Here is a 1,112,431-nt window from a genome sequence, read left to right on the forward strand (position 1 = left end):
TTTCAATTAATTTAGCCATTAGAGGTAAGTTTGATACTGGTCTGTAGTTTGCTAGAATTAGGGGGGTCCATGTTTTTCTTCTTAAGTATTATTTGATGATTGCTCCTTTCAGTGTGTCTGGTAGTAACCCTTCTTCTAGGGAGTAGTTTATAATTTTTGTAAACGTTGGAGCGGTGATTTCTGTAAGCTTTTTGATTTCCACTATGGGTAGTGAATCTATTTGGTGAGGGGCGGGATTTAGTTGTTTGATCATGTTCTTGACCTGGTTGTTGGTTATTTCGTCGAATTCGGACCATGGTGTTACATCTCTCTTACACATTTTAATTTCTTGTTTGGGTGTCTTAGGTATTTTGGTCTGCAGGTTCTCAATTTTATCATGAAAAAATCTAGCTATTTCATTGCATCTATTTTCGGGTAAATTATCTGGTGAGTTTGTATTATCTTTGGTGAGACCCTCTAGATCTCTCCTAGATGGCCCCAGATCCCTGCACTTTAGTTAACCAGCTAGGAAAGAGAAACCATTCCCAATAGCACCCATCTTAGAGGATTACTGTGGTGGTTTAGTCCCCGTTCAGAAAGGGGTGATTGGTGAGTAGCAAGTGTGGTCTTTTAATTTTGGATTCCAGACAGTAAGGAGCTGAGGGTTTTTTTTACCTTTTGTTTGAGTTAAGGCCTACCTATCTAACTTGGTATTTTATTAAGAGGAGATACCTTTCAGTGCACTCCATACCTGTGAGGATCTACCTCCTGTTTTAGAGAAAAGCCTTTTGTTAGCATTTTGGAGATTTTTTTGTACTTCCCAGAGATTGAGGTAAGCCCTGGTACCACAGAAAGTACACTCCCAGATCTGGTGACCTGAAGCTGTGATGATCTGCTGAAATCCTATCACAGCTAAGGAAGGACCTGTGGAAAGTCATTACCTCAGAAGGCCTTTTAGACTTTGAAAGTATGTTTTCCCTTTTTGGCTTGTGAGGTTGTAATAGTCTGGTTCCTATCATTATCAGACCTTTTCTCCAGAGAGGTCACACCAGGAGGAGTCCGGAAAGCAGAGTAACAGAGAGAAAAGACAAGATCATTGGAGATCCACAACTGAATCTGTACCCCTTGGGAAACAGGATATAGGTTAGGGATGAACTGGACTCTGGTGGACCTCAGATATACTTTTGAGACTAAGGGGATCTCCTCATACTTAGGGATTTCCCTGCCCAACTGGGATATCTTATTCTCTACTCCCTGAGAGATAAGCTCTATCCCAGGATCCTGTCCTGAGCCCCTTGCACAGAGATAGCGAGGAAAGAGAAATTCAATGAAGAAGATCATTGTGAACACAGATGTAATTGTGTTAGAGATGGTTGCTGTGAAGACTTTGCTGGATTTTTTTCAACAAAGTTGTGCAGATATGTGAACTGTTTCTTAATAGTGACATACCTGCTTTTAATTCCAATGTGGATGGGTCCAAATAGGATCAGTTTGAAATGGCCACAAATGAATAGATTACTCAAATTATCTCTCATATGAATGGGTCACCTTGCTCGTTGAACTTATGTATGACTGTGCTTCTTTAAGCACTCCAGAATCACATCTATTCTTATTGTGAACTTTTCCTTTCATGAAGGCATGTTGCCCACTGTTGTACTCACTGTCCGGGCCCGGGCCGGTCCCTCCTCCTGCGCTGCTTCCCGTGGCCAGAGGGCCTCCTTTGCCGCCGACGCTGGTGCAAGGCCTCCGGTGCACAGGACGCCGCCAATGCAGCATCCAGCTGATTCCTGCCTTAGACAAAAATGAAAGGGCCCGCGGCAGGAAGTCGCTGCTGGCCCTTCCCTCGGAAGTCAGGGTCTGCAGTACAAAAACCCTCAGCTGACGTCCCTCCGGTGACTTGGCAACAATTCTGCTCTTGCTGCACTTGTGGTGCCGTGCTAGTTCCTGCGTTCCTGTTCCTGTCGTTCCAGTGCCTGTTCCTATCTTCCTTGTGCCGGTTCCTGTCTTCCCAAGTCCCCATTCCTGCCTTCCAGCCTTGTTCCTGTTCCTGCTCCTGCCCCTTCTCCTTTGGATGGATTCCCCTGGCTTTGACTTCGGATCGGACTTCACGCTTCTTGCTCGCCACCTGCCCTGGACTTCGGATTGGACCTCACGCCTCTTGCTCGCCGCCTGCTCTGGACTTTGGATTGGACCTCACGCTTCTTGCTTGCCACCTGCCCTGGACTTTGGATTGGATCTCACTCTCCTTGCTCACCGCCTGCCTTGGACCTTTGAATCGGACCTCTTGCCTCTTGCTCGCTGCCAGCCCAGGATGCGGATCATCCTTCATTGGAACTTCCTCATAGGGGCCCACTTAAGTCCAGCCGGCCCCCGGAAGCCAAGAGCTCAACCTGCGGGGAACGGGGCTGGTAGTGTTGAAGCCTCAGCCAGCCGGCCCCTGTCATCTGTCAGCGTCGCCTCATGATGTTGGGATCCTGTCGGTGGTCTTCCTCCGAGATGGTGTCAATCCCAACTCAAGCCAAGGATCCACAACCTCCATCGAGGTCTCAACAGATTGCCAAGTCCATGGACCTGGCAGAGGCCTCCACTCAGCAGGCCATACCAGGACTTGCGCAGAAAATCCTGGAACAGCAGAAGGTCCTCGAGTCCCTTGCTTCGGCAGTGGATCGCCTCAGCCAGTGCCTGGATTCTACAATACAACAGGGGGTAACCTTTCTCCAGCCGGGAATCCCTCCCCTTCTGTGCCTGTTGCATGGCCAGTCTTACCTCTCCCTGCTCCACCACTCTTCGTCGGGGACCCCTAGCTGTGTCACAGCTTCATTAATCAGTGCCACATGCACGTTTGTCTACAGCTCACCCTCTTCCTCATGGACCTCACCAAGATGACCTACATTCTCTACCTCTTGGATGGTAAGGCCCTTGTTACGATTCTGCTTGTGGGAACAAGCCCACAAGCAGCCTCTGACCTCTCTTCCATTGCCACCGCCATCCAGCTCTACGGCCTGGAAGCCGCTGCCGTCTTACCTCACAGCCTGAAGGCCACCCTCGCCTTCCTTTTTGCATGGCGGGCCGTGCCGTCATGCTCCGTGGCAGGTCAGCCGCTGCTGCTGCCTCCTTCCTTGTGGCCAGGAAGCCTCCGATGTCCTCTCTCCTTTGCGGTTGGAGCCGCTGATGTCAGCGCTGTCCCCCACAGCCTGGAGACTGCATTCACCACTATCCTCGTGGCCCGGAACCACCGCTATCACTTCATGGCCTGGTGCCGCCTCTGCTTCTTTGCGGCTAGGCCGCAGCCATTGCTGTCTCTTTGCGGCCAGGAGGCCGCCTTGAAGCTTCTCGCCAGGAGGCCTCCATCACCGGGCCCTCTTCACGGCCTGGAGGCCGCCGTCAACGTCATCCTCTTCTGTGGCCAGGAGGCCGCCCTGGAGCTCCTTTTCGTGGCCCAGAGGCCACCGATGCCATCTCTTCCCCTGCACGGGGAGTACTGAGCCAGCACTCTTCGGGCACTCTTCACCCATGCTCCTTCTATTTTAAGCAATTTTCTCCTGTGGAACGCAACTATGGGATTGGTGACAAGGAGCTCCTAGCGGTTAAACTCGAGTTTGAGGAATGGCGGCCTTGGCTCGAGGGGGAACAACACCCCATCACTGTGTATACGGACCATAAAAACTTAGAGTATCTACACCAAGCTCAGCGATTGAATCCCCGTCAGGCCCGCTTCTTCGCCTGTTTCAACTTCTACTTGTGATACCAGCCCGCTGCCAAAAACCTCAAGGCAGATGCCCTATCCCGTTCCTTTGTTCCAACAGACGTGGAAGAGCCGCCTCGCCATATCATCGACCCGGCTCGGGTCATCTTCTCCATGACAACCACCGTTCCTTTGGGGAAGATGGTCGTCCCTCGCCGGCTCTGGAACACAGTCCTGCAAAGGGCCCATGACGCACGCACCACGGGTCATCCTGGGAGAGCTCGTACCCTGGCTTCCCTGCAACACTTCTATTGGTGGCCCATGATCAAACGCAATGTCGACTATGTGGATTCTTGCCCGGGCTGCACCCAACAAAAACCCCTTGCAGGCCAACCCTGGGGTCTACTACAACTCCTACCAGTGCCTAAAGAGCCCTGGTTGCACATTGCCATGGATTTTGTGTGGTAGACCTTCCACACTCTGACAGCAAAACGATCATCTGGACGATAGTTGACCAGTTCTCCAAGATGGCATGCTTTATCACTCTACCCGCTCTTCCCTCCACTCTGCAGTTAGCGCAGTTGTTCATCCAGCACGTCTTCCGCCTCCCCCAGCATATAGTATCAGACCATGGAACGCAGTTCACAGCCAAGTTTTGGAGGGCTCTGTGTAAAGAATTCAATATTTCACTGGCTTCACCATGGCATATCACCCACAAGGTAATGGGCAAGCTGAGAGGACCCATCAAACCCTTATACAGTTCCTTCGCAGTTACATCAATGCCCAACAGAACAATTGGGCATTCCTTTTGTCCTGGGCGGAGTTCGCCTTGAATTATCATGTCTCCTCAGCCACTAAGACTTCCCCTTTTCACCTGGAATATGGCCGACAGCCTTTCCCGCTGCCTCCAGTACCATTGACGGTACCATCCCCAGTGGCTCAACAGAAAGCCCAGAAGCTACACCTTCTTTGGAAGGAACGCAATGGCTTCTACAAGAAGCTAGTCCCAGAGCCAAGAAGATGACAAATGCTCACCAAAGACCAGCGCCTCAATTCAGGCAAGGTGAGAAGGTGTGGTTCAGCACTCGAAATATCCACCTTAAACTTCCATCCATGCACCTAGCGCCACGATATATTGTGCCTTTCCCAGTCCTTCAGCGCTTGGGTCCTGTCAACTACCAGCTTCACCTGCCCTCATCATTGTGCATCCACAACTCCTTTAACATCTTGTGTTGTGATCCTGCCCGCGAGGAACGCGGGCAGGCTCTTACCTCCATGCGGCCAGTCGGGCCGCGGATGCTCTCTCCTCACAGCTGGGACCTCCGCTGCCGCTCCGGCTCTCCCCCGACATTCTGCAACTCTCCTGGGGTCTTCAGCCGGCAGGGAGGCTGTCCCTGCCGGTGCCTGCTGCAGTCCGGGTCCTCGCCCGGCAGGGAAGCCGTCCCTGCTGGTGCCTGCAGCCTTCGTCTCTTCCTGCAGCCAGCCCTTCTTCTCTTCCTGCTCTTCCTGCTTCGTTCTGCATGACTGGAAGCCGCTCATGCAGCCTGCCCTTCTCTCCAGCTTCTGGGCAGGGCTGCTCTGCTGCCTGCCTGGCTTCCTCAGGCCTTCCACGTGGCTGAGGACGCCACCAGCTTCCAGCTCTCCCTTCTCTCCAGCTTCCTAAGGCGTGCGCCTCTCGCCTGTTCTTCAAGGGCCAACTAGGTGTGGCCCCCTGCTGACCCCTCCCTGGGTGTTGTCCTCTTCAGCCCTACAAAAGGGCTCAGTGTCCATTCCAGCTTTGCCTTCGCAAGGAGTTGGTCACTCCTGGGATCCTGCTGTCCTTCGCTCCAGGAGTCATCCTTGTTCCAGCACTTCTTCAAGGTCCTGTGTTTCCTGTTCTTCGTTGGAGCTCCTCGTTCTGTCCTGATGTCCACGTTCCAGTCCAGATGTCCGCCTGCTGTTTCTGATGTCCGTCCTGAGGTCTGTCTCCTGATCCTTGTCTATGTTCCAGTCCAGGTGTTTGTTCTCCATTCCTGATGTCCGTGATCCAGCCCAGATGTTGTCTCTCCTGATCCTGATGTCCGTGATCCTGTCCAGCTGTCCTGAACCCCTGGTTCCTCGTGCCACTCTTCCTGGTGTGCCATGTCGTGGTCTGCGACCAGCCCCACAGGCGGGCTGTGTTAGGGCGCTTCATGGTACGATGCCTGCCTCTCTTCTGCAGCACTAGCCTCCGGGAGACTTCCGCTTCTGTACTTGTCCCTGGTCTACGGAGTCCCTAGTGCTTGCTCCGTCCATGCCAAAGACTCTGCCAGAACCTGTACTTCCAGCGTAGTCCGCGACCAGTCACTGGTGGCTGAGTAGGGCGCGCCTCGGTGCAGGCTTCTACAGTTTTTGAGACATGCTTCATTCATTGCACATTTAAAACTAATCGGAGAAAGTTCTTTTTTACTCAACGCACAATTAAACTCTGGAATTTGTTGCCAGAGGATGTGGTTAGTGCAGTTAGTATAGCTGTGTTTAAAAAAGGATTGGATAAGTTCTTGGAGGAGAAGTCCATTACCTGCTATTAAGTTCATTTAGAGAATAGCCACTGCCATTAGCAATGGTAACATGGAATAGACTTAGTTTTTGGGTACTTGCCAGGTTCTTATGGCCTGGATTGGCCACTGTTGGAAACAGGATGCTGGGCTTGATGGACCCTTGGTCTGACCCAGTATGGCATTTTCTTATGTTCTTATGTTCCATTTCTCGTCTTGAGGCTCCTCGAGTCCAGCATGGTCCGTGACCAGACCCGCGGGTGGACTGTGTAGGGCGTGCTGCATTGCAGTCTCACCCCAGTGCTTTACCTGAATCTTCTGATTACCTTGAGCCTTGCCTGAATCTTCTGAGAGCCTTGTACCTTGTTCCTGAGTCTTCTGTACGCTTAGTACCTCGTGGCAAGCCATGTCGTGGTCCGCGACCAGCCCCATGGGCGGGCTGAGTAGGGCGCTTCATGATGCAAGACTTGTACCTTGTTCCTGAGTCTTCTGAAAGCCAAGAACCTTGTTCCTGAGTCTACATCTGTTCCTGAGCCTACGTCTGTTCCTGAGTCTCATCTGTGCATCCAAGTACCTCATTCCTGAGTCTCGTCTGAATCTTCATGTTCCGGTCTTCTCTGCCCTGGCCTCCATCCGGCCTGCCACTTCTTGCTGTACCCTGTGGCAGGTCCGAAAGGGCTTGGAACGGTTGGAGGACTGTTCATAAAGACCATCATTGAGTTGTTGGTCTTCCGAAGCGTGCAGGTCCGGAGGAGGGTCAGTATCTCCAGTCTTCAGTCCAGCCTCGCTCCTGTCTAGCCCATGCTCGGGCATGCCTCGCCTACCACGGCACCTCTTCAGAGTTCCTCTGGGGTCGAGTCGTGGCCCAAGAACACACATCTCTTGGTAAGTGGGACCGCTCTCATAGCGCTCCACAACATCTCGCTCATAAAACCCTTGGTGCTCTCCTGGCATGCCAGGAAATAACCTGAACCACAACCTGTGGCCTCTGACAATGACACCACTTATCAAGTTTGTGATATACTGGACATAAGACAGCCGATGCTCAATTTTGCCGGCGTCGGTTCTCAAACCCGCTGATAGCCACGGCTTCAGAAAACGGATGCCGGCATAATTGAGCGTCTGTCTTCCGACCCACTGGCCATGGGCTGTGGGCCGATTTAAAATCTTTTTTTTTAATTTTTAATTTTTTTAAATTTTGGGGCCTCCGACTTAATATCGCTATGATATTAAGTCGGAGGATGTACAGAAAAGCAATTTTTTTCTGTTTTTCTGTACACTTCCCTGGCGCCGGCAGAAATTAACACCAGCCTTTGGGCAGGCGTTAATTTTTGAAAGTAAAATGTGCGGCTTCGCTGCACATTTTGCTTTCTGGATCGCGCGGGAATAACTAATAGGGCCATCAACATGCATTTGCATGTTGCGGGTACTATTAGTTTTGGGGGGTTGGCTGCTCGTTTTTGACGCGCCATTACCCCTTACTCTATAAGGGGTAAAGCCAGCGAGTCGAAAATGCGCGGCTAAACCCGGGCTAACCGGAGCGCACTGTACTGTATCAGCCCGAAAGAGATTTAGAATACAGTATGTATGCTAAAAGATTTAGAAGTCCATATTCAACCACGGTGTAGTTAGGAAACTAAACTGAAAAAAGTTATCCAGCTAACTTAGCCAGGATATTGATCAGTGTGGCTGCGCCACTAAATATACCTATCTATCTTAAAGTTAGTTGGCTAAGTTTAGGACATATCAATGGCATGACCAGAGTTAGCCAGATAAGTTATCTGAATATCGGAGTTAGGCAGATAACTTATCTGGCTAATTCAACTCCTCTCTGATTCACATAAGAACATAAGAAATTGCCATGCTGGGTCAGACCATGGGTCCATCAAGCCCAGCATCCTGTCTCCAACAGAGGCCAAACCAGGCCACAAGTACCTGGCAAGTACCAAAACACTAAGCAGATCCCATAGCTACTGATGCCAGTAATAGCAGTGACTAAGTTGAGATGGGGGACCACACTGATGTCTGCTCAACTGCTGCATCTTTTATTTTTGTTTTTTTCTGCCTCTTTAAATGTGCAGCGGGGGCCTTGGGACATACTTTAGTTTCCTGGGCCTCCCATCGCACATCTAACGCATTTCAATTAGGTGTTGCTATTTTATCACGGCTGATCACCTTTTCAGTCGGCGCAATAAAATATTAACATCAAATTGTCTATGTATGACCTTCTTTGCATGCATTGGCATTATTCATGATGCAAATTCCATGCAAAGAGGATCATTGTAATAGGTGAAGGTATCTGGGTGGGGAGATGCAAAATATATGTGATATACTTGAGTTAGAGCCTTAATGTCGCTTGGTGTATCAACCAGTAAGTTTGTACCTGAGGCAATGGAGGGTAAAGTGAATTGCCCAAGGTCACAAGGAGCTACAGTGGGATTTGAATCTTGGCTTCCATGGTTTGTAACCTGCTGCTCTAACCACTAGGCTGCTCCGCCACTCAATGGCAATACTCAGAAACCAGTATGAGAACATTTCAAATATCTATGAATTTAACCATTCTAAGATCATTTTGTCTTTCCACAGTTACCTCAGTTGTCGTTAGACTGGACTATAATGCTATTAACACTCTCTTTCCACACCCTGCCTTCCTAATTCACTGCCTTCTCTTTGTCCTGCATCCTTCCCCCTCCATCTTCATATATTTTACCCACCTCCTGTACTACACTTTAGATTTGCCATACTGGGTCAGACCAAAAGTCCATCGAGTCCAGTATTCTGTTTCAAATATAGGCCAATCCAGGTCACAAGTACCTAGCAGGAAGAGTCCATGCTGCTTATCCCAGGGTTAAGAAGTGGATTTCTGCAACTCCACTTTAATTAATGATTTATGGACTTTTCCTTCAGAAGGTTGTCCAATTTTTTTTATTTTTTTTTTAAATGCAGCTACACTTCATACATCTGATGAAGTGGACTCAGTCTTCAAAAGCTCATGCCTCAATAAATTGGATTGTCTATAAAATTCCACCTGCCTCTTGTCTTTTATGGTATAGGCAAGTGGTCCTGCTTTCTGGGAAGTACCTTGGCCTCACAAAAATCATTTTTAAACTGGCATGATTTTTATAATAACTGATTACACAATAATGAGTCTTTTCTTTTCTTTAATTAATGACTTTATCTTTCTTCAGGTGACAACAATGGGCCATAATGAAGAGACAGATTGATAAAACTGAGCAACGTGAGACATGAAGGCCAAGCATCCTATATGCATGCAAATAATATCATGATAAAACCTGAAAGCAAACTGCTCTGCTGAGTGTTGAGAAATCCACTGTAAATATATGATCATGTGCTAATTAGTATTTCGGGTGCCATCTTCAGATAAATCATACTGATGAGAGTGTGACTGTGCTGAAAGTGCATCTCAAGCAAGCTATCTGAAATAGTTCTACACAAGAAAATAACGCCTCTTTGACGGTGTCACAGCTTACAGTGCTGAACTTTACTGGTGGGGGGAATCCTGCAAATTTTGTGAAACTTGAGAAATTGAGCTGTTAATTTGTGTTGTCTGTGGAGTCCATGGCAAAGCTCTGCAAACTTAAATCTGTGTTGAGACTGAACTAACATAAAGTCACTGGAGAAAAAGCCACTGCAGTGGACTATGTCAATGGAAATATACGAAGGGGTCAATTTTATAAAACTATGCCCGCGCAAACAAAAGTACGCCGGATTTTATAAGATACGCACGTAGCCGCGCGTATCTTATAAAATCCGGGGTTGGCGCACACAAGGTGCACAATTGTGCACCTTGCGTGCACCGAGCCCTGCGCACGCTGCCTGTTCCCTCCGAGGCCGCTCCGAAATCGAAGCGGCCTTGGAGGGAACTTTCCTTCGGCCTCCCCCCCACCTTCCCTCCCTTCCCCTACCTAACCCACCCCCAGCCTTATCTACACCCCCCTACTTTTATCCTGGGGCAGGCGTAACTCGCGCGCGCTGGCCGGCCGCCGCCGCACGATTCCCCGGCCCGGGAGCGATTTCGGAGGCCTTGGCCATGCCCCCGAAACGCCCCTGGGCCAGAACCACGCCCACGGCCACGCCCCCAGAACGCCGCCGAATGACATGCCGCCGCGACACGGCCCTGACACGCCCCCCGGAAATCACCGGGACTTACGCGCGTCCCGGGTCTTGTGCGCGCCGCCAAGCCTATGCAAAATAGGCTCAATGCGCGCAGGGGAGTTTTGAAAGGGTTACGCGCATAACCTATGGGGTAGATTTTATAAATTTACGCAAGTACGAACAAAAGTACGCTGGATTTTATAAGATACGCGCGTAGCCACGCGTATCTTATAAAATCCGGGGTCGGCGCGCGCAAGGGGGTGCACATTTGTGCAACCTGTGCACGTCGAGCCCGGCGCGTGCTGCCTGTTCCCTCTGAGGCTGCTCCGAAAAAAAAAGTTCCTATGAAGCCACTCACAAACTATCTAAATCTAATGGCAGCTCCAATGGCACAGTTTTAATGGTATGTCCTGTCATGTGTGTGTTTGTATGTGCTTGTGTGTGCAATACGTAAAGAGGGAAGCCGATTCCTAGTCTTGGCATCTGCTTCTCAGACTGGAGATGTTTCAGATGCAACATTCATAGGTCCTGAGGGAGGAGATTCCCAGCAATCACATGATGGTATTGCCCCATGATCAAATTTGGAGTATAATTGTGCCAGGCTCCAAAGAGAACTGTTTTCAATGGCCCCAGCTGAGAAATAGTGGTACCACACGTGTAACTTTATTTGTAGACAGAGTAGACAATTTCCAAAGACCACAGAATTTTCATATAACAACTTCTTTTTTGCTGGTATGGATTGAGATCCTTACTTGTGCAATTCCAGGCCAGAGTAGCAGAAGTACAGTTGGAGCAGATAGGGGTGTAAGGTGGTAAGCACTGAATCAGGCTAAAACAAACATCTTACATTCCTCACTTAAGCAATGACCTCTAATACTAAAATGGAATAAAATGTGTCAGGAAATGTACTAGTCTTGGACATATAAACTCTTTCCTACAATATTATGCCCTGAAAGTCCATTATATGACCCTAAGACAAATTCACACTTTTCTTTGCTTGCTCCGTTGAACTTCTGAGGCACCATCTGAAGTCTCTGAGGCACAGCCACACCAGCTGCCAAGGACTGTAGGAAGACATTATTGTTTTTGGGGGCAGGATGTCACGTTACTGATCTTTCTTAATTATACCATGGACTTTAAAAATTATTTTAAAAGTTTTCATTTTAACATTATTCATTGTGGGCTCAATTCACTTAGACTGAGGGCATAGAAAAATGTATAACAAGATATTTACCATCTTTGCAGAGTAAAAGATACCTTATCTTATGTTGAAAAATAAAACTAAATGCAGCTCAAATAGTCTGCAAGCCTCAGACGTGTTACATAAAGCCCCTTTATGAGATGTTTTAGGATGGCTCCCATTCTAGGTCATGTAATGCACACTATTGACTTGATTTCAATATGAAAGATCCTCATTATTTTGGTTCCAATATAAAGAACTTGCCCCCATGTATGGTGTTGTCCATCTGGACCAGAAGTAGAGTGTTAGGTTTTGTAGGTTTCGTGGACCCTTGGCCCGAGATGGGAGTTGACTCTCCCTGCAGGGCTGAGCCCCACAGGGCCCCACCATTGGGAGGCGAAGTAAAATGGAAACACAGGCAATTGGACCATGGCTGTGGCCCAGGAGAAAGGAGGCGTACACGAGTTGTCTGTGTCACAGCCACATGATCGCAGACACCTGCACTGAGGCAATACTGCAGGGTTCCCCGAGGAGCGGGGTCTGAGAGAACAGTCCAAGGTATTGGAGAGCCAGGCAGGTCAGGTGATAGGATAATCAGAGGAAGGGTCTCCAAGACAGAGATGCACTGGGCAGGCCGGAGGAGTGGGGAAGTGTGGAGACAGGATCTCTGGTGTAGTAGCGCTGAGACTACCCCGAGGAGCGGGGAAGCATAGAGACAGGATTTCTGGAGTATTAGTGCTGAGATCACCCCGAGGAGCGGGGAAGCATAGAGACTGAATGTCCGGTGTGATAACACTGAGGCTGCCCCAAGGAGCGGGGAAGCGTGGAGACAGGATCTCCGGTGTAGCAATGCTGAGGCTACCCCGAGGAGCGGGGAAGTGTAGAGATAGGAATTCGAATGAGGTAATGCTGAGGCTGCCCGAGGAGCGGGGAAGCATAGAGACAGGAACTCCGATGAGTTAACGCTGAGGCAGCCCAAGAAGCAGGGAAGCGTAGATACCGGAACTCCGGTATGGCAATGCTGAGGCGACAGGATCTCTGGTGTAGCAATGCTGGGGCTACACTGAGCAGCGAGGAAGCATAGCAAAAGGATCTCTGGCGAAGTAGCGCTGAGGCTGACCCTAGGAGCGGGGCAGTGCAAGACAGAATCCCGGAACGGGAATCGCAAAGGAGCGGGTACCCAGAGCCAGAGTCCAAGGTTGAAGAGCAGGGATCTAACGCCGGAACTGCAGGTCTGGAGAACAGGTATAAGCACCAGAGGAGCTCAGGGAACTCGTTGCCAAGTCGGTTAGTGTAGGCAAAAGGAGGTGCTTAAATATCTCAGGCTTGTGATATCATCAGCCAGGGACGCCTCCGGAGTTCCCGCCGTAGGGCCTTTACAGAGAGGCCTGGTGGTGCGAGCATGCGTGCAGGGAGGCCTGGAGACAGTGTGTAGGTTGGCGGCAACCCAGCCACCACGTGGAGTCTCGAGAGCCAGGAGGAGCACAGTGGTAGTGACTAGCCATTGTCGCGAGTTCACCCGGAGTGGAGAATATAGCATGACATGATGTGAGTTGAGTCGGCCGCAGGCGACCACAGCCGACGGTCATAACAGTACCCCCCCTCCTTAGGCCTCCCTCCCCACGGGGGGTTTGGGTTTCAGAGGATGCGTGGCATGGAATTGCTTGATGAGTTCCTTATCAAGGATATTGGTGGCAGGCTCCCAGCCGTTCTCTTCCGGCCTGAAGCCCTCCCAAGACAGGAGGTACTCCCACTTCTTTCCACAATTCCTCACATCAAGGACGTCTTCGACTTGGTATGTCACGTCTGCTTCAGATGACAGAGGTTGAGGGTCAGGTGGTTTTTTGGAGAAGCCAGACAATACCAAGGGTTTTAATAGCAATATGTGGAAAGTGTTGTGGATCTTGAGAGAGGCGGGAAGCCGGAGTTTGTAGGTGACTGGACCAAAACGGTAGAGCGCCAGACAGGGACCAATATACCTGGGAGCAAAGCAAGCCGAAGGCAGCTTGAGTCAGATAAACCAGGTGCTGAGCCACACCTTGTCGTCCGGTTTAAACTGGGGAGCTTCATGGTGATGTGCATCAAAGAACCTTTTAGCCCTTTGTGCTGCTTGCTGTAGCAACTGCTTCGTGCTGTTCCAGAGTCGATGCAACTCCTGGGCTGTCGACTGGGCTGCTGATGAGGGAACAGATAGTGGAAGCGGTAGTGGCAGCAGAGGCTGACGTCCATAGACCACCTAGTAAGGTGATGATCCAGTGGATGAGGATGGATGTGAATTTAAGGTGATCTCAGCCCAGGGAAGGAGGTCGGTCCAATCATTCTGCTGGAGGTTAATGTAGGACCGAAGAAATTATTTAAGAGTCCTGTTAGTTCTCTCTGCTTGCCCATTGGCTTAGGGGTAATAAGCAGAGGTGAAACCTAAAGAGTCGTTGAACTTTTTGCAGAGGGACCTCCAGAATCGGGCAGTAAATTGGACTCCACAGTCCGAGAGGATATGTTTTGGAAGACCGTGGAGCCAGAACACATGGCGAATAAACAATTGCGCCAGCTGCGGTGTCGAAGGGAGACCAAGCAGAGCCACGAAGTGGGCCATTTTGGAAAAGTGGTCAATGGTGACCCAAATGGTGTTGTTGCCCCCGGAGGGAGGAAAGTCCACTATGAAATCTTTTGCGATACGGGTCCACGGCTCACTCGGAATAGGCAGCGGTTGCAAGAGTCCCTGCAGGCGTCCCACTGGAGGCTTGTGGCAGGTGCAAGTGGGACAAGACTCCATATAGGCCTGTGCATCCTTCTTCATAGTAGGCCACCAGTAAAACCGCTGGAGAGTGGCCAGCATCCTCAACTGCCCAGGGTGTCCTGCAGTCAGGACATTGAGAGCCCAACTGAGAACCCTCCGGTGTAGTTGACAAGGAACTACCATCTTCCCAGGTGGGACTGGAAAAGTGGCAGACAGGATGACCTTAGCAGGGTCGATTATATGCTGTGGAGTGTCTGGAACATCCTCCGGAACAAAAGATCGGGAGAGGGCATCGGCTTGGCAATTTTGTTGGCCGGTCGGTAGCGCAGCAGGAAGTTAAATCGAGTAAAAAAGAGGGCCCAATGGTCTTTACAATGGTTCAAGCGCTGGGCACTGTGTAAATACTCAAAGTTTTTGTGGTTGGTATATACCGTGATCTGATGCTGGGCTCCCTCAAGCCAGGGACGTCATTCCTCAAAGGCTAGCTTAATAGCCAGCAGCTCCTTATCCCATATTGCTCCGCAGGGGAGAAGCATCTGGAAAAGAAGGAGCATGGATGTAAAGTATGGTAAGTCGAGTACTGGCTTAGGACCGCCCCTACTCCCACATCAGAGGCATTGACCTCGATGATGAATGGGCATCTGGGATTTGGATGACAGAGACACGGCTCTCGGAGGAAGGCGGTCTTGAGAACCTGGAAGGCAGTCATAGCTTCGGGTGACCAATGAAAAGGATTAGCTCCTTGCGAGTCATGGCCGAGAGTGGTGCGGTCAGAGTGGAGTAATGATGAATGAAGGACTGGTAGTAATTGGCGAAGCCAAGGAATCTCTGTAAAGATCGGAGGCCCGTAGGCTGAGGCCAATCGCGAATGCTTCTCAACTTCTGAGGGTCCATTCTGAACCCTTGACTGGAAACTATGTAGCCAAGGAATGGGAAGGTCCCCTCCTCGAAAGAACATTTTTTGAGTTTGGCATAGAGCTGGTTGTCTCGTAGGCGCTGGAGGACACGAGAGACATCATGGCGGTGGCTTTGTAGATCTGGAGAATACTAAGATGTCGTCAAGGTACACCACAACACATTGGTATAACATATCGCTGAAGACCTCATTCATCAAATTCTGGAAGACAGCAGGGGCGTTGCAAAGGCCAAACAGTATCACAAGGTATACAAAGTGACCATCTCGAGTATTAAAAGCTATCTTCCATTCATCTCCTTTGCGGATTCAAACCAAATTATAGGCTTTCCTGAGGTCCAATTTGGAAAAGAGTTTTGCTCCCTGAAGCCTGTCAAAAAGTTCAGAAATCAAAGGTAGTGGATAGCGATTTTGTAGGGTGATCTCGTTCAGTCCCCGGTAGTCAATGTAGGGGCAGATTGAGCCATCTTTTTTTCCCCCACAAAGAAAAAACCCGCACTAGCGGGAGACTTGGAGGGTCGAATGAAGCCTTTAGCCAGGTTCTCGCGGATGTACTCCAACATGGCCTAAGTCTCTGTGAGCGACAATGGGTAGATTCTACCCCGAGGAGGCTCTGTGTTAGGTAACAAGTTAATTGAGCAATCGTAGGTACGATGCGGAGGCAGAGTATCCGCGACCTTCTTGGAGAACACATCTGCATATGAAGAGTATTGCGGGGGAAGGCCCAGAGGAGAAAGTGAAGTACTCAGGCAGGGCAGCGGTGAGACGGGCTCCAGACAGTTGGCGTGACAGGAGAAACCCCAGCAGGAGAGTTGTAAGGTGGCCCAGTCAAATTATGGGGCGTGCTGTTGTAACTACAGCAGTCCCAAGACCACCAGATGTATAGCCTTGTCCAGAATGTGGAAGGAGATGGACTCCACGTGCAGGGACCCCGTGCAGAGCAGAATAGGAGCAGTGGTGTGTGTGATCTGACCAGGCAGTGGCTCTCCGTGTATGGAAGAAAGGAGTAAAGGTACTGGGGAGCAGATGGTGGGAATCCAGAGGTGTTCTGCCAATTGTTTTAAAATAAAATTCCCACCAGCCCGAGTCCACAAGAGCCAGGGTATGAAACTCCTGATTGTTCAGCTTGATGGAGAAGGGCAGTGTCAATGGAGGAGAAGGCAAAGTCAGGCCTAGGAGCAGTCCTCCTGCTGAACCTAGGCCTGGGAGTTTCCCGGACAGATGGCATGTGGCTAAGGCATGTCTGGATTTACGCAGTATAAGCAGAGGCCTGATTGTTGGCAGCGGTATTGTTCCTTAAGGGAAAGCCTGCTCCAGCCCATTTGCATAGGCTCTTCCTCAGCTTTGATTTGAGCCAAGTTCAGCCTGGGTGAAGATGAGCGTTGAATGTGGGATGAGTTTGGCGTAGATCTTCTGGTCGCTTGGGACTCCTGCAAATGCTATGGATGTGAATCGTTTTAGGACGATTAAAATTATCGTCCGATAATTTTAATATCGTCTTAAACCGTTATGGAACACAATACAATAGAGATTCTAACGATTTATCGTTATAAATCGTTAGAATCGTGAGCCGGCACACTAAAACCCACCCCCGACCCTTTAAATTAAATCCCCCACCCTCCCGAACCCCCCCCAAATGACTTAAATAACCTGCGGGTCCAGCGGCGGTCCGGAACGGCAGCGGTCCGGAACGGGCTCCTGCTCCTGAATCTTGTTGTCTTCAGCCGGCGCCATTTTCCAAAATGGCGCCGAAAAATGGCGGCGGCCATAGACGAACACGATTGGACGGCAGGAGGTCCTTCCGGACCCCCGCTGGACTTTTGGCAAGTCTCGTGGGGGTCAGGAGGCCCCCCACAAGCTGGCCAAAAGTTCCTGGAGGTCCAGCGGGGGTCAGGGAGCGATTTCCCGCCGCGAATCGTTTTCGTACGGAAAATGGCGCTGGCAGGAGATCGACTGCAGGAGGTTGTTCAGCGAGGCGCCGGAACCCTCGCTGAACGACCTCCTGCAGTCGATCTCCTGCCGGCGCCATTTTCCGTACGGAAAATGGCACCGGCCATACGCGTATGGCCGGCGCCATTTTCCGTACGAAAACGATTCGCGGCGGGAAATCGCTCCCTGACCCCGCTGGACCTCCAGGAACTTTTGGCCAGCTTGTGGGGGGCCTCCTGACCCCCACGAGACTTGCCAAAAGTCCAGCGGGGGTCCGGAAGGACCTCCTGCCGTCCAATCGTGTTCGTCTATGGCCGCCGCCATTTTTCGGCGCCGTTTTGGAAAATGGCGCCGGCTGAAGACAACAAGATTCAGGAGCAGGAGCCCGTTCCGGACCGCTGCCGTTCCGGACCGCCGCTGGACCCGCAGGTTATTTAAGTCATTTGGGGGGGGGGGTTCGGGAGGGTGGGGGATTTAATTTAAAGGGTCGGGGGTGGGTTTTAGGGGGTTTTAATGTGCCGGTTTTGCGATTTTTCGATTTTTCGATTTTTCACGATTTTTCACGATATTTTACCCCCCCAAACGGCAACAATACGATTCCCTCCCCCTCCCAGCCGAAATCGATCGTTAAGACGATCGAGGACACGATTCACATCCCTAGCAAATGCTCCTTCAGGTGGCAGTCAATCTGCTCGGCAAGATCTATCAATGAGTCCAGAGATGCAGGCAATTCACAGGCTGCTAACTCATCTATGATTCGAGAGCTCAGTCCCTCGAGAAAAATGGATCGAAGGCAGTCAGTGTCCCGATGCAGTTCTGACGACAGGGTCCGGAATTCTATGACATAATCTGTCAAAGGACGGGTGCCCTATTTGAGATGTAGAAGCGTGGATCCGGAAGTGGATTTTCTGCCAGGGTAAATGAAGATGGAGCGAAATAAGACCAGAAACACGAGCAGGTCTCGAAGAACCGGGTCAGCTCACTCCCAGAGGGGTGATACCCAGGCCAAGACCTTTGGCACGGTCGGCTGAGGAACCGGCACAGAGGTGGAAGGGTTGAGCTTGGGGGACATCATGGTAGTAGTCACTGCAGCGTCTAAACGAGTGCTCAAGTTGTCTATGGCAGCAGCTAGTGTTTCCAGGAACTTTTGTTGCTCGTTGATTCTTTGTGCCAGGCTAGGGATGGCCTGTATAGCTGAGACCTCTGCCGGGTCCATGGACTTGGCAATCTGTTAGGTTTTGTAGGTTTCGAGGACCCTTGGCCTGAGGTAGGAGTTGACTCTCCCTGTGGGGTTGAGCCCCACAGGGCCCCACCATCGGGAGGCGAGGTAAAATGGAAACACAGGCAATTGGACCACGGCTGTGGCCCAGGAGAAAAGAGGCGTAGATGAGTTGTCTGCGTCACAGCCACGTGATTGCCGACACCTGCACTGAGGCAATACTGCAGGGTGCCCCAAGGAACGGGGTCTGAGAGAATAGTCCAAGGTATTGGAGAGCCAGGCAGGTCAGGAGATAGGATAACCAGAGGAAGAGTCTCCAAGGCAGAGATGCACTGGGCAGACCCGAGGAGATGGGAAGCGTGGAGACAGGCTATTTGGTGTAGTAGCACTGAGATCACCCCAAGGAGCGGGGAAGCATAGAGACAGGAACTCCGATGAGGTAACGCTGAGGCTGCCCCAAGGAGCGGAGAAGTGTAGATACCGGAACTCCAGTGTGGCAATGCTGAGGCTACCTCGAGGAGCGGGGAAGCGAGGCGACAGGATCGCTGGTGTAGCAACGCTGGGGCTACCCTGAGGAGCAGGGAAGTGTAGCTAAAGGATCTCTGGTGAAGTAGCGCTGAGGCTGACCCGAGGAGCGGGGCAGAGCAAGACAGAGTCCCAGAACGGGAAGCACAGAGCAGGCCCCCGAGGAGCGGGTACCCAGAGCCAGAGACCAAGATTAAAGAGCAGGGATCCAAGGCAGGAACCGCAGGTCCGGAGAACAGCTACAAGCACCAGAGGAGCTCAGGGAACTCATTGGCAAGTCTGTTAGCATAGGCCAAAGGAAGTGCTTAAATATCTCAGGCTTGTGATGTCATCAGCTGGGGACGCCTCTAGAGTTCCCACCATAGGGCCTTTAAAGAGAGGCCAGGTGGTGCACGCACGTGCCTAGGGAGGCCAGGAGATGGATTGTAGCTCAGCGACGTCCCAGCCACCACGTGGAGTCTCGAGAGCCAGGAGGAACGCAGCTGTAGTGGCTAGCCACATCCGCAAGTTCACCCGGAGTGGACAGCAGAGCATGACATGACGTGAGTTGGGTTGGCCATGGGCGGCCGCGGCCGACAGTCATAACATAGAGAGACCACATGCAATATGCCCACACTTTAATGTCAGCAGGAAGGAAGGGAATAAAGCCAGAAAATGATGCCCATGCTCGAATTCCATATACATTATTTTCCAAATATGCTTCTTTGCTGGCAGGGATTTTTTTTTTTTTGTGTAGTCTCTCCCAAAATGTACGCTGTAATTTTTCAGTATCAGGTTCACAATATGTTTATTTTCTTCTTGAGTGAAGCACATCTCTTGGGGTGGTCATGCACTTGCCTGTATAGTACTTGGTCCAATTTCTGGCTCCTTTTCTTCTCCCACCTCTTTTGTTCTTTCCTCCTCGTCTTCCCCATCCGGAATGGCATTCCAGGTGGATGCCTGGAACCCCCTTCCGGAGGAAGTGGTGAAGACCAAAACTGTGAAAGAGTTCAAAGAGGTGTGGGATAAACACTGTGGATCCATAAAGTCTAGAGGATGTGAATGAAGCGAAGAGGCATGGGGACGGCTTGCGGGAATGAAGGCTACTACCTGGAGATTAATATCCTAATTCAACAAACATACACATGGTTAATGCGACTCCAACATTGCTCTATGCTTCAACGGCAAGAGGAAATGTGAAAAAAAAGGATTTGCATCCACAAAAAAGCAGGGGAGTAGCTTGCTTGATACGGCGGTTACTACCCCAAACCAAATAAGCCTGATACTTCACTTTCAGTGATATCCAGCATAGCTCTCTGCTTCAACGGCAGGGGGAATGATGAAAAGATCTCTGCTTCAATGGCAGGGGGGATGATGAAAAGATTATTTATATTCTGACAACAACCAACAAGGACTGAGTTGCACAGGCTGGATAAACATGCGTGGGAGTAGCTTGCTATGACGGCGGTTACTACCCCTAACCAATTAGCTAGATACTTCACTTAGATGCAGCTCCAGCATGGCTAACTACATCGATGGCAGGCGTGGAAGGGAAATAGATCGATGGCGGGGGTGGAAGGGAAATAGAACAAAAAAGTCACTTACAAGGGACAAGAGTAACAGATAAGAATGGGGGGAAAAAAAGTGAAAGCTTGCTGGGCAGACTGGATGAACCGTTTGGTCTTCTTCTGCCGTCATTTCTATGTTTCTATGTTTCTATGTCTTTTACCACCTCTGACAAACATGGGAGTTCTTCCCTTCATGACATCTTCTTCCTTCCCTTTCTCTCATCCCTGTTGTGCTGTCCCTTGTTCTTCTACCTGGTGTCTAGCAGTCCTGACCTGGGAAATGTGGCCTAAATATACTGCCTCTTCCCCTGTACTACCAGCACTTCCTTCTTCTCCACCTCTTCCTCCTCTCAATAACCTTCACTCTGCTCTGGCACTACCATCTCTCTCCTCTTCTCCCTGCTAGATTTATCCATGCTGCCACCATCAAGCTCGTTTCATGTTCACTCGCATGTATATTAACTTGCACCTTTCCATGCTCCATTCTCTCACTAACCATGTTCTCTCAATCCGCTCTTTCAAAATTCTTACTGACTGAAGACAGATGGACACTCATCATCTCACCCACAGACCTGAAACAATGGACAAAAATGGAAAGGTCAGATACAATATGGGAACAAGACACAATAAAAACCATGCAGACTTCTGATTTTTCTTCTCTCCTGAAACTCTCTGCAATCCTTTACCATCCTCTCCTGAGATCCAATTACTCTTTCACTTCCCCCTTCAGCACTGACAGCCAGCCATATTTCTCTGGAAAATGTTTATACAGGTTTGAAGCAAGGAAATAGTTCCATGATAGAACAAGAACTAAGCATACTCAGATTAAAGCGTATGTGCTATTTTTGCAGCAGCTCCATGCAATTTAGTGGTCAGGTGGGCAGAGCGGAGTTGATTTTCAAACCGACTTACTGATATAAGGCCCTGTTTATGCACATAAATGGCATTTTGAAACTCAACCAGGTTTTCTGTGCGTAAAACATGATTTTATGTGTACATTTATCTGCACTCTCGGGAGGCATTCCAGGGGAGGGAGTTGGGAGCGGGAAAAATATGTACATGCACACTTTTGGTTTTCGAAAGTATGCACATAAATCTGCATGCAGAAGAATGCACCTGCTCTGATCAGAGTGTAGCTTTCTCTGAGCAAGGGTCTGTGCGGATCGAGGAAATCTGCACATTTCCTCGAATTTTCAGACCAGAACTATACACATCAGTTCTGGTCTGAAAATTCAAATGTGTATAGTTCTGGTCTGAAAATTCAAACTGAAGTCTGCAGGTAAACACTGCAGTATCCACAAACTTTAGCCCTGAGTGGGAAGTTACCTTCAATATGTAGATCCTAGATTTTTTGAATTAGCATGCACATAGGTTATTCTGAGCACACAAGTAATCAGTTTTTTCCTCTAATATCTCCAATTGCATATTAACGCTAGATTTGAACCGCCTGACAGTTTTTCAACCGACATATAAGCCTTAATTAACACATGGGGCTTAGGCCCCAGCATCAGGACCAAGCCTCCAGTCTAGGCCTCAGTGACAGGCCTGGGCCTGGGCCATGAAACAGTCCGAGACCCCAGCATCAGGCCTGGGTCTCCGGGCTGAGCCCCAGCATCAGGTCTGGGCTTGGTCCTGGGCCTGGGCTGTGGCCGATGCCCTAACACCTGGACCTAGACCAAGGTCCAGGTGTCCAGGCCGAGCCCTAGCATTCGGTATGGTCTAGTCCGAGGTGCTGGCAGCATGACCAAGCTTCCAGGCTGGGTACCAGGGTTGGACCTGGGACTGGTCCTGGGCTGGGGCTCAGAATTGGGCCTGGGCATGTGCCTAGGCTGTGGCTGAGGCTCCAGTATTGGGACCAGGCTTTAGACCTAGGGCCCGGCATTGGGCCTGGGCTTAAACCAAGGACCGGGTGTCATCATCCAGCCTCCATTCCCCGCCCTGTCGTTCAATATAGACCTGGGCCTTGGCCTAGGCCCCAGCATCAGGACCAAACCTACGGGCCAGGTCTCAGTATGGTGCCTAGTCTGAGGCCCAGGCATCAGGACCAGGCCTCCAGACTAGGCCCTGGTGATAGAGCTAGACTTTGTCCAGTCCCAGAATTGGGCCTGGGCCTGGGCTGTGGCTGATGCTCCAAAGCTGTGCCCCAACACTGGGCCTAGGTCTAGGCTAAGGTCCAGGCTTTATCACTGGCCTCCAAGCCCAGCCCCAGCATTCAGTTTGGGTCTGGGCTTTGACCTAGTCCTAGGCTTGGCATCAGAATCAATCATCTGGCATCAGGACTGGGTCTCTGAGCTGGGCCCTGGCTTCAAGTTTGGACCTGGGCCTAGCCTGGGCAATGGCTGAGGCCCCAGCATCTGGATCAGGCCTCCAGCTTCAACCCTCCTCTCTTGTTCCCTATACACTGCCTAGGAGTGGAGGAGATGGAGCCATATGCAGACAGTTGTTCCCTGCTGAGTGAGTTTAGCACAACTGGGAAGTAGCAATTCTGCTTACCCCCAACCCTCCTCTGAATTTTTTCACCTTAAGAATAGACCTATTGTGTCTTTTGGAAAATTATGGCCTGGCTACACACATTGGATAGCATGCACTTTCCCTCCGCCATGAACATTGCCAATGTGGGCAAAATTACCATCATTGTAGGATAATGCCAGTAATTTTTCCCACATTGAGGATGAGCAATTTTCAAAGCCCCCACTGCCTTAGGCAAAATGCTTTATTATCCAAGGAAATGGCTTTGAAAATTGACCCTCTATGTGTCTAATCCTACAGCTGCTAATCAAGACTAAGTAGAAAGGTGTTTTGGCCAGAAGTGTCTCTAGATAGTTTTCTTAAATCTCTATCAACTATTTAAATCTATATTAGATTTGAAACAATGTTTGTATGAGTTGACTGTATAGATTTTAAAAAACATATTTCAATTCCTCATTGGTACATATAATTTCTTTAAAGGCTAAGCTATAATTGATATGGTATTTTGTATAATTTTCATCTTAATCACATTTCTTGATGTGAAGTTCTTAAAAAAACAAAACCTCAAACAAATGGCTAACTGTTTGGACATGTATCATTATATAATCTAAGGCTGTCACAAAAGCGTCCCTTACTATAAACATCAGAGTTTTCACAAATGCTGAACGTATGACATTGGAGAGTGTAGGAGCGTGATGCTCCCAAGTGGAAGGTGACTTGTCAAAGAGTGAGTGTTTAACAAAACTCAGGAATCCACTTTGGCGCATGTTCTTACGTCCTGTCTTCCATCCTGGAAAGGTGGCTGAAGCTCAAAGTCAGAACCCTCAGCAGCCTTTCCAGGATGAAAGTGGGGCTCCAAGAAGGATCCTGAGATTGAGAGAACCAAGAAAGGTAAAGAAGAGTGAAAGGGGAATTAGTTCCAAACTCCTTGCATTCCACTGAAGGTTTTACCTTAAAGGTTATAGAGGGTATTGGACTCAGAGCAAAGACTGCAAGACTGGGAGATCTGCTTTCACAGTTCCTGCTTGGAAGGAGTCCGAAGAAGCTCGCAGTTTCAAGAGAGTGTTCCAGTTCAGAAACTGTACTACCGAAATCTTTAGACCAGGTACCAAAAAGGGCACAGCCTGGAGAGGGCCCATCTCCAAAGAGTACTTCACAACTAGCGGGGTGTAGAGGAAGAAAACCCCTAATGTGAGAAGATTTTGTAGTGATTGCAGCTTTTTCAACTGTACATTTTCTTTCCTTATTGTTGTGTGGATTGCACTATTCTTCAGTGTGGACTCTAATGATATTATTCATCTACATCAGTTATTCCAGAAAAGGATTTATTTTTTTAACATGACTACATTGTGTGGCAGTGTATTATTCTTACTAGAAGATATCAGAGGATCTCCTAACCGCCTAAAGACCTCAAGAGACTGTAACTAATAGAGATGTGTATCGTGTGATCGATCGTCTTAACGATCGATTTCGGCTGGGGGGGGAGGGAATCGGATCGTCGCGGTTTTGTTTTTATAAATATTGTGTAAATCGTAAATCGGGGGAGGGCAGGAAAACCGGCACACTAAAACATCCCTAAAACCCACCCCGACCCTTTAAAATAAATCCCCCACCCTCCCGAACCCCCCCAAAATGTCTTAAATTACCTGGGGTCCAGTGGGGGGGTCCCGTTGTGATCTTCCACTCTCGGGCGTCGGGTGCGTTGATAGAAAATGGCGCCGGCGCCATTTTGGTTCCTGTTCCCCGACGTCACGAGCGTAGTAGATCGCTCCCGGACCCCCGCTGGACCCCCAGGGACTTTTGGCCAGCTTGGTGAGGCCTCCTGACCCCCACAAGACTTGCCAAAAGTCCAGCGGGGGTCCGGGAACGACCTCCTGCACTCGAATCGTGTTGCCGTACGGCCGGCGCCATTTTGCTGTGCGGCAATATGGCAAAGCAAAATGGCGCCGGCCATATGGTCATATTGCCGTACAGCAAAATGGCGCCGGCCGTATAGAGTCCAACAGGATAAAGATCATACTAATGAGGATGTTGGGGAGATACCAGTTCCGAAGATGGTTTTCAGGGGTGATGAGTCAGATGAACTGAACGAAATCACTGTGGACCTGGAAGATGTAGTAGGCCAGATTGACAAACTAAAGAGTAGCAAATCACCTGGACCGGATGGTATGCATCCTAGGGTTCTGAAAGAATTAAAAAATGAAATTTCTGATTTATTAGTTAAAATTTGTAACCTATCATTAAAATCATCCATTGTACCTGAAGACTGCAGGGTGGCCAATGTAGCCCCAATATTTAAAAAAGGCTCCAGGGGCGATCCGGGTAACTGTAGACCAGTGAGCCTGACTTCAGTGCAGGGAAAAATAGTGGAAACTCTTCTCAAGATCAAAATCATAGAGCATATAGAAAGACATGATTTAATGGGACACAGTCAACATGGATTTACCCAAGGGAAGTCTTGCCTAACAAATCTGCTTCATTTTTTTGAAGGAGTTAATAAACATGTGGATAAACGTGAACCGGTAGATGTAGTGTATTTGGATTTTCAGAAGGCGTTTGACAAAGTCCCTCATGAGAGGCTTCTACGAAAACTAAAAAGTCATGGGATAGGAGGCGATGTCCTTTCGTGGATTACAAACTGGTTAAAAGACAGGAAACAGAGAGTAGGATTAAATGGTCAATGTTTTCAGTGGAAAAGGGTAAACAGTGGAGTGCCTCAGGGATTTGTACTTGGACCGGTGCTTTTCAATATATATATATATATATATGATCTGGAAAGGAATATGATGAGTGAGGTTATCAAATTTGCGGATGATACAAAATTATTCAGAGTAGTTAAATCACAAGCAGACTGTGATACATTACAGGAGGACCTTGCAAGACTGGAAGATTTGGTATCCAAATGGCAGATGAAATTTAATGTGGACAAGTTCAAGGTGTTGCATATAGGGAAAAATAACCCTTGCTGTAGTTACACGATGTTAGGTTCCATATTAGGAGCTACCACCCAGGAAAAAGATCTAGGCATCATAGTGGATAATACTTTAAAATCGTCAGCTCAGTGTGCTGCGGCAGTCAAAAAAACAAATAGAATGTTAAGAATTATTAGGAAGAGAATGGTTAATAGAATGGAAAATGTCATAATGCCTCTGTATCGCTCCATGGTGAGACCGCACCTTGAATACTGTGTACAATTCTGGTCGCCGCATCTCAAAAAATATATAGTTGCAATGGAGAAGGTACAGAGAAGGGCAACCAAAATGATAAAGGGGATGGAACAGCTCCCCTATGAGGAAAGGCTGAAGAGGTTAGGGCTGTTCAGCTTGGAGAAGAGACGGCTGAGGGGGGGATATGATAGAGGTCTTTAAGATCATGAGAGGTCTTGAACGAGTAGATGTGACTCGGTTATTTACACTTTCGAATAATAGAAGGACTAGGGGGCATTCCATGAAGTTAGCAAGTAGCACATTTAAGACTAATCGGAGAAAATTCTTTTTCACTCAATGCACAATAAAGCTCTGGAATTTGTTGCCAGAGGATGTGGTTAGTGCAGTTAGTGTAGCTGGGTTCAAAAAAGGTTCCCTATTTTGCCAGTATCCTTTGAAGATACCTCACTCTGAACTATGATGTCCTAAGTGACTTGTCGTTTTTCCATATGATCTAATTTTAAAGCTGCTCTATTTCCAGGTTCTTGTGGCCTGGTTTGGCCTCTGTTGGAAACAGGATGCTGGGCTTGATGGACCCTTGGTCTGACCCAGCATGGCAAGTTCTTATGTTCTTTTTCAATGTTAGCTCCAGCAGCTGTGTTCCAACCTGGTTAAGGTGGAGCCCAACCTTTTGTTAGAGTCATCCTCATCCCCAAAATATTTGTTCCTAACAAATATTAAACCTTCTTCCCTGTACCATAGTCTAATCCATGCATTCAGACTCCAGAGTGCAACCAGCCTCAGGCCTCCTGCATGTTGTACATGGAGCATGTCTGAGAATTATTTATTCATTTAGTCAAATTTCATTTCTTGCCTTTACCTTATAGCACAGAGCGAGTTACTCTGGAGGTCTGGATTTTCATTTTCTACCTAAACGCCCTATACCTTACCAATCAATCAGTTTGTGAATTGGTTGCCAAGCAACCAGGTAACCAAACTGCTAAGCAGCAGCTCAATGCACCAATTTTCTTTCTCCTCACGTTGCTGAAAGGTGCTTCTCTCATCTGCTCTCAAATTTAGAGTATCATTTTCTTACTTTCCAGAGTTAAATCATTTGATAATTGTCATCCTAATGTGTTACCTTTACGTTTCTTGATTAATGGCTGTTACGCCAGTCGGTCGCAGATGGCTGTGACCTCTGTTGCTCACCTCTTGCTTCACTGCACTGACTCCATTGGGTAGACTTGCGGTCTCCGCCAGCTATCGCCAGCCTGCCCACCCCTGTTCCCGGGCTACCTGGATGGTGTGGACACTGCCGACCGCCATCTTGCCCTTGGAGTTCCCTAGGCGCTCGCGCTTCTGGGCCAGTCTTATGCACGTCATGGCGGGAACCTCGGGGGCGTCCCCCCCGGATGACGTCATTCTCCATGGACTCTTAAGCCGGCTGGTCCTGTCTGCCTACGACTTGGCAACGAGTTCCCTCATTGCTGAATCCGCTTTGCTCTCTACGGCCTTCCCATTCCAGCTCCTGCTTCCTCAGTGTGAGACATCCCGCGTACCCGCTCCTCGGGGGCCCTTTCCTCGTCTCTGGCTATCCGCTCCTCGGAGGGCCTTACGCCTAGGACCGCTGCCTGCCCCATTCCTTGGGGCTTCCTCTAGAACCCTTATCGGTGTACCCTGCTCTGTGGACCACTGCTGTATCATCTCTATGGAGGAACCCTCTTCGATGTACCCCACTCTGCAGACCACTACTGTATCATCTCTACTGGGGAACCCTCATCGGTGTACCCTGCTCTGCGAACTATTGCCGTATCATCTCTACTGAGGTCCCTCACCGGTGTACCCCGCTTTTCAGACCATTGTTGTATCATCTCTACAGAGGAATTCTCTTTTAGGTATACCCCACTTCACAGACTCCATGACACCTCTGTGTCTGTGTGACTTTCTTACTACACTCCCTGCTCCGCGGGCAGTGTCACTCTCTCTCTCTCTCCAGTACCTGCTGTCCTTCACACCTAGCAGCTGAGACATCGCCTCCCGATGGTGAGGCTCATGGGGCTCCTCCCCATGGGCAGTACCACCTCGCACCTCGACCCAGGACCCACAAACCCTAACAATAGCATTTATTTTTGTCTGTGTTGGTTTAAAACCCAGCAATTCTTTCTCCTAGCATTAGCACACCTATATTTTTTGTAGTTTCAGCTTTTATGAAGTGCCCTCGCTCAATTAGGATTTCCTAATATCAACTTTTGTCAGTTCAGGATTCACTCAATTAAATTGAAATATTTTGTTGCGCAGGAGGTGGACCCTTGGGCCGAGGTGGGGTTGTCGCTACCCATAGGGGAGGCCCTATGGGTCCCTACCATCAGTAGGCAGAGCTGGCTGACTGACGGAGGCCGGCTGGAGCTTCGCCAATACCAGCCCTCATTCCCCGCGGGTTGAGCCCTTGGGTGCTGGGGCCGGCTGCAGTTAGGTGGACCTCCGTCCGAGGTCATCTGGGAGATGATGAGGAAGTCAGCCAGAGACCAGCAACAGTAGAGATGGAAAGTCTGTACTGGACGAGGCAGAGTCCCAGAGACCCAGGCACCAAAAGGAACAAGAGTCAGACAGGGGGCGCCCGAGTAAAAGCAGGCCGAAGCCTGAAAGGCCAAGTCCAGGATTAAGAATGTAGAGGCGTCGTTGAACAGGCTGAAGTCAGGGCAGGCAGCAACCAAGGAGCAGTGGCAAGGCAAGGCAGAAGTCAGGTCCAGGAGATGATCAGTAACGTGGTCAGGCAAGGCAAAGTTCAGGACTAGGAGATGATCAATAGCGTAGTCAAGCAAAGCAGAGGTCTGGACTAGGAGATGATCAATAGCAAAGTCAGGCAAAGCAGAGGTCGGGTTCAGGAGAAGATCAATGGTGTGGTCAGAAAAAGCAGAGGTCGGGTCCAGGAGAAGAGCAATGGCATGGTCAGGCAAAGCAGAGGTCGGGTCCTGGAGAAGATCAATGGCGTGCTCAGGCAAAGCAGAGGTCGGGTCCAGGAGGAGATCAATGGCATGGTCAGGCAAAGCAGAGGTCAGGTCCAGGAGAAGATCAATGGCATTGTCAGGCAAAGCAGAGATTGGGTCCAGGAGAGATCAGTCCGTAAATCTAGTCGAGTAGAATGAAGCACAGGAACCAGGAGAAGACAAAACCAAGATCAGGAACATGGAAGGAACAGGAACCAGGAACACAAGGAAATCACCAAGGAGGCAACAAAGTACACACCCAGTGGGGAGACCTGTTGCAAAGGTGATTAACAGGATCTGAGCCTGGTCTTATATACCGGAGCCCTGTGATGTCATCATCCGGGGCCGCTGGTTGGATTCCCGCCGTGGCCCCTTTAAAAGGAACAGAGATGCGAGCGTGCGCCTAGGGAGAAGCACGGCTTGGAATGGCGGCCTTTCTCCACGACCACACAGAGAGGCCCGCTGCAGAGCACAGGAGTCTGCTGTGGAGACAGGAGCACTGGGGACGGCCCGAGGTCGGAGATGGCAACCCACAGCCGCGAGGGAAGTGGAGCTGGATGCTAGAGCAGGCTGAAGAGGGTAAGAGGGCCTGGCTGTGGGCCTGCCGTGGCCAGCACACACAACATATTTATAGTCACAGCTTATCTATTGATACTTTATTAATTCACAGAGAACTTTATGCATACATTCATATTCATTGCTAAACTCTAAAGAGTATATAGCATACCAAAGTCTGACTTCTGACTCCATTAGCAATTGACATGGGAAGATTTCCTGCACGGTACCTAATCTGACAAAGAGGATTTCATAGAAGGTGTCTTTAGGATTATCTGAAAACAACCTAAGTTGTTTTGTGATGTCAGGAGATATGCTTTCAATGAATAACTCTGTTGTTCCCCTCAGATATTTGCTGGGTTTCTGCAAGTATTAGGATTTGAATTTGTTTAAATGAATGGATAAAATACAATGAATGAGTCCATTTATATGTATTTATTTACTTGCTTATTTCCAATTACTTTTATCCCATGCCCTCCAAAGTTCGAGGCTGGTTCAAATGTAACATACATAAAATTTAAAAATGGACAACAATAAAATTAAGACAATAAATTCATTATAGTTTGCAAAGCATTGCTGGAACTTATTTCAGAAATGCTTGGGAGAATAAATACATTTTTTTAAAATTCTTTATGTTTTGAGATGAAGGTCCAGTGGGATAGAATTCCAGACTGTTGGCCCTGCAATAGAGAAGGCTCTCTTTTGATTGATGGCAAGTCTGGTGTGTATCTCTGCTGGAATGTCAAGAAGCATTTTATTGGATGCAATGAAATTTTGGTAGGTGTATAGAGATGTAGACTAGCATTCATCCAAGGACTGGTACTGTTGGGCACGTTATGGACTATGGTTAGAATGTTGTAGTCTAGTCACCATTTAACAGGTAACCAGAGGAGGTTTTTAAGAATGGGTATAATGTGTTTGTGGATTCTTGTGTTAGTGAGGAGCCTGGCAGTGGAGTTTTGTGCTAGTTGCAGTAATCGATACCTGTTAAAATTAAAGCTTGTAAAACAGCATGGAAGACATTGTAGTCAAGAAGAGGTTTGATGTGTCAAAGCATTCTAAATTTTGCATAGTTTGTCTGGATTAAAGATTTAATCTGCTGTTTTAAAGCTAGTTTTTGATCCAGAGTGACTCCAAGACTGCATACAGTTTGTTAAATAAAGATGAGTTGATTGTCAAAAATCAGGCTAGAAGGAATTTGGTATTGAGTAGAACATCCAGTGATGATAATTTCAGTCTTACTAATGATCATGATAATTTGCTATGTGATAACCATGTTTTTATAGTGGAGAGACACAATGTGATAAAGTGGGAAGTTATTGACCAGGTATTCTTAATTAATTAATTTATTTATTTAGCTTTATATTCCGCTTTTCTCACTACTTCAAAGAGGATTACATTCAGGTACTGTAGGTATTTCTTAAATGGTAAGAAAAACTGTAGGTATTTCTTTGTCTCCCTCAGTTCCACCAGATTCTTCATTGTGTTCCTCCCTTTGGGATCCTTTATGTTTCTTGAACGCTGTTCTTTTAGCTTTTATTTTGTCAGTCTCCTCCTTTGAGAACCAGATAGGTTTCATTTTTTTCTTGCTTTACTTTACTTTTTAACATATAGATTAGTTGCCTTGGTACTTGCTCCTTTTAGTTTGGTCCATTGTTGTTCCACATTTCTCGTGTTCTCCCAGCCTTCTAGTTCTTCCTCCAGGCACTTCCCCATTTCATCAAAGTCTGTGTTTTTGAACTGCAAAACTCGAGTCTTTGTGCTTTTTCTCCATATCGTATTTGTGATATGAGACCATACCATTTGATGATCATTGGTGCTGAGGTGAGCACCCACCTGGACATTAGAGATGTTATCTCCATTAGTGAGCACTAAATTGAGTATAGCTCCCTCCCTCGTGGGTTCCATTACCATTTGTTTGAACAGAGCCCCTTACAGGGCATCCACTGTCTCTCTACTACTGTTAGATTCTGCAGAAGGGATTCTCCAGTCTACATCCGGTAGATTAAAATCTCCAACAATCACCACTTCTCCCTTCTTTCCCATCTTTTGGATGTCTTCAACCAGATCTCTGTCAAGCTCTTCCATTTGATTTGAGGCCTGTAAACCACTCCAATAAAAATGGATGCCCCATCATCTTTTTTTAGGTTGGCCCAAAGAGCCACTCCTCCCTCTTTCCTGTCCTCTCTGTTCTTCCTTAACAAGTTATAGCCCGGTATTGCCATATCCCAGTCATGAGATTCTATGAACCACGTCTCTGTGACAGCAACAATGTCCAAGTCCGCCTCCACCATTAGGGCTTGCAGATCTGGGATTTTATTGCCCAAGCTATGAGCATTTGTGCTCATAGCTTTCCAGCCTTTCTCGTTCAGGTTACAGCTTTTCTTGGACTCCTTTTGTGACTTATTTAGTTGAGTTTTGTTATCCACTTCACCCTTTTCCATTGCATTTGTATTTGGGGGGGGTGACATTATAATTTCTTTCTGCCACCCCCGGCATCTAGTTTAAATGCCTTATGACATAGGATTTGAATTTATTTCTTAGGATCCTTTTCCCTGCCATAGATAGATGTAAGCCATCTTTGACAAAGAACTTTTTACTGTTCCAAACACGGCCCCAGCCCCAAATAATCCAAAACTTTGTTCCTTACACCAGGATTTGTGGCCATACATTGAAGTTATTAATATGGCTTAACCTCTCCTTCCCCTTTCCATAAGCAGCATCCTGTCAGCTACCAATTCCTGCCCCACCTCAATACACCAAAGCCACATTGCCCACAACAAAAAACATCTCTCTTGACACAGGCCATAACTAATGCAGCTGACAAGAGAGACCATCAGCCCACCCCAGTAAAGATGACCTGTAACATTTGGCCAGCTGCAGGATGGTCCAGTGACCAGCCACACTCTCCCCCAGGAGCCACCGACTCACTCCACATTAACAGGCTCCACAGCAGGAAAGCTCCGGTCTCGCTGCCTGATGATGTCATGGGAGGCTGCCCATTTAAGCCCAGCTGTCCCATTTGTCAGTATCTCAGCAACAGGTTCCCTGCCTTGTTTGCAGTGCATGTTGCTTTCTTTGTCTCTCTATCTTGTCCTGTGCCTTGCTGTGCCCTGCCTTCCTTCCTCTGTGTTTCTTGCCTCCTGTCTTGCTTGTTGTTGTCCTTGCCTTGCTCCCTGTGCTTTGTCCTGCCTGTCTTGCTGGTCCCATCTTTGTCTTGATCTCCACTGCCTTGTCGTGCCTTGTCCTGTCTGTACTGGCCTGACTCTTGCTACTGACCTCTGCTGTGGACCTTGACTACATTCCTGCCTGTTGCCTGGTACTGATCCTTGCTTTGGACTCTGACCACTTTCTGCTCGCTGCCTGCTCTGACCCTCAGCCTGGACCCGATTATTGTCTGATTGCTGCTTACCATTACCTCTGCCAGTGTCTGAACTCTCTTCCTACCACTTCTTGTGGTCACTTGCCTAAGTTATGCTGGCCTCTGGAACCCAAGGGCTCACCCTATGTGGAACGGGGCTGGTATAGGTGAAGCTCTTTTTCAGTCCCAATAAGGGCATGTCCACCAGCTGTCAGCATGGGCCTAGTAGGTTTGCCTACTAGGCTGCATCAACCACACCATAGCACAAGGGCTCACTAGCATGAAAAGACCGAAGTAGACATTTCTGTGACATACCATCTCACAGAGTATATTGAGGACACGGACACAGATGTGCTGGCATATTGGGCACATAAGTCAGCAGTGATGCCAGGTGGGTGGAGGGAGGAGGTGGTGATGATACCAAGGGATGGAGGGAGAGAGGTTGGGGGAGAGGGAAGGTGGTAATGATGGAAAGGGAGTGATAAGAGAAGTGATGATGCCAAAAGGGTGGAGAGAAATGGAAGAGAAAGTAGTGATGATGCAAAGAGAGAGAGAGAGACGATTAAGGTGATGATGATGCCAGAAGTGTGAATGGAGAGGGAAGAGGAGGTGGTGGTGGTGATGACATATGGGTGGAGGGAGAGGGAAGGCGGTGATGATACCAGAAAGGTTGAGGGAGAAGGATGATGATGATGGCAGGGTGTGGGAGAGAGAGAAGGGAAGAGAAAGTGATGATGTCAGGGGAAAGGAACGGAAGGTGATGATGCCAGGGTGGTGAGGAAGAGGGAAGGAAGAAGGAAGGGAAGATAAGGTGATGTTGATGTTGATGTTAGGCGGTTGAAGGAAGAGAACAGAAGGTGATGGTGCCAGAAGGTGGGGAAAGGAAAGATGGTGATGATAGCAAGGGGTAGAGGGAGCGGGAAGGTGATGATGCTAAAGGTGGAGTGACAGGGAAGAGAAGGTGATGATTGTGAAGGTGGTGGTGTGCCATGATGAAATGAACCCTGTGCCAGGTGAGCCACAACACAAAAAAGGTTGGCAATCACTGAATTAGACCATTGGGGAAAGCTGCTAATTTCTCAAAGGCACATGGCTTGGAGGAGGTATCTTTCAAGGCTACTTGCAAAATAGTATACCCCAGTAGAGAGACTGTGCTCAAAGCTGAAGTAGCCCAGATGGATGTAGATAAAGAGCACATATAACCCTGCATCTGAAGGCACAGTGCTGACAGTTTTTGACAGTGCTATGATTAGTTTATATTAATGATATTTTGTAAAAGATACTTAAGTATAGTGCTACTGGAAATCTGTTTCCTACTAGCAAATTGGTTCAGTGACAGATGAACACGGTATTACTTTGTCTTCCTTTCTGGGCTGCAAGGCTGTCTTCCTTGTGAAGAAGGAAAAGAAATATTTCTCTCTCCACTAGATCCAGAGGAATATTCCTTGATCAGTGAAATTTCGAACCTTCCCTAGATCAGCGGAAGAGACAAGAGAGAGAAACTTTTATAAATAAATGTCTGCACGTGAGATTTTCACACACCGCAGGTATTTTGCCAAGCTGCTGCTATAAAAAAAAAAATCTATTCTGATACTTTTGTCAAAAAATGGCCAAAGGGATAAAGTCCAAGTTATTAAACCAAGGGCTGTGCAATGGAGGGAGTGTGAGAAGGGATCGCGGAGATTTCAGTTATAAAGGACAGAAGAGGGAAGTGGAGAGAAACTGTGAAGGCAAGAGGTTTTTTTTCTCACTCTTTGCAACCAAAAAGTCAAGCAGTCTACACCCCTAATACTAGTGCTGGAAACCTTAATTCATGGCTGACCAGGAGAAAATTTCTAGTCCTAAGAAAACATGAGCTAAACCCAAGGTTGCCAACTGCCTCCAGATTTTCAGGACAGGCTGATCCAGTCTTGGTTTTGCCTGCATGGACTTGTCGTTTTGCTTTTCTTAGGGAAATCAATAGGCACACCAGATCTAACAATCCAGGCAGGCATGGAGGTAAAACCAGGACTGGATCACCCAGTCCTGAAAATCTGGAGCCAGTTGGCAACCTTAGTTAAACCAGCGTACCCCTCTGCATTGGAGGATAATGGTTAATACCGTCGTTAGCATAGGATTTGCATGAAAGGTGCTAATCTGTAAACTCATCCTTACGGGCTGGATTTTAAAAGCTCTACGCACGTAAATCCAGTGGATTTACGTGAGTAGAGTGGGTTACGCACACCAGGCCACTTTTATAAAGGCCCGGTGACGCGCGTAAAACCCTGGGACACATCTAAGTCCTGGGGCTTTAAAAAAAGGGGCAGGGTGGGGCAGGGGCATGGCCAGAGTCTTCCAGCACAGTGGCCAGAGGCAGGCCAGAGGCAGGCGCAAAAGGTAAGATAGAGGTTGGGTGGGGGTTAGAATAGGGCTAGGGGGTTTAAAGGTTAGGGGAAGGAGTGGGAAGGTTAGATTGGGGGGGAAGGAACGGGGGAAGGCTGCGGGTGTCGGCACGTGCAAGATGCACTAGTGTGCACCCCCTTGCGTGCGCTGACCCCCCGATTTTATAACATTCGCGCACGCATGTTATAAAATCGGGCATCCATGTGTGCACATGAACGCCTGCGCGTAGGTTTGAAAATCTACCCCTATGGGCATATCTTTTGTCCTCAAAACTCTTTGCTGCATCGAAAGTAAAATTTGCGCACACTGTGCACCTTATTTCATCAGCCCCCGAGGCTGCTTTAACAGCTTTGAGTACTGGAGGTTTTCAACTAGAAAAGCTGACAGAATTCACACGGGAGGCAATTTGGCAGGCTATTTTGATCAAGGACAAAACCCTTTGTGGTGAATTTTAAAAGCAGGGCATGTGCCAAAATCGGGAGATGTACTCGCATGTAAGACATGTGTGCGGGCACATATTCTGATACGTGAATATCTCACTTGGAATGAAAAAGGGGTGTGGTGTGGGTGGGGCCTGAACATTTCAGGGTGGGGCCAAGGGATGTGAGCACAAGTACCTGTGTGCCTGGGCGCAAGCCCAGGTCAAGTGCCGTGTAACTTTACTTCTGCTATGGAGGAGGTGAAAATAAAAAAACCCCCCAAAATTGGCATCTGTGAGGGGTTTGAGGGGTCTGGGGTAACTGGAGGGAGTGCAGGCTGAAGAACCAGTGGGGTTTCGAGGACCTAGCTCTAGACTGCATGAATTGGTGGACAAACTGGTGAAACTGTTATAAATGTCCCCCACTTGCGCGGTTCAAACCTGACTTTGCCCGGCTGTGCACAGCACCCACTTGAAAAATTGGGTGCACAAATATATGCACTTAGGCTATCTTATAACTTACGTATGTGTGTGTGCGTATGCCATAATATTGCCACGTCTCTGGGTGGGCGCCGATGCATGCATGTACATGTGCACCCCTTTGAAAGTTTCTGTCTCACTTAGCAGATTGCCTCATTGACTGGGATTTGAGGGAGACAGAAGGAAGAACTCTGAAGTGTGATCAGGAAACGGTTTTACAATTCTGGAAGCTAAAACTCAGAAATAACAGGAGGTGGATGCAGCCTTAGTTAAAGATAATCTGTTATTGAGAAATAAATTGGAGAATCTGGAAAATACTGTTAGGCATTGTAATTTGTGTTTGATTAATTTTTAGAGATGTGTATCGTGTGATCGATCGTCTTAAAGATCGATTTCGGCTGGGGGGGGGAGGGAATCGGATCGTCACAGTTTTGTATTTTTAAATATCATGTAAATCATAAATCGGGGGAGGGCGGGAAAACCGGCACACTAAAACATCCCTAAAACCCACCCAGACCCTTTAAAATAAATCCCCCACCCTCCCGAACCCCCCCAAAATGTCTTAAATTACCTGGGGTCCAGTGGGGGGTTCCCGTTGTGATCTTCCACTCTCGGGCGTCGGGTGCGTTGATAGAAAATGGCGCTACCTTTGCCCTGTCATATGACAGGGCAAAGGTAGCGCCGGCGCCATTTTGGTTCTTGTTCCCCAATGTCACGAGCGTAGGAGATCGCTCCCGGACCCCCGCTGGACCCCCAGGGACTTTTGGCCAGCTTGGGGGGGGCCTCCTGACCCCCACAAGACTTGCCAAAAGTCCAGCGGGGGTCCGGGAACGACCTCCTGCACTCGAATCATGTTGCCATACGGCCGGCGCCATTTTGCTGTACGGCTCCCCCTTCCCCTCCCCCTTCCCCCGATTTACGATTTTTGACGATAAATCGGGGGAATTCCTATTAAATATTGCCTCTAATGATTTTTGACGATTTAAAATATATCGGACGATATTTTAAATCGTCAAAAAATGATTCACATCCCTATTAATTTTCCTCATATGTCTTTGGGGTCTCCATTGGTTATGTTTAAATAGTACCATATCTTATAGAGGTGCTTCTTATTCCATCTCAGTCTCTTCTTCCTGTTGCCAGAGTGTACTGTCTCCCTCCTTTTAAGAAAACAACAGGAAGCAAACAGAGCTCTCTAAGGTCTTGCAGGATGGTTTGAAATTGATTACACTTTTGCAGAGCTCAAAGAACATTGCAAGTGCTACGGCTTTAATTGTGACTTTTGCATTGAACCCAGAGCAAGAATGGGTATTGCACCTCTGTTTTAGACATTGTGATGCCATGTTTTGTAAGGTGAAAATTTGTGTATTTCCGGGTCTGTCTAAAGCATCTCAGTGGAAAAGAAAGACCTGTCTATCACTGTGACTGAGAGTAGTGCACCTAGGTCTCTAGGTGCTTCTTACTTTCTCAGTTTCACATATAAATGTATGATAAAATATCAGGGATCTAGTATTGCTTTTATTTTTGAGACAAATCAGCCCAGGAAGACTGATTTGTCTTCAGCTAAACTGACCAGAGATTCTGATTTTGAGTCTTCTATTGTGTATGTTCCCTGATGCTCTCGTTCCTCTTCTTTTCATTGGTTCTGTTGCTCGGAGGTTGAGATTTTGATTCCTTCATAATTATGGACCTGGTGACTTGCACTATATGATTTGTTTCAGTTATGTAACTGATGTATATTTGATTTCATTAGGCCTAAACATGTCTTTGTTTCTCAAGATGTTATTTTTAAGTTATTATAGAAAGCTTTATAAATAAAAAGATTAAAAAACAAATAAAAAGGTGTTCTAGGGAATTGGGGTAACTTATAGGGAATTTATAAGGGAAATTTAACTTCCCAATGTTCATTAGAGCAATGGGTGGAAGAAGATCTTTGTTTAAATGAGGGACAGGCACAATCAGATGCTGGATGAGCTGAGGGTTTCTGATGTTACAGTACATGTTGATGTATTGTATGGGACTTTTTATTTTTGGGGGGTGGAGTGAATCCTGTTCTTGAGAAACTTGCTTTGTATTCTGTGAGGAATATATCAGCAGATGTTAGATAATAGTGAGTAGCCTAATAATCTTCTAAACTGAAGCCAAACGTTATGAAGAGCTATGCCCTGTGCGGAAACAGCAATGTTATAAAAGTTTTAAATTAAGTACTTTGTTATTTAACAAATTTATTATCTGTGATGGCTCTGCTTTCTGCATGTTGTACATTGCTTCTCTACTATTTTTAGATTTTTTTAAATTAGATTTTATGTTCAGAATTACATTCAGGTACTGTAGGTCTTTCTCTGTCGCTGGAGGGCTCACATTCTAAGTTTTGTACCTGAGGCAATGGAGGAGCCAAAAGGAGTGTGGGTGAATTGCACCCTTAATGTCAACAGTAAGTTGAGTTTGGGAAGCTCTGTTTTTCCTTTAACTTATTTTAGTGTTTGAAATAAAGTTATTTCTAAATTTTAAAAAGAAATGACATCAACCATACAGTGAACCAAGTTGTTTCTACTATTCACCAGACTACACAGAACAAAATTAAACTATTACTCTCAAGATTGCAGCTTAAATGCTCACTTAACTCAACAAATGATAAACGCATTGTAGTACCCTGATCAAAATAACTTGCAAGACAGACAGCAGTTTATCCGTGAAAGACAATATTTATTTTTTCTCTCTCTTTATAGTAAGCATCAGTAGCAGAAAAACCGAGTATTTTTGCAAATTCATTTGTATGTAGAAACTATAGAATAAAAGGAAACAAATCCAATAATTAAGGAAACTTATACATACATAAGTTTATGCACATAAGGAAACAAATCCAATAATTAAGAAAACGTATACATACATATGTTTATGCACATAACGAAACAAATCCAATAATTAAGAAAACGTATACATACATACGTTTATGCACATGTGATATATATGTGTGTGTGTATATATTCATATGTACAGTATATATATACATCACACAAAATAGATAAGATATACATGGCTGTATACAGGGAGGATAATTTTCATAACTGCTCGCGTGTGCTCATATTTGCATGTATATGGGTGCATGATAATTTACTACTTTATTTTATAACCTGTGCACAAATATATGAAGGTTATACAATATGAGTACATATGCACACATACATGCTCATGTATGTAAAACCACAAACTGTGCAAGTTTGGCCTTATCCAGAAAAGTAGCAGAACTTATCCAGATATGCTCAGATGTATGCGGCTTAGTAGCAGCACATGGCCCAATAAGTCTGAAAAGATCTACTTCTCCATCTAATTGAAACTTTTCAGACTTATATGGGTATGTAAGATAGATGAAAAAGTAAAAAGAAATGCCATAAATCTGGATAGATTCAAATTTGTCCAAGTAGTGACAAAGGCGCTACTTAGCTGGATAATTCAGAATTTAGCTTAAGTGTGCGCAAAGATAAAATCACATTTTTATACTTTGAATTTTAAAGGGATATATAAATAGATTTTAATTGCATTATTTATATTCATTATCCTTCATATGTTGGCTTTTACACACGTTAAGTCAGGGTATTTTATAACATACACATGATAATGAAATTACCAGTTTTACAAATTAGTCTACCTGTTCATCCAGTCCATCTGCAGCTCATGAAGACCCTCCTAGCTCTACATCCTGCTGCCCCTGTTTTACCCAGACCCCCTGCCTAGTCATTTTTTCATTTTTACAGTGTTTACGATCACGTATACCAGATACTGAGCAGGAGAAAATATATGTAGCAAAAGACTTCCGTGCGTCACTTTGGCAGATTATAAAACAGCGACTTATGCATGTAAATGTTGCCCCTCTCCGGAATGCCTGTCAGCCACCCCTTTTTTTCATGTGCAAATTTACTCACGTTCTCCGATGTACATGCGTATGTTGTGGCCTTTAAAATAGCATATACTCATGCATATGCCATTTTACTCAGGGATGCGTTATTTTTAACAAGCTCATCTTTTGGAAATTTACCTCGTAGCTTGCATGTATATGCACATAACATAAATTATAATGAGTATTAATAATGGGCATGAAATTAATTTATTAATTTATTAAGCCATCCTACAATAGTGACATTTATTTTAATTAATTACAGTATCCCATATTTTTTACGTACTCCAAAAGAACAAAACTCACGAAGAGGTAGATTTTAAAAGACTTGCATGCACAAAAAATGGCCACATATGTGTGTAAGTGGGCCGTGCAGGAACTATGCAAAATTTAAATAGCCGGGAAAGGCACATGTACAATGATGTATGCACGCCCAGAAAATGTAAATGAAAAAGGGGCATGGTTTTCCAGAGGTGGGGCTGGCACTGATGTGTGTAACTCCTAATTTTCCTCAGCTGGAATGTGTATGTTACATCTCCTCAGTATGCATAGGAGTCTGGTAAACACTGAGAGAGAGAGAAAGAGAGAGAGAGAACACATACCTCTTTATAAGGCTCAGTCTGATACTCTATATATGGACCATTGTAATGGGGGCACTTTGATTCAAGTTGAGTTTTTGGGAGGTGGGTTGGGGTTAGGGGGGGTGTTGTTATACAGACATATTCAGAGGTATCCATTGTAAAATTTACATCATTAAAGAATTTTAGACCTTATAGATGATGAAAATACTAACAAAAGGAGTTGATTTGCATACTGCAGCGTCTGCTAGCTGCAGTATACAAATTGACTCCTTTTCATCACTTATAAGGTCAAAAATTCTTTACTGATGTAAATTTTACAATGGATACCTCTGAATGTGTCTGTAACAACACCCTCCTAACTCCAACCCACCTCCCAGAATACTCACCCCGAAGCAAAGTGCCCCCTTACAATGGTCCATATATAGAGTATCAGACTGAGCCTCATAGACTTTCTATCTCCTGTTGTTCACCTACTGAGGAACTATAGCAAAGTAGCACACACACAGGTTATAAAATAGCATGTATTTATGGGTGAATGTACAGCCCTTTTAAAATCTACCTGTAAGTGAGGAACAACAAGGAATTCCATAAAAAATACATAGACTAATTAAAACCTAACATTTAAAAGCCATGTCCTTAGTCCATGAATGCAGACCAACTCCACACATTCTTGTTTGACAGGCTGGACTTCACACTGATGTACAGATTAGTGACAGTAATACTTATCTTTGAATCAGAACTGAGGCGACATGAAGCAGTTTAAAAGAAAAATATTTTCATCAAAAAGTAAATCTGTAACAGCTGCTGAAGAAAGAATGACTGACTGACTAAGTTTTGACCAATCAAACTTCTCATGCAGAGCTGTGTAAGTAGTTAAGAACTTGCCCGCAGTCCTGTGAGACCACTCTCAGAGTTTGTCTACTCTATGCTATTAATTTCTTATCAAGGGCTCTCTCCAAGTCCAATTCTGTTCCACTCAGTGAAACATTCTTTGCTTTCATTCAATAATTTAACAAGGGACTCCTGAGAATCTCCTCCGGCACATCACTGTAGGTGCTGACAGTCCTTCGCTTTCTGACCAGTGGCTCATTTTAGAGGATGACTGGAGGCATTAGGGGTATCAGTCAGCTCTCTTTATCCAGATACGCCACCATCTTTTTGGAAACTGCGGTATTACACATCCAGTTTGCCTCTGCCATCCAGCACAGACAGTAGGGGGCAACTTTCAAATTGCTCACAAACGGGTAGATTTTGTAAGGTGCATGCGTGCCTCCATGTGCGCGCGCTGGGAAGCAAGCGCACATGGACGTGCCAATTTTATAACATGCGGGCGCTGGCGCAGCATATTATAAAATCGGCGGGCTGCGCGCACAAGTGCGCCGGATTTTATAATCCGCACGCGCATGTGTGCATGGCGCTCGCAAGGAGGGGTAAAATTGTGCAAATTCACGCGGCAACGCATCGTGGGCTTCCCCAGGTCCATCCCAGTCCGCTCCAATTAAGGAGCGGACTGGGAGGGAACTTCCCTACCTTAACCTCCCTTCCCCTTCCCCTCTCCTCCCCAACCCCAACCCCTAAATCTAAATTTTTTTTAACCTTTTTTGGTCAACTTACTTCAGCTCTCGGGACAGTGAACAATGGCGCTGTCCCGGCCCACCCCCCGCCCCCGGCCACGCAGGTAAAGGCCAGAATTTATGCGCGCCGGGCATTTAAAATCTGCCCTAAAGTGCACTTTTTCCCGCAGACTTTCTACCAGTTGTCATTGACTCAGAAAAAGTTGGCAGGCAGGCTTGCACCTCTTTTTTGTTCAGGTATTTTTTCAGGAATATATAAACGCACATGTCTGAAACTTTACAAGTGCATGCACATGTGCTAACGCCTTTGGAGCCCGATCTTCTGGAATGCATTTAAAGTTATGCATGGCCTGGTACTACATGCATAACTATGCAGAGATAGGCTAGGCAATTTTCAAAGATCCCATTTACATGCATTGAAAAAATGCTTTATGTATAGAATTGGCTTTGAAAATTGCCCTCCTCATGAAAAGGTGTTGATTGTACACAAGTGCATTTTATGCTTCCCAAGATGCCCTCTCCTGCAACTGTAAGCATTACCATAGTGTGAACATGCAGACATATTGTGACTTGGTGATGAATATGATGCCCATTTACCTGGGTTTTGCAGTGATGTGCTTATAGCAAGGCAGAGTGGGCTGTATAATTTTGAGGACAATTTTCAAATGGATTTCTGGGATTGAATAGTATTTTACTCATGTAAATTGTCTATTTACATGAGCATAGTTAGCTTAGGTGACTATGTGTTGCATAATTTTTTTTACTGTCTCATTTTATGATTTGCTAAGCTGTTGTTTATTGTATGCTGCCTGTTTTGTAGGTTATTGTCTTGTTTTTGATTAGCTAAACTATGGTTATTTATTGCATACTGCCTATTTTATTATATTATTGTAAACCACCTAACATGGAGCTCTGATATGGGTGGTATAAAAGAATCTTCAAATAAATAAACAGATTTACCCACATTGTAGTATGAGTGCTCCCAAGATGAGGCTAGGTCACGGGAGAAAACTATATCCATAGGAGTGAATTTTTTGAAGTATTTCTGCATGTTAAAAATAAGATATATGGGTATAAGTGGCATGTGCACACATTTATGCTATTTTATAAATGTCAAGAATATGCATATATTTTCGGTTTTGTTGCATCGGAGGTGGACCCTTGGGCTGAGGTGGGGTTGACGCAACCCATAAGTGAGGAGCTATGGGTCCTCACCATCGGCAGGTGGAGTGGGCTGAAGGTAGAGGCCGCTGAAGCTTCACCTATACCAGCCCTCATTCCCCACGGGTTGAACCTTTGGGTGTCAGGGCCGGCGGGACTTAGGTGGGCCTCGAGGTTGGTTAGCAAGAGAGGTTGGTTCAGCCCAGAGACAGCAGACGATAGGTGGCGTAGTCCTACCCTGGACTAGGTACGGTACTGGAACTCGGGTGCCAATGGAACGGAGATTAGTTGGGGGTGCTCGAGCAAAGGTAGGCTGAAGCCTAATAAGTCCACGTCCAGGGAGTAGGCTAGGAGAGGCGTCAATGACAGGCTTGGATCAGGGTCGGCGGCAAAGCGGAGGTCGTGGTAAGCAATGCTGAGTTCTGATCACGGAGATGTCAATAGCGTTAGTCAGTCAAGGCAATGGTCTGATCACGGAGAAGTCAATAGCATAGTCAGGCGTAGCGGCGGTCTGGGTCTGGAGATAGGCAGTAGCGTAGTCAAGCATAGTGGAGGTCTGGGTCTGGAGATAGGCTGAAGTGTAGTCAGGCGTAGCGGAGGTCTGGGTCTGGAGATAGGAAATTGCATAGTCAGGCGTAGCGGAGGTCCGGGTCTGGAGATAGGCAATAGCGTAGTCAGGCGTAGCAGAGGAACGGGTCTAGAGATAGGCTAAAGCGTAGTCAAGTAAAGCAAAGTTGATATCCGTAGAGTCAGTCCAAACATAGACAGGGTAGGAATGAAGAAGACAGGGTCCGGGAACAACAAAGGTCAGTAACGAAGAGTAGAGAGGATTCTCTAGCAGCAACGTGTACTCGAGTAGCGAGAAGACCTGTTGCAAAGGCAACGCTATGGAGCGAGGCCTGAGCTTAAATACACTGAAGAGTTTGACGTCATCATCTGGGGCTGCGGCCAGGTTCCCGCCACAGGCCCTTCATAAGGATCAGCGATGCGCGCGCCTAGGGAGGGGCGCGGTGTGGGTAGTGGCGTCTTTCTGCGGACCATGCGGAGAGGTCCGACGAGCAATGGCTTCTTGATCTGCAACACTGGGCACCATGGCAGAGCCGGAGGCACTGGGGCGGGCCGAGGTCGGAGACGGCGGCCCCCTGCCACTAGCAAGGAGGAACCAGGAGCTGGAGTCTGTGTAAGAAGGTGAGGGGGCCGTGCTGTGGGTCTGCCGCGGGCAGCACACATTACAGGTTTCACATGTACATTTTACCAGGGGTGCTATTTTACAAGAGATATAGATGTATTACCGAATTTGTTTGTACACATTTACACCTGCTAATTGACTTGCATAAGTACAGACTTGTCTATTATCTGCAGTTTATGGGTGGGAGGTCTAAGATAATTGGTGGGGATTCAAGATGATTCCAAGTACTTGTGCATGTTTTATTCTCATTGTTTATTTGCACAGCATCACAATTATTTCATACATAAAACATACATATTTATATTTATAAAATGGGTAAAGGAAGTATGCATTTTCTTCCATTGGAATAAACATGCATACTGAAACATAAATTCATACTTTTAGAGCACAAAAAAGCGGTATTTTATAAACTGTGCAGCTCTCCCCATACAATTTATAAAATACTGTCATTAATATCCCCATGAGCACTTCCTTATGCAAATATTATACTGCAGGAAGGAGGTAATTTCCAAAGGAGTTAAGCACATAAAAGTAGCATATATCATAATAATTTTTAAAAGCCCTTTTATCAGCATAAAGAGAAGAATTAAAAAAAGCTGACATGTGCCAAAGTTAGGAGATACACGCACAAGTTGGGCTTTGCTCCCTCACTGAATTTTAAAAACTATCCAGATGCGTGCGTATCTCCCGCTGTGTGCACATATCAAAAGTTTTCAAAAAGGGGTGGGGCATGGGCATTGTCTGGGCGTGCCTTGGTCGTTTTGGCGCATGGCAAAGAGATGTGTGTATAAATACCTATGCGCCTGGGCATGCCCCCTGGTCCTGTGGCGCACAAGTTCACCTTTGCTAGGGACAAAGTCTAAGTTAAAAAAATAAAAAGAAAGAGTCATTTCTCAGAAGTTTAAAGGGTCTGGGGTAACTGGGGGGAGTGCAGACTATCAAACCAGGGGGGTTTAAAGGATCTAACTCTTAACTGGGTGAACAGGTGGACAACCTGGTGAAACTGGAAACAGCGTGGATGCGCGCCCCCTTTAAAATTCCATGACTTACACCGTAGAAGCGGGATTTATGTGCATAGTCATGCGCCCACTTAAAATGGGGTGCACATATGTGCGTGGTCAGGCTATTTTATAACATACATGCATATACATTCGCAAGTTATAAAATGGCCGCGTATCTGGGTGCGTGATGGACACGCACCAACAAGTGCCTACGTGCTGGTTTGAAAGTTACCGTCTATGACATTTCAGATGTGTGCGCGGCGGGAGAAATGTGCAAATTTGGCCATCTTTTAAAATTTGGTGGCCATACGCAAGCCCGACTTGTGCACGTATCTCCTGATTTAGGCATGCGCCGGGCTTTTAAAACTCACCTCATTGTCCTTTTACATGCAAAGAATATTTTGACAATTTAACTCTACAGAGCGAATTTTCAAAGAAGTTATGTGCATAGGGACGCTAACTTTAATACCGGTGCATGGGCGAACATGTACACACTTATGCTGGCTCATGTCCAGAGATGTGGTCATTTTATAACATACGTGCGTATATGTGCGCATGGTAGAAAATAGGCTGAACGCGTGTACATGTGCACACAATTTTACACAGATGTATGCATGTGCACACAGATGTCGCCTCTATCGTGTAAATGGGGGGACTTTAATGGAAACGTGTGCCGACACAATTACCAGTTAAACCACTTTGCCTCCAGTATACCCAGGTAAGGAATAGGACTTCTTAACCCCACTATTTAAATATCCTTCTTTTCCCCCTGTTAACTCCGACCCTTAAAACCCTGCTGACATGCCTATATTTTTTTGTTTTAGGACTTACACACCATCCACAGCAGAAGTACAGTTACGCGGTAGGGGAACGCAGTACTCGCTTATGTGCGTAAGTTTTTACACACTGTTTTTATTCATAACTCCAGGAACACCCATGCCAGACCCTGACCACGCCCATGCCCTGCTCCTTTTTGGGGAATTTTTCATTTGTGTGCATACTGGGAGATACGTGCATACTGGGGTGGCTTTTAAAATCTGTTCAGTGCGTCAGCCCGACATGTTCGTGTATCTCCCGATTTTGGCGCACGTCGGGCTTTTAGAATTCACTTAAAAAGTAGCAATTTTCAAAAGCCCATTTACACGCAAAGGGCTGGATTTTAAAAGCCCTACGTGCATAAATCCAGAAGATTTACGCGCCTAGGGGCTTACGCGCGCCTGACCTATTTTAAAAAGGCTCGGCGACGCGCGTAAAGACCCGGGACGCGTGTAAGTCTGGGGTTTACTAAAGGGGCAGTACGTTGGCGGGGCGGTCTGTGGGCAGGGAAGGGATGGGGCCAGAGGCCTGTGACACAGTGGCGATTGCCGCTGTGTCGAAGGATCACATGCCAGCAGGGTGCCAGCACGTGCAACTTGCGCTTGCCCGGAGGCAGGCGCAAAAGGTAAGATAACAATTTGGGGGGGGGGGGGTTAGAGTAGGGCTGGGGGGGAAAGGTTAGGGGAAGGGGTGGGAAGGTTAGGCTAGAGGGGAGGGAACGGGGAAGGCAGTGCGGCTCAGTGCGCGCAAGGTGCACAATTGTGCACCCCCTTGTGCTCGCCAGCCCCTGATTTTATAACTTGCGGGCGCAAGTTATAAAATCGGGCATACATGTTTGCGTGCCGGGTAGCACACTCCTTTTAAAATCTACCCCATAAAGTGCATTTATGCATGTAAAACCAAATTTTTCAGTCCCATAGGTATATTTTGAAAGGGAAACACTGTACAGAGTTTTCCTTTGAAAATCCATCCACGGACAAAATGTTACAAGGTACCCACAAACATTTGCACCTGCTTTGAAGTAACTATAAATGTACCCATAGAAAGCCTCATGTGTACACACTTTCTCCCCAATCCCTCTCCACTTCTGTTTGGCTGCAGGTAAAAGTAACTATGTTATGACTAAGGAGGGTATTTTTATCCACATTGACAGGAGGAAGGAGCACTTTATCAATAAGTCTTCTTTCATAGAAAACGTTTTGAAAATTAAACACCCCACCCAGCTCTTATTTTTATGTCCTTTTTATTTGCAAATGGATAACTTTATGCAACTAGTCTTGGAGAAAACATCACTAGTGCAAACAAACCATTGTGAAAAAGTAATCTCATAACATCACCTGACAGCAGCCACTGTTTCAGCATCAAACATACTTTTGGCAGGGATTCAAATGCTCAAAATACTATGTGCTTGCATCACCCAAAAAATAATATATAATTTTCTTTTTCAATGGCATTGCATTATTTTCCTTCTTAAATATGCTTACATTTCTCCCATTTATTTTGTCTTAATACTGGGAGATCTGGCTAGCCCGAGGCCAATTCAAGAGCAGAAATCGTATCTCAGCAAATGTCATCCTTTTAGATTGACCCAAAACAATCCCACCAGTCACCTTCCACTGCACTTTTATTTGTGTAAGCGATAATAATAAATAATTCAATTATTATATACTGACCTCAGGTTCCTGAAATGATTTGTATCTAATGCTGCACATAAGCCTGAATCTGAAACGACATTAATTAAATCAATTCTGTCTAATGTTTTGCCTCTTATCCACAGCTATATCTTTGTGTTTACATTTAAGAATGCTTTTTCTAAGCTGAGATTTGTTAGAAGGCTGAAATACTTCTTTCAGCCTGCTGACAGGAGAACAGTTATAGAAGCAGTTGACCTGCGGGAGGCTGATTCCTGTAACACCATTTATTTAGGCCTTCAAAAGTCCTTGATCAGGGATTCCCAACTCATTCAGAATGTAGATATTTTGAGCGAATCACCCTGGCTTTAAGAAGCCATCATTGACTGCCAATAGTCTGGCAAGTCAATTTAAGTTGTTTACATTGGCCTTTAAAGCCTTTCAAAGGGAAGGCCCTCATTAAGAATGTGCATTTGTTTTGAAACAAAATTAAAAATACAACAAAACACCTGCATTTCATTTTGTTTTAAAATGAAACTACCCCCCCTCCCCCCCCAACAATTCTGAAATTCCTGTTTTATTCTGTTGGCTTTTGTTTTGAAAAATCAACATTAACAAAAAAGAGAGAGCCAACAAAACAACAAAATTAATTTCTCCCTCAGGCCTCCTCTCCCCCAGAGTTCTTATACCCCCCTTCCTGGGGTCTACAAAGTAGACTGGGACAGAAGCGATCCCTAGTCACTCTTGCTCAGCCGGGTTCCACTTCAAAGGTGCTGGCCCTGAGACTGGCTTCATTTTATTGTCAGCCAAAATCACTTCTGAAATGCAAGCTGGCAGGACAGGAGTGACTCACTCCTGCCCTTTTCTATTTCACAGACCCCAGGAAGGAGCAAGAGACGCCTAAAGAGGTGAGAGGCATGTAGTGAAGACTTGGGGGAAAGGGATTTTATCTTAGATGTTTTGGTACCAGGGTGCTCAAATACTAGTAATTTGCAATCTATCATTAAAATCATCTATGGTACCTGAAGTTTGGAGGTTAGCCAATGTGTGACCAGGGTTGTCGTGAAACTATAGACCAGTTAACCTGATTTCAGTGCCAGGAAAAATTGTAGAAGCTATTCTAAAGAACAAAATCACAGAACACATAGAAATATATGCTTTAATGGGACACAACCAGCATGGATTGCTTCACCAATCTTCTACATTTTTTTGAAGAGGGTAATAAACGTGGATAATGGTGAGCCAGTGGATGTAGTGTATTTGGATTTTCAGAAGGTGTTTGACAGAATGCCCCCTGAGAGTCTCCTGAGAAAATGTAAAAGCATTACTGTGGATTGCAAACTGGTTAAAAGATAGGAAACAGAGAGTAGGACTAAATGGTCAGTTTTCTCAGTGGAGAAAGGTGAACAGTGGCGTGCCTTAGAGATCTGTACTGGGGCCAGTGCTTTTTAATATATTTATAAATGATCAGGAAAAGTGTATGAAGAGTGAGGTGAGCAAATTTGCAGCTGACACAAAATTATTCCGAGTTGTTAAATCACAACTGGATTGTGAGAAAATACAGGAGCATCTTCTAAGACTAAGAGATTGGGCATCCAAAACTGGCAGATGAAATTTAATGTGGACAAGTGCAAAGTGATGCACACAGGGAAAAGTAACTCATACTGTAGTTACATGGTATTAAATGCCATATTAGGAGTTGAACATAAGGCTTGCCATACTGGATCAGACCAAGCCCAGTATCCTGTTTCCAAAGTAGCCAAGCTAGGTCACAAGTACCTGGTAGGATCCCAAGGGGTAGATAGATTCCAAGCTGCTTATCCCAAGAATAAGCAGTGGATTTCTGCAACTCTACCTTAATAATTGTTAATGGACTTTTCCTCCAGAAACTTGACCAAACCCTTTTTAAATGCAGCTATACTAATAGCTTTCACTACATCCTCTGGCAACAAATTCCAGAGCTTAATTATGCGTTGAGTAAAAAATATTTTCTTTATTAGTTTTAAATGTATTACCTAGTAACTTCATTGTGTGTCCCCTGGTCTTTGTACTTTTTGAAAGAGTAAACAACTGATTAACGTTTACACGTTCCATTCCACTCATTATTTTATAGACCTCTATCATATCTCCCCTCAGCTGTCACATCAAACACCATCCAGCTCTCATCCTGATCTCATCAGCTTACTCCAACACGCATCCTGATCTCATCAAGCAAACTCCGGTACTCTTCAAGCATATTCCTGATCTCTTCAAACATACCCCAGCACTCATCAAGAATACTCCAGCACTCTTCAAGCATACTCCTGATCTCTTCAAGCATACCCCAGCACTCATCAAGAATACTCCAACACTCTTCAAGCATACTCCTGATCTCATCAAGCATACCCCAGCACTCATCCCGAGCTAATCAAGAATACTCCAGCACGCATCCAGATCTTGTCAAGCATACTCTTGCACCCATCTGGATCTCATCTAGCACACTCCAGCAAGCAGCATAAGCTCTTCAAAAGCCATCCTTTCATATTTCATAATAAACTAGCCAAGATTTCAGACCGATCTTGTACAGCTCCTACATCTCTATCAACATCACCCAACACTCAGCCTATTATCTTCTAGCTCACACCAGCTCAACATCAAAACATCAACGAATTTCATCAGACATACCAAAGATGGCGACATCAACAAACACGCCTCATCAAATAAGGCACAGATACCTTATTAACATACCACTAGTGAAAAATATCATAAACTTATTATGTCTCACCTTCCTTCTTATAAATGCTCAATCCTTAACCCAAAATACATGTTAATATCAGACATACTACAAGAAAAGAACCCTGATTTCATCGCTATAACTGAAACATGGTTCAAAAATACCGATCAAGTCCTACTGAACCAAATAGACAGCAGTGCATATGACACATTCTCAATCCCCCGCAAGAACCGTAGAGGAGGAGGTCTGCTCCTCATTATAAAAAAACATTTCTCAGTGAAAGTGATCCCACACAATCTCCCAAAACAATTCAAATTATCTCTCTTTGAATCGTAAAACCTACAAATATGTCTAGTATACTGCCCACCCAAGCTTCTAGATAACAATATCTCCCCACTACTGGAATTCCTAATAACAAACATCAGCATGAAAAAACTGACTATAATCCTTAGTGACTTCAATCTTCACACAGACACAAGTCCCAGATCGCAAAATTGCCAAACCCTACTAGACATGCTATCAAGTCTAAATTGCATTCTATAAGTGAACAACCCCACACACAAAGCTGGACATACACTGGACCTGATTTTCACTAATAAATATTTCTCAGACACATCTATAACTTACAGTCCAGTCCCCTGGTCTGACCACTACCTCTTACAATGCAAGACGAAAGCTAACTTCAACATCTTGACAAAAACAAATGAACCGCAACGAGCCTTCAGATACCGACCACCCTTCCAAACCAACCTTCTCCAACAAGAACTTGGAAAACAACTAGCAAATCTAGACCTCTGAAATATAAACAATGCTAGCAATTCCTGGTTCCAAATTACAGAAGACACCGCTAATACTATGAACCCTGAAAAATTTAAAAAGCTAAAAAATCACAGAGAACTACAGAATCCATGGTTCACCTCTCAACTAAAAAACATGAAATCCAACCTTAGGAAATGTGAAAAAGAATGGCAAAAAGACAAGTGTCTCATGACTCTGCAGAGATATCACACGAATCTAGCCGCTTATAAAAAAATGATCCTGAACACTAAACGTGACTACTACAGTCAAAAGATCAAGAACTCCTCCAATAACGCCAAATCCCTTTACAACATAGTAAGTAACCTCATTTCTGAAAACACCTACTCCAACCCAACCGAATCAAAAACTTTAAGCCAAGACTTAGCTATTTTCTTCAAGAACAAAATAACCAAAATAACAGATGCCTTTAATAACTCCTCGATTGAAGAAAACCGAATATCCACATCAAATACAGCAACATGGTTTAACTTCGAACCGATATCCTCCATGGAAACAGAAAAAATGCTAAGGAAAATAAACCCAGCTCGCCATGACCAAGACACCATCCCCACATGAGAGCTTAAGGAAATTGCTCATTCCATAGCCCCAACAGTAGCAGCAATCATCAACAAATCTCTCGAAGAAGGGGAGCTACCAGTAAAGTTAAAAACAGCAACAATCAGACCAATTCTGAAAAGAAAGAACCTGAACCCAGACGACCTAAACAACTATCATCCAATATCAAACCTACCCCTACTTGAGAAAATGACCGAGAAAGCAGTCCTAAAACAACTCAATGAACACCTCGAGAACTACAAAATACTACATCCCACCCAATACGGCTTCAGGAAATACCTCAGCACGGAAACCCTTCTGCTCAACCCATCCAACAACATACTAAGAGGATTTGATAACAAAATAGGTCACACACTCATCCTTCTCGACCTTTCCGCGGCATTTGATACAGTTGATCACAAAAAGCTAATATCCAGTCTAGCTAACATAGGGCTATCAGGCAAAACTCTTGACTGGTTCACTTCTTATCTAAAAGACAGCTATTTCAAAGTCTCCATCAACAACAACGCATCAGAAGCAATCCCCCTGGAAACAGGTGTACCACAAGGGTCCGCTCTTTTGGCCACACTTTAACATCTATCTACTTCCCCTATGCCAACTCCTATCAAGCCTAGGCGTCACTTACTACATGTATGCTGACGACATACAACTCCTCATTCCAATTACATCCACCACCGAAGATGTACTGTTAATAGCTGCCTCTCACCTTGGTTCGATCAAAAATATGCTAAACCTCCTAAAATTAGGGTGGATTTTAAAAGCCCTGCTTGTGTAAATCCGCCCGGATTTACGTGAGCAGGGCCTTGCGCGCCAGCGCGCCTATTTTCCATAGGCCTGCCGGTGCGCGCAGAGCCCCGGGACTCGCGTAAGTCCCGGGGTTTTTTGTCGGGGGCATGTCGGGGGCGGGGCCGATCGACACGGCGTTTTGGGGGCGGGCCCGGGGGGCATGGTTTTGGCCCGGGGCAGTCTGGGGGCGTGGCCGCGCCCTCCGGAACTGCCCCCGGGTTGTGTCTCGGCACGCCAGCGGCCCGCTGGCGTGTGTGGATTTACTTCTCCCTCCGGGAGGCGTAAATCCGTGGACAAAGGTAGGGGGGGGTTTAGATAGGGCTGGGGGGGTGGGTTAGGTAGAGGAAGGGAGGGGAGGGGGAGGGGAGGGTGAAAGAGAGTTCCCTCCGAGGCCGCTCCGATTTCGGAGCGGCCTCGGAGGGAACGGAGGCAGGCTGCGCGGCTCGGCGCGCGCCGGCTGCCCAAAATCGGCAGCCTTGCGCGCGCCGATCCTGGATTTTAGAAGATACGCGCGGCTACGCGCGTATCTACTAAAATCCAGCGTACTTTTGTTTGCGACTGGTGCACCAACAAAAGTACGCAAACGCACATTTTTTAAAAATCTATCCCATTATGTCTTAACATGAGCAAAACTGAATGCATCATAATCGAAAGAAAAAACTCTGGACCCAAAACCAACCCATCTCTCCAAATAGATAACATCCACATACAACTTAAAGACAATGTAAAAGACCTCGGAATCTGGATTGACAGTGAATTAACCTACAAAAAACACATCTCAACAAAAACAAAGGAAGGTTTCCACAAACTCCAAATACTTAAACACCTTAAACCGATGCTTCACCACCAAGATTTCAGAACAGTCTTACAATCTCTCATCTTTACCAGCCTTGACTACTGCAACTCTCTCTTGATAGGTCTACCCAAAGAGACCTTAAAGCCACTTCAACTACTACAGAATGCAGCAGCAAGAGTACTAACCAGAAAAAAGAAATCAGAACACATCACACCCATACTCAACAGCCTACACTGGCTTCCAGTTGATAAAAGAATTGAATTCAAATTACTTACAGTCCTAATCAACGCAATTTACAAAACAGATAACACAGTCCTTGACAATGTCATACATTTTCACAGATCGCAACGTACAACTAGAACAGCCAGAAAATTACAGCTAGAAATACCATCACTCCCATTAGCCAAGCTATCCACCACAAGGAACAGAGCCATATCCATCGCCGGTCCAAAATTATGGAACTCACTACCAGAGCACTTGAGCTCACAAAGCAACATTAAGTCATTTAAAAAAGAGCTCAAAACATGGATATTTAGCCAAACATTCAAAGATGGTATTGGTTAATCTCTCATAACATAACATAACAGACCCCATGTATAACCTTTATCGGATATGCAATGGAACGACTAAGACTATGACACAGAATGTTTTTCAAGTTATAAATTACATGGTTAGATTACAGATATACCCTATTATTAGCATCTGAAATTTTTTGCTTGTATCAAGTTTAGTTTAATGTTTCCTAAGTTTCTCCATTCTCTGTTAATTGTAATAAGTTGTTATAATTGTAAACCAGAGTGAAGGCTGCTAGCTATACCTCGGTATAAAAAAAACTTTTAAATAAATAAATAAAGTTTTGGATCCCAATCTTGCCAGTAAACATCGTAAAAGCAGCTACTGATTTTGAACCTTTTGCCTCAAGATTGCGTTGCAAGAGAGCAAGACAGCCACTATTAGAACACAAGAGCGTGGCTGATTTATAGTAGGGATGTGAATCGTTTTTTAACGATTAAAATTATCGTCCGATAATTTTAATATCGCCTTAAATCGTTATAGAACACGATACAATAGAAATTCTAACGATTTATCGTTAAAAATCGTTAAATCGTGTTAGTGCGCACTAACGGGAGTTAGTGCGCACTAACTCCAAGTTAGCGCACTAACTCGAGTTAGTGCGCACTAACTGAAAATGATACAAATTGACACTTTCCAGGTCAGTAAAGGTCAGTTAGGAATGAATATGTGTTCCTATTGGCTGGCTGCCCTCTTATCTATTGATATTAACCAGGTTCCCACTGAGGTGATGGTTGGGGGGATGGGAAATGGAAATGGAAACTCAGGAACACTAACAGAAAATGATACAAATTATTGACATTATCCAGGTCAGTAAAGGTCAGTTAGGAATGAATATGTATTCCTATTGGCTGGCTGCCCTCTTATCTATTGATGTTACCAAGGTTCCAACTGAGGTGATGGTTGCGGGGATGGGAAATGAAAACTGTTGGTAGTTGACAAAAAAAGTAATGTGATCAGTCAATATGACTAGAACCTGTGCCCTATTCCTGATACCAGGGGTGTTGTGATCTTCCTGCACTCAGTGCCCTATCCCTGATACCAGTCTGAGACAGCTCCCTCCCTGCATTACTAGTGAGAGGCTGGCTTCACAGACAGGGGGGAGCTGCCTGACCCTCACTCCTGACTTCCCCCATGTCCCAGCTAGTGAATGGTGTGTGGGTGAGGGGGGGGGGGGGAGGATGGTGAAGTCTGAGACAGCTCCCTCCCTGCATTACTAGTGAGAGGCTGGCTTCACAGACATGGGGGAGCTGCCTGACCCTCACTCCTCCGGGGTATTGTGATCTTCCTGCACACAGTGCCCTATCCCTGATACCAGGGGTGTTGTGATCTTCCTGCATGCAGTGCCCTATCCCTATTAATACCAGGAGTGTTGTGATCTTCCTGCACGCAGTGCCCTATCCCTAATACCAGGGGTGTTGTGATCTTCCTGCACACAGTGCCCTATTCCTGATACCAGGAGTGTTGTGATCTTCCTGCATGCAGTGCCCTATCCCTGATACCGGGATGTGTGCAAGAAGATCCCAACACCCCCGGTATCAGGAATAGGGCACTGTGTGCAGGAAGATCACAACACCCCTGGTATTAGGGATAGGGCACTGTGTGCAGGAAGATCACAACACTCCTGGTATTAATAGGGATAGGGCACTGTGTACATGAAGATCACAACACCCCTGGTGCCAGGGATAGAGCACTGTGTGCAGGAAGATCACAACACTCCTGGTATTAATAGGGATAGGGCACTGTGTGCAGGAAGATCACAACACCCCTGGTGCCAGGGTTAGGGCACTGTGTGCAGGAAGATCACAACACCCCTGGTGTCAGGGTTAGGGCACTGTGTGCAGGAAGATCACAACACTCCTGGTATTAATAGGGATAGGGCACTGTGTGCAGGAAGATCACAACACCCCTGGTGCCAGGGTTAGGGCACTGTGTGCAGGAAGATCACAACACTCCTGGTATTAATAGGGATAGGGCACTGTGTGCAGGAAGATCACAACACTCCTGGTATTAATAGGGATAGGGCACTGTGTGCAGGAAGATCACAACACCCCTGGTGCCAGGGTTAGGGCACTGTGTGCAGGAAGATCACAACACTCCTGGTATTAATAGGGATAGGGCACTGTGTGCAGGAAGATCACAATACCCCTGGTATCAGGGTTAGGGCACAAGTTCTAGTCACATTGACTGATCACATTACTTGTTTTGTCAAGCTACCAACTGTTTCCATTTCCCATCCCCCATATACTGTCAGTGGGAAGCTTGGTAACATGAATAAATAAGAGGGCAGCCAATAGGAATACATATTCATTCCTAAACTGACCTTAACTGACCTGAAAAGTGTCAAATTGTATCATTTTCAGTTAGTGCGCACTAACTCCCAGTTAGTGCGCACTAATCGGAAAAAACGATTTTTAACGATTTTTTAACTAAAAAATCGTGCCTAACACGATTTTCTTGCCCTGCCACACGATTTCTATCGTTAAGACGATATGGAAAACGATTCACATCTCTAATTTATAGTGTCCCAATTCCAAATTTCATTGGGAACTCTGTCCTTGCTGTTCAATTCCATCAAGTGGGAGCTAGATCTGTTAAAAAGACTTTAAGTTAAGTCAATTGCTGGTTGTGTTTCCACGCTGCAGCAACCTGAGAATAACTAGCTCTGTTCCAGTAAATTCTAATATGTGCAATAAAAGCAAGGCAAAACCAATTTTAACCCTTTCTAATGTTTCAACTACAAGAACTGAACTCACTACAGTTATGAGCAGGCTTCAGCCTGTGGATTACAGATTAAATTCTTTTTGAGTTATAGTCACCTATTCCTGGTTACTGTCCTGTGGCTCTTTTAAGTGGAAAACCTGCAATACCATCTATTTTACCACAAGCCTGAGCTACTGGACCTCCTATCATCTGCCCACGATAGATGTATCAATGAATCTAGACCACCATCAGCTAGGACCTCTGGGGTCCTTGGGAGTATTCCTGATCTACAGGAGAAGTCCAGCTCTATAATTGCTTACCTAAGTTCTTCAGATCAGTCTCTCTTTCCCATACCATCTGCTACTCTAGAGCCAACCTGTTTGTAATCTCGCATTTTAGTTTACTTATTCATCTTGGTACAACACTTCCAGCTACAAAAGATCAAGCATAGATGTTCCAATTAACTAACCACCACCTTTGCTAGAATAGCAGGAGGACAATAACTCTAATGTGATCCACATTTTGTCACAATCAAGTGAGAGCCTGAAGAATTGGACTAGCCCTCCTGGATGATAAGGAATCCACGCTTCAGTCCTGTTTTTGGTTCAAGTTTTAATCATGTTTTGTCCGAGCACTTGGTTATGTCTCTGTCTTTGTTCCTGCCTCAAGTTTTGAATATTTCTCCGCTTCAGTCTCACATTAATGAATTTCCAGCTTCCATATTTGGACCCTTGATTCCCCCTGTTGGTATATGAGGTATACCTTCTTTTCCTCTGTGGCTGAAGAAAAGAGGCTTGAGGCGGGGGTTTTGAGGAGGGGGTACTGTTGCGATGCCGCCATAGGACAAGCCCGCGAGTGGCCTCTGAACTCCCTACTGGTTGGACACTGGCTTTGTTCCCTCCCCATGGTGTGAACGCCGCTGATGCCTCCATTCGCCCTCATGGCTGGGAGCCACTGCCACATCAAGCCAGTCTTTGTGGTGTTGAGCTGCCGTTGCTCCTGCTGCTGCTCCTGCCATCTTTGTTGCGGCCAGGATGCCGCTGCTGCTGATCTTTGCGGCTGGCCCCTTGATGTGGCTGGGGACAGCACTGACACTGCTGCTCCTGCCCTGACATCTCTAGGCATGCAGGCGCACCTCTCTTTACAATTTAAAGGGCCAGTGGTGGAAAAAGCCATTTTATAACATACTTGTGTATATGCACACTTTATAAAATTATCAAAATCCAACAAACAGAAGACGCTGTATTTTCTTTTATGTACACCGATGTCCAGTTTCTCTTATTAGGCTCCACCCTATATTGGTGATAGCCTTATTAGTGAAAATACCATTTTAAATTTTTTATTTCATATTTAAATGCAATTTTTTATATCTTATTTGCCATCCATTAGTGATATCCCTCATCGAAAAGTGTTTAAAAATATGCTTATCTTTATAAAGTTAACTCTCTCTTACATGGTCACCATCAGTCGCCTTCATTAGTATTCTTTTAAACTTAGCTATATTTAATAAGAAGTTATCTTCTCCTGTAAAGACCATTTATTTTTGGAAGATTGGAGCCATCAGCCCGACACTGGCAGTGTTTCGACCATCCCTAAGAGAGCTATATAAAATCAAAATCTATTGTTACTCACAGAAATTTCAATCCCTGGGTCACCTCCTGATTGTGTACATAAACATATAAAGACTTACGGTACATTTTACTTGACTTGTACCCGTCTAGAACACCATGTTGCTATCGGACAACTGGCATGAGGTACTGTATGCTATTTAAATGTTAAAAGGACCAATGACCTGTGTCTGTTTCAGAACGAGACCGTCAGCAAATCGCCCATGCGCTAAACCCAATTCTGTCTACAGTTCTCCATCAAGTCCTCTGCTCACTATACCCAGGGTGAGGAATCAAACCTTAATGACTGATAGGTGCTTTTTCATGTCCGCTTGCCTCCACTAGACAAAAATAGGTCTTCTAACGACGAATTTCCTATTGCATCTGCTTCTATCTGTTTCTATTTTGATCTAATCCCATGCGTTTTTTCTTTTAGCCAATTACTGTTTAACCCAAATTCGGCTGAAACCTGAAGCCGCCAAAAAATCCTTGCCTAATCCCAGTTTGCAAAAAACCAAGTCCCAAGTTCCTGATTTTATTTAATACACCAAACAGGTCCCTTTTGAGCGTGACTGCCAACTGCAGTTTTCCTTCACGTCCCTTAAACATTACCCCCATGCGGGGGACCTATCACTAGTAACTGATGAGTTCCCTATCATGTCCCTCTATCACTACTGAGAGGGAAAGTTCTATATCAGATTTTTATTATTGTCATGTTTTACAACAGATTTTTATTATTGTCATTTTTTACAACAATAATGGAATCTCCTTCCTATCCATTTTGTAACCGCCAGAGTTCTCTGTCCCATACCCAATTGTTAACAAGGAAATGCCAGCCTACTAAATTTATTTATTTATTTATTTATTTATTTAGAGACTTTTATATACCTGTATTAGTAGGGACATCATACCGGTTCACATTTGAACAGCAGGTTTGAAAGTACATATTAACAGGGAGAAAGAACTGGGAGGGGGATAACACAAGAGCAGCGTAGAAATGTAGCTTAACAGGCGAACATAAAAAGCTTAAAAACAGATGACTGGAAATTTACCTATAAACTAAACTGATTTAGTTTAGGAAATTTACCTATAAACTAAACTGATTCTATTTCTAAACGGGGGTTATTGGTGCATTGTTAACGCGCTATTACTCCCCGTTTGAATGCCCTTTTCAGGTACCCTTGTTTATGAGAAAAAATGAATCCCCTATTGTTAACTGATACCATCTTTGTATTCTCTCTGGCTTGCATCTCTCTAGTGTGTATATCCATTTACTTCTTCCCTGGTGGCATATATGCACTCCTCTTTTTTATGTGTTACATAAAAACAGGAAAACCCATTTCTTATTTGGTCTTTGCATTGAGTTTTGTGGTTAACCCCAATGTCATCATAAGGAAATTCATTATGAGAAATGTAAATGACTTGAGGAGTGATTTATTAACAAACAAAACTTCTGTAATCAATGAGTTACTAAATGTTGTAACCTATTAAAATGCAGCCCACTCTGTTTCTTTATTGAGTCCATTTGGGGTTATAGTGTTCCACAAGAAGATATACCGTTGTTCAATCTGAACTAATTTGAGATTGTGATCACCCCTCCCTCCCATGGTGAGCAGGGAACATGGCACAGTGCTGCTGCTGTCAGGTCTTCCCATTGATGGGCTTCTGCTACCCAATGGTCTACCAAAGGTGCCACTTCCTTATGTCTGTTAATACAACTTATATGTTCCTGAAGTCGTATTTTAAATTTTCATATAGTCTTCCCAATGTAGACTAAATTACATGGGCACCACAGGGCATATATGATGCTCTCAGTTATGCATGATAAATGTTGATGGAAAACGATCACTGTCTGTGATCTCCAGTGTCGGACCCTGAACTACTAGTTAGCATATATTGCACTGTCCACATCTAAAATGTCCAGGTTTGCCTGATGTGTGACTGGACCACCATATCTCTCAAATGTCTCGCTCTTTTAAATGCAAAAACGGGAAATTCCTGAAAAATTGCATTTTTTGCAACAGGGGTCAATATTTAATTATACTGCATTTCAAATTGTGTGTTTGAGGTGTGAATGATAATATACAAATCATCTTCTTCTCCTGTGGTCTCTGTGGCTGTAATAACCATTCTCTGTTGGCCCACCGAGCTCGCTTATATGCTCTCCTGACTATCTTTGTGGGACACCCTTCTGTAAAAACCTTATTGTCATCTGTTTAGCTTGTATTTGAAACTCCTCCATTGTAGAGCATAGACGTCGCAATCGTAGAAATTGTCCCACAGGGAGGTTATCTCGCAGATGTTGTGGATGGAAAGAAGAAGAATGTAAGAGCATATTACGATCTGTGGGCTTACAAAAATAGAAAATTGGCATTTACCTTGATCTAAACTGATTTGTATATTAGGGATGTGAATCGTTTTTTGACGATTTAAAATATCGTCCGATATATTTTAAATCGTCAAAAATCATTAGGGCCACGATACAATACCAATTCCCCCGATTTATCGTCAAAAAATCGTAAATCGGGGGAAGGGGGAGGGCAGGAAAACCGGCACACTAAAACCCCCTAAAACCCACCCCGACCCTTTAAATTAAATCCCCCACCCTCCCGAACCCCCCCCAAATGCCTTAAATTACCTGGGGGTCCAGCGGCGGTCTGGAACGGCCTCCTGCAATTGAATCGTGTTGTCTTCAGCCGGCGCCATTCTGTGCCGCCATTTTGCAAAATGGCGGCGCAAAATGGCGGCGGCCATAGACCAACATGATACGACTGCAGGAGGTCGTTCTGGACCCCCGCTGGACTTTTGGCAAGTCTTGTGGGGGTCAGGAGGCCCCCCCAAGCTGGCCAAAAGTCCCTGGGGGTCCAGCGGGGGTCCGGGAGCGATCTCCTGCCGCGAATCGTTTTCCGTACGGAAAATGGCGCCGGCAGGAGATCGACTGCAGGAGGTCGTTCAGCGGGGGTCCCCCCGCTGAACGAGTTCCTGCAGTCGATGGCCTATGGCCGCCGCCATTTTGCGCCGCCATTTTTCAAAATGGCGGCGGCTGAAGACAACACGATTCAATTGCAGGAGACCGTTCCGGACCGCCGCTGGACCCCCAGGTAATTTAAGGCATTTTGGGGGGGGGGGGTTCGGGAGGGTGGGGGATTTAATTTAAAGGGTCGGGGGTGGGTTTTAGGGTGTTTTAGTGTGCCGGTTTTCCTGCCCTCCCCCTTCCCCCGATTTAGCTACGGACCGCTGCTGGACCCCCAGGTAATTTAAGGCATTTGGGGGGGGGGGTTCGGGAGGGTGGGGGATTTAATTTAAAGGGTCGGGGGGTGGGTTTTAGGGGGTTTTAGTGTGCCGGTTCACAATTTTAACGATTTTCACGATACTCTAAACACCCAAACGGCGACGATACGATTCCCTCCCCCTCCCAGCCGAAATCGATCGTTAAGACGATCGAGGACACGATTCACATCTCTATTGTATATACAAGAATGATATTTGTTCATGGCTACACTGAAAGGTAAACTGTAAATATACATTACATGTGTGTTAAGATTTTACCTTTGTTTGGGATGGTTTTGAGTGGGGTTTGGGTGCGAGGTCGCCGAGTTCGGTGGTTGGCATGTCGGTCGAGGAGTGCGGTGAGTGTTCTGAGGTTCGCCGCGGCTCATGCGCTTCGGCACGTCGGACAGGGTGCGCGCGCGTGACGCTCGACGCACGCATGCGAGATTGAGTTCAGGAAGCCTGCCTCAATGCAAACATGCACCCAAGAGCTTTTAATTTGGAGGGAACAGGGGGCTCGAGCTTTTTTGAACTGTTAAGATACGTCAAGGATAAGATGTTTATATATACTGAAGAGACGCGTTCAGGTTGCCTTGGCAACTGATAGCAATGGTGAACGCTTCTCTTCTGCTTAGTCTCTGCCTTTTGCCATGTATTTATACTTTTTTGCCTGTTGCCATGTATTTACTCTTTTACAAAGTTTCTGTTGAATTTTATTCTTGAATCTATGCTGTTTTTTGAATAAATAACTTTAATAGTGAATCACCAGCTTGTTCAGTTCAACTTCTCATCTTTGAAGGTCAGTTTCATTAAAAGACTGTATGATATTTTGATCCACTTTTTGACTTGTTTTAATCACATAAGTCAGATTAAGAGTCCATGAACTTAACAATGTGTTGAGCCACTCCATAAATTGTCGAAGCATCCTTTCTGTACCATGCCAGATGACAAAAATATCATCTATATATCGTTTCCACAAATGAATATATTTTTGAAATGGATTATTGGTCAACCATTGTTTCTCGAATTCAGCTACATATAAATTTGCTAAATCTGGAGCCATTGTAGCCCCCATATCAGTTCCTTTTATCTGCTGATAATATTCACCCTGGAACATGAAATAATTTTGTTGTAGAGCTATGGTGGCTAGTTGTACTATAAAAGCTGTAGGTGTCCTGTTTCAGTCTTGTGTATTCAATAACACTTGTTCAACAATATGTAGCACCTCCTCCTGTGGGATGTTGGTATATACTGCCACTATATCTATGGTGACCAACCAAACTTTTGCTTCCGGTTGTTCATAACCTTGTAGAATGGTCATCAAATGAGATGAATCTCGTAGGTAAGAGGGGATCTGTGGGATATGTTCTTTTAGAAAAACATCTACGAATTGAGACAGTCGCTCTAATAAGGAGCCTTTTGACGAAACTATCGGTCTTCCGGGAGGGGCCTCAAGAGATTTATGCACTTTTGGAACTAGATACAGCACTAGACAAGTCAGATGGGATACTTTTAAGAAATGTTTTTCTTTGGTTGTTAACCAGCTTGTAAGGCTCCATCTAACAATGAATTAATCTGGCCCTTTATTTTAACCATGGGGTCTTCAGATAATTTCAAATAAAAGGTGTTGTCCTTTAATTGTTTCTCTGCCTCCAACACGTAACTTTCTCTGTTCTGTATAATAATTGAGCCTCCTTTGTCTGCTGGTTTTATAACACAAGAGACATCCGATCTCAATTGGTGGAGGGCCTGTAATTCATCTGTGGTGAGGTTATTATGAACTTTAGATGATCTTAATCCCATGTGATGATTTTCTTTTCTAACTCAGTGAAAGTATATATGATTGGGTCCACGGCACTTGGAGGGACCCACTTTGATGATCGTGTAATCACTGAGGAGTCCTGTTGGCCAATTGGAGATGTAGAGGAAAAAAACAGCCTTAGCCGTAACTGTCTTACAAATTTCTGTAAATATTTCTCCCCTTCAAAGACGGAATATTTATTTGTTGGGGTAAAAGAAAGCCCTTTGTTTAAAAAAGTTTCTTGTGCAGTGGTTAATGTTGCTTTAGGCAAATTAATAACCCCGGATGGTGCTGTCAAGTTTACTGACAATTGCAGGTTTGTCGAGTCTTCATATATGGACGCTGCCCGACCTCCGTCTCCCCTTGTTGGTGTTACGTGCGGGCGGAGTGTTTTGGTGTGCCCTAGGGCCTCAGCCCAGGCCCAGACCTTCAGGGCCGAGCCAAGGGTTGATGGTGGCTCCGCATGGCTGACGGTCTTACCCTCTGCCAGGCCGGCAAGCTCCCAAGGCCAACATCTGAGGATGTTGGAAGTTGAATGGTGCTCCGACCATTCCGAGCCCTTTCGGACCTGCTGCGAACAGCATGGAGCAGCAGGCCTGGCCTGAGGTTGAGGGCAGATGGCCTTGACATGAAGAGATGACAATAATTGATGCGACGGCATATGGACGAAGACACTGGGTTGATGCAACGGCATCCATGACGAAGACACATGGCTGATGCAACGGCATCCATGACGAAGAACTTGACATCCAAATAGGCAAAACACAAGGCATGGACATTGGCACTGTCTCTCAGGGCACCCTACTCAGGCCACCCGCGGGACTGAGTCGCGGACCACCCTGTCCCACTGCGCGCCCTACACAGCCCTTGCAGGCTGGTCACGGACCACGAGGAGAACGGAACAACACAGGAAAGGTCCAGGCAAGGAGGAACTCCAATGACGGAGCCGGTATCACCCGAAGCTTCCCCCAGGGTTGGCAGGGACGGAGGCTCAGGAGCACAGGGACACTTACCACCTGCAAGCCAACTCATTCTCAGGAATACTCCATCCGAGAGAACCGGCTTACAGGAACAGAAGGCTCGAGAGCACCAGATGAAGACACGGGGAAGAACATCCTAGCAGGAAGACACATCAGGACATGGAGGAACATAGCGAGACATCACAACATGGACCGGGACCTCAGGCAGGACACCAAGACATGAAGACATGGAAGAAGGCAGATGAGACAAGGAGCTCCATGAAGACAGAAGACCTTACAAGGCTCTGGCAGGCAGGAGCCTCCAGAGTGAAGTCACCACGATGCCAGGCCAAGAACAGACTGACGGAGCAGCCCTTTATAGGGCTGAAGCAGGAAACAGTCACAGAGGTGGGGCCAGCACACTTCCGGTGCCTGGCCCTTTAAATCTTGAAGAAAGGTGCACGCTGGTGCCTAAGGAGAGGAAACAGGGGTTGTGCAGGACCATGGCCAGAGGCCTGCACAGCGTCTGTGCATCAGACGCTGGCAGGGCCTGAGGAGCAGGCCCTAACGTCGGCAGCGGCTCCAGCCGCTGCGGGGAGCCCCGGGGGCGGCTCCAGCCGCTGGATGGCACTGGGGCTTGTGGCCTAGTGCTGCGAAGATGGAAGGCAGTGTTGGGGGCGGTCCCAGCCCCGAGGGAGAAGCCGGAAGGCCGCAGCTCCGACTGCGGAGCCAATGAAGATCTGGGGCGGCGGCCTCCGGGCCGCGAGGACAGTAACAGACCGCGGCTCTAGCCGCGTGATGAAGGCCCGATGGCGGCGTCCTGCCGCATCGGGTGAACAGCGTGGGTAAGTGAGCCTGCTCGCGGGGGGACCCGCGAGCAATGCGTTCATAACAGTTGGTGTCTGGTGTCTCTGAATTTGACTCCTCATTCCAAAAAAGGCCGGTCGTTGTATAGACTTGAGGTATTCTCATTGTTATCATTATTTTTTGATGTGGTTTGATCCACACTTGCTATATCGTCTCTCGATGAATCATCGGAAGACCCTGCAAATGTTACTCATAGTTTTTCTGTTCGATTTTTAGAAGACATCCATGAGTAAATGTTGCCCCGCTTGTAGTCCACTTCATCTCGAAGGAACTTCGTCAGTTTATAAAATAGCCTGAATGCGCATACATGTGCACTCAGTTTTAAATGGAAATGCGCATGGGTGCACAAATCCCATGTCTACTGAGTAAGTGGGGGAATTTTACAAGGGATGTGTGCTGACGCCATTCGCTGTTTTCCCAGTTTATTCCCAGTTCACCAAGTTTAGGGATAAGACTTGCAAACCTCCCTAATTTAATAGTCTCCCTTCCCCTGCTAACCCTGACTCTTAAAATCATGTTGGCTTTCCTAAATTAGTTTGTTTTAAAAGTTACAAGCCATCTATAGCAAAAGTAAATGTATGCAGCTAAGGACCCCGGCGCATGGAAGGAGGCGTAAATATTTATGCACACATTTCTTGGCCAGGACCCAATACGCCCATGCTTCGCCCACACTCTGTTCCTTTTTGAAAACTTTTTACTTGTGCGTGCAGCGGGACATACGCGGATGCTCAGGCAGCTGTTAAAATCCACTTGGCGGGTGGCAGCCTGACTAGTGTACATACCTCCTGGTTTTGGCATGCGCAGGGCTTTTAAATTCACTTTTATGCTTTTATATGAGGCAATGGATGGTGAAGTGATTTGCCCAAAGTTATAAGGTGTGTCAGCAGGATCTAAAATCTGGCTTCCGAGAAAGAAGTCTCATGGGGGAAGCAAGATGGCGGCGTGAACTGGTGTGTGGTAATATTGCTTGTTGCTGCCTTAGGGAATTACCAAAAAAATGCCGGTGAAAAGGAAAGGGAAGGTGCGAGTTTACCCCTCTGACTCGACCCTTCCCTCCAGGCAGCGTCTTATTACCACCTATACCGGGAAAGCAACTGAACAGGGGGAGGAAGCCCCCAATGTGGTGACTGATGAGGGAGCATCAACATCGCTGGAGGAAATTACCTTAAGTCCCCTGGTTCCTCAGGCTCCAAAGGTGGCAGTTTCCCCGGAACTCCCTCTGTCTGCTGTGATTCAAGGTCCCGACACGGTTCCTGCAACTCCGGAGGGAGTGGGGCAGAGAGGAGGAATGCTTTCAACTCTCTTACTTCTCGCGAGATTATTGGCAACCCCAGGTGGTGTGTTCATCACATCGACCCTGGACAGGGAGCAGAAGGAGTGTGAGAGCATTGCAACATTGTGGAGAGGAAAATGGGGGAGTTAACCCACTTTCAAATACCTCCCAAACCAGCAATTGTGACTTTGGAAGCAATATGGGACCTGTTGGCTGCTCTGGGTAGTTCATTACAGGATCACTATGCAAAGCTGGACAATCTCAATACTAAAGTAAAATTATGTGAAGATCATTTAAAAGAGTTCAATCCACGGATGGATTCTATGGGAAAAACTTTGCAGAAAACTCAGGACTGTAACGTTAAATTGATTAAAGATTTAACCAGTATGTCTCGTAGGCTTGAGAACCTGGAGAATTACTCCTGGCATTTTAAACCTATGTCTATTGAATTTTCCTAAAATAGTGGGCGAGATTTCCTATAGAACTTTTAAAAAATGCTTTCTTGAAATTCTTAAATTTGAAGAAGAAAATACTCCTTGTGTCAGGAAGATTTATTTTCTACCTGTTTCCTCTAAAGAAAAAGTTTCTGCGATTAACCGCCCTGAGATATTGGAAAATCTAACACAGTTTCTAGAAGATTCAACAGATGAGATCTATGACTGTGCAACTCTCCTGGTATCATTTGTTTCGGAGAAAGATCTAAGCAAAGTCATAAGGAGATATTTTAGAAGTATATCTGTTCCATTTAATGGATCTCAAGTACGAATATATCCTGACTTTGCCCATGCAACACAAGATAGAAGGAGAGATTTGCTTGCTTTAAAATCACAAATTGTTTCTTTAGGATTCTCCTTCATATTGAGATATCCGTGCAAATGCATTGTTAGATCCAAAAATGATCCAGAGGCTTCAAGGTTAAAATCCACAATAAAGAATCCCTTCGCTATCCTTCCTCCATAGGAGTTCCCCACGGTTCTTCCCTATCCCCCACGCTCTTCAATATTTACCTTCTACCATTATGCCAGTTGCTAACCAAATGGAACCTCAAACACTTCTTATACGCAGGCGATGTCCAGATCGTGATCCCCATTAAAGAATCCATCACAAAAACACTTGAAATTTAGGAAAACTACCTGCAAGAAATCAACGGCCTCCTCACCAGCCTAAACTTAATACTAAATTCATCAAAAAGTGAACTCCTTCTCATATCACCGGAAAACAGAAACATCACGAAGAATCCACCAGCCAACCTTCACATCACCAAAGCAAGAGACTTAGGAGTTATTATTGACAATCGTCTAAACCTAAAATCATTTATTAACCAAACAACGAAAGACTGTTTTCATAAACTACATGTCCTGAAAAGAATAAGACCACTCTTTCACTTTCATGATTACAGAACGGTTCTGCAAGCAATAATCTTCTCTAAGATAGATTACTGCAACTCTATCTTATTAGGTCTCCCCTCGTCTCACACCAAACCTCTCCAGATGGTCCAAAACATGGCAGCCAGAGTATTGACAAACACAAGGAGAAAAGACCACATTTCTCCCATTCTCAAAGACCTACACTGGCTGCCAATTTACTACAGAATCATTCATAAGTCAATCACCATTATATACAAATCCATACATCAACATGCCCCACTCCACCTACAAATCCCATTCAGAAAACATACCTCCATCAGACCCATCAGAGAAGCCTACAGAGATTCATTTCATGTTCCACACACCAAAACCTCTCAACATATAACATTCAAAGACCGGGCCCTCTCTACCGCTGGACCATCGCTATGGAACTCCATTCCCCCAGATCTTCGACAGGAACCATGTCTTCTAACGTTTAGAAAGAGGCTTAAGACGTGGTTGTTTAAGCAAGCCTTTCCAGACCCCACCTGACCATTAATTCGCCAACAACTACAGTCAGACACTCTCTGAACATTGCAAACAATTGCTCGTTCTGTTAAATTCCTATTGCCTTTCCTTCTCCTCCCAGTCTTGAACACCCCTGTTTTATTGTAACTTCAGAGTTTCCTTTCACTTGTTACTGTTTGAGTTTATTTGCATTCTCACCCCTTATTAAATGTAAACCAGCATGATGTGATCCTTATCTCAAATGCCGGTATAGTAAAGCACTAAATAAATAAATAAATACTCTTCTTGCCTGAACAGCTTAAGACATTCATAAATTCAAGGAGTATAGTGACCATCTCTCCTAGTATTAACAGATCTGAGGAGCCATAATATAGAGGTCGTTTAATGTTAAGCCTGTTTCTTTATTTTATTTTGTAAATTCTCCTGGATGTCAGCTTCCTCGTATATAATTTTGTTTCCTGATGGAGAAATGCGTATTTCCTGTATTGTTGTCTATATAATTTGGCTTTATTTGTGATGATAGCATTTCTTTTTTTTTCAAATAGTAAGAATATATCTTGCTTGTATTGTGATGAAATGAATAAAAAAAAAATCTGGCTTCCATGGCTTGCAGTCTGCTGCTCTAACCATTAGGCTATTCCTCCATGCCATCTACTAGTAGCAGCACTTTTAACTTATAACTTAAACATGTCATAAGTAAAAGTACTAGTAAATTCAGTCATTGGTACTCGGAACTAAAAGAAGCCTTGTATCCTCTGCTGTGCCTCGGTATTTCTATTCCCCTCCCCTCTAAAAGTATGTCACATATATTATGTATGTCTGTCCATAAATGGCAAAGTGTGATGAAATCATGACAGTAATGGATAACAAGCAAAGTAGGTAGATAGATAAATATGCTGCCCTACATATATGTTGTGACTAACATATATGCCCTATATATATGTTGCTCTGCTCACCTCAGAATACGCATGCTAAATAAATACCCAAAATGGCATAACATTCTTACCTGGTAAGAGATGCCAGTGTGAACATACTGACATATACATCACTATTCACAGGGACATCAACCTGGTGTAGCAGGAAGTGAACCTGTAGCAAGGACCTGCTCTCCAGGTGATGTATTGTCCTCTCGCACTGAGGACAAGTCTCACAGGGCTACTGCCTAGGAGGAAAGGGTTAGACTGGCCATCGTAGCTGGTGATTCAAATATTAGAAATGTAGATAGCAAGGTGGCTGGTGGACGTGAGGACTGCCTGGTAACTTGCCTGCCTGGTGCAAAGGTGGCAGACCTCACGTGTCACCTAGATAGAATTATAGACAGTGCTGGGGAGGGAGCCGGCTGTCATGGTACATGTGGGCACCAACGACATAGGAAAATGTGGGAACATAAGAACATATGAAATTGCCATGCTGGGTCAGACCAAGGGTCCATCAAGCCCAGCATCCTGTTTCCAACAGAGGCCAAAACCAGGCCACAAGAACCTGAAATCCAGAACCTCCAGGGTGGCATTCTCTGAAATGCTTCCTGTTCCACATGCAGGTCCCCAGAGGCAGGCAGAGTTCCAGCGTTTCAATGCATAGATGAGACGATGGTGCAAGGAAGAGGGATTCAATTTTGTAAGGTACTGGGGAAACGTTTGGGGAAGGGGAAGACTTTTCCGAAAGGATGAGCTCCACCTTAACCAGTGGAACCAAGCTGCTGGCACTAACTTTCAAAAAGGAGATAGAGCAGCTTTTAAACTAGAACAAGGGGGAAAGCCTACAGTCACTCAGCCGTGCATGGTTCGAAGAAATGTATCCTTGAAGGATACTAATGAAACAGGAGAGTTAGGGCATCCCAACAGAGAGGTTCCAATAAAAGCAAACGTAGTTCATGTGCCTATATTTAAAAAATCCCCGAAGCTAATGATTTCCAAATTAACAACTGAAAAGCAGGTTGATAATACAAACAAAAAACACATTTTGAAATGTCTGTATGCCAATGCCAGAAGTCTAAGAAGTAAGATGGGAGAGTTAGGTGGTAAATGATGAGACTGACATAATTGGCAACACAGAGACTTGATGGAAGGAGGATAACCAATGGGACAGTGCTATATCAGGATACAAATGATATCGCAATGATAGGGAGGATCAACTTGGTGGGGTCTGGCACTTTATGTCCAGGAGGGTACAGAGTCCAACAGGATAAAGATCATACAGGAGACTAAATGCTCAGTAGAATCTGTATGGGTAGAAATCCCATGTGTGTTGGGTAAGAGTATAGTGATAGGAGTATACTACCGTCCACCTGGACAAAATGGTCAGACAGATGATGAAATGCTAAGAGAAATCAGGGAAGCTAACCAATTTGGCAGTGCAATAATAATGGGAGATTTCAATTACCCACATAAACATAGTGCAAGAACAAAGATACAGTTCCATCCAAACTTCACAATTTTTTATTGTAAGTTCAGGTATTTATAGTTCATTTAAGTAAGGCAACTCCAATCAAGTGAACATGAAGAATATTTTTATAAAGTCCCCCGACGCGGTCCGCGTTTCGGGTGAGCTGCATCAGGAGGGACCACAGCAAAATTTTTAGTCTACAATAAAATAACATCAATCAAGAACGGAACAAAACAGGCTGCAAGTGAGAGATATAACATAAATTGTGAAGTTTGGATGGAACTGTATCTTTGTTCTTGCACTATGTTTATGTGAGTGCTTGCTTATGTGCAAGGTCGCTTCTGCTGATTTCTGGAGATTTCAATTACCCCAATATTGACTGGGTAAATGTAACATCAGGACTTGCTAGAGACATAAAGTTCCTGGATATGATAAATGATTCTTTCATGGAGCAATTGGTTCTGGAACCAATAAGAGAGGGAGCTATTTTAGATTTAATTCTTAGTGGAACACAAGATTTGGTGAGAGAGGTAACGGTGGTGGGGCCACTTGGCAATAGTGATCATAACATGATCAGATTTAAACTAATAACTGGAGGGGGGGGGGCAATAAGTAAATCTACAACTCTAACACTAAACTTTCAAAAGGGAAACTTTGATAAAATGAGGAAAATAGAAAAAAACGGAAAGGTGCAACTGCAAAGGTTAAAAGTGTTCAACAGGCATGGACATTGTTTAAAAATACAATCCTAGAGGCGCAGTCCAGATGGATTCCATGCATTAGGGAAGGTGGAAGGAAGGCAAAACGATTACCATCATGGTTAAAAGGTGAGGTGAAAGAGGCTATTTTAGCCAAAAAAAAACATCCCTGGAAGAAGGATCCATCTGAAGAAAATAGGATAAAACATAAGCATTGTCAAGTTAAGTGTAAAACATTGATAAGACAGGCGAAGAGAGAATTTGAAATGAATTTGGCTATAGAGGCAAAAACTCATAATAAAAACTTTTTAAAATATATCTGAAGCAAGATACCTGTGAGGGAGTCGGTTGTACCGAGGGGTTAAAGGGGCTCGTAGGGAAGGTAATGCCATTGCAGAAAGACTAAATTAATTCTTTGCTTCCGTGTTTACTAATGAGGATGTTGGGGAGATACCAGTTCCAGAGATGGTTTCCAAGGGTGATGAGTCAGACAAACTGAACCAAATCACTTTGAATCTGGAAGATGTAGTAGGCCAGATCGACAAACTAAAGAGTAGCAAATCGCCTGGACCAGATGGTATGCATCCTAGAATACTGAAGGAACTAAAAAATGAAATTTCTGATCTATTAGTTAAAATTTGAAACCTAACTTTAAAACCATCCATTGTACCTGAAGACTGGAGGGTGGCCATTGTAATCCCAATATTTAAAAAGGGCTCCAGGGGTGATCCAGGTAACTATAGACCAGTGAGCCTGACTTCATTGCCGGGAAAAATAGTGGAAACTATTCTAAAGATCAAAATTGTAGAGCATATAGAAATACATGGTTTAATGGAACACAGTCAACATGGATTTACCCAAGGGAAGTCTTGCCTAACAAATCTGCTTCATTTTTTTGAAGGGGTTAATAAACATGTGGATAAAGGTGAACCAGTGGATGCAGTGTATTTGGATTTTCAGAAGGCATTTGACAAAGTCCCTCATGAGAGGCTTCTAAGAAAACTAAAAAGTCATGGGATAGGAGGCAATGTCCTTTCGTGCATTACAAACTGGTTAAAAGACAGGAAACAGAGAGTAGGATTAAATGGTCAATTTTCTCAGTGGAAAAAGATAAACAGTGGAGTGCCTCAAGGATCAGTATTTGGACTGGTGCTTTTCAATATATATATAAATGATCTGGAAAGGAATACGACGAGTGAGATTATCAAATTTGCGGACAATACAAAATTATTCAGAGTAGTTAAAACACAAGCGGATTGTGATACATTACAGGAGGACCTAGCAAGACTGGAATATTGGGCACTCAAATGGCAGATGAAATTTAATGTGGACAAGTGCAAGGTGTTGCATATAGGGAAAAATAACCCTTGCTGTTGTTCCACGATGTTAGGTTCCATATTAGGTGCTACCACCCAGGAAAAATATCTAGGCATCATAGTGGATAATACATTAAAATCGTCGGGTCAGTGTGCTGCAGCAGTCAAAAAAGTAAACAGAATGTTAGGAATTATTAGGAAGGAAATGGTTAATATAACGGAAAATGTCATAATGCCTCTGTATCGCTCTGTAGTGAGACCGCACCTTGAATAGTGTGTACAATTTTGGTTGCCACATCTCAAAAAAGATATAGTTGTGATGGAGAAGGTACAGAGACAGGCAACCAGAATGTTAAAGGGGATGGAACAGCTCCCCTATGAGGAAAGGCTGAAGAGGTTAGGGCTGTTCAGCTTGGAGAAGAGACGGTTGAGGGGGGATATGATAGAGGTCTTTAAGATCACGAGAGGTCTTGAACGAGTAGATGTGAATCAGTTATTTATACTTTCGGATAATGGGGAAGATTTTCAAAGGGTTACGCATGTAACATACGAGCGTAACCTCCGAAAAGCTGCCCCAAGCTGCCCCTGCGAGTGCCGAGCCTATCTTGCATAGGCTCAGCGGCGCGTGCAAGCCCCCAGAACGTGCGTATATCCTGGGGCTTCGAAAAAGGGGTGTTCCGGGGGCAGGGTCATGGGCGTGGTGCCGGCCCAGGGGCATTCCGGGGGCGGGACCGAGGCCTCCAGAACAACCGCCATGCCGGGGGATGGTGTGCCGGCAGCCGGCCGGTGCGCGCAAGTTACGCCTGCCCGGAGGCAGGTGTAACGTTCCCGATAAAGGTCAGGAGGGGGTTTTAGATAGGGCTGGGGGGCAGGTTAGATAGGGGAAGGGAGAGGAAGGTGCGGAGGGGGGGAGGGGGGCGGAAGGAAAGTTCCCTCCGAGGCTGCTCCGATTTCGGAGCGGCCTCAGATGGAACGGAGGAAGGCTGCGCAACTCAGCGCGCAAGTTGCACAATTGTGCACCCCCTTGCGCATGCCGACCCTGGATTTTATAACATGCATGTGGCAGCGCACGCATGTTATAAAATCGGGCATAGATTTGTTCGCGCCATGTTGCGCAAACAAATCTACGCACGAGCGCAGATTTAAAGATCTGCCCCAATAGGAGGACTAGGGGGCATTCCATGAAGTTAGCAAGTAGCACATTTAAGACTAATCGGAGACAATTCTTTTTCACTCAACGCACAATTAAGCTCTGGAATTTGTTGCCAGAGGAGGTGGTTAGTGCAGTTAGTGTAGCTGGGTTCAAAAAAGGTTTGGATAAGTTCTTGGAGAAGTCCATTAACTGCTATTAACCCAGTTTACTTAGGGGGTCATTTTCAAAGGAGTTACGCATGTAAATGTGACATACTATCGTAGCAATTTTCAAAAGCTATTTACTCGAGTAAAGTGTACTTACTTGAGTAAATCCTATGGACAATTCAATGGCATATATTGTAGTAATTTTGAAAAGCCCACTTACTTGAGTAAAGTGTATTTACTCGAGCAAAAACCAGTTTTGCTCGAGTAAATGCTTTTTAAAATCTACCCCTTAGGGAATAGCCACTGCTATTACTGGCATCAGTAGCATGGAATCTTCTTAGTGTTTGGGTACTTGCCAGGTTCTTGTGGCCTGGTTTGGCCTCTGTTGGAAACAGATGGACCCTTGGTCTGACCCGGCATGGCAATTTCTTATGTTCTTATGTTCTTATGACAGTAACTTTCAAACCAGATTGTGGGCACATTTTGGCACATGTGCTTTGGTGCACACCCAGATACGTGGCCATTTTATAATTTGCATACACATATTTGTGTGCATGTTATAAAATAGTCTGGGCGCACATAAGGGTAGATTTTAAAAAATTATGCGATCGCGTACTTTTGTTTGCGCACCAGGCGCAAACAAAAGTACACTGGATTTTATAAGATACACGCGTAGCCACGCGTATCTTATAAAATCCGGGGTCGGCGTGCGCAAGGGGGTGCACATTTGTGCAACCTGCGCGCGCCAAGCCCTGCGCGCGCTGCCTGTTCCCTCCAAGGCCGCTCCGAAATCGGAACGGCCTCGGAGGGAACTTTCCTTTGCCCTCCCTAACCCACCCCCCCGGCCCTATCTAAACCCCCCCCTTACCTTTATCGCACGATTTACGCCTGCGAAAAGCAGTCGTAAATCTGCGCACGTCGGCCGGCTGCCCCGTCCGTGTTCCGGTCCCGGAGGCTGGTCCGGAGGCCGCGGCCACGCCCCCGGAACGCCACCGGCCGAAACCACACCCGTGTCACCGCCCTCAAAATGTCGCGTTGTTCGGCCACGCCCCCGCCACGCCCCCTCCTGCCCCTTTTAAAAACCCCGGGACTTACGCGCGTCCCGGGGCTCTGTGCACGCCGGTGGCCTATGCACAATAGGCGCGCCGGCACGCGAGGGCCCTGCGTGCATAAATCCACCCGGATTTACATGCGCAGGGCATTAAAAATCTGCCCCATAATGTGCATACAATTGTAAGTGAGTGCATGCCTAGGCGCGCAAATCCCGGTTCTACCACATAAGTCAGGGTATTTTAAAATTGACGCGCATCCACACCATTGCCAGTTTCACCAGTTTGTCCACCAATTTGCCCAGTTAAGAGCTAGGTCCTTCAGACCCCCTGGTTTGATAGTCTGCACACCCCTCTGTTACCCCAGACCCTTTATACCCCTCCAAAATGGCTAGTTTTCTGTTTTTTTGCAACTAACACCTCCTCCATAGGAGGAGGGTGTGTAAGTATTTATGCGCTATCTCTTGGCTACGCCCAAAATGCCCATGCCTTGCCCGGACCATGTCCCATTTTGAAATTGAGTGAAATATGCACACAGTGGGAGATGGAGATATGCACGCACCTGGGAGGCTTTTAAATGTCAGTGGGCGTGCACGAGCCCAACTTGTGTGCACATCTCCAACTTTTGGTGCATGCCAGGCTTTTAAACTTCTCCTTAGAGCGGGTTAATGCAGAAAATGCACATTATTAAGGGATAACTTTCCAACAACTCCATGTAGTGCCATATACGCACATAAATGGCTTGCAGAGATCTACTACAGTATTTTTTAGTGTGCGAATATCAGGCATACGCAGATTTATTTATTTATTTAGTTAGTTAGTTAGTTATTTAAAGCTTTTTATATACCGACATTTGTTTGCACATCATATCGGTTTACATGGAACTGCAGTAACAAAGTAAGAGAAATACATGAAACTGGTGGAGAGAGAGCAAAAATCCGATTTAAAAGAATTCAATAGTAAGGATAAAAATAATAATTAACAACAAGAACGGTAAAATCAACTGACAGTTAACAATAAAGAGGTTGCAATAGGGGTGGCATGTGGAGATCAGAGGGAGCGAGTGCGTTAAGGGAGTAAAACGCATAAGGGATCTAGGGGTGGGACCAAAGCAAAACGGGCAAAACACTTAAAAGGAGGGGGGGGGGGGATTCCTAAGAGGTTATATAAATAAAGGAGAAAAAGAGAGCGGAAGTGGGGAAAAGCTGTAGTAAGGGGGGAGGTCACTGGGGCCACTGTGAAGAGGTGAGATTATGCAAATGCTTGTTTGAAGAGCCAGGTTTTAAGTTTTTTTTGGAAATTTCTGAGTGCATTGCCGCAGATCAGGGGGCATGGAATTCCAGATTGTGGGGCCTGCAATGGAAAGGGCACGTTCTTTCGTGGTGGTAAGATGGATAAGCTTAGGAGAGGGTGTGTGTAGGGCTCCCTTGTAGGAGGATCTGGTGGGTCTGCTAGAGGTGTGGAATTATAAAATACTCGTATGTTTACCCCCTCGACATACATGCAATATTTGTTTATGTGTGAATATCAGCAATGCATTTAAAGTGCATTCTTTTCCTACCTAATTTATAAACATACACGTTTTATATTTTACACTTGAAAAAATATATAACCTGATCGCGTAACTTTTAAACAGCTGCACGTGGGTACATGTATGTGCGAATGGCGACTCACATGAATGGACGCGGCCATTTTATAGCATATGTGCGTATATTCGCACATGATTTGAAATCGGTTGTAGGTGCCTAAATGTGCATGCAATTTTGTATGGACACACGCTTGTGCGTGCAAATGCTAGCTGTACCGAGTAAGTGGGGGAATTTTAGTAGATACATATTCTTGCAATACGTGCCAATGCAATTACCAGTTTCCCCAGTCCGTTCCCAGTTCACCCAAGTAAAGGCTCCCGCCTTCCTAACTCCCTTAATTAACCTTTGTCCTTTTTACCCTATTAACCCCGAGCCTTCAAACCCAGTTGACTAGCCCTGATTTTTTTATTTTAAAACTTACACAACATTCATAGCAGAAGTAAAGTTACACGGCAGGGGATCCCTGCGTGCACATATGCGTGTAAATACTTATGCGCACATTTCAAGTCACCTTCCTGGAACGCTCATGTCCCATCCAGACCATGCTCACGCCCCACCCTCTTTTTAACTTTCTGATTTGTGCACGTACTTGGAGATACACACGTACCTGGGCACTTCTTAAAATCCACGCGGTGTGCGCCAGCCCGAGACACATGCATATCTCCCAGCTTTGGCATGTGTAGAGCTTTTAAAATTCACCTTTTAATTTATATGCAGAAGCTGGTATTTTTTAAAACATACCCGTATAATTGGAATCACAAGTTTTCCAAGTCCTCCACCAGTTCACCCAGTCCTTCTCCAGATCATCAAGACTCTCCTAGTTCTTTACCCTGAACTCCATCTAATTCACAGACCTCCCATCCAACAATAGCAGACAATAGACGAGTCTGATATCCATTATGCTAGATAATTAGTAGGTATAAATTTGTAATAATAAGTTGCCTAATGTAGTCACAGAAATCTCAAATAAAATAGCAACTTATGCATTCCTATTGGCTCTGTCACACAATGCCCCTAGACCGTCCCTTTTCTGCACAAGTAAAGGTATGCGCGAAACAAAAAACCCCACCTTTTTTGTTTTGAAAATAGCATGCATGCGTATGCTAATTTTACATGTGTAACTCCTTTGAAAATGAACTTGTTAATGAATAGACTCCTTTGGAAATAATGGCAGCTGCAATAAACAGCATGCATTTTCAAGCACTAACTAAAAATTGGCACGGAGCGGCAGTAGCCACAGAGGCATTCACGGAGCGGGATGCCAGTGGCCAGTAGTTATTGTTCCACCTTCACGGAGCGGAAGGATGGAGGGCTGCTATCTAAAAAAAAATAAATAAAAAAAACAAACAAAAAATAATAACAGGGGTGGGTAAGAGTATGGGGCAAGGGTGTAGCCTGCTTGTTACAGCAGTTGCTACCCCTAATTGAGCTGGATGTCACTTGGATGCAGATACGGTGCTGCTCTCTAAATTGGTGGTGGGGTGGAGGGGAATTAGGGCTGGAGGGTACGCCAATAGTAACAGGTGGGAGAGAGAAAAAGGGAAATAAAAATGGATAAAGTGCGTAGCTTGCTGGGCAGACTGGATGGGCCGTTTGGTCTTCTTCTGCCGTCATTTCTATGTTTCTATGCATCTTTGCAAAGATAGCTGATAGAGACTTTTACAATAAAGAATATGCATGTTAAGGGCCTTTCGTGCATTCTAAAAAGGAGATATGCGCACAACTTAGGCCGATGCGTGCCAAATGGATTTTAAAAGCCGCCCAATAATGTGCGTATCTCCTGCTATGCACACAAATGAAAAGTTCCGAAAAAGGGCTGAGGCATGGGCATGGGCGTTCCTGGATTTCACCTTGAAATTTGCGCGGAAATACATGCACAGGTGTGCACCAGGGTCTCCTGCTGAGTAGCTTTACTTCAGCTATGGATGGCATGTAAGTCATAAAACAAAAAGAAAACTAAACACATCAGCAGGGTTTTAAGGGGCGGAGCTAACAGGGGAGAAGGGAGGCTATTAAACTAGGGGGGTTTGGAAGTCCTATCCCTTACCTGAGCGAACTGGGAAAGAACTGGTAAAACTGGTAAGGGTGTGGGCACAAGTGTCTCTTAAAAGCCCCTCACTTATGTGGTAAAGTGGCATTTACACACATAGACATGCATCCATGTAAAATTGCACTCACATGCATGTGTGTTTAAGCTAGTTTATAACATGTGAGTGGAGGAGTAACCTAGTGGTTAGAGCAGTGGGCTATGGCCCAGGGAAACCAGAGTTCAAATCCCACTATCAGACCTTGGGCAAGTCACTTTACCCTCCGTTGTCTCAGGTACAAAATTAGATTATAAGCCCTGTGGGGATAGGGAAATACCTACAGTACCTGAATGTAATCTGCTTTGAAGTGCCAAAAAGTGGAATATATGTTAGAGGTGTGATTGATCACCTTAACGATTGATTTTGGCTGGGGGGGGAGGGAAATCTTATCGTGTTTTTTTTTTTTTTTAAATTGTTAAAAATCATAAATCGGGGGAGGGCTGGAAAACCGGCACACCAAAAAACCCTAAAACCCACCCCGAACCTTTAAAACAAATCCCCCACCCTCCCGAACCCCCCCCCATAATGTTTTAAATTACCTGGGGTCCAGTGGGGGGGGGGGGGGGTCCCGGCGCGATCTCCCTCTCTCTCTGGCCACGGCTGTGTTGAGAAATGGCGCCGGTGGCCCTTTGCCCTTATCATGTGACAGGGCAAAGGTAGCGCCGGTGCCATTTTGGTTCCTGGCTCCCGACGTCACGCATGCAGGAGATCGCCCCCGGACCCCCGCTGGACCCCCAGGGACTTTTGGCCAGCTTGGGGGGGCCTCCTGACCCCACTATGTCATACGGGCGACGGTCGCCCGTATGACATAGTGGGGGCAAAGGTAGCGCTGGCGCCATTTTGAAGATTGGCAATACGGCTCGCGTGCAGGAGGTCGCTCCCGGACCCCAGCTGGACTTTTGGCAAGTCTTGTGGGAGTCAGGAGGCCCCCCCCAAGCTGGCCAAAAGTCCCTGGGGGTCCAGCGGGGGTCCGGGGGCGATCTCCTGCACGCGTGACGACGGGAGCCAGGAACCAAAATGGCGCCGGCGCTACCTTTGCCCTGTCACATGATAAGGGCAAAGGGCCACCGGCGCCATTTCTCAACACAGCCGTGGCCAGAGAGAGAGGGAGATCGCGCTGGGACCCCCCCACTGGACCCTAGGTAATTTAAAACATTTTGGGGGGGTTCAGGAGGGTGGGGGATTTGTTTTAAAGGTTCGGGGTGGGTTTTAGGGTTTTTTTTGGTGTGCCGGTTTTCTCGCGCCCTATTTAACGATACAATACAAATGCCCCTGACGATAAATCGGGGGCATTTGTATTGTATCGTGCACTCTAACGATTTTAAAATTATCTGACGATAATTTTAATCGTTCAAAAACGATTCACATCCCTAATATATGTATATTATAAAATGGCTGCATCCCTGGGTATGGGCTGACAAATGCATGCATGCCTGTTTAAAAGTTACTGTCTTAGGAGGTAATTTTCAAAGGGGTTGCACACTATCTTAGCAATTTTCAAAAGCCATTTACTCAAATAAAGTGCATACACCTTAAAGTTTTTAGTAGGTCCTGGGCCAGGAAATCAGTCACCCCATGCAAACTGGAGCCAAATGGAGGGCTGATAAGCACAAAGGACTTTACCTCGTCCTTCTCACCCCCTGCACAAGGTGGCCCTGAGATTGTCATTCCTTCCTCAAGCCCCTGGCATCAAGAAAATTGAGCCTCTCAGTCATGATTCCTCCCACCTCTTTATTGCCCTGAAGAAAAGACATTCCCTCACATTTCACTTCCCTCTCCCCACATCCTACCCAATCCAGTGCTGGCCTGGTCAGATAAACATCAAAGTAGTAAAGAGTTGGGCTTGCTTCTGCAGGGTTGCTGGTAATTTAAAAAATAGTTCAGGTTTCCCCTTGGACCACTTTACCGCATATTGGGAGTGGGGGTTGGGATGAGGCTCCTTGCACTTTGTGCAAACGAGGGTGGGATGTGAAGTATGGCTGTGCTAATCAGCCTTTCATTTTGGGCTGGTAAGCATGGAAGCTTTTCAGGAGGAGGTGCAGTAGCTAGAGAGCATAGCAGACAAGTGTGTTTACCGCACTACCACTTTGGCCATGCTAGTGTGTCAAAAATATAAGCCAGCATTGCAATAGGTAAAACTTATTGCATGCCGCATCAGATGTTTTACGTTCGACCTCTAATTTTTACCAGCTCCCAAGTTTAATTGCATAGCGTCCCCCCCCATTGCATGAAAAGAATAATGTATATTATATGTGCATTTGTGTGTGTATGTGGTTTTTTTTTTCTCATGGAGCTAAACCCACAAGCAATGCAAGGAGAGGCAGACAGGAGCCGCATCATGCCAGGCAGCAGCAGCAGCAGCAGCAGCAGCACGAGCAACAAACAGCAAGAGGCTGCAGCAAGCCGCTCCCCTGCGCCGGTGGACCGGACGCCCTCAGTAGCTTTGCTTCTGCACCTGTCGCGCCCGAGAGAGCGCGGCGGGCGCGCGCCGCGGCGAGATTGAGAACGAGAGAGCTGCGGGGCTGGCGCGCGGCGGGGAAGGGGAAGGCGCGCGCTTCCACGCCACGAGGCACCGGAGAGAGACGGGAGGGAGCCGCAGCGGCGGCGGTCGGGGAGGGCGGGAACTACAGGAGGAGCAGGAAGGAGGAGGGGTGCGGGCGAGCGGAGGAGCCGTGTTATTTGTGATGAATCGCACTCCCATTCCTCCGCTCGCCGGCTGACAGGGAGCCGCCACAGCCCGCGTCAGGGAGGCAGGGAGAGGCGCCGCCGTGACCTTGGCTCAGGTACCTCAAGGAGGGAGGAAGGGAGGGGCGGAGGGGGATTTAAAATAAAGAAATATATAATAATAATAATAATAATAATAAGCGCCAGTCATTCCCTCACTTCAGAATGCGAAAAAGCGGCAGGGCGGGAGGATGGAGCGGCGGCGCTGCAGTCCTGCGGTTGGCGGGCTGGGCTGCTGCTGTCCTCGGTGCTGACGGCAAGCTCGGGCAGCGGCTGCACATTGCCATTGCCTGAGAGAGAACCGTCGCGCGGACGCCTCTGCCGCCGCCTTCCTCTCCAATGTAAGCATCTGCGGGTCGCTCTTCCACCCCCGAACGAACGGATTTAATCTTGGGGCGGTAACGCGCGGCTTTTTTTTTTTTTTTTGGCCACAGGTGCAGGATGTGGGCTTCGGGTTTGCCACCCCGCCACCGGTTCCAAAATTGGCCGGGGATGGGGACGGCACAGCTGCTTGCCGTCCTCCCCGCCAGCAGCAACTCGTGTGACAGTGCGCGGCGTGGGGGAGTGACGCCGGCGGCCAAAGTGCCGGCGACCGCGTTAGGGAGGGCGAGATCGGTTCATTCATTTATTTCGGCGGGAGCATGCACGCCCCCCCCCGGGTCTGTTGAACATAAATGATAAGCCTGATTAGCTGTCTTATAAATTTGCAAAGGGAAAAATAAATAAATAAATATATATATATGATGCATATGTAAAAGCACACATCCATTGAGATTCCCATATATATTAACCTTTTAGTCTCGGAAAAGGCAATGACTGTTTAGCATGCGCTTGCTAAAGATTGCTCAAATTCCTTGAAACGCGATCAGAAGGAAGCTGCACTTTGCTGGCAGGCGATAGCATGTGCATGGGGAGAAGGACGCCGGGCCTCGCTTTCTAGCGGTGGTGGCAGAGGCCAATTTGGTGTGGGTAAACTGCTGAAGCAAGGCTCTTGGGGTTGCATTTGCGCCCTGGCCGGGCGGCGGCGCCACCAAATGACAGGTGCAGTGAGGAGGAGTTGAGTTTTCCTGAGCCCTGGCGGCCGTTACTATGGTAAAAGGAGCTCGAGGACAGGCACTGACGCTGGAGCCGGGACTCGACTGAAGCGCCCTGTCTGATTGCTCTTTGCTTTCTTCTCCTTTGTTTTACAGCGCTGCTGTCGTTGGGTTTTTGGTTTTTTGTTTTGTTTTGTTTTTGCTAAATCTAATACCGAAAAGACAGACCAGGGCGGGGGAAATGGCGCAAGGAAATAATTACGGGCAAGGCAGTAACGGGGTGGCGGACGAATCCCCCAACATGCTGGTTTACAGAAAGGTAAGGGCTTCGTGGTTCTCTTGTCCTCGCTTGCTTGTTTATTTTTTTGAGTTTTGCCCTTAATCCTTCCAGTTCTGGCTTTGCCGTCCGGCATCCTGTGCTTTTCCAACTTGTTTTGCTGGACTTTCAAAAGTACCTCTAGAGGTCAAGCCGGCCCAACCTATGGGTGTGCCAATTGTATGTGTATTTTGGTTAGTGGGTGTTTTTTTCATTTAGTAGTAAGCATAAAGGAATGCCAGAGTACTATATAATACAATTGTGTTTGCTTGGGTGTATAAAGTTTAATCATACTATTATGGTCGGTGTGCGTTAACTTTCATACAGAGAAGTAGTAGATATGGTTAATTTAAACTTATAGGGTATAGTTGTTTGCGTCGACTTGAACAACTTGGTTTATGATAGCTTTTTAAAAAAACGATAGTTTTTTTTTTTGTCTTTTGCACAATTTAAATTACTTGTTTTTTACTTAGTAACTGCTGTATAGTATTTCATATGTAGATTCTAGAGCCTTTTTCATTAGACTACGTTTGTTGCTGTGCAGTTCAGTGCAATATAATATAGCCCATTAAAAGAAAGATAATCTAATGCCTCCTAAGCATTTCCTTGTTCAAAATTTTAGGTACTTTTTTCACATTTAACTGTAGCACCATTACCAAGCCTTATTTTCAAGATCTTTGTATTTTTTCGATAAGAGGAAGCCGTAAATAATTAGTGCGTAAAGATCTTTTCTGTAAAGATGTATACTCCTGTCTCCTTTCCTCTCCCAGTTCCAGCAACCCTGTTTTATTGTAACTTTTTGTTTTCTTGCTCACTTGTTAAATGTATTTTGCTTTGCACCCCCTGTTACCTGTAAACCGGCATGATATGATTGTATCATGAATGCCTGTATAGAAAAGCTCTAAATAAATAAATAAATAAATAAAAATATAATAAGTGAAATACACACCTGGTATCAGTTCAATAAAAATTAGTTAACAACATCTGATCGCCTGTAATGGAATTTCTTTAGGCAGGCAACTGAAAATTTTTTGAAATTGGTGATAGGAAAGTATGTTTGAACTAAGGGGGGCAGTGTTCTCTTTCCCATTAAAGTTTATTTTTTAAATGTGTTTTTAGGTGTTAAATTATTCTAAACACTTTCAGAAGTAAAGAAGTACATTATTACTTGAGATGCATTGGTACAGTATAGTAGATGGATTTCATAAGCAACTTTTGGAGCCCTCTGATTTCACCTTTCATTGCTAGTTAAAATCACAACATTGCTCCAGCACAAAAAGGACATTCTTAGAACCACTAGTATTTTGGACTTAAGACATAACACTCTTTAATGCCTACTTAATATATCAAATTACATCACTTATAAATTTGTATGCTTTTTAAAATAGGACATTGTTGTAACAACAATGACACTTTATAGAGCACAATCTATTAATAGTGCATAATTGGATAATTAAGTCTTGCATAGTATAAAGAGTTGCATACTTAGAAAATAGATTGAAAATGTACATCATACTGAGTTTGGAGCTAGCTTGTAGAAACTTTATGTATGAGACAGAAGTATAAGGTTAATGGACAGAGATATTATGCATGTGAAATTCTTAGAAAACAACTTATTGGTTAATACAATTTTACCACAGTTTCCAAATTCTGGAGGTTATTGCTATTTATTCTCCTTGCTGCACAATCAGAATATTATGATATATTGAAAATACTTTGAAGATGGAGACAAAATACATTTTGTATTCACAGTACAGTCAATTTTAAATTATTTAATGCTTTATGTGTTCACAGCTAGTGTTGCAGTGCAGAAGGTGAGCTTTCTAGAACATCTGTTCTAGTGCAAAAATATTTAACTTATTGTTCTAATCATATTATAGTGGTATTTCTCTTAAAGCTGGATTCAATGCCTAACACATTGATATACATCTTGTGCTTTCTCCAGAGACCATATCAAAGGATCTCTGGAGAAAGCACCTCATGCACTTAGAGTTTACCAAAATAACTGTATTGTCCACTCTGAAGTGCTGTTTCCAAGCATTTATTTTCCTTTATTGGATTCTTCTGAGGTAGCAGTGTACATCAGACAATGATAACAAAGCAGGTACTTGCAACAGTAACAATAAGAAAGAAAAGATGTTCACAACAAGAATAATAATAAAAAAACCCGAGTGCCTGTCACCCTGCTTCTCCAACTGGGAAGAATACTGTCCAAAAGAGAGGAACAGTATGATTTTTACTCAAAAAGAAAAATAGCGCCTTCCTTCCAAAACAACCTCCAGTGCCACCCTGACCTCTGATTGGCTTCTCATTGCTAACACTGGAATACTGTAGGATGGGAATCATTACACCCTTCCCACATCCAAATCATTAAATGCTCATCAAGAATACACTGCCTACATGAGGCTTTGCCACTGATCTGGAGTCGGAAGCAATTTCACCCACATGTTGGATTTTGCAGGTTCTAAATCACTGGTCACAGCACTACCTTTCACAATGTTCAGAGTCTTCAGCCTGACCGATTCAAACTTGGATGAGAGCACAGAGATAGTTTCCCTCTTCCAACAACTGGCTCCAGCTCCACTGTGGATCAGCTTTCAATCTGGTTTCACACAGCAGAGCTCCAACAAGAAATGACTACAGTTTCCTTTCTTTTTGATTACAGCAGATCTCTCTGTGGACTTGACTGCACACAGTTCGACGCAGCAGTTAGCACAGCACTGGCTGAATGACTGCAGCAATGGTTCTCCCTGAATTCACAGACTGGAACTCGGTTACCTTTACAGTTCAAAAGACCCAACCCACTGGGTCTTCCTCCTGCTGTTGGTTATACATAATCAAGTCTAGGAGATTTAGGGTATAATGCCCATCTAAGGTTTTAAATGAAACAGGGTCCAATTTAGGAACCCTACTTTGATATACAAATTATAATTATAGCATTATGTGGTCTAAGCAAATTTCACAGTCACAAAATGGGTGGAAACCCTTTAGTACATCAGTCCCATTATGTTAGTGCATTATACAGTGTAATAATTTATTCTTGTTAGAGATATGACAGAAAATTATGCATTGAGATCACAATCCAAAATTCCAGTCTTAATTTGTGTGTTCTTATTATATTGGTACAAAAATATGGTGAAGAGCCAATTCACTAAAATCAGGGTACAATAGGTTAAGTCACTGTTACAACCTGGTGCTAGTTATTGGTATCCAAATTTAATTGGATCATTCTTTTAGATCAGAATTGATCAAACCTCGCCCAACAGAAAATACCTGGACTATGGGTGAATATTAGGTTATGATTCGAGATTTCAATTTTCAAACTCATCCTCAGTTATTATAACAAGACCTGTACCATTAATATCACAATCAAAACTATATAGGTATGTACAGAGGCTTTCGTTCATACAGGATAACTAAGAACTATATAATTAACAGATGTATCATTTGACAACCAGTGAAAATGAAACCACACTTTTGTCGAACACAGTAGTCATTCTATACCAGTAAAACTTATAACTACTATTAAAAGATCTATTTACTAAAATATCTTAAGCCATTAATGTGCATCTAATTTGCATAACATTAGTAATTACTTGTCATCTTAACCAGTCTGTTTAAGCACAAGTTGAAATCAGCATTCTAATTATATTAATGGCTCTGATCAATATGGTTTTGTAGATTGACCGATGTAAAACATATCGGGATAGATTTAAAGTTCTAAACATTTATACCCTAGAGCTGAGATAGAGGAGATAGAGAAACATTCAAATATCTGAAAAGTTTCTATGCGCAGGACAGTGGCGTAGCCAGAATTGATTTTTTTGGGTGGGCACAAGGTTAACATGGGTGGGCTGTAGGCATGCAGGTCTACTAGTTGTTTTTTTACTGATAAATAATGCCAAATTATGCAGCATAGCATTCACATCTACGCCTAAGTATGAGGTTTACTTAATGATACAAACATAATTCACGGTGATTTGTGGTACTTTAGCCTTCTTATTATTACGATTTTATACACGGCTCCTACCTGTCCATAAATTTTGAGAGAGTGGTTGTGTTGTTTATATTTAAATTGCTAACATCTCAAAATATAGATATATATTTTTACCTTTGTTGTCTGATCTTTGTATTTTTCTAATCAGTTGGTCCTGGTCTCTTTTTCCCATTTTTTCCCTTATAGCTCATTTCCTAATTCCTTTTCAGTGTCTTTCTTCTATTACTGTCTTCTTCCCTTCCACACACTCACACACACACACACTTTCTCTCACAGACTCCCTCTCACACACTCAAGCTGTCACTCTCATATGCTCTCCCCCCCCCCCCCACAAGCTCACATTCTCTGCAGACACACATACAAGTTCTCACTTTCTCACCCCTCCCCAGGCTTATATTCTTATGCACACACAGACGCACATCCAGGCACCCATTCTCACCCACACACATAAACCCAGACTCACATTCTCAGCCACAAACCCATGCTCCCAGTCTCACCCACACATATTCAAGCTCCCATTCTCATCCATACATATACACATTTAAGGTCCTATTCTCACCCACACATACACACATTCAAGCACCCATTCTTATCCACATATTCAAGCTTCCATTCTCACCCAGCCACACAAACCCAGGCTCTCATTCTCACCCATATATACACACATTCAAGCTCCCATTCTCACCCACCCACAAACCCAGGCTCCCATTCTCAACCACACATACACACATTCAAGCTCCCATTCACCCACATATTCAAGCTTCCATTCTCACCCACATACACACCCAGGCTCCAGTTTTCACCCACACACACTCCCATTCTCATCCACACATACACATTCAAGCACGTGCACAGCTTCCGCTTTCTCCCCCAGAGCAGGAAGATCAGCTGCCTCTCCTGCTGCCACCGGACTCCTGCTATCTTCGGGCGTCGGGCCGTACTGCCCGCCGAACTTCCTGTCGGGGGGGGGGGGAGCGGAAGCGCAGCGCACAACGTCCGCTTCCTCCCTCCCCCCCCCAAGCAGGAAGATCGGCGGGCCATACGGCCCGACGCCCGAAGATAGCAGGAGGCCGGTGGCAGCCGGAGAGGCAGCTGATCTTCCTGCTTTGGGGGAGAAAGCGGAAGCTGTGCGCGGCGCTTCCGCTCCCCCACCCCCAAACAGGAAGTTCGGCAGGCCGTTTGGCCCGAAGATAGCAGGAGAACGGGTGGCAGCAGGAGAGGCAGCTGATCTTCCTGCATTGGGGGAGGAAGCGGAAGCTGCGCGCGGCGCTTCCGCTCCCCCCCCCGAACAGGAAGACCGGTTGGCCATACGGCCGCAGCAGCGCTTCCCCATGTGTGCCGTGATGGCGCGCGAGGCGTGGGTTCTCTTGTTCGCTGTCGCGGGGATGGGATCCCGTGACAGCCTTGCAGTTCCGGTGCCAGTTGGGTGGGCCTGGGTCTAAGTTGGGTGGGCACCTGCCCACCCAGGCCCACCCGTGGCTACGCCACTGGCGCAAGAGGTGAGTCTTTTTCAATGGAAAGGAGGCTCTCAAAAGATGAGGAGTAATCTTAGGAAATATTTCTTTACAGAGAGGGTAGTGGACGTATGAAACAGCCTCCTAGTGGAAGTGTGGAGACAAAAACAGTATCTGAATTCAAGAAAACATGGGATAATTTCAGGGGATCTCTAGGAAGTGATGGGAATTATAATGCTAAATTAATTGGATGGATGGGCAGACTAGATGGACACGATGGCAGTGTTTTTCTGCCATCGTGTTTCTATGTTTCTAAGAACAGTATTGCAAGGCAAAACTCCAAAAAGCAGGCACAGTTCAGGGCATTAAAAACATTTGGTGATAGTGCCTACAGAAACAAATAAATGTTTCTCTGTTCTTATGGAGTTCACCATTCCATACTATTTTGAACTGTGTTACAAATTTTCAAGGACTCCTACTATTTCAAGCAATCCTGTTGTCTCCTTAATGTCTACAAAAGGACCTTTGATTTCTCAGGTTTCACTAGCATTCTTCTAAATTGTCAGCACTGATGTGAATTCATACCTGCACCTGTACTGTGTTTTATACTGTGCTTTTCTATCAGCTCTTTTGTATATCATTTATCCATTTAAAATAATTGTCTTTATCTGGTATAGATGGAGGTGTGATCTAGTCATTAGAGTTTTGGCTTATAATCTTGGTCATGAATTCATGACTTACCTTTGTGTGAGCTTGGTCAAATCCTTTTTATCTTCATTGCCTCTGGGTTGTGATTGAAAAGAATGCTTGTTTTAATCTGGCTTTTCTGGTCAATACATTTAGTGCTTATTTCAAAGGCAAAAAATGGGAGAAAAGCCTTAATGAATCAGGCCCTTAATAATGTATTATGATTGGTAACAAATAACCTGTTTTACTGTGATTCAAGCACTTCTGCTATAAGATCTACATAAAATGTAATTAAGGGCTTAATTCAGAATTTACGCTCCCATTACATATACGTTGGACAGAGGAGATCTTAAATCGGTCAAAACTCTTGTTAAATTGACCTTTTCCAGCATACAAATTGCCTTTATGGGAAGAATATATACCACAGTGCAAAATTTGAATAGGGCCACTGAAACCAGGTGGTTATGTTTTTACATAACTATTTATTTATTTCAATAATATATTTATAATTATTTTTGGCAAAAATGCTTCTGATATAAAATATTCTTTCATTTTATAGCTTTAAACCTAACCAAGCAGTAAGCTATTTTTATTACTAGCTTGATGAAACTATATGACCTTGAAATGCCCTTGTAACATGGACAAGGACAGCAGGATGTTGACTGTTCTTAGTATTTGAAGACAAGAAAAACAGATTTATATAAAAAGAAATAAGAAATGTTTGATTGTCCTTTATTTCACAGCTTTCTGCATATCTTGAAAATAATCCTGCAATTTAAGTTTTGTAGATATATGAAATATGATGCTAGCTTAATAATAATCCTGAGTTTAAATATTCGTGTTGAAGTAGTTTCTAAAGTAACCTGATTTAGTAAATGTCTGAAAAAATTAAATACATGTTTTTATATCACTTTCATACCACCACTGGAAAGGTCTTTCAGTGTTATAATACTACAGGGAATATTTTTCTTTTAATAGAAAGTCAGCAGTATTACTCATTGTAGATGTTAGCCTGATTATAATGTAATGAAATGTAGCATGTATATGTGTAGTTGATGCACGTGTATCTTAGGAATAGCCTTAAATTTTCCTGCTATTAGCCCAAGGCAAATATGAAATTTTAATGAGATTTTCTTTTTATTTCTGTTTCTGCTGAGCAATTAGAAACTAAATTAGAAGATTTAAGAATAACTGAAGCATCAGCATTTAAGTATCAAAGAAGTGTTGCTAATGAAAGTCTGTTTCTTTTCTACTTCGCTTTTTAGTGTATATTTATATGGTCAGTAGGCAGCATTTGTTGTCTTGTCAAAGTGGTGCCTCATGGGGATTCTGAAATGTTTAGAAATGCAAAGCCAAGCTGAGTTGTTCTATGTTCTGGGATCTTTAGGAGATAGTACTCTGAAAAGAAGCAAAGTTTTTTTTTTTTTTTCCAACTCTACTTCTTTGAGCTTCCAGTTGGATTAGAACCAGGGTGGGGAACTTGTGCTACGAAGCTTCATTCTCAACTAACAGGGGTATTTTTTACCCTTGTTATATTGTCCCTTCTCAGAGCACTTTAATCCAGTCACTGTAGTGAAAGTATAGCTGGAAACTATCAGGTCTATCCTGTAAAGTGCGTCCGCGGTTTCCCCGTCCCTAACCGGCTCTCTACTCACTTTCCGGCCGCGTTAGCCCTTCCTGCGATCCCGAACCCCCTTAACCTATTCCTACCGCGTCCTAAATTCCCCGGGCAACCCCTTCCGCACGCGGCATGCATATTGCATGCAAACGAGCGAATTAGCTATTCCCTAGCATCCCGTAACCCACGCCCCGACTATCGCTAGTTTTCCCTGCCGTTTGTCGCGCTTTTAACCTGCAAACTTACCACCTACCCTGACCCCTGCGGTAGAGGCAGGGGTAAGGGTAGGTGGCAAGCTTTCCCCCAGCCCCCGCTCACCTGCCCCGGCCGCGATCATGGGTGCCGGTCTCCGGGGCAGCCCTAGTCCTCTCCCCTCCTCCCGAAGCGCAAAAAAAAAAAAAAAAAGCGAAAAAAACTTAAAAGCAAAAAGTAAGTCGCTTCGCCGCTTCACTCTTCCCTCCTCCCGGAGCAGGGCGCGAAAAGCAGCCTGCTCCGGGAGGAGAGATGACAGCGGCGAAGCAACTTACTTTTGCATCCGATCGGACCCGACAGTGGCGAAGCCAGAAAAAAGCGAAAAAACCAAAAGGTGACCCGACCCGACTTACTTTTGCAGCCGTCCGGCCATCTGTAGAAGATATCGTTGCTCCCCTACCTCCCGGGAAGATGGCTGCCAGCACGGGGGAAAGCGGCTCTTGTGCATTCAATTGGCTGCTCAAGACGTGACGTCACGACGTTTGACGTCACGTCTTGAGCAGCCAATTGAATGCACAGGGGCAGCTTTCCCCCATGCTGGCAGCCATCTTCCCGGGAGGTAGGGGAGCAACAATATCTTCTACAGATGGCCGGACGGCTGCAAAAGTAAGTCGGGTCGGGTCCGGGTCAGGTCAGGTCAGGTCAGGGTTACCTTTTGTTTTTTTTTGTTTTTTTCGCTTTTTTTTTGGCTTCGCCGCTGTCGGGTCCGATCGGATGCAAAAGTAAGTTGCTTCGCCACTGTCATCTCTCTCCCCTCCTCCCGGAGCAAGGCTGCTTTTCGCGCCCTGCTTCGGGAGGAGGGGAGAGAGATGACAGCGGCGAAGCAACTTACTTTTGCATCCAATCGGACCCGACTTCCTGGTATCTGTCATTTCAAATGACATTTGAAATGACAGATACCAGCGTGGCATGAAGCCTTAGGCCCGCGCACCCAGGATATAGGCGCTCTATCCAGTAAAATGGGTTGCGCACCCAGGATATAGGCGCTCTATCCAGTAAAATGGGTTGCGCGGGCCTAAGGCTTCACGGACGCGGTTTACATTTAAATAAAATTAGTGTTCAGGATCGAGCGGTAGGTGCGCTGCACTGTGCGTGCGGCAACCGCGGGTGCCGCAGGCACTAACGCAGCTCTTCCTACCGCTCGGTACTGGATAGACCTGTATATTAGGGATCCATGCTCCTACAATCATGGTCACTAAATCACCACTAGGTGTCACCTTTTGTGGAATAACCATGGCTGTCTCACCAGGGAGGCTCTGTAGCTTCCCCAGGCTCAACTGGTCTGTGGAATGGATGGCCTGAGGTATGAAGCAAACCCCAGATTCATCATTTCGCTATAAATATAGCAGAATGATGGCCCATGGGGAAAAAAAGGGGGCAGGGGGCGAAAATATGCAACCGGCCGCATGCTTTCACCCCCACAGTGCCACGGGAAAAGGTGTTGTTATTTCCCGTGGTACTCCTGGTGATAATGTGGAAAACATTATTGGCTTCAGCGCTGCTGGGCCATAACCCCACCCATGCTCCTCCCCTTCCCCTGATTTAAATTGTACCGCTGTGATAACAGCACATCGCAGTTTAAAGAATGACCCTGTGAAATAGCAAGGAAGAAGAAAGTGATTTGGAAGTCAGTAGTCCCTTTTTTGATGATATACAGTTCAAACCATATTTATGAGCACTCAGAGTTTTAAAATTAGAATGTCTGTATCTGCAGTAACATGAGATTACAATTGCAGGGTTGCATGAGCCATGCAGCCTCCAGGAAAGAGAGGCTGTGGTGTTTAAAGGCATGGAAAGCTGAATCACCCACAGTATTATATTACCTTTTAATGACTGTTGAAAGTTTATCCATGGAAATAGTATACAACTTTGCTTTTTTCAGATCTATATAAATTGTGATCATTACCTCAAGAATGATAATGATCTATTCAAGAATAGTTTGAGTTTTTTAATAAAAGAGGAGGAGCAAGCCTTTTCTGTTGCTGATTTTTATACCATGTACAATTTAAATAGATGCTGAAAAGAGTCCAGCTTAATGCTAGATGCATATATTGTAGTTCACATCCTATATTCAGTATTGGATGTTTGTACTGTATTTCCTGATTTAGGGGGTTATTTTCTAAAGGTTTATCGCACGCGAAAAGGAAGTAATTGATCAGGAGAGGAGGAGTCGGGGCAGGGAGGGGAAGGATCGGCTGTGGCACCGCTGCCGGTGATAATGTGAGGAACATTATCGCTGGCAGTAGCGCAGCGAATAGCACCACCTTTTATGGTGGTGCTATTCATGTGAAAGGCTGCAGCCGGCCGCATTGCCACCGGTGAAATCGCACCGCCATGGTGCGAACGGCCGCGGCCTTTCACAGGCCCGCCACCCCTTTGCCTCCCCCCTGCCCCCTTTTTTGCGGGATTCATCATTCTGCCCTTAATTTGGTGCATGGGCATGCTTGTTTTGTAGTGACAAGTCAAATGGATGCTTCCCTCATTTAATAAATATTCTTCGTTGCCTAGATAACTATTAAGTTTTTGCCCTGTTTTAAGTGTACTTATTACGCCAACATCTTGGGAAATACTAACTGATCACAATTCCTGGTTAATTTGCTAGCTAATCTTCTCCCTAAGTAATTTAATTCAGGTTTTAGTTCCTCTCATGTCACCAAGACTACCTTTTTTCTGAGCAATTAATGGTGTTCTCATTGATTGTAACCTTGGATTGTCACCTCATTTTTCTTCTGCTTAACATTACAATATCCTCATTTGATGAAGAGATGACCCTTGATTTAGCTAGATAATATGACATTTTTGATATTCCCTTGGGACTATAATTTCTTGGTTTATTACCATGCCATTGAAAAAGTATTAGGCTTCTGGAAATGCATTTCATAAAATTATATCCATTAACAGTCTTGAGTCTACAAATTTTCTTTCATTGAACATATTTTTTAGCACCACCATAGACATTGTTACATTAGGGAAAGATATTAATTTTCTAACAAAGCAGGATTTCTGACACTATAAAAATATTCTCAAGATTGTTGGCAGCACTTCCAATTTCAAGCGCTCCCGTTCAGACTGGCCACGGCACCTCGTACCTTCGCCAAAGTCATGGTGGTCATAGCGACGGTGTTGCTGCGGCAGGGAGTGCTCGTACATCTTTATCTCGACAATGTGCTCATTCGGGCGAAGTCAGAAAACAGTTGTTGTATAGCAGTGCAAGCGGTCCTTCGGACTCTGCGGTCGTTAGGCTGAGTGGTGAATTTGGCCAAGAGCCACCTAGTCCTATCTCAAACTCTGGAGTATCTGGGAGCATTTTTCGACACAAGCCAAGGCAGAGTCTTTCTGATGGAAGAGAGAGTGCACAGACTACAGTCTCAGGTTAATCGTTTGTCACAGTTGCGTGTCCCCAGAGCTTGGGATGTATTGCAGGTCCTTGATTGTGGGAGGTGCATTGTCTCTGCTGTCCTTGAATCCTTGGTAAATTTTTACATTGCAGATTGGTGCATTGTTCTGGGAATCGAAGAAGGGAAGGAAAGAAGACAGGGCTCTCAAGATACCGTATTTCCACTTAGAAACTCTATGCTCGGTTATCACGGCTGTCCGCAAAGGCGAGTTCCTGGCATCCTTGGATCTGATGGAAGCCTACCTGCATATACCCATCCATGAGGATCATCAGAAATATCTTTGCTTCATGATCCTAGGCATGCATTTCCAGTTTTACGCTCTGCCGTTCGGTCTGCCCACGGCTCCACGCACATTCACCAGAGTTATGGTGGTGGTGGCAGCAGCCCTGAGGAGGCAAGGACTTCTCATTCATCCCTACTTGGATGACAGGCTCATCGGGGTAAAATCGAGGGACCTCTGCATAGAAGTAATCGGCAAGTTGGTCAGTCTCCTGGAGTCGCTCGTTTGGGTTGTCAATCCAAAAACAACCTTATCCTATCTCAAACGATGGACTTCCTGGGGGCCCGGTTTGATACTGAGGTCAGAAAGGTATTTCTTCCACCGGACCAGATAATCAAATTGATGGAGCAAGTTTGGCGTTTGTTGTCGCTCCCACTCCCCAAAGCCTGGGACTATCTACATGTCCTCGTACAGCCAGATTTCCTGAGTTGGAAGAGCTTAGATCCAGGGGAGTGGGAACTTTCCGACCAAGCGATGGCAGGCCCCCAGGAAGTCCATCATCTGAGATGGGGTAAGGTTGCTTTTGGATTATTGACAACCCAACTGAGCAACTCCTACAGCCGCAGGGGGAGACCATAAAGAGGTCTTGGAGGTGGCTTGTAGTAGAGTAGCAATTACTTCCTCCGAAAACCCTTTCTTCCTTAATCTTTCCTTTCAAAAGCCAAGCCACTAGACAAAAGCGATCTGCCTGGTCAAAAAATATAGGGCCTTGGTGAAGCAGATTTGAAAGGTGGCCGAGCCTCAGGGGCACGTCCACCGCCAGATTGACCAGATCCGCAAACCATGACGTCGGGGCCACGCTGGAGCGACTAGGATCATGCTTCCTGGATGAACTTATATCTTGCGTATAACCTTGCCCACCAGAGGCCAGGGAAGGAACACATACAGGAGAACTGTGGTTGGCCAGGGAAGCACTAACGCATCGACTCCCTTTGCGCCGTGATCTCTTCTGCGGCTGAAGAAGCAAGGGGCCTTGGCATTGTCTCACGTTACCATCAAGTCCATGTGGGTGATCCCCATCTGCGATCTATGCTCTTCCGACTCAGGAAATATGCCTGTACATTGTCTGTTCTGGCAATGTGAGACACTGCAAGTAGAGCAAGATGTTTTTCTGCCCAAACCATGAGTTGCTCTGCTTCTTTGGCTACGGCTTGACTCCTGGTGCCACCTTGATGGTTGACGTAAGCCACCATCGTCGCATTATCGGACAGAACTCGGACTGCCTGATTGTGTAACAAGGGGAGGAAGTGTCGCAGAGCTAACCGAACTGCCCTGGTCTCCAGGTGATTGATCGACCAGCTCGACTCCTCCTCGGACCAGTGGCCTTGGACTGAATGGGATTGACAGACTGCTCCCCAGCCGGAGAGACTGGCATCCATGGTCACTACTATCCAATTCGGGACTTTGAGATCTATGCCACGAGTCAAGTTGTGCGGGCAAAGCCACCACCCAATACTGGATCTGGCGGGATCGGTGAGTGGTAGCGGGAACTGAAACTCCTCTGACTTGGGGTCCCATCGGGAAAGCAATGCTTGTTGTAATGGTCTCATATGAGCAAAAGCCCAGGGGACTATCTCCAAGGTGGATGCCATGGATCCGAGGACCTGTAGATAGTCCCAGGCTTTGGGGAGCAGGAGCGACAACAAATGCCGAACTTGCTCCGTCAATTTGGTTGTCCAGTCCAGTGGAAGAAATACCTTTCCGACCTCGGTATTGAACCGGGCTCCCAGGAAGTCCATCATCTGAAATGGGATAAGGTTGCTTTTGGATTGATTGTCAACCCAACCGATCAATTCCAGGAGACTGACCACCTTGCTGATTGCTTCTATGCAGAGGTCCCTCGACTTCACCCTGAGAAGCCAGTCATCCAAGTAGGGATGAATGAGAAGTCCTTGCCTCCTCAGGGCTGCTGCCACCACCACCACAACTTTGGTGAATGTGCGAGGAGCTGTGGCCAGACTGAATGGCAGACCGCAAAACTGGAAATGCATGCCTAGGATCATGAAGCAAAGACATTTCTGATGATCCTCGTGGATGGGTATATGCAAGTAGGCTTCCATCAGATCCAGGACTGCTAGGAACTCGCCTTTGCGGACAGCCGCAATAACTGAGCGTATAGTTTCCATGCGGAAATGCAGTATCTTGAGAGCCTTGTTTACCTTTTTCAGGTATAAATTGTGACCATTACCTCAAGAATGATAATGATCTATACAAGAACAGTTTGAGTTTTTGAATAAAAGAGTAGGAGCAAGTCTTTTCTGTTGCTGCTTTTTACACCATGTACAATTGAAATAGATGCTGAAAAAAGTCCAGCTAAATGCTAGATGCATATATTGTAGTTCACATCCTATATTCAGTATTGGATGTTTGTACTGTATTTCCTGATTTAATTTGGTGCATGGAAATGCTTGTTTTGTAATGACAAGTCAAATGGATACTTCCCTCATTTAATAAATATTCTTCGTTGCCTAGATGACTATTAAGTTATTGCTCTGTTTTAAGTGTACTTATTACTCCAATATCTTGGGAAGTACTAACAGATTCCTGGTTAATTTGCTAGCTAATCTTCTCTCTAAGTAATTTAATTCAGGTTTTAGTTCCTCTCATGTCACCAAGACTACCTTTTTCTGAGCAATTAATGGTGTTCTCATTGATTGTGACCTTGGATCGTCATTTCATTTTTCTTCTGCTTAACATTACAATATCCTCATTTGATGAAGAGATGACCCTTGATTTAGCTAGATAATATGAAATTTTGATATTCCTTTGGGACTATAATTTCTTGGTTTATTACCATGCCATTGAAAAAGTATTAGGCTTCTGGAAATGCATTCCATAAAATTATATCCATTAACAGTCCTGAGTCTACTAATTTTCTTTCATTGTACATATTTCTTAGCATCACCATAGGCATTGTTACATTAGGGAAAGATATTAATTCTTTAACAAAGCAGGATCTCTGACACTATAAAAATATTCTCAAGATTGTTATCCTGAGTTGGAAATAATCAAATAAATTGCAGTACTACAGTCAGAAGGTAATCTATAAGTATACATATTATTTGGAAGGCTAAACAAATCCTTGCAATATTACCTACAATAGTACTAGTTTCTGCAATTTAATTGTTTTTCTAGAATCAGAACAGCAGGACTTAATCAGGACTTACTTTTCTTAAATGTGCACTGTTCTCTAGTGTGAACAGTAAATAACCTCTAATGGAAGGGCAGCTGGGTTGGAGTCTAGGGCTGCCCATGATAATATGGATTCCTGGCTCTGTGGGTCCAGATGGTTCTTCAGGTAATTGGGGAGGCAGGGGGTCATTCTCCCTCATTTTGAACCATGCAGCCTGGATTTGGCCGTTGGTTGGCTCACAGCTATGGAGATGCTCAGAAGAAAATGGGGTAAGGATCTAACTATAAAGCAGGAAGAATAGTCATGCCCCTTCTCCTTTTTCCACTCAGTGCTCCCCTCCCTACTGCCCTCTCCTTAGTTGATTGCCAGTTTGTATTTTATCTTGAATATATTGCTGTGTTTGCCACGGCTTGTGATTGACTATGTACAGATGTCCCGGACCCATTTGTGACAGGGCAGCACTGGTGAATCATCCAGACTGGTACAGAGGTTGGTGCTCAGATGCCCTGCAAAGTTGGGTATGCTAGGGTACAATTACACTTGTTGTGGTCCCCTTTCCGTGCTGAGCTGAGAGTCCTGCATGGAGGCAGTGTTGAGCCAATGTATGCTTGTAGTCAGGTTGACCTAGGGGTGGAATATTTAGCTAGGAGGAAGCAGACATATTACCAGAGCAAATAGGGATAGACCGGTAGAGGAGGGGCACAGTAAACTCTTTTTATCTTCAGTATGTTCATATTATGAGTCTTGAATAAAGCTGTGGTCTTTGATCTCCAGAGAATTATCTGTATTTTATTTCTTTGAATATGATGATGTTAACAGTTTGTGCAAAGGGATGCTGGACAGTTCAGGATAGGCATGAGGCGGCATGACACACTTTGTGGTTCTTGAATTTGCTGTAGAGGTGAAGGGAATGTGTCAGTCTGAGTGCTGTATTCAGAGCCTGAATCTTCACACTGGCTAGAAGCAAATAATTAGATATCTTTTTTGAAACAATTAAGAAAGTAAACATTAGGTGCTGGGTATTTCCTGGAGATAAATGTTTGCCAGCTTTGTTATATCTATTTCTTAACACAGGTTAATATAACAAACAACGGCTGTTCATACTACTTCAACGTGATCACTCATGTTAGAAAAATTCAGTGTAATACGAGAGAATATAAATGTTCCATACCTTATATAACCTACTCCACATTGTATTTACAAAAGATGATTTTTTTTTTATTTCTTCACCTTTCTTTTGTTTAATATGAATAAGTCTAGTGCTCTGTACAAGTAGGAGTTCGTTTGCATAAAGACAATGACTTAATGTCTTCAATGTGTCAGACTATACATAATCTAACACACTGAACAAGCAGTGTGTAGTTTAATTTCACTCAAACTAGTAATCTTCTGAACATTAAATATGTGTCTCTGCATGCTCTAACTCTCTCTGTAGTCTTTTCATCCTCCATCCTTTTCATGGGAAGAATATAAAAAATACGTTTTTTTCTCCCATGGGAAAGAATGGAAACTGGAAAAAATAGACAAAAAAAGAGGCTGCCCAGACTTACTTTTGTTCTGAGCAGGAGTAAAGCTATTTGTGGTAAAGGGCTTGGCGAGATGAATAAAAGATGAATATATAGGTGGGTCCAAAACTCTTTGGGGCAGGACCAGAGGCAGTGAAGCACTAAAAAATGGTGATTATAGGTAGACTCTATTGCCTGTGTTCTCTAAATATCTTTTTATAGGTTCTTTAAAGTATGTTTACAAATGTCTCAAAACTGCATGGACAGTGGCCTAATGTTACGTGTGCCATCCGCGGCACGGCCCTCTCATCTTTCTGCAGTAACTCCAGCTCCTGGTTCCTCGTCTCTTGCTGTGGTAGGCCACCAGCTCTGTCCTCGGGCCTCCCCTGGTGCCTCCAGCTCAGCTACAGTACCTGGTGTTCCTGGTCCAGCCACCACTTCCATTGCTTCACGCCGGGCCTCTCTGTGTGGCCCGCGGAGAGACGCTGCTACTTGGCGCCGCGCCCCTCCCTAGGCATGCTCGCATCACCAATGTTTAAGTAAGGCCCGCGGCAGAAACCGAGCCGCGGCCCCAGATGATGACATCAGCGAGCACCGGTACTTAAGCCCGGGCTCCGCTCCCTAGCTTTGCCTTTGCAATAGGTTTCCTCGCTGGTTGAGTACTCGTTGCCTCCTGAGAGATTCGTCTCTCTCCCATGTTCCTGTTCCTCGCTGTTCCTGGTTCCTGACTCCTTGCTTCTACATTCCTGCACTTCACCTTTCCTCGGATTGCCTACACGGGCTTTGGCGCCCGAGTCTCCAGGACCCTACCTCGTCCAGTGTAGGACTGTGGCATCTCCCTTCTGCTGTCTCTGGGCTGATCACCACCTCCTCTTCGAGGACAATCAGAGGCCCACCTAAGTCCAGCCGGCCCCGGCACCCAAAGGCTCAACCCGCGGGGAACGAGGGCTGGTATTGGTGAAGCTCCAGTTGGCCTCTGTTCATTAACCCACTCCACCTGCCGACGGTGGGGACCCGTAGGTCCCTACCTACGGGTTGCGTCAACCCCACCTTGGCCCAAGGGGCCACCTCCGGTGCAATAACCTAATAATCTTTTACATTTTGGAAAATCCAATATTCAGCCTTTATTCTCCAAGTGGAGATCCAAATTTCTAGGGGTGAATTGAGCCCCTAGTTGCTACCTTGTTTTTCTTATTTTTAATTTTTATCATAAGGGGTTTTCTAGTTTGATTGCAATAGCATTCATTAAATCATAAGACTAACTTTTAAAATAGTAAGAAGTAGTTTCATGCTAACTTACTTTTATAGCTATAAAGGGCCTATGTAATAAAATGTTGTAAGGCTACCACAAGCATTAATAAGCATGTGTTAACAAGTATCGATGCTTATGTTATTTAACACACTTTAGTGCATTAGGCTACATTAGTTTGCATTAATATTAATGCAATCTAATGCAAAAATTATTCTGGTGAGCTATGCAGCATGAAAATACATGTTAAGCAGCTAATGAATAGTTAGGGCGGTTACCACAATTTCGGTTAACTAACATATCTGTATTAACATTGCCGTTAATGCAAAACTTTAACTGTATCTCCACATTCATTGCTTTGCCCGCTATGCTGATAGCTTGCGCAACCAGCAGGGCCTTCAGAGCAGTGTGGGACGTGCCAGGAGCGCTGGGCCAAATTTCACGGTTAGAGGTAGGGTGGGAGGAGGGGAAGTTAGAAAGTGGCAGCTGTAAGTTTATTTACTTTGTCATTTTGAGGTGGGGTTTGGAAGGCTTATCAGATTCTAGAGGCCTGCAACTTATTTTGCTGTTGGGGGATGGGGGGTGGGCAGACTTGGACATCTTTTAGGGGAAGTGGAAATTGCCAGATGGACTGCAAGGCCCTGGTGCAAGCTTCTTTCTTTGCTTTTTAAATATGAGCTTGACTGGTGATTATTTTTTAAAATATATTTTTTAATATTGCCGATTAAGTTTAAATTATCCGGGAACATTCCCAGATAACTCGCAGCCTAAACAGTGATGTTCAAATCTAGTTGGTTAGGTTGCAAAGTTATCAGGATAGTTCCTGGATAAGTTTATTCATGGATATTCAGCGGGATGTTAATCCTGCTGAATATCCAGGATAATTTATACAGCTAACTTTAGCTGCTTATGTTAGCCATTGGAGACTTTTTTGAATTTTGGCCTCACAGAGTAAAAAAAAAACCAAAACAAGCAGAATGTGGCCTTGTGACCTAGTTTCCTGACCACAACCAATATTTAAAAAATGACCCCTGCTGGCTCCAGTAAAACTGTGTAGGGGTCCTACTGAGTGGCCTCGCCTCCTTTCCTAGCACCCTCCTCAATTCAGAAAAAGTTGAAGATAATGTCCCTTGCTCTCTCTCTTTCCCTCCTTCCCCACTCCTTCCCCACTCCAACCCTTCCTTCTACCTGATATCTTCAGATATCCCTTCAGATACCCTGCTGGGATTGCAGTGCCTGTAATGCAATCCCAGCATCTTTCATCATTTCTGTGGATGGGGTTGGGCTTGAGGAGGCTACCCAGTGGACCACCATTCAATTACTGTTTAAGAGCTTTTGGATGCATTTGGGGGAATAGAGGGTGCTAGACCTGGAAAATGCCTATTTTTAAATATTGGCTGTTTGTCAGGAAATCAGGCCACAGGCATGTATTTCACTTTTTTTTTTGTAAACATTGTGCCATTTAACTGGCTATATTTTTTGGAATATATCTGTGTAACTGACAGCCATTCTGTTACCATTAAGGCCTGGGCGAACCCTTAGTTAGCTAGTAAGAGTTTAGGTTTCTGAGTTGGAGGAGGATCCATTCAATTGCAGCCCCTGTCTTTGAGGAATCTGGAATGGCCGTCCCCCTACCAGTCTACATAGCAGCTTTCTACAGAGAGCTTAGGAGGCTGTCCCTTATGGCTTTCTGAGAGTTAAAAGGTAGCGAGTAGTTTTTCCTGAGTTGTTTTTCAGGCAAAGTGAGAGGAGACAGACAAACCCTGCCTGGGGATACTGACCAGAGTCAGGAGGATTTTTCCTACCCAGTCCATTCCCTGGCTGATTATGATTTTCCCTCTGGGTATATTTTTGGGGTTTACAGTTTTAAGTGGTAGGAGCTTTGTGACAGCCTAGGCCCAGAGCATGGGGTCTGGGGCCATGTGGGTTAGGGAAGACCTGCTCTCCATATCCTCCATGAGGAAAGAAGTGTCCATGACCTGTTGCAAGGAGGAATTCTGGTGTTAGTTTCCACTGAAGAGAAAAAGACTTTGAGATTAAGATTCAGGAGGAAGTTTAGGCTGCCCCTTCCTTCCTACTTGAAGCAAAGAAAGCTGCTTGATTCAAGGGGACCTCTCCCCTTGAAACAAGCAAGGGATCCAGAAAGAAGAGATAAAGAGACTGTGTAAGAAAAGGGATTCAGAAGATCTGCTAACCATGAATAAAGGAAACCATCAATCGAGGACACCCATCCAGTGTTTTCACTCCCCTGGGGAGAGAGAGAGAGAAGATTTACTCTATGTGCTATAGACTACTTGCTGTTTTTGCAGATTGGAGGTTTTTTTTGACCGGCTTAAGGAGACCCTGCCCACCTGGGAACTCCACCTAACCAAGTTCTGGATATTTTCCTGGCCCTGGTATGTGAGTCCTGCACAGATAGAGGGAAAGAGTCTGTAAGAGAGGAAAACAAGAGACTTCTGTGGTGGTGCAGTTTAAGTTATTGTGCCATTTATAATCAGCATTTGAAGAGTAAAAACTTTAATTTTGGACACTAACAAAGTGGTTCCAGAGTGGTTATTTGAGCATACAGCACACGCTGAGTACACATATCCCTCTCCCAGGGGACACCGAGAAACAGAGGGACAACACAACGAGAGAAAGCCACCCCTAGCACTTGGGCCCTGAAAATGAACTCTTCCTCCCATAAAAAGGATCCACACCCTGGAGAAGGAGTCTGTGAGAAGATCTAGACCAGGGGGTCGGGAACCCATGGCTCGCGAGCCAGATATGGCTCTTTTGAGGGCTGCATCTGGCTCGCAGACAAGTGTCGCCATACTTCGCGGTTCCCCGCTGACCCAGCTGCTCCCCGGTCCTCCGCCGCCCGGGCTTAAAATGCTGTCAGCCCGGGCGGAACGCGGCAGGACAGCTGGAGTCAGCGGCACCGGCGTGCTCTCTTCTCCCCCCCCCCCCGCGGCCCGGAAGAGGAAGTGGAGAGCATCGGGTGCCTGCGCGGGAAGAAGAGACCACACTAGCGTGGTCTCTTCTTCTGCGCAGGCACCCGATGCTCACCACTTCCTCTTCCGGGCCGCGGGGGGGAGGAGAAGAGAGCACGCCGACTGGAGTCATCCGGGTGCCTGCGCGGGAGTCATCGGGTGTCAGCCGGGTGCCAGCGCTGGAGTCATCGGGTGCCTGCGCGGGTCTTCCCGCGCAGGCACCCGATGCTCTCCACTTCCTCTTCCGGGCCGCGGGAAGAAGAGAGCACGCCGGTGCTCTCTTCTTCCCGCGGCCCGGAAGAGGAAGTGGAGAGCATCGGGTGCCTGCGCGGGAAGACCCGCGCAGGCACGCTAGTGTCCGACGGGAAGAAGACTGCAGCGCGGCTCGGAGGAAAATGAAAATCTTCAACCGCGGCCGATGGGACTCCGCCTTCGCCTCCGCGAGGGCTGAAAATGAAGGAGGTTAGCGTTGGGAGGTGGCTGCTGCTGCCGCGAGTTCCCGGGGGGGGGGGGGGGAAGGGGGAGAGAGAGAGTTAATGAATGAGCGAGCAAGCATGTGTGTTTGAGATCCTGTGTGTGTGAGTGAGAGATTGCATGTATGTGAATGATTGAGAGCCTGTATATGTGAAAGAGAGTATGTCTGTGATTGAGATCCTGCCTGTGAGAGAGAGAGCATGAATGTAAGTTTACCATTGGGAACCTGTATGTGTAAGTTTGTAATTGAAAACCTGTTTGTTTGAAAGAGTATGTGTGTATGATTGAGATCCTTTGTGTGTGAGAGAGATCATGTGTATGTATGATTAAGAGCCTGTGTGTATAAGTAAGAGAGAGATCATGTGTGTCTGTGTCTGATTGACAGCTGGTTTAGGTGATGGAGCATGTGAGTATGTGATTGAGAGCCTGTGTTTAAATGAGAGAGAGAGACCATGTGTGTCTGTGTGATTGAGAGCTGATTTAGGTGAGGGAGCATGTGAGTATGTGATTGAGAGCCTGTGTTTAAATGAGAGAGAGAGACCATGTGTGTATGTGTGTGATTGAGAGCTGATTTAGGTGAGGGAGCATGTGAGTATGTGATTGAGAGCCTGTGTGTAAATGAGAGAAAGAGAGGACATGTTTGTAAGCATGTGAATGAGAGTCTGTGTGTGAGAGAAAAAGACAGCATGTATTTATGTGATTGAAAGCCTGTGTGTGTGTAAGCGTGAAAAGATAGACAGCATGTGTGTAAATGTGTAATTAAGAGCCTATATAAGTGAGAGAGAAAAAACATTTGTATATGTGAGTGACTGAGAGCATGTGTGTATAGGTGTGTCATTGAGAGCCAGTGTGAGAGAGAGCGCTGGTATGTGACTGAGAGAGGAGAAAGTTCCAAGCAAACCACCCCATCCTCCTGCTAATTCAGAACAATCTCAGGACACCTGGATATCAAACGTTCCCAGGTATGCAGAGCAAAAAAATTTTTGTATCCTTATTATTTTTCATTACTGGATCTTTGTGTCTGCTATTTTGAAATATTTTGTTGGTATCTGGAAATGTTTTATATGAGTTTTTAATTATTGGATATTCCACTCATCAGCTGTTTCGAAATATGTTCTTTTTGTTAGTACAGTTTTACTGCTGATGATTTTATATTTCTTGATTTGTTTTATAAGGATGTGTGATGTTTCTTTTTTCCTTTGTTACACTGCATACAGAGACTCTGGCTTGTTGCAGTTTCCAATTCAGTTTTTGTCTGCATGCTTCTTGTTATGCGTTTTGGTCTCTTTATTCTATGTTAGGTGAGGGACAGCACGTGATTCAGGTGAGGTTTTCTGCTGGCGTGTAGTTTCTGTGTAGGACTCTATAGCAGCCTGACTTGGTCCGTTTTCCTAATAGGAGATGTATTGGTGTCTTAAGGCCTGGTGTAATATTTTCAGAGACTTATTGTACTTTAAAAGTGTGATCTTACATAAAATGCACACATTTACTTGTATTTAGTTTTAAACATATTGTATGGCTCTCATGGAATTACATTTTAAAATATGTGGCGTTTATGGCTCTCTCAGCCAAAAAGGTTCCTGACCCCTGATCTAGACAGATGTCCCTGCCCCGAAAAACTTTAAATACATTTATGGCACCACTGGAGTGTGACATACCTCCCAAAGAGGGGTTACCACTGCATAAACTAAAGTAATCTGGCAACATGGGAGCAGATAACTTTAGGCCTGCCTCAGAGTAGTCCTAAAGTTATCTGGCTAAGTACTTGATTTACAGAGATTTAAAGAGATGATAAGTAAGTTAACAGTCACATTGCCAGAAATAGAAATTCTTGATCTAGTATAATATTTGTTTCTTGACATGGTTTTATTTTTTTGTTTTAAAAAGTATTTTATTTTATTTAGTTGTGTTGCTTTTGTATCTTGCTTCCTGGATTGTAATCCACTTGGAGCCTATCCTTTGATGTCATTAAGCAGTATATAAGCACAATAAATAAATGTGTTTCTCTTGATAAAATCTGTCAGTTATATTGTTTAGCCAGTCACTGCTGTTAAAGAATTTGTTATAATTTATGTTTTAGCATCTGTTTTATAGTTTCGTCATCTATAATAAATATAATAAAAAACACTTTACAACTGCCTTTTTCCCCATGCTACTTTGCAAAGCAGTTGGCACCTTGCCATGCTCTTAAATATATTCATAAATATTAGTCCTGCAAACAAGCATGTCCTACAGTACAAAGCTGTTCTCCTGTTGCTTTCAATCTAAGAAAATAAGCTTTGCATGCTGGTATGCACATGATGGGACTGGATTAGATGCTAATTTCTATACTGTTGTTTAATTAATGTTTTATAATATGGGACTACTTCACATATTTCAAGTACTATCTCTCCCAAAATGATAATGTCTGTAAAAACTCTGTAACTGCATTGTTTTATTCAATCAATAGGTTTGTGGTTTACCTCATACCTAGCTTTTTGTTTTATTAGAACTAATGTTGTCACAAATATGTATCTAATCCAGCATCTGTTCAACTTTCCTTTCCTCCCATAGCTAATGAAGCATTATGTAATATGCCAAAACATGAGCTAATTTACATTTCTGACACTGTCTGGGGTAAAAACCTGAGTATTGCACAAATAGCCTGTTTGCAGGTATTGCTGTGGGATGAATTCTCCACAGATTTGATTTAAGAGCTGTCAGGTTTTACTGTTCTCAATGAAAGGTACAAGGTGAGAGGAAAACACAGCTTCACTTACCACAGTAGATTACATTAAGCTCTGAAGGCTTGATTTCTCAAAGATTTTTGCCCATAGGCTCACAATAACATAAAACCTTTTGATAACTCAGTTACTAAATTCTTTCTGAACAAAATACTTTTATCCTAGCATTTGACTTTTTTAAAATAACTTTTTATTTTTTGTAATATAAAATTACAATATATTGGAAAGTCTTTGTTTCCAAAGGTAGAATTTCCTTTTTACATGCTGCGTGTATTGTTTGCTAGTTTATTTATAGTTAAGAAACAGAAAAGAGAGGTGAACCCACCACAATAAAATGGGTAATATGTGAAAAGCAGAGGTAAAACAACCAAAATTCACATTTTATAATCTCTCTCATTTCTCCACTTTATTGTAAAAAATACAGCTGTTCAGTTGATTAAAACCTGAAAACATAGGATACATATCTTAAAAATATATGTAATATGTTATAATATGAGCAATTAGTAAGACCTTAAAAACTACAAAACATAGCCATGTTTTGGTGTAACATCTGCATCAGGAATATGTATCCACAAAATTATTTTTACAAAACAAGCAACAAATCAATAAACAACATAATCAAAGGGGTATAGTATGCATTTAATTCTAAAACCACTACAGTTACTACAAAATGCATCATCTAGACTCTTATTAGGGACAAGGAAATTTGACCACATCACCCTATTGCTGATAATACTGCACTGGCTTCCAGTTCAGTTCAGAATTCATTATAAAGTAATAATTCTAATTTTTAATAGGAGTGACACTTCAACCATACATTCTGCAGCAAGCCCTAAGATCGCAAAACAAAGGACTTCTAAATGTACCTACAACACGGAGTATACATCTAACACAAATAAGAGACCAAATGTTTTCCATAGCGGGTCCCAAGCTGTGGAACTGTCTTCCAGAGACATTACATATGATAACAGAAAGAGTTTCAAATGTGAACAGAAAACATGGCTCTTCAGAAATGTATATGATTTAACTTAAAATATCAATATGCCGATATCTTCACTATCAAAAATCATAATGTTAGTAAAATGAGCAATAAGTAATGAAAAGATGTAAAGTGCGGCATGACACTGATTGAATACGTGAAGGACAATGAAATAGAGATAATAGATTACAAACCACTGTAATGGCCCCCTAGTTAACATGTACTTGATGTTGAGGTATTGACCTAAAATATGTATTTGCTGTTGTGGTATCCTAGAATATGTATTTGCTGTTGTAGTAACCTAGAATATGAATGTTGACCAAGTACATGAATGAATGCCCAGAATATGAATGCTGACTTTGTGAACCATTGTGATCTTATTTTGGAATGACGGTATATAAAACACCTAAATAAGTAAATAAATAAAATAATAGGGGAAGACCCCCATATATAATAATCACACAGATATCAGAAACTTTGTCAATAAAACCGAAGGCTTGAAAACTTAAAACCACAAAGAACAATATGAGAGAAAAATTATATCCAAAAGAATATTTCTTAAAATAAAAAGACTAACTAGTTTGGAACATACCTATATTGTGATATCAAGTAGTCTAAACATAAATCTGAGAGGAGTTGAATAGGGAGATGTACTATAAAAAAAAAAAATCATGTATCTCTAAGATTTTTATTTATTTATTTATTTGTGGTTTTTATATACCGGACTTCGTAGGATAATATCAGTTCGGTTTACATTATAACTTCAAAATCAGCAAAACAGAAGCTTTACATAGAACTTATAGGAAAACAGTGAATAAAATAAAATAAAATAAACTATATAATGAACGAGGCTTAAATAGAGAGACTTAAATAGAGGTTGTTGGATAACTGAGATGGTATTGAGAGAAATGATTGGGGAATGGAGTGGGGGGAAAGAAAGAAAGGGGGTAGAGGGGGAATGAAGATGGACGGAATGTATAGAGGGGATAGGGGTTGTATATTGCATATAGGGAGGGGAATGAAGAGTTGAAAGGGTTGCATGGGGGAGGGAAAGGAGGAGTTGCAAAGATTGCAAGGAACTATTTACAATAGATGCATTGGGGAGGAAGTAGCATATATGATTATAAAACTATATACAAAGTGTACATTATTGAAGATATGTAAGTCAAGGCATGAAGTTGAAAATCCAAGATGGTAGCAACTAAGTGAGGGAGTTATCTTATGAGGGATCGTAAAGTTAGAACTGAGGGAACTGTTAGGGGCAGGGATGCGGGAGAGGAGGGGTGGTGAGGGTAGAGGCATTGTGTGGCAGGGAGAGTGTTTTGTTGGCAAAGAAGATTGAAGGGTGAGCAAAATGAGTGAGTTTTGGTGATATATACTATTTGAATGCCTTCATGAAAAGCCATGTTTGAGTTTTTGTTTAAATGTTTTATGGCAAGCCTCTTGGCGTAGATCTACTGGCATAGTGTTCCAAAGGGTTGGTCCTGATACAGAGAGTAGACGAGCTCTAGTTGCGGCCAGTTTGGTGGTTTTGTGAGAGCGGGTTAGCATGGTTGCATGATATTGGTGTCTTGTGGGTCTCTTGGCTTGGTGGAATTTAAGGGAACCGTTAAGCCAGTACATTTCTGGGGTATGAAGGGCTTTGTGAATGAGAGAGAGGGATTTGTACTGAATACGAGAAGTAATAGGGAGCCAGTGAAGGTTCATGAGTATGGGGGTTATATGCTCATTTCTGCATGTGTTGGTTATGATTCGAGCAGTGGTGTTTTGTAGAATTTGTAAGGGTTGTGTGACATTCTTAGGTAACCCCAAGAGGAGGGAGTTACAGTAGTCAAGTTTGGATAGAAATGTTGCTTGAAGTACAGTGCGGAAGTCAGTGGGGTGTAGAAGAGGTTTCAGTTTTTTGAGGGTTTGGAGTTTGAAGAAGCCATCCTTTAGGGTATTGCTGATGAACTTCTTTAGATTAAAGCTATTGTCAATGATGACCCCTAGGTCTCTGGCATGTTGGGAAAGCTGAAAGGAGGGTGGTGGGAGAGATGATAGGGGGGGGGGGGGCGTGATGTGATGGCTTGGTGACGTGATTAGCATAATTTCAGTTTTAGTGGTGTTAAGGGAAAGATGAATAGAATTTAGCAGTTTGTTGATTGAGAGGAGCGTGGAGTTCCAGATTTTTAAGGCATTCGGGAGAGTGTCTGAGATAGGGATAAGTATCTGTACATCGTCTGCATAGATGAAGTGGGGTAGCTTGAGGCTGGAGAGGAGATGACAGAGAGGAAGGAAGTTCAACATCATCAATTATAAAATCAACTTAAAAGATGAAGACCAGGAAGAATATAATGAAAATTGTGAAACTGCAGTCAAGAAAAGAAGAAAGAACCATTTTAATAACACAAAATCACAATATTTTTATCAGGAAAAATGGATCTGTGTACATAAAGAAAGCACCAGAGAAGACACCATCCCAACTAATCTCCTCATCACCTGCTCTAAAACCATCTCCAAACCTATCGCCCAAATCATCAACTGCTCCTTATCTCAAGGGCTAGTTCCCGACCCTCTCAAAATGGCAATCATAAAACCACTCCTAAAAAAACCAAATCTCTCTCCAGATAACCCCAGCCAATTTTCGCCCAATAGCAAATCTACCCCGCATCGCAAAAATCATGGAACAAATTGCAAATAAACAACTGACAATACTTGAGCAACAACAACATTCTTTCCCCTTCGCAATTCGGCTTCCGCCAATCTCGAAGCACAGAAACTCTTCTAATCTCATTAACGGACTCCATCCTACTGAACCTTGAAAAAAGACAACCTTGCCTACTCATCCTCCTTGACCTAACAGCAGCATTTGACATGGTCAATCATAATACACTGGTTGAGCGTCTGAAAGACATTGGCATCAGAGACGTCGCCCTAGCCTGGTTCAAATCTTTCCTTCAGAACAGGCATTATAAGGTTAAGATCAACAGGGAGGAATCTCAACCAGTCAACTGCAACCTGGGAGTCCCACAAGGCTCTTCACTTTCTCCAACCTTATTCAACATATACCTGCTCCCACTCTGCCAGCTCCTCCGCAAGCTAAATCTTATCCACTACCTATACGCTGGCGATGTTCAGATTCTGATTCCTATTACGGATTCTCTTCTTAAAACTCTGGACTTCTGGAACTCATGCCAACATGCCATCAACAACCTGCTGACAAGTCACAATCTGATTCTTAATCAAAACAAGACAGAGTACCTTCTCATTTCCCAAGATGGAAACCACCCACAACCTATCTCCAACCTGGCCTCACAATTAATCCTATCCCCACAAGTCAGAAACCTGGGAGTTATACTAGATAACCAAATGAATTACAGATCTTTCATCAACAACATCATAAAGGATGGATTTTTCAAACTACAAGTCTTAAAAAGATTGAGACCCCTCCTCCATCTTCAAGATTTCCGATTAAGTTTTACAAGCAATCATTCTCAGTAAAATCGACTACTGCAACTCACTACTACTTGGCCTTCCTGCTAACTCCATAAAACCTCTACAGATGTTGCAGAACGCAACAGCAAGGATTCTAACCAAGAAAAACAAAAGAGACCATATAACACCCATCTTGAAAAATCTACACTGGCTTCCTATCAAATTCAGAATACTTTTCAAAGCACTCTCATCTATCCACAAGGCTATACATAACATCGCCCCACTCAAGCTCAAGATCCCTCTTCAACCTCACACCTCATCCAGACCAGTGAGACAAGCATACAGAAACAACCTATAGGTCCCACCGATGAAGACAGCATTAAGTAAAAGAGCTTTCTCCACTGCCGGTCCCAAACTTTGGAACTCTCTCCCATCAGACCTCAGACTAGTGCAATGCCCTATTGTATTTAAGAAAAGACTCAAGACCTGGTTATTCAACCAAGCATTCTCCTAACTTCAGCTTTTATGTGTATTCCAACCTATGATCCCTTTCATTGGTAACCCCCAGAGAGAAATATTAAAACCTAGCCTTATGCCCACACCCGTTCTTAACTCCAGCCTACATTAGGCCCCATATCTTTTACTTTGTTAACCCCAATTATTTTTATCCAAGTTCAATCTACCTGTTTATTGTAAGACATCCTCTTGTCATGGTTATTGTTTAGAATGTAAACCGACTTGATTAGTAATTCTGTTTACTGGAAAATCGGTATATAAAAGTGCTAAATAAATAAATAAATAAATAAATATTAAAAAGGGTGGACGACAGGGAGGATCCTTGTGGGACTCCATGGTTAAGAGGAATGGCTTTGGATTCATGATTTCCTATTTTAACTTTGAAATTGCAGTTACTGAGGTACGATCGGAACCAGTTTAGGGCCGATCCGGAGATACCAATCTCAGAGAGGCGTTGCAGGAGAATGTGATGGCTAATAGTATCAAAGGCAGCAGAGATGTCAAGGAAGGTGAGAAGGAAAGATTGTCCTTTGTCCAGGCCTTTTAGTAGATAGTCAGAGAGGGAGAGAAGAAGGGATTCTGTGCTGTGGAATTTCCTCAAGCCATACTGAGAGGGGTAGAGGATGTGATTGTCTTCAAGGTATTCCATGAGCTGTTTATTGATAGTTTTTTCCAGGAGTTTAGAGATGAAAGGGAGGTTCGAAATGGGGCGGTAATTGGAAAGATCTGAGGGATCAGTTTTTGGTTTCTTCATTATGGGCTTAACAATAGCTTGTTTGAGGGAGTCCGGTACAATGCCAGAGTTGATTGAAGAATTTATGATATTGGCGATGGGTTTAGCAATGAGTTTGGGAATAGTTAAGAGGAGTTTGGTAGGGATCGTGTCAGAGGGGTGAGATGATGGCTTGGCTTTCTTGAGGAAGGATTCTACTTCAATGGCAGTGGTGCAATCAAGGGTGGACATGCCCTTGAGAGGGTTTCCGGGGAGCGGCTGGTGTGCGCTTGGTGGGTTGGTGTAGGGGATGTGGTAGTGGAGAATTGGTTAAGCAGCTTGCTTATTTTATTGTGGAAAAATGTAGCAAGCTCTTCACATTTCGTTTTAGCAATCTCTTCTGGCAATAATGGGGGTGTAGTTTTAGTGAGGGTGGAGATATAGTTGAATAGGGCTTTAGGGTTAAATTGGTATTGGTGGATTTTAGATGCGTAGTAGTCTCTTTTGGTATTATTTAGTTTCTCGCAATATGTGTGTAGGGAGGATTTGAACTGTGCTTGGTGTTGAGGGGATGGATTGCTACGCCAGATCTTTTCAAGTTTTCTGAGATGTTGCTTGAGGTTTCTCAATTCTTGTGTGTACCAAGGTTTTTATTGCTATTCTGTGGGCCGATGATCTTAGTTTGCACGGGGCAGACAGTGTTGGCAATTGAAGTGGTAATGTTCTGCCAGGAGGACAGAGCTGTGTCTGCATTTGTTAGGTTGATGTCGTTTAGCTTATTGGATAAAGCTGCAATAAGGTCATTGCTGCTGCAGGTTTTCCTGTAGTGGATGGTTTTGTTTGTGTGAGTGAGGCATGGTGGTTTTGTTATTGAACAGGAGGATCTGATGAGGTAATGGTCAGACCAAGGGATGGGAGTGCAGGAGGGTGTGTTTTTTTGTATGTGGGAATTGACGAATAAGAGGTCAAGGGTGTGACCAGCCTTGTGGGTGGGGTCATTTATGGATTGTGTTAAGCCAAGGGCAGTTAGGGAATCTAGGAAAAGGTCACAGGAGGATGTGCGAGGTAAGGTGTCTACATGTAAGTTAAGGTCACCTAGGATGATTGCAGGGGTGTCGGTGTTGATGTTTTTAGCTATGTGTTCGATAAGTGGTGAAGGGTCATTATCTATGGTACTTGGGGGCGTGTTTATTAAGCAGATTTGTATTGTCGGGGATTTGAAATGGCCTATTTCAATTTTATGTAGGGAGGCTATGGGTTGAGGGATCAGATTTAATTCTTTTTTGGAAGCTAGGAGGATTCCATCTCCTCTCTTTTTGGGCCTGGGGATAGAGAAAATGTCATAGTTGTTGGGGAGTTGATTAAGGAGGACCGAATCTGTTTCCTTAAACCAGGTTTTGGTTATTGCGCATATGTCTGGATTTTCATCAGTGAGTAGGTCATGGAGTATGGGTTTTTTTTTTGCATAATGATTGCGCATTAAAGAGTATGAGGGAAAGAGCGGTGTTGCCAATTATCTGGGATAGTGGAGGGGAGATCATGGATGGTAGTAAGTGTTTGAGGTATGTGTGATGCCGTGGGGGGAGGGGTTGTGGTATCTGAGTTTGTTGTATTTGATAATGGGAATGTGATGTTGCAACATGGTTGGGGGAAATAAAATGAAGTAGAGTGATTGGGTATGTATGTGTTTGTGCATATGGGGAAGATGAGTAGTGAGGAGGGGTGAGACAGAAGATTGAGGATGTGGGGTGGGGTGGGGATGTGAGACAGAGGAGGTGGCGAGATTAGTTTGGCTTGACAGGCTCTGCTGGAGTGGTTGTGGGTTATATTGAGTAGAATAGATCAAGTTGTGGTATCAGGTTGTAAGTATTAGGCAGTAAATATCAAGCAGTAGATGTTAGACAAATTTCATACAATAAATTTCAGGCAGAAAAATGTTACATTAAATTTCATACAGTAAATTTCAGGCAGAAAAATGTTACAGTAAATATCATACAGTAAATTTCAGGCAATAAATGTCAGGCAGTAAAAGTCAGGCAGTAAAAGTCAGGCAGTAATTATTAGGCAGTATTATTCAAGCAACTCACTTAAGCTTCAGGACCAGTTTCGGACTAGAGGCTTTCAGATGTATGCAGGTGGTGGGTTGGGCTGGGCTACCCTGGGCGAGCTCACGTATTGAGAAGTGTTATTGGTTGGTAGCTGTGATCAGTAGATGGCTTAGATAGCAGATGTAGGTGGTTGGCGGTTGTTTAGAGAGGAACAGGCTTGAATTGTGGCGAGGGGGGGGGGTAGCTGAAGGAGAATGATGTGGTTTTTCTCTGGGGCTGCATGAAGGGGCGCACAAAGAGGCTGGCCCCTTTGTCGCGCTCCTTAGGCGCGCGGCGCCTGTGTGAGAGGGAGATTTAAAGGCAGATTCGTTTAGTTTCTGTGACGTCTTCCAGCTGGGGGAGGAGTTAACAGCCATGAGGTGGAGGAGGAGAGGGTCCAATGGAGGGCTGGGTACTGGAGAAATCTCAATCCAAGCCAAGATGATTTGAGGAAAAAGTTAAATCAAAGGAAAAAATGAGAAACAAAAAATAAAGAATAAAAATAAACAATAAAAAATTAATTAAAAGTAAAAAACATAAATCTAAAAAAAAACAGAAAAGTAAAATGAACTAAAAAGATGTGGAACAAAAATAATTAAAAATTAGAATAGGGACCTACTGTTGGAGCAGAGAGGATCTGGTCTGGAGAGGTATCACCCTGCTACCTGAATTATTACCACCTATTCAGAGACCCTGGTTCCCGAATCGGATTGCCAGTGAAGTCACTTCCGGTTTGCGCCGAGGAGGAGCTATAAAAACCGGTTCGCAGCGGCGTACAGATTGGGACCTACTATTGGAGCAGAGAGGATCTGGTCTGGAGAGGTATCGCCCTGCTACCTGAATTCTTACCACGTATTCAGAGACCCTGATTCCTGAATTGGATTGCCAGTGATGTCACGTCAGGTTTGCGCCGAGGAGGAGCTATAAAAACCAGCTTGCAGCGGCACGCAGATGCCATCGGCGTGCGCCAAAGGGGCGTGCGCGGCTTTGCCTGAGAATTTGAGAATTGAATTAATATTTCTACTTCCAAATCTCTCTAGTCAGGTATTGGTCCTCCCAAGGGGGTAGCAATTTATATACTGGTAAAAATAACAAGTCTTTTGATTCTCCTGCTTAAGTACTCTGCTGGCGTCTGACGTCATCCAGGGGGGCTGTCCAGCACTTCCGGGTGCTGGACCTTTAAATGATCTTCCTTCGTGCGCGCGCGTGCGTAGCAGTGTGGGGCCGGAGCCAGCATCGGCCTTGGCGGCATCTCCCTCGTGGAGACGCCGCAGCCATGCGGCCTAGCAGGCCTGGAACCCGGCGATTTTGGCTGTGGACCGGAGCGGAGGTAAGCGGCCACGGACCCGATCGCGAGGGAGGCGACCGGGGCCGCAACTGTACCCCCTCCCTTACACCCCCTCTTCAAAGGACCTGGTTTACTGGAATGGTCCAGATGGAAACTGTCGTAAGAGGGATTTATCTAAGATGTTGCGAGCAGGTTCCCAGGTGTTGTCTTCGTCTCCGCAACCCTCCCAGGATAGCAGATATTCCCATCGACGATTGAAAAAGCGAACGTCAAGGACCTCACGCACTTGGTATGTGGGGTCCTCGGCCGTAGGAGTCACTGCTGCCTCTGGCGGCTTGTGGTGAAACCGAGAGAGAATCACTGGTTTAAGGAGGGAAACATGGAAGACATTGTGAATACGTAATGTAGTCGATAAGACACCATCCCAATCCGCTCTGCCACATGAAAAGGGCCACAAAATTTGGGTGCTAATCTTTTAGAAGGTAGTCTCAGATGGATGTTCTTCATGCTGACCCAGACGTGGTCTCCAGGAAGGAACACTGGGACTGGTCGATGGTGCCGGTCAGCATACCTCTTTGCAGCCTTGCCAGCAGAAGCGAGTTTGCTTTGTATGGAATTCCAAAGTTCTTAAAGCTGCTGAGCTGATAATTGGGCTGCAGGTGAGGAAACCGGTACAGAAAAAGGCAGAGGTGGCTTAATAAACTGGAAAGGAGATCTCCCAGTCGCAGAATGAATCTGGTTATTATAGGAGAACTCAGCCCAGGGAAGTAATTCCACCCAATTGTCTTGCCTCTCGTTCACAAATGTCTGGAGAAATGTCTTTAGAGAGCGATTCATATGCTCCGTTTGGCCATTGCTCTGCGGATGAAATGCCGTGGAAAAGCTGAGCTGTACCTCAAACTTCCTACATAAGGCCTTCCAATACCAGGCCGTAAACTGTGGTCCCCGATCTGACACTATGTCCTGTGGAAACCCGTGGATACAGAAGATGTGTTGCGCAAACAGCAGTGCTAGTTCTGGAGCAGATGGCAGTTTGGGTAATGGCACAAAGTGGGCCATTTTAGAGAAGCGGTCTACTGTGACCCATATCACGGTCTCCCCTTGTGATGACGGTAGATCCACCATGAAATCCGTGGCTATATGGGTCCAGGGCTCCGTGGGGACTGGGAGTGGCTGTAATAGACCCCAGGGGGACCCGACTTTCGGTTTCTGTCTGGCGCATGTGGGATAGGAGCTCACATAGTTTCGAACATCCCGTCTTAAGTTGGGCCACCAGTAGTAACGATTCAGTAACTCTAATGTCCTGTCTCGGCCGGCATGTCTGCCGGTCAGAGAATCATGGGCCCAGCTTAGCACTTTCTTTCGTAGACGTTTAGGAACTAATGTCCTTTCTTGGGATTCGACAGTAACAGCTGCCAAACGAACCTTGGCGGGATCTAGAATGTATTGAGGGCTCTCCTCCTCCTCCTCCAAGACCGAGGTCCGAGATAATGCATCAGCCCGGACATTTTTTGAGGCTGGATGATAGTGAAGGGTGAAGTCAAAATGGTTAAAAAAGAGCGACCATCTGGCTTGTCTGGGATTCAATCGCTGAGCATGAGATAGGCATTCGAGGTTCTTGTGGTCTGTGTAAACTGTGATTGGATGGATTGCCCCTTCAAGCCACTGCCTCCACTCCTCGAAAGCCAGCTTAATTGCCAGGAGCTCCTTATCTCCTATGCTGTAATTGCATTCGGCAGGCGAGAACTTCTTTGAGTAATAAGAGCATGGGAGCAATTGACCTGATTTAGAATGCTGGCTGAGTATGGCTCCTACTGCGAGACTAGAGGCATCGACCTCTACAACAAAGGGACGTTGGGGATCAGGATGGTACAGGCAAGTGTCCGTTAGAAAGGCTTGTTTTAGATCCTTGAAGGCCTGACAGGCTGTGTCCGGCCACACTTTAGCGTCCACTCCTTTGCGAGTTAATGCAGTAAGGGGTGCCACTCTACGTGAGTAGTGAGGGATGAAATGTTTATAAAAGTTGGCAAATCCCAGGAACCGCTGCAACGCCTTTATCCCTGTGGGGCGAGGCCATTTGGTAATTGCAGATACTTTTTCTGGATCCATCTGAAATCCGGTAGATGACACTATGTAACCCAGGAACGGAAGTGATTTGCACTCGAACATACACTTTTCGAGCTTCGCGTATAAGTGGTTATCCTTCGGGACTTGCAACACTTGTTTGACCTGCTGTCGGTGGGATTCCAGATCTTTAGAGTAGATTAGGACGTCGTCCAGATATACTATGACGTACAAATTCAGCATCTCCCTCAATACTTCGTTCATAAGATTTTGGAAGACTGCCAGGGCATTACACAACCCGAAGGGCATTACCAGATATTCATAATGCCCGTCTCTAGTGTTAAAGGCAGTCTTCCATTCGTCTCCCAGGCGGATGTGAACTAAATTATAAGCCCCCCGTAGGTCGAGTTTCGTAAAGAGTTTGGCTCCCTATAGCCTATCTAGGAGCTCAGGGATTAACGGAAGCGGGTAGCGGTCCCGCTTGGTGATGGCATTTAAGCCTCGGTAGTCGATGCACGGTCTAAGCGTCCCGTCCTTTTTTCCCACGAAGAAAAACCCTGCTCCAGCAGGTGACCAAGAGGGGTGGATGAACCCTTTAGCAAGATTCTCCATGATGTACTCTGACATGGCACGAGTCTGTGATAGGGATAGTGGGTACACCCTGCCACGAGGAGGAGTGGTTCCAGGTAGCAGGTCTACAGCACTGTCAAAGGGTCGGTGCCGTGGAAGAATCTCTGCTTTCTTCTTAGAAAATACCTCCGCGAAGTCTCTGTACGGTGCGGGGGGTAGTACCAAGGTAGTACCAAGGTGCTTAACAGGGATATCCTGGGCGGTCTTGGTGAGAAAGGCAGAAGGGACTCCATTGCGCAAGTTGTAGAGTGTCCCCTAAATTTATTTATTTATTTATTTAAAGGTTTTTTTTATATACTGCGGCACATTCCAAACATCACCTCGGTTTACAATGAACCATAATTTAGCAACAGGCTTTACAATCAATTTAGAAAGAACAAGCATATATCAAATGAGGTCAATGAACATAGCAATAAATCAACATATAGTACAATTGAATCCAGCCTAATCTCCTGGGAGAAACTATGTATAATTAGGTACATTCAAGCAAATGCAGTAAGAGGAGAAAGGATTGGGATGTATTTGGTGTGGGGTAAGGAAATGTATGAGAATACATTATGTATTCAAATGATTTTTACCAGAGAGAGGTGACCTTAGAGTTAAAGTGTGTGAAGGAGAGGGGAAGGAGAGGACGGCAATTTTGAAGAGTAGGAGGTCATTATCTATAGGCTTGTCTGAAAAGCCAAGTTTTTAAGTTTTGTTTGAATTTCTTATGACAGGGCTCCAGGTGCAGGTCTGTGGGCATTTTATTCCAAAAGTTGGTTCCTGCTATGGTAAATGATCATTCTCTCGTTGAAACATGCTTAATATGTTTGAGCGAGGGAGTCTGGAGTTTGGCTTGGTGCATTGTTCTTGTAGGTCTATTTGATTTGTGGAATGTAAAATGGTCAGAGAACCATTGCATATCTTGGTTGTAGATGGATTTGTGTATGAGGGTAAGGACTTTGTATGTAATCCTAGATGCTACTGGTAGCCAGTGAAGGTATTGGAGTACGGGCGTAATGTGATCATGGCAGTGTGCATTGGTGAGTATTCGGGCGGCTGCGTTTTGTAGCATCTGTAAAGGTTGTAGCAAATTTTTTGGCAGTCCTAGCAGGATAGAATTACAGTAGTCCAGTTTTGACAATATTGTAGCTTGTAGAACTGTTCGGAAGTCGTGCGGGTGCAGGAGAGATCTAATTCTTTTTAGAGTATGGAGTTTAAAGAAGCCGTTTTTTACAGTGGCCGCGATGAATTTTTTTAATGAGAAATGGTTGTCTATGATAATACCGAGGCTGCGGACCTGCTGTAAGGCGAGAGGGCCAGCTTGTGGATAAGTGGTAGGGTTGAGGGGGATGTTGCTTTGTGGGGAGATGATGTTTTGCTGGTATTTATTGCTAGAAAGTTTTCCGTGAGGAGATTCTTTATTTCTGCAAGGGCGGTATCCCAGATTTTCAGAGCGTTGGGTAGAGAGTCCTTAATGGGGATGAGGATCTGCACATCATCTGCGTATATGAAGTGCGGGAATCCGAGTTTCATCAAGAGTCGACATAGGGGGATAAGGTAGATATTAAACAGTGTTGATGAGAGAGAGGATCCTTGAGGTACTCCTTGTAGCAGGTTTCTAGGTTTGGATTCATGGCAGCCAATTTTTACACTGTATTTTCTCTCATTAAGATAGGATTGGAGCCAGCATAGGGCAGAGCCAGAGATTCCAATTTGAGATAGGCGGGTGATAAGGGTATTGTGGTTGACAGTGTCAAATGCAATGATATGTCAAGCAGAGCAAGAATGTAAGAGTGTCCCGTGTCTAGGGTTTTTAGTATTAATTCTGAAAGTGACAGGAGCAGGGTTTTGTTGCTGCAACCATGGCAGGCCCAGCACCACTGGGTGCACTGCTTTCTCCAACACCAAGAAGGATATCTCTTCGGAATGCAGTACTCCTGTCTGGAGCGTCAGTGGTTTTGTGGATTCAGAGATGCTTCCAGGGAGAATAGTGCCTCGAATAGACGTGACACGTAGCGGAGGGCACCGTGGTATGGTAGGCAGGCGTAATTGCTGTACCAGATCTGCTACGATGAAGTTCCCCTCCGCTCCCGAGTCTATGAAGGCCAAGGTGTGAAAATACCCTCCAGGGTATTCTATTGTCACAGGGACTGTACATTGAGGAGCAGAGCCTGTGCAGCCTAGGAGTAGCTCCCCCATACCACCTAGGCTCTGGCGTTTTCCGGACGTTCCTTGCACTGTGCTAGGAAATGACCTTTACCGCCACAGTAAAGGCATAACCCCAGCGTGCGGCGTCTCCTCCTTTCTTCGGCAGTCAATGGCATACGGCCTATCTGCATAGGCTCTTCAGAGGAGGAAGCTGCGTGGGGCGCTCTTGGAACAGTGGATGGTGCCATGGGTCTAGAAAATGCTGGAGCTAGAGATAAGGGACGGTGTGGTGGACACTCCTCTTTAGCCCGCTGCTGAAGCCGTCGGTTAATCCGACCGGCCATGTCAATAAGATCATTTAGGTCATCTGGGATGTTCCTGGCGGCCAATTCTTCTTTGATACGGCCTGCCAGGTCCTCCAGAAAGACTCTCCGCAAACATCATCATCGCCATGGAGGTGGCCAACCCACCTCCATGGCGAGGGTGCAAAATTCGATGGCATAGTCTGCCAGAGATCGGGATCCCTGTCTTACATAGAAACATAGAAACATAGAAATGACGGCAGAAGAAGACCAAACGGCCCATCCAGTCTGCCCAGCAAGCTTCACACATTTTTTCTCTCAAACTTATCTGTTTCTTTTAGCTCTTGGTTCTATTTCCCTTCCTCCCCCACCATTAATGTAGAGAGCAGTGATGGAGCTGCATCCAAGTGAAATATCTAGCTTGATTAGTTAGGGGGTAGTAGGGGTAGTAACCGCCGCAATAAGCAAGCTACACCCATGCTTATTTGTTTTAACCCAGACTATATTATACAGCCCTTATTGGTTGTTTTTCTTCTCCCCTGCCGTTGAAGCAGAGAGCTATGCTGGATATGCATCTAAAGTGAAGTATCAGGCACATTTGGTTTGGGGTAGTAACCGCCGTAACAAGCCAGCTACTCCCCGCTTTGTGAGTGTGAATCCTTTTTTCTTCTCCCCTGCCGTTGAAGCTATGCTGGGTATGCGTGAAGTATCAGTTTTTCTTCTCCCCTGCCATTGGAGCAGAGAGCTATGCTGGATGTGCATCGAAAGTGAAGTATCAGGCACATTTGGTTTGGGGTAGTAACCACCGTAACAAGCCAGCTACTCCCGGCTTTGTGAGTGCAAATCCTTTTTTCCACATTTCCTCTTGCTGTTGAAGCTTAGAGTGATGTTGGAGTCACAGTAACCATGTGTATGTTTATTGAATAAGGGTATTGTGTCCAGGCAGTAGCCATCATTCTGGCGAGTCACCCACTCTTCATTGGCGGCCTCTTGACTTTATGGATCCACAGTGTTTATCCCACGCCCCTTTGAAGTCCTTCACAGTTCCTCCGGAAGGGCATTCCAGGCATCCACCACCCTCTCCGTGAAGAAATACTTCCTGACATTGGTTCTGAATCTTCCTCCCTGGAGCTTCAAATCGTGACCCCTGGTTCTGCTGATTTTTTTCTTATGGTAAAGGTTTGTCGTTGCCTTTGGATCATTAAAACCTTTCAAGTATCTGAAAGTCTGTATCATATCTCCTCTGCTCCTCCTTTCCTCTAGGGTGTACATATTTAGATTCTTCAATCTCTCCTCGTACGTCATCCGATGAAGATCCTCCACCTTCCTGGTCGCCCTTCTCTGTACCGCTTCCATCTTGTCTTTGTCTTTTTGTAGATACGGTCTCCAGAACTGAACACAGTACTCCAGGTGAGGCCTCACCAAGGACCTGTACAAGGGAATAATCACGTCCCTTTTCTTACTCGATATTCCTCTCTCTATGCAGCCCAGCATTCTTCTGGCTTTTGCTATCGCCTTGTCGCATTGTTTCGCAGACTTCATATCATTAGACACTATCACCCCAAGGTCCCTCTCCTGCTCCGTGCACATCAGCCTTTCCCCCCCCATCGAATACAGTTCATTCGGATTTCCACTCCCCATATGCATGACTTTGCACTTCTTGGCATTGAATCTCAGCTGCCATATCTTCGACCACTCTTCCAGTTTCCTTAGATCCCGTCTCATTCTCTCCACTCCTTCCGGCGTGTCCACTCTGTTGCAGATCTTAGTGTCATCCGCAAAAAGACAAACCTTACCTTCTATCCCGTCCGCAATGTCGCTCACAAAGATATTGAACAGGACCGGTCCCAACACCGATCCTTGCGGTACACCACTTAAAACCGCTCTCTCTTCAGAGAAGGTTCCATTTACCATCACACATTGTCTTCTGTCCGTCAACCAATTTGCAATCCAGGTCACCACCTCGGCACTCACTCCCAAGCTTCTCGTTTTATTGACCAGTCTCCTGTGCGGAACCGTATCAAAAGCTTTGCTGAAATCCAAGTATATGATATCGAATGCTCTTCCTCGATCCAATTCCTTGGTTACCCAGTCAAAAAAGTCAATCAGATTTGTTTGACAGGATCTTCCCCTGGTGAATCCATGTTGCCTCTGGTCCATCAATTCTCCAGACTGTAGATAGTTCACTATTCTCTCTTTCAGCAGTGACTCCATTACTTTTCCCACCACCGAAGTGAGGCTAACCGGTCTGTAGTTGCCAGCCTCCTCCCTGTTCCCACTCTTGTGAAGCGGGACCACCACCGCTCTTCTCCAATCACTCGGCACCACTCCCGTTTCAAGGGATCTATTGAACAGGTCACACAGCGGACCCGCCAGAACATCTCTGAGCTCCCTCAATATCCTTGGATGAATCCCATCAGGCCCCATGGCTTTGTCCACTTTCAGGTTCTTTAGCTCTTCCCACACATTTTCTACTTGTAACAGCTCTGATGTTGCCATGTTGTTGTAACAGCTCTGATGTTGCCGTGGACAGACGTGCGGGTTTGTCGAAGACTTGTCGGAAGTTAAGGACAAACTGCTGGAGGTTGTGCAATAAGGGATTCTGGCGTTCCCACATTGGCGAGGCCCAAACCAACGCCTTTCCATCAAGCAGTGATAGGATGTAGGCTACCTTCACCGAGTCAGATGAGAATTGGGCTGGAAGCAAGGAGAACCGGATGTAACATTGGTTCAAAAAGCCTCGGCAAGCCTTGGCGTCGCCCGCATACCGTGTCGGAGCTGGAAGCTGAGTAGGTGCCACTACATTCATGGTAGGAGCTGGAGGAGGCACTGGGGGTGGTTCCGGTGGAGCCGCATCCAGCCAATTGGCCAGGTGCTCGACGGTGGCAGCCAGGACATCGAGGCAGTGTTGCTGCTGCTGCAGTCGTTGGGCCATCCCGGGAATGGCTTGTAGGCCGGGCATGTCCGCCAGGTCCATGGCCTTGCAAACTGTTGCGAGTTGAGGTGGACCCTTGGGCCGGCCTGGTGGAACCAGGGGTTCCGTAGTGGACAGGCCGGGAGGAAGAACCAAAGCTGAAGCACCCTGGAAGTCCTAGATCCCCCCAGGTGGAGCCCGTAGGGATCTGGACCGCTGGAACTTAGGAGACAACAGCGAGACGAGACGAGAAGAGGATCCAAGGGTTGAGGCAGGCAAGGCACGTCAGAAGCAGACCGGGGTCAAGAACCAGGAATTCACCAAGTGAGAGGGTCAGCCGGAACTGGAGCCAGGACAGGAACATGGAAGAGGAGGGCTGGAAACACAGGGGTGGAAGGCAGGGTCCACAGGACCAGACAGCAGGATCAGCAGGACCGGACAACAGGATCAGCAGGAACAGACAGCAGGATCAGCAGGAACAAGGACGGCAACTAGACACTCCAAGGAGAGACCTCATTGCAAGGCAATGTTCAGGAGTCAGACACCGGCTTAAGTACTCTGCTGGCGTCTGACGTCATCCAGGGGGCTGTCCAGCACTTCCGGGTGCTTGACCTTTAAATGCTCTTCCTTCGCGCGCATGCGCGCGTAGCAGTGTGGGGGTGGAGCCAGCATCGGCCTCGGCGGCGTCTCCCTCGTGGAGACGCCACAGCCATGCGGCCTAGCAGGCCTGGAACCCGGCGATTTCGGCCGCGGACCGGAGCGGAGGTAAGCGGCCACGGAGCTGATTGCGAGGGAGGCGACTGGGGCTGCAACAATTATTATTGGAAAAATGTAATAAAGAAATAAAGAAAAAAAAATTAGAATATAAAATTCAAAATATTAAAGTATGTATACATTACAAATTGTGATAAATGTCACTATAAAGTAGAATGTGAATATGCAATCAAAAATAAAAATATAATAAAGAAAACAATAAATAATAAAAATAAAATTAGAAATGCAATAAATCTCAGAAACCTCTATGGCTAAAAAAGAAAACTAAAGTTCAAAGACTCCATATATTCATTCAGAATATAAGAAAAGCTAAATAATTTAGGTACCTGGAGTAAATGTTGGTTCTAGTGGCTGCAAACCACAAAATAGGCAAAAGAAACAGCTACCTATTTTCCAAATTGAAAGAACGAAAAATAGTACCAAAAACAAAATCCACCTTGTTCTTACCTGTAGCCCAGAAGGCTTCTGTGTGGAAAAACTTTATCTTCATGATTGTGCAATGAAAAAAGCAGGGTTAATTTGGAAGAAAAAACATTGTTTTTCTTTTTAATCTGCCACAGTTCCAAAGGGCTCCTCCCTGCAGGGAAAATTCTTGACTTATATCATCACAAGGATAGGCAGATTAGTCATTAGGGTAAACAAACATCATCCATAAACTATTTATTTATACAATTTTTATTAATAAAATTTGTGATTTGCTATCCAGATTTTACAATAAAATCTTCCAAAGTGATGTCCATTATAAAATTAATACAGTAAATAGATAAATACAATGTGATGGTGTTACAAAAGTAAATTCAACGAAAACAAAATGAAAAAAAATAAATTTCTGAACAGCTGGGGCTCAAAATATTGAAAAATGAAATACATGAAAGTATTTCTAAAAGCATAGGGAATGACCCATATGACTTTCTAATTCACAAGTGTTTAATAAAGCAAGATAAAATCACCAGTGGTAAATGAAGAGAACTAACCACTGAAAACTGTAAACTAAACCACCACAAAAAAGCCTTTGCAAATTACAAATAAGGCAAGTAGGTATAATTATCATAAACACTATCCCAAAGCAAAAGCTGTTTGTACAATTGCTTTGTGGCAAAGCACAACAAATTCAGCAATGTTATTTTATTTATTTAGAAATTTCTATATTTTGCTACTTTCAACTAGTTTTTCAGAGCAGATTACATATTGTACATTCATAAATAAAAACATAAACATAAAATTACAAAAATAACAGTTCTCCCCTTATAGCTCAGCTGGAAGAGCATTCCATAGACTGGGACCCATGCAGGCCCAACGCGACTGGGTATGCATACTGTGCATTTGTACGGGGCGGCACACCTGGAGGGGTGGTGAGCTGGCAGCAGCAGGAGAAGCCATGGGGGCCACCGGCAAATTTCAACCTGTTGGTGGCTAAAGAAGGAGAGAGGCTGCTGGTGGGATGAGCTTTGCCAGCGGCCTCTCCTTTTTCAGCCATCGGCAGCCTGTGGCTTCTCTCTTTCCTTGCCGCTGGCAAGTCTGGGGCTAGTGGAAACAGTAGGCAGCCACCTAGAGGAGCGGAGACAGCGTGGCTGCTCCTTCTTTTCACCCTCATGGCCGGAAGTGCTGGGTCCGAACGGGTGGGAAGAAGCAGCAGAAAGAGTGGCACGCGGCCTGCTGGGCCATCGCATTGGCTCTGCTCATATGTATTGCGGCAATGAAGACACATCAGGCAGGATTCATGGCAAGAAGGGAAGTGAAGAGAAGAGAAGGGCTGACCACTCCCGTGGGTCCCTTTTTATTGTACATACATCCAAAGCATACAAATGTGCCATCACATCATTGGCTCCCCTCTCCATAGCATATAGACATGTCATTACATCATTGGCTCTCCTAGCCATAGCATACAGACGTGTCATTAGACCATTGGCTCAGGGGGTGTGTACAGATCATTTCATTGGCTCCTGAAGCTTATACCATATATGTGTCAGTCTTTTGCCTGCATCTGAATACGTGGCAGCTAGGTATCCTCTCCCTAGGCAGTGAGGGTTAATTATAAGCTAGAGATTTAAGATGAGCTCGTCTTGCTGCATTCAGTGCAAAGGTCAGAGAGAAGGGAAGTTAGAGTTAACCCCTGACATGGCCTGCTGGCAAAGCTCATAATTCCCCACATCTCACCTTTTCTGTTTTTATTTAAGCAGCATAAGAATATCTCTGTATCCATGCTTTAGACCCCTACTGAAACCTGCTATGCTTTGCGTATGGGCTGGAGATAGGGGAAGGGGGAAATGGAGAGAAAAGCTGTGTTGGCGTGGTGTGCCAGCTGCCGCAGAGCTCTTGAGTCTCCACATCACCCAGAGCTGGTGCAGCGTGGTGTGCCAACTGCTGCAGGGCTCATGATTCCCTATTAAGCAGCATACAAGACATCTTTGTATCCAGGCTGAAAGCAAGGTTTCAGTATGGATATGAGGTTGGGTATGCACTGAATACAGCAGCACAGGCAAATAATTAAGACAATTACAATCATTATAATAGGAATCACCCTTTTGAGCTAAAACGGTGTCTAAGGCATAGCGGTTCTGTAATGCTACTTCTCTCATTTGAGAGACTTCTGTTGTGAGTAGTTTTAATGCATGGACTGTCTGATTAAATAGGGCAGTCGTCCAGTTAGCTAGGATGTGTAAGTCCCTGTAATTATCTATGGGACTCTTGATCGCCTCCCTTTTGTTACGGAGTCTTGCTTTAGGTAAACTGTTGACTGCATAGTATGAGGGGAGGATGTAGCCTAGAGTGCATCTGTCTGTCCAATTGGGGGGGATTCGCATATATGCTCTACGCCCGCATAACATCCAAATGTTTCCTAACAGATTAGTTGTCATGTCATTGGTATTTTTAATTTGTGTTATCATTTGGGCTACATAACTACAAAGGGTAAATCCCTCGTCCCCTCTATACTCTCTGCACCTGCTTGGGCCTCCCACTGCACATCCTGAAATCTGCCAATTGCACATATATGTGGTATATTTATGTAAGTGTTCAGTGATTATGGACCCGTCTGTGCGTGCGTTAAAATGTGTTCTATTCATGGCTTCTTGTAATACAAAGGTTCGGTTACAATATGGATATTTTCCCACCTGAAGCCCCTTCCCATCCTCTGGATCATAGTCCCAACAAAGAGTGGCAGTCTCTTGAATATGGCTGCCGATGGGTATTATGGTATTACCAACTGGAGAGTTAAGGGGATAACCTCCCGGCCACGGGAAATTCATCCGTCCTGTAAGATTAAATGGCACGGCATGCATCATTAGTCCTCCGCGGGTATGGGTTGGCATGTGTGTGCAGATCCAACAGTCTGTTCGATTCAACAGGTGTGAAAAGTTCTGTGCATCGAGGATGTACATGTTGTTCCGCCATAGTCCTTGTTCAGAAATCGCCATGGCAGGAGGGAGAAATAAAGCAAAAGAGGAGGGTACTGAACACAATTGTTAATGAGTTGGCATTCAGGCAAGAAAAGGCAGCTAATAAGTTCTCTGGAGTTTTCTCAAGGCCTTGCTGTTCCAAGAGTTGTGCAGATTGGTCAGATAGCGCTTTGATCTGTCCCCAGGTCATGTGGTGCTGCTTTTTGCGGGGGGTCCGGTCTCTGTCCTTTTGAGGGCTGTGGAGGCTCAGGGAGAAGTTTGGGATCGGGTCCTGTAGAGTTTGATGCTATGCCATCTTTACACGGCTTCACACAGCGGCTCGGAACCCAAAGTGGACCTGTGGAAGCAAGCACAGCAGCATATCCTCGTCCCCATGTTAACAAGGGAACGGGACCATGCCAGACAGGGTTAAGTAACATTCTATACAAAACTGACGGTTGTGGGTGACTAACCCTAGTCCCATATTGATTATCCATGGCTGTGGTCTGATTTGAATTTGATATGTTTAGATGATTTAAAGTGAACAATACTTTGTTCAGCCAGTCCTGCTTAGGGGGAAGTCCAGGGGCAATCCCTGCTTTTTATTTGTGTTTGTCAAGGGCAATTTTTAGGGTGTGGTTGGCTCGCTCCACAATGGCTTGACCTGTGGAGTTGTAGGGAATGCCAAATACATGTTTAATGTTCCATTATTGACAAAAATTCAGCAAGGGAATGGCTGCTGTAAGCAGAGCCATTATCAGTTTTCAGAACAGAGGGTAACCCCATTATCGATAGAGTTTTTATGCAGTGATTAATAACATGTTTGGTAGCTTCTCCTTTTTGGGGTGTGGCCCATAGAAAATGCGAGAAAGTATCAATGGTTACATGCAAAAACTTCCAGGGGGAAAAGGGGGGTATTGGGTAACATCCATCTGCCAGATTTCGTTGGCACATAAGCCTCGTGGGTTCACGCCCATGGAAAGGGCAGAGGTGACTTGTGAATACTGGGGGCATTGCTGTACAATGGTTCGGGCTTGTTCTCTCATCTAAGGAAGGGGTTACATATGCTCCAGGAAGAGAAGAAGCAACATTACAAACATACTGACTATCAGAAATAATGTTTAAATCAGCATTCATAAAGCATTGCAAAGTGAGAATGACTGCAGCTATATGTATGTAAAGGTATCATTCACTTTTAGCTGTGGGATTTGAGGGCTGGAGTAAGTTCCATAAATGTCGTAGTCAATCCTTCAGCAAGGTGTATCAATTTTTCATTCATCAAGGCCTAATTGTGATATGTGTTTCTTATGGCTTCGAGTACCTAATATAGGAAAAGAACTGAAATTCAAATTAATTAAGAAAGAGATTTCATCATGGCTATAACTTTTCTATTACTAATCTTATATAATGTTTTCCCACTTTATTATTAAAACAATGAAGAAACAACTTAAGTGTCATATCAAGATGTATCAGAAATAAATTTAGGTCAAAGATCAAAAAATCAAAAAGGTGTGTGAGAAATGTTTGAAAAATGTTAAAATAAGCTGCAAAGTGTTCATCTTCACATCTCTCATGGCAGGAAGGCTGTCAATCTGGAAAATATTAAAAACTGGCACACAGCAAAAAATTATTAAGGTAATGATTAAAGTGAAATTTTTACTTTTTTAACCTTGAAGAATCAATTCTATTATTCAATTTAATAAAATCAATTTGGATTTGCAAGAAAAGGCTTGGGAGGGATTGCTTTAGATGTAGCAACCTCTGTCAGTAAAAATTTTAAGGTTCAGAATTCTGTATAAATTTTAGAAAAAGAAAATAAAACTGAAGTTTCCTTAAGACAGGAGGACTGTAGACTGGAAAAATAAAAACTAGTATACAACAGAATTATTAAAATAATAATATAATGCATATGATAGGATAGCATAGTGACTCCTAGTGGATGCACCATCATCGCTTTATAGATTGCACCCTGGAACAATAAATTCAATCAATAATACTCTGAGCTTAAATTCAATGTGGAATATCAGAATACAATATCAATTAATTATTAGAATAGGAACTTAAACACGCTGTTCGCTCAGCTCTGTCTGCTACACGCTAAAGCAACTGTTACTACTATTAAATGTCCTTGTCAGTAACCTCAGTTCAGTATTAAAGAAGTTTGAAAGTATTAAAAAGGTTCAATATTGAAGGTTGAGGGAGAAGGAGGTTTGGATCAGCAGGAGATCTGATCTGTCTTGTGCCCTCCTTTGAAAGCTGCAACGCACAGTTGGGGCAGATAATTCAGGAAGGAGAGGTATAGAGTACGTGTTGTGATAAAGAAATGTATCAGAGATATAACAGATACAGAAATTAGGGAGAGAAACTGCAGTACTAAGTCCAGTTTTTTCTTTTCAAAAGTTCTCCCTCCCCCCCACGAGTGGCAGCCAAGAGTTAACAACAGAAAGACAGAGTGAGGGGGAGGACTAGTGTAGGAATGCAGAACAGCGTTTCTCAAGAGAAAGTAAACAGAGGAGAGAACTTCATTCAATGAATCAAGTCTAGAGGTACTGAAAGGCAGCACAGTATAACATTAACTTAGTTAAATTATAATCCTTATACAAGAAATGTGCCAGCAACTGATAATATAACTAGATAACATCAACCATAGACAATGACTGGCAAGGATTTGCTGATCTCTTGTAAACAGATTCTATCTTAACTTACTTTGTCCTAAAACGAATACTGCAGTAAAAATACAAATTCTGTGCACTGGCAATGCAAGCAATTGCTATAAAAATTAAGGCTCAGAGAAACGGAGTCATCCTAAATCTGGTCCTATTTAACTTTGTCAAAGGGGAACATTTCACATTAAGTTTACACAGTGTCCTGTCCTAGTTTCACTACAGTTACAACATAAGGCTCTGCATACACTTTCTGTGGGGAAATGCTCTCTAAGTATGCAGACTTTCTGTAACTGAATAGCAAAGCCCAAGATAAACATTCCTTCCAGGTTTGCTTTGTTTGCTCAATCACTTGGTTTAATCTGGTTTGCAACAGAGCATTGTATTGTCTCATTAGATCATTTCTTTTATGTTGATACTGGTTTTGTCTGTAATGCTGCTGCAATATCAGGAGTGCGGCTGCCTGGCCCAAGGTATTATATGCTAATTTCTTTGAAGACCTGGGGGCATAGTTACTGCTAATGGCACTCCGGGCGGTATTCAATTCTATTACTGTCAGGGATCCCTCTAGCAACCCTCGGGTGTAAGAGGAGTGGAACCCTGTCTCCTTGATTCTTGAGCAGAGTTCTCTAAGAGCACTATAGGGAAGGGCGGACCAACTATATTCTGTCCCACCTAGTTCTTTGGTCCTTTCTGTATTGGGAGAGGCTTGAATCCCTTTCAATAATTCCTCCCTTGTTTCCATTCACTTGTTCTAGGTGAACCGCAGCACATAAATCGTTACAGGGAGCGGCGGTTTGAGATGGTAATTTACCTGGACAAATCGGTGATGCAGAATCAACGACTGTCGCAGGCAATGGCAGCTGGGGGTACAGGGAGCTGGTGGTTGGTGGGGGAAGGGTTTGCGGGTAAGGTTGAGGGAGGCTAGCTTCTCTGATTTCAGTGTCTTTAGTTTCCTGGGGTTTTTTCTCTCAGGTGGACGCAGAGGAAGCCACAGAAGCCGTGGTTGGGGACGGTGCCTTGTGAGTGTGTGTCCCCAGATGTTCTATTTCATATTCTGTCCCCCCTAGTTCATTGATCCTTTCTGTGATGGGAAAGGCTTGAAGTCCTTCTAATAGTTCTTTTCCTGTAAGGTTTCCTTTTTGCTGTTCTGGTGAAACCCTATGCGAATTGCACCGCACGGGCCAGTTTGTGGCTTAATTGTGCGTAAGGGCTGTTTTTCTAAATAAGGCTGGGAGGTCTGAGTGGGCTGTGTCATGGGTTCTGGCATGGGAAGCTGAGGATACAGTGAAGTGGCTGTCCCTGAAGGAGTTTGCTGATATGGTGGGGAAAGAGTGTGTGGAGTAGGTGTACTAATGGGCGGCCTGTCTGCTTCTTTACTGTCTGCTTCTAAGGACACATGAACTGGAGATGGTGCCTTGAGACTTTTAGTCCTTGTGTGTTCTAGAGCCTCTGTGCACTTTTGCAAGAGTAACAATTGCCTTATGGGAGCTCGTGGGGGTGTATGCAGGCTGTTGCCTATCTTAATCCAATCTTGGACATCCAGAGTTCCAGCCTCTGGGTACCATGGGCAATGGCAAGCTATTTCACCTATCAATTTTTCTAAGTCCCCTAGTCTGACTTGTGCTATTTCTCCCTTGGTGACGAAATAATGATTCTTTATTATTTTCTGCAGCTTTCTTGCATGACACGTCTGCTTAGCTGACAGTTTCCTCCCCCATACTCACGATTGTTGGGAGCAGACTTGCTGAAAAATTACTTACGATTACGGGAGCAAGTCTGCTGTTGCGGTGGCCACCTAGGCTGATCCAGCCGAGTGAGCAGGGGCTATCACATCGGGCTCACCAGATATTGCGGCAATGAAGACACATCAGGCAGGATTCATGGCAAGAAGGGAAGTGAAGAGAAGAGAAGGGCTGACCACTCTCATGGGTCCCTTTTTATTGTACATACATCCATAGCATACAAATGTGCCATCACATCATTGGCTCCCCTCTCCATAGCATACAGACGTGTCATTACATCATTGGCTCTCCTAGCCATAGCATACAGAAGTGTCATTAGACCATTGGCTCAGGGGGTGTGTACAGATCATTTCATTGGCTGCTGAAGCTTATACCATATATGTGTCTGTCTTTTGCCTGCATCTGAATATGTGGCAGCTAGGTATCCTCTCCCTAGGCAGTGAGGGTTAATTATAAGCTAGAGATTTAAGATGAGCTCGTCTTGCTGCATTCAGTGCAAAGGTCAGAGAGAAGGGAAGTTAGAGTTAACCCCTGACATGGCCTGCTGGCAAAGCTTATAATTCCCCACACATATGACGTTTGAGTATAGGAGGAGGAGCAGTGGCCACAGTGGCCCCCTCTGGCCCACTCCAACAGCTGACGAAGAAGAGAGGCCGTCGGTGGCTGAAGGAGAGGCCCATTTTTTGTGGGCTCATGCACTTCTACTCCCCCCTCCCAAGCAGGAAGGCTGTTGGGCCATGGTGGAGCTCATCCCACCATGGCCCAATGACAGTAGGAGGTCCTGTATGTGTATGTGTGAGCTTGTATGTGTGTGTGAGTGAGAGCCTGTGTGTGTCTGTGAGAGCATCTGTGTATGTGTATGTGTGAGAGCATCTGTGTGTGTCTGTGTCAGAGCCTATATGTTTATATCTGTGTCAGAGCCTATGTGTGTGTGTCTGGGTGAACACAGATGCATGTGTGAGAGTCTATGTGTTTGTGTCTGTGTGTGAGACTATGTGTGTGTGTGTGTGTGTCGATATGAGAATCTTTGTTTATGTGTGTCTGTGTGACAGCCTATGTGTCTGTATGAGCATATATGTGTCTGTGTGTGTCTGTATGAGAGCCTATGTGTGTGTATGTGTCTGTCTGTTTGAGAGCCTATGTGCCTGTGAATGTGTCTGTGAGAGCTTGTGTGTTTGAGTGTGTGTTTTTGAATGCTTGTGTGGCTGTAAGACGCTATGGGGCCAATGCAATACAGTCCGCTCAGCCGAGCACACCGTATAACCAGCAGTCGGACGCGGATTGAATAGGCGATAATGAATCCCCTAATGCATTAAGGGGATTATTGCCTAATCAAAACGCGTCCGACGCGGAGTGAGTCTAATAGCGCTAATCACATGCAAATGCATGTGAATGAGGCTATTAGCATTCACTCCAGTTGCAAAAAAAAATGAGCGTCTAGGATGCACATCTAGTGCTCAGCAATTAACGTGTTAATTGCTGAGCGCTCCTTAAACCAGTACAGAAAAGCAGAAAAAGCTTCTTTTCTGTACTGCCTCCTACTTAATACTGTTGCGATATTATGTAGGAGGAAAAAGAAATTGAAATAAAGTTAAAAAACAGAAAAAAAAACGCACTGGCAGTCGGGTGCAGGAAACAGACGCTTGAAATAACAAGCGTCTGTTTCCTGAACCCCCTGGTTGTGCGGCGTTTAGGAAAACCGACGGACCACCGAGGCCAATCGGGTTCGCATTAGCAAGGAGGCACTAGGGGAGCGGAAGAAACCCTAGCGCCTCCTTACTAACGCGACCCCCTAATTTAAATATTGCATGGCGCCCCCCTTGGGGGGGACTTACACGCGTAAAGCCCTGGGACGCATGTAAGTCCCGGGGCTTTACAAAAGGGGCGGTCCGGGGTCGGGGTGTGAGTGGGGCAGTCTGGGGTGGAGAGGGGGCGGGGCCCAGAGGCTCCGACATAACGCCCATTGCCGCTGTTTCGGAGGTTTGCATGCTAGCAGGGGCGGAGTTGGGACAGTGTCGGCACCGGAAGAGGAGGAGTCGGGGTGGCATCGGGGCAGACGCTGTGAAGACTTAGCTGGTGTCGATAAAGTAAGCCACGTTATCGCTGCCATTAGCACGCCCATTAGCACTACCTTTCACGGTGGAGCTATTGGGTGCGAAAGCCGGCAGCGATTACACCTCGGTGGTGTGATCGCTGCCGCCTTTCGCAGGCCTGCCCCCTGCTTCGCCCTCCCGCCTCCCGTTACCGCCAAATTCAGGTAGCTCCGCGAAGTTAGAAAATCCAGCCCTAAGTCTGTAAATAGGAAAACTATAGTTAGTATGCACTGATGGGACTTCCCTCTAGATTCATCAGAATATGTTATTAACACATTGATAATGCCTGCATTAAGGAAAAGGGATGTATTTAGGGAAATGTTAGAACTACTGCACATGAGAGAGAGAGAGAGAGAGAGAGAGAGAGAGAGAGAGAGAGAGAGAGAGAGAGAGAGAGACTATCTACAAAGGCCTCATAGTAGTGAAGTATTTATATCTCTATAGGAGGGCCATCTATTGCTCGAGGTGAGGTGCTGGTGGTGGTTTAGGGGCCAGTTTCGCATGTAGAGTGAGATGTACAAACAGCACAGTATACCTTGGTGAAGCTTTGATGTGATTTGGAGTGAGGAAAGTATCACATAGATGACATTTTGTACTACGATATCTCACCCTAACTGGATGGCTTCTCTCTCTCTCTCCCCCCAGTCCCCCCAGTCCCCTCCAAGACCAGAAATCGCCAAAATGCAATTTAAAAAATGTATCGCAAATTGCGTTATGGCCAATTCGGGCATATCATACAGCCTAACGCCAGGAAAAAAGGTGTTATTTCCGGCAATATTGCCCCTCATTTAACTAAATCCCATCCAAACTCCTCCCTGATCCGCCCCTCCAAAAAATTTGCATTTGCATTGTGCGTTATTTTTCATAACTCACAAAATACTAATTTTTCTGAAATTTCATCATTTTTTGTTTGTTTCATGGTGCTCCCAAAACAAGATGAAATAGACAATTTTGTTGCCAGTCTGTTTTGTTGAAAAAGAATACACATCCCTAATACACTGTATTATTTGGACTAAGTTGTATTCATTAGATGTATTTGAATACATTTTGTTGTCTCTGTCCTAAGTATTTTATAATCTGCACAGACCTGATGCATGCAAGTTTTAAAGTGCTGTAGAAGATTTCTGCCCAGCCATATATGCGTGTATATGGTACTGCACGGAGTTGTTTGAAAGTTATCCTCATAATGTATTAACATTCACTTTAACCTTGGCTACTGACATATTTAATTTAATCCCTTATTCCAGGACCTTCAAATGGATAAAAGCAAACAATATGTACTTGAATCAGATTTTATACTATCCAAATAATTTCTCTTTTAGTATGCAAGGCTATGCAACACAACTGTCAAATACTTCATCTCCTTTAATTCCTATTTCCATCTATATACTAAAAATACATTTTCTGGTTTTGTGCAGATGTAATGTTAGCCCATTTATGTCATTATATTAGATACATTATTGTGGCATCTTTTAAAAGTACAGAGCATACAAGTTTGTAGAAAAGTTGCAATTTACAAAACAAATCTAATTCACACTCTACAAATCAATAGAAAAGAATTGGCAATGTCATGACTGTATGCATCACTGGCTATCAGACTTGGATTTGAAAATGACTCTAGTCTGATTTAACAGTCCTCACTCAAGACCACATTATTTAATCATTCACTCTGTACAATGCTCTCAAGAGAAATCAGTGACTGCCTCTTCACAATACTCTCAAATCAATACTGTCAATAGCTATACCTCTGATCATTCACTTTCCATAAAGCTTTACAATAAATTGATTCACTGCTGACTCACTGCTTAAACAATCACTGAAAGAAAAAGATAATTGAGGTTAGTGATTCATGCTGCACATAGAGGAGAGGCAAGGAGAGAAACTGTTTCAAGATTCCTGCAGCACATAGCAAGAGAGGAAGAGATCCCACAGTACCTAGCTAGGGATGGGCAAACCTTTGGGCCCAAGAGCCTCACTAGGGGCGTGTTATAAAATGGCCCCAACCCTGGGTATGGGCTGATTAATTTATTTTATTTATTTAAATTTTTTTATATGACATATTTACAATGGAAGTAGGTTGAAGCAGTTTCCAGAGATACATACATAATAAAAATGTAAAACTCATAAAACATATTGAATAAAATAAAAAGAATAAAAACAACTCATAAAAGAACATATCATAACAAGGTAAAAATAAGAGACAAATAAGCTGCATCATACTTCAAGGTAAAAAGTCAGTCAGACACTGATTGTTTGAAAGCTACAGCAGGTAAGTGGGTTTTCAATTTTTTCTTGAACTCCTTGGGATTTGATAGTAGCCTTAGGGAATCAGGTATAGAGTTCCAGAGCATGGGACCTGCAACCAAAAAGGCATGCTTCCTAGCGAGGTCAAGTTTGGCTAGTGTGACTGGAGGGCCTTTAAGAAGACTTTTGTTCAAGGAGTGAAGGTGACATGTAGATTGATATATACGTAAACTAGAACTTAACCGATTGTTGATTTCTTATATATGAGGTTGTGAATAATCGTAAGAATTTTGTACTGTATGCGTAGAGGCACAGGGAGCCAATGTAGAGAACAAAAAACAGGAGTTATATGATCACGTTGTGTTTATGAGAATACGGGCAGCAGTATTTTGAACTAATTGAAGGGGGCATATAGCATTAGTGGGAAGACCTAGTAATAGAGAATTGTAGTAATCCAAAATTGTAAGAATAAGGGTTTGCAATACTTCGCGAAAATCATTTGGATATAGTAGGGGTTCAAGACGTTTCAGGAAGTGAATCATGTAGAAAGAGCTTTTTACTATGGAGAAAATGTTATGAGACATAGATATATCTGAGTCTAAAATGACTCCAAGGTAATGGACTTTAGTTATGATGGAGATGGAGTGGCTGTTAAAAGTTAGGTGGGTAGAGGGACAGCATAAATATTGAGAAATGGTAGATAAACGCAGAATTTCAGTTTTGGAAGGTTTGAGTTTTAGATGGTTATGGGCTAGCCAGATGTAGATGGCATTGATACAGAGGCTTACAAAGGATATGTACAAATTTTCAAATCACCCCGCTTGTAAAATCCGGGGGTTATGCGCATGGTCGGGTCTTGCATGCGCTGCACGCATTTTAAAAGGGGCCCAGCTGCACGCGTAACCCCTGTTACGCGCACAAGAGCCAGGCCTCACAAAAGGGGCAGTCCGAGGAGTAGGCAGGGGCGGTCCAGGGGGAGGGGCGGAGCTGGAGGTGGCCGGTACAGCTGGCGTAAGTTCTGAAATAAAGAAAAAAAAAAAAAGGTAGGCCATGTTAAGGGGTTGGGGAGGAGAGGGGAAGAGGGAGGGTGGGTAGATAGGGGGGTAGGAAAGTTCCCTCCCAGTCCGCTCCTTAATTGGAGTGGACTGGCAGGGAACTGGCGGAGGTCCGATCTTGTCGCTGTGCGTAAATTGGCCAAATCTACCCACCCTGTGTGCGCCAGCCTGGATTTTATAACTTGCGCACGCCGGCCTGATCTCGTCGCCAAGTGTAAATTGGCCAAATCTATTCCCCCTGTGAGCGCCAGCCTGGATTTTATAACATGCTGCTACTCGCACCACGCCCCTCCCTAGGCAGGCGTGTGCGCGTGCACCATTGATCCTTAAGTAGGGACTGCGGAGGGAACCTAGCCGCGGCCCCGGATGATGACGTCAACTCAGCTACAGTATTTAAGCTCAGGTTCCGCTCCCTAGCGTTGCCTTTGCAACAGGTCTCCTCAATGGTCGAGTACTCGTTGCCTCCTAGAGATTTGTCTCTTCTCTGCATTCCTGTTCCTCGTTGTTCCTGGTTCCTTTCTCCTTGTTCCTACCTTGCTTCCTACCTCAGATTGACTATATAGACTTTGACTTTGCTATGCCTGACTTCACCTTTGACTCTCTCCAAGCCCGGACCTCTGTTTCGCCTGACCACGCCATTGACTCTCTCCAAGCCCGGACCTCTGCTTCGCCCCTCCACGCCATGACTCTCCAAATCCGGACCTCTGCTTCGCCCCTCCACGCCATGACTCTCCAAATCCGGACCTCTGCTTCGCCTGACCATGCCATTGACTCTCTCCAAGCCCGGACCTCTGCTTCGCTTGACCACGCCATTGACTCTCTCCAAGCCCAGACCTCTGCTTCGCCCCTCCACGCCATGACTCTCCAAATCCGGACCTCTGCTTCGCCTGACCATGCCATTGACTCTCTCCAAGCCCGGACCTCTGCTTCGCTTGACCACGCCATTGACTCTCTCCAAGCCCAGACTTCTGCTTCGCCTGACTACGCTATTGCCTATCTCCAGACCCAGACCTCTGCTTTGCCTGACTACGCTATTGCCTACCTCCAGACCCAAACCTCTGCTTTGCCTGACTACGCTATTGCCTATCTCCAGACCCAGACCTCTGCTTCGCCTGACTACGCTACTGACTATCTCCGTGATCAGACCTCAGCCTTGCTTAACACTGCCTTCAGATTGCCGCCAGCCCTGACTCAAGCCTGCTGTATGATGCCTCTTCAGCTTACTCCCTGGTTGTGGTTTATTCAGGCTTCGGCCTGCTCTTGCTCGAGCACCCACTGTCTGCCTCCGTTCCATTAGTACCCGAGTTTCCAGGACATTACCTGGTCCATAGTAAGACTGTACCACCTCTCACCTGCTGTCTCTGGGCTGAACCAGCTCTTACTTCGACTACACACAGAGGCCCACCTAAGACCTGCCGGCCCTGACACCCAAAGGCTCAACCTGCAGGGAACGAGGGCTGGTATAGGTGAACCTCTAGTGGCCTCTGTCTATCAGCCCATTCCACCTGCCAACGGTGGGGACCTGTAGGTCGTTACCTAATGGTTGCGTCAACCCCACCTCGGCCCAAGGGTCCACCTCCGACACAACATGTGTTCTTAATCTCCCACGTGCGCACACACACACACATGCACACTCGATCTCTGCCTTGCTCCATCTCACACACACCCACACTCATTTTCTGCCATGCTCGATCACATGTGTGCGCACACATACACACACATGCACACACACAGACACACAGACACACACACACAATATTGCTTTCTGCCATGCTCAGTCACTCACACACACACACACACATATATCTGTCTCTGCCATATTCAATCACAAACACAAATGCTCTTTCTGTGCCACACATACACATAGACTTGTAGGTCTCGTTTTCCCCCTCTGGAAGCACAAGGAGCAGCAGCAGCAGCCTCCAGTCCCAGGACCCACCAGACCTATCCTCAAGTTGGCGCTGCTCCTGCTCCTGACTGAAGCTGTGTCTTCTGGCTGGTGGGCTGTGCTCCTCCTCCTGTTTCTGACTGTGGGGGAAGAGTGGAAGACTTATTCTTCTGGTGAACTTTCTGCTCCTTCTGCTGCTGAGTGCTGGGCGAGAGAAGTGCACTGCTGATTGCAGAGGGGGATGTGCCTCTGCTGAGCAGCAGCATTGGTATTTTTGTTCTGATGGCAATTTCCCGCCTCCTTCTTCAAGGAGGTCCCAGAGGAGAGGGGGGGACATCAGGAGCAGGCTCAGCAGTTCATCTTCTCCTCCCAGTTGCAGCAGAGCTCTTGAGGACCAAGGTTGTATCAGGAGAAGGGGAGGCTGTTGCACTGGAGGTGGACCCTTGGCCTGGTGCAGGATTGGTACGGCCCTCCAGTCGGACACGGAGTGTGCCTGCCACCAGGAGGTGGAGCACAGGAGGAGACAGAGGCTAGCTGGAGTTTCACCAATAGCATCCCGGGGTTCCCTCAGGTTGAGCCCTTGTTTACCCGGGCCGCCTGGTCTTAGGTGGGCCTCGCAGGATCTCCTAGAGAGGAAGTGCAGAGGAGTGTCCACCACGAACAAGGGTGCGCGGTCGATGTCCAAACAAGAATGTCCAGAGGTCGCAGGAGGCCAGAACAGAGAGTCCGAGTGGATAGCAAGGATCAATGCCAGAGTAACAGTTCAGAATGGTCAGCCATAGCAGAGGTCAGTACCTGTAGTAAATCCAGAAGTAGTCAGGTCAGACAGGTCAAGTTCCAGGCAGCGATCAGGAGTAGTCAGTGGTCAGGCAGAGGTCGGTTCCAGGCAACGATCAGGATTAGTCAGAGAACAGGCAGAGGTCAGGTCCGGGCAGCAATCAAGAGTAGTCAGGAGCAAGCAATGTTCAGTACCGTGAGATCAGTCCAAAAGGTACTATCAGGGATGGAGAGATGAAGGAACAAGAGGCGCTGGAACTGGAGACACAGAAGACGCTGGAACAGGAGACACTGGAACAGGAGACACATGAGATGCTGGATCAGGAGATGCTGAAAAGCAAACTAAAGACACTGGAGTGTACGACCCGATTGCCAAGGCGAGGAAGTGGTATCAGACCACTTCCTTTAATGCAGCCATCAATCAGGACGCGCCCCGTAGGTGGGATCCGCCCCGGCCCTTTAAGAGGCAGGGCAGTCCACTGGTGCGCGCCTAGGGGCGGGGCTGTTGCCCAGAGGACGCCGAGCCCCGCCGTGAGGCCTGGACGGGAGACTGAGTGTGAGGGAGCCGGGGACGCTGCGAACTGGCTGCGGCTGCGGAGTGGGAGAACCCGGAGCTCGTGGACGGACGAGAGGTGAGCAGGCCCAGCCGCAGAGCGGATGCAGCTGGGAATCGCAACAGAGGCAACTTGTCAGCCACATTATGAATGGCATTCCATTGTAGATGGCACCTATGGCCATGGCCATATTGACCATAGGCTAGCTATGGCTCTGCCAGGGCAATATACTGTGTCTTATCAATGTATTAACCAGCATGGCAATTTTATATTTACTTCTTCATTGGACTGGGAGCTAATGGAGTAATTGAAGAACAGGCATTATATATTCTCTCATACCAGTCAAGATACAAATAGTATAAATAGCCCAGAATTTGGAAGCAGGTATCATCCTAAGCATACTTGCTGGAATTTCAATAAATATTGAATTACAATAGTCCAATGCAGTAAGGACAAACGCCTGTAGAACTGTATGAAATTCCTCTAAATTTAATAATGGTTTAAACCATCGCATCATACTCAATTTAAGGAATATTCCCTTTGTGACAGATCTCTCTTGCTCATTAAGGATAAATCAGATTCCAATCAGATTCCAACCAGATGCAAGGTTCTAAACATGCAATGAGACTGGAAAAGTGCAGCCTTCAAACTTGAAGGTGGATGGAGCATTGGTTGAAGAGATAGAATTGAAAATAATAATTTTTGTCTTTGAAACAGTGATAGCTAACCTATTCTGATAAATCTGTTGCTTAATGGCAGACAAATAGATGGTGACGAAAGTGAAAATATGGGTCCAAGATAAAGTTTTAGGTATGAAAAACTAGATATCATCCAGTATATTCTAAAATCCTTACCCAGTTCTGACAAAAGCTTACAAAGCAGTGAAACGGCTGCCAACAAAGCTGCGAGTATGAAACTGCAGAGCCAATTCTCACTTGCTGGGTACAATTAGGAATTAGTATTGAGCCAGCTATGCCAATAGTCCTCAGTCTGCCTGTAAAAAGATTCCAATTTTTTATTTGTTAAGGCATTAAGCTCCAGATGTTCTTTATTTAACTGAAACTTGGTTAAGAGATACCGATACTGTCTGAGTAAACCAAACATGACCTCCAGGCAACTTCAGTTAATCAGCCAGAGTGACTCACTGTTCTCTTGATTAACAAATGTTGGTACCTAATCAAACCAAATCACACTACCTTAACACCTTTCCAAGGTGAGTAACTGAACTGATCTTTTCAACCTTTTTACTTAGGTATACACTGCTCCTAGCTTATTTCTAGCTTTTGGCTATCTTTTTTTTTTTGTTTTTTTGTTTCCTTCCACCATGTCTCTGAGATGCCAATTAAGTCTATGTCATCATTCATTGCTAAGGCTAATAGGAAGTGGAGGCGATGAGCGGTATACAATTAGGTATAAACCATAAAAGACAGTATAGCGCTATGAGAGTTCATGGAACCTTATGTTGAATATTTAAATGATTGAGACTTAAGAATTAATCAGATTAACATATCCTTCATTTATTTTGGTGTGATTTTGGTCCTCCTTCCCCTTTAAAATTTTGGTGTGCCGATGTGGCAGCAGCCCTGCGGAGTCACCATACTGTTTCTCTCACTCGGTAAAGTGTTTACACGCTTCTCCTATCTTCAGAAATCCTCCTGAAAGGAGTTGCCGGCATATTTTTGAATCACATGCTTGTGAGTTGAGTTGAATTCCCTCCTCAGGGCTCCATTACATTTTCAACATATTCAGGTCACAGGTCTCACCGTTTCACTTTTGGGCTTTTGTTTCTCCCTATGCAGCCCTTGTGGCAAAACACTGTGCGTGTCAGGGGACCGAAAGATTTGTCTGCAAGCAATTGTTAAATAAATGAAGGATTAATTCTCAAGTCTCAATCATTGAAATATTCAAGATAAGGTTCCATGAACTCTCATAGCGCTATAATATCTTTTATGGATCATTCATTGCTGTATATTCTAACTCTCCCATCTTACTTCCTAGACGTCTGGCATTAGCATACAGGCATTTCAGTGTGTTTTTTGTTTGTATTTTCATTCTGCTTTTTAATTGATAGGGTTAAATTGGAATTTTTTAGCTCAGGCAAGTTTTTAGTTACAGGCACTTGGATTACTTTTCTTATTATTGGAACCTCACTTTTGGGATGCCCTAATTCTAATGCATCATTGGTATCCTTTGAAGATACCTCCCTTCGAACCATGAGCTGTTGAGCGACGGTCGGCTTTCCCCCTTCTTCTAGTTTAAAAGCTGCTCTATCTCCTTTTAAAAGGTTAGCGCCAGCAGTCTGGTTCCACCCTGGTTAAGGTGGAGCTCAACCCTTTGGAAAAGACTCAAAAGAGAATATGACGTTTCTTTGCATATGCTTAAACCTTTCAGCGTGAGGACATCATTGTTACTTGATCCAGATGCAAGCTATGGACCAATTAAATAAATACTTCACCTTGATTGGTCCTTCATACTGTCTCCTTGCCTTTTTCTTCTGCCTGGTTGCTACGTCACACAGGTAGTGGTTGGTTGCTATAGTTACTAGTTTCACTGCATCTTTCTCACTGCAGCACTTATCAATGTGTCATAGACTTGAGTAGAAAATAGAAAAGAATGAAACAAACATTTTCATTTATATTTATGGGCACATTCTATTTGTTTTGAAGAGCCATGAATGAAATTGAAATGGTCTCATTGATTACATTTTTACCCATTTGTTTCAAATGAATGCATATCCTTACCATATATTCCTCCTATATAAATTCACTTGAAGACTTTCACTTATACTAACTTCTCAGGGAGTATATTCCCTTGTTCTATCTCCAGCTTGTTGATTCTATCTACTTATTTCTCTCTCTTTTTTAACTTTAATTGCTCATAGCTTCTAGATTTATAACTATTTAATCCATTGAGTTCTGGAAAGAGGAATTGTTGATTCTATATATTTGTTCACATTAAGCATTCAAAAACGTCTCACAACTTAAGTTATCTTTTGAAACTAATGGGATTTTAGTCTCCATAAATATTTCATTGCTTTGTATTGTTCAGTTCAATTTTGCATGGATTTCAGTGAAGGTTCTTATTTATGCTGTATTTATTCCTATCTTTGACAGTTTTAGAACTCTATGATTTTATACAGCTGCATTTCAATAAATTGGAGCTTGCTATTTTTCATACTTATTTATTGTCTAGGTGAAAATTTAATTAACAAAAGGAATAGGAGATAGAATCACAAAATCAGTGAAAGAAGGAACACAGATCATTTGCATAGTCATGTGTCATCCTTGACATTATTTAGAAATTATTTTAGGCAAGAAAAATGCAGCAGTATTTGCTGAACTATTTTTATCACTATTCTGCTGTCACTAAATGTGTTAACTTACCTTCAATAGATACTGACCTCTCTTCCCCTGAAGTGTTAATTAATTTTTTGTTAAATATATCTTGTACCTGTGAAAGTGCTACATCTTTCTTGTACAAGAATTTTCTATTCTACAATGCTTTGTTTGACTGTAAAATAGCTCCTTTTAGACTTCAAAGGTTCTTTCTCTGCTGTACCAATTGAGAGAAAACCCATGATAAATGAGAACCATAATAGGATTCTGAAAGGCCTTATGAGCATCATAGCCGTATGATACATTAAAATGAATTTATGAATTATTTTTTAAAGAAATCAGGCGGCCATCCACCTGGAGAACATAATGTGAAAATGTATGTTTGATGTTGAAATACCTTTGAAAATGTTTTATTACGTATGAGACACTGTCCCATATTGAATAATGTACTCTGTGCTACTGGCATAGGGTTAAACCTATTAGGATTTTTTTCATTTGTTTTGTCATCATGCCTTTGAAAATAATATTCTTAAGAAACAAACGGTTTACATAGTTCAGATATCAGCTTGTTTAAAGTGAACAAAATCATTAGGGTTGTTTTAACCTGTAGCTTTGGATTCAGTGAATAGAAGCCGAATATTATTTTTTTCTGAATATCTATTACTGTAAAGGAAGACATTAGGAGGTTCATATTCAGAAGCATTTAGTTGGATAACTCAGAAGTATTCTGACTAAATGAATCTGGGTGCTTATCTGGTTAAATTCTAGCCAGATGACATTTTATTTGTTTAAAATTGGGCCAGATATGTCAGGGGTGTAACTGTGAAGAGCTGACTAGTTGAATAATTTATCCAGCTAACTTCGATATTCAGAGTTAGATGGATAACTTATCCAGCTTACTCTGGTCGGTCCATATACTTGTCCTAAAGTTAGCCGTCTAACTTTAAGATAGCTGGATATATTCAGCGGTGAGGCCTAAACTAAGTTAGGCAACTAAGTTTAGCTGGCTATCTAGCCAAGCTGCACAGTGGCTGAATATGGACCTCTTAGAAGATAGCTTTCAAAGAATTGCTCACAGCCCCATATACCTGCTTATTTGGGGTCACACGGATTTAAGCTCATAGGGGGTAATTTATAAAGGAGTTACACACATAAATGTAGCATACTATTATAACAATTTTCAAAAGCCATTTACTTGAGTAAAGTGTGTTTACTCAAGTAAATCCTATGGATAATTCAATGGTATATATAGTAGCAATTTTCAAAAGCCCATTTACTCGAGTAACAGCTTTTTAAAACCAGGCCCATAATTTATAATCTGCGTATATTCATCTCAAAGGTATGTGCTGTTCTTATCGTGCATCTGTAGTTTTTTCCTCCTACTAATTAATGTTTTGGGATTTAAAAGTCTAATTCTGGGTACAAGTATTAGTAAAGTGAACTTGCCAAATCTGACATTGTAATTGTGCTTCTACAGGCATGGGTACACTCTTCCAATATTGTCTGATTTCGTAATGGGCTACAATACTAACATACAAAATTAACTTACACTTCTTTATGTGTACCTCAAAATCTTGTATTCCTAATAATAATATTTTAGGATTCTTAGGTACCCCACACCCATGATTTCAAAGAACAAAGGAATATCAAGCTAGATTGAGAGAACATTGCACAAATCTCATCATTGAGTGAGTTTCCTCACTACGAAGGTCATCAAATCTTCACAAGAGAGCACTGTTCTGTTCTATTTGTACGTCTCATTTTGAATGTCAAAGTGGCCCCTAACCCCTACACTAATACCTAAACCTCAGCTCGTGTTTCTAGGTGGGCCTCCTATAGAGATATAAATACCTACCTAGGATGAGGGCATTATGGCTAGGTGCTGTCTCTCTCTCTCTCTTTCTTTGTAGAAGGGCCCTGAGCATAAAACGGCATTTGCGAAAATATTGCAAAGTGCAATAAAGCCCTATCGCATGGCTTTACGCAAATGAAAAAAGTGTAGTTAAAGCCATATGATATGACTTTGCAAAATTGTGAACCCAGCCCACTCGGTCACAAATCACGCCCCAAACTCCTCCCTTTTTTCTGATTTGCATCACACCATGCGTTATGGTGCTTTCACAGGTGTTTTTGCATGCGTTAAAGGAGCTTAACGGATGCGAAAACGTCTTATAGCAATTTGATAAATGACCCTGTTATTTGGCTAAGTAGTGCCTTTCCCACTACTTGGACAAAATTGAACTTATTCGACTAAATAGCGGCACTTATCTGGCAGCAGGCCTACATAGCTGGATAAGTGTAAAAAGCTCTATTTGCCCATCTAAGTAGCGATTTTTGGACTTATTTGGCTACATGCCACTATTTAGCTGGATAAATTAGCATTTATCCAGATAAGTCCAAACTTGCATGGCTCATGGTTTTTACATACACAAGCTTTTGTGTATGGATATGTACTCATATTTTAAAATGTTTTTGCACTGGTTATAAAATACAGTAGCAACTTAGCGTGTGTCCATATACATGTGTAAATGGGTTGAAGCGAGCAGTTTTGAAAATTACCTTATTGTGAATATCCTGAAAACCGGATCTGTGTGTGGCATTTCACGACTGGAGTTGCCTTCCTCTGAATTAGCAGATGCCCTATAGTTTGGTGACAATTCGGTGACAAAGTGAAAAAAGTGGTGAATGTAATTATTCATTATTCACCACTTTTTTCACTTTGTCACCGAATTGTCACCAAACTATAGGGCATCTGCTAATTCAGAGGAAGGCAACTCCAGTCGTGAAATGCCACACACAGATCCGGTTTTCAGGATATTCACAATAAGGTAACTTTCAAAACTGCTCGCTTCAACCCATTTACACATTTATATGGGCACTCTGCAAACCTTAACAGCTAGAGCAGATCAAGCCACCCTAAGGAGATACCAGTAACAGTCTTATAAGAAGAAATATTATTAACCTTGAAGGGGATATCATCCCTACTCCTTTTATAGATGGCATACTGTGCCACAGCTGCATCATCAACAATCTCATTAAGAGCAGCAACAATCTAGGTTGAGAATTAGAGACAGATCCCAGCAAAAGGTAATCTCACCAGTTGTTTCACAATTCAAACCCAAAAGTTTGACTTCCGATTTCCCAGTCTATTTTATTCATTTCAAAACCTTCCATTGGGGAGAAGGATTCATTTTTTCCTTCCCCAATAGGCAATCATTAATTTTGTCAAATAGGGGCTCAAGATTGGCAAGGGTTATTGTCTGAATTTTCAATCTCTCCCACTAACGCTTCCACATCCTCCTCATTCTTCTCCAGATCAACTCAAGATTCTCAAGGAACAACTAAATTACTTATTGTTAGCTCAATAATAGACCCTGTCCCATAGTCAGTATAAAGGATGCGATTCTATGCCAGATACTTACTAATACCAAAGAAATCAGGAGGACTTTGCCCTATACTAGACCTCAAAATTTGAACTCTTATCTCCAAAATGAAAAGTTCAAAATGAATTAGCAATATCCTTCCTTATCTGAAGACTGGAGACTGGCTGACAACCTTAGACTTCAAGGAGGCTCATACACACACACACACACACACACACATATACCTATCTACAAATTACATAGAGACTACCTCTGTTTTTGTTTGGAGGGTCATCATTTTCAGCATTGAGTCCTTCCGTTTGGTCTAGCAGTAACTCCCAGAGTTTCTACCAAGTGGTTGGCAGTTGTAGCTGCCCATCTCAGAAAAAAACCCAATGTACTAGTCTTCCCTTCTTTACATGATTGGCTAATATCAGAATCTGCAAGGAATCCAAGCACAAAAATATCTTATGTTTTCAAATCATTTCAGTCTTTGGGGTTTCTACCGAATTTATGGGGTCTCACTTGATCCCAACATATCAACTGTAAATCATAGAAGGAAGTATGAACACTGAGAAGTAAAAGGCCTTTCTTCTAGCCTGAAGGATGATTGCATCAATTGCTGTTAAATTGACAATGGTAACTTCCAGATACTTCATGAGGAAATTGGGTCATATGTCACTAAGGTGCATGTCACACTTTTGGCACATTTAAACATGCGAAAATTACAATGACACATCAAATATTGCTGGAACCAACATTCTGATCATGCAAAATCATCATGCAAGATGGGAACGGTGCTTTTTATTATATTTATAAATGATCTGGAAAATAGGACAGTGAATAAGGGATCAGATTTGACGATGACACAAAATTAGTCTGATTTGTTAAATCATAAGTGGATTGTAAAAATTGCAGGAGGACTTTATGAGACTGAAAGACTGGGCATTCAAATAGCAGATGAAATTTAATGTGGACCAGTGCAAAGTGATGCACATGGAAAAAAGTAACCTACGTTATAGTTACATGATTTTAGGTTTCAGATTAGGACTTACTTCCCAGGAAAAGGATCTAGGCATAATAGTGGGCAATAGTTTGAAATTCTCAGTTCAGAGTGCAATAGTGGTCAAAAGCAAACAGAATATTAGGAATTAATAGAAAAGGAATAGATAATAAAATGGAGAATGTCAGAATGTGTCAGAATCATTCCATGGTAAGGCTACACCTGGAGTACTGTGTGTAGCTCTGGTTGCCACATGTCAAAAAAGATATAGTTGCATTTGAAAAGGTACAGAGAAGGGTGACCAAAATAATAAAGGGGATGGAATGGATCCTCTATGAAGAAAGGCTAAAGAGGTAAGGGCTGTTCAGCTTGGTGAAAAGACAGTTGAGGGTGAATCACGAGTGGAATAGAATGGATAAATGTAAATTAGTTATCTAGTCTTTCAAAACATATAAAGACCAGGTGACACTCCATGAAGTTAGTAACTAGCACATTCAAAACAAATCAGATGAAATTATTTTTTGGCTCAATGCACAATTAAGCTCTGAAATTTTTTGCTGGAGAGTGTGGTTAAGGCAATTAGTGTAGCTGGGTTTAAAAAAGGTATGGACAAGTTTCTGGAGTCCATAAACTGTTATTATCCAAGTAGAGAATAGATACTACTTATCACTGTGCGATAGCAGCATGGGATCTATTTACAGTTTGCGATCTTGCCAGTACTTGGGACCTGGATTGGCCACTGATGGAAACAGCATACTGGGCTTGATGAACCTTTTGTCTGACCCAATTCTTATGCTCTTATGTTCTTAAGATACATCTTTCCAAGCTTCTTATTCATTTCTTGAAATTGTAGACTTAACCTTCGAACACACTTTACAGCCAAGCCTTTCATCCTCAACAAATAACAGCAGCAGCTCTCAACACACCACATTCTCAAGTTACCTGGGCCTCTCAAGAAGCCAATCTCAACATCAATCTTCTGGTATTCAAAGCCAATTTCAAAACACTGCTGGTTTTTGATTTGTGGTTAAAGCAATTAGTGTCTTAAACCCAGACAGATAATCAAGTAACAATTTTCTATATAAACAAACAAGGAGGAACAGCTTCTTCAAAACTGTGCAAAAAGCTCTCAAAATCTGGAAATGGGCAATATTAAGGAGACTACAAGTATCCACCATTTATCTTCCAGAGAAAGACAATATTTTGGCAGATTCCTTGAGTTGTCGGCTTCAGCTTCACAAGTAGTCTCTCTCCTCTAACACTGTGATGTTCCTGTTTAACTGCTAGGGAACTCTGCACATAGATCTCTTTGTCTATTCATGCAATCACAAGCTAACTCTTTATTGCTCCAAGATACCAGCACAAAACTCCTTAGCATCAGATGCATTCGCAGTTCCATGGGACAAATCCTTAATTTATGCATTTCCTCCAATTTTTCTCATAGCAAAAATAAGGGGACAATAATTGTCATAGCTTCTTTCTGGCCTTGACAGGGCTGGTTTTCATGGCTGCAAAGACTAGCTGTGGCCCCACTAATTTGTCTTCAAATATTTACACATCTTCTGACTCTGTACAATGGCTTTCTTCTTCACCCCAACTTTCAGTCTCTACTGCTCACAACCTGTTATATTGAGAGTAGAATATTTTTGGCCATGCTTTTCCCTTATGAAGTAAAGCAAATTATTTTTGGCAGTTTAAAAAACTTCTACTAGGTGTTCTTTTAATTTTAAATGGAAAAGGTTTTGTTTTGGTGTACCTCTTGTAATGAGAATCCTTTCATCTGTCCAATTTCCTTGATACTCCAGATAGAGATCATTTGAGTGCTATAGCTGCATATCATAAGCATTTGTAAGGGCTGCCTATACCTTATTATTCTGTAGTATCAAAGTTTATCAAAGGTATTCTATATATCACTTATGACCTGTTAAGTTTGACCTGCTCAATAGCAGGTGTGACTCTGGACTTAAGCCACCATCACTATCCTAGGGATCCACCTAAGTCCTGCCAGCTGCCAGAATCAAAGAGCCCAATCTGCGGAAGAAGCAGTTTGTAAAGGTGAAGTTCCTGTACATACCCGGATCAGTCCAGACAGTGGGTTGAGCCTCCTTTCCAGCAGGTGGAGACAGACTAAAACTTGCAGGATGCCCTATATCAGGACAGAGCCTATCCTCTATCCCTTCTGTATTCGTCTGTCTCCAGCAGGTGCAGCATCTCCCCTTCGGTTCTCTGCTGTAGGCTAGTCAGCCTCTTCTTTCTCTTTAGGCTCAAGCAAGTACTTCTTTTGGTTCTTGTTTAAAAAAAAAAAAAAAAAAAAAAAAAGGATCTTTAGTGCTTTTCTGTTTTTTGTGTGGGAGACGTTCGTCTCCCAGCTCTTGCCCGGCTCAGGGGGGCTTGTTCCCTTTTGCAGGAGGGGGTTCCCTGCATAATCCTGACTCCGTGGACGCTTCCAGGTGTGGGGACCGACGCTCTCTGGGCCTCATTCCCCCTCTGGCTGCCGAGAGGGTTTTGAACCCGCTGCTGCGCTCAGTAAAAAAAAAAAAAAAAAAAAGGAGTTAAACTTTCAATAAGTTGCAGGTACTCACCTACCTCTAACTTATTTGTAGCAGTTGACCAGCTTTTTTATTTTTTTCTGGTCAGAGTAGGGCTAGAACCGGCAGTCAGAGAAGCAGAAGGCAGCAGGTTTCCCACCTGCTTTCTCCTGCTGTGCAGGCTGTCAATCAAGCTTTTTTCAACTTTTTTTTCTTCAGCCGAGGTTTAGCTATGTCCCGGCTGACAACCTGTCTTTCTTGTGGGCTGTCCTCTTCGCGTTTTTCGCATCAGGGCCTCTGCACTGCTTGCCTGCCGGGTGGGGAAGGTCCCTCCTCGGCAGGACAAGCAAATTTAGCCCGGGGCTCCACTCCTCCCGGCATGGCTAGGCCTTTCCCGGGTCGGCAGAGCCCGGGAACAGCCGCCATCTTGGATTTTTCATTGGGGCCGATTTCAGTGCTCCCTAGGGCTGGGGGGCCGGATTGTTTTCATTTAACCCCCGATTTGGCCCCCGCGGGTCCCCAGGAGGGGGTCCTGACCTTCCCTCGCCCCCCCTCTCCCTCCCCCCCAGCAAATCCAGGGTCCCTTTTTCCGCGGATTTCGTCCTCCTCATGCACAAATCTTATCTAGCTAGCCTGCATGAGCTGGATGAAAGCCCCCCCCTTGCCCCCCCCCCGCCAAAAATCCCTCCCTCAGCACCGTTGACCACTGGACCGGCCGTGGAGCCTCAGGGACCAGTTCGGGTGCGGGTGGTCCCAGGGGTGGTCCTGGGGGTAGTCCCGGGGGTGCCCCCCCTCCCCCCCCGGTGTCTCCCGGGTCCTCGGACCCCGCTGCTTCCTCGGATTCGGCGGATGCCCCCCCCTAGAGGGGGGATGACCCCAGAGCCCTTCGTCTTTTTCGTAAGGAGGAGTTAGAGCCCCTCCTCCCTTTTATTTTGGAGGAGCTGGGTCTGGAAAGTCCCTCCATGGATAATCTCATGGCCTCACTCCCTAAGGATATGAACCCGGTTTTGGGAGGGCTCCGGGATCCGGCCTCGGCCTTTCCCTTCCACCCCGTGCTTAAGCTCCTTATCCTGCGGGAATGGGAGGCTCCTGAGGGTGCGCTCCGGGTGGGGCGTGCGATAGATAAGCTCTATCCCCTCCCGGAAGAGGGCTTGGAGCTGTTGCGATATCCATCAGTGGATTCTTATGTTTCTGCAGTGGCCAAGCACACCACGATTCCGGTGGAAGGTTCCATGGCCTTGAAGGATTCACAAGATCGTAAACTGGAGGCTCACCTGAAGCGCATCTTTGACGTCCTGGCCCTCGGGGTTCGGGCAGTCTCATGATGCGGGCGGGCCTCCAGTGGGTCCAACAGTTACTCTGCGCCCGGGAGCTTCCGCCAGGTGAGGCAGATCAAGCCGAATGTCTGGAGGCGGTAATCGCTTACGTGTCAGACGCCCTCTACGAATTGGTCCGTGTGCAGGCGAAGGCGATGGTTTCGGCAGTGGCTGCCCGGAGGCTCCTTTGGCTACGCCACTGGTCGGCTGATCAGTCCTCGAAGACCCGGTTGGGCACGCTTCCCTTCAAAGGTAAGATGCTCTTTGGCGAGGACCTCGACAAGCTTATGGACTCCTTGGCTGACAACAAGGTCCATAAGCTTCCAGAGGACCGCCCTAAGTCTTCTTGGTCCTTTGCGGCCTCTCGCTTTCGCTTCAGGGGTCAGTGTCGCTCCGCTTCTTGCGGGCGGGGCAGTGCTGCAAGGGGGTCTTCTCGTGCGCAGTCCTGGTCGCAGTCCTTTCGTGGCAGGCGGCCTTTTCGCAAGTAGTCTGATATGTGTATTACCACATACTAGTCTTACACGTCAAGTTAAACAAGCCATAATACGCAATCGGCATGTACTTAGCCCTCATTGGATTTTTCAAACCATACCAAGGTTCGCATATTCAAGAGGGATTAACATTAAACAGCATGTCGTTCGCGCAGCTCCTGCAACTCAACCGATTCGTAACTCGTTGGGACAAGTTCCATGTAATAAATGCAGTTTTTGCAGACAAGCCATAACAGGCTGCAACTGGACAGATCCCATTACTGGCGTCATAGTGAGTAGGAAACAGCAAGTAGACTGTAATACGGAGTTTGTAGTATATGGCATCATCTGTCCTTGTCAATTGATATATGTGGGACGAACCAAACGTAAAATCAAGATTAGACTGACAGAACACAAAAGTCGATTAGACTGACAGAACACAAAAGTCGTCTCAAAGTTGTCTCAAAAACAAAGAGATGAAAGCTCCCATCGTTTCACATTGTTTAGATCAACAACACACTTTTGAGGATTTAAAATGGTTGATCATCGAACACATAGCACCATCATGGAGAGGAGGAGATAGAACATCCACCCTCAATTACAAGGAGAATCAGTGGATTTTTCGTCTTTGTTCAGTTGCGCCTACTGGTCTAAATGAAAAAATCGAATGGTATACGCTGATTTGATCTTTTTTTAGATTTCCTCATACACTTTTTTTGGATTCCCACATATAGATTTTTCATCTGTCAATTATTCAAGGAAATACTCGTATGAGCTAACTTTTATGCTCATTCAAGATGGCTGATTTGATGACGTAGATGCCCATGTTTGGTTCTTGTTAAATCCAATATGGCCGACCTTATGACGCACATGCCCATTTTTGGTTAGATAGGAGGTTTCCCCTATCCAAAATGGCGTCTTATTACGTAGGTAACCATTTATGGATACATACGTCACTTCCTTATTACAGAATTGGCGGGAAAACTTTTACTTAAATTCAGCGTTTTCGGGCCGCCGTCTGTCAGTGCCTTAACAGTGCAAGGAGCAGATCGCTAATGGTATTGATCGCTATCACGCAAGTAAGTTTCCAACCAAAGTGATGTCGTTTAGTTATAACATTCTTTATCAGTCACATTGAACGTTTATTGTCATGCATTTATTTTGTGGAATTATCGTTGAAGAAAAGAAGAAGCATTCTGACCGTAGAAAGCCATCTTTCATTCTAAGTGCACGTACAGCCCTCGAATTAAGGAGTATATTTACCCACACCATATCGAGTAAGTCTAACCTGATCTGAACAGTGCCATTTTATAGATGTATTTTGCATTTATTTTAAAGATTGTGTGGTCTCTAACATCTTTTCAGGTGTGTTATAACAGCCAAGATATTCAATGTACAATCCATGCTCAAGAGTGATTCCCTGAGGAAGATATCTAATTCGAAACATTGCAGTGTCGGGATTATGACACTTGCCGCATGAAGTTTCATATACACCACCTTGGCGTCATAACAGTGAGTTGTTATTGGTATAACATTGTGCTTGCTTCCAGTATACCATTGTCAACTCCCAGAACAGTGGATTCAGGCTGAATTGTCAAGAAAGGCAAAAAAAGTAATAGTTTTGGCATCCTGTCTCTCTGGGGTCTCCAATGATTATACAAACATTCTAACAACCACATTATTGGAGTTAGAGATTGCAATAAGTAGCCAATTAGGCATTCCTTAGCCTTAGTGGCACTATATGAGGTTTCCCCAGTCTGATCATACACAATCATTTGAGCTAAACTTGTTTGCACATTACGCAATGAAGTTCAGCAGACCCATTCCTCGGTCCCTTACCTCGGCGGACGCCTCTCCCTGTTTTTCAAGGAATGGGTCAAAATCACGTCGGATCAGTGGGTCCTCGACATTATCAGAGAGGGGTACGCTTTTGACCTCGTCAGGGAACTTCCAGATCTCTTTCTGTTCTCCCCTTGCGGCCGGGCCAAGAGGGACGCGGTGGTCCAGACTCTCTCCAAGCTTCTGGATCTGGGGGCGGTGGTCCCAGTCCCAAAAGGGGAAATTGGCGCCGGCCAGTATTCTATTTACTTCACCGTGCCAAAAAAGGACGGGTCCTTCCGCCCAATCCTGGACCTCAAGAGGGTCAATTGGGCCCTCAAGATCCCCCACTTCCACATGGAAACCCTACGGGTGGTCATTGTGGCGGTTCGTCCCAGAGAGTTCCTTGCTTCCCTCAATCTCGCAGAAGCATATTTTCATATTCCCATCCACCGCGACTACCAGAAGTATCTCCGTTTCCACATTCTCAACCAGGACTTCCAGTTTCGAGCTCTCCCCTTCGGCCTCGCGACCGCTCCTTGCACCTTCACGAAGGTCATGGTAGTAGTGGCAGCGGCCTTGCGCCGGGAGGGGATTCTCGTCCATCCCTATCTGGATGATTGGCTTATCAGGGCCAAGTCAGAGACCTCTTGCCGGCGGGCGGTGGATCGCGTCTTGGAGCTCCTTGCCTCTCTCGGGTGGATAATGAACTTTTCCAAGAGCAAGCTTCAACCCTCCCAGGAGTTGGAATTTCTGGGAGCACACTTCGACACCCGAGTAGGCAAGGTATTCTTACCTCGGGCGCGAGCCCTCAAGCTGATCGATCAGGTCCAGAATCTGATTGCGCTATCTTCCCTGACAGCCTGGGATTATCTCCAAGTCCTGGGCTCCATGGCTTCTACCATTGACCTGGTCCCCTGGACCTTTGCTCATATGCGTCCGTTACAGAAAGTTTTGCTGTCTCGTTGGCAACCAGTGTCGGAGCAGTTCCACGTAGTCCTTCCGTTCTTGGAGTCTACTACCGACGAATTATAGTGGTGGCTGTCTCTTCCTCATCTCCTGCAAGGGATGCCTCTTCAAGCTCCACAGTGGACGATAGTAACCACGGACACCAGCCTGTTGGGCTGGGGTGCGGTCTGCCTTTCTCAGTCCACCTAGGGGACATGGTCCCAGACTCAGTCGCACTGGCACATCAATCGACTGGAAACTTTGGCGGTCCGCCTGGCCCTTCAGGAGTTCCTTTCCTTGATCCGCGGCAAGATGGTACGAGTCCTGTCCGACAACTCCACCACAGTCGCCTACATCAATTGCCAAGGGGGCACTTGCAGTCCCCTGGTAGCCTTAGAAGCCAGCCGTCTCCTCGCGTGGGCGGAGCGTCACCTACAGTGCCTTGCGGCTTCTCACATCGCCGGGAAAGACAATGTTCAAGCCGACTTCCTCAGCCGGCAGTCGCTCGATCCGGGAGAGTGGGAGCTCTCGGACGCGGCTATGGCTCTGATAGTGGACAGGTGGGGTCCTCCTCACCTCGACCTCATGGCGACTCTGCGCAATGCCAAGGCCAATCAGTTCTTCAGCCACTGGAGGGAGCACAGCGCAGAGGGCGTGGATTCTCTGGCTCTACCTTGGCCAGCGGACGTCCTTCTGTACGTGTTTCCCCCATGGCCACTGGTGGGGAAAGTTCTCAGGAGAATCGAGCTCCACCGGGGACCGGTGATTCTCGTCACTCCCGAGTGGCCGCGAAGGCCGTGGTTCGCGGAGCTCATCAATCTAGCGGTGGACGGGCCCCTGCGCCTCGGTCATCTCCCTCGTCTCCTCCGGCAGGGGCCTGTATTTTTCGACCAGGCCGATCGCTTCTGTCTTGCGGCCTGGCTTTTGAACAGCGTTGCCTGAAGCGCAAAGGTTATAGGGAGGAGGTCATCTCCACCCTGCTGCGAGCCCGGAAGCAGTCGACTTCTCTGGCCTATGTGCACATCTGGAAAGTTTTTGAGTCCGCGTGTACAGAGGCGGGTGTTCCTGCGCGCTCCGCCTCGATTCCTTTGATTCTTTCTTTTCTTCAGAAGGGTCTCTCTAAGGGCCTCTCCTTCAGTTCTCTATGCGTTCAAGTCTCGGCGCTCGGCTCTCTCCTGGGTCGGGTGGATGGTCATGCCTTAGCAGCTCACCCTGATGTGATTCGTTTCCTGAGGGGCGTTAGACACCTCCGCCCCCCCCTCTCGGGCCACGTGTCCGTCGTGGAGTCTCAACCTAGTCCTTCATGCTCTCTGTGCGGCTCCCTTCTAGCCTCTTCACTAAGCTACGCTCAAGGATCTTACTCTAAAGACTGTCTTTCTGGTCTCTATTTCCTCTGCTCGCCGTATTTCCGAGCTTCAGGCGCTGTCCTGTCGGGAGCCCTTCTTGCGTTTCTCCGATTCCGGGGTTTCTCTCAGGACGGTTCCTTCCTTCTTGCCTAAGGTTGTCTCCGCTTTTCATGTCAACCAGTCAGTCGACCTCCCAGCATTCTCTCCGGAGGAGATTGCGGGTACGGCGGGTGGCGACCTTCGTCGGCTAGATGTTTATTTATTTATTTATTTATTTAAACATTTTTCTATACCATCGTTAAGTTAAATACCATCACAACGGTTTACAGAAGGGCACGATAAAGAGAAATATGGGTGGTATAGATTACAAATTACTCGTGTGCCATCATAGTACGGTAACAATGTAAAATAATAAACTAGGTGTGTAAATTAAACCTGATTGTTAGGAACAAATTAGGCAGTTTGATTTTAACATTAATATGCTTATGTAGGTTACTAAAAACTTCTAGCTTGGTGCATCCTTATCGCTCAACTATTTTTCTCCTTTTCTTTATCTTTATAAAATGCTTGTTTTAAAAAAGATGTGAAACGAGTCTTGCTTCGCTGTCTCCAGGTCACCAATGACTTCCGGGTATCGGACCATCTCTTCGTCCTTTGGAGTGGTCCCAACCGCGGTAAGCAGGCTTCTAAGACCACAATTGCTTGGTGGTTGAAGGAAGCCATTTCCTCGGCGTATCTTTGTCAAGGTCATCCGCTTCCTGAGGGTCTGAAGGCCCATTCTCTGCGTTCTCAGGCTACTTCGTGGGCGGAGAGTCAATCAGTCTCCCCTCAAGAGATTTGCAGGGCCGCCACTTGGACGTCTCTGCACACTTTTGCTCGGCACTACCGTCTGGATGTACATGCTCCGGTGTTCGGTTCCTTTGGGCGGCAAGTGCTTCGAGCGGGACTGTCTCGGTCCCACCCAGTTTAGGGAAGCTTTGGTACATCCCACTGTCTGGACTGATCCGGGTGCGTACAGGAAAGGAAAATTAGTTCTTACCTGTTAATTTTCATTCCTGTAGTACCACGGATCAGTCCAGACGCCCTTCCCTATCTGTCTTCTGTCCTCTTGAAGCTTGTTTTCTTGCAGGTCTGCAGATTTTCATATTTTCCTTGGTGCAAGATTACTGAGCATTTACACCGGAAGCCTTGGTAGTTATTTTATACCAAGTTTATGCAAGAGCATATAGGTATACCATGCTTCTACATTAATCTATGGTTGCTCCGTTGAGCTTTTTGGTTACTTGCTTGATCCTATTCTTGGGTTTATTGTTTTATGCTTTGACATACATTATACTGAAGGGTTAGAGGATAGGCTCTATCCTGATATAGGGCATCCTGCAAGTTTTAGTCTGTCTCCACCTGCTGGAAAGGAGGCTCAACCCACAGTCTGGACTGATCCGTGGTACTACAGAAACGAAAATTAACAGGTAAGAACTAATTTTCCTTTCCAGACTATCCTTCTACAGAGTGCATTCGCCAGCTGCCGGTATGGGCCTCTGGTGTTCACCCTCAAGGCTGCATCAACTGCACTGCAGCACTATGGCTCACACACCCCGTATCCTTTACATGGTCTTCTAGTTAAGATCCTGTTCTTTTGTACTTAGAAGAATTTCACCTCAAATACTGTGCCTTTCCCTTGGGTTTTTGCACCCTAAATGAATTACTCTGCATTTTTATAGCATTAAATCTTAGTTGCCAGACATTAGACCATTCATCGAGCTTTGCTAGATCCCTTCTCATGTTTTCCACTCCTTCCTGGCTGTCCCTTCCCGTTACAGATTTTGGTATGATTGGCAAAAAGACAAACCTTTCCTGACAACCCTTCTGTCATGTTGCTTACAAAAATATTGAAAAGAACCGGTTCAAGGGCCAATCCTCAGAGACAACTTCATTTACCACTACCCTTTGTCTCCTCCCACTCAGCCAGTTTCTAACCCAGTCTGTCACTCTAGGATCCATACCAAGGGCACACAATTTATTTATAAGTCTTCTGTGCAGAACCATGTCAAAGATCTTGCTGAAATCCAAGTAATTATGTCTAGCGCTCTCCTTTGATGCAACTCTCTGGTCACCTAATCAAAGAAATTGATCAAATTTGTCTGACAAGATTTACCCCTCTGGTAAAATCATGCTGCCTCAGATCTTACAATCCATTGGATTCCAAAAATTATACCATCCTCTGTTTTAGCAGCAATTTCATTAAGTTTCTCACCACAGAGGTCAGATTGTGTGGAAGTAAGGAGGAGGCTGTAGTTCCCAGCTTCCTCCTTACTTCCACTTTTATGAATAGGAACCATATCCACCCTTCTCCAGTCCTCCGGAACTACTCCAGACTCTAAAGCAGCATTGAAGAGGTCAGCCAGCAGTAACCTTGGATATATCCCATCTGGCCCCATTGCCTTATCTACTTTAAGTTTAGTTAGCTCCTCATTTACACACTGTTCTGAAAACTGATTGAGGTTTACCTCACTTCCAAATTCATTTGTATTTATTTTATGTGGTCCTGCTCTAGACCCTTCCACAGTGAACATCGTACAAAAATATTTGTTAAGCAATTTTGCCTTTTCCTCATCAGCTTCTATATATTACTCCCCTTCTCCTTTGAGTCTCACAACGCCACTTTTGCACTTCCTAGTATCACTAACATATCTAAAAAAAAGTCTTTTACCCATTTTACCGTATTTGCTATTTTTTCTTCTGTTTGAATTTTTGCATTCCTGACTACTTTCCCTGCTTCTCATTTTTCCAAATATTGTCGCCTGTCTTTATCTTTCTGCGATCTGTTGTAGTTTATGAATGCTAACCTTTTCTCCCTTACCTTTTCAGCTACCTTTTTAGAAAACCATAACTGTCTTTTATCACTTCCCTTTATTTACATTAATAACAAAAAGATCAGTTGCCCTTATGATATCTTTTAGTTTTGCCCACTGCCCTTCTTCCCCTAGATTTTCCCATCCAGCTAACAACTCTTTGAGGTACTCCCCCATTTTGAGAAAGTTAGTTTTCCTGAATTCTAGGATCCTTGCCTTAGAATGAACCTTCATCTCTTGTATCCTAATAGTAAACATCTGGTGGTCAGTCGTTCCCAGATAATCATCCACTACAACATCAGAAATCTGTCCCTGTTGGTAAGCACCAGGTCCAGTATCATCACCTACCATGTGGGTTCTGTTACAAGATGACAGAAACATTTTCCTTGCAGATAATTCAGGATCTCCCTGCTTCACTCAGCTTCAATTCAGGTCATATGCAAAGCTGCCACTTTGTCATCCATACACACTTTTACCAAGCATTATTGCCTAGAGGAGTCTTCTCATAAGGATAATCATTTTGGTCAAGCAATACTCCCAAACTTATTCAAATAAGAGTTTCAACTCTCCCTCCAGCCTTTTTTATATGGGATGCATACTTTTTTTTAAATCTGCAAATGGTTTTTAACCCTTGCAACCCTTCACTTGGGAGTCCCCACTTGTGTGCCTGAGTCCTGGTTGCCCATATTATTTGCACTGAGTGTGGGCTTTGCTTACAGAAAGGCATGAGTAAACTGAAACTAAACAAAGCATCTGTTTTAGGTAAGCAAGTTTGCTTTATATCACCTGATTGCACATTTCAAATTTTATGCGTGATGGTTGGAATTCCAGGCTGATTGCATTTAAATGAGTACCTTGACCCTCTTGTTTTTTTCATTGCTATTCATTTAATTTGTTGCATCTTAATAGATTCCTCTCCTCAAGGGAGGCTCCTCTAGTTAGTGGAGACAGGCTATAAAAAAAAGGGATAACAAATTCTCTCAGCAGACGTATAACTAACATGGAAAATCAATACTAAATTTAACAGTGGAACAATAGAGGATCTTTCCATAATTCCTGTTCAGACAAGCACCATGATAGAGCAGGTGAGCAAACATTGATTTTACCATCATGTGATTTTTCTTTATCCTCACAAACACACATTGTTTATTGTAAAAAAAAAAAAAAAGAAAGAAATGTGATATCAAATGGAATGCATGTACAGTCCTTATTCTTAACAATCTCTACTTATTCAGGAGAAAAGCAAAATGGTTATACACAAACTTATAAAATAATTTACAACATGCATGTTTTTAAATTAATTGGGAATGTTACATTATGAAAGAAAACAAAGTAAGAAGAAATATTTTAAAAGATATCCTTTGCTGCACATTATGAGCAAGTCACTCTTTCAATCTAAGCCTGCTCAAGTGCTCAGCTTGATTTGCTCTTCACTCATTTGAGTTACATTTGAAGTTACTGCTATCATAATGCCTATTGCTTTATAAACCACTTTAAGTATTGGCTGGCTGGGTTGTGCAGTGGAAGTGCTGCATGCTGCTATGTGGATAACCTGGGTTCAGTTCCTAGGCCAGGACAGTAGACTGGCTGTGGAGGCAGTGCTCACAAGTCCTGGGGAGGGGAGGAAGAGACCCCAGTATTGTTCAAAAGAAATATGAAGTGGCCAGAGCTATATTACCGTTGTTCTTCACTCTAATAGGCTAATCAGTTGGAATATGATATTAGAAAGGAGAGAAAATTAAGGGGCGGATTTTAAGAGCCCTGCTCGCGTAAATCCGCCCGGATTTACGCGAGCAGGGCCTTGCGCGCCGGTGCCCCTATGTTCCATAGGCCTACCGGCGCGCGCAGAGCCCCGGGACTCGCGTAAGTCCCGGGGTTTTTCGAGGGGGGGCGTGTCAGGGGCGTGTCGGATCGGCGCGGCGTTATGGGGGCGGGATGCGGCGTTTCGGGGCGGGCCTGGGGGAGTGGTTTCGGCACGGGGCGGTCCGGGGGCGTGGCCGCGCCCTCCGGAACCGCCCCCAGGTCCCGTCTCGGCGCGCTAGAGGCCCGCTGGCGCGCGGGGATTTACTTCTCCCTCCGGGAGGCGTAAATCCCCCGACAAAGGTAGGGGGGGGGGTCTAGATAGGGCCGAGAGGGTGGGTTAGATAGAGGAAGGGAGGGGAAGGTGAGGGGAGGGCAAAAGCGAGTTCCCTCCGAGGCTGCTCCGATTTCGGAGCGGCCTTGGAGGGAACGGCGGCAAGCTGCGCGGCTCGGTGCGTGCCGGCTACACGAAATAGGCAGCCTTGCGCGCGCCGATTCAGGATTTTAGCGGATACGCGCGGCTACGTGCGTATCTACTAAAATCCAGCGTACTTTTGTTTGCACCTGATGCGCCAACAAAAGTACGCGAAGGCGCGCTTTTTGAAAATCTACCCCTAAGGTAGTTGCAAATGAAGATTCATGGCACTATGGTGCAGAGAAGGTCACTTCCAATTAAACTGGAATTCCAAAGGCAGAGGGGGAACTACTAAGAGATTATCTCAAGCTATGAATTTGATTCTAGTGAAATCAGATTCAGGCACCTTAAGCTGCTTTTCTAGCCAAGCACAACATCTAACTTCAAAATGGAAGGAGCATCTAAAACTATTCCAATGTCCCACCCAGCCTGTAGCTTCATGACCTGAAAAATCATAGTAATAGGAAGGGATTTCAACTGCATGAATGAGAAAGGATGCAGCAAAAAAAAATTGACCTACATGACTGTAATTTCTGGGCTGTTCAGCAAAATGGTGAAGGATGCATCCTTGCAGGAAGTGATGGGATCCACAAGTTCCAGCTTCATAAATCACACTTAATTGGCCTGATGGTATAGGGTCTTCTCAGATTTCCTGTTTATGACCTGGAAAGAACAGGCCATATATGATGCTAGTTTACTTTACTGACTGGAGTGATCAACTTTCAGGGAGCATTGCTAGAATAGGAGAGTCCAACTCTGGTCCTTGAAGGCCACATACTGGTAAAGTTTTCAGGATAATGGTAATGAATATGCATGAAATAAAATGGCATGTACACTGTATCAATTTTATGCAAATCTATTACTTGCAAATTCATTAGGGGTATCTTCTAAACCAAACTGGTTTGCGGCCATTTGAGTTGGATAATCTTGTACTAGAATGCTTTCCAGCAACCCCTAGCTCCCAGAAGCTGAACAGCACCATACTGAAAAATAAAAAGTTGAAAGCAGACCCAAATGAGGAAAATAGGAAAGAGCATAAGTTAGATGTAAAACATCAAGAAAATTTGAAGAGAAGCTTATCATAGAGGCAAAAACTATTAAAAATGTTTTCAAGAATATTCCAAGCAAGAAGCCTGTGAGGGAGTCATTTGGGCTACTAGATTGCGAAAAGGTAAAAAGGGGCACTCAGGGAAGACAAAGCCATTTGGAAAAATTATATGAATTCTTTGCTTCATTCTTTATTGAGGAGGATATAAGATTGATACCCTCACTGGAAACATTCTTGATGATGATGATGATGATTTAGAAAAACTAAATCAAATTACTAACAACCTTTCTCAGGAGCAATACCTGCCCTATGGAACTCTTTCCTAGAAGAGCTCCATGAAATACATGACCACTTTCACTTCAGGAAGCAAATAAAAGCCTAGATCTTCCACAAGACTTTTAATGCCAAATCCATAACTACCTCCATCCTGGAAAGCAGCTGAAACCTACTTCCCTATATGTATTAGAATTAAATTGACTGCTATAAACTGCCTGGCACCATAATATGAGTACCTTAAATGTGCAGCTACTAAAAATTGTTTTACTGAGATGTTTCTTATTTATTTCAAATTTAGTTATTATGGTTGATTTATTTCAAGTTTAGGCCTTACTGTCTGTCTTCTTCAGACTTTGGGGGTCATTCATCAAATTGCGACTTAAACATGTAAATTAGGGAAAGGGGAGGGGTTAGGGCGGGGTTCAATGTTTTAGACATTATCGCTGGCAGTAGCGCTGGAAATAACACCACCTTTTCCAGTGGCGCTATGGGGGTAGTGTGCAGTGTGGCCGCAACCATGGAGGGTGAAAACGCACCGCCGCGATGCGGCCAGTTGCACACTATCGCCCCTGCCCCTTTTTTTTCCGTGTCTCATAGCGGAATGATGAATCCCATGGTAGAATTGTTAATCTGATACATCTACTGATCTCTGACTGTATGCTGCCATTTGAATATGTTAAACGCCACATTGGGTGAATTTCTTATTCAAAAAGGCAGGTAATAAATCCAAATAAAAAGATCAATGTGAAAATGGAAGATGTAATAGAGAAAATGAATAAACTAATAATAACAAATCTCCAAGACCAGATGGTATTCACCCCAGAGCTCTGAAAGAACTCAAACATGAAATTACAAACCTGTTACTAGTAATCTGTAACCTATCATTAAAAACGGCCACAGTACCTGAATACTAGAGGGTGGTCAATCTAATACCAATTTTTAAAAAGTTTCTGGGGTGGTCAGGCAAAATGGTAGAAATCATTCTTAAAAACAAAATTACTGGCTAATTGGTTAGGCATAGTTTAAAGCAAAAGAGCCAATATGGATTTAGCAAAGGGATGTTTTGCTTTACCAATCTATTATGTTTTGAAAGTATTAAACATCTGGATAAGAGCAAGCTGGTTGATTTAGTCAATAGTGATTTTCAGAAGGATTTTACAAAGTTTCTCTTGTGAGATTCCTCAGGATATAAAAAAAGTCATGGAGAGGAGGCAGTGGTAACTTGTTAAAAGACAGGAAACAGAGAATAGAAACATAGAAACATAAAAACATAGAAATGACGGCAGAAGAAGACCAAACGGCCCATCAAGTCTGCCCAGCAAGCTACGCACTTTATCCATTTTTTTCCCCTTTTTCTCTCTCCCACCTGTTACTATTGGTTCCAGAACCCTCCAGCCCTAATTCCCCTCCACCCTACCACCAATTTAGAGAGCAGCTCCGTATCTGCATCCAAGTGACATCCAGCTCAATTAGGGGTAGCAACTGCTGTAACAAGCAGGCCACCCCCTTGCCCCATACTCTTACCCACCCCTGTTTTTATTTTTTTTGTTTGTTTTATTTATTTATTTATTTATTTATTTATTTTTGGAGATAGCAGCCCTCCATCCTTCCGCTCCGTGAAGGTGGAACACCAACTACTGGCCACTGGCATCCCGCTCCGTGAATGCCTCTGTGGCTACTGCCGCTCCGTGCAGTCTTTGAATGCCGCTGTGGCAACTGCCGCTCCGTGCAGTGTTTTGCTGCCTCTACTTTATTCACTCCCTCTAGACTTGATGGATCCACAGTGTTTATCCCACGCCCCTTTGAAGTCGTTCACAGGGGCGTGGGTTCCGTATTAGGAGTACCATTCAGGCAAAGGATCTTAGAGTAACTGTGGACAATTTGTTGAAATCAGAATAGGAGTAAATGATTAGTTTTCCCATTGGAGAAAAGTAAACATGGATCAATATTGGGACAAATGCTGTTTAATATATTCATAAATGATCTGGAAAAGAGAAAAATGAGTGAGATGACCAAATCTGCAGATAATGCAAAATTATTCTAAGTTGTTCAAACATGAGCAAATTGTAAGAAAATGCAGAAGGAGCCAATGTTTCCGAGTGACAAGACATTCAAAATGCATTTGAAATGTAATATGGACAAGTGCAAAATAAGAAAAAAATATTCTTTCTAACTATAGTTACACAAAATTGGGTTCCGTATTAGGAGTACCATTCAGGCAAAGGATCTTAGAGTAACTGTGGACAATTTGTTGAAATCAGAAGCTTAGTATGTGGCAGAGATCTAAAAAGCAAATAGAATGTTAGGAATTATTCAGAAAGGAATGGACAATAAAATGGAGAATATTATAATGCTATTGTATTGATCCATGGTGCAACCACACCTTGAACGTTGGGTGCAGTTCTAGTCATTCAATGTCAAGAAAGATATAGTGGAATTAGAAAAGGTACAGTGAAGAACATCAAAAATGATAAAGGTGATGGAGCAGCTTACTTTTGAAAAAAAGATGAACAAGTTAGGGCTCATCACCTTGTAAAAGAAATAACAGAGGTAATATGATAAGAGATTTTTAAAACATGTGTGGAGTGGGAGATGATACTTATGGCAACACTTGACAAACTGGCCCCCTTGAGAATATCTACTCGGTGCCCTCAGTTTAAAGAAAAATGGATAATATCCCCATTAAGAAATATAAGGAAGCTAGTTTGAAGAAGGGAAAGGACATGGCGCACACTGATATGCTCCTGCATACCGTGCTGCCTCCTGGCGCTGAGACCACTGCCAGCAGCATGAATAGAAGGATGCCTCCGGCCTCTGCGTGCCATGCCATTCCTTAGGTGCACATGCATGCGTCTCCCTAAAATTTAAAGGGACCGTGGCGGGAAATCCCACTGTAGCCCCTATTGATGTAGTCAGCTGACGGCAGTATAAAAGTGCAATACTTCAGTCTCAGATTGCCTCAGCAACACGTTCAGTGGATGTAGTGCATGTTGCTCCATTGTTTTGTCTTTGTTCCTGCTTGTCTTTGGATCCAGCCTTGTCTTCAGTTCTTCAGCCCAGCCTCAATTCAGATTTTCAGCCCAGCCTTGTCTTCAGTTCTTCAGTCCAACTTGTCTTCAGCCAAATCCAGTTTGTCTTCTGCCTTCATCTGCTTGTCTCCAGCCTCGTCCCTGCTGTGCTTGCCATGGCTTTCCTATCCTGCCTATTCATCCCTTTTTTTCACCCTCAGACTGATACCTGGTATTGACCTTGACCTAATCTTTGACACTCTTGATTGCTGCCTGTTGCGTGTGCCGGCTACAGCAGACCCGTGGTCGGACCCACTTACTCCCGTTTGCCTGCTCCAGTGCCTTGTTCCACCTCTCTTGCAGACGTAGGTAGCCGCCTCCATGCTCGGGCTGCTCCCGTCACTCCCAGCTCCTCCGCGGAATTTCCAGCTCCGTGGCAGGCCTCCCCGCGTGGTCCGCGGGGAGACGCCACCATCTTGCGCCATGCCTCTCCTTAGGCACACGTGCTCACAACCAGGCTACCTTTAAAGGGGCCGCGGCGGGAAACCATCACGCGGCCCGGATGATGACATCACTGGGTCCTAGTATATAAAGCCAGGCCCAGCCAGTGTTTCCCTGTCTTGGCAACAGGTCTCCACGCTAATTGTGTGCTTAGTTGCTTGTTCCTCAGTTCCTGGTTTCCGGTTTGCTCCTGATTCGTTTGTGATCCTGATTCCTGATCCTGTCTTGCTCCTGTCTTGTGATCCTGATTCCTGATCCTGTTCCTGCTCCTGAGTCCCGCATCTTCCTTGTTTGTCTACGCTTCTGATTCATACCTGGCTTGACCTCTGCTTGTTTGACTATGCTTCTGATTGATACCTGGCTTGACCCCTGCTTCGTCTATGCTTCTGATTGATACCTGGTTTGACCCCTGCTTCGACTCCTGGACTGACCTTTGCCTTACCTGACCATTCTCTGCTTGACTCCGGTTTGACCTGTGTTCGTTTGCCATATCTCTGTGCCTGCTGCCTGCCCTGACCCCAGTCTGCTCAACCACGCCTCTACTGAATCTACTCTGGACTTGGCCTTTCAGGCTCTGGACTGTTCTTACTCGAGTTTCTTTTGGTGCCCGGGTCTCCTGGACTCAGTCTCATCTGGACTTGTTCTCTGTTCTCAGTCACTGCTGCTAGCCCAAGACTGATTCACTCCTCGCTTCCCGGAAGACCTCGGACGGAGGCCCACCTAAGACCAGCCGGCCCCGGTTCCCATAGGCTCAACCTGCGGGGAATGAGGGTTGATATTGGTGAAGCTCCAGCCAGCCTCCATCAATCAGTCAGCTCCACCTACCGACAGTGGGGACCCATAGGGCTTGCCCTGCGGGTACCGTCAACCCCACCTCGGTCCAAGGGTCCACCTCCGACGCATCAGGTTGCCAAGGCCATAGACTCGACGGAGCCATCCGTCCTCCAGGCCATTCCAGGTCTGGCTTCCAAGGTGCAAGAGCAACAGCGGTTCCTCGAGGCATTGGCCTTCTCCATCGAGCTTCTCCACGCCCAGTTCGATGCCCAAATGGGCCTTCCAGTTCCGGCGCCACCTCCAGCTAGCCATCAGCCATCACCCTCACCTTCTAGGGCTCTGTTGGTCCTACCCGCTCCACCCCACTTCAATGAGGACTCCAAGCTCTGCAGAGGGTTCATTAACCAATGCTACATGCAATTTGCTCTGCAGCCTTCCATCTTCCAAGATGAACTCACGAAGGTTATCTTCATCCTGTCTTGACTCAAGGGTAAGGCATTGGTATGGGCCTCGCCCCTGTGGGAGCGCTCAGACTCGCTCTTACAAGAGCTGTTGCGCTTTGTGGCTGTCTTCTGTCAGACCTTTGATAATCCTGGACGGCAGGCTGTGGCAAGCACCAACCTTCTCCACCTATGGCAAGGTCAACGAGCTCTATACAATTACACCATTGAATCCCAAACTTTTGCTACAGAATTGTCCTGGCAAGAAGTTTGCCTTAGAGCTATCTACCTGTTCGGGCTATCCTCCCAGCTCAAAGATGAGCTAGCAGCACGCAAGCTACCGTCCTCCCTTGAGGACCTCATTGACTTGGCAGGCTGCATCCACCATCGCCTCCAAGAGCGCCACTGCGAGGCTCGTACGCTCAGATGACTCATCATGGAGTGTTCCCTCTCACCACCTACCATGGGCTCTGCCTCCTGCAGAGCTCCATCTCTTTTGAAGGCAGAAGAGCCCATGCAGTTGGGTTGCGGGCGCTTGGCGGAGGCAGTCAGACCTATGCCTTTACTGTGAAGCTCCCGGTCACCGTCTCCAGTCTTGTCCAGTCCATTCAGGAAACTTCTGGGTCTAAGTGCAGTAGGGGTCCTGAACTTGGGCGTTACTTCACTGGCCCCTCAACTCTCATTGCCAATTATATTAACCTGGGACTCCCGTTCCTTCCCTGTCCTTGCTCTGATAGATTCCGGAGCAGGAGGGAACTTCATTCTCATTGACCTAGTGCAACTCCTGCGGTATATCTACTCGTCCCTTGGAAACTTCTCTCTGCATTGCATCCATCTACGGTGAGCCGTTGCCCGGCCAAATCTCCCAGCCAAAGAGAGAAGTGCATAAAGCACTGATTTAAGAAGCCCCAACACGGCTTGGGATCCCCTGCGTACCTGGGGGGTACAGGGAGGTGGATGGTAGATGCTGCCGGTATGGTTGTAGGAGCTATGGTGGCTGTCATGGTGGCAGTGGCATTGAGACAGGTGCTGAGGCGCTCCATGAAACCTGCCAAGACTTTCAGAAATCTGTTGCTGAATCTTCTACACTAGGCCCGGAGTGGCCTGGAAGCCTGAGAGATCTGCTGAGTCCATTGCTTCATCAAGCTATTGTAATGGTGGACCCTTGGACCGAGACGAGGTTGACGCTACCTGGAAGGGGAAGACCTGCAGGTCCTCGAAATCAGCAGGTAGAAGTGGTTGGTGCAGAGCCCCAACTGGACTTTCACCAATACCAGCCCTCGTTCCCCGCTGGATGAACCCTTGGGTGCCGGGACAGGCTGGACCTAGGTGCAGGTCTCTGATGACGAAAGATCCCACGATGGACAGCAGGTGAAAACGGAGTCAAGACATTCCAAGGGTCGAGGTAGGCAGCCAACAGCAGAGTCCAGAAGACGTGCCAGGGGTCGAGGCGGGCGTCGATCAAGCAAGACCGAGAAACTTATCAAAAGTCAAGACAGGCAGTGATTAAGCAAAGCCAGAGGAGGTCCGAGGTCAAGGCCAAGAAGCAATCCAGGGGAAAATGAGACAAAGGCCAGGAGACAGGAACACGGAGTCAGGCAACCAGCTACTTTCAAGGAGTTTGACCTATTGCTGAGGCAAGGACTGAGAGCAGGGGCTGGCCTTAAATAGTTCCTGAATGCTAACGTCATCGGTGAGGACCAGGGGCGGATTGACCTATTGGGGGATCGGGCATCCCCCGGTGGGCCGGTCTACCTTGTCACGTGGTCTCGACCGCGTGGCTATTTCTCAGCCCAGCCTCAGCGCCTTCCAGTCTGCCTCCGGCAGGGGCCGAAGAAATACAAATCGAGGCCGGCGGGGGCCGAAGAAAAGAAGATGGGAACCTCCGAGCCAGCCCCCGCCGTAGATATTAAAATCGAGTCCGGCGGCGGCCGAAGAAAAGAAGATGGGAACTTCCGAGCCAGCCCCCGCTGTAGATATTAAAATCGAGTCCGGCAGCGGCCGAAGAAAAGAAGATGGGCGCCTCCCAGCCAGCCTCAAGCGGGGGCTGGCTTGGTGGCGCCCATCTTCTTTTCTTCGGCCGCCGCCGGCCTCGATTTTAATTTCTTCCGTCCCCGCCGGAGACCAAGAGGGCCGAAGAAATTAAAACTGAGGCCGGCGGGGGGCCGAAGAAATTAAAATCGAGGCCGGCGGGGGCCGAAGAAGTGAACCGCTGCCGGAGACCAGCTGTTAAGCCTTGAATCGGAAGGGTGCTTCTGTGTGTATGTGAGAAAGGAATGGTGCTTGTGTGTGTGTGTATGAGAATAGTGCAACTTTTGAAAAGTTGGATGAAAGATTAAATTACTGAATGTTAAGCATCCCTCTTCTAGAAAATAAAATGTAGCAAAGTGGGTAGAGACAAATACTAAAGCAAAAAAAAAAAATTTAACTATTTAAAATGTTCATCTCAGCAAAATCACAAATTTAAGATACTGATGCCAGGTGGGTTGTTTTTCTTTTCTTTTTTTTTTTTTTTAGCATAATTTAAGCATGAAGACTAGAATAGTTCCAATCTGAAATGGTTTTGCTATTTTTTTAAGCCTTTAGAAAATGTATATTTTTAAATGACTAAGACTGGAATATTCCCATTTAAAAGGGAAGTTGACTAAGGATGTCTTTCGGTTCCATATCTCCCACATGAATAATCATATGACTGATAGTTTGAAGAAAGACACTTGCTTTATTGCCTGAAAGCGCAAAACAAGAGAAGCTGTACGGTGTGGGTGGCTGTCCCTTGGGAGGACAGAACCTGAAGGAAGGGTGTCATTTCGCCTTCTGATAGGAATGTGGTTTTCTTATTTAATGGTTGGGATCATCACTTTCACTTTTAGTAAAAGTGAAAAATGCAAGTCTGAAAGCAAGGTGCTTCTGTGAGAGTGTAATGTGTATGTGAGACAGGGAGGGTGCTTCTGTGTGTCAGTGTGTGTGTGCAAGAGATATGGAGCATGTTTTTGGCTGGCTTGTGGCTGTGAGATAGAACATGTGTGTAATTGAGAGCTTGTGTGTAAGTGAAATAAAGAGAGCATGTGTATGATTGAAAGCCTTTGTGTAAGTAAGAGAGAGCGAGAGCATTGTGTGATTGAGAGAGACTGGCCAGAGAGGTGACATGTGTCACCTCTCTGGCCAGTCTGGCCAGAGAGGTCTGGCCAGAGAGTCTGGCCAGAGAGTCTGGCCAGAGAGGTCTGGCCAGTCTGGCCAGTCTGAGACTGATCAGGGAGATGACTGGTATGTGTGTGCTCATGTGTGAGTGAGAGAGAGAGAGACTGGTTGGGGAGATGATTGGTGTGTGAGAGACAGAAACTGGTCTTGAGGGTATGACTGGTGTGTGTGAGTGAGAGAGAGAAGAGATTGGTTGTGGTCCCTAAGGAAGAGGACCATGAGGACAGCTTCAGCAGCTACTGCTGCTTCTGGTGTGGCCTGCAAGGGAAAGGAGTAGGAGAACTGCTGGAGAGGGTAAGTAAAGGTGGCTTTTTAAGTTCATTTTTCTTGATTACCATTTTAATTATTGGGTAGTATGTGATGTGTCTGCTGTTTGAAATATTTTATTGGTGTTTGGTAAAGGTTTCAAAATTTCCTTGAGTCTTTAATTATTGGATATTCTATTCATCAGCTGTTTTGAAATTATTTTATTAGTATGATTTTATAATTATGAGTCATGATTTATATATCTTGATTTTTCTTGATTGTTTCATGAGGAATGGTGACATTTTTGTTTTTCCATTGTTGCACTGGATAGAGTCTGGCATGATATGTTTTACAGTTTAGTTTTTGTCTGCACATTTCTATTTATACTTTATGTGGCTTTATTCTGTATTTGGTGAGAGTTTGTGTTCTGCATGCAAAGACTGAGAGGAAGCATTCTTTTAGCATGTGGTTTCTCTGTAGGGATCTGTAGTAGCTTGGCCTGTTCTGTTTTCCTGATAGGAGGTGTATTGATATTTTACATTCTGGTGTAATATTTGTAGTATTCTTTTTCATAGGTGGGGTTGTTATTCTTTGAGTTTTGGCAAATAGTACTGTGTTGATACGGGATTAGCATGCTGAAATATAGGGATGTGTACATATATATGTAAATTAAATATGTAAATTATATATGTAAATTATATTGTATATGTAATTGGGTACCCATGGGCCAGTATGGAGAAAAATCCCCCGGGCCACTATTTTCCCTCAATCCGCCCCTGGTGAGGACTGCGGGGATTTTCCTGCCGCGGGCCCTTTAAATAAAGCAGAGAGGTGCATGTGCCTAAGGAGACGAAGGAGTCTCAATGCATGGATGAGACAATGGTGCAAGGAAGAGGGATTCAGTTTTTTTAGGAACTGGGGAACCTTTTGGGGAAGGGGGAGTCTCTTCCAAAGGGATAGGCTCCACCTTAACCAGGGTGGAACCAGACTGTTGGCACTAACCTTTAAAAAGGAGATAGAGCAACGTTTAAACTAGAACAAAGGGGAAAGCCGACAGTCACTCAGCAGTGCATGGTTCGGAGAGAGGTATCTTCAAAGGATACTAATGATGCATTAGAATTAGGGCATCCCGACAGTGAGGTTCCAATAATAAGAAAAGTAGTCCAAGTGCCTGTAACTAAAAACTCACCTGAGCTAAAAAATTCCAACTTATCCCTATCAATTAAAAAGCAGAATGAAAATATAAACAAAAATCAAACTTTGAAATGTTTGTATGCTAATGCCAGAAGTCTAAGAAGTAAGATGGGGGAATTAGAATGTATAGCAGTGAATGATGAGATAGACTTAATTGGCATCTCAGAGACATGGTGGAAGGAGGACAACCAATGGGACAGTGCTATACCGGGCTACAAATTATATCACAATGACAAAGAGGAGCACCCGGGAGGCGGTGTGGTGCTTTATGTCCGAGATGGCATAGAGTCCAACAGGATAAACATCCTACATGAGACTAGATGCACAATTGAATCTTTATGGGTAGAAATCCCTTGTGTGTCGGGGAAGACTATAGTGATAGGAGTATACTACCATCCACCTGGTCAAGATGGTGAGACTGACAGTGAAATGCTAAGAGAAATTAGGGAAGCTAACCAAATTGGTAGTGCGGTAATAATGGGAGACTTCAATTACCCCAATATTGACTGGGTAAATGTATCATCGGGACACGCTAGAGAGATAACATTCCTGGATGGAATAAATGATAGCTTTATGGAGCAATTGGTTCAAGAACCAGCGAGAGAGGGAGCAATTTTAGATCTAATTCTCAGTGGAGCCAGGATTTGGTGAGAGAGCTAACGATGGTGGGGCCGTTTGGCAATAGTGATCATAATATGATCAAATTTGATTTAATGACTGGAAGAGGGACAGTAAGCAAATCCACGGCTCTCGTGCTAAACTTTCAAAAGGGAAACTTTGATAAAATGAGAAAAATAGAAAAAAACTGAAAGGAGCAGCCACAAAAGTAAAAAGTGTGCAAGAGGCATGGTCATTGTTAAAAAATACCATCCTAGAAGCACAATCCAGATGTATTCCACACATTAAGAAAGGTGGAAAGAAGGCAAAATGATTACCGAATTGGTTAAACGGGAGGTGAAAGAAGCTATTTTAACCAAAAGATCTTCATTAAAAAATTGGAAGAAGGATCCAACAGAAGAAAATAGGATAATGCATAAACATTGGCAAGTTAAGTGTAAGACACTGATAAGTCAGGCTAAGAGACAATTTGAAAAGACGTTGGCCTTAGAGGCAAAAACTCACAGTAAAAACGTTTTAAAATATATTCGAAGCAGAAAGCCTGTGAGGGAGTCAGTTGGACCGTTAGATGATCGAGGGGTTAAAGGGGCACTTAGAGAAGATAAGGCCATCGTGGAAAGATTAAATGATTTTTCTTCGGAGTTTACTGAAGAGGATGTTGGGGAAGTACCCGTACTGGAGAAGGTTTTCATAGGTAATGATTCATATGGACTGAACCAAATCACATAAGAACATAATAAATTGCCAAGCTGGGTCAGACCAAGGGTCCATCAAGCCCAGCATCCTGTTTCCAACAGAGGCCAAAAACCAGGCCACAAGAACCTGGCAATTACCCAAACACTAAGAAGAACCCATGCTACTGATGCAATTAATAGCAGGGGCTATTCCCTAAGTATAATTCATTAATAGCCATTAATGGACTTCTGCTCTAAGAACTTATCCAAACCTTTTTTGAACCCAGCTACACCAACTGCACTAACTACCTTCTCTGGCAACAAATTCCAGAGCTTTATTGTGCGTTGAGTGAAAAAGAATTTTCTCCGATTAGTCTTAAATGTGTTAATTGCTAACTTCATGGAATGCCCCCTAGTCCTTCTATTATTCGAAAGTGTAAATAACTGAGTCACATCTACTCATTCAAGACCTCTCATGATCTTAAAGACCTCTATCATATCCCCCCTCAGCCGTCTCTTCTCCAAGCTGAACAGCCCTAACCTCTTCAGCCTTTCCTCATAGGTAGACCTGATTGACAAATCTAAGAGTAGTAAATCACCTGGACCGGATGGTATACACCCCAGAGTTCTGAAGGAACTAAAAAAATGAAATTTCAGGAGATCACGTGATGCAGTGAAGGAGATCAGAAGCAGGATCTTCCTTCTCGGTCTTCTCGCCCCAATCCCACCCCATCGGAGACCCTAACAACGCTTTAAAGTGCTCATCTTTCCTCATCTTTACGCGGGGTGTATTTCTCTCTGGGTATCTGGCCGAAACATGTCTCGGGCGCTGAGAAAGGACAAAGAAAAGGACAAGGCCCGTCCCCAGGAGCAGGCCCTGGAAGAAGATGGTGGGGGCCCGGACGCCTCTCTGAACCCAGCTTTGGATGAAATACGCCTGGCGGTCCGCGAAGCTCTGGGAGCTGAATTGTCTACCATATCCCTTAAACTGACGGAGCTCACCACTTCAATAGTGGGCTTTGAATCCCGATGTGCAGACCTTGAACAGAGAGTATCGGATGTCCAGGATGACCAGGAGGGCCTGCGGAAGGAGCTAGACGGCCTAAAAGCTACCTTAGGGAAGCATACTGACCGACTGGAAGATCTGGAAAATAGGTCCAGACGTTCTAACTTACGTTTCGTGGGCATCCCAGAGTCGGTAGCTGACGGGGACCTGGCCGCCTTCCTGGAAGAATGGGTACCTCGGGCGCTGACGCTTTCCCAGGCACATGGCCCGCTGAGAATCGAGCGGGCCCATCGGTTAGGCCCCAAGCGCGATAATGCAGCGAAACCGAGGGTCACCATCGCCAAAATTCTAAATTTTCAGCATAAGTCCCTGATCCTCCGGGCTACTCGGGCTGGGAAAGGCCTGGACTATGAAAATCAAAAAGTACTCGTCTTTCAAGATTTCTCCGCGGGTCTCAGCCAGCAGAGACGCTCGCTGACGCCATACTGTAGCTGTCTCTATGCCCTTAACCAATGAGCGCTGATCGTGTACCCGGCCCGTCTGCGCGTGCTTACCCCGACTGGAGTCCGATGGCTGAATTCGCCGGCGGAGGCGCAGGCTTACCTGGCCACATTGGAGACACCGGCGCCGGTGGAGTCGAGTGCCCAGAGGTCGTGAGAACGGAGCGTCGATACAACTACTGTTGTAGGAATCGCCGCAAGCTAGATGCCGCTGGAGCGGGGCCGATTTAAGCTTTGGGGCTACCGGTTGGAGAGTCTGAGCAGTTTGCTGGTATTCTCTTTTTTTTCCTTTTTTTTCTCTTCTCTTTTTATTGCTGTTGGAGGCCATCGTAGCCCCGAGACTATCCCTGGCCATGTGGGACGGCAATGGCAGACTGGCGTGGTAAGTCCTAGTCGCGCCCGGCTGGGACTCAGTGACTTAAGCAGAGACGATCTGCAGACATTAGGGAGAAACATCTGCTTACCCCCTTAGTTTTTTGGTTTTTTTTTTTGTTTGTTTTTCCCTACCTCTTTCTCTTCTTGGTTCCCCTGTAGTTTTCCTCGTTCCTTTATTCATACATTCACTCATCCCATTATTTCCACATTTCTCCCCTCCCTTTTTATTTTTTGTATTATTTCTGGTTTGATTTCTTTCCAGTTTGTTTTTATTTCTTGTACTTTTTATCACTTCTTCGTCAGTTCTATGTGGTCTCCAGGATTTCATGTAAGGGAGAGCACAGGTTCTTGCTCGCTGGTTGGGAATCCTTTAGGGGGTTTTTCTCAGCCTCGTTTCCCAGGTTGGGGACTGGGCTTGAATGTTAGATGCATTAATGTTTGCAGGGTTAATGTTGCCTTGTTAGTGAGAGCATTCACACAATTTCTAGGGGTGGGGGGGGGAAGGCTGTTTGCATTGGAGTGATCTCTAATAGCTTAACGCTGGGGGGTGGTTTGCTTAGTGGAATGAGGGGGGTTGGGGGGGGGGCTGGGAGGGGCTGGGGTATTGGGTTTGTTCATTTTGAGTATGTATGCTGTGTTATGGGTTAGTATGTATATGGTGTGTAGGGGGGTGGGTTCCGTATCCCACATCGCTCTGAAATGGGGGTCTCAGCTGGGAGGATCCCTATTTCCTATTTTCCTTTTACAGGTTTTCACGTATCCCGTTGAGGTAGGGGGGAATGGTTAATCAATCCTTGCGTTTGCTATCCTGGAACATCTGTGGCATAAACTCCCCCATTAAGAGAGCAAAAATGCTTTCCCAACTTCGGAGGAAATCCGCGGACCTAGTATTCTTACAGGAAATGCATCTTACGGATGCAGAACATCAGAAACTCTGCCGAGGGTGGGTAGGTGGGGTATATTATGCCTCAGCGACTAATAAGTCGGCAGGGGTGGCCATTCTGGTTCACAAGCGGGTGCCCTGTACTGTCCGGCAAGAAATAAAGGACCCACAAGGTCGTTATATTCTATTGATAGTAGAAATATACAATCAGGTTTTAGTGCTGTGTAATCTGTATGCTCCCAACAACCCGGGCATGGCTTTTTTCAGAACTATCCACACTCACCTCCTCCCCTTCCAAAGCTACCCCCTCGTAGTGGGCGGAGATTTTAATACTCTGAAGGATCCCCAATTGGATAGGAGTGGGACGAGGGGCCCGGACAGGGGTCATTGGGGTAAACCCTTCACTCTGTTCGAGCAAGAGTTGGATCTGGTGGATGCCTGGAGGGTCTTGAACCCGATGGCGCGGGACTTTACTCATCTATCTAGGGCGCATGGCACGCACTCCCGGCTGGATTATGTCCTCTTGAGCACTAATCTGTTTTCTCAGCTGGTGGAGGCGGGCATAGATGACATTGTTCTGTCAGACCATGCGCCCATCTGGGTGGAGTTGACATGGGCTGGTGGGACCCCTTGCCTGATGAGATGGCGATTCCCCTATTATTTGGCTAAAGATCAGGGCTTTCGGGAGCATATTCGGGTCAAATGGGCTGACTATGCATCTCACAATGCATTACATTTGGGGGACCCGACCCTTTATTGGTATGCCTCTAAGGCGGTCCTTACGGGGGAAATCATCTCCTATGTGGCCCATCAGAAGAAGATGTTAGATAAGCGTATTCTTACCCTGACCGCTCAGCTCCATAGCGCCAAGCAGACTTTACTCTTAGATAATTCTCCTAAACATCGGGAAATGTATCTGTCGGCGCAAAATGCGCTTAATTCACTCTTACACCAACGGGCCAAGAAAAGTGTGCTGTACTTTCGGCATCAACTGTTTCATATGGGGAACAAGTCGGGACGGCTTATGGCTAATTTAATTCGGGCACGTCGTCGCGCCCATTTTGTAGCGGCCCTTCATTCTCCCTCAGGCCGACTAGTCACAGATACACCCAATATTTTGAAGGTATTTAGGGATTACTATGCCCACTTGTATACTGCTGCGGTGCCTAACGTAGCCGGTTGTTCGGCCTTTTGTGAGGGGATAGAGTTGCCTCAACTCACTGCAGAACAACAAGCGCAGCTTAATCTACTGATTTCTGAAGTAGAGACCCGACAGGTGATTTGGCAAGCGAAATTTTACAAGGCGCCCGGTCCAGACGGTTTCACGGCTGAATATTACAAGGCCCTGACAGATGTATTGGTGGGGCCCCTTACTGCAAACTTCAACGCTTTGATAGACCATGGTAGTTATCCGGGGCATAGTAATGAGGCACACATCACATTGATCCCTAAACCGGGGAAGGACCCCCAATCTCCTGCAGCGTATAGACCGATATCTTTGCTAAATGTTGACCAGAAATTCCTGGCGAAAGTATTGGCAGACAGGCTGGCCCGGGTTCTCCCTTCTTTAATTACACCCGACCAAGTGGGGTTTGTGCGTGGTAGATATGCCTCTACTAATATCCGGCGGGTTTTAGTGGCCATGGCATTATGTCAGCAGCTTAGAGAGCCCTTTCTGGCCATTAGCTTTGACGCGGAAAAGGCCTTTGATAGGGTGGAGTGGGGCCACTTATATCACATCTTGGAGGCAATGAACTTCATGGGTCGGTTTCTAGATGCCATACACCTCTTATATCGGGACCCTCAGGCCTGCATCCTGGTTAATCATTCGCAATCCGAAAGCTTTCCTATTCAGCGGGGAACCCGACAGGGCTGCCCTCTCTCCCCCTTGCTTTTTTTGCTGCAGTTGGAGCCCCTTTTGTTGGCCATTCAAGGGAGTAGACGCATCAAAGGGGTTCGCTTCCAATCGCGCACGTTTAAGTATGTGGCTTTTGCAGATGATGTTCTGGTGTTTTTAACCAGCCCAAAGGACTCCCTTCCACATCTGCTCTCCTTATTTCATGAGTTTGGCCTCTTTTCGGGCCTTCGCCTGAATAAGGACAAGTCGGAGGCGCTGGCGTATCCCGAGACGCTGCGCGCGGATTGGGATGGTGCCTTTCCGCTGGCATGGGCCCCAGGCCGCCTGCGCTACTTGGGGGTGGTTTTGTCGGCTGATATGTCCCAGTTATATGCCATTAATGTTCCCCCTTTAGTTACATCTACCTTGGATAGAATGCGTAAGTGGCATTCTCTCCCGCTTTCTCTTGGGGGTCGTATACACTTATTTAAGATGGTCATACTGCCCCAGTGGTTGTATGTTTTCCAGAATTTGGTACTGCGTCTTAAATTCAAGGACTGCAACCGTCTGGAGAAGGGGATGCGATGTTTCTTTTGGAGGGGGAAGAAACCCCGCATAGCATTAGGCCGGCTACAGGGCAGGTGGGGCAAAGGGGGTTTGAGCGTCCCGGACTTACGCCTTTACAACTTAGCCAGTAATTGCAGATTGATAAGGGAATGGCTGCTGGGAGAGGGGCATTATTTCCACTTAGAGGCTGAGCGCACTGTTTTGGGGGATAGTGCTCTGAGTTGGGTCCTTCAAGCGGATGGGCCTAAACTGGGTTTGCCAGGGCTCCTGATGAACTTAGTATCTCCGGTGAGAAATGCCTGGGCCCGGCTCCGAAGGTTGTTACAGCTACCATACGGCTGTGCCTTCTTCCTACCTTTACAAGGTAACTTAGATTTTACGCCGGGCTCCACCTCCAGGGTGTTTAGGGACTGGGCGAGACAGGGGATCACTCAAATAGGCCACGTCTTTGATGATACCGGTCAACTTTTTACCTCGCAGCAGCTGTCCCAACAATATGGCTTGCGCACTCCCTCGGTGTTTGCATATCTTCAGCTTTCCCATTATATCAAATCCCTGCCGAAGGAGAGTCTCACAACCAGTGGCCTACAGGGGGTGGTTGATTTTTTTCATTTAGCTCAGAGGGGAGTGCCATCGCTTTCCCAGTATTATCAGCAATTGCGGGCGGCCACTTTTCAGACTCCCTGTTTGGACTTAGCCGACCGCTGGACTAGTGAGGGGGCATTCAGGATTACGGCAGAGCACTTGCGGAACGCTTTCCGGCGCATTGCCCAGGTGCCCTCGAACTCTTACTATAGGGAAATGCAGTACAAATTTCTTTGGAGGGCGTATGTTTCTCCCCAGGTGGCATTCCGCTCTATGTTACTGCCAGCGGCTACTTGTGGGAAGTGTAGCATGGCGATTGGCACACTATCTCATATGTTTTGGAGCTGTCCGATTATTCAAAGGTTTTGGGAGCGTGTCATGTTATACCTAGGTCGTATCTTGGGGATTTCATTGCCTGTCTCCCCCCTACTGATACTTTTTGAATGTATTCCTATATTGCGCATCCGGGAGGTGGGCCCCCGTCGTTTATTTATGAAGGCTTGTTTTGTGGGGAAGAAATTGATTCTCTTACAGTGGAAGGAAGCGGCGGGCCCTTCTTTTTGGGCCTGGAGGAACCACTTTCACCTACTGATGCAGATGGAGCGGATGTCGGCTCGAACCTCACCCAAGTCACATCGCATCTTCCTACAAGTTTGGGATTCGTACATACAGACACTACCTCATAAAGTTCGTAGTTGGATTTTAAATGATTGACACCTACTTCGGTCTTCGAGCGTGGGATTCCCCCTTGCTGAAGTGAATCGGAACCCATATCACGGACTTACTTAGTTGATGTCTTTAGGGTCGGGGGGAGGGGGGGGAGAAGAGGGGGTGGGGGGAGGGGAAGGGGTGGTCAACAGACAGCTTCTGGTTACTATAGGTTTTGTTCAGTGGGGTGGAGTGCAGAAGGAACACTGTATTCTCCCTGTTGTTTGTACTATGTTGTGTTTTACTGGGAAAGCAATAAAAATTGTTTCAAACTAAAAAAATGAAATTTCAGACCTATTAGTAAAAATTTGTAACCTGTCATTAAAATCATCCATTGTATCTGAAGACTGGAGGATAGCTAATGTAACCTCCACATTTAAAAAGGGCTCTAGGGGCGATCCGGGAAACTACAGACCAGTTAGCCTGACTTCAGTGCCAGGAAAAATAGTGGAAAGTATTCTAAACATCAAAATCACAGAACATATAGAAAGACATGGTTTAATGGAACAAAGTCAGCATGGCTTTACCCAAGGCAAGTCTTGCCTCACAAATCTGCTTCACTTTTTTGAAGGAGTTAATAAACATGTGGATAAAGGTGAACCTGTAGATGTAGTGTACTTGGATTTTCAGAAGGCATTTGACAAAGTTCCTCATGAGAGGCCTCTAGGAAAAATAGTCATGGGATAGGTGGCGATGTCCTTTTGTGGATTACAAACTGGCTAAAAGACAGGAAACAGGGAGTAGGATTAAATGGACAATTCTCTCAGTGGAAGGGTGTGGGCAGTGGAGTGCCTCAGGGATCTGTATTGGGACCCTTACTTTTCAATATATTTATAAATGATCTGGAAAGAAATACGACAAGTGAGGTAATCCAATTTGCAGATGATACAAAATTGTTCAGAGTAGTTAAATCACAAGCAGATTGTGATAAATTGCAGGAAGACCTTGTGAGGCTGGAAAATTGGGCATCAAAATGGTATATGAAATTTAAAGTGGACAAGTGCAAGGTGATGCATATAGGGAAAAATAACCCATGCTATATGTTAGGTTCCATATTAGGTGGTACTTCCCAAGAAAGAGTTGTAGGCGTCATAGTGGATAACACATTGAAATTGTCGGTTCAGTGTGCTGCGGCAGTCAAAAAAGCAAACAGAATGTAGGGAATTATTAGAAAGGGAATGCTGAATAAAACGGAAAATGTCATAATGCCTCTGTATCGCTCCATGGTGAGACCGCACCTTGAATACTGTGTACAATTCTGGTCGCCGCATCTCAAAAGAGATATAATTGCGATGGAGAAGATACAGAGAAGGGCCACCAAAATGATAAAGGGAATGGAACAGCTCCCCTATGAGGAAAGACTAAAGAGGTTAGGACTTTTCAGCTTGGAGAAGAGATGGCTGAGGGGGGATATGATAGAGGTGATTAAAATCATGAGAGGTCTAGAACGGGTAGATGTGAATTGTTTTTTTACTCTTTCGGATAATAGAAAGACTAGGGGGCACTCCATGAAGTTAGCATGTGGCACATTTAAAACTAATCAGAGAAAGTTTTTTTTCACTCAACGCACAATTAAACTCTAGAATTTGTTGCCAGAAGATGTGGTTAGTGCAGTTAGTATTGCTGTGTTTAAAAAAGGATTGGATAACTTCTTGGAGGAGAAGTCCATTACCTGCTATTAATTAAGTTGTCTTAGATAATAACCACCGCTATTACTAGCAACGGTAACATGAAATAGACTTAGTTTTTGGGTACTTGCCAGGTTCTTATGGCCTGGATTGGCCACTGTTGGAAACAGGATGCTGGGCTTGATGGACCCTAGGTCTGACCCAGTATGGCATGATCTTATGTTCTTATGTTCTTATGGCGGGGGCTAGAAGTCGGCAGTGTGGGCGGCATTTGGGCCGCGAAGAGAGTGCAGCGGAGGCAATGGGTTCTCGCTGCTGCAAAAGAGCCTGGGGCTGGTCTGGTTATGGCGATGCAGCGACAGGTGAGTGAGGCTGGTTGCAGAGCTCTGTGGCTGGTGAGCGCAGCACTCTCTTGTGGGCCTGCCCAGCACTAGATGACAAGGTAAAACTCTTAAACCTCAAGAAGTATTTTAGTTTGGAACCGGAATTAGTTATAGATATGAAGAAGCGCACAGAACCAAGAAAAGACAGCACACATGTACAAATACTACAGGAAGCTTCTGTGTTGTATCAAGGATATTCTCCTCTTCACCAAGAGCCACCTTGTGTATTGTGCAAAGCTAGTGTCCAGTCATGCCTGCCAAAAGCTGATACTGAGCTTGCTCATGTATGGCACCATCATCAATAAGAAAAAAAGGCTTTTTATTTTATATTTATTTATTTATTTATTTAAAGTTTTTTCTATACCGACTTTCCAATAACAGAATTATTGATCAATTCGGTTTACATTTTGAACAATAACAGTGACAAGCAAATGTCTTACAGAGAACAGGAAGAATAACTTGGAAATGAATATATGGGGTTAAACAAAGAAATACAATATACATAGCCTAATATAGGCAGAGGCAGATAACTTCTGTGTGGGGTTGATTATAGCTTTTAAGACTGTCAGGAGGTTGGGAATTGCATTTTGTACTTTTGGGCTGCCAAGGAGTTAAAGTTGAAGAATTCTTTGGGGAATTCTTTGTGATGATCTATGGAGTTCTTTGTGTTGTTCTATGGGGTATTGAATAGGGGTTCAAAGAGTTTTTAGAATTGAACTTTTATATGTATTAGTATTTAACTATATTTTATATGTATTAGTATTTAACTATAACCTCAAGAAATATTACTTATTTGAGAAAGAACATTGATTTAAAAAATGTCAAAAATACCTTCAACACTCAAAATGAAAAGTAATGAAAATGCATATCTCAGTGTTTTTTAAGCCCTCAATAAAGGAGGAACCGGAAGAATAAAAAAAAAAAAAGAAATCTCTTAATTGGAAGAATAAAAAAAGAAAGCATGCCCTGAAACTCAGTTCCATATTCTGAAAAAAGAGAAGCATTAAGGGAGTAATTTCCAAAAGCTTTCAGCATGTAAAATTGGAAGTTATTAAATGTAAGTAGCGTGCACGCCTGTAAGTGTCATTTTGTAAAACTCCGAAGTGTGCATGTACTAGCAGTGTAGCACTTAATTGTAAATTTAAAAAAAGGAGAGGTTTAGGAGTGTTGCGCTGGAGGTGGACCCTTGGCCTGGTGCAGGATTGGTATGGCCCTCCGGTCGGACCCAGAGAGCGCCTGCCACCAGGAGGCAGAGCACAGGAGGAGACAGAGGCTAGCTGGAGCTTCGCCAATAGCAACCCGGGGTACCCTCAGGTTGAGCCCTTGGTTACCCAGGCTGCCTGGTCTTAGGTGGGCCTCACAGGGTCTCCTAGAGAGAAGTTCAAGGGCGTGCCCACCACGAACAAGGGTGCGTGGTCAGTGTGTAGACAGGGAAGTCCAGAGGTCACAGGAGGCCAGAAGAGAGTGTCCGAGTGTATAGCGAGGATCAAGCCAGAGTATCAGTCCAGAATGGTCAGCCAAAGCAGTGTCAGTAACAGAGGTCAATCCGGGCATAGTCAGGTCAGGCAAAGGTCAGGTTCCAGGTGGCGATCAAGAGTAGTCGGAGCCCAGGCAGAAGTCAGGTCAGGCAGCAATCAAGAGTAGTCAGAGAACAGGCAAAGGTCAGTACCGTGAGATCAGTCCGAAGGGTACTACCAGGAATGGAGAGATGAAAGAACAGGAGACGCTGGAACAAGAGACACAGGAGATGCTGGAACAAAGGAACTGGAACAGGAGACACAGGAGCAAGACACTGGAATGCAGGAAGGCAAACTAGAGCCACCGGAGTGTATGACCCAATTGCCAAGGCACATTCAGGGGAACAGGCTTTCCCTTTTATCCAGAGGGAATGTGATGTCATCTGGGAGCACCGGGTTCGGGTTTCCAGCGCTTGTCCCTTTAAGTAGAGCGACGTCGGCCACATGCGTGCCTAGGGACAGGGCAAAGGAGCAGGAAGATGTGGAGCGCCTCCAGGAGCTCCGCTGCGAGGCCAGCGTTGGAGACGGTGAGCGGGGGAGCCAGGGACGCCGTGAACTCACTGCCGCGGCAGAGAGAATGAGCCCGGAGCTGGTAGATGGACGGGAGAGGTGAGCAGGACCAGCCTCGGAGTGGACGCGGCCTGGAAGCGCAACAAGGAGCATTACAGGTGGGGATTCAGTAGTTCACACATGTTAGTATTTTGGAAGTTGTATATATGCAAACATTACCAAACTTACACGCATGCTTTTATATCTGCTAATTGTATAGCGGAAATGAAACTGCACTTGTCTTTTGTCTGCAGTTAATGGTTAGGAGGCCTAGATTAAGTGATGGAAGGTCTAGGTGAACTGGTGGAATTGAGGTTGAACTGGTGGAGGTGTCTGCAAACTTGTGATTAAAAGTATGAATACAAGTAACGTTGGTATTTTCAAAAGTGGAGTATGCACATTCTTTATAAAATACTTGCCACTGCAGCATAGACTGTGATAAATATGTGCCCTGTCAAATTCCCTCTTCTTCCTACCCCCCTCACCACCAATCTCCTTCCCCAAATAGCTGATTCTCCCACTGGACTTGGCCCTGCTGATTTCCCCTATGAAGTGCTGAACTCATTGACAGAAGAGGAAAGACTCCCATTGCATCCTCCTTTTCTGCTGCCAGGATTTGGAGTCACAGTTCAAACCATGTAGGACACTGTAGAGAGCTCATTGGTGTACCATAGAGATGTGCTTCGGGTTTTACTATCGTGTTGGGCTTCGTTTCGTGGCCCCTGATGGAATTTCATTTTTCCTGAGGTTCGGGGTTTTTTTTTTCGGGGGCCCTGATTTTCGGATTAGTGCGCGCTAACTTCCGATAGTGCTCACTACGTGTCAGAGTTAGTGCATGCTAAACCGAAAAATAAAATTTTCTGAAATGTTGGAAAAAATTAATTAGTTTTTTGGTTCTCCCAAACCATACCGAATTAGTAAATTTTGTTGAAATTGCCTAATTCGGGAAAAACAAATGCACATCCCTAGTATCCCATGCATTTCAAAACATGATTCTACTTTCTTTTAACAGACAAGGCCTAAGGTAAAGCTACTTTTCTCTTTCTTCTGCTAGTGGGCTCATCATAGGGTTGGGGAGGAATCAGCTGGGATGAAGAGTGATGGGGAGGGATTATCAGGATTTGGGGGTGGAGAGAAGATTGGTGGGGCCCAGAACAGAGGGGCCTTGAAAGGGTGATCAGTTTAGAATATACTGACAGGAGTTGGGGGTGGGGGGAGGGAGGAGGAAGAAGAAGGGAAGTGAGATCATCAGTTCCAGTGAAAGGGAAAGTGGGAAAGATGATTGGGAATGGCAGGACTGTGTATACAGTATGTGAGAGGAAGGGATCTACACTGAGTGAGGGGGGAGGAGGGATGGTTGAGGGAGAGGGATCTGAACCGTGTGTATGTTTGCACACCATATGTAGAGGGGATCTGTGGCTAGTGTTTTTGTGTATGAGAGAGATTCTCCTACCTTCTCTGCCTATCCCTTCCAATCTCATTCCCCCTGCCCAATCCTGCATCTCTCATCTTTCTCATTATCTGATCTTGAGTCTCACTACTTTTCTCTTCTACCCTTACTAATCTCAGATCTCCCTCTTTATTTTTGCATCCTTAATCCTCAATCCATCTTTCCCTCTCTCTCTCTCCCCTTTGTCCCTCCCCATTCCCTTCACTCATTCCCAAGTACTTTCTCCATCTTTTCCTCCAATTCCAGATTCTCTCTCTCTCCCTGTCAAGTCCTCTCTCTTTTCTCCTTGCCCCTATTCTCAATCCTCCTTCTCCCTTCCTTGCACTAATCAGTGGATCTCTTTTCTCCTTCTAAATCCCTCCAAAAAAAAATTGTTAGTCACACAAGGAAGTGTAATAAAGTTATACAGATACACTGTGTTATTGATGCAGAATTGTCTACCTTTTGCTGCAAATATAATCCTGACCTTCTACAAGGAAGGGGGAAGAGAGGGAGAAAGAGAGACTACCTACAAGGGCCTTCTAGTAGTTAGCTATTTATGCTACTATAGGAGGCTCACCTAGTAACTCGAGGTGAGGTTTAGGTAGTAGCGTAGTGGTTACATGCAGAGTGAGACGTACGAACAGAACAGTGCACTTTTGTGAAGATTTGATACCCTTCGGAGTGAGGAAACTCACACAAAGATGAAATTTGTACAGTATTCTCTCAACCTAGCTTGATGGACTCTCTACCTGAGTTTCCTCACTCCGAAGGACAACAAATCTTCAAAGGAGTGTACTGTTCGTACGTCTCACTCGGCATGTAAAAGTGGCCCCTAACCCCTATACTACTACCTAAACCTCATCTCGAATTACTAGGTGGGCCTCCTATAGTAGCCTAAATAGCTGCTTACTATGGTGCCATCCCCAGAGGCTCTTTCTCTGCACCTCCCCCCAGCCTAAAAATGGCCAAAATCGAGTTTGTGAAAAAATTGCAATTTGTGTTATGGGCATATGACATTGCACAGCTTATGAAAAAGGTGTAGTTATTTTTGGCGTTAAAACTGTGCGATATCCTGTGTTATGGCTTTGCGAAGCCAGCCCACTTTTACAAAATTTCCGGGTCTGACTCCAACCCAGTACCTCCCCTTTTAAAAATTAGCATTGCACCATGTGTTATGGTGCTTTTCGCATGTGTTAAAGGCGTTTTTCGCATGCGAAAACGCTTTAATGCATGCAAAATGCCATAACACGATTTGATAAATGACCCTGTTATTTTGTTAATATGTTACATTGTGTTTCAAACTTATTTCATAGCAGGCTTACATTCATTATCACCGTGTACTTTACAGTTTCATGCCTCACACATATAGTAAAATACTCATTGCAATATAGGTTAAAAAAATCGCCTGTTTGAAAAATGTAGTCTTGACTAATTTGGGGTAAATAGAAAGAAAGGGGAAAAGAGTAAAGTAGAAATGGCCAGGAAATCTAATTGCTCATGCACTTTATTGTTTTAATGGGATTACTTCTGTGCTTGTAGGTTCTCAAAACAGATCTTGGTTGTAAAGGCTTGTTGAGATTAATTCTCCCTTTCCCTCTGGAAAATAAGAATAGAATTTCATAATAAGCATTACTATGTGATTGCTCTAGCTTTGTCCTGCAGAGCATGATGGTAGCAATGAGTACTTTCATTAGACCAAGGCAAAAAGATAATTTGCAAGCTGTTTTTCATTCTGTTGCACTCCATGATCATAATATTCAAGTGTTCTTCTGTTATGACTGTGGAAAGTGTCCTAATAAAAAATGATAGACTATAAGTGATATTACATTTATCAAATTTATCTTAATATAGTACAAAGTGAGACCCTCAGGACTCCTTGATTTAATGGCAAGGGCATATATAGTTAGCAAAACTGAAAATAATAAACTGTACATTTTATAATTATTTTTTATTAAATCATGTTATTATGCTTTTTTCTCAACTTATAATTTGATTTGCACTGTACTATATTCTTTTATGTTTCATTATATTTTGTATACATTATGTGAGGCATATTCAGTAAGCCAGCGAGCGGACTAGTTATCAGGCTAAAGTTAGCCGGAGAATTGTCCTGGATATTCAGCAGAATAAATATCTCACTGAATATTCTTGCCTAAAGTTATCTGGCTACTTCTAGCCAGATAACTTAAAAAAACAACTTGCAATGTTAGAATATAACTGGCTAGGTTTTAAAGTTATCTGGTATTGTGTGGCCAGATAACTTTCCGCTTAATCAGATATCTTCAAGATATCTGATTAAGTGGCACTATTAAGCAAAAAAACAAAAATGTGCCTTGAGGGCTGGTGGCTTGATTCCCACCCTCTCCCCAATATGTCATAATTGTTGTGTCGGAGGTGGACCCGTGAGCCAAGGTGGGGTTGACGCTACCCATAGGAGGGATCCTACGGGTCCCCACCTTCGGCAGGCAGAGAGGGCTGACGGACGGAGGCCGGCTGGCGCTTCACCAATACCAGCCCTCGTTCTCCGCGGGTTGAGCCTTTGGGTGCCGGGGCCGGCTGGACTTAGGTGGCCTCCGTCAGTGGTCGTCGATGGGTGGATCGAGGTCAGCCAAGAGGCAGCAACTAGTGTAGGTATCAGTCTGTACTGGACGAGGCGGAGTCCTGGGGACCCGGGCACCAATAGGAACACAGTCTGACAGAAGATGCCCGAGCAAGAGCAGGCCGAAGCCTGAAAGAACCACGTCCAGGACAAAGGCTGAAGAGGTGTCTGTAAGCAAGCTGGGTTCAGAGCTGGCAGCAGTCTGGAAGCAGTGGCAAGCAAGGATGAGGTCTAGGCGAGGAGAGAGTCAGGGATGGTCAGACGAAGCAGAAGTCCAGGGCTGGAGAGAAGCAACGGAGTATTCAGGCAATGCAGAGGTCCAGGGCTGGAGAGAGGCAACGGAGTAGTCAGGCAGTGCAGAGGTCTGGGGCTGGAGAGAGGCAACGGAGTATTCAGGCAATGCAGAGGTCAAACCAGGTTAGCAATCCAATGGGGAGATGAAGGAACAGGAACACAGGAACAAGGAAGCAGGAACGAAGGCAATCAGGATTGGGAACCAGGAACTGAAGAGGCAACGAGTACTCGACTAGCGAGGGGACCAATTGCAAAGGCCATCTGAGAGAGCAGAGCCCGGGCTTATATACCGGAGCTCTACCGACGTCATCATCTGGGGCCGCGGCCAGGTTCCCGCCGCGGGCCCTATGTAAGGGCTAGTTGTGCACGCGCCCACCTAAGGAGGAGCGAGGCGCTGGTCAGGATGGTGTCTCCGTGGGCCATGCAGAGAGGCCCGATGCAGAGCATCAGGGACTGCAGCAGAGCCAGAGGCCCCAGGGGTGGCCCGAGGATGGAACTGGCGGCCTACAACTGCCAGAGACAAGGAACCAGCTGCTGGATCACTTTGAAAGAGGTGAGGGGGCTGAGCCGTGGTGCTGCTGCGGCTGGCTCACATAACAATAATTGGCACTGCTGAATCATGCACCCATCCCACCCCTCACTAAACCCTTAGAATATTTAGAAATACCTACCATGTGGTCTGTAAATTAGCCTTCCCCCCACTCCCTTCCCCATTGTATTTTATCTCCCTTCCCACCCTTCACCCACCCACTACCTATTTATCCTAGGGCCACCCCTGCTAGGACACTGAAATCCCCAGCCAGGAGTGAGATGTTCACTTACCTGCTCCTGCAGATGACACTATCAGCGCTTAGAGTGCTGCCCAGGCAGCAGCTGAACTGGAAGTGTAAACTATGGGGTAGTTTATGCTTCCAGCACTGCTTCTGTGAGAGCAGTGCTGGAAGCATCAGGAGTCGGTAAGTGAATGCCTCACTCCCAGCTGGGGATTTCAAGGCTCTGGGGTGGGTGGGAGCATGGAAGGTTCTATAATGAGGCAGGGTGAGGTGGCTGCTTCAGGCGACAAACTTTGGAAGCGGCAAAAACTGTCCCCCCAAACTGCTGTAGCGGCTGCCTCACCCTGCCGCCAGAACAACAAAGGACCCGTGCAGAATTCCCCTCTTGCACAACCAGGGTTTCCTTCATCTTTGCCATATTCTGCGCAGAAAATGGCAAAGATGAAGGAGACCACGGCATGTCGCGAGTGGAGCACGTCCTGTTCGTGGCAAAGATGAATTTTCCTGAAAACATTCTGCACATATAATTGCAGATGTAATTCTGTGTGGGTAACTTTGGTAGGATAATTTTCAAAGTGGATTTAATCCGACCCTCCAGGGTACCATTCTCTGAAATGCTCCCTGTTCAATGTGAGGTCCCCAGAGGCAGGCACAACTCCAGAGTCTCCATGCATGGATGAGATGATGGTACAAGGAAGAATAATTCAATCTTGTAAGGAACTGGGGACCTTTTGGGGAAGGGGGAGACGTTTCTGAAAGGACGGGCTCCACCTTAACCAGAGTGGAACCAGGCTGCTGGCACTAACTTTTAAAAAGGAGATAGAGCAGCTTTTAAACTAGAACAAGGGAGGAAAACAGTCACTCAGCAGAGCATGGTACAGAGAAATGTATCTTTGAAGGATACTAATGAAACAGGAGAGTTAGAGCATCCCAACAAAGAGGTTCCAATAAAAGCAAATGTAGTCCATGTGCCTAGAAGTAAACAATCACCTGAGCTAAAGAATTCCAAATTATCCCTATCAACTGAAAAACAGGTTGTTAATACAAACAAAAAATGCACTTTGAAATGTCTGTATACCAATGCCAGAAGTCTAAGAAGTAAGATGGGAGAGTTAGATTGTATAGCAGTAAATGATGAGATAGACATACTTGGCATCTCAGAGACCTGGTGGAAGGAGGACAACCAATGGGACTGTTGCATAGGAGGTGGATCCTTGGGCTGAGGTGGGGTTGACACAACCCATAGGCGAGGGCCTACGGGTCCCCACCGTCAGCAGGTGGAGTGGGCTGAAGCTGGAGGCCACTGGAGCTTTACCTATACCAGCCCGCATTCCCCTAGGGTTGAGCCTTCGGGTGCCAGAGTCGGAACCCGAAGGCTCGAGGTGGGCCTCGAGGTTGAGTATCAGTAGTAGCTGTTTCAGTCCAGAGACAGCAGCATCAGGTGGCGTGATCCTATCCCGGACAGGATGCAGAACGGAAACCCAAGCACCAGGGAACAGGAGGATACTGAAGGTGCCTGAGCAAAGGAAGGCCGAAGCCTTAATAGTCCATGTCCAGAGGATAGGGAAAGAGGATTCACTGTCAAACTTGAGTAGAAGCGGGCGGTACCTGGAACTCTGGACCCAAGAGAGTCTGAGGCGAAGTCGTACATAGCAAAGTTTAAGGCACGGAGAAAACAAACGTGGTCAGATGTAGCAACGGTCAGGGCACGGAGAAGGCACGCGTGTCCTCTTCACTGAAAACAGAGGCATTGAGACGCAGTGTCCATTTTAAGATGGTGGAATCTTTAAGACTCTATACAAAAATATTTGCATGCCCCTGAGGAAGCTATATCGTGAAACACTGGCCGTGGGCTGTTTCTGACAACAGTATTAAAGAGTCTTCGGATATACACTGTTTTGAAAATAGAGAGCTTTTTAAAAAAATTGATATAAAAATATCAAAAAAATATTTTTTGAATTAAAAGATTTTTTGAAGGTGGATGATTAGAAGACCGGTTGGTTACTATTGAAGTTACACAATGTCAGGCTTGCTGACACCTTCAAGGCTAAGACTAATATATTATTTTGGTTTCCACTTTGTTGACTTAGATTTCAATTACCCCAATATTGATTGGGTAAATGAAACATCAGGACATGCTAGAGACATAAAGTTCCTGGATGGAATAAACAACTGCTTCATGGAGCAATTGGTTCAGGAACCAACGAGAGAGAGGGCTATTTTAGATTTAATTCTTAGAGGAATGCAGGATTTGGTAAGAGAAGTAACGGTGGTGGTGCCACTTGGCAATAGTGATCATAACATGATCAAATTTGAACTAATGACTGGAAGGTAGACAATATGTCAATTTACAGCTCTAACACTAAATTTTCAAAAGGGAAACTTTGATAAAATGAGGAAAATAGTTAGAAAAAAACTTAAAGGTGTAGCTGCAAAGGTTAAAAGTGTACAACAGGTGTGGATGTTGTTTAAAAACACAATCTTAGAAGCGCAGTCCAGATGTATTCCACGCATTAAGAAAGGTGGAAGGAAGGGAAAACAATAACAGACATAGTTAAAAGATGAGGAGAAAGAGGCTATTTTAGCCAAAAAATATCCTTCAAAAATTTGAAGAAGGATCCATCTGAAGAAAATAGGAAAAAGCACAAGCATTATCAAGTTAAGTGTAAAACATTGAGAGAATTTGAAATGAAGTTGGCCGTAGGGGCAAAAACTCATAATACAATTTTTAAAAAATATATCCAAAGCAAGAAACCTGTGAGGAAGTCAGTGGACCGTTAGATGACCAAGGGGCTAAAGGGTGTTACGACAGTCAGCCGCAGACGCGGTGACCGACCGTGCTCACCTGCCTTCCCACTGATGCTCCGTTCTGCTGCGGGCCGATGGAGCCACCCGCAGCACGCTGCACTGCTCCTCCTGCTTGTCCAGAGGATGGAGGCCCTGTCCTGTGGCAGGAATGCCGCCGCCAACTTTGGGCTCCGCCCCCTGATGCTCCCTAGCGCACACGCGCACCACACTAAAGGAATTTAAAGGGCCCAGGGCGGGAACCCTGGGTCAGCCCTCCAGATGACATCATTAATGGGAGGGATATTTAAATCCCTTCCTGCAGCATACTTACGAGTTAGCAAGGTATTCTTCCTGCTTTATCTCCCTGCTACCAGACGCCTCAGCTCTGGTTGTTTCTCCTTGGACTACCTTGGTACCTACTCCTCGGGGGCCTACCCTGTTCCAGTAGACCCTTCAGGGTTCTGGTTCCAGCTACCTGCCAGGATGCCTAAGGTTCCCGCTCCTCGGGAGCCTTGGTACCGTCCCGAACCTTCGCTTCTCGAGGGTCCCTCTCTACAACAGCTTCCAGCCTTAGAGGGAGTATTTCGCCTACCATTTTGCCTCCCCCTGGGTTCTCGGGTTACCCCGCTCCGCGGACCACTACCGGACCCATCTACATCTCGAGTTCTGGTGAGGCTCCTGTTGCTTTCCTGCTCGGGAACACACATGCTGCCGCAGAGGACACAGGGCTCTGGCCTCTGCTTGGGAAGCTCCGCCTCATGGGTCCTGATGGACAGTTCCCATGACAGCATGACTAATTCATCCTGCTATCTATGGAAACACCATTTAGGTTAAGCAAACTTGTTTTTCTTCTTTGGAAATGCAAATATTTTTAAATGAATATTTGCTAACTACTGTAAACCATATTGATATGCTTGAATGAAAAGTCAGTATATAAAAATTATTAAATAAAATAAATAAATATCTGCATTCTCCACTCTGCAGTATACAGATTGGGCCCACCCTATTGCAGTATAATAAAGACTTGCATTTCACTATCTCCTTCTCTGCTGAGAGTAGCCTATCACTACAAGTCCCCACAGGACTCTGCCTATGGGAGGTGCCACCTCTTGTAGTGACCAAGAGTCTACAGACGTGTCAAAATCACAACAAAGGGGCTCTTAGGGAAGATAAGGACATTGCAGAAAGACTAAATTAATTCTTTGCTTCTGTGTTTACTGATGAGAATGTTGGGGAGATACCAGTTCTGGAGATGGTTTTCGAGGGTGATGTGTCAGATGAACTGAACCAAATCACTATGAACCTGGAAGATCTGGTAGGCCAGATTGACAAACTAAAGAATAGCAAATCAACTGAACTGGATGGTATGCATCCTAGGATTCTGAAGGCACTAAAAAATGAAATTTCAGATCTATTAGTTAAAATTTGTAACCTATCATTAAAATCATTAATTGTACCTGAAGATTGGAGGGTGGCCAATGTAACCCCAATATTTAGAAAGGGCTCCAGGGGTGATCCAGGAAACTATAGACCAGTGAGCCTGACTTCAGTGCCAGGAAAATTAGTGAAAACTATTCTAAAGATTCCTATCACAGAGCATACAGAAAGACATGGTTTAATGGAAAACAGTCAGCATGAATTTACCCAAGGGAAGTTTTACCTTACAAATCTGCTTCAGTTTTTTGAAGGGGTTAAAAACATGTGGATAAAGGTGAACCGGTAGATGTAGTGTATTTGGATTTTCAGAAGGCATTTGTCAAAGTCCCTCATAAGAGGCTTCTAAGAAAACTAAAAAGTCAAGGGATAGGAAATGATGTCCTTTTGTGGATTACAAACTGGTTAAAAGACAAGAAACAGAGAGTGGGATGTTCAATTTTCTCAGTGGAAAAGTGTAAACAGTGGAGTGCCTCAGGGGGGTCTGTACTTGGACCAGTGCTTTTCAATGTATTTATTAATGATCTGGAAAGGAATACGACGAGTGAGGTAATCAGATTTGCAGATGATACAAAATTATTCAGAGTCGTTAAATCACACATGGATTGTGAGAAATTGCAGGAGGACCTTGAGAGACTGGAGGATTGGGCATCCAAATGGCAGATGAAATTTAATGTTGACAAGTGCAAGGTGTTGCATATAGGGAAAAATAACCCATGCTGTAGTTACACAATGTTAGGTCCATATTAGGGGTTACCACCCAGGAAAAAGACCTAGGTGGCATAGTGGATAATACATTGAAATCATCAGCTCAGTGTGCTGCAGCATTCAAAAAAGCAAACAGAATGTTAGGAATTATTAGGAAGGGAATGGTGAATAAAATGGAAAATGTCATAATGCCTTTGTATCGCTCCATGGTGAGACTCACAGACTTGAGTACTGTGCACAATTCTGGTCACCGCATCTCAAAAAAAGATATAGTTGCACTGGTGAAGGTACAGAGAAGGGCGACCAAAATGATAAAGGGGATGATACAGCTCCTCTTGAAGAGTTAGGGCTGTTCAGCTTGGAGAAGAGACAGCTAAGGGGGAATATGATAGAGGTCTTTAAAATCATGAGAGGTCTAGAACGAGTAGATATGAATCGGTTATTTACTCTTTCAGATAATAGAAGGACTAGGGGTACTCCATGAAGTTAGCAAGTAGCACATTTATAACTTATCAGAGAAAATTCTTTTTCACTGAACGCACAATTAAGCTCTGGAATTTGTTGCCAGAGGATGTGGTTACTGTAGTTAGTGTAGCTGGGTTTAAAAAAGGTTTGGAGAGGTTTTTGGAGGAGAGGTGTATTGACTGCTATTGATCAGGTTGACTTGAGGAATAGCCACTGGTATTGCTGGCAGCGGTAGCATGGGATCTACTTAGGGTTTGGATATATGCCAAGTACTTGTAGCCTGGATTGGCCACTGTTGGATACAGGATGCTGGGCTTGATGGACTCCTGGTCTGACCCAGTATGGCAATTTCTTATGTTCAATAATAAGCTTTGAAAATTTGTGTAACATATGCATGTACTAGCCGTTAAGCCTGTAACAACGGGCTACATTAACATTTTTTTTCAGTCCATTTCCTTATCCCTCATTCTCCCCTCCCTCCCCTCATTCTCCCCTCATTCTCCCTCACCCTCTAGTCTCCCTCCCCCTCCCCTCCCCTCCTCCCTTCCCTCATTCTCCCTCACCCTCTAGTCTCCTTCCCCCTCCCCTCACTCTCCTCCCTCCCCCTCCCTTCACTCTCCTCCCTCCCCCTCCCCTCACTCTCCTCCCCTCTCCCCTCCCCTCACTCTCCTCCCCTCCTCCCTTCCCCTCACCCCTCCCCCTCCCCCCTCAGTCACTCTCTCCTCCCTCCCCTTAGTCAGTCACTCTCTCCCCTCCTCCCCTCAGTCACTCTCTCCCCTCCCCCACTCTCTCCCCCCTCCCCTCAGTCACTCTCTCCTCCCTCCCCCCTCCCCCCCAGTCACTTTCTCTTCCCTCCTCCCCTCCCCTCAGTCACTTCCTCCTCCCTCCCCTCATTCACAACCCCTTCGGATGGCGCAGACGGAAGATCTCCGGGGGAGGTCCCTCCCTCCATCGCCGCCACCGCCGCCGCTACTGCTCGCCACCGCCGCCGTTACTGCTAGTGCTCCTCGCCGCGCCATTTTGGTTACTGGCAAGCTCTGACCGACGTGCTGCCCGCGCATGCGCGGTAGAGTTGCTCTCTAATGCGCATTTGCGGCACGTCGGTCAAGCTTCATTTATCTAGTAGATTTGCTGGTTAACTTATGTTGGCAGTTATAAAATTACTCCCTTAGGGCCGGATTTTAAAAGGCCTATGCGTGTAAATCCACTGGATTTACGCGCATAGGAGGCCTTACGCATGTCGGGCCTTTTTTTTAGAAAGGCCCGGTCACATGCGTATCTCCTGGGCTTCGAAAAAGGGGCAGGGAGAGGGTGTGGTGGTCCAGGGGCAGAGTCAGAGGCTCCCAGCACAGAGACCATTTGACGCTGTGTCGGAGGATTGCGTGCTGTCAGGCTGCTGGCGCGCGCAACCTGCACCTGCCTCGGGGCAGGCGCAAAAGGTAAGACAGAGGTCGGGGGGGGGGTCTAGGTTAGGGCTAGGGGGTGGGTAAGTTAGGGGAAGGGGAAGGGAGGTTAGTGAAGGGGGAGGGAATGGGGGAAGGCCTTGGGTGTTGGTGCGCGCAGTTTGCACAATTATGCACCCCCTTGCGCGTGCCGACCCCTGATTTTAAAACATGCGTGCACCTGCATGACTAATGAAATTGAAATTATTCCTTTTTCCCCTGATATTGCTTCCATATACTATCTCCAGAGCCCCTGGTTTTCTGCAGCATATTTTTTAAGATTCTGCAGCCATTTTGTGGCAGATTTGCATGATTTTGCATAAAGTTTCATATCTCTTACTATGCAAAATAGTCATTTTTATTGAAATGTTTCACATTGTTTTAAATAATTGTATAGCCCCCTTCACCCTAGTGCATGGGAGTCCTGCTTGCTCCCTTTCCCTAGTTATGGCTCTATGGGTACACTGCAAGGATGATGTGCTTGATCCTGGGAGAGAAAATAATTGATGCAGTAGCCTTAAACAGAAGGGTAGTCTGTGCAGGGACATCCCTCTAGCTCGCAGAGCTAGCAAGAATTCCTTGGGCTGCCCAAGAGTACTCTCTGGGGTGAGAGATTCAATAATTAGTGTAAAATGGGGAATACTTTTCTATAAAATACTTTTATATATAAATTTTAAAAAATTGGGTTTTTGAACATTGCTAGAATATATGTCATTGAGTTGCCAATAGGTATTACCTGTGTTAAGTGCACTTAATGTAGGTAAATGGCTTTTGAAAATTGCTATGACAGAATGTTAATTTTCATGTGTAACTCCTTTGAAAATTCACCTGTTAATGAGGTTTGGAGTAAAATTCTCCTTATACATATACATTTATTTATATAAACAAATAAATAAATAAATACAGCGATTTTTAAAAGTGCAAAACTCCTTTCAGTTGGAAGTAGGTAAGAGCAACAAAGGTAATGGCGAGAACAGGCAATTTTATTTCTTCACCATTAGATGGCAGCAGCAATACTCATAATGGGGTCTGCAGAGATTCATTTCTTTAAGCTCACCTGTGTCCTGGTATGTGTGTGGCCTGGTGCTGACTATACTGTTTGGCTGTTAGAAAGCCAATCAGCATGCAAGGCACTATCCTTGCTAGATGGGACATATTGACTCAGACATGAAGGCACTATCCACTGTCACAAGGATTCTCAACCCAATCCTTGGGAAACATCTAACTAGTCAGTTTTCAGGATATCCACAATGAATATGCATAAGATAGATTTGCATATAGTGGAAGCAGTGCATGCAAATTTACCTTAAGCATATTCTTGTGGATATCCTGTAAACCTAACTGGCTAGGTGTGTCCCAAGGACTGGGTTGAGAACCCCTGTGAAAGTGGATAGTGCCTGCATGTCTGATTTAATATGTCCCGTCTGTTCAATATGTCCTGAGGACTCAGTTGAGAATCACTGCTGTGACTATCAGATAATTGAATTATACAGCAAGGAATCTTTAGGTTTCTTGATTGTGCAGAGGCTTGTAAATTATGTGGCAACAGCCTAATTTAGTGGTTTCTCCCATGGCCATTGGATCGCGGGAGCCTAGGGGCACTGACTATATCTATGTATTTACTTTAAATGACTTGCAAAATATCCTTGTTGCTATAGCAGCAACTGCTGATGATGGCATTTACATGCAAAACACTGAGAAGACTAACAGTAAAGGTTAGATTTATCAGCTTTTTCATAGCCCACCTAAGCAGGAGTTGTTTCTTTCAATAACACAGAAGAGTAGATTCCCCCATATTGTGTTTTCATTATTTCAAGTAAACTCATGTCCATAAGTCAAAAGAACAATCATATAAAGGGAAATCTAAATCTGAAGGTGACTGTACATTTAAGGGGTATCAGTCACACTCATAAAAATATAGATTTGTGTATGTAAATAGCATGTTATAAAATTGGCAGGGTTTGTGTGCATAACAATGCGTACACATGATCTGATTTTGTGCATACTTTTATGTGCACAAAAAATATGTATTCTGAGGGGGCCTGAGTTGGGGCAGAGTTTGGATTTGTGTTGTGTGTTCCTTTGATTTTAAAAAGTATAGAGCAGGTGTACCTTTGTGCAGGTGCATTTGTGTATGTTATTTCATATAATTTCAAGTGACTGTATGCTCATTAGCTTTGAAAAATAGTGTAATTTATGCACATAGTTGCCACATAAGTTACCTGCAGCGTTACAAAATTATCCTCCTTAAGTATCCGCCAACTGCCGGCGTGTCATTCCCCGGCCCGGGGGCTGGTTCCGAGTCCTCGGCCATGCCCCCGGAAGCCCCCCGGGCCAGCACCACGCCCACAGCCCCATCCCCGGAACGCCCCCGAATGCCGCGCCACCCTCGACACGCTCCCAACACGCCCCCGACACGCCCCTCAAGCAAAGTCCCGGGACTTACATGCGTCCCAGGGCTTTGCGCGCGCTGGTGGCCTATGCAACATAGGTGCGCCAGTGTGCAAGTCCCCTGTGCGCATAAATCCGCACGTTGTGAACTATGATTGCATTTTTTAGCTGCTCTGGAGGAGGGTAATTTTCAGTCAGACAGTGTACTTAAGGAAATTGGTATTTATCCACAAAAATTATGTTGAAAATTTACTTAAAAAATATAGCTACATAGTGGGTGATTTTCAAACTCATTTACACATAGGAAGCCTGTCAAACATATCTGTGTGGCTCCATATAAGCAGGTGAATTTTCAAAAGGATTTACACATGTAAATGTAACTACTATTGTAGCAATTTTCAAAAGCCAAAGAACACTTATGGGGGTACATCCTAGGGACAATTCAATGGCATGTACTGTAGCAATTTCAAAAGCCCACTTACTCGGATAAAGTGCACTTACATGTGTAAAACCCATTTTTAAGCATGTACATTTTTTTTGAAAATCAGGACCATGGGGTAGATTTTTAAAGTTATGCGCGGGCATAGATTTGTTCGCACAACCTGGCAGGCGTAACTTGTGCGCGCCGGCCAACTGCCGGCGCGCCATTCCCCGGCCCGGGGGCTGGTTCTGAGGCCTCGGCCATGCCCCCGGAATGCCCCCCGGGCCGGCACCACGCCCACAGCCCCATCCCGGAACGCCCCCGAATGCCGCGCCACCCCCGACACGCTCCCAACACGCCCCCGACACGCCCCTCAAGCAAAGTCCCGGGACGTACATACGTCCCAGGGCTTTGTGCGCGTTGGTGGCCTATGCAACGTAGGTGCGCCAGTGTGCAAGTCCCCTGTGCGCGTAAATCCGGCTGGATTTACGTGCGCAGGGTGTTTAAAATCTGCCCCATAGGGGCAAATCTTTAAACTTATGCGAGGGCACAGATTTGTTCACGCAACCGGCTTGAACAAATCTACGCCCGATTTTATAACATGTGTGCGCTGCCGTGCGCATGTTATAAAATCCAGGTTTGGCGCATGCAGGGGGGTGCACAGTTGTGCAGCCTGCACGCGCCGAGCCGAGCCGAGCAGCCTGCCTCCGTTCCGGAGCGGCCTTGGAGGGAACTTTTTTTTTGTCCCCCCCACCTTTCCCTCCCTTCCCCTATCTAACCCACCCCCCAGCTGGCTCCCTGCCCCGACACAGGCCGCTGTGCCAGAGCACTCGGCCCCGCCCCAGGACCACTGTCATGCCTACGGGCTGCCGCCATGCCCCCGGCCATGCCCCCAGACATGCCACCACACCCTGGACACACCCCCGGCCAGCCCCTTATTCGAAGCCCCTGGACATACGCACGTCCTGGGGCTTGCACGCGCCGCCGGGCCTCTGCAAGATAGGCTCGGCGCGCGCAGGGGAAGCTTGGGGCAGGTTTTCTGGGGTTATGCACGTATCCTACGTGCATAACCCCAGAAAATCTTTGAAAATCTGCCCCATAGTGTATAGGGTCCGCACAGATTTGAACAAGTATTTAGAATCTTTGTGGAGCCATCTCTGCAGGTTTTAAAATGTGTATAACTCCACCCCCCAAAGCATGTGTGTACTTTTAAGTTCACACTATATTTTCTGCGAATTTAGGATCTTTCGAATGTGCATACATTTTATGATATATGCATGCACTTCTGATTATGCTGGAGCAGGCTCATTCCAAAATGGCCCCCTCGGTAGGAAAGCCAAACCTTTTGGTCCAAGATGTACCCAAGCTTGCCTCACTGATAGTGGCCAATGAGCTAGAATGCCCGGACCATGATCCAGGCCTGGTAGGGCCTTCCTGGTCCAGGAATTTTACATACCCTCCCCCTGAGCTCAACTTTGTCAGGTTGAGCATCTGCCTCTATGCTTGTTAACGCCCAGGAAAGTAAATCACCATTCCTCTTTTCATTTTCTATTCTGAACTGGGACTGGCCATTTCTTTTCCTAGAAGATGGTAGGGTTAGTATAGGGCCCTTTAGGCCAGAATGTACCTTCCCCTCCCACATCTGTTCATTCCTCCGGTCACTCTCAAGGGACCTACTTTCAGGTGTGGGTTGCTTAACTTCTCTAGGTTTACCCTCCCCAGCTTTTTGGGGGAATCAGTTAAGAGTTCCCAAGAGACTCACAGTTTGCCTTGACATGTCACCATACAACACTAAAAGAGTAGACCCTGGCAGCCTTTAAATACTGGGACCTCTCAGATTTTATTTTCTGGTGCTGCCTCCATGTTGTGAACATCTTTGATGCTGTGTGGTATATGTTCTCAACATCCTGTGGAGAGGCTCCCAGAGGTTATGTCTATATGCAGTCTGGGCTGGTCAGACACATACAATTTTGCATGGTTTGGTCCAGCCCATCCAGGAACTGCTTCACAAGAGCATGGTTGGCTACTTTGAGGCCTGTTTTTGGCTCTGGCTTCAGCCACTTCCAGTTGGCATTCTTTATGCAATGGAAAATGCTCTGTGGAGTTTCCCACGGGCTGTAGGGTGCCATACTGGAACTGCTGCCAGTATGTTTCCGTCATATTCCCTGCCCTTTCAGAATGGTGATTAACTTATGAATAACTGACTCTTCCATCGGGTTGGAAGTCTGAAAAGCCACTTGGCTTCTGCCTGTAAACACTGAAACAGATTTGCCAGGTAGCTGATCCAGGTAGCTTTTGGCCAGCCAGCCATGTGGGTGGTTCTCTCAAAGTTTCTTAAGAACATGTCCAGTTCTTTTTCTGTCTTCATGTTAAACAAGACCGGAGTCAATGGAGCTGACAGTGCTGGGGTGGCTTATGTTACTTGGGCTATGTTAACACCCCTTGTTGCTGGTTAACATTTTTCATGTAGAATTTTCTGGAGTTGCTGCTGCTCTTCAGCAAGGATCTGTACTAATCTGTCTATGTTAGTTAATAAGCTTTGACACTATAGAGGCTTTTCTGCAGATCCTTACCTTAATTAATAGAAAACAAAATCCTAGCCTCTCCACCTCTGATTGATTTTTCTTTTCTGTCTATCCAGGCATGGAAACCCCCCTTAGACTGCTGTGTTCACCCCAGGCTGCAGCTACAGCCAGGTCCCGGAGAAATATTTCTCTTTTTTATTTTCTCTGTGTACTTCCCTGGCTTGTGCTGCTGCTTTGGCCAGAATTCCTTACTACAAGTTCCTGTTCTGTGCAAGGCTTAGCTAGTCAGGGAAAACAAATTATCTCCTTTCTTCTCGTTTTTGACATGAGTCTCTGCCTGTACAGTCGCTTAGTGCAGAAATCCCTGAACTGAGACCATATGTGACCTCATGAGTGGTCCTTCGCCCTCAAGAGGACAGATTCAGTCTAGATTCTAGCTATCCTTTTGTAGTTTTTATTAATAACAATAAAAAATTAACACAGCACAAGCCAGCTTAGCTCAACAGTGCTGGAAACAGATATAGCAGTTTACTCACAGAAGTTTTTAGCAAAGTTCCTGCTTTCTCCTAGTCTTGTCTGGGGCCTCCCTTTCCCTCTGGGTCCTAGCATCTAATCCTTCTCTCCAGGGTAAACAGTGTACACCCTATCACCAGGATTCCACTGTGGCTGTATTAAGGTGGATCAGGCTAAATGCCTAGTCCTGGAATTTTAAGGATGGTCTAATATACACTCCTTTACAGAGTCAAAAATAAAATAAAGTGAGGGCAAGTAGGGTAAAGATGCAAAACTATAAGAGCTAGGTGAGGGCTCTTGCACTTTGCATGCAGTTTTGCATAGAGGTCAGAAAAAAGTTTTTCGTGTTAAGGTGCATGTTGACATATGGGGGCACTGGGGCTGGGTGCAGTCCCATAGCCACAACTCTTGGAGCAGCACAGCCCTGCAAGGCACTTCAGAGGACAACACTAATACCCTTATGGCACCAGGTAAACTCCAGGGGTAGTAGCACATGGCAAAAGGCAACCAAGGTACAGCTCTTGACATTAAAATATCACTTCAAGTGTCAAGAGTTGAGTGGGGGTTGTGCATGGGGCAAAACCTAACAGCATATATTAATGATAGAAGGGACAGTGAATAGCCATTGTTAGCATGGGTTGGGATTACCTGGCCTAAATGGGACTTTTGTTTTTTTGTAAATGTAAACTTGCTATAGAGGATATCACAGAACTTGAATCTGACAACTTTGAGCATTTTATTGGAGCAGCTGCATGCCAGTTAGCAGGGGGTCAGAGGTAAGCTCACAAATTGATCATCAAAGACATGTCAACACAATCTTTCTGTTTGATACTTCTATTACTTACTCCACTATTGCTCCGTCAGTCCACCAAAACCAGTCATAGCAGACAGATTGAGGTATCACTCAAGTACAAAAGGCACCATCCTTCTAGATTCCATAGGTGTCCATCCAGCAGAATGATAGCCAAAGTACATTCTGAAGATGTCTTAGGACATTAGGGAGCGAAGGAAGAAAACATCAGTAGGGAAGAGGCCAGCTAGCCCCTGGGTGCAGGGATTTCATAGGAGGCCAGGGTCTTTTACTTCACTGCCCTCTACCGTGGTTGTGGTGGGGAGATCCAAGGCTTGTTCCATGTTGCCCAAAAGGGAGGAATCTTTCCACTCCCCAGGTATGCTGATGGAACAGGGGTACATTTCAGGGCAGCAATACCCTTTTTTCCTGCCTGTCCCAGGATCAGAGCTTTTGCTGCTGGGTCCAGACCTGGAGTGGATGGGAACTAATGCCAGAGTACACCTAGGCTAGTTCCTCCTCAGCCACTGTGACTTTGATGTAGTGGGAGTGCCACAGTGGTGGCAAGGTGTGGGTGTTCTTGCTGATCATCCACTGGGTATGTGTTCCTGTGACTCTCTACTTTTTTATTGGTATGGTTCCAGCAATACTGTGTCTTAAAAAATGGGGGAGGGGGAGCTTCTGTGGAGGGAGGAGGTCTGGGTTGACAGGGCTAAAAATTTCACAATGGTATGGAATTAAGCTGTAAATAATAGGTAGGTGTCCAAATCAGTAAAACCACTATCACAACTGACACCACTTGGTTTCCTTGTTGGCCATATTAGAGAGAACATGGTAAGAATCACCATGGAAACAGTTATCCTTTCATTCTTCCTGGGTGAGCCTTTCAGAACACATTGCAGTTGCAAAGTAGAGACAGAAAGCTTGTATTGCCACTGCCAATGCTATATGTCTTTGTCTTTAAGTCTGATACACTGGCAGCACCTACAGAGGAATAATAGTTTAACTTTTCCACTATGGGCCATGGGAGTACATTTTAGTTTGAGAGGTCGGGAAGGCTTCATGCCTGCCCGGCCAGGATAATATGGCTCCAGGCTCGCTGACGCAAGCCTGGTGTTGTGCTCTGGGGGTGGACCCTTGTCCTGAGGCAGTGGAGAACGGCTCCCTGGTAGGGACCAGGAAGCAACTGCCCCCAGGGGGCGGAGCACTGGAGGAGACAGAGGCTAGGAAGAGCTTCACCACTGGAAGCCCGAGGTCCCCCCGGGAGGAGCCCTTAGGGACCCGGGCCTCTTGGACTTAGGTGGGCCTCGCAGGGTCTCCTGGGAGAGTGGAAGTCCGGTGTGCCCACACACAGAGGGGGAGCGCTGACGCAAGCCTGGCAGGCGCTGTGCAGGGGGGGGAGGGGAGCCTCTAGGTGGCCAGCTGGCCACCCGGGCTTCTTGTGTTCCTTGCTGCGCCAGGATTGGGTGGTTCTTTTGAACCACATCGTGGCGGGAGCTGATTGGCTCCTGAGGGGATTAATCGGGGGGGGGGGGGGGGGGAGAGGAGCTGGAAGAGGGATTACCTGCCTTCCCGGTTCAGTCCCTCTTTTCAGCTGGGCATCTGGTGCTGCATCCCACCTGCCTGTCCTTGTTGTTATTGTTTGTTGTATGGGGCGTTAGCGTTGTCGCAGCTTCAATGGGGGGGGGGGGGTGGCGGGTAGTCCGAGCCGATTGGTGGGGGGTTATGCTTGGGTAACGGGTGGCTGACCTGGTGGCTGACGGGGGGGCAGGTCAGTGGTCCCTAGCCAAACAACTGGGTGCAGTTGTGGCTGGTATGGCTCTTGCTGGACGGTGGCGGGGGTCGATTTACTCGGCTCCTTGCTGGATGGTGGCGGGAGTTGTGGGAATGTGATTAAGGTGGATGCTGCATACAGGCTGGGATAGCCTAGGGAGCGTCCATCTGGCAGGCTGGGATAGCCTGGTTTTACAAATTTTTCTGCAGGCTAGGATAGCCTGGTTGCCCATCTTGCTGGCTTGTGGTGGATGGGTGTGAACGGGGGAATTCAAGGTTGAATTGTATGGCTCGGGCTCCGGGGTGTTTAATAAAGCTGCAGCCTGTTGACTCCCAAATCTGTGTTTGTGTATTAATTGGTTGTAAAGGGGCGGGCTTGGGCAGAAGCGTTAGTCCTGGCTGCCCATATTATGTATTTCTGCATCTATAAACTCAAATACAGATACTGCATAAGTTAATACATTTTGCTGCTGTGACTTAGGATGGTCACCTTACAGTGGTTGATCTTACAGTTAACCAAGCCAAACCCGCACATGGTAACAATCTTAAGCAATAAGATAGACTATAGCAATACTTGTTAGGTTAGAGGCAATGGAAATCTGCACCAAAACTATGAGATATGAGACTTAAGGACCTAAATATGTAAACTCTCGAGGAAAGATAGGGGAATATGATAGAGACATTCAAATATATATATGAAATGTATAAATCATGTATAAGAAGCAAACATGTTTTTTCCAGAAGAAAGAATGCTCTAGAGCAGGGGTCAGGAACCTATGGCTCGGGAGCCAGATATGGCTCTTTTGATGGCTGCATCTGGCTCACAGACAAATCTTTAATAAAAAAGTAAAAATCTAACAAAATCCCCCACCCTCCTGACGCCCTCCAAGACCTCCAAAATTAATTTACTACAACCCCCCCCCCCTCCTGCCCCCCCCCCCCAAGACCTGCCAAAAGTCCCTGGTGGTCCAGCGGGGGTCCGGGAGTGATCTCCTGGACTTGGGCTGTCGGCTGCCAGTAGTCAAAATGGCGCCGACGGCCCTTCGCCCTCACTATGTCACTGGGGTCGACCAATGGCGGCGGTAGCCCCTGTGACATAGTAAGGGCAAAGGGCCGTCGACGCCATTTTGATTACTGGCAGCCGACGGCCCTTTGCCCTTACTATGTCACAGGGGCTACCGCCGCCATTGGTCGACCCCAGTGACATAGTGAGGGCGAAGGGCCGTCAGCGCCATTTTGACTACTGGCAGCCGACAGCCCAAGTCCAGGAGATCGCTCCCGGACCCCCGCTGGACCACCAGGGACTTTTGGCAGGTCTTGGGAGTGGGGGGGTCAGGAGGGTGGGGGTTGTAGTAAATAAATTTTGGAGGTCTTGGGGGGGCATCAGGAGGGTGGGGGGTTTTGTTAGATTTTTACTTTTTTATTAAAGATTTGTCTGCGAGCCCTGGACCCCCGCTGGATCACCAGGGACTTTTGGCAGGTCTTGGGGGGGGGTGTTAGGAGAATGGGGGGTTGTAGTAAATTAATTTGGCAGGTCTTGGGGGCATCAGGAGAGTAGGGGGTTGTAGTAAATGAATTTGGTAGGTCTTGGGGGAGTCAGGAGGGTGGGGGGTTGTAGTTAGTATGGCTCTCACGGAATTACATTTTAAAATATGTGGCGTTCATGGCTCTCTCAGCCAAAAAGGTTCCCGACCCCTGCTCTAGAGCAAGAAGTCACAGTATGAAGCTCCAGGGTGGAAAACTCAGGAGCAACATCCAAAAATATTTCTTGATGGAATGAACTCCCAGTGTAATCAGGCACCGGGAGTATTTATGTATGTATTTACTGTAAATCACTTAGGCCTTTTTGTTAGACAATTTGTGTTAGGCGATTAATACATTTTAAATAAATACAAATATAAATACAGTGAAAACAAAAATAGTAATATAATTCAAAAACCACTACTAAAAATCTTTTGGAGAGAGCGTTATATAAAAGCATTTAAATAAAAAAATAAAAAGCATGGATAAACACAGAGGATCCCAAGTTGCAAGGAGATGAAGAGGCGACTGGTGACTGGTGACTGGCTGGGATCTGCAGAGTTGCATTAGAAGGGAGGTGTGGCAGGTCAGATGGGCCTGCTGATACTTTTCATATTCTATGAGAATGGTAAAAACAGGGTTGGTAGGTTCCAGTGTTGCAAACAACCCACCTTTCATTCCTTTAAGAGCAGAGGCAAGAGGAGAAGGTGATAAGGATGAAAAAAAGAGCAGAGAATAGATATTGCAGGCCATGGGGTAGCCAGATTGGTGCCAGCAGGCTACAATGACCCGGAAATCAACTATGTTGGCACCAGTAGGTTGATCTGGCTGGTTACCGTTCATCAAAGCTGGAAGGAAAGAACTAGAGAACCATATATTCAGGCAACATTATATCTGATTTTAGTGGTGGTTTAGATTATTACAAAACTTGGATATATGTCATGGTGGTGGGGAGGGGCTAAGTGTTCAATTAAATATGGTACATTTATACTTATCTACCCAGGAGAGTGGGAAACCAAAATGGAAGAAAACAACAACTGACTAGATAATGATTGATATCCTACAAACAGTCATGCTTCTAAGAGTAGTAGTTGGAATGATTCATTGCAATGTAGACAGAGATAATTGGGCAGACTTGATGGGCCAACTGGTCTTTTTCTGCTGTCATCTACTCTGTTGCTATGTAACTTATAATATGCAAGAAGATCCTCAAAATTTGTAAGCCCTGCAATTTTCTTTTTCCAAGATCACTCAGTAATGCAATGGATAAGGAAGGTGCCCTGTTCCATTAAGGCAGAGAAAATATAGTAGATTCAATATTTTCAGTTCTGTCCAGTTGCAAACATTAAACTGTTACATTGCATTAAAGATTAAGCATAAAGTGAAGAAGACTATTAATGTCAATTCTTCTATACATTCCAACCTACTCTATACAGCTGTAGTAATGTACAATCTATTTCTTTTTCAGATGTATACTAGATTTTTCATTATGGACTTCAATCAATACAGTATGATGGTGATAGCATTACATCTTGCATCGTAATGATTTTTGTATTAACTATTTTTGCTGGAGAGTTTCATGAAAAATCCATTGTAGTTTGCACAAGCTACATCCATAGCTATACACACAGGGGTAGATTTTAAAATTCTATGCGCGCGCGTACTTTTGTTCGCGTACCAGGCGCGAACAAAAGTACACCGGATTTTATAAGATACGCGCGTAGCTGCGTATCTTATAAAATCCGTATCTTACGCGCGTCCCGGGGCTTTGCGCGCGCTGGAAGCCTATGCAATATAGGCTTGGCGCGCTCAGGGGGTTTTTAAAAGGGTTACATGCGTACCTTATGCGCGTAACCCTTTTAAAATCCGGCCCACATTTTTTAAATAAAGACTTGTATAGAACAGTTAGCTCTTTCAGCATATGAAGTTTACATTGATGCAGTTATTAAAAATGTATTCAATATATGCGTTTGCATTTCATATAAGTATTATTTTACATAATTCATATTTATACCTTATCAAGTTGATATGACAATATTGAATAGGGTAGTTCTCACAAGACAAGCAGGATGGTAGTCCTCACATATGGGTGACATCACAGGATGGAACCCAGTTACGGAACACTTTTGTCAAAGTTTCTAGAACTTTGACTGGCACCTACTGGGCATGCCCAGCATGGTACTAAACCTGCAGCCAGCAGGGGTTCCCTTCAGTCTTCTTTTTTCCACGCAGCAGTAGCCACGCAGGTTAAGGAGCTCCACAGAGATTCCTGACAGGAATTTTCCTCACGGAATTACTAAAACCTTTCATACCCCACAGGGGTCCCTCCTTCGAATTTTTGACTCCTCGGTACTCCAGTACGTTTTTACCCGTTTTCGGTCTATTCCCGTCGAGTTTGGCCCTTGCGGCCTACTGGCTGTCGAACATACCGCGGCTAAATTTTTCAAAGGCCATGGCGTTGGGGTTCCGTTGGTGCCCGGACTGTACTCGCACCGTGTCCATTACAGGCCCGCATAAAGTCTTTGTAATGTGTCTCGGGTGCGAGCATGATGTCCTGACTTGCACCAAATATGCCTTAATGACTCCAAAAGGTCGCAAGGCCAGAATGGAGAAAATGGAACTTCACTTCCGTTCTCAAACTCTGACGCCGTCTATTGCATCGACGTCATCTGAACTGGCACCGTCCACTTCGCACCAGTATTGGCCACCAGCCGGTGACCGTCCGGCGTTGACAACTTCTCGGCCTTTGACTACCTCTACTCCCCCTCAGGATCGTGGGGATCGTAGAGAGAAACATCGGCATCAACACCGCAAGTCTCGGACCATTGAGGAAGGAAAAATCTTCGATCTCGTCATCGAAGAAACCCCATCCAGAAAAGGCACCAGCCCTTTCTGCGACCAGGTCACCGAGGCAACCCTCACCCGGACGGGTATTGGGAGCCACGACTCTGCCTTTAACGGTGGTCCCTCTGGCTATGCCTCTTCCTCCTTCTTCCCTTCCGGAGCTGGGGCTGCTTGCCCCAGGTCTCCGTGAAGAACTGGACCGGATGGTTCTGGAGGCAATCAAGAAGGCGATGCACAGACTTCATTCCTCCGACACCGAAACTAGTGCTGATTGAGGAACTGACCATCGATCCGATTCCGGCAGCACTGGCACCGCTGCTCTTGAAGATGGAAGCGCTCTTAGCTGCTTTTCCACTGATGGATCCTGGGTCATCGATGGCTCCGGTGCCCTCCCTGCTTATGCTATCATTGGGAGGGGAAAAACCGTTCTGCATTCCTCCATCGGGAGTTCTTCCGATGGCTCAACCATCAATGCAGATGCGCCCTTCGGCGCCACCTATCCATCCATCGATGCCCTCGATGCCTACACCGGTGCCTCCAATACTTCCCTCGATGCCTTCGGAGCCTAGTCTGGGACCTTCAGGAATACCATCGTCCCATCCTTCTCAGGCTCCTAGAGGGGCAAGTCCTGATCACTATGACACCTGGACTGACGATTTTTCTCAAGACACCAATGACTTGCCATCGCCACCTTCTCCTACTGAAAGCAGGAAGCATTCTCCTCCAGAGGACTTATCCTTCATAAATTTTGTGAAGGAAATGTCTGAAGTGGTTCCCTTCCAATTGCAGACTGAACAAGATGACAGACATCAAATGATGGAGCTGTTACAATTCCTGGATGCTCCCAAGGAAATAACCTCCATCCCTATTCACCAGGTTCTTTTGGATCTCCTCAAAAAGAACTGGGAACACCCTGCTTCTGTTGCTCCAGTCAACAGAAAAGCTGATACCACTTATTTGGTCCAGTCAGCCCCAGGATTCCAGAAACCTCAGCTGGATCACAAATCTGTGGGTGTAGAATGCCCAAAAATGGGCAAAAAGGTCAAAGCCCCACTCTTCCTTTCCCCCAGGTAAGGAACAGAAATTCCTGGATGCCATTGGCCGGCGTGTCTTCCAGGGATCAATGCTTATCTCTTGGATCGCCTTTTACCAGCTGTATATGACCCAGTACAACAGGATCTTATTCAAGCAGATACAGGACTTTGCAGAGTCCCTGCCTCAGCAATTCCAGGAACAGCTTCAAATCCTGGTACACAAAGGTTTTGAGGCAGGGAAGCACGAGATAAGATCCTCTTATGACATCTTCGACACCGCTTCCAGGGTATCTGCAACTGCTATTTCGGCAAGAAGATGGGCCTGGCTCAAGTCTTCGGACTTGCGCCCTGAAGTACAAGACAGATTATCTGATCTGCCCAGCATAGGAGACAATCTGTTTAGCGAGCAGATTCAGCGGATGGTGGTGGAACTCAAGGACCATCATGAGACCCTTCGTCAGCTCTCTCTGATGCCCTCTGAGTATTCCTCCAAACAGCCATTCAGGAAGGATGCTAAAAAGTCATTCTTCCGTCCAAAGAAATCCTATCCACCACCGTCTAGAACTCGTTCCACGAGACCTTTCCAAAAGACCCAGTCTCATCAACCTCATAAACAAAAGCCTCAAGCAGCTCCTCAGCTGGGCCCTGCTTCCAGCTTTTGACTCCTGCATAGAGAGCAGCAGACAGTTTCCACTGCCTCAGATACCAGTGGGAGGTCGATTGTGCCATTTCAGTAACAGGTGACACACAATCACCTCAGACCAGTGGGTCCTTGCCATAATCTCTCAAGGTTATCGCCTGAACTTTCTCTCCATTCCACCGGACTCCCCACCTCTACTGACGTGGAGAACATCCGACCACTCACTACTCCTGGAACAGGAGGTTTCCCTCCTCCTCGAATCCAGAGCAATGGAACCAGTGCCCTACTCCCAACAAGGCCTAGGATTCTATTCCCGGTACTTTCTAATTCCCAAAAAATCAAGCGGCGTTCATTCAATTCTGGACCTACATGCCCTCAACAAGTACCTCCACCGTGAAAAGTTCAAGATGGTAACCTTGGGTTCCCTCCTTCCTCTTCTGCAAAGAGGAGACTGGCTCTGCTCTCTAGACCTCCAGGACGCGTACACACACATTGTGATAACTCCATCTCATCGCAGATTTCTGAGATTTCTGGTGGACCCCAAGCACTATCAGTACCGAGTGCTCCCGTTCGGCCTAGCATCTGCTCCACAAGTTTTCACCAAGTGTCTCGTAGTAGTAGCAGCCTTCCTCAGGACTCAAGGTGTCCACGTCTACCCCTTTCTTGACGATTGGCTGATCAGGGCTCCCACTCAGCAAGCTGCTCTGTCGTCCCTACATCTTACCTTACACACACTGATTTCGCTAGGATTTCTCGTCAACTACGCGAAATCCTGCTTACTCCCATCTCAAACTTTGTCTTTCATAGGGGCAGACTTGGACACCTTGCAGGCAAAGGCATTTCTGCCTCGACAGCGAGCTCTCACTCTCATCTCTCTCACACACCAGCTCTGCTCTCTCGATCTCCAAGATGCGTACACACACATTGCAATAAATCCATCTCATTGCAGGTTCCTGAGATTTCTGGTAGGCCCCAAGCACTATCAATACCAAGTGCTCCCATTCGGCCTGGCATCTGCACCACGAGTATTCACCAAGTGCCTTGTAGTAATAGCAGCCTTCCTCAAGACTCAAGGCGTTCATGTCTACCCCTATGTAGACGATTGGTTGATCAGGGCTCCCACTCAGCAAGCTGCTCTGTCGTCCCTATGTCTTACTTTACACTCTTTGATTTCGCTAGGATTTCTCGTCAACTACACAAAATCCTGCTTAGTCTTATCTCAAACTTTATCATTCATAGGGGCAGACTTGGCCTTGCAGGCAAAGGCATTTCTGCCTCAACAGCGAGCTCTCACTCTCATCTCTCTCACACACCAGCTACAATCTGAGCGCCGCATGACTCCTCATTCTACTGGGACACATGGCGTCCGCTTGGCCATGAGAGTCATGCAGTGGACTCTAAGGTCACAATGGACTCAGTCCGTCCAACCTCTATTGACCACTGTCCACATCACCGACTCACTCCGTCAGTCTCTAGCCTGGTGGAAAGATCTGATCAATCTCCTCCAAGGCCTGCCCTTCCAGGCTCCAGACCCTCAAATAATTCTCACCACCGATGCTTCCAACCTCAGCTGGGGAGCTCATGTTGCCGATTTACAAGGAACTTGGTCTCCAGAGGAAGCCAAACACCAAATTAATTTCCTGGAGCTGCAAGCAATCAGATATGCTCTCGGGGTGTTTCAGGATCGCCTTTCCAATCAGGTCATTCTGATTCAGACGGACAACCAGGTGGACATGTGGTACATCAACAAACAGGGAGGGACGGGCTCCTACCTACTGTGTCAGGAAGCGGCGCAGATATGGGCGGAAACCCTCTACCACTCGATGTACCTCAGGGCGATCTATTTTCAAGGGAGTGGACAATGTGTTGGCGGACATCCTAAGTGGCGCTTTCCATCCGCTCGAGTGGTCCCTCAACCCCAGAGTAGTGGACTCAATATTCCAACGTTGGGGTCATCCTCACATAGACCTCTTTGCGTCACCTCAAACCATAAAGTAGAGAACTTTTGCTCTCTCACTCGCAGCCAACACTCTCAGCCAAGAGATGCGTTCTCCCTCTCATGGGCAACCGGTCTCCTATATGCATTCCCTCTACTTCCACTTCTCTTGAAGACTCTCGTGAAGTTACGTCAGGACAAGGGATGCATGATCCTGATAGCACCTCACTTGTTGTGACGGGAGACGCACGGAAAGAAGAGACATCAGACAGGATTCTAATGAAGCCAGGAAGCCATCCCGAAATCACTTCAGGCAGGCCCTTTTTTATTGTCCTGCGTTACATATTATTTGTGTATACAATCACATCCTTGATGACAACAATATTCTCGGAGACATAGCTGCTACAGATTATTATGGTTAACTCACGTTACTATCTTCATGGGCATTAGGTACCTCCGTGATGGGAAATGCTTGAAGCCCCTCCAATAATTCCTCCCCTGTGAGATTTCCATTCACCTGTTCTTGGTGAAACCCCATGCGGACCGCACCACATAAATCGTTACTGGGAGCGGTGTTTTGAGATGGTAAATTATCTGGACAGATCGGTGATGCAGAATCAACGACTGTCGCAGGCAATGGCAGCTGGGGGTACAGGGAAGTTAGTATCATCGATGTCAGATTCATTTGTTTCCTGGGATTGTTCCACCGAGGTGGACTCAGAGGATGCCACTGGAGCCTCAGGAGGGGACGGTGCCTTGTGAGTGTGGGGCCCTAGATATTCTATCGCTTCTGTGCATTTCTGCCAAAGTAATAGATGTTTTATTGAGGCACGCGGGGTTGTGTGCAAGGCATTCCCTAGCTTGATCCAGTCCTGGATATCCAAAGTACCAGCCTCTGGATACCATGGGCACCAGCTTGCTATTTCTTTCAACATATGTTTTATATCTCCTAGACTGACATTAATAGCCTCTCCTCTCGTAATCAAGAAATGATTTCTTACTATTTGCGCCAACTCTTATGCATGACACATCTGCTGAGCTGACAGTTCCCCCCCCCCCCCATACTCACGAATGTGGGAGCAAAACTCGCTGGAATATACTTACATCTGTGGGAGCGAGTTCTCGCTGGAATATACTTACATCTGCGGGAGCAAGTTTGCTGAGGCAGTGCACCTGGGCTATTCCAGCTCGGATGAGTAGGGGGCTGCACGTCTCGGGGTCACCAGATGTTGCGACGGGAGACGCACAGAAAGAAGAGACGTCAGACAGGATTCTAATGAAGCCAGGAAGCCATCTCGAAATCACTTCAGGCAGGCCCTTTTTTATTGTCCTGCGTTACATATTATTTGTGTATACAATCACATCCTTGATGACAACAATATTCTCGGAGACATAGCTGCTACAGATTATTATGGTTAACTCATGATACTATCTTCGTGAGAGAAAGCAGGCATTCTGTGCTTAGGGCAAAGGTTGTTTGTGCTAAGAGCAAGGTCTGTAGGAATGCAGACACAAGCAGGCTCAATGTCTGTTCAGATAAGTAAATACTGAGAAGTGTTGATGCAAACAAATTCAGCTTTGTGGTTTGCCAAGCCAAAGAAAAAAAGCTTACATCTCTACATCACTGGCCTCGCCAAGTGTGGTTTCCAATACTTCAGGATCTCTTAATTTGTAGGCACATTCCCTTGGGAAAGGATCCACTTCTGATCACTCAGAACGATGGGTGCCTATGCCACCCCAATCTTATTTTATTTATTTTTATTTATTTTAACAGTTTTTTATACCGACCTTCATAGTAAATTACCATATCGGATCGGTTTACAGTTTAACAAAGGGAAAAAACTAGAGTAACAATTCAAGTAAACGAAATATAACAATAAGTAGGAATAAGTCAAAGTTACAATCAACAGGGGGAGAGAACTTGGAAGCTTGCAACAAGCTGGAAAGAAGAAAGGCCGGTAAAAGTATTGTTACCATAGAGTGTACAAGTTAAAAAACTTAAGAACGGTGCTTTAACCTGAAAGTCTCAGAGTCCATTTTTTCTTTGAGAAACGGAGTGCCAGACCGGGTAGGAATGAAGGCCCACTAGTAATTGTCTGGTGGTTCAGGGAAGGCTTGGTGAAAGAGCCAGGTTTTAAGTCTTTTTCTGAAAGTTAAAAGGCAAGGCTCCAGTCTGAGATTTGATGGGATACTATTCCAGATAGCTGGGCCTGCTATTGAAAAGGCTCTGTCTTTGGTCGTAGCGAGGCGTGTGGCTTTAGTGGGGGGGACATTAAGAGTGCCTTTGTAGATATCTCTAGTTGGTCTGTTAGAGGAGTGGAGTTTGAATGGTATTTCCAGGTCAAGTTGAAGTTGATGATGGATGGTTTTGTGGATTAAGGTGATTGATTTGTATAGAATTCTGAAATTTACTGGTAACCAGTGTAGGTTCCTGAGTATGGGTGAGATGTGTTCGCAGCAGCTGGTACTGGTCAACAATCTTGCTGCCGCATTTTGTATCATCTGCAGAGGCTTGGTAGTGGATTTGGGGAGTCCTAGTAGAAGGGCGCTGCAGTAGTCTGTTTTGGCGAACAGTAGCGCTTGGAGGACTGTCCTGAAGTCCCTGATGGTCCCTGATGGTCTGGATGTAGAAAGGTGAATTCTTTAGCCACTTAACCTTTCGGAGCCATTTTCCTGTGTCCTGATTGCTTCACGGAAGCCTTCCACAATAAAGTCTTACCTCTACAAATGGAACAGGTTTAAATCATGGTGTTCTTCTCAGTCCCTTGATCCCTTTACCTGTTCCACCATGAAGTTTCTAGACTATCTCTGGCACTTGTCAGAGTCAGGTCTAAAAACTTCCTCCATTAGAATGCATGTCAGTACGGTAGCCGCCTTCCATAAAGGTGTCGGGGACATTCCTATTTCGGTACAACCCCTCGTAACACGTTTTCTGAAAGGCTTGCTTCACCTCAAGCCTCCACTGCATCCTCCGGCCCCTTCTTGGGACCTTAATCTGGTCTTAGGTCGGCTCATGAAACCATCATTCGAGCCTCTCAAATCCTGTGATCTTCGCTTTCTCACATGGAAAGTGATATTCCTATTGGCAATAACATCTGCTCGCAGAGTTACTGAGTTATAGGCCCTAGTTACCTATCCGCCTTACACTAAACTTCTGCAGGACCGGGCAGTACTCTGCACTCACCCTAAGTTCTTACCTAAGGTAGTTTCGGAGTTTCACATTAATCAATCTATTATACCACCTGCTTTCTTTCCCAGGCCCCACTACAATCCAGGAGAACAGGCTCTGCATACTAAGGATGTGCAGAGGGACGCCATACGTTGCATTCGTGATTCGGATTCGTCGGGGAGCAGATACGTTGTATGGCGCCCCGATGCGTTAATACGGCGATTTCTATTCGTGTCCCAGCTAAAATTAAAATTAACTACAACCCCCCAACCTCCTGACCCCCCCAAGACTTACCAAAACTCCCTGGTGGTCCAGCGGGGAGTCCGGGAGCCATCCCCTGCATTCTCACACCCTCAGTGCTGGTTTCATCATGGCGCCGATAGCCTTTGTCACAGGGGCTACCGGTGCCATTGGTCAGCCCCTGTCACATAGTCATCGGCGCCATCTTGTGCTCCTACCATGTGACAGGGGCTGACCAATGGCGCCGGTAGCCCCTGTGACATAGTGAGGGCAAAGGCGATCTGCTGCCAGTATTCAAAATGGCGCCGATCGCTTTTGCCTTCACTATGTCACAGGGGCTGACCGTTGGTACCTGTGACATAGGGAGGGCAAAGGCGATCGGAGCCATTTTGAGTACTGGCATCGGCCGGCCGGCGTGCAGGAGGTCGCTCCCGGACCCCCGCTGGACTTTTGGCAAGAATGTGGGGGTCAGGAGGCCCCCCCCAAGCTGGCCAGAAGTCCCTGGGAGTCCAACAGGGGTCCCGGAGCGACCTCCTGCACTCCGGCCGTCCGATGCCAGTACTCAAAATGGCGCCGATAGCCTTTGCCCATACTATGTCACAGGGGCTACCAGTGCCATTGGTCAGCCCCTGTCACATGGTAGGAGCACAAGATGGCGCCGATGGCCATGTGACAGGGGCTGACCAATGGCACCGGTAGCCCCTGTGACAAAGGCTATCGGCGCCATAATGAAACCGGCACCGAGGGTGTGAGTGCAGGGGATGGCTCCCGGACCCCCCGCTGGACCACCAGGGAGTTTTGGTAAGTCTTGGGGGGGTTCAGGAGGGTGGGGGGGGGGTTGTTTAAATTTTTATTTAGGTGGCCATATAATTCGGCGAAGATTCGTGTATTCGTAGGGAATCGCGATACGTTTCGCTTCCCCACGAATACTACGAATAGTGCAATATACGTTGCGGATCGCCAATACGGCGAAAACGAATGCACACCCCTACTGTATACCCTTGACTGCAATCAGGCTCTAGCCTTCTATCTAGACCGTACAGCTGCCCACAGGAAAAGCACTCAATTGTTTGAATCTTTCCATTCCATCAAATTGGGATAGCCTGTGGGTAAGCAGACTCTCTCCTCCTGGTTAGCGGACTGCATATCCTTTTGCTATTAGCAAGCAGGCATTCCACTTCAAGACCATGTTAAAGCACACTCTGTGAGGGCCATGGCGACTTCAGTAGCACACCTACGCTTGGTGCCGCTTCCTGACATTTGCAGGGCTGCTACCTGGAGTTCTCTCCATACCTTTACAGCCCATTATTGCTTAGACAAGGCCAGAAGACAAGATTCCATCTTCTGCCAATCTGTAAGAACATAGGAACATAAGAAAATGCCATACTGGGTCAGACCAAGGGTCCATCAAGCCCAGCATCCTGGTTCCAACAGTGGCCAATCCAGGCCATAAGAACCTGGCAAGTACCCAAAAACTAAGTCTATTCCATGTTACCATTGCTTATGGCAGTGGCTATTCTCTAAGTGAACTTAATAGCAGGTAATGGACTTCTCCTCCAAGAACTTATCCAATCCTTTTTTAAACACCGCTATACTAACTGCACTAACCACATCCTCTGGCAACAAATTCCGGAGTTTAATTGTGCATTGAGTAAAAAAGAACTTTCTCCGATTAGTTTTAAATGTGCCCCATGCTAACTTCATGGAGTGCCCCCTAGTCTTTCTACTATCTGAAAGAGTAAATAACCGATTCACATCTACCTGTTCTAGACCTCTCATAATTTTAAACACCTCTATCATATCCCCCCTCAGCCGTCTCTTCTCCAAGCTGAAAAGTCCTAACCTCTTTAGTCTTTCCTCATAGGGGAGCTGTTCCATTCCCCTTATCATTTTGGGAGCCCTTCTCTGTACCTTCTCCATCGCAATTATATCTTTTTTGAGATGCGGCGACAAGAATTGTACACAGTATTCAAGGTGCGGTCTCACCATGGAGCGATACAGATATTCACCATTCCCTTTCTAATAATTCCCAAAATTCTGTTTGCTGTTTTGACTGCTGCAGCACACTGAACCGACGATTTCAATGTGTTATCCACTATGATGCCTAGATCTCTTTCTTGGGTTGTAGCACCTAATATGGAACCCAACATTGTGTAATAATAGCATGGGTTATTTTTCCCTATATGCATCACCTTGCACTTATCCACATTAAATTTCATCTGCCATTTGGATGCCCAATTTTCCAGTCTCACAAGGTCTTCCTGCAATTTATCACAATCTGCTTGTGATTTAACTACTCTGAACAATTTTGTGTCATCTGCAAATTTGATTATCTCACTCGTCATATTTCTTTCCAGATCATTTATAAATATATTGAAAAGTAAGGGTCCCAATACAGATCCCTGAGGCACTCCACGGTCCACTCCCTTCCACTGAGAAAATTGTCCATTTAATCCTACTCCCTGTTTCCTGTCTTTTAGCCAGTTTGCAATCCAGGAAAGGTCATCGCCACCTATCCCTTGACTTTTTACTTTTCCTAGAAGCCTCTCATGAGGAATTTTGTCAAATGCCTTCTGAAAATCCAAGTATACTACATCTACCGGTTCACCTTTATCCACGTGTTTATTAACTCCTTCAAAAAAGTGAAGCAGATTTGTGAGGCAAGACTTGCCCTGGGTAAAGCCATGCTGACTTTGTTCCATTAAACCATGTCTTTCTATATGTTCTGTGATTTTGATGTTTAGAACACTTTCCACTATTTTTCCTGGCACTGAAGTCAGGCTAACCAGTCTGTAGTTTCCTGGATCGCCCCTGGAGCCCTTTTTAAATATTGGGGTTACATTTGCTATCCTCCAGTCTTCAGGCAGAATGGATGATTTTAATGATAGGTTACAAATTTTTACTAATAGGTCTGAAATTTCATTTTTTAGTTCCTTCAGATCTCTGGGGTGTATACCATCCGTTCCAGGTGATTTACTACTCTTCAGTTTGTCAATCAGGCCTACCACATCTTCTAGGTTCACCGTGATTTGATTCAGTCCATCTGAATCATTACCCATGAAAACCTTCTCCATTACGGGTACCTCCCCAACATCCTCTTAAGTAAACACCGAAGCAAAGAAATCATTTAATCTTTCTGCGATGGACTTATCTTCTCTAAGTGCCCCTTTAACCCCTCGATCATCTAACGGTCCAACTGACTCCCTCACAGGCTTTCTGCTTCGGATATATTTTAAAAAGTTTTTACTGTGAGTTGTTGCCTCTACAGCCAACTTCTTTTCAAATTCTCTCTTAGCCTGTCTTATCAATGTCTTACATTTAACTTGCTAACGTTTATGCTTTATCCTAGTTTCTTCTGTTGGATCCTTCTTCCAATTTTTGAATGAAGATCTTTTGGCTAACGTAGCTTCTTTCACCTCCCCTTTTAACCATGCTGGTAATCGTTTTGCCTTCTTTCCACCTTTCTTAATGTGTGGAATACATCTAGGCTGTGCTTCTAGAATGGTATTTTTTAACAATGACCACGCCTCTTGGACATTTTCTACTTTTGTAGCTGCTCCTTTCAGTTTTTTTTCTAACAATTTTTCTCACTTTATCAAAGTTTCCCTTTTGAAAGTTTAGCACGAGAGCCTTGGATTTGCACACTGTTCCTCTTCCAGTCATTAAATCAAATTTGATCATATTAAGATCACTATTGCCAAGCGGCCCCACCACCATTACCTCTCTCACCAAGTCCTGTGCTCCACTGAGAATTAGATCTAAAATTGTGCCCTCTCGCATCGGTTCCTGAACCAATTGCTCCATAAAGCTATCATTTATTCCATCCAGGAACGTTATCTCTCTAGCGTGACCCGATGATACATTTACCCAGTCAATATTGGGGTAATTGAAGTCTCCCATTATTACCACACTACCAATTTGGTTAGCTTCCCTAATTTCTCTTAGCATTTCACTGTCCATCTCACCATCTTGTAACCTTTTTACAACTTGATGTACCAACACCCTTCTGCCTGGCTGTTAGGGTTCAGGATGCCCTCTACCAAATTCCACCCCAGTCCTTGTGCCTGTTGCCCATCTCCGGTACATTTGGTGCATTTCTCGGACATCCTCAGCTCGTTACTCACCCATATGTGAGGACTACCATCCTGCTTGTCCTGAGAGAAAGCAGATGTTGCTTACCTGTAACAGGTGTTCTCACAGGACAGCAGGATATTAGTCTTTACGAAACCCGCCCGCCACCCCGCGGTGTTGGGTTCGTTTTCTTATTTTATTTTTCAGCACTTCCTGTAGCTTTAAACAAGACTGAAGGGGGACCCCTGCTGGCTGCAGGTTTAGTGCCATGCTGGGCATGCCCAGTAGGTGACAGTCAAAGTTCTAGAAACTTTGACAAAAGTGTTCCGTGATTGGGCTCCATCCTGTGATGTCACCCATATGTGAAGACTAACATCCTGCTGTCCTGTGAGAACACCTGTTACAGGTAAGCAACATTTGCTTATTTTTGTTTTGTGGACATCCACAATTCTCAGGTTAAAATTTCCTCTAGTATAGAAATTAGGATTATGCTAATACGGTTCACTGGTAGTTTTATGGACATAATGAAATGAGCTTATTTTAAGAAAGGTTATCCAATGCTGTTGTACTTAACACATTTCTGGGAACTTTGGCTCATTTTGGGAAATTTTTTAAAAATATCATTGACTTCAAATGTTTGTGTTATCTGTTAAACAATAACCTTTACCATCAGGGAAAGGATAATTTTTAAGACTGCTTAATTGAAACTGTTTCAAATTGCCTGCATACATGTCTTTATACAGTGCAGACTTATTTTAGATGTGCTTAAATATTATATACTTCATAAAGGGCACGTGCACAGCATGCTTAAACTTTATATTGTAAAACATATTTTAAAAAAATGAAGGATGTGTTACTCTATAGTAAACCCTCAAAACAAAATAACATCTTTAAAGTCAAGTTTTCACTATATAACATCCTATTGTAAAACTTGCCTTATGATTAATATTCTCTTTTTATGCTGATCAGTCATGATAAAGTAATAACTAATGTGTAAATTTAGTAAAGCATTGTTAGAACATAAAAGTGTCACATCTGGGGACACAAGGTCAAATGCCCCAATTAGCTTGCTTCGACTATTTCACTGTTTTCATTAATTTTTCTTTTGTCATTATCTTAACCTTTCAACACATGCCTAATAGCTGATAGAGCCCTTCTTGATGTGGTGCAGTTTCTATGGAAGTGCTAAATATAACATTACAGCCTGTACTAACTTGCCTTCCTCTTTCAGCTATCCTCATTTACAAACGTTTTTAACCATACTTCCCATTTACAAATAAAAACACAGCTACAGCTTGGATATCAAGGGTTGCAGCTTTATTAAAATACTATAAAAGTGAGACAACACCTGAGCAAATTCAACAAAACAAACCCAGTAGCCCATCCTCCAAGCCCCAGCAGGATGTGCTACCTCCAAGCTACCACAGCCTGTAGGCATAGGTTTTCCAGATGCCGCTAACATCCAGTTCCCTGCCACACCTCAGATGGGAGGTTTCACAAAGGTGTGACTGTAACTTATAACACATACATTCTCAGGGTCTCCCAGTGTTGCTATTACGCCAACCAGTCTGCTAAGCCAACAATGCCCATTCAAAAACAGCTCAGACATTCTGACCCCCGGCCCCTTTCGCCACCTCAACTACAAGTTATGATGAACGACCCATCATAAAATACATTGAATACCAAAGACAATTCAAGAAGGTGGGAGAGAGAGTTTCATGCCAAAGCAAGGCAAGAAAAAGGAAGGGAAGCATGCATTCCACATGTAATTCAAAATTGCATAGGAATAGTTAGCACACTATTCCCCCATCCCCACTTAAGTACTTCAATAGTAGGTGGCTTCTGAAGGTTGGGCTAGTTTATGAAGCTTGCAGCAGGCTAGAAAGATGTCACAGACCACCCGTGGCTGAGCAGACATCCCCTGATCTCTCCAGGCTGTGGAAACATGTTTTGAGTAGGTCAAAGTTTCTCGCAGTGACTGCCCTGGTCTGCCAGTGGGCCCTGTTGTAGTGGACATCTGCTGCAGTCTGCAGATATGCCAGTGGAATCATGATCCAGTTTTGAGTGGATATCCTCTATCACCCATAAGGGAGAAAGCAGAGAAGAAGAGATTGAAATATCCCAAGCGTGTAGGCAGGAGGACCACTCTAGCATCTGCTGTCCCCTAGTAGAATGCTGGAGTGGTCCTCCTGGGGCAAAGTGCTAAAATCACTTAGAGACAGCTGGAGACAAAAGGGCAGAGGTTAGTTGCTGTACCACTGCAGAAAGGGCAGCTATACCTACCTAGAAGCTAACCCTCAGTGATGAGACCATCCCTGAAGTAATTATGAATTCTTGACTATGTGATGATGTAGGCATTGTGGCAGGACCCTGGAAACCTGGGCACTATATCCATGATGATCCCACTGACATGCAGATCACCTGCATGCTGAGGGAGCAGAAGCCCATGTAGCTGTAGAAGGTGGCCTTATAGAGCATTCAACAGCTCGCAAAATAAAAGGGAAATGGGCAATTTGGTAGAAATCAGTCATAATTTGCTGTTATCTACATTAAGAAATGAAGCCTGAAATTGATCAATAAATATGGAGGTGACTTATTCCTACTGTGACCCCTAGAGGTGTCTGTAAGGTACTGGTAGCCCCAGTGACACACACATATCTTCAATTGGCTCCAGTCAGCAGCCTACAAACTAAAATTAAAAGAGACAACAAACAACTTATGGGCAAGGACTGCTTCTACTCCTAGCAATCTACCCTTTCCCCTCACCAGGAGAAGCCAGCACACCAAACGGAAGGACCAAAAAGACAATAAATGTTTGAATTTGGCACGTTAAATAGCAGGTGTAATACCATTCATGAGTTTTTGATGATGTTTGCACATACGGGGCTGGCTTTAGGGCAAATGGCACCCTGAGCAAAAAGCAGCCCTCCTAACTGATGGCATCCCAAACTGATGGTGCCCATTTGACTCTCTTCATCTGTGGCAGGATGGGATCCACTGCAGCCATGCTGGACTTTTCTTCAGCTGCAACAGGATGGGATCTGTTGTGGCCCCACCGCCGCAGGATAGATAATACTGGTGGTAGGTACCCAGGGCGCCCCTCAGCTCACGATGCCCAATGCACAGTAACCAAACGTCAGCTCTGTATGCATAAATTGTTTGTAAAATAGCAAAGTAGGTATGCAAATTGAAACAATGCCTTTCCATGTCCACTTTGTTTACACAGTCTTTCCCATGCAAACATATGAGTACTCAGCCTGTTTTAAAATCACTTATATGCACATACATCAAATATACATACATAAAGGACTTTTTTTTTACTATTGAATCCTTTTGAAAATTTACTCCTGAGGCAATAGAAGGTGAAATTTCTTGCCCAAGGTTACAAGGAATATCAGCAGGATTTGAATCTTGGCTTTGCTTGTTTTCAGACTTCTATTCTAGCTGCTAGGCTACTCCTAGCAAATTTCTTTTTTGAATGCATTCCATTGTTTTATGTGCAAGAATTTAGAAATTGTTGTGGTTGTAATTTTGATGCAGCATTAATAGCATTTTATATCCTGAGAATGGTACCTATCAATTTCTGATAATAAGCTTGTGAAATGAATCTTTAATGAAGAAACAACAGGAAGTGGCATATGACATTGCTAGAACTAAATGGGATTATAAATATTTTATTAAACTAACTCCGTGCAACTGTTTTTTTTTTATCTGTTGAAATATTTACAACATTTCAATTATCTATAATCCTTTATGTTTTTCTGCTAGTTTCTAGCCACAGATAGATGGTATTTGATGGCTAAGTACTTAGACATCATGGTATAACTGCTGTTCAACCTAATGTTGTGACTAGTTTAGTAAGATAATACATTTGGAAGCCAATAATCAAAGCTTATAGCAACAGTGTATTGGTCTTGATTTGGGATTTTTATATTTCGTTTCCTAATGTGATTCCATCCAAGTTATTTTCTTTGTATAAGAAAGACATCTAAATGTTATGTAACAAAATATTTGTTAAAATTGTTCTTATTTTTACAACATAGATTGTGGCATCTGAAAGTATTACTGTGTTAAAATGTAGAATATATAGGGCAAATTTTAAAAGCTCTGCCCGCATGAAATCCAGGAGATATGCGAGTGGCTGATACTCATGCGCCACGAGGATCTTCACAGGCCCGCAACCATGTACATAACTCCCAATACGCAAAGAAGAACTAGTTTTAAGAAAAGGGGCGGGCCAGAGGCGGGGTCTGAGTGGAGTCCAAAAGGGCATGGGTGGACCGGGACAGTGCAATTAGGCATTGTCCCACTGAAGCGCGTGCTGGAAGCCAACCGGACTGCGCAAGTTGCTGCTGGTCTGGACTCTGGGTAAGTAGAAAAATAAAAAAAAATGGGGTAGTTAGCGAGGTTTTAGGGGTCAGGGCAGATAGAGTAAAAGGGAGGGAGGTTAGGTAGGGGGTTTAGGAAGTTCCCTCCCAGTCTGCTCTTTTACTGGGTTTCAAAAAAGGGGTGGGCTGGGGGAGGGGCAGGGTCTGGGTGGGGTGTAGGCGGGCCAGGACAGTGCTATTAGGTGCTTGAACTTACTGCTGCTCGGGAGGGAACTGGTGAAAAGGCCTATCGCATTGTAGTGCGCAGGTTGTGAAATGCCCCCCACTTACCTGTGCGATTCGACATTCTCGCGCACATGTGTGTGCTGATATAAAATCGTGCGCACATGTGCGCCCAGGTAGCAGATTTTATAACATGCGCACGTCAGCGCGCGTATGTTATAAAATCACTGTGTCCATGTGTGTGGGCCGGCAACCACACTCACATGGATGCCTGCGTGCGAATTTGAAAGTTACTATCCCTATGTACATGTGATATTCATGTATCTCTCTCTTTCTCTCTATCGGGCTAATTTGTAAACCCCAGTGCACACCAATACCGGGAGATATGTGTGTGTCTGGGCTGCGTGTGAGCCGCGTGCATTTTCAATGCAGCCCGGCCACGTGTGTATCTCCCAGTAAAAAAGGGACAGGCCAGGGAGGGATCTGGGCTAGAGTCTGGGTGGGGTATTGGGTGGGACGGCTCGCAAAGGCAGCGGCTGATGTGTGAAAATTACTGCTGCTCGGGAGAGCAGGTAAGTTCAAAAACAAAAGAAATTAAGTTAGTTAAGGGAGGTTTAGGGGTCAGGGTGGAGAGGGGAAAAGGGAGGAAGGTTAGCTAGGGGATTAAGGAAGTTCCCTCCCAGTTCGTTCCTTTATTGGAACGGACTGGGAGGGAACTGGTGAAGGCCCGATTGCGTTGCCGCATGCTTCTAACTAAAATCCCCCCCCCCTTGCATATGCGAGTCAGCACCCGCCTGCACATGCCTGCACCGATTAAAATCAGGCGCACGTGTGCGTGTGGGTATCGGATTTTATAACATGTGCTCGGCAATGCATACATGTTATAAAATCGGTGCATTCATGTGCGCGCGACAGGAACTGCACGCAAATGGACGCCCACACACCCCTTTTAAAATTTACCCTTACTTTTGTGTATATATATACATATTAGGGATGTGAATCGTTTTTTGACGATTTAAAATATCGTCCGATATATTTTAAATCGTCAAAAATCGTTAGGGCCACGATACAATACCAATTCCCCCGATTTATCGTTAAAAAATCGTAAATCGGGGGAAGGGGGAGGGCAGGAAAACCGGCACACTAAAACCCCCTAAAACCCACCCCCGACCCTTTAAATTAAATCCCCCACCCTCCCGAACCCCCCCCCAATGCTTTAAATAACCTGGGGATCCAGCGGTGGTCCAGAATGGCGGCGGTCCGGAACGGCCCCCTCAATTGAATCCTGTTGTCTTCAGCCAGCGCCATTTTGCAAAATGGCCGCCGCAAAATGGCGGCGGCCATAGACAAAAACGATTCGACGCAGGAGGTCGTTCCGGACCCCCGCTGGACTTTTGGCAAGTCTTGTGGGGGTCAGGAGGCCCCCCCAAGCTGGCCAAAAGTTCCTGGGAGTCCAGCGGGGTTCAGGAAGCGATTTCTTGCCGCAAATCGTTTTCCGTACGGAAAATGGTGCTGGCAGGAGATCGACTGCAGGAGGTCGTTCAGCGGGGGTTCCGGACCGCCGCTGAACGACCTCCTGCAGTCGATCTCCTGCCAGCGCCATTTTCCATACGGAAAACGATTTGCGGCAAGAAATCGCTTCCTGAACCCCGCTGGACTCCCAGGAACTTTTGGCCAGCTTGGGGGGGCCTCCTGACCCCCACAAGACTTGCCAAAAGTCCAGCGGGGGTCCGGAACGACCTCCTGCGTCGAATCGTTTTTGTCTATGGCCGCCGCCATTTTGCGGCGGCCATTTTGCAAAATGGCGCTGGCTGAAGACAACAGGATTCAATTGAGGGGGCCGTTCCGGACCGCCGCCGTTCTGGACCACCGCTGGATCCCCAGGTTATTTAAAGCATTTGGGGGGGGGGTTCGGGGGGGTTCGGGAGGGTGGGGGATTTAATTTAAAGAGTCGGGGGTGGGTTTTAGGGGGTTTTAGTGTGTCGGCTCATGATTTTAACGATTTTCACGATAGTTTACACACCCAAACGGCAACAATACGATCCCCTCCCAGCCGAAATCGATCGTTAAGACGATCGAGGACACGATTCACATCTCTAATACATATATATATATATATATAGAGAGAGAGAGAGAGAGAGAGAGAGAGAGAGAGATAGATATGGTTGTGTGTGTGTGTGTGTATGGCTGCCAGCACAAAACAAAATATACAGTAGTGAAGAGCGTGTAATATTATTTATCTATTTATCTATCTATATATCTATACATCAGTCTTTTCTAACAGTCTCTCTCTCTCACTTTATATATATGCATATATATCAGTCTTCTCTAACTTCTCTATGTAACTTAAGTATCAGAATAAAAGTATCACATTCTGCTATAGAGAATTTTAGTGCTTTTTTAATTAACCTTTTTCCTCATTGATTTCGTTGGTGATTTTGAAGTGATTCAAATGAGGGTGCGTGGTAACTGGAATATTAGTGAGTATCTTTTGACTTTTTGCCCTTTTAGATATTATAAACAGAGTATACTCACTATGTTTTTCCATTCAATTACAGATGTTGGTGATGTCATGAATATAAATATTCATATTCCTAGTGGTATAATGATGCACATGCAAGGTACAATAGATGGCATGAGCCATCTCACATCCACATTATCAACTATATGATTTTGTGAAGCCTCCAATAAACTTTTGCTCTTCAAGCTGTGACTTTTACGCCATCTAAAACCATGTCTGGATCGTCCTGATTTTCGAACGGTTCTTCAATCGCTTCTTTTCTCTGGTTTGGATTATTGCAATGCACTTTTCACCAGTTTGCCTGCTTATTCAATTTGCTTTTTACAGGTTATCCAAAATTCTGCTGCTAGGCTATTAACAGGAACACACATATGTGAACACATCACCCCAGTTTGCAAATGTTATATTGGCTCCCAGTTTCATTTCGGATACAATATAAGCTTGCAGTTACTATTCATATCCTCATTCAGATTATTCCTTTACTGTGGCTTGCAGCAGCACTAAAAATTCATACTCCATCCAGAACTTTACCCTCCTCCAGTCAGTGCCTTCTAGATACTCCCTGTCCTCAAACAATCCATCTTGAAGAGACTTGGGAATGCATTTTCTCCTAGGACAAGCAGGATGATAGTCCTCAGATATGGGTGACATCATCCGATGGAGTCCAGCACGGAAAACCTTTATCAAAGTTTCTAGAAACTTTGGCAGCAGACTGAGCACGCCCAGCCTAATACTACCCGTGCGTTCACGTGAAGTCTCCCTTCAGTCCCTTCTTTTCCGTGGTGCAGTTGCCTCGCGGTTCGTGGAGCTCCACTTTTCTATTGTTTTTGCCTCGATATTCTCGAGTTGCCTTCCACTCCTTGTTGGGTCTCCTTCATGGTCGGTGCCCTTCCGGTATGGCAGGTCCTTTTTGGCCCTTTTTTCTCTATCTTGCGGTCAATTCCTGACTCTCCACCTCCCAGTGCCCGTTGGTCATCGCCCACGCGCCAGGTCTTTTTCATGGTGTCGATTGGTTTTCGTTGGTGCCCCCAGTGCCCGCGGACTATATCCATCATGGACCCGCACGAGGTTTGCATCCTCTGCCTGGGGGCCTTGCACGATGTCCGTGGGTACCATCTGTGCGATCAGATGGTACTCAAGGGGCCTCAACAAAATGGAGAAGCATTTTGGGATCCCTAAATCCTCCACTCCTGCGTTGGTTTCTTCAACACCCAAGTTTTGCGGGGCACCGTCTCTGTCTCTACCCCACATAACCCTTCTAGTCAGCACCCCCAAGGTATAGGGAGAGGGAAATCAATCCTCTGTGGTCTCTCCCCTCCCCCAAACCTCGAGGTCATCGACCTCAGCACTGGGGAAAGACCAGGCCGAGTATTGGAAGCGATCCCGGAAGCACAGGCAGTGTTCCCTATCCCAACACAGTTCCAGTCCTTCTGGGCGCCCTACTGATGCAGCTGGTGCCCGAGGGGCCATCGATGTTCCATCAGCCACCTATGCCCTCCACCAGAGCGTTCCCGATCCTCAGGTCCTCTGAGGAGATGAGGCCACTGGGGCCTGGTGTCCTCTCCCACAGTTCCCCAATGTTAGGATTTGTGGGTTTCGTGGACCCTTGGCCCGAGGTAAGGGTTGATACAACCTGCAGGGAGGCGCCCCACAGGTCCTCACCATCGGGAGGTGAGGTCAGCTGCAGCAGGAGATGTGTTATTGGTAGAGAGGTATGACATCCTGCGTCACAGCCACGTGATCGCAAGAGCTTGTAGAGAGAGTACTGAAAAGTGTCCCGCGAAGCGGGGTAAGAGACAGTTCGGAGGGAACCACAGTACTCAGGCGAGTTGTAGATACAGGTACCAGAGCAGGAGCATCCGACAGAGGAGCGCTAGGCAGGCCCCGAGGAGCGGGGAGCACGAGATAGGAACTACTGGAGGAATGCAGCGGAGACTGTCCTGAGGGGCGGGGCAGCACAACAATAGAGGCTCTAGTGTGATGTCTTAGGCTGAACTGAGGAGCAGGGAAGCCAGAGTCGAATCTCCAAAATAGTGACGTAAGGCGCCCCGAGGAGCGAGGCTGCGCACGATGGAATCTCTGGTTAGAGAATGAAGGCCTTGCCCCGAGGAGCAGGGAGGTGCTGAGTACAGGCACTGGTGTAGAATGTAGGGACTGCCCCAAAGAGCGGGGAAGCGCAGGTATAGTCACTGTTGTAGAATATAGGCACTGACCCGAGGAGCGAGGGAGCACAGAGCCGCGTCTCCAAGTAGGAAGGTAGTTCGAGGGACAACCCCGAGGAGCAGGGAAGCCAGCTGGCAGGAACTCTGGAAGGTGCGGTGAAGCCTGGAGACAAGGTCTCCAACTAGAGCATGAGCAGGTCCCCGAGGCGCAGGTACCTGAGCCAGGGACCAGAACTACAGATAGACCTGGTACAAGAACCACGGGTCCGAGGAGACAGGAGCAAACACCAGGTGAAGGAACTTGCTGCCAATTCAACTAGCAAAGGGCGAGGGAGGTGCTTATGAATCCCAACCTTGTGCTGTCATCAGTCGGGGACGCCCCTGAGGTTCCCGCCATTGGGCCTTTAAAGGGAGGCCTGGTGGCATGTGCGCCTAGGAAGGCCTGGAGTTGGCGTGGGTGGTGGTGGCATCCCAGCCGCCATGAGGAGCCTTGAGAATCCGGAGGTATGTGACGGTAGCGGCTAGCCCCAGCCGCGAGTTGACCGGGAGAGGAGAGCAGGGCAACACATGACATGAGTTGAATTGGTCGCAGCCATCTGCGACCGATGGTCATAACACCCAAGATGCTGTTGGGGCCCTCTAGCTTGCCATGGCCAATGACCCCCTCGATGCCGGGGGATCGGCCTGTGTCCTCCGAAGCCCTTGGAGCCCAGGGTTGATGTCCCTTATGGCTGTCGGCACCAAGTGGCCCAAGTGAGGAAGAGGGTCCTTATGACCTTTGGGGTGATGACTCCACAGACCGATCTTCCGAGTACCTCAGCGACCCCCTCTTGGAGCCTTCACCCCTGGATGAGCGGCGCTGTTCACCACCTAAGGACCTGTCATTTGCGAGGTTTGTCAGGGCTATAGCTGAGACCATTCCCATTCTGTTCCTCTTCCCTTCTACCAGAGGAAGTATTACCCTCCGGCTGCTCGAACTCACATGCCCCAGACCAGTTACAGGGGTCTCCCCCACCAGCACTGGGCCCCCCGACTTCAACCGGCACCCCAGAAAGCTCCGGCCACAGGTTTTTGACTGGCAGTGAAGGATCTTAAGTCAGCTGGCAGCCTCCCTGGCACCCAATACACCAGTCGGCAGCAGGCTCCTCAGCTTTGCCCGATGCTGGGAAGGGGTTACGTCGGACCGCTGGGTCCTCTCCATCGTCCACCAGGGGTACCATCTGCGCTTCAGCCAGCTCCCAGAGACCTCTCCCCCATGTCCATCATGGAGTTCATCCACCCATTTAGTCGCTCTTGAAAATTTATTTATTTTATTTATTTGCAATTTTTGTATACCGACATTCGTTAGGAAAACATCACATCGGTTTCCATGTAACAAACTTTCTGCCTCCTCGCACCGAGAGCAGTGGAACCACAACCGTGCGAACAGCAGGGCCAAGCATTCTATTCGAGGTATTTCCTCATCCCGAAAAGGAATGGTGGCTTGCACCCTATCCTTGACCTCAGGGCACTGAACAAATTTCTTGTAAGAGAAAAATTGAAGATGGGCTTTCTAGGCACACTGATCCTCCTCCTCCGAAGAGGAGACTGGCTTTACTTTCTCGACCTGAAGGAGGCCTACACACACAACCTATGCCTGCCCAGAGGCAGGCACAACATGAAAAATAAAGGTCGGGGGGGGGGGGGGGGTGTGGGTTTAGGTAAGGCTGGGGTGCAGGTTAGGTAGGTGAAGGGAGGGGAAGGTGGTTTTGCCCAACTTTTTCAATTAACTTTGCAAGTAGTGGGAGATTAGAAATGGGTCTATAGTTATTTAATATGTTGTGATCCAAATTGGGTTCGCGCGGGTTGTGCGCACAAATCTACACCCGTGCGTAGGTACTAAAATCTGGCCCATTGTGTTTGTAGATTGTTTTGTTAGGTTTTTTACTATTGAGAAGAGTGTTCATGTGTTATTACAATGTTTGTGGATTTTATTTTTGAAATATTGTTTCTTGGCTTCATCTATGCTTTTTTTGTAATGGCTCAAGGCCGCTCTAAATTTGCCTAAAGTATGATGATTCTTGTTTTTTCTCCATGCTTTCTCAAGTTTTCTCAATGAGATTTTTTCTTTTCTAATGTTTCTTTTCTAGTTTTTTCTTTTCTAAGGATTAAAAGGGGTTTTATTTGGCTTTATCTGAATTATTTTTATTGGGCACAATTTGTCTGCGACATTAGTGGTTTCTTGAAGCCAAGAGTTTGTGGCACTTGAGCAATTCTCAAATTTAGGCCTATATTTTCTAAAAAACTATGGCATCGTGAAATGAGCGGTGAAGGGGGGCTTTCGCACCCAATAGTGCCATCATAAAAGGTGGTGCTATTGGGTGCAAAATGGGCAGCGAAAAGACTCCTTACCTTTTTGCCGTCCACGTTGTCTTTGTGGCGTCTGCCCCGACTCCTCCTCTTCTGGGGCAGACGCTGCCCCGACTCCACCCCTTTTTAGCTAGCTTTAAAAAATGATCCCCTTAATTTGTTGTGTTAATTGTATGAATTCGTTTTGAAGGTCTTTGAGATTAATTTTAGGTCGAAAGGTTACTGATGTAGTATTATTCTCAGGAGCTCTCCAAGTCTGTTTTAGCTGTATTTCTGTAAAGATCAACGAGTGGTCTGACCATGGGACCTGAGTGGGTTTACTTATTGCTGAGCTGCATACCTGTGAATTGATGAATATAAGATCTAGCGTATGGCTAGCTTTATGAGTGGGGAAGTTAGTTGTAAGATGGAAGACAAGTGCTGACAGGGTCTCTACTAAGCATGTATCGGATAATGGCACTGTATCTATATGTAAGTTAAAATCTCCCAAAATTATTGACAGTTTGTCTGTATCTACTGTTGTTGTGAAAAATTCTATTACAGGCAAGATACTGTGTTCCAGTAGCCCTGGCAGGCAATATAACAGATACACTTGTAATGATTCAGATTCAAAAAGGGTGACTTCGTATGGCAGGACAATGGTGGCAATTGAGATTGAAATTTTAAACTTTTTCTTTATAATTAACATTAGACCTCCCCCTTTCCGTTGTGCCCGTGGTATAGAAAGAATATCATAACTGATATTTGCTATTTGGTTCATTACTGTTGTATCTGTCGATTTCAACCAAGTCTCTGTAATTGCAATGAAATCTGGATCATGCTCCTCTAAAATGTCAGTAATAGGTGCTGCTTTTTTTGTTAATGCCTGAATATTAATAAGGAAAAAAGTAAATATTAGACAGTTATTAAGATAGTTCTTATTATTTTTGCAATAAATATTCCTTAAGGTACGGTTTAGGCATGTTCTTCTAAGTTTCTTGCTGGCTTTTTCTTTTTGCTTGATTTTTTGTAAGTCATCGCGATATTTTCCACTGTTCATGCAAATTGTAATAGGTTGACCATCTTCGAAAGATCTTGGCGACAATGTCATGTGTGGTTACTTATAGTAGTTTGTGATGATAAAATATGTTATTGATTTTGTAACTATTAGGGTGAGCTTGTAACTTGATGGTCGGTGCAGCATGAAGGGGCGCACAAGGGGCAGGCCCCTTTGTGCGCATATTTGTCGCATGACGCTGGCCTAGCGCCAGCGATTTATGGCCCCGTTGGTGTTGCGCTTGGTGGACGGGAGTGCAAAGGGGCGCTCTTAAGCGCGCGACAAGATGTGTGCCCCTGCGGTGAGACTAGTCCCTCTGGGTAGAGACGAGGAATCTGGAGGACTGGAGCATCCGCCAGACCTGCACGCCCCAGAAAGACCACCAACGCTATGGTGGTCTCTGAACGGTCCTCCGACGGTTCCCAGCCCTTTCAGACCTGCCGCAGGAAGCAGCAGAGGCGTCAAGCTGGACAGAGGTCAGGAATAGCTGAAGATCTTGGAACAGACGAGAACTTGGAACTTGGAACAGATGACACGAGGTCTTGGAGCTTGGAACAAACAAGACGGGTCTTGGAACAGACGAGATGGGCGAGCACAGTCTCTCAGGCGGTCTACACAGCCCGCAGGCTGGTCACGGACCACACTGTCTTCCAGGCGCCCTACACAGCCCAAAGGCTGATCGTGGACCACGAGGGGAGCGGGCATGCTCAGGACGAGACACAAGAAAGGGTTGAGCAACCCCCAGGACCCTCTGAGGTTGGAACAGGAGAACTTGAGGGTTGGAACCTCAACAATAAAAACAGGAACCTCCAGAGGCAAGGGTACTCGGAACCTGGGCATCAGGAGTGGAACTTCAGGATACTGCAGATATCATCAGGATCAGGATACGAAGACATCAAGGAAGCCAGGCAGGAACAAGCCAGAGAAGTCCTAGGGAGGACTGATCCCTTGCCAAGGCGAAGACAGACTGAGCGAAGAGTCCTTTTGTAGGCAGAAGAGGCAACTCCCTGGGAGGAGCTTCATAAGGGCCACACCTTTAAATCAGGGAAAAAGCTGCGGGCCCGCCCCTAGGAGGAAAGGGGCAGGACCCTGGACAGCGGCCATGCTTGCCGCTGTGCGGAGAGGAAACAGTGCAGAGAGCTGGGCCTCAGGGCAGGCCCCGACGTCAGCGGCTGCCTAGCCACGCAGGAGAGGTCTGGGGGCGGCACAGCCGGACAGTTTCCAGCTTCAGAGGCCTCCAGGCCGTGTTGGAAAGACCCGGCACGGCTCATGCCGTGCCGGCAAGATGGCGGCCCCAGCCGCAAGGATCCGAGGCTTCTGCGGCCTGCGGGCCGTGGACTGGCGGCGGCTCCTGCCGCCAGGAAATTCAGTGGATGTGGCCTACCACACCGCGAAGTTAGGCTGCGGCACGGTCGGAACGGTGATGAAGGTGAGAAGCAGCTCATGGCTCTTGCCATAGCCGCATCATAACAATTGGTATCTCCAAGAGATATGTTTAAGAGACATTTAACTGAAACTAAAAAAATTATTGATCAGTCTGTGCCACCGGTTTCTAGAATTCATTATCTTCCACCATATAAAAGGAGGGAAGAAGATTTGGCTAATAGACAACAAGAGCTGGACCCTGTGACTATTGAAGGGACTAATTTGGATATAACAACAATCTTGGAGACTTCTGATAGTTCTCTGGCTATGCCATCTACGATGATTGTTTCGTTGGCTCTTGAACCTGATAAAGACTAGCTTTTGAGACTTTACTAAGTTTTTTATATCTAAAGGTGAAGGTATCCACAGATGTTTCTAAATTAACCCAGAAAAAATGTAAACAATTTCTTCTAATGAGACCTTGGGCTTTGCAGATTGGTGGTGTTTTCTTTCTTAAATGTCCTTGCAAATGCCTTATCAAATATAATATTTCATATATGTTTTATGATCCAGCTCAATTGTTTCTCTTCTTAAGTGATAAGTGATGCAGAGTGCTTTAATTGTGTATTTATATTTAGCTAATTCCTTTGGGTGCATTACATTCCTTTGTTATTTGGCCACAATTGTTGCATTTTTTCTTAACATAGTTATCATTTGTTTTCTTCTTGAGGTTGTGTAATTGTATCCTCTCTTATATTTGAGGACTTTAAATAAGAATTTACTTTGTATTATTTCCTATTTTTTATTCTCTTTATGAGGTCGTTTCTCTTTTCATGTACAATTCTTGATTTTCTTTTCTTAAGATTATATCTTGGAATATATTTTTGAAATTATAAATAAAAAGTTGAAACAAAAGTTAGGTGAACTGAATCCTTGGGGAAAAGCAAATGTCTAGGGGTAAGTGGAAGACAGTGGATTCCAACCATGTCTAAAGTTTAATTCATAAGTGCAAGGCCTATGGAATCCTTGTTACTTGAAAAGATCTCACTTCATTTTAAGGAAATGCTATAGTCAAAAATAATTCTACACAGTCCCTAAATTAAAAGTACATTTAACTGCTAATAGATTTGATAAAAAGCATATACTGCTAGAACAATGTCTGATTTTCTCAACATAAAAGATGTTGTAGTGCATGAGCTTTTACTAGGCTGCATAGGTCTCTTCTTTAGAAGTCACTGTAGCATTGCAAGAAGGATGCATTCATGTCCAAAGAATGTTGTTGGGGAAGTAATTCCCATAATTTAATTAATCAGGAGGTATACAGGCCTGGTTTACTAAGGCTTAAGATAGGACGTGATTTACCATGGCTTTTCTCTCATTTTGTGACTATGGGAAAAATGCTTCGTAAATGAGTTCCATAGTTAGCAAGAGGTGTGAGAATTGCTGTGAACAGGTTGCTAAGGTTAAAATCTCATCACAACCTTAAACAGCAGGTGTTAAAGCTTCCTATAATGTGGCATGAATCCAGTGTTTGGGTTCAGTATGTTTCAGATTCTGTGCTCTTTCCTGAATATTTTCGAAGTTGTTTTTAAGGACAAATATAGTTAAGTCAGAAAATGAGAGGTCAATTATCAAAGGCTATAGGCTCTTGACTTTTGTAGTTAGGCACCTAAATTGGTCTTTATGAAAATTTACTAATACTGAGTGCCTAAATTTAGTTTCCTAGTTTCACTAGGTGCCTTCATTTAAGAGTCTAAAAAGTGGATGGCTATAGGATGGAGTTAAGGCAGGGAAAAAAGTTAGGAGCTCATTGTCAGCATTAGGCACCTAACTTATACTCCTAAATCTAGCAAATGAATTGCAGTCCTAAATTTAGATGAATATTCAGTTGAAAACATAAAGGTGAATTTTAAAAGCCCAGCAGCGCACATTAATTAGGGAATGTGTGAATACGCCAAGCTCATGCCCTCTGAACATATTTTAAAAAGCACCCACATATGCACATAAATGCCGTGGCACGTATATCTCAAAACTTTTCAAAAAGGGGCTGGGCGTGGGGGTGGTCTGGGCAGGGCATGGGCTTGGGCATGTTGGGACCTGGTCAAGAGATGTGTGTGTAAAATACTTACATGCTCCAGCGGCACGCTGTAGTCCCCTGCCACTTAACTTTACTTCTGCTATGGATGGCGAGTAAGTTATAAAAGAAAAAGACTGAGCCATTTCGAAGGGGTTTAAAGCATCTGGGTAACTGGGGGAGTAAAGACTATCAAACCAGTGGGGTCTGGAGGACCTAGCTTTTAACTGGGCAAACTGGTGGATGAATTGGTAAACTGGTAATAAGGTCGGCATGCGCCCCTTTTAAAATCTCCCAATTTACATGGTACAAGCGGGATTTACACACCCATGGGTGCACCCGCTTAAGATTTGGCACACATGATCTCAAATTATTGGTGAAAATAGCCACATGACTTAGGTCGGTGATTCGGGATCTTATTAAGGAAGATCAAGCAGGGTTTATGCCTGGGAGGACTAGTGCAGATAACATTTGGAAGATCTTAGATCTCATCTCGGTGGTTCAACGGGGTCATGTTCCATCTTTGCTCCTGACTATCGATGCAGAAAAAGCATTTGATAGGGTTCATTGGCCATTTTTGTTTGAGGTGATGGAGAAGATGGGAATAGGTGGCCACTTCTTGGGGTGAGTGAAGGAGCTATATAGGATGCCGAGGGCATGTATCAAGATAAGTGGAGGATACACCCAGGCCTTCCCAATACATTGGGGAACTCGCCAGGGTTGCCCATTATCCCCTCTGCTTTTTGCATTGAGTGTGGAACCCTTGGCCGAAGTGATCCGCAGATACAAGCTTATTCGTGGAGTGCAGTTGGGCAACCATCAGTATAAGATATCCTTATACGCAGACGATATTATTTTTACGGTGACTGAACCTGATATCTTGTTGATAGCGCTGACCAAGGAGCTGAAATTGTTCGGAAAGGTTTCAGGTTTCCGAGTAAATATGGATAAATCGGAGATTCTGCCCATTGGCCTTAATACCTCACAAAGCTCTAGTTTAAAATAGGTATTCCCTTACAGATGGATGTGAGGACCTGTGAGATACCTGGGTGTTAATATAGTATTGGACCCCAAAGGCCTTTTTAAGGCTAATTATGATCATTTAATTCGCAATATTTATCAGGATATGCTGCAATGGGATAGGTTTCAACTGTCATGGATGGGTAGGATTGCAGTCGTTAAAATGAATCTATTTCCGCGACTTAGCTATATGTTTCAGATATTGCCCTGTATCATTGAGGATGACTGGTTTCAATCCCTGCAAAAGTGACTAAGTTTATCTGGAAACGACGGCCCCATAGAGAAGCTAGGCAAGTTTTATACAGGATCGGGAGTAAGGGAGGGTTGGGGGTCCCACACATAAAGAAATATTATGTTGCAGCACAGCTCCAGAATGTGGTCGACTGCCATATCCCACGTTGCAAAAAAAAAAATGGATGCACATAGAACAATGTAGGTTGGGCAAGGGGTCCCTGGCTGCTTTATTTTGGGATAGGAAGAGACCGGATGTTGGGGGGCAAAATATTCTTCTAACATTACGGTGCACCCTTATGTTATAGTATAAATGGAGAGAAACTTTAACAGGGAAAAAAGGGTATTTTTTCCCAGCACAATTTTGACAACACTCAAATTTCCCAATAGGACGAGAAGCCCAAACATTCAAGTCTTGGGAAGCCAAGGGACTCACCCAAGTCCATCAAGTATGGTGACTAGGCATATGATACCTATTTCAACCCTATGGATTGAGTATAATCTTCCTGAGGCCGACTTTTTGGCATATGCACAATTGAGGCATTTCCTACACACCTTGGCGGTCAGGCGGGATCTCATTAAAGGAGTCTCCTTACTGGAGGGATTCTGTGCCGCTATCAGTAAACCTAAATTAATGTCTTGCTGGGTTCTTATGGCCTGGATTGGCCACTGTTGGAAACAGGATGCTGGGCTTGATGGACCCTTGGTCTGACCCAGTATGGCATTTTCTTATGTTCTTATGTTCCAAACTCTATAAATTATTGGACAGTGAAGGGGTATACACAGCAGCTCATATTCGCACCTGGGAAGCAGACATGGGAATTGCTTGGGATAAGGACAAGTGGGATAGGTGTTTTCAAGGATTGGGAAAACATACGATGTCCACTACGATGATTGAGAATGAATATAAATTGCTATTCCGGTGGTATTTATGCCCTGACAGGTTGGCGAAGTGGTTCCCTACACTTTCCAATACATGCTGATGGAGATGGGGAATTATGTGGGAACATTTGGATAATGTGGATCTCTCAGGGGAGAATCAGCTGTATGAATCAATACCTGGTTTGTATTATATCATGCATTATCCCAATAAAAATGTTAAATACAAAAGAAAAAAATTTGGCACACATGTGCTCATGGCCAGGTTATTTTATAATATGCGCACATATACATGAATATGTTATAAAATGACTGTGTCCATGGGCATGGGCTGATGTAAGTGTGCCAATGTGCACCTGTGCACTGGTTTGAATGTTAACATCATTGGCTACTAAATTTGGCTTATAATAACAGGTGTCTAAATGAAGGCACTCAGGTTTTTGAATATTGGCACCATTTCCAATATGGATCTGGTGGAGCAGGAGCACCAGGGATTGCTCCAGCCCCATTTAAATTTCTGAAGGCCCATGAGGGTGGGAGAAGGATACAGATAGACCCGGGAGCTTTAATTGTTAGTTTTTGTGGCACTAGGTGCTGTTTATTCAATGGGGTGGGAGCCCATTTCCTTCCTTTCATTGTTTTCCAGCTAACTCTGATATTAGGAATTAGCCGAATAAGTTTATTGGCTAATTCTAGCTGTGCCTTGGAGCAGATCCAGGAACATGTTCCCACATAACTTTGTCTTAACCAGCTACATTGAAAGAATATAGCTAGAAAACTGGCAATAGCCTTAAAAAATGTGGAGTGTGGGACTTTGGGGCTCAAAGCCCAGCCCCCAAGTTAATGTAAAAGTAAATTTGCCCTGCTAGGCCAAGATCCACTTCCACCCTCCCAAACCTCTCCACTTAACTGGCTATATTCTTTGAAAATAGCAAGTTAAGACTAAAGTTATCTGGCTACCTTTTGCCAAATAACTTTAAACCTAACCAGCAATTTTTAAATGTAACCGGCAATATTTAAACCTAACCAGTGCCTGTGAGATGCCGACATTACCAACGCCCTGATAGCGACTGTGTACGATGGAAAGAAGAGATATGAACGACAGTGGATGTATAGGAGGAACACACCCCTGATGAAATATTCCTGAAATAAGGCCATTGTTGGATCTAAGTATATCTATACTCTTTGTCTCTGATTGTGTTTTGTTAAGGAAACTTGTTCAGCTCTGGAGCATTTGAACATGAATGTATACAGAAAACCCAGAGACATATTAGTAATTTTAATCTTCAAATTTTCAAAATATTAAAAAAAAAAACTTGTATGAATGAAAGGAGACACGATGATGAAATTGAGTACTGTCTATGTGTTAGATGGTCACACTTTATGGGTATTTCCCCTTTCTCTCTCATAATATTTTTTAACCATTTTTGGTTAACATATACATATTTTTCAGATATTATTTTTGTTTCTATAAAATAATGATTTCTGAGATTACATGATGCTGTGAGCTGCTCGGATGTGAGAAGGAATAGCCCCATTAATTCAGTGATTCTTTCGGTCCTTTTTCATTTCAGTGTGATTTGGGGAGATTCCTAATCATTTGTGATATATATCCCTACATTTTGAAAGCAGATTTAAGGATATTATGGCTACAAAGTTTACGAAATGGGAGAAGGATAGATCCAAAGCGGTGGATCTTAAGATGGCAGACAAGATCATGGAGCTTGTAGGATCTCATATAGAAAATCATTTGCGAGGTCTCAATTGCTGTTATAGATGCTGTTGACTTAAGTTGGAAAACATCAGCACTTTGGTGGAAGTAATGAATGCAAAGATTTGCTCACCATTTATCTGAACTAGAAGCTGGCATTCTGGAAACGAGTGCAAAGGTTCACTCCCTGGAAATTCAATTGGTGAGCCTACAGCAAGAAATACAGGCTGTGTAGGATAAAATGGAAGACCTTGAAAATCGAAGACACAGGAATAACCTCAAGGTACTGGGCCTGTCAGAGAATATTTTGAAGGCTCAATTGTTAGACTAGTTTCATACTTGATTCCTAAATGAGTTGGGTGGGAATGTATAGATTTCTGTGCTGGCATCTGTTTTGAGCATGCACATCATATGGGGCTACATAGAGCACTGAGCAACAAGCTGTGGCCTATCATGGCAGGAATTCTCAATTGTAATGATAAACTTAAAATTACGAGAGCTTATAAAAAACTAGTGGAGCTGTGCTGCGAAGATGGCAAGACCTTGATCTTTAGTGATTACTCGGCAGTGGTTGCAGCCAAGTGGAAGGCAGTGGCAGTGATTTGTACTTATTTAGTGTAAAAGAAAATACGATTCGGCTTACTTTCCCTGCCACACTGTGGATTCAGGTTAATGGTGGGCAACATAAATTTGTTGCGCTGGAGGTGGACCCTTGGCCTGGTGCAGGATTGGTACGGCCCTCTGGTCGGACCCAGAAAGCACCTGCCACCAGGAGGTGGAGCATAGGAGGAGACAGAGGCTAGCTGGAGCTTCACCAATAGCAACCCGGGGTTTCCACAGGTTGAGCCCTTGAGTACCCGGGCCACCTGGTCTTAGGTGGGCCTCGCAGGTATCCTAGAGAGGAAACGCAGGGGCATGCCCACCACGAACAAGGGTGAATGGTCGATGTCCAGGCAAGAATGTTCAGAGGTCACAGGAGGCCAAAATTGGGTGTCTGAATGGATAGCGAGAATCAGAGCCAGAGTATCAGTCCAGAATGGTCAGCCGAAGCAGGGGTCAATACCTTTAGTCAATCCAGGAGTAGTCAGATCAGGCAGAGGTCAAGTTCCAGGCAGAGGTCAAGATCCAGGCAGCAGTCAGATGAGGTCAGGAGCAAGCAAAAGTCAGTACTGTGAGATCAGTCTGAAGGGTACTACCAGGAATGGAGAGACGAAGGAGCAGGAGATGCTGGAACAGGTGACGCTGGAACAGGAGATACTGGAACAGGAGACACTGGAACAGGCAAACTATACAACACCGGTTCTGTGATGTGATCAGCAGGTGCCTCCCGTGGTTTTCTCGTGCTTGGTCCTTTAAAGGGCTGCAGGTTGGCTGCGTGCGCGCCTAGGGGTGGGGTCGAGGACGCAGAGCCCCGACGGGAGCTCCACTGTGAGGCCTGTATGGGAGACAGAGCGGGGGAGCTGGGGACGCAGCGAACTAGCTGTGGAGGAGGAGAGCCCGGAGTTCGTGGACAAGAGAGCAAGGTGAGCAGGGCCGGCCACGGAGCGGACGCGGCCAGGACGCGCAACAGTACCCCCCCTTCTAGGCCTTTCCCTTACCGGCCTGGGCTTTTCAGGATGAGCCCGATGGAATTCTGACAGGAGATCCTTGTCATAGATGCGGTGGGAGGGCTCCCAAGAGTTCTCCTCTGGTCCGAAGCCCTCCCACGACAGGAGGTATTCCCAATGGCCTTTCCATCGTCTGATGTCCAATACTTCCTTTACTTGTAAGGTGTTCTCGGATTCAGTATCATGCTGTGTAGATGCAGGAGGCCTTCGGGAAGGCCTCCTGCATCTACAAACCCCATTGCCTGATCTAGAATTGTACACCACACATCTTTGTAAACAAAATTCTCCATTTTTTTTCATGCATAATATCCATTAAAGAGGTTGGCCCCTTGCCCCCTCTTCTGTATATAGTATTTATTCTATTTTATTTCACTTTATATATTTATTGCTCCGTTCACCCCTTCTTTATTTTCCTACTCCAAGTTAAGGCTTCCTTGTTATAATGTAACTGTATGCTCCGTATCTCTTGTTGATTGGTTAATTTTATATTCTGCTTAGTTCATTGTAAACCGAGTTGATTTGATTTGTATCAAGAAAGTCGGTATATAAAAGCCTCAATAAATAAATAAATAAATAAAATAAAGACAGAATTAGTAGCTTTAAAAGGGACACGTGAAACGTGTTGTGAATCCCCATGGAGGCGGGAAGCTGTAATTGATATGTGACTGCTCCTATGCGCCGGATAATCAGAAAGGGTCCGATGAACCTAGGAGCCAGTCTTTGTGACGGAAGCGTAGCCTGATATGTATAGTGCTCAGTTTAGTGCTTCTGGCCAGGCTGGAACAGGGGTGTGGTGTGACAATGAGCGTCCATGAAGTGTTTGGCCCGCTCGGCCGCCTGGGTCAGTCTTTCCTTGACTTGATTCCATATTTGCCGTATTGTCTGTGCAGTAGGCTGGGCTGCAGGTGAGGGAACAGAGAGCGGCACAGGTAGAGGCAGGCGTGGCTGGCGGCCAAAGACCACAGAGAAGGGTGATGCGTCAGTAGCAGAGGTGACATGCGTATTGTGGGATAACTCAGCCCATGGCAAGAGGTCGGCCCAGTTATTCTGTAGATCATTGACGTAAGATCTTAAGAATGTTTTCAGGGAGCGGTTTTGTCCTCTCAGCTTGTCCATTTGCTTGAGGATGGTAGGCCAACATCAGATTCAGAGTAATATTAAACTTTTTGCAAAGTGACTGCCAGTAATTGGCAGCGAACTGTGGTCCTCGATCGGAAACAATTTCTTTGGGTAACCCATGTAAGCGGAATACGTGTGTTAAGAAACGTTTTGCCAGTTCAGGAGCCGAGGGGAGGTTTGGAAATGGAATAAAATGTGACATCTTTGAAAAGCGGTCAATAATAACCCAAATGACCATGTTGCCCTTTGATGGGGGCAGCTCGACGATGAAGTCAGTAGAGATGCTTGACCAGGGTTCGGTGGGAGCTGGAAGAGGTTGGAGTAGTCCCCATGGACTGCCAGTCAGGGGTTTTTGCGGTGCATAGATGGGACAGGAGTCCACATAACTACGGGAGTCTTTAAACATGTTGGGCTACCAGTAGTGTCTTCTTAACATCTCGAGGGTCCGAGCCCAGCCAGGATGGCCGGCCAATTTCGAGTCATGGGCCCAGTGAAGGACACGCTCCTGGAGTCGGCGTGGGACCACCGTCTTCCTGGCTGGTACCATGGTGGTAACAGCGAGGGATACGCATGCTGGGTCTATAATGTGTCTATGAGTCTTGGGCGTATCTTCTGGTTCAAGGGAGCAAGAGAGGGCATCCGCTCAGGTGTTCTTCGCTGCTGGGTGGTAGCAGAGTTCGAAGTGGAATCGTTCGAAGAACAGCAGCCAGTGGGCCTGTCTTGGGTTCAAGAGCTGGGCTTCCTTTAAGTGTTCGAGGTTCTTGTGATCTGTAAATATTGTGAATTTATGTTGTGCTCCTTCTAAGCAGGGGCACCATTCTTGAAGGGTCAATTTCACAGCTAAGAGTTCACGATCCCCAATCGTGTATTTTTGCTCCATGGCAGAAAACTTGTGTGAGTAGAAGGAGCAGGGTACTAAGACCCCCTTGGAAGAATATTGGCTCAGGACCGCCCCGGCCCCAATGGCGGAGGCGTCAACTTTGACGATGAAGGGGTGGTTAGGATCTGGGTGTCGTAGACATGGTCCGGTGCAGAAGGCCTCTTTCAAGGTGTGGAAATCAGATTGAGCCGTGGAGCTTCAAACTTGGAGGTTACTACCTTTCCTAGTCATGGCCGTGAGTGGAGCAGCTAGTGTGGAGTAGTTAGTGATGAAGTTCCTATAATTTTGTAAACCCAAGGAATCTTTGTAAGGCTTGGAGGCCTACTGGCTGGGGCCAATCTCGAATACCTTGAAGTTTCTCAGGATCCATGGTGAAGCAACGGATGGAGATGATGTACCCCCAGGAAAGGAAGGCGGGTCTGCTCGAAAATGCACTTCTCTAACTTTGCATAAAGATGATTGTCTCTGAGGCGTTGGAGGACAGTCTGAACGTGTGAGCGGTGGGACTTCAGATCTTTGGAAAATATTAGTATTTCTCACAGGACAAGTAGGATGGTAGTCCTCACATATGGGTGACATCCTCAGGATGGAGCCCAATCACGGAAAACTTCTGTCAAAGTTTCCAGAACTTTGACTGGCCCCTACTGGGCATGCCCAGCATGGCACTAACCCTGCAGCCAGCAGGGGTCCCCCTTCAGTCTTCTTTTTTCCGTGCAGCAGTAGCCTCGCGGTTTAGGAGCTCTGAAGAGATTCCTGACAGGAATTTTCCTCACGGAGTTAATTAAACTTAAATTGCCCCACAGGGGTCCCTCCTCTAACTTTTCTCAGGCCGCGGTACTCTGGTAAGTTTTTTGACAGTCTTTCATCGATTACCGTCGAGTTTGGCCCTTGCAGCCTACTGGCCGTCGACCGTACCGCGGTTCAATTTTTTTCTATGGCCATGGCGTCGTGGTTTCGTTGGTGCCCAGACTGTACTCGTACCATGTCTATCACAGACCCTCATGGAGTCTGTGTATTGTGTTTAGGCCGTGAGCATGATGTCCTGACTTGCACCAAATGTGCCCTCATGACACCAAAAGGTCGCAAAGCCAGAATGGAGAAGATGGGACTCCTCTTCCGTGCTCACACCCCAACGCCATCTATCGCATTGACGTCATCGGAACCGGCACCGACGAAGTCGCACCAGCATTGACCACTGTCCGGTGACCGTCCGCCATCGACGTCTTCATGGCCATCGACTCCCGTTACTCCCCCTCAAGATCGAGGGGATCATAGGGAGAAACATCGCCATCAGCATCATAAGTCTCGGACCGTTGAGGGAGCGAAATCATCGACCTCGCCACTGTCCGAGCTACCATCGAAGAAGTCCCGTCCAGAATTGGCACCGACCATTCCTGTGACCGGGACATTGAGGCCACCCTCACCCGATCGGGGTTTGGGAGTCGCGATTCCACCTGTAAAGGTGGTCCCTCCGACTGTGCCTCCGCCTCCCTCTTCCGTCACAGAGCCGGGGCTGCTTGCTCCAGGTCTCCAGGAAGAACTGGACCAGCTGGTCCAGGAGGCCATCGACAAAGCGATGCAAAGACTCCAGGTTCCTCCGGCACCGACACCGGCACCGAGAGTGGAACCGGTCACCGACCCGATGACAGCAGCGCTGGCACTGCTGTTATCCCAGATGGAGGTGCTTATGACCGCCCTTACACCGGTGATTCCTGGGTCTCCGATGGCTCCGGTGCACTCCCCGTTGACAGCTTCATCGGGAGGAGAAACATCGTTCCGCATTCCTCCTTCGGGAGTATTGCCTCAGCCATCGATGCCAATTCGTCCCTCGCCACCGATTCATTCATCGGGGGTGATACGCACATCGGCGCCATCGATGCCTTCGATACCGGCACCGATGCCTTCCAGGCCATCCACGGTGCCCCCGGCGATTCCTTCGATTTTCTCGGAGCCTCAGCCGGGGCCTTCGGGTATCCAACCCCCTTCTCGTCCTACAGGTCAGTCTGCTGATCCTTATGACACCTGGGGTGATGATACTTCCACAGACACTGATGACTTACCTTCACCTCCCTCTCCTACTGAAAGTAGAAAGCGTTCTCCTCCAGAGCACCTTTCTTTCATTAATTTTGTGAAGGAAATGTCAGAGTTGGTCCCTTTTCAGCTTCAGACGGAGCAGGATGATAGGCACCAGATGATGGAGCTCCTCCAATTCCTGGATGCCCCTAAAGTGATCACTTCTATTCCCGTTGATCAAGTTCTTCTTGACCTCCTCGAAAGGAACTGGGAAAAACCAGGATCCATTGCCCCAGTCCATAGAAAAGCTGACACTACCTATTTAGTACAGTCAGCCCTCGGCTTTCAAAAATCTCAGCTCGACCACCACTCAGTTGTGGTGGAATTGGCTCAAAAGACAGCAAAAAGGACAAAGCCTCACTCATCTACCCCTCCTGTTAAGGAACACAAGTTCCTAGACAATATTGGTCAACGAGTGTTCCAAGGGGCCATGCTCATCTCCAGAATTGCTGCTTACCAGCTGTATATGACCCAATACAATAGGGTCATTTTCAAGCAGATACAGGACTTCTCTGAAATCCTGCCTGACCAATTCCAACAACAGCTTCAAATCCTTGTCAACAAAGTGTTTGAGGCAGGAAAGCATGAGATAAAAACAGCTTACGATATCTTCGACACCTCTACAAGAGTGCCTGCAGCTGCCATTTCGGCAAGACGATGGGCCTGGCTCAAATCTTCTGACTTTCAGCCAGAAGTACAAGACAGGCTTTCTGATCTACCATGTGTAGGAGACAATCCGTTCGGTGTACAGATCCAGCAAATAGTGGCTGAATTAAAGGACCATCATGAGACCCTTAAACAGCTCTCATCGATACCTTCTGACTTCCCCTCAAGACAGCCCTTTAGGAAGGACTCTAAGAAGTCATTCTTCCATCCAAGGAAGTACTATCCTCCACCAGCAAGGTCCCGAACTACGAGGCCTTCCCAAAAACCTCAGCCTCGCCAGGCCTGAAAGCAAAAGCTGCAAGCAGCTCCCCAGCCGGGGCCTTCTTCAGGTATTTGACTTTCACTTGGAGAGCAGCAACCTGATTCCTCTGCCAAGCATACCAGTGGGATGTCGATTGTGCCACTTTCACGGCATGTGGCAATCAATCACAACCGACCAATGGGTGCTAGCAATCATTGCTCAGGGTTACCACCTAAACTTTCTTGCTCTTCCACCGGACTCACCACCTCTGCAAGCATGGAGAGTATCCGACCATTCTGTCCTTCTGGAACAGGAGGTTTCCCTTCTTCTCCAGTTAAGAGCAATAGAACCCGTCCCACTCTCGCAGCAAGACCTAGGGTTCTATTCCCGGTACTTTTTGATCCCCAAAAAATCCGGGGGAGTTCGTCCAATTCTGGACCTACGTGCTCTCAACAAGTACCTACAGCGAGAAAAGTTCAAGATGGTAACCTTGGGCTCGCTTCTACCTCTTCTGCAAAGAAGAGACTGGCTCTGCTCTCTGGACCTTCAGAATGCATACACACACATTGCGATAACTCCAGCTCATCACAAGTACCTCAGGTTTTTAGTAGGCCCAAAGCAGTATCAATACCGCGTGCTTCCGTTCGGCCTAGCATCGGCACCACAAGTCTTTACCAAATGTCTCGTGGTTGTCGCAGCTTTTCTCAGGAAAGAAGGTGTTCACGTCTACCCCTATCTGGACGACTGGTTAATCAGGGCTCCAACCCCTCGTAACACCTTTACGTCTTCCGGCCACTTCTTGGGACCTCAATCTGGTTCTTGGTCGGCTCATGAAACCACCATTCGAGCCTCTTCACTCCTGTGACCTAAAATATCTCACATGGAAAGTGATTTTCCTTTTGGCTATCACTTCAGCTCCCACGGTTAGTGAGTTACAGGCCCTAGTTACCTATCCGCTTTATACTAAGCTCCTGCAGGACCGGGCGGTACTCCGCACTCACCCTAAGTTTTTACCTAAGGTAGTTTCGGAATTTCACATAAATCAATCCATCATACTGCCTACCTTCTTTCCCAGGCCCCATTCCAATCCAGGGGAACAGGCTCTGCATACCCTTGACTGTAAACGGGCTCTAGAGTTCTACCTAGACTGTACAGTTGCCCAGAGGAAGAGCAGTGAGTTGTTCGTCTCTTTCCATCCCAACAAATTAGGGCAACCTGTGGGTAAGCAGACTCTCTCCTCCTGGTTGGTGGACTGCATATCTCTTTGCTATCGGCAAGCAGGCATTCCTTTTCAAGCCCGGGTCAAAGCACACTCTGTGAGGGCCATGGCGACTTCAGTATCACATCTACGATCGGTACCGCTTCCTGACATTTGCAGGGCTGCCACCTGGAGTTCTCTCCACACCTTTGCAGACCACTATTGCTTGGACAAAGCCGGAAGACAAGATTCCATCTTTGGCCAGTCTGTCCTGCGTAACCTATTTCCAACGTGACGTACCTACACCCTTCCGCCTTCCCGGTGGGGTTCAGGATGCCCTCTACCAAATTCCACCCCAGTTGTTGTGCCTGTTGCACGCCGTTGGGTACATTTGGTGCATGTTTGGACATCCTCAGCTCGGTACTCATCCATATGTGAGGACTGCCATCCTGCTTGTCCTGTGAGAAAGCAAGTGTTGAATACCTGTAACAGGTGTTCTCACAGGCCAGCAGGATGTTAGTCCTCACGAAACCCGCCTGCCGCTCTGCGGTGTTGGGTTTGTAACGTTTTGTTGTTTTATTTTTTCGGCACTGCTTGTAGCTATCAAATAAGACTGAAGGGGGACCCTTGCTGGCTGCAGGGTTAGTGCCATGCTGGGCATGCCCAGTAGGGGCCAGTCAAAGTTCTGGAAACTTTGACAGAAGATTTCCGTGATTGGGCTCCATCCTGATGATGTCACCCATATGTGAGGACTAACATCCTGCTGTCCTGTGAGAACACCTGTTACAGGTAAGCAACACTTGCTGTCATCCATATATACCTCGACAAATGAGTATAGTAGGTCCCGGAAGATCTCATTCATCAAACTCTGAAAGACCACAGGAGCGTTACAAAGTCCGAAAGGCATTACTATGTACTCGTAGTGGCCATCCCTCGTATTGAAGGCGGTCTTCCAGATGTCCTATGGCTGGATGCATATAAGATTGTATGCCCCTCGTAGATCTAACTTTGTAAAGATCTGGGCTCCTTGTAAACGATCAAAATGTTCGCTGATGAGGGGCAGAGGGTAACGATCCTTGTGAGTCATGGCGTTTAACCCACGGTAATCTATGCAGGGACATAGACTGCCATCTTTCTTCTTCATGAAGAAGAATCCTGCTCCTGCCGGGGAATCGGAGGGTCTTATGAATCCTGTATCTAGATTCTCCTTAATGTACTCTGACATTTGTTTGCACTTACAAAATTTTGGCAAAAGCCAAATTGCAAGAATTCATTCCTGTTACCCTGCTATTTCAGTGTTGTAATGACTCATAAGGAAATAATAAGGGAATTGCAATGGTGGAGCAAAGTAATAAAGGAAGAAAATGGCAACAATATAGAAAGTGACAGTGAACATGCTCCCCCCCCCCCCCCACACTTTCTAAGTTAAAGGGATTTACCTTTAGATTGGTTGCAAAATTCCAGATTTTGAACCTGAGTACTGAAAATTCAAATCTTATAAATCTAATTGGCTACTGTTGGAAACATGATGCTGGAATCGATGGACCTTTGTTCTGATCTGATATGGCACAATTATGTTCATGTATACTAGTTTATCAGCAAAATGTTGATATTCAATGACAGAACAGAGATGAAGCAATTTTTACTTATAGCACTGTTTATTAATTAAAAGTTACATATAACAGTTTTCAGTCATTTTTGTTATTCTGAAAGCATTCTGGTACTATGCTTAATGGGGTAGATTTTCACAAAGCGCGCCTTAGCGTACTTTTGTTGGCGCATCAGGCGCAAACAAAAGTATGCTGGATTTTAGTAGATACGCGCGTAGCCGCTAAAATCCTGGATCGGCGCGTGCAAAGCTGCTGATTTCGTGTAGCCGGCGCGCGCCGAGCCGCACAGCCTGCCGCCGTTCCCTCCGAGGCCGCTCCGAAATCGGAGCGGCCTCGGAGGGAACTTGCTTTCGCCCTCCCCTCACCTTCCCCTCCCTTCCTCTATCTAACCCACCCCCCCGGCCCTATCTAGACCCCCCCTTACCTTTGTCGGGGGGTTTACGCCTCCCGGAGGGAGAAGTAAATCCCCGCGCGCCAACGGGCCTCCAGCGCGCCGAGACGGGACCTGGGGGCGGTTCTGGAGGGCGCGGCCACGCCCCCGGACCGCCCGGCCCGAAACCACGCCCCTGGGCCCGCCCCGAAACACTGCGTCCCGCCCCGAAAACGCCGTGCCGATCGGCCCCCGCCCCCGACACGCCCCCCTCGAAAAACCCTGGGACTTACGCGAGTCCCGGGGCTCTGCGTGCGCCGGTAGGCCTATGTAAAATAGGCGCACCGGCGCGCAAGGCCCTGCTCGCGTAAATCCGGGCGGATTTACGCGAGCAGGGCTCTTAAAATCCGCCCCAAAGGTTCTAAATGCATCTTAAAGAGAACCCAGCATCCTCTCCCTAAGGAAGAGATGAGTACTTCCCAATTCTGTCCTGGTGAGCATACAGCCAGTTAGGTATTCAGGTTACCCACAATGAATATGTATGAGATAAATTTGCATGCATGGAACCACAAATGTATATAAATATATCTCGTTATTATTTTTAGTATCCTGAAAATGTAATTGGGGAAGACAGATTTGGGGAAGCCCTGGAAGATGCACTTTCATCACATAAATAAATTTTCAGTGTAGAATATGAAATGTATATGCTCAGTAAAGAGGTTGACTGTTGACTTTGCTGAGTTGAATCTGAAGTTTATTTCCATAAGCAGTTGCCTATATTGAATCTACTGTTATGTGTTGTGTTGTTACATGATGTGCTCAGGTAAAACTGATTTTATTTGTGAAGCCTACTGAGCTAGCTCTTGTTTGTGCATCTCTGCATAGATTATTGTTTTACTGCAAGTGATTTGGAGAACCTTACCTACATATGTGTTCAGTTCCTGTAAACCGGTGCGATATGTATTCTTTACAGGAACATCGGTATATAAAAATTAAAAATAAATAAATATGTGAAGTAAAGCTCTCTATTACACCTTTTAGAACAGAGAGACGTTGCCTGCTGTTTTGAGTTTTGTAGATTGCTAATCTGAGGCAGCACTGTGCTGTGGTAGGCTACATTGGAACAACTGGAGCCTTTAATAGTGCTATGGAAGACTCACCCACATTCAATATCTGTATATCTATATAATTATCTATATGTATATCCCCATTTCAGTGTGGTAGATTCAAGCAGAAAGAAAACTAAAAGAATAATAGGAATTATTTTCTTTTCCTGTTTAGGTACAGATTCATAAATGCTAAAAGTCTCAGCCAAGGATCCATCTTTCCTCAATAAAAAATCTTTCGTCAATTTCTGAATTAGTATTCAAAGAAGGCTTTTTCTTAGTTTCAGACTTATGTTATCTTTCAAGTAGTTAGTGGTCAATATTAATTGCAGGGAATGTATTTAAGTATTTGGAGAACCTCCTTTAGATATTTCTTAAACAGATCAATATGCAAGATGTTATCATCTTTAGGAAAATTAACAAATCTCAAGTTTCTTTGTTTGGAAATGCATTGTGTCCAGTTCTGAAGACGATGCCTCCAAAGAGATGACAGAGTAGATATGGTCCAGGAAAGGCCTACCAAAATGTTGCAGGGTATACACCAAAAGCCCAGTGACATGATACTCATTACCTAAATATGTCTACCCTACAGGAGAGGACAGCAAGGAGGGATATGATAGAGACATTCTGCTTCTATTGTTATACTAGCCGTTAAGCCTGTAACAACGGGCTACATTTAAAAATGTTTTTCGGTCATTTCCTTCCCACTAGGGCGGCAACGAAAGAAAACGGCCCAAGGAGAAAGCAAACACGAAGCGGGGCACAAGAAAGAGGCACAGCAAAGAAAGAAAAGAGAAAAAGAAAAGCAATCTCCATCCGAAAAAATACAACACCAATAAAACAAATCACCCCCAAAAGAAGCCCCCAAAAACTCTCTCCTCCCCTCCCCCCACTCTCTCCTCCCTCCCTCCCTCACTCCTCCCTACACCCTCCCTCACTCTCCCTCCCTCCCCCCCTCCCATCACTCTCTCCTCCATCCCCTCAGTCACTCTCCCTCTCAGCTCATCCACAACCGGCAGACGGAAGATCTCCGGGGGGGGGTGTCCTTCCCTCTTGCGCGCGCCGCCGCCGCCGCCGCCGTTACTGCTCCTCCTGCTACTGCTCCTTGCCGCCGCTCCTGCTCCTTGCTGCAGCTCCTGCTCCTCGCAGCCACTCCTGCTCCTCCCAGCGCCATTTTTTTTTCGGGCATGCTCCACTCTGACCGACGTGCTCGCCCGCGCGGTAGAGCTGCTCTCTAGTGCGCATTTGCGGGCCGTCGGTCAGAGCCCATTTATAAGGTAGATAAATGACTTGCAGCTTTAGGTACCTGTTCTGCATTGTAAATAATACTAGGTAGTTTTTTGATAGACATTATGGGCATGATTTTAAAAAGCATTTGAATACATAAAACTGGGTTAAATTGCTACAATATATGTCATTGAATTGTCCATAGAATTTGCTCACATATGTGCACTTTACACATGTAAATGGCTTTTGAAAATTACTATGATAGTAATTACATTTAACATGTAAATCCTTTAGAAAATTCACTTGTAAATGTAGTGATGTAAATGTTGCTGGTTGATTAGGAGCAATATATATTGTAAAGATCAAGAATATATTAGAATTTAATTAATATAACTGATTTCACCTGATTTTGAAATGGCACCAAACTATTTGAAATGCAGTATCAAACACTAGATCTGGATGCCCAGCCAGGATTCAATATCAGGTCTCTGAATGTCCAAAAGCAATCCCCTGAATGTAACAGCTATAGCTAGCAAATCTTAAGGTTAGATTGCTTTAAATAAATTAAATTATAAGTTTAGGGGCAAAGGAATAATTAAGTAGAACATTATCTCCTTTTCTGTAAACCAAAAAAGCTAGCTAATTTATGTTTCAAATAGGTGTAGTTTTGATAACTACAGCAATTCATTCAATACAGTGGGCTATTCTGATATATCAAAAGGCAGGAGAGTAAAAATAATATTATAAAACTATTATAGAAATGTGATAGAGCTCCTAAAACAAGGTCTGGCCACTAGCTGGGCCCTTGGAGAAAATCTGGGGGAAATGCTCTTGGTCCTGGGGTTGAGCCATTGTGGTAAGAGGTTTATTAAGGGTATGATATATCTCTTTAAGCGGTCCTGTGAGGAAGAACGTCTAGAAGGAGTGTATGGATACAATATAAGTCGGCAGGGATGTGCATTTGGTGGCATTCAGCAGCCATTTGTTTCATTCATTTCGCATTACGTGCAAACCTTGCACACATAGAAACTTAAATTCATACGAAGCGGGAAATGAATGCAATGGGTGGCCACTGAAAGCACATCCTATAAGCTGGTTCACAACTTTGGAGAGATTAGCAGGAAGCTGGAGTAAAGTTAGAGCAGGGGAGTTTCCCTCTCCTTCCTTTCAGCTAATGGCCATTAGCTGTTGTGTTCCGCGCCCGTGGCCGTCCACGGGTGCGGCCCCCTACCTGACCTCCGTGCCGGGCCTCCGGCGGCAGCATTGGGGCAGACTGCCTTTGTCTGGGCCCGGTGCCCCCGCATGTCGGTGCGGGCCTCCGGGCTAGCCGCCGGGTCAGGAGCCGTCCCTGCTCCTCCCTCGTGGCAGCTAGCAGCTCTCCTCCGCGGCCCGAGATCCAAGATGGCCGCCGCCATCTTAGGCGCGAGGCCGCGCCTCCTCACCAGAATTAAAGGGACCTCATCCTTTAATTGCCTACAGCTGATCCCAATCCACCGGGCCAGAGGAAGTATAAAAGGAGACTTCCTCTGACCATTCCCTGACTTGGCAACGTTCTCCAGCGCTGTCTAGTGTGCTTGCTTTGGTCAGTCCTTGTGCTTCGGATCCTTGTTCCTGTTTCGTCTTGGTGTTCCTGGTTCCTGACTTCGGATTAGCTGGCGGTGTGATTCTCTGGCGTGTGACTTCGGATTGGCTTATGGTGATTCTCTGGTGTGTGACTTCGGATTGGCAAGCGGTGATTCTCTGGTGCGTGACTTCGGACTGGTGAGCGATGACCCTCTGTCACTTGACCTTGGACTTCTTCTGGACTACCGTCTCCATGGGCCCGCCTAAGTCCCAGCGGTCTGGGTCCCTACGGGCTCCTCCCAGGGGGACCACGGGCTTCCAGGGCAAAGCTCCAGTCAGCCCTTGCATCGATTCCTTGACCTCTCAAAGGTCCACCTAAGTCCCAGCGGTCTGGGTCCCTACGGGCTCCTCCTGGGGGGATCGCAGACTTCCAGTGGCGAAGACACAGGTCCTCTTCTTATCAATTCATCTGCCTCCACAGTCGCCTCAGTCTCCAGTGCCGAGGGTCAGCTGGTCCCGTCTTCTGCTCTGCCTCACCACCCAATGAGAGAACCTACGGATCTTCCGCAAGGTATACCATTCTCCCGTCGGCCCAAGGGTTCACAAGCCTGAGCACAACATTGGCCAGTGTCCACCAGGGCCATGGCTCCAGGAAATGTAGAATATATATATATGGGCAGTGCTGCTGAGCCACCTGGGAGGAATCATGGATTTTAAGTGTGGGGAATTTCTTCCTGGGATGAGGGAAAATTATTTGAGAGACCAGAAATTCTTTTTTCCCTTAAAAAATGGACTAAGAGCTAATCCTTTTGCAAAAGATGAAGAAGAGAAAGAAGTTGATGTTGTGTTAAAGAGGAGTCTTGGAGGAAGTTTGTTGTAATTTTTGATAATGCTGTAAGAGACGTGTGAACCCTGAGAAATAGTGATTTTTATGAGTTTTACTCTGATTGCTAATAACCCCAGAATTGTGAAATATAGTGTTTTGTTTGAAAATACCTTTTGGAGTGAAACCCTCCTTATATCCCAAGATCTGAGTTCAATAGAGGCTGTTATCAGTTGTGGAAGAAGTTGGGGAGAAATCAGAGGGGGTCGCAGAGGGAAAGAGGTGACAATTCCTCTGTATATGTCTCTGGTGAGACTTCATTTGAAGTACTCTGTACAATTCTGGAGATTGCACTTCAAAAGGTAGTAAACCAAGATGAGTTGGTCCAGCTATTAAAATGGTCAATGATCTTCATAATAAATTATATGAGAACAGACATCAAGATCTATATATGTATACCCTGGAGGAAAGAAGGGAAAGGGGAGATATGGTAGAGTATTCTAAATACCTCCAAGGAATAAATGCACATGAGGTAGGTAGGCCTCTTTCAACAGAAAGGAAGCTCTGGAACAAGGGGTCAGGAGGAATCTAAGGAAATATTTTTTTTACAGAAAGAGGTGGAGGTGATGGAGACAAGGACAAAATTAGAATTCAAGAAAACATGAGACAAGCACAGATAATTCCTTTGGGATAGTAAGGTACTATAAATCTGAGCAAAAGATGTAGATTGCCATATTGTCTTTATTTGCCATTAAGTTCTATGTTTCTATATTTCTATGATTTTTATCCAAAACTGGTTTATTAACCAACCACATAGCAGTATGAAAAGCTTCATTAATGTATTTTATCATCTTTGGTTGACTCTGTAACTGTATCACATGTATGACAGTGATTTGAGTAGTTCATCAGTTTTCTTCTCTACGTATGCACTGTGTTCTTTTTTTCTCTTTTGGAGATCTTGCAATCTTTTCTTAATCTTATCTATTATTATTATTATTATTGTTATATTCAGAGCATTCCTTGGATCCAGAATTGTTTAAAGACAAAAAATGTGTGAATAAATATTAACTGTTCAGTCTTTAGATGCTTCAAAAACACAGGTAAAGGTTTCAAAGTATCTAAAGACTGAACAGTTAATATTTATTCTCACATTTTTTGGCTTTGGATTGTTGTTTGATGTGTGATCTCTTATTCCACCTATGCTCTTTCCAGAATTGTCTCCTATTCAGTTTTGGTTCAGAAGCCAAAAGGGTTTGGCCTCATTGGCGATTATCTCTTGGACCAAAGCATTAAACTTCTGATGATTAGATATACTTCTTCAGAGGCCAATCTTCTCTTCAAAAACAACTTAATGCTAGCTGGTTCTGAGACTGGTCCCATTTTAAATCAGAACCAGTGGGGCAAGAGTACTTAGAGATCATGCCTGCCTTTTTCATCCTAAGAGAATTAAGGAAGAGGTAAGAGGGGAGTGGGGAGTTCATTTGTGTGTATGGCAGAGGGAGGGGGGCTGGCATATTTTTTGTTTATTTTTGCATTTATTGGCAAACAGTGTACCTGATTCACTAAGGGTTTTTCCCATAGATGCAAAATGGGACAAAAGCCTTAGGGATCGATTTTAAAAGGTGCACGCGGTTCCAGGCGTGCGCACATGGATGCGCCAATTTTATAACATGCGGGTGTTGCCACGCGCATGTTATAAAATATATCCATGCATGCCCGATTTTATAATTGGGCACGCATGTGCGGGTGGGTGCTCCTTTCGCACACGCTGGGGGGGGGGTTGTGGTTCAGTTACATGTGGTGACACGATTGGCCTTTTTCCCAGTTCCCTAACCCTAACCCTATCCTTCCTCCCTCTTCCCCTCTCCTCCCTGACCCCTAAACCTACCCTACCCATCCCCAATTTTTTTGTTTTTGTACTTACTGCTCCTCTGGAGCAGAAGTAAACTCTGCGTGCTGGCCAGCTGCCAGCGCATGCTTCCCTGGGACAGCATCTAATGGCACTGTCCCGGCCTGCCCCCTGCCCCACCCCACGACACCCAGACCTAGCACTTCGGCCCGTCTCTTTCTTCAGACCTGGCACTTGTGTGTGTATCGGTGTGTGCAGGGCCCAGCCATGCACGTAACCCCTGATTTTTACGTGTGCAGGACTTCTAAAATTCAGGCTTTAATGAATTTGGCCCACTCATTGTGTGATATTTGCTAAATAGCATGCACTGTTTTCCGAAATGAAAAAGCCTGAATATTTTTGTTTTCTTTTGGCAGCAGCAGGGATTCATTGCATTTTGTGACTTTGTTTTGGTATCTTATGCAGTCTTTCCCAGATAATCTTTATATTTCAAAGAAATAGGTATAAATAGGGATTAGCAATGAGCAGAAGGGAGAAACATATAGAGAAAAGAATAGCCCTGCATTTTGCTAGATTAGAGCTGGATTCCTGTTTCCCACAGACTCCTCCATGCAGTTGAATTATAACCTACATTGGGTTTCCTGCAAGTACCATGCACTTTCTGAGACCAGGGATAAAAGGAAGAGATCCAAGACCCAGTGTGGATCTCATTTTGCTTGCAACTTCACATACTGCAGAACAGGGACTTCAGAATGTGCACTGCCTGTGGTGTAGCTGAAATTGAGCATGCCTGTAGGTTTTAATAAAGAACACAAATGAAAGCGAAACTAAAACTATTGCCGCTCCCGAGCCGAGAACCAAGCCCGCAGGACACAACGTGGTGAGTGAGCCGCGCCCCTAAGCAGGCATCAGGCCAATCAGAGGGCGGCTACTGCTCCCTTTAAACCCCGGCGCATCCCGGCGGCATCCTTTTCGGCGGCCCACAGTTCGGCGACCACCCGCACCCAACCGCCGCCTCCTCCCTGCCGAGGCTTGCGCGATCGGCGCGGCCCATCCGGGGCAAGAGCCTGCTCACTAGCCTCCGCGAGGTGAGCCGTGCAGGAGAGACAAGAGGCAAAGGAGAAACGAAAACGAAAGCGAAACTAAAACTATTGCCGCTCCCGAGCCGAGAACCAAGCCCGCAGGACACAACGTGGTGAGTGAGCCGCGCCCCTAAGCAGGCATCAGGCCAATCAGAGGGCGGCTACTGCTCCCTTTAAACCCCGGCGCATCCCGGCGGCATCCTTTTCGGCGGCCCACAGTTCGGCGACCACCCGCACCCAACCGCCGCCTCCTCCCTGCCGAGGCTTGCGCGATCGGCGCGGCCCATCCGGGGCAAGAGCCTGCTCACTAGCCTCCGCGAGGTGAGCCGTGCAGGAGAGACAAGAGGCAAAGGAGAAACGAAAACGAAAGCGAAACTAAAACTATTGCCGCTCCCGAGCCGAGAACCAAGCCCGCAGGACACAAACGTGGTGAGTGAGCCGCGCCCCTAAGCAGGCATCAGGCCAATCAGAGGGCGGCTACTGCTCCCTTTAAACCCCGGCGCATCCCGGCGGCATCCTTTTCGGCGGCCCACAGTTCGGCGACCACCCGCACCCAACCGCCGCCTCCTCCCTGCCGAGGCTTGCGCGATCGGCGCGGCCCATCCGGGGCAAGAGCCTGCTCACTAGCCTCCGCGAGGTGAGCCGTGCAGGAGAGACAAGAGGCAAAGGAGAAACGAAAACGAAAGCGAAACTAAAACTATTGCCGCTCCCGAGCCGAGAACCAAGCCCGCAGGACACAACGTGGTGAGTGAGCCGCGCCCCTAAGCAGGCATCAGGCCAATCAGAGGGCGGCTACTGCTCCCTTTAAACCCCGGCGCATACCGGCGGCGTCGCGCGCCCGAAGGAGCGCGACCTAAGGGGCCTGCCCCTTAGCGCGCCCCTTGGAGCGTCCCAGAGCCAGGGCCGTTACTCATCCCTATCCATTTATACAGCGACCACCCGTCCACTCATCCAGTCTCCAGCAGCACTCATCCAGTCTCCAGCAGCACTCATCCAGGCTCAAGAGGCACTCATCCAGTCTCCAGCAGCACTCACCCAGCCTCCAGCAGCACTCACCCAGCCTCCAGCAGCACTCATCCAGGCTCAAGAGGCACTCATCCAGTCTCCAGAAGCACTCATCCAGGCTCAAGAGGCACTCATCCAGTCTCCAGCAGCACTCACCCAGCCTCCAGCAGCACTCATCCAGTCTCCAGCAGCACTCACCCAGCCTCCAGCAGCACTTATCCAGTCTCCAGCAGCACTCACCCAGCCTCCAGCAGCACTCATCCAGGCTCAAGAGGCACTCATCCAGTCTCCAGAAGCACTCATCCAGGCTCAAGAGGCACTCATCCAGTCTCCAGCAGCACTCACCCAGCCTCCAGCAGCACTCATCCAGTCTCCAGCAGCACTCACCCAGCCTCCAGCAGCACTCATCCAGTCTCCAGCAGCACTCACCCAGCCTCCAGCAGCACTCATCCAGGCTCAAGAGGCACTCATCCAGTCTCCAGAAGCACTCATCCAGGCTCAAGAGGCACTCATCCAGTCTCCAGCAGCACTCACCCAGCCTCCAGCAGCACTCATCCAGTCTCCAGCAGCACTCACCCAGCCTCCAGCAGCACTCATCCAGGCTCAAGAGGCACTCATCCAGTCTCCAGCAGCACTCACCCAGCCTCCAGCAGCACTCATCCAGTCTCCAGCAGCACTCATCCAGGCTCAAGAGGCACTCATCCAGTCTCCAGCAGCACTCATCCAGCCTCCAGAAGCACTCATCCAGTCTCAAGAGGCACTCTTTCAAACTCCAGAGACATCCATTCAGTCCTATCTCCAGAGGCACTCATTCAGTCCTATCTCCAGAGGCACTCATTCAGTCTCCAGAGGCATTCATTCAGTCTTCAGCAGCATTCATCCAATCTCCAGCGACACTCATTCAATCTCTAACAGCACTTCCAGTTCAACAGCTCTCATCCAGCACCAATCCATCCTTTAACAATAATGCAATACCGCCCACGCACCTACAAATCACTCATCCCAATCATGATTTCCCCCACTACACAGTTCCTAGGTCTCTCCCTATTCACCTTAATCCTATTCAACGCCCAATCGCTCACCAACAAATCTCTGATACTCAACGACATACTACAGGACACAACCCCAGACTTTTGCGCCATAACAGAAACATGGCTCAAATCCACAGACATCACACTCATTAACCAACTACCAACACAGACTTACGATTTCTTCTCCATCCCAAGACAAAAAAAAAGAGGAGGGGGTATCTTCCTAGCTGCTAAAAAATCCTTAAGGTTCACATACCACCCCATCAGTACTGCTACTAAACTAGAACTAGGATTGTTCAAATCAGAACATCTCCAAATCCTGCTAGTCTATGCCCCTCCAGGCTTACTAGAGTCAGACTCCTCACCTATTATCGAAACTATAACTTTGCATCTCAATCTGGACTCCCCTGCTATAATCCTGGGTGACTTTAACTTACATGTTGACAAAGTCCCCCTTTCAACAAACTGTGAAGCTCTCCTCACCGCACTGTCAGCGATGGGTTTCAGCCAACAAATCAACAAACCCACTCATAAAGCAGGCCACACGCTCGATCTCCTATTTACAAACTCCGGTATTTCTCTTACAAAACAACCAAATTGCAAAAAAGTCCCATGGTCAGACCACTCTCTAATCTCCACCAGCTTTTCTTTACCTCGATCAGACTCTAACCTCAACTCAAGACCCGCTTTCCTATACAGAAAAACCTTGCACCTCGGAACAACTCAGCAAACTTCTAACCTCAGAGCTACCACTCATTGATGTCTCTACACCTAACTCTGCCCTCCAATCCTGGTCCAAAATAACAAAATCTATAGCAAACACTTACTGCCCACTGACAACCAAATTAAGGTCTTCTAATACATCTAAACAACAACCCTGGTTTAATGATGAACTACGAAAGCTCAAACAACTACTTCGGCAAAAAGAAAGAAAATGGCGCAAAGCCCCTTCACCGGCCTCTCTCTCTGATTACAAACGATCACTCCATCTATACAAAAGTACCACATTGAAAACCAAAAGAGACTATTATGCCCGGAAGGTTCATCATCTCATCTTTGACTCAAAAGCCCTATTCGCCTTTGTTTCAAGCCTAACCAAACCTATCACTCCAGATATCCCACCCGAACAAGCCCAGACTAAAGCAGATGAACTGGCCCTTCATTTCAACAAAAAAATATCGGATCTTCTCAATCAGCAGATTCCAAACTCTACTTCTCCAGATAACACATTTTTCCCCCAAAACAAAGACATCCAGCTTAATGCTTTCGAACCCATAACAATCACAGAGATACAAACGACGTTAAGGAGAATGAAACCGTCATCTCACCCATTTGATCAAATCCCTTCTAAAATGCTTCTTCTCATCCCGGACACAATAGCAAAAACCCTAGCAGATATCATAAACTGCTCTCTAGCACATGGTATCTACCCAGATGACCTAAAAACTGCCTCAATCAAGCCACTACTAAAAAAACCTAATCTAAATGCATGTGATCCCAACAACTTCCGCCCTATTTCCAACCTCCCTTTCATAGCCAAAATCATGGAAAAATTGGTAAACACCCAACTATCCAACTACTTAGAAGACCACAGTATTCTGTCCCCAAACCAATATGGTTTTCGCAAAGCCGCAAGCACAGAAACGCTACTACTCTCACTCACGGACTTCCTCCTCTCTGGTATTGATAAAGGCCAAGCATATTTACTAATCCTCCTCGACTTCTCGGCGGCCTTCGACACTGTCAACCACTCCCTCCTTCTAAAACAACTGGCAAACATTGGTTTAACAGGTGCCACATTAAACTGGTTCAAAACATTTCTAGGAAACAGAGGATATAGAGTCAAAATTCACAACAAAGAATCCCAATACCACCCATCTAATAGAGGGGTGCCGCAAGGTTCATCACTTTCACCCACACTCTTCAATGTCTACCTGCTACCACTATGTCAATTACTTACAAAATTAAGCCTGAAACACTTCCTTTTCGCAGACGACGTACAGATCGTGATCCCCATAAAAGAATCAATCTCAAAAACAATGGAATACTGGGACACTTGCTTATTAGAAATTAAACTTCTCCTCAACAGTCTAAATCTTGTGCTCAATGCTTCGAAAACAGAATTCCTGCTCATATCACCGGAAAACAATAACATACTTCTAAAACCACCCACACTCCTTCAAACAGCCCATGTAAGAGATCTAGGAGCCATACTAGACAATCGTCTCAACCTCAAACCATTCATTAATCAAACCACAAAGGATTGCTTCTACAAATTGCATATTCTGAAAAGAATTAAACCACTCTTCCACGCTCAGGACTTTAGAACAATTTTGCAAGCTATAATCTTTTCCAAACTAGATTATTGCAACTCGTTACTACTAGGCCTCCCAGCCTCTTATACTAAACCTCTACAAATGGTTCAGAACTCTGCAGCCAGAGTCCTTACAAATTCCAGGAAAATCGACCACATTTCCCCTATCCTCAAAAACCTCCATTGGCTACCAATCCATTATAGAATCATGTACAAAACCATCAACATCATTTACAAAACTATCAACCAACACACGCAAATCGACCTACAAATACCACTTAAAAAATACACTTCCGTCAGACCCATCAGGGAATACTACAAAGAGTCTCTCCAAATTCCAAAGGCCAAAACCTTCCAACATAAATCCTTGAGTCTCAGAGCCTTCTCTTCAGCAGGTCCAGCTCTCTGGAACTCTATCCCACCAGACTTAAGACAGGAGCCATGCTCTCTAACATTTAGGAAAAGACTAAAAACTTGGCTTTTCAAAAAAGCATTTCCAAGCCCTGAATAAAACCTTCACGCAACAGCACAACTGGATCTAAATTCTGTGTTATATTTATTCATATTCTCTGTCATACTTAGCCTTCTAGATACATAGGTTCCATCTCACTGTGATATACCGCCACATTTATTCGCATAGTCTTATTTACTCATCTTGTTACTCTTCTACATCAATTGGCTGAAATGTAAATATTGCTCTGTTCCTTTATCTCCCCTCTTCCAGTTCCAAGTTAATTTTCCCTGTTTTTTGTAACTTTCTCACATCCTTTTCTGATTCCCTGTATTTAAAGTTCAAGGTTTTTATTGAGAATATTGTTATTACGCTACGTTATGCCTTTCACACTTTGTTAATTGTAAACCGGGTTGATGTGATGCCTGTCATGAAACTCGGTATAACAAAAACAATAAATAAATAAATAAATAAATAAATACTAGAATCTAGGGATGTGTATTTATTTGAAATTAAATGGACATTTTAACAACATTTCCAATTTTAATATAATTTGTTTTAAAATGAAATGAAATAAATTCAGTTGTTTTCATTTAACATGATTATGACAAAACACAAACCTCCTTCGACCTTCCCTCTGATCTCCCCTATCCCCTGAACCATGTTACCATAGTTTTCTTTTTCTTCAAGGTGCGGAAGCAATTCTGGGTAGCTCCTGTTTTGCCAGATGTATGCTGACAAATAGTGACAATAGATGAGGCCAGCATTATTATTATTTATTCTGTACAAAATGGCACCAATCAGATCAAGACCAAAACTGGCATCATTTTGTATGGAAGAAATTAGCAATGGCACCAGCCTCATTCTGCTGCCACCATTTCTAAACATACCTTCAGCAAGATAGAAGCTGCTGGGATGTCCAGTCTTTTGCACATGCCACATTCACTTTTTAAAAATTTTCAAACTGTTAAAATTAACAAATAAATATTAGTTTTGCATAAAAAATTGTAGCAAGGTGTTATGTTTCACTTTATTAAAATAAACACAAAATAAACCAAACTTGCATAATTAATGGTATAAAAGGACCTTCTTAAGCAGGATCCAGACATTTGAAACTTGTTTTGCGTGGATAGTAGCAGCTCAATAGAAGAAGTAATAATTTAATGAGAATTTGAGTTAGAAATGAAGTTTCAAGTGTCTAGGTTCAACTTATGAATGTCCTTTTACAATAACATTAATTACCCAAGTTTGTTTTGTTTTGTGTTTATTGTAGTGATTTTCACACTGGCAGAATTTTGTGGTTTGTATTTATGTTTAACTTTGTACCACATAGACGTTGTATTAGCTTCTGTTCTCATAGAGATTCATTGAAGCATACAATTTGACTAGGGGCGCCTATATGAACTGGAACAATCTCACTGCTTGAACTCTTTTTGACTGAATAGCTTATTTCTAGTTGTCAGGTATCTGAACTTATGTTTCATATATTACTTCAGTTGTATAACATTGCATCTACCCTGAGGAATGATATTTAGTTCAGTATTGAAGCATCCTTCATTAGGGATGTGAATTGGGCTTCAGACGACTGAAAATATTGTTGATATTTTCAAAATCGTCAGAAATCGGGGGCTCCCCCGAAACAATAGGAAAACCCCACGATATTGATCGTGGGGGTTCTCTTATCATTTTGGGGGAGGGCGGGAAAAACGGCACACAAAAATAACCCCTAAACCCACCCTGACCCTTTAAAACTAATCCCTTTGCTTCCCCCACCCTCCCGACCCCCCCAAAAGCATTTTACAGGTACCTGGTGGTCCAGTGGGGGTCCCGGGAGCGATCTCCCGCTCCTGGGCCGTCGGCTGCCACTAATCAAAATGGCGCCGGTGGCCCTTTGCCCTTACCATGTGACAGGGTATCCGTGCCATAGGCCGGCCCCTGTCACATGGTAGGAGCACTGGATGGCCTGAGCCATTTTTAAAGATGCTGCGCGCATGTTATAAACTCCGGGGTCAGCGCATGCAAGGGCGTGCACACATGTGCACCTTGCGTGCGCCGAACCCTAGGAGAGGCCCGATGGCTTTCCCTGTTCCCTCTAAGGCCGCTCTGAAATCGGAGCGGCCTTGGAGGGAACTTTTTTTTGTTCCCCCCCACCTTTCCCTCCCTTCCCCTATCTAACTCCCCCCCCCAGCCTTACCTAAATCCCCCCCCCTACCTTATTTTGTTGAGGCAGGCGTAACTTGCGCATGCCGGATCTCTGCCGGCGCGACAGGCCCTAACACGGGCCGCTGTGTTGGGGCACTCGGCCACGCCCCCAGACCGCCCCAGACCGCCGTCACGCCCCTGGATACGCCCCCGAACACTCCCCCGGACCACGGCCCCACCCACGGCCCTGGACACGCCCCGCCCATTTTTGCAAGCCCTGGGACATACGCGCGTCTCGGGGCTTGTCCGTGCCACCGAGCCTATGGAAAATAGGCTCGGCACACGCAGGGGTTTTATTTTAAGGGTTACGCGCGTAACCCTTTTAAAATCCGCCCCATAGTATGTATTGATATAAAATCTTTAACCTAGATCTAGTTGAAGGGTTTTTCACTAAGGGGGTCATTTTCTATTGATATCGCACGCGAGAAGGGACCTTTTGCATGCGAAAAGTCCCTTTTCGCGTGCAATATCTAGATTGGGGCGGAGTCAGGGCAGCGTCAGCACCGGAAGAGGAGGAGTTGGGGCTGCGTCGAGGTGGACACGGCGGAAACTTCGCTGACGGTGAAAAGGTAAGGCCCCTTATCGCTGCCAGTAGTGTGCCCAATAGCACCACCTTTTTCGATGGCGCTATTGGGTGCGAAAGCCGGCAGCGATTGCACCGCGGAGGTGCGATCGCCGCCGGCTTTCACAGGCCCGCCCCCTGTTAGTGCCGGGATTGAGGAGGCTGCGGTAGTTTAGAAAATCCGGCCCTAAATCACAGTCAAAGGAATTAATGTGGGATTAACTGCATGCTCAAGTTGACAGCCAGCCTGCCAGACTTCATCTGTCCAGCATAGAAAGGTAACGTGTTGAAGTAGAAGTTTGCAAAGAATTTCAATGCAGATTGACTGGTTCTCAAATCACAGGCTGAAATGTGATGTCAGTAACTTTTAAATAGCTGCTGTGTGTTATTTAACTTTTTTTTTTAATGACTGTAGGCATACTTTAGAATATTTGTTGAAGCCCATTCCACGTGACTACATTCTTCAGTGTAAGGTCATATGTAAAACATATTCCAGTTTTGTTTTCATGTTTCTTCAACACAAGATGTGGCAGGAGAATTCAGAGGTTACGCCTGCATCCTAAGCTTTTCCTTTGCTTAATCTTAATATCAAGTAAAAACATCTCTATAGTTATCGTTTATGTTCCCTTATTTTATTTGGTTTTGATATTTCTTGGATTATGACTGTAAAGTGCTGCTCGTAACATTAACTTTTCATCTGCAGAAGAGCAGTTTAGCCACTTAATGCATTTTATCAACACTCATTATGCCAGTTGAAATTTAGTGGTTTATGCATTAGGTTCAGAAAAAAATACATATATACCCCATGGTAGTTGTGGTCAGAATATTTTTTTGAGTTTTCTGTTCTGCTCGACAGGGTAGCTGAAGCAAATTTCCATTCAATTTGATTACACATTATAATCAACTAATTCTCTCAACAGAATTCATTATATGGTTGGCAAATTTCTTTTATCGGTGCTAGTTCCCATCTACCCCTTTTCAAGGCCAAAGACCCAATCAGATTCATCAGTGCCGTGATTCATTCCCTTTATCACCCTAGCTTGCCGTGTGCTAAAGAGTAGCCAGAATACTGGTATACTTTCCTGAGCAGACACTGGTTCAAACCCAAGCAGCTACCATACCTCAGATGATGTTTATGTGATCCAAATGAGGCATGTGTTAATGCAGACAATAAAGTATGAGCATTAATGCCGATGGTACCACAAAAACTTTACAATTCCATTTTAATATGTGTTATTTTTCACTGCGCTAATAGGTAATGAGCTATTTAGCATACATTTTCATCCCTTTACCTGATTCCAATATATTTTATGTTAAAACTAAGGCCAGCTATTTTGTACAAATTAATAGTGTTCTTAAAGCATGTTAACAGCTTGTGTTAGATAACACAGGTTGTGTAACTCTTTAATGCTTGTGTTACCTTTAACATATTTTAGTACATGAGAACATAAGAAAATGCCATACTGGGTCAGACCAAGGGTCCATCAAGCCCAGCATCCTGTTTCCAACAGTGGTCAATCCAGGCCATAAGAACCTGGCAAGTACCCAAAAACTAAGTCTACTCCATGTTACCATTGCTAATGGCAGTGGCTATTCTCTAAGTGAACTTAATAGCAGGTAATGGACTTCTCCTCCAAGAACTTATCCAATCCTTTTTTAAACACAGCTATACTAACTGCACTAACCACATCCTCTGGCAACAAATTCCAGAGTTTAATTGTGCGTTGAGTAAAAAAGAACTTTCTCCGATTAGTACATTTAGTACATCGGTCCTTTTATGTGTTAATTGGGATCATAATGCAGCTTATTTCACCCATGAATATTTCACTATGTAAATTCATTTTTTAAAATCTCCTAATCCACCTGAATTAAGATATTTTCAGTAAACAAGCTGAGGTTTTATAAATGTACTTATATTAAATTTGGGGTTTCCAATCTTAAAAAGATAATGCAATACTATTTAATGATAATAGAAATATAGTACTGGACATCATTTAGAATTGATTTGGTTTTTATGAATATGCAAATTAAGCAGATGAACATTTATTCACATAAAAACTTCTTAATGAAGAACAGGTTTACATTTGCATATGCATATTAATGAATCATAATGAAATGAATGAATGTAAAATAATACTGTTTTATTTAACTGCAACTTGCAAAACAAATCTACTGTTTTTGCTTTGGTTTTTTTAGCTTCTATTTTCATGACTCAGAGCATTTACAGATATTCTTATGATTACTAGTGTAGTTTCACTTCAATTCTTCATATGCCAGAGCTATTCATTCTGGTTCCTGAAGCCAATAAACACACTCATTCAGTCTTAATAGTATTTCTGTAAGGTAGAACACTATTTATTTGAACTAGGAATGTCTGATCCAGCTGTGACTTGTTTGAATTTTGATTTTGCTTAGATTGGCTAAGTTCAAATTTTTGCTAAGTTTTCTGAATTTAAACTAAACCAATAAAGGTCAAAGTCAGAGTTTTCTGTAGTGATCTAGATTTGCTCAGTTCATGTCAAATCATATCTTTTGAGTTTGCCATATTGGATTTGAATATGAAATGTCTTGCATTTTTTAAACCTTTTATTTATACTTTAACAATAATATACAAGTATAAGGGTGCAAAGAAAATAAGAAAGGAACAGTAATATGCACAAACCAATTAATCAAAGACCTGAAAAAAGTGGAGGACCAGCCTAGTGGTTGGAGCAGTGGCTGTGAGCCAAGGAAGCCAGGGTTCAAATTCCACTGCTGCTGCTTGTGATCTTGGGTAAGTCACTTTAACCTCCATTACCTCAGGTATAAATTATAAGGAGATTTATCAAGCAGCATTAGGGCTATAACGCACTTTAAACAGCATATATATATCATTCAATAAACACTGTATATTGCATGATATAGCCCTGTTGCAGTGATATTGTGTATAAATTTGGCCTGAAACCTGCCCTTATTACAGTGAGTGTTAGCACCGCCGGCTGCGGAACGCTGCGACCGGGACCGGGTGTCATGGCCGCAGACCGCGACTGAGGCCGGACCGGCGGGTGTGCAGGAAATAGCTTACCCGGGACGCCAGGTAGTGCCGAGGGTTCCTGCGGGAGCAGGCAGCCCCTTCCTTCTTCTGACGGCCGCCGCCACTGCTGAGATCGGCGGCGTGGCTCAGTGGCGATCCGGCTCCTCCTCCCCTGCTCCTAGGAGCCGCGCGCGGCTGATGGGTATTCTTAAAGGAGCCATGACAGGAAGTGTCATGGCTCCCCCTGGGACTCCTTCCCTGGCTTCCTGTATTTAAGGCAAGGGCTGAGCATTCAGTCCTTGCCTTGGTATTGAGGTTCCTGCCTGAGTGTGTTCCTGTGTTCCTGGTTCTTCATTCTTCGTCCCGTTCTGCTCCCCTGCTCCGTGGATTGATTCTTGGCTGCTGACTTCTGGACTGGTGGACGTGTCTTCTCCTGGCTTGACCCTGGTACGGCTTTGGACCCTTCTCCTGCTTAGACCCTGGACTGGACTTGGACCCCGCCTGTGTATCGAACCTCGGACTGGCTTTGGATTCTTCTACGACTCCGTACTCAGACTGCTACGACCTGCTGGAGGCGCCAGCCGTCTGGAACCCACGACCTGCAGGAGGTGCCTGCATCCAGACCTTTTCTACAGTCTTCAGAGGAGTCGCCTAAGTCCCAGTGGCCGGACCCCTACAGGCTCCTCCTGGGGGGGTTGCGTGCTTCTAGGGCGAAGTCTTCTATCAAGCCTCTCCAGTCCGAGTGGCCTCGCCCTTCGACGGTAGCTATCTACCTCGAAACAGGGGTCCACTTTCATAAGAGTGAGTGGCTTTGTATAGTATTTGCATTCATGAATTTTGCAAATGCCATTCAAAGTAGCTCATGCAAAGAAATTCTATGCAAATAAAATAATGTGAGTGACTTTGAAATTTGTCAGCCATGTTATTTTATCTACAACTCTTTGAAAAATGCCAATCTATCACAGGAGCACTGAGACCCTAACACAGGTCCCGATGGTCCCATGGAAGATTTAAAGGGCCATGCTGTACGAGAAGTGAGCCCCCTAAAAGAATAGGAAAAGTCATTGGGTGTCTTCTTAGTCCCCCCGCCCACCCCAAGGCCACCAATAGAGATGCCCCGTCAATGAAAATTCTAAAAATAAAAGTTAAAGCCCCCCCTTACCACCCAGTTCCATATTGCACAAACCCCCTTCCCAAATAGAAAACCAGCCCTGCGCCCTCATTATAAGATAAAAGTAGACTAATAGGGCCCCGCCCCTGTCAAATGCCCACAATTCCAAATGGAAAATAAATCATTAGTGGCCTAGTGACTCCTGAAGGTGGATTCCCCCCCCCCCCCCCCCCCCCAAAGCATCCCAAACCTTAATATCATTAAAACTGGCAATCCGCAAAAGTCGAGGGCCTGGTCTGTGCCATAATCCAAAATGACACTGACCTGACCTTGCCCTTATCGCCCTTCTCGTCCACTCTCCCTAATCCTAATACAATTGTCCATTAAATCTCTGTCCATTTCTTCTGCCTGCAAAGGAGATTCTGCATATCACACTGATATAAATGATCTTGCTTTCCCCTTTTCCAGATTAGTCTACAGTGCCTCCTCTTTACCTTGTAAGCCCTGCAGTTCTGTTGCTTTAATATTATTTTTTATATACAGCATCATTCCTCCTCCTTTTCTTCATACCTTGTCCTTCCTAAATAGATTGTAGCCCAGAATAACCATATCCCTGTCATGGTTTTCCATACACCCTATCTCTATGATAGCTACTACATCAAAGTCAGCTTCTTCCATCACTGTCTCTAAATCCAGAACTTTATTACCCATACTATGGGCATTAATATTCTTACAGTAGCTTTCAAGATGCTGCCCTTTTTTCCCCATCTGTATATAAATGTTAATGTTTTACTTATCTAAGGAATTTTTTTTTACCACCCCTGATGGTCCTAATTTAAATCCCTCTTTAGTAGTTTTGCCAGTTTTTCCCAGAAGATACTTCTCTCCTTTTTCCATAGGTAGACACCATCTCTGCTCAGCAGTCCTTGGAATGCTATTCAATGGTCCAGGAAACTGAAATGCTCTTGTGGACATCATCTATGCAACTATTTCATCATATAAACCAGTGGTTCTCAACCTTTTTTGGCCGGGTCACACCTGATAGATGGTTCTCACATGCGTGACACACTGAACATGTGACTATCACGGGGCTAAATGTAAACATGCACTCTGCATCCACAGGAATCCCCTCAACCCCCAGCAATGAGTGCAGAGCAGATCTAGGGCATTACCCTGTACAACTCGCCATACAAAAAAGATATTCTGGTTCTGATGACATCCCAGTAAAAGCAAAACAAACTCCTTTTACTACCAGGCAAAATAGCCCTCCTTATGAAAAGACAGTAATTTACCACTAATGCATATCCTATTGAGAAAACACAACAAATAAGATTGATACAAATGCCTACATGCTAGTTAAATATTCACCTCGGTCACACACCCTTCACCAAGTACAGAAAAACCACAAATTATAAATATGGTGACAGAAACTGGAATGGAAAACCAAAAAAGCCACTCTGCATGCAGTACGAACCTGGAGAAATGGAACAAGAAATATAGCACCTAACAGACTTTCAGGATTTGCAATAATGCACACAAACTAATCCGCACAAAGTTACACCTGTATTATGGAACACACTAAAACAGATGTACCTACAAATATCAGTAAAAAAAACCCCCTTTAAATAAATAAATAAAAAAAGTAACAATCCTATCTAAGAAATACAACTAGTAAACCAGGCCCTAAACACTAATACATTTCCTATTGGGAAAACAGAATAAGCCAAGCTGCTATATAGCCCCACACAGAAATAATTGTAAAGCTATACTAAAAATGTTACAAAACAGCTTCTGAACAGAATAATATCCAACAATTAAAAACTCATAAAAATTATTAAAACATGTCCAAATACCAATAAAATATTTCAAAACAGCAGACATCGCAAAATACCCAATAATTAAAATGACAGTCAATCAAGAAAAATACATTTAAAAAGCCACCTTTACTTACCCTCTCCAGCAACTCTCCTACTCCTTTCCCTTCCAGGCCAATAGCACTCACCAGAAGCAGCAAGGACTGCTGAAGCTCTGTCCTCACAGTCTTCTTTCTTAGCGCCCATAACCAGTCACTCACACACACACCTCCAATTAGACCCCACGACCAGCCTCGGTCTCTCTCATACCAGTCATCTTCCTGACCAGTCTCTCTCTCACATACGCACACTAGTCATCTTCTTGACCAGTCTCTCTCTCAATCACACTCATGGTCTCTTATATACAAGCTCTCAATCACACACAAATGCTCTCATACCCATTCCCACCAGCTCTTACCCAGGCTTCCATTCACACCTACACACACAAGCTCTCATCCAATCACCCACTCACAGCAGCTCTCAGCCAGGCTTCCATTCACACCCACACACACAAGCTCTCACCCATGCATCCATTCACACCCACAGACACAAGCTCTCACACATGCATTCATTCATACCCACAGACACAAGCTCTCACCCAGGCTTCCATTCATACCCACAGACTCAAGCTCTCACCCAGGCTTCCATTCACACCCACAGACTCAAGCTCTCACCCAGGCATCCATTCACACCCACAGACACAAGCTCTCACCCAGGCTTCCATTCACACCCACACACACATAAGAACTCACCCAAGCACCCATTCACACCAGCTCTCACCCTGGCACCTATTCACACCCACAAACACAAGCTCTCACCATGCATCCATTCACACCCACAGACACAAGCTCTCACCATGCATCCATTCACACTCACAGACACAAGCTCTCACCCAGGCATCCATTCACAACCACACACACAAGCTCTCACCCAAGCACCCATTCACACCAGCTCTCACCCTGGCACCCATTCACACCCACACACACAAGCTCTCACCCAGGCACCCACACACACCAGCTCTCACTCAAGCTCTCGCCCAGGCTTCCATTCACACCCACTCACACACAAGCTCTTACCCAAGCACCCATTCACATCAGCTCTCACCCATGTATCCGTTCACAGCCACAGACAAAAAGCTCTCACCCAAGCACCCATTCACACCAGCTCTCACCCTGGCACCCATTCACACCCACAGACACAAGCTCTCACCCATGCATCCATTCGCACCCACAGACACAAGCTCTCACTTAGGCGTCCATTCACACTCACACACACAATCTCTCACCCATGCATCCATTCACACCCACACACACACAAGCTCTCACCCAAGCACCCATTCACACCAGCTCTCACCCATGTATCCATTCACACCCACAGACACAAGCTCTCACCCAAGCACCCATTCACACCCACACACATAAGAACTCACCCAAGCACCCATTCACACCAGCTCTCACACTGGCACCCATTCACACCCACAGACACAAGCTCTCACTTAGGCACCCATTCACACCCACAGACACAAGCTCTCACTTAGGCACCCATTCACACCCACACACACAAGCTCTCACCCAAGCATCCATTCACACCAGCTCTCACCCAAGCTCCCATTCACACCCACACACACAAGCTCTCACCCAGGCACCTACACACACCAGCTCTCACCCAGGCTCTCACCCAAGCACCCATTCACACCAGCTCTCACTCAGGCTTCCATTCACACCCTCACACACACACAAGCTCTCACCCATGCATCCATTCACACATAGACACACACCAGCTCTCACCCAGGCACTCATTCACACACAGACACACCCACTCTCACCCAGGCACTCATTCACACACAGACACATCCGCTCTCACGCAGGCACTCATTCACACACAGACACACCCACTCTCACCAAAAACATATTCTTTCTTCACTGCAGGGATGTGCTCCAGTTCCGCCGTGGCTTTAATCCGGCGGGTCTTCTTTTTGCGCCACCACGGGAATGGGTTCCCGTGGTGGCCTCAGTCAGGGTCGGGTTTCCTCTTCACTGCCACGGGCTCTGGCGTCCTTGCTTCGTCAGCATCGGGTTTCCTCTTCGCCACCATGGGGATGGGCTCCTGTGGTAGCCTCGGTCGGGGTTGGGTTTCCTCTTCGCCGCCACAGTCTGTGGGGGCCTTGCTTCATTGGAGTTCGAAACTGCTATTTCTCCCATCCCACCCCTGGGCTAGGCGATGCCTGCCTCACTGGCCAATCAAAGGCTTCCTCCCTTCTTCCTACTCCCACTGGTAGGTAGAAGGGAGGAGATTTCGGATTGGCTTGCAAGGGGGCAGGCAGAATGAAGGAGGCTTCCCATTGGGCAATGGGGGTAGGAAGAAAGGAGGCTTCCAATTGGCCCACGGGGCTGGAAAAAGGGAGAAGGGAAGTGCAACGGGCAGTGGGACACCGGGAGACATGACACACCTGCCGGTGTTTGGCGACACACTAGTGTGTCGAGACACACTGGTTGAGAAGCACTGATATAAACAACCTTCCCATCTAACCTTTGACTGGGGATAAAGGAGATCAATGAATATAATTCTTAAGGGATAGATTTTCAAAGATAAATATTTAAATAGGTTAGTTAGATAAAACTTATCCAGCTAACTTACAAGAGATATTGAGCAGCCCGGCTATGCTGCTAAATATCCCTGATGAAATCACTAGTTATCTGGCTAACCTAACTGCATAAGTTTGAATATTGCTGCTTATCTGGATATTTTAGCAGGATAAATACCTTCTCCCCAGATTGCCCATACTTATCCAGCTAACTAGTTAGCCTTGATAAATAGTTATTCAATTAAGTGGCGGCCACTGAACAGGCTGGATATTCAGCTACTGCCATGTAGCTTTATATGTCCCTACATATCCAGCTAAGTAGCAATGACTGTCAGCCTCTAAGTATCTGCCTCCCTCAGTTTGAAGGTTCAGATTAGATCTAATCTGGCTTGTATATTGTATCTGAGGGAAAAGGAATAGTCTGTTGAACCACTGAACTGTTAACCAGGAAAAGTCCTGGGATGTGTGTTCAAGGCTCCTTTTTTGTCACTGATCAGTTTAAACTTGGACAAGTAATGTTATCACCCTTATAAACAGCTGAGATAGGTTAACAATAATAGAACTGGACCTTTTTCCATCTACTCTGTGGAATACTGCATACAGTCAGACATTAGAAATATGCTGCCAAGTAACTCATCCAAGAGGCTATTGTATGTAGGGTAGGTTTCCTGAGACCTGGAAACTAAACAAGTAAATCACTGTGATGCTGTTTCAGTGATAATCTTTGTGTGAACCCTAATGTTAATAATAATAATTTTGTTATAAACACAATATTGATTTTCTTAGTTGTGTAAGGTAGAGCGAAAACAACAATAGGAAAAACTGCAGGGGCTGGCAAAGAGAGAGCATTTTAGAGCAAACTGGAATTGGCTATTGAATACGTTTTCTTGGTTAAGTATCAGAATATCCACAAATACCCAGAACAGCAACATAGAACATCTCCTTATATATGTCCCACTATTAGTTCAAAGGCTTAAAAGACATGAGAGAAATCCATTTTGATTCTTCATTGCCTCAGCCAAAAAAATTGTATTTTCCTAAATGGTTACTGAATAAACAACCATTCTTGGGAGGAAGGAAAAAGAGCAGTTCTCTAGGAATTATTTGCAGGTCATAGTTCATAATATGGAACATTGTCATCGGGCCAACTACTAAGGTTCTGAGATCTAACTTTCTAAAATGCATAAATGTTAATGTAAATAAAGAGAAAAAAATAGAAATACATGCAAATTGATTTAAGGAACAAATTAACAGGGTCATTCATCAAAATGCGCCATAACGCATGTCATAATAATGGTAGTGCAGGCTAGGGATGTGCAGAGGGATGCCATACATTGCATTCGGGATTCATATTCATCAGCGGGCAGATTCGTTGCATTCGGCAAGGGGGCTCCCCGATACGTTTATACGTTAATTCTTATTTGTTTCCCGGCTAAAATTAAATTAACTACAACCTCCCCACCCTCCTGACCCCCCCAAGACTTACCAAAACTCCCTGATGGTCCAGCGGGGGGCCGGGAGCCATCTCCTGCACTTACACCCTCGGCTGCCGGTATTCAAAATGGTGCCGATAGCCTTTGACCTACCTATGTCACAGGGGCTACCGGTGCCATTGGTCAGCCCCTGTCACATGGCCATCAGCACCATCTTGTGCTCCTACTATGTGACAGGGGCTGACCAATGGCACCGGTAGCTCCTGTGACATAGTAAGGGCAAAGGCTATCGGCACCATTTTGATTACTGGCAGCCGATGGCCCGAGTGCGGGAGATCACTCCTGGACCCCCACTGGACCACCAGGGACTTTTTGGCAAGTCTTGGGGGACCCTCCTGACCCCCACAAGCCTTGCCAAAAGTCCAGTGGGGGTCCGGGAGTGACCTCTTGCACTCCGGCCGTCAGCTGCCAGTATTCAAAATGGTGGGGGTCTGGGAGTGATCTCCCGCACTCGGGCCGTCGGCTGCCAGTAATCAAAATGGCGCCGATAGCCTTAGACCTTACTATGTCACAGGGGCTACCGGTGCCATTGATCAGCCCCATCACATGGTAGGAGCACAAGATGGTGCCGATGACCATGTGACAGGGGCTGACCAAAGGCACCGGTAGCCAGCTATCAGCGCCATTTTGAATACCGGCAGCTGAGGGTGTGAGTGCAGGAGATGGCTCCTGGACCCCCCACTGGACCACCAGGGAGTTTTGGTAAGTCTTGGGGGGTCAGGAGGGTGAGGGGTTTGTTTAAATTGGCTCCTTTAGACGGCTGAATAATTCGGCGAAGATTCGTTGTATTCGTGGGGATTTGAGATACATTTCGCTTCCCCGCGAATACAACGAATATGGCCCTATACGTTGCAGATTCCCAATTCGTAGGGATCGAATGCACACCCCTAGTGCAGGCGCGAACACAAATTTCGGGAAGGGGCAGGATTAGGGAGGAATTTTTTCCTGGTGTTAAGATGAGCAATATAACCAAAATGGCAATAACACAATTTGCAATACATTTTTTGAATTGCATTTTTGACATTTCGACTTGGGAGAGGAGAAGGAGAGTGGAGTGGAGCAGAGCAGAGTAGTGTGTGTGTGTGTGAGAGAGAACCTCTGGGGAGGCCCTTACAGTGTGCAACTCTTTATATGCCTATAGGAGGGCCATCTAAAAGCTCGAGGTGAGGTGTTGGTAGTGGTTTAGGTTTTAGGGGCCAGTTTTTCATGCAGAGTGAGACGTACGAACAGCACAGTACACCTCAGTGAAGATTTGATGTCATTTGGAGTGAGGAAAGTCTCACAAAGATGACATTACTACTATGTTCTTTCACCCTAGCTTGATGGACTTAGGATACCATCAAGCTCTAAATGTCTAACTCTGCATGATGAATCCCGTGAAAAAGGGGGCGGGCCTGTGAAAGGCCGCAGCCATTTGCACTGCGGCGGTGCGATTTTGCCGGCCGCAGTGCGGCTGGCTGCAGCCTTTCATAGCAAATATTGACACTGTAAAAGGTTTAACTATTCACCGCGCTACTGCCGGCAGTAATGTTCCTCACATTATCACTGGTAGCAGTGCCGCGGCCGACTCCTCTCCTCCCCGCCCCGATTCCTCTCCTCCCCCTAATTTGCATATCACATGCGAAAAGGCCCTTTTTGCATGCGATATGGCCTTAGGGGTAGATTTTAAAATATTGTGTGATCATGTACTTTTGTTCGCGCACCAGGCGCGAACAAAAGTACGCTGGATTTTATAAGATACGCGCGTAGCCGTGCTTATCTCATAAAATCCAGGGTCGGCGCGAGCAAGGGGGTGCACATTTGTGCAACCTGCGCGCACCGAGCCCAGCGCACGCAGCCTGTTCCCTCCGAGGCCGCTCCGATTTCGGAGCGGCCTCGGAGGGAACTTTCCTTCGCCCTCCCCCCACCTTCCCCTTTTTTCCCCTACCTAACCCACCCCCTCGGCCTATCTAACCCCCCCTTACCTTTGTTGGCAGATTTACGCCTGCTAAAAGCAGGCGTAAATCTGCGCGCGCCAGCGGGGTGCTGGCGCGCCTTCACCCGACCCGAGGGCTGGTCCGGAGGCCTCGACCACGCCCCCGGGCCGGCGCCACGCCCCTGGGCCCGCCCCCGAAACGTCGCAGCACGCCCCTGAAACGCCGCGTTGTTTCGGGAATGCCCCCGACACGCCCCCTCCCTGCCCCTTTTAGAAAGCCCCGGGACTTGCGTGCGCCGGCGGCCTATGCAAAATAGGCGCGGGGTCGGATTTACGCGTGCAGGGCATTTAAAATCCACCCCTTAGTAAATAACCCTTTTTCGCATGCGATATAATGCAAATTTGGGGGAGGGAGGGGTCAGGGCGGGGAGGGGGAGGAGTCAGCCGCGGCACCACTGCCAGCAATAATGTGAGAAACATTATCGCCGGCAGTAGCATGGTGAATAACTACACCTTTTACGGTATTGCTATTCGCTGCGAAAGGCTGCAGCTGGCCCCACTGTGGCTGGTGAAATAGCACCGCCATGGTGCGAACTGCTGCGGCCTTTTGTAGGCCCGCCCCCCCCGCCCTCTTTTTCACGGGATTCATCATTCCGCGAGGAATGATGAATCCTGCCCTTACACACATGGGCACAGAGAGGCAAACATTCCACACCCAGACAGATACAGAGAAAAACAGATACCTCATGCCCTGGCAGACATAGACACGCCTCACTGACAGAGAGTGAAACAAATACCCAGACTGCAATAGATAGACACAGAGACCCAGACCCAGACACTCCACAGAGAGACATAAACTCAAAACCCAGACAGGCACAGTGACTTAGACATACTACAACTAGGCAGTAAAGCAGACACACCATCCCCAGACAGACACCCCACAGATGCAGGAGAGGCATAGACACACCATACCCAGACAGATCAACAAAAGCAGAAATACTGCACCCAGACACAGAGAGAGGCATAGGCAGACAGACCATATCAGACTCAGAGTCACAGATCAAACACAGAGACCAAAGCACACCAGACAAACACAGAGGCACACACTCCACACCACACCCAGACTCACGGGCCACACACCACAATGGTAAGGGCTGGACAATTTTTCAAAACCTTTTTTTACTATTTCACTATTTTTTTTTCTTATATTTATCTTTATATTTTCTTAGTTTGCTCATATTTTTTATTTTCCCATGTTTTGATTTGTATAACTTAATTTTTTTACACTCTTGGCCTTTATTCTTCCTTCCCCACCTCTTAATTCTCTCTGTCCTCTTTGTTCCCCTCTCTGACCCCTATTTTACAACTTCTTTTTCCCCGGGCAGGTAACAGCTGTGATTTCTCTCCCTGAGTAGTGTGACCTAGTACTAGCAGGGCTTCCTGAGTTGCGGAATATTGCAGTTCTGCTCCCTTGTCCAATTCTGCCTCAGAGTAAGTGGCTCCCTGCCCAGGAACACCACAGCAGGAGCAGCTAAGCCATGGCATGCATACAATGATATCACTATGTTCTGGCAGCTTCTTTCTTCCTGAGCGTGCAATGCCTCCATGGCACCGATATTCAACAGTGTAGCCATTTTTTTCTTCCCTGATTGAGCAGCCAGTGTGCCCTTTTCAGGACGATTCAGCCCCCCCCCGGGGTCTCTCGCCCCAGTTTGCTCACCCCTGGTCCTAGTAGAACACTAAAGATTGCATGCCAAATTAATGATGATTTTGACTCCATTAATCAGTGAATAATTCTACCTGTATCATGAGATGAAATTGTTAATGCAAGCTTACACTTTTATATGCATGTATTTCACGATAAATAGATGTCCTCAAATATAACTATTCTGACTTGAGAGTTTTCTCCTTACAGTTTATTGAAAAGAATGAGGTCCATATTCAAAAGCCGTTTAGTTGCACAATGTAATTGTTAACCGTCTAAGTGCCTGATTCACTAAAGGGACAATTTTAAAAAGGGCGCAGGTGTCCATGTGCGCGTGGACTGGGAGAGAAATTCCCTAATCCACTAGCGAATCTTCCTCCCTTTTCCCGTCTCTGCCCCAACCCCTAAACTCCCCCTAACTAATCTTTTTTTTCAATTTTAGAACTTACCTGGTCTCACAAGCAAGCCCGCCCCCACCTCCACCCCTGCCCTGCCCAGACCCCACCCCACCCCACCCCCGCGCCTCCCCCGGCCTGCCCTGTTTCCAAAACCCAGCTCTTCTGTGCATACCAGGAGATATGCGTGTGGTCAGGCCACTTTGAAAATGTGCTTGGGGTTTTAAAACTGACCTTTAAGGGTTTCTCTCCATAGATAAAAAATTGGAGAAAAACCTTAATGAATCTGGCCCTAAATGGCTTACCCGGCTATATTCAACTCTTATCTGGCTAAATTCTAGCCTGGTAACTATAATTTAGCTGGAAAAAATGGGGCGTTTCAGGGGCTTTCCAGATATTATCTGCCTAGGTTAGCTGGATAACTTTAGACCTGCTTCAGAGCAGGCCTAACGTTATCCAGCCTCATATGACAGGATACCTCGCTGCTTACCCGGATATCTTCAGAGATATCTGGGTAAGTAGTGCATCTTAAGGGAAAAAAAACCTATAAGTCGCAGGCATCCTAGCCAAATGCCTACCCCCCCCCCCCCCCCCCCCCAATATGGATCTACATCTTTCCCCACTCTCTGGTACCCAAAACTTGCCCTGAATGTTTAAAACTTTGAAACTTGCAAAATTTCAAATAATGCTGGAAACGTACTTTTATACCAAACAGTACGCTTCAGCATTATTACCTACATAACATTGGATGCATTATAGACTAATGCTGGAAGCAGCTGGATCACTGAAAACACACATTCCATGTCAAATGGACCAATTTAGAAAATCAGCCATGCTCGACCTCCTTTAAATTAAATAAAATTTTCTGTGGATGTTCACTGGGGCCTCAAACAAAATTATGCAAGTATGTGGTGTTTTTAAAAATGTCATTGTTTTTTTTCTCAGTTTTAGTATGTACTATTTTACAGTAGTAATGTGCACTAAAACTGCACCACCCAAATATACAGAAGCTCCCCTGAGCATTCCTCCTCCTCCTACTATTTAACATTTCTATAACACTACACGACATACGCAGCACTGTACAAATATACAAGAAGATAATCCTTTACCATCCTTGAGCACTCCTAGAACCCTTTCCAGCTTACCTGCAATGATATAGGTCTAAAGAGAGGCAAGAGATCCCTGTTCGCTCTTGCCCTGTCACTCTGGTATTTATAAATAATGCTGGTTGACTTGAGACTGTTGCCATTATAAAGTACAGTAAATGTTTTCTTGAAAATTGCCGTCCCATTTACTTAAGAACATAAGAAAATGCCATACTGGGTCAGACCAAGGGTCCATCAAGCCCAGCATCCCGTCTCCAACAGCGGCCAATCCAGGCCATAAGAAACTGGCAAGTACCCAAAAAAGTCTATTCCATGTTACCATTGCTAATGGCAGTGGCTATTCTCTAAGTGAACTTAATAGCAGGTAATGGACTTCTCCTCCAAGAACTTATCCAATCCTTTTTTAAATACAGCTATACTAACTGCACTAACCACATCCTCTGGCAACAAATTCCAGAGTTTAATTGTGCGTTGAGTAAAAAAGAACTTTCTCCGATTAGTTTTAAATGTGCCCCATGCTAACTTCATGGAGTGCCCCCTAGTCTTTCTACTATCCGAAAGAGTAAATAACCGATTCACATCTACCCGTTCTAGACCTCTCATGATTTTAAACACCTCTATCATATCCCCCCCCCTCAGCCGTCTCTTTTCCAAGCTGAAAAGTCCTAACCTCTTTAGTCTTTACTCATAGGGGAGCTGTTCCATCCCCTTATCATTTTGGTAGCCCTTCTCTGTACCTTCTCCATCGCAATTATATCTTTTTTGAGATGCGGCGACCAGAATTGTACACAGTACTCAAGGTGCAGCCTCACCATGGAGCGATACAGAGGCATTATGACATTTTCTGTTTTATTCACCATTCCCTTTCTAATAATTCCCAACATTCTGTTTGCTTTTTTGACTGCCGCAGCACACTGAGCCGACGATTTCAATGTGTTATCCACTATGACACCTAGATCTCTTTCTTGGGTTGTAGCACCTAATATGGAACCCAACATTGTGTAATTATAGCATGGGTTATTTTTCCCTATATGCATCACCTTGCACTTATCCACATTAAATTTCATCTGCCATTTGGATGCCCAATTTTCCAGTCTCACAAGGTCTTCCTGCAATTTATCACAATCTGCTTGTGATTTAACTACTCTGAACAATTTTGTGTCATCTGCAAATTTGATTATCTCACTCGTCGTATTTCTTTCCAGATCATTTATAAATATATTGAAAAGTAAGGGTCCCAATACAGATCCCTGAGGCACTCCACTGTCTACTCCCTTCCACTGAGAAAATTGCCCATTTAATCCTACTCTCTGTTTCCTGTCTTTTAGCCAGTTTGCAATCCACGAAAGGACACCACCACCTATCCCATGACTTTTTACTTTTCCTAGAAGCCTCTCATGAGGAACTTTGTCAAACGCCTTCTGAAAATCCAAGTATACTATATCTACCGGTTCACCTTTATCCACATGTTTATTAACTCCTTCAAAAAAGTGAAGCAGATTTGTGAGGCAAGACTTGCCCTGGGTAAAGCCATGCTGACTTTGTTCCATTAAACCATGTCTTTCTATATGTTCTGTGATTTTAATGTTTAGAACACTTTCCACTATTTTTCCTGGCACTGAAGTAAGGCTAACCGGTCTGTAGTTTCCCGGATCGCCCCTGGAGCCCTTTTTAAATATTGGGGTTACATTTGCTATCCTCCAGTCTTCAGGTACAATGGATGATTTTAATGATAAGTTACAAATTTTTACTAATAGGTCTGAAATTTCATTTTTTAGTTCCTTCAGAACTCTGGGGTGTATACCATCCGGTCCAGGTGATCTGCTACTCTTCAGTTTGTCAGTCAGGCCTACCACATCTTCTAGGTTCACCGTGATTTGATTCAGTCCATCTGAATCATTACCCATGAAAACCTTCTCCATTACGGGTACCTCCCCAACATCCTCTTCAGTAAACACCGAAGCAAAGAAATCATTTAATCTTTCCACGATGGCCTTATCTTCTCTAAGTGCCCCTTTAACCCCTCGATCATCTAACGGTCCAACTGACTCCCTCACAGGCTTTCTGCTTCGGATATATTTAAAAAAGTTTTTACTGTGAGTTTTTGCCTCTACAGCCAACTTCTTTTCAAATTCTCTCTTAGCCTGTCTTATCAATGTCTTACATTTAACTTGCCAATGTTTATGCTTTATCCAATTTTCTTTATGGGGGGAGGTAATTAAGACAGATCTCTTTATTAATTGCTATGATATTTTCTTGAAAAATCAACTTATTATACTTTATCACATTCAACAAGGAAGCATGAATTCAGAATATTCATTTTCCATCAACTTAGAAAAAGAGGGGGAAAAAAAGGAATTGGATTTATTTGGCAACCAACACAGGTCCTGACTTTTATGGTCTAGTATACTGATATGCAGACATAATGAAAAAAACACAAGATTGCTTCTACAGCCAAGTCCAAAATGAGTTTCTCTTGCTTATTCACTTTTTATTTTCTAGTGAAATGCAGATCTTCTGAAACCTATCTATAGGAAAATATTTCAAAATGGCTTCCCATCTGTTCTTTCATTTCTGAATGTAAAAGCTGAGGCAGTCACATTTGTTGTTTGAGATTTCCAGACAATTTGAGTGCATTGAGTTTTATATTTGTTTACAGCTATTCTGCAATATAATTTTTCATCTTACTGTCCTGTTTTGTGTGAATAACTGTAGATTATCCCTGCATTCTGATCACTTAAACCATTTATATTTCAATATCAACATAATTTCCATTCTACTGTGAATTTAGAAGGAAGAATGAAGACATCATTAAGCATCATATCTGCCACACTGATGATTATAATGAGCATTTCCACCATGGCCTTTTGTCATTGCAGTTGCAGTGCTGCATCATAGTGCTGTACCTATAGGTATCACAAAGAATGTTGATTGCCTTCACCTTATTATAATGAAGATTTCAAAACATGTTGCCTGTCCAACCTAGAATTATTTACTTTGTAGGATAACTCAAGGGGGCAGGGGAGGCGGGATTAACAGCGTGATGCAGATTTTGTTTTGAAGTTATATTTGCCTTCATGACCACAGGAATATAAATGCAATGTTCTCGGTGAAAAATAGTGTATTCCATGCAATTCTGACCTTTTCAATATTCTAAATTTGATAAATAGCTGATTAATTTCTTCTGGTTAAGTCAGTAATGTTTTGAAGGCAAGATGTAATAAGTAAAATGCAAGCACATTCTAGAATTTTGAGAGTAGTGATACAATTCTGTAAGTGACAGTAAATTATGGAAATATATTTACTAGAATGCATGTGTTATTCTATCACAAGATTGATATAAAAAATATGCCTTTAAATGAATCCCACTTTCATAACAAGAACACTGATGTAGCAAGGAAATGTTTCAATTTTCTTTTTAATATCCATCTAAACTCAGATCAAGATGGTGATTCCATCCTAGTATTACTGGATCATTCTGCAGCCTTTAACTTGATTGATCACAGCCTCTTGATTCAATGCATAGAGAATACTGGCATCGACTTTACTGCCCTTAGGTGGTTCCAATTTTTTCTGTCCAACAGAAATCAATCTATCATGTGGGCCAATGAACAGTCCACTCCTAAAAATCTAATTTGTAGAGTACCTTGGGTCTCTGTTCTTTCCTTGATTCTCTTCATCATCTACATCGAACCTATCTGTGACCTGATTCTAGTCTTCAACATTGAATGTCACCTGTATGTGGATGACAACCAACTTTGCATTAAACTCATATCTGACCAATCCTCTCCCATTGCACATCTAAACAGCTTTCTGAAAGCAGCAGTCCAATGGCTCAGCAACTATAAACTCAAACATAATTCCTACAAATGTAAATTCCTCTGGTTAAGCCTATAATCCATACCCTCCCTACCAGGAACCCCCCTCCAGTTCAAAGGCACTGTATGAAGCCTCAGGGTCAACTTGATCCTAACCTCATTATGAAAGCCCATGTATCGAAAGTGGTGAAAAACTCATTTATGTACTTCCACCAGATCCGGCCACTATGCTTTACTTCAACCAGTACAACCTTGCATCAGTTATCCACATAGGTGATGGAAAGGGAGGGAGTGCAGAGGGGCCATAGTCACCTCCAAAATTTGGGCTACTGCCAGCAACAACTGCACCCCTCTCCCATTCTAAATGGGATGATGATAGGCCTGCGGGGCAGAAGATGACCCGGTAGATGGGGTGTGAGGGAAGAGAAGGAAAGGAGTGAGAGAGAGAAAACAGTCATATTTTTATGATTTTATGCTTGTTCTTTTGGAATCCACCTTGAAATAGCTTTTATGAAAAGTGTGGCCAATAAGTTTTAATAAATTCAAATTCAAAATAAGAATGTGTGTGTGTGTAAAGGAGATGGGCTGGATGGGTCAGTGAGTGAGAGACAGAGTCTGGTTTGTTGCGTTTTCCAGTTCAGTTTTTGTCTGCATGTTTCTGTTTGAATTTCATGGTCTCTTTATTGTGTATTTGGTGAGGGACTGTCTGTATTCTGCATGTGTGACTGAGGTGAGGTATTCTACTGTGTAGTTTCTGTGTAGGGATCTATAGCAGCCTGGCTTGTTCTGTTTTCCTAATAGGATGTGTATTGGTGTTTTAGGGCCTGAAGTAATATTTACAGTGTTGCATTTTCATGGATAGGGGTCTTACTCTTTGAATACTGGCAGTTAGTGTTTTTTTGGTATGGGAGCTTTAGTATATTGTAATTGTAGTTCAGTTTACATATGGCTTTCTGAGGGCCAAGCCCAAACCCAACATACTTTAAAACAAGTCTGATACCATATGGATTCCAATTGTCTTTTGCAGGGTTTCCTCATTGGCACCACAACAGTGTATATTAGAGATGTGAATCGTGTCCTCGATCGTCTTAACGATCGATTTCGGCTGGGAGGGGGAGGGAATCGTATTGTTGCCGTTTGGGTGTGTAAACTATCGTGAAAAATCGTTAAAATCGTGAGCCGGCACACTAAACCCCCCTAAAACCCACCCCGACCCTTTAAATTAAATCCCCCACCCTCCCGAACCCCCCCCAAATGCTTTAAATTACCTGGGGATCCGGCGGTGGTCCAGAACGGCGGGGGTTCCGGACCGCCGCTGAACGACCTCCTGCACTCGATCTCCTGCCGGCACCATTTTCCGTACGAAAACGATTCGCGGCAAGAAATCGCTCCCAGAACCCCGCTGGACTCCCAGGAAACTTTTGGCCAGCTTGGGGGGGCCTCCTGACCCCCACAAGACTTGCCAAAAGTCCAGCGGGGGTCCGGAACGACCTCCTCCGTCGAATCGTTTTTGTCTATGGCCGCCGCCATTTTGCGGTGGCCATTTTGAAAAATGGCGCCGGCTGAAGACAACACGCTTCTATTGAGGGGGCCGTTCCGGACCCCCGCCGTTCTGGACCACCGCCGGATCCCCAGGTAATTTAAAGCCTTGGGGGGGGGGGGGTTCGGGAGGGTGGGGGATTTAATTTAAAGGGTCGGGGGTGGGTTTTAGGGGGTTTTAGTGTGCCGGTTTTCCTGCCCTCCCCCTTCCACCGATCTACGATTTTTTAACGATAAATCGGGGGAATTGGTATTGTATCGTGGCCCTAACGATTTTTTGACGATTTAAAATATATCGGACGATATTTTAAATCGTCAAAAAACGATTCACATCCCTAGTGTATATAAATATAATATATATGTTATTGTAAGCGATAATTTTACCTCAGAAGATTGTACTTTGAATGTCTTTTTTTTGTATAATATCTTTATTCAGTTTACCAAAGAAACAGATAAACAGCAGCAGATGAACATCCCAGGCCCAGAATGTCCTTTTTCATGTAAAATCTGCTATTATAAATGCATAATTATTAATTGTGTATGCTCAGAGGGGCTGCCCACAAGGCTGTAAGATTGATGTAGGGTACCTAATGCTCTTGCATCGATCCTGGGAGAGTTAATCACACACAAGCCCTCACCATTCACTCATCTCCCACTTCCCCAGGGATAACATATCGAGGTTGGATGTTATTTTTACGCAGGCAAGTGGTGCCCAAACAATTAGGACTGTTCTGTATCTTTAGACCTAATTTTCTTGGTTTCTGATTACTTCTCTTGGTACTCAATGATCTTCTTTCTCCATACATAGTACAGAATAGTCGCTTAATACTGACACGTTTATTTGTAATGCTGTTTCTCAAGGGTAGCCAACCCTGCCTGCAGGCATAAAGAAGACCCTAGTGGTTTTCTAGTATCAAGTATTTTATTAGTAGGTCTGGGAATGAATAATTCTAATCTAGGCAAAGAATGTACATAAGAAAGAATGACATGACTGTAAACATGAGAAAGTTTTATTTATTGCTTTAATTCCTCCACCTCCTGCTCTTTGTATACTCCTCCTTGTTCACCCTCCCTGTTCATTGTAATTTCTGCCTTTAAAGTTACATTGTAAACCGGTATGATGTATGCATACTAATACCGGTATATAAAAGTTTTTAAATAAAAATAAATAAATAAATAAATTGGTGCTAGGGATGGAGTTGGGGTAGAACTAGGAGTGGAGCTTGGCTGCCCCCCCTCCCCCCCCAACCAAAAAGGCGTTCCACTGTCCCTGGTTATCCATGCACTAATTACTGTCGTTTAGATTACTGTAACTCTCTTCTGAATGGTGTCTCCCAGATCTGCTTGAAACTACAACTTTTGCAAAACACCACAGCCAGAATCCTGGTAGAGGCCAAAATTGTCAAACCACGTAACACCCATCGCCAAAGATTACATTGGCTATTGATTGAAACCGGGATTAAATTCCAAACCTTCTGCTTTGTCTTCAAATATGTGAACAAACAGGGCCCAGATTATCCATCTTCTTGCCTTCTACAGCCCAGCTAGAAAGCTCTGATCTTCACAAAAGGCAAACAACACGATGGATGTCATAATACCTCTAATTCTCTCCATGGTGAGACCGCATCTTGGAATACTGTGTGCAATTCTGGTTGCAGCATCTCAAAAAAGATATAGTTGCACTGGAGAAAGTACAGAGAAGGGCGACCAAAATGATAAGTAGCATGGAATGGCTGCCCTATGAGATAAGGCTAAGGAAGTTAGGGCTGTTCAGTTTGGAGAAGAAGCGACTGAGGGGGGATATGATAGAGGTCTACAAAATCATGAAAGGACTTGATCAAGTTAATGTAAATCAGTTATTTACTCTCTCAGATAATAGAAGGACTAGGGGGCACGCCATGAAGTTAGCAAGTAGCTCATTTCAAACAAATCAAAGAAAATTCTTTTTCACTCAGCACATGGTTAAGCTCTGGAATTCATTGTCAGAGGATGTGGTTACAGCAGTTAGTATAGCTGAATTTAAAAAAAGGTTTGGATAAGTTCCTAGAGGAAAAATCCATAAACTGCTTTAATTATTAAGCAATAGTAGTGTTACGATGCTGCTTGCGGAGCCCATCCTGCGAGCAGCCTCTCACCTCTGCGTTGGTCGGGCCGGCCCTCAACCATCCTTCCCAGCCTGCCGCTGCAGGACACTTCTTCTTGTGGCCTAGTCTGACCCGGACCGCCGCTGCCGCTCTTTGCGGCCCAATGGAACATGGAACATGGGTCATCAGGAACATCAGGACATGGAACGTCAGGAACTTGGAACATCAGGAACATCAGGACATGGAACAGGCGACGAAGGAACTCTGACGAGGAACATCAGACAAAAGAGACTAGGAACATCTAACGAAGAGCCATCTAGATACCAGAAGACCATGGAAGACCTTGACCGGAGGGAGACCACAGGCAACTGTGAGATCCGATACGAAGGCCCTGAGGAAAGGAAGCTGAGCCCTTTTATAGGGCTGGACAAGGCACAGGCTGAAGATGTAATCTGTTAGGGCCACGAGCTTTTCCCACCGCTGGCCCTTTAAATGTTACACTGAGGCCCGGGGACAGGCAGAAGCAGGCAGTGGCATTGGCTGCATCCCTGCCGTGTGACTGAAGCAACGGCAGCAGCACCAGGGCTGCAAGGATGAGGTGTCCGATGAGCGGAGTGCATGAGGAGGGGTATAGAGAGAGATAAGAGAGGAGAGGTAGTGAGGTGTTATAGAGTAAAGGTATTTGTAGGTGAGAAAGTAGGGATGTGCATTCGTTTTAGACGAAAAAGGAAATATAGACTATATTTCCTATTTTGTCGCGGTTCGGGGGGCCCTGAAACGATAGGAAAACCCATGAAATTTCGTGTGGTTTTCTTATTGTTTTGGGGGGGGGGAGGGGGGGTGAAGAAAGGGCACACAGAAAAAAAACCCCAAACCCACCCCTACCCTTCAGATCTAATTATTTACAATCCCCCACCCTCTGACCCCCCAAAAACTTCCCTAAAGTCCCTGGTGGTCCAGCGGGGGTCCCCCTCCTGGGCTGTCAGCTACCACTAATCAAAATGGCGCCAATGGCCCTTTGCCCTTACCATGTGACAGGGGCTATTGGTGCCATTGGCCGGCCCCTGTCACATGGTAGGAGCAATGGATGGCCCTGATATTATAAAAGCTACACAAGTTCGTAGAAAAAATTGTCTTCAGTACAGGGAAAAAGTATTGGAAAAAGGAGGTTGCTTTAATCTGAAATATCCATGCAAGTGTATTATAAAACTGAATGGTAATATCTACCTATTTACAGATCCAATAGATCTTAAAAACCTTCTTGCAATCTAATGACCGGAATAGAGTAGTAGAAGGATTTAAACAATGCATAATTACCTTTAGAAGTACCGTTCATTTAGAGTTGTATTTCACTTCTATTTTTCCTTATACTATAGTAATTAATGACATGATGGATAGGATTTCAACTATTGTAGTTTTAGTCTGTAAGATTGTCATTTTTGCTAATTTATGTAATGTTATATTTTATTTGTTGTAATTATTGGAAACAATAAATAAAGAATTAAAAAAAAAGAAGCAAAAGGGAGAAGGAAGATGGGATGATAAATGTTGCTTATAAAGATATTGAACAGAACTGGTCCCAACACTGATCCTTGTGGCACTCCATTTAACACTGTTCTCTCTTCAGAGTAGGTTCCATTTACCATTACACACTGTCTTCTATCCATCAACAGTTTGTAATCCATGCTACCATCTTGGCGCTCACTCCCAAGCTTCTCATTTTATTCACAAGTTTCCTATGCGGGACCATATCAAAAGCTTTGCTGAATTCCAAGCAGATCACATTGAGTGCTCTTCTTCAATCCAATTCTTTACTCACCCAATCAAAAAAGTTAATCAGGTTTGTCTGACAGAACCTTCCCCTGGTGAATCCATGCTGCCTCAGATCCAGAAGCCCTCCTGATTTTAGATAGTTCACTATACTTTCCTTCAGCAGAGTTTCCATTAATTTTTTCACTACTGAGGTGAGGCTAACTGGCATGTAGTTTCCAGCCTCCTCTCTGCTACTATTCTTGTGAAGTGGGGCCACAACTGCTCTTCTCCAAACTTGTGGCACAACTCCTGTTTCCAGGGATCAGTGGACCTGCTAGCACATCTCTGAGCTCCATTATTATCCTGGAATGAACATCATCCATCCCCATGACCTTGTCCACTTTCAGTTTTCCTAGCTCTTCCCATACATTCTCTTCTGTAAACAGAGTTTAATCTACTCCATCCTCATCTACGGTCTTCTCCACCAGCAACAGGGTCTTCATTAATAAACATCGAACTGAAGTATTTGTTTAATATTTCCGCCATTTCTTCATCTCTCTTCAGACAGTGCTCCTTGTCACCTTCCAATTTCACTATACCACTTTGGGTCTTCCTTCTTTCTTTGATATATTTGAAAAATGTTTTGCCACTTCGCTTTACCTTTTTGGCAATCCTTTCTTCCGCTTGACCTTTTCCTTTCCTGATTTCTTTCTTTGTCTCCCTCAGTTTTAACAGATATTCTTCCTTGTGTTCCTTTTTAAAGATCCTTTATACTTCTTGAACGCTGCTCTTTTTGCCCTAATTTATTCAGCCATCTCCTTTGAGAACCAGATCAGGTTCTTTTTCCTCTTACTCTTGTTTACTTTTCTAACATATAGATTTGTTGCCTTTGTAATAGCTCCAGTTTGGCCCACTGTTGTTCCACCGTGCCCATTTTTTTCACAGTCTTCCAGTTCTTCCTCCAGGTATGTACGCATTTTCACAAAGTCTGTATATGTGAAATTCAAAGCTCAGGTCTTTGTGTGACTTTTCTGTATTCTATTCATGATATCAAACCATACCATCTGATGATCACTGGTGCTCAGGTGAACCCCTACCCGAACATTATAGACATTATCCCCATTAGTGAGCACTAGGTCGAGTATCACACCCTCCCTCATAGGTTCCATTATGATCTGTTTGAGCAGAGCCTCTTGAAGGGCATCCACTATCTCTCTACTTTTTGTAGATTCCGCAGAAGGGATGCTGTAGTCCACATCAGGTAGATTAAAATCTCCAATGTGCAACACTTCACCCTTCTTTCCCACCTTTTGGATGTCCTCTATCAGATCTCTCCAGTTCTTGTGTTTGAGTTGGAGGTCTATAGATCACACCAGTAAAAATGGAAGCACCATCTTCTTTTTTTTAAGAATGGTCCATAATGCTTCTTCCTTATCCCACACCTCTTGCAATTCAATTGTTTGGATATTGTTTTTGACATAAAGAGCTACTCTTCCCCCTTTTCTGTTATTGCCCGGGATTTCAGTATCCCAATCATGAGACTCAGTGAACCATGTCTCTATAACAGAAACAATGTCCAATTCTGCCTTCACCATTAGGGCCTGCCTGTCTGGGATTTTATTGCTTGGATTATGAGCATTTGTGGTTATAGCTTTCCAGCTGCTCTTCCTAGTCACCTTTTCTGTTTTTTTTTTTAACTGATTGATTTTGTTACTTTCTTTTCCCACTTCCTGTATTGCTTGGGGATGACATGGCTAATTTCACTGGCCACCTCATGCAATTCCTCTTTTCCTAGTTTAAATGCCTGTAAATGTATGATCTCAATTTATCACTTAGCATCCTCTTTCTTGCCACAGTCAAATGTAGGCCATCCTTACTATATAACCTTTTATTGCTTCATACAGGGCCCCAGCCTCCAATATATCCAAAACTACTTTTATTATTGAGCCAGGAATTGAAATTATCTATATGGCATAGCCTTTCTGTTATGCATCCCGGCTGTGCTGGGCCCATGCCCGGGTCCACTCGCCCCAGGAATCCAGCTGCCAGCTCTGGTACACCTTTGCTTGTGATGGTGGGCAGCCGCTTCCATCCCCGAGCACCTGCAGCCACCTCTGCCACTTCTGACTCCTGCGCGGTTCCTCCTTGCGCCTGGTGGGCTTTCCCGCACGGGCCACGGAGTGACGCCACCGCCCTGCTTCCTCTGGGCTATGGCTTAGGCGTGCGCGACTCACACACTTTTAAAGGGGCCGCGATGGGAAAGTAGCCTGTGGCCCCGGATGATGACATCACTGGGCCTCTGTTTAAAAGGCAGGGCCCAGCCACTTGTTCCCTGCCTTGGCAACAGGTCTCCACGATTGCTCATGTACTAGTTGCTTGTTCTTGGTTCCTGTTCCTGTCATCGTTCCTGTCTCCTGTTCCTGTCGTTGTTCCTAGTTCCTGTTCCTGCGTCTGTTCCTTTCACCCTCGGACTGATTCTCTGGTATTGACCCCTGCTTCACCTGGACTGCGCCTGGGCTGATTCTCTGGTATTGACCCCTGCTTCGTCTGGACTATGCTTGATCTGATCTTCTGGCTCTGACCTCAGCTCTGCTTCTGGTACTGTGCTTTATTGCCACCTTCCCTGACTCCAGCTTGCCTTGGACTCTCCTTGTTTCCTACGGACCTGGCCTCTCAGGCTTCGGCCTATCTTTACCTGGACGCCCCCTGCTATCCTCTGTACCTGTTGGCATCTGGGTCTTTGAAACCCTGCCTCATCCGAACCATCCTCGGCCCTCCAATACCTCTGCTGGTTCCTGGCGTGCCCTTGTCTACAACAACTGGGAGTTGTCACACAGAGGCCCACCTAAATCCAACCGGCCCCGGCACCTGAGGGCTCAACCTAAGGGGAGCGTGGGCTGGTATTGGCAAAGCTCCAGTTGGTCTCCATTTCCTAGCCTGCTCCACCACGTGACGGTGGAGACTCATAGGGCTTGCCCTGCGGGTAGCGTCAACCCCACCTCAGGCCAAGGGTCCACCATCAGCGCAACACTTTCTTTTCTGCTTCCATGAACAAGTAATACTTCAGAAAAAGGAATAGTCTTAGCTATGTATCTAATCCTCTTCCCTAAATTTTGGAAATCTTTCTGTACCTCAAGGATACCATTTCTAATAAGGGCATTGGTCTCCAGATGGATATTTGATATTTGAATATCTTTTTTCTTCTTTATTTGCATTGACTATCTGATTGGTAGTTCTGCTTGCTGAGGATCCTGGAAGGCATTTAACTGTTTTGTCCCCATCAAAATGGTTTTCCAAATTGGTTCCTGATGACCAAGTCCCCAGGAGAAGGTGCTTCCTCTTATGACATTTAATAATGTTTAAGGGTTTTGGGGAGACTACATCCCTTTCAGATATCGCTTCTTTTTCTGTTGCTGGATCTTCTTCGTTATCCAATGCAGAAAATTTATTATGTAAGGGTAAATGTGTGTGGTTGGGGGGGGGGGGGGGGGAAGGAGTGTCTCTTTATCCAGGTCTTATTCTGCCAGAGCTCACAGTAATCAATTTATTTCTAGATTTCTGAATCCTGGACATATGACTTCTCTGTGGGAATGGGAGGGGGGGGGGGGGGTTATTCAGGATGCTGCCAGTTGGAGAAATCGGGTGCCATATAGTCCCATGCCTTGTTTTACTAGAGCCCAGTGTAAACCATTTATTCTTGGGATTCTGAATCTTCTGTGGAAGCTGGGGAAGATAATTTAGTTGCATCAAGATAGGAGAGGTTTTTGAAACCTGAATAATTATTATTCACTTAACAAAGTCCTTAGAAGAGTTATTAAGAAGAAACACCCTAGGGGTGAGCGGGTGTTCTATGGAGGGATACAATTCAACTCTGCCTTTCTGGGTCTGAAGTCTTCCAGAACGTGCATGTCCATCCCCCCCTTAACACCTTGCCCTTGACCATGCTGCTATAGACTGTGCTCATATAATACTGCACAGTTAGAAAATGTACTATCTGTGAAAATAATTTAACAGGGTAATGGATTCCTTCTTTCCTGTATAGAATAATCTTACTCAGACTCACTACCTTTTTATAAAATTCTTTATTTATTCAATTTTTTTCTTTTACAAATTTGAAAACATGATTACAATATAGGAAATTTAACAATTATACTGTAGAAATTTTAACATAAATCATTCAAAATGAAGCCATACCATCAAATTATAATTATTCAATTTGTATTTAAACAAGAGCCATTTTTATAAAGAAACTTAAGAACCTGGAGGCAAGTGAAATTCTTTAAGGAGATTTACCAAAAAAAACAGAAATTTGCTATCAAAAGGTCTCTAACATAGATTAACTCCGGCTTTCTTACTGGCTGATACAGTAAAAACGTGGAAGAGCGGGCAAACGTCTGATCTCCTGGCGTGCACACAGGCCACTCTCCTGTGCATGCTATACAGTATCTTAATTTATTTAAATTAGGCCTGGCAGTAAAAAGTGCTTTTCTGTGCTTTTCTGTGCACTTTCCCGGTGCCGGCAGAAACTAGCGCCTACCTTTGGGTAGGCGCTAGTTTCTGAAAGCAAAATGTGTGGCTTGGCTGCACATTTTGCTTACTGAATCACTAGGGAATACCTAATAGGGCCATCAACATGCATTTGCATGTTGCGGGCGCTATTAGGTTCGGGGGGGAGGGGGTTAGACGCACGTTTAGGACGCGCTAGTTTTACCCCTTATTCAGTAAGGGGTAATAGCGCGTCCAAACCGTGTGTACAAATGCCGGCTAACAGTGTGCTCCGTCGGAGCACACTGTACTGTACTGTATCGGAGCGCACTGTACTGTATCGGCCCGTTAATTTTTAAACCCTCTCCCCATTAGGAGTAATTGGGGAAGAAGTAGTGGGCTGACGGAACTCCACAAATTTTCGAAATTGCTTAAACTGAAAAAAATATAAATACCTCTGCGCCTCTTTTCAGAATACATTTACACGGGTAACGTAACACAAAAGAAAACCTAAGGCAATTACTTTCTGCCGCAAAGTAAGAAATTCTTTTCTCCTGATCTGGGTAGCCTGAGCCAGACGTTTGGAGGCTATTGAAAACAGTACTAAACATCTCAATATAAGGATTTTAAATTTTCCTAAAATCGCTGGAGAAATTTCATACATCACATTGAAAAGATTTCTTACAGAAGCTCTCGCTTTTCCTTCTGATATATCTGGGTAGCCTGAGCCAGATCAGGAAATAACTTTACAGGCTGGCCATAGAACATTAAGGGAAATTTCCTAAAGTAGGATTTCATAATGTTATTCACATCCTGTTTATTAATAAATGTTACCAAGAGAGTATTCCTCTCTAAAACATCTGTATTGGAATTCTCCAGGAAACTGGTCAAATTTGCTGGTATATTTACTGAATTTATTCCTCTTGACGAGGCTTTCTTATTCAAAAAGTAACAACAATTAACAGAGGGAATATGTATCAGAAGGAAAAGAGAGAGCTTCTGTAAGAAATCTTTTCAATATAATATAGGAAATTTCTCCAGCGATTTTAGGAAAATTTAAAATCCTTATATTGAGATGTTTAGTACTGTTTTCAATAGCCTCCAAATGTCTTAAACAGGAAATCTGATCTCTAAGAATAGTCCCATTTAAATCCTGTATAACTTTTATCTTATTCTCTGCCACGCCGACTTTATTCGAAATTTCTTGTACTTGTTCTTGAATTTCATCTGTTTTCTGTTGAAAGTTATAGGCAGCAGAGTCCATTTTTTTCTCCAACCTATTTAGTGAGGCCCCGAGCCCTACCACCAACTCCCAAATAGTCTCCAGGGTAATAGCCTCCGGTCTGGGTGGTATTAACGTTAACTCACCCCCAGTGCTCGATGTCATCTGGCCACGATGTTCCTCTGGAGACACCCCATCTCTCACACTCCTCACGGGGTTCTCCAGCAGACCAGTCGCCTCTCCTCCATCGCCGTGTTCAGCTTCTTCCACGGCATCTGGGGTATTCTCGGCATTCAGCACTACAGTGGAGACTGCCCCTTCCTGCCCCATCGCCTTCACCGTGTCATCGGTAGGCGCCTGGGCTGCGTCTCCACTGGGGTCACGTTGAGCTGGAGGCTGACGCTGGTCAGGGCTCAGGGAAGCTTCCTCCAAGAGAACTCCCCACTCTCCTTCGCGGGGATTCCCAGCAGGTTCATCAGTTCCCTGTTCATCCAGAGTGGACAAGAAATGCTCAATATCGAGCTGTGTTAGTGGCGGTAAGGATTCAGAAGGGTAAATCCTTACTTTGCCTTTTCTCTTTGCAGGCATGGCACAATATATTTCAGGAAAAAAAGAAAGTTTCAGCTCGTGCATTCCATGCACTGTTCTATGCCGCCATCTTGCCTCTCGAGACTGGAGCCCTCACCACCTTTTATTACTAGGCTGAAAACGCTCTTTCCCTTTGTAAAGCAAAGAGAAAATTATTATGCATTTGAAGGTGCAATTTTGTATCCTTTGCTTCGTAAAAGGGAAATGGGAGCTCATGTCCATCTCTGAATGCCATTTGTATGCAGTCTCAGATTACTATTGGCTAATTTTACCAATTCTTTGAACTGTGTCAAATGTATTTTGGCCACTTTCAACCCTACTCAAATTATCAGTGTCCAGTTATTTGTGAAAGAAAGACCCTGCATATCTAACCATAATAAAGAAGAAAGTTGACTGCACCTGCTTCACTGGTATGCAGTTGTACATGTGTTGCCTGGGTGCATGCGCCTTGGAAGTTAGGTTGTTGAAGCACTGAGAACAAGCCATGGTCAGGGCTCCTGATCCTTTGCAATTGAGTGGATATGGGAAGGGCTGTAAAATCTTCCCTTTCCCATGGAATGTGTAGTTCCATATGGAATCACCATGAGAAACCAGAGAACCAGCTCCAGCATTGCCTGCCAGATAGGGGCAATGCAGAAAAAAACATTCCCAATCTGACACCATAGTCTCAAATCCATTCATGGTCCATGGCTGTGTGCACACTCCCACCCATCCTACTCCTCTTTGCAGTGACCGGCACTGGGGGAGGAAGAAGTAGTTATAAGAGAAGCTAGAAGGAGAGGAGGAGGGAGTTAGAGAGCCTGGAGGTTGAGGGGAATAAGGAAAAGAGATGATGAGGGATGGGGATGATTTTGTGAAATGGCGAGGCTGGAGGAGAAAAGAGGAAAAAGGGTTGGAGTGATTGTTTGAAAGAGGGAGAGGCAGGCAAATAGTGGAAAAAGGGGATGGGATGATTGTGGGTGTAGCCCTTTCTTGTTTTTGGGGGCCACCTAATTGAGGGCTATAGCAAAGTCTCAGGACCATATTTATTCTCTCAAATGTCTTACTTTCTAAATGTCATCGGACTTCTGCCTTGGGTGCTAGGGTTACTGGTGGGGAAGAAATACAGTATAGATCTCTGGGTCCCTTAGTGCTATGGGGAGATCTGGGTCAAACCATTCACAGAAACTGATCAGCTGATAAACACTGGTAGAGGAGTCCTCTGCATGTAGCAAGCCCCCAAAATATGGCAAGGAGTCAGCTATGGTGTTCAACTCAAAATTTATTGAAGTTTAAAAACAAAAATGAAGTTCAAATAGGATGACAAAAATTATGAAGAACAGCATAAAATTATAATAACAGCCAAAGTCTGTCTATGATGCAAAATCTACAGCTCCATTTGATGTTATTGAATCAGTGTCCAGGCAGAATAAACCCTCCCTGTAAAGAGTGGGAGAATTGTCTTCTTCCGCTAGCATAGACTAGAGATGTAAGATTTGTGGATCCTTGCTCTGGCAAGATTGGCTCAACCTATGGGGAAATCCCTGTAGGCTCTCCCTGTCAGTTAGCAGAGCTAGGTAGTGAAGAGACTGAGTAGGAGCTTTACCTATATCAAGCCTTTTCCTCTTGGGTTGATTCCTTGGGTTTCAGGGACTGACAGATCTTAGGCGAGAGTCTCTGTGGCTATAGCGTAGCCTTTGATCCAGGGCCAGACTAGGCTCAAGGGAAGGTGGCAGGCAAGGTCAGAAGCAGGGGACAACAAGAATGGTCCATGTCCAGGCAAGGGTCAAAGACAGGAGGTAAATAGGAGTGGTCAGTATTCAGACAAGAGTCAGATCCAGAAGTCATTCCAAGGGGAGATGAGACAAGACAATGCTGGGCTGAGAAGATGAGGCAAGGTTGGACTGGAGAGATGAGGCAAAGCTGGGCTGAGACAAGGCAAGTCTGGGATGCAGGAACCGAAGAAGTAACAAACACTACACCTGAGTGTTGATGACCCATTTCTAAAGTGTCTGCTCATTGTACGGCTGGGGTTTAAATACCCACTGTGCAGCGTCATCTAGGCGCACTGGTGGCCAAAGTTCCCGCCGTGGGGCCTTTAATAACAGGCACACACCTAAGGAGACCAGGGGCAGCATGACGATGGCATTCCCTTTGCCTCGACAGGCAGAATGGCGTTGGCGGATCCTGGGGTGAATGTGCCAGCTCACGGGCCTATCCTGCGAGCAGGCAAACATAAGAAGAGGGAAATAGATCTAAAAAAATTCCTTGCTGTCAAAACTCTTAAAAAACTATTTTATAAAACTTCTTACAAAATACTTCATCAAAAAATTCTTCCAAAATGGCATAGAGGTCACAGCCCATTGTTTCTGGTTGTGGGGAAGGCAACCTCCTGTAATATTCATTACCCATTGTCAACTGGTTGTGAGCAGGCAACCACATACAACACAAGCCCTGCCAGCAAGGGATTGACTAGCCCTTCTGTACAGGTAAAAAAAAACCAACCCAACTCCAGATCTCTTCTTCACAAAAATCTCCAGTCTTCTCTATTCTTGGCAGACTGTGAAGCCAACCTTGCAGTAATGTCTATCTCTCTCAAATCTTTACTCCACTGGACTGGTGAGCAGAGACCCATCAAAAATCTCATCACTAATTTCTAACCCATCTGGATCTATTTCAGCTCACATTCCCTCTGAATCTGAGCATGCTCATCCACCAATATATAGGGAGCAAGACCCATCCCGAAAAGGGGCATGGGTATACCATAATTAGCTCTGGAATGTGTTGCCAGAGGATGTGGTTAGGGCAGTTAGCGTAGCTGGGTTTAAAAATGGTTTGGATAGATTCTTGGAGGAGAGGTCCATTGACTGCTATTGATCGGGTTGACTTGGGGAATATCCACTGCTATTGCTAGCAGTGGTAGCATGGGATCTATTTAGTGTTTGGGTACTTGCCAGGTACTTGTAGCCTGAATTGGCCACTGTTGGAAACCGGATGCTGGGCTTCATGGATCCTTGGTCTGACCCAGTATGGCAATTTCTTATGTTCTTATGAGGGACCAAAAATGCAAAAATTCTCCCAAAGTTGGACAGAGGGAAAAATATTTAGTAAAGAGGCAAAGCCTTCTTTACATGTGAAACATAGAGAGGCTGGAGGGAATAAGGGGGGAAAAGGGTGGTGTGATTGTGGGACACAGGGAGAGGCTGATGGCCTAAGGGAAAGAGGTTATGGGGTGCATGAGAGAGGAGAGACTGGAGGGTTTAAAGGAAAACAGGTGATGAGGGGCTGTGTTACAGAGATTGGAGGGGTAATGAGAAAGGGGCTGGGAGATGGGTGTGTGAAGGAGAGGTTGGGGGAGATGTGACAAGGGATGGGGGAGATGGGGAGTATGTAATTGGGTACTCGGGAATCAGGATTTGTGTGAAAAAGTAGCTGGAAAAGGGTGGATGTGTGTGTGTGTGTGAGAGATTATGGGCAGGTAGGATGGGGCCAAGAAAATAATTGGGGGTGGAAAGAAGATGGGGTCTGTGAGAGACAAAGAGGGTAGGGATCAGGGGTTGGGATGTGAGGGGAAGCAGGCCCTCAGCTACAGTAAGAACCCTTTCCTCCCTCGAGATCTGCACCCCCACAAGACCTCAGGACTTCCCTCTACCCCCATCCCAGTTCTCCCTTTCATCCCATCTACCTATCTCCCTCCTCCCCATTCCTGATCCTTCTCCTCCTCTCACTCCCTTTCTTTATCTTCCTTCTTTCCCCATCTTCTCCTCCCTCTGAGCCTCCATGCCTTATCCCTCTACCCCTCCTACTGAGATCTGTTCTTCATTCTGCTCCCCTGATATTCCTTTTATCCCCATTTCCAGATCCATTTCCCTTCATCCTCCCAAGCATCAATCATTAAGATACCTTTTCCTTTACTAAAGAAACTAATTAATTCGCCACAGAAATGTCAGCAATAGACTTTGTATAAAGTTAAAGCAACATTGCATTATTTATCTAGCAAATATATACATTATGCAAATTTGCTAACTCATGCAGAAGAATCTTGAAAATTCTGCCGCAGATAAACCAGGAACTGTGGCCACGGCCCTCAGCTGCAGTGCATGTAGCAATGTGGAGTGCGGTAGGGTTATCCATGAATGGCAGGAGGGGTGGCGGTGCAGCATGCTAAATTTCATCCCGATAGATGGGTTTACCATTATTTTACATTTACACAATACAAAAAACATGGGGCAGCATGCAGATGGGGATCCACGTTTCCTACCCTAGTAGGATCTTTTCCTAGAAACACTTCCGCAACTACATCTGTTAATTCATTTGAATTATACACTTCCTATGCTTTACTGTATTTACCTGTCCTTGGATGGGCTTAACTACTTGTCTAAAATGGTTTTTGTACTTTTAACATCATTTGCTCCTGTAAGAAATGTATTCATAGTAGATTGTGACAAAACAGTATAATTTTAAGCAAGTGTGTCATAAGGGATGGAATGAAGTATGAATCCAGGTCTGTGATTTACAAATTAATTATATACCTCAATTCCGTTGCATTTTTAAGCATGGTTCAGTCTTCCAAATACCCTGCTTTCTTTGTGATGTTGAAACTGAATCCAGCATTAAAATCCACATTATTTGTTTAACCAGTAACTTCTCTTACTTTACAAAACTGTCAGCTTGAATACTAAGAACTCTCAAGTGGTTCAAGAATAATTCTGGTTAATGAAATGTTAATAAAACTTTTGCAGCAAGGACCTGGCTCACATTGTAAAGAAGCATCATAATTTTTTTTTCTCCTATACAGAAAAAGCTGACTCATGCAATTATCTGAGCCGTTAAAATCCAAAGATTTGGCTTGATAAAATAAACTGTTTCCCCATTTGTATAAGTTAATATAGAATTTCAATAGTACTAATCGTTTTTTCTCTTTTTAATGGATATTGCTATCCATACTGTATGAAAAAGATACGTGAGTGCTTTACATCTGTGGGATTTCTGACAGGTACTCCCATTTGTGGTCTCCTTTGTACTTCCATTATGGTAAGTGCATTTAGAGGGATCATTGTACACTAGTAAAAATAACACAAAGGAGCAATCAGCGGATGATTCAGACATTTACAGGAATGAAGGATTCTAGCCTGTCAGATTTTTTTACACCCTATCGAACTCATCAACACAGCAAATCACTTGGCATTATAATTGCACACTGCTTAAATACTGTAGACAAGCATCAGACTACAAAAACAATTTGCATGTAAGGTTTTACTATAGCCAGTTATTTGGTGTTAAAAGTGGATCACAAGAGGCTACTTACTGCAGAAGAGTTTTTTCTTTTTAGGTTAGGATGCTGTCCTAGAACATAAGGAGTTGCCATACTGGGTCAAACCGAGGGTCCATCAAGCCTGGCATTCTAACAGTGGCCAGTCCAGGTTATAAGTACCTGCTTGGTAAACCCACATTACTAGCAAATTACCCAGACAAAGTGGCTATAAACTGGTCTAATATATAAACAGGAAGTTCTCTATATTAAGTTTTAGTTCACAGAGGCATTAAGGTATTTGCTGCTTACTGACTTACTGAAAATCAACCCGTTATTTATTTATTCATTTATAACACCAATAGCCCGCCAAGCCACAGATCTATAATTAACATGCAATAAACAGTATTAAAAGAAACATATTTTTCTGTTCCATTTATTTATTTATTTAAAAACTTTTCTATACCGTCGCTAAGTTATGTACCATCGCAACGGTTTACAAATAGGCGCAAAATAAGGTATGTATAGGTAGGTTATCGTACTATTTATTTATTTATTTATTTATTTATTTATGGTTTTTCTATACCAAATTTCTTGATGCAGATCAAATCAACTCGGTTTACATTGAACAAAAGTTTTAACAATAACATAGCCAATAAACATATTACAAGAGGCAGATATTTGCAGAGTCAAAAGTTACATTATAACAAGGGCGAGCAACTGGGGATTAGGAAAAGAAAGGGGGGGGGGGGGAAAACAAGAGTATACAACAATCGGCAAACTTGATACAGAGAGTGAGGGTGGCTAGGATAGCCAATCTCTAAGGATACTTCTAAACATTAAGACATCTATGCGATATAATGAGTGATTATGTGAAGCGTAGCGAAAAACAGTACATTAAAAGTTCAGTGATGTAAAATTTGGTCTAGGCGCATGGAAAGGCTCGGCCGAACAACCATGTTTTGAGTTTCTTTTTAAAGGTCTGAAGGCAGGTTTCCTGTCGAAGGTCAGAGGGCAAGGCATTCCAAATGGAGGGGCCTGCTGTTGAAAAAGCCCGCTCTCTGAAGTTTAGTCTAACAAGTGCCAATTGAGTACGGTACAAATCTATATAAATAAAAATGTTAAATAGTTTGTACATCGTCGCTAATCTCGCCAACCGCTTAACCAAATGCGTTCAAATTTGCACACAACATTCACTTCCCATACGGGAAGGATCTTATACACTTACATTACATATAGGTCACACCTGTGACAGGTAATACAAGTTTAAAAATTGCTTACACAAAACAGCGACATCTGGTGGCTGTCAGCGCAAGCGCAACCTCTAACACCTTTCACACACACTCACACACCACATCCCACCCCCACACAGGGCTATTGTCTTTCATTCACACTCCCTCATAACACACAGAAATCCACACTCATCACACCACACACCCCCACCCACACGCCTGCCAATGTCACTTACTTCACCCACCCTCCCAAAACACACCAAAACACGGATTCCTGGCTGCTACATTGGGAAGCCACGCATTTCACACACCCTCCGAATTTAAATTAAAGTACCCTCTTCCACCCACCCACGCACTGCACTCCGATCACACACTACACCTGAAACAAGTCCATGCTTCTCCGCCGGCACCACAGGAACGGTCCGAGATACATCGCATTCAGTAGGGCCGTTGGATGCCAGCAACCAAAATGGCGCCGGCGGACCTTGTCCTTACTATGCTATACGGAGACAACAATGACGTCGGTACACCATGTGACATAGTAAGGGCAAGAGCCCGTCGGCGCCATATCCTCAGCGGACATTTGCCCTTACTAGGTCACGAATCCTGATGCATCCCTTTCACCGGTGAAGTTTTGCGACATGGCAGCCGGCGGAACAAACCCTAGCACACACCCTTGCCACCGGCTGGCAGTTTACACAGGTAGCCGGGGAGGAGCACGGTGGGGGATCGTTCTTATTTTCCGCCATGCGTTTTTCACAGGGGGGGGGGGGCACTCATTCTCCACGTCTCCCGAGAGGGGGACTGTAGCGTGGGTTGTTCTATTTTGCCGGGTTGGTGGGGGGGGGGGGGGGCCAGGAAGGTGTGCTTGCATATTTAAACTATTCTTTGCTGATGCTGTTCATTTGGGGTAAAAAAAAACAAAAAACCCCCAAAAAACCCACAAACTGTAACCTTTACTGCTCTGTTCTGTTTTTTCAACTCAACCAGGCTCAGCCACAGCTGAACCGATTGCTTTCAAATTTGAATACAAGCTTCACCTCACATACGGCAAGGTTCTTCTACACTTACATTACATATATGTCACACCGGGGGCTGGTAAAAAAGTTTTAACATTTGGTTCCACAAAACAGCGACATCTGCTGGACGTAAGCGCAAGCTCTTACACCTTCCACAAACGCTCACACCCCACACACACGTGACCAATGTTTGGGATTCACACACCCTCAGACCAGACACAAATCCACCCTCCTCACACCCCCCCCCCCCTCCGCACACATGCCAATTGTACTTACTTCACACACCCTCCCAAAACCCACAAAAACCCACAAAATTCCAGCATGCTACACCGGGAGGCCACTAACATGCCACATGTTTGCAATTCCCACACCCTACGAACTCACACAAATACACCCTCTTCACACCCCCCATGCACATGACTTTTCTACTTACTGCCCACACCCTCCGAACGCACGCAAAACGGCAGAATAGTTCTGGCTGCTCCAGCGGGGGGGCAACAGCGCTCCGTGACACATCGCATACACTACGGCCGTCGGCTGCCAGCAATCTAAATGGCGCCGACGGCTCTGTCCCTTACTAGGACACTCGGGAACGCCAATGGCGGCAGTATCCCATGTGACATAGTAAGGGCGAAGGCCCGTCGACGCCATTTTCTGGACTGGCAACCGGCGCACCTTCGCCCTTACTATCTGAGCGAGATGACCGCTCCCATTGCTCCACCCCACTGACAGAGTAAGTTCTAACAGCCGTCGGAGACAGTTTCAGTGCTGGCTGCCGAGGGCCAGGCGCCAATATTTCCATGCCGGAACGAACGCCCGCTCCACCGACTACCATTTTTGACTGGTATCGGCGGGCCTGCAGGGGTGGGGGCGTGGGGTTGTTATTGCGTCCATGTTTGGGGGGGGGCAGGGGGCGGTTATCCCCATTCTCTTTTCTTTCTTTTCCACTTAACCTGGCTCTGCCACTGTAACGCGTGGCCGGGTACAGCTAGTTCATTAATAAAATCATTGATTGAGTAGTGATGGTTTAGTCCAGGTGTGTTATTGAGTTATCTTTTATTTTGGTCTACTTCATAACTGTATTATCATGCATTTTTAATATTGTAATGTTGTTTATTCTCACCTGCGCTTTTCTGTATTTGTGTTCTCTCTCTCCCCCTGTTCCTTTAGGAAAGGCTTGTTTAAAGAGCCATGTCTTTAAGGTTTTCTTAAAAAATTTGATATCACTCTGTAATCTAATTTCAGTGGGCATTGTGTTCCATAGATTGGGTCCTGCAAGTGATAAGGCCCTTTCTCTTACTTGGGTTAGTTTTGCTGATTTAATTGAGGGAACTGTTAGTAGTGCTTTGTTAGCTGAACGAAGGTTTCTTTGTGGGACATGGACTCGTAGGGCTGTATTTAGCCAGTCTGCTTCTTCATCATATATTACTCTTTATTTTTCCTTTTTCTTGTTTTTAATATTTCCTTTGTCTGCGTATCTCAAAACAGAAGTGTGATTTTTCAGCAGCCATTCAACAGTACAATAAGTTTTTCTCTGTTTCCCTAACAATGCATACCACTCTCACTCCAGTTAAAATAAAATAAATCTAAAATGGGGGGGGGGGGGGGGGCTACGGTCAACAATATAATCATTGATTTTTAAAAAATCTCCCTGGCTTCAGAAGTGTTCTCCAAATCCCACAGGCAGAAATATTTTATAAATCAGGTGTATTATATTTTAGTTAATCCAAGCTTAGGAAAGATCCTCCCTTCCCCCCAGGCTCAGCTCAAGAAAGTGCTTTGCAATTTTACATGCCTTAGCTTACCATAAGGGGAGATAACTTCATGACCTAAACTAACAGAAACTCAGTTTGGGGAGCAGAAAATAAGAGCAGCAAAGAATGGAAGAGTAGATTAATACTAGAATAAATATTCTGCTATAATGAAGGGCTCTTATTGCATTACTTAATGGAAGTTTAAAGTGACCATCATATAGCGTCTCTGGTGCAAACGGCTGATAGGTGAAGCCTTTAAAGCACAAGGACTAGTTTAATCATTGGTCACTTATTGTCCTGGCTGTGGCTGTAGATATCTCAAGGTAGTGCACAATTAAAAGACATATAGGGGTAGATTTTCAAAGGGGTACGCGCGTAAGATACGTGCGTACCCCCCGAAAACCTACCCCAAACCCCCCCTGCGTGCGGCGAGCCTATTTTGCATAGGCTCAGCAGCACACGCAAGCCCCGGGACGTGCGTAAGTCCCGGGGCTTGCATGAAAGGGCATGTCGGGAGTGACGCGGTGTTTCGGGGCATGTCCGGGGGCGTGGTTCCGGCCCGGGGGCATTCCGGGGGTGTGACAGTGGCCCCTGGACCAGCCCCGGGACCGGAACATGGAGCGCGGCAGCTGGCCCGGCGCTCGCAAAGTTATGCCTGCTTCGAGCAGGCGTAACTTTCGTGTTAGAGGTAGGGGGGAGGTTTAGATAGGACTGGGGGGGTGGGTTAGGTAGGGGAAGGGAGGGGAAGGTGGGGGGAGGGAACAGAGGCAGGCTGCGCGGCTCGGCGCGCGCAGGCTGCCGACTTTGGGCAGCCTTGCGTGCGCCGACCGCGGATTTTAATGGATATGCGCGGCTACGCGTGTATCTATTGAAATCCCACTTACTCTTGTTCGCGCCTGGTGCGGGAACAAGAGTATGCGTGTGCGCAGATTTATAAAATCTGCATTGTGGAGAAAGGTAAAACCAGGTTAGATAAAGTATTGTATAACAACTTGCTTACTTTGTCAGCATATGACCAGAGAAAATATATGATCAGCTTGTCCAAATTTTATGTATTCTATTTTCCTGTTCTTAATCTTTGTGCTCTACATAATTATTTTACTCTTTAAATCTGCAATACTTTGGAATTCATCTTGAATTATTGAGGCTGCTTACCCACAAAAATTTGAGATGCAAGTTTGCACTTTAAGAAGTATATTAGGGCTTTCTTGTTATTTTGGAAAAAGTTGATAAAAATAATTGCGTTACAAAACTTTCTACTCTTCAAAGTCTACCTGTCCTTTTCTTTATTTGAAAATTATTGTGTGTGCTTCTTAGCCTTGAGGATAAATGGCATGTCAGATTAGCCTATTGATTAGAGCAGCAGGCCAGGAACCAGAGACGGCAGGGTTCAAATTCTGCTTCATCCAGTAAGGTTCCTTGTGACTATGGGCAAATCATGACCCACTCTCCGTTGCCTTAGACACCAATATAGACTGTAAGTTCTCTGGGGCAGGGAATTGCCTACTGCATTGGTATTCACTTCCAGTCCTCAAGGGCTCCAAATAGGTCTGGTTTTCAGGAAATCCTCTAATGCAGTGGTTCTCAACAGGTATGTCAGGACACACTGCTGTGTTGCAGGGCCATCAAATACTGCCTCCTTATCGGCCTGGGTGAGAGTTGGTTGACTTCTCTTACACTGAACCTGATGGGAGGCTACTCTCACTTCCTTTTCTTTCTGGCCCAGTGGGAGGCTATTTCCTCCTTCACCCAGATCAGAGTGAGTCATTGCCAGCTCCTACTGTTCTGGGGCTAATGGGATGCAAACTTTATCTTCCCCTGCTGAGTGTGGGAGTGATGCTGCTATGATCTCTTCACCCTGTGGAGGGTGGGGGAAAGGAGGTTGGAGATGCTGGGAAGATGAAGGAGGAACAGAGAGGGAGTGTGCAGGCTGCTGAGCAGGAAGGGGTGGGAAACAGGGGATCATGTAGCTGGGCAGGCAAGGAGATGGGATAAAGGGAGTAGGGAGAGTCAAGCAGGGGAGAGAAAGAGCACAGGGAAGAGGATGTGGGGGGATCAGGCATGCTGGGCAGGGATATGCGTCAGAGTGAGTGATTGAAAGGGAGTAATTGGGAAAAGTGAAGGATGATAGAGGCAGAGTGATAGAGTGCAAGAGTCATAATATGTCAGTTTTGGGAATGTGCATTTCTTCTATCTTTGTAATTTGCTTAGTGTAGGAGGATATGTATTTCTGTTTCTGGCTCTCCAGGTTTGCACTGCATGCAGAGTGGCTTTGAGGTTTCCATTCTAGTTTTTCTCTCCACATTTGTAATTTGTGATCTTTTATTCTGAATTTGGTGAAGGTCGGATCTGTATGTGTGACTGAGGTGAGGTATTTTACTAGTAGGTAGGGATTTGTAACAATCTTTGTTGTGTTTCTCATTCTCAACAGGAATGCATTGGTTCTGCACTGTTGCCTTTTCATAGGAAGGGCTATTGCTGTTTGAGTTCTTGGAATTAGTGTTGCAGTGTATAGAAGGTTTGCTACATATGTGCTGAGTTTTTTTTGAGGATTTGTATTTTACACTGCTCCTGGTAGTAAGGGAGTATGAGGCTGATGCAAAACAGTGCACTCAGCCGAGCGCACGGTTTAACCTGTGGTTGGACATGTGATTTGGACGCGCGTCCACAGCCCCTTATACTATAAGAGGATTAGTGCATCCAAAATGTGCTTCCAACCCACGGCAAAATTAATAGCACTCATCACATGCAAATGCATGTTGACGAGACTATTAGTTATTCACCCTGATCTAAAAGAAAATGTGCATACAATCCGCACATTTTTAGGCTCAGAAATTAACACCTGCCCAGAGCAGGCACTAATTTCTGAGCAGCCCAAAAGGCTTTATAGAAAAACAGAAAACGTATCGGCAGTTAGGTTAGGGAAACGGACGCTCAATTAACCAGCATCCGTTTTCCTAACCTGTGGCTTTGTGTACCAGTTAGGGAAATGGACGCTCGTAAAATTGAGCGTCCATTCTCCTAACCCATTGACAGCTGACTTCTCCTGTGCACTCGCTGTTGTCCCTAACGCCTCCTTGGCAGCACAACCCCTCATTTAAATATTGCATTGTGCACCCAGGCTAGGTCTTTGGGCACAAGTTAGGAAAGCGGGCGCTCAACAGTGAGTGCCCATTTTCTGCTTTCAAATATTGCATCGGCCCCTATATATTTATAATTAGCCCCGTGATGGTCAAGTGTTCAGTGTGTCATGCCTAGTAAGCATTATCTGCCAGGTGTGTCCCAACAGAAAAAAGGGTGAGAACCACTGCTCTAATGAATAAACATAAGATAGATTAGCATATAATTGAGGCAATGTGCATGCAAATGTATCTTATACATGTTAATTAGGAATATCCTGTAAACCTGATCCTTTTTCAGTTCTCAAGGATTGGAAGCGTATACCACTAGCCTACTATATCTGAATTGTAACTTGACTTGAGTGCAGATTTGGAAAAGCAAGAAATTAAATCCTTAAGTTCTGATAACAATGCAAAGTTTTGGAATTGTTAAGTGACAACTCATTTTTGTTGTTCTCTGTAAATATGCACCTTTTGAGGACACCAAAGTTTGTCGTTAAAAACTGCTTCAAATCTTTTCTTCTCATCTCATCAATTTACATTATTTTCCTATATATTAAAATGGTTCAAATTTAATTATTAGATGTAGCAAAGAAAATAAGTGTATCAGGGTCAACATGGTTTGAACCAGTGGTCTTAGAAGGCAGAGGCCAGGGAGCTGCAGAGGAGCCAAAGAGTCAAGGAGACGTCATGTGATCTTTAACCTCCAGTTGTTCAGTAGTTAGACACGCCCTTTGAACATCTCATTGGTTCAGCACAGGATGTGATTTGATTGTTGGCAGTACATAAGGAAAGCAACAGAGACACACCCTCGATGGCAAAACAGACTTATGGAATTTATACTCTGGAACCTCCTCTCATCTGTCTCTGCAGATCCTGCTCCAGCATTCTTGTTCTAGTATATCTGCTCTGCTTCTGGTTTGCTGATCCTAAACCTGCTCCAGCCTTCCACCCAAGTCCTCAATCTACTGTTTCTACCTGGATCACCACTGTACCATTTCCTTGCTAGGATAGACCGCCGCCTCCCCCCCGCTCGACTCACAACTTTGGACCCAGCCATCCATCCTCACCAGGAACTCCTTTTCCTTGTGCACCATTGATCAGCAATGGGATATATCCTTACAAACTGGAGAAAAATAAATATCAGAAAAAGCAAGTTATTTTGGCTTTAGTACTTTGTCAAGGAAGTGTTACCTTTAAACAGCTCTTTTAAACCGTAGGACAAAGGTGAGCAAGCTATGCCCCATAAAGGTGAGTCATATCTTGGCCTGCAATGACTACAACATGTCATTTCCAACTGACATCAGTGGGCCAAAGATGATATGTTTCTATTGGTCCATTCAGCCTCTATTTTGTGACCACAGGGCAATACATTCCTAATCCCCAAATCCCCTCTACCCCACTCAGACCGAAAAGTTTATTATTCTCTGCTCTAGGAGAAGGTTTATTTACCTAGGCAGGAGTCAGACAAAACCTGTAGATAATAACAGAGAAACAACTTTCCTCTTGAGGAAATTCTTGCAGGTCTGAAAATATTATCGCAATTATAACTAAAAAAATAGATGAAATGCAAGGATGGAGTAGCCAATGTAAATTGTGCTAAGGGGCCATTAATTGTCAGGATGCCAAAAATACTTCAGTAAAATACAAACTGATTTGTCTCCGCTCTGAGATGTCTTGGATTACATGAGAGAGAACTTTAGATTATAAGTTTATTTATATTCCATAAACACAGTTGCTATGGTTGTGAGTTTGCATCAAATGATAGTCACCATTTTGTAGCAGAATAATATATTAGTGAGAAACAAGATGTAGGAGTAAGTTGTTATCTTGGTAATAGCTAAGCAGCAAAACAGCTAATTAGGCTATGAAGTTGCTATGTTAGCAGATTGGATAAGATAGACTCGAACAAGGATATATGGGAATGGAGGAAGAGCAAGAAAGAAGATTGAAATCCCTGATGGTGAGAAGAGCGGTAGAAAATGCTTGTATTACATGAAGCAATCGGAGAGTAGATTTTCTCTCTGTATTGGTATCTTATCTATTGCAAGGATGCAGGATCTCAGATAAACCAGCATACCACAAATAAATATATTCTAAACATAGCAGAGTAACTAATTGTATTGCTTGCCTATTGAAAATGGTTTGGGAGATCAGAGGGAACAAAGGTGCTCCTACTCACACACACACACACACATACACATGCACACACACAGACACACACATATGTATATATACACAAACAGGTCAATTTTAAAAGCATTGTTTGCACAAAAATGCCCATATTTCACACGTATATGGGCTGCACACGAGCAATGCAGATTTAAAAAAGCCAGAAAATACATATGTATGTACCTTGCACGCGTAAGGAATAAGGAAGTGAAAAAGGGTCAGGGAATGAGCAGGGCATGGGTGTTTTGGGGCAGAGCCAAAATTTACATGCATAACTCCAAATTTTAAAACAAAAAACCTCAGCAAGCATATGCTAGATTTCCGCATATCTTTACTGCTGCTCCTGATGAGGAACGAGTCTATATATCCTGAGTTTTAGGGCTTATAGAACAGGGTCTACACGGGGGGCGTGTAGGATGAAGAACTAGAGAGGTCTGAAAGAGCTCACTATTAAATGGACAAACTGGTGAACAATTTCAAAACTGGTATTGTGCGTCACATGAGCATGTTTTGAAATTCGCTGATTTACGTGCCTAAAAGCTCACAAGGTCCTGTGGAAGACACACTTGCAGAAGCTGTGCTTGAGTAACTTCTTAAAATTAGGAGCATACTTACGTGTAGCTGGTGCATCTTAAAACATACATGTGCAAGTGCATGCACAATTAAAATTCCAGCATTTCCTTGCTCGTGCACTGATATGCGCGTGTATGTGTGCAAGTGTGCTCGTTTTAAAATCGACCTCAAAATGCACTTAGCTGCCAAGAGGTGCTCCAGAATAGAACCTGAGGTGATGCTACAGATAGGAAGAGTTCCATGTTCAAGAAGACAGTGCATATAAAAAGATTACTACTGTTCTCATCATGTGCTAACTCATATGCATTCAATTGTCTCTCACTGCCCAGAGGCAGGTTAAACTGATGTTATCCCTAACAAAACAGCTTTCTCCCTTATCAGTCTTTGTTAGAGAGCTTAAAGGCCCTCTGGCTCTCTGCTCTTATAAAACCATTAGGCAAGCAAATTTTATAAATCACAGGCTTTACATACATGTGAATTATCTTCAAGCAAGCTTGAAGGTCTTATCACACAGAAACGTTTCCCAGACCAAGTTTCTTCCTGAGAAGCTGTTCAGCAGCAGGCATGTGCAGGAAGAAAACTCTTCTTCTCCTTGCCATTTGATATCCACAGTGAGATATGAACTGCTTCATACTGCAACCTGTCATGCTGTCATCAGGCCTCCTTTATATGAATCTGATCTCATTCCCAAGTGTGGAATGTCTGTTAAGAAGCCTTAGCCTGGAACTGTGTAGCATGCTTTGAAATAGTTTCCTAAGGGTACAGAATGAAGAAGTACAAAATAACATGACAAAATGCATGCTTTAATCCACCCAGAAATCATAAAGCAAGTATTATTTTTTAAAACAGAAGCAATTTCTACTTGACTGGGAATTTACTGTCTTTCCAAGCCAATTCATTCTCTGCCATTACAATGCTACCTTAGGTTACTGCGTATTAATTTATATGTGACAACTCTCTTGAAAATAATCTATGGTAAGTTGCTGGCAAAATTCTAGCAATAATCATGAACACTGTCTTATAAGCTGATTTTTTTAACCTAATAGACAATGTTGTTTCAAGGAAGGGAGACAGCAAATATGATCTTCTTTGCCAGCCATGCAAGAAAGGTGTGTAGAGAAAAACACTGACATCTACTATGTCTACTGGCCTGCATTTGGCTTCAGCATTTCAGAAGAACTACATAAATAAAATATCTCTTAAGATTTTATATCCTGTCAAATTCATCATAATGGTCAAGCTATTTCAGGATGGGATGAGTTCTAGAGTGATGAAATATAAAGATATATTCAATTCATTCCACTAAGAAATACAATTAAATAAAAGTGTGTCCTTATACCCTTATTCATTAGAGCCTTGTTTTTTGCTGTGCTGTTAATTTCTTTCCACAGCTTCAACATTTGTATTTGTATTTAATTCATGATTGGTAATTAATGGTTTAATCTTTAAGCCTTTGAATAAAAAAAAAGATGTTTCGATGAACAAGCCTTTGAATATCTGCCCCCTGATGGGGTTGCTAACTCCCAAGACAGATGCAAGTTATAATAGATTAATTTACAGATACGTGCTCGCAATTGGAATGGCCATTATTCTTAAAATGATGGTTTATATACTTGCCTGCCTCTATCAAACTCAACATGTCATCAGAAAAATGAAGGAGAACAAGGACAAATGTGAAATACAAAAATAGAATGTCCTTAGCAAATAATACTTAAATGAAGAATCATAAAAGATTTTGTCAAATTGAGTGCTTAAAATGTCTTTTAAAACATTAAAAAATTAGATTAAAGTCTTTAAAAAATGGTACAGGTATACAGCAAAACTGTGGTAATTCTACTCATTGTCAAGGTGCAAAAAATTCCATTGAAAAGGTTTGAGCTAGAGCATCAGCCGATCATTAGAAGCACCATTGACAGAATGTCTCCATGGATTAATGGCTGTCATTAGAATCATAATGGAACCACATTTGAAACCATGTATATAACAATATTTATCATGAGAATCTGTATTACAAGATATATTCAAACCCAACTATGTAGCACTTTGTTATGCACAGGAAGCCTAAGATGAACTGGAGTTCATGGTTTTATAACTGGAAATATATTGGGCAGACTAGATGGGCCTTACCAGCTTTATTTGTCTCTGTTTGTAATGAAGAAAAAGTTTACAATAAAATTGTTTGATCAATTTAATTTTAAATGGGGGAGGACCAAGATTGCAATCTAGGAGTTAGTTGTGTTCATGCTCTGCTCCAAGTTCTAGTACTTACCTTTACCTTTTTTCTTCCACTTTCTAATGTTGTGCCATAGGGAAGCACAGGGGGAAGTTTCAGAAAGTTCCCTCAGCTTCCCTTCATCCTTGTCAGCTGTGACAAATCTTGCTTACAGAGCACTTACCATTCCAGCCTGTGAATTCATCCATTTCCAGCACTGCTTCTGAGGCAACCAGCTGGCTGGACATAGAAACTACCTTGAACTCAGACCAGAGGAACAACATATTACATCCCACCCAACATGGTTTTAGGACAAACCGCTCCACTGAAACCCTGCTACTCAACTTATCAAACAATATTTTAAGAGGCTTCGATAACAAACTAAGCCATTTACTAATCCTACTTGACCTCTCTGCGCATTCGACACTGTAGACCACAAAAACCTAATATCAAGGTTAGCAAACTTCGGTCTCTCAGGCAAAACTCTAGACTGATTCACGTCCTTCCTCAACAACAGATATTTCAAAGTCAACTTCAACAACAACTCAACTGAAGCCATCCCCCTTGAAACAGGAGTGCCACAAAGGTCTGCTCTCTCAGCCGCACTTTTTAATATTTACCTACTCCCACTCTGCCATCTCATCTCAGGTCTAGGCGTAACATACTATATGTACGCTGATGATATACAACTCCTCATACCAATAACTTCCACCATCGAAGATGCAATGATACTAGCAGCCTCTCACCTCGATGCAATTAGAAACATGCTAAACCACCTAAAGCTATGCCTCAACATGAACAAAACAGAATGCATTCTGATAGAAAGAAAAAACACAGGATCAAAAACCAACCATTCCATACAAATAGACAACATATGTATCCAACTAAAGTACAACGTAAAAGACCTCGGTTATGGATTGACAATGAACTAAACTACAAAAAACACATCGCAATGAAAATCAAAGAAGGCTTTCACAAACTTCAAATTCTTAAACACCTAAAACCGCTGCTCCACCACCAAGATTTCAGAACAGTCTTACAATCTCTCATTTTCACTAGGCTCGACTACTGCAACTCCCTCCTGATTGGACTCCCAAAAACGACCTTGAGACCACTACAGCCACTGCAGAACGCTGCAGCTAGAGTACTGTCCAGCAAAAAAAATCAGACCACATCACCCCTGTACTCAACAGTCTACACTGGCTACCGGTAGAAAAAAGAATTGAATTCAAAATCCTGACAATCTTACACAATGCAATATACAAAGCAGATAACACCGCCCTCAATAACGTCATACAGATACACAGATCACAACGCATGACAAGAACCACAAGTAAAATACATCTAGTCATGCCATCACTTCCTCTAGCTAAGCTATCCAACACTAGAAACAGAGCCATTTCTATTGCAGGACCGAAATTATGGAACTCACTACCAGATCACCTGAGCTCACAAAGTAACATCAAAACATTTAAAAAAGAGCTCAAAACATGGATCTTCAGTCAAACTTTCAAAGATGGTATCGGTTAACCACACATAAAGTATCTATACAAGAACAATCTCAAGACTATGACAGAGAACGTTTAAGCTTAATAGTTCACCGCCAAGAACGATACTACATACTCACTTTACCCAGTTTGATTCCAGTTATCCCTGTTTATATCAGTCATTGCCAAAATGTATTAGTTGTTGACCATTACCCGGTCTGATTACAGTTATACCCCGTTTGTATCAGTTTTTGTCAGAATGTATTAAGTTGTTGTATCTGTAAACCGGAGTGAAGGCAGATAACTAAACTTCGGTATAGAAGAACATATAAATAAATAAATAAAATAAATAAGATGGCTTTCTTGAGGTCAGGGATCTGGCATTCATCAAAGTAGCTGCCATCTCTCCCATGAGGCAAGAACAATTAATCTTTAAGGGGAAAGCTGGCCATCAGTACTGTGCTCAGACTGCTGCAGGAGCAATGGTGAACAGATTCACTATAATCAAGCAGCCAATGGGCTTCCAGGCAACAGTAGCAGTCGGTGGGGAGGGCCAAGGCATAGCTCTGCCTTACAGGATGGTGTTGCTCTTGTAGCTTTAGGTAACAGAGTATGTCCAGTCAAGCCCCATTAATAACTCTGGAATCCATATGGACAGCTCTGACTTCAATTGAAAGGTCAATTTCCTCTTTGACAAATGGCTAGAATTACAACAGATATTAGGAGAGAATTCAGGCCGAGGAGAATGTCTCAACAGAGAAACTGCTGAGAACTGAAGGTTTAGAAGGTGTTTAGACCAGTTGTTTTTAGTGCAGCTGGGGCTGATCTAGGATAAGAGTGCTGAAAACCTGAAAAATATCACTAGACATCTGAATCTATGCTTTTGAATTTCCTAAGACTCCCCCGCCCCCACACCCAATACCACTGATAGATCTCTTTTAAGAAAATATTCAGAAAGTTTTGAACATACTTCTTCAGCCATTCTGCTGGTCAGTAAAGATTTTCTTTGCCTACCAGGAAGAGATTTCAGGCCCAGGACCAAGGGTTTGCATCAGGGAAAGCAAGTTTGGATTTAACCAAGCTGACTGAAAAATCCTCGACTGATGAAGTTAATAGAGCTATACACTCCTGGTGACTTTTGTATTTCCCCCAAGATTGGGACAGTATCATCTGCTTTTTACTTCTGCAGTCAGCAGGTCTGTTTTCTAAGTCAAAAAAATGTAGGTTTTTCTAAACCTGTGTAAAACTATGTAGGAACAAAGGAAGAGATTTTTGGCAAATTGCCAAGAGGTAATTTCTCTTGACTCTAATTATATAATACAGTTTCCTTGTAATGTTTGATCAAACTGTCAGATACCGCATACATATTCTTTGAGCCCTCACAATTGGGATACTTCTTAGAAGCTAAAAAACCATCTGCCCAGGGAGAAGGGACTATATGTGTTTCTAATATGTGGGGCCAAAGTTATGGAATAGGCTGGGCTTTCCCTCCCTAATATTAATTTTATTTTTCTCCATTTCTTTGTATTGCTGCCTCAGAGTTTCTTCTTAGATCGCTTCCTATTTCTTATAGGCTTGGTATTAGTGTTTTGGGTTTTTTTTTCTCATTCTTTTCTTGTTCTCAAGTCTGGGAATCCCAGTTTTGAAAATGCTATGTCTTTGAAGATGTTTGCCTCTTTTCTTTACGAAGGTATTCTTGGTGAGAAAAGTTTAAATAAAAAGCAAAAAAAGACCCCCCCCTACTTAATTTTGGGGAATAGTGTGAACATTTTCTTTGGATAGAAGAGGCATTATTATTGTAACAAAAACTTAAATGGTAATTTTCAAAGGCACTTATGTGCAGAAAAGCAGGTTTTATGTGCATAAGTAGCTCTTTAAAATTAGTCTCAGTGAGATATGCAGTTAGGACCAGATTTTAAAACTTATGGGGCGGATTTTAAGAGCCCTGCTCGCCGGTGCGCCTATTTTACATAGGCCTACCGGTGCGCGCAGAGCCCCGGGACTTGCGTAAGTCCCGGGGTTTTCCGAGGGGGGCGTGTCGGGGGCGGGCCCGATCCGCCCGGCGTTTTCGGGGCGGGGCGTAGCGTTTCGGGGGCGGGTCTGAGGATGTGGTTACGGCCCTGGGCGGTCCGGGGGCGTGGCCGCACCCTCCGGACCCGCCCCCAGGTCGCATCCCGGCGCACTAGCGGCCCGCTGGCGCGCGGGGATTTACGTCTCCCTCCGGGAGGCGTAAATCCCCCGACAAAGGTAAGGGGGGGTTTAGACAGGGCCGGGGGGGTGGGTTAGGTAGGGGAAGGGAGGGGAAGGTGAGGGGAGAGCAAAAGAAAGTTCCCTCCGAGGCCGCTCCGATTTCGGAGCGGCCTCGGAGGGAACGGAGGTAGGCTGTGCGGCTCGGCGCGCACCGGCTATACGGAATCGGTAGCCTTGCACGCGCCGATCCAGGATTTTAGCGGCTACACGCGTATCTACTGAAATCCAGCGTACTTTTGTTTGCGGCTGATGCGCCAACAAAAGTACGCCAAATCGCTCTTTTTGAAAATCTACCCGTGTGCGCGGGCGTAGATTTGTGCACGCAACTCGGCGCGCACAAATCTACTCCCGATTTTATAACATGCGCATGCAGCCACATGCATGTTATATAATCCGGGGTCAGCGAGCGCAAGGGGGTGCACACTTGTGCACCTTGCACGCGCCGAGCCCTAGGGGAGCCCCGATGGCTTTCCCCGTTCCCTCCGAGGCCGCTCCGAAATCGGAGCGGCCTCGGAGGGAACTTTTTTTTTGGTCATCCCCCCTTCCCCTCCCTTCCCCTATCTAACCCCTTGAGGCAGGTGTATCTTGCATGTGCCGGCCGGCTGCCAGTGCACGAACCTCCGGCATGGCCGCAGCGAAAGAGGCCTCGGGACCATCCCTGGACCGCTGCCATGCCTCCTTCCCGCCCCTTTTTTGAAGCCCCGGGTCATACGCGCATCCCGGGGCTTGTGTGCGCTGCCGAGCCTATGCGAAATAGGCTCGGCGGGCGCAGGGGCAAATTTTCTTGGGTTATGCGCATATGTTACACACGTTGCCTTTGAAAATCTGCCCCATAATGTTTTATAAATTTAAACTACTTCGTCCATTAAAATATTATCTACCTGCTGAAATGTTTTGGATAGTGGTTCAGTCCCTAATTTTGGGACATTTAGATTATTGGTGTATTTCATGGATAGCTTTGCCACAAAAATTACTTAAATTATTGCAGTTAATACAAAATGCTGCTGCTAGAGTACTGTTGGGATTTTCTCAACATGAACATATTACTCCAGCTTTGAAATCACTTCACTGGTTGCCTGTGAAGAGTAGATCTAAGTTTTGGTTGCTGGTGATTATCCACAAAATGTTGAATTCCACCAAAAACCATGCTTTATCCATTGCTGGCCCCTATCACTGGAACTTGATGCCCCATGATATTCGACTTGAGCCTTGCACCCAGACCTTCAAAAAGAAACTAAAAACCTGACTCTTTAAACAGGCCTTCTCACAGCACCCCTCCACTCCTTTTTGACAACCTCCTACCCCCCCCCACTGTACATTTTTCCCCTTTTGAGTTAATTCTATGTTTTCTTAAACCAGTTATCTGTTCCTCTAACTTCTGCCCATTTATCTATCCACTCTTCTCTATCCTTTTTACTTTTCTTAGCCTCTCTTATTTATTTAATCAGTTATTTGTCATAATGTAACCTATTTTCAGTTATTTGTTATAATGTAACTTTTTTCTTCCGATTTCTCTTCCTCCTCATCCCTTTTGTTTTATGTAAACCGGTGTGATGTCCATCTGAACTTTGCTATATAAAAATGTTTAAATAAATAAATAATAAATAATTCAAATGAGGCGTATTCGTTGAAAAGAAGTTTGAGCTGTATTAGCCAGGAAGAAGTCTTTGTTCGTCTGGTGTGATTTATTAAAAGTTACAAACTCACAATGCTATTTGTTTTAGCAGATCAGGTCCAAGGCTTTCTGTTTTGTTGAATTGACTATGTGGAATTTGTTGCCGGAGCAGTTGAGAAAAGAAAAGAAAAGCAAAAACTCAAAAATGAAATTTCAGATCTATTAGTAAAAATGTGTAAACTATCATTAAAATCATCCATTGTACTTGAAGACTGGAAGGTGGCTAATGTAACCCCAATATTTAAAAAGGGTTCCAGGGGTGATCTGGGAAACTACAAACCAGTTAGCCTGACTTCAGTGCCAGGAAAAATAATGGAAAGTGTTCTAAATATAAAATCACAGACCATATAGAAAGCCATGGGTTTTTTTTTGTTTTTTTTTTTATTCTTTATTTCTGATTTTAATTCACAAAATAAAATCAAAACATTTGTTATAATTCCATACAATGAAATTATTTTCGAGGAAAGGGGTTAACATAATTCTGATAACTTCCCAGCAACTAAATTTAACATTACATAAAACAAATCTCCCCTTTCCAATTACCAAACAATATTGGGGAACTGCTAGTGAGCATACATTCTAAGAAACGTTTATACTCTTATATAATAACAGAAACATGTCAGGCTAATTTTCCAAACCAAACAGTTATTGCTGGCTAACATTACTTTCCTCATCACCTCGGGCCCTTTGCCCTTCTAAGAATTTTTCCAAATCAGAAGGTTCGTAATAGATATATTTTTTCCCCTTCACCCACATCACACATTTACAGGGAAACCTTATCACAATTCGTATCCCATAAGTTTTAGCAATATTTGCTAGAATAATGAATTTTTTCCGCCTGACTTGGGTATCCCTTGCTATGTCTGGATAAATCCAGATTCTCTGGCCCAGGTAGAGTGAGGTCCTATTTAACATATAAACCTTAAGAATTTTATCTCTGTCCTCGGACCGAGAAAATTTTACCACAAGGGTACCCCTTTTCTCCACTTGGGCACTTAGAGATGTCTCGATTAATTCTGTAACATTTAAAGTTAACTCCTGCTGATCTTGATTTATATTTCCATTTTGGCTGGTCTGTGCTATAAAATAAGCTTTAGCAATAGAAGGTAGGTCTTTAGATGTTAAAGAGAGAACGGTCAAAAAATAATTCTTTAATTGTTCTCTTGATGAAATCAATTTACACTTGGGAAAATTTATTATCCTAAGATTTGAATATCTTACTTCATTTTCCAAAGACTCCACTTTTTTAGCTATAATATTTTCACCTTTGATGATACTGGCCTGTACATTCTTTACCGAGTTTAGTTCTTCTTCAACTCTTACTAAAGTTAAACTATTGCTAGTAACCAATGGATTTATGTTTAATATCGCATTTTGCATCTCCTTAATATTCACATTTAAATTTGTAATATTAGTCTGTAAAGCTGTTATTGCTTGCCATAGCATTTCTAGGGAAACCTGTTTAGGAGGTGATAATGCATAAGTAGGGGTTGAGGACAAAACATTTTGCACAGTAGTTTCTTGTCTGTTAAAGTTCCCAATATCGGGAGAGGAAATAATTTCTCCAGCAATTTTTGATCTTCCGTCGGGTTTCCTGTTTCCCCCGACAATATGCTCTCCCTCTGATGATGGACCAACTGCTCCTTCGAGCACATTCACACACACTGGCTTCATACCCTGTACCTCCTCAATAGGACTTTCCATCAACATCGACTTCCGTATGTCTGGAAAGCCTGGTTCAATGGCATAGCCAGTAGGCAGAGGGGGAATCGGTACTGTTGGTGCCCCGGGACGGAGAGTCACTTCGCCTGATGGAGAAGAATTCTGCTCCTTATCTAACTCCATAATAGGCCTCTCCGGGGTTGTGACTCCCGACGGTGAGTAAAAGCCTGTTATCATTGCTTGTATGGGATTCGGTCTGGCAGGTACTGAGGACTCCTGCCTGACCTTACCCTTACGCTTCGTGTGAGGCATTAATTCAAATAAGGTTTATCAATGAACTAGGGATTTACTCACAGTTCTGTTTTCCTCAAGTTTCGGAATGAAGGGAGTAGGAACCGATATACCCAACACTAGAGCAAAGTTCCTGGCGCCTTCTTCGCCTTCGCCGGCCTTCGCCGGACCAAGCCGCGCGCCCCTTACGGAGCGCGCAGCTTAGGCAGCGCGCGCCGACGGCGGCGGTGCGCCGTCTGCCGTTTGATTTTATAGCGGCAGACGCGAACTGCTCACGTGACCGAGGGACCTCCTTCCGGGTCGGGGCAGCCGCCGAGTCCCGCTGCTGTTCCAGGGGTAGCCGATGTCACAAAGTCTCTCCCGGTAGGGCAATGGTAACCCACTCCTCTCCGTTTGCAGCTCCCAACTTCCAGCGTCTGCCGGTTGATTTTATAGCGGCAGACGCGAACTGCTCACGTGACCGAGGGACCTCCTTCCGGGTCGGGGCAGCCGCCGAGTCCCGCTGCTGTTCCAGGGGTAGCCGATGTCACAAAGTCTCTCCCGGTAGGGCAATGGTAACCCACTCCTCTCCGTTTGCAGCTCCCAACTTCCAGCGTCTGCCGGTTGATTTTATAGCGGCAGACGCGAACTGCTCACGTGACCGAGGGACCTCCTTCCGGGTCGGGGCAGCCGCCGAGTCCCGCTGCTGTTCCAGGGGTAGCCGATGTCACAAAGTCTCTCCCGGTAGGGCAATGGTAACCCACTCCTCTCCGTTTGCAGCTCCCCAGCCATGGTTTAATGGAACAAAGTCAGCATGGCTTTCCCCAAGGCAAGTCTTGCCTCACAAATCTGCTTTACTTTTATAAAGAGGTTAATAAACGTGGATAAAGGTGAACCGGTAGATGTAGTGTATTTGGATTTTCAGAAGGCATTTGACAAAGTTCTTCATGAGAGGCTTCTAGGAAAAGTAAAAAATCATAGGATAGGTGGCGATGTCCTTTCATTGATTACAAACTGACTAAAAGACAGGAAACAGAGAGTAGGATTAAATGGACAATTTTCTCAGTGGAGGGGAGTGGGCAGTGGAGTGCCTCAGGGTTCTGTACTGTGACCTGTGCTTTTCAATATATTTATAAATGATCTGGAAAGGAATACGACGAGTGAAGTAATCAAATTTGAGGATGATACAAAATTATTCAGAGTAGTTAAATCATAAGCGATTGTGATAAATTACAGGAAGACCTTGTGAGACTGGAAAATTGGGCATCCAAATGGCAGATGAAATTTAATGTGGATAAGTGCAAGGTGATGCATATAGGGAAAAATAACCCATGCTATAGTTATACAATGTTGGGTTCCATATTAGGAGCTATCACCCAAGAAAGAGATCTAGGCGTCATAGTGGATAACACATTGAAATCGGTTCAGTGTGCTGCGGCAGTCAAAAAAGCAAATAGAATGTTAGGAATTATTAGAAAGGGGATGATGAATAAAACGGAAAATGTCATAATGCCTCTGTATCGCTCCATGGTGAGACCGCAGCTTGCATACTGTGTACAATTCTGGTCGCCGCATCTCAAAAAAGATATAGTTGCGATGGAGAAGGTACAGAGAAGGGCGACCAAAATGATAAAGGAGATGGAACAGCTCCCCTATGAGGAAAGACTAAAGAGGTTAGGACTGTTCAGCTTGGAAAAGAGACGGCTGAGGGGGGATATGATAGAGGTGTTTAAAATCATGAGAAGTCTAGAATGGGTAAATGTGAATCGGTTGTTTACTCTTTCGGATAATAGAAGGACTAGGGGGTACTCCATGAAGTTAGCATGTGGCACATTTAAAACTAATCAGAGAAAGTTCTTTTTCACTCAACGCACAATTAAACTCTGGAATTTGTTGCCAGGGAATGTAGGTAATGCAGTTAGGGTAGATTTTCAAAGGGTTACATGCGTAAGGTACGCGTGTAACCCCCGAAAAGCTACCCCAAGCTGCCCCTGTGCGCGCCGAGCCTATCTTGCAAATTGCGCGTATGTCCCGGGGCTTGCAAAAAGGAGCGGGGTGTGGGTGGTCCTGGGTGGCCCGGGGGGTGGGAGGGGGCGTGGCCTGAGCCTCCAGGCACAGCGGCCATTTGCCGCTGTGCCCGGGATCGTGGGCCAGCCATTGGCCAGAGCGCATAAGTTACGCCTGCCAGGAGGCAGGAGTAACTTCTTCAACAAAGGTATGGGGTGGGGTTTAGATAGGGCTGGGGGGCGGGTTAGGTAGGGGAAGGAAGGGGAAGGTGCGGGGGGGGGGTGGAAGGAAAGTTCCCTCCGAGGCTGCTCCGATTTTGGAGCGGCCTCGGAGGGAATGGAGGCAAGCTGTGCGGCTCGGCGCACGCAAGATGCACAATTGTGCACCCCCTTGCGTGCGCCAACCCTGGATTTTATAACATGCGCGGCTGCGCACGCATGTTATAAAATCGGGTGTAGATTTGTTCGCGCTGGGTTGCGCGAACAAATCTGCGCCCGCGCGCAGGTTTTAAAATCTGTCCCTTAGTGTAGCTAGGTTTAAAAAAGGATTGGATAAGTTCTTGGAGAAGTCCATTACCTGCTATTAATTAAGCTGAATTAGAAAATAGTCACTTCCTAGCATCAGTAGCATGGGATAGACTTAATTTTTGGGTACTTGCCAGGTTCTTATGGCCTGGATTGGCCACTGTTGGAAACAGGATGCTGCGCGTGATTTTATAACATGAGCACGGCTGCGCGCTCATGTTATAAAATCGGGCATACATTTGTGCATGCCGGGTAGTGCGCACAAATGTACCCCACATGCGTAGGTTTAAAAATCCGGCCCTAAGGCAATACAGTTTAATGAAGATTTTGTGACTAGTTTTAATCATTATTTTAATGATATTGTTTTTTGGAAAAGCACTTCACTGGTTGCCTGTGAAGAGCAGATCTAAGTTTTGGTTGCTGGTGATTATCCACAAAATGCTGAATTCAAATCAAATGAGGGGTGTTCGTTGAAAAGGAGTTTGAGCTGTATAAGCCATCGCATATTATATAATTTATGTATGTGATGTTGTAATCCGCATTGAAAAATTTATTCTTTGGAGTTTGCAGAATATAAGACTTTAAACAAACAAAACAAATAAATAAATAAATAGAAGTGCATATGATTTTGCAAATACCTTTATGCACTTTGAACCCAATTTTATAAAAGCTTGCAAAGGGGTGGTCCGCCTGCACTTTTCACACATGGACTTCAGCCCAAATTTTCAAAGGAGATTTGCCTGCATATGTCCACTTTGAAAATTATCAGGACTACGCATACTTGGAGGATAACGTTTAAAGAACTCTGTGTGGCCCCATATACGTGTGCATATGGCCATCCAGAGTTCTACTGTGGTATTTTATAACCTGTATGTATCAGGTGCATGCAGATTATAAATCGCCTATATCTACCCCTCATCATATATGGGGTATGTTTGGCTATGCACAAATACCTGCAATGCATTGATGGCACATACTTTCTCTACTTATTTTATAAACATATGCGTGTATATTTTATGCACAACAAAAAATATGACTTGCTCACATAAAACCCTGATTTATAAGCAGTACATATATTTTAATGAGCACATAATTGAAATAATCAGTTTCCCGATTCCTCCGCTAGTTCACTCAGTTCGTCTCCAGTTCATTGCAAACTCCTAGTACTAGCCAGATAAGTAAGATAGCCAGATAAGTCTTCAAACTCTAGTTTTCTGTCTTTTTACTAATCTGCCTATGTAGTGCTTTTCTTTTACTTATCTGTCTATCTTAAATAGCTGGATAACTCTTAAACTCTCAAACCCATTTTTAAGCATGTAAATACTTTTGAAAATCAGGCACTTAGGGGGTAATTTTCAAAAGGAGTTACACATGTAAATGTAACTACTATTGTAGCAATTTTCAAAAGCCATTTACTGGAGTAAAGTGCACTTACACAAGTAAATCCTATGGACAATTCAATGGCATATATTATAGCAATTTTCAAAAGCCCACTTACTCAAGTAAAGTGCATTTACTCGAGTAAAACCCTGTTTTACTCAAGTAAATGCTTTTTAAAATCAGGCCCTTAGTGATTTTAAAAAACATTTGCACATTGAACATTGGGTTTTACACTGTAAATGCACTTTACTCATGTGAGTTTTGAAAATTGCTACAACATATGTCATTGAATTGTTCATAGGATATTCACGTGTAAGTGCATTTACGCATGTAAATTGGCTTTTTAAAATTGCTATGACAATATGTTACATTTACATGTGTAACTCCTTTTAAATTTCACCTGTCCAGTGAAATCTCAAAAGGATTTCATGCATTTATTTTTATTTTTTAAGTTTTTTTTATATACCAACATTCAAGACAGAAGTCCCATCATGCTGGTTCACAAGGAACAGGGGTGCACAATATAATAAACTTTACAATTTGAACAATAGTGCAGAAAAGCAGTTACATGTAACAGGGAAACAATAACTTGGATTAAGAAGGAAAAAGAAGATCAGATAATTATATATGTAAATGATAACATTGTAAGGGTGGTTATTGATGCTATAACTAGCGTATGCATATGCTATAACTAGCATATGCATAATATTGCATATATGCATATGAGTAGCATATAGATGCATGTATGCTGTTTTATAAATATCGAGTTTATGCATATATTTTTGCTTTCAAGTATACATTTTACTTGAGAAAAAAGGGATGGTCTTGGGCTGTTCCACGGCTGGGTTCAAATGCACATGCAATAGATGCTCTTTTCTAAGAGATATGCATGTATTAATTACCAGTCTTGTTTGTAAATTTTTACACTTAATTGACTTGCAAAAGTGAAATCAGGCTTTTTGGTGGGAGATCTGGGAGAACTGGTGGGGATTCAGGGTGAAGTGCTAGAGAGACTAGGTGAACTGGAAAAGGACTGGGTGAACTGGCAAAGTATTGGCGAAGTGTGGAAAATTTAGCCGGTAGATTTTGAACCAGTTTTCAAAGGGGAGATACATATGTACTTACTTTTGAGAATTGACTAAAGAAAAAGTGCACACTGAGGGGTAGATTTTAAAAAAGTACGACTGCGCGTACTTTTGTTCGCACGACTGGCACAGACTAGAGTACGCCGGATTTTAATAGCTATCCCAGGACAAGCAGGATGCTAGTCCTCTCATATGGGGTGACGTCACTGACGGAGCCCTATTGCGGGAAAAACTTCTATCAAAGTTTCTAGAAACTTTTGACTGGTAGCCTGAGTCTACTGAGCATGCCCAGCATCCCATGATATTCTCTGCCACAGGGGTCTCACTCCAGTCTTCGTTTTTCCGTGCTGCCCTCAGCATCGCGGTGACAGGAGCCCTGTGAGATCTTCTCACTAACTTTGACTGAAAAAGTCACTTTTTTCTCTTTTTTCCCCACTTGGGGTCTTACAAAATCTCATTTGTCACCGGACGGTGACAAAAACAATTATTTGGGATTTTTCTCTTCTCAAGAGCTCTCTTCTCTTCTCAGACATTTTCCATCGACCGCTTTCGATAGAGACATGGCTTCGGGCTTCAAAAAATGCCCGGTCTGTAACCGGACCATGTCTATAACCGATCTACATCTCGAATGTGTAATCTGTTTAGGAGAGAAAAATGAAATTTCTTCATGTGTACAATGCCAGGAAATGACCCCAAAAGGCAGAAAGCTGAGGCAGGAAAAAATGTCACAGCTTTTCCACCTCCAGTCAGTGCCTTCACCGTCTGCTTCGACAAAATATTCACCAACAGGGGTCACTAAGAAAATTCTTCTTAAAAAACGGCGAATCGAGGGATCCGGCGATTCTCCATCACCAGTACCGTTGACATCATCGACCAGGTCAGTATCGGAATCGAGGCCTAAACACAAGCACCGACGTCATCGATCCTCGGTGTCTCCGTCGCTCCCTCCCCCGGGGGAACCGACTGCTAAGCGGCACAAATCATCTGAACCTCTGCTGACCTCCGTATCCTCGATTCCCTTGCCGACACCGTCGATATCGAAGTCGGCATCGACATCCCAGACACTACCATCGACACCAGACTTAATCGGCCTAATAAGACAGATGGTAAAAGAAGCCTTCCAGGCGCAAGTTCCGGTGTCATCGCCGATGCCGGCGGTTACGCCGATGCCAGTGGTTACATTGCCACCTCCAGCTGTGCCGATGCCGGTGGTTCCGCTGATGCCAACGATACCACCAATACCAACCTCGATGCCGCAGACTACAATGGCATCGGCGCCATTGATGTCAATTCCTTTTTCGACTGTACAAGCTCCATCAATGCTACAACCCTCGATGCCTTTGGTGACCGTTCCAATCTCGATGTTCTCTTTTCTCCATGCATCGACTTTGACCGTTCCTTCTACTTCACAGCTGAAGCCGGTTTACACGACAGCACCCACCTTGCCTCCTCCTCACAAGGCATCGGCATCGAGACGTAAGTCATCAACAAAATTAAGACACTCGATGCCAAAACACCCACCTGCATCTTCTGAACCTCCAAGTGCAGAAGCAGCATTGCACGGTATCCTGACAAAAAGGTACCAAGAATTACTTGCTTCCTTGCCTGCTAATCCAGTGGAGGAGGATGTAGAGGACGTTGTGTCTGAAGACCCTCTACCTGGACCCTCAGGTGTACCTCCGATTCCTAGGACTACACCTACTCAGCAACCTTCTGGATATGACACTTGGTCAGACACTTCATCAGAGGTCTCATCAGAGGACTTCATGTCTGATCCCTCCCCACCTCAAGCCAGAAAACAATCGCATCCAGAGGATTTCTCTTTTTCTACCTTTGTCCAAGAAATGGCGGATCCTATCCCATTCAATTTGCAGGTAGAAAAGGATGACAGACAGCAAACTCTGGAAATACTCCGGTTTGTAGATCCTCCCAAACACAATCTCGCAATTCCTATCCATGAGGTGCTCTTACAGTTACAACAACGCCTCTGCGAACATCTCTGCACGGTTCCTGCAGTGAACAAAAGAGTAGATTCTACGTACCTAGTGCAATCAGCACCAGGCTATCAAAAACCCCAACTGCCCCACCACTCGGTGGTTGTAGAGTCTGAGCAGAAGCATTCCAGACGTACAAGAACCCATTCATCTATCCCGCCAGGCAAGGATAATAGATTTCTGGATCAAATGGGTCGAAAAATCTTTCAAGGAGCAATGCTGACCTCAGCATACCACTGACCTCATACAATTATGCTGAGGTCAGCATACAATGCTGACCTCAGCATACCACCTCTACAAGACCCAGTACCAGAGGAACCTCTGGAAACAAATGGAAGAGTTTGTGCCATCCCTGCCTGCACAATATCAAGAAGCAGCACAAAACATCATTAATAAGGGGTTAGGCACAGGAAAACATGAAGTCCGCGCCGCCTATGATGCCTGTGAGACGGCTTCGAGAGTTGCTGCATCCGGCATTACTGCCAGAAGATGGGCCTGGCTCAAAGCCTCCGACTTAAAGCCAGAGGTGCAAGATAAGCTCGTCGACCTTCCTTGCCTTGGGGAGAATTTGTTTGGCACCAAGGTACAAGACGTAGTCGCACAACTACGTGAACACACTGAGACCCTGCGACAATTATCTTCTCTTCCGCATGACCAATCAACACATGCTAGCCGCAGGGCCCCAAGAAGGGACACTAGGCACCCATTCTATAAACAAAGGAGATATTATCCTTCTTCATCCAGACCGAGCCCTCCCAGGTCCCAACAGCGACCACAACAGAGGCAACAAAGAACAATTAGGCCTCAACCAGCTCCACAAACCGGACCTGCCACTGGATTTTGAGATCATATCCAGAGAACAAGGCCTCTGCTCCAATCCTCGACCAACACTACCAGTGGGAGGAAGACTGTCCACTTTTTACAATGCTTGGACGTCAATAATATCAGACCAATGGGTCCTCTCAATTATACACCGAGGATATCAACTCAACTTCATAACCATTCCTCAAGATTCTCCACCAAATTCCTCTCATCTCAGCAAAAATCATTTGCTTCACTTACAAACAGAATTATCCATTCTCCTGAAAGCCAGGGCTGTAGAGTTGGTGCCCCGGCTTCAGCAGGGCAGAGGATTCTATTCCCGTTATTTCCTTATTCCAAAGAAAACCGGAGGCCTACGACCAATCCTAGATCTCAGAAATCTCAACAAATTTCTAAAAAAAGAAAAATTCAGGATGATCTCTCTAGGCACCATGCTTCCTCTTCTTCAAGCAGGAGATTGGCTTTGTTCTCTGGTTCTTCAAGATGCCTACGCTCACATTCCAATATGTCCTCCTCATCGCAAGTACCTGCGCTTCATGGTAGGTCATCAACGTTTCCAATACAGAGTACTGCCATTTGGACTTGCCTCTGCTCCCAGAGTTTTCACAAAACTGGCAGTAATAGCAGCCCACTTATACAAGCAAGGTGTCCATGTCTTCCCATATCTAGACAACTGGCTCATCAGAAGTCAATCTCAAGAAGGAGCTCTGTCTTCTTTCAATCAGACAATTACTCTACTCCACTCCATGGGTTTTCTCATCAATTACCAAAAGTCCCATCTTACTCCATCTCAACTACTCCAATTCATAGGAGCAGAACTGAACACCATCCTTGCAAGAGCCTTTCTACCCGAAGATCGAGCAGAAACACTATCTTCATTAGCAAACTCGATTCACTCCGGACATCAGGCAACAGCCCATCAGTTTCTAACCTTACTAGGCCATATGGCCTCCACAGTTCATGTCACTCCTATGGCAAGACTAGCCATGAGAGTAACCCAATGGACTCTAAGGTCACAATGGATACAAGCCATACAACCGCGTCATTATCCAATTCAATTAACCCACCAACTAAGATCATCTCTACTTTGGTGGGCGAACATGGACAACTTGCACAAGGGCCTACCCTTCCAGCAACCAGTCCCACAGATAACGTTAACTACAGATGCATCCACCTTGGGTTGGGGAGCTCACATACACAATCTCCAAACCCAGGGTACTTGGACAAAACTCGAAGCAACTTTTCAAATCAATTTCCTGGAGCTTCGAGCTATACGTTATGCGCTACATGCTTTCAAGGACTGCCTTTCACACAAGACTGTTCTCATCCAAATGGACAACACAGTGGCCATGTGGTACATCAACAAACAGGGAGGTACAGGCTCGTATCTCCTCTGTTAAGAAGCCGCACAGATCTGGGACTGGGCCCTGAAACACTCAATGTTCCTCCGGGCCACTTATCTGGCAGGCATTCACAATGTAGTGGCAAATCGACTCAGTCATCAGTTCCAACCACACGAATGGTCCCTGGATCCCTTAGTAGCGACCAGGATATTCCAATGTTGAGGACAACCAACAATAGACCTCTTTGCGTCACATCTGAATCACAAAGTGGACAATTTCTGTTTTCTACGCACGCACAAGACCCAGTCAGCCAAGGACGCCTTTGCTCGTCCTTGGAACTCAGGCCTACTATACGCGTATCCTCCAATACCGCTCATAACCAAGACTCTAGTGAAGCTTCAGCAGGACAAAGGGTCCATGATACTCATAGCCCCATATTGGCCTCGACAAGTGTGGTTTCCCACACTCCTAGACCTCTCAGTTAGAGATCCAATTCGTCTGGGAGTAGCTCCCACTCTCATAACTCAGGATCAGGGTCGGTTGCGCCATCCCAACCTTCAATCCCTATCCCTGACAGCATGGATGTTGAAAGCTTGATTTTACAACCACTCAATCTTTCCACCAATGTATCTCAAGTGCTTCTAGCTTCACGTAAACCTTCCACACGAAAGAATTACTCTTCCAAATGGAAAAGATTTACTATGTGGTGCAGACAAAAGAATATAGACCCTTTCACCTGCCCCATAACCTCTCTGTTAGACTACTTATACCATCTATCAGAATCTGGTCTCCAGACTTCATCTGTAAGAGTCCACTTAAGTGCAATCTCAGCTTACCATAATAAGATAGGAGATGCACCAATATCCACACAACCTCTTGTCAGCAGGTTTATGAGAGGTTTAACTCACCTTAAACCACCAATTCAGCCACCAGTCACAGAACGGGACCTCAATTTGGTATTAACAAGACTCATGCGTTCTCCTTTCGAACCCATAGATTCTTGTGATCTTAAATTTCTCACATGGAAGACTATCTTCCTCATAGCCATTACATCAGCTAGAAGGGTTAGTGAGTTACAAGCACTTGTCACGTACGCACCCTATACAAAGTTCCTACCTGACAGAGTGGTTCTTCGTACACATCCAAAATTCCACCCTAAAATAGTTACGGAATTCCACTTGAACCAATCCATAGTTTTACCCACATTCTTTCCAAGGCCTCATTCGCACCAAGGCGAATGGGCTTTACATACTTTGGACTGTAAGCATGCACTATCTTTCTACTTAAACTGCACTGCAGTCCACAGAAAATCAAATCAACTCTTTGTTTCCTATGATCCAAACAAACCAGGGAAAGCAGTGGGTAAACATACTATATCCAATTGGCTAGCAGATTGTATACAGTTTTGCTATGAAAAAGCAGGCCTTCCTCTCCAAGGGCGAGTAAAGGCACATTCAGTGAGAGCAATGTCAACTTCAGTAGCACACTATCGTTCCGTGCCAATCCTTGACATATGTAAAGCAGCAACATGGAGTTTTCTTCACACCTTTGCAGCTCATTACTGTTTGGACAAACAAGGCCGACAAGATTCAGCCTATGGACAATCTGTCTTAAAGAACTTGTTTCCAGTCTAAATCCAACTCCTCCTACATCCAACCTGCTGTGATCTTCGACTGACTCATTTTCAACAACAATACTTCACTGTTGCCTCACCGCAAAATGACTCAGCCTCTAGCTTGCTAATCACCCATATGTGAGGACTAGCATCCTGCTTGTCCTGGGATAAAGCAAAATTGCTTACCTTGTAATAGGTGTTATCCCAGGATAGCAGGATGTAGTCCTCACAAAACCCACCCGCCACCCTGCGGAGTTGGGTCTCATACCTTTTATTATTTTATTTTTTGCTAAAGCTTATTGCTACATACGTGACTGGAGTGAGACCCCTGTGGCAGAGAAAATCATGGCACGTTGGGCATGCTCAGTAGCCTCAGGCTGCCAGTCAAAAGTTTCTAGAAACTTTGACAGAAGTTTTTCCCGCAATAGGGCTCCGTCAGTGACGCCACCCCATATGTGAGGACTACATCCTGCTGTCCTGGGATAACACCTATTACAAGGTAAGCAATTTTGCTATACGCGCGTAGCTGTGCATATCTTTTAAAATCTGGGGTCGGCGCGCGGAAGGCTGCGCAAAATCAGCAGCCTGCGTGCGCCGAGCCACGCAGTCTGCCTCCGTTCCCTTCCCCTACCTAACCCACCCCCCCAGCCCTATCTAAACCCCCCCCTACATTTGTTTGAAAAGTTATGCCTGCCTGAGGCGCGTGCAGGGGGGCTTGGGGCAGGTTTTCGGGGGGTATACGCATATCTTACGCGCGTACCCCTTTGAAAATGTACCCCTGAGATTTCCACCTGCTTTTTCTGTGGTTACATTTTACCTAAAAAAACACAATGCCTGTAGTTTTGAAAATGTAGAAGAATGTGTTTTATAGCATTCCTTACTCTAACCTGCCTCTGCTCAGTGCATATTAAAGAATGTGCATGGTGGAACTATGCACATACTTTCACTTGCAGGGAGAGTGGGCAATTTTAAGACAGCCGATTTATGCAGGTAAATAGGAATTTACCTACGCAAATCACTTTGAAAATGTCCCTTTATATAACATGGTGTTTTGTCACAAGCTTTTCACTACATGCACATAGGGCAATGTTACATTTGCAATTCAAAAAGTCAACCACATTAATATAAAAATATTCACTTATCTCTGGAATGACATTAGTTCAATAATTTTCATTTTTTTCTGTTCCTTACCAGATGGAAGATATTATAGCACGCATGCAAGATGAGAAAAATGGAATACCAATTCGTACTGTCAAAAGCTTTCTTTCAAAGATACCCAGTGTGTTTTCAGGTAAGATGCTAACTACATTTTGTATGCCGAGAACCATCTATAAATGGTGATGTTTACATTAGACAGCATAATGTTATGCAAATTTGTTTTGCTCTCAGAAAAAAATGTTAGTGTAATTTTGCATGTTTTCATTTTACTTTATTTTATTTTTTGTATAAGCCACTGGGCCCTATTAAGTTGACATTCTTACTTTTTATTCTGGAGAATATTTGTTGTATATAAGACACAATATATTTTATCTAGAATATGTAAGTTGTCATATAGAGCAGAAAGCACAGCTAGATAATGGAGAGAACTCTTACTAAACCATCCATTTCCCTTTTATCTCTTATTGTCACTTCTTACCACCTACTCTCCACAGACTGATTATAAAATATATATTTCCACTGTTAAAATGCAAATGAAATTAGCCAAGCATCTGTATGGAGCGAAAGGGAAGCATTTTTCTTAAATTTCTTTTTTGCAATCAAAAGAATCAGTTTATTAGGCCCAAGAAACTTTTTCTCATGATGTTTTGATTTTAAAGCTACACTATTACTAGATTTTCGATCAGCTCTTAAGAATAGCTGATTGATCAGGTCTTAAGAATAGCTGAGTAATCAGGTCTTAAGAATAGATGGGATCTTGCCAGGTATTTATGACTTGAATTGTCCACTATTAGAAACAAGATACTGGGCTTGATAGACCCACGGTCTGACCCAGTATGGCAATTCTTATGTTCTTATACTATATTTTATAAATATTGGATGTTATGGGGAACCCAGATGGGTCTTGGACATTGGATTGTTGTACAGACAAAATCTTGTATTTCATTTTGCTACATGTCCTTTACTATTTTGTTATGACAAAATGTAAAGGAGAAAGTAGTTTGCAAGCATTTTTACTATTTTAAATCTCCAACCTATATGGAAATGAAGTTATGATCCATTTACTTGAAAGTTATAACTATCTATCAATGGTAATAGTCACTCCAAAATAAAATATAAAAGTTCTTTCTACTGATGATTGCAGAAAGAAGAAAGATCTACTGCTATGCACAAATAGAATCTGTTTTTGAATAATGGAAACAGAGAGGATAACGTTCAAAAAAATGCATGTGGCATCGTATACATGCATTTCTCACAGGACAAGCAGGATGGTAGTCCTCACATATGGGTGACATCACAGGATCGACCCCAATCACGGAACACTTTTTTCAAAGTTTCCAGAACTTTGACTGGCACCTACTGGGCATGCCCAGCATGGCACTAACCCTGCAACCAGCAGGGGTCCCCGTTCAGTCTTCTTTTTTCCGCACAGCAGTAGCCTCGTGGTTAAGGAGCTCTGTAGAGATTCCTGACAGGAATTTTCCTTACGGAATTACTAAAAATTTACCCCACAGGGGTCCCTCCTTTAACTTTTTCAAGCTGCAGTATTCCGGTAAGTGTTTTACCCGTTTTCTGTCAATTACTGTCGAGTTTGGCCCTCGCGGCCTACTGGCCCTCGACCGTACTGCGGCTCGATTTTTTCTATGGCCATAGCGTCGAGTTCCGTTGGTGCCCGGACTGTACTCTTACCATGTCTATTACAGACCCCCATAAAATCTGTGTAATGCGTCTTGGACGAGAGCACGATGTCTTGACCTTCACCAAATGTGCCCTAATGACACCAAAAGGTCGCAAGGCCAGAATGGAGAAGATGGAACTTCTCTTCCATGCTCAAACCCTGACTCCATCCATTGCATCGACGTCGTCTGAACCGGCACCGTCAACTTCGCACCAGCATCGACCACCGGCCGGTGGCTGCCCGGCATCGACGACTTCTCGGTCATCGACACCCTCTACTCCCCCTCAAGACCGAGGGGATTGTAGGGAGAAACATCGCCATTGGCACCGAAAGACTTGGACCATCGAGGGAGCAAAATCATCGACCTCGCCATCGTCTGAGCCGCCGTCGAAGAAACCCCATCCAGAAAAGGCACCGACCTTTTCGGCGACCGGGTCACCGAGGCAACCCTCCCCTAATGGGGCATCGGGAGCCGCGACTCCGCCTTTAACGGTGGTCCCTCCGGCTATGCCTCTGCCTCCTTCTTCTGTTCCGGAGCCGGGGCTACTTGCTCCAGGTCTCTGAGAAGAACTGGACCGGATGGTTGAGGAGGCCATCGACAAGGCGATGCAATGACTCCAGGTTCCCCCGGCACCGACACCAGTGCTGATAGTGGAACCGACCACCGACCCGATTCCGGCAGCGTTGGCACCACTGCTATCCAGGATGGAAGCGCTTATCGCTGCTTTTCCACCGATGGATCCCGGGTCTCCGATGGCTCCGGTGCCCTCCCCGCTTGCTCTGTCATTGGGAGAAGAAACACCGTTCTGCATCCCTCCATCGGGAGTTCTGCCTCAGCCATCGAGACCGATACAGCCATCTCCACTGATTCCATCGGTGCCGATACGTCCATCGGCGCCATCGAGCCATCCATCGATGCCCTCGATGCCTGCACCGAGACCTTCAATGCCTTCATCGGTGCCTCCGGTAATTCCTTCGGAGCCTAGACTGGGGCCTTCAGGTATCCAACCACCCCGTCCCCCTCTAGTTCCTAGAGGGACAGGTGCTGATCCTTATGATACCTGGACTGATGACTCCTCACCAGACACCGATGACTTGCCATCACCACCTTCACCCACTGAGAGTAGAAAGCGTTCTCCTCCAGAGGACCTTTCTTTCATAAATTTTGTGAAAGAAATGTCTGAATTGGTTCCCTTCCAATTACAGACTGAACAGGATGATAGACATCAGATGATGGAGTGGTCCAATTCCTTGATGCTCCCAAGGAAATAACCTCCATCCCTGTCCACCAAGTTCTTCTGGACCTCCTCTAGAAGAACTGGGAACATCCTGGCTCCATTGCACCAGTCCACAGAAAAGCTGACACTACCTATTTGGTGCAGTCAGCTCCAGGTTTTCAAAAACCTTAATTGGATCACCAATCTGTGGTAGTTGAATCTGCACAGAAGAGAGCAAAAAGATCGAAACCTCACACTTCTTTTCCCCCTGGAAAGGAGCAGAAGTTTCTAGATGCCATTGGTCGCCGAGTCTTCCAAGGATCAATGCTCATCTCTCGATTAGCCTCTTACCAACTTTATGTGACCCAATATAATAGGGTCATCTTTAAGCAGATACAAGACCTGACAGACTCCATGCCTCAGCCACTTCAAGAACAGCTACAAACCCTACTTAATAAGGGTTTTGAGGAGTCAAACATGAGATCAGAACATCTTATGACATCTTTGACACTGCAACCAGGGTATCTGCAGCTGCTATTTCATTAAGACGATGGGCCTGGCTCAAATCTTCAGACCTTCGACCTGAAGTCCAGGACAGATTGTCCAACCTCCCCTGTGTTGGAGACAATCTATTTGGAGAGCAGATTCAAAAGACAGTGGCTGAATTAAAGGACCATCACGAGACCCTAAGACAGCTCTCTCTGATACCTTCGGATTACTCTTCCAAACAGCCCTTCCGAAGGACTCTAAAAAGTCTTTCTTCCATCTGAAGAAGTCCTACCCGCCACCAACCAGATCCTGTTCTACGAGACCATTTCTAAAATCACAGTCTCATCAGACCTGGAAACAAAAGCCACAAACAGTCCCCCAGCCGGGCCCTGCTTCTGGCTTTTGACTCTCGCATAGAGAGCAGCAGCCAGCTTCCATTACCCCACATACCAGTGGGAGGTCGACTGTGCCATTTCAACAACTGGTGGCACTCAATCACCTCAGACCAGTGGGTCCTAGCGATAATTGCTCAAGGATATCATCTCAATTTTCTTTCTATCCCACTGGATTCCCCACCTCTAAGGATGTGGAAAACATCCGACCATTCATTGCTCCTGGAACAGGAAGTTTCCCTCCTTCTCCAGTCCTTAGAAATAGAACCAGTACCATCCCCTCAGCAAGGCCTCGGGTTCTATTCCCGGTACTTTCTAATCCCCAAAAGATCGGGAGTTGTTCACCCAATTCTGGATCTATGAGCTCTAAACAAGTACCTCCAGAGAGAAAAGTTCAAGATGGTAACCTTGGGCACACTTCTTCCTCTTCTTCAAAGAAGAGACTGGCTCTGCTCTCTAGACCTCCAGGACGCATACACTCATATTGCGATAACTCCATCTCATCGCAAATACCTGAGGTTTCTCGAAGGCTCCAAACACTATCAGTACCAACTGCTTCCATTCGGCCTCGCATCTGCACCACGTGTATTCACAAAATGCCTTGTTGTGGTTGCAGCCTTTCTCAGGATTCAAGGTGTTCACGTCTACTCCTATCTGGACGATTGGTTAATCAGGGCTCCGACTCAGCAAGCCGCTCTGTCGTCCCTACATCTCACCTTAAACATTCTAATTTCACTCGGATTTCTCATCAATTATGACAAATCTTTCTTAGTCCCATCTCAAACCATATCGTTCATTGGGGCAGACTTGGATACCTTGCAGGCAAAGGCTTTCCTGCCTCGACAACGAGCTCTCACTCTCGTGTCTCTGGCACATCAGCTGCGGTCTCAACATTCAATGACTTCACATCGTTTTCTCATCCTCCTGGGACACATGGTGTCCTCAGTTCAGGTAACCCCAATGGCCCGCTTGGCCATGAGAGTCATCCAGTGGACTCTAAGGTCGCAATGGACTCAATCCCTTCAGTCCCTGTTGACCATTGTCCACGTAACCGACTCACTCCGTCTCTCTCTCGCCTGGTCGTCAAATCAGACCAGTCTTCTAAAGGGCTTGCCCTTTCAGGCGCCAGACCCTCAAATAATTCTCACCACTTCCGAGTAATCCTTAAGTAAAGTTGATGAATAGAGATATCTTCTTTTTCGGAATCAAACAGTGCTGTAACCCCAGCACGACTTCCGAGTAGGCCAATCGCAATTCTGGCAGCTAGGAATGTCTTCTTTCTTCAGAATCAGCAGTGCTGTAAACCTCCAGCATGACCTCCGAGTGGACCAACACAAAATTGAGAGGTAGAGATGACTTCTACTTCGGAATCAACAGTGCTGTAGTCCTTCAGCAAGACTTCCAAGTAGGTAGAATGTAGCATTTTCTCAATTTTGTAATCCAAGAAGACATAGTAGATGAAGAGCGCCACCTAGCTATGGCGTGCATAGCAACTGCTATGACTACCAGCAGGATTTAGAAAAACTGCTGGTGATGTTGATAAGATCCTCAAAAGAAGTGGTGGTGAAAAGAATCGTCCAAGGCCCACTTCATAGTGTGATACAGTATTGGATCTTCAAATTTACCACATGGACTCTTCAGGTATTCCACAAAACATCTGAGATGGTAGTTGTCTCTTGCCCCTGAGTCCTTCAGGGCAGAGGTTCGAACAGTCACTGGTTCAGGGTTCATCGAGACTGGACGAGAGAGTGGAGGAGATATTGCTGTATAGCCCAAGAACAGTCCTACCGCAGACTCAGGCTTGTCCTTTTTCCGGACGACAAGGGCAGACAGAAACATCATGGCCTGGCTGACCACAGTACATGCACAGGCCGTTCTTCCTTCTATATCTTCTCTCTTTAGACATCAAGTGACCACGACCAGATTCCTTCGATTCCTTCTTCTCCACAGCAGGAGGTACTGTTCCCCTTGTTAGTGCAGGAGCACTGGTTGGTTTTAACCCAGATAACACCTTAGGCCGGAGTTCCTTCACCTTATCCTGGAGCTGCCAGTCAATCCGAGTGGCTAAGGATATCAATTTTTCCAGCGAGTCAGGTGTCTGACGAGCAGCCAACTCATCCTTTATACAAGTGTCCAGGCCTCTGCAAAAGAGTGTCTTCAGACATCTGGGGTCCCAGCGCAGCTCTGTTGCTAGAATTTTAAATTCAATGGCAAATTCCACCAGGGATCTGTTGCCTTGCTTTAAGTCCACCAAAGCAAATCCAGCAACAGACATACGAGCAGGGTCATCAAAGACGGATTTAAACAAGTCCATAAATCCTTCTATGTCCTGCAAGATAGGGTCCTTGCTTTCCCACAAGGTAGAAGCCCATGGCAAGGCTCTCCCATCCAAATAAGAAAGAATATAGCTGGTCTTGGAGAGACTTGTGGGAAACAATGAAGGTTGTAGAGTGAAGTGTAAGCTGCACTGGTTCAGGAAGCCTCGAGTCTTCTGTAGTTCTCCGGAGAATCAAACAGGCGCCACCAGTGGAACAGCTGATTTTAAGGTTATCTCTGGTAACTGGTTTTCTTGTATAGAAGCTGTACTTTGTGCCTTCTGTGTAGGAAGCTGGTGAAAGGCTGCAGTAATTTTCTCCAGGGTTTCTTGCTGTTCTGAAAGGCGTTGAGCCAGGCCCTGTATAGCCTGCAAGGCAGAAAGGAAAGCCGGGTCCATGGGCTACAAACATCCAATACCTTGAGCTGAATCCCCAGGAGTACTGCTTCTCCAATTCTTTCTTGAAAGCTGGCTTCAAGTTTAGGCTTCTCCAATTCTTTTCTTGAAAGCCGAATTCACTGGAGATAAAGGTAACAAACATAAGCCAGATTCATTGAAGTTAGTGTTTCATATTTTCAGCCGGATTCACTGGAGTTAATGTTTCATATATTCAGCCGGATTCACTTGAGTTAGTGTTTCATAATTTTAGCCGGATTCACTGGATTTAGCAATCTGTTACGCTCTCCTCCTCCAGAGGGGAGGAGTTAGCAATCTGTTATCGCTCACCCCGCCAGGAGGGTGGAGTTAGCAATCTGTTCTGCTTTTCTCCTGAAAGGGGGAGGAGTTAGCAATCTGTCATGATCTGCTCCTCCAGAGGGGAGGAGTTAGCTATCTGTAATGCTTACCCCACCAGGAGGGCGGAGTTAGTAATCTGTTAGCGAACTGCTGTTAGATGCTCCTGTAAGGAAGGAGGAAGCAATCTGTTATGGATCAACTCTCCAAGGAAGAGGAGTTGGCAATCTGTTCAATGATACTCCGCTGAGGAGAGGAGCTAACAATAGGTATATAGTACTTCGCTACTGAGATAGCAATCTATCATACCTCCGCTACGGAGTAGCAATCTGTTATATATAGGCTGCTGGCAAGTCCCATAGAAAGAGAAGGTAGCTATCTATATAATACTTCCATAAGCGGTGTTAGTGGTCAGTAGTGGTTGGCTCCCACAGAGTGACACTAGTGTAAGGAATGACCACTTGGAGGAAATGGTGAATCCCTGGACCGATGGCAGCCCCCCCCCAGGAGGAGATCCTGAGAGGAGCCACCGGCTAGGCTAGAATATGAAATAAACACAAAAGGGTAGATTTTCAAACCGTGCGATTTGGCGTACTTTTGCTGGCGCATCAGGCGCAAGCAAAAGTACGCGGGATTTTAGTAGATACGCGCGTAGCCGCGCGTATCCGCTAAAATCCTGGATCGGCACGCGCAAGGCTATCAATTCCGTATAGCCGGCGCGCGCCGAGCCGCGCAGCCTACCCCCGTTCCCTCCGAGGCCGCTCCGAAATCGGAGCGGCCTCAGAGGGAACTTTCTTTTGCCCTCCCCTCACCTTCCCCTCCCTTCCCCTACCTAACCCACCCGCCCAGCCCTGTCTAAACCCCCCCTTTACCTTTGTCGGGGGATTTACACCTCCCGGAGGGAGACGTAAATCCCCGCGCGCCAGCGGGCCGCTAGCGCGCCGGGACGTGACCTGGGGGCGGGTCCGGAAGGCGCGGCCACGCCCCCGGACAGCACCAGGCCATAGCCACGCCCCCGGGCCCGCCCCCAGAACGCTCCCGACATGCCCTGAAAATGCTGCGCGGTTCGGGCCCACCCCCGACACGCCCCCAACACGTCCCCCTCAGAAAACCCCGGGACTTACGCGAGTCCCGGGGCTCTGCGCGCGCCGGTAGGCCTATGTAAAATAGGCTCACCGGCGCGCAGGGCCCTGCTCGCCTAAATCCGCCCGGATTTGGGCGGATTTAGGCGAGCAGGGCTCTTAAAATCCGCCCCAAATAGTTCTTTATTAGGCTGGACGCTGGACCACCAGTGGTGGCAGTAGTGAGTCAATGTGTCCGGCAGGGCTGAAGTCCTTCTGATACTGGAATATAATCTCTGGGTCGCTGAGCTGTAGAGAGAGACTAGAAGTAGTTAGTAGACAGGGTATACTGGATACGAGATGGTACACTCACAATAGTGGATGTCTGCAATGGTCTCTATGCCACAGAGAGTCTTCAGTATATTCAGGAACAGGAGCTGTAGGCGAGCACTGGTTCCTATAAACAGTCTGTAATAAGAACTCACAATAGCTTATATGAAATAGCTTCTAGAGTAGAAGAGAGTCTGTAAAGATTCTAGGAACATGGGCCCTCGTGGAGCGAATACCGGTTGATATCTGCAATCTTGCCAATATAACTCTCAATCTCTGTATCTGCGATAACGTCTTGGATGGAAGGGAGTCTTCAGAGCTATAGGAATGTAGGCCCTCGTGGAGCGAGTACCGATTCCTATCTACAATAGAACTCACTGTGTTCACGTCTGCGATCGCTTCCAGGCAATGAGGAGTCTTCCGAATATTCAGGGACATAGGCCCTTGAGGAGCAAGTACCGGATCCGGTCTTGGCAATCTGAAATCAAGAAGAGAGAGTGGAGCCCCCATGGAGCGAGTACTCCTGGTAAGTTTGAAATTTGAAAAGGCAGAGCAGTGGAGAAGGATTCCCCTCACTGACTCGGATCGTTGTTGCAAGTATTGTGGTCTGCCAAAGCAAGTCCTGTTGGAGTTCCTTGCTAACTCATTAGCAAACAAAGACCTTTTAAAGTGGAAATGGATGAGATCACTACGGGGGGACACCCCTGAGGTTCGCGCCCTTGTTGGTACAAAGTCTGGAGCACGCGCGCCCTTACGTCATCAAGAACATGGTGGATCCGTAGCGTCAAGCCAGCCCGTGGATACCGGGACCAAGAGGCAGGGAGTAGCCACAGCTGCATGTGTCCATCAGAGCCGAAGGGAGTCGCTGCCAAGGTAGAGAGGGTGGAGCGAGGGATGAGAAGAGGCACGAACGCAACAGTATTTCAGGATCGCCTATCCAATCAAGTCATCCTGATCCAGACGGACAACCAGGTGGCCATGTGGTACATCAACAAGCAGGGAGGAACAGGCTCCTACCATCTGTGTAAGGAAGCTGCACAGATATGGGCGAAGGCCCTCTCCCACTCGATGTACCTCAGGGCCACCTACTTTCCAGGAGTGGACAACATGTTGGCAGAGAAGTTGAGTCGCGCCTTCCAACCGCACGAGTGGTCTCTAAACCCCTCAGTAGCAAACCCCATCTTCCAAAAATGGGGTAACCCCAGAATCGCAAAGAAGGCAATTTCTGCTCTCTCACTCGCAGCCAACATTATCCACCAAGAGACGCGTTCTCCCTATCATGGGTAACCGGTCTCCTATACGCATTCCCTCCACTTCCACTTCTCTCGAAGACTCTTGTGAAGTTACGTCAGGACAAGGGAACTATGATCCTGATAGCTCCCCACTGGCCCCGCCAGATGCGGTTTCCAATACTTCAGGATCTCTCCATTCACAGGCACATTCCTTTGGGAACAGACCCGCTTCTAATCACTCAAAACAATGGGTGCCTGCGCCACCCCAATCTTCAAGCCTTGTCCCTGACGGCATGGATGTTGAAAGGTTAATCCTTCAAACTTTTAACCTTTCTGATCCAGTTTCCCGTGTCTTGATTGCTTCACGGAAGCCTCCCACGAGAAAATCTTACTCTTACAAATGGAACAGGTTTGCTTCATGGTGCTCTTCTCAGGCCCTTGATCCCTTTACCTGTCCAATCCCGAAGTTTCTAGACTATCTCTGGCACTTGTCAGTCAGGTCTAAAAACGTCCTCCATCAGAATGCATGTCAGTGCGGTAGCTGCCTTCCATAAAGGTATCGGGGATGACCCTATATCAGTGCAACCCCTTGTCACACGGTTTCTGAAGGGCTTGCTTCACCTCAAGCCTCCACTGTGTCCTCCAGCCCCTTCTTGGGACCTCAACCTAGTTTTGGGTCGTCTCATGAAACCACCATTCGAGCCTCTTCATTCCTGTGATCTTTGCTATCTAACAGCCTGTATTGCGTAACCTATTTATGACGTGAGGTACCAACACCCTTCCGCCTGCCCGGTGGGGTTCAAGATGCCCTCTCCCAAATTCCACCCCAGCTTTGTACCTCTGGCACATCCCTGGGTACATTTGGTGCAAGTCCGGACATCCTCAGCTCGGTACTCACCCATATGTGAGGACTACCATCCTGCTTGTCCTGTGAGAAAGCAAACCCGACCGCAACCCCTTCCTCCGGAAGGGCATTCCAGGCATCCACCACCCTCTCAATGAAGAAATATTTCCTGATATTGGTTCTAAATCTTCCTCCCAGGAGTTTCAAATTGTGATCCCTAGTTCTACTAAATTGTTTCCAATGGAAAAGGTTTGTTGACAACCATGGATCATTAAAACCTTTCAAGTATCTGAAGGTCTGTATCATATCACCCCTGCTCCTCCTTTCCTTCAGGATATACATATTCAGGTTCTTCAACCTCTCCTTATGTTTTAAAGTTACTGTTCCTGAGGGACAGTTCCTGCTAATAGCTCTGGAAGCATAAACCATGTGTAGTTTACACTTCCAGCATAGAGTGGGTATGTGCCAATCTTGCTCCCAGTAGGGATTTCCTTGGCTCGGGGTGGGGGTGGGGGCTGAAAGGAGAGTCTTGGGGGGGGGGGGGGGTTTAGACATAAGGTGACCATATCTTAAGAGTGTTTGGGGGAGGGACAAGGGGGAGGGACAAGAGACAAAAAGTTTTCTTTTTTGATTACTTTGGGGAAGGGGCTAGGGGGTACCACCCACTGACTGCTCACAATTTTAATAAAATTGAAACAGGATTGGGATTAATGGCCCAAAACAGCTATATTGAAAGTTTGTAAAGAAAGTTCTAAATCAGCTGTAGGCCCTTTACAACTTTTTAAATCTTACATTCACAGCGCTACTCACCCGAATGTCTTTTGAAGATGTCTGGAGAAGTAGCAAGTTATCCGGCTAACCTATACACCCGATATTCGTCTAGGTTAACGGGATATCTCAGCCTCTCCCCAGAATGCCCCTGAAATGCCTCTTTTTTATACAGGTAAATTATAGCCAAATAAGTATATATCTGGCTGTAATTTAGCCAAATAAGCAGCTGAATATACTGTATTAACCAGACAATCCAAGCAAGGAGCTCTATCTTCTTCATTACCCACTATAAATCTACTACCTGGGATTGCTGTTAACTACATAAATCCCATTTAGAACACTTCTGGATACCACAGTCACAACGAACTTCCTGTCTAACAACCGCACAGACATTCTGACAAATTCCTATATGTCTCTGCGCGCATACACCATAACTTCAGCCCCTCAATTCTTTCATTGTTGGGCCACGGCATTTTTTCACCATGCACTTTACTCATAGGTCCAAATTTGCTATGAGTAAGATTCAGTAAAATTCAATTATCAGTGGACCTAAGCTGTTCAACCGCTTTCGTCCCTGATCCATATTGCAGATCTAGAACCAAAACCTAGACTGGTCCTGCTCATGCTTGCCTTTACTCAGGGTTGAAGAGTTCGAACTCACATCTTCTCAACCCAATATGCGTCTATTCCGCTCCATGCAGAGCTTCACATCAACTTCCTGGAGCTTTGAACCATGAGTTATGCCTTTATGCCTTCCACTACTGCCTCTGTAACAAACCTTTGTGCATACAGACAGACAGCACAATGACAATGTGGTATTTCCAACGCACAAGCACGCACAACTTCTTAGCTGCTCTGCTAGGAAGCTGTGCAGCTCTACCCTTGGCCCTTGCTCACTCCATGCATCCCCGGGCCACTTATCTAACAGACTTACTGAACGCACTAGCAGACCTTCTCCATATAGGTTTCCATCCTCTCGGATGGTCTCGGACTATATGTGTAGTGAGGAAAATCTTCTAGCGCTGAGGTCAACCGACCTTGCCCTCTGCGTCTGAATCGAACCATACGGTGGACAGATTCTACTCCCTACACATGTCTCCAATGCATTCCCATGGATGCCTTTGCTGCAACAAAGGCCTCTTATATGTGTCTCTTTCGATGCCTCTCATAGCCAGCACTCTTATTATGCTGCACCGGGATGGGGTTCACTGTTTCTCAGACCCACGTCCTGGCCGAGACCAGTATGCTTTCCCATACTTCTCAATCTATCACACCAGTAACCAATTCGCCTTCTCACAAGTCAGTCTCATATCATGGACTCACTGATGTTCTCAGGTACTGGTAGCGTCTCAAAAACCTTCTACACATAAATCTTACCATTCAAAATGGCATGATTTACCACATGTTGTATATATATATAAAAAAAAAAGGGTATTACCCCCTTTTTTTCTACACCACTCTTTTCTCTTACTCCCTCGGATTCTGCTCCCCAGACATCCTCCACATGGGTACGCGTCGGTTCCAATTGGCGTACCACTTGGGAGTGGGGATACCCGATTAATGGTTCAACCCCTTCCGAGTCAGCTTACCATGGGTTATCCACTGATTAAGCCGCTTCTTTTTTTACTGGTTACGGAATGGGGCCTATATATTAGTGCTTACAAGACTCATACGTTCCCTGTTCAAGCCTTGCCATTCCTCTCACTTAACAGTCTGGCATGGGAAATTCTTTCCCTCGTAGTTATCACTTCCGCCAACAGGGTCAGTGAGTTCCATACCTTGTACCATACTCACCCGACCCTCCATTCCTCTGTGACCGAGTGGTTTATTTATTTATTTATTTATTTATTTATTTAACGGCTTTTATATACCGACGAACGTTGGGAACATCTCATCGGTTTACATGGAACAAAATTAGCAACAGGCTTTACAGGTAACGCATGATTAAAAGATGAACAAGCTTTACAGGTAACACGTAACTAAGGAGGAACAAAAATTATCAATAGGCTTTACAGGGAAAACTTAAATAAACTTAGTGGAGCACTAAATTCGTAAACGTTGAGAAAGCATATATACACAGGATTGCATGTAGGATACAAAGATAATGCTATATATAAGTGATGTACAAGGATAAGATTGCAAGGACGGTGAGAGACTGGGGTAGCCGTGGAGAGAAATGTACAATGTGGTGATGGAATGTGCGGGCGGTTAGGTGTAGGAGTGCTTGAAGAACCAAGTCTTGAGGTTTTGTCTGAATATTTTTGGGCAAGTTTCCTGGTGGAGAGAGGTTGGTAGTTTGTTCCAGAGGAAAGGGCCTGCTAGGGAGAGGGCCCTCCAGAATCTTGCGGTAAACTGGGGGCCTCGGTCTGAGAGGATACTTTTGAGTAGTCCGTGTAGCCTGAAGATGTGCTGGACAAACAGCTGGGCCAACTGTGGCGTGGAAGGCAACCCGGGGAGTGGTACGAAGTGTGCCATTTTGCTGAATTGATCAATGACTACCGAAATGACAGTGTTGCCATCGGACGAAGGTAGGTCGACCACGAAGTCCATCAAGAGATGGGTCCAAGGTTCAGTGGGTACGGGCAAGGGCTGGAGCAAGCCTGGAGACGAACCTGGAATTCATTTATGATGGGCACATGAATGGCATGATTCCACATAGGATCGGACATCCTGTTTGACCTTGGGCCATAAGAACATAAGAACATGCCAGCATCTTGTTTCCAACAGTGGCCAATCCAGGCCATAAGAATGTGGCAAGTACCCAAAAACTAAGTCTATTCCATGTTACCGTTGCTAGTAATAGCGGTGGTTATTATCTAAGTCAACTTAATTAATAGCAGGTAATGGACTTCTCCTCCAAGAACTTATCCAATCTTTTTTTAAACACAGCTATACTAACTGCACTAATCACATCTTCTGGCAACAAATTCCAGAGTTTAATTGTGCGTTGAGTGAAAAAGAACTTTCTCCGATTAGTTTTAAATGAGCCACATGCTAATTTCATGGAGTGCCCCCTAGTCTTTATATTATCCGAAAGAGTAAAAAACCGATTCACATCTACCCATTCTAGACCTCTCATGATTTTAAACACCTCTATCATATCCCCCACCAATAGTAGGGGTGAAGGACCTGCAAGGTCCGATGTTGTCCTGGATGGCCAGAGCAAAGGGAGTCATGGGCCCACGCCAGAACTTGTTTCCGCAAGTGCGGTGGGACAAAAGTCTTCCCGGGAGGGATAGCCATGGAGGCGGATAGCAGGACTCATGTCGGCTCAATGATAAATTGAGGAAGGTCTGGGGTATCTGTAGCCTCGAAGACCCTGGACAGGGCGTCGGCCTTAAGGTTCTTGATGGCCGGCCTATAACGTAGGACGAAATTGAATCGGGTGAAGAATAATGCCCTTCGTGCCTGTCTGGGGTTGAGGCGCTGTGCCCGATGTAGATACTCAAGATTTTTATGGTCTGTGTAGACCGTGAACAGATGGTGAGCTCCTTCCAACCAAGGACGCCATTCCTTTAAGGCCATTTTAATAGCCAACAGCTCCTTATCGCCAATGGCGTAGTTTCGCTCTGTGGGGGAGAATTGGTGAGATAGGAAGGCGCATGGGTGCAGCTTGTGTTGGGTCGAGTTCTGACTCAGAACGGCTCCTACGCATTCAGAGGATGCATCCACCTCAATAATAAACGTGCATTGAGGGTCTGGATGGTGAAGGCAGGGCTAGCGAAGGAACGCCTCCTTCAGACGGAGGAAGGCGCTACCTCTTTGGGGGGCCAGTTCTTGGGGTCAGCACCTTTCTGGATTAAGGCCATCAAGGGTGTGACGATGGAAGCGTAATGGGAGATAAATGAGCGGTAGTAATATGCGAACCCGAGAAACCGTTGGAGCGGTTTCAACCTAAATGGTTGAGGCCATTCTCGAATGGCCTTTAATTTCTGGGGGTCCATCCGGAAACCCTTGCTGAGACAATGTAACCAAGAATGGGAGAGACTCCTGCTCGAAGAGACATTTCTCAAGCTTGGCGTAGAGTTGGTTTGCTCTTAGTCATTGTAATACTTGGATAACATGCTGGCAGTGAACGGTGAGGGAATTGGAGTAAACCAAGATATCGTCGAGGTATACGACCACACAACGGTATAGCAGGTCTCGGAAGATTTCATTTATGGTGTTTTGAAACACCGCTGGGGCATTGCAGAGCCTGAATGGCATTACGAGGTATTTGTAATGGCCGTCTCTGGTGTTGAAGGCCGTTTTCCATTCGTCTCCCTCCTTGATGCGGATCAGATTATAGGCTCCCTGGAGGTCCAATTTGGTAAAGACTTTCACGCCCTGAAGGTGATCAAAAAGCTCGGAGATTGGGGCAAGGGGTACTGGTCCTTGATCGTTATGGCGTTCAGGCCCCGGTAGTCGATGCAAGGGCGAAGGGTTCCATCTTTCTTCTCAACGAAGAAGAAACTGGCTCCCGCCGGGGATGTCGACTTGCGGATGAAGCCCCTTTCTAGATTTTCCTTGATGTAATGGGACATGGATTGAGTCTCCGAGGGTGAAAGGGCATAGGTGCGGCCCCAAGGAGGTTCTGTGCCAGGAAGAAGGTTAATGGCACAGTCGAATGGTCGGTGAGGCGGGAGTGTCTCGGCCTTCCACTTGGAAAAAACGTCTGAGTAAGCGGCATAGGAGGCCGGCAAGCCTGGGAGACTGGCAAGAGCGGTCGCGCATTGCACTGGTGCTACCGGTTGGAGGCAATTGTCATGACAAGTCGGCCCCCATTGGGTTAACTGTAGGGTTCTCCAGTCGAACTGGGGACAATGTTTCTGGAGCCAGGGAAGCCCCAGGACAATGGGGTGGATGGAGTGTTCCAGGATGTGGAAGGACATCCGCTCGAGGTGAAGAAGCCCAACCTGCAGCTGGACGGGTTCCATGAGGTGTGTCACTCGCTCCGGGAGGGACTTGCCTTGGATAGACGAGATGACCAATGGGGCCTGGGTGCGGACCTGTGGAATTTTTAAGTGCTCCACTAGACTCTTCATAATAAAGTTGCCCCCGGCCCCTGAGTCTACCAGAGCTAACGTATGGAACTCGCTGTCCGCAGATGTGAGTGCAACTGGTAGGGTTAGTGGAGGTGCAGGTGATGTTAGGCCCAGGAAGAGACCTCCTTCAGGTCTTAGGCCCGGGAGTTTCCTGGCCGCACCGGGCATGCGGCCACTTGATGGCCCGCCGCGCCGCAGTAAAGGCAGAGTCCTTCTCTAATTTGCCATCGACGCTCTTGCGTGGAGAGTTTCCCTCGGCCCAATTGCATGGGTTCTTTGGCCGGTGTCCGGGAGGTTCCCGATTCACCTTTGGGGTAAGGCGAGTGACGAGGATGTCTCAAAGGAGTTGAGGCTTTCGTGGTCATCTGAGCCTCTTGGCAGCGTTCTTGATGGCGCCTATCAATACGCCCTGCCAGGTCAATGAGGGCGTTCAACGACCTAGGTAGCTCCCGGCCCGCAACTCGTCCTTGATTCTGGGGCTGAGTCCTTGTATGAAGATGGTTCGTAGGCAGTCTGGGCCCCAGCCGAGCTCTGAAGAGAGGGTCCGGAATTCAATGGCAAACTCGGCAAGCGTCCCTGAAACCTGACGCAGATGGAGAATTTTGGGCCTGGCGGACACCTCCTGAGTGGGGTCACCGAAACTCATCCGGAAGAGCTCCCAGAACTCTCTCAAGTTACTCAGGATGGGGTCATCCCATTCCCATAGGGGGGAAGCCCATTCCAGGGCCTTCCCTTCGAGGAGAGAGAGAATGAAGGTGGTTTTGGTAGCGTCGTCGGGAAAGAGGGTCGGCTGCAGACGAAAGTGCATATTGCACTGGTTAATGAAACCCCTGCAGGCCCGGGGTTCCCCAGAAAAAAGTGGCGGTGTAGGCAGGATGGGGATGGGGATGGCAAGGTGGGGTTCATGGGCCCTAATGCTTCGAAGCGCTGATTCAGGTTCTCCACTGCAGAGACAAGGGCATCAAGGGTTTTTTGCTGGTCCATCATACGTTGGGCCATTCCAGGGATGGTCTGGCGGGCAGTTGCCTCCGCCGGGTTCATGGACTTGGCAATCTGTTATGATCAGGAGATTCGTGAACCCTAGGACCGACGGGAGGTGATTCACCTTAGGAGATGGCTCCTTAGGTTCCCCCATCGGGTGGCGAGGCGTAACAGAAGGTGGAACTGGCTGGCCCCTCGGTGTTGAAGACTGAGGCGGCCATTGAGAGGATGAAGAGATGTGATGTCGGAGCAGAGCCAACTGGATCTTCGCCACTGGAAGCCCATGACCCCCCCGGGAGGAGCCCGTAGGGACCCAGGCCCCTGGGACTTAGGTGGACCTTTGAGAGGTCAAGGAGGCATGAGGTCGGTGCAAGGGCCAACTAGATCTTCGCCACTGGAAGTCCATGGTCCCCCCGGGAGGAACCCGTAGGGACCTGGGCCGCTGGGACTTAGGTGGGCCCTTGCAGACGGGAGGTCCAGAAGAAGTCCGAGGTCGAGTACCAGAGGAATCACTGAGAAGAAGCAGGAACCAGGAATCAGGAACCCGAGGCACCAGAAGACTCACCAAAGCAAGCAGACTTGTAGCAACGAGTTGCCAAGTCGAAGAGTGAGCGGAGGAAGTCTCCTTTTATACATCCCCTGGTCTAGTCCATTAGGAGCAGGTGCAAGCAATAAGGAGGACGATGCCCCTTTAAATCAGCACAGGAGGCGCGGCCTCACGCCTAAGGAGGCCATCTTGGATCCCGGAAGCCCAGTAGAGCAGCCAGACGCCACGAGCTGGGGCTTGGGGCGTCTCCCTCATCTGTACTCGCCGCGGGAAGGTCCGGTGAGGTGCAGGGACGAGTGGGCTGGATTCCCAGCCCTGCTGCAGTGGCCCAACGCCATGGCTCAAGTAGGGGGTTACGGCCGCTTGCGGCCGCAGCACACAACAGCATTTATTGAGAATGGCCTCCCAAGACCTTATGAAAGTCCTCTTTAAACAAGTTACGTGGTTTATTAATCTGTAAGCCCCTCGGGATTCATTTGAAATGAGAGTATTCTAGAAGAGTTGAAGCATGTAGGCTATTCCTGACGAGGCTTTTTGTGCAACTTATAGTATCTTCCCATTTTTTAAGAAAGTCCTCAAACATCTCATTTTCTTTGAAAAAAGAACACAAGAACACAAGAAATTGCCACGCTGGGTCAGACCAAGGATCCATCAAGCCCAGCATCCTGCCCCCAACAGATGCCAAAACCAGGCCACAAGAACCTGGCAATTACCCAAACGCTAAGAAGAACCCATGCTACTGATGCAATTAATACTCCAAAATGCACCAATACAAGGGAATACTTGTGCTATGGTGTTGTTTATGTACGGTGGCTCTATTGAAGGACAACCAATTGATGGGTGTCCTTTTCTTTCGCCCCGTCTATTATTCTTTATTATCCAAGTTTGGTGAAAACAATTTTTCTTTTTCAATTTTTTCTTCTTAAGCTATTTTCATAAAAACCCCTTATCTCCCCGTTCGCTGAGGCGACCCGTTGCTTATGAATAAATACTTATCAAGGCATCCGTCTCTATTTCTTCTCACGGGTTCGCGTCTGCTTGCCCGACATGGGCCATGTTTCGGCACATTCGTGCCTGCTTCAGGGGCTACGGGAGGGGTAGTACTGTGTCCTGACCAGGTACACAGTAGCTGTTATGTCTCCGAATTTGTGATTTCCATACTTCTGCTCGTGGACACGCCTCAGACACGGAAGTGTCCGAGGCGTGGACGACGCCTTCCGACACGGAAGTGAGGCGTCGTCCACGAGCAGAAGTATGGAAATCATAAATTCGGAGACATAACAGCTACTGTGTACCTGGTCAGGACACAGTACTACCCCTCCCGTAGCCCCTGAAGCAGGCACGAATGTGCCGAAACATGGCCCATATCGGGCAAGCAGACGCGAACCCGTGAGAAGAAATAGAGACGGATGCCTTGATAAGTATTTATTCATAAGCAACGGGTCGCCTCAGCGAACGGGGAGATAAGGGGTTTTTATGAAAATAGCTTAAGAAGAGAAAATTGAAAAAGAAAAATTGTTTTCACTAAACTTGGATAATAAAGAATAATAGACGGGGCGAAAGAAAAGGACACCCATCAATTGGTTGTCCTTCAATAGAGCCACCGTACATAAGCAACACCATAGCACAAGTATTCCCTTGTATTGGTGCATGTTGGAGTATTATTACTGAAGGGAAGAGGTTGGTTGATGTATACTGATGCAATTAATAGCAGTGGCTATTCCCTAGGTAAAATTGATTAATAGCCATTAATAGACTTCTCCTCCAAGAACTTATCCAAACCTTTTTTGAACCCAGCTACACTAACTGTGCTAACCACATCCTCTGGCAACAAATTCCAGAGCTTTATTGTGTGTTGAGTGAAAAAGAATTTTCTCCAATTAGTCTTAAAGGTTCTGGAGGTTAAACTCATTGATATTCCCATTCTCAAAACTCAAAATGTCTTTCCTCGGAGATAAAGACATGGTCGCAGGGAGGTCAGTCCAACAACACAAAGCAGAAGATGATCTCGTATTGCCAAGAACAAAAATGGTGAAATGAGACCAGTCGTCTAGGTTGAAGGGAATCCTTTATTTAAATTGCAAATTTCAAATTAAATTGTCCTTGCCCGACTCAGGCCGAGTTTCGCCCTAATATTGGACTGCATCAGAGACTGTAAAACATTAATATATAAAAAAAACATTAATATCACTAAGCTAGCAGATCTTAAAACAATGCTTTGGGGAGGAGGGATGGCGTTAGGGAATCAACAGGAAGGGTGGGATTCTAGAACTGGGGGGGAGTAGGGAGCCAGAGGGGTGGTATTTTCTTGAACTAGAGCTAGGTTCGAAAAAGAAAAGGGCATTCGCATATGAAATTAAACCTTTCTTTGTTTTTAACATTAGAACCACCTCTAGAGGTGGCAGGGATCTGAGAAAACTACCAGGGGCATTTGCACACTTTGGGGTAGAGGGGAGTCAGTCGGCCTCTACGGCCCTTTAAGAACCTGCCCAGTAGCACTGGGATGCATGTTAGCATCCCAGTACTGCTGGGGAAAATTAACTACATCTCCTGAGTTGTAGCTAACTTTCAAGAAAAAAATGTGGCATGCAATTTTTCATGCAAGCCATATTATTTTATTTCTATTACATTTTCTAATAATGAGCTATTTTGCATTCATTTGCAAAGTATTTACATGCAAAACAGCTGATTTCCATTTTTGCATTATTTAGGGTAAAATAAATTTAAATTACTGCACAATACCGCTGTGTTAAGGTGTTTACCACACAGAAAACACACACATCTTAGTAAATATACCTCTCAGTGACTAATCCAATAAAGAGCATTTAATATCAGCCATTAAAATGTAAATGCAATGTTTTACTTGTATACTAATGGTCAGTGTTAATGAGATGTAAATGAAGAATTTATTACCGCAGACATTAAAGTACAAGTACATGTATAAAATTTGCAATGGAATTGCACAAACTTAACTAGATATTCCTTGAGGTATAGTTAAGATTTATGCATTAATGCAAAACCAATTAGCACATATACTTTCATTGTGCTTATAACTGTGTTTTGCATAGTTTTCCATCTTGTTTCCTCAATAGAATTGTATTAATTAAAACTCTTACAAGTTAATGCTTTATCTGCATAAAATAAATGTGCTAACAGTGCTTTTATTGCATCTAATACTTGTGAAAGTATTAGCACAATTTAGTACATTGGTCCCAGACTTAAAAGATAGCTTATATGTAGGCATAAGCATTAGTTTAAAACAAATTGGAAAAATGAAATAACTAGGGGCCAATTAATTTCTTTTGTGGGGCCCCAAAATGAATTGAGAGGGCCCACAGATTAAACAAATCTTATTTGTTTCATTCATTTGAAATATAATGATTTGTATAAGCCATTATAATCAATAAACTCATAGAAATGCTTGGAGAGCAACATGTGTACAGTTAGAAATTGATATAGTGTATAGAGCAGGCAGTCAGCAGACAAGGGTAGGATGATCTTGTGGTCAAGGAGACAAGAGGGGTGACATATCACAGTGAAGCTATTTGCCAATTCAATCTATTGCTGCACACTAGGTACAGTCATGATGTTCTTGAAGACTAAGCATGTCAGATATTTGTTGAGCATTCCTTCTAAAGACATTGTCTGTGTGAAGGTGTATGCTATTTGAGATCTCTATGAGTTCTTATTAAACTTTTCCCAAACCTTTTTTATGCTGCTGTCCATTTTATAGTTTTACTCTGCCAGTCATACAATAGAGGAAAACAGCGAGGCAGTGCTGCATCACAATCTCTGTGTCTTAGAGCAAATTTGTATTGCTTGCTGTTCTTTTTTTTTTTTACCTTTGTGGTGACTGAAGGCAGACTGGAGAGTTCCTTGAAGAGCTGTTAGTGATTGTGTGTCTGCCTCAGCAGTGGACAATGTGTGCATAAAGTGACCACTAAGGGCAAGTCAGAGACTGAAGTCTACCAGGCTGTGTTGTGAAGCCTGTCAGTGTCAGAGATGTACTGCACACAGTGTGGCATTCACTGCAGAGGTTTCTCTGTGTTCTCCTAGGACAAGCAGGATGGGAGACCTCACATATGGGTGAAAGCATCAGATGGTGCCCGGCACGGAAAACTTTTGTTAAAATTTCTAGAACTTTGACTGAAACACTGAGCATGCCCAGCATGCCACTATCCATGCTTCCACGCGGGGTCCCTCTTCAGTCTTTTTTTCCGTGAAGTTGCCTGGTAGATGTCAGTGTTTCCTGGTCTTTTCTTGACTTTTTTTCAGCCGGGTCCTTCTTCTCCAGTTGGTGCCCTGTCCAGCGGTGTGGTAGGTGGTTTTTTTCCCTTCATTGAGGTATATTCACGGCGTGCCTGTCCTCGGTGACCACCGGCCATCGACTGCTTGCTGGCTGTTTTTTATGGTGTCGTCTAGTTTTCGACGATGCCCCCAGTGCCCACGACCATGTCTATTACTGATCTGCATGAGGTCTGGCGGCATGGCACGATGTCTGTGGGTGCCATATGTGCGATTAGTTGACCTCCAAAGGCCATTGTGCACGACTGAACAAAATGGAAAAGCTTTTTGGGGCCAAAATGTCTGATCCATCTACTCCGGCATCAGAGGTGTCGACACCTAGAGGCCAAGGGGAACTGTTAGATATGCTGTCCATTTCCACTTCCCCAGCTGGTCTGTCTCTCTCAAGAGGAGTTGGAGATAGGCTGTCTCTGGTGTCGTTGTACTCTAAGATGTTGGGGTCTTCACCTTCCTCAGCGCTGGGGAAAGACCAGGCCGAGCATCGCGAAAAGTCCCGCAAACATAGTCACCAGTTGCTGGTGATGCATGGCTCTGGGACTGGTGCGGCATCAATGGCCGCCACTGAAATGACTCCGTGGGGAAGAAGCATCGTTCTCTATCAGACCTGGGAGTCCCAGACATTCCCCACCAATAGCGGTGCTTGTCACTGACCCTCCTCAGGGCTCTGAGGAGGCTTTGGTAACACCTCCTCCTCCTCCATCTGTCCTAACTTCACCGGACTTTCAGGAAGAGTTGGATTGCAGGGTTCAGCCCACAGTGCTCTGAGCCATGCGGGGTATCAAACCACAACCAGCACTGATCCCCCATGCCAATGCTGGAGCCAGCGCTGTCTTTCTTGGCGCCCCTTCCAGGGCATCTGGACGGCCTTTTAGGTGTCCTTCTGATATAGCTGGTGCCCGGAGGACCATCCATTCCTCAGGGGCCTCCAGTGCCCCCCTCTGGAGCGATACCCATTATTGGGTCCTTCGAAGAGGAAGACTTACTGCAGCCATTGGCACCTTCAGGGCCACTAGTCCCATGGGCTGTTTCCCGATCCTGTTCCTGGGCTATCAGGGATCTTGGTGCCATTGGTGCCTTTAATGCCTTCGGCACCATCGATGCCATCAGTGCCCAAACCGAGATGCCTGGGCAGGGACCATCCATGCTGGCCCCCAGGGGACCTTAGCGAGGAAGAGGCCCCATATGACCCCTGAGGGGGTGATACCTTAGAGTCCTCTTCGGAAGACTCAGGTGATCTTCTGTCAGAGCCTTCCCACCAGATGAGAGGTGTAGATCTCCCTCGGAAGATCTTTCCTTTGCGGGCTCTTCATGGAGGATACCTGACATAAAATGCTGGAGGTCCTCCAGTTCATTGATGTTCCAAAGGAAGTAGTGGCTATCTCAGTCCATGAGATTTTTAAGGGACTTCTCCTTAGGATCTGGGAACATCCTGTGTCCATTCCTCCAGTTAATTGAAAGACAGATGCCATCTACCTGGTCCAAAAGGCATTGGGTTTTGAGGGGCACCATCTCCCACACCAATCGGTTAAGAACATAAGAAAATGCCATACTGGGTCAGACCAAGGGTCCATCAAGCCCAGCATCCTGTTTCCAAAAGTGGCCAATCCAGGCCATAAGAACCTGGCAAGTACCCAAAAACTAAGTCTATTCCATGTTACCATTGCTAATGGCAGCGGCTATTCTCTAAGTAAACTTAATAGCAGGTAATGGACTTCTCCTCCAAGAACTTATCCAATCCTTTTTTAAACACCGCTATACTAACTGCACTAACCACATCTTCTGGCAACAAATTACAGAGTTTAATTGTGCGTTGAGTAAAAAAGAACTTTCTCCGATTAGTTTTAAATGTGCCCCATGCTAACTTCATGGAGTGCCCCCTAGTCTTTCTACTATCCGAAAGAGTAAATAACCAATTCACATCTACCCGTTCTAGACCTCTCATAATTTTAAACATCTCTATCATATCCCCCCTCAGCTGTCTCTCCTCCAAGCTGAAAAGTCCTAACCTCTTTAGTCTTTCCTCATAGGGGAGATGTTCCATTCCCCTTATCATTTTGGTAGCCCTTCTCTGTACCTTCTCCATCGCAATTATGTCTTTTTTGAGATGCGGCGACCAGAATTGTACACAGTATTCAAGGTGCGGTCTCACCATGGAGCGATACAGAGGCATTATGACATTTTCCGTTTTATTCACCATTCCCTTTCTAATAATTCCCAACATTCTGTTTGCTTTTTTTGACTGTCACAGCACACTGAACCGACAATTTCAATGTGTTATCCACTATGACGCTTAGATCTCTTTCTTGGGTTGTAGCACCTAATATGGAACCCAACATTGTGTAATTATAGCATGGGTTATTTTTCCCTATATGCATCACCTTGCACTTATCCACATTAAATTTCATCTGCAATTTGCATGCCCAATTTTCCAGTCTCACAAGGTCTTCCTGCAATTTATCACAATCTGCTTGTGATTTAACTACTCTGAACAATTTTGTGTCATCTCCAAATTTGATTAACTCACTCGTCATATTTCTTTCCAGATCATTTATAAATACATTTGAAAAGTAAGGGTCCCAATACAGATCCCTGAGGCACTCCCTTCCACTGAGAAAATTGTCCATTTAATCCTACTCTCTGTTTCCTGTCTTTTAGTCAGTTTGCAATCCACAAAAGGACATCGCCACCTATCCCTTGACTTTTTACTTTTCCTAGAAGCCTCTCATGAGGAACGTTGTCAAACGCCTTCTGAAAATCCAAGTATAGTACATCTACCGGTTCACCTTTATCCACGTGTTTATTAACTCCTTCAAAAAAGTGAAGCAGATTTGTGAGGCAAGACTTGCCCTGGGAAAAGCCATGCTGACTTTGTTCCATTAAACCATGTCTTTCTATATGTTCTGTGATTTTGATGTTTAGAACACTTTCCACTATTTTTCCTGGCACTGAAGTCAGGCTAACCGGTCTGTAGTTTCCCGGATCGCCCCTGGAGCCCTTTTAAAATATTGGGGTTACATTTGCTATCATCCAGTCTTCAGGTACAATGGATGATTTTAATGATAGGTTACAAATTTTTACTAATAGGTCTGAAATTTCATTTTTTGTTCCTTCAGACCTCTGGGGTGTATACCATCCGGTCCAGGTGATTTACTACTCTTCAGTTTATCAATCAGGCCTACCACATCTTCCAGGTTCACCGTGATTTGATTCAGTCCATCTGAATCATTACCCATGAAAACCTTCTCCATTACGGGTACCTCCCCATCATCCTCTTCAGTAAACACCAAAGCAAAGAAATCATTTAATCTTTCTGCGATGGCCTTATCTTCTCTAAGTGCCCCTTTAACCCCTCAATCATCTAATGGTGAAGACCACCCTAAAAAATGCCAAGTGCTGCCGCACCCATGCCTCTGCCCATCCAGGGTGAGATCACAGGATGCCCTGGATAGGAAAGTGTATCAGGACGCTATGCTCATCGCTCATATTGCCTTCTGCCAACTATATATGACCCAATATAACCAGAACCTGTGGAAGCAGGTCAAACCTGCTCTAACAGCAGCAGGATGCATTCTCATTGGTAGTACAGCAGGGCCTGGAGGCAGGAAAACACAAGGTGAGGTCCACTTATGATGTTTTTGAAACAGCAGTGAGAGTGGCTGCAGGGGGCATTGACGCCCGCAGAATGGCCTGGTTCCATGCCTCGGACCTTTGGCCAGGTTCCAAGAAAGGCTGGCAGATCTACCCTGTATGGGTGAAAATCTGTTCAGAGATAAGGTCAGGGATGCGGTGGCCCAGTTGAAGGACTACCATGAGACCCTTCAACACCTGTTGGCTAGTACTTCTGACCCAGGCCGAGTTTCACCACCTTCTAGTGGCTGCCTCAGGGGCTATGAATAAACATACATAAAACCATAATAAATAATAAATACATATGGAACAACATAATTTAACTAAAAAAAGAACATGAATATAAAAACATTTAAAAACATTGAAACATAAAAAGACCTCACATTGAATAAATAGAACAAAATAAAATACAAAGACATACCATGAAAAAATGTAAAAGAAGTGGTAGAGCATAAAATTAACAATAAACCGAATAATGTACCTCATTCCAAAGAAATCTAAAAAGGCGAACAGAGACCTACGTATATTAAAGACACATTGAATAAATAGAACAAAATAAAATTCAAAGACATACCATGGAAAAATATAAATAAATTGGCAGAGCATAAAATTAGCAATAAACCAAATAATGTACCTCATTCAAAAGAAATCTAAAAAGGCAAACAGAGACCTACGTATATTAAAGGCACATTATGTGATAAGCGCGTGACTTAGAATATTAAATTGAATAAGTGGAAAAAAGGAATGTACCTCAGACAGAGTTCTCAAATCTGAAAAGCAACTGAATTGTCTCACATATGGAATGTGTATTCAAATCATCTGCAAGCATATCTGTAGAGGTGACAGTGATTAAGTAAATAATCATTTTATACAGAGAACAAAAAAATATAAAATTAAAAAAATTAAAAATTAAAAAATTAAAACATTAATTGATAGGAAAAATAAAAAAATCAAAGGGGGGAAGGGAAAGGAAGTGGAGGGGGTAGGGGGAAGGGGGAGGGAAGAAAGGGAAGGAAAGGGGAAGGGAAAGGAGGGTAAGAGGGGAGGGGAGAGGGGAATGGGGAGAGAGGGGAAGGGAGTGGGGGGAAGGGGGAGGGAGAGGGAGAAGGGGGGAGGAGAAGAGGAAAGGGAAAGGGGAAAAGTGAAGGGGGAGAAGGAGGGAGAGACAAAGGAAAAGGTAGGGAGAGGCGGGTGGGGGAATAGGAGGGAGGGGGGGTGGGGTGTGGGGGGTAGGGGGTAGGGAGGGAAAGGTCGTGTGGACGGGGACCAGGTAGGGGGTGGTACTGGGACGGAGGAAAGGGATGGAACAGAGGACAAGAAATTGGGGGGGGGGGGGGGGGAAGGAAAGGAAAGGGGAGAGTGAGAGAAAGTGCTTTTACTATAGCGGGCTGCACATAAAAACTACGGTTCCATTCTACCAAATGGTGCCGCTTGCTGCAAAGAAGTTATAAAAGAAATACACAAATCATGAAACACACAAATGCAAACTGTACCAAACTGACTCATTTAGACTAAGAGTGATCAATAGGTTGTGGAAAAATGTGAAACTGAAACAAGAAGTATGGAACTTTAGTGTGATAGCGGTGAAACTTAGTGAAACAGCGTTGCAGTGCATCTGATATAATTTGTTAGCTTAGTGCCAGTGACAACACATCTTAAATGAAAAAAAGAAACGGGATTTGAAACTTGAGAGCGTCACAAGATGAATAAATAACCCCACTGTGTGGACTGCGACAGCATAAGAGTGAAATAAAACCCGGTGATAACTCAAAACACATCGCAGAGATGACGGAGATATAGCGTTACAAAATGAAACTAAAAATATCGGCAACAATTGTGGCTGGCCATTAACACCAGAATCGGCTTTTATTTATTTATTTATTTAAAATTTTTATATACCGACATTCATCCAGGATATCACATCGGTTTACAGTGTAACACAAACAAACGCCAGGAATGGCGCTTTACATTGAACAAATAAAACAAGTTAACAAATGAATAAATGAGGGTGTGAATAACAAGGGGAAATTTGCATTAAATAATCAACGAGGTTTGTAAATATATACATATGTACAAAAGGAAGACACTAAGGGGCGGATTTTAAGAGCCCTGCTCGCCTAAATCCGCCCAAATCCGGGCGGATTTAGGCGAGCAGGGCCCTGCGCGCCGGTGAGCCTATTTTACATAGGCCTACCGGCGCGCGCAGAGCCCCGGGACTCGCGTAAGTCCCGGGGTTTTCGGAGGGGGGCGTGTCGGGGGGCGGGACCGAGCGCAGCGCCGTTTTGGGGGCGTGTCAGGAGCGTTTCGGGGGCGGGTCTGGGGGCGTGGTTACGGCCCGGGGCGGTCCGGGGGCGTGGCCGCGCCCTCCGGACTCGCCCCCAGGTTGCGTCCCGGCACGCTAGCGGCCTGCTGGCGCGCGGGGATTTACGCCTCCCTCCGGGAGGCGTAAATCCCCCAACAAAGGTAAGGATGGGGTTTAGACAGGGCCGGGCGGGTGGGTTAGGTAGGGGAAGGGAGGGGAAGGTGAGGGAAGGGCAAAAGAAAGTTCCCTCCGAGGCCGCTTCGATTTCGGAGCGGCCTCGGAGGGAACGGAGGTAGGCTGCGCAGCTCGGTGCGCGCCGGCTATACAGAATCCATAGCCTTGAGCGCTCCGATCCCGGATTTTAGCGGATACGCGCGGCTCCGCGCGTATCTACTAAAATCCAGCGTACTTTTGGTGGCGCCTGATGCGCCAGCAAAAGTAGGCCAAATCGCGCGGTTTGAAAATCTACCCCTAAGAGATAAGCAGATTAGGAGTGCTAGGAGGAGAGGGGGGTGTGGCGAGCAGAGGGAAGGGAACGAGGTGAGGGGGGGAGAAAAAGGTATGAGGTGAGGGGGGGAGAAAAAGTGTATGAGGTGAGGGGGGGGAGAAAAAGGTAGGAGAAGGGCGAAGTGAGGGGATAGAGGGCCAGAAGAGGGGGGCAGAGGAGAGGAAGGGTGGGCAGTGGAGAGGAAGGGAGAAATTAGAGTGATTCTAGACAGTACGGATCTAAAAGAAGTATCAAAATTAATCAAATGAATAAATATACCGTATATCCTGCGGCACAACGTGTTGTCAACATTCTAGTCAGTTTAATGAAAACAAAATTGCCGTGAATCATTTAAAAAGGAATTTGGCGCCAAAAAGAGGTGTCAATCATTAAGAGGAGTGGCTAGGGGTGTGGCTACATAAGGAACCGTGTAAAGAACGTGAACTTGCAGATAAATTAAATTCCCAGATGAAAAAATATGATTAAAAATAAATAAATAATGTATAAAAAGTTCTATACTTAAGTTTATATTTATATGAAGGTGAACAGTTGTTAAATCCAAACACATGTAAAATAATGGGGTCCTAAAAACTAAAGCTAACATATAAAGGAATAGAGGAATAAAATTACAGGAGTAAAAATGAAGAACTGTAAAATGAATTGAAAAATCAAGAATAAAAATAATGTAACAAAATGAGGAATGTGTAAAATATACATAGGTCTCTAAATTCAAGGAACAGTATTGTAGAATGGAAACTCTTTATGCAAAAAAACCTGGAAAATCATCAAGCACATTCTTTCATAAAAAAACAGAAACATCATAGATATATAGAAACATAGAAATGACGGCAGAAGAAGACCAAACGGCCCATCCAGTCTGCCCAGCAAGCTTCACACATTTTTTCTCATACTTATCTGTTTCTCTTAGCTCTTTGGTTCTATTTCCCTTCCACCCCCACCATTAATGTAGAGAGCAGTGATGGAGCTGCATCCAAGTGAAATATCAAGCTTGATTAGTTAGGGGTAGTAGGGGAAGTAACCGCCGCAATAAGCAAGCTACACCCATGCTTATTTGTTTTACCCAGACTATGTTATTCAGCCCTTATTGGTTGTTTTTCTTCTCCCCTGCCGTTGAAGCAGGGAGCTATGCTGGATATGCGTGTAGTATCAGTTTTTCTTCTCCCCTGCCGTTGAAGCAGAGAGCTATGCTGGATATGCGTGAAGTCCCCTGCCGTGTCACTATTCAGACCCATTGGAGTTAAAGTGTTATTTATTTATTTATTTATTTATTTATTTATAGTTTTTATAAACCGACGTTCCTGTATAATATACATATCACACCGGTGTACAAGGAAGTAAAACTGTCGCCTCGGGGGCGGCTTACATTGTAACAATTAACAGAGAAACATAAAGGAGCTTAATGGAGCATAAATGAACTTATAGGAGTTTACAGTAAAACAATTATGACTAATTAAATTTAAATACGAACTCTTTAGGAGTTCGTATTTAAATTTAAAGTGTTGAAATTGTATATATATTTTTGTTCTAGTGCAAAAGCAATTTATTGAAATCACCTCCTCTCCAATGAGGAAATGATTGTTGAATGACACAAAATTTATAATCACTGAACTTGTGGTTTTTTAGAATAGAATGTTCAACTAAAGGTTTAGAAGGTATAGAATGGTTTATGTTGCTCTTGTGCTCTATAATTCTCTTATTGAACTCTCTAATAGTTTTTCCAATATATATCATATTGCAGGGGCAAAAAACTACATATATAACGCCCTTACTTTTACATGTTGTATAAGACGTGAGTGTGAAAACCTTTTCTCTTCCTGGTATGTTTAAATGGGATGTCTTCATGTTAACATTACAGACTAAAAATTTCCCACATGGGCGATGACCAGGTGGTCTAATATCTTGAGTGTGATGTCGTGGTAATGCAGATGGTGCTATGATATCTTTCAAATTTTTGTCCCTTTTATTGGCAACTAACAATTGTCTGTCTTTAAATGTAGATAATAGGGATGTGAATCGTTTTTCAACGATTAAAATTATCGTCCGATAATGTTTATATCGTCTTAAATCGTTATAGAACACGATACAATAGAAATTCTAACGATTTATCGTTAAAAATCGTTAAATCGTGTTAGTGCGCACTAACTCGAGTTAGTGCGCACTAACTCCCCGTTAGTGCGCACTAACTCGATTTAGTGCGCACTAACTGAAAATGATACAAATAAACACTTTCCAGGTCACTGAAGGTCAGTTAGGAATGAATATGTGTTCCTATTGGCTGGCTGCCCTCTTATCTATTGATATTACCAAGGTTACCACTGAGGTGATGGTTGGGGGGATGGGAAATGGAACTGGAAACTAACGAACACCAACAGAAAATGAAACAAAGTGTTCACACTTCCCAGGTCAGTAAAGGTCACTTAGGAATGAATATGTATGTATGTATTCCTATTGGCTGGCTGTGCTCTTATCTATTGATGTTACCAATATGGTTGGGGGGATGTGAAATGGAAACAGTTGGAAGCTTGACAAAAAAAGTAATGTAATGATCAGCACTCACGTGACTAGAACTTGTTTGTTTATTATTTTTGTTAGCAGGCACCTGAAATGCTAGTGCATGTTGAATTTGCCAATCACTGTGCATTTTAGAAAGGTGGTCCTGGCTGGAACTGTACACAGTTCAAATATATGTAATTGATTGTTGGTAAGTGTATTTTTTAAGTAGCCACACTGGCACCAGTATGTTTACTTTTCCTCCTACTTAACTCACTAGCTCAGCTTTGTAAGAAGGGCTTCTCTGCTTGTGTGTTGTTTTTGTTTGGTGTGAGGAGAGCAGAAACATCAGATCTTTATTCAATCTACTACAGTCATCTCTTACAGTGCCCTATCCCTATTAATACCAGGAGTGTTGTGATCTTCCTGCACACAGTGCCCTAACCCTGATACCAGTCTGAGACAGCTCCCTCCCTGCATTACTAGTGAGAGGCTGGCTTCACAGACAGGGGGGGAGCTGCCTGACCCTCACTCCTGACTTCCCCCATGTCCCAGCTAGTGAATGGTGTGTGGGTGAGGGGGGGGGGAGGATGGTGAAGTCTGAGACAGCTCCCTCCCTGCATTACTAGTGAGAGGCTGGCTTCACAGACAGGGGGGAGCTGCCTGACCCTCACTCCTGACTTCCCCCATGTCCCAGCTAGTGAATGGTGTGTGGGTGAGGGGGGGGGGGGGGAGGATGGTGAAGTCTGAGACAGCTCCCTCCCTGCATTACTAGTGAGAGGCTGGCTTCACAGACAGGGGGGAGCTGCCTGACCCTCACTCCTGACTTCCCCCATGTCCCAGCTAGTGAATGGTGTGTGGGTGAGGGGGGGGGGGGAGGATGGTGAAGTCTGAGACAGCTCCCTCCCTGCATTACTAGTGAGAGGCTGGCTTCACAGACAGGGGGGAGCTGCCTGTCCCTCACTCCTGACTTCCCCCATGTCCCAGCTAGTGAATGGTGTGTGGGTGAGGGGGGGGGGGGGGGTGGATGGTGAAGTCTGAGACAGCTCCCTCCCTGCATTACTAGTGAGAGGCTGGCTTCACAGACAGGGGGGAGCTGCCTGACCCTCACTCCTGACTTCCCCCATGTCCCAGCTAGTGAATGGTGTGTGGGTGAGGGGGGGGGGGGAGGATGGTGAAGTCTGAGACAGCTCCCTCCCTGCATTACTAGTGAGAGGCTGGCTTCACAGACAGGGGGGAGCTGCCTGTCCCTCACTCCTGACTTCCCCCATGTCCCAGCTAGTGAATGGGGTGTGGGTGAGGGGGGGGGGGGGGTGGATGGTGAAGTCTGAGACAGCTCCCTCCCTGCATTACTAGTGAGAGGCTGGCTTCACAGACAGGGGGGAGCTGCCTGACCCTCACTCCTGACTTCCCCCATGTCCCAGCTAGTGAATGGTGTGTGGGTAAGGGGGGGGGGGGGGAGGATGGTGAAGTCTGAGACAGCTCCCTCCCTGCATTACTAGTGAGAGGCTGGCTTCACAGACAGGGGGGAGCTGCCTGACCCTCACTCCTCCGGGGTATTGTGATCTTCCTGCACACAGTGCCCTATCCCTGATACCAGGGGTGTTGTGATCTTCCTGCATGCAGTGCCCTATCCCTATTAATACCAGGAGTGTTGTGATCTTCCTGCATGCAGTGCCCTATCCCTATTAATACTAGGAGTGTTGTGATCTTCCTGCATGCAGTGCCCTATCCCTGATATCGGGATGTGTGCAAGAAGATCACAACACCCCCGGTATCAGGAATAGGGCACTGCGTGCAGGAAGATCACAACACCCCCAGTATCAGGAATAGGGCACTGTGTGCAGGAAGATCACAACACCCCTGGTATTAGGGATAGGGCACTGTGTGCAGGAAGATCACAACACTCCTGGTATTAATAGGGATAGGGCACTGTGTGCAGGAAGATCACAATACCCCTGGTATCAGGGTTAGGGCACAAGTTCTAGTCACATTGACTGATCACATTACTTGTTTTGTCAAGCTACCAACTGTTTCCATTTCCCATCCCCCATATACTGTCAGTAGGAAACTTGGTAACATGAATAAATAAGAGGGCAGCCAATAGGAATACATATTCATTCCTAAACTGACCTTAACTGACCTGAAAAGTGTCAAATTGTATCATTTTCAGTTAGTGCGCACTAACTCCCGTTAGTGCGCACTAACTCGAGTTAGTGCGCACTAATCGGAAAAAACGATTTTTAACGATTTTTTAACTAAAAAATCGTGCCTAAGACGATTTTCTTGCCCTGCCACACGATTTCTATCGTTAAGACGATATGGAAAACGATTCACATCCCTAGTAGATAACACTTGTATGATTGGCCAATGTATTTTTTAAATGTTTAAATATTAAATCATTTAATCTTCACATCCCCAGTGACAGAGAATCAGTCATGTCAGGAAAAGGGAAAGGCATAGCAGGGAAAGTAAATGTGTCCAAATTTGGCCAGGTTGGCACTAGCAGTGCCAGCAAGAACCAAAAAGTAGTCCTGCATCTTAGTTGAAGCAGGATTTCTTCTGGACTAATAAGGCAGCAGAAGTTAGCTTTCTCCCAAATAATCTGACATATGGTGATGTTCATATGTCACTGCAGAGCACAGATGACACTGCGCATGTTTCACTCTGTTCTGTTTTTAAAAAGGGAAAAGGTGGCAGCAACCTGTTCACAGGCAGAGAGCAGCAGCAAGGTGAAAGGCGTAGGAGAACAGGAATGCCCCAAAACAGGAGCACACTCTTCTTTCCTCACTAGAGATGAAACAGTGAAAGCAATATTTTCCTCCACTGATTCAGATGAAGAGTATTTTCTTGGCTTATCTAAATCAGAAGATATTGAAGGTATTCCCAGAACTGGATTAAATTCTCCACTCATCAGCACAAACACAAAAGTTAGTGAACTGTAATAAAAATCCCACTAACTTCGCACGCAGTCACAGCAACATTTTATTATACTTCACAACAGTATCATATCTGATCATTTTTGCTACACATCGATATTTTATATTTTATAATATTATACATATTTATTAATTGATACAGCTGGCTAAAATGTTAATATTCGTTCTACAATTTCCTCCCCTTTCATATCCTAGTTTATTTTTCCTTGTTTTTTGTAACTTTCTCACAATCCTAAATATTGTTATAATATTTTTTAAGTTTCATACTATATTTGATGTTGAATTGGGAAATGTTCTTTACTTTGTTACTCTCTGCCTTTACTCACATTGTTAATTGTAAACCGGGTTGATGTGATTCCTATCATGAAATTCGGTATAATAAAAATAATAAATAAATAAATAAATACATATCTGGAGGAGGAAAATTTGAGAGGCATATACAGTAGTGTCTTAGCATCATCTAGTTCAGTGGTTCTCAACCTTTTTCCCATCGTGACACACCGGACAGGCCACCCTCACATGTGTGACACACTGCTCATTACAATTCACGGCGGAAATAAAAAGTAAAGGACCGGTAATTATTTTTATTGTTTAAAATGACACAAGGAAAAGATACATATTCTGTGTGAACAGAAATTGCATAAATAGTAAATATCCCACACCAAAACAGCACCAATTTTCAGCACTTAAGCAGTAACCACCTTACCTAAGAAAAGGTAACACTGAAATATTACACCAGGCCTTAAGACACCAATACATCTCCTATTAGGAAAACAGACCAAGTCAGGCTGCTATAGAGCCCTACACAGAAACTACACACCAGCAGAAAACCTCACCTGAGTCACATGTGCTGACCCTCACCTAACAAAGAATAGACCAAAACGCATAACTAGAAGCATGCAGAAAAAACTGAATTGGAAACTGCAACAAGCCAGAGTCTCTGTATGCAGTGTAATAAAGGAAAAAAGAAACATCACCCATCCTTATAAAATAAATCAAGAAATATAAAATCAGTAGCAGTAAAACCATACTAACAAAAAGAACAGATTATTTCGAAACAACTGATGAGTGGAATAGCCAATTATTAAAAACTCATATAAAAAATTTCTAGATACTAATAAAATATTTCAAAATAGCAGACACAAAGACCCAGTAATGAAAAATAAGGATACAAAAATGTTTTTGCTCTGCATACCTGGAAACGTTTGATATCCAGGTATCCTGAGATTGTTTTGAATTAGCAGGAGGAGGGGTGGTTTGCTTGGAACTTTCTCCTCTCTCTCAGTCTCATACCAGCGTTCTCTCTCACACTGGCTCTCAATTACACACCTATACACACATGCTCTCAGTCACTCACATATACACATGCTTTTTCTCTCACTTATATAGGCTCTTAATTACACACATGCTGTCTATCTTTTCACGCTTACACACACAAGGGTAGATTTTAAAAAATTGCGCTATCGCGTACTTTTGTTTGCGCACCAGGCGCAAACAAAAGTACGCTGGATTTTATAAGATACGCGCGTAGCCGCGCGTATCTTATAAAATCCGGGGTCGGCGCGCGCAAGGGGGTACACATTTGTGCAACCTGCGCGCGCCGAGCCCAGAGCGCGCTGCCTGTTCCCTCCGAGGCCGCTCCGATTTCGGAGCGGCCTCGAAGGGAACTTTCCTTCGCCCTCCCCCCACCTTCCCCTCCCTTCCCCTACCTAACCCACCCCCCTGGCCCTATCTAAACCCCCCCTTACCTTTATTCCACGATTTACGCCTGCGAAAAGCACACACAGACTCATTCACATGCTTACAAACATGCTCTCTCTCTCATTTACACACAGGCTCTCAATCACATACTCACGTGCTCCCTCACCTAAACCAACTCTCAATCACACACAGACACACATGCTCTCTCTCTTACTTATACACACAGGCTCTTAATCATACATACACATGATCTCTCTCACACACAAAGGATCTCAATCATACACAATACTCTTTCACCCAAACAGGTTTGCAATCTCAAACTTACACACACAGGCTTTCAATCACACACATACATGCTGTCTTTTTCTCTCACACACAGACTCTCATTCACATGCTTACAAATATGCTCTCTCTCTTTCTCATTTACACAGGCTCTCAATCACATACTCATGTGCTTCCTCACCTAAACCAGTTCTCAATCACACACGGACACACATGCTCTCTCCCTTATTTATGCACACACAAAGGATCTCAATCATACCACATACTCTTTCACACAAACTGGTTTGCAATCTCAAACTTACACACACAGGCTTTCAATCACACACATACATGCTGTCTTTTTCTCTCACACACAGACTCTCATTCACATGCTTACAAACATGCTCTCTCTCTCATTTACACACAGGCTCTCAATCACATACTCACGTGCTCCCTCACCTAAACCAGCTCTCAATCACACACAGACACACATGCTCTCTCCCTTACTTATACACACAGGCTCTTAATCATACATACACATGATCTCTCTCACACACAAAGGATCTCAATCATACACACATACTCTTTCACACAAACTGGTTTTCAATCACAAACTTACACATATAGGTTCCCAATTGTAAACTTACATTCATGCTCTCTCTCTCAAAGGTAGGCTCTCAATCACAGACATACTCTCTTTCATATATACAGGTTCTCAATCACACACATACATGCTATCTCACTCACACACATATACACATGCTTGCTTGCTCATTCACTCTCTCCCCCCCCCCCCCCCGGAACTAGCGGCAGCAGCAGCCTCCTCCCAACCCTAACCTCCTTCATTTTCAGCCCTCGCGGAGGAGGAGTCCCATAGGCTGCGGGGGTTGACGCTCTTCTTCATTTTCCTCCGAGCCGCGCTGCACATTCTTCAGACCGCGCCTCTCTTCTGTTCTTCGGTCCGATTCTGACCACACTACCATGGTCTCTTCTTCCCGCGCATGCACCCGATGTTCACCACTTCCGCTTCCGGCCTGCAACGTCGAGCCGGTCTGGGGACGCCGAAGGGAGACAGCATGGAGACGCTGCGGCAGCCAGCCGTCCATCAGACCTGGAGGGAGTCGCCACAGAGGTAAAGAGGGCGGAGTGAGGGCGTCGAGCAGCGACGGTCACAACAGCCAGGAGTCAATCAGTAGCGACATAGGAGCAGGAACAGATACCAGGGTCAGGAACAAGAACACAGATGAATCAGGAACCAGGATCACGGAGGAGACGCAGGAACAAGCAACTAAGCACACGACTAGCGTGGAGACCTGTTACCAAGGCAGGGAAACACTGGCTGGGCCCGGCCTTATAAACCGGGACCCAGTGACGTCATCGAAAAAGGGCCAGCAGCCTTAATTGCCCCGGGCCCTTTAAATAATTTAGAGAAACACACGCTCATGTCTGGGGAGCCGGACTTTCAGAGAGGGCGGCGGTGGCATCTCCGCCATGCCTCAAGGCTGTTGGCGGGAGGCAGGGCCGCAGAGAGGAGGACAGCGCTGGAAGCGCTCCCTCTGCATTGCAGAGGAGCTGGAGCTCATTCCTGGCAAGGGGCGGAAAGGGGTGAGGAAGGCTGGTCACGAATTCCATGGCCGGCTGATGCAACAGTACTCCCTCCTCCAGGAACCCCTTCTGAAGAAATTACAGAAATCAAACCAGAATATAAAATATCAAAGAAATTCCTGAAAAAGAAAAAGAAAAAATACCTTATAAAAAGAGATGCTGAGCAGGCTCTTGCATTTAGGAAGGTGATTATAGTGGCAAAGACAAGCACTTGTTGCTGCTGGTCGGCAAAAGAAACCCGACCTCGGCATAAAAGGAATTATCAAGTCTAAAGGCAAAAGAGAAAATGACAAGCATGAGATTAAAGAGGCAATTTATAAGATCGCAGAAAATCCAAAGGAAAAAATGACCTTATAGAGTGAGCTCTTACATATGAAAACAGTGGTTTATAATGATGGGGTCAGGCTCTGTATGCTGTGGGTCGGCTGGGGAATGCCGACCACGGCATAGGAAGCTAAAGTCTGAAAAGAGAGGGAATGTTTTAAAAGGAATATATTAAAAAGAGGATATATTAAAAAAGATAGGGCAATGGACCCAAAATTGGCATTAAAGCAAAGAACCAGGGAGGCAAAGAGTGACCGTAGGTCAGCTAGAATCATGGAATTCAACATAAACTTAAAGAAGTCTGAGAGAGGAATTAAACTGTAAAAAAAACCCTAAATGTGGTATTAATGCCATACTTGACGGGTGAAAAAACGCAGAGAGATGGCTTGGAACATTACCTTTAGACAGCGAGATTCCTTAGAGCAACAAACAAATCAATTAGGTGGAGGGAAGTGTTGACCACAAATTTTCAGAAGAAACTGTATCTTTATGCCATAATTATTTTTCATTTAAGTCCTGACATTACCATGAAATACACAGGGTGACTGTGGGGTTACCCATGGCCCCCGATGTAGCCAACTTATACATCTCTTGATTTGAAGATCAATTTGTTTACCATTCCAGTTTCTTTGCTCACATTATTCTTTGGAAGCACTGTATAGATGACGTCTTTTTTATCTGGACTAGCTCAGAAGCACATTTCATCCAATTTTATCAATGGCTAAATGCACAGGACAATAATTTACATTTCATCTTAATATCAGATTCAAAATGGCTGTCTTTTTTAGACATTTTGATCTGTTGTCAGAACACTGGGATAGTCACAACTTTGTTTTGAAATAGTTTTGAAAGAAACATCTTATTAAGGACTAGATTCACCATTCTGCTATATTTATAGCAGAATGATGAGCCATGCTAAAAAAAAGGGGCGGGGCGAAATTGTGCAGCCGGTTGCATCGCGGCAGTGAGTTTTTGCCCACCGTGGCTGCGGCCAGGCCGTACACTTTCTCACCCATAGTGCCATGGGACAAGGTGTAGTTAGTACTGTGATGCTGCTGGCGATAATATCAGAGGCACTATTTTGGGAACTCTTCTAGAGGGAAACACTACAGTTAAATGCCTTCCAGGATCATCTGCCGGCAGAAATACTATTCAGATAGTCAAAACAATCAAAGAAGAAAGCAAAGATTCTAAAGCTGATATTATCATCCATCTGGGAACAATGACCTTGCTAGTAACAGCATCCAAGCAGTACAGAGAGATTTCCAGTCTCTAGCGAAGCAGATTAGTCACATGGCAACAATCATTATCTTTTCAGAAGTGTTACCTGTTCATGGAAAGGGGAAGGAGAGGCTAAGCTGTATTGATAACTTCAATGTATGGCTCAAATCCTAGTGTAAAGAAAAATGTTTTGGATATATTGGTGGCTGGGGCCTTGTATGGAACAGAAAAAAACTCTTTGTCAAAGATGGCGTACATCTGTCTGTGGAGGGAAAAAGGATCCTAAGAGATAAATTCAAATCCTATGTCATAAGGCATTTAAACTAGATGACGGGGGTGACAGTAGAACATTAGAATGTCACCCCCCAAATACAAATACAATAAAAAAGGGCAAAGTGGATAACAAAAGTCAGCGAAATAAGTCACAAATGGGCTGATACAGTACAGTGTGCTCCGACGGAGCGCACTGTTAACCCTCCATTGGACGCGTGTTTTCAATGCGCTAGCGTTATCCCTTATTCAGAAGGGGCCGAAAACACACGTCCAACCCCCCCGAACCTAATAGCGCCCGCAACATGCAAATGCACGTTGATGGCCCTATTAAGTATTCCCGCGCGATTCACAAAGCAAAATGTGCAGCCAAGCCGCACATTTTACTTTCAGAAATTAGTAGGCGCTAATTTCTTCGGTCACCGGGAAAGTGCACAGAAAAGCATGGCGATATTAAGTCGTAGGTCCCGAAAGTTACCAAAAGTAAAATAAATAAATAAATTTGAAGTTGGCCCGCGGCTCGCGGGTCGAAAACTGGACACTCAATTTTGCCGGCGTCCGGTTTCCGAGCCTGTGGCTGTCAGCGGGCTCGAGAACCGAAGCCGGCAAAATTGAGCGTCGGCTGTCAAACCCTCTGACAGCCGCCGCTCTGGTCCAAAAGGAGGCGCTAGGGATGCGCTAGTGTCCCTAGCGCCTCCCTTTACCCGTTTTTACCACTGGACCTAATTTGCATACAGAATCGCGCGCACAGGAGAGTGGCGTTCGCCCGCTCTCCCGCGGACTTTACTGTATCGGCCTGCAAGAAAGTCCAAGAAAAGCATTAACCTGTACCAGAATAGCTGGAAAGCTATGAGCACAAATGCTCGTAGTTTGGGCAATAAAATCCCAGACCTGCAAGCCCTAATGGTGGAAGCGGACTTGGACATTGTTGCTGTCACGGAGACGTGGTTCATGGATTCACATGATTGGGATACTACCATTCCGGGATATAACTTATTAAGGAAGGTCAGAGAGGACAGAAAAGGGGGAGGAGTAGCTCTTTATGTCAAAAACAATACCCAAGCATCCAAGCTGCAAGGAAGATGGGGCAAAGAAGCTTTATGGGCCTTCCTAAAAAAAGATGATAGGGCATCCCTTTTTATAGGCGTGGTTTACAGGCCTCCAAATCAAATGGAAATACTAGACAGAGATCTGGTTGAAGACATCCAAAAGGTGGGTTAGAAGGGAGAAGTGGTAATTGTTGGAGATTTTAATCTGCCGGATATTTATTTATTTATTTATTTTATTTATTTTAGTTTTTTCTATACCGGCATTCGTGAGGGTATCACATCATGCCGGTTTACAATAAACAGTGGAGTGAAAAAAGGAACAATGAACGAGATAAATAATAGGTGCTAAACATAAAATAGTTACAGTTACAATAAAACAGGGTATATAGACTGGAGAATCCCTTCTGCGGAATCTAACAGTGGTAGAGAGATAGTGGATGCCCTGCAAGGGGCTCTGTTCAAACAAATGGTAAAGGAGCCTATGAGGGAGGGAGCTATACTCGATTTATTGCTCACCAATGGAGATAATGTCTTTAATGTCCGAGTGAGTGCCCACCTCAGCACCAGCGATCATCAAACGGTATGGTTTCATATCACTAATACGATACAGAGAAGTTGCACAAAGACCCGGTTTTTGAGTTTCAAAAACACTGACTTTGTTGAAATGGGGAAGTACCTGGAGGAAGAACTAGAAGGCTGGGAGAAAACGAGAGATGTGGAGCAACAGTGGGCCAAACTAAAAGGAGCAATTACTGAAGTGACTAATATATATGTTAGAAAAGTTAAGAAAAGCAAGAAAAGAATGAAACCTATCTGGTTCACAAAGGAGGTGGCTGATAAAATAAAAGATAAAAGAACAGCGTTTAAGAAATATAAAAGATCCCAAAGGGAGAATCACAAGGTAGAATATCTGGTAAAACTGAGGGAGACTAAGAAAAAAAATCAAGAAAGCAAAAAGTGAAGCGGAAGAAAGGATTGCCAAAGAGGTAAAGCGAGGTGACAAAACATTTTTCAGATACATCAGTGAAAAGAGAAAAGTCCAAAGTGGAATAGTGAAATTGAAAGGTGAAAAGGATCAATGGGTGGAAACAGATGAAGAAATGGCAGAAATATTAAATGAATACTTCAGTTCGGTGTTCACTAAAGAAGACCCCGGAGAAGGACCGTCGCTAGTAAACAAGAAACTGGAGGGGAATGGAATGGATGAAACTCCATTCACAGAACAGAATGCATGGGAAGAGCTAAGAAAACTGAAAGTAGACAAAACCATTGGGCCTGATGAGGTTCATCCCAGGATACTGAGGGAGCTCAGAGATGTGCTGGCGGCTCCGCTGCGTGACCTGTTCAATAGATCCCTGGAAATGGGAGCGGTGCCAAGTGATTGGAGAAGAGTGGTCCCGCTACACAAAAGTGGGAGCAGAGAGGAGCCTGGAAACTACAGGCTGGTTAGCCTCACCTCTGTGGTGGAAAAAATATTGGAATCTCTGCTGAAAGAAAGAATAGTGAACTATCTACAAGCAGCAGAATTGCTGGACCAGAGGCAGCATGGTTTCACCAAAGGAAGGTCCTGTCAGGCAAATCTGATTGACTTTTTTGATTGGGTGACTAAGGAATTGGATCGAGGAGGAGCGCTCGATGTCATCTACTTGGATTTTAGCAAAGCTTTTGATACGGTCCCGCAAAGGAGGCTTGTGAATAAAATGAAAAGCTTGGGAGTGAGTGCCAAGGTGGTGGCCTGGATAGTAAGTTCCATTTACCATCACAGATTGTCTTCTGTCCTGGTTGAAGACAATGTGTGATGGTAAATGGAACTTACTCGGAAGAGAGAGCAGTTGTGAGCGGAGTACCACAAGGCTCGGTGTTGGGACCAGTCATGTTCAATATCTTTGTGGGTGACATCGCGTAAGGGATAGAAGGTAAGGTTTATCTTTTTGTGGATGATACTAAGATCTGCAACAGAGTGGACACGCTGGAAGGAGTAGAGAGAATGAGACATGACCTAAGGAAGCTGGAAGAGTGGTCGAAGATATGGAAGTTGAGATTAAATGCCAAGAAGTGCAGAGTCATGCATATGGGGAGTGGAAATCCGAAAGAATTGTATTTGATGGGAGGTGAAGGACTGATGTGCACGGAGCAGGAGAGAGACCTTGGGGTGATAGTGTCTAACGATCTGAAGTCGGCAAAACAATGTGACAAGGCGATAGCGAAAGCCAGACGATTGCTGGGCTGCATAGAGAGAGGAATATCGAGTAAGAAAAGGGAAGTGATTATCCCCTTGTACAAGTCCTTGGTGAGGCCTCACCTGGAGTACAGTGTTCAGTTCTGGAGATTGTATCTCCGAAGGGACAGAGACAGGATGGAGGTGGTCCAGAGAAGGGTGACCAAAAAGGTGGATGGTCTTCAGCGAATGACTTATGGGGAGAGATTGAAGAACCTAAGCATGTATACCCTGGAGGAAAGGAGGAGCAGGGATGATATGATATAGACTTTCAGATACTTGGAAGGTTTTAATGATCCAAAGTCAACGACAAACCTTTTCCATCAGAACAAAATCAGCAGAACCAGGGGTCACAATTTAAAACTCCAGGGAGGAAGACTCAGAACCAATGTCAGGAAGTATTTCTTCACGGAGAGGGTGGTAGATGCCTGGAACACCCTTCCGGAGGAAGTGGTGAACACCAAAACTATGAAGGATTTCAAAGGGGCGTGGGATAAACATTGTGGATCCATAAAATCTAGAGGATGTGAATGAGGAGAAGAGGCATGGGGGTGGCTTACGGAAATGATGGCTACTACCTGGTGATTAATACCCTTATTCAATAAATACACAAACGATTAATGTGACTCCAACATTGCTCTATGCAATGTTGGAGTCACGGCAAGAGAAAATATGGAAAAAAGGATTTACATCCACAAATAAGCGGGGGAGTAGCTTGCTTGTTGCGGCGGTTACTACCCCAAACCAAATAAGCCTGATACTTCACTTGGAATACATATCCAGCGTAGCTCACTGCTTCAACGGCAGGGGGAATGAAGAAAAGAGGATTTATATTCAGACAACAACCAACAAGGACTGAATTGCACAGGCTGGGTAAACAAATAAGAGTGGGAGTAGCTTGCTTATTGCGGCAGTTACTATCCCTAACCAATTAAGTTAGATACTTTACTTTGATGCGGCTCCAGCACTGCTCTCTGCATCAATGGCAGGGGGGAAGGAAATTGGAACCAAATATTTACCAAAAAGGGCCAAGAGTAACAGATAAGTATGAGAAAAATAAGTGTGAAAGCTTGCTGGGCAGACTGGATGGGCCATTTGGTCTTCTTCTGCCTTCATTTCTATGTTTCTATATGTTTCTATATGTAAAACATTATCGCCCGCAACACTGATGGAACATAACTTCACCTAAACCCCACCCGCATTCCTCCCCTTCCCCGAATTTGAATTGTACTGCCGTAATGTGGCCAGTATTGTATGCAGTAGGGTGTTATCGCATGCAATAAGGCCACATCTCGGTTTGATGAATGACCCTGTTAGATTTCAAAGCTACCATTCTAAACCATTCAAAAGGGGCCTCCTGGTAAGTCAGTTTTTAAGACTTTGTTGATTCTGCTTCAGTTGATGGATTTTAGCCATAGATTTCTACAACGAGGTTATTCTAGGAAGTCAATTCATAATGCTTATATGAGGGCTAGGTTCTCCAATAGAGAACAGTTACTTCAGTATAGAGCTAAACCTCTCCCTTGAAAGAGAAGTTTCAGGAATAGGTGTTGAAAATTTCAAATATGGCTCATCACATCACATCTTTGATTAGACATTATTGGCATGTTTTGAGTCCTGGCATGGTGTTTAGGGACTTATCTCTGTTCTCTTTTTCAAGAGGTATAATTATTAAAGATTGAGTTGTGTATGCAGTGCTTCCTCAGTTACCTCCTTTGGATTGCCCCACACCAGGGCATTACAGTTGTGGGACCTGTGATAAATATATATAGGTTTTTGATACAAGGTTCTTCCTGGCAGCACCCCTCTACTGGATGTCATTCATCTCTGGCATCATACAGATTGTCAGTTGGAAGTGGTCGTCCATCTTAGTCAATGTCTGTGTCCAAGAATTATGTGGGTTGAAGCATAAGAGAAATCAAAGTTCATCTCATCAAGCACCACACTTGACTTCATACTAAGGATTTGCATGCACCGATGGTCAGACATTGCATTACATACAATCACACTTTTTTGGAATTGCGATGGATAGTAATTGACCAGTTATATCTGTCACAGCAAGGAGGTGATCCAATACCCACATTCAATAAACGAGAACATTCTGGATTTTTTTTTCCTTAAATCAATGATCTCTCATGGTCTCAATGAACACATTAATTGGTATACTTTATAATTTTTGAATTATTTGGTATCTAGCAGTATTGGTGTTTTCACTATTTTTGATTGACAGCTGCAGGTTTTTATCCCACGGGTTTGTCACTTTAATAAAAATGGCTGCCATATCAGCAGCAGTTGCCATAGATGTTGTCAGAATTATGAAGCAGGCCATTAGACTGTCCATCATTCTTCCTCTGAGAAGACAAGTTATGACTCAGCGTAGAGTAAGTCCTTAAGTTTTATCAGTACTGGCAACTTTAATTTGCTATGTTGCTCTTGATTCTACTTAGCTCCTTTCAGTCCGTAAACCATCTGTATCCATTTATGCGGGTAGTGGCTATTTTTGCACTAATGATGTCTTGTTCTATAAATGCATGGTAAAAAACTTTTCATATAAAAATTTACCATATATTATTTTGATTTAGATTCATGTTGTCAGGGCCGGTGCAAGGGTATTAGGCGCCCTAGGCGAAACGTCAGCTATGCCGCCCCCCCCCCCCCCCCGCCTCCACACACAATTAACTTACATTGTGCATTAATGAAAATAACGAAGTCTGTATTTATAACAGAACACTTATTTGACATTTTTATGCCATGTAAACCATTGAGATGATTTGTCTTATCGACGGTATAGAAACTTTTATAAATAAATAAATAAAAATAAATAAAATAAACATAAACCAAAGCTATACTTGTTGCTCAAACAAAAAAAGCAGACACATCACATAATATTAAATAATTAAAATGGCAGTCAATCAAGAAAAATAAACTTAAAAAGCCATCTTTACTTACCCCCTCCAGCAGCTCTCTTACTCCTCTTCCATGCAGGCTGTAGTACACACCAGAAGCAGCAGTAGTGGCTAAGCTCTATACTCATGGTCCTCTTCCTTAAGGCCCATGTCTCTCTCACACACACACACACCATATCAGTCATGCCCCCATGACCAGTTTCTGTCTCTCACACACCAATCATCTCCCAAACAGTCTTTGACAAACACACCAGTCACCTTCCTGAACAGTTTCTCTCATGCCATACATACACAGGCTTCCCACTCCCGTGTTCCACTTACATATATGGGCTTCTCACTCTCATAATCACTTTCTCTTTCTCACACACACTCACCAGTCTCTCACTCTCATGCTTGTTCTCTCCACATGCACAGGCTTCTCATTCCCATAATCACTTTCTTTCTCTCACACACATACACAAACACACACACCAGTCACCTGATCTCTCTCATGCATACACACACACAGGCTTCCCACTCCCATGTTCTCTTTCAGATATACAGGCTTCTTACTCCCATGCTGTATCTCACACACTCCCAGCTTTCTCACTCCCATGCTCACTCTTCACATGCACAGGCTTCTCATTCCCATAATCACTTTCTTTCTCTCTCTCACATACACACAAACACACACCAGTCACCTGTTCTGTCTTACATATACAGGCTTCTCCCTCCCATGCTGTGTCTCACACACCCAGGTTCTCACTCCCATGCTCACTCTCTTCACATGCACAGACTTCTCATTCCCATAATCACTTTCTCTCTGTTACACACACACACACACACACACATACACCAGTCTCTCTCTCATTTCCATGCTCGCTCTCCAGGTGCACAGGCTTCTCATTCCCTGAATCACATTCTCTCTCTCTCACATTCACATACACACCAGTCACACCGTCACCTTACCAACCAGTCTCTCTCTCATACATGCACACACACACAGGCTTCCCACTCCCATGCTCTCTCTCACATAATCAGGCTTCTCACTCCAATGCTTTCTTTCACATACACCCCCACAACACCAGGCTTCTTACTCCCATGCTTTCTCACATACCCAGAGTTCTCACTTCCATGCTTTTTCTCTCTTTCACACACACACACACACACGCACACACACATCAGTCACATCCCTGTCTCACACTCTCACACATCAGTCATCTCCTTGAGCAGTCACTTTCATTGTCTCTCACATATACACATACATCAGCTCTCTGACCAGTTTCTCTCAATCACACACACATGCTCTCGATCAAATACATTCTCTCACTTACACACAGGCTCTCAATCACACACACATTCTCTCAATCACACACAGGCAGGCTGGCTGCTTCTCTCTCTTTCTCTCACTCACTTCCTCCCCCCCCCCCCAGCACAAATGGTAGCTGCAACAGCCTCCTCCTCCAGCCCCTGCAGGCCAAAAAGGAAGAATCTCATCGGCCGCGGGAGGCTCATGCTGCTGACTCCTTTCCGATTACCGGCTGCTTCAATTGCTCGGGGGCCGATGCTGCTGTCGCCGCTATTTTTTTCATGCGGCACCGCTCTTTCTCCTTCCCGCGCATCACTTCCTGTTCCGGGTCAGGGGGGGGCGGGAGGAAGAAAAGGGCAGCCGCGGATGCCACAGCTTTTTTTTTTTTGCACCGCTGCCGTTCCCGCTGGGCTTGAACGTGCTGATAGCCCGGCGGCAACGGCAGCAGGGAAGAAAGAGCAGCGGGAGAGACTGGGAGCACGCGAACCGCTGGGGGAGGTCAGATGGGTCTTTTGGGGCGGGCTTCCGGCAGCGGCTCTTTTATTTTTATCGGGGGGGGCGGCGGCTTAATGCAGCTCTTTTCATTTTACCGGGGCAGCGGCTGAGCGCGGCTCTCTTAATTTTACCGGGGCAGTGCCGCCCCCGGGAAGCTGGTGCCCTAGGCGACCGCCTAGTTCGCCTAGTGCTTCCGCCGGCCCTGCATGTTGTGGCTGCAATTAATCACCAGTTATAAATGAGGGCACCTTCAGTTATCAGCATTTTTCCTGAAGCATAGAGCATGATGCTCTTAAAATGCTGCAGCATTGGCGTTAAGATTGGTGACAGGCTTGTGATCTATGATTGGCTTGTGGATAGCTTACAAATAAAAGAATGGAAGCTTGCAGCAGATTCTGCAGGAACTATTTTCCTTTCTAAACTTGAGGTAGCTACTGGAAATATTTTCAGATAAGGGCTATAGCCACTTTTTTTATTTTTATTTGCTTAAAAAAAGGATTTAAAAATTTAAAACTAATATTTTTAAGGATTGAGCAATTGCATTTGAGCTATTGCCCATTTGATTACATATGAGCCATTGTCTATTTGAATGACCAATGATTATACCACTCACACCATTTTGGACAGTCATTGAAAAATTGATGAGGTCCTTCTGGTGGCATAACGATGATCATTCAAAGTCTCATTTAAAATTGTTTTTATGAGCATTTCAGTTCAAATTTATTGTTGAAAAAAGACAACCAAAACTTGCTGTCACATGTCAAACTGCCATAATATTGCTATTTTCCTGTTTTGGAGCCTGGGAGTATTCTTTCCACTGTTGCTCTATTCTTGGTTTGTTATACTGGGGTGTTTTGTCCCCAGAACAAACATTTGAAAAAAGTAAAAAAAAAAAAAAGGCACAGGTTTCATTACCAGAGTATAAAACATGTTCTATAGTTTTTCCTTTCCTATAACAATCTTTGCCTGGTTCTCCTTCTTTTTGTATGGGTGATTAAATTGTGGTGGTTCTTCCAAAAAGGCTCTCATTCAGAGGAAGAACTATTAGCAAATACAAAAGATGCTCAAGGGAAACAATTTACTGTACTGAATATCATAAGAGGTTAAAGTAGTAAGAGGGAACCATTAAATGAGGAAGTGCAACAGCTAGAATTCAGGTACAATATATGGGAAATTGTATTCCCAAAAAAACCTTCATTTTGAAGGATAAAATACTGGCACAAGACAAAAGATCCTCAGGAATAACTATTTTGATGTTCTGAATGTGATAATACTGTCTTGGTGCTTTCGAGTCTTGAAGCAACTATGTGCTGCTTGGCCTCTTTATCAGTGCCTGCCTTGGAGGTTTTACTGCAACCTTTTTTGCTTTGTTCCACCTTCATGCTGCTTTAGGATGCTAATGCTACTTTCAGAGCCAGTTTGCCACTTGAGATGGCATCAAGGGTTCATGTCACAGTGACTGCTGAAATCCTGCCAAATGCTGATACCTCTTTGCCTCTTTATGGAGTCGTAGGTTATTCATGCCACTTTTGGTACCAGTATCCATTCTCCTCAGTCTTTCTAGGTACCTTGGAATTCTTTCCTGTTGCGTTCGGCTGGCCACAGGTTCATCCCATGACTGGCCACTCTTACCTCTCTTCCGGCTTGCAGCACTGCGTCTGACCCCAAAGATGCGGCCACCCACCATGAAGGCCCACCGCGCGGAACTAGGGTCACTGCTCAGCAGTGCAGTGCATCCCTAGTTGCGTGCGCCCATGATGTACCACCATTTAAAAACCCCACAGCGGGAGGAACCACTGTGGCGCCTACTGATGACATCCCAGGCCCCCGGTACTTAAGGCCTGCTCGAACCTGCTACAGACGCCTTAGCAACAGGTCCTGCTCTTTGAGCTACTGATTGCCATGTTTGTGCTGATTCCTATCCTACCTATGTTGTTGGTGCCTGTTCCTGCTTCCTTGATGTTTCTGTGTCTTGCCTGGTGGTCCCTGTCTGTCTCTCCTCCTCCAGCAGTTCTTCCCAGCCTTCTTCCCTCTGGTTTGACTCTCTGGCTCTGAACCTTGGCTTGCCTCCTGAATTCATCTTCGTTTGCATTCTTGGCTGACCTCGGACCTCTTCTCGACCTTGCTGATTGCCGCCTGCCCTGCCTTGGCCTGTCTTTGTCTCTGCTGCCTGCTGTCTGCCACCTGCCCCGACCCCGTTCTGAATGGATTGTCTTCTCCTTGCTGGTCTTCCTCCTCTATGTCGGATTCTTCACCACCCAGAGGCCCACGCCTAAGTTCAGCCAGCCCCGGCATCCAAGGGCTCAACCAATGCGGAACGTGGGCTGGTAGTGGTGAAACTCCAGTTGGGCCTCTGCACCGACCAGCTCCGCCTGCTGATGGTGAGGACTTGCGGGGCTCGTCCCCGTGGGTAGCGCTAACCTCACCTTGGCCCAAGGGTCCACAATTGCAACATTTCCCCCTTCTGTTGATTTAGTTCCCACAAGTTTTAAAACAATTGATTACAAAATTCCTATTCTGGAGCCCAATATAGACTCTAAATTGCCTGTAATGTTTTCCCTATGGACTTTAATGCAAACAAAAACAAATCAAACTAAAAAACTTTTTTTTTTGTTTTGAAACTAAAGAAACAAATTTAGGGTCCCCATGAAATAAATTTTAAAATGAAATTGTTAGGATTGTGGACTCTTGTTTAGGATGAGATTGGTATTACCTACCGGGAAGACCCTGTAGATCCTCACCACCAACTGGCAGAACAAACGGTGTAGAGACTGAGCTGGAGCTTCACCTGTACCAAACCCCTTCTTGAGACTATGGGTTCTGGGGTCTTGCAGGTCTTAGTTGGCAGTCTCTGGGAGGCCAGCGGAAGATCGGGAGTCAGGCAGAACTTGAAGGCAAGCAGCAAGCAGGGAATTCAAGAGTCCAGGCTATGGTCAATAGCAAGCAGAAGGCAGAGATTCCAGACTAAGGTTAATTACAAGAAATCCATCCAAGGGTAGGAATGAGGAAGCTAAAGAGGATGGAGGGCAGTTGAAGAGACGAAGGAAGGGTGGGCAAGACTGAGGAGGTGAAGGCAAGCCAGAAAGGGCTGAAGAATTGCTGGGCAGGCTGGGGAGACAGAGGCAAGATTGAAGACATGGAAGCTAGGCTGAAGTTATGGAGGTAAGGCTGGAATGTGGTGGCAAGGCTGGAATGCTGGAGCAGCAACACACACTATCCAAAGACAGATGACCCATTGCTAAAGCACTGGAACATTGCACGGCTAGGGTTTAAATTCCCGGCCATGTGACATCATCCGAAGGCACTAGCAAGCATTGTTTCTGCTGTGTGGCCTTTAATTGTGCATGCACAACACACACACATACCTAGAGGATGGCTAAACAGTCAATGGTGGTGGCGTCCTTGGCCACAAGGTGTGGCAGCATTTCAGGCTGCTCGGAATGGTGATACTGGCAAGGCTGGATGGTGTGAAGTAAGTGAGCCGGGTCATGGGGCAGCCCATGAGTCAGCAAAGGGAATAATACCCTGCTTCTAAGCCCCCTCCTAGGGCCTCGAGGCCTTAGGTTTGAAGTGAAATTGTCTGTGGAAATCTTTTATTAGCAGTGGTGCCTTGAGATTGGTGACAGGTTCCCATGTGTTCTCCTCAGGGCCAAAATGCTTCCAGGCAATGAGGTACTGTAATTTATTCCAACTTCTCCGGGAAGCCAAGATTTCTTCTACCTCAGATTGTGTGTCTTCTTCCACATTCATGTCCACAGATATGGGAGGTCCTCTGGTGGGCTAAAAAAGGATCAGTGGCGTCAGTAAGGAAACGTGGAATATGTTATAGATTCATAATGTATTGGGAAGTTTTAGCTGGTATGTGACAGGACTCACTTGCTGTTGAATGGGATACGGTCTGATGAATCATGGTGACAGGCAAAGTGAAGGAACACAGAGATGTAGGTGCTGGGTTCTGAGCCATACTAGATCGCCCTCTTTCAGCTGTGGTGCTGGTCAGTGTTTGGTGTCTGCATATTTCTTAGCTCAAGTGGTGGCCTGCGAAATGTGTTGATTGGCTTTAGTGCTGAAGTTGTGGAGCTCCTTGGCTTTGAGACGAGCTGCAGAGCAGTCCACAGTGAGAGGCAACGGGAGTGACACTAGCAGATGTTTCCCATGCATGATCTCGAATGGAGAGGAACCAGTGACACTGCTTACATGGTTATTATTTGAAAACTCCGCCCACGGTAGCAGGATGGCCCAGTTGTCTTGCATTCTGTTGACATACAGCTGGAGGAAGGTCTTGAAGTCCTGATTGATCCTTTTGGTCTGCCTGTTGCCCTGGGGCTGATGGGCTGCAGTAAAATCCAAGGAGATGCCAAACTTGCGGCAAAGGTTCTTCTAGTAGCAGGCTGTAAATTGAATGCCTCTGTCAGACAAGATGAGAGACGGTAGGCCATGTAGTTGGAAGACATGTTGGACAAAGAAGCGGGCCAGTTCTTGAGCAGAAAGCAGCCTGGCGAGAGGTACAAAATGAGCCATCTTCGAGAATCTACCTGCTATGAACCATATCACAATGGAGCCATCTGAGAGGAGGAGATCCACAATAAAGTCTGTGGTTATGTGGGTCCTGAGTTTCCTGGGGCTGTCAATGGCTGTAACAGACCCCAGGGTTGGACACGAGCAGCTTTGTTCTGCACACAGATTGACAGGAGTCTACAATACATAGACCTTGACATCTTATGTTGGGCCCCCTCTAGAAGGTGTCACCATTCCTCAAGGGCCAATTTGACTGCCAGGAGTTCTCTGTCTCCAATGATGTAATTCCTTTCTGCAGGGGAGAATTTCTTGGAAAAGAATTAGCATGGGAGGAGTGTCCCTTCTGTGCTATGTTGAATAAGGACAGCTCCAACCCCAAGGGAGGAGGCATCTACTTCGAGCACAAAGGGACATGGTCCTTGTAGAATGGCTTGCTTTAATGTCTGGAATGCGTTGAGGGCCTCTAGGGTCCAATTTCTGGCATCGGCACCCTTACCGGTTAAGGCGGTGAGCGGTGTGGCAAGGGTGGAGTACCCCGGGATAAATTGACAGTAATAATTGGCAAAACCCAGGAACTGCTGCAGAGCTTGAAGGCTGACAGGCTGGAGCCAGTCCAGGATTGCCTTCTGTTTCATGGTATCCATAAGCATACTAGTGCTAGAGACGATATACCTTAGGAAGGGCAATTGATCTTGCTCGAAGAGGCATTTTTTCAACTTGGCATAAAAGTGGTGTTCATGGAGATGCTGGAGTACTTGTTTTACATGTTGTCTATGTGAGGTCAGGGACTTGGAGACTATAAGGATGTCATCCAAACAGATTACCATGAAGGAATACAAAAGGTCCCAAAAAATGTCATTCACCATATTTTGGAAGACTGCTGGGGCATTGAAACGTCTGAAGGGCATTACTGGGTAGGGATGTGAATCATTTTTCTGATGATTGAAAATATCATACGATATTTTTAAACTCGTCAGAAATCGGGGGCTGCCCGAAACCGATAGGAAAACCCTACAAAATTGTTCGTGGAGTTCTCTTATCGTTTTGGGGGAGGGTGGGAAAAATGGCAGATAAAAACAACCCCTAAACCCACCCCGACCCTTTAAAACATATCCTTTAGCTTCCCGCACCCTCCTGACCCCCCCAAAATTTTTTAAAATTACCTGGGGGTCCCAGGAGCCATCTCCCGGTCTCGGGCAGTCGGCTGCCACTAATCAAAATGGCGCCGATGGCCCTTTGCCCTTACCATGATGTGACAGGGTATCCGTGCCATTGGCCGGCCCCTGTCACATGGTAGGAGCACTGGATGGCCCACGCTATCTTTAAAAATGGCATGGGCCATCCAGTGCTCCTACCATGTGACAGGGACTGACCAATGGCAAGGATACCCTGTCACATGGTAAGGGCAAAGGGCCATCGGCGCCATTTTGATTAGTGGTAGCCGACGGCCCGAGAGCAGGAGATGGCTCCCGGGACCCCCACTGGATCATCAGGTAATTTTAAAAAGTTTAGGGGGGGTCGGGAGGGTGGGGGGAAGCTAAAGGATATGTTTTAAAGGGTCGGGGTGGATTTTTTGTTTATCGGCTCGGGCTCAGCCGATAAAAAAAAAACCCGATCAGACCGCACGAAAAAGATTTCACTATAGTCCCTGAACCAGGAATTGGAACCGATTCCGGTTCTGATTCACATCTCTATTACTGGGTATTCATATTGCCCATCTCTGGTATTAAAAGTAATCTTCTACTCATTGTTTTGTTTAATTTGGATGAGATTGTAAGCCCCCCTAAGATTGAATTTTATGAAAATCTTGGCTCCCTGGAAACAATCGAACAGTTCAGATATAAGTGGTAAAAGGTCACGGTCCCTTTTAGTAATAGCATTCAGGCCCCTGTGATCTATACAGAGTCAAAATGTTCCATCCCTTTTTTGCCATAAATAAGAATCCTGCTCTGGCAGGAGATGTGGAAGGGTGGATAAAGCCCCTTGCAAGATTTTCCTGAATGTAGTCACTCAGAGCCTTGGTCTCTGGCTCTGAGAGGCGGGGTATACTGGGTCCTTGAGGAGGTTCTTTACCAGGGAAGATTTCAAAACTGCAATCATAGGAATGGTGAGGAGGTAACACCTCAGCCTTCTGTTTGGAAAATATGTCCAAGAATTCAGAGAATTGGAAGGCAAGCTCTGGCTGGGTGGGAGCAAGTGTGAGATGGGTTAGAGGAGAGACAGTGGCCAGGCAGGCAGAATGACAAGACTGGTTCCACTGGGCCAGTTCTAGCGAAGACCATTTGATGGTGGGTTGGTGCTTTTGAAGTCAAGGAAGTCCCAGAATTATAGGGTTGACCACTCGAGGGATAACGTAGAAGATGATGATCTCAGAGTGCAAAAGACCCATGTGGAGGGTCAGAGGAACTGTATTTTCTGTGAGTTGCCCCAGGAGGGTGTTAACATGGAGGAGATGGTAAATGTTTGGCTCAGAGATACAGTGCGTATACCATGATGCAGAACTAAGGCCTGGTTGATGAAGCTTCCCCCTGCACTGGAGTCCAGGAATGCTTCAGAGGAGAAGTGGCTTTGACCCATGGTTATGGACAAGGAACAATGATTTGGAGAGTGGAGGATGTCCAACCTAGGATTTCCACCCTGGTCAACTGTAGGCACGGACGTTTTCCTGTTTCTCGGGGCAGTTGACAACAAGGTGTCCGCGACCTGCACAAAACACGCATAACCCCATCTGCCTTCGGTGCTGTTCTCCTCAGGAGGTAAGTGACTATGGCCCAAATGCATGGGCTCCTCTGGGGGCTTAACCTCAGGAACCTGGGATGTGGGTGGAGAGGGTGGATGCTGGAAGCAGCGTGCTAGGAGGATTGGGCATTGTACTTTATTTTCTTGAGCCTTGTCTTGGAACCTCCGGTAAATACATCCAGCTAAGGTGATAAGACAGTTCAGGGATGTGCGAGCTTGTTCTTTTCAAGCTGCAAGGCCCTGAAGGAAGACTGCAGTGAGGCTGTATTCACCCCAGTTTAACTCAGAGGCAGTGTTCAGAGCTCTATAGCATATTCAGTGAGAGTTTGGGAGCCCTGGTGGAGCTGTAGCATTTCTGCCAATTGGGAGGTGTCCCTTCCATGTTCATCGAATACCAGACGGAATTCATGCAGGAAGCTGGATAGATTCTGGAGCAGAGGGTCTTCTTGCTACCAAAGGGGAGAGGCCCAAGCCATTGCTGTGCCCGCCAGGAGGGAGAGAATGTATGTGACCTTAGCGAGATCACCCGGGAATAGAGTGGCCTGCAATTGGAAGTGCATCCGGTATTGGTTTATCAAACCCAAGCACTGTTTGGGGTCTCCCATGTAGTGTGGGGGTGTTGGAAGCTGCAGCACTGGTCTGGGTGATGTTAGTAGTGCCAGAGGGGAAGGAGCCATGGAGGTTGGTGCAGGGGCTGGCTTCAGGGCATTCATCCTGTCGACTAGTCTTTTGAGAGCCATGGTAACCTGGTTGAGGACCTGCTATTGTTCCTGCAGTTGTTGATCCAGGCCAGCTATTGTAGCGAGGACAGGACCGCTGGGCAACCTATTAGAATTGTGGACTCCTGTGCTGGGGTGAGGTTGGTGCAACTTACAGGGAAGGCCCTGAAGGAATCTGGTAAAGCATAATCTGGTAAAGCAAAACTTAGTTTATTAAATGTTGTAAACATATGGATAATAAATCAGCAAAGTAATATCAACATTGAATACATAAGAACATAAGAACATGCCATACTGGGTCAGACCAAGGGTCCATCAAGCCCAGCATCCTGTTTGCAACAGTGGCCAATCCAGGCCATAAGAACCTGGCAAGTACCCAAAAACTAAGTCTATTCCATGTTACTGTTGCTAGTAATAGCAGTGGCTATTTTCTAAGACAACTTAATTAATAGCAGGTAATGGACTTCTCCTTCAAGAACTTATCCAATCTTTTTTTAAACACAGCTATACTAACTGCACCAACCACATCCTCTGGCAACAAATTCCAGAGTTTAGTTGTGCATTGAGTGAAAAAGAACTTTCTCTGATTAGTTTTAAATGTGCCACATGCTAACTTCATGGGGTGCCCCCTAGTCTTTCTATTATCTGAAAGAGTAAATAACCGATTCACATCTACCCATTCTAGACCTCTCATGATTTTAAACACCTCTATCATATCTCCCCTCAGCCGTCTCTTCACCAAGCTGAAAAGTCCTAACCTCTTTAGTTTTTCCTCATAGGGAAGCTGTTTCATTCCCCTTATCATTTTGGCCGCCCTTCTCTGTACCTTCTCCATCGCAATTATATCTTTTTTGAGATGTGGTGACCAGAATTGTACACAGTATTCAAGGTGCGGTCTTACCATGGAGCGATACAGAGGCATTATGGAGATGTCCGCCACTTATCCTGATAAATTTTGACTTACCAGGCTAAGTAACAGCAATACTGTCACTTATCTGGATATCTTAAGAAGTGCTACGTAGCCGGGTAAGTAAGATATCTGGATAAGTCTTTGAATACTAGTTATTCTTCATTCTTACTTATCCACTTATGCAGTGCTTTTCTTTTACTTATCTGGCTATCTTACATAACCTGATAAGTCTTAAACAACTCTCCTTAGCTGCTTAAGTCACCATAGTGCTGTTTAGCTGGTTATTTGTTGCCAATTAGCTGGATAAGTCAAAATTTTTGCGGCTATGTTTAAAACACATGCTGTTTAGTTTTAGATATGCAAACTTGTTGGGTAGATTTATGTGAATTTTATATAGTGTGTGCGCATTTGCGTGCGCACATCCATGTAGCTGCATAGATGGACATGCTTGTGCATGTTTTAAAGTTATCCTCATAATTTATAAGTACAAGTTCCTCCCTAACTCCACTCTTGGAAACACCTCCCTGTATTGCAAGTGAAGTTGAGTGTGTAATTTCACCTGAATTTAGGGAGGGCAATTTTCTAAAAGCCCATTTTCACAGGTTAAGCATTGTTTTCCATGCAAAATTAATGTCACGCTCTATAGGCATGCAGAGGTAAATAGGAAGATGAAGTTCTAGAGCCAAAATTTTGCAAGCATGTGATTCTGGGTTTAGACTTACCAAATTCCAATGGCCTAGTTCATGGTCAGGTTTGACTAATTCCCATTTCACTCATAAATAAATTCCATTGGTCCACTGCAAGGTATTCCCTTCATTATGCTCATGAATTTAATAGCAAGTATACTGCTTTTAATTGATGAGTCTACATTGTGTAATTATGTGTGATATTTGATTTGTTAGAACTAATTAGAAAAGAAAAATGATAATTAGTTTCCTGATTATATATTGTTCAAGGGACTTATGAAAATCCCTGTGCAATCTTTAGCTTTTAGAAATTATCACCTTTAAGAAATATGTATTCATTAGGGCATATGATAGAGACGTTTTACTTAAATAACAAAGATAAACATATAAATAAAGATATAGAACATGCTCTTTGAATTTAAGCAATTTTAGGGCAATGTTTTAGAGTGTTTTGTAGAACAGATTACATTTCAGAGTACAGACCAATATAATGGAGACAAAAACTAACGCATCTCTTACAAAAACGATTTACAATTGAATGACAATTTACAGCAAACAACAAAAATAAATGTGGAGGAATTGGATTTTTCTCTCATTTTGTAATATTTACCAAAAGTAGATGAGAAATCTTGTGAGAAAACAAGAAGTTGCTTTGGTGCTATGTATTATTTTGTGTATATATTTTAGATGCTCCTTTAGTTTTTCTATAGAAGTGTTTACAGAAGGTACTTCTATGCCAGACTGAGAGAATAACTTTAAAACAAGCACACACGCATGCCCATATACATGGCTATATGCATTGAGCGTGCATGCACATGTATTTTATATCATGTGCGCAAATATGCAGACATGATATAAAATACACTTAAATCTATCCAACAACATGTTCACGTATCTAAAAGATATGTGGCATGTATTTTCAACATAGCTAGATAAATAGTGTTTAAACACTTATCCGGCTACCTTACTTAACCAGATAAGTAGCGGTTCTTGAATCTTATCCAGCTAACTGGTAGCAAAGGTGCCACTTACCTGGAGAAGTCACTGGTCTGGTGCAAATTTCCTCTGTGCTAGTATTTGTGCTCCTAATTTTAAGCATTTATTCATAAACATTTCAATTGCTTAATTTTCATTAGCACTTGCCAGTTTTCATGCATGCAAATCATCACATTTTGTAATGTGCACGCATGAAGGAAATTACCAGTTTTACCAATTAGTCCACCTGTTTGCCCAGTCTATATCTAGGTCATCAAGACCCTCCTAGTTCTTCAGCCTGAACTTTCTCCCAGTTTACCCTGACCCTTTACCCACTCATTATCTGGCTATAAAGAATTTTATTCTCACTTACGCCAGATAATTAGCAGGTATAAATAAACGCAGATATCATATGTATGCGTGCCACTTTTGCAGGTTATAAAATAGCAAATTCTATAAATAAATGGTCCTGTCCTGGAATACCCCTGGCCTGCCCCTTTTTTATATGAGCAAATTTATTTGTACACCATTACTTGCATGCACATGTTTGAGGTTTATAAAATAGTATTTACATGAATAAGTGTTATATGCATACACATCTGCTAATTTATGCACGTGCAACTCTTTGAAAATTCACATTTTAATATTTATTGATACTCCCAAAGAAAACTGATATGAGTTCTCAATCAGAAGTTATTCACACAGAATTTGTTTCTGGAAAATTATGCAGAAGTGTATATCTCTGAAGGATATAGTTAAATATATTATGATGACAAAGGCATTATATTTTCAGGGGGGAGGGGGGGGGGAGATGGTTGTTTGTTTTGTAAAATAAGGGAAACTTAACCTCTCCAAATAGTTTTTACAAGATTATGGAAGCCAGAGAGTAGAACCAATGAAATGTTCTGACTGTTTTTTTCATACAGTCTAGAAAGGGAAGCAATCAAACTCTAAAAGGTGCTACAAACTCAGCAACCTATTGGGATAGAGTTAAATGCCAGGAGTTTAAACTTATCAATATTCTGTATTCTTTAGATTTACTGCACTGTAGGAATGAAATAGAAAGAGACTTTGGTTTGGGGTTGGCAAAATTAATCTTACACGTACAAACCAAAGCACTATAAATGGATGACGGCAGCCGTAGTAGGTAAATCCAAGGTTGTTTTGTGACATTTTAGAAGGCTTAGAAGGAAAAGTAAGTCTTTTTGTGGATAACACTAAAATCTACAACAAAGTGGACACATCTATCTTACGTCAGAGGTGGACCCTTGGGCCGAAGTGGGGTTGACACAACCCGTAGGTAAGGACCTACGGGTCCCCACCATCAGCAGGTAGAGTGGGCTGAGAAGCAGAGGCCGCTGGAGCTTCACCTATGCCAGCCCTCGTTCCCCGCAGGTTGAGCCTTTGGGTGCCGGGGCCAGCAGGACTTAGGTGGGTCTCTGTATATAGCTGCGGAAGAAGTTGGTTCAGCCCAGAGATAGCAGACAAGAGATGGTACAGTCCTACTCTGGACTGGATAATGTCCTGGAAACTTGGGCGCCAATGGAACGAAAGGCAGAGGGCGCTCGAGCAATGGTAGGCCGAAGCTTGTTGAATTCACGTCCAGGCAGTAGGCAGAAGAGGCGTCCAATAGTAGGCTTAGGTCAAGGCTAGCAGCGATCTAGAGGCAATGGCAAGCAAGGCTGAGGTCTGATCATGGAGATAATCAATAGTGTAGTCAAGCAAAGCTGAGATCAGGTCACAGAGATAGTCAACAGTGTAGTCGGACAAAGCAAAAGTCAGGGTCTGGAGATAGGCAATACGTAGTCGGACAAGCAGAGGTCTGGGGCTGGAGATAAGCTGTAGCATAGTCAAGTGAAGCAAAGTCAAAGTCTGTGTAATCAATCCGAAGCATAAGCAGGGCAGGAACAAGGAAACAGGAACTGGGAACAATGAGGAGCAGGAACGCAGGGACGAGACAAATCTCTTAGAAGCAACGAGTACTTGACCAGCGAGGAGACCTGTTGCAAAGGCAACGCTATGGAGCGGAGCCTAAGCTTAAATACCATGAATAGGTTGATGTCATCATCCGGGGCCGCGGCTAGGTTCCCGCCATTGTCCCTACTTAAGGATCAGTGATGCGTGCGCACGCGCATAGGGTGAGGCGTAGTACGGGTAGTGGAATCTCTCCGCAGGTCACACGGAGAGGCCTGATGAGAAGTGGCAGCAGGACCAGGAATGCCGGGGACAGTGGCAGAGCTGGAGACACCAAGGGAGGCCTGAGGACGGAACTGGCGGCCCATCGCCACCAGCGAGGAGGAACAAGAGGCTGGAGACCCTGTGGAGAGGTGAGAGGGCCGTGCCATGGGTCTGCCGCGGATGACACGCGTAACAGTACACCCCCTCCCCCTTGGAAGTCGGGGATTGCCTGGATGGGCACGATGATAATTCAAGAGGAGGGTTTTGTCTAAGATGTTCGGAGCTGGTTCCCAAGAATTCTTCAGGTCCATAACCTTCCCAGGAAAGGAGGTATTCCCACCGGCGGCCCCTATGGCGGACATCAAGGACATCATGTACCTTGTACGTCGTGTCAGTTTCCACCATGAGTGGAGGTGGTTCAGGAGCCTTTCAGGCAGGTCAGGATAGGACCACAGGTTTTAAGAGAGATATGTGAAACGTATTTTGTATTCCCAGCGTAGGAGGCAGCCAAAGCTGGTATATAAGGGGTCCGATACATTGGGTGACTGTAAAAGGTCAAATATACCTTGGAGCGAACCTTTGGGAACATATTCTGAGTCTGATATACCGAGCACTTAACCAGACTTTCTGGCCAGGGAGGAATTCAGGAGCCGAGCATCGATGACTGTCAGCAGTTCTCTTGGCCCGGGAAGCGGCTTGATGTAAGCGAAGATTCGTCTGCTCCCCTAAAGTCTTGAGGGCATCACAGTAGCCTGTGTCACAGGGGACAGTACTAGCAAAGGTGTGGGCAGCGGTGGTCGTGGTTGTTTTCCATAGACGATAGAGAATGGTAATGTGCCTGGGGCAGTGGCGATGTGGGAGTTGTGAGAAAACTCCGCCCAGGATAAAAGTTAGGACCAATTGTCTTGGCGGTCATTGATGTAAGTGCGCAGGAAGGCTTTCAAAGAGCGATTTTTTTATTTTATTTTTATTTACCAATTTTTTCTTTACAGATGTATAGGCTTAATTTTCACAGCAGTTTACAATCATTTCAAAAAATCATATCATCCATAAAACAATATAAAATATCATTCGCTCGGCTTGTCCTTTAGCTTGGGGATGATAGGCAGTTGTCAGACTGATATTAATACTGAATTTTCGGCAAAGAGCGCGCCAATATCTGGCAATGAACTGTGCACCTCTATCTGAGACAAAATCCTTGGGTAGGCCATGCAATCTAAAGATATGGTGAAAAAATAGGCGTGCCAACTCTGGAGCAGATGGTAGGCCTGGTAGAGGGACAAAATGAGCCATTTTTGAAAATCATTCTATGGTTACTCATATTATGGTATGACCCTTCAATGGAGGCAAATCCACGATGAAATCCATAGACAGGTGGGTCCACGGTTCCTCAGGAACTGGAAGTGGTTGCAGGAGACCCCAAGGTCAACCGACCGGGGGCTTTTGCTGTTCACAAGTGTTACAGGATTCGATGTATGCTTTAGTGTCAGAGACCATAGTAGGCCACCAGAAGAACCGCTGGAGCAGTGCCGTCCTGGATGACTGGCAAACTTAGAATCATGCGCCCAGTGGAGAACTCTTTCTTGGAGTTGTCGGGGCACTACAGACTTCCCAGCAGGGACTGGGTGAGTGGCGGACAAACAGATACAGGCGGGGTCTATTATATGGCTGGGTTCTTCCGGAGTGTCTTCAGGCTCGAAAGAGCGTGACAGGGCATCTGCCCGGAGGTTTTTATCGGCTGGATGGTAACGAAGCTCAAAATTGAACCTGGAAAAGAACAGAGCCCATCGAGCTTGACGGGTGTTGAGATGTTGGGCCTGGCTCAGATGTTCCAGGTTCTTATGATCGGTGAACACAGTAAACTTATGTTGCACACCCTCTAGCCACAGGCACAATTCTTCGAGGGCCAATTTTATGGCAAGTAACTCACGATCTCCTATGCTGTAGTTTTGCTCCGCAGATGAGAATTTATGGGAGTTGAATGAGCAGAGGACTGTAGTACTGGAAGCAGTGCGTTGGCTCAGGACCGCCCCAGCTACAATAGTGGAGGCATCCACTTCAAGAAGAAATGGACAGTTCGAGTCGGGATGATGTAGGAAAGACCCTGCCTGGAAGGCTTCTTTGAGTGGTGGAAGGCTGCAACTGCCTACAGAATCCAATTTTGAGTATCTTGACCCATACGAGTTAGGGCTGTCAAAGGAGTGGCCAGAGTAGAGGACCGTGGGATGAAATGGCAATAGTAGTTTAGAAACTCCAGGAAGCACTGGAGAGCTTTAAGGCCCACGGGCTGTGGCCAGTCCCGGATTCCTTTTAACTTAGCCGGGTCCATGGAAAATCCTTGTTGGGAGATAATGTATCCAAGGAAAGAGAGGCTGGATTTCTCGAACAGGCATTTGTCCAATTTTGCAAACAAGTGGTTCTCATGAAGGTGTTGGAGGACGTACAGACATCAGTGCAGTGTGTGGCCAGGTCTTTAAAAAAGACAAGGATATCGTCCAGGTAGGCCACAACCTTGGTTTACAGCAAATCTCTGAAAATTTCGTTCATCATTCGTTGGAAAACTGCAGGCACGTTACAGAGGCCAAAAGGCATCACCAGGTATTCGTAATGCCAGTCCCGGGTGTTAAAGGCAGTCTTCCAAATGTCATCGGGACGGACTTGTACCAGGTTATACACCCCACGTAGGTTCAATTTTGTGAATATAGATGCTCTCTGAAGATGATTTAATAATTCTGAGTTTATTGGCAGAGGATGCTTGTCTTTGTGAGTGATGGCGTTTAGGCCGTGATAGTGAATACACGACCTAAGTGACCCATCTTTCTTGGTCAGAAAAAAGAATCCTGCCCCAGCCGGAAAGGTAGAGGGGAGGATGAATCCCTTCGCAAGGTTTTCTTGGATGTACTCCATCATGGCCCTCATCTCGGGTAGAGACAGGGTAGGTACATCCTCGAGGAAGCATAGTCCCTGGAAGAAGATCAATAGGACAATCAAACCTCCGAAGAGGTGGAAAAAGATCTACTTTTTGCTTGGAAAACACATCTTCGAAATCCGCGTAAGGAGAGGGTATGTCAGAGGAAGTGACAGCTAAAGGGACCACGGATGGTGGTACTACTTTCTGAAGACAGGACTGGTGGCAGGCAGGACCCAAATCCATCAGTTGCAATGATCCCCAATTAAATTGGGGAGACTGCTTTTGTAGCCAGGGAAGTCCAAGGACTACTGGATGATGGATTTCTCCAATACTGACAATTCAAGTTCTTCTGTATGTAGGGCACCATTTTGCAGCTGGACATGTTCTGTGGTAAGGGAGATTCGGCCGGGTAACGGTTCTCCATAAATAGATGCTATACACAAGGAGGTCTCTAGCGAACGGGTCTTTATGTCCAGGAGCTGGACAAGATCTTTGAGAATGAAATTACTTCCTGCTCTAGAATCCACCAGAGCAAGAAATGGAAAAGACCGGGAATCCCAGATCAAGGTGACCGGTACAGATAATTGAGGGGCTGAAGAGGTTGCGCCCAAGTTCTGACCCCTACTGAACTTAGGCCGGGAGGTTTCCAGGATGGATAGGACAGGTCTGTAGATGGTGGCCAGGTGCTCCGCAATACAGACACAGACCGGTTTGTCTACGCCGGAGGTGCTCTTCCGGTGTCAGCTGCCCACAATGCAACTGTATGGGCTCTTCCGTCTTAGCCACAGTAGTGACCCTGCTCAAGAAAGGGTTGATAGTCGGTGGTAAATGGGACCGAACCCGAGAGGGTTTCTTGGGCATCAAACTCTCCCGGTGACGCTCTTGGAGACGGTGGTCGATTCGGCCAGTCAAGTCTATAAGGGCCTCAAGAGAGGAAGGGCGCTCCCTTGCAGCCAACTCATCCTTCAGCTGTGAGGAAAGTCCATCCAGGTAGATGGCTTGCAGGCAGTCTTCCTGCCAAGTGAGTTCGGAAGCCAAAGTCTGAAACTCAATGGTATAGTCAAAGAGACGTCTTTGACCTTGATGAAGATGTAATAAACTAGTGCTTGCCACGGCATGCCGCTCGGGATCAACGAAGGTCCATTGAAACACAGCCACAAACTGAGACAACTCCCTTAGAAGGGAGTCTGAGCGTTCCCACAGGGGGGAGGCCCATGCCCGGGCCTTCCATTCAAGACGAGATAAGATGAAGGTGACTAAAGACGAGATAAGATGAAGATAAGATAAGATAAAGACCGGGCGTTCTCGACAGCAGGCCCGGCCATCTGGAATAACATCCCGACAGACCTCAGACTGGAGCCCTGCCATCTAACATTCAGGAAAAAACTCAAGACTTGGATTTCCGTCAAGCCTTCCCGTAACCCTCAGAAACATACAAATGGCCTTTAGCCATACCTCACCAATCATGTAACCAGGAACTTACTAATAAGTACCTAATACGTTTAATCTCCTAATTCTCAATTGTTCTTTGTTAACTAGGGATGTGAATCTGGCTTCGGACGATTGAAAATATCGTCGATATTTCCAAAATCATCAGAAATCGGGGGCTCCCCCAAAACGATAGGAAAACCCCACGATATTGATCGTGGGGGTTCCCTTATCGTTTTGGGGGAGGGCGGGAAAAACGGCATACAAAATAACCCCTAAACCCACCCCGACCCTTTAAAACTAACCCGTTAGCTTCCCCCACCCTCCCGACCCCCCCCCAAAAAAAACTTTTTACAGGTACCTGGTGGTCCAGTGGGAGTCCCGGGAGTGATCTCCCGCTCCTGGGAGCGATCTCCTGCTCCGGGCCGTCCTCCTGCTTCCGGGCCGTCGGCTGCCACTAATCAAAATGGCACCGATGGCCCTTTGCCCTTACCATGTGACAGGGTATCCGTGCCATTGGCCGGACCCTGTCATATGGTAGGAGCACTGGATGGCCGGCGCCATCTTGTGCTCCTACCATGTGACAGGGGCTGATCAATGGCACCGGTAGCCCCTGTGACATAGTAAGGGCAAAGGCTATCGGCGCCATTTTGATTATTGGCAGCCGATGGCCCGAGTGCAGGAGATCGCTCCCGGACCCCCGCTGGACCATCAGGGGCTTTTGGAAAGTCTTGGGGGACCCTCCTGACCCCCACAAGACTTGCCAAAAGTCCAGCGGGGGTCCGGGAGCGACCTCCTGCACTCAGACCATCGGCTGCCAGTATTCAAAATGGCGCCGATAGCCTTTGCCCTTACTATGTCACAGGGGCTACCTGTGCCATTGGTCAGCCCCTGTCACATGGTAGGAGCACAAGATGGCGCCAGCCATCCAGTGCTCCTACCATGTGATAGAGTCCGGCCAATGGCAAGGATACTCTGTCACATGGTAAGGGCAAAGGGCCATCGGTGCCATTTTGATTAGTGGCAGCCGACGGCCCGGAAGCAGGAGGACGGCCTTGAGCGGGAGATCGCTCCCGAGACCCCCACTGGACCACCAGGTACCTGTAAAAAGTTTTTTTTGGGGGGGGTCGGGAGGGAGGGGGAAGCTAAGGGGTTAGTTTTAAAGGGTCGGGGTGGGTTTTTTGTTTATCAGCTCGGGCGCAGCTGATAAACAAAACCGCAATCGGGCCCGATGCAAAAAAAACCCACATGTGAATCGGAACCGGAATCCGAACCGATTCCGGTTCCGATTCACATCTCTATTGTTAACCTCTGTCCCCCTATCCTATTTTCCGGCTATTCTAGCCTCCAAGTTATTCAACCCTGTTGATTGTAACTTTTTTGCTCCTTGTTGTTAAATGATTTGTTAAAGTTATACCCCCTTGTTCTATGTAAACCGATCTGATATGGTTATGACCATGAAGGTCGGTATAGAAAAGAATTAAATAAATAAATAAATAAATTCATCCTGGAAGACGGAGGGCTGCAGAGCGAATTGTGTATAGCATTGGTTAATAAACTTTCTGCAGAGTCTGGAGTCACCTTTGAATCATGGGGCGCTGGTAGGGCCAACAAGGCTCGAGGCATCGATGGTGATGGCTGTGGATGAGGAGGAGCCGGGATAGAAACTGGGTTGTTGGTAAGGGCATCAAGCCGGGCGTGAAGACGATCTATGGAGGAGGCTAATGCCTCAAGAAACTGCTGCTGTTCTTGTACCTTGGATGCCAGGCCTGGGATGACCTGGAGGGCACACGACTCCACCGAGTCCATGGCCTTTGCAACCTGTTATGACGGAGGTGGACCCTTGGGCCGAGGTGTAGTTGATGCAACTCGTAGGTAAGGACCTATGGGTCCCCACCATCGGCAGGTGGAGTGGGCTGAGAAGCAGAGGCTGCTGGAGCTTCACCTATACCAGCCCTCGTTCCCTGCGGGTTGAGCCTTTGGGTGCCGGGGTCGGTAGGACATAGGTGGGCCTCTGTATATAGCTACAGAAGAAGTTGGTTCAGCCCAGAGACAGCAGGTAAGAGATGGTACAGTCCTACTCCGGACTGGATAATGTCCTGGAAACACTGGCACCAATGGAATGAAGGCAGAGGGTGCTTGAGCAATGGTGGGATGAAGTCTGTTGAATTCACGTCCAGGGAGTAGGCAGAAGAGGCGTACAATGGGTCAGGGCTGGCGGCGATCCAGAGGCAATGGCAAGCAAGGCTGATGTCTGATCACGGAAATAAGCAATAGCGTAGTCAAGCAAAGCTGAGGTCTGATCACGGAGAAAGTCAATAGCATAGTCGGACGAAAGAAAGGTCAGGGTCTGTGGATAGGCAATACGTAGTCGGACAAGCAGAGGTCTGGGGTGGAATTTAGCTGTAGCATAGTCAGGCGAAGCAGAGGTCCAGGTATTGAGATAGCATAGTCAGGAGAAGCAGAGGTCCGGGTCTGGAGACAGGCTGTAGTGTAGTCAGGTATGCAGAGGTCTGGGCCTGGGGAGAGGCTGTAGCATAGTCAAGTGAAGCAAAGTCAAAGTCCGTGTAGTCAATCCGAAGCACAAGCAGGGCAGGAACAAGGAAACAGGAACTGGGAACGAGGAGCAGGAACGCAGGGAAGAGATGAATCTCTTAGAAGCAACGAGTACTCAACCAGCGAGGAGACCTGTTTCAAAGGCAACACTATGGAGCAGAGCCTGAGCTTAATACTATGAATAGGTTGACGTCATCATCTGAGGCTGTGGCTAGGTTCCTGCTGCGGTCCCTACTTATGGATCAGCAATGCGGCATGAGTAGTGGTGACTCGCCGCAGGCCATGCGGAGAGGCCCGATGAGCAGTGGCAGCAGGACTAGGAACGCCGGGGACAGTGGCAGAGCTGGAGGCACCGGGGGAGGCCCGAGGACGGAGCTGGTGGCCCACCGTCGCCAGCGAGGAGGAACCAGAGGCTGGAGTCCCTGTGGAGAGGTGAGAGGGCCGTGCCGCGAGTCTGCCGCGGACAGCACGCCTAGCAATCTAAGAGAACAGCCAAAATGACAAATGATCTAAGAAAGCTTGAGGAGTGATCAAGTGCTTGGCAGTTGAGATTCAAGACATAAAAGTATAACATCATGTATTTGGAGTATAAAAGTCCAAAGGAGTAGTATGAGATGGTGAGAGAGAAGCTGAGGTACACCGACCAGGCAAGAGACCTGGGTGTGATAGTGTCTGATGATCAGCAATGAGACAGTGTAAAAAGGCAGTTGCTAGAGCCAGAAGAAAGCTAGGATGCATAGAGTGGTATAACAGCAGAAAATATGAGGTAATAATTCCCTTGTACAGGTTACTGGTGAGGCCTAACATGGAATATTGTGTTAGTTCTGGAGACCAAATTTCAGAAAGGATAGAGAAAGGCTAGAGGCAGTTCAGAGGAAGACAATTAAAATGATGCAGGACCTGTATCAGAAGCCATTTGATATGAGATGAGGATCTAAAAATATATACCCGGGCCTAGAGGAGAGGACAGACAGGAGGGGATATGATAAAAATTTTAAACACTGAAAAGGATATAGTAACAAACAGGCGGCAAACCTTTCTCAATGGAAAGAAAGTTCTGGAATTAGGAGGTATGATATGAAGCTTTAAGGGGGTAGAGTCAGGACAAACATCAGAAAATATATTTTATAGATAGAGTGATGGATACCTGCCCTCCCAGTGGAGGTAGTGGAGAAAAAAATAATACAAGATTTTAAGAAGGCATCACATAAATTCAAAGGTCCCATAAAATGGTAATGAAGCACTTGGGTAAAATGCACAGAGAAGCAGTTACAATCTTGAAAAATGTTGCTGGGGAGAATGGATGGGCCATTTGATCTTTTTCTGCTATTATTAACTATGTTACTATGAAGTGCAATGAAAAATAAATATTTCACAAGGCCAGGAGAGTATTATAGAAACATGGGATAAAGGGTTGGGGTGGGTTTTTTGCTTTTCGGCTCGGGCGCAGACGATAAAAAAAAAACATTTGGACCGCAAGAAATTGAATTTCCCGCGGGTCCACGATACTGATTTCGGAACCAATTCTGGTACTGATTCACATCCCTACCTCTTTCCACGCTTCCTGAGGTCCAAGACATCCTGCACTTGAAAGGTGATGTCCGCCTCTGAAGACACTAAGTCAAGCTGTTTCCAGCTTGACTTAGTGTCAAATCAACAATAAAGATGAGGAGGGCAATTTTGAAAGCAATATAATCCTTTAAAAAGGATTAGTGTTCTTAGATTGTCCTGTCTAGGTAACTGAGTATGCAGGTAAACCCCAAAGGCTGCAAATTGTTCTCTCCTCATTGGCTAAATCTAATTGCCAAATTTCACAAGATTTTTAGATTTAGCCATGAGAAAAAGGGGCATTTACTGGGAGCAGAGGATGTCAGGGGAGATAAAGTTATTGTGTGTATTTCTTTTTAAAATCCCTGTGCATAAACTTTCCTGACCATATAGATTTTCTTTGAACATGCAGACCTGCGGACCTGCTGAAAATTGCTCCTAAATCTTTATGGACCAGAGGCAGAAATTAACAGCACAGAATACTCTAATATATGTTGTGCTGGAGGTGGACCCTTGGTACGGCCCTCTGGTCAGACCCAGAGAGCGCTTGCCACCAGGAGGCGGAGCACACAAGGAGACAGAGGCTAGCTGGGGCTTCATCAATAACAGTCCGGGTTTTCCGCAGGTTGAGCCCTTGGGTACCCGGACTGCCTGGACTTAGGTGGGCCTCTGGTGGTCTCCCGTAGAGATATCAGAGAGGTGTGCCCACCACGAGCAAGGGTGCATGACTGATGCAGAGTGGATGAGCTAGATCTGAACTGGAAGCCCCGGAGACCTCGGGAAGGCAACAGTTCAGGGAGGTCCTCCGGATGAGACAGGCAGCGCCTGCAGCTCTAGCCACTTGGAAGCCGCAGTTGTTATCCACTTTGGCCCAGGGGTCACCGGGGGCCAGAAGAGAGTGTCCAAGTGAAACTTCCAGGCCTAGGTTCTGCCAGAGGAATACACCTGGGCCTGACCTCACCCACTCCTTCTTTGACCATGCCAGTTTCCATTAAACTGGACAACAGGAATTTCACACACTGGCTTTGGTGGACTCTGGGGCAGGCGGAAATTTTATTCTGAAACAGCTTGTTGAACATCTCCGAATTCCCACCATCTGCTCCCTAGTGCCCTTGCTTCTCTCCTCCATTCACGGAGAACCTCTAGCAGATGAGGTCACTCACTCCACGGCTCCTATCCAGCTCTGTACTGGGTCTCTTCATGTGGAGACCATTTCATTCCTCATCCTGGATAAAGCAATACATCCCATAGTCTTGGGACTGCCTTTGTTACAGCTACACACCCCGCAGTTTGACTGGGTCATGTTACAACTGTCTCATTGGGGTACCTCCTGCCACGACAAATGCTTGGAGTCCATATCACCTCTCCCTTGCCTAACTACGTCTGCCTCTCTTCCGGGCCTTCCTCTGCAGTATTCCTCATATGCGGACATTTTCTCAAAAAAGGCTGCGAACACCTTACCTCCACATCGTTCCTTTGACTGCAATAAATTTGCTGCCTAATACGGAACCTCCTCAAGGTAGGATTTACCCATTGTCCTTGACTGAAATGCAAGCCATGTCGGAATATATTCGTGAGAGCTTGGCCAAGGGCTTCATCGGGCCCTCCAAATCTCCTGCTGGACTGGGCTTTTTCTTCATGGGAAAGAAAGACAGCTCACTCCGGCCGTGCATCGACTACCGTGCTTAAACGAGATTACACTGAAGGATCGCTGTCCTTTACCCTTGATTTCAGAACTCTTCGACAGACTCCAGGGTGCTAAAATCTTTACCAAATTGGACATTAGAGGGGCTTACAACTTGGTCCGGATCCATCAGGGTGATGAATGGAAAACCACGTTTAACATGCGTGACGGCCACTTTGAATAACTTGTGATGCCATTCGGCCTATGTAACACTCCAGCGTTTTTTCAGAATATGATGAACGAGATTTTCAGAGACATGCTCTACTTATGTGTCGTAGTGTACCTGGATGACATCTTAGTCTTCTCCCAAGATCTTCAGAGCCACCATCAGAATGTCTGCAGTGTTCTTCAGCTTTTACAGGACAACTGGTTGTATGGCAAACAGGAGAAATGTTGTTTTGAACCACAGTCCGTTCCTTTCCTTGGCTACATGGTTTCCAGCCTAGGCTTCCGAATGGATCCCAAAAATCCAAAAGTATCCACGACTGGCCTCAACCCACAGGCCTCAAGGCCCTGCGGAGATTTCTCAGCTTCACCAATTACTACAGGTCATTTATTCACCACTATTCTACTGACTGCCCCCCTCATGGCCATGACTTGCAAGGGGGCCAATCCGTCTCAGTGGTAATCCGAGGCCGTGGCCGCCTTCCAGGATCTCAAGACCGCATTCCTCCAGGAGCCATGTCTGTGCTACCTGGACCCCTGACGGCCCTTCATCGTCGAGATCGATGCCTCTGATGTCGGTGTTGGAGCAGTGCTCAGCCAGTATTCAACTTCCCAGACCTTACACCCGTGTTCATTCTTCTCCAAATGCTTCTCTCCAGCAGAACGTAATTATCAATCGGGGATAAGGAGTTGTTAGCAATTAAACTGGCTTTCGAGGAATGGCGTCCCTGGCTCAAGGGAGCACATCACCAGAAACTTCAAGTATTTGCACTGTGCTCAACGTCTAAACCATCGACAGGCCCGTTGGGCCCTTTTTTTTACTTGATTTAACTTCCTGTTACGATACCGTCCAACCAAAAAGAATTGCCGTGCCGACACACTTTCCAGGCCTTTTGTCACAGAGGATGTTCCCGATGTTCCTCGGCACATTATTGATCCAGCTAAAGTCCTCCTTTCCACTACATTCACTGTGCTGCCTGGAAAGACTGTGGTTCCCTGACAACTCCGATGAAAAATACTTCAGTGGGCTCACAACTCCTTAACTACAGGCCACCCAGGCCTGTAGTTAAGGAGTTGTGTTAAGGTCAGTCTCGAACCCTGTCCACTCTCCAGGGGTTCTACTGGTGGCCCACCATGAAGAAGGACACACAGGCCTATGTTGAATCCTGTCCCACATGTGCTTGTCATAAACTCCAGGTGAGTCGTCCTTGGGGTCTCCTTCAACCACTTCCCGCGCTTAGTGAACCATGGACTCACATAGCCACAGATTTTATTGTGGACCTTCCCCCTTTGAGTGGCAATAATACCATTTGGGTCACTGTGGATCGATTTTCGAAAATGGCTCACTTTGTGGCGCTACCTGGCCTTCCTTCACCAGAGCTAGCGAATCTGTTTATCCGCCACGTATTCCATCTCCACGGTCTCCCTAGACATATCCTCTCAGATCAGGGAGTACAATTCACCGCCCGATTTTGGAGGTCCCTCTGTAAAAAGTTCGACATCTCACTGGACCTCACTTCAGCTTACCATCCCCAAGCCAATGGTCAGACGGAGAGAACAAACAAGTCCTTAAAACAGTTTCCTCGAGCTTATGTCAATTCACGGCAGAACGATTGGTCCAACCTTCTGCTTTGGGTGGAATTCGCCTTAAATTCCCACCAGTCCACATCCATCGGGTCATCACCCTTCCAGGTGGTTTACGGACGCCAGCCGCTGCCTCTTCTCCCGCTCTCGCTATCTGTGCTGTCCTCAGGGGCGCATGCTACCGCACAGGAATTACATCAGCTCTGAGACCACACCAAACAACTCCTTCAGCAAGCCGCTCAAAGATCAAAGAAATTCTACGATGCTCATCATTGTGAAGCTCCTCAATTTAACCCCGGAGACAAGGTGTGGCTCAGCACCCAGTTTATTCACCTCAAACTGCCTTCAGCCTGCTTCACTCCTAGTTACATTGGGCCTTTTCCTGTGCTTCGCCAGCTGGGCCTAGTGACCTACAGTCTTTGACTGTCTTCATCTCTTAAAATACACAATGCCTTCCATATTTCTCTACTAAAACCTCTGATACTCTCCAACTTTTCCAAGAAACCACCTGAATCCCAACCTTTGTCTTCAGAGGCAGACATCACCTTTCAAGTGCAGGATGTCTTGGACCTCAGGAAGCGTGGAAAGAGGTAGGGATGTGAATCAGTACCAGAATTGGTTCCGAAATCAGTATCGTGGACCCGCGGGAAATTCAATTTCTTGCGGTCCAAATGTTTTTTTTTATCGTCTGCGCCCGAGCCGAAAAGCAAAAAACCCACCCCAACCCTTTAAATCTAATTAGAATCTCCCACCCTCCCGACCCCCCCAAAACTTTCATCGAGTACCTGGTGGTCCAGTGGGGGTCCCGGGAGCGATCTCCCGCTCTTGGGCCGTCGGCTGCCAGTAAACAAAATGGCGCCGATGGCCCTTTGCCCTTACCATGTGACAGGGGCTATCGGTGCCATTGGCTGGCCCCTGTCACATGGTAGGAGCAATGGATGACCGGCGCTACACTACAGCTCCCATCCAACTACGCACCGGAACCTTGCATGTGGAGACCATCTCGTTCCACATCTTAGACAAGGCCATCCATCCCGTAGTATTGGGACTACCCTGGATTCAGCAGCACGCCCCACACTTCGACTGGGCCACCCTACAGCTCTCTCATTGGGGTCTTGCTTGTCATAAGAATTCTGTGGAACCTGTTTCGCCATTGCCTTGTATGGCAACCACAACCACTCCTCGGGACTACCTCTGGGACATCTCAGCTATCCGTGAGTTCTACAGGAGGGCGTCCCCGATCCTCGGGGTTGCGCCCGCAACCTGAACAAAACTATGAACACCTCCCGCTCCTCGGGACCGTGCTTACATTTCACAGTGACTGCCAGGGCTTTCCCGCTCCTTGGGGTAGAGCCCTTTCGGTTTTCTGGGACTTGCACGCTTCCCTGCTCCTCGGGGTTGCATCTACGTATTATATCAAGACTGCCAACATTTCCCCGCTCCTCGGGGCAGTGCTTCATCATCACCAGAGGCTGAGCTCGGGCCTCCCTGTCCTGTGGGTTGGCTTATGGCGTTACATCATCATCCTACACTGTGCAGCTCCTCCCCTCGGGGTTGCCCTCCGGAGTACTTCCTGATTGGCCAAGCCTCACACCCCCTGCTCTTCGGTCTTTCTGGCACTCCTCCCCTCGGAGTCCCTGCCCAGGTATTGCCTCCAGTCTACTCTCCACGGGGGTCCTCTCCTGGTACCACTGGACCTCTCCATTGCCTCACCCAGAGCTCTCCACTGTCTCTGACTTCGCCTTCCGATGGTGCAGACTTGTGGGTGTCCTTCTCACAAGTAGTAACAACTTGCACCTCAGGCCAAGGGCCCACATATCCACAAATCATAACAATAGCTTAGTAAATATACCTCTTAGTGACTAATGCAATAAAAGCATTAATATCAGCCATTAAAATATAAATGCAGTGTTTTACCTGTATACTAATGGTCAGTGATAATGAAATTTAAGTGAAATATGTGTTACAGCAGACATTAAAATAAAAGTATATGTGTAAATTTGCAATGGTATGGCAGAAACTTAATTAGATTTTCCTTGAGATGTAGTTAAGATTTATGTATTAATGCAAAACCAATTAGCACATATACTTTTTCACTGTGCTACTATTTAATTGTATTTTGCATAGTTTTGCTTCTCGTTTCCTCAGTAGAATAGTTTTTACATTAACTAAAACTGTTCCAAGTTAGTGCTTTTAACATGCATAAATTAGTTTGCATGTTACCAGCGCTTCTAATGCATGTAATACTTGTGAATCTAGTGCACTTTAGTACATTGATCCCAGACTTAAAAGGTAAGTTATATGTAGGCATGTGCATTATTCTAGTATCCATGTAAATGTGTACTTAAATATCATGGTAATAATTATAATTTTTATGATGTTACCCAACTGGATAATTTTCTGGGCAATAGGATGGCCACTCCTGGTGCTGTTATTGTTCCTTAGAGGGAAACATAATAGTTGATAGTTGATAATGGCTTATTTTCTCTTATGATAAATTCCTTTTTGCTTTTTCTCCTCATATGCAGTATGCTTTGCAATTCACTGTTTAATATGTACTTTTATTATCATTTTTCTGTATTGTTGGAAATTCCTATAGATATGTTGCTGTATATCTGTTAACCAGGGTTCCCTGTACATACCCAGATCAGTCCAGGCTCCTGGGTTTTGCCTCCCCTCCAGCAGATGGCGTCAGAGAAAGTTTTACTGCCGCTGCCACTTAAGACTAGGTGCCTCCTTGCAGTGCCTCAGTATTTCTCTGACTTCTGCTGATGGTAGAGATGCAAGGCCTGCAGTCTGTCTAAGAAAAAAAAAAATAGAAAGAGCACACAGTCTTCTGTCTCGCCTCCCAGAAGGTTGTTAGACCCTAGTGGGGTCATCCTTTCTGGTATGTGAGGCTTGAAAGCAGGGGGTCGGGAACCCTGTGTTGCTCGGATCTCTGGCTAGACAGGGCTGATACAAAGTGGTCCCGGATTACTCACCTTGTGGAATCTTCACAGCCTGTTGCCTCTTCAGGAGCCTACTGCTGCTTTTCTAAGGAAAGTGCCCCTTTTTTCCTTTTGTTTGTTAATGTTTGTTAAAGTTTAAAAAAAAAAATACAGCATTTACAGCGAGAGGTTTGCTTCTTTCCTTCAGGGGCAGTGCGTTTTCGCCTTTCTTCGGTCCTGTCATCTGGCAGGCAAAGTCGGAGCTTTTATTTTCTTCTCTCCCCTGCCTCATTCGGCCTCTCTCCTATGTGGCGCTCGACTGGGGGTTTCCCGGTCTGGCTTGTGGATGCTACATTGGAAGGCTTGTTCTTCCTGCAGGGACGCATGGTCGTGTCTTTCCCACATCGGCCTTTGCTCTCAATGCATCCCTGGAGGGGGGGAGAGAGGCCAACAGGCAGTGTCTCCCAAGTCTTGGGGCAGTGCGGGCCACGGAGGGGAGTTCGAATCTCACTCTCCCATTGTCTCCGGAGCCCCAGGCCTCCAGGGGAGGTCATCAGCGGGCTGGGGGCCCTCCTGGCAACAAGGAGGACCACGGGGATCCTTTGGATTCATCTTCATTTTCTTCTGAGTTTGTGCTCCTGCTCCATAAAGCCTTTAAGGCCAGGAAGGCTGCACATCGGGGTGCATCCAAGGAGGCCCCAAGACGATCTGCCAAAAGGTCCAGGACCTCCGTGGCCACAGGGTCCCCTAGGGTCCAGCGGCTTCTGAGGACAGCAGCGCCCGCGGTTGCCACGGATTCTTCCTCGACTGCCTCTCATACTGAAGGGGCCCAGGGAGCAGATTCCCAGGAGTCCAAGCCTGAGGTTGTTCCGCTGCATCCGGATCTGTCCTTCTTGCAGGGTACATCCCTCGAGGGTGATGACCCTAAGGTGGTCCGTTTATTCCATAAGGAGGAGCTGAGCCCACTTAGTCCAGTGGTGTGGGAGGAGTTGGGCATTGAAGTCCTGCCACAGGATTCCAATCTGGGGGTGGTGAACCTGGTCATGGTTAGCCTCCGGGGTCCCGCAAAGTCCTTCCCATTCCATAGTTCAGTCAATGCTCTTCTGTTCTGGGAGTGGGATTCTCCGGACACCAGTTTGAAGGTCAGCAGGGTGATGGACAGATTGTATCCATTGCCCGAGGAGGTGCTGGACCTGCTAAAGGTTTCCAAGGTGGATGCCACAGTTTCTGAGGTCACTAAGAACACCACTATTCCGGTCACCGGAGCAGTGGCTTTAAAGGATCTTCAGGATAAAAAAAAAATTGGCGGTACACCTCAAGAAGATCTTTGAGGTTTCCGCACTCAGCACTTGGGCAACCATGTGTGGCAGTTTCATGGTGTGAGCTGGTCTTTGCTGGGTTCAGCAGCTGCAAGGCGATAAGCCTTTTTCTGAGACTGAGGCTCTCCAGGCAGAACAGCTGGAGGCCATCATGGTGAACAGTGCTGTTGGCTTATATGACCTTCTCAGGACCTCTTCTCGGACTATGATGTCAGCGGTGTTGGCCCGGTGCCTCCCCTGGTTGAGAAATTGGTCAGCTGATGTTTCCTCCAAGGTGCAGTTGGGATCTTTGCCTTTTAAGGGAAAGTTACTCTTTGGCAAGGAACTTTAGGAAATGATCAAGTCTCTGGGAGAGTATAAGGTCCATAAGTTTCCTGAGGACAAGCTGAGAGGTAAAAGTTTCCCATCTTCTTGTTCCCGCTTCAAGGAGAATCAAAGATTCCGAGGGCCTAGACCCTCGGGTCCGACTCTGAGACAAGTCTCTACTCGACAACCATCTTGGTCTTAGTCCTTTCAAGGTCGTCAACCTGGAAGGGATGGATCCTCCCAGGGAGGCTCCCAGGGTGGCGCCAAGTCCTCTCAATGAGGCGAGGCTGGTCTACTCTTCAGTTCTGCAGATAGTAGGATGCCTGTTTTTCTCTTACGAGGAGTGGACCAAGATCATGTCGGACCAGTGGGTCTTAAGTGTGATAAGGCACGGTTATGCTTTAGAGACCAATTTCTCATGTCTCCCTTCTCGTATCAACGCAAGGATCTCGCGATGAGGACCACCATTGGCCGTCTGCATCAGTTGGGAGCCATTGTCTCCATCCCTCCAGACGAACGGGGATCTGGACGATACTCCACTTACTTCATCGTTCCAAAGAAGGAAGACACGTTCTGCCCAACCCTGAACTTAAAGAAGGTGAATGTGGCGCTGAAGATTCCGAATAGAGACCCTGCACTTCTTGATTGCAGCAGCCCACAAAGGCGAGTTCCTGGCCTTTCTGGATTTGCACATCGGAATCTGATCGGATCACCAACGATATCTGAGGTACATGATTCTGGGCGATCACTTTCAGTTCTGTACTCTCCCCTTTGGTCTAGCTACGGCGCCCAGGACTTTCACCAAGGCTCTCCAAAGGGAGGGTGTTCTAGTTCATCCCTATCTGGATGATTGGTTGATTCGAGCGAAGTTGGAATCCCTGTGCCAGACTTCAGTGGATTTGGTCCTCAGTCATCTCTGATCGCTAGGGTATATCATTAATTTAGCCAAAAGTCATCTGGTTCCTTCCCAGTGTCTGGAATTTCTGGGAGCACTTTTTGACACGAGGACGGGGAGAGTCTTCCTTATCAAGCAGTGCATTGCCAAGCTTCAGGCTCAGGTTCAGGAGTTGTTAGCCAAGTGGGTTCCCAGAGTCTTCTACCTTGGAGTTGGTACCCTGGGCTTTTGCTCACATGAGGCCTCTGCAATCAGCCTTGCTGTCTTGCTGGACCCAATGTCGGAGTGTTATCAGCTACCTCCCCCTCTCCCAGAGCCTGTACGGTCCAGTCTCTCATGGTGGCTTCGCTGGGACAAGTTGAGTCGTGGCGTGGACCTCGATATTCCAATCTGGATGGTTGTTACTACTGATGCCAGTCTTTTCAGCTGGGGAGTGTTATGTCAGCATCAGTAGGTGTAAGGCCGATGGTCCATGGAGGAAGCTTCCTGGTCCATCAATGGCTAGAGACCAGGGCGGTACGTCTGGCTCTGCTAGCGTTTCTCCCCTTGGTGAGGGGCCGGTCAGTGAAGATCTTGATGGAAAATGTGACACCGGTGGCCTATATGAACCACCAGGGAGGCACCAAAAATCATTCTGTGGCTCAGGAGGCTCGGCTTCCGGTGGAGTGGGTAGAGCAGCATCTGGTGCGTTTGAGAGCTTCACACATAATGGGCTTGGACAATGTGCAAGTGGATTTTCTAAGTCACCAGGAGCTGGATCTCGGAGAATGGAAGCTGTCCGAGGAGGCGATGTCCCTCGTTTGTCATCAGTGGGAGATCCCATGCGTGGACTTAATAGCGACCTTCTGAAATGCCAAGGCTCCGCGTTTCTTCAGTCGGCGGAGAGAAAGAGGAGCAGAGGGAGTAGATGCCTTGGTGTTGCCTTGGCCAACGGATGTCCTGTTGTACGTGTTTCCTCCCTGGCCTCTGATGAGCAAAATTCTCTGGAGAATAGAGGTTCATTCGGGACTGGTGATTCTGGTGGCACCGGAGTGGCCGTGGCATCCATGGTTTGCAGACTTGATCATCCTAGCAATTGACAGTCCTCTTCGGCTCACTCATCTACCGAACCTACTGCGTCAGGGACCAGTTTGTTTCGATCAGGAAGATCAATTCTGTCTGGCTGCTTGGCTTTTGAAAGGTGGCATCTGAAGGAAAAAGGTTATTCAGACCTGGTTATTGCTACGCTCTTGCAATCTAGGAAGTCTTTCACCTCTCTATCCTACGCGAGGGTGTGGAGCGTTTTTGATTCCTGGTGTTCCGTCCGGAAGGTGGACCCCAGAACATCTATGCGCCATATTTTAGCCTTCCTTCAGGATGGTTTGGCAAAAGGGCTGTCCTTCAATTCACTTAATGTTCAAGTGGTGGTGCTAGGTTGCTTCCGAGGCAAGATTTGTGGCGCATCGCACATCCGGACGTTGTCTGTTTTTTTTGAGGTGTGAAGCACCTGTGCCCTCCCGTTTGACAACCGTGCCTGTCTTGGAACCTTAATGTGGTCTTGCAGAGCTTCTGTGTGCTCCCCTTCAAGCTTCTTGGCGTGTGATTATAAAGGATCTCACTTTGAAAGTGGGCTTTTTGGTGGCTGTCTGTTCGGCACTCAGAATTTCCGAATTTCAAGCTCTTTCCTGCAGGGAGCCCTTTTTGACAATCTCGGATGAGGGGATTTCCTTGCGGCCTGTGCCTTTCTGTGCCCAAGGTGGTGTTCTCTTTTCACGTTAATCAGTTGGTGGAGCTCCCGTCCTTCTCAAACTTATATCCGGCAGTGGTGCACACTAGAGATTTGCGTCGCCAAGACGTCAAACGAGCCTTGCTGAGATACTTGAAGGTCACAAATAATTTCCGCATGTAAGATCACCTTTTTGTGTTGTTGAGCGGTCCCAGGAAAGGGCATAAGGCGTCGAAAGTAACTATTGTGAGGTGGTTGAAAGAGGCAGTTAATTCCGCATATATTTGTCAGGGTTGCCCAATTCTGGAAGGTCTCTGGGCGCATTCTACTCGCTCTCCAGCAGCCTCTTGAGCAGAGAGTCTATTAGTCTCTCCTCAGGAGATCTATGTTGGGTGGCTATGTTGAAGTCATTGCACATCTTTGCTATACATTATCGTTTAGATGTCCAGTCTCCGGGGGCTGGAAATTTTGGCGTGAGTGTGCTGCGAACGGGAATCTCCTAGTCCCACCCTACTTAGGGAAGCTTTGGTATATCCCAAGAGTCTGGACTGATCTGGGTATGTACAGGGAAAGGGAAACTTTCTTGGAAAGTTTTAACAAAACTTTCCAATTTCCAATGGCTTCCAATGGCTTCCAATTTTCTATAGAATCCAGTCTAAATGTCTATCTATGATACATAAAGCTCTATATGGAGACAAAATAGAATGGCTAAATTCTGCCTTGTACCTTCATACACCACAACAAAATCTATATTTTGTTGTGGTGTATGAAGGATATGATATCCGTCCTTGAATACTGGTAAAAAAAGTGAACTCAATAAATAAATGAACAAGAAAGGAAAATTGGTTCTTACCTGCTAATTTTCATTCTTGTAGAACCACAGCTCAGTCCAGAGTCCCACCCTTGATTACACTGGTAAACACATTTCTGGGAACATTTTGTTTGGTGAACAAGCTGAACACGAATATGCATTTATTATGTCTGTATCATGTACCGTTTGCCACAAAAATGTGCAATATACTTTAAGCATTGTTACATGCTGTAGCAGCATAAGCCATAATGGCAATGTTGGCACCAGAAAACAAAACTAAAAATGTTTTGCCACAGATTTTTGTTTGTAATCACTGTCTGAGGCTTCGCGGATGAGAGTCCAACAATAATCACCCAGCATGGAAGGGTTCCACTTGCCTTGATACCGTTTCTCCATTTTGACATTGTCTTGATGAAACCTTTCACCATGTTCGTCACTCACAGCGCCAAGGTTGTCTGGGAAGAAGTCCAAGTGGGAATGAAGAAAATGTATCTTCAATGACATGTTGCACTTCATCAATTTGTATGCCTGAAGCAGATTTTCAACCTGTTCGATATAGTCTGCTGCCTTATAGTTGCCTAGAAAGTTACAAATGACATTCTTGAAGGCTGTCCACACAACACATTCTGTACCTTGTAGAAGACCATCAAAGTGGCTGTCCTTCATCACAACACACCTTCTTTTATCTTGGTGTCACTTATGCGTGGAAACATTTGCTGCAAATAATCAATGGCTTTACTTTGCTTGTTCATTGCCTTAACGAAGTTTTCATCAGCCCAAGTTTGATGTGCAAAAGTGGAAGAAATATCTTACTTGGATCCACCAATGGGTCGTGTGTAACATTCTTCTGCCCTGGAACCAACTTCCTGTGGAGAGGCCAGACTTTTCTGATGTAATGTGAATCTCTTCATCGACTGTCTCACTCACAAAGGAAGCAGTAATATTTGGTGTAACCAAGCTGCAGACCCAGTAGAATTGCAACTACCTTGAGATCATCACACAAATTCCAGTTGTACTTGGATTATTCAATGTGCTTCAGCAGTAGCTGCATGTTCTCATACGTTTCTTTCATATGAACGGCATGTCCAACAGGTATTCATGGGTAGATATTGCTATTGTGCAGCAAAACAGCCTTTAAACTTAAGATTGATGAATCAATAAATAGTCGTCATTCTGTTGGGTCTGGGTCACATCCGAGAGCAAAAAACAATCCATTGATGTCACAGCAAAAAGTCAGATTGTCTACTTAGTTGAAATATTTTGTCAAATCTTCATGACAGCTGTGAAATACTTAAGCGCTAGATTTATGGTACATATCCGCCTGCCCATTCCTAACACAGACCATGCACATGGCCTGCCCCTTTTTGGCAAAAAGCTTTTTGTGCGCATAATGGGAGATACACGTGTGGCCACAGGCCTTTTTAAAATCCGCGCGGTGCTCATGGGTCCGAGTTACGCACGTATCTCCCAGTTTTGGCATGCGCAAGGCTTTTAAGATCGACAAGATAAGCTGATTAAACGATTTCTTTGCTTTGGTGTTTACTGAAGAGGATGTTGGGGAGATACCAGTTCCAGAGAAGGTTTCATGGGTAATGATTCAGATGGACTGAACCAATTCACGGTGAACCTAGAAGATGTGGTAGGCCTGATTGACAAACTGAAGAGTAGTAAATCACCTGGACTGGATAGTATACACCCCAGTGTTGTGAAGGAACTAAAAAATGCAATTTCAGATCTATTAGTAAAAATGTGTAACCTATCATTAAAGTCATCCATTGTACCAGAAGACTGGAGGGTGGCTAATGTAACTCCAATATTTAAAAAGGGCTCCAGGGAAACTACAGACCAGTTAGCCTGACTTCAGTGCAAGGAAAAATAGTGGAAAGTGTTCTAAATATAAAAATCACAGAACATATAGAAAGACATGGTTGAATGGAACAAAGTCAGCATGGCTTTACTGAAGGCAAGTCTTGCCTCACACATCTACTTTACTTTTTTGATGGAGTTAAAAAGTTATGGGATAGGTGGTGATGTCCTTTCATGGATTACAAACTGGCTAAAATTCAGGAAACAGAGTAAGATTAAATGAACAATTTTCTCAGTGAAAGGGAGTGGGCAGTGGAGTGCCTCAGGGATCTGTATTGGAACCCGAAATTTTCAATATATATTTTTAAATGATCTGGAAAGGAATACGACAAGTGAGGTAATCAAATTTGCAGATGATACAAAATTATTCAGAGTAGTTAAATCACAAGCGGATTGTGATAAATTGCAGGAAGACCTTGTGAGACTGGAAAATTGGTCATCCAAATGGCAGATGAAATTTAATGTGGATAAGTGCAAGGTGATGCATATAGGGAAAAATAACCCATGCTATAGTTACACAATGTTAGGTTCCATATTAGGAGCTACCGCCCAAGAATAAAACGGAAAATGTCATAATGTCATTATTTATTTATTTATTTATTTATTTATAGATTTTTTTATACCGGAGTACGTAAGTAACATCACCTCGGTTTACATTCAAACAGTAATTCAGCATTGCGCTTTACAATATAACTTAGTAACTGAACGAATACAATACCATGTATAACTTTGTATTAATAGAATATAAACAATAAATGAGAAACTGTGGAAATTAGGAAGAGTAGTATAAGATTTAGTTCATTAATAGTAGGCTTTTTTAAATAACCAGGTTTTGAGGTTTTGTTTAAATTTTTTGTGACAAAGTTCCTGGCGTAATTCAGAGGGCATGGTGTTCCATATTGTTGATCCGGCAATAATGAAAGATCGTTCTTTTGTACTAGAGAGTTTAGTCAGATTGGGTGCTGGAATCTTTAGTTTGGCTAAATTCTGGAATCTCGTTGGGCGGGAAGAAGTTTTGAATTGTAGTTGATCTGTGAACCAGAGCATATCTCTATTTTGAATGGCTTTATGTATCAGCGTCATAGATTTATAAATTATCCTAGAAGCCACGGGTAGCCAGTGCAAAGACTGAAGTGCTGGGGTGATGTGATCATGGCGGCTTGTGTCGGTGATAATGTGGGCAGCTGCATTTTGCAACATTTGCAAAGGTTGAATGGTGGCTTTAGGAAGACCCAGTAGCAGAGCATTGCAGTAATCAATCTTTGATAAAATAGTTGCTTGTAAGACTGTGTGGAAGTCATATTGGTATAAAAGAGATTTAATACGTTTAAGCGTGTGTAGCTTAAAGAAACCATTTTTGACTGTATCCGCGATGAATTTTTTAAACGTGAGATTGCTGTCAATGATGATACCAAGGCTGCGTACATGCTGTGAAATAGTGGAGTTGTCTTGTGAAATACCAGAGTTGATCAGTGTTGTATTTTTTGGAGGTGAAATTATGATAAGCTCAGTTTTATTGGTATTGATAGCCAATTGGTTGTCTGTGAGGATTGTTTTAATTTCTAATAAAGCTGCCTTCCAAGTACTCAGGGCATTTGTGATTGTGCTGGTAATAGGTATGAGTATTTGAACATCATCTGCGTAGATGAAGTGTTGAAGACCCAGTTTTGAAAGTAACCGGCATAGAGGTGTAAGGTAAACATTGAATAATGTGGAGGATAGAGATGATCCTTGGGGGACTCCTTGAGAGAGGTTTCTTGGTTTGGATTCACTTCGTCCACATCTAACGCTGTATGTTCTGTTGCTCAGGAATGACTGAAACCATAGTAATGCCGATCCAGAGATACCTATTTCAGAGAGGCGGATAATCAGGGTGTGGTGGTTTACCGTGTCGAAAGCAGCTGATATATCAAGAAGGGCGATGAGGTATGATTTGCCAGCATCTAAAGCTTTTAGTAGCACCTCAGAAAGTGATATCAAAAGCGTTTCCGTGCTATGGTATTTTCTAAATCCATACTGGGATGGGAAGAGTATTTGATGAACATTTAAATAATCAGTTAGTTGTTTGTTGATGACTCTTTCCATAATTTTTGAAAGGAAGGGTAGGTTTGATACTGGTCGAAAGTTTGCTGGATCAGATGAATCTAGGTTAGATTTTTTTATCATTGGAGTTATGAAAGCATGCTTAAGTATAGAAGGAACTATGCCTGTGGTGATGGATTTGTTAAGAATCTTTGCAATAGGTTTTGCTATTGTAGAACGTATTAAAAGAAGAGTCTTAGTGGGTAAGATGTCTGTAGGGTGGAAAGCTGGATTCATTTTCTTTAAAATTGACTCAACTTCAATACCAGTAGTGATCTCAAGATTAGATAGCTTTGTTTCAAATTTAACTTGAGTGGTTGATGTAGTTTGGTTGGTGTGTGAAGGAGCAGGAAATGATTTGAATCGCGTTAAAATAGAATGTATTTTGTATTTTGTTATAAAAGAACGTAGCTAGTTCCTCACATTTTGAGTCATCGTTGTTGTTTGGACTGTTGTGAGCTGGAGCAGTAACAAGGCTTTTGACATATTGGAAGAGTGCTTGAGGGTTGAATTGATATTGGTGAATTCTGGCAGCCTAGAAATCTTTTTTTGTTTTATCGGTGGTTTGGCGATATTTGTGAAGCAATGATTTGAATTTTAATAATGTCGTAGAATTTTGGTTTCTGCTCCATTCTTTTTCTGTCTTACGTAGCTCCATTTTCATAGCTTTAAGATCGGTAGTATACCAAGGTTTTTTCTTTAATATTTTTTCAGAATAGATTTCTTTGGATTGAATGGGACAGAGATTCTCTGCTATGTTACTAGTAATTTTAAACCAAGAAGATGTAGCTGTTTCAGCGTCTGTGAGATCTAAATTTTTGAGATCTTCTGAGATCACATTATTAATTTCATCTGTTTGACCTTGTTTTCAGAAGTAGATAGTTTTTTTGCTGTGAACATTAGTTGGTAAGTGCTTTATTGTACAGCAGGTGTCAATCCGAAAATGGTCCGACCAAGGATTAGGAGTGCAGAGGGGAGGTTTTGTTTCAATATGAGAGTTAGTAAAAATGACATCAAGGGTATGACCAGCTTTGTGAGTCGGGTTAGTCACAGCTTGTTGAAAGCCCAGAGCATTAAGAGAGGTCAATAATGCTTCACAGGATGGGGATAGAGGGATGCGATCAAAGTGTAGATTCAAATCCCCGAGTATAATTGTTGGGAGGTGATTATCCAAGTTTTTGATAATAAATTCTGTTAGTATAGATGGGTTATTTTCAAGTATTCTGGGGGGGGGGAGTAGATCATGCCATAATGTCATAATGCCTCTGTATCGCTCCATGGTGAGACTGCACCTTGAATACTGTGTACAATTCTGGTCGCTGCATTTAAAAAAAAGATATAGTTGCAATGGAGAAGGTACAGAGAAGGGTGACCAAAATTATAAAGGGGATGGAACAGCTCCCCTATGAGGAAAGACTAAAGAGGTTAGGACTTTTCAGTTTGGAGAAGAGATGGCTGAGAGGGGATATAATAGAGGTGTTTAAAATCATGAGAGGTCTAGAATGGGTAAATGTGAATTGGTTATTTACTCTTTTGGATAATAGAAGGACTATGGGGCACTCCATGATGTTAGCATGTGGCACATTTAAAACTAACGCATAATTAAACTCCGGAATTTGTTGCCTGGGGATGTGGTTAGTGCAGTTAGTGTAGCTGGGTTTAAAAAAAGGATTGGATAAGTTCTTGGAGCAGAAGTCCATTACCTGCTATTAATCAAGTTGTCTTAGAAAATAACCACTGCTATTACTAGCAACAGTAACATGGAATAGACTTAGTTTTTGAGTACTTGCCAGGTTCTTATGGCCTGGATTGACCACTGTTGGAAACAGGATGCTGGGCTTGATGGACCCTTGGTCTGACCCAGTATGGCATGTTCTTATGTTCTTATGATCCTTTCTTTCATATCCCTCTGTTCCTCTTGTTCAAAGACCCTCTAATCTACTCGCTCTTTATCTGCACCCCTCCTCTGATCTCACTCACTCTCTTGCCCCAATCCCTTCATTTGCTCTCCATCCTCTTGCTGCACCACAGCTGATCCCCTCATTTACTCTTTTGTCCCAGCACTCTAGCTCCTCAATCTTGCCCCCAACCTCTCATAGCCCCATATCCTCTCTGATTTCCTTATTCACTCTTGCTTCCACCACTCATCTCCTCACTCTTGCTCCATCCCCACTCCCAAACTTTTCTCCCCCACCCCATCCCTTCACTTACCTCTAGGCAACACCCCTCAGCCTTTCTATTCAACCTCCCCTATTCCTTCCTCAGTACACCTTATCCCTCCCCAGTCCCCTTCCAGAGGGGGCAGAGGCTGAATCCAGGGCAGTTCAGTCTCCTCAGTTTACTGTACTGACAGCCATAGATGTAGGGCACTGTCAAAAAAAGCATTAGGGCGTGGACACCTGGCCAGAATAGTTTAAAAACATTTCATTGGAGAGCACCATTTCTTTTTTTTTTTAATGAAGAATGAGATTGGGGAGGTGCCATGTTCTCCAGCTACATTACTCCATAATTATTAGGACACTGAAAGCTATGCAGTATTTCACTTTCAGAGGCTACATCATAGGATCCAATGAGAAAATAAAACTGCTGACCACAAGTAATGAGACAGTCAAGGAAGAGAAGAGAGGCAGCAGCACTTAGACTTCTTCCTTCTCTTCTGCCAGCTGGGCCCACCTGCAGCTTTCAACCATGTAACTGTTCAGTGTGATTCAAAGTGGCATCAGGTTGGGCGGCAGAAGAGGAGGAAGCAGTCAGAAATGCTGATACTGTTCTCTGTTGACCAATCAGCTTGGGGGTGGATGGGTGGGGAGAGCTAATGCGGCCCAACATGCTGACGCTGCTCTCCTCTGCTGCCCAATAAGCATTGGGTGTTACGGCTATGGCTGCAGTGCAACCGCCTCACCACCAGGGGTCCCTCTAGTGCTGGCTCTCCTCACAGGCCCAGTCCATCTCCCCTGTCCACTCTATGTTCTGAGCTGTCCCTTATAACCCTGCCTGACAGTTCCCTCGGGGCTTCGGCATCGAGCTCGCCTGGGCTCCCTGCTCTAGCCTTCCTTCCTTGCTTGCTGTGCGTTTGGTCCCTGGACCTTGCCTTGCCTTGCGCGGCCTTCGGGCCTCTTTCCTTGCCTTGCCTTGCGTGGCTTCGGGCCTTATTCCTTGCCTTGCCTTGCGTGGCCTTCGGGCCTTATTCCTTGCCTTGCCTTGCGCGGCCTTCGGGCCTTATTCATTCCTTGCCTTGTGCGGCCTTCGACCTTGCCTTTGGTGTGTGTGTGGCCTACGGGCCTTCTGACCTGCCTTTCCTTGCTTACTATGTGTGGCCTACGGGCCTTCTGACCTGCCTTGCCCTGCTTACTGTGTGTGGCCTATGGGCCTTCTGTGTGTGTGTGGCCTACGGGCCTTCTGACTTGCCTTGCCCTGCTTACTGAGTGTGGCCTACGGGCCTTCTGTGTGTGTGTGGCCTACGGGCCTTCTGACCTGCCTTGCCCTGCTTACTGTGTGTGGCCTACGGGCCTTCTGTGTGTGTGTGTGGCCTACGGGCCTTCTGACCTGCCTTGCCCTGCTTACTGTGTGTGGCCTACGGGCCTTCTGTGTATGTGTGGCCTACGGGCCTTCTGACCTGCCTTGCCCTGCTTACGGTGTGTGGCCTACGGGCCTTCTGTGTGTGTGTGGCCTACGGGCCTTCTGACCTGCCTTGCCCTGACCCAGCCTGAACCCAGACACTGCTACTTGCCGCCTACCCTGACCCAGCCTGGACCCAGACACTGCTACTTGCCACCTGCCCTGACCCAGCCTGGACCCAGACACTGCTACTTGCCGCCTGCCCTGACCCAGCCTGGACCCAGACACTGTTTCTAGCCTTTCCTGTCTCTCTCCACCTGGAGCCACCCTTCTGGGTGGTGTTCACGACTTTTGACCGGAGCCCATGCGTAACAGTATGCCGAAGCCACCAATTTCCAGGGGAAGAGATAGGTCTTGGTACTACCGGTGAGCCAATTTTTCTTTTACCTCTACTCACATTATGCCTCAGCCTCCAAGTTTTATGTCTGTGCTTGTTGCCAGACTTTGAACTATCCCAGTTACAAGAACTGTCTTGCATGTCAACTCTCAGACCAAGAGCACTGGGTTTGCAGCAGTTGTCATAAGAGGAACGTCTCGGTCTATCAGGAATGTTTAAATTGTCTAACTCCAAAACCAGGGTGGTGGAAATGCTCCTGTGTTCCGTGTCTGTTACCACCAGGCAAACCCTGCCCCTGTTGTTCTGCTCTAGGACCAGCTGTTCCATTAGAAAAAACAATCAGCTCTCCTAACCGGTATTCTGCTTCTGGCTCAACTAAAACAGACATTTTAGCTGGCAGTTTGTGGAAAGAAAAACCCAGGACTTACCTGACCAAGAAGGCTTCTGTGATACCAGTGCTAGACCCTCGGGAACAGGTTTCTCTAAAACGGAGAGAGCTGATTAACTCTAGCAGGGCTCTGCTTCCCACAGCTGCTGTTGAGACAATAACGAGCACTTTCCCTAGACGTCCTAGAACTGCCTGTGCCTTCTCTAAACTGTTCCTCCAGAAACAAAATAAGGAGCCTCAGAGTTTGGCTCTAGGTATCAAGCCCACAGCAGTGCAATCTGTGTCTTCCATGTGCACTGCTTCTAACCTTGCTGCTCTGCCATCTGAGCCTGCTTCATCACCCCAAGAGGGGTCCGAGCCTGCTGCATCACCCCAAGAGGGGGCCAAGCCTGCTGCATCGCCCCGAGAGGGGTCCGAGCCTGCTGCATCGCCCCGAGAGGGGTCTGAGCCTGCTGCATCACCCCGAGAGGGGTCCAAGCCTGCTGTTTCACCCCGAGAAGGATCCAAGCCTGCCTCATCACCCCGAGAGGGGTCCCAGCTTGCTGCATCACCCCGAGAAGGGTCCGAGCCTGCTGCATCACCCCGAGAGGGGTCCGAGTCTGCTGCATCGCCCCAAGAGGGGTCCAAGCCTGCTGTTTCGCCCCAAGAGGGGTCCGGGCCTGCTGCACTACCCCGAGAAGAGCCTGAGTCTGCCGAACCGGCCCTGCTGCCGCCCCCGGAGGGGTCCGAACCGGCCCTGCTGCCGCCCCCGGAGGGGCTCGAACCGGCCCTGCTGCCGTCCCCAGAGGGGCCCGAACCGGTCCTACTGATAGACTTTCTGACTCAGCCTTCTGAGCCTGCTGAACCGGTCCTGCTGCTGCCCCCGGAGGGGTTCGAACCGGTCCTGCTGCCGTCCCCGGAGGGGCCCGAACTGGTCCTGCTGCCATCCCCGGAGGGGTCCAAACCAGTACTGCTGCTGTTCCCGGAGGGGTCCGAACAGGTCTTGCTGCCGTCCCCGGAGGGGTCCGAACCGGTCTTACTGACAGACTTTCTGACTCAGCCATCTGAGTCTGCCGAACCGGTCCTGCTGCCGTCCCCGGAGGGGTCCGAACCGGTCCTACTAACAGACTCTGTTACTCAACCATCTGAGCCTGCTGTACCGGTCCAGCTGCCGCCCCTGGAGGGGCCCATACCGGATCTGATGTCGTCCCCGGAGGGGTCCAAACCGGTTCTGCTGTCACCGACCCTGGAGGGGTCCGTACCGGTCCTGATGCCGACCCTGGAGGGGTCCGAACCGGCCCTGCTGTCGTCTCAGGAGGGATTACGGATTATTTCGCTGCCCCAGGTGGGGTTTATGTTCCCCTTGTCACCCCAGGAGGGGTTATGGAAATCTGCATCGCCTCTGCTACCCCAGGAGGGGTCTAACTCTGCCGTCTTGTCCCAGGAAGGGTTATGGACTGCCTTGCTGCCTCGGGAAGGAGTTGAACCTGCCACATCGCCCCAGGAGGGGTCAGACTTCATTATTGAGTACCCCCTGCTAAGATGGGACCCAGGAGGATGGGGAGGCCTTAAGGAGGGGGTACTGTTACGGCTATGGCTGCAGTGCAACCGCCTCACCACCAGGGGTCCCTCTAGTGCTGGCTCTCCTCACAGGCCCAGTCCATCTCCCCTGTCCACTCTATGTTTTGAGCTGTCCCTTATAACCCTGCCTGACAGTTCCCTCGGGGCTTCGGCATCGAGCTCGCCTGGGCTCCCTGCTCTAGCCTTCCTTCCTTGTTTGCTGTGCGTTTGGTCCCTGGACCTTGCCTTGCCTTGCGCGGCCTTCGGGCCTCTTTCCTTGCCTTGCCTTGCCTTGCGTGGCCTTCGGGCCTTATTCCTTGCCTTGCCTTGCGTGGCCTTCGGGCCTTATTCCTTGCCTTGCCTTGCCTTGCCTTGCGTGGCCTTCGGGCCTTATTCCTTGCCTTGCCTTGCGTGGCCTTCGGGCCTTATTCCTTGCCTTGCCTTGCCTTGCCTTGCGCGGCCTTCGGGCCTTATTCCTTGCCTTGCCTTGCGCGGCCTTCGGGCCTTATTCATTCCTTGCCTTGCCTTGCGCGGCCTTCGGGCCTTCTACCTTGCCTTTGGTGTGTGTGTGGCCTACGGGCCTTCTGACCTGCCTTGCCCTGCTTACTGTGTGTGGCCTATGGGCCTTCTGTGTGTGTGTGTGGCCTACAGGCTAGGGATGTGAATCGTGTCCTCGATCGTCTTAACGATCGATTTCGGCTGGGAGGGGGAGGGAATCGTATTGTTGCCGTTTGGGGGGGTAAAATATCGTGAAAAATCGTTAAAAATCGTGAAAAATCGAAAAATCGAAAAATCGGCACATTAAAACCCCCTAAAACCCACCCCCGACCCTTTAAATTAAATCCCCCACCCTCCCGAACCCCCCCCCAAATAACTTAAATAACCTGCGGGTCCAGCGGCGGTCCGGAACGGCAGCGGTCCGGAACGGGCTCCTGCTCTGAATCTTGTCGTCTTCAGCCGGCGCCATTTTCCAAAATGGCGCCGAAAAATGGCGGCGGCCATAGACGAAAAAGATTGGACGGCAGGAGGTCCTTCTGGACCCCCGCTGGACTTTTGGCAAGTCTCGTGGGGGTCAGGAGGCCCCCCACAAGCTGGCCAAAAGTTCCTGGAGGTCCAGCGGGGGTCAGGGAGCGATTTCCCGCCGCGAATCGTTTTCGTACGGAAAATGGCGCCGGCAGGAGATCGACTGCAGGAGGTCGTTCAGCGAGGCGCCGGAACCCTCGCTGAACGACCTCCTGCAGTCGATCTCCTGCCGGCGCCATTTTCCGTACGAAAACGATTCGCGGCGGGAAATCGCTCCCTGACCCCCGCTGGACCTCCAGGAACTTTTGGCCAGCTTGTGGGGGGCCTCCTGACCCCCACGAGACTTGCCAAAAGTCCAGCGGGGGTCCGGAAGGACCTCCTGCCGTCCAATCTTTTTCGTCTATGGCCGCCGCCATTTTTCGGCGCCATTTTGGAAAATGGCGCCGGCTGAAGACGACAAGATTCAGAGCAGGAGCCCGTTCCGGACCGCTGCCGTTCCGGACCGCCGCTGGACCCGCAGGTTATTTAAGTTATTTGGGGGGGGGTTCGGGAGGGTGGGGGATTTAATTTAAAGGGTCAGGGGTGGGTTTTAGGGGGTTTTAGTGTGCCGGCTCACGATTCTAACGATTTATAACGATAAATCGTTAGAATCTGTATTGTATTGTGTTCCATAACGGTTTAAGACGATATTAAAATTATCGGACGATAATTTTAATCGTCCTAAAACGATTCACATCCCTACTACAGGCCTTCTGACTTGCCTTGCCCTGCTTACTGAGTGTGGCCTACGGGCCTTCTGTGTGTGTGTGGCCTACGGGCCTTCTGACCTGCCTTGCCCTGCTTACGGTGTGTGGCCTACGGGCCTTCTGTGTGTGTGTGGCCTACGGGCCTTCTGACTTGCCTTGCCCTGACCCAGCCTGAACCCAGACACTGCTACTTGCCGCCTGCCCTGACCCAGCCTGGACCCAGACACTGCTACTTGCCGCCTGCCCTGACCCAGCCTGGACCCAGACACTGCTACTTGCCGCCTGCCCTGACCCAGCCTGGACCCAGACACTGTTTCTAGCCTTTCCTGTCTCTCTCCACCTGGAGCCACCCTTCTGGGTGGTGTTCACGACTCCTGACCGGAGCCCATGCGTAACATTGGGTGGAGGAATTACAGCAGCCCGACAGCCTCTCTTCAACCCAGAGCTGCAGGATTGCCTTTCCACAACTAGGCTTTCCCAGACCCCTGCAGCAGTTTGGCCAAAGCTGGCATAATCTGTAGTAAAAGGCAGATTTTGTGGTCTTTCGTGTGGCCAGAGAATCTGACTATAAGCTTTCCTGTAAAGGAATTTGAGTGTTTAAAGTTTATAATACAAGTTTTCCCACCAAGGGTTTTTGAGTGAGTGAGGTTCATATTCAGCTGTATGCGGCTGTTCTAGTTAGCCAGATAAACTTATCTCACTAAACTAGCGCTGTATAATCAGCGGTGCAACCATGCTGCTGAATATACCCGGCTTCCTCAAAGTTAGCCGGATAAATGAAACTGTCTTATTTTAGGATAACCCAATGGCCCAACCAGAATTGGCCGGATAATTCAGCTTGCTCTGAATATCGAGGTATCTGGTTAATTTATCTGGCTAACTTGACTTCTCCTCGATTTGCCCATTCCCTGCCCTGAGTTATCCAGCTAAAAAGTTAGCCAGGTATTTATTTATTTAAAACATTGATTTCCTGCTTATAACAAGCCATTTGTGCTAAGCGGGTATGATACACACAATCACTTATCCGGCTAAGTGGCACCCACTGACCATAGTTGAATATTCAGTGGAGCTGCTTAGCTGGCTAAGTAGTACTTTATTTAACTGGCTAAGTTCTATTTTCAATATCAGTCTCAGTGTTGCTTTATTTGAAAGACTGTTAAAGAAAGTATTTTAACAGTGAGATGATGTAATAGAAATTTAGAATAGCTAAGAGGGGCTACACTGAGTGGCTGCTTGCAATTATCCTTCAAGACAATTTCAGTTAGGGCATTATTTTCAAATATAGATAAATAGGAAAGCAGATGTTAGAGAGACTTCAGTCTTGAGGGAGATGGAGCTGGCTAGACCTGGACTTTGTATTGGCTAAGTACTGGGATTTCTCTAAAGTCGAGTATTCTCTATGTTGAAAGGAAAGGAATGTGCTTATAGCCCTCCCACACCCTAACCAGCCCCCACTGTCATCCCCACATCCTTGTGGCCCCCACTAGTGACCTCCCATGCATACCCTAACTAGTCCCTACCCCTACAACCCAAAATTTACTTAATCCATGTGGATATGGAGCTCAGTGGTTGAAGGCTCTTTGCAGGCCTTTCCAGGTCTGTTTCATTCCTCCTCATCCCAGGGATGGGGAAGAGCTCCATTTCATTCACTACTACTGGGGATGCCAGTCAGTCAACATCCCTAGTGGTGAAATTTGTCTGTTTAGCTGGTGGTAGCATTCTGGAATGAGCCTGCCCCAGAAGAACCAGAAATTGCAGATCTTGGAAATGTGCACATGTATGATACACGCACAATTTTGTGTGCTACTTGTAAACCATGTATGCACAAATTTCATGCGCAATGTGAATGGAAAAGTTACATGAATTATATATCACGCATGCATTTGCACGCATCATATAAAATTCATGTACATGAACGCAGAAGCTCATATACATGCAAATATGGGCTGTTGCGCAATTCTTTTAAAGCTATCTTCCTTCCAGCATATATATACTGTAAATGTCTGTGTGTGTGTGTGTTGTATGTGTATCCTGACAATTCAAGCATGCATGCTTTAAGATAGACACAAAGGGAGCTTTGTGGCAAGGAGAAAACTAGAAAAGTAGGGTCTGTGGTAGCATAGCAAACAAATTAAGATATGAAGACTGAGTGAATCAAAAGGATTATCAGCCAGTATAGTCTATATTTTTATGAAACTAGGTTTTTGATTGGTCTTCATTACTTTTTATGATCAGCATTCTCTTAATCATTTAGGGCTTGATTTTCAAAATGACTTAGATGCATAAAACCATATTTTATGTGTATAAGTATTGTTTTAAAAATCAGTCAGGGGCCAGTATTTGTAAAAGATGCACATAGCTCTTTTTCATGCATACTTTTATATGTACTGGAAAAGGGCAGAGCTGGAATAGAGTTACGACTTACACCCATATTTTTTTATTTTGAAAAATGCATTCATGTAAGTTACCCTGCAAAAGTTATGTCCTGCTCAGAGCAGGTGTAAATTTGTGGATGTTAATTTGCACACATACTCAGCCCAGGATTTTCAAAGTAAATTTTTGTGCCTAAGTCAGGTCTAGTTTTCCGAGCATATTTTTGGTTTTACAAAATGTTTTGTTGTTTTTATGCATATTTTTATGAATGTTTACCTGTACATCGATCAAGGGAGAGTGCGGTTAATAAATACCTAAAAATAAATAAATAAGTTCACTTTAGAAGACGCCTGTAAAGTCTGTGTGTACAATATCCATGCAGACTTTAGCATTATGGGGGTAATTTTCAAAGGAGTTACGCGCATAAATGTAACTACTATTGTAGCAATTTTCAAAAGCCATTTACTCACGTAAAGTGCACTTATGCGAATAAATCCTATGGACGATTCAATGGCATATATTGTAGCAATTTTCAAAAGCCCACTTACTCGAGTAAAGTGCATTTACATGCGTAAAACCCAGATTTACGCATGTAAATGCTTTTTAAAATCCGCCCCTATGTGAACTGCTATAAAAGTACCCTCCTTAAGAATAGTGGGGATAATTTTCAAAATGAGTTACATGTGTAAATGTAACTAATTTTGTAACAATTTTCAAAAGCCATTTACTCGAGTAAAGTGCACTTATGCGAGTAAATCCTATCAAGAATTCAATGGCATATACTATAGCAATTTTCAAAAGCCCACTTATTCTCGTAAATGCTTTAAAAAAATCAGGCCCTAAATACATGAAACTGAATGTAAAATGTGTGATATGCAATGAGCTAAGATTATTTTTTCTTTCCTCTAGGTTCGGATATTGTTCAATGGCTAACAAAGAATTTAACTATAGAAGATCCAGGTAAATGGAACATTTTTTTTTCCATAAAATTGTAAAATGCAGTGATATTTGAAATAAAAAAGGAAAATAGGAAAATAAACCACAGTTTACAAAGCAAGGAAGAACTACTATAATAAATTAAACTGTGTAACATTTGGCTAAAAAATACCAGATGTTGCATAATAATTTAAAATGATCATAAAGTGTAGAGAGAGACAAAAAAAGAAAAAGCAGGAATGCTAAACCAATACTTTTGTTCAATGTGCATTGAAGAAGACCTTGAAGAAGAGCCACTGCTTGTTGGCAATGGTGAGAGTGGAGCAGAGAGCATTTATGTGGAATTAGCAAAAAAGAAACATGGACAAAGCCATGGGGCTGCATGAGGTACTCCCTCGGATACTAAGAGTGCTTATAGGAGGTTCTGGCTAGTGCACTGATGGACTTGTTCAGTAGATCCTTGGAAGTGAGATTGGTAATAGAAAGGAAATTGTAAACTACCTGCCAGCTAGCTTTAACTCAGTGGTGGGAAAATGAATGGAGACTGTTGAAGGAAAATATAGTGAACTATCTATAATCCAGTGGATTGCAGGATCTGAGTCAGCATGGTTTTACTTGAGGAAGGTCAAGCCAAATGAATCTGATCAATTTTTTTAATCAGGTGACTAGAGAATTAGATCATGGTAATGCACTGGATGTGGTTTACTTGGATTTCAGCAAAGCGGTTGATATCACCCTCTATAGGAGATTCATGAATAAAATGAGCAGCCTAGGAGTGGGTCCCAATATATTGAGCTGGATTAGAAGTTGGTTGACTGATAGAAGGGTAGTAGTAAATGGAACTCACTCAAAGGAGAGAAAGATGATTATTTGAGTGCCCCAGGGATCAGATCTGTCTTTGTGAGCGATATTGCAAAGGAGATAGAAGTAAACTTTGTGGACATCCCATTTGTGGGCAACCAAAATGATAAAGGGGATGGAACAGCTCCCCTATGAGGAAAGACTGAAGAGGTTAGGGCTGTGCAGCTTGGAGAAGAGATGGCTGAGGAGGGATATGATAGAGGTCTTTAAGATCATGAGAGGTCTTGAACGAGTAGATGTGAATCGATTATTTACACTTTCAAATAATAGAAGGACTAGGGGGCATTCTATGAAGTTTGCAAGTAGCACATTTAAGACTAATTGGAGAAATTTCTTTTTCACTGAACGCACAATTAAGCTCTGGAATTTGTTGCCAGAGGATGTGGTTAGTGCAGTTAGTGTAGCTGGGTTCAAAAAAGGTTTGGATAAGTTCTTGGAGGAGAAGTCCATTAACGGCTATTAATCAAGTTTACTTAGGGAATAGCCATTGCTATTAATTGCATCAGTCAATAAACAACCAATTATAGAGGGAACTCCCCAATATAGCAATGTGCGGTGGCTATGTATGAGGCACCCACTATGTGGTTTTCTCCTTGAATAGCCCCCGTGTTTGTTCTTTAAATCACTTTATTATTTTTATTCAATTTGTTTTCTTTTTATTTTTTCTTTGCCTGTGCTTGGGTGCCTGGTATCCGCTCTCTAGCAGGTGTCCCGACCTCCGTTATATGTATCCCTTTTGTTCTGCAGTGGTCCAACTCGGTTCCTGCCGTTGCTGTGAGGTCAGGGTGACCTGCCCGCCCGACATCGGCCGTGTTTCGGCAGTCGTCTGCCTGCTTCAGGGGCCTGGGGGGGATAAGTTCTGTCCCGCTCGGCGTTATCAATCTCTAAAGCACATGTCTTTTTATAAAAAGTATAACAGACATTTAGTTTTATACATATACCTATTCTATTATACTAACTATGGAGATTTTTTAATACTTACAGTTTTTCTTTAATGGACTTTTGCGTGAGCGGCACCTTCATGATGTAATCCGGCGTCTCTCTCTATCTGACTTACTTTTAAATGCCCTAGGGCCAATCACCACCGTCCCATCCAGAATGAGACTACAGGCACCCTTGGGTGCTATTTTCTTATAACTACTTCTGACCTACCTGTGTCCCTATATGTGTGTATCTGTGTATCTAGAAGCTGCTGTACTTACTCAGCTTTTTCTTATATAGAGTGATATGTTTTTAAAATTTTTTATTATTGTTTCACTTCGATCTTCATGATTTTGCTGTACTCCAATGGGTCGGACCTGTTAGAGGACTGCGATTTGTGCCGTCCAATGATGGAACCTATAAACCTGTATCCCAATTGCTATTTTTTTTAACCTGACTGTACTTCAAAATGTGGCTTCTTACTTATTTCCTATGCGTGCAATACATCTTATTACTTATACTGACGCTTATTTTGGTATAATATATTTGTACCGACCTAAACAATTTCTATGTACTGCAGTAAAATGGACCTGATGGAAGACTGAAATTTATGACGTCCAATTAAGATGGTGGGACATTCAAAAAAGATTCTACCTCCCTGCAATTGCCAATTGTCCTCCGCAGTTGGTAAAGCCTCATTAATTTTATGTGGCCTTTTTTATAAGTAATCCTGATCTATGTTTTTGATCTGTGATTTTTAACTGTGGTGTATGAATATTTCTATAAATGAACTTAATCAGCGTTTTGTGATCTAAAAAACTGTCCAATCAATTGCCCGATTCAGACCCCTAGGGGTGACTGTGTCCCATGAATATATGAACCTTTGTTCCAGCTGTAACAATTTAGAGTTGAGATTCCCTCCTCTTGGGTGTTGTTGTACTTGGAAAATGACCGCCACTTTGAAATCTTGAGCTTGATGTCCGGCTTCTTGCCAGTGGTAAACCAATAGGGCCCCTTCTTTGTGATGTTTCAAACGGCTCAAATGCTCATGTATCCTTGTCTTTCTCTTTCGTGTGGTTTTCCCTATGTATACTTTATTGCAGGGGCACCAGAGTGCATATATATCACATTCTTTGATTCACATGTGAACTGATGTTTAAAATGAAAACTTTTACTTCCTGGAATTTCCAGGTGTTGCCCCATGTAGTGTTAGGAAGGCACTGTTGATCTCTTGTTTCCAAAAGATTCAAATGTACTATAGAGTCTCTCAAATTTCTTGCTCTAGTTAGAGCAAAGATTGGTTTCTCTTGAAAAATCGGATGCATTTGTAAAAGTGGCCAATGTTTTAATATACTTGCCTTGAGGCAGTGTGTGTGGGGGGTAAAAGGTAGCACACATACTATACGACGATCTGGTTGGTCTGTTCTTTGTTGTAATAGTAAATCTCTGTTGGCCCATCTGGCTCTCTTGTATGCTTTTTTTATGATCGAGGTGGGGTATCCCTGCTGCAGAAATCTGTTCTTCATATCTTCTGCTTGAATTTGGAACTCATCTATTGTGGAGTACAGTCTTCTAAGATGGAGGAATTGTCCTACTGGTAAATTGTTTCTTAAATGAGTGGGATAAAATGACGAATAATGGAGAATCATATTCTGATCAGTTGGTTTGCAAAATATAGAAAAACTGAACATCCCTTGATCCAATGTAATGTTAATATCCAAAAATGAGACTTGTCTTTTGCTGGGTTGGCTGGTGAACTGTAAATTAGGGTTGCATGTATTCAACCATTCAATGAAACGAATCAGTTTCTTCTTCACCATGCCAAATCATGAAGATGTCGTCTATAATGTGTTTCCATGTATGGATATTTTTCTTAAAGGGATTATTGTTTATCCATCATTTTTCAAACGCTGCCACATATAGATTGGCCAGATCTGCAGCCATTGTGGCTCCCATTGCTGTTCCTTTTATCTGTTTATAATATTGAGCTTGAAACATGAAATAGTTTTGTTGTAGCGCTATGATGGCTAGCTCTATAATAAATGCTGGTGGGATCCTAGAATGTGATTGTGTAGATGACATCACTTCCGTAATAACTGTTATTGCTTCATTCTGAGGAATACTTGTATACAAGGCTGTTATATCTATAGTGACTAAATATACTGAGGTTTCCCCCTGTTGAAATTCCTGTAGTAAAGTGATGAGATGTGCCGAATCACGTATGTTTGATGGTATTTGCGGTATGAATTGACGTAAGGCTTTATCCACGAATCGGGACAGATGTTCAAGTAACGAGCCTTTTGAGGACACTATAGGGCACCCTGGAGGCGCTTGTAGTGATTTGTGTATTTTAGGGGCTATATAAAACACTGGACAAATCGGATGGGCCACTGTCAGAAAATGGGCTTCCTTCGCAGTGATCCACCTTGCTTGTCATGCCTGTTTCACTATGGGCTCGATCAAATTCTTGATAATGCATGTTGGATCCTCCATGAGTTTTAAATAAAATGAGTCATCTTTTAGCTGTCTTTCTGCTTCCGCAATGTATTGGGCTCTATCCTGGATAACTATGGACCCTGCCTTGTCAGCTGGTTTAATGATGATGGCGGGGTTTTGTTGCAATTCTCTCAAAGCCTGTGTCTCCTCTTGTGTGAAATTTTTATTTTTGGTGTACCCTTGAGTCTTCTTGTTGAAGCTTTCCTTACGGATCATTTCCGAAAACGTATGTATGATGGGGTCAATAGGCCCTGGGGGTAACCAGTTGGAGGAGGGTGACAAATCATCCTTACTGGTTGTGCTAGTTGGTGTTGTAGAGAAATACAAATGCAATCTTAGTTGTCTAATGAATCTATATAAGAATTTCTCCCCTTCAAATGCTGAGCACTGGTTAATGGGTGCAAAGGATAACCCTTTATTGAGAAGGTTGATCTGGGGATCAGTCAATGTTGTGGAAGAAATGTTGATAACTCCCATAAGGAGATCCACCCCTATCGGTTCCTTGTTTGTCGGGTTTTCCCATACAGCCGTTGTGTACCCCCTGTCCCCTCTCTTAAGTGCTTGTCGTCCTTGTGTTGAGTGTTTTGGTCTAAAAAATGAGGGTCATTTTCCGTCCGGCGGATACCAGGCACCCAAGCACAGGTGAAGAAAAAATAAAAATAAAACAAATTGAGTAAAAATAATAAAATGATTTAAAAAACAAACACGGGGGCTATTCAAGGAGACAACCACATAGTGGGTGCCTCATACATAGCCACCGCACATTGCTATTTTGGGGAGTTCCCTCTATAATTGGTTGTTTATTGTCTATTGAAAACAAGGGAACGAGGTTTGGTTATTATTAATTGCATCAGTAGCATGGGATCTTCTTAGTGTTTGGGTAATTGCCAGGTTCTTGTGGCCTGGTTTGGCCTCTGGTGGAAACAGGATGCTGGGCTTGATGGACCCTTGGTCTGACCCAGCATGGCAATTTCTTATGTTCTTAAGGAGTAGACAGAATGAGAAGTAATTAAGAAAGCTTGAGGAGTGGTTGAATGCTTGGCATTTAAGATTCAGTGTGAAAAATTGAAGTGTCATATATTTGGGGTGAAGAAATTGAAAGGAGTTGTTTGTGATGGAAGGTAAGAGACTGATGTGCTTTGCCCAGGAGGGAGACCTTGGCATGGTAGTGTAAGATGATCTGAAGGTAGCAAAGCAGTGTGACAAAGCATTGACTAGGTCCAGAGGAATAATGGGCTGCACAGAGAGAGACTTAACAAGCAGGAAAAGGGTGGAGACAATGCCTCTGTACAGGTTACTGGTGAAGCTTCACCTGGAGAACTGTGATCAGTACTGGAGGCTTTATGACTAAAAGGATAGAGATAGGATAGGAGTAGTCCAGAGAAAAGCATCCAAAATGGGTGCAGGATCTACACTGAAAGACATTTGAAATGAGAATTGAGGATCTAAATATATTCACTGTAGAAGAGAGAGACGGGGGGGGAGAGAATATGATCCAGGCTTTTATATTATTGAAATTTATTAAAAATGAACACCAAACAGACCTTTTACAATGACAAAGAAGGTGTAAATCTAGGGGTCATGATTTGAAGTTCTAGTGGGGTGGACTCAAGAACAATATCAATAAATATTTTTTTCCCAGAAAAGGATGGTGGATGTGTGGAATGCCTGTCCAGTGGAGGTGGTGAAGACCAAAAGCAGTGATGGGATTCAAAAGGGTACACGATGAACACAGAGAATCCCTAGTAGCAAGAGGGTGGAAGGAAGCACTGAGATAAACTGTGGTTATTTAACTTTAGTGCATGGGGATAACCTGCAGGGAGCAGCAGGTACAACTCTGAACAAATATTAGCTGATGATGTTCAGCTTTATATCCTGTTGTGGGATAATTTATTTGATCAGTTAGTTAAGTAACTGACTGTAAGCTATTAAAATCTGAACAATAGCAAATAGATTGAAGCTGAACCTCCAAATAAATGAGATTTTGTGGGGGTGGAGTGCTAATTGTCAATTGGTTAAGCCCTCAGGGTTTTTAGACTAGGAAGTTCTTTCTTTTGGCAAGGGATTATGTGAGACTTCTGGAAGTAAACAAATTCAGACATGACCCTGGAATGCAGATTTCAGGAGTGGTTAGGGTAGGATTTTACTAGCTGAGATAGATAAGACGGATGCACCACTTGTTTTCCCAGGGTAATTTTTCTAAGATCTTATTTGCAGTCATTATGTCTTCCTCAGTTATTGTATTTCTATACACTTGAAGTTGTGTGCTTGTAGCATTGGTAAGTTGCAGAGGGTCCAAAACATAGCAGCGCACCTGTTAGTTAAGGCAGGTGTTAGAGATAATACCTCCCCCATTATATGTAATTTACGTTGATTACCAATTGCACAGTGAGTTTGAGTCAAAGTCATGGTGCTGGCATTTAAAGTGCAGCATGAACTGGTCCAGCTTATTTAGCTAGGAGAGTAATTAGATATCAGCGAAGGTGGCTGCTGCAGCATCAAACACAAAGGGTCCTTGTAGGTACCATTGTTGCATGTATTGGGGCATGTTAAGGCTTGCCCTCATACTTTTCTTGTGCTGTTCCTCAGTATTGGAATACATTGATGGTTGGGTTACGCAGCTGGATGATTTAAAACAGTTTAGGAAAACATTAAAATAAAAAACATGTTATTTCTTACACTTGATAATGTCTTATGAGCTCTGGTAGACTGTGGAAAGTGAATCAGCAGTTAGAATAGGGGTTTTGTTTGCTATGATTTCTGTTTTTATTGTGAATGCAATGATGTAACCTATTCTGGGTGTTTATTGATGGGACCGGTAAAATATTGAAATAAATAAATCAATCAAGGAGGTAATCTACATGGAGTGCCAATTATCACCCAAGAAAGGAGGTGAGGTTATAACCTGCATGAAAGCAGTTACAATCTAAACACCTTGCTGAGGAGACTGAATGGGTTGTTTTGATCTTTATCTAATTGATATCATAATAATATCCTTTCTGACCCTTATCAGACCTAGGAAATTCATGTACTAACCAGGATATAGGTATTCTTTATCTGAATGATACAATTCTTGCACTATATTAGAGAATAGCACTATAGTATCAGGTTTGTGCTTTAGTGCAGTCTTAAATTTATTTATTTATGTTATTTATATTCTGCTATTTGGCACTTCAGCGTGGATTACATTCAGGTACTGTGGGTATTTCCCTATTTCCAGAGGGTTTATAAATTAAGGGGTGAATTTTAAAAACTGGGTGCATGCCAATGCCAGGAGATATGCACAGAAGTCAGGCCGTGGGGATTTTAAAAGGCACCAGCATATGCGCGTATCTCTCGGTACATGCACAGAATTTTTTTATGAAAGGGGGCGGGACGTGGTCTTGGCAGGGCATGGGCATATTAAACACTAAAATGGCAAAACAACCTCGTATAGTAAACCACACTCAAGCACATTTTTTAGTAATTGGTTCCCTCGTGATTGTGTTTGTGCTTGAGTGGGGCATGGGCATTCCAGGATTTATGAATGAAACCAGCGTGTAAATACCTATACACACAAGCATGTGCTATGGATGGCATGTAAGTCCTAAAACAAAAAAAAACCTAGTCTAGTCAGCAAGATTTTAAGGGTGAGGGCTAACAGGGTAAAAGGGAAACTAATTAATTAGGGGGGGTTAGGAAGTACTACCGTTTACCTGGGTGAACGGGGAACAAAATGGGGAAATTTGTAATTGCGTTGGCACACATATCTACTAAAATCCCCCCCACTTACGTAGTAGAGGTGGAATTTGCGTGCACATGCACATGTCCATATACAATTGTGTGCACATGTATATGCATACACTCTATTTTATACCATGCATGCATTTATGTGCGTAGGTTATAATATGGCCGCATCTTTTGAAGTGAGCCAGCATACATGCGTATTTGTGCTTCTTTGTGGCTGTTTCAAAGATACCATCCCTGACAGTAATTTTCAAACTGGTGATTGTGTGCACATTTGTATGCATATGTCAGCCCCCGTCCAGATATGCTATTATTTTATAACATATGCATCCATGTGCATGCATGTTATAAAATAGCCTGGCCGTGTGCACATGGGCACCAAATTTTAAGTGAGCGCTTGCAAATCATGCTTCTAACACATAAATCAGGGATTTTAAAAGGGGCATGTGCTGACGCCATCCCAATTTTACCAGTTCATCCCCACTTTGCCCAGTTAAGAGATAGGTCCTCCAAACTCCCTGGTTTGATAGCCTTCATTCCTCTGTTAACCCTGATCCTTAAACCCTGCAGATCTGCCTAGTAGCAGAAGTAAACTTATGCAGCAGGGGACCTGTGTGCACATCTTAGGTTCACAGCCCAAAACGCCCATGTTTTGCCCAGACCATGCCCATGCCTTCCCCTTTTTGAAAACTTTTGAGATGTGCACGGCACGCTGCAGCGGGACATACACGCGTATCTTAGTGGCTTTTAAAACCCGCTCTACATGCTTGAGCCCAACTTTTTAGTGCATCCCCTAATTAATGCATGCCTTGGGCTTTTAAACTTCACCTCTAAGTTTGTACTTGAGGCAACAGAGGGCACAGATGAATTTGGTGGGTTAAATTTCTCATAAATACCAAAGCAATAATGCCTTATTTATTCTGACAGAATAATTTTTCTTTATCTATAGAGGTCTATATTCAGACATAGTCCGGATAGCAAAGTTAGCTGGTTAACCTTATCCAGCTAACTTTGGAGGGATATTCAATAGTGCAGACACACTACTGAATATAGCCGGCTATCTTACTCCTAGATTTATCAAAATGCTATAAATATAGCGAAAATAGCACCTGCGATAAAAAAAAGAGTGTGGTTAGGCTAATTACCCTGCTCCTGCATCGTATAGGAAATTTGTGCAAGGTGCGAATTTATCGCACCTTTCGCTTGTTAGCTGCATTGTACAAATCAACTCCTCTTGTTATACTTTTCATCATTACGACTACAAATGTTTAGTGATGTTAATATTACTATGAATACCTCAGAATGCTTCTGTTACAACACCCCTGAAACCCCACCCCACATTCTGAAGGCTAACTCAGTTCTTCTTAGTTACACCCTGGACCACCCCTAACTTATCCTGCTAAATTCTAAGCACCTAACATTAGTGGACTAGAATTTAGCTGGATAAAGGCTGAATATAGCCCGGTAAGCCATTTAGATGGGTAACTATTTCGTTATCCATCTAAATGGCTTCTGAATAAAGACCTCATAATGTTTAGTACACTATTTTATGGACAGTAGTCTTAAAGGTCAAAATTAATCATAACCTAATTTCAATCTAAAATCTTGCACAGACTTTGGGACTGATGTACTAAATTGTGAATGGGTTCGAAAACAGGATAGCACATGCAAAGAAGCCAAATAGTGCACATAATTACAATTGCAGATTTTAGCATGTGCTACTTCTTGCTTATGAACCCATTCACAAAATATAACAAAATTGTTAATGAGCTAAGAAATCATGCAAATCAGTTCATTAGTAATTCAGCATAAATTTAATTTTGTGTAGAAAACTGTCCAAATTGCTGATTTCCTGTTAAACGTAGCTATGTCTTAGAGAGGTGTAGTTAAGTTTTGTTTTTTTTAATATAGCAATTTTCTCAACACTGCAAGAAAAACCTCTCACAGTTATGGATATTCTTATGGAGACTTTTATGATTTAGTACATCTGTCACTTAGTATAAGAATCATCCTAAGCAAAGAAGGTTGCTCATCTTTTGCTGTTTACTGAATCTCCCCCAATCTAAAATCTATTCCCAGTTCTTCTTTAACCTGTTTTTTGTAACTGCTCTCTTCCTGCTTTGTTTCCCCCTGTTACATGTAAACCGGCATGATATCTCTGATGATGGTCGGTCAAGAAAAAACACAAATAAAATAAATAAATATTAATCTGATCATACTATGAGATTTAAGATTTGTTTTGTAATTTCTGAATCTCTTGTTTATCTTTCAGAAGTTTTGGGTTTGAATCTTATACTATGTATGTGCCTTTATTCATTTTCCTTTTTTTTTTTTTAATATAATTTTTAGTTTTGGTACCTTGATTTCTGGATTTACATTTAGGCCTTTTTAAAAATAATTCATGGGAAGGATAATTTGCAAAGTGATTCCACTGAGTAAAACAGTGTTTTATGTGCAGAAATGACCTTTTATAAAATTGTTCACCCTATTACGTGAGCAAACTTTTATGCATGTGTCATGTTCAATTGTTCATGCTCAGGTTTACCTAGAATGAGTGGAGGTGTTTGAGAAGATGGATTTTGGGAGGGGTTTGGACATGCACATATACTTTTCATATTCAAAAAAGTATGCATGTACATTTTTAGGGAAAATTTGTGTTGACGTTTAAGCAGGTGTAACTTGTGGATTTAATGGGATAATTTTCAAAATGGACTTATCCGCTTTGAATACTAGTATTACTTATGCATGTTTTTGCAGACTTTTTTAATGTGGCTGTTGGCTAATACACCCTGTGTTCGATAGAATTGCTGATTTTATAAATAATACGCATTTCATTGGTTTGAGTGAAACAGTCATGAACTGAAGCGAAGCAAGTGGTTTGTTACTGTCTAGGTTTGAGCTTTAAAAGCATTGTGAGAAAGCTGGACAATTTATTGAACCTTCAGGGTACTATCAGAAATGGTAATGCAGGATCAACTGACAGGCAGCTTACTGAAAATTTATCCCATAAAGTACATTGTATTTACTTACCCTCTTTCAAGACTAAAGGAATTCAGACAACATTAAGGATTTGTCACTAGTGTCTTTCGTGATTATATAGGTAATTCGATTTCTACAAAAATGCCATTTCACAAAATTAACCATGTCACATTTAAATTGAAAAAAATGTCTTAAATTGAAAAAAATTAAATTCAACATAGATATTTATTGTCTGCTTATTAAAACGGATCCTACATTACCAGTTCTGTGATTACCCTGTGGACTCAATAAACATACTTACTTTTCTGCCTACACAAACCGGATCTTTTCACACAAACCACCTACATAGTTTGTGTTTGAAGATCAAGTAATGTGTATAAAAAGTATGTGCATACTTTTTACTCAACTCCATTGCAAATTTATAGTATGTTGACTGTGAAAATGTGAATTGACTATTGGCATATGTTTTTGAAAATTAAATGCACATGCATAATTTTCTCTCTTCGACCAAGTTATATCCCTGGGAATACCTCTTTTTACTGTGGCTAGAAATACACATGTTGGGAAATTAAGTGAACACTTTTAGCTGGCTGAAAATCCACTTATGTTAGTAGAGCCATATCTTCCATATAACTCCCAACGTTATCCTTGTAATTTCTTACCAATCTGTACAAAATCTAGCCCTCTTTGTTTTGGTTATGACATTTTAATGCTTTTGATAAGTAGTAATAATTGCCAAGGAGCAATTATACTATTTAACTGAGACACCAATCTAAAGCAATGCAAATTCCTTACTGTAACACTTGAAAGCTTAATTATTTGCATCATACTGATCAGTTGAAGCTAATTCTGCTGGCATATTTGAAGGATTACACAAAAGTTGGTGTGCTTCTCTTAGGGCCGGATTTTAAAAGTTTTACGCGCGTAACCGGGTCTATGCGCGCCGGGCCTATTTTAAAAAGGCCCGGCGACACGCGTAAAGCCCCGGTACGCGTGTAAGTCCCGGGGTTTGCAAAAAGGGGCAGGGCGGGGTCAGGCTCCCGGCACAGCGACCATATTTGCCGCTGTGCCGGGGATCAACTTACTTCAGCCTCAGGGCTGCAGTAAGTTTTGAAACAAAAAGAAAATGTCAAAAAAGGTAGGGGGAAAGGGCGGGGAAGGTAGGGGAAGGGAAGGGAAGGTGGGGTGGGGAGTAAGGGAACGGGAAAGGCAGCGCGGCTCGGCACGGGCTCGGCGTGCGCAAGGTGCACAATTGTGCACCCCCCCTACGCAAGCCGACCCTGGATTTTATAACATGCACGCGCCTGCGCGCGCATGTTATAAAATCAGGCATACATGTGTGCGCACTGAGTAGCATGCGCACATGTACGCCACGTGTGCTGCTTTTAAAATCTACCCCTTAGTGTTTTCCCAGCTTGTGAGAGAAATATATCTCTGCATTCTGTTCGTTATCCATCACTTATCTGTCATCACAGTTTGGGGCATATGCAATAAAGTTTAGCGTCCATATTAATCGGGTGTACATATGTGCGCCTCGGGTAGCGCTCGCACATGTACGCCCATGCGCAAGCTTTTAAAATCTACCCCTAAGATCCTCATGTATATGCTAAACATTGCATGCTATATAGGAAGGCCTGACTATATTACCAAGTGTTGCTAATTGAACATAATTTAATAGTTGCCTCAGACTGGTATTAATTTATTAATCTGTACATTATTGACAGGGATCAGCTAACTGCAGAGGGCCTGAAAAGTGAAGGCCATGGACAGGAGATGACACTGCACAACTGTACCCATAGGCCTTAGGGGATGAATACATTTGGTGTTGAACGCATTCTAAATGGGAATCTTAGAATACAATAAATTCCAAATGTAGCAGTAATGCTACAGATACTTTCACTCTATTCATATGGTGATATCTGGCAAAAGTCTAATAATGTATCTAACTTAAAAAATATTTTATGAGACACTTCTCTAAAAATATCCACATTAACAGTTGATGACAATGTAAAATACCTGAATGTAAGTAAAAGAAAGAATCTAGAATATAACTCTAGAAGCTATATAAGCAATTTTTTTTAAAGTTGGAGCAATATGATCTTTAAAATATATACCTCATAGAACTGAATTATTATTAGCGCATGTATTGCTGTTATCAAGTCAAAGTTAGTTTAAAAATCAATTAAATTGATAAACACAGCAAAGTTAAATAAAAGCACTTTTGACTGTTGCAGAAATTTGCACATTCATACTTAGTTTCAAATCAGTCAAAATACACAGACTACATGCTTTGTGACTAATGACACTATCAAAATGAACAGAATCACCCACAAACCCACTTGGGATAAGACAGTGAACAAGAGTAACCGTATGATCACTGACTACTGGCGAACAAATCATTATAGACAATACACAGCATAATTAGTCTGGTGGCAACATCTCAACCTAAGGCCACTTTTATTGACTGGAAAATGTCTTCCCTCCCTCCCAGCACACAGGGGAATGGCAGACACTCCATCAAAAACTGATTGTGTGGTATATTTCCACATACTATGGAATTGGTTGCTGGCAATGAATGAAAAAATGACTTTATATAATGTTGAACTTCTAAATCAGGGTATTGAAATTGTCAGATTTTGTGAAATCTGTGAAATATTTGTTGCATCAACTTTGACAAATTTCCTCAGAAAACCTGCGGAAATTCCCAACATTTTGTTGAACTCAAATCAGGCTAAAATTCACCTTGTCTAACTTTGACCTTGAATTAATCATGTATCTTTAATCATGATACTGTTTATTTTGTAAGTCTTCATCTTTTATACTGGACTATTTATTACATGCAAACTCTTTATCTACCTCAGATTCATGACCCAGATTAATTTTTTTTTCTTGATGCCACTACATAATTTGCACGTCTCTTTTCTTACAGTGCTATACAGAAATTTGTATACCCTTCTATTGACATGCTTCTCAATATTGGCCCTTGTAGCCCCAAATAGGTCTAGCTTTCAGGATAACTAAAATGTGCAAATGAAAATTAATTAATTTTGTCAATCAAATGTATATAAATATATCTCATGAATGTTCATTATAAATAGCTTGAAAACTAGAGCTTTGGTAGGCTCCAAGAAAAAACATTGATCCTATATATGTGGATTTTAGTTTAAGTTTCCTATTAAAGATTATGGATTTCTTATATGGTTAACTTCATTCCCTTCAGGTAATACATTATTCTGTGTCAAGCTTAAATATGGTTGCAGTGTCATTAGCAAAAATTGTAATCTGCTACTCTTCACCAGCTTCTCTTTATAATTTTCCCTGTGCTTTCTGGATTTCTTCTTGCTTCCTCTTTCTTATGGTATTCTTAACTCATATTTTAATATAACCTTTTTTTATGAAATGGTACCTTACAGTTCTGACTGTTCATCTTACTCCAAAATATTTATTTAGACCTTTGTTGTTTTAGCTGCTGGGAAATTAGAAGCACTTTCTCTGGAATGATTTCCATTTTAAATAGTATTTGTTCTCTAAGATTTGTTTTGATTTTTAATGCAATATCAATGCCAACAAAATTGCATGATCGACTGCTAAGTATGAGGTCTGATAATCTCTTTTATTGACTTTTCCTTTTGCTCCCTAGGTAGTCAGTGTGCTTTAGATCTCTGAAGCACTTCCTTTCAGTCATTTATTTTATTTTTAAGTTGGAATGTATTAAAGATATTGAATACATCAATGTACATCTTTCAGTCATTATTTTCCTTTATTGTTTATTACTTTCCTCTTGAGTACTGTTGACTTTAAGGTAAAATGTAAATCTTATTGTCAAGTTTGCCTGTGAATTTCATTTCTATCTGTGTTTTAGAAGTGGATAAAGTAGTTTGGCTATCTTGTTAGTCCACTTGAATGCACTTACATGTTAACTTGTATTTCTGCTTTAGCAGTTTCATTTACTCATAACCTTTCTTTTCATTACTTGTTTCTTTGAATTTTACATCCTAATATCATGTGCTGTTTATTTTGATAAAATGACATTCAGTGAAACTGTGAGTACAGCTCAGTTTTACTGTCTATAGAGGTAGTGCTGGCTTAGTTACTCTGAGATGGGTAGATAATAGAGATGTGAATCGTGTCCTCGATCGTCTTAAAGATCGATTTCGGCTGGGAGGGGGAGGGAATCGTATTGTTGCCATTTGGGTGTGTAAACTATCGTGAAAATCGTTAAAATCGTGAGCCGACACACTAAAACCCCCTAAAACCCACCCCCGACCCTTTAAATTAAATCCCCCACCCTCCCGAACCCCCCCCCAAATGCTTTAAATAACCTGGGGATCCAGCGGTGGTCCAGAACGGCGGCGGTCCGGAACGGCCCCCTCAATTGAATCCTGTTGTCTTCAGCCGGCGCCATTTTGCAAAATGGCCGCCGCAAAATGGCGGCAGCCATAGACAAAAACGATTCGACGCAGGAGGTCGTTCCGGACCCCCGCTGGACTTTTGGCAAGTCTTGTGGGGGTCAGGAGGCCCCCCCAAGCTGGCCAAAAGTTCCTGAGAGTCCAGCGGGGTTCAGGAAGCGATTTCTTGCCGCGAATAGTTTTCCGTACGGAAAATGGCGCCGGCAGGAGATCGACTGCAGGAGGTCGTTCAGCGGGGGTTCCGGACCGCCGCTGAACGACCTCCTGCAGTCGATCTCCTGCCGGCGCCATTTTCCGTACGGAAAATGATTTGCGGCAAGAAATTGCTTCCTGAACCCCGCTGGACTCCCAGGAACTTTTGGCCAGCTTGGGGGGGCCTCCTGACCCCCACAAGACTTGCCAAAAGTCCAGCGGGGGTCCGGAACGACCTCCTGCGTCGAATCGTTTTTGTCTATGGCCGCCACCATTTTGCGGCGGCCATTTTGCAAAATGGCGCCGGCTGAAGACAACAGGATTCAATTGAGGGGGCCGTTCCGGACCGCCGCCGTTCTGGACCACCGCTGGATCCCCAGGTTATTTAAAGCATTTGGGGGGGGGGTTCGGGAGGGTGGGGGATTTAATTTAAAGGGTCGGGGGTGGGTTTTAGGGGGTTTTAGTGTGCCGGTTTTCCTGCCCTCCCCCTTCCCCCGATTTACGATTTTTTAACGATAAATCGGGGGAATTGGTATTGTATCGTGGCCCTAACGATTTTTGACGATTTAAAATATATTGGACGATATTTTAAATCGTCAAAAAACGATTCACATCCCTAGTAGATAATGCAAGTAGATAAAACATGAGAAGTCATTTTATAAACTAGGAGGTCTATATTCAAATGAGTGTCTGGGTAACTTTTTCGCAATTTGGACAAAAATTTTAAATTGAACAGTTCTATTCTCACCAGCTACATTTTACCTGAGTAACTTTTTAGCTGGGGTAAAAAGAGGTATGGTGGTCCATGAACAGGGCTTCAGTTTATTTGAGAGCACCAATATTAAGCACTACCTAACTAAGGGGGTCATTTTCCAAGGAGTTAAATTTGTGCTAACATGATTTGCTAGAAGCCAGTAAAGGTTAATTGTGGTTCATGACAGCCTGTTTGTGTGAGTGAGAGAGAGAGAGAGAGAGAGAGAGAGAGAGAGAGAGAGAGAGAGAGAGAGAGAGAGAGAGAGAGAGAGAGAGAGAGAGAGAGAGAGAGAGAGAGAGAGACTTGCTATTATGTCTACTCCCTAGACAGCTATTTGTATTCCTATGAGAGGCTCACCTAGTAACTCGAGGTGGGGATTAGGTATGAGTGTAGGGGGTTGGGGGCCACTTTCACATTCAACATGAGACGTACGAACAGAACAGTGGTCTCTTGTGAAGATTTGATGGCCTTCGGAGTGAGGAAACTCACTCCAAGATGAGATTTGGGCAATGTTCTCTCCACCTAGCTTGTTGTTGCCCAGGTAGAGTGTCCATCAAGCTAGTTTGAGAGAACATTGCCCAAATCTCATCTTGGAGTGAGTTTCCTCACTCCGAAGGCCATCAAATCTTCACAAGAGACCACTGTTCTGTTCGTACGTCTCATGTTGAATGTGAAAGTGGCCCCCAACCCCCTACACTCATACCTAGTCCCCCACCTCGAGTTACTAGGTGAGCCTCTCATAGGAATACAAATAGCTGTCTAGGGAGTAGACATAATAGCAAGTCTCTCTCTCTCTCTCTCTCTCTCTCTCTCTCTCTCTCTCTCTCTCTCTCTCTCTCTCTCTCTCTCTCTCTCTCTCTCTCTCTCTCTCTCTCTCTCTCTGATACTGAAACAGGCTGTCTGGAAATGTTGTGAACTGCAAAACACCCCTTAATGTGATATTGGACAATGAGGCCCTAAAAGGGACTTTTTGTGTGATCTGGGTGGAATCAGCCCAGAATAGGAGGAGTCAGGGCGGCACTGGCGGTGAAAGGTAAGGACCCCGTTTCGTGCGATGACTGTCGGCTTTTGCAGATTCACGGAGCCGCGCGACGATAGAAAATCTAGCCCTAAGTCTGGTACAATCAGGAAAAAAGAGTGACCTAAAGTTAGCCTGGTAGGTCCTGCTGAATTTCTCATCTAATGTTCCCCGAGTAAAGGTCCCCATGTAACTTCTTCCGCTGCTGAACATTGGCCTAGCAGTATCTTCCTGCTTCTGTGTGTATTCAGCTCAATCTGACCTAGTCCCTATAGTTATGTTAATACATGTTATAAAAGTACATATATAGTTTTAGATGGCTAAAAAATTATATAATGGCTGACTTCCATGAATTTATCAACTTTTTCCTATGAAACAGGCATCTACAGTGCTGATTCACTAAGGACTGCAACAATATGCACACTAAACTGGTTTTGTGTGCATTATAATAGTTTCCTATTCATGGTGGGAGGGGAGTAATTTTCTAAACCATTTCCATTGGTAAAACAGCACTTTATCAGTGGAAATGAGTGCTTGTAAAATTACCCAACCTTAGGTAGGTAAAAAACAGGTGTGTAGTTCTATAACCCATGCAATTTTACCTACATTGTAGCGGCAGTACTCCTGGGGAGGAAATAGTTTTGGGGGAGAAATCTATGCTTGCTATTTTTTTAGGCAGCAAAAATAGGTGCAAGTCTCTGTGGGCATATTTTCTTTAGCCAATTTTTAAAGTGGAAATACTTATGTACTTGAAAACTGATGCAAAAAACATGGTTAAAAATGACCCATGGACTTTAAAACTATCTGGTACATTTTAAAAGGAACAAGTGTGGAATCATTTGTACACTGCAGTGCTAGCTACATTGTACAAATCTACTCCTTTTCATCACTTTTAAGGGCTATAATTCTTTACTGATGTCAATTTTACTATGAATACCTCTGAATATGTCTGTAACAATACCCCCCAACCCCAACCCATCTCACAAAAATCCACCCTGATTCAAAGTGCCCCTCTAGAGTGGTACCTATATAGAGAATATGAAACTGACCCCATATTGAGTCAGTCTCTCTCTCTCACTCTTTCTCTCTCTCTCTCTCTCAGCAGTAGCAAAGTTGCAACATCAAGACCTTCCTGGTTCTTCAACCTGAAGTCCCCCCAGTTTACTCAGACCTCCCATCCAGCCAATAAACACATCTAATTTAAGTTATGCAAGATAGTAGCGCTAGTTCTAGTTAATATCTTTGTAATCGGAGGTCTCTCATGTGTGTTTAATATGCAACCTGTTATACTTTTTGCTCAGTTGTTAAATGTATTGCAAGTTGAACCTTGTAAACTGTTATGATGGCTTTATCGAATGATGGTATATAAAAATCAACAAATAAATAAATAGATAAATAATTAGCAGGTGGAAAATGTCCAAACATATCTTTTAAAACAGCATCTTATGTGCATAACTGTGGGCCCTGCCCTGATCACCCCTTTTCTACATACATATTCTGTATGGGGTAGATTTTCAAAAAGTACGCCCATGCATTCATGTGCGTGTGCTACCTGGCGCACACACATGGAAGCACAATTTTATAACATGCAAGTGCTAGCGCACGCATGTTATAAAATGTTGGGTCGGCACACGCAAGGGGGGGCATCTAATTTTGCAAAATCATACGGTGATGCATTGGGGCTTTCCCCAGTTCCCTCCCACTCCGCTCCAAAAGAAGCGGCCTGGAAGGGAACTTCCCAATCCCCTACCCTAACCTCCCTTCCCCTTCCCCATCCTACCCTCCCCCTATCCCTATCCTAACTACCCCAATTTTTTTTGTTGTACCTTTTGCTCCTGCAGGAGCATGTTGCGCATGCCGGCACCCTGCCGGTGTGTGATCCCTCGGCATAGTGGCAAATGGCTGCTGTGCCGGGCGCCTGTAGCCCCACCCTGCCCAGAAAACGCCCCCTGGCCTGCCTCTTTCAGGAAGGCCCGCACTTATGCGCGTACCGGCCTTTACGCGTGTGGCTGGGCCTTTTTTAAAATAGGCTTGGTGCGCGCTAGGCCCAGCCACACGTGTAAAGCTCGGATTTTATGCGCGTGGCCTTCTGAAAATCCGCCCTTATGTGCACATGAAACGTAAACTACACGTGTGCTTTCAACTTTTATAAAATACTGATTGTACAAGTACAGGCTACTTATGCACATATATGTTAATTGTTATGCAGAATCTGACTCATATTGCTAATAATGTGTAATAAACTTATGCAAATTATCACTCAAGTTACTAAATCATGCACTAATTAGTGACCTCACATTGTAGCCCAAAATTTATCACCCACATCAGACCTCATTTTAGGCACTATTTGCAAGATGGAGGCAATTTATTGGAGTAAATGGTGATGTTTTGGCCGCTGTAGCAGGAAATGTTGCAGCAAGCAAGGATAAGTCATGGGCAGAGAGGAGAGAGAGAGAGATAGAGGAGAATGGAGAGAAATGGATAACAGGGGACAGCAACAAAGCTTCCATATTCCAAGTCACCTGACTGAAAACCTAAGTTTAAAACGTGATCTTTCAGGGCAAGTGCCGCTGAAAGATCATTTCGAGGACTTCAAGCGCAAGATAAGTTATGCTCCGATCCTGAGTGATTGGCGACCTAATCTCTTGTTCTATATTAAGTGTTTCACATCAACGTTTTAAACTTAGGTTTTCAAAGATATAAAGAGCAAAAAGAAAACAATTTTTAAGAAAATAATAAAAACATAAAACACATTTTTGAATAATTGATTAAAAGGACTATGTGGTGGATGGAGGTACTTATGATTACACAAAAAATAATAATTGACACCAGGGTCTGGTGCTCTTGAAATTGTATGAAGCATCACCACACACCCATTAAATATTTAAAACATCAAATATTTAAAATAAAATAATATATTATACATCTTTTTAATAGTATTTACCAAGGTCAAATTAGGTTGGGTTTATGTGAGGCACAGAGGTGAAATAAATAGAAAAGAAAAAGATTTAAAGTAAAAAGAAAAAAATTTTCTTTCAGTGTGCGGGTTGTTAGATTGGTAGATAGGCAGGATTTAAATTTGTTTTAAATAAGTAAATAAATAAACTCCTTGCTCATCCAAAATCATATTTTCTGCATGAAAGCTCTATCACTGAAAATTAGATTTTGGTTGCCAACTAGATATAGATTTGTCCATGCCAGAGCATCAGGAATTCATGCAGGGTAAGGATGGTCTGGTCATAGTGATTTGTACTTTAAGGCACAATTATTGCAGTACATTCTGTGTGAGCAGACAATGTCATTTCTTGTCATTATCATCAAATGTTATCTTCAGTATGAAGGTTGGCAACTTTCTATACCAGTTCTCTTTGCTCATATTTCTTCTTTACTTTGAACAAGTCCCTAGATCTTGACCATTTATTATGTCATTGCCCCAGACTTTCCTGCATTTTCTCTCTCTCTTTTGCCCTGTGCCATACGTATCAGTGTTAATTAGCCACCAGAAGTTCGGAATACATGACAAGCAGTCCCAAATCTTAGCCTGCTTGTCTGACATTGCCACCTGAATGTCCCATCAGTATCTTAACATGGCCAAGATAGAACTTTTTATCTTTTCCCCCCTAACCCACCTCCTTACTTCCCCAGCCTATAACCTTAAGGTCCTCGTTGACTCCTTTCTCTACTTTTATACGTATTCAAATCACTGTTAAAACATGTTGTTTCTTCCTCTATAACATTAACAAAATCTTCCTCTTCCTTTCTGAACACACTACCAAAATACTTATTCATACTCGCCTCTTGCTTAGACTACTGTAACCTATCCTGACATGTCTCCCATTGAACTCTCTTTCTACTACAATCTATTAAAATTTAAGCTAAGTGATTCATTTTACACTGTCACTACACCTGTCTTCTCAAATCACTACATTGGCTTCCTCTCTGTTCCATAATATTCAAGCTTCACTTACTCACCTACAAGTGCATTCATTCTGTAGCTCCTCATTACTTCTTCTCCTGTATTTCTCCTTACACTCTTCCTTGTGAACTCCAGTCATTAAGCAAGACACTCTTATCTGTGTCCTCCTCCAACACTATCTCCAGACTCTGTGCTTTCCAACTTGCTAATCTGTTTGCCCAGAATAGACTTCCTGACTCAGTGCATCATGCTCCCTCTCTGGCCTTGTTCAAATCCAGCCTGAAACCCAGCTGTTTAAGGCTGCTTTTAAATTTTAATCCCTGGTTCTCTTGACCAAGCCCTTGTTGGCTTTATCTATTTTCCATAATAAATAAACTTCCAAAATCTCTTAATATGGGTAAGCAAGTGCTGTGGGAATGCTGGAGGCGGACCCATTTCTGGGAGATTGTGTACCCTTCGGCCACGACATGACCACAGAGGAGCTCCGGGAAGCGCCGAGGCAGGCGAGGAGTGTCCAAGCACAGGCTGAAGATGTAGAACCCTGGCCTCTGCCGAACCTGATCGCATCAAAGAGACCCAGCAATGCAATGTTTGTCTCTGGGGTAGTCCTCCGGCCACTCGATAGCCATTTTGGACCTGTCGTACGGAACAGCAAATGCGACAGGACGGACAGAGGCTGAAGGGTGAAGACATCAGACTCAGACGAAGACTCCGGATACGTGAGGAATTCACATGAAGAGACAGGATACTTGAAGGTTGAGACAAAGACTTGAGAGTTGAGACAAGACTCAGGATACTTAAAGAATTGACATGAAGACTTGAAGAACTGAGACGGACTCAGGTTGCTTGAAGAGAAGGACTCTGAAAGAGTCACAAGTTGCTTGACAAATACTGAGTAGGTACTGCCACATCACGTGCCCTACTAGCCAATCAGGGCTGGTCGCAGACCACACTGGTAGGCGCGCCCTACACAGCCAGTCAGGGCTGGTCGTGGACCACGTTAGTGGTTCCCCGCTCAGGTTGATTGAAGAATCAAAATGAAGACTCTGGTGAGGCCTGCACGAGGCCTGCATGAGGCGCGCCTTCCACAGCCAGTCAAGGCAAGGCACGGACCACGCCAACAGAACAGGTTTTAGGTAGAGTTCATTGGAATGGACAAGGCGAACGCAAGAGGCTCCAAAGATCCGGACAGGATTCAGGGTTCGGAGAAGAACTTCAGGATCCAAGGACTCGGAGAACCTCACTCAGCACAGGAGCTTGAGTGTACTCGGAGTATGGCACCTGAGGCTAAAAGCTCGGAGATGGGACTCAGAGCAAAGATCATTAAAAGCCGGAATCTTCTGGAGGCTTACGCTGTCGTAGCGGAGGACATCTGAATAACGAAGATCAGGATGTGAAGATATCCGAAGGACATCAGGAGATGAAGGGAAGAACCAAAAGACATCAGAAGTCCAGAAGAGCTGAAGAACGAAACATCAGCAGATCTGAGGAGAAGGACGTTGGAAACATCAGGACGGCTGGAACTGATGAGATGAAGATGCAGGGTCAGACAAGAGACCACAATGAAGATGAAGACATGGAATTCAAACATGGAACAGAGTGTCAACAAGAAGCAAGATGACGAGAAGTCCTAAGGAGGACTGGCTCCTTGCGAAGGCAATGAAGCAATGAAGACAGGTCCTCTTTATAGGGCTGAAGAGGAGATTCCCATGATGACATCACAGGAAGACCTCTCCCACACTGGCCCTTTAAATACACAGAGGAGGCATGGCCCCAAGCCTAAGGAGATGGAAGCAGGACCCTGGAGAACGGCCATGCTGCAGACGCCATGCAGGAGAACTAGGCCTTGAAGCAGGCCTGACGTTGCAAGCGACTTCCTGCCATGGAAGAGCAGCTGAGGGCGGCTCCCTGCCACAAGTGAGACCGGGGATGAAGGACCCTCTCCACGGAGGGGACAAAGTAACTTTGGTGGTCTCCGGACCACGCAGGAGTGCACCCAGACGGCTCCCTGCTGCTGGAATGCCGGCGGTCACCGGAATGTGTGGGAAAAGTGACCTCCTGGCCGCAGTGCAGTAGTAGGAAAGTCGGTGACCCCCGGCCACGTAGGCTGCGCGGGGATGGCTCCAGCTGTGCTAGGAAGGCGGTGGTGGCCTCCGGGCCACGGGAAAAAAAGAAAAAGAGAGGTGGAGAAGCTGCCCATGACATTTGCCAGGACAGGTTCGTAACAGCAAGATTCCCTGGCCATCTCCCCAACCTCTCACCCATATCAAGTTTTTGTACAACACGAAAAATCTGAGCCCAATCATAATATGGCTGAACTTTTCTTTAAAGCTACATGTACCTCAGAAGAACTTATGATCTGCTAATAAGGGCCTATTGACAATACCAACGATAAAGTCAGCTAGACTAAGTCAAGTTAGAGAAAGTGCAATGTCGATAGCAGGAACCAAACTTTGGAACAATTTACCAACTGAACTGAGATTAACAACAGACAAAAAGAAATTTAAGGCTGACCTTAAAACATGGTTTTTCAGATGCGCATACATAGAAAATGGGATACAGGAGTAAATTCTTGCATACGGGTGTTGAGCAGCAGGCAGTTATTGAATTGTCTGTCTTTTGTCTTTAATTATGTATTGTTCCTTATTTTTATCTCATATTGTTACTACTTTTTGATTTTTAGTTCCTGAGGATAGGTTTTATTCTTTAATCTTAATCTTTACCTTTTAACAGCTAATTTTTATTATTGTGCTTTTAATTTTTTAGCTTTATCTTTTATTACTAAATGTATTTATTGTATTTCATTATTTGTTTTTAAATTGTAAACCGCTGTGAAGACAATGGCTAATGTGGCAGTATATAAAAAACAATAAACTATAAACTATAATAATTAACATTGATGAAGATTAATAAATCTTAATATAATCAAGCCAGATCATGCTTTGGGGTGATCAGCCACAGCCAAGCTGTATCGCCAGCAGTCAACCCTGGCATCCAAAGTGGCCCACCCTTTTCTAAGACTCCCCCACTGGCATGTCTTCCGCCTTTCCAAGTCCTTTCCTAGCACAGCCCAGCAGGGAAATATTGCGCACCCCGTCCATGTCCGGCTCGCGCACGGGCCTGCTCATCTCTCTAGCTCCACGACGGGTCCCAGGTCGACCTCCCTAGCGGCAGCTGCGAGCTCTTCCAGGCCTCGGTGTCCCACAGTGGCGGTCGCCGGGCCTTCCACTGCGCACCAGGCCTCACTTCGGAGTTCGGTGCCTTCCATGGCATTGGCCATGCCCCTATGCGTGCGCGGACTGCCCGGCCACGTGTAAGGCCAGGGGCGGGTCTTAGCTCCGCGGCACGCCCTGATTGATTGCCTGATATAAGGAAGTCCCTGCCTGCACTTCCTCACCTTGGCAATCGGGTTAGTATTGTGCTAGATTGTCACTGTGTTCTGAGCCTTGTTCCAGTCTCGTTCCAGAATCCTTCTGTTCCAGCCTTGTTCCTGCATCCTTTCGTTCCAGTGTCCTCTTATTCCTGTATTCATCTGTCATCTCCCAAGGTAGTACTTCCGGACTGTCTTACTGGTACTGACCTCAGCTTGTTCCTTGACCTTCCTGCCTGCTGCCTGCCTTCTGATCTCAACTTGCTCCTTGACTACTCTGCCTGCTACCTGCCTTCTGACTTCGGCCTGCCTGTGACTTCGTCTGACCTCAGGAAACTGACCTCTGCTTTATTGACCACTCCTCAGACTGATTCCCGGATTCTGACCTCTGCCTGATTGACTACATTTCCTGATTCTGGCTCTGTCCCTAGCCTTGTCATCGCCTACGCTGTTCTGGTCCTCCTTGCTCCATCTGACCTCCAGTCTTGAACCTAATCACGCTCCTCTCCTGTCTGTGGGCAACCTTGTCTATCATCTCTCCAGGAGACCCTGCGAGGCCCACCTACGTCCAAGCAGCCCGGGTCCCTACGGGCCTCCCGGGCCGCTTGGAGCCTTATTCCTGTATTCCAGATAGGAGAGGAGCACGATACTAACCCGATTGCCAAGGCGAGGAAGTGTAGGCAGGGACTCCTGGACAAGGGCTCCAGGACAAGGGTCCACCCCCGAGCGCAACAGGAAATACTTCTGACAAGGCCAGCGACCCTGCCACCATGCTGAATCCAGGGTTTTAAAACCCCTTCCCCATTTCTCCCCAAATCCTTATTTGCATAAAAATATTCCAGCAATCTAAAAAAAGTATTCTGGACTCGGGTTACCCACCACAAACAACTATGATCAATAGTATCACATTTGTTCCTCCACTGCGGCCCACTCAATCTAGAAAAGACCTCCTCCAACACCTCCTGCAAAACATTGTTGAGCAGGTCAATGCCCATATCTGACAAGTGGACAGCATCCCTTCTATAAAATCCCAGGCAACCATCTGCTGCCTACTCATGCTGGAGCCAAAAACCACCCCAATAAGCTATCCACGTGCCTATTTGAGCATTGACCTTGACAATACCCCACTTCCACAATGGCCGATCGGAATATTTTATCCTACTAATAATGCCAGACCATACTAAAACTGTATACGGTATGACATTCATTAGCAGAGAAAAATCCTTTCAAGCAGCCACAACAGAATCCTTATACAACTACTGCCCCAAATCATTCTCACCCAAATGTACCACCAAAACCCCAGGAGCACCAGCCACTTGAAATTCCTCTAGCACCGCCGGTATCAGCTGATTCCAATGGATGCCCCATTTCTCGAACCAGCATATCCTCCAGACATTCTCTGATATCCCCAGATGTTCACTGTAGGGATGAATCAACACCCACTGATATGCCCATTATACAAAGGAGTAGCCCACCACCCAGGGGCATCCCTTTGCAACTGACCACTCCCTGTGATCTGCAAGAAAACAAAAGGCCTTAGTACCAGATACGCCTAAGAGGAACCCATGCTCCCCACCGCAGGTCGTACATAAGACAAATAGGCACGGGAACACCATCTCCCAATATGCTGAATGGTCTCACCCGCCAACCCTGCTTGAACTGCACTCAAGCAGCACCAATCCGGAAGGACTCCATCCCATCACACCTATTGCCCTCTTAAGTATGGTAGCAAACTGATACCTTGTCAAAGGAGTACAATCCTCATGAATAAGGAACAGACCCCAACCTGTAGTCAAGACCCCAGATACTGTGTTTTGGCTTCAACCAGGCACTGATGCCATGCAAGACTACAGTCTGACCTTTCCCCAACTGATCCATCTTGGATCAATGAATAGGCAAGGTTACCACACACATCAGCTCGCAATAGAGCTGGCACCACCGTATCCCTGGTGGATGACGCCACCAACTCCCCTACCCGTAATGCCCTCTAAAAAGCTAACACAAAGGCCAAACGAAACAACAAAACCTCAAAAGCCAACCAGTGCACTGCATGCAAGGAAACGACCAAGCCCAGCAAATGCTGAAAAGCAAAAGCCTCCTCCTGTCCCAATGTTTGCCTGCCATCATTTCCCATCTACCCAACATGCTGCAAATCGGAAAACTTATTGCCAGATTACCATAACCCATAACCTTTTGCATTAAAAAAAAAATCCTGCCACCAAGGAGCTAACAGTGGCCAAAAAATACCCTAATCCTTTTTCCTGCAAAATGTACATCATAACCCGAACAGAGACAGGTCCACCGCCATCCAATACTCCTCAAATAGTGAATCATAGCGCCATAACCCTTAACATAAGAAGACCAAGCAGATGGGGACACCAATGCACGAATCATCGCAAAGATTTCATCCTCCCAATTTTCCACAAATAATCCGGCACTGGTGTTCCATGGATGTTGGCCTCCGGAACCAGTCTTCGGAATGCATCCCACTTGAAATGAGAAAGTGCATCAGCCAATGAGTTCTCACTGCCGGGCATGTGTCACGTAGTAGCAGTGATGTTCCAGCGCAAACACAGCAACACAAATTTCCTCAACAAGGCTGAAACCAAGATGTGCTTGGCAGAGTGCCTATTAATGACCAACTACCCCCAGGTTATCTTACCAAAACATAATCTGCCTGTTACACAATTGAGACCCCTATACCGCCAATACCACCTCTAATGGAAAAAGCTCCAGGAAAGTAATGTTTCTCACCACACCCCCCTCCACTCACTCCACAGGCCAAGGCTCTTCATGCCATGAGCCCTTCCAAAAATGCAAAAACCAGCACCACCAGCTGCATTGGAATACAACTCCAAGTCAAAGTTAGAAACCACTGCAGCAGGGATCACCCAAATTCCATTAAAGGACTCCAAAAAGGATTCCCACATTGCCAACTCCTCCTGAATCCATCTTGTCAACGTAATGACGTGATGTCCCTTCCTAACCTTCGCTGTAACCGACAGCCACCGAATGAAAGCCTTTCCCATAAAAATAACTCGACAAACTAAATTTAAAGAGGCAATCAAAGATCGCATCTGACATAAAGTCACCTTTTTAACCCAATATATCAGATCGCAGTGCATCCATTTTCTCCTGCAGCAATCTGGCCACTATAAGAACCGAGTCCAATTCAATCCCCAAAAAGGTCAACCTAGTCCCAGGACCCTCAATCTTATCCTGGGCAATGAAGACTTTGAAATGTGCACCATGTCCAAAAACATTTGAGACACTGGCAACTCTCCTGCTGACAAGGCCCCAAAGAAAAAGTCATCCAAACAATGAACAACACTACCGCATTGTGCTTCTGTCACCATGACCCAATGAAGGAAGGAACTGAATTGCTCGAAGAAAGCACAAGAGACGGAACAACCCATTGGAAAACACTTGTCCCCAAAATAACCCCAAAAAGAAAATCCCATCAGAGGAAAACTGTCAACATGATGTGGCAGAAATATAAAAGCTGACTCAGTATCAGCCTTAGCCATCAACACCCCATGACCAGCCTTGTGCACCAAAGACACTGCATCATCAAATGAGGCATAATGCACATATACAGACGCTCAGGTACAAAATCATTCACCGAAGAACCAGGAGGGTAAGAAAGATTCAGAATCAATCTGAACTTACCAACCTCCTTCTTAGGTATAACTGCTAATGGTGAAAAATGCATGCGATGGAACGGAAGGGAAGAAATCGGGCCACCTACCCTGCCTAGAGGCAACTCAGAGGACAATTTGTCCCAAGCAACGCCCTCTAAACTCGACATGGACTTAGAATTCTGCAACCTCCCCCTGAACCCACATATGGGATCCCAAAACCACATGAAAAACCCTCCTTCAAAAAGGCAGTCACCTCAACATCTGTATAAGTATCGAGTCAGGTTGTCATCGCAACCACATCTACTGAGGATGGGGCCATGCATCGGAGAACCTCACTGTTTGCCTCTTCTACTACCTGCTCCTGTAATACGCTTGACACATTTACATTCTGAATGTGCTGCCCTGCAGAAAGAGCAGGCATGCCGAAACTTACATTTGGGGAACAAGCGGGAAGACTTATTAAACCTCCAACACAAGTGGAGGCCCCTGCCCCCCCCCCCCCCCATTACCACCAGTCTTTCCCCCACACTTAACTGACACACTGCCTATACCACTGACACTTGACCCTTATTCGTCATCTGGGTTAACCACAGATGAATGTCCTGGGTACTCCATGACATGAATTTATTTTCCTACATCTTATCTCTGAATTTTTCATTGTAATTCAACCCGGCCCACCCGTCATAATCCCTAAATGCACCAATAATACTATCTGCATAAGCAAGCAATGCACCATATTGGCTATGACATAATGCTAGCCAAATTTAAGAAACATCTCACCCAATTCAAGATGTTCTTCGGGATGGTCTGCCCCTTACCCTTATCCTTAGCACCCTTATATTTCCACTTACCACTCTTCTTGCACCCCTCTTCCCTTCTAACAACTGAAAGCTATCAATATAAGTTCTCTTTTTTATTTTCTTCCTAAGGCCTTTGGGAACCCCCTTGCATAATTCAGACAGAACCACTAAGGCAGGATGCCCCATGTCCTGTTTCAGGCTGATCAAACCCCCACCTGGCAAAGACCCAGCTAACTCCAATGCAGAAGAAGAAGAGGAAGACTGTTGCCTCTTCTTTTTCTTCTTGGCCCCCTCCCCTAACACTTCCTTGGCACTCAACACACCCACAGGCAAAGGCAGAGCAGAAAATGGAACTGGAGTGTCGGAAGCAACGATCTACCATTGAAGCTTCCAGACGCATCCCTGGTCTCATTATTCTGCTGCAGAACCTCATGCTGCGAGGCACTCATTGAAGCAGTGGAAGCAGGAGCACGTGAAATAGGAAATTCTTCCTGTGTTCTTCCTCTCCGACTACATGATCCCCTCCCCTTAGGGGAGACCCGAGCAGAAAATACCAGGTCAGGAACACCCACACCGTCCCTGCTCACCTGAGATTTCAGTCCCAGAGCAAAGAGTCTGTCCCTGTTCAAGGGTACAGAGCCCATACCACTAGGCATCCCAAATCTTGCCCAACTAAGATCTTAGCCATAGCACCCCCATCTGAACCCCCCCAACCAAAACCATCCCAGTGCACGCCAATAAAATACCCCAGGTTTACCTCCAAGGAAAGAAGGGGCCATTCACCCGAAGCCCACTCACCAGAGCTCTAGTGTGAACAAAAACTTCCTGGTCTGCTCCAAGTCAGCTTCACTCTCCATGCAGTTGCCAAATGAGCTCCAATGTCTCCTGGTTGTCCCCCCAGATGAAGCGGTGCCTGCCTCCAATCCTGCTAGCCCTGCTACAGAAAAGGAACTGGCTAAAATATCCGGTGTGGGAGCTGCTGCTATCGCAGCCTTACTAGCTTTACCCTTACCTTTCGATCCACCCCTCCCTTTCCTATAAAGAACTCCAGAAGCAATATTCACTCCCGACGGCTCAACCCCTGTGACACCAAACTCTATATTGAGCAATCCCGAACTACGGCTCGCTGCAGGGTATGGTGCGTCCACCCAAACTTGCCTGTTAGGAACTCCCTGACTCCCTACTGCCTCACAATTTCGCACCTCCCCTCTCCCAGAGCAACTGAAGGAAGGGAGGGTAGGAGGCCCAGAATACCTAGCTCCCTGCCACAAGCAAGGGAAGAACTCTCCTCATGAACAGTGGCATCTGTAGGCACAACTGCTACTGCAGGTTCAACACCAATGGCCACTGAAGGGTCCCAAAAATTCATGTTCTGTGGCCTTCCCAGGCACCCCATCACTCTGCTCCAGAATTAATGCAGCTTCACTGCATTGGCCTGGACTGACCTGCACTGGTCCAGGTCCAGGTCACTGCACTGACCTGGACCTCAGCACCTGGTAATGGAGTCATCATCACAGCATGGGAAAAGGTTTTACAGCTAACCGGCTGCGTGAGGGAAAAGAAAAGGAGGAAGGGGCAGCATATATTCCCCTATATATATATATATACCCTAACTCCCAGGAAGAGTTACATGTATACCCCAACAAATCAGGGATCAGGATCCTTGGGCCACATTCAAAAATTCGTCATGTGCTAAATATACAAAAAAACCCACAGAGAAATTATCCCAATATGCTGCGCTGCAAGTTTTGCCCTTCTCCTGAGATATAATGCATTAGGTAATGAGCTTTTAATTCAAATATAACCCCCATTAAAAATATAACAGTTAATAGGGCAGAGGGGTCGGGACCTCTACCATATTGTGGTTGGCAGGCAGATTCCTTAGCCTGCCTTTTAATTATTTGACCTGTTTCAGAGTCTTGAATAAACTGTAAACTCTACAGAGAATGGATTTTCTCTTATGTATACTTGTGCACTGCTGCATATGTCCAGCAGTTCTATCATAATGATAAGGAGTAGAAGTAGAATAAAGTGTAAAATACAGTTGTGAGGAATCTGAATAACATCTCAGTTTTCTTTTCCTGCATTAATATTAATGTATTCTACTACATAAATTCATGCTTGACATACAAATACTACATGTTTCAAGAGTGTGACTTGTGTGGGCTACCAGTATGAGCCTTTTTAGGGTTTTATTGTCATCAATTATATGTGATGATGTAATCCTTTTTGAGGACAGAAGATTGGCAGCACATTATGGGTCTGATTTTCAAAGCCATAATGCACAAATAAAACTGGATTTTATGTGTGTCAATGGCTAACAAAATAGACAGGGGCTCTGTGCACTTAATAGCGTGTGCGTACTGGTTATGCATGTACTTTTACCCAAACTGCAGAGAGGCATTCTGAGGGCAGAACTGGAACTTGCACACATTCATTTCAATTTTAAAAACTATTTGTGTAAGTTGGACTGCACAAGCTATACCCTCTGAAGAGGAGTGATGTAATTTGTGAGCATACCGGACCAATTACACGAATATTTTCAAAGCAAACTTATACACATACAGTAAGTTTGCTTTGAAAATATTAGGTAAAGTCTGCACATACAAGTTAGGCACAGACTTTAGCCCTACTCTCACAGTCTATTTCTATTCTTTAAATTTACATATTTTATATTAATATATTTTATGTATGGTAGGAAATATAATTATTATGAAATGTAAAATCAGGTGTGGCCATTATCCTGTAAGCCAAGTAACTCTTATGGGTACATCAATATAGCTTACCTAATCTGCCCTAGCTGACCATCATATGAGCTTTACATTGCTGTTTTAGATTTTTAAGACCAGATCCTGAATAACTTATCATACAGAAGAGATCTCTCATTTTACCTTTCTTCATGTTTCCTGAGATTTGCTGGTGGGGTATTGTTTACCGTATTGGAGCCTGGATGTATTTCATTCTTATTCAAGCTTTTGATGTGGTGGTAAAGTTCCTCACTTCTGAAATAATGTGCTATTACACATGAGTACTTTACCTTCTAGCTATCTTTTAAAATGTAAAAATGGATTTATGATATGGTGTATGTATTATCTGTCCTGGAATTGTATATTCTGTGAAATTTATTCCTCAGAATAAATTTCAAAATTGTGCATCCGCCAAATGCAACAAATAAATAAATAAACAGCGCATCCGCTAAATAAATAAATAAATAAATACATTGTGCATCTGCTAAAATGCAATAAATAAAGAATAAAAGTTTTTTTAAACTGGCCCCTGAGTTATTCAATAAGTAAACCACATTTTAATGTACAATGTATCCTTATAAGCATATGCTATATCCTGGGTAAATTGCTAAGCCAAAATCAAAACATTGAAAAACAAGCTTCTTACATAAGGATAATACTTTCCTTTAAATAAATTAGGGGTTATTTTTATCTTCATTGTTAGTACAGGACAATGTGTTCAAACTATTATTGTGTTGTGCTCGCAATTCCAGTGTTTATCACAGTACCTTGCAAAAAAATGGAATGACATTCAAGATTTTTACAGAAATGCAGATCCTGTGGTCACAATGACCTTCTGCTGTGTTTAAATAATACTAGTTATTTGAAACCTTAAATTTTATTTATGTATGTATTTATTTATTTATTTTACATTTTTCTAGACCAACATTCGTTGGGAACATCACATCGGCTTACATGGAACATAACAGTAGCATTATAGGGTTATACAGGGAACTGAGAAATAAAACAATCTAGTAGCTTGCAACAGGGGTAATAACAATATAGTAGCTTGGAGAGGAAAACAATATAATAACTTAAGACAGAGATAATAAACAATTTAAAATATAGTACAATGGAAACAGAAGATTAATTACAAGAGTCCTGTTTATACATTAACAATGTATCAGAGATGATTGTAGAATGTATCAGAGATGATTGTAGAATCTCAATTAACTCATTTGTAAAATAAGTATAACATGAAGGGATCTATTTTATAAGCTGCAATAAGTTCAGGATAAAGGACCAATGACCATGAGTAGTATAAAGTAGGCAGGTTTGCATATTGTGTATGTAAGAAGTCAATAATAAAAAGATTTATCCCAGGACAAGCAGGATGCTAGTCCTCACATATGGGTGACGTCATTCACGGAGCCCTTAAGCGGGAAAAACTTCTGGCAAGTTTCTAGAAGCTTTTAACTGGCTGCCTGAGGCTACTGAGCATGCCCGGCATGCCATGATATTCCCTGCCACAGGGGTCTCACTTCAGTCTTCTTTTTTCCGCGCTGCTAACTGCATCGCGGTTCATAGGAGCCCTGTGAGCTTACCTCACAACTAGATATAGTACTTTTTGCCCTTTACGGGTCTCACTCGTTTTGTCACCGGCTGGTGACAAAACTATACGTTTTTTTCACTAAAGAAAACACCAAATTTCATCGACGGATGTCGACAGAAAAGACTTCGGGCTTCAAAAAATGCCCGGCCTGCAACCGGACAATGTCCATAACGGACCCGCATGTCAAATGCGTTCGTTGCCTTGGTGGAGACCATGACATCGCGGCCTGTTCACAATGTCAGGAGATGACGGTGAAAGGCAGGAAACTCCGCCAAGAAAAAATGGCACAAATATTTCAAATTCAGCCAGCGCTATTGCCGACGACTTCAACAAAATCGTCACCGGTAGGCATCACAAAAAAGATCTTAATAAAGAAAAGAATTCCGGAGGGTTCCGGGGATGCCTCCTCTCCAACACCCTCCGCGTCATCGACAAGGTTGGTATCTGAAACACGTTCTAAACATAAGCACCGATGGCACCGTTCCATTCCTCCGTTACCACCGCCGGGGGAACCGGTCCCTAAAAAACAAAAGTTTCTATCAACCTCCGTAACATCCGTGCAGGAATCGATACCATCGACATCGGTTGCAGACTTAACTACTTTGATCAAACAGATAGTCACCGATGCCCTGAAAGATCAAATACCGGCGTCATCGCCGATGCCGACCACCGGGTCGATGCCGACCACCGTGTCGATGCCGACTGCCCAGTCGATGCCGACCGCCGAGTCGATGCTGACAACCATGTCGATGCCGATGCCGACTACAGTGTCGATGCCGACAGCCCTGTCGATGCCGGCAGAATTGCCGATGTTTTCAACCGCGATACCGGCTGCCCAGCCGATGCCGGCGACCCCATCAACGCCGATGTCCGCAATGACTTCATCGATGCCGTACACTACCTCTTCGATGACAGTACCATCTGCATTACAGGACTCATCGATGACATCGTTACTTACAAAAAGCTCGATGACCACGATGACCTCTAGATCCATTTCATCGATGATCCCAATCTCCATGTTCACATTTCGTACTTCATCGATTCCAACTCCTGCACCATCGATGTCCTTGTACACTCTGGCTCCAACTAGAACACCTGTACCAGAAAAGACAACTGCAACAAAAAAGGCATCAGGAAAATTTAAACATACTTCCATTCCAGCTCCAGACGCTTCTACCTCTGAAGCAAGACTACATAGCATCCTCACTAAAAGGTACCAAGACCTCTTAGCATCCTTGCCCATAGCACCTGGTCAGGAAGAGGAGGAACTAGAGGATGAGGACAGAGAGGGTACACCAGACCCTCAAGATCCCTTACAGGGACCTTCAGGAGTTCCCCCATCTAAAAGATTGGAACCTCCTCAATACCAACCTACGTCAGACACATGGTCAGACACAGAATCAGAGCATTCCTCAGAGGATTTTTTATCTGAGAATACTCCGCCTCAAGCTAAAAAAAAGTCACCTCCGGAAGACCTTTCATTTTCTTCTTTTATTCAGGAAATGTCTGAGTCCATACCCTTCCAGCTCCAGGCTGAAAGAGATGAGAGGCAACAAACCCTTGAAATACTACAATTTGTGGATCCTCCTAAACACAATTTAGCCATACCAGTGCATGAAGTGCTTTTACAGCTTCAGCAGAGAATATGGGAACACCCATGCACAACCCCTGCTGTAAACAGGAGAGTAGACTCCACTTATCTTGTACAAGCGGCACCAGGTTTTGAAAAACCTCAACTCCCTCACAACTCCCTAGTTGTAGAATCTGCTCAGAAAAAATCACGCAGATCCAGAACACATGCTTCAATCCCTCCAGGGAAAGACAGCAGATTTTTAGATCTAATGGGAAGGAAAATCTACCAGGGAGCCATGCTGAACTCTAAGATTGCTGCATATCAGCTTTATATGACGCAGCACCAGAGAAATCTCTGGAAACAAATAGAAGAGTTTTTACCATCCCTGTCTCAGCAACAACAAGAGGCAGCACAGCAAATTGTACAAAAGGGCCTAGATGCAGGAAAGCACGAGGTAAGGGCAGCCTATGATGCTTTCGAAACATCATCAAGAACTGCTGCATCTGGCATCAGCGCAAGACGGTGGGCCTGGCTAAAGGCTTCAGATTTACGCCCTGAAGTACAAGACAAATTGGTAGACCTACCGTGTCAAGGTGATAATTTGTTTGGCACAAAGGTGCAAGATGCCGTTGCACAGCTTCGAGAACATTCAGAAACCTTGAAGCAACTATCCACCTTGCCTCATGACACTGCAACTCATCCAACTCGCAGACCATCACGTAGGGACACTAAACATCCTTTTTACCGACCAAGGAGGTATTATCCTCAGGCCTCTAGGTCAAGATCTCCAAGAACTCAACAACGTCCACAACAGAGACAACAACGGTCTGCAAGGCCACAGCCACCCCCTCAAACAGGTTCCACCTCGGGTTTTTGAAAATCATCCCAGAGTGCAGAGCCAACTACCCAATCCTTATCCCGAATTGGCAGTTGGAGGGAGAATTTCCCAATTTTACAAGGAATGGGCAAACATTACAACAGATCATTGGGTCTTGTCCATTGTTCATCAAGGTTACCGCCTAGACTTCATTTCTCTCCCTCAGGATTTTCCACCACAAAACTCCCATCTCAATCACATACCTCAGTTACAAACAGAATTATCTGCTCTTCTGAAAGCAAGGGCGGTGGAATACGTACCACACACTCAGAAGGGAAGAGGATTCTATTCCCGGTATTTCCTCATTCCAAAGAAAACCGGAGGCCTGCGTCCCATTCTAGATCTCAGAAATCTCAACAAATTCCTAAGAAAAGAAAAATTCAGGATGGTGTCGCTAGCCACCATGCTTCCACTAATACAAAAGGGAGATTGGCTTTGTTCTCTGGATCTTCAAGATGCATACACTCACATTCCAATATTCCCGCCTCATCGCAAGTACCTCCGATTCACGGTAGGACATCAACATTTCCAATACAGAGTCTTGCCATTCGGCCTAGCTTCAGCTCCCAGAGTATTCACCAAATGCCTGGCAGTGATAGCGGGACATTTACACAAACAAGGGGTTCATGTCTTTCCTTATCTCGACGATTGGCTAATCAAAAGTCAATCACAACAAGGAGCAATAACTTCTCTATATTCTACGATAAAGTTACTTCACAAACTGGGATTCCTCATCAATTATCAAAAATCCCACCTGAACCCGTCTCATCTACTCCAATTCATAGGAGCAGAATTAAACACAAACCTTGCACAAGCTTTTCTTCCAGAAGACCGTGCACTCACACTGTCCCATACAACCACAAGTGACAGCTCATCAGTTTCTAATTTTACTAGGCCACATGGCTTCAACGGTTCACGTCACTCCTATGGCAAGACTTGCTATGCGACTCACCCAATGGACTCTTCGATCACAATGGATCCAAGCCATTCAACCATTACATTATCAAATCCAAGTAACCCACCAACTATGCTCCTCGCTACAATGGTGGACAATCAAGGACAATTTACGCAAGGGCCTACCCTTCCAAAAACCGATCCCTCAGATAACATTAACTACAGATGCATCCACCTTGGGTTGGGGAGCTCACCTAAACTCTCTTCAAACTCAAGGAACTTGGACAAAACTCGAAGCCACATATCAAATCAATTTTCTGGAACTTCGAGCTATACGTTATGCGCTGCATGCTTTCAAGGACTGCCTTTCGCACAAGACTGTGCTAATCCAGACAGACAATACTGTAGCCATGTGGTACATCAACAAACAGGGAGGTACGGGCTCGTATCTCCTTTGTCAGGAAGCTGCACAAATCTGGGACTGGGCCTTGAACCACTCAATGTTCCTACCAGCCACTTATCTAGCAGGGATTCAAAATGTCCTAGCAGACCGACTCAGTCGCCAGTTCCAACCACACGAGTGGTCCCTGAATCCCTCGATAGCGACCAAAATATTCCAGCGTTGGGGACAACCAACAACAGACCTCTTTGCGTCGCATCTGAACCACAAAGTGGACAACTTCTGTTCTCTGCACAAACAGAAGAACCAACCAGCCAAGGACGCCTTTGCTCGCCCTTGGAACTCAGGCCTACTATATGCATATCCTCCAATACCGCTTATCACCAAGACACTGGTGAAGCTACAACAGGACAAGGGGTCCATGATACTCATAGCCCCGTCTTGGCCTCGACAAGTATGGTTTCCCACTCTGCTAGACCTTTCAGTCAGGGATCCCATACGCCTGGGAGTAGCTCCCAATCTCATCACTCAGGATCAGGGTCGGTTGCGCCATCCCAACCTTCAATCCCTATCCCTGACTGCATGGATGTTGAAAGCTTAACCCTACAATCACTTAATCTTTCAACTAATGTTTCTCAAGTGCTTATAGCTTCACGCAAACCTTCCACACGAAGGAATTATTCTTTCAAATGGAAACGGTTTACTTTCTGGTGCAAGCAAAACAATATTGATCCTTTCACTTGCCCCACAACTTCTCTTCTAGAATATTTGTACTATCTCTCAGATTCTGGTCTTCAGACATCGTCAATCAGAGTGCATTTGAGCGCAATCTCAGCTTATCATAACAAGATAGGAGATGCACCTATATCCACACAACCTCTCGTCAGTAGATTCATGAGAGGTCTAACTCACCTTAAACCACCAATTCGGCCTCCAGCCACACAATGGGATCTGAATTTGGTTTTAACAGGATTAATGCGTTCTCCTTTCGAACCGATAGATTCCTGTGATCTTAAATTTCTCACATGGAAAACTAATTTCCTCATAGCCATTACATCAGCTAGGAGAGTTAGTGAGTTACAAGCACTTGTCACGTATGAACCTTATACAAAGTTTCTCCATGACAGAGTGGTTCTCCGTACACACCCAAAATTCCTTCCTAAGGTAGTTACGGAATTCCATTTAAATCAAACCATAGTTCTACCCACATTCTTTCCAAGACCCCATTCTCACCAAGGAGAAAGAACTTTACACACTCTGGACTGTAAACGTGCATTGTCTTTTTATTTGAATCGCACTATATCCCTCAAAAAATCCAATCAGCTTTTTGTCTCTTATGATCCAAATAAGCCAGGTAAAGCAGTGGGAAAGCATACTCTATCCAATTGGTTAGCAGACTGCATACAGTTTTGCTATGAAAAAGCAGGCCTTCCTCTCCAAGGGCGAGTAAAGGCACATTCAGTAAGAGCAATGTCAACCTCGGTAGCACATTTTCGTTCAGTGCCAATCATTGACATTTGTAAAGCAGCAACATGGAGTTCTCTTCACACCTTTGCAGCTCATTACTGTTTGGACAAGGAAGGACGACAAGATTCAGCCTATGGACAATCTGTCTTAAAGAACTTGTTTCCAGTTTAATCCCAACTCCTTCTACAACCAGCCTGCTGTGATCTTCGGCTGACTCATTTCTTCAACAAGGCATTCCTGTTACCTGCATGGATAATGACTCAGCCTCTAGCTTGCTAATCACCCATATGTGAGGACTAGCATCCTGCTTGTCCTGGGATAAAGCAAAATTGCTTACCTTGTAATAGGTGTTATCCCAGGACAGCAGGATGTAGTCCTCACGGAACCCACCCGCCACCCCGCGGAGTTGGGCCTCAGACTTTATTATTTTATTTTGCTAACGCTTTTTGCTACATACCAGACTGAAGTGAGACCCCTGTGGCAGGGAATATCATGGCATGCCGGGCATGCTCAGTAGCCTCAGGCAGCCAGTTAAAAGCTTCTAGAAACTTGCCAGAAGTTTTTCCCGCTTAAGGGCTCCGTGAATGACGTCACCCATATGTGAGGACTACATCCTGCTGCCCTGGGATAACACCTATTACAAGGTAAGCAATTTTGCTTTATGCAGGAAAAATTGACTTTAACTTTCATAAACCTGGTACTTAAAAATACCACCAATGAGTATACCAAATTAATTGTAAAAATACCAACACTCCATAAAAAAATTATTAGACTTCAACAATAATTTATGAAAAGGAGAAAAAAGACTTCAGATGCCTGCAAAAAGTTAAATAAGACTTTCTTACCCGGCTTGAGAATAATCTTTAGTCTTAAAAAAAACCCTTACATTTCATTTTAATATTTGAAATTTCTTAACTTGTGAATAATTTAGGTGTGGATTTAAAAATAAAACCCCTTAGTGATAACAGAGGTCCAATTTGGCCAATGTTTTGCCAAAAAGGTTGTGTCAGGAACCAACCTTTGAAAAAAAGAAACAAATTTATATTCATTCAAAAAACTTTTCCTCAATAAACTAACAAAAATATTAAACTTATATGCCAGGAGCAGACTTCAGCCTCTAGTTATTGGTGCTTCAGCATTTGAAAGTTTGTATTTAAGAAACTGTACTGCAGTTAAGTAGCATTTAAAGCTAAGAGAAGAAATAGATGTGTCTGTTAAATTTTGTGTGGTCAAAATCTGCCCAAGGAGGTAAGCCTAATTTAACTTTTTGCAGGCTTTATAGTCCCTTCCTGCCCCTCAGAGATCCTTTGTGCTTGTCCCATGCTTTCTTGAATTCTGACACTACCCATGTCTTCACCACTTTCACAGAGAGGTTGTTCCATGTGTCCATCACCATTTCTATAAATAAGGGTAGATTTTAAAAGAAGTGCATGCGCTATCCGGCGCACTTCTAAAAATCACGGTTCTGCGCGTGCAAGGGGGTGCACAATTGTGCACCTTGCGCATGTCAAGCCGCGCTGCCTTCCCCCATTCCCTCCCAGGCCGCTCCAAAATCGGAGCAGCCTCGGAGGGGAACTTCCGGCGCGCACAACTTACTTCAGCCCTGGGGCTGAAGTAAGTTGTGCGTGCCGGCAGTTGGCCGGCACAGCGGCAAATATGCCCACGCCCCACCCTCGGACCGTCCCGCCCCACCCATGCCCCGCTCCTTTTTGCAAGTCCCGGAACTTACAAGCATCCCAGGGCTTTATGAGCATCACTGGGCCTTTTTAAAATAGGCTCGGCGCGTGTAACCCTTTAAAAATCCGGCTCATAATTCCTTAGATTATTCCAGCCTACCCCATTTCACCCTCAACGCCTGAACCCCTTGTTTTTGAGCCTCCTTTCTGTTCAAAGAGGCCAACTTCCTGTGCATTTCCTCCATGATATACATGTTTAGATCTTTAAGTCAGTCCCTATATGATTTATGATAGAGACTGTTGATCATTTTAGTAGTTAATCTGTGAATGACTCTATTCAGTTTATATCCTTTTGAAGGATATAAATTGTACACAGAATTGTACACAGTACTCCAAATGAGGTCTCACCAGAGACATATAAACACAATATAACCTCTTTTTTCCAGCTGTTTATTCTTCTCCCCATGCACCCAAGCAGTCTTCTGATGTTTTTTGTCACCTATTCTACCTATCTTGCCATCTTATGGTCTTCAGCTATGATAACTCCCAGTTCTTGTTTTATGCACAGAACTTCACTGTTATACTCTACTGCTCTCTTGGAATTTTGCAACCCAAATGCATGATGCTGCAATTTTTAGCTTTAAATCTTAACTTCCAGACACTAGAGCCTACTAAAAGGCAAACCTTTCCCAATAGCCTTTCTGCAATATACTCAAATGAAAATGTTGAGTAAGGACCAATCCCTGTGGCACACCACTAACAAGCATCATGAAGGACATTAAAGTTCCAGGTGAGAGTTTTAAACTTTACCCGCCAGGTGATAGGCAACCAGTGCAACTCAGCTAGGACAGATGAGATGTAATTATGCAAAGAGGATCTCAGAATTAGCTGAGAAGTGGAATTTTTTATTAGCTGAAGTTCTTGTAGGTAGGAATTAGATAAGCCCAGAAACAGAATGCTACAATAGCTGAGTGAGGAAAAAATGAAACATTGGGTGATGGTATAAAAATCAGAGTAACAAACAAGTGGTGTCAAGGAACATAATAAGCGGACACAATCCAGTGGGAGCACTGAGAGGACAGGATCACCTTGCTGGTGGCTGAAAGGAAACAGTAAGTTTTTGCTTGGGACATTTTCTTTTTTAAAAGTATTGGGGTAAAATCAACTATTTGGGAATATTATTTAGTGTGTTTGTGTGTTTGTGCTTTTAATAGTTAGTAAGGCAGTGAATAAACAGAAGTTAGACTGTTTGTATTTTTAAATAGTCAGTCAGTAAGGCAGCTAGAAAACAGTAGTTAGTGTGTTTATTTTTAATAGTCTGTAAGGCAGCTAGTAAGCAGAAGTTAGAGTGTTTGTATATTACAAACAAAAAAAAAAAGAAAAAGAAAAAAAGTAGCCAGAAGCTAGGAGCAGTGAATACCTAAGTAAAAAGGTTGAAAGGGTCAGTTCAGTTACTCACCTTAGAAAGGTGTTAAGGTAGTGTGATTTGGTTTGATTAGGTACCAACATTTGTTAATCAAGAGAGCAGTGAGTCACTCTGGCTGACTAACTGAAGTTAGACTGTTTGTTTTTCCCAACCCTCCCACCCCTCACCCACCCACCCCTATTCCCCTGTAGGCCACTACCAGACATATAGGGGTAGATCTTAAAAAAATACGCGCGCGCGAACAAAAGTAAGCCAGATTTTAAAAGATACGCACGTTGCCGTGCGTATCTTTTAAAATCCGGGGTCGGCGTGCGCAAGGCTGCGTAAAATCGGCAGCCTGCGCGCGCCGAGCCGTGCAGCCTGCCTCCGTTCCCTCCGTTCCATGTTCCGGTCCCGGGGGCTGGTCCAGAGGCCTTGACCACACCCCTGGGCTGGCGCCATGCCCCCGGGCCCACCCCCGAAACGCCGCGGCACGCCCCCGAAACGCCACGTCATTTCGGGAACGCCCCCGACACGCCCCTCTCCCAGCCCCTTTTACAAAGCCCCGGGACTTACGCGCATCCCAGGGCTCTGCGCGCACCGGCGGCCTATGCAAAATAGGTGCGCCGGCGCACGAGTCCCTGTGCGCGTAAATCTGGAAGGATTTACGCGCTCAGGGCTTTTAAAATCCGCCCCATAGTGAATTCACTAAATCATTTAAAGGACATTAATTAAACACATTCCTGCTCCCATAGCAACCTAAAACTTAAGTAGGAACTGAACAAATTTATGATGAAGGCAGCAGTCCAGCAGCAAGATGGGGGCTTCCCAGTCTTTTGCATCGAGTGTTACATGTATGATTTTTTACCCGCTGGTGAGAAATTGTACATGTGCATGCGATGCAAAGAGCACCTGGCTCTCAGAGAACGAGTCCGATCTCTGGAGGCTAGAGTGGCAGACCTGGGGAAGCTGAGGCAGACAGAGAGGTATATAGATGAGACTTTCAGGGACATAGTAGCCAAGTCCCAACTTCAGACTGGCAGCACTGGTGCCGCCTTGGAGGAAGAAGGTCTCATGATTGGAGAGTATCAACCTGATGCAGCAGGAAAGGATCCTGTAGCAAGGACCTGCTCTCCAGGTGGTACATTGTCCTTTTGCACCGAAGATATCTCCCTAAGGCTTACTGCCCAGGAGGGAAGGGTTAGGTTGGCTGTCATAGTTGGTAATTCGATTATTAGGAATGTAGACATCTGGGTGGCTGGTGGGCATGAGGATCACCTGGTAACATGCTTACATGGTGCGAAAGTGGCGGACCTTACGCGTCACCTAGATAGGATTTTAGACAGTGCTGGGGAGGAGCCGGCTGTCATGGTACATGAGGGCACCATCGACATAGGAAAATGAAGGAGGGAGGTTCTGGAAGCCAAATTTAGGCTCTTAGGTAGAAAGCTGAAATCCAGAACCTCCAGGGTAGCATTCTCTGAAATGCTCCCTGTTCCACGCGCAGGTCCCCAGAGGCAGGCAGAGCTCTGGAGTCTCAATGTGTGTTTGAGAGGATGGTGCAAGGAAGAGGGATTCAGTTTTGTAAGGAACTGGGGAACCTTTTGGGGAAGGGGGAGTCTCTTCCGAAGGGATGGGCTCCACCTTAACCAGGGTGGAACCAGAATGCTGGCGCTAACCTTTAAAAAGGAGATAGAGCAACTTTTGAACTAGAACAAAGGGGAAAGCCGACAGTCGCTTAGCAGTGCATGGTTCAAAGAGAGATATTTTCAAAGGATACTAATGATGCATTAGAATTAGGGCATCCCAACAGTGAGGTTCCAATAATAAGAAAAGTAGTCCAAGTGCCTGTAACTAAAAACTCACCTGAGCTAAAAAATTCCAACTTATTCCTATCAATTAAAAAGCAGAATGAAAATACAAACAAAAACCAAACTTTGAAATGTTTGCATGCTAATGCCAGAAGTCTAAGAAGTAAGATGGGAGAATTAGAATGTATAGCAGTGAATTATGACATAGACTTAATTGGCATCTCAGAGACATGGTGGAAGGAGGACAACCAACAGGACAGTGCTATACCGGTATACAGATTATATTGCAATGACAGAGAGAAGCACCTGGGCGGCGGTGTGGTGCTTTATGACCAGGATGACATAGGGCCTCATTTTCCAATATCGCATGTGATACCAAAAAGTGGTGTACCTTCTGCTAATAAGCATGTGTATTGCAAGTTGCAATATCAGCTATGCGAAAGGCTGTTAGTGCAAGTTGCACTATTAGCCCAATTTGGGCTACATTGGCAGTATATATCACAGTTCAGGATGAGAGAGAGAGAGAGAGAGAGAGAGAGAGAGAGAGAGAGCGAGCGAGCACCTTGCTATAGTTCCTCCTCCCTAGACAGGTATTTGTATCCCTATGGGAGGCCCACCTAGTAACTGGAGGTGAGGGTTAAGTATTACTGTAGGGGGTAACGGCCACTTTGACATTCAACGTGAGATGTACGAACAGAACAGTGGTCTCTTGTGAAGATTTGATGACCTACGGAGTGAGGAAACTCACTCCAAGATGAGATTTGTGCAATGTTCTCTCAACCTAGCTGGATGGACTCTGTACCTGGGTAACAACAGCCGGCCTCTAGCGCACAACGTAACGCAAATGAAAGAGGTGTATTAATTGGCCGCATTAGGAGCCGCGCTAACACTGCGGCTGTTTCGCGGCACATGATAAATCCTCCCTACTTTACATTTGCTCCGCCCCCAACTCCGCCCCTGAATACAAACTTAAAAATTTACATTCGCAAATCGCGTTAACGGCAGTTAGCGCGATTTGCGGAATTATCACCCGCGGTAACTCCTTGGAAAATGAGGCCCATAGAGTCCAATAGGATAAACATCCTGCGTGAGACTAAATGCACAATTGAATCTTTATGGGTAGAAATTCCTTGTGTGTCGGGGAAGACTATAGTGATAGGAGTATACCACCTTCTACCTGGTCAAGATGGTGAGACGGACAGTGAAATGCTAAGAGAAATTAGGGAAGCTAACCAAATTCGTAGTGCAGCAATAATGGGAGATTTCAATTACCACAGTACACTGGTGCAGGGTAAATGTTTATTCACCATCAATTTCTATGGTATGCTAATCTTGAAGAATTCAGAACATCAAGAATATATATAATTCAAACAGGCAACTCCATGAATTCCAAATAATGCTTTAAACTCGGTCCCCCGACACGGTCCCGTGTTTCGCTTAGGCTGCGTCGGGGGGGAACCAGGGGTACATTCAAATCTAAAGTGTAAAAGCAAATAAAAGTCAACTCAAGAAAATGGTGAGAGCGGCTACATTATAACATCCGTTAAACAAAGGTACATACCTTTAAAATGTCACCCGGAGGAGGTCACGTGATGCAGTGTAGGGGAAAGCCGTGATTTTCTCCCGCGCAGCGCCGGCCCTCCTGCATCCAGCCCCATCCACGGCTAAATTGGCTTAAGCACACTAAGAGACCTTTGGGGAATACGTCCTGATCGTTTGTTTGCCCGAACGAGTACTATGGCGGCCCGTTTGAAACAGAAGGACAAGGAAAAAGAAAAGCCGCGAGGCTCCGAGGTACCCATCAATATGGCGCCGGCCACCCCGCCCCCACCGACCAAGGCGGCGATCACGGAAATTAAGACTGCAATTTCGGAATTGCTGGGTCCGGAGCTAAAGGGGATCTCCACTAAACTTACAGAGCTTGCCGCGGCGTTCGCGGGCTGTGAGACCCGCTTTTCGCTGCTGGAACAGAGGGTCTCTGATCTGCATGATGGCGCGAACAACGTGGAGGCAGAGGTGACGGCCCTAAAGCTGACGGTAGCAAAACAAGCGGAACGTCTGGAGGACCTAGAGAACCGGTCTCGCAGGTCCAACCTGCGCTTCCTGGGCCTCCCGGAGTCTATCCCTGATCGAGAGCTGGCACCATTTCTGGAGGGCTGGCTGCCTAAGGAATTAGGACTCACTCAAAAGCACGGGCCCCTGCGCGTAGAGAGGGCACACCGACTGGGCCAAAGGAAGACGTCAGACCCCAGGCCGCGTATTATTATCGCAAAAATTTTTAATTTTGCGCACAAAGGGGAGATTTTGCAGGCAACCAGAGCGGGTAAACCGCTGATGTATGAAAGTAAGAAAATAATGGTGTTTCAAGATTTTTCCACTGCCCTTTCGGCGAAGCGCCGCGTTTTGGCCCCGGTCTGCACCCAGCTCATCAATCTGGGATACCGTGCCACCTTGATCTATCCAGCTCGGCTCCGCGTGGCTACCAATGAGGGGGTCCGATGGTTTACCGAGCTCAAGGAGGCACAGGAGTTTGTGCGCACATCGACCTCCGGGGGTCACCGGAGCTCCCTTGGCGCCAGTGAGGACCCCGATTGAGTGCAATGGGGAGGCTAGCCATCGTTGGCTGGTGCCCTAGCTGACTACGTTGGGGGTTTCCTTCCCTCTTTTTTGGGAGTTGCCTCCTTCTCCTGCTTGAAGTTACTGAGCTGTGTTGGGCTGTGGTTTTTATTTTTTTATGCCCTGGACTATGTTACAGTGACTTTGAAATTAGACTTCCTCAAAGTCGGTTTGTTTTGCAGTTTTATGTTACTACTATGTGTGTGTTCATATCTGGACTTCAGGGTCCTTGCTCGCTTATACCTGTGTGGATGGGGTTGGGATGCGCCGGGTAGGGGGGGGTGGGTGTTTGTATGCATGGTGGTGACTTCTTCTATTGTACGAATGTTGGGGTGGGAGGGTATAGGGAATGGGGGGGGGGGGGGGGGGAGGGGAGGGGGGGGGGAGGGGGGGGGGATATGAGGATGTTCATATTGGGTTCAGTGTGGGTTCCATGCATGTGGTTTTCGAGGTACAATATGGTCCAACTGCGGGATTGTTTCTACAGGGAGGTTTCAGCTGGGAGAGCCTTCCTGTTTCTGTTTTATGTCTAATCATTGCACTGATTGTTTTTTGTCTCGGTTATGTCAGTTAGTGGACTAAGGTTCCTATCATGGAATGTCTGTGGTATTAATTCGCCAGTTAAAAGGTCAAAAATACTAAATCACCTTAAGAAAAAACAGGTGGACGTAGCTTTCCTTCAAGAGACCCACCTTACTGATGTGGAACATTCCAAACTTCGCAGAGGTTGGGTGGGGGATGTGTATTACGCCTCGGCCTCATCTAAATCTGCAGGGGTAGCCATACTTTTTGGTAAGCATGTACCCTTCACCATAATGCGGGAGTTGAAAGACCCGCAGGGTCGGTACCTGCTCTTAGTTGTAAAAATTTTCACTGTCTCACTAATTCTTTGTAATGTGTATGCTCCAAATAATGATACGGTGGGTTACCTACGGGCCCTGCAGGGTCTACTGCTTCCCTACCTTGATGATTTTATTATCCTGGGGGGAGATTTCAATGCGGTTCGTGATCTGCATCTTGATAAATCCACTACTGTTCCAAGGGATAGGGTTGTTAGCTCTGGTCTAGTACAGCTTGAGCAGGCGATACATCTTTTAGATGTGTGGCGGATCTTACATCCGAGCGAAAGGGACTTCACTCATTTGTCTCGCGCCCATGCGACATGGTCGCGTTTGGACTATTTCTTTATTAGTGATAAATACTTTACAAAGGTTAATGACGCTTGTATTGGCGACATACTTATTTCCGATCATGCTCCGATTGGGTTGGATGTGCAGGTCTCCCCTTCTGCGCCCACCTCACGGCAGTGGCGGTATCCATACTTTCTGGCTGACGATCTTCCTTTTCAGGAATATTTACGGTTACGATGGAGGGATTATGCGACTCTAAACGAGGAACATAAATCTAACCCTATACTTTTCTGGTACACTGCCAAGGCGGTGATACGTGGTGATATTATAGCCTATGTGGCCCGTCGGCGGAAAGTATTGGATGGGAGTCTCCTGGCTTTAAGCACCCAGTTGCGGCAGCTTAAACGGCGTCTAGCTAGTACTAATCTCCCAGAGGACAGGGCGGCCCATAGGGTATTACAGGGGAAAATTAACACTCTACTTCACCAAAGGGAAAAGAAAAGCCTGCTCTATTATCAATATCGAATGCATAAATATAGTAATAAGTCAGGCAAGCTGCTTCATAATTTAGTGAAGGCATCCCGCTCCTCCAAGCACATTCCCGTAATCCGTTCGGAAGCAGGCGACCTGCACACGGATACTAAAGCAATTCTCACTCAGTTTCAGACTTTTTTCTCTCGCCTTTATACTAAGGGAGATTGGGAGCCGGATGCCTGTGCTCAATTCTGTGCCCAGCTTGAACTACCAGCTCTTGCTTTGGCGCAACGGGAGAAGCTGAATCTACCCCTTGACCAGGGAGAAATTCATAGGGCGATACGGCAGTCCAAGCGGTTTAAAGCGCCAGGGCCCGATGGGTTCACTGCTGAGTTTTATAGAAGCCTAGTGGACGAAGTTAGCCCGGTCTTGGCTCAGACGTTTACCACCCTAATAGCGCAGGGACAGTATCCTCATCATGTTAATCAGGCTCATATCACGCTCATAGCTAAACCGGGAAAGGATGCCACTTCAGTAGCTTCCTATAGACCCATATCGCTCCTCAATGTTGACCAGAAGCTATTGGCAAAAATTCTAGCTGACCGACTCGCGGAGGTGCTTCCATCTTTGATTGGGGAAAATCAAGTGGGCTTTGTGCGGAAGCGTTATGCTTCCACTACTATTAGGAAGATCCTGGCGGCTATGGAAATGAGTCAAATGATGGAGGAGCAGTATCTTCTGGTCAACTTTGATGCTGACAAAGCCTTCGACCGAGTGGAGTGGGGATATCTCTTTTTTATTCTGCAGGAGTTGGGATTTGAGGGTTGGTTCCTAGATGCTCTTCGTTTATTATATCATGAGCCCACTGCTGTTATCGTAGCCAATAATACCCACTCCGAGGTGTTCTCCATAACCCGTGGTACTAGGCAGGGATGCCCCCTGTCACCATTGCTTTTTCTCTTACAGTTGGAGCCCTTATTACTGTCCATACTGGGCAGGGGGCAGATACGAGGTATTCGCATGCACCACGAAATTCTTAAATATGTAGCTTTTGCTGATGATGTGATGCTCTTTTTGTCTCGACCCCAGCGCTCTCTGCCTCCCTTAATGAAGCTTTTTGCAGAGTTTGGTTGCTTCGCAGGCCTCCGCCTTAATCCTACTAAGTCTGAGGCATTGGCCTTTCCGGCGGCCCTCAGGGAGAGCTGGCAGGGTGCCTTTCCCTTAAAGTGGGCCGATGGCTCCCTTCGCTACCTGGGGGTGACCCTTACATCCCCTCCCACCAACCTCTATGTGGCTAATGTTAAGCCTTTGCTTCACGAGACCCTGGGTAAACTCCGTACTTGGCATGCCCTGCCTCTCTCCCTTTGTGGCCGTCTTAATTTATTCAAGATGGTCCTTTTGCCAAAATGGCTATACCTCTTGCAGAATTTGCCACTTCTGCTTAGCCGTCAGGATCTTCGATCTATAGACAAGGCTCTGCGCTTTTTTCTGTGGAGGGGAGGTAAGGCGCGCATTTCGTTGATGGACCTTAGAGAGCGCTGGGGAGAGGGGGGATTGGGAGTCCCAGACTTGAGACTCTATAACCTAGCATGCAATCTCCGTATCATCAGGGACTGGATGCTAAATCAATCTTCCTATGTTCACATTACGGCAGAGTCAGCCTTGGCAGTGCCTTTTGCTCTTTCTTATGTTGTTCAGGCTCCGGCCCGAGAACTCCCTACCGTGTTACTTCAATCTTCAGTGGTATCCCCGATCCGAGCTACGTGGCGGCTGGTTACCCAGTTGTTGCGGCTGCCTCGGTTATGTGTACCCCTGCTGCCTATTCAGGGGAATGGTGCTTTTCTCCCGGGCTCCCAGACTAAGGGGTTTCAGGAGTGGCGAGCGCAGGACCTTACTCGTCTGGGCCAAGTAATTAATGACGATGGTCAGTTGCTTTCTTTTATTGACCTACGATCTAGGTTTGGGTTGACCAATTCACATGTCTTCCCGTATCTCCAGCTTAAGCATTATTTTCAGTCCTTGCCACTGGACCCGGGCCCGGTAGAGGTTCTTACCTCCTTAGATAAGGTGCTGCGCTTTAACGCCCAAAGGGGCCCTACGGTGTCCCAGTATTACAAAATTTTAAAAAGTGTCACGAGAACTGAACCCTATGCACGATTGCTTGAACGATGGAATAAAGATGGGATTTTTGCTCTTACCACCCCCATATTGAAAGCAAGCTTTGGACGTATTAGTCACATTACGGTTAATATGTATTATAGAGAGATGCATTATAAGTTTCTGCGAAGGGCTTATGTGTCCACACAATTGGCTCATCGCTCGGGGCTGGCCCAGAGTGACGTTTGTGGTAAATGTCATAGCGCAATTGGGCATCTCTCTCATGCTTTTTGGGCTTGTCCAAAAGTCCGCAGATTCTGGGGACGAGTCGCATCTTACTTAATGGACCTTTTGGGGGTTCGATTGCCTATCACGCCCCTCCTTTTTCTTTTTGGTCATTTTCCACGGGTCTCCTTGAGGCAGGGTCCCCGCTATTTTGTACACAAGGCTTGCTTGGTGGGGAAGAAGGTTATCTTATTGTACTGGCGGGAGGAGGGTCCCCCATCTTTTTGGACTTGGCGTAACCATTTGCATCACTTATTACGCATGGAGGAGTTAGGCTCCCGCGTGGATCCCCGATCCCGGAAGAGATTTTTACTGATTTGGGACCCCTATTTGCAATCACTTTCTCATCGGTCCAGAAGTTTGGTTATCAACGAGTGCTGAGGTCGCTGTGGAATCCACCTCTTGAAGGTTCGACTTGACCATTGGATCTACTTCGGGAGCTATGAGTGCATGGACTTGCCCTGGGACATTTATCCTTCAAAAATGAAAAGGGAGGGGGGGGGGGGGGGTTGGGGGTTGGGGTATTGTTGATGTTTGTGTGCTGTAGACCAGACGTTCTTAAAAGGTCAGTGTGGAGGCAAGTGTACCACCTCCCCTGAACACTGTCTTGGTTATATGTTTGACTATGGCGCTAATAATAATAAAAACCGTTTGAAACTAAAATGTCACCCGGAGCGCGCAGGCTCTCACAGGTGTCAGCCATTTAAACACAGGAAAGAGCGCGAACGTGACAGCTTTCGCGAGAGCTGTCAAAAATTTGACAGCTCTCGCGAGAGCCGTCAAAGGCCAGCAAATCTCGATGAGTCCGTCCTAATAAAACAGGTACCACTCAATTTCTTTGTTCAGACCCTGGGGGGCAACCGTATTAAGCGTAAAGATCCACCTCTGCTCCCTCCGACCCAGAACCTCGGGGAAGTCCCCACCCCGAAGGGGGGGACGTACTACCTCGATAACTGAAAAGGAGAGGTCAGAGACGGTGTGACCAGAGTCAATCCAGTGCGAAACCAGGGGCTCATCTACTCTATGAAGGCGAATGTTTGAACAATGCTCAATCATGCGGGTCTTTAGCATTCGCATGGTTTTGCCAACATAGAGTAGAGAGCAAGGACATTTTACAATATACACCACACCCTTTGTAAGGCAGTCTGATGTGGAGCGGAGTTTAAAAACTCGCCCCGTGCTGGGGTGTGTAAACTCAGAGGACGATGTCGTGTGGCTGCACATGGTGCAGTGGCCGCATGGACCGTGTATTCCAAAATTGTCAACACTGTCATCTGAAGGGGATGTATGGACCAGCCGGTCCCGCAGATTTTTGCCACGTCTAAAGGTAAAGCGAAGCGAACTGTCTAACAATTCAGTCATAGCCAAAGCTGCCCAATGTCTCCTGATCATCGTGGAAATGGCTCTCCCCTTAATAGAAAATGGTAAAATACAGTTGTTAGTGTCGTCTTCTAAGTGAGTGGACTGTAGAAATAGCCATTCCCGGTTAGAGTACAACGCCCTTTTGAAAGCTCGTTTAACCACTCTGTGCGGATAACCGCGCTCTATAAAGCGTTCACTCATCAAACGCGCTTGTACTAAAAATTCTGAACGGGTAGAACACAATCGGCGTAAACGTAAAAATTGTCCAGAAGGGATGTTATCCCGCAAAACACGAGGATGGCAGCTCTGATACTGTAACAAAGTATTACGGTCTGTGTCTTTACGATATAGGGTGGTGTCAAACCCATCTACCCCAGTAGTTATAGTGATGTCAAGAAATGCTATTGTCCGTGAATCAATGCAAAAGTTGAATTGAATATGTGAACTGACTGAATTAAGCCAATCCAAGAAACAATAAAACTGAATATCCGTCCCAGTCCAGATAAGCAGTACATCGTCAATATAACGACGCCATGCGTATATGAACTGAGACCAGTCGGAAGGGTAAACATACTGACACTCAAAATGGTCCATGAATAAACAAGCCAAACTGGGGGCCATAGTGGCCCCCATAGCTGTACCTTTAACCTGTTGAAAGTGGGCATTCTGAAACCGGAAAAAATTATTGGTCAACGCGATCTCTGCTAGTTGGGTCAAAAAAGTGGTAGACACGTGATGCGGATGGGATCGTTTATCTAAAGTATGTGAGATAACCTGTAAGGCCTCATTTTGGGGTATATTGGAGTACAAAGAGACCACATCCAACGTAACCAGAAAAAAAGGGCCAGGCGGAAAACACAGTTCAGATAACAATGAAATGAGATGTGTAGAGTCCCTCACATAAGAACGAATCTGTGGCACAAAGGGCTTCAAAAAACAATCCACAAATTGTGACAACGGTTCAAGGAGAGAGCCAATGCCAGCGACGATGGGGCGACCCGGGGGGTGTATAAGGGTTTTGTGTATTTTGGGTAATGTATAGAATTGTGGCATTATAGGGAAGGGTGTCGTCAAAAACTTTTGCTCCTTGGCAGTAATCATACATCGGTCAGCAGCATGTTGCACTATTGATTTAATACTATTCTTCAGTGGCTCAGTGGGGTCAGTCAATAGTGGTTTATAAAAGGATTGATCACTCAATTGCCGAAGTGCTTCGCACTCATAATCAGAGCGATCCTGGACCACTATACCCCCTCCTTTGTCCGCCGGTTTGATAGTGATGGAATGGTCCCTTGACAAGGTAGCTAAAGCATTTGACTCAGCTCTAGTCAAATTATACCGGACAAATGGGGTATGGGAAAAAATATTATGTACATCCCTACTGACTAAACGTTCAAATGCCCCAAGTGTGGCATCAATGGGGCCAGGAGGGATCCATCGAGACCTAGGCCGCACAACTGACAAGTCAACGGTGGGTACAGTGTCCTTAAAGAAAAGTTTAAGCCTCAATAAGCGAAAGAAACGATGAAGGTGTGTAAATACCTCAAACATATCGCCCTTAATTGTGGGGACAAAAGAGAGCCCCTTCCGTAAAACACTCAATTCACTATCTGAGAGCGCCCGGGAAGATAAGTTAAAAACTGTTTCCTCAGTCACTGCCACGGGTCCGCTTGCGCTCGCGTTGTGCGTGCCGGTCTCTGTATGCGCTGAGTTGATCCAGTCCCCCGCGATCGCGTGCTGCGGGTATTCCGTTGATTGTGGCCAGAGTCTAAAAAAGAGGCAGCGATTGACGAATAACGGGAGGAGGAGAATTGTCCAGAAGATGTATCCCCAACTGACCCTGCTGCTTGTTCCTGGGCGTCCTCCGAAGGTGGTGCCCGATTTCGACGAGAGCCGCCTCGCTGTCGTTGAGCCATAGAGTCTTCTGCTGAGGAGTCGCCAGAGGAGGAAGAGTCTTCGGCAAACGTAACCTTCTTGGGAGGTTTTTGATTCATCCATTTGTACACATAGCCAGACTGATAGTCAGTTGCGTCTCTCTGGAATTTGCCAAATTTCACCGCTTTCAAATCTGTGCGAAACTTTGACAGATTGTCCTGAAACTCAGTTAGTTGTTGTTCAAATGATTCCACTGCAGTGGAAGCTTTGATAGTATCCAATTTCTGTGTAACTTCTATCTTGAGTTGTTCAATAAGCCCTTTGTTGGTTTCAATAATCAGGACCATCAAATCCAAAGAGCATTTGTTTAGTATTTTATTCCAACACGTAAGGAAAGTGGTGTTATCCGTGTGTAAGCGGGGTTCCTTCTGGATACGAAGTCCCCTAGGAATACGACGTATGCGGCAGTATTCTATCAGCATGGAGGAATGAAGTTCAGCCCTGGTCAAACGTTTCTGAGTATTAATCAAGTCCGTCCAGGACACAGGAGTGATAGTATCCAACGAGGAGTCCTCAAAGAATGGACTGGCTGTAAGTACCGCGTTCACGGCTGCTTCCGAATAACTGAATATGTAATCATCAGTAGCCATTAAATGCTTCAGTAATACGGTACTAGTCCAAAGAGAAAAGAGAAAAGAAGCAAAACCTTGCACGTAAGCAAGTATCACAGTACTGTGATACTTGCTTACGTGCAAGGTTTTGCTTCTTTTCTCTTTGGACTAGATTTCAATTACCCCAATATTGACTGGGTAAATATATGATCGGTACATGCTAGAGATATAAAGTTCCTGGATGGAATAAATGACATTTTTATGGAGCAATTGGTTCAGGAACCGACAAGAGAGGGAGCAATTTTAGATCTAATTCTCAGTGGAGCACAGGATTTGGTGAGAGAGGTAAAGGTGGTGGGGCCGCTTGGCAATAGTGATCATAATATGATCAAATTTGAATTAATGACTGGAAGGGGGACAGTAAGCAAATCCATGGCTCTCATGCTAAGCTTTCAAAAGGGAAACTTTGATAAAATGTGAAAAATAGTTAGAAAAAAACTGAAAGGAGCAGCTACAAATGTAAAAAGTGTACAAGAGGTGTGGTTGTTGTTAAAAAAATACCATCCTAGAAGCACAGTCCAGATGTATTCCACACATTAAGAAAGGTGGAAAGAAGGCAAAACAATTACTGGAATGTGTTATGCTCAGGCTTGTGGACCCTTGGCCGACAAGAGGGTGGTATACTTTCGGAGGGTCCGTAGGCTCTCTTGTCGGGTGGCGAGGCAGAACAGGAGCCGGGACCAGCTGACCCTTGGCACTGGAGGCTGAGGCGAATACAGAGGAGATGAAGAGACGAGATGAGGCGCTGTGTCTTCACCACTGGTGGTCTGCGGTCCCCCCGGGAGGAGCCCGTAGGGACCCGACCGCTGGGACTTAGGTGGACCTATGGAGGTCAGAGCAACGGTGCAAAGGCCAACTGGAGCTTCGCCCTGGAAGCCCGCGGTCCCCCCAGGAGGAGCCCGTAGGGACCCGGGCCGCTGGGACTTAGGTGGGCCCTTGGAGACGGAGTCTTGAGGGAGTCCTAGGTCGAGTGCCAGAGGGTCGTCGCTCACCAGTCCAAAGTCGTGCACCAGAGAATCACCGCTTGCCAATCCGAAGTCAGGAACCAGAGAATCACCGTAAGCCAATCCGAAGTCAGGAACCAGAGAATCACCGTAAGCCAATCCAAAGTCAGGAACCAGGAAGACAAAGCAGAAGCCAAGCTCAAAGAACTCACCGAAGCAAGCAGACTGGACAAAGCTCACAGGAGACGTTGCCAAGTCGAGGAATGAGCAGAGGAAGCCTCCTTATATACTTCCTCTGCTCTGGATCATTGGAAGCAGGTGAGTCTAGTTAAAGGGACCAGGTCCCTTTAAATGCAAATGAGTTGATGGCGGCCATCTTGGATCCTATGGCGGCGGCCATCTTGAATCCTCCCGGCACTGAAGACGCTGAGCCCCGGGGAGGCTAGGAGGGCTCCCGGCGAGGGGGCACCCCGCGGGCCCACTCCAGCCCGCAGGAACAACTGCCCTGGGTCCGGGCTTCCTTTGGGGCTGTTTGCCGCGGCGGGTCGCCGCTGCGGCCAGGTAGGGGGGGCGCGCCCGCGGGCGGCCGCTGGTGCGAAACACAACAGCATGGTTAAATGGGGAGGTGAAAGAAGCTATTTTAGCCAAAAGATCTTCATTCGAAAATTGGAAGAAGGATCCAGCAGAAGAAAATAGGATAAAGTAAAAGTGTGGCAAGTTAAATGTAAGACATTGATAAGACAGGCAAAGAGAGAATTTGAAAAGAAGTTGGCTGTAGATGCAAAAACTCACAGTAAAATCATTTTAAAATATATCCGAAGCAGAAAGCCTGTGAGGGAGTCAGTTGGACCGTTAGATGATCGAGGGGTTAAAGGGGCACTTAGAGAAGATAAGGCCAGCGCGGAAAGATTAAATGATTTCCTTGCTTTGGTGTTTACTGAAGAGGATGTTGGGGAGGTACCTGTACTGGAGAAGGTTTTCAAGGGTAATGATTCAGATGGACTGAACCAAATTACGGTGAACCTAGAAGATGTGGTAGGCCTGATTGACAAACTGAAGAGTAGTAAATCACCTGGACCGGATGGTAAACACCCCAGAGTTCTGAAGTAAAAATTTGTAACCTATCATTAAAATCATCCATTGTACCTGAAGACTGGAGGATAGCTAATGTAACCCCAATATTTAAAAAGGGCTCCAGGGGCGATCCGGGAAACTACAGACCGGTTAGCCTGACTTCAGTGCCAGCAAAAATAGTGGAAAGTGTTCTCAGCATCAAAATCACAGAACATATAGAAAGACATGGTTTAATGGAACAAAGGCAGCATGGCTTTACCCAAGGCAAGTCCTGCCTCACAAATCTGCTTCGCTTTTTTGAAGGAGTTAATAAACATTTGGATAAAGGTGAATCAGATGTAGTGTACTTGGATTTTCAGAAGGCGTTTGACAAAGTTCCTCATGAGAGGCTTCTAGGAAAAGTAAAAAGTCATGGGATAGGTGGTGATGTTCTTTCGTGGATTACAAATTGGCTAAAAGACAGGAAACAGAGAGTAGGATGAAATGGACAATTTTCTCAGTGGAAGGGAGTGGGCAGTGGAGTGCTTCAGGGATCTGTATTGGGACCCCTACTTTTCAATATATTTATAAATGATCTGGAAAGAAATACGATGAGTGAGGTAATCAAATTTGCAGATGATATAAAATTGTTCAGTGTAGTTAAATCACAAGTAGATTGTGAGAAATTGCAGGAAGACCTTGTGAGACTGGAAAATTGGGCATTGAAATGGCAGATGAAATTTAATGTGGATAAGTGCAAGGTGATGCATATAGGGAAAAATAACCCATGCTATAGTTAGACAATGTTAGCTTCTGTATTAGGTGCTACCACCCAAGAAAGAGATCTAAGCGTCATAGTGGATAACACATTGAAATCGTAGGTTCAGGGTGCTGATGCAGTCAAAAAAGCAAACAGAATGGTGAATAAAACGGAAAATGTGCACCTCTTCGTGCAATCCGTAGTGCTAGTTCTAGTTAATATCTTTGTAATCCGAGGTCTCTCATGTGTGTTCAATATGCATCCTGTTATACTTTTTGAACCTTGTAAACCGTTATGATGGCTTTACCGAATGATGGTATATAAAACTCAACAAATAAATAAATAAAGACTCTGTATTGCTCCATGGTGAGACCGCACCTTGAATACTGTGTACAATTCTGGTCGCCGCATCTCAAAAAAGATATAATTGCGATGGAGAAGGTACAGAGAAGGGCGACCAAAATCGTAAGGGGAATGGAACAGCTCCCCTATGAGGAAAGACTAAAGAGGTTAGGACTTTTCAGCTTGGAGAAGAGACGGCTGAGGGGGGATATGATAGAGGTGTTTAAAATCATGAGAGGTCTAGAACAAGTTGATGTGAATCGGTTATTTACTCTTTCGGATAGTAGAAAGACTAGGGGGCACTCCATGAAGTTAGCATGGGGCACATTTAAAACTAATCGGAGAAAGTTCTTTTTCACTGTGGGGCGGATTTTCAGAGCCCTGCTCGCCTAAATCCGCCCAAATCCGGGCGGATTTAGGCGAGCAGGGCCCTGCGCGCCGGTGAGCCTATTTTACATAGGCTCACCGGCGCGCGCAGACCCCGGGACTCGCGTAAGTCCCGGGGTTCTCCGAGGGGGGCGTGTCAGGGGCATGTCGGGGGGCGGGCCCGAACCGCGCGGCGTTTAGGGGGCGTGCCGGGAGCGTTTCGGGGGCGGGCCCGGAGGCGTGGTTACGGCCCGGGGCGGCCCGGGGGCGTGGCCGCGCCCTCCGGACCCGCCCCCAGGTCGCGTCCCGGCGCGCAGGAGGCCCGCTGACGCGCGGGGATTTATGCCTCCCTCCGGGAGGCGTAAATCCCCCGACAAAGGTAAGGGGGGGGCTTAGACAGGGCCGGGTGGGTGGGTTAGGTAGGGGAAGGGAGGGGAAGGTGAGGGGAGGGCAAAAGGAAGTTCCCTCCGAGGCCGCTCCGATTTCGGAGCAGCCTTGGAGGGAACGGGGGTAGGCTGCGCAGCTTGGCGCGCGCCGGCTATACAGAATTGATAGCCTTGCGCGCACCGATCCAGGATTTTAGTGGATACGCGCGGCTCCGCGCGTATCTACTAAAATCCAGCGTACTTTTGCTTGCGCCTGATGCGCCAGCAAAAGTAGGCCTATTCGCATAGTTTGAAAATCTACCCCTCAATGCACAATTAAACTCTGGAATTTGTTGCCAGAGGATGAGGTTAGTGCAGTTAGTATAGCTGTGTTTAGAAAGGGATTGGATAAGTTCTTGGACGAGAAGTCTATTACCTGCTATTAAGTTCACTTAGAGAATAGCCACTTCCATTAGCAACAGTAACATGGAATAGACTTAGTTTTTGGGTACTTGCCAGGTTCTTTTGGCCTGGATTGGCCACTGTTGGAAACAGGATGCTGGGCTTGATGGACCCTTGGTCTGACCCAGTATGGTATTTTCTTATGTTCTTGATAATGTTAAATAGTAAGGGCAGAGAAGAAATAGGGTGTTAATTTGAAAGGTCTGAGGGGTCTAAGTTGACTTTTTTCAATAGTGGACAAAAATCAGTGATCTTTAAGAGTAGGAAGCCACGGAGAGCACAGCTGATCAACCTCAATTGGAGATGTCGCAAAATACTGTAAGGGATATTAACCTTATGAAATGGAATATCCGAATGATTTATCGTACAGTAAATTGAGTGATCAGTCCAAGCAACATTAGTATGTGATACACAGTAAGAGTCAACTGATACCCATTCATTTGCAAACAAACAGTAAGTCAAGGGTGTGATAGCTTTTATGAGTAGGAAAGTGAATCAACTGAATCTATCTGAGGGACTGCATGACAGCTAGAAAGTCCTTACATGCATTGGAAGGAAGAGAAGTATCAAACTTTGTATTAAAATCACCCAAAATTATGGCATTCTTGATGGCAACTTTGGCAGATAAGAGACTATCAACAAATTCTGATAGGTTAGTGGTCAAGAAACCAGGTGGAACATAAACTAAACAGAGACTCCAGCTTAAAGAAGAGGTCAGATAAAATCATTCTAATGGAGAGATATCCTCAATATGGACTAATGATAACTGCAAGGAAGATCTGGCAACAATGAGGAGCCTGGCAACTCTTCTTTTCTCCCGTGGTTTAGAAAACACAACATAGCCAGCAATGCACAATTGCTTCAACAAAACCGAGTCTGATAGTAACAGCCAAGATTTGGTCAGGCATAACACATCAGGGGAATTTTCCCTCAACAGGTCTATCAGCACATGGATCTTTTTCTGAATTACCTGTCTGTTCACAAGAAACAGGGAGAGGTTGGCTAAGCTTGAACAAGGGCTGGCCAACAGCAGATTACAGGCAATAATCATGCTATGAGAGATTCTAAGAATGTTTTTTTAAGGAGTAGACTTATGACGAAGTAATTGACCATACCATCCCTTGCCAGTATTTTCTGGAGTAGAGTATTTCATTAATATATTCAAATTATCAGTTTTCTCACAAACTAGTGAGCCAGTAGTTAAAAAATGAAGTACACACAAAAAAAAAAAAAAAAGAGTGGAGGTTTAATCTGCCATTGTTAAGATATCAAGGCATGGCGAGACAAAGAACAGAGAGGTAGGGGCTCCGTCCATAGCAAAAAAACTTGCTCTAACTCACCCAAAGTTGCCTGAAGTTACGCATAAAGGAGTGCACCCCCTGGCGTGCAGTACTTTTGGCATTACCTCAGGCTTCAAGTAGGGGAATCAAGTGATGTCTGAAAAGGGGCAGGGCTAGTGCCGGCAATGGGTAGGAGCAATACAGCAGTTCACAGAGCAAATCTGGGAGAGAAGAGACAGCAAAATCCAACACTTGTGGAGCAACTGGAGCAAAACCACAGCAGGCAGCAATAAGCAAAATGAGCAGCAGTAGCAGCAAGCTCTGCATATGATGTTTGGGATCTTCTCATGACTCCAAGAATTGCACAGTCTATGGAATGATGCCTCTGTGAGCCACCAAGGATCATCAATTTAAACTTATCTATCAGGCTTCTCCCCCTAAGGGAAAAAGATCCTCTTTCCCAGGCAGACCAGAACCTCCAATTAAAAAGAGGTCAGTGTCACCTAAGCAGAGAAATAGAAACATCTATTCTTCCTCCCACTCTCATTGGCAAAAGGATAGGTCACCTTTGGCCCAGATGTTTCACCACGGTAAGTTGGTGCAGAAAACTTTGGTATAGTCTAGAAGAACATGTAAGTCGGCATTGTCTTCCAAAGCCTCTGTTGTGCTGAAGACCATTTTGTAAAATGAGGTTTTTTGAAGTGCTTTGATGTGTGTGGTTAGGTTTAATTTAGGGTCTAATACGATGCCTAAATTGTGGACTTGTCTTGCAATGTTAATGGTGCAATTGTCGTGCAGAATAGGGGAAGGGATATTTTTTGAAAGGGGAGGTTACCTAGTATGAGTATTTCAGTTTTGGATAAATTTAAGCTTAATTTATTATATGCTAACCACCTCTTTATGGTTGATAGGCATAGTTCTAGAAAATTAAAAGCATCTGTCCAGGTTTGTTTCGTTGGAAAGTAGAATTGGATATCGTCTGCATATATTCTGTTTATCACGCCTAATGTAGAAAGCAGTTGACAAATAGGAGCGAGATATATATATTGAACAAAATGGCTGAGAGGGCAGATCCTTTTGGGACTTCTGTGCTCAAAGTGAATGGGATGGAACGGGTTTGATTGACAAAGATTTGTTGGAATCTATTTGATATGAGAAAAACCAATTATAAACTGTACCTGAAATTCCTATATTTGAAAGACAGGTTAACAAGATTTGGTGGTTTATAGTGTCAAAGGCTGCAGATAGGTCTAGAAAGACAGAAATGTATGAAGTTCTGTAGTTGAATGATGTTGGTACTGGAGAGTAATAACATTTCAGTACTGTAACTGGGCCTGAATCCAAATTGGTATTGATCAAGGAGGGAATGTTTATCAAGAAAAGAAGTGAGTTGTTTTATTTTATTTTGGAAAGGGAAGGCAGTGATGAGATTGGCAAGGGAAGGGAAGGCAGGGAAGGCAAGGGAAGGCAGTGATGAGATTGGGCGAAAATCAGAGAAATCTGGTTTGTTACTAGTTTTCTTTGGGATTGGAGTAACTGCGGTGATTTTTAGAGTATCAGGAACACAGCTTGTGACAAGTGATGAATTGACAATATTGGCTATAGGGAGAGCAATGTGCTCTTTAACGGCCTTAAATAGGGTGAATGGATATGTTGAGCAGGGATGGGATAACAGTTTCAATTTGGAGATAATTTGTAAGATTTACGTACTTGCTACTGTGTCGAAAGTATCCCATGACTGAGTAGCTTGGGTATTCGTGATAGTAAGGATTGTAGTTGGAAATGTGGAAACTATTGTTTGAATTTTTGAATCAAAAATTTTGCCAAATTTCCATTTAGTTCGGTTGGAGGATCTATATTGGGATATCTGGTAGTTTTATTGTTATGCTTGGTGATTGACTTTACAATGTTACATAGAATTTTTGGGTTGATGTTAGATTCTTCAATATGTTTAGTGACAAATTGTCTTTTAGCATTATTTACTGCTGTACGATTTCAGGCAAGGTCTGCATTAAATAAAGAAAGGTTGTATGCGCTTTTCTATTTTTTCCACTTTGTTTCAAGTGCTCGCAATTTTCATTTATGAGTCAACAGGGAACAAGAAAACCAAGGAGCGACTTTGGTTCTGGTTGGGTTACTCTTACACAGTGGTGCAATTATTCCAAATATTGATCAATTCTTTGGGATCATCAGTGATGTTATTTTCGATGAGCGGTATGGAAACTATTGAGGATGTTGGGGAGATACCCATTCCAGAGACGGTTTTCAAAGTTGATGATTCAGCTGAACTGAACCAAATCATGGTGAACATGGATGATGTAGTAGAGTGGAATGACAAACTAAAGTGTATGCATACCATCCTGGACCAGATGGTATCCAACCCAGGGTTCTGAAAGAGCTCAAAAATGAAATTTCAGACCTATTATAAATAATTTGTAAACTTTCATGAAAATCATCCTTTAGCACAGGTGATTCTTTACTTATAGTTACATGTACTACTTTTTCTTTCATTGGAACCTCTCTGTAGGGATGCCCAGACTCTCCTGTTTCATTAGTATCCTTCAAAGATAACTCCCTCTGCACCATGCCCTGCTGAGTGACTGTCAGCTTTCCCCTTGTTCTAGTTTAAAATCTGCTCTACCTTTTTTTTAAAAGTTAATGCCAGCAGCCTGGTTCTACTCTGGTTAAGGTGGAACCCATCCTTTCGGAAAAGTCGTCCTCTTCCCCAAAATATTGCTCAGTTCCTTACAAAACCAAATCCCTCTTCCCTACACTCTTCCCTACACTATCGTCTCATCCACATATTGATACTCTAGAGCTCTTCCTGCCTCTGGGGACCTGCTTGTGGCACAGGGAGCATTTCATAAAATGCCACCCTGGAGATTCTGGATTTCAGCTTTCTACCTAAAATTCTAAATTTGACTTCCAGAACCTCCCTCCCGCATTTTCTTATGTTGTTGGTGCCGATATGTACCATGACAGCTGGCTCCTCACATGCACTTTCTAAAATCCTATCTAGGTTTGCATAAGCTCTGCCATCTTCGCACCAGGTAGGCAAGTTAGCTGGAGGTCCTCACATCTACCAGCCACCCAGCTATCTACATTTCTAATAATTGAATCACCAACTATAATGGCTGACTTAACCTTTCCCTCCTGGGCAGTAGCCCTGGGAGACTCATCCTCGGTGTGAGAGGACAATGTATCACCTGTAGAGCAGGTCCTTGCTACAAGGTCACTGACGTAGTAGGAAGTAGAGGTGTCCATACATTTTTTTTTCGTTGGAGTTTTGATTTTGGGTCCAGGGTGGGCCATTTCAGTCCACTTCCTGGATCAAAAACTTTTTTCATCCAATTTCGGGAAAATAACCCCCCCCCCCAACCCTTCAAATTTAATTATAGACACCCTCCCAATCCTCCCGACCCCCCCCCCCCCCCCCCCAAGACTTGCCAAAAGTTCCTGGTGGTCCAGTGGTGGTCCCGGAAGTGACCAACGGCCCGCTCTTGGGCCGTTGGCTGCCAGTAATCAAAATGGTGCCGGTGGCCCTTTGCCCTTACCATGTGACAGGGGCTACCGGTGCCATTTGCTGGCCCCTGTTACTTGGTAGGAGCAATGGATGGCCCATGCCATTTTTTAAGTTTTCGTGGGTTTTCCTTTCATTTTGTTTGCTTCCTGAAATGCAAGAAATAGAAAATATTGTCTTTATTTCCTATTTCATTGCAAATGAATGCACATCACTAGTAGGAAGTGATCTTCTAGCAAGGACCTGCTCTCCAACCAGGAGACCTTTCTGATCTAAGGCAACATCCGGGCTGCCAGACAGGATTTGGGACTTGGCTACTATGTTTCTGAAGGTCTCATCTATATATCTCTGTCTGCCTCAGCTCCTCCAGATCTGCCAATATAGCCTCCAGAGATTGGACTCATTCTCTGAGAGCCAGGAGCTTTTTGCACCTGGCACACACCTGATTCACATTTACCTGTTCCACTCCACTCATTATTTTATAGATATCTATCATATCTCCCCTGAAACTGAAGAGCACTAACCTCTTTAGCTGTTTCGCATATGGGAATTGTTCTATCCATTTTATTTTTTGGGTGGCCTTTCTCTGACCTTTTCTAATATTGCTCTATCTTTTTTGAGATGTGGTGACTAGAATTGCACACAATATTCAAGGTACAGTTGCACCATGGAACAATGCTGAGGCATTATCATATTCTTTGTTTTATTCTCCATTCTTTTCCTAATAATTCCTAGCATACTATTTGCTTTCTTGGCTGTTGCCACATGCTGAACAGAGGATTTCAACATATTACCCATGAAGACACCTATATTCTTTTTTTTGGATGCTAGCTCCCAATGGGAAATCTTGCATTTTGTCTTCTTGCAATTTCTCACAAATCTCTTGTCATTTAATGACTTTGAATAATTTTGTATCTGGCTAACTTGCCGAGCCGCACAGTGGCTTGTTATGGATCATCTGATGTCTAAATCCTGTAATTTGATCCTTAATTCCATTGGAATTTTTCCACTTTATCTACACGGTGCAGCCACCGTGTATCTTGTGTAGGAATGTCAATCATGAGATCCTCATGTGCACATTGTGTACCGTACATGTATATGGTCTGTGAATATTAGTACAGTATGTCACGCCCTGCCCATCATATCCCCAGCAACATTATGAACTGCTTAGTCACAGTACAACTACTGATGGAATAGCAGCAGAGCTCAGGGTTGGTGTCCACAGCACACCTGCCATCCAAGGGGTACCACACACCTGTGTCATGCTTGATAGGGCACACATTATGTGATGCAGTTAGTGATCAACACAGTGTGCCTGGCAAGCAAGGAAAAAGCCACCTGGCCATGCATGCTCATGGAACGAGCACACACACAGGCCGTCAGACTCTTCATGATATAGATGTCCCCTGTTGGGACCCACAGCCACCATTTAATGCAGCCCGTACATACTCCTGTCATAACATGTCAGTTGTAGAAATTGTCAGCAGTGCTGTCTGCACTGAGCTGCGACATAGGGGTACCAACCCACATGTCACATATTTCGCCACAATGGTGATGGCCTGACTGTTGGCAGCCACCTCGCAGACAGGCCGTCACCAGCAGCACAGCTGATCGGCCAGGCTGGCAGAGGGAGGATGCATGCATGTGTATACTGCTCTGTTGTGTGATCGATGGCCCTTACTGAGGAGTGAGTCCTCACAAGAGGACTGACAGGTGGATGTGACAAGGATGCAGTCCCCCTCAATGTGCTGTCAAGTGCCCTTCCAATGTCTATAAGGTGCCGAAAGTAGCTGGCTGCAATGTTTTTAAACATGGAGATGTGTGCAAAATGCCAATGAGGCTCTCAGGACTGTAACAGAGTGCCTCTTCGGACAGGGCCGCAACAGATGGGCAGCACAAGCGCCCACAAAAGGGTCACAGCGGCACAAGGCAAGGATCTGGGTGTGGCTGGTACCACGTAAGCCACTGCAGTTGGTTCGATAGCACAGAAGGCATTTTGTGGACTAGGGACGCACCTCCGACCAGCCATTTGTACCCCTACAGCACGCTCCTGGTGAGCAGACAAACAGTCATTGATGCTCGTGCAAACACAGCCCATCATAACCGTGTTGGCTCTACCAACGCCTCATCATAGCAGCCTTACTGCTGAGTAGGATGACTAACTATTGTCACTATTGACAGATGATCACACAGCCATCCAGCACAGGTCCGGATGTGCAAATAAAGGAAGTAAATACCCACATGTGAAATGGTCCATAGAGGGCAACCCTTTCGCTGAACCCGCATTACCCATGTGTCGCCCATATGGAGGTGGCAGAATACTAAAGGAGGCTGCACAGGGTGGAATGTATGCATGAAGGGGGCCAGATATACGGCTAGGCAGGTAATGAGGTATATTGATGTACAGGCCACTCCCTTTTCCTAACATGTGTACTACCCCTGTGTGGCAAGTCACCTGGTTGTGGCATAGGAAGAATCGGTGATCAATGAGTGGGAACAATGAATGTGTGCGAGGTCTCCGGATACAGGCGAATAGCCTTTCAGCACACAACCTATGCACACCATATTCCAGAGCTGTTTGGAACACTAGCACATGCATGGGTGTGAGTGATAATCCACTAGCTGACACACATTACTGTTCTGCAACAGCGGTTTCCACGCTTGCTACTTGCAGTGATGAGGATGACAGGGGTTCAGACAGGGTGATAAACTAATGTCTGCCTCTATCATAATACTGGAAACATTTGTGGCTCATAACGTATGTAGGATTCACTGCACTGTCGCCCTCATACGGTACAGTACAATGGTACGCTGGGCAGGAAGGTGAACAGTTGGGATGATGTTCGGTCTGCACTCTGACCACAACCCTATCTCCACCCAGTCTGCCCACAATACATGCATGCACATCCCACGCAACTAGTGTAAATGTCACGTGTCGGTGTGTGTCGCAGCCCTTATGAGAACGATGTGGGTGGCTACTGCACCAGCCCATAGCAGGATGGCATCTCGGGGTACAGGTGGTACCGAGCCTCTGCGTAACACACCCTCCCTCTGCACCAAACGCTCTCACGTTTGCCCCTCAACCATGATACCATGCAGATTTACACATAGAGCCTCCATGTACTGTACCTTATAAGGGTGCACCCTTCTGGCAGCACGCCACCAAGCTGCACCCGGAGATGTCCTCCTCAAAGGTTGCCATGAGCTGATGCCATGCCCAGCTACAGTGTTGTTAAACATCACACTTGGCCAAGCACATGTGCATCCTTAACAATTGTGCTCCAAGCTGCGCCACAGTTCTGTGGTCCAGGAGTTCCACTAGCTGGATGGGCAGACGTTAAACAGGCAGAACGCTACATGCTGTATCCTCACACATGGCTACCTGTCCTTCATGAGGTGGAATGTGCCCGGGAAGCAAGATGTGCCTAAGGGTGCTGACAAATAGCATGGCAGTGTTCAGTGTTGCATCTGGCTTGTCAACCACTACATACACAGGCCACACACTGGTGTGGACATGTAGGCAACAACTTACACCCTGTATGGCAAGAGGTCGAGGGCTGAGAGCTTCCAGATGTCCACCTGCAGTGGCAGACCTTCAGTCAGGGATTCTGTCCTCCATGGCCGCATAAACAGAGTCATAATTAATAACTGAATTGTGTGTGACACCCAGTGATACAAATATTCTTTATACTTTACTGACTCTTAACAGAACCACTATAATTTAGATGCTGCAGAACCCCAATGGACTAATCTCCCTACAGGTGTGCTGTTCAGAAGTTTACAGGTAACCACTGTTGCTCACACATCATTATCAGCAGAATATTAGTGTTTGAACATACTGTATGACCTGTGGCAATGCCTGACAGGCCATAGGTGGAGAAGACCCCTTTACCTCGCTGCCCAAGTATGTATTCCACAGGAGCTGGTGGACAGTGGTTCTCCCAGTAACAGGTAACAGAGCAGTGTGCTCTTTCCATCCCAACAAACTAGGGCAACCTGTGGGTAAGCAGACTCTCTCCTCCTGGTTGGCGGACTGCATATCTTTTTGCTACCAGCAAGCAGGCATTCCTTTTCAAGACTGTGTTAAAGCACACTCTGTGAGGGCCATGGCGACTTCAGTAGCACACCTACGATCGGTGCCGCAGCCCACTATTGCCTAGACAAAGCCGGAAGACAAGATTCCATCTTCGGCCAATCTGTCCTGCGTAACCTATTTCCAACGTGATGTACCAACACCCTTCTGCCTGCCCGGTGGGGTTCAGGATGCCCTCTACCAAATTCCACCCCAGTTGTTGTGCCTGTTGCACACTGTTGGGTACATTTGGTGCATGTTCGGACATCCTCAGCTTGGTACTCACCCATATGTGAGGACTACTATCCTGCTTGTCCTGTGAGAAAGCAAATGTTGCTTACCTGTAACAGGTGTTCTCACAGGACAGCAGGATGTTAGTCCTCACGAAACCCGCCTGCCACCCCACGGTGTTGGGTTTGTAACGTTTTGTTGTTTTATCTTTTCGGCACTCCTGTAGCTATCAAATAAGACTGAAGGGGGACCCCTGCTGGCTGCAGGGTTAGTGCCAACCTGGGCATGCCCAGTAGGGGCCAGTCAAAGTTCTGGAAACTTTGACAGAAGTTTTCCGTAATTGGGCTCCATCCTGATGATGTCACCCATATGTGAGGACTAACATCCTGCTGTCCTGTGAGAACACCTGTTATAGGTAAGCAACATTTGCTTTCCCTTACCTCAGATAAGTGTATATTTCTAATCGATGGAATATTAAGACGGCCTTTGTTGCTTCTCTTAGATTTTTTTCTGGTACATGTAAGGGAAGAGCAGCATTTAACCATTCTGTTTTATCATAGTTTAATGATTTATGAACTAGGTATAATACCTTGTATTCGATTCTATACTTAATCGGAAGCCAATGCTTGAATACCAAAGTAGGAGTAATCAAATGTCCTTCCTCTCATTAGTACTCTGGCAGTTGCATTTTGCAATAATTGCAGTGATCTAATATTGGAGGCAGGCAACCTCCAACAGTAATCTAGAGTCGAAAAAACCAAGTCTGTTCGAAAATCATTAAATTCCAAAAGAACTTGTAATTTTAAATAACCCTCTTTGACCTTTCTATTAATATCTAATTTAAAAAGGAATTCTTGATCAATAATAAAATGTAAGTCACAGACTTGAGGAGCGATTTAATTTGCATAAAATTGTTTTTAAAATCAATGATATTGTCAGGGGATGATTTTCTACTCAGTAGAATCAATTCACTTTTATGGGTGTTTAAAATTAATTTCATTTGTGAAAGAAGCTGTCTGATTGGTGACATAAAAACCTCCAATAATTTCAAGGCTTCGTCTCTGGATTTATTTATTGGAATTAAAAGCTGAATATCGTCAGCATAAATGAAATGAATAATACCGAGACCAGACAGAAGCTTACATAAGTGTAAAAGGTAAATGTTAAAAAGAGTTGCTGACAGCAACGAACGTTGTGGGACTCCAGATTCTAATTTTTTTGGAAAAATTTGAACGTAGTGATCGTTATAGAAATGATTTAAACCAGGACAGTGCGGTCCCTGTCAGCCCAATATCAATTAATCTTTGGATCAGAATTTCGTAGTCGACAGTATCAAATGCTGCTGATAGATCCAGAAGGATCAGTAGATAAGGTTGGCCAGAATCAAAACCTTTAAGGACTGTATCTGATAAAGCTAGCAAAAGAGATTCACTACTGAAAAACTTATGAAAGCCAAATTGTGAAAGAAAAAGAATATTGTTTGCATAACTCTTCAGCCGACAGTTCTGAAATGTTATGCTGTGATCCTGACAGTGTATTTACAATATTTAAAAAGTATATGCTGAGAATTTTGAGTTGATCTAAGATGTTCTGTAAAATATAATTTTCCTCTAATTTTACTGCATGCCTGTAATGAGTAGAAAACTTCTTATAAATCAGTAAAGTTGTCATGATTTTAATTTTCCTCCATTTTCTTTCTGTTTACCTGACCTGTTTCAGTAACTATAAGCCATCATAAAACCAAAGGCTGTTCATTTTAAACTCCTATAATAGATTTTTTTCCGGTTCTAATGAGTCATGTGCAGATCTTAAAGATTCATTCCACTCCAACAGCTAATCCTTATTTATCGAACAGACTCAGTATCATAGATAGTCTCATAGGTCAAATTATGAACTTCTCTAAAATCAGCTCTAGATACCTGAAATTGTAATTGAGTTCATTACTTCTTCATGGTAAATGTGATCAAACAATGATTTGACCATGATATGGGCAAAACTAAAATATTATCATTGAGTATCTCACAGGCTTTAGACTTAAAAACTAAGGGGTTTATTTTCTAAGGGCTTATCGCACGAGATACAGCCGTATCGCATGCGATAAGCCTCTATCGCATGCGAAAAGGCCCTTTTCGCGTGCGATAGCATGCAAATTAGATTGGGGCGGAGTTGGCGGTGGCTTTGCTGCTGGCGATAATGTTACTAACATTATCATCGGCAGTAGCATGCCGAATTGCACCACCTTTCACGGTGGCGCTATTTGTTGCGAAAGCCGGCAGCCGGAGAAATCGCACCGCCATGATGCAAAGGCTGCGGGCTTTCACCGGCCCCCCTCCCACCACAGGATTCATCATTCTGCGAAGAATGATGAATCCAGGCCTAAGGGGGTTATTTTCCAAGCTGCGTTATGGTGCATTTCGCATAACGCATGATGCGATGCTAATTTAGAAAAGGGGTGGAGTTAGGGGTGGGATTTCTGGCCAAGTGGGCTGGCTTTGCAACTTGCAAAGCCATATCGCACAGTTTTAATGCAGCTAATAACTACAACTCTTTCATTTGCGTTAAGCTGTGCGATATGGCTCTATCACACTTTGCGATGTTTTCACACATAGCATTGTTAGTCATTTAAGCTACCTAACACCACTGGGGGGGGGGGGGGGGCGAGAGAGAGAGAGTGATTGAGAGAGAGAGAGAGAGAGAGACTAGCTATAATGCCCTCATACTAATTGCTTCGACAAGTTTCTGCCTTCTTCCTGATTTGTTCTTGCCTTGTTCCTGGTTTTGTCTTTGTGTGTTCCTGTCCTGCTATGTTCCAGCCTTGTCCACGCATGTCTGTCCTGTTTGGTTTCTTCCCATAGCCTGATTTCTCATTGGCTTGACCTCTTCCTGGACCTTGTTTTCATTTTGCTCTCTTCTTTGCCTTGACCTCAGCCATAATCTTGACTTTACTTTGCTCTCAAACTGGACCTTGACTTTGCTTTGCTCTCTGCCTACCTTGACCTCATCCTGGACCTTGAGTTCACTTTCCTTTCCGCCTGCCTTGACCTTGATTCTGCTTTGTTTTTTGACTGCCCCCGACCTCAGACCACCACAGTCTTTACATAATTCTACCAGGCCTGGAAACCTCTGCTGCCGTCAGAACTTGCAGGCTCAAACCAAAGGGGTGGTGGCTGGTTAGGCACAAGATCTAGCTGCCACCTGTTAAGGCCTATCTTGTGCTCATAAAAGATAGGCTGGCAAACTTAACAGTGGCCCAAGGGCTCACCACCCTTACCTCTTTACAATTCTAATCATGCTTCTAGTTTCATAGATGACACAGCATGTTTTAAAAGTGCCATTCACCTCAGCTGTCTTGGTTTTCTTTCATCTCAAGCATTCCAGATCTGCTTCAGTTTGGCCTTGTTCTGCTACATTCCACAGAAACCTTTCTTGCCAACGTCACCAGTGACCACTTTTTAGCCAATGCCAAGGACCTTTACTTGAACCTCAACCGCCTTGATCTATCCATTGCTTTTGACATCTTTGACACTGTCAACTCTTTGGCACATTGAAGTAGTTTGGATTTCAGAACTGTCATCTATCTTGGTTTTCTTTTTACCTTTCCCATCGTACTTTTACTATATCCTCTGGTAGTTCATCCTCTACCACAATCAAATCAGCTTCAGTTCTCACATACTGAAATGTTTTGTTACTACAGTATGGGACAATAGGGAGTAATGTGAGGGAGGGTTAGTGATGTAACATAGCAAAGTATTGCCTCTCTGCCACAGGATGCTTGAAAAGAAAATAAATTGGGGTTTGTTGACATGTGTCCTTCTTATCTAATGATTATTCAATACACTATGGCAGGGATAGCAAACTCCAATCATTAAGTGGTGCAAACAAGTCTGGTTTTCAGGTTTTCTCCCATGAATGTTCATGAATATTTCCACGCATTTGATCCAAAAACCAGGCCAATTTGGCTAACCTGAAAACCAGATCTGTTAGTAGCATTTGAGGATCAGCATTCACCCCTACTACTGTGCTACAATGTTGTATTTTCACATAAACATGTTTATTAATTTAACATGTTGAAGAATTTGAAAAATAGGAAATCATTTGAATGCAAAGAAAGTTTGAAAACTTGCATGATATGGTTAATATATGGTAGATCTAGCGAAATTGACTATCTGTAGTACATCTCCTTTCCAAAGCTAGAGCCTTGCAGATTTAAACTTTTGAAACAATCAATATTGACATAGAAAAGGTTACTCCTAGTATTCATCAAAAGAATAGAGGAGAAATTTCATGTGCTTAATAAAGCAAACATAAAAGCATTGAATGCCATTTCTTTATAATGTTTTCTAAGATTAGTTTGAGAAACAAATTGATGGGTGCCACTTCATATGAGATTTATATCATTTTAAAGGCAGACTATAAGCTTTGTTTACAACATTAACAACCTCAAAACATTTTGAAAAACTATACATTTCTTGGGTTTTCTTATTTTTCTGTGTTGTGGCATATACACATTCAAACATATGGGGTCCATATTCAGAGGCATTTAGCAGATAATTTGTGAGTTATCTGTGTAAATACTGACTTTTGAATATTTAGGGAATTTATCCAGCTAAATTTTAGCCAGATAATGTAGGGGTGTTCTGGGATTATTCCAGAGCAAAGCTATATTATGCCACTAACATAGCTGATTTTCAGCAATATCCTGCTAAGTTAGTGCCAGATTCACTAAGGCTTTTCTTACATTCGTGTCTGTGGGAAAATACCTTGATGAATAAGGCCCTTAGCTGGAAAACGTTTGGTCTGCCTTAGAGGATCCTAAAGTTATCTGGCCTACTGTGGATGGATAACTTTAGGCTTAACTGGCTATATTTAAAATAATATAACCAATTAAATGGAATAGGGATATAAAATAGTATATTGCAGGCTCCAATTCCCACTCAATATAAGAGAAAGGGGCCCTGCTGGGATGAGCTCCCCACCCTCAACAATCCCTCCATTTAAGGGACTATATTAAGTCTTTAGTCTTTAAAGGTAGATTTTCAACCTCCACGCGAGCGTCCATGTGCGCACGGTTGCCGGCATGTGCACATGGACGTAACGATTTTATAACATGCGCGTGTCGACGCACATGTTATAAAATCCACTGCCTGTGCACACATGCACGCATGATTTAATATTGGTGTGCACATGTGCGCGCGAGTGCTGTCTCATCATCGACTACTGCAACTCCATCCTTCTCGGTCTCCCCGCTAACACTATCAAACCTCTACAGATGGTTCAGAACGCATCTGCCAGAATCCTCACAAACAGTAAGAAAAGAGATCATATCACCCCTATTCTCTGCAATTTACACTGGCTACCCATCAAATACAGAATTCTGTTCAAAACACTCACCATCATCTACAAAGCAATACACAACATCGCCCCCATCACACTACAGACACAACTGCGAGCACACACATCATCAAGACCCATCAGAAGCGCATACAAAGGCTCGCTGTATGCACCTCCAGCAAAATCACTATTAAGAAAGAGAGCACTATCAACAGCAGGTCCCCACCAATGGAACACGCTTCCTCCAGACCTACGCCTTGAAACAAGCCTACCGGAGTTCAAAAAAAGACTAAAGACTTGGCTCTTCAGACAAGCGTTCCCAGACTCTGAACGTAACCAAGCCTTCCCACCTCCTTACACTACCCACCTCTCCCCCTACCTAATGCCCTTTTGCCCTCAGTCTTATCTCTGACAAGCTCTTCAACCCCTGACTATTTTCAGCCAAAAAAAAAAAATATATATATATATATAAATTCCATCAATGCATCCTTTACCATAATCTCTCCAAGACTCACGGTTGTTAACATTATCTGTATAGTTGGGGTCTCATAGCCTACTGCTTCATGCTCCTATCTTTCGAATCCACTGACGTTAATTGCCTTGTAATCACCTAACTGTTTAAGATAAATAAGCCTGTGTAACTGTTTAATGTAATTAAGCCTTGTTTAACTGTTTAAATGTTAAGAGTAATACGCAGTTTATGTATTTAAGCCGTAATTAAGCCGTATTTAATTGTTTAATGTAAAAAGCCCCGGCCAATCAAGCCTCGGGCGAGTTGCCGTTATTTGTAAACCGGATTGATTTGTATCTAATACAGGAATTTCGGTATAGAAAATTTTAAAATAAATAAATAAATAAATAAAATAAATGTGCCTAAGTGGTGGAGAATTTAGTAGATGCGGAAATAGCAGACAAAGTTAGCCCGATACAAACCAAAAACAGAAGAACTGAACAAAATCATTGTGAACCTGGAAGAGGTAGTAGGCCAGATCAAACTAAAGAGTAGCAAATCACCTGGACTGGATGGTATGCATCCTAGGGGACTGAAAGAACTCAAAAATGAAATTTCTGATCTATTAGTTAAAATTTGTAACCTATCATTAAAATCATCCATTGTACCTGAAGACTGGAGGGTGGCCAATGTAACCCCAATATTTAAAAAAGGCTCCAGGTGTGATCCAGGTAACTATAGACCAGTGAGCCTAACTTCAGTGCCGGGAAAAATAGTGGAAACTATTCTTAAGATCAAAATCGTAGAGCATATAGAAAGACACGATTTAATGGAACACAGTCAACACAGATTTACCCAAGGGAAGTCTTGCCTAACAAATCTGCTTCATTTTATTGAAGGGATTAATAAACATGTGGATAAAGGTAAACCGGTCGATATAGTGTATTTGGATTTTCAGAAGGCGTTTGACAAAGTCCCTATGAGAGGCTTCTACGAAAACTAACAAGTCATGGGATAGGAGGTGATGTCCTTTCGTGGATTACAAACTGGTTAAAAGACAGGAAACAGAGAGTAGGATTAAATGGTCAATTTTCTTAGTGGAAAAGGGTAAACAGTGGAGTACCTCAGGGATCTGTACTAGGACTGGTGTTTTTCAATATATATATAAATGATCTGGAAAGGAATACGACGAGTGAGGTTATCAAATTTGTGGATGATACAAAATTATTCAGAGTAGTTAATCACAAGCAGACTGTGATACATTACAGGAGGACCTTGCAAGACTGGAAGATTGGGCATCCAAATGGCAGATGAAATTTAATGTGGACAAGTGCAAGGTGTTGCATATAAGGAAAAATAATCCTTGCTGTAGTTACACAATGTTAGGTTCTATATTAGGAGCTACTACCCAGGAAAGAGATCTAGGCATCATAGTGGATAATACTTTAAAATCGTCGGCTCAGTGTGCTGCAGCAGTCAAAAAAGCAAACAGAATGTTAGGAATTATTAGGAAGGGAATGGTTAATAAAACGGAAAATGTCATAATGCCTCTATATCGCTCCATGGTGAGACCACACCTTGAATACTGTGTACAATTCTGGTCACCACATCTCAAAAAAGGTATAGTTGCGATGGAGATGGTACAGAGAAGGGCAACCAAAATGATAAAGGGGATGGAACAGCTCCCCTGTGAGGAAAGGCTGAAGAGGTTAGGGCTGTTCAGCTTGGAGAAGAGACGGCTGAGGGGGGATATGATAGAAGTCTTTAAGGTCATTACAGGTCTTGAACGAGTTGATGTGACTCGGTTATTTACACTTTCGAATAATAGAAGGACTAGGGGGCATTCCATGAAGTTAGTAAGTAGCACATTTAAGACTAATCGGAGAAAATTCTTTTTAACTCAACGCAAAATAAAGCTCTGGAATTTGTTGCCAGAGGATGTGGTTAGTGCAGTTAGTGTACTGGATTCAAAAAAGGTTTGGACAAGTTCTTGGAGGAGACGTCCATTAACGACTATTAATCAAGTTTACTTAGGGAATAGCCACTGCTATTAATTGCATCAGTAGCATGGGATCTTCTTAGTGTATGGATAATTGCCAGGTTCTTGTGGCCTGGTTTGGCCTCTGTTGGAAACAGGATGCTGGGCTTGATGGACCCTTGGTCTGACCCAGCATGGCAATTTCTTATGTTCTTATGTTCAAACATAGCATTCTCAGAACAAAATCGATGAACTCCTGGTATAATGAAACTCTGAAAGGAACAAAAAAAAAACACCTAAGAAAACTTGAAAAACAATGGCAAAAAAATCCTTCAGGAGAATCTCTAAAAAGACACAAAACTCATCTTTCTCAATATCAAACCCTCACAAATAAAATTTAATCCACGTATTCCTACACATTCACTTAGATCTCAGGACAAAAGCTTACTTGAAATCCCGACTTTAAAAAGCTACCACCTAAAACAAAACAAGAGACAGAGCTATATCAATAGCAGACCCTATGCTCTGGAACTCCTTAACAAAAAACCTTTAGGGATGTGCATTTATTTTCAACGCATTTACAATCCACAATGCATAAGTCCCTATTCGTTGTATTTGTGGGTTGGCGAAACGAATCGCGATCCCCCACGAATACAACGTATCATATTAGTTTCATTCTTTTGGCTCTCAGTGATTTCTTAGCGGCCGTTTGAAATAGGAGTGTTGTAATTATGTGTGTTTGTGGATCCTTGGGTGCTGTGGAGGTGACCACAACCATGGGGAGTCACTCCGTGAGGAGCCACACCACTGGGCTAGATGTGTACTACACAAACACAAGAGTTCTTTTATTTCACAACTTGAAGAAAACCACCAGAGGTGGCAGTAGTGAGGCAGTCTCGTAGTTGCAGTCTCATGGACCTCAGCAGAGGGAGCCCTTCTCTCCTTGATGACGTCAGGAGGTTCCGGAGCAGGTCTCCCAGCGAGGAGATACTGTGGATGAGATAGACTGAGAGTTAGAGTACTTACTAGGTGTTTGCTATTGATATGCAATTCCACCAGGTCAGTTGTAGAAGGTATAGGCACCGAGGCAGGGAGAGTAGGCCCTTGAGGAGCGAGTACCTGTTCCCTGTAAGGCACCTGAAATAAAGCAGAGGGCCCTCGAGGAGCGGGTACCCAGGTTAGCATATACCCCGAAGGGCAGAGAGAACTTCCTGCGGCAGCACGGAAGTGGCAGAGTAGCGTAGACAAGAATGGATTTGAGTCCTTGCTAACTTGGGAAGCTAGCAAATGAGTGAAGGTAATATACCCGGATGGCGTGACTTCAGCATGAGGGAACGCCCTCAAGGTTCGCGCCAAGGGTGGTACAAAGACGTGGGTTGCTCGCGCACATGCACCCTAGTAGGTACCTGGGAGGAGCAATGGCGGAAGGCTGCACTATAGCCATTCCGGGGACGCCAGAGAGGTCGGCTTGTAGACGCGGTGGTAGCCATCTTGCCCAGTTAAGTGGGAGGAGCCGTGAATAAGGTAAGGCAAACGGGGCGAAGCCATCGAGGATCGACGGATGCAACAGTACCCCCCTTCAAAGGGCGTCCACGCTGTTTCCTACGAGGTCTTGGTTTTTGTGGATGCAAGTGATGAAAGTCCTCTTTATCCAGGATATTAGACATTGGTATCCAAGAGTTTTCTTCAGGGCCATACCCATCCCAAGACAGGAGGTATTCCCATACTCTGCCTCGTCTTCTCACATCGAGAACTGCGTCTACTTTATATTCGATGTCTTCTTTTGCATCTATAGGTGTAACATCAGGTATCTTGTTGGAGAACTCACTGAGGATCAATTGCTTCAATAGTGAGACGTGGAATGCATTGTGGATCTTTAAAGTAGATGGTAGCTTCAGACTGTAGGTGAGATTGCCCAGTCATCGGAGAATGGGAAATGGTCCAACAAAACGGGGAGCAAATCAAGCTGAAGGAAGTTTAAGCCTTAAGTGCTTCATGGAAAGCCAGACTTTATCACCAGGCTTAAAGTCTGGAGCCTTACAGTGATGGGCATCGTATCCTTTCTTTGCTCGAAGTCCTGCTTTAACAAGCATCTCTTTTGTCTGAGTCCAAAGTTGTTGGATATCTTTGGCAGTAGATTGAGCTGCTGGGGATGACACTGTTAATGGAAGTGGCAGTGGTGGCAGTGGTAGTCGTCCGTAGACCACTTTGAATGGTGTTGATCCAGTGGATGTTGCTGGATGAGAATTAATGGCAAATTCTGCCCAGGGCAACAGTTCACTCCAATCAATCTGGAAAGTGTTCACTTAGGCACGAATGAACTGCTTGAGAGTCCTGTTCATCCTCTCTATTTGCCCGTTGGATTGAGGATGATATGCCGATGTGAAGTCGAGGGAAATATTGAACTTCTTATATAGTGCCTTCCAGAAGTTAGCCGTGAATTGGGCTCCTCGATCGGAGACTATGTGCTTAGGCAAGCCATGCAGGTGGAAGATGTGCATAACGAATAGCTTGGTGAGCTCCATGGCGGTGGGTAAGCCTGGGAGAGCCACAAAATGAGCCATCTTCAAGAACTGATCTACGGTTACCCAAATGGTGTTGTTTCCTCCTGAAGATGGTAAATCGACCATGAAGTCTGTGGTAATATGTGTCCATGGTTCTTCTGGCACTGGCAAGGGTTGGAGTAGACCCCATGGATGACCCGGCGGCATCTTTTGTTTAGCGCAGTTTGTGCAGGAAGCGACGTAGGAGAATGTGTCTTCCTTCATGGTGGGCCACCAGAAATAGGTCTGAAGTTTAGACAGGGTTCTACATTGGCCAGGGTGTCCTGAAAGTTTAGAGTCTTGGGTCCAAGCCAATAACTTCTTTCTGAGGTCCTTGGGTACGATGGTCTTTCATGTAGGTACTGAGTGGGTAGCTGCCAATATGACCTTCTCTGGGTCAGTGATGTGTTGCAGTTCCTCTGGAATGTCCTCGGAGAGGAATGAGCGAGACAGAGCATCAGCTCTGATATTCTTATCTCCAGGGCAGTACTTGAGCACAAAGTTGAATCTGTTGAAAAACAGAGACCATCTTGTTTGTCTATGATTCAGGCGCTGTGCATGGTGGAGGTACTCTGGATTCTTATGATCTGTGAAGACCGTTACTTGATGTTGCGCTCCTTCGAGCCAAGGGCACCATTCTTCGAATGCCATCTTAATAGCCAGAAGCTCCTTATCTCCTATTCTGTAATTTTTCTCTGCAGGAGAGAAGCGACGGGAGAAGAATGAGCATAGTTATGGAACCTTTGAATCACCAGCCTGGCTTAATATGGCCCCTACGCCAATGTCTGAGGCATCGACCTCCACGATGAAAGGCTTGGAGAAATCTGGGTATCAAAGACACGGCTTGCTTGAAAAGGCATCTTTTAGTTTCTGGAATGCAGCTATAGCCTCTGGAGATCAATTAGCAATATTGGCATCTTTCTTCGTCATAGCTGTAAGTGGCATTGTAAGTGAAGAGTAATTCTTGATGAAGGTCCTGTAATAGTTGGTGAAACCTAAAAAGCGTCTGAGAGCTTTTAACCCGGTGGGTTGCGCCCATTTCTGGATACTCTTCAGCTTCTGTGGATCCATTTGAAAGCTTTGATTGGAGACGATATAGCCTAAGAAAGGCACTGACTCTTTGTGAATTTTACACTTGGATAGCTTGACGTAGAGATGGTTCTCAAGGAGCCTCTGTTGTACTCTCTTAACATCCCCCAGGTGAGTGGTCATGTCTAGAGAGAAAATCAAGATGTCGTCCAAGTAAATAACAATACAATTATAGAGGAGATCCTGGAAAATGTTGTTCATTAAATTTTGAAAGACAGCTGGGGCATTGCACAGGCCGAAGGGCATCACTAGATATTCAAAGTGGCCTTCCCAAGTGTTGAAGGCCATCTTCCACTCCTCTCCAGCTCAAATGCAATGTAAATTATAGGCTCCTTTAAGATCCACTTTGGAAAAGATTTGAGCTCCTTGTAGTCTGTCAAATAGTTCTGATATTAGAGGCAGAGGGTAGTGATCCTTTATTGTTATTTCGTTGAGGCCTCTGTAATCTATACATGGACGTATTGTACCGTCCTTTTTGCCCACAAAGAAAAAGCCTGCACCAGCAGGGGACTTGGATGGCCTTATGAAGCCTTTTTGGAGGTTTTCCTGAATATATTTGGACATGGCTTTATTTTCTGCCATGGACAGGGGGTACACTCTACCCTTGGGTGGCTCCATATTAGGCTTCAGATTAATAGCGCAGTCATAAGGTCTAGGAGGCGGAAGTACATCTGCAGCTTCTTTTGAAAAGACATCTTGGAAAGATGCATATTGAGGCTGCAACCCCGGCATTACTAGGGTGGTAGGCATACAGGGTAACGGAGCTACCTCCATCAGGCATTTATCATGGCAGTCTGGACCCCATCTTGACAGTTCCAGTGTAGCCCAATTGAATAGAGGCATATGCTGCTGTAGCCAAGGTAATCCCAGTACTATAGGGTGCATGGCCTTCTCTAAAACAAAGAAGGAGATGGTCTCAGAATGGAGGGCATCGGTCCGAAGACACACTAGTTCGGTGGTAGTGTTACTTCACCCGGAAAGGGCTCTCCATGGATGGATGAAAGAAGTAGTGGAGGCTTCATAGTGGAAGTGGGGATCCATAGGTGCCCCACTAATCGTTGAAGAATAAAATTGCTTCCTGCCCTGAGTCCACTAGGGCAAGTGTCTGGTACTCTAAGGGTCCGCAGATCAAAGATACAGGAAGAGAGAGCAGAGGAGAAGGAGTGGTGAGACCTAAGAAGAGTCCTCCCGCAGGACTTAGGTCTGCCAGTTTCCTGGACATATAGGGCACGTTTGGACAGCATGACCAGCTTGTCCACAGTACATACACAGCCCTAATTTCTTCCGTGTTCTTCTCTCTTTTGATGTCGGGTGGCTGCGGCCTAACTGCATAGGTTCTTTTTTGCTGGCTGCTGGGACTGAAGGAACAGGCCTGGGTGTGGACTGGACTCGAACTTCACCCAGAAAGAGTCTCCTGGAAGTCTTGGTCTCTTGAACCTTATCGCGAAGTCGGTGATCGATCCTCGTTGCCAATTTCACTAGCTCAGCCAAGAACTCAGACATTCCACGAGCGGCGTGTTCGACTTTCAGGCCGGAGTTCAGTCCTTCAAAGAAGAGGGTCTTCAGGCATCTTGGGTCCCAGGATAATTCAGACGCCAGTGTCTTGAATTCTATAGCGAAGTCAGCTAGTGGTTTGTTCCCTTGTTTCAGGTGAACCAAAGAAAATCCTGCAATGATATACCGGGGAGGATCATCGAAAACTGACTTAAAGAGTTCGAGAAATCCTTCAAGGTCATGAAGAATTGGATCCTTGTGCTCCCATGGTGAAGAGGCCCAAGACAATGCTCGTCCATCTAGATACGACAGGATATTTATTTATTTATTTAAAAACTTTTCTATACCGTCGCTAAGTTATGTACCATCGCAACGGTTTACAAACAGGCACAAAATAAGATATGTATAGGTAGGTTATCGTACATTCTAACAGGTGCCAATTTAGTACGGTTACAAACTCATTAATAAAATTGATGTTTGAGTAGTGATGGTCGAGTCCAGGTGTAATATTGAATTACTCTTCATAGTTATATTAACATGCATTTTTTAAAACTGTTATGCTGTTCATTCTCAACTGCGCTTCTCTGATTTGGTTTCTCTCTACCTCTCTACCCTCCCATTTCTTTAGGAAAGGCTTGTTTAAAGAGCCATGTCTTTAAGGTTTTCTTAAAAGATTTGATATCACTCTGTAATCTGATTTCAGTGGGCATTGTGTTCCATAGATTGGGCCCTGCCAGTGATAAGGTCCTTTCTCTTACTTGGGTTAGTTTTGCTGATTTTACTGAGGGAACTGTTAGTAGTGCTTTGTTAGCTGAGCGAAGGTTTCTTTGTGGTACATGGACTCGCAGGGCTGTGTTTAGCCAGTCTGCTTCTTTATCATATATTAGTTTCTGTATGGTGCATAAGGCCTTGTATTTTATCCTGTATTCGATTGGCAACCAATGTAAGTCTGCTAAAGTTTCAGTTATATGGTCCCTTCTTTTTTTTTCCTGTCAGTATTCTGGCTGCAGTATTTTGAAGTATTTGGAGTGGTCTTATTGATGTGCTGGGTAGTCCAAGTAAGAGTGCATTGGAGTAATCAGTGCTGGAAACAAGTGTTTGTAAAACTGTTCTGAAGTGGGCAGGTGTGAGTAATGGTTTCAATCTTTTTAGGATCATGAGTTTTGCGTATCCTTCCCTTTCTTTTAAGGATATGTGTTGCTTTAGATTGATTTCTGAATCCATTATTACTCCCAGATTTCTTACTTTTTTGGCTAGTTCTATTTTCTGGTTATTTCTTAGAGTTATTGGGGTTTTAATAATTTCAGTATGTTTTCTTTCAACATGTAGGAATTCAGTTTTGTCAATGTTTATAACCAGTTCCATTTGGGTTAGTAGTTGTTTTATTATGTCTAGGTACATGTTTGCTAGCCCTAGTGTTTTTTCAATTGTGTCATCTATTGGTAGAATTAACTGAATGTCGTCTGAGGTTCAGGGTTCAGGTGGTCTTGGCATAGACAGTGGGAAAGTGGCCAGGTTGTAATGCAAAGTGCATGCAGCACTGGTTAATGAAGTCTCTGCATCTCCAGACTTCTCCCGAGAAGCGGGTGGGAGCTGCAAGAGGCACAGTAGTCTTGACCGTCACCTCAGATGGTTTAGCTTCTTTATCTGAGGTGGAAGGCAAGTTCATCTGTGTGTGCAGTAGATTAAATGCAGCGGTCAGTCCTTCCAGCGCAGTCTGCTGTTCGGAGATCCGCTGGGCCAGGCCTGGAATGGCCTGCAGTGCAGTGAGCTGAGCCGGATCCATGGAGTTAGCAATCTGTTGTAATTATGTGTGTTTGTGGATCCTTGGGTGCTGTGGAGGTGACCACGCTCATGGGGAGGAGCTCCGTGAGGAGCCACAGCACTGGGCTAGACTCGTAGTACACAGACACAAGAGTTCTTTTATTGCACAGCTTGAAGCAAGCCACCAGAGGTGGCAGTAGTGAGGCAGTCTCGTAGTTGCAGTCTCAGGGACCTCAGCAGAGGGAGCCCTTCTCTCCTTGATGACGTCAGGAGGTTCCGCAGCAGGTCTCCCAGCGAGGAGATACTGTGGATGAGATAGACTGAGAGTTAGAGTACTTACTAGGTGTTTGCTGTTGATATGCAATTCCACCAGGTCAGTTGTAGAAGGTATAGGCACCGAGGCAGGGAGAGTAGGCCCTTGAGGAGCGAGTACCTGTTCCCTGTAAGGCACCTGAAATAAAGCAGAGGGCCCCCGAGGAGCGGGTACCCAGGTTAGCATATACCTTGAAGGGCAGAGAGAGAGAGGTTAGCGATGGGGTGAAAATTGGCCTGGTCTGAAGGGTTCAGGGTGGGTTTCTTGAGGAGAGGTTTGAGGGTGGCTAGTTTCAGCGAGTCTGGTACTAATCCTTAGGTTAGCGAGCGGTTGATGATCTCTGCTAAGGGCTTCGCAATGATGCTTGGGATGGTGAGTAGTAATTTAGATGGAATGGAATCTATCGGATGAGAGGAGGGTTTCATCTTTCTGAGAATCGATTCAATTTCGAGTGAAGAAGTGGGTTCGAAGTATTCTAGGTTTGCTTCCTGGCTGAAGGGGGGAAAGTAGAGAGAAGGAGGTTCTATATTATAGGTAGCCAGAGGTGCTGTTAGATTGAGGATTTTGTTTTCGAAGAATTGTGCAAGTTCAGTGCATCTGGATTGAGCCTGATCGTCAGGGATAACTGGTGAGGTAGGTTTAGTGAGCTCTGAGACATATGAGAACAGCGCTCTGGCATCAAAGGAAAAATTGTGAATTTTGTTGGCATAAAAATCTCTCTTTGAGCGAAGGATGTTGTTTCTGTAACTGTGCATGAGGGTTTTGTACTCATTTAGTGTAACATTAGATGGTCTCTTTCGCCATGCGAGTTCTTTTTTTCTCAGTTCTAGTTTGATGTTTTTTAGTTCTTGTGTGAACCATGGTTTTTTGTTTTTATGGGATGGGTCGAGCTCTTTGGTTTTTAAGGGGCATAGTTTTTCTGCCACCTTCTTTGTAATGCTATGCCAAGTAGAGATGGCAGCTTCTGCGTCGGAAAGGTCGAGGTTAGTGAGTTCCGATGAAAGATGGGAGGTAAGGTCTTCCATGGAGCAGGAGTTTCTGTAGTGAATTGTGGTTTTGGTGATTGGGGTCACAGGGTTGTCCTTAATACGAAGATCCGTTGTGATCATTAGATGGTCTGACCATGGGATAGGGGAGCAAAGAGGTGGGGAAGATTGTGTAAGGCCCGAATTTATGAATATAAGGTCCAGTGTGTGCCCCGCTTTGTGCGTGGGACTATTAACGATTTGTGAGAAGCCCAAAGCTTTGAAGGAGGATAATAGCATGTCGCAATTAGAGGATAGGGGGATCACATCAATGTGAAGGTTAAAGTCTCCCAAGATGATTGCTGGGGTGTCATCTTTGATGTGTTTGGCAATGAGCTTGATGAGTGGAGATGGATCTGAATCTAGGAGGCCGGGCAGAGCGTAGAGTAAACAAATTTGAAGCTGATTTGAGCTAAAAAGCGCAAATTCCAGACGGGAGGTATGTATTGAGATCTGTAGGGATAGTCTCAGCTCTTTTTTTGCAGCTAAGAAGAGTCCCCCCCCCCCTCTTTTTTTGGGTCTAGGTATTGAATAGATATCATAGAGGTGAAGGGGTAGTTAATTTATTAGAGCTAGGTCTGTGGGTTTCAACCAGGTTTCTGTGATTGCACATATATCCGGTTGAGAGTCCAGGAGATAGTCATTGATTACATGTGGTTTTTTTTAAATTGATTGGGCGTTAAAGAGTGTTAGTGAGAATAAGCTGAGCCCAAGGAATTGAGTAAGTGGGGTCGTCATAATTGGAATCAGACGCTTAAGTTGGGGGACTGTAGGGTTGGAGCGGTTTTTTTGGTTATTGTAGAGGTTTTTTATGGTGGGAATAGGGAACAAGAACATGATTGAAGCCCCAAAGAATATTGATGATGAAGGTGAGTTGATGATGACTGGATGAGGCTAGTCTCTGCTGAAGTGTTAACTGAGTGTGATGGAGCCCTTGGGGGCTGCCCGGAGGGACGCACAATGGTCGTCGCGTGGGTGAGAGGTCTGCGGTCCGCCAGATGGAAGAAAGCTGGATGGGAGCAGGACATAGGTGGATGAGGCTGAATGCGTGCTGGACGTAGAAGGATGAGAGCTGGCTGAGTGCGGGATGAGGAAGGATGAGGGCTGTATGAGTTCTGGACTTGGAAGGATGAGAGCTGGACTTGGAAGGATGAGAGCTGGATGAGTGCTGGACGTAGATGGAAGAGGCTAGCTGAGTGCTAGAAGTAGATGGAATGAGCGCTGGATGAGTGCTGGACATAGATGGAAGAGGCTAGCTGAGTGCTGGAAGTAGATGGAATGAGAGCTGGATGAGTGCTGGACGTAGAGGATGAAAGCTGGATGCATGCAGTACGTTGATGGATGAGAGCTGGCTGAGTGCAGGAAGTAGCTGGATTAGTTCTGGACGTAGAAGGATGCAAGCTGAGTAGACGCAGGCTGAGGCGAGAGGGGTGCAAGTAAGTTGCATGTGAGTTACGTGTAGCACTGCTGTGGCGAGGCTGTGAAGCGGAAGGTGGGCCTTAGTTCTGAATCCTGTGGCTCAGAAAGGGGCGCACTAAGGGGCAGGCCCCTTAGGCTGTGCTCCTTCAGCCGCGCGACGCCCCGGGAAGCATCGGCGATTTAAAGGGCCTGAAGCCGTGCTAGGATAGGCCGGCTGGGTTGGGGGTGGGAGCGGTTTCACTCACATGGTCCTGTCGCGTTTCACTCACGTGGTCCTGCCGTGATTCTCTAATTTTTTCTCTGCTTGCTTAACCCTTTCCTCCGGGTCACTGCTGGCTCACTAGTGGGGCGGATGAGTGGGCTCTTGCCCCGACTAAGCTGTGCCGACCGCGTGAGCCCCTACAGCGGAGGAGGTGAGTTGAGTTGAATCACGGCAAAAAGAGGGACGCCCCAGGAAGCGTTGGTGATTTAAAGGGCCTGAAGCCGTGCTAGGATAGGCCGGCTGGGTTGGGGGTGGGAGCGGTTTCACTCACGTGGTCCTGCCGCGTTTCACTCATGTGGTTCTGTTTTAAATGAGCTACTTGCTAACTTTATATAGTGCCCCCTGGTCCTTTTATCTGAAAGAGAAAATAACTGATTTACATTAACTTATTCAAGTCCTTTCATGATTTTGTAGACTTCTATCATATCCCCCCCTCAGTCACCTCTTCTCCAAACTGAACAACCCTAACTTCTTTAGCCTTTCTTCATAGAGCAGCCGTTCCATGCCCCTTATTATTTTGGCAGCCCTTCTCTGTACTTTCTCCAGTGCAGCTATATCCGTTTTGAGATGCAGTGACTGGAATTGCACACAGTATTCAAGGTGCAGTCTCACCATGGAGCAATACAGAGGCATTAAGACATTATTTGCCATTCCCTTTGTAATAATTGCTAACATTCTGTTTGCTTTTTTGATCAACACAGCACACTGATCCATTGGCTTCTTCAGAGTTCTTCTTGGGGGGGGGGGGGGGGCTTAACCAGCTCAAGATCTCTTGCCTTTCTCTTGCCGCTCTCCCAAGTGGATATTGATATGTATACAAGTATTAATTAACTCCTCCAAGGCAGATGGGGCTTGATTCGAGCCAATTCATCTTTAATTTTCTCCTTTACTCCTAATTGGAATTAGTGCCACAAAGGCTCTTCGCCCCATCCCATGACTCCCTGAAGTTGACAAAAATGGGCGGCATAAGACAAAACAGAGCCCATTCCTTATCATAATTGTATTAACCCCCTTTCTGCTATATCTTTTTTGGTGGGGATCAGAAAAAATCTCTTTGAATTCTTGTAGAAAAATCCCCGATGTGGTATTTTGTTCTCGCTCCATCAATGTTGTAGCCCATTTTAGGGCATCACCAGTCAGTAGGGTAACTACTCATCACACCTTCCTTGCATCATCTTCAAAGAACTCTGAATAAAGTTGGAAATGTAAATTACATTAGTGCAGGAACCCCAAATACTTCCCCAGTTCCCTTCAAAGCATTTGGGAGGTAACAAGTTGAGGGTTAGACAGTTTTTTCACAGGACAGCTTTCAACAAGTTGTGGGCTGTTTCCAATAGCTAATACATCTGCTCCCATGCTCTGACAAGCTCTGAATATGCTCCTGGAGTGTCTGTATTTCTTGGTTTAAAAATTGTATTTGTTAGTGCTGTTCTTTAATTGTATCTTCAAGTGCAGCCATAATTAGGGCAGTAAAGAAAGGAAAGGCTGACTTCCTAGGCTGCTTCTACAAAATCTTTTGCTTGAGCTCCAGGTGTTATAATTCCCTGAGCTGTAATTGAGGGTTTGGGTTCTTCTATCTCACTTGCAGATTTACTGCTCACTACAAAAAAATAAAAAAGAAGGCCCGAAAAACCCTAGCTTCCAACTAACTGAAGAAAATCTTTCCCTGAACTGTTGGTATCTAAAAAAAAAATCCTCTAAAGCTGTGGGCATCTCAAAAAGGGGCTGACACAATCTGTCAGAGTCTAACAAACAACACAATAGCTGCACTAATATTCTTTAATACAGAAGACAAAAAGTAGAAAATAAAAAACATGTGCTTCCTGACTTACGATTTTGCAGGGAAATATCAGAATATTTAAAAGATGCAGTATTCCTTACCGGGTAATTTGGGGAGAGAAACCCAATTCAGCTCATCTTATCTCAGCACAGCCTGATTCAGACCCAGCAAAGGAAGCTCAGGAGAAGTTGTTCTAACAGAGATCTCTCTGCTGATAGCAGTTAGGAGCAGCTGGGTGAATAAGATGGATTTATCTATAGCCAGTGGGAACCTGGCTGGGCAATGCCCAGCCCACAATATCTGGGAAGGTACATAAGAACATAAAAACATAAGAACTTGCCATAGTGGGTCAGTCTGAGGGTCCATCATTCCCACTATCTTGTTTCCAATAGTGGCAAATCCTGGTCACTAGCACCTGGCAAGATCCCAAGCAGTAAATAGATCCCATGCTGCTATCATGCAGCGATAAGTAGTGGCTATTTCTTAAGTCTACTTGGTTAATAATTTATTGACTTCTCCTCCAGGAATTTATCCAAACCTTTTTTAAATCCAGCTACGCTAAATGCCTTAACCACATCCTTCATGCATCACTTTGCACTTGTTCACATTAAATTTCATCTGCCATTTAAATGCTCAGTTCTCCAGTCTTACAAGGTCCTTCTGTATTTCCTCACAATCTGCCTGTGTTTTAACTACCCTGAATATTTTTGTGTCATCTGCAAATTTGATCACTTCAATCATCGCTTCTCTTTCTAGATCAGTAATGAATATGTTCAACAGCACTGGTCCCAGGACAGATCCTTGGGACTCACCACTATTTACCTTTCTCCAACTCTCTTTCCTGTCTTTTAAACTGTTACCAATCCACAAGTAGACAATGCCTCTTTATCCCATATTTTTTTTACTTTACCAAGGAGGCTCTAGAAATATAGAAATGTGATGGCAGGGCCTATGGAATCTGCCCATATAAGGACTTTGTCAAACACCTGGAAATGCAAATGCACTATATCAGTTGGCTCTGCTTTATCCATATGCTTAACACCTGCAAAAATTCTAATAGGTTATTTTATTTATTTATAAATTCTTTTAATTCACACTTTCCTTTAAAAAAATTGTTCAATGTGGGTAACAAGTTATATAGATAATCAGTCAAAAATTATGGTAAAAACTAAAAATAAATAAATTATGAATAATAATAAAACAAATGAAAATACCAAACACACAAGCAATCCATATTTCAATTACAAAACATTAAAATACAAGATAAAACACAAACATAGTATGTTTACCCTGAAATGTTTACCCATAAACTTGCTAGAAAACCCTTGCCTTTAATTTTTTTCTGAATCACAAATAATTTCTTTTTAATCACAGCTCTATAGGAGAGTATCCTGTTCCTAATCTCATGTAACCTAAAATTTTTAGCAAGATGAGTAAGTTATGGCTTTTCACTCCTAAATCCATACTGGCTCTTTCCCATTAAACCATATTTATCCATATGAACAATGATTTTGTTCTTAGTTATAGTTTTTACAATTTTACCAGGCACTGACATCAGGCTCACTACTCTGTAGTTACTCAGATCACCTCTGGAGCCCTTTTTGAAAATTGGGGTTACATTTGCTATCCTCCAGTCCTCAAGTAGAGAGGCAGATTTGAATGATAGGTTACAGATTTCCAGTAGTAGGTCTGCAATGTCATGTTTGAGTTCCTTTAGAACTCTGGTTCGAATAACATCAGGTCCCAGTAATTTGCTACTGTTTGTCAATTTGTTCTAGCACTTCTTCCAGATTCACACTGATTTGATTCAGTTTTTCTGAGTTATCACCTAGAAAAGACAGTTCAAGAGTGGGTATCTCTCCATCATCTTCCTCTGTAAAGAATTCATTCAATTTATTGCTATGGCCTTATCCTCCCGTAGTGCCCCTTTCATCTCCCACCTCTACCCAAAAGGCCCAATTTACTCCCTTGCAGGATTTTTGTTTCAAATGTACTTGAAAATGTTTTTATTATTAGATTTGCCTCTTTGGAAAGTCTTTCCTCAAATTCACTCTTGGTCTGCTCGATTAGTGTTTTACATCTAATTTGTTAGTGCTTATATGGTTTTCTATTTTCCTCATGAGGCTGTCAGAGACATGGATAAATGAGGAGTGAATAGGTATCATCATCCAGAATGCCATGCCTTTGGGGGGAGGTGGCACACTGCCATAGTAGTCCCACCCAGCATTATAATTTCCTGTCAGCTTGGTGACAAAGCCATGTACATCAGTGTTCCGGGACCTTTCTGAAGCTGATTTGTTCAGGGCCCCGCAGCCATTTAAGGTTATACTTGGGGGGGGGGGGGGGGGTATGGGTAATAAAGAAGACACGGGAGGTTATCTTGGAAATGGGAGATGGTACTTTTATTTACACTGTTATAAACTGACAAAATTCTAGCACAGATAGAAAAGTTGGCTAGAGATTTAGTCAGACATGCATAGTACTGCAGTGAAGAGGGAGGTGTTGCTGGTAGAATATTTTCTTCTGTCAGATGTCAATTGGAGCATCCCATCTACAGAAATACATAAAAGAGAGATCCTGGACTCTTTCAAGGGGCTTCCCCCAGCCCAACACAATCCTCAAGGGAGGTGGCAATACCATACCTGGAACTTACAAAAAGCAAAAAGTGCTTCTAGTGTCCAATAGTGTGCTCAGCTGAATGCCAGTGATCAGACAGTGTGGTTTCGTATAAGAGCAAAGGCAGAAATGCGTTAAAGGTTAGAGTCCTGGATTTCAAGGGTATCAACTTTACTAATATGGAGGGAGGCACTGGCATGGGTGGGAAGATCTTTGTGAAGTAGAAGCACAGTGGACTAGACCAGTGACCAGTTCCAGTTTTTTTCTGCTCCTAGCCACAGTTGGTGCCAGGCTGCCCCCTCCCCTGGACCTCAGATCCAATGCCTAAGTCCCCAATGTCCATCCTGACCCTTCCCCCCCCTCCGCCCCAATGGTAATCCTCCCCATCTCTTTGAGGACTGATTTCCAATACCCCTCTCCACATCAAGCTCATGATATCCAATACCATCTTCATATCAAGCTTGTGAGCATCATGAAGGCATCGGCTACACTGTGAATAGACAGCAGTGCTTCCCCAAGTCCTCACAGGTAAAATAGTTCTCTCTTCTGAGCTCCAGTCTACCACCTCCATGGATGGCAGGTCAAAATCCATAACACCCTCACACTATTTAGAAGCCCAGCCTCCTGAGATCCTTTTACAATTCCTCACAATTGGCTTGTGATCTAACCTCACTCATCACTCCCTTTTCCAAATCATTTATAAATATTTGTAAAAGTATTGGTCCCATTAGAAATCCCTGGAGCACGCCACTATTAACTTTCTCCACTGAAAGAAATGACTATTCAGTCCTTCTCTCTGTTTCATATCTTTTAACCAGTAACCAGTCTACAATAGGATATTGCCTCCTACCCCATGACTTTTTATTTTCCTAAATGCCTTATGTAAATTCAGATATACTATATCAATCAAGTCACTGTTATCTACACGTTTGTTAATTTCTACTAAGAATATAACAGATTTGAAAGGCAAGACTTTCCTTTGCTAAATCCATGTTGGCTCTGCCCCATTAATCTGTAACTATCCAGATGGTCAGTAATCATGTTCTTCAGATTATTTCTACCATTTTGCCATGTACCAATATCAGACTGTAGTTTCTTGGTTCACTCCTAGACTGCTTTTTAAAAACGCATGTTACGTTGACCAGGTCAGCCTCCTATCCTCAGGAACTATAATCGATTTGATTAAGAAGTTAGAGATTATCAGAAATAAGTCTACAATTTATTTTGTAAATTCTTTCAGAAATCTGGGGTATATACCATCCATACCTGGTGATTTGTTACTCTTGAGTTTGTCAGTTGGCTCTATTCCATCTTCCTGATTTACCATGATTTTATTTATTTATTTAAACAATATATAGCCCATTGATCTACCAATCTCAGCAGGTATCAACTTACATACTTAATTGTTATGACACATTCACATTTGTAAAATACATAATAAAAACTATATAACAGATATATATATATATAAATATAGAAGCTGGACACAAATTAAGTCCAACAGAAGGCCTATGATATTACATTCTCAGGTAGGAAATGCTGAGCTGATTTGATTTAGTTCCTTTGAATCATCAGCCTCATCCAAAACTCATATCTCCTCAATAAACTACTGAGTGAAGCAAAACATTCATTTAGAGGTTCATATTCAGACACAGTCTGGATAGCAAAGTTAGCCAAATACAGTAAACATATCTGGCTGTCTTTGGCGGTATATTCAGTATTGCAACCGGCTATCTTAAAGTTAGCTGGATAACTTTAGGACAGCTCTTTTGCCCAACCAAACATAGCTGGCTAAGACTTACAGCTAACTCCAAATATTGGACTTACAACTAACTTGCAAGTGCCTATGTTCATTTCTGTTTTCTTCATTTCGATCTACCTTGCAGTTTATGAAGTTGCCCTTTTCGCTTTAATAGCCTCTTTCACCATTTAACCATGCAGGTAGTCATGTGGTCTTATTCTTTCACTAGATGGTGTTTTTAAACAGTGTCCATCCCATGTGAAAACTTTTAACCTTTGCAGCCTCTTCTTTTTGTTTTTCTAATTTCCTCATTTTATCCTAGTCTCTCTTTTTACCGCAGTAAGTTTCCTTAATGTCCAACCTTCGGTAATTATGTTAAATTTCATTATGTTATGATCACTATTGGCAAGTGGCCCCATCACTGTTAACTCTAAAGTTTTCCCTCCTCTCGACAGTTCCAGAACAAGCTGCTACATGAACAAGATATTTATAGCATCTAGAAACTTTAGAATTAATTTGTAGGTGAGTAAGAAAAGTTTGAACTGTATGCAGAAGTGGACAGGGAGCCAGTGTAGTGACTTGAGAAAAGCATTACATGGTCATAGCGATGTTGAAGGAATATAAATCATGCAGCTTAAATTACAGTGGAGAATTTGGCTCTCTTTTTAATCTCATTAAAAGTATGCATGTTATGGAAGCAAACATACTGTTTTAGCTGTTGGGAAGGGCACATTTTTCACCCAGGGGAATCTAGGTGGGTAACTGCCTAGTTGCTTAGCTAAATCCCTTTAAAAATTTGCCTCTGAGTGCTTTTCCATAATATGAACAACAAGAAATATACTTGAGATCTACAGTTATTTGATTCTTGAGATACCCTCAATTAGCAGAAATCTTTTTAAAATAAAAGCCAAGGTCTGGGCAGCTGTAATATGGAAATGAAAGACAATTTTGATTGTCATGGATCTAAATAAAGTCATAGCAAAGAAAAGGAAGATGTTCTGGGAATACAAGATCAACTAAGTAATCTGAAAGAAAGATTCCAATTGTTTTCTCCAGCAAGAATTAAATCAGTGTGAATAATAAGACCAAAACATTTGAGGATCCTGAAGAACTACAAGATTATATTGATTCTCTTTCAGAAAATAAAATGGAGACTGTGATTTATATGTACAGAAGAAGGATACAAATGGAGCATACCAGGGTGAGACAGTAAGTTTTATATACTGTTTTCCTGGCAAGTATTCTATGTGGTGATTTTTTATATGCACTATTATTCTAATCACAACAAATACCTGAGAGACTTATGCAGAGATTTACGAGGTAATTTTCAAAAGAATTTACGTGCGTAAAACTGAGTTTTACACACATAAACGGGCATTTGAAAATTGTTGCTTTAACACGAGTGTCTCCTTTGAAAATTCACTCCATAGCGCTGAATTTTCAAAAGATTTTATGTGGGTAAATGGGCTTTTGAAAATTGCTACAATATATGCTACTTTTATATGTATAACTCCTTTGAAAATTCACTCCATTGTGTTTTGGTTCATAGAAACATCCATAAATTGAGTTTCAGATCTATAGGCAGATTGGTTACTGTGAAGTCTGATTATGTGTATCTAAGGAGGTCATTTTCAATAGCTTTTGCACGCCCAATCTAGCTCGAATAGCTAGATCGGGGCGGAGTCGGGCGGAATTGGCACCGGAAGGGGAGGAGTCAGGGTGGCACCGGGGCGGATGCGGCGAAGACATCACTGACGGCGAAAAGGTAAGGCCCCTTATCGCTACCAGTAACGCGCCCAATAGCACCACCTTTCACGGTGGCGCTATTGGTTTGCGAAAGCCGGCAGCAATAGCACCACAGTGGTACAATCGCTGCCGGCTTTCGCAGGCCCGCCCCCTGCTTCGCCCCCTGGTACCACGCAATTTACTAAGGCCTGCGATTTTAGAAAATCCAGGCCTAAATTTTTAAAGCCATTTCAATACTGCTTTACCTGCTGAAATAGCCTGTTATAAAATTGCTCGCTCGATATGCAGGTAAACTTACATGCATACAGTATGTCTTGTTCACGCACAAGTTTGCCCCCAGAAATGGAGGCATTCCTGGGACAAAGATGAGGAAGGGTTTAGGCTTAAGTTAGTAGTTTTGGATTTTCAAAAGTATGAGCATAAATTTTCCTTAAAAGTTTCTATGCACATAATAGCAGCTGTAATTGGGTGCAGGAAAATTTGGTGGGATAATTTTCAAAGCAGATTTATATGCATAAGTCTGATTTGAAAATTGGTGTAACTTATACGTGTTTTTGCTGCCTAATTTAGGTGGGCTGTTTGAAAATTACCCCCTTGCTATATAAATAAAATAAAGGCCTGTAATGCCTCTATGCAATCCGAAACATCTTTCAGAGATTTCGTATGCCATATAATGGGCATGTAGAAAATGCATGTTTGTAATCAAAGCCTATATGGAAATCTTGCTGATATATGCTGATACATTATGAAGTGGCTGGAATATGGAACTGTGTTAACATTAGACATTAAAATGCATTAAGGTACTGTTAGTGCAGTGTTTCAGATATGTATTAATGTCTGATGTTAATGAAATCAAGTGAGGTATACTGACAGTGAAGTATTCACATAAGACTGTTAATGTGAAAAGTAATGCAAAAATGTAAGTATACTAAGTTGTTTGCATTAATGCATTTGAGTTACATTGTGCACATTTTAATGCACGTTACTTTTCACTAATTTGCATGCTCTTGTATCTTATTACCTCATTAGCATAGATTTTAATGTTAACACGCGCAGACTAGCTGGAGTTAGTGTTAACAGTATTAATGTGTGTTAACTGCATGAGTTAGATAATACAGGCATTTGAAGTTTAAGTTAACATTAACACAATACATTGGCCCCTTTGTAGTTTTGTCAACAGCATATCGCTTTATAAAGAGTGTGAAAATATGTGCACTGACTATAAAGTGAGAAATTAATGTAGGCCAATATTTACAGAGTCTCAGTGTTTTACATGTGCAGAAAAAGGAGACAGTCAGAGAATTCTAGACTGATACAGTAGTAGACCAATAAGAACATTTAAATATATATGAATTGGTAAAAAAAAAATGCTTGCCTGTTTATTTGTCAATGTAAAGACATGCTTCCAGAGATCTTTTGGGAATGCAGTAAACACATGCAGAAACAATATTCTTTTTTTTTTTTTTGTAATTTAAATTTTTTTTTATTTTAAACAAAACTCAGCAAGGCAATGTAATAAAATACAAACATTAAGACAAAAGTACAATTGTTCCAGATAAAAAAAAAAAAAGTATATATATATATATATATATATATATATATATATAAAGACAATAGTTCATGTCATGAGACTACTTCTATTCAAAACAAACAATAAATCACTCTGCATGTCAAAGTGGCCCCAAACCCCTACACTAATACCTAAACCTCACCTCGAATAGCTAGGTGGGCCTCCTATAGAGGTATAAATACCTACCTAGTATGAGGGTCTTATAGCTAGGATCACTCTCGCTCTCCCTCTCTCCCTCCCCCCCAACTTAAAATACTGAAAACGCTATTTGCGAAAACATCGCAAAATAAATTAAAGCCATATCGCGCGGCTTAATGCAAATGAAAAAGATGTAGTTAAAACTGTGTGATATGGCATTGCAAAGCCAGCTCACTTGGCCAGAAATCCCACTCTAAATTTCTCCACTTTTCCTAATTTGCATCTCACCATGCGTTATGGTGTTTCTCACAGGACAAGCAGGATGGTAGTCCTCACATATGGATGACATCACAGGATGGAGCCCAATCACGGAACACTTTTGTCAAAGTTTCTAGAACTTTGACTGGCACCTACTGCGCATGCCCAGGATGGCACTAACCCTGCAACCAGCAGGGGTCCCCCTTCAGTCTTCTTTTTTCCGCGCAGCAGTAGCCACGTGGGTTAAGGAGCTCTACAGAGATTCCTGACAGGAATTTTCCTCACGGAATTACTTCATAATTTTCTATCCCACAGGGGTCCCCCTATTCAATTTTTGCTTTCGCGGTGGTCCGGTAAGTTTTTTACCCGATTCCGGTTGATTCCTGTTGAGTTCGGCCCTCACGACCTACTGGCCGTTGACCACACCACGGCTACATTTTTTGAGAGGCCATGGTGTCGGTGTTCTGTTGATGCCCCGACTGCACTCGCACAATGTCCATTACTGACCCTCACAAGCTCAGTTTAATGTGTTTAGAGAGCGAGCATAATGTCCTTACTTGCACCAAATGTGCCCTTATGACACCAAAAGGTCGCAAGGCTAGAATGGAGAAGATGGAACTTCTCTTTTGGTCACAAACTCCAATGCCGTCCATAGCCTCGATGTCGTCTGAACCAACTCCGTCTATGTCGCACCAGTATTGTGCACCAACCGGTGTCCGACTGGCATCAATGACTCCGTGGCCATCAATTCCCTCTGTTCCTCCTCAGCATAAGGACCGAGGAGATCTTCGAGAAAAGCATCGACATCGACACCGGAGGTCTCAGACCATCGACGCAATCGATGTCGCCACTGTCTGAGCCGCCGCCGAAGAAAACCTGTCCAGAAAAGGCACCGTCCCTATCTGGCTCCGGGTCACCGAGGCAACCTTCACCGGAACCAGTGATGGGAGCCGCGATTCCACTTCCAACGGTGGTCCCTTCGGCTATGCCTCCACCTCCTCCTCCAGCATTGGGGCTCTACGCTCCAGGTTTCTGAGAGGAGTTGGATCAGATGATTCAAGAGGCCATCGGTAGAGCGATGCAAGGCTTCAAGATTCCTCCGATGCCGGTGCCGATTCCTGAACTGGCTACCGATCCCATTCCCGTAGCGCTGGCACTGCTACTAACGAGGATGGAAGCGCTGCTCGCCGCTGTTCCTCCGATGGATCCGGGGGCACCGATGGGCCCTGTGCCCTTTCCAATTCCTCTTTCATCGACAGAAGAAGGAGAAACACCGTTACTTCCTCTATCGGGAGTCCTACCAATGCCTTTGCCATCGATGTCACCGATAGCGTCTTTGCTACCATCGATGCCGCTGATACACCCATCGATGCCCTCTGTGCCTCCATCGATGCCTCTGGTGACTCCTTCGGTGCCTCAACCAGGACCTTCAGGAATACCATCATTCTGTCCATCTAAGGATCCTAGGGGTGCTGTGATGAACCCTATGACACATGGACCGATGATTCGTCCCAGGATACCGATGGCTTACCATCACCACCCTCTCCTACTGAAAGCAGGAAGCATTCTCCTCCAGAGGATTTGTCCTTCATTAATTTTGTGAAGGCAATGTCTGAATTAGTTCCATTTCAATTTCAGACAGAAGAGGATGATAGACACCACATGATGGAACTTCTGCAATTTCTGGATGCTCCTAAAGAAATCACCTCTATCCCTATCCATGATGTCCTCTTGATCTTCTGAAGAGGAATTGGGAGCATCCTGATTCGGTGGCTCCAGTTAACCAAAAGGTGGATACCACATACCTAGTCCAATTAACTCCAGGTTTCCAAAAAACCCAATTGGATCACCATTCAGTGGTTGTTGAGTCAGCCCAAAAGAAAGCCCGATGCTCCAAGCCTCACTCTTCTTTCCCTCCAGGGAAGGAGCAAAAGTTCCTGGATGCTATAGGTTGGCGTGTCTTTCACGGGTCAATACTTATATTCCGCATTGCCTTTTACCAACTTTATATGACCCAGTACAACAGGGTCCTCTTTAAACAAATACAGGACTTTGCTGAGTCCCTGCCAAAGCAATCTCAAGAGCAATTACATGCCCTGGCTCAGAAAGGATTAGAAGCGGGCAAACATGAAATAAGATCAGCATATGATATTTTTGACACCGCTTCCAGGGTATCAGCAACAGCTATTTCTGCGAGGAGGTGGGTCTGGCTAAAGTCTTCGGACCTATGACCTGAGGTCCAGGACAGACTATCTGACTTGCCTTGCACTGGTAACAATCTTTTTGGTGAACAGATACAACAAGCAGTGGCACAGCTGAAGGATCAAAATGAGACTCTTTGCCAACTCTCCTTGTTGCCTTCTGAATATCCCACTAAGCAAACATTCAGAAAGGATCCCAAAAAGTCTTTCTACCGCCAAAGGAAATCTTATCCTCCACCGTCCAAAGGTCGCTCTACTAAGCGTTACCAGAAAGGCCAGTCCAGGCAACCTCGCAGGCAAAAACCACAGACAACCCCTCAGCCAGGCCCAGCATCTGGTTTTTGACTCTTTCCTAGAGAGCAGCATTCAGCCTCCACTACTGCATATACCAGTGGGAGGTCGATTATGCTACTTCAGCAACATCTGGCACACAATCACCTCAGACCAGTGGGTTCTTGCCATAATTACTCAAGGTTATTATCTCAACTTTCTCGCCATTCCGCCGGACTCCCCACCTCGGCTGACGTGGGGAACATCCGATCACTCACCACTCCTGGATCAAGAGGTCTCTTTCCTCCTTCGATCCAGAGCAATCAAACCAGTGCCCTACTCTCAACAGGGAGTCGGCTTCTATTCCTGGTACTTTCTAATCCCAAAAACGTTAGGTGGCATTCGCCCAATACTAGACCTTCATGCCTTAAACAAGTACCTACAAAGAGAAAAGTTCAAGATGGCAACCTTGGGTTCCCTCCTTCCTCTTCTGCAAAGGGAAGACTGGCTCTGCTCTCTAGACCTCCAGGATGCTTACACACACATCGTAATAACTCCATCTCATAAGAACATAAGAAAATGCCATACTGGGTCAGACCAAAGGTCCATCAAGCCCAGCATCCTGTTTCCAACAGTGGCCAATCCAGGCCATAAGAACCTGGCAAGTACCCAAAAACTAAGTCTATTCCATGCTACTTGTTGCTAGTAATACCAGTGGTAATTTTCTAAGTCAACTTAATTAATAGCAGGTAATGGACTTCTCTTCCAAGAACTTATTTAATCCTTTTTTAAACACCGCTATACTAACTGCACTAACCACATCCTCTGGCAAAAAATTCCAGAGTTTAATTGTGCGTTGAGTAAAAAAGAACTTTCTCCGATAAGTTTTAAATGTGCCCCATGCTAACTTCATGGCGTGCCCCCTAGTCTTTCTACTATCCGAAAGAGTAAATAACCGATTCACATTTACCCGTTCTAAACCTCTCATAATTTTAAACATCTCATCGCAAATTTCTGCAATTCCTGGTAGGCCCAAAGCACTATCAATACTGAGTGCTACCATTCGGCCTGGCGCTTGCACCATGAGTCTTCACCAAGTGTCTCGTAGTAGTAGCAGCATTTCTCAGGACTCAAGGTGTCCATGTCTACCCCTACCTCGAAGACTGGTTGGTCAGGGCTCCCACCCAACAAGCTGCTCCGACGTCCCTACGTCTCACCTTGCATACCCTGATCTCTCTAGGGTTTCTCATCAATTACCCAAAGTCCAACTTAGTCCCATCACAAATCCTGTCCTTCATGGGAGCAGACTTGGACACCTTCAAAGCAAAAGCATTTCTTCCTCAGAACAAGCTCTCACTCTCACTTCTCTCGCCCATCAACTACAGTCTCGAAAACGCTCAACTGCGCGTCACTTCCTAGTGTTGCTAGGACACATGGCGTCCTCGGTACATGTCACTCCAATGGCTCGTCTCGCCATGGGAGTCATTCAGTGGATTCTAAGGTCACAGTGGATACAATCATCTCAACCACTGTCAGCCATTGTCCACATCACCAACCCACTTCGCTTATCTCTGGCTTGGTGGAAGAATCAGTCCAATCTCCTCCAAGGCCTTCCTTTCCAGGCTCCAGACCCTCAAATAACCCTTACAACTGATGCCTCCAACCTCGGCTGGGGAGCATATGTTGCCAGTTTGCAAACTCAAAGCACCTGGTCTCCAGAGGAAGCCAAACACCAAAAAAATTTCCTGGAACTACGAGCAATCAGATATGCTCTCAGGGTGTTTCAGGATCACCTTTACAACCAGGTCATTTTGATTCAGACAGACAACCAGGTGGCCATGTGGTACATCAACAAACAAGGAGGAACGGACTCCTACTTCCTGTGTCAGGAAGCTGCACAGATATGGGCGGAGGCCCTTTCCCACTCGATGTACCTCAAGGCCGCCTACTTGCCGGGAGTGGACAATGTGTTGGCAGACAAGCTGAGTTGCACCTTTCAGCCGCACGAGTGGTCCCTCAACCCCTCAGTAGCAGACTCAATATTCCAACATTGGGGTTACCCCCACATAGACCTCTTTGCATCACCTCAAAACCGCAAAGTAGAGAACTTTTGCTCTCTCACTCGCTGCCAACACTCACTACCAAGAGATGCATTCTCCCTCTCTTGGGCAACCGGTCTCCTATATGCATTCTCTCCACTTCCACTTCTCCCAAAGACTCTCGTGAAGTTACATCAGGACAAGGGAAGCATGATCCTGATAGCCCCTCACTGGCCACGCCAAGTGTGGTTTCCGATTCTTCAAGACCTCTCCATTCACAGGCACATTCCCCTGGGGAAGTACCCGCTTCTGATTTCTCAAAACGACAGGTGCCTACGCCACCCCAATCTTCAGGCCTTGTCCCTGACTGCCTGGATGTTGAAAGGTTAATTCTTCAGCCACTCAACCTTTCGGAACCAGTTTCCCATGTCCTGATTGCTTCACGAAAGCCTTCCATGAGAAAATCATATTATTATAAATGTAACAGGTTTAAGTCATGGTGTTCCTCACTGTCCCTTGATCCTTTCACTTGTTCCACCACAATGTTTCTGGACTATCTCTGGCACTTGTCAGAATCAGGTCTAAAAACTTCTTCCATCAGGATGCATGTCAGTGCGGTAGCTGCCTTCCATAAAGGTGTTGGGGATGTTCCCATTTCAGTACAACCCCTTGTAACACGTTTTCTGAAGAGCTTGCTCCACCTCAAACCTCCACTGCGCCCTCCGGTCCCTTCTTGAGACCTCAACCTGGTTTTGGGTTGGCTCATGAAACCACCATTCGAGCCTCTCCAATCTTGTGATCTTCGCTATCTAACATGGAAGGTGATTTTTCTTCTAGCAATCACATCCACTCGCAGAGTTAGTGAGTTACAGGCCTTTGTCACCTATCCACCTTATACTAAACTTCTGCGTGATAGGGTAGTACTCTGCACTCACCCTATGTTTTTGCCTAAGGTAGTTTCTGAGTTTCATATCAATCAATCCATTATACTACCCACCTTCTTTCCCAGGCCCCATTCAAAATCAGGAGAATGGGCTCTGCATACCCTTGACTGTAACCGTGCTCTTGCATTCTATCTAGCCCGTACAGCTACCCATAGAAAATCCACCCAACTGTTTGTTTCTTTCCATCCTATCAGATTCGGTCAACCTGTGGGTAAGCAGACTCTCTCCTCCTGGTTAGCAGACTGCATCTCCTTTTGCTATCAGCAAGCAGGCATTAGAGATGAGCTTCATTTTTTCGTATCAGGACGTATTTCGGTTCGGGCGCTTCGTCGAAAATTTCGTTTTTCGGCAGATCATTTTTTGTCGGCGGGATAACGAGCCGGAAAACGAATCAAAAATAAAAAACCCGAATTGGGAAAAAACCAAGAATCGGAAAAAAACCACCCAACCCTTCAATTTTACTTTCTTACAACCCACCCCCCCCCACCATCCCGATCCCTCCACAAGATGGTGCCAGCCGTCCATTGCTCCTACCATGTGACAGGGGCCGACCAATGGCACCGGTAGCCCCTGTGACACTGTAAGGGCAAAGGGCCATCAGCGCCATTTTGATTCGTAGCAGGCCCGACAGCCCGACGGCCCGGAGGGAGAGATCACTCGCAGGACCCCGCTGGACCACCAGGGCTTTTACTAAGTCTTGGGGAGGAATCGGGATTATTTATTTATTTATTTATTTATTTATTTATTTAAGGGTTTTTTATATACCGAGGCACGTTTGCAAAACATCACCTCGGTTCACAATGTAACATAACCTAGCAACAAGCTTTACAATAATATAAATTTTTAACAAGGAGTCGGTTAACAGGGGCTGGAGGAAATAATACATGGATTATATACATATGTACATTTTTTTTTTTTTTAAACAATAGAGTTAATCAGAGCAGTTAGGTTATTGGCGAGGGGGGGTGGGGTATTAGGAGTAAGAAGGTGGAGGAGAGGGAGACCCACAAGAAGTGGGGAGGAGGGAGAAAAGATATAATTGGGCGTGAATCAGTCGGGTGGTCAGGTGGTCGGGATGGTGGGGGGATTGTAATACAGTAAATTTGAAGGGTTGGGGTGGGTTTTTTGTTTTTTATTTATAAATGAGCCCCTCCCCCGCACTAACTCGGAAAACAAATTTTCCCCGAAGTTCTTGGAAAATCCGTTTCGTGGTTCAGGTCCCCCGAACCACTACGAATTACGCAATTTCGTTGAAATTGCCTAATTCATGATAAACGAGTGCATATCTCTAGCAGGCATTCCACTTCAAGACCGTGTTAAAGCACACTCTGTCAGGGCCATGGCAACTTCAGTAGCGCACTTACACTCGGTGCCGCTTCCTGATATTTGTAGTGCTGCTACCTGGAGTTCTCTCCATACCTTTACAGCCCATTATTGTTTAGACAAGGCTGGAAGACAAGATTCCATCTTTGGCCAGTCTGTCTTGCGCAACCTATTTGCAACTTGATGTACCAACACCCTTCCACCTGCCCGTTAGGGTTCAGGATGTCCTCTACCAAATTTCCATCCCAGTCCTTGTGCCTATTGCACCTCTTGGGTATATTTGGTGCATTTCTCGGTCATCCTCAGCTTGGTACTCACCCATATGTGAGGACTACCATCCTGCTTGTCCTGTGAGAAAGCAGAGGTTGCTTACTTGTAACAGGCATTCTCACAGGACAGCAGGATGTTAGTCTTCACGAAACCCGCCCGCCACCCTGCGGTGTTGGGTTTGTTGCGTTTTCTTATTTTATTTTTTGGCACTTACTATAGCTTTTAAACAAGACTGAAGGGGGACCCCTGCTTGTTGCAGGGTTAGTGCCATCCTGGGCATGCCCAGTAGGTGCCAGTCAAAGTTCTAGAAACTTTGAGAAAAGTGTTCCGTGATTGGGCTCCATCCTGCGATGTCACCCATATGTGAGGACTAACATCCTGCTGTCCTGTGAGAACACCTGTTATAGGTAAGCAACCTCTTCTTTTCGCATGCGTAAAAGGTACTTTTCGCATGCGAAAACGCCATATAGCACTTTGATAAATGACCCCCTAAAACAGTTAAATTCTACATCTACATAAAACCTATCGCCCAAATTTTTTATGGCCTATACGTGCAAATTCTGGGGGATACACGCATAGCTGGGCCCTGTGCGCCGAGTGCATGCTAGAAAGGGCCCAGCCTTGTGTAAATCTCCCGGTATGCGAAGAAGTGCCGGTCCAGTGAAAAGGGGCTGGTTGGGGGGGGGGGCGCGGAGTCTTGGTGGGAAGGGGTGGGGCAGGGGCTGACCAGGATAGCAGCCATTAGGCCCTGTCCCAGGGAAGCGTGTGCCGGTACTTTTCCTCCGAAGAGGAAGTAAGAACTGAAACAAAACAAAATAAGGCAGATAGGGTAGTTTAGGGGTTGGGGACGAGAGGGGAAAAGGGAAAAAGAGAAGTAGGGGTCTCGGAAGTTCCCTCCCAGTTCGCTCCTTAATTGGAGCGGACTGGGAGGGTACTGGGCAAAGGCCCAATTGCATCGCCACGCGTGCTTTACAAAATCCCCCCCCCCCCACATGCTCAAGTTGCGACCAGCCTACACATGCGCATGTTGATTATAAAATCAGGCGCGCATGTGCATGCGGATATCTTATTTTATAACATTCGCGCGGTGAGTTGAAAAAGAACTTTTAAAAAGTAGGTTTTGGCACTGATAAAGTGCTATTTCTGATCTGTGCGGCAGAGGTCTGTCACTCACTGTGTCAGAAACAGAGAGGCGTGTAAAAGCTCTCAAAGCGCTAGGAAAGATATGCAAAGAAGATGTGGTTAGTGCAGTTAGTGTAGCTGTGTTTAAAAAAGGATTGGATAAGTTCTTGGAGGAGAATTCCATTACCTGCTATTAATTAAGTTGACTTAGATAATAACCACTGCTATTACTAGCAACGGTAACATGGAATAGACTTAGTTTTTGGGTACTTGCCAGGTTCTTATGGCCTGGATTGGCCACTGTTGGAAACAGGATGCTGGGCTTGATGGACCCTTGGTCTTTCCCAGTATGGCATGTTCTTATGTTCTTAAAGTAAATTCTATTTATTTATTTATTTATTTAAATAATTTATATACCGGAGGTTCCTGTATAATATACATATCACCCCGGTTCACAAAGAACAGTAACTATCGCTACATATAGCGGTTTACATAGAACAGAATAAAAAAAAGAAGTTTTTACATTGAACAAATTAATCGAAGTAAGCAAATAGTGTATGATATTTAACCGTTAATAAACATGCAGTTAATAAATCAATGAAAACATGAAAAATATGAAGTCAATATGAGTATATGTATGTAGTATGTATGAAGTCAGCATGTGTAAATTTCTGATTGAAAAAAGGAAAAAAATAATAGATCTGAATAAATCGTTGTGGGCTTGCAAAGACTTTTCTTCGTGTTCTTGGCTCTAGGGGAAAGCTTGTTTGAACAGCCAAGTCTTAAGTTTCTTTTTAAATGTAGAGTGGCATGGTTCCAAACGAAGGTCTGGAGGGAGCGAGTTCCAAAGTGAAGGGCCTGCTGTGGATAATGCACGTTTCTTCAGAACGGATTTCGCCGGTTGTGTGATTAGTCTGTTCTGATAGGCGCTTCTGGTTGGTTTCACGGATGTGTGTAATTGAATTTGAAATGTTAGGTTGAGAGGTGCGATGTTGTGTAAGGCCTTATGTATCATCATTAAAGACTTGAACTGGATCCTGTATTTAATCGGAAGCCAGTGGAGATGGTGGAGAATTGGGGTGATATGATCTCTTTTTTTGGCATTTGATAGAATTCTTGCAGAGGCGTTCAGGACCATCTGAAGTGGTTTGATGGTGCATGCTGGTAGGCCTAGGAGGAGAGAGTTACAGTAATCCAGCTTTGGGAGTATGATGGCTTGTAAAACCATGCGGAAGTCTCTGTATAGGAGGAGAGGTTTGAGTTTCTTTAATGTTTGAAGTTTAAAGAAACATTATTTTGTTGTGTTGTTGACGAATTTGTTGAGACTGAGTCTGCTGTCTAAGATGACTCCCAGGTCTCTAACTTGTTGCGTGGTGGAGAGCCCTGCGGTGTTCGGATGTTGGTTAGTGTTAGAATGTGGGGAGGGGGTATAGTTTTCCGGTGCTATAATGAGGATTTCAGTTTTGTTTTTGTTTAGAACCAAGTTGAGGCTGGTGAGTAGATTGTTGATAGCTGACAGACATTTATTCCAGTATGATATGGCTTTGTGTAGGGAATCTTCTATAGGGATGAGGATTTGAATATCATCCGCGTATAGGTAATGTCTTAGCTTAAGGTTAGTAAGAAGTTGACAGAGTGGGAGCAGATAAATATTGAAAAGAGTCGGGGAGAGGGATGATCCTTGTGGTACCCTCCTTTTGGATTCGAAGGTGTGGGATTCTTTGTTATTTATCTTGACCTTGTATGATCTGTTCTCCAAAAACGATTTGAACCAGTTAAAAGCTACTCCTGTAATGCCGATGTCTATTAGGCGTTGCAAGAGGCATGAGTGGTTAACAGTATCAAACGCTGATGAGAGATCCAGGAGAGCGAGGAGGCAAGGTTGGCCCTTTTCTAGGTTGAAAAAGATAGTGTCTGATAATGATGTTAATAATGATTCGGTATTCATAGTCTTACGAAAGCCAAATTGGTTTGAGGTGAGGATATTGTTTTCGTCAAGATATTCTGTAAGTTGTTTGTTTACAACTTTCTCCATAACTTTGGCAATCAAAGGGAGGTTTGCTATGGGTCTAAAGTTAGCTGGGTCTGAGGTGGGTAAGTTGGGTTTTTTGAGGAGCGGCTTGAGCATGGCTAACTTGAGTTGGTTCGGGACATGTCCTTGGTTGAAGGAGCAGTTAATAATGTCTGCTAAAGGTTTGGCTATGGTGTTGGTGATCAGACTCAGTTTGTTGGATGGAATATGGTCTGATGGATGGGAGGATGGTTTTATCTTCTTGAGAATATTCTCTATTTCTAGAGTGGATGTGAGCTCAAAAGTGTTGAGCAATCTTTTAATATTAGATGCATACTTACGAATGTGAGGTGTATTTTAAATTAAACGCATGCAAGTACGCATATGATTTTAAAATTGCAGCGTATCTCTGCTCGCACATCAATATACACGTGTATGGGCTCACACATGCTCATTTTAAAATTGGCCTGAGTGGGAGGGAGGTCTAGGACATTTGTCCAGAAATAACTAAAATGCCAAGACATCTGTCTAGAAATAACTGTAAAGTCAATGTAAGTCTGAGGTGCCAGGGATATTGAGACATTGCATCTCTTTTATCCCTTGTAATGTGGAAATCCGAAAGAACTGTATTTGATGGGGGGGTGAAGGGCTGATGTGCACGGAGCAGAAGAGAGATCTTGGGGTGATAGTGTCTAATGATCTGAAGTTGGCGAAACAATGTGACAAGGCAATAGCTAAAGCCAGAAGAATGCTGGGCTGCATTGAGAGAGGAATATCTAGTAAGAAATGTGAAGTGATGATACCCTTGTACAGGGCCTTGGTGAGGCCTCACCTGGAGTACTGTATTCAGTTCTGGAGACCGTATCTCCAAAGCAATAGAGACAGGATGGAGGCAGTCCAGAGAAGGGCAACCAAAAGGTGGATGGTCTTCATAAAATGACTTATGAGGAGAGATTGAAGAACCTAAATATGTACACCCTGGAGGAGAGAAGGAGCAGGGGTGATATGATACAGACTTTCAGATACTTGAAAGGTTTTAATGATCCATGGTCAACAACAAACCTTTTCCGTGGGAAAAAAATCAGTAGAACAAGGGGGTCACAATTTGAAGCTCCAGGGAGGAAGACTCAGAATCAATGTCAGGAAGTATTTCTTCATGGAGAGGGTGGTGGATGCCTGGAATGTCCTTACGGAGGAAGTGGTGAAGAATAAAACGGTGAAGGATTTCAAACGGGCATGGGATAAACACTGTGGATCCATAAAGGCTAAAGGATGGGAATGAAAAGAAGAGACATGGGGGTGGAGTACTGGAGTGGAGGCTACTACCTGATGATTACTACCCTTACTCAATAAGCCTTCGCAACTCCAACATTGCTCTCTGCTTCAACAGCAAGGGGAAATGTGGAAAAGAGGATTTGCATTCAGATAACAACCAACAAGGACTGAACTTCACAATCTGGGTAAACAAAGAAGCATGGGGGTAGCTTGCTTATTACGGCGGTTACTACCCTAAACCAATTAAGCCTGATACATCACTTTGAATTCATATACAGCACTGCTCTTTGCTTCAACGGTAGGGGGAAATGTAGAAAATAGGATTTGCATTCAGACAACCACCACCAAGGACTGAACTTCACAATCTGGGTAAACAAATAAGCTTGGGGGTAGCTTGCTTATTACCGCGGTTACTACCCTAAACCAATTAAGCTTGATACATCACTTTGAATACATATACAGCACTGCTCTTTGCTTCAACGGTAGGGGGAAATGTGGAAAACAGGTTTAAGAACATAAGAAGATAAGAAAATGCCATACTGGGTCAGACCAAGGGTCCATCAAGCCCAGCATCCTGTTTCCAACAGTGGCCAATCCAGGCCATAAGAACCTGGCAAGTACCCAAAAACTAAGTCTATTCCATGTTACCATTGCTAATGGCAGTGGCTATTCTCTAAAGGGCAGATTTTAAAACCCCTGCGTGCGTAAATCATTCCGGATTTACGCGTGCAGGGCCCTTGCGCGCTGGCGCGCCTATTTTGCATAGGCCGCTGGCATGCGCAGAGCCCCAGGACGCGCGTAAGTCCCGGGGCTTCCTGTCGGGGGCGTGTCGGGATGACGCGGCATTTAGGGGCGGGGCGCGGTGTTTCGGGGGCGGCGACTTGGGCGTGGTTTCGGCCCGGGGGCGTTCCGGGGGCATGGCCGCGGCCTCCGGAACAGCCCCCGGGACCGGACCACAAAGCGGGGCAGGCGGCCGACGCGCGCAAAGGTAAGGGGGGGGGGGTTAGATAGGGCCGGGGGGTGGGTTAGGTAGGGGAAGGGAGGGGAAGGTGGGCGGAGGGCGAAGGAAAGTTCCCTCCGAGGCCGCTTCGAAATCGGAGCGGCCTCAGAGGGAACAGGCAGCACGCGCTGGGCTCGGCGCGCGCAGGTTGCACAAATGTGCACCTCCTTGTGCGCGCCGACCCCGGATTTTATAAGATACGCGCGGCTACGCACGTATCTTATAAAATCCAGCGTACTTTTGTTCGCGCCTGCTGCGCGAACAAAAGTACGCGCTCGCACAAGTATTTAAAATCTGCACCTAAGTGAACTTAATAGCAGGTAATGGATTTCTCCTCCAAGAACTTATCCAATCCTTTTTTAAACACAGCTATACTAACTGCACTAACCACATCCTCTGGCAACAAATTCCAGAGTTTAATTGTGCATTGAGTAAAAAAGAAATTTCTCCGATTAGTTTTAAATGTGCCCCATACTAACTTCATGGAGTGCCCCCTAGTCTTTCTACTATCCGAAAGAGTAAATAACTGATTCACATCTACCCATTCTAGACCTCTCATGATTTTAAACACCTCTATCATATCCCCCCTCAGCTGTCTCTTCTCTAAGCTGAACAGCCCTAACCTCTTTAGTCTTTTCTCATAGGGGAGCTGTTCCATTCCCTTTATCATTTTGGTAGCCCTTCTCTGTACCTTCTCCATTGCAATTATATCTTTTTTGAGATGCAGCGACCAGAATTGTACACAGTATTCAAGGTGCGGTCTCACCATGGAGCGATACAGAGGCATTATTACATTTTCTGTTTTATTCACCATTCCCTTTCTAATAATTCCCAACATTCTGTTTGCTTTTTTGACTGCCACAGCACACTGAACCAACGATTTCAATTTGTTATCCACTATGACGCCTAGATCTCTTTCTTGGGTTGTAGCACCTAATATGGAACCCAACATTGTGTAATTATATCATGGGTTATTTTTCCCTATATGCATTACCTTGCACTTATCCACATTAACTTTCATCTGCCATTTGAATGCCCAATTTTCCAGTCTCACAAGGTCTTCCTGCAATTTATCTACTCTGAACAATTTTGTGTCATCTGCAAATTTGATTATCTCACGCGTCGTATTTCTTTCCAGATCATTTATAAATATATTGAAAAGTAAGGGTCCCAATACAGATCCCTGAGGCACTCCACTGTCCACTCCCTTCCACTGAGAAAATTGTCCATTTAATCCTACTCTCTGTTTCCTGTCTTTTAGCCAGTTTGCAATCCATGAAAGGACAGCACCACCTATCCCATGACTTTTTACTTTTCCTAGAAGCCTCTCATGAGGAACTTTGTGAAACGCCTTCTGAAAATCCAAGTATACTACATCTACCGGTTCACCTTTATCCACATGTTTATTAACTCCTTCAAAAAAGTGAAGCAGGTTTTACATTCAGACAACATCCAACAAGGCATTGATCTGTGCAGTCTGGGTAACCAAGCTTCAGGGTAAATTGCTTGATGCGGCGGTTACTACCCTTATCCATTAAGCCTTATGCTCACCTTTGACGCAACTCCAACATTACTCTCTGCATCGATGACAGGGGATAGCAGGAAATTTGAATCAAACAGTTACCAACAAGGGCCCTGAACTTGGTGGTCAATGAAACAGATAAGTATTGGAAAATAATGAAACAGATAAGTATCGGAAAATAATTGTGGGAGCTTGCTGGGCAGACTGGATGGGCCGATTGGTCTTTTTCTGCCATCATTTCTATGTTTCTATGACTAATTACTCATTACCTGCTCATATATTTGTACTGAATGTGTGTTTCAGACTTTGTAGCTCGGGAAAGCAACTTGGCTATGTGTTGTAACTAAATAAAGGATAGAGTGTCACTGTTTATACCAAAATTACTCTACTGTGATTTGCTTTAATAAAGATACCAAGAGACATGATTAAGCTCTGTGCCCTGTAAAAGCTTCTATCTTCTTCCATGCCTGGGTGTGCCCATCATACAAGTCTTTTATAATGAAACTGCACAACTAATTCTTAGGTGAGATAGATTTTTCTCTACTGACTTTAATTTCGAGCTTTTCAACTGGAAATTACATTTTTAAGGATTGCTTAGTTCTGTTGATATGGGTCTTCATGGTCCTTTAAAATAAAAGGAATGGGAATCACAGAAACACAGCATTAAAAACATTATTTTAAGGAGTTTTCAGTATTTTTTTTTTTTTGCATCTTCAGCAAATCACTCTATAAATGCTTCAGAGATTAATCTATTTGAGACATCCCTCATGCTAGCTTGATATAAATGGAATTGCTGTCAGGAATACAAAAATTACACAGAGAATTACAGTTTACCTTTTTTTTTTTTTTTTAAATAAGTTAATCTCATTTGAATGTTTTTAGGACTCCCGTTTACTTTTATGGAAAGTGAACGGGGGAAGGCTATATTGGGAATTTACTGAACATTTAAAATACGATGGGCCATATTCAGAAATTACTTTTTCCTATTCAGTGTTGATTAGGGATGTGCATTAGTTTGAAAAAAATTGGTGAAATGGAAGGTGTCCACGAATTTAAACAAAAATTATTGTCTCATGTTTGCCATTTAAGTCTATGGCCCATTCAATCTATGCCTGTCCTGAACAAACAAACAATTGGTAACCAACTTATACCAGTGTGACATCACAGCCTCCTGGGGGCCAAGGCAGGACACTTTGGCAAGGAGACTAGGGGGAAGACAAATCACAGTGAAGCATCTTCATAACTACTCTATAATTGCCATCTAGAACAAGTGATCCTCCCTTTGAAAGGTCTGAGCATGTGCAAACAACTCTATTTGCTCTCTGGAAGTTGGTAGGGAAGTATCCCTTTGAAGAAGCTCTCATAGTTGAAAAAGAACTTTTAAAAAGTAGGTTTTGGCACTGATAAATGGCTATTTCTGATCTCTGCTGCAGTGGTCTCTCACTCACTGTGTCAGAAACAGAGAGGCAGTAGCATTGCTTTCTGTATTCACTGGGTAGGGAAGGAATGGATTGGAGATTGAAGCAGTGCCAGTGATTTTTATTATCTCTGTCTGACATAGCACTGTACAATGCAGTGAGGTTAGCAGACACTGATATATTGAACTGAATAAGAGCTTTGCCAGGGTACACGTCTTCTTGGTTCTGTTTTTAACAATGTTTTGGTATCTGGAAAAGGTGTCAGTAAACTGCATAGTCATAATGTATCTGTGTGTGTGTGTGTGTGTGTGAGACAGACATTTTTGCAGACATTAGAATGGGTCTGTGAGTGGTGGTATAGTATCAGTAATTTCCTTTGTAATATCAAAACCTCCAATAGGCAATTCAAATTCCATCATACCACTGCAAGGAAAGAGCAGAAGATTTGCTGCAAAGCCAGCTCAGCTTAGAATTAGCAGCAAGAAAAAAGGCAATCCTGCCTCTAAACTGAAAAGAGACTTTCAGTTAAGGCAGAATGCCAGCAGTTGAAGCCAGCTCAATCCAGAAGAAATTGAGATTTGAAGAGCATGTGCCACTGCCATCTATTACTCTCTCTCTTGTTTTGGAGCAGGGCATAGCAGGGGCATGGACAGGGGCAGCAGATGTGCAACAACCAAACCAGCAGCATACTCCTCCATGGCTACTGTTTCTCAGACAATGAAGGCAGTATTTTCAACAACTGATTCTGACAAAGAACCTTGTCTGGGATTCCCTGAATTGGAAATTGAAGAGCTAGCAGCTGACAAGGATATGCATTCTTTTGAAAAAAGTGTAAAATTGTTGAATGAGCCTGTTTTTGTTTCGTTTCAAATGAACCAAAGAAAAAAAAATGTAAATTATTTTTCTTTGGGAAATAGTGTGCCCTATTAGCAAATAGGGTGAACTATTAGCAAACAGTGGGGTATATTTACTAAATTACAATAAGCATTTATCATAGGAAAACACTATTTATCACATGATTAAAGCTTAACCGGGCAATATTACCTAATTTTGGCCAAAATAATGTGGGTATTTCAATAATCTGCTTTGCAATCCTAAGCTTTACAAATGCATGCAAAGCAGATCATCAATAACAAATTTTATGTAAATAAAATAATGCGGCTTGTCTTCAAAAATGCAAGCAGTGTTATTTCTCAAAAAGTTAGGTACAACTCAGGAGTTGTTGCTAACTTTTCCCAGAGACATTGGGATGCTAACATGCATCTCGATGGCTCTAAGATGCTTCTTAAAGAGTCACATTGGCCCAAAATTGCTGACCTATCAATACTTCAAAGCTTTCTGCAAGGATCTTGAGAGACCCCTGCCCACACCCAGACAAAAAATAAAAATAGTAGCCAAAAAAAGAATTAAAGATGTGAAATGGTACCCTATCATCTATGCAAACCCCTTCCCCTTTCAACAAAAGGCCATACAGCAGGCAGCAGCCACACCTCCCAAACCCCTGACCTATCCCATCCCATCCTGCTGGTACATATTTAGTGGTCTACTGGGACTCAGAGTACCTCCAGGCTGGCCAGTTGCTGAATCCAAAATGGTGCCAACCATCTCTTATACTAGGTATACCCCATCATGTGATGCGGCAGCTGATACAAATCCTTAAGCCCTTAAGTTATGCCATGGAGGATCAGAGTTCCAGAAGTACCACCCTGGGTGGGGCCATCCCTATAGTAAATATTCTGGAGGAAAAGGAACAGGATTTCCATGAGCAAGATGGCATGGAAACAGAGGTGTTACACTTTGTGGGCTTCTTGCCAGCAGCAGGTGCAAGTGAAATTGAAATTTCTGACACAAAAGGATGTATACATGCTTGCCACACTTGGGATCCATGGGTGAAAAGGAGTCTTGTTCTCCAATCTCAGCATTTCACATACACAAAGGAGTTACTGGTAGATAGGATATGTGAACAAGAGTGCTAGAGGCAGAAGCATAGTGGGGATGTAGTATTGGAAAGATTGCCACCTGAAGAGAGGAGTGCAGGCATGAGCAGCACCCTGCTAGTTAACACTTCCTCTCTCACCTCAAAACGCCAAAGCCAAATTGCCCCCACAAAACCATCTTTCCTGACACAGACCATAGCTAAAGGAAATGGCATGAGAGATGCTCACCCCACCCACTGTATCAAAGGAGACACCAACATTAATTTCTGTGACACACTAACTAAAAGATCCCATTGAGGACATGGACACAGATGTGCTGAAATATTGGGCACACAAGTCCACAGTCTGGTTCAGTACTATTACCTTTCAAAAAGCACAAACTGTATAGGAAGTATTCCCATGGTACTGATATATATACTGGAATCACTTCTTAAGCACCAGCATTCAAAGCTATACTGAGGACTCAGTAAATGGTATGGCTCTTGATAAGGGTTCCTTATTGGCTCTCAGTGTGGAGAACTAGATACAGTGCTGGAATGTAGCCTTAGAATGGAAGTGGTACCTGTTGCAAAGACTGGTCCAGTATAGTGGGTCTGGAGGTGTCAGGAAAGCAAGTCATAGTCGGTACTATTTGCATACAGATACTGAGGCAACATGAAACAGAAATGTTACCTGGCGAGACATTCATTTCCAAGACATCTATTAATAAAGCTTCTTCCATATCATAGAAGTGCAGATACTTTATCGGGAGATTTAAACTAAGGAACAAAAAAAGTCTTATTGCTTACAAGGGCATTATGGTTAATACAATACTCCATGTTTCACCCTGCCCAGAAAACCCAGGATGTCAAGAGACTTAGTGTGCTCCCCTTACTTCTGTACTGCCAAATTGGTTAGCTTCCCTGATTTCTCTTAGCATTTCATTGTCTGTCTCATCATTTTGTCCAGGTGGACGATGCTCTTTTTTTATTGCTGTACTATTAACCCTGGATTTCTACCCTTAAATGTGAATTGATTATTTATTCTTTCAAATAATAGAAGGACTAGAGCAGGGGTGAGCAAACTGGGGGGGGGGGGGGCAGGCCTCCCCAAGTGGGTCTTGAACAGTTCTGAAGGAGGGCACACTGGCTACTCAATCAGGGAAGAAATAAATGGCTCCACTGTTGAGTCTTAATGCTATGCAGGCATCGCAAGCTCACGAGGGGGAGAGCCGCCAGCACAGAGTGACATCATTATTCAATGGGCCAGGTACAGAGCTGCTTCTGATGTGGTGGGTCCAGTTGAGAAAATGCTTACTCTGTGGCAGAAATGGACATGGGAACAGCCACTGAAGTATTCCACAACCCAGAAAGACCTGTCACCCTCAGGCTAGGAGGAGTTCCTGCTGCTGCCAGGTACCTTCCCAAACACAGCGATCACAGCTGTTGCCTGCTGGGGGAAAAGAATGGTGATGTTGGGGAGGGGAATGGGCAAAAAGGCAAAAGAGAGAATGAGCAAGTGGAGGGGAAAGAGAGAGGAGGTAGGGAAGGGACAGTAAAGGCAAAAAGTGTAAAAAAGTTAAATATATCAAAACATGAACAATTAAAAGATGAACAACTATAACCCCCCCCCCCCCAAAAAAAAATAGTAAAACTGGAAAAAATAGTGAAAACAGTTTAAAAAAAAAAAAAGGCAAAAAAGCCAAAGTTGGGCAATGTGGAATGCAGTTTTTCCCAGCTCCTAAAAAATTATGGTTGGCACATAAGTTTTTTGAAACATTTTCCAGCTCTTACCATTGTGGTGTGTAGCCGAGTATGGTGTGAAGTGTGTAACTCTGTATTGGTTTGCTTTGATGTGTGTGTGCAGTCTGTGTCTTTGTATTATTTAATGCAGTCTGTCTTCTGTTTTTCTCTCTGTGTCTGGCTATAGTGTGTCTGCCTGTGTTTGTCTGCTTGTGATGTGTGTATTCCTCTCTCTGTGTCTGTCTATGATGTGTCTGTCTGTGTTTTTCTGCTAGGTGAGATGTTGGTGTCTCTGTTCCTGTCTGGGTGTGGATTTCTGTCTCTCTATGGGCTGTCTGTATCTGTGTGTGGAGTGCCTTTGTCTAGGTATGGGGTAACTGTTTAGGTCTGTGTGTAGGATCTCTGTGTCTGTCGGTTTGTGTCTGTTGTCTGAGAATCTGTTTCGCTGTCTGTCAGTCTGGGTGTGGGGTGTCTCTATTTTTCTGCATATGAGATATTTGTTTCTTTCTGTTTCTGTCTGGGTATGGCATGTCTGTATCCATGTGTATGTGTGAGCTTATTCCTTTCAGCAACTTGGAAGAGAAACAAAATGGGAGCTTATAGCCACTGGTTGGCAGTGTAGTTGCCTGGGGAATACCCTTCACATATATGTGTAGAGAGAAAGTAATCCATCTTGTAGGGCCCCAACCAATTGGATAAATGGAAGGGGGGCCGTGGCTCAAAATGTTTGCTTACTCCTGGATTAGAGGTACACCATGAAGTTAGCAAGTAGCACATTTAAAACAAATCAGAGAAAATTCTTTTTCACTCAAAACACGGTTAAACTGTTGTGTTCCGCGCCCGTGGACAGTTGCGGGTGTGCCCCACTACCTGACCGCGACGGCGACCCATCGCGGCAAGCCTCGGGAGAAGCCCCTGAATTCGTGCCCGTCATTCCGGCGTGGGCCCCTGGGATGGCCAACGGGTGGGGAGCTGTCCCTGCTCCTCCCTCACGGCGTTAGGCAGTCTTTCCTCCACGGAGGAAATCCAAGATGGCCGCTGCCATCGTTTGGCGTGAGGCTGCGCCTCCTCTCTGGATTTAAAGGGGCCTGGGCCCTTTAACCACTTACAGCTGTTTCCTATGAGCCTGAGTAGAGGAAGTATATAGGGAGGCTTCCTCTGCTCATTCCTTGACTTGGCAACATCTCTTGTAGCGCTGTTTAAGTCTGCTTGCTTCGGTGAGTCTCCTTGCGCTTTGGATCCTTGTTCCTGGTTCCTGTCTTGTCTTGGTGTTCCTGGTTCCTGACTTCGGATTGGCTAGCGGTGATTCCTGGTGTGTGACTTCAGACTGGCTAGCGGTGATTCCTGGTGTGTGATTTCGGACTGGCAAGTGGTGATTCCTGGTGTGTGACTTCGGACTGGCAAGCGGCGATTCCTTGGCGTGTGACCTCGGACTGGTAAGCGACGACCTTCTGGCACTTGACCTTGGACTTCTTCTGGACCACCGTCTCCAAGGGCCCACCTAAGTCCCAGCGGCCCGGGTCCCTATGGGCTCCTCCCAGGGGGACCGCGGGCTTCCAGGGGTGAAGCTCCAGTTAGCCCTTGCTCTGAACTCTCGACTCCTTGACCTCTCAAAGGTCCATCTAAGTCCCAGCGGCCCGGGTCCCTATGGTCTCCTCCTGGGGGGTCCGCGGGCTTCCAGTGGCGAAGACACAGTTCCTCTCCTTGACGTCATGACTCTTCGTCTGCTTCCACAGTCGCTTCAGTCCCCAGTGCCGAGGGTCAGCTGGTCACTTCTGTTCTGCCTCGCCACCCGACAGGAGAGCCTACGGATCCACTTCCTAAGGTATACCATCCTCCCATCAGTCCAAGGGTTCACAAGCCTGAGCATAACAGATTGCCAAGTCCATGGACCCAGCGGAGGCATCTGCCCGCCAGGCCATTCCTGGAATGGCCCAGCGTCTGAAGGATCAGCAAAAGACCCTGGATGCCCTTGTCTCTGCAGTGGAGGGCCTGAACCAACGCTTCGAGGCATTGGGGCTCATGAACCCTACTCTGCCATCCCCACCTGTGGCTCTGGGGGGCCGCTCTACTCATCAAGGCCCCGTGCAGGCCACCGTGGGCGATCTTAGGCAGGTAATTCCCACACAACTCCCGGCGCCCTCTTGATATGCCGGAGGTACGAAGTTGTGTTGGGGATTCCTCAGCCAGTGCCAGGTCCGCTTTTCTTTATTACCTGCGCAGTTCCCAAATGACTTGGACAAGACTAGTTATATTATGACCTTGCTCGACGGGAAACCCTTGATCTGGGCCTCTCACCTATGGGAGAGAAGAGACCAGGTGTTTTGAAGTCTGAATCAGTTTTTGTCCGCCTTTCGGCAAACTTTTGATGAGCCTGTCTGCAAATCCACTGCAGTTTCAGAACTACTCCAGTTGCGACAGGGTACACGGACAGTGGCCGAGTATGCAACAGAATTCCGTACATTAGCCGCAGAGTTAAACTGGAGGGAGGATTGCCTCTACGGAATCTTCCTGGAGGGGCTAGCCCCGTGCCTTCAGGATGGATTAGCGGCAAGGGAACTCCCGGATGATCTCGATGGCCTAATAGATTTAGCCAATCGCGTGGATCGTCACATGCATTTTCGTCTTCCGGAAGGGAAGAAAGGAAGGAGGCCCTCGCCTGCTCCCAAGGCTGAAGCGGGAGCTCCTTGAACGCTGACCGAATAACCCATGGAATTGGGTCGTGGGAGAGTGTCTCCACAAGAGTGCCGGCGGCGAATTAAGGAAGGACTTTGTTTTTATTGCAGTGCAGCGGGCCATCAAATAGCCGCATACCCGAAGCGGTCGGGAAATTCCCGGGCCTAGGACCTGAAGGAGGTCTCTTCCTGGGCCTAACCTTACCTGCACCTCCACTAATGCTACCAGTGGCGTTAACATCTGCGGATGGTGAGTTCCACACGTTAGCCCTGGTGGACTCCGGTGCCAGCAGCAATTTCATTATGAAGAGCCTGGTGGAGCACTTGAAGATCCCACAAGTCCATCTTCTAGCTCCATTGGTCATCTCCTTTATCCAAGGTAAACCTCTTCTGGAACGTGTGACACACACCACGGTTCCCGTCCAGTTGAGGGTTGGAATCCTTCATTGGGAGTGAATACCTTTCCTTGTTTTGGAGTATTCCATACATCCTGTCGTCCTGACCCTTCCCTGGCTTCAGGAACACGGTCCTCAGTTCGATTGGAAGACCTTACAGCTATCCCACTGGGGGCCGAATTGTCACGGCAATTGCCTCCAATCAGTGATTCCAGTTTCCTGTTCCATCGCCTCCACCAGTCTTCAGGGCCTGCCGGCCTCCTATGCCTTGTACGCGGATGTTTTCTCAAAGCAAAAAGCCGAGATACTTCCACCTCATCGATCATTCGATTGCGCCATCAACCTCCTCCCTGGCACTGAGCCCCCTCGGGGGTGTACCTATGCTCTCTCGCCTGTGGAGACACAGGCCATGACAGAGTACATCAAAGAGAACCTGGAGAGGGGCTTTATTCGGAAGTCAACGTCCCCAGCGGGGGCTGGGTTCTTCTTCGTTGCAAAGAAATACGGAAGCCTTCGCCCTTGCATCGACTACCGGGGCCTGAATGCTATAACGGTCAAGGACCGTTACCCCTTGCCCCTCATATCTGAGCTCTTCGATCGGCTGCAAGGTTCGAGGATCTTCTCCAAGTTGGATCTCCGAGGGGCCTACAACCTGATCCGAATCAAGGAGGGTGATGAATGGAAGATGGCCTTCAACATCCGAGACGGCCACTATGAGTATTTATTGATGCCGTTCGGGCTCTGTAATGCTCCAGCGGTGTTCCAAAACACCATGAACGAGATACTCCACGATCTCTTGTATCAGTGCGTGGTCGTGTACCTGGACGACATTTTGATATTCTCGGACTCTCTGGCCGCTCATCATCAGCACGTCATCCAAGTATTGCAACGCCTCAGAGAACATAGACTGTATGCGAAACTCGAAAAGTGCCTTTTTGAACAGGAGTCCCTTCCCTTCCTGGGGTACATCGTCTCCAGTGAGGGATTCCGTATGGACCCCCAGAAGCTGAAAGCCATTCGGGAATGGCCGCAGCCATCCGGACTGAAGGCACTCCAACGGTTTTTGGGTTTCGCCAACTATTACCAATCTTTTATACCTCATTATGCGTCCATCGTTGCCCCGATGACAGCCTTGACCCAGAAAGGCGCGGATCCCATGAACTGGCCTCCGGGAGCGGAGGCCGCCTTTTGTCGCCTCAAGGAGGCGTTCCTGCAGCAACCGTGCCTTCGTCATCCGGATCTGCAGCGGCCGTTTGTCATCGGGGTGGACGCGTCCTCAGAAGGCGTGGGGTCCGTTCTGAGTCAGACTTCCAAAAGTCACAAGTTACGTCCATGTGCCTTCCTCTCCCGTCAGTTCTCTCCGGCAGAGTGGAACTATGCCATTGGCGACAAGGAACTCTTAGCCATGAAGGTGGCTCTAGAATAGTGGCACCCTTGGCTAGAGGGGGCACAACACCAGTTTACAGTTTACATGGACCATAAAAATCTTGAATACCTGCATCGGGCACAACGACTCAACTCTCGACAGGCACGTTGGGCCTTATTCTTCACCCGATTCAATTTTATTCTACGCTACAGATCTGCTGGGAAGAATATCAAGGCCGATGCCTTATCACGTGTATTTGAGTCTACAGAGAATTCTGATGACCCGCAGTTCATCACTGAGCCGTCACGCATCCTGCTGTCCGCCACCACGACCATTCCCCCCGGGAATACTCTGGTTCCGCCGCACTTGCAGAAATAAGTCCTGGCGTGGGTTCATGATTCCCGTTGCTCCGGTCATCCAGGACAATCTCGGACGTTACAGACCCTGCGCCGATACTATTGGTGGCCTAAGGCCAACAAAGATGTCCGGGCTTATGTCGTGTGCTCGTCATAAGAGGATGCCAGGTGCGACACTAGGCTTGCTTCAGCCTTTACCAGCTCCCTCAGAACCATGGACCCATCTAGTGACAGACTTCGTGGTCGATCTGCCGTCATCTAGTGGCAACACGGTCATATGGGTGGTCATCGACCGGTTTAGTAAAATGGCGCACTTTGTACCACTCCCAGGGTTGCTGACTGCACTACAGCTGGCCCAGCTGTTCGTCCAGCACATCTTTAGACTGCATGGTCTACCAAGAAGTATCCTCTCAGACCGAGGCCCTCAATTTACTGCCAGATTCTGGAGGACCCTCTGCCAGAAGTTCGATGTCACCCTGGACTACACTTCCGCTTACCACCCACAGGCCAACAGTCTTGCGGAGAGGACGAACCAAACTTTAAAGCAGTTCCTCCGTATATATGTAAATGAGAAACTGGGCAAGTTTGCTGCTGTGGGCAGAGTTTGCACTCAACTCTCACCTTTCCATGGCTACCAGATTCTCGCCATTCCAGATAGTCTATGGGAAGCAGCCACGCCCGCCACTGCCAGTTCCCATTTCAGTCATGTCTCCGGTAGCCCAACTCTCAGCAGATGAGCTGCACCGCCTGTGGATTTCCACACGACACGCATTGATCAAAGCCGGACAGGTGGCAAAAAGGTATGCCGATCAGCGACAAAGACCATACCCGCCTCTGAGGCCAGGTGAAAAGGTATGGCTGAGCACCCAGTTCATCCGCCTGAAGCTGCCAGCAGCGCAATTGGCCCCCTGATTTATTGGGCCATTTCCCATCATTCGACAAGTTGGTACGGTATCATATCAGCTCCGGCTACCACCTTCACTCAAGATACACAACACGTTTCATGTTTCCCTCTTGAAGCCCCTGGTGTTATCTTGGCCTTCCAGTACACCTCCAACTCCCCAACCTGTTGCCTCCAAAGGCGACCTCACATATCAAGTCCGGGAGGTATTGGACGTGCGGAAGCATAGAAAGAAATGGGAGTATCTGCTTGCCTGGGAGGCCACGAAGAGAACACCTGGGAGCCGTTGGCCAACATACTGGACTGGGGCTTGCTTGAGCAATTCCACAGAGACCATCCGACTAAACCAAGGCCTCCAGGGAGGCGCCCTAAAGAGGGTGGTACTGTTGTGTTCCGCGCCCACGGATGGCCGCGGGCACACCCCCCTACCTGACCGCGATGGTGACCCGCCGCGGCAAGCCTCAGGAGAAGCCCCTGAATTTGTGCCCATCGCTCCGGCGTGGGCCCCTGGGATGGCCGCTGGGTGGGGAGCCGTCCCTGCTCCTCCCTTGCGGCGTTCGGCAGTCTTTCCTCCACGGAGGAAATCCAAGATGGCCGCTGACATCTTTAGGCGCGAGGCCACGACTCCTCTCTGGATTTAAAGGGGCCTGGCCCCTTTAACCACTTACAGCTGTTTCCTATGAGCCTGAGTAGAGGAAGTATATAGGGAGGCTTCCTCTGCTCATTCCTTGACTTGGCAACATCTCTTGTAGCGCTGTTTAAGTCTGCTTGCTTCGGTGAGTCTCTTTGCGCTTTGGATCCTTGTTCCTGGTTCCTGTCTTGTCTTGGTGTTCCTGGTTCCTGACTTCGGATTGGCTAGCAGTGATTCCTGGTGTGTGACTTCTGACTGGCTAGCGGTGATTCCTGGTGTGTGACTTCGGACTGGCAAGCGACGATTCCTTGGCGTGTGACCTCGGACTGGTAAGTGATGACCCTCTGGCACTTGACCTTGGACTTCTTCTGGACCACTGTCTCCAAGGGCCCACCTAAGACCCAGCGGCCAGGGTCCCTATGGGCTCCTACTGGGGGGATCGCGGGCTTCCAGTGGCGAAGACACAGTTCCTCTCCTCGAAGTCACGACTCTTCGTCTGCCTCTACAGTCGCTTTAGTCCCCAGTGCCGAGGGTCAGCTGGTCACTTCTTCTGTTCTGCCTCACCACCCGACGGGAGAGCCTACAGATCCACTTCCTAAGGTATATCATCCTCCCATCGGTCCAAGGTTTCAGAAGCCTGAGCATAACATAAGCTCTGGAATTCGTTGCCAGAGGATATGGTCAGGGCAGTTAGTATAGCTGTGTTTCGAAAAGGTTTGGATAGGTTCCTGGAGGAAAAGTCCATAAACTGCTATTAATCAAGATGACTAAGAGGGAACTTTTAAACATCCGCGTGGGCGCAAATGTACATTCATATGCCAGCTTGTGCCAATGGACGTGGCCATTTTATACCATAAGCACGTATATGTATGTATGTTATAAAATTGACAGTTTGCATGTACATGTGTACGCAATTTTATATGAACTCACGCATGTTGCACAAATGCTACCTCTACCACGAAAGTGGGGGGGGGGGGGGGGGCATTTTGCTAGGCATGCATGCCAATGCAAATACCAGTTTCCCCAGTTCGTTCCCAGTTTACCCTGGTAAAGGATAGGACTTCCTAACTCCCCTAGCTAGATAGCCTCATTTTACCCTATTAGCCCCGACCCTTAAAACCCTGCTGACTAGCCCTGATTTTTTATTTTAAAACTTATATGCTATCCATAACAGAAGCAAAATTACGCGGTAGGGGACCCTGGCACACATTTCAAGTGACCTTCCCGGAAAGCTCATGTCCCGCTCATGCTCCACCCAGATCATGCCCTACCCCACCCCTTTTTTAACTTTTTGATTTGTGTGCATACCAGAAGATACGTGCACACTCGGGCACTTCATAAAATCCACATGCCTATATATCTCCTACTGTCAGCAGACACATTCAACTCAGGTTGGATTGGGGTGGGGGGGTGGGGGGGGTTGTTACATTGTGTTGGGAATGAAGGGTAGCTGGAGAGGGATTGTTGTAGACACCACATCCTGGAGTGGCACAGGACTGTAACAGAGTGAGGATGGGCTGGTGAGGCTGGAGTGCTGGAAAAGGTGCAGACTGGGCTGGAGCACTAGAATAAGGTGAAGGCTGGGCTGGAACACTGGAACTGAGTGCAAATAAGAGTGGAACTGGAACCACAGGAACTGAGTGCTAGTAAGGGTGGAACTGGAACCACAGGAACAGAGTGAGATAAGCACGGAACTGCAACACTGAAGCTGAGTGCTGGTAAGGGTGGTATTTGATCACAGGAACAGAGTGAAGATAAGCGTAGAGCTGGATGCAGGTAAGCGTGGAACTGGAACACTGGAGTTGGGTGCTGGTAAGGGTAGAACTGGAGCATAAGAACAGAGTGAAGGTAAGCATGGAGCTGGATGCAAGTAAGTGTGGAACTAGAACACTAGTGCTGGGACAGGGGCAGACAGGCTAGAACAAGACAGGACAAACCAGGACAAGGATTACACAGAACATGGAACACAGAATGCCCAAAGGCAGCAGTGACAAGAGAGCCCCGAGGGGCAAGGCAGGCAGCACCAAGAAACAGGAAGAGGCTAAGGGAGCCTCAAGCAAGGCCAAGTCAGGGAACAGAGAGGCCTAAGGTAGGCCACAAGGCAGGGAAGGGTCAGAAGACCCGCAGGCCACAGAGCGAGGTTCAGAACAGAAGGACGGATGGCCACAGGACAGGCAAGGAAACCAGGAAACAGAAGGCTAAGAGCCAAGGAACAAGGCTCAAGGAAACTAGAGTCAGAAGGCTCGGAGGCCACGCAGAAAAACAAGGAAAGAAGGCTGCAGAGCGAGAGTGGCTAAAGCTGGGACCCAAGAAGGACTCGATGCCAAAGCAAGGAGACATGGGAGAGGCAAGACTAAATAGGGCTGCAGTGTGGATGTGGTACAAGGCAGAGAGAAGGGCTTGGTCAGCCTGAGAAGTGTGCTCCTGGCGATCCCCTGGTGGAGTGGACGTAGTTCAGCAGGCAAAGACAAAAAACCAAGGACAGGCTGGTAGTTCGGAGCTGAACTCACTGGGGTCCTCTGGTGGAAAGGAGGCCCACAGGGGTTGGAATTGCAACACTTTCATCTGCCAAGGGAGCAACAGACCCTTGCACTGGCCCTTGGTACTTGTAACCTGGATTAGCCACTGTTGGAAACAAGATGCTGGCTTGATGGACCCTATATCTGACCCAGTATGGCAACTTCTTATGTTCTTATGTATACTAAAGTGCACGGGACTTTCAGAGGATTGTTACGATTCTGCTTGTGGGATAGGCCCACAAGCAGCCTCTGACCTCTCCATGGCCAGCTGCTGCCGACATTGTCGTCACCTCTCCTGCGCCTGAGCACTGCCCCCGTCCATCTTTGCAGCTTGGAGGCCGCTGCTATTCTCCACTGCTGCCGCCATTGTGTGCTCTGCCTTGCTTGTGGCCTGGAGGCCACCACCATTGCCACTTCCGCCGATCCTCCTGATTTCCTCTGTGGCCTGGAGCCACCTTCATCGCCTCTCCTGTGCGACTCTTGTGAAGATTTGATGTCCTTTCTCTGCATGTAAAAGTGGTACCTAACCCCTACACTACTACGTAAACCTCACCTCGAGTAATTAGGTGGGCCTCCTAAGTAGCATAAATAGCTAACTACTACAAGTACCTTACAGATTCTCTCTCTCTCTCTCTCTCCTATGCAATTATGGCAAAGTGCAAAATGTTAATGCACTTTGCAGTAATACCTATGCAAAGCACTGAGATTGCAGTAAATAGGCTATTACCATAAAAGTTGCCCTTTTTCATATCACAAACAATATTTACTGCTGTTTGATAAATCTAGCCCTAAGATTGAAAAACAATAGTCTCTTCAGCTTTTAGTCTCTGCACTCTTCTCTTGATGGAGTAAAGGGGTAAATATAGAGTAGATCCCTCCTGCACTTCTGGTAAGGGGATTTCTGCCTCCCAGAAGGCAGAAGACTAAAAATACAAAAATATCACCAAAGTTAGCAGAAAGGCAAAAGTTTTTCTCTGTCTCTTCACCTTGCCAGCCCTGTACTAGGTGCTTACAATGCAGTGTCTCTTCTATTTCTGCTCTAAGCTTGGGGCCTGAACTGTAAGAGCACACCACCACATCTTACTCTCTCAAAACAAAATCCACTCTGCCCTACACTATCCTAGGCTCTAACCCCCTTCTGGATAGGGATGATACCACATCAGTCATCCTCAGAGAGACATGCTGTCTAAATTCAAGGACATGGATCAATGTACCTCAGGGCCACCTACTTGCCGGGAGTGAACAATGTGTTGGCAGACAAGCTGAGTTGCACCTTTCAGCCGCATGAGTGGTCTCTCAACCCCACAGTAGCGAACTCAATATTCCAATGTTGGGGTTATCATCAAGTAGACCTCTTTGCGTCACCTCAAACCGCAAAGTAGAGAACTTTTGCTCTCTCACTCGCAGCCAACACTCACAGCCAAGAGACACATTCTCCCTCTCATGGGCCGCCGGTCTCCTAAATGCATTCCATCCACTTCCACTTCTCCCGAAGACTCTCGTGAAGTTTCGTCAGGACAAGGGAACCATGATCCTCATAGCTCCTCACTGGGCACGCCAAGTGTGGTTTCCGATTCTTCAGGATCTCTCCATTCGCAGGCATATTCCCTTGGGGAAGGACCCGCTTCTGATCACCCAGATCAACTGGTGGTCTACACCACCCCAATCTTCAGGCCTTGTCCCTGACTGCCTAGATGTTGAAAGGCTAATTCTTCAGCCACTCAACCTTTTGGAGCCAGTTTCCCATGTCCTGATTACTTCGCGGAAGCCTTCCACGAGAAAATCTTATTTTTACAAATGGAACAGGTTTAAGTCATGGTGTTGCTCACTGTCACTTGATCCTTTTACCTGTTCCACCACAAAGTTTCTAGACTATCTCTGGCACTTATCAGAGTCAGGTCTAAAAACTTCTTCCATCAGGATGCATGTCAGTACAGTAGCCGCCTTCCATAAAGGTGTTGGGCATGTACCCATTTCTGTACAGCCCATTGTGACACGCTTTTTGAAGGGCTTGCTCCACTTCAAGCCTCCACTGTGCCCTCCAGCCCCTTCTTGGGACCTCAACCTGGTTTTGGGTTGGCTCATGAAACCACCATTCGAGCCTCTCCAATACTATGATCTTCGATATCTCACATGGAAAGTGATTTTTCTTTTGGCAATCACATCCGCTTGCAGAGTTAGTGAGTTACAGGCCCTAGTTACCTATCTGCCTTACACTAAACATCTGCACAACCAGGTAGTATTCCGCACTCACCTTTCTCCTCTCTTTGGCAGGAGGCAGAGTGGATGTCTGCCTGAGTGACATTACATAAATTCAAGTCGAAATAGATAGTCAATGGAAGAGTTAATCAAACTGGAGAAAGTAGTTCTCTGTAGGATGTGATTCAGTGGGCTGAGGCAGAGGGAAGAACTCTTGTCATCTCAATAATTGACATGGGAAATCTCTTCAGAGATTTCATAGATGTACACAAAGAACAGTTGTAGAGATTATAAATAATTAACTTCTCTACAAGCCTTGCAATCACTCATAGAAGTGAAATCGTTAGTACATTTTGTAAAGTAAGACACTGCTGGGATTTGAACGCAGGATTTCCTGTTTACTAGACAGGCACTTTTACCAACTAAGCCACAGCACCTGCTGCTCTTTGGAGGCTGCGGAGCCAACTGCTCATATGCATGGGGATTCCTCTTTATTAGCTTTGCTAGTCAGAGCTAAAAAAAGATATAAACAAAAAATAATAGTGACAACAACATCAAGAGGATTACAAAGAGATTGAGAATCTGCCAACAGATATGGACCATAAAGCCCATCTGGGATGCCCACTTTTCTGCTGAATGCCGAACCACCCAGATGGGTACAGTGGAACGCTGTCTTACCCGTTGCTTTCCTTTGAAGACTGTGTAGCTTTCTGAGTTAGTAAAGCTCATAGTATGAGAAAAGACCCAATGAAACGCTGATGTTTCCTGTACCCAGCACAAAACGGATTTAGAGAATATTTTAGTACAGAGACCCTTTTAACTTCACTACAAGATATCATCCTAAGAGGAACCGATAACAGCCAGTTTTACTTCCTGATCTTACTAGACATCTCAGCAGCCTTTGATACAGTTAATCATAATATCCTCCTTGATAGATTAAACAAAATAGGCATTAAAGACTCAGCGCTCAAATGGTTTAGCTCCTACCTAACAAATAGAACCTTCAAAGTAAAATTTCTTGACAAAGAGCCACATCCTATCGATCTCAACTTCGGAGTACCCAAGGGATGCTCTCTATCCTCTACAGTATTTAAAATCTATATGCTCCCTTTATGCAGAATTCTATCAGGCCTCGGTCTATCACATTTTATCTATGCCGATGACATTCAAATTTTAATACCGATCCAAAAATCCGTTGACCAAACTCTTAAGCTCTGGGACATATACCAATCCACCATTGAAAAGGTATTAACCCAAATGAATCTTTCCCTAAATACTAAAACAACTGAAATCCTATACATCTCACCTAAATTAATCAAGACAAAAGAGCTTGTAATTCAAGAAGCGGCCAAAAACTACCCCATCTCCCTAGAAGTACGAGATCTAGGGATTCTTATAGATTGCGAATTCTCTATGAAATCCTGTGTTAAAAAAATCATTAGCGATGGTTACTTCAAATTAAACATACTCAAAAGATTAAAACCCCTCCTATTCCCAAAAGACTTTAGAACTGTCTTACAGGCACTTGTCTTATCAAGATTAGACTACTGTAACTCACTATTCTTAGGCCTTCCCACAAATATCACAAGTCCATTGCAACTTCTGCAGAACTCTGCAGCTAGGCTCTTGACAGGTACTAGAAGATCCGAACATATCACCCCAATATTAAAAGAACTTCATTGGCTGCCGGTCAAAATACAGGGCCCAGCATAAAATCTTATCACTAATTCACAAAACCCTCTACAATGAAAAAATTGAATGGCTAACCTCTTCACTTCACTACCACACCCCCTCAAGAATCACCAGATCAACTGGAACAGGGATGCTACCAATTCCTTCCCCCAAAATTGCCCACCTAAAAAATGTAAGAGAAAGAACTATCTCTATTGCTGGACCCCTACTATGGAACTCTATTCCGCAGGAATTACGATTAGAAGCTGGCATAAAATCATTTAAAAAGGGGATTAAAACTTGGCTTTTTAAACAAGCCTACCAAGAGCTGTTAGCATAACTATCTCACACTTCTGATTTTATACCAAGGTAAGGTATTATTATTATTGTAACTTTTTTTCCAATTTCGCTCCCTCTGCTTCCTTTGTTTTATGTAAACCGATGTGATGCCCATACGAACTTTGGTATATAAAAGTGTTTAAACAAATAAATACATAATTTTATTTTTATTATACTGTCTCTACCCTAACTATACTACTTCTCTAAGGGGGTAATTTTCAAAAGGAGTTACATGCGTAAATATAGCTACTATTGTAGCAATTTTCAAAAGCTATTTACTCAAGTAGAGTGCACTTATGTGAGTAAATCCTATAGACAAGTCAATGGCATATATTGTAGCAATTTTCAAAAACCCACTTACTCAAGTAAAGTGAATTTACTCCAGTAAACCTGGTTTTTACTCGAGTAAATGCTTTTTAAAATCAGGCCCTAAGTGTTTAAATTTTGATTATTTAGCCTACTATTTAGTTTACTATGTTAATTATTTATATTATGAAACAATTTATTTACTTCCTTTCTTATTTGGAAATGCAAATAATTTTAAATGATTATTTGTATCTACTGTAAACCGATTTAATATGCTTGCATGAAAAATCGATATATAAGAATTACTAAATAATTAAATAAATAAATGTCTAGTTTCCTATTAAGTTGCAATTTGTACTTGCTTCTGCTTTTTACTATAATTCCTTCCAATTTTCTTGCACGTGTATTTTCTATATTCCACCAAGGCACATAACTCAGAACAAATTGTCAAGTTGCCAAGGGTCCATCAATCCCAGAATTCTGTTTCCAACAGTGCCATGGCAACTTCAGTAGTGCACCTACGCTCGGTGCTGCTTCCTGATATTTGCAGGGCTGCTACCTGGAGTTCTCTCCATACCTTTACAGCCCATTATTGCTTAGACAAGGCTGGAAGACAAGATTCCATCTTAGGCCAGTCTGTCTTGCACAACCTTTTTGCAACTTGATGTACCAACACCCTTCCACCTGCCCATTAGGGTTCAGGATGACCTCTACCAAATTTCCACCCCAATTGTTGTGCTTGTTGCATGTCTTTGGATACATTTGGTGCATACTCGGACATCCTCAGCTCGCTACTCACCCATATGTGAGGACTACCATCCTGCTTGTCCTGTGAGAAAGCAAATGTTGCTTACCTGTAACAGGTGTTCTCACAGGACAGCAGGATGCTAGTCCTCACGAAACCCGCCCGCCACCCCGCGGTGTTGGGTTCGTTACTTTTTTTTCTTAATTATTTTTTCGGCACTTCTTGTAGCTTTAAACAAGACTGAAGGGGGAACCCTGCTGGCTGCAGGTTTAGTGCCATGCTGGGCATGCCCAGTAGGTGCCAGTCAAAGTCCTAGAAACTTTGACAAAAGTGTTCTGTGATTGGGCTCCATCCTGTGATGTCACCCATATGTGAGGACTAACATCCTGCTGTTCTGTGAGAACACCTGTTACAGGTAAGCAACATTTGCTCGCTCCTAAGAGACTGAGCTAAGAATTCTAAACTTTGCACAGAGAGTATGTTAGTAGAGGAGGGAGAAGATTTATTTCCTTACCTTTTGTCACTAATCCAGTATCTCATCTTAATTGCTTCAGCCTTTCAGCTGAAGTCAAGCACTAACCCTTGCTGCCAGATACAGCCCATGAGATGGGCTGAGAAAGAGAAGCAGATGAACCATGGTCCTTCTGTAAGATACTGAAACTAGGCTCGCTTTCTGTTTAGTACCAAGTAAAACATGTAGCGAAGCTCCCCAGGAGAGAGGGAGAGAGACCTTCCACATAATGCAGTGCTCATCTATTTGGTTTGTCATCTAGTTAGCACTACCATCAAAAGAGACTTCTTCATTTTCTTGATTGTTTTTCTTTCCCACACAATTTTGTGTTTTGGGCAGAGTGCACCCTTTAGAAACTGGTGACAATGGAGTGGATCTGTCCTCCCCCCCACCCCTTTTTGAGTACTCATAGGCAAAGACAATTCCTGAAAGTTGTGTGCTTCACTTCTTCCTCCCCCCCCAAAACTTTCTCTGTTAATGTTCCTTTATTTATTTATTTATTTATTTTACTAGCCATATGATTATTTTTTGTCCTGGCTAACAGGCCATATCCAGTGTTATTTTTGCATTGCTTGATTTAAAATAAGAAAACTGCCAGTTTAAATTATACTTCACTACTGTACTTTTCCCATTTAATGTTCTTATTGTATTTACTGTCTACTTACACAGTACTAGTAAAAGGGTTAATTACTGTTTTATTCTGGTGTGATGATTGTGGTGTCACAAGTGAGAGGTTGTTTGGGAAGAGCACATAATTTGGGGACCCTGTCTCATCCCCCACTCAGGCAATGAACCCGAAGATAAATCTTATTAGTAAATATAACTTCTCATGTGGTACTCCCCACCCCAATCATAGGGGTAATTTATAATCTGGACTGGGGGGGGAGGGCACAGTTATAATCTCTCTGACCAAAGTGTCATTTTCCTGATGAATGGTATGCTGAAGATCATGCTTCTGCAAACTGTACTCCAAATTGATTTATGTTAGCAAAGTGAGATATTCTTGTGACATAAATTTGTAGCTTCTGTAAGTGGACTTAAGCTTGCTCACAGCTTGTTCGCCTGCTATGCTTGTAATTTAATACATATCACTCTGAATCTTTTTCTACTCTTTGTCCACTTTCTCATAATAGTGGTCTTTGCCACTACCGTATTACCGTATTATAGTTTTCTCTGGCTTTCTGTGTGAGAGTCACAATCTACTTTAGCCTTTCACTTTCCTGAATTTGCTGAGGTTAGATTTCAGGCTCTGTGTTTTTTTGAGTCAAAATAGTGATATCTGTGTGCTTAGATCCTGTCATGATACACTGCTTATGAGTCAGTAGCACTAGTTACAGCCTTAAAAGTGAATATCTTGCAGCATGGATGAATACTGACAAAATTCAGATGGCACTGGTTAGAGTCTTGTTATGGATCAGTGGGATACTGTCTAAGAAGTCACTATGGTCAGTGGAACAGCATGTCTGGAGCCAGTGCTCAGCTCCTGGATTTAACTGTATGTCTAAAGTATGGCCATGAGGAGAAGTCTTGCTGTAGGACATAGCCACAGGAGTGAATTTACTGTGGCATCCACTGGGTTGCTACTTCTGTATTAACCCTAGGTTTTAGCCCTCTCTTTACTATTCTTTCCTCATTCTATGTTCCCTATGGGGTCGATTTTAAAAGGCGCATGTGTGCATCCATATGCACATTGTTCCCGGTGCTTGCACATGGATGTGCTGATTTTATAATATGCACGCGTCACCCTGTGCATGTTATAAAATACAGTTTCCGCGTACACATGCTCACCGGATTTTCATATCCATGTGCGCATGTGCGGGCGGGTGGCCTTCCCCGCGCGTGCAGGGGGGGGGGGATTTTAGAAAAATATGCGCAGCGACATGATCGGGTCTAGACCGGTTTCCTAACCCTATCCCTATCCTTTCTCCCTCTTCCCCTCTCCTCCCCGACCCCTAAACCTATCTATCCTAGCTAGCCTCAAATTTTGTTTTTCTACTTACTTCGGAGGAGAAGTAAACTCCATGCTCCAGCCGGCTGCTGGCGTAAGCTTTTCCAGCACAGCGTCTAATGGCACTGTCCCGGCCCCACCCTTTCTTCAGGCCCAGCACTTGTGCGCATATCAGGGGTTACGCTCGTGGCTGGACCCTTTCAAAAATGTGCATGGCTCGCGTAGGGCCCAACCACACACATAACCTCCTAATTTTACGCGTGCCGGGCTTTTAAAATTTGGGCTTATGTGCATAGGGTTGCCAACTGGCTCCAGATTTTCAGGACAGCTGATCCAATCCTGGTTTTACTTCCCTGCATGCAGGTACTTATAGTCTTGTTTTTCTTAGGGAATGCAATAGGGAATTCAGAATAAGTCCCAACATGCAATGGGGTAAAACCAGGACTGGATCAACCTGTCTTGAAAATCTGGAGCCAGTTGCCCACCCTATATATGCATCTATAAAAATAGCATAACTAAACTTTTATGTGGCAGACAGCAAAGGGTACTTATTCAACTCCAAACTTTATTTAAAAGTAAAACAGGTAAACAGAGTGATACTGTGAATAAACTGGAGAAAACAGCAACCAAAGCAGTCTGTGTCACAGAAAATAAAGATATGCAAAAGGGAATTCTGCAAGGCTAGGGTAGATCAGCTACAGAAGCGCACAGGCTAAGAACTGACTGTACACCTGAAGAAACAGTTGTCAGTATAAGAGAAAACAAAGAAACTTTGTGCAGAATAAAATGCGTGAACAGCAGTAGCAACAGAAACAGAAAAGGTTGCTGTGAAAGCAGGATGACAGGAAAAGAACAGGAAAGCACCTTTGGAAACAGGACACTAGGAGATTTCAAATAGAAAAAAATAATTGAAGTCCCCTCCCTAGGAATTTATATTACAATGGTGCCTTGTGCACTGGCTTCAAGGAGAAGACAAAGCTAAAGTCAATAAGCAGAACTAGTGCATGTGGATAGTTATGTTTTGTCAGGACTGATTGTTGTAAAGTAGCCTTTTCCTGGAGAAAACAGCAACCAAAGTAGTCTGTGTCACAGAAAATAAAGATATGCAAAAGGGAATTCTGCAAGGCTAGGGTAGATTAGCTACAGAAGCGCACAGGCTAAGAACTGACTGTACACCTGAAGAAACAGCAGAAGTATTGAACATACAGACAAACCACCAGTTGTCAGTATAAGAGAAAACAAAGAAACTTTGTGCAGAATAAAATGCGTGAATAGCAGTAGCAACAGAAACAGAAAAGGTTGCTGTGAAAGCAGGATGACAGGAAAAGAACAGGAAAGCACCTTTGGAAACAGGACACTAGGAGATTTCAAATAGAAAAAAATAATTGACATCCCCTCCCTAGGAATTTATATTACAATGGTGCCTTGTGCACTGGCTTCAAGGAGAAGACAAAGCTAAAGTCAATAAGCAGAACTAGTGCATGTGGATAGTTATGTTTTGTCAGGACTGATTGTTGTAAAGTAGCCTTTTCCTCCCCCCCCCCCCCCAAGAGATGGTTATCTGAAGGAGAGAAAATTGGCATCAGTGTGAATGCAGTGAACACTGACAGACCATTTTGCTATGGAACTGTATATATAGTCTTCCAGCTAGAAAGTCTGGCAGACAAGGAAACAATTTAGTGAAACCAGCTTTTCCCTGAATGAAGATCATAACATCTGAAAATTTACTTTTCCTTCTAACCACAGCCTGGAATGGAAGAATAGCCTAATGGTAAGAGCAGTGATCTATAAACCAGGAAAACTATTCTTCAAATCTCATTGATGCTCCTTGTGACTTTGGTCAGTTTACTTCACAATGCATTGCCTCAGATACAAATTTAGATCATGAGCCGGACAGGAAAATACCTACAGTCCCTGAATATACCGTAATTCACCTTGAAGTGTCAAAAAGTGTAATATAAAAACAATAGAGAGAGTGGTGCTCTAATCAGAATCAGTTCCCTACTTAGTTTGCATGGACTATAGAACACTGGACCAGATTTTACTAGGTACGCTCGGGCGTAGATTTGTGCGTGCAACCCGGCGTACACAAATCTACGCCCGATTTTATAACATGTGCTCGCATGTTATAAAATCCGGGGTCGGCGCGCTCAAGGGGGTACACACATGAAACTTGCGTGCGCCGAGCCCTAGGGGAGCCCCGATGGCTTTCCCTGTTCTCTCCGAGTCCGCTCCGAAATCAGAGAGGCCTCGGAGGGAACTTTCTTTCCGTCCGCCCCCCCCCCCCCCCCGCACTTTCCCCTCCCTTCCCCTATCTAAACCAGCCCCTCACCTTTGTTAAATAAGTTGTGCCTGCCTCTGGGCAGGCATAGGTTGCGTGTGCCGGCTGATTGCCGGCACGCGATTCCCTGGCACAGCCGCTATGCCGGAGGCCTTGGTCCCGCCCCACCCCCGTACCTCCCCGCCCACTCCCTGCCCCTTTTTTCAAGCCCCAGGACATATGCGTGTCCCGGGGCTTGCGCGCGTTACCGGGCCTATGCAAAATAGGCTCGGCGCATGCAGGAGCAGGTTTAAAAGGGTTATGTGTGTAACCCTTTTAAAACCTGCCCCACTGTGTTTTTGGTGCCAGAAATGAAAGCAGCTGCAGAGGAGAACAGAGTTAGTTTACTACTGGCTTAGGACATCTAACAGAGACTGTGAGGAGTGAAGAAAGAAAGGCAGCTAGCCAGGTCGCCATAGAGACCGTCTTGGAGGAGAGCTGCAGTGCAGTATAGCATGGATCAATCATTGCTGTTTGGTGTTTGGCTTTCATTGCTTCAAAGTTGTTTACCTGCTCTTGCTATTAGTAATCAAGATGGGTAAACACACAGAAAGAAAAGATCAGTAGGCATCCTATTGGAGACAATGGGAAGGGAAGAGAAAAACTCCAAGCACTATTGAAGGGAAGTGGACAGAACTGCTCAGAGTAGCCTCTCCTGCTTTGATAACTTACTACAGAGAGAGAGACTTTGTTTTTTTTTGGGATGTTTTTGAGCTCAGTATCTCATATATGTGGATTCAAGCATAATTACGCTGTGGAGGATGGGATGGGGGGCAAGGACTAGAAAACAAGGGCTACTGCAGCTCTTGCCATACACCAGCCAAAGGAAATAGAAGTTTACTCCTTCAGTATAGGAGATGCTGAGATGTCCCAATTCAAGCAGAGAGGAGTTGTCGGTTATGTAAGGGAACCAAACCTATCATTATAAATGTGCATAGTTTGGACATCTACAAGTAAAAATGACTCTGATAATTAGGATGTTGGCTCTCTCATTTATGCATTCAATTGTTCAGGAGTGACAATATCCTGTTTTCCTTTCTTACTGGCTGTACTTATTCATATGTTTTTATTTGTTCTAACATAAAATTTTCCTGTTTTTTAATCCAGCAACTCTTTATTTAATGTTCCATACTATGTTTTGTTTTCATGTTACTTAAATATCCTGTCAAGTAAAAGTTATTCATATATGCCAAGTGTGTTTTCTTTGTCTGCAGTGGGGTCCAGGCACCACAAACAGATACTTCAGGTTGTTAAAGATTGAGTGCAGGGGCACTGTCCATCCCAGATTAATTACAAACCCACAAACCACTGAATCTGTAATTTATATTGGGACCCAGTGGGTTTCTTATGTGCCAATTTCTCTTTCCTTGGTGGCAGTTATACTGAATTACCTGAAGAGATGCTACATAAACTATGCATGCTGGGGGAAAGATGGCTACCGAGGCATAGTCCCGCTTAAGACACCGGAGGAATTGCTGTCCATTTTCCTCTGAATTTGTCATCCTCTTTCAAAATTATGCCTCATACAAAGCGAAAGGGGCGGCTAAGAGGTGAGAATTCCAGCTCATCCATAGCTGACCCCCGATAGCCTGCAATCCCCGGTTTCTTCGCGGCAGTTACACCCGCTACACCTTCAGTACCGGAGAGCTCGGTTGTTGGGGGACGGCTAAGGAGCATGTGCCATCCCCCTTGACCCTGGACACAACTTTGAGCCCCGGATCACTGTGCAAACCCGCTCACCCCGGAAGCATCATACCTCCCTGCCCTGCCTCGGAGCAGACAGGGGTGGTCATGGCGTTGGCCAGGATCGGTGGCTTCGGAGACGAGCGTGTTGAGGCTCCAGGAGAAGGCAGAGAGGAACATCGGAGGGAGGAAGGAAGCCTCGGAGAGATGTTAAACCCTATGGGGCGGATTTTAAATGCCCTGCGCGCGTAAATTCGGGCGGATTTACGCGCGCAGGGCCCTCGCGCGCCGGTGAGCCTATTTTGCATAGGCTGCCGGCACGCACAGAGCCCGGGGACGTGTGTAAGTCCCGGGGTTTTTAAAAAGGGGCGGGAGGGGGCATGTCGGGGGCGTGGCCGAATGACACAGCGTTTCGGGGCGTGACGCGGCGTTTTGGGGGCGGCGACGCGGGCGTGGTTTCGGCCCGGGGGCGTGGCCGCGGCCTCCGGACCAGCCCCCGGGACCGGAACACGGAGCGGGGCAGCCGGCCGACGCGCGCAGATTTATGTCTGCTTTTCGCAGGCGTAAATCGTGCGATAAAGGTAAGGGGGGGTTTAGATAGGGCCGGGGGGGTGGGTTAGGTAGGGGAAGGGAGGGGAAGGTGGGGGGAGGGCGAAGGAAAATTCCCTCCAAGGCCGCTCCTTTGCTCGCCGACCCCGGATTTTATAAGATATGCGCGGCTACGCGCATATCTTATAAAATCCAGCGTACTTTTGTTTGCGCCTGGTGCGCAAACAAAGTACGCGATCGCGCAATTTTTAAAAATCTACCCTTATGGGTGCATCCACACCGTTGGTTCAAGAAGCAGCTGGATTGTCAGCGGAACAAGGTAGAGGGTTGAGCGGGGGAACTGCTGAGGACAAGGGAGTGGAACAGCTTAGAGCTCTTTCTATGAGTCCTTTAACAGCTAGACCTGATGTAATGTCTTTGGAAGGGATATGGACAATACTGAGTGCTATATAAAGTTCTATTAAAAGTTTATCTAAAGTGACTGTGGAAATTCAAAACCAGGCTGTTAAAAATAATATCTTGATAACCAACTTCTCTGATAAAGCACAAGATCTTGAAAGAAGAATGGTTTTAATAAGAACATAAGAACATAAGAAAATGCCATACTGGGTCAGACCAAGGGTCCATCCAGCCCAGCATCCTGTTTCCAACAGTGGCCAATCCAGGCCATAAGAACCTGGCAAGTACCCAAAAACTAAGTCTATTCCATGTTACCATTGCTAATGGCAGTGGATATTCTCTAAGTGAACTTAATAGCAGGTAATGGACTTCTCCAAGAACTTATCCAATCCTTTTTTAAACACAGCTATACTAACTGCACTAACCACATTCTCTGGCAACAAATTCCAGAGTTTAATTGTGCGTTGAGTAAAAAAGAACTTTCTCCGATTAGTTTTAAATGTGCCCCATGCTAACTTCATGGAGTGCCCCCTAGTCTTTCTACTATCCGAAAGAGTAAATAACCGATTCACATCTACCCGTTCTAGACCTCTCATGATTTTAAACATTCTGCTTAGCAGAAGCTAAGCAAAATAAATTGATTGAATCAGAACGAATTATATCAAAAAGATTAGAAACAATTGAGAATGCTTTAAGGGCTCACAACCTATGTATATTGAACTTTCCAGTAATTAAATCTATATCCCCACTGGAATTATTTAAATTATATATGAAGAAAAATTTGAAAATTCCTGACTCGGCCTTAACAGTGGTAACGAAAGCATTTTACCTACAACAAAGTACTCAGATAGAAGAACAAATTCCTTCGTTGGATCTTACGGATATATTAGAAATGTCCTCTGATCCTGTATAATAGTGGATTCACAAACATTGTGACCTCAGCCCTGCAGGCGTGTGATTAGTCCTGCTACAATTTATTGCTCCTGAAGCAGCTGTCGACCAAAGAGCGAAACTCGGACAGTGTCGGGCAAATTTCAATAAAGGGCTTTTGTATATACACCGATCTTTGCTTCTTTTACTGCTATACAGCTAACTGGATCGGCTTCCAATTTGTTTTCTGGGTCCATCATTTTAGATAGTACATTATCTTTTAAACCTCAAGTTAAATATGTTATCAAGCAGAGTTTCTTTGCATTTTTGTAGGCCTGAAAAAACTGTTGCATGCTTCAGAATTTCGTACTGTTTTACAAGCATGCATTTTTCCTATTTTCAGTTATTATAACAGTCTTAATACCGGTCTTCCTTCCTCAACATTGCGCCCTTTACAGTTATTGTTAAACTCAGCCTCTTGTCTTATCACTGGCCTGAGGCATTCTGTCCATATAACCCCGACCTTGATTGAGTTACACTGGTTTTCAATTCACGAAATAATTCAATTTAAACTTGCTGTGACCATCTTCAAATTACTTAATGTCAATACTGTCCATGGGCAAATGCAATTTTGAAATTTTATAAACCTTCAAGAATGTTGCGTTCCTCTCAGCGAGGTCTACTAGATGTTCAGTCCTCCGGATTCTGGATGTCTCCTCTTCCAGCGCTCCGTCAGGCCTTCGTTGTTTGTTTCAGCTTGGTGTCCGCTGTCTTGCAAGTCCTGATGTTTCCTGTTGTTCCTTGATGTTTGTTCCTGATCCTGATGTTCCAACCCTGCTTCAGACTGCCGATGTGCAGTATCCTGCTTCAGACTGCCGGTGTGCAGTACCTCGCTTTAGACTGCCGGTGTGCAGTACCTTACCCTGGACTGATTGTGCAGCACTTTTCCTTTCCTGCGCTGGTCCCATTCCTGCGGGTGTAGGATAGGGTGGTCCGTGACCAGACCAGTGGTACTGGCTGTGTAGGGCGCCCTGAGGGACCGTGCCAACATCTGAACCTCCCAAGCTCCTGAGTCTATGTCTACATTCTACAGTCCCTGAGTCCTTGTCTTCAGTTCCTGAGCCTGTGTTTGTTTTTGTCCTGCGCTGGTTCCGCTCCCACGGATGTAGGACAGGGTGGTGGAGTGGTACTGGCTGTGTAGGGCACCCTGAGGGACCGTGCTACTGTCTGAACCTTCTATATTCCGGAGTCTACGTTTACAGTCTATGGTTCCCGAGTCTTCGTCGTTTGTTTTTGAACCTTCGTCTGCCCACGCCCTGAGTCTGGCCTGCTGCCTCTTGCCATCCCAGCAGCAGGTCTGAAAGGGCCGGGAACGGTCGGAGGACTGTTCATCACCAACACCCCATAGTTGGTTCCAGAGGCATGCAGGTTCGGCTGGGGGTCGAGCTGTCTCTCGCCACCCACGCTACACCTACCCTTGGCATGGGATCGTGCCAGGGGCCCAAGGGCACACTCCCTCTAAGGGGGACCGCTCTCCCAGCACTCCCTGTAACACTACTGGTGACGTATGCACAGCCCCGAAGAGCGGAGGAGTGCTGGCAGTCTCAGTATAGCACGTAGATGCGACCCTGAGGAGCGGGGAAGCTCTGGCAGTTTCTTGAGAGACACGAGAGTGCGGCCCCGAGGAAGTGGGGAGGCGCAGACAGTCTCGTACAGGACACAGGCACAACCCCGAGGAGCGGGGGAACCCTGTTGTAGAACTCACGGATTGCAGAGGTGTTCCAGGGGTAGTCCCGAGGAGCGGGAGGCGTTGCAGGGTAGGTAGGACCCAGGAGACGTAGAGCCAGCCCGAGGAGAGGGGTAGACTAGGAGAGCGAGTCCCAGAGGCGCACACTGCCCCTGAGGAGCGGGTACCAGACAGAGTCCAAGTCCACAAGTCTGATAGTGTAGTCACAGGAACACAAAGGCAGTAGTTGAAGAGACATACGAAACTTGTTGCCAAGTTGGCTAGCTGAGGGCGAAGATGGAGCTTAAATACACAGGTCCGATGACATCAAACAGGGACGCCCCCGGGGTTCCCGCCAAAGAGGCTTCAAAGGAGGGCCTGGTGGCACGCGCATGTGCCTAGGAAGGCCCGAAATCGACGTGGGTGGTGTCGGCATCCAGGCCGCCATGAGGAGTCCCGAGGTGGAGGTTGGCCCGAGCTGCGAGCAGACCCGGGGAGGGCAGGAGAGCAGTGCAGGAAGTAAGTAAACGCGGTCACAGCCGTTAGTGACCGACGGGCTAACACATTTATAAAATAGCTTATCTGCATGTACATGCTACTTACATACATATATGCTATTTTAATGCGTGAAACCACTGAAAATGTACTTCTAAGGTTTCAGTCCCTCTGATCCACTGCTCTGGGTGCAATCATGTTCAGAATAGTGTCACAAATTACTTCACACATATTGCATCTAACTGGTTTATTTTGGCTATGATGTCAGAATGAGATGGCACATACTATGAACCAATCAAATAATCAGATACTATTGTATATGCAAGTTATTCTAGCACACTGTTCTGAGCATGTTTGTTCTTAGGGATGTAAAGAGTTGTGGAGGAGTTAATTTCAGAAACAATAGCATGAAAGAAATATTTTAATAGCTTTACAGTAAGAATCATTAATTGACATCCAAGTTATGAGGCATTTCTCAACATATCCCTGTTTTCATCACGTTGTTCTACACTCTAAATCATTTCTAGAAGATGAGATGAGTTGAAAGTATATGGATAATAGATTATATTAAAGTAGCTGATACAAGTAGGTATAGAAAGCCAGAATCTGAAATTCCCTCTATCTACTACTCTGAATAATCAAGAAATAAAAGTTAAATATAAATGTCTGATCTATCCTTCTCATAGCAAGCCAGTCATGTGAATGAGTAAGGACAATTACTTAAGGCAAATATAATAAAATGTATTTACTGCCATAATTTAAAGTTGTATTCACTATCCAGTAGCATTGTGACAGTGAAAAATGTAAGGCTGAAATGGATTAAGGTTATTTAAGGTGGGCCTTGTATTACGTTGAATTATTTCCTATCTTTGATTGATTTGACTAGAAAGTGCACATTAATGGAACATTGGCAAGCAAACTGAATACTTTCTTTCACATGTGCATCAAAGACAGTTCATTTGATATTACTAAATCTACTGTAGTAACCATGGCAGCTTAAGTCACATGGAAATTAAAGGTATATTTACTCTTTATTTCTGAAATGCACCTGAAGAGCACTATCATCTTCACGAACAACACAGGATTGTGTAGCAAAGTGGTACATACAATTTTGAAATAGGAATGAGCAAACTGATAATGATCTTGGACGAAGGCTTTGAGTCAACTAGCCTGTCTTAGATGTTTGTTCTTGTTTATGAGTTAGCTATGACTTGATTCATACTGAAAAATGAATTTTCTGGGTTTCTCGGATTTACTCAGCTTGCCTTTGACTCAGATGTTTTAAGTGAAACATTTCAGATTTTAATGCGACTCAGTTTGAATATTAATGCATGCTGAATCAGTTTTGTAATAAAAGCCAATTTTTAAGTTATCTTACATTCATGCGATAAGAGGTAAGTGGAAAGATATTTTAGTGACAAGTTTTATAAGGCGCTCATTACCCAACCTTCCAACTTTGGCAATGATCTTACAGGAATTAAATATCATGAGAGATCAATACTAAAAGGGTTTGACCGGATGACTTTTGGAGACAGTGGGAAAAAAGCCAAGATTTTAAAATTTCCTCTCACTGCTTAGCTAAGTTTTGTTTGGGTCACACGTAACCCACACAAAATTTCCCCAGTTCCATAAAGGCGACACTGAGGGGCATTTCTGGTGCGCCATTTCACTGTTTGGTAGCGCTGATGTTCAGCACTGCCCAGAAAAATTTAGCTGGGTAAGTCAGGTCACAAAATACCTTTCCAAATGATTTCCAGATAACTTTAACTTTATCTGGCTAATATTCAGCAGAATACTTATCCAAGTATATTTTGCTGAATATCCAGTGAAAGTTAATGGGTCAATTTTAAATTCCTGGCATGCGCAAATACCGGAAAATACACACGTGGCTGGGCAAAGTGCACATTTTCCAAGTGGCATGGCCATGCGCGTATCTCCTGATACATGCAAAAGTGCCAAGTTCCTAAAAAGAGGCAGGCCGGGGCAGGGGGTGGGGTCTTGGCATGGTGGGGGCCATGCTGTCCTGGTGAAGTGCATGCTGGAAGCTAGCAGGCACGTGACGCTTTCTTCTCATGAGAGCAGGTAAGTTTTAAAGCAAAAAAATTTAAGTGAGTTGGAGGGAGTTAGGAGTAGAGGCAGAGAGGGGAAAAGAAAGGAAGGATAGTTAGGGGATTAGGGAATTTCCCTCCCAGTCCGCTACTTTATTGGAGGAGACTGGAGGGAGCTGGGGAAGGCCTGATCGCGTCACCACTCACTTTTAAATAAAATCCCCCACCTTGCATGTGCGAGCCGATATAAAATTAGCACGTCCGTTTTAAAATTTGCCTTTAAAAATCTAAGATAGACTAGAAATCTTGAAATAATTTGATGCTGCTCCAATAGTATGTAGGATAAAGCCAACTAGATACGGAGATTTAAGGACTATGAACATTCTAATTTGATTTTCATGTGAAAAAAATTGCATTTGCAAACTACTTTTTATTTCCAATAAATGTACCAATGTGAAGCCAGCTATTTCTGAAAGTACTTCAGATTATGTTAGCTATTGGCTCAATTCTTTAGAATAAAGGATGAAGTACTTAGACTGCCTTAAATCTGTCAGAAAGACAGGACACAGTCTACTTCTGATGCTAATGTAGTGGAGTCACTATTAAACCTGAGATGGTACATTATTCGTTTGATCAGTTATTGTTGAAGTCTTTTACTTCCATTGCCTTTGCTGTTTCCTGACTAGAATTTTCGGAAGTTACTCCTGCTGACATGAACTCTGTAATAATAAAATTCAGTAAGGGTATGTGTGATCTTGACATGAAAGAGATGACTACTGGCTGACTGCTTTTGACAATGTATCCTTAAAAATGGGAAGTTTAAAATCTTTAAAATCTGCAGTTATTGTTCTAATATTTTATTTTAAAAAAATGTCATTGGATATTACATTGTTTGAAAGTTACAGGAAAATTTCTATTGTGTCATTTCTGGCCAAAGTAATTGAGCAGGTTGTTGCTACTCAACTCTTGTTCTCCCAGGACAAGTAGGATGGTAGTCCTCACATATGGGGTGACATCATCGGATGGAGCCCTAACACGGAACACTTTTGTCAAAGTTTCTAGAACTTTGACTGGCACACTGAGCATGCCACTAACCCTGCATCCAGCAGGGATCCCCATTCAGTCTCTTTATTTCTGAGCAGCAGTTGCCTCATAGAAACATAGAAACATAGAAATGACGGCAGAAGAAGACCAAATGGCCCATCCAGTCTGCCCAGCAAGCTTCCCTCATTTCTTCTCCCATACTTATCTGTTTCTCTTAGCTCTTGGTTCTAATTCCCTTCCACCCCCGCCATTAATGTAGAGAGCGGTGGAGGAGCTGCATCCAAGTGAAATATCTAGCTTGATTAGTTAGAGGTAGTAGGAGTAGTAACCGCCGCAATAAGCAAGCTACACCCATGCTTATTTGTTTTTACCCAGATTATGTTATACAGCCCTTATTGGTTGTTTATCTTCTCCCCTGCTGTTGAAGCAGGGAGCTATGCTGGATATGCGTGAGGTATCAGTTTTTTTCTTCTCCCCTGCCGTTGAAGCAGAGAGCTATGCTGGATATGCATCGAAAGTGAAGTATCAGGCACATTTGGTTTGGGGTAGTAACCGCCGTGACAAGCCAGCTACTCCCCGCTTTGTGAGTGTGAATCCTTTTTTCTTCTCCCCTGCCGTTGAAGTTATGCTGGATATGCGTGAAGTATCAGTTTTTCTTTTCCCCTGCCGTTGAAGCAGAGAGCTATGCTGGAAATTTGTGATGTATCAGTCTTTCTCCCATGCCGTTGAAGTAGAGAGCCATGCTGGATATGCGTCGAGAGTGAAGTATCAGGTACATTTGGTTTGGGGTAGTAACCGCCGTAACAAGCCAGCTACTCCCCGCTTTGTGAGTGCGAACCCTTTTTTCTTCTCCCCTGCCGTTTAAGCAGAGAGCTCTGCTGGATGTGTGAAGTAACAGTTTTTCTTTTCCCCTGCTGTTGAAGCAGAGAACTATGCTGGATATGCATTGAAAGTGAAGTATAAGAATGGAGTGATCAAGCTAGTTGAAAGGCATCAGGAATAGAGGAAGGTGGAGGTAGTAATTTGGATATTTGGTTTGGGGTAGTAACCGCCGTAACAAGCCAGCTACTCCCGTCTTTGTGAGTGCAAATCCTTTTTTCCACATTTCCTCTTGCTGTTGAATCTTAGAGTGATGTTGGAGTCACAGTAACCATGTGTATGTTTATTGACGGTTCTTAGGAGCTCTGTGAGAATTTGACGGTTCTTAGGAGCTCTGTGAGAATTTCTCACAAATTTTCCTCACGGAACTTTTTTCAAAAACTTTGAAACTTTTTCCCCATCCTGGGGTCCCCCATCAACCACTGACCTCCGCTAACGTTTCGGTAAGATTACCACATTTGTTGTAGTTAGTTCCCGGCGGTGTTCTTATTGGTGCCCGACGGCCACCAGCCATGCGCTGATTGTAGGCCATTTGGGCTTACTTGTGCCTCGACGTCCATCGAAAACACCGATACCATCAGTACCGACCCCACCGTCCTTGGTGCCGCCACCACCGATCTCGGTGCCTCGGCATTTTCCATCAGTGTCACCTCTTCATCCAGCTGGACTTGGACTTCTTCCTCTATCTGAAGGTCTGCAGGGTGAAGGAGATCCACCATACGACCCTTGGAGTGTTGTGTCCGGTCTTAGACGGCTTCGCCCCGTTTGCCTCACCTTATTCACGGCTCCTCCCACTTACCTGGGAAAGATGGCTACCGCCGCGTCTACAAGCCAACCTCTCTGGCGTCCCCAGAACGGCTATGGTGCAGCCTCCCTCCATTGCTCCTCCCAGGTACCTACTAGGGTGCGCGCGCAAAACTCACGTCTTTGCACCACCCTTGGCGCGAACCTCGAGGGCGTTCCCTCATGCTGACATCACGCCATCCGGGTATATTACCTTCACAGATTTGCTAGCTCATTGAGTTAGCAAGGACTCAAATCCATTCCTGTCTACGCTACTTTGCTGCTTCTGTGCTGCTGCAGGAAGCTCTCTCTCTCTGCCCTTCAGGGTAACTGCTAACCTGGGTACCCGCTCCTCGGGGGCTCTCTGCTTTATTTCAGGTGCCTTACAGGGAACAGGTAATCGCTCCTCGAGGACCTGCTCTCCCTCCTCGGTGCCTGTACATTCTACAACATACCTGGTGGAATCGGATATCAACAGCAAACACCTAGGGGCAGATTTCAAAACAATACTCGAGGCAGGCGTAACTCGTGCGTGCCAGCTGCGTGATTCCCCGGCCCGGGAGCCCCCCTGGGGCTTGCGTGCGCCGCCGAGCCTATTCAACATAGGCTTGGCGCGCGCAGGGGGAACTTGGGGCAGGTTTTCGGGGGGTACGTGCATATCTTAATCTGCCCCCTAGTGAGTACTCTAACTCTCAGTCTATCTCATCCACAGTATCTCCTCGCTGGGAGACCTGCTGCAGAACTTCCTGACATCATCAAGGAGACTTCTAACCCTAAGACACTTAAAACCGTTTCTTAACCCTTATGATTTCAGAACAATCTTACAACTACTCATTTTCTCCACCTTCGACTACTGCAACTCCTTACTAATTGGAATACCTTATTCAAACCTCAAACCGCTTCAGATTTTGCAGAACTCAGCAGCCAGAGTTCTGACAGGAACAAAAAGAAATGAACACATAATGCCCATATTGATCTCACTTCATTGGCTCCCAATTAAAGCACGCATCAAACACAAATCAATGACCATCATTCATAAAATTCTAAACAATGATCATCAAGGACTAAATGGCTTAAACATAACCCCCCAGAATCCTCAAAGAAACCTACATTCAAACAACTCTGGATGCTTAAACATTCCCCCCATCAGAGATGCGCATCTAACAACAACAAGAGAAAGAACCTTTTCCATTATCTCCCCTAAATTTTGGAACTCCCTACCTAAAGATCTGAGAACCCAACCCAACCTCAAAACGTTCAAAAAAGACCTAAAAACATTGCTGTTTCGCAAATTCTACACTGACCTTCATACTTCTGAACATCCTAACTCCGAATCGAACTTTCATCCAAAAACCTCAAAATAACTTCTCTCCAACCAGAACAAACAATCCCTCCTCCTCCCACATAATGATACTTTCTGGACTTGAAATGTTTTAACCTCTGTTTAATATGCACATTGTTATACTTTTTCCACAATTGTTAAGAGAGTTACAATTTAAATTTTGTAAACCGTTATGATGGCTTTACCGAATGACTGTATATAAAACTCAACAAATAAATAAATAAATCAGTAAGACTCTCATGAAGTTACGACAAGACCAGGGCACAATGATCCTCATAGCCCCATACTGGCCGTAACAAGTTTGGTTTCCCATCCTACACGTCCTCTCAGTCCAGCAACCAATTCTTCTGGGCACAGCACCAACTCTAATAACACAGAACGATGGACTGTTATGTCATCCAGACCTCCAGTCTCTGTCTCTGACAGCATGGATGTTGAAAGGTTGATTCTGCAATCACTTAACCTTTCTAACAATGTGTCCCAGTTCCCCTTAGCTTCACAGAAGCCTTCTACTAGGAAATTTACCGTTCAAAGTGGACCAGATTCTCCTTGTGGTGCACGACAAAAGGAATAGATCCCTTTTCCTGTCCCACAACAAGGTTCCTGGACTACCTCTGGCACCTCTCAGAGTCTGGCCTAAAAACGTCCTCCATTTGAGTACATATAAGTGCCATAAAGGTATAGGAGATACCACAATTTTGGCGCAACCAGTTGTAGGAAGCTTTATGAGAGGCTTTCTACAACTGAAGCTTCCACTGCATCCCACAATTGCGGCATTGGACCTCAATGTTGTGCTAGCACAGCTCATGCGAGCTCCGTTTGAGCCACTACACTCCTGTGAGCTCAGACATCTCACTTTGAAACTTTGAAAGTTCTCTTTCTAATGTCTATAACATCAGCTTGCAGAGTCAGTGAGCTACAGGCACTGGTAACATACCCATCTTATACAAGGTTTCTCCATGATCATGTGGTGCTCTGCACTCACCCTAAATTTCTGCCGAAGGTAGTGTCTGATTTCCACTTAAATCAATCCATAATACTACCCACCTTTTTTCCAAAACCTCACTCACACCCAGGTGAACGGGCCCTGCATTCCTTGGACTGTAAGCATGCGCTTGCTTTTTATTTAGACCGTACCGCAGCCCATAGGAAGTCCACCCAACTTTTTGTCTCTTTTGATAAGATCAAATTGGGAATTGTGGTGGGCAAGCAGACCTTGTCCACCTGGCTGGCAGACTGTATTTCCTTCTTCTATCAACAAGCAGGCCTTCCGTTACAGGGATGCGTGAAAGCGCATTTGGTTAGAGCCATAGCAACGTCAGTAGCGCACCTCCGTTCCGTACCTATTGCTGATATCTGTAGAGCTGCTACTTGGAGCTCTCTCCAAATCTTCGCAGCTCATTATTGTCTTGACAAGGCTGACAGGCAAGATTCCATCTTTGACTAGTCTGTACTAAGTAATTTGTTTCCAGTTTATAAGAATATAAGAACATAAGAAAATGCCATACTGGGTCAGACCAAGGGTCCATCAAGCCCAGCATCCTGTTTCCAACAGTGGCCAATCCAGGCCATAAGAACCTGGCAAGTACCCAAAAACTAAGTCTATTCCATGTTACCATTGCTAATGGCAGTGGCTATTCTCTAAGGGGCAGGCTGCAGGCACTGGCAGGGACGGCTTCCCAGCCAGGCAAGGACCCGGGCTGTAGCAGGCACCAGCAGAGACGGCCTGCTGACTGAAGGGCCCGGGATTGCAGCAGCACGTCGGGGGAAGGCAGGAACAGAGGAGCCGACAACATGGGAACAGCTGTGGGGACAGCCTCAGCTGATTCAGGGAGAAAGCAAGCAGCAGCGTCAGCAGCCCGACTGGCTGTGAGAAGGTAAGAGCCTGCCCATGCTCCTTGCGGGCAGGATCACAACAGCGCACGCGTACTTTTGTTTATAAGATACGGCTACGTGCGTATCTTATAAAATCCGGGGTCAGCGCGTGCAAGGCTGCGCAAAATCGGCAGCCTGTGCGCGCTGAGCCGCGCAGCCTATCTCCATTCCCTCCGAGACCGCTCCGAAATCGGAGCGGCCTCGGAGGGAACTTTCCTTCCGTGTTCCCCTCCCTTCCCATATCTACCCCTCCCCCAGCCCTACCTAAATCCCCCCTACCTTTGTTGTGCATGTTACGCCTGCTTGAAGCAGGCGTAACTTGCGTGTGCCGCCTCGGCATCCCCCGGTACCGCCCTCCCGGCCCACCCCTGAACCGTCGCCATGCCCCCGGACCGACCCCTGTCCCCAGATACGTCCCCGGACATGCCCCCTCCTGCCCCTTTTACGAAGCCCCAGGATTTACACGTGCAGGGCTTTTAAAATCTAGCCCATAGTGAAGGTATAGAGTAACATACATCTCCCCTACACAATGCAAAGTCCCCTACACTCCCCTACAATATTTTCTTGATACTATATACTCAATTATTCCCTGCCTAACATAAACAGTCTCAATCTTATTCCCAGTTGTTAACCCCCTCATCTCCCCTACCTTAATTTATTATCATAATGCTATCAGTTAATATGCTCTGCATAATACTCTGTTTTTTGCTCTGTTTATTTCCAGTTGTTAAAACCCCTACCTTGTTTCTCGTTATAATGTAATCAGTTAATTTGCTTTGTTCAATATATTCTGTTGTTTTCACTGTAAACTGTGGTGAAGGCTTGATCCAAACTACGGTATATAAAAACCGTCAAATAAATAAATAATAATTTGTAATTATTTTGTAAATGTTCATATATGTTGGAACTAACCTGATTTTATAAATGCATATTCTTGTTACATATTTAGGGGTAATTTTTCAAACATACGCGCGGGTGTACATGTGCACGTGCTACCCAGTGCACATATATGAACTCTCGTGTGTGCATGTTGTAAAATCAGGGGTCTGCGCATGCAAGGGGGTGCACACTAGTGCATATTGTGTGTCCCGTCGGCTGCGACTTTCCCCCATTCCCTTCCCCCTTTTCTAACCTTCCCACCCCTTCCCATAACCTTTCTCCCCGTAGCCCTACTCTAACCCCCCCCGACATCTGTCTTATTGTAAAACCCCGGGACTTAGACACATCCTGGGGCTTTATGCGCGTCACCAGGCCTTTATAAAATAGGCCCGGCACATGTAACCCCCCCCTACGCACGTAAATTCTCTGGATTTTTAAATATTTTTTATATTTTTTATATTGTAATTAGTTTATTTTGTACTCGACTGTTACTAGTAAGGGCACTGCCCAAAAGTTATTTGTTTTGATGTAAACCGATGCGATGTGTGAACGGCTATCGGTATAGAAGAGACTTTAAATAAATAAATAAATGGATTTACGTGCAAAGCGTTTTTAAAATCCGCTCCATAGAATCTTGTATAATGCAGGTAATACAGTTTTTAGACAAATAAATACATACATCTGACTAAAAAAATCCAGTGTAGATAAGAAATGGACCAAAATTGACTCTGATTATCTGAATAAATTCAAAGCAAAAATGTTAAAAATCCAAACATATATTCTAGAGATGTGAATCGGAACCGGAATCGGTTCGGTTCCGGTTCCGATTCAAATCTTATCATTTTTATCGTCCGGCCCGATTGGTTTTTTGTTTATCGGCTGCGCCCGATCCGATAAACAAAAAACCCACTCATTTTAAAATTACCTGGTGGTCCAGTGGGGGCATGGGGAGCGATCTCCCGCTCTCGGGCCATCGGCTGTGCTAATAAAAATGGCACCGATGGCCCTTTGCCCTTACCATGTGACAGGATATCCGTGCCATTGGCCGGCCCCTGTCACATGGTAGGAGCACTGGATGGCCGGCGCCATCTTTAAAAATGGCTCTCTGTCATGAAATAGAAAAGTACTACTACTGTATTTCTAAAATGACTTATCAAGCTGCATTCACCACTGCTGGAATTAAAGCAGTCTGGCCATTGTGGATACATGAGTCCTGCTTTTTCAATACAGCTGTGATGCCAGGCCCATTAACTGTGGTCTGATAAGATGCACAGTGCAGTCCAATCTGCACAACAGCACATTACTATTAGTGCAGTGCCGTTAATAGCAGAGTTTTATACAACAGGTCCATTTTGCATTAGCATGTATGCTATTTTTCATTTAAAAAAGAAACTAATTATATAGTCACTGTGAATTGCTTTACAATTGCTAAAACAAAACAAAGCTTTAAATTATAGACAGGAACAAGGAGAGCACTGGCAGGCCTGTTCAGAAGACATGAATTGTTCCAGAGTTCCATACTGTACATGGCATTGACTTTAGCTGAAATAAAATCATGCCTAAAAATTTCATGATTTGCTTTGTTACAGAAATATTTTTTTTTAACTTTTTGGGTAAGAATGGATGCACAAGCAGATTCATTAGCAATTATTTTAGTAAGAAGTTTGATGTTGCTGTGCCATCTGCTGTACCATATTTGGCATGATAATCTTGATGGATTAGTCAATAAACCTATTCCTTCAATTCATTTTATGATTGTAAGAATATGTATAAACATGAAAGTATGAATAAGATAAAATGATGTGGGAAATAAGGCCTAAATCCATAAGCCATTGTACATGGATTACATAAAAAATATGATTTGAATTTTAATAAGGGCAGCCAAGAGTGTCTGGCCACTCTCTAATACTCACCCTGTTTCACAAGGTCAGAAGGGTCAGTGTTGGAAGCATAAACCGTGTGTAGTTTACGTTTCCAGTGCAGTTACTGTAGAGGCTATGCTGGAGATCCTAGAGAAAAGGCAAGTTCTGATCCCGCTCCCCTCAGCGATTTTTTTGGGTTTGGAAGGAATGGGGGTAAAGTAAAAGGGTGTGTGGAATGCGGCTCCAGAGATTTAAATTACAGAAAGGTGGGGGGGGGGGGGGGAAGGACCCAACAGCAGCAGTTATTTCTATTATAGAGAGAACTGGGTAAAGGGGTTGGAGGGGGCAGCAAGGGGATTGGGGATAGAGGGAGCATAGCCCGGCAGGGCATGTCTTTACCTTTGTGGGCAAGATGAAAATCGAGCAATAGACCCTTTATTGTTTCAACTTTTTTTTTTTTTTTCACATATAGCTGGATAACTAAAAAAAAACCTGAACTCCACTTCCCCCCCCCCGCTCCCCCCCCCAGAGATAATGGGGGGGGGGGGGGGAAGTGGAGGGCGGGCCTGCGACCCAATAGTGCCATCGTAAAAGGTGGTGCTATTGGGTGCGAAACTGGCGGCGAAAAGGGCCTTTACCTTTTTGCCATCAGCGACATCTTTGCAGAGTCAGCCCCAGTGCCGCCCTGACTCCTCCTCTTCCGGGGCCAACTCTGCCCCCATTTAGCGATCGCATGTGAAAAGGAACTTTATGCATGCGATCACTTTTGAAAATGACCCCCATAGCCATTTAGATTTCTTAGTTATCCAGCTAAATGAAGTTGGATAACTTTAGTCAAGTATATTCAGTGGACATTTATCCCGCTAAATATTCAGGACAAGTTATCCGGCTAATTTTAGCCAGATAACTTGTCCATTACCTGCCCTACTGAATATCATCCCATTAATTTTTAAGAATAAGTTCTACCATTTTTCTCAGCACTGATGTCAGGTTTACCAGTTTTTAGAATAGATTCTACCATATTGCTCAGCACTGACATCAGGCTTACCGGTATACAGTGTCTCAAGTAATGCCTGGAACCCTTTTTAAAAGTCAGTGTTACATTTGCCACTCTCCAATCTCAAGTACTAAAGATGTTTTAAATGTCTACTAGTAACAGCTTTGAAATTTCATGTTTGAGTTCTTTTAGAACTCCGGGTGAATACCATCTGGACCTAGTGATCTGTTACTCTGTAGAAGGTGAGTTTGATTTATTATATCCTTCCTGTTTCACAGTGTTTGCTTTAATTGCTCTGAATCATCACTATAAAAGAATATTTCTGCTGTGGGTATATCCCCAATATCCACCTTATTATCTGACACAAAGAATTCATTTCATTTTCTGCTATTTCCTTGTGCTACTTTAGCACAATATTTACCCCTTGAACATTTAGAGATCCAACTGACTCTCTCACAGGCTTTTTGATTCAAATGCACTAGAAAAATATTTTATTTGTAATTTTTATCTCTATGGCAAGCTTCTTTTCAAATTCTTTCATGAGAACATAAGAACATACCATACAGAACATAAGAACCGCCCTGCTCTTCCCCCTCGGCTCGGTCGGCCCTCTCCACGCGGTCGGCGTCGGCCCATCGGGGCCAGGGGAGGTGGACCGGTGACAAGCCTCTCGCGAGGCCTCCGAGGCAACCACAAATTTAAAGAAAAAAACTTAAAAAACCAGCGGTTTCAAAGCGGACGGCAGAAGGAAGCAGGAACCGGTAAGCCCTCCCCGGAAGCCCTGACGCCTCCCCAGAGCCCTTTAAAGGGCTGAAACTGCTCTAGGCGTCGCGCGCCTAGCGTCGCGCGCCTAAGGAGCACGACAAAGGGGCCTGCCCCTTTGTGCGCTCCTTCGTGCGCTCCAGCACACTGTACTAGAAGACACCCTCGCTATCTCCTTCTATTACTCTACCCGTTCTTTTACCCAAGTGCTCTACCTCAGCTCTCCTCAAGCAATCGTCCAGTCACTCCCACATCCAGCATTCTTCCAGCAATCGTCCAGTCACTCCAGCATCCAGCATTCTTCCAGCAATTGTCCAGCCACTCTAGCATCCAGCATTCTTCCAGCAATCGTCCAGCCACTCCCGCATTCAGCATTCTTCCAGCAATCGTCCAGTCACTCCAGCATCCAGCATTCTTCCAGCAATCGTCCAGTCACTCCCGCATTCAGCATTCTTCCAGCAATCGTCCAGCCACTCCCGCATTCAGCATTCTTCCAGCAATCGTCCAGTCACTCCAGCATCCAGCATTCTTCCAGCAATTGTCCAGCCACTCCAGCATCCAGCATTCTTCCAGCAATCGTCCAGCCACTCCCACATTCAGCATTCTTCCAGCAATCGTCCAGTCACTCCAGCATCCAGCATTCTTCCAGCAATCGTCCAGCCACTCCCGCATTCAGCATTCTTCCAGCAATCGTCCAGTCACTCCAGCATCCAGCATTCTTCCAGCAATCGTCCAGCCACTCCAGCATCCAGCATTCTTCCAGCAATTGTCCAGCCACTCCCACATCCAGCATTCTTCCAGCAATCGTCCAGTCACTCCAGCATCCAGCATTCTTCCAGCAATCGTCCAGCCACTCCCACATTCAGCATTCTTCCAGCAATCGTCCAGTCACTCCAGCATCCAGCATTCTTCCAGCAATCGTCCAGCCACTCCAGCATCCAGCATTCTTCCAGCAATCGTCCAGTCACTCCAGCATCCAGCATTCTTCCAGCAATCGTCCAGCCACTCACACATTCAGCATTCTTCCAGCAATCGTCCAGCCACTCACACATTCAGCATTCTTCCAGCAATCATCCAGCCACTCCCACATCCAGCATTCTTCCAGCAATTGTCCAGCCACTCCAGCATCCAGCATTCTTCCAGCAATCGTCCAGTCACTCCAGCTTCCAGCATTCTTCCAGCAATCGTCCAGTCACTCCAGCTTCCAGCACTCATCAAGCCACTCCAACACCCAGTAGTCATCCATCAATCATCTCCGCCAGCAACTTCTTCCAAAAAGACAACATGCTACAAACTTTCCCCATACCGATTATCCCTCGCTTACTCCCCAACAGGCCCTCTGCCCTGCCGTGTGTGTGTGGCCTTCGGGCCCTCTGCCCTGCCATGTGTGTGTGTGGCCTTCGGGCCCTCTGCCCTGCCGTGTGTGTGTGTGGCCCTCAGGCCCTCTGCCCTGCCATGTGTGTGTGTGGCCCTCAGGCCCTTGGCCCTGCCATGTGTGTGTGTGGCCTTCGGGTTCTCTGCCATGCCGTGTGTGTGGCCTTCGGGCCCTCTGCCCTGCCGTGTGTGTGTGTGGCCTTCGGGCCCTCTGCCTTGCCGTGTGTATGTGTGTGTGTGGCCTTCGGGCTCTCTGCCTTACTATAGGTTCCTTCTCTCTGCCTTGCCGTATGTGTGTGTGGCCTGTGGGCTCTTTGCCTTGCTACTAGGTACTGTGACCCTGCCTGGACACTGACTCTGCTTGCCTGCCGCCTGCCCTGACTCAGCCTGGACGTTGACACTGTTTGCCTGCCGCCTGCCCTGACTCAGCCTGGACTTTGACACTGTTCGCCTGCCCTGATCCAGCCTGGACTTTGTCGCTGTTGCCTGCCGCCTGCCCTGACCCAGCCTGGACTTTGACGCTGTTTGCCTGCCGCCTGCCTAGACCCAGCCTGGACTTGGACTTTGTCCCAGCCAGTACCCTGCTCCACATATTGACAGCCATCGTCAGAGACCTTCCAGCCATCCATGTCTCTCTCCACCTGGAGCCACCCTTTTGGGTGGTGTTCACGACACCGGACCACTGCCCAAGCGTAACAAAATCTAATCTCCTTACTCCAAAAACATCAAATATATACCTGGTCACATCCACAGTAATAATTCCTGCTCCCTAAACAAGCTCCCCAAAGGGTAACCCTCTGTATGTCACCCCAACAGCAGTGGCAAATATCTGTTTAGCTGCAGATGATACGACGAAGGGGGTAGAGCCACCAGTGAGGCCTAGATCTGAGAAGGCATCAGACTTGCAGGATAATAGAAGCAGAGGACCACAAGAAAAATGTCTTACCTCTCCTGCAGACACAGCAGATGAAATCCCAACATAATAATCAACTGGCATTACAGTCCTATGTTAAGATCTCCATCAAAGTACTATTACATTAAAGACAGAGACATTTTATAAACCCAAATTTCTTTTTCAAACTATCCCAAATATTATTTTGCTATCCCACAGTTACTGCTTGGCAAAACCATATTTTTTGATATATTCCCACTCCAGAGCTAAAACATAGAGGGGTGACAACCACTTTGCGAAGAAAGAAAAGTTATATTAAGGTTCAGAATCAACACAGGATGGTGCTAATTTCTCATCAAATATAAAAATCTCACTCCAAAAAATGAAGATGTGTGAAATAGTCTAGTGTATCTTAAGGTAGAATGACCATCATATAGCACAGGTAAAAGCACATAGTATAGTGCTGTTGTGGTGGTCATCGTTGTGCTAAAGTTTTAATCATCAGCCATTCATAGATGGTAGTGTATATGCTCAACTTTTGTCTCTTATTTTGTCTCTTATCATTACTTTTCAAGGTATTTATAGTCCTTATTTTTCAAGATTATTTGTAATGTATATAAAATATCAAATTTCTTGTCCAAATTCTAATAAATAATATGCACTTATCTGTATACTTTGTTGCATCAGGACAGTGAATATTTCTCCAAGCTATTCCTCCAACAAGATCAGGGTGTTGTATTTCTAGCACCCCAAAATGCTGTGTGTCTAATACCTGACATTGTAATGTTTCAGACAGAATATTCCTTCCTGCTTCAGGGGATGGTTAGAATAAACTAGAATTTAGAACAGCAAACCCTGGTAATCTAGAAAATAGTGAAAACATATACACAGGTTGAGAAATCACACATCAATGCAAAAAGGGATAATCAGGTAAAACAATATAAAAAATGAAACTAAAGATATAATTGACATCTTTAACGCACTGTTATGGTGAGATAAGTGCAATTCAGTAGGGCAGCTGTATTGCTGTTGAAAGAGGCACTGCAAAACTGCGGGGAAAATTAAGTCTGAAGTTGAAGCAGGAAGTAAGATAGATGCCACATAGAACATATCCCATACGATCTGTGGACTAGTAAATCATCAAAACACATATAAAAAGCTGAAACTTACTGCAAGCCGATAAATCTTTTAATCTCCAAATCACTGAGCCACCGCCGGCAGGAGGGACTGCAAGTCTGCACGTATAATATTCCAGTGTTTTAAAGAAAAAACGGCACAGAAAGCAGCTGTCAAGCAATTCAGCATATGCAGGAAGACTTCCTGCTCTAAAAAAACTTCCTGCTCTAAAAAAACCTTTCCACGGAAAGCTAAAACTTATGTGGCAGCATCACTATCCTTCATTGTCTATAATAAAAGCAATGTTCTGGTAACTCCAGACACTCAAAATAAGAAATAGAAACTAACAAAAATACAATGAATATGCAAGCCCATACTGATGAACCCCTGAGATAGCATCCATATTTATATTATATGTAATGACTAGACAGTAAAATAAAAAAGGAATATCATAACAAATGCCAGTCTATCTTGTCATTCATGCTTAAAGGAGTAACAGTCTTGTTTGAAAATCCAAAAGTTCTCATGGCAATTAAATTGTAGTTTGAGATCCCCTCCTCATGTTGAAAGTGGTATATATTCCAGTATTGTCCATAAGAGGTCCTTAAAAGAATGGCTAGATTGAATACAGTAAAACACGGTGGGAGCTCATTCGTCCCTAGTAGAAATCTGACTCCTATGTTCAATTTAATGAACCCTCATGGGGCGTGTAGTCCTGCCCACATATAATTTCAGACAAGAACATTGTAGGGCATAGATCACATTGTGTGATAAACAATTGGTATTATAACACGTATTGACCACTGTCCCTGTACTGGTTGCTTTGCATTGCATGCCAGAAATGGTAGAAGATCATAAGTCACAATGATTGCATGGTCTGTGTCCAGATAGTGCCTCATCAGAGACTCTCTACCTAAGTAAATTCAAGTTAGGTTGACAGAACATTGTACAAATCTCATCATTGTGTGAGTTTCCTCACTCCGAAGGACATCAGATCTTCACAAGAGTGTACTGTTCTGTTTGTACTTCTCACTCTGCATGTAAAAGTAGCCCCTAACCCCTACATTACTACCTAAACCTCACCTCGAGTTACTAGGTGGGCTTCTATAGTAGCATAAATAGCTGCTTTCTATGGTACTACCCCCCCCCCCCTCTCTTTCTCATATCTTGGGCCCTTCCCTAGCCTAAAAATGCCCAAAACAAAATTTACAAAAAAAATCACAAATTGCATGATATCACACAGCTTAACACAATTGAAAAAGGGGTAGTTATTTTCAGTGATATTGTGTGTTATGGCTTCACAAAGCCAGCCCACTTTTTCTGAAATCCCTCCCCTTTTAAAAATTTGCATCACACTATGCGCTATGGTGCTTATTGCATGCGTTAAGGCATTTTTTGCATGCGGAAACGTCTTAACGCATGCAAAAATGTCATAACACAATTTGATAAATGACCCCGTCTGAAACAAACAAATTGGCGACATCAGGTGCAATGGAGGACCCCATTGCAACCTAATGTATCTGATGAAAAAAATCTGTCCCAAACTGAAAAAAGTTATTAAACAGCACAATTTCAGCTAGTGCATTCAAAAAACTAGAAGGCACTCACTCTGGACACTCAGTAAAAACAAGACATACGATTCAATCTGCACCGCTGTTTGTTGGGGAATGTTCGTATATAGAGCTTCTATATCCAAGCTGACAAAGAACATTTCGGATGTAAGATGACCACAGTCAGAAAGGTTTTTCAACATATATGCCGAATCTTGAACATATGATGTGGCTTGACGAACAAAGGGTTGTAAAAATAGATCCACAAAATGTGCAAAGGGTTGAAGAAGACATCCATTAACTAAAAAAATCAGCCTTGGTTGTGGATTAATCAAGGTCTTGTGAATCTTCGGAACCCCATAAATCAAAGGGATATGTGAAGACTCCACTTTAGATGTTAAAAAGCCAGATTGTTTGTCCATCTGCAGCAGTATCTGAATTTTATGCTGAATCTCAATTGTAGGGTCAGCTCCAAGTTCAGTGTAGGATTTTTAATTGGCCAAATGATTATGTATCTCTTGAACATAGTCGCCTGTATTTCTTAAGTACAACTATGCCACCCTTATAAGCATGCTTGATAGTACTTTCTTTAAGAGCCAGTGATCACAAGACTGTTTTCTTCTGAAGATAAGTTAAAAAAGGTATGACATGGCATCTGTTCTATGGCCTCTAGATCTCACAATACAAAATTTTGAAATGTAAGTATGTGTGGATCAATCAATTCATTTAATTTATAGTTGGATAAGTAGGCTGTAATTTAGATGGATAAAAAAGGAGCATTTTGAGGGCTTTCCGGGGAGGGGTTAAACTATCCGGCTTACCTAGCCAAATATCGGACATATCCAGCTATGTTATCCAGATAACTTTAGTCCTATTTCAGAAGCTTATATGGCCGGATTACTCTTTATTTATCCGGATATTCAGAGATATCCAGATAAGTAGTGCATCTTAGGAAAATGAAAACAGTTGTGGGCCTCTCAACCCAATTTCCTGTTGCGGGACCGGGCCGTGCCCTGGTCCCTCCTCCTACCTTGGGGCCGGCCCGGCCTGCGCGAGTCCGTCTCCGGCCTCCCAGGCCTGTTCCGCGGCCTGCCGCAGTGTCCCCACTGCGAGGGAGACGCAGCTGACTTCCCGTTGCTGGCCCCGCCCCCTAGGGCGTGCGCAGGGGCTCCAGTCTTAAAAGGGCCAGCACGGGAAACCAAGGACAGCTCCTAGGATGACATTAGACGCTGCAGGGTATATTACATCAGACGCTGCAGGGTATATTACCCTGCAGCTAGGATGGGATCCTCGCCTTGCAACGAGGTTCCTCAGGTTTTCCTGACTGCTAGTTCCTGCGACTCTTGGATTGATTCTGTCTTCGACCCGGCTTGCTTCCTGAACTTGTCTTCTGCTTCCGCCACTTGGTTTTGGTATCGACGTCTGACTCTTGGCTTCTGACCTGGCTCCGTTCCACGACTTCATTTTCGGCTTCTGTTCCTGGCTTGGTATTGACTTATGACCTTCTGGCTTCCGACCCGGCTCCTTCCGCAACTCCGTCCTCTGCTTCGCCCCTGGCTTTGGTGTGGATCTCTGACTCCTGGCTCCCGACCCGGCTTAGCTCCTGGACTCCGACTTCGGCTTCTTCCTCTCCTCTTGTATCCGATACTTCCTGGCCCAGAGGATTCTCCTAAGTCCCAGCGGCTTGGGCTCTCATGGGCTCCTCCTGTGGGAGCCACGGGCTTCCAAGGGTGAAGACTCTTCATCTACCTGGGTCCAGTCCTCGTCCAACCCTTCAATCATTGCCTGGGTCCTTGGTTGCATAGGACTCCACCTAAGTCCAAGAGGTCCGGGTTCCTACGGGCTCCTCCTGGGGGGACCTCGGACTTCCAGTGGTGAAGCCTCTTCTGAGTCTCTTCCGAGCTGCCTCCCGGCTGGGGCACTTGCTGTGGTCTTCCATAGCATACCATCCACTGTCCCAACTGGCCCAAGGGTCCACTACCGTAACAATTCCACCACCCTCACCACATGTATCTTCCCCTGCTCCCCTCCCCCGCTCAGGTGTCTCACAACTTGGCAATTTAAAAAATTCCTAATGTTGTCATCACAAGCCCGGGTCTCCCCCTTCCCTACTAAAAAACGTTAAATGTCCTTCCTCTGGGGGAGCGAGTGAAGGAGAAGGAAGGAGTTGTTCGCCCTCCCTGTGTTCGCCAGCAGCCGGACAGCCCGAGATAATATCGCGGCAGGAGAGGTCTGAGTCGCATAGAGTGACATCAGACAAGGACGCCCCCACTGACTTTAAAACCTGCGGAAGGGAGGTATCACATGGGGAGCGAGTGAAGGAGAAGGAAGGAGATGTTCGCTCTCCCTGTGTTCGCCAGCAGCCGGACAGCCCGAGATAAGATCGCGGCAGGAGAGGTCTGAGTCGCTGCGGAGTGACGTCAGACAAGGACGCCCCCACTGACTTTAAAACCTGCGGCAGGGCGCACGGCTTGGACCGGCTTAGACCGGCGAAGGCCGGAGGCCGGCGAGAAATTTTGTTTTATTAACATTCCTTCTTATGGGTAAGAAAAGGAAGGCGAAATTCACCACCTCCTCTCCAGTGCAACAACAACGCATTGGCCCGATGGACCAGCACGTCGTCAGAGTGCCGGAGACGCCACAAGAGGACACTTCAGGAGGTTTGTCGTTGACATCCCTTAGTCCTGGCGGAGCCGACAGCCGTAACATCTATTGAGACATCACGAGAACTGGTAGGAGCCAACCAGGGGGATATAGGTTTGAATCAACAAACCTTTCCCCATGGGACAGATAATATCATCATATCTGGTACTAGTGAAGTACATTTTGGGCAACCTGTTCATTTAGTAGGGGGCATTAGCCCGATGGTAATTCCGGACAATGTCACCCTAGCTGATCTAGGTAGAATGATTTCTAAGTTGGATAATAATATAATTAAGATGAACGAATCACTTGTGTCTGCTATTAATACTAATAGGAGTATGATAGATGAACAAGTGAATAAGGTAGAGAAACAGGAGAAAGATTTGTTGGCCATAACAAATAAGATACAATTAATACAATCTTCAGAGAATGTAGATGTCTAACGGCTTCCACACTTGTGCCCATTTACCGAGTCGACCATATTTAATGGCCATGGCTCGTTCATATTTGGTATATAGGCTAACCGTATTCCACCATAAGGGTTCTGACAGCAGGTTACTGCGTTTCCAGTTTGACAAAACGTTATGTTGGCCAATAGTTAAAAGAAAATCCAATAATTTCCGGTGCGGCATAGGTAATTGAAATAATGGGTGCGCTCCTTTTAAGATTACAATAGAGTAAGAGATGGGATTATCCAGTTGCAGAATAGAAGAAATCTTTTCCCATATCTGTTGCCAAAACGTGATAACAAAGGGGCAAGCAAATAACATGTGGGATAATGTAGCATTAGGAGCCGCGCAGGACCAGCATTTATGAGAGTCTAAGAGGCCAGCCCTGTGGAGTTTCCAGGGAGTCCAAGTTACTCTGTGAAGAGTAAAAGAGAAGTCTGTGTCAAACTGGAAGAAAGTGAAATGTGAGTTGAAATTGTCCAAATATAGTTCCACATGGAAGAAGTAATCTCTAACCCTAAATCTGAGGACCATGTCGAGCGTAAAGTGGTCGACTTGGTAAAGGTGAGTCGTATTATGCATTTATAAAGACGAGATGCCAGATGACCTTTATCACTATTCTTCTGATAGAAAGACCATAAGAAGGGAGGCTTATCTGACCAAGGGGAACGTAATATTGTATCTTGTAAGGTAGCTTGCAATTGTCGGCAAGCAAACTGTTGTGTATATGGTAGCCCACATTTTTTGTGTAAGTGCAGAAAAGGTCTGAGTCGCTGCGGAGTGACATTACACGTTTGCCATGTTCGCCAGGAAGGGGACCTAGCTCCAATCTTAATAAGCGAGTTACACCATAAAGGTGCTAAACTAGAGAAATTCCATCCCACCGAATCTATAGGGCGTTTAGCGTCTATTTCTAAAAAGGCTCTGTGCAGAGATCGTAAGATATGATTAGCCAAATGGGTCTTGTTAAGGGTTATACCTGGGAAACAGTATAGAGGTAAGGGAGCTATTTGTCCCTGTTCAATGAGTAACCAACGTGGAATATCCACCCTCTCCCGTTCAAATTCAAAGTAGTATGAGCCTTGTTGTAAAATAAAAGCCGAATGATAAGAGTAAAAATCCAGAAAGTTCACTCCACCTTGGTCCCTAGTTTTCTTTAATTTAGTGAGCGCTATACATGGGGCTTTATTGTTCCATAAAAAACGCGTTAATATTCTATCCACTTGTTTGTAAAAATCAGGAGAGAAAAAACCGGAATCATATTCAGAGTGTAAGTGATTTTGGGGGCTAGTACCATTTTATTGTGTCCAATCTGCCCCACCAAGTTAGGTATAGTGGGGACCATCTTAATATAAGATCCTTAAGAGACTGAATTACAGTCAATTCACCGTTCGCAATTGTCTCCTGCAGGTCCATAGAAAATTGAATCCCCAAATATTTAAGTTTCCTGGATTGTTTCTGAACAGGGAGATTGATAAAATTAAGAGTAGAGGCCAGATAATTGAGCGGTAATAATTCTGTTTTGTGCCAATTAATTTTATATCCCGATAGGGAAGAATAGGCAGAGATTAAGTCAAAAAGGTGTAGGAGTGAACTCTCCGGTTCCCGTAAAAATAGAAGAACATCATCTGCATACGCAGAAAGTTTATAAACAGCAGAGCCGATTGGTACACCTTGAATGTTCTCAGATTGCCTGATAGCTGATAATAAAGGTTCCAAAGCCAGGTTGAAAAGTAGTGGCGACAGGGGGCAACCCTGTCGCGTGCCTCTGTGAAGGGAAAAAGTCGGGGTTATTTGCTGATTAATGTAAAGATATGCCTGCGGGGCAGTATATAAATACCTGATCCAATGCAAAAAGGTGGGACCTATACCGTACCACTGTAACGTGGCAAATAAAAAGGGCCATTCCACTCGATCGAATGCTTTTTCAGCGTCTAATGAGACTGCCACAGCCGGAGTGGGGGATGAAAAAACAGCCTGCTGAATATGAAAAAAAAAGCCTAGTGTTGATAGTTATCAGGCGGTTCTTAATAAAACCTGATTGATCTGGGTCAATCAGCTGACCCATAATCCGTGATAGCCGTGTAGCCAATATTTTTGTGAAGATTTTATAATCAGTATTCAATAAAGAGATAGGTCGATAGTTTGCTATATTGGTCTCATCTCTACCTGGCTTAGGAAGCACCACTACACAGGCTTGTGAGAGAGACGTGGCAGAGGCCTCATTAAGAAGGAAAGTGGAAAAATAGCTATATAAATGCGGGAGAAGAGTTCTCTGGAAGGAGCAGTAAAAGTCCGCTGTGAAGCCGACTGGCCCAGGTGCCTTTTTCTAGGCTAGAGAATTAATCGCTAGCTCAATTTCAGCAGTAGTGAGAGGTGAGTCCAAAGTTTCCATTTGTGTTTGGGTCAAAATCGGATGACAAAGATTTGTGAAAAAGTCTTGAAACATTTCAGGTGTTGGCGAGACTTCTGACTGGTATAAGTTGTCATAGAAGTTACTAAAAGCTTGTAATATATCAGAATCCTTAGTTAATAAAGCATTAGTAGGAGATGAAATTTTGGTTATCCGTTTGGTTTCTGATTTCTTCTTTAGATATGAAGATAATAGATGGCCACATTTATTGTTGCCAGCATAGTATTGTGCCTTGGATTGAGAAACATGTAGTTGAACCTGAGAGCTGAGCAGACGATTATATTGATAACGTGCCTTGACTAGGGCTGCAAGAGAAGTAGGAGAGGGATTTACAATGTGCTCTGACTCCAAAGAAGCAACTTGTTGTTGAAGAGAACATAAAGCTGCTTTTTGTCGTTTGGCTCGCCTAATGGAAAAACTGATGATTTCCCCACGAATTGTAGCTTTGAATGCTTCCCATATAGTAGCCGTAGAAACGTCACTTGTGGAGTTGTGATGGAAGTAATCTGTTATCTTTTGCTCAAGGAGGGGTTTAAATTCAGGATCTTCTAAAAGAGTAGAGTTGAAACGCCATTGGTTATGCACCACTCTAGGATGGATCAGATCACATGTCAAAGAGATGGCTGCGTGATCGGAGACGAGGATGGAATTGATGGTTGTATCCATAATTCGAGCCATTAAAGACTTGTTGATGAGAAAAAAATCTATTCGTGAGTATGAAGAGTGTGGAGCTGAAAAGAATGTAAAGTCTCTACCAGTGGGGTTAACCAGACGCCAAGGGTCCACAAGGCCATACGTAGAAATGAGATGTTGTAGGGCCTTAGTAGCTTTAGAGACAGTGGGTCGGACATCCAATTTCTTATCTAATATGGGATCTAAAGGTTGATTAAAATCGCCTCCTATGATACATGAAGAAGCGTCAAGCTGTAACAAGTTCCCAAATACATCCTGAAAGAATTCTGGATTATCAGTGTTAGGAGCATATATATTGAGAATGGTAAACATCTCATTCTGGATAATGAGGTGTATGAGGTTCCATCTGCCGTCCGGATCGGTTAATTGGTCGGAGACAGTTGCTGTAAGATTTTTATGTATAAGAATAGCGGTGCCTCGTTTATTTTTTTACTGCAGCGCTGAAATAGACTTCTCCAACCCATTGTTGTTTGAGTTTGAGGGATTCAGCTGCAGATAAATGCGTTTCTTGCAATAGTGCAATGTCTGCTTTTATAGTACGCAAATATGTAAGGATCTTCTTTCGCTTTATCGGGTGTGAGAAACCGTTGACATTTAAAGAGACTAGTTTGAAAGAAGAAATAATGGTCGCCATTATAGTCTAGAAAAAGGGAGAGGCTGAACCATCAGAGATCTCATGGCATCTCCCTGGTGTGTTAGCAGTATACTTCTTATGAAAATATTCAGTAGTATCCCATATAAGAAAAAATAAGGGGGAAAAAGAAAAAGAGACAAAAGCAAAAATATACATCGTCCCATCAGTGCTTCAAAAAGGGACCGAAACAATGCAAGGAGGATAGTGTTAAATCACACTATCTCTACTTAAGAAAGTAAAATGAGCCTCAAGGCAGGCCAGAGTACAGCCCACAGCCCTCGCTCCCATTACATGAATTGAAACACAATAGCTCCATTTAATTGAAGGTAAAAAGTCATAAAATGAAAGCAACAGAACTAGGGAACAGAGGTATTCCATAATTAACTGAGGAGTTAGAGAGGGTGAAACACACTCAGTGTTATTCCAGAGATTGATCAAAGACCATTTCCCAAAACAGCCAGTGAAAGGAAAAACATGATTATGATCATTATTGAGCGAAAAAGAAAAAAAAAGAAGTAAGCGCTTATTACGCCCAAGGATTAATACTGCAGTAAAGTCGGGATCAGAATATTACCACTTTCAGGTCACCATAGATGTTGTTGCATAACAAGAGGACAAGAAATCCTCCAACTCCCGGGGGTCTTGAAAAATCCTGGTACGATTATTATGAGTGACCCTCATTTGAGCCGGGTAGAGTAGTCCATACCGTGCCCCCAGAGCCTGAAGACGCGGTCGCATGCTTAATAAAGTTTTGCGTCTGCTTGCTGTAGTTTTTGCCAAGTCCGGAATAAAGAGAATAGTATGCCCTTGATATGTTACTGGAGCTTTATTACGAGCCACATTAAAAATTTGCAGCACCTGAGGGTACCTCAGTACTTTAAAGATGACGGGTCTGGGGTATTTAGAGTTCTTAAGAGGTCTGGAAGGGATACGATGCGCCCGTTCCAATTCCAGAGGTTGTTCAAAAGTCGTCTGCAAACAGGCAGGTATCATTGTCCCCAGAAAGGTTATAAGATCATTACCTTCTAGTCCTTCAGGAATCCCCAGAATCCTAACATTATTGCAGCGATTCTGGTTAGATAAATCTTTGATATCAGTCTTTAACTGCACCATTTCCTTGGTGAGACCAGGGAGTGACGCAGCAGTGAGGAGTAGAGAGGAGACCTGGGCCTCAGTATCATCCAGGCGCAACTGAAAGCCATCCATCCGGGTTGATAGCGCTTGAAGGTCTGTACGTACCGCTGTTGTGGTCTCTATATTTAGTTGAAGTATGTCCTTAAGTTGTTTGAGCTCCGCCAAAACTAAGTCTGCCAACGCCATGCTTTTCGTGGGGTTAAGCTTGTCCGGCGTTGGGGGGTCTTGCTTCTGGCGCTTCGTTCCAGCTGCAGAGGCAAAAGCAGCCTCGATTTTCCCCGACTTAGCTGCAGCCATAGTTCAGAAAGGAAATATTCTCTGTTCCACCAAGGAAAAATTAGATCGATTCTTCCAGATTAATAATAAGGGAGCGAGGATGCTCAGAGCATTAGAAGTGGGCGGCCATCTTGTGCGCTGCTCGAGAGCGCCCCCCCTTCAGAGAATGTTTTTATAAGGGATAGTATAATGATGCATAAAGAAATTGAACAAATAGAGAGTTCTTATTATATTCAGATGAGGATATCCCCAGAATTTCCAAGATTTATTATTTGATAAAAAAAAACCTTCCAGTATTACTGGAGGGCAAAATCAGAAAGGGGAGGCCCCATCCACCTTGGGAGTGTCGACTTTCCTTGAGGAGTCGTTGGATATAATAAATAATAGAGCAACTATTTTTATGTCTTTCATAGCCGAACAAGATAAAGAGAAATTGTTTAAAATGTTCTTTAGATCTAAAGATATGATGTTTTGTGGGCATAAAGTACATATATTTCCAGATGTAGCGAGGCCTACTCAGGCAAGGAGAAAGTATTTTTTGTCTTTGAAAAATCGAGTCTTACCAGTGGGAGCCACATTTTTCCTGAAATTCCCTTGTTTATGCTATATAAATTATAGAGGTAAAAGATTTTGCTTTACAGATCCAACTCATTTAGAAACATTTCTATCAGACAAAAACCAAGCTGAGGCGTTAAAGGAAGATGGTTAGTAAAAAAAAAATCCAAAACTTCTTTCTCCTTATTTTATAATTTTTCTCATTGTGGTAATTTGCTTTGTTTTCCTCAGTCTCCCCCGATTATGGCATATGTAACAACAGATAAGTTTGAAAGTGATTGCCTTATAGTTTATTGTTGTTGTATTACATATTTTCTTGTTCCATGATGTAAGTCATTGATAAAAAAGTAATAAAGTTTAAATTTAAAAAAAAAAAAGTCCTTCCTCTGCCTCCCCCAGTCATCCCCTCCTCCAAACTTGAATGATACCCTCCCACCCACCCGTTACCTCCAAAAGTTACCATGGCCCTCTGCTTATTCTCAACCCAAACTCCAAGATTTATTTCATAAGGTACTATCTGTAAAATAGTGATATCAATAGAAAGAGAAGATGGTTCTGGAAATGAACTAGAGTGTCTTACCATGATTTCAGTTATTTTGAAGATTAAGCGAAAGTTTATTATGAAACATCCAGTGTTTTTTGGTGAATAAGCAAAGAGACAACATAGCAGATATTTTGCCGATGATACCAAAATCTGTAACAGGATAAACAGCCAGGAAGGAGTGGAAAACATGAGGAAGGATCCAGCGAATCTCAAAGAATGGTCTAATGTCTGGCAACAAAGATTTAATGCTAAAAAATGCAGAGTAATGCATTTAGGATGCAAAACCCCAAGGGAAAGATACAGTATTGGAGGTGAAAATCTTCTAAGCCTGAAAGAAAAGCGGGTTCTGGGGGTAATTTTAACTGATAATCTTAAGATGGCCCAACAGGTGAATAAAGTGACAGAAAGATGCTTGGCTGCATAGGGAGTGGAATAGTCAACAGCAAAAGAGAGGAGATATTGCCCCTCTGTTGGGATTCATGGGTTCGTGGGCCCTTGGCCCGAGGTGAGGGTTGGTACTACCTGTGGGGAGAAGCCCCACAGGTCCCCACCGTCAGGAGACGAGGTTAGCTGGTAGGAGATTCAGTAGTGTAGAAGAATGGAGCATCCTGCGTCACAGCCACGTGATCATAGGTGCAGTAAAGGGAGTAATGTGGGGGATCCCGAGGAGCGGGGTGAGAGACATAGTTCTGAGAGAACCCACAGTATACTTTCTGGATTGGAGAGGCTTGTACCAGAGCAGAAACCTCCGAGAGAGGGCGCTGGGCAGGGCCCGAGGAGTGGGGAGCACGAGACAGGAACTTCTGGCGGTCCGCAGCAGAGAATGCCCCAAGAGGCGGGCCTGCACAGCAAGAGAGGCTCTGGTGTGATGACGTAGGCCAACCCGCAGAGCGGGGAAGCCCGGTTGAACCTCTGCAGTAGTTACGAAAGCAACCCCGAAGAGTGGGGCTACCCTCGATGGAATCTCAGGCAGAGAAATGAGAGCACTACCCTGAGGAACGGGGGTGCCAAGTAGAGTCACTGAAACTGAACAGAAGTGCTGCCCCGAGGAGCAGGAAGTAAAGGCACAGTCTCTTGTGTAAAAGGAAGGCACTGCACTGAGGAGTGGGGAAACGTAGGCAGAGTCTCTGTAGTAAAGAGAAGACACTGCCCCGAGGAGCAGGGAAGCGCGGGCCCAGTCTCTGTAGTAAAGCGAAGGCACTGTCCCGAGGAGCGGGGAAGCATGGGCCCTGTCTCTGTAGTAAAGTGAAGGCACTGCCCCGTGGAGTGGGGAAGCATGGGTACAAACTCCAAGCAGAAGGTGTTCCAATGGATGACCCTGGAGAGCAGGGAGGCCAATAGACAGGAGCTCTGGGAGGCACAGGGCTAGCCCGAGGAGTGGGGGAAGCCAGGAGACAGGTCTCACGCAGGAGCGCCATAGGGCCCCCTAGGAGTGGATACCCAAGCAGAGTCCAGAGGCCGGTAGAGCTGATATGGGAACCACGGGTCTGAGGAGCCAGGAACAGGTATCCGTAGCAAAGGAACTCATTGCCAAGTCAACTAGCAAGGGGCAAAGGCAGTGTTTTTTAAGAATCCCGGCCTGGTGACGTCATCAGCCGGGGACGCCCCTGAGGTTTCCGCCCTTGGGTATTCAAAGGAGAGGCTGGTGGCGCGCGCACGCATCTAGGAAGGCCCTGTGTAGGTGGCGCAGCAGTCTGCGACCGACAGTCATAACACCTGTATAAGTCCCTGGTGTGCTTCACTTGGAATACTGTTACAATTCTGGGGACCGCACCTTCAAAAGGATATAAACAGAATGGATTTGGTCCAGAAGATGGCTACTAAAATGATTAATGGTCTTCATTATAAAGCATATGGGGATAGAATTAAAGATCTAAATATGCATACTCTAGAGGAAAGGCAAGATAGGGGAGGTATGAAAGACTCATTCAAATTTCTCAAAGGTTTCCATGCATAGGAAGTGAGCCTTTTTCAATGGAAAGGGGGCTCTAGAATGAGGGGTCATCAGATGAGGTTGAAAGGGAGTAGACTCAGGAACAATCTTTGGAAATATATCTTTACAGAGAGGGTGGTGGATTTGGGGAACAGCCTCCCAGTGGAAGTGGTGAAGACAAAAACAGTATCTGAATTCAAAAAAGCATGGGATAAATAAGAGGATCTCTAAGGAATTGATGAGAATTATAATGCTAAATTAATTGGATGGATGAGCGGACTAGATGGACCATACAGTCTTCTTCTGCCATCATATTTCTAGGTTTCAGCCCATGACGCCTGCATGTGAATAAATAACTGCAGATTGTCAACATACATTTGATAGCCAGCACAGAGTATCGAAAGCCGATGATATATCGAGAATCACCAACAAATATTTGTGTCCACTGTCAAGACTTTGTCTCAATGTGTGAAGCATAGATACCAATAAAGTTTCTGTGCCTAAGTACTTCTGAAACCCAAATTGATAGGGATTGAGAATTTGGCATTCATTAAGGAAACTGATTCGTTGTTGTAAGACTGAATATTCTAGAACTTAGTAATGAAAGGTAAGACAGAAATTGGCCTATAGTTTGACAGATCAAGTTTAGTCTGGTCCAATTTTCTTTTGAAGTGGTTTGATACATAGCCCTTTTGAAGGTTGGAGTTCAGCACCTTCCATCAAAGACACGTTTGTGATTGTAGCTAGAGGAGGAATACCCAATTCTCTTAGGACCTTAAGTACAGTAACATTGCAAATGTTCAGTGGGCTAAACGGTGCATTAATGCTGGATATTGTTTTCATTGTTTCAAGAATTGATACTGGTTTGAAAGTAGACCAAACTGGTGTAAAATAGTCTGGAGGTTGCAAATACCATAGTAGGACTGAAGAAAATAAACAGGACAGTTTGGAAATATTTTTTTTTTAGTGAAAAGTTTAATAAAACAGTTGCAACTTGGCAAATTTTCAGTATGAGATGCCTTTGATGAATCTTGAAAGCTTTTCAACAACTTGAAATAGTTGTTTTGAATTATTATCAGCAGTATATATGATTTTTGAGTAGTGGACTTTTTTAGCCTCATCTATTTTCTTCTTATACTCTGCCAAATGAGTTTTATATGCCAAAAAGGAGTCTTGTGTATTTGATCATCTCCAGCGCCTCTCAGGCTTATGGAGAATGCAGCTCCTCAGTCTAAGAATGAAATTGAACCAACCACAATTCTTTTGAGAGCGAGGGTGAAACTCCTTCATGGATGTGACAGATAGTTTTTGAAGGATAACATCCAATAATGACACTGCCTCATCAGAGGCAGAAGGATGGAAGGTAGATAATTCAGTAGTCAGATGTTCAGCAAATAAGTCAGTGTCAATATGTTCTCTTCTTAAAATTGGTTCAGGTGAGAGTTCAGATAGTATGGCAGACAGCTAGAGCAGTAAGAAAATTAAATAAGAAATTCATCTGATCAGGGCACTGGAGATATTGTAAAGTTGAAAATATGAGAGAACATAAGACATGCCACACTGGGTCAGACTAAGGGTCCATCAAACCCAGCATCCTGTGTCCAGCAGTGGCTAATTCAAGTCACAAGTGCCTGGCAAGTATCCAAACATTAAAAAGATCCCAAGCTACTATTCTTTATTGATTAATAGCAGTTTATGGACTCCTCTAGGAACTTATCCAAACCTTTTATAAACCCAACTACACTAACTGTCATAACCATATCCTCTGACAATGAATTCAAGATCTTAATTATGCATTGGGTGAAAAAGAATTTTCTCCAATGTGTTTTAAATGAGCTGCTTGCTAACCTCATGGAGTGTCCCCTAGTCCTTCTATTGTCTGAGAGAGTAAATAACCAATTTACATTTACCTGTTCATGTCCTTTCCTTTCATGATTTTTTAGACTTCTATCATATCCCCTTCTCAGCCGTCTCTTCTCCAAGTTGAATAGCCCTAACTCTTTAGCCTTTTCTCACAGGGGAGCCATTCCATGCCGTTTATCATTTTGGTCGCCCTTCTCTGTACTTTCTCCAGTGCAGCTATATCTATATTTTGAGATGTGGCAACCAGAATTGTACAATATTCAAGGTGTGAAACAGAGGCATTATGACATCCACCATTTTATTTGCCATTCCCTTCCTAATAATTCCTAACATTCTTTTTGCTTTTTTGACTGCCACAACACACTGAGCTGATGATTTCAATGTATTATCTACTATGATGCCTATTTTCCTGTGTGGTAACTCCTAATATGGAACCTAACATTGTGTAACTATAGCAAGGGTTATTTTTTCCCTGTATGCATCACCTTGCACTTGTCCACATTAAATTTCATCTGCCATTTGGATGCCCAATCTTCCAGCCTTGCAAGGTCCTCCTGCAGTTTATAATAATCTGTTTGCGATTTAACTACTTTGCATAATTTTGTGTCATCCACAAATTTTATCAATTCACTTGTCATACCCCTTTACAAATCATACAAAAGTGTTAGCAAAAACTAAATGTAAAGTGTGGCCTAGTTTTTGTATGGGAGCATAAAGTGTTTGTGTCCAACTTAAGTATGACATGATTTCTAAACATTGTTCACAAACTGCTGACAACAGAGTGACATCAGTATGTCAGTTGAAATCACCAAGAAGAAATGTGTTTCGATTCTGTTTTAACATTTACCAGTTGAGTCACGTGATGTGGTGAACGGGGCTGGTCGCAACTAGCTCGGCTCCAGGTGGCAGGCCGCTGTATCCATCCATATCAGCCTTCATCCACGTACGTTTTGAATTTTTCAAATACTACAGAGCTAGAGCATATGAATATCAACCGCTACATGCATAAATCGCCCGCGACAATGCCAGCTAAAGTGGCCAAAAAAGACAAGGAAAAACCAAAAGCAGCCGAAGACAAAATGGCCGCCGGCGCGGAAAAGGGAACTCCGGACTTGTCCAACGAGGCCGCTCTGGCGGCGTTGTCAGCGGCGGTGACAGCGGCAGTAACCGAAGCGTTGTCTACTAAGTTGGATAAAATATCGGACCAACTGAATACTATGCAAGCGGCGTTTTTGGAATTACCTCCTCGCATTGATACGCTGGAGTTGCGGATGTCTGCAGCCGAAGACGAAGCTTTGGCGAAGGAAGGCAAACTGCTTAAATTAGAAAAGTTAATCCAATCTCAGGAAGACAAAATAGATGAACTGGAGAACCGATCCCGCCGCAACAATTTGCGCTTTGTTGGCATCCCGGAGTCGGTTCAAGACAGCGAGCTAGGGGCCTACCTCGCCAAGTGGCTCCCTGAGGCCCTCAAGGCCTCCGAATTGACCTCCTTACAAATCGAGCGAGCACACCGACTTGGGGCGCGTTCGGCGGAAAACAGACGGCCCCGAGTAGTAATAGCCAGGATCTTTAATTTTCAGGATAAACAACGAATCTGGCAACTTTCCCGCAAAATCCCGACGCTGCTGATACAGAATGTGCAGGTACGCATTTTTCAAGATTTTTCTGCGCGTATTGCCGCCAAACGCAAGGAGTTCAGCCCCATTTGCTCACAGCTGGCAGAGAAACAAATACGGTTCGCATTACAATATCCTGCGAAGCTTCGTATCTGGAATGAAGGGCAGACACGGGTCTTTGAAACCTTACCCGACGCTCAAAAATATGTTCAAAATATTCTCCCCAAAGAGCCAGCATGAACTCTCCACAGGTCGGCTGACTGTTGAAGTTCTTGATGTTCTAGCGGATGATTGCTAATCATTTTTTAGCGCACGTTTGCTCCTGTAAGTTACTTTGGTTACACTGTGATTTCCTGGTATGGACATGACTTATTACCACTTTTTTCTTTTTGGTATGGGCCTGCCACCTGAACACTCACATTATGACTCCTGCTCTCACTATCGAGAGTACTTTAGATGATGATTGGACACAGAGGGATGGGTTTGGGGTGGGGTGGGGGAGGGGGGTTAGGGGGGAGGGTGGGCACCTTGATGACCAGATAACTCTTTGCTTTTTCTTTCGCTGTGTTGTCCTGTTGTGGGGAAAAGCCTATGCTATCCTGTTGACTTCTCTGCTAGCTGCAACTCCAATTTGTGTATTTCAAGTAATCTTCTCTCGCAGGTACTGTCTGTTTCTATGGGAATGGCTATGTTCATATTTCCTTGATTTTGACTACCAGCTGGGACAATTCTGTTTTGTTAATATACCCAGGCTGTCTCTTTGTATAATGATGCCACCATGAGTCCTAAAGTGAAGTATATGACTTGGAATGTAGCGGGTATGGGCTCGCCTATTAAGCGAGAAAAGGTTCTGGCACATTGCCACAAATCTAAAGGTGAGATCCTATTTTTACAGGAAACCCACCTGTTAGACCATGAACATCTTAAGCTCAAGTATAAAAAGAGTTTCAACCAAATTTACTTTTCTTCTGGCACACATAAACGAAATGGCGTGGCTATTCTCATTCACAAATCTGTCTCCTTTCAGCTGACATCCCAATGGCAAGATGAGGAGGGGCGTGTAGTCATTATCCAGGGTTACCTTTTTGGAAAATTAGTTACACTAGCCTCAGTTTATGGCCCTAATAAATATCAGCATTCCTTTTTTACTAATTTAGTTGCTAAACTATTGGAATTTGGGCCACACCCATTGATGGTAGCAGGAGATTTTAATTGCCTCATGGACTACACATTGGATAGAAGCTCCTCTAGCCCAATCTCGGCTATGGGCCCGGATAAAGGTCTACCATTTTTATGTTCTGCATTGCAATTAGTGGATAGCTGGAGGGCCCTCCACCCGATGGAGAGGGACTATACACATTATGCTAGGGCGCACTCCACTAAAACTAGGATTGATTATATCCTGCTTTCGGAGTCATATTTCTCTTTGATTGACTGTTCAGATATTGGTCCGCTGGTAATATCTGACCACTGCTCAGTCAGTTGTGTAATAGGAACTAACTCCATGTTACCATCCCTTTTTCAATGGCGGATGCCGGAATGGCTGGCCACAGATCCAAATTTTGCAAAATTTTTGGAGGAGAGATGGATGCATTATGAGGAATTCAATCAGACCCATAAAGACCAGCCAACGCTGTTTTGGGAGGCAGCCAAAGCTGTTCTACGTGGTGACATCCTTAAGTATGTTATTCAATACAAACGAAAACTAAATAAGCAGATTTTGACCCTGGAAGCTAAATTAGCATACTACAAAAAGCAGTGGAACGCCCATAATACACCTATTTGGCGGGATAGATTCCGACAGGCCCAGAAAATTCTTAATGATATCATTCACCAAAAGGCAACTGGAACTATGTTTGCTTTTAAACATAAGTTGTTTGAGCACGGTAATAAACCGGGGCGTCTTCTGGCTCGCCTCACTAAGGCTAAACAGGCATCTAAATATATCACTTCTATTAAACGTTCAGATGGTACCTTGGCTGTTTCTACTCCCGAAATAGGCCAAATATTTCAGGAATTTTATAAACATTTATATACAGCAGACGAACCCAATGTTAGTAATCAGGATGCTTTTCTGGACAAATTGCTATTGCCCCAAATATCGGCGCAACAACGGGAGAGTTTGAACCGCCCTATCACCGCGGTAGAAATCACACAGGTCGTAAAAGACCTCAAGTTACATAAGTCCCCTGGTCCAGATGGCATCAACTCGTTGTTCTATAAATCCATTATCTCTCATATTGTACCTTCACTCACTGACTTATTTAATCATATGATATCACATAATACATTGCCTGAAACCATGAAGGTGGCGGCTATTACAGTATTACCAAAACCTGGTCGGGATCCCACGGATCCTGGTTCATATAGACCAATCTCTTTATTGAATCAAGATGTAAAGATTTTTGCGAAAATATTAGCCAACAGACTAAAGTTCATCTTACCAGACTTGATTTCTAAGGAACAGACTGGTTTTGTTCATGGCCGTAAACCTATCTCCAATATTCGACGTTTATTAGTGGCATTGGAAAGTTGCCGAGTTCAGGGTACGCCAGATCCTCTATTGGTCAGCTTCGATGCTGAAAAAGCGTTCGATAGAGTGGCATGGCAGTACTTATTTACTGCACTACGGAGATTCGGATTCGCTGGCCCTTTTTTAAATGCTATTATGCTGTTATACAGTGACCCACGAGCATTTATTTGTGTTAACAACTCCACCTCAGCAATATTTACGTTGGGCAGGGGAACTCGGCAGGGATGTCCCCTGTCCCCCCTATTATACATTCTGTCATTAGAACCTCTTATACGTACAATTAACAATTCTTCAGACATACCTGGAGTGATTACTGGATCGATAGAACAAAAAATGATGCTTTTCGCTGATGATATGTTGATGCTCCTCTCTAATGCCAAGGTGTCTTTACCTATCCTGTTACATTTAATTCATAATTTTGGCTCCTTTTCTGGCTTGAAACTAAATCTCACTAAGTCGGAAGCTATGGACGTCAAAGGTATTCTTAAAGAGCACTGGTCGGGTTTTCCTTTGAAGTGGGCAGACGACACTATAAAATATCTGGGAATTAAAATACATCAGGACCCAAGGAATTGGTATTCTTGCAATATTACACCTCTTATACACTCTTTCCGTGCTAAAGTAGACAGCTGGAGCGCGTTCCCCCTCTCTATTTCTGGCAGAATAGCATTGGTTCAAATGATATTACTTCCCAAACTGTTGTACATTTTACAAATGCTTCCTGTGTTTTTGTATGCCAAGGATGTGAAGTTATTACAGAGGTTATTTTCCAAATTCTATTGGGGAGCCAAGAAAGCTCGGATGAGTTATTCGAAATTGATGGTACCGAGGCATGAGGGAGGAATGGGAGTGGCAAATCTTCGGTTTTATAATATCGCTTGTTTATTGCCAACACTAAGGGAGTGGTTGGGGTTTGGCGATAACCAAATACTCCTCTCCCTTGAACGGGCACTGTCCCACCCTATACATTTGGCATTTTTGGTGCATGCGCCAGGCCACTTAATACCGGCTTCTGTGACCAGTAATATCTTAACTCAGTCAATGAGAAGCTGTTGGCGTTTCTTGCGGCACCATCTGAAATTACCATGGCGTACCTCTTTTTGCCTTCCTTTAGCTGGTAACCCGGATTTCCCTGCCGGGATCATTGGTATGCGAGTACAGCACTCCCACTCCAATCTTAACTGCTATGCTTTGCACCATTTTATGAACTTGCAAACAGGGGAGATACATCCTTTCACATATTGTTGTCAACACCTGCAATTCACCACAGCTGATTATTTGTCTTATTTACAAATACGTAGTTATACTAAGAAAGTTCTTGGATCAGCAAGCAGCCCTCTTACAAATGGACCATTTCAACGATTTCTCCATCTCTGCGAGAAGAAGATATTATCTATATCTATATTTTACAACTTTCTACACGATACCAGCTCATATAAATTGCACGCGGCGGTGGCTGATCACTGGACTTTCATTCTTGCCCAACCTGTATCGCCCTCCAGTGTCAAACGCAGCTGGGCCTTTAATAAACTGATTGCACGCAGTACCTATATGAGAGAATTGCACTTCCGGATCCTGCATTGTTTGATTATCTGGCCTAGGAAGGCTTTCCTTGCAAAAATTTCAGCTTCTCATGCATGTCAGAAGTGTTTGCAACCGAATGCTACACTTCTTCATTGTCTATGGAGCTGTGCTTATATCCAGCGGTTCTGGGAGTCTATTTTTCAAATTTATGCTGATGATGACCAATCTTCTACTCAACAGTGGGAAGTGACATTTTGTATACTGGGACTCCATGAGTCATTGAATAAACCCAGGGGACTTCACATTCATTTATTCCATAAAAGTCGACTGATGGCTCTACGTGTCATTCTCCGGCACTGGATTTCGGATACAGTACCGTCATTGAAAGAATGGTCAGATGCAATGCTGGACCTGTATCTTTTAGAGAAGAAATCTATCCCACTGATCTCTAAGAAGAAACGGATGTTGTTTGCTGAACTTTGGAAACCCTATTTACAATCTCTCCCAAAAGGTGCACAGCAGGCAGTTGCCTCACAGAGTAGTTGATTCTCAGCAAATGTTTTTCCAACAAATGCTTTTCCTGACCTATGTCATAACCAATTTGGTAATTTACTAGCCACAATAGGTGTTAGGGTGCTGGTCAGGGGGAGGGGGGGGGGGGGGGGAGAAGGCAGGGGTTAGGTGGAATGTTGGGGATGGGATGATAATGTACTCTGTGAGAAAATTTTCGGATTTTATGGTTATGCTTAAGCTGTTGTATAACAGGAGTACTGTTAAGCAAATTTCATGCTTTTATGTTTTTCATGTTTCCATGTTTTCATGCTCATAATCTGTATTTCTATGTTGTGGATTTCTGATTCATAATGAATAAAAAAATATTACAAACAAAAAAACATTTACCAGTTGTTCAAACAAAGGGGACATATTATTCTACAAAAGGCTGGATGGACAATCTATTACACAAATGTTAAATAACTCAGAGCATAAAGCCAACATTTTATTGGAGGAGTTAACACTAAGCTTCTTGATGGACATATTTTTAATTTTCTTGTAGCTAAACAGCACGCCACCCCCATGCCCTTTATCATGGAGCTGGGAAACAGAAACATAACCAGGAGAACAAAGCTGATTAATAGTCATCTGATCAGAGTCAAAACCCAGGATTCCGTTATGCACATAAACTTGAGATGGTCTTTAACAATCAAATAAAAAATGACTGGAATTTTCTTTGTAAGTGACTGTGCATTAATTAAACTAATCAAGCGCAGAGAACCTGTATTAGTCTGCATAGATTAGTAAGAAGGAATGTATGTAAGGCAAGATGCCCACTTTCTGGGAACTCTATGAAAAATATTAGATAAATTTCCATACCTTCCATGTCCTTGAATCATTGGGTTCTTAAGAGTGGCTGGTTCAAAGAATTCCAAACTCAGCAGCAGAGTACTCTGTTGCACAAAGCAATGCACAAAGGAGCTCCTTCATGTGCGTGACAGAGAGCACACTCCTTGGGCATGCAGCAACTCCAGCATTGCTTGCTGGCTCTTGACTGCCCCCGCACTGATAACATCAGTGGAGGTCAGAGCCAAGTCCTGGAGATGGCAGGAGATCTCTGCTGGGAGATTGCAGGAAGGCAACGGCAAGTCTTTCATTGAGGGCAAGAGCTAGCGAGCATTTTCCATTTTTTCACTTTCATCACTCAGAGTTTGCAACATAAGGTCTGTAGAGTAGTATCTCTGCCTATCCCAAGCCAGGATAGAGGAGAGTTGGTGTCAGGTGGCAAAGAATCATAAAAAATGCATTTCCAGATAATTACACTCCCTAGCAACATATGTCTGAAGATGTATTTAAATGCGTATCTAAATGTTATTTTTTTCTAAATCTTTTTGTTGCAGGACAAAATACCTGCCAAAATTGTATGCTTATTGTTTAAAACTGAATGCTATGACTGACAGAACACTTAGAACAGTCTATTTTATAAAGGAATTCATTTTAATGTTAGTATTCTACTATATTCAGGTAGTAATCGTTAGTATAGTGAAAGACAATAACAACATACACGTATGCTCAAAATACAGATATTTTCCATTTTTCGAGATATAATGTTTAGCTGACAAGGGTTAGAATGACACAATATCTCATTTCAGCATGATTCCATTGAAATAATAATGCATCTACAATTTCCTGGCTATTGTGTATGTACAACACATTTATAGTTCTAAGAATGCAACTTGGGCATAACTGACAAGTAAAATGCTGTTATTTGATGGGCTTACAATGCTTTCAAACAGTTTAGATATCCGGTTAATTGGTACTGTTTTCTTGAAAAGTAATGCTGCATAAGGGCCTCTCTGCCCGATTCCAAGACCCCCCAACTCCACTTAATATAAAATAATTCAACTTCTGGCAAGCCCCCATTCCCCACTCCAAACATTTGCAATAGGTTAAGAACATAAGAAATTGTCATACTGGGTCAGACCAAGGGTCCATCAAGCCCAGCATCCTGTTTCCAACAGTGGCCAATCCAGGCAACAAGTACCTGGGAAGTACCCAAAAACTAAGTATATCCCATGCTACTGATGCCAATAATAGCAGTGGCTATTCTCTAAGACATCTTGATGAATAGCAGTTAATAGACTGCTTCAAGAACTTATCCAAACCTTTTTTAAACCCAGCTACACTAACTGCACTAACCATATCCTCTGACAACAAACTCCAGAGCTTACTTGGGCATTGAGTGAAAAAGAATTTTCTCCAATTCATTTTAAATGTGGTACTTGCTAACTTCATGGAGTGCCCCCTAGGCCTTCTGTTGTCCAGAAGAGTAAATAACTGATTCACATTTACTCATTCTAGACCTCTCATGATTTTAAAGACCTCTATCATATCTCCTCTCAGCGGTCTCTTCTCCAAGCTGAATAGCCCTAACCCCTTTAGCCTTTCCTCATAGGGGAGCTGTTCCATCCCCTTTATCATTTTGGTCACCCTTCTATGTACCTTCTCCATCACAACTATATCTTTTTTGAGATGCTGCGACCAGAATTGTTCACAGTACTCAAAGTGCGGTCTCACCATGGAGTGATACAGAGGATTTATGACATTTTCCGTTGTATTAACCATTCCCTTACTAATAATTCCTAACATTCTGTTTGCTTTTTTGATTGCCACAGCACACTGAGCTGACAATTTCAATGCATATTAGGTAGCCCCTAATATGGAACCTAACATTGTATAACTGCAGCATGGATTATTTTTCCCTATAATCATTACCTTGCACTTGTCCACATTAAATTTCATCTGTCATTTGGATGCCCAATCTTCCAGTCTTGCAAGATCATCCTGCAATTTATCACAATCCGCTTGTTATTTAACTACTCTGAATAATTTTGTATCATCTGCAAATCTGATTACCTCACTCATCGTATTCCTTTCCAGATCATTTATAAATATATTGAAAAGCACTGTTCTGAGTAAAGATCCCTGTGGCACTCCACTGTTTACCCTTTTCCACTGAGAAATTTGACCATTTAATCCTACTTTGTTTCCTGTCTTTTAACCAGTTTGTAATCCACGCAAGGTCACCGCCTCCTATCCCATGACTTTTTAGTTACTTTAGAAACCTCTCATGAGGGACCTTGTCAAATGCCTTCTGAAAATCCAAATACACCACATCTACTGGCTCACCTTTATTCACATGTTTATTAACCCCTTCAAAAAAATGAAGCAGATTTGTGAGGCAATACTTGACATAGGTAAATCTATGCTGTCTGTGTTTCATTAAACCATGACTTTCTATATGCTCTGTGATTTTGATCTTTAGAATAGTTTCCATGATTTTTCAGAGCACTGAAGTCATGCTCACTGGTCTATAGTTTCCTGGATCCCCCCTGGAGCCCTATTTAAATATTGGGGTTACATTGGCCACCCTCCAGTCTTCAGGTACAATGAATGATTTTAATGATAGGTTACAAATGTTTTTTTTTTTAATTTATACTTTATGACATTTTTCAATTTACAAGTAAGACAATCTTACTAATAGCAAATAGAAACATTCATATCATATTTCCATATATAGTTTACAGGAAACATAAAACAGGAAATCTAACACTGATATATGTTTCTCCCTAAAGCAACTTTCTGACAAGAGGCGAATATAAGGGAGAAATTTCACACAATTAATCAATTTCGCTACATACGGAAGAAATTGGCATAACGTGAGTTAACAACCATCAAACACTTTATGATCCCTACTTAGTGCTAACTAGGAGATATAACAGTGATCATCCTTGAATTTATAAATGATTTAAGTTGTTCAGGAAAATAAAAAATAAAACATTTCTGTAATTTCACAATGCATTTGTATGGATATCTAAGCACAAATGAATAACCCATTGAAATTATCTGTGATCTAAAGGACAAAAAATCTCTTATTCTCTGCTGTGTAACTCGGGCAAAGTCAGGGTAAATTCTTACTGACGCCCCATAAAATGGGGTTGTCATATTCCTAAAGTAATTTTTCATTACTATTCCCATATCCTTTTCAGAGGAAAATGTTACAAGAAGAGTTGCTCTTTCACAAAGCTCCGTTGTGGAATCTTCCAGGTATTGAGTAAGATTTTCCAACATCTCAGCCTGATTTTCTGCCTGTTATCTATCCTTAAATGAGACTGGGAGGAAAAACAGCTTGATGATACAAGGAACCTTAGTATCCTCAAGCTTTAAATTCTCGAGGAAATATTTTCTTAAGGTAATTTCCACCATTTGTCCCACTATTTTCGGGAAATTCAAAAATCTAAGATTAAGGTGTCGTGAATAATTTCTAAGTTCTCAATCCTGCTTGAGGCACTTGTTATATCCTTGATTAACCTTACATTACACTCATAGTTAGCCTTCGTAGAGGCCTCAACTGCTTCAATCCTAGGTTCCACATCTTTAATTTTAACTTCCAGATTTTCCACTTTTGTGTTAAGAATGTCCACTTTTGCATTGAAGTTCTGAAATTAACTACTTAAACCAGCAACCAAGTCCCATAGCACATCTAGAGTCACAATGGCTGGTTTAGATATTAATTGAAAGTGGAAAGACTCACCCACTTTCTTCTCCAGCCTTTCTTCCACCGATGCTACTAGCTTCCCCTCATTCTCCTTTCAGCCTTCTTCTGGGGATGATGTTCTCAGCGAGCCCTCCAACGCTCCTTCCCCGTCTCAGAGACTCCTTCAGGAGATAGAGGCAGCCCGTAGAATCCTCCTCTCTGTTCCTCTCCTGCCGATACTGCAGCCATCAAATCTCCAGGCTGCTTCTCGGCAACAGCTAGGCCGTCGGTGGATAGCATCATCAATGGGTGCCGGGATTCAGGAGAGCTAAGGGTCACTTCCCCCTGGAATGCTGAGGCTCTCTCCTCGGATGCCGAAGCGGGGGCATTCACCTCCTTTCCAGTTGTCAGTCCAGGTGAATAAGCTGTTATCAATCGCTGTCCTGATATCGGGGTCGGGTTGGAGGGGTATACCCGAATTTTCCCTTTTCTTTTCACAGGCATCTCGGAGACGTGCGATCAGTTTAGGAAAAATTACATAGAAATTCAGGGACAGCGTTTTCCTCACCACCTTCATGCCGCCATCTTGCCCCACCAGATTACAAATTTTAACTAATAGATCTGAAATTCCTCCTTCTCCCATCCTCTCCCTAGTAAATCAGACTTCAAATTAGTCCTCCTCCTCTCTCTCATTCTCTAACCTTTTGTCCCATCCAACGCCACTCAGCCTTAACCCTCCCACCTACTCAGTACCTGTGTCTACTCCAGAATCCCATTTACAGTACAAATATATCTATTAGGGATGTGAATCGTTTTCCATATCGTCTTAACGATAGAAATCGTGTGGCAGGGCAAGAAAATCGTCTTAGGCACGATTTTTTAGTTAAAAAATCGTTAAAAATCGTTTTTTCCGATTAGTGCGCACTAACTCGAGTTAGTGCGCACTAACGGGAGATAGTGCGCACTAACTGGGAGTTAGTGCGCACTAACTGAAAATGATACAATTTGACACTTTTCAGGTCAGTTAAGGTCAGTTTAGGAATGAATATGTATTCCTATTGGCTGCCCTCTTATTTATTCATGTTACCAAGTTTCCTACTGACAGTATATGGGGGATGGGAAATGGAAACAGGTGGTAGCTTGACAAAACAAGTAATGTGATCAGTCAATGTGACTAGAACTTGTGCCCTAACCCTGATACCAGGGGTATTGTGATCTTCCTGCACACAGTGCCCTATCCCTATTAATACCAGGAGTGTTGTGATCTTCCTGCACACAGTGCCCTATCCCTAATACCAGGGGTGTTGTGATCTTCCTGCATGCAGTGCCCTATCCCTATTAATACCCTGTCTGTGAAGCCAGCCTCTCACTAGTAATGCAGGGAGGGAGCTGTCTCAGACTTCACCATCCTCCCCCCCCCCCTCACCCACACACCATTCACTAGCTGGGACATGGGGGAAGTCAGGAGTGAGGGTCAGGCAGCTCCCCCCTGTCTGTGAAGCCAGCCTCTCACTAGTAATGCAGGGAGGGAGCAGTCTCAGACTTCACCATCCTCCCCCCCCCCCCACCCCACACACCATTCACTAGCTGGGACATGGGGGAAGTCAGGAGTGAGGGTCAGGCAGCTCCCCCCTGTCTGTGAAGCCAGCCTCTCACTAGTAATGCAGGGAGGGAGCTGTCTCAGACTTCACCATCCTCCCCCCCCCCCCCTCACCCACACACCATTCACTAGCTGGGACATGGGGGAAGTCAGGAGTGAGGGTCAGGCAGCTCCCCCCTGTCTGTGAAGCCAGCCTCTCACTAGTAATGCAGGGAGGGAGCTGTCTCAGACTTCACCATCCTCCCCCCCCCCCCTCACCCACACACCATTCACTAGCTGGGACATGGGGGAAGTCAGGAGTGAGGGTCAGGCAGCTCCCCCCTGTCTGTGAAGCCAGCCTCTCACTAGTAATGCAGGGAGGGAGCTGTCTCAGACTTCACCATCCTCCCCCCCCCCCTCACCCACACACCATTCACTAGCTGGGACATGGGGGAAGTCAGGAGTGAGGGTCAGGCAGCTCCCCCCTGTCTGTGAAGCCAGCCTCTCACTAGTAATGCAGGGAGGGAGCTGTCTCAGACTTTACCATCCTCCCCCCCCCCTCACCCACACACCATTCACTAGCTGGGACATGGGGGAAGTCAGGAGTGAGGGTCAGGCAGCTCCCCCCTGTCTGTGAAGCCAGCCTCTCACTAGTAATGCAGGGAGGGAGCTGTCTCAGACTTCACCATCCTCCCCCCCCCTCACCCACACACCATTCACTAGCTGGGACATGGGGGAAGTCAGGAGTGAGGGTCAGGCAGCTCCCCCCTGTCTGTGAAGCCAGCCTCTCACTAGTAATGCAGGGAGGGAGCTGTCTCAGACTTCACCATCCTCCCCCCCCCCCCCTCACCCACACACCATTCACTAGCTGGGACATGGGGGAAGTCAGGAGTGAGGGTCAGGCAGCTCCCCCCTGTCTGTGAAGCCAGCCTCTCACTAGTAATGCAGGGAGGGAGCTGTCTCAGACTTCACCATCCTCCCCCCCCCCCCCCCCCCTCACCCACACACCATTCACTAGCTGGGACATGGGGGAAGTCAGGAGTGAGGGTCAGGCAGCTCCCCCCTGTCTGTGAAGCCAGCCTCTCACTAGTAATGCAGGGAGGGAGCTGTCTCAGACTTCACCATCCTCCCCCCCCCCCCCCTCACCCACACACCATTCACTAGCTGGGACATGGGGGAAGGCAGGAGTGAGGGTCAGGCAGCTCCCCCCTGTCTGTGAAGCCAGCCTCTCACTAGTAATGCAGGGAGGGAGCTGTCTCAGACTTCACCATCCTCCCCCCCCCCTCACCCACACACCATTCACTAGCTGGGACATGGGGGAAGTCAGGAGTGAGGGTCAGGCAGCGCCCCCCTGTCTGTGAAGCCAGCCTCTCACTAGTAATGCAGGGAGGGAGCTGTCTCAGACTTCACCATCCTCCCCCCCCCTCACCCACACACCATTCACTAGCTGGGACATGGGGGAAGTCAGGAGTGAGGGTCAGGCAGCTCCCCCCTGTCTGTGAAGCCAGCCTCTCACTAGTAATGCAGGGAGGGAGCTGTCTCAGACTTCACCATCCTCCCCCCCCCCCCCTCACCCACACACCATTCACTAGCTGGGACATGGGGGAAGTCAGGAGTGAGGGTCAGGCAGCTCCCCCCTGTCTGTGAAGCCAGCCTCTCACTAGTAATGCAGGGAGGGAGCTGTCTCAGACTTCACCATCCTCCCCCCCCCCCTCACCCACACACCATTCACTAGCTGGGACATGGGGGAAGTCAGGAGTGAGGGTCAGGCAGCTCCCCCCCTGTCTGTGAAGCCAGCCTCTCACTAGTAATGCAGGGAGGGAGCTGTCTCAGACTTCACCATCCTCCCCCCCCCCTCACCCACACACCATTCACTAGCTGGGACATGGGGGAAGTCAGGAGTGAGGGTCAGGCAGCTCCCCCCTGTCTGTGAAGCCAGCCTCTCACTAGTAATGCAGGGAGGGAGCTGTCTCAGACTGGTATCAGGGTTAGGGCACTGTGTGCAGGAAGATCACAACACTCCTGGTATTAATAGGGATAGGGCACTGTAAGAGATGACTGTAGTAGATTGAATAAAGATCTGATGTTTCTGCTCTCCTCACACCAAACAAAAACAACACACAAGCAGAGAAGCCCTTCTTACAAAGCTGAGCTAGTGAGTTAAGTAGGAGGAAAAGTAAACATACTTGTGCCAGTGTGGCTACTTAAAAAATACACTTACCAACAATCAATTACATATATTTGAACTGTGTACAGTTCCAGCCAGGACCACCTTTCTAAAATGCACAGTGATTGGCAAATTCAACATGCACTAGCATTTCAGGTGCCTGCTAACAAAAATAATAAACAAACAAGTTCTAGTCACGTGAGTGCTGATCATTACATTACTTTTTTTGTCAAGCTTCCAACTGTTTCCATTTCACATCCCCCCAACCATTACCTCAGTATTAGCCTTGGTAACATCAATAGATAAGAGCACAGCCAGCCAATAGGAATACATACATACATATTCATTCCTAAGTGACCTTTACTGACCTGGGAAGTGTGAACACTTTGTTTCATTTTCTGTTGGTGTTCGTTAGTTTCCAGTTCCATTTCCCATCCCCCCAACCATCACCTCAGTGGTAACCTTGGTAACATCAATAGATAAGAGGGCAGCCAGCCAATAGGAACACATATTCATTCCTAACTGACCTTCAGTGACCTGGAAAGTGTTTATTTGTATCATTTTCAGTTAGTGCGCACTAAATCGAGTTAGTGCGCACTAACTCGAGTTAGTGCGCACTAACACGATTTAACGATTTTTAACGATAAATCGTTAGAATTTCTATTGTATCGTGTTCTATAACGATTTAAGACGATATAAACATTATCGGACGATAATTTTAATCGTTGAAAAACGATTCACATCCCTAATATCTATACTCAATCTATTTGTCCAAATCAGTAAAGAGGCTGTTGAAGAAGGTTTATATAAAGAAAGTTCCATCATCCTTTTGAGATTGATTACTTTTCATAAAAGTTAATAATTGATCTGGGTCATAGAATATATCTACATAAGGAGGAAAATTTTCAACAGATTTTATCTGGGTAGCTAATTAGTTACACAGGTAAAATCAGAGACTAACAATTTCCTCTCTTTACTCTCCCTTGCAGGAATGTTTCTCATGTGTGGCAAAGGGAAAAGTCCAGGAGTGGGAGGAAGGTAGAGCTGGCAGACAATGTGCAGAGCTGCTTATTTCCATAGCAGGAGGAAATGTTTAAGTCTATTTCATGATATTACCGTGATATGTAAATATCTTACAATAAACAGAATGTAATGCATGTTACATGCCGTTTAACTTGCGATTGTTGTGAAGTGGACCCTTGAGCCTGCTGGGAGATGAATGAAAACCGCTGAAGGGAGGCCTGCAGCAGAACTCGAAGCCAGGAGGTGGATCAAGGGCAGGAGACCAATAGAATCTTCTGGTGAAGAATAGTCAGAACACAGTCCAAGTCAAGGCAGGCGGAGGTGAAGCGAAGTCAAGGAAATCTGGAGGTCGAGGCAGGCGGCAGCAATGCAAGTCGAGGTAGCAGACCAGGAATCAGGACAGGCCTCAGACTGAAATACCAGGAGCGAAGCTGAAGTCAGAAGCCAGGAATACAAGCCGAAGAGGAATCAGGAACTGGAGCAGGAGAACAGGAGCGGAGCAGGAACACGGAGGCTGGGCTAGCAGGAACAGGAGCAAGAAGGCTGGAACAGGCAGAAACTGGATCAGGAACAGGTATGCAGAATCAGGAACAGGAATGCAGGATTAGCAACTAGTAACTCAAAGAGTGAACCTCGTTGCAAGGCAAAGCATAGGAGCAGCTGCTGGGTTTAAATACCCAGTGGCATCTGACATCATCCTAGGGGCTGGGCCAAGGTTTCCCGCCACGGCCCCTTTAAATCCCGAGGTTTGTTGGAGGAGTTTGGCGGTGTCTTCCTCGTGGAGAAGCCGCCGTGGAGAGGCCTAGCCATGGCTTGGGGAAGGCCGGAGAACGCCGCGACTCGGCAGGAGCCGGCAGCAAAGAAGGTGAGAGCCCAGCCATGGAGTCCCACGGCCAGGATTCATAACTGTACCTCCCCCTCTTACGCCCCCTCCTTGGGGGTCCAGGCTTATCCAGATGGTCTTGATGAAATTGGGAAAGGAGGGATTTGTCTAGGATGTTGACAGCAGGTTTCCAAGTGTTGTCTTCAGGACTACATCATTCCCAAGACAATAAGTATTCCCATCTATGGTGATGGAAGCGAACATCTAACACTTCCCGTACTTGATAGATGGTGTCATCTTCAGCAGCTGCTTGAGAGGAATCCGGCGGTTTCTGGTGGTAGGTCTAGAGAATCAGAGGTTTAAGCAGAAACACATAGAAAACGTTGTAGATTTTCAAAGTACTGGGAAGACGGAGATGATAGGCGACAGTCCCCACTCTCTCTGAAACTGTGAATGGTCCAATAAACTTAGGTGCTAGGCGCATTGAAGGAATGCGGAGGTGAATGTGCTTTGTGCTCAACCATACTCTATCTCGTGGTTGAAATACCGGAGCTGGACGACGATGTTTATCGGTGTTCTGCTTAGAGATGGCAGCCATTTGCTGCAACTTGAGTTGTGTAGACTCCCAGAGAGAGTGAAGCTGCTGAGCAGATAGTTGGGCTGCAGGAGATGGCACGGACAAAGGGAGAGGTAGAGGAGGCGTGGGTTGTCTACGATAGACAAACTGAAAGGGAGACGTCCCTGTAGCTGAATGGACATGATGGATGTACGAAAATTCAGTCCTTGGTAATAGAGACACCCAATTATCCTCCTTGTCCCCGAAGAAGGCTCAGAGAAAGGTTTTTAGTGAGTGATTGGTTCATTCTACTTGCCTGTTGCTCTATGGATGGAATGCAGAGGTGAAATCTAAGCGGACTTCAAACTTTTTACAGTGAGCCCTCCAGTACTTCGCTGTAAACTGAGGACCCCGATCTGAAGTAATGTGGAGAGGTAGTCCATGAGTACGAAAGATGTACTGCATGAAGAGTTGGGCTAACTCAGGAGCAGAAAGAAGTTTGGGTAATGGAACAAAGTGAGCCATTTTTGAAAATCTGTCCACTGTGACCCATATGACAGTCTTCCCTTCAGAAGGAGGCAGGTCCACTATAAAGTCCATAGACAAGTGGGTCCATGGCTCAGCGGGGATGGGAAATGGCTGGAGAAGACCCCAAGGATGACCTGCTAACGGCTTTTGTTTTGCACAGGTAGGACAGGAGCTAACATAGGCTTGGACGTCCTGTTTAACGTGAGGCCACCAATAATAGTGAGTGAGAAGTTCCAAATTTAATGCCCTGACAGGATGTCCTGCAGTAAGGGAATCATGGGCCCAAGTGAGAACTCTCTTCCTCAGATGGAGTGGAACTACTGTCTTGCCAGTAGGATCTACCTCTGTGACTGCCACCAAGACTCTTGCAGGATCCAAGATGTACTGAGGTGGATGGACTAGGTGTGTCTTCTGTCTCTGTAGTGCGGGAAAGAGCATCAGCACGTACATTCTTCAATGCTGGCCTGTAACATAAAGAGAAATGAAAATGACTGAAGAATAAAGACCAGCGAGCTTGTCTTGGTTTCAGACGTTGTGCATGGCACAGAAACTCCAAATTCTTGTGGTCTTTGTACATTATTATGGGATGCTGAGCCCCCTCCTGCCATTGACACCACTCCTCGAAGGCTAGCTTGATGGCCAAAAGCTCCTTATCGCTGATTCCATAATTTTTTTCTGCAGCAGAGAACTTCCAAGAGAAGTAAGAACAGGGGAGTAACTTGCCTTTATTGGAGATCTGGCTGAGTACTGCTCCTACTGCTAGATCTGATGCATCCACCTCTACTATAAAAGGTCGTAGGGGGTCTGGATGAAGTAGACAAGTGTTCAGTAGAAAAGCTTTCTTGACGTCTTTGAAAGCTTGACGTGCTGTCAGTGGCCAATCTTTGGCGTTAGCCCCTTTCTTTGTGAGGGCCGAGAGAGGAGCCACCCGCTGAGAATAGTGAGGTATAAATTGCCTGTAGAAATTGGCAAAGCCAAGGAATTGCTGGAGAGCCTTAATTCTCACAGGTTGGGGCCAATCTTTAATAGCAGACACCTTGTCTGGGTCCATGTGGAAACCAGTTGACAAGACGATATAGCCCAAGAAGAGTAATGACTCTTGCTCAAACAAGCATTTTTCTAGTTTAGCAAACAACCGATTGTCTCTAAGTCACTGTAGGACCTGTTTCACTTGGTGACAATGTGTAGCAATATCTTTGGAATAGATTAAAATGTCATCCAAATAGACAATGACAGAGAAATGGAGCATGCCCCATAGTACCTCGTTCATTAAGTTTTGGAAAACTGCCGGGGCATTGCACAGCCCGAACGGCATGACAAAGTACTCATAGTGTCCATCACGAATATTGAAAGTGGTCTTCCACTCGTCTCCGGGGTGGATTCGTACGAGGTTGTAGGCCCCACAGAAATTGAGTTTGGTGAAAACCTCAGATCCCTATAGTCTGTCTAAAAGTTCTGGGTTAAGAGGTAATGGATACCTGTCTCTGCATGTGATGGCATTGAGCCCTCTGTAGTCGATGCAAGGCCTGAGAGAACCATCCTTTTTTGCTGGTGAATTTGAAGGGCAAATGAACCCAAGATCCAAGTTTTCCTTGATATAGCTGGTCATGGCTTGTGTCTCCGGAAGGGACAAGGGGTATACTCGGCCCCGAGGTGGTGTTGTCCCCGGTAATAGATCAATGGCACAATCAAATGGTCGATGTTCCAGCAGAAGCTCAGTCTTTTCCTTTGAAAATACGTCCATGTACTCCGAGTACTGCGGTGGTAATGCGAGGGGAGTAACCAACAAAGGTATACAGGGTCATGGTAGTGCGGGTAAACAGGATGAGAAACAGTGCGGACTCCAGGCCGCTATCTGTATAGTGTCCCAGTGAATGATAGGAGAGTGTTTTTGAAGCCAGGGCAACCCTAGCACGATAGGGTGGATGGACTTCTCCAAAACCAGAAACGAGATATTTTCTGTGTGGAGTATTCCAGTACATAAGGTTACAGGGGTTGTCATAGGGAGACACATCCTGGAAGTAATGATCCATAGAAAGATGAAATTCATAGTGGTGGTTTGCGAGGAAGCATAGAGAGTTGCAGCTGTTGCACCAGATTAGCAAGAATGAAGTTCCCTCTTGCTCCGGAGTCCACGAAGGCGAGCGTGGAGAAGGTTCCCACAGGATACTCGATGGTAACAGGAACTGTACATTGAGGAGTGGGATTGACACAGCCTAGGGACAGCTCCCCGATGAACTCTAGGTCCTGGAGTTTTCCAGCCACTCACCACACTGAGCCATTAAATGGCCCTTACCTCCACAATACAAGCAGAGGCCTAGTGATCGGCGGCATCTCCTCTCTTCAGGCGTAAGAGGACTACGCCCCAGTTGCATGGGTTCGTCACCGTGATTGTTCGAGGGAGACGAAGATGAAGATATAGGTCGGGAGAAGGCCGAAGCCAGCGTGACTAGCCTACGGGCTGGTTTAACTTCTCAAGCCCATTGTTGGAGCCTGTGATCAATCCTTCCTGCCAGATCAATCAGGCTTTCGAGATCATCAGGAAGATCCCTTGTCACAAGTTCATCTTTAATGCAAGAGGAGTCCTTCCTGGAATATACTGCGTAAGCTGTCCTCACGCCAGCCCAGCTCACTTGACAGTATGAAACTCGACGGCATAGTCAGCCAATGATTGAGAACCTTGTCATAATTGCAGAAGCTCCTTGGCTGCGGTGGACTGGCAGGCTGGTTCATAAAATACCTGCTTGAAGCTTTGTACAAACTGTTGAAGACTTCCCAGCAGTGGATCATTGCGTTCCCATAATGGAGAGGCCCAAGCCAGGGCCCTCCCATCCAACAAGGATAATATGTAGGTAGTCTTCACCTGGTCAGATGGGAACTGATTTGGCTGGAGAGCAAACCGCATGAAGCAATGATTGAGGAAACCCGATACTGCTTAGCCTCCCCTGTATACTGCGGTAGAACGGGCATATGCATTGATGCCGCCGGTCCGGGGGCAGCAACAGATACCGGAGGCGGACTTATCACTGGTGGTGTTGAATCCAGGTGGTTCGCTAATCTTTCTACTGTAGCTGCCACGACATCCAAGCAGTGTTGCTGCTGCTTTAACCTTTGAGCGATACTGGGTATGGCCTGGAGGCCCGAAAGGTCCGCCAGGTCCATGGCCTTGAAACTGTTGTGAAGTGGACCCTTGAGCTGGTTTGGAGATGAATGGAAACCGTTGAAGGGAGGCCTGCAGCGGAACTCAAAGCCGGGAGATGGATCAGGGGCAGGAGACCAACAGAATCTTCTGGTGAAGAATAGTCAGAACACAGTCCAAGTCGAGGCAGGCGGAGGTGAAGTGAAGTCAAGGAAATCCGGAGGTCGAGGCAAGCGGCAGCGATGCAAGTCGAGGTAGCGGACCAGGAGTCAGGACAGGCAGCAGACTGAAATACCAGGAGCGAAGCCGAAGTCAGGAAGCAGGAATACAAGCCGAAGAAGAATCAGGAACTGGAGCAGGAGAACAGGAGCGGAGCAGGAACATGGAGGCTGGGCTAGCAAGAACAGGAACACGAAGGCTGGAGCAGGCAGGAACTGGATCAGGAAAGCAGGATCAGGAACAGGAACACAGGATCAGCAACTAGTAACTCAAAGAGTGAACCTCGTTGCAAGGCAAAGCATAGGAGCAGCTGCTGGGTTTAAATTCCCAGTGGCATCTCACATCATCCTAGGGGCCGGGCCAAGGTTTCCCGCCACGGCCCCTTTAAATCCCGAGCCCTTGCGCACACCTAAGGGTGGGGTTTGTTGGAGGAGCTCGGCGGCGTCTCCCTCGTGGAGAAGCCGCCAAGGAGAGGCCCAGCCATGGCCTGGGGAAGGCCGGAGAACGCTGTGACTCGGCAGGAACTGGCAGCAAAGAAGGTGAGAGCCTGGCCGTGGAGTCCTGCGGCCGGGATTCGTAACAGTGATATCTTATCGGTGTTTAATAAAGCTAGGTCTAAGTAAGGGTGTTTTGGGAGAGTACCTGTGAGGAGTGGAGTTAGCCAGGTAAATTATTCTGGCTAACTACGATATTCAAAGAAAGCCAGCTAACTTATCAGGTCATTCATCAAACTGCGATGTGCCGGTATCTCATGCATTATGGCGATACTGGCTGCATGATGGTGGTACAATGCAAATTAGGAGAAGGGGAGGAGTGTGGGTAGAGTCCGAGAAGGTACAACCTGGGTCAGTCCGAGAAGGTACAACCTGGGTAGTGGAATGTGGAACAGGACTCAAGAATGAAGGAACTCAGGGACAGACGCTGGAACACAGGAAGGACCACGGGAACACAGGAGCAATGCAGGAACACTGGAACAGGCACAGGAATACTGGATTGCAGGAACACTGGAATAAGGAAGGCAACTAGCTTCGCACTGAGGTAATGATCCGATTGCCAAGGCAAGGTTCTGAGGTTAGGTGATGTCATCGCTGCGTGCCGCGGAGCGATTTCCTGCCTTGGGCCCTTTAAAGGGTTGGGCGGTCCGTGCGCGCACGCCTAGGGGAAGACCCGACAAGGAGGAGGATGCCGAGCCACGCCGATAGGAGCGCTGGGAGGTCAAAGGCCCTGAAGGGCCTGGGGACACTGCCACGAGGCGCCACAGGCACAAGGAGCTGGCTGCGGCTGTGGGAGAGGTCTGACCGGGACCCTCTGGAGTGAGGGACAGGTGAGCAGACCCGGGTGCAGGGTCTAGACCTTAGCCAGTTAAATCTGGTCAGGCCAAAGAGCTGTCCTAAATGTAGTCAGGTAACGTTAGCCTGTTAACTTTAAGTTAGGGTTAAATACAATAGTGTGGCTACACTTTTGAATATACCTTAAGAGTTTGTCGGCTAAGTTTTATCCAGCTAACTTTGCTATCCTTACAGTGACTGAATATGAAAATAATCTGAAAATCTCATTTTGGTCAGGTTCCACTACAAATGAGACTAAAAGAGTAGCAGAAGTAACTTTCTTCTTCTGGTTAGGAGTAGATTTTATTGTATATATATAAGTAGATAGATAGATATAGATATGTGTATATCTATATCTACCTATATATATATATATATATATATATATATATATATAGATATAGGTAGGTGTGTATATATATATATATATATATATAGGTATGTAGATAGATAGATATAGATATGTATATATATAAGATATACTGGAGCAGTGGTTCACAAGCCTGTCCAGAATGGTCTCCAGCCTGTCATGTTTTCAGGATATCCGCAATGAATATGTGTAAGCTAAATTTGCATGCAATGAAGGCAGTGCATGAAAATTTCCTTCATGTATATTCATTGCAGATATCCTAAAAACCTGACTGACTGAGGGTCCTACAGAACAGGTTTGGGAACCAGTGTACTAAAGAGTTTTCCCTATTTTGTGTCTATGGCAATAATGCTTAGATGTTCATGGGACACATGTTCCAAAAAGTGATTGATTTTTATCCAGTTCAGGCTCTTTACCCAAGACCTGATGAGTATCTACAATAAAATCTTTCTTTTCTGGTAAGCAATAAGCATTGTAAATTTACAGAAAAATCTCTTGATTCTGGAAAACAGCCATGACATCTTTTATAAATATATCAGTAGGGTCAACTTTGTCTACCTTAAAAAAAGTTGTGAAGGCTCAGATTGGAGATATTCTCTAGATTTTCCAACTTCCTTAAAAACAAAAATCTCTCTCTCTCTCTCTCTCTATATATATATATATTAGCCCTTATCAGAGCCTTCTGAGTGATCTAACTAGTGGACAGCTTTTCCTTCCAATACTTCAGCTTGCTATGATACATAGAAATGAAGGACCAAATGGTTCATCCAGTCTGCCAAGCAAGCTTATGGTAGTATCTTCCGCATTGTGCATTTACCCCATGCGTATCATTTCCCAGATTGTAAAAGTCAGGGCCCTCGGTTGTTTGCTGTCTGAATCTAATTCTCCTTTACCCCTTTCTGTTGAATCAGAGAACAATGTTGGAGTTGCACCAAAAGTATCCAGCTTATTGGTTAAGTGTACTAACAGCCACATCAGCACGTTACCCCCATGCTTATTTGTTCCGCAAACCGTAAATGTCTGGGTCCTTGTAGTTGCTATCTGAATCCGGTTCCCCTTTTCCCTCCACCATTGAAGCAGAGAACAATGATGGAGTTGCATCAACAGTATCAAAGCAAATTGGTTAAGAATAGTAACCACCTCACCAGCAACTTACCCCAGTGCACTCTTTTCTTCATTTCCTTCCTCTAACCTTTAGTGATCCACAGTGTTTATCCCATGCCCCTTTGAATTCTTTCACTGTTTTTGTCTTCACCACCTCTTCTGGAAGGGAACTCCAGGCATCCACCACCCTTTCCAAAAAGAAATATCTACTGACATTGGTTCTCAGTTGTCTTCCCTGGAGTTTCATTTCATGACCCCTACTTCTACTGATTTCCTTTGAATGGAAAATTGTGCATCATTAAAATCTTTCAGGTATCTGAAGGTCTGTATCATATGTCCCCTGTACCTCCTCTCTTCCAGGGTGTACATATTCACATCCTTCAGCCTCTTCTCATAAGTCTTTCGATGCTGACCCCACACCATTTTGGTCAGTCTTCTTTGGACCTCCTCCATCCTATCTCTATCCTTTTTGAGATACGGGCTCCAGTACTGAATGCAGTATTCAAGATGAGGCCTCACCAAGGACCTGTACAAGGGCATCACCACCTCCTTTTTCTTACTGGTTAGTCCTCTCTCTATGCAGCCCAGTATTCTAACTTTAGCTATCGCCTTGTCACATTGTTTGCCACTTTCAGTTCACCAGACACTGTCACACCAAGGTCTCTCTCTCAGGTCCAGATTACCTGGTAGCAGACTTATGCATAAAAGTCCCCTTCAGAAATTCTGAGGTGAAATAGCTTTCTCCATAGAAAACTTTAACTGTGATCACAATAGAACAAACAGAGCTTTTATCATTTTGAAAAATAGTAAGCTTTCTGAAAAGTCAGTGTGATTGATCATTCAACAGAAATAACCAATCAAAACATGTTATTACAAAATTCAAAAATAAAAATAAAAACCACAGTGATGGATCTCTCAAACACCAGTCTTCAAAAAGTATAGATTTTCTTCTGTTATTGCAAAAGCTAGATACCTGACATTCAATCACAGTTTATTAGTTAAAGCCTAAAGAAACTATTGGCTAGGACATGCAAATTGTTATATAGGCAGATTGTCCTTAAGATGTCAAGGAGGACGGCTGGAAAAATTGAGGAATGTATTTCTAACTAGCCATAGGTTTGCAAAATATGGGAAACTCATAATGGTCATCAATAATTCTTACTCACAGTATGAGTGAATCTCACCCCCCCCCCCCCACTCCACCGCCAATAATAATATAATAAGTGTATTGATGGCAAAGCCATAGCATGGAACAAAACAAGGACTGAGAGAGCCAGGTCTGCTTAAAATATCTAACAAAGATTAGTCAGATGGGGATGGTTGAGTTATCTATCCCTCTTTGCCAGTCCCTCCTTAGTTATATTTAACAAAACAAATACAGTTCTCTCAGAGTACAAGATTAGAATAAATTAGTTTAGGCTCTATTTTATAGTAATTATAAAATGATGTCACTGTAATAGTGCTGCTTATGTTTAGACAAGGCTATCGTGCCAGGGAGCTGTCATTGCCTTTGAAGGAAAGTCAGAGAACTATACCATATTGCACAAGGACATTTCATACTCTAATGGATCATCCTCTCCGCGATGGGTTATAAGTAGTCTTGAAAATCTTGACAAACTTAAATAAAATGAAGCGTAGTTTTAAACCAGTTTTTCAGGTTCCTTTTGGGTTTTTTTCACCTTCTCAGGTGATAATTATGTCTTAAAACTAATAATTGAATTATTGTTATCTAATTGTCACATACTTCACAATATACATAAAATATTCATTGACATGGTGGTGGTGTATGAAAATTCTGTGTTGGGAGAGAGTCTTAACTGTGAAATTGATAAATCAGTTAGCTTGGTACAGCATATTGTTTTTTTTAAAGAGGTAAAATAAATAAATGCATTATTAGCTGTAGAAAAAGTGATCTTTGCAGAAAATTTGGAAAATTTTATGGTGAATTGCTCTACTATGAGTGTGAGCCATCCTATTATTGCAGGCAAAACTGTTTTTTTTTTAGTATAAAAAAAAATGAAGTAACACAATAAGGTCAGTATTCAAATTCATGTAGATGGATAACTCACAAGTTATCCAGTGTAACTTATGCAGGAATTTTTAGTGGTAAAATTTTCAAAGAAAATAGATGCATATATGTTCCCTTTGAAAACTGGTGTAACTTATGTGCATATTTATTGAATAAATCAAGAGTGATCTTAAAGAAGTATCCTTCTTATTGGAGTACGATGAGGCAGATAGTTTATCTGAAGGTAAAAGAATCATAAACACAGAGCAGTAGTAAGCCTGTGGCCGATATGGCTGTGGCCATAGATGCCATTCACCAGGGGTGCCATCACACTGAAGCATTGGCAGCATCCTCTCCTCCCCCTCCCCCCTCCACACAATGAGAAGTAGCACGGCCCAGAGAGCCATTAGAGATATTGGACTTCTCCTCCACCCTGGCAGTGAGGAGTATAGGGCCGCAAGAAGCTTCAGGTTGATTTTCCTTGCCCTGTCCCAGCAGTGAGGAACAGTGTCGCCTACAGGGCTGTAAAAAGTATTAGCCGCCTCCTCTCTCTCATTGCCCTGGCAGTGAGAAGCAGCATGGCCCATGGAGCTGTAAGACGCATTTGCCTCCTTCTCACTCCTTCCCCCATGCCACTCTGGTAATGGGAAGCAGTGTGGCCCATGGGGCCGCAAGAAACATTAGCCTCTTCCTCCCCCTTCAACCTGCTTTAGCAGTGGGGCTAACAGGAGAAAAGGAAGCATCGACCTCCTCAAATCTCAACCCCCCCCCCCCCCCCCCCGGAAGTGTAAAGCAGCCATCTATGGGAAGCAAGAAGCATCGGCTCCCTCTGTATACTTCAATCCCCCAGCCCCTCCCCCAACTCAGAAGCAGGAGCAGCACTGCACAAATGAAGGCTAAAACAAAGCTGAAGAGTCTGATGATCCCTAGGGGCTTAGGGAAGAGGCTGCTCTGCCTCTTGTGCTTCCAGAGGGGAAAATAGAGGTCATGTTTGTGTGTGTTTGTGTCTAATTGAGCATGTCAGAAAGCATGTGAGTGACTGAGCATGTGAGAGAGCATATGAGCAATGGCATATATGTTTGAGAGTGTATGAGTGTGTGTGATTAAGCATGTGAGAGAGAGCATATGAGCCTCTGTGTGTGTGTGTGTGTACGAGTGATTGAGTATGTGAGGGAGCATGTGTGTGTGAGAGATTGAGCATTTGAGAGAGAGAGAGCATATGAGCTTATGTGTGTGATTGAGCATGTGAGAGAATGAGTGAGCATGTGTGTGTATAGTTGAGCATGAGAGAATAAGTGTCCAAGCCTGTGTGTATATGTTTGAGCATGAAAGAGAAAAAGCATATGAGTATGTGTATGTATAGTTCAGCATGTGAAACAGAGAGGGAACGAGAATGTGTGTATATATATAATTGAGCATGAGAGAAAGAGCAAACTGGCATGTTTGTGTGTATATGATTGAGCATGTGAGAATGTGTGGGCATATATAGATGATTGAGCATATCAGAGAGAGTGCATGAGTAAGTGTGTGTTTGTGTGTGTGGTGTGTGTGTATGGTTGATCATGTGAGAGAGAGAGAAAACATGGATAAAGTTTGTGCACAAAAACCCCGCCTCCCTACCCCCTTATGCGAATCCATGATAATCTCAGGGCATCTGGAAATCAAAAGTTCCCAGGTATAGAAAGCAAGAGATTGACTTTTTCCTTAGTGTTTAATTATTGGGTATCAACTGTTTTGAAATATTTTATTGGCATTTTGAAAATTGTATATGAATTTTTAATTATTGAATGTTATATTTTTTAAAATATTTGTACTTTTTATTAGTATGGTTTTAATATTATAGTTTATATTTCTTGATTTTGTTTGATGTTTTTTGAGGCATGATATTTCTGTTTTTCCTTTGTTGCACTGATTACAGAGTCTGGCTTGTTGTGGTTTCCAGTTCAGTTTTAACTGAATCCTTATACTTATACTTTATGATCTCTTTGTTCATTATTTGTTGAGGGTTTATCTGAGTTCTGCATGTGTGAACAAGGTGAGACATTCTGCTAGCATATAGTTTTGTATAGGGTCTATAGTAGCTTGGCTTGTTCTGTTTTCCTAATAGCAGATATATTAGTGTTTTTTAGGGGATGGTGTAATATTTACAGTGTTACCTTTTCATAAGTAGCATTGTTACTGTTTGAGTGCTTGCATGGGATACTGTTTTGGTATGGGAAGTTTACTATACTGTAATTTAGTTTACTCATGGCTTTTTGAAGGCCAAGCCTGTTCCTAACATGCATTACCATAGATCTAATATCATGTGGGTTCCAAATGCCTTTTACATGTTTTGCAGGGTTTTCTGCATGCAAATATAATATAGAGATTGTTGTAAGTGATATTTTTACCTCAGAATGTCCTTTTTCTTGTAAAATCTGGTATTATGAATGCGTAATTTTTAATGGGGTATGGGGAAGGCATGACTGGAAGGGGGCTGACACCTAGTGGTTGGATTGGGGGCCATTGACTGCAGGGTTCTCAAAGGAGCCCTGGTGCATTGCCCCAGCCAAGGAATGACACTGCAATGATTGGAGTAAATAAGTTGGGAGAGGATATAAAGTAACAGGAAAAAAGATGCTCAGTATTTGAGAATGAAGGCTCATAATGCCAGAATCTCTGTATTGGTAGTCATTACGGAAGCCCACAGGAGTAGGAGGAAACTACTGGGCCAAAATAAATATCAAAGTCTCCTACATTTATCAGAGGATCCCAGCTCATGGTGTTGTATATGGTGTTCAGGGTGAGGGCACTCTGTTTTACTTGGTCATAGATGCCAAATGGCCTGGCTATGGCTCAGAGAGGTTTCAGTATACCATAAAGGTACTATATTGTCCTCACAAGTTATCCATCTAAATGGAAAGTTTTTGAATATTGAACCACTTATCCAGATAAATTTTAGCAACTCCATTGTTGTTCTCTTCTTCAACAGCAAGGGGAAAAGGGGAATTAAATTCAGACAGCAACCATCAAGGACATTGCATTTTACGGTCTGGGAAAACAAATAAGTATGGGGGTAACTTACTGTTGCGGCTGCTACTACCCTTAACCAATAAGCCTGATAATTTTGATACGACTCCAACATTGCTCTCTGCCTCAATGGCAGGAGGTAACAGGGAATTGTACTCAGATAGCAACCAACAAGAGCCCTGACTTTGACGGTCTGGGAAACTGATAAGTATGGAGGTGACCTGTATGGCGCAGCAGATGCTGCCATAAGCTTGCTGGGCAGATTGGATGGACCATTTGGTCCTATTCTGCTGTCACTTCTGTGTTTCTATAAGTCACTTATTTGGCTAAAATCTAATAATATAAAAAAAAAGGCATTTCTGGGAGGAGTTTAGTTTACCAGTTACCTTAGTGAAATTTCAGTGTTATTCGGCTAAGTTAGCTGGATAACTTTTGGCCTGCTTCAGAGCAGGCCAAAATGTATTCAGCCTTGTGTGCTCAGATAATTAACTAATTAACCAGATATCTTCAAAAGATATACGGTTAAGTAGCACTGCCAAAAAAATAAAAGAAATAGTGCAGCCTGCAGCTTGATTTTCTCTCTTTCCACACCAAATGTAATAGATGCGCCTGTCATTCCGTGCATCCCTAACCCACAAACCCCCTCTTAAATTTGTTAAAGTGATGAGGACCAGAGGTCAGGCCTCCCCCTCCCCCTTTTCTCTGTTTCGGTTTGCATTTTGAAATCCATGTGTTCCCTCCCACCCACCCCACTCTCTCACTGAAACAGACCATATCCCACCACCATGGATCCACTCCCCCCCCTCCCGCGTTACTCCCAAAAAAAGTTCCAGGAGCGAGGTAAGAGCTCATCTTGCTCCAGACTAGGGATGTGAATCGTGTCCTCGATCGTCTTAACGATCGATTTCGGCTGGGAGGGGGAGGGAATCGTATTGTTGCCGTTTGGGGGGGTAAAATATCGTGAAAAATCGTTAAAAATCGTTAAAAATCGAAAAATCGAAAAACCGGCACATTAAAACCCCCTAAAACCCACCCCCGACCCTTTAAATTAAATCCCCCACCCTCCCGAACCCCCCCCCAATAACTTAAATAACCTGCGGGTCCAGCGGCGGTCCGGAACGGCAGCGGTCCGGAACGGGCTCCTGCTCCTGAATCTTGTTGTCTTCAGCCGGCGCCATTTTCCAAAATGGCGCCGAAAAATGGCGGCGGCCATAGACGAAAAAGATTGGATGGCAGGAGGTCCTTCCGGACCCCCGCTGGACTTTTGGCAAGTCTCGTGGGGGTCAGGAGGCCCCCCACAAGCTGGCCAAAAGTTCCTGGAGGTCCAGCGGGGGTCAGGGAGCGATTTCCCGCCGCGAATCGTTTTCGTACGGAAAATGGCGCCGGCAGGAGATCGACTGCAGGAGGTCGTTCAGCGAGGCGCCGGAACCCTCGCTGAACGACCTCCTGCAGTCGATCTCCTGCCGGCGCCATTTTCCGTACGAAAACGATTCGCGGCGGGAAATCGCTCCCTGACCCCCGCTGGACCTCCAGGAACTTTTGGCCAGCTTGTGGGGGGCCTCCTGACCCCCACGAGACTTGCCAAAAGTCCAGCGGGGGTCCGGAAGGACCTCCTGCCGTCCAATCTTTTTCGTCTATGGCCGCCGCCATTTTTCGGCGCCATTTTGGAAAATGGCGCCGGCTGAAGACGACAAGATTCAGGAGCAGGAGCCCGTTCCGGACCGCTGCCGTTCCGGACCGCCGCTGGACCCGCAGGTTATTTAAGTTATTGGGGGGGGGGGTTCGGGAGGGTGGGGGATTTAATTTAAAGGGTCGGGGGTGGGTTTTAGGGGGTTTTAATGTGCCGGCTCACGATTCTAACGATTTATAACGATAAATCGTTAGAATCTGTATTGTATTGTGTTCCATAACGGTTTAAGACGATATTAAAATTATCGGACGATAATTTTAATCGTCCTAAAACGATTCACATCCCTACTCCAGACAGTCCAGCGCTGCTTCTGTCAGAAGCTGCACTGAAAGCATTAAACTACCAGCAGTTTACACTTCCAGTGTTGGATGAGTAAACTACCCAATTCCTGCACTGGAAGCATAAACTGTGGGTAGTTTGCGCTTCCAGGACTACTTTTGACAGAATCAGCATTAGAGTACCGGGAGCAGGTGAGTTTATGCCTCGCACAAGGCAGGTTTTTTATTTTATTTTATTTTTAATATTGGGGGATGGGGATCCTGGTGAATGGTGGAGTATGACCTGGTCCAGTGAGACAGTGGCTGGGTAAGAGGGTCCGGTGGTGGTGGTGGTCGGGGGGTCATGGATTTAAAAACAGGCTCAATCTGCAGACTGCAATGCTTTGACAAATTTAGGAGGGAAGTACGGGTGCACAGCACAACGAGGCCATCTATTACATTTGGTGGGGGAAGGGTGAGAATCAGGATGCAGGCCTCTTTACTTCCTCTTTTTTTAACAGCTCGACTTAACCGAATATCTTTTCAAGATATCCAGTTAAATAGCTAGTTATCCGGCCACATAAGGCCAGTTAACTAAAAAACCTAACCGGTTATATGCAAACATAGGGGGTTATTTTCCAAGCCGCGATAGGCCCTTATCGTGGCGGAAAGATTTAAATTAGGTGGAGGGGAGGAGCCTGGGCGGAGTTAGGGAGGGAATTATGGTAATCGGTGGTACCACTGCCGGCGATAATGTTTTGAAAATTATCGATGGCAATAGTGTGGGGAATAGCACCACCTTTTACGGTGGCGCTATGCCCGCGATAGTCTGCAGCCGGCCCCACCATGGCAGGCGAAACCACGCCGCAGTGGTGTGGCTGGCTGCAGGCTATCGCCCGACTGCCCCCTGCTTTGCCCCCCCCCCCCCTCCTGTAGCGCAGGGCTCATCATTCCGGCCATAGCCAGTTAGATTTTTTCAGTTATCCGGCTATAACTTTAGCTGGATAACTTGTCTACTTGCTGGTTTAATTAATAAGAACCACAGTACTTCATGTAGGGTACAGATGCCATGCAGTCATGTTAAGTTTATTATCAGGGAAGATAATAAAGCTGAAATATGATTAAAGTCATTGTTCTGCATTGTCTAAATGAATAAGAAATAAAGCCTTTTGTGCCATGTTCTTTTCTTTTCCATGAAACAGTGGAAGCTCTACATATGGGGACGTTAATGGCAGCCCATGGCTACTTCTTTCCAATCTCAGACCATGTGCTAACATTAAAGGATGATGGCACGTTCTATCGGTTTCAGGTAAGCTCTAAATGTTTATTTTTAAGTAGTTTTTGAGCAGTTTCTGTAAAAGCACATTTTTAAAGAGGCCGATATTCAGCAGGGTTGCTGAGCCGGAATATTACCCGAGTAATTCTACAATAGATAATTTTACCAGGTTATTCAGCGGTACTTAGCCAGGTAAGTCTTCCCCTGAATTTACTCTGTTAAAGTTACCCGAAGAACTCTAGGACAATTTTTTTTTCCAACCAGACTTATCCAGATAAGTTTATCTTGCTAGCGTTGAATATCTGTATTAGCCAGCCATTCTCCATGATTGTTCCCCCCAGCCCTGATCCTTTTTATTCATCTAAAGTGGCTTACCTGAGTAAAATTATGTTGGTAAGAGGGGCAGGAAAGTAAAAAAAAAATTCCCACACAAAGCCTTTTGAATATTGATTTCTAAGCCTTTATCAAATTTTTATTTTGTAAACTCCAGGATGAATTTATTGCAAAAATTGTTATAGCAACTAAAACACTGATAAAGAAAAATAGGCAAAACTTTAAAAGACATTTCAGTACATGCATTAAAGTAATTACAGTAATATTCCTCTAAATTACTGTATATATTTACTAAATTATATATTTATATTTATATTTATTATAAATATATATTTATATATATATTTAGTAAATATATATATTTACTAAATTATATAAATTACTGTATATAATTACTGTAAATATTGTGCTGTTCAATTTCTCCCCTTCCATCCCAAGTTTATTTTCCTTGTTTTTTGTAACTTTCCCTCTCCCTTTTTCTGATTCACTGTATTTAAAGTTCAAGGTTCTTATTGAAAATATTGTTTTTTACGTTACGTTATGCTTTACACTCCTTGTTATTTGTAAACCGGGTTGATGTGATGCCTATCATGAAACTCGGTATAACAAAAACAATAAATAAAATAAATAAATAAAATATATTGCATCACTATAACAAATAATGAATTTGAATTCAACCTTTTCAATAAAATCGTAGTTCATCATAGCTAAGATAAATGTTTAGGTAGGTTACATTTTGTTAGTGAAGGTTTATGGAACTACTAAGTAAAGTGTTGTATCATTAACATAAGGGGCTATGCACTAAAGCAGGGAGGACAATAATAAAAGTAAGTAAAAGGAGTAATCTTAGGAAATATTTCTTTACAGCCAGGGTATTAGATGCATGGAACAGCCTCTCAGTGGATGTAGTGGCAACAAAAACAGAGTTTGAATTCAGGAAAGTTTGAGATAAACAAAGGATCCCTTGAAGGAATGATGGAAATTATAAAGCTAAATTAGTTCAGTGGATGGGCAGACTAGATAGGCCATATGGTCTTTTTCTGCTGTCACGTTTCTAAGGGGCTGAGCACACTGTTTAACCCACAGTCAGACACGGGATAAATAGGCGCTAAACCACCCTCTAATGCAATAGGGGGATTAGCACCTATTTAACGCGCATCTGACGCGGAGTGAATGAGATAGCGCTTTCCTCTGGCTTCTCCATGCCTAGGACTTTGTACCAATTTGGTTTGTGCCATTTGCCCCTTATTTGGAGCCTTGGCAAGTTCTTACGTCTGTAGATGACTGCTTTATATTTCTCATGATGATTTAGGGCCCTACACTCAGCTTACAGATTGATGCCACCTTGTGGCTGTTGTTTACTTCCTGTCTCTGCTTTTACTTTAACCTTATATGTTGCTTGCTGGGTAATACCATACAACATGGCACCCATTCACTAGCAGCTTTGAATTGTCCTTATTTCCAGATATGAAACAGAAACTCCCTGTGGAGTTTTTCTTTGAAAATACGGGTGGCATGCACATTGTGGGGACTTTTGTATCAGCATACTTTATACCTGCAAAGGAGCAGGTTCAAAATACATGCTTGAAATTATGGGCAGTAATTTAAAAATGTCACTTTGCATACTGTCTCTTCCCTGACCTAAACCCACCCACGTTTTATGTGGGTATGGAGGAGAAGCAATTTTCAACCCATGTTATTATGTAGGTAAATATATGCTTACCCACATGAAAATTGCCCCTTAAAGTCTGATGAGATTAGTAGTTCATCTATGTCCCTCAAGCAAGCTGTAACCAGTAGTTTTATCCTACTGTCTGGGCTACTTTTTTTTTTAATTTTTTTAAGATTTTAGTCTTTTGGACGGTCATTTTATAACAATCTGGGTAAGTTATTTGGGAAATATATATATAAGTTATACCAATTTTCAGAATGAATATACACGCACACATTTGCTTTGATAATTATCCCAATTAAATTATCAGCATATGTTACATTTGCTAACTAGAGTTTGGAAATTTCCCATTCAAACTTATGTACATACCTTTTAAATTTGAAAAATGTGCATATAATTGTAAACTCTTCCCCAACCCTATCCCTGGGAATGCCTCCACACAATCAAGAAAAATGTACACACAGATATGATACATGTACATAAGTTTACCCACACATTAGGCAAGCAATTTTATAAAAATGCATTTGAAAATCATCTGCTTTGCAAACATTATTGTAGAAAACTTTAAATTATAATATTTAGCTTAAATGTGTTGTCTTCTGGAGCAATTAGACTGGTAAGTAAGCTCCAGCATCCCAGTTGCAAAGTTGTTGCCACATCTTTCCTATTTCCCCCATGCAAATTTGGTGTGTCCTGTGCACCTAAATGATGCCATTCACAATTACATGGTTTAAGTGACATGAAGATACTTCTGAGCCACATGAGGCAGAAAATGCCAAGGCACCATTTGCATCATTGCTGCTAGAATTCATGTTAATCCAGAATGCTCTGCTGTACTCTGGTTTATGGAGGTGTTAACTCATAGTCCCTGTTATGCACAAAATGGAGCCCAAGTTTTCCCTTGTGAAAGCCACTAAAGGCTGCTAAGCCTGTCTGTTTTTTGCTGCAGTCTTTTTGCCTGAAGCATGGGCACTCTACATTGATATGCTATTTCTGGTAGACCTTACTATTTTGTCACTTTATTCTCCACAGTCTCCAGTGTTTTTTTATGTCCACTCTCTGGACCTCTTGGTCAGTAAGTTTCTGCTCTGCTTCTTGTGTTCTTTCTGGAAATTGCAGAAACTGACCAGTGAGTGACTTTCCCATCCCCAATATCACCTTCCAGAATACTTCAGGTCTCTGCAGTTTGAAATCCTATTGGATCCATTGTTGTCCTACCACACTCTTGCTCTCTACCTAACTGCCCATCTTATCCTTAAGACTGGGTATCACCTTGGGGAGTTAGACCATTATCCTTGGATTCTGCTATCTCACCATCTAGGTCTGCCTTGTCAGCTTCACCAGAGTTGCTGAGGCACAGAGGTTTGCTGTTCATCCAGATCTGCCTGAGATTCCTTCTGCTCCAGGGTAAGTTAAATGGTTCAATCAGGATCATTGAGGGCTTAACTTCCCCCAGAACACTCCAGCGGTCCCACACCAGAGCCTGTGCCACTCTAAATGTAGGTATCTATCACTTACTATGCCAGAGAAGATCCAGACACTGCGGGGTAGCTCCTGGTTCATCTTTGCATTTATCCATGAAGAGCAAATAGGACACATAAAAACATGATGACAGATAAAGACCATAAGGCCTATCTAGTCTTCCCATCCACACTAACTATTTATCTTTACAGTCCCTACTGCCTGCACAGGGTAAGAGGCTTGCTCAAGCTCAACTTCCTCTAGCCAGCCATCTTGGCCTACTCTGTTGTAGTTTATTTTAATCTGAAAATGTAAAAAAAACTTAGAGATGAGCATGTTCCTGCTAATGTAATGCAAATTTGTGAGGATGGCCAAGCAAAGCTTCGGGGCTGGAGGAATAAATCATGCTAACTCCAGCCTTTTATAATGCAGTTCTCGCTTTTATTTATATAAACAACATCTTATCACTGGACTGCCTACCTTAGCAATATTCAGTTTACATACAGGGTTCTAGACCATCTTCCCTCTGGACAGTGTACCTTCAATCCCTGCTGGTTTGGTCAGAATAGTTTTACAGGAGCTGCCTCTCCTGGAGACATAGGGGCCTCCTGATCCTAGCTAGGCTCACAAATTTATCCTACCCCAGCTGGTCCCAATCTCAAGACTTTCCTGCCCAGCAGGGTCCCACCCACAGAGCTCTCTCCCTCTGTGGGATTTAAGGTGGACCAGGCATCAAGCCTGGTCCTGCACAGATTTAAAAGGGAAAACAGAGACACTCTGTCATACACCTATTGTTACAACATATTTAAAGGGGAAAATACGGGCACTCTGTCACACACCTATTGTGTATGTCCTCCCTAAACCACACACACACACCTATTGTGTATGTCCTCCCTAAACCATGAAGTCCGTGTACACCAAGTATTGATACGCATACAGTTTTGCATTGTTCAATTCTCAGTTGTATGTTCTTATGTCTCCTCCCCTCCCCAAGAAATATGTTTGAAATTCACATTATTCTTTGTAATCTTTCTTGTGCCTTTCCTAGGAAATGGTACAAATATCAAATGGAAATAAATAAAATAAACATTATTTGCTACACAGAAACTTTGTCTAGTGGAAAACAGAAAAAACTGAAGCAAGGGAGTTACAAGGATATCTCCCCTGCTTAATATTTTATTTTGTCTATATCTCCTGACCGAGGAAAATCTCATGATCTGTTCTTGTGGTTTATATGAGGAAAAAGTATCAACACTCTTCAAACAATGTATGAAGGAATTCAAATTATCTTATTTGGACAGGAAGAGAATTTGAGGTTTTCCTTGAATTGTTTTACCATATAGAGATAAGAAATTGAAGTATTATGAAGCAAAATTTAAAACAAAACATTTTCCTCAAAAAATTCATTAGAAAAAGATGTCAGTATCAATCTGGGAGACTGTGAAAGAATTAAGATTCAATCTGCTTTTCACAAAATCAGTCACATTAATTTAATCATTTTGAAGAGATATGCTATAATTACTCCTACTACTCATTTTTATTGCACTACACAGCACTGTACAAAAACACACTTGAGACAATCCCTGCTTAGTACAGCTTGCAATCTAATCATGCAAACATACAGGGCAAAAGAGATGTTGGGAATTTCATTTTGTATAGAGCTCTATAGATACAGCTACTTCATAGAAATGATTGCAGTACATCTTTGAATCAGCGAGAACATATTTCAACATATTAAATGCATGACACATTTCAACATCATGGCTCAAACCTATTTTACTCTGGGCAGATTTCCACATGTGTAGCATAATAATTCAAACCTCCATGCTCCCTTGTTTGTTTGTTTATTTATTTATTTTATATTTCACCCATTCCAAAAGATCACAGCGGATCACAATACATACATAAAATTCATAAAAACTTTTTAAAAGTACACAAATCAAAACCTGCTGATGACATCTACCCATCCACCCACCTGGATAAAGGGGCAGTCAGGAAATGGCCTTGTAATGTTCTGGAGAGAATGAGCCCTTGGCCTGTGCAGAACTGGCACTGCCTGATCCATGAGGGATAGAATGGGCTCTGCATGTAGCAGCAGATACACTCACAAATGAGGTCAATTAGGCCAAAGTCTTCACCTGTACCGGCCACCTCCCCTGCAGTTTGAGTCCTTGAGTTCTGGGGGCCATCAGAACTTGGAGGGACCCACTAGGATCCCCAAAAGTGATGTGTAATGAAACAGAGTCTAGGCAAATGTCAGGGCAGATGGCTGTTCAGCAGAAGTGAGATCCAGATGGCTGTCAAGCAGAGGCAAGGTCTAGAAAGGTGGCAGTCAAGTGAAAGTGAGGTCCAGGCAATCTCAAGGCAGGCAACAGTCAAGCAAGGCGAAGTCCAAAGGCAATCAAGGGCAGCAACAAGGAGGCATTCCAAGGAGGGACCTGAGGGGTGGATGGCAGGAATAGGAAGACCAGGCTGGGATCTGAAGGTCATCTGAAGGCAGGTTAGAAATACAAGGAACATGATAAGGTGGGCAGGAGACCCAGGAAACACAGCAAGGCAGACAGGAACACAGGAGCAACTAGAACCGATAAATAGTACAGGAGACCTTTTGCTAAGGCACTGGAGAGCTGCAGGGCTGGCACTTAAATATCAGGAACTGGTGACCTTATCCTTGTGTGCCTGTGAAGGTTTCCTGCCTTGGGCCCTTTAAGATGTTGAGGTCGGCTTGCATCTTAACGGAACACACAGCCATTGGGATCAGGGCTGCATGTGAAACTTCAGGGCCACATGGGCTAGATATCCAGCATCGAAGAAATAAGGAGGCACCGGCTGCAGCATGGCTACCGTAGCCAGTGGATTGTTACAGGCCCCAATTTAACTGCACATCATTACTTTATGAGAACTAAGCAGAACTTTTCTTGCCCTCATTGACTTATCTTTGGCCAGGTGCCTCAGACTGTGATTGCTTGTTTTCAGCCATGGAGTGAGGTCATGTCCCCTTGCTGATGTAACTTACCTACCCGGATAAAGGGGCTCGGCCCTTCAGTAGTCCGAAGTCAAAGGGTCATGCTTAACAGCCAAGTCCCTTAGTGTCTGTGATCTTTGGGTGACCATGGGAGTCTGAGATATTTCTTTATTTCTTTCTTGGTCTATTTTATATTATATTGCATTTTCAATTTAAGTAGTTGACATAGAAGATTTTAACATGGAGATACATTGAATTTTCTTGGTGGCAAATGTATTTCCACTGTGTTGGGTCGCAGGCAGTATTTTCCCTTGGCCAGCTATCATCAGTTAACAGCTGAGAAAAGGTGTTGTGTTTTATTATACCCTATGAGGATACATTTCAAACAACTCTGCATGGCCCCATATACACACATAAATGGCTGCATGGAGATCTACTACAGCATTTTATAATCTGGGCTTTCTGGTCCACGCAGATTGTAAAATATGTATATGTCTATCCCCTAACATAGGTGCATATGTTTGTTTACACATGAATATCAGCAATGCATCGAAAGCATGTACTTTTTATATCTATTTTATAAACATATGTGAATATATTTTAAACAAAAAAAAAAGATAACTTGTTAGCATAAAACAGGTATATTTTAAAACATGTTCATGTAATTGAAATCACCAATTTGTCAATACCTCCACCAGTTCACCCAGTCCTTCTGCAGGTCATCAAGACCCTCCTAGTTCTTCATTCTGAACAGTTCACCCAGACCTCCCATCCAACAATAGCTGATTACAGATGAATTTGATATCAATTACACTACATAATTAGCAGATGTAAAATTGTGTGAATAAGTTGGCTAAGGTATTCATGTAAATCTCTTGTAAAATAGCAATTTACACATATTCTTTTTCATCTTCCCCCAGAATGCGTCTAGACCACAAGCTACTTACATGTTTTTATGCTAATTTTACATACGTAACTCCTTTGAATATTTACCTTTATATGTATTTCTCTGGGTATGTCTGGTCCTCAGCCTGTGCAATTTTTACCATATATTGTCAGTGTTAAGGTTGAGTATCTAAATGCAAGATCAATTACAAATAAGAGTCTCAAGATATTAGATCTGAATTTTTTCAAGGTGAGCCTGCTGTAATCTCCAAATTGAGTCTTTCCTCACCTAACCCTTCTATTTCCCTGGAGACAATCTGGTCAGTTCTTTCTTCCATGCAACAGTCTCTAATTTCTCTTATTGCCACCATGACGTTTGTTTTCCTAAATTGCAAATCCAGGAGACTCTCACCTCTGTTCATGGGGAAAAAATTGGAGCATTGGAATCTAATTGAAGAAAATTTTGTTGATTCAGAATAATCTGATATAACATAGGTCGGAGTCTCTAGAGAACTCTGCAAAATCTTCTAACCTCAAAATTCTTAATTTACCTGTGGTCTCAATGATTTCTCCTTTGGAACTTTTAAAGACCTATATGAAGGAAGTTCTTGGGCTTTCTCAATCTTCCTTTCCGTTGATTTATAAGGTCTAGTACCTATTTTGGGCTAATGGGCCTGAAGAAGCAGGTGCTATTCAAGCTGTTGAATTCTGGAGAGGAATTTCTGGATATTTCTGCTATTTTGGAGACTACCATATTAGAGGTGTCACATAGATCTACTTTAATTGTGACTTTTTCTTCTAGCTTTGTTCGTGACTTGATTCTTCGTCTGTAATTCTAAGCAATTAATATTTCTTTCACGGGTGAAGTCTAAATTTCCTGATTTCTCTAGGGCTACTCAGGCTCGAAGGAAAGCCTTCCTAGATATGTGCCAAAAGGTTGTTGATCTGGGGTCTCATTTTTTCTTCTGATTTCCTTGTAGATGTATTGTTGTTTTCTTCTGAGAAATGAATTTCCTTGAACCTTTTCAACTTAGATCATTTATTTATGCTCATGTTCTTGATAATGGTTACCATAGTATTTTTTTCTTCTTTCTTTTGGAGATTAGATAGTTGAGGTTAGGTTCTCGCCTATTCTTGTGTTATGTATGAAACTTACAGCATCCTCACTGTAAGATCTTTTTATTTCCTCTTTTTGAAGATTTTTTCTTCTTTCTTGTTCATTTCTCCCTTTCTGGGCCCTTCTGACTTTATGATGGTCTGTTAGCATTAGTTTGTAATTATTGCCTTTTTGCATAATTATCCTTTCTGTTAATTGCCACATTCAAATGCTATTTCTGTTGCAAGTTCACTTGTGAATAATTTGTAAACTGATAAAAAGGAAAAAAGATATTAGATATAATCATAGAACATGAGTTAGATGTTCACTACATTGTCAAATCATGGAACAGCAATGATGATGTAATGATTCTTTTTTTTTTTTTAATTTATAGTTTATTGAATTTTTCACATTTATTACAATCATGAAAAAGCATAACTCTCATAACCAAATATCCTTTAAAAAATAAAACAGCAAATAACAAATATATATTTCCTATATTTTGCATAACCATAATTGGGGGAGACATTAAGTAAAATTAAGAATAATAAACAAAAAAATGTTTATATATACTCGTAATAAACTCATAGGGAGGGTATTGGAGTGTTTAATTTATTGGCCATCTGTCTCCAAAATCTCTGCTTGACTCTTATTAATTAGAAAGGTTTCCAAGTGTGTCGGATCACCAAATCCAAACTTCTTCCCTTGGTAATTAATAAAACATGTACAGGGAAATTTTAAGAAAAACGTGGCTCCTAGCGCCACCACTCTAGGCTTCAAGGAAAGAAAATATTTCCTTCTAGCCTGGGTGGCACGGGCCACGTCCGGGAATATTTGGATTTTCTGTCCGCAAAAGGAAATATTTCTTTTTAGAAAATACTTTTTGAATAAAATATCCTTATCTAACTCTGCAATAAAGGAAACAAATAAAGTTGCCCTGTTTTCAATTATGTCCAATGATTCTTCCAGAAATGTTGAAACTCCCAAGGTTGCATCCCTACTCTGTAAAGAGTTAGGTGCAACCTTTTTTGTAAAGTAATAAATTATAGATAATCTAGGGATGTCTTTCTCCTCATAATTTAATATCTCTTTTAAGAATTGTTTAAACATCTCTATAAGAGATAGTAACAGTGTTACAGGGAAATTAAGTATTCTCAGGTTTTTAATTCTTAATAAATTTTCAGTAGCCTCAATTTCTCTATGCATGGATAAACTATCCCTCATAAAGACTTCTTCTGAATTCGACAATAATTGCATCTTAGTATTCATACTACTTATATTCTTTTCACAATCCTCTATCTTTTTCTTTTGTTCTAATAAAGCAATTCTATTACCATTTATAACAGATGATAAGGTATTATTCATCGTAGTTATATTATTGTCAAGCTTTGATATCATACGCCATAAATCTACTAAAGTAATATTATCTGGAAGTATTCCAGTATTACTTTCTTTAGAAATTAAAGGTAGGGCTAATATTGGATTTCCTATAGGCAATACATTTACCTCTCCGGGTATTTCGGCCGATTGAAGGCCTATAACCCTTTGATCAAGTTCTACCTCATTTTTAGCCATCACAGCAGATGGGGAGCTAGATGGCTGAGGTGGAGACGTTGGTCCATCGCCTGGACTTAAGGAGGCTTGAGAACTGCCTCCAAGGCTGTCCATTTCTGGCGCTTCCATCTGTCTAATAACATGATGGTCCATCGGGCCCCTTCTTTGTTGACTCAAAACAGGTGAGGAGGTGAAAACCTTCGCCTTCCTTTTCCTCCCCATTAAGGAATGGTAGGGAAGTTAGGGTTCTGTCCAGACTCCAGACTTCTCCGGACAAAGCCCGACTAAGCCGCGCGCGCGGCTTAGGCAACGCGCCAGCGGCTGCGGTGCGCTGCCACGATGCCGAAGTTAAAGGGGCTAACCCCGCCTCCTTCGCGTCATCCAGCAGCGCCGATCTCACTCGCACACACCTGCAAGATGGAAAGAGAACACAAGTCCCGTAGCAGGGTAAGTCTGGTTCCAGCTGGGCACCCCCTCCACGTCCTTCCCTCGCTCCCCAGACTAATGCCGCCGCGACGCCGAAGTTAAAGGGGCTAACCCCACCTCCTTCACGTCATCCAGCAGCGCCGATCTCACTCGCACACACCTGCAAGATGGAAAGAGAACACAAGTCCCGTAGCAGGGTAAGTCTGGTTCCAGCTGGGCACCCTCTCCACGTCCTTCCCTCGCTCCCCCGATGTAATGATTCTTAATGAGTTATGCCCTTCTTCTTATGCGTGCCGTCCATGGCAGACCTGCAGAGCAGCCCTCTCACCTTCTTACATGGATTCCAGTTCTTGGTTCCTCCTTGCTGGCGGTGGTGAGCCGCCAGCTCCGACCTCAGGCCATCTCTGGTGCCTCCGGCTCTGCCATGGTCCCCAGTGTTGCCAGTGAAGATGCCACTGCTCGTCGGGCCTCTCCGCATGGTCCAAAGAGAGATGCCACCACCTGCGCCATGCCCCTCCATAGGCATGCGTGCATGCGCATCGCTAATCCTTTTGAAGGGCCCACGGCGGGAACCTGGCTGCGGCTCCAGATGATGATGTCAGACTCTCCAGTGTATTTAAGCTCAGGCCTCGCTCCATATCTTTGCCTTTGCAACAGGTCTCCTCATACTCCAAGTACTTGCTGCTGATAGAGACTCCTCTCTATTCCTTGTTCCTGACCTTCATTGTTCACGGTACCTGTCTTCATCGTTCCTGCCCCGTCTATGTTTTGGCTTGACTCTATGGATATCGACTTCGCTTTGACTACGCTACAGCCTGTCTCCAGACCCAGACCTCCATTATGCCTGACCATGCTAAGCCAATCTCCAGCCCCAGACCTCCACTATGCCTGACTACGCCAGACTTCTTCGTGATCAGACCATCGCCTTGATTGACTATGCTATAGACTTCTCCGTGTTCAGAACTCTACATTGCTTGCCATGACCTACGCTTGCCGCCGGCCCTGATCCAAGCCTGTCATTGACGCCTCTTCTAGCCTATTTCCTGGACATGGCCTTACCAGGCTTTGGCCTCTCTTTGCTCGAGTGCCTCCAGCTACTCTCCATTCCATTGGCACCCGAGTTCCAGTACCGTACCCAGTCCAGGGTAGGACTACATCATCTATCGACTGCTGTCTCTGGGCTGAACCAACTTCTCTCGCAAACCAACCTCGAAGCCCACCTAAGTCCTGCCGGCCCCGGCACCCAAAGGCTCAACCTGCGGGGAATGAGGGCTTGTATCAGTGAAACTCCAGCAGCCTCTACCTTCAGCTCACTCCACCTGCCGATGGTGGAGACCCGTAGGTTCTCACCTACGGGTTGCATCAACCCCACCTCGGCCCAAGGGTCCACCCCCGACGCAACACTTCTGGATTTTTCCTATGCTCATTTTCTTAGATTTAAGAGGCATAGAAGGGTGTAGTGATAATTTTTAGAATTTTGCTTGCTCTTTCTCAATGTAGGGTATATATGGTAACTGAAATACTTGATCAGTGCACTGCAGTTTGATCAAAATGTAGCCATCGGATTGATTTCTATATAATCATGTAGCAAGCTATTATAAACCAGGTTTCTGCCCCATTAATGTATATGTTGGATCCTTACAATGTGGACTGAGCTGCATCTGGATCTGAGTGATGTGTTTTAGACCTGTCAAAAAGGGCATTTCAACCCCACAGAGATAGCAAGCCACAGCAGCCAAGCCGAAAGAATATAAAAACACATTAAAAAAACCCTATGTGTTTTCCTGTGAATGATGAATGTTCTGCAAGAACCAGCATCCAGCACTCATAGTATTAACAAGTTGGGAAAAGGGCTTTACTATTTAGCCTGTCCAGAGAACAGCATTATACAATCAGCAGATGAGGAAGCAAAAGGAATGCTGGGAGACCATTTAAGGAAGAAAGGGCACAATTAGGCTTGCCCTGTCTGTGGGGCAGGGGATGGCCAGTAGCCAGGAAGAGATGAGTGTATCTGGCAGCCCTGCAATCTGTTCTCTTGAAGACTAATTATCGAGAGGGAGAGGCAAACAGCTGTTCTTGCTTCATACCTGAGCTACATGTAAAATCCCAACAAGGGATAGAGGAACCAGGAGATAGACTTCCTTTCCTGAGATATCCAGGCCCAGGAGCACATGCCTGGATCACCCTCCTAAGAGACTGAGTTAAATAATCTAAACTTTGCTCAGAAAGTATCTTAGCAGAGGAGGGAGAAGGTTTATTTCCTTGCCTTTTGTTAAAAATTCAATATCTCATCTTAACTGCTTCAGCCTTTCAGTCAAAGTGAAGCATAAACCCTAGCTGGCAGCTACAGTCAAACAAGAAAAGGTTGGGAAAGAGAAGTTGATGGACTGCAGTCTTTCTATAAGAGATTGGAACCAGGCCAACTTTCTATTTAAGATCAAGTAAAGCATTTGGGGAAGCTCCCCAGGAGAGAGAAACCTTCCTCAAACTGCAGTGCCCATCTATTTGGTTTGTCATCTAGCCAGTTCCACCATCAAAGGGACTTTTTTATTTTCTTGATTGTTTTTTTTCTTCCACGCAATTTTGTGTTTGGGACAGGGTGCACCCTTTACAGACTAATGACATTACAATGGCTCAGTCCCCCCCCCCCCCTCCCCCTTTTTGAGTACTCTGTGGTAAAGACAATTTTTGAAAGCTGTGTACTTCACTGCTTTTTCTAACCTTTTTCTATTAGCATTCCTTAAGGTTTTTTCTATCCATAATAGTATGTTGGTGGCCCTGGCTAACAGACCATACCCAGTGTTATGTTTGCATTCCTTGATTTAAAATAGGAAAACTGCCAATTTATATTATACTTCACTACTGTACTTTTCCCATTTAATGTTCTGGTTGGATTTGTCTATTAGTTAAAGGATTAATTACTATTTTTTTCTGGTGTAATGATTTTATCTTGTCTGTGAGAGGTTGTTTGGGAAGGGCACAAAATTGTGATAGCAGAATCACAGGGATCCTGTCTCATCCCCCACTCAGGCTATGAACCTGAAGATAAATCATATTAGTAAATATAATTTTGCATGTGATACTCCACACTCCAGGCATAGTGGTAATTCATAGACCAGACCAAAGGGGGGGGGGGGGGGGGGGGGGGCACACTCACGACAGAAACATATCACACCCTATTTGAGGGATCTGTATTGGTTCCCAGTGCTTCATAGAGCATGGCTTAAACTTTTAGTATTTATTCAAAAAGCATTTTAAGGTACTGAACCATCTTATTTGTAAAACCATGTTCATTATTTTGTCCCCACTCATTATTTGTACTTATCAGAAAATCTGCTGCCTACTATTCCTACCTTCAAGAAGGCTAAACTCCAGGTTACACACAAGAGAGCTTTTTTAGTCTTTTGTCCTACTCTGTGAAATGAATTACCAATGGAATTAAAATGTGTCATAGATCTTAGCTTATTCAAAATGAGGATGAAAACTACCTAATTCTTCATGCCTTTCCAATGACCCCTTGAAGAGCAGATCTTCGGTAGGCTAACCTAGGAAGTTATAATATGTTTGTGCAGTTTCTGACTTAATACTGTTCTATTATTTAAAATGTAATATATGTCTTATTTTAATTTGTTTTAGCATTTGATGAATTAACTGATTGTTAATGTAACCACATGCTACCTGCCCAGAACAATACCTATTGAATGAAGCAGAATATAAAATTTGTAATAAATAACTAAATAAATACAATATATTGGAGTTGTAAAATCACTGTAGACAACTTAGTCATTTTATTTTGACACTGTACAATGGTACATCAATTCTGGACAGAGGGGATTAAATAAATAAAAAGAAACTTAAAAATGACAATTGTAAATAGTTCTGAAGGCTTATACTTCCATATGTATCTAAATTAAATCTAAACAGAATTTATTTTCTGTTGCCAGCATTGCACCTAAATGAAAAAACTCATTATCTCCAAAATTTTTGTCTGGCAGAAAGAGCTTCATATAGTTGATGTATTAGAAAAACAAAATTGTGTCATAAAAGAAAAGAAGATCTGTGCTGGAGAGGATGGGAATGAATTTCTTAAATTACTAACAAAAGGCTGGATTTTAAAAGGGCTGCGCTCATAAATTTCAGGTGTTGCGCATGGAAGATACTTCTGCTCCAGAGGAGCAGTAAGTATTGAAACAAAAAAAATAGGAATAGGGATAGTTTAGGGGTCGGGGAGGAGAGGGGGAAAGGGAAGAAGGGTAGGTAGGGGTATAGGAAAGTTCCCTCTGAGTCCGCTCCTTAATTGGAGTGGACTGGGAGGGAACTGGTCAAAGACCCGATCACGTCTCCATGCATACTTTAGAATATTCTCCTCTCCATGCGTGTGAGTTGTGGGCCGCGCATGCATGTTATAAAATGATCGTGTTCATGTGCGCACTGCAGGAACCACGCTCACATGAACGTGTGCACGCTTGTTTTAAACTCTACCTTTGCATGAATATTTAATACACAACTGTAGTGATGTCTATGAGTTCCATATTCAAATGCCATTAAGACAAATAGGGGCGGATTTTCAGCGCCCTACTCGCCTAAATCCGCCCAAAACCGGGCGGATTTAGGCAAGCAGGGCCCTGCGCGCCGGTAAGCCTATTTTACATAGGCCTACCGGCGCGCGCAGACCCCGGGACTCGCGTACGTCCCGGGGTTTTCGGAGGGGGGCGTGTCGGGGGCGTGTCGGGGGGCGGGCCCGGTCGACGCGGCGTTTCGGGGGCGTGTCGGCCGCGTTTTGGGGGCGGGTACGGGGCGTGGCTACGGCCCGGGGGCGTGGCCGCGCCCTCCGTACCTGCCCCCAGGTCGCGGCCCGGCGCGCAGCAGGCCCGCTGGCGCGCGGGGATTTACGTCTCCCTCCGGGAGGCGTAAATCCCCCGACAACGGTAAGGGGGGGGTGTAGACAGGGCCGGGTGGGTGGGTTAGGTAGGGGAAGGGAGGGTAAGGTGAGGGGAGGGCAAAGGAAAGTTCCCTCCGAGGCCGCTCCGATTTCGGAGCGGCCTTGGAGGGAACGGGGGGAGGCAGCGCGGCTCGGCGCGCGCAGGCTATACAAAATCGATAGCCTTGCGCGCGCCGATCCAGGATTTTAGTGGATACGCGCGGCTCCGCGCGTATCTACTAAAATCCAGCGTACTTTTGCTTGAGTCTGATGCGCAAGCAAAAGTAGGCTGTTCGCGCGCCTCTTAAATTTAAAAGAAGCGCGATCAGCCTACTTTTGCTTGCGCATCAGACTCAAGCAAAAGTACGCTGGATTTTAGTAGATACGCGCGGAGCCGCGCGTATCCACTAAAATCCTGGATCGGCGCGCGCAAGGCTATCGATTTTGTATAGCCTGCGCGCGCCGAGCCGCGCTGCCTCCCCCCGTTCCCTCCAAGGCCGCTCCGAAATCGGAGCGGCCTTGGAGGGAACTTTCCTTTGCCCTCCCCTCACCTTCCCCTCCCTTCCCCTACCTAACCCACCCGCCCGGCCCTGTCTACACCCCCCCCTTACCTTTGTCGGGGGATTTACGCCTCCCGGAGGGAGACGTAAATCCCCGCGCGCCAGCGGGCCTGCTGCGCGCCGGGCCGCGACCTGGGGGCGGGTACGAAGGGCGCGGCCACGCCCCCGGGCCGTAGCCACGCCCCGTACCCGCCCCCAAAACGCTGCCAACACGCCCCCGGAACGCCGTGACGACCGGGCCCGCCCCCCGACACGCCCCCCCTCCGAGAACCCCGGGACTTACGCGAGTCCCGGGGCTCTGCGCGCGCCGGGAGGCCTATGTAAAATAGGCTTCCCGGCGCGCAGGGCCCTGCTCGCCTAAATCCGCCCGGTTTTGGGCGGATTTAGGCGAGCAGGGCTCTGAAAATCTACCCCAATGTAATACTTATCTGTCTAATGGCTTACCCGGCTATATTCCCTGGAAAAATGACAAGTCATAACAAGACATTTTTTTCACTGATTTCTCTTGTTTTTCTTTTTGTTGTAATAAACATTGAAAAACTCCAAGGACAAATAAAATAAAAACTGAAAATGAATGTCTCTGTTGACAGGTCAATCATGATAACCCCTTGGCACTCCTTGTTTCTATCAGAGAGAAGGAGGAATTGAAGCCCTATGGCCTGTCCTAGCAGGGAGGTCTTTCTGTCTTCCTGCTACTTTTAAGGAGAGGATTCTTTTTAAATGCTTGTTTCATATTAGGTTAAATCTTGGGTGTTTTTTTATTGCTAGTTGTAACCTTTTCCATTGGAAAGAAATCAATAGAACTAGGGATCATGAAATGAAACTCTAGGGAAGACAACTCATAAGCAATGTCAGGAAATATGTCTTCACGGAGAGGATGGTGAATGCCTGTAATGCCCTTCCAGAAGAGGTGGTGAAGACAAAATCAGTGAAATAATTCAAAGGGGCAAGGGATAGACACTATGGATCTCTAAAGGCTAGTGGTTGGAAATAAAGAAAAGAGTGCATGAAGGTAACTTGCTGGTGTGACAGTTGCTAACTTTAACAAATAATCCTTGATACTGTTAATGCAACTCAATCATTGCTCTCTGCTTCAACAGCAGTGGGAAAAGGGAATTGGACAGCAACCAATGAGGTCCCCTTTTACGGTTTGGGGAACAAATAAACATGGGGGTAACTTGCTGATGCGGTGCTTACTACCCTTAATCACTTGACAGATATTAATGCCTGCCTGTGAATTCCACCACCTCTGTAACCAATCTTTGTATGTTTGTTTGTTGAGTCATAACTATGAATGTCACTTTGGAAACTGTTGTGATCTATACATGGAATGACAGTATATAAAATGTCTAAATAAATAAATAAATAAATAGGCCTAATACTTTTGATGCATCTCCAACATTGCTGTCTGCTTCCATGGCAACGGTTAAGGGAAATTGGATTCAAACAGCATCCAAGGGCCCTAACGTTTATGGTCTGGGAAAATGATAAGCATGGGGGTATTCTCAACAGTGCAGCATATACTGGCATAAGCTTGCTGGGCAGACTGGTGGATCATTTGGTCCATTTCTGCCATCATTTCTATGTTTCTATGTTACATGATGATTGTGTATCATCATGTACAATGAAATCTTCATTTTAAACCACTTTATTTGGAATGGCATTATACTAAGTCAAATAAACTGAACTAAAAAAGAAAGAGATCTAATAGGCACTGTTCTATCCTTTCATAAATGAGGAAGAGGGAGGACTGAAAGACTCACACTGTTTCTTTTCTACCAATATGGACAAGATGGGCTGGTGTAGACCTACAAGCTGCCTTACTTCTGTTAGTTTCAAGTAGAAAGGTTAGGGTGCCTGCAAGTTTCTTGATGTGATTAGCCTGCTGGTTCACCACTCTGCCAGATATTTTTTTTACCAACAAAGGGTTCAGTAGTCATTAACTCAGCTTCTCAGTGACCAGCTTGCTCATCTGTGGCCACTTGCCCAGCCTGCTGGCCTCCAAAATGTATTTATTTTAAATAATTTATATTCCACTCACATCTATAAAAAAAAAGTTTAGAGAAATTACAATATTTCACATACATAATTAATATCAAATAGGAAAATTGCAATATAAAATCAATAATGCCATAATATTGCCATTTCACATGCATATATAATGAAACAGTAAAAATAGATAAATTGAAAATCCAAAATATCAAATGCACAATTCTCGCAAGGAATAAAACAAAGGTAACAATATTAAGCAGAGACTGGGATGCCTGGTGGGCATGATAGGACTAGGCATCACATATTTAGATCTGAATAGGCTTCCTTAGTAAGAAATAGAAGGATGCTTGCAGGTCCCCTAGTTGGCCTGCCAGTCTTCAGCAGGAGAGTCAGAAGGCCTATGGGTCTTTTGTCTTGAGGTATGTAAAAAATGTTTGTAGGGAAATGAATTCTTATACAAAAATAATGCTTAATTCTACAATAATTTCTACTTTAATATTTTTTAACTTTCTTTATTCAAGATATAAAAAATACTATATCAGATTACAAACAAAAATGAACAATGTAGTATTGTTTTAAATTTTAAATGTAGTGCATTATACAATAATGTTAATTGCACATTTATCATTCTTGTTTAAGATACTATAAATGTGAGATAGAACTTTTGTACCTTTTGTTTTTTTGCATGCTAAACCTTTCTTGCATTCAATAAAAAGTATAGACACCCTTCAGTACATTGACATCATAGGTTTTAAAAGAGCAGTTTTATATAAGCAACCTATCCTATGAGTTATCATTGTAAACTCAGTCAGGCCTGCTGGTGACCCATGATTCCACAACCAAGGGCAAAATTTACCCAATCTGCAGAATTCTCTAGTTCCCGTGGAATCACCAAAAGAGGACCAAGAAGCCACGCCCCCAGGTGATTTCCCTGTCCCATGCTGAGCTGGTAAGAGGAGGAGGAGGAGGATTGTAGCAGAAGACAGGGATATATCTTTCTTTTCTGCTACCCAGGGCCTGATGGTTGCTTTTAACCATGCAACTTATATGGTGTCCTGTGCAGTTAAAAGCTTCAGTCGGGCCTTGGGTATCAGAAGATGAAGATGTGGCTTGATGTACTGCTGTTATCCTCCTCCTGCTGGGTGGTATTGTGTGAAATAGTGGCTAGGGATGGGGTTAGAGGCTTTGAAAACAAACGATGGGTATGGTATGAGTAGAGAAGCTAAGGGAGATGGTTGTTTGAATATGGAGAGAGGTGGTTATGTGATAAAAGAACTAGGGAGAGCATACCTGAAATTTACCACCTATAAAACACCCAAAAAAACAAAATAAATTATTCAGACACAAAGCCAGGTTGGAAAATGACTTTATTTTTATTACATAAAACAAATGTAATATGCAAAATAATTCACATTTATGTAAATTTGCTACAGAATTTGCTACTGCTTGCTGTAGAATCTACCCTAGAGCTGTTGCAAGAAACTGGGGGTTGTAACTATAATTATGAGCCTGAATTGCTAAGCTTTTTTCCCCCATAGACACAGAATGGTAAAAATGCTTTAATAAATCAGGCCCTATATGGGAATTCATACAGTAGTATGCATCTTAGATCTTTATAGTGCATATCATGATTGTAGATTGCAAATTTAAAGAGCACTATTTATAACTCCAAGAACTACATGTGTCTTGCAGTTGTTCCTTGGTAGCTGGATGGCTGTGCATATGGAGAGGGAGCTATGTGGGTTGGTGAGATATGTGTGGGTATATGGGGAGAGGGAAGGGAGTGTCCATGTATGGGTGTGTATAAGTATGTGGGGTGGAATCTGTTCATGTGTGTTTGTGGAGGGAGTGTTTGTGGGAGGGTGGGAGTATGTGTGGTGGGGTGACAGTATATATATATGTGGGGGTGGTCAAAGTATGTTTGGGAAGTGGGATAGGAATGCATGTGTGAGATGGTGCATATGTTTGAAAGGGGAGAAAGTATATATTTGTGTGGTGGGGACATTATAGGATAGCCATACTTCCTTGCACTTTCTCTATAATCTCTCCCACTACCTTGTATTCTCTCCCTCTTCCCACAACATGTTCTGTCTTATCCCTCCTATTAATGCTCATCCCCTACCCCTCTATCCCATTTCTTCTGACTCCCCCAAACCTCTCATGCTCCCTCTCCCACCCCATCCTTTCATTGTCCCTGTCTCTCTTCTAAACCAATTCTCTCTCCCTAGCCCATCACTTTCTCTTCCTTTCTCCCCCCACTATTTCTACCTCACTTGCTTTTCTTCCCTTCCCCCATATTTCCTCTGTTTCTTCATACTTTTTCTCTCTCTTACCTCCACATTGCCACTGGCACAGTAGGCAGCACAGACAGGCAGAGTAGAGACAACGGGGCAGATAGTGGCAGCTGTGGAAGGGCTGCACATTTCCTACAACTGCTCCTCTGGTAGGGATGTGCAGAAGGAAAAAAAATTGTTTCGATTCGTTTTTTGTTTCGCCGGGACCCAAATTCATTGCATTAGTTTCATGGGGGGGGGGGGGGGGGGGGGGGGGAAACCAATTCGTTGATTAGTTTTATTCGTTTGCCGTTTTCCCGTTAAAGTCAATGGGGGAAGTATTTGCAGCCTATTTTTGGCTGCAAAATTGGGGTTTTCTTATCACTTCTGATTAAACTTCTGGGGAGCAATCATCAGAATGAGAAAAGAGCTCCAAGGTACTTAGACTGTGGCAAAGTGGCACCAAAGTAGCATGATTAGCCTAAGGCACTGTAAAGGGGCAAAGAGGTATCAGAAGTGGCAAGAGTGCTTTAACAAAGGTGCAAAGCAGCAGCGAGAGTGTCAAAAACATACCACAGTTTCAAAAGAGAGCATCGATAACAGTTGCATGAACCCTCGAAAGCAGCACGACAGGCAAAGTGGCAAGATAAGTGACATCAACATCCTACAGCACAATGAAGGGGGAACATAGCAAGCAGAAAGAGTGTCAGAAAAAAACCACAAAACGCCGATAAAGGGACAAAGCAGCAGAAAGACTAGCACTAACACTGAGGAACCATGATAGTGGCAAGAACACCACAAGAAGTAGAGTGAGTCGTCTGGTGTATGGCAGCAAGGCAGAGTGGCAGAAAGTTGATAGGGGCAAGACAGGCTGGCAGAGCGGAGGTAGTCTGGTCCCTGTGGTTTTGATAGGGGCAAGACAGGCTGGCCCTGGGGAGAGTTCCCTTTCCTTTGTACAGGAAAGGGCTCCCTAGAATGGGTTTGCCCCTAGAGTGGGGTGTTTCCATTGGTTTCTAGTGAGCTCTCACTAGTCTTTTATAATCTGGTGGATGTAGCAGATATACAAACGAGAATTTTGAAGGCCAAGGCAGAGGAGGTTTCCATGTGGACAGCGGTTCAACATGGGTCAGCAGGTGTTAAGAGACAGGCTGGCTACACCCAGGGAGAGTTACCTTTCCTTTGCACAGGAAAGGGCTCCCTAGAATGGTTTGTTGGCCCCTGGAGTGGAGCACGAGTCTTCAAAGAGTGGCGAGTCGACGTGGAGGAGGTTTCCATGTGAACAGCTGTTCACCCAGGGAGAGTTCCCTTTTCTTTGCACAGGGAAGGGCTCCCTGCAATGGGTTGGCCCCTAGAGTGGAGCACGAGCCATCAAGTGTGGCGAGTCGACATGGAGGAGGTTTCCATGTGAACAGCGGCTCTGGTTCAACATGGGCCAACGGGTGCTAAGAGATAGGCTGGCTACACCCGGGGAGAGTTCCCTTTTCTTTGCGCAGGAAAGGGCTCCCTAGAATGGGTTGTCCCCTAGACTGTGGTGGTTCCGTTGATGTCTAGTGAATACCCAGAAGCTATTAACTGTACTTATGCACTTCAGCTGATGACAAAGGAACTTGAAGAGCTCTCAGAAATAAGAAAACTGCTACTCAAGTCCAAATGTACAATATCAACCTATGTTGACTTTGTACCCTACAGTGCCTCTGTAAACTATGGGAACACAGAGGATGAACTAGAGCATAAATACCACCAGTTTTCTATAGCACTAGAAACATTAATGTTGGCACCTAAGAAACATCTAGGTAAAATGGTTCGTATTATGAAGGTCATGAAAACTATTGAGCATATGAAATATCCAAGCTCCAAGCTGGACAGTCAGGCACAGCATTAGAGGTCAGACCGTTGTAAGGACGTAAGGCCTGGACGGGCAGGCACAGCATTAGAGGTCAGGCCATTGTAAGGACATAAGGCCCAGACAGACAGGCACACAGCGTTAGAGGTCAGGCCCTTGTAGGGATGTAAGGCCTAGACAGACAGGCACACAGCGTTAGAGGTCAAGCCCTTGTAGGGACGTAAGGCCTGGATGGACAGGCACAGTGTTTCAGGTCAGGCCCTTGTATGGACATACGACCTGGACGGACAGGCACAACATTTGAGGTCAAGCCCTTGTAGTGACATAAAGGCTGGACAGTGGACACTGCAGACAGGCTCAGCGTTTAAGGTCAGGTCCTTGTAAATACCCAGAAGCTATTAACTGTACTTAATACTTATGCACTTCAGCTGATGACTAAAGAACTTGAAGAGCTCTCAGAAATAAGAAAACCGCTACTCAAATCCAAATATACAATATCAACCTATGCTGTATTTGTAGTTTACACAGTGCCTCTGAAAACTATGGGAACACAGAGGATGAACTAGAGTGCAACTACCACCAGTTTTCTATAGTACTAGAAACATTAATGTTGGGACCTAAGAAAGATTTAGGGAACTTGGCCCATATTATGAAGGTCATGACAACTACTGAGCATATGAAATATGCAAGCTCCAAACATCTTAAGTCAGCTTTTTATGTTCTTACATTCCAAATGTTGCAAAACAGGAAAAAGAATATTCTGTAAAGAAGTGATGCACAAATACATGAAACTGAAATTAGAAATACTAGAACTAAACTCAGACAGGCACAGCATTTGAGGTCAGGCCCATGTAGGGAAGTATGGCCTGGACAGTGGATGGATAGGCATAGCATTTGAGGTCAGGCCCTTGTAGGGACATACGGCCTGGACAGTGATCAGACTGGCACAGCGTTTCAGGTCAGGTACATGAGCTGTAGTGCTTATATTATCTGGAGCATAAGAGGCAGTTGGAGCTGTTGCAAGGCTTTCAATTGCTTTTATTCATCTTGCCATTCACAGGGAAAATTTGGAAACCCAAGCAAAGGCATGTTTATTTTCAAAAACAATAGCATTTCCATCAAATCTGGGGCCAGCCTTGAGCGGTGAGGGCTCATGATAACCCCTGTCATTGAAAATATATGTTCATTGGGCACACTGTCATGTCCACCAACCACACTGGTTGGTGGACATGACAGATATCGTTGAGCTACTTTGGCTAGGTGTGGCCGGACAGTGGACTTGTGTGCTCATTATGCCAGAGGATCTGTCTGCATGTCCTCTGTGGGTTCTGAGAGATACCGTGTCACTGACATTTGTGCTGGTGTCTCCTTTGCTTGGGTGGGCTGAAAGTCCTTCATGCCAGCTGCTTTCTCTCTAGCCCGTTCCAGAACAAATTATTTTTTATGGACAACATGGCTTTGGCATACTGAAGTGGAGGAGGAAATACTGGCTGTTGCTGAGAGAGTGCTGCACCTGCTTGGGCTAGCATTACTCTCTGAAGTGCCTGCTGTTTCCTCCTCTGCTTCATGCTTAATTTGTCTCTGCCTATGGCACTCCTGTTTACAGACTTTACTAACAGCGGGTCCTTCACAAATATGAGACAATCTGACTGTAGGGCAAGTTTCCCTTTCACATGGGGATCATAGACTGTGGCAATCATGTATTTGTGGTCTTCTGTTAAAGGTCTTAATCTCTCTTGCACCTGCTTCTGCAAAAAGACCAGACATTACAGTACCTCTCACTGTCATTCTTTCTTCCTGTTTAAAGTAATTCTGTCTTCCTGTTTAAAGTCCTCCAAATTTTCCTCCAGAAAATTAACTCAACTCCTCCATGGCATCCTTGAAGGACTGCAGGATATTTACCAGCTGACTCATGACTAACCAATCTTGATGCCGTAGGGGACTATGCACACCTATCTCCATTTCCAGAGAAAGGTCATGAAGGGGTGTCTGCTGCTCCACTAACCTCTGCAGCATCATATAGGTGGAATTCCACTGGGTGACAATGTCTTGAATGAGATGCTTGTGAGGCATCTCCAAATCAGTCTGCTTCTGTCGGAGAACCTGCCCCGCCTTCACACTTCTGTGGAGGTGTGCTGCTATGTTCCTGCACTTGTGTATTATCTCCTGCAGGTATTCATTCTCTTGGTGCGTAGAATCCAACCCCAGAGCTGACTTCACTACCAGGTGCAGAGTGTGTGCAAAACATCGGATCTTCTGAAAGCCCCCGTCGGATATTGCCTTTACCAAGTTTGCACCATTGCCTGTGACAAAGAACCCTGCCTGAAGATTCCTGTCTCGCTGGTATAGCTGCCTGCCCGCCAGCATCTGTCTGATGCATGCTAGAATATTGGCTGAGGTATGGGCGTCGTCCGTCAGGTGGGTGTGCAGTAAAGCCCACCTCCACCCTGATACTTGTTCACTAATAGATCTGTTGCCTGCCCCTGCCTCAGCCAGGTTCCACCAGTGTGCTGTCAGGGAGAGGTAAGAGTATGCAACATTCAGTGCGGTCCAGATATTGCAGGTGAAATGCACACTCCCCTCTGCCTTAGCTAGCAGCAGTTGGATGCGACTGCAACACTGGTTGTACAGGCTGGGGATGACCTTTCTGCTAAATGTGGTTCTGGAGGGAACTTTGTAATTTGGAACTAAGAGCTTCAGCAAATGCTTGAAACCCACATTCTCCACTATCTGCAAGGGCTGGTCATCAAGGGCAATCATTTCCTCAATGCTCCTGGTTACAACATTTGAGGCTGCCTGCCTCCTTCCCCATAATAGTGTTACCGAACACCACCCCATTTCCTCCATGGTGGGTTGTTGCTTCTGACACCTTGCAGGGGGCTGCTGGCCTGCCACCTGACTGCTAGAAGGGGCTGAGGGTGTGGAGTGACTCTGCTCCTTTTCAACCACTTTACGCTGCCTGGAAAAAGGGGTCCCCTGACTGGTAATGCCACCATCCCCAGATGGCAGTACTGTAGGGTGTTGCTTCTGCATATGATGCATCATGCCAACATTAGTTAGATATCCCATTTGCTTGCCTCTGCTAATAGCCCTGGCACAGTAATTACACTGAGCAAACACGGGTCCTCTGTCACTTTAAAGTGGCTCCAGATCGCAGATTTCTTTCGTGATCCCTTCTCTATAGCCTTCGGGGTGGATGCTGGCACTGGAGCTGAAGTAGTGGGTGCACCCTGAGAAGCAATGCCAGGGGCATCAGTCACACTCTGTGCCTGCGCTGACTGCTCTTCCTCCTCATCATCATCAGTTTCATCTCTCCACTGCAGCACTGAAGTGGAGGCTAAGACAGAACTGCAAACCAAAAACCTCCTAAACCTTCTTCAGCTATTACTTCTTCCATTTCTGATGATGAGAATCCCACTCAAGATGATTCTTCATCAGAATCAGAAGCAAACAGTGCCTGCGCTACATTTTCAACGCTAAGTCGAGTCTGCTCTGCTGCTTTTGGGTCTCACCCTTTTGTCTTGCATGACTCAGCCTCTCCTTCTCTCACCTCCAAAACTACAGGGTCAGAAACAGGTGGTGGCGATGCTTCATCTTTAAATTTCAGTTTTTTCTGGATGGAACTGCCTGCCCCTCCAGAGATTTTAGATTGGAACAGGTAACTTTTTAACTTTAATGGGGGACTGGCACTGTTTTTGAAGTGCCTCCTTTGTCAGTGCTTCCTCTGCCAGTCCCAATCACTTGACCACGTCTAGCTTTCCCTGACATCATGGATTTTAATGTCACTGCCTACTAGGGATTTCAATTAAAATAATTATTTCCAAAAGAGGCCTACTGGGTATTTGACTTCAAAGAGCACCACTGTCCCAATATATGTGAGTATGCAAAACTGCCCACAGATGCAGTGCCGCTGTATGTGTACACAACAAACTTGTAACTACAAAAGAGGCCTACTGGGGATTTGGCTTCAAAGAGCACCGCTGTCCCAATATATATGAGTTTGCAAAACTGCCCCCAGGCACACGATGCAGTGCCTTGATGTACACTACAATTGGGACCGTTGTATATGCACACACCAAACTTGTAACTACAAAACAGTCCTACTGGGAATTTGGCTTCAAAGAGCACCGCTGTCCCAATATATGTGAGTCTGCAAAACTGCCCACAGGTGCAGTGCCTTGATGTACACTACTGTATGTGCACACACCAAACTTGTAACTACAAAAGAGGCCTACTGGGAATTTGACTTCAAAGAGCATCGCTGTCCCAATATATGTGAAGCTGCAAAACTGCCCACAGATGCAGTGCCTTGATTTCCACTACAACTGGGACTGCTGTATGTGCACACAACAAACTTGTAACTACAAAAGAGGCCTACTGGGGATTTGGCTTCAAAGAGCACCGCTGTCCCAATATATGTGAGTCTGCAAAACTTCCCACTGATGCCCAGTGCACTGCCTTGTTGGCTTAAAAGAGCACAGAGAGACAGTCTGAGTTCAATAAAAAAAACTGCAGTTAAAAAAAAAAGCCTGGCTGGCACAGCAGCAAAAATGAAGAAATATATTTTTCAATGGAAAATTCTATCAAAGTAGATAGCAATTGATGAATATATCTCCCACTCACAACACCCAAATCTTGCTTGCAACCTACCCCAGGGTGGTAAGATCAGCAGCAAAATGCCACTGCTCGCAGTTTGTCTCAGTGGGAGAGACTGAGTTCAATAAAAAAAAAAAAGTACAGTTAAAAAAAAAGCCTGGCTGACACAGCAGCAAAAACGAAGAAATATTTTTTCAATGGAAAATTCTATCAAAGTAGCTAGCAATTGAATACAGATTTGAGACACTCAGACTAGCTCTGAGTAAAGCCACCATCCCCAGACAACCTCCCTGGACCACCCCCGCAAAGAAAGAGTGTGGCATGCCACGTGCGTAAGTTATAAATAGTGCAGCGTCATCAGGAACAGCGTCACAGAGCACTGAGTGAGAGCGGCCAACCTGTCTGACCCACTCTATAACAGGGCTGTGAGGTCACTTATGACTCACAGGAAAGGGCTGGTTTTTCTTATGGATGCTCCCACATGGCCTTCTCCTATTTCAAACGGCTGCTAAGAAATCACTGCAAACCAAAAAAATGAAACAAATATGATATGTTTTATTCGTGGGGAATCGCCATGCATTTCGCGAACCCACGAATACAACGAATAGGGACTTATTTGTGCGGATTGCACATTCGTTGAAAACGAATGCACATCCCTATCCTCTAGATCTTTGAATAGCAGGGCCTGAGGATCCCTGCCAGCCACTTTTATTGCTTTGCCATGACTCCTATCTTTGGCCAGTAGGGTCCAGGCTCCCCACTAGCCACACTACTTACTTCTTCCAGCATCTCTTCTTCTTTTCTGTGACTGCTGCTCCTCTGCATCTTCACTGTTGGGACCTGGGATTTTTGCCGGCTATGCTGCTCCCAATGTTGAACTGTCCATCTCATGCACTAGTGGGGCCCTATCAATTATGATGCTCCAGTACTTAGTTTTAGTTTTTATCTGCCCACTATTACTCTCTATCTAAGACTTCAGTGTCACAGATATACAGATGGAAAGATACAATCAAGACTATAAATGTGTTTATTAGATTATATACAAAATGCTAAAATGGTTGGAGAAAAGAATGTCAATAAAGCAGCAGACTATTATCAAAATGGGGAAGACATGGGTCAAGAGAAATTGATGTCTTAAAAAGTCAGTTTGATAGTATTAAACACTATTGCTAGAAAATAATTTAATTAAAAAATGTTAAAACCCTATGGATTATAGCTAAGAATACCATGAAAACTATTTTTAAAACAGCAAGTAAAATTTTATATTAAACTATTTTGTCTTATCCATATTCTCCTTGTTTATGTTCATTTTGGGTTTTTTTTTATAGACACCTTATTTTTGGCCATCAAATTGTTGGGAGCCGGAAAATACTGACTATGGTAAGTAAGTTTAGATATACTGTATTTCCTTTATCTCTGCAAAGATTTGTGTAAACATCTGTCATCAGTGCACTTCACAAATAAGATGAGTTGTCAACTCTGATGTAAATGCTACAAATATTAACTTTGTGCTTGCCTTTAATTTGCAAAATTAGAAACAGGGGTGCATTTATTTTGAAATGATATGAAAAACACAATGAAACACTCTGTTTTGTTTCACATCATTTTAGAACAAAAGGCAAATCCCCACCCCAAAACCAACATAAATAAATGCCCCCATTTCTAATTATGCAAATTAAAGGCAAGCACAAAGAAACCATGACAAGCTAGAAAATATCAATCTATCATTCCTATAATTTATGAGCTAAAGACAAAAAAACCCCCAAAGCCACTGGTTATAATGAAATTATTCTGCTGTGAAAGACAACGTGATTATCAGTATGGATAATATTTGCTAGAAACAAATGGGTAAAATACAACAACCCCAATAGGAATAGAGAGTGCCAACAAATTTAAAAACTAAAATTTTAATTTCATTCATTTATGTTTCCCATTCAAGTCTGTGGCCCATCGTAAAGTTCCACCGTGAAACTGTAGCAACCAACCAATTCCGGATCCCACTGAAATTTCTTAGCATTTGCAAATACATTCCATTTTCTATGTTGGATTTCAGAACCTCTTTTAGAATCAAGGAAAATGTTTTAAAAATAAGAAGAATTTTGACATTTGCAAAGGGCTTTTTCTTATCTTTGTGGCAGTCACAGTGCTGTCACTGTGAGAGAGAGACAGAGGCACATTTTTCAGTCTTTTCACTGACAGAGGTTGGTGGACTGGAGATTCAGAAGCAGTTAACACTGATTTTGTTGTGTCTGTCTGATGCTGCACCATGTACGACAGTGCTTTTTTGCAGACAGATTGCAGCGAGCTTGTGCCACTAGAGAGCTGCTAACTCTACTTAGAAAGTTTGCAGTGCTTACTAAGCACCTAATTAAACTCAGTCTGTCTACTTGATTGAGTGTGTGTGACAGGCAGACATTCAGTCCATATTAGAATGTAATGGTGAGTGGTACAATATCAGCAAAGTATATTGTGACATCAAACTTCCCAGTAGCCACTTCTATCATACCACTGCAAGGAAAGGGGAGAAAGTAGAAAAACAGCAGGCAGAAAAATGGCAGGGGAAGAGGATTAGGGGTTCCTATAGAGTCAGTCTTGTCAGAAGCACAAGCAGTAGTAGCAGTGAGAACAAAGGGAGTCTTGCCTTAAACTGATGAATTTTTAGCTGTAGAATGATAGGAATGGAAGCCAGCTCAAGCCATAAGAAATTAAAATTGGGAGAACATATACCACTGCTACTTGATCCTCTCCCTCTTGTTTGGAGCAGGGGAAAAATGTGGAAGAATCATCCAAGGCTGGCATTAGCAGGACAGAGGCAAGGACAGGGGCAGCAGAAGTGTAACAACTAAAACCAGCAGCACACTCCTCAGTGATTACCACTTCTGAGGTAATGGAGACAGTATTTTCAAAAACTGATTCCTGAATCAGAAAACATTGAAGAACAAGTAGCAGAAGAAAATTTGGGAGCTTTGGTCAATAGTGATAACGATGAGGTGTCAGATTTTTTGAAAAAGTTGGTCTTCTGAAAAGTCAGTTTGCCTTTACTAGATTCCCTGAATTTCCAAGTAAGTGACAGGATGACTGAAAGCACTTTGGAGTCTTGCTGCCAAGTTGCCTTGCTGCTATATTCCTTATGCTAGACCTTGGGAGTCTTTCTGCCACTCAGCCTTGCTGCTCTTTTCCAGACTCTACAAATTGGGGGTTTTGCTTTCACTTTTCCTTTCTGTTATACCCCTTATGTTATACTTTTGAGGTCTTGCTATCATGCTGCCTTGCCCTAGACTCTACACCTTGGTGGGGAAAGAGGTTGCTGTCACTCTGTCTTGCTCCTATACATACTTATCCTACAAAATGGGGGTCTTTCTGACACTCAGTATTGCTGCCATACCCTATACTCTACACCCTTGAAGTGTTGCTGCCAGTCTGCCTTGCTGCTTTACCTTTTATGCTATACATAAAGGGTAAAGCAGCGCATGGTTCAGAGAGAGGTATCTTCAAAGGATACTAATGATGCATTAGAATTAGGGCATCCCAACAGTGAGTTTCCAATAATAAGAAAAGTAGTCCAAGTGCCTGTAACTAAAAACTCACCTGAGCTAAAAAATTCTATCTTATCCCTATCAATTAAAAAGCTGAATGAAAATGCAAACAAAAAACAAACTTTGAAATATTTGTATGCTAATGCCAGAAGTCTAAGAAGTAAGATGGGAGAATTAGAATGTATAGCAGTGAATGATGACATAGACTTAATTGGCATCTCAGAGACATGGTGGAAAGAGGATAACCAATGGGACAGTGCTATACCGGGGTACAAATTATATCCCAATGACAGAGAGGAGCATCCGGGAGGCGGTGTGGTGCTGTATGTCCGGGATGGCATAGAGTCCAACAGGATAAACATCCTGCATGAGACTAAATACAAAATTGAATCTTTATAGGTAGAAATCCCTTGTGTGTTGGGGAAGACTATAGTGCTAGGAGTATACTACCGTCCACCTGGTGAAGATGGTGAGATGGACAGTGATATGCTAAGAGAAATTAGGGAAGCTAACCAAATTGGTAGTGCAGTAATAATTGGAGACTTCAATTACCCCAATATTGACTGGGTTAATGTATCACCGGGACACGCTAGAGAGATAACGTTCTTGGATGGAATAAATGATAGCTTTAAGGAGCAATTGGTTCAGGAACCGACGAGAGAGGGAGCAATTTTAGATCTAATTCTCAGTGGAACACAGGACTTGGTGAGAGAGGTAATGGTGGTGAGGCCGCTTGGCAATACTGATCATAATATGATCAAATTTGATTTAATGACTGGAAGAGGAACAGTGTGCAAATCCTTGGCTCTCGTTCTAAACTTTCAAAAGGGAAACTTTGATAAAATGAGAAAAATTATTAGAAAAAAACTGAAAGGAGCAGTTACAAAAGTAAAAAATGTCGAAGAGGCATGGTCATTGTTAAAAAATACCATTCTTGAAGCACAGTCCAGATGTATTCCACACATTAAGATTACTGGCATGGTTAAAAGGGGAGGTGAAAGAAGCTATTTTAGCCAAAAGATCTTCATTCAAAAATTGGAAAAAGGATCCAACAGAAGAAAATAGGATAAAGCATAAAAGTTGGCAAGTTAAATGTAAGACATTGATAAGACAGGCTAAGAGAGAATTTGAAAAGAAGTTGGCTGTAGAGGCAAAAACTCACAGTAAAAACGTTTTAAAATATATCTGAACCAGAAAGCCTGTGAGGGAGTCAGTTGGACCATTAGATGATCGAGGGGTTAAAGGGGCACTTAGAGAAGATAAGATCATCGCAGAAAGATTAAATGATTTCTTTGCTTCGGTGTTTTCTGAAGAGGATGTTGGGGAGGTACCCGTAATGGAGAAGGTTTTCATGGGTAATGATTCAGATGGACTGAATCAAATCATGTTGAACCTAAAAGATGTGGTAGACCTGATTGACAAACTGACGAGTAGTAAATTACCTGGACCGGATGGTACACACCCCAGAGTTCTGAAGGAACTAAAAAATGAAATTTCAGACCTATTAGTAAAAATTTATAACCTATCATTAAAATCATCCATTGTACCTGAAGACTGGAGGATAGCTAATGTAACCCCATTATTTAAAAAGGGCTCCAGGGGCGATCCGGGAAACTACAGACCAGTTAGCCTGACTTCAGTGCCAGGAAAAATAGTGGAAAGTGTTCTAAACATCAAAATCACAGAACATATAGAAAGACATGGTTTAATGGAACAAAGTCAGCATGGCTTTACCCAAGGCAAGTCTTGCCTCACAAATCTGCTTCACTTTTTTGAAGGAGTTAATAAACATGTGGATAAAGGTGAACTGGTAGATGTAGTATACTTGGATTTTCAGAAGGCGTTTGACAAAGTTCCTCATGAGAGGCTTCTAGGAAAAGTAAAAAGTCATGGGATAGGTTTTGATGTCCTTTCGTGGATTGCAAACTGGCTAAAAGACAGGAAACAGAGAGTAGGATTAAATGGACAATTTTCTCAGTGGAAGGGAGTGGGCAGTGGAGTGCCTCAGGGATCTCTATTGGGACCCTTACTTTTCAATATATTTATAAATGATCTGGAAAGAAATACGACGAGTGAGATAATCAAATTTGCAGATGACTAAAAATTGTTCAGAATAGTTAAATCACAAGCAGATTGTGATAAATTGCAGGAAGACCTTGTGAGACTGGAAAATTGGGCATCCAATTGGCAGATGAAATTTAATGTTGATAGTGCAAGTTGATGCATATAGGGAAAAATAACCCATGCTATAATTACACAATGTTGGGTTCCATATTCGGTGCTACAACCCAAGAAAGAGATCTAGGCATCATAGTGGATAACACATTGAAATTATCGGTTCAGGGTGCTGCGGCAGTCAAAAAAGCAAACAGAATGTTGGGAATTATTAGAAAGGGAATGGTGAATAAAACAGAAAATGTCATAATGCCTCTGTATCGCTCCATGGTGAGACCGCACCTTGAATACTGTGTACAATTCTGGACGCCGCATCTCAAAAAAGATATAATTGCAATGGAGAAGGTACAGAGAAGGACTACCAAAATGATAAGGGGAATGGAACAGCTCCCCTATGAGGAAAGACTAAAGAGGTTAGGACTTTTCAGCTTGGAGAAGAGACGGCTGAGGGGGGATCTGATAGAGGTGTTTAAAATCATGAGAGGTCTAGAATGGGTAGATGTGAATCGGTTATTTACTCTTTCGGATAATAGAAAGACTAGGGGTCACTCCATGAAGTTAGCATGGGGCACATTTAAAACTAATCGGAGAAAGTGCTTTTTTACTCAACGCACAATTAAACTCTGGAAGTTGTTGCCAGAGGATGTGGTTAGTGCAGTTAGTATAGTTGTGTTTAAAAAAGGATTGGATAAGTTCTTGGAGGAAAAGTCCATTACCTGCTATTAAGTTCACTTAGAGAATAGCTACTGCCATTAGCAATGGTAACATGGAATAGTCTTAGTTTTTGGGTACTTGCCAGGTTCTTATGGCCTGTATTGGCCACTGTTGGAAACAGGATGCTGGGCTTGATGGACCCTTGGTCTGACCTAGTATGGCATGTTCTTATGTTCTTATGTCTTGATGCCTCTCTTCCTTGCAGCCATAACCATAGTGTACCATCTTTGGAGTCTTGTTGCCACTAATCCTTGCTGACATAATCTAAACTCTATACCTTAAGAATCTTGCTGCCACTCTGCTTTTCTGCCATACCACAGACTCTACACTAGGGTGTTCTTGTCACTGTGGGTGGCATATTTGTACCTCTCATGGTGCCTTGGTGTGTTCATATCACTCTTTATGCTACTTTGTCCCTCTGTTGGTGCCTTGGTGATTTTCCTGTCACTTTGCCATTTCATTCCCCTTTCATGGTGCCTTATGATGTTCATGTTACTCTCAGTTCCACTTTACCTCTCTTTTGCTGCCTTCGAGGAGTACATGCCAGTATTTTTAGTTCCCTTCTTTTGATGTTCTTGCCACTCTTGCTGCTGCTTTGCTCCTCTCACAGTGCCTTGGAGAACTTATGCCACTGCTTGTACCCTTTTGCCCTTCTATGATATTGTTGGCTTAGGCCTCAGGCTATTCATGACGCTTTTGGTGCCGCCTTTCCACAGTCTTGGTGTCTTGGAGTTCTCATCCTTTTTCTGTTGATGTCTACTCAAAAGATTCATTAGAATTGATTAGAAAAGCCTAATTTTGGTAATCAAAATAGACTGCATTGATTCCCCCATTGATTTTTATGGAAAATGAAAAACTAATGGAAAAATAATAAACACTTTTATTTTACTTTAAAATTAATCTAACAAATGGAAGCAACCTATGAAATGAATAAATGAACTGCAATGAAAATTTTGTCTCTGCACATCCTTAACTAATAGTGTAATTACTGTGTATTCAAATAGCTTAGATGTTTGTCCAGTTCTGTGACTGTGCTATAAGAGAATATAATTGATGGCCAGTGTAGTAGGTGATTTGGAAATTAGATACACAGATAACTGGGTAGCTGGTGGGTGTCAGGATTGTTTAGTAACTTGGTGAAGGTAGAAAACCTCATGCCACCTAATTAAGATTTTAGAGTGTGTTAGAGAAAAGATGGCCATTATGGTACATGTGAGGACCAATAACAGGAAAATGTAGGAGACAGGTTCTGGAGGCATAATTTAGGATTTTGGGTAGGAAATTAAAATCCAGAACCTCCAGGGTTGTATTCTCAGAAATGCTTCCCATTCTATATGCAGGACTCCAGAGGCAGGCAGAGCTCCTGTCTCAATGCATTGATGAGATGATGGTACAGGGAAGAGAGCTTTAGATTTGTTAGGAACTGGGGAGCACACTGGGGAAAGAGGATCCTTCTCCTACTCTTAGCCAGTGTGGAACCAGACTGCTGGCACTAACCTTTAAACAGTCAATACAGCAGATTTTCAACTAGACCATGGGAAAAAGCCAACAGTCACTCAAAAGAGCATAGTTGATCAGGAGGTATCATACAAAGGATATTTGTAAAGCAGGGAACTTAGAATTTCCCAGTAGAGAGGTTGGAGTTAAGGCTGAAATTACCCAGATGAATGTAAACAAAGAGCATACAGATGTAAATTACTCTATTCTACTTGTATCTTTTGCTAATAAGCAGGTTGTGAATACAAAGAGAAATGAGAGCACAAATGAAAACCATACTTTAACATGTCTGAATGCTTATAGAATAGTAATATTGGTGAGTTAGAGTGTATGGCACTATAGAAGGATATAGACATTATAGGCATTTCAAAGATGAGGTGGAAGGAGGATAACCAATGGGACATTATGATACCAAGATATAAATTTTACCAACATGATTGGGAAGATCGAATTGGTTGAGAGTTGACATTGTATGTAAAATATGACATAGAGTCAAGCATAATAAAAATCCTGCAAGAAATAAAATGCACTTTGGAATTCTTATGGATAGAAATTCCATGTGTCATAAGTAAGAGTAACACGATGCGTTTAAACTAGAAGCCACCTGGCCAAGATGAAGAAACAACTGAAATGCTACTAAAAATTTAAAAAGCAAATAAATTTGGCAATACAATAAAATGGGAGTTTTGAATTAAGTTTTTAAATGCCATAAATGACTGCTTCATCAAGTAGCTGGTCCTAGAACCAATGAGAGGACCAGCTACTTTAGATCTAGTCTTCTGCAGAATGCATGGAACCCAAGGGATTCTTGTGTTGGGGCTACTAAGCAATAGACATCATACTGCAAACAGATTTGACATAATCACTGGAGGGAGGACAATAAGTAAAACTACACCAGTAGCATATAACTTTAACAAAGTGAAACTATAATAGAATGAGGACATTTGTTGGAAAACAATTAAAAGGAGCAAAGGTTAAAAGTTTGCATGAGGTGTGGGTGGATGTTATTTAAAAATACAATTTTGCAAACGAAGAGAAAATATATTCCGTGCATTAAAAAGTATGACCTAACGACTGCCAGAATAATTTAATGGTGAGGTAAATGAGGCAGTTAAAGCTAAAAGGTCATCATTCAAAAAAAGGAAAGCAGAACCAAATGTTGATAATAGACAAGAACATAAGCACTGGCAAATTAGATGTAAAACAGTGGTAAGACAGGAAAAGAGAGGATTTGAGAAAACATTGTCCAGTGAGGAAAAATTAATAAAAGCTTTTTTGTCAAGTATATTCTAAACAAAGGCCTGTGAAGAAGTCACTTGGGTTACTAAATGACCAAGGGTGCTCAGGAAGGACAAGGAAATAACCGAAAAACTGAATTCATTGTTTGCCTCATTCTTTACTAAAAAAGGATGTTGGGAACTTACCCACATCTGAAACATTCTTTAATATTGGAGATTCCAAGCAACTATAACAAATATCTGTGACAATGGAGGATGTAATAGATCAGATTGACAAACTAAAGAGTAACAAATCACCAAGAGCAGATGGCATACACCCTAGAGTTGTTAAAGGAGAAAAACATGAAATTGATGACCTGTAACTAGAAATCTGTAATCTAAGAGTTACGATACCTGAAGAGTTGAAGGTGCCCAATGTGATTCAAATGTTTAAAAAGGGCTCCAGGAGGGATATGAGAAACTATAGACTGGTGAGCCTGATGCCAGTGCCAGGCGAAATGGTAGAAGGCACTCTTAAGAAGAAACTCACTAACCATATAAGCATAGCTTAATGCATGGACAGCGGAACACCTTTTTAGTGAGGAAGGAGCAACAAAGCTCCGCCCCCAGCTCCACCCCAACTCCACCCCCAGCTCTATCCCCATTGCCAATTTCTTACTTTACATTTACAGTTAATGTCATTCTTTCTTATGTACATTCTTTTCATAAATCAGTTAGAATTGTTCATTCCCAGACCTAGCAATAAAATATCTGATGCTAGAAAACCGAGTCTTCTTTCTGCCTGTGGGCAGGGATGGCCTGCCACTGAGGAAAAACACCATTGTACAACTATTCTGTACTATGTATGGAGAGAGAATATCATCGAATACCAAGAGATGTAATCAGAAACCAGTAAAATGTCGACAGTCCTAATTGTTTGGGCACCACTCACCTGCTTAAAAAGAACAACCATGCTCATCTTGATATGTCACCACAGATAAAGATGGGTGAATGCTGAGGGCTTGTGTATGGTGAACTTTCTCAGGGTCAGTGCAAGTTTATTTGGCACCATAGGGAGGGCCAGCGGAAGCATTAGGCATACTAGTTCTCTCCGTGTCTTCTGTTCTTTTGCTTTTTTTTTTTTCTTGCTGGCTGTAATTTGTTCTCCTTCCAGCAGAGCACATTAGTTTGTGACATCATCAGATTCTCCAGAGTAGGGAGGGAAGAGAGGGTAGCGGCTGAACCAGCAAAGCCTTTTCTGAGGAAGAAGAGGGCTGATCCAACAAGCATGGCACTCTAGCTAGAGGTCTCACTCTCTTGCAGCACTCTAGAGAGAAGAGTTCTCACTCTCATATACTCTTTTGCGGCACTCTAGCCAGAAGAGGTCTCACTCTCTTGTACTCCCTGCAGCACTCTAGCCAGAAGAGGTCTAACTCTCTTGCACTTTTCAGCTTCCAGGTATGCTCAGTAAGGAGAGATCCTGCTGAAAATTTAGAATGGGAGTGCGAGCAGTCGTTGCCGGTAGTAGTCAATTTTTTTTTTTTTTTTTTTTGGGGGGGGGCATTAAACCCTGTGGTCCTCCTCTTTTTCTGACACCTATGTCTTAATAGAGAACATGTTTTTAGCAAAGGGAAATCTTGCCTTACTAATCTTTTAGATTTTTTTGAAGGTGTAAATACACATATACTGTAGATACAGGTGATCTAGTTTGTAGTGTATATGGATTTTCAGAAGGCATTTAACAAAGTTCCCAATGAGAAACCCCTCAAGAAATTACAAAGCCATGTAGGAGGCATTGCCTTATTGTGGATTGGTAACTGGCTAAAATACAGGAAAAATAGGGTAGGACTGAATTATTAGTTTTTCAAATGGAGAAAAGTCATTAGTTGAGTACCACAGGAATTAGTATTGGGACCTGTGCTGTTTAACATATTCATAAACAATCTGGATAAGGAAACAAGTGAGGTGACCAAATTTTCCGATGAGACAAAATTATTAAAGTTGATAAAACAGCAGCAGATTGTGAGGTTCTAAAGAGTAACGTTATAAGACTAGGAGGCTGGCCAACTGAATGGCAGATGAAATTTAATGTGGAAAAGTGCAAAATGATGTACATAGGGAAAAATTATCCCAAATACAGATACCTAAGGCTGAGTTGCATATTGGGAAGCACCACCTAGAAAAAATATCTTGGAATTTTTGTGGACAATACATTGAAAACCTTGGCTCAATGTATGGCGGTGAGCCAAAAAGCAATTAGAATGTTATGAATAATCAAAAAGGAATGAAGAATAAAACAGAAAATATTATATTGCATTAGTGCAATATAATATGCATTTGCACCTTGAGTACTGTGTACAGTTGTAGTCGCCGCATCTCAAAAAATACATAGCGGATCTAGAAAAGTTGAAGAGGAGGGTGACAAAAATGATAAAGGGAATGAAATGGCTTCCATGTGATGAGAGGCTATGCAGGTTGGGGCTTGTCAGACTGAAAAAGAGATGGCTGAGAGAGAACATGATAGAAGTTTATAAAATAATGTATGGTGTAAAATGGGTAAATAAAGGGGTGATTATTTAACATTTCAAAACATTGTAAAAGAAGGAGACATTCCATAAAACTAAATAATGGCAGCTTTTTCATGCACTTGTATCAGGCTCACCGGTCTATAGTTTTCCATATCATCCCTAGAGCCATTTTAAAGATTAGTGTTACATTGGTCACCATCTATTCTTCAGGTACAATAGATGATTTTAATGATAGGTTACAAATTACTAGTAATAGGCCTGCTATTTCATTTTTTAGTTCTTTCAGAACTCTGGGGTGTATGGCATCTGGTCCAGAGGAATTGCTACTCTTTAGTTTGTCAATTTCTTTTAATTCCTCTGAATCATCCCTATTGACCTAAGGCTTGAACAATGTCCAATCACCTTCAAGAAGAGACTTAAGACTTTGTTGTTTGGCCAAGCCTTCCCATAACCCACTCATTTCCGCTTTAGCCCCACCTGTCTTTCCAGACCCCCACCTGTCTATGCAGACCCATACGATATCTATGTAATGGTAATAAAGCCTTTATTTTTTATCCCCTTATCCCCCCCTTAACCAACCCTGCCCTTCCGGATTTTTTCACCCTTCTAATTCTTCTCATCACGGTTATATTTTGCTCTCTCCCAAATGATATGTATCCAAATTTTTCTCCACACTTGTCAAAGTAAATCAAGACTCTATCACGGCTTTCTCCCAAGTTATGTTATCCTGGTTTATCCAAGTTCGCTCCACACTGTTCAATACAATTCAAGACTCTGTCACTGCGCTCTCCTAAATTATGTTTATCCAAGTTTTCCCCACCTTGTTCAATGTAAGACAAGACTTTGTCACTGTTGTTGTTTGCTGGTTGTAATGTAAACCGAAGTGATAATTAATTCTGATAATTGAACCTCAGTATATAAGAGTTATAAATAAATAAATAAATACATAAATAAATAAAATACTATTTACAGGTATCTCCCCAATATCCTCCTCCATAAATTCTGTAGCAAAGAATTCATTTAGCTTTCTACTTTGGCCTAAGTGACCGTTTTACCCCTTGATCATCTAAAGGTCCAACTGACTCCCTCACAAGCTACCTGCTTTGGATGTATTTGAAAAAGTTTTTATTATGAGTGTTTGCCTCTGTGGAAAGCTTCTTTTCAAATTCTATTTTGCTGTCCTTATCAATGGTTTGTATCTAATTTGCCAGCACTTATGCTTTTTCCTAATTACTTCATTTGGATCCTTTTCTCATGTATTCAAAGAAGTTCTTTTGGCTAGTATATCATCTTTCATCTTACCTTTTAACCATGCCAGCAGTCATTTGGCCTTCTTTCCGCCTTTTATAATGTGTGGAATACATTAGGTCTGGAATTCCAAGATGATATTTTTACACAATGGCTATGCCTGATATATACTTTTAATCGCTGCAGCTGCATCTTTTCATTTTTTTTCCTCATTTTATTAAAGTCTCCTTTTAGAAAGTTAAATGCTGGAGCAGTAGTTTAGCTTAATGTCATCACTCCAAGTATTAAGTCAAAATTGATTGTATTATGATCATTGTTGCCAAGTGGCCCCATTCCCATTACCTCTCACATCAAATCCTGCATTCCATTAAGAATTAAGTCTAAAATAGATCCACTTCGCATCTGTTTCTGGACCAGCTGCTCCAAGAAGCAGTCATTTATTTCATCTAGAAACTACCTCCATAGCATGTTCTGATGCAACATTTACCCAATCAATATTGGGATAATAGAAATCTCCCATTATTATTGTGCTGCCAAATTTGAAAGCTTCTCTAATTTCTGTTAGCATTTAATCGACTGTCTGTTCAATCTGTTCAGGCAGACGATAGTATATCCCCACAGCTATATTCTTACCAATTACACATGGAATTTATATCCATACAGATTCTACAGTGCATTTAATCTCCTGCAGAATCATTATCCTGTTTCACTCTATACCATCCCTAACATATAGCACCACCTCCCCACTAATTTGAGCCATTGTATGATATAATTTCTACCCTGGTATCTCACTATCCCATTGGTTATCCTCCTTCCACAGGGTCTCTGAGATGCCAATTATATCTACCTCTTCATTCAGTGCTATACATTCTAACTCTTCCATTTTATTTTTTAGACTTCTGGCATTTTCATACAGACAATTCAAGGTATGTTTTCTGCTTGTATATACATTCCTCCTTGCAGTTGACCAGGATAATTTATAATCTTTTAATTCAATCTGTTCTTTACTTAAAAGCACCTGGGCTACTTTTACCTTTATTGGAACTTTTCTGTCGGATTGCTCTAACTTTCCTGTTTTGATAGTATGGCTTGAAGATACCACCCTCCAGACTGTATGCTGCTGAACAACTGCTGTCTTTCCCCCATATTATATTTTAAAAGGTGTTATATCTCCTTTTTAAATATTAGCACCAGCAGCCTGGCTCCACCCTGGTTAAAGTGGGCCCATCCTTTTGGCCTATGCTTCTCCTTCTTCAGAAGGTTTCCCAGTTCCTAATAAATCTAAAGCCCTTGTCCGTGCACCTTCATCTCATCCAGACATTGATATTCTGGAGCTGTGCCCACCTCTGCAGTCCGGAACAGTAAGCATTTCTGAGAATGTTACCCCGGAGGGTCTGGATTTCAACTTTCTACCTAAAAGCCTAAGTTTAGCTTCCAGAACCTCCTTTCCACACTTTGCTACACCTTGGGGGTCTTGCTGCCACTCTATCTGGTTGCCATACTCCTGATGCTTTATCTTGGGTTTCTTTTGCCCACATCTCTAATGCTATACCTTGAGGTCTTATTTATTTATTTATTTTATTTATATTCTTTTTTATACCGAAATATAGCAGGCTGCCTTCATTCCGGTTTACATTGTAACAACAGTTTCATACAGTGAACAGTTATAAAATTATAAATAAATAACACCAAACTAAGAGAAAAATGTGGTTATATAACGTCTCAGCAAAAGTAGATTAAACATTTTTTTTTTTTTAGAATGAGACAAACTAGGTTAGTTTAGTATAGTACTTATTAGCATATATAACAAAGAAATTGTGTTTAGAAGGTGGTTGGGAATGGTCTACATAGATCAAATCATTCTGTGTATGATTGTCTAAACAGCCATGTCTTTAGTTCTTTTTTGAAGTTTTTGGAATCTTTGATGGAACTTAGATATTCTGGGATAGAGTTCCATTCTTTTGGTCCGGCTATGGAGAAAGCTCTATGACTAGTAGAGGATAGTTTTGCAGAGGAGAGAGGAGGAATGAATAGCTGTAATTTGTCAGAAGATCTTGAAGAGCGGGGTGATTTGTGTATTGTAATCATGTTGTCTAGGGATGAGTTGTTGTCTTTGTAAATTTCATTATGTATGATGGTTAGGGATTTGTATCTTATTCTTTGTGAAATAGGTAACCAGTGAAGGCTCTTTAGGGTTGGAGAGATGTGGTCGAACTTCTTTATTCGGTTAGAATTCGTGCAGCAGCATTTTGAAGTAATTGTAGTGGTTTTAGGGATGATTTAGGTAGTCCTAAGAAAATTGTGTTGCAACAATCTAGACTTGAGAAAATGAGGGTCTGAAGAATTGTTCTGAAGTCATTCGGATACAGTAATGGTTTGAGATGTTTTAGGATTTGGAGTTTATGAAAGCCTTCTCTCGGTTTTATGGCAATGCAATTCTTAAGGCTCAGGTTGTAATCAATCCAAATGCCAAGATCCTTTATTGGATTTTTCATTTGTATTTTGGAGTTGTCAATTTGGATGTATGGAGTTTGAGAGGTTTGAGAATAGAAGTTTCTTTTTAATAAGATCCATTCGGTTTTGTTCATATTTAAACATAGTTTTAATTGGTTGAGGAAAGTTTTGATTGAGTTGAGGTATTTTACTGTGAGATGTATAGCTTCTTCAATGGTGGATGTTATGGGGATGAGAAGTTGAATATCATCAGCATAAAGAAGGTTATACCAAGATTGGAGATGAAGTTACAGAGTGGGAGAAGATAAATATTGAAAATATCTTACAGCCATTCTGCTATGCTGTCATACCCCTAATGCTTCATCATGAAGGTATTGTTGTCAATCTGCCTATAGTGCTGGCATGACCATTAAGTGGGACTAGTCAATCGCCTTGAGTGGCATCAGTGGGTGGGATGCCAAGGGGAACACAAAGGCGCCATTTTCAAAATGCAGGAGGGGCAACAACAGTCATGGAGCACTCGCTAGATTTGTGCGACATGGTGTATGCAATTAGAGAGAGAGAGAAAGAGCACTATAAGAGGGAGACCATAACTCTATATATCTGCCATTGCCATAGGGGCACATTCAACTCAGGATGGGTTTGTGGGGGGCGGTATTACATTGGTCTGCCTAGGGTGTCATGGGCCCTTGCACCGGCCCTGTCTTCCTAGCTGCCATTCCCCTAATGTGTTACCTTGGGGATCCTTGCTGCCACGTTGCCTTGCTACCAGCATGCCAGACTATACCTTGGGGTTTGTTGCCTCTGTGTTGCAGACCACACTCTATAGCATGGGGTTATAGCAAGAATCATAAATATGTCGCGTCTCTCCCTGAGGTGGTCTTCTGGGGCTCTTGACCTCTTGAACCTTGTCGCGAAGTAAGCGATGAATCCTTGTTGCCAACTTCATCAGTTCTGCTAAGGTCTCAGGCATCTCTAGAGCTGCCAGCTCATCCTTCAAGCGGGAGTTCAGGCCTTCAAAGAAGAGAGTCTTCAGGCATCTAGGGTCCCAATGTAATTCAGAAGCCATCGTCTTGAATTCTATGGTGAAGTCTGGTAAAGGTTTATTACCTTGTTTCAGATGAACCAAAGTGCATCCTGCTGTAGTATACTGGGCAGGGTAATCGAATACTGATTTGAACAGTTCAAGATACCCAGCAAGATCATTCAGGATAGGGTCATTGTGCTCCCACAGCGGTGAAGCCCAAGCCAGCACTCTTCCGTCTAGATATGAAAGGATATAGGTGGTCTTGGCATACGCTGTAGGGAAACGGTTAGGTTGCAGCGAAAAGTACATGCAACATTGATTGATAAATCCTCTACATTTCCACACTTCACCCGAGAAGCGTGTTGGAGCAGACAGAGGCACTGTAGTCTTGACTGTCACTTCAGGTGGTGTAACTTCTTTACCTGTGGTAGTTGGTGTATTAATTTGTGCATGTAGCTGGTTAAAGGCGACAGTCAGGTTATCCAACGAATTCTGTTGTTTGGAGATTCGCTGCACCGGAATGGCCTGCAAAGCGGTGAGCTGAGCTGAATCCATGGAGTTAGCAATCTGTTATGGTTTCGAAGTGTTTGAGTGGATTCCTGGGTACTGCGGAGATGGCCACCCTCACGGGGAGGAGCCCCATGAGGAACCGCAGTACTAGGCTAGACTCTATACACGCAGACACAGAGAATTTGTGTTTATTATACAGCTTGATGGTACTGCTCCGGGGGTGGCAGAAATGAGGTAACCCAGTAGAGTAGTCTAGGGGTCCTCGGCAGAGGAGACCCATCCCATACTCCAATAATGGTAGGCTGTGCTGGGTAGAAGAGAGAGTCCCGGATGTAGACTCACAGCGCTGAAGCTGGAGGTGAGACAAGCTGACAAGGTTAGTTTTCTCACTGAATAAATAGCTGTATTTGTTGAAGATCCTGGCAGGCAGAAGTAGTTGGTTTGCAGGCACCAAGGCAGGGAGAGCAGGCCCTCGAGGAGTGAGTACCCGGTATCCCAGATAGGCACCTGAAAGAAAGCATAGGGTCCCAGAGGAGCGGGTACCCAGGTTAGAGGTGAATGGCCCCGAAGGGCAGAGAGAACTTCCAGCAGCAGCAAGGAAGCGACAGAGTAGTTTAGACTGGAGGCATTCCAATCCTTGCTAACTCAGTTTGTTAGCAAACAAAGGGCAGTTTAAATACCTGGATGGCGTGATGTCACTCGGAGGGGCCGCCCCCGAGGTTCCTGCCATGACATGGATAAAGACATGGGTGGCGTGCGCGCGCACACCCTAGGAGGCCCTCAGGAGAAAACATGGCAAACACCGTCGCCATAGCAGTTCCGGGGACGCTGGAGAGAGCAGCATGATGATGTGACAGCAGCCATCTTCCCAAGGCTAGTGGAGAGAGAAGGAAGAAAGGTGAGGCACAGAGGTCGAAACCGTCTGAAACAGACGGTCACAACACCCGGTCAATTATGGGCCCTATGGATGCTCACATTCGCTGCGGAGAAGCTGAGGTTCTGGCGGTGAATTCTCTGGTGATGGCCCGGGGGGAGGAAGAGCCCGAGTCAAGCCCTGAACTACTTACATCGCTTTCGCTGGAGGAAAGATCCCCTCCTATGAACCCCGCCGAGAGATACACCAGCCAGCAACGAGTAGGTGAGCAGGTACTGGAGATGAGTCTCCCGCGAGAACCTCTTCCGGAGCCCAGGCTGCTGGGAGAAGTAGTCTCACCTCCTATCCATGCTGAGCGGGTGGTAGGAGTAGTAGCAGTAGCAGAGGAACAACAGATACAGGAGAGAAGTACACTGGAACAGTTGGATTGAAATATTGGTAATCGTGGACACTCTCATGAGCTGGTAAGGCCTCAAATCTTTTCTCTTGAAGCTTTATGGGACACAATCCAGGGTATAAATACAAATATATCTATGCAGAAGTGTAATACTACTAAAGAGGTAGAGAGAATGGATAAATGTCTGGTCACAGCAGAGAAAGGGATATTGGAAAACAATCAAAAAATACAATCATTGCAAGTGAAAATGGACAGCGCTACAAATATTCAACATGAGCTAATAAAAGAAAATCAATTTCTCCATTTAAAAGTGGAAAACTTGGACAATCAGATTCGGGCAAAAAACCTTAGATGTATAAACTTTCCTAAGGTACCATTTACTGCTCCCAAGGAATTATGGAGACACTACATGATGGAAACATTAAAAATCACAGAAAAAATGCTACCCATTATTTCAAAGGCATATTTTATCCCGGTAAAAAAGAAAGTTCAAATTGAAGAAAGAGATTTCCAGATATTAACACCGAAGGAACCTGTGAATTTGGATGTATCAGCTGTGTTAGAACAGACAGATGAAAATCTAGCATTACCATCAACTTTAATAGTAACTTTTCTCCTGGAAACAGATAGGGAATGGATTTTTAAGAGGTATTTTACCTATCGCTCTGAGTCATTCCTTAACCATAAGGTACAAATTTTCCCTGATCTTGCGAGGCAAACTCAGAGGAGACAGCAACAATTTCTTATGTTAAAAACACAAGTGCTGGAGTTGGGTTGTTTTTTTTTTTTTTAAATATCCATGCAAATGCATGATAAAGCACCAAGGTGTTTCCTATCTTTTCTATCAGCCATCTCAGCTGATCTCCTTTATATCAAATAAAAAGGGAGTGGTTACTTCTTCACCTGTTTCTAGTTTAGTAACTCCTTAAAACTATTATGATAGGTCTTTCATAAAATATAATGCTGTACTCTATAGGCCATGAATTTTGTTTCGTTTTCCTGAGATAGTGATAATCATGGATTATTTTGTGGGCTAGATATATGCATTGTAACGTAGGATAATGACCCTGAAACTATTTTGGTAATCATGGATGTAAATAATAGATTTTTTTTATGTCTATATTATTTTGATCTTGTATATGGAGTTACAAAGTATGTTTCATTCAAGTAATGAATCCCTCCCAGTAATGAATCCCTCAAGTAAAGAATCCCTCCCAGGCCGCTCCGATTTCGGAGCGGCCTGGGAGGGATTTTGGAGTGGCCTGGGAGGGCATGGAGGCGCGGCAGCACGGCAGCTCGGCGCGTGCATGTTATAAAATCGGGCATACATGTGCGCACACCGGGTAGCGAGCACACATGTAGGCCGTGCGTGCTTCTTTTAAAATCTACCCCAGAGCTTTTAAAATCCTGCCCATATGTTGTAGGTGCAACTTTTGCATATATTTGATTTAAAATTTATGTGGGCTGTTGCAAAATTATTCTCCTAAGGAAGCAACCTACTAATTATTTTAGCTGGTTAATCAGTCTAGGTGTCAAATTGGAGTCTCAGAGTACAGTAGTACTCTTACTTCTTGTTAAAGATATAGAATCAGACCTACCTATCCCACTCATTTTTGCTTATATAAACTCTTAAGTGGCCTCATTCCTTTCAGCTTAACTCAATTAAAGTTGCCTCTTTCTCAATTATTGCCACCTATAAGCCACTCAGTTTAATTTTTTCCCATTCATGTCCCCCTTTCCTCCCCTGTCTCTTCTCCTCCCAGTATCTCAAAATCCCTTGTTTGTTTTTTCTCTGTGTCTTGTCCATCTGTCTTGACTGTAAGCTCCAAGGGGTAAGGACTGTGCAGCACCTGAATATATCTAGTATATGCTTTAGAAATGATTATAAAAAATAATATTAATAACAACTAAGCAGTTACTCAGGTAAAATTGGTGGTTAAAACTCTCTCTCCCCCTTTTCAGGTAAAGTATATGAGCTGTTGCACAGTGTAGATACTTTTACCCTTGTAACAAAGAGCAATGCCATGGATGTGGAAAGGGTGGGCCTGACAAGAAGCAAGCTGCATACAGGGAATTCATTTTAAAATGTCTGTGCATGCTTTATGGTGCAAACTTTAACTTTATTAACTTAAATTTTTAATTTATATTTGGCCTTTCATGACTGGTCAGCCACTCCTTTGCATCTACTAAAAAGCTAGTGCAAAATCCATCAAAATGGAAATACTAGTGCTTCCGGTTAGCTCTCTTGGGAGTTTCTTTTTGAAAATATACTTGCAGGTATCCAAGGGTCTACAAACAATACAGAGATTTTAAAAAGTGCTCTTAAGTTCCTATGGGCCTCATTTTCCAGAGGGATCGCACGTGATAAGGAACGTTTAGCACGCGAAAAGTACTTTATCGCGTGCAATACCAAAATGGGGCGGAGTCGGCCCTGGAAGAGGAGGAGTTGGGGCGTCACCGGGGCCGACTCCGCGAAGACGCCGTGGACAACGAAAAGGTAAGGTCCTATTCGCATCCGAATTCACGCCCAATAGCTACACCTTCTATGGTGGTGCTATTGGGTGCGAAACCGGCAGCGATCACACCAAGACGGTGCGATCGCTGCCGGCTAGCTCAGGCCCGCCCCCCGTTTCGGCCCCCCCCGCCCCTCATTCCCTAAAGTATCGCAGGCCTGCGATACTTTAGAAAATGAGGCCCTATGTTGGGAAGCACCCTGAACATTCCTTGTATACCAGAAAAGTTTCTTAATATGTCTGTTCCTAGTCTTTTTTTTTAAACAATCAGAATTTAGTCTGTTGGCCAGTACCATTCCAATGTTTACAATTACTGTATATGTGTTACCTATTTACATTGTCACAATTTAATAAATGAAGGCATGTTCTGCCTAATCTAATGCCTTCTCTCTGTTCTGTACATATTTTACCCAACTCTTGTACATCCCTTCCTACATCTGACGAAGTGGACTCTGTCCTCAAAAGCTCATGCTTTAATAAACTGGTTAGTCTATAAGGTGCCTCTCGACTCCTGTCATTTTTGCTTCACCAGACTAACACAGCTATCCCTCTGAAGATTTTAACCAAGACATAGTTTACCAAGTTTATCTCTGGCTTATCCACAGAGATTCAGATTCAAAACTGCAGTTAATTCCTTTGACGCCCACACCTGCTCTCCAACCACTAAATTACTTGTCTCTTTTGTTTTAAACGATATGTACTGTAATATAGTGATACCAGTAAGCACCAAATAAAAGGTAAATGCTATGTTAAAAATATCTTGCCTACTGTGTGAACAAAAATCATATTTCAAGTAAGACTGAGCACATCTATTAACACTTAAATAGATAAATCTGTTCAAAATGATTTTTTTATAATTGTTAAATTATCCTTAATACTCAGCCATTGCTGTTATTCAATTGTAACTATGTGCTACATGAAAGAAGACCTGTTAGTAAAATAATTAATCTTAAAGAAGAAATGAAATGAGGTCAAGCTACTGTAATTGTTCTTTCATTAGCACAGCTAATTTGAAAAAACATCTTCTGTTCTTTCTTATTAAAGTCACTTCTCAAAAGTAATTTAATTGTTTGCTGTTGATAATCACTGAAATTATCCTATTTTCTTAGTAACCCATTCTCCGCACCTCCTCTCCTCCCAAGAATTAAAATAGGAGAGCTCTTTACTTTGTGCGTTATCTTTATGCTGCCTTTTTCTCTGCAGACAAGGCAAATTATTATTTAACACTGATAATTGATATCTTCTGACAGCACAAACAGTTAACATTTTTCAAAGAAGCATGTGTAGAAATTTTCATGTCCCTGCAGCTACACAGCACATTTCAATTTATCATTTTCCAGCTATAGGAACTAACAGTTTTTTTTCTCTTAGCTGAATGTTATGGTTTTCTTCCTACTTTTTCTTTAGAGCAATTCTTTTCATTAAGGCAAAACTGTGCCTTAGTACATAAGAACATAAGAAAATGCCATACTGGGTCAGACCAAGGGTCCATCAAGCCCAGCATCCTGCTTCCAACAGTGGCCAATCCAGGCCACAAGAACCTGGCAAGTACCCAAAACCTAAGACTATTCCATGTTATCATTGCTAATGGCAGTGGTATTTTATTATTCCATTTAGTGTTTTAGGGAGGTTGTTTAAGTTTTCTTTACTTTTAACTTTTTTGTTAGGAGTCCCCAGTTTTGCCACGGTCTCTATAAATGCCCCCAATCACCTTTTTACTACTTAGGTTGTCTGCCTTTTACAGTTTCTTTTCCTTTTGATTTCAAGTCTTCTAGGAGTAGGCGGTGACAAATATTTTCATTTCATTTTGCTTTTTATTTTTTGGTTTGTGTTATGTCGGAGGTGGACCCTTGGGCTGAGGTGGGGTTGATGCAACCCATAGGTGAGGACCTACGGGTCCCCACCATCAGCAGGTGGAGTGGGCTGAAGGTAGAGGCCGCTGGAGCTTCACCTATACCAGCCTTCGTTCCCCATGGATTGAGCCTTTGGGTGCCGGGGCCGGCAGGACTTAGGTGGGCGTCAAGGTTGGTTAGCAAGAGAGGTTAGTTCAGCCCAGAGACAGCAGACGATAGGTGGCGTAGTCCTACCCGGCACTGGGTACGGTACTGGAACTTGGGCGCTGATGGAACGGAGATTAGCTGGGGGTGCTCGAGCAAAGGTGGGCTGAAGCCTAATAAGTCCACTTCCAGGGAGTAGGCTAGGAGAGGCATCAATGACAGGCTTGGATCAGGGCCAGTAGCAAAACGGAGGCAATGGCAAACAATGCTGAGTTCTGATCATGGAGAAGTCAATAGCGTTAGTCAATCAAGGCAATGGTCTGATCACAAAGAAGGCAATAGCGTAGTCAGGCATCGTGGAGGTCTGCATCTGGAGATAGGCAGCAGTGATTGATGAATGACTGCCAGCCAGGCACAGTCAAAGCTGCAAATGCAAGTCCAGCACCAACAACTAAGCTGGCAGGCACAGCAGTGAGACACTAGTTTGGTATTTTTAAAACTTTAATTGAAATACTAGTGGCTCACTGGCTAGTATAGCTAGCTAAACTATAAATCTAGTAATAAATCTACTACACTACTGCTGCACTGTTTAGTATTTTTAGATATATATAGCCCCCGAACACAGGACAGATATAGGATATAGGATATAGTGGCTCACTGGCTGGTATCTGATAAGGGGATTAAATTGGCACGAACTAGGAATTGACAAGCACCAGACGGCCTGATTGCCAAGCCATTTCTTACATTTCTGATTGGGAAAGTAGCTAGACTGGGTATCTCACTTAAACTAATCCACTAACCCCTGTCTAACTGATTGGTCTTAGACATTAGCAATGTCAATGTAAGTTTATTTCCTGCTAAAGCTATGTTCGTGACCAAAGGACCTAAATCTGACTAGAATGTGCTGGTCACTACCACTAATTCACTAACAATGAGTCGCAATGAAAGACCATGAGAAGGCTGCCCAGAACATGGTCACTTCAAAAGCATCTGAGGCTGTGGATGGCAAAACCTGCCAAAGCTTAAGCAAATGAGCATGCAAGATGGGCCTACACACACATCCAAAGGAAACTTGGATTCCTTTGCACAGCCTAGCATCACTCTTTTAAGAGGGAATGAGATGATGGGATTAGTCAATCCCTGTGTTTTAGCAAAAAAGGCTAGACCTAACAAATGAATGTGCACTGTGCTTCTGGTAATCCCTGTCTGCTTACAGAGTAATATATACTATACCACCAGGTGCTCAGGTATTGGGCCAGGTTGCCAACCTCTTTCAGACAGAAATTACACCAGTCAACTATACCCATTTATGTACACCGTCCACATGTTTAGTGCAATTGATTGGCGGAGCATTTCCCAAGACTCCGACCCCATAAACCCATAGGTGAGATGGCACTGCCACTTCCATTGACATGGTGTTGGGAACCAGTTTCCTGAACTCAGCCCACTTGCATCAAGAAAGACAATCAGTAATCTTGTTGTGAGTTCCTGGGATATGCATTGCACATGCATGAATGCTGAGTAACAACCTCTAGAGAACAAAGCCCCTCATCAATTCAGATATCCGAGGGCACTTAGAAGAATGCCTATTGATTATGTCTACAACAGCCTGGTTATCAAAATGAAATATGACTCTCTGATTCGCCAAGTGGTCACCCCAGATATGCAATGTTCCAGGTGGTGTCAGAGTGAACACACTCCATCGACCACATTGTAGCACACCATAAATCCCATCAAAAGAGGCCAAAGTCAATACTTCCAAATGCATCTAAGTATAGTTTGAGATCATCACTAGAGACTGGGGGAGGAAGCCAAAAGGGTTGTGCCATTAAAACTGGCTAAAAAGGTTTCCCATTTTGCCAGGTCTTCTCATTTATCTCTGCTCATCCTAATTCAATGATGATTCAGCCTGATGACCATGGTTGCCAAAGATTGCCTACACAAAAAGGTTCAGGCCATGAGGATCACTCTGCCTGCAAAGGCCAGGCTTCCAATGAGCAACCGCATATGCTTCAAGGATACCTTGATAGGCTTTCTTGTTTCGCTGATTAGCTGGGACAACTTATCAAGTTTGTCATGCGGGAGCCTGGACAATATGCAGTTGGTATTAAGCTTTACTCCCAGAAAGCTTCATGATGAAGTAGAGCCTTGTAGCTTGTCAGGGGTGAGAGTGAAGCTGAATCAGCAAGCCTGTTTTGAAATTCCTGAAACAACAGCTGACAAACTGCAGTCCAACTCGGGCCAACCAACAGAATATTCCTAGTAATGGACAACATTTGGGATTCCCTTACACCTCACCAGTTCCCAGTGCAGGAAGATACTGACTATCTCAATGTAAGAACATGCAATGGAGCAGCCCATCAGCATGCACTTATTGAAGTAATAGGCCCCTACAAAATGGAAACTAGCAAAGGGAAGCAATGGGAGTATACTGGAAGCAAACAAAAGGCCGATTCTATATCTGCCTTAGCCATGAGAGCACCAGTACCACATCCTCTGAGCTTGTCTAGCGTAGAATCAAATTAGATGTCCTTCACAGAGAATGCCTCAGGTGGGATGAAATCATTGACTCACCCTTCCAACGGATATGATAGATTATGGATCAGCCTGTTCTTGCCTGGCTCCTTCTTGGGTACCATGGCCAAGGAGGACAGAATCATCTAGATGAAAGACTTCACAGGGAATGGACTGGACTTCTGCCCCATATCTAATTCTATGGATAGCTTCTCCCTGATGATAGTGTAATGGGAAGCAAACCAAGAATTTGGATATGGGGACAAGGACAAAGGGCCAGTATAAGGTGTCCAAAATCCATACCTGAAGCCCTGCAGCAGAGTGAAAGCTGCCTCCCTATCAGAGGAAACGGCAAGACTGGGATCTAAACTGCACTATTTTACAGGTGTTGGGGCATGGGCGAAGGCTAAGGCCTCATTTCCTAGTGCTGTGAATCTGGTGGCAACCCGAAAGGAGTGACAATGGGATTGCCTTTCACCAAACCTAGCTATCGAGTGAGTCAACCACAGCTCCACATCGGTTGAGCACCAGGACATACCAGGTGTGTCCACCATCCTTTCCCTGAAATGTTCATCATGAATGAGCCAAGTGTAGCCCTTATAAGTGGAATGAGCACTAACAATATTGTACAAATAGGACCACATAGCCAAGTGCTTTGGAGGGTTGGCCTTCCCCAATATATATGCTAATCTAGCACATGATCTGACCAAGGAGTTGAGGTTCCAAGAAACCTTCCTGTCTCTGCTGAGTGATTTGTGCTGTTTGTGCTTTTTGATCTTTTGAGTTAACTCGCTAAATGTTTTTGAATACAGAACTCCCATTTAATAGTTATCCATCTAGGTGATGGGTAGGACTGGGCTTTCTGGGGCATGGCTACTTATCCAACTAATTTAGGACTAGATTTATCAATCTACTGTAAATATTGCATGCGATAGTAAAAGGGGCGAGTTTTATGATAAAAGCCTAATTATCACAATGTGCACTATTTTAGCGCTTTGTATAGGTATTACCGCAAAGTGCATTAACTTTTCACACTTTGCGGTAATACCTACATAATTGCATTTTCCTACTTGCAAAGTGCTCATTTCACCAGTGTGGGAGGGGGGGAGACATAAAATCTTCACAAGAGTTTACTGTTCTGTTCGTACATCTCACTCTGCATGTAAAAGTAGCCCCTAACCCCTACACTACTACCTAAAACTCACCTCGCTTTAATAGTGGGCCTCCTATAGTAGCATAAGTAGCTGCTTACTATGGTGCCATCCCCAGAGGCTCTCTCTCTCCCTCTCCCCGCATCTCAGGCCCTTCCCAGGTGTAAAAATGCCCAAAACGGAATTTGTGAAAAAAATCGCAAATTGCATTATGGGTATATCGCACAGCTTAATACAATTGAAAAAGGTATAGTTATTTTCAGCGTTAAAACTGTGCGATATTGTGCATTATGGCTTCGCGAAGCCAGCCCACCTTTTCTGAAATCCTGCCCCCGACTCCTCCCCTTTTACAAATTTACATCGCACCATGCGTTATGGTGCTTAACGCATGCAAAAACGCCATAACGCGATTTGATAAATGGCTCTGTTAGCCAGATAAGTGGAGATATTCAGACTTGTCTGGCTAAGTTAGCCAGATAAGTTGGACCTGTTGTTGAGCAAAGCTAAAGTTAGTCAGATAAGCTTATGTGACTAATTCAAACTTATCTGTGTACATTCAAAGGTGCGGCAACACTCCTAAGTTATCCTAGCCAGATACGTTGTTAATATCTACCTCTCTGTTGCCATGTATAAGTAGCTGGCTATTGGTGCTGTATGTCTCCAAACTGCAGTCTCTTTATTTATTTATTTATTTATTTATTTATTGTTTTTGTTATACCGAGTTTCATGATAGGCATCACATCAACCCGGTTTACAAATAACAAGGAGTGTAAAGCATAACGTAACGTAAAAAACAATATTTTCAATAAGAACCTTGAACTTTAAATACAGTGAATCAGAAAAAGGGAGAGGGAAAGTTACAAAAAACAAGGAAAATAAACTTGGGATGGAAGGGGAGAAATTGCTCACCTTCCACTAGCTGCATGTTTCTCTGTGCCTCATCCAATTGCTGTTGATCATTTCTGCCTGATCTTTACGTCATCACAGAGAGTGGACTTTCATATATGCTAACATGCCTGAGCTTGTTAATCAGCACTGCTTCCTGACCTTGTCTTTCCCATGTCTGCTTTCTTCTCTTGCTTTTCCTTACATGGGCAGAAGAGGAGCATCTGAAACTGTTTGTATGCTGCCCGAATCGTAAAGCAAAGATCAAATGGAGGCAAGGCTGTGTAGCAGCTGTGACTTCTGGGGAAAGGGGAGGGCGCAGGGGAAGGAGTGGCTCTGAGGCTGCCTTGCAGGAGTCTGCCAACAGAAATCTGCAAACCACAGTATCTATATAAACTTTCAGAATCTATAATAACTCTTTTTAGCATTCCTTAAGTTTTGGTATTAAGAAGTTAAGCAAAGACTTCTTCCGGTGATGAGCATAATGGAAGCTTGGCATTCGAGCTACGTGGCCCCCCTCTGCGTTTACCTAGAAAAATCCCCTAAAAAATTGGTGATTTCGGTGCCTCTCTGCCCCGGAGGGCTTAACCTGAGTTTGTGCCCACACAGATTTTTTGAGTGCCACGAGTGGCATGAGACAGAGGCCCACACGGAACGGCGTGGAGCGGAGACAAACTGTGGTTAAAATGGCGGCCGCAGCAGAGGCCCCAAAAATGTTGGCGGTGATCTGAGAGGAAGTTCTCCAGCAGATCTCCCAAAGTATTTCTATGGTGCTGGATGTGCGCCTAATAAAAATCCAGACATCGATGGACGATTTAAAAGGCACCCTGGAGGGACAGGCAAAACGGCTGGACCAAGCAGAACAGGTAATGTCTGATTATGGCTGGCAGACTCGGAGCGCCACATGGCAGAGCTACAAGCCCTACACAAAGAGCTCATGGACAAGATGGAAGATCAGGAAAACAGGACAGCGCAATAACCTGTGCAGGAGGGTGAGCTGATAAATTTCATAGAAACATGGCTCCCTGGAAAATTGGGCCTGGTGCTCCCCAATGATAAACTGCACTGCGAACGGGTTCACCGGGTGGGGCTACCGTGCGAGGCGTCGGCCAGACCCAGACCGGTGATAGAGCGCATTCTTAACTAGGCACACAAAACTCAAATGCTCCGCGCCTTCCGCCAACAGCCCTCGGTGGAATACCAAGGACAAAAAATACTGCTCTTCAATGACTTCTCTGCAGCTATGGCAGCGTAGAGGAAGCAAATGGCGCCGGACTGTTCAGACCTTCACAAAAGGGGAATAAGTTTTGCCCTTCTGTACCCAGCAAAGCTGAGGGTACACCACGACAATCGAGTGATCTACCTACAGTCCAGGGAGGAAGCTTCATCCTTCCTGGCGAAGCTAGATAATCCTGGAGTGGCTTAAACAGCCCTGTCTGAACACTTAATAAAAGGCCACAGCACGCGTGATCTCTAATGCGAGGAAAAGGGGATAGGGGACCTGCTACTTTGTGCGGAACGAACCTATGGCTCACAACGTCCCTGGTCACTGCACATGCTGGAATTGTTATCGTTGGTTATTACAATTCCATGTTTTTGAAATTTCAGGGTGCCAGGCCAGAGGACTCCTGGGATATAAAAAAGTATACAGAAACGGCCTGTCGAGACTGAACACTATGGTAGCTACCCAGGCTACACGGCCATCCTTAAGCTGGGTGAACGAGGAAGGGGGTCGGAGGGGGGGGTACCTAACAACGTTTGGAAGGTATGATTCAGGAATGGGAAGGTCCCCGTGCCTCTTGAGGCATATGTGTAGTGTGTATGAAGGTATGGATGTGGCTGTGGTATGCATGGTGGAGGGGGGGGGGGGGTGATGGGTGGGAAGGGATGAGGGGGGGGGAGGGGATGGAGACCAGGGAATAATTGTATGGGCTTTGCTTTTGCCGGATCCGGGGGCTCAGGCTGGGGAGCGCCAGGGCCACTCTGCAGTGTGTTTAATGCCAGGGGCAGGTGACCCTCTGTCTTGGCAATACATGTGTGGTGCTCATGGCAACGGTTAAAATTTATGTCCCTTAATGTGGATGGTATCCACTTCCCAATAAAGAGGTCCAACTTGCTCTCTATGCTGTGCCGCCAGCAGTCACAGGTGGTGTTTCTTCAAGAGACAAATCTAATGGATGTAGAGCATGGGAAACTGAAACAGGATTGGGTGGGGAAATGCATTTACTCCTCATTTTCCGCTCACAAGCGGGGCTTTGCCATTCTCATTCACAAACAATTGTCTTTCCAGCTCAAGCGGGTCTTCCGTGACAGGGAGGGAAGATATGTGGTAGCTGCTGGGGACCTATACCAACAGCGGGTGGTGTTTTGTAATATCTATGCTGCTAATGTATATTCCCATGAATTTTTTACAGGGTTGGTGGGCGTACTGACCAGTTTTCCAGGCTATACCTTGGTGGTAGTGGGAGATTTTAATATGGTAATTAGTAAACAACTTGATTGCAAACCATCTAAACCAATGATCCCTTTTTAGGGGTAAATTTTTTATGCCAAGAACTCTAACTGCTTGATGTGTGGTGGGTTCTGCACCCCACTGAACTAGATTTTACTTTTTATTCTAACCCACATCAGTTGTATTCCCGATTAGATTACCTGCTAGTCTTTAGCACTATGTTTTCAGGGGTAGTAGATCTATATATTTATTTATTTAGGAATTTTTATATACCGAACATTGTATGTACTTCATGTCGGTTTACATCAAAATTTGGGGATAAGCCTTTAATACTTATCCTTAAAAAATTAAATATGTAAATAAACCCTATAAAATTATTAAGAACCTTGATAAAACTCTAACTATAAATTACAAAATAATAAAATACATTAAATTGGTAAAAAGCACCCTAACTAATAGTGACATCTTTAAAAAGTTAAAATTATAAAAATAAATACTTCTTATCTAATCTGAGTTATTTTCCAGAGGGGGTCGCTAAAATGTTATTCTGAATTGTTGAACGCCTGCTCGTATAACCATGTTTTTAGTTGTTTCTTAAATGGTTGTATGTTTGCCTCTAATTGTAAATTGAGAGGAAGAGAGTTCCAGAGTTTTGGTCCGGCTAGGGAAAGCGCCCTTTCCCTAACTGCATTTAAATGTGCTTATTTCGGCGATGGTACTGATAATAGTGCCTTGCTTAATGATCTTAATTTGCAAGAGGGCGTGTGAATATGAAGAGCTGCATTTAGCCATTCTATGTTATTACCGTAGATGGTTTTGTCAATGAGAGTCAAACTTTTGTACTGAATGTGAAAATAAATTGGTAACCAATGAAGGGTCATCAAAACAGGGGTGATGTGATCAAATTTTTTTGAATTTGTCAGTAGCCGTGTGGCAGCATTCTGCAAAAGTTGCAAAGGGCGGATAGTAGATAGTGGAAGGCCCAGAAAAAGGGCATTACAGTAGTCCAATTTCGATAGCAAAAGAGCTTGCAGCACTGTTTGAAAATCATATTTTGTAACAAGGGTTTTAATTTCTTTAAAATTTGCAATTTATAAAAGCCATCTTTGATTATAGCTTTTATAAAAACCTTTAAATTCAATTCGCTATCTAAAATAGCACCAAGATCCCTGACTTCCTATTTAATAGTGAAAGGGGGTAAACTTGAACCAATATCAAGTGAAATATAAAGAATCTCTGTTTTTGTATCATTAAATGAAAGTGACATATGTGTGAGTAATTGTTTTATGGAGTTGGAGTAAATACCCCAAAGTTTCAATGTATTCTGCAATGAGTCTTTATTTGGGAGAAGAATCTGAACATCGTCTGCAAATATGCAATGTACTAGTCCTAAACCAGCTAGCAACCTGCACAAAGGGGCCATGTATATATTAAATAACATAAGAGAGAGGGATGAACCCTGGGGTACTCCTGATGATAACATGACATTTTCTGATTCTACCCTACCTATTTTTACTCTAAATGATCTATTGGAAAGGTAGGATTTAAACCAAGCAAGGAACTCTCTTCCTCTCAATTTACAATTAGAGGCAAACATACAACCATTTAAGAAACAACTAAAAACATGGTTATACGAGCAGGCGTTCAACAATTCAGAATAACATTTTAGCGACCCCCTCTGGAAAATAACTCAGATTAGATAAGAAGTATTTATTTTTATAATTTTAACTTTTTAAAGATGTCACTATTAGTTAGGGTGCTTTTTACCAATTTAATGTATTTTATTATTTTGTAATTTATAGTTAGAGTTTTATCAAGGTTCTTAATAATTTTATAGGGTTTATTTACATATTTAATTTTTTAAGGATAAGTATTAAAGGCTTATCCCCAAATTTTGATGTAAACCGACATGAAGTACATACAATGTTCGGTATATAAAAATTCCTAAATAAATAAATATATAGATCTACTACCCCTGAAAACATAGTGCTAAAGACTAGCAGGTAATCTAATCTGGAATACAACTGATGTGGGTTAGAAAAAAAATGTGTGAAGCTTGCTGGGCAGACTGGATGGGCCATTTGGTCTTCTTCTGCCGTCATTTCTATGTTTCTATGTTTCTATGTAACATCTTTAAGATCAATTTCTTGGCATCTACAAATCATAGAATCATGGTTTATAGTGTCAAAGGCCGCCAAGATATCTAATAGTATCAAAAGGTATGAATTTCCATTGTCCAGACCTCTTAGAATAACGTCTGAAAGAGATGTAAGGAGGGTTTCGGTGTTGTGTGACTTACGAAATCCATATTGAGAAGGATATGTTACGGTACCGGGCTTTGCCCCGGTCCCTCCATTCACCTTGGGGCCGGCCTGGCCCGCTGTTGCTCCGTTCCGGCTGGCAGGTCCCGTCGGGGCCTCTCCCACGGCGCTCCCTCCTTGAGGGAGATGCTGCCGATCCATCGCAGCTGGCCCCACCCCCTAGGCGCGCGCACGTGCATAGGAGCTCCAGATCTAAAGGGGCCAGTGTGGGAACAGGCAGGATGGCCCCAGATAACGTCAGACGCGGCAGGGGTATTTAAACCCTGCAGCTAGGCCTGGGTCCTTGCCTTGCAACAAGGTTCACGCTCTTTGAGAGCTACTAGTTGCTACCTTCATCTTCTGGCTATCGACCCCCAGCTTCTGACTACTGGCTTCTGACCTCGGCTTGGACTACTGGCTTCTGATTCCGGCTTCTGACTACTGGCTTCTGTCTTTGGCTTCTGACTACAGGTTTCTTTTTTTTTTTTCAATTCTTTATTTATTGTTTACATGCTTAATTACAATAAACAATTTACACTGCAATAAAAATAATGTCAGCCTTGGGATAACTTATAACAAATATAGGTAATATCACATCAGTATATTATATTAGTTTCCCCTTATTCACATTTTTTATATAAGGCAATATAAGTGGAATCTACATCATTTGAACGAATTTTATAAGGAAAATAAGTGTATAAGGAAAAATATACAATATTTCTTGACCTATTTTTCATTTCCTACTTGCCGTTCATTAATCTCAAGAAGTTCTTTCAAACCCTTTGGATCCAAAAATATATAGTTATTACCATCTAATGTAATGGAACATTTACACGGATATTTTAGAATGAATTTTCCTCCCTTATCTATTACTGCTTTCCTATATTGTAGGAAATTCCTTCTTCGAATCTGGGTATCCTTAATGAGGTCAGGGAAAATCCAAACTTTTTGACCATAGAAAGTGGCAAATCCATTTCTAAAAAAAGATCTCAATATGTTGTCTCTATCTGTAGAGAAAGCAAATTGTATTAATAGAGTCTCCCTTTTATTTCAATTTCGTCTTGCAATTTTTGTAACAAATCTGATAAATCTATGGAATTTACTTCAAGTTCCTTAACATTATTACCCTTTCTTTCAAGTTCTAATTCCAGCCTTTTTTTCTTTCCACTTAAATAGTAAGCCTTAACTACCACTGGCATACACTTCTCGGGGATTTTCAAAACTTGGGATGCGTTGTTTCTAAATAATTCAATAGGGTCCATTTTTTTAATGATTGGAAAATTATTAATTCTTAAATTTAATGATCTTATGGTATTTTCCAAATTTTCTAATCTCCTATTTGTTTCTTCCTCTTTGACAATCTGATGACTTTGAATCCTTTCAATCTGGAGTACATGCTTATCTATCTTATTTATATCTTCTTTTTGTTTACCCAATTCAATTGTATTCTGATGCAAAGAATTAGAAGTCTTTAGTACAACATCAGTTAACTTACTTATTGAGGTGTCTAACTTTTCCATATATGACCATAAACTATCCATAGTTACATTTACCGGTTTTGACCATACCTTATTTGCTTTAATTATTACATCTATATTATCAATTTTACTTCTAGCAGAATCCACATTTCCTGGAGTACTAGTTTCAATTGGCTCTAAAGTAGGATTTTCCAAGGTTTCCATACTTATTTGTTGTTTCGAATCATTAAAGTCCAGGTTCACATTAGGGTTTCCATTACCAAGTTCTTTTCTGGTATCCATTGGTTTTAATGATCCCTCTGAGATACCACTCGGGTTAATTGGGGAAATATCCCCTTCTCTTCTGGGTGGTGATGTAGGAGCTGGCTCCCCAGGGCTCAAAGATATATCAGTAGTCAGGGAGGAAGCACTTCGTTCCTGTGCATTTCCTCCAGCGACTAACACCTGTGGGGTTTTCTGTGGGTCAAGCCATTCTAATACTGTCTTTTGACCTATATCTGGAGTTGCTACCTCACCAGAAGGCTGTATTCTGGCCTTTCTTTTGGTGTGTGGCATTTCAAGGGAAAAAAAATTTAGATAACAAAAGCCAAGAGAAGTATAGGTAGTTATTGTATATTCTATACAAAGATTCCACTTTGAGAGGCCAGATAGAGTCAAATACAAATTAATCCTACCTGGAGGTGTTGTTTCTCAGTCCATTTTAATTTCAAGTTGTATTCGGAGAAATAAGAAGAACTAAGACAAAATCCGACAAAATCCCGGCAAAGCCCGGCTAAGCCCTGCTTAAACGCGCACAGCTTAAGCAGCGCGCCGGCGTCGGCTGCGCGCCGCTAGCAGTGATGGTTAAATGCAGTCACTTCCGGATCTGGTCTAGGCCACGCCCCTCCGTCGCGAAGGGAATCAGCTGTAGTTGTAATTAGCAAGCCGTCGGGGCAAATGCTTACCCCCGGGTGCAGGACAGCTTTTTTTCAGGTAATAAATATGTCCTTCTCCTCCAGCCTCCAAAGAATACCACAGCAGCGATGGTTAAATGCAGTCACTTCCGGATCTGGTCTAGGCCACGCCCCTCCGTCGCGAAGGGAATCAGCTGTAGTTGTAATTAGCAAGCCGTCGGGGCAAATGCTTAACCCCGGGTGCAGGACAGCTTTTTTTCAGGTAATGAATATGTCCTTCTCCTCCAGCCTCCAAAGAATACCGCAACAGCAATGGTTAAATGCAGTCACTTCCGGATCTGGTCTAGGCCACGCCCCTCCGTCGCGAAGGGAATCAGCTGTAGTTGTAATTAGCAAGCCGTCGGGGCAGATGCTTACCCCTGGGTGCAGGACAGCTTTTTTTCAGGTAATGAATATGTCCTTCTCCTCCAGCCTCCCTAACTACAGGTTTCTGACCTCAGCTTGGACAACTGGCTTCTGATTCCGGCTTCTGACTTCTGGCTTCGGCTTCTGACTACTGCCTCTGACCTCGGCTCGTCCATGGCTTCTGATTCCGGCCGCTCCACTGGTTCTTGACTCCAGCTCTCGTCCAGGAGGCCCCTTCCTAAGTCCAAGCGGCTCGGGTCTTCACGAGCTCCTCTTGGGGGGACCGCGGGCTTCCAGTGGTGAAGTTCCAGCTGGCCTCCTGGCTTCGGCCCTTCTCTTCTCAGTCTTCAGGAACTCCTCTTCAGACCCCAGCCTTCAGGAGATCGCACGTAAGTCCAAGCGGCTCGATCCTCATGGGCTCCTCCTGGGGGGACCTCGGGCTTCCAGTGGTGAAGATCCCTCCGGTCTCCTGTTCTGTGCCACCTCCCAGCTTCGACATCCACAGTGGGCCTCCCTACGGTGAGTCTTCATCTGTCTCAGCCAGCTCAAGGGTCCACGACTCCAACAGTTTGCAAGGCCATGGACCCGGCAGACGCCATGGGCTTGAAAGCCATTCCCGGAATTGCACAGCGGTTGCAACAACAGTAAATCTGCATTGACTCTCTGATGACAACCATGTAGAGACTAGCCGATCAGATAGATGGAGCCGCTGTATTCAGTCCTCCGGTACCTGTAGCCACGGCCAATATCGGACCGGCCACGCCCACACAAGTGCCAGCACTTACTCGGTACTCTGGGGAAGCGAAGCTCTGCTGCGCATTCCTCAATCAGTGTTACATCTGATTCAACCTACTGCCAGCCCAGTTTCCTATGGATCGGATTAAAACCAGCTATATTATTTCATTGTTGGACGGCATACCCCTGGCGTGGGCCTCCCCACTATGGGAGCGTCAGGACCCCCGCCTTGCGAATCTGGAACAGTTTGTCACAGCTTTCTGACATATCTTCAATGAGCCTGCCTCTGAGTTACTTCAGCTACGTCAAGGCAACCGGTCTCTTGCCGAGTATGTGGTGGAATTCTGTACTCTGGCAGCCGAGCTAGACTGGAGGGACAACAGTCTCCACGGTATATTCCTGGAAGGTATCTCTCCAAGACTCCAGGATGAGCTAGTGGCAAGAGATCTCCTGGATGACCTGAACGGCCTGATCGATCTGGCTGGATGGGTGGACCGCCGTATTCAACACTGTTTTCGGGAAGGGAGGTCCAGTCGTAAACCCAGTAACTCTGGGCTTACATTTCCCTGACCGGTATCCTCCTCCTCTGCATCTCCCGGAAACCAAGACATAGAGCCTATGTAGTTAGGTCGAGGTCCCATCTCTCAGGAGGAGAGAATACAATGCCACGCTCAAGGGCTGTGCCTTTATTGTGGTGGCAAGGGGCACTTCCTGGCCCGATGTGGTGAGCGGCCGGGAAACGCCAGAACCTAGGGATCAAAGGGAAGCTGACCCTAGGCAATACATGTTCTGCCTCCTCATGTACTGTACCGATTACCCTCGTCTACCCTGGGGGCACATTTGATACGCTGGCTCTGGTCGACTCCGGAACTTGCAGACCTCATCCAGCTGTTGCAAATTGGGGTCCAACCCCAAATTCCTCCTATCCGGGTGTCTTCGATTCACGGTACCCTCCTTCCGGGGAGCATTACTACTTGCACCAAGTCCTTGGTCCTTCGTACCAGCATCCTGTACAAGGAAGAGATCTCATTACTTATACTGGAGAAGTCCATGCATCCCATCATCTTGGGCTTACCCTGGCTACAGAAGCATTTCCCAGTCATACAATGGGACAACCTTCAGATCGCAGCTTGGAGCCCGTCCTGTTTTTACTCCTGTCTGACTAATATTCCTCGTCCCAGTGTGCCTCTCCTGACCACACCCATGGCACTCCCGCCACAGTTCCAGGACTATGAAGATGTCTTCTCTAAGGAGAAAGCTGAACTCCTCCCGGAGCACCGGCCCTTTGACTGTGCCATAAATCTGATCCCGGGTACTACGCCTCCTAGGGGACGTGTCTACCCCTTGTCCCTTCCAGGGACTCGAACCATGACTTATACCTTCAGGAGAATCTAAACAGGGGCTTCATTTGGCCCTCTAATTCCCCCGCCGGGGCCGGCTTCTTCTTTTTGGCCAAAAAGGATGGGTCACTCCGACCCTGCATTGATTACCGTGGCCTCAACACAATCACACGGCGGGACAGATATCCGTTGCCTTTGATCCCTGAGCTCTTAGACCATCTACAAGGAGCTAAGATCTTCACCAAGCTGGACCTTCGGGGTGCGTATAATTTGGTATGGATACGACCCGGCGATGAATGGAAGACCGCATTCAATACCAGAGATGAGCACTACGAATATTTGGTCATGCCCTTTGGCTTATGCAATGCCCCTGTGGTCTTCCAGAACCTTATGCATGAGGTCTTAAGGGATATGTTGCACACCTCAGTCATAGTGTACCTTGATGACGTCTTGGTGTATTCAAAGGATTTACCCACAGACCACATACAAGTGCGGCGAAAAATCTACAGAAAATCTGCGATAATCGCCTCTTTGCCAAGCTAGAGAAGTGCCAGTTTGAGCAGGAATCCTTACCATTCATTGGCTATATAGTCTCATTCACGGGCTTCTATATGGACCCTGATAAGGTGGTGGCCATTCGAGATTGGCCACAACCGGTAGGGGTTAAAGCTCTACAACGCTTCCTGGGCTTCACCAGTTTCTATCGCCAGTTCATACCCCCACTACACCCGAATGGTTACCCCGCTCATGGCCCTTACCAGGAAGGGTGCCAATGTGAAGAATTGGTCCCCGACTGCGATAAGTGCTTTCCAGAATCTGAAGGAAGCCTTTCTTCTTGATGTCTGTCTCCACCACCCGGATCCGCAGCACCAGTTCATTGTGGAAGTGGATGCATCGGACCTTGCAGTTGGGGCTGTCCTGATCCAGTTATCCACTAAAGGCAAACACCTACCCTGTTCCTATTACTCTCGAAAATTCTCTCCAGCAGAGAAAAACTACAATATTGGCGATAAGGAGCTCCTGGCTATCAAGCTTGCGCTAGAGGAGTGGCGGCAATGGCTGGAGGGAACCCAATACCCTGTGATCGCTTATACGGACCATAAAAACCTGGAATCCTTGTGCCAGGCCATCGCCTGAATTCTAGACAAGCGCGATGGTCGCTCTTCTTTAGCAGATTTAATTTCCTCCTCTGATACCAGCCAGGCTCCAAGAATATTAGGGCAGATGCCCTCTCACGCACAACGGAAACTGAAGATAACCCGGAACCGCCTCGATATATCCTCGATCCAGCCAAGGTCCTCATTGCAGCATCAGAGGTGGTTCCTATGGGTAAGATGGTCGTACCCGCTCACCTGCTCAAGAAAGTGATGTCATGGGCTCATGACTCCTTGACCGCAGGACATTCAGGGGTTGCTCGGACCTTGGACCTGCTGACCGAATATTACTGGTGGCCTAAGGTCCGGAGAGATGTTGGTCTCTATGTTAGCTCCTGTCCGACCTGTACTCGACAGAAGACGCCGCCTGGTCGGCCCTGGGGACTTCTCCAACCATTGCCTATCCCACCGAGCCTTGGACCCATTTGTCAACCGACTTTATCGTAGACTTGCCAAGGTCTGAAGGGAAAACTGTGATATGGGTCATGATCGATAGGTTTTCGAAGAAGGCCCACTTCGTCCCCCTCTCTAAGTTGCCAACGGCACCTGAACTCGCCAGTCTGTTCGCCCTGCACATCTTCCATCTACACAGACTTCACCTCCATATTGCCTCCGACCGGGGCTCACAATTCACGGTGAAATATTGGAGGGCACTCTGCAGAAAATTTGAGGTCCAGTTGGACTTCAAGACCGTCTTTCATCCCCAAGGTAATGGTCAAGCGGAACACACAAATTGGATTCTGAAAGCCTTCCTCCGAGCCTTCATGGGAGATCTACAAAATGATTGGGTGGCTCTACTCCCATGGGCGGAATTCTCCTACAATCACCATAGGCATTCAGCCACTGGTAGACCACCCTTCCAGGTGGTATATGGGAGACGCCTCCGACCTCCCTTGCCTTTACCATTGGCGGTCCCTTCACCTGCCGTGCAGCTCACAGCTCAGCAACTAAGCAGCCTCTGGAGCTCTACTTGGGAGAAACTGCAACGCACCGCAGTCACGGCGAAGAAGTACGAGACCATCTGCAAATTCCCACCCCAGCATTTCTTCCCGGGGACAAGGTATCGTTAAGTACCAAAAGCCTTCGTCTGTGGTTCCATCTATGCGCTTGGCTCTGAGGTACATTGGCCTGTTCCCCATCACGGAACGGGTGGGTGCTGTCTCCTACCGACTTCGCCTTCCCGCTATGCTCCAAGTGCATAACGTTTTTCACGTCTTGCTGCTCAAGCCATTGGTCTTGTCCGTCTTCCATAACAAGATTCCTGACTCTGCCGCTCCCGCAGCCCAGGAGGATACGGTCTACCAAGTAAAGGACATCCTGGATGTACGGTTACACCACCGCGGATGGGAGGGCTACGGTCCCGAAGAAAACACATGGGAACCAGCCTCTAACATCCTGGACAAGGGTCTTCTCTGCCAGTTCCACTTGGATCATCCAGCAAAGCCAAAACCCCCAGGAAGGGAGCATAAGAGGGGGGGTACTGTTAAGGTACTGGGCTGTGCCCCAGTCCCTCCACTCACCTCGGGGCCGGCCTGGCCTGCTGTTGCTCTGTTCCTGCTGGCAGGGCCCGTCGGGGCCTCTCCCGCGGCACTCCCTCCTCGAGAGAGACACCACCAATCCATCGCGGCTGTCCCCGCCCCCTAGGCACGCGCGTGCAGGAGCTCCAGAGCTAAAGGGGCCAGCGCAGGAACAGGCAGGATGGCCCCAGATGATTTAAGATGCTGCAGGGGTATTTAAACCCTGCAGCTAGGCCTGGGTCCTTGCCTTGCAACAAGGCAAGGACCCAGGCCTGAATTGTACAATTCTGGTTGCCGCATCTCAAAAAAGATATAATTGCAATGGAGAAGGTACAGAGAAGGGCTACCAAAATGATAAAGGGAATGGAACAGCTCCCCTATGAGGAAAGACTAAAGAGATTAGGACTTTTCAGCTTGGAGAAGAGACGGCTGAGGGGGGATATGATAGAGATGTTTAAAATCATGAGAGGTCTAAAACGGGTAGATGTGAATCGGTTATTTACTCTTTCGGATAGTAGAAAGACTAGGGGGCCCTCCATGAAGTTAGCATGGGGCACATTTAAAACTAATTGGAGAAAGTTCTTTTTTACTCAACGCACAATTAAACTCTGGAATTTGTTGCCAGAGGATGTGGTTAGTGCAGTTAGTATAGCGGTGTTTAAAAAAGGATTGGATAAGTTCTTGGAGGAAAAGTCCATTACCTGCTATTAAGTTCACTTAGAGAATAGCCACTGCCATTGGCAATGGTAACATGGAATAGGCTTAGTTTTTGGGTATTTGCCAGGGTCTTATGGCCTGGATTGGCTACTGTTGGAAACAGGATGCTGGGCTTGATGGACCCTTGGTCTGACCCAGTATGGCATTTTCTTATGTTCTTATGTTTCTTAAGGTTCACTTTCTTTCAGGCCTTCGGAGCGCACTGTTAACCTGTAATTGGACGCGCGTTTTCCCTTACCTCTTATTCAGTAAGGGGCGGAAAACGCGCGTCCAACCCACCGAACCTAATAGTGCCCTCAACATGCAAATGCATGTTGATGGCCCTATTAGGTATTCGCGCACGATTCAGAAAGTGTGGAGCCAAGCCGCACATTTTACTTTCAGAAATTAGCGCCTACACAAAGGTAGGCGCTAATTTCTTCCGGCACCAGGAAAGTGCACAGAAAAGCAGTAAAAACTGCTTTTCTGTGCACCCTCCGACTTAATATAATGGCGATATTAAGTCGGAGGTCCCGAAGAGTAAAAAAAGTTTAAAAAAAAGAAAAAAAAATTTGAAGTCGGCCGGCGGATGTCGGGTTGAAAACTGAATGCTCAATTTTGCCGGCGTCCGGTTTCCGAGCCCGTGACTGTCAGCGGGCTCGAGAACCGATGCCGGCAAAATTGAGCGTTGGCTATCAAACCCGCTGATGGCTGCTGCTCCTTTTGCCCGTTTCTAGCGCCGGACCTCATTTGAATACTGTATCGCGCGCACAGGCGAGTGGCCTGTGCGGGCGCCGGGAGAGCGTGCGTTTGCCCGCTCTCCTGCAGACTTTACTGAATTGGCCTGTTTGAGAGCTACTAGTTGCTACCTTCGTCTTCTGGCTATAGACCCAGGCTTCTGACTACTGGCTTCTGACCTCGGCTTGGACTACTGGCTTCTGATTCCGGCTTCCAACTTCTGGCTTCTATCTTCGGCCACTGACCTCGGCTCATCCACGGCTTCTGATTCCGGCTTCACTCCACTGGTTCCTGACTCCGGCTCTCATCCAGGAGGCCCCTCCTAACTCCAAGCGGCTTGGGTCCTCACGAGCTCCTCTCGGGGGGACCGCGGGCTTCCAGTGGTGAAGTTCCAGCTTGCCTCCTGGCTTTGGCCCTTCTCTTCTCAATCTTCAGGAACTCCTCTTCATACCCCGGCCTTCAGGAGACCGCACGAAAGTCCAAGAGGCTCTGGTCCTCCCGGGCTCCTCCTGGGGGGACCTCGGGCTTCCAGTGGTGAAGATCCCTCCGGTCTCCTGCTCTGTGCCACCTCCCAGCTTCGACATCCACAGTGGGCCTCCCCACAGTGAGTCTTCATCTGTCTCAGCCGGCTCAAGGGTCCGCGAATCCAACAGGATAGAACAGATGGTGGTTCTCTACATACTCCATCAGTTGTTTATTTTCGACCTTTTCTAAAAGCTTGGCTAGGAAAGGTATAGTAGATATAGGATGAAAGTTGGCTAAATTTTCTGGATCCAAATTGGGTTTCTTTATTAAGGGTTTCACCACCGCAAATTTGAGGGTATCAGGGAAACAGCCTTCTTCTAAAGATAAATTTACAATGTCGGCTAAAGGCCGAGCTACAATATCTGATACTGATTGAAGTAGTTTTATGGCTAAAAATTCCTGAGGGTGTGCTGCCAGATTCATGTTTTTAAGAACGTTGACAATTTCCAAAGATGAAACTAGATCGAAAGTTGACCAACTACTGGACGGGTTGGACGGAAGTGCAATAGTCTGTTTCGTCGTAGCCGTTAGATTATTAAGAATAGTAAGAATCTTATCCGTAAAATAATTAGCAAATTTGTTAGTTTTATCTTGTAGGTTATCTACTGCAATTGCTGTACTTGTAGGCTTTATAAGGTCAGAAACATAAGAGAATAAAATTTTGGGGTTGAACTGGAATTTGTGGATTTTTTCAGCGTAAAAATCACGTTTTACTAGATTAATAGCGGATATATAATTCTGTAGAACTGTTCTATATTGGTTTAAAGTAGTAGGGTTACGGGATTTGCGCCATGCTCTCTCTAGGCGACGTAAAGCCTTTTTAATGGTTTTTAACTTGGCCGTAAACCAAGGAGCTTTATTAGTCTCGTGAAGAGTTATCTTTTTCCTAATGGTGGGACAAATCTTATTAGATAATTCTGCTGTAGTGGATTCCCAAGTGTTTGCAGCGACTGCTGTAGAGGAAATATCTATTTTTGAAAGGGCTTCTGGAAGAGCACTAATAAGATCTTCTACTTTACAAGATTTTCTGAATTCAATTTCTACTGTCTTAGGGGCCCGTTCTGCTGGTGGTATGTTAAATATCAAAGTGGATGTAATGAGATAGTGATCAGACCAGGGCACAGGATAACTGTTAGGAGGTATTGTTATACTGAAGGCCTCATTTATAAACATAAAATCTAAAGAATGACCCGCTTGGTGTGTAATTGTATTAACAATTTGTGTAAAGCTTAATGCTTCTAGACTAGTTAATAATAACTCACATGTATCAGATAAAGAAAGAACATCTACATGTAAATTGAAGTAGCCAAATAGTACAGTGGGGTTGTTTGGATAAAGGATAGTAGAAATTAATTCAACTAATGGTGAACAGTTAAGTTCTAAAAGTGGATGCAACTATTGGTGTCATTTCATTTTCAGACCATGTGCCGGTGACACTCACTTTGAAGGGCGAGTGAGGACCGCAGGGTCCCTTTTCATGGCGAATGTATCCTAAGTTGTTTCTTGATAAAAAAATTTCACACTTACATACAGGTTCAGTGGAAGGAGTATTCAGAGCTAAACGTCTCCCCGGAAATCTCACCGGAGCTGTTCTGGGAGGCAGGGAAGGCAGTGATGCGAGGCCATATTATAGCGTATGTTGCTAAGGTAAATCGGCAGCGCAATGCAGAAATACTATGCTTTACTGGAGTACTTAAAAAGGTGCAGCATCAGCATATGGCCACTATGTTGCCAGTTGACAAAGACCTGGCGGACCAAGCGCGCGAAACGCAAAATACTTTACTTCACCAAAAATCATTACGATATTACCGATATCAATTATACAAATATGGCAATAGGGCGAGCAGAATGTTAGCTAACTTAGTGTGACCCCGAAATCAAAGGTCGGTTATTACAGGCATTCGAGGGCAGTAGTCTTATGCAACTGGAGCATAAGACTACAGCAGCGGATATTTCAGCTCGGTTTCTGGAATATTATAAAATGCTGTATGCCAAAAAACTTCCTGACCCAGCCACCATAGAACAGTTCTTCCAGGGGCTGTGGATCAACTAGAAGGGCTGAATAAGCTTATTATTTATTTATATATATCAACATTTGATCTCAATTGAGATATCACACCAGTTTACATTCAGGTATTGTATTTCTCTATCCCCAGAGGGCTTACAATCTAAGTTTTTGTACCTGAGGCAATGGAGGGTAAAGTGACTTGCCCAAGGTCACAAGGAGTAACAGTAGGACTTGAACTCTGGTCTCCTGGTTCACAGTCCACTGCTCTAACCACTAGGCTATTTCTCCTCCCCATTAGTGAACAAGAGGTATATGCAGTGATACAGGGATTGAAGGTGGCGGGTCAGGAGTTTTACAAAATTTTGAAATTCCAACTTCTGCCCTCGCTGTCCAAACACTATAATGAGCTACTTGTTACCAAAGAGCTTCCTGCTGAAACCAATTGTTCAACCATTGTGGTCTTAACAAAAAAGGATAAAGATCCTTTGGAGGTTAGCTCGTACCGGCCTATATCTCTGATTAATTGTGTTAGGCACTATCACTCACTGTACTGGTATTGCTACACACGCATCCAGCGATATTTTGATGAACCACCTTTTCCGTATGCTGCTGCCAGGCAATCATTCTAAAGTAAAGTTTGGGGGCATGGCCTCCTGTTAGCATGCCACACGATCCTGTTGGTGTGGGTGGAACCCACAACATCCCCCTCTGTAGCATTCTGGCACTACAGGATGGTAACGTTTATGCAACTGGAGCATACGGACTGCACTGCTGGACTCCGCAAGTGGGATAAGAAGTACGAGGAGTGTTGGCAGGGGTGTTTCACACTGTTACCTAAGGACTTACAAACTGGACTGTTGGAAACTGGTTACACTTTTCAATGGGACTGAATTCCCTGGTCTCGGGGGGTTGGGAGTGAGAGGGGGGCTGCTGCGGGTTGTCTGAGGTTGTATGATTGATTGAGTGAGGGAAGAAATAGGAGTGAATGTGGAGGTTGCATACGGTATGTGTAGGAAGAATGTAGGGATGAGGCTACTAATTGGGATGATATGTGGTTGAGTGGGGGTTACTAAAAAAGAAGAAAACGGGATTTGCATTGCATGCGTTCAGCTGATTGGTCTGTGCTCTTTGTTATTATTGGCGATACTATATCTGCTATGCCGTGCCCTGTTGGCACTGACTGTATTATACTGTTGCGTCTTGCGCATGGATACAAACTCTTGCTGTTAATAAAAATTATTTTGGAAAAGAAAGAAGTTAAGCAAAACTTCAACTCAGTAAAAAACAAAACCAAACTAACTTTGCAGTGCAACCAAAAACTAGTGCATGGGAAAAATACCGAGTACAGTAATTAAAAAAATTTTCTACTGAGAATATATATATATATATGCACCTTGTGCTTTGTTTGAGCATGTGCAGACTACTACAAAGTTATTTCATTGATGAAAGAGGTCAGGTTATCCAAGATCAGAAAGAAGGCTTTTTGTTGTTTTTTTCCTTACTTCTGGAACAGATTGCCCAAGGAGTTGCATTCTATTTGAGATTTTCGCTTTTTTAAAGCAGATCCTTAAGACATAATTATTTGTCCAGGCATTTCCAGAAGATTAGTATTGATCTGTTAGTTGTAATGTTACTTCTCATAATGAATATATGGGATAGCTATGAGGCTGTATTTGGAACAATTGTTCAATGAGAGGTTAGAATAAAAATAGATGAGGTTTTAATGGAGTTTTATGGATTTGGAAAAGGGCCTATTTGGGGAGGATAAGAATGGGTCTTTTGCTGTTGCTTTTATTGATTGTACATTATGTTCTACCACACTTTGTACACCTATGGCAGTAAGACATATAAAAAAAATGTTATTTACATTATTATTATTTTCTGTCCATGAAAAAGTTCATAGATAAGGGGACAAACAAAGATACCTGGAAATCTATCACAAAGCTATGTTTTATTGTTTAGAACACTTGAGATAGTACAAATTCTTTTTTGAGAACTATAAGGAAAACTTGGCTAAGAATGTTAGCCAAACAAATGTTATTTTCCAATAGGAGATTTTTTTTTTCCACTGAACTCACATTGGGTTTTTTTCATACATTAAGTTATAATAAGGACAGGAGCACAGGACACTAAACCAAGTAGTGGTGATGCTGCAGGGCAGAACCATTCTTCAGCAGACATTTTTTCAGAGGTGCATAATTGTGTGGTTTGAATCTGGAGGAAATTCTTGATACTGTCAATTGCCATGATGCAGGGTTTTCTTTAGCCCTTTTATAAATGTACTTTAGCATGCCATATACCATATATGGAAAACACTGTATTTCCCCATTGCAAAAATAGATGCTAAGACAGCAGGTTCAATTTCTAATAATCCTTTTATTTTGTGATTACCGCGGTGTGACAATAGCTCCCTCTAAGCCAGGGATGGGCAATTCCAGTCCTCGAGGGCCGCAAACCAGTCGGGTTTTCAGGATATCCCTAATGAATATGCACGAGAGAGATTTGCATGCACTCTGCCTCAGTCATATGTAAATCTTTTTCATGCATATTCATTAGGGATATCCTGAAAACCCAACCGGTTTGCAGCCCTCGAGGACCGGAATTGCCCACCCCTGCTCTAAGCTGAGCCCATAAGTGATCATTTCAGAGCATTGCTCACAGATTTTTACATGGTTGTTCATATGCTTATTTTTCTTTGTGCTATATACAGAAATGAAATACTAATGCTGGCGCTCAAAGTTGTTGGTTTAAATAAATTGTTGCTCAGACAAAAAAAAGTTTGTATACACCTAGTCACTCCTTGGAGCATTGATTGTGACACTGTTGAAAGTATTCTTAGATTGTTAGAAAAAAATTACAATTTGTTTTCTTATTATTATTATATATTTTACAGTAAATAATCAAGTATTTTTAGCTCTATTTTCCCCTATTACTAAGTAAATAATAGCTCCTATACTGATATCATACTATATTTAAAATTCTGAATGTCAATGAGAAACTCTTTAAAAGCCAAAAGTCAGCAAGGCAACAACTCTTAGGTTTTCATTTTGGTCTCTGATGTTTACAAAAGAGTAAGAAATTATTTTCTGTGTTACAGCGGTTTATCTCTGCAAGCGAACAATGCAAAATAAAGCACGGCTTGAGCTCGCAGACTATGAAGCTGTAAGTACCGTTGGTTATTTTTTTCTGGAATTCAGATGTTAAATAGCAAAAATACCACAAATGATAGATAGACACATGTATGTCAGCATAATTCCTGGAATAAATTGAACAAAGAAGTTTGACTGACTAGAGGATTAAAATAGAAAATTATTACCTCAAACACAGCATAACTATCTGAGAATAAAAATGTCCAAAACTGAAGGTCAAGGGCATTATTGTGCTCTAGGGGTCATGTTGTCACCCCAGTGATTATTGCTTTTCTGTAACTTGGCAAAGTTCAATCAATATCTGTTTGTTTTGAACCCTAAGGGCTGTTAATGCTAACACATGCATTAAAACAAGTGCAGTACATGTGTAAGGTAATATTGATGTATAAAAGCCCCTATGCAGTCTACAACCTTGAATATAGTCGTATTAAAAATAATAATTCTTAAGCTGACCATGTATATTAACTATTTAAATACTATGGTAATGGCCTCATTAATCATTACAATGGTATTAAGGCCTACTGCTCTGCTATATCAGCAAGCATAGATCAGCCACATTAAATATTGTAATATCATGTAGCACTTAAACATACAACTTTCTAGCATACGTCTTACTGCATATATAATGCAAAGCTACACCTCCTCCACACTAAACAACACATGCAGATACAAATCTATACTTATTTCTTCCTATATATGCATTTTATGATACAAAATAGTTTACACAAAAACTAGTACCACATACTAGAAATACAACATAAAATCTTATGCAAGAAATAAAAGACTATACAAGCTATACAGTAGAAATACAATAATATAATAATATATATAGAATATATAGAGGACAAAAGATAAGAAATACAAGTACATTCTTTGGAGCTTTCTGGCAGACAGATTGGGGTAGATTTTTAGAAGTTACATGCGCGCATCCATATGTGTGCGCTACCTGGCAGATTTTATAACATGCGCTCGCTGGCGCACGCAAAGGGGGGAACATATATGCACTTACACGCGGCGATGCATTGGGGCCTTCCCCAGTTCCCTCCCAGTCCTCTCCAATTAAGGAGAGGACTGGGAGGGAACTTCCCAACTCCCTAGACAAACCTCCCTTCCCCTTCTGCTATCCTGCCCTCTCTTGCCCTCTGCCTATCCTAAATCCCCCCAAATTCCTTGTCCTACCTTTTGCTCCTGCTTCTGAGCAGCAGCAAGTTGCGCAAATGGCCGCTATGCCGGGCACCTCTAGCCCCGCCCCCGGGACCGCCCCTTTCACTAATCCCAGGATTTACACGTGTCCCAGGGGTTTACTTGCATTGCCGGGCCCTTTGAAAATTGGCCTGGTGTGCGTAAGGCCCGGCCTCGCGCATAAACCCCCAGGATTCACGTGCATAAGTGTTTTAAAATCTGGCCAATTGTGTGGTGGTGAGGAGAATATGACTTTAAACACACTTAGTTTATGTAGGATGGTTTTGTGTCATGATCATGTGCGATACAATGAGTGATCCTGCTTTTTTTATTACTATTGTAACTGTAAAGGCAGGATGCCTTGTCTTAGAGTAGTATGATGGAGTCTGAGGACAAGTTAGTGCATTCTGTGCAGGAGGGTTGGAGTTGTATGGTTCCTATAGCTTTTAAGAGGATAGAACACATCAGATTTGCTCGTTCTGTGTTACGTGTCCCGTCCCGCACCCGGGCCTACTCACCCTTGCAGCTCTGCATCCTCACTCGCGGCTGTGGGCAGCCGTCTATGCCCCTGAGCACCTACTGCCTCCTCCGCTGTTCCTGACTCCTCTGCGGACCTCCTCAGTTCCCAGAGGGTCTCCCCACGTGGGCCGCGGGGAGACGCCATCGTCCAGCCTCCTGTGGGCCCTGGCTTAGGCGCACGTGTGCGCCTCTCGTTCCTTTAAAGGGGCCGTAGCAGGAGTCTAGCCCACGGCCCCGGATGATGACATCATTGGGCCCTGGTATATAAGGCAGGGCCCCTGCTACTAGTTCCTTGCCTTGGCAACAGGTCTCCACGATTGTTCATGTGCATGTTGCCCATTGTTCCTGGTTCCTGATCCTGACTTCATTCCTGGTTCCTGCTCCTGACTTCATTCCTGGTTCCTGCTCCTGACCCATAGCTTGGTCCCTTCTTAGTCTTGTTGGATTGATTCTCTGGCTTTGACCCTTGCAACGGTGGACCACGCTCAGGATTGATTCTCTGGCTTGACCCTTGCTATGTTGGACCACGCTCAGACTGATTCTTTGGCTTTGACCCTTGCTACGTTGGACTACGCTCTGGACCGACTCTCTGGCTTTGACCCATGCTCTGCTCTGACTCAGTACCTTGTCTTGCTCAGCCGCCTGCCCTGACCCCAGCTTGCCTTGACTACGCTTTTGGTATCTGCTTGGACTTGGCCTTTGGCCTCTATTACTTGGACGCCCTCTGTCTTTGCCTAGTTTCTATTGGTGCCCAGGTCTCTGGATCTCTACCTCATCTGGACCTACGTCGGTCCGTTGATACCTCTGCTGGTTCCCGGCAACCCTTGCACCTCATCTACTGGGAATCATCACACGGAGGCCCACCTAAGACCAGCCTGCCCCAGGGCTCACCCTTCGGAAATGAGGGCTGGTATTGGTGAAGCTCCAGTTGGCCTCCGTCTCCTAGTCAGTTCCACCTCCTGACGGTGGGGACCCGTTGGTGCTAAGAAGTCTGCTGACCCCCAAGGTTTATTGGCCCTTTCGCCGTTACCCAGCGTATTGGGTCAGTTACATACTAGCTCAGGTTACCACCGACCTTAGGAATACATAATTCCTTCTACGTGTCTCTGCTCAAGCTGGTGGTATTCTTGTGGCCTTCTCGTAAGGCTCCTGAACCTTCCCAGCCTACCACGGAAACCAATACCATGTATCGTATTCAAGAAGTCCTTGACTGCCGGAGAAGAGCCCCGAGGAGAACTCATGGGAGCCTGAAAATAACATCTTGGACAAGGGATTCCTCCTCCGTTTTCATCGTGCCCATTCAGGCAAAACCAAGCCTCCAAGAGGGGGGAATAAAGGGGGGTACTGCTGCGTATCCCGTCCATGGTAGGCCCACGCTCAGGCCTACTCACCCTTGCAGCTCTGCTCCCGGACCTGGACCATCCTTGCTCGCAGCTGTGGACAGCTGCCTATGCCCCTGAGCACCTACTGCCTCCTTGGCTGTTTCTGACTCCTCCGCGGACCTCCTCAGTTCCCTGCAGGTCTCCCCACGTGGGCCGTGGGGAGACGCCGACGTCTGGCCTCCTGCAGCCCCTGGCTTAGGCGCACGTGCGCCTCTCATTCCTTAAAGGGGCTGCAGTGGGAATCTAGCCCGTGGCCCCAGATGATAACATCATCGTGCCCTGGTATATAAGGCAGGGCCCCCCCCCCCCACTAGTTCCTTACCTTGGCAACAGGTCTCCACATTTGTTCGTGTGCTCATTGCCCATCATACCTGGTTCCTGAACCTGACTCTGATCCTGGTTCCTGCTCTTGACCCATACCTTGGTCCCTTCCTAGTCTCGTTAGATTGATTCTCTGGCTTTGACCCTTGCTACATTGGACCATGCTCAGGACTGACTCTCTGGCTTGACCCTTACTACGTTGGAAAAACAAAAACAAGACCAATGCCTTGGAAAGAAAATTTATTCAATACAGCAATGCCTGTCCGACTCTGGCCGAGTTTCGCCCTTTCGGCTGCATCAGGGGCTCTTAAAATTGCATAATTTATAGAGTGTTTTCTCAGGCACACATGTGTAATATTGGAGATATCAGCTGATTTGATTATTTATAGTGTGATTATGGAAATGACTTTTCAATCGTATTTTGACCAGTGTTCCTCGGGAAATCTTTCTATCCACAGTTTGTCTAAAAAGGAGTGCTGCAATTAAGTGCACACAACAGCACATTTCACCGAAAAATTTGTAGCTGTCTCCTTGAAGTTCAAAGCAGACTTTCTCACATCCGTGGCTATCCTCGACCGATTACCGCTTTGTTTTTTGAGTCCTTCCTTACTACGTTGGACCACGCTCAGGAATGATTCTCTGCTTTGACCCTTGCTATGTTGGACTACAGTCTGGACTGACTCTCTGGCTTTGACCTGTGCTCTGCTCTGACTCAGTACCTGGTCTTGCTCAGCCGCCTGCCCTAACCCCAGCTTGCCTTGACTACGCCTTTGGTATCTACTTGGACTTGGCCTTTGGCTTCGGCCTCTATTACTTTGGCGCCTTCTGTCTTTGCCCTGTTCCTATTGGCACCCGGGTCTCTGGATCTCTGCCTCATCCAGACCTGTGTCGGTCCCTTGATACTTCTGCTGGTTCCCGGCAACCCTTACACCTCATTTACTGGGAGTCATCACACGGAGGCCCACCTAAGACCAGCCGGCCCTGGTACCCAAGGGCTCAGTCTGCGGGGAACGAGGGCTGGTATTGGTGAAGCTCCAGTTGGCATCCGTCTCCTAGTCAGCTCCACCTCTCGATGGTGGGGACCCATGGGGCTTGCCCTATGGGTAGCGTCAACCCCACTTCGGGCCAAGGGTCCATTACCAGCACAATACTCTGGTTCTAGCTGATTCTACCTTGGTAGCTCTTATGGGAATTGTGCATTGTAGAAGCAGGGAACCTAAAGGCTAACATAGGTCTACAGGATATTAGTGACCCTCTTATAAACTAAAGGCATGGTCCTGCCTAACTAGACACAGGTGAGGATTTCCTTTGAGCCTGTATCTGCAGTATACCTTCCTTGTTCCCTTCAGCCCCAATAAGCCTCATTGACTCATAACTTAAGAGTTTTAAACAGCTTTATATTGATTCATTTTGTGCAGTTTTCCAGTTTTCCCAAAACATAAGTCATACTGGTCACCTTTTATAAGATTTTATCACATAACTTTTCCTTTAAATTCTAGTAGTTGACATCATAGTACCATAGCACTTAGGAGTAGCTGCCGTTTTACCATCAGTGTCATATGTATATTTAAATACTCAACTTCTATTTGTTATAATGTACAGGCTTAGCTCCGATTAATCTCTGCCCCGGCCAATAGACTTGCAATCAAAGACCTTGTTTAGCTACTAGGTTCTTCATCTCACAATACCAATTACACAATAAGAACATTTGTAAACCTAACATTTAATAAGCTTTTGGAATGGAAATGCTACAGCTACCCAGCCCCGTTTAGGCCTACTTAGCAAATTCCCTGCATTTAGTTCTTTAGTTTTTGCAGGAACACAGTTGCATTTTATACAGCAAACTCAGCTTCAATTAACAAGCATCACCTAGATAGGATTTTAGACAGTGCTGGGGAGGAACCAGCTGTCATGGTACATGTGGGCACCAACGACATAGGAAAATGTGGGAGGGAACCAAATTTAGACTCTTAGGTAGAAAGCTTAAATCCAGAACCTACAGGGCAGCATTCTCTGAAATGCTCCCTGTTCCACGTGCAGGTCACCAGAGGCAGGTAGAGCTCCGGAATCTCAATGCGTGGATGAGACGATGGTGCAAGGAAGAGGGATTCAGTTTTGTTAAGAACTGGGGAACCTTTTGGGGAAGGGGGAGTCTCTTCTGAAGGGATGGGCTCCACCTTAACCAGGGAGCTGTTATGCTACCCGATCGTGTTCCTGCACGACTCGGGCCCCCTACCTTCTCCAGCGGGTCCGCTCCGACTTGTTCCACGCGCGGGCTGCAGCGCTCTGGCCGTGGCTCCAAGATGGCGCCCTCCCGGGGAGCAGCATCGGCCGGCACAGGGTTAGCCCCGCCGCCCCTTATAGGGGTTGAGACACGGAGGAGAGGCCGTCCCTGGAAGATGACGTCAGCCTAGGCGGGGGATTTAAGGGCAACGCTGCGAGCAGCTGATTGCCTTTCAACAGGTTCCTGCCTTGCTTGTCTCCCGTGCTGTGTTGGACCTCTGCCGTTGACCCTGGTTCCTGAACCAGGGTCAACGGCCTGCTGCCTGCCTTGACCCGGAACGCCCTCGGACCCTGCCTTTGCCTGCTGCCTGCCTCGACCCGGATCGACCTCAGACTTTGCCTTTGCCTGCTGCCTGCCTAGACCCGGAACGCCCTCGGACCCTGCCTTTGTCTGCTGCCTGCCTAGACCCGGAACGAACTTGGACTTTGCCTTGCCTGCTGCCTGCCTAGACCCGGATTCGGACTTTGTTCCTGGTTACTCGCTGTTGGACCTGCACCGGATTCCACCTTCCGGAGACGAAAGGCACCAGATTCCCCAGGTGGGTGACTTCTCGCTCCGGACCAAGGGTCCACTATAACAGATTGAAAGGCCATGGACCCGGTGGACCTGTCCGGTCTTCAGGCAATTCCCGGTCTTGCTCAACAATTAATGCAGCAGCGCCAACAGCAACAGCAGCAACAAATGAGTTTAGAGGCATTAACAGCTACCGTGGACAGATTAATACGGCGGTTGGATGCTCCCCAAGGAGCTGAAGCAGCGGCTCGCCCGCCTCCTCCGCCCAGTAACTTTGCCTCCGTTTCGCATTTACCAGCACCACCTCGTTTCTCTGGGGAGGCTAAAAATTGTCGAGGTTTCCTTAACCAATGCTTCATCCGCTTTTCCTTGCAAGAGACCCAGTTTCCCAATGATCGGACCAAGACTTCCTTCATCATCTCCTTACTGGACGGGAAAGCAATGGCTTGGGCATCACCCATTTGGGAGAGAGGAGATTCAATTTTAAATGATCTAACAAGATTTGTTTCCGTCTTTCGCCAAGTATTCGACGAACCTGGAAGACTTGCTACTGCCTCATCAGAACTTCTTAATCTGCGTCAAGGGTCAGGGACCTTGGCAGACTTTGCGATTGCTTTCCGCACCTTGGCTTCTGAACTAGGATGGCAATCTGACTGCCTCCGAGGCATTTTTCTGGAAGGATTGTCTCCTCGCATAAAAGACGAACTGGCAGGACGTGACCTCCCGGAGGACTTAGACGCACTTATCGATTTGGCAGGTCGCATTGACCGAAGGATCCAACAACGGGCCAAAGAATCCAGACTTCCTCGCCGCCTGGTACCCTTGGCTCCGCACTTTTCCCGTCCGTTAGTGGCTCCCGCTACCACTGAGGTGTCTACTGAGTCCAAAGAAGAACCCATGCAGCTTGGTAGGAGTCGTTTGACACTTGAAGAAAAACAACGCCGACGGAGGATGGGCCTTTGCCTATACTGTGGCAACAAGGGTCATCTTCTTGCCCAATGCCCCGAGCGTCCGGGAAACTACCGATCCTAGGCGTCTCTGAGGAGCAGACCCTAGGTGGAGATCCAGCTCCTCAGTTTGTGGTTCCTGTTACGTTACAAGGAGGGCATGGTTCATTTACCACTCAAGCATTGGTTGACTCCGGAGCAGGAGGGAATTTTATTCTGGCTGAACTGGTTCATCAACTCCAGATTCCCACACAGCCTTGCACTATTCCGCTGTTTATTTCCTCTATCCAAGGGGAGAATTTGCCTGGACGAGTTATCTGTAAAACCACTCCCATAGTGCTTCTCACTGGTATTCTACACAGAGAGGAGATATCTTTTTTTATTTTGGAAAAAGCTGTTCATCCAGTGGTTCTGGGTCTACCATGGCTACAAAGACACTCTCCAATCGTGGACTGGAGGACCCTGCAGATCGCAGCCTGGGGGCCAGAATGTCAGAGGGCCTGTATTCACTGGCCTCATCAACCTGTGATACTGATGACCGCCACTGAGATTGGGCTGCCACATCAATACTCCAAATTCTCAGATGTTTTCTCTAAAGAAAGAGCGGAGATTCTTCCTCGCCACCGTAGATTCGACTGTGCGATTAATCTACTACCTAACACCATCCCACCCAGAGGGAGGACTTACCCACTGTCGGGTCCTGAATCACAGGCCATGGCTGATTATATTGAAGAAAATCTTGCACGGGGTTTCATTCGACCTTCCACTTCTCCTGCTGGTGCAGGATTCTTTTTCGTCAAAAAGAAGGACGGGTCCCTCAGACCCTGCATCGACTACAGAGGACTCAATGCTATCACTCGCAAGGATCGTTACCCGTTGCCCTTGATACCCAAGCTGCTAGATCAATTGCATGGTGCCCGGATATTCTCGAAACTTGACTTACGTGGAGCCTATAACTTAATTCGAATCAAGCCCGGGGACAAGTGGAAGACCGCTTTTAATACTCGCAACGGGCATTATGAATATCTGGTCATGCCTTTTGGCCTGTGTAACGCACCTGCGGTTTTCCAGAACCTGATGAATGAGGTTTTTCGGGACATGTTATATAAACAAGTGATTATTTATCTTGATGATATTCTCATTTATTCTAAGGATTTAGACACTCATCGCAGAGATGTTAAGCTCGTTCTACAACGACTAAGGGAAAATCACCTGTTTGCAAAGTTAGAGAAATGTCTTTTCGAAAAACAATCCATACCTTTCTTGGGATTTATTGTGTCTACCACGGGTTTTCAAATGGACCCAGAGAAAGTGGCCTGTATTCAGGATTGGCCACAACCCAAGGGACTACGGGCCATACAACGGTTCCTGGGGTTTTCCAATTTTTATCGGAACTTTATCCCACACTATTCTCACATCATTGCACCTATTACCGCCTTGACCAGGAAAGGAGCAGACACCAAGAGTTGGCCCCAGGAGGCCATACAAGCATTTACTGAACTAAAAACAGCCTTCTTAGAGAAACCATGCTTACATCATCCGGACCCGAGTCGTCCATTTATCGTGGAGGTAGATGCTTCTGATGTAGCTGTTGGCGCTGTTCTTAGCCAACACTCTGCCCGAGGAGTATTGTTTCCCTGCTCCTTCTTCTCTCGGAAATTCTCTCCCGCAGAGAAAAATTATGGAATTGGCGATAAAGAGTTGCTGGCCATCAAGATGGCTTTTGACGAATGGAGACAGTGGTTGGAAGGAGCGCAACACACCATCACGGTCTACACGGACCATAAAAATCTAGAATATCTTCACAGGGCTCAACGACTCAATCCCCGTCAAGCCCGCTGGTCACTGTTTTTCTCCCGATTCGATTTCGTCCTTCGCTTTCGGCCTGCCACCAAGAATGGACGGGCGGATGCTCTCTCTCGCTCTTTCGAGGTGGAGGATCGCCCAGAGACTCTGAATCACATTATCGATCCCGCCAAACTGCTACTAGCGGCCACCGGCACCGTACCTTCTGGGAGGATGGTTGTACCTCTCCGATTACGCCCCAAAGTACTGTCTTGGGCCCATGACTCTCTGGCGGCTGGACACCCTGGGTGTAAACGTACCTGGGAACTCTTGGCTCGATATTACTGGTGGCCTAAGATGAAAGGGGATGTCCGGGCCTATGTGTCTTCCTGCCCTAAATGTGCCCAACAGAAGCCGTTACCGGGTTGACCTTGGGGGCTCCTTCAACCCCTTTCTCCTCCTCGCGAGCCCTGGACTCACCTCTCTATGGACTTTGTCGTTGATTTACCTGCCTCTGGCGGGAACCAGGTTATTTGGGTTGTGGTTGACCGTTTTTCCAAGATGGCTCACTTTGTCCCGTTACCCAAATTACCCTCTGCTCCTGAATTGGCGGACCTCTTTGCTTCACATGTCTTTCGTTTTCATGGTCTCCCACTCCACATCACCTCGGACAGGGGTCCTCAGTTTACGGCCCGGAACTGGGGCACGCTTTGCAAAAAGTTCGGTATTCATCTGGACTTTACCACTGCCTTCCACCCGCAAGGAAATGGTCAGGCTGAACGGGTCAACAGGGGTTTAAAATTGTTTTTACGCCTTTTTGTGAACCATCGTCAGGATGATTGGGCCGGTCTCTTACCGTGGGCCGAGTTTTCCCACAACTCACATGTGCATTCGGCTACTGGGCAATCACCATTCCAGATCGTGTTTGGGAAGCAGCCCCGACCTCCTCTTCCGTTGCCTATTACGGTTGCTTCTCCTGCGGCTCAGCTTTCGGCCCAGAATCTTCATGACCTGTGGGAGGCCACGACTGCACGCCTTCACAAAGCGGCTGAGTCTGCTAAGCGGATGGCGGATAAGCATCGCCGTCCTGCTCCGCAATTCCTTTCGGGAGACAGGGTGTGGCTTTCCACCCGTCATTTACGCCTCCGGGTCCCTTCCATGCAGCTCGCTCCCAGGTATATTGGTCCCTTCCTCATCTGTGAACGTCTGGGACCGGTTACCTACCGGCTTCGTCTTCCCCGTTGCCTTCGGATTCACGACTCTTTTCATGTGTCCCTTTTGAAGCCTTTGGTTACTTCACCGTTCCATGCTACTCCTCGCCAAGCTTCACCATTGAGTCCGAGGAGGATGCCATCTATCAAGTTCGTCAGGTTCTTGATTGCCGTAGACATCATAGGAGATGGGAGTATTTGATCGCCTGGGAGGGTTTCGGCCCGGAGGAAAACTCCTGGGAGCCGATGTCTCACATCTTGGATAAGTCTTTGCTTCATCACTTTCATCTCACGCACCCGGAGATGCCAGGTCCTTCCCGGAGGGGGCGTAAGACGGGGGGTACTGTTATGCTACCCGATCGCGTTCCTGCGCAACTCAGGCCCCCTACCTTCTCCAGCGGGTCCGCTCCGACTTGTTCCACGCGCGGGCTGCAGCGCTCTGGCCGCGGCTCCAAGATGGTGCCCTCCCGGGGAGCAACATCGGCCGGCACAGGGTTAGCCTCGCCCCTTATAGGGGTTGAGACACGGAGGAGAGGCCGTCCCCGGAAGATGACGTCAGCCTAGGCGGGGGATTTAAGGGCAACGCTGCGAGCAGCTGATTGCCTTTCAACAGGTTCCTGCCTTGCTTGTCTCCCGTGCTGTGATGGACCTCTGCCGTTGACCCTGCCTTTGCCTGCTGCCTGCCTTGACCCGGAACGCCCTCGGACCCTGCCTTTGCCTGCTGCCTGCCTTGACCCGGATCGACCTCGGACCCTGCCTTTGCCTGCTGCCTGCCTTGACCCGGAACGCCCTCGGACCCTGCCTTTTCCTGCTGCCTGCCTTGACCCGGATCGACCTCGGACCCTGCCTTTGCTTGCTGCCTGCCTAGACCCGGAACGCCCTCGGACCCTGCCTTTGCCTGCTGCCTGCCTCGACCCGGATCGACCTCGGACTTTGCCTTTGCCTGCTGCCTGCCTAGACCCGGAACGCCCTCGGACCCTGCCTTTGTCTGCTGCCTGCCTAGACCTGGAACGAACTTGGACTTTGCCTTGCCTGCTGCCTGCCTAGACCTGGATTCGGACTTTGTTCCTGGTTACTCGCTGTTGGACCTGCACCAGATTCCACCTTCCGGAGACGAAAGGCACCAGATTCCCCAGGTGAGTGACTTCTCGCTCCGGACCAAGGGTCCACTATAACAGGAGCAGCTTTTAAACTAGAACAAAGGGGAAAGCTGACAGTCACTCAGCAGCACATGGTTCGGAAAGAGGTATCTTCAAAGGATACTAATGATGCATTAGACTTAGGGCATCCCGACAGTGAGGTTCCAATAATAAGAAAGGTAGTCCAAGTGCATGTAACTAAAAACTCACCTGAGCTAAAAAATTCTAACTTATCCCTATCAATTAAAAAGCAGAATGAAAATACAAACAAAAAACAAACTTTGAAATGTTTGTATGCTAATGCCAGGAGACTAAGAAGTAAGATGGGAGAATTAGAATGTATAGCAGTGAATGATGACATAGACTTAATTGGCATCTCAGAGACATGGTGAAAGGAGGACAACCAATGGGACAGTGCTATACCAGGGTACAAATTATATCACAATGACAGAGAGGAGCACCAGGGAGGTGGTGTGGCGCTTTATGTCCGGGATGGCATAGAGTCCAACAGGATAAAAATCCTGCATGTGACTAAATGCACAATTGAATCTTTATGGGTAGAAATCCCTTGTGTGTCGGGGAAGACTGTAGTGATAGTATACTACCGTCCACCTGGTCAAGATGGTGAGACTGACAGTGAAATGCTAAGAGAAATTTGGGAAGCTAACCAAATTGGTAGTGTGATAATAATGGGAGACTTCAATTACCCCAATATTGACTGGGTAAATGTGTCATCGGTACATGCTAGAGATATAAAGTTCATAGATGGAATAAATGACATTTTTATGGAGCAATTGGTTCAGGAACCGACAAGAGAGGGAGCAATTTTAGATTTAATTCTCAGTGGAGCACAGGATTTGGTGAGAGAGGTAACAGTGGTGGGGCCACTTGGAAATAGTGATCATAATATGACCAAATTTGAATTAATGACTGGAAGGGGGACAGTAAGCAAATCCACGGCTCTCGTGCTAAACTTTCAAAGGGGAACTTTGATAAAATGAGGAAAATAGTTGGAAAAAAACTGAAAGGTGCAGCTGCAAAGGTTAAAAGTGTTCAACAGGCATGGACATTGTTTAAAAATACAATCTTAGAGGCGCAGTCCAGATGTATCCCATGCATTAAGAAAGGTAGAAGGAAGGCAAAACGATTACCGTCATGGTTAAAAGGTGAGGTGAAAGAGGCTATTTTAGCCAAAAAACATCCTTCAAAAATTGGAAGAAGGATCTAACAGAAGAAAATAGGATAATGCATATGCGTTGGCAAGTTAAATGTAAGACATTGATAAGACAGGCTAAGAGAGAATTTGAAAAAAAGTTGACTGTAGAGGCAAAAACGCACAGTAAAATCTTTTTAAAATATATCCGAAGCAGAAAGCCTGTGAGGGAGCCAGTTGGACCGTTAAATGATCGAGGGGTAAAAGGGGCACTTAGAGAAGATAAGGCCCTCACGGAAAGATTAAATTATTTCTTTGCTTTGGTGTTTACTGAAGAGGATATTGGGGAGGTACCTGTACTGGAGAAGGTTTGCATGGGTAATGATTCAGATTGATTGAACCAAATCACGGTAAACCTTGAAGATGTAGTAGGCCTGATTGTCAAACTGAAGAGTAGTAAATCACCTGGACTGGATGGTATACACCCCAGAGATTCTGAAGGAGCTCAAAAATGAAATTTCAGACCTATTAGTAAAAATTTATAACCTATCATTAAAATCATCCATTGTACCTGAAGACTGGAGGATAGCTAATGTAACCCCAATATTTAAAAAGGGCTCCAGGGGCGATCCGGGAAAGTGTTCTAAACATCAAAATCACAGAACATATAGAAAGACATGGTTTAATGGAACAAAGTCAGCATGGCTTTACCCAAGGCAAGTCTTGCCTCACAAATCTGCTTCACTTTTTTGAAGGAGTTAATAAACATGTGGATAAAGGTGAACCCGTATATGTAGTGTACTTGGATTTTCAGAAGGCGTTTGACAAAGTTCCTCATGAGAGGCTTCTAGGAAAAGTAAAAAGTCATGGGATAGGTGGCAATGTCCTTTTGTGGATTACAAACTGGCTAAAAAACAGGAAACAGAGAGTAGGATTAAATGGACAATTTTCTCAGTGGAAGGGAGTGGGCAGTGGAGTACCTCAGGGATCTGTATTGGGACCCTTACTATTCAATATATTTATAAATGATCTGGAAAGAAATACGACGAATGAGGTAATCAAATTTGCAGATCATACAAAATTGTTCAGCGTAGTTAAATCACAAACAGATTGTGATAAATTGCAGAAAGACCTTGTGAGACTGGAAAATTGGGCATCAAAATGGCAGATGAAATTTAATGTGGATAAGTGCAAGGTGATGCATATAGGGAAAAATAACCCATGGTATAGATACACAATGTTAGGTTCCATATTTGGTGCTACTACCCAAGAAAGAGATCTAGGCGTCATGGAGGATAACACATTGAAATTGTCGGTTCAGTGTGCTGCGGCAGTCAAAAAAGCAAACAGAATATTGGGAGTTATTAGAAAAGGAATGGTGAATAAACGGAAAATGTCATAATGCCTCTGTATCGCTCCATGGTGAGACCGCACCTTGAATACTATGTACAATTCTGGTTGCCACATCACAAAAAAGATATAATTGTGATGGAGAAGGTACAGAGAAGGGTGACCAAAATGATAAGGGAAATGGAACAGCTCCCCTATGAGGAAAGACTAAAGAGGTTAGGACTTTTCAGCTTGGAGAAAAGACAGCTGAGGGGGGATACGATACAGGTGTTTAAAATCATGAGAGGTCTAGAACGGGTAGATGCGAATCGGTTATTTACTCTTTCAGATAATAGAAAGACTAGGGGACACTCCATGAAGTTAGCATGTGGCACATTTAAAACTAATCGGATAAAGTTCTTTTTCACTCAACGCACAATTAAACTCTGGAATTTGTTGCCAGAGGATGTGGTTAATGCAGTTACTATAGCTGTGTTTAAGAAAGGATTGGATAAGTTCTTGGAGGAGAAGTCCATTACCTGCTATTAATTAAGTTGACTTAGAAAATAGCCACTGCTATTACTAGCAACAGTAACATGGAATAGACTTAGTTTTTGGGTACTTGCCAGGTTCTTATGGCCTGGATTGGCCACTGTTGGAAACAGGATGCTGGGCTTGATGGACCCTTAGTTTGACCCAGCATGGCATGTTCTTATGTTCTTACCTGTAACATGTGTTCTCCCAGGACAGCAGAATGTAGTCCTCACAAAACCTACCCACCACCCTGCGGAGTTGGGTCCAAAACGTTTTATTATTTTATTTTTTGTTTGCATCTTTTGCTAAAAATGAGACTAAAGGGAGATCCCTGTGGCTGCAGGGATCTTTGCATGCTGGGCAAGCTCAGTGTGCCAGTCAAAAGTTCTAGAAACTTTGACAAAAATGTTTTCCGTGATAGTTCTCCATCCAGTGACGTCACCCATATGTGAAGACTACATCCTGCTGTCCTGGAAGAAAACCTGTTACAGGTAAGCAGCTCTGCTTTCTTATAGTTCCAGTAGATGACTTCCTGCCTCCTAGAAGGAACTATGCTCATGAGTGCAATCAATAGCCAAAATGAAACTTGGGAGTTGATATATCTCATAGAAACCCTTTCGTGAGCTATCATATTTCCTGCTCAATGCAGAAGTAATGGATTTATTTAGGCATGTAGGGAAGCATGGCCTCTAGAAATGAGTTGAGAGATTGGAGATAGAAGTCTGCCTGATAACAATCCTTCGGAAGGATCTAGTAGTCAAATAAGGTTGAACAGTCATGATTTTCACCTTAGCAAACAAGCTACGAGAGTGAGTCGTACAGGAGGTCATACAGATATGCAACTTGTCACAAAGGTAGGAGATGAGAGACCTGGTCAGTCTGTATCTATTCAGAAATATTCTACAGCAGAAAACTCAACAGCTCCTGGAAGTAAAATTAAAGAGTAGATGCACTGTTAGATATGTATTTGAGGTATATCTCCACTGCATTAATTTAATTATAAGCTTAAAAGTTCAAGTGGATACATATGAACTTACATAAGAATATACAATCTCTAAAGCAAAAACTGTGAGGAAAAAATTGTAAAAGGTCAAAATAATTCAAATCAACTTTAATTTATTTTTAGAAGGTAATGATGCTCCAGAGCAGACCAAACAGTTCAAACATAATGATTCAGACAATTATTCTTCAGAATCATTCTTTTGCTTCAGACAATAAGGTATACAGATTAAGTCCCCTGACATTGTCATGTTTTGCCGGGTGGCTTCGTCTGGAGGAATAAGACTAGAATTTAGATAAAATAAATATAAAAACTCACCCCAAAGTCATTCCAACAAATAAACAAAACAGAGGGCATGATATATTTGGTGATATATTACTCACCTCTGATATACTTTCAAATTGTATACCATCAACTTCTTCAGGACATCAACCTTGAAATCATGTATGTGAATTGTCTCTAAGTATATCATTTTTTATCCATCCTATTTCATACTAAATATATCGCTTACATTTTACTTCCACTTGTGGTTCTGCAGGTGTGGTGTATGTGGTTATGTGTCCATGAAATCTCTTATATATGGGTAAAACACTTTGAGGACCTTTATATTCAAACATTGCAGAAATATTCACCAACAGAATGAAAATGCCCCTTTGGTATCACATTGGTAAATGGCACAAAAAGAGGTCTTTGATTTAAGATTCTCTGTGATCGATAAAATCTGGCAAATCACTAGGGAAGTGATTAAACAAATTTCTATTGCCACATGAAAAGCATTGGATCTTTTCATTACAAACTCTTGCTCAAACAGGTTTGAATCAAGACATACAGTGGTCAGTCTTCTGAACCACTCCTGTTCTCATACCACATGATCCTTTCATGCCATTTTATCTATCAGCTGTGAGTGCCCTGGTTTCTCAAACACCATTTTGACATACACTATTAGGTGCTTGCATTGATCCAGATACAGTGTTCTTTATCGAATATTTACATTTCTCTCTGATGTTGATTTTGAAATCATTTTTGTATTAAATAGGTGCATTTGTTTTGATTCATAAATATATATATATATTTTGTTTGTTTGTTGGAATGACATTGGAGATATTTTTGCAATTATCTTTTATTGAGCTCTGTTCAAAAGTTTCAAAGCTCAGACTGGTAATCTTTCTTCTATGTACACATTTTACAATTCAGCACAATTGTTTCATGTATTCCCTTCTCTGTTGCTCGACTGTGCTGAAGATCTTAACAAGAATATGCTCAGACACTCTTATTCTTCCATATTTAAGATGACGACTAACATAAGTCTTCGTGAATTGCAGCAATGAATCTTCCACAGAACTATTTTTTCATCGGCCAGAGCAAAAAAAGTGGGCATTATTACGGATGCTTCATGTCTCATATGCAGCCTGCCACAAGCTTCATTGATACATTGGAGATATTTTTTATATTCTTTATTTTTTATATTTTTTATATTCTCACAGGACAAGCAGGATGGTAGTCCTCACATATGGGTGAAATCATCAGGATGGAGCCCAATCACGGAACACTTTTGTCAAAGTTTCTAGAACTTTGACTGGCACCTACTGGGCATGCCCAGCATGGCACTAACCCTGCATCCAGCAGGGGTCCCCCTTCAGTCTCTTTTTTTCCGCGCAGCAGTAGCCACACGGGTTAAGGAGCTGTCTAGAGATTCCTGACAGGAATTTTCCTCACTGAACTTATTTCTAAAATTTCAAAAAAATTCTACCCATAGGAGATCCCCTATCGATTCCGTAGTCCGCAGTCGTAAGGTAAGGCTTTACCCTCATTTGTGGTTGGTTCTCATTGAGTTTTCCTTTCGGGGCCTACTGACCATCGACCACTCTGCAGCTAAATTTTTGTCGAAGCCATGGCGTCGGGTTTTCTTCGGTGCCCCGATTGTCCTCGGACTATGTCCATCACAGACCCGTATAGGGTCTGTGTGTTGTGTTTGGGGTCAGACCACAACATCTTAACTTGCACCAAATGTGCCCAAATGACACCGAAGGGCCGTAAGGCCCACTCAGAGAAGACGGAGATTCTTTTTCAGGCAAAGCCACCGACTTCATCGAGCACTTCGAAATCATCTGAGCTGGTGCCAATGACCTCTCGTCAGCAGCGAGACACCGGTGCTGTCCACCTGGCACCAACTACTCTGAAGGCATCGACTTCTTCCTCTTCGGCTCCGGAGAAGGACCGAGGAGAACATCGTGAAAAGCGTCGATACTGTCATTGGAAGGCTCAGTCTGCTGATCCTGGCAAGCCCTCGGCATTGGCATCGACAGGGCCACCGACAAAGAAATCCCGTCCAGAGAAGGCCCCATCCTCCTCTGTGACTGGGTCACTGAGGTTTTCCCCACCTTCATTGCTGCAGGGAGCCGCGACTCCATTTTTACCGGTGGACCCTCCGGCTATGCCAGTTCTGCCTCCTACTCCGGAGCTGGGGTTCCATGCCCCAGGCTTCCATGAGGAATTGGATCGTATGATCCAAGAGGCCATTGGAAAGGCACTGCAAGGCTTCCAGCCTCCATCGACGCCAGCACCGATGCCAGCTCCAGTCGCCTACCCAATTCCCACGGTGCTCGCACCACTACTCGGCAGGCTGGATGCGTTGATCGGTGCCCTTCCACCGGTGGAACCGAGGATACCGGTATGTCCAACGCCTTAACCCTGATTCCTTTGTCATCGGACGATGAGGAAGCACTGAGGCCGGAACCTATGCCCGAGCCGTCTGGGATCTTGCCACCGACTCGCCCATCGAGGTCACCGATACCATCGATACCACATTGTCCTCAATCTGTGCCTCCATCGATGCCGTCAGTGCCTAGACCTGATCCTTCAGGAATAGCACTATTACTTCCCTCTGGATATCCTATGGGAGCAGGTGATCAGCCTTACGAACCTTGGACCGTTGATTCTTCCCAGGATTCTGATGATCTATCTTCAGAGCCATCTTCCCCTGAGGAGAGAAGACGTTCTCCTCCAGAGGACCTGTCCTTTATTAATTTTATAAAGGAAATGTCTGAAGCCATACCATTCCAACTTTGGACGGAAGAGGACTCCAGATACAAGATGCTGGAAGTGCTCCAATTCATAGATGCACCCAAGGAGATCATGTCCATACCCGTTCATGAAGTTCTCCTAGACTTGTTGAAAAGGAATTGGGAGCATCCAGGATCTGTACCACCGGTGAATCGAAAAACAAATGCCACCTACCTGGTACAGACCGCCCCTGGTTTCCAAAAACCACAGCTGGATCACCATTCTGTGGTTGTAGAATCAGCCCAGAAAAACGCAGAGGTCCCTGGATGCATTTGGCCATCATGTTTTCCATGGCTCAATGCTTATTTCTCGCATTGCTTCCTACTAGTTATACATGACCCGGTATAACAGGGACCTATTTAAAAAGATCCAGGAGTTTTCTGAGTCTTTACCCGATCAGCTTCAGGAACAACTCAATACCTTGGCTCAGAAGGGTCTAAATGCTGGCAAGCATGAGGTCCATGCTGCCTATGACATTTTTGACACTGCTTCTAGGGTGTCCGCAGCGGGGATTAGTGCACGAAGATGGGCTAGGCTGAAGTCCTCTGACTTAAGACCAGAAGTACAGGACCGTTTGGCTGACCTGCCCTGCGCTGAAGATAATCTCTTCGGGGACAAAATCCAGGAGACTTTAGCACAGCTCAAAGAACACCACGAGTCGCTACGCCAGCTTTCGTCGGTGCCTTCTGATTTTCCATCCACCTCTAAAAGGACATTCCGAAGAGACTCTAAGCGGCCGTCCTTCAAGCCACAGAGATATTATCCTCCTGCTACTCGAGGTCGCCCCTCCATACCTTATCAGAAGGGTCAGGCCAGACTATCCAGGCCTCAGAAAACTCAGCCAGCTCTTCCACCGGGCCCAGCTGCTGGATTTTGACTCCTCGCTGGAGAGCATAAGCCAACCTCCTCTACCATTCGTACCCGTCCGTGGTCAGTTGTGCCACTTCACCAACATATGGCACACGATCACTTCAGATCAGTGGGTACTTGCTGTACTAACTCAAGGTTACCACCTCAATTTCCTGTCTGTACCAGCAGACTCCCCACCTCGACTGACGTGAGGATCATCCGACCACTCCTCTCTTCTGGAGGAGTGGCCTCCTGAAATCCCGGCGATAGACCCAGTGCCCCTCTCCCAGCAGGGGCAGGGGTTCTATTCCCAGTATTTCCTCATTCCAGAAAGTCAGGAGGCATTTATCCAATCCTGGACCTCCGTGCCTTAAACAAGTATCTACAGAAGGAAAAGTTCAGGATGTTAACCTTGGGCTCTCTACTTCCTCTTCTGCAAAGAGGAGATTGGCTTTGTTCTCTGGATCTTCAGGACGCGTACACACACATCTCGATCACTCCGTCTCACCACAAATTCCTTCGATTTCTAATCGGCCCCAGGCACTTCCAGTACTGGGTACTGCCCTTCGGCCTAGCATCCACACCTCAAGTCTTTACCAAGTGCCTTGTAGTGGTCGCGGCCTACCTGAGGTGTCAGGGCATCAATGTCTACCCTTATCTCAACGATTGGCTGATAAGGGCTCCAACTCAAAAGGACGCACTAGCCTCCTTACGTCTAACTCTCCATACATTGCTGTCTCTCGGGTTTCTGATCAACTATCCCATCCAGCCTAGTTCCAACTCAAGCCCTATCCTTCATAGGAGCCAACCTGGACACCATGCAGGCGAAAGCATTCCTCCCTTAGGATCGAGCTCATACTCTCATGTCCCTAGTGCAGTGCTTCCAGGATCGAGATTACATGACCGCTCGTCATTTCCTCATTTTTCTGGGTCACATGGCATCCTCTGTACATGTCACTCCAATGGCACACCTCGCCATGAGAGTCATGCAGTGGACTCTGAAGTCCCAGTGGGTTCAGGCTTATCATTCAATGTCCTGCATTCTCCACGTTACCAAGCAGCTCCGCATGTCGCTGGCCTGGTGGATGCGGCTCCCCAATCTTCAAGGCCTTCCCTTTCAAATTCCAGAACCTCAAATTATCCTGACATACGGACGCCTTCAACCTAGGTTGGGGTGCTCATATTGACGGCCTCCAGACTCAGGGAACCTGGTCTCCAGAGGAAGCCAAACATCAGATAAATTTCCTTTAGCTTCGGGCGATCAGATATGCCCTCAGAGTTTTTCATGATTGCCTCTCAAACAAGGCCATCCTGATTCAGACCGACAACCAGGTGGCGATGTAGTACATCAACAAGCAAGAGGGAACGGCTCCTACCTTCTGTGTCAGGAAGCTGCACAGATATGGGCGTGGACTCTTTCCCACTCGATGTACCTCAGAGCGACCTAGTTGGCGGGCGTGGACAATGTTCTAGCGGACAAGTTGAGTTGAACCTTCCATCCGCACGAATGGTCTCTCAACCCCAAGGTAGCAAACACCATCTTCCAACGTTGGGAGTATCCACAAATAGACTGCTTTGCATCCATCCACAACCGCAAAATAAAAAACTTCTGCCCCCTCACTCGCAACCGCCACTCACAGCCGAGGGACGCTTTCGCCCTCTCATGGTCCAGCGGTCTCCTCTACGCGTACCCCCACTTCCACTCATATAGAAGACTCTCATGAAGTTAGGAAGGGACAAGGGCTTAATGATTCTGAAAGCCCCTCACTGGCCATGCCAAGTCTGGTTCCCAATCCTCCAGGACCTAACGGTTCGCCGGCGCATCCCACTAGGAGAGGATCCACTTTTGATAACTTAGAACGACGGGTGCCTTCGCCACCCCAAACTCCAGGCCCTATCCCTATCGGCCTGGATGTTGAAAGGTTAATACTTCAAACGCTTAACCTTTCGGAGTTGGTATACTGAGCCCTGGTAGCTTCACGAAAGCCGTCCACGAGACACTCTTATCGTTCTAAGTGGAAAAGGTTTACGGTCTGGTGCACGTCCATGTCCATAGACCCCTTCACTTGTTCCACTGCAAAGTTTCTGGACTATCTCTGGCATCTGTCAGAATCAGGCCTTAAAACTTCCTCTATAAGAGTGCATGCCAGTGCGGTAGCCGCTTTCCACATCGGAGTAGGAGATGTCTCTATTTCAGCACAGCCCTTAGTCACACGCTTCATGAGAGGTTTGCTCCACCTGAAACCTCCACTGTGCCCTCCGGCCCCCACTTGGAACCTTAACGTGGTCTTAGGGCGGCTCTTGAAACCTCCGTATGAGCCTCTCCACTCCTGCGATCTCTACTATCTCACCTGGAAAGTAATTTTTCTTCTCGCTATAACATCCGCTCGCAGAGTTAGTGAGCAGGCATTAGTCACCTACCCAGCTTACATTAAAATTCATACATGACAGAGTGGTCCTCTGTACATACCCTACGTTTTTACGAAAGATAGTGTCGGAATTTCATTTTAATCAATCCATCATCTTACCTACTTTCTTTCCAAGGCCCCATTCAAACCCAGGGGAAAAGGCGCTACATTTCCTGGACTGCAAACGTGCCCTAGCCTTTTATCTGGAGCACACATGAGCCCACAGGAAGTCCTCTCAATTATTTGTTTCTTTCGATAACATCAAATTGGGAAATCCAGTGGAAAAACATACCCTTTCCTCCTGGTTGGCGGACTGTATCTGTTTTTGCCACCAGCAAACAGGCATTCCGCTACAAGACCATGTGAAAGCACACTCTGTTAGGGCCGGGCAACCTTAGTGGCTCATCTTCGTTTGGTGCCACTTATTGATATATGTAAGGCTGTGACCTGGAGCTCTCTCCATACCTTCGCAGCCCATTATTGCTTGGATAAGGCTGGCCTGCAAGATTCCATTTTTGGCCAGTCTATCCTTTGAAACTTATTCTCAGCTTAACTACCCAACTTCCTACCAGTGACCCGTTCAGGGTTTTCAGGATGCCCTCCTACCCAAATCCACCCCTGTTGTTGTGCCTGTTGCACGTCTTTGGGTGAATTTGGTGCATTGCTCAGGCATCCTCAGCTCGCTACTCACCCATATGTGAGGACTACCATCCTGCTTGTCCTGTGAGAAAGCAGAGTTGCTTACCTGTAACAAGTGTTCTCACAGGACAGCAGGATGTTAGTCATCACGAAACCCGCCCGCCACCTCGCGGAGTTGGGTTCGCTTGTGATTTGTTATTTTATTTTTCACATGTACTTCTTGCTATACACGAGACTGAAGGGGGACCCCTGCTGGATGCAGGGTTAGTGCCATGCTGGGCATGCCCAGTAGGTGCCAGTCAAAGTTCTAGAAACTTTGACAAAAGTGTTCTATGATTGGGCTCCATCCTGATGATTTCACCCATATGTGAGGACTACCATCCTGCTATCCTGTGAGAACACCTGTTACAGGTAAGCAACTATGCTTTTCTTATTTTATCTAAATTCTAGTCTTTTCTCTAAGGACAAGCAGGATGGTAGTCCTCACACATGGGTGACTTCATCAGATGGAGCCTGATGCGGAAAACTTATGTTAAAGTTTCTGGAAAGTTTGACGAGGCAAACTGAGCATGCCCGGTATGCCCAGACATCACGTCCATGTGGGGGTCCCTCTTCAGTCTCTTTTTTCCATGGAACCGTGACCATTGCGGTTTGATTGAGCTCTAAAATGTTGGCTTTTTGACTTATGGAAAACTTCATTTTTTGCGTTTGTTTTTTTCGCTATCTTTTTCTTCAGACCATCGCTGGGTCTCTCTCGGTGCCTCTCCATATTGCCCCCAGTCAGGGTTTTCAGCGTTCTTATAAATTTCTTTTCACGATCAATTCCCTCCGTAATGGCAATGCCTCGGTGCCCATCTGGAATCGACGCCCACCGCCATTGTTCCGTCCTTCTACCCTTTTGTTTCGCCCCATCATGGCCACGTCTTGTTTCCACCAATGCCCCCACTGCCTGAGGATTAGGTTGATCATCAATCCTCATGATGTTTGCATCCTCTGACTGAGGGCATCACATGATGTCCAGGGATGCTGCTTGTATGCCCAGATGACCCTAAAAGGACGTCGGTTTCAACTCGACGAGATGGACCACCTCTTCAGGTCGAAGAAGTCCAAGCCATCAGCATCGGCGGCATTGGCATCGGAGGAACTCAGAGCCGCACCAGTGGATACCTTGACATCGACAACGGCAGGACCATCAGTTCCGTTGATGTCGCTGGTGTATAAGGGCACCAGAGACCGACCATTGCTGATCTCTTCTGGGTTGAGGGTGCTGGGTTCATCATCCTTCACATCAGCACTGGGGAAGGACCAGTCCGAGCATTGTGGAAATACCAAGAAGCATCATCATCCTTCCCTGTCGATGTATGATACCAGGCATGGGTATGCACTGGCTTTTGCTGTGATGCCCATGAAGCGACCCCGTGGTGAGGAGCACTCAGCCTCCATTGATGCTTGGGGTCCATATCGGTCTCCACCGGTCATGGTGCCAGTTTACGATCTCTCTTGCAGGTACGAGGAAGATCTAGCCACCCCTCCTTCCTCCCTGTTGTTGTTGGCATTGGCAATGCTCAAGGAGGAGCTGGAGTGTCTCCAACTGGTGGTATAGCAGGTGCTGCAGGGTTTTGGTCCTGTGGCACCGAGGGCACCGGATCTAGTTCTGCCCATCTTCGTACTGCTTCTTGAGAAGCTCAGTATGTTCATCAGTGAGTTGCTAACCCTGTTGGCATCGGTTTTCAAGGTAGAACTGGTGTTCGGCAGAGCACTGAGGCCTCCCCCTAATGATACGACGGTTGTCGCCAGTTCTAAGAAGGAGGAAGCTCCGCCGAGGCCAGTGGAGATGCCAAGTCCTGTAGTCCTCCATCCAGTTCCACTGGTGCTTGAACCTCTGGACATAGACTTTCATGCTCATATTGGAAGCACATCAGTAAGTACTACAAGCAGAGCTTTCCTCCCCTTTAATGGCCAGAGCGGTCGAGCTCATACCACCAGGACAAAGGTGGCAGAGATTCTACTCCAGATACTTCCTGTAATCAAAGAAAACAGGAGGAATTCATGCCATCCTAGACCTGAGGGCCTTGAACATGTTTCTAAGAAAGGAAAATTTCAAGATAGTTTTCCTGGGCACCTTGATCCCCCTTTTGCAAAAAGGGGACTAGTTATGCTCCCTCGACCTAAAGGACACATACACCCATATCAAGATCTTCCCTGATCACAGGAAGTATCTCCAATTTGTGGTGGGAAAACATCACTTCCAATACTGAGTGTTGCCATTCAGGCTCATGTCGGCCCCACGGGTCTTCAGGAAATGCCTGGCTGTGGTGGTGGAGCACTTCTGCAGACTGGGAGTACATGTTTTCCTGTATCTGGATGATTGGCTGGTGAAGATCACATATCAGACAGGGGCCACCTTTCCATGCGCTTGACCATTCAGGTATTGGAGTCACTAGGGTTCATTTTCAACTACCTAAAGTCCCATCTCAGTCTGTCACCTCAAATGGAAATCATTAGAGCCCTGCTAAACACATCTCAAGCCAGGGCCTTTCTGCTGCACTAGAGGGTCGTTGCTTTGGTAACCATTGTGGCAGAAATGCAACAGAGCAAGCAGGTGTCAGCCTGGCACATGTTGAGACTGTTGGGCCACATGGCCATGACCGTCCATGTCACTCCCTTGGCATGCTTGCACATGCAAAGAACCCAATGGACCCTGAGGTCACAGTGGGGCCAAGCCACTCAGGGCCTCCAGAAGTGCATCCACGTCATCCCATCTCTCAAGGATTCCTTGTCCTGGTGGCGGATACTTTCCAATCTGGAACGGAGGATTTCCTTTCAGAGTCTCCCTACTCAAATTGTGCTAAACACAAATGCTTCCACCCTGGGGTGGGGAGCTCATGTATATGGGCTCAGCATCCAGGGACTGTGGTCCACTCAGGAATGTTCTTCACAGATCAGCTTCCTGGAGCTTTGGGCAATGAAGTATGCACTATAGGCTTTCAGAAATCAGCTGCCCAACAAAGTTGTCCTGATCCAGACCGACAACCAAGTAGCTATGTAGTATGTCAACAAGCAGGGAGGCATAGGATCGTACCTCCTGTGTCAGGAAGCAGTCCATATCTGGTCTTGACCCTATCCCAAGGGATGGTGCTCAGAGCCTTGTACCTGTCAGGAACAGAGAATGTAGTAGCAGATAGTCCGAGTCAAGCCTTCAGACCCCACGAGTGGTCCCTAGACCAGGGAGCAGCAAATTGGATATTCTGCCTCTGGGGGAGCCTGGACGTTGATCTGTTTGATTCCTCCTGCAACAGGAAGGTGACTCGATTCTGTTCCCTGTATAGGTCAGATGTCAAACCAGCTAAGAACACCCTTGCCCATCATTGGGACAAGGGACTTCTGAACATATATCCTCCGATTCCCTTAGTGGTGAAGACTCTCTTGAAGCTTCATGAGAAGAGAGAGACTATGATCCTCATAGCTCCTCATTGGCCTAGACAGGTCTGGTTTCCACTCCTGCTGGAGTTGTTCATCCGGAAACCGATAAGTGTGGGGACTTCTCCAGATCTCATCATGCAAGATCAGGGCAGGCTGTGACATCCCAACCTCCAGGCCCTTTCATTCACAGACTGGATGGTAAGAGGTTAATCCTGCAGCTGAGGATGTGTCTTGGGTCCTGGTGGCTTCTAGAAAGCCTTCCACTAGAAAGTCCTATGGACTGAAGTGGAGGAGGTTTTCCATGTGGTAGGAGCAGAAGGCCCTAGATCCATTCTCCTGCCCTATAGAAAAATTCCTTGTTTACCTTGTACACCTTTCGGAGACTGGCTTAAAAACCAACTCCGTCAGAGTTCATCTTAGTGAAATTGGCGCATACCACTGTGATGAAGATTGTACGCCCATCTCTGTACAGCCTATAGTTGTACGTTTCATGTGGGGCCTGCTTCAACTGAAGCCTCCCCTAAGGCCTTCCACTTTGTCTTGGGACCTCAGTGTAGTGTTAGCTGATGAAAGCTCCTTTTGAGCTGCTGTACACCTGTGACCTGGAATACCTGACCTGGAAGGTCATAATTTTGGTGACAGTCACTTCAGAGCACAGGGTCAGCTAGCTCCAGGCCTTAGTGACCTATCTATCTTATACTAAATTTTATCACGACAAGGTGGTCTTATGACCCGCCCTAAGTTCCTGCCTAAGTTGGAGACTGTAAAGCTCACTCTATGCTTATGGCCAGGGACACAAGAACACTTAGACTCAGTAAAAAGTATAATGTATTTTTATTAGTCAATATAAGTGTTCTCGGGAGATGCTGGGTACTGGGTGCCCTTTGTCTGACAAACTGACCAGCATCTCGTCATATACAGGAAGTGACCCTTCTTTTATAGATAACATACAATATTGTGGAAGCTTCTAGACTTGCGTGACTGCCCAAAGAATAATTTACATAAGTTGTGATGTCAAATGCATGATTAAATCATCCCTAACTATCCCTGATTGGTTTACTAGGAACGTGTAGCCCATTTCCCATGGCTTTGGAGATAATTCTTTATTCTGTTAAAGTCTTTACTGGCCAACATAATCAACACGTTTGTAGCTGGGTTGATTACAAACTCCTGAGAATATTGCCTGAAGCTCCCCTGTGGTTTCTTCTTTGTGACTGTATGAATAGACATCACCTTTCTGGTGCCAGCTTGCCTGCCTCTACAGATATCCAGGGACATTCTGTAAGTCATGCTCAGAAAGTCACTTAGAGTCCATTCAGCCCAGGCAGGCCAAAGAAAAGCAGAGGCTTCTGGGGATTTCCTTCTCCATGTTGGTTTTCTGTTCAGGCATACTTCTCATTTACCTCTTCTGCCACTTACAAATGGCAAAGTGGCACACCCAAGTACCAGAGGTGAAGACAGAACGGTGAAAAGTGACTATGGCAAATGGGCTAAATGTGCAAGCTAATAACTGACCTTGCGTGTGTATTGTTATCCCTCTAGATCCCCCCCTAAAGTAAATGAGACTCATAGGCAGACACGTACTCTCTAATTGTCAAATAATAACAGCATAACTAAGTTTCACTAGGTAGCCATTAGCTCTATAGTGGAGCTGCAAGAATGGCTTCATTATAAAGAAAAGAAACCTTATGATAATAAGACAACATATGTTATTTTTCAGAGTCAAGTAATTACACAATAGTGGTGTAACATGTAAAGATAAGGAGAACAAAGAGAGACTAGTATGAAAATGTTATGTTTCTCATATAATACTAGGTATACTGGGCAAGTCTATGTAAGGTATACTGTTATTGTAAACAACTACCCAGGATAATATTCATTACAATGGCAAGCAGGGATATAATCAATGCACATTACCAGAAAAATGAAGGACAGCATAAGGACTCATACTGTGTTGTGCATACATCCTGTGGGACAAGTTATAAAAGTGTTGCAAAACAAATAAGACATGTTCTGGTCACAGACAGAAATGGGCCTAGGTGAACAGAAGTGTCACACTACCAGCACACATCTGTGAGCGCTTGTGACTAAACTCTAGGTAAAGAAACCAATAGGTAGTGTTACAAGAAGAAATGCTCAAAAAGGCATATAGGGAAAAAATAGAAGAGGCTCACTAAATTCAGTATATTGGGTACAGAAAAATACTTGTGCAGAAGCAGCAATTGAGCAGAATTTACCTCAAGGGAATATTTGATTTATACCAAGACATATCACACTGTCAAGTGGCCAACAGTGGGACAGGGTGATTGGTTAGTGTGATCAGATTAGCTTTCATAAATAAAAGTAAAAGAGAACATATCAAATAATCATCTCACTGACTCATCAAGTAAATGCATATACTCATTATAAGGTATAGGACTGGATAATGCTAGAAAATGCTGGAACTGTAAGGCTACTAAAGACTGCCTCAATTCAGACTTTATCATTAACTTGAAATCTAAATAGTGTCATTTTTAAATGGGTACATAACTAAAATATTGACTAGGTGTATCATTTCATATTTTGTTATTGACAATCAGTTATCACATATGAAATAAAGGTCAATATGATGAAAAGTGCACGATGACTTCTGTGCATAGAATGGGATGATTTCTGAAATCGATGACATTTGACGTATGCAGTTCCCTCAGCTGGGTGAATTTCAGCCATCAGAGCATAGCCTCTTAAATCAGTATTAGATGTATATGCTATTAAAGCCTAGTATAAGAACAAAACAAATTCAAATTAATCAATGAGACAAAATACATCATGGCCTTAGCTCCCTACATCTAGTAATCCCTATATCTGCATAATAATCCTTTTTTATAATTAGGTAATATGCAATAGTCAGGACCACAAACAACTTAAGTGCTCAGACATTACACAGACACATGCATTTCACTAAACTGACACACAAATTCATTCATTGCATTCTTCAGGTGTCATGACACACACATAACACAAAAAAAAAAAAAACAAGTAACATATTTGAGTTCAAAAAGTATTTGGATCGATCCATAATAAAACAAAAATCAAAATGAAAAATGATCTATTTAAAAATGAAAAAAAAAATCAAACTGAGGAAAAATATAATCTTCAAGCTTTACAGCTCAAATGGCAAAAAAGGTGTTTTCTTTTTCAATCTGGAAAGATATAAACTCTGGCATACTTTCCATCTTAACCAGTCAATCATTTTTGCAACCGTCGCTGCTCGATGTCCTCACTCCGCCCTCTTTACCTACGGGTCTGATGGACGGCTGGCTGCCGCGGCGTCTCCGTGCTGTCTCCCTCCAGCATCCCTGGACCAGCTCGATGTTGCAGATCCGCCAAGTTGCCTGAAGACCTAGGACGCGTGCGTATGCTCTGATTGAAGTACCAGCAAGAGAGTGAGCCTCAGGGGCATCCCCCTGAGATGTCATCATCCGCTTCCAATATTTAAAGGTCTCTTTTTCACTATCTAATGAAGTTAGCAAGGGGGATTGCTTTGGCTACACTTCCCAAGCTACTGTGCCTCCTCGGACTTACCAGAGGTACCCGCTCCTCGGGGGCCTCGCTTTCTTTCTTTCTTTCAGATTACAGATAGGAACCGGAACTCGCTCCTCAAGGGCCCATGTTCCTGGACACTCTGAAGATTATCTACTGCTTGGAAGCTATCGCTGCTACAAACAATTGTGAGTTACCATCGCTCTCTTGGAGCTTTCCCTGGAACCAGGTACTCACTCCTCGAGGGCCTAAATCTTTCCAGCTCCTGAACTTACTTGAGACCTTATGTGAGTTTTGTCATCTAGTTCTGTTCATGAACTCTGCCTACTCTGCCTACTCACTTTCTACAGTTTCTCAACAGCTCAGCCATTCTGGATCACTGTTCCAGTACCTGAGGGACTACAGCTCTGCCGGGCATATCAGCTCACTACTGCCACCTCTGGTGGTTTCAAAAACCTGTTTTTTGTTTTGTTTTGTTTTTTTTTAATTTTATTTTTATTGCATTTCAGTTATTTTTACACTTAAGTATAAACATAGAATAAGTTACAGCAATTGTTTTCCCAATTCAACATTGACATCTTACATTTTATATCTCCATTCTATACTTAGGAAATAAAATAAGTAAACTAGAGATTCAAATTACTGCTAAGAATCAACTTGGAGCGATCCAAAAAGAATTACTTAAAGAAATACTTATTGCTTATCCACATATTTCAAACTTCCCCCCCCCCCCTTCAATCTTATCACATCATTATACATGTGTATCCAAATACACCCTAAGCTGATTTGGATCATTAAAGATATATTTGTCTTTCCCAGATCTAATATGACATTTGCAAGGGTACTTTAATACAAATTGAGCACCTTTCTCAATGACTTCACTACACATTTCAATGAATTTTCTTCTACGTAATTGAGTTGTGTGTACCACATCCGGGAAGATCCTAATAGGGGATCCATAGAAATCTATTTTCTGATATTTAAAATGTAGTCTCAGTACCATATCTCTTTCTACTAGAGATAGAAATTGTACTAATAAAGTAGATCTTACATTAATTTTTGACTCAAAAGATTTCTCAATAAATTCTGTCAAATCTAAATTTTCTTTACTCTCCCCTAACTCTCCATTTTGCGGTTGCTGAAGATAATAACTCTTTAAAATAGTTGGCAAAGAGTTATCTGTATATCTTAATACGTTTTTCAAGTAACTATTTATTAACTCCCCCGATGTTATCAGGTGAGTTTTGGGAAAGTTCAGAAATCTCAAATTCATTCTTCTATTTAAATTTTCCAGATTCTCCAATTTCCCTTGATGTTCCTCTATATATTTTATTACATTAATTTGTACTTCCTGTACACCCTCTAGTTTCTTCCCCAACTCATTTACATTAGTTTCCATTTTAGTCAATTTCTCCTTAGTACTAACATCATTTTTTAAAGCATCATGTACTGATTTCATTAAACAATTAATTGATTTTTGCATTTTTAACATTATTAATCCCAGCTCTTCTAGGGAAAATTTTTGGGGTATTGTGACAGATATATCTTCAAGTCCATCTGCTTGATCTTCCGATTTATGCGGATTGAAGGGTCCCTCCTCACCTGATACCAATTGGGGGGTTTGTAAGTCCATGTTTCCTGAACTGTCCAAACTTATAGGTTTGACATTGTTCAAAGCCCTCCCCATAGAGGTGTTACGATCTTTAACAGGCGATATTCCAGCTAACATTGCTGGAGGGGGCCCTGGCTTCTCTGGGGCCCCGGGGATTAAAGATGTTTCTGTGGCCAACTGATCCTTTTCCCGCTTCACAAAGGAATCATTAGCGGCCCCCACCGGGGTTGATGCGGAAACTCTTCTGAAACACTCAGCTATTCTGGGTTGTACTGTTTTTATTGGTGAGGAAGTAGAAGAAACATCTCTAATCTTAGCTTTCCTCTTTGTATGAGGCATAGCTAAGAAATAACCAGACAGATCAGCTTCAGAAGGGCAATAAGAGACAGTACTTAGCTTTGTTGATCTCTAGGGCTGCTTTGCCGATAATCCCCGTTCAGACCATTCTGCGCCGTGCTAAGCCGGGACAAGCCGCGCGCCCCTTGGCCGCGCGCGGCTTAGCCGTTGCTCCGGCGGCATTGCGCCGGCGTAGGCTGGTTTTTATGCCTACCCGGCTCCTCCTCCTGACGTCACCTGGCTGGCCCCGGATGCAGGAAGCGATTGATGCAGGATGTTCCGGCTTCCTACCAGCGTCCTGGCTCCTCGAAGTAGAAAAATAATAGGGAAACTGGGCCTCAAGCAGTGACCCTCTCCTTCCAGGAAAAAGCAGGCAGCGTCTCTCGCCGGCGTAGGCTGGTTTTTATGCCTACCCGGCTCCTCCTCCTGACGTCACCTGGCTGGCCCCGGATGCAGGAAGCGATTGATGCAGGATGTTCCGGCTTCCTAACAGCGTCCTGGCTCCACGAAGTAGAAAAATAATAGGGAAACTGGGCCTCAAGCAGTGACCCTCTCCTTACAGGAAAAAGCAGGCAGCCTTCAAAAACCTGTTTAATAAAAGAACTAATGTGGGTCTGTCTCCATACTCAAGCCTAGCCGGTGGTCCCTCTCGGGATATCCTCCCAGGGGCGTGGTCATCTGCTACCGGCCCAGGGACCCACCTACAACTATATCAGATTCATTACAGATTGCTACTCCTTATCAAGACGATATCTGACACACTACAAGATTGCTGACTCCTCCTCCTTTAGGAGCCATTACATCATATTGCTAACTCACAGCTCTATCACAGAGCTATCCTAACAGATTGCTACTCCTATCTGATTGCTCCTCCCATCAGATAGTGGAACGTAACAGAATCCTAACAAATTGCTAACTCCAGTGGATCCGGCTTAATATGGGAGGTTGTTAACTCCAGTGAATCTGGCTTAAACTATGGGATGTTGTTAAGTCCATGGATCCGGCACATCTCTCTGCCTTGCAGGCTATACCAGGCCTGGCCCAACACATCTCAGAGCAGCAAAAAACTTTGGAGAAACTTACTGCAGCATTTCATCAGCTACACACATAGAAGATACAAGGCACAGCTTCTAACCAAGAAGGTCAGTTACAGGAGGTAACTTTAAAGACTGCTGTACCATTGGTGGCTCCTATCCGCTTTTCCGGAGACATCCAGAAGACCCGGGGCTTTCTGAACCAGTGCTGCATGCATTTCACCTTACATCCCACTTTATTTCCTACGGCTCTTTCGAAGACCACCTACATCCTGTCATACTTGGATGGAAGAGCCCTGGCGTGGGCATCTACCTTGTGGGAACACAAGGACCCCATTTTGCAGGACATAGAAGGATTTATGGACTTGTTTAAATCCGTCTTTGATGACCCCGCTTATATTTCTGTTGCCGGTTTTGCTTTGGTGGACTTGAAGCAAGGCAACAGATCACTGGCTGAATTCACGATAGAATTCAAGACTCTTGCAGCGGAACTTTGCTGGGACCCCAAATGTCTCAAGTCTCTCTTCTGCAGAGGCCTGGATACCCATTTAAAGGACAAGCTGGCCACTCGCCAGACACTTGACTCGCTGGACGAATAAATAGCCTTGGCCACTCGGATTGATCACCGGCTCCGAGACAAGGTGAAGGAACTCCGGCCTAAGGTGTTACCCCCTGTTGAAACAGGCTAGTACTGCCACTGCACCTCGGATGGTTCCAGTAACTTCTGCTGCTGATAAAGATGAACCGATGCAACATGGTCATGGACACTTGACCTCCAAGGAGAGAAGAATTCAGAAGAAACGCGGCCTGTGCATGTACTGTGGTCAGCCCGGCCATGATGTCTCTACATGCCCCATTCGTCCGGGAAATGGACGGGCCTAAGTCCCGCGGGAGGACTGTTCTTTGGCCGTACTGCGTTTTCTCCTTTGCCCTCTCTTCCAGTCTCCGTGAACCGGCTATGGTTCAGACTCCTTCCCTGATGGACTCGGGGGCAGGAGGCAACCTTATTCTCAGATGTCTAGTGGAAGACCTGAGGAGTCCCTTCATCAAATTAGAAGATCCATTATTGCATCACAACTTGAAGTGGGCTTTGGACGTTCCTTTACATCGCCACTTCTCCTGAAGATCTCAGTGACGTCCACGGCAGTTCAACACTTGGTTGCTGATATTCATAGTGCCTTCTACATTCACCTTGGCTTAAAGGCTTTCAACATCCATCTGCATTCACGGATTATAAACTTAGAGATATCTGTCACGTTCCATCCATAAGAACATAAGAAATTGCCAAGCTGGGTCAGACCAAGGGTCCATCAAGCCCAGTATCCTGTTTCCAACAGAGGCCAAAACCAGGCCACAAGAACCTGGCAATTACCCAAACACTAAGAAGATCCAATGCTACTGATGCAATCAATAGCAGTGGCTATTCCCTAAGTAAAATTGATTAATAGCCATTAATGGACTTCTCCTCCAAGAACTTATCCAAACCTTTTTTGAACCCAGCTACACTAACTGCACTAATCACATCCTCTGGCAACAAATTCCAGAGCTTTATTGTGCGTTGAGTGAAAAAGAATTTTCTCCGATTAGTCTTAAATGTGCTACTTGCTAACTTCATGGAATGTCCCCTAGTCCTTCTATTATTCGAAAGTGAAAATAACCGAGTCACATCTTCTCATTCAAGACCTCTCATGATCTTAAATACCTCTATCATATCCCCCCTCAGCCATCTCTTCTCCAAGCTGAACAGCCCTAACCTCTTTAGCCTTTCCTCATAGGGAAGCTGTTCCATCCCCTTTATCATTTTGGTTGCCCTTCTCTGTACCTTCTCCATCACAACTATATCTTTTTTGAGATGCGGCGACCAGAATTGTACACAGTATTCAAGGTGTGGTCTCACCATGGAGCGATATAGAGGCATTATGACATTTTCCGTTCTATTAACCATTCCCTTCCTAATAATTCCTAACATTCTATTTGCTTTTTTGACTGCTGCAGCACACTGAGCCAACGATTTCAATGTGTTATCCACTATGATGCCTAGATCTCTTTCTTGGGTTGTAGCACCTAATATTATTATTTTTATGGTTATTTTATTTTTATTGAAATTTCCCTGTAAATGCCTGATTAAATTTCAGGGCAACTGCTATATTTTTTCTCAACCCTCTCAATTAATTTCCTTTATAACTAGTAAGAAGGACAAAGTGGTGTCCCCTACATGTGCAAATTGATTGTGCGCTTCTAATATGTGTAGTGGGTCTATCAAAGATTGTTACTGCTTCTCCTTTATCTTAATTTCCTCAATGTGTAATATTTCCTGAGATTGTGAACATCATTGGATCCTTGTTTGAGGGCTTGATTTAGATGCTCTGTAGCTGATATTTTTCTTTTAGGGGGATTTTTGCCCTAATTGTATTTTTCCTTTTTTCTTTGATTGTTTAAGCTGCAAAGTGTATATATTTCAATTCAAATGGTTCTTGAAATTATTGTAAAAATGAATAAATAGAAAAAAAAAAAACAACTTACTTATGTGATCAATAAATATAAATTTCACAACACGATGTGTACTTAATCTGTATGTGCTGAAGTAAATGAAATTTACACCGGGAAATGTGGATTATGAACTTTCCAAAGATATATATCAAAATTATATTGCATTTGTCATGCTTTTGTTTATTACTTTTAGTTTTACAGAAAACTGGGCTATACTATTCTTCATAGAACGTTAATATTTTTCCCTGAGTAAGGAAGGTATTCATCTTTCTGAAACATTGCAATGTCGGGTTAAAAAGAGATGGCTATCCCTTGACATTTTGGAAAGTTCTTTGAAGCCACATTTCCCGATGTAAATTTAATTTACTTCAGCACATACAGGTAAGTACACATCGTGTTGTGAAATTTATATTTATTGATCACATAATTAAGTGAATACAGAAATATATACTCATTGATCACATATGAAAGTGGTATATGCACCAAGAATGACTGATGATTATAACTGTTAGCACATGGGGGATTATTCAACAGCCCCCCAGTCTCCATAAGGACACATAAAGCAGTGTTCCATGGCCTGGCATCTGTGCTAAATTATGATGGTCATTCAATAATTTTTTAATTATATGAGATTCTCCATTACACATCTACATTTGCTTTGAAGTGAGATCTTGATGGTGATTAGTTGAGAGGAGACATAGATTGAGTGAATCCCAGTATGTTATTTTACTTCAAAATCAAATGAACTGTTCAACAAATGAGTATACTGTGCCTGACATAAGACACATATATTCAATTTGGGCCTAGTGTATGCATGTAAAACTTGGTTTTATGCACATACATGGTCTTTTTTAAAATTGCCCCAAGAACTGTGCATATAAAAATGTATGCGGAAGTAATTTCACATGAACTTTTGCTTATACTTGAAAGATGCATTCCGGGGGTGGAGTGGAGGCACTTAGACCATGTATATGCATTCTATTGAGTTACAAAAAGTATGCACATAAATGTCCATGTATACATTTACATTTTCTCCCGAGGAAAAGTAGAGAAGTAGGCTAGTGGTTAGAGCAGTAGGCAGGGACAGCTCAGGGCAATCTGCAGCCTGAGGGTGAGGGATGAGCTAGAACTCTCCCCCCCTCCCTCTCCACTCTCCTTCAAAGCACAGTACGGTCGAAATCATCAAGAGGGGAAAGGGGGGGGGGGGGGGAACGACCCTTAAAGTCTGGCCCTTTCAGTGATTTTAAATGCTGCAGAAGAGGTAAAGCAGGGATCAGAATTCCCAGAGGAATGGCAGATAGAGCATCAATGACAATGTTTCTAGGAAGCTGGCAACTCTGCCATACTCCCAGGAACCCTCAGATCTGCCTCCCACACTTTACCCAGCATTTTCCCTTGGAGAAATGGGAGATAGGTAAATTGAGGATATATTTGTGTGGCACACTCTCCAGGCCAGTGCAAGGGCATTAGGCACCTTAGGAAAACTTTACAGCCTTGTGCTCGTGCCCCCCTGCCCTCATCACATACAATTAAAAGTTCTGCATTTACACTAATAAATTTTACATGAAAAAGGACATTGAGAGTATAGTCTTCTGAGGTAAAAATATCACAAAATATTACAATCCTGCAAAAAACACATTTGGAATGCATATGGTATTAGGCCTATTGTAATACATGTTGGGTGTATGCTTTGCCCTCAGAAAGCCCAGAGTAAACTGAATTAAAAATTCAATATAATAAACCTCCCATGCTAAAAGAACCCTAAGTACCAGCCCTCAAACAGTAAAAACCCTAACTATGAAAATGCTACACTGCAAATATTAAACCAGGCCCTAAACATCAACATACTTCTTATTAGGAAAACATAGCAAGCCAGCCTGCCACAGATCCCTGCACAGAAACTACATACTAACAGAATACCTCACCTTAGTCACACATGCAGAACACAGACAGATCCTCAGCAAATACAGAACAAAGAGACCATAAAGTATAAATAGAAATGAACTGGAAACCTCAGCAAGCCAGACTTTTGCAGAGCAATAATGGAAAAATAGAAATGTCATTCCTCAAAACAATAAAATCAAGGAATGTAAAACATCAGTCATAATAATAAAAAACATACTAATAAAGACAATAAATTTCAAACTGACACGCAGGCACGTGCCCAAGGAAACAGCAATTTTATAACTTACGTGCACATGTGTGTGCACGTTATAAAATACAGTAGGCACGCACCGATAAGCGCCCAGTTTTAAATGGGCCTGCGCTTGGTGCATAAATGCTGCTTCTACCTCATAAATCAGGGAATTTTAAAAGGGGAGCTCATCTACACCTTTGCCAGTTTCACCAGTTCATCCACCAGTTTGCCCAGTTATCATCTAGGTCCTCCAAACCTCCCTAGTTTAATAGCATACACTCCCCCCAGTTACCCCAAACTCTTTAAACCCTTCTGAAACAGCAGGGTTTTTTTTCTGACTTATACCTCCTCCATAACAGAAGTAAAGTATGTGGCAGGGACCCTGGGTATGTGGTCAGGCGCATAACTACATACACACACATCTCTTGACCTGCCCAGAATACCCATTCACTGCCCAGGCCATGTACAGGCCCCCCCCGCCCCTTTTTTGAAACTCAGTCAGATGTGCATGCAGCCCAAGATGCATGCACATCTCCAAGTTTTGAAAATAGTGTGAGGGCGTGTACACCCAATTTGTGCATGCATCCCCTAATTGATGCACGTGCCGGGCTTTTAAAATTCACCTTCAAAAGAATATTTCAAAACAGCTGATGAATAACATAAAAGCCAATAATTAAAAACTCATAAAAATTATAAAATTTCCCAAATATCAATTATATTTCAAACTAGTAGACAGCAAATAACACCCAATAATTAAAACTAATAAGGATAACAAATCCCTTCTCTCCATACCTGTGAACTTTTGATTTCCAGTCACCATGAAGTTTTCATGGATTAGTGCGGGGGGAGGGGGGCAGGAGGGTGAACTTTCTCCTCTTATATACACACACACACATACACTCATGCTCTCAATGCTCTCATACACTCTCTCTCAGACACACAGTCTCAGATACATACACAAATATTCACTCTCTCCCAGAGACAAGGCAAACACACATACACATACACTCTCAAATGGAGACCTACACAAATATTCACTCTCTCCCAGAGACACAGACAAACACACATACACATACACTCTCAGAGACATACACAGTCACTTTCTTAGAGATGCACATAGACATACATACACAAAGTCACTCTCTCAAGACAGAAAGTCAGACATCACACATACATACACATTCTGCTATCATGTTGCTGCTCAGGTGCTCAGTCAGTGAGTTTGCCCTCACCCCAATATTGCCGCATTATGTAAAATTCTTGCTATCAGTCCTAACACAGGACTGACAGCATCCCCCTCCCTTTCCCATTCCCACACCTTGTCAGCACTCACACTCTCCAGGAGACTCACTGACACCACAGCCAATGCATGCAGCTCACGAGGTTGGCCACGAGGTTGGCCACCTCTGTGATAGCAGAATACTTCACATATGCATAACACAGACAGCCTCAGAACACATACAAAATAAAGAGGCCATAAAGTATAAATAGAAACTTGCTGTCAAAAACTGAATTGGTAACCGCAACAAGCTCAACTATATTATGCAATGCAAAAATGGAAAAATAGAAACCATCATTCCTCACAAAAATCAAGCAATAAATTGAGAGATTTAAAACATCATTCCTAATTTTAAAACCATACTAATGAAAAGAATAAATGTCAAAACAATCAATGGATACAATATCCAATAATTAAAAACTCACATAAATATTGTAAAACAACAGACACATGAAATAACATCCAAAAATTAAAACTAATAAGGATTTTAAAAATGTCCCACTCTCTATATCTGTGATCTTTTAATTTCTTGTTACCTTGAGATTGTTGTGGATTTGAGGGAGGAAGGCTGCGCAGACTTTATCTACCCTCTCTCACATAGAGATTTACACATGTTCATTCTTTCATACACTTCCCACATGCTCTCACACAAACTTCTCTTTCACACACACTCATGCTCTTTTTGTCTTTCATTCAGACCCAGGCTCACACATTTAGGATCTCTCTTTCTCTTACACATGCAGGCTTTCCAACAGACATGCAGGCTTTCATACATATATACACACACACACACAGGCTCGTTCTCGCTCTCTCATAAACATGTGGGCTCTCATACACACACATGCAGGTTCTCTCTCTCTCGCATATACACATACATGCTTTCACATACATATGCAGGGTCATTCTGTGTATACAGTGCAACAGTGGAAAAACAGAAACCTCACCATTCCTGAAACATCAAATAATAAAATCAAGAAATATAAAAAATACATAATCATAATAGTAAAACATACCAATAAAAAGAATATTTAAAAAACAGCTGATGAATAGGAAGATCCATAACTTAAAACTCATATACAATTATTTTTTAATTACCCCAAACACCAATAAAATATTTCAAAAGAGCAAACACATCAAGGAATACCCAAATTAATAAAACAAACAAGGATTTTAAAAATTCATGCTCTCCATATCTGGGAACTTTTGATATCCAGTCACCCTGAGATTCTTGTGGATTAGTGGAAGTGGGGTACACAAAACTTTCTCCCCTCTCCTATATATATATATATTAATATATATTAAGATAAACTAAAATGTATAGAGCTAACTAGTGCTTATTGTATATACACATAAAAAAAAAACTCCAAAAGGAGAAGGAAAAAAAGCACATTGAACAATGCTATATTCTCCAAAACACAAAAAGTAGTGTAAGTATTTGGAAGTAAATATTTATTCAAGCAATAATCCTATAAAAGCAAATTTGCATATGCTCGTCCCTAAAGTGTAACTAAAATACTTATGCATATATCGTAACACACATTAAAACACATATTTACTATTCATTGATATATTGAGTATATCAATAAACAGTCCAAGCCTCAGATCTAAACTACTACTAAACTCAAGTTAACCTGAAATTGGGCAATGGTTCTGCATCCAAAAAATACAGTCACAGTCACTATTATATAATTTAACAAAGTATCACAAGCACTGTTAAACAATTTAACAATGTATCTCTCGATCTACTATTTATAACCAAAAACATTTACTTAATGCAAAATTAATGCTACTGAAACACCTTAAACCCCTACTCTCACAAAACGATTTTCGTACAGTACTACAAACAATCTTCGCAAGTACGGACTACTGTAATGCTCTCCTTTTAGGTCCTCCAGCATCCTCTATATACCCTTTACAAGTCTTGCAAAATGCTGTGGCAAGAATCCTTACGGACAGTAGAAAGAGGGATCACATTACCCCTATTCTAATTGAACTACATTGGTTATCCATCAAATCAAGAATTACATTTTAAAATATTATGTATTCCTTTACAAATTAATATATGGGGAGCAGGTAGACTGGGCTGTACACTGACATCAGACTTCATGTTCTGCAAAGAAATTTGCGGTCTGCCAACAGAGGCCTCCTTTCTTTACCATCTGTCCAGTCAGCACGGTTAAATCAAGTTAGGGAGAGAGCAGTATCTCTAGCAGGACAGAAACTTTGGAACACATTACCACAGGAATTGAGGCTTGAAACAAATTTTAAAAGGTTTAAACATGATCTCAAAACCTGGCTATTTGGCATAGCATATACAGAGTGAAAAAAGACGCCTTTTATTACCTATTTTGTGACTTTTTTTTTTTTTTTTTTTTACCAATTTTATGCTTTAAGGTCTTTAACATGCAGCATTTGTCTCTATTTTAGTATTTAGTTACTGTTTTTTTTTCCAATTTTACATTAATATACTGAGATAAATTAGGAGCTAGTGTTTGGTTTTAAATTTTAGCTATTTTAAAATATTATTATTTAAAAATTGTGTCTGGATTATATCTGTTGTTACTCAAATTTTATGTATTGTAAACCGTTAGGATGGTATTTCCTAGTGACAGTATAGAAAACTTAATAAATAAATAAATAAATAGATGTAAGATGTATAACATTCGTATAAATATCAAGCTGTAGTGTTTCAATGTAGGATATCGTGGGATGATATCCTGGGACGATATCATTGGAACACTATAGCTTGATATTTATAAGAATGTTACCCTCTAACATTTATATGACATTAAGTAAATGTTTTTGGTTATAAATAGTAGTTTGAGAGATACATTGTTAAATTGTTTAACAGTGCTTGTGATACTTTGTTAAATTATATAATAGTGACTGTGATTGTATTTTTTGGATGCCAGAAACAGCTCCATGGTGAGACCACACCTTGAATACTGTGTACAATTCTGGTCGCTGCATCTCAAAAAAGATATAGTTGCGATGGAGAAGGTACAGAGAAGGGCAACCAAAATGATAAAGGGGATGGAACAGCTCCCCTATGAGGAAAGCTGAAGAGGTTAGGGCTGTTCAGCTTAGAGAAGAGACGGCTGAGGTGGATGGATATGATAGAGGTCTTTAAGATCATGAGAGGTCTTGAACGAGTAGATGTGACTCGGTTGTTTACACTTTCGAATAATAGAAGGACTAGGGGGCATTCCATGAAGTTAGCAAGTAGCACTTTAAAACTAATCGGAGAAAATTCTTTCTCACTCAATGCACAATAAAGCTCTGGAATTTGTTGCCAGAGATGTGGTTAGTGCAGTTAGTTTATAGCTGGGTTCAAAAAAGGTTTGGATAAGTTCTTGGAGAAGTCCATTACGGCTATTAATCAAGTTACTTAGGGCCGGATTTTTAAAAGCCCTGAGCGCGTAAATCCCGCCGGATTTACTTGCGCAGGGCACTCGCGTGCCGGTGCGCCTATTTTGCATAGGCTGCCGGCGCGCGTCATTAGCCCCGGGACGCACGTAAGGTCCGGGGCTTCGTAAAAGGGGAGGGAGGGGGTGTGTCTGGGGGGCGTGTCAGGGGCGGTTTGGGCGGGTCTGGGGGGCGTGTTGCTGGCCCAGGGGCGTGGGTCGAGGCCTCCGGACCAGCACAAGGGGGTGCACAAATGTGCACCCCTTGTGTGCGCCGACCCCGGATTTTATAAGATACGCGCGCCAAAGCGCGTATCTTATAAAATCCAGCGTACTTTTGTTCGCATCCTGGTGCGCGAACAAAAGTACGCGCTTGCGTAAATTTATAAAATCTACCCCTCTGGGAATAGCCACTGCTATTCATTGCATCAGTAGCATGGGATCTTCTTCGTGTTTGGATAATTGCCAGGTTCTTGTGGCCTGGTTTGGCCTCTGTTGGAACCAGGATACTGGGCTTGATGGACCTTTGGTTTGACCCAGCATGGCAATTTCTTATGTTCAGAAACATTGCCCAATTTCAGGTTAACTTGAGATTAGTGGTAGTTTAGATTTGAGGGTTTGGAATGTTTATTGATGTACTCAATATATCAAGGAATAGTAAATATGTGTTTAATGTGTTTTAAGATATATGCATAAGTATTTTTAGGAAAACTTTAGGGAATGGGCATATCTAATTTGTTTTTATATAGGATTATTGCTTGAATAAATATTTATTTCAAATACTTACATACTTTTTGTGTTTTGGAGAATATAGAATCGTTCAATGTGCTTTTTTCCTTCTCCTTTTGGAGTTTTTGTCTGTGATATATATATATATACATATATAGATAGATAGATAGATACACTCACACACACACACAAACACATGCTTCCTCTTATACACCCATGCTTCCTCTCTCACACACTCATGCGCACACATTCTCCCCCTCTCATACATATACTATCGCACACACACTCCCCTACTCACACTCATACTCACACACACATACATACTCACTTGGTCTCACACACATACACTCCCTTGCTCACACAATGCTCAAACATACACATGTGCACTTCCTCTCACATGCTCCTTTCCTCACACATTACTTGCATGCTCCCTCTCTGATACACATGCTTGCACACACACATACTTACACACATTCCCCCTCTCTCAAACACATATGCTCCTTCTCTCACATACATGCTCCCTTCCTCACACAAATACTCACACACACACAACCATACCTACCCCTTACCTCTCCCCCGCCCCCCCCCCCCCCCGCATCTCCAGTTCTTCTTTGGTCATCCACTGTCAGCCCGGGCCCTCCTCTTCACTGCAGCTCATGGCCTGGCTGCTGGTGGTTTGTTGTCCCCCAATATTTGGGTAGCGGCATATTGGGATCTATCAGGCAGCCCCACAGGCTCTTCTCATCTTTGGCCACTAGCAGGTTGGGATCCATCAGCAGCCCCTGCAGCCTCTTTGGATCTTCATCTACTGGATGGTTTTTAACACCCTCATGGTTGGCCCGCCATTGGCAGTAAGGTGAGTCGGCTACCAGGCATTTTGGGTGGCACATTTTGCTGTCTCAAAATTTTGCTGCCTGAGGCGGCCGCCTCACCCTGCCTCGTTATAGAACTACCCTTGCAAGTGGCCTATGTGCCAGTGAATCCAGGGTTCAAATTCCACTGCTGCTTCTTGTGACCTTGGGCAAGTCACTTCACCCTCCATTGCCTTAAGTGCAAGCTCAGATTGTGAGCCCTCTGGGGAAAAAAATACCTTCAGTACCTGAATGTAATCTGCTTTGAAGTGGCTGTAAGGTGGAACATATTTAAAAATAAATGTGTTTGTATATGCCACACAGGGAGTGGTAGACACCTGAAAATTTTCAGAGCAGACTTAGGTGTGTAAGTCCACTTTGAAAATTCATACTGAAGTCTGCCTATACATTCTATACATGGACTTCAGCCCTCCTAGGCTATTATAAAATTACCCTCTCTATGAATAATATGAGTAGCCTATAGAATTTCTTACAGAATACCTTTTTGAGGACCAACATAAGAATTATCTTAACAAGATCTTATATGTAAACTTTTGAAACCACATCTAAAGGAAAAAGAATATGTGGTCTAGAAAGCTCATGTACAATCATGTCTTAGTACATATTTTGGTTGAATAAAGGTAACATAACGTGCAAAGACTTATTATGGTTTATTATGGCTGCTAGAATTCTGTGCTGTATACTGTATGTAGTCAGTAAAAAGAAGAATTTGTATGGTCTATGAAAAAGATTATCCACCTTTTGTTATGGTTTTTGTTTTTTTTACCTTGTAGTTCCTCCTTTTTCCTTTTTCTTCTAGTCCATTGAACCAGTGCTGGGAGTTTGCTACCATGAACCTTCATTCACAACTACCCACAGATTTCCCCCTATTTTAATTGATACTTCCTGCTACTGTCTAGGTGGTCATTGCAGCAACACAACAATCATGAGACTGGGATCTAATCACATTGCACAAGGGCTCCTTTTGGATCCTTGTATCCCGAGGTCTAAAGCCAGCCAACAGGTGTTGCCCTTAACAATGAACATGAATACCTCTCCTCTCCTCCCCTCTTTCCCCCAGGGACTGTGAATGTTGCTTCTCTAGCATTTCTAGCCCCGATTGTACTGCATTACCAGCCCAGCCCTGCCACTTCCAGGTATACAAGCATTTGTCATCACTTTTGCTTGTATCCCGGCTAAAGAAATGTCTATGTGCTTTTTATGAGAGGAGAATTTTACAATGCATACTTTAGAAGCTAAAAGAAAGCTATGATTTTGCATCAGGTCCTAAACTATGATATGTTTACAGGAGAGCTTGGCCAGGCTTCAGAGAGCATTTGCACGAAAATGGGAGTTTATTTTTATGCAAGCAGAAGCACAAGCAAAGTGAGTTTTTTCACATTATTTGATAGACCTATTTTAATTAGACTGTTTTGCAGAGGTACTTGTGCCTGTAATTAACATTATTTATCTTCATTACAACACTGGCAGAGTTGACAAGAAAAGAGACAAAATAGAAAGAAAAATCCTTGATAGCCAAGAGAGAGCATTTTGGGATGTACACAGACCAGTGGTAAGTTAATGCATAAGATTATATTTGTTTTGAAAATATTTGCTAGAAAACAATTATATACATCAATATTAATCCCCCTACTTACTCAAACTGACTACTACCATGATCCCAGATAATATTGTGTAAACATATTTACTGACCATCATAAGAAAATATCAAAAGAGAAAAATATGTATTTAGAGATGTTTAATTGAGAAAGAAAGGCAACTAGTAGTTATTAGAAACAACATTTCTATTATTATATTCCATTATAGCAAATAAATATTGTTTTAGAAAAGCATGCAGAAAATAAAATAAAAACAAAAAAAGGACTGGAAAGACTACTAACATTATTCAGGATGTACACTAAGGGGCGGATTTTAAAAGGCCCGCGTGCGTAAATCCCTCTGGATTTACGCGCACAGGGTCCTCGCGCGCCGGCACGCCTATTTTGCATAGGCCACCGGCGCGCGTAAGTCCCGGGGCTTTCGAAAAGGGGCGGGAGGGGGCGTGTCCGGGGCGTCCCCAAAACGATGCGGCGTTTCGGGGGCATGCCTCAGTGTTTCGGGGGCGGGCCCGGGGGCGTGGTCGAGGCCTCCGGACCAGCCCCCGGGACCGGAGGACAGAGCGGGGCTGCCGGCGATGCGCGCAAAGTTGCGCCTGCTTTCAGCAGGCGTAACTTTGCCGACAAAGGTGGGGGGGGGGGGTTTTACATAGGGCCGGGGGGATGGGTTAGGTAGGGGAAGGGAGGGCGAAGAAAAGTTCCCTCCGAGGCCACTTCGAAATCTGAGTGGCCTCGGAGGGAACAGGCAGGCCGCGCTGGGCTCGGCGCGCGCAGGTTGCACAAATGTGCACCCCCTTGCGCGCGCCGACCCCGGATTTTATAAGATACGCTGGCTACGCACGTATCTTATAAAATCCAGCGAACACGTATCTTATAACACGTATCTTATAAAATCCAGCGAACAAAAGTACGCCCTCGCGCAATTTTATAAAATCCGGCCCTAAGGGCTGAATTTTCTAATGCCGCAAGGCATAGGAGCAGATTTTCAAAGGGTTACGCGCATAACCCTGAGAAAGTGCCCCTGCGTGCGCCAAGCCTATTTTGCATTGGCTTGGCGATGCGTGCAAGCCCCAGGATGCGCGTATGTCCCGGGGCAGGACCGAGGCCTCTGGCAGGCAAGGCCCGGCCAGCGCATACAAGTTACGCCTGCCAAAGGCAGGCGTAAAGGACAACAAAGGTAGGGGGATTTAGGTAGGGCTGGGGGGCGGGTTAGATAGGGGAAGGGAGGGGAAGGTGGGGGGAGCGGAAGGAAAGTTCCCTTCGAGGCTGCTCAGATTTTGGAGCAGCCTCGGAGGGAATGGGGAAAGCCATCGGAGCTCTCCTAGGGCTCGGCGCGCGCAAGGTGCACAAGTGTGCCCCCCCCCTTGTGCGCGCCGACCCTGGATTTTATAACATGCACGCGACTGCATGCGCCAGGTTGCACGTACAAATCCATGCCCGCGAGCATGTTATAGAATCTGGCCCATAATGAATTTGGCGGTAAAGGGGGGCGAAACGGGGGGCAGTCCTGCGATAGCCAGCAGCGATCGCACCTCCGCGGTGCGATCACTGCCGGCGTCATGCCAAATAACTACACCATAAAGGGTGTAGTTATTCGGGGTGAAACTGGCAGCGAAAAAGAAGCGTACCTTTTGCTGTCGGCGAAGTCTTCTGGCATCAGCCCCGGTGCCACCCCGACTCCTCCTCTTCCAGGGCTGACGCCGCCCTGACTCTGCCCCGATCTTGGTATCGCACATGATAAGGGACTTTTCGTGTGCGAAATATCTCTTATTGCGTTCGATCCGCATAGAAAATGACCCCTAAAAATGAATCATCTAAATATGTATACTCTTAAGGTGAGAAGAGAAAGTGGGAGGGAATATGATAAAAACATTCAAATATCTCTCAGGTACAAATAAGATACAAGAAGCAAATATTTTCAGAGAAAGAATGTTCTAGTCATGGTATGAACCTCAAGGGGATGGAGTCAAGAATAACATCAGAAAATATTTCATCAATGAGATCCAAGATGGCGGATGTATGAGAGGTGTCGGAGTTAGGAGTTCTGCAGCGTCTACTTACTAACCTTTTTTTCTGCATTTGGAGCGGTGTTGGAATAATGCCACATACTAAATGAAAGGTCAGGGTCAGACAGGATACCTCGACCCCTGTGAGACCTTCGTCGATTCAGACGACGCTGACAAGATTCTACCCGCAAGCAGAGTTCGTGATCCCAGAGAGTCCCGCGATAGCGGTTGGCGGGGAGCAAATGCCACCGCTTTTGGGAGAGGTCAGTCTTAGTCCCGGGGCTCCAACAATTCCTTTGCCACCAAGGAGCAACGCAACCACCATTGACCCAGGCTTTACTCTTTGACGGATGGCGTCTTTGGAGGCGAGCCCAATCGAGGAGAGACAAGTGGTGGAGTTGGCGATGACAGAGTGGATGGAGGCCCGATATCTTCCTCCCCTTGGATGGAAAGCTCTCATGGCGGTAGCCGAGCAAGTAGCGGCGGAAAAACAGCAACTGCTGGAGGAAGGGAGTCTGCTCTGCTTCTAGGGAACCGGGATCTGCAGGGATTAACTCTTCCCCAACCGGTAACTTTTCTACTATTTTCATCTATAGGGAAACTTAAAACTGTTACTATGGACATGTTATGGCAAGCTATTGTTTCATTGCAAAGTAATATTGCAAATTTAAACATGAATATAAAGGAAATGCAAACTGCTTTATATAATATAAATCCATCTGTCTCTACACATTCGGAGACTTTGGAGAAGGTAGAAGGGGAGATAAGTCAAATTTTAAAAGTTCAAGCATTGATTATACAAGGAGAATTGTTGCTGACTAGAAAAGTTGAAAATATAGAAAATAATATCAGATATACAAATATTAGGATTATAAATTTCCCAAAATGCAAATTAGTTTCTCCGAAAGAGCAATTAAGAACTATTTTCAAGAGGTACTATTATTGCCACCTGAAAATTTACCATCAGTATCAAGTGCATATTTTATATCATGGAAGAATGTAAGAGAAACAGAGAACCAATTAATGGAAGAAGCTTCGCTTAATGTAACAGAATTACTTGAGACGTCCTATAGTTCTCAGATTGAAAAGAGAGGTACTCTTTGGTTAAATTTACCCTTTCGTCAGATAGGGATAAAATCCTAAAATTGTTTCTGTCAAATAGAACCTCTCTTTACCTGGGATAAAAAGTATGGATCTACCCGGACGTTTCTAAAGAAACTCAATTAAGACGGAAAAAAATTCTAGTCCTGGCAAATCAAGCAAGAACTTTTGGAATACAACTAGTGATGAGGTTTCCGTGTAAATGTATTATGCGTATAGATGGTATAAGATATGTCTATTAAGAGCCAGATCAGTCAGAGAAGTTCCCGGAGGCCTGTCATAACCAAGGAGATGAGAATAGAATTTTACCTTCCGTATAGTTGAAATGAGTAATAAATAACTTTGCTAACTCTCATCATGTTTTGGTAAAATTTGATTTGTAATTTAAAATTGCTCTATTACTGGTTCTCCCATTTTGTTTTGTAATAAGGAAATAAGAAATGTTATTTTGGTGTAATTTTTTATAATGGGATGTAATTGATAGAAACTTATTTCCTGTTATTCTGATGTTCAATGTAAATTGAATATTATAATTGAAACTATGAAAAAAAAAAAGAAAATATTTCATCATAAAAAGGATGTATGGAACCGATGCCCAGTGGAGGTGGGGGAGACAAATACGCTAACAAAATATGAGAAAATATAGGACAGGCACAGAGAATTCCTAGTAACAAAATCATTTCACAATGATTTGCTGACTTAATTTTGTTAAATTGTTTAAAATATTTTATTGAAACTGGTCTGGAGATTGTGATTGCTGTAATCTAGGCTTGAACAACTAACTGGAAGTAGTGGCATATAAGATACATTAAATAGATAAACAGATAAAGAGGTAACCAGGAATCAGCTGGGATTCCTCAGGGAGCAAGGTGAAGTATATTGGATAGGGATAATTGGCAACTTTCATATTCTATAATAGCATTAGGAACAAAGTTCAAAAGTTGCAATATTGCAAATAGTCCATTCTTATCTTCACTCCCTCTAAGGCAGAGTCGGGGAGATATAGTCATGGGGTAGCCCAGGTTGGCACTGGCAGGTCAATGATGTTAGGATACAGAACAGTAAGACCATGGGGACTTAGGAGGCTGGTTGTTCAGGCAACAGATAGTGGGGAACAAGCTGGGGGGCCAATGCAATAAAATTTGCGGAAAGCAGGTGCTGACTTTTCATGTGATGAACGCTAACTCATTCATTCCACGTTGTACGTGCGTTAAATAGGTGTTAATCCCCTTATTGCATCGGCTCCTGGGTGTTGGAGTTAGTATGGGATCTTAATGCTTATCTACCCAGGATAGTAGAGAATCAATATGGAAGAAAAGAAAACCTGACTTGGATAAGGAGTGAAATCCTGAAAGCAGCCAAGCTGGAATATATCCTCGTAGTGTGGTACAACCGAGCAGACAGAATGAGTTATTTGGTTTATTTTGCCATCATCTACCATGTTACTATGTAAATGTAAGTATAAATATTCTATTTTGTATAATTGTTATATGGAAATGGAAAGCACCAGATTTTGTTTGATAACTGATAGTGAAAAAATGTGCAATAATGTATTAGTTTATGTGGTAGCCAATAAAGTGTCAATTTTTAAAGAGCTTCCGAGAGGCAATGATAATTGGCTAATTTAAATCAATTATCTTTATGAAAAATTTCATTGGACGCTAACCAATTAGTAAAGGATATGCCTCACTGTTGACCTTGCATTCAAGACAGATTTTTATTCAAATATTGCATATATACCTTGTAAAATTATATTAGAACACAATGAACAATTTTACTAGGAAAATATCCAGCATCCCAAAAAAACAAGAACAGATGTGAAGATTAAAACTGATTTAAAAACTTTTCTTAAAATTACTGACTAGGTAATATGGTGAAAAATATAGAAACTTCAGCAATGGGAGGTTTGATGGGTATGTAGTCATTTTGAGAGTGTTAGGGTCCATTCCCTAACAAGTCAGTACATTTTCCAGTATTTATTTATAAAGATGACTATATGTTACTAGCCATATAGATAGACATGGTTTCATGAGGAAGCATCAACCTAGTTTTAGCGAAGGGTAATCTTGTAATTAGACATGTAATAAAGATGAACCAGTTGATATAGCCTGTTTGGATATTCAAAAGGCATTTGACAAAGTTCTCTGTGAGAGACCCTTAGGAAATGATAAAGTCATAGAATAGGAGATAGTGTCCTATTGTGGATTGATAACTTGTAAACAGAGTTGGAACTAAATGGTCAGTTTTCCAAATAGATAAAAGTCAATAGGGAGGAATCTGTACTGGGACATGTTCTGTTTAACATATTAATACATGATCTGGAAAAGGGGGAAATGAGTGAGGTGATCAAATTTGCAGGTTACACAAAATTATTCAAAATAGTTAAAACAGAAGCAGATTGTGAGGTACTGCAGAAGGACCTCATGAGACAGGAAGTCTGGGCATCTGAATGGCATAATAATTTTAATGTGTAAAAGTACAAAATAATGCACAGAGGAAAAACTAATACCAACTACAGGTATATAATGATGAGTTCCTTATTAGGAATTACCACTCAGAAAAAGGACTTTTCAGTCCCTGTGGATACTACTTTGAAATTCTCAGCTTAGTTTGTGACGGTAGTCAAAAAAGCAAATAAAATAAGAACATAAGAAAATGCCATACTGGGTCAGACCAAGGGTCCATCAAGCCCAGCATCCTGTTTCCAACAGTGGCCAATCCAGGCCATAAGAACCTGGCAAGTACCCAAAAACTAAGTCTACTCCATGTTACCATTGCTAATGGCAGTGGCTATTCTCTAAGTGAACTTAAAAGCAGGTAATGGACTTCTCCTCCAAGAACTTATCCAATCCTTTTTTAAACACAGCTATAATAACTGCACTAACCACATCCTCTGGCAACAAATTCCAGTGTTTAATTGTGCGTTGAGTAAAAAAGAACTTTCTCCAATTAGTTTTAAATGTGCCACATGCTAACTTCATGGAGTGCCCCCTAGTCTTTCTACTATCCAAAAGAGTAATAACCGATTCACATCACCCGTTTTAGACCTCTCATGATTTTAAACACCTCTATCATATCCCCCCTCAGTCGTCTCTTCTCCAAGCTGAAAAGTCCTAACCTCTTTAGTCTTTCCTCATAGGGGAGTTGTTCCATTCCCCTTATCATTTTGGTAGCCCTTCTCTGGACCTTCTCCATCGCAATTATATCTTTTTTGAGATGCGGCGACCAGAATTGTACACAGTATTCAAGGTGCGGTCTCACCATGGAGCGATACAGAGGCATTATGACATTTTCCGTTTTATTCACCATTCCCTTTCTAATAATTCCCACATTCTGTTTGCTTTTTTGACTGCCGCAGCACACTGCACCGACGATTTCAATGTGTTATCCACTACGATACCTAGATCTCTTTCTTGGGTTGTAGCACCTAATATGGAACCCAACATTGTGTAATTATAGCATGGGTTGTTTTTCCCTACATGCATCACCTTGCACTTATCTACATTAAATTTCATCTGCCATTTGGATGCCCAATTTTCCAGTCTCACAAGCTCTTCCTGCAATTTATCACAATCTACTTGTGATTTAACTACTCTGAACAATTTTGTGTCATCTGCAAATTTGATTATCTCACTCATCGTATTTCTTTCCAGATCATTTATAAATATATTGAAAAGTAAGGGTCCCAATACAGATCCCAGAGACACTCCACTGCCCATTCCCTTTCACTGACAAAATTGTCCATTTAATCCTACTCTCTGTTTCCTGTCTTTTAGCCAATTTGGAATCCATGAAAGGACATCGCCACCTATCCCATGACTTTTTACTTTTCCTAGAAGCCTCTCATGAGGAACTTTGTCAAACGCCTTCTGAAAATCCAAGTATACTATATCTACCGGTTCACCTTTATCCACATGTTTATTAACTCCTTCAAAAAAGTGAAGCAGATTTGTGAGGCAAGACTTGCCCCGGGTAAAGCCATGCTGACTTGTTCCATTAAACCATGTCTTTCTATATGTTCTGTGATTTTGATGTTTAGAACACTTTCCACTATTTTTCCTGGCACTGATGTCAGGCTAACCGGTCTGTAGTTTCCCGGATAGCCCCTGGAGCCCTTTTTAAATATTGGGGTTACATTTGCTATCCTCCAGTCTTCAGGTACAATGGATGATAGGGATGTGAATCGTTTTAGGACGATTAAAATTATCGTCCGATAATTTTAATATCGTCTTAAACCGTTATGGAACACGATTCTAACGATTTATAACGATAAATCGTTAGAATCGTGAGCCGGCACACTAAAACCCCCTAAAACCCACCCCCGACCCTTTAATTAAATCCCCCACCCTCCCGAACCCCCCCCCCCAAATGACTTAAATAACCTGCGGGTCCAGCGGCGGTCCGGAACGGCAGCGGTCCGGAACGGGCTCCTGCTACTGAATCTTGTTGTCTTCAGCCGGCGCCATTTTCCAAAATGGCGCCGAAAAATGGCGGCGGCCATAGACGAACACGATTGGACGGCAGGAGGTCCTTCCGGACCCCCCTGGACTTTTGGCAAGTCTTGTGGGGGTCAGGAGGCCCCCCCCAAGCTGGCCAAAAGTTCCTGGAGGTCCAGCGGGGGTCAGGGAGCGATTTCCCGCCGCGAATCGTTTTCGTACGGAAAATGGCGCCGGCAGGAGATCGACTGCAGGAGGTCGTTCAGCGAGGCGCCGGAACCCTCGCTGAACGAATAGTTCAGCTCAGTTACTCACCTTGGAAAGGTGTTGAGGTAGTGTGATTGGGTTTCAATAGGGACCAACATTTGTTAATCAAGAGAGCAGTGAGTCAGTCAGGCTGACTAACTGGAAGAAGGATCCAACAAAGAAAATAGGATAAAGCATAAACATTGGCAAGTTAAATGTAAGACATTGATAAGACAGGCTAGAGAGAATTTGAAAAGAAGTTGGCTGTAGAGGCAAAAGCTCACAGTAAAAACTTTTTTAAATATATCCGAAGCAGAAAGCCTGTGAGGGAGTCAGTTGGACCGTTGATGATCGAGGGGTTAAAGGGGCACTTAGAGAAGAGAAGGCCATTGCGGAAAGATTAAATGATTTCTTTGCTTCGGTGTTTACTGAAGAGGATGTTGGGGAGGTACCTGTAATGGAGAAGGTTTCCATGGGTAATGATTCAGATGGACTGAATCAAATCTCGGTGAACCTAGAAGATGTGGTAGGCCTGATTGACAAACTGAAGAGTAGTAAATCACCCGGACCAGATGGTATACACCCCAGAGTTCTGAAGGAACTAAAAATGAAATTTCAGACCTAGTAGTAAAAATTTGTAACTTATCATTAAAATCATCCATTAGAGATGTGAATCGTGTCCTCGATCGTCTTAACGATCGATTTCGGCTGGGAGGGGGAGGGAATCGTATTGTTGCCGTTTGGGGGGGTAAAATATCGTGAAAAATCGTGAAAAATCGTGAAAATCGAAAAAACGTAAAATCGCAAAACCGGCACATTAAAACCCCCTAAAACCCCCCCCGACCCTTTAAATTAAATCCCCCACCCTCCCGAACCCCCCCCAAATGACTTAAATAACCTGCGGGTCCAGCGGCGGTCCAGTCTAACTTCAGTTAGTCAGCCTGACTGACTCACTGCTCTCTTGATTAACAAATGTTGGTCCTTATTGAAACCCAATCACACTACCTCAACACCTTTCCAAGGTGAGTAACTGAGCTGAACTATTCAAATTTTTTACTTAGGTATACACTGCTTATGTTAGGAATAATCCAAAAAAGAATGGAGAATAAAACAGAGAATATCATGTTGCCTCTGTATTGATCCATAGCATGCAAAAAAACTAAAAATAGACAACCCCCAATACTATCTTGTATACATACATATATTTTAAATGATTTATTATATAAAGCTTAGAAAATTACGAAATTATTCAAATACATATGCATATATATGAAGACCAAATAAATTCATCTTTCCTATATAATCCACTTCTTAATTATGTAATACGCTGACTCACAAACTATAAAATCCATAAAATTACCTCTCGTACTGTTATGCTCCGGCTTGTGGACCCTTGGGCCGACGAGGGGATGTTACACCTTGCTTAGGATCCGTAGGTTCTCTCGTCGGGTGGCGAGGCAGGACAGAGGAGGAGAGCAGCTAACCCTTGGCACTGAAGACAGAAGCTACGGTGGAGACGGACGAGGAGATGAGCAGAAGGATGGTCTTCACCACTGGTGGTCTGCGGTCCCCCCGGGAGGAGCCCGTAGGGACCTGGGCCACTGGGACTTAGGTGGGCCCTTGAAGACGGTAGTTTTGAAGGAGTCCTAGGTCAAGTGCCAGAGGTTCAACGCTCACCAGTCCGAGGTCGTGTACTAGAGAGTTACCGCTTGCCGATCCAAAGTCAGGAACCAGAGAATCACTGTAAGCCAATTCGAAGACAGGAACCAGGAACACCAAGACGAAACAGGAACCAGAGTCCAAGCGCAGGGAACTCACCGAAGCAAGCAGACTAGACAGTGTAGAAGGAAGTTGCCAAGTCGAGGAATGGTCAGAGGAAGTCTCCTTATATACTTCCTCTGGCCCTAGAGGTAAGAACCAGCTGCAGGCAATTAAAGGGGCGAGGTCCCTTTAACTCTGGAAAAGGGGTGTGGCCTCGCATCCAAGCATGGCAGCGGCCATCTTGGATCCGGGCCGCGGAGGAGAGCAGCAGCGGCTGCGCGGGAGGAGCAGGGATGGCTCTGATCCCAGCGGCCAGCCCGATGGCCCACGCCACTGCGCAGGGGTGCAGAGATCGGGGCAGGGCAGTCGGTCCCGACGCTGCCCTGGTCGTCGGAGGAGGTAGGGGACCGCGCCCGCGGATGGCCGTGGGCGCGGAACACAACATGTACTCATACATACCAAAATCACATAAACACACCATTAAAAACCTAATACAATGTTTTCCTATATACCCAATATACCATCAAAAACTGTTCTATTTGAAGATTTTTTAAATAAACAAATAATTCGTATCAACTTCACATGTAATCTTCTCCCTCTTATAGATCATGTGACCTTGAATTCCCAAACTTCACATATAATCTTCTTCTCCCATGAAATATATTTAATCCGACTTCCAACATAGAATTCTTCATTTCACTGTAAAATAGTCATGACCATATCTTGAGTTTTGTATGCAGGTCTGCTCACCCAATCTCAAAAAAGACAGCAAAACTAGAAAAGGTGCAGAGAAGGACAACAAAAACAATAAAGGAGGTAGAATGGCTCCCCTATAATGAGACACAGGTTAGGAGCCTTGAACTTGGGAAAGAAATGGAAGAGAGGGGATATGATAGAAGTTTGTAAAATCATGAATAGGTAGAACAGGTAAATGAAGGACAGTTGTTTACCCTTTGAAACAATACTAAAACAAAGGGATACTCCATGAAACTAACAACCAGCAGATTTTACACAAATCATAGAAAGTATCTTTTTTACTCAATGTACTTTCTAGCTGAGGATTCTGTTGCCAGAAGATGTAGTCAGGGCAACTATAATAGCGGGCTTTACAAGAGGTTTGTACATGTTCCTGGAGGAAAAGTTCATAACACTTTTAGGCCAATGTAATATTGGCGCTCGTTAAATGGGTGCTCAAGACTGAGCGCCTGCTACCTTAACGTGTGCCAATCCACCTCTCTTGGGAGCCTGATGTAATCTTTAAATCAGGTGCCGCGGTAAAGAGGCGCTAGGGGAAATTGTGCGCCCTTAGCGCCTCCTTGGCAGTGGGTGCCCAGGAGAGAGGGTGGTCAGGTTAGGAAAAGGGACGTTCAATTAATGAGCATCCATTTTCTTAACCTGACCGCCAGCACACTTTTTTTAAAACTTCAACTATTTTGGTTCCTCCGACTTAAAATCGCTCCTCAAGATTTAACGCCTGTTCTGGGCAGGCGTTAATTTTTGTGGGTTAAAATGTGCACGTCGGACGCACTTATTTTGAATCGGGGGAAAATAGGCAGTAGCCTCATAAATACGAATTTACATGTGATGAGCACTATTATCTATGTGCTCAATTGGACGCGCATTTTGGACGAGCTAACCCTTGTTTTGCTGAAGCAAGGACTGAATGATTGAAGAGCCCTTTTATAGGACTGAAGAAGGAAGATGCCCAGGGAGGAGTCCACAGGAGGGCCCCACCTCTGCTATCCCTATAAGAGGGGAAGAGAGCCATGGGTCTGCTCCCTAGGAGGAGCAGGAAGAGGAAGTCCAGGACCTTGGACAGTGGCATCCCTGCCGCTACCCTGCAGGAGGAGGAGTTAGGCCTCAGATCAGGCCCCGTCGAGGGAGCGGCAGTGTCCGAGCTGCAGGAAGGCCTCTGGGAGCAGCTCCACTGCAGCAGGAAGGACCGTGGATGAGGGCCCCTCCCTCCGGAGGGAGCAAGGACTGTTGGCGGCTTCCTGCTGCATTGAAAAAAGCCCTGCACGGCTCCTGCCACGCCGGCAAGATGGCGGCCAGACCGCGGGGAGAAGATGGGTTGGCGGCTTCTTGCTGCAGGAAATGCCCCGGCTTCTGTGGCCTCTGAGCCGCACAGGTAAGCGCCTCCCGTGGCTCCAGACGCGGGAGGAGCGCAAAAGTATATGCTATTTATATCTGTATGTGCTGATTTGTATGCATATAACTTATTGAAAATTCACCTTTAAAGTTCCTGAGGGTTTCTGTTTAAAAGTTTACAGAGGGGGTAAAGATTAGTGGATAAGTTTAACCATTTATCTTTTTCCGGATATTCAGTTGCACCTATCTGGCTAAAAGTGCTACTGAATATCCAGTTAAAGCTACCTGCATACATTTTGTGCAAGGAAATTTAGGGCAGCAATAGAGAGATGGAATTATCCAAAGAAAATGAGTTGGTTAGTTTTGAATATCATGCTACCTTACTAAATTAAAAAAGCCACCCCAAGGAATGCCTGAACCCAGCCCTTTCTTGTCCAGCTAAATTTAGGGCAAATTTTAAAAGCCCTACGCATGGCAAATCTGGGAAATATGCACGTGACTGGGACGCACGTGGGCTGCGAGGAGTTTAAGAAGCCCGCAGCCACACACATATCTCTTGGTACACGGATAAAAAAGGTTGGACAAAAAAGGGGTGGGACAGGGCGGGGAATGGGCAGGTTTAACTTCACCCATGAAATCAATTACGTGCACTAGCACATACCGGGCTCCCACAACCTTACGAGCATGTTATAAAATTGGCACGTCCATGTGCATGCGCCGGCAACCGCGTGCACATTTGTGCATCCGCATCAGTTTGAAAGTTACTGTCCCTATGAGGGTAGCAGTTTTAGCTACAAAAATTTAGAACTCTCTTCACTAAGAGGTCAATATTCAGAGCCATTTGGTTGGATAACTCACAAGGTATCCAGCTAAATGTCAAGTTTTTGAATATTGATCCAATTATCTGGCTACATTTTAGCCAAATAAGTCATCCAGCTAACCCCTAGATTCATCAAAATGCTATAATATCGAATGGATAATGCCTGCGGTAAGAGAAAGGGGTGTGTTTATGTAAATTTAAGAATTACTGCACTTCACAGTACCATAATTCTTTGCATAGGTAGTATTGTGTGGTGCAGTAAAGTTTTCACACCTCACGATACTTCCATTTTGCAGCTCACAAAAGGCCGGATTTTCAAGGATTTACTTGCGTAGATGGGATTACACACACCGGGCCTATTTTATAAAGGCCCGGCGTCACGCATAAAGCCCTGGGATGCGTCTAAGTCCCGGGGCATCAAAAAAGAGGCGGGGAGGGGGCGAGGCAGGGCGGGGCCAGAGGCCTCGGCCACATCGGCCATTTGCTGCTGTTTTGGAGGATCACATGCCCGGAACAGGTGCAAAAGGTAAGTTAAAGGAATTTTGGGGGGTTAGGATAGGGCTAGGGGGCAGAAGGGTTAGGGGAAGGGGAGAGAAGATTAGATATGGGGTAAGGCCGTGGGCATCAGCGCGTACAAGATGCACTAGTGTGCACCCCTTTGCACACGCTGACTCCTGATTTTATAACATGCGCACGTTATAAAATTGGGCATCCATGTGTGCACGCTGAGTAGCGCGCGCACATGGATGCCCGTGTGTACCTTTGAAAATGTACCCCGAAGTGCCCAGACAGGCTATTACTATGGGAGGAAGAGAGAAAGAGAGAAGTCAACTATTTATAGGCATATAGGAGGGCCAGCTAATAGCTCGAGGTGAGGTGTTGGTTTAGGATTTAGGGGCCAATTTTACATTCAGAGTGAGACATATGAACTACACAGTACACCTTTGTGAAGATTTGATGTCATTAGGAGTGAGGAAAGTCTCACAAAGATGAGATTTCTACAATGTTCTCTCGCCCTAGCTTGATGGACTCTATAATAGGGTACCATCAAAGTAGGGCAAGAGAACAAAGTAGAAATCTCATCTTTGTGAGATTTTCCTCACTCCACCGAAGTGTACTGTGCAGCTTGTACGTCACTCAGCATATAAAACTAGCCCCTAAACCACCACCACCACCTCACCTCGAGTTATTAGCTGGCCCTCCTATAGTCATATAATAGTTGAATACTGTGAAGGCCTCCCCAGAGAGTCTCTCTTTCTGTATCTCTCTCTCTCTCCCCATTAAAACCGTGCGATATTGCCCCTCATTTTTATTAATCCCGCCCCTTCTAACCATGCAATAATACAATTATCGCATGCGTTAGCACCATAATGCATTTTGATGAATGACCCTATTAGCTGATTTTTAACTATAACCGACTTGATAGCTGGATATCTTTGGACCTCCTTCATAGCAGGTCCAAAGTAATTCGGCCTTATGTGGCCAGATAACTTTCTACTTAAACAGGTATCTTCAAAAGATATTTTTGAAACTCAAAGGTCAATTGATTTAGTTATAGAAACTTGAAATTTGGAACTGTCATATGCTAGAAAACTCATTGCTCCAGTTAGGTCATGTTGGCTTCTAACTGTTGTACCAGTTGGATGCATTAGGAGAAATGAAACAAAAAGGTTGAAAAATTAGAAAGGAAATGGAATAAATCATAGCAATTTAAAATTGGTGTGTCTGGAACACATAAAATGATTTAAGAAAGCTGTTAGACAAACAAAAAGTATTTTCTCCCAAGTTAGCTGTCAGAAAATCATCCAAAACAACATAACTTGCGTTATGAATAATAGTTATTTGCAAGCATTTATATGCTGCCTATGCTAAAGCTCAGAGTGGCTAACAATAATATGTTAAAATAACCCACATGATTTATTTTATTTATTTATTTTATTTAGTGTTTTTATATACCGCATTCACGATAAAGTTGACATCATGCTGGTTTACATTTAAGCAAGGGGTGTAAAATGAAATAACATAGAACTGTAACAAGTGAGGAGAAGCTCTTAAGTTACAATAAAACAGGGATGTTTAAAACTGGGAGAAGGAGTAAAAGGTGAGAGGAATTTAACAGAAGAGCAAATATTTACAATGTTCTAAGAATGTCTGACTGTGGTTGTCGGTGAATTAGGGATCAGTTGTGGTCTGGGAAGGCTTGCTTAAACAACCACATCTTAAGCCTTTTTCTGAAAGTTAGCAGGCACAGTTCCTGTTGAAGATCCGGTGGGATGGAGTTCCATGTGTTTCTGGAGGAATTTGATTGGATGCAGTATTGTAGGTGAGATCTCACCAATGACCTATACAAAGGCATTATCACTTATTTTTTGTTGCTGGTTATCCTTCTCCCTTTGCATCTTGGTATGTCTCTTATTCTAGCCACTGCCTCATTACACTGTTTCACTATCTTGACATCATCAGACATTTCTCATTTTGTTTACTGACTCAGGAATGTCTAACTCTGTTACAGACTTTATTGTCATCTGCAAAAAGGCAAACTTTTCCTTCCAATTCTTCCATAATATATTGAACAGAACTGATCCTAGGAAAGATCCCGAAGGCATTCCACTAATCATCGTTCCCTTAGCATTCATTACATTTACCATTACCCTCTGTTCTCTCACTCAACTGGTTTCAAATCCATGTCCAGGCTGCTCAGTTTTTTATGAGCGTCCTATAAAGGACAGAATCAAAACTAAGCTGAAATCCAAGTATATCATATTCACCATACAATCTTTATCTAATTCCCAAGTATAGCCTAGTAGTAATCTCTGTGACTTTCTTATGTTGTATTGTTGGTTGTTGTTTTTCTTTGTATTTTATTATTACTATATTGTTGTATGCCACCTAGAGCCTTGGCAGTAGGTGGCATATATGTCTTTTAAATAAGTAAATAAAAACTTGATTACATTTTTTTGACACAATTTCCCCCTGGTATTACGATGCTACTTTGGATCCTTCAACCTGCTGAATTCTAGGTATTTTACTATACTTTTCTTCAATAGAGTTTCCATTAATTTTCCCACCACCAAGTCTAACCAGCTTGTAGTTTTTAATTGGCTTTCTATTGCCACTTTTATGAATAGGGACAACATTCACTAAGGATGAGCAGCAAAAAATATATATATTTTTATTTTATTTCGAGTGTGTATGTGGAGGAGTTCATTGTCTTGGTTCATTTAATTATTTTTTCAGTTTGGTTCACTTTCAGAATTGAGAAAAACATAAAAAAAAAAAAAAGAAAGAAAACCCCAAAACAAACAAACAAACAAAACCAGGCCTTCCAGAGGCCCTCCAACTCCCCCTTCTACCCCAAGAAAGCGAGGACTGAGCTGAGCCAGTTTCAGCTGGGGCCTACCTGGAACCCTGTGAATCCTTTCTAGCCTCTTAACAATCAAGCTTTAGGTCTGAGGCCTATATGGACCCCTCCCCCACTGAAACATTTGCCAGGGCCACGGATCTCCTTCCCAATCCCCACTTACCCCCTTCTGAGGGGTCCTTAGTATGCAAAGGTAAATCATGATCCTGCCCCACTGATGATAGATTTAATAATGGTATCAGCTACATGGAGAGAGGCATCAAAGTGATGTCAATTTGGTGTCTTTCTCAGGTGTGTCCGATGCCATTATGTTTGAAACTCTGAGTTGTCTAAATATTCACCAGATGGAGAAAGGTCAATAGTAGGTGCCTCTTGGATTTTTACTGGGATCTGTGCTGTTTAACATATTCATAAATGTTCTAGGAAAGGGAGCAGTAAGTGAGGTGATCATATTTGCAGATAACACAAAATTATTCAAAGTTATTAAAACTATAGCGGATTGTGAAGAATGGTAAAAGGACTTTGTGGGAATGGGAAACTGGGCACATAAATATAGAAACATGGTGGCAGAAAAAGACCATAGATCATAACTAGTCTGCCTATGGCCTGGATTTATCAAAATGCACTAAATATCGCATGCGATAGGAAAAGGGGTGTGCTTTATGGTAATAGTTTATCCCAATTTGCACTAATACCTATGCAAAGCACTATCTTAGTGCAAATTGCGATAACTTTTTCGCACTCTCTCTCTCTCCCCAGGAGGGCTCGGCTGGCTCTCCAGTAGCTTAAAACCACTCAAAACGGCATGTGCGAAAAACATCACAACCTCAATAAAGCCCTATCGCACGGCTTTACGCAAATGAAAATGGTGTAGTTAAAATTTGCATTAAAGCCATGTGATGTGGCTTCGCAAAACTGCGAGCCCAGCCCACTTGGCCAAAATTCCCGCCCCCCAATATCCTCCCCTTTTTCTCATTTGCATTGCACCAAACGTTATAGTGCTTTTGCATGTTCTAATGGCGTTTTTGCATGCATTAAGGCGTTTTTTTTACATGCAAAAATGCCATATAGCACTTTGATAAATGACCCCCTATGACTACAATTCCTACCACTCCTGTAGGGATGCTCTGTGCTTGACCCATGCTTTTTTAAATTCAGATACTGTCCTTGTTTCCACCATCTCCACTGAGTGGTTGTTCCATGCATCCACTACCTTCTCTGTAAAGAAATATATTCTTAAATTACTCTTGAGTCTATTGTCTTTCAGCCTCATCCCATGACTTTTCATTCCAGAGCTTTCTTTCTATTGAAATAAGTCCATCTCCTGTACATTGATACCTTGGAATTATTAAAATGTTTCTATCCTATCTCTCCTATCCAGCCTTTCTTCTAGGGTATACATGTTTAGATATTTTAAGTCTGTGTCCGTATGCTTTATAGCAAAGGTCACTGACCATTTTAGTAGCCACCCTCGGAAAGTGCAGTTTCCAGAACTGAACACAATATTCCAAATGAAATGTCACCAAGGACCTTTACAGGGACAATATCACCTCCTTTTCTCTGATAACCATTTCTCTCCTTAAGCATCCAAACATTTTTCTGGCAGATAAAATTTAAGGTGGATAAGTGCAAAGTGATGTGTATAGGGTAAAATTATCCTAAATATAGGAAAGGGACCTTGGAGTCTTTATAGATAATACATTTGAAATCCTCAGGTCAGTGTGTGGTGGCAATCCAAAAAAGCAAATAGACTGTTAGGAATTATTTGAATAAAGTAGTGTACCATGTTAGTCCACTTGAAGGCACAGAAATAAAATTTAATTTAAAAAAAAAATATATATATAAGGTGAAAACTTTTTATAGGATTAACAATCCATTTCTTGACTAGCTTTTGAAAGCTAAAACTCTCTTCATCAGGTTAAATAAAAATGAGCAAAATATGACATTATCAGAAAATATAAACTAGGGTGGCTGCTATAAGTGACCCATATAAGGTATTCCAGTGATAAGGGGAAAGGGAAGAAGAGGTGATGCATGTTTGATGGCACTTACTGCATTGCACCATGCTGAAATTTCTGCCAGCACGTCACAAGACCCCACAGTCACCCACACAAGGAAAACATTCAACATAAGGAGATCCTGCTCATGTTCCTCCCCTTCATTTTTAGTTTTTTTTTTTCATGGGACTGTATCAGTAATTATTATAATGAACAAAAATGGGAGAAAATTAATGAATACAAATGAGGTATTTTTCCCACTGATTTTTGCCCATTTTTGTTAGTTATAATAAACACTGATAAATTCCCAGGAAAATAAAATCAAGCACAAACAAAAGTACGCCGGATTTTATAAGATACGTGCGTAGCCGCACGTATCTTATAAAATCCGGGGTTGGCGCGCGCAAGGGGGTGCACATTTGTGTACGCCGAGCCCTGCACGCGCTGCCCGTTCCCTTCCGCCTCCACCCACCTTCCAATCCCTTCCCCTACCTAACCCACCCCCCCCAGCCCTATCTACACCCCCCTACCTTTATTCCCAAAGTTATGCCTGCTCAAGGCAGGCATTACTCGCGGGCCGGCTGCTGGCGCGCCAGGCTCCAGTCCGGGGGTTGGTCCAGAGGCTGTGGCCACGCCCACATAAAGCCCCCGAGCCAGAACCACGCCCGCGGCCATGCCTTGGAACGCCCTCAGATGAAGCGCCGCCGTGACACGCCCCCCCTGACACGCCCCCGACAGGGGCATCCCGGGGCTTGTGCACGCCGCCGAGCCTATGCAAAATAGGCTCGGTGCGCGCAGGGGGGGTTTGGGTAGGTTTTCGGGGATTACGTGCATAACCCTTTAAAAATCTACCCCACTATAGGGAAGACCGGGCTGATGCCTCTGTGGGGAAGTACTCTTTGGAACCAAACCCCTCATCTTTGACCTTACTACCATGATAATAAAAGATAAATTTAAAACAATCCAGGACCACAAGAATTTTGAAGTTTAAATGATTAGACACTTTGTAATTGACACAAAAAGGTCTTAACAAAAGTTTCCAAACCCCTCTCACCCATTCTCTCCCTTCCCCTTCAGTGCAGTCACACTCATTTATATTTTCGGGAAAAGTCATCTTTCACTCATTTGAATCCTGTTCTGAAGTAGAGAGTTCCAACTCTCGAAAGATAGTGAAGAAATGTATTAACTTAGTCCATTGAAAGGTATTACCTGATATAGGCCTGGATTTATCAAAAAGTGATAGCAAAAGGGGCATGGTTTATGCTAATAGACAGTTTATTGCAATTTTTGCTAATTAGCTATGCAAAGAGCTAAGTTAGTGCAAATTGTGATAATGTTTTCAGGCTTTGTGATAAGTGCCAGACCTGTTTATTTCCTGCATGCAACCACTGGTGGGGGGGGAGAGGGAGAGAGACTAGCTATAATGTCCTCTCACTAGATAGGTATTTGTATCCCTAGGGGAGGCCAACCTAGTAACTCGAGGTGAGGTTTAGGTGTTAGTGTAGGGGGTTAGGGGCCACTTTGACATTCAACGTGAGACGTATGAACAGAACAGCAGTGGTCTCTTGTGAAGATTTGATGACCTTCGGAGAGAGAAAACTCACTCTAAGATGATATTTGTGCAAAGTTCTCTCACCCTAGCTTGATGGACACTCTACCTGGGTAACATCAAGCTAAGTGGAGAGAACATTGCACAAATGTCATCTTTGGGTGAGTTTCCTCTCTCTGAAGGTCATCAAATCTTCACAAGAGACCACTGTTCTGTTCATACGTCTCACGTTGAATGTCAAAGTGGTCTCTAACCCCCTACACTAATACCTAAACCTTACCTCGAGTTACTAGGTGGGCCTCCCATAGAGATATAAATACCTATCTAGTGTGAGGATACTATGGCTAGTTTCTCTCTGTCTCTCTCTCTCTTAACTGGTACTCCAAGAGCTTCAAACCAACTAAAACAGGCTTTTCATGAGACATCACAAAATGCACTATCACCTTACTACCCCATAATACAAGCTATTGCATGGCTTAATGCTACTGAAAAAAATGTAGTTAAAATCAGCATTAAGTCTGTACAATAGCACTTCACAGACTGGCAAACTCCTCCTCTTTTTCAGATTTGCATCGCACCATACAATATGGTGCTATCACATGCGTTAAAGGCGTTTTCGCATGCGTTAATGGGGCTTTTTGCATGTGATAAGCCCTTAATGCATGCGAAAACGCTTTAGCACATTTTGATAAATGACCCCCATAGATAGCTATAGCTATAGATTTTATTTTTCTGTTATCCTTTATGTAATCTGTGGGCTGAGGTCTTCACTAGAGAGTACATGGCCACCCTCAAATCCACAGGCTTATGATATTCAGTCTTAAATCCCTCTCTGTTTTCCAAGATTCCCTGTTGGAGAGGGAGGGGGAGGCTTCTCTTCAGTTGTTAAAACAGTCTTTGTATATAGCAGTAATGTTCATTTAAAGGGGATCGGAAATTGGAAGGCCTGTACCTTCTGGATCCGGCTGTGAGATAAGGTTTGCATTTTCCCAAAGTGGATGCACTGGTATGTGCGGTCTCTAAGCGGACAACTATCCCTGTAGAGGGAGGAGCAGCCTTGAAAGATATACATGATAGAAGGATTGAAGCTATTCTTAAGCAAGTCTTTAAGGCAGTGGAAATGACTTTACTGATCACTTCCTGTTGTGCCCTAGTGGGGCAATATTGTCTGCTTCTCTCTCAGGATGTTGATGAGTCTGGAGGGAATTACAGAGTGGCTATAGAGCCTGCTGCCACCTTTTTAGCAGACACAGGCTGTGATTTGGTCCGTACCTCACCCATAGAAGTGGCTTTGGTGATAGTGGCCAGGAGTCAACTCTGGCTGTGACATTGGTCTGCTGACGCAGCCTCCAAAGCTAAACCAACGAAGATGCCCTTTAAAGATTCACTTTTGTTTGGGAGCGAGTTGGAGAAATTGGCCAGTAAGTGGAGCAAATCTCCAGTTCCTCGGTTGCTGGAAGATAAAAAGCAGTCACAGTGCCCCTTTGGTATGAGGGGTTGTCTCCAGGGTTCCAAGCAGTTTCGTCCCTACAGAGGGTCGACCTTTCAGCAGACAGCCCAAGAGAGGAGCGGGCTCAGGTGGCAGACCTTCCCGAGCTTCCCAATGAAGGTTTGCCAACCCACCTTCGGGAACAAGAGATAGGGGGACGTCTCTCTCTCTTTTATCAGAGGTGGGGCGAAATCACATCAGGTCCATTACCTGCTATTAAGTTCACTTAGAGAATAGCCACTGCCATTAGCAATGGTTACATGGAATAGACTTAGTTTTTGGGTACTTGCCAGGTTCTTATGGCCTGGATTGGCCACTGTTGGAAACAGGATGCTGGGCTTGATGGACCCTTGGTCTGACCCAGTATGGCATTTTCTTGTGTTCTTATGTTCTTATGTCCTGGAGATGATACAAGAAGGATATGCGCTAGAATTTCGCAGTAATTCTCAGGACATGTTCATGTTGTCCCCTTGCCACTCCCCACAGAAGAAGCAGGCAGTGGAGTTCACGCTTCAAAGGCTCCTTAGGCTGAGGGCTGCGGTTCCGGTGCCCATTTCTCATGAAAGCATGGGGCGATATTCCATTTATTTTGTTGTGCCCAAGAAGGAGGGCTTCTTTCATCCCATCATGGATCTCAAGAGGGTCAACTGTCATTTAAAGATGACTCATTTTCGCATGGAAACCTCACGCTCTGTGATAATGGCGGTGCAGTCGGGGGAATTTCTGAACTCCCTGGATCTGTCAGAGGCTTACCTTCATATTCCCATCTGATTGGAACACCAATGCTTTCTATACTTTGCAGTGTTGGGGTGCCATTATCAGTTTCGGGTGCTGCCCTTTGGTCTAGCCACTGCTCCCAGAACATTTTCTAAAGTTATAGTGGTCTTTACAGTGACCTTGTGAAGAGAAGGGATCCTGGTGCACCTATATTTGGATGACTGGCTTATTCAAACCAAGTCTCAGGAAGATAGCCACCTGGTGACACACAAGGTGATCTCCTCATTGCAGGAGCTCATTTGGGTGGTGTTACAGTCCAGGGCCGTGCCCCGGGACCTCTGCTTATCTCGCGGCCAGCCCGGGCCACTGGAAGCCTTCTTCGGCCGTCTAGGCCCGAATTGCAGCCTGCTGTGGGGTTCCCTCTGCGAGGGAGACGCCGCCGATCCTCCGTTGCTGGCCCCACCCCTAGGCGTGCGCGCGCGCAGGGGTTCCAGATTTAAAGGGGCCAGCGCGGGAATTCTGGGACAGCCCCTTCTGATGACGTCAGATGCTGCTGGGTTATTTAAACCCTGCAGCCACCTCAATACCTTGCCTTGCAACGAGGTTCACTCAGTTTAAGTTACTAGTTCTGCATCAGGATCCCTGACTGTCTTTGGCTTCTGACTTCTGGCTTCCGACCCTAGTTTGTCTTCAGCTTCTGACTTCTGGCTTCTGACCCTGCTTCGTCTATTGACTCCGGCTTCAGCTTCCATTCTTGGCTTGTCTTCGGCATCTGACTTCTGGCTTCTGACCTTGTCTTGTCCCTGGACTCCGGCTACAGCTCTCTCCTCTTCCGCAGGTATCCGGATCTTCACTTGCCTGGAGGTTTCGCCTAAGTCCCAGCAGCTTGGGTCCTCACAGGCTCCTCCCGGGGGGGGGGGGGGGGGGGCGGGCTTCCAAGGGTGAAGTCTCTTCTGACCTCCTGGGCTCAGCTGCTTCGTTGGACTACTTCTTCGGGCTGCTCTTCTGGTCCTTGGTCGCAGAGGATCACACCTAAGACCAAGAGGCCCAGGTCCCTACAGACTCCTCCTGGGGGGACCTCGGGCTTCCAGTGGTGAAGCTTTCTCTGGACTGCCTCTTCAGTGCCGCCTCCCGGCTGCAACGTCCACTGTGGGTTCTCCACAGTGCAATATCATCAGTCTCAGCCAGCCCAAGGGTCCACATCCCTAATAGGTGGTGAACCTGACCAAGAGAAATCTTCAGTCATCCTGGTCATTGGAGTTTCTGGGGGTCTGGTTTGACACAGGGCAGGACAGAGTTTTCCTACCGAAAGTTTGGATTCAGAAATTGATGTGTCAAGTACGTCAGTTGGTGAACACCCAATGGTGTGGTCCTACCTACAAGTGATCGGCAGGATGATGGCAAACCTGGAATTGCTGCTGTTGGCGAGGGCATGTATGTGTCTTCTTCAGCACTCTCTGCTGTCTCATTGGAACTTGCAGTCTCAAGACTATGTGGTTTGGCTCCACTTGTCGAAGAAAATCTGCTCCCGCTTCCAATGGTGGTTGCAGGAGGATCTTCTGAGGAAGGGATTTTCCTTGTCCTCTCCAACCTGGTTGATACGACAGATGCAAGTATCCAAGGTTGGGAGGCTCACTGTCTGGAGCTTGTGGCCCAAGGGCATTGGAATGCTGAAGAGTCCTGCTGGAACATCAATCACCTGGAAGCCTGGACGGTATGACTGGCATGCTTGCAGTTCAGCTACAGGTTGCGGGGTCAAGCGGGTTGCGTGATGTTGGACAATGTGTCAACGGTGGCCTACATCAATTACCAGGGAGAAACCAAGAGCCAACAAGTGTTGCAGGAAATAGACCAGCATATGGAATGGGCAAATAATCTTAGCCTCTCACATTGCAGGAAAAGACAACGTAAGAGCAGACTTTCTAAGCAGCGAGAGTCTGGACCCAGGTGTTGTCGGCCAAGGCATTTCAGCTGATTGTGGATCGCTGGGGCCTTCTGTTCCTAGACCTGCTGGTGACTTTTCACAATGCGAAAGTTCCTCGATTCTACAGTTGCAGTAGAGATTCATGGTTCCTGGGAATAGATGCTCTCGTACAGATCTGGCCGGAAGACAGATTACTTTATGCCTTTTCTATGTGGCCCTTGCTGGGCAGGATAATTCGCAAAATTGAAGGCCACAGGGGGCTATTACTCCTGATAGCACCGGACTGGCCACGGTGTCTGTGGTATGTGGATTTGCGAAGACTCCTGGTGGAGACCCCACTTCGCCTTCTGCTGCACATGGATCTGTTACAGCAGGGACCGTTTCTTCACAAGGATATGAATCGGTCCTGCCTTATGGTTTGGACCTTGAGAGGGCTCGCATGTTGAAGCGTGGATATTCTTCTGCAGTGATTGCCACCTTACTTTACACTTGTAAGTTCTCCAATTCCTTAGCCTAAGTGTGAGTTTGGAGAGTGTTTGAGGCTGGTGCGAGAAGTGCGGTCTTCTTCCTTGTTCAATCAAGGTCCCGCTTATTCTGGAATTTTTGCAGGATGGGTTAAATAAAGGCTTGGCCCTTAATTCCTTGAAGGTTGCGGCTCTTGCCTACTTCAGAGGCCCAATGAATGGTGATTCCTTATTGTCTCATCCTGATGTGTCCTGTTTTTTTGAAGGGAGTGAAGCATCTTAGGCCTCCCTTGCAGATACCAGGTCCATTGTGGAGTCTTAATTTGGTGCTGGGTTTTTGGCGGGCCCTACATGCCGACAATCTTGTAGTCTTTTCTTGGGGTTATTCCCTTGAAAACAGTGTTCCTGGTGGCTGTATGTTCAGTGTGTCGAATTTCCAAGCTGCAGCTTTTGTCATGCCGGGAGCCAATCCTTTGGGTGATTCCCGGGGCATTACAGCTGCTCCATCCTTCTTGCTTAAGGTAATCTCAGAGTTTCATTTGAATCAGTCCATTTCCTTGCCATCCCTGATAAGGTCAGGGACATGGAAGAGTATCGCCTCCTGCGTTCCTTGGATGTCAAGAGACTTGTGCGGTATCTGGTAGGGATGTGAATCGTTTTAGGACGATTAAAATTATCGTCCGATAATTTTAATATCGTCTTAAACCGTTATGGAACACAATACAATAGAGATTCTAACGATTTATCGTTATAAATCGTTAGAATCGTGAGCCGGCACACTAAAACCCCCTAAAACCCACCCCCGACCCTTTAAATTAAATCCCCCACCCTCCCGAACCCCCCCCAAATGACTTAAATAACCTGCGGGTCCAGCAGCGGTCCGGAACGGCAGCGGTCCGGAACGGGCTCCTGCTACTGAATCTTGTTGTCTTCAGCCGGCGCCATTTTCCAAAATGGCGCCGAAAAATGGCGGCGGCCATAGACGAACACGATTGGACGGCAGGAGGTCCTTCCGGACCCCCGCTGGACTTTTGGCAAGTCTTGTGGGGGTCAGGAGGCCCCCCCCAAGCTGGCCAAAAGTTCCTGGAGGTCCAGCGGGGGTCAGGGAGCGATTTCCCGCCGCGAATCGTTTTCGTACGGAAAATGGCGCCGGCAGGAGATCGACTGCAGGAGGTCGTTCAGCGAGGCGCCGGAACCCTCGCTGAACGACCTCCTGCAGTCGATCTCCTGCCGGCGCCATTTTCCGTACGAAAACGATTCGTGGCGGGAAATCGCTCCCTGACCCCCGCTGGACCTCCAGAAACTTTTGGCCAGCTTGGGGGGGGGCCTCCTGACCCCCACAAGACTTGCCAAAAGTCCAGCGGGGGTCCGGAAGGACCTCCTGCCGTCCAATCGTGTTCGTCTATGGCCGCCGCCATTTTTCGGCGCCATTTTGGAAAATGGCGCCGGCTGAAGACAACAAGATTCAGTAGCAGGAGCCCGTTCCGGACCGCCACTGGACCCGCAGATTATTTAAGTCATTTGGGTGGGGGATTTAATTTAAAGGGTCGGGGGTGGGTTTTAGGGGGTTTTAATGTGCCGGTTTTGCGATTTTACGTTTTTTCGATTTTTCACGATTTTTCACGATTTTTCACGATATTTTACCTCCCCAAACGGCAACAATACGATTCCCTCCCCCTCCCAGCCGAAATCGATCGTTAAGACGATCGAGGACACGATTCACATCTCTAGTATCTGGAGGTTTCTGAATCTTTTTGAAAGATGGCTTGCCTGCTTGTCCTTTATGGTGGAAGGAAACAGGGTGAGCCAGCTTCACGGGATATAATTGCTCGCTGGATTAAGGAGGTGGTAATGGCTGTGTATGTGGATACTGGAAAGCCGTTGCCTACTCAGATTAGGGCTCATTCCACTAGGGCTCAGGCAGTGTCATGGGCGGAGGTTAGATTGTTGTCTCCCATTGATATCTGCCAAGCTGCAACATGGTCCTCTTTACATACTTTTCCAGGATTTATCATCTGGATGTGCAGGCCAGGGAAGATGCGGCATTTGCACGTGCAGTGTTGACTGGACTGCAGGTAGCCTCCCACCCTGTTCAGGAGTAGCTTTGGTGCATCCCACTGGTGCTGAGTCCATCTGTCTACACGCTAGCAAATGGAGAAATTACTTACCTGATAATTTCGTTTTCCTTAGTGTAGACAGATCGACTTACTTTCCTGTCCTCGGCTGCTGTAGAATTGGTTTTGTTGCCTTCCTGTGGGGCTACAGGTCTAAAGGGATTACTAGTAAGTGTTCATCCAGTCTTACATGAGTTCAATGTTTCTTGTTGATTGAGTACAGTTATGGTTGCCTGTTTTTAATCGTTTGTTCTAGTCTGTACACAGTTGCTTTTGAAGAGTATACTGGCAGGCTGGGGTCACTGCAGGAATATATATACTGTGATGTCAGTTTGCTCTGTCTCCATCTGCTGGCAGTGGAGCATTACCCACTGGTCCTGAGTCCATCTGTCTACACTAAGGAAAACAAAATTATCAGGTAAGTAATTTCTCCATTCTCCTCCTCCAAGGAATGATTGAGGACCAGTTCCTTCAGTAATCTCTGGAACATTATTGGGTCTCTTCAGATGAGAAACTACTACTCTCATTTAGAATGACATTCTCTGAGTTCCTGTGTCCCAAAAGGAATTCAGATGAATGATACAAATAAAACCAGTTTCCAAATGTAACCTCTTGTTCTGCTGATATCTAGAATATAGGTGCCACTCACAGTCCCAGGGCCAATCTTATTTTCCTGGACCTTTAATTCTTTCTGCAATATACACCACTATGTGCTGGACACTGGAATGCCAGGATTTTACCGGCAGAGATGAAGATAAGCCTCCGGGGCCCTGGATGCATAAGGGTATGGATCATTCCCACTAGTAGAACCCCAACATCCCAGTAACCAAATGGTGATGTACCTGGCAGAAAGAATTAGAGGTCAAGATAAGACTAGCCATGAAACTGTGAGTGGTCCCTATATTCTGAATATCAATCGAAGAAGGGAATACAGGTGGTGCCTAAACAGGGACCCAAAGGTGTTCATGTCATGGAGGTTGACTGTGAAGATGCGAGCTGTATCTTTCAACTTTTGTATGGTTTCAGTGGTTTTGGCCAAAAAACATGAAGAAATACCAAAATGGTGCTGTTTCGACCATGAGACAGCTTGGAGAGCGAGAGCGCACCGAATCTACAAGAAGAAGGTTGTTCACAGGATCATGATGATAAAAAATGCATCAACACGAGCCAGCCATTCTGGAATTACAAATTAACATGAGGGGGTGGGCTCGGCCCAGCTTGAGGACAACAGGAGAAAATGTTTGTGCCAAATGCTTCCCTGTGAGAGAGAGCGGGAGGTGTGAGATGTGGAAACTGTGATTTGCCATGAGACCACTACTCAGATTTTGAACAAGTGGCTAACAATATCTGATCTTACTCTGTCCTCGGTGGGAGACATCAGCCTGCTGTTTCACCCAGAGGAGGATCAGGCCTTCACCACCAGCAGCCTGACCAGTGGGATTGCTCCGAATATCAGCCTGTCTCGTTGATCAGCTGCATGATGATGGGCACTGCTAAGTATGCTGAGTATCACACCTTCCAGCAGCCTCAAGTGATCACACTACAGTGTTGCTAGTGCTGTGCCCCTATGTTTTTCGAAGCCAGTGCCAGCTCTGGGCTGGCCTGTTTGGAGACATCATTAATGAGTATCTTAACCGACATGGGTGTGGGGTACAACAAGAGTCCACTTCACCAGTAGAATGTGAATGGAGTGGGGAAAGGAGTGAAGCCCGCAGCCATAGCCAGGATGCCACTGCAGTAGAGAGAGGGATGTCTGACCCCCCCAGCCCAGCTTACCAGTCAATAGTGAGAGGGGTGATGCCCATCTGGCTGCTCCAGTGCCTTTTCTAGTGGAGGCCCAAATGATGGTCACTGAGGAGGAAGTCATCCCCGCAGCACTGAGTAGAGCTGCCAGCCCTTTGTGGGCCAAGTATGTAGACACCATCAAGTGTCTACATACTTTGCCCTTCCGGAGGAAGTGGTGAAGTCTAAAACTGTGAAGAACTTCAAAGGGGCGTGGGATAAACACTGTGGATCCATCAAGTCTAGAGGACGTGAATAAAGAGGAGGCAGCAAAACACTGCACGGAGCGGCAGTAGCCACAGAGGCATTCACGGAGCGGGATGCCAGTGGTTGGTGCTCCACCTTCACGGAGCGGAAGGATGGAGGGCTGCCATCTCCAAAAAAAACCCAAACAAACAAACAGGGGTGGGTAAGAGTATGGGGCAGGGGTGTGGCCTGCTTGTTGCGGCGGTTGCTTCCCCTAATTGAACTGGATGTTCACTTGGATGCAGATCCGGCGCTGCTCTCTGCATTGGTGGTGGGGTGGAGGGGAATTAGGGCTGGAGGGTACTGGAAGCCAATAGTGGCAGGTGAGAGTGAGAGAAAGGAAAAAAAAAAGGATAAAGTGCGTGGCTTGCTGGGCGGACTGGATGGGCCATTTGGTCTTCTTCTGCCATCATTTCTATGTTTCTATGTTTCTAAGTGGGCGGCACAAGAAGAAGGAGGAAATTGTCCTTGCATGGATGAACCACATTGCATTGATTTCTGCTTGGAGTTTGTCAGATACCCCCAGTATTGTTAGGGAGGCCAAATGGAGTCAATGTTCAGATGAAAGATCCACAGAGTCCTGTTCCCCGCAGCAGGGAGGTAAAATTGTAGTTAGCTGGAACTATGACTTGCAAGAATGTAATGTCGCCGTAAGTGCGTCCAGTGATAGGCAACGGTTTGCTATCAAAGCACCATGAGGCAATGTGCTAGTAAAAGGCCCAGAGACTATGTTAGAATTCTTCAGGCAGTTTTTGGATCATTCATCCCCCAATTTCCATTTCAGAGGTGTCCTCCAAATGGTCATATAGTGCCATAGCATCCCTAATTTCCTCCTATACTGGACCGGGTAAAGATTTGTCCCTTTCTCGCAATGAGATCTCTTCTGTCAGGAGCAGACCTGAAGGGCTAGCATATACTGGAGTCGTAGGCCACCCTATTTCATGGGTGATCTTAAGCATTATAGAACACAGGTTGACCATCAGGATGGCTTCTCAAGCTGAGCACCTGCTGTGGAAGAAGGTGAGGGCCCTATTTATAGTTCATTGATCAAATGTCCTTGTCCATGTTATGAATTATGTGGAAAGAGCGAGAAAAAATTGGATATGAGAATGTGACATCAAATGCGTAATCAAAGACAAAACTGACCACGATTTTGTAAGAAACCATCTGGACTATCCTATAGAAATGGAGAAGAGGATCTGAGAGATGAAAATTGGAAGGAATATTTATAAACATGCAACCCTATAATTTAGATGGGATGAGTTTGTGGACAGATGACAAATTGAATGCCTATTACCCAGTAAAGAAGCCACATTCCAACCACTATGATCCCCGTCCACCAGAAAATGAAGATGAGGGAAGAATGTGAGTGAACTGGTGGTAGCATTTTTCTTTCCTATTAGAGGGTAAATGGGACTGAAGTTCTACTATTGAGTTTGAATTTATTGAATTTAATGAAAAATTATAAAGTTACTTGAAATTATGTTACCTATGGTGGGGAGTGTCTTGCTCTTTTTTATTTTGCAGAAGCTATCTCAAAATTGATCAATAAGCTATGGGCACCTGGCCATGAAGAGGCCTTGAAGATCTCCAGGTGACTGGATTTTCATTATTAATTGTGGTTTATGGACTGTTTAATCCCATGACAGGGTGGGACTGTTGCTATTGCTGTATGGCTATTTAAGTATGAAAAAAAAATCCATTCTATAAAAATCAGCAACACCTTTTGAAAAAATACCAAAAATTCTGGTGGTCTTTGTATTTCTTTTATTGATTAATGTCTAACACTGATTATTTTTCTTGGTGAACTTCTACCACACCCATGTTCTTCTATGATTTCCTGAGACATGTGCTTCGTAATCTTTTGTTTCATTCTTTTCGGGGCCTGGTGTGGAGTTGCTTTTAGTCCCTTTTTCCTTCAAGTGCTATGTGCTTCATAGCTTTGTTCCATAGCTCAGGGAGCCCCAGAGGGCCTTAGATGAGGAAGCAGCACTCTACAGTACCTTATCCAAAGGGTGATTGTGGTATTTTCCAATAGTGTATTGTGCTATTTTGTATTGTTTCCTGCAGGAGGGACTAGCATGGAAGACTATGCTAGTAGAACCAGTATGCCTCCTAATGGGTATTCTTACCATGGCTGAGTTACTTGCAAAAGGGGACCAGGTGTGCCAAGATTAAGGGATGTTTTCTCTCAGCTTCTGTTTGGGTGGGGATGACCACTGTTCGTAGTTCTTCAGCCAGGAGAGCTGGCTAATGTCAATGCTATTTGAGAGAGGATAGGTAACTATTATAAGTTAAGGTTTCCAATCTGGAAAGCTTCACTGTTTAAGGTAGCGCAGGAAATTGTCATTGTAAATGATATATTTGTGTTCTATTTTCAATGATGCCTTAAGGTTAAAAGGTTGTGTAGGTCATGGTCTTCAATATGGGTTATGAGCTCCCCCAATTGACTAACTTAGAAAATTACAGCCACATATTCTCAACCGAAGAGACGAATGACAGGAACACAGAAATGCTAAGGCAACTAGCTCTACCAACGGTAGTGGACCTATTGATGAGGCATCAAGGCAGAGCTGGTAAGGACCATTTTATAGGCCAGCATGTCTGTGTGTATTTTATCATAATTGTGCCTACATAGGGTAGAAGTAAGCAAAAAGAAATCTGAGTCATTCTACCTGACCCAGAGTTTTTTTTCCTTTTTTTTTTGTCAGCCTTTTTTTTTTGTCAGAGGAAGGATGTAAGGAATACTTCATTTCCTTACAACTAATGTTTCCCTTTTCCATCTATAGAAGAGATTTTTGGCATTTTTTGGAAGATCCCCAAGTTTTTTCCCCACCTTGAGTGCTGGGATTGATCAGGCTTCTCCTCTATAAACTGGGTTGACTATGTGCGATATGTAGTTGCTTGTAGCTTTTGGATTTGGCAGGAGAAGAGTGTGTTTTTCTAGTGAATCCCAGTAGACGTCACAACTATGGTAGCAAATAGGAGGCTGGAAACTTTAGGCCGGTTAGCCTCACCTCGCTGGTGGGAAAATTAATGGAGACTCTGCTGAAGGAAAGGATAGAAAACTACAATATAGTGGGCTGCTGGACCCGAGACAGCATAGATTTACCAGGGGAAGGTCCTATCAGACAAATCTGATTGATATTTTTGGTTGGGTGACTAGAGAGTTGTATCAAGGAAGAGCACTTGATGTGATTTATTTGGATTTCAGCAAAACATTTGATATGTTCCCACACAGGAGGCTCGTGAATGCAATAAGAATCATGGGAGTGGGCACCAAGATGGTGAAGTGGATTACAAATTGGTTAACTGAGAGCAGACAGCATGTAATGGTAAATGGAACCAATTTGGAAGAGAGAATGGTATTAGGTGAAGTGCCACAGGGATCAGTTTTCGGACCGGTTCTGTTCAATATCTTTGTGAGCGACATTGCAGAAGGGACAGATGGTAAACTGTGTCTATTTGCGGGTGATACTTCAATCTGCAACAGAGTTGACACTCATGAAAGAGTAGAGAGAATGAAAAGTGATTTAAGAAAGCTTGAAGAGTAGTCTAAGATTTGGCAGTTGGGATTCAATGCCAGGAAGTGCAGAGTCGTGCATCTGGCTGTGGAAATCCAAAAGAGCTATATGTAATCGGGGGGTTAAAAACTAATGTGCACAGACTGGGAGAGGGACCCTGGAGTAATAGTGTCTGGTGATCTGAAGGTGGTGAAGCAATGCAACAAGGTGCTAGCTAAAGCCAGAGGAATGCTAGGATACACAGAAAGAGAAATAACCAGCAGTAAAAAAGCAGGTGAAAATGCCCTTGTACAGGTCCTTCGTGAGGCCTCACTTGGAATACTGTGTGCAGTTCTGGAGCCCATATCTCAAAAAGAATAAGAACAGGACAAAGGCAGTCCAGAGAAGGGTGACCAAAATGGTGTGGCATCTGTATCGGAAGACTTACAAGGAGATGCTGAAGGATCTAAATATGTATACCCTAGAAGAGAGATGGTGCAGGGGAGATATGATACAGACCTTCAGATACCTGAAAGGTTTTAATGATGCACAAAGTTAGAACCTTTTTCATTGAAAAAGAAGTTGTAGAAATAGGGGTCACAGAATGAAACTCCCAGGGGGATGATTCAGAACCAACATCAGGAAATATTTCTTCACAGAGAGGTTGGTGGATACTTGGAATGCCCTTCCTGAAGAAGTGGAACAAAAATAGTAAACAAATTCAAAAGAGTATGGTATAAACACTGTAGATCCCTAAAGACTAGAAGTTGGAAATAAAGGAAAAGGTACATGGGGGTAATCTGCACAGAACAGCAGTTAATACCCTTAGCAGAAGTCACAGGGATTACTATCCCTAACCAATTAGCCTTGATTCTTGTGACGCAACTGTAACATCGCTCTCTGCTTTGATGGTGGGGGGAAAAGGGGAATTGGATTCAGAAGACAGCCAATGCTGGGGCCCAACTTTTAATGTCTAGGGTACTGATCCAAAGACATTAGGGATAAAGCACAGGACTGCTTCAACAGCCAAGTCCAAAAGCAAAGCACGTTCAAGCAGCATTGTCTGAATTATCAAGAAGGCTGCTCACCCATAAAAATGTTGCTAGAGGTAATTTTGTTGTGGGTTAGACAGTTGCTTGGTTTTGATTGTAAATATTGCTACCCTTAACATAAGGCTTGGGGGTAACCTGCATGGAGTTGCAATTACTACCCTTAACAGAAACATTGGGTTAACTTGCATGGAGTGGCAGTTACTACCATAAGAAACTTGCTGGGCAGACTGAATGGACCATTTGGTCTTTATATGCTGTCATTACTATATTATTATGTAACCTACAGAATTAGCAAAACAAGGACAGTATCTGTGCTAATGCCCTCACAGACCTGGAAGGGATTGCCCTTGGTGAAAAGCAAAGGGGAAAGAGAGTTGTGACTTTTTGAAAGAGTTGGGTTTCTTTGTTCTTGACCTGTTCCTAGCTCAGGAGGGAAATCACCCTGCCTGAGAAAAATGGGATAGGGTGTTGCTTTGACCTATGTCCAGCTCAAGTGAGGACTGTAGCTACCCAGGTGTAAGAACTAATTTGGAGATGTTTTGTTTGTTTTCTATTTTGTGATGGGAGGAAGCCTTTTGACCACCACCCTCCTATGCAGTTTGAGAGGAGAGAATTTTTCCACTTTCCCATCACCAGGAAGAGACATTGACTCAGAGTTTGGACAGTGAGAGGACTAAAGCACTTGATTTTTTTTGTTGATATTGCACCAAGAAACTGCAATATTCTTTTATGTGATTTTTGATTATGAAAAATTTTTCTGAATTACATTAAAGTTTTATTTGAATACCACTTCAAGTCTGTAGTCTTCTATTTCTGAGTTCAAGAACAAGCCTGCTGAGATTTACAGGCATGAGTACCATTTTAAGAAAGATCAAGTGGAACTGGAGAGACTGTGTAAGGATCCCCCACCCTCATGCACCTAGGACCCCAGAGGCTTGTCCTCTTCCCCATCGGTAGAACCCCGACATTCAAGTGGCCAACACATGGTGGAGTATGTAGCAAGAGAATTAGAGCTCTGGGAAGATGAGATTGGCCTTGGAACTGTGAGAGGCCCTATATTATAGATATCAACTGAAGAGAGGGTTACACAAAAATATGTCAAAATCAGGAAAGAAAGGTGGAAAGAACTTCTTCCTCCAAATAAAAGGGTTAAAAACTTGATTCTTTAAGAGAGTGAAAGGTACTTTGTCTTCTCTTCCATAACCCAAAGATCCTTCTCCCAAAAAACAAACAAATGTGAGGAGTAAGCATGAAAGTATGCTACCTTTGGAAAGGGCAACTCGAAATCCACACTTACAAAATGGTGCCTTGGGTGTTTCTAAGCAAGGGCTACACCATTACATTCTCCCACATGGGGGAGCTAGAACCCAATTAAACCTATTATTTTCTTTATCCACTTAGTTAATTTGTATACTCCTTTAATAGAGTCTTGGTAGAGCCTCTGCATTTATTTATAGAAATTATTTGGAAAGGAATACAATGGAGTATATTATAATGCCTCTGTATTGATTCATGTTTTAACTGCAGTTGCTCCATCCCAAAAATCTCATATGTTTGCATATTTATATTTATATTCTTTCAGACACTAAGGTTCATGTTATGCCTTAGCAGCGATTGTTCGGTTGTACTATATTATTTGTTATTAGATGCTTTGTTTTATGTTTTTCAATGTAACGCCTATGCTGCGATTGTTCTGTTGTATTTTATGTTTCAATGTAACGCCTATGCTGCGATTGTTCTGTTGTATTGTAAACCGACATGATTTGTATATCATACAAGAATATCGGTATATAAGAATCCAAAATAAATTAATAAATTAAAAAAAAAAAAAAGATATACTGTAGCTGAACTGGGAAAGATAAAGAGACTGGCAAGAAAAGATAATGGGAATACAAAAGCGATCTTTTGAAGAGAGACTACAGATTGAGATCAATATTCAAAGCTATTTATCCAGATAACTCACAAGTTATCTGGCCAAATGGCGACTTTTTAAATATAAAAATTATTGTATCCTCTAGTGCAAAAATTGTGAGCAGGGAATAGCGATCAGGTAAACAAATATAACAAAAGCTATGATCCCAAACAATCCATGCAATTAATGGTGTAAGTACACAGTATAGTGGTTGCAGACAGACCTCATATCAAGGCATACATTTTCATTGCTATTTAGCAAAAGGTATACCGGCAATATAATCATAGGTCTTAGATGTATTTTTTATGAAAATTTTCTTGTTGCTCAGGTGCAAAAATTAGTGCATAGTCCATTCGTGACCTATATTAGGTTATTGTAAGACATAGTCCATTCGTGACCTATATTAGGTTATTGTAAGAAGTTTTACTTAGCTTAATAAGCATATATGGAGAATCGCCAGAGACATGGTCGTGAGGTCTTGAAAGCAGGTAAGCCCGACACGGACCGCGTTTCGGCATCAATAGCCTTCGTCAATAGCCTTCGTCAAGGGCTAATAGTATCTATGAATACAAAAAATGGATTAATGACAATGTAACAGCAATAGTTATTATACATCCAACAATCCCAAGGGTACTAACGTGAGATAGAGAGCGTAGCATATCGGAATAGTAATGATTCTCCTCTACCAGAGGGGCCGCTTTCGCGCCATTTTTAAAGGGGAAATTAACCAGTAGCTACTCTTCAGCTTCTCTCCAGCCCCGGACCTTTGCCACGCTCGACCACGCCTGCCTTCTCCGTACCCTGACCACTGCCTTGACTACGCCTGCCTTCTCCGTGCCCTGACCACTGCCTTGAACGACTATGCTACAGACTATCCACTGTCCAGAATTCTACGTTACTTGCCACAACTTCTACTCGTCGCCGGCTCTAACCCTAGCCTGTCAGTGATGCCTCTCCTCACCTATCCTATGGATGTGGACTTCCAAGGCTTCGGTCTTCCTTTGCATAAGCGCCTTCAGTTTCTCATTGTTCCTTTGGCGCCTGAGTTCCAATATCGAATCCAGTCCAGGATAGGACTGCGCCATCTACCGACTGCTGTCTTTGGGCTGAATCACCTTTCTTCTCTAGCTAACCTCGAGGCCCACCTAAGTCCTACTGGCCCCGGCACCCAAATGCTCAACCCGAGGGGAACGAGGGCTGGTATAGGTGAAGCTCCAGCAGCCTCTAGCTTCAGTCCACTCCACCTGCTGACTGTGGGGACCCATAGGTTCTCGCCTATGGGTTGCATCAACCCCACCTCAGCCCAAGAGTCCACCTCCAATGCATCATCTGGTCCTTGAGGGCTGAAAACTGGTCAGGTTATCATGATATTACTAATAAATATGCAAGAAATAGATTTGCATACAACAAAGGCAGTGTGCATGCAAATCTCTCTCATACACCACCACTTCCTAAGGCAGCCAAAATCCCCAAAATAAACTTTCAAATCTGTTAAAATGTTACACAGGCACTGCTGAATATACCTGGCTATCTTAGGGGTCATTTTCAAAAGTGATCACAAAATGGTGGTAGAGTCGGGGCGGAGTCGGCCCCGGAAGAGGAGGAGTCGGGGGCAGCACCGGGGCCAACGCTGCGGACACATCGCTGGCAGCGAAAGGTAAGGACCCTTATCACCGCCAGTTTCTCAACAAATAACTACACCTTTTATGGTGTAGTTATTTGGTGTGAAAGCCATCAGCCAGCGCACTGTAGTGGTGCGATGACTGCCGGCTTTCGCAGGCCCGGCCCCCCCATTACCGCTGGATTTTTTAAGGTCTACGACCTTAGAAAATCCAGGCCTTAGTTAGCCAGTTATGCCTAACTGGCTAACTTTAGGACAGCCCTATAGCCTGACCAGAGTTAGCTGCATAAGTTAACTCCAAATATTGGAGCTATCCACTTAACTTATGCAGCTAACTCCACTTCTCCTTGGAATGCCTCTTACCTGCCCATCCGCTCCTCAGTGGCCTAACTCCAATGTACTCAGGCCTAATGCCCTAAAACAGCTTTTTCAATTACTAGGGGTGTGCATTTGGTCCCTACGTATTGGCAATCTGCAACGAATGTGGCCATAGTCGTTGTATTCATGGGGAAGCGAAATGTATCCATCAAGTCTAGAGGGCGTGAATAAAGAGGAGGCAGCAAAACACTGCACGGAGCAGCAGTAGCCACAGAGGCATTCACGGAGCAGGATGCCAGTGGTTGGTGTTTCACCTTCACGGAGCGGAAGGATGGAGGGCTGCCATCTCCAAAAAAAAAAAAAAAAACAACAACAAAAAAAACCAAACAAACAAAAAAAAAACAACCAGGGGTGGGTAAAAGTATGGGGCAGGGGTGTGGCCTGCTTGTTACAGCGGTTGCTACCCCTAATTGAGCTGGATGTTCACTTGGATGCAGATACGGTGCTGCTCTCTACATATGTGGTGGGGTGGAGGGGAATTAGGGCTGGAGGGTACTGGAAGCCAATAGTAACAGGTGGGAGAGAGAAAAAGGGAAAAAAAATGGATAAAGTGCGTAGCTTGCTGGGCAGACTGGATGGGCCGTTTGGTCTTCTTCTGCCGTCATTTCTATGTATCGCGATTCCCCCAGGAATACACGAATCTTTGCTGAATTATTCGCCCCCACCCACCCAAGACTTACCAAAACTCCCTGGTGGTCCAGCGGGGGGTCCGGGAGCCATCCCCTGCACTCACACCCTCGGAGCCGGTTTCAAAATGGCGCCGATAGCCTTTGACCTACTATGTCACAGGGACTACCAGTGCCATTGGTCAGCCCCTGTCACATGGCCATCGGCGCCATCTTGTGCTCCTACCATGTGACAGGGGCTGACCAATGGCACCGGTAGTCCCTGTGACATAGTATGGGCAAAGGCTATCGGCGCCATTTTGATTACTGGCAGCCGCGGTCCGAGTGCAGGAGGTCACTCCCGGACTCCTGCTGGACCACCAGGGACTTTGGCAAGTCTTGGGGGACCCTCCTGACCCCCACAAGACTTCCCAGAAGTCCAGCGGGGGTCCGGGAGCGAACTCCTGCATGCCGGCCGTCAGATGCCAGTACACAAAATGGCGCCGATAGCCTTTGCTATATGTCACAGGGGCCGACAGTCAGCCGGAGTGCAGGAGGTCGCTCCTGGACCCCCACTGGACTTTTGGCAAGTCTTGTGGGGTCAGGAGGGTCCCCCAAGACTTGCCAAAGTCCCTGGTGGTCCAGCAGGGGTCCGGGAGTGACCTCCTGCACTCGGACCGTTGGATGCCAATAATCAAAATGGTGCCGATAGCCTTTGCCCATACTATGTCACAGGGGCTACCGGTGCCATTGGTCAGCCCCTGTCACATGGTAGGAGCACAAGATGGCGCCGATGGCCATGTGACAGGGGCTGACCAATGGCACCGGTAGCCCCTGTGACATAGTAGGTGAAAGGCTATCGGCACCATTTTGAAACCAGTACCGAGGGTGTGCGTGCAGGGGATGGCTCCCGGACCCCCCGCTGGACCACCAGGGAGTTTTGGTAAGTCTTGGGGGGGTCAGGAGGGTGGGGGGTGGTAGCTAATTTAATTTTAGCGGGGGAACAAATCGAAATGGACGTATTTACGAATCGGGGCGCCATACGGCCGAATGTAACATATCCACCCCCGACGAATCCAAATCCCAAATGCAACGTATGGTGTCCCTCTGCACATCCCTATTAATTACTGTTCCTGGCAATTTATGCCCCACAACCTTTGAAAATATAGGCAGACTGGATGGACCATTTTGGTCTTTTTCTGCTGTTATTACTATGTTACTATGTAATAGTTACACATTTCCCAGAATGAAAGATAGTGGTTATTATATAGAATGAAGATTGTTATTGAATGGAAACAATACAAGGGAATTCTATGAATCACTCATGCCTTTTCATGACTTAGAATACATTACACATAATTATGTTAAAGGCTAGGGATGTGTGCAACTTTTGCCACACAATTTAATGAACCCTTGAAAAATCTATAGGTTTATTGAATCAGTTTGATGAGCTCCATTTAAAGCTAAAGGTGCATTTCCAGTAAAATCTGAGGCAAATTTGACAAAGCTGGCATGGATTTTCTCAGATTGGTGGATCCCCTTCAGACTTCTTCAGATCTATGGAGAAAATGTGATAGATTTTCCAAACAGATTTCACAGAAATTCACCTTTTCTCTTGAACTCAAACCAGTCCAAAATTTACATTGCATAATCTTGAATTGAGAAATAAACTCAAACAGTTTGCACATACAGGGGCGGATTTTAAGAGCCCTGCTGGCCTAAATCCGCCCAAATCCGGGCGGATTTAGGCGAGCAGGGCCCTGCGCGCCGGTAAGCCTATTTTACATAGGCCTACCGGCGCGCGCAGAGCCCCGGGACTCGCGTAAGTCCCGGGGTTTTCGGAGGGGGCGTGTCGGGGGGCAGGCCCGAACCGCGCGGCGTTTTCGGGGCGTGTCGGGAGCGTTCCGGGGGCGGGCCCGGGGGCGTGGCTATGGCCCGGGGCGGCCCGGGGGCGTGGCCGCGCCCTCCGGACCCGCCCCCAGATCACGTCCCGGTGCGCTAGCGGCCCGCTGGCGCGCGGGGATTTACTTCTCCCTCCGGGAGGCGTAAATCCCCCAACAAAGGTAAGGGGGGGTTTAGGCAGGGCCGGGCGGGTGGGTTAGGTAGGGGAAGGGAGGGGAGGGGAAGGTGAGGGGAGGGCAAAAGAAAGTTCCCTCCGAGGCCGCTCCGATTTCGGAGCTGCCTCGGAGGGAACGGGGGTAGGCTGCACGGCTCGGCGCGCGCCGGCTATACGAAATCAATAGCCTTGCGCGCGCCGATCCCGGATTTCAGCGGCTACGCGCGTATCTACTGAAATCCAGCGTACTTTTGTTTGCGTCTGGAGCGCCAACAAAAGTACGCCTATTCGCGGTTTTTGAAAATCTACCCCACAGTTTATAACATAAAAAGGATCGCATAGAAAAGATTATTATTAATTCCAAAACCTAAAATAACTTTAGAGTTTTCATAAACAGAGCTTTCTGTGAACTCTAAATTGTAATAACAGGCTGGAAAATGTAAGTATAACAGTGAATTAACTACTATCTGTTTATATAAAGTCAAAGAAAAAATTTCTCACACTTAAATTCAAAAGCTATCGAACTCTCGCTAGTCTGAGCTTTTTCATTGTATTGAATCATGCCTGTGTTCTAGAGTTTCATCAGTCATTCTTTCTTCCTTTGTTCATTCATTTCACATTCTCTTTCTCAGACTCATTCCTGAAGGAAACAGTGCCAGCCTATCATTACTTAGGAAGGATAACTTTCAACAGCTTGCATAGTGCTAAAGTCTGTGGGTACAAAGTATCCACAGATTATCGCCCCAGTTTTCAAAGTAGACATATGAGCATAAGTATGCTTTGAAAATTCCCCTGTTGTGGCAGTATACTCTTGGACATATGTAGAGGAAGTAACACCTGCTCCTGAGCAGGTGTGACTTTTTGTATGCACCTTTACACACATACATTAAAAAATTGAAAGTATGCATGTTAATTCGTTCCCTGCCCCAATGCCACCCCCTGGAATATCTACTGCAAATGTGGGGAATGGTACATGCGTAATCCAGTTACATGCTTACTTTTCCCTGTGCAGCAACCTGGATGATTTTCAAAAGCTGATTTATGCATATAAACGAGGGTTATGCTTGCAAATCTTCTTGAAAATTACCCCCTAAATATTTTTTCTCTAGGTCACCTTTTCTGAGTGTTCATTCCCTCCATTAGAAGCTATTTCACGCTCCAACAGGTTTCTTCAAATATTTTCCAAACATATTATCCCAGTTCACTATTGCTACCATTTTGACTACATTGCTCCTGAGTACAATGATAATTGTTCTATAGTTATACATAAAACCACATTTTCTTTTCATCACCAATCAGCTTACTTTACATCATCAAATTGCTTAGCTGTTGAATGAATACAGGAAAAGTAAAGGAACACACAGTTGCATTAATCTATTATACTTTACCACTAATTGTCAGCACAAATATTTATGGGAATACTGTCAGTGATCCATCAGTCTAATAGCAAATGAAATTTAAAAAAAGTGAATGTCTTCCTCAGCAGAATATGCATTATTCATTCCTGATTTAAAGTCTTGTCTATGTTTTCTATTCTGTAATGTCTTACATAATAACATGACTAAACTCTCAGCACAGTACACTTAATCCAAACAAAGCCTCTTTTAATTTATGTAGACATTCTGCGTTGTTTTGAGACAATGAGTTAACTAGAAGACTGAATATTATCTCAAACTAAAAGATCAAGCAAAACAACTATTCCAAATGATTACATGCCCAAAAATAAAGGTTATCAAACTAGTATTATAAAGTGATCTCTTTTGATTGGACTATCTTAATACATTTCTTGTCTAGCCTTCAGGAACACTATACTTCCTTCATTAGATCAATATAGGAATGAGAATGTCAAAGCATACTCATTACCATAGAAATACAAGTGAATCAAAATACTTCTTATAACATTTCTAAAATGTCTTTCTTAATTTTTATTTCAACACTACTTTATCCAAATGAATGCATAAAATTGTTTACATTAATTAGAAGATGTTATGTTCAGATGCCAGGACACCGGTCACCATTGTCACGGATGAATATTTATCATAGTGTTGAGGAGGTTTAGTGGACTCTTGGGCCGGCCTGATGGAGAGAAAGGGAACAGTCTCTGTGCTGGGAAAGAGGCCAGGAGGTGGATTACTGGGCGGACTGGTGGGAAGACTCTTCACCCTGGAAGCCCGCACTCCCCCAGGAGGAGCCCGTAGGAGCCGGGCCGCTGGGACTTAGGCGAAGAGGCGAAATCCGTTGAGACGATCCGAGGTCAAGGCAGGTAGCAGATGGGAGGTGGCAGGAGCAGGCCGAGGTTCGAACCGAAGAAGCAAACCAAGGTAGGCAGAAGACCTGGAACAGGAGCAGAACTGGAACCGAAGGCAGATTCCACGAACCAGGACTGGAACCGGAACCCAAGACCGAGACTGGAACTGAAGCAGACGAGTGGTACAGGAAACAAGGATCTGGACTGGAACAACCACAGGCAGGAACTCCAGAGGCACACAGCAACGAGGATCCGAAGCAACCTTGTTGCAAGGCATTGAACTAGAGCAGACGCCGGCTTTAAATATCTGCCGGCGTCTGACGTCACTGGAAGAGGCGGGACGCCCAAAGGTGGGAAAGGCCCTTTAAATCCCGGCCTTTCACGCGCGCGCCTAAGGAGGGAGGGGCTAGCTACAGCGGGCCAATGGCGTCTCCCTCATGGAGATGCCGCTGAAGCTAGGCCTTGCTGGCCTGCCCACGCCACGCGGCTGTCGCCCAAAAGTCGGGGCCGGAGCCTGGAGACCCGCCGCGGAGCCCCCCAGCCTGGAGCCCGAAGGAACGAGGTAAGGTCCCAGTCGCGAGTGCCGGGACCACAACACATAGTACATAGAAATAATTAAACACTGATACAGTGTCGGGTTGCTATTGAAGGCCAAAACAATTGACACGTTCATTCTTGAGATATTTCCTTTTTATCTGCAATACACAAAAAAAAAAGAAAGAAACATGCCACTTATATGACCTATTATTATAAAATTTGACACATCCAAGTACGACCTCAGACACTCCAACTTATGAGTGCAGTCTGCATCTTTAATATGAGGTCATACTATACTTGTGTATGAAACTTGTATCTTTATGGCTCAGTGACTGTTGTAGGTGAATTCATAATCTGCTTGTTGTCATACAGTATTCACTGAGTGGGTTCCAGATTACCAATATCGTCAGAATTAGTTAGGCATCTAAAACATAACTATAGATGCAGAAAATCCTTTCAATGATTGATCTGGTGAGTGCATGAGCTTCCTTATAATGTTTCTCTAGAAGTTTGAGGATGAGAAATTGGAGTCACTAGCCAGTTTTAAACAGACTTGATAAGAGCTCAGGAGGGGAGTCTGTTTTATATAGGATGGAAAATGAAAACATGAAAGCCTAAAATGTAAACTATGTATAAAATAGATTGTCAAAGATTAGGAACATTGTAAGATAATGAACTGGAACTCACTCATTTACCAACTGTATATAAGCCATTCACTTTTGATTTGGCCACTCTGAAAAACATGTTGTGTCCCAGAGTGTGTGAGAAAAAGTAATCATGGTATAATGATTCAGAAAACATAAATACCACTTCAGTAATGAGAACTGTGTCATTGCACACTACTTGCATAGAGGGAGTGGAAATATTTCTTCCTGTAATTTCTCTCAGTAACAGCTGGTTGCCTCATTGAAATTTAATACAATAAATTACCCCCAAAACTTGAAGGACATTAGCTAGCTCATAAAAGCCTTTCATAGTTTACTGTTGATACTGTGTTTCCTGATGAAAAGAAATATGGGGGGTCATTTTCAAAATGATTTACACACTTAAAATTGGGTTTTACACATGTAAATGCACTGTACCCATGTAAGTAGGCTTTTGAAAATTGCTACAATATATGCCATTGAATTGTTAATAGATTTTACGGACATGAATTCACTTTAAGCATGTAAATGGGCTTTTGAAAGCTTTGAAAATTACTTTAATATTGAATAGTACTCCTAAGAAGAACATTAATAAGCTGTTCAATATGGTGAGACATGGCTGACTGACAAATTCCTACAAGATCTGCAAAAGTGGTTTGGAAGCTACTGCAGCTAAAAAGCAAATACTTGTGGCTTTTAAATTGACAGACAAGACATGACGTCTTAGGATTGGTGTCTCTAAATCCTCCTTTAACTCCTGCCGGAGATGTGAAAGTGTTAGTTTGTCAAATCTACATCTAATTAACACTTGCTGATCAGATACAGTCAGATAGTGTATTCTGTGCTTATAAATATTTTATGGAGGATATTTCCTCCTCCCCTGCTGCCTTTGCCTCCCCTGACACATATGGCTCAGCACCCATACTTGTGAATTCACTACGGGAACACGCAATACATCAGACAATTCTTTACTATCCCTTGCAGAAGTGGATCCTTAGGCCGAGGTGGAATTGGGGCAACCTTCAGGGAGGATCTCTGAGTCCCCACCATCAGTAGGCAGAGCTGGCTGGAGCAGAGGCCCAACTGGAACTTCACCAATACTAGCCTTCAGTCTCTTTAGGTTGAGCCTTCAGGTGCCGGGGCCAACTGGACTTGGCGCATATCTCTGTGGAGGTAAAGATCCATTGCGTAGAAGAAGTTTCAGGCCAGCACGGTGAAGAAAGCAGAGTCAAGAAGAGCAGCAGTCGGGACAGGCAGTGGGCAAATGGACAGGTTCAGGCTGTTGTCAAAGGCTGCCAGAGTTCACCCAGTGTCGTGGTTCAGGCAGTGTTCAGGGCAGGCAGAGTTTGAGCAATAACAATAAGCAGACAGAGGCAAGCGGGGGGTCAAGCAGCGTGGAGATCCAATCCAAGGTCAAAGCCAGAAGTCCAATCGATGAGACGAGGAATAAAGAGAACAAGAGAGGACAAAGAACCACAGGAGCAAGACGAAACACTGAAGACAGATGAAGGGAAGACTGACCACGAAGACAAGAACTCAGAAGACAAACCAGACTGCCAAGAAACCAGGAATAGGATACACAGTAGAATCAGGAACCAGGAAACAAGAATGCAGAGGCAAAGCATTTCTCCAACGGAGCTGACCTATTCATGAGGCACTGGAGGGTTTTCCCTCTCAACCCTTTATATGACTGGCTGGACAACATTATTGGGGGGCACCTCCAGAGGTTTCCCGCCATTGGCCTTTTAAATTTAGGGCAGTTGTTACGCCCGTGTCCTAAGGGAGGGGGACCCACCTGGAGGATCCAACGATGTACTGCCGCAAAGAGGAGAGCAGTTGTGGTGCAGCCTCTCACTGCACTCCAAGGAGGGCCTGCTGCCGGGGAGCAGACAAGAGCCTGGAGGCAGGTGCGGCAGACAGCCATGTCCTTCAAAGCCAGTGCGACATCAAGAGGCAGAGAGGGCTGGTCTGACCTAGTGGTAAGGGCGGCCATCCACGGTATGGGCCCGTGGGCCACAGAAAGCAACAGTACCCCCTCCTGTAAACCCCCTTCCTGAGGATTTGGGTTTCTGGGGGTGCATGGCATGAAACATTCTCAGAAGATTCTTTTCCAGTATGTTCAAGGTAGGTTCCCATATATTCTTCTCTGGGCCATATCCCTCCCAGGATATCAGGTACTCTGATCTCTTGCCATGTCACCTGACATTCAGAACCTCTTTTAACTAATCAGTGATGTCCTCTTCTGAGGAAATTTTTTTAGGTTCTAGGAGACTTTGGGAGGTCCACAAGAGGATTAAGGGTTTTAGGAGAGAAACGTGGAACACATTGCGAGAGAGGTAGGTAGCCATAGCTGATAGATTACCGGACCCAACTGATGTAGTATTGGGAACAGGCTGAAGTATCGGGGAGCAAGTGGCATGGAGGGCATCTGGAGCTGATTTTGATGGGTGCTGAGCTAGGCTTTGTCCCCTGGCTTGAAATGTGGGGCAGGCATCCAGTGAGCATCAGTAGTCTTCCTGGCCCTTTTGGTCACTTTATTCAGCATCTCCATGGAGAGTACCCAGAGTTCTTGGAGCTCATGGGCTGTCAGTTGGGCTGCAAGAAAAGGAATGGTTGTCTTCCATATATGATCTGGAAGGGCAAAGACCTCATAGCTGTGCTGATGTGGAAGTTTTGGGAAAACTCTGCTCATGAGAGGAGATAGGCCCAGTCATCTTGACGGTCATTGGTATAAGCTCTGAGGAAGCTTTTCAGGGTGTGGTTGGTCCATTCCGAATGGCTGTTTGCTTGGGGGTGGTATGCTGTCATGTAGTCCAGAGAGATGTTAAATTTCTTGCATAAAGACACCAGTATTTGGCCATGAACTGGGCTCCCCAATCAGAGATGATGTGCTTAGGCAGCCTGTGCAGGTGAAAGATGTGTTGCGTGAATAAGCGGGCCAACTCTGGGGCCATGGGAAATCCAGGAAGTGGAATGAAATGGGCCATATTATGACCCAAATAATAGTGCAGCCATTCGAGAGAGGGTAGTCCACCACAAAGTTGGTGGGTATTCAGATCTAGGGTTCCTTGGTGGCTGGCAATGGCTGTAAAAGCCCCAGGGTTGTCCTATTACTCCTGTGCACAGGTGGATAGGAGTCCACATAGTGGCTCAGACATCTCTGTGCATTTGGGGCCACCAGTAGTACTGGTGGAGCATCGCGAGAATCCAAGCTCGTCCAGGGTGATCTGGGACATGGTAGTCATGGCACCATTTTAACACTTTTTCTCAGAGTTTGTGTGATACAACCAGCTTTCCTGGAGGGTCAGTCATGGTGGAGGCTAGGAGGATCCCAGTGGGATCAATAATATGTCTGGAAGGGTCCGGGACATCCTCTGCCAGGAAAGATTGGGAGAGGGCATCCTTGCCAGTGTTCTTGATGGATGGCCGGTACCTCAGCTCAAAGTTAAAATGCATTCAGCCATTGAGCCGAAGATGTTCTATGTTTTTGTGATTGATGTAAATGGTAGTGCAAGGTTTAGCACCTTCAAGCCAATGGCACCATTCCTCAAGCGTCAGCTTAATGGCCAGCAGTTCTATGTCTCCGATCCCATAGTTGTGTTCTGTGGAGGAGAATTTTCATGAGAAGAAGGAGCATGGATGAAGGACTCCCATACCAGAATGCTGACTTAGTACTGCTCCTACCCCCAGCCTGGAAGCATCGACTTTGAGGTTTAAAGGATGTGTGGGGTCAGAGTGATTGAGGCATGGCTTTTGAAGGAACACAACCTTCAATTCTTAGAAAGCAATGACCAAAGGCCAGGAATTAGTGTTGGCTACTTTTCGAGTGAGGGATGTGAGTGGACAATTCGAGAGTAGTTAGGAATGAAATGTTGGTAATAGTTGGCAAAGCCTAGGAATCTCTGCAGGGCATGAAGACCAGAGGGTTGCGGCCAGTCTTGGATGCACTTGACCTTATCTAGATCCATATGGAAGCCCTTGCTAGATATGATGTATCCTAGGAAAGGGAGACTCTCTTTCTCAAAAAGACATTTCTCCAACTTTGCGTACAGTTTATCTCATAGTCTCTGGAGGACTAGGCAAACATCCTGGTAGTGGGAATTGAAATCTTTAGAGAAGACGAGAATATTTTCGAGGTACACGATGACACAGACATAGAGGAGGTCTCTGAAGATGTTATTCATCATCTTCTGAAATACTGCAGGGGCATTAGACAACCCAAAGGGCATTACTAGATACTCATAATGCTCATCTCGAGTATTGAATGATGTCTTCCATTTATCTCTGTGCTTGATCCAAATTAGATTGTAGGCCCCACTAAAGTCCAGCTTTATAAATACTCTAGATCCCTAGAGACAGTCGAACAACTCAGAAATGAGGTGGTAAGGGTTACCAGTCCTTTTTCGTTATTGCATTCAACCCTCTATAGTTGATGCATGGACGTAATGAGCCATCCTTTTTGGAGATGAAGAAAAACCTGCCCCAGTGGAGGAAGTGGAAGGCCTGATGAAACCCCGATCAAGGTTTTCTTTGATGTATTCTGACATCGCTTTAGTCATCAGGGTGGATAAAGGATAAACTCTCCCACAAGGTAGTTTGGTGTTGGGTAACAGATCGATGGCACATTCTATACCCTGTGGGAAGTCAAAATTTCTTCAGCCTCCTTCTTGGAGAACACATCGGTGTAATCTGTGTACTGTGGAGGCAGCCCTACCAGAGTTGTTGCCAAGGGCAAGCGAGGTGGTGGTTCAACACATTACAGGCATGAGCTGTGGCCTTAAGGGCCCCAGCTGGTTAGCTATAATGAAGCCCAGTTGAAGTGCGGAGAGTGGGGTTGCAACCAGGGTAAGCCCAGCACAATGGAATGTACCACCTTATTGATGATATGAAAGACTATGCTCTCTATGTGTAGCAAGCCGGTGCATAGGCACAAGTATGCGATGGCTAGGGTGATCCAGCCAGGGAGCGGATACCAGGGAATCAAGGAGATGACTAGGAGTGTCTTTCTGGTAAGCATGGGAAGCTGCAAGTGGTTTTAATAAACATGTGGATAAAAGTGAACCGGTAGATGTAGTATACTTGGATTTTCAGAAGGCGTTTGACAAAGTTCCTCATGAGAGGCTTCTAGGAAAAGTAAAAAGTCATGGGATAGGTGGCGATGTCCTTTCGTGGATTACAAACTGGCTAAAAGACAGGAAACAGAGAGTAGGATTAAATGGACAATTTTCTCAGTGGAAGGGAGTGGGCAGTGGAGTGCCTCAGGGATCTGTATTGGGACCCTTACTTTTCAATATATTTATAAATGATCTGGAAAGAAATCCGACAAGTGAGGTAATCAAATTTGCAGATGATATAAAATTGTTCAGAGTAGTTAAATCACAAGCAGATTGTGATAAATTGCAGGAATGTTTCATTGCAAATGGAAGAGAGCACCACGGGGCGCTCTCTAGTGCGGGACGAGAGATGTGTGCCCTTGCGGTGAAACGCCCTTACCCTGAGCGTCGACCGGACCTGCATGTTTCCTTGAGACCGTCAACGCAATGGTGGTCTCTGAATGGTCCTCAGACCGTTCCAAGCCCTTTCGGACTACCCGCTAGGAAGCGGCAGGAAGCAGCAGGCTTGACAGAGGACAAGGCAAACGAAGACATCGGACGTGGCAAAGCAGACGACGGCATCAGGCATGGCAAGGCAGACGAAGACATCAGATGTGGCAAGGCAGATGAAGACATCAGGCCTGGCAAGGCAGACGAAGACATCGGGCGTGGCAAGGCAGACAACATCAGGAATGGAAAGGCAGATGAGGACAGGTATGGCAAGGCAGACGAAGACATCAGGCATGGCAAGGCAGTTGAAGACATCAGGCATGGCAAGGCAGACGAAGACTCAAGGCCAATGCCGAAGGGTGCGATACTCAACCCAGCCAGCCTGGTCGCGGACCACACTTTAGACAGGCAAGACAGAGTTCATTCGAGGACAAGACTAGGGTGGAAGCAGAGACAAGCCCTCCGAAGACCCGGACAGAACCCCAGACTCCCAGGCTCGGCAAACAGAACTCGGAGCGGCGGCTCAGTGACAGACCAGAACCGAGGCTGGTACCAGGGGCAATGAAGGTCCGGAGACTTGAGCTTCCAAACAGGAAACAGGGCAGGAAGGAACAAGGCAGGTCAGGCAAGAGATGAGATGACTCCAAGGCACCATCGGATGGAAAGGCCCACCAGCGCCCTACACACCCCAGCGGGGTGGTCTTGGACCACGAGGGATGGGTCAGACGGACCTGAAGACATCAAGATGACAGGAACATTTGGACTTCAGGAACATACGAACATCAGGACATCAGGACATCAAAGAACATAGGACATCAGAGCAGGGACCGGAACATGGAACGAAGAGGGATCCCAAGAAGATACATGAATGCCAGCAGTAGCAGAGACGAGGGGTCCTCAGGAGACCATCTCCGAGAGGACAAGTTCCAGGGAGGAACTTACTCCTTGCGAAGGCGACGAAGGACTGAGCTGAGGAGCCTTTTGTAGGCTGAAGAGGCGGATCCAGGAAATGAAATTGTCCAGGACCCACTCCCTCACTGGCCCTACAAGAAGGGCAGAGAGAGGTGGCCCCGCGCCTAAGCAAAAGCAGGAAGAGGAAGTCTGCAGGACCCTGGACAGTGGCCCTGCAGACAAAGCTGAAGTAGGAGGAGACGGAGCAGGCCGAGCCCAGGCCCGACACTGGAGGCAGAGAGAAGGTGGCATCCAGTCACTGAGGATCAGGCCTCCAGGCCTACTAAGGACGACGTGGGCGGCAGCTCCTGCCGCAGGAGAACACCGACGCCCGCGGCCTCCAGGTCGCAATGGACAATGATGTTGGCAGCAGCCTCTTGCCGCATGGGAGCACCGGAGGTGGCCTCCTGGCCATGAGAAGATGGCGGCATCCTGCCACGGAGGGCAGGCCTCCAGGCCTGCTAGAGATGGCATGGGAAGCGGCTCCATGCCGTGCAGAGGAGCCCTGAAGTCCGTGGCTCCCGCCGCAGTTAAGACAAAAATATTGACAGCCTCCTACTGCATGGAAGATCCAGGCACGGCTCCTGCCGTGCCGACGCGATAGCGGCCCAGGCCGCGGAGGTAAGTAAGCCTGCTCACGGCGCTGCCGCGGGCAGGATCGCAACAAGGAAGACCTTGTGAGACTGGAAAATTGGGCATCGAAATGGCAGATGATATTTAATGTGGATAAGTGCAAGGTGATGCATATTAGAGATGAGCTTCATTTTTCTGGCTTGGGTCGGGTTTCAGTTTGGGCACTTCGTGGTAAAACTCGTTTTCCCACGGATCATTTTTCACCGAAAACGAAACTGGAACCCAAACCCGAAACCGGAAAAAACGAATAAAAAAAATACAAATTGGAAAAAAAACGCGAATCGGTAGGAGCATGTGGCAGGGGCTGACCAATGGCACCAGTAGCCCCTATGACATCGTAAGGGCAAGGCTATCGGCGCCATTTTGAGTCATAGCAGGCTCGACAGCCCGATGGCATGGAGGGAGAGATTGCTCGCGGGACCCTGCTGGACCACCAGGGACTTTTAGTAAGTCTTGTGGAGAGATCGGGATGGTGGGGGGGAGGGGGGGGTTATAAGAAAGTAAATGTGAAGGGTTGGGGTGTTTTTGTTTTTTTAAAAATAAATGTGCCCCTCCCCCCATACTAACCCGAAAAACGAATTTTCCCTGAAACTCAGGGAAAATCTGTTTTGTGGTTCAGGTCTACCCGAACCACAACAAATTAGGCAATTTCGTTGAAATTGCCTAATTCATGATAAATGATAAGTGCAGAATCATTACACCAGACTGCCAAGAAACTAGGAACAGAACACACAGCGGAATCAGGAACCAGGAAATAAGGATCAGGAACCAGGAATCAGGAACACAGAGGCAAAGCACTTCTCCAAAGAGTCGACCTATTGCCGAGGGTCTAGAGAGTTCTTCGTCTCAGCCCTTTATAGCTTGCTGTACGACATCATCAGGGGACGCCTCTGGAGGTTTCCCACTGCTGGCCCTTTAAATTTAGGGCAGTTATCTCGCGCGCACCCTAAGGGGAGCCCGATGCTGGGGAGCAGATGAGAGCCTGGAGGCAGGCGTGGCAGGTGGCCGCATCCACGAAAGCTGGCACGGCTTCAGGAGGTGGAGAGGGCTGGCCCAGCCTGCGGTCCACTGAACACAACACTACCTAAGAAGTTAAAGAAGAAAACAATTTATGTACACTTAATCAGCTAAATTCTTAGGAGTGAATTTTAAAAGAGTTGCTTGTGTTAAAAGGGTGACATTTATGTTGTTGGAAAGATTGTTATCTATATAAATAAAAATGTAAATGTTTGTTTGTTCAAAATCTTAAATCTCCGAAAGTTCTTCACCGATTTCTTTGAAATTTTGACACAACGTTGCATTCGAATACCCGCGTGTTTTTATATACCTATATTATATAGATGTCACACCTGTGACAAGTAAAAACATGCTTTTTTGGAAAAACAGCGCCATCTGTTGGACATACAAGCACCACACGCTATCTGCAATATAAATGGGCTCTGACCGACGGCCCGCAAATGCGCAGTAGAGAGCAGCTCTACCACGCATGTGCGGACCATAGAGCTCTGCGCTACGTGCTGGGTGTCACAGAGGGGAGGAGGAAAGGGCAGACGAGTCGCCGCTCCGAGAAATGGCTCAGCCCGTTCCTCCCCCTCTGGGGAAGGGGGGAGGGAGTAGGGACTGCCGGACAGTTACACACAGGAGGAGGAAAGGGTAGAAGAGTCGCCGAGCCAGTCTGTCCACCGCAGGGGAAGGGGGGGAGGGAATTGGGACTGCCAGAGCAGAGCAAATGCAGTAGAAACCGGCTGTGAAGAGCCTGACAGAGAGCAGCTCACCCTCCTCCCCCGCCCCCTGAGTCCCGCAGTAAGGAGAAGCCAAGTAAATATCCCGCAACTGAGGGGGAAGGCAGTGCTGTCACAGCCTGCCCGTGGGTCTCAGCCACCATGGGAAGAGTTTACATGGGCATTGCTCCACCCCCACTCCCAGCAAAGCACCATGATGAACGTGAAAGCCAGAGACCTGCTCCCTCCTCCCTCTCAAGCCCCCGATCGGATTTCTTAAAGGCACAGGTCTGCCAGAAAGAGCAAAGTAAGCTAGGCAACATGTCCCAAATCTGTTGCAGTGCCTGCCGCCTGCCCTTTGCGATGGGGGGGGGGGGGGGGGGGATGGACGGAGTGTTTTCCGCTCTCTCCCAGACACAACTGGCGTGGGAACTTTGCAAGCTCTTGCGAGTGCAGAGCAAAGTCTAAGGTAGGGAGGGAACAAAAATCCTGCCCGTTTTAACTGTGTGAGAGAGAAGTGTGGTAATGTGCGCTGAAGGCGAGTGTGAGTGCCTGAGAGAGGGAGACTACGTGAGGGATTGTGTATGTGTGTGAGAGGGATTGGGCGTGCATGTGTGAGGGACAGAGGGAGAGTGTATGTGCAAGAGAGAGAGAGAGAGAGGAAGCCTATGTAGGGGGCTGATTGAGAGAGAGATTCTCTACTCCCCCCAGCTCTCCACTTATATGTTACAGTGGAAGGGGTTCAGTGTAGAGGGGAATGGGAGAGCAAAGGAGTTGGGGCCTGTAAGGATAGAGTGAAAGGGGTCTGAGTCTGTCCCTCCGCCACCGGGGAAGGGCGGAGGGAGTTGGGATGGCAGGACCATTACGCCTCGCGAGATCCCCCTCGGCCACCGCTGCAGCTCCTACCACCGCTGCTGCCTCTGGCCCTTCGTGGTGCAGGGGGGGGTGGGGTGCGGAGCAGAGCAAAGAAGTAGGAGGAGAGGGGACAAAAATCAAGCCCGTTTTAATGGGCTTAACGGCTTGGACTAAATATTTTACGATTCCATTTCAATGCTTCCGATTGCATTGTTAAATTGAATTTTCATAGATTTCGATTTATTTTCATTTTGATTTAATTATTTCATGTGACATTGCGTTGGAATTGAGCTGTGTCGTTTACCATAGCGTTCATTTAGTGAGTATAGTTTATGTTTTTTCTTTTTTCATTCTTTTTCATTTCTAGAATTATGCGGTTTACATCTAGACACGGATTGCTTCTCACATGGACAATTATATGTTACGTGTTCTAGAGTCGGCAACCAGACAATCTCTATATCTGCACAGACAATGGAACAACAAAAAATATTGTATCCCCACAAGCATTGTGAAATTAACCATATTCGAAATGTGCGCTTTCTCTTTTCTTTCTTTTCCATTTAACCAGACTGAGCCACAGCAACGCGTGGCCGGGTACAGCTAGTTCAAAATATAACATTTTTCCCTTTAACGGGTCCATACTTCAGTGACAACTCAGGGCAAAAAGGGCATAATGAATTATTTTCCAAAACTATTTTGATGCCAATGGGAAAGGTTGTTTCTAAGCTAACTTATGACACTGTTGCTTAGCATAGCATCTTCATAGTACTTTCATACTTTACGAACCCTAGTTTGATTTCACGCAGACTCAGATGACATGATTCAATTATCATTAGCGTTTACAGTATGTACATTGATTTAATGATGTGACACAAGCTTACATTGCAATCTCCCTGTGCTTACTATAAAAATTAAATGGAATATCTAATCTGAAAGTAATTATGCTCCATTGTAAACGAAATATCACCTAGCGTTTGCATTGCTCATGTTAAGGAACATTAGTCAGGAGCAGAATCTTAATGAAAACATTTTTTATTGCCAAATCGAGTTCCTGGTAACAGTATATTTTATTTTCTGGGTAATCTGAAACCAGGTATTTTCTTTTTGTAACTTTGAATACAGGTACATTTTCAGAGGACTTAAGCATGTAAATGTAACATACTATCATAGCAATTTTCAAACGCCCATTTACTAGCTTAAAATGCACTTACAGGTGTAAAACATGTTTCCAATTCAATGGAATATATTATAGCAATTTTCAAAATTGCATTTGTGTATGTAAAACCTAGTTTTAAGCATGACATCCTTTTGAAAATTACCCTCAAAATGTTCATTTTTAAATCCCATTCAAGTCTATGGGCAAACAAATCCAGGTTTATTCTTTCCACTCAGTGAGGCCACTAAAGCTGGTCTTGCCCAAGCTGAAGTGATAAGGGACAAGGAAGGAGCAGGGCCAAGCATTTTTACCAGTCTTGCCCAGCTGGCACCTGTGTGGATTGACAATGAGTTCATTATTTTTTTTTCAGCTTGAAACTGAAAGCAGCATGTAACTGAGCAGTCACCATTTTGCTGAATTTCAGACAGAGAGGTTGTGCTTTCTCAGAGCCAAAGAAAACATTGAAAAACAGCCCACCTTATTTTAAGCTTCTTCTTTTCTGTTTTTCAACAGAAGCTTAAAATAAAGTGGGCTGTGCTGTGTTTTGTTGTCAGTGTCACTGAAACACTGCAATTTTCTGTCTGTTCAATGTTAGAGAAGTGCAATATCATTAAACAGGCAGAAAAGTAAGGGACAATGTATCACTTTCACTCTGCAATGCCCTTGTAGTGCAGACTGCAGAGAGAGAAAGACAGAATTTGTTTTATTTTAACAACTGCAGTGTCTATGAATAGCAACTACCGCAGTAACCAGATAGAACAAAAGCCATTCTTGATTTTTGTTCTCTCTGACTTTCTATGGTTGGAAAAATCAGCAGTATACACTGACTACAGTGTGTGACACTGTACACTGTGTCGTGACACATCAGTGTGTCGCCAAGCACACATAGGTGTGTCACCATGCTTCCCTATCCCCCCCTGGCCCTACTGCTCCCTCTGCCCCAGCGAAATAGGAACTTATCTTCCACCTCAGCTTAAAATGATGATAGCCCGAGCGGAATGCGGGAGGAGAGCCATGGTCTCTTCTTCCCATCCCCTGTGGCCCGGAAGAGGAAGTGGTATGCAGCGGACGCACGTGCGGGAAAAAGAGACTATGCTATTGTGGGCAGCATAGCATGAAGAAGAGAGGCACAGCATGAAGAATGAGCAACATGGCATAGTGCAAAAGAGGAGCAACATCAGCCCCTCCGGTGATGTGACTCCTTTCTCAAGGCCGGGAGAGTTGTAACTGGAGGAGGCTGCTGTTGCAGCTAGTTTGGTAGGGGGAGAGAGAGTGAGTGAGCAAACAAGCATATGTGTTTGAGATCCTGTGTGTGTCTGTGTGTGTGTGTGTGTGTGAGACAGCATGTATGTAAGTGTGTGATTGAAAACCTCTTTTTTGTGAGAGTATGTGTGTGTGATTGAGAGCCTGGGTGTGATTGAGATCCTATGTGTGAGAGAGAGATAGCATGTACATAAGTGTATGATTGAGAACCTGTATGTATAAGTGAGAGAGATCATGTATCTGTGTGATTAAGAGCATGTGTGTATAAGTAAGAGAGAGAGCATGTGTGTCTGTGTGTGACTGAGAGCTGTTGTAGTTGAGAGAGCATGTGAGTATGTGATTGAGAGCCTGTGTGTCAGTGAAAGAAATAGAGAGCATGTAGGTAAGTGTGTGAATTAGAGTCTATGTATGTGAGAGAAAGAGACAGCAAGTATGTATGTATAAGAACATAAGAAATTGCCATGCTAGGTCAGACCAAGGGTCCATCAAGCCCAGCATCCTGTTTCCAACAGAGGCCAAACCAGGCCACAAGAACCTGGCAATTACCCAAACACCAATAAGATCCCATGCTACAGATGCAATTAATAGCAGTAGCTATTCCCTAAGTAAACTTGATTAATAGCAGTTAATGGATTTCTCCAATAACTTCTCCAAACCTTTTTTGAACCCAGCTACACTAACTGCACTAACCACATCCTCTGGCAACAAATTCCAGAGTTTAAGTGAGTGAAAAAGAATTTTCTCCCATTAGTCTTAAATGTGTTACTTGCTAACTTCATGGAATGCCCCCTAGTCCTTCTGTTATCCGAAAGTGTAAATAACCAACTCACATCTACTCGTTCAAGACCTCTCATGATCTTAAAGACCTCTGTCATATCCCCCCTTAGCCGTCTCTTCTCCAAGCTGAACAACCCTAACCTCTTCAGCCTTTCCTCATAGGGGAGCTGTTCCATCCCCTTTATCATTTTGGTTGCCCTTCTCTGTACCTTCTCCATCACAACTATATCTTTTTTGAGATAAAACGACCAGAATTGTACACAGTATTCAAGGTGCAGTCTCACCATAGAGTGATACAGAGGCATTATGACATTATCTGTTTTATTAACCATTCCCTTCCTAATAATTCCTAACAATCTGTTTGCTTTTTAGACTGCTGAAGCTCACTGAGCCGACAATTTTAAAGTATTATCCACTATGATGCCTAGATCTTTTTCCTGGATGATAGTTCCTAATATGGAACCTAACTTCGTGTAACTACAGCAAGGATTATTTTTCCCTATCTGCAACACCTTGCACTTTTCCACATTAAATTTCATCTGCCATTTTGATGGCCAGTCTTCCAGTCTTGCAAGGTCCTCCTGTAATGTATCACAATCCGCTTGTGATTTAACTACTCTGAATAATTTTGTATCGGCTGCAAATTTGATAACCTCACTCATCGTATTCCTTTCCAGATCATTTATATATATACTGAAAAGCATCTGTCCAAGTACAGATCTCTGAGGCACTCCACTGTTTACCCTTTTCCACTGAGAAAATTGACCATTTAATCCTACTCTCTGTTTCTTGTCTTTTAACCAGTTTGTAATCCACAAAAGGACATCACCTCCTATCCCATGACTTTTTAGTTTTCTTAGAAGCCTCTCATGAGGGACTTTGTCAAATGCCTTCTGAAAATCCAAATACACATCATCTTCCGGTTCATCTTTATCCACATGTTTATTAACCCCTTCAAAAAAAATGAAGCAGATTTGTTAGGCAAGACTTCCCTTGGGTAAATCCATGTTGACTGTGTTCCATTAAACCATGTCTTTCTATATGCTCTACAATTTTGATCTTTAGAATAGTTTCCACTATATTTCCCGGCACTAAAGTCAGGCTCACTGGTCTATAGTTACCCGGATCGCCCCTGGAGCCCTTTTTAAATATTGGGGTTACATTGCCCACCCTCTAGTCTTCAGGTACAATGGATGATTTTAATGATAGGTTAAAATTTTAACAAATAGATCAGAAATTTCATTTTTTAGTTCCTTCAGTACCCTAGGATGCATACCGTCCAGTCCAGGTGATTTGCTACTCTTTAGTTTGTCAATCTGGCCTACTACATCTTCCCGGTTCACAGTGATTTGGTTCAGTTCGTCTGACTCATCACTCTTGAAAACCATCTCTGGAACTGGTATCTCCCCAACATCCTCATTAGTAAACATGGAAGCAAAGAATTCATTTAGTCTTTCTGCAATGGCCTTATCTTCCCTAAGAGCCCCTTTAACCCCTCAGTCATCTAATGGTCCAACTGACTCCCTCACAGGTTTCTTGCTTCGGATATATTTTAAAAAGTTTTTATTATGTGTTTTTGCCTCTATGGCCAACTTCATTTCAAATTCTCTCTTCGCCTGTCTTATCAATGTTTTACACTTAACTTGACAAAGCTTATGTTTTATCCTATTTTCTTCAGATGGATCCTTCTTCCAATTTTTGAAGGATGTTTTTTTGGCTAAAATAGCCTCTTTCACCTCACCTTTTAACCATGATGGTAATCGTTTTGCCTTCCTTCTACCTTTCTTAATGCATGGAATGCATCTGGACTGTGCCTCTAAGATTGTATTTTTAAACAATGTCCATGCCTGTTGAACACTTTTAACCTTTGCAGCTGCACCTTTCAGTTTTTTTCTAACTATTTTCCTCATTTTAGCAAAGTTCCCTTTTGAAAGTTTAGTGTTAGAGCTGCAGATTTACTTATTGTCCCCCTTCCAGTTATTAGTTTAAATTTGATCATGTTATAGTCACTGTTGCCAAGTGGCCACACCACCGTTACCTCTCTCACCAAATCCTGCGTTCCACTAAGAGTTAAATCTAAAATAGCTCCCTCTCTTGTTGGTTCCTGAACCAATAATTCCATGAAGCAGTCATTTATTACATCCAGGAACTTTATGTCTCTAGCAAGTACTCATGTTACATTTACCCAGTCAGTATTGGGGTAATTGAAATCGTCGATCTTTAAATGCTGTCAACAGCTGTTTGTGTGAATGCCTGAAGTGGTGATCCCCCCCGATGCAGCCCGCGGCGAAACACGGGTCCGTGTCGGGGGACGCCATTAAGCTGCTACTTGTTTAAGTTTGTGGAGTTGCCGTGCTGAAGGAATAAAACATTATACATTCAAAAAACTTTTGAAGTTGTGTCAGGATTGAACATTTTTCTGCACTATCTGTATTCTATGATATTGCTTCAAGTGCAGTACCTGCTCATTGTGGTTTGCTGGTAATTGAAATCTCCCATTGTTATTGCACTGCCAAATTGGTTAGCTTCCCTGATTTCTCTTAGCATTTCATCATCTGTCTGACCATTTTGTCCAGGTGGACGGTAGTATACTCCTATCACTATACTCTTACCCAACACACATGGGATTTCTACCGATATAGATTCTACTGAGCATTTAGTCTCTTGTATGGTCTTTATCCTGTTAGGCTCTACACCCTCCCAGACATAAAGTGCCACACCTCCACCAAGTTGATCCTCCCTATCATTGCGATATAATTTGTGCCCTGATATAGCACTGTCCCACCAAGTCTCTGTGATGCCAATTATGTCAATCTCATCATTTACTGCTATACACTCTATCTCTCCCATCTTACTTCTTAACCTCTGGAATTGGCATACAGGCGGAGTTCCAGAATCTCAAAGTGTGGATGAGACGATGATGCAGGGAAGAGGATTTTAGGTTTGTTAGGAACAGGACTTCATTTAGGGGAAGGGGGAGGGCTTTTCCAAAAGGATGGGCTCCACCCTTTAGCAGAGTGGTACCCGGCTACTGGCACTAACCTTTAAATAGATGATGGGGGAGAGCCAACAGGCGCTCAGAAGCATATGAATTTGAATGAAGTATCTTTGAAGGATACTAAGAGAACAGGGAAACTAGGACATCCCAGTAGAGAGGTTTAATAAATGCAAAAGTGGACTGTAGGGAGATATCCCATGTATTACCCCTGAAAGCAGAGAATATGAATCATAATAGCCAAAGATGTATGCAGACAAGACTGACAGCCCCAAAAACAGTCTAGGTGGAAAAAGAAGAGACCTTGCCCTGACACATTGAAGGATACTTTATCTATATCTGCCTGTTTGTAAGTGGCTGTTTAAATAAAAAAGAAGACAGAAGGACAAATAGCAGCTAAGCCCTATGTAGGAGTCGTGGATCGGCAAACAAGTCCAGAGATCAGAAAGACCCTCACCCTTGGAAGAGAGAGGGGAAAGTCAGAGACAGAGAAAAATACTCTGGCATAACTGCTTGGTATACAGATGTGGCAGTTCCCCCCACCCCCACCCCCAAAGAAATGGGGAGGGGGAAAACCCTGCAACATGGCAGGAGATCCCAAAGAAATGGTGAGGGGAAAAAAGACCTGCAATGCAGCAAAGACCCTCAACCCACCACATGATTATGCATATTTATGAGCTGGAAAGTATAAGACAGGGCAAATAAGGAGGAGGGAGGACCCTGGGAGCAAGACCCTGAAAGGGGAGTGAAGGATCCCCCATGAAAGAGCAAACCCTGAGAGTGACCCAGAAAGGAAGACTGAAAGGGGTGTTTGAAGCAGACCAGCACTCCCTGCTATCAAGGAGGGAGAAGACTAGGTATGGCCAGGAGACTAGAGAGAGGAGCTGTCCTGACGAGAGGCGATGGTGAGCAGTTTGAGGTGACAGGGAGCCGAGAGCAACCTGATAGCTCTACCAGTATGGAAAGGGGCCCAAAAGCAAGCCCTAGACAGCCGGTAGCTCTACCAGAACCAGTCCCAGAGTCAAGTCTCCTTGCCTGCCCACATTCTCCAGCTCTCCAGCCGGAGCCTGCTTCAGAGGTAAACAGGGGATATAGCATGGAATAGGGGTAAGTAAGTTAGCCAGAAGTATTAATATATTAAGCAGGTTAAGCTTTATGGCATGTTTGAACTCACTCATGGTACAGAACTTTCTTCAGGTTAAACTGGTGCTTAGTAGCCAGGATGTTAGAGACAGGAATTGTTTTTATTTTCCAAAGGCTACACCCTGCCAAATCTGATAAATAAAAGTCTATTTCTGAGGAGAACACGTCTTTTTCCTGAGCTTAGGATCATGAAGTAAGGTTTGAAGGCAACTGAAAATGTCCTGTAGCAGACAGGTCCTTGCACCCCTAATCTTGCCTGCAGGAACAGATGCCTTTTAAGTGAGAGCAGACAGAGCAGAAATATTCCAAATTACGCTATCAACGTTGAAATGTCTGTATATAAATGCTAGAAGTCTAAAAAATAAGATAGGAGAGTTAGAATGTATAATACTGGATGAAGGGTAGATATAATTGGCATCTCAGAGACCTGGTGGAAGGAGAATAACCAATGGGACACTGTGATACCAGAGTACAAATAATATCAAAACAATAGGATGGATCAAATTGGTGGAGGCATAGCATAATATATTAAAGAGAGCATTGAGTCAAACAGGATAAAAGTTGTGCAAGAAACAAAATGCAATGTTGAATCTTTATGTATAGAAATTCCAGGTGAAAAGGGGAATAATATAGCAGTGGGGGTGCTTTAACCATCAATCTGACCACAATAAACAAACAGACAATGAAATGTTAAAATAAAATGCGAACAAAATCAGCAGCGCAGAAGTAATTTAGAATGCCCAGAACCAACACCTGGGCCTCAGCCCAGACCCTAAATGATGCACTTAGGGAAGAATAACTCAAATTATAGCTACAAAATTCAAGGGTCCTCATTAGGCGTCACCACTCAGGAAAAGGATCTAGGTGTCATCGTTGAAAATACATTAAAATCTTCTGCTCAGTGTGCAGCAGCATCTAAGAAAGCCAACAGAATGCTAGGGATTATTAGGAAAGAAATGGAGAATAAAACAGAATATTTTGAGTATTGTGTTCAGTTCTGGTCACCACATCTCAAAAAGAAATAGCAGAATTAGAAAAGGTACAGAGGAGGGTGACCAAAGATGATAAAGGGGATGGAACAATTCCCCTATGAATAAAGGCTAAAGAGGTTAGGACTCTTCAGCTTGGAGAAGAGACGGCTGAGAGGAGATATAATAGAGGTTTATAAAATAATGAGTGGAATAGAATGAGTCAGCGTTAATTGGTTGTTAACTCTTTTGAAAAGTACAAAAACTAGGGGACACAAAACGAAGTTACTAGGTGATACATTTAAAACTAATAAAAGAAAATATTTTTTTACTCAATGCATAATTAAGCTCTGGAATTCATTGCCAGAGGTTGTGGTGAAAGCTATTAGAGTAACTGCATTTAAATAAGGTTTGGACAAGATCCTGGAGGAAAAATCCATAAACCATTATTAAGGTGGAGTTGCAGAAATCCATTGCTTATCCATGGGATAAGCAGCTTGGAATCTATCTGCCCCATGTGATCCTGCCAGGATTGGCCACTGTTGGAAACAGGACACTGGGCTTGATGGACCGTTGGTCTGACCCAGTATGGCAAGTCTTATATTCTTATGAAATTATATAATTAGTACATTACTTTCATGAAGGACAACCAATAGAATATTGGTTTTAATTGTATACAATAATTCAAATGCACATACTGCAGAACTTTCTGATGGAGCTCTTGTTATGCTACAGATTTTTTAAATTGGTTACAGCAATATGATATATTGAGGCAATATGTGGACCTTATGGCCATCCATTATAATCTCCACAATATTTTGTAAGTCACTACCCCAATAATGCACTACTGTGGCCAGAATCTGTGCCTTAACATGGTCAAGACCGAATGTATACTTCTTGAAAGAAAAAATCAACTAAACATCCCAAGAACTCAATCCAAATAGACAACTCCATAATCAAACTAAGTGAAAATGTAAAAGATCTTAGAATGTGGCTCGACCCTGAATTGAGCTTCAAAAAACACATAGCCATGAAAACCAAAGAAGGATTCTACAAGCTCTCAATACATAAAAGACTAAAACCACTCCTAAACAAACCTGAATTCAGAACCATCTTGCAATCCCTAATATTCACTAGCTTTGACTACTGCAATTCAATACTAATAGGTCTACCCAAATCATCCACACGCCCTCTACAACTACTTCAGAATGCCACAGCAAGACTACTCACAAATCACAAAAGATCTGAACACATCGCCCCAGTACTAAAAGAACTCAATTGGCTACCCATAGAGAAACACATAGAATACAAAATACTTTCCATAATCCACAAAAACATAAATAACAACGAAAATGAATGTCTAAATACTATATTCCAAAAACATATTTCCCAGCACAACACAAGATCAGCTAATAAGGCTCTGCTTTCCTTCCCATCAATCACAACTACTAGCCTCACAACAATTAGAGAAAGAGCAGCTTCAATAGCTGGTCCTCACCTATGGAACTCACTACCTGAAATCCTAAGGTTACAAAATGACACTAAACTATTCAAAAAACAACTCAAAACGTGGCTGTTTCAACAAACTTACAAAGAAGGCATTGGTGAATTAACTCCTCACAAACAATCAAATCACAGGATTCATGAATACCCCCATCCCCACTCCCAAAATCAGAACCACGCACCCTCCGGATTCACTGATCCACATTGCCACATCATGAAATGAATCCTTTTTCCCCTAAAGTTCAAACAAGTTACTATTTTCACCTAAATGTCAGACAAGTATATATTAACAATGTATACCATTACTACTAGTAAAGTTAAATGTCATCATGTTTCCTTGTTTCCACTAGTAAAGTCAAAAGTTACCATACGACTGTTAGTATAGATTAATATAAAGTGTATCTGTTAATATATTATATCAATGTTATGACCTTTAATATAAGACGTTGTTATATCTGTAAACCGGAGTGAAGGCTTGTACCAAACTTCAGTATATAAAAACAAATAAATAAATAAATAAAATAAGACATCTATTGTATTGATTAGAATGGATCTGCACTAACTTAATGTATTGAAATGGCGTATGGATGACAAACTCAAATTAGTCCAATGCCAGAAACGATGACAAATGTATTTTAGAGATCACCTGCTGATTTGTGGTTTGTAAAATTTGGGTCCATAGTCAGATATTTTGTCTTGCTAAGTTTGGAACTTAGCTGGACAAACTAGGGGTTTTAACATTTCTACTGTGCTTACCAACCCCATCTTATCCAGCTAACCCCTACATTCACCATTCTGCTAAATTATCTGGACAAGTCTGGTTGTACCACGGAGCAATCCTTAAGTTATTTGGATAAACATATCTGGATAACTTTGATTTATTTGGGTATATTTGGCAGCCCAGCTATGCCACAAAATATTCCATGTAAGTTATCTGGATAAGTTTGTTCACATAATTTACCTGCAAATAAATACATAAATGAATAAACAATAATTTAAGCTTTAAATGTGTTTCTGTTCTTTTTTATTTATTTATTTTTAGCCTGGCTGTGTAAATACTACAGAAGTTGATATTAAAAAGTCTTCAAGAATGAAAAATCCTCACAAAACAAGAAAGGTAAGTTAGTTTGATTGGATATCATCAGAAAGTCAGAGGTCTAGATACATTATTCTGGGGTCTTCAAGGAACTGACTGAAGAACTATCCCCACCATCCAATTACTGAGATACCAGTGGACACCAGTTGGGTTTCAGATTTTAACAAAGAGAGATTTTGTAAACTACAAGTCATAAGACCCAATCTTCTTTGGGTCTTGTTTATAAATCACCTTTCTTTGGGTGGCCCAATACATGTGTTTATGTTCTTATACAGTTTTTAGAGTAAAATGAATATATCATTTGCTGTAGCTACATCCCCTGTTTATTAAAATATCTTTCTTTTCATGAAGCCACACTTCAGTTACTTCAATTTCATGCCGTCATGGGTGTCTAGAGTAGCTCATAAATTTACTAGATTGTAATGGCAGGTGTGTTTAAGTATGAGTTTCTACTACTTCCACTGTCTCTACCAATTTCTGTAGCACAGCTAGCCATATATGCAGCATCAGAAAGATATTTCCTTCATTATATAACTCAGGTATGAAATATAAATTTAAAACAAAGAGGAGAATGTTAATGATATTGTTTGTTTTAACTGCAAAGTAAATTATCTCTAAGTAATGTTGCTAGTGTTAATGCTTTAAATACCACCTGGGACTTTTCACCAAGTCCTGCCAGTACTTGCCTGGGAGGCTGTTATGGCTGAAAAAATGTTCTAGAAAGTAGTGTTGATGGCTCAAGAGTGCAATCTTTGATTAAAATCTATACCCAATGTCCCAGAAAAATGCCAGGTACTATGCTAGTGGTGGTTCTTTCATTCAGATGACATGTTAATGAAGCTCCTATCTGCTATGTAAAATTGTTAAACTGCATAGCACTTTTCACAAAACAAAATGGGATAGTACTGATAGTAACTTTATAATAGCTAGCATAGCAGTAAAGTCTGCATATAAATTGTACATGCACACAAACTTTACTGAGTATTTTTAAAGCAAACTTACATACACAAGTTTATTTTGAAAATCCTTGGGAGTTGGCTGAGAATAGACACAAATTACGTCATACACATTTACACCTGCTCCTAGCAGGATGAATCTTGTACAGAATAATATACATGCATACTTTTTAAAATAGAAAAGTATGAGCTTAAGTTGCCACTCCACTCCAACTCCACCCCTTCTTTCATCCAGGAAATGCTTCTCCTTGGTATGCTTAAAGTACTTGTGAGATCAGGTTATGCACGTACTTTATGCACACTGTCTCCTGATTGATTTTCAAAATGTCACTTAAATGAATTAATCAGGATTTTATGTCTATGAGTCACTTTGAAAATCCAAGCCTATTAAGGCTAAATCCCAAGATTCATCAAAATACTATAAATTTTGCCTGTGATTAAAAAAAAAGGGGGGGGGGGAGGGGCTGGTTAGGGAAGTTTTTCAGAGACAGAGAGAGAGACTCTCTGTATAAGGCTCTCATAGTAGTCAACTATTTATATCACTATAGGAGGGCCAGCTAGTAACTCATTTTGGTAGTAGTCTAGGGTTTTGGGTTTTGCACAGGCAGATGTATGACAGCACAGAAACATCAGTAAAGATTTGATGCGAGAGAACATTGTAGAAATCTCATCTTTGTGTATCTTTCCTCATTCCAAATCATGTCAAATCTTCACTGATGTATACTGTGGTATTCATACGTCTGCCTGTGCAAAACCCCAAACCCTAGACCACCACCAATACCTCACCTCGAGTTACTAGCTGGCCCTTCTATAATGCTATAAATAGTTGACTACTATGTGTGCCACCCTAGAGGTGCTCTCTCTTTCTCTCTCTCTCTCTCTCTATATATGGAATTTGTCAAAAATCCCATTGCTGGGCATAATGCACAGCTGTCATTCTAGGGAAAAAAGATGTAGTCATTGCCCCCAAAATTGTGCTGTTGCATGCAGTGTTACCACATCTCATTTTCACGTACTCCTCCCACCTGAATACATTTTGCAACTTTGCATACGCAGCGTATGCTGCAATAAATAACGCATGTATTATATAGCATTATTGCAGGCATTAGATCCCTAACACGATTTGATGAATGACCCTGATAGTTTGTACAATCTCGCCTCTGGAAATTCCCCTACAGAAAGAGGGAATTTTCAAAGAACTCCACATGGCCCCCATATATTCATAGGTATATGGGTGTGTGGATATTTACTACAGTATTTTATAAACTACGTGTATCAGGTTCATGCAGATTATAAATTATGCGTATGTCTAGCCCCCAATTGGCGCATGGATGTTTGGTTGTGCGCGAAAAGACCTGCATTGCATTGAAAGCATGAACTTTTCCTACGTATTTTATAAACATATGCATGCATATTTTATGTGCAAAAAAATATAACTTGCTTGCATAAAACCCTGATTTAAATATGGATATTGATATATTTTAAAACATGCACATGTAATTGAAATCACCAGTTTACTGATACCTTCACCAGTTCAATCAGTCCTCCTCCAGGTCATCGAGACCCTCCTAGTTCTTCACCCTGAACTCCCCCAGTACATCCAGACCTCCCACCCAACCAAAAGATACAACAGATGACTCTGTTATCAAGTGCGCTAGATAATTATTTATTTTATTTATTTATTTATAGTTTTTTTTATATACCGCCGCTCATCAGAGATATCACGTCGGTGTACAGAGAACAGGAACTTACGCTAGAGCGTTATACATTTAACAAGGGTTATACTATATATAATTGAACATAAAACAAGTATGAGTAATTAAAAGGTATAAAATTGCTCTAATAAATTGCCTAATGTATTCACGTAAATCTCTTATAAAATAACAACTGATGTGCGTAACTCTTAGCCCTGCCTCAAAATTCCCCTATACTGCCCCTTATTTTCATGTATAAATGTGTATGTGAAACCGAAAGTACATGCGTACTTTTGATGTATTTAAAATAGCATATACACAAGAACAAGCTACTTAATGTGCATATATGCTAGTTTTATGTGCATAACTGCTTTCAAAATTAACTTGGTACATTAAAAACTTGCCTCCCTTTTCCTATTTATTTATCCCTTTTAATTAAAATACTATACAAATACACACACATAATACTAATGGTAATTATCAGTTGATTGCATAGTGAGCATTTCCATAGGCATATACTAACAGGTAGATTTTTAAAGCATTGCTCACATAAAAACAGCCCCATCACGTGTATGTGGGCCACAAGCGAGCAACACGAATTTTAAGAAAATACAAAGTACACATGTCAAGAACAAGAGGGTGGAAAAGGGGCAGGGCCCAGAGTTATGCACATAGCTCAAATTTTAGAAAAATTGATCCTGGTGCGCATTGGTGTGTTATTTGCATAACTTTACTGCTAGTTCTGATGAGAAGCATGTCTGGAGATCTCTAGTTTTAGGGATTTTACTTGGGGGAGAGAAAGAGAAAGAGCACACTGTAGGAGAGACAATATGATATTATATATAAATATATATATTTACCACTGTAAAAGGGGCACTTTCAGCTCAGGGTGGGTTTGAATCATAAGAATCTTATCCAAATCTTTTTTAAACCCAGTTACTGTAACTGTTATAATCACATCCTCTAGCAATGAATTCCAGAGCTTAATTATGCATTGAATGAAAAAGAATTTTCTCTGATTTGTTTTAAATGAGCTACTTACTAACTTCATGGTGTGCTTCCTAATCCTTCTATTGTCTGAGAGAGTAAATAACCGATTTACATCTACCTGTTAAAGTCCTTCATTCCCTCTCCCATGACCAGGGTGCAAGGGTCTGTAGTGCACCAATGCAACACTGCACCTTCCCAAACCTACTGTGAGTTGAAAGTGCCCCTCTTACAGTGGTAGATATAAATATATAGTGTCATCCTGTCTCTCCTACAGTATTCTCCCTCTCTCTCTCGACATGAAAATACTGGTTTTCCCCTTGTGTGAGCATATTCGTGTAAAAGCTGCTAAAGTTCTGGTAATACGTGTGGGACATTTACTTGAGCCACCTCTTAAGATTATGTACTGTGCGGTATTTTAAATAATACAAACATATGTGTGCACAAGATATAAAATTGCAGCCTATCTCTGCTCGTGTGCCGATACGCATGTTCTTTTTAAAATTAGCCAGTAAAGAATTAGTTCAGGATGGATATTCCTTAGTTATCAGTTATGACTAACTCACAAAGCAAGACCACTAGAGAAGAAGATTCAGGTAGAGAAATTAAGACCATAGTGTGGATATAAGCAGTAGGGATGTGAATCGTTTTCTGACGATTTAAAACAATCGTCAGATATATTTTAAATCGTCAAAAATCGTTAGAGCCGCGATACAATAATTCCCCCAATTTATCGTCAAAAATCGTAAATCGGGGGAGGGGGGGAAGGCGGGAAAACCGGCACACCAAAACAACCCTAAAACCCACCCCGACCCTTTAAAAGAAATTCCCCATCCTCCCGAACCCCCCCAAAATGTTTTAAATTACCTGGGGTCCAGTGGGGGGGGGGTGTCCCGGCGCAATCTCCTGCTCTCGGGCCATGACTGCATTAAGAGAAATGGCGCCGGTGGCCCTTTGCCCTTACCATATGACAGGGCAAAGGTAGCGCCGGCGCCATTTTGGTTACTGTGACCTGACGTCACGAGTGCAGGAGATCGCTCCCGGACCCCCGCTGGACCCCCAGGGACTTTTGGCCAGCTTGGGGGGGCCTCCTGACCCAATATTCAAAATGGCGCCGGCGCTACCTTTGCCCTCACTATGTCGACATAGTAAGGGCAAAGGTAGCGCCGGCGCCATTTTGAATATTTGCAATACGGCCCGAGTGCAGAAGGTCACTCCCGGACCCCCGCTGGACTTTTGGCAAGTCTTGTGGGGGTCAGGAGGCCCCCCAAGCTGGCCAAAAGTCCCTGGGGGTCCAGCGGGGGTCCGGGAGCGATCTCCTGCACTCGTGACGTCGGGTCACAGGAACCAAAATGACGCCGGCGCTACCTTTGCCCTGTCATTTGATAAGGGCAAAGGGCCACTGGCGCCATTTCTCTTAACGCAGCCGTGGCCAGAGAGTGGGAGATCGTGCTGGGACCCCCCCCCCCCACTGGACCCCAGGTAATTTAAAACATTTTGGGGGGGTTCGGGAGGGTGGAGGATTTATTTTAAAGGGTCGGGGTGGGTTTTAGGGTTGTTTTGGTGTGCTGGTTTTCCCGCCCTCCCCCCTCCCCCGATAAAATGATTTTTTAACCTAAAAAACTAAGACGATCAGATTCCCCCCCCCCCCACTCAGCCAAAATCGATCATTAAGACGATCGATCAGACGATTCACATCCCTAATAAGCAGAGAAACCGCTTTGTCCTTTACTGTTCAAAGTATTTCAAAAAAAATTTTGAAAGAATGAAATTCATGGGGTCTGCATTTTTAAGTGACACCAATATAGTTTAAGCATGCTGAACCTACATGAAGTCTACAATAGGTATCCCAACATACAAGTCAAGCTAAAAACCTAGGGCAGCAGAAGATGCATATGTATATAAATGTCTTAATTTTGTAAAAGTTGTTTATTTTTGCTGTTTTGCAACATGTTTAGTTTGTACTGTCAAGCATCTCTGCATTATATCAACATTTTCAATTACGTTTTTTTGCTTTTTGTTATCAGATGGGTAGTAGATTAATCTGGATATCATTTAGGGTATGTTTATTTGAGCTCTAATATTTCTCTTCTTAAGTCCCTATCGCTCAGGGTATCTTCATCCCTTTGTAGACATTTTTTCTCTCTCTCTCCAGGCCTTCTGTTTCACTTCTGCTGTATCATTTCACTTCTGCTGTATCATTTGGTTCATTTCCTTTCCTCTCTGCTCCCCAGCAACTTTCTGTCTGCTGTCCTGCCTATTTAAAGAGCTGCCAATGGGTTAGAATTCCAGCCTTTATACACCAAAGAACTCCAACACCAGTGTAGTGAGACATTCTTTTCCATGTCTTTCTTTGCTTCTCATCCAAATTTAGCAGCACTGCCTGATTAGTCTGTTCATGTCTTCTTTTGTCTATTGCATAGGCAGGATATAAACCCCACACTTTTCTAAGTGTGTCCCTAGATACTCAGCTAAAGCTCTGACTCTCCCTCCTCTAGGCAGGAAATCTGCATTTTTGTGTTTTCAGCATGCTCTATAGTGTACTTTGAAGTTATAGGTTTGAAGCAAAGGATACCATCATGACCTGAGTATTGGTATTTTTTATTACATGTCACTTATTGATGGGAGATCTATTACTGTAGTAAATATTCTTCCCTCTAAGTAGGATCTAAGAGATTCTAACCCTCCATTTTTTCATGGTCACTGAGCAGTTATTTTTTCTGGGGCTCAACTTTCAGTTAATATACAGAATGGGGTGTTCTTCCCCCTTCTACAAGCTGGGACTGCTTGCAGGTTCACTTCCAAGGCATCTGTATTTTGGACACACTATTTTCTGCAGTATATACTGTATAGCATGTGCTTTCTGCAGAGACTCCTTTTCAGATTCAGAAAGGCACAATCACAATCTTCAGTCTGTCTAAGCTGGTGCCATCTTTTTTATTACGTCTATGAATGGCATTGTGACATCTGCAAAGTTCAGAATTGATTTTCAGTAATATCCAATGAAGTTCAAGAATGCTGGTGACAATGCCTCTCTACAGGTTATTGGTGATATCTTCCCTGGACTATTGTGTCTTTTGGAGACTATAACTCCAAAAGAATATAAACAGGGCACAGATAGTCCACAGAAGGGCTACCAAAATGAAGCAGGGTCTGCAACAAAAATCTTATGAGATGACTCTTAAGGACCTAAATATGTCTATCCTAGAGGAGAGAAGAGAGATAGGGAGGACATGATAGAATCATTCAAATATTAGAAGATATAACTAATGTAGAAAATACAAGTATTTTTCATAGATAACAATGCTCTAAAAAAAAAAAAGAGCTCCAAGGGGGTAGACTCAGGAGTAACATCAGAAAAATATTTCTTAAAAGGGTGTTGGAACAACCTAGATGGGCCTTATGGTCCTCATCTGCCATCATTTTCTATTTGTGGTCTCTGCTTGGCCACTAGAGATGTATTAGAAGTGTACTGGAATATCTGTGTCTTAACAGGCAGGATCTTCCAGCAGTGGAGGGTTCACTAAGAGTCTGAGCTGTTTTTTATGTACTACTATTTAGTAGGAATGTGCATTCATTTCAAATGAATTTAAAAAATGTGAAGAATTAAGGGCAATTTGCTTCATTTGCGGGACCCCAAAAAGAATCGGGACCCCTTGAATGAAACAAACCATATCCATTGCATTTGTTTGAAAAGAATGTATTGGGCCTAAGACTAGGCCTGAAGCTGGGGCCTCACCTAAGGCATAGGCTGATACCCAAAGCAGGGGCTACAGCCTACATCCTAGCGTGGTACCAGTGCCAGGGCCTACGTTTAGGCCTGAGCCAGGGCCTTGCCTAGGGCATAGACCAAGGCTGAGGCCTTGGTTGAGACCCAGAAATGGCCTTAGCTGATCAGTCAGGTATCCGATGGCAATGTCGAGCCTCAGCCCCAGGCCTAGGCCTGATGCCATAACCTGCCGGAAGACCGGGTCCCAACATTTGGGCCTCAGCTTAGACTAGAGCCTGGACTCAGGTCCAATGTCACCACCTGCCCCAGAGGCTGTGTCCCTAAGCTGGGGCCTCAGCCCATGTCCAAGCCCAATGTCATGACCCGGCCAGGAGGCCAGGTCACAATACCGGGGCTCTGTCCAGACCCAGGCACGATGCAGTGACCCAGCCCGCTGGTTGCTCAAATGGATGGCATCAAAAGAAAAAAAGAGTATGACACAGGAACAGCTACGAGCTCTGGGCCTGGGCATGGGCCAAGGCCAAGGCCCAAGTGGTAGGATCCAGCCTCCAGGCCAGGCCCTGGCATAAGACCTGGGACCAGATAGAGACCCTGGCATTGGATCCCGACATCTGGGCAGGGTCATGGCGTCGGGCCTAGGTCTAGGCTGAGGCCCTAGCATTGGGACTCGGCCTTAAGTCAGGTTACGGTGTCAAGCCTGGGTCTGGTCTCCAGCCTAGGCCAAGGCCTAGGTGTCAGGATCCAGCCTGCGGGCCGAGTCATGGCATTAGGCTTAGGTCTAGTCTGAGGCCCCGGCATCAGGAGTCAGCCACTGAGCCAGGTAAACATTTGTAGCCTATTATTAAAATTGACTATTGTACCTGAAGACTGGAATATGGCCAATGTAACCCCGATGCTTAAAAAGAGCTCCAGGAGTGATCCGGGAAACTATAGACCAGAGAGCCTGATGTCAGGACTGGGAAAAATAGTGGAAACTATTCTAAAGATCAAAATCACAGAACACATAGAAAGACATTGTTTAATGGGACACAGGTAGCATGGATTTGCCCAAGAGAACTCTTGCTTACAAATCTGATACATTTTTTGAAGTGGTTAGTAAACATGTAGATAAAGGTAAACTGGTAGATGTAGTGTATTTGGATTTTCAGAAGGTGTTTGACAAATTCCTTTTTGGGAGGCTTCTAAGAAAATTAAAAAGTCATGAGATAGGTGGCAATGGCCTTTTGCGGATTGCAAACTCAGTTAAAAGACAGGAAACAGAGAGTTGAATTAAATGATCAGTTTTCTCATTGGAAGAAGGTAACCATTGGAGTGCCTCAGGTATCTGTACTTGGGCAAATGCTTTTCAATATATTTATAAATGATCTGGAAAGGGATACAAGTGAGGTGATCAAATTTTGTGCAAATGGCCGGCGCCATTTTGTGCAAAATGGCGCCGGCCGTACGGCAACACGATTCGACTGCAGGAGGTTGTTCCGGACACCCGCTGGACTTTTGGCAAGTCTTGTGGGGGTCAGGAGGCCCCCCCAAGCTGGCCAAAAGTCCCTGGGGGTCCAGCGGGGGTCCGGGAGCAATCTCCTACGCTCCTGATGTCGTTTTGCCGTACAAAATGGCGCCGGCCATACACTGTATGGCCGGCGCCATTTTGTACGGGAAAACGATTCGAGTGCAGGAGGTCACTCCCGGACCCCCGCTGGACTTTTGGCAAGTCTTGTGGGGGTCAGGAGGCCCCCCAAGCTGGCCAAAAGTCCCTGGGGGTCCAGCGGGGGTCCGGGAGCGATCTCCTACGCTCCTGACGTCGGGGGACAAAAAACAAAATGGCGCCGGCGCTACCTTTGACCTGTCATATGACAGGGCAAAGGTAGCGCCGGCGCCATTTCTACAATGCACCGCAGGCCCGAGAGTAAAAGATCACACCGGGACCCCCGCTCTGGACCCCAGGTAATTTAAGGCATTTTGGGGGGGTTCGGGAGGGTGGGGGATTTATTTTAAAGGGTCTGGGTGGGTTTTAGGGTTGTTTTAGTGTGCCAGTTTTTCCGCCCTCCCCCTTCCCCTCCCCCTTCCCCCGATTTACGATTTTTGACGATAAATCGGGGGAATTCCTATTGTATCGCGCTTCTAACGATTTTTGACGATTTAAAATATATCGGACGATATTTTAAATCGTCAAAAAACGATTCACATCCCTAATGAATAGAGAGCCCCTGGGGACTCTCCAGGACCCCAACACAAATCAGTGGCAAGGACCCATTGTTTGGCTTCTGTGGCACGATAGGAACTAAGGCAGAGAACCTCTTCAGTGGGCTCCAATTAAAACTGGATGTTACCTTTACGAAAGGTCTCTCAGCTCCTGCTCTTAGCACTGTAGGCCACTCCAGCATTGATCCAGCCTCTCCCCACAGGCCAGCTGAAGCTTCTTCCTTCAGCCTTGGGCCAGGTCTGCCCCAATTAATCTCCTGCCCTGCAGTGGCTCTTCCATCCCATGGCTCTAACAATCCCACCAGGGAAAATCTGCCTCACCCCGGTAAGGCACTGCTCCTCTCTCTAAATCTTCAGGCATAGTCCCACTCCAGTGCCGCTTATCCGGGCCAGCCCTCTCTTCTGCTGTTCCTGATTAAGTGGTGGTAGCTCTCCCCCTATTGGTCCTCATTATCTCCTTGCTGGCATCTGTCTTCAGATGGCAAGCCCAGGGCAGCAGTGACAATGGCAGCTCCTCTGCAGTGGGTGGTCCATCTTCATGTCTTCACCGATGCTTCACAGACCTCTTCAGCTCCCCGGCCTCATCAAACTTGTTGGTTCCATGCTAGGGCATGCCTCTGCACCGCTTAGGCTAATCTTCTTGCTGGGGCTACCCATTGGCTCCAGTGTCAGGCCCTACCCCTGCTGCTGCTGCTTCTTCAGCTGCTCCAGGGTGTAAGCACACTGTAATTGTAATTGCCCACTATCCATTCATGAGCCTTTTCAGTTTCCATGCCTCATGGGCCTGACTAATACTGCCTCCTCTGTAAATTTTGGGACAGCCCCACACTCGGGCCGCCTGTCTTCTCTTGCATGATCGTGTCAAAACATCATCTTCCCCGTCCAGCCTAGCTCCCTCTCCGCTAGTGGTTTTGGTTCCACGGCAGAGGGAAAAGTGTCCAACCTGGTTAGCTTTGATGGTAGGGCCTCCCCTGGCCAGTTGTCCAGCTTACAACTGGCCAGATCTGGAGCAGCAGGGGATTCTAGTCCTGCTTATTCATCAGGTACTGTGGCTGGGGAAATGCTGGGGTTTGGGCAAATAGCTCCTTTGCCTCTGTGATTAGCTGCAGCTTCAACCTCTCCTTCCAGGGTGGCAAAAGGGTCAGCTTCTGAGCAGGGCAACTCACCTCCTCAAGCCACACCCACCTCTGCAGACACAGCAAAAGGCAACTCTCTAGACACAGCAAAAGACACCTCTTCTCCCAGCTGACTTCAGCAAGCTTTCCAGAGACTGACTTCAACTCTTTGTGCTGGGACATCACTGTACCATCTTCAGGTAAGAGGCATAAGGATTTCTTCTTGTGTCTCTGCTCCCATAAGCAGGGATGGCAGCCATTTTGGCTCCATTCATTTCTATGGGACACATTTTTGCAAAAGTCTCCAACTTTTTCAAGTTGCAAGAAAGTTCAAAAAAGCTTTTTACATCTTCACAGTTGTCATCCACCATGTACACACCATCGGGTCCCTGTTCATGCACCATCTGTAACTCCCTCTTGGTTTTAAAGTCCCTAATACAGAGGTTACAGCAATGCTCGGGGCCTTTCTCTTTGTCTCAGACTCTAATCTTTTGCTCATGCATGCAGACCTCCAACCCTGGCACCAGGGTTCCACCAATGGGGAGGAGGATCTAAGCCTCCGGGGCCCATGGTGTTGCGGTTGGGTGTTTAATACAGTCTCTCACTTCTCACTCTCAGTGGCCAAAAGAGTACTTACTTAGGTAGTCTTACATAGAAATATGACAACAGAAAAAGATGATATGGCCCATCTTGTCTGCCCATCCATCTAAATTATCTACCTCTTATAATTCATCAAAGTCCCCCTGCATTTATCCCATATTTTCTTGAATTCAAATACTGTTTTTACATCCACCACCTCCAAACAGTTCTCCAGTGGGAGGTAACAAAAACATGCAGTAGATTACAATCAATGTTCAAAGAAAAAAGATTTACTGCAACTTAAAAAAACCAATATCTACCCCAGGATAGCAAAAATCATCACATTGAAGAAAAGGATAATGACTCCTAGTATTACTGTCTTATTATCCATCTTCCAACTTGAACCATTGTCCTTTTCCGCCTTGAGCTCTGTCCTTTGCCGCCACCGCATCGAGGCCGACCTGAGGCCCCTCCAACTCGTCCCAAGACTAACCGGAATTCGAGAGCGAAGGACCCGCAGCCTGAGAGACAGAGTGACGCCGACCGGGTGAGAGAAAAAAAACCCAAAAACGCCGCAGCCTGAATGAGAGAGACGCCGATCGGGTGAGAGAAAGACGCCGCAGCCTGAGAGAAAGAGAAACGCCGATACTCATGCGGCCGTCAACGCCCCGCCCACGATCCCTCCCTGAGCTCCAGAGCCACCAATCAAGGTGCGAGCTGCATCCTTTCGGCGCCTGGGAGGACGGCAGAACAGCCCTTTAAATCAGGGCCTGTTACAGCGGCGCCGCGCGCCAGGCGTCGCGCGCACGAAGGAGCGCGACCTAAGGGGCCTGCCCCTTCGTGCATCCCCTTTGGGCTTTTCAACACCATCTCATCAACTTCCGAATCGAATCTCCAACAAAGATCCTCGCATCAACAGACAGAACAGCTTTGCAACGGGACCCTCTCCTTCATGAACTGCTCCTACTACCAGCACTCAACACTGACTCTCGCCACTCGGTGAGCAACTCAAAGAGCCCTGTCTGTTCTTTGTACCTTGCTGCTATACGTACTTTAAATCACTGTATGTCATTTGCTGCACTGTATATCATTTGCTGTACTATACTGCACCCTTTCCACAGCCCTCCCCCCTCACCCCCCATTTCCCCCACTACAACCCCCCTCAGAAGCACCCCCCCTCCGCACACCACCCTTCCTACTAACAGCTGTTCCAAATGGCTTCTTACTCAATCCCTCGCATCCACCGCCCACTCTCCAGACTTCCTCCCCCTTCCCCTCTTCCCCACCACCCACCCCCCTTTCGCAAATCCCTAATCCCCATCCTCACCTCTCCCTTGACCCAACTCCTCGGTCTCACTACCCTCTCCATAATACTCATCAACGCACAATCCCTATCCAAAAAGACACCCATCCTTAATGACCTTCTCATTGACTGCACACCAGACATCTGCGCTGTCACGGATACATGGCTCAAAGACTCAGACACCGTCCTCATCAACCAACTCCCCTCATCCTCCTATGACATCTTCCCTATCCACCGACCCAAAAAAAGAGGAGGACTCCTCCTAGCAGCCAAGAAATACTTAAACCTTAAACCTATCAGCATAGCCGCCCCACCCAAACTCGAAATAGGTCTCTTTAGGGCAGCTGCCCTGCAAATCTGTCTAGTCTACGCGCCCCCCACCATCCTCGTCTAACCCTTCTCCCCTAATTGAATTTATTGTTGAATGGATAAACACCGATACCCCCTCCATTATCCTCGGAGATTTTAATCTCCATGTTGATTCTCTCCCCCCCACCGCATCATGTGAAACCCTCATTCAATCCCTCCTTGCCATAGGCTTCCAACAAATCATAGCATCTCCAACTCACAAAGCCGGTCATACATTGGACCTGATGTTTATCAACTCTGACTTCCTTACCACTAACACACCCACTTGCACCCCAGTGCCATGGTCCGACCACTGCCTCATGGAAGGCCGACTCTCCACTAAAAGCCCCCTCCCAAGTAACAACACCCCCTGCACCACCATAATATCTAGAAAAACATGCCCCAGCAACGAACTAGCAGACGCATTATCCTCTTCCCTACCGAGTCTTGTCTGCTCAGACCCTGACTCAGCTTTAGCATCCTGGAATAGCCTTACAGAAGACATTGCCAACAAGCTATGCCCACTCTCCAAACGAGTCATAAATACCTCCTCGAAACCTTCAAAGCCCTGGTACACCCCAGAGCTAAAAACCCTAAAAAGCAATCTCAGACAAAAAGAAAGAAAATGGCGCAAGGACCCAATCCCGCAACACTCCTCCAGCTATAAAACAGCCCTACACAAATACAGACTCTCTACCCTCAAACACAAGCGAGACTTCTATGCAAAAAAAATCCATGAATACAAATTCAACCCCAAAGTGCTCTTCTCCTATATCACAAGTCTCACCACTTCTATTCCCCCCACTATACCAGACACTGAGGCTGCTTCCAAATGTGAAGAACTGGCCAATTACTTCCAAAGTAAAATCTCCAACCTCCTTTCCACATTTCCCCCCTCCAATAATTGTTCCCCCACCAACCTACCCTGTGTCCCCTCACCCTCCCAACCCACAATGGCCGCACTTGACTTCACTTCCTCTAAAGAAATCATAAGTCTCCTTCAAAAACTTAAGCCTGCCTCTCACCCCAACGACACCATTCCTACTAAAGCCCTAATAGCCATCCCTAACATTATAGCCAGAGCCATAGCAGATATTATCAACTGCTCCCTCGCCCATGGGATGGTCCCAGATTCACTCAAGCACGCAGTTGTCAAACCCCTCCTTAAGAAACCCTCCTTAGACCCAAAAGACCCCTCCAATTTCCGCCCAATCTCCCTTTTATTTCCAAACTAATGGAAAAAGTTGTTAATTCTCAACTCATGGATTACCTTGAAAATCATGCTATCCTCCATGTTTCCCAATTTGGCTTCAGGAAACACTTTAATACCGAATCTCTACTCCTCTCCCTTTCCGACCATCTCCTCAGAGGCCTCGGCCAAGGCCACAGCTACCTCCTTGCCCTCCTCGATATTTCGGCCGCCTTCGATACCATCAGCCATCATCACCTCCTGATACGGTTAGAAAGCATTGGCATCTCAGGACTAGCCCTCGCCTGGTTCAAATCCTATCTCTCGAACAGAAAGTTCTCTGTTAAAATTGGAAACAACCTATCTGCCTCACACCCCTTACAACAAGGAGTTCCGCAAGGCTCATCACTTTCTTCAACCCTTTTCAATGTTTACCTCACCCCTCTTTGCCAGCTCCTCTCTGACCTTAAGCTCAAGTTCTACCTCTACGCTGATGATGTTCAGATCATTATTCCCATCCACAACTCCATCCCTGAAGCCCTAGAGCACTGGGAAAACTGCCTTGCAGCCATCAACTCCCTCCTCACTAACCTTCACCTTACCCTTAATACTAATAAAACCGAACTCCTACTCATCTCCTCGCAACCCCCCCCTCCCCCCCCCCCCCCCCCCCCCCCCGTCTAATGACTCCAAACTCAACCTTCTCACAGCACAACCATTCGTTAGGGACCTCCGAGTTCTTCTTCATAATGAACTAAGCATGAAACCTTACATCAATTCCATCCTCAAAGCAGGTTTCTTCAAACTCAACGTTCTTAAAAAACTCCGACCCCTACTATACACCCAAGATCTCCGCACAGTGATCCAAGCCACCATCACCTCCAAACTAGATTACTGCAATGCACTCCTCCTAGGGCTCCCCATGTCTACGATAAAACCTCTCCAAATGTTGCAAAATGCTACAGAAAGACTTATCACTAACACACGCAAACACGAACACATTACCCCTATCCTCAGAGATCTACATTGGCTCCCCATCCTCTCCCGCATACACTACAAAACCCTGACCATAGTACACAAGTCTATCCAAACCCACAATTCCAACTGGCTTGACCTTCCCTTCAATGCCCCCCAGTCTACTCGAGCCACCAGATCTGCCAGCAAAGGTACCCTACATGTACCTTCCCTGAAAACAGCCCATCTCTCCTCCACCCACGAGCGCGCCCTTTCTATTGCTGGTCCTGCTCTCTGGAACTCCCTGCCCGTCCACATGCGCCTTGAACCATGTGTGATCAAATTTAAAAAGAAACTAAAAACACTACTATTCAACCAAGTTTACTCAGAATAGTTCCTCCCCTTCACACCATTTCTTATACCTCCCCTTGGTGACCTCCCATTCCTTATATTAAGGAGCTAATTATATTGTAAATTGTTTCTTGTTCTTGTTTTAAACTATTTTCCATACTGCCCTTGGTTAACCCCCTCCCAGTTCTCCTTCCCTGTTGATATGTATTTTCAAGCCTTTTGTTATAATGTGAACCGGTATGATGTCCCCACTAATACCGGTATATAAAAGTTTCTAAATAAATAAATAAATAAGTGATTGGAAAGAGAAAAATTATGCTTCAAAATATTGGGATAAGAATTTGAAGGTCAAAACAATTCCTCCCCTAAAAATAGGTAAAAGCCAACAATGACTTATCTTTGGCCCAATAACTCTCCTTCTGAGCACTGCACCAACTTGACTGGTAGATTTACAAGTGGTCTGAATCCTGCTCCTTGAGGGAAGGGGTGCTCTCCTTCAATACTATTCAGGTAAAAAAATAACAGGCCCAAAACTCTATATAACAAATAACTCTCCATTTTTGCTTCTCTCTATCTTATTGCAGGTTGTGGTGGCCTATTGGGATCACTAGCACCAAAACTCCAATCCTCTCCAAACAAAAACTACAGCCAAGCACAATTTTGAGCCAGTGTTGCCAAATCCTACTTGAAAAAAGTCACTAGATCCACTGTGAAAAGTCTCCAGATTGGGTTAAATGTAGCTAAAACTGTTTTGCAGTGGCTTCAGTGTAGCTGGTGAGCCTAAGATTGGCGGGGAAAGAGAGGTGGATCACACTCACACATATTCTCTTGCTCTCTCAGAAACTGATACATACAATTTGCATTTTTTCAGTCATACACACTTTCTCAGACACATTCACATACTGATGCACTCTCTCAGAAACAGACACACAAGCTTTCTCAGATACTCGGACTCTGTCTCAGCCATACAGACTTTCAGACTGAATCTGCAGAACCTATTCTGAGGAGTGAAGGATATAGGAGGGGAGAGAGGGCAGGACCAGCCAACAGAATGTCTCACTGTCTTGCACTTTTCTGCTTCCAGATATTCTCTGTAAGAAGGAAGCCTGATGGAAATTTTAGAGCTGTGAGAAACTTTCTAGATTTGTAGCTAAATTGCCCAAAAATAGCTAAATTAGCTCCCTGGCTCATTTACAGTTTTAAAATCTTCATTTGGTTCAAAAAGTCACCAGATCTAGCTACAAAATTGCTAAATTGACAACACTGATTTCAGCATGCTCAACCTAGTTTATAAATGGGAGCTTGACCAATCTCAAAACAAGGGGAAATGGCCAATATTTGAGGAGGATCTAAAAATGCAAAAATCTCCCAGCAGATGGAAAATGTCTGGTAAGGGTTCAAAGCTATGTTACACTGGTAACCTGATTATAAGACATTACAGAAAACATGTAAAGTCCTTGCATGCAATAAAGAAATCCCTGGCCAGTTTTAGCCACCCAGCAAGACTACTTTTAAAATCATTTAACAACATTGCATCAAAAATTTTAGAAAAGAATACAAGATCTTTTTCAGATGATATTTAACACCTCTCAGATTAAACAAATACAGATATGAGTTAACTGTTGGAGATAAATACAAAATAAAAAGACCATAAAGCATAAATTGAAACATGCAGGCAAAAACTGAACTGGAAGCACTAACAAGCTAGCAGCTGTATGCAGTGCAACAGTGGAAAAACAGAAATATTGCCATTCCTCCAAATCAAGAAATATAAAACATCAGTCATAACATAGTAACTGGGTCATTCATCAAAGTGTGTTAGGACCAGAACGTGTATTAAATGGGGGCTAATGCGCGTTGTGCACGTGATAAATAGCGCAAGGTATCAATCACATAATTGCATTTTAGCCTCATCCCATAGCTGACAAACGTGCAGGTGAAGTTATGCACCTGTACTTAGGATGCTTTGTGTCACATGGGCCTGCAAAGACACTGCTGACACTACTGCCTCAACTGTTTCAGAGCCACTGTTGACATCAGAGTGCTCACCTAGCAGGCTTTCAGTTCCATCCTTTAGTAAAGCACCTGTGCAACATTTTGTGGCATTCCCACAATGCTCACAGGTCATTCTGAGCTAGCATACCCCTTTGTGGTTACATGCACCCATATACAGATGTACCCTGCTACACCTACCTAGGTAAAATGTCAACCATCATGTCCAGATGGTAAGGGTCTTGGCCATTGGGATGTCATATTGGTTAAGTTAGATTCTTGGGGAGACAACACAAGGATGCTGGTCAGACTGTGTGAATTCAGGATTGGAAATCAGATGGTATCATGCCTTCACTTGTTTTTGCAAGTCACCTTAGAAATGTCAACGTCACAGTATAGTTTCTAATAACTCTAAGAGCACCCACAGGTCTCCTAAGAAAAGGTTCACATCACTGAACCCAACACAAAGGTGTGTTAGAAGTTATTTGTCTTGCCTGGACCATCACAGGTAGTCTTAGAAATATATAGAGATGTCACAGTGCTGCAAAGCCTTTGGCATGTCTAGCTCAGGGCTAGTCATATGGTGCTGCTGTATTTATGTATGTACCTAGAAAATATGCAGAGTAATTTGCTTGTTGCAATAGCCACCCTTAAATCACATAGACTGAGGACTCCTGGGCCAGACATCGTGCAGAATGGTCCTTTTCCAAGGTTAGTCACCACTTTTCAGGGGTTTTATGGTTGCAGGCCCTGCTGATCCACATGGCTGACAGGACTTGTGGCCAAGCTGAAAGAGTCGCTGTCCTATAGACGGTGTCTCAGGTGGTGTTTGTCACTTATACAGTTATGATTGTTTGCTATCAGCCTTACCGAACAGGTATTATACAGATCCATATGCCAGGCCAGTACAGGGGAGGCAGGTAGTCTGTGGAGGTCTGCCTGATCCCAAGCAACAGCAAGCCTCTTAGCTGCATGCTCTTGGGCTGTGGGATTTGTCAAAACTACACAACTCCCTCAATCCTCCTCAGTTGTCATACAACTACTAACACAGTGTTAGAGCAGCCTGCAAGTAGAAGGTATTCTCCCAGGACAAGCAGCATGGTAGTCCTCACAGATGGGTGACATCATCAGATGGACCCTTGTCACAGAACACTTTTGTCAAAGTTTCTAGAACTTTGACGGACACACTGAGCATGCCCAGCATGCCACCAACCCCATGGCCATATGGGGTCCCCCTTCATCTCTTTTTTTCCGCAGAGCTGTTGCCTCGTGGTTAGTGGAGCTCTGTCAGAACTTTTTCTTCACAATTTCATCACGGAACAATTCAAAGTTTTTCTTCCAGTTTTTCCACGCTCCAGGGTCCTCCATCACAAATCGATTCCTCCAGCGCTTGATAAGTCTGTTTCACATTTTTTTTGCGGTTGGTTCCCAAGTGTCTACCTCCCGGTGGCAGATAGCCACCGATCACACGCCGCCCCTTTTATTTATCATGGCAACCGGTTTTCAGAAATGCCCGGAGTGTCCGCAGACTGTCTCCATAACGGACCTTCACGACATCTGCGTCCTGTGTCTTGGGCCTTCCCACGACGTCCGGTGTCCCAGCTGTGCTCAGATGACCCCCAAAGGCTGGCACGCTTGCCTGGACAAGATGGAGCACCTGTTTGGTTCCAAGCAATCTGCTCCATCGACTCCGGTACTGGGCATGTTGAGTTGTGGGGATCAAATTGACTTGGGAACTTCGCCTTTGAAGCCCTGCCGAGAGGATCAAGGAACGGGAGACCGCCCCTCACCGGCATCGGGACACTAAAAGACTTCTGCATTGTCTTCCTCAGCACTGAAGAAGGACTGGGCCCAACACTGTGGGAAACATCAACACCAGCACTGACGATCATCACCATCTGGTGCTGGCACTGACACCAGAGCGGCATCAGCCTTGGCCAAACCCCCTCCAAAGAGGCCCCAGGGAGAGAAGGCCCCATCCTTCTCTGGACCCGGGAGCCCAGGGTGTTCCCCTCCAATATCGGTGCCGGGCAATGAGCCTCTGTGGACCCCCATGGACGCTCCGTTAATGCCCAGCTTGACTCTTACTCCAGGTCAATTTTGTCTGCACTCTCATTCCGAGACGAGTTGGACCGCATTGTTCAACAGGCAGTGCTTTATGCCCTTCAGGATCCCTAGCTGCCACCGCTGCCGGCCCCCATACTGGCATCGGAACCGGTGCCCTCCATTTTGGCACCCCTGCTGGAAAGGCTGGACGTGCTGCTTGGTGCCTTGCCGATGCAGCATGTGCTGGTGGGCCTCTCGGTGCCCTGCCCATCACCGGTGCCTCCTCCTGTCTCGATCCTGATTCTGGGCTCCTCGGAGGAGGAAGATGTGGCTCCTTGCCTATCTCCACGGATGGTCCCACCAATGCTGGATCCCGTCCCCGGGCCATCAGGCCTCCCGTGCCCTGACATCCATCGCAGGTCCCGGTGCCCTCAATGCCAGCGCCACCAATGTTGGTTCCACCTCACCGACTATCGTGCCCGCCTCCGTACTCTGGGTCTTAGCTTCCCTCCTCGACCCAGGCAGTTTGCCAGTGAGGAAGAGGCCCCTTATGACCCATGGGAAGACACTTCCTCTGAACATTCCTCAGAGGCCTCCGAGGACCTTCTGTTGGAGCCTTCCCCACCAGAAGAGAGACGGTGCTCTCTCCTTTGCGAGTTTTGTCCGGGAGATGGTGGACATAAGAACATGCCATACTGGATCAGACCAAGGATCCATCAAGCCCAGCATCCTGTTTCCAACAGTGGCCAATCCAGGCCATAAGAACCTGGCAAGTACCCAAAAACTAAGTCTATTCCATGCTACTGTTGCTAGTAATAGCAGTGACTATTTTCTAAGTCAACTTAATAGCAGGTGGAGACCATTCCCTTCCAACTTTTAACAGAAGAGGATGCCCGCTACAAGATGTTGGAGGTCCTCCAACTTGTGGACGTTCCTAAAGAGGTGATGGCTGTCCCGGTGCATGAGGTTCTTCTGGACCTCCTTCACCGTCTCTGGGAACACCCAGGTTCTGTGGCTCCAGTCAATAGGAAAACGGATGCCACCTATCTAGTACAACAGGCCCTAGGCTTTCAGAAGAGCCAGTTGCCACATCAGTCGGTGGTAGTTGAATCAGCCCAGAAAAAGGCCAAAAGGACCCACCCGCACTCCTTCGCCCCTCCAGGAAAAGACCACAGAGCCTTAGACGCCCTAGATCAATGGGGTTTCCAGGGATCCATGCTTATCGCTTGCATAGCGGCATACCAGTTGTATGTGAACCAGTACAACAGGAACCTCTGGAAACAGGTCCAGGAGTTCACTGAGACCCTGCCACAACAATTTCAGGAGGGCTTAGAATCCATCCTCCAGAAAGGACTGGAAGCCAGGAAATATGAAGTGAGAGCGGCCTATGACATTTTTGTGACAGCGTCAAGATTCTCAGTGGTAGGCATTAGTGCCAGATGCTGGGCCTGGTTAAAAGCCTCTGACCTTCGACCAGAGGTTCACGAGAAACTGGCTAACCTCCCCTGTTCAGGAGAAAACCTGTTTGGGGACAAAATCTGGGATGTGGCCCAACTCAAGGACCACCATGAGACCCTACGTCAGCTATCAACTACCACCTCTGATCCATCCTCGGCAACCCATAGAGGTCCACGTAGGGATACCAGGAAGCAGTTTTACAGGCAATGGAGATACTACCCTCTGGCCTTCCATGCTCGTACAGCTCAGTCCTCCCAAAGAGGCCACCCTCGCCAACAAAGAGCGCCTAGAGCTCAGCCAGTTCCCCAGCCTGGTCCTGCAGCTGGATTTTGACTGGCATACAGACAGCAGAAACCTATCCCCTTTGCCCTCACCATCCGACCCACCTGTGGGAGGTCGTCCCTGCCAATTCGTCAGCAATTAGTTCCCAATTACCACCAACCGATGGGTATTATCCATCGTAGCATGAGCTTACCACCTGAATCTTCTCAGTGTTCCTCCAGATTCCCCACCCTCCCCGGTGTGGAGCCTCATGGAACACGCATCTACCCTCGAGTTGAAACTCTTGCTCCTGCTACGGTCCAGAGCCGTGGAATCGGTTCCCCGGGCTCAGCAGGGATGAGGGTTCTACTCCCGGTATTTCCTCATCCCAAAGTGAACAGGCGGCGTTCATCCCATCCTCAATTTCCGGGCCTTAAACAGGTTCCTCCGCAGAGAGCGGTTTAGAATGGTATCCTTGGGTACCCTACTTCCACTTCTGCTTCAAGGGGAATGGCTCTGCTCTCTGGATCTACAGGACGCCTACGTGCACATTGCTATTTTTCCACCTCATCGCAAATATCTGTGCTTTGTAGTAGGCCACCGGCACTTCCAAAACAGGGTTCTCCCCTTCGGGCTAGCCTCCACGCCACAGAAAAAGATCTAGACATCATAGTGGATAATACTTTAAAATCGTCGGCTCAGTGTGCTGCAGCAGTCAAAAAAGCAAATAGAATGTTAGGAATTATTAGGAAGGGAATGGTTAATAGAACGGAAAATGTCATAATGCCTCTATATCGCTCCATGGTGAGACCACACCTTGAATACTGTGTACAATTCTGGTCGCCGCATCTAAAAAAAGATATAGTTGTGATGGAGAAGGTACAGAGAAGGGCAACCAAAATGATAAAGGGGATGGAACAGCTTCCCTATGAGGAAAGGCTGAAGAGGTTAGGGCTGTTCAGCTTGGAGAAGAGACAGCTGAGGGGGGATATGATAGAGGTCTTTAAGATCATGAGAGGTCTTGAACGAGTAGATGTGACTCGGTTATTTTCACTTTCGAATAATAGAAGAACTAGGGGGCATTCCATGAAGTTAGCAAGTAGCACATTTAAGACTAATCGGAGAAAATTCTTTTTCACTCAATGCACAATAAAGCTCTGGAATTTGTTGCCAGAGGATGTAGTTAGTGTAGCTGGGTTCAAAAAAGTTTTGGATAAATTCTTGGAGGAGAAGTCCATTAATGGCTATTAATCAATTTTACTTAGGGAATAGCCATTACTATTAATTGCATCAGTAGCATGGGATCTTCTTAGTGTTTGGTTAATTGCCAGGTTCTTGTGGCCTGGTTTTGGCCTCTGTTAGAAACAGGATGCTGGGCTTGATGGACATTTGGTCTGACCTAGCATGGCAATTTCTTATGTTCTTATGTCTTCAAAAAATGCCTGGCGGTGGTGGGAGCACATTTGCGCTGGAACAGAGTGCATGTGTTCCCATATCTGGGTGACTGGCTCATCAAGAGTTCTTCGAAAGAGGGAGCTCTTCAGTCCTTGAACGTGACCTTGAGCCACCTCCAGTCACTGGGGTTCCTCGTGAACTACCCAAAATCCCAGCTGACTCCGTCTGCAGGACTGAATTTCATCGGGGCAGTCCTGGACACAACGGTAGCCAAGGCATTCCTTCCCAGCAAGCACATAACCACCCTGGCTGGGCTGGCCAGATCCATCCCTCACCAGCGGACGGCCTCAGCCCACCTGCTCCTGAAATTGCTGGTCACATGACATCACTGGTGCACGTCATCCCAATGGCCCGCCTAGCCATGAGGGTCACACAATGGACCCTACCATCTCAATGGCACCATCCAACTCAGAAACTCTCGGCACTGGTCCAGATAACCAAACCACTCCAGCTCTCTCTCGCCTGGCTGTTCAGGTGACCTTGACTCCGGATGCCTCCAACCTAGGCTGGAGAGCCCATGTCAACGGCCTCCACACACAAGGGGTGTGGTCGAAAGCTGAAGCACCAGATAAACTTCCTGGAACTTCAGGAGATGTGGTATGTGCTCCTTGCATTCCAGGACTGCCTGTCCAACAAGGTTATCTTGATCCAGACGGACAAGCAGGTAGCCATATGGTACATGAAAAAACAGGGGGGCACAGGCTCTTATCTCCTCTGCCAAGAGGCGGCACAAATTTGGGCCTGGGCCCTGTCACGTTCCATTCTCCTGCGGGCCATCTACCTGGCAGGCACCAAGAATGTGGTAGCGGACCACTTCATCCGGACATTCCAACCCCCACGAGTGGTCCCTGAACCCCTGTGTAGCGGGCAGGATCTTCTGCCGGTGGGATCAGCCGGATGTGGATCTCTTTGCATCCTTGCAGAACCTCAAGGTGGACAGATTCTGCTCCCTGCACGGGGACCAAAAGAGACCAGTCTGTCCTCCATAATCTGTTTCCAGTGTAGGAACCCAACTCTTCCTACCTAGGGCCCAGTATGATGTTCAGGCTGCCTCCTTTGTTGCCAACAGCGCCCCTATTGTGCTTGTTGCATGTTACTGGGTGTCTGTTGGCCCGGTGAGTTCTGGGAGCAGCCTGCAGTTTACTATTTACCCATCTGTGAGGACTTCCATCCTTCTTGTCCTGGGAGAAAGCAGAGTTGCTTACCTGTAACGGGTGTTCTCCCAGGACAACAGGATGTTAGTCCTCACAAAACCCACCTGCCACCCTGGGTGGTGTTTTGTTATTTTATTTTTCGCTCATACTTTTCTGCCATAAATTGAGACTGAAGCGGGACCCCATGTGGCCATGAGGTTGGTGGCATGCTGGGCATGCTCAGTGTGCCAGTCAAAGTTCTAGAAACTTTGACAAAAGTGTTTCGTGACAGGGCTCCATCTGATGATGTCACTCATCTGTGAGGGCTAACATCCTGCTGTCCAGGGAGGACACCTGTTACAGGTAAGCAATTCTGCTTTTTGTATTGGTGTGGAAACTATTCACGGTGTTAGAGCAGCCTGCAAGTAGAAGACATTTTGTTTTAGTGTGGAAATTGAAAAGGGTTTTGTCCAGATTTCGTTTTAGGTGGAGTACCCAAGTAATTGTCCCAATGTAAAGTCTTGTGGGGTGATTAGTGTAACTTGCCCTTAACACCACACAGGCTTTACATGTACACTATGTACTCTCTGTCTGAGACACCTGCAGCTGCACATTTATGTTCCCTAGATATAAAACACACCTAGGGCTTTATGTCATTTTCAAATAGTCCTCTGATTGAAGACATGTCATTATAGCATTCAGTGCCAGAGAGAAGGGTCATTGTTTGGCCAGAGGTGATACATATTCACAATGTTTCATGCCAATGGTTTGTAATAGTTGCACTATGACCTTCACATAACTAGAAAAGTGATTGGTCCCCAACAGAGTAAAGCCATAGCTATTGGACCTCTAGTAAAACATTCCTACACCTATTCCACTGGACTACGTATGGAGGTGAACACTAGCTATCTAGTGCCCACTCACATTCATGCCCATATACCAAACAGTTAGCTAAGAGTATGCTCTCAGGAGAAGACAGCTTGAGCCAATATTAAAACTCCACAGTAAGGAGCTTCCTGTTCAGCTCTTGCTGTCTTCCTTGGGAATATACAATCAGCTTTTGGTTGTATGCTGTAGGCCATATGGTCTTGCCTGCCAGAAAAGTGCCTACTGGAATGGCCACTGACATTCTAGCATGCAAGGTCATGTGGATCCCAAACCTATGACCTAGTGAATCCTTAAGAGAAAAAGCACACAATAAAAACAGACAAGCAGAAAGTGTTATTTCAAATCTGTTACCATTTTATTATACAAAAAATGTCCACAGATTGAAAGCAAGTCAACATCTTTGGTAATCACATTCTGCAAGGACAAGATATGTAATTGCACATGACATTGTAACTGAAAAGAACAGCACATTGAGTGTAGACCTCTGCATACATTGTTACAAATGGCAACATTACAGTATTAGCATCTTATCCTTTTTCACAATCATGATTACAGCAAAGAACATAGTAAGTAGAAGTGGCACCCCCAATAGCTACAGCACAGCTCTAATATTAGAGCTGATAGCAGCACAACTATGTGGTGTGAACCAAAAAGCCCCTAGACAGTCCATGATGAAAGAGTGCACCCAAAGGGGGGACAGCTTAAGGGTCAAGGCAACAAAGGTTAAGTAGCAGACAGCAGGATCAGGACAGGGGAGCACAGCATGGAGGCCAAGGACCAGGACTGCAGACTGCAGCATGGAGGCCGAGGACCAGGTATGGTGAGTGCAGCATGGAGGCCGGAGTCCCAGGAGAAGACCCCGCAGCATGGAGGCAGGATCCCCAGGAAAAGGCACATTAGCATGGAGGCAGCAGCAGCAGCATGAGATGAGATGAGATGAGACATCAGCATGGAGGCAGCAGCAGGATGAGACAAGATGAGATGAGACACCAGCATCAGGAGCAGGAGATGAAACATGATGAGAAGAAACAGCAGCTGGATCATGACTGGAGACGGCATCAAGGAGGCTGGAGTATGAGCAAAGCATTGAGGATGGCATTAGAAATAGTCAGCAGGACAACACTGGCAGACAGTAGACCATCCCCATCATCTAGCTATCGCAGGAACTCTATAGTTATGATGAGTCCAGCAGTCCTCTTCCATCTAGCCGGCACAGGAACTCTGTGCAATACACAGGAAATTATCCTAACCATGTCCATTTTTTAGCGCCAGTGCTATTTCTACTATATTTATAGCAATTGATGAATCTAGGCCTAACATAGTAACATAGTATCGACAGCAAAAAAAGACCAAATGGTCCATTTAGTCTGCCCAGCAGGTTTCTTATGGTAGTAACTGCTGCTCCATGCAGGTTATCTCCATGTTTCTGTTGAGGCTAGTAATATTAACAATCAAAACCAAGCACTTTCAACCCATAGCAAAATTACTGTTAAAATTCGTTACAGAGTTAGCAGCCTTCTTGATAATTCAGACATTGCTGGTTGAATGTGCTTTGCTTTTGGACAAGGCCGTAGAAGCAGTCCTGCGTTTTTCCTTAGTATCTGCATATCAGTAACCCAGACCATAAAACTCAGGATCTATCATTGGCTGTCATCTGAATCCTGTTCCCCTCCCCACCCCCCACCATCGAAGCAGAGAGTGATATTGCAGTTGCATCAAATTGATGAAAGCTAATTCGTTTAAGAGCAGTAATTCTCATGCCTTCTGTTAGGATAAGAAACTGCCGCTCCATGCAGGTTATCCCCATGCATCCTTTCCTTCATTTCCACCTGTAGCCTTCAGGGATCCACAGTGTTTATCTTATGCCTTTTTTAATTCATTTACTGTTTTTGTCTTCACCACCTCTTCCGAAAGACCATTCCAGGCATCCACCACCCTTCTTCATGAAAAAATATTTCCTTATGTTGCTTCTGAGTCTTCCCCCCTGGATTTTCATTTCATGACCCCTAGTTCTACTATTTACTTTCCAACAGAAATGGTACGAGGATCGTACATCATTAAAACCTTTCAAGTATCTGAAGGTCTGTATCGTATCTCCCTTGCACCTCCTGTCTTCCAGGGTATACATATTTAGATCTTTCAGCCTCTCCTCATAAGTCTTCTGATACAGACTTCACCCATTTTTGTTGCCCTTCTCTGGACCGCCTCCATCCTGTCTCTATCCTTTTTGAGATATGGTCTCCACAACTGAATATGGTACTCCAGGTGAGGCCTCACTAAGGACTTGTACAAGGGCAATATCACCTCCATTTTCTTATTTGTTATTCCGCTTTCTATGCAGCACAGCATTCTTCTGACTTTAGCTATCTCTTTATAATATTGTTTCACCACTTTCAGATCACCAAACACTAGCACTCCAAGGTTCTTGCTCCAGTCCATGCACATTAGTCTTACATCCCCCATCACATAAAGCTCTTTGGGATTACCGCACCCCAGATGCATGACTCTGCACTTCTTGGTATTGAAACCCAGCTGCCAGACTTCAACCATTCTTCCAGTTTTCTTAAATCACATTTCATTCTCTCTACTCCTTCAGGCATGTCCACTGTGTTGCAGATCTTAATATCATCCTCAAATACACAATTTTGCCTTCTATCCCTTCCTCAATGTCACTCACAAAGATATTGAACAGAACCAGTTTGTAATCCACTCCACCACCTTGGCGCAGAGTCCCAAGCTTCTCATTATATTAATGAGCCTCCTATGCGGAACTGTATCAAAAGCTTTGCTGAAATCCATAATAGTAAAACCATATTAATAAAAAGAATATTTCAATGTAGCTGATGAACAGAGAATCCAATAATTTAAAAATCTCATAAAATAGTTTTATAAATTGCCCAATGGATTAATAAAATATGTCAAAACTGCAGCACATCAAATAAAAACAAATAATTATACTAATAAGGATTAAAAATTATCCTGCTTATCATGGCTGGGATCTTTTGATTTCCATTCACTATGAGATTGTCATAGATTGGGGGAGGGATGCCACACAATCTTTATCCTCTCTGTCTCGCTCACACACTTACACATGTTCATTCTCTCACACACTCCCTCTCTCTAACACACACATTTTATCTCACACACACTCCCCTCTCACATACACACATATATGCAGGCTCTCTCTCTCACACACACACATGCTCTCTCTCCCTCACATATACACATAGGCTCTCATACACACACATACACACACAAATACACACATGCTGTTACTGACACACAGGTTCATACCCTCGCTCTCTTTTTCCCTAACACATATGCCCTCACACAGTCTTTCCCTCTCTAATATACACATGTTCTCACACAAGCTTACTCTCCCTAGTGTGCACACACATGCACATATGTGCTCACTCACTGGCACTCCCTCTTACACAAATATACATACACATGTGTTCACATCCTCTCTTTCACACACACACACAAGTACTGTCTCTTTCTCTCTCACACATGCACATGCTCACCCACAGGCTGTCTCCCCCACACACCCTATATATATATACACACACAGGATCTCTCATATATACATACCTTCTCTCTTTATCATCCAACACACACACTGTCTGTCACACAGAATCTCTCACTTACACACATGCTCTCACATAGGCTCTTCCCCTCACATGCACCTGCTCTAGCACAGGGTCTCTTTCCCTCTCCCATACACACACACACACACACATGCTCACACATAGGCTGTCTCTCACACCACATATATGCTTGCACACAGACTCTCTCTCTCTGTCACACACAAAAACACACAGACTCTCACACAGGCTCTCTCTCCCTAATACATGCATGCTCTCACTCAGGTTCGATGACACACACATATACACACACACACTCTCACACAGGCTTTCTCTCCCTAACACACACATAGAAACATAGAAATGACGGCAGAAGACCAAATGGCCCATCCAGTCTGCCCAGCAAGTTGCACACTTTTTTTTTTCTCATACTTATCTGTTACTCTTGGCTCTTAGTAAACTTTTGGTTCTATTTCCCTTCCACCCCCACCATTAATGTAGAGAGCAGTGTTGGAACTGCATCTAAGTGAAATATCTAGCTTAATTAGTTAGGGGTAGTAACCGCCGCAATAAGCAAGCTACACCCATGCTTATTTGTTTACCCAGACTATGTAATTCAGTCCTTGTTGGTTGTTGTCTGTATATAGATCCACTTTTCTTCATTCCCCCTGCCGTTGAAGCAGAGAGCTATGCTGGATATGCATTGAAAGTGAAGTATCAGACTTTCTCCCCTGCCGTTGAAACAGAGAGCTATGCTGGATATGCATTGAAAGTGAAGTATCAGGCTTATTTGGTTTGGGGTAGTAACCGCCGTAACAAGCAAGCTACTCCCCGCTTTTTTGTGAATGTAAATCCTTTTTTCCACATTTCCTCTTGCCGTTGAAGCTTAGAGCAATGTTGGAGTCTTAGGAGCAATGTTGGAGTCGCATTAACTGTGTGTATGTTTATTGAATAAGGGTATTATCTCCAGGTAGTAGCCGTCATTCCCGCGAGCCACCCACTCTTCATTCACGTCCTCTAGACTTTATGGATCCACAGTGTTTATCCCATGCCCCTTTGAAGTCCTTCACAGTTCTGGTCTTCACCACTTCCTCCGGAAGGGCATTCCAGGCATCCACCACCCTCTCCATGAAGAAATACTTCCTGACATTGGTTCTGAGTCTTCCTCCCTGGAGCTTCAAATAATGACCCCTGGTTCTGCTGATTTTTTTTTGACGGAAAAGGTTTGTCATTGTCTTTGGATCATTAAAACCTTTCAAGTTTCTGAAAGTCTGTATCATATCACCTCTGCTCCTCCTTTCCTCCAGGGTGTACATATTTAGATTCTTCAATCTTTCCTCATAAGTCATTTGATGAAGACCATCCACCTTTCTGGTCGCCCTTCTCTGGACCGCCTCCATCTTGTCTCTGTCTCTTTGGAGATACGGTCTCCAGAACTGAACACAGTACTCCAGGTGAGGCCTCACCAAGGACCTGTACAAGGACCTGTACAAGGGGATAATTACTTCCCTTTTCTTACTCAATATTCCTCTCTCTATGCAGCCCAGCATTCTTCTGGCTTTAGCTATCGCCTTGTCACATTGTTTCGCTGACTTCAGATCATTAGACACTATCACCCCAAGGTCTCTCTCCTGCTCCGTGCACATCAGCCTTTCTCCCCCCATCGAATACAGTTCATTCAGATTTCCACTCCCCATATGCATGACTTTGCACTTCTTGGCATTGAATCTCAGCTGCCATATCTTCGACCACTCTTCCAGCTTCCTTAAATCCCATCTCATTCTCTCCACTACTTCCGGCATGTCCACTCTGTTGCAGATCTTAGTGTCGTCTGCAAAAAGATAAACCTTACGTTCTATCCTGTCTGCAATGTCGCTCACAAAGATATTGAGCAGGACCGGTCCTAACACCGATCCTTGCGGTACACCGCTTAAAACCGCTCTCTCTTCAGAGAGAGTTCCATTTACCATCACACATTGTCTTCTGTCCGTCAACCAGTTTGCAATCCAGGCCACCAACTCGGCACTCACTCCTAAGTTTCTCATTTTATTCACCAGTCTCCTGTGCGGGACTGTATCAAAAGCTTTTCTGAAATCCAAATAGATGACATTGAGTGCTCTTCCATGATCCAATTCCTTGGTTACCCAGTCAAAAAGGTCAATCAGATTTGTCTGACAGGATCTTCCCCTGGTGAATCCATGCTGCCTCTGGTCCAGCAATTCTCCCGACTGTAGATAGTTAACTATTCTCTCTTTCAACAGTGACTCCATTACTTTTCCCACCACCGAAGTGAGTCTAACTGGTATGTAATTACCAGCCTCTTCTCTGTTCGCACTCTTGTGAAGTGGGACCACCACTGCTCTTCTCCAATCACTCAGCACCACTCCCGTTTCTAGGGATCTATTGAACAGGTCACACAGCGGACCTGCCAGCACATCTCTGAGCTCCCTCAGTATCCTGGGATGAACTTCATCAGGCCCCCATGGCTTTGTCCACTTTCAGTTTCTCCAGCTCTTCCCATACATTTTCTACTGTAAATGGAGTTATCCCAGGACAAGCAGGATGCTAGTCCTCACATATAGGTGACATCACTGACGGAGCCTTAGTGCGGGAAAACTTTCTGTCAAAGTTTCTAGAAACTTTCGACTGGCCCTGTGAGGCCACTGAGCAAGCCCAGCATGCCATGATATTCTCTGCCGCAGGGGTCTCTCTTCAGTCTTTGTTTTTCCGCGCTGCTACGGGCATCACGGGACAGGAGCCATTGCGAGTTTCTCACAACATTCTCTGATTGAAAAGTCACAGATTTTTCAATATTCTCTCTCATAGAAGTCTCTCGGGGGGGTTTTTCCACCGGCTGGTGAGTACCTCGGTCTCGATTTCTCATCTTTGAAAAATAATTTTTTTCTCACGAGTTCCCATTCTTTTTCGACGGCTGTCGATAAAAAACAATGGCTACGGGCTTTAAAAAATGCCCCATATGCAATAGAACCATGTCGATCACTGACCCACATCTTGAATGTGTTCTGTGTCTCAGTGAAAAACACGACGTGAACACTTGTCCCAAATGCGCTAGATGACGGCGAAGGGGCGAAAAGCTAGGCAGGAAAAAATGGAACATTTGTTCCAGCTACAACTGATTCCTTCCCCTTCAAAATCATCAAGGTCGTCTCCGGCCGGAGCGACTAAGCGAGCATTACTTAAAAAATCTCGTCCGGATGGATCGGGTGATCATCCGTCCTCGCTATTGTCCACAGCATCGACGAAGTCGGCCGACCAGCCCAAATTAAAGCATCGCCATCGGCATCGTCGTCTGTCAACGTCCGCATCAACGCCCCAAGAGGAATCGACAGCAAAGTGGCCACGGACCCAAGAAATATCGGTCCCCTCAACACCTGGGCCTTTTCCACCATCGATGCCAGATCCTCCGCAGACCTGTGCACAGGATGCATCATCGCATCCTCCGCCACCGCTTACAACTGCTCTGGTTCCATCAGTTATACAGCTGGAATTGTCTGATCTCATCAGACAAGCGGTTCTTCAAGCTTTCAAGGATCAAACAACTCCGGCGATCCTGCCAATGCCGATGCAACCAGCATCGATGCCGGTTGTATTACCGATGCCGGTGGGCCCACCGATGCCGGTGTACTTGTTGGCACCGAGGTCAACACATATGCTCTCACACAGGCTTTTTCTCCCTAACACACACACACAAGCTCACACACATGCTCTCTCTCTCTCTCACACACACACACACACACATAAAGGCTTGCATACAGAGTCTCTCACTCTCACACACAGGCTCACTCACACACACATCTACACACATGCGCTCACTCACTCACACATAGGCTCATATAAGCCCTCTCTCTTTCTCTAACATGTGCTGTCATACAGTCTTTCCCTCCATAATATACACATGCTCTCACACAGGCTCTCTCTCCGTAGCACACATATACACACACACACAAACATATGCTCACATATTGGTTCTCTCTTCCTCTCACTCATACAGACATACACACACGTTCACATACAGGTTCTCTCTTTCACACATACATACATGCTCACATACAGGTTCTCTCACTCCCCTACATACACATATGCTCTCATACAGGCTCTCTCTCTCACACACACACACAAGCTTTGTCTCAACCACAGAGACATACTTTCATACACACTCATTCAGAAGGTCCACACACACACACGCTCTGGCCTCCCTCTCTCTTCTGGTCCTCTTCTTCAGATGCCATCGGGATGGAGTCTGCTGAAGGCCACTGGGTCCTCTGCTCCGCTCCCTGTTTCTCTTCTTCAGCTGCTCTGGAATGGGCTCCATGGCGGCTTATCAGACCTAATCTGTGATGACCTGCCAGGTCTTTTACTTGGCCTGCCAAGCCTCTCTCTTCAGCCTGACTTCAGCCTGATTACAGTGCCAGGAAAAATAGTGGAAAGTGTTCTAAACATCAAAATCATAGAACATATAGAAAGACTTGGTTTAATGGAACAAAGTCAGCATGGCTTTACCCAGGGCAAGTCTTGCCTCACAAATCTGCTTCACTTTTTTGAAGGAGTTAATAAACATGTGGATAAAGGTGAACCGGTAGATATAGTATACTTGGATTTTTAGAAGGCGTTTGACAAAGTTCCTCATGAGAGGCTTCTAGGAAAAGTAAAAAGTCATGGGATAGGTGGTGATGTCCTTTCATGGATTGCAAACTGGCTAAAAGACAGAAAACAGAGAGTAGGATTAAATGGACAATTTTCTCAGTGGAAGGGAGTGGACAGTGGAGTGCCTCAGGGATCTGTATTGGGACCCTTACTTTTCAATATATTTATAAATGATCTGGAAAGAAATACGACGAGTGAGATAATCAAATTTGCAGATGACACAAAATTGTTCAGAGTAGTTAAATCACAAGCAGATTGTGATAAATTGTAGGAAGACCTTGTGAGACTGGAAAATTGGGCATCCAAATGGCAGATGAAATTTAATGTGATGCATATAGGGAAAAATAACCCATGCTATAATTACACAATGTTGGGTTCCATATTAGGTGCTACAACCCAAGAAAGAGATCTAGGCGTCATGGTGGATAACACATTGAAATCGTCAGTTCAGTGTGCTGCAGCAGTCAAAAAAAGCAAACAGAATGTTGGGAATTATTAGGAAGGGAATGGTGAATAAAACGGAAAATGTCATAATGCCTCTGTATCGCTCCATGGTGAGACCGCACCTTGAATACTGTGTACAATTCTGGTCACCACATCTCAAAAAAGATATAATTGCGATGGAGAAGGTACAGAGAAGGGCTACCAAAATGATAAGGGGAATGGAACAACTTCCCTACGAGGAGGTTAGGACTTTTCAGCTTGGAGAAGAGACGACTGAGGGGGGATATGATAGAGGTGTTTAAAATCATGAGAGGTCTAGAACGGGTGGATGTGAATCGGTTATTTACTCTTTCGGATAGTAGAAAGACTAGGGGGCACTCCATGAAGTTAGCATGGGGCACATTTAAAACTAATCGGAGAAAGTTCTTTTTTACTCAACGCACAATTAAACTCTGGAATTTGTTACCAGAGGATGTGGTCAGTGCAGTTATTATAGCTGTGTTTAAAAAAGGATTGGATAAGTTCTTGGAGGAGAAGTCCATTACCTGCTATTAAGTTCACTTAGAGAATAGCCACTGACATTAGCAATGGTAACATGGAATAGACTTAGTTTTTGGGTACTTGCCAGGTTCTTATGGCCTGGATTGGCCACTGTTGGAAACAGGATGCTGGGCTTGATGGACACTTGGTCTGACCCAGTATGGCATTTTCTTATGTTCTTATGTCAGCAGGATGTGGTCCACTGGCAGGTGTCAGGTCCCCTCTCTCCTTCAGCACAACAGTGATGCAGTGTTTCTCCTCGCTCCAAATTCCACCCATGCTCATGGTGTGGACAGCAGCAGGAGTCACATTGTAAGCAACATTATCTCCTGCTCCCGTGGAGCCAGTCTCGTGGTAAGAGATTGCCTCTTCTGAGACAGGAGATGACTTTCGTTTAAACATGATTTCTGCTACCGGCTGAGGGAGAAGTGGATTTAAGTATGATTTGGCAGTTTTAATTGCACTGTATCTCAGCATCAGATGAGGCAGGGGTTTAGATTATCTCTGCCTGATCTGATGTATAAAATTGGGGTGGCAAAGTAGTGGCAAATAATTTTTTGGGGTGACACTTGCTACCCTAAACTGACACATATAAAATGGAAAGTTTAAATGTGTTGGGGTGACTCACATTGAAGAAATGCAATAAGATTTTTAAAGCATCTTGAAAATAGTATAAAATAGGTCAAACACATTGATTAATGTCTGTTATGAAAATGTATGCATCAAGAACAGCCTTGCAAATATAGATGTTAAAAAATATAATATTCAATTCTTTCTGTGCTTGTACATAGTCAGTCTATGGATTGCAAAATGATATTCGAAGTCACAGTCCAACCCACATACCAGTGCCAGAATCAAAGCCACCAACAGAAGATGAATTACACCAACAGGTTTGAAAAACTTTGAGATCTGCATTTATTTTGTTTTGTAAAAAAATGAAATTGAAAGTAATAGAATTTAATCAAAAAAGATAGGAAATAAACTCCAATTGTAAGAGTCCATATTCTAGGGATGTGATTCGTTTTTTGACGATTTAAAAAATCGTCCAATATATTTTAAATCGTCAAAAATCGTTAGAGGCGCGATACAATAGGAATTCCCCCGATTTATCGTCAAAAATCGGGGGAAGGGGGAGGGCGGGAAAACCGGCACACTAAAACAACCCTAAAACCCACCCCGACCCTTTAAAATAAATCCCCCACCCTCCCGAACCCCCCCAAAATGTTTTAAATTACCTGGGGTCCAGTGGGGGAGGGGGGTCCCGGTGTGATCTTCCACTCTCGGGCCACGGCTGCGTTAATAGAAATGGCGCCGGCGCTACCTTTGCCCTGTCATATGACAGGATACAATACTCCTGGCAATTATCTAATACATCACAAAACAATCAATATTTAATAATATATAGTGACATATAAATATATTTTTCTCAATCTTTATTCATGAAAAATTATTTAAAAACATCCCAAACAACATTTCTTCAAATTTACCCCGGATCACCAAACATTTAAAAATATCACCATACTCATTCATATCTCATACATACTACATCCCACTCACACATATTCTACTGCATAAAAAATTGTTTACAAATTTTTAACAATTCACATTAGATGCATGAGAACATCTTTCCACATTATCAATTCTTAATTATATTTCATTTATAAGCAGAGTTCAATTCCACAAAATTTTTTCTTCGTTCCCAGAACGCCAATGCTCTAATTCATCTTCATCCTCTCAACATGTTTCGCCTTTCCCCAGGCTTCTTCAGGAGAACTTCTGAGGAATCTCCTACTGCTTATGTATCCTCAACAACTATCCAAAGGATTTATTCATCTACAAACATTTCACAAATTTGATTAATATCTTTAAAATACATTTTACTCTCAACATCTTTTCTAAATTTACTTTTAAGTATTTCACCACAAGCTATTTTACCTGAACGTCCCAAACACCTTTTCTCAGACGTACAACCAGATGTATCCCCGACTCTTATTTCGCATCGTCTTGCAAATTTAAATGTTTCTCACATTTTATATACCTAAAGTGAAGTAAATCAGGATCATAACTTCCAAGATTCTAATCATCTTATTTTACACAAGCATAGCTTACGCAAAAGAGAAACCTTACCTTTTCAAATTTCAGCGAAAAAGCACCGCCACCAAAACTCAAAGAAACGCCGCCATCGAGTGAATCAACGGAAGTATACCTTACGTCTTCCTCCAACCTTTTAAACTTGTCTACACCAATCAGAGAGGTCTATTCATCAAGACTCCACCCCCATATTCACCCACCAAATCCAAACCTATCAGCACTGTTTATCCAAACATCTCAAACTCATACCCATCCTTGAAATTCAAAGACATACCGCCCAATCAATTTTGTCATTCAGTCCCTTAGGCCACATAGTTCCTAATGTAAAAATCCATCGCTGCTCCGTTCGCAACAATGTCTTATTAACATTTCCTCCACGTCTATTATGTATCTCCTGTAATACAAAGAAACGAAGTTCTTCCACTGAGTGTTGATAATAACGCCAATCTTTTACAAGTGGGGCTGTCTCTACCTGATTTCGAATCCTACTACAATGCTCAAGTATTCGAAGTTTAATCATTCTTGATGTTTTCCCCACATAAAAAAGCCCACATGGGCACTGAACTATATATACCACTGACCGTGTTTGACATGTTGTAATATTTCTCAAAAAGAATTTTTTCCCGGAGACTGGATGAACAAAAGATTTGATTGATAAAGAAAGTTTACATACACTACACTTCGAACAAGGATAATGACCACCAATACCATTGTCTTTCTTCTCTTCAACTCCTAAATCCGAGTGTACCAAAATATCTTTGAGATTCCTAGATCTTTTAAATGAAAACATCGGAAAATGTTTTCCGATGTTTTCATTTAAAAGATCTAGGAATCCAAAAGATTGGATTGATAAAGAAAGTTTACATACACTACACTTCGAACAAGGATAATGACCACCAATACCATTGTCTTTCTTCTCTTCAACTCCTAAATCCGAGTGTACCAAAATATCTTTGAGATTCCTAGATCTTTTAAATGAAAACATCGGAAAATGTTTTCCGATGTTTTCATTTAAAACATCGGAAAATGTTTTCCGATGCTTTCATTTAAAAGATCTAGGAATCTCAAAGATATTTTGGTACACTCGGATTTAGGAGTTGAAGAGAAGAAAGACAATGGTATTGGTGGTCATTATCCTTGTTCGAAGTGTAGTGTATGTAAACTTTCTTTATCAATCCAATCTTTTGTTCATCCAGTCTCCGGGAAAAAATTCTTTTTGAGAAATATTACAACTTGTCAAACACGGTCAGTGATATATATTGTTTATTGCCAATGTGGGCTTTTTTATGTGGGGAAAACATCAAGAATGATTAAACTTCGAATACTTAGCATTGTAGTAGGATTCGAAATCAGGTAGAGACAGCCCCACTTGTAAAACATTGGCGTGATTATCAACACTCAGTGGAAGAACTTCGTTTCTTTGTATTACAGGAGATACATAATAGGCGTGGAGGAAATGTTAATAAGACATTGTTGCGAACGGAGCAGCGATGGATTTTTACATTAGGAACTATGTGGCCTAAGGGACTAAATGACAAAATTGATTGGGCGGTATGTCTTTGAATTTCAAGGATGGGTATGAGTTTGAGATGTTTGGATAAACAGTGCTGATAGGTTTGGATTTGGTGGGTGAATATGGGGGTGGAGTCTTGATGAATAGACCTCTCTGATTAGTGTAGACAAGTTTAAAAGGTTGGAGGAAGACGTAAGGTATACTTCCGTTGATTCACTCGATGGCGGCGTTTCTTTGAGTTTTGGTGGCGGTGCTTTTTCGCTGAAATTTGAAAAGGTAAGGTTTCTCTTTTGCGTAAGCTATGCTTGTGTAAAATAAGATGATTAGAATCTTGGACGTTATGATCCTGATTTACTTCACTTTAGGTATATAAAATGTGAGATACATTTAAATTTGCAAGACGATGCGAAATAAGAGTCGGGGATACATCTGGTTGTACGTCTGAGAAAAGGTGTTTGGGACGTTCAGGTAAAATAGCTTGTGGTGAAATACTTAAAAGTAAATTTAGAAAAGATGTTGAGAGTAAAATGTATTTTAAAGATATTAATCAAATTTGTGAAATGTTTGTAGATGAATAAATCCTTTGGATAGTTGTTGAGGATACATAAGCAGTAGGAGATTCCTCAGAAGTTCTCCTGAAGAAGCCTGGGGAAAGGCGAAACATGTTGGGAGGATGAAGATGAATTAGAGCATTGGCGTTCTGGGAACGAAGAATACATTTTATGGAATTGAACTCTCTCTGCTTATAAATGAAATATAATTAAGAATTGATAATGTGGAAAGATGTTCTCATGCATCTAATGTGAATTGTTAAACATTTGTAAACAATTTTTTATGCAGTAGAATATGTGTGAGTGGGATGTAGTATGTATGAGATATGAATGAGTATGGTGATATTTTTAAATGTTTGGTGATCCAGGGTAAATTTGAAGAAATGTTGTTTGGGATGTTTTTTAATAATTTTTCATATATAAAGATTGAGAAAAATATATTTATATGTCACTATATATTATTGAATAGTGTCATATGACAGGGCAAAGGTAGCGCCGGCGCCATTTTGGTTCCTGTCCCCCGACGTCATGAGTGCAGGAGATCGCTCCCGGACCCCCGCTGGACCCCCAGGGACTTTTGGTCAGCTTGGGGGGGCCTCCTGACCCCCACAAGACTTGCCAAAAGTCCAGCAGGGGTCCGGGAGCCATACGGCCAGCGCCATACGGCCGGCGCCATTTTGCAATACGGCAGGAGGTCGCTCCCGGACCCCCGCTGGACTTTTGGCAAGTCTTGTGGGGGTCAGGAGGCCCCCCCAAGCTGGCCAAAAGTCCCTGGGGGTCCAGCGGGGGTCCAGGAGCGATCTCCTGCGCTCGTGACGTCGGGGGACAGGAACCAAAATAGCGCGGCGCCATTTCTATTAACGCAGCCGTGGCCCGAGAGTAGAAGATCACACAGGGACCCCCCCACTGGACCCCAGGTAATTTAAAACATTTTGGGGGGGTTCGGGAGGGTGGGGGATTTATTTTAAAGGGTCGGGGTGGGTTTTAGGGTTGTTTTACTGTGCCGGTTTTCCCGCCCTCCCCCGATTTACGATTTAAACGATTAAAAAAACAAAACAAAACCGCGACGATCAGATTTCCTCCCCCCCCCAGCCAAAATCAATCGTTAAGACGATCGATCACACGATTCACATCTCTACCATATTCTATACATGACATCAGTATGTCTATAGTAAAGTACTGGTGTAACTATCCAAAAAATGTGTTTGAGTTGAACAAATGTGTTTGAAAACCAAATGGAATTCATTTTAATTTCATTTATGGAAAGATAATTGAGGATTTACTGTACATATATGTTGTTGGCAACATTATTCAGTGCTGCATTGATTTACTGGAGTTTTCTTAGGCAATCCATAGTGACTTCATTGATTTCACAGTGAATCCAAGAGAAGCCCAGAAAATCAGCATGACACCTTACTAGAATCATTAAAAAATATTACATAGTCAAAATGACTTCTTTTTTCATCATCATATTATATATAATTATTTTGAATTTCAAGTATTCAAATTAGTATAAAATGAAAAATAAATATTCAAGATTGAGGGAATGGGCCCCTGATGTTATAAAAAACCACTTTCAATTGAGTTCAACAAATTGTACAGCAGGGGATTTTGAAGGCTGGTTGTTTAAAATCTGAAATCAGATTTTAGAATTCTTTATAATGAATGGTAGTTTAAAATGAAAATCAGCCAGCTAGTTTTAGATTTTAACTTTTTTATAGGTTAAACTAGAGTTTTCTTCATTCTTGTATATTTCTGCTACAAAAGTGGACACACATGTTTCAGTATACACAAATATTCCAATAAAAGAAAACACATACTTTATCAAGTGGGAAAAAAATATATAATGTATGTGTAATAAACCCAATTTATATTAGGAGGCACATATTTTATAAAATAAATGCAAGTATATTGTTTTGAAAATACTAACTTGTGAGCATACTTGAAACCACCAAATCGTTGACATATCCACTAGTTCACTCATTCCATCTCTTCACCTAGATCCTCTAGAACTTCACTCTGAGCCCCTACCAGTTCACCCAAACCTTCCACCCAAAATCTACAGACAACAGATGTGGGTAGGGTTGTCTGATTTCACTTGTGGGAGTATACAAAAAAGTCTGGTAATGATGGACTCGCTACCTGGGTAACATCAAGCTAGGTTGAAAGAACATTGCACAAATCTCATCTTTGTGTGAGTTTCCTCACTCCGAAGGTCATCAAATCTTCACAAGAGAGCACTGTTCTGTTCGTACATCTCACTTTGAATGTCAAAGTGGCCCCTAACTCCTACACTAATACCTAAACCTCACCTCGAGTTACTAGGTGGACCTCCTATAGAGATATAAATACCTACCTAGTATGAGGGCATTATGGCTAGTCTCTCTCTCTCTCTCTCATAGCTAAGCTGGATCTCCAGCAGCTTAAAATGGTTCCCCCCAAGTACAAAAAAGTTATCACAGTTTGCACTAATACCTGTGTTAAGTTAACCAGATACATAGTGCCACCCACAAATTGGCTGCTTAAAAGATAGCTGGATAAGTGACTTATCCAACTGTCTAGTGCCACTTATTTTCAGCTATCCAGCACTAAACATGCTTTCAATATCAGGCCCCAAATGTTTGCAGTTTTAGCTAGTATACATTTATATATATATAACATATAAAAATGTATAAATATATATAAAACATAAAATGCACTATTATCAAAAATCCCTTATAAGATACTAAAGTACACATGTAAAACAACTCCCTCCTCATATTATACTAACTGTGACAACTCTTAAATTAGAAAAATTTCTGAAAACAATTTTCTTAAAAAATGTGAAAATATTTTGTGCTGGTATGGCGTGTGGCAGGGCCGTGTGTGCCGGTATCGCGTGTGGCAGGGCCTCATCGCATGTGATAAGGCCCTACCACTCGTATTACCGGCACATCGCACAATGAAGACCCTATTAGTTACTTACCTGGTCAGCGCTGAATATCAGACCCTTCTAGTCTAATTCATATCTTTATTATAACAATATTTCTGTAAATACAGGGTTTTTAATTATTCTTTCAATGAAAATGTTAAAATAAAAACTTCAGTGAAGGATCCAGAATGGGAGGCAAGTGTACCTCCCTTAGCTCCAAGCTACACCCTTCATCCCTACCCACTCTCTCCTTCCTAACCCCAGTCCTCCTTTTTCTCCTTTCCAACTTACATTCCAGGTATGTTTACTCGCCACAATACCCTATTCCTAGTACTCTCTCAAATACACATCCACCCCTGGCACCAATCCCTTCTTTCATACCTGCCCTTGGCTCTGATTCTATATACCTCTCTCTTTCACACACACACACACTCAACAGTAAATTCCCTCTCATCCACAATTCTCCAGAGTTGATCCCCTTTAGTGCTCTTCTCAGCCTATCCTCTCTGTCATCTGAAACAGATCCACTCTAACTTTCCCCTCTTTCATTCCCTGATACCCCGAGCCAATTCCTAAGATCCCCACAGCTGAACCCCTCTCTCAGTCCATCTAATGCTTCCTCTTGCTATCTAGTACACACAGTTTGTGCAGCTAGCTCTGCAGTACACCAGCCATAGCCCCAAACTGCTCCTAAAGCACAATATAACCAATACCATGGTCCTTACTACTGCCACCATTGCTACCAAGACATAAAATGTCTCTGCGCCTCTGTCCACAGCACACCTGATACAGTCTGCCTCTACAGTTGCTGATGCTACTGCAATTGGCACAACCTTATTGCTCTATAATGCAAGCTTCTTTAGCTCCTAGTGCACTTTCACATGACCTGCAAGGTATCAGTATCTTCCATTAGAGGCTGCACAAGATGTCAGTGGTTCCCAGACAGAAAGTGGGTATATATTAGAGATGTGCATTTGGGAGAAACAAAATAGGAAATAACAATGAAATTTCATATTTCGTTTCATTTCATTATCAAAACAAACAGATTAAAAAGCTGACAAAATTTAGTTTTTCACCTTTCATTTTGAGAACCGTAAAAAAAAAAAAAAAAAGGCCCCATCAGGCCTAGGCCCAGGCCCGAGGCCGGGGCCTTGCCTAGAGATAGGTTATGGCACGACTTAGGGGCCGCAAAATACATCCGAGTATGATGCCAGAATCTCGGCCTAATCTAAGGTCCAATGCCAGGGAATAGGCAGAGATCCAAGCAAAGGCCCAGGCCCCAAATATTTTACCAGGACTGGTTTTCAGACCTGCTTACCTGATCCAATGATTCAGCCCAACGGCTGTGTCCCAATGCCTGGGCCTCAACCTAGACCAAGTCCCGGGAGCTGGCCCGACACCAGGGCCTGGTCTGGAGACCAGATCCCAATAGCTGGGCTCATTCTGGAGACTGAGTCCTGATGCCTGGGCTTCGGTTTGGACCCAGGCCTGATGCCTGGGCCCAACCTGGAGGCCAGGTCCCAATGTTTGGGCCTGAGCCTAGGACCAAACCCAGGCCCAGGGCCAATGCCATAGCCCAATCCAGAGACCAGTTCACTGACGCCTGGGCCTTGGCCCAAACCCAGACCCAATGCTAGAACCTCACCAAAACTGAGGCCCTGTCCAGGCTTGGATCCAGGTTGAGGCCGTAATGTTGGGATCCAGCCTCTGGGTTGGGCTCCAGATCAGGCCTGGGTCTAGGCATCAGGGCCCAGTCTCTAGACCGGGCCCTGGCATTGGGCCTGGGTCCAGGCCTGAGCTGAGGCTGAGACCCAGGTGTCAGAACATGGCCTCCAAGTGAGGCCCCAACATTGGGCCTGGGCTGAGAATGAGCTCCCAGAATTTGAACTAGGCCCTGTCAACCTTTGCTTTGTGTAATGCCTAGGCCCAAGTTGCAGCATCCTACCATGGCCTACTCCTACGGAAGGCCGAGGCTTCGGCCTGAGCCTAGGTCTCATCAGTGGATCCCCCTGTACAGGGTAAGTTGGGGCCGAGGAAGATCCTGGCCCCAGCATTTTTGTGAGTGGTAAGGATGAGTAGTAAGGATGGGCAGCCTCAGGAGACCCCATTTCTTTTTTATGTTTTTGGAGTGCTTATCTTTTTTAATGTTTTTTTTTAATTTTGCAAGCTAAAGAAAATTAAATAAGCATTAAACAAAACTAAATTCATACAAAAAAAACCACCCCAATAATGAAATAAAAAATGAAACAAAATGTTTACCCCTGTGCACCCCATGTATTATAATAGGATACATAGACTAATAAGTTGATATTAAAGTTTATCTTAGGGAATTAGAGATTTAAATTAAGAAAAATCATATGCATCCATCAGGTCTGCTCAAGCTGCCAACAGTTAATCTTAGCCTTATAAATTTATATAAAGGAAAAGCTAACCAAATGAAGGAAAAAAATTGTTGATGTCATTGTTTTGCCTTCAATTTACAGATAAAGTTTTGGCAAATTCAGTTAGATAGACATCGATTAAAAATGTCAAAGGTTGCAGATAGGTAAGTACTATATATATAAAATCTGTTTTGTAAAATATAAATTTTGGTAGGGTCTGCACGGGAAAATTGTATTTTATTTTGGTTTTTTTTTTTTTTATTTACGCATGTAAAATATGTTTTTTGTGCTGACATATGTATGCATATAAAATCTATTTTATGTGCATAAATATGATTTTATGAATATAAAACATTATGGGTCTGATTTTCAAAAGCATTTTGTATGCTTAAAACTGGGTTTTACATATGTAAATATATTTTACTTGTGTTAAGTAGGCTTCTGAAAATTGGTACAATATATGCCATTGAATTGTCAGTAGATTTTACCCACATTAACTGCACTTAAAGCATGTAAATGGCTTTTGAAAATTGTTTCAATAGTATGTTATATTTACGAGTAGCTCCTTTGAAAATTCATCAGTATGTGTGTAAAGTAACCAAACAAAACAAATGCACATCCCTAAATACTAATAGTAAATATTATGACTAAAAGAAGAGCTTCAATAGTTACCAGATATGGTTCAATATGCACAAAAACACAAGAGAAACTCTATTCTTTTATCAAAACACTACTAGTATGTCTTCTAATTAAGAGGCAAAATAATCGCTTTCAAAAGTCCTCCATCTCCTTTATAATTTTATGAAAAAAACTGCATTTTTTAAACCTCAACAGTAATAAATAATTAACAGAACACAATGCTGCATAAATAATAAATGTAATACTTTGATTTGTTGACCAGAAAAGTCAGAGTTAGTCAAATGGTCTGTTTTCACTGTTTGCTAAACTTCACATTTTTCATTGAATTTACAGTATTTGACATATGTGATCTAAGCTCAGTATTGCATATAAATTCCCCATACATCTCAAACCAGTAAACTAACTACAATATGATTTTACTTCAGCTCACAGCTACTGACAACAATATATGCAATGTGTGATCTGGAATTTTGTGGTATTGATGGTTGGCACATGATTTGATCAGATGTGAAGGTTCCACACATACTTATACCTGAGAACTCTCAGGATTTCACCCTGAAACTCAGAGAATTTGCATCAATTGTAGGGTCTCAGAGGAAATACTAGAAATCTCAGGGCCTCTCTGTATAGAGCTCAGCCACTCCCTTTCCTTTTAAACCTGCAGAGAACAGGAGAAGTGGAGTGAGTCTGGAGTAGACCCTGCAAGCAGCATGTGGGGAGAACTGGAGAAGGGCTGCAATATATACAAAACTCAGTCTGTAGCTGTGATTCCAGGACTTGGGAATCACTCAGCTAAAGGTAGAGTGAGAATGCATAAGTCATAAAGCTGAGTCTTACAGGGAGAGGGAGCAAAGAGTGCTTGGTTCAGGGAGAGATGGGGGAAGTATGCTCGGTCATCTCAGGTGATGGTGATGAGTGGGAGAAAAAGAAAGTGTGGATTAGTTGAGTGGGGGAGAGAAAGCTGATACATATTATTCCATTCCTTCCCCCTCTCCCCCCACCTTCTACTAATCAACTGCAATCTCAGGGTGACCACAACTCAAAAGTTCTGAGGTATGCATATACTAGGGATGTGAATCGTGTCCTCGATCGTCTTAACGATCGATTTCGGCTGGGAGGGGGAGGGAATCATATTGTTGCCGTTTGGGGGGGTAAAATATCGTGAAAAATCGTGAAAACTCTAAAAATCGCAAAACCGGCACATTAAAACCCCCTAAAACCCACCCCCGACCCTTTAAATTAAATCCCCCCACCTCCCGAACCCCCCCCCAAATGAGTTAAATAACCTGCGGGTCCAGCGGCGGTCCGGAACGGCAGCGGTCCGGAACGGGCTCCTGCTCCTGAATCTTGTTGTCTTCAGCCGGCGCCATTTTCCAAAATGGCGCCGAAAAATGGCGGCGGCCATAGACGAACACGATTGGACGGCAGGAGGTCCTTCCGGACCCCCGCTGGACTTTTGGCAAGTCTCGTGGGGGTCAGGAGGCCCCCCACAAGCTGGCCAAAAGTTCCTGGAGGTCCAGCGGGGGTCAGGGAGCGATTTCCCGCCGCGAATCGTTTTCGTACGGAAAATGGCGCCGGCAGGAGATCGACTGCAGGAGGTCGTTCAGCGAGGGTTCCGGCGCCTCGCTGAACGACCTCCTGCAGTCGATCTCCTGCCGGCGCCATTTTCCGTACGAAAACGATTGGCGGCGGGAAATCGCTCCCTGACCCCCGCTGGACCTCCAGGAACTTTTGGCCAGCTTGTGGGGGGCCTCCTGACCCCCACGAGACTTGCCAAAAGTCCAGCGGGGGTCCGGAAGGACCTCCTGCCGTCCAATCGTGTTCGTCTATGGCCGCCGCCATTTTTCGGCGCCATTTTGGAAAATGGCGCCGGCTGAAGACAACAAGATTCAGGAGCAGGAGCCCGTTCCGGACCGCTGCCGTTCCGGACCGCCGCTGGACCCGCAGGTTATTTAACTCATTTGGGGGGGGTTCGGGAGGGTGGGGGATTTAATTTAAAGGGTCGGGGGTGGGTTTTAGGGGGTTTTAGTGTGCCGGCTCACGATTCTAACGATTTATAACGATAAATCGTTAGAATCTCTATTGTATTGTGTTCCATAACGGTTTAAGACGATATTAAAATTATCGGACGATAATTTTATTCGTCCTAAAACGATTCACATCCCTAGCATATACTATTACCCTTCACAGTACCTGCTGGTCCCTTTCATGCCTGCCTTCAGTTATTCTGATTCCTCCGGTCCAAAACTAATATTCATGATCTTTCCTAGGTTCTTTTGCACTTCCCCTCTAGTTCAGATGAGGTAGCCCTCAGGCTGCCTTCAGAGCCCTTTCATTGTTGGTGGACTCTCTATGGAAAGGGTAGACCCAATCTAGGCATACTGTATCATGGCACTTGGGTCCCCCAAACTGGGGGTTGCCAATTTTGTGTCCTCTATCAGCTGTCCCTGCTGCATTTTGTCGATCTTTGCTGATAGTTCTTTCCAAGTATATCTCTAGATCTTCCCAACAAGGACCTCTCAACTCTTCTCTCCTCCTGTCTCTCTGCCCTTTAAGGCCTTTTCCTCTTAGCATGTTTGTTGGGGAGAAAGAAAGATAACTTTCAGTCATTTCTTCACCCAGCGTCACCTTGATGCTCTTATGTCTGCTGTCTTGTCATTTTTTAAATATTCACTAAACTTTATTAGCAACACTTTTCTGACACCCTGACACAGATCACTCTTTATCCCAGGACAAGCAGGATGCTAGTCCTCACATATGGGTGACGTCATTGATGGAACCCTATTGCGGAAAACCTTCTGTCAAAGTTTCTAGAAACTTTTGACTGACGCTCTGAGCCCACTGAGCATGCCCAGCATGCCATGATATTCTCAGCCACAGGGGTCTCCCTTCAGTCTTTGTTTTTCCACGCTGCTTTGGCATCGCGGAGCAGGAGCCTGTGTGAGATTCTCACACAATTCTGACTAAAAATCAGATTGAAAAACTTAATAATTTCTCTCCCATATCGGGGTCTCTCTCTCTCTCACTCGTTACCACCGGCCGGTGAGTAAAAATTCTCATTCCGACTCATTTGAGTAAAAGAAATTTTCTTCACATTTACATCATGGCCACGGGATTAAAAAAATGTCCCAAATGTAATCAGACCATGTCGATTACGGACCCACACCTCGAGTGTGTACTTTGCTTGGGCCAATCGCATGATGTAACATTTTGCCCAAAATGTTCTGAAATGACCGCTAAAGGTCGGAAGATGCGCCAAGAAAAGATGGAACTCTTGTTCCATCTTCAGCTTTTACCTTCCCCATCGACGTCCACTCAGTCATCTCTGGCCGGAGTTTCGAAACATCTGATACTTAAAAAATGTCCAGAAGGTTCAGTGGATCGTTTGTTACCGACCCCATCCGTGGCATCGACGAAGTCAGCGTCAGAGCATCGATCGAAATATCGCCATCGCCATCCATCGATTCCGGAAAATCTGCTATCCCCAGAGAAGTCGACAGCCAAGCGGCCTCACCTGCAAGAAACACCAAGGCCTTCCACACCGAGGCATTCACCTTCCGTCGAGGTGCCAGCCATCGAACCTCCACAGGTCCCTGTGGTAGGACCGATAATGCCCCCACCGCCACCATGTGTAGCTGCTCTGCCTGCACCAGCTATCATGGAGGAATTGAGCGGATTTATCCGCCAAGCGGCGCTACAAGCACTACAAGTGTATCAACCATCAACGCCGACGCCGATACCCTTGCCGACATCATTGTTGATGCCGGTGCCTGCACCAATGCTGATGCCTCTGCCGATGCCAGAACCCATTCCAATGCTGAGACCATCTCCAAGGACACCGATGCCACTACCTGGGGCTCCAGGTCAACCAGAAATGGCTTTATTCCAAATGTTGATGGATAGATTCGACGCCCTCATCGGTGCTATTCCACTGAAGTCTATCCCAGCTAAACCTATCGGGGATGTTCCTGGACAGAGACCTGTCGATGATCCTCAGCCAGGGCCTTCAGGACTCTTTCAGCCACTAGTTCCATCTCTTCCACCGAGATCTTCTCCCACTTCTCCTTCCAGGGAAGCACCATACGACTCATGGGAAGACAAGCATACTGATTCTTCATCGGAAAGCTTCATGTTTGACCCTTCTCCTTCGGAAGGCAGGAAGAAATCTCCACCAGAGGACTTGTCCTTCACCAATTTCATAAAGGACATGGCAGACACAATATCGTTCAACTTAGTGCCTGAGGAAGACACGAGACAGCAGTCTTTAGAAGTCTTACAGTTCGTGGATCCCCCAAAAGAGGTCCTGGCCATTCCTGTCCATGAGGTACTTCTGGAGTTGCAACATAGACTCTGGGAACATCCATGTTCGGTTCCACCTATTAACAAAAGAGTGGACACCACCTATCTCGTCCAACATGTTCCTGGTTACCAGAAATCACCACATCAATCTGTTGTGGTTGAGTCGGCTCAAAAGAAGTCTAAAAGAGTACAACCTCACTCCTCCACTCCACCTGGAAAAGACCATAGATTCCTAGACTCTTTCGGGAGGAAAGTATTCCAAGGAGCTATACTCAACTCAAGGATTGCGTCCTATCAACTTTATATGATGCAATACCAAAGGAATCTATGGAAGCAGATGCAGGAACTCCCTACCTCAGCAGTACCAGGAGGCAGCTCAGGCTATAATACACAAGGGACGTGAAGCTGGAAAGCATGAAGTCCGGGCCGCCTACAACAGCTTCGAAACAGCTTCAAGGGTGGCAGCCTCAGGAATAAGTGCACGTCGCTGGGCATGGTTAAAAGCCTCTGACCTCAGGCCTGAGGTACAAGAGAAGCTGGTGGATCTGCCCTGCGTAGGTGACAACCTCTTTGGGTCGAAAGTTCAAGATGCAGTGGCCCAACTAAAAGAACACACGGAGACATTGCGCCAACTGTCGTCAGTTCCGCAAGACTCTTCTTCTTCAATGTCTCGCCGTCCACCAAGAAAGGACACTAGAAAACCTTTCAACAGGCAGAGATGATAATATCCACCAGCATCCAGGGGTAGATCTTCTTGTCCGCAACAAAGATCTCAACACAGACAGCCTAGAGCCGCTAGGCCTCAACCGCCACCACAGCCGGGACTGGCTGCAGGTTTTTGAGGCCACCACCAGAGACCAAAGCCATCTCCACAATCCAAAACTGAACCCGCCAGTAGGAGGCCGAGTTTCCTCCTTCTACAACCATTGGTTACAGATAACAACAGACCAATGGGTACTCTCAGTAATATCTCAAGGTTACCAACTCAATTTTCTCTCAACTCCAAGAGACTCTCCTCCAAAGCCTCTTTCATTACACGAAACTCACATAATTCATCTACAAGCAGAATTATCCACCCTTCTGAGAGCCAGAGCTGTAGAACCGGTGCCCCGGACTCAGCAGGGCAGAGGATTCTACTCCCGTTATTTCCTCATTCCAAAGAAAACCGGAGGCCTACATCCCATCCTAGACCTCAGATATCTCAACAAATTTCTAAAGAAAGAAAAGTTCAGGATGGTTTCCCTAGGCACCATGCTTCCACTTCTTCAAACAGGAGATTGGCTTTGTTCTCTTGATCTACAAGATGCTTACGCTCACATCCCAATATTCCTTCCTCATCGCAAGTATCTGCGCTTCCTGGTGGATCATCAACATTTCCAGTACAGAGTACTACCATTCGGACTTGCTTCAGCTCCCAGAGTGTTCATGAAATGCCTGGCAGTACTAGCAGTACACTTATACAAGGAAAGTGTACACGTTTTCCCCTATCTAGACGACTGGCTCATCAGAAGTCAATCTCAACAAGAAGCTCTAACTTCTCTCAACTGAACAATTACTCTACTTCACTCGATGGGGTTTCTCATCAATTATCAAAAGTCCCATGTCATTCCGTCTCACCTGCTTCGATTCATTGGATCAGAATTGAACACCATCCTCTCAAAAGCCTTTCTACCCGAGGACCGGGCAGAAACCCTTTCCCTATTGGCAAACTCACTACACTCGCAGAAACAAGCAACAGCTCATCAGTTTCTAATTTTATTAGGCCACATGGCCTCCACAGCTCATGTCACTCCTATGGCAAGATTAGCCATGAGAATAACCCAATGGACATTAAGATCACAATAGATCCAAGCCATTCAACCACTGTCCTCTCCAATTCAAGTAACCCACCAGCTACGTTCATCTCTACTTTGGTGGGTGAACAAGGACAACTTGTGCAAGGGGCCTGCCCTTCCAACAACCAATCCCACAGATAACTTTAACTACAGATGCATCCACCTTAGGTTGGGGAGCTCACATAGACAATCTCCAAACCCAGGGTACTTGGACAAAACTCGAAGCAACATTTCAAATCAATTTCCTGGAACTTCGAGCTATACGTTATGCTTTGCATGCGTTCAAGGACTGCCTTTCACACAAGACTGTTCTGATTCAAACGGACAATACAGTAGCCATGTGGTACCTGAACAAACAGGAAGGTATGGGCTCGTATCTCCTTTGTCAAGAAGCCGCACAGATTTGGGACTGGGCCCTGACACATTCCATGTTTCTACGGGCATCTTATCTAGCGGGCATCCACAATGTAGTTGCAGATCGCCTCAGTCGTCAGTTCCAACCACACGAGTGGTCCCTGGATCCCATAGTAGCGACCAGGATATTTCAGCGTTGGGGGCAACCAACAAAGTGGACAAGTTATGTGCTCTGCACAGACAGAAACACTAGCCAGCCAAGGATGCCTTTGCTCGCCCTTGGAACTCAGGCTTTCTATATGCGTATCTTCCGATACCACTAATAACCAAAACTCTAGTGAAGCTATACCAGGACAAGGGTTCCATGATACTCATAGGCCCATATTGGCCTTGACAAATATGGTTTCCCATACTCCTAGACCTCTCAATCAGAGAACCAATTCACCTGGGTGTAGTTGCAGTGGGCAAGCAAACTCTGTCCAGTTGGCTGGCAGATTCTGTCTCCTCCTGCTATGCACAAGCAGGCCCTCAGCTTGGAGGCTGTGTTAGGGCTATGGTGGTGTCGGTGGCCCACTTATGGGTGGTTCCCGTCGCCGCAATCTGCAGGGCTGCGACATGGAGTTTTCTACACACGTTTGCTGCCCACTACTGCTTGGACAAGGATGGTCTGCAGGAAAGTAGCTTTGGCCAATCTGTCCTTTGCAACATCTTCCAGGCTTAAACCCAACTCTTCATACCTAAGACCCATGATTTGGGATCAGGCTGCCTCCTTATCTTACCAACAGCACTGCAGCTGGTTTTGTGCCCATTGGCACCCATTTTCGGTGCAGGTTGGTCGTATTCATTGCAGGGAGCAGCCTATAGCTTGGTATTCATCCATCTGTGAGGACTACCAACTTACTTGTCCTAGGAGAAACCCACCTGCCACCCCATGGAGTTGGGTTCTCCTGCATTTTGTTATTTTATTTTTTTGCTCGTGAATTCTGTGTTACGAGACTGAAGAGGGATCCTGCGTGGATGCGCAGATAGTGGCATGCTGGGCATGCTCAGTGTGTGCCAGTCAAAGTTCTACAAACTTTGACAAAAGTTTTCCGTGCTGGGCTCCATCTGATGATGTCACCCATCTGTGATGACTAACATCCCGCTGCCCTAGGAGAACACCTATTACAGATAAGCAACTCTGCTTTTCAGTAATATCAGGGATATGCTTAAAACAATATTGTATATCTACCTTCATTAATTGAAATTCTGGCCATCTGGACCATCTCAATAGGACTTCTGAAAATCCTTCTGAGCATCCAGGTTCATAATAGCCTTTGAGAATTTAGCACGGGTTGTTTTCCCTAGCCAATCACCTATTAAAATCTCATCTAATTTACCCCTATACCCTAATGGGTGGATTTTAAATGCCCTCCTCGCGTAAATCCGCCCGGATTTACGCGAGCAGGGCCCTCGCGCACCGGCGCACCTATTTTGCATAGGCCACCGGCGCGCGCCGAGCCCCGGGAAGCGCGTAAGTCCCGGGTTTTTTAAAAGGGGGCATGTCGGGGGCGGGGCCGAATGACGCGGCGTTTCGGGGGCGGGGAGCCGGCCCGGGGGTGTGGTCGAGGCCTCTGGACCAGCCCCCGGGTCGGATGATGGCGCTTCTAGCAGGCGTAAATCGAGGGACAAAGGTAAGGGGGGTTTTAGATAGGGCCGGGGGGATGGGTTACGTAGGGGAAGGGAGGGGAAGGTGAGGGGAGGGCGAAAGAAAGTTCCCTCCGAGGCCGCTCCGATTTCGGAGCGGCCTCGGAGGGAACGGAGGCAGGTTGTGCGGCTCGGCGCACGCAGGCTGCCCAAAATCAGCAAAATTTGTCGAATGTGTATCAGACCTTTCTTGAGCTATTCTGTAAATACCCCATTCTCCACTCCAAGGAGGAAATGGAGATTCCCACAAATAGCCAAATAAGAAGAATCTTTCCCTTTCTGGACAATAAATTTGTATATATATGACCAAGTCTGCCTGCACGAGTGTATCAACAAGTAATTACCGAAGTCAAGAGGAACTTCTGTCGCTTTTAGTTGTAATAAAGAAGAGAAGGACCAATTCCCAAACCATCCTGGGTAGGTGTATGGAAGACAAAAATAAGAAGTCCCCAAGAGCCAGTCTGCTATATGTCTCAAGCCAGATTATATTTTTGAAGATTAGGGCAGTTCAGAGCCCCCTGAGAAATTGGCTTCATTAAAATTTTCAGACTCATCCTAGCCTTTTTCCCATTCCACTAGAAATGTTTGAGAGTCCCATTAATCTCTTTTAAATCTTTTCTGTTTAACTAGATAGGTAACATCTGCATTAAATATAGCAATTTAGGGATTTCCATCATTTTTATTAACTGAATCCTGCCAATTGAAGAAAGAGGAATCCTGGAACATTGTTTTAGACACTCCTTCATTTTCCAAAGTAAGGGACACACATTGACTTTATAAATTTGACTAATAACTACTGGAATATTAATACCCAAATACTTAATTTTAGTACAGACCCATTGAAGAGGAACATTTGACCCCCATTGGCTTTGTAAATTGCCATTCACTTCTAAAACTTCTGAATTGTCTCTATTAATTTTGAGGCTTGCAAATAGCCTAAAAGAAAGCTGATGGTCCAGAACTTTTGGTGATTAGCCAACTGGATTTGTGATTTTAAAATAAGTGTCCTTAACCTCTATACCAGTTATTGACCTATCCTCAAATTAGGGGGTCACGCTAGCAAGGAGGCACTAGGGTTGTTTTCGCGACCTTAGCACCTCCTTGCTAACGCGACCCTGCCGCGGCTGCCAGTGTCCGTTTTAATTATTGGCAGACAGCCGGTTATGAAAACCGACGCCGAGTTTACCGGCGTCGGTCTTCATAATTCGGCGCTCTGCCGAGTTATTATTTTCTGCTTTTCTGTACTTCTTTTACCTGTACTCAGCTATTAGCGCCTGCTCCAGGCAGGCATTAATAGCTGAGCGATAAATGTGCATGTGATGAGCGCTATTACATTCACTCCGCATCCGACGCGGGTTAACTAGGCACTAATCCCCCTATTGTATTAGGGGGTGGATTAGCGTCTATTTAATCTGCGTCAGCTCCTTTGTGTGCTCCAGTCTATAAGTAACATATCTTGTGCAGCCAGCATTGCAGGGTCATTACAGCATTGTAAATTTGTCATTTTTAGTGTGGATCAAAGGCCATAAAAAATACTAAAGGGTATTTTGCTCTTTATATTTTTTTTATTTAAACATTTTTTTAGTAAGACCAATACTTTCTCACAGGTCAAGCAAGATGGTAGTCCTCACATATGGGTGACATCATCAGGATGGAGCCCAATCACGGAACACTTCTGTCAAAGTTTTTAGAATTTGACTGGCACCTACAGGGCATGCCCAGCATGACACTAACCCTGCATCCAGCAGGGTCCCCCTTCAGTCTCTTTTTTTCCATGCAGCAGTAGCCACGCGGGTTAAGGAACTCTCTAGAGATTCCTGACAGGAATTTTCCTCACGGAACTTCTTTCAAAATTTTCAAAAGATTCTACCCCATAGGGGTCCCCCTATCGATATCCGTACTCCGCAGTCGAAAGGTAAGGCTTTATTTTATTTATTTATTTAAGAGCTTTTATATACCGATGTTCATGTACTGGTACATATCACATCGATTTACATAGAACCAAAGTTGGAAATTACATCGAACATTATATCGAACAAGAGGGTACAAATAACAGGTCTAACATCGTGAGAACTTATTGATAACGCTGAGAACTTATAGATAGAGCTGAGGACGACTTAGAATTTAAAATTTAAAGTTAATACAAATAACAGATAAATAAAATAACACCATGTTGTTAAAATAAAATAAAAATAGTCAACAGAGTCGGAATTACAACCGACTTAATAAGCATGGGTGCAGATTGACGTAAAGTGGAGCTAAATAGGAGAATTAAGGGCTACGGCGTCAGACTTCTAACGTGATGGGGTATGAAATGAGTGAATAAAACCCTAGGGAGAGACCTTTAAGTGAAGGCTTTTGTAAAAAGCCAAGTTTTTAGCTTCTTTCTGAACGTTCGACTACAGGTTTCTAAGTAGCTGGTTCTGATAGGTCTTAGTGATGCGTGGGGACGAAGTGGGTCGCTTAGATCTAGCGAAGTTTGTGAATGAATAGTCTTGTGGGTTATGGTTAGTACTTTGAAAATGATTCTATGTTTAATAGGGAGCCAGTGAAGGTTTTTTAGAATAGGTGTGATGTGTTCACCTCACCTCGAGTTAGTTAGAATCCTGGCAGCCGAGTTCTGCAACATTTGTAGTGGTTTGGTTGTGATAGCTGGTAGGCCAATTAGCAGAGAGTTGCAATAATCTATTTTTGAGAATATAATTGTTTGGAGGACTGTTCTAAAGTCCTGAAAATGGAGGAGAGGTTTCAGCTTTTTCAATACATGTAGTTTGTGAAAGCATTCTTTCATTGTGTTTTTGACAAATTGTTTGAGATTCAGCTTATTGTCGATGGTGACACCAAGGTCTCTGACATGTGAGGGTGGGATCCAGCATGGTGTGATAAGATTGTTGGCAGCCTGAAAGTTGTCATCGAAATTGATCAACATAAGTTCCGTTTTTGAGGTATTGAGAACTAAGTTGAGGCTAGTGAGGAGGGAGTTTATGGACCGTAGACACTTGTTCCAGAAGTTGATGGTGTTGGATAAAGATTCAGTGATTGGCAGCAGAATCTGGACGTCATCGGCATATATAAAGTGAGTGATCTTTAGGCTTGAGAGCAGATGACAAAGGGGGAGAAGGTAGATGTTAAACAGGGTTGGGGAGAGGGAGGATCCTTGAGGGACTCCGAGAGTGGACTTGACCAGGTGAGAATCCTGTTGCTTATTCTAACCTTGTATGTCCTGTTGGTAAGGAATGATCTGAACCATTCGAGGGCTGATCCAGAGATGCCAATGTCTGAGAGCCGGGTGATGAGGATCGAGTGCTTTACGGTGTCAAATGCTGCAGATATATCTAGAAGTGCCAGGAGGTAGGGGGTCTTTTTCTCCAGTCCGGAGAGGACTCTGTCTGTCAGTGAAATTAAGAGGGATTCCGTACTGAGTGATTTGCGGAATCCGAATTGGGTTGTTGTGAGAATCTTGTGGTCTTCTAGGAATTCTGACAACTGTTTATTAACTATTCTCTCCATAAGTTTGGCGATAAACGGTAGGTTCGCAATGGGGCGAAAATTGGCCGGGTCTGCTGGGTTCAGGTTGGGTTTTTTGAGGAGAGGTTTGAGGGTGGCTATTTTTAGCGTGTCTGGTACTTCTCCTTGGGTTAACGAACGGTTGATGATCTCTGCTAAGGGCTTCGCAATGATGTTTGTGATGGCGAGTAGAAATTTGGATGGAATGGCAAATAAAGGCTTTACCTTCATTTTCGGTTGATTCCTGTCGAATTTTCCCTTTGGGGCCTACCGGCAATCGACCATACCGCGGATAAAATTTTGTCGAAGCCATGGCGTCATTTTTTCGTCGGTGCCCCGATTGTCCTCGGACAATGTCCATCACAGACCCGCATAGAGTTTGTGTATTGTGCTTGAGGTCCGACCATAGCATTATAACTTGCACCAAATGTGCCCAAATGATGTCGAAGGGCCGTAAGGCCTGCTTAGAGAAGATGGAGTTTCTTTTTCATTCAAAACCCCCAAACCCATCGACTATGTCTGAGTCGGTGCCATCGACCTCTCGCCAGCAGTGGGACACTGGTGCTACCCAACTGGCATCGACTACTCCAAAAGTGTTGACTTCTTCCTCATCGCCTCAGGAGAAGGACCGAGGAGAACATCGTGAAAAGTATTGACACCGGCATTGGAAGGCTCAGTCTGCTGATCCAGGCAAGCCCTCGACATCGGCGTCGACAGAGCCACTGACAAAGAAATCTCGTCCAGAGAAGGCCCTATCCTCCTCTGTGATCGGGTGACTGAGGCGTTCCCCACCTTCATCAGTGCAGGGAGCCACGACTCCATTTTCACCGGTGGACCCTCCGGCTACGCCAGTGCTGCCTCCTACTCCAGTGCCGGGGTTCCATGCCCCAGGCTTCCAACCTCCATCGGAACTGACACCGATGCCAGCCCCAGTCACCAACCCGATACCCACGGTGCTTTCACCGCTTCTAGGCAGACTGGATGTGCTGATCGGTGCTTTTCCATTGGTGCAACCGAGAGTACCAGTATGTCCACCGCCTTCTATGCCGATACCTTTGTCATCGGAAGATGAAGAAACACTGATACCCATACCATCATCTGGAATCTTGCCACCGACTCACTCGTCGATGTCACCGGTTCCACATTGTCCTCCATTGGTGCTGCCATCAATGCCATTGGTGCCTCCTCCGGTACCATCGATGCCTAGACCTAACCCTTCAGGACTAATGCCATTTCTTCCCTCTGGTGATCCTATGGGAGCTGGGGATCAACCTTACGATCCTTGGACCAATGACTCTTCCCAGGATTCTAATGATTTGCCTTCAGAGTCCTCTCCCCCTGAGGAAAGACGATGCTCTCCTCCAGAGGATCTCTCCTTTATTAATTTCATAAAGGAAATATCTGAAACGATTCCATTTCAGCTTCTGACAGAAGAGGACTCGAGGCACAAGATGCTGGTAGTACTCCAGTTTCTTGATGCCCCAAAGGAAATCATGTCTATGCCTATTCATGAAATCCTGATTGACCTGCTGAAAAGGAATTGGGAGCACCCAGGCTCGGTACCACCTGTCAACCGAAAGACAGATGCCACCTACCTTGTCCGGACAGCCCCTGGCTTTCAAAGAACACAGCTGGATCACCATTCTGTGGTTGTTGAGTCAGCCCAGAAAGCAGCATGACATTCTAAACCTCATTCCTCCATACCTCCAGGGAAAGAACAGAGGTCCCTGGATGCTTTTGGTAGGTGGGTCTTCCATGGCTCAATGCTCATTTCTCACATTGCTTCCTACCAGTTATACATGACCCAGTATAACAGGGACCTGTTCAGGAAGATTCAAGATTTCTCTGAATCTTTACCAGAACAATTCCAGGATCCACTCAATGCTCTGGCTCAAAAAGGCCTAGATGCTGGCAAGCATGAGGTCCGCGCTTCCTATGATATTTTTGACATTGCCTCCAGAGTGTCTGCAGCGAGGATTAGTGCAAGAAGGTGGGCCTGGCTGAAGTCCTCAGCCCTACGACCAGAGGTGCAGGACCGGTTAGCAGACCTACCCTGTGCCAGAGATAACCTCTTCGGGGACAAAATCCAGGAAACAGTGGCACAGCTAATGGATCAACATGAAACAATGTGCCAACTTTCCTCAGTTCCCTCTGATTTTCCATCCACTTCTAAGAGGACATTCCAAAGGGACTCTAAGCAACCGTGTTTCAAGCCACGGAGATATTACCCTCGAGGTCATCCTTCCGGACCTTACCAGAAGGGGCAGCCCAGGCAAGCTCAACCTCAAAAGACCCAGCCAGCCCCTCAACCAGATCCAGCTGCTGGATTTTGACTCCTCACTGGAGAGTATAAGCCAACCTTATCTACCGTCCGTACCAGTCAACTGTGCCTTTTCACCAACATATGGCACATGATCACTTCCTATCGGTACCAGCAGACTCCCCTCCTCGGCCAACATGGGGTTCATCAGACCATTCCTCTCTTCTGGAAGAGGAGGTATCAACCCTCCTGAAATCCTTGGCAGTAGAACCAGTGCCCCTCTCACAGCAAGGGCAGGGGTTCTATTCCAGGTATTTCCTCATCCCAAAAAAGTCAGGCGGCATTCGTCCAATACTGTACCTGCGTGCCTTAAACAAATATCTACAGAGGGAGAAGTTCAGGATGGTGACCTTGGGTTCTCTACTGCCTCTTCTACAAAGAGGAGATTGGCTTTGCTCTCTAGATCTTCAGGACGCGTATACACACATCTCGATCACTCCGTCCCACAGCAAATTCCTTCATTTCCTGGTCGGCCCCCGGCATTTTCAGTACCGGGTACTGCCGTTCAGCCTATCACCCGCTCCTCGAGTCTTCACCAAGTGCCTCGTAGTGGTAGCGGCCTACCTGAGATGTCAGGGCATCCATGTCTACCCTTATCTCGACGATTGGCTGATAAGGGCTCCGACTCAGAGGGATGCATTAGCCTCCTTACATCTCACTATCCATACGTTGCTGTCTCTCGGTTTCCTGATCAACTATTTCAAGACCAGCCTAGTTCCATCTCAAACCCTATCCTACATAGGAGCCGACCTGGACACTATGCAGGCAAAAGCATTCCTCCCTCAGGACCGAGCTCTTACTCTCATATCCCTCGCACAATGCCTCCAGAATCGGCATTATTCAATATCCCGTCATTTTCTCATTTTGCTGGGTCACATGGCGTCCGCTGTACATGTCCCTCCAATGACACGCCTCGCCATGAGAGTCATGCAGTGGACTCTAAAGTCCCAGTGGACTCAGGCTTACCAGCCAATGTCCAGCATTGTCCACGTTACCAAGCAGCTCCGCCCATTGCTGGCCTGATGGATGCAGCTCACCAACCACCTTCAAGGCCTTCCCTTTCAGGTTCCAGAGCCTCAAATTGTCCTAATAACAGATGCCTCCAATCTAGGTTGGGGTGCTCATGTCAACAACCTACAGACTCAGAGTCCCTGGTCTCCAAAGGAAGCCAAACATCAGATAAGTTTCTTGGAGCTTCGAGCAAACAGATATGCCCTCAGAGTCTTTCAGGATTGCCTTTCAAACAAGACCATCCTGATTCAAACTGACAACCAGGTGGCGATGTGGTACATCAACATGCAAGGGGGAACTACCTTCTGTGTCAAGAAGCTGCACAGATATGGGAGTGGGCTCTTTCCCACTCCCTGTACCTCAGAGTGACCTACTTGGTGGACGTGGACAATGTTCTGGCAGACAGGTTGAGCCGGACCTTCCATCCGCACAAATGGTCTTCCAACATTGGGGGTATCGACACATAGACCTCTTTGCGTCCTTCCACAACTGCAAAGTAGAGAACTTCTGCTCATTCACTCACAGCCGCCACTCACAGCAGAGAGATGCTTTCACCCTCTTGTGGTCCAGCGGTCTCCTCTATGTGTACCCCCCACTTCCACTCATATCAAAGACTCTCATGAAGTTATGAAGGGACAAGGGCTTAATGATTCTGATAGCCCCTCACTGGCCATGCCAAGTCTGGTTCCCAATTCTCAACTATCTATCAGTTCGCCGGCGCATCCCTCTAGGGAAGGATCCGCTTCTGATAACTCAGAGCAATGGGTGCCTGTGCCACCCAACCTCCAGGCCTTGTCGCTGACTGCCTGGATGTTGAAAGGTTAATACTTCAATCCCTTAACCTTTCGGAGTCAGTATACCAAGTCCTGGTAGCTTCAAGAAAGCCTTCCACGAGATGCTCTTATCGTTCCAAGTGGAAAAGGTTTATGGTCTGATGCACGTCTTTGTCCATAGACCCCTTCACCTGTTCCACTGCGAAGTTTCTGGACTATCTCTGGCATCTGTCAGAATCAGGTCTGAAAACTTCCTCTATAAGAGTGCATGTCAGTGCGGTAGCCGCCTTCCACAATGGAATAGGAGATGTCTCTATTTCGACACAGCCCTTAGTCACACGCTCCATGAGAGGGTTACTCCACCTGAAACCTCCATTGCACCCTCCGGCTCCTGCTTGGGACTTTAACATGGTCTTAGGGCGGCTCATGAAACCTCTGTTTGAGCCTCTCCACTCCTGTGAGCTCCACTATCTCACCTGGAAAGTAATTTTTCTTCTCGCTATAACATCCGCTTGTAGAGTTAGTAAGTTACAGGTATTAGTCGCCTACCCATCTTACACGAAAATTCTACATGACAGAGTGATCCTCCATACACACCAAAGGTAGTGTCAGAATTTCATCTTAATGAATCCATCATCTTAGCTACTTTCTTCCCAAGGTCCCATTCAAACCCAGGAGAAAAGGCTCTACTTTCCCTGGACTGCAAACGTGCCCTAGCCTTTTATCTGGAGCGCACATCAGCCCACACAAAGTCCACTCAATTATTTGTTTCTTTCGATAACATCAAATTGGGAAATACAGTGGGAAAACAGACCCTTTCCTCCTGGTTGGCTGACTGTATCTCCTTTTGCTACAAGCAAGCAGGCATTCCGCTACAAGATCGTGTGAAAGCACACTCTGTTAGGGCCATTGCAACCTCTGTGGCTCATCTTTGGTCGGTGCCACTTGTTGATATTTGTAAGGCTGTGACCTGGAGCTCTCTCCATACCTTCACAGCCCATTATTGCTTAGCCTTTTAGGTACCAACAAGTGGAACATTTTTTTAAATAATTTTAATTACTCCAAAGCTAAAGAAAAGCAATTTTTCAACCATTTAGCTTGAGAGTATTAAACTTGAAAAGTCTAAATCCAAAAATTTGATGTTCCTGCTGTGGAGCGCTAGGAGAGTGATCCCACTCCTGGGAGATGTGTGTGGCCTTGGACCGCAGCTCGATGCCAGAGGGGTCTGGAGAGGTGCCGCGGGAGGCTTGGCATGCCCGAGCATGGGCTGGACGGAGGCAAGCTGGAGTGAAGACTGGAAGACAGGCCCACCTCCGGACCTGCACGCTTCGGAAGACCCAACAACGCAATGTTGGTCTTGTGAACAGTCCTCCGACCGTTCCCAGCCCTTTCGGACCTGCCGCAGGGTACGGCACGAAGCGGCAGGCAGATGGAGGCCAGGGCAGCGAAGACTGGAACATGGATTCAGACGAGACTCAGGAACGACATGGACTCAGGCATAGACGTGGACTCAGGCATAGACGTGCAGGATCCTTAGACGTGGACTCAGGCAAAGACGTGGACTCAGGAACGAGGTGCAGGATGCATAGACATAGACAGGCACAGGCGTGGACTCAGGACTGGATGCACAGAGGTGGAATCAGGAATGAGGGCTGAAGGAAGACATGGGCACCGTCCCTCAGGGCGCCCTACTCAGACCACCCGCGGGACTGAGTCGCGGACCACCCTGCCTCATGCGCGCCCTACTCAGCCCTGGAAGGCTGGTCGCGGACCACGCTGAGAGCGGGAGAGCACAGGAAAGAGGAAGCAGGTTTGCTGCACTCCTGGCAGCTCAAGGCAAGGATACGCTGCACTCCTGGCAGCTCAAGGCAAGGATACGCTGCACTCCTGGCAGCTCAAGGCAGGTAAAAGCATCAGGATCAGGAACAAGGATTAAGACAGACCTCAGGGCTGGAACAAGGACATCTGGAACAGCAGGTAACATCAGGACTGGAACAGGAGTCACACCTCAGGGCTGCAACATGGAACTGGAACAGTAGGTAACATCAGGACTGGAACACTGGTACTGGATCAAGAGACAGACCTTGGGACTGGAACGGCAGGCAGACATCAGGACTGGACGAGGAGCTCCGACAGGTAACAAGAAACACAGGACCTTGCAGAAGTGCTGGAACACGGACGACTTCCTGGAGCAAAGGATCTCAGGAGTGACCAACTCCTTGTGAAGGCAAAGACAGACTGAACGCTGAGCCCTTTAGTAGAGCTGAGGTGGACAACGCCCAGAGAGGGGTCAGCAGGGGGCCACACCTGGCTGGCCCTTGAAGAGGAGCAGAGAGGCGCGCGCTCGCGCCCTAGGAGGCTGGAGAGAAGAGCTGGAAGCTGGTGGCGTCCTCAGCCACGTGGAGGGTCCAAGGAAGCCGCGGAGCAGCCCTGGACTGGAGCAGCTCCCAGCCGCAGGGACTGAAGCAGGAAGAAGCAGAGAGAGGTAATGCTGGCTGCAGGCACCGGCAGGGAGAATAGAGAGCTGCAAAGACTAAAGCAGGAAGCAGGAGAAGGGCTGACTGCAGGAACGGCTCCATGCCGTGAAGACAGCCCCAGGAGGAGAGGTAAGACTGCAGGCAGAGTAGAGAGCTGTAGCAGGCTGCAGGCACTGGCAGGGACGGCTTCCCTGCCAGGCAAGGACCCGGGATCGCAGCAGTACGTCGGGGGAAGGCAGAAACAGGAGCAGAGGAGCCGGCCGCATGGCAACAGCTGCGGGGACAGCCCCAGCTGATTCAGGGAGAAAGAGAAGCAGCAGCGTCAGCAGCCCGACTGGCTGTGAGAAGGTAAGAGCCTGCCCACGCTCCTCACGGGCAGGATCGCAACAGTTCCTAGCTGAATACTCTTAGAAATATGAATATGCAAAGTAGGTCAAAAACTGAATGTTTGACCTAGTTTGACCTTTTGACATGATACTGATATATTCAAGTTCCCAAGGGTTTTCTGATCATTTTGGTATAAATCTTTCTTTGGTGGGTAAGATACAACTTGATCGGCACCAATTTATTTCTGCATGTTCCACATGTGGAATGTTGGTATCTCTGTGGTCCAAAATATACACATTTTTGAAAAATCAATAAAAGTGCAAAAAAAAAAAAAGGTTCACAAATATAAATACCTACCTAGTATGAGGGCATTATGGCTAGTCTCTCTCTCTCTCACCCCCAAATGAAACTAATGATATGTTTCATTCGTGGGGGATTGCTATTCGTTTCACATACTCACAAATGCAACGAATAAGTCCCTATTCATTGCGGATAACACATTCGTTGAAAACGAATGCACATCCCTACAAATCTATATGCCAGGCAGAAATTGGCAAGCATTGACACAAATGCTGACAAAATCACTCATTTCTTCTGAATCCTCTTGTTCAGTGGCTATCACCGTGTTTCCAAAGGAAAAGCATTACTGATCAACAGCAGAAGATTTGAGCAACCACATTGTGCCGAAAATCAAGTCAAGAAAATGCTTTGAGGACCTGAAAACCTATTTTCATATTGATAATTTGCAACTACCACCTGGAAAAGCTGCAAAAGTTGAGCCATTTTATACTCATTTATCTGCTCAGCTTTTGAAGATTGGAGGTGTTTTTAATGAAAGCCTGAGCATTGATGAATTGATGGTACCATATTATGGCCATCATAGCTGCAAAATGTTCATTCGAGGCAAACCAATTCAATTTGGAAATACAAAATATGGATGATGTGCACTCCAGATGGTTTTCCATTTTCGATGCAGATTTATACAGGCGCCAAACATCAGCCAGAAGAATCAGGCACTAATAAAGCTGAAAAAGTTCTACTTGGCAGTAATTTCGGATTTGATTTCAGTCATTCAAGAGCCGAGAAATCATTGCCTTTTCTTTGATAATTTCTTCACATCACACAACTTGATGGTAGAACTGAAAGAAAAGGGATTTTGAGCAATTAACACTGTCAGAGAAAACAGGACTGGGAAATGTCCCCTAATGGCACCTAAAGAACTGCGCAAGAAAGATTGTGGGGAATTTGATTATCGTAGTGATGGAGGCAACATCTGTGTCTACTGGAATGACAGCAGTGTGGTCACAGTCATGTCCAACTGGATGAAGACATTTCCACTTAAAAATGCTAGCCACTATTCTCTCAAAGAAACGAAAAAAGTTCTAATAAAGCAGCCAAAAATCATTGGTGCTTACAATCAAGGCATGGTGGTGTTGATCGACTTCTCAGGCTTTTAGCAGCTTACCGCCCAACACTTCACTCCAAAAAGTGGTGGTGGAATTTGTTTTCAAATGGCTTTAACATGGCTGTTGTGGCAGCTTGGAAAATTCACTGCCATCTGCTGGGAAAAGAAGCAATGAGCCACTTGGACTTCCTATGTGAAGTATCTACCCTAACAATGAAATGTGGCCTTTCAAGCTACTGCACCCAGAAAGGAGGTCCTACAGCACCCATAAGCGCCGATGTAAAGGCATCACAGCCTCACTTCTTGTCCTCAACTTCCCAAGGCCAATGTGCTGTCTGCTCCAAAAATACAAAAAAGTGGTGTGAATTTTGTGGTAAACGTTTCGTGAAAAATGTTTTCCAGATTATCATGCTTGATTTTTTCGTATTATTTTTTTGAGTAATTTTCATTTTTATGTATGATATTAGCTGTTGTATTGCAGTATGTTACAAGAATTACCTAAAATAAAAAAATTTAAAAAAAGTAAATTTTGACCCCTGTTGATCCCAACGTTCCACTAGTGGACCTGGGTTTTTCTCAAAAACCCATAGTCAGATTTCCTTGCAAATTATTTTATACCATATTTGGGTCTAGTTAACTAAGATATATAAAAAGGGGCATCAGGAAATAATTCCTTCAATGAACAGGATCTAAAAGGTTAGATAAGGCTGACCGGCAAGATTCCGTTTTTGGCTAGTCTGTTCTACGCAACTTGTTCTCAGCTTAACTACCCAACATCCTACCAGCGACCCATTCAGGGTTTTCAGGATGTCCTCTTACCCAAATTCACCCTGTTGTGCCTGTTGCACGTCTTTGGGTGCATTTGGTGCATTGCACGGGCATCCTCAGCTCACTACTCACCCATATGTGAGGACTACCATCCTGCTTGTCCTGTGAGAAAGCAGAGTTGCTTACCTGTAACAGGTGTTCTCACAGGACAGCAGGATGTTAGTCCTCACGAAACCCGCCTGCCACCCCTCAGAGTTGGGTTCGCTTGCGATTTATTCTGTTTTTTGCACGTACTTTTTGCTATACACGAGACTGAAGGGGGACCCCTGCTTAATGCAGGGTTAGTGCCATGCTTGGCATGCCCAGTAGGTGCCAGTCAAAGTTCTAGAAAATTTGACAAAAGTGTTCCGTGATTCTGCTCCATCCTGATGATGTCACCCATATGTGAGGACTAACATCCTGCTCTCCTGTGAGAACACCTGTTACAGGTAAGCAACTCTGCTTACTTATTAATCTCGGTGGCAGAACCTATGCCAGCAATAAGCTTTACCGATGAGTAAATTATTTATCCCACCAAAAAACTGCGGATTATAAGTCCTTCTTTCAATTTATAAACTAAAAAAAAGATGAATAAAAGTATTAAACAACGGAATGTATAAAATAAAAACAGTCTGACAGGTCAATTTAAGTTGAAAAAATGTACTTAGTAGTGCGCAATTTACTGTCAGAGTTTTTCCACCAAAAAATGCCGATTATTTGTCATTCTTGCAATTTAAAAAAATAACAATAGAAACTAAAAAAATAAGATTAAACAATGGAGGGTATATAATAAAAGCGGTCTGACAAATTGCTTAGATTGAAAAAATATTTAGTGGTGCATACTTTGCTATCAGATATAGGGGCAGATTTTCTAAGTTCGCAAAACTTAGAAAATCCAGTGGTAACGGGGGGCGAAATGGGGGGGCAGTCCTGTGCTAGCCGGCAGCGATCGGGGTAGTTATTCGGCACGAAATAGGCAGCAAAAAAGGCTCCTTACCTTTTCGCTGTCTGCGCCGTCCTCGCAGAGTTGGCCCCAGTGACACCCCGACTCCTCCTCTTCTGGTGCCGACTCTGCCCCTATATAGGTAGCGCAGGCATGCGCTACCTTCCCTAGCTATCGTACGCTTGTGCTGGTAGCACAAGCGTGCGATAGCCTTAGAAAATAAGGCCCATAGTCTCCTTTAGTTTATTGTAAATGTTTTCCTTTACTAAAAGATATATAAGCCAGCTACATCCTATTGGGATTCTTAAAATCGCATCAAATAAAATTACCTAAGTTAAAAGATAGTGGGGAAGCTAGTGAAATTGCCTGTACAGCCAGCAGAAGGCACATCAAAAATAGCGCTACGTATAAAACATGATACCGGTGAAATATAGACTTGTGGCTCACATTAAAAAAGGACAAAAACCAGAAACGAGTAGGTTAATGCCTAGCATTTTAAATATACTTTAAATTTGAAAAATATTAATACTCACTCAAAAGTATGCAACAGCAAGACACTGCTCAGCATTGCAGTGAACTGGATGTATGTGGGATTAGGTTTTCCCGCCGAAAAGAACCCTGATTATATACTGTCCATTAATTAAAATAATATTTTTGAAAAATTATTTAATAGTATATTTTAAAAGTATATAAAAGATGATAATTATTAATTGCTGACACAAAATTAAAAATATAATAAATATTTCAAAGGATTAATAAAAGTACGGGCTGACTGGAAAGGAGTTGGAGTTCTGCCTTATCCAGACAGACTAAACCAATGTGGCAATAAAGTAACACTTTTAGTTTTTCTAATAACACATAATAGCATCTTGTCTGAGAATAATCAAATTGCTACAAATAACCTATAATAATTATTTTGTTCAGTCAAAATAAAAAGGTTGTGAATGTTCACAAAGAGGAGGTAAAGCCAATCTAAATTTTTGCAAAAAGATGAACGGGTTAAAAACAAACAAATTAGTGGGGCCAACAGTGCTTAATTTTTCTAAAGGAAGACTGACAGATCCATAACCTAATTTAAAACATGTGGTACCATAGTGTTAAATTCGTAGATATATCTCTATTCCAATTTTAGAAGAATATCATCCAAGTTGCCACCTCTCCATTTAATTTTGGGTTTACAGATCACACAGAACCTATACTCGTCAAATTTATGCTGAAATTCATTTGAGTGTGCTACAAGTGGTTTTCCTTCCTTTTTACGTGTTACTGCGCTTTTGTTTTATTTATTTTATTTATTTATCGAGTTTTATATACCGTCATTTGCTTTCGCCATCACAACGGTTTACAAAGTTTCGATGTTTAACAGCGTGTTCAAAAATTCATACGCTTGTTAAATTCATACGCTTGTTAACATAGTTATCTTATTCATTATAAACATAGCTTGGTTGTAAATTGTGCAGGTTAAATTACATGTTTTGGATTGGGTCTGCATGTTTTTGAGGACCGATAGGGATGGAGGATGTAGTATAGAGTCATAGGGTGTTTTGGTAGGCTTTGCTGAAAATCCAAGTTTTTAGTTCTTTTTTGAAGGTTTTTATATTTTGTTGTGTTCTCAGTTCGGTTGGGTGGGAGTTTCATAGTTTGGGGCTTCCTAGGGATATGGCTCTCACTTTTTTGCTCTATTATCCTTTTATTCAGAGCTCTGATGGTTTTACCAAGGTATATCTTTTAAATGGACAAACTTCTGCATAAATGACACCTTCACTTTTGCAATTGATGAAATCATACATCTTGTGTATCTTGTTGGTGGCTGTGATGCTAATACTATCAGTTTTTATATTAACATTGCATACTGAACAATGGCCGCAGGGTCTGTGTCCTGCTGGCCTAATATCTTGATTCATTGCAAGAGGTGTCCGAAAGTGACAATAAATCCTTAGGGCAAGATTTTCTAACCTTGCGCGGGCGTAGATTTGTGCGCGCAACCCGGCGCGCACAAATCTACGCCCGATTTTATAACATGCGTGCGCAGCCGCGCACATGTTATAAAATCCGGGGTCGGCACGTGCAAGGGGGCACACTTGTGCAACTTTGGCACGCCAAACCCTAGGGAAGCCCCGATGGCTTTCCCCGTACCCTCCAAAATCCTTTCGCCCCCCTGCACCTTCCCCTCCGTTCCCCTATCTAACCCGCCCCCCAGCCCTACCTAAATCCCCCCCACCTTTATTATTTAAGTTGTGCCTGCCTCCAGGCAGGCATAAGTTGCGCGCGCCCGCTGAGTGTCAGTGCGCGATTCCCCGGCCTAGCAGGCCTTCGGAGGCCTCTGGCCACGCCACGCCCCGCACATGTCCTGCCCCTTTTTTCAAGCCCCGGGACATATGCGCATCCCGGGGCTTGCGCGCGTCGCCAAGCCTATGCAAAATAGGCTCGGCGCGCGCAGCCCCGGAGCAGGTTTTCGGGGTTACGCCGCTTAAGGTTCCTATCCCTTTTATGGGCTATCAGAAATCCTTTATCTCTAAAGGCCGGTAAGGCAGTCTTACAAATACCCCTGATTGAGGCCCCCCCCCCCCACCCCCCCCACCCCCCCCGTAGAATCAGCTCTCCAGCACCTCCATTTCAGTGCCTCTTTTTGCCAGATTTGTTCTATTAAACTTAAAAAAATATATATAGACTTTTTGGACCACTTATGCCTCTGGGCCCTGAGAGTTAACCTCTGAATATTGACCCCCATCAAGTCCACTCTCACAATCATAATCATCATCGCATAAGATATACTCACCATCATATGCACAGGAATACCTGGCTTCTCTACCCTTCTTGGCTGTAATATTGCACCTCTTCTCAGACTTTGTACATAGGAGTTGTTTTTGGGGGGACTCCCTAGGCATATCAGTAGCAGAACTTGTATTTCAGATGCTAGTATGCATCTTTTTTGTGAGAATGGGGGCTCACTAGCAGCCTCCTCGCTTAAGTACCTCCTCACTCAGCTTAGTCTATGAACCCGGGCCCCCTGCCTGACTTCCTCAAAAATGGCTTGATCCTATACTAATTCAGCTGCCTTCCTTGAGTGTGCCACTATTTTATGTGCCAGAATCCTGTGTGACATTCAGATTCTCATCTACCTCATCATTCTTGGCCCCTCTTGCTGTCTTCTAAGGCCAGCAGTGACAGGCCAGCTTACTGGGCCTGATATTGCTCGTGTCACATCCTCCTGGGTTCAGTTTCCCTGACTCACTGTCTACTCTTGCCACCTTGGATCCCCAGATTTTCTTCCTCAGCATATTTTGCAGTCATGTGCTTTCATCATCAGACCATCTGCGCTCCCTGTTATAGCATCGCTGGGTCTCACAGCATAGCTGCAAGGACAGAAAGTAGGGTGTTGTGTAGAAATGACTAGAATGATTTTCAGAGAAGATCTACTGCCTGGTTGAGATACTTGCCTTTATGCCACTTATGTCAAGCTCAGTTTCACAGACACAGCAGCTCATGGAGGTAGGAGGAGGAGCGAAAGAAAAACTGCCAGTGCCACAATCCTGAAATTGGCATCTGTCACCCCTTCCTTTAGACACACTCTGAGGGGGCTCAATCAGAAGAAGCAGGATTTAATGACAAAGCCAATGTGAGAACTGACCTATGCTGCACAACTCTTGACACTGATGCTATTCTCCTAGTAAACTGCTGCTGTCTTGCTGCTCCAGTTGTGTATTAAATGCTGCTTTTTTTTGGAAGTCAGCAATTTCTGTTTCTTCCAATATTCTCTCACTAATGCCATAGTAAAGGCTTTGAGGGCAGCTGCATGGAATTCTTATTCTCCTGAACTCTGCCCCACTCCCCCACTCGCCTGTGATTGGATGTCCAGCGCTGCATTGACGTCAGCTTGCTTACATTGCGCTCTCTGCTCCTGCCCTCAGGCTGGATGGACCAGCAACAAAGAATCACAGACTACTTTGCTCTCATCCTCATTCTTTCTGCTACAGGACCATCACAGCACCCATGTTATTTCCCCCTGCTTGAGTGCATGGTTCTTTAAATTTTAGCAGGGCATAAAAAAAAATTCTGTTTTTAAAAGAGTACAAATTATTTGTTTAAACTGCCCTTTTTTTTTTATACTGAGTGAATAAAAACAAGCTTTCACATATGTTGATACCAGTATGAGGGCAGTTTTCAAAGTCATTTACTCAAATAATAATTCACCCAGGTAAATAGTTTGAAAATAACACTCCCTCAATCTAGCTAAAAGTGTGTGTGGTCTTCCCTTGTGCACATATTTTTAGTCAGACTGTGAGAATGCATTCCTAGATGAATGTTAGGTCAGGGGGAGGAAAAAAAACAAAAGCAGCACATACTATAGACTGAATTTTCAAATCTAATGTGGCATATTTTTCATTGACATTCCTCCTGCACAAAATCAGGTATGAAGCGCATGGGTACTTTGTATCTATGGACGATGTAGCTGTGTTCATTTCCTTAGAAAATTAAGTACAAGCCCCACAGCTGCAAAGTGTGCATGGAATTTGCATCAATGCAAGGAATTCAGAAATTGCCCCCACCCCCACCCCCACCCCTCTACCTCATATATATATATATAGGACTTCAGTTAAATGTTACAAACTACTTTTTCTCCTAGGACAAGCATGATGGTAGTCCTCACATGTGGATGACATCATTCGATGGAGCTCGACATGGAAAACTTTTGTCAAAGTTTCTAGAAGCTTTCACCAGCAGACTGAGAATGCACAGCCTGCTACTATCCATGCGTTCATACGAGGTCTCCCTTCAGTCTCTTCTTTCCCATGGTGTAGTTGCCTCACGGTCCGTGGAGCTCCAATTTTTTCAAATTTTCCTTCGATTGTTTCGATCCTTTTCCTCATCCTCATTGAGTCCCCCTTCGCGGTCGGTGTCCCCTCGGTACGGTAAGACTTTTGCTCCAAATCATGATCGATTCCCACCTCCAAACCTCATGGTGTCTATTAGTCATCGACCGCATGCATATATTTTTCATGGCGTCGACCAGTTTTCGTCGGTGCCCCCAGTGTCCGCTGACCATGTCCATCACGGATCCACCTAAGGTTTGCATCCTCTGCCTGAGGGCCTCGCATGATGTCCGTGGGTGCCATCTGTGCGATCAGATGACACCCAAAGGGAGTCAGGCGCGCCTCAACAAAATGGAAAACTTTTCAGGACCCCAAAATCCTCCAGACCAGCATCAGTCTCTTTGATGCCCAAGGATCGCGGAGAGCCGACTCAGTCGCTCCCTCTCATGACCCCTCTACCTAGTACCTCCAAGGATCGTGGAGAAGGAGATTGATCCTCAGTGGTCTCTCCACTCCTCCAGACCTCGGGTCATCAACTGCCTCAGTGCTGGGGAAAGACCGGGCCGAGCAACAGAAGCTGTCCCGGACGTACCAGCACCGATCATCATCCAGACATGCTTCTGGTTCAGGAGCAGCATCGGCAACTGCTGAACCACGAAAGCGTCACCGGCTATTGGAGGCCCCATTCTTCGGTGCCCCCAGTAGCCCGAGGAGTTCCCCACCAACACCAGTGCAGGGTGCCATGCCACCTTGGGGACCCAAGGATAGCAAATGTTACTTACCTGTAACAGGTGTTCTCACAGGACAACAGGATGTTAGTCCTCACATATGGGTGACATCACAGGATGGAGCCCAATCACGGAAAACTTCTGTCAAAGTTTCCAGAACTTTGACTGGCCCCTACTAGGCATGCCCAGCATGGCACTAACCCTGCAGCCAGCAGGGGTCCCCCTCCAGTCTTCTTTTTTCCACGCAGCAGTAGCCTCGCAGTAAAGGAGCTCTGAAGAGATTCCTGACAGGAATTTTCCTCAAGGAACTACTAAAAGTTAAATTGCTCCACAGGGGTCCCTCCTCTAACTTTTCTGCGGTACTCCGGTAAGTTCCTACCCATTTTCCGTCGATTACCATCGAGTTCGGCCCTCGCGGCCTAATGGCCATCGACCGTACCGCAGCTTGATTTTTTTCCATGGTGTCGGGGTTTCTATGGTGCCCGGGCTGTACCCGCACCATGCCTATCACACGCCCCCATAAAGTCTGTGTAATGTGTCTAGGATGCGAGCGCGATGTCTTGACCTGCACCAAATGTGCCCTAATGACACCGAAGGGTCGCAAGGCCAGAATGGAGAAGATGGAACTTCTCTTCCATGCTCAAACCCCGACTCCGTCCATTGCATCAACGTCGTCAGAACCGGCACCGTCAACTTTGCGCCAGCATCGACCACTGACTGGTGAACGACCGGCATCGATGACTTCTCGGCCATCGACACTCTCTACTCCCCCTCAGGATCGAGGGGATCGCAGGGAGAAACATCGCCATCGACACCGTAAGACTCGGACCATCGAGGGAGCGAAATCATCGACCTCGCTATCGTCCGAGCCGCTGTCGAAAAAAACCCCGTCCAGGAAAGGCACCGACCATTCCTGTGACCGGGACACCGAGGCAACCCTCACCCGATCGGGGATCGGGAGCCGCGACTCCGCCTTTAACAGTGGTCCCTCTGTCTATGCCTCTGCCTCCTTCTTCTGTTCCAGAGCCGGGGCTGCTTGCGCCAAGGTCTCTGAGAAGAACTGGACCAGATGGTTCAGGAGGCCATTGACAAGGCGATGCAATGTCTTCAGGTTCCTCCGGCACCGACACCGGCACCACCTCTGGAACCGATCATCAACCTGATTCCGGCAGTGCTGGCACCGCTGCTATCCAGGATGGAAGCGCTTATGGCTACTTTTCCACCGATGGATCCCAGGTCTCCAATGCCCTCCCCACTGATAGCATCATCGGGAGGAGAAACACCATTTCACATCCCTCCATCGGGAGTTCTGCCTCAGTCATTGATGCCAATAAGTCCCTCGCCACCGACCCATCCATCGGTGCCGATACGTCCGTCGGCGCCACCGAGTCATCCATCGATGCCTTCGATGCCTGCACCGGTGCCTTCGATGCCATCATCGGTGCCTCCGATAATTCCTCTGATTCCTTTGGAGCCTAGACCAGGTCCTTCAGGTATCCAACCACCCTGTCTCCCTCTAGTTCCTAGAGGGATGGGTGCAGATCATTATGATACCTGGGGTGATGATACCTCAACAGACACCAATGATTTACCTTCACCACCTTCACCTACTGAGAGTAGAAAGCGTTCTCCCCCAGAGAACCTTTCCTTTATAAATTTTGTGAAGGAAATGTCTGAATTGGCTCCCTTCCAATTACAGACGGAACAGTATGATAGGCACCAGATGATGGAGTTGCTCCAATTTCTGGATGCCCCTAAGGTAATCACCTCCATTCCCATTCATCAGGTCCTTCTCGATCTCCTCAAGAAGAACTGGGAACATCCTGGATCAATTGCTCCAGTACACAGGAAAGCTGACACTTCCTATTTGGTACAGTCAGCCCCAGGTTTTCCAAAATCACAGCTTGATCACCACTCGGTAGTGGTAGAGTCTGCACAAAAGAAGGCGAAAAGATCAAAGCCTTACTCTTCTGTTCCTCCTGGAGAGGAACAGAAGTTCCTAGATAACATTGGTCGATGAGTATTCCAAGGAGCCATGCTCATCTCCCGAATTGCCGCCTATCAGCTTTACATGACCCAATATAATAAGGTCATTTTCAAGCAGATACAGGATTTCTCAGACTCCCTGCCTCAGCAATTTCAAGAACAATTACAAACCCTAGTAAACAAGGGTTTTGAGGCAGGCAAGCATGAGATTAGAACATCTTATGACATTTTTGACACCTCTACCAGAGTGTCTGCAGCTGCTATTTTGGCGAGACGGTGGGCCTGGCTCAAGTCTTCTGACCTACACCCAGAGGTACAAGACCGGTTATCCAACCTGCCTTGTGTCGGAGATAATCTGTTTGGTGAACAGTTTCAATGGACAGTGGTAGCATAAATGGATCATCATGAGACCCTAAGACAGCTCTCTTTGATGCCTTCCGACTTCTCCTCAAAACAGTCCTTTAAAAAGGACTCTAAGAAGTCTTTCTTCCGCCCGAAAAAGTCTTACCTGCCACCAACCAGATACTGTGCCACTAGACCTTATCAAAAACCGCAGTCTCGTCAAGCCCGTAAACAAAAACCACAGGCAGCTCCTCAACCAGGACCTGCTTCCGGTTTTTGACTTCCACTTAGAGAGCAGCAGCCAGATTCCTCTGTCGCACATACCAGTGGGAGGGCGATTGTGCCACTTCCGCAACATGTGGCAATCATTGCTCAGGGTTACCATCTCAACTTTCTTGCCCTGCCACCAGACTCCCCACCTCTACAGATGTAGAGAACATCCGAACACTCCATTCTTCTGGATCAAGAGGTTTCCCTCCTTCTCCAGTCAAGAGCAATATAAGCCGTACCATACTCTCAGCAAGGCCTAGAGTTCTATTCCTGGTACTTCCTAATCCCCACAAAATCGGGAGGCGTCCATCCTATCCTGGACCTACAGGCCCTCTGGGTATGACAGATGTGGACCTGTTCACATCCCCTCTCAACCACAAGGTGAGCAGGTTCTGCTCCCTAACAGCGGGGAACAGCCATCCGGTCTGCGATGCCTACTCCTTTCACTGGGGGCAGGGCCTCCTGTATGCGTACCCTCCTCTGCTTCTGCTACCAAAGACCTTGTAAAAGCTCCAGCAGGATGGGGGACCATGATTCTTGTGACACCTTCCTGGCCAAGGCAGGTTTGGTTCCCGCTTCTTCAGGACCTGTCAGTATGTGCGCCTATCCCACTGGGGATGGCACCCGACCTCATATCACAGAACCAAGGCACCCTGCGCCACCCCAACCTTTGAGCACTGGCCCTAAAAATGTGGATGTTTAGCGCTTAATCCTCCAGCCCCTACGGCTCTCGGACTGTTTCCAGGGTTCTGGTAGAGTCCAGGAAACCTTCAACACTTACAGCTCCAAATGGAAACTTTTTTCCATTTGGTGTGGTGGTCATGGATTGGACCCCTTCCCGGGCCCTCTCCCCTAGCTGTTGGACTACCTGTGGCACTTATCCGAGTCTGGGCTGCAGACCATTCCATCAAGGTTCACCTCAGCGTGGTAAGCACATATCACCGAGGTGTCGCTGGTACGCCCATTTCGGTCCAGCCACTGGTTGGTCATTTCATGCGGGGTCTCCTTAAGCTGAAGCCCCCGCTTCAGACACTAGCAGTATCCTGGGACCTAAACATCATCCTGCACAACTGATGCGGCCTCACTTTGAGCCTCTCCTGTCCTGTGACCTGAAGCTTCTCACCTGGAAAGTCATATTCCTGGTAGCGATCACTTCCGCTCACAGGGTCAGTGAGCTCCAGGCTTTGGTTACATACACACCTTACATGACGTTCTTCCATGACCGTGTGGTTCTGAATACGCATCCTAAGTTTCTGCCCAAGGTGGTGACTGATTTTCATATGAATCAGTCCATTGTTTTACCCACCTTTTTTCCGAGGCCTCATTCCTACCCAGGGTAATAGGCTCTCCATACCCTGGACTATAAGTGGGCTTTGGCCTTCTACATAGATTGCACAGCGAGCCATAGATCGTCCACCAAGCTCTTTGTGTAATTTGATCCCAACAGGCTGGGGATGGTGGTGGGAAAACAAACCTTGTCTAACTGGCTGGCAGATTGCATCTCCTTCTTTATATGCAGGCAGGCCTTCAATTAGCTGGCCGAGAAAAAGGCTCACTCTGTGCAAGCGATGGCGGTGGCTCAGTTTGCCAGGCCACAACCTGGAGTTCTCTCCATACATTTGCAGCCAATTACTGCCTTGACAGGGATAGCCATCAGGACAGCGCCTTTGATCAGTCCATCCTGCGCAACCTGTTCCAGACCCGAACCCAACTCTCTCTGCTCATGCTTCTTGTGGGAACCAGACCGTCTCCTGTTACCGACAGCGTTGCAGTTGTCTTATGCCCGTTGGCATCTTGTTTGATTGTTGTTGGTCTCTCTAACTGAACATGATGGTCTGGAGCTATGTACTCACCCACATGTGAGGACTTCTATCCTGCTTGTACTAGGAGAAAATGCAATTGCTTACCTGTAACAGGTGTTCTCCTAGGAGAGCAGGATGTTAGTCCTCAGAAATCCCGCCCACCTCCCCACGATGTTGGGTTCACTTACAGTTTATTTTATTTTTCGCTTGCTGTTTTGCTATATTACGAGTCTGAAGGGGGTCCTTGCATGGATGCGCAGATAGTAGCAGGCTGGGCATGCTCAGTCTGCTGGTCAAGGCTTCTAGAAACTTTGACAAACGTTTTCTGTGCTGGGCTCCATCAGATGATGTCACCCACATGTGAGGACTAACATCCTGCTGTTCTAAGAGAACACTTGTTACAGGTAAGCAACTGCGCTTTCTTCACATACAGGGAAAAAATAAAGATGTCATGGATTATGTTAAATGCCTTAATTTATCATCCTTAGTGAAGAGACCCCCTTAACTGCCAGATCTGTGCATACTTCCTTATAGTAGTGATGTAAGTTCACTTGCATAAGTAGAAATGAAAAGCAAGAAATAAGCTGGAAGTGATGTGTTCTTGAAAGCAAGTCATAAAAGCGCGGAAGTATTGAATAGAGTAGACCCCGTAATAGTCAAGAAACATTCACAGTCGAAAACAAAATATACTTATTTATTTATAATTCTGATTTAATTAGTTATCTTGCCATTACATTTGCTCAAATTAATAGGGAAATAGCAGCAATAATCTCTAAGCAGCATCATTTTTGTCTGTTCATAATGAAGGTACTTTTCACAGCTATATCCACAGATAGAATGGCAGCTAAAATTACTTGTGTTGTTCCGCAATGCATGCAATTTTATCCATGTTGTTTGTAGGAATTCCCAAGGTCTTGTTTAGTTCAGAGGAGGAAAATAATGCATGTAAATGACATTTTCAAAACTATTCACTTTATTTCCAAGAGAAGAAATACCTGCAGAAAAAAACTGGCTCAAATTTCTAGGAGTATTTTTTTCCTGGGAAAGTAATCAAAGCAGAAGTGCGTGCCTACTTTTGCAATGATTATCGATGCTAAGCCCACAGGTTAAAATTACCCACAGGCAATGAGAGCAGTTTGATAATTATCCCCATAGGAATCAAGACATGGAACAACCCTGCTACTCTCAAGCATGTCATTGCTGTCCACAAAATGAACAACTTTTGATATAATTAAAATGTTTTGGTCAACTAGCTATAAGGTTTACTTTTATTTTCTGTCAAGTTACTTGCTAAGGACCACTTATTTCTGCATAGCGTTTATTTCTTGTAATCAGTAAGGCACCCTAGTATAACTTGCAGGTATCCAACCTTTGCTTTGCATAAAATCTATTCATAATCTAATTAACGTAAACATGATGGTTTTGTGTTCCCAGTTTATTAGCCTACACAGAGCAGTATGTGGAATACGATCCTTTTCTTTTGCCACCAGACCCCTCCAATCCATGGATGTCAGATGATACCACCTTCTGGGAACTAGAAGCAAGGTCTGTTATTCCAAATTTTATAAATACTTACCATAGATAAAAAGATTTAACAGAAATATATTCAGCCTTCACCTTAAATTTGCAAGTGTTACTTTTATAAAGCATATAGACTAAATGAAAGATATTTGGATGTGATTCATTTTATAGGTTGTACATTACATACAAATAAATACTTTGCTAACAGATAGCTCATCTACAGAGAGTAGGAACACTTAAACAACATCATGCAGAATTGCAAGAGGGTGTGATAAATAATTGACAAGTACTTTTCTTTTGCACATGTATATGTCTTCAGAGCAACTCAAACCAGGCAAAAGATAACATTCAAAAAGTTACATTCAAAATTATTCGAAATGTTTAATGCACTAATGATGTTAAAGTGGTGCAACAAGACACACCAATTTTTATTGCTTTTTTATATAAGGTTAAACTTATGCAATATTTAAGAATAGCTATTTTTAAAAAACTAGCCTAACTATGAAATTTATTTATTTATTTATTTTATTTGTGAGTTTTCTATACCGAAGTTTGGTATGAGCCTTCACTCCGGTTTACAATTATAACAACTTTTACAGAGATAACATTAATAATATTGATAACAAATAACAATTATAACTGAGATAATAATAAGTCATAAATAACAGTGCAAACATAATATTAAATTGTAAGTGGGTATCGATCCATTATTGGTAGTGGAGAGTGTAATGGATGCTATTCTGTAGTTATTACATTAAGTTCTGGATGTGAGCGGGGTAGGGAGGTATATTGTAATTCAAATCATAATGTGATAGAAGAGCTTTGTGTTATAAGTGTGAATGAGTTATTTAGATTTGTGTGCTAGTGTTTAACCGATGCTGTCTTTGTAGGCTTGGCGAAATAGCCATGTTTTTAGATCTTTTTTGAAGATTTTTGAATTGTTTTGCATCCTTAGGTATCCTGGTAGTGTGTTCCATAGCAGTGGTCCAGCTATTGATAAAGCTCTCTGTCTTGTGGTGGTTAGTAGAGATGTGAATCGTGTGATCGATCGTCTTAACGATCGATTTCGGCTGGGGGGGGGGAGGGAATCTTATCGTCGCGGTTTTGTTTTTTAAAATATCGTGTAAACCGTAAATCGGGGGAGGGCGGGAAAACCGGCACACTAAAACATCCCTAAAACCCACCCCGACCCTTTAAAATAAATCCCCCACCCTCCCGAACCCCCCCAAAATGCCTTAAATTACCTGGGGTCCAGAGGGAGGGTCCCGGTGTGATCTTTTACTCTCGGACCTCCGGTGCGTTGTAGAAATGGCGCCGGCGCTACCTTTGCCCTGTCATATGACAGCAGGGCAAAGGTAGCGCCGGCGCCATTTTGTTTTTTTGTCCCCCGACATCAGGAGCATAGGAGATCGCTCCCGGACCCCCGCTGGACCCCCAGGGACTTTTGGCCAGCTTGGGGGGCCTCCTGACCCCCACAAGACTTGCCAAAAGTCCAGCAGGGGTCCGGGAACGACCTCCTAAACTCGAATCGTTTTGCCATACAGCAAAATGGCGCCGACCATGCCGTACGGTCGGCGCCATTTTGCTGTACGGCAAAACGATTCGAGTTTAGGAGGTCGTTCCCGGACCCCCGCTGGACTTTTGGCAAGTCTTGTGGGGGTCAGGAGGCCCCCCCAAGCTGGCCAAAAGTCCCTGGGGGTCCAGCGGGGGTCCGGGAGCGATCTCCTGGATGCGTGACGTCAGGAGCTAGGAATCAAAATGGCGCCGGCGCTACCTTTGCATGTCACATGATAAGGGCAAAGGGCCATCGGCGCCATTTCTCTTCACAGCAGCCGTGGGCAGAGAGTGGGACATCGCGCCGGGATCATCGCGCCGGGACCCCAGGTCATTTAAAACATTTTGGGGGGGGTTCGGGAGGGTGGGGGTTTGGGTTTTTTTGGTGTGCCGGTTTTCCCACCCCCTATTTAACGATACAATACAAATGCCCCTGATGATAAATCGTGGGCATTTGTATTGTATCGTGCACTCTAACGATTTTGGATGATTTTAAAATTATCGGACGATAATTTTAATCGTTCAAAAACGATTCACATCCCTAGTGGTTAGTTTGGCAGTTGAGACTGGGGATATTGCGAATAAGGCTTTGTTAGAGGATCTAGTGTTGCGTCGGGGTTTATGCTGTTGAAGAATGTTCTTTAGGGTGGTAAATTCATTGTTGTGTATTGATTTTTGTAGAATCGTTAGTGTTTTGTATTCTATTCGCTTTTGGATGGGTAGCCAGTGAAGTTCTTTTAGAGTTGGTGTGATGTGATCGAATTTTTTTTGCCCGGTGAATTCTTGCGGTGGCGTTTTGGAGAATTTGGAGTGGGTGTGTGGTAGTTTTGGGGAGACCGAGGAGTAGGGCATTGCAGTAGTCGAGGCTTGAGAAGATCAGGGATTGTAGAATGGTTCTAAAATCAGGAGGGATCAGAAGTGGTTTTAGGCGTTTAAGAATCATTAGTTTGTAGAAGCCATCTTTAATTTTCATAGCAATGTGATGTTTGAGGTTCAGTTCAGGGTCTATCCATATTCCTAGGTCTTTGAGGTTTTCACTTGATTTGATTATGATATCGTCTAGCAGCATGGTTTTATAGGTGTTTTCTTCAGATTTTTTCCTTTCAAGTAGGATGTATTCTGTCTTGTCCATGTTGAGGTGCAGACTCATTTGGCTTAGGAGGCTCTTTATATTTTTGAGATAGGTGGCTGCAAGTTTAAGGGTTTCTTCAAGGTTGTTTGATAGAGGGGTGATTAGCTGTATGTCATCGGCATACAAGAAGTATGTGACTCTGAGACTCGATAGTAATTGGCATAAAGGAAGGAGATATATGTTGAACAGTGTGGCGGATAATGCTGAACCTTGAGGTACTCCAGTTTCCAGTGGGATTGGCTCAGAGTTTATATTGTTGATGTTTACCTGGAATGATCTGTTGTTTAGGAAGGAAGTAAACCATTTTAGGGTTCTGTCAGTCAGTCCTATTTCTTGTAGACGGTTGATAAGGCTATTATGTTCGACTGTGTCAAAGGCTGCGGATAGGTCCAGTAGGGTTAGTATGAAGCTCTATCCATTGTCAAAACCTTGTAGGATTGTATCTGATAGTGTTAGTAGTAAGGTTTCCGTACTGCGGTGTTTTCTGAAGCCGTGTTGCGTTGGGTGTAGGATGTTGTGTTGTTCTAGGTGTTCGTTTAGTTGTTTGAGGACTGCATTTTCTGTTTAGCTAGGAAGGGTAAGTTAAGAGATGGGTCTGTAGTTGTTTAGGTCATTTGGGTCCAGGTTCTTTTTTTTTTTATAATGGGTTTGATAGTTGACATTTTTAGCGTGATTGGGAGTTCTCCTTCTTCCAGGGATTTATTGATGATTGCCGTGATTGTTGGGGTGATGGTTTGTGAGATTTCTTTTAGTGTTTGAGTTGGAATTTTGTCTAGCTCGTGGCAGGCTGGGTTTAGTGTTTTAAGTAGGTTCTCTGTCTCCTTGGATGATATTGGTTCGAATGTGGACCATGATGGTATGTCCTTGTTGTTTAGTTTTATGTTTTGTTTCGTGTTATTATTATTGTTATTTAGGTTTTCTTTTATTTTGATGATCTTGTTTTTGAAGAAATTTGCTAGTTCATGACTTAAGTTTTTGTTTTGGCATGTGTTATTGTTGTTGTCTGAAGTTAGATTTTTCACTATGTTGAATAGCGTTTTTGGGTTGTTTGAGTATTTCTGTATTTTATTGCTGTTGTATTCGCGTTTTGTTTTGATTATCATGTTTTTGTAGTCAGCCAGTTGTGTGCGATATTTGCTAGTGATAGAGGGCATTTGTTTTTGCGCCATTCTTTCTCCTTTCTTCTTAGGGTTGATTTGGTGTCTTTTAGGTTTTTGTTGTACCATGGGTTTATAATTCTTTTGTTGTTCTATAAGACCAGTATATACTGTATATTTATAGGAACAGCATGCCCAATGCATGTGAAGTCTGTTACTAGAGATGTGCAACTCTATCAAAAATTGTTTTGATAAATGTATAGGAGATTGTTCTGAGGTTCCAAAGAGTCTGACAAAATCTATGGAATTCAAATCATTTGTCAGATTTCTTATATTTAATATTTTTATTAAGTTTCAATATAAAATACAGAAGACATTTTGATATTGAAAATCAACAATAGGCTAAACATCTTACTGGAAAAAAATAAATCAAAATTAGTATATCTTCAACATTCATTATGCAAAGAAAATAGAAACACACATCAATTAGTGGAGCAACCCAGCAAGTAATTAGCGTTAAAGTAAAGTAACTGTCTGACCCTCTTCGTTAAATTTCACCTCCCTCCCTATGGGGGGAATTTAGGAGTGTGAATTCAAGTACTCTCTTAACTGTTCTGGATAGTTAAAAATATAGCAAGAGTCTTGGTGAATAATTAAACATCGACAGGGGTATCTTAAGACAAACCTAGCCCCTCTCTGTAATACCTCAGCTCTCATCATTAAGAATTTTTTTCTACGAAGTTGTGTGGGATGAGCAATGTCTGGGAATATTTTTATACCTTGTCCATAGAACTTTTTATCCTGATTCCTAAAGAATGATTTTAATATTGAATCTCTTTCTGTAAGAAAAACAAATTGGACAATTAATGTCGCTCTCGATGAAATATTCACCTCAAACAATTTTTCCAATATATCTGATAGATTAATTTCTGTTTCGATTTCTTCTTTTGAATCATATATTGCCTCACCACTCTGGGTTGGAAGATAGAATATCCTAGATAAGGCAGGTATAGAGGAGTCAGTATATTTCAGTATATTTTTTAAATAACTACGAAATAAATCAATTGGAGAGATAAGATTTATCTTTGGAAAATTAAGAAACCTTAAATTTGAACTTCTATTCCGATTTTCTATACTCTCTATTCTATCCAAGCAAAATTTCTCAGATCTTATTAAATTTGATTGGATCTCAGTATTCTTTTCTAACTTCTCTTTAACCACCTTAATTTCTGCATCTAATCTTCCCACTTTCTGATCTACATGATTTAATTGTAATGCTTGCTGAATTCTATGAGACAGTGTATTGATTGATTTGTTCATTTGTATAATCATTTCACCAATTTCTCTTAAAGAAAAATCTTTAGCAGTTATTACTTGAAAGACACCTTCTCCTCCCCCCACAGTGACCTCCGATTCAAGTGTGATGTTGTCCATCCCCTCTAGATCCCTGGGACCCTTTTTCATAGGGCCCTCCGGAGCCTCAAATATATCACTTGAGCTCCTCTGGGGTCCAGAGTTCGGTGTTGATACTGATATTAAATCAATATTTCTAACTTGCGGGGGTTCAGGTCTCACGGTAGCCCCAGGGCTTAAAGATGTCTCACAAGGCTTAGGGCTCAATTCCTGCTCCATGTTGACACCCTCCGCAGCCATCCCCGAGGTTATTGAGGATCTTTTGAAGCTTTCTTCTATTCGCATTTGGGAGATGCCAGGTAATGGTGTAGATGTTACCTCTTTAACCTTGGCTTTTCTTTTTGTATGTGGCATCATTTGAAAAACCACAAGGAAAACGAAAACACCAAAAATCAACAGTCACTTCGATTAATATTTGTGTGTCTCTATGGCCGCCGGAACAAAATTACAATGAAAAAAAGGACAAACAAAATACCTTGCGATGTTTTCAGACATTTCAAAGCAAAACCGGGCCTTCTCCCGCCTTCTCCGGCCTAAGCCGACCAAAGCCGCGCGGCTTAGGCGACGCGCCGGCGGCGGCGTTGCGCCGCGGCTGAAATACTTTTAAAGAAAAGGTCCCTCCTCTCCCGATCCGGGGTCCAATAGGGTTGCTGAAAGTTCGCAAGGCTCACCAGCCAAAAGAAGGTGTTCCAGCGGCGGCGGCGTCGCACCGCGGCTGAAATACTTTTAAAGAAAAGGTCCCTCCTCTCCCGATCCGGGGTCCAATAGGGTTGCTGAAAGTTCGCAAGGCTCACCAGCCAAAAGAAGGTGTACCGGCGGCCCATTTGTCAGATTTCTGATTGTAAATGCCAAACCAACAAAAAAGGGTGCAAATGTTTTTGTGCTATAAAGTTAGTCCGGTATCTAATTAGAGAGAGAAGTGCCACCGATAAGGCTATATCTTCACTCAAGATGTATACCATTTTTATTTTTTTTAGTGATTGATGCAGTTTAAAAAAGCAGTTTTATAGAGATACAAATAAATTCTTAAGCTTTCTTCCACTTTATGAAGCAATTTAAAGTCCAATTAAAGTACAGAAGAGTTTTTAAAACCTTCTCCAAGATCTGTATTACTGACGGCTAGGGAACGTTTACATCATTTCAAGCTTCTTGGGCTTTCTTTAAGCCAAATTCTTTGTTTAATACTCCCTAGCCACCAGTAATACAGATCTTGGAGAAGGTTTTAAGAACTAAGTCAACTTGATTAATAGTAGCTGATAGACTTCTCCTCCTGGAACTTGTCTAAGCCTTTTTTAAACCCAACTACACTGCCTTTACCACATCCTCTGGCAATGAATTCCAGAGCTTAATTGAGTGAAAAAGAATTTTCTCCAATTTGTTTAAAATGTGCTACTTGCTAACTTCATGGTGTGACCCCCTAGTCCTTGTATTACCTGAAAGACTAAACAGTTCACATTTACCCATACTAGTCCTCTCATGATTTTATAGACCTTTATGATATCTCTCCTTATCTGTCACTTTTCCAAGCTGAACAGCCCTATCCTCTTTATCCTTTCCTCATAGGGGAGCTATTCCTCCACCTATATGATTTTGGTCACTCTTCTGAGTATCTTTTCTAGTGTAGCTATATCTTTTTTGAGATGCAGTAACCAGAATTGTTCACAGTACTCAATTTGTGGTCTCACCGTGGAGCAATACATAATCATTTTGACATTCTTGTTGCACTAGAGATGGACCCTTGGGCCGAGGTAGGATTGATGCAACCAGTAGGTAGGGACCTGTGGGTCCCCACCGTTGGCAGGCAGAGTGGGCTGATGAACAGAGGTCAGCTGGCACTTCACCAATATCAGCCCTCGTTCCCCGCAGGTTGAGCCTTTGGGTGCCAGGGCCAGCTGGGCTTAGGTGGGCCTCCATATGTTGTCGTTGATGAGGAGATCAAGGTCAGCCCAGAGACAGCAAGAGAGAGATGGTACAGTCTTGTACTGGACGAGATACTGTCCCAGAGTTCCAGGCACCAAAGGAACAAAGGCAGACAGGGGGCGCCCGAGCAAAATCAGGCCAAAGCCTGAATAGGCCAAGTCCAGGATGTAGTCGTGGAACAAGCTTGAGTCAGGGCTGGCGGCAATCTGGAAGCAGTGGCAAGCAAGGCTGAGGTCAGATCACGGAGATAGGCAAATGTAGTCAGGAAATGCAGAGATCTGGGTCTGGAGAGAGGCAACGACGTAGTCAGGCAATGCAGAGGTCTGGTCAGGAGAGAGGCAACCACATAGTCAGGCAATGCAGAGGTCTGGGTCTGGGGAGAGACAATGGGAGAGAGTCAATGGCGTGGTCAGGCAAAGCAGAGGTCCGGGCTTGGAGAGAGTCAACGGCGTGGTCAAGCAAAGCAGAGGTCCGGGCTTGGAGAGATTCAATGGCATGGTCAAGCAAAGCAGAAGTCCGGGCTTGGAGAGAGTCAATGGCATGGTCAGGCAAAGCAGAGTCAAAGTCTGTGTAGGCAATCTGAGGAAAGGTGAAGAGCAGTAACGTAGGAGCGAAGTAATCAAGAATCATGATCAGCAAAGAACAGGAACATGGGAGTGAGACGAAACTCTCAGGAGGCAACGAGTACTCGACCAGCGAGGAAACCTGTTGCAAAGGCAAAACTAGGGAGCGGAGCCCGGGCTTAAGTACCAGTGGTCCGCTGACATCATCCTGGGCCGCTGCTCGATTCCCACCGCGTACCCTACATAAGCTTTAGTGATGCGCGCGCACCTAGGGAGGGGTGCGGCGCCGAGTAGCAGCATCTCTCCACGGGCCACATGGAAAGGCCCACCGTGGAGCTATTCAATGGAAGGGTGCCATCTTGAGTGATCAGGAGGAATTCTGTCTTGTCAGTGTTGAGTATCAGGTTAAGGTTAGACAGGAGTTTGTTAATGGAGAGGAGGCAGGAGTTCCAAAAAAGTACGGTCTTTTGAAGTGATTCGTGATAGGAATAAGGATTTGGACGTCATCTGCATATAAGTAATGGGTTAACTTTAGATTGCAAAGGAGATGACAAAGCGGGAGAAGATAGATATTGAATAACGTAGGGGATAGCGAAGAGCCTTGAGGGACCCCTAATGTGGAACTGAACGGTGGTGACTCTTTGCTATTGATCTTAACTTTGTAGTATCTGTTCTGGAGGAAAGATTTGAACCAGTTTAGAGCTTTATTTATTGTTTTTGTTATTTATTTATTTATTGTTTTTGTTATACCGAGTTTCATGATAGGCATCACATCAACCCGGTTTACAAATAACAAGGAGTGTAAAGCATAACGTAACGTAAAAAACAATATTTTCAATAAGAACCTTGAACTTTAAATACAGTGAATCAGAAAAAGGGAGAGGGAAAGTTACAAAAAACAAGGAAAATAAACTTGGGATGGAAGGGGAGAAATTGAACAGCACAATATTTACATTTCAGCCTATTGATACATTAGAATAGCAAGTGAAAAAATAAGACTATGAAACGGTACATAGGTAATCAAATGAATAAATATGACAGTTGTGAATGGTAATAGTATGATAAATATTCAGCAGGAATTAGTGAGAGAGGGTTTGAGGATGGTTGATTCGTGTTTACATTCCATTATTGCATACGAGTTAGTGCTAGTGAGAGGAGGTTTTATTCAAGGCTTGGAATGCTTTTTTGAAAAGCCAAGTTTTTAGTCTTTTCCTAAATGTTAAAGAGCATGGCTCTTGTCTCAAATCAGGTGGGATCGAGTTCCAGAGAGCTGGACCTGCTGATGAGAAGGCTCTGAGACTCAAGGATTTATGTTGGTAGGTTTTGGCCTTTGGAATTTGGAGTGACTCTTTGTTTTTGATGCCGATCTCGGATAGTCTTTCGATGAGATAATCATGGTTGACCATGTCAAAAGCGGCCGAAAGATCAAGGAGGATGAGCAAGCAGGGATGTTTGTTTTCTAGATTCATGAGAATGTTGTCTGACAGAGATAAAAGAAGAGTTTCGGTACTGCGGGATTTGCGAAAGCCTAATTGAGCCGGGGAGAGGATGTTGTTATTTTCAAGAAATTCAGAGAGCTGTTTGTTGACTATTCTTTCCAGGATTTTGGCAATGATCGGAAGATTAGCAATCGGGCAGAAATTTGCTGGGTTATCTGTAGAGAGATTTGGTTTTTTTAATAAGGGTTTTAAGATGGCAAGTTTGAGGGGGTCAGGGACCAGGCCCTGTGATAGAGAGGCGTTGATGATCTGGGTGATAGGCTTAGCGACGTCTTTGCGCAGGTTATGAGAAGGTTAGCTGGAATTGCATCAAGAGGGTGTGCTTTATTAAATTAGATGATAAGAATTATATGTTTACTGATCTGGAGGACTTCAGGGTCCTGCTCAACCTATAGGCCGGGAAAATGTAGTAAAAGAAACAGGGTCATAAATGCAATTTTTCTTTCTTTATTTTTATCATTTATTAACCGCTTAAATGGAAGTGTATCACTTAGTCATTTCCTTATAATAATATTGACTTGCTGAAGAGTTATGGAAAATTATGATGTTGATTACTGGGTAAATATTATGCAAATTCAACAAGTCACTATGATATTGCAAAGTATAAATTTTATTTGTTGTACTTATTATTGAAACAATAAATAAAGAATTAAAATATATATATATATATATTTGAAACGTATTGTGTATTATCTCAGGACAAGCAGGATGCTAGTCCTCACATATGGGTGACGTCACTGACGTAGCTCTATCACGGAAAACTTTCTGTCAAAGTTTCTAGAAACGTTTGACTGGCACACTGAGCCCAATGAGCATGCCCAGCATGCCATGATCCCTCGAGCCACAGGGTCTCCCTTCAGTCTTCGTTTTTCCACGCTGCAGTTAGAATCGCAGTGTAGGAGCCCTGTGTGAATTTCTTCACACAAACTTGAGAATGAAAAGTTTAAAATATATCTCATTTCATCCCCTACATAGGGGGTCTCCCTCCGACCACCAGCCGGTGAGTAAAAATATTTTCCCACTCGATCCAGGTGATCTTAAATTTTTCATCAGAAGGCCGTTGACGACTTCATTATGACCACGAGCTTCAAAAAATGCCCAAACTGCACTCGCACAATGTCAATTACTGACCCACACGTTGAGTGTGTTTTGTGCCTAGGGCAATCGCATGATGTTTCTTCCTGCCCACAATGTGCAGAGATGACCCCCAAGGGCAGAAAGGCCCAACAGGAAAAAATGGAACATCTTTTCCATATGCAACTTATGCCATCGACATCGACTCAATCGTCTCCGGCTGGAGCTTCAAAAAGGTTAGTAGTTCGCAAGCGTCGCATGGATGGCTCCGGAGACTGACTATCCCCGACTCCGTCTGCAGCACCAATAAAATCGACATCCAGGCTTGAAAAAGCCATGGAGCATAAACAAAAGCATCGTCATCAACATCAACGCCAGAGGCCTTACTATTTACCAAGAGAACCATCTCCAAAGAGGTCTCGTCTACAAGGACTATCGAGGCCTACTACTCCGAGGCGCTCCCCGCCTTCAAAGGTCCCGGACATTGAGCCACCACAGGGCCCTGTGGAAGAGCCGATGACGCCTTCTCTGTCACCACCTATAGCTGCTCTGACTTCACCAGCTATAAGGGAGGAACTGGACGGATTTATCCACCAGGCAGTGAGAGAAGCTCTCAGAGATCTTCGTCCATCGACACCACTGGAGCCGATGCCCGTACAGGTGCCATCTCCGAAGCCAGAGCCTTCACTGATGCCAACGCCTGCTTCGATGCTGATGCCAACCCCGATGCCGATACCGGATTTGTCAATATTTCAGCCACTGATGTCGAAACTCGATGCCCTGATCAGAGCTCTTCCAGTACAGCCTGTCACTCCTATTCCAATCGGTGACGATGATGCTTCTGGTACTGCACTACCATCTGAACCTCAGCCGGGGACCTCCGGACTCTCCGGACCGAGAATTCTGGTCTCTCCATCGATACCATTCTTTTCACCACAAAAACCATCAATGCCATTGAGGCCTCCTCATATTTCTCCTCCAAAGCTTACTCCATCGGACTCTTGAAAAGATAGAGACACCGACACATCTTCAGAGGACTTCATGTCTGAACCGTCCCCACCTGAAGACAGAGAAAAGTCACCCCCAGAAGACCTGTCTTTTACCAATTTTGTAAAAGAGATGGCTGACACTATTTCTTTTAAACTAGTGTTGGAAGAAGATACCAGACAGCAGACCTTAGAGGTTCTACAGTTTGTTGACCCTCCTAAGGAAGTACTAGCAATTCCAGTACATGAGGTCCTAGTAGAACTGCAGCACAGATTATGGGAACACCCATGCTCAGTTCCACTGGTAAATAAAAGGATGGATACCACCTATCTGGTACAGCACATCCCCGGTTATCAGAGGGCCCAACTTCCACATCAATCTGTGGTGATTGAATCTGCTCAGAAAAAATCAAAGAGAGTATGCCCTCATTCATCGACTCCACCAGGAAAAGAACAAAAGTTCTTGGACACTTTGGGCAGGAAAGTCTTTCAAGGCTCGATGCTTACTTCCAGAATAGCGTCATATCAACTTTTTATGACGCAATATCAGCACAACCTCTGGAAACAGATGCAACAACTAGCTGAGACTTTGCCTTAACAGTATCAGGATTCAGTTAATGACATTATCCACAAAGGTTTAGAAGCAGGCAAGCATGAGGTCCATGCTGCCTGTGACAGTTTTGAGACTTCTTCACGAGTAGCGGCAACTGGTATCAGTGCACGTTGTTGGGCCTGGCTCAAGGCTTCTGACCTCAGGCCTGAAGTTCAAGAAAAGCTGGTAGATTTACCTTGTGTGGGCGATAACCTTTTTGGAACAAAAGTTCAAGACGCAGTAGCCCAACTTAAAGAACACTCTGAAACTCTGCATCAACTACCTGCTATCCCACAAGATACTTCATCTGCCTCACACTACCCGGCACAAAAGGATACCAGAAAACCATACTATAGGCCAAGTAGGTACTATCTACCAGCACCCCGTGGTAGATCATCCAGACAGCTGCAAAGATCCCAGCCTAGACAATCGAGGGCTTCTAGGCCTCAACCTCCCCCTCAAACAGGCCCAGCATCAGGCTTTTGAAAAACAATCAGAGGACAGCAGCCACTCCATCAACTCCAAACCAACGATACCAGTGGGAGGTCGAGTCTCTCTCTTTCACACCCATTGGTCAAATATCACAAATGATCAATGGGTACTATCAATTATAACACGAGATTACCAACTGAATTTTCTCACAGTGCCAAAAGACTCTCCACCAAAGTCTCTTTGGATTCACAAGGATCATATCACTCTCTGCAAGCAGAATTATCCACCCTTGAGAGCCAAGGCCGTGGAACCAGTTCCCCAACCTCAGCAGGGCAGAGGATTCTACTCCCGTTATTTCCTCATTCCAAAGAAAACAGGAGGCCTACATCCCATCCTAGACCTCCGAAATCTCAACAAATTTCTACACAAAAAGAAGTTCAGAATGGTCTCCTTAGGCACCTTGCTTCTTCTTCTTCAAACAGGAGACTGGTTCGGTTCTCTGGATCTACAGGATGCTTACACTCACATTCCAATATTCCCTCCTCATCGCAAGTTTCTGCGTTTTATGGTGGGTCATCAGCATTACCAATACCGGGTCCTGCCATTCGGACTTTCCTCAGCACCCAGAGTGTTCACAAAGTGCCTAGCGGTAGCAGCAGCTCATTTGCACAAGGAAAGTGTGCATGTTTTTCCTTACCTGGATGACTGGCTCATCAGAAGCCAATAACAGGTTAGCCTCACTTCGGTGGTGGGAAAAGTAATGGAGTCACTGTTAAAAGAGAGAATAGTGAACTATCTACAGTCGGGACAATTGCTGGACCAGAGGCAGCATGGATTCACCAGGGGAAGATCCTGTCAGACAAATCTGATTGACATTTTTGACTGGGTAACCAAGGAATTGGATGAAGGAAGAGTGCTCGATGTCATCTACTTGGATTTCAGCAAAGCTTTTGACAAGGTCCCGCACAGGAGACTGGTGAATAAAATGAGAAGCTTAGGAGTGAGTGCCGAGGAGGTGGCCTGGATTGCAAACTGGTTGACGAACAGAAAACAATGTGTGATGGCAAATGGAACTTTCTCTGAAGAGAGAGCATTTTTTTTTTTAATTTACAATTTTTCAAATTATAACATTTACATCCAATGATATAATCATGAATACAGAATTCCAAAGTAATTACTCCATTATTACATTTCTTAATTAGGAAATATAAATCTGATCTAGCCCACATCTAGGGGGAGAAGGAGATATATAGAATTGAGTGCTCGTCAATATTTATTATTCATCCAACTTCTGGTCCTACTGAAATCTTACTTTTATCCCCAATAAAACGTTGTAAATGTAATGGATCAAAGAAAATAAATCTTTTAGATTGATAGGTAATTTGACATTTACATGGGAATTTCAGGAAAAAGGTTGCCCCTATATCCAAAACAGCCTGCTTCAATAATAGAAACTGTTTCCTCCTTGCTTGTGTTACACGAGAAACGTCAGGGAAGATCTGAATCTTCTGCCCACAAAAATTGAAATTCTTTTTCTGAAAATATTTGTTAAAGAATAAATCTTTATCTTTTTTTAGTGAAAAAGTCACAAGCAAGGTGGCACGAGTTTCAATATTATCTAAGGAATCCTCAAGGAAGGTTGACACACCTGGACTCTCTAGTGTGTCCACACCTCCTTCAGCTACTTGGGTAATTTTCCTTAAAGGCAAATAATACATTTTAGAAATAACAGGTAAACTCTGAGAGTCATATAAGAGAATTTCTAGTGTATATTTCCTAAACAATTCAATCTCTGACATCAATCTAGATTTTGGAAAATTTAATAGTCGCAAGTTACAAGATCTCATATCATTTTCTATTATTTCCATTCTAGAATGTTGTGCTAGATTGTCTTTTATAAAGGTGACATTAGTCGCTTGGATATTCTTGATAGTGAGATTTAAATTCACCAAGGCTAATTCAGTTTTTTCAGTTCTACTGTCTAAATCCACCAGCTTATTCCTTGTTTCTTCTGTGAATACTTGTACTTTAGACATCGTCCCTGTAAACTTTTTATCCAGGCTCATCATCAATCTCCACAAATCTAACAGCGAGACATTCTCAGGTTCTGTCACCTTTTCTTCCATAAGAATATCAAATTCGAAAGCCTTAGGACATGGAACAGATATATTCCTATCCATATTCTCAGTCCTTGTATCATTTAAACCTTGTATATTTACAGGCTCAGCAGGATACTCAGATGGATGTTGTAAGGACTTGGGGGTAGAAGTGGTTCCTATATTGGTAGACACTTCTACTAGTCCCCCTTCAATGGACTCACTCACTCTAGTTATGTGAGCGTCCATTGGTCCTACTCTTTTTGACTGCGGAGTTGTAGGAGAAAGAGTATAATTCTTAGACTTACGTTTCTTTCCCATTCTTTTTTTCTCTTCCAGCCGATGGCTGCGCGCCGTAGGGCGCAGCTTCTTATCGGGCCTCGGGGTGCCTCCCGGTGATGTCACTTCCGGGTTCTGCCCCCAGCCCGAATCTCTCCAGGAAACAAAAAAGAAGAAATCTTTTTTCCAGCACAGGGTGAGAAACAAGGGGGAGAGTTCCCTCCAGCACTCAGTCCTTCTCTCCACTCCCGACTCTAATGCCGTAGGGCGCAGCTTCTTATCGGGCCTCGGGGTACCTCCCGGTGATGTCACTTCCGGGTTCCGCCCCCAGCCCGTGTGTGTTTAAAGGAGAGATTGCTGTCGAGCCTAACACATGATATAATGTCATAAGAACATAAGAAAATGCCATACTGGGTCAGACCAAGAGTCCATCAAGCCCAGCATCCTGTTTCCAACAGTGGCCAATCCAGGCCATAAGAACCTGGCAAGTACCCAAAAACTAAGTCTCTTCCATGTTACCATTGCTAATGGCAGTGGCTATTCTCTAAGTGAACTTAATAGCAGGTAATGGACTTCTCCTTCAAGAACTTATCCAATCCTTTTTTAAACACAGCTATACTAACTGCACTAACCACATCCTCTGGCAACAAATTCCAGGGTTTAATTGTGCGTTGAGTAAAAAAGAACTTTCTCCGATTAGTTTTAAATGTGCCCCATGCTAACTTCATGGAGTGCCCCCTAGTCTTTCTACTCAAGCTATTCAGCCTCTGTCGGCCATTGTCCTCGTCACTGACTCACTCCTTCTGTCTCTCGCCTGGTGGAAAAATCTCCTCCAGGGATTGCCCTTCCAGGTTCCAAATCCTCAAAATCATTCTCACCACCGATGCTTCCAACCTCGGGTGGGGAGCCCACGTAGCCAATCTGCAGACACAAGGCTCTTGGTCTCCAGAGGAAGCCAAACACCAAATAAATTTCCTGGAACTTCGAGCAATCAGATATGCTCTCAGGGCTTTTCAGGATCGCCTCTCAAATCACGTCATCCTGATTCAGACAGACAACCAGGTGGCCATGTGGTACATCAACAAACAGGGAGGGACGGGCTCCTTCCTTCTGTGTCAGGAAGCTGCACAGATATGGGCGGAGGCTCTCTCCCATTCGATGTACCTCAAGGCCACCTACTTACAGGGAGTGGACAATGTGCTGGCAGACAAGCTGAGTCACGTCTTTCAACCGCACGAGTGGTCTTTCAACCCCTCAGTAGCGAACTCCATTTTTCAACAATGGCGATCTCCTCGAATAGACCTCTTTGCGTCCCCACAAAACCGCAAAGTGGAAAGCTACTGCTCTCTCATTCGCAGCAAACTCTCTCGATCCAGAGACGCATTCTCCCTCTCGTGGACAACTGGTCTGTTCTATGCATTCCCTCCACTTCCTCTTCTCTCAAAGACTCTCGTGACGTTACGTCAGGACAAGGGAACCATGATCCTGATAGCACCTCACTGGCCACGCCAAGTGTGGTTTCCAGTCCTTCAGGATCTCTCCATCTGCAGGCACATTCCCTTGGGAAATGACCCGCTTCTGATCACTCAGAACGACGGGAGCCTATGCCATCCCAATCTTCACGCCTTATCCCTGACGGCAATGATGTTGAAAGGTTAATCCTTCAACCACTTAACCTTTCTGAACCAGTTTCCCATGTCTTGATTGCTTCACGGAAGCCTTCCACAAGAAAATCTTACTCTTACAAATGGAAAAGGTTCACGTCATGGTGCTCTTCTCAGTCCCTTGACCCCCTTTCCTGTCCAATCCCGAAATTCCTGGACTATCTCTGGCATCTATCTGAGTGAAGTCTAAAGACTTCCTCCATCAGAATGCATGTCAGTGCGGTAGCCACCTTCTGTAAAGGTGTTGGGGATGTACCTATATCAGTACATCCCCTTGTAACAGCTTTTTGAAGGGCTTGCTCCATATCAAGCCTCCACTACGTCCTTCGGCCCATTCTTGGGACCTTAATCTGGTTTTGGGTCGGCTCATGAAACCACCATTCGAGCCTCTTCACTCCTGTTACCTTCGATATCTCACATGGAAAGTGATTTTTCTTTTGGCAATCACTTCAGCTCGCAGATTTAGTGAATTGCAGGCTCTAGTTACCTAGTCGCCTTACACTAAACTTCAGCAGGACCGGGTGGTACTCCACACTCACCCTAAATTCTTTCCTAAGGTAAGAACATAAGAAATTGCCATGCTGGGTCAGACCAATGGTCCATCAAGCCCAGCATCCTGTTTCCAACAGAGGCCAAACCAGGCCACAAGAACCTGGAAATTACCCAAACACTAAGAAGATCCCATGCTACTGATGCAATTAATAGCAGTGGCTATTCTCTAAGTAAACTTGATCAATAGCCGTTAATGGACTTCTCCTCCAAGAACTCATCCAAACCTTTCGCGAACCCAGCTACACTAACTGCACCAACCACATTCTCTGGCAACAAATTCCAGAGCTCTATTGTACGCTGAGTGAAAAAGAATTTTCTCCGATTAGTCTTAAATGTGCTACTTGCTAACTTCATGGAATGCCCCCTAGTCCTTCTATTATTCGAAAGTGTAAATAACCGAGTCACATCTACTCGTTCAAGACCTCTCATGATCCTAAAGACCTCTATCATATCCCCCCTCAGCTGTCTCCTTTCCAAGCTGAACAGCCCCAACCTCTTCAGCCTTTCCTCATAGGGGAGCTGCTCCATCCCCCCTATCATTTTGGTTGCTCTTTTCTGTACCTTCTCCATCACAACTACATCCCCTTTGAGATTTTCATCTTAATCAATCCATCATACTACCTACCTTTTTTCCCAGGCCCCATGCCAACCCAGGAGAACAGGCTCTGCATACACTTGACTGAAAACAGGCTCTAGCGTTTTACCTAGACCATACAGCTGCCCACAGGGAAAGCACTCAATTGCTTGTCTCTTTCCACCCTAACAAGTTAGTAAAGCCTGTGGGTAAGCAGACTCTCTCCTCATTGGCAGACTGCATATCCTTTTGCTATCAGCAAGCGGGCATTCCATTATAAGACCGTGTTAAAGCACACTCTGTGAGGGCCATGGCAACTTCAGTAGCACACCTTCGCTCGGTGCCGCTTCCTGACATTTGCAGGGCTGCCACCTGGAGTTCTCTCCACACCTTTGCAGCCTACTATTGCTTGGACAAAGCCGGAAAACAAGATTCCATCTTCGGCCAGTCTGTCCTTCGTAACCTGTTTACAACATGACGTACCAACACCCTTCCGCCTGCCCGGTGGAGTTCAGGATGCCCTCTACCAAATTCCGCCCCAGTTGTTGTGCCTGTTGCACGCCTTTGGGTACATTTGGTGCACGTTCGGACATCCTCAGCTCGGTACTCACCCATATGTGCGGACTACCATCCTGCTTGTCCTGAGGGAAAGCAAAAGGTTGCTTACCTGTAACAGGTGTTCTCACAGGACAGCAGGATGTTAGTCCTCACAAAATCTGCCTGCCGCCCCGCGGTGTTGGGTTCGTTACGTTTTGTTATTTTATTTTTCGGCACTGCCTATAGCTTTCAAATAAGACTGAAGGGGACCCCTGCTGGCTGCAGGGTTATTGCCATGCTGGGCATGCCCAGTAGGGGCCAGTCAAAGTTCTGGAAACTTTGACAGAAGTTTTCCATGATTGGGCTCCATCCTGATGATGTCACCCATATGTGAGGACCAACATCCTGCTGTCCTGTGAGAACACCTGTTACAGGTAAGCAACATTTTGCTATCTCAATTTCTTCAAACTTGACCGTTTAGTTTCATGTTGTTCACTGTCGCCCACTGCATTGCTCATTTTCTTAAATGCCCAGGGGACTTGAACTCTTTTTAGCCAATCCTGGCTTAACATCAGCAAAACAATCGTTCAAAATGGTGCTCAAACATCCCCTGGGGCATTTAAGAAAATGAGCAACGCAGTGAGCGACAGTGAACAACATGAAACTAAGCGGTCAAGTTTGAAGAAATTGACATACATTGTGAAAACAATATGGAAGTTTCACTTGATGGGAAAAATTAGGGTATTAATTACACGTTGATATTTAATGATAAAGCAATCACTTAGCAGTTCAAAAATTTAAAAGAAAAATATTTTAAACGGGATGAAGTAATTGACGTAACAACTGGTGCATACACATGAGACGGGTTGCAGCCTTTTGCGGGCAAGAGCCCAGGAGATTGTAGTATAAGCACTCTTTATTCTGATACCGATTCCCGATATTTTAATAATTAAATTAAAGTCTACATAGTTACAGTTTCCCTCATATGGGTAGAGTTTGTGCAGTTATATTAACAATTGAGGGATTATGCCAGTTGTGTAACTCATAAGTTATCCATCTAAATGACAAATGTGGCACATTAAGCCACTTGGGTTAGCCAGATAACTTTATATCTGCAGGTTTAAAGTTATCTGGCCTTGTATGGCCAGGTAATGGGCCATCCCCTCCCTCCCTCCTAAAATATCTTGTAAAAGCCTTGTCGGGCTTTGCCCTTCTCATCCTCCAACTCCTTAGAATATTAACAAGACCCCCCCCCCCCTGGTCCCGGCGTATCACAAGTTATAAAATCAGGCTGCCCAATCCATTCCCTCCCACCCCCATGGGTTTACCATATCATGGTGCCCCCATTCCCTTCTCCCGACCTCCCCCCAATACCTCAAATTAGATTGCTGGGAGCAAGGGACCATTCACCCTGCTCATTAGAACATAAGAACATAAGAAATTGCCATACTGGGTCAGACCAAGGGTCCATCAAGCCCAGCATCCTGTTTCCAACAGAGGCCAATCCAGGCCACAAGAACCTGGCAATTACCCTGGTGTTTCCATGCTGATCTTAGAGAGACAGCGCTGGAAACGCAAGCTTATACTTCCAGCGCTGCCTCTAGCTCCCCGGCTACAAGATATTTTGGGGGGGAGGGGATGGCCCACTGTATTTAACAGTTTTTCATTTTTGACAGCACTACTTAGCCAGGTATCTTTAAAGATATCTGGTTAAGTAGCAAGTTATCCAGCCACACAAGTTCAGATAACTTTAGAAGCTAACCGACTACATTCAAACATAACCCGTTAGGTTTTATCCCACTGAATATACAGGATAAGTTATTGTACTAACTTTACCCAGATAATTTGTCTACTAAACAGCCTACTGAATATTTGCCTCTTTATTTTTTTGACAGAGTAAATTATCAATTTGCACATACCTGTTATGAATTTGTCTGCTATGCAACCTCATCATACCCTGATTCTAACTACTATGCCATCTCCCCACCTACAGAGGCCTCCAGTGAGCTATGTTCAGAGCTATCTGAGCCATCTCCTCAAATGCTTCCTGGCTCAGCCTGTCTTGCAATCTCCGCTCCACCAGGAGTCCTCAGCAAGCATAGCCTCTAGCCTTGCCAAGCTCCTCCCCACTGTACCGCACCCAAGCTCCAGCCCTATGTAACCCAAGCCTGCCAATTTTATCCTTGCATTTTCATGGAGTCACCCATGGCTCTTTGACCAGACCGCTGTTCCTTCCCTTGCCTTGAGGCTTCCAGGCCATCTTGCTCTTTACTCCTTGCCTTGCGACCTCTGGGCCTTCCAGCTCCTTGCCTTGTGGCCTATCCAGGCCTTGCCTTACCTTGTAGCCTCCGGGCCATCTTGCTCTTTGCTTCTTGTCTTGGTCCTTGGATATTCTGCTAACTTGCACCCTGCCCTGTGACCTCCAAGCCTACTCTCACTTCTTACCTTGCTGTGTGGTCTACTCTAGGCCTTGCCTTGCCCTGTGGCCTTCAGGACTGACTTTACTTGCTTCTGGCTCAGTGGCCTCTACAGTCCTTTCCTTGCTTGCTGGCCTTCAGGCCTTATGCCTAGCAGCCTATGGGCCTTCTATATCTCTGCCTTCGGGCTTTGGTTTTTGTTCTGTGTTGTCTTGCATAGTCCTGTTCTGCCCAGACCTAGCCTTAGTATCCTTTAATTGTCTTGCTTTTGTATTATCTTGCCCCAGCCTATATCTAGTTCTAGACCCTACCCAGTTCCTGCTTGCCTGTATCTGTATTCAGTCCTGTGTCCTGTCCCAGACCATCCAGCCTGTCCAAACTTTGCTCTTGACTTCCCAATCTATCCAGCTTTGCTCCAGGCTATCCAGCCTGTCCAGCCTTGCTTGAGTCTGACCAGCCTGTCCAGTCCTGCTCCAGTCTGTACATCCTTGCTTCAATAGTACCTTGTTATACACTTCTGTAGCAAAGACCTACTGGCCCCCAAAACACATGGGCTCAACCTGTGGGGGAGGGGGCTTGCTAGGTGGAAGACTGGCCCTAGAGATGCCCAGCATCCAGCCTTGCAGTCCTGTACCACTCCTGGAGTGATGTACCATTCCACTAAACCTAGTACTATTTGAAATTGAAAATAGCCATTACCTATTTTCCTGTTCCAGCCTACTTATGATTTTATAAATCTCTCACATACCCTCTCTCAGTTGCTTCTTCTTCCAACTAAAGAGCTCTGAGCTGTTTAACCTTACTTCACACCTCATAAGGGAACAATACATCTCATTCATAATTTTTAATGCACTTCTCTTACCTTTTCTAGTTCAGCTATGATTTTTTGAGATGGAATGACCATAATTGCACAGAATACTCAAGGTTCAGGTCACACCATAGATCTAACAGAGGCATTATGATTAATACTCTCCTAGACAATTTAGAAAGATTACTTGGGTCGTCTCCTCCAACTGTGTGAAAGTATACTTTTGTATACATGTCAAAGCTATGAATTTGGGATTGCAGATGATATCAGGCTACCCAATCTTGTGCCATTACCTTTAACATTAGAAACAAAACTCAGAAGAAAATGATGTTATCTGCCACTAGTGTAGCTGAGCAGACCTGCAAAGGCAGCTACTGATATGTCTTAAGGTTTGGTAAGATGGAAGTACAGTCCACCGAGCATACTAATTTGAATAAAAGATTTTGCTCACATTTCTAAAATGAGCTTGAGAGCCCAGTTCAAAAAAATAGATATCTTCCACAATAAAATAAAAGATGAATGATGATGGCAATTTCTTGCAGTGAGGATGATCTCCTGTCCTTCCTGAAAGCAATTATTTTAAATGAGTTCTTATGGGACTGAAAAGTCCAGTTCTTGAGTCACAAACATGAGACATTGCAGATAATACTAGAGGGAAAAGTTGAACCATGATTGCAACATAGTCATTGTCTTTCTTTACTCATCCAGGGCAATACAGTTTTCTTCAAAGACAGTGATATCTTCCTTAATTACTTTTTGCCAGCTACTCTTATCGTGAACCACTTTCTCTCCATGATGGAGATTAATGCTGCATTTCTTAAGGTTTGCATTTAGTGTATCATTCAAGCATTTCTATTGGCAGACATTCATGCACAATGTCTGCTCTATCTCAGATGATGCTTCATGATCAGTGCTTCAGTACAAAGCATACTTCCCTCCATAAGAACACTAGCATTTGTGTGGTGATCCTCCTATCTTATATTGAGGATCTTCCAGAGGAAATGCTGATTTTTTTTTTTATTTGTAAATTTATATGATGTAACCAAGAATACACATATTAGGAAAAGTGATAAGGTGCCATAATAAAATTGAACTAAAAACAGTGACTTCAAAAGTAATTAATTTAAACACACTTCACAGATAAGTCCACAAAAAAAGGAGGAGGGGGAGGAGGAACATGTATCCAAGACGATATCATCTGATCAGAAAACTATGAAAATCAAGAAAAAATGGGAACCCAAATAACCATGACACTATACTAAAGCCAGGAGATAAGGGGTCGATGTTACCCCAAAGGGTCAACCACCCTCTCCTATGGGGAAACCCCAGTGGGTCCAAGAGGAGGCTTGACACTACAAAACATAGTTAACTGTGCAGGCTCAAAGAATACATACTTTATTTTACAATGCTTGATAATACATTTGCAGGAAAAAATTTTTTAAAATACTTCAATTTGCAAAAATGTAGGCTTTAAAATAAGAAATTCCCTCACTTCTGGAAAAAATTCATATTTTCATATTTTGAAACAAGACTTCCCTCTGTTTAAAGAATAATCTCAAATCCCAATTCCTATAAGACTCCAAAACAAAATTAACATTGTTACAGGAATAACCTATACCTATGCTGCATTTTCCAAAAGGCTGTCAAGTACAAAATAGATTAAATTTGTCATACTTTATGCTTATCTTCAGATATGGTTTCCTTTATAGGGGGTCATAAGTTAAAAAACACTCTGGGTGATCAGAGGCAAGGGATTAGATAATAATCAGTCCAATAGTCATCAGTTCCTCTTACGACAGGTAATTTGGATACCCAAAGGGTAGGTTTTATGCATAGGGATGGTTAATATTGGTTTTAGTATATCTGTTGTTTACATATGTTATATTAAGCAATGTTATTTATTCAATGTGATACTGCACCTTTTGTATACATCAAGACAGCTTATTTAACTTCTATAAACAAAATCAAAACTCATACCCACTGCCCAAATCACTGCCTCTTAAACAAGAATCCCAACCACCATGAATCCCTCCTCACAACTCAACCTATTCCATCAAAGACTGCAGTCTGTACAGTGAAAATACAAAAAGTTCTGATCAGTAAAATCTACTCAGTGTTACCACACTATGGGCCTCATTTTCAAAGCACTTTACCGCGTGCGATAAATTCGCGAATCGCGTTAACAGCTGTTAACGCGATTCGCGAATGCAAATTAGTCATTTGGTATTCAGGGGGCGGAGTTGGGGCGGAGCATATGTAAAGCGGGAACCTGTGTATCGTGTGCGGCGAAACAACCGCAGTGGTAGCGCGGCTGCTATCGCGGATTTTAACTACAACTCCAACCCTCGCGTTATGGACTGCGCTACGGGCCAGAAAAGGATTATCACCATCCACGGTAGGTCCGGACAGGGCCACTTTCGCATTCCACATGAGACCTACGGACTGAACAGTGGTCTCTAGTGCAGATTTGCTGGCCGTCGGAGTGAGGACGCTCACTCCAAGCGGAGATTTGGCCAACATTCTCTCCACCTAGCATGTTGTTGCACAGGTAGAGTGTCCATCAAGCTAGGTAGAGAGAACATTGCCCAAACCACTTCTTGGAGTGAGCGTCCTCACTCCGACAGCCAGAAAATCTGCACTAGAGACCACTGTTCAGTCCGTAGGTCTCATGTGGAATGCGAAAGTGGCCCCCAACCCCCGACGCTCATACCTAATCCCCACCCCGAGTTAGTAGGTGGCCCTCCTATAGGGGTTAAAATACCTATGTAGGGCATAGGCACTATAGTAAGTCTCTCTCTCTCTCTCTCTCTCTCTCTCTCTCTCTCTCTCTCTCTCTCTCTCTCTCTCTCTCTCTCTCTCTCTCTCTCTCTCTCTCTCTCCAAAAAGTGCCAAATATCGTGCACTGCAATAAAACACTGAACGAATCATCGTGCAGTGGGAAAACATCGCGTGCGGCGCTAATGTTTTCGCGAATGGCGAAAACATCGCCGCACACGATGTTTCCCCACTGCACGAAAGAAGCCTCATTTGCATTGGTAACGCCCCCTAATGCGTTACCAATGCGATATTGGAAAATAAGGCCCTATGTCCAGAAATTAATGCCTGAAAGTTCACTGATTCAAACTACTGCAGTAACATACCATGGTCAGCTAGGTCAAAAGTGGCTGAAAGTTCAAGCAAGACACAAAGAGGATTAATCCCCCTATATTCTTTGATTATATTTCCATCCACATGACCATCAGAGCATTCTCTGTCTTGTGCCCTTGGTGAAATCCTGATTGACAGGGATGGAAAGCATTCTAATCTTATAAAAAATGACTGAACTTATTGGTAAGCTGCCCTCTCAGTGATTTTTCTTAAATATGGGAGATTTTATATTAGGTGATAATTATTAACAATATCAGGAGGTTTTTTTTTAGACTCAAATAGACATCTTCTTTCAAAAATTTGGGCAACACCTCAAGCTGTAAGCTAGAGTTGACAATGTTTGTCAGAGTAGGCCATAGGCCAAGCTCTGGTTTCCTCACAAGACTAGATGTTATAGGTTTTAGTAAGATGTAATAACTTACTCATGCCTACAACTGTAAGCATATTAAATGAAGACAACTTTCTCGATTATTAGAAGACCCAACTGTGTAGTCATAGCTCTAGCAGAATTACACAACCTAATATCCTTAACCAAAGTAATAACTCGAACATTGTTACTTCTGAATTATCCAGAATCATAGGATAAGACATACAAGTGGAATACATCATCATCACTTTAGTTTCAAAATAACTAGCAAAGACTTCACATGGCAAAGTAATTACCATAAGCAAACCCTCCCCAATAACAAAAATCTTATTTCAACCTGAAAGGTCTTTTTGGACAGTTGTCTGCCTTAGTAAGCTGAGTAGAAGGATACTATTTCTTAGCTTGCATTAATACCTTCCTATAGCAATCAATCTAGTTGCTACAAGCAAGAAAACAGTCAGAAGTCTTATTTTTCCACTAGACCCTCCCCAAGTGCAAAGTGCTGTTTCAGCAAGTGCAAGCCTTCATGGTACCAAGGGTGGCACTTTTTGTGATTTATGATATAGCATATATTAAGTGCTACGCTATCCAAAACAGAATGAAAGTACTGACCATAAAGTTCAGTTTTGGTCCAGACGTTTTTAGGCTTATCTCGGTGCTGTGTGGCTTATTGTAAGTGGGCTGTTTTGTAGCGTTGGTATAGCAATGGCTTTTTCTGGCAAGTCTACCATGTAGCCTTTTTGTTCAAGTATCTCCTTATTGTGCATGCTGAAACATCTGCACCATTTTGTTTTAGAGAAGCTTGTATTTCCGTAGAAGTTCCTTGTGTGTTTTTCTTTGCATCCCCACAAATTTTCCTGACAGTTGAGTCTGAAACTTTTCTGACCATGGCTTGGTATTAACAGAACCCATAATTTTTCACTTCTTGATCAGAGTTTGAACAGTACTGAATGGCATTTTCAAATCTTTGGATATCTTTTCATATCCTTTTCCTGATTTATAAAGTTGAAGTACTTCTGCTCACATATCCTTTGACAGTTCTTTTGCTTTCCCAATGCTTCAGTAACCACCAAAGTCAGTGCAGCATTGGATTTAAATGCATAAAAGCTAAGAAACTCATTGACTTTCCACAGACAGTAATTACAATCAAACAAGGCACAGGTGTGGATGCTTTACTTCCGTTGCCATCTCAACCTGTGTGTGTCAACTTGAGTGTTTATTATCAGCCCGAACATTCAAGAGTATTCAAACTTTTGAACAGGGTCTTTTAATTATTTCCCTTATTGCTATGGTTTGTTTAATGATTGTGCTATTCTATGAGGCATAATAGTTTAATTTGAAGCACATTAAAAATAACAGTGTGTTTTGTCTGATCACTCATATTTCTAAAAATGTTACACATCATGCAACTTCTGCCAGGGGTATGTAAACTTATGAACACAAATGTAGGAGGGTGTCTTGTGTTTGAAAATCAGCTTATTTTAAGTGGGCTTAAAAGAGCATAACTTTGTAGTTAGGTGTCCTGTTGAAAAGTTAGTCCCATGTGTATAAAGCAGGGCAAGTAATTCAAGTTTAAAAATCAAGCAAAATGAATAAAAGGGCCCATATTTGAGGATAATTGTATCTGTGAAAAAAATTGTGCTGCAGGGAAACCTCTTGAATGCTCCAAATTTATATCTGATGAAAAATAGGGGCTAGTTGAAATGTCTGTGATTCAAAGGTTTCCTTGACTTAGGATTTTTTTTTTTTACCCAAAGTTTGCTGCTTGTCTTACACAAGTATTTTTATCAAAACAGTTTTGCATGCATTTTGTTTTCTTAACTGCTCATCCTTTCTACTGGGAAAATGCCTTTTCCTACCACATTGTTAGCCTGAGAGCTGACCATATTGTAGATGCTATGTAGAATAAGCTTCTGAGTAGCCAATTTTACAGAAGAACTTGAATGAGCTTTGTCTTTTTATTCTATCTTTAGATGTTAATTTCATCCATCACTGAAATATTGATCCTGGCTGGCATAGTGCAGCACTAAATAGCAATAGTACTGGCATGTGTGGTTTAAGGATGATAAATGTGCTCCTCTCTGCTGTACTTTGGAATTATTATTTGCAACTGATCCATATTCTGAAAGATATAAAATTAGAAATCTGGATTCACCTCATAAAATGTATCTCTTTCCCAGAATTTCTGATAAAAAATTACTATGTTTTCCTTTCAGCAAAGAGCCAGGCCAACAGAGGGTAAAGCGATGGGGCTTTTGCATGGATGAAGTATTGAAGGATCCAGTGGGAAAAGAGCAGTTTCTTAAATTCCTAGAATCAGAATTCAGCTCTGAAAACTTAAGGTAAAATTGATTTCAAAAAAGTATTGCAATTACTAATGAAGACTTCTACTTTCCTCTTCACAATGGAGAGCTTATGCACTTGATTCTGTAAACCAGTCTCTCATCATACTTTTGTTTCTACAGGATTTTCCAAAAATGGAAAGTTCAGTTTCAAGTACCAGAAAGAACTTAAGGGGTGGATTTTAAGAGCCCTGCTCGCGTAAATCCGCCCGGATTTACGCGAGCAGGGCCTTGCGCGCCGGTGCGCCTATTTTACATAGGCCTACCGGCGCGCGCAGAGACCCGGGACTCGCGTAAGTCCCGGGGTTTTTCGAGGGGGGCGTGTCGGGGGCGGGGCCGATCGGCGCGGCGTTTTCGGGGCGGGACGTGGCATTTTGGGGGCGGGCCCGGGGACGTGGTTTCGGGCCGGGGCGGTCCGGGGGCGTGGCCGCACCCTCCGGAACCGCCCCCAGGTCCCGTCTCGGCGCGCTAGAGGCCCGCTGGCGCGCGGGGATTTACTTCTCCCTCCGGGAGGCGTAAATCCCCCGACAAAGGTAAGGGGGAGGTCTAGATAGGGCTGGGGGGGGGTGGGGTTAGATAGAGGAAGGGAGGGGAAGGTGAGGGGAGGGCGAAAGCAAGTTCCCTCCGAGGCCGCTCCGATTTCGGAGCGGCCTCGGAGGGAATGGAGTTGGAGCGGCCTTGGAGCGGCCTTGGAGGGAACGGCGGCAGGCTGCGCGGCTCGCGCTGGCTACACAAAATCAGCAGCCTTGCGCGCGCCGATCCAGGATTTTAGCGGCTACGCGCGTATCTACTAAAATCCAGCGTACTTTTGTTTGCGCCTGATGCACCAACAAAAGTACGCTAAGGCGCGCTTTTTGAAAATCTACCCCTAAATGCACTGTTATTTTGAAAAAGGTGATTAGTCCTGAAATCTCTCTGACAGGTTTATTGGTTGAAAGCTATTGCTTATTGAGAGAAAAGCAACAATGGGTATACTTTATTATTTCATTATTTATTTTTTGTCCAAACATCATGTTACTTTCTTTAAGGCCTGCAATTTGCATGAAACAGATTTTAGATAAATCCATCAGCAAAGCGAGAGAGATGACAGAGATACTCATATGTCATTATAGTGATAAATCAGCCCCAACATTTCAACAACTTAATCACTGTCATTGAAAGCTTTTGAATTTTCATGACAAGGAAGAAGAAAGTGGAGAGATGAAAAAGAAGCAAGCGCTGGAAGAGCAGAGGAACAGCAAAAGAGGATAGAAAATGAGTAGTGGAGATGGTGAGAAAGAAGGGTAAGGGAATGGTGATGAGAGACAAAAGGAATAAAGGAATAGAAAAAGAATTGAACAATGGAGGTCAGAAGAGTGGTCAAAGGTGTAGAGTCATCAAAAGAAGAGAAAGCAAGACCTAGAGAGAAAACAGATGTCTCACTGGAAGAGTTAAATCACTGTGAGATGCATTGCCGAAGACGTTTGGAGTCAGAGCCAGTTGTGCCAATGGAAAGATCATCAGGATTGAAGTGAGATGTAGCAGCAGAAAGTGAGGAGTTAAAGATTCAGAGAAAAAAGTAAGCTAGTTTTACTGGTAATGCTTTTCTCTTAATAAGAAGATGTTTTTCTCCCAGTGGGTATCTTGTACAGTGGATAATAATGCTGGCTACTGCTACTTTCAATTGTGGGAAAAAGGAAAGGGGACACTTTGTCACCACATCCTTTCTTAAGCATTTTAAAAGCTATGGTGTAAATACTTGGTGCGGTATCTCACTGGGTATATGTGAGAATTCAACTCTGTCTGTGAATTAGGAAATCTCGAGACTGCTCTGTACAGTACAGATATAGTAACAACCACATCTGAAGAAGAAAGAGAACAAATTATTTCTTTACCTTAATTGAAAGGTTCAGGAGAAGATTTTTGCTATAGGCAGCATAACTTTCAAAGGCCTCTGTGCGTATATGGGTGAGCATAGATTTACTACAGTATTTTGTAATCTGTACATATCTGGTATTCTCAAATTATAAAATATATGTATGTCCACCCCCCAACATGCGCGTGGATTTTCTCCACACACTAATATCAGCAATACATTGAAAGCATGTACTTTTTCTACCTATTTTATAAACATAGGCACATATATTGTATGGAGGAAAAAATATAACTTGTTTGCATAAAACCTTAATTTATGCATGGAAGTAGGTATATTTTAAATTATGCACACATACCTGAAATCACCAATACCTCCACAAGTTCACTTAGTATGTCTCTAGTTCATTGAGACCCTCCTAGTACTTAACCCTGAACTTCTGGTTCACCCAGACCTCCCACCTAACAATAGCAGACAACAGATTAATCTATGAATTCCACTTGATAATTAGCAGGCATAAAATTGTGCAAATAGATTGCCTAATGTATTTGTATAAACCTATAATAAAATAGCAACTTATGTGCATATCTTTTAGCCCTACCCAGGAACACTCCTAGACTGCCCCTTTTTTTGCACAGGAAAATGTGCACATGAAACTGAAAATATACATGGACTTTTAATGTTTATAAAATGGCATGTACACAAGTACAAACTACTTATATAGCATGTACACAAGTAATGTACAAACTACTTATATACACTTAACTCCTTTGAAAATTACCTCCACAGTGAATTAAGTGTTATTATATTATTTAGACAAAAAAGGGGAAAAGAGCGCTAATTGGGTCCTATAAATCAAAATGACTGAGCAAAAGGCACCCCTGTTTATCTTACTCTACGTGGCTCAAAAAATGTCTGAAAAAACACAGTGAAACACTGTTGTTATATATAAGCAAATCAATGATGAAAATTTTTTTTTATAAAGATACCGCAACGGCAAGCCAGTCAACGTGTTCAATCCAATGGAGTTGAACCGTTTGGTCTGCACATCATTTGCGGCTGCTTGCGGCTGGAGTACTGATGTATGATAAACGGCTGAATCGCCTGTCGTGTCTAGAAGAGAACCGAATGAAAGGTCTTTGTGAATCCGTCCAATGAGGCAATCGAACTTATAATCCAAATGACACAGCTCGAACGCCTGTCTTATAGTCCGAATGTCATGGCTCGGACGCCTGTGGCAATCTGAACAGATTGTTGTCTGTCCCCGAATGTACAGTCAAGTGAGCTACAAAACTTTACAAGTATTGCTTCATAAATTTGTACATCACGGCTCGACCGGCCTGTGATCAACTTTAAATGCATATGCCCCGAATGTACAATGTTGATCAACCCGACAGCGGCCGGTGTTTCGCTGCTGGGCTGCAGCTTCGTCAGGGGTAGATTACTGTAAGGAACAAACATAGTGAAGCCGAAATTAGACGGGTAATTAGAAAAAATACTTAGCTAAGTGTTGTAGACGAGCCAACCTCTTTCTTCTGTACGCCAAGTCTCACGGTGGTTCTCAGAAGCGGGACAGAGACTGCTGTTACCTATTACAAGAAGAACAGCGTTGGATACATTTATTAAACACAGTGCAACCTAGCGGTCTCAATGCCGCGTTAGAATTACAAGTGTTTCCTGAACAATAGATTCATCTTTTTCCATTTTTAGTTGACACGGTTGCTATGCCAACGACGTAGTTTTGACGTCATTAAGTTGCTTTTTCCACGGGCTATTTAATTTTCACAACCTGGTAACAGACTTGCCAAAAGTCCCTGGTGGTCCAGCAGGGATCCGGGAGCCATCTACTGCCCTCACGCCGTCGGCTGCCAGTAATCAAAATGGTGCCGATAGCCTTTGCCCTTACTATGTCACAGGGGCTACCGGTGCCATCGGTCGGCCCCTGTCACATGGAAGGAGCAATGGATGGCCGGCACCATCTTGTGCTCCTACCATGTGACAGGGGCCGACCGATGGCACCGGTAGCCCCTGTGACATAGTAAGGGCGAAGGCTATCGACGCCATTTTGATTTCTGGCAGCCAACGGCCCGAGTGCAGGAGATCACTCCCGGACCCCCGTGGACCACCAGGGACTTTTGGCAAGTCTGGGGGCTCAGGAGGGTGGGGTTTTGTTTAAATTTGCTTCTTTAGATGGCCGAATAATTTGGTGAAGATTCATTGTATTTGTGGGAAATCGTGATACGTTTCGGGACGCAACGAATATGGCCCTATATGTTGCGGATTGCCAATATGTTGCAAACGAATGTACACCCTATGAAATAATAGGTTGAGAAGCTTCAAGGATAATGAATGTGTGGCAGATTGTAAATTCTGCATCAAAAGGATAATTATTAGTGATGTGAATCGGGCTTCGGACGATTGAAAATATCGTCAATATTTTCAAAATCGTCAGAAATCGGGGGCTCCCCCAAAACGATAGGAAAACCCCACGATATTGATCGTGGGGGTTCCCTTATCATTTTCGGGGATGGCGGGAAAAACGGCACACAAAAATAACCCCTAAACCCACCCCGACCCTTTAAAAGTAACCCCTTAGCTTCCCCCCCCCCAAAAAACCTTTTTACAGGTACCTGGTGGTCCAGTGGGGATCCGGGGAGCGATCTCCCACTCCGGGCCAACCTCGGGCTCCCGGGCCGTCGGCTGCCACTAATCAAAATGGCGCCGATGGCCCTTTGTCCTTACCATGTGACAGGGTATCCATGCCATTGCCCGGATCCTGTCACATGGTAGGAGCACTGGATGGCCGGCGCCATCTTGTGCTCCTACCATGTGACAGGGGCTGACCAATGGCATCGGTAGCCCCTGTGACATAGTAAGGGCAAAGGCTACCGGCGCCATTTTGGTTACTGGCAGCCAATGGCCCGAGTGCAGGAGATCGCTCCCGGACCCCTGCTGGACCACCAGGGGCTTTTGGCAAGTCTTGGGGGACCCTCCTGACCCCCACAAGACTTGCCAAAAGTCCAGTGGGGGTCCGGGAGTGACCTCCTGCACTCGGACCGTCAGCTGCCAGTATTCAGCACTAGTAAGGGCACTATTAATACAGATAGAGCAAAATCGGGATGTTGCCAATTGGGGGAAAAATCCAGGTCATTTCTTTTTTGTAGAGAGGCAGAAGTTTGATAAATCTGCCCAGACTTTTCTGTTATTTTCCATAGGTTCTGGATGGCAGTGGAAGACTTGAAGAAGAGGCCTATCCGTGATGTTCCTAGCCGTGTCCAAGAAATCTGGCAAGAATTTCTTGCTCCAGGGGCCCCCAGTGCCATCAATTTAGATTCAAAAAGCTATGACAAAACTACACAGAATGTGAAAGATGCTGGAAGATATACTTTTGAAGATGCTCAGGTCAGTCAGCGTGCTGTGTTGTCCTTGTCTCCCATGTATAGAACAATGGCACAGACATCTCTAATTTATTTATTTTATTTATTTATTTCGTGATTTTTTTATATACCGCGGCACGTTAATAACATCACCTCGGTTTACAATAAATAATAAATCAGCAACAAGCTTTACAGTCAATAAGAATTCAGGTGTACATAAAAAATATCAATTAAGAATAAATTAAGAACCAATTAAGAACAATTAACAAATAAACTAATGATAAACATATTGGTTTTAATTTCATTATGTATTGCAATTTTAAAATGAGACAATTGCATTTTCTGCTCTCCAAATGAAATGTGCATTGTTTATGGCTTAACTGTCACAATTCCAGTTGTTTCCCTTATCAAAGGAAATATTTATTTAATAGTGATTCTTAATTTAAAAAAAAAAGAGAGATAGGCACATGTCTGTCTTAAAAATAAAATGTTAACCTTGTTTTCAAAAGGATTTTCCCATTCTGTGCTAACGATTAAAAAGTTAAAATGAGTGTCTTCAGGACTTATAGATGCAGTAACTAAGTAGGGTATATATTGTCTATTACTAAATTATTAATTATGCACCACAGTCGCACACTCTTCTTATTGCCCATTATGTCTTAATCCTTTCTAGTTCAGGATAACATGCATCTGAACACAGAGATCGGAAAATGTTCACATGAAGCAAAAAATGACATGTTTGAAAACAAATCCCTTTTTTATACTGAGAGGGTTTTTTAGGGGGAAGGGGTTGTAATTTCTTTGGCAAAATAAACAAAACCATTGTTTCTTGCCTGTTTAGAAATACATAATGGCCTATGCAACAAAACTCATGCTAAAAATGTTTACATGCATAGTAAAACAATAGGCTATGTAATAATTTAGAATTATGAACTCAGACAATCTGGAAACAGTTAAAGGCTTTATTATTCACACAAGCATTTGACATAGTTCATATTGACTGAATTTCCTATAATTTTTGGCCTGGGAGTATGATGAAAGTTCCTTATTAAGATGTTACATCATGAACTGTAGGCTGTTTGGCCAAGCGCATTGAGCTGACACAATGACCACGTGCTTAATAACTGATGCATATTTCTGTCAAAGTCTGTCAAAGTCTGATTTTATTATGAATGTTACCTGCCTAGGCTTGTAAATAGTATGGATTATACATTTTGGTAAATAAATGTTTTGATCAACAAAGAATGGGATGAGAAGCCTGTAGGTAATTTTCTGGTATCATAGCTCTTGCATAATCATGGCTAAAGCGAGTTTGTGGTGTAATCATATGCCAGTGTCACATTCGGTGTCTATTAGGTATTCCCACCATTAGTTTTAAAAGTTTATATTGATGCCAATAAAACCACTGTTAAGTCATTTCAGCAAAAATGTTTTTAACACTTAGCTGTATATGCTTGACACCAACAGTGTTTCAATAATTCCACATCTGCTTCAGTGGCCTAAAGAAGAGACTGTGGAGAGAGCGTATTTGGTGTTGAAATATAATTTCTTCTTAAAGGATATCAAAAGGAATATAACAAGTTACACAAGATTTGGTTCATAAGTATTTCATTCAAACATGGCCATTAGCATTAATGGCAAAGGCATCTGGTGCAATTCCATAGTTTGTTTTAAAGGAATGCAAACCCAGTCATCTCTTTGACAACTGATAACAAAAACGTTTGTGTGCCCCCTTCTTCAGTGTTAGGGCTGAATTGGTATAGGGGACACACTCAGTCCTGTTCTCTTGCACAAGACCTTTCAAACCCCAGGACATGGATTCTCTCGATTTGGGGGGGGGGGGGGGGGGGGGGAGAGGCTTAACCTCTGGTGTGTGGGGTGTCAGGGAACCCATTTTCAGTCTTTCACCTCTCACAGTACTTACAGAGGTCGCTCTCAGAAAGCTGGATCTCACATTGGAAAAACAGATGGAGGCTCAGAGTGGTGTTCCAAATAAATGTACTGTAACTTAATATAAGGTCCAGTTCAATAATAGCAAAAAACATCAAAATACAAAGGATAATGAAAACTCTCTCTTTTCTCAACCTTTGAGCCAGTGTCTAGAATCCTTTCCCAGTGGTGGGAAAGAAGAAAACAAAAAATATTCTCCAAGACCAGGGAGATGATAGTAGGGAAAATCTCCCTCCTGCTCACAGGCAAAACCCTAAAAACTGCTCTCCAAAATCAGTTCTTACTTATGGGACACTGCTAACCCTACTTTCACGGTATACAGGGACAAGCAATACCCAAGCAGCTACAACTCTGCTTTAGCTAGGTGCAGAGCACAGATACACAGCCTACTCCCTAAGGTAGGGGTTAAAAGTCCTATCAGAATGGGAGCAGGTCAAATACAGAACCCACGCTCTTCAAAACAAAAATCCACTCTTCAAGCTCTTATGGCATGAGTCACGACTCCTTCAGAATCGGGAGGGCATTGGTAGGACCAAAACATCATAGAAACCCCAAAATAGCAGGCAGGGAGCCTATTTGGATTCTTCAGCAGCTACTCTCCTTCCTTTCTCAAAAAGAACTACTCCTAACCATATGCTCATGCTCAGATACCAGATTGTATAGCTTGAGCTGGACCAATCCCAACTCCCATTGGTGGGTATACCTTAGGGATGGTCTCCAAAAGATGAAAACAATCCCTTAGTGTAAAACCAAAGGAAAGATGGTTACGGATGGAAACGAAGTGTCTGTCACACTTGAATGACAGTCAACCAATCACAGCATCAATGTCAAGTTAAAATGAGTATAATGAAAAATCTATGAATGCAAAGCCTGTTTGCATATAAAATGCAATTTCTAAATGCAAACCAATTATTCATGTTGTCTGTGGACCCTTAGACCGAGGCAGGATTGGTTCTACCTGCAGGGAGGAGCCCTGCAGGTTCCCACCATCGGCAGGCGAATTCAGGTGAGGCAGAGACCCATCAGAACCTTCACCTATACCAGCCCTCGTTCCCCTCGGGTTGAGCCTTTGGGTGCCAGGGCCAGCAGGACTTAGGTGGGTTCTCTGCTGGAGGCTGAAGCAAAGGTCCATAGTTAGCTTGGATCGTAGATGAGTGGCAATCAGGCATGTGCCAGGTCTAGTCAATTATATGAGGCAGGCAGCGGTCAGTAGTATCTGAGGTCCAGGCAATGGTCAGAGGCAGGCAGTGCTCAGTGGTATCTGAGGTCTGAACCGCGATCAACACCAAATATCCATCGAGGGAGAAGAAAAGGATGGATAGGCAGGGCAGGAAGGTGAGGAGAAGAACAGGCAAGTGCAAGGCTGAAGACAAGCTGGATGAAGACTGAAGACAGGAACACTGGTAGCTCATGCTCTACTCAGGAGTAATGGGACCTGTTGCTGAGGCAGTGAAAAAATGCCAGTAAGTGCCTTTTATAGGCCTAAGCATGTGATGTCATCCAAGGGTGCTGCAGGGCTTTTCTCACCGTGGGCCCTTTAAATCCAGCAACGTTGGTTACACACACTCCTAAAGGGGAGCGTGGTCTGTCACAGTTGGTGGCATCTGCCGTGTGTATCCCTGGTGGTGTGTCACCGTGTCGGAGTGCAGTACTTCACTGCGAAGAGGGCAGGAGGGACTTGGCCACGTCAGGAGTCAGCAGAGGCCCAGTCAGGAGGATGAGTGTAGTGGTTCATGGGGGCAGCCCGCAGACCGCCAAACATAACAATTCAGCATAGAATACAGTCCATTCGATTTCTTTATTGAGCCTCTTAGGGGGAACAGTGTCCCAATTAAAGATGAAACATTGTTGAAGTTGTGTTAACTGTTTGTTGAAATCTCCAGTTTGGAGTGGGATGTGCTAACACTGCAAATCTGAGATCCTGCACTGTATAAGAAAGATTGATCCATGCAAAACAAGGGATGCTTTTATATGCCAACAGCAGATGCAGCTTACTTTTTTTTTTTTTTTTATAACTATGGCACAGACAATAAATAATAAACTCATCAGTTATCACAGTATGTACAACAACAGGTGACTCCGACTATATAACATGTTAGCTACAATAAGCTTAAATGTTCTTAAATGTGAACTTGTACTGTACGTGTGGTTTTACCTGTGTAAGATAATTTACTCGTTCACTATATCACATATACAACTCCCCTTTTATTGCATATTGATGAATGTCTTAAAATAAAGAGTTTGTTCACAGGCACTGGAAGAGTACAACCACTAAATGACAGCTCACAGATATTAAATGAACCACACAGAAAGTGGCCTAAGGTACTTACAGGTATACAGGTTACCTGATTGGGCCCTTGAGAATAAAATGTTGAATGGACTAAATGATCCCACAGGTTCGAGGCTTGTTCAACATAAAAGTTGGCAGCACTCGAAATATCAAAAGTACACTAAGCATATGCCAACATTTTTTAATAGTCCATTTGATCAAGTAGGTGCAGGGAAAGAAAAGTAAAATGCATACCATCTTATGTTCAACAGATTTAGGCTTTGGAGACAACAACAAGTCTTATTTAACCCAATGTGCTTTCTTAAAAGCCCTCAGAACTATTTTATAGGGGTATCCATGCTATAGAAAATGTTAATACATATCATAGGCTTGCATCACAAATTCAGAATCTGTGGAACAAGGACAATGTAGCTGTAGGAATTGCCTTATTGGCAGATTGTTATACAAATGTCCTGGGTGGAAACTGTTGTAGTGTAAAAGAGCGTAGCACAGCTCCAGATGGAATCCTGCTTTCTCTTGTAGAACCATTGCAGCCAGAGCTGGTGCAAGGGTATTAGGTGTCCTAGGCGAAACTTACAGCCTTGCATACACTCCTGATCCCACCTTTCCCACAAATAATTTAAAAAATATGCATTTATGATAACAGATTTTACATGAAAAATAATATTCACTTCTTTACATGCACTGCTGTAGTACCAACCGGAAAACTCTGCCAAAAAGACCCCTGCAGTCATATGGTATTGAAACTATTCTCAGCTATGTCGGCCCTCAGAAAGCTTTAAGTAAACTTAATTACAATATGGTAAACCTCCCATATGAAAAGAGCACTAATTGCCAGAACTCAAACAGTAACAACCCTACCTAAGAAAAGGCAATACTTCAAATATTATACCAGACCCTAAAACACCAATACACCTGATATTAGGAAAACAGAACAAGCCAAGATGTTATAGATCCCTCCACAGAAACTACATGTTAGCAAAATACCTCACCTCAATCACAAATACAGAACACAGACAGGCCCTCACCAAATATAGAATAAAGAGACAAAATATAACTATAAACATGCAGCCAAAAACTGAATTGGAAATCATAACAAGACACTCTGTATACAGTGCAACAATGTAAAAACAGAAACATTACTATTCCTCATTAAACATCAAACAATAAAATCAAGATATATAAACCATCAATCATAATAGTAAAACCATAATTTAAAAAAGAATAAATATTTCAAAACAGTTGATGAAAATAATACCCAATAATTAATTTTTTAAAATTATTCCCAAATACCATTAAAAGCAGAATATGAACCAATAAATAAATAAAATATTTAAAAACAGAAGACATCAAATAACACCCAATTATTAAAACTAATAAGGATTTTAAAAAATCCCCTGCTCTCTCCATACATGGCAACTTTTGATTTCAAGTCATGCTGAGATTGTCATGGATTAGTTTGGGGAGAGAGTGGTACAACTTTCTCCTCCCTCTCTCTCACATACCCATATTCTCCAACACACACACACATTTACACATACGTTCTCTCTCTCTTGAAAAGAGAAGAGGCCCCTGTCAGCCGGGCCATGTAGAGGAAAAGAAGAAGCCTCTGCCAAATATCCCTTCTAAGTTATCCAGATAAGTTATATGTGGATAACTTAGATAACTGAATATCTTTGAATATTATACCCAGGAACCATAGCTTTCCCCATTGATTTTAATGGAAATGAATGAAATGAAAAACTAACAGGGTCATTCTTTATTCTGCAATGTGCCGGTATCGCGTGCGGTACCGGCCACATCACAGCGGTATTATTCTAATTAGGGGAAGGGGAGGAGGGTGGGTGAGGTTTGGGCAGACTTATCTCCCAGGCAGCGCTGTGGGCAATAACATTTTTCACATTATTGCCAGCAGCACCGAGGGAAATAACTACACCTTTTCCCATGGTGCTATGGGGGTGATAGTGTGCGGCATAGCCACACCGTGGAGGGTGAAACTGCACCGCCTCCATGCGGCTGTCTGCCCACTATCGCCTCCCCGCCCCTTTTTTTTTATGCCTTATCATTCTGCTATAAATGCAGCAGAATGATTAATCTAAGGGTAAAAGAATTGATTTGGGAACCGGAGCAAATGAAATGCATAAAAATGGTAACTGAATAAAAAATAAATAAATAAATAACAAATCAGTTTTTTTTTCTGTGCTCATCCCTATTACGAACTGTAACAATGCATCTGCATATCTAATGATCTGTTTCTCTTTTCTATCTTGACATCTTTTATCAATAAATTACTATTGTTTAACTGTTTGCTTTAAAGAATAATAAGCCTCTGATCCCAAGTGTTGTCATAAGCTGACAGCAGCTTCTTTTCCTCCGTGCGGCCCGAATGAGTGGCTTCTTCTCTTCAGCTGCGCAGCCCGGCTAACAGCGGCTTCTTCTTTTCCTATGAGTAGCCCAGCCGACAGCATCCTCTTCTCTTCAGCCACGCAGCCCAGCCGACAGTTGCCTCTTTACCTTAAGTCGTGCAGCCCGGCTGCGTGGCCCGTCTGACAGCAGTCTTCTCTTTTTGGCATTGGGGGCCAGGCAGACAATAGCCTTCTCTTTTCGGCCACCAGACCCAGACAATTCAACTGCTGCACAGGCCCGGCAGCCGTAGCAGCCTTCTCTTTGGTCCACAGGAAGGAGGGACCCAGCAGAGCAAAAGATTCCCTCAGAGGAATTGTTGGGGGCAAAACTGGGACTTAAAAATAGATAGGCTGAGACTCGAGAAATGTACCCATTGCTAATGATGCCCTGACTGCAGGAAGACCGCACAAGTTAGTCCCACAACCACGTGACTGGCCTGACCAGGCTACTGGGGCATACCTGAAGCCCCGATAGGCCAATCCGCTCCTGTATGCATGAGCTATGATACCAGAAGATTACCTATAGGCTTCTGATTTTATTCTTTATTGTTCTATATTATTTAATGCAGGATCAGATTTGCAGCTTATTTTGGTTTATAGTTAAATAAATATGTTTTACCGATTGCATGTTACATTTTTGCCACATTAATATAGCCAGAGCAGTAATATGCACAATGACCAAAAACACCATGTCATTCACTCTACTTGAAGAAATCCACTGTGCTAAATGATACAAAGTGAAAGAGCTGCTTGGTATGAGGGAATTTGAGCCACAGTGGGCCTGGTAAATATTTATGGCCGGATTTTAAATCGGCCACGTGCGTAGAAATTGCATTTATGCATGTGGCTGGGCCCTGCACGTACTGCGCGCTTTTAAAAAAGGGCCCGGCCGCACGTGTAAGTGGCGATACGCGCATTAGTGCCGGGCCCTACCAAATGAGCGGGCCGGGACAGCGCCATTCATCACCGTCCCGGAGCCTCGAATGCCAGCTGGCTGCCGCCGCGCACAAGTTACTTCAGGTCAGGCCCTGAACTAACTTGTACAATAAATGTTAAACAAAAAAAAAAAGGCAATTTAGAGGGTGGGGAGGAAATGGGAAGGGGAAGGGAGGTTAGAGTAGCGGGTAGGAAAGTTCCCTCCCAGTCCGCTCCTATATTGCAGATGCACGTTGATGACCCTATTGCATCCATGTACCCACGCCGGACGCGCGCACACACATGGACGCGCATGTGCACGTTTTAAAATCTACCCTTTAGAGAATAACTTGAAAATATACGCAAGCGTGCCTATGTATTTTATATCGTGAACACACACGTAAATCCACTGAAGAACATGTTCACATATCAGAAGACATGAGGCATATATTTTAAACATAGCACCATAAGTTTTAACATATCTGGCTAAGAGGCGACAAATATCCGGCTAGGTAGTACTGTTTGAGTCTTATCCAGCTAACAGGCCAATGCAAAAAGAGGTGCGGGAGAGCCGGCGCTCCGAGTCAAGCGTCCGCTCTCCCAACACGCGCCCAGGCACCTCTCCTGGGTGCGTGATTTTGGTTTCAAATGAGGCTGCACGCTAATAAGGAGGCGCTAGGGACACTAACACGTCCCTAGTGCCTTCTTATTAGTGGAAGCGGCGGCTGTCAGTGGGTCCAACAACTGACACTCAATATTACTTTCATCGTTTTTTCGAACCTGCAGACAGCCACGGGTTTGGGAAACAGATGCCGGCAAAACTGAGCGTCCGTTTTCGAACCTGCCAACCGGCGGGCTGATTTTTTTTTTGTATTTTTGTTTTGTATTTTTGGTGCCATGATATTAAGTCAAAACGTGTACAGAAAAGCAGTTTTTTTCTGCTTTTCTGTACACTTTTCCCGGTGCTTTCTAAGTTAATGCCTGCCCTTGGATGGGCGTTAATTTCTGATAGTAAAATGTAAGGCTTGGCTGCATAGTTTACTTTCAGTATTTCAGGTGAATAACGAATAGGGTCATCAACATGCATCTGCATGTGATGAGTGCTATTAATTTTTTTTTGGGGGGGGGGGGGGGGGTTGGCTACTACACGCTATTACTCCTTAAAGTATAACGGGTAATAGGAGCGCATCGAAAACACGCTTCCAAACGGGTGTTAAACGTTGCGCTCACCCGAGCGCACCATATTGTATCAGCCTGTAAATAAGATAGCGGGATAAGTAAAAGAAAAAAGTGCTACATAGATGGGTAAGGAAGATAGATGGATAAATAGCATTTGAAGACATCCAGCTATCTTAATTATTCAGTTATGTAGCACCTTTTAAGACTTATTTTTCCGCCACTTAGCCAGATAAGTAAAAGATTATCTGAATAAGTGGTGGACATCTGCTATGTGCATATTTGTGCTCCTAATTTTAATCATTTACTCGTGTATCTTCCTTAGCACTTGTCGGCTTTTACACATGTAAATAATCACATTTTGTAATGTGTGCACATGAAGGAAATTGCCAGTTAAACCAATTAGTCAACCAGTTTTCCCAGTCTATCTCTAGGTTGTCAAGACACTCTGGTTTTTCAGCCTGCCCTCCCCTCAGTTTACCCAGACTCTTCACCCAGTCAGTATTTGCCTATAAAGAATTATATTCTGACTTACACCTGATAATTAGGAATAAATATGTGCAGGTAACAGCCATACATGCGTCACGTTCACAAGTTTTAAAATAGCACCTTACGAGGTAGATTTTAAAATTCTTACATGTGCAAAAACAGCCACATCTGCGTTTAAGTGGACTGCATGGGAGCTATGTGAATTTTAAATAGCTGGGAAGGGTGTGTGTACATTGATGAATGTGTGCATTGTACAATCAACTCCTTTTCAATGCTTATAAGGTCTAAAATTCTTTAATGATGTCAATTTTACAATGGATACCTCTGAATGTGTCTGTAACACCCCCCGCCCCCCAACCCACCTCCAGAAAACTCACCCCGAGTCAAAGTAGCCCATTACAATGATCCATATATGGAGTATCAGACTGAGCCTTATAAAGAGCTTCTCTCTCTCCCTCCTTCCCTGTAAGATATGGACATGAAGAGCATTTTCTAACCTACTCATATACTTTATAATATAGTAGGTGCATATTTTTTAAAATCTACCCCTATATGTGCAAATATTGGCCCCACCAGGTAATGTCCTTGGCCCACCCCAGCTTGGCTCCATTTTTATATAAGCAAATGTATTTGCATACCATTACATGTGTGTGTATGCTTGAGGTTTATAAATTTGTTGCACAAATGTGTATTTTTGCTCATTTATACATGTACAACTCTTAAAATTCACCATTTATTTTATCCCAAATTTTCAAAGCAGACTTGTGTGCTTAAATCTGCTTTGAAAATTAGGGCTGTGAAAATTATGGCAGGTTTACTCACAGAGAGGATAACTTTGAAAAATGCACGTATGTGCCCATATGCGCGTGTATATGGTTACACGAAAATCAATTTTGTGTTTTATAATCTGCATGTATAATAGTATATACTCTATTTACACGCGTATGTCCCAATTTTTACACACAGCTCTTTGAAAATTCACCTTAAAAGGTTCATTTTCAGAAGTATGTGAGTAGATTTGCTTGCATACATTAACATCTGCTATAAATCATGATTACATTTACATGCTTAAAGCTGAATTCTAAAATAGTGATGCGCGCACCAAAAAGCACAGATGCAAATGCATCTAGCACATGCATGTCCTCGATCAATTTTATAAGCCTGCCGTGTACATGCACAAGAAACGGCGTGCAAATATCTCGCATCAAGTAAAACAGGGGGAGAATGGGGGCGGGTCATGGGCATTCTTAGATGGGGCCAAGAGATATGCGCGTACGTTGCGTGGCGAATGCAGCTCGTGTCTAGTTCATTTCTGTGCAAATATAATTCTGCTATTGATCAGGTGTAAGTCCAAATAAAACTATTCCCTCATGAAGTCCTTGAGGGGTCTGAATAAACTGAGAGGGGAGGGGAATACAGGCCAAAGAACCGGGGGGGGGGGGGGGGGGGGGTCTTGATGACCTAGATATAGACTGGACAAACTGGTGAATGAACTGGTTAAACTGATCATTTCCTTCACTTGAACATGTTTTAAAATGTACTCACTTTTGTGCATAAATGCCAACTATTTCCAGCTGTTCACATTCTTGCTTAAAATTAGGTGCTCAAATACAGACACTAGGTCTATTTTATAACATGAGGATGTACTTGGCGCACAGGATATAAGATTTCAGCGTACAGTGCCGCGCACCCATATACACTTATATATGGGCACTAACATGCTCGTTTTAAAGTTACTCTCATAGGGCCGGATTTGAAAAAGGTTACCCGCGCCAGGCCTATTTTCAAAAGACCCGGTGACACGCGTAAAGACCCGGGACGTGTGTAAGTCCCGGAGCTTTACTAAAGGCGCGAGAAGGGGGCGGGGAATGGGCGGGGCATGGTCAGAGGCTCCAGGCATAGCGGCCATTTGCCGCTGTGCTTGGGATTGCACGCCAGCAGTCGGCCGGCACGCACAAGGTAAAAGAAAAATGTTGGGGGGGTTAGAGTAGGGCTAGGGAATGGAATAGTTAGGGGAAGGGGTGGGAAGGTCAGGTTAGGGGGAAGGGAAGTTCCCTTCCAGGTTGCTCAGTGCGCACAAGGGGGTAGATTTTCAAAGGGGTACGCGCGTACCTCCCGAAAACCTATCCCAAACCCCCCCTGCGCGCACCGAGCCTATTTTGCATAGGCTCGGCGGCGCGCGCAAGCCCCGGGGCTTGCATGGAGGGGCGTGTCGGGGGGGCGTGCTGCGAGTGACGCGGCGTTTCAGGGGCGGGCCCGGGGACGTGCAAGTTATAAAATCAGGTGTACATGTGCACACGCCGGGTAGCGCGCACACATGAATGCCCACATGCACCTTTTTAAAATCTACCCCCAGTGTTGATTTTTAGAAATACTAGCACAAATGATTTTCCTATCCCAACTCTGCTCCCCAGAATGCTTGTTTTTTGTGCATGTAAAATTATGCACAATTTTCCAAAGCCCATTTATAGAAACACTGAGAATAATAACCAAAGGCAGGAAAGAAATACCACAACTAATATGAGTTGGCTCCTACTAGGCAAATTAAGATACAGCAGCCTGAGCAGGGCAAACACACTATCAGAGGGGGGTGAGCTAGCTGCAGGGTACCATCCCAGCTCACCTTGAGTTCTGATAGCTCATCCAAGGACAGTGAATCTTGAAGCATGCTGCTGGGGCTTGATAGATGGATAGAGGAATTTCATAAGAAAAAGAACATAGAAACATGCACCATTTGTGGTGAATTATGTGAAATTAATTGGTCCAGTTCCCAGAGAACAGATGTCCACATCACTAAAATTCATCTTCACAACTTGGCACTAATTGGCACCATTGTTAGCATACATAAGCCACTCTGAGAAGGGCACTTATCAGGCAAGCCATTTTACCCAAGTAAATCCCTGTTACCCAGGTAAATTCAGTTGAAATTGCCTTCTGTGGGGGTACATTTTTTAAATAGTCTGCTTGCTTGCAACACCAACATTGCTCTATGCTTCAACAGCAAGAGGAAATGTGGAAAAAAGGATATGCATCCATAAAAAAAGCAGGGGAGTAGCTTGTTTGTTACGGCGGTTACTACCCAGAATCAATTAAGCCTGATACTTCACTTGGAATACATATCCAGAGCAGCTCACTGCTTCAACAGCAGGGGGAATGACGAAAAGAGGATTTATATTCAGACAACAACCAATAAGGACTGAAATGCACAGGCTAGGTAAAAAAGTGTGGGAGTAGCTTGCTTATTACGGCGGTTACTACCCCTAAACAATTAGCAAGATACTTCACTTAGATGCAGCACCAGCACTGCTATCTATATTGATGGCGGGGATGGAAGGGAAATAGAACCGAAAAGTTACTTATAAGGGCCAAGAGTAACAGCTAAGTATGAAAAAAATAAGTGCGAATGCTTGCTGGGCAGACTGGATGGGCCATTTGGTCTTCTTCTGCCGTCATTTCTATGTTTCTATCTTATAGTGTGCATACTTAAGTAAACTTTCAAAGAGAAAGTACCCATTTTCTTTCTCCTTATAAATCAGCAAATGCAAAGTATGTACATTAGAAGTGTCCATATACTTTATTCCTGTTATTTGTGTCGGCCTCAATGGCTGTGGTGAGGGCTGTCAAAATATTTATTTATTTGTATTTATCAATCACCTAACTGCCAAAGCTCTAGGCACATTACAATTTCAACATACCTAATTAAAATAACATGGATTGGACACAACACACAGGCTGTAACTATAAATCAATATATGTAATTGATCTAAAATTATAGAAGTGGCGCTGATAAAGTATTAATCCCAATAAAATACTAATGTTCATAAAAGCTGGAAAAAAGAATAAAAATAACCTCCAGGTCCAAAACTGTAATAAAAATTAGATAAAAGCTTGATAAAAGCCTGCTTAAAAAATTTAACAGCTTTAAAAGATTTGTTAGTCGATTTTCAAAGATGCCCCAGTTTTATAACATGTGCATTTTATAAATATGATATCTGTGCACGGAGCAGACTGGTAGGGAAACTTCCCTATACCCCTACCTAACCTTCCTACCTTTTCCCTTCTCCTCCCCGACCCCTAACCCCTACATATCTAGCCTATTTCTTTTTTGTTTTTTTTAACTTATCTGCTCCTTCAGAGGCCAGCATGCACTTCCCTAGGACAGGGCCTAATAGCCACTGTCCCGGCCTGCCCCTTTTGGCTAGCCCGGCATTTATGCACATATTGGGAGATATGCGCATGGCCGGGCCCTTTCGAAAATGCGCTTGGCACGTGCTATCTTTTATGAAATTTTATGGTAGATATTTCCTGTTTTAATTTCATTTGTATTTTATATTTTAATCGTTTCATTTTAAATGTTTTTTTTAATTCAAGGTTTTATTTGATGTTATTTATATTGATGCTGTAAACCGTTATGATTGTTATGCAGAATATCGGTATACAAAATAATATAAATAAATATTTGCACATGCATGCATTTTAAAATTTGCCCATTGGTGCATTTTGTTATCCAAATATTTTCAGGCAAAGTATTCCACAATTCTGAAGCAGCAATAGAAAAATAATGTTCACGTATCTCTCCTAAACAAGCGTGTTTTAGCAATGATGTATCTATTAATTCATGTTGAGAAGATCTTAGTTGTCAAGTAGGATTATATACTTTTAACATGACAATAACCCATGGAGAGGAATCAAACCAGTGAGTCAGCAGTGCCAATTTATATTGTACATGGAATTTTATGGGCAGCCAATGAAGGTCAAGTAGAACTGGCGTGAAATGGTCACATCGAGATTTTCCTAACATAAGAACATGCCATACTGGGTTAGACCAAGGGTCCATCAAGCCCAGCATCCTGTTTCCAACAGTGGCCAATCCAGGCCATTAGGGATGTGCAGGGAAAAAGTTTTCATTGCGTACGTGATACGTATTCGTGGGGGGTCAATTCCGTTTCATGCGGAAGTTTGGAGAATTCCATCAGTTGTCGATATTAAATACGTTACTATGGCGAGTTAAATTATTGTCCCAGCTAAAATTAACTACAACCCCCCACCCTCCTGACCCCCCCAAGACTTACCAAAACTCCCTGGTGGTCCAGCGGTGGGGTCCGGGAACTCACTTTTACCCTCGGTACTAGTTTCATCATGGCGCCGATAGCCTTTGTCACAGGGGCTACCGGTGCCATTGGTCAGCCCCTGTCACATGGTCATCGGCGCCATCTTGTGCTCCTACCATGTGACAGGGGCTGACCAATGGCACTGGTAGCTCCTGTGACATAGTATGGGCAAAGGCTATCGGCGCCATTTTGAGTCCTGGCATCGGACGGCAGGTCGCTCCAGGATCCCCGTTGGACCCATAGGGACTTTTGGCCAGCTTGGGGGGGGGCCTCCTGACCCCACAAGACTTGCTAAAAGTCCAGCGAGGGTCCGGGAGCAACCTCCTTGCACGCCGGCCGTCTGATACCAATACTAAAAATGGCGCCGATCGCCTTTGCCCTCACTATGACGGCGATCGGCACCATTTTGAGACTCAAAATCGCCGTCCGATACCAATACTCAAAATGGCGCCGATCGCCTTTGCCCTCACTATGACGTATCACTGTGAAATACAAAAGATCCCAAAGGGAGGAGCACAAAGAAGAATATCTGATTCAACTGAGGGAGACGAAGAAATTAATCAAGTTGGCAAAAAGTCAAGCGGAAGAGAGGATTGCCAAGGAGATAAAATATGGTGACAAAACATTTTTCAGATACATCAGCGAAAAGAGAAAAGTCCAAAGTGGTATAGTGAAATTGAAAGGTGGAAATGATCAATGTGTGGAGAGAGACGAAGAAATGGCAGAAATATTAAACGAATACTTCAGCTCTGTGTTCACTAAAGAAGACCCTGGAGAAGGACCATCTCTACACAACAAGAAACTGGAGGGAAGCGGAACAGAGGAAAATCCATTTACAGTAGATAATGTATGGGAAGAGCTTAAGAATCTGAAAGTGGACAAAGCCATGGGGCCTGATGGGATTCATCCAAGGATACTGAGGGAGCTCAGAGATGTGCTGGCGGGACCGCTGTGCAACCTGTTCAATAGATCCCTAGAAACGGGAGTGGTGCCGAGTGATTGGAGAAGAGCGGTGGTGGTCCCGCTTCACAAGAGTGGGAACAGAGAGGAGGCTGGTAACTACAGACCAGTTAGCCTCACTTCGGTGGTGGGAAAAGTAATGGAGTCACTGTTGAAAGAGAGAATAGTGAACTATCTACAGTCGGGAGAATTGATGGACCAGAGGCAGCATGGATTCACCAGAGGAAGATCCTGTCAGACAAATCTGATTGACTTTTTTGACTGGGTAACCAAGGAATTGGATCGAGGAAGAGCGCTCGATGTCATCTACTTGGATTTCAGCAAAGCTTTTGATACGGTTCCGCACAGGAGACTGGTGAATAAAACGAGAAGCTTAGGAGTGAGTGCTGAGGTGGTGACCTGGATTGAAAACTGGTTGACGGACAGAAAACAATGCGTGATGGTAAATGGAACTTTCTCTGAAGAGAGAGAGGTTTTAAGTGGTGTACCGCAAGGATCGGTGTTGGGACCGGTCCTGTTCAATATCTTTGTGAGCGACATTGCGGACGGGATAGAAGGTAAGGTTTGTCTTTTTGCGGACGACACTAAGATCTGCAACAGAGTGGACACACCGGAAGGAGTGGAGAGAATGAGACGGGATTTAAGGAAACTGGAAGAGTGGTCGAAGATATGGCAGCTGAGATTCAATGCCAAGAAGTGCAAAGTCATGCATATGGGGAGTGGAAATCCGAATGAACTATATTCGATGGGGGGGGAAAGGCTGATGTGCACGGAGCAGGAGAGGGACCTTGGGGTGATAGTGTCTAATGATATGAAGTCTGCGAAACAATGCGACAAGGCGATAGCAAAAGCCAGAAGAATGCTGGGATGCATAGAGAGAGGAATATCGAGTAAGAAAAGGGAAGTGATTATCCCCTTGTACAGATCCTTGGTGAAGCCACACCTGGAGTACTGTGTTCAGTTCTTGAGATCGTATCTACAAAGAGACAAGGACAAGATGGAAGCGGTTCAGAGAAGGGCGACCAGAAAGGTGGAGGGTCTTCACAGGATGACATACGAGGAGAGACTGAAGAATCTAAATATGTACTCCCTGGAGGAAAGGAGGAGCAGGGGTGATATGATTCAGACTTTCAGATACTTGAAAAACTTTAATGATCCAAAGACATCAACAAACCTTTTCCATCAGAAAAAAATCAGCAGAACCAGAGGTCACGAGCTGAGGCTCCAGGGAGGAAGACTAAAAACCAATATCAGGAAGTATTTCTTCACGGAAAGGGTGGTGGATGCCTGGAATGCCCTTCCGGAGGAAGTGGTGAAGTCTAAAACTGTGAACGACTTCAAAGAGGCATGGGATAAACACTGTGGATCCATCAAGTCTTAGAGGGCGTGAATAAAGTGGAGACATTCAAACACTGCACGGAGCGGCAGTAGCCACAGCGGCATTCAAACACTGCACGGAGCGGCAGTAGCCACAGCGGCATTCAAACACTGCACGGAGCGGCAGTAGCCACAGAGGCGTTCACGGAGCGGGATGCCAGTGGCCAGTAGTTGGTGTTCCACCTTCACGGAGTGGAAGGATGGAGGGCTGCTATTTCCAAAAAAAAAACAAAACAAAAAAATAAAAACAGGGGTGGGTAAGAGTATGGGGCAAGGGGGTGGCCTGCTTGTTGCAGCGGTTGCTACCCCCAATTGAGCTGGATGTCACTTGGATGCAGATTCAAAGCTGCTCTCTAAATTGGGTGGAGGGGAATTAGGGCTGGAGGGTACTGGAGGCCAATAGTAACAGGTGGGAGAGAGAAAAAGGGAAAAAAAATGGATAAAGTGCGTCGCTTGCTGGGCAGACTTGATGGGCCATTTGGTCTTCTTCTGCCGTCATTTCTATGTTTCTATGTTTATGTTTCTATGTTACATGGTAGGAGCACAAGATGGCGCCAATGGCCATGTGACAGGGGCTGACCAATGGCACCGGTAGCCCCTGTGACAAAGGCTATCGGCGCCGTGATGAAACTAGCACCGAGGGTGTGAGTGAGTTCCCGGACCCCACCGCTGGACCACCAGGGAGTTTTGGTAAGTTTTGGGGGGGTCAGGAGGGTGGGGGGTTTAAATTTTTATTTAAGCCGAATAAAACAGAAATCTGTTTAATACGTGGGGAGTCGCGATGCGTTTCGCCTCCCCACGTATTTAACAGATAGCAAAAAATAAGTTGCGGATTACAAATCCGTGGAAAATGGATGCACACCTCTACAGGCCATAAGAACCTGGCAATTATCCAAAAGCTAAGTCTATTCCATATTACCGTTGCTAGTAATAGGAGTGGCTATTTTCTAAGTCAACTTAATTAATGGCAGGTAATGGACTTCTCCTCCAAGAACTTATCCAATCCTTTTTTAAACACAGCTATACTAACTGCACTAACCACATCCTCTGGCAACAAATTACAGAGTTTAATTGTGCGTTGAGTAAAAAAGAACTTTCTCCGATTAGTTTTAGATGTGCCACATGCTAACTTCATGGAGTGCCCCCTAGTCTTTCTATTATCTGAAAGAGTAAATAACCGATTCACATCTACCCATTCTAGACCTCTCATTATTTTAAACACCTTTATCAGATCCCCCCTCAGCCATCTCTTCTCCAAGCTGATAAGTCCTAACCTAAGACATGCTGCCGAATTCTGCAATAGTTGTAGTGCTTTTAGTGATATGATAAGGAGGCCAATATGGAACCAAATACACTAGTCGACAAGAGGTAAAATCATTGCCTGTGCTACCATATGAAAATCATTGCATTGGTTTTAAGCTGCAAATCTTCCGCAATTAAAAAAAACAAAAAACCAGATTTAATCATTACCCCAATTTTAAGGTGAATTTAAAAGCCTGCCATGTGCATCAACGGGCGAATTTTAAATTGCCTGCGCACGTGAAATACGGGGGTTACACGTGTAACCAGGCCTTATGCGCATTTTTGAAGAGGCACGGCCACGCGCATAACCCTCGTTACGTGCACAAGAGCTGGGCCGAAGATAAGGGGTGGTCCAGGGAGCGGGATTTGATGTGCCTATACAGCGGCCAATTGCTACTGTGCTGGGGAAGCACGCGCTAGCATAGTGCTGGCATGCGCAACCTGCAACTGCTCCTTTGGAGGAGCAACAGGTAAAATTTAAAAAACAGGGGTAGATAGGATAGGGATGGGGGAGGGGAGGAGAGTGGAAGGGAAAGGGAGGTTCCCTCCCAGTATGCTCCTTAATTGGAGCGGACTGGGATGGAACTGGTGAAAGCCGCGATGCGTCACAGCGTGAAACTTGTAAAAATCTACCCCCTCTTGCACACGCATCCATGTGTGCAAGCTGAGAAGCACATGCACACATGTACTAAAATTTACCCCCAACTGAGGGATGCCCAAATAATTCAGGCTTGCGCTCGCAAAACAGATTTTAAAAGCTGGCAAAATACACACATATCTCCCGCAAATGCATACATCTAGAAAGTTTTCAAAAAAGGGTGGGGTGTGGGCATGGTCTGGGCAGGGCATGGGCATTATGGTGTGAACCTGAGATATGTGTGCCGTGTAACTTTACTTCTGCTATGGATGCCGTGTAAGTTAAAATTTAAAGAAAAGTAGGCAGATCTGTGCAGTATTAAGGGTCGGGGCTAACTGAGGGGAATGAAAGCTGTCAAACCAGGGAAGGTTGGAGGACTTCTCTTAACTGGACAAACGGGTAGATTTAAAAAAAGTACGCCCGCACGTACTTTTGCTTGCGCACCGGGTGCAAACAAGAGTACGCCGGATTTTAATAGATACGTGTGTAGCCACTCATATCCTTTAAAATCCGGGGTCGGCGCACGCAAGGCTGTGCAAAATCGGCAGCCTGGGCATGCCGAGCCGCGCAGCCTGCCTCCATTCCCTCCGAGGCCGCTCCGAAATCATGTAAGTTAAAATTTAAGGCCGAAATCGGAGCGGCCTTGGAGGGAACTTTCCTTCCACACCCCCCCCCCCCCCGCACCTTCCTCTTCCTTCCCCTACCTAACCCACCCCTCCAGCCCTATCTAAACCCCCCCAACTTTCTTCGAAAAGTTACGCCTGCCGGCAAGCCAGCCTCCACACAATTCCCCGGCCCAGGAGTAGATTCGGAGGCCTTGGCTACTCCCCCGAAATGCCCCGAGGCTGGAACCACGCCTGCGGGCCAGCCCCCGGATGACGTGTCGCCGCAACACGCCCCTGACCCACACCCCCAGGAAAGCCCCAGGACTTACGCGCGTCCCGGGGCTTGTGCTCGCTGCCGAGCCTATTCAACATAGGCTCGGGGCATGCTGGGGAGCTTAGGGCAGATTTTCGGGGGGTACGCGCGTACCCCTTTGAAAATCTGCCGCTCAGGGTCCGAACTGGTAAAACTGGGAATGGCGTCGGCAAAAGCCTCTTTTAAAATTCCCTGATTTATGCGGTAGAAGTGAGATTTGCCACGCCCATTTAAAATTTGGCACACATGTGCACGTGGTCAGGTTATTTTATAAAATGCATGTATATGTTATAAAATAACCGCATACCTGGGCAAGGGCCAATGTATTTGGGCACACGCCCCAGTTTGAAAGTTACCGTGTGTGTTTAAAGGAGAGATTACTGTCGAGCCTAACATATGATATAATTTCATAAGAACATAAGAAAATAAGAAAATGCCATACTGGGTCAGACCAAGGGTCCATCAAGCCCAGCATCCTGTTTCCAACAGTGGCCAATCCAGGCCATAAGAACCTGGCAAGTATCCAAAAACTAAGTCTATTCCATGTTACCATTGCTAATGGCAGTGGCTATTCTCTAAGTGAACTTAATAGCAGGTAATGGACTTCTCCTCCAAGAACTTATCCAATTCTTTTTTAAACACAGCTATACTAACTGCACTAACCACATCCTCTGGCAACAAATTTCAGAGTTTAATTGTGCATTGAGTGAAGAAGAACTTTCTCCAATTAGTTTTAAATGTGCCCCATGCTAACTTCATGGAGTGCCCCCTAGTCTTTCTACTATCCGAAAGAGTAAATAACCGATTCACAACTACCCGTTCTAGACCTCTCATGATTTTAAACACCTCTATCAAATCCCCCCTCAGTCGCCTCTTCTCCATGCTGAAAAGTCCTAACCTCTTTAGTCTTTCCTCATAGGGGAGTTGTTCCATTCCCTTATCATTTTGGTAGCCCTTCTCTGTACTTTCTCCATCGCAATTATATCTTTTTTGAGATGCGGCGACCAGAATTGTACACAGTATTCAAGGTGCGGTCTCACCATGGAGCGATACAGAGGCATTATGACATTTTCTGTTTTATTCACCATTCCCTTTCTAATAATTCCCAACATTCTGTTTGCTTTTTTGACTGCCGCAGCACACTGAACCGACGATTTCAATGTGTTATCCACTATGACACCTAAATCTCTTTCTTGGGTTGAAGCACCTAATATGGAACCCAACATTGTGTAATTATAGCATGGGTTATTTTTCCCTATATGCATCACCTTGCACTTATCCACATTAAATTTCATCTGCCATTTGGATGCCCAATTTTCCAGTCTCACAAGGTCTTCCTGCAATTTATCACAATCTGCTTGTGATTTAACTACTCTGAACAATTTTGTGTCATCTGCAAATTTGATTACCACACTCATCATATTTCGTTCCAGATCATTTATAAATATATTGAAAAGCACAGGTCCCAAAACAGATCCCTGAGGCACTCCAGTGCCCTCCACTGAGAAAATTGTCCATTTAATCCTACTCTTTCTTTCCTGTCTTTTAGCCACTTTGTAATCCACGAAAGGACATCGTCACCTATCCCATGACTTTTTACTTTTCCTAGAAGCCTCTCATGAGGAACTTTGTCAAACGCCTTCTGAAAATCCAAGTATACTATATCTACCGGTTCACCTTTATCCACATGTTTATTAACTCCTTCAAAAAAGTGAAGCAGATTTGTGAGGCAAGACTTGCCCTGGGTAAAGCCATGCTGACTTTGTTCCATTAAACCATGTCTTTCTATATGTTCTGTGATTTTGATGTTTAAAACACTTTCCACTATTTTTCCTGGCACTGAAGTCAGGCTAACCGGTCTGTAGTTTCCCAGATCGCCCCTGGAGCCCTTATTAAATATTGGGGTTACATTTGCTATCCTCCAGTCTTCAGGTACAATGGATGATTTTAATGATAAGTTACAAATTTTTACTAATAGGTCTGAAATTTCATTTTTTAGTTCCTTCAGAACTCTGGGGTGTATACCATCCGGTACGGGTGATTTACTACTCTTCAGTTTGTCAATCAGGCCTACCACATCTTCTAGGTTCACCGTGATTTGGTTCAGTCCATCTGAATCATTACCCATGAAAACCTTCTCCATTACAGGTACCTCCCCAACATCCTCTTCAGTAAACACCGAATCAAAGAAATCATTTAATCTTTCCGCGATGGCCTTATCTTCTCTAAGTGCCCCTTTAACCCCTCGATCATCTAACGGTCCAACTGACTCCCTCACAGGTTTTCTGCTTCGGATATATTTTAAAAAGTTTTTACTGTGAGTTTTTGCCTCTACAGCCAATTTCTTTTCAAATTCTCTCTTAGCCTGTCTTATCAATGTCTTACATTTAACTTGCCAATGTTTATGCTTTATCCTATTTTCTTCTTTGGATCCTTCTTCCAATTTTTGAATGAAGATCTTTTGGCTAAAATAGCTTCTTTCGCCTCCCCTTTTAACCATGCCGGAAATCGTTTTGCCTTCTTTCCACCTTTCTTAATGTGTGGAATACATCTGGACTGTGCTTCTAGAATGGTATTTTTTAACAATGACCACACCTCTTGGACATTTTTTACTTTTGTAGCTGCTCCTTTCAGTTTTTTTCTAACAATTTTTCTCATTTTATCAAAGTTTCCCTTTTGAAAGTTTAGCACGAGAGCCTTGGATTTGCACACTGTTCCTTTTCCAGTCATTAAATCAAATTTGATCATATTATGATCACTATTGCCAAGCATCCCCACCACCGTTACCTCTCTCACCAAGTCCTGTGCTCCACTGAGAATTAGATCTAAAATTGCTCCCTCTCTCATCGGTTCCTGAACCAATTGCTCCATAAAGCTATCATTTATTCCATCCAGGAACGTTATCTATCTAGCGTGACCCGATGATACATTTACCCAGTCAATATTGGGGTAATTGAAGTCTCCACACAAAAGACGTCGCAAGCTTCATTTTTCTATGCATTTATTTACTTAAAGCTGTGGGACCATCATACCACCCTGGGTTGGTTTGGCAGTAAGCCAGGCTCTCAACCACAACGGGTCATGTTTTAATCATCGGTCCGTTAAAGTCTTTAATCCATTAAAGTCCTTGAAATACTTTATTTAATTTAACTAATTTTTTCTTTTTTTCTTATATAATTAAAATATTTTTGATGTGACGGTGTTGATTTAATCAAAAAGGATGGTATTTCCTTACTTGTACGGAGCGCCGCCGCGCTTCCAGATTTTGTCTGTAGCGCTGCCGCGCTTTGCAGATGAGGTTGTTCAGGAATTGCTTTTAAAGGAGTGAACTTCCGATCCAAAGATGCTTATGCAGTCCGAGGTACGTTTCGCTCCGTGCTGCTTCAGGGACTGTGACCGCCAGGCGGTAGAATGCGGTATTAAGTACCATGTGAAGATGACGGGAGCCAAACCGTGGTATTGAGTACCAAGTGATTTTGACGGGAATTAAACCTTGCATTTCTTAAGTTCAGGCATAACAACTCTCCGATGCGGTCACAGTCCCTGAAGCAGCACAGAGCGAAACGTACCTCGGACTGCATAAGCATCTTTGGATCGGAAGTTCACTCCTTTAAAAGCAATTCCTGAACAACCTCATCTGCAAAGCGCGGCAGCGCTACAGACAAAATCTGGAAGCGCGGCGGCGCTCCGTACAAGTAAGGAAATACCGTCCTTTTTGATTAAATCAACACCGTCACATCAAAAATATTTCAATTATATAAGAAAAAAAGAAAAAATTAGTTAAATTAAATAAAGTATTTCAAGGACTTTAATGGATTAAAGACTTTAATGGACCGATGACTAAAACATGACCCATTGTGGTTGAGAGCCTGGCTTACTGCCAAACCAACCCAGGGTGGTATGATGGTCCCACAGCTTTAAGTAAATAAATGCACAGAAAAATGAAAAATTTGTAGCTTGCGACATCTTTTGTGTGGAGATAAGTGTAGCTCGTTGCACTTTAGCAATTAACTGTTCTTTTATAGTGGTAATTGAAGTCTCCCATTATTACTGCACTACCAATTTGGTTAGCTTCCCTAATTTCTCTTAGCATTTCATTGTCCGTCTCACCATCTTGACCAGGTGGACGGTAGTATACCCCTATCATTATAGTCTTCCCCGATACACAAGGGATTTCTACCCATAAAGATTCAATTTTGTATTTTGTCTCATGCAGGATGTTTATCCTGTTGGACTCTATGCCATCCCGGACATAAAGTGCCACAACTCCTCCCGAGTGCTCCTCTCTGTCATTGCGATATAATTTGTACCCGGTATAGCACTGTCCCATTGGTTATCCTCTTTCCACCATGTCTCTGAGATGCCAATTAAGTCTATGTCATCATTCACTGCTATACATTCTAATTTTCCCATCTTACTTCTTAGACTTCTTGCATTAGCATACAAACATTTCAAAGTTTGTGTTTTGTTTATATTTCCATTCTGCTTTTTAATTGATAGGGATAAGTTAGAATTTTTTAGCTCAGGTGAGTTTTTAGTTGCAGGCACTTGGACTACTTTTCTAATTATTGGAACCTCACTGTCGGGATGCCCTAATTCTAATGCATCATTAGTATCCTTTAAAGATACCTCTCTCCGAACCATGCACTGCTGAGTGACTGTCGGCTTTTCTCTTTGTTCTAGTTTAAAAGCTGCTCTATCTCCTTTTTAAAGGTTAGCGCCAGCAGTCTGGTTCCACCCTGGTTAAGGTGGAGCCCATCCCTTCGGAAGAGACTCCCCCTTCCCCAAAAGGTTCCCCAGTTCCTAACAAAACTGAATCCCTCTTCCTTGCACCATCGTCTCATCCACGCATTGAGACTCCGGAGCTCTGCCTGCCTCTGGTGACCTGCGTGTGGAACAGGGAGCATTTCAGAGAATGCTACCCTGGAGGTTCTGGATTTAAGCTTTCTACCTAAGAGCCTAAATTTGGCTTCCAGAACCTTCCTTCCACATTTTCCTATGTCGTTGGTGCCCACATGTACCACGACAGCCGGCTCCTCCCCAGCACTGTCTAAAATCCTATCTAGGTGACGCGTGAGGTCCGCCACCTTCGCACCAGGTAGGCATGTTACCAGGCGATCTATTTCATTATCCTCCATATGAATGGATGATGGTACCTAACCAATATAGGAGTGCTGTATTATTAAAATTTCAATCATTGCCATATTGAGAACCAACTTATGGAACTGAAGCCATTGCTTTCCCATACATACCTAAATCATTAAGATGCAAAAATATTTGTTGAATTCGTGTATCACAGCTGAGATGTCCAAGAGTACAAGATTGTAGTCACTGGGTATCTCAAAATCACACACAGATTCTAGTTTCAAATCTACATGTGCAGTTTTCCATGGGAAAAGAATCTACAGAGAAAACAGGTGCATATGTCTGTGGATTCTTCATCCCTAGGACATTTTTTCTTAGTGAAAGTGAGCGCGTGCTGGTAGGGATGTGAATCGTGTCCTCGATCGTCTTAACGATCGATTTCGGCTGGGAGGGGGAGGGAATCGTATTGTTGCCGTTTGGGGGGGTAAAATATCGTGAAAAATCGTTAAAAATCGTTAAAAATCGAAAAATCGAAAAACCGGCACATTAAAACCCCCTAAAACCCACCCCCGACCCTTTAAATTAAATCCCCCACCAAATAACTTAAATAACCTGCGGGTCCAGCGGCGGTCCGGAACGGCAGCGGTCCGGAACGGGCTCCTGCTCTGAATCTTGTCGTCTTCAGCCGGCGCCATTTTCCAAAATGGCGCCGAAAAATGGCGGCGGCCATAGACGAAAAAGATTGGACGGCAGGAGGTCCTTCCGGACCCCCGCTGGACTTTTGGCAAGTCTCGTGGGGGTCAGGAGGCCCCCCACAAGCTGGCCAAAAGTTCCTGGAGGTCCAGCGGGGGTCAGGGAGCGATTTCCCGCCGCGAATCGTTTTCGTACGGAAAATGGCGCCGGCCATACGCGTATGGCCGGCGCCATACGCCTCGCTGAACGACCTCCTGCAGTCGATCTCCTGCCGGCGCCGGCAGGAGATCGACTGCAGGAGGTCGTTCAGCGAGGCGCCGGAACCCTCGCTGAACGACCTCCTGCAGTCGATCTCCTGCCGGCGCCATTTTCCGTACGGAAAATGATTCGCGGCGGGAAATCGCTCCCTGACCCCCGCTGGACCTCCAGGAACTTTTGGCCAGCTTGTGGGGGGCCTCCTGACCCCCACGAGACTTGTCAAAAGTCCAGCGGGGGTCCGGAAGGACCTCCTGCCGTCCAATCTTTTTCGTCTATGGCCGCCGCCATTTTCGGCGCCATTTTGGAAAATGGCGCCGGCTGAAGACGACAAGATTCAGAGCAGGAGCCCGTTCCGGACCGCTGCCGTTCCGGACCGCCGCTGGACCCGCAGGTTATTTAAGTTATTTGGGGGGGGGTTCGGGAGGGTGGGGGATTTAATTTAAAGGGTCGGGGGTGGGTTTTAGGGGGTTTTAGTGTGCCGGCTCACGATTCTAACGATTTATAACGATAAATCGTTAGAATCTGTATTGTATTGTGTTCCATAACGGTTTAAGACGATATTAAAATTATCGGACGATAATTTTAATCGTCCTAAAACGATTCACATCCCTACGTGCTGGCACTTAATTTCAAATTGAAAAGACAGCAAGTAAAGATTACCCATTCACTTTGCATCAAGGCAAACACTGCAAGTTCATTTTCAAAAGGAAACTCCACACAGAGTTTTCCTTTGAAAATTTATGTGCCATACACACACAGTGGGTAGCTTGGTACTCATGTGCTTTGCACTTGCACTGAAACCACCTGCATTGATTTGAATGCACCATCACCATGCGTACATTCCTTCCCATGCCCTAACCAACCCACATATTGCTGCAGAAGGGAAGATTTTCAAACTGTATTTTTAAGAAGGTAAACATGTTTTTTCCTGAGTAAAACCACTTAGAAGTAAAGATTGGGCCAAAGTCAAACAGCACTTTTAAATTACATGATTAATTTCAGACTGATGTACTAAATTGCAAACGTTTTCTGCAAAATGATTTTCCCAAGAAAAATTGTGAAACAAAAATGTAGGCATTTCCCAAAAATTTTAGAAAAAAAAAAGTTTTGCAAAACATGTTCACAAAAATTGTCCATCACAGTAGTAAAGTTTCATACGTAAGCTACTCAAGTTCCCCACTGATGAGCTGCTATGAAGCTAAATCATGCAGAATAAATCATTATTAGGCAATTCATTATTAGGCAATTTTTTGAAACTGGGCATGAAGAAAAGGCTATGTAGGGCCATTTTTGTAAAAAAAAAAAAAAACAAAAAAAAACCCTACACCTCAATGAAGTGTAGTTATTTTCAAGGCTGGGCTCAGAAAGAGAGGATTTCTGAGAACCAACGCATTCTATTAAAGGAGTCGTGTCCTGTGTAAGCCCCATCCCCTGCCCCCTCCAAGAGTAAGTTAAGAATAAATGAAAATTTCTAGTGGTCTTAGTGGCCTCCCCTATCCTTACCTCCGAGCCTGTCATGTGCTATAAATTTGAAAGTAAGATCCCCATAGGTAAGTTGCCCTTTTACCCAAAAATCAATGAAAATTTCCATTTGGGGTCCCATACTCCCATGCTTCCCAAAAGCTTAAACCAGGGGTCCCCAAACCTGTCCTGGAGGGCCACCAGCCAGTCGGGTTTTTGGGATATCCTCAATGAATATGCATGAGAGAAAATTTGCATGCACTGCCTCCATAACATGCAAATTTTCTCTCATGCATATTCATTGTGGATATCCCAAAAACCCGACAGGCTGGTGGCCCTCCAGGACAGGTTTGGGGACCACTGGCTTAAACAATCAAAGGAATAATTTTCCAAGGGCAGGAGCAATTCTAACTCACTTCTCACCCCTGGCTTCCGGTTTCAAAATGGCACCAGCTGGCCACATGAGCTCCTTTGTATGTGTTGGGGTGCCAGGAGTGAGTGGCTTTCACTTCTGGCCCCAGAAGACCACTCTTTTGATGAGATAATCTTTTGGGAGCATGAAAGCATGAAGGCGATTAATCTCAGATGGAGATTTTCATTGATTTTGTGGGACAGTGAGGTGGGGATCTTCTATGGGGGTCTATCTTATACATTTATGGCCTACAAAGAAGTTGAGGTGGAGGAGTCAATAAAATCATCAGGAACTTTCACATGGGGGGCAAACTGGAATTCTCTTGTGTGCCACAAGGCCCTTTTAACTGCCTGTGACATTTCACAAATCCCAAGACAAGTCCACGCATTGCCATGGCTAAGAATGAGTAAAGTTCCTGCCATGGCAACACGTGAAAAGTTGCATGCATAGTTTTGCTAAACATGCTAATGAGCTCCAAACTCATTAGCATATGTAGCAACATTTTATGCAAAATGGACATTAACATTGCATGATTAGCAGCATTTTTGAGGATCTTTTGTGCAATTTTAATTGCATTGTGGTGACAACTGTAGGATTTTGTATTACCCTTAAATTTGAAGCAAAGCAAAATTAATTGTATATGCATAATACTTTTAATTGTGTAGGGATTTAGACTTTTTGCCCATTCATTAAATATGGTCCTTTAACTTCCATCATCTCAATGCCTGACAAGATAAAGCATTAAACTATGTGACATACTTACTTCCTAGGATCCCCTCTGTCTCCTGTTGTTTTTGCAGTATTGTAATACTATTGCACCATGTAAATGTCATGTGAAGTTCTTATCCATTTCTTTGATTTCCAAAGGATGTTTTTTGTTTTTGAAGGAGCATATTTACAAACTGATGAAAAGTGATTCCTACCCTCGTTTTATACGATCCAGTGCCTACCAAGAGCTGCTACAGGCAAAGAAAAAGGTATTGGAAAAATGTACTTTCTATTTCTGCACATCTGTGGATGATCATGATACTCACTTTTCTTTCTCTAGTGCCTAGCCTGCTGGGTAGATAGTAGTGTGCAGATTGCTTTATCCAGGAGCCACATATATAACTCTCATGATGCATCATTTTATTTTTGTTTATCACTGTTTCAATTTGCTTTGCATTTATTCAGGGTTATAAAAGACGAGTTTCAGAATTGTTTTTTTGTTTTGTTTTGTTTTCCATGTTTCTGAAAATCTGCAGTATTAGGGACTGTGAACTAAAATAGTAAATATATCAATGAAAAGAAAGCTAAAGTATTCACAGGAAAATGAGAAATTACTACTTACCTAATAATTTCCTTTTTTAAAGGTGGATATTTGGATTCAGGACCAGTGGTTTATGCACCTCTGCCAGCAGATGGAGAGGGAGCAAACTGACATCACAGAATATATATAGTCCTGCAGCGACACCAGACTGTCAGTATTCTCTTCAAAAGCAACTGTGGACAGACTAGCAAAAAAAAACCTGATTGAAAAATAGACAACCATTTCTGTACTTAACTAACAAAAAACACTGAACTCATGCAAGAACGTATGCATACTAGTCTAGGGCCTGGATGAGCACTTACCTGTAATCCCTTGGAACTCAAAGCCACGCAGGAGGAGGACCATCACACAATCATTTGGCAGCCCAGGGCGGAAAGCTGAATCCATCTATCCACCTTAAGGAAAAGGAAATTATCAGGCAAGTAGTAATTTCTCATTTCCTAACATGTGGATAGATAGATTCAGGACCAGTGGGCTGTACCCAAGCTACTCCCGAATAGGGTGGGAGGCTGCCCATGATCCAGTCAGCACCGCCTGACCAAAGGCAGCGTCCTTCTGGGCCTGCACATCCAGATGATAATACCTGGAAAAGATGTGTAAGGAAGACCACATCACAGCTTGGCAAATGTTTAAGTTAAATTTTATTTTCCAGAAGAGGGATGCTTAAAATTCTGTAATTTCATCTTTCATCCAACCTTTCCAAAGTTGCGCTACCAGCACAAAAGTTGAGGTATATGTATTATCACATTTCATTTTTATAAACTGGCAGATTCCTTTCTCACATACACACTACATACACCCACACAGAAGCTCCATTCCTTTCTCTCATATACAACACATACACCCACACAGAAGCTTCATTCCTTTCTCACATCACATACACATCACGTACACCCACACAGAAACACACACACAGAAAGAAGATCAGCACAGCCGAAGACTTCAGCCACGTGATCAGCTAGACCGGCCCACCGGGGGAAGCCCGATCCCCCGATAGGCCAATCCGCCCCTGGCACCAGTGGCCTTCAGCCCCTACCATGTGACAGGGGCTACCGGTGCCATTGGTTGGCCCCTGTCACATGGTAGGGACTAAAGGTCACCGGTGCCATTTTGGTTAGTGGCAGCCAGGGCCCTGGGAGCGGCAGATCGCTCCCGGGCCCTCCGCTGGACCACCAGGGGGACGTTGGGAGGGTGGCACTGGGGGGGAGGCAGGGCGAGTTGGGGGCTGGCAGAATTTTGAAAGGGCACTTTTTGCCTTTCAAAATTCTCCGCCTGCCGCAGCGCCCCCTAAGTCTCGGCGCCCTAGGCACAGGCCTAGCTCGCCTAGTGATTCCTCTGGCCCTGTTCCTAGCCCCAGTTGACCCGATGAGTGGAAGACCTGACTCAGAGATGGAACTGGGTTCTTTCCATAGGCAGTGCACAGAACTGCCACTGAGTTGGCCAAAATTATAACATAGTAAACATCATAGAAAAAGGCTCAAGAATCTGACTAGTGAGCTGTTTTGTTTGTTTGTTTGTTTTCATTTTTAGAGTAATTATTGTTTTATGAAGGTTACCATAGTCAACATGGATTACCCTTTTCTTTCTCTCCATCATTTATCTACTAGGAATCTTCTGTACTTATCCCGTATCCTTTTGAATTCCATTACCATCTTTGTACTCACTACCTCTACTAGGAAGGCATTCCATGCATCCACCACGCTTTCCATGAAGACATACTTCCTAATGTTGGTTCTGCGTCTACCCTTTGGAACTTCATATTTTGTCCCCTACAGTTTTCTTTCCATCGAAAATAAGAGAACTGCTGAACTAAAAATAAATTCAGTTTATTATACAAAGCAGCTATTTTTAAAGTGGAAATACTTCTTTAAAATCCATACATTTCACAATTGCTCAAATACAGGACTTCAAGGTTTTGAAATAAAAATGACAAACAAATCTTTATTAATTTATATAATAAAATCCCATAGATTTTAGGACCTTCTAGTTCTAAATTAAATAGTGTGGCCTTGGTTCTACAAAGTTTGGAGGTACACAAACTATTTTATATAGAGAAATTCTGAAGAAACTGTGAATACATTTGTTTTAGATTTTTAAAAAATGGACCTTTGGTGACAATGTCTATCTACACGTTCATCTGATTGGGGCGTACATGGCCTGCTAGTTCTTCTCCTCCTTTCATCTACAACATGCACTCTCTCAGTCAATTTACGTGTCTCTTCAGCTCATTATCCTTCAATGTATATTTCCAAACAACATCATACATATCTGCAAAAAGTGGCAGACAGGCTGGAGCATGTGCAAATGCTCGTATCATTATGGAGTAAGGGCATGAAGTAAAAATTGGTTGTCCATGCTTGAAGGGTATTTTTCTAGTTTTTCTGTCTTTTAAATAAGAGAAGAACTGCTGAACTAAAAATAAATTCTGTTTATTATACATAACAGATATTTTTAAAGTGGAAATACTCCTTAAAGGTCCATACATTTCACAATTGTTCAGACACAGGACTTCAGGGTTTTGAAATAAAAATTACAAATGAACCTTCATTAGTTTATGTAATAAAACCCAATGGATTTTAGGGCCACCCTTGACTGTCCTCGTCTACCTTTCACAAACATCCCGTAATAATAATCTCTCTCACCCAAATTTTTCACACTTCCTAATGCAGCTCTCAAATAAGCATTATTTGGCAATCACTATTTTCAGTATTTGAGTTCTCCTTCTGCAGGACCATGCATAAATGTGACTGGCTACCATACTCTCTAGGATAAACTAGCACAGCATGACAACAGCATCTAGAATTCTGCAGCCATAAGGAGAGGATCAACAATCCATGAACCCATTCTAAGAAAAGACAACTAAGCAATTGGGCTCAATCCTGATCCACTCCAAAGGCACAGGTTGATACAGTGGCTCACGTGAAGTCATTCAGTTAGTGGCAGAAGTGAGTGCTCTGAACACTAGGCCACACCTCTATGCTGCACATACACAATTCTCACCTTTCCCACATCTCTACCAGTACTTCCTGTAATTTCTCAAGTTCTGTCCCACCCAATCTAAACCTCTTTTGCTCCTCATGCCCTCATTTACCAAATATACACACAATGGGGCACATTTTAAAAAACAGCGTGCACGAACGAAAGTACGCCGGATTTTATAAGATATGCGCGTAGCCGCGCGTATCTTATAAAATCCGGGGTCGGCGCGCACAAGGGGGTGCACATTTGTGCAACTTGCGCACGCTGAGCCCTGTGCGAGCTGCCCGTTCCCTCCGAGGCCGCTCCGAAATTGGAGCGGCCTCGGAGGGAACTTTCCTTCCACCCCCCCGCACCTTCCCCTCCCTTCCCCTACCTAACCCCCCCCCCCCACCTTTATCGCACAAGTTACGCCTGCTTGAAGCAGGCGTAACTTATGCGCGCCATCACCCGACCCGGGGGCTGGTCTGGAGGCCTTGGTCACGCCCCCGGGCCGGCACCATGCCCCCCGGAATGCCCCCCAGAACGCCCCGAATGTCGTGCCGCACCCCGACACTCCCCCCGATATGCCCCCCTAGCAAAGCCCCGGGACTTAACGCGCGTCCCGGGGCTTGCGCATGCCGCTGAGCCTATGCAAAATAGGCTCGGCGGGCGCAGGGGTTTGTTTGTTTTTTTTAAGGGTTACGCGCTTAACTAGAACAGTATTATCTAGAAAGCAATATTGTAGAAAGAAGAAAAGGAAATAGTGAGAGAAAATAAAAGAGGAGGGGGAAGGGATAATGCAGTGCTGAAAGAGAAAAGAATACATTAAGAAAGGCATAGAATGGGTAAGATGTGACATGATTGAAAGTGTGCAAGAGGTGCTCACATTGATACCAGTAAAGCGTAGGGATGTGAATCGTTTTTTGACGATTTAAAATATCGTCCGATATATTTTAAATCGTCAAAAATCGTTAGAGGCGATATACAATAGGAATTCCCCCGATTTATCGTCAAAAATCGTAAATCGGGGGAAGGGGGAGGGCGGGAAAACCGGCACACTAAAACAACCCTAAAACCCACCCTGACCCTTTAAAATAATTCCCCCACCCTCCCGAACCCCCCCAAAATGTCTTAAATTACCTGGGGTCCAGTGGGGGGGGGGGGTCCCGGTGTGATCTTCCACTCTCGGACCATGGGTGCATTAATAGAAATGGCGCCGGCGCTACCTTTGCCCTGACACTGAGATCAATTTACCATTCCCTCAATCATGGATAAATCTATTTGGCAATTGACTTAACCCTCCCCGCTTTACTAGAGATGTGAATCGTGTGATCGATCGTCTTAACGATCGATTTTGGCTGGGGGGGGGAGGGAATCGGATCGTCGCGGTTTTGTTTTTTTTTTTTTTTTAAATCGTGTAAATCGTAAATCGGGGGACCAGCGGGGGTCCGGGAGCGACCTCCTGCACTCGAATCGTATTGCCGTATTGCAAAATGGCGCCGGCCGTATGGCCATTTTGCAATACGGCAATACGATTCGAGTGCAGGAGGTCGCTCCCGGACCCCCGCTGGTCCCCCGATTTACGATTTACACGATTTTAAAAAAAACAAAACCGCGACGATCCGATTCCCTCCCCCCCCCCCAGCCAAAATCGATCATTAAGACGATCGATCACACGATTCACATCTCTAGTAAAGCGGGGAGGGTTAAGTCAATTGCCAAATAGATTTATCCATGATTGAGGGAATGGTAAATTGATCTCAGTAGTTCTCAATCCAGTCTTTGGGACAGACCCAGCCAGTTATGTTTTCAGGATATCCACAATAAATAGCATGAAGAGGATTTGCATGCACTGCCTTTACTGTATGTAAATCTATCTCATTCATATTTATTGTGGATATTTGGCTGAGAGTGACTTGAAGATTTGGTTGAGAACCTCTGCTCCAGAGAATGTTGAGTATTTCCTATAGCTTAGAAGTGTCTCTCACTGATGGGTGACATTGACAAATTTGACATCACTTCTGTAGTGCTCTCTTTTCTTGCTCTTTGTGTAGTCACCCAGCAGCAGGCAAGACAATAATGATATATTGATCCTGAGACCTCTGCAGACTTTCACAACAGGCCCCAGGCTATCATTGCATCATGTGACAGCTCCATGTTTCAGAACACGAGTCTAAGAGCCAATGAAGTGCAAGAAATGCAGATGGCTTGAAATGAGATCAGCTGCAACCACAGTGCCTCTGCTTTGCTAAGCTTTAGATTGCTGTTTACCTGCTGTGCTGTGATTATCGAGTCTGGCTGAGAGATGCTGTCAGGCTGCTGAAGATGATAAAGGCCTTTTGGAGTAGCAATCAGGATGCTATCTGGTGGCCTTTGTGAGTGTGAGTACTCATGTCAGAGACACACACACTCACAGGGAAAGAGTCTTTGCGTACTGGGCTTTGTACCAATTGATGAATGGCACATCCGCTAAAGTGACATTCACCACCACTTTAAAAAATAGTTATTCATCTGTACAACATGTAAGCTTTGGATCACAGCTACAGTTCAGTTCCATGTGGTTTCAACTCTAACCCTTGAATCCCCAGTCTTATCACTGTAGTCCCTGTGCAAAAGAGGCATCTCTTTACACATCCCAGCTGAATTTGTGATGCGCTTCACTATTGACTGTTGCCCTCAGAAAGCAGAGGACACATTATATGTGTTATGGTTAAGTGGTGTTTGGGTGGATCCTTGGGTACTGTGGCAGATGACCACACCCACGGGGAGGAGCCCCTTGAGGAGCCACAGTACTCGGCTAGACTCAGAACGCCCAAACACAGAGTTAGTTCTTTATTATACAGCTTGAAAAGTACACCCAGAGGTGGCAGTAGTGAGGCAGTCTGGTAGTAGCAGTCTCAGGGACCTCGGCAGAGGGAGCCCTTCTTACCCCGTTGGTATATGGAGGTTCCGAAGCAGGTTTCCCAGCAAGGTAGTACTGTGGATGAGATAGACTGAGAGTTAGAGTACTCACTAGATGTTTGCTGTGGGTATGCGATTCCACCAGGTTGAAGAAGATGGTACAGGCACCGAGGCAGGGAGAGCAGGCCCTCAAGGAGCGAGTACCTGTTCCCTGTAAGGCACCTGAAATAAAGCAGAGGGCCCCCGAGGAGCAGGTACCCAGGTTAGCAGTTACCCCGAAGGGCAGAGAGAGAGCTTCCAGCAGCAGCATGGAAGTGGCAGAGTATTGTAGACAGGAAAGGATTCAAGTCCTTGCTAACTCAACGAGCTAGCAAATTAGAATAGGTTATATACCCGGATGGCGTGACGTCAGCAAAGGGGAACGCCCCCGAGGTGCGCGCCAGGGTTGGAATAAAGATGTGGGTGGCGCACGTACGCACACCCTAGTAGGTACCTGGGAGGAGCATGGCGGGAAGCTGCACCATAGCCGTTCCGGGGACGCCGGAGAGGTCGGCTTGTAGACATGGCGGTAGCCATCTTTCCTAGGTAAGGAGGAGGAGCCGTGAACAAGGTGAGGCAAACGGGGCGAAGCCGTCTAGTACCGACGGACGCAACAATATGACTGCTAACTCTTGTGAGTTAATCAGCAATAAACACCACAGCAAATATCTTTAAGTGGCTGGGGGGACAATTATAATTGTTCATATATGCATATTACTAGGCCCAGTCATTATTATGGAGTTATACCCTTGAGGGTTATGGTGAGCTCATTGCTAATGTAACGAAATACCAGACCCTTGTACAAGTAAATACCAGTTTACATCCTATTCATATTTTATTACTCTAAAGATAGAATATTTTGGAAATTGGCTTGCATTTCACTGTTTACCAATGTTTGCACTTGTTTACCTTTTGTGTGCAGGTCTCTTTTTGTTCTGGATCCTGCCTGAATAAAATTAGTATTGGTTTTCTTCAATGTATTTGTTGGCTCACAATGGAAAATAGTTGGTACCCTCCTGAGATATTCATTTCAGGGACAGTTACCCTGAGAAGTCTATTCGCAGGGGAGGAATCCATAATTACAGGCCATATCCTTGAGTGGGCCTACACTTTAAATGTACAAGTGCAGCCCTTGGTCACCTGAAGAAACACTTGTTTGAGAATTGTGCCATCAAATCTAAAAGCAAATTCATGTTTTCTCTAGCTGTCATGATCCCCATTCTACTGTATGAAACTGAAATGTGGTAAATGGACAGAAGACATCAAGATGCAAGAGAAACACAGAAATGATGGCAGAAAAGGACCATATGGCCTATTAGTTTACCCACATATACAATCCCTATCATTTCTTCAGAGATTATCTGTGCTTGCCCCATGCTTTCTTGAATTCAGATATTCCCCTATTTCCACCACTTCCGCCATCTTCTCTGTAAATAAATATTTCCGAAAATTACTACTAGGTCTATCCTCTTTCATCGTCATCCCAAGACCCCACATTCCAAAGCTGCCTTTCAATTGAAAAAGGCCCATCACTTGTGTATTGATATCTTGGAATTATGTAAATATCTCTCTCATATGTCCCCTATTCCACCTTTCCTCTAGGGTATACCTGTTTAGATATTTAAGTCTATCTCCACATGCTTTACAGTAAAGATCACTAACCATTTTTGTATCCACCCCACTGACCAACTCCATCCTATATATATATCTTTTAAATGTACAGTTTCCAGAACTGTACATAGTATTCCAAATGAGATCATTTTTTTTCTGCGGATCATTTCTCTTTCTATGCACTCAAGCATCTTTCTGGTTTTTGCTGTCACTGAATTTACCTGTTTTGACACATTGAAATCATCAGATACGATCATCCCCAGATCTCGCTCTTGAATTTCACCCCATACTGTACTGCCCCTTTAGGTTTATAAAGCCCAAATGCATGTCTCTGCAGTGTTTAGCATTAAATCTTACCTTCTCATGTTTTCCACACCTTCCTGGGTGTCTATCCTATTGCAAATTTTGGTGTCATCCATAAAAAGACAAACCTTTCCCAATAGCCCTTCCTTAATAATGCTTATAAAAATGTTGAAAACATTGGTCCAAAAAAACAATCCCTGCAGCAGCCAAAGTTTTGATGAGATGTTTTTATCCCTTACGGAAGTTTGCCTTAGCATATTTATCTGGGCCGAATGCCATCCTGATGTCACCTGAGAAGCTGCTCACTACTCGGAATTGTTCTACTAAATGACAATCATAGGTGCTGTCCAACTTCAAGTCATCTACAAACGCCCCTGAGGCAGCTCTTTGAGCGAAACTCGGCCAGAGTCGGGCAAGCTTCAATAAAATCCTGTTTACACCGATCCATCTACTTGTTTTCATTGCTGACAGCCATCTTGGATCAGCTACCGGTTTGCTTTCTTGGACCTACTCCTTAGGTCCTTAGGCTCTCTCATGCAGAAGATCAAGAAAACCAATGTGACAACTAAGCTGTGGTTTACTACAAGATTTTATAATTTCAGAAAGCAAGTTTCCAGTGGTTTAAAACAATAACAAATGCTCAACAAAACACCATTTTGCTTTGGTCCTTGTAATTATTTTATTTCTTTCCCATCTTCAAACCAGTGCTTATAATATAGACTTTTCCTCAGAGAGCCCTTATCCTCTTCTCAGTATTTCACCTTGGTATCCAGGCCTGTTAGGGCTAACTAACTGATGACTGTCTTCCTTGCCTGATCTTATGTTTCTGCCTACTACAATACATTTTTATGAAAGTTTCCTGTCTTAACTTCCAACGCTTAATTCCTCCCACTTTTAACTGCCCCCAGATATCTACACTTTACTGCAATTTAAACGGGTTGCCTAACAAGTGCAAATATCTGAAAATAGTGCAAATACTAGTGAGACTTGGCTGTCTTAACCACTCTAATCAGAGAAAGAACTTTCATCAGCTGCTCTAAAGTTTACCAGGAATTAATTATTGCTGTCAAACATTCAAGCAGTTTCCCAGCACAGCTTCTAAACCATTCTTAAACAAGGAATCATCTTTCCAGAGTTTAAAATTTACAGGGACTCAATTATTGCATCCAAACATTCAAGCAGTGGCAGGGTTTAGCTATCAGTACTCAATAGTGAACTTAGTAACTTTAAGTGAACTCGTAGTAGCTTCAAGGCAAATCTCTTTCATAGATTACTTCAGCTTTTAACATTCCCCAAACCAAAATACATAACATAGGGAAGCATTAAATATCCTTACCTATATCTTATTCCCTTTTCAATTCCTTTTTGCTAAAATACATGATATTGAAAAGCATGGAATTCTAACGTAATTGTATGAGGCTTCTGTTTTCAGATAGCTCCCCTTCTGGCTCTGCTTCTCTTTCCTCCTCTCCTTCCATGTGATTCTACAACAGGATTGCTGCTGGCAGTTGAACTCGACCTTCCTTCATGTCATGGAACTCCCCCTTTTATAGCACTGGCCACCAATTATGGGAAACCTGATGAATAACTCTGGCCTAGACTACTCTGGCTCATGCTTTCTCAGATACTAGGTACCAGGAATTCTGGGATTTGCAGTCCCCTTTGACATCCATCCTAGCTTTTCTTTACTTTGACAGGTAGCTAGAGCCTGTCTCACAGTTCATTATTATGCGCAGGGGCTATCATGAATACTACTAGTCCATCACAGGTACTAATGCAGACATGACTGGGGTAATTTTACAAGAGGCCATATAAATTTGTCGGCTGTTATGCACCTAAGATACACCAATTTTCAAAGTGAACTTACACATAAGAAATAAGGGGGGCAATGCTTGGTCAGACTAAGGTCCATTGAGTCCAGCATCCTGACTCCAATAGTGGCCGGTCTAATTCTCAAGTACCTGGTAGATCCCCAATAGTTGTTCTGTTTCTTGTATTTCCCAAGTCTACCTAGCTAATAACTATTTATGGATGTTTTCTTCAGGAGCTTGTCTAATCACCTTTTGAACTCTGGTATGTTAGTTGCTTTGACTACATTCTATGGCAACAGATTCCACAGCTTAGTTGCACCTGAGTGAGAAAATACTTCCTTCAGTTTGTTTTAAATCTGCCAGTTACTAGTTTCATGGAGTTTCCCCTAGTCCTAGAGTTGTTTGAAAGGGTAAATAACCATTTCCTATTTACCTGTTCCACCCTACTGATGATTATTTTATAAATTTCAATTGTATCCCCTCCCAGTCATCTCTTTTCCAAGCTAAAGAGCCCTAATCCTTTTAACCTTTCTCCACAAGGGAGTTTTTCTATTACCTTCTTATCATTTTTGTCACCCTTCTCTGTTACCTATGTCCTCTGCACATAATGGATCTGTACAATGGCATTATGATATTCTCAGACTTGCTCTCTAATATTTTATTTATCTTTCTAACCCCCAGTGAACACTGAACTGAAGATTTCAAGGTATTGTCCACAAGGATTCTGAGGTCCTTTTCCTGGATGCTGATTCCTAACACCAAACACAATATTGTGTACCTGTGATTGGGATTATTTTTCCTTACATTCATTACTTTGCACTTGTCTACATTAAATTGCATCTGCCATTTAGACGCATCCAATCCCATGACCTCCCAATTTCCTGTGAAGTCTCTTATGAGGAATTGTCAAATGCCTTCTGAAAATCCAGATATACTATATAAATTGGCTCACCTTTATCTGCATGTTTATTTATGCATATGTTTGCTTTTAAAATTAACTGTTGTACGTAGTTTTGCAGACAGAATTTACACACATACTTTTTAAAAGTATGCACATAAGTCCCAACCCATCCCTATTCCACCTCCTGGAGCAATTCTTCCTTAGCTACATAAAAGTACGTGCATAGGGAGTCCAACTTTCCAAACTGTCTATTGTATGCCATTAATATGCATAAGTGGGCTTACAAAGATTTATGCTAGTATTTTATAAACCTTGTGGTGGGAGCTGCACAGTTTATAAAATACCATGGATTTTTGCCCCCAAAGTACACTTGTATGTTTCCGTACGCATGTATAATTATAATGCAGTAAAACAATCTTTCTCTGCACATATTATAAATATATGCATGAATATTTTACATGCGAAATAACAATCCAGAAATAAATGTGTAGGCAGGTATTTTATAAAGTATGTGCATATACTCCACTTCTGAAAATACTTACTTGTGGATGTACTGGGAATCACCGGTTCGCCAATACCTTTACCGGTTCACTTAAACCCTCCAGCACTTTACCCTCAACCTCCACCAATTCACTCAGACCTCCCACCCAAAACCATAGACAAAATAGTCTGATTTCAGTAGTTTGAGTCAATTAGCAAATGTAAAAGCATAAGGATAAGTTTGATAACGTAAGCAAGTATAGTATACCATCTACAAAAAAGCAACTTGTGTGTATACTTCTGAACCCTAACACTGCAATGCCCCTAAATCACCCCTTTTACCTCTGTTAACATTTACTTGTTACACTCTAAGTATTCATGTACTCTCAAGGTTTATTCAATAATATATAGAAGTATATATGCTACTTATATGCTAATTTTACGCATGCTACCCCCATGTAACTCTTTGAAAATTACCTCCATAGTGTGTATGCATGTAATTTGCATATGTATTGGTCATGCAATTTTCTAAAAGGCCATTTCTGTAGGTAAAGCACTACTTTACCTAAAGAAGTCCTTCTGAAAATTACCCTCTATGTAGCCTATTTAAAATTAGATGTTTAGCATATAATTGCATGCTAACAGCTCATTAATAATGAATGTTAGCACAAATCACATAACATTTTTATTTATTTAGCGATTTTTTTATATACCGCGGCACATTAATAACATCACCTCGGTTTACAATAAACAAATCAGCAACAAGCTTTACAGTCAATAAGAAATAAAGTGGACATAATATGAATCAATTAAGAACAAATTAATAACAAAAACAATTCAACCAATGATAATCAGATTCCATAGTTAATGGCAAGTCTAATAATAAACGGGAGATCAGAGACTGATAAAGTAAAATTTAGCAGCGAGAAAAAACAAAAAAAATATATAGAAAAGGGGAGTGGCAATGGATCAGAGAAACAGGAAAAAGTAATCGACATTTCAGAAGAAGAGATGATCATTGAGTGTAAGCTTGTTCGAACAGCCAGGTTTTGAGGTTTTGCTTAAATTTCTTATGGTAGGGTTCTAGACGCAGGTCTGTGGGCATTTTGTTTCAGATGTTGGTTCCGGCAATAGTGAATGAGCGGTCTCTTGTAGCAACGTGTTTTATGTGTTTAAGCGAAGAAGAAGCGAGTTTAGCTTGGTGCATTTTTCTTATTGGTCTCTTTGATGTGCGGAAAGTGAAATGATCGGAGAACCATTGCATATCTTGGTTATGGATCAACTTATGAATGAGGGAGAGTACTTTGAATAATATCCTAGATGCTACAGGAAGCCAGTGAAGGAACATGAGAGCTGGTGTAATGTGTTCATGGCGGTGAGTATTAGTGAGTAAGCGTGCTGCAGCATTTTGCAGCATCTGTAATGGTTGTATTGCGTTTTAAGGGAGACCTAGTAGTATGGCATTGCAGTAGTCCAGTTTTGACAATATTGTAGCTTGTAACACTGTCCGGAAGTCATGTGGATGTAGAAGCGGTTTAATTCTTTTTAGAGTATGCAGCTTGAAGAATCCGTTTTTGATTGTAGCCGTGATGAATTTCTTTAAGGAGAAATGATTGTCAATGATAACGCCAAGGCTGCGGACTTGCTGTAAATTGAGAGAGACTGATGGTGAATGTTGAGTAGGGTTAAAGGAGATGTTATTGTGTGGTGTGATGATGAGGAGCTCTGTCTTGGCAGTGTTTATTGCTAGGAAGTTTTCAGTAAGTAGTTTTTTTATTTCCACCAGAGCCGTGTCCCAAACTTTTAGAGCATTAGATAAAGAATCGTTGATAGGGATGAGGATCTGTACGTCATCTGCGTATATGAAATGTGGGAGATTCAGTTTCACCAGAAGTCGACAGAGGGGAGAGAGGTATATGTTGAAAAGTGTAAATGAAAGAGAGGATCCTTGTGGAACGCCTTGTGCTAGTTTTCTGGATTTCGAAACATGGCAGTCCAGTTTGACACTGTATGTCCTGTCCTTCAGAAAAGATTGGAGCCAGCATAGGGCAGTGCCAGCAATGCCAATTTGTGAGAGGCGGGAAAGGAGGGTATTGTGGTTGACAGTGTCAAATGCAGAAGAAATATCAAGAAGAGCCAGTAAGTAAGAATGACCAGAATCAAGGGTTTTTAGTATTGAATCTGAGAGTGACACTAGAAGGGTTTCTGTACTGTGGTTCTTACGGAAACCATATTGTGATGGGAAGAGTAATAGATTTTCATCTAGAAAGTCTGTGAGTTGCTTGTTGATGACTTTCTCTATGATTTTAGACAAGAAAGGGAGGTTCGAGACTGGACGATAGTTGGCAGGTTCTGAGGGATCCAGGTCAGATTTTCTGAGCATAGGCTTTATAATTGCGTGCTTGAGTTGCGTTGGAAAAACACCAGACAATATAGATTTGTTGATAATGTTAGTAATGGGAGTGGCAATCCTTGTAGGAATGGAGAGGAGTGTTTTTGTTGGCATGATATCAATCGGGTGCATGGCTGGTTTGATTTTTTTGAGGATCGCTTCAATTTCTGATGCTGTTGCCATTTCAAAATTTGAGAGAGTGGTTGAGGTGATCATGTTGTTGGTGGTCAGTATGGATACTGGTGGAGAGGGAGTAGTAAAGCGAGCCATGATATTAGCAACCTTGTCGTGGAAGTTGGTAGCTAGTTTCTCACATTTGTTTTCATCCTCGTTGTCTGGGTTGATGTTTATAGGTGGGGTAATGATGCTAGAGACATATTGGAAGAGGGCACGCGGGTTGAACTGGTATTGATGGATTCTTGCTGTATAATAGTTTTTCTTGGCTTCATCTGTTGTTTTACGATATTGGTGGAGTAGAGATTTGTATTTTTGTAGTTGTGCTGGATCTTGGTTACTACGCCATTTCTTTTCCAGTTTACGGAGTTCGAATTTCATTATTCTAAGGTCTGTGGTGTACCAGGGTTTTTTATCTTTCTTCTCAGAGCAGATCTCTTTCGTTAGTAGTGGGCAGAGTCGATTTGCAATGTTGCTGGTAAGTTGAAGCCAAGAGGAACAGGCGGAGTTGGCATCAGAGAGGTCTAGTTTATGGAGATCCTCTGTAAGCGCATCAATGATGTCTTCCGTTTTGCATTTTTTTCTGAAATTTATGGTTCTTTTCTTAGGGAGTGGCATGTGGGGGTTGCAGTTGAATGTGCAGCATGTGTCGATTCGGAAGTGGTCTGATCAGGGTATGGGGGTGCATTGGGGGTGGTCAGTGCGTAATAGAGAGTTCGTGAATATAACATCCAGGATGTGTCCTGCCTTGTGTGTAGGGCCCGAGACCATTTGTTTAAATCCGAGGGCATTAAGAGTAGAGAGTGTGGCTTCACATGCTGGTGTAAGAGGGGAGCGGTCAAAATGAAGGTTTAGGTCTCCTAGGATGATGGCAGGTATGCTGATGTCAATGTGTTTGGTAATATATTCAATAAGAGGTGAAGGATTTTTTTCCAAGATTTAAAGAGACCAATCTCAATCTTGAGAGGAGGTAATGTGGGTTGCAGAGTGAAGTTGTATTTCTTTTTTGCAGCCAGGAGAAGACCACCTCCTTTCTTTTTAGGTCTCGGAATAGAGAAAATATTGTATAAGTCTGTGGGCAGTTGATTTATTATAGAGACATCTGTGCTTTTTAGCCAGGTCTCTGTGATTGCACATATGTCGGGGGACTCATCCGTAAGTATATCACCTAATAGGGTGGCCTTTTTTAGTAGGGATTGTGTGTTCAGAAGTAGGATTGAGAACATCATTAATCCTATGATTTGTGTGATGGGAGAAGTCATAATTGGAATGAGTGAATTGTAGTATGAGGAGTTAAGCTTAGTTCTCATTATTTTGGTAGAGAAATTCGAGTATTTGAGAATTGGAATGTGGGAGGTGTTCATGGTGATTGTGGTTGGCCTAGTTATGGCCAGCTGCTGTAGCATGAAGATCCGGAGGAAGAATTCAAGCAAGGAGATGCCTATGTTCAGTGAATCAAAGTATGTCTTATTCAAGGTCGGTACTTCTTATAGCAGAGGGGTGGCCCTCAGGGTGTGCCTTCAGGGGGGGTGCACGAAGGGGGTGCACAAAGGAGCACGACAGAGGGGCCTTCGGCGCACGATGCACGGCGAGTGGCGCCTAGGAGCTGAATAAATTTAAAGCCCAGCGCAGTAGGCCAGGGATGGCCTGTTTTTCCTTCCCCGAGTGTCTGATTAGCTTGCTCTGCGGGAGAGGCGGGACGAAGGAAGAAATGACAATGCGATGAGAAAGCAGGAAGGAACTGGTAGCCTCGTGGTCGTCCTGAAGCCGGCTTGGGGTAAGAGAGATTGATTAAAGGTTTGGTTGAATGCTGAGTGCTGGGCGAATGAAGTCAGCGGCTGGTTGAATGCTGAGTGCTGGGTGAATGAAGTCAGCGGCTGGCTGAATGCTGAGTGCAGTGGGCAGATCTGTAAGCAATTCTTAAAACTGGTGCGCACGAAGGGGCGCACAAAGGGGCTGGCCACTTTGTCGCGCTCCTTTAATTTAACAACATGATTTGTATCAGCCCAATATTAATGCCAAAACTTACCTTGGGAGATAACTAATGCAATTTGTTGATGAAGACCTCCATTGCCCCCCATTACCCCTGAAATCAACACATGGGACCTTTTGGCCCCAATAACTAGCCCTAGTCAAAAACAAGAAATAAATAGACCCCAATCCTTCCCTCAACAAATTCCTTATGTGATACTCCCACAAAGCCCCCTTCTTAAGTGAGTCCTCCCCAAAATAAACTCTTGAGTGAGCACCCCACTCATTCTTACTCAAGTGATACTCTCTAGTGAATCCTCCCCGCAAAATTCTCCTTTCTCCCAAATTATATCTCTTCTGACATCTTTTTGCAGAAAACAAGAGGGGGATTCTGTGTGGGGGCTACTCAATTTAGCAGGCTACTAAGTGGATGCAGTTTGTTAGGGGGATTGGGCTTATTGGTCCGATATTTTTGACTGGTGGTTGAGGGTGAGGATAAGAAACTTGAAGGCTTCATCAAATGGAGTCAGCAGTGGGGCAATGGAGGTCTCAGTCTGTACTTGTGTTAGGCTAACACAAAATTTTAACTGTGCCGAGGGTGGCATTAGTAGCACACTATATCTCATATTTAACACTCACGGGCGGATTTTAAAAGCCCTGCTCGCGTAAATCCGCCCGGATTTACGCGAACAGGGCCCTCGTGCGCCGGCGCGCCTATTTTGCATAGGCCGCCGGCGCACACAGAGCCCCGGGATGCGCGTAGGTCCCGGGGTTTTTTGAAGGGGGCGTGTCGGGGTGGGGCCGGATGATGCAACATTTTGGGGGCGGGACCGGGGGCGTGGCACCGGCCCGGGGGCGTGGTCCAGGCCTCCGGACTAGCCCCCGGGTCGGATGACGGCGCGCCAGCAGTCCGCTGGCGTGCGTAGATTTACGTCTGCTTCTAGCAGGCGTAAATCTAGGGACAAAGGTAAGGGGAGGGTTTAGATAGGGCTGGGGGGGTGGGTTAGGTAGGGGAAGGGAGGGGAAGGTGAGGGGAGGGCAAAAGAAAGTTCCCTCTGAGGCCGCTTCGATTTCGGAGCGGCCTCGGAGGGAACGGAGGCAGGCTGTGCGGCTCGGCGCGCGCAGGCTGCCCAAAATCAGCAGCCTTGCGCGCGCCGATCCAGGATTTTATAAGATACGCGCGGCTATGCGCGTACCTTATAAAATCCAGCGTACTTTTGTTGGCGCCTGCTGCACCAACAAAAGTACGCGATCGCGCTTTTTTTAAAAATCTGCCCCTCAGTGTATAAGACTTTGCTTCCTTTAGTACATCAGTCATTAATTCCAACTTTAATGACCAATTGTAATGTGGCTTAATAGACAGACCCTCATGTATTATTTATGTACACATTGCTAAAGTGCAATGAATTGCCTGAAACATGGTTTTGTAGTACTGCAGCTTTAAATGTGATTAATAATAAGTTATCTTGGGTTAGAGCCTCATAGTAATGTATGTTGAATGTTAATTATGCATTTTCTGCTTGTACATCGCCTCAGATGATTCTTTGGAGCTGGGAAAGCTATCAACAATTTTTAAATAAATAGATATATTTAGATTATTCATGAAATGAGATAACACTCAAAGCAGCATATGACAGTAATTATTTCATAAGCTATTGAAAGAAGCAAAAATTATCTGAAAACAGATACAAGCCTCAACATTCAAGGTATTTGCTCATGAATCAAAACTGTTTGTGAAATACTGATGATGATGATGATTGCAGATCTAGTCTGTAACCCAACAAATTCCATACTACTAAATATTTGTAAACATAGAACATGGAAATGTTTCATGATAGCAGAAGTCCTCGGGTTGTTTTTTCTTTTTTTTTGCAATTAATAGCTTACTGGCATGTACAACCAAATGTAACTTCATATTTTATTTTCATTTTTTCCCCAACCATGACAACTTATTAAAAAAGAAATGGTCTTTGATCACCAAACAACGTCGCCTATTGGTAATTATATAAACAAACACTCATCAGCAACTTTTATACTTATTGGTGTCCATTTTCAGCCACTGTACAGATCAGCTAGTTAAGCTGCATAAACATATCTGGCTAACTAACAGGGTATCTCAAAGTTAAGCTGGTTATGTCTAACCAGGACCTGACCAGGATTAGCTGCATAAATTAAGTGGCTAACTCCGCTCCTTCTCCGAACGCCTCTTGCTTGCCCACAGAGCACCCCCTTATCTGGATAAGGGCTAAATATAGCAGGGTTAGCCATTTAGACAGATAACTATTATTTTATCTGTCTAAAAGGCTTTTAAATATGGACCTTGTTTTTCCCGTTTTCTTAAATCTAGATATTGTTTTCATATCTCTTCTTTTTGTCATTACTTTTTTATTTTTTTTGCATTATTTTCTTTTTTGGCTTCTTTTCTTTTTTCATGTAAGTTGGAAGAGTCACTGGACCATTGAATATCTTATGAAAAATTGGCACACAGTATGGTAAAGTTTATCACCTTGGAAGACTACACGTCCTTACAGATCTTCTTCCTCCTTATTTTCCTTTAGACAGGTAATGGACAAAGTGCCGGTGGGAAAGCATTCTATCAATTTATCAGTGCAACTGTGCTATATTATAAGAATGTGTCTATGGAATTTAGAGCTTCAGAAAATGCAAATGCATCCACAGACTGCTGCTTTATTCCCTTGAGATGTGTTACTCCATTTCTTTTGCAGCTTGCTATTAAATAATCATACTGCAGTCCTACAGAAAGATGAATTAAGCTATTATTTTAACTATTCCAGCAGTACAGACCCTACACTTGGTTGAAACTTGTATGAGTCGAGTTGGTCAGATTTTATCTGTTAGTTCACTGACCTTTTCTATCAAAAAAGGGGGGGAAGGAGGGGTCTCTATTTATATGTATGTTTTGGAACCAACAATAAGATTGAGTTTAACACAGTGGAGTGTTTTTTTTTTATGTTTTGCCTGACAGATTATATTGTTCTATCCGTAATAAGTCTTCAGTTTTCACTTTATTTTTCTTAGTTGCAGCTTGTTTTTAATTTAATCATTGATATATCTTGAATACCAGAGTAATATTCATACAGACGACTTTTTTTTTCTTTTTTTTTTTTTTTTTTTTTTTACTATCAACAGCTTTTTTACCCGGATTCAAACAGTTCACTTCTCTGCAAATAAGTTGTTCACTCTTTTGTCTGTTTTAATTTAAGGGACTTTTGAAACCTTCCTGATAAATATTATAATTGTACTTTCTTACTGTATCTTAGCATATTATGCTAAGACAATTTTCTCTACAGTAGATTTCCTTTTATCTTCCTGTTTTTCTCTCAGATGGGTTGCTGCCCATTCATAGAAGGAAAAAGAGTGTCACATGTTCTCTGTCTTATTTTCCAAATCTCACTTTATTTCTTGTCAGAAACAGAAATATACCAAACCCAGAGATTTTGAATTGTTCCCATTCTATTCTTGTCATAAAAGCAGTCACATCAAAAACAAAGTCAGCTCTGATCTTAAGTTCAGAAAAAAAAGTCTGTAAGAACTTCATCTGAAGGATGTTGCCATAGGATAAAACAATTAGAGACTTTCCTATATATGTTATGTTACCTCATCATCAATGTTAAATTTTGTGATCTCATTTATAGAATTGTTGTAATCAATATTGTGATGGCATCTTCAGGTCTTTATTATTATTACTATTATCTACATTATGAATGGTTCAAACTAAATCATTCAACACATTTATTTTTATAGGGCAGAAACATCCCTATTTTCCCATGCCATAAAAACTGTACACCAACACTGAGGGCGAGCACTAACCTGTTATGAAAGAGGTAGAAAGATCTTGGATTTTACTCAAGTTTGTCTGCATTGTCTGTTCACTTGTACAGTCCCATGCTGCTGTGTGCTTGTTGTGGCTTTTGCTGTGACAAATCAATCAGTGGGCTGCCTGTTTAAAAAATGGGAAACTAAGAGCTTCAGCAAAGATCATGGTTTTTGTTTATATTTTATTTTATAAAAATTGTTCCATAATTTATTTAAGAACTAGACATTAAACCTTTAACAAAATGGGGGTTCTAAAAATATTTATACGGTAAAGTAAAAGGACAAACATTATAGGCCTGATTTACTAAGTTTTTTTCCTGTTATGTTTTTTTCTCCACTTGTTTCTATAGGAAAAAAAAGTTTAGTAAATCATGTCCTAAATGAGGATCTGGTATTCTTCCAAATAAATATAACATTTAGTCATTTTTTTTAAAATTTTTGATTAAAAACAGATGCCTTCAGTAATGGTTATTTGTGTAAATGTTTGGCAAATTATTAATTTGTCTCTAACAGCTGAAGCGTTGGGTTTGTAAAATACAGGAATATGGTTCTACACAAGTTACACAAAGTTAATTAATAGGTTGGAGACAAAACATGTATGAAACAAAAACCCTCAGTTTTTGCTTAGTGGTGTTGCCACAGCATGTTGCACTGTGTTTTGTCCAAGTGAGCTTATTGATAAAATAATTGTCAAGATGTCCTTTTTCCATTGACATGTTTTAATGGGAAATAACATTTATTATAACATGATATTTAATTGAATTAGTAAGCAATATATTGCAAGATAAAAGGGCCTATGTACAATAGGGTTTCTCCCATGTTTATTTATGGAAAAAATTGCTCAGTATATATGGCCCCAAAGTGTTTATAAAAACTAGGCATTTTTTATTTTTTAATGTTGCCATTATTATGAGAATTTAGCAAAACCCAGAGAAAGTGGTACTAATAAGGTCACAGCCTGCATCTCCCAACATTGCCCAATGAATATGAATCTGTGGAAAAGTAATACAACATTGTGCAAGAATAGAAAACATTGTTTCACAGCTTCATTCTGAATTTGCAAATTCTTAAGTTTAGATAGTAAATTTCAAACACCCAGCATAGGATAAAGTCTGCTGATAATTTTTACCTGCAGACTTTAGCCAGAATTTTCAAAGCAGATTTCTGTGCATGAATCTGCTTTGAAAATTAATGGGTGTGCATGGCACCCCATAGGAAATAGAAAAACAAAGTTGCATCTGTCGAGAGCAGGTGTAACATAGTGGGCCAGATTTTCAAAGGGGTACGCGCGTACCCCCCGAAAACCTGTAAGTCCCGGGGCTTTCCTGGGGGGCGTGTCAGGGGCGTGTCATGGTGGCGCGTCATTTGGGGGCGGGGCTGCGGGCATGGTTCCTGCCGGGGGCGTTTCGGGGGCGTGGCCGAGGCCTCCAAAATGGCTCCCGGGCCTGGGAATTGTGCGCCGGCGGCCAGCCTGGCGTGCAACAAAGGTAGGGGGGGTTTAGGTAGGGCTGGGGGGGTGGGTTAGTTAGGGGAAGGGAGGGGAAGGTGCGGGGGGTGGAAGGGAATGGAGGCAGGCTGCGCGGCTCGGCGCGTGCAGGCTGCCGATTTTGCACAGCCTTGCGCGCGCCGATCCCGGATTTTAACAGCTACGTGCGTATCTATTAAAATCCAGCGTACTCTTGTTTGCGTCTGGTGCTCGAAGAAAAGTACGCCTGTGCGCAAATTTGTAAAATCTACCCCTATGTGTGTGGATTTACATGCATATTTTTTGAAAATCAAAACTATGTATGTAAACCCCCATCCTACCCTAACTCTGCCAATCCCCCTGAAATACCTATTTATTATGCATACTTTTATATGCATACTTGATGGGGCTATTGTCAGAGCTAAATACATGCATAAAACTGGGTTATATGCATGTATGTGCCTTTGAATATTACTCCCTTAAGGGCTAATTTTGAAAGCCCTGCGCATGTGAAATCCGGGAGATACATGCATGGCTGAGCTACGCGCACATTATGTGGCTCTTCAAATGCCTGCAGTCACGTGCATATCTCCCGGTACGTGCCAAAGAAAGTGTTATGGAGAGAGTAATCAGTGAACCCTTGGGCTGGCTGAATAGAGGCAAAGTCTATTGGTTGTTAAGGAGCCGGGAGGCGGACTCAAGCTGCAGCGAGTCGACGAAGTCTTCACCCTGGAAACCCGAGATCCCCCCAGGAGGAGCCCGTAGGGATCCGGGTCGCTGGGACTTAGGAGATCTGGTGGTGTCTGTAGGTCGAGGCTGCTGAAGATAGGAGAATTGTGAAGAAGTCCGTTGGTCGTGGCAGGCTGAAGACAAGGAGAATCGTGAGGAAGTCCGTAGGTCGTGGCTGGCTGAAGACAAGGAGAATCGTGAGGAAGTCCGTAGGTCGTGGCTGGCTGAAGACAAGGCAAACCTGGAACCGGAACTGGAATCAAGGCACAGCTGAAACAAGCAGGAACCAGAGCTGGAAGCAAGGCATGGCTAGAACAAGCAGGAACCAGAGCTGGAAGCAAGGCACGGCTGGAACAAGCAGGAACCGGAGCTGGAAGCAAGGCACGGCTGGAACAAGCAGGAACCAGAGCTGGAAGCGACTAAGTACTCAGGAGAGTGACCTCGTTGCAAAAGCAAGGTAGGAGAGTCAGACGCCGGTTTAAATAGCTAGCCGGCGTCTTACGTCAGGAACGGGGCGGTTCAGCACTTCCGGGTGCTGGACCTTTAAGAGCCATCTCCGCGCGCGCGTTCCCTGGCAGGGGGAGGAGTCAGGTTCGGCCTTCGGCGGCGTCTCCACGTGGGGAGAGCTGCTGCCATGCGGCCGGGTAGGCCCCAGGACTAGCGGCTCGTGGCAGACCCGGAGGAGTCGGTGGAGAGGTAAGGACCCGGTCGCTAGCCTAGCGACCGGGACTGCAACAGTACCCCCCCCCCCTTTACGCCCCCTTTTCAAAGGACTTGGCCTGTCAGGATGGTCCAGATGGTACTGCTGCAGGAGAGTCTTGTCCAAGATATTGCGAGCAGGTTCCCACGTATTGTCCTCGTTCCCACAACCCTCCCATGCCAGCAAGTACTCCCAACGCCTGTTGGCGAATCTAGCGTCCAGAACCTCCCGTACCTGAAAAGTGGGATCCTCAGCAGTGGGAGTGGCACCATCTTCGAGTGGTTTGGGATGAAACCTGGACAGAATCACTGGCTTTAACAGGAAGACGTGGAAGACATCATGAATACGTAGAGTGGTAGGAAGCCGTAGGCGATAGGAGACCAGACCTACCCTCTCTGCTATACGGAAGGGACCACAAAACTTGGGTGACAGCTTCTTTGAAGGATGTCTCAAATGAATGTTTTTTGTACTAAGCCAAACGCGATCGCCAGGGAAGAAGGAAAATGCAGGTTTCCGATGTTGATCATAGTAGCGTTTAGCAGTACGTGCCGCTTTCTGCAGACGGCTTTGAGTAGAGGTCCAGAGTTTGTTCAGTTGCTCAGCGGTAAACTGGGCGGCTGGTGAGGACGTGGGTACCGGCAAAGGCAATGGTGGCCTGAGCTGTTTGCCATACACAACTTGGAAAGGCGACTTCCCTGTCGCTGTATGTATTTGATTATTGTAGGCAAATTCTGCCCAAGGTAGAAGATCCACCCAATTGTCCTGTTTGTGGTTGATGAACGCTTGCAGAAACAACTTCAAAGAGCGATTCATGCGTTCAGTTTGACCGTTACTTTGTGGGTGAAAAGCAGTAGAAAAGCTCAACTGGACCTTAAATTTCTTGCATAACGCCCTCCAATATCTTGCCGTGAATTGAGGGCCTCTGTCAGATACGATATCTTGGGGTAGGCCATGGAGGCGAAAGACGTGGTGTGTGAACAGCGTAGCCAATTCAGAAGCGGAAGGTAGCTTGGGTAAGGGCACGAAGTGGGCCATTTTAGAAAAGCGGTCCACCGTGACCCATACCACAGTCTTGCCCTGGGAAGGCGGCAGTTCCACCATAAAGTCTGTGGCAATATGTGTCCAGGGTTCCGTAGGCACGGGTAACGGTTGCAGTAAACCCCTCTGAGGACCAGATAGTGGTTTTTGCAGGGCACCGGTGGGACAGGAGTTAATGTACAGTGAGACATCTCGTCGAAGACCAGGCCACCAATAAAAGCGGTTTATGAGGTCCAAAGTTCTGTATCTGCCGGCGTGTCCTCCGGACAAAGAATCGTGTCCCCAAGACAACACTTTCTTTCGGAGCCTCTTCGGGACTAGAGTCTTAATAGAAGAATCAAGTGAGGACGTTGTTAATTGGACACGTGCCGGGTCCAGGATGGGTTGTGGAGGATCCTCTTCTTCTTCCAGCTGGGTGGTACGAGACAAGGCATCTGCCCGTACATTCTTCTCTGCAGGTCGGTACTTAAGGATGAAATTGAAGCGACTAAAAAAAAGTGACCATCTTGCTTGTCGAGGGTTCAGTCGCTGAGCTTGAGCTAGATACAATAAGTTCTTATGGTCCGTGTACACGGTCACCGGATGGTTAGCTCCTTCTAGCCATTGCCGCCATTCCTCGAAGGCAAGTTTGATGGCTAACAGTTCCTTGTCACCGATGCCGTAATTACATTCGGCAGGCGAGAATTTCTTGGAAAAGTAAGAACATGGCATTAACTTGCCCGAAGTATCATGTTGACTGAGGACTGCTCCGACAGCTAGATTCGAAGCATCGACCTCCACAATGAAAGGTCGGCGTGGGTCCGGGTGACGTAGGCAAGAGGCAGCCAAAAATGCTTGTTTTAAATCCTCGAAAGCTGTGGAGGCGGTGGTAGACCAATCGTGAGTGTTGGCTCCTTTGCGAGTAAGCGCGGTAAGAGGCGCTACTCTCCGGGAGTAATGAGGTATAAAATGCCTGTAAAAGTTGGCAAAACCAAGGAAACGCTGTAGGGCCTTCAGGCCAGACGGACGAGGCCAATTGATAATGGCTGCAACTTTTTCTGAGTCCATCTGGAAGCCAGAAGAGGAAACAATGTATCCTAAGAACGGAAGTGTCTCACATTCAAACTGACATTTTTCAAGCTTAGCGTATAAATGATTGTCTCTAAGGGCTTGTAACACCCGCTTGACGTGTCGGCGATGTGTAGAGAGATCCTGAGAATAGATCAAGACGTCATCAAGGTATACTATGACAAACGAATGAAGCATCTCCCGGAGAACCTCATTCATAAGATTCTGGAAGACAGCAGGAGCATTACATAAGCCAAAGGGCATTACCAGATATTCGTAATGTCAGTCACGAGTGTTGAATGCTGTCTTCCACTCGTCTCCCGGACGAATATGAACCAGGTTGTATGCCCCACGCAGATCCAGTTTTGTAAAGACCTTGGCCCCTTGTAGTCTATCGAGCATTTCCGGAATCAAGGGTAAAGGATACCGATCCTTCTTTGTGATGGAATTTAACCCCCGATAGTCTATGCATGGCCTAAGGGAGCCATCCTTTTTGGCTACAAAGAAGAAACCCGCCCCGGCAGGAGAGTGTGACGGGCGAATGAACCCCTTAGCAAGGTTTTCAGTAATGTATTCCGACATAGCTCGGGTCTCTGGCAGTGAAAGAGAATAGACTCTACCCCGCAGAGGAGTGGAGCCTGGAAGTAGGTCAATGGCACAGTCAAACGGCCGGTGGCACGGGAGGAGATCTGCCTTTTGCTTAGAGAACACGTCAGAGAACTCTTGGTAGGGCAAAGGGAGTTCTAAAGCCGAGTGAGAGAGCAGCACTTCGGGCCTTGGAAGAGAGTCCAAACAGTTCTGGAAACAATACGAACTCCACTGGGCAATTTGGTGAGTATCCCAATGGATCACAGGCGCGTGTTGCTGCAACCAGGGGAGTCCCAAAACCACAGGATGTACTGACTTCTCGAGTAGCAAAAAGGAGATTGTCTCAGTATGAAGCGTGCCAGTTCGTAAGGTGAGAGAAATGTAACCGGGTAGAGGGGTTCCCCGGATGGAGGTAACCCGTAGCGGAGGTACCCGGCGCTTGGTAGGCAGTCCTAATTGGTGTACTAGTTCTTGCAGGATAAAATTCCCACCGGCTCCGGAGTCAATGAAAGCTAGCGTCTGGAAGGAGCCACCGGGATACTCCAAAGTTACAGGAACCGTACATTGAGGAGCAGCGTTAATACAGCCTAGGGAAATCTCCTCTTTTTTCCCTAGACTCGACTATTTCCCGGTCTCGCTGGGCATTGACCCAAGAAATGACCCTTGGTACCGCAATACAGGCAGAGCCCCTGGGTGCGGCGTCGATTCTTTTCTTCTTCGGACAAAGGTGCCCGACCAAGCTGCATGGGCTCTTCCGAAGAGTTGCTGGAAGCCGATTGTGTCTTGTGAGGTGTGGTCAGAGACCAGGAGAAGGAGGGTGCCAGCGAAACTGGCCGACAAGGAACTCGACCTTCCTTGGCCCGCTGTTGCAGACGTCGGTCAATCCTCCCCACCAAGTCAATCACCTCATTCAGCATGGAAGGAATATCTCGGGCCATTAGTTCGTCCTTAATACGACCTGCAAGACCTTCTAGAAAAATACCTCGCAAGCAAGCATCCTGCCATCCGAGTTCCATAGCCAGGGAGCGAAATTCAATGGCGTAATCCGCCAAGGAACGGGATCCCTGCCTTAGCTGAAGAATCTCGGTGGTAGCGGTAGTCGTACGGGCTGGTTCATCAAAAGTTTGTTTGAAATGAGCCACGAAATCCTGCAAATTGTGAAGCTTGGCGTCCTGATTCTCCCACATGGGTGAGGCCCAAAGCTTGGCCTTTCCATCGAGTAGTGACAGAATATATGCCACCATAACGGCATCGGAAGGAAACTGCCCTGGTAACAAGGTGAAGCGGATGAAGCATTGGTTCAGGAACGCCCTACATGACTTGGCATCCCCGGAGTAACGTGTGGGAGCCGGAAGTTGAGTCTGCACGGGATTCTGAGGCGCCGGTGGAGGTGGGGGTTGTACCACCTCTGGAGGATTAGCGTCCAAGCGGCTTGCTAGACGATCCACAGTCGCCGCCAACACCTCCAAGCATTGCTGCTGTTGCTGGATTCTCTGGGCCATACCGGGAATGGCCTGCATGGGGGAGGAGTCCGCCAGGTCCATGGCCTTTGCAAACTGTTATGGAGAGAGTAATCAGTGAACCCTTGGGCCGGCTGAATAGAGGCAAAGTCTATTGGTTGTTAAGGAGCCGGGAGGCGGACTCAAGCTGCAGCGAGTCAATGAAGTCTTCACCCTGGAAACCCGAGATCCCCCCAGGAGGAGCCCGTAGGGATCCGGGTCGCTGGGACTTAGGAGATCTGGTGGTGTCTGTAGGTCGAGGCTGCTGAAGATAGGAGAATCGTGAGGAAGTCCGTAGGTCGTGGCTGGCTGAAGACAAGGAGAATCGTGAGGAAGTCCGTAGGTCGTGGCTGGCTGAAGACAAGGCAAACCTGGAACCAGAACTGGAATCAAGGCACAGCTGAAACAAGCAGGAACCAGAGCTGGAAGCAAGGCACGGCTGGAACAAGCAGGAACCAGAGCTGGAAGCAAGGCACGGCTGGAACAAGCAGGAACCGGAGCTGGAAGCAAGGCACGGCTGGAACAAGCAGGAACCAGAGCTGGAAGCAAGGCACGGCTGGAACAAGCAGGAACCGGAGCTGGAAGCAAGGCATGGCTGGAACAAGCAGGAACCAGAGCTGGAAGCAACTAAGTACTCAGGAGAGCGACCTCGTTGCAAAGGCAAGGTAGGAGAGTCAGACGCTGGTTTAAATAGCTAGCCGGCGTCTGACGTCAGGAACGGGGCGGTTCAGCACTTCCGGGTGCTGGACCTTTAAGAGCCATCTCCTCGCGTGCGTTCCCTGGCAGGGGGAGGAGTCAGGTTCGGCCTTCGGCGGCGTCTCCACGTGGGGAGAGCTGCTGCCACACGGCCGGGTAGGCCCCAGGACTAGCGGCTCACGGCGGACCCGGAGGAGTCAGTGGAGAGGTAAGGACCCGGTCGCTAGCCTAGCGACCGGGACCGCAACAGAAAGGGTGTTAGAAAAAGGGGCGGGTCAGAGGCGGGGTATGGGCGGGGAATGGGCGGGGCATGGGTGGGCTGTGACAGCGCACGCCGGCATTCAACCAGCCTGTGCATCCTGCTGCTGCCTCCGAAAGCAGGTAAGCTCCTTTATTGGAGCGAACTGGGAAGGAACTGGGATTAGGGCCCATCGCGTCGCCACACACATGTAGTAAAATGTCCCCCCCTTACGCACATGGTTTGGCACTCAATTGTACATGCACGTACAGATATAAAATCGGGCGCGCATGTGCGCCCAGTTAGCAAAATTTATAACATGTGCACATGTTATAAAATTGCCGCGTCCATGTGCGTGTGCCGTCGCCCAAGTGGTCCTTTTAAAGTTACCCTCTTAAAGTCAGTCTCTTGTACTAGAAAAACAATATGAAGCAAATTTATGGTGCTGTAAGTGAAGTATATTACCGATGACATTATTTGTGATCAAAGTTTTTGCTGACAATTATATTCTAGTCTCAATTTGTAATACAATAATATACAACAAACTTTCCCTTTCTTATAAGAACATAAGAACATAAGAAAATGCCATACTGGGTCAGACCAAGGGTCCATCAAGCCCAGCATCCTGTTTCCAACAGTGGCCAATCCAGGCCATAAGAACCTGGCAAGTACCCAAAAACTAAGTCTATTCCATGTAACCATTACTAATGGCAGTGGCTATTCTCTAAGTGAACTTAATAGCAGGTAATGGACTTCTCCTCCAAGAACTTATCCAATCCTTTTTTAAACACAGCTATACTAACTGCACTAACCACATTCTCTGGCAACAAATTCCAGAATTTAATTGTGCGTTGAGTAAAAAAGAACTTTCTCCGATTAGTTTTAAATGTGCCCCATGCTAACTTCATGGAGTGCCCCCTAGTCTTTCTACTATCCAAAAGAGTAAATAACCGATTCACATCTACCCGTTCTAGACCTCTCATGATTTTAAACACCTCTATCATATCCCCCCTCAGTCGTCTCTTCTCCAAGCTGAAAAGTCCTAACCTCTTTAGTCTTTCCTCATAGGGGAGTTGTCCCATTCCCCTTATCATTTTGGTAGCCCTTCTCTGTACCTTCTCCATCGCAATTATATCTTTTTTGAGATGCGGCGACCAGAATTATACACAATATTCAAGGTGCAGTCTCACCATGGAGCGATACAGAGGCATTATGACATTTTCCGTTTTATTCACCATTCCTTTTCTAATAATTCCCAACATTCTGTTTGCTTTTTTGACTGCCGCAGCACACTGCACTGATGATTTCAATGTGTTATCCACTATGACACCTTTCATAAGTTTTCTTTAGACTCAAAACATATTTCTCTCTAACTTACAAACTGAAGACCTTCAAGAATATTATAGGTGAATTTCAAAGCTAGGTGCATGCCAAAATCGGGAGATATACCTGCATGTAGGATATGTGCATGTCCGCCTGATTTTAAAAGCTGCTTACATGTGTGCACATCTCCCTATACACGAATATTCACTTTGAATGAAAAAGGAGTGTGGTGTTGGTGGGAAATGTGTGTTCCAGGGTGGAACCAAGAGGGGGAGATCGCTCCCGGGACCCCTGCTGGACCACCAGGGACTTTAGCCAAGTTTTGGGGTGGGGGGGGGAGAGGAGGGTGGGGGAATGTAATTAATAAAATCTGAAGGGTTGTGGTGTCTGGGGTTTTTTCGGTTCGGGACAGCCAAAAAAAATCAGCCTGAACCGCGGGAAACAAAATTTCCATCGCGAAATTTCCGATAACGAAGGCCAGACTTTGAATGAAAAAGGAGTGTCGTGTTGGTGGGGAATGTGTGTTCCAGGGTGGGACCAAGATGGGGAGATCGCTCCCGGGTCCCCTGTTGGACCACCAGGGACTTTAGCCAAGTTTTGGGGTGGGGGGGTAGGCTGGCTGAAGAACCCCAACTCCCTAGCCATGTATAAAGCCGCTCTCCACTATTACAGAACTGCGACACTACGAACAAAAAGAGATTTCTCGTATTATCATCCCCTGCCCTATTAACCGCTACTTGTTAATGTTATTATTGTAAAGCTTGTTGCTAAGTTATTATTATTATTATTATTATTATTATTGTAAAGCTTGTTGCTAAGTTATGTTACATTGTGAACCGAGGTGATGTTTTGCAAACGTGCCTCGGTATATAAGAAACCCTTAAATAAATAAATAATTTCTACACCCTCCGAATCCATGATCTGATATTTGATGTGAAGGCTCTCTTCTCTTACGTTTCGGAACTCACTAAAACCGCCACCTCATCTATTCCGGATGACCTAGCCCAATCGAAAGCCAATGATCCGGCCCTCTTCTTCCAGAATAAAATCTCCAACACTCTAACTAGATTACCTTCTAGCCCTAACACACCACCTTTGGCTTCTCCTTACCTCCCTAACTCGGATGCGGTGTTGGAAAGCTTCCTACCCACTTATACCATAGAGATTGAAACCATTCTAAAAAGAATGAATCCCTCCTGTCATCCTCTAGACCAGGGGTGGGCAATTCTGGTCCTCGAGGGCTGCAAACCAGTCGGGTTTTCAGGATATCCTTAATGAATATGCATGAAAGAGACCTGCATACACACTGCCTCAGTTGTATGCAAATCTATTTCATGCATATTCATTAGGGGTATCCTGAAAACCCGACTGGTTTGCAGCCCTCGAGGACCGGACTTGCCCACCCCTGCTCTAGACCAAATTCCATCCAAATCACTACTTCTAGTACCGGACTCCATCTCTAAATACCTAGCAGATATAATCAACTGCTCACTCTCACAAGGAATCTACCCGGACACTCTCAAACTGGCTACTCTCAAACCCATACTCAAGAAACCGAACCTGGACCCTGACGACCCTAACAATTATCGTCCCATTTCCAACCTGTCGTTTGTAGCCAAGATCATGGAGAAAGTGGTAAATAATCAATTATCAAACTATCTGGAAGAACATAAAATTCTCCATCCGTCACAATTCGGATTCCGTAAATCACATAGCACTGAAACCCTCCTCTTCTCACTCGTAGACCACACATGTATGGGCCTTGACAAAGGACACTCCTTCCTGCTTGCGCTCCTTGATATCTCCGCAGCGTTCGACACAGTAAATCATGCCACCTTATTAAATCGGCTATCAGATATAGGAATCACAGGATCCGCCCTCAAGTAGTTTGACTCATTCCTCAGCAACAGAGGCTATAAGGTTAAAATCAATAACAAGGAATCACCATGCACCAATTCTCCACTTGGAGTCCCCCAGGGCTCCTCTCTATCTCCCACCTTGTTTAATATCTATCTCCTCCCTCTCTGCCAACTGCTCACAACTCTAAAACTGAAATTCTATATATACACAGACGACGTACAAATTTTGGTCCCCGTAACTAACTCGCTGGCAACAGCAGTCAAGCAATGGGACATTCACCTGCAAACGATCAACCATCACCTTTCAGGCCTTCACTTGGTACTTAACACTGCCAAGACAAAACTCCTTCTTATCACTCCAGAAGACGATCATCACCAACAACAGTCACTTGCCAACATCCAAATCTCCCTTGCAAGAGACCTTGGAGTCATAATCGATAGTCACCTGAGCTTAAAGAAGTCCATTTATTTATTTATTTTTAATGTTTATATACTGAGGTTCCTGTATGAAATACAAATCACTCCGGTTTACATAAAGCTGTAAATTAGCCAAAGGCTGTGCATAAAACTGTACATTAGCCAGAGGCTGTACAAAGAACAGTAGAATACGTTAAATATGTTACATATAACAAGAGAGCATGAATACTGTACTTATAACAAGTAAATGAATAGGGAACATGTAACAAGTGCATGAATAAATAAAGCTTAATAATGAATATGGAACATAATAGCCGGTGAATGAAAACATATAGCCAGTGAATGAATACGGAATGTATAACCGACGGCCGTAGTGCCGGAAATGTGTCCCGGACCGGTCCTGGCCCCCCGCTGGAGCCTCCCGGACTTCTGTCAGGTTTTGTGTGTGTTGTGAGGGCCTGGGAAGTAAATAAATTTGGCATGTGTGTGGGGGGTGTGAAGAGGGTGGTTTTGTGTGTGTTGGGAGGCAGTGGGAAGTAAATCAATTGGGCATGTGTATGGGGGGCGTGAGGAGGGTGGTGAGTGTATTTTATCTGTAAAGGAAATAGTTATCTTCCGGCGAAAAAAGTGCGCAAATGTGTTAAAATGGAAGTGAAACGTGGACCTGGACTGGCGAAATAATTAGTGTAGCGTGTGTTAGTGTAAGGTGTAACAGATGGCGCTTACTTCCAGCAGATGTCGCTGTTTTCTCGAAAAAAAATTTAAACCTATTTTACCTGTCACAGGTGTGACATATCTGTAATGTAAGTACAGAAGAACCTTCCTGTATGCGAAATGAAGGTTGTGTCCAAATTTGAAAGCAATCGGTTCAGTGGTTTCTGAGATTAGTGATTTTTTCCAAACTATTTAACATTTTTATTTATATAGATTATATGCAAGATCACGCCAGATAATTTCCTCTTCACACACAGTAAACTAGATGGACATGGATCTAGTAATGATGTAGAGGGATGCAGTCCCTTTATCAAATGACTCACCTCCTCTAGAGTTCCTTAAATTCCATAAAACTCTCTTGCCTCAGAGGTTTCAAACAAACCTTATCCGTAATTTAATGCCCCTTTGCCCTTGCTCCCTTTGAATAGCTAGAATCTTCTCATAAAAAGATAGTAAATGATGGCAGAAAAAGTACAATTGGTCCATCTAGTCTGCCCAGTTATTCCTGTCCACAGTGCTAAGGATATATCCTAGCTGCCAGCCATACAGTGTTTCTACTAGTAAGATATTCCTTTTTCAAGACAGTTTTTGCTGTCTTCCTCCATTTTACTCCACACTCTGAATAGCTGAGCATGTAAGATCCCCTTTTCATTCTCACCAAGTTTCTCTTCTTTCCCATGTCCAGCCACAAGGTCCCTCAGTAATCTAAATAGCCACCAACATCAATGCATGTATATCCCAAAATTCTGGTCAACATGAAGACTGCATATCCTGCCAGACAAACACAGCTAATTTGAGTGCCTACATTTCTGCTTGGTCTTCTAGTTTTACTGTAGTTGTATCCTACCAGGAAGGTCTAGCTGCCATAATAAAATTAATTAGCAGCTGATTCTGTTGGGCAGCCTGCAAGTACATCATGTAATTAATACATAATTAAAAGGTTCTTTGATTACTGTATTTAAATATTTGATTTATATTTCACCTGTTGCTTAGAATCATTGGGCACTGTAGATGAATAAGATTATACAATCTTAACAAAAGTGATCATTCACTCTTTCTCTTTCCCTCATCACATCCTTTAGCAGAAATGAACTTTAGCAGAAATGAACTTTTAGCAGAAATGATCCTTTAGCAGAAATCCTTTAGCAGAAATGAACCTTCATTGCAAGTCTTCAAAAAACACCTCAAAACATGGCTGTTCCTAAAAGCATTCCCACCTGACACGTAACCTACCCAAATTCAACTGCAACACACCACGCCCCTCTACACAAGCACCTCGCATCACCATCTTCCCTCCCTTGCACCACCTTCCCCCCTCCTATCCCCCCCATTCCCCCCTTCAACCCTCCCTGCCAACCTAACCTTAATATATCCTCATCAACAAGTCATTTATGTACATATGTTATATACTACATCAAATGTTCAACGTAATCCTGTTATTCCTGTTATAATTTGTATAATTTGTTATATTTATTACAATGTTACAATTTATTATTTTTATTACAATGTTATAATGTAAAATAGGGCTGTTACTACCCTATTCTTTGAGTTATCTGGAAACCGATGTGATATCTCGATCGAACGTCGGTATATAAAAGAAATAAATAAATAAATAAATAAATAAAATCTATTGATGATAATATAATATATGGTCAGATTATTCCAGTCTTATTATTCCTAAAACAGATTACCTTGATTTTAGCTTGAATGTATTCAAATCTAGTTTCACTTCAACCTACTAAAATAATCAAAAACATTCTGAGAAGTCCTTACCAATTCTTTTCATGTATTGTCATAATACTGTTGTATCTTTCTCTGACTGTAGTTTTTTTTATATAAACAATCTTTCTAGTTGCTCAGAACAGAATGTTTCAAACCTGTTATAAGCTAGAACAATGAATAGATGGGTTAGAATCAACTCAGCTCCAAATAAGCAATCCCAGGATGTCCACTAGAAGTTATTTTTGATTTATGAATGCAGTCATCAAACTGAATCAGAAAACAGTATGCATTTCAAGTATAATCCCACTCTTGCCTAACAAACTAGCTGAATTTGTAATGAAGTGCAGACATAACGAGGAACTTGGAATCCAGACAAGACGAGACGTAGGGAAGGCGGACATTGGCACTGTCTCTCAGGGCGCCCTACTCAGGCCACCCGCGGGACTGAGTCACGGACCACCCTGTCCCACTGCGTGCCCTACACAGCCCTTGCAGGCTGGTCACGGACCACGAGGAGAACGGGACAGCGCAGGAAAGATCCAGGACATGACGGCTCGAGAGCACAGGACACCAGTCCACCTGCAGGCCACTCCAACCCGGGAAAGACGTCGTCCGAGGGAGTCTGGCCCAAAGGACCAGAAGGCTCAGGAGCACCAGACGAAGACACAGGAATGAACATCCAGGAAGGCAAGAACACCAGGACGTAGAAGATCATCAAGACACCAGGACACCTGAACGAGGAGCTCAGGCTCTGAAGACATGACGTGGCATGACAAGAAGACAAGACGAGATGATGAGCTCCACAAAAACACTAGAAGACCTGACGGAGCTCTGGCAGGCAGGAGCCTCCAGAGTGAAGTAACTCTGATGCAAGGCGAAGAACAGACTGACAGAGCAGCCCTTTATAGGGCTGAAGCAGGAAGTCCCATTGAAGGTGGGGCCAGGACACTTCCTGTGCCTGGACCTTTAAATTCAGTAGAGAGGCATGCGCCGGCGCCTAAGGAGAGAGCAGGAGCTGTGCAGGACCGCGGACAGAGGCCTGCACCGACGCAGAAGACAGAAGAGGCAGGGCTGAGCCTGGACGCAGGCTCCAACGTCGGCAGCGGCTCCAGCCACTACAGGAGGCCCCGGGGGCAGCTCCAGCCGCTACTCCAGCCCGGGGCTGCGTCCTTAGCGCCGCGACGATGAAAGGCAGCGCGGGGGCGGTCCCAGCCCCGAAGAAGGCTGCGGCTCCGACCGCGGAGAACAGGAGAAGCACGGGCAGCCTCCGGGCCACATGAGGAACTTCGGACCGCGGCTCTGGCCGCGTAGGAAGGCCAACGACGGTGTCCTGCCACGTCGGCTGAAAAGAGCATGGGGTGAGTGAGCCTGCTCGCGGGGAAACCCGCGGGCAGTGCAGTCATAACAGTACCCCCTCCTCAAAGCCCCCCTCCTCAAACCTCCTATCAACAGTCCGAGGATAAGGGTATCAGTCCATACCGGATGGAGGTATTCGAGGGTCCAAAAAATGGAAGCTGGTAATCCGGGGACAGCATGACACCGAGCAAAGCAGCAGAACACAAAAGACAAACCACAGGAAACCAGACAAGAACAAGACAAAACAGAACACCCCACACAAACACAAGAGACACGACGAGGGACCAAGAGACCGAGAGCAGACGAGACCGAGGGAACACGGGACCGAGGGAACACGGGACCGAGAGAGCAGCGACCGAGCGAACGGAGACCGCGCGAGCAGCGACCGAGCGAACAGTGACCGAGTGAACGGTGACCGCGCGACCGACAACACAAAAAACACAAAAGAGGGAGCAAGGTAACGGAGAGCGAGGGAGCAGAGAGCAAGGGAACAGAGAGCGAGGGAGCAAGGGAACAGAGAGCGTAAGAGCAGAGAGCAAGGGAACAGAGAGCGAAGGAGCAGAAGAGCAAGGGACCGGAGAGCAAAGGAGCAGAGAGCAAGGGAGCGGAGAGTGAAGGAGCTCAAAGAGCAAAAGAGCCAAGAGCGGGAGAGCGGGAGCGAAGGGCGAAAGAGTGAAGAGCGAGGAAGGGAAACGAGGGAACGGAAACACGGGAACGAGGATGGGGAACACACAAGCGGAACCCAACAAGCAGGAAACAAAACAAAGGGAAAACAAACAAACAAGCAACCAACACACACAGCACAGACAATACAAAACAGACAAACGAGCAACAAGCAAGAACCAACAAGAAGCACCCAGAAACACCAAGAAGACCTGGAAAAGGGAACCCAGGGCGGGCAAAGAAAAACCAGCAAAACCAGTAGGGGTGCAGGCGCCTCCTGCAGGTCGTAAAACCCCAACCTGGCAACATGATGACAAAAAGGTCTGGATGCAGGCGCCTCCTGCAGGTCGTTACAAAAAAGAAATCCAGACAGCTGGCGCCTCCAGCAGGTCGTAACTATGGCAAACTGGCGCCTCCAGTCGGTCGTATACATAAAAATATCCTGAAAAAATGTTTCCGGTCCCATAACAGTCCAGGAACACAAAGACAAAACTCTGGAACAAGGCAGATCCATCGCTGAAACAACCGTCGGGCACATGGCCTTGCATTCTGTTGAGAACGGGGTGTTTTCGTGTGCCCATGGGCCTCAGCCCAGACCCAGACCTTCGGGGCCGAGCCAAGGGTTGACGGTGGATCCGCATGGCTGACGGTCTGACCCTCTGCCAGGCCGGCAAGCTCCCAAGGCCAGCATCCGAAGATGTTGGAAGTTGAATGGTCCTCCGACCATTCCGAGCCCTTTCAGACCTGCTGCGAGCAGCATGGAGCAGCAGGCCTGGCCTGAGGTTGAGGGCAGATGGCCTTGACACGAAGACAAGACTATGAAGATTGATGCAACGGCATCACATGGCACGAAGACTTGGGTTGATGCGACGGCATTACATGACATGAAGACTTGGGTTGAAGACATGACACCAGGACTATTGAAGACTTGACACCAGGATCGATGCAGCGGCAATCCAGACGAAGACTTGACACCAAGGCTGATGCAAAGACATCACGGACCAGTGGTCAATGCGACAGCATCCCGGACCAGGGTCGATGCGACGACATCAGAGACATGACGCTGAAGTGCAGACATAACGAGGAACTTGGAATCCAGACAAGACGAGAAGTAGGGAAGGCGGACATTGGCACTGTCTCTCAGGGCGCCCTACTCAGGCCACCCGCGGGACTGAGTCACGGACCACCCTGTCCCACTGCGCGCCCTACACAGCCCTTGCAGGCTGGTCACGGACCACGAGGAGAACGGGACAGCGCAGGAAAGATCCAGGACATGACGGCTCGAGAGCACAGGACTCCAGTCCACCTGCAGGCCACTCCAACCCGGGAAAAACGTCGTCCGAGGGAGTCTGGCCCACAGGACCAGAAGGCTCAGGAGCACCAGACGAAGACACAGGAATGAACATCCAGGAAGGCAAGAACACCAGGACATAGAAGAACATCAAGACACCAGGACACCTGGACGAGGACCTCAGGCTCTGAAGACATGACATGGCATGAGAAGAAGACAAGACTAGATGAGGAGCTCCATAAAGACACTAGAAGACCTGACGGAGCTCTGGCAGGCAGGAGCCTCCAGAGTGAAGTAACTCCGATGCAAGGCGAAGAACAGACTGACGGAGCAGCCCTTTATAGGGCTGAAGCAGGAAGTCCCATTGAAGGTGGGGCCAGCACACTTCCTGTGCCTGGCCCTTTAAATTCAGTAGAGAGGCGCGCGCCGGCGCCTAAGGAGAGAGCAGGAGCTGTGCAAGACTGCGGACAGCGGCCTGCACCGACGCAGAAGAGGCAGGGCTGAGCCTGGACGCAGGCTCCGACATCGGCAGCGGCTCCAGCCGCTGCAGGAGGCCACGGGGGCGGCTCCAGCCACTACTTCAGCCCGGGGCTGCGTCCTTAGCGCCGCAACAATGAAAGGCAGCGTCGGGGGCGGTCCCAGCCTCGAAGAAGGCCGCGGCTCCAACCGCGGAGAACAGGAGAAGCACGGGCGGCCTCCGGGCCGCATGAGGAACTTCAGACCGCGGCTCCGGCCGCATAGGAAGGCCGACGACGGCGTCCTGCCGCGTCGGCTGAAAACAGCATGGGGTGAGTGAGCCTGCTCACGGGGAAACCCGTTGGCAGTGCAGTCATAACAGTTGAAGGTTACTCAGGTATGATTTTAAGTCAGCATTTTTTCCTAACAGACTTACGCAATTAAGTTTAGCCAGCTATTCCCGGAAACCTTCACATTCCCACTTTTTATATGGCTAAATTTTACCTAGCTAATGACTTACCTGTGTAAAATTTAGCTGAATAGAGAGGGGAAATATTCAATTCAAGCTTTTGTCCTAGTAATTTGAAGATTACTCAAGCAAAACCCTTTGAATATGGACTTCATTATGCAAGCATTCTCCCATGCAAAATTGACAGTGAGCATGTGGTTAGTGGTTATTGGTTAGTGCAGTTAGTGTAGCTGGGTTCAAAAAAGGTTTGGATAAGTTCTTGGAGGAGAAGTCTATTAGCGGCTATTAATCATTTTTACTCAGGGAATAGCCACTGCTAATAATTGCATCAGTAGCATAGGATCTTCTTAGTGTTTGGGTATTTGCCAGGTTCTTGTGGTCTGGTTTGGCCACTGTTGGAAACAGGATGCTGGGCTTGATGGACCCTTGGTCTGACCCAGCATGGGAATTTCTTATGTTCTTATGTTATGTTCATGCTCGAAAACATTGTTTTTGTATGCATTGGGGCTGATGTAATAAGCCCCGCTAAGCCTACCATAGGTTTTTACTTGCATTTTAGCACACATTTTTAGGAGCTAACCTTCCCAGGTACATAACAAGGGCTTTAGCAATGAAAACTCTTGCACTAAAATACCAGCGGCAAGCTTAGCATGAATACATGCAAATAGTAGGGTAATAGCATAATTGGCTATTATCTTGCAATGCAAGGAGGCATGCCAATTTGGAGACTGCCTAGCATGACTCCTTTTATTGCGAAAAATTTAATACCTGCTCAGAGGCAGGCATTAAACTTCCACAGTACCAAAGCCCATTCCCGCAACTCCTCCTTCCCCCTCCCAAATAAGTCTGATCCTGTCCTATCTTAAAATAAAAAATACTTAATCAGGGACTCAGCCCAACTCCCCCTTCCTCATGAAGTCCCCAAGCATACCGTACCGCTCACCTCGAAAAAATGTACAATTGAGGCTCCAGTCAGGCTGCCTGCTCCATGGATCCAGTGGGCCCTCCTCCCAGCCCCCTCATCTTAAAGAAATTGAATTGGCCTTAGGTAACTCCCCATCCACCCTTTGGAATTCTTTAGTAACCATCAGAACTCTCCAAAAGCCCCACCTCCTGCATCTGAGAAGGCCCTGCCTCGTCCAACAAGCTATTCCTTCAACTGAAAGCCAATTGGTCCCTCTACTGTGAAATGTCAGTGAAAGGACCAATCCCCTTTGAGTTCTGAAAGATAATTAGTTCTTTCAACTACATGTGACAGTTGACGGACCAATCAGCAGACAGTGAAGGAGTGAATACATTAATATCAAGTGCAATTAAATTTTATCAAATTATTTTAAGAGCACTTGCAATATCACTAGCATACTTTTGTATATTGGTCCCTAAAGTCCTGCTTTTTCAACTTGTCAGATTTCTGCTTTTTAGATTTTACGTTTTTGGGCTAAATTTTCAAAGCCATACATGTGCATAAATCGAGTTTTTTGTGAGCAAATGGCTAATAGAAAATAGCATGGGGCTCAGTACATGTGTAACCCAATTATACGCATACTTACAGTATACATAAACTGGGAATAGGCATTCCGGGGAGCAGAGTTGGAACTTAGGCACATTCTTTTAGATTTTCAAAAGTTTGCATGTAAGTTTACACACACAAGTTCAGCCCTCCATATAGGAGCTGTAACTTTGTACAAGTTATTCTGTTCATGTACCGACCCAGTTAACGATGAATTTTCAAAGCTAACTTATACGCATAAGTTATAAAAATGCACAGTTATAAAATTGCTCTCTTTAGGACTTAATTTAGTAGAAGTTGTTTCCTTTTGCAGGTGACATCACAAGATAGTAAATATTTTTACAACTAAAAAAATATATTTCTGTTTCTCCTTAAAACCTTTTATCCACCTATGACATATTTACTGAATTTGGACTTTTCTAGGAATCAACAGCTATATTAAACTGGCAATAATATTAAACTCATTTTAACCTTGCAGACATTTTAGGCCTGATTTTTAACCCTCCTCCCCCGCGCGTAAAAACCAGGGGTTATGCGCACGGCTAGGCCTTGCGCGTGCTGCGTGCATTTTAGAAGAGGCCCAGCCGTGCGCATAACCCCTGTTAAGCGCACAAGTGCCAGGCCTCTATTAAGAGGCAGTCCCGGAGGCGGAGCTGGAGGCTGCCGATACAGCAGCCATTTGCTCCTGTGCCAGGGGATTGCGAGCTGGCGTAAGTTCAGAAATAAAGATCTCTCTTAAATTTAGGGCCTTCAAAGGGGTCGGGGAGGAGAGGGGAAGAGGGAAGGAGGGTAGGTAGGTGGGGAGAAAACTTCCCTCGCAGTTCGCTCCTTAATTGGAGCGGACTGGGATGGAACTGGCAGAGGCTCGATCTCGTTGCCACGCGTAATCTGGCCAAATCTCCCCCCCCCCCCCCGCGCACGATGGCCCGGATTTTATAACATGCGTGCGCCGGTGTCCTGCGTCCATTTTCACCTAATAAACTATTCAAGACTTTACCAATGGCCAATTGGAAGTAGTATGCATTGCCATACAAAAGACAACAGGGTTTGATTCCTAAACCTACTTCCTCTTCCATGGGCCAGTAGGGGGCTGGAAGTGCAGTAGAGCAGTGGTTTTCTACTTTTTTCCCATTGTGACACACCTGACGGACAATGCTCACATGTGTGACACACTTCTCATTACAATCCACAGTGGAAATAAAAAAAATATATCTATCCATTATAAACCGTTGCGATGGTATATAACTTAGCGACGGTATAGAAAAGATTTTAAATAAAATAAATAAATAACATTTATTGTTAAGAATGACACAAGGGAAAGATAAGTACTTTCTCTGAACAGAAACTACATAAATAGTAAACCTCCCATACCAGAACAGCACCAGCTTCCAGCACTTAAACAGTAACCACCTTACCTAAGAGATGGCAACACTAAAAATAATACACCGGGCCTTAAAACACCAATACTCCTTCTATTAGGAAAACGGAACAAGCCAGGCTGCTATAGATCCCTACATAGAAACTACATGCCATCAGAATACCTCACCTCAGTCACATGTGCAGACCCTCACTTAACAAAGAATAAAGAGACCATAAAACATAACTAGAAACATACAGACCAAAACTGAACTGGAAACCGCAATAAGTCAGAGTCTTTATATGCATGTAACAAAGGAAAAAGAGAAACATCACCAGTCCTCAAAACAAATCAAGAAATGTAAAATCAATAGCAGTAAAATCATACTAATAAAAAGAACAGTTTATTTCAAAACAGCAAATGAATGGAATATCCAATAATTAAAAACTCATATCAAAAATGTTTAGTCACCAATAAAATATTTGAAAACAACAAACTCCTCCGCGCATGGGGGGGTGAATTTTAAAAGCCCATGCCCGGCGATGGAAGTAGGGCTTTCCCAGTTTATTTATTTTATTTATTATATATTTCTATACCGGACTTCACGAATAGAATTCACATCAGGCCGGTTTACATGGAACTTGGGGGATAAACAAGTGTAACCAAGAACAAGAAGGCTGAATCAAGCAAAGTTACATAAAACAGGGGCATTGAACTTGGGGGCTAGAGTAGCCAGGAAGAAAGGTAGGGCGGAAACAAGCAACAAATAAATAATATATAACTGGTTATGAGATTGGTGATTATCTCATTCCTTAGGTTGAGTTCCCTCCTTAGGTTGAGTTCCCTCCCAGTCTACTCCAATTAAGGAGCAGACTGGGAGGCAACTTCCCTATACCCCTACCTAACCTTTCCTGTCTCCTCCCCTTTCCTAACTACTTACTTTTTTTTTGTTTGATTACTCACTGCGCCTGTAGAGCAGAAATAATCTCTGCGGACCAGCCAGCTGCTGGCGCGCACTTCCCCGGGACAGCAGCTAATGGCGCTGTTCCGGCCCGCCCACCGTCCCTCCCCACCCAGACCACACCCCCTGGGCCACCCCTTTTCCCTCGGCTGACACTTGTGCACGTACCAAGGTTTATGCGCGTGATCAGGCCTGTAGTAAAAGGTGCGCAAGGCCCAGCCATGCACATAAACCCCGGTTTTTACTCATGTAGGCCTTTGAAAATTCACTTGAAAAAGCATTAAAAAATGTTCTGCTCTCCATACCTGGGAGCATTTGATTTCCAGGTACTATGAGATTGTTATGAATTAGCAGGGGGAGGGGAAGAGAAGGGAATGGAGTTTGCTTTCAACTTTCTCCTCTCAGTCACACACATATGCAGTGCTCTCTCTCTCCCTCACTTTCATAGGCTCTCAATCACACATTTACACACATGCTCTCTATCTTTCTCACACTTACACACACAGGCTTTCAGTCACATACTTACATACATGCAATATCTTTATCTCTCACTTACATACATAGGCTCTCAATCACACACACATGCTCTCTCTCACACTTATACACACAGGCTCTTAATCATATATACCCATGCTCTCAATCACACACTTACATACATGCTGTGTCTCTCACACACAAAGGATCAGTCACACACTTATTCACGTGCTCTCTCTTTCTCACAAACACATGCAGGCTCTCAATTATACACACACATATGGGTAGATTTTAAAAGGGTTACGCGCATAAGTTATGCACGTAACCCTTTCAAAACTGCCCTGCAAGTGCCGAGCCTATTTTGCATAGGCTCGGCGGCGCGCACAAGCCCCGTGATGCGCGTAATTCCCGGGGCTTTGCTAGGCGGGCGTGTCGGGGGCGGCGCGACATTCGGAGCGTTCCGGGGGGTGTGTTGGGGGCATGGTTCCGGCCCGGGGGCATTTCGGGGGCGTGACCGAGGCCTCCGAAATTGCTCCCGGGCCGGAGAATCGCGCGGCGGTGGCCAATCGGCGAGCAGGCGTAACTTTCACGATAAAGGTAGGGGGGTGTAGATAGAGCAGTGGGGGTGGGTTACGTAGGGGAAGGGGAGGGGAGGCCAAAGGAAAGTTCCCTCCGAGGCCACTCCGATTTCGGAACGGCCTCGGAGGGAACAGGCAGCGTGCGCAGGGCTCGGCGCGCGCAAGGTGCACAAATGTGCACCCCCTTGCGCGCGCCAACCCCGGATTTTATAAGATACTCGTGGCTACGCGCCTGGTGCGTGAACAAAAGTGCGCGCGGGCGTACATTTATAAATCTACCCCATATTCTCTTTCACACAAAGATTCTTAATCATACACACATGTGCTCTCTCTTTCTCTCTCAATCACACACACACAGGCTCTCAATCATACATACACATGCTCTCTCTCTCTCACTTATAAACACAGGGGTACATTTTAAAAAAACAGCGCACGCGCATACTTTTTTTCATGCAACCAGCGCGAAGAAAACTATGCCAGATTTTAAAAGATACGCGCATAACCGCGCGTATCTTTTAAAATTTGGGGTCGGCGCGCGCAAGGCTGCGCAAAATCGGCAGCCTGCGCGCGCCGAGCCGTGCAGCCTGCCTCCGTTCCCTCCGAGGCTGCTCTGAAATCAGAGCGGCCTCGGAGGGAACTTTTTTTTTTGTCCCCCCCCCACCTTTCCCTCCCTTCCCCTATCTAACCCATCCCCCCGGCCCTACCTTAATCCCCCCTACCTTGTTCGATGGAGTTGGCAGGCGTAACTTGCGCGTGCTGGCTGGCCAGGTCCCGACACAGGCCGCTGTGTCGGAGCACTCAGCCACGCCCCTGGACCGCCCCGGACCTCAGACACGCCCCCAGACCACAGACACGCCCCCGGACCGCCCGTTTTAGCAAGCCCCGGACTTATGCGCGTCCTGGGGCTTTGCGCGCGCCGGCAGCCTATGCAAAATAAGCACGCCGGCGCGCAGGGCTTTTAAAATCTACTCCACAGGCTCTCAATCATACTTACACATGCTCTCTCTCTCTCACTTAAACACACAGGCTCTTAATCATACATACACATGCTGTATCTTGCTTTCACATACAGACTGCCAATCACACACATACATGCTCTCTTTCACATAAACTGGTACTCAGTGAAACACACACATGTGCTTTCTCACACACAGGCTTTCAATCATACATTTACATACATGTTGTCTCTCTCACACACCCACACAGGGTCTCAATCACATATGCTCATTCACTTACTGACTCTCTCCCCCCCCCCCCCCCCCCCCCCCTCACCACCACCGAAGAACAACTGGTGGCAGCAGCAGCCTCCTCCTCTTCTTCCAACCCAAAATAAACACGGTATTTAAAAACAAAACTTGAACAAGCAAATTGTGTCACAAGCAGTTGCTTAGTATAGACTTGAGCGTACAAGCAGAAACTATATCATACTGACAATGTGTCCTTTAACCAGCAGTGAAGACGCTACTTAGCCCAATAATTTGAAGTTTATCTGGATTAGTGTGTTCAAATTATATATTTGTATATTTATCCTTCAAATTTTAAAGGGATATGCAAATAGATTTTATTTGTGTTATTTATACGCATTTATCCCCCGTAGTCAATTTTCTCATTGGAGAAAGGTATCTAGCGGAGTGCCCCAGGGATCTGTACTGGGACCGTTACTGTTTAACATGTTTGTAAATGACCTAGAGATGGGAATAACGCGTGAGATAGTCACATTTGCTGATAATACAAAATTATTCAAAGTTGTTAAATCACAAGAAGACTGTGAGAAATTACAAGAGGATCTTGTGAGACAGGGAGACTGGGGATGCAAATGGCATATGGTATTTAATGTGGACAAGTACAAAGTGATGCATATAGGGAAGAGGAACCCAAATTATAGTTATTTGATGCAAAGTTCTGCATGGGCAGTCACCACCCCAAGAAAAAGATCTTGGCATTATCATGGATAATATGTTGAAATCCTCTGCCCAGTGTATGGTGGTGGCCAATAATATGAGTAGCCAGGACTTACACATCTCCCTGCATCTGCCCTCTTACAAAAGAGATCAAACACAATAAAACACACTGACATCTGAATGAAATCATATGGGCCGTAGCACACCGAAAATAACTAACCCACAGTGATCATCCTCCACCAATCAACAAGATGAACACTACCAGGCTACCCAGCCTGCAGGTTACCAGCATTTCAATATAGCCGATTCCGCCTCAGCCCAGCAAGGAGCCATGTATGGAGACCCCTGCCTCAGCCCAGGAAAAAGCCATGCATGGAACAACTGCACCCAATTGTGCCATCCCAGAATTCCAGACATGACCATCGGTCAAGTCAACAAACTATTCAGTTTACCGCTGAACACCAAACTGCTTAACACCCCCTCCCCCTCCTGATCAAGAAAAAACTCCCCCCTAACAATAATAAGGGCGGGAGGGTGGGATGCAGCACTGGCAATGATAGCAGACAAGTAAACTCAGCTCTGCCAATGTACCAACCTTCCCCTAAACTCTTCTCCCTTTCCTTGCACCCTAGCACCCAGGAACCAATCTGCTCCCCTGTCTAACCACAGTTTACATTCAAACCAGCCAAACAACCCCTGCCCTAACTGACTGAAACTGCCAGTCATTAATCAACACCCCCCCCCCCCCCCCAACACTCACCCTCCGCTCCAACTGTCTGAACTGAGCACCCATATTACCCCAGGCGGCTGGGTACAAGACCCATCCGTCCTTTTAGAAAGCAAATAAATGCTAACAATTATTAGGCAAGAATGGAGAATAAAATAGAGAATATCATAATGCCTCTATATCACTTCATGGTTCGACTCCATCTTGAATACTGTGTACAGGTCACTACATCTCAAAAAAGATTTATTGGAATTAGAAAATGTACAGAGAAGGTGATCAAAATGATAAAGGGGATGGAATAATTCACCTATGAGGAAAGGCTAAAGAGGTTAGGGCTCTTCAGCTTGAAGAATAGACGACTGAGGGGAGATATGATAGAGAAACGTGAATCAGTTGTTTACGCTTTCAAAAAATACAAAGACAAGGGGACATACAACAAAGTGACTAAGTTAGTGGAGTGGTTAAGTGCAGCAAGCTATGAAGTGGGGTTCAAGTCTCACTGTTGTTCCTTGTGACCTTGGGCAAGTCACTTTACTCTCCATTGCCTCAGGTACAAACTGAGGTCTGGATTCATCCTTCTGCTATAAATACAGTGGAATGATGATCTGTGGACAAAAAAAATGGGATGGGGGGGGCAATAGTGAGCTTGTGGCCACATTGTGGTGGTGTGTTCTTGCTGCTGTGGCTGCTACAGGCCCCTAATTTCCCTAAACCCTGCCCAGACTCCTCCCCTTTCTCTAGTTTCAATGTTCAGAGCGCAATGCAGTAGTTATAACGCCCATCATAATTTGATGACTGACCCTGTTAGATTGTAAACCCTCTGGGGATAGAGAAATACCTACAGTGCCTGAATGTAATCTGCTTTGAAGTGCCAAAAAGCAGAATGTAAAAATCTAAAATAAAATTTAAATAAACATTTAAGAGAAATAGGAGAAAATACTTTTTTACTCAATGCATAATTAAACTCTGGAATTTGTTGCTGGAGAATGTGGTAAAAGCTGGTAGTGTAGCTGGATTTTAAAAAGATTTAGACAAGTTCCAAACCTGGAAGAAAAGTCAGAAACCATTATTAAAGTGGACTTGGAGAATTCCACTACTTGTCCATAGAATAAGCAGCATGGAATCTATTGAATTTAGGAAGCCTGCCAGGTACTTGTGATTGGCCACTGTTGGAAACAGGATGCTGGGCCTGATGAACCCTTGGTCTATCCCAGCATGGCAAATGTTCTTAAGTCAGCTTTTATACACCTACAGTAAGTCAGAGGATTTTATAACATGCATGCGGCAATGAAATAATGAGTTTTACCAGTTAGTCTACCAGTTTTCCAGTCCATCTGCAGCTCCTGAAGACCCTCCTGGATCTTTAGCCTGAAGTCCTCCTATTTTACCCTGCTCCCTTACCAAATCATTTTTTTCACTTTTAAGATATTTATGATCACTTACACCAGATATTGGGCAGGAGTAAATATATGCAAGTAAAAGACTTATGCTAATCAGTTTGGCAGGTTGTAAAATAGCAACATGCACATAAATGTTGGCTTCTCCCTGGAATGCCCCAGCCCACCTCTTTTTTACATCATAGTCCCTGATGTACACGTGTATATTGTGGTTTTTAAAATACCATATATTCACGTATATGTCATTTTACATGCACATCTTTTGAAAATTCACCTCATTATGGGCCAGATTTTCAAAGGGATACATGCATACCCTCCGAAAACCTGGCCCAAGCTCCCCCTGCGCGCGCCAAGCCTATGTTGCATAGGATCCCGGGGCTTTCCTGAGGGAGCATGTCGGGGGCGTGTCGTGGATAGCGTGTCATTGGGGGTGTGTCAGGGGCGTGTCGCGTCGTCGCGAGCGTTCCAGGGGTGTGGCCGCAGACTCCGGACCGGCCCCCGGATCGGACTATGGCACGCCTCGGGCAGGCATAACTTGTGCAACAAAGGTAGGGGGGGTGTTAGATTGTTAGATAGGGCTGGGGGGTGGGTTAGGGAGGGGAAGGTGCGGGGGGGTGGAGGGAATGGAGGCAGGCTGCGCAGCTCAGCGCGCAGGCTGCTGATTTTGGGCAGCCTTGCGCGTGCCAACCCCGGATTTTAAAGGATACGCGCGGCTACACACGCATCTATTAAAATCCGGCGTACTTTTGTTTGTGCCTGGTGCAAAATACGCCCACCTGTGCGGGCGTATTTTTATAAAATCTACCCCTATGTATTTAGGATTTACCACTGAAAAGCTGACTGTCTTTAGGAAACATGACAGCTCCATTTCTTTGAATTGAGCTAATATGGATTTCCTACAAATGGCACTGTGATTCTCACAGGTTTATACATCCTTTCAACATTCTGTACTGTACAGGAGGATTAAGGGGCAAATTTTCAAAGGGATTTCTGTATGTAAAACACTATTTTATAAACAAAAGTGGTTCTTTACAAAATTTCCCACATAATATGTTGGTAAACTTACACTTATATGTCGTGTTTGCATCTGAGTTTACCCAGACTAGGTGGAGGTGTTCCTGGGGAATGAGTTGGGAAGGGGTTTGGATTTATGCACATACATTAGAAAATTAATCTGTTCGTGAATACATTTTCAGGGGTAGTTTTGGTGGAATTATTTTCAAAATGGTTTTGTGCTCTTAAGAACTGAAAAGATGTCCTAAGGTTACCTGGATAAACTTATCTAGCTAACCTTTAAGATAGCTGGGTATATTCAGCAGTGTGCCTGCACCACTGACTACCCCTGCAAAGTATCCAGACATATTTATCTGGATAACTTTGCTAGCCAACCAGCAGCTAGATTTTGGATTCTGTTTTCCAATTGTGTGCTTTTAAAAAATAATGGCAGACAAGTTGGAGGAACCATGATAAGAGATTAGGCGAAGTTGAAGATCTGGTAGCCAACATCAAAATGTAAGTCTCTGTTCCACAAGCCTCTAGGGTGGCTTGCATAATGGATGATCTAAGTCTGTATAACAAGCTGGATTCTCTAAAAAATGTTGCCAGAATTAAAAATCTACGGCTGTTAAACTTTCCAAGGACTAAGCTATTGTCTCCCCCTGTTCAAGAAATGTAGAAATGTTAAATATTTCTAGCAAGACAGACATCTCAATTTCCAAAATGCTTTCTTTGCATTCCATCTGTGAGACAGGAGGAGAATATTGAGGAGGGGCACTTGACATATTTATCACTACAGATAGTTGAGTTCTGTCAGCCTTTTTTGAGGCTTCCCTTGACGATATTCCAACTTGGGCTACCCTACTAGAGCCTATTAGTTCTGTAGTGGACAAAGTCTTGGTGTTCAAGCTTTATTTCAAATATGATGAAGATGCCTTTTGTGCTCTTCCTAATTGTGGCTTTTTCAAACCAGCTATAAAGAAATTATTTCTCCACATGATAAAACATTGGTTGTATAAATGTTTTTGTAAAACTTTTCCTTTAGAAACTGGAGTGCTGCAAGACTCAACGCTTTCTGCTTCACTTTTTAATATTTATCTGTTACCAATCTGCCATTTTCTCTCAGGGCTAGGCCTCAATTTTTATATATATGCCAATGACATACAGTTCCTTGTCCCTATAGAGGTATCCATAGAACATTCTCTCAAAACCGTTGCTATGTATCTAAGTGCTATTAATCAATTACTTATACCTCTGAAACTTATTCTTAACACAAAGAAAACTGAGATATTAATTTTAGAACGAAAATGTATGGAAACAGAAATACCACCAATATGTCTCAGCAGCATTTCTAAGATAAAAACATCCACATTCGTTAGGGACCTGGGTATCACCTTGAATACTGAACTAGGATTAAAAAAGCACATTGCATTGAAAATAAGAGATGGATACTTCAAGCTCCTTACCTTTAGAAAGCTGAAACCCCTCCTGGACCTGAAAGATTTTAGATCAGTTCTACAAGCCCTGATATTATCTAATATCGACTATTGTAATGCCTTGTTGCTTGGCCTGCCTCACAGTACGACAAGACCATTGCAGCTTTTACAAAACTGTTATCTGGAGTAAAGAAATGTGATCACATCACCCCCATCCTAATCTCGTTACATTGGCTGCCCATTACTTTTCACGTACATTATAAGGTAGCTTGCATTCTTCATAACATACTTTATGGAAACAAAACAGAATGGTTAAACTCTGCCATCCATTTACATATCTTGTACAGTCAGCACCTGGGTTTCAAAAACCTCAGTTAGACCATCATTCAGTAGTCGTAGAATCAGCTCAAAAGAAAGCTAAGCGACTAAAGCCACACTCTTCCATTCCTCCTACTAAGGAAAACAAATTCCTAGACAGTATAGGTAGGAAGGTATATCATGGAGCTATGCTGATTTCCAGAATAGCTTCTTATCAACTTTATATGACTCAATATAATAGGGTCATTCTGAAACAGATGCAGGAATATACTGATGCCTTGCCTGAGCAGTTCCAGCCACAACTTCAATCCCTTCTAAATAAAGGGTTTGAAGCTGGGAAGCATGAAATACGAACAGCCTATGACATCTTTGATGCTTCCACTAGAATTTCTGCTACGGCCATCTCTGCCAGACGTTGGGCTTGGCTTAAATCATCTGACCTTCGTCCAGAAGTTCAGGACAGGCTCTCTGATTTACCCTGCCTAGGGGATAATTTGTTTGGTGAGCAAATTCAACAAATTGTTGCTGAATTGAAGGATCATCATGAGACACTAAAACAGCTCTCATCCATTCCTTCTGACTTGCCTTCCAAACAGCCGTTTAGGAAAGACTCCAAAAAGTCCTTCTTTAGGCCACGAAAGTATTATCCCCCATCAACAAAATCTAGGCCTGCACGGTCTTACCATAAGACTCAGCCTCGCCAGGCCCGTAAACAAAAACCTGCAGCAGCTCCACAACCGGGCCCTGCGGCGGGTTTTTGACTTTCACTTAGAGATCAGTTGCTAAACCCCTCTTCCAGCCATACCGGTAGGAGGGCGGCTGTGCCACTTCCTAGAAAAGTGGCATCAAATCACCACAGATCAATGGGTGATAGCAATCATTGCACAGGGTTACCATCTCAACTTCCTATCCCTTCCTACCGACTCCCCACCTTTGCAGGCGTGGAGACTTACCGATCACTCTGTTCTTTTAGAGCAGGAAGTTTCTCTTCTCCTACAGTCAAACGCTATAGAACCCGTTCCTCCCTTACAGCAAGGTCTCGGGTTCTACTCCAGGTACTTCCTGATACCAAAAAAGTCAGGGGGACTTCGTCCAATCCTGGACCTACGGGCCCTGAACAAGTACCTTTCCAAGGAGAAGTTCAAGATGGTAACCCTGGGCTCATTGCTCCCTCTGCTGCAAAGAGGGGATTGGCTATGCTCTCTAGACCTGAAAGACGCATATACCCACATTGCGATCACAGAATCTCATCGCAAATACCTGCGTTTTCTAGTAGGCCGAAACCACTACCAATATCGTGTACTACCTTTCGGCCTGGCGTCCGCACCACGAGTCTTTACCAAATGCCTTGTCGTGGTAGCAGCATTCCTCAGGAAGGAAGGTGTCCATGTCTACCCCTACCTGGACGATTGGTTAATCAGGGCCCCAACCCAGCAAATAGCTCGGTCTTCCCTGACTCTAACAATTCAAACTCTGCTTTCTCTAGGGTTTCTTGTCAATTACGAGAAATCCTACTTAGTCCCATCTCAGACCTTATCCTTCATTGGGGAGACTTGGACACCTTACAGGCAAAAGCCTTCCTTCCTTATCAACGGGCAAAGACTCTAGTGTCCCTAGCTCGCCAACTACAGTCTCAACAAACGTCAACAGCTCGCCAATTCCTAGTTCTACTGGGACACATGGCCTTCTCGGTTCATGTGACTCCCATGGCCCGCCTGGCCATGAGAGTCATGCAGTGGACTCTGAGATCCCAATGGACCCAAGCTGTTCAGCCTCTGTCCTCCATTGTTCGCATCACCGATGCACTCCGTCTGTCTCTTCCCTGGTGGACCAATCAAGTCAACCTCCTACAGGGTTTGCCTTTTCTTCCACCAGATCCTCAGCTAATCCTCACCACCGACGCTTCCAACATCGGTTGGGGAGCCCATGTAAACAATCTACAAACTCAAGGATTCTGGTCACCAGAGGAAACCAAACACCAGATAAATTTCCTGGAGCTGCGAGCGATCCGCTACGCTCTCAGGACTTTTCAAGATTGCCTCTCGAATCACACAATCTTAATTCAGACAGACAACCAGGTGGCCATGTGGTACATAAACAAGCAGGGAGGCACAGGCTCCTTCCTTTTATGTCAGGAAGCTGCGCAGATTTGGGCGGAAGCCCTCTCCCGCTCCATGTACCTCAAGGCCACCTACCTGCTGGGAGTAGACAATGTATTGGCAGACCGGCTGAGCCGTGTCTTCCAACCACACGAATGGTCTCTCAATCCTTTGGTAGCGACCTCTCTGTTTCACAAGTGGGGTTATCCCCACATAGACCTCTTTGCGTCCCCTCAGAACCACAAAGTGGACAATTACTGCTCTCTCATTCGGAGCCAGCACTCTCGGCCCAGGGATGCATTCTCCCTCACGTGGACAACCGGTCTGCTCTATGCATTCCCTCCACTTCCTCTTCTGTCGAGGACTCTCGTGAAGCTGCGTCAGGACAGGGGAACCATGATCCTCATAGCGCCGCACTGGCCACGCCAAGTGTGGTTTCCCATACTCCGGGATCTCTCCATCCGCAGGCACATTCCCCTGGGAAAGGACCCGCATCTGCTCACTCAAAACGATGGATGCATCCTCCATCCCAACCTCCAAGCCTTGTCCCTGACGGCATGGATGTTGAAAGGTTAGTCCTTCAGCCATTCAACCTTTCAGATTCAGTTTCTCGTGTCCTGATAGCTTCACGGAAGCCTTCTACAAGGAAATCTTACTCATACAAATGGAAACGGTACACATCATGGTGCACTTCTCAGTCCCTTGATCCCCTTTCCTGTCCAATCTCTAAGTTCTTGGACTATTTATGGCATCTATCAGAATCAGGTTTAAAGACCTCTTCCATTAGAATGCATGTCAGTGCGGTAGCCGCCTTCCATAAAGGTATCGGGGGTGTCCCTATCTTAGTACAACCCCTGGTAACACGCTTTCTTAAAGGCTTGCTCCATTTGAAGCCACCTTTACGTCCTCCGGCCCCATCTTGGGACCTTAATCTGGTTCTTGGTCGCCTTATGAAACCACCTTTCGAACCTCTACACTCCTGTGACCTAAAATATCTCACATGGAAAGTGTTATTTCTTTTGGCTATCACTTCAGCTCGCAGGGTTAGTGAATTACAGGCCCTAGTTACCTATCCGCCTTACACTAAACTCCTGCAGGACCGGGCGGTGCTCCGCACTCACCCTAAATTTTTACCTAAGGTAGTTTCGGAGTTTCATATCAATCAATCCATCATACTACCTATCTTCTTTCCCCGGCCCCACTCCAACTCAGGGGAACAGACTCTGCATACCCTAGACTGTAAACGAGCTCTAGCTTTTTATCTAGACCGTACAGTTTCTCACAGAAAGAGCACTCAATTATTCGTCTCTTTCCATCCTAACAAGTTAGGACAACCTGTGGGTAAGCAGGCTCTTTCCTCCTGGTTGGCGGACTGCATTTCCTTTTGCTACGAGCAAGCTGGCATTCCTTTCCAAGACCGTGTTAAAGCACACTCTGTGAGGGCCATGGCGACTTCAGTAGCACACCTTCGATCGGTGCCGCTTCCTGATATCTGCAAAGCTGCAACCTGGAGTTCCCTCCATACCTTTGCAGCCCACTATTGTTTGGATAAAGCTGGAAGACAGGATTCCATCTTCAGCCAATCAGTCTTGCGTAACCTTTTTCCAACTTGATGTACCAACACCCTTCCACCTCCCGGTTGGGTGCGGATGCCCTTCACCAAATTCCACCCCAGTTGTTGTGCCTGTTGCACACCGTTGGGTACATTTGGTGCAAGTCAGGACATCCTCAGCTCGGTACTCACCCATTTGTGAGGACAACCATCCTGCTTGTCCTGTGAGAAAGCAAATGTTGCTTACCTGATGTAACAGGTGTTCTCACAGGACAGCAGGATGTTAGTCCTCACGAAACCCGCCCGCCACCCAGCGGTGTTGGGTTCCTTTATTTTATTTTTCGGCACTGCCTGTAGCTTTGAAAACAAGACTGAAGGGAGACCCCTGCTGGCTGCAGTGTTAGTGCCATGCTGGGCATGCCCAGTAGGGGCCAGTCAAAGTTCCTGAAACTTTGACAGAAGTTTTCCGTGGTTGGGCTCCATCCTCGATGTCACCCATTTGTGAGGACTAACATCCTGCTGTCCTGTGAGAACACCTGTTACATCAGGTAAGCAACATTTGCTATACCTTTGTATATATCCCAAATTAAATAGATTTACATCTCTTAATGGACTGGTGTAATAAAACTGAGGCTTAGGGGGTCATTTTCTAACGGGATCGCACACAAAAAGTCCCTTTTCGCGTGCGATATCTAGATCGAGGTGGAGTTGGGGCGGCGTCGGCACCAGAAGGGGAGGAGTCGGGGCATCACCAGAGTGGGAGCGGCGGAGACATCGCTGGCGGCAAAAAGGTAAGAACCCTTATCGCTGCCAGTAACGCGCCCAATAGCACCACCAATCACGGTGGCACTATTGGTTTGCGAAAGCCGGCAGCGATAACAGTGTGGTGGTGCGATCGCTGCCGGCTTTCGCAGGCCCGCCCCCCCGCTTCGCCCCCCCCCCCCCCCCCACCGTGCGCCGAGCCTATTTTGCATAGTCTCGGCGACGCACGCAAGCCCCAGGACGCGCGTATGTCCCAGGGCTTGAAAAAAGGGGTGGGGCGGGGCAGGGGCGTGGCCAGAGGCCTCCAAAGGCCCACTTGGCCAGCGCACGCAACCTACACCTGCCCAGAGGGAATGGGGAAAGCCATTGGGGCTCCCCTAGGGCTCGGTGTGTGCACCCCCTTGCGCGCCGACCCCAGATTTTATAACATGTGCTTTGACATCATTTGGAGTGAGGAATCTCACAAAGATGTAATTTTGTACTATGTTATCTCGCCCTAACTTGATGGCACCCTGTTATAGAGCGGTAAGTGTTTTAGTTGTTTGCAGATCTTCTTTCTCAGGAATCAGCAAAGAATATCAGAAATCTCAGGAACCCATTCATTCATTCACACATTCTACAAAATCCCTTATTTTTTTTGTAGTCATTCAGAATATCAGACTATTAATATTTATCTCAGGCAAAATTTCAAATTTCCATTGACAACTAAGTAAAGGTACTAATTTATCTATATTAGCTTTACCCTTTCTTTAAAATTAAGAAACTGGTTTATCTACACCAGTTTCATATTCCAGTGCTATAATTTAGCATTTAAATTTTTCACTAAATCTTTGTGGAAATTCATAAAAATATTCTACCATTCATCTAGTCATCTTCCATTCAACCACTATCATCAAGACGGGAGTTGGCTGCTGGGGACTAGCTGGAATGGGATGGGAGTTGGCTACTGGGAACTAGCTGGAACATACTGGATAATTCGATATTAGGTGAATGCCTGTTTAAAGAGCCAGGTCTTTAAACAGGCATTCACCTAATCCCCCCTCATAATGGACGTTATGTATGGCAACCACTGCAGCAACCCATCGACCATCTGGGGCTGACTCCTGTTGCACAAGTTGCAGAGGCAAGGCTTTGTGAACTAAGATGGCCACCCCTCAATTTTTTGCAAACCGTAGGAGCAAAAAAGACCTGATCCACCCAAACTTGTTGTAATTTAAATGATTCTGCAGAGGACTAATGGGTTTTCTGTTAAAAAAAAAAAAACAAAACTATATCTGAGAGACAAAGAAAACTCAAAAATTGTTGTCTCTAACTTGTATTAGAAAGTCAGTAAAAAATCCCCCCCAAAAAACCAGAATTATCATGCCACCAACCTCAGCAATATAATATATAACAGAATTATGCAGTCATCCAGGAAATGTTTTTAAAAAGCACATATATAGCGGAAAATTAACTAATTATATGAGTCCTTCAAGGGAGCCAAACATGATACCATCCAGTGTTATAGGAAGAAAAAGAAACACCAAGTTGGAACCGCTATCCAGAAAGGCTGTCGTGCAGTAAATGGAGGGAATAAGGCAACAAACAACTTCATCCTCCAGTGTTCAGCTGCATACCAATCCAAAGCCAGAGGGAAAAGATGACAACACAAGAAAAAATAAAGCAGGAGAACATGACAAGGCAGGATCTGCCAAGTAGGAGAAAACTTCAGGGCTACCTCTTCACGTTAACAGGAGTTGTGACGCAAATATGGAAAGCGCTAAATAAGGAAGAAAAAAAATGGCAGCATCAATCAGCATTCATGTGACCATCAGGGGGTCAGTTTCAGTCCATCCAGGCTGGCAATCAATACTGACGGGTCATCATAACAGCGTGTGTAGTTATGCGTGACCCTCATCCTGACTGGGTAAAGCAAGCCATATTGGGCTCCGGTTTCCTGTAGTGGTCGCAAGCCTAGAAAAGCCTTCCAGCGGGCGGCGGTAGTCTTTGCTAAATCTGGAAGAAAGATGAGGCACATGTTGTGAAATGTAATCGGTTGCTTTGTCTTGGGAGAAGTCAAAATCATAAGAACTTGCTGGTATCTCAAGATCTTTAAGATAATGGGCTGCGGGTGCTTGGCTTGAGGCATCAATTGCGAGGGATTCTGATGGGAGATCAAGCTGTAGACCCAGACTGGCAGGTATCAGCTGCCTAAGAAACGGTAGTATATAAGACCCTTCCTGGCCTTCAGGTACACCAAGGATGCAGACATTATTGCGCCTGTTATGGTTTGACAAATCTTCAAAGTCGCTTTGTAAAGACATAAGTTTCTGAGACACGATCTGAGATCAGCCACCATATTAAAATTGCATTTTCAGTACAGCAAAGGCAAATAGAGAAAAAATTACTGAACCTCCAATTTTAACTCATGAGGTCAATCAGACATTGGATTCAGATGTAGATATTAATATGTCAATCACTGGAGAGCTCTCCCCAGTTTTTCAGATTCCTTACACTTGCTTTTTATGCTTCACTGAAACTTAGTGAAGGTTCATTTTCTGCAGTTCTTGCGGGACATAAGCTCCAGGACAACTCCCAAATAAAGTTTTTTTCATTTCAAAAAAGAAAAAGAATGAGGTTTTCACCTGATACAGGTGGATTAGATTTTTATTAATCACCTGAGTCTCCATTTATGGACTATGAGGATCCATTGAGAAAGTGGAAGCTCAGTCTGAAGGAAAGATTCAGTTTTTAGATGCTTCCATAAGGATAAAGTTGCAGCATTAATTTCACAAGTAATTTCATCTCTTACAGGGTCATTTATCAAAATGCGTTAGGGCCCTAATATGCATTAAATGGGGTCTAACGCATGTTGCACTCACAGTAAATATCACAACGCAAGCTAGCATGCAAATTTTAATTTTTGTATTCAAGTGGGAGGATTTAATGCAGATGAAGGTGTCCTACCACATTCCGCAGATTAACACACACTAATGCGGGATTTAACATCAGAAATAACGACACCTTTTTTTGTGGTAGAAAGGAAAAGTTTTTAGCACGCAAATGCGACCATTATCGCAGATCGCGGCTATTATCGTGCACAATAATATAAGGCCTTTTATCAGACACACCTACAATGCCCTTCTTGGCCAATAAAAACACCTTTTCTTACCTGGCTTCCTAAATCAGTTATGTTTGTGGCAGGTTTACTTGTTGAGAGGTTCTGGCTGCTTCAGGATGCTCGTCACAGAGAAGAACAAGAACAACAGCCACAAGAACAGGCAAGGAAAGTTCCAACCCCTCCTAGGGATGTCCCAGCACTGGAGCACAACTCACTGGCCCATAGCAGTGCTTGGCACACAGACAGGCATGTTGCAGGAGATACAGGGAGCACATCTTTCCTCCACAAGCTTCATTGCTAGGCATGCCAAAAATATTATGTGGTTAGCAGGTATCACCTCAGCTCTCAGGCTGTCCTGGAATTATATGAAGAAATCTAAGAATATCTGGATCCGGTCAAGGAGAGGTCCCACGCTATACTGGGGCTCACCAAACTATTGGCCACCCTGAAATTCCTGGCATCCGATTCCTTCCAGATAACAGTAGGAATCATTGGGGGAATGTCCCAAACCACTTTTCCCACTGTCTGGGCCAGGTTATAACAACTGCAACTAACCGCATTAATCGCTACATAGCATTTCCTCAGGACAGGCAGGACTTGATAGAATTGGAGAGAGGCTTTTATGCCATAGTTAATTTTCCCAATGTTCTGGAAGCTATGCATCACAGACATGACAAATGGCTTGTACAGTTAGGTCTACACATCATTGCACCAGGGCCTGGCTTTCTCATGCTCGAGAGGCATTCTAATATTAAAAGGCAAACAATGCACTTGCCTTAAAGCATTATGTGAGCAGCCACTACGCATTTTCTATGAATTCACTTTAAACATTAGCCTTTTCCAATCCTCCCATTTGGAGCAGTAGAAATCTCACAGGTTAATCGCAACCTTTTAGTGTCCCCACTACTGGCACTGCCAGATCAGGTGTGCCATTTTGTGATGCATCAGCCAGGATGTCAGGCACAGTTTGTCCTGCTCATCAAACAGGTAAACCAGAAGCTGCAGCCTGTGCATTTTTGGACCTACCATATTCACTGTCAGGGCAAATTTGTATCTTTAGAGGACATACTGCAGAGTAGCCAGGGACTTATTGTTACAGTCGTGGACCCTTGGGCCGGCTGAGATGGTAGATGGAATACTGTGGGAACCCACAGGAAGTGTCACAGCCGGGAGGCGGCGCTGAAGAGACTCTAGAGAAGACTTCACCACTGGAAGCCCGAGGTGCCCCCAGGAGGAGCCCGTAGGAACCTGGGCCTCTTGGTCTTAGGCGGGACCCTATGTGACCAAGGATCCGGGCAGTGTCCGGAGAGGTGGACGAAGAGGACAGCTGGGCCCAGGAGGCTGGAAGAGTCTTCACTCTCGGAAGCCCGCGGCTCCCCCGGGAGGAGCCCATGAAAGCCCGAGCCGCTGGGTCTTAGGAGAATCCTCTGGGCGAGTACTGGATACCTGAGGTGGTGGTAGAAGCCGAAGTCAGAGTCCAGGAGTGAAGCCGGGTCAGAAGTCAGAAGTCCGAGATCCAAATCAAAGCCAGGGGGTGGAAGCTGAAGACAGAGTCGTGGGACAGAGCCGGGTCAGAAGACAGAAGAGGCGATCCAAGATCCAAACGCAGCAACTAGTAACTCAAGGGACTGAGTGAACCTTGTTGCAAGGCACTGAAGATGTCCAGAGGAGGGAGAGACACGCTGGAAGCCCGAGGAGGCCCCAAAACGGCCTGGGCTGTCCCCGAGGTAGGTAGAGGGACCGGGGCATGGCCCAGGACTGCAACAGTAACCCACCTCCTTATGCCCCCTTCTCGGGGGTCTGGGTTTAGCCGGGTGGTTCAGATGAAACTGGTGGAGGAGACCCTTGTCCAGAATATTGGACGAAGGTTCCCAGGAATTCTCCTCTGGACTGTACCCCTCCCACGAGAGGAGGTACTCCCACCGGCAACGGTGGAACCGAACGCCCAGGACATCCTTCTCGGTATAGATGACATCTTGGTCAGCAGTGGCGATGGTGGGCTCGGGAGGCTTGGCATGAAATGCTGAGAGAATCACTGGCTTGAGCAGAGACACGTGGAACACGTTGTGGATCCTCAGGGTAGACGGCAGACGTAACCGGTAGGAGACTGCCCCTACTCGCTCCACTACCGTGAATGGACCAATGTACCTGGGGACCAGGCGCATAGAGGGAGTCCGTAAGTGGATGTTCCTGGTACTCAACCATACTTTCTGCCCCGGAAGGAAGGCCGGGGCAAGTCGTCGTGACCTGTCTGCATATCTTTTAGCCTTGGCCGCCATCAGACGGAGTTTCTCCAGAGGTTGAGCAACTGTCGTGCCGTAAGTTGGACTGCCGGGGACGGTACTGTCAAAGGCAGTTCCCGTAGACCAACTGGAACGGGGACTGGTTGGTCGCAGAGTGCTTATGGCGGTTATAGAAGAACTCTGCCCACGGTAGCAAGGTGACCCAATCATCCTGGAGGTCCCCTGCGAAGGACCGGAAGAACGCCTTTAAAGTCCTATTAGTGCGCTCGGCTTGCCCGTTGCCCTGGGGGTGGAAGGCTGTAGTTAAGTCGAGTTGCATACTGAGTTGCATCCTGAAAAGGGCCTTCCAATATTTTGCAGTAAACAGCGGACCACGGTCAGAGGCTGTGTGTAAAGGGAGTCCATGTAGATGGAAGATATGTTGCGTAAAGAGAGTAGCTAATTCTGGCGCCGAGGGCAGTTTAGCGAGAGGCACGAAGTGTGCCATCTTCGAGAAACGGTCGACCGTGACCCAGATCACGGTCTTCCCATTTGAAACAGGCAAATCAACAATAAAATTGGTGGAAAGATGTGTCCAGGGCTCGATAGGAATGGGCAGCGGCTGAAGGAGCCCCCAGGGGCGTCCGTGCAAGGGTTTCTGCCGGGCACAGGTAGGACACGACTGAACGTAGAGTCGGACATCCCTCTTGAGCTGCGGCCACCAGCAAAACTCCGACAGACGTTCCAGGGTCCTGGCTGTTCCTGGATGTCCAGCGGTCAAGGAGTCGTGGGCCCACGCTAACACTCTCCTGCGGAAACGAGAGGGCACAACAGTCTTTCCCGCGGGGCCACCTCAGATGCTGCCAGAAGAACTTTGGCCGGGTCCAGAATGTACTGAGGCAGGTTGGTGATATCTTCTGTCTCTGTCGTGTGGGAGAGGGCATCCGCTCGAACGTTCTTGGACGCCGGTTGGTAACGGAGAGTAAAATTAAAATGGCTGAAGAAGAGTGACCAGCACGTCTGCCGTAGGTTAAGGCGCTGGGTGCGACACAAATACTCCAAGTTCTTATGGTCTGTGTAAACGATTACTGGGTGTTGGGCCCCCTCCAACCATTGGCGCCATTCCTCGAATGCAAGTTTGAGGGCCAGTAGCTCCTTATCCCCTATGCCATAGTTCCTCTCGGCGGGGAAGAACTTGCGTGAGTAGTAGGAACACGGCAGGGGTTTGCCTCCATTGGACAACTGGCTCAGAACGGCCCCAACAGCTATGTCGGAGGCGTCGACCTCCACGATGAACTGGCATTGAGGGTCAGGGTGGCAGAGGCAGGTGTCTTGGAGGAACACATTCTTCAAGTCCTGGAAGGCTCGTAGGGCCGTCGGCGGCCAGTTCTTAGCGTCAGCGCCCTTTCTGGTAAGGGCCGTCAGTGGGGCCACCATCTGGGAATAGTGGGGAATAAATTGCCAGTAAAAGTTGAGGAACCCCAGGAATCGTTGGAGTGCCTTCACTCCCAGTGGTTACGGCCAATCCTTGATCGCCACAACCTTCTCCGGGTCCATAAGGAAACCTGTGGAGGATACGATGTACCCAAGGAAGGGTAGCGACTCCTGCTCGAAGAAATACTTCTCAAACTTTGCGTAGAGTTGGTTATCTCAGAGTTTCTGTAGCACACGGCAGACATCGTAGCGATGTGTCTCCAAGTCCTTGTATTCTCCACCAATTTGTAACTGTTTTAGTTTGATAAGGAATAATTCACAGACACCAATTTAATAATAATTTTTAATAAGCAAATTGGTAAAAGTTGATTTGCTATATCCTTTTTAATGTTTCTTTAGTATACACTTAGAATATACAGTAAAGTATATAATTCCTTATCCAGTTATCTCTAGGGATCTTTTCAGAGATAATGAAGTAAACGCAGAGAATCTCCCAGATATCTATACTTGATTAATATTGTATCAAATACTAACGATGTAAGTTGTAGCTGGCCAGGCTATTGATACTCACAGTGGGGAGGGAAGTTAGCACTGTGATACAGGATATCTTCTGGGCATGTGTTTCTCTCTCTCTGCCTCCAAAGCGATGATAAAGTTTTACTCTGTTTTATAATGTCCCAAGTGACATCCAAGACAAATGTTCTTTTCTGATTGGTCACAAATTGGAGCTCTTTTCCTCAAATATGGTTTTGTACCAGAATAACCAAGTTCTCTTGTCATATATGGTTTTGTGCCAGAATAGCCCCAGCCAACTAAGAATCACTTATTAGCATGGCTCTTTCACGTAGAAACAGTTGTTCCTTTGGGAGTTATTTCTGACCCCAACCAATCAATGACTACAGCAATGACTACATCCAGGACTTCAGCTCCGGTTGATAGACAGACCCAAATGTAGACTAATTTAACACACTCCAGATGTTCTTGTCACTCTTCCAATGTCCAGCATCTCTGAGAAAAATGCGAAGTCAGCAAAGCTTCAGCCTGTCACTAGTAGCTGGTTTACTAGTTAAATCCACTGTATCCAATACAATATTAATTCAAATAAGGAAATCAAAGAAATAATCTCCTCATCATCCCACATTTGGAATAAATGAGCACATCGTCAAGGTAAACAATTACTGAGGTATGTAACATCTCCCTCAGGACCTCGTTCATGAGGTTCTGAAATACTGCCGGGGCATTGCAGAGACCGAAGGGCAAGACCAGGTATTTGTAGTGGCCATCCCTTGTGTTAAAAGCGGTCTTCCATTCATCTCCCGGCCGAATTCTCACTAGATTATACGCCCCACGGAGATCCAACTTAGTGAACACCTTGGCCCCCTGTAGTCTGTACAGAAGTTCCGGGATCAAGGGCAAAGGATACCGGTCCCGCCGGGTAATGCTGTTCAGGCCACGGTAATCTATGCAGGGTCGGAGGGACCCGTCCTTCTTTGCTGTGAAGAAGAACCCCGCTCCAGCCAGGGACTTGGATGGTCGAATGAACCCTCGGTCCAGGTTCTCCCGGATGTATGCAGACATGGCCTGTGTCTCGGGAAGGGACAACAGGTATACCTGCCCTTGTGGCGGTGTGGTACCCGGGAGCAAGTTGATCGCACAGTCGAAGGGGCGGTGCTCCGGGAGGATCTCAGCTTTTTCCTTAGAAAAGACATCGCGGTAGTCCTGGTAGTGGGGTGGCAGTGCCAAGGAAGTCGTCAGCAGAGGTACTGGTGGTCATGGGACAGCAGCCAAACAGGAGTCAAAGCATGAGGGGCCCCAGGACGCCACCTGGAGGGTGTCCCATGAGATTACAGGAGAGTGCTTCCGCAGCCAAGGTAGCCCCAGGATGACTGGACACATGGACTTTTCCAGGATGAGGAACGAGATCTCCTCCTGATGCAGAATACCAGTGCATAGCAAGAGAGGCTTGGTACACATAGCGATGGTCCCTGGAAGAAGTTTCCCCTGAATATAAGACACACGGAGAGGGGGTCTTTGGGGTTGAACCAATCTGGAGTTGCTGGACCAATATGAATATGAATATGAAGTTCCCCCCGGCTCCAGAGTCGTTCAGGGCTAGCATATCGAACTCTCCTTTGGGAAGGAGTAAGGTCACCGGAACGGTGCACGGGGAGGCAGAAGTGGTGTGACCTAGGGTTAGCTCCCTGACTGTTCCTAGGTCCAAGCGTTTCCCGGACGCTCGCTACAGCGGGCAAAGAAATGGCCCTTGCCACCGCAATACAGGCACAGGCCCAAGGACCAATGTCTCCTCCTTTCTTCTTGAGAGATAGGCCCCTGGCCCACCTGCATGGGTTCGGTGTCTTGAGCCCCCGGAGAGGCAGAAAGGGAGTGCCCACTTCGGGAAGGTGTGGTTCCGGAGGTCCCGGGTCTGGGAGCAGGCCTCCTCTCTCGGAGCCGGTGTTGGATACGGCAGTCTACGCAGCCGCTAGGTCAATGAGATCGTTCAAGTCGTCAGGGAGATCTCTGGCCGCCAACTCATCCTGAAGTCTTGGGGAGAGACTTTCCAAAAAGATGCCATGCAGGCTATCACTTCCCCAGTTCAATTCAGCGGCAAGAGTGTGGAAATCCACAGCATGTTCAGCCAAAGGCCGGTTAGCCTGACGCAGCTGGAGCAGTTCAGATGTGGTAGTAGGTCTGTGGGAGAACTCATCGAAGACCTGCCGAAAGGCGGTGACAAATTGTACCAAATTGGCTAGGCGGGAGTCCTGATACTCCCACAGGGTGGAGGCCCATGCCAAGGGTCTCCTGTTCAGCAGGGAGATAATATAGCTCGTCTTGACCCGGTCCGTCGGGAACTGGGCTGGAAGAAGATTGAATCGAATATAGCACTGGTTCAGGAACCCTCAGCAAAGCTTTGCGTCCCCTGAAATCTGCGAGGGTGCTGGCATCTGTATGGGTGCCTCTGGTCCGGTATTGGTCTCAGCTCCAGTTACCAAGGGACTGGAAGCAGTGACTCCACCAACGCGGTCAGCTAGTCCCTGCACTGTTGCCATCAGGGACTCGAGGCAAGTTTGCTGCTGTTGCAGCCTCTGTGCGATCCCCGGGATGGCTTTCAAGCCTGCAAGATCTTCCAGGTCCATGGCCTTGCAAACTGTTACGGTCATGGACCCTTGGGCCGGCTGAGACGGTAGATGGAATACTGTGGGAACCCACAGGAAGCGTCACAGCCGGGAGGCGGTGCTGAAGAGACTCTAGAGAAGACTTCACCACTGGAAGCTCGAGGTCCCCCCAGGAGGAGCCCGTACGAACCCGGGCTTCTTGGAATTAGGCGGGACTAACGCAATACTCTTGGAATTAGGCGGGACTGTAACGCAATACTCTTGGGTCTCTCTAAAAGCACAATTCAACCTTTACAGATGTTACAGAATGCAGCAGCTCGATTAATCACCAATACCCATCTCCATGATCACATAACACCTGCTCTCATGTTCTTGCATTGGCTCCCAGTAGCTTCTAGAATTACCTTTAAAGTTCTCTCCCTCATACATAAGTCGATCTATAACCAAGAGATGCAATGGTTCTCGGAGCAGTTTGTGTTCCATACCTCTAAGAGACCCATAAGACACATCCATCAAGCTAAATTGGCAGCCCCCCCAACAAAAAACATCAAACACGTGACCACAAGAGACCGTTCTATCTCCATAGCGGGAATCAAATTATGGAACAAGATGCCCACTGACCTACGTCTGGAGCCCTGCCATAAGAAATTCAAACAAGGACTCAAAACGTGGTTATTTGAACTAGCATTCACACAATGATATTCATTTAACTGAAATGCCATTCTATTTTCTTCCCTCTCTCCCTTGCTCCGTTTCCCACCCTAACCTCATTCCCTCCTCAATCTCCTTCTTCACCTTACCTGCCCACCCTTACCCATCATGATATTAAGTAGCTTTAAATAACAGAAATGTCTTCGGTGCAATATAGAAATTGTATCCACACTCAGAACCGGTATTGTTTTAGATACTATTTAGTTTTTGTGTTGGTTTGTTAAGGTTTAATAGTTACATCAATATTTTAATTGTATGTTATACTTTATTGGATGGTCTACAGTCTGTTCAGCCTGTTTTCCGTCAAAACTGTTATATGGAATTTAGTTTATTTAATACCTATTAATAATGTCAATGTAAAGCCTGTTGCTAAGTTATTGTTAAATGTAAACCGCGGTGATGTATTTCTTTACGTACTGCGGTATATAAAAACCCTTAAATAAATAAATAAATAAATAAATAAATAAATGTGACCAAGGATCCGGGCAGTGTCCAGAGAGGTGGACGAAGAGGACGGCTGGACCCAGGAGGCTGGAAGAGTCTTCAACCTTGGAAGCCTGCGGCTCCCCCAGGAGGAGCCCGTGAGAGCCCGAGCCACTGGGACTTAGGAGAATCCTCTGGGCCAGCGAGTACTGGATACCTGAGGTGGTGGAAGAAGCCGAAGTCGGAGTCCAGGAGCGAAGCCGGGTTAGAAGCCAGAAGTCCGAGATCCAAATCAAAGCCAGGGGGTGGAAGCTGAAGACAGAGTCATGGGACAGAGCCGGGTCAGAAGCCAGAAGTCAATACCAAAACCAGGAGTGGAAGCTGAAAACGTAGTTAGGAGACGAAGCCGGGTCAGAAGACAGAAGAGGCGATCCAAGATCCAAACGCAGCAACTAGTAACTCAGGAGACTGAGTGAACCTCGTTGCAAGGCACTGAAGATGTCCAGAAGCAGGGTTTAAATACCCTGATAGCGTCTGACGTCATCCGAGGCAGGGCTGGAGTTTCCCGCGCTGGCCCCTTTAAGAGGGACTCCTCCTCGCGCGCGCATGCACGTCTAGGGGGCGGAGCCAGCTGCGGCGGATCGTCGGCATCTCTCCCGAGGAGGGAGAGACGTTCTGGAAGCCCTGCGGGCCCGAGGAGGCCCCAAAACGGCCCGGGCCGTCCCCGAGGTAGGTGGAGGGACCAGGACACGGCCCGGGACCGCAACACTTATGCATTCATACTACAAAGTAGAGGTTTTTCTGCTATGGCAGGTGTGGCAGCTCTGATGTACAGCTTGAGGATTTGATGAGTGCTGTGAACTAGTAGCCTTAGCTTGGTTGTGAGGGGCAGCCACACATTTGGTATAATCCCCAGATGCAGTTTCCTAATCTGGTAGATTTGACAGATTATGCTAGTGCTACAGTTTTCATATAGTGTCACAGAAAAAGGTGGCATGGACTTAGGGTAGGGAACTTGGCTTTTAAGGCTCATGCTAAGCTAGAGGTTAACTTCTATTGTCTTATAACATGCTGTGGGTTACGAGCCATATCTCAAAGTGACAGTGGTGTGAATGATGCATCCCTTCTGTCTTTGCCACTGGAAATGCGGGATACGTTTGCAGAACCTGGCTTCTCATTCCCATTGCTATTTCCAACATGCTAGCAGAGATAAGGTACAATGAGTCCTTATGTTCTAACCATGCATCTTAGGGGCCTCAAAAGTAGATTTTGCTATTTGGACAAAATTGGGGAGCATTAATGTATGCTCCACCCAGAGTAGCAGATATAGTGCTGCTTTTTTGTGTATTCTATAATCTTACTATACACCATGGGATACAAATGGAGATACTTCCTTATTTACCCCAGGATCCCCCATGTGCACCCACAGAAGAAGGGAGATCACGCTGAGTGGCAGCCATCTTTGGCAAAGCCTCATAGAATGCTACTTTGCCTGTTAGGCCTCCCATGAAAGGGAGGCCAGTAGAGTGTTTGCAGCAGCTCTCCTCCGTATCATATTTCTTTTACTCACTGGTCCTCTGGGTCAGTGTGGAACAAAATCCATGTATGCCTATTATGCTTCATCTTGACAGTGGAGCACTAGTGGAAATATTGTAGCCAAAGTAAACATAACACCAAATACATGTGTCTGGCCTAATGTTTTCTGATTGATAGTGAGTCTAAAAGAGCCATGTGTTGCAATAGTGTTCATGTAGGACTGCCAACACAGTGTACAAAGTTTGGTCTAGCTTGCATCATTTAGCTTGGCGGACCTACCCCTTGGACCCTGTCCTAGCCCTCATATGTGTGTAAGATGGTGCCTCAGGTTTGATAGAATTCCAGCAGGGCCTTGAACATGAAGACCAACTGCTCTGGAAATCCTAAAAATCACCAGTAGCTGTGAAGCATAAAGGCCCATCTAAAGCTACAGGTTGACAGTAAAAAGTTTCAGTCACAACCTGACATCCGTGTGCATCTGAAGAAATGCACCTGTACTTGGGATGTGGTGTTTGTCAGTTTTACAGTTTGTGGTCAGCAAGGCAGGTGTACTGAGAGACTCTCAATCATCAGCTCCATGTACAGCATAAAGGCTAGAAAAGGTGTTGTCAGCGGATGACCTCAGGAGCCTACATCCTGCCTCATTCTGAAACCTGCCACTGGACTGAATGTATAGACCAACTGCTCCCAGAGGTCGTATGTGGTTGGCATGATAGCTTATGGACTTTCTGTGTTGGTCTCTTGCAAGACAAGCATTTAGTGCCACATGAGGGCTTGAGGGGCCCCATCTCAATGCCTCTTTCAAAGTGCTATCATATATGCTTCTCACAGATGTGTGTCATAATGGCAGGTGTAGATAATCTGTGTGTAGTTAGGACTCTGACTCCCGCATTAGCAGTTAGGGACCAGGTTGGCTCAGACATCAATGATGGTGGATTAGGAACAGAGCAGGAACATCTGTAACCAACTATGGGCCGACAGATATGTATCAGTATGTGCATCTGAGTGAGTGACTTGCTCTGTTAGCCTCGGTCTAGATAGGTGTCTGAGGGCGATGTTGACATCATTGTTTGCTTTGTTCCCATACCTATTAGTGATGTACCACTGTATACGTACACAATTCTACAGTATGCTCTTGCTAAGGGATTGATTTAGAAAAGATTTATCTGGCTAGCTTTTGAAATTAGCTCGATACATCAGACTAGTTAAAAATGTACCCCCTCTGACTGACTAAATGTGTGCTCCTTAAATTAGCTAGTCAAGAAAGGGGTAGAGCCAGGAAGATTTTTTATTTCACCCGTCAGGAAGAATTTTCATTGCTAGACAGCTAAATTTATTCCGACAAATTTTGTTTGCCTAGATTGAGGGAGGTTCATATTCAGCGGCATTTAGCCGGATTACTCAGAAGTTATCCAGCTAAATGAATATTTGGGCACTTATCCAGCTTAATTTCAGCAGGATATTCTATTATCTGGCTAAAATTTATCCGGATAACTTAGAGGTGTTCTAGGGATAAGTTATCCTGCTAACTCTGGCTAAGTCTGGTAGCATCAAAGAGCTGTCCTAAAGTTAGTTGGATAAAGCTATCTGGCTAACTTTAAGATAGCCAGCTATATTCAATAGTGTGGCCTGGACAATTGAATATACTTCCAAAGTTAAGGGCTACATAAATTGGACTAGATGGGTCATATGGTCTTTTTCTGCTGATATGCTTCTATGTTTCTAAAGTTAGTCGGATAGTTTATCCAGCTAATTTTGCTATATGGGCAGTGACTGAAAATGGACCTCTGGACAATTTTCAGTCACACATTTCCCAATTAGGTACAATTGAAAACTGGCTAAAGATAAGTAAAATTATAATTGCTATTAGGAATAGAGGTTATTAGCTTCACAGGTAAAAGTAGTGGAATACAAAATATCTTTACTTTCACCAGCTTCTTACTAGACAGCCAATCATTTTTTTTAAAAGATATCAAAACCTTTCAAAAGTTATTACAATTATTCTCTTTTTTCTTCATGTTCCTACTAAACTATTGTATGTTACCTACTGTGACATCAACAAACTCAAGGCTTGATGAACATAAGCAACCCTTACTATTGTTCCAATCTGAGCACCACTTATCTTTAGTTTTTAAAATTAACATTTTAAAATCACATTAAAAAGACATGATTTATAACTGTCTTCCAAAATTGTTTTATATAAAAATTAACATATTTCATATTATTCTGATTTATTTAAAAATGGCTATTTCTAAATGCTGATGAATTCAGTTTTTTTAAATTTGAAAACAGCATACTCAGTCTCCAATGAGTACATTTTCAAAGGAGTCACGTGCATGAAATTAGCATTTTTGTATATAAATAGCTAGTATTCATGTACATGCAATATTATAAATATCAAAAGTAGGTGTACATTTTTTGTTTTCTACACAGATTTATCTGCACAAAAAAGGGCACTCTAGGGGCGTTCTGAGGCAGAGCTAAGAGATATTTATGTTAGTTGTGATTTTGAAGATATTTATGTGAAAATATTAAGCAAGTTATTCACGCAACCTTACACCTACTAATTAACTAGTGCAATTGATATCAATCTAATCTGTTGTCTGCTTTTTTTGGGTGGGAGGTCTGGATGAACTGGGGGGTGTTCAGGGTGAAGTAGTAGAAGAACCTCGATTAAATGAAGACAGACTGGGTGATCTGGTATTGGCAAACTATTGATTTCAAGTACTCGCACATATTTTAAAACATACCTATTTACTCATGGCACCATACATTTTTTTCATGCATAAAATATAAGGAGATAATTTTCAAAAGAATTTACATGCGTAAAATTGGGTTTTACAGGCGTAAATGGTCTTTTGAAATTGCTATTTTTACGTGTGCAACTCCTTTGAAATTTCACAGAATTTTCAAAAGGTTCTACACACATAGATTTTACGCACATAAATGGGTTTTTCAAAATTACTATAAAATATTCTACTTTTATGTGTAACTCCTTTGAGGATTCACTTTGAAGCAATTATGTTTATAAAATAAGTACAAAATAATCATTTTCAATGCATTGCAAATATTTGCGCATAATGAAACATATGTATGTATGTTGGCATCTGGATAAATGTGTATTTTATAATCTGCACAGTCCAGATTCATGCAGATTATATAATACTACAGTAGATCTCCGCACGCCCATATAAGCACACATGGGACCATGCGGAGATCTTTGAAAGTTATCCTTCAAGTCTACTAACAGTCTTGCTGATTTTAAATGTTTCTTCCACTTAAGGCATCATTTAAAATAATGAAAATATGCCTCACTCTGATTTTGATGTCTGCAGTATGATTCCAAACCTAGGTGCTACAATAAGTCAACCTAAGTAAAATGAATGGAACTCATCTCTTATCAATCATCCTGATATACACTCTCTGTGGTTTGATTTAGTTAGAAGGTATGAACTAAAATGAAGATTCTAGATAATAGATTGATTCTTTGATAATCATAAATGGTTCCTTGGTGGTTGAGAAATGTCATTGTTCCCTAAATATATAAAATGGCAACAGACTGAATTAAGCCTGTTGAACGTTTTATCTGGTTGAAAATATGATGATTTAACCTTTTGGGGTAACGCAATATAAATCGCGGAAAGCAGGCGCTGAAAAGTCAGCACCTGCTTTCCTAACGTACGCATGGTGCCAACAATAGGCTCATTCACATGCATTTGCATGTGATGAGCGCTATTACATTCACTCCGCGTCTGACGTGGGTTAAATAGGCGCTAATCCACCCCCTATTGCATTAGGGGCAGGATTAGCACCTATTTAACACATATCGGAGTGTGGGTTATACAGTGCGTGCATCGGCCCCTTTATATCCAACCTGATGCAGAAGATTGTGCTATGCAGAATGTTACATCCATATTTTATTGAAAACAATGAACTCTAGAATTGGCACATACTACATCTTGAGAAATTCTGAGAACTATGTAATAGATAATTCTGAATTTGGTCAAGACTAATAGTAAATTAATTATGTAAAAGCATTTTCTGAAAACAGTAGTATGGTTTTTCTTGTTTATATATTTTGATCTGGAGTGACTCAAAGTGTAACTTACTTACATGAGGCAACAAAGGCTAATGAGCTAAAGCTTTAGTTATCATGTCTCTGTTTTCTATTCATATCTTTTTCTTTTCTTCAGGGAAAATCACAAACATCCAAGAGGTTGACCAGTTTAGTACAGTCCTACTGAAAGAATCACCTTGTAGCATGGATGCAGACTGAAGCATTATACAGTACATATTGTAGCTCAGCTCATTGATTGCCTAAAATCAGAAGACAGTAGACAAGATGTTGCATGAGCAAGGACCTGAATTGTTTTCTTCTGTGTATACCAATGCATTATAAACTGATGAACTCAGTCTTTTGATGCCTCCATTCTAAAAGATGTCTGCTAACATCGTCCTCCATATCAGCTGGATTTCTGTATCCCTTATTTTCCTGCAAACTGAAGTACAGTGAAAGATGAGAAAAGCTTCTGCTATAAACAATTTATTACAAAACACTTAGTCACAAACTGGAAAAAGAAAAAAGACAATATGCATAAATTAATAAACAAACACTATATTCCATCACATGTATGGCACAATAAATTAGCACAGACTGTTTCATTTCACTGATGTATTCATGTCCAGAAAGGAAACTTGTACCTGTCTGTTGTCTGTATAGTCTTTGTTAATGTTTTCTTGCATTTATTTTTATACCACACCTTTTAATTAAAATGTATTAAAGTTGATCCTTTCTCTGTAAATTGTGTATCTTGTTTATATGGTTGTTTTAACTTTCATTAAAAGATCAAGAATCTCTTTTCTTTGGTAACTCTAGATTCACAAATTGAATTTGGAAGTTAAAATATGAAGTTGATTTAATTCTCTGCATGCAGCAGCGTTAGTTACAGTCCTAGCAATACTGGCATGACTCTGTTCATGCTTCCAAGAAGGCAAAGGAAACCTGCACAGAGCAGTCATGGTTATAACCCTAATATCAACACGGGGTGACTGAATGTTTTGGACAACAACCTCATTAGTTTTGGTAGCAGTTTGGATTATTACAAAGATTAGGGTAAGCCATGGGAGGAAACCTGAGAATTGGATTAAGTATGAAACTTATAAAAGTAGATGTCAAGACTTGAAATAGCCTACCCATGGAGGAAGTGAAGGCCATTATAATGGAATTTAAATATGATTGAGACAGATCTGGTAGGTACTTGCGAGCTGGATTGGACACTGTCGGAAAGGGCAGTGGCAGGAAAAGGGTTGAAAGGTTGGGTAAAAGACATGGAGTAGATGGGAGCTGATGTGTTTGTTTAATATGAAAATGTATTTATATGCTCATATATAGTAGGGATGTGCATCGTTTTTTTTATAACAGGTCAGGCAACCCGTGGAAAACTTTGTTTTCCAACAAGTCAGGGTTTTTTTCTCTGCAATTTTCACCGAAAAAAAAAAACCCAACCCTTCAAATTTAGTTAATTACAACCCCCCCACCCTCCCGACCCCCCACCCAAAACTTGCCTAAAATCCCTGATGGTCCAGCGGGGGTCCTGGGAGCAATCTCCCACTCTCAGGCCATCGGCTGCCAGTAAACAAAATGGTGCCAGTGGCCCTTTGCCCTTACCATGTGACAGGGGCTACCAGTGCCATTGGTCGGCCCCTGTCACATGGTAGGAGCAATGGATGGCCAGCGCCATGTTTGAAAATGGCGCAGGCCATCCATTGCTCCTTCCATGTGACAGGGGCCCCTGTCACATGGTAAGGGCAAAGGGCCACGGTGCCATTTTGTTTACTGGCAGCCGACGGCCCGAGAGCGGGAGATCACTCCCAGGACTCCCTCTGGACCACCAGGGACTTTAGGCAAGTTTTTGGGGGGTCTGGAGGGTGGGGGTTGTAATTAACTAAATTTGAAAGGTTGGGGTGGGTTTGGTTGTTTTTTTTTTTTTTTTTTTTAAATAAATGTGCCCCCCCCACGCTAACCCGAACAACACATTTTCCCCGAAGTTCGGGTACTCCAACCCATGCCGAATTGGACCATTTCTTTGAAATTTTCCAATTCGGCAAAAACAATTGCACATCCCTAATATATAGTAACATAGTAAAAACAGCAGATAAAGACTACATGGTCCATCCAGTCTGCCTCATAAGTTTCTTATGGTAGTAACTGCCACTCCATGCAGGTTACCCCCATGTTTCTGTTAAGGGTAATAACTGCTGCTCTGTGCCCGTTACTCCCAAGCCTTATGTCAAGGGCACTAATATTTACAATTCAAACCAATCAACTGTTAAGCCCATAACAAAATTACTGCTAGCAACATTTTTATGGGCTGAGCAGACTTCTTGATATTTCAGATAATGCTGCATGAAAGTGCTTTGCTTTTGGACTTGGCCATAGAAGTAATCCTGTGTTTTTTCTCTAATGTCTGGGTATCAGTAGCCTCAGACTGTAGAAGTTGGGACCCAGCATAAGCTGTCTTCTGAATCCAATTCCCCTTTTTACCCCTGATGTTGAAATGGGGGGCGATGTTGCAGTTGTGTGAAAAGCATCAAGGCTAATTGGTTAAGGGTAGTAATCCCCATGCCTTCGTTAAGAGTAGTAACTGCTGCACCATGCAGGTTACCCATTCACCCTTTCCTTCATTTCCAACTTAGCCTTTAGTGATCTGCAGTGTTTATCCCATGCCCTTTTGAATTTGTTAATTGCTTTTGTCCTCACTACCTCTTTCAGAAGGGCATTCTAGGTATCCACCAACTTTTGTATGAAAAAATATTTCCTGATGTTGGTTCTGAGTCATCCTCCCTGGAGTTTTATTTCATAATCCCCAGTTCTACAGTTTCCTTTCCAATGGGAAAGGTTTGAAGTTCATGCATCATTAAAACCTTTCAGGTGTCTGAAGGTCTGTATCATATCTCCCCTGCATCACCTCTCTTCCAGGGTATACATATTTAGATCCTTCAGCCTCTCATCATAATTATTCCATAAGACTCCATATCATTTTGGTCACCCTTCTCTGGACCATCTCATCCTGTTTCTATCTTTTTTGAGATACAAGCTCCAAAACTTAACACTGCACTCCAGATGAGGCCTCACCAAGCACCTGTACAAGGGCATTATTGCCTCCTTTTTCTTACTGGATATTTCTATTGCTATAGAGTCCAGCATTCTTCTGACTTTAGCTATCACCTTGTCATATTTCTTTTCTACCATTAACTCACTAGACACTATTAGTCCCTCTCTTTGTCCATGCACATTAGTCTTTCACCCTCCCCCCCCATCACATACAGTTCTTTGGGATTATTGCACCCCAGATGCATGACTACATTTTTTGGTATTGAATCCGAGCTGCCACATCTTCAACCACTCTTCAAGCTTTCTTAAATCACTTTTCATTCTCTCTACTCCTTCAGGCATATCTACTCAGTTGCAGGTCTTAGTATCATCTGCAAATAGACAAACTTTCCTTTTATCCCTTCCGCAATGTTACAATGATATTGAACAGAATTTGTCCCAAAACCAATCCTTGTGGCACTCCACTTAACACTGTTCTCTTCAGAATAGACTCCATTTACCTTGTCCCCTGTCAATCAATCTGTTTGTAATCCACTCCACCACCTTGGTGTTTCTCATTTTATTCATGAGACTCCTATGCAAGACTGTATCAAACATTTTGATGAAATCCAAGTAAATCCCATAGAGCGCTCTTTCTTAATCCAATTCTCTGGTCACCCAATTAAAAAAATAAGATTTGTCTGATAGGAACTTCCTCTGGTGAATCCATGCTGCCTCGGGTCCAGCAACCCATAGGATTGTAGATAGTTCACTATCTTTCTTTCAGCAGACTCTCCTTAATTTTCCCACCACTGAGGTGAAGCTAACTGGCCTGTAGTTTTACCCTCCTCTCTGCTACTACGCTTGTGAAGTGGGGCCACAACCGTTCTTCTCCAATCTTGTGGCACCACTCCCGTTTCCAAGAATCTATTGAACAGGTCATTCAGCAGACCTGCCAGCATATCACTGAGCTCTTTCATTATCCTTGGATATAGCTCATTTGTCTCCAAGGCCTTGTCCACTTTCAGTTTTCCTAGCTCTTCTCATACATTCTCTTCTGTAAACATAATTGGGATAAATATTCGACTGCTAAGCGGCAAGTTAAATTAGCCGGATACTCAGATAAGTTACAGTTTGCTGGATATGTGGCATCTAGCTAACTTTAGCCCTGCCCTATGGCGCGTCTAGAGTTAATCAGTTAAGTTAACCATGAAACTCCGCTCCTCCCCGGAACACATACCTCCTGCCCTAGGAACACCCCTGACTTACCCGGCTAAATTCTAGCCGGATAATTTGTTATCCGGCTAGAATTTGGCCAGGTAAGCCTTTTAAATAAGCAGCTAAGCCATTTAGATGGATAACATTCCCATTATCCTTCTCAATGGCTTTTGAATATGTACCCTTGTATCTACCCCACTCCCATCTATGGTCTTGTCAGCCAGCGTTGGTCCTTCTCCAGGATTATTATTTTTTTTTTTTTTAGGAAACACTGAACTGAAGTATTTGATTAATATTTCTGCTTTTTCTTCATCTCTTTCTATACATTGGGCCGGATTTTAAAAGCCCTGCGCGCATAAATCCAGCCGGATTTACATGCGCAGGGCACTCGCACACCAGCACACCTATTTTGCATAGGCCGCCAGCGCGCGCAGAGCCCCGGAACGCGCGTAAGTCCCAGGGCTTCGTAAAAGGGGCGGGGAGGGGGTATGTCCGGGGTCAGGGGGCGCTTCGGGGCAGGACCATGGCACTGGCCCGGGGGCGTGGTCAAGGCCTCCGAACCAGCCCCTGGGTTGGGTGATGGCGCGCCAGCAGCCCGTTGGCGCGCACAGATTTACACCTGTTTTCGGCAGGCGTAAATCTGGCAACAAAGGTAGGGGGGGTTTAGATAGGGCTGGGTGGGTGGGTTAGGTAGGGGAAGGGAGGGAAAGGTGCGGGGGGGGTGAGAAAGAAAGTTCCCTCCGAGGCCGCTCCGATTTCGGAGCGGCCTCGGAGGGAACAGGCAGCGTGTACCGGGCTCGGCGCGTGCAAGTTGCACAAATGTGCACCCCTTTGCGCGCCGACCCCTGATTTATAAGATATGCGCAGCTATGCGCATATCTTATAAAATCCAGCGTACTTTTGTTCACGCCTGGTGCGCGAACAAAAGTACGCGCTCGCGCAAATTTATAAAATCTACCCCATTGCTCTTTGTTACCTTCAATTTCTGAAAAATGCTTTGTCACCTTGCTTTACCTCTTTGGCAATTCTTTCTTCCCCTTGACCTTTTGCTTTCCTGATTTCTTTCTTCATCTTCACCATGTATTCTTCTCTGTGGTCCTCTCTTTGGGATCCTTTATACTTCTTGAAAGCTGTTCTTTTTGCCTTTATTTTTTCAGCCACCTCCTTTGACAATTAGATGGTTTCATTTTCCTCTTACTTTTGTTTACTTTTCAAAATATAGATTTGTTGCCTTTGTAATAGCTCTTTTTAATTTGGCCCATTGTTAAGAACATAAGAAAATGCCATACTGGGTCAGACCAAGGGTCCATCAAGCCCAGCAGCCTGTTTCCAACAGTGGCCAATCCAGGCCATAAGAACCTGGCAATACCCAAAAACTAAGTCTATTCCATGTTACCATTGCTAATGTCAGTGGCTATTCTCTAAGTGGAGGGTTTCATCTTTTTGAGAATAGTTTCAATTTCGAGCGAGGTGGTTGGTTCGAAAGATTCTAGGTTTACTTTCTGGCCTAAGGGGGAAGTGTAGGGTGAAGGTGGTTCTGTATTTGAGGATGCCAGAGGGGCTATTAGATTGAGGATTTTATTTTCGAAAAATTGTGCAAGTTCTGAGCACTTAGATTGGGCTTGGTCGTCGGGGATGACTGAAGAAGTGGGTTTCGTGAGCTCTGTGACATAGGAGAACAATGCTTTGGCGTCAAAGAAGAAATTGTGGATTTTGTGGGCATAAAAGTCTCTTTTTGTATGAAGGATGATGTTTCTGTAGCTGTGCATGAAGGTTTTGTACTCAGTTAGTGTAGAAGTGGAGGGTCTCTTTGGCCATAAGTGTTCTTTGTGTCTTAGTTCTTGTTTGAGTTTTTTCAATTCCTGTGTAAACCAAGGTTTTTTGTTCTTAATGGAAGGGTCTAGCTCTTTTGTTTTTAAGGGGCATATTTTTTCTGCTACCTTGTTTGTGATATTGTGCCAAGAGGCGAGGGCTGCATCTGCATCAGAGAGATCAAGGTTAGCAAGTTCTGTCGATAGATGGGAGCTGAGGTCGTCCATGGAGCAGGAGTTCCTGTAATGGATTGTAGTTTTGGGGAAGGGGGGAGCTGGGTTTTCCTTGATGCAGAGGTCAGTTGTGATCATCTGGTGGTCTGACCATGTAATAGGGGAGCAATGAGGCAGGGAGGTTTGGGTGAGGCCTGAATTTATGAATATGAGATCCAAGGTATGACCAGCTTTGTGCGTGGGACTGTTAACGATTTGTGTGACGCCCATAGCCTTAAAGGAAGATAGCAGAGCTGCGCAGTTGGTGGAGTGGGGGATCGCGTCGACGTCAAGGTTAAAGCTCCCATGATGATGGCTGGGATGTCGTTTTTGATGTATTTGGCAATGAGCTCAATGAGGGGAGAAGGGTCCAAGTCTAGAAGACCAGGGGGAGCATAAATTAAGCAGATTTGGAGCTGTTTAGAGTTGAATAGAGCGAATTCGAGTCTGGAAGTATGTTTTGTGTTCTGTAAGGTTAATCTTGGCTCTTTTTTAGCTGCTAAGATAAGTCCCCCACCTCTTTTTTTAAGTCTAGGAATTGAGAAAATATCCTACAGTTTAAGGGGTAATTGATTGATTAATGCTATATCTGTGGTTTCAGCCAGGTTTCTGTGATAGCACAGATGTCTTGTGAGTCCAGGAGATAGTCATTGACTATATGTGGGGTTTTTTGTGAGGGATTGGGCGTTGAAGAGAGTTAATGAAAAGATGGAAAGCCCAAGGAATTGAGTGAATGGGAGGTCATTATGGGGATCAGTCGCTTATGCTGGAGAATGGTGGGGTTGGTGAGTTTTAAGCAGTTATTGTAGAGGTTTTTGATAGTAGGGATAGGGTAAGAAAGCATGTTTGAAGAGCAGTGAAACTATTGAGGCTAAAAGCGAGTTGAAGATGGATGGAAATGTAGTAACTAACATTTGATTTATGTTGTAAACCGACGTGATATGTATCAACATGAATGCCGGTATACAAAAATCACTAAATAAAATAAATAAAATAAACCATACCATCTGATGATCACTAGTACTCAGGTGGGCACCTATCTGGACATTAGAGACATTATCTCCATTAATGAGCACTAGATCAAGTATCACACTACTCCCCCTTTTCTGTCTTCTCTGACCTTCCTTAACAAGTTATAGCCCAGGATGGTCGTATCCCAATCATGAGAATCAGATTTACCTTGTCTCTATAACAATAACAATGTCCAAGGCCGCCTCCACCACTGGGGCTGTGAGGACTATGCTCTTGCTGCTGCCAAGGGGAAAGACACAGATAAAAAGTAAGAAAGGTGGACAGAGAAGAGGAACCTGGAGAGACCAAGAGAGAAAAGAGAAGAGAATGGGGGATTCAGTTATTTATGTCTGCTCTTTGCCCACAATTTTCTGTTTGCAGCCCTGACAAGTCACTGTTCCCCATGTTTAACATCTACTCCATTCCATTTTCTCTTACTGGCTATCTCTTCCAACCCACCTTACCCGCAAGCCCAAAATTTCTCTCTGCAAAATTCCGAGATCCAGCAATTCCACAGAAACATGATCCTGATTGAGGAACTTCTACGAAACCTGAGTTAGCACTAACCACTAGGGTCTGTAATTCTGTCCCCACTGTATGTCATTCTATGCCATAGTTGTTTGAACTGGAGGAAAGGGAATGTGCTATATGGGCCATGGCCCCATCAAAATTTGGGCTGTCAAGCAAAAAGGATCAGAGACTGCTCCCTGCTCCTACAACCAGGACCTCCAGTCTCCTGCATTTCCATGGTGGCGGGAAGGACCGCAAAATACTGCCCTACCCATGGAATTGGCCAGTTTGGGCTAAACTGCCACAGGAGACTGGGGACCCTCTCAAAACAAAAACATTGGTGGCAGTGCATTTCCCTCTCTCATGCACACCTGCATGCCTGCCCTGGAAGCAGGTGCATATGAGAGAGATGTACAGTGCAATCTACTCCCTCCCCACTGTGCTATTCCTTCACTAACCGTTACAGCAGTGAAACAAGAAAGGAGGTTGATAGCTTTAAAGCTTCCCAGGTACATTCTCCTCACTTGCCTGGCCAATGGGGGAAGGGGGAGTGAATTAACAGACCAATTACTGGGGGGAAGGGGAGAGGGGAAGAGGCAGAACCAGCCGGGGATGGGAAGGAGGAAATGAACCAATCAGATGTTGGTGGGAAGGGGGGAGGAAGTAAACTGATCAGGAATGGGGGGAACCTAGGTGAGAGACGGGTTCACAGAGAGGGTAGGGAGGGAATAAAGCAGGGAGAGTGAGGGATTTGTGAGGTGGGAGGGAGTGAACTGATCAAGGATGTGGGAAACCAATGTAGGTGAGGGGTTCATGGGGGAGACAGTGAAGCAGTGTGAGTGAGGTAGGGATGGAGGAAGGGTAGGGGCAGAGAAAAAGAGGGGATTGGGGAAGTAGAAGAGATCAAGGATGAGAGAGAATTAAGGGCTGAGCAGCAAGGTGGGGCAGGGGGAAGAAGAGGATTAGGGGAGAGGTGAGGCCTGGGAGCAGGGAGAAGAAACTGCTGGGCTGGAGAGTGTGGAGAAGACTTTTCTCCTGGCCCCAGTCCCTCCCCTCTACCATCAGCCTCCTCCACTTGCCCCCTGCCCCTCCTTTCCATTTCAACACACAAACTCTCTTCTCCCTTCAGCTTCTTCTATCTCCTGACCCTACCCCCTCCTGCTCTCAACCCCTGCCTGTCCTCCCCCTCTCTCCCACCCCTTCTCTCCCCTTACCCACATCTCCTCTCCTTTCGGCCTACCTTCTCCTCCTCCTTCTTACCCCTGCTCTTACATAAGAACATGCCATACTAGGTCAGACCAAGGGATCCATCAAGCCCAGCATCCTGTTTCCAACAGTGTCCAATCCAGGCTACAAGTACCCGGCAGGTACCCAAACACTAAGTATATCCCACGCTACGGATGCCAGTAAAAGCAGTGGCTATTCTCTAAGACAACTTGATTAATAGCAGTTAATGGACTTCTCCTCCAAGAATTTATCCAAACCTTTTTTAAACCCAGCTACACTAACTGCACTAATCACATCCTCTGGCAACAAATTCCAGAGTTAATTGTGCTTTGAGTGAAAAAGAACTTTCTCCGATTAGTTTTAAATGTGCCACATGCTAACTTCATGCAGTGCCCCCTAGACCTATTTTCCGAAAGCATAAATAACCAATTCACACTTACCTGTTCTAGACCTCTCATGATTTTAAACACCTCATGCTTCTGCTCTCTAACCTACCTGCTCCCATCCCTCCCCCTTATCTTGCTCTCTTTCCCACTTGCTCTCACCCCAACTCACCTCCAAAAAAAAAAAAGACAGAGACTCAGCAGCCCCAACAAAATACCCATATTATATTGGGGCTGCCAAGATCTTATTGTTTTTTCCTCTGTGGGTGGCTATTTTGCTAGATCTGCAGAGACCTCATCATTTTTCTTGTAGGGGATTAGGTCTCTCTTCTCTATCTTCAGCCATCTCCCCTTTTTTTCCTGCCCCCATTCTTTCTTACCTGCCATTAACCCTTTCCCCCTGTCTCCAGCCCTCTCCTCTCACTCCTTCAGTATCCCACCTCTCTCCCCATTCCTCTCTCATCCCACTCTTTATCCTTTAGCCCCTCCTCTCTCTCCCTATTTCCACCCCCTTGTTCTTGTCCCCTGCCCTGTCTTATTCCCCTCAGGCTCTAACCCCTTGCCCCACCTCCTCATTGTTATAATAATCTTTAGTGGGATAACCATGTTAGTCTGGTGTAGTAAAAATGACAAGAGGCAGGTGGCATCTTATAAACCAACCAGTTTATTGAGGCATGAGCTTTCGAAGACAGAGTCCACTTCAGCAGATGCATGAAGTGTAGGTGGGTAAAATATATGGAGATGGAGGGAGAGGATACAAAACAAAGAGAAAGTACTGAATGCCCACCCCCCCCCCCCCCCCAAAAAAAAAAACCCAAAACAAAACAAAAATGTATTCTGCTGTCCCTGCTTTGTGTGGTTATATAATTAGCTAAAATCTTATTGAGTTTCGTATACAAAGATAGGCTCAGTTCTTCAATTCAAAACATACATTGAGAAAAACAAATGGGAAAACAATTTACTGGAAGATGAATGAGAATAAGTAACTCTCACAAAGTCTTTGAACTGTGCTAAAGTTGTAATGGAAACGCAATGCTTTCCTCAGAGTGTGTAAAAAGCAATATAATATAAAAAGCAATGCTTGCCTCAGAGAGAGAGAGCGAAAAGTATCTGAAGCTGCAAGTTTTTCTGAGAGCTGCTGACAGACCATTGATGGTCCCTACCCAATGAACCAAATTTCCCAAAACACATCTTCTCAATCATTGCAAAGGTTGCAAACTTCTATGTTAAGACAAAAATGTATACTAAATGCTGATTCAGTTTCTCTCTAAAACCACTGGGTGGCAGCATATCTTTTATTCAGGCAACTAAACATCCATGACAGTTTAATAAAACTTAACACATAAAGTCTTGACATGTAGAACGCTGAAAGTGGCAAAAACCAGAGAGGAAGAAAATGGACAGACTGGATGGGTCCATTGGTCCTTATCTGCCATTATCTACTATGTAAAAGCTAAATGACAGGAAACCTAAATTCTGTTGTGAAATTTCTCATACAGAGAATATTTTTGAAGTTCTAGTTTATATGAAAAAAATGCATCATTATGGAAAATGAGTCTTTTCTAATTGGCAACAGCATAAGTAATTTTAATGAGCACCTCACAGATTTAGTTAACTCTATAAGCTAAACTTGAACGTTAATTATAACTAAAATTGCATATATCACTAATGATTCATAAGTAAAGATAAAAGTAATGATTTCTCTAGTAAATCTGAATGATTTGCACTTATTTAATAATAAATATAAATATGTATGCTTTGTTCAAAGTAATAGGAATATTTTATGACCTTTTTTGCACAGTGTAACACTTTTTCAAAGGATCAAACCCATGATAAAATAAATATTGCATAAGGATGTACATTCATTTGAAATTTCAGCTCCAGTGGCCGTTCACCCAAAACAAAGGAGATGGTTCCTGACAAATATAAACTGTATCATAACAACATATTATATGTTGGTAAATAAACACCAATTGGCCTGTGTAAAGTATGGACAGGGCAAAACCAAAAGTTGTCATCTATCATGGGGAAGGAGGTTTGGAAAGAAGATTGAAGACAGCCTGAGCAGAGGAAGAAGCACATTAATGTACCAAGTGGCAGCAGCAGCGGCATTGGCAATTAAAAACAGAAATGGTAGGAGCAGAGCAACACAGCAAGAAGAGTAGCTGAAAAACCCCTCAAGGTGTACATCAAGAGTTGAGGCAGGAGTAAGAATGGCATCAGAAGCCCAAGGCACCAGGAGGATCAAAGCACTACCAAGATTGGCAAGAAGTGCTTGAGGAGTGGTGCTGCCATTGTTCAAAGCAATGGGGGGGCCAGGGCAAGATCCTGAGTTGGTAAGTACTGTCAGGAAAGGGGATTTGGAAAGAACCTCGAAGACAGCTGAAGCAGAGGAGCAAACAACCTATGGTACCAAAACTGGTTTGGAGGGGTGGCAGCAGCAGCGATGACGGCAATTAGAAACAGTAGGAGCAGAGCAATGCAGCAAGGTTTTATCTCAAGGGCTGAGGTAGGAGGAAGAATGCCATCAAAAGCTCAAGGCACCAGAAGGAGCAATACAGTACCAAAAAGGGCATGAAGGGCCCGAAGAGTGGTACAGCAAGCATGCAAGCAACAGATGGCCTAGGCAAGACCATAAATTGGCAAGTATCATAGGGAAAGATAATTTGAAAAGAACATCAAAGATAGCCAGAGCAGAGGAGGACGCACCCTTAGGAGACCAAGAATAGATACCTCTTTTGGTCCTCTCTGGAGGATTTTGTGCATGGTATGGGGAGACCCCTAACAGGGGCTGTCTTCGGTGCAATAAGGCTGATACACCCAACAACTCACCCAGGGCCCCAAGCACAGTCACAGGACCGGTCCCTTCTCCCAGCAGCCAAAGCAGGGAGAGGATCAGTGCCCAGCACGAGTATTTCTCCAGCTTTTGGGATTTATCTCTCTTCAGAGCATGGGATAGGGGTGTGCATTCGTTTGCAATGTATTGGCAATCCGCAATGTATATGCCATATTCATTGTATTCGTGGGGGTCACGAAACGTACGGCAAACCCCCATGAATATAATGTATCACTAACGAATAAACCCCCACCCTCCTGACCCCCCCAAGACTTGCCAAAAGTCCCTGGTGGTCCAGCGGGGGTTCTGGAGCGATCTCCTGCACTCGGGCTGTTGGCTGCCGATATTCAAAATGGCGCCGATAGTCTTTGCCCTTACTATGTCACAGGGGCTACCGGTGCCATTGGTCAGCCCCTGTCACATGGTAGGAGCAATGGATGGCCGGCGCCATCTTGTGCCGTCAGCTCCGCCCGAAGATTCTTGTTCTCTAGTATGGGCCTCCGATATTCCTCTGACATTATTTCTTTCCGTGCCCTTGGTGGGTTTTTGTTACCCCTTGCTGCTACTCGCTGCCTGGCCAGTCTCGCCGATGTTGCTGGTAGAAGTGTTGGCTGCTCATAATGCTATACGGTATATACTCCCCTTGGCCTCTCTGGTTCCGTCTCAAGTTTGAGCCATGAGCGTTGCGTCCCCCTGTCACTTTTGGATGTCCGTTGTCGCTGCCCATGTTCTGTCATGAAGTGTATGTGTGGTTGCCATATCCGTGGTGCGATGGCCGAGGGTATCCCCTGATGTGGGTAGGCCTTTGATACTTGCTCTTGGTGACCTGCGGCTGTGGGCCTCCAGGAGTGCTCTGGCGTGATGTGTCATAAGCCGTCGCCATCTCAGAGGTGTGCTGCTGCGGCCCTGATGTCCTGGCCTCGTCAGTCCTGGTCTCTGTAGCTGACCTGACTGTTATCATTACCTAACTTGTTTTGCAGTTCCCTCATCTCGGTCTCGTGTCATTGTCCCTTCTCAACTTGGTCCTCATCTTCTGTGGCTTTTTTTTTTTTTGGGTACTCTCCCCTTTGTATTCTTTCTGCCACGTGCATTCTCTTGCCTTGTTGTCCGCCTGGTTTCTGTGTTTCCGGGTGCCCTTTGTTCCTGTGTTTTTTCCTCATTACTGTGGAACTCACCAATCGCCCCTTGGGTCCTGTCTGCTCACCTCTGGCATGACTCTTGCGTGACGAAGGAAAAGATCACCTGTTGTTCAATGGAGACCCTCGAGCCCCACTGCCATGGGCCCGACAGCCTAGCGTTCCCACTAGGAGCTGGGAGCACTGTCCCTGCCAACCCCTCCCCTGCTCTTTGCTCCGTTTAACATTATGTGGCCAGCCTCCTGTCCTGAAGGTGATGAGGAGGGGGCCAAGACCTGCTGCCCCTCGTGCCCCCTTTTTTTTTGCTGGCCGTGTATCACCAGAGGCTATCTGCCTCCGATTCAAGGCTCATGCGCACGTCCTCGGCGCGTCTGTCCGCCTGCGGATACCAGGGGCAAAATTGAACATTTTTGCCTGAATGGAAATGCCGGGGGGTGCACTTGGGGCCTCCTACATGTGAAGCCTGTGCTCTACCACTGAGCTATGCCTCCTCCTATAAATGTGCCCTGCCCCTGCAGGCTACACCAGGCCCTTCGCTACCACAAGTGCCTTCCGGCCCACCCTGGGACCTGCTGACTTTTCCAGACTGGGGGGGTGTCCACCCCCTTTCCTTCCCAACCCCACCCATTGGCTGTTTGGCTTTGTGTGTGCTGCCGTGCACCGGCTCTCCCCCCCAGGGTGTTGGGCTGCATATCCCTGTACCATCCCCTTGAGTCATCCACTCCTGTCCAGAGGTGCCCTTTGCACTGCCCATCTCAACTTCCTTTACCTGAGGCACCTTCACCTTGCTGGGTCCAACCCCTCCCGAAAAAGTCTGCCTAGTACCCACTTTCAACTTCTCTCTCTGTTTCCCAAAGCTGAATTCAAACTCACAGCCCTTGATACTCTAAACACCTCTCCGGCCAGGCCAAGCCACAGGCACAGGCACTTCTGATAACCCGTCAGGGTCCCCTTTAAATCCTCAGCCTACAGCGACCCAACTGCCTCTCTGCCTACCTCCTCCAGGTCTCATTTGGTAAAAGCTTGACTAGTACTCACTTTCAACCTCCCTCTGCCATACTGGCTCAGAACAAGGGTCCATCCAGCCCCGCAACCTGCCTCCAACTGTGGCCCATCCAGGTCACCAAGTCTATTCCATGCTACCGTTGCCAAAGACATACCCAAGCTCGCAAGGAGCAGCCTGGGGGTTGAACACTAGTCTCCCTGCTTTAAAGCCAGCTGCTCTAGCCACTAGACTATGTAGGGAGCATTGTAATAGCAGTGTCTATTTTCCAAGTCAACCTGACCGACAGCAGGGAATGGATCCGCACTCCAAGAACCCATCCAATCCCCCCTCAAGACCACTACGCCCACTGCACCAACCGCGTCGTCCGGCAAATTCCAGAGTCCAACTGTGTGTTGAGTGAAAAGAACCTTCTGATTAGTTTTCAATCCGCCTCATGCTAACTCTCTCCGAAAATGTAAACTGCGATGCATCTGCTGCCACGATCACCACCCCATTCCCCATGTGGGAATCCGCTCACCTCCTCTACAATCCCCACCCCACCCTGTCTGCTTGCGAGTACCATGCCCAGCCTGCCTCTACTCCCCCTTCCGGGGGCCCCCCCCCCCCCCCCCCAAGCGGGGAACCCCTGGACTGTCCCTCAGCGCTGACCCTACATCCGCTATGGAGAAAAAATCTTTCCCCCCATTTTTTTTTTGTATACAGGCCCAGCGGCCTGCGCTCGAATGGGGCTGGCCCCTGCGGCTTTGGGTCACATGCCAAGGGGCCCATCCGACCGCCTGCCTCGACCTCTCCCATCTGAGACTGATCCCTCCAAACCTGACCCTCCTTAACATATGCTTCGAGCTTCCTTTTAAGGAACCAGATCATCCAAAAATTTGACTAGTACCAACTTTTACCCCCTCCCAGTTTTCCTAAGCTGGATTCACACTCCTGATCCCTCTAGCTCATAGGACCGATCCCTTACTGCCCCAGCCACCAGCACACATAAGGAGTCAGGCTCCCTCTTGATTCTGACTTAGGGCCCCTGGGGCATGGGGGAACAATCGCCAGTTTCCTTCCAGCCTGCCTTCATCTCTGTAGTCTGGAACAAACCCCTCCCCCCCCCCCCGGCCCTCAGCGTTCCCTGCACATGGGTGGACTCCCTACAACATCCTCCCCTTTGTGTGGATCGGGACGACCCCCACCACTGCATATGCAGCTGTCCCTACCCCTCCCGATCGTGCTGTTTTCCCTTACCGCCATCGTGCTTTGTCGGCACATGCTGGTCGAAAAGGAGGGTTCCTGGCTTCCAACGCGGCCCTTTAAAGGGCCGATGACATCATCGGCCCGTGTCTTCGACGCTCCCTTCATGCACCGACGCCGAGGGGCGTGGCCTAGCGCTATGTCATCGCGCTCACGCGGGGGAGAGGCGAGCCCATTCGCCCGCCGTCGTCTGCGTCGTCGCGCGCCTCTCCTCCCCCCTTTTCTTTTGTGCCGACATCCTTGGTGGGGTGGGGGTGGAGCTTCAGTTATGGATGGGCTCTGGGCCAGTCGGCTCAGGCCCACCTATTAAATCATTCAAGGTCTCAAATGAGATCTTGTACATGTGTAGTTTGTACCAATTAGAAAGTTGATTGCCTTTTGTACCTCTTATTCTTATTTCTGTATCCAAGGATTTAGATTCTTATTTCTGTATCCAAGGATACTGAGTTCACAATATATGAACATAATTCCTAGTTTGTAAACATAAGAACATAAGTAATTGCCATGCTGGGTCAGACCAAGGGTCCATCAAGCCCAGCATCCTGTTTCCAACAGAGGCCAAACCAGGCCACAAGAACCTGGCAATTACCCAAACACTAAGAAGATCCCATGCTACTGATGCAATTAATAGCTGTGGCTATTCCTTAAGTCAACATGATTAATAGCCATTAATGGACTTCTCCTCCAAGAAATTATTCAAACCTTTTTTGAACCCAGCTACACGAACTGCACTAACCACATCCTCTGGCAACAAATTCCAGAGCTTTATTGTGCGTTGAGTGAAAAATAATTTTCTCTGATTAGTCTTAAATGTGCTACTTGCTAACTTCATGGAATGCCCCCTAGTCCTTCTATTATTCGAAAGTGTAAATAACCGAGTCACATCTACTCGTTCAAGACCTCTCATGATCTTAAAGACCTCTATCATATCCCCCCTCAGCTGTCTCTTCTCCATGCTGAACAGCCCTAACTTCTTCAGCCTTTCCTCATAGGGGAGCTGTTCCATCCCCTTTATCATTTTGGTTGCCCTTCTCTGTACCTTCTCCATCGCAACTACATCTTTTTTGAGATGCGGCGACCAGAATTGTACACAGTATTCAAGGTGCGGTCTCACCATGGAGCAATATAGAGGCATTATGACATTTTCCGTTTTATTAACCATTCCCTTCCTAATAATTCCTAACATTCTGTTTGCTTTTTTGACTGCTGCAGCACACTGAGCCAACAATTTAAAAGTATTATCCACTATGATGCCTAGAGCTTTTTCCTGGGTGGTAGCTCCTAATATGGAACCTAATATTGTGTAACTACAGCAAGGGTTATTTTTCCCTATATGCAACACCTTGCACTTCTGCACATTAAATTTCATCTGCCATTTGAATACCCAATCTTCCAGTCTTGCAAAGTCCTCCTGTAATGTATCACAATCCGCTTGTGATTTAACTACTCTGAATAATTTTATATCATCTGCAAATTTGATAACCTCACTCGTCATAATCCTTTCCAGATCATTTATATATATATATATATTGAAAATCACAGGTCCAAGTACAGATCCCTGAGGCACTCCACTGTTTACCCTTTTCCACTGAGAAAATTGACCATTTAATCCTACTATCTGTTTCCTGTCTTTTAACCAGTTTGTAATCCACGAAAGGACATTGCCTACTAGGGATGTGAATCGTTTTAGGACGATTAAAATTATCGTCCGATAATTTTAATATTGTCTTAAACCGTTATGGAACACAATACAATACAGATTCTAACGATTTATCGTTATAAATCGTTAGAATCGTGAGCCGGCACACTAAAACCCCCTAAAACCCACCCCCGACCCTTTAAATTAAATCCCCCACCCTCCCGAACCCCCCCCAAATAACTTAAATAACCTGCGGGTCCAGCAGCGGTCCGGAACGGCAGCGGTCCGGAACGGGCTCCTGCTCCTGCATCTTGTCGTCTTCGGCCGGCGCCATTTTCCAAAATGGCGCCGAAAAATGGCGGCGGCCATAGACGAAAAAGATTGGACGGCAGGAGGTCCTTCCGGACCCCCGCTGGACTTTTGGCAAGTCTCGTGGGGGTCAGGAGGCCCCCCACAAGCTGGCCAAAAGTTCCTGGAGGTCCAGCGGGGGTCAGAGAGCGATTTCCCGCCGCGAATCGTTTCCGTACGGAAAATGGCGCCAGCAGGAGATCGACTGCAGGAGGTCGTTCAGCGAGGGTTCCGGCGCCTCGCTGAACGACCTCCTGCAGTCGATCTCCTGCCGGCGCCATTTTCCGTACGAAAACGATTCGCGGCGGGAAATCGCTCCCTGACCCCCGCTGGACCTCCAGGAACTTTTGGCCAGCTTGTGGGGGGCCTCCTGACCCCCACGAGACTTGCCAAAAGTCCAGCGGGGGTCCGGAAGGACCTCCTGCCGTCCAATCTTTTTCGTCTATGGCCGCCGCCATTTTTCGGCGCCATTTTGGAAAATGGCGCCGGCCGAAGACGACAAGATGCAGGAGCAGGAGCCCGTTCCGGACCGCTGCCGTTCCGGACTGCCGCTGGACCCGCAGGTTATTTAAGTTATTTGGGGGTGGGGGATTTAATTTAAAGGGTCGGGGGTGGGTTTTAGGGGGTTTTAATGTGCCGGTTTTTCGATTTTTCGATTTTTCGATTTTTTAACGATTTTCACGATTTTTCACGATATTTTACCCCCCCAAACGGCAACAATACGATTCCCTCCCCCTCCCAGCCGAAATCGATCGTTAAGACGATCGAGGACACGATTCACATCCCTATCGCCTACTATCCCATGACTTTTTATTTTTCTTAGAAGCCTCTCATGAGGGACTTTGTCAAACGCTTTCTGGAAATCCAAATACGCTACATCTACTGGTTCACCTTTATCCACAGTTTATTAACCCCCTTAAAAAAAAAGAAGCAGATTTGTTAGGCAAGACTTGCCTTGGGTAAATCCATGTTGACTGTGTTCTATTAAACCTTATCTTTCTATATGCTCTACGATTTTGATCTTGAGAATAGTTTCCACTATGTTTCCCGGCACTGAAGTCAGGCTCACTGGTCTATAGTTACCCGGATCGCCCCTGGAGCCTTTTTTTAAATATTGGGGCAACATTCGCCACTCTCCAGTCTTCAGGTACAATGGATGATTTTAATGATAGGTTACAAATTTTAACTAATAGATCAGAAATTTCATTTTTTAGTTCCTTCAGTAGCCTAGGATGCATACCATCCGGTCCAGATGATTTGCTACTCTTTAGTTTGTCAAGCTGGCCTACTACATCTTCCAGGTTCACAGTGATTTTGTTCAGTTCGTCTGACTCATCACCCCTGAAAACCATCTCCGGAACTGGTATCTCCCCAACATCCTCATTAGTAAACACGGAAGCAAAGAATTCATTTAGTCTTTCTGCATGGCCTTGTCTTCCCTAAGAGCTCCTTTAACCCCTCGGTCATCTAATGGTCCAACCAACTCCCTTACAGGTTTCTTGCTTCGGATATAATTTAAAAAGTTTTTATTATGAGTTTTTGCCTTTATGGCCAACTTCATTTCAAATTCTCTCCTTGCCTGTCTTATCAATGTTTTACACTTAATGTGACAATGCTTAGGTTTTCTCCTATTTTCTTCAGATGGATCCTTCTTCCAATTTTTGAAGGATGTTTTTTTTTGGCTAAAATAGCATAGAAATGATTATGAGGAAGTGTATAGATCATATGCAACTGCTTAAATGGGTAAAATGCACTATTAGCTATAAATGCCTACAATACCTGAATGTAATCTGCTTTGAAGTGTCTGAAAGGTGGAGTATAAATCAAATAAAAATAAAAATATAATATAAATCCACTACAATTTTCAGACCTTTACCAAACCATTTAGCAAAATATCTATTATCCACGCCAGAATGAAAATCTGTATTGCCCACAAAGGGTAGATATCAATAAGTAGTATGAATTGTCCCTACCCATTTATTAATAAATTTCCCCATTTGCAACACTGGGCGAAATAAAAGGTGAGTCTGCAAATTTAAAGAAATATCAGATTTGATCACACACAAGACATGTGTTAAAGAAAAAAGAGTAGCATATGAGTCCAACATTCATTTTAACAATAAGAGGTAGATTTTCCTTGGCTTGCGCACAGCAAACCAGGAAATATGCATGTGAATCAGACGCACACGGACCACATGGATTTTAAAATGCCCACGGCCAAGCGCATATCTCCTGGTAGGCAGATAAACAATGTTTTGTGAAAAAGGGTCGGGGCATGGTCTGCGCATGGCCTGAGCATGGGCGTTCCCGATTTTTCCAAAGACACCAGTGCATAACACTTATGCGCTCAAGCACGTGCCGGGGTCCCTATCCGTGTATCTTTACTTCAGCTATGGATGGTGTGTAAGAAAGAAAATTTTAAAATCTTGCCTATTTAGCAGGGTTTTAAGGGTCAGGGCAGATAGAGGTAAAGAAAGGCAGGCTAGCTAGGGGAGTATGGAAGACCTATATGCTAACTGATTAAACTGGGAACAGCCTGGGGAAATGGGTATTGGTGTTGACATGCACATGTAGTAAAATAACCCCCACTTACGTGCTCGAGACAGGCATTTGCACACATGTGCGTGTGGATATAAAATTATGCATGCATGTATGCTTGGGTAGCTGAATTTATAAAATGCATGCAAAATTATAAAAATGGCAAACATGCACCCATGTTACCTCTTAAGTATAGCTATCTGAGAACCACACCCATAGAAATCTCATTTGGCATCTGGAAGGTTAAGTCCTCCATATGTGCAAGGTCAAAGGAATTTGTCATAACTGATTTTAGCTCGCTTAGCAATACAATCTTTTTTTTGTGGAGGGGTATGTTCAAAGACAAAATATCCATAGCTTTAAGAATTTGTGAAATATATAATAATTTTGGAAGAGAGTCTGAGCGTCTGTTTTGCAGGCTTTTATGCCACCTTACATACCGGAGGCTATGCTGAGGTGGCCACAGGCTAGGCCTGAGCACTCACTTTAGCTGAACTCTGACCTGGAAGACTTCCCACCCTGCCCTCGAGTTATCCAGATAATGTTTTAGCCAGATAAAAAGTCCTCGGGCTAAGTTGGGGCTGCTCAAGGGGTGGGATTTTCAAAGTCTGGAATTTTCCAGGCTAATACCGAATTTAGCCGAACAAATGGAGCTGGCCTTTTGATAAAATCCCAAGAAGGCTATTCCCTGAATTTATTATGGCAATCTTCCACCAGGGGAGCCCTTGGGATGCTCAAGCTTTTTGTGATGTAGTCCTTAGAAAATCAGGTTGTATAGGTATTTACACAGTGTCTAAACAGATCTTTGAGAGGTGTCCCATATTTCAGAAAATCAATAGGAAAATTTTTAGAAAAGCAGCCCCAGGGGGGAGGGGATCCAGGCCTAAGGCCTTTTCAAAGTATATAAATAGACTTTACTGAACTGCTCCCATCCAAGAACCTCAAATTCCTTTCAGTAATAATCAACCATCTCACCGGATGGGTCGAGGCCTTCCATATGATATCTGCAGAGCTAGGGGAGTAGTGAAAATGCTCTTGGAGCAGATAATCCCAAGGTAGGGTCCATTCGAACATATTGACTCAGATCAGGGGAGTCATTTCATCTCCAAGGTCCTACAAGGAGTAATGGAGGGATTGAGGCTCAACTGGTACTTTCATACTCCCTGGCACCCACAATCTTCTGGAAATGTGGAAAGGATGAATCAGACTCTGAAAAAGCAAATTTCTAAAATTATGTTAGAAACTAAGATGCCATGGACTAAGCGCTTACCCCTAGCATTGCTATGGGTAAGGACTCACCCCAGGAAAGATTTATTTATTTATCGACTTTTATATACGACATTCATTGGGAATATCACATTGGTTTACAATAAAAATTAACAAAGCTTAAAAATGCTTTACAGAGAACTTGATAATACTACAACTTAAAACTGGGAATATCCCCCTATGAGATGATGTTTAGATTACCCTATGGGAGGGCCTGGGCAAATACCAGTATTTGAAACAAAGGATCTGTTTCTAAAGAATTATATACTGGCACTGTCTTGTTCTTTATCTCATTTAAGGGAAAAGGGGCTATTGGTCCAGACCCCTCTACTGGACTTTGTGGTACACCGGTTCTGGCCTGGAGACTGGATGCTGATAAAAGGGTGGAAGGAGTCCAAGTTACAGCCAAAGTGGGAAGAACCATTTCAAATCCTTTTGACCACAGAAACAATGGTGAGGACTGCAGAGAAAGGGTGGACCCATCATTCTCGAGTCTAGGGACCCGTGGAACCGCTTGCAGACCCTCCTCAGTGGACAGTGACAAGTACAGATAATCCACTCAAGATAAGAATCACTAGAAAAGACTAGAAATTTTGCATGGACAACTATATTTTGAACATTCTTTTGGGCTGGGATCCCGGTCCTGATGATAACCCTCTTTGGGACCCTGTAACCAGATTTAATATATTGTGTGAATCATTGCTGGCTACATGGACTACAGTGACAAGTATATGTGCTATAATACATATTGCCCCACTTGGGAGCAAGTGGGCTGGATGACAGAGGCAGATGGATGGGTAGTGTCTGCTGGACACAGAGACAGATAATTGAGACAGTTTCCATAGTTAAAGGCACAATCGATCCACAATGTTTTGACAAGAAAATTATCAAATGTATTTGACAGTCACCAGGGCCAAAAAAGAGGGGAATTACACACCAAGAAGTTTGGGATGGGTATATCAGTGAATGGGAAAGACCCATTAGCCTGCTGCTTCCAGATATTGCTTGAAGAACCCCCTAGTTCCACAGTAATGCCCAAAATTCAACCATTCAGACCCCCATTAAATGACTCCAAGGTAGTGAGAGTAGTAACCATAAAGAACCTAACCCAGACCATTGAGGTAGAAACAAGATATGGGGAGGTAAATGCCTGGGTGGAATGGATAAAATACACTGTGAAAATCCTGAACTAGAGCAATTGTTATGTCTATGCTTCCAGGAAACTTAAGCTCAGTTAGTGCCATTTCATTTTGGTTAGAACAACCTGGAAGGACTGAAGTGTATCTTGGCATTATATCAAGACAAAATGGCTTGGAACAACACCACCTGTAAGTCTCTGGCCCTCAAATTCCTGGTCCTGAAGCCACATAGGGGGCAGCAGGTACCTCCAGTATTCTCCCCATATCCTTGGAACCACACTGCCTCTTATGGCGGGGGTTAGGGTTCAATCAGCAAGTGGGAGAATTGGATATCTCTACTGCAACCTGGAATGTGACAGAATTAATGGAGGTTGGAAACTACTCAAATTTGCGAGTAGCCAGAGCAAACTTATGGTGATACTGCGGAGGAAGAGTGATAAGACCTACACTGTCCACTAACTGGACTGGCACTTGTGCGGTAGTACAATTGGCAATTACATTTACCCTGGCATTTAAAAGGGAGAATAAAGAGCACAAAAGAATAAAAAGGGATATTTTAGGGACATCCTTTGACAAGAAGATATATTTAGACTCCATAGGAGTATCGAGAGAAGCCCCCGATGAAGTCAAAGCCCGGAATCAGATAGCAGCAGGGTTTGAATCCACCCTTTTCTGGTGGGCCACAATCAATAGGAATGTAGTTTAATAAATCTCTGCTGATAATAATATATGTAATTTATCCAATTACACAAGGGATGCTGTAATGGGAATTGCAGAACAATTAGATGCCAATAGTAGAATGGCCAGGGAAAATAGGATGGGCTTAGATATAATGTTAGCTGAGAAGGGTGGAGTATGTGTAATAGGTATGTGAATCGTTTTTTGACGATTTAAAAAAATCGTCAGATATTTTTTAAATCGTCAAAAATAGTTAGAGTCGCGATACAATAGAAATTCCCCCGATTTATCGTGAAAAATCGTAAATCAGGGGAGGGGGAGGAGGGAGAGGGAGGGCAGGAAAACTGGCACACCAAAACAACCCCTAAACCCACCCCGACCCTTCAAAACAAATCCCCCGCCCTCCCGAACCCCCCCCAAAATGTTTTAAATTATCTGGTGGTCCAGTGGGGGGTCCCGGCGTGATCTCCCGCTCTCGAGCCATCGGCACCATTTTGGCTGCTACTAATATAAATGGCGCTGATGGCCTGATAAAAAAAACCCACCCGACCCTTTAAAATGACCCCCTTAGCCTCCCCCCCCCCCCCCAAACATTTTAAAATTACCTGGTGGTCCAGCAGGAGTGCGGGGTGCGATCTCCCGCTCTCAGGCCATCGGCTGCATTAATAAAAATGGCGCCGATGGCCCTTTGCCCTTACCATGTGACTGGGCAAAGGTAGTGCGGCGCCATTTTGAATATTGGCAATACAGCCTGAGTGCAGGAGATCGTTCCCGGACCCCCGCTTGACCCCCAGGGACTTTTGGCCAGCTTGGGGGGGGGGGGGGACCTCCTGACCCTTACAAGACTTGCCAAAAGTCCAGCGGGGGTCCAGGAGCGACCTCCTGCACTCGGGCCATATTGCCAGTATTCAAAATGGCGTATTGCAAGTATTCAAAATGGCTGGACCCCCGCTGGACTTTTGGCAAGTCTTGTGGGGGTCAGGAGGTCCCCGTCCCCCCCCCAAGCTGGTCAAAAGTCCCTGGGCGTCCGGGAACGATCTCCTGCACTCAGGCTGTCTTGCCAATATTCAAAATGGCGCCGGCGCTACCTTTGCCCTGACACATGGTAAGGGCAAAGGGCCATCGGCGCCATTTTTAATAACGCAGCCGATGGCCTGAGAGCGAGAGATCGCTCCCCACGCTCCCGCTGGACCACCAGGTAATTTTAAAACCTTTTTTGGGGGTTCAGGAGGGTTAGGGAGGGTTTTTTGATTATCGGATCGGGCACAGCTGATAATCAGAACTCAAATCAGGCTGGGCGATAAAAATTTTAAGATTTGGATCGGAACCGATTCACATCTCTAATGTGTAATAGAGATGTGAATTGTTTTTTAATGATTTAAGAACATAAGAACATAAGAAAATGCCATACTGGGTCAGAACAAGGGTCCATCAAGCCCAGCATCCTGTTTCCAACAGTGGCCAATCCAGGCCATAAGAACCTGGCAAGTACCCAAAAACTAAGTCTATTCCATGTAACCATTGCTAATGGCAGTGGCTATTCTCTAAGAGAACTTAATAGCAGGTAATGGACTTCTCCTCCAAGAACTTATCCAATCCTTTTTTAAACACAGCTATATTAACTGCACTAACCACATCCTCTGGCAAGAAATTCCAGAGTTTAATTGTGTGTTGAGTAAAAAAGAACTTTCTCCGATTAGTTTTAAATGTGCCCTATGCTAACTTCATGGAGTGCTCCCTAGTCTTTCTACTATCCGAAAGAGTAAATAACTGATTCACATCTACCCATTCTAGACCTCTCATGATTTTAAACAGCTCTATCATACCCCCCCTCAGTCGTCTCTTCTCCAAGCTGAAAAGTCCTAATCTCTTTAGTCTTTCCTCATAGGGGAGTTGTTCCATTCCCCTTATCATTTTGGTAGCCCTTCTCTGTACCTTCTCCATCGCAATTATATATTTTTTGAGATGCGGCGACCAGAATTGAACACAGTATTCAAGGTGCGGTCTCACCATGGAGCGATACAGAGGCATTATGACATTTTCCGTTTTATTCACCATTCCCTTTCTAATAATTCCCAACATTCTGTTTGCTTTTTTGACTGCCGCAGCACACTGTAACGACGATTTCAATGTGTTATCCACTATGACACCTAAATCTCTTTCTTGGGTTGTAGCACCTAATATGGAACCCAACATTGTGTAATTATGGCATGGGTTATTTTTCCCTGTATGCATCACCTTGCACTTATCCACATTAAATTTCATCTGCCATTTGGATGCCTAATTTTCCAGTCTCACAAGGTCTTCCTGCAATTTATCACAATCTGCTTGTGATTTAACTACTCTGAACAATTTTGTGTCATCTGCAAATTTGATTATCTCACTCGTCGTATTTCTTTCCAGATCATTTATAAATATATAGAAAAGTAAGGGTCCCAATACAGATCCCTGAGGCACTCCACTGTCCACTCCCTTCCACTGAGAAAATTGCCCATTTAATCCTATTCTTTGTTTCCTTTCTTTTAGGCAGAATGCAATCCACGAAAGGACATCGCCACCTATCCCATGACTTTTTACTTTTCCTAGAAGCCTCTCATGAGGAACTTTGTCAAACGCCTTCTGAAAATCCAAGTATACTATATCTACCGGTTCACCTTTATCCACATGTTTAACAACTCCTTCAAAAAAGTGAAGCAGATTTGTGAGGCAAGACTTGCCCTGGGTAAAGCCATGCTGACTTTGTTCCACTAAACCATGTCTTTCTATAAGTTCTGTGATTTTGATGTTTAGAACACTTTCCACTATTTTTCCTGGCACTGAAGTCAGGCTAACTGGTCTGTAGTTTCCCGGATCGCCCCGGAGCCCTTTTTAAATATTGGGGTTACATTTGCTATCCTCCAGTCTTCAGGTACAATGGATGATTTTAATGATAAGTTACAAATTTTTACTTTTTGACAAAGTTCCTCATGAGAGGCTTCTAGGAAAAGTAAAAAGTCATGGGATAGGTGGCGATGTCCTTTCGTGGATTGCAAACTGGCTAAAAGACAGGAAACAGAGAGTAGGATTAAATGGGCAATTTTCTCAGTGGAAGGGAGTGGACAGTGGAGTGCCTCAGGGATCTGTATTGGGACCTTTACTTTTCAATATATGTATAAATGATCTGGAAAGAAATACGACGAGTGAGATAATCAAATTTGCAGTTGATTCAAAATTGTTCAGAGTAGTTAAATCACTAGCAGATTGTGATAAATTGCAGGAAGACCTTTTGAGATTGGAAAATTGGGCATCAAAATGGCAGATTAAATTTAATGTGGATAAGTGCAAGGTGATGCATATAGGGAAAAATAACTCATGCTATAGTTACACAATGTTAGTTTCTGTATTTGGTGCTACAACCCAAGAAAGAGATCTAAGCGTCATAGTGGATAACACATTGAAATCGTCGGTTCAGTGTGCTGCAGCAGTCAAAAAAGCCAACAGAATCTTGGGAATTATTAGAAAGGGAATGGTGAACAAAATGGAAAATGTCATAATGCCTCTGTATCGGTCCATGGTGAGACCGCACCTTGAATACTGTGTACAATTCTGGTCGCCGCATCTCAAAAAAGATATAATTGCAATGGAGAAGGTACAGAGAAGGGCTACCAAAATGATAAGGGCAATGGAACAGCTCCCCAATGAGGAAAGACTAAAGAGGTTAGGACTTTTCAGCTTGGAGAAGAGACAGCTGAGGGGGCATATGATAGAGGTGTTTAAAATCATGAGAAGTCTAGAACGGGTAGATGTGAATCGGTTATTTATTCTTTCGGATAATAGAAAGTCTAGGTTCACTCCATGAAGTTAGCATGTGGCACATTTAAAACTAATCGGAGAAGGTTCTTTTTTACTCAATGCACAATTAAACTCTGGCATTTGTTGCCAGAAAATGTGGTTAGTGCAGTTAATATAGCTGTGTTTAAAAAGGATTGGATAAGTTCTTGGAGGAGAAATCCATTAACTGCTATTAATTAAGTTGACTTAGAAAATAGCAGCCACTGCTATTACTAGCAACGGTAACAAGGAATAGAATTAGTAGTTTGCTACATGCCAGGTTCTTATGGCCTGGATTGGCCACTGTTGGAAAAAGGATGCTGGGCTTGATGGACCCTTTATCTGACCCAGTATGGCATGCTCTTATGTTCTTATGTAAGGCTGTATTTCTTCCCACATTCCTCCCTGCACCTGATTCTAACAAAGACTTTTTCATAGCAGTACAAACTAACAAGAAAAATTGCAATTTAGGAACAGCATGTGTGTGTGTTTCCAAAAAGCAATGTTATAGGCAGACAGGAAGAAGGATACAGAAAAAGTACATCCAATTTTTAGGTTAAAATTGAAAGTTGAAACTTGGCTTTAGAATATATTGTTTAAGCAAAATGTAAGAAGAAGAAATTGAAGCAGACCACAGAAGCATGATATTCCCATATTTGGAAGTCTGAAATGCATGAGAGATACCTGAAGCAGAGATAACATTGAAATGAAGGCATCAGCTAGGTTGAGCATCCTGAGATGGGGTGGAGTAAAATGACAAGCAAATGTACAATAGTAAGAATTTTTAGCTTTGTGGGTGGGTATGCCTACTTCTGTATGACACCCATACTTGCAAGACTGTAAAATAAAGAAATAGATTGTCTCACCAACTCTTTGTGTTCGCTATATAATTTTCTGAGAAGGTGCAATACCACTTCTTACAGTATTTCATGAGGATTTAATAAAGTTCAAAGTATGCCACGAAATTAAGAAGGTTGAGAAGCAATGTAATAGAGAGCTTGTGTTGGCAAGGTTGTTTCCATTTGATATTGGGATTGCCATAATTATCTAATTGAATGGGAACAGACATTTTGTTGTATTGTCCACTGTAGTTTACATTATGTTTGTTTATGAGTGTAATTATGTAAACCACAGTGAACCGGTGATCATGGAAGTTATATATTTTGCAAATAAATAAATAAATATGCATACTTTGGTTCCTTACACACTTCATTATAGCACTTGTGGCTTGCAGCTATCAGGCCGACACAGTAAAAGTTGTGGGAAAGCGCACGCACAAGCCAATCTGCTGTGCGCGATTCAGTATTCAAATGTGGGCCCGCGGTAAAAAGAGGTGCTAGGGACACTAGCTCATCCCTAGCACCTCTTTTTTGATTGGAGCAGCGGCTGTCAGCGAGTTTGACAGCTGATGCTCAATTTTGCTGGCGTCGGTTCTCAAACCCACTGACAGCCATGGGTTCGGAAACCGGTAAAATTGAGCGTCTGGTTTCCAACCCGCAAGCCATGGGCTGATTTTATATTTTTTTTTTTTTATTATTTTTTACTTTTGGGATCTCCGACTTAATATCGCCATGATATTAAGTTGGAGGGTGTACAAAAAAGCAGTTTTTACTGCTTTTCTGTACACTTTCCCAGTGTCAGCAGAAATTAACGCCTACATTTGGGTAGGCGCTAATTTCTGAAAGTAAAATGTGCGGCTTGGCTGCACATTTTATTTACTGAATCACATGGGAATAACTAATAGGGCCATCAATATGCATTTGCATGTTGCGGGCGCTATTAGTTTTTGGGGGGGGTGGGGTTGGCCGTGCGTTTTCGACACGCTATTACCCCTTACTGAATAAGGGGAAAAGCTAGAGCATCGGCCTGTATAATAGAGAGGAACAAGATTAACTTTTTGTCTGATGCATTTAGCAGTTCTTATGTTCTAGGGCATAAGAACTACTAAATAGACATTTCTAGGAGAAAGACAGTACAGGCATATTAAGAGGAGAGTGGGGGATTTATATGAGCTTTGTGCATCTTTCAGCTTTAAACCAAAGCAGACTTTGAGGAATGTCACAATGGTGAAGTTCTAATTCCAGAACATTAGCAGGTAACATTTGTTTCTCTCCGTGGAGATTGTTTTTCTTATCTTCTGTAGCTGAGAGGCACAGTGAAAGGAAGATCGCTCAGCAAATTATCCAAAATATTAGGACATGGCCGGTGATCAGAGTCACGGTTCTCTTTCTAAATTTGAGGTAAGTTGAGAAAGACATGTCTGATGTCCTTAGAACTTGTCATCTCTCAGTGGGATTTGAAATGTGAGAGGCATGTGTGTCCCAGCACTGATCCAGATGGGCAGGCAGTGTCCCTAGTGCTGGGAGAGAGGGGGAGTTCCTTTTCTTCCAGGGCCAGCGTGACCATTAGGCAGGACTAATCAGCCGCCTAGGGCGGCGTCAGCGGGAGAGTGCTGCTGGGACACACAAGGGTGCCCTTTTCAAAATGTGAAAGAAGGAGTGTCAGCAGTCACAAAGCACTCGCTAGGTTTTTGCGACATAGAGAGGGAGAGACAGAGAGCACTGTAAGAGGGTGACCATAACTCAATATATCTAACACTATCAGATGGCGCATCCAACTCAGGGTGGGTTTGAGGGGTGGGCGGTGTTACATTGCTCTGCCTAGGGTGCTACAGAAACTTGCACTGGCCCTGTTTTCCTCCCTTCCCCCAATGAGCTCTAGGCATACTTAGGAGCTCTCTGGATTTGGTCCAGAGACTCCAGACTTGCAGACAAATTGCCAGGGCTTCAGAGACAACGCTAAAATCTCCAGAGGCTGTGCAGAGCCAGCTATTCATTAGGGTAAACTGGGCACCCGGGATACTGAAAGCAAGGGACATTGTCATAGAAATGCCAAGGAAGGAGGGAGGGAGGGAAAGCACTGGGGATTCTTTGCTCATGGTGAGAAGGAGGGAGAGACGTTTTTCATGTTTAGAAGTGTAATATGGAGTGGAGGAGAAGCCTAGTGGTTAGAGCAGTGGGGACCGTGAAGCTTCTGTTACCTACGTTGGTACACTGGCACATTTGTCTGGCATACAATAAAAATGTTTTAAGTTGTAAAGGACATTAACAGTTTTGTTCTCCTTCCTTGTTGGATTCTTCTATGACTCAGGGAAACCAGGATTCAAATCCCACTGTCGCTCCTTGTGATCTTGGGGAATGTAGAATATATAAAGTCTCAGGTTACCTAACTACTGCAGTGTTTCTTTAGAATCAACAGGAAGTCACTTTACCTTTCATTCCCTAAGGTACAAAATTAGATTGTAAACCCTGTGGGGCAGGGAAACACCTATAGTAACTGAAAGTAATCCGCTTTGATGTACAGCCCCTGTACCCCTCCCATCCTCCCCTTACTAATCTACAGATAACTCAGGTACTGAGCAGAATTCAGAAGTTCCCTCATATGGCTCTAGGACTGTTTACTGCCTCTGCAGGGACAATCTATTCAGCATGTGGGGAAGTACTCACAGGCTTCCATACTGTCCATGCTTTTAGATGGGTAAAAATAGAGGCCATCCTCTGGCGCGTTTAGCTAAGGGGAATAAGACAGTTCACGCACCATTCCATTTTCACACGTGCATGCACTCGGTCACTTGCACAAATAGCAGGTATGTGGGCATCTTTAATGCATGCTCTTTGCAGCAACTGAGTTTTCAAAGGTTGCAGCCTGCCTACAGTGCCCATGTTTGCTGCAAACAATAAGGGCTATTCAGAATTGCTCCCAGAATGGATTTTCCCAACAGCAATTGTGGGAAGCCACCATCAGTGTGAGATAACTCGCAATTCTTATGTTTTACAAGCCTCTATTTCCAAAGTCTAGTGAAACTGCTCCACTCTGCCCCTTCTTGTTGGCCCTGCTCACATTTCACTTGGGTACAAACACTATTATCCTGGCATTTTGCCTTTCTAAGGCAGAAAGCAGCTGCTAGTGGAAAGAGAGAGATGCTTTATCCATGCTCAGGCATTGCGGTCACTCCCTCATACACAGCACTGACATCCAGCTGTTGAAAGAGTAAAGCCAGACAGATGCAATATTATATCTCTCATCTTATTTTCTAGATGGCAGTTGCAGGTCTAGAGCTAGGTAAGTATTTACTGATTCTTTGAGGTCCTGTATTCAGCTGCTGGCTTTCTAGGAAAGTTACTTCAATTAAATATACCACCAAGTCACAGTTATTAAGTTTTAGTAGAAATAGACTGTCATACTAGGCTTCATCTGCAAGAGTAATTAATCACTTCTAAAGACCATCAGCCTTATATGTAATCATTGGTCTAATTAAGTCCCAGTTTATTTTATTTTTTTATTATGCATTTAAGATCAATCCAATATAAAGTATATTGCTTAAAATAGTACCATAAACTTATCTTTTCGCTATTTCAGCTGAATATTATTGTTCATATGGCATATGCCCTGGTGTCTCTCTGTGTGATTGGGTGAAGGGGCAGTAAATGGTGAGAGGGGAAGTGACTAGGGTGAATATATGGGGTGACAGGTGGAAGAGAGACTGATTGGGGTGATGACTGGTGAGAGAGAAGCAGCCTGATGTGTGTGTGTGTGTGTGGGGGGGGGGGGGGGTGACTAGTGAGAGAGGGAGTGACAAGGTGGGAGAAAGACTGAAGTGGTGAGTGGTAAGAGGAGTGAAGGGGATGACTGACTTTTATGGGGTGACAGATAGGAGCGACACTGGTTGGGGTGGTGGCTTGAGAGAGAGAGGCAGCCTGGTTGGGATTAATAAACATGTGGATAATGGTAAAACTGTAGATGTACTGTATTTGGATTTTCAGAAGGCGTTTGACAAAGTCCCTCATGAGAGGATTCTAAGAAAACTAAAAAGTCGTGGGATAGGAGGCGATGTCCTTTCGTGGATTACAAACTGGTTAGAAGACAGGAAACAGAGTAGGATTAAATGGTCAATTTTCTCAGTGGAGTGCCTCAGAGATCTGTACTTGGACCAATGTTTTTCCATATATTTATAAATGATTTGGAAAGGAATATGATGAGTGAGGTTATCAAATTTGCAGATGATACAAGAGTATTCAGAGTAGTTAAATCATAAGCAGATTGTGATACATTACAGGAGGACCTTGTGAGACTGGAAGATTGGGCATCCAAATGGCAGATGAAATTTAATGTGGACAAGTGCAAGGTGTTGCATATAGGGAAAATTAACCCATGCTGTAGTTACACGATGCTAAGTTCCGTATTAGGAGCTAACACACAGGAAAATAATCTAGGCATCATAGTGGATAATACTTTAAAATCATTGGCTCAGTGTGCTGCAGAAGTAAAAAAAGTAAACAAAATGTTAGGAGTTATTAGGAAGGGAATGGTTAATAATATGGAAAATGTCATAGTGTCTCTGTATCACTCCATGGTGAGACCGCACCTTGAATACTGTCTACAATTCTGGTCACTGTACCTCAAAAACAAATATAGCTGTGATGGAGAAGATACAGAGAAAAGCAACCAAAATGATAAAGGGGATGGAACAACTCCCCTATGAGGAAAGGCTAAAGAGGTTATGGCTGAGGGGGGATATGATAGAGGTGTTTAAAATCATGAGAGGTCTAGAATGGATAGATGTGAATCGGTTATTTATACTTTTGCATAACAGCAGGACTAGGTGTGTGGGATGAGACTGGTGAGAGGGGAAGTGACTGGGGTGATTGTATGGGGTGACATGGGAGAGAGAGGCATCCTGGTGTATGTATGGGGGGAGGGTGACTGGGTTAACTGAATAGAGTGACAATTCACCCCACACATACCAGGTTGAATCTCTCTCACTGGTCATCACCCCAACTAGTCTCTCTCCCCTCTGTCACCCCATACATTCAAACCAAGTCACCTCCCCTCTCTCTCTCACTCAGAAATGGCCACAATGCAATTCCAAAAATCTATCACAAATTGCATTTTGGCCATTTCAGGCAAATCACATAGCCTAAGGCCAGGGAAAAAGGTGTGGTTATTTCCAGCGTTGATAGCATGCCATAGTGCCCCTAATTTAACTAAATTCCAATCAAATATCTCCCCCAATTCCACCCCCCTCAATTCGTTATAGTATTAACGCCATAACACATTTTGATGAATGATGGGCTAAGTTAGCTGGATAGCTAACTGCTCTGGAATGTCCCTGCTTCACCCTGGACTCATCCGGCTGAATATGGCTGGATCTTTAATGGCACCATTTGAAGGCCACATCTGAGCTTAGTCTTACAAATAGCACTGAATATTGGACTCTAAGGAGCTACTCAGCTATATTCACTGGGTGAAAATAAAACTCCTTAAATATATGGACATTTCCACTGATACACAAAGTAGTGCTCCATCTTTTTCTTACTTTTAATCTTTAGCATGTATCAATAAAGATCTAATTATAATAAATGTTCAATATTTTGGCTTTACGTGAAATATTTTTTCTCTATAGCCCAGTCTCTGGATGCAAGCATGAAAAACCTGGAGGAGCTGAAGCAGATAGAGAGGTATTCAGAGAAGACCATCAGGATCATATTAGAGTGTCCCAACTCCAATCTATCATCTCTTGTGCTGCTTTGGAAGAGCAAGGCCAATAAGCAGGAGACCATCACCTTGGTGTGGCAGGAAGTGATCCTGTAGCTAAACCTGCCCTCCAGGTGATGCTTTATCCTCTCACACCAAGGATGTCTCCAGTGTCTGTGCCCAGGAGAGAAGGGTTAAGATGGCTGTTGTAGTGGGTGACTTGATCATTAGAAAAGTAGATAGCTGTGTGGCTGGTGGGCATAAGAATTGCTTGATAACTTTACTATCTGGTGCAAAAGTAGTGATCCTCACATGCCACCTAGATAAGATTTTAGAAAGTGCTGGGAAGGAGTTGGCTGTCATGGTACAGCAAATGTTGCTTACCTGTAACAGGTGTTCTCATAGGACAGCAGGATGTTAGTCCTCACATATGGGTGACATCATCAGGAGGGAGCACAATCACAGAAAACGTCTGTCAAATTTCCAGAACTTTGACTGGCCCCTACTGGGCATGCCCAGCATGGCACGAACCCTGCAGCCAGCAGGGGTCCCCCCCTCAGTCTTATTTGAAAGCTACAGGCAGTGCCGAAACATAAAGTAACAAAACGTTACGAACCCAACACCGTGGGGTGGTGGGCAGGTTTCGTGAGGACTAACATCCTGCTGTCCTCACATATGGATGAGTACCGAGCTGAGGATGTCCAAACATGCACCAAATGTACCCAATGGCGTGCAACAGGCACAACAACTGGGGTAGAATTTGGTAGAGGGCATCCTGAACTGCACCGGGTAGGCGGAAGGGTGTTGGTACGTTACGTTGGAAACAGGTTACGCAGGACAGACTGGCCGAAGATGGAATCTTGTCTTCCGGCTTTGTCTAAGCAATAGTGGGCTGCAAAGGTATGGAGAGAAATCCAGGTGGCAGCCCTGCAAATGTCAGGAAGCGGCACCGATCATAGGTGTGCTACTGAAGTCGCCATGGCCCTCACAGAGTGTGCTTTAACATGGTCTTGAAAAGGAATGCCTGCTTGCTTATAGCAAAAAGATATGCAGTCCGCCAACCAGGAGGAGAGAGTCTGCTAACCCACAGATTGCCCAAATTTGTTAGGGTGGAAAGAGACGAACATTTGAGTGCTCTTTCTGTGGGCAACTGTACGGTCTAGATAGAAAGCTGAGCCCGTTTACAGTCAACGGTATGCAGAGCCTGTTCCCCTGGATTGGAATGGGGCCTGGGAAAGAAGGTAGATAGTATGATGGATTGATTAACGTGAAACTCCGAGACTACCTTAGGTAAAAATTTAGGGTGAGTGCAGAATCTTGCCTGGTCCTGCAGGAGTTTAGTGTAAGGTGGATAGGTAACTAGGGCCTGTAACTCACTAACTCTGCGAGCTGAAGTGATTGCCAAAAGGAAAATCACTTTCCATGTGAGATATTTTAGGTCACAGGAATGAAGAGGCTCGAATGGTGGTTTCATGAGCCGACCAAGAACCAGGTTAAGGTCCCAAGAAGGGGCCAGAAGACGTAAAAGTGGCTTGATGTGGAGCAAGCCCTTCAAAAAGCATGTTACGAGGGATTGTACTGATATAGGGACATCCCCGACACTTTTATGGAAGGCGGCTACCACGCTGACATGCATTCTGATGGACGATGTCTTGAGACCCGACTGACAGATGCCAGGGATAGTCCTGTGCCTCCCTGCTTGTTGATGTACCGCATGGCTACCTAGTTGTCCGTCTGAATCAGGATGACTTGATTGGAAAGGCAATCCTGAAAAGCCCTGAGAGCATATCGAATTGCTCGAAGCTCCAGGAAATTTATCTGGTGTTTGGCTTCCTCTGGAGACCAAAATCCTTGTGTTTGTAGATCGGCCACATGGGCTCCCCACCCGAGGTTGGAAGCGTCGGTGGTGAGAATGACTTGAGGATCTGGCATTTGAAAGGGCTATCCCCGGAGGAAATTGGTCTGATTTATCCACCAGGCGAGAGACAGACGGAGTGAGTCGGTTATATGGACAATAGTCAACAGAGGCTGTATAACTTGAATCCATTGTGACCTCAGAGTCCAATGCATGAGTCTCATAGCCAGGCGGGCCATTGGTGTGACATGGACTGAGGACGCCATGTGTCCAAGAAGGACAAGGAATTGGCGAGCTGTTGCAGTGTTCTGAGACTGCAACTGTTGAGCGAGAGACACCAGAGTTAGTGCTCGTTGTTGAGGTAGAAATGCCTTTGCCTGCAAGGTGTCCAAGTCTGTCCCAATGAACGAAAAGGTTTGAAATGGGACTAAATAGGATTTTTCGTACTTGACGAGAAATCCTAGTGAAATAAGAGTGTGTAGATTCAAATCGAGGGACGACAGAGCAGTTTGCTGGGTTGGAGCCCTGATTAACCAGTCGTCCAGATAGGGGTAGACGTGAACACTTCTTTCCTGAGGAAAGCTGCGACAACTACGAGATATTTGGAAAAGACTCATGGCGCAGACGCTAGGCCGAACGGAAGCACGCGGTATTGATAGTGCTTGGGGCCTACTATAAACCTCAGGAACTTGCGATAAGTTGGAGTTATCGCAATGTGGGTGTATGCGTCCTGGAGGTCCAGAGAGCAGAGCCAGTATCCTCTTTGTAGAAGAGGGAGAAGAAATCCCAAGGTTACCATTTTGAACTTTTCCCGCTGTAGGTACTTGTTGAGAGCACGTAGGTCCAGAATTGGACCAACACCCCCTGATTTTTTGGGGATCAGAAAGTACCGGGAATAGAACCCTAGGCCTTGCTGCGAGTGCGGAACAGGTTCTATTGCATTTGACTGGAGAAGGAGGGAGACCTCTTGATCCAGAAGAGTGGAGTGGTCGGACTTCCCCCACATCTGTAGAGGTGGGGAGTTCGGTGGAAAGGCATGAAAGTTCAGATGGTACCCCTGAGCAATGATTGCCAATACCCATTGGTCTGTCGTGATTGACTGCCACATGTTGTGAAAGTGGCACAATCGACCTCCCACAGGTATGCTTGGCAGAGGAATCTGGCTGCTGCTCTCCAAGTGGCGAGGCTGAGGCTTTTGATAAGGTCTAGTAACGTGAGACCTTGGTGGTGGTGGATAGGCCTTCCTAGGACGGTAAAACGACTTCTCAGAGTCCTTCCTGAAGGGCTGTCTTGAGGAGATGTTGGAAGGCATTGAAGAAAGCTGTTTGAGAGTCTCATGATGGTCTTTCAATTCGGCCACCATTCGTTGGATCTGTTCCCCAAACAGATTATCTCCGATACATGGTAGTGTTTTTAAACTCCTTTAACTATTGTTATATGAGAGAAAATGACACTGAACAAACTGCCAATTGCAAGAGCTTCTTAATGCAATAAAAAATTTTATTAGTCTAAAATTGTTTCATTCTATATTAATATCTGGTTACTGTTATAAAACTGTATAGGCTACAAATGGCCTATACAGGAAGCAAAGTATCTAACATATAAATGGCAAGCAAATTAATATAAAACACCTTACTGCTATACTCACATTACATTAAGTACACGCCTCAGTCAAAGTACAGCTTTGCTTGACTACTTCTCCTTTCCAACTGTTTTTATAGGTTTCATAATATGCATTGCAAGCTAGAATTTTTATTGCCCTTAATCTACTCGTTATTGCTCCATACCTACATTCCAGGTCACATTTTCCTTATCTTGCCAACTGTCAACATGGCCTAGTTTCTGTTCCCCTTATCAGTTCCTAGTACGCACGTCCTTGACTTCACAGATATTTATTTATGGTCGTACCCAGAAGCGTGGCCTCATTTTATTTCCTGTTATTCAATTTCTCAATTCAAGCTTGAATTGCTGAAACAGTAAGATCTTTTTGCAACTTGTGCTGTTTGCCCAGTGAGTTCAAACCAAGGTTTCTGACCCAAGGTTTTTCGGCCATCAGCAGATTCACAAATCCTCCCTGAGACAGGACTTGTCCCTGTCTCACCTCCATTTTTTATGAGACCACGTTGAGCCGTTCTTCGGTATCTGCAAACCTTTGCACATCACTTTCCCTACATCCCACTTAACTATACTCACTTGCCATTTCCCTCTATTATCCTAACATTATGTGTCATAGAATGATGTGTATGGAACAATCTTAAAGCAACTACTCTATCACTGTTTCTATTGTCACATTATCATAATTAGTTTCAATACTTGTAAGTGCCATTACAGCATAATTCGTTTCAGTATGAGCAGGGGCCATGACAGCGTAATGAGATTCATGATGAGTAATATTATTCGTTATTTTGGGAATTATGCATCTTTGGAATGTTTGGATTAAATTCGGAATACATTGCATAAAGCAACACACAGCTACAAGGATCACTATAATTATTATTGTGTATTGGCAAAGACTCCTAATCCATCCTACCGGAAAGATTGACCACAGGCTATCCCATATATTTGACCCTGCATCAATTTGAATACTTGCAGCAAAAGTTTTCAACTTTTTTATCTGTTGATCAATGGCTAATGAATTGTCAGTGAGGTTAAAGCAGCACATATCTGGCATAACTTCACAACCATAACGGTGTTGTAGTAATAGAAAATCAATGGCTCCTCGGTTATTAATAATAGCATTACGAAGAGCAGTCTGCTCTTGATTTAATAATGCAGTAGCGTGCGAGGTGGTATTGATAGATATAGCTAAATTACAAGCTAGCTTTGTCACTTGGTTATCAGCATGCATTGCCATTGCGGGTACACCAACTAAAGTAATTGCTAAGGCCGTAGTCTCGTGTCTATTTAATAACGACACATTTCCATCACACGAAGGTGTGAGGGAAGTCAAATCTCGAGTCCTACGAGATTTGTATAATTGTTTCATCTTGCTAGGTTTGCTTGGCAAGATAGGCACCAATCTACTTAGGCAACAGGTACAATCACTGACGTTAGCTGGAATATAATTAAATGTTGTGGTGCCACAAGTAAAAAACCATCCAAGCGGTAATATTATATGGGCCCAATTATAGCTAATGTTTGTGGGGTTGTTACAGGGCCATTGCCCTTTTGGCAACTTACGGCATTGGTCTTTACAGTTCACAATATGTGCACAAGTGTTATTTTCAAGATTTGCGACATACGGAGTATAAAGCTCTAAGGCATCTGGAGGCAGATTTTTTGTAACCTTTCCCCAATTTATGGATGATTCATAAGTCCATTTTTCCCCAATAACCGGTAATTGAGTATCATTGTGAATATCGTTCGGATCCTTACAAACCGGAATGAGACATGAGCCCAACATAGTATGCAAGTCTGAACTAATCATTAAACAAAAGGAAGTAACATGTGTAATGTTTGCCAAACGCAACCACAAATTATGTTTAAACCTTTCATTCAACGATTCATTGTCCAAGGTAGAGGAGATTCTAGGAGTACTCCACCACCACAGCAAAACACAGGCAAGAAATACACTGGGAAGTCGGTTATTCATGTTTTCAGATGATGGGGCGATAGGTACGAATATCCGACAAATGTACCCAGGTGGAATGTTCAGACAATTTAGCAGCAGTATGGCTTAGTCCCGTAATGGTGAATGGTCCGACGTAAATTGGATCCTTCCAAGTTTTATGCGTGTTAATCTTCCGCAAAACTTGATCACCTATTGAGAACACAGAAGATAGAGTCAGTTTTGGCGCTAATCTCGAGTTGGTTTGGACTAAATCAGTAGCCATTGCTACTATTGGCTGAATTTTACTCCAATACTCGCTTGGAGTATCAGTGGCTTTTGCTTGTATGGGGTTCATAATTCTCCCTGTCTGTAATTGGAAAGGCGTTATTTCATGAAGTATACCTGGGGTATTTCGTATATTCATCAAGGCCAATGGTAATATATCCAGCCAGGTATATAATTTTGTTGTTTTGGTTTTATTTAGAGCTGTTAATAACACTCTCAGTTTCGTTTTTAAGATTCCGTTATAACGTTCTACTAAGCCATTTGATGTAGGCTTATAAACTGACACTCTGCGGTGGATTATATTGCAAATATCCTGCAATTCTCGCATTATTTGATTGTTAAAATGTGTGCCATTATCTGACACAAGTCTAATGGGACATCCGTGTGAAGGTAATATATTGCGAATGAAAGTATCGACTACTACATGGGCTGTTTCTTTAGTACACGGGAATGCTTCAATCCAATGTGAAAAACCATCCACCCATACCAATACATACCGTTTTCCTTTTACTGGTTCAATCATATCAGTGTAGTCAATATGCCACTCCAAACCTGGCCCCTGAGGAATTGGTAGGCTACCAGGGCTCACAGCAGGTCCTCGGCGAGCTATATGAGTGGAACAAACTAGACAGTTATGAATTATCTGTACAGCCAGAGCGTACAAATTCTGATTCCAATGGTTATTCTGAACTCCTGCTAATAACGCTGTAGCAGACAAATGCAAGGTGCTGTGCCAGGCAGCAAAATATCTTAAAACTTCCGAGGTTGTGACACAAAGTTTACCATTAGGATGTAACCATGTTTTTCCTCTTTGGTAGCATCCAAGCGATTTCCATTTTTCTAATTCCTCACCGCTCGGTTGTTCATGAAATATATCATTACTCATTGGGTAAGGAGTGTGAGTCAATTCTGAACTAAAACGGGTCTGCATAATCATTAGATTTACGGACAGCACCTCAGAAGCTGCTTTATCTGCTAGATCATTACCTTTTGCCTCAAAGTCTGTATGTTCTGTATGTGCAGGTGTCCATACGATAGCAGTCTCAGTACCTATGCCTTCCCTTTTAGATAATATTTTCAATATTTGTTTCCAATCTTGAATATGTTGTAGAGGTTGACCTGTAGCAGTAATCATTCCTCTTCTTTTCCACTTAAGTAAATGATATTGTAAGGAGCTAACCACATATGAACTGTCAGTATATATAGTACAGTGTTCCTTTAGCCCTGTCGACTTTAGAGCAGCTATCACCGCTAAAAGTTCGGCTTCCTGTGCAGTCACACCCTTATCTGTCTGATATTGTATTTTCGTAATTATTTCTAACTCGGGTGTTACGTTTAGTGCTGCAAATGCAGATTGTTGGCCTTTTTGTGCTCCGTCAGTGAACCAAATCAATCCTTTCTCAAGAGGACTGAATTGGGTTAACAACAACTCGGGGATATCTTTCCGTTCTACTGGAGGCTGTTCTGTATTAGGGAAAAACCAATCTAATAATTTATTTTGAGCTTTTGTGAGGGGTTTAGTTTCTATATCTTTGCCATTCAATACTATCTGGTATTTGCCATATCTGGTGCCGGTCAATGCAGCCTCACTGGTGGTTAGCATATGATGTATTGAATGATCACAATGCAATACTAATGGGCAATACGGCATGATCGCTCTCCATTTTCCAATTGCAGCAACAATGGCTGTCAGTAATTTTGGGATTTCAGGCAGTGCCATTTCCACCGGGCTGTAAGATCCGGATAGAAATGCCACCGCTTGGTTTGGGGTATCATCTTGATTTACGAGGGCGGCCCATGTGCTGCCTAAATCTCGAACCCATATATGCACTTTTAATTGAGGGTCTACAGTACTTAAGGGTTCGGTTCGTAATAATGTCTGTAATATATCATGTATGGACATTTCATCATCTTTAGTTAAATTAATTTGTGTGTTGGAAATAGTACCCGCCGGTACATGTAAATGCCGCAATAAAGGAGAAATACGAGCTGAGTAGCCTGGGATCCATTGGCGACAGTAATTAAAGGTTCCCAGCAATCCACGAAGTTGTTTTAATGTTTGGGGAAGTTCCTGCTTTTGCAATTCCAACAATAAATCTCTTGTAATATGTTTTGTTTTGGATGATATTACTTGACCTAAAAAATTTACTTGCGTCTTGGCTAGTACGCATTTCTGCCGATTACACTTGTATCCAGCTTCGCTTAATACTTGTAATAATTTAAAAGTCCATTCCCAACAGTCTAGCTTATTGTCTGTGGAGAGTAATATATCATGAACATAAGTAAATAGGGATACGGATTTGGGTAATTTACTCCGAAATTGTTCCAAATCTTTATTTAATTGTTTTGAGAATACAGTCGGACTATCTGTAAACCCTTGTGGAAGTCTAGTCCACCGATACGCTTTGTCACCTAATACAAATGATGTCAAATCACGGGAAGCCGCATGCAGAGGAATGGCAAAAAATGCATTAGACAAATCAATAACTGAGTTGAACTTATGTATTGGTTGAGTTTGCAAGAGCGTCAATGGATTTGCACATACTGGATATTGTGGGATTACTATTTCATTTAAAGCACGTAAATCATGAACGATTCTAACATCATTTTCTCCTTTCGGTACAGGGAACAAAGGAGTGTTATAAGGTGATCGTGATTCCTCAATAATACCATTTTCCAATAGTTTAGCAATCTGTCGCATAGTAGGTTCTACTAATTTTTTGTTAATTGGGTAAGGGTTTATTTTTGGACCTGGCTCATACGGTTCCTTTTTAATCCGATAAGCAGGGGCTGTTTTTGCCTTTCCGTAAGGAGCTTCTTCCGTGCTCCATAATTCTGATGGTAATTTATCCCAGTTCCATTCATCAGGGATCTCGCTATCCTCCTCCTCTTTACTCGTTTGAGCAACCAGGGAGAGGATGCTTTTAGACACAGGGATTTTAAAGGTTAGTGTCAAGCCAAATTGAGAAAGTAAATCTCGGCCCAAGAGATTTACGGGGCAATGTTCGGCAATTAGAAATTTCACGGATGCCTCCCTTGTGCCCTGTGTAGTCTTAATTACCACAGGAGTTAATTCAGGGAAAAACCAATCTAATAATTTATTTTGAGCTTTTGTGAGGGGTTTAGTTTCTATATCTTTGCCATTCAATACTATCTGGTATTTGCCATATCTGGTGCCGGTCAATGCAGCCTCACTGGTGGTTAGCATATGATGTATTGAATGATCACAATGCAATACTAATGGGCATTACGGCATGATCGCTCTCCATTTTCCAATTGCAGCAACAATGGCTGTCAGTAATTTTGGGATTTCAGGCAGTGCCATTTCCACCGGGCTGTAAGATCCGGATAGAAATGCCACCGCTTGGTTTGGGGTATCATCTTGATTTACGAGGGCGGCCCATGTGCTGCCTAAATCTCGAACCCATATATGCACTTTTAATTGAGGGTCTACAGTACTTAAGGGTTCGGTTCGTAATAATGTCTGTAATATATCATGTATGGCTGCGGATCAGAAGATTCTAGGTTCGACTCCTGGCTGGCTCGCCAAATTGAGAAATGACAGTAGGTTAGATAACCGATCTTGCACTTCTGGGCGGAGGTCAGAAGACTTGAGCCAGGCCCACCGCCTTGCCGAAATAGCTGCTGCAGACACTCTAGTAGAGGTATCAAAAATGTCATAAGATGTTTGAATCTCATGCTTGCCTGCCTCAAATCCTTTGTTTACAAAGGTTTGTAGCTGGTCCTGGAATTGTTCTGGAAGGGACTCAGAGAAGTCCTGTATCTGCTTAAAGATGACTCTATTATATTGGGTCATATTAAACTGATAGGCAGCAATTCGGGAGATGAGCATGGCTCCTTGGAATACTCGTCTACCTATGTTGTCTAGGGATTTTTGTTCCTTAGCAGGTGGGGTAGACGAGTGGGGTTTTGACCTTCCTGCCTTCTTTTGTGCAGACTCTACCACAACTGAGTGGTGGTCAAGCTGGGATTTTTGAAAGCCTGGGGCTGACTGAACTAAATAAGTAGTGTCAGCCTTCCTATATACTGGAGCAATTGATCCAGGGTTTTTCCAGTTCTTTTTCAGGAGATCAAGAAGGACCTGATGAACGGGAATAGAGGTGATCACTTTGGGAGCATCCAGGAATTGGAGTAATTCCATCATCTGATGCCTATCGTCCTGTTCCATCTGTAGTTGAAAGGGAACCAACTCAGACATTTCCTTCACAAAATTTATGAATGAGAGGTCCTCTGGAGGAGAATGCTTTCTACTTTCAGTAGGAGAAGGTGGTGAAGGTAAGTCATCGGTGTCTGTTGAAGTATCATCACCCCAAGTGTCATAAGGATCAGCAGACTGTCCTTTAGGAAGTGAAGGGGGTTGGATACCTGAGGGTCCTGGTCTAGGCTCCGAAAAAATCGGAGGAATCACCGGAGGCACCGATGATGGCATCGAAGGAACCGGTGCAGGCATCGAGGTCATGGATGGATGACTCGGTGGTGCTGACGAATGCATCGGCATCGATGGAGGAATCGATGGCAAGGGACACGTCGGCATCGATGGCTGAGGCAACACACCCGATGGAGGGATGCGGAACGGTGTTTCTCCTCCCGATGAAGCTGTCATCGGGGAGGGCATCAGAGGCATTGGAGACCCAGGATCCATCGGAGGAAGGGCAGTCATTAGCGCTTCCATTCTGAATAGCAGCAGTGCCAGCGCTGCTGTAATCAGGTCGATGATCGGTTCCACAATCAGTGCCAGTGTCGGTGCCAGAGGAACCTGAAGTCAATGCATTGCCTTGTCGATGGCCTCCTGAACCATCCGGTCCAGTTCTTCTCGGAGACCTGGAGCAAGCAGCCCCGGCTCCGGAACAGAAGAGGGAGGCAGAGGCATAGCCAGAGGGACCACATTTAGAGGAAGAATCGTGGCTCCCAAACCCCGATCAGGTGAGGGTTGCCTCGGTCGCAGGAATGGTCGCTGCCTTTCCTGGTCGGGGCTTCTTCGATGGTGGCTCGGACGGTGGCGAGGTCAATGATTTCGCTCCCTCGATGGTCCGAGTCTTACGATGTCAATGGCAATGTTTTTCCCTGCGATCCCCTCGATCTTGAGGGGGAGTAGAGGGTGTCGATGACTGCGAAGACGTCGATGGCAGTTGGTCACCGGTCGGTGGTCGATTCTGGCGCAAAGTCGACGGTGCCGGTTCCAACGACGTCGATGCAATGGATGGAGTCGGGGTTTGAGCACGGAATAGGAGCTCCATCTTCTCCATTCTGGCTTTGCGACCTTTTGGTGTCAAGAGGGAACATTTGGTGCAAGTCAGGACATCATGCTCATGGCCTAAACACATTACACCGGCTCCATGGAAGTCTGTGATAGACATGGTGCGAGTACAGTCTGGACACCGACAGAACCCCGACGCCATGGCCATGGAAAAAAATTTGAGCCGTGGTACGGTCGATGGCCAGTAGGTCGCAAGGGCCAAACTCGACGGTAATCAACGGAAAACGAGTAAAAACATACCGGAGTACTGCGGTGTAAGAAAAGTTAGAGTAGGGACCCCTGTGGGGCAATTTAATTTTAATTAATTCCGTGAGAAAAATTCCTGTTAGGAATCTCTTCAGAGCTCCTTTACCTCGAGGCTACTGCTGCGCGGAAAAAAGAAGACTGAGGGGGGACCCATGCTGGCTGCAGTGTTGGTGCCATGCTGGGGCCAGTCAAAGTTCTGGAAACTTTGACAGAAGTTTTCCATGATTGGGCTCCATCCTGATGATGTCACCCATATGTTAGGACTACCATCCTGCTTGTCCTGTGAGAAATGTGAGTATCAATGACACAGGAAGGTGCAAGAGAGAGGTTTGGGATGCTAGATTTAGGATAACAATCAAACAAAAGCATGCGGCAGTATATATGCATGTATGTGGCTGTATGCAAATATCTACTAGATAAATGAAGCTTGACCGACATGCCACAAATGCGTAGTAGAGAGCAGCTCTACTGCGCATGCGCGGGCGGGAGAGCACATCGGTCAGAGCGGAACTAAGATGGCGCTGGGAGGAGCAGGAGCGGCGGTATGGGAGTGTCGGGTGAACCGAGCTACAATAGCTGGGAGGAGTGACAGCGGCAGAGCGGCGGCGATATCGGGAGGAAATGTAGCGGCAGGAAGGAGCAGTTGAGGTACGCGCCAGGGAGGGATCCCTTGAGACCTCCCGTCTCCGTGAGCAGGCCGTGCTGAAGAGCACAAGAGGGAGAGGGAAGGGGGTGTGGATGAGCAGGGAGGGGATTGACAGAGAGGGGATGAGAGTGAGGGAGGGGATTGAGAGAAGGTGGGGAGTGACTAAGGGGAGGGAGAATGAGGGGGAGGTGAGAGTGAGGGAAGGGGAGGGAGTGGGAATGTGGGGGGAGGTGAGAGTGAGGGGAGGGAGTGGGAGGGAGAATGAGGGGGGAGGTGAGAGTGAGGGGAGGGAGTGGGAGGGAGAATGAGGGGGAAAGTGAGATTGAGGGAGGGAGAATGAAGGGGGAAATGAGAGTGAGGGGAGGGCGAATGAGCTGGGAGGTGAGAGTGAGGGGAGGGAGAATGAGGGCGAAGGTGAGAGTGAGGGGAGAGAGTTTGAGTGGGGGCAGGGGAGGGAAGGGGGATGAGTGACTGAGGTGAAGGAGCGAGGGGAAGGGGGAGTGAGGGAAAAGAAGTGTAGATGGGTGCAGTGTCCGAAAATGGACCAAAACATTTTTTTAATATAGCCCGTTGTTACAGGCTTAAGGGCTAGTACTATAATATTTTATAAAATGCATATATGATTCTTGTACAGTTTACTAAATGTGTACATTGTGCGGGAACATACTTGTGTATGTAGGCTTCTGCACACATTCATGTATCAGTAGAAACCACATAATACATTGACCATATACTTTATTCCCCTATTTTAAAAATATACATGCATATATTGTACACACAAAAATAATATAGGATTTACTTGTAAAAGTCATTTTTTACAGGCATAAATCGGTGTATTTTAAAAAATACACATGTGAGTGAAATTACCAGTTTTACCAATTAGCCCACCAGTTCACCCATTTCTCCTTGGGATCATCGAGACCCTCCTGAACTCTCCCTAGTCCACCCAGATCCCCCCTCCCCCCTGTCAATAGTAAACAATAAACACATTTATTATTCCGTGTAAACCTATGTGAGTGAATGCACACATTTATGCTCCGGAATCTTAATGCAAGGATGAGATAATGGTGCAGGAAATAGGATTTTAGATTTGTTAGGAACTGAGGAGCATTCTGAGAAAGGGGGAACCTATTCTGATAAGATGGGTTCCATCTTAACCAGAGTGAAACCAGGCTGCTGACACTAAATTTAAAAAAGAAGATAGAACAGCTTTTAAAAGCAGAACATGGGGGAAAGCCAACAGTCACTCATCAGCGCATGGTTCATAGGAAGGTATCTTCAATGTATTCTGGCAAACCAAGTAAGTTAGAATGTCTCGATAGAGAGGAATTGTAAAAGTTGAAAAAGCCCAAATGTATTTAAATACAGAGCACACAGATAAAAATGATTCCAAACTGCATGCATCATCTGATAATAAACAGGTGTAGGTACATATAAAAACAGAAATACGCATAAACCTACTTTAAAATATCTGCATGCAAATGCCAAAAGTTTGAAAAATAAAACTGGAGAGTTAGAATGTATGCACAAAAGAAAAATATAGATATCATAGGTATCTTGGAGACCTGGTGAAAGGGGGATAACCATTAGGATACTGGGATTCCACGGTACAAATTATATTGACATGAAAGGGCAGATAAAATTGGTGGAAGGATGGCACTATATGTTAAGGATGGCAGAGTTAAGCAGAATAAAAGTTTTTCAGGAAACAAATTGCACTCTTGAATTCTTATGGATAAAAAGTTCAAGGGTAAAAGGGAAGAGTATAGTAGTGGAGTTATAATACCACCCACCAGCCAGAATGAAGAAACAGACTGTCAAATGTTGATAGAGATTACACCGGATAGTAAATGGAAGACTTGATGAGTAGGTGTCACTTTAGGACATGCAAAAGGGGGTAAAGTTTCTTGATACCACCAATGACTGCTTCATGCAGTAGATGGTTATCGAACTGAGAGGTGGAACCATATTAGATATGGTTCTCAATGGAACACAGGACCTGCGCAAGAGATAAAAGTGATATATTCGCTTGTCAGCAGTGATCATAATGTAATAAAATTTGACATAATCACTGAAAGATGAATACTAAGGACAACTACTGTAGTAGCATTTAACTATGGAAAGGGAGACTATAATAAAATGAGGAAATGTATTAGAAAAAACTAAAAAGAACAAATCACAAGGTTAAAAACTTGCAGGAGGCCTGAACACTGTTTAAAATTACCATCCTCAAGGCCCACACAAAATGTATTCCATGCATTAAAAAAGTCAAAGGAAAACCAAATGACTGCTGGCATGGTTTAATATGGAGGTGAAAGAGGCAGTTAAAGCCAAAAGGGCATCTTTAAAGAAATGGAAAGAAAAGCAAATCCAAATGAGGAAAATAGGGAAGTGCATAAGCACTGGCAAGTTAGTTCATGTTTATGTTTATTCAAACTTGATATATCACCTACGTGAAAAGATCTAAAAACGTAATTAAGCAGGCTAAGAAAGCATTTGAAAAGAGCTTGCCATAATAGTAAAAACAAATAATAAAATCTCTTTCAAGTACATTTTGAAGCAGAAAGCCTCTGAGGGAGTTAGTTGGGCCTTTAGAGTGTCTAAAATCTGTATTCAGATGCTAGTTACTTTGATAGAATTTTCCAATGAAAAAGATATTTGTTCGATTTTGTTGCAGTGCCAGCTAGCCATGCTTTTTATTGACTGCACTTGTTTTTATTGATCTCAGATGGTCTCTCTGTCTGTCCCACTGAGACAAGCTGCTAGCAGTGGCATTTTGCTGCTTATTTTACCCCCTGGGGTAGGATGCAAGCAGGATTGGGTGTTGTGGGTGGGAGATATATTCAATTTCTAGCTAGTTTGTTAGAATTTTCCATTGAAAAAGATATTTCATCATTTTTGCTGCTGTGCAAGCCAGGCTTTTGTTTTTAACTGCAGTTTTTTTAATTGAACTCAGACTATCTCTCTGTGCTCTTTTAAGCCAACAAAGCAGTGCACTGGGCGTCAGTGGGCAGTTTTGCAGACTCACATATACTGGGACAATGGTGCTCTTTGAAGCCAAATCCCCAGTAGGTCTCTTTATTAGTTACAAGTTTGGTGTGTGCACATACAGCGGTCCCTGAGGTAGTGTACATCCAGACACTGCCTTGTGGGCATGTGGGCAGTTTTGCAGAATCACATATATTGGGACAGTGGTGCTCTCTGAAGCCAAATCCCCAGTAGGCCTCTTTAGTAGTTACAAGTTACTAGTAGGCAGTGACATTAAATCCATGATGTCAGGGAAAGCTAGACGTGGTCAAGTGATCGGGACTGGCAAAGGAGGCACTGGCAGAGGAGGCACTTCAAAAGGCAGTGCCAGTTCCCCATTAAAGTTAAAAAGAGATCTGTTCCAATCTAAAATCTCTGGAGGCAGTTCCATCTGGAAAAAACTGAAATTTATAGATGATGCATCGCCACCACCTGTTTTTTTACCTGTAGTTTTGGAGTTGAGGGAAGGGGAGGCTGAGTCATGCAAGACAAAAAGGTGAGACCCAAAAGCAGCAGTGCTACAGCAGACTCGACTTAGCGTTGAAAATGTAGAGCAGGCACTATTTGCTTCTGATTCCGATGAAGAATCATCTTGTGTGGGATTCTCATCATCAAAAATGGAAGAAGTAATAGCTGAAGAAGGTTTAGGAGGATTAGTTAGTTCTGTCTTAGCCTCTAGGGATGTGAATCGTTTTTTGACGATTTAAAATATCGTCCGATATATTTTAAATCATCAAAAATCGTTAGGGCCACGATACAATACCAATTGCCCCGATTTATCATCAAAAAATCGTAAATCGGGGGAAGGGGGAGGGCAGGAAAACCGGCACACTAAAACACCCTAAAACCCACCCCCGACCCTTTAAATTAAATCCCCCACCCTCCCGAACCCCCCCCCCAAATGCCTTAAATTACCTGGGGGTCCAGCGGCGGTCCGGAACGGTCTCCTGCAATTGAATCGTGTTGTCTTCAGCCGGCGCCATTCTGCGCCGCCATTTTGCAAAATGGCGGCGCAAAATGGCGGCGGCCATAGACCAACACGATTCGACTGCAGGAGGTCGTTCCGGACCCCCGCTGGACTTTTGGCAAGTCTTGTGGGGGTCAGGAGGCCCCCCCCAAGCTGGCCAAAAGTCCCTGGGGGTCCAGCGGGGGTCCGGGAGCGATTTCCTGCCGCGAATCGTTTTCCGTATGGAAAATGGCACCGGCAGGAGATCGACTGCAGGAGGTCGTTCAGCGCCGGCTGAAGACAACATGATTCAATTGCAGGAGACCGTTCTGGACCGCCGCTGGACCCCTAGGTAATTTAAGGCATTTGGGGGGGGGGGGTTCGGGAGGGTGGAGGATTTAATTTAAAGGGTCGGGGTGGGTTTTAGGGTGTTTTAGTGTGCCGGTTTTCCTGCCCTCCCCCTTCCCCCGATTTAGCTACGGACCGCCGCTGGACCCCCAGGTAATTTAAGGCATTTGGGGGGGGGGGGGTTCGGGAGGGTGGGGGATTTAATTTAATTTAAAGGGTCGGGGGTGGGTTTTAGGGTGTTTTAGTGTGCCGGTTTTCCTGCCCTCCCCCTTCCCCCGATTTAGCTACGGACCGCCGCTGGACCCCCAGGTAATTTAAGGCATTTGGGGGGGGGGGGTTCGGGAGGGTGGGGGATTTAATTTAAAGGGTCGGGGGTGGGTTTTAGGGGGTTTTAGTGTGCCGGTTCACAATTTTAACGTTTTTCACGATACTCTAAACACCCAAACGGCGACGATACGATTCCCTCCCCCTCCCAGCCGAAATCGATCGTTAAGACGATCAAGGACACGATTCACATCTCTATTAGCCTCCACTTCTGTGCTGCAAGGGAGAGATGAAACTGATGATGAGGAGGAAAAGCAGTCAGCGCAAGCACAGATTGTGACTGATGCCCCTGGCATTGCTTCTCAAGGTTCACCCACTACTTCAGCTCCAGTGCCAGCATCCACCCCGAAAGCTATAGAGAAGGGATCACGAAAGAAATCTGCGATCTGGAGCCACTTTAAAGTGATGGAGGACCCGCATTTTGCTCAGTATAATTACTGTGCCTGGGCTATTAGCAGAGGCAAGCAAATGGGACATCTAACTGATTTTGGCATGATGCATCATATGCAGAAGCAACACCCAACAGTACTGCTATCTGGGGATGGTGACAGTACCAGTCAGGGGACCCCATTTTCCAGGCGGTATAAAGTGGTTGAAAAGGAGAAGAGTTACCCCATACCCTCAGCCCCATCTAGCATTCAGATGGCAGGCCAGCAGCCCCCTGCCATGTGTCAGAAGCGACAACCCACCACGGAGGAAATGGGGTGGTGTTCGGTAATGCTATCCCAGGGAAGGAAGCAGGCAGCCTCAAAAGATTTAACTAGGAGCATTGGGGAAATGATTGCCCTTGATGACCAGCACTTGCAGATAATGGAGAATGTGGGTTTCAAGCATTTGCTGAAGGTTTAAGTTCCAAATTACAAAGTCCCCTCCAGAACCACATTTAGCAGAAAGGTCATCCCCAGTTGTATAACCAGTGTTGCAGTCGCATCCAAGTGCTAGAGATGAGCTTTGTTTTTTTCTACCGGGTCATTTTTTGAGTCAGACGCTTCGGGGTAAAGTTCGGTTTTCCTCAGTTAGTTTTTTGGAAAAATGAACAAAAGCTAAACGGGGAAAAATGGCGCCATCTTGTGCTCCTACCGTGTGACAGGGGCTGACCAATGGCACCGGTAGCTCCTGTGACATAGTAAGGGGCTATCGGCGCCATTTTGATTACTGGCAGCCGACGGTCCGAGTGCAGGAGGTCGCTCCTGTACCCCCGCTGGTCTTACAAGGGTTGACCTCTAATGCTGTGCCTGTCTGATCAGTCGTTACATCCCTACAAGGGCTTAACCTCTAATGCTGTGCCTGTCCGTCCAGGCCATACGTCCCTATAAGGGCTTAACCTCTAATGCTGTGCCTGTCTGTCCACTGTCCAGGCCTTTCATCCCTACAAGGGCCTGACCTCAAAAGCTGTGCCTATCTGTCCAGCTTGGAGCTTGAATATTTCATGTGCTCAATAGTTTTCATGACCTTCATAATATGGGCCATTTTCCCTAGATGTTTCTTAGGTGCCAACATTAATGTTTCTAGTACTATAGAAAACTGGTGGTAGTTGTACTCTAGTTCATCCTCTGTGTTCCCATAGTTTACAGAGGCAATGTAGGGTACAAGTCAACATAGGTTGATATTGTAGATTTGGACTTGAGTAGCAATTTTCTTATTTCTGAGAGCTCTTAACGTTCCTTTGTGATCAGCTGAAGGGCATAAGTACAGTTAATAGCTTCTGAGTATTCACTAGACACCAATGGAACCACCACACTCTAGGGGCCAACCCATTCTAAGGAGCCCTTTCCTGCGCAAAGGAAAGGGAACTCTCCCCGGGTATAGCCAGCCTATCTCTTAGCACCCTCTGACCCATGTTGAACTGCTGTTCACATGGAAACCTTCTCCACGTCGACTCGCCATGCTTGAAGGCTTGGGCTCCATTCTAGGGGCCAACAACCCATTCTAGAGAGCCCTTTCCAGCGCAAAGGAAAGGGAACTCTCCCCGGGTGTAGCCAGCCTATCGCTTTGCACCCTTTGACCCATGTTGAACCAGAGCTGCTGTTCACATGGAAACCTTCTCCATGTCCACTTGCCACGCTTGAAGGCTCTTGCTACACTCTAGGGGCCAACCCATTCTAGGGAGCACTTTCCTGCACAAAGGAAAGGGAACTCTCCCCGTGGCCAGCCTGTCTTTCCCCTATCATCTTTCTGCCACTCTGCCATCCACCAGATGACTCACTCTACTCCTTGTGGTGTTCTTGCCACTATCATGGTTCTTCAGTGTGTTGGTGCTAGTCTTTCTGCTGCTTTGTCCCTTTCTCGGCGCTTTGTGTTTTTCTCTGACACTCTTTCTGCTTGCTATGTTCCCCCTTCATTGTGCTGAGGATGTTGATGCCACTTGTCTTGCCACTTTGCCTATCGTGCTGCCTTCGAGGATTCATGCAACTGTTATCGGTGCTCTCTTTTGAAGCTGTGGTGTGTTTTTGACACTCTTGCTGCTGCTTTGCACCTCTGTTAAAGCTCTCTTGCCACTCCTGATACCCCTTTGCCCCTTTACAGTGCCTTAGGCTATTCATGCCACTTTGGTGCCACTTTGCCACAGTCTAAGTACCTTGGAGCTCTTTTCTCGTTCTGATGATTGCTCCCCAGAAGTTTCATCAGAATTGATAAGAAACCCTAATTCTGCAGCCAAACATAGGCTGCAAATACTTCCCTCATTGACTTTAATGAGAAAACGGCCAACGAATAAAGCTAATTATCAAATTGTTTTTTCCCCCTATGAAACTAATGCAACAAATTTGGGTCTCTGCGAAACAAAAACCAAATCAAAACGATTTTTTTCCTTCTGCACATCCCTATTGGTTAATACTTTTTAAAATCTGGAATGAAAGGAGCATAGCAACGCAGCAGGAAGTGTAGCTGTAACACCCCCAAAGCTCTAGTGCTATCAGGTTTTTATATCATTTGTAAAATACCTCTGCAGGCAGCAAATGTAGCATTTTTAAGGACTGCAAAGTTTATTTTAAATTAATAAGGATCCTGAGTCTTTTTGTTTTGTAATGGGCAAGATATGTGAGCATGGTAGTAAAATTGCCTTTAAACTTGAGAGCTGGTGTGCATCTCCAGAAGCAGACATTACATTCTACATTGTATGCAACATTCTAGAGGGGATTGAAGGTTACATTTTTCTTTTTGCGGAGGATACTAAGATCTGTAAGAGAGTGGACAGTCCTGAAGAAGTAAAGAGAATGAAAAGTCAAGGAAGAAAGTCTGAAGAGTGGTTGAAGATTTGGCAGCTAGAATTCGATGCCAAGAAGTGCAGAGCCACGCATCTGGGCTGCAATAATCCAAAATAGCTGTATGTGATGGTAGGGGAAAAACAATTATGTGTACAGACAAAGAGGAACATTTAAGTTATTTATTTATTTTATTTTATTTAAAATCTTTTATATACCATCGTTTAGTAATGCACCATCACAACGGTTTACATAGAGGCACATATATTTAGTTTGGTTAAAAAAAATGTATCTATGCAAGTGCCATTATAGTGTCGGTGTTGTGAATAAGCTGTTTTAGTGAACCCTTGGGCCGGCCTGTGGGAGACTGGAGAGAGATGGACTATAGTCTCTGTTTGAGGGCAGGCCGGGAGGCCGATACCAGGCAGGCGATGGACGGTGAGCTTCACCCTGGAAGCCGGTGCTCCCCCGGGAGGAGCCTGGCCGCTGGGACTTAGGAGATCACAGAGGCTGGAGCTGAAGCAGATGGGCAGGGATCCGGAATCAGGCAGGAACTGAAGCAGGACAGGTACTGGATCCAAGCTGGAACTGAAGCAGGACAGGTTACTGGAACCAAGCATGAACTGAAGCAGGACAGGTACTGAATCCAAGCTGGAACTGAAGCAGGACAGGTTACTGGGACCAAGCAGGAACTGAAGCAGGACAGGTACTGAATCCAAGCTGGAATTGAAGCAGGACAGGTTACTGGAACCAAGCATGAACTGAAGCAGGAGAGGTACTGGATCCAAGCTGGAACTGAAGCAGGACAGGTTACTGGAACCAAGCATGAACTGAAGCAGGACAGGTACTGAATCCAAGCTGGAACTGAAGCAGGACAGGTTACTGGAACCAAGCAGGAACTGAAGCAGGACAGGTACTGAATCCAAGCTGGAACTGAAGCAAGACAGGTTACTGGAACCAAGCAGGAACTGAAGCAGGACAGGTACTGGATCCAAGCTGGAACTGAAGCAGGACAGGTTACTGGGACCAAGCTGGAACTGAAGCAGGACAGGTACTGGATCCAAGCTGGAACTGAAGCAGGACAGGTTACTGGGACCAAGCAGGAACTGAAGCAGGACAGGTTACTGGGACCAAGCATGAACTGAAGCAGGACAGGTACTTAATCCAAGCTAGAACTGAAGCAGGACAGGTTACTGGAACCAAGCAGGAACTGAAGCAGGACAGGTACTGAATCCAAGCTGGAACTGAAGCAAGACAGGTTACTGGAACCAAGCAGGAACTGAAGCAGGACAGGTACTGGATCCAAGCTGGAACTAAAGCAGGACAGGTTACTGGGACCAAGCAGGAACTGAAGCAGGACAGGTTACTGGGACCAAGCTGGAACTGAAGCAGGACAGGTACTGGATCCAAGCTGGAACTGAAGCAGGACAGGTTACTGGGACCAAGCAGGAACTGAAGCAGGACAGGTACTGGGTCCAAGTTGGAACTAAAGCAAGACAGGTTACTGGAACCAGGCAGGAGCAAAGACAGGACTTGGACACTGAAGCATAGCAAGTCTAAGGAGACGGCGTCCAGGAAGGGTTTCTCAGCGGCGTCCCCTCCGTGGGGATGCCGCAAAACAGGCCGCAGGCTCTTGGAGACGGAACGGGATCAAGGAGGTGAGGGCCGGGTCGCGACCGTCACGACCGGGACCGTAACAGTACCCCCCCTCTTACGTCCCCTCTTAGCAGGCCCGGGTTTACCTGGGTGGTCTTGATGGAATGTCTTCAACAACTCCTTATCAAGGATGTTGCGGGCAGGCTCCCATGTGTTATCTTCAGGTCCACAGCCTTCCCAGGCAATTAGATACTCCCACTGGCTTTGATGGAATCTTACGTCGAGGACCTCCCGAACTTGATAGGTGGTATCTCCTGGCACGGAAGGATCTGTAGAATCAGGAGCCCGGGGATGGTACCTGGAAAGAATGAGAGGCTTCAAGAGCGACACATGGAAGACGTTGTGCACATGCGTCGAGAAGGTTAAGCGCAAGCGATAGGAAACAGCCCCTACACACTCGGTAATACATAATAGTCCACAGAATTTGGGGGCGAGTCTGCGGGAGGGAATCCGAAGTTTCAGATTCTTTGTACTCAGCCAAACGCGGTCTCTAGGGAGGTAGACTGGCGCTGGCTGGCGATGGCTGTCTGCCCATTTTTTGGCAGACCGGGCAGCTTCTTGTATCTTCTTTTGGATGGACTTCCATAGAGCAAGTAACTGGCGGGCGGAAAGCTGCACTGCAGGCAGCGTACTAGGTTCAGGCGAAGGTATGGGTGGCCTCAGCTGTTTCCTATAAACTGCTAGGAAGGGGGAGCTTCCTGTAGCGGAATGTGTATGTTTGTTGTAAGAAAACTCCGCCCATGGGAGTAGCTTGGCCCAATCATCTTGTTTTTCATTTACAAAGGATCGTAGGAAAGTCTTTAAAGTCCGGTTTGTTCGTTCTGTCTGCCCATTACTCTGGGGATGAAAGGCAGATGAGAGACTCAGTTGTATATTGAAGCGCTTGCATAAAGCCTTCCAATAGCGGGCAGTGAATTGTGGACCTCGGTCAGATACTATGTCTTGATGGAGACCATGGAGTCAGAATACATGTTGGACGAACAGGGTAGCCAAATCGGGAGCTGAGGGCAATTTCGACAAAAGAACAAAATGCGCCATTTTGGAGAACCGGTCCACTATTACCCAGATGACCGTGTTTCCGGCAGATGCTGGGATGTCCACCACAAAATCAGTGGAGATATGCGTCCACGGCTCCACTGGGATGGGTAAGGGTTGTAGTAATCCTCTTGGTTTCCTGACGAGCGGTTTCTGTAGTGCGCAGGTGGGGCAAGAGTCTACGAAAAGACGAACATCTTGTCTTACTGTCGGCCACCAATAGTACCAGTTAAGGAGGTCTAAAGTCGCAGTGCGACCCGCATGACCCCCGGTGAGGGATTCATGGGCCCAAAGTAGCATGGCCTTTCGGGAGCGGCGTGGGACGACAATCTTTTCTTCGGAAGACACAGAGGTAGCGGCAAGACACACCTTCTTGGAATCTAAAATATACTGAGGCATCTCTGGAGTCTCTTCAACCTCGGTGGACCGTGACAGGGCATCTATGCATATGTTTTTTGAACCAGGACGATATTGCAGAGTACAATCAAACCGGTCAAAGAACAAGGACCACCGAGCTTGCCTCGGGTTCAGGCGCTGGGCTTGGCGTAGAAATGACAGATTTTTATGGTCTGTGTAAATGGTGAAGGGATGGTTGGCTTCCTCCAACCACTATCTCCATTCTTCCAGGGCAAGTTTTACGGCGAGGAGTTCTTAGTCCCCGATACAGTAATTACTCTCGGCCGGGGAAAACGTCCGTGAGTAGTAAGAACACGGGAAAAGTTGTCCGGTGTCGGAGTGTTGGCACAGAACTGCTCCGACTGCCAGGTCCGAGGCGTCAACCTCTACCATGAATGGTTGACTGGGGTCAGGATGGCGAAGGCATGTGTCTAGCAGGAAGGAATTCTTAAGGTCCTCAAAGGCTTGGCAGGCTTGGTCAGGCCAGTCCATCGCATTGGCTCCTTTCTGAGTGAGCGCAGTCAAGGGAGCCACAATACGAGAGTACCCAGGGATAAAGTGCCTATAGAAGTTAGCAAAGCCGAGGAAGCGTTGTAATGCCTTGAGACCCCTCGGCTGTGGCCAGTTCCTGATTGCAGTGACTTTCTCCGGGTCCATCTGGAAGCCGTCTGCCGAGACAATATAACCCAGGAACGGCAGGGAAGCCTTTTCAAAACTGCATTTCTCAAGTTTAGCATACAGGCTGTGCTCCCTGAGGATTTGGAGCACCTGGCGGACATGCTGGTGATGCGTAGGCAGGTCACGGGAGTAAATCAGGACGTCGTCGAGGTAGACGATCACACAGGTGTTGAGTAAATCCTGTAGCACCTCATTCATCATGTGCTGGAAGAGCGCCAGGGCATTACAAAGGCCGAAGGGCATTACGAGATACTCGTAATGCCCATCCCTGGTGTTAAACGCGGTCTTCCATTCGTCTCCGGGGCAGATTCTAACCAAATTTGGTGAAGATTCTCGCGCCTTGGAGCCTATAAAGTAGCTCCGGGATTAATGGGAGTGGGTAGCGGTCCCGCTTCGTAATCACGTTGAATCCTCGGTAGTCGATACAGGGAGCCATCTTTCTTGCTATCAAAAAAGAAGCCCGCCCCGGTGGGAGATTTTGATGGGCGAATGAACCCTTTTGCCAGGTTCTCTGTAATATACTCGGACATTGCCCGAGTCTCGGGCAAGGACAAGGGATACACCCTGCCTCGAGGAGGCATGGTTCCGGGCAGCAAGTCAATAGCACAGTCGTACGGACGGTGCTGCAGGAGAATCTCTGCTTTGGTCTTCGAGAAGACGTCGCTAAAGTCCTCATAAGGAGCTGGAGGTCCCAGGGCAGAGTGCAAAAGCAGGAGTGCTGGAGGCTTGGGTACCTTCATACAGTGAGAGGGACAATAGGGACTCCACTTGGTGATCTACAGAGTATCCCACTGAATCATAGGTGAGTGCTTCTGGAGCCACGGCAGCCCTAGCACCACGGGGTGGACAGCCTTTTCTAGGACCAGGAAGGCTATCTCCTCCGAGTGGATCGCCACGGTGCGGACAATGCCGTGCGCCGTGGAAGTCACAATACGACCTGGAAGGAGCGTTCCCTGAATGGAGGTAATTCAAAGCGGAACCTCTCGTTTCTGCATAGGGATCAGCAGCTGAGAGACCAAGTCTTGCTGGATGAAATTACCCCCGGCTCTGGAATCCAGGAAGGCGAGGGTTTCCAAAGACCCTCCAGGAAATTCCAAGGTAATAGGTATAGTGATTTGAGGAGCTGTAGCAAACCTAGGAGGAGCTCCTCCCGACCTCCTAGGTTCTGGAGTTTTCCGCATGCTCCTGGCAGTGTGCTAGGAAGTGGCCTTTTTGCCCGCAATACAGGCACAGGCCCATCGAGCGGCGACGTTGTCTCTCCTGTGTGGAGAGCGGGGCACGTCCCAACTGCATAGGTTCAGAGGCGGGAACATCAGGACGGGCAGGCCTCGGAGGAGGCGGTGGACGTGAGGAACCATGGGCAGGACTGTGTCTTGTTGTGCGTACCTCTCGGGCTCACTGTTGTAGGCAGCGGTCAATCCGGGCAGCCATGTCGATGAGCGCATTAAGATCCTCCGGGAGATCACGGGCGGCGATCTCGTCTTTGATGCACCCAGACAATCCTTCCAAGAAGATAGCCTTGAGACTGCCGTCTTGCCAGCCTACTTCCTGAGCAAGAGTTCTAAAGTCCATTGCGTAGTCCGCCAGGGAACGGGATCCTTGGCGAAGCTGTAGCAACTCAGAGGTAGCCGAGACCTGGCGGGCCGGTTCGTCAAAGGCTTGATGAAAGTTGGAGAAAAACTGCTGCAAGTCCTCCAGGGAGGAGTCATTACTCTCCCAAAGGGGAGAAGCCCACACCAGGGCCCTCCCATCAAGCAAGGAGAGGATGTACGCTACTTTAATGGAGTCCGTGGGGAACTGCTGAGGCAACAGCGAGAAGCGTACAAAACACTGGTTCAGGAACCCTCGGCAGGTCCTATTATCTATAGCGTAGGAAGCGGGTGCCATCAGCTGAGTCACAGGTGAGGCTGCGTCCACGGGTATCGAGCCCACAGCAGCCGAAGGACGAGTATCGCTGGCATCCATTCGGGCGGCCAGTTGCCCAACGGAGCCGGCCAGGACATCCAGGTACTGCTGTTGCTGTTGTAGCTGCAGAGCCAACCCAGGAAGATTCTGGGGTCCTGGTACCTCGGTTGAGTCCATGGCCTTGCAATCTGTTTTGAATAAGCTGTTTTAGTGGACCCTTGGGCCGGCCTGCGAGAGACTGGAGAGAGATGGACTACAGTCTCTGCTTGAGGGAAGGCCGGGAGGCCGATACCAGGCAGGTGATGGATGGTAAGCTTCACCCAGGAAGCTGGTACTCCCCCGGGAGGAGCCTGTAGGAGCCCAGCCGCTTGGGACTTAGGGGATTCACCCTGGAAGCCGGTGCTCCCCCGGGAGGAGCCCGTAGGAGCCCGGCCACTGGGACTTAGGAGATCACAGAGGCTGGAGCTGAAGCAGACGGGCAGGAATCCGGAATCAGGCAGGAACTGAAGCAGGACAGGTACTGGATCCAAGCTGGAACTGAAGCAAGACAGGTTACTGGAACCAAGCAGGAACAGAAGCAGGACAGGTACTGGGTCCAAGCTGGAACTGAAGCAAGACAGGTTACTGGAACCAGGCAGGAGCAAAGACAGGACTTGGACCCTGAAGCGTAGCAAGTCTTAGGCAGGAACGGAGCTGCTAATGCAATAGCACGCTCCGGGGCTCAGAGCAACTGGGAACTGCAAGGAACCCGTTGCAAGGCAAAGTTCTGGGCTCCGCGGTGGCCTTACATTGGCTGCAGTGTCTGACGTCAAGCATAAGGCGGGGCCTTCAGTGGCGGGAAAAGGCCTTCATAAGCGCGGCTCCTGCGCACGCGCGCCTAAGGAGACGGCATAGAGGAAGGGTTTCTCGGCAGCATCCCCTCCGTGGGGATGCCGCGAAACAGGCCGCAGGCTCTCGGAGATGGAACGGGACTAAGGAGGTGAAGGCCGGATCGCGACCGGGACCGTAACAGTCAGTACATGCTTATATAATATAAGTTATAAGATAGGTGACATGGATCTAGTCCATCCATATGATTAATAGGTAAATCATACAGGAATGTGCTTAAACTGAAGTTCTCTAACATTATCATTTGAGTATATAAAAAGATAAAAGAAAAGAATAGAATGTGCGACCACGCATCTTGGTAACCTTGTTCTGTGTTTCTTATTCTCCACTATCATTGTAAAATGCTTTTCTGAATAGCCATGTTTTTAAGCTTTTTTTGAAGAGTTTTGGATCCCTCTGTAATCTTGTTTCTAGTGGCAATGAGTTCCATAACGTTGGACCAGCCAAGGATAATGCTTGCTCTCTAACTTGTGTTAATTTAGCTGTCTTTACTGAGGGGATGGTTAGTAGAGCTTTATTGGCTGATCTCAGATTTCTCTGGGGTACGTGTAAGCGAAACGCTGTGTTTAACCAGTCTGCTTTTTCTTCATTGATTAGTTTGTGAATTATGCATAATGTTTTATATTGCACTCTCTGCTCTATTGGTAACCAGTGTAGCTCGGCCAGTGTTTGAGTGATGTGATCTTTTTTGCTCTTGCCAGTGAGTATTCTGGCAGCAGAGTTCTGTAGGACTTGTAGTGGTCTTATTGTTGAGTATGGTAATCCTGAGGACCATAAGTTTGGAGTAGCCTTCTCTAAATTTAAGTGATATGTGTTGTTTAAGGCTAAATTTCCATGTCAATTATTACTCCTAGGTTTTGAGCTTTCTCGGCTAGATCCACTTGCTGATCATTTTTAAGTTTTATGGGGTTTTGAATCAGTTCCATGTTTTTCCGTTCTAGGTGTATAAACTCTGTTTTTTCGATGTTTATTACTAGCTCCATTTGGCTTAGTAATTGTTTGATTATATCAAGGTACATCATTGCTAGGTTTAGCGTCTGGTAATCTGAAGTTGTAAAAGCAATGAGACAAGGTATTAGGTAAAGCCAGAAGGATGCTGGGCTGCAGAGGAAGAGGGATAACTGTAAGAAAAAGGAGGTGAGAATGCCCTTATACAGGACCTTGCTAAAACCTCTCTGGGACGGGCAAACTGTGCTGTGTTCAGTTCTGAAGACTGTATCTCAAAAAGAATAGAGATGGTAATGGTTGTTAAAAAGAAGACCAAAATGCTGTGTGATGTGTATTGGAAGGCATATGAATAGAGAATGAAGGATCTAAACGTATATCCTGGAGGAAATGAGGTGCAAAAATGCACACCCGGAGAGGTATGAATGATGGACCAATTTAAAATCTTTTCCAGGAGGGAAGACTCAGAACCAGGGGTTGAAGACACAGAATTGTCCCCAGTGATGCACTTCGGGACATGATAGTCTGAAGCTGGAAGTGTCAACCACTCTGGCCTGATATTTACAGTTTCAGCCAGCCATACTCTAAACATAGCCTCCCATGATTGTGGATAAAGCATGGTATGCTGACACTGGAGGTGATAGGCCACAGTGGCTATGGCTGGCGTATAACATCCTGAAGCTGGAATTGTCAGGCCACAGGAATTGTGGTTGGAGCAAGACCCACTGATGTAAGATATGTCAAGCTACAGTGGTTATGGTTGGAGTATGGCATGCTTAAAGTGGAGTGTCAGGCCCCAGTGGATGTGCATGGAATATGGCAGCAGAAATTGGAAGAGTCAGGACACATTGGTTATGATTGGAAGAATACAGGCTGATTCAGGATACATCAGGCCAAAATGGTTATGATTAGGCATGGCATGATGAAGCTGGAAGTGGCAGACCCCAGGGGTTGTGATTGAAGCAAGATAGTGTGATGCAAGGTATGTCAGGCCACAGTGGTTATGGCTGGAAGATGGGATGCTGAAGCTGGAAGTGACTGGCAACATTGATTATGGTTGGAGCATGGCATGCTGAAGCTGGAAGTATCAGGCCACAGGGTTTGTTGTTGAAAAAAGACAGGCTGATGCAGGATAAGTCAGGTCACAGTGGTTATGGTTGGGGCATGGCATGCTGAAAATGGAAGTATCAGGCCACAGGGTTTGTTTTTGAAGAAAGACAGGCTGATGCAGGATACGTCAGGCCACAGTGGTTATGGTTGAAGCATGGCATGCTGGAGCTGGAAATGTTAGGCCCCAGGAGTTGTGGTTGATACAAGACAGGCTAATGCAGGTCCCAGTAACAACCCCTGGGGTCTGCCACTTCCAGCTTCATCATGCCATGCCCAATCATAACCATTTTGGCCTGATGTATCCTGAATCAGCCTGTATTCTTCCAATCATAACTAAAGTGTCCTGACTCTTCCAATTTCTGCTGCCATATTCCATGCACATCCAATGGGGCCTGACACTCCACTTTAAGCATGCCATACTGGTTGGAGCATGGCACACTAATGCTGGAAGTGACAGACTAGCACCGCGAGGAGCGATCTTTTTGCATTTGAGAGGTTGTGATATAGAAGGTAAAATCTGCTAACACACTTTTGAGAGGGAACAGAATAATTATAGAATCTACACTGATACTGTCAGTTTGTGAAGCAGAGAGAGTTGTCTGCATGATCAAGACCGAAATTTGGCTTGACACTTTGTTACCACATAAGAGTATGTCTATGTACTTTCTCTGTCATCAGAAGTCATCCCCTGATGCAGCCTTAATTGGCGAAACTCGGCCGGAGTCGGGCTCTCTAATAGAATATATTAATAAAATCTTTCCACGGCATAAGGTTTTCCCTTTGTTGTTTTTTTGCCTTGGCTACGTGGGACCGCCTTCCGATTTGTTTTATTGGACCCACGGGTTGTGTTTACAGCTAGGCCAGCTGGTGCTGGATATGTCAGACCAGAATGGCTATGGTGGCAGCATAGCATGCTGAAGCTGGAAGTATCAGGCCACAGAGACTGTGATTGGAGCATGGCATGCTGAAACTGGAAGTGTCAGATCACAGTGGCTATTGTTGAACCATACCATGCTGAAGCTGGAGGGCCACAGTGGTTATGGCTCGAGCATGGAATGATGAAATGGGAAATGTCAAGCCCCAGTGGTTGTGGTTGGAAGAATACAGGCTGATGTAGGATACGTCAAGCCATAGTGTTTATGGTTGGAGCAAGGGACGCTGTAGATGGTGTCAGGCAATGGTGGTTATGGTTGGAACATGTCATGCTGAAGCTGGAAGTGCAAGCCCCAGGGGTTGTGGTTGGAGCATGGCATGCTGAAGCTGAAAGTGTTAGGACCCAGGGTTTGGAGCAAGACAGACTGATGCAAGATATGTCAAGCCACAGTGGTTATGGTTGCAGCATGGCATGCTGAAGCAAGAAATGACAGTACATAATGGTTATGTTTGGAGCATGGCATGCTGATACTGGAAGTATCAGGACCCAGAGGTTGTAGTTGGAGAATGGCAAGCTGAAGCTGGAAGTGTCAGATCACATTGGTTATGATTGGAGCATGATATGCTGAAGCAGGAAGTATCAGAGCCCAGGGACTGTGATTGGAGCATGGCATGCTGAAACTGGTTAAGTCAGGACTCAGTGGTTATGCTTGGAGAAGCGCATGCTATAACTGGAAGTTTCAAGCCCATGGACTGTCATTGGAACATGGCAGACTGCAAGTAGAAGTGGCAGACCTAAGTGTTTCTGGATGGAATATGACAAATAGAAAGCGGATGTGGGAAGCCCCAGGATTTGTGGTTGGAACATGGCAGGCTGAAACTGTGTCAGTCTCTGGTGGTTGTGGTTGGAGGAAGACAGGTTGATGCAAGAAATGTCAGGCCATAACAGTTCTGGTTACAGCATGGCATGCTGAAGCTGGAAGTGTCAGGACCCAGGGAGTGTGGATGGAGTAAGCAAGGATTAAGCATCATATGTCAGACCCGGAGGTATTGTTTGGAGCAAAGGAGACTGAGGAACTCAGTGGAGTTATGCCCAAAGTTCATTATTATGGCAAAGCCGGTAGAGGAACTCAGGGGAGTCATGCCCAGTGGTAGTGATTATGGCAAATCAGTCAGAGGAACTCATGCCCCAGTCATAGAGTTTTTACAAACACCACCGCTGAGGCACGACTCCACTGACTTCCCTTGCTTTGCCCCAAATAGTTCTTGGGGTAAAGTAGAACAGGGAAATCAGTGGAGTCATGCGTCAGCAGTGGTGTTTGTGGAAAATGAGGTAAAAACTCAGTGCAGTCAAGACCGTGTGGTGGTTATGGGAGTCATCCCCCTACAGTGGAGCAAAGCAGGCACTCTGTGGAGTCATGATCCTGCAGTGGGGATGGGGTAAAAAGCAGGTAGAGGAACTCTGTGGAGTCATACCACATTATTGTCTATAGGAATGAAACGAATGAAATGAATGACATATGTTTCATTCATAGGAAGTGTCCCTTTTATTTTTGGGACCACAGATGCAACAAAAGGGGCATATTCATTTCAGAATTAACATTTATTTTTAATAAATGTACATCTCAACTAAATACTAGCTGAATAACTATTTGTCCGGCTAGAATTTAACCATATAAGTCAGGGTCATTCCAGGGGCAGGGGAAGAGGCAATCTGGAAAGGAGCTGAGTTTGCTGGATAAGTTATCTGGCTAATTCCAATATACAGAATTAGCCAGATAACTTAACCAGGCCAACTGTGGTCAGCCTGTAAAGCTGTCCTAAAGTTAGCCAGATAAACTTATCTGGCTAACTTTAAGATAGCTGGGTATAATCATGGGTGTGCCACTGAATATACAGCACTAGGTGCCAAATAAGTTTATCCAGCTTACTAGCAGAGCCACACAGTGGATGAATATGGAGCTCATTATTCTAGACTAAGTTATGGGGCTCATTGTATATTTTGGATTACTGTAAAATGTTGCATACTGAGACAAGGAATAAGAGACTAGGGATGTGCAGACCAAAAGTTTATGTTCATAAGTCCATAAGTCGAAAGGGGGGGGTCAATTTCGGTCAATATGGACATATGGAGAATTCCATAAGTTGAGTCTATGTCCATACGTGCACCGATTCCCTAAATAAAAATTTAAACCCCTCACCCTCCTTAATCCCCCCCCAAGACTTACCAAAACTCCCTGGTGGTCTAGCGGGGAGTCAGGACGCCATTTCTGTACTCCTTTGCGGGGAATCACGTGACGTCCGCGTCACTCCGACGTGACGCGGACGTCACGTGATTCCCCGCACGTTCGCTCCGGGACCCTCGTTGGACCCAAAAGGAACTTTTGGCCAGCTTGGGGGGGTCAAACGCGTGGGGAATCACGTGACGTCCGCGTCACTCCGACGTGACGCCGACGTCACGTGCTCCTCGCAAAGGAGTACAGAAATGGCGTCCTGACTCCCCGCTAGACCACCAGGGAGTTTTGGTAAGTCTTGGGGGGGATTAAGGAGGGTGAGGGGTTTAAATTTTTATTTAGGATCAACAATCGCGATTTCCAACGTATTCAACATAGCTATGTTGAATAAGTTGGAAATCCGATCGTTTTCGCCTCATCACTTTTTTAAGTTAAAAAAAAAAAAAAGTTGTGTTTTACCTATAAGTTCAAAACGAATGCACACCCCTATAAGAGACCTATTTACTAAAGTGCCTGAAGTACCCATATTTCACCCTAGTCCCTCCACCCAGTCATTTTTTCTCATTTAAGATGTTTATGATTACTTACACCAATTACCAAGCAGGAGGATATATTTGCAAATAAAAGCCGCACACACGTCACTTTGGCAGATTTTAAAATAGCAATTTCTTTGCATAAATGTTGGCCCCCACCTTAGAACACCCTTGGCGTACCCTTTTTTTTACATTTACAGACCATGATTTATGGGTGTATGTTGTGGTTTTGAAAATAGCATATATTTGTGTATCTGCTAATTTTGATGCATGCATCGTTTGAAAAATCAACTTTCAGTGAGTAAAACTGTGTTTTCTATCTGGTTTACAGACTAAACAGAACTGTGGAGAGGAAATATGCCCGCAGAAAGCGCAGTTGGTAATTAATATCAATCTCATAAACTATTTTTATTAGTGGACAGATTGCAGCCCTACATGTACACCCCCTCACCAAGTACAAACAATACAGACAGTGGGGTCTCTAGACAGAAGTATTTGGGGGCAACAGGGGATGAAGCTAAGTGTAAAGGGGGGCAAGCTAAAGAGGCATTTCCTCACATCATGCCCACCTCCATAGCATGGCTTCCTGCCTTTAAATTGGCTATAAACGTATATTAAGAAAAAGATCAAAGTGCCTTCTGCACATGTTTTGAAAAGCTGGCCAGTTTCAACCATCTAGTAAAACTATTCTTAAAATTGTTTGATATCTTCATTCAACTAATTCTTCTATAGAGAAATGAGAGTAAAGACTACAATCTATTACAGGAAGGGACAGAATCTCAAAATAAATTCTGCACCTCCAGTTCTGTAACACACTCCACCTCCACAGAAATTCCCCCAACAATGGACTTGGGATGTTTCCTCTTAAAACTCACTATCAATAAAAGAAATTCAAATTCTGGTGTCAACTCATTATCAGTAACATTCACACATTCTACTGCCAGTGCCGGACACATTGAGCAGTAAGACAAAACCCTGCAAGAAAGACACTCAAACTTTATACAGCAAACCAGGAGTAACACCAAGAACTCAAACAGTAACAACCTTACCTGTGAGTATGCAGCACTGAAAATACCTGGCTGACTGAATTAGACAAAGCTCCAGAAAAATTCCTGCCAATCTGGGTGGCCCAATATGCTATCTTTGGCTTGAAAAGTATTGTGGAATAATGAGCTATAAAAGGTCTGCTGCTTCCAGCCTTATTCCCCAGAAACAGCTGCACCTCCTAGAACCTTCTGACCCCTGGGCCTCATCTCCAAGAAGTTTCCCATACTGAGGATGTTGATGCTCATGTCGTCTTCTGGTGTCCTTCAGTGAGGAAAGAAAAGTCTGCATTCTCTTCCTGGTGGTAGTGGACTCAGAAGGCACTGCATATTATAAATCAGAAGTTAGTTAGACTGCGAGTAGCAATCTGTTTATATCTGTGACTGCAGGAGATAGCAATCTGTTATATATCTGAAAGGCTGAGCTGTAGAGAAACTGGAAAGGATTAGGCCTTAGAGGAGCGAGTACCTGGTTCCAGGGAAAGCTCTGAGAGAGTGGTAGTAACTCACAGATGTAGCAGGTAGCGATAACTTCCAGGCAGAAGGGAATCAGCAGATAGTCCAGGAACATAGGCCCTCGAGGAGAGAGTACCAGTTCCATCAGTAACCTGAAAACAAGAGAGAGCGAGGCCCCGAAGGAGCGGGTACCTCTGGTAAGTCCGAGGAGGCAGAGTAGCTTCGGTATCATAACGTTTACCTTGCTAACTCGATTAGCTAGCGTTTCAAAAGACCTTTAAATATCAGAAGCAGATGATGTCATCTCAGGGGGACGCCCCTGAGGTTCACGCCCTTGCTGGTAAAAGAGTCGGGATGCGTGTGCATGCGCGCGCGCCCATAGGCATCAGGACAACATGGCGGAGTTGCAGCATCAAGCCAGTCCGGGGATGCAGGAGAGAGACTGCAGGGAGACGCAGCAGCAGCCAGCCTTCCGTCAACCCCGAAGAGAGTCACCACAGGGGTAAGGTGGGCGGAGCGGAGGCGTCGGGCAGCGATGGACACAACACTGCAGTAGCTGCAGTGACCTTCCTATACCTTCACCTTCATTCTGCCGTCTCCAGCATGTACTCTTGCATCAATTGTGCATAGCTTCCACCTTCTGAACTCTTCTGATCACCAAGCCACAACTCCCACATACAAAGGATGAAAATGCTCATGTCAGCTTCAGTTCATGCATGGTGGAAGTGACACTCCTCATTGTCTCAGGCTACCTCACCTGGTGATAACTTTCCTCATTGGGCATGACTGGCTTATATGTCAGCTCTCCTTCTTGAGCTGGGATGCCTCATTTGGTGCTGGGAGGGCTACAGGATGTAAATGAGATGCAGAAACGTTCTCCACCCTTTTTCATATCGATTCTCTCCATCTCTCTGTTGCATAGGCTCTCCCACATTCACCCACATGAACTGTCTCTCTCAAACACTCTCTCTGTGTTACACATATATAGGTAGATTTTAAAAGACACGTGCGCCAAAAGCAGAAGAAACGCACACAACTTGAGTCGGTGTGCACCGAGCACGTTTTATAATCCACCCTCAGATGTGCGTATCATCCACTGCCTGCACAAATGCAATCTTTCTAAAAAGGGGCAAAGCATAGGCATTGTCTAGAAGGGGGGTGGGCATGTCAGGGTCTGGCCAAAAACGTGTGTTGCAGTCTGGGAGCTGCAGTCCTGGTGTGAACCCTTGAGCCGAACTACTCTGAAGGCAGAGTAGGTCGGGAGGCGGAGCCACAGGCAAAGGTCTTCACCCGGGAACCAGGAACCCCCAAGGAGGAGCCTGTAGGGTCCTGGAACCTTGGGACTTAGGTGCACAGTAACAGTCTTAATAGAATGAAGGCCTGGGCAAGGGGTAAACCACAGAGTCCAGAAAACAGGGAGCTGGAAGGCCAGCTAAAGTCTTTAGCCTGTAGAATAGAAACAGTCTGTGAGCAGGCCTGGGGTCTGTAGTAAGCTGTGGAGTGGAACAGCGGGTTAACAGGAACAGAGTCTGTAACGTAATGGAGGCTGTAACCAGCTGGAAGCAGGACTGGAGTCTGTAGCGTGCAGTAGGGCTGAAGCAGGTGGTGAGCAGGAACGGAGGCGAGCCCCGGTCAGGCCAGTCAGCCAGTAGAAGCAGTCTCAGGGACAGGCAAGGTCGGAGGCAGGCGGCAAGCAGGAGCAGAGTCGGGCACAGGCTGAGGTCAATGGCTGGCGGCAGGCAGAAGCGGAGTCAGGAACAGGCTGAGGTCAATGGCAGGCGGCAGGCAGAAGCGGAGTCAGGAACAAGCTGAGGTCAATGGCAGGCGGCAGGCAGAAGCGGAGTCAGGAACAAGCTGAGGTCAATGGCAGGCGGCAGGCAGGAGCGGAGTCAGGAACAAGCTGAGGTCAACCGGAACGTAGAACAGTAGAAGCGCAACTAAGAACTACTAACAGTAGCGACCCTCGTTGCAAGGCAATGAGTAGGCAGGCGAACGCTGGTTAAATCAGGCTTGGGGCGTGACATCGTTAAGCCAGGCGGGGCCAGACTTTCGGCGGCCGTGCGTCCATAGTGCGCGTCCCTGCGCGCGCGTGTGGCAGCAGCGAGACGATCAGGCAATGGCGGACGCCCAGAAGGCCCAGGGGAGCCGTGGGAGCGGCGTTCCCCCCAACTGAGGTGAGCACCCAGCACAGCAGATAGAGGGGAAGCGGTGGAGACCGCAACAGTACCCCCCCTTTACGGCCCCTTTTGAGCGGACCTGGTTTTTCTGGGTGATCCCGGTGGAACTGGTGCAAGAGATCTTTGTCCAGAATGTTACGGCTGGGCTCCCAAGTGTTATCTTCGTCACCACAACCCTCCCATGCCAGTAGATACTCCCATCTGCGGTTGTGAAACCGGATGTCCAAGACTTCCCGTACTTGGTAGGTAGGATCCTCATCAACGGTTGTGGCCGCAGGATCCGGAGGTGTACGGTGGTACCGGGAGAGGACCACAGGCTTGAGCAAGGAGGTGTGGAACACGTTGTGTACTTTGAAAGAAGAGGGGAGCCGGAGCCGATATGATACCAGTCCTATTCGTTCAGCGACTCGAAATGGACCATAGAACTTCGGTGCAAATCTTCGACAGGGAAGCCGAAGGTGCAGATTCTTCGTACTTAGCCAGACTCTATCCCCCGGCTGGAATGCAGGAGCTGGTTGACAATGATGATCGGCCGTCTGCTTAGCCCTCACGGCCGCACGGAGAAGCTGTCTTCGTGTCATTTGCCACAAGGCCTGGAGTTGCTGGGCCGTTACTTGAGCAGCAGGTGAGGCACTGGGAGCCTCTAGCGGGAGCTGTGGTCTTAACGGCTTGCCATATACCAGGTGAAAAGGAGACTTGCCTGTGGCAGCATGGACCTGGTTGTTATATGCAAACTCAGCCCAGGGCAAGAGCTCTGACCAATTGTCTTGCCTTTCGTTTATGAAAGCCCGGAGGTATGCTTTTAAGGTCCTATTCATCCTCTCGGTCTGTCCGTTGCTTTGAGGATGAAAGGCTGCGGAGAAACTGAGCTTTACCTGGAAGCATTTACAGAGAGCTCTCCAGTAGCGGGCCACAAATTGCGAACCTCTGTCCGAGACGATATCCTGGGGGAGGCCGTGAAGCCTGAACACATGTTGGGCGAACAGGTGGGCCAACTTGGGTGCAGAGGGAAGTTTAGGCAGAGGAACAAGATGGACCATTTTTGAGAAACGGTCTACAGTAACCCAGACAACCGTATATCCCTTGGATGGAGGCAGGTCAACAATGAAGTCTGTAGCTATATGAGTCCATGGTTCAGTGGGAACCGGAAGCGGGTGCAGGAGACCATATGGGGAGCCAGAATTGGGCTTCTGGTGAGCACAGGTTGGGCAAGAAGCTACGTAAGAGGCGACATCACGCCGAATGTTGGGCCACCAGTAATACCGGTTAACGAGTTCCAGGGTCCTTTCTCGTCCAGCGTGTCCTCCAGTCAAGGAGTTGTGGGCCCAGCGTAGTGCGGTCAGGCGGTCCCGGCGCGGGAGCACCGTCCGGTCTTCTGAGAGGACGTCATAGCAGATAGACGAACCTTAGCAGGGTCCAAGATGAATTGAGGTGGCTCCTTGTCTTCCTCGGCACATGAGGTGCGAGACAAGGCGTCGGCCCGGAGATTCTTCGCCGCAGGGCGGTACTGTACGACAAAGTCAAATCGACTGAAGAACAAGGCCCAGCGGGCTTGGCGGGGGTTCAGTCGTTGAGCCTGGGTCAGAAATTCTAAATTTTTATGATCCGTGTAAACAGTGGTGGTGTGTAAGGATCCTTCGAGCCACTGTCTCCATTCTTCGAAGGCGAGTTTTATCGCCAGCAACTCTTTATCTCCAATGGAGTAATTACTCTCAGCGGCTGAAAACTTCCGGGAGAAGTACGAGCAAGGAAGGAGTTGTCCAGAATCAGGGTGCTGGCTGAGGACCGCTCCCACCGCGACACTGGAGGCATCAACCTCCACGATGAAAGGTCGCGAGGGGTCCGGATGTCGGAGACAGACATCGGAGAGGAAGGCTTCCTTGAGATCAGAGAAAGCCGCAACGGCAGCATCCGGCCAGTGTTTAACATCCGCTCCTTTGCGGGTCAAGGCGGTAAGAGGAGCCACACGGTGAGAGTAGCGTGGGATAAAATGTCGATAAAAGTTCGCAAAGCCCAGGAAGCGTTGGAGGGCTTTGAGACCCGTGGGCTGAGGCCATTTAGTGATGGCCGCTACCTTTTCTGGGTCCATGCAAAAGCCAGTTGCTGAGATAATATATCCTAGGAAAGGTAGGGATTCGGCTTCAAAAACACATTTCTCAAGCTTGGCATATAGATGATTGGCCCGGAGGGCCTGAAGCACCTGGCAAACGTGCTAACGGTGAGAGTCTACGTCTTTGGAATATATGAGGACATCATCCAAGTAGACTATTACGTGGGAATGGAGCATCTCTCGAAGCACCTCGTTCATGAGGTGCTGGAAGACGGCGGGGACATTACAAAGTCCAAAGGGCATCACGAGATACTCGTAATGCCCATCACGTGTGTTGAATGCCGTCTTCCACTCGTCCCCTGGACGAATACGGACGAGGTTATAGGCCCCTCTAAGGTCCAATTTGGTGAAGATGCGAGCCCCTTGGAGACGATCCAGTAGCTCCGGGATAAGTGGGAGAGGATAGCGGTCCCGCTTGGTAATGGCGTTGAGACCGCGATAATCAATACACGGTCATAGTGAACCATCCTTTTTACCCACGAAAAAGAAGCCAGCACCTGCTGGGGACCGGGAAGGACGGATAAATCCCTTGGCTAGGTTCTCGGAGATGTACTGGGACATTGCCTTAGTCTCTGGCAAGGAGAGAGGATATACTCGACCACGAGGAGGTGTGGTACCGGGAACCAGATCAATGGGACAGTCAAATGGTCTGTGTTCTGGAAGGATCTCCGCCATCTCTTTGGAGAAGACATCTTGGAAACTTTGGTAGGCCTCCGGCAGGAGGTGCGAAGAACAGAGATGCAGGGAGTTGGGAGGACGAGGAAGATGTAAACATCGGTCAAAGCAGGCTGGGCCCCAGCTGACAAGCTGGAAGTCATCCCATCTGATGACAGGAGAGTGCTGACGAAGCCACGGAAGTCCTAACACCAGTGGATGTACGGCTCGCTCCAGGATGAGTAGAGAAATCTCTTCAGAATGAAAGAGACCTGTTTGCAAAGTCACTGGTCTCGTGGAGTGAGAGATAACTCCGGGCAGCAAGGTCCCTCGGATCGAAGAGATGCGTAGAGGAGGATTCCATGGTTCCGTAGGCAGGCCCAGTTGTGTCACTAGCTCGGCCACAATAAAGTTTCCCTCAGCCCCAGAGTCAACAAAGGCCCGAATCTGGATCTCCCCACCAGGGTATTTGAGGGTTACAGGCAGAGTACAGAGAGGAGCGGATCCGGTAGCGCCTAGGTGTAGCTCCTCGGTATAACCTAGGCACGGGCGTTTCCCGGACGCTCAGTGCAAGACGACAGGAAATGTCCTTTACCTCCACAGTATAGGCAGAGGCCTAAAGAGCGCCGACGGCTCCTCTCTTCCGGAGTAAGTGGAGACCTGCCCAGCTGCATGGGTTCGGCAGCAGGGCTGACAGCAGGAGAAGCCCTTTGCAGGGAAGGCCTGGAGGAGGCATGGAGGCGCTGCTGACTTCTATTAGCCGACCGAGTCTCTCTGTCCCGCTGTTGAAGACGGCGGTCAACTTTGCCCGCAATGTCCATTAGGTCATTCAACCTCTCAGGAATCTCCCTTCCTGCCAGTTCATCCTTAATCCGACCAGCCAAGCCCTCAAGGAAGATCCCTTTTAAGCAATCATCCTGCCAATCCAGTTCCATGGCCAGGGTTCGAAAGTTGATAATGTACTCCGCTACCGGATGCGGACCCCGTCATAGGTGCAGGAGTTCTGAAGCCGCCGTGGACTGACGTGCAGGGTCATCAAAGGCCATGCGAAACTGAAGAAGGAATTCATGAAGATTCTGTAGCAGAGGATCGGAGCGTTCCCACAGGGGAGAAGCCCACTCAAGCGCCTTGCCATCCAATAGGGAAAAGATATAGGCCACTTTAGCCGCTTCCGTGGGGAACTGGGATGGTAGCAGAGTGAACCGTACTTGACACTGGTTCAGGAACCCACAGCAGGACTTACTATCCCCAGCGTACCTCCTGGGAGCTGGCAACTGTGTATTAGGAATAGCAGCTGGTGCAGAAGGCCTTTGACGAGTGGAAGCCTCTAGGCGAGAGGCCAATTGATCCACAGTGGCAGCGAGAGTATCAATATAAAGTTGTTGCTGCTGAATGCGCTGCGCCATCCCAGGGATAGTCTGCAGATTGGGAGACTCCGCCGAGTCCATGGCCTTGCAAACTGTTGCAGTCTGGGAGCTGCAGTCCTGGTGTGAACCCTTGAGCCGAACTACTCTGAAGGCAGAGTAGGTCGGGAGGCGGAGCCACAGGCAAAGGTCTTCACCCGGGAACCAGGAACCCCCCAGGAGGAGCCCGTAGGGTCCTGGAACCTTGGGACTTAGGTGCACAGTAACAGTCTTAATAGAATGAAGGCCTGGGCAAGGGGTAAACCACAGAGTCCAGAAAACAGGGAGCTGGAAGGCCAGCTAAAGTCTTTAGCTTGTAGAATAGAAACAGTCTGTGAGCAGGCCTGGGGTCTGTAGTAAGCTGTGGAGTGGAACAGCGGGTTAACAGGAACAGAGTCTGTAACGTAATGGAGGCTGTAACCAGCTGGAAGCAGGACTGGAGTCTGTAGCGTGCAGTAGGGCTGAAGCGGGTGGTGAGCAGGAACGGAGGCGAGCCCCGGTCAGGCCAGTCAGCCAGTAGAAGCAGTCTCAGGGACAGGCAAGGTCGGAGGCAGGCGGCAAGCAGGAGCAGAGTCGGGCACAGGCTGAGGTCAATGGCAGGCGGCAGGCAGAAGCGGAGTCAGGAACAAGCTGAGGTCAATGGCAGGCGGCAGGCAGAAGCGGAGTCAGGAACAAGCTGAGGTCAATGGCAGGCGGCAGGCAGAAGCGGAGTCAGGAACAAGCTGAGGTCAATGGCAGGCGGCAGGCAGAAGCGGAGTCAGGAACAAGCTGAGGTCATTGGCAGTCGGCAGGCAGAAGCGGAGTCAGGAACAAGCTGAGGTCAACCGGAACGTAGAACAGTAGAAGCGCAACTAAGAACTACTAACAGTAGCGACCCTTGTTGCAAGGCAATGAGTAGGCAGGCGAACGCTGGTTAAATCAGGCTTGGGGCATGACATCGTTAAGCCAGGCGGGGCCAGACTTCCGGCGGCCGTGCGTCCATAGTGCGCGTCCCTGCGCGCGCGCGTGGCAGCAGCGAGACGATCAGGCAATGGCGGACGCCCAGAAGGCCCAGGGGAGCCGCGGGAGCGGCGTTCCCCCCAACGGAGGTGAGCACCCAGCACAGCAGATAGAGGGGAAGCGGTGGAGACCGCAACAACGTGCACACAAATACTTGTGCGCACAGACATACATTGGTCCCCTGCCACACAAATTTACTTCTGCTATGGAGGACATGTAAGTAGTAAAATTAAAAAATTGAGCCCAGTCAGCTGGCTTTTAAGGGTGGGGTTAACAGGGGGGAAATGTGACTCTAAAATTTGAGGGGTTTGCAAGTCCTATCCCTAAACCATGCAAACTAGGAACAAACTGGGAACACGGGGTACGGCATCAGCTTACATCCCTTGTAAGATTTCCCCAACTTACACGGTAGATAAGGGAGTTGCGCGCACATGCGCAGGTCTGTATAAAATTGTATGCACATATACGCACATACATGTGCTTATGTTATAAAATGGCAAAGTCCATTGGTGCCAGCCTGTATACACGTGTGGCTGTTTAAAAGTTACTGTCATACATTTTGTCACATATGCACTCATTCTCACACACAAGTATGCTCAGTGTCATTCACATTGTCTCACACTCTCATGCGGCTGGCGTGGTCTGGGAGAGGAGGGGCGGGGGGCAGGCCAGGACAGTGCCATTCGATGCTGTCCTAGGGAAACGCAGTTCCCGGAACGCGCTTGTTATAAAATTGGCGCGTCCATGTGTGCGTGCCATTAACTGAGCACACATGGATGCGCATGCGGGGGTTTCAAAAATTGACCCCAAGTGTCTCTCATACTCTTTCATAGGATGGACACTAAGGGGTCTATATTCAGTGACATTTATTTGAATAACTTGTGAATCATCTGACTGTGCCAGAAAACTCATTATCTAGCTAAAATTTTGCAGATAACATGGGACATTCTTGGGGCAGTTTTAGGAGGAGTTAAATTAACTAGATAAGTTAACTGGCTAACTCTGTTCATAATATATAGATGTACTAAAGTTAGTTGGATAAAGTTATCCCGCTGTCTTTTAAGGTAATCAGGTAAATTTAATGGTGTGACTGCACCGCTGAATAACCTTCCAAAATTAGCCAGATAAGTTTGCCAGTGGCTGAATATTACCCCCCTAAGTCAAGGGTATTGCAGGAAGAGCCTTTTTTGCCTATCATTTTTAAGTGCTCCTTCAGCTAATTAATGATAAGAGAATCCTTGTAAACTATATGATTCAGTAAATTGAGGTAAAATGTTGCATTTTAAACAAGATTATTGCAGGACTGAAATGTCCTTTCTGAACTATTCAATGTATTTTCAGAGTACACTACACTGCATTAACTTTTTGTTTCTTTTTTGTAGGCTGAATCAACTAGCCTTACCCCTTTCTATCAATTCTACTACCACCCTAGTTCACCTCAACATACCTTCCTTCACTTCCCTGCAAATATCTCCTTCATTAACAGCTAAAACTTTCTCTTGCCTCATATGCCCAATCAATGTAACCTTTTTCGATGACAGGTTTAAGATCTTCTCACAAGCTCTTCTCAATATTTCTTCCTGCCCATCATTTACATGGCCAATACCATGGGCCTCAGACACCCAGGCCATTGCGTGTCAAAATCCTTCGAGAGCCATCCCACTAGAGCCAAGTAGTAATTTCTATGGAGATTTCTATCCTGCAGTTGTTCCACCTTGCATATATTTCCCAGCTTTAGAAATGACACAGTCAGACCAACCGAAATCAGATATTGACCATACTACCACTAAAAAGTCCCATACTCCCATGCAGGTACGAACATCACCTATACAATATATCCCACGTAAACCAACAGGTAATCCCTGTGTGTATTTCCCTGCTCTAGAAATTACAGAGCTAGAACAACCTAAATCATATATTGATCGTCCTACCACTTCACATTACCATTATCCCATGCCTGACCGAACACCACGTGTTAGGTATAGCCCACGTAAACCTCTTTGCGATCCCCAAGAATATTATTTCCCCACTTCAGCCACTGACTACCCTCCAGCTACAAATTCGAATTCTCCCATGCCTGTAAGAACAGGCTTTAACATCCTGAGATATTTTCAACAAAGGAGAGCAGCAAGGTGAGTAAAAGTAAAGAATTAGCAAATTATCATTGCTGACAATTCTGGTGAACACTTCTATTAAATCTCAGGAGAAAGCAGTAACTCAGAGACTCCTTGCAATTCAAGAGTATGTACAAAAGGAGGAGGCGGTAAGCTACAAGCAGTCTGTCTAGTCTGAATTCTGGGGATTATGATTTTAATGTGAATTACTGTAAAATATTGCAGTATTTTCTAAAGTTCATTAATGTGCAGATTATAAAATACGAGTACATATGTGCATAGAAACGCTCTCAAATGTAAAAACCATGAGCCATGCAAGTTCAGGCTATTTATCTGGCTAGGTAGCAGCACATAGCCAGTTAAGACAGACAAATAGAGCTATTCAGATGTTTCCAGCTATGTAGGCCTACTGCTACTTAACCGGATAAATTGCAATATAGCCGAACAAATGCCACTACTTATCTGGATGTTATGTGCGGTGGCTCGCAGTATGGCCCCAAGAGCTGCCTCACTCACTCCCGATGCCACCTGCACTTGTCCATGGCAGGAATACCACCAGAACCCAAATAAAATGCCACTTGGACTTCTCTCCCTGGCCTTTCTCTAGGCGTGCATGCCCAACATCAAGCCTCTTAAAGGTTCTGTGGCCGGAGGATAGCTTGGATGACAACATTGACTTCCTCCTATAAAGAGCTCCTTTGGAGGAGCTACTGACACCTCAGCAACAGGTCTCCTGCCATGCCTTGAACCTTCAGTCCATGCTGCCTTGTTTCTGTATTCCAGTTTCCTGGTTTCCCTTCCTTCATGCCTTCCTCTGTATTCCTGCATACCCTTGCCTTGCTTCATATGTGCCCGTGTCTTGTCCCATCTCTCCTTTTCTGTCTCTTGGATTGTTCTCCTGGATGCTGATCTCAGGTCCAAACCTTAATGCTCTTTGGTTGCTGCTTGGATCTGACTTTATCCCTTGGATCTGACTTCACCTTTGTTGTTTAGTAGACTGCTGGAGTTAGCAATCTGTTGATTGTTAGACTGATCGAGTTAGCAATCTGTTATTGGAGTTGCTAGAGGAGTAGCAACTCCGGCTAGGCTCAGAGTATGGAGACAGACACACACTAGGTCTTTTATTAAATAGGATTTGAAACCACCAGAGGTGGCAGTAGTGAGCTGAAGTGCCTAGCTAGGCTGTAGTCCCTCAGATACTGGAACAGCGATCCCTGGATGGCTGAGCTGTTGAGAAACTGTAGATAGTGAGTAGGCAGGGTATGCAGAGTTCATGAAACTTAGATGATAACACTCACACAATAATCTCAAGGAAGCTCAGGAGGTGGAGTAGAATAGGCCCTCGAGGAGCGAGTCCCTGGTTCCAGGAAAAGCTCTGATAGAGCAATGGTAACTCACTGAGGTAGTAGGCAGCGATGGCTTCCAGGCAGATGTGAATCAGCAGAGAGTCCAGGAATGTGGGCCCTCGAAGAGCGAGTACCGGTTCCCGTCTCTAACCTGAAAAGCAAAGAGAGAGTGAGGCCCCCGAGGAGCGGGTACCCCTGGTAAGTCCGAGGAGGCAGAGTAGCTTCGGTATCGTAACCTTTACCTTGATAACTCGATTTGTTAGCAATATCAGAGACCTATAAAAATCTGAAGCAGATGATGTCATCTCAGGGGGATGCCTCTGAGGTTCACGCCCTTGCTGGTAGATACGTCAGGACACGCGCACGAGCCCTAGGCTTCAGGGCAACATGGCGGATTTGCAGCGTCAAGCCGGTCTGGGGATGCCGGAGAGGGTTGGCAGGGAGACGCCGCGGTAGCCAGCCTTCCTTCAACCCCAGAGTGAGTCGCCACAGAGGTAAAGAGGGCGGAGTGAAGACGTCGGGCAGCGACGGTCACAACAACCTTGTCTGTTGGCTGCCTCGACCTTTGTCCTGCCTCCGTATTCTCTAGTCTGCTGATTTCCCTGAAATCTGGCCTGTTCCCAGTGTCTCCTGTCTGCCGCCAGCCATGATCACGGTCTGTCTTTGGAGTCTTGTCTACCTGAGCATCCAAGTGGCCCACCTAAGTCTTGCTGGCAGCCTGAATCCAAAGGCTCAACCTGTGGGGGAGGCAGCTGGTATAGGTGAAGCTCCAGCCTGTACCAACAGTCTGCCAGTCATCGACCTGGTCCTAGCAGGCTTAGGTTAGAGGCTTGCCTGCTAGGTTGCATCAACCACGCTGCAGCATTAAGGGTCCACTGATACCAAGCTCGTTACAGGTTGCTGAGGCCATTGACCTGGAATATCTAGCTGCCCTACAGATGATCTCGGATATGGCTATGTGCATCCAACAACAACAGAATATCCTTGTCCAGATGACCGGGGTCCTTGGGAGACTAGTGGTCCAAATGGACACCTTGCCATCCACAGCAGTTGCACCAGTCTTACCCACTGTTCTTCAGCCGCTTGAGCTAGCCATGTCTCAAAGACCCATTCCATTGCTAACACTACCACCACGCTACCATGGGGAGGCTAAAAAATGCTGGGGCTTCTGGAATCAATGCCATATGCATTTTGAGCTCCAGGCAGCCCTATTTTCCACAGATAAGGCCAAGGTTACCAACATCCTGTCACTGTTAGAGGGTTCCACCCTGACCTGGGCCTCCCCCCTTTGAGAAAGAAATGACCCAGTGCTGACAAAATTAGATCATTTCTTGAGAGAGTTCCATTTCATCTTCAGTGAGCCAGGCCTTACCTCCTCTGCAGCAATGGAACTCCTTCAGTTACAGCAGGGTGTCATGTCAGTTGGAGAATATGCAGTCCACTTCTGCACCCTGGCTTTCCAGCTCCCATGGGTGATGTCAGCTTAACCATCATATCAACTATGTCAGAGACAGATAACACCACTGAGTACATCATCAGTAATACAGCATTATCAACTTAAATGTTTATTGCACTCCTCGACTCAGTTTTTGCTAGATATTCCATCTTCTACAGAAGTTTGATTATCAGAATCTCATAATTGAATGTTAAGGTGACAGGTCTTACTTTGTAGAATGATCTCCCCTATGAAATAAGGACTGAGAAGGACCTCCTTCGCTTTAGGAAAATTCTTTGAGCCCACTTTTCACTAGCTTTTTTTCTATTGAATTAGCAGAGTGAGTTTTTTGTGGCAGAGTGAGGTACTTTGTTTAGGTGGATAATTTGTAAGAAATATACTTATGATGTATGGGAAAGAGTAAATGTTGGGAGGAGGGAAAGAAGATTAAATTACTGTTTTAAGATTATCATTTTTAAATTGTAAGTTGGTATTTGTGTGATGTGATTTAAAACTGTGTATGATTTGTTGTAATCCACCAGGATCCGTGGTTTGATGGAATATAAATGTTTCTAAATAAATACAATTATAAATAAGGCCTATTGGAGCGTATTAAAGATGAGCTGGCTGGCTGAGACCTGCCAGCCATCTTGGAAGGGCTCATCAGTCTGGCAATCCGATTGGATCTTTGGTTCCAAGAAAGGGCATGGGAAAGGGGCTTGTCCCAACACCTCATCCGATTGGGCCCCAGCTTTCAGTATCCCGTGACCCCTGCTGGAGCTCAAGAGCTAGTAGTCCTGCCAGAGGGAGCCTTTGCATCGGGGGCGGATACATTGCATTCGGCCGTATGGCCCCGGAATGCCCCCAAATGCGGCACCGCCCCGGTATGCCCCCCACCCCCCCCCCCCCCCAAGCAAAGCCCCGGGACTTAAGCACGTCCCGGGGCTTTGCATGCGCTAACAGCCTATGCAACATAGGCATGCGTAAATCCGGCTGGATTTATGCACGAAGGGCTTTTAAAATCTGCCCCTAGGCGAATAAGCATGAGAAAATGATATACCCCTACATTTGTACTTCAGATTTTAAAAGGATATGAAAGTAGATTTTACTTATGTTAATTCGATGTCTTATCCACCCCACCCCCACCCCCGTAAGTCAGCTTTCATACATACATCAGGGGATTTTACAATATTCGTTGGCAATGAAATATCCAGTTGTATCTATTAGTCTACCAGTTCAGCCAGAATATCTGCAGCTCATAAAGACTAGGGATGTGCAGAGGGTCGCCATATGTTGCATTCGGGATTCGGATTCATCGGGGGGCGGATACATTGCATTCGGCCGTATGGCGCCCCGATTCATAAACACATCCATTTCAATTCGTTCCCTCGCTAAAATTAAATTAACTACCACCCCCCACCCTCCTGACCCCCCCAAGACTTACCAAAACTCCCTGGTGGTCCAGCGGGGGGTCCGGGAGCCATCCCCTGCACTCACACCCTCGGAGCCAGTTTCAAAATGGTGCCAATAGCCTTTCACCTACTATGTCACAGGGGCTACCGGTGCCATTGGTCAGCCCCTGTCACATGGCCATCGGCGCCATCTTGTGGTCGGCCCCTGTGACAAGTGAGGGCAAAGGCGATCGGCCCCATTTTGACTACTGGCATCCGACGGCCAGAGTGCAGGAGGTCACCCCCGGACCCCCGCTGGAATTTTGGCAAGTCTTGTGGGGGTCAGGAGGGTCCCCCAAGACTTGCCAAAAGTCCTTGGTGGTCCAGCGGAGGTCCGGGAGCCATCTCCTGCACTCGGACCGTCGGCTGTCAGTAATCAAAATGGCGCCGATAGCCTTTGCCCATACTATGTCACAGGGGCTACCGGTACCATTGGTCAGCCATTGGCCAGCCCCTGTCACATGGTAGGAGCACAAGATGGCGCCGATGGCCATGTGACAGGGGCTGACCAATGGCACCGGTAGCCCCTGTGACATAGTAGGTGAAAGGCTATCGGCACCATTTTGAAACCGGCTCCGAGGGTGTGAGTGCAGGGGACAGTTCCCGGACCCCCCGCTGGACCACTGGGGAGTTTTGGTAAGTCTTGGGGGGGGGTCAAGAGGGTGGGGGGTTTGTTTAAATTGGTTTCTTTAGGCGGCCGAATAATTCGGCGAAGATTCGTGTATTCGTGGGGAATTGTGATACATTTCACTTCCCCACGAATACAACAAATATGGCCACATCCGATGCTGATTGCCAATATGTAGGGACCGAATGCACATCCCTAATAAAGACCCTCCTGGCTCTTCAGCCTGAAGTCCCCCCATTTCACCCATACACTTTACCTAGTCATTTTTTCACTTTTAAAATGTTTTCAGTCACTTAAACCAGATATTGAGCAGGACTAAATGCACACAAGTAAAAGACTTATGCTTGTCACTTTGGAAGGTTTTAAAATAGCAACTTATTCACGTAAATGTTGGTCCCACCCTGAAATGCCCTTAGCAAACCCCTTTTTTACATGTATGGACCCCAATTAATGAGTGTATTTTGCAGTTTTGAAAATATGTAACTTCATATGTGCTATTTTATGCACACAAGAGCTAATTTTGATACATGCATTGTTTAAAAATTCATCTTTCAGTTAGTAAAACTGTTTTTTTTATCTGATTTACAGAGTAAACATCACCGACAAGGAGAAACATGGCCGCAGAAAGCGCTGCTGGTATTTATTAAGAATCTTATATACTATTTTTAGTAGTGGACAGATCACAACCATACAGTGGTTTGTGTTCCACCTTCACGGAGCGGAAGGATGGAGGGCTGCCATCTCCAAAAAACAAAAAAACAAAACAACAACAAAAAAACCCAAAAAACAAACAAACAAACAAAACAGAGGTGGGTAAGAGTATGGGGCAAGGGTGTGGCCGCTTGGTGCGGCTGTTGCTACCCCTGATTGAGCTGGATGTTCACTGGGATGCGGATACGGCGCTGCTCTCTGCATTAGTGGAGGGGTGGAAGGGAATTGGGGCCGGAGGGTGCTGGAAGCCAATAGTGACGGGTGGGAGGGAGAAAAAGGGGGGGGGGGGGGGAAGATTAAAAAAAAAATGGATAAACTGCGTAGCTTGCTGGGCAGACTGGATGGGCCGTTTGGTCTTCTTCTGCCGTCATTTCTATGTTTCTATACATGTACACCCCCTCACCAAGTACAAAGAATACAGACAGTGGGGTCTCTTGACAGAAGTATTTGGATGCAACGGGGGTGAAGCTAAGGTAAAGGGGAGGCAAGCTAAAGAGGCATTTCCTCACATCATGCCCACCTCCATAGCATGGCTTCCTGTCTTTAAATTGGCTATAGAAGTCCCAAGGGCCTTCTGTGCAATTTTTAAAAAGGTGGCCAATTTCAACTTTCAAGTAAAACTATTAATAAAAATTATTTGATAGTTTCAATCAACTAATTCTTCTAGAGACATGAGAGTGAAGTCTGGAATCTATTACAGGAAGGGACAGAATCTCAATATAAATTCTGCACCTCCAGTTCTGTAACACACTCCACCTCCATAGAAATTCCCCCAACTATGGACCTTGAATGTTTTCCCTTAAAACTCACCATAAAAAAAGAAAGTCATATTCTTTTGTCACTTCATTAACAGCAACATCCACACTTTCCACTGCCAGTGCCAGACACATTGGGGTAGATTTTCAAAAATACATGCAATTTTCGTACAGTGATGCATTCGAGCCTTCCCCAATTCCCTCCCCCTACCTAAATTCCCTCCCTCTTCCCCTCTCCTCTGCACCCCCTAAACCCTACCGTTTTGGGGTTTTTTCTTTGTTTTATAACTTACTTCAGTTCTTCACCTCCCTGTCCAGAATAGGCAGGGAGGTGAAGAAGCCCGGCACTTATTCACGTAAAGTGTTTACATGCCTGGCTGGGCCCCTTTGAAAATTCGCCCGGCGCACACAAGGCCCGGCCACGCGCGTAAACCCTTTTGAAATCTACCCTATTGTGCAGTAAGACAAAACCCTGCAAAAAGACACTCAAACTCTATATAGCAAACAAGCAGTAACACTAAGGATTCAAACTGTTATCAACCCTATCTGTAAAAAAGCAGCACTGCAAATACCCGGCCCATTGAATTAAACACAGTCCCAGAAAGAATTCCTGTTAATCTGTGTGGCCCAATGTGCTATCTTTGGTTTGAAAAGTATTGTGGAAAGATGAGCTATGAAAGTCTGCTACTTCCAGCCTTGTTTCCTAGCATCAGCTGCTAGTTGCTTCAGCTCCTGTACTGTCCTGGGACCACAACTCCCAGATGTTTCTCATACCAAGGACACTAATGCTGATGTCATCTTCCGGTATCCTGCAGCAGGAGTAGAAAAGTTGGAATTCTCTTCCTGGTGGTAATGATCTCAGGAGGCATCACAGCAGTAGCTTTGACCTTCCTGTAGCTTTTCCTTGAGTCTGGCAACTCCAGCTTATCCACTAATATCAATTGTGAACATAAGAACATAAGAAATGCTATACTGGGTCAGACCAAGGGTCCATCAAGCCCAATATCCTGTTTCCAACAGTTGCCAATCCAAGTCACAAGTACCTGGCAAGTACCCAAACATTAAATAAATCTCAAGCTACTATTGTTTAAAATTAATAGCAGTTATGGATTTTTCCTCTAGGAACTTATCCAAATCTTTTTTTAAACCAAGTTACACTAATCTCTGTAATCACCACATCCTCTGGCAATGAATTTCAGAGCTTAAATATGTGCTGAGTGAAAAAGAATTTTCTTTGATTTGTTTTAAATGAGCTACTTGCTAACTTCATGGAGTGCCCCCTAGTCCTTCTTTTATCTGAGAGACTAAATAGCCAATTTACATTAACACGTTTCATGATTTTGTAGACCTGTATCACATTCCCCCTCAATCATCTCTATTCCAAACTGAACAGCCCTAACTTCCTTAGCCTTTCCTCATAGGGCAGCTTTTCCATGACCCTTATCATTTTGGTCACCCTTCTCTGCACTTTCTCCAGTGCAACTATATCTTTTTTCAAATGGGGTGACCAGAATTGCACACAATATTCAAGATGTGGTCTGACCATGGCGCGATACAAAGGCGTTATGACATCCATTGTTTTATTTGTCACATGAACATAAGAACATAAGAAGTTGCCATGCTGGGTCAGACCAAGGGTCCATCAAGCCCAGCATCCTGTTTCCAAGAGAGGCCAAACCAGGCCACAAGAACCTGGCAATTATCCAAACACTAAGAAGATTGTCATTCCCTTATTAATAATTCCTAACATTCTGTTTGCTTTTTTGATTGCCACAGCACACTGAGCTGACATTCCAATGTAGTATCAACTATGTCACCTAGAACTTAACAGTGTGTAACTACAGCAAGGGTTATTTTTCCCTATATGCATCACTTTGCACTTCTTTCATTAAATTTCATCTGCCAGTCTCACAAGGTCCTCCTGCAAATTATTAAAATCTGCTTGAGATTTAACTACTCTGCATAACTTTTTATCTGCAAATTTAATCACCTCACTCATCGTACTCCTTTCCAGATCATTTATAAATATATTAAAAAGCACCAGTCCAAGTACAGATCCCTGAATCACTCCACTGTTTACCTTTATCCACTGTGAAAACAGACCATTTAATCCTACTGTCTGTTTCCTGTCTTTTAACCAGCTTGCAATCCACAATAGGTCATCACCTCCTATCCCATGACTTTTTAGTTTTTTTAAAAGTCTGTCATACGGGATTTTGTCAAACAGCTTCTGAAAATCCAAATACACCACATCTACCAGTTCATCTTTGTCCACATGTTTATTCAACCTTTCAAAAAATTGTAGGAGATTTGTGAAGTAGCCTGAAACTTATGGACTCTACTGATTCCTGAACCACAACTCCCACACGTCTCCTATACCAAGGATAGCGATGCTGGTTTCAGTTTCAGCTCCTGCAAAGGTGGTGGCAATGACACTTCTCTCTATCTCAGGCTGTTTCTCCTCCTGTTACAATCCTGCCCATGGACCCCATCCCACGAGCAGGCGCTCCACTCACCACTCTGATGCTGCCGGTCCCCTGTTGATGTGGTCTTCATCTCCCCAGACCCCCGTCGTATGCGGCAAGTAACCACCGGGACTGACTCTGTCTTCACAGCCTTAGTGCCGCCGCCGAGACACCGCTCCTTTGTGGCCCTGAGCCGCTACCAGGATTCTCTCTTCACGGCTACTGCCGCTGCAGTCATCCACTTAAGCAGCAGGGAGCCGCCACCGCTGACCTCTTCATCTTCACGGCATGGAAACCACCTCCAACCTGGCCTTCTCCATCGCAGCAGGATGCCGCCACAGGCCTCTATTTCCCGGACTCCCTCTAAGTGCGGGCCCGCATGTCTTCAGTTTATTTAAAGGGCCAGAGGCGGGGAAAGCCTGCTGCCCCACCTGATGATGTCATCACTGTGTTCCCTGGGCCAGCCCTATAAAAGGGCTCTGCTTCAGTCCCACAGGGCCTTAGAATTGCATTCCATGGTCGTCCATGTTTCCTCTTCTCCGGTCAAGGTCTTCCGTGGTCTGCTCCTGTCTTGATGGCTTTGTGTTCCATGTTCTTCTCGATCCTGATGTATCCGTTAGTTCCTAGCTCCGGGTTCAAGCCAGTCTCGCCACTGGACCTCACCTCCAGAAGACCATCCTGGGAGTAAATCCATATTGATCTGGCATCCGTTTCCGGTCACTGGAGTCCTCTTCCAGCTGGACCCTTCTTTGAGAACTTCACAGATTGCTCCTTTGTCACATGTTCCAAGTCTTGATGTTCCTCGTCCAGAAGTCCTGATGTCCAGAAGTCTAGATGTTCCTCATCCAAGTCCTGATGTTCCGAGTCCACTCGTTCCTAGTCCAGAAGTATTTGATGTTCTATGTCCAGATGCCCTGATGTTCTTTGTTCCAGTCCGGACCCTCTTGAATCCAAGTTCCAAGTTCCGAGTTCCATGTTCCGAATCTTGAATCCTGACATCCTATGTTCCAGTCCTGATCCTGTTGTGTCCGCTAGTTCCTGTCTCTGGGTTGAAGCCTAGTCTCACCCGCCGGACCTCGCATCCAGATGACCATCCTGGGAGGCACCTGCATCCAGATCATCTTCAAGCCAGTCCAGTCCTGGAACTCATTTCGATCAGCAGGAAGCACCTGCACTCGTTCCAGAGACCATCTCTGTTTGGTTTCACAGAGATGTGGGTTTCAGCCTGGGTTCCATATGATCTTCAGGAGGCACCTGCGCTCAGGTTTCCACATCACCCTTACCAAGTTCTGCTTCTTCACCAAACATTATCAAACTTCTGGGAATGTACGCTTATTTGAATTAAAATTCTGCAGTAACTCCAGGTCCTTGGATTTGAACGACCTGCAGGAGGTGCTTGCACCCTAGGCCTAGCTCCATCCCACTGGTTCCAATTCAGTCAATGCTTCACTCAGCTTGATGCTTGTCATGGGACTAATTACAGCTACAATCCCGACTCTGCTTTGCACAAGTGGGAATTCCAGCTTCTAATTCCATTCCAGATTTCCTGAAGATATCATCTTGTTGTGCCTCTTTACCTTAATTTCAACATGGCAAATTGTTTTGAATCCATAGCTTGCAAACCACCACCCTTCTGGTGCCTTTTGCACAGCTTTTCAGCTGTTAGAATCCGGATTGGGAGATCTTGACTTGTCGTTTATCCACCCTTCTGATGTTGTCTTCGCTGCCAAACAGAGGTCCATGATTACCACCTTCAGGCTCCTCTGGAAAGCTTGCACAGTTCTTCTGCTCAGTTTCCACCAGGAAGGACCCCTTGCTCCATCTAAGGACTGCTCTTCAAGTATGTTCAAATCTTGCCAGCCTTTAGATGTTTCCATTCTTATAAGCTGTCTTCACAAAGACTTCTGCTACCATCTGCTCTCATTATCCGCCTATGATGGAAATGAGCATCCAATAGACTCTGCTGGAATAAGAAAATTATTCCTTACCTGCTAATTTTCGTTCCTGTAGTACCAAGGATCAGTCCAGACAGTGGGTTATCTCCCCCTTCCAGCAGATGAGTCAGATAGAACTTTGAAGGCTGCTTCCTTATAAGGTAGTGCACCCTCTACTAATCCTCAGTATGGAGTATATCAAAGCAAAGAGGAAAACCAGGATGGATCAAGAACAATAGAATTAAGTAGCAAATAACAGTGTGTAATGGGCACAAAACAATGTCAAACAACAAACTTGTAGAATGAACCATTAACCAGCCAAAGGAAAAAAGGCACTGAAGAAAAATTTGAGCAGAGAGGCAATCCCAAACCCAATAAACAGTCAGGGAGGGCATCTGGACTGATCCTTGGTACTACAGGAACGAAAATTAGCAGGTAAGGAATAATTTTCTTTTCTCTGTACATACCAGGATCAGTCCAGACAGTGGGATGTACCAAAGCTTCCCTATGTAGGGTGGGCCCCAGAAAGCCCTGCTCGAATGACCCTAGAGCCAAAGGAGCCAAAAGTAGGCAACTGTATGTGTAGACGATAATGACGAGCAAAGGTATGTAATGATTACCAAGTTGCCGCTGGACAAATCTCCTGGAATGAGACCGATTGCATCTCCGCCCAGGAAGCAGCCTGAGCTCGAAGAGAATGGGCCTTGACACCCGCCGGAAGTTGTCAACCTGCTCCAATGTAGTCTACCGAGATCGCCTCCTTCAGTCAGCAAGCAATGGTAGTTTTTGACGCCTTGGCCCCCTTCTTCGGACCATGCCAGAGAACAAAAAGATGGTCCGACAAGCGAAAATCATTAGTGACTTACAGATAGCGAATGAGGATACGCTTGACATCTAGCTTGTGTAGATCTGCCAATGCGTCCTCTGAGAAGGACGGAAACTCTACCGTCTGATTCAAGTGGAATTCGGAAACCACCTTGGGCAGAAAAGTAGGCACAGTGTGCAAGGAAACTCCCAAATCCATAAAACGAAGGAGGGCTCTCTGCATGAGAGTGCTTGAAGCTCCGAGATTCTGCGGGAAGAACAGATAGCTACCAGGAAAACCGTCTTGAGAGTGATATCCTTCAGAGTCGCGGAACGCATGGGTTCAAAGGGTGGTCCGACCAAGATTCGGAGAACGAGATTGAGATTCCATGAAGGATAAAGAGCGTGGACTGGGGGTTTCACGTGCTTCACCCCTCTGAGGAATCGGATGATATCCGGGTGAGAGGAAAGGGAAGTTCCCTCTCGTTGATGAAGTAGAGAGCCTAGGGCAAAGACTTGCACTCTCAGCGAGTTGTAGGTCAGAACCTTGTCCAGTCCCTGTTGAAGAAAAGATAGGATCTGAGCCACCGAGGCGGTCCATGGCGACACAGGTATGGAGACACACCAGTTCTCAAAAATTTCCATACCCTGATATAGGAGATGGAGGTAGACATCTTTATAGCCTTGAGGAGGGTCGAGATAACAGCCTCTGGGTATCCATGCCGTCTCAGCTGGCGCCTCTCAAAAGCCAGGACGCAAGACAGAAGCGATCGGCCTGGGCGAAAGATACCGGACCCTGATGTAGCAAGCATGGAAGGTGACCCAGACAAAGAGGTCCGTCCACTGCGAGGTTGATCAAGTCTGCAAACCACAGACGACGGGGCCGTTCCGGTGCCACCAGAATTACCTGGCCCTGGTGGGATTCTATTCTCCAGAGCACCTTGCCCACCAGAGGCCAAGGGGGAAACATGTAGAGGAGAATGTGATGGGGCAAGGGGAGGACTAAGGCATCCACTCCCACTGCGCTGTACTGTCTTCTGCGACTGAAGAACCGAGCTGCCTTGGCATTCCAGGAGGTTGCCATTATGTCCAGATATGGGGTCCCCCATCTGTGGAACAGGAGATTCACTGCCTCCTCTGAGAGTTCCCACTCTCTGGGATCTAGATGTTGACGGCTGAGAAAGTCGGCTTGAATGTTGTCAACGCCTGCGATGTGGGAAGACGCTAGGCGGGAGAGGTGAGTCTCCTCCCATGCCATCAACCTGTCTGTCTACCGAGAGACATGACGGCTCCTCGTGCCCCCTTGGCGATTGATGTAGGCCACAGTGGTCGCATTGTCTGAGAGTATTTGGACTGCACGACGATGGACGAGAGGTAGGAAGCGTTTCAATGCCAGATGCACTGCTCTGGTCTCCAAGCGATTGATCGGCCAAGTTGCTTGGGATGGCGTCCACTTTCGTTGTGCAGAACTCATCTGACACACCGCTCCCCAGCCAGAGAGACTTGCATCCATCGTGACGATTACCCATTTTGGGATGTCCAAAGGAACACCCTGGAGAAGATGAGACAGGTTGAACCACCACGAGAGACTGTCCTTGTTTCCCTGCGGGAGAGGAAGGATGGCTTGGAAGTCCTGAGACACCGGCTTCCAGCGGGAGAGCAAGGCGCGCTGTAAGGGACGCATATGTGCAAACGCCCAGGGGACCAGATCGATCGTGGAAGCCATGGATCCCAGGACCTGGAGCTAATCCCATGCCGTTGGAAGCGAGAGACTGATGAATCACTGTATCTGAGCTATGAGTGTATGAGCCCTGTCCGGGGGCAGAGATACCTTGCTCTGCACTGTGTCGAAATGCGCCGCCAGGAAGTCCAGAGACTGAGATGGAGAAAGGCTGCTCATGGCGAGGTTGACCACCCAACCGAGGGAATGAAGAAGCATCAACACCTTGTGGACTGCCCGGTGGCACTGGGCTGAGGACTTTGCCCGAATGAGCTAGTCGTCCAGGTATGGGTGCACCAAGACTCCCTCCCTCCGGAGAGTGGCAGCTACTATTATCATCACCTTCGTGAAGGTTCGAGGAGCGGTCGCAAGACCAAAGGGAAGAACCTGGAACTGGAAATGCTGTCCCAGAATCTTGAATCGCAGAAAATGCTGATGTGCTTGGAGGATGGGAATGTGTAGATAAGCTTCCATTAGATCCAGGGAGGCCAAAAATTCTCCAGAGTGTACCGCCGCTATCACGGAGCGCAAGGTTTCCATCCGAAAGTTGGGAATCTTGAGGGCCCTCTTGACCATCTTGAGATCCATGATCAGGCAGAAGGAACCTTCCTTCTTGGGGACTAGGAAGTATACTGATTAATGTCCCTGTCCTACTTCCAGGGGGGGGGGGGGGGGGGGGAACCAAACGAATCGCTCTGAGAGCCAGAAGCCTGTCGAGTGTCTGCCGGACTATGAGTTGTTTCTGGACTGGGCCCACATGGAGAGAAGAAGAACCTGTCTCTTAGTGGCCGAGCAAATTCTAACACGTAGTCATGTCTTAGAATATCCAGGATCCATTGATCTGACGTGATTTGACCCACTCCTCGTAGAAAAGGGAGAGACGTCCCGGCATAGCTTTCATTGTAAAGACTTGGAGGACGTCCCCTGGGCAGGACCAGAGCGGGGTTGTCTTCAGGCACGAAAGGACTGAGTTCAGGATTGAGATCGAGAGGACGGCTGATGAGGAGCTGCAGTCCTTGCCTGGTGGAAACGACGTTGATTCCTGAATCAGCTTCTAGTGGAATTAAACGACCTAGAAGAACGAGGGCGATCCTTTGGCAGTTTGTGTACCTTATTCTCTCCGAGGGACTTGATAATCTGGTCCAGATCCTCCCCAAATAGTAGCTTGCCCTTGAAGGCTAGGGATCCCAGCTGCGACTTGGAAGAAGAATCCGCAGACCAGTTGCGAAGCCAGAGACGTCTAGCCGAGACTGCATAAACCATAGATCTGGCCAATACTCTCAGAATGTCATATAGAGCATCTGCTCCATATGCTATGTCAGCCTCCAGGTGGTCTGCCTGAAGTGCTACCTCAGGAGGCAACTCCTGGGAGCTGAACATCTATTGAAGCCAGTGGAGGCCTGCACGCTGAGCGAAGGAACTACAAATGGCCGCCCGGACCCCTTGGGCGGACACCTCAAAAATTCTCTTAAGATAAACTTCCAGCTTTCGATCTTGAAGATCTCGCAAGGCTGCACCACCCGTTACCGGAATGGTAGTTCTTTTCGTCACCGCTGAGACTGCAGAATCTATTTTGGGAACCTTAAGAAGCTCCAGGAAAACATCCGGAGAGGATATAGCTTATCCAAGGCTCTGCCGACCTTGAGGGAGGTCTCCGGAGAATCCCTTCCCTGGATAACAGTTGAAGGATCGTGGGATGGGAAAGAAAGGACCTACACAGCGGACGAAAACCAGCCAGAAGGGGGTCCCCTTTCTTTGCTGGTGGATTAGGCTCAGGTGGGTCTTGAGGGACTCAATGTCCAATTCCTATAGGATATGTGGAATGAGGGGTTCCAGCTCATCCCTCTGGAAGGTCCGCAAGACTCTAGGATCATCCCCTTCCAATTGAGCTGAAGTTGAAGGTTCCACCCGGATCCGGGTCCTGCTGAGGAACAGACCCCCCTGCAGAGGGGTGTACCAAAGGACCCTCGGAGCGCTTGAGGTGGTCAGAGGTTACCCCTGGTCACGAGACCGCTGACCCTGGGCACTCCCCCACAGTCTGGGCACTTCCCAAGACCTCAGTGGAATCAGCCATTCTGGGTACCTTAGGAGGAGGAGGTCCCGCCAGAAATTCCTGGTGCTGGCCCATTCTGGCCAGGTAAGGCATTGTGAAGCAGGAGAACAAAATCCGTGGAAAACGGAGGTGGCCTCGATGGAGGAAGAGTAAGAAGATCCCCTGATGCAGGAAAAGGCTCCAGAGGTGGAACGGGTGTCAAAACTGGCAGCTGAGATGAAAAAGGAGCAACCTGCTCTTTCCTGTTAGCGCCGGAGCAGCCGAGTCTGGAGACAAATGGCTGCCGTTCCTGCGGTCAGTGGGATCGGGCCGGCCCTTGAGCATCGAGGATGCCAGAAGATGAGAACAAGAGTGGCCCTGCGGTTGAGAGGGTCCTCCCCACCAGGAAGGCAAGCTGTGCAAATCACCTCATGGAAGACCCTCCTCATCCGGGGCTCCTCCCACAAGCACCGCACCTGAATCGAACAAGGCATGGGGATCCCAGACGGAGTTGCGAGGGAACCAGCTGTTCTTAACAGCAAGAAAACAGCGGCAGGGTTTAAAGCTGTGGGAAGCAGGAAAAACCTCAGCTTCAGCCTGTTCTTCCTACGCTCACTAGGTTCGTAGCTGTAAGAAGCGGGTAATAGCTCCATTTCAGTCCTGCTCTCTCTCTATCCCTCAGCGACCCACAGATAGAGGTACAGAGGAATAACTCCTCTCTGTGCCGGCTGCCCAGAGGAAAACGCATCTCAGGGGCAGTGGGTCAGATAGCAGCCACAGGGGGAGAGGTCGGCACACCAACTTGCACCCCGGAGAGAGGAGAGAGGAAATAACCTGTCAAAAGGAATAAAAAACAAACTTACCCCGACAGAGATGGGAGGGGTGGGGAAAGCTGCAAGTAGTACTGCCTGCAAGCTATAGAATGCTCCCACTAAAACAGGAGCGGAGGCTACAGGAAAGCTCCTCAAATAATTCCCTCAGAAAATTCAAAATTTCAAAGATTTTTTTTAATTACACTTGATCCATCCAAAAGAAAGGAAAGCTGAGGAAAATAGAAAAATTCCAAAAAAATCTTTCTAGTCATCTCATGGGGAAAGAAAGCCACCACTGTCATCTGCTGGAGTCAAGAGAATACAGAGGATTAGTAGAGGTGCACTACCTTATAAGGAAGCATCCTTTCAAAGTTCTATCTGACTCCATCTGCTGGAAGGGGAAGATAACCCACTGTCTGGACTGATCCTGGTACATACAGGGAACCTTTTGTCGCCAAGCCTTGCCTTCTGGAGCTTGCCATCTATCAAGCCATTCTGGAGATCCCATTCTAGAAAACAGCTTTTATTTAGAGTGGAGCATTACGTCTATCACATGGAAGCCTGCATTAATATTCGGATTATACCTGAGATGCAACTTCCTTCTCAACCTTATTAAAAGGGCTGCACTCATCCATCTGGTTTTACAAGAGTTTGTGTTCAGTAACCCTGTCCATCTCTCCATACCTGTCAACTGCAACTCCATGTACCATCTATCATCAAGAGTATAAAATTTCCCCAAAATCAGCTTTCCACCTTCGGAGCAATGTTTGGACTGTTTAGTCCACCTGGTGTTCCTCATACATGTTCAATTAAACAAGTGATAATCTGAAAGTTGGCACTCTCTTGGTATACCATCTTAAATCCAAGATTCCAAAAATGATGCCTTAAATCTACTATCTGGCTGCTTTCAAGAAAGAAATGCTGTGGAGGTGTTCCTCACTCATGTCCTGATTTAATAACAACCTGAACTGGACCATCCCTTAAAATGATGTTACTACTTCAGTGCTTCCAGTTCAACCTGGGTCATGTCTTCTTTTGAGTTTCATGTGTTACACGTTGTCTTCAGAATGTTAATTTGCCTTATCATTTCAGCTCCTTCCAAGCTTTGACTATCCTGTGTTTGGACCCCAAGATCCAAGCTGGTATAGTAGAGAAGAGGCTGAAGAGGGGGCGCTGATACGCTCCTGCCTGCGGACCCCATCCCGCGAGCAGGCCCTCCAGTCACCACTCTGATGCCACGGTCCCTCGTTGATACGGCCTTCGCCGCCTCAGACTGCTGTCATATGCGGCAGGTAGCCACCACCACTGGTTCCGTGTCGAGGCTTGGTGCCACTGCCAAGACACCACTCCTTTGCGGCCTTGAGCCGCTGGCAGGACCTCCTCTTTGCCATCTCCGCAGCGGGAGAGACACCGTCAGGATTCTCTCTTCACGGCTGCTGCTGCTGCAGTCATCCTCTTAAGTGGCAGGAAGCTGCCACCGCTGACCTCTTCATCTTCACATCATGGGAGCCACCTCCAACCTGGCCTTCTGTATCGCAGCCTCCAACACAGGCCTCTGTTCTCCTGGACTCCCTCTAGGTGTGGGCACGCACCTCTTCAGTTTATTTAAAGGGCCAGTGGCGGGAAAAGCCCATGGCCCCACCAGATGAAATCACTGTGTTCCCTTGTCCAGCCCTATAAAAGAGTTCTGCTTCAGTCCCTCGGGGCCTTCGAATCGGATTCTATGGTCGTCCATATTTCCTCTTCTCTGATCAAGGTCTTCCGTGGTCTGCTCCTGTCTTGATGGCTTCGTGTTCCATGTTCTTCTCGATCCTGATGTATCCATTTGTTCCTAGCTCCGGGTTCAAGCCAGTCTCGCCACCGGACCTCACCTCCAGATGACCACCCTGGGAGTAAATCCGTATTGATCTGGTGTCCGTTTCCGGTCATTGGAGTCCTCTTTCGGCTGGACCTTTGAGCGCTGCCCGGATTCCTCCTTCTTCACATGTTCCAA

At 44.9% G+C, this 1,112,431-nt stretch overlaps 1 protein-coding gene and 1 non-coding gene across 4 annotated transcripts; one reads left to right on the forward strand and one right to left on the reverse strand.

Moving 5' to 3' along the window:
* Window positions 1-83,010: 83,010 nt before the first annotated feature.
* Window positions 83,011-966,913, forward strand: RGS7 (regulator of G protein signaling 7). 3 transcript variants are annotated; one of them, XM_029594021.1, is made up of 16 exons: window positions 83,011-83,088; window positions 332,709-332,805; window positions 427,239-427,289; window positions 628,117-628,223; window positions 656,096-656,147; window positions 701,343-701,407; window positions 745,779-745,855; window positions 745,961-746,042; window positions 809,293-809,367; window positions 844,009-844,107; window positions 852,767-852,828; window positions 886,424-886,534; window positions 913,430-913,555; window positions 918,623-918,809; window positions 947,111-947,200; window positions 966,839-966,913. In XM_029594021.1, exons 1-16 carry the CDS (start codon window positions 83,011-83,013, stop codon window positions 966,911-966,913), a joined length of 1,434 nt encoding a protein of 477 aa, XP_029449881.1. The 3 variants fall into 3 exon arrangements, with proteins under 3 accessions (XP_029449881.1, XP_029449882.1, XP_029449883.1); XM_029594022.1 differs by lacking the exon at window positions 966,839-966,913 and adding an exon at window positions 965,512-965,535; XM_029594023.1 differs by lacking the exons at window positions 628,117-628,223; window positions 656,096-656,147.
* TRNAT-AGU lies at window positions 552,671-552,744 on the reverse strand. Its single transcript has one exon. It is a non-coding gene; the product is annotated as a tRNA-Thr (tRNA).
* Window positions 966,914-1,112,431: the final 145,518 nt, after the last annotated feature.

Source organism: Rhinatrema bivittatum, chromosome 3, assembly GCF_901001135.1.
Source record: "Rhinatrema bivittatum chromosome 3, aRhiBiv1.1, whole genome shotgun sequence".
NCBI lineage: Eukaryota > Metazoa > Chordata > Amphibia > Gymnophiona > Rhinatrematidae > Rhinatrema > Rhinatrema bivittatum.

What these genes read in the sequence shown, in the direction of transcription:
- RGS7 (XM_029594021.1), top strand. Translation starts at nt 83,011, where the DNA reads ATGGCGCAAGGAAATAATTACGGGCAAGGCAGTAACGGGGTGGCGGAC. An exon ending in CAAGCAGAAGCACAAGCAAA is followed by an intron (nt 745,856 to 745,960) that starts GTGAGTTTTTTC and finishes CAACACTGGCAG; the next exon opens with AGTTGACAAGAAAAGAGACA. An exon ending in ATCCTCACAAAACAAGAAAG is followed by an intron (nt 809,368 to 844,008) that starts GTAAGTTAGTTT and finishes GCTTGTACATAG; the next exon opens with TCAGTCTATGGATTGCAAAA.